Genomic DNA, 1,153,433 nt, shown 5'->3' on the forward strand with positions numbered 1-1,153,433 from the left:
GAAGGCAAAATCCACTTACACCCATCTATTTTCCATGTCAAAGGAGAGTTTAGATTAGTGTTATAATTAACTGTATAATATGATTCATTTCAAACTATAGTTTTTCTACATTTTGCTTGTAATTAATTTTCTTCTTTTTTTAATCTTTGGAAATGGGCTTTGTTTCCTTCCCCCACTTAATTTCACCATCTTATGTAATGCCTGCCTGTTGATTTCAAAATTATCTCTGGGTGTGACAAATTAAGGTGAGGCTGTAGAAAACAGTGAGTATAAAGATATTTGTTTGCTTTTGCTTGAAGCCAGGTCATATGAATTAGAAGCCACTGTGATGACAGAAAAATCAACTTCTTGTTATATACTTTTAACTGCTTGTTATATACTTTTTTTTTTCACATCAGGAATTTTAAAAATCTACACCATGGCAGTGGTTGCTGAAAACTCCAAACAATTTCACTTTGAAGGGAACAATTTTCAGCTAAACCAAAGCTACAATAGGCTAAGAAAAGGAAAAAGAAAAGAAACATAAAGTTGGTCCTGAGTAGAATAAAAATTATTTTTGTAAATATTGTATTTTCCCTTATTTTTTAAAGTGACAGTAAGTAGCCTTTAACTATGTCAAGAAATTTTTTAAAATTAGAAATGTATAATGATAGCTCTAATTTGAATCAAGCTCCCTATAGGAATTTCTCTGCCATCTCCCATTAAGTATTTGTATCTTCTTTATCCCACAGCAAGAATCTTTGCATTTAGCAATATTAATATATTAGCTCATTTTTTTTCATCCTGCAATATACCATAACAACAAAACTATTAAGTACAAATCAAGATTTCTTTATGGTTCTGTGTCAAGAAATCCAGTCTGGATATTCTCTTGAAGTTGAAAATGTGGGTAAACAGGAAGTTTTCATCAGAAACAGATCTGGAGAAAGCACACAGTTCTTTTTAGTTCTTGATTCATTCTCATATACAAACACCAAAAGATTGGGAAATATTGAACAAAGCTATATTTTTTCTTCCCTGGTAGTTTTGGCTTGCCTGTTATCTTTCCGTTAATATCCATTTGGTGAAGAAGATGAGAATAGTTGGAAAACATGATTACGTAGTCCTGTGTCTCCTTACAAATAGTATTCTATGAGATGCTAGTAGGAAAATCATTCCACAGCCAAATACACTGGGTAAATATTCAAGTAAATGTATTTCTAGCCACTGTGGAGACTCTTGGGGTTCTCAATGTGTTGATAATTAATAAGCAGGGAGCAGAAAGGTGTGCGTATAGTGTACAAGGTCCCCCAGACGTATTTGATCACAGAACCCTTTCCTCATGCAGTTTTCTTTAAAACACAAAGCAGTTATAACAGTATATGGTCTCACATTTATACAGTTATTTAATTAATATCTCCCCTCATCTAGGCAAATGCTCCAGAACAGCGAGAACCATGTCTATATTGTTCCTTGTCATTTCATCTCCAGTGCCCAACATAACACTGGCTCTCCCTACTCCTCTTCTCTGCTTTTTCTGTTTTCTCCATTGCACATAAGACCTCTGACATAAGGTACATACTACCTAGATCACTGTTTATTTTTATCTTCTCTGGCTAAAGCCATGCCCAGGAGAGCAGAGGTTTTTGTCTGTTGTGTTCATTCTGCCAACTAGCATTAAATCAGAGCCTGGCACATAGTAGGTCCTCAATAAATATTTGTTTAGTTAATAGTACATCCTCAGTTGTCATCCATTTGGCCATAAAAAGAACCTTAGGAGTTCCCGTCGTGGCGCAGTGGTTAACGAATCTGACCAGGAACCATGAGGTTGCGGGTTCGGTCCCTGCTCTTGCTCAGTGGGTTGACAATCCGGCGTTGCCGTGAGCTGTGGTATAGGTTGCAGACTCGGCTCGGATCCCGCGTTGCTGTGGCTCTGGCGTAGGCCGGTGGCTACAACTCCGATTGGACCCCTAGCGCCTGGGAACCTCCATATGCCACGGGAGCGGCCCAAAGAAATAGCAAAAAGACAAAAGACAAAAAAAAAAAGAAAAGAACCTTAAATATTAGTAATATTCTCTCAGTTTCTTTCCTAACATTAAACAATACCTCCTCCATCAGAAAACATTCAGTCTCAAGCCAAAAATGATGTAGATGCTATTGTTCTAGTTTAGAGACAACAAGGCTCTGATCTCAATAAGGCAAGTATATCCATCTGTGGGATGTGTGTGTGTATTTGTCAGGGGTTTTAGGTATATTTTACCTATGATACTACAGTTGACCCTTTAACAACATGTGTTTGTGCTTCATGGGTTCACTCACAAGCAGATTTTCTTCAATAAACACATCCAACAATACTACACAATCCAAAGTTGGTTGAATCCTCAGATGTGGAGGAACTGCAGATACAGAGGGCTGATGGTAAAGTTATACGTGAATTTTCAACAGTGTGGAAGTTTAGCATCCCTAACGCCCACATTGTTCAAGAGCCAGCTGCAGTTTTCTTTTTCTAATATGTAGTTTTCTGAGTTTTGACAAATCTATACAGTTGTATAGTTATCACCAGAATCAAGATGTGGACTATTGCTTTCACCCTAAAAAGTTCTCTTGTATTCCTTTTTTTTTAAATGATTTTTATTTTTTCCATTATAGTTGGTTTACTGTGCTGTGTCAGTTTTCTACTGTACAGCAAAGTGATCCAGTCACACATACATATATATATATTCTTTTTCTCACATTATCCTCCATCATGCTCCATCATAAGTGACTAGATATAGTTCCTGGTGCTATTCAGCAGGATCTCATTGCTTATCCATTCCAAATACAATAGTTTGCATTTGTTAACCCCAGATTCCCAGTCCATCCAACCCCCTCCTCCTTCCCCTTGGCCAACACAAGTCTGTTCTCCAAGTCCATGAGTTTTTTTTTTTCTGTGGAAAGGTTCATTTCTACAGATATAAGTGATATCATGTGGTATTTGTCCACATGATATAAGTGATATGTGATATCATGTGGTATTTGTCTTTCTCTTTCTGACTTACTTCACTTAGTATGAGAATCTCTAGTTCCATCCATGTTGCTGTAAGTGGCATTATTTTGTTCTTTTTTATGTCTGACTCTCATACTCCTTTATTGTCAATCTCTTCCTCCTTTCTCCAACGTCTCTTCCAGACAAACAACCAGTAATTGATCTCTGTCCCTCTGGTTTTGCCTTATTCCAGAATGACGATGTGAATGGAATCATGCAGGATGTAGCCTTTTGCGTTTGGCTTCTTTCTTCCAGCATGATGCTCTCAAGACTGGTTTGTGGCTGCGTGTATCAGCGATTTATCCTTTGTGTTTTGAGTAGTATACCATTCTGTGAAAATACCACAATTTGTTTAGCCTTTCACCAGTAGATGGCATTTGAATTGTTTCCAGTTTGGAGCAATTATGAATAAAACTACTATTAACATTTGTGTATAGGTTTTGTATGGATGTATGTCTTTATTTTTCTTCCATCCATACCTGAGAGGGAATGGCTGGGTCTTATGATAAGTATGTGTTTAACTTTTAAAATAAACTACCAAACCATTTTATAACATAGCTGTACCAATTTATATTCAAAGTTCTAGTTGCTTTGCGTCCTTTTCAGCATTTGGTATTGTCAGAATTTTTAATTTGAGGCTTTCTAATAAGTGCATAGTGGTACTTTGTGATTTGAATTTGTATTCCTTTAATGACTGATAATTTTGAGAAACTTTTCATGTGATTATTTTCAATCTGAATCTATTCTTTGGTGAATTTTCTTTTTAACTTATTTGCCCTTTTTTAAAAAAAAAATTGGGATGGTTGTTTCCTTATTATTGAGATTTGAGTGTCCTTTACACATTCTGGTCAGCAGTCCTTTATCATATATGTGATTTCCAAAAATTTTCTCCAAGTGTGTGGATTGTCTTTTTATTCTCTCAGAGTATGCATTGCATGTGACCCCAGATGATTTTTCTAACATGCTATCCTGTTGTGACTTGGAGATGATAAACTAAAACTGTTTTTTTTTTTTTTTTAACTTTCTTTTTTTTTTTTTTTTTTTTTGTCTTTTTGCTATTTCTTGGGCCGCTTCCGCGGCATATGGAGATTCCCAGGCTAGGGGTCCAATTGGAGCTGTAGCCACCGGCCTACGCCAGAGCCATAGCAACGCGGGATCCGAGCCGCGTCTGCAACCTACACCACAGCTCACGGCAACGCCGGATCCTTAACCCACTGAACAAGGGCAGGGATCGAACCCGCAACCTCATGGTTTCTAGTCGGATTCGTTAACCACTGCGCCACGACGGGAACTCCTGATAAACTAAAACTGTTTTAATGGAGGTGGCCCTTTGTACATCAGTATACATTTTGATTCCACTTTAGCTCCATTTAAGTCTGTGAGAATAAACTTTTGGGGAATAGAGTTGGACATTGCTTTTAAAATCATTCCCCTTATTTAGAAATGCATCTTGCTATACCATTCAATCCAATCTCAGGTTGTATCTGAAACCCTACTCTAAACATAGGTGGATATGTGACCAGCCTTTGAAGATGCAAACTTTGAAGACGGACTCACCTAGCCTCCAGCTTTCATCTGGATCCACAGCTACTGGCAGGATATATCTAAAATGGTGCAAATAAAAGACAAATTAGCCCAGTTCTCACTTCTAGAGCCATTGAATCAGTACTAATAGTTGTCAGAATTCACTCAAAATACTCTTCTTTCTCTAATATCACTGTATCAGGTAAAAGCAACCAAAAAGTAAAAAAAATGGAAGAAGGAAAGATAACTGGGGGAAATTATTTAAATTTTGTAAGATTTTGGTAGCAAGTTACCATGTTTTCATTTATTGTATTAACTATAAACAGTAAGGGCTTATATTTTACCTACTATATGTTTTTCTTATTATAAATGTGTTCAGAGGAGTGAGGTGGTAATCTATCATATTGGGGATTTTATAGCTTTCCGATCCCTTAGTACGGAAAATCGTATTTATTCTGAGAAAATTACTTGGATGGTGCTAAGTGAAATAGAAGAAAACGCACAGGGTAAGGAGACAAGAAGCCAACAATCAAAGCCAAGCTCAGTACTCACAATTGCTGGTGTTTGGGGACTCCTATGAATTGACATAAAAGAAATAAAAATAACCTCCCTCTCTGAGTTATACCACACATACAACAGATGGTAGATTGGAGCAGAGAAATGTTGATTCCTTTAAAAGGCAAACTGTCTTCCCAGGCACGCTTTCCAGTAACCATATTGGATGTGAGCATATCTAATCAACCAGAAGAGAGAATTGGTCATCTTGTTCTAAGCAATAGGAAATTTGAGGCAGTTGGGTGGAAAGGACCCAGTGTCAAGGCCAGCCATGTTCTGAAATGAATAAACTCGGTCTATTTGACGTGAAGTTATTAAACTGAAGAATTATTTAAATAGCTTTCCTTGCTTTTATTTTAAGATCTGCCTACAGGCCGATGATTTGCAGATCCCATAGATGTGAGTTACAGTGCGCACAAGTGTTCTATTTCTCGCCATGACTTAATAAATATACACTCTGGTTTCATACATGAATTAGGTTAATATGAGCTCACCCAAGAAGACAGAGCTCTTCTATGGAGCCATTTCCCTCTATCTCATGATTTTTTAACTCTAACTATATACCCTCTGTACCACTATTTTCTTAACATTTTCCTTTAAATTGACTTTAGCTCATTTTTGTTTTTAACTGAGCCTCGGGCTAAAGAAAAATATCTGGTGTTCATTATATTATTTCCCTAGGATGGATTAAAACAAATAACTACAATAATTAAAAACAGTTTGAACGTGGACCTAAAATTACCTTGCACGTCGTGCTTTGTAAACATTGCTCTGTGCCTTGCAGATTTACAAATGTTAATACCGCCCTGTGAGAAGCCAACTGACCTTCCGCAATGACACCAGCTTATTAAGTGCTTTTTACGTTTGAAGATTATGTACTGAATAATTACATGAGTAGGCGAATCACACATCTGGTCTCTCTGGGCCTCTTTTCCTTTTATGTAAAAGTAAGCCTTTTCTAACTCTAAATATTATGGTATTCAATGAAATTATGTGAGATGTATGTGAGACATACGAAGAACAAGGATATTTTCTTATTATTAAAATGGATGTACTAGTATGTTAATGTCTTAGGGTTATTGTAAGAATTAAGATTAAATGCATGAAATACACTTGAGGCAGTTCATGAAAGGCACACACAGCAAGTAGTTAGTCATGAAGAAGATTAGAGAGTAGAGTAATAAGTTAAACCATACCCTGAGGAAACAACCAATTTGATCTCTTCATGACATCAGTGTAATTTTTTTTTTTAAAAAAAAAGGGTGGAGAGGAGTATTGTTCTAGATTATAAGCAATTTAAAATTCAAAGTGTGATTCATAATTAAATAGCAGTCCTCTCCCCCCAAAGTCTATTGATAATATTTGGAAATATTTTAGTCATTGTGGATATTAGAATACGTTTGAGAATTATTATTGATTTGGTTAAATATTAAAATGGGCTGTACCAGATAATGTTCTTAACCTGGACCATTCAGAAATGATATGTCATGTAAGCTGCAATTTACTTAGAAATAATTCAGTAAAAAGAAAAAAAAATGAGATATATAATTTACAGATAAAATAAGCACAGTATAAGCTATCTTATTCAAGTCATGGCTATATGGGTGCTTATTGCACCAAGCTTTATAACTTTTCTGTATATTTGAGAATTCTTGTAATAAAAACTTTGAAAAAATTATCTAAAATAAAGGGTTCCAAGATATGCAATAGGGAAAATAAAGCCAAATACTAAGGATTGTAGAGAATAATTCCATTTCACACATCTTTCTTCTTCTTCCCTTCTTTCCATTTTTATTTCTTTATGCTGGAAGAATAAACAAGACACTTTAAATTATGATGTATTTTTCAGAAGAGTACTGAAACTCAGGAGAGGAGATTTTACCTTTTATTTCTTCCAGTATTGTTTGAATTTGTATTATATTTCATATATCAACTTTTGAAATATTTAAATAAAATAAAATCATGGCCAAAAATGTTTAAGTTAATTATTACGAACTGTTTAACCAAAATTATTAGGGTTTCTCTGAACTAGAATCTTCTCTAAAGTATATCAGGGGACCATATTCTGAAACCAGTGCTTTTGTGGAAAGTAACAGCTGAAGTACTGATTTGACCATAAAGAAAATGGGGGTTTAATCAGGGCTCAAATACCTGAGGAAGAGAAACTGTTGGAGCCACAGCACTTGTCATTTATGTGAATAGAAGACATATCCAGACACCTTGCTCTTTATTTTCTATAATTTGCCTTTAAAAATATGGATTGTTTGAATAGTTATTTTACTGTTAAAATGCAATTTTTAAAATTTCCCTTGGTGTATAGCTTCCTGATTTCCTGGTCTAATAATACTGTCCTAACATCCTATGGTAGTATTTTTTAATTCCATCAACCTGCCTGTGGTGAGAGCAAGGAGTTACAGTTAATATTCTCACAAGTCAAAACTTCTAAGTAAGACATAAATTTTACATATGATTATAAACGATTACAGGTAAGAAGTATCCACAGGAACCCAGATAAGAAGTCTGCATGGATTATCTTCTTCCAGGGCATATGTTATCTCTGGGAGATATAAAGATAGAAAGTTTCATACTATAAACCTTGATGAGTCATTGTATATAACATTATACCTAAGAAATGTCATGTTGCAAACTTCTTTTCACAATACTGTACTACATGATGAATACTTGGTTTATCTATGAGAATTAATCTACATTTTAGTAAGCAGTTTGCATTCTTAATTTGAACTTTGAGGCTTATTGAAATTATCCATTTTTAAATATCAGGTTGCAAACCTATAAACATTATTCAGTTAAAATGGAAATACATTAAAGAAAGCCTGTTCTTTTGGGAACTTCACATTGCATGTTCATAATAAAACTGTGAGGAAATTGCAATTCTGTATTTATTTGCTCATGTACTGTTATTAGCTAATAATTTAGGAACTATGTATTAAACAATTACTGTAGACTTAGAGGGATAAGTAAACAATACTATGGTTAATCAGCATCTTACAAGCTTACTTTCATGCAAATGAAGTACCCTTGCAGCACCAATGCACTTTAAAAACTCAATACTGATATTTTTTAAAGGATATATAGTCTTTCTTTGGCCTCTATGCAAATGATATATCGTTGTGTGGATCCAAACAACAAAGCACTATGCTACGTTATTGATCAAAAGAAATAATTTAGCTGACAGCCAAACCATTCATTGAAGAAGTAGCTGGCCCCTGCACCTAACACTTCAGTTCCATGCTTCCTTGATGTCAGACACCAAAAACCCCACCAGGAAAAAATAGTGTGACATGTGAAAGTGGATGAAAGGAAAATTTTTTTGAGGTTATCTGGGAGACATTATAATTTAAGATGTTAAAAAAATCGTTTAAGACTAAATGATAGATTAGAATATTTTTTGTCAGCATTGCAGCAGGCAATAGTTTTGTGTAATGTGATGTTCCAAGTAAATACAGTCTTTTGATATAAGCATTAGGCTATGTGGTCTGCCAAGCAGTTATGAAATTTTTACCTAACTATAGAAGACATTTTTTCCTCATAAAAAGTTAATCTCATACCCTCCACTTCTGTAAATGCACCTAAGGCTATCAGCTCAACTGGGGAGAGGTATAATATACTGCACCCTGTAGAGCAATCCTCAAAGCCATACCCATGTATTGGATTTTCCTTAGATCACATAGCTTTGCAGTCAGATCTGTTTTAAATAGTAATTATGAGAGTTCCCACTGTGGCACAGTGGATTAAGGATCCAGTGTTGTCTCTGTGGCAGCATGGGTTCCATCCTTGAAATGATGCTGTGGGTTAAGGATCAGGCATTTCTACAACTATGGCATAGGTCACAGCTGCAGCTCAGATTTGATCCCTGGCCCAGGAACTTCCACATATCACAGGTGCAGTCAATAAAGAAATAAATAGTAATTATGATCTATGCTTTTCTGTTCTCATTGAAGGCCTTGAAATATATATTTTCTCCTCTGGCTTTTATTTTTAAAGTTTCAGCTGTCCTGCTATCTAAAAGTATGATGTGTCAAAAAGTTCTGCAGTTTACTTGTTTTACTCTTGTTTGACTGATTTTCCCTTATCATCAGCTCTCATTAGCTGTGTTGACATTTTACAGATCAGAAACCATAAATTAGTGCCCCTTGGGCCAGTATATTCCACAGGTATGTTCTATTTACACTGAACAGTATTATCAAAAATTGAATTAGATGCCAACATTTAAAATTGGGGATTTCATTTCCTTCTTTTTTTTTTTTTTTTTTTTTTTTGCCATTTCTTTGGGCCGCTCCCGCGGCATATGGAGGTTCCCAGGCTAGGGGTCTAATCGGAGCTGTAGCCACTGGCCTACGCCAGGGCCACAGCAACGCAGGATCCGAGCTGCGTCTGCAACCTACACCACAGCTCACGGCAACGCCGGATCGTCAACCCACTGAGCAAGGCCAGGGACCGAACCCGCAACCTCATGGTTCCTAGTCGGATTCGTTAACCACTGCACCACGACGGGAACTCCAAAATTGGGGATTTCATATAAAAATTCTCAATTTATGGCATCTTTCCAGAATGTCCTTATTTTCTTATTCCAAAACTTACAACTGGTTTCTTTCACTCATTTCCATTGCAGCGTGGTCTCTATAAGATTTTGAGCTTTGGACCTCTGATCTAGAAAGAATGATCATCCCATAAATGAACATTTTGGACAAATTATTGACTTAACATTTCATAAAATTTTACATATTGAGCTCAGCAATGGTCTGAGCATCTTTTGTGATGTTACACTTGACCTTTCTATCTATTCAAACTCTACCTATCTATGAAGCCATCCAAAAATGAATTTCTTCCACTAACTTCTTCCTTATCCTTATCCTGCTTGAACACTGAACAGATGAGAGTAGCTGTGGTAAAGGCTAAATAACAGATAAAAATAAAAAAAAATACAAAGTGTGCCCTCAGAGTGCGTAGTTCAGTAGGAAAGACCGTTATCTGAAAGAATAACTACAATAAAATGTTATCAGCACTATTTTAATAATAGCCATCAATTACTGAATAGTCAAGGTGCTAGGCCTAGTAATGTGTGCATGTCTAGACCCACAGTTACTGCTTTCTCACTTCCCATTTGTTCTGAAAACTCCTCCAGATTCTGTGCTGCCTTACTGAAACAGCTCTGTTTAAGGTCATCAATTGTCTCCATCTTCCTAAATCCATTAATGATACTGCACGACCATGACCAAGTTACTAATGATCTATTCCACAGTCTCTTTATCTGTAAAATTATAACTATACCTACCACACGCAAGTATTGTGAGTATTATATGGGATAATCCATGTAAACCCTTAAAATAATATCTGGCAGATAATAAAATAATACATATGTATTATTATTATTTTACCGTAGTTATTATACTAATATCATGGGTACTCATTTTTGTAACAGTGCTTAACACAAGTGGGCATTCCTCTCTTCTTGAGACATTGTCCTACCTTGGTTTGCTTTCCCTGGCATCACATTCTCCTGGTCTTCTGCAATCTGACTTGCCTTGGTTTTTCTTTGCTGACGCTTTTTCCTTGTCAAACCTGCTAATATTGGGAGTGCACCAGAGTGTGGTCATGGGCCTCCTTCTCTTTTCTATCTACTATTTCTCCATAGTAGCCATATCTAAGCCATGGCTTTAGAGACCATTTATGCTCTCATGACTATGCAATTTGTATCTCCAGCCTGATGTTTTCCATACATTTTAGTCTTGCATATCCAAGTGATTCTTAACATATTTATCAGGTATCTCCAACTGGAACTCCTGATTCCCTTCATGCATCTGTTACTCCCATTTTGACTCTTTCTCCAGAGAGCCCATACTCCATAAAGCAGCAGGATGATTTATTTTTAAGTTTCATATCACTCAACACATCTCTGTGGGTTGACAATTGCTGTGAGCACCATCTAGTTTGCTGACATCCCTGCTGGTGCATGACAGCTACTTACTCTCACTGCAGACTTGGGGAGACAGAATTCAACAGCAGTCACTGTTTCCAGCCACCCTCTGGGCTTATCACTTGGTGCTGGAATTCTAGAATAAAAAAGAGTGATAATCACTAAAAATGATTTACCATTATTGGTTCCACCCAGGGATTTTATTTTTCCCAAGAATCAGTGACACTAAAGCTTTGTGTTTAGATCTTTGTGTTCATGTATCAGAAAAATAGCTCATGTAAAGAGTGAAAAATTCATACCACAAACCACATGTTTTGTCCATGCTTATTAGATCAAATAGTTGATTTAATTTTATTTGTTGATTGCCTTGTTGGATTAGTGTTGTGTAAATACAACCCATTAGAAGATAAACATTCTTCTCTGATGATCAAGCTTGTCCTTCCTGAGACCTTCATTCAAGTCTCTTCTCAAATGTTGCCCTCTTAGGTAAACTGTCCCTGAAAACCCAATTGGAAATGGCAGCCATCTCCCTGTGCTCAATCTTTCTGTTTTATTTGTTTTCTAATATATTATATATTATTTATTAAGTTGTTTGTCACTGAGGTTGTGGTAGTTGTTGTTGTTATCTCTTTCCTCAAAAATAGGAGATCCACAAGAAAGGCTTCATATTTTGAGTTCCTGTTACATTCTTAGTACCTAAAATATTGGCTCATATTAGGCATACAATATAATAAATAGGTATGAAAATGTACAAGTGAATAAATACTATTAATGTGCAAAATACATAATCAAATAAGTGCTCTTAGAGGCTCACCATGTATCATTTCACCACATAAGAATCTAAGGCTATAGTTATGTGTAAGAATATGAGGAACCTACCCATTTTAGAGTTGGTAGGGGCTGCAATTTACTTTGAAGTATTTTTTAAACTTATAACCCTGGAATGAGTCAGGTTGTATGAAAATAATCCTTTGTATAGTAAGCTTTGTGCAATACCACTTCTAAAATTCTGTTACAAATATATATATAAACTAATGTACACTAAATGTCTTAGAGATTTACAAGGAAATGATTTATCTACATTAAGAATGAGAAATTCAGGAGTTCCCGCTGTGGCTCAGCTGTAACAAACCTGACTGATATCCATGAGGACACAGATTCAATCCCTGGCCTTGCTCAGCAGGTTAAGGTTCTGGCGTTGCCGTGAGCTGTGGTGTAGGTCACAGATGTGGCTCAGATCCAGTGATGCTGCGGCTGTGGTGTAGGCTGGCAGCTACTGTTCTGATTCGAACCCTAGCCTGGGAACTTCCATGTGCCTTAAAAAGACCAAAAAGCGAAAAATTTAGAGCTTTTCCTTTATTCCTCGTTAATTACTCAAATATGATTGTTGTGTTGTCTCTTTATCTCTGCTGCCACTAATCACATTTGTACATGGTATGTAATACAGACTGGGGCTGGATCAAAATCCAGGACATCCATCCATGGTTTACATCGTTGACCACTTATTAGCATGGCCAGCCATGGAGATGCACTGGCATGACTTGCAACCTCATGCCCCCTTCTCTTGAGAATAGTAGAAGTAGGAAAGAGAAAGAACATAAAATTAAAGTTGCTGGTGTGAAATTGAGGTGATCATACTGAAGCCTGAATTTGAAATGCTGACCCAAATTCACCAAGCAGCTTGGTGACAGCAACAGAGAGAGGAAGAAAAAATACAATATAGCCAGATTTCCCAAGACTTAAACAAACATGACTGTGCCCCTCCTCCACAGTCATTATGTTAAATGGAAGAGATCTCCAGTATGTATCTAACTCTTCCAAATAAAACATTCTCCCTCTCATGAGGTTCACTTGAATTGAACTTTGTTTACAAATGTATAAGGTTCAGGTATCTGGCAGTATGATTAACATAGGTCTGAGAGGAATTCCCGCCGTGGCTCAGTGGTTAACCAATCCGACTAGGAACTATGAGGTTGCAGGTTCATCCCTGGCCTTGCTCAGTGGGTTGACAATCCGGCGTTGCCCTGAGCTGAGGTGTAGGTTGCAGACGTGGCTCGGATCCCGCGTTGCTATGGCTCTGGCGTAGGCCAGTGGCTACAGCTCCGATTAGACCCCTACCTTGGGAACCTCCATATGCTGCAGGAGCAGCCCAAGAAATGGCAAAAAGACACACACACACAAAAAAAAAAAAAAAAAAAAAAAAAACAAAAAAAAAAACATAGGTCTGAAAACCTCAGGCACCATATGCAGACTGCTCAGGTATCATCAGAGATGATATTAATGGTTACAAAGTGAAGTAAAAGACTGAAGCAGTTGTTTTGAACTGTCTTTCCATTATCTCCATGTCTCTTTTATGTATAGACATTGTCAATGTCTGTAAATTGAGTGAGATTATCTATGTGAAAAGAAGAAAGGAGAGGAGCAAATTACAAAGTGAAACCAAATTGTAAAGTAAGATAAACAAGCACAAAATAACTGCTATAGACCCGTGTTTACAGTTATGAAGGTGGGGTTTAGAAATGTTAGCAATAATTATTTTTATCATGTTGATTATTTGTTTTGATACTGGCAGAAGGGGGCAGTCATAGGCATGCCAATTTGGGAGTGAATGGTCAAAAGTCATTTACTGTTTGGATCTAAAGAATGTGTATGAATGAGTTTGAGATATTTCAGATGAGAGAGAACAATTCTTACTGGTAGGAGTATAAACCAACCGAAAAACTCATTATCTGGTTTTAAAGGCTATTTTCAGAAAGCTTAAGATGTGTGTGCCATCATTGATTTGACTGACATCAATCTCCAATAAAAATCCCTGAAACCCCTGTACACAGAATAATTAAAAGAAGTATCATTTAGATCATCAATTGAACTAATTTTAAAAATATTTTACCAGTTTTTTTCTGACATATATTCCTTTTTCAAAAATGATTTTTATTTTTTCCATTATAGTTGGTTTACAGTGTTCTGTCAATTTTCTGCTGTACAGCAAAGTGATCCAGTCATACATACATATATACATTGTTTTTCTCACATTATCCTCTATCATGCTTCATCATAAGTGACTAGATATAGTTCCCAGTGCTATACAGCAGGATTTCATTGCTTATGCATTCCAAATGCAATAGTTTGCATCTATTAATCCCAGATTCCCAGTCCATCCTACTCCCTCTGCCTCCCTCTTGGCAACCACAAGCCTGTTCTCCAAGTCCATGAGTTTCTTTTCTGTGCAAAGGTTCATTTATGTCATATATTAGATTCCAGATATAAGTGATATCATATGGTACTTGTCTTTCTCTTTCTGACTTACTTCACTTAGTGTGAGAGTCTCTAGCTCCATCCGTGCTGCTGCAAATGGCATTATTTTGTTCTTTTTTATGGCTGAGTAGTATTCCATTGTATATATATATACCACATCTTAATCCATTCATCTGTCGATGGACATTTTTAGGTTGTTTCCATGTCTTGGCTATTATGAATAGTGTTGCAATTAACATGTGGGTGCATGTGCCTTTTTCAAGGAAAGTTTTGACTAATATATTCTTAATAGATTTTCTTTGCACTTCCAAACAGGATTCTTCTTTCCCAAATTTACCATATTGATTTTGTTATCTAAGCTTTAGCACCATTCACACCCGGAGCCATGTTTACCTAAAATGTCTAATTGCAACTGAATATTTACTGGAGAGAGTTTGAAACTTCACTTTCAGAATATTTTCCAATATGTTTTCCATTTATTCTGAGTACAGTACTATAGAGAGTACTAGGCCAAGAGCTTTCTTTATCTTCACTCTAATCCTCTCCTCTTGTTATCTTTAAGCAAGACTCCTATTGAAGCAGGCAAGGCTTAAGGAGCTGACTTGAATTGGACTCAGCCATCCACAGCTATTTAGGAAAGGCTGCCTGCAGAACCGGCCACCATATTCTCATAACCCTGATTTATTTTTCACAGCTCTTCCGGATCTTTTCTAGCAGTGCTTTTTAAAAAAGAATTACTATTATGAAACATAATGTTGAAAATCTTTGACAATATTTTGTATAAGTTTTTCCCTAAAAAGTCACTAACAGCTTTTTGGAAAAGAAGGGTGATGCAGACAAAATATAAAATTTAAATGTCCAATGATGAACCCAGGAGGAAAAAGCTGTGGCGTTACCAGAAATAAGAGGCACTGTTACACTGAGTGGTATGCTGAGTGATCAACAAGTTTCATAATGCTTCAGTAGTTTTAGAAGGGTTTGCACCTGTTCTACCCTTGGCCACTACCAGTAAACATTTATAACTGGGGACTAGCAGTTGTGAAATATCTGAGTTTACCATCAGGAGAATGGCTTCAAAAACTGAATGAAAACGTAGAAATGACTTGTACATAAATTATATCTGCCTTTCCCTATGAACAGTTTTCTGTATCTTTTCTGAAATCGTGGAAGGTTAAACTTGGAAAAAAAGCTTAGAGATTATCTCTTTTGATCCCTTCTTTTTACATAAAGGCACCAGAGGCTCAGTGAAAAGAAATGATTTGATACAAAAAGTGAATTAAATTTCTCAAAGAAATATATTGTGAAAGTCTACCACAATGTCAGTAAGAGTCACCCCAGGACTAGTAAAGATCTGAGAGCAGTTCTAAGTAGATCAGGCAAGTTGGGTAAAGAAATAGAAGGCCTCCTTGCTTTAGACTCTTTGGTCTCTCATGGGCAGGACCTGAGATTTCTGCCAAGCATATCTAAGTTTTCCTGAGCAGAAAGGAGCTCTTCCCTGGGGTGAAGGAAGCAAGAAAGAACTATTTTATTATTAGTGTGTCCTCTCCTGTCTTCTTCTGGTTGCTGCCTACCTGCCATTCTCTTTGTCTCACCCCTTATTATAGCTGCTAACACAGCTGAAGCTACCTTTTTGTGAGTTTCTTGTTGCTATTTTTTCTTTGTTTTTCACCTTGACCTCATCCACCATTGCATGATCCACTTAAACCTGTAGCCACAGCAGTGGAAAATCAGATACTTGTAAAAATGCATTCAGCATGCAAATATGAATTGGCATAGTTCTGAAGCTATTCATTCACTGAGGGTGAGTGAGGACACACTTAGCCTTGTGAGAAGAAAAGGAAAGAAAAATGGCGAGGAAAGAAAGGAGTAACCTTAGGCTGGTCAGTGATCATTTGTTAGCTAAATGTAGATAACATTTTTCTTGCAATTACTTTTGAAATCCAGCAGATTTTATTAACAGATTTGTGTGGGTTTGCTTTGCATTGTTTATAAAAATCTGAACCTAAAAGTTTGAATTTTAATTCAGTAGGCATCATTGTGTCATTGGATCTTCAAAAGTATTCTAGAGATCTCTTCTTTGAAAGCATATGTGTAAAATGTATTTGTATTAGTCGAGTTTGCTTTGTTGTGTTTGCTTTTGGTTCTCAGTGGTCTCATTTTACCTTCTAAACTGGAAAACTGCCTATTTAGAATATATTTTTCTCCAGACTCATGCGAAATAAACCAGCTTACTATTGGCCATGAACTTCCTCAACTACATGCAATGTTTATCTCAGAGGGAAAAAAGTTTCTCAGAGGGAAAGTGGCAACATCCCTATGAAGGCACCACACACAGCTAGCATAATGGGACACGTAGGACCCTAAACACACTCATAAATTTTCCTGAAAACCCAACTAGATTATACACATCTGCATTTGTATTTCGTGCATAGCTTGTTTTGTCTTACAGCACCAAGTACTATCTTACACAAAAGTATTTTCCCAGGTTTTCAAAATGGAGCTGAGGATGAAAAGCAAAGAAAGGAAGCCCAAGAAAATAACCCTTTAGGAAAGAAGTAGTTTACTCTCTTGGTTGTACTGTCTGGCCAAATTCCTCTTCACCTCATGACACAACTCTTTTTCTTCATCATTCTAGATGGCATTCACAAATGCAAGAGGCAAGGCAGAGTCCCTTCATTAAATAACGATGCAGTATATACTGTTTAAATCATTCATCCAGAGGATATTTAAAATTTGAAACCCCTTGAGAGGGTACTAGAAGTGTCCAAACAATGACTTTCAAATCTGTATCTCCTGAGCTGGATTCTTTCTTTCTTTACTTCCTGTCCACAATGTTTGCTCTACAGGGAATCTCCACCCCAGTATGTGTCTGGGATCTCAAATTCTGAGATGCATAGTTCATGCCCCTAAATCTAGCTCTTCTTTCCAGTCAGTCCATTTTTTATAGTGTTTTCACTGTCCTTCTAGTTTTTTATCTTACAGACTATGGAATCACCTAAGAATTTAGTCTAGTTCTGCCCTTATAGTTATTGGTTACTAAATTTCATGTCCATATAATCCTTTCTTTCAATCTCTGTGTAACTGTCATAGCCCCATGATAATGCTGCCTGGATTGCCATCACAACCTCCTAATCAGTCATCTCCCTCGTGATCACCCATGTTTTCAATTCGTCCTGAATACAATTACATTTGCTTCTAAAATTCTGCTTTTGTAGTATCATAGCCTCGCTCAAAATCCTCTAATAGACCCCATCTGCTTATAGGATAATGTCCAAACCCTTCACATCAGCATTTGAGGACTTGATTTGTCTAGTCCTAAAATGTATATCCAAACTCAATTTATTTCCCTGTACAATATAAAATATTACACATAACAAAGTCCCCTGTCTCATCTATCTTCCCTGCCATGTCCATTCTGATCCTTACTTGCAAGCAGTGCCTCTTACCCATTCCAACTGTGACCAGTTCCTACCCATTCTTTAGGATACAGTAAAAATCCTATTTACCATGTGAAATATTCTCACCTATCTTTATTCTATGCTAATCTGTCCATCTCTCTTCTATTCACCAGTGTAGACATATAGTTTTAGACTTTTCTTTGTTGGGAAGTTTTTGACTGCTGATTCAATCTGTTTACTTGTGATAGATGTGTTCAGATTTTCTGTTCTTCCTTAAGCCAGCTTGGTAGTTTCCATGTTTCTTGGCTCTCTTAAGCACATTTTATTTTTCTTTCCATTTTTGAGATTAAACCAAGATGAAGTCAATGGAAAGCTGTTGTTCCTTTTAAAGTAAATCTAAACGAAAGAACATTAACTAGAGTTAAGCCAGTTTCCTCACCAAAACTAACTAAATGAGATAAGACAATGTCTCCCTTCCATGTAATAAATGACCCTTAATTTTATGTTTTCCATGTCTTTAAACAAAATTCCTAAGGAAAAAATGGTGATACCCTTGATCTCCCAAAGCTTTTTGTTGACCCAGTTTTTTCCGGAAAGGTGAACTGTCCTGAGATTCTGAGAATAGTACTCTAGTATTTTATGCAGTGAACTTTTACAAGAGAACTTACAATACAGTTGTTCCATTTTTTCTTTTTTTGTGGTTTCTCCTAGAAGTTGCATATCAGCTTTATATGCATATCCAAACATATTCCTGGAAAAGCAGAAAAGATCTCTGTGTGTGTGTGTGTGTGTGTGTGTGTGTGTGTGTAAGAAAGAGAAAAGTAAAATGGGTAAAATAGCTACTTTGTGATTCCTAGTTGCTCTGAAAGGAGGTAGAGTTTAGTCAAGATAGTATACTTCACACCATAAAATGTCCTCTGATTTAACCTACATCTTCATTACCTTCCCTATGCACTGAATACCTCTTTTAATAGGAGCCACTTAAATTATCTTTCAGTCTATGCAGTCAGCATAAATAATTATGCTTCTTCATTCAGGGGGGAAAAAAAGGAGATAGCTGCTGAAACACACATACACACACACACCAGCTGCTTCTCCAAGTTTATTTATTCAGTCAACTTGTATTGAACACCTACTATGTGCTATGCATGTATCATGTTGGATTTGGTACACAGTATAAATGGAACAGATATGTTTTATCAAAAATTTAGGTCATGATTCCTTTTGTCAAAGATCTAGTTCATAAGAATCTTACTTTTATGACATGTAGAGTTCAATAGTGCAGTGGAACAAAACAGCTGAAGGCTCACATACTAGTGGAAGTTAAATGGTAATTCAGCAATGACCCCAGAGCTTCTGCTGCCCAGGAAGCATTTAATGGCATTACCCAGGAAGTATCATGACACCATACAAAGGGGCATCTGTTTGTAACTCTAACCTCAACAAAGACACAATTCTTCTTGCCAAAAAGAGTAGAATAAACCCCTTCCCTTTGCCCCAGCATGCCCCACACCACTGAACCGGCAGAGAATGCTGAATGCTTACAATAGACACAAGGCTGTAGGGTCAACCAAACCAACAGGAGCCACGCCAGGGGTTAACAAGGAAAGCAGGAAGCCAACACTGTGCCGAGCATATTGGGGGGGAAGCAAAACCTTGAAGCCATTGATAGAAGCTGTATCCAGTACAATCGCTATAGCCAAGAGTGAGATAATCTACCAACAGCTCAGAGTACAGAAATGAGGAAGCAGCCAATCTCAGAACAGACAGCCTGCGGAGAAGAAAAAAAAAAAAGTGGTCCTGGCTGCAGAACAGAGGATCGTCAGAGCCAAGGCCAGGCAGGCCTGTTCTTACTTTAATGGTGTGGAATTGTGGTGAGACCTACGACTGAATTCCAGCTTTGTCACTATCCTGCTGTGACATTGTGTGATTTCCTGAACCCCTCTGAAGCTTAGATTTTTTTTGTGTATGAAACAAGTTGCCAAGATTGCAAGAATTAGGGAAACTGAATGTAAAGTAGGCATTCAATAAATGGCAGCTACTTTTATTTTGAAGTGTGTATTCAGTCATTACAGATGAACCCCTTGATAGTTCCAGCATATCTTTTGTTCTGCAAAGTCTGGTGTCAGATGAGGGTTCCTGCCTTACAGATGACTTTTAAATGGCTTATTTGTGCCCAAATGTGATTCACCTGATGATGCTCTTAGTCCATACTACTTACGTATTTATCTGTCTCTCCCACATCTCCTGCCTTCTGTCCTCTCCATACTGGAAGCCCTTTGGGGTTAGACCCATGCCTCATTGATATTTGTCCCCAGTGACCGTCATAGTTTTTACACATGGCAGGTACTCAATAAAATTTAACTCTACGTAGGCCTCTTTTTCATCCCTTTGTGCCACACTGCCATGCATTTTTGGCTTGAAAAGTCAGATCATCAGAAAAATGAAGTATTTTATGTGTGTGTGCACATATGGACATGTTTATATGTGCATATGTAGTACCTGTGTGTAGTCTCAAACATGCTAAGGATTTGTGACGAATACCTTTGCTATTTATTGACAGGAATACCCACAAATGGGACTTCTAAAAATCTTTGTATTTATAAGCACTAATAACAGTAAAAGTATGTGAAGAGGACGCCCCTGCTGTTCTTCAAAAATAAAATCTAGTCACTTAATCTGTGTAACTATTTGTATATTTATGTCTTGAGAAGTATTTAATACAAGAAAATGTAAAAAGATTAGGATTCAAAACAGCAGGCAGGCCATTACCCACTTGGGCCAGTGTGGACATTGTGCCTCATTTGCGATTCATGGTTGCTAATTTTAGTCTTCAGGCTCACATATAGCAGTTTTAAAATCCTGAAAATTCCATGAGCTCTTTCATTAAAACCCAGCCTCGCCTGTGTGATCTCACTGTTAATTATTTTTTAATAAGTAGCTTCACTCCAGCATCCTAGAACCTGTTTGAGCTGCCAACATTAAAAGAGAAACTGCAGAAAGAGCAGCAATATCTCCCTGGAATCGCAGAATCCTCAAGCCTCTGAAATGCAAGGGCTTTAGCAGTCTGCAGGCTCATCTTCCCTCCTCCCCTGCCTCCCCTTGCTCCCACATCTCTCCCGGGTTATTTACAGGAGGTGCTGCAGTTCAGCCTCCAAATTGGTGTTCCCATTTGCTGAGCATTGCCTGCATCCAGGATTTGGCATGGGAAGTGGGGGGAGAGTCTATGCTTAAGTCTCCTTGAAACCACAAGAATTGAAGGGTCAAAACTATTTTAGTAACCAAAAGCTGCGAATGCCACTACTGCTACTGCCCTAGTGGGAGTTTATCATTTGGTTTCATTTTAGTCATAATGTAACCCAGTTCATTACGAATCCCAGCTATCCAAGGTCCCACCATGCATTCTTTGGGGCTTATGAGTGATGATCCTGGGTCCCTGAAATAAGAACAGTCTATACGCAGCATATCTGTGGGGTGTCTGCAAAGTCTTGGGTATCATTCCTGTTAGATGGTAAACAGATGGCACATGGGCTGATTACCTAAATGGACCATCCTCAAAGGGCACTAGAGTCGTGGTCAAGAGTGTGGCCTCTAAAGTCAAGTTGGCTGGTTGACATTCTAGCTTCAGCTCTTATTAGCTGGGTGATCTTGGACATGTCACTTTTTGTGCTTCTGCTGCCCCTTGTGTAAAATGGCAATAATAATAATAATACTTGCCATTGGATTCTTGTGAGAATTAAATTAATTAATACTCATCACACACTTAGATGGAATGTTATTTACTTAATTGTTATTTTAAAATAAAAAATGTTATTTTATTAACCTCATCAAATGGAACTGAGAACAGTCTTTATAGCCCCTATCACCAACTTCTGTTCAACTGGTAAGCTATGATGCTGGCTCATCAAGCTAAAGTCTGAAGTCATACCCTATGAAATCATCTTTTCCAGTTTTCCTACTTCCCACCTCTCCAAGCCAAAGAGAGGTGGGCTGGGAGGTCTCACTTCTTCCATTAGAAGTGGGAGCTAAAAGCTTATTTGGCAAATCTGCATCAGAATTTTCTGTCTTCCACCTAGACCCTAGACCAACTCTTTTTTTTTTTTTTTTTTTTTTTAAATTTAAGGCTTTGTCATCTTGACTTTCAGGTTCTATAATGAAACCTTTCATGTACTTTCTACCCCAGGTAACTACCTACTAAATTAGCAATCAGTTCCTCTGCCTAATAGGACAAGAGAAGGCCTCTTAATAAACAAATTCTGTGAGTAAAGGGAGCCGAACGGAATTAATTAATATTCTTGGAAACAGGAGTTCCCGTTGTGGTGCAGCAGAAATGAATCTGACTAGTATCCCTGAGGATGCAGATTTGAACCCTGGCTTTGCTCAGTGGGTTAGGGATCAGATGCTGCCCTGGCACTGTGGTGTAGGTTGAAGACTGGCTCAGATCCCATGTTTCTGTGGCTGTGGTGTAGGCCACCAGCTGTAGCTCCAATTTGACCCCTAGCTTGGGAACCTCCATATGCCACAGGTGTGGCCTTAAAAAGCAAAATATATATGTTTTCTTGGAAACACTATTCTGTCATGTAAATCTGGAACTATGCTTCTTACCCAGAGACTTATACTGGTATCTTATCTAAACCTACTTAATCTTAATCAATTTTTACAATGCTAAATTAGATACTCAAATCCCATTTGAGTGCCAGCAAAAATGATTGACTATACATGTTTTTAAGTTGGGACTTAAAACAGGTAAGTTTAACAGCAAGACTGCTGTAATCTAGTGCCTCACATTAAACAACATTCAAGCCTAAGGCATGTGGATGCATATTACGATTCCATAGTAAAACTTAAGAGAGTAGAACTTATAAACTCAATGAAAGAAGGCAAGCATTCAAGAAATCAGTAGGGGAAAAAAAAAGAAAAAAAGCAAAAAACTGAAGAAATATCCCATGCATGTGACCTGACCAAATCATTGTATTTTGTTTCTCAACCCCAAACAAAACTGACTAAATTTTATAATGCAGTCTTAAAAAAAAAATAATTCAGGTCCCGAAAATCAACATAATGAGACACATATATAGAAATGATGGAATCACGTGGAAATAAAATACCACCTTAACTCAGGAACTCAGAAAATATATCTGGGGCACTGGAAATTTTATTTTGGGATAAGAACATGAGAATACATTTAAAATTGTTTGTTGACAGTTGGTAAATCATTTTTTTTCCCATTTTTTTCCCTGTGTGGTGCAGATGGGAGACTAACGTCTTCCAAATTCATTTCTCAGTTATACATATGTGTAAATTAGCCTGTGAAAATTACAAGCTCTTTTGTGTGCTTTATTAAATCTTGTCAAAGCTGTTATTAAGATTGATTTTTATATTATCTAGTACTTAGGAAAATTGACAGTGTAGGTTTGTGAGTTAGTCACTCCAAAAGACTTTAAAATACCTGATCAAATGCTAGCAAACTAATAAAAATGCCTGAGTGTATAAATATCCATTCTCACACATGGATTTTCATTCATATAAGTACAATACTCAGTTTAGAAAGAGTCAAAATATTCTCTCCATTGGGCCAGCCACTCTGGAGCATCTCTCCCCCTGATGGCACAGACAGTGGGTCTCACTGTCTGTTTAGATGTTAGTCTCATGGGCTGAAATAATCTTGATGCTGTCCTCTTTTCCCAGTACAGGCACCTCCTAGATTTATGTAAGGGAAGAACGTTAGGCTTTCTAAGACAGTAGAGCTGCCAAACTACCAGGATTCTTCCTCCTGTCCCTAATTTTCCCATTCAAATGCGTCCTCTCACCCCTTACAGATGAAGATAGAGCCCAGTTTCAGTCTGAGAAGCTGATCACTCAGAGGTCTTCCGAGTGGTTCAACACTTGGGTTTAATCACACACTGGATACATGGAGGCTTTATGACAAAGAGCAAACAAAGCAAAGTAACCACAACAAATTTAAGTAAAAACCTCACTGTTGAATAGGGAAATGTCCAGGTTCTATGTTTTTTTTTTTTTTTCTTTTAGAATTACTCTTAGCAGAGTTGACTTTTCTTGTGAAGTATGAGCAGCTTTTTCAATCCTCTTCTAATAGGCATTTCACTTAAAACTCTAAGGAATCTAAATTTACACCACTATGATATTAAAAAAGAAGAATTATACTTCAGTGTGTTGTGCTTCAAGCATGTAATTGGAAAGAAAAGGCATCAAGAATGAGAATAATGACAAGGCATTCAAGCATTGAATTGGCATATTTGAAAGTTGTGACTTATACTGGATTAGCCATCCTAAAGCTTATTGTTGGTGCAGCAAAGGGAAAACTGATTATAGTGTATCATCTGTACAGAACCTGACCACATTCATGTAATAAATACTCAATTTTGGCACTTCCCTAATAGATGTAATGTTAGGATTTTAGAGAGGGATAAAAGCTTAAAGGGATCCATAGATCTTTTCTCTAATACCTTAGAGAAAAATAAGATTAAATTTTGATCGATATTTACTATGAACTTAACATTTGTTAAATTACAGTGCTGGGTGCCAGAGATACCACGGTGAAGATAGGGCTCACTCCCTACTGAGGGAGAAAGTAAGGAAAGAGGTAACTCAGAATGAGTGTGACAAAGCTTTATGCTAAGGGAAAAAATGGTTCTTCAACTGGATGGAGGGTGGTATTAGTCTCTGAGAGAGGCAAAATTGGAAGACAGAAGAGGGCTTAGGGGGATTTGGAGAAAGTTATGTTCAGTTTGGAACCTGATCCTCTGAGATATCTGCATTATATTCAAATGGAGATATCTGGTGGACAATTGACTTTGCAAATTTTGAGGCTCAAGAGAGATTTGGGCTGGAGATTAGGATGGGAGGAATTGTCGGCTTTTCATCATTGAAAAGTCAAGACTGGCTGAAATCAACAGAGGAGAATGTACAGAGAGAAAAAAAAGCAGAGATGCAAACCTAAACCTAATACAACATTGTAAATCAACTATACCCCAATGAAATTTTTAAAAGCAGAGAGCCCTGGGAAGAAACCTTAAGGGTCATTAATATTTAAGGGTGGGCTGGAGCAGGGAATCCTGTACCACTGCCTGATAGGGGACAATATCAATGCTGAAAAATGTGTGTTTGTCTGTGGCAAGAGGGAGCCGGATCATTTTGATGAGTTATGTGATCATCTAATGCCAAAATGTTTAAGAATGGCCATCTGCTTGGAATCTATGTAAAAATCTTCTTAGTTAAATTTACTTTCTAATGTGAAAATATATGACTTTTAGTTTGGATATCTCCTAATTCATTTATTAGGAGTTATAACAAAGGAACAAGTAATAAGGTTTTTTTTTAATCCTTCCTTAACATTAATAGGAAGGATACTTATCAATAAACAATTTAAATGAAGGTGGTATACTTTATAAGAATGTGTAATACAAGGATAGGTAAGATAAAGTATCTTATTACATTCAAAGTGGTTTGAGTCCCTTAAATAATTGGTTAAAATATTTGATGATTCATGCATGCTCTGTAGAAAATCAGCACGCAAACTATTCTTTTGTCTTGATAAACATATTTGAAACTGGTAGCATTAGAAGGCTCATTCCCACCAACATAAAGAAGAAATTTCTAACAGTGCTTTCAAAAGCAAAAGGCTGTACTCTGCAGTTCCCTATTGTTTCCATAAATTAGTAACTATTTGTTGAGTATGTGCCTAGACTTCTCATAAGTTCTGGAGATAAGTCTGTGAGCAAGCCAAAGAAGGCCCCTGAACAGGAAAGACTCCCCTTTTAATTGAGGGAGATAATTTGAATACAATTAAAATTTTAAAATTACAGAACTATCAAGTAGCAGTGAGTCCTATTTAAAGAACAAAAGAGAAGGCTGTGATCATACATATCATGCTGTATGCTGGTAGGAAAATTCCTTCATAAATAGATAAATTGATGATTTAGGAGAGAGGATGTTTATCTGTGAATGAAGTTTTGAGAAAATAAGAGGGGACTGGATCCAGAACTAAAATTGAGGGATTGGCCTTTGACAGAACACCCTTATCAGAGTAACAAAAGGGAAGGACTCTGCTCGTGAGAACAGATAATGTGTATCTCTTCGGAAATCAGCTATCAGAGAACTTGACTAGGTATTTTCACCATGGGTATCAACAAATGATACAGATCAAGGCTTTTATTTTCATGGACTCCTGTTTGCAGAACATTTACCAGCACATCACTAGCAAAGTGAATGAATGGGGGGATGTATTTCATCATAGGAAGATAAGGCATTTCCTGCCTGATGACATCTATTTACTTCTATGAAGTATGAAGCAAGGACAATCAATAGAATGGTATATAGAAGATCTGATTTTTTAAAAAAGTAAAATCTGGCATAGTGGAAATGAATCCAACTAGGAACCATGAGGTTGCGGATTCGATCCCTGGCCTTGATCAGTGGGTTGAGGATCCAGCATTGCCATGCGCTGTGGTGTAGGTAGCAGATACAGCTCAGATCCTGCGTTGTTGTGGTGTAGGCCAGCAGCTATAGCTCCGATTGGACCCCTAGCCTGGGAACCTCCATATGCCATGGGTATGGCCCTAAAAAAAATAAAATAAAATAAAATCTGAATGGCTGCTGTCACTGGATGCTATATAGATGTAGGCATCTAATTAAAGTTTGAACTAGATGATCCCCAAAGTCCTACCCAACCCTAAGAATATATGATAATATTATAAAACTGACTGCTAAGGAGCAGCAAATTCTAATTCACTTTTATCTTTTTAAACTAGTTTTCCAAATTTTCACCCATAGTTGTTGATGTAAATATATAAATCACTAGTCATTTTTCTTCTTGAGTTAATTTTTATGAGTACTGTTCAGTTGTTCACTGTTTCATTTGAAAAGTCCATAATTCTGTGATTTAGAACTTGTTAGCAATTTGGAAAAACAAAAGAACCAAATCAGAGATAGAGACAAAAGTTATATCAGAAGGATTGAAATCATGTAACTGGTATAAAAGCTTTAATTAGAAAATATCTTGGGCTAGTTAAATAAATTTTTGGTTTATAATTTTTTAAAATATCTTAATATTTGACCTTTGTCAATGGTTGTTCTGCTTCTTTGACTCAGAATTGCAATACAAGTACTATGAAGTATTTCAATATGAGTGGTTGTACAGAAGCCTTCTGGCAAGTGACCAGTCAGGTGAAAACTTCAACTTTGAAATCTTTAGATAAAAGCACTGAAATTAAAAACAAAAGAAATTTATTGCAGTATGGTTGACATACAATGTTACATAAGTCTCAGATGTACAAAACAGTGATTCATAACTTTTGAAAGTTATACTCCATTTATAGTTATTACAAAGTATTGGCTTTATTCCCTTTGCTCTATGATATAACCTTGTAGCTTATTTATTTTATACATAATAATTTGTAGCTCTTATCCCCTAGCTCTGTCTTGTTATTTCCACCTTCCCTCTCCCTGTGGTAACCACTAGTTTGGTCTCTGTCTGTGAGTATGTTTCTGTTTTGTTACACTAACTGGTTTATTTTACAGATTTTTGCATATAAGGAATATCATGCAGTGTCTGTCTTTGACTTATTTCATGTAAATAATGCCCTCCAAATCCATCCAGGTTGTTGCAAATAACAAAATCTTATTCTTTTTTATAGCTGCGTAGTAGACCACGTCTATGTATATGTATATATAATATCTTCTTTATCCATCTATCTGTTGATGGACAGTTAGATTGCTTCAGTATCTTGGCAATTGTAAATTGCAGATGTTACTATGAACAATGGTGTGCATGTACCTCTTCAAATTAGTTTTTTTTCTGGATGTATGCCCAGGAATGGGAATGCTGGATCATATGGCAGTTCTATTTTTAGTTTTTTAAGGAACCTCCATACTCTTTTCCATAGTGGCTGCCCAATATACAGTCCTATCAACAGTGTAGAAAACTTCCTTTTTCTCCACATTCTCTCCAGGATTTAAACTTTTTAATGATGCCCATTCTGACTGGTGGGAGGTGATACCTCAATGTAGATTTGCATTTCTCTAATAATTAATGATATTGAGCATCTTTTCATGTGCCTCTTGGTCATCTGTATGTCTTCTTTGGAAAAATGTCTATTCAGGTCTTCTTCAAATTTTTTAATCCAGATGTTTGCTTTTTGATAAGTTGTATGAGTTTATATATTTTGGATATTAACCCCTTGTCAGTCATGTCATTTGTAAATATTTTCTCCCATTCAGTAGGTTTGTTTTTTTTTTCTTTGTCAATGGTTTCCTTTGCCATGCAAAAGATTTTTTTTTTTTTTTGAGGATAACCTTTCTATTTTTATTTTATTTTTTTATTTATTTTTGTCTTTTTGCTGTTATTTCTTTGGGCCACTCCCGTGGCATATGGAGGTTCCCAGGCTAGGGGTGGAATCGGAGCTGTAGCTGCCGGCCTACACCACAGCTCACGGCAGCGCCGGATCGTTAACCCACTGAGCAAGGGCAGGGACCCAACCCGCAACCTCATGGTTCCCAGTCAGATTCGTTAACCACTGCGCCACAACGGGAACTCCCAATGCAAAAGATTTTAAGTTTATATCTCATTTGTTTATTTTGCCTTTATTTCCCTTAGGAGATAAATTCAAAAACAACATTGCTACAATTTATGTCAGTATTCCATCTAGGTTTCCCTATAGTTTTATGCTTTCTGTTCTTACATTTAGGACTTTAATATATGTTAAGTTTTTTTATGTAATCTGAAAAAATATTATAATTTCATTCTTTTATATGTAGCTGTCCATTTTCCCCAGCACCACTTATTGAAGAGACTTTCTCTCCATCGTCTTTTCTCCATTGTGTATCCTTACCTCCTTCATTATATTAGTTGACCGTAAGTGGGTGGGTTTATTCCTGGACTTTCTGTTTTGTTGATCTGTGTCTCTTTTTGTGCTAGTTCCATACTCTTCTGAAGACTGTAGCTTTGTAGGTCTGAGGTCAGGAAGTGTGATACCTCCAGCTCTGTCCTTCCCTCTCAAGAATGTTTTGGCTGGTCAGGGTCTTTCATGTTTCCACACAAATTTTAAAATTATTTGTTCTCATTCTGTGAAAAACACCATTGGTTTTGTGACTGAGATTGCATTGAATCTGTAGAGTGCTTGGGTAATAAAATTATTTTAAAAATACTAGCTCTTCCAATCCATGAACATGGTATATCTTTCCAACTGTGTCCTCTTCAATTTCTTTCTTAAGTGTCTTATAGTTTTCTGAATACAAGTATTTACCTCCTTAGGTTGGTTTATTCCTAGGTATTTTATTCTTTTTGATGCAATGGTAAATGGGATTATTTCCTTAATTTCTCTTTCTGATAGGTCATTGTTAGTGTACAGAAACGTTACATATTTCTGTATATTAATCTTGTATCCTACAACTTTACCAAATTCATTTCTGAGCTCTAGTAGTTTTTTTGGTGGTGTCTTTAGGATTTTTGATGTATAGTGTCATGTCATCTGCAAGAAATGAGTTTTACTACTTCCTTTCCAATTCAGATTTCTTTTCTTTTTCTTGTCTGATTGCTATGGCTAGGGCTTCCAATAGTTGAATAAAAATAAAAAAATAGTTGAATAAAAATGGTAAGAGTGTGCAATCTTGTTTTATTTCTGATCTTAGAGGAAATACCTTTAGCTTTCCACTATTGAATATGATGTTAGCTGTGGGATTGTTATATAGCCCTTATATTCCCTTTACACCCACTTTCTGAAAAGTTTTTATCATAAATGGATGTTGAATTTTGACAAAAGCTTTTTCTCTGTCGAGATGATCATATGATTCTTATTCTTTAATGTGTTAATGTGGTATATCACATTGATTTGAACGTATTGAAAAATCCTTGCATCCCTGGAATAAATTCCACTTGATCATGGTGTATGATCCTTTCAATATATTGTTGGATTCAGTTTGCTAATATTTTATTGAGAATATTTGCATCTGTGTTCATCATTTAAATTGACCTGTAATTTTCTATCCTTTCTTTCTTTTTTTTGTAATATCTTTGTCTGGTTTTGGTGTAGGGTGATACTGGCTTCATAGAATGTATTTAGAAGCATTCTTTCCACTACAATTTTTTTTTTGAAATTTTATTTTTATTTTATTTTCTTACAGAATAAAAAACATATTTAAACAAAATTACATTCACACAGATTATTATATCATGGATCTTAAGAAAGAGATTAAGTGACTCCCTCTAGGGAAGTGAAATGGAAAATAAGCTGAAACAAATAGGAAATTTATTCTATACTTTACCCCATTTTGTATGTCTTTCATCTTTACTATTTAGTATTATCTATTACATTTCAATATTTCTTTAAAAATTAGCATTATATTAAAATATTAGCATTATATTAAAATATTTAGTTGCATTGTGTATATTATGCAACTAAAATTTATAAAGAAGAAAGCCTTATATACTATTAAATATTTTATATAGCATAATAAAAAGAATAACTTAACTGGTAAGAATAACAAAAATAATATACCCTCTGAAAATAAATAAAATATAAAATGCATAAGTTGGTTAAAAAAAAACTGTAACTATATAAATATATCCTCACAACTTGTTATATCTTATTGATTCTTCAATATAGGCATTACACCATTCTAGGTGATGTGATAAACAAGACATTATAGACCTTACATTGTACCATGGAAAGAAATGATTATTAATAATACAATTGTAGAACTGTATTATTTAATTGTACAGTTGCATTATTTAGTTACAATTATAATAAATTCTTTGATGGAGAGGAAACCAGAATCAGATCTAAGAAGACTTCAGCATTCCAAGAATGATGTCAAATGACCCCCTTCATGGTGGATTATGCACTTATTTACTATGAGATATATTTCTTCTCCAGAGATTCCTTGTTTGTGTATCAACTGTACATTTTTGGTTTGTAGTTATTCTGAAGTTTTGATATGAGTCTATGTATGAGATTGTTTTAAGTTGTTGTTCTCTTAATTGCAAGTTCATCTCCAGTGTCCTGCATTTGTACCCACCTCTTCTCATGATTTCTGATTTTGGTGGTATAATTGTGCATGGATGATTTCATATCTTTACTGTATATATACCTTTACTGGTGAGCCTTGTCATTTGTGGAATTTTTGTTTCCTGTTGCTGCCATTTCTTTTCTGCCTAGAGAAGTTCCTTTAGTAGTTGTTGTAAGGCTGGTTTAGTGTTGCTGAATTCTCTCAGCTTTAGCTTCTCTGTGAAGGTTTTGATTTCTCCTTCAAATCTGAATGAGAGCCTTGCTGGGTAGTGTAATCTTGGTTGAAGGTTTTTTCCTTTCATCACATTGAGTATATCATGCCACTCCCTTCTGGCCTGAAGAGTTTCTTCTGAAAAATCTGCTGATAACCTTATTTGGGTTCCCTTGGATGTTCTTTGTTTCTTTTCCCTAGCTGCTTTCAAGATTTTCTCTTTGTCTTTAATTTTGGTTAGTTTGATTAATATGTGTCTCGGTGTATTCTTCCTTGGGTTGATTTTACATGGTACTCGTTGTGCTTCCTGGATTTGAGTGAGTGGTTCCTTTCCCATGTGAGGGAAGTTTTCGGCTATTATCTCTTGGAATATTTTTTCTGTCCCCTTCTCTCTCTCTTCTCCTTCTGGCACCCCTATAATATGGACATTGGAGCATTTAACATTGTCCCAGAGTTCTCTGAGACTCTCTTCATTTTTTTTCAATCTTTTTTCTCTTTTCTGTTCTGCATCCATCATTTCCACTAATCTGTCCTCCACCTTGCTTATTCATTCTGTTGCCTCCTGTATTCTGCTGTTAGCTGCTTCTAGTGAGTTTTTTATTTCATTTATTGTATTTTGCATGTCTTCTTGTTTAAGTTTTATATCTTGTATCTCTTTGGTCAGTGTTTCCTGTAAGTTATCCATCATTGCCTCCAGTTTATTTCCAATGTCTTGCATCATCTTCAGCATCAACAATCCAAAGTCTTTTTCTTGGAGGCTAAGAATCTCCTCATCACTTAGCTGATTTTCTGGGGTTTTTCCTTTCTCCCTCATCTGAGTTATAGTTCTCTGTCTTTTCATTTTTATAGGTTTTTGGTGTGGTGACCTTTTTATAGATAATAGAGTTGTAGCCTCTCTTACTTCTGGTGTCTGCCCCCCTTGTGGCTGAAGTCAGTATGGGGGATTGCTGTAGGCTTCCTGATGAGAGGGACTGATGTCTGCCCCCTGGTAGGTGGAGCTGATTCTAATCCCTCTGGTGGGTGGGGCTTAGTCTCTGGATGGGATTAGAGGAAGCTGTGTGCCTGAGGAGTCTTTAGGTAGCCTGTTTACTGAGGGGTGGGGCTGTGATCCCACCTGGGTTGTTGTTTGCCCTGGGGCTTCTCAGCACTGACTGATGAGTGGAGCCAGATTTTCCCAAAATGGCCACCTCCAGAGAAAGGCAGCTGCTGAATATCAAAATGGGACCAGAGAAGTGACCAATATAGGCAGACTTTATATTTTTTAGACAAAAAAACCATAAATAAGTGAGGAATTAACAGGGCAAAGAAACTTAGGCTTTGTGTGCTCAATTAATGAAGAATCTAAGGAGAGTTTGGGCTTGGAGTAGTAAATTAAAGAAATAATAAAGGTTGTTTACCCAGGCTTCTTTGTCCCAAATTCCCTATCTCTGGTGATAAGGATGTCCTTCTTCCTCCATATGTAGGGGTGCACCTTTCAAATGAGAGGATTATATCCCACTGTCTATGAGACAGAGAGAAGGGTCAAAGTGTCCCTCTTGCATCAGCTCTTTCTTAAGTAACTTTATTTTTTAATTTTTTTATTAAAGTGTAATTGATTTACAGTGTTCCCTCAATTTCTGCTGTACACACACACATTCTTTTTTTTAATTTTTTTAATTACTCAAATGAATTTATCACATCTGTAGTTGTATAATGATCATCACAATCCAATTTCACAGGATTTCCATCCCACAGCCCAGGCATCCCCCCACTCACCAAACTGTCTCCTCTGGAGACCATACGTTTTTCAATGTCTGTAAGTCAGCATCTGTTCTGCAAAGAAGTTCAGTCTGTCCTTTTTTCAGATTCCACATGTCAGTGAAAGCATTTGATGTTGGTGTCTCATTGTATGGCTGACTTCACAAAGCATGATAATTTCTAGGTCCATCCATGTTGCTAAAAATGCTGATATTTCGTTCATTTTAATGGCTGAGTAATATTCTGTTGTGTATATGTACCACATCTTCTTGATCCACTCCTCTGTTGATGGACATTTAGGTTGTTTCCATGTCTTGGCTGTTGCAAAAAGTGCTGCAATGAACATTGGAGTACATGTGTCTTTGTGAGTCATGATTTTCTCTGGATAGATGCCCAGGAGTGGGATTGCTGGATCAAATGGGAGTTCTATTTTTAGTTTTCTGAGGAATCTCCATACCGTTTTCCACAGTGGTTGCACCAATTTACAATCCCACCAACAGTGTACTAGGGTTCCTTTTTCTCCACACCCTCTCCAGCACTTATTGTTTGTAAACTTTTGGATGATGGCCATTCTGGCTGGTGTAAGGTGGCACCTCATAGTGGTTTTGATTTGCATTTCTCTAATAATGCGTGATGTTGAACATCTTTTCATGTGTTTTTTGGCCATCTGCATGTCTTCTTTGGAGAACTGTCTGTTTAGATCTTCTGCCCATTTTTCAATGGGGTTGTTTGTTTTTTTGGTATGGAGCTGCAGAAGATGTTTATAAATTTTGTCAGTTGATTCACTTGCAAAGATTTTCTCCCATTCTGTGGGTTGTCTTTTCATTTCGTTTAGGGTTTCTTTTGCTGTGCAGAAACTTTTAAGTTTGATTAGGTCCCATTTGTTTATTTTTGTTTTTATTGTCAATACTCTAAGAGGTGGATCTGAGAAGATGTTGTTGTTTACGTCAGAGAGTGTTTGGCCTATGTTTTCATCTAAGAGTTTTATAGTGTCTGGTCTTATATGTAGGTCTTTAATCCATTTGGAGTTTATTTTTGTGTATGGTGTTAGGGAGTGTTCTAATTTCATTCTTTTCCATGTGGCTGTCCCACATTCTTTTTTTTTTTTTTTTTTTCATACTATCTTACATCATGTTCTAACCCAAGAGACTGTACACAGTTCCCTGTGTTGTATGGCAGGACCCCACTACTTATCCATTCTAAAGGTAATAGTTTGCATCTACCAACCCCAAAACTCCCTATCCATCCCCTTCTTTCCCCAGTACCACCTGTTAAAACACAAGTCTGTTCTCCATGTCTATGATCTGTTTGCAGATAGGATCATTTTTGCCATATTTAAGATTCCACATATAAGTGATAACACATGGGATTTGTCTTTCTCTTTCTGATTTCACTTTGTATGGGTATCTCTAGTTCCATTCATGTTGCTGCAAATGGCATTATTTAATCCTCTTTTACAGCTTAGTAGTATTCCAATGTGTATCTGTACCACATCTTCTTAATCCATTCATCTGTTTGATGGATATTTAGTTTGTCTCCATATCTTAGCTATTGTGAATAGTGCTGCAATGAACATAGGGGTACATGTATCTCTTTGAATGAAAGTTTTGTCTGAATATATGCCCAGGAATGGGATTGCTGGATCATGTGGTAGCTCTATACTTAGTTTTATGAGGAACCTCCATACTGTTTAATTCAAACTAATCGATATGCCATTGAGGCATATATGAGGGGAGGCCTGCCCTGGGCCCCAGCAATCCCTTGGCATACAACTGCCCTACATATCATTGGCCCAACTCCAAATAGAAGGTCTTTTTATTTGTAAAGTAACTAACATTTCATAAACAATAGCAGTACTCTTTGGCATAGAAATTTTAAGTGTATGCAGCATGTTTGATAAGTGGATTTCGTCACTTGAGCATTTGGAGTTCTGTCTTATAGCTGTTCCTAAGTCATAACAAAGATGCAAACTTTGGAAATTATTATAAGGAGTAACTGTAACTGTTGTTGTGTCTTCTGTTCTACTTTGTGGTTCTCTATGGGAATGTGAATAATGATGGGTACTGTGGTGTGTGGCTGGTCTGTGTTTAAAGGGACAGCCCAGTAGGTCAGGGAAGAATGTTAGTGTAGTTCAGATAAGTTCAAGTGAGATTTAGTAGAAGAAACAGTTTGCTATTCTCTGCTATGATGGCAAAGGTTGCCTTGAGGGAAGATTCTATTTGTGATTTGACTTTTCAGGCCTCAGGGGCCTGAATGCTTTCCATATTCTAATTACTTGCATACTATTTCTAGAATAATTCATGAAGAGACTCTGAATTAATATCTACAAACTATCTCTCAAAACACAATTTGTGAGGGTGTGGATCATCCTTTCATTAGCCATATAAGTCTTATTGTGGCCAGAAACTATTAGCTATGCCTCTGCTTGCAGAGTTTCAGGGAACCAAACTTATTTTATCAAATGAAGGACACACTGATGGTGACATTTTCGTTATCTTATCAGAAGGTTTTTACTTAACTACAGCATGACTGCTGCCTGGCCTATAGTGATTGCATGACATATTGCATTGTAAGATAAACCTTGTTTCAGAAAGGTTGAAAAATGAAAATATGGTGTATCTGAGAATTGATGAAATAAGGTAATAAGGGGGAATTTTCTGGAGTGCCTCATCACATTTACAAATTTGATACATAGCCTTTGAAGAATTGTTCCTGATAGTTTGTCATTGTTAATGCAATTTGTAGTTTTCAGATGTGTGTTTGATCAACTGGAATGAAAAGAAAGAAGGACATCATCTCTGGGTTTTCTTCATTGCGCATTGGAGCTTAAATCCTCAATACAAGATGCACATTTACCATCATCACATGGGCTACAAAAGAAATTAATTGAATAAGTGGGAAAATATCCCTTTAAATCTGGGAAGCGATGTCACCTTCTTATCCCTCAATTACAATGTGCAAAATCTCGTTAGTATTTTATTAAAGATGTTTTTATAGCTCTTCGTGTTTCATTAAAGCCCAAAGCAATTTTTGTAATACAATATGGCAGGTGCTGAACTACTGCTTGAGTTACTCTATGGAAAAGCCCATTGTGGAGGAACATTAATTCTCTCTAGCCCCCAAAGGACCAGTCTATACAGTTTGATGTCTAAAACTGATGAAAAGTTCTGTCTGCTTGGAATGCCATCCACCTCATTCAAGTGCTTCTCAGCCATTCTTCTAGAACAGGGTTTCTCAGAGTTCCTGTCATGGTTCAGTGGTAACAAACCTGACTAGTATCCATGAGGATGCGAGTTCAATCCCTGGCCTCACTCAGTGGGTTAACAATACTGTCCTGCTGTGAACTGTGGTATAGGTCGCAGACTTGGCACAGATCTGGCATTGCTGTGGCTATGGCTGGCAGCTGCAGCTCCAGTTTGACCACTACCCTGGGAATTTCCATATGCTGTGGGTGCAGCCCTAAAAAAGACAATAACAATAACAAAAAAATAGAACAGGGTTTCTCACTCTCAGCACTGTTGACATTAGGGATTAGGTAATTCTTTTTCTATGGGAGCTATCCAGTGCCCCATAAGATGTTTAGCAGAATTCCTAGCTGCTTGGTACCAGAAGCATCCTCTCTCCAAAACTGATAGTTTAAAATGCCTCCAGGGAGTCCCCTGGTGATCTAATGGTTAGGATTCAGCACTTTCACTGCTGTGGCTGGGGTTCAGTCCTTGGTCTAGGAACTGAGATCCCACATCAAGCTACTGCATGCTGTGGCCGAAAATAAATAAATAAATATAATAAAATACAAACTTAGAAAATAAAAAAATAAAATAGAATGTCTCCAGGCTTTGCCAGTTGTCCTCTGGGGCACAAACTGCTCTGATTGAGAACCATTGTTCTAGAGTGCTCTTTTTCTCAAGCCAGAGAGGCCCTGGAAGGGCAGGAATCAGATGCTTTGAGTGTAAGTTCTCATTCATGTTATTGTGATGACCAAACATGAAACCAAAGGATGAATCAACTAGGGTTTATATAAAAGCCCCCAAAGCAGTAAAACAGCTGCTTCCAGCATATGGAATCAATACTGTGACATGAAGCTACACAGTGATCATTTAGTGTTAGGGGTGAGTTTGAAGACAAGAAGGATGACATACACCTCTCTCCTTCTCTCACATTTTCTGTAAAGGAAAAGCTAAAACTTTCAGAAGTATAAGGAAACTGCCAAAACTATCCAAAATCAGCTCTATTCCGTGTAGACTTGGTCCTATATTTTCTTTTAGAGACAGTAAAAAACTTTTTCATAAGGATAAATAATGAAAACAATGAAAAATAAGAGACTCTGAGGTATGATTCAAATGTAAATGTTATAGTAACACTTCTCTCACCCATTAGTGCTTTGTTCCCACCCCGTTCCTGCTTTGACCATCCTCTTAAAAATATGTGTCACCTAGATGCTTGCCCAGAAGGGTATCTTTTTGTATATAAAGGGCTTATTTTTAGTATTCTTTAGTAATTCACCATGTCAACATCATAGCCATAATTGATTGTGGTTTCTTTTCTTTTCTTTTTTTTTAATTGCTGCACTTGTGGCATATGGAAGTTCCTGGGCCAGCGATTGAATCTGAGCCATGTTTGTAACCTATGCCACAACTGTGGCAACGCCAGATCCTTTAACCCACTGTACCAGGCCAGGGATCAAACCCATATCTCCTCAGCAACCAGTTATGGCTTCTTTTCAAAACAATTATTTTAAAAGTATGCCAAAAAAAATTCACTCTATTTTGCACATTATGAAAAAATTCTACAGGAGCTTGCCTCAGCAAAGTAGGCAGTGGTTCCCCTAGGGCTGTAGTATGAAAAACAAAGTGCATCATATCTGAAGATTAGTGCTCACTTGGCACAGGTGTGGAAAGGCATCCTGTCTCACATAGTTTATTACAATAGCCCATCAATTAGTCTCTTCACTTCTGCCTTAACTTCTTTATTTTTTTTCTTTTTAGGGTTGCACCTGCAACAATTGGAAGTTCCCAGGCTGGGGGTGGAATTGGAGCTGCAGCAGCTGGCCTACACTACAGCCACAGCGATGCCAGATCTGTTCCCAGTCTGTGACCTATACCACGCCTCACGGCAACCCCAGATCCTTAACCCACTGAGTGAAGCCAGAATCAAACCTGAATCCACATGGATACTAGTTGGGTTCATTACCACTGAGCCACGATGGGAACTTCCTGCCTTAACTTCTTAATGTCTGTTCTCTCTACTGTAACAAACAGAGCATTCCTGTCAAACAGCTTTGAGACTGTGTAAATTCTTCACTCAAAGCCCTTCAGTGGCTCCCCATATTACTTAGAGTAAAAGCTAAAGACTGTAGAATGGTCTGCAAGGCCCCACTATCTAGTTTCATCTCCTATGACTCCCCCCCTTGCTCACCCAATCCCAGCTACTCTGGCCTCCTCAGTGTTCTGAGAACGTACCAGCTCTGTCTCAGAAATGTTGTACTGCTGTTCCTTTGCCTTTGATGCTCTTCTAAGGATGTAGACATGCCTCACTCCCTCATCTCCTTTAAGTCTGCTTTAAAATCATCTCTTCAATGAGGCCTCTTCTGACTATTTAAATCTGCTGTCTCACCTCCATCCCCCACTCCATTGCCCTTCTTCTTCTTCTCTTTATGTGTTACCATGACATGTATCTTTATAATATATTAATTCCTTTATGTTTCGATCTGTAGTCTCCATTTCTCTAAAGAACAAAAATTCAATGCAGGCAAAAATGTTTTATGGTTTGAACCTCTATTATGTCATCAGGTCCTAATAAGGGATGGTGATAATTGTATTTTTTGAATGGATCTATAATCAATTAAGTAATAGATATTATAAGCAAAAAAATATTTTTTTTTGTCTTTTCTAGGGCCGCACCTGTGGCATAATGGAGGTTCCCAGGCTAGGGGTCTAATTGGAGCTGTAGCCACCAGCCTACACCAGAGCCACAGCAATGCCAGATTTGAGCAGCATCTGCTACCTATACCACAGCTCATGGCAACTCCAGATCCTTAACCCACTGAGTGAGGCCAGGGATTGAACCTGCAATATCATGGTTCCTAGTCGAATTCGTTAACCACTGAGCCACGACGGGAACGCCCAGCAAAAGTCATTTTGAAAGTGTAAATTCAGAGTTCAGGAAGCTTCAAGATTATCTTGATATTTATTAGTTTTTTGAGGAATCAACTTTCAAATTATATTGGATATAGTCATTTATTTTTTTACTTTTTCAAAAATGTTTGAAATGTAGTTTATTTACAGTATTATATTGGTTCAGGTGTATAACATAGTGATTCAGTATTCAATATTCATTATAAAATGATGTCTGTATTTCCCTGTGCTGTATGATATATCTTTGTCACTTATTTATTTTATACATTGTAGTTAGTATTTCTTAATTCCCTACCCTTATCTTGTCCCCCAGCCCACTTCCTTTTCTCCGTTGGTAACTACTTATTTGTTCTTTGTATCTCTGTGTCTGTTTCTGTTTTGTTATATACATTCCTTTGTTTTATTTTTTTTTTTATTTTACATGTAAGTGATAACATTTAGTATTTGTCTCCCCTGACTTATTTCACTAAGGATAATACTCACTAGGTCCATCCATGTTATTGCAAATGGCAGAATTTTATTCATGACTAGGTGATATTCCATTGTGTGTGTTTGTGTATGTGTGTGTGTGCGCGTGCATGCACGCATACATGATGTGGTCTTTTAAAAATCCCTATTGCCCTAAAAAATAAAGTAGTTGTGGAAAGGATTCATTTACAAGTCAAGAATTTTGCATTATGAAATATGAAATCTATGAACTTATTTTAAAATCATACTGATTTTGAAGTGCATATAAATTTGGTGGGGAAATGTCAATGATTAGATTATTATAATTCACCTTGAATCTAGTTGAGGAAAAAGAGGTGGACCTATAATTTATTGTTTTAAATACTCTATTTATTGAAATAAACATTATGAGGATGACTAACAATTTAACCTATAAAGTAAATATATATATATGTGTGTGTATATATATGTGTGTGTGTGTGTGTGTGTGTATATATGTAATCAAATGATTTTTAAACACTAAGTTAGATGATAATTCAAGGGCTTTTCTATCAATGGTCCCAAATTTTAATTTATATTGTATGTATTAATTAAGGTTCTCTAGAGAACAAGTTGTATACATGTGTATATGTCCTCCCATAGTAATATTTATATTTACAGTTATAGAGAGATTTACTGTAGGGATTTGGCTCAGGCAGTTACGAAGGCTGAGAAGTCTTAAGAGCTGCAGTCAGTAAGTTGGAAACCCAGGAAGTCAATGGTATAATTTCCATTTAGAAGCCAACAGGCTGGAGACACAAGAAAAATGTATGTTTCAGTTCAAATCACAAAGCAGGAAATGATCAGTGTGTCAGCTAAAGTTAGGTAGGAGAAATTACCTCCTACTTGAAGACAGTCAGCCCTTTTGTTCCATTCAGGCCTTCACCTGATTGGATGTGGCCCACCTACATTAAGGATTGCACCAATCTGCTTTATTCAGTCTATAGATTGAAATAGTATTCTTATCCAAAAACACTTTCTCAGACACACCCACAGCATTTGACTAAATATCTAGGCACCTTGTGGTCCAGTCCATTTGACACATAAAATATACCATCACAGTGTGTTCCAAACTTTTTTACAGTTTCTTAAATATTAAACATTTTTCTAGTAATGATTCTGGAATAAAACTATATACATCTTTATTGTCCTCCAAAGTAAGGTAATGTATTATTATTTAAGAGAAATGATTAATATTTCAAAAACTATTGAGATAATGTCAAAAACTTATATTTTCAAAAATCTCTAAGTGTTTTCAATTGAAACCCTCCATTTAAAGAAGAATGCAAATTCTTAGGGGAAGGATTATAACAACTTTAAGATTACATTTCTCTCTATTTCATTGTGAAAGCAATGCAAATGTAGCATTTCTTATCAAAGTGGGGGCTTCCATATTACTTATTTTCATGTTAATGCAATGATTGAAAGGAAATGAAACAAATTTCAGAATTAATTTTTAAAGTAATGACAGCGAAATATGTGAAAGAATACAATGCCCCCCAGACAAATATATTCCCACAGCTTTGATTTTCTTAGAACTAAACAAAACTCAACTTCATCTATGAACATATTCTCTTCAGTGTACTTCCTGTTTGTTCATTTGATACAGATTTTTTTTTTTCATGAAATCCCTTGATCTTAGAGTCACTGTAAGCTGCTTTGGCTCAGTTTACCATGCAGATAGAACTGGATGCTCATTTTTCTCTTTGTGCTGCCCAATAACATAGTCAAATAAATAAATAACATTATAGTGGGGAAAAGAGACCCCCGTGTACTGGCCCTGAAGCAAGAGTTGATCTAGATGAGGTAGTATTCAAAATAGTTAACAAATGGTAAGACATAGGTACCAGTCAATAAGACCACATGCTATAAATGTCACTCACTGGAATATACCTAAATTTCTCATTGGAACTTTGGAAACTATTGTCCCATAAGAAACCAATGATGTTTATTAATCTAATCATCCTATACAGATCTTAAACTTTCTTTGGTATGTTGTCCCATTTTTGTATTTCAAACTCTCATCTATAGGCCCTAAAGCTTTCTGGGGATGTAATAGTTTGAAGTATGGTGCTGGCATTGTTTTTATCATGGAAATTGGGATTTTATGAAAATACCCTGTATTAAATGCATCTGAAAATAACTTAAAACTTCTCAGAAAGATTCATTAAAGCATCAATAGGTTTTATTGAGAAAGGGCCGGGAGTGAGTGTTTTGCCTGAATGTGTATGTAATTGGAGGAGAGAGTCTGATAAGATTCACACACAAAAAGCACAGTCCTCAGAAACAGGACAGTCAGGAGTTGGGAAATATAGATACATAAAGAGTTAGAAAACTAAAGCAAATATGGTGGTTCTGATGAAGAGGCATAAGAGAATCTCATAGAGCATCAAAGGGGAAAGATCCCTTTGTACTAGAAGACCTTAGAGAAGGCTTCATGGAGAAGGTGATGGCTTAGAGTATGCGAAAAGAGAAAAATGAATGAAAAAGCAGATTTTGAATTATTTCATTCCTAGTCAAAAATGGTAAACTAAGGCACTATACTTGTTAATGTAGGGTATAAAGAAAGTTGAAAGATAGAAAAAATGCTCTCCCAGGCAGAAAATAATTAGTTCTTGAGATAAGAGAAGCTAACTTTTATCAAAGAGGGAGATGATGCTTCTTAGAATCTGTGATCTTTAGAAAGAGTAAGTACTGTTAATCAGATTAAATTCTATAGTTCTTCTCACTGACTCCCAGTAAGCCCAACATTGAGAGCTGCACTTGAACAAGATTAGAACCTTGCGCAAGACCTTTTTCAGAGTGAATAAATATTTTAAAATACATATTTCTAAGATTAAGACCACAATTCTTTTATTGAGAGCTCAGAAAGAGTCTAACAAATATTTTTTTCAAGATATGAAATTGCCTGATTAGAATTCTTAAGAGTCACAAGAATTATCTACCTCAGAATTATTTCATTAGGTATTTAGGCTATAATTAGAATATATAGTTAGATATTATGATCTAGTTATCTAGAAAAGCCTTTGGGGGTGAACCAGTTTTAAGGACATCTGAATAATCAGAAAAATTGTCCACCTCATTACATTGCTAAAGAAAGATTAAAAAGTAATGAATGATTATTGTAGCATTTACTTTGCACAATTAATCCTAATAGTTAGATAAATTGGAAGTAGGATATTAACTAGTTCTGCATTAAGCTTTGCTATTTTACTTATCCATGGAAATTATTGTTTTAATTAAAGACACAACCCCAGTAAATAGCAATAAGTAGTCTCAGGATCTACATAAACTACCAATTACTAGGATTGAGTATATATTAGATACAACTATTGGTATTAAAAGAGGAAGGAAATTTACATTCATATTCAGGGCCTGTAGGACTGTGAATCAAATATTTTTACTTGTTATTAAGATGGTGGCTGCCAACAAGCTGTTCAGAAATACCCATTAGAGTCATAAAGCAAGAATTTATCTGAGTTTATTAATGGAAAGTTAATGAGTAGAAAGCATGGTTTCTATCTCTCTTTCTCCCTGCTTCTTATCCCGTTATAGATATACATCTTTTCTTCATTCTCTTTGGGAAAAAAAATTTAGTATTCCAATTTATTTTATGAAAGCAAAACATTAACACTTAGAAATGTACCTGTAACATAAAATGACCAGTTAGTAAGCAGGCGGCAATATCTGGACTAAAAAGTGTTTTGATTCAGCCTCCGTGGAGACTTTGTTGGGGGTTTTTTTGTTTGTTTGTTTGTTTGTTTGTTTTTTGGTCTTTTTAGGCCCACACCTGTGGCATATGGAGGGTCCCAGGCTAGGGTTGAATTGGAACTGTAGCCGCCAGCCTACACCACAGACACAGCAACACCAGATCCAAGCTGCATCTGTGACCTACACCACAGCTCATGGCAATGCCGGATCCTTAACTCGCTGAGCGAGGCCAGGAATCGAACCCAAGCATATGAAGTAACCAAATAGTCCATTCTAAGTTCAAGAGATGTAGAGACCCAGGTTGACTTAAATGAATTGACAACATCCTGCTTTGGACAGATATAAACAACATACTAGCAAATATATTATTGACAAACTGGCACAATTTGATAAAAATAGTAGACTAAAGAGATGAAGGACCAAAGAAGAATATCAAGATTTTTCTGGTTTTTAAGACACGGTAATTTTTTTTAAAGAATTTATATTTGGACTCTTTTTAAATGCTAGGCAATTTGACCCGTAATGCATAGTTGTTAATTTGTGATCATAAGTCTATAATACACATTAACAAATTATTAAAAAGTATTAGCCTCCAACAAAGGAACAATGTTATAGGTCGCTTCCTGAAATTACTTTTGAATGGTTGTCAAGACAAACAGCTGGCATTGAACCAAATGCTGGAAGTGTATTTTCTCAAATTATAGACGTACGATGACTTGAAGCGTCTTGCCCAGGACTGTGGTCTGGACTTGGCAAATGAACCACTCTGCACCTTGTAGCTGGGCCCTTGTGTGACATGCACACAGGGATCTTTTTGCCTTTGAAGGGCGTTATCATCCTCCAATATTTTCTACAGTGTGTGAATAAAAATAGCCTCTGCTTGGGAAAGGTAAAGTCAAATTGAGAAATGAACTTGATTCCCATTCCACTGTAGTATAAGAGAAACTGAGTGGTTTGAAAATGCTTTTGTGTTACTTTGACACATTGGCTGTCCACCCTGTCATACTCCAAGCCCCATTTTTATGGCAAATATTTTATGGGACATCTTTATTTGCCTCAAAGAAATTCCAAGATAAACTGCCTGCACAGACTATTTAAAGAAACAAATATAATGTCCTGCATGTAATAGAAGGGAAAACACATGAATGCCCTGGAGCACAACTGTGGTAAGTGCATAATGAAGTAATCAGACACTTGCATCTGTCTGGAGGTAGACTCACTAGAGGCTCATAGTGAATGTGGCAGTTACAAAGGCTGACTGATAGGGGTGAGTGTATTGGGAACTCAAATGCCTTGTGATATTATTTTCCAAAATAATGAACAACTCCTAGCAAATTAAAAAAAAAAAACTGAACAAAATAGAGTATTTACTCCATTCACATAGAAGTTCTATTCTTGAGAAATTCCGTATATACTAAAACCATGCCAAAAATACTTTGTGTTTTACTTTGTGTCAAAAAATTAGGTTATAGGCTTCTGTAATTATACGCAGGTGTTTTACCTCCATACATATGTGGAAGCCGGGGACTGCTGTGAATATTGCGGAGTGTCTAGCATCCCTGGCCTCTACCCACAAAATGTCAGTAGCACCATCTCCATCTTTTTATGATAACCAAAGTTATACCATAGTTATTCTGAAATTCAAGTCTGGTCATATTTCTTCCTTGATCGAAACCTTCAGTAGATCATTTTTTTAATCCAATAAAAATCTTACATGAGAACACACTATATGAAAGAGGTAAAAGCAGTTCTGCTCTGCTTAAAACTAGGGAGGGGACTTGACACCATACCCACCCAAGCCTCTTCTTAGCAGTGTCTCAGACAGTCTCACAAAACCTGTCAACATAAAGGCTCTAAGGTACACTGTGTGAAAAGCACTGACTTATAGGATTCAAACTGACTGTTAGTATGCCCCTATAAGGCTTCCAGGCTCTGGCCCCAGAACCCCTCCCTCCCTGTAAACACCTTCTCACTATAGCATCCAACCGTATCTGCCGGAAGCCATTCACTAAATGCCTCCAAATGTCTCCTGCCTTTGCCTTTGTTTTCACTATTCCTTCTCCCCTGAACCCATCTTATCACAAAGCTTACCCATCTTCTATCAGCTCTCATCTTTCTGGGATGTTTTCCTCCATACAGCTAGGTAATCAGGCTCTTTATTCTTTGTATTTCCTACTCTGTTCTGCCATTCATCACAGGTATAGTAGTGGCAGCTTGCAATGTACCAGAGGCTTTTCTAATCCCTTTCCTATTTTTAACACAAGTCTTCCTCATAACAACCCTCTGATACAGGTATAACAGCGTCCCCATTGTACAGATGAGGAAACTGAAGCCCAGAAAAGTTAAAAACAAAACTTTCCCGAAGTTGTTCATGACTGGAAAGTGGAGAAACCATAATCTAAATTTGGGTAGTCTTGGGAGTTCCTGTCATGGCTCAGTGGTTAACGAATCCAACTAGGAACCATGAGGTTGCAGGTTCGATCCCTGGTCTTGCTCAGTGGGTTAAGGATCCGGCATTGCTGTGAACTGTGGTGTAGGTTGCAGATGCGACTTGGATCCCACATGGCTGTGGCTCTGGCGTAGGCCAGTGGCTACAGCTCCGATTAGACCTCTAGCCTGGGAACTGCCATATGCCATAGGAGCGGCCCTAGAAAAGGGCAAAAAGAAGGAAGGAAGGAAGGAAGGAAGGAAGGAAGGAAGGAAGACTGTGTGATCTGACTATCATGCCTTTTTTTTTCCCCATTCACTATCTTCTTCTATAGTGGAAATTCTCTGAAGCATCCCTCCTGTTGTCCTCATCTTGCTGACCCAGCACTCAATAAGCCTCAATAGCACTGGGAACTATATCTAGTCAGTTGTGATGGAGCATGATGGAGGAAAATGTGAGAAAAAGAATATATGTATGTGTGTGTGACTGGGTCACTTTGTTGTACAGTAGAAAATTGACAAAACACTGTAAAACAACTACAGTGGAAAAAAATAAAAATCATTTTTTTAAATACTATTGAAAGAATAAAAATAAGTGCTTTTTTCCTGGACTCAGCCCAGTGAGATACTCTAGCTCAAAAATTCATAAATTGTTTACCAGCCTTCTTATAATGATTTTTTCCCACTTTCATTACTTTCTTATAAGCCGATAAAAGTAACAATGTTAAATCACAGTACCGCAAGCAGCTCAAATGGCAAGAGAAATAGAAAATATTTAAAAGAAAATTCAATTAGTAGCTTTATGTATGTTCTTTGAACAAACTTATGTTAATATATTAAATGTGCTTATTCAGTAGGGAATCTGTTTCACGTAACATATAGTTACTATATTAACTAGGTTTGTTTCCTATCCTAAGGTAAGGAATAAATGTATTTCTTCTTTAGGGGGTGGGCTCTCCATATTTTTTAATTTTTAAAAATTGAGATATAATTGACTTATACTAGTTTCAGGTATACCACATAATAGTTCAATATATGTATGTATTGAAAATTTATCACCACAGTAAGCCTAGTTAACATCCATCACCACAAATAGTTACATACATTTTTTTTCTTGTGATGAGAACTTTTAAGATTTACTCTCATAGCAACTTTCAGATGTACAATACAGTATTATTAACTGGAGTCACCAAGCTGTACATCACATCCCTATACCTTATTTATTTTAGGACTGGAAGTTTGTACCTTTTGATCACTTTAGCCCATAATAATTCATAGGAATATAGTCATGGGAATGAATGTATTTCTATTTCTATTGTTCTAAACAAGACTTCTAAAGGCTTATTTTTGTTTTTATTAATTACATGTCATTTCAAACCTTTCCGACCATTTTTATACCTGTTTATTTACTCACCCATTTATGCAATTACATTTCTTTTCCCCAGTAGAATTCTTAATTCAGGCCTTCATAGAACTCCCTAAGAATTTTCTAGATATTGAGATTTCTGAGTTTCCAGCAGATTAGACCATGGGTCTCAGAATCTGTCAGACTTGGCTCTGCCTTTTACTAGCTGGGTGACACTGAGCAGAGTTACTCATCATCTGTGATCAGCAGTTTCTTCATTTGTGAAACCGGATGATGATTGTTCCTGCCTCCATGTCTTAAAATGCTTCACTCAGTGAGTGGCTCATAATGTATGCTCAGTAAATGTGAGTTATTTTTAACTTTCATGTTTATCTTAGGGGGAGGAGCTGCTTTTTTAAAATAAGTGTCTCAACTTTCTCTTAGACCGAGCACCCCTACTTACTTCCCTCGTGGCAAGTAGCATAGATTTCTTTCTGTTTACCTTTATTGGTAGAATGTCATCGGACATTGGTCTTGTGAACTCATAAACATATGAGTTCTTTCTACTCAATAAACCATATCAATGCCTGATTTACTGTGTGTGTGTGTCTGTGTGTGCTTTTTAGGGCCACACCTGAGGCATATGGAGGTTCCCAGGTTAAGAGTCAAATCGGAGATAACAGCTACCGGTCAACACCACAGCCACAGCAATGCAGGATCCAAGCCGCATCTGTGACCTACACCACAGCTCATGGCAATACCAATCCTTAACCCACTGAGCGAGGTCAGGGATCGAACCTGCAACCTCATGGTTCCAGGTTAGATTCATTTCTGCTGCCCCATGACAGCAACTCCAATTTACTTTTTTTTAAAACTACTCTTTGGTGAAACCTTGGAGCCTGGCATTTTTAAAATGCTAATTGCCTATTCACAATAGCCAAGACATGGAAACAACCCAAATGTCCATCGACAGATGATTGGATTAGGAAGATGTGATATATATACACAATGGAATACTACTCAGCCATAAAAAAGAATGAAATAATGCCATTTTTAGCAACATGGATGGAACTAGAGACTCTCATACTGAGTGAAGTAAGTCAGAAATAGAAAGACAAATACCATATGATATCACTTATACCTGGAATCTAACTTACAGCACAAATGAACCTTTCCACAGAAAAGAAAATCATGGACTTGGAGAACAGACTTGTGGTTGCCAAGGTGAAGGGGGAGGGAGTGGGGTGGTTGGGAGCTTGGGGGTTAATGGATACAAACTATTACCTTTGGAATGGATTAGCAATGAGATCTTTCTGTGTAGCACTGGGAACTATGTCTAGTCACTTATAATGGAGCATGATAATGTGCAAAATAGAATGTGTACATGTATGTGTAACTGGGTCATCATGCTGTATAGCAGAAAAAAAATTGTATTGGCAAAATAACTATTAAAAAATAATAATAAATAAATAAATATATAATACTAATTGCTTTCTTTTCTCACTCTGGTAATTCATTTCAAACACACACTTTTGATGAAGGATTAGTTCTACAGAAGTATATTTTGAATGAAAAATATCATGTGAAAAGTTAAACTTTTATTTTGGATGCAGGGGAGATTGATAAGTACACATCAAATTTAGAGTTGCCATATTGTTAAAAACCCAGGAAGAGGGCATTTCTCTTTTTACAGTTCAGGAGGCTGATATAAAGTCATTCACAACAAGTCAGTCTATTTAGATGTTTTAAGTTAAAATCTAGAAATAGACTCCCCCCAACACCCACACACAATATTGCTTTCCGTGCCTTCGTAAGCACACATGAAAATCTGCTAGTGATTTGTGTGATGCACCGGGGTGGATGGGTAGGTAACCTTTCTAATGATTGAATAACTAAATAACTAGGTTTCTAAAACATTCAGGTCAGTGGATGAGAATTTAAGGCAGTAGAGATAAACCTATTCCCTCCATTTTCATCCAATGTTATTATGTAGTGAAAATGTTTTTTTCCCCAGTATTCTCTAAGTTCATAGGATTCATGTGGTTTTCAGGGAGTGAAGAGCTAGGCAGTTAGGATTCATGTGGTTTTCAGGGAGTGAAGTAGGCATTTCAAGAGGTTCAGAGATTTGTCTCAGCCAAGGCCGCAGAAAATGTCAGTGCAGAGCCAGAATGTAGACTTTAAGACATTTCTTATATCTTCCCTGATTTTTGGTGCAGAATTTACTGTTTTTTCAAAGCACTGAGAGCATTAAGAGATCTTTCTTATTATACCTCTTGTGAAATAAAATATGTAAACTTATAGTGAAATAGAATGCAAAAGTAAGCTGCACATAGTTGCAGAAGTCTGATCTAATAGATAAAATAAAGTATTTTTATGATTTTTCTATGAATGTTTTCAGTTATTTAAAAATTCTAAAGATAAATAATTTTAAATTAATAATTAATAAGAATTTTAGTTAAATTAAGGTGATTGCTGTTGTTTAAGCTGAGGCATAAAACATGACAGCAAAGGCTGCAGCAAGAAGCCTTGCATTACCAGAAGTCATCAGAAAGGTAGAGGATGGAATGAAAAGGAGAGGGCAGGTCCAGTTATCTGCACTGTGGTTGGCACACAGCTTGGGGGAGGGCCATGAGATGTAGAAATATTAACCCCCATCATAGTGTTTTGCTTTCAAGGAGTGAAGTTTCAACCTCCAGATGCAATATTTTCCCATCCATCCTAAAAATCTGCATTAGTAGGCATTTTCTGCTGGATAAAACAAAGAGTTTGAATCAAATTATTTTTTCTTATTTCAATTTTAATGAACCAAATAGGTCTGTGAAACCACCTCCATTGTGCTGACCCTCCATTCTTGTTGGCTCTCTGAAAAAAGATTCACATGGCAGCCCACAGGCTTCTCAGGAGTTTCCATGATGGGTAAGGGTGGGGTCCACCAAGTGACAGAGATTCAGATCCCAAACCATCATATTTTTATCAGTGCAACCTTGGAAAGTTATATTTCTGAGCTTCAGTTTATTAATTTGTAAAGGGTAGATAGTCTTATTTGCCCGCCATAAGGATTAAATATGAAGATATATGTGAAAGGCTTAGCACAGTACTGACGTTTAAATAAGTGGTAGCTACAAATGTTTTCCACTAACTCAAGATCGGACCTACTGAGGAGTCATTTTCATTGAGCCATAGCAGTTTCTTTCACAGTTTCACTCTACACCATGGAAATAATTGATTTACATGGAAATGGACATCGTGTTCACCAAATAACCAATAATGATATTTGCTGGTTTATATTAGAGTCACTCCGTTTGAACTCTGTTAACCACAGATCATCAGAAAATAAAGAGAGATGAGCACAAAGAAATAGAAGGACTTTAAGAAGAAAGGGACATCAGGTATAAAATGAGAAAGTAAAACAAGCACTTAAGTAAGGCTAAATCAGGATCCTTGTACATTAGACAAACTCCTGTAAGAACTAGATTCTAAACCTCTGCACCTGTGATTCATAAACCTTATACATCTTACCCAGCTTGGGTGGAAGTGAGATTCCTCATTTATAAGATATGGATTGAGCTAAATCAATGTCTGCATCTCTTTCAGCTGTAGTATTCTAGAATTGTCTTGAACTGGAGGATGTTAGCAACTTACCTTTTAGACGCAAATCCAAAGCTTTAAAAACTTCCTATTTCTTTAAATTCTATGAAGCAAATATAACCATAATCTTTACAACTAGCAGTCCTTTCCCTCTTTTATGCAAAAGCTTTGCAGAAGCCAATCTGAAAGACCAGGCCCAGGTCATTTCTCCAAAGTCAAACTGGTGGTGGCTATTGACCAAGAAAAACATCTGGAAAGCCATCTGCTGCCATTCACACAGAAGCTTTCAGACTGAAAATATTTCCTGAGAGGACATAAAGTATCCTAAATGAGTCTGCCCAGAGCACCTTCCATGTGGATTTTCCAGAATAAGGATATTGCCAGAGGACAGTGCATTTTGGGATGGACTTGTTGGGAATCAGAGGCATACGTATGTGTGTACTGGGGAGGGAGGGGTCCTCTGTAAGTTATTTTAAGCCAGAAAGTACCACTTCCAATCAACACCACAATGAATTAATCAGTTTTTGTATTCTCAAGCCAAAATTTGAGGGCCTACGGTGTGCACATCACATTAGCATCAGAAGAAGAGCATGGGTTCTACTGCTGAGGGGCTCAGAGCACAGCACGAGAGGCATGTACATAAGCATACAACTGTTGCATGGCACGCTGAGGTCCAAAGCAGAGGAGCCATCCCAACATTCAAGGCTGATGCACGAACTCTGACATCAGTGCAGAACAGTAAAGGATGATGCTGAGCTGTACTTTCTTTTGTCCTGCTGGCCATTGACCCATTCTACAAAGTGATCTCCTTAAGGTGACTCATATTGAATCAGTTCCATTGGGAGCTCCCGTTGTGGCGCAGTGGAAACAAATCCAACTAGGAACCATGAGGTTGCAGGTTCAATCCCTGGCCTTGCTCAGTGGGTTAAGGATCTGGCGTTGGCATGAGCTGTGGTTTAGGTCACAGATGTGGCTCGTATCTGGCATTGCTGTGGCTCTGGTGAAGGCTGGCAGCCACAGCTCCGATTAGACCCCTAGCCTGGAAACCTCCATACACCGTGGGTGCGGCTCTAAAAGGACAAAAGACAAAAAAAATAGTAATAATAAGAATTAGTTCCATATTCGAATAATTCCTGAACATTGATATATTTTTTTTAAGCCACAGCTGTTTTGCTTCCAGTCTTTCCCATCCAATTGGAGGCCAAGTCCTTTAATCTTTCTCTTGTTGTTAATATGACTCTCTTCTTCTCATCCTGTTTTTGTTGCCCTGGATTTTATCCTCTTTGTCTCTTGCTTTGACTATTGCGACTTCTCTGTCTTTGCTTGCCTAGCTCCAGTTCATCATCACCTTTGTTTTCTGATATTTTAACTAAACTGTTTTGACCCAATAGAATAAGCTTTCACTAAAAACAAAACAAATGAAATATTAAACTTTCAGCTAGTTAAAATTACCAAACAAGGTGTGAAACTAATTCTTCATCTGCGTCCTAAGTATTAGTTCATCTCTGTGAATCACCACATCCTTCTTTCCATGATTGATGCTGATCAGAATGGTCCATTGTGCACAGTGAGTGACATTAAGATGACCTGCCTCCTTCTACATGGCTCAGAGCACTCCTCCTAAAATACTTAAGCCTTCATCCTGCCTGTTGGCTTAAAACTCTTCAACAACTTCTGATACTGCCAAAGAAAAGATTTTAAAACTTGAACATGTGTGGGAATAACCTGAAGAGTTTTTTAATTTTTATTTCATTTTACTTTATTTTTGCCTTTTGTATTTTTAGGCCCACACCCACAGCATATGGAGGTTCCCAGGTTAGGGGTCTAATTGGAGCTGTAGCTGCCAGCCTACACCACAGCCACAGCAACGCCAGATCTGACACGCATCTGCAACCTACACCACAGCTCACGGCAAATCACTGAGCAAGGTGAGGGATCGAACCCACGTCCTTGTAGATACTAGTGAGTGCCATGAAGGGAACTCCCTGAAGAGTTTTTTTAAATGCATATTTAGTAGTTCTGAGGTATAGAGCCTAAAGGATCCAGCCCACTATAGCATAGGTGTCCTCTTTCCTGACAGCTTCTCCACTTCTGCTCTCCTCTTGCTGTAAAATTCCTTGCAGATTGGAACCCACACTGACCCCATACCTAGCAGAAAATGGATGGCTCAGGAAATGGATGGCTTTCCGTAATTACTTTTAAATGAAGGAAAGAAGCAATATGTATACTCAGAATTATTCTGCCTGATGTGATCAACGCAGAAACATGTGAGATTTTGACAAATAGCTGAAATGAATGCACCGATTGGTCAAAGATTGAAAGAAAACATACGGAGCATTCAGCTTTGGTTTTGATTAACATCTCTTTCTGAGTATCCTTAGGGGAGAAAATTCTTAATTTATGACGATTGTGATTATTGTAAAGATGATTTATAAACATGTAGATTTTGAGAAAAACAATTCACTAGCTTTTCATTCTCAGGGTGGTTAATTTACGAAGGCACAGGTTCCCTAAATGCTTTAAGGCAGTTGGAACAAGAATAAAATTATGTTGCTCTTCTGTGACAGTGTATTAATGATGGCAGGCACACTACCTCTTGGATGTGCTAATTTGTAATTACAGGGAGGTAGTAGACACCCCAGACTTTCTCAGGAAGGTGTGAGGTGATTCAGATGAAGGTGAACCTGGCCTTCTTCAAAGTCCATAAAACCCTGCTCCTGTGCAATTTCAACTGGGGAAATCTTGCCATAACCCACTTTGCCAGGCTGCTGAATCTGTCCCAAAGTGATAGTGCCAGTGAAAATACTTCTAAGGCTAAGATACCATGTGTGATTCCACACAAGGAACCGTGGTTTCACAAGATCACAGAAGAGTAAAAAGAATGGTTATTTTAGTGTTTTGGATGTGGTGAATGGAAAGATATATTAATTCATCCCCACTGATGTGCATGTTCTTCTCTCTGCCTGGAACATTTTCCCTTTTCACACAACTCCTTCTTGCTTATTCTTTAGAGCTCAGCTTGGAAGCATTTTTTCCTGGGAACCCCTCCTGGCTGCCACCACCTAGGTTTCCTGCCATCTATCTGTGATCCCCACTGCTGGTCTTTATCATAACACCCAGTATAGTCATTGAAATTACACATTTATGGAGTAGTGTGAATCACCAGGTTAAGAACCCAACTAGTATTCACGAGGATGCGGGTTCGATCCTTGGCCTCACTCAGTGGGTTAAGGATCTGGCGTTGCCTCAAGCTGTTGTGTAGGTTGCAGATGCGGCTCAGATCTGGTGTTGCTGTGGCTGTGGTGTAGGCTGGCAACTGCAGCTCTGATTCAACCTCTAGCCTGGGAACTTCCATATGTCACAGGTACAGCTCTGAAAAAAGAAAAAAAGATTTAATTAAAAAAAAAGAAATTATACATTTACTGGTTGGGCTCCCCATTTGCTCATAAGAAAGAAATGCTATCATATTCTCCATTGTACCCCCAGTGTCTAGAAGAACCTACAATAAAACAGACATGGAATAAACATTTATCCAGTGAATCAATAATTTATGTGTGAATCAAAAATTTAATTTTTTTAGATTTAAATCACTGAGTATCATCACAGCCTAAACATAACTTCAATTTTTATCTTGCACTCCTTTTTTTTGTACTTCTAGGCCATAAAAAATGACCTAGTGTCTGATTTAATTTCAGAAGAGGCATAAATTGTATAAAGTAAAAAGTCTAAGAGGGCTACAGTCTTCACTCAGTCCAGATCACTTTTACAGATCACTATTCCTTTCTGTTCTTTGTTTTCCTCACCTAGAAGAGCTGATTTCCAGCCGAAAGATTCAGTGAATCCAAAAAAGAAAATCTTCATATTTTAGGCAAAAGACCTACTGAAATGATAAGTATAAGCCTTGCTTGTTCTCTCCTCTGTGTGATAGATGCTTTCATGATGATATTTTGTAACATTAAGAAAGATCCAGTGGCTTTAATTAAGCACATGGCATTTTTAAAGTGTTTTAATCAGAATAAATACAAAAGAAGGAAAAGGTGACTTTGTGCCTAGTGGTGGTGGCAGCATCTTGGTGGTCAGACCAGGTAGCATGAATGCCTAATGTGGATAGATTTGTTAAGAGTCGGCACAGCCATCTGTGGGACATGTATTACTATCCCGTCATTTAATCATAACCATCTGGGGCTTATGAAAAGTGGACAAATGACAGTGAAAGGCGTGAAATCAACATCAACCACACCACAGGAGTCACAACATAGCCACTTCCTCCTCTTAACTGTAGAAATTAAGATAACCAAACCTTATCTTCATTTCCTCTCAGTTTGTGTAAGGGTCTAAGACTATAACAAGATATTATATGTGAAAATCATGGTAAGTTGTAGAATTATGATATACATGTTCTTAGAATCAGACTGTCACAGAGGTTTCATTGAAACACCCTGAGAGTCAGTCTGTAAATATTTATTGAGCACATAATACATGTCAGACACAACTCTAGACACGGTACCAAAAGAGCCTTATCCATCATTCTAGTTAGTATAAAACAGAAAACAAACACATAGAAAAATAATTAAGCAGACAAGCAGAGGAGCAAATTATAAAAATAGTTTTTAGAGCATCTGGAGAGGATTAGTTTAGCAAGATGGTCAGGAAAGATCTGAAAAATATCATTTGAATTGAGAGCTGTTCAGATCTGAGGAAGATCATATGAAGCAGGTACAAAGGCCCCGATGCAGGAATGAGCTTGGTTAAAGAACGGAAATAGGCTGCTGAGGCTAGAAAACAGAGAATGATGCACAGAGGTAGAATATGAGAAAGAGAGAGGTGGGAGCCAAGGGAAAGAGGTTAGGTTTTAGTCTATGCAGTGTTATGCTATTGGAAAATTCTACAGCAGTGTAGCCATACACCCAGTGGCCTCAAACTGCTGCTCTCTAAGCTACTTTTTCCCCTTCAGAGGGAAGGGCTAGACAGACAAGCAGCTTCTCAGGCAAATTTAAACCAATTAAGAGCACACACTGTTTTGTTTGCTTTCTGAAACCTGTTAAATATTTCATTCCACCTGCTTCACTTAAATGAAAAGGTCACTTTTAATTATTTTATTGTTGATTTGCTTTACTGAAAATAAAAATAAGATCAGGAGTCATTTGCAATAAGTAGTGACTGTCAGATTATGATCCTGAAATTCAAAGTGAAGGATTATTAGAATTCTTTCCCTACTTTGACTTGTTAATTATTTTTAATATTCTGTTTTGGGAGAAATTGGAGGTAGGAAGATTAGACAGTGCCTTAGGATTTATGAACAGCCCATTTTAATAAAACTTTTAATACTTTATGCAAAATTAGGTTTACTAATAAAAACATATGCTGCATGTTATTCCTAATATTCCCATATATTTATCCACAATTATTTATTGGGCCTTGTAGTCTTAGATTTCATTTAGAATCTGATCTTATAGTTTTCACCCAAGCAAAAATCCATCTATTTAAATTTAAAATTTTAATAATCAGAAAAATGAAATATGATATAAACTTCAGTAATGCTTTGTTAATTCATGTGTCTATCAGTTTGGCCATTAGAAGAATGTAGATTTGTGTGTGTGTGTTTTAATTCCATTAAATTTTTAAAGAGTGTGATTTTAAAGATCAAATCTGAATTACTGGGATCAGACCAATTCTTTCTCCTTGTTAGATTGTTACCTATTAAAAGATTTTATTGTTTTTAATTGGAAAGGACAATATTTGAATAAAATTAAACTCCTCTTCAAAGCTAGTCAAGTCTTTAGAAAATAGTGTTTAAGTAGTATGGAGTGTGTAAAATCTTATGTTGGTCCTTTACCTGCTCATTCCAACATGGCTGCACACACACAGTAAATTGCTATCTTCATTCCCTAATATATGAGGTGCCTCGAAAAGAGGGGGCCAAGTGTAAATTTTTGGGTGCTGACTTCTCCATTCGGGGCTACTGCTTCCTCTCTTCCTATCCTGAGCAGCAGGTCAGCACGGGCTCCCTGCAGTGTGTAACAATCACACCTTCATAAAGAGAGGCTGAAGTGGTGCTGTGTCTAGACAGACATTTTTAAATCAGCCAGGAAGAGACCCTTGTTAGCATTTGAGCATGTTTCAATATTCTGATGTGGGTGTGCTTAAGAGGTCTCAATATCAATCCAGACATCTTGGAATTTAGAAAAAGCTTTCTGGTTCATTTAATGACATTCATAAATTTTGCTCTATATCTGAGTGACAAAATCTTGTACAGAATTTGAAAAGCTCTCTTAGACAAGTGTCAGCCTTTTCTTTTTTTTCCAAACTGCCTTTGGAGGTATTAGGAAACAGAATAGCCAGCAACTCTCTGCACTATTCTTTTGAAAGAGTGAACTTAAGACATCATATAACCAATGTTTTAAGCAAAAATTATAGAGTATCCTGAATTGCTTAAGCTACATCTCTAATTTAACAGTGAACATATTTAAATGAAGATGAGCTAAAGGGTTTGGTAGTCATGGCAACATGATATGAAAATATACCATGTCATTCAAGTCTATTAGAAAAAAATACATTATCATTCAAAAGGTTTTTGTTGCTACTTTAAATACTGACTGTAGAAAAGAGGAGGATGAGAGAATATATGAGCCATGAAATATATTTAATTTTTTTATTACAAAAATGCTTGTTTGAAAATAATGTGATCTAAACTTTAAATAATTTGACTATAAATAAAATTGATATTAAAAATAAAGCATATGAGAAAAATAAACAGATATCAAGTTTGCTACTTGACAAAAATGTGTTAAATCTACTTCCTACAAGTAAGATTCTAGAAATGAAGACTAATTTTGATTTTTAAGATTTAAATGAGTTGCTTTTAGAGCACATAATTTGTGACTATTCATATCAGAAAGAAAAACCTCAGAAACACAACTTTATATGAGTATAAACAAACTGAGATATTCAGAGCTTTATTCAAAATCAGGTGATTAAATTGAGATTATTGTAGATAATTTAAGGCATAGAAAGAAAAAAAATGTGACTCATTCAAATATTATGTTCATAAAAAATTCCAGCTAATTTTTTGAGGTCTACTCTTAAATTTTTTCTAAGCTAGAAATATCTAGCTGTACATTTTTTCTTACAAAATTAGAAGTACACTGTACATATTTATCTATAATTTGAGATTCTAAGAGCCTTACTTCAGTGTGAGACACACTTGGATTGTAGTTGCACCTCTCAATCCCATTTCCAAAGGTGTGTTTTGACGCCTGTCTGAGTGTCCATTTCCTTATGTGAAAAACAAATAGAATGAAAGCCTCTAGCAAGGGACAATTTTAGACCAGGAGATAGCTTTTGAAAAAAGACACAATAGATGCCTAAACAGATCTGACAGAACATTAGGATTTTGTGTCAAAGATTTTAATGCAGCCATGATAAAAATGCTTCAACAAGCAATTATGAACACATTTAAAACAAATGAAAAAATGAAATAGAATCTTAGCCAAGAAATACAAATGTAAAGAAAAAAAAAACAAATGGAAATTTTAGAACTGAAAAATACAATAACTGCAATTGTTTAATAAGTAGATGGACTCAATAGTAGAATAAAAAGGATGAGAAGGAAAAAGAAATCAGTGAACTAAAAGACAAGGCAACAGAAATTATCCAATGTGAACAATAGAGAAGAAATTGACTACAAAAAAAAAAAAAAAAAACAGAGGCTCAGCGACCTGTGGTTAATACAAAAGATCTAATACCTATATCATCACATTCCTGAAAGGAGAAGAGAAAGAAAGCAGGACTCAAAAAAATATTCAAAGGAATAGTGGCTGAAATTTTCTGACATTTGACAAAAAAAAAAAAAAAAGTCTAGTAAACCTGTAGATTTAAGAAGCTGAACAAATCCCAAATAGAATAAGAGTAAAGAAATACACACCTAGAAACATTACAGTCAAATGTTTATCCACATAGAAGCAAAAAAAAAAAAAAAGGAATCTTCAAAGTAGCAAGAGAGACCCACATAGAAGCAAAAAAAAAAAAAAAAAGGAATCTTCAAAGTAGCAAGAGAGACCCACCTTACTTGTTGAGTAAGGGGAAAGCCATTTGAGAGACAGTGCATTTCTCACCAGAAACTATGGAGGCCCAAAGTAAGTGGCACAGTATTTAAAAAAAAAAAAAAAAAAAATCAACTATCAACCCACAATCTTATATTCAGCCAAGCATATTCTTCAGGAATAAATGGGAAATGAAAACATTGTCAGATGAGAGAAAAATAAGAAACTTGCCACTGTAGACCTACCTTAAGAGAATAGCTATAGGAAGTTCTCTAAGCAGAAAGGAAACAGTAAAAAGGAGGAATTGTAGGACATCAAGAAGGAGGAAAGAACATGGTAAATAAAAATATGGGCACACACAGCAGACTTTCCTTTTTCTTCCTGAGTCTTCAGCAAGGGGTGAAGGCTAATTTCCCTGTAAGGACTTCTAGACTCCGAAAGTCCCGAGGACTCAATGGAGGTCTGGTACAGAGGGTTGATGTGATCTTATCTGTCACTTAAGAGGCTCTTTCCCACTGCTGTATGGACAGCAGAGTGAAAGTAGGGAGACCAGGACACAGTAATCCAGGAGATGATGGAGACCTAGATCAGGGTGTCTGCACAGAAAGTGATGGGAAAGATCTATTTCTGGATATGTTTTGAAGGTGATGTGAGCAGGATTTGCTATTGATAACTGGAGAGCAAAAGGGAAGGAGCAACTTTCTCAAGGACGATGCCAGGATTTTTTTGTTTTCAACAACTGGAAGCATAAGATTGCTAACAACTAATGGAAAATGTTGTGAGTGGGGCAGACAATGGGAGAAGATCATGTGTTTAGTAATAAGCCAATGGGAATTAAAATTTGAGAATATTTGAATTCCCTGATTATCTTCTCATACAAACATCCAAAGAGCAACATTTATCTGTTTGGGCATTAGTGCCACTGTCAGATTTAGAGATGTGGAAATGCTCAAGACCATTAAGTAGGACTCGAGCAATATATATACAATAATGCTATACAAGATAAAAATAACAAAATTATAACTTGAGTGTACGGAATTCATGATTTTGAAAAACAGTGGAAATAAATATTTAATATACTTGAAATGTGAAAATGAATAAACATTGCAAAATTCCAATTAGAAATGATCTATAAAATATGAATAGGAATACCTTAATAGTCTAATGAAAATAATTACTAGGTAAAAATAATTATAATATATTGTTCAAAAATAACAAACTATAGTGTGGAAATGAATAAAATTCAACCAATAATTTTTAAAAGAAAATGAAATAACAATTATTTTTTTAAAAGTTAAATCTTTAAAAAACAAAGTATAATCGTATTGTAAAATTTCAAGTATATTTTTGGTGCACATTTTCTAGCTCTTGCATAAAAGTCTTTGAGTATAATAAGGTTTTGGAAAGAGTGAGAACATAATTATAAACCAACTCCAAATGCTTTCCTTTGACTCATTTTCAAACAACTTTGTACCTTGATACTTTGGAGATTGTTTCAACAACTTTTTGTTATTTGCAAGAGCTGAGGTTTTTTTCTGTTGAGTGAAAGCTGCAATTTGTGTTTCAAAGAATATATTACCAATTTACCTTTCTTTAGTTTCATCATTTACAGACAGAGATTTCACTTTTCAGAAAGACTTTGAACTAAAGCAAAAATTATTTGTGCAATAGAAGCCTTGCTCAGTTGATTTTCATTGTTTTCTTCCTTTTGGAAATGATTTACATATGGAAGAATGGTTCCTCAGCAGGTGCACCTTTGTTTTTATAAAAATTTAATCATCTTAAAACTGACTAAAGTGCAAGATAAAAATGATTCAAAGTTCAGGTTTTTTAAAAGGTCTGAAATAACAATTAAGAATACCAACCAAAATATCAGTACTTAAATTTTTTAAAATAGCGCAAAATACCAGAATATCTGAGGAAATAATTGATATATAAATTCACTAATAAATAACTTTTTGTTCTAGGGTCTTTTTAAAGTAATTACAGGTAAATTCTAAAAAAAAAAAATTAAAGTTCTCACAAATAGTTGGAGCTTGTTCTTTTTCCCTCTACAGAGCTAGTCAGAACTTTATATTTGCATCAGTATCACTTTTGTTCTAAAGTGTTTTGAATTTAAGCCAGCTTTGACTTATTTAATTCTTCACACACAGGATGGAGGCTCTTTTCTAACCACAGCTAAACATACCATGTGCAAGTGTTAACCTTTACTGATATTGCTTATAGGAGTCCAGTTGAAAAGTTACATTTTAATGCAGTCTTTGTTTTCAGCATGAAAACTTAGTCAAAACGTAATTATAGACTCACTTGTATTTTCTCACATCCAACAAAATTAATACCAACAAAATCAAGATCATTACATGAAAATATTTTTTAAAATAGCATGTAGCATGTAGCATCACCATAAATAGAAAGTTTTGACCACACAATTTATTAGAAGATTTTGTTTCTTTATTCTCTGTTGAACAAGCAGAATTTTTTTGTCTATTTTGTTCTTTGCTGTGTTACCAGCACTTCAGTTTTGCTTGGTACATAGTAAATGTTCAGTACACATTTGCTAAATAAATGTTTAATATGAGTTTCCTGTATTTGAGAATATTTAATTCGGCTGTGGAAGACAAGAAAATAAGATGGATATGAATAACTTAGTATCTTATAAGAAATAGGCAAAATTCATAAGCCGTGTTAAGTAAAGGTAATAAATAAGCAAGTAGCGTGTGAAATATAAGCAAAAACCATAGGACCTATAGATGTGGATATGGATATAGATGTTAGTTACCTATGAGACTGAAATGGTCATGGATAAAGTAATTAAAGTATTACTAAGTACCTATGTATGTATCATATGCTAAATACATGTACGGTGTGTGGGATATGGGTAATTAAATTGACCAACTTTTAATAACATATGTCCTGGCAGATAAAACATATTGCTATTCATCGGGTTAAACCTTTAATTGTGGCCAGGAATACTTTCCTCTATTGCAAAGTATATACGTTGTCCTAGGGGCCTTCCCTATACTCAAAAATCACCCTTGGTCCTCATAACCACACCATAAGCACCAAGATGAAGACAGGACGTATAATGTTACATAAGCCAGAATTGAGGTAGAAAACTCCTGGTTCGCTTACACTTTTCCTGTCACATTTTTTGCCTCTTTCTTCTTGCTATGTCTTTAAATTGATTTAATGAACCGAGTAATTCAAGCATCTTAATTTGGTCTGTGAGCCTTTCTGTTCCCTGGCCTTTGGGTAATTTGCTTAATCATGCACTTAGAGTCTACCTTGCATCATATCCATATGGCATAATTTCCATAATATCAGTATATACATGAATATATATTACTTTATAAAAAAAGAGCATGCATACTCATTTAAAAATATTTAGAGCTCATCATAATCCTCACTTTTTCTTTCCTACAAGATGGTTTGAGAACCAAAGTTTGCTTATTATTAACATAGTTGGTGTAAGCTTTTTAAGTACCCTGTAGTTTAAATTTTATGTCTTTTTTCGCACTTACACAGACATTTTCGCTGTAATGAATTTGGATCTATTTCTGATTAATAAATTTTAAAATAATAAAACTTTTCAAGAGTTTAAAAATTACCCCAATTCATAACAAACGCCAAGTGTCATCTAGTTGATAATAGAACTATAAATAAATTATTCTAAAAGAAAATAATGTTTTTTTTAATGATTGGACTCTGCTGTTTTAACTCAGTGAAAACTTCATAGCCTGTGGGTAATCCAGGAGAAAACTGATGAGATGGGCTCTTCTTTCAAGTTCCTTAGATAGCAATTCAGGCCAATTTCCAACAAGTTTGATGAGCCAAGAAAAGGAAAGAAGTCTGCAAGAGGGCCGACTGACAGCATGATAAGTAAAATTATAGCTCTTAAGGAAGCAAAAGCAGCATAAGGGGTTGCTGAACTTGTGATTGAATCATCTGAGGCTCTCAGTGGGAGCATTGAGATGTTGATAAACCAAATGAGAATTCACAACCCATGAATGCTCAAGGTCCTGGTGCAAAACGTTGTAGTAAGTTTGGCTAAATGACTATCTAATCTCAGTCACTTCAAAAGGCTTTATTTTTAAAGAGCCAGACTCACAATTGAATACCTACTTGAAAATCAGTGGGAGATAGGGGAAAAAAATATATTAGTAGATGCTGCACCAGATGCTAATGAGCATGGTAGTCTCTCTAAGCATAGGAAGCAGAGACCTGATATCTAAAAGGCACAGACCCTTGGATTCATCCCTTCTTTAAGCCCCTTAGAGGAAAATTCTGAGTAAGTTTGAGTAACCTTGTAAAGACAAGGAAATCAGTAGAACTTTAGGCTTCATCCAGCTTTATGAAGAGTGGCAAATCATGTCGCAGAGAGAAAGACAAATACCATATGATATCACTTATATGTGGAATCTAAAATAGAGCACAAATGATCCTAACTATGAAACAAAGACAGACTCACAGACATGGAGAACAGACTTGTGGTTGCCAAAGGGAAGGAAATGGGAGGAAAGGATGCAATAGGCGTTTGTGGTTAGCAGAGGCAAACTGTTATATATAGGATGGATAAACAATAAGCTTCTACTCTAGAGCACAGGGAACTATAGTCAGTATCCTGTGATAAACCATAATGGAACAGAATATGAAAAAGAGTATTATATTTGTATAACAATCACTTTGCTGTATAGCAGAAATTAACACAATATTGTAAATCAACTATACTTCAATAAAATAATATTTTTTTTTTTGTCTTTTTGCTATTTCTTTGGGCCGCTCCTGTGGCATATGGAGGTTCCCAGGCTAGGGGTCCAATCGGAGTTGTAGCCACCGGCCTACTCCAGAGCCACAGCAATGCGGGATCCGATCCGCGTCTGGAAACTACACCACAGCTCACGGCAACGCCGGATCGTTAACCCACTGAGCAAGGTCAGAGACCAAACCCACAACCTCATGGTTCCTAGTCGGATTCGTTAACCACCGCACCAATGGGAACTCCAGTAAAATAATTTTTTAGAAAGAGTAGCAAATAATGAAAAGGACTATCTGCTTTATTGTGCTCTATCTACATATATTGTCCTTTGAAACCAGCCAACTTGGAGGAAGGAATTTTCACAGTGATGCTTCATTCAGTAGGTTGAAAAAAGAATGCTTCTTTTATAGACTGAATATACTAATAGCAAGTTCAGAGATTTCGCTTTGCTAATTGTCACTACAGATAATGCCTATATTATCTAAATATAAGATGCTATCTGATTTCTTTACAACATTTGATACTATAGATTATCCCCTACTTGAAATGGTCTCTTTCTTCCGCTTCTATATTCTACATAATGCCAATCTATTTCCAGCTGTTCTAGATTTGTTTCTTCTGCTGTATTAGTTAGCTATTGCTGCATAACAAAACACCCTACAACAGAGAAACTTAAAACAATTTATTCTCAATACTTTGGATTGGCTGGTCTAAGCTGATTAATTCTCCTTTTCTATGTGAGTTGCCCTCACTCACATCTTTGGAGTCTCATCTATGGTAACTAGAACTGGTTAAGGTCGGCCAGGCATTTCTTTCCATCAGGGTATCAGGCAAGTTGGTGCAAGCCTCCAAGATGACAAAAATGGAAACTGCAAGACCTTCTAAGATCTAAGTCTGAAAATGCTCCAGTGTCATTTCTACCACATTCTGTTAGTAAAAGCAACTCACCAATTTCAAGGGACAGCCAAGATGCAGGGTGAGTGGCCACAGACTGTACCTTTCAAGGAGAAGAATGGCAGAGAATTTGCAGCCCTCTTTAATGCAGCACATCCAACTATTCCTCTTTATCTTCCCAATCAATAAGTATTTCTGTTGCTGAAGACTTGGAACTTAACTCTCTACTTCTCTCTTTAAAAATTTCTTCATTCAGAGAACTTCATCTGAAAGCTCTTCAAGTGTCCCCCAACACTTTTTCATTTTGACAATACTGATTACTTTTGTCCCCAGAATGAGCCATGCTGTCTCACGTGACCTCACTCAAAATATTCTCTACCATATTGCTCTTCTCTCCCCATCTGATTTATTCCTGATCACTCTGTAGGTCTCAAACTAAGCATCAATTTTTGTAAAATCTGCTCTTGGATCATCCAAGTCAGAATTAAGTTGTATCCTATGCACTACAATAACCTTTTTTTTTTTAAGGAGGCATATAGAGGTTCCCAGGCTAAGGGTTGAAATGGAGCTGCAGCTACTGGCCTACACCACAGCCACAGCAATGTGGGATCTGAGCCGCATCTTTGGCCTACACTGCAGCTCACAGCAATGCCAGATCCTTAACCCACTGAGCAGGGCCAGGGGTCAAACCTGCATCCTCATAGATACTAGTCAGGTTCCTTACTACTGAGCCACAATGGGAACTCCCTATCTGTCTTATTATTGAGTTCAGTTCATTCTATGGTGAAAGTTTCTAATTTGTATATCACTCTCTAGTAGATCTCATTTGTATCCAGGTTATTAAATATTCTCCTAACCTTTATTTCTATTTCCTGACTAGTTCTTACCAGTCATTCCCCAAATGATTAATTATTTATTATCTTTAATAGCTAATCTTTAAGAACAGTTCTTATTATATCACATAGGAAGTATAGATAATCAACATTTATGTACTGAACTGGGGAAATGATGAATCAATCAATAAATATACAAACCCTCACTCAAAACCCTTCAATTGTTCTTGTTTACTAAAAGGTACTGCCTGACCAAGGAAATCCATTCACAACCTGACTTTTCTATATATCTAAGAATGTTTCAGCTGTTTATCAAATACACTCTTGGTCTTATTTTTATTTTTTTTTTTTTTTACCAAGCACATGCAGTGTGTTTATTACTGCTTCTGCCTCTTATGCTTTTTTGGTCTACTTAGTGAGTTATTTCAGACACAGATCCATACAGTATTATGGTCTGAAGTGACAATGACTTAAGCAAGTTAAAAGCTATTTCTTTTGTACATAATAACAAAACATAATGATTACTAGGCTGATATTGCAACTGGATGATGTTGGAAACGTCTCTCCCTCTCAATGTGCAGCTTTCATCTCACAACCTAAGATGGGTTCCCTAGTTCCCACCAAAAGTCCACGCTCCAGACAGAGGGAAGGAGACAGAGGAAGGGAAGGTTGTGTATGTTCTCTTTTAGGAAGTTGCACACATCTTTTAGCTTGTCTTGATGTCTGAAATACAGCTACATGTCCAAGTCTAGCTCTAAGGAGAGAGGACAGAAAATAGATATTAAGTGGCATGCTGTGCCCAACTACAATTTGAGGATTCTATTCCTAAAGGAGAAAAGGACATTGGGAATAAAAAGTTGTCTCTGCCACACTCTTATCTACATATTTCAAAACCTAACCTATGTTCTGAAGTTGGACAGAGCATTGTTCAAATCCCAGATCTACCTCTTACTGGTTGTGTGATCATAGACAAATTATTTAATCCTTCTAGTCTCATTGGCAAATGTGAAAAACAGTACATCTCTTTCAGGGCTAGTGAGAGGAATGTGCATATAAAAAACAGCATTGGAGTTCCTATTGTGGCTTAGCAGGTTAAGAACCCGACATAGTGTCCGTGAGGATGTGGGTTCAATCCCTGGCCTGACTCAGTGGATTAAGGATCCAACATTACTGCAAGCTGCAGCATAGGTTGCAGACGCAGCTCGGATCTAGCATTGCTATGGCTCTGGCGCTGCAGATGTGGCCCTAAAAAGGGAAACAAAAACCAAAAAAAAAAAACTGAGCATTGCATTTGACATGTAGTAGGTGCTCAGTAAATGATAGTTACCGTAGTGATTATGTCATTCCACTTAACTTCATTAAAACTTGCTCACTGCCTCAGCCCTCAGGGAATCCCTGGTCTTTACATCCAGTTTTCCACAGTTGTAACAATCATGTTCCATGCCATCAAATTTGCCCTTGTTTCCTATGTTACATTTGTCTCTCTAAGAATAGAAACCATGTCATATTTTTGTTCTAGAAAATCTGCCTATATCACCCAACCCCACGTATAGTAAAATAATTGGTCAAATGATTTTATAATCAAGGTTAATGTAGAACACCCTAAAGCTGGGATCAAGAGACAAGACTCGGACTTGGAGAAGAGACTTGTGGTTGCCTGATGGGAGGGGGAGGGAGTGGGAGGGATCGGGAGCTTGGGCTTATCAGTCACAACGTAGAATAGATTTACAAGGAGATCCCGCTGAATAGCATTGAGAACTATGTCTAGATACTCATGTTGCAACAGAAGAAATGGTGGGGGAAAAACTGTAATTGTAATGTATACATGTAAGGATAACCTGACCCCCTTGCTGTACAGTGGGAAAATAAAATTAAAAAAAAAAAAAAAAAAAAAAAAAAAAGAGACAAGACTCATCAACATTATAGGTTTTCTGTGGTATACTAAGACACATGTTGACACCATGATATAAATGGCAACACAAGAAAGAGCAGGTTGTATAGCAGTGTTTTATAGATATTAACACTTTTGAGAGGACTTGTCCATCTCTTATTAAGAGATAAGAGGAGTTCCCGTGGCCCAGTAGTTAACGAATCCAACTAGGAGCCATGAGGTTGCGGGTTTGATCCCTGGTCTTGCTCAGTGGGTTGAGGATCCAGCGTTGCCGGGAGCTGTGGTGTAGGTTGCAGATGTGGCTCGGATCCTGCGTTGCTGTGGCTGTGGCGTAGGTCAGCAGCTGTAGCTCCGATTAGACCCCTAGCCTGGGAATCTCCATATGTTGCGTGGGAGCAGCCCTAGAAAAGGCAAAAAAAATAAATAAATAAATTTAAAAAAAGAGAGATAAGCAATGATGGCAACAGTGACCTTTGATTTACTTATTCTGAGTTTAATACAGTTAGTATGTATAACAGTGGGGATTCAGTTAATATCTCTGGGCCTCTGTTTTATAATCTACAAAATCAGGTCTAGTGAGTCATAATGCATGAGTTTATTGTGAGGATTAAATGAGATAATGCACATAATTACTTTGTAGGGTGCCTTGAACATAGTAAGGCCTTAATGATATTGATCAATTATTACTGCTGGTAGGGGTCTTCGTGCATTTTTATCATGACAGTGCAGTAATAGAGTGATTCAGGTATGATAGCTTCCAAAATACTGGAGAATTGTCCTGGATCAAATCAAATTGAATGCATAACATGTAAAAAGTATATTAGGAAATTAAAGAGTGGTAGCATGTATATGCCCATTTTTAAAGCTGAAATATGATCACTGAATTTGCACATGATCAAAGGGTTGCTGGAGAAGAGTAAACAAGGACTCATCAGTTAAGGGAAGCAATCATTGCCTTGAGAGGCCACATGGTTGTGGGGCTCACTGTTCCATCCTAGCACCAGAGCTCTACACATGGGCAGTGATGGCTGTTCCCACTCCAATGTGATGGCCGTACTGAGCAATCTTGGGTCCTGATCAGTAACATAACCCACTGTCTCTGCTTTCCTGCTTGAGAAATGTACTGAGTCCCCTACATGGACAGATTCTTCCAAACAACTTGCTAGCTCTCAGAATGTGTTTCTTAGTGAGGCCTACTTGATCTGCCTGTCTGGGTAAGAGAGGTTCTATTTGCCATTACACTTAAGACTTAATTCCTGCTCCCAGGGAACCTGTAGATGGTAAGAGAGTTAACCAGATAATCAAGTAATATGATAGTGTTACAACAGAAGTAGATACTTGGTATTGGGGGAGAGTATCAGAGGTGTTATTTAGAAGAGTATTGGAAAGGCGAGGTACCCCAACTTTTTTCTGGGAGAGCTTAGCTCAAGAAGGAGATGCATGAAGGCTTGATTCGATTGACAGTGGAAAACTAACAAACCTACCTTCCCACCCCTCAAAAAGATTAGAAACTAGCTTGGAGGTCACTAGGAAGACATAGTTTTACTAATTGAATTGATATTTCACCTATAATATCAATAAATTTGCTTCAGAAATAAGTTGTATGATTTCAGTCTTGTTTTATTTTCTAGGGAAAAGCTTTAAAATCATTAGTTTACGTAGTATTGAACCTAAATACATAGTATTAAAAATTTATTTATTTGCTGGGTATTGTCATGGTTACACCTTTAACCAGATTTTTTTTTATCTCTCATCTTTATTTTTTTACCTTTTATTTTTTTTTCTACTCTACAGATGGTGACCCAGTTACACATACCTGTATACATTCTTTTTTCTCACATTATCATGTTCCATCATAAGTGACTAGACATAGTTCCCAGTGCTACACAGCAGGATCTCATTGCTAATCCATTCCAAAGGCAATAGTCTGCATCTATTAACCCCAAGCTCCAATCCATCCCACTCCCTCCCCCTCGGCAATTTATATGACTATCAGGCTAAATAAAGCAAGCAGATATATAACCAGAGATTTTAAAGGCCATGTTTATTTATTGCTGCTTTGTTTATCCTGGGCTGCTCTTAGAAAGCCTCGCAGTTTTCAAAGGGTTTAGTGATATTATTTAATCATGGGGTTTTGGTAAATTTTTTCTTTATGGAAAAAATTATTTCTTTATGTAAATAAGGAGAGTGCCTGGAACCATCTTGGTCACTGTGGGTGTTTTGTTTATAAGCAACACAAAGTTTTGTGGTTTGAAGTTTATTTATGGCTCATTAAGCCATCCTTTCAGCTCTAAAAAAGTTCCGAGAAATAAACTTAGTGAGAAAAAAATAGAAAATGATTTTTAAAGCACTTATTTCAGGTCATCTGCTTTCTACTCTGCAATCCATTAGTGTGTAAATGGATTTAGATTTTTAAAAGATACAAAAAAAGGGGGGCATTAGAGATTATGTACATGTCAGTCCCTCATTTTACAAATTATCTCAGCAATTCAAAGTCAATCCAGGCAGAGGCAGGAGGAGCTGTACCATCAAGATCACTGACTCCCTGTCTTCAGGGCTTTTCTTCACAACAAATTGTCATTCCTGATTAGGGAGGAAAGACAAGTAAAGCGGACTCTTTGGCTTTTATTTTAGAGCTTCTGAAAGTTATATGAAAGATAGGACTTTGACAAGTTCATTCAAGGGTAAATCACTCTAAGAAAAGCTTATAGACACAAATTTTAGAGGGTGATTATTCATACACATTAAAAAAAATAACAAAACTTCTGTCAATAAATCTTTGCCCTTTGGGAGCTTAATATTTGTATTTTTGACCCTGTAGGCCCATAACATGGTCTACAGCAAGAACTGTGTCTATTCAATATGGCTATACTTTTCTCTACTTATCTTTGAATACACAATTAATCTTCTAAGAATATTATTTGTGGAATTTCGAACCCCAAAGAGGATCCATCTTTTAATGTTCAGAGTGAAAATGAAAAGAGGGTAAGGGGATCTAAAAAATAATTCTTTTTAGCATTAAAATATTTTTAAATTATTTTATTCTGATTTTTTAATTCATCAGAAGCCAAGTGGTATTTCTAACATTTTTAGTTATGGGGGAAATAATATGCCATAAAGTTATTGTGAATTTGCCAAGATCCGAATCTTTTTCTCCCTCTTAAATATAAACATTCATTATTTTTATAATAGTAATGAGATAATTTTTTGTTTTTCACACAATTAAAAGATAATGACTGTTTAATAGAGGCAGATCTGTATAAAGATAGATCTGCAAAGCACCGTTTATAGAATATCATCTTACTGAAGCAGTTGCCGGGATGGGCATAAAACATGCAATTTTTTGTTGTTGTTTGCCATTATTCTTAATTTAAAAAAAATTTTTTTTAACTGAGGCTAAAACCACAATTAACCAGAATGTTATCCCACTCTGCTTTTAGGTGAAAGGGTAAAATGACGAAAAAAGGTGAATAGGCAATGTTTGCAAATATTCAAGTAAATTTCTTAAATATACCATCCCAAGCATGTATTTAATCTCTTATAATTTGCATGCACATATCTTTAAAAGTAGGATTGAATTTCATGAAAAAAATTACTTTTAGTCACTGTAGCATCTTGATTATCAGTAAAATATTCAGTACACTTAATGCAAGCTATAAACCAATGCATTTTAGACAAAATTTTAATTATAATTTAATATAGCTTTTTGTCGTATAATGTTTTATCAAAAATAACATTAGCCAGTATAAAAATAATATGGGAAATGTTAGATTTTCTTGATCACGTAGAGATTTTTAATAGTTTGTCATCACTATAGAAATAATCTAGAAAAATAATTCCTCTTCATTTAAAAGGAAAAGTATTATCTTTATTGTTGTTCATGTGAAACATATAATCTCCTTTTGAACTAACTTTGGGAACTGAAGAAAAAAGAAAAACTTCTAGAAAAAAAATGTGTTTTTTTTTCTGAGACAATGTTAATTTTCAGTGAGTGAGTTTCTAAATTTTATTTCGGTCAGAAAAATTTATCCATTCTAAGAGAAACAGAGAGAATAAATTAATGGAACATTTTTTTACTATTGTAACTCACATGGGTTCAAAAAGCACGTTGGCTTTGGAATTCCCGTTCAGGCTCAGTGGAAACATACCCAACTAGTATCCGTGAGGATGCAGGTTCTATCCCTGGCCCTGCTCAGTGGTTTGAAGATCTGAAGTTGCCTTGAGCTGTGGTGTACGTCCTAGATGCTGCTCAGACCTGGTGTTGCTGTGGCTGTGGCATAGACTGGCAGCTGCAGCTTGGATTTGAAACCTAGGTTGGAAACTTCCATATCCTGCAGCTGCAGTCCTTAAAAAAAAAAATGTTGGCTTCAGCAGAGAGTGGAAAAGGACATTGACCCATGGGCTAAATCAGGAACCCAGCCTGGGTTCAGGTTGGCGCTGATATCCCAGAGGGTCACCAAGGACTTGGGGATAAAGGGAGAGGGGTTCAGAAGAAAGTATCTCCAAGAGAGCATGGCATTTGTAGTCACATAGACCATACCTGTTTGTTTTAGAGTAAAAATTCCTTATTCTTTATTCAGCAGACGCTTAAAACTTTTCAGTTACATACATCATAAAAACAATTGACCTCATATATGATTGTCTAACTGCTCAGTGTAACATAATCTTTTTTGAGATGATGATAAACTTTAAAAGTTACAGTGACTGCCATAGTAAAAAGAATTCAGGAAAATGGTTCTGAAAGAAGCAAAATACTATATAGCACCGTGATTCAACAAATTGTCCTTTCTCAGAATCAGAATCCTAGCATCTGCTTTTGCCTTTATCATTATAATTTCTTGAATGCTTGCCATGTACCATGGATTATACCTAGTAGCATTTATAGGAATTTCATATTCACAACTTTATGAGGCAAGCCCTGTTGTTGTATTAATTATACAGATGATGGAAAAGAAACCAGAGAGACAAGGAACCACCATTAGGAAAAGGAGCAAGCAGAGGTCACAGAGCTTGGCAAGGTCCCCCTAGTGCAACAAGTTCTGCCAGGACTGAAGCTGGATGGAGATTCAGGAGTGTCTAGAGCCAGGTGGGGCAAATGCTCACTGATTCCTCACCCTTCTCTAGGAAAATGGGGAATGTGGCTTCCTGCGATGGTAAGCAAGAGGAAATAGACCAGGAATAACTTTGGCACTCCATGTGGTAGAGTGACTAACTGAAGGTTTCCAATGCAGCAGCCGATAGGGGAAGAGACCACAGGCACTCAGGCTTGAAGTAGTCAAAGCCATCAACATTTTAAGAAAATGAAGCATTTCCTATGAATTTATCTATAATAGTCATAAAATTTCCTAAATGAATTGACATAGTCATAAATGCTGGTTTGATAACAATGAAATAAGTTAGTTCACGAATCTGATTTTTTCCCTAAAGGTTGTTAAATTGGAAAGAGATTTATGATCTTCTGACTTCTTTATGTTCCTTTGTTTTCACTGAAGCAGGTATCCTTGATCAAAAATTGATTGGTTATAATATAAATCTGTGGGTTTTGATAATTGCTGATAACATGCCATATACAAGGCTATCTTTTTCTTTGACTCAAATTCAGATATGCTTTTAATTTCATATAAAATTTTTCTGGCCAGGCATTTTTGAGGACAGATGCTATTTGGCAGGCATCAACACGTCGTATCAAGCCTCCTTCAACTGAGAGCTTCAGTGCTTTACTATTGCATTGCATTTGGACCGTTAACACCTGTGATAATTTCTCATCCATTTCAAATTATCCCCACTAAAATTTGGCATGTCACCTACCAGCCTGAGTTATGACTGAGTTTTAAAGGGGTTCAGGCTTTTGGGAATTCTTTAGGGAACAACCATGATACATTCATAATGTTAAGACCTATGATTCTTTGAACAAAATTCTATTGAAGTAACTTATCAGAATCATGTGTGATGCAGTCTTCTCTTTGCTAGAAGTTCCCTCTTGGTGGCTCCCTGAGGGGCTCTTAGCCCACGTACTATCCCAGCATGCCATAAGCCAAAAATCTTCTTTTGGTCACTCACCAGTAACTCCGTGAAAAAGCAACCAGAGCAAAAAAGAAAAGATTGCTGTTGTTATATCTAAGTCAGATCCATTCCTGCATCTTCCAAATATTGTATAATATCTCTGCATTATGTTGTTTTTTTCTGAGAAACATTCTGCTCAATGAAGCAGTATCCGTCCCTCTTCAATTTCCGTAAGGGTGTGATTAAAATAATGTGCAGATATGGTGAAGGGCAAAGGAAGGGATTGCATATTATAGATGAAATAGTCATTGGTTTGTTTTACAGTCTATGCATTTTTAATGAGCAAGTCCCAATTACAGGAATTAAATGTTCCAGATACTGATTTCAGAGGGATAACATATAATATGAAAATAAAATTTGGTAACACTATGTGATGATGTGCAGTTCAATATAGCTATAACCCTGGAAAGTGAAAAATGATGCTCTTCATATTGAAATATTCCAAAAAATTAAATTAATTCCCTGAAGCACATTATAATAACATTGAAAAATGTTACATGATTTATATCTTTTAAATCTGGTTTTTAAAGTCATGTCAAAAATGAGGAGTCCTTGACCCTTTTATTCAATCACATATATATTCTGTAACAACATATGAAAAAAGTCTGCAAAAGAAGCATTATAAAGCAGAAGTTTCCCCAAATTTGTTCCTGTTTCACTCCTGTGTATGCGAAATACTCATATAAATTATGTAAGTGGATCTGGCTTATATCCCGGTCACATATGGGTTTTCTCACAAAGTAAAATATTATACTTGATCCTCTCCTTTTCTTTTTATTGAAGTGTAGTTCATTTACAACAATGTGTTACTTTCAGATGTACAGCAAAATGATTCAGTTATACATACATATTTTTTACCTTTCAGGTTATTGCAAGATATTGAGTATATTCCTTGTGCTACACAGTAGGTCCTTGTTGGTTATCTATTTTATATATAGTAGCATTTATATGTTAATCTCAAACTACTTATTTTTAGAGAGTAAAGATTCACCTAGGAGATTTGTACTAATCCTTTCAGAGTATTAGGCGGACAGTTAATTAGTGGAGAAGCATTAGAAGGTAAAGCTTTATTGGGCACCCCTAAAAGCCAGGCATTGTTCTAAATGCTTTCACGTGCCCTTTTACTTCATCCTCACAGGACCCAGTGAGGTCAGTTTCATCTTTATCCTCACTTTGCAAGAGGGAAAAACGAGGCTCAGTAAGGCTTTAGTTACTTGCCCGAGGTTATACAACATTGTGATGGAGAGCCATGTTTCAGACATGGCCTGCTCTAACCTCTGGACCACTCTCCTCACCCTCAGATGTGCAGAAGGTATGCAAATGGACGGAGCAGGGGGACCGACTTCCACAAATGGTCATAAAATTGATTTCTGAAACCATAACACATTCTAGAGTAATCCAGGAGGATCTTGGTCCTGGGAAATTTGTGTTTTGTATTTTCTCTTTGAGAGTTGGTACTGAAGATTGAGATTAAGTTAAGGTAGAAACAGGAATGTTTGAGTGATGCAGATAGAAGCTTTTGCTGTTAGAAGAGATGACACCCATTGCCTGGCCACAGTTCATTTTAAGACAATACAGAGTGATGCTACAGATACCACAGTGCTTTCATAAGAAAACAGAAACTCTGGGTAACTTTTACTGTAAGTGATGTCCTGTATGGGAAACTGAGCTCAACCTGGAGTGCCTAGAAAGATTGCAAGAGCAGATCATTTTAGACTAAGAGATATTTAGAAATCAAGGACTAAAGAAAAGGTCAATTGGAACTAGGGAAAAACAAGATAAAATCCCCAACTGAACTGTAAAAATCCTTCTGAGCTCTCAGAAGCACCCGCAAGTCTTTCTCTCCTCCTCTAAAAAGGTAACTCAAAATTAGCAACTTGTAAATAATGGAAATAAGAAGTTTCTATCCTGCCACCTATGACAGCCTGTCAAAATATTCCAAGGTATAATGATATGGTTTTTATTTTTAACAACTTTTTGTCATAAAAATAATACTTGCTTACTGAATAATGATCTAATGATATGATAGCTTATATAGGATACAGTGAAAATGAGACATCAGCACCTCTCTCCAGAGGTAACCTAGCCTTCCTGATCCCTTCTAAGCACATATATACACAAACATTTACTTATTCAAATAGTATATTCTCTGTCTACCATCTATCTTATTATATAACTTACTTTAAAAAATAGCAATATATCATTAATATTAAAGAGTTGGGGAGTTCCCGTCGTGGCGCAGTGGTTAACGAATCCGACTAGGAACCATGAGGTTGCGGGTTCGGTCCCTGCCCTTGGTCAGTGGGTTAACGATCCGGCGTTGCCATGAGCTGTGGTGTAGGTTGCAGACGCGGCTCTGATCCCACGTTGCTGTGGCTCTGGCATAGGCCAGTGGCTACAGCTCCGATTCGACGCCTAGCCTGGGAACCTCCATATGCTGCAGGAGCAGCCCAAAGAAATAGCAAAAGGGAAAAAAAAAAAAAAAAAAAAAAAGAGTTGGCTTCTAAAATTTTTGAATGGTTTAGACTAACCTGGAATTGTTTTAGACAGATGCTATAGAGCTCTAAGTGGGATAGCTTCAGAGAGATTGGGTACAAAATTTGTTGGTTTTTAACTAAATGACAATAAAGAGCTTTAGGAAAAAGAGGGAAAAGATTTTTAAAAATTGATGCATTAAGACTAATTCTATGTGTAATTCTATCACATCATACTTAGACTATCAAAAAGTTATCAAAGATCACAATTATTAAACTGGTTTCAATATAACTAAATTTACTAATGTATTCACCATTTAAAAAAAATGTGATTTTAAAAATTTTCACAAAGATGGAAGTAAAAAAAGAGAGGCAAAGCATTGCCTTACCATGCATACAAAGGGTGTTTTTTTTAAAAAGCATTGATGTCATTATCACTACCAGAAAAGTGTGTGTGTGTATACATGTGTGTGAGACAGAGTTGCAGACAGGTAGACATAAATGGAGAAAGAGTGAGTCTGATGTAGGTGTGAATGCTGCTCCTAATTCCTCACTCTCTCATAGCAGTGTTCTTCTATGAGAATGTATATTCTCCAGGGCCTTATAGTGGGAAGAGTATATCTCTCACTCTTTGACTTGTGGCTTTTCTATGTAGCTTGCTTTGACCAATGGAAAGTTAGCCTATGTGATTTGAGCAGGCTTGTAGTGTGCTTGCAAGCCTGGGTTTTCTCTCTGATCTTCTACTCTCTCCATGAGAATATGTCCTGAAATACATAGAGCCGACCTGAGCCTGTCCTGTAGTCTGAAGGCAAGCTGTACTCAGCCTAGATTACCTAAACTCAACCAAGCTGTACTTGTTTGTGCTGTAAGTCACTGAATCTTGGGGGGTAATTTGTAACACAGCATTGTTATTGCAATTGCTAACTTACTGGGAGTTGTAATTGACCCAAAATAAAAACTTGTCTCAGCTTTAAGCCCTGAAGTACTCTTTTTTTGGACTCTGCTGAGCTGGTCATCATGTTTAAAAAATTAACAGAAAGGTGGTGCAAGCCTGAGGCAGACTTTGCCAGTATCAAAGCAAGATTTGGGGAGCCTTTGAAGAGGATTCAGGATGCTTTTTCTAGTGAAAGTGGCCAGGAGATCTATGACCACAAGGTGATTGGCATAGCTATGTCTTTGTGGTCTTAGAAGGTAAAACTGCTCATAGATAAAGCCAGAGTCCATTTGAACTCTTCAAGCCTTCACATTTAATGGCACTACTAGAATTTTAACCATATGTAAATACTCCCAATTCTTACTGGGGCTCTGATTGCTTCAGACTTCCTTTTCTCCTATGAAGGAGCTTTCAGACTAAGGACCTGGAAGTCACACTAAGATTCCATGATTTAAAGTTAGACTAGGGTCATATGGTCACTACTACCACAGATGGCTGTTTAACTTTAAATTAAATGAAATTAATTCGACTGTTCACACTAGCCACATTCCAAATGCCTAATAGACACGTGTGGCTAATGGTTACCATATTGTACAGCTCATATATAGAACATATTCATCACTGAAAAAAATTTCTATTGGACAGTATTGAGCAGGCAAGAGGACCCATTCCTTAGTCATCTTCTATAGTCAGGAGGCTGAAGCCCTTTGGGGTTGGGGCCAAAATTGTGTAGGCCCTTGTTTGAAAAAGAAAAGCCCAAAAGCAGGGGGTAGTTATAAATTATGGGACCTTCAAATGGAAGCTACTTTAACTGATAGAAAATTTAACATGTGGTTTTACCTATTTTATCTATCATTCAACCGAGATTATTCTCAAGATAAAAAAGATAGAAATAAAGATATTGAGGCAAAGAAAGCAGAGGAGACCTTCATTACTGCAATTGCTAATCTGCTAAGACTATGTGGGATTATATGCCTTGAGCAGTTAAAATTTTCAAAGGCTATCTGAATCTTAATTCTTTTATTGTTAGTCTGAACCTAATATACTTACTTTGGAGTACAGTTAGGTCTTGACTTGCTTATTCCATTTGCATAAAGGGCTGGGGAGCTTCTTAAAGAAATAATGTCCTATTTGGGTATTCCTTAATAGTGTGACACCGAAAGCAGGGAGCAAAAGTTGTCATTCCTCTCACGTACAGCCTAACATATGCATTTGGTTCCTAAGATCTGTAGTGCAGTGGGAATAACAAACCTTCCATTATCCAGAAGACATAGCTGTACTCAGAAATAGGAATTGGAAGCCAGAGAAGAGAAATAAAACTGCATACATTAGGTGCTAAATACACAGCTTACTTTTAAACATACATTAGAAATACACTGTGGTCTTTCAGAAATAATTTTGGAAGGTGGTACCAAAAGGGCTGAGATTTCACATGTGAGCTTTGCAGACTGTATCTTTAAAACATAGTCTCACTCATATCTCCTATCTCCAAACTCTACTGGGAATGTGCCACTTCCTATTAAGAGGTCCCCTCCCCTTGAGCCTGAACAGGCCAGTAGAAAACAGTAAAAGCAAAATCATGTTTCCTCTGAAAATATCATGCTCTTCTGCCTTGTCCTTCTCCCTTGTTCTCTTGAGTTGCTTGATCTTGCAGCCCTCTTTCATCATGCTGCGAGGAAGCCCGAATAGCCAGTGGAGAGACACATGTAGGAAGGGAATGAGTTCCTAATCCCATAGCTCCACCTGAGCTCCCTGCCATGGTCCCAGTCAACAGCTGATACTTATTCAGATATGAGAGTGACCCTTCTTGAGAGTAGACTCCCCTTTCCTCAAATGAAGCACCAAGTTGGAAGTTCCAATTGTGGCGTAGTGGTAACAAACCTGACCAGTATCCATGAGGACATGGATTCGATCTCTGGCCTCACTTAGTGGCTTAAGGATCAGGCATGAGCTGTGGTATAGGTCACAGATGTGACTTGGATCCCTCGTTGCTGTGGCTGTGGTGCAGGCCGGCAGCTGTAGCTCAGATTCAACCCCTAGCCTGGTAATTTCCATAGGCTGCAGGTGTGGCCCTGAAAAAGAAAAAAAAGACAAAAGAAAAGTTGATGGTGTGTAGAATTGAGTCACATTGCCCTACTGAGTCCTGGCCAAATTTCAGGTTCACAAGCGAAATGAATGATTATTGTTATTTAGCTCACTGCATTTTCAGGTGGTTTATTATGTGGCCAGAGATAACGGATACAGATATACCTTTGCTGCCATAACAAACTTAGTGGCTTAAAACAACACAAATTTATCTTACCTTTCTGAAGGTTTGAAATTCTACAAGAGTCTCATTGGGCTAAAATCATGATGTTGGCAGCACTGAGATCCTTTCTGGAAGCTCTAGGGGAGACTCCATATCCTTGCTTTTTCCACCTTCTAGAGGTCGCCTGCATTCCTTAGTTCATGTTTCCCTCATGTTTCCCTTTCTTCACCTTGGAAACCGGAAATGGTGTGGAGTCCTTCTCTTATAGCATCACCCTTACTCTTGCTTCTGCCTCCCTCTCCCACTTTTAAGGACCCTTTTGATTACATTGGGCCCACCCAGATAATCCACCCAGATAATCTAGGATAATCTCCCTATTCTGAAGTCAGGTCAGCCGATTAGCAACCTCAATTCTACTTGAAAATTTAAATCTCCTCTGTCATCTAACCCAACATATCCACAGGTTCCATAGATTAGGATATGGGCATCTTTGGGAAGCTATCACTCTGCTGCCACAACACATATGGACATGAATCAATGAAATCTGAATTACGGTGTTAACATAGTAGTTACATTGGTTAATGGCTTCTAGAGACCAGCTAGCATCCCATCCATTGAGATTTAAGTGCAGTTGGTTCAAACATCACATTCAGTGAAGGCCTCACATTCTTTCCAGTCATGCCAGGAATTCTGGTGGAGGAGAGGGTGGCTTACATTGTTCACAGTCACCTTTATTTTTATACTCCCATATCCCCTAAATTTGTTAAGTTTATGAATTTCTCACCATCCCACACAGCATGTCCTTGCTTTGTACTATATCTCGCTTTGATATAACATCCCTCCTTTCCTGGATTGCCGCAAAAGAGCAAATCAAATCAAACCAAAAACAATAAAAAATAAAGCACATAGAAAGATTTTACTAAAGGTGTGAGGAGATGGAAAGGGCACACATCACAAGAGAAATTTTAAGTTACACTTCAAATATTTTGGTCAAATGCCAGTTCTACCAACTCAGGCATAGATAGCTCTTTTTTCTGGAACAAAACAGAAGAACATGGAACCATCTTACTACCTCATGCAGAACAAGGCAACTCCCTCCAGTCTGAATCCCGAGCTCGAACGGTTCCAGGCCTCCCATTAGATACAGAAAGTTCGTTGATGGGCTCCATCCTCATGTCTCCTTCCCTCATCAGTGTCTGTGAGAAAAAGAGAAAAAGAGAGAAAAAGGGATTTATCTCAGAGTAATATAAGCAATATCACTACTTCTCTCTACCCCCTTAGAAGGCAGCAAAGGTTACTGTCTATTTTGCTTTAAAATATTTTTTCTCCTCCATTCAGTTATAGGAAACTAAAGAAAATATTTATGTCACACTGATATTTATCAAATCCTATGAATTCAAGGATTTAGGAACCCCAGGATGTATTTTTCTGTTTTGTTTTGTTTTTTCCCCCTCATGACCACCTTATACCCTTCTGGGACCTGGAGACCAAAAAGCAGACAAAGCAAGCCAGGCAAGGAAACTGCTAATCAACACGGCCAAGTGTCTGGTAATGTGTGTTTGAGAAACAAAAGGAGCTGTTCTTGCCAGGAGCTGGCCTCAGCCCAGAGCAGCGTGGTGCCCCCGGCAGGAAGGCTAACAAGCCCAGGTGTGACCCAGAGTCTGCTGGAGCACTTCAGACTTTCCAAGGAAAATTAAAAACTAATAACCAGATAATACATTCTGAGCTCTGTGCCCTGTGGACTTCCGCTGAATTTTTGGATACGGTGAGAGAGAGAGGGAAGAATGACTTAAGAGAGAAACCAGCCTCTCACAAAGGCCACGGGTAGAGTGTAAACTTCTCTTCTAATGGGCGCCCGAGGACTCAGGAAGTCACTGGGGGTTGGCATATGCTGAAATTGTGTTAATATTTGTTTAGGAAGATGTACTCAGCTTTGATAGAAAATTTTAGTGGGGCAGACTTATGAATAATTTGAAAAAAAAAATTTAGAAAGACCTCAACCTCTCCTAGCATAAAAGGCATGGTAATGGCTGCACAGGAAGATGCTGCTGGGAACAGCTGATAGAGGCTGCCTGGGGGGGTTGGCAAGTGAGCCTGCGCCAAAGAGGGGGCGGAACAGGCCCGAAATCCTGGCTCTGTCACCTGCTAAGTTCAAGTACCTCGTGTGAAGTGGGATAAATATACCAGCCACTTCTCATTCTAAGAATTAAATACATTCACATGTGAAAATCACATATGACAATGCAGGTTTGACCCACAGGTCCTGCTCAGTAATGTTACAGGTCTATGTGAGTAAGTGTAGACAGTATGTATTTTCCACTCAGAGTGGGGATCCTACAAGAACAAAAATTGCTTATTAGAATAAAGGGAAGCATTCCCACTAGGGTTTATGTACCTCTAAAGAAAATAGTTTTGTCCCAGGTGTAAAGGGTAGATTTCATGTTTAAGCATAAAGAACTTTACTGGCTCTCCCTTAGGAAAACTGTAAGTGCTAAACAAAAATTCATTTTTAAAAATCCAGGAGTGCAGGAATGTAACAATAAAAAACACCTGAAGAATCTTTATTACTATTACTTATGTATGTGTACGACTTAGATGGTCAAGATCCCTGGATTATACCCAGTGGTTTTAAAACACATAATTTTAAATTTTAAATATGGAAGTTACCTAAGAGAACATCTAATTTAAAACTTCTTACTTGGAGTTCTGTGGTGCAGCAGGTTAAGGACCTGGCATTGTCATTTTAGCAGCTCAGGTTCTCGTCCAGGAACTTCCATATGCCACAGGTATGGCCAAAAAGAAAAAATAATAAAATTTCTTACTTGACAGATAAAGATACTGTGGCTCTTTAACAGCGACATTCCTAGCTGTGCTCCAGAGGGTAGCAAAACTGCTGACGAAGTTTCTGTCAGGAACTGGCCTTGCCTGCCTTTTACAATTGGCTGTGCTGCTCAAAGCATCATCTGTGGGTCCTCCACCACAGATGACAGACCAGCCTTCTGGGTATTCACGTCCAAAATGAAATGCATGCACCTCATGTAATCTAATCACTTCATTGGAATTTCAGCAAGTGCAGCTGTTTCCCATTCTTTTTGGAAAGGTGGGAATATTTTTGCTGATTTTATAATGTTATTTAACGTGATCATCCTTGATTCCTCTCTTCCTCTTACCCTTCACCCCATCAAATCAACCAACAAGCTCCATTGAATCTGTCTCTAAAACATATAGTGCGGTTCCATCCACTCCTTACCCATCTTCTTGGGCATCAGCCACCCAAGCTGAAGATTCCATCATCTCTCACCCGGGCTAAGGCAATAGCCTCCCAGCTGCTCTCCATACTTGCATTTCATCTCCACAAAGGCAGGAGTGTTCTAAGTGCAGATCAGATCCTAGTGGCCCTGCTGAGTGAAGCCCTCTGTGCTTTCTCACAGCCTTCAGAATAATACCTAGATGCCCCACACTGCCTAACAGGCTTCATGTGAAGGGGTCCCTGTCTCCCTCATCCAACCCATCTCTTTCCCATCTTCCACTTGGTCCTACACTCCAGCCCTGCTTGCCTTTAATTTCTTCCTTGAATACCCCCAGTTTATTTCCACCTTATAGCCCCAGCACTGTCTTTCTTCCGCTTGGAATGCTGTTCCACCCAAGTCTCCCATATCTAATTACTTGTCAATCACATTTCCACTTACATGTCATCTCCTTAAAGATTCCTTCCCCAACTATCCAGTCCAAACAAGACCCTAGTCACACTTTGTCACATCCTTTTATTTTCATTGTAGCATTCGATATCTTGATGTTTTATTCATCTATTTGGTTTATCATTGTAATCCCAGCACCTACTTCAATGTCTGACAATAGCAGGTGCTCAGTAAATGTTTGTAATGAAAGAAACAATGAATGAATGAATGGAAGTACAGGTAGAAAAGGTGATACTGGGAAGTCCTCTTAATAACTGAAGGGGTTTGCAGACTGACAAGAACGTGTGAAAGAGAGACTTGGAGCACTAAATGGTATTTTGATGTAAAGGCCGAAATAAAATTACTCAGTACTTTTTTCTAAGCCTAATAAACCTTACAAAATTTCCAAGTGGTAAGAAGTTTCATCACCATCAATTCTAGAATAAATAATGTATTGGAGAAATAAAAAAATAGCCTAAATCTTGTTAATAAAAATAATAAATTTTAAATATGTGTAACATGTCCTTGTAAAACTTATTAGCTCTTCCATATAGATCTCTTTCCCAATGTTCATTTTATTTTTATGTTTTTGTCTTTCATCTCTTATTTCTTTTAAGCCTTTCAGAAGCATTCCTTTCTGAATATTTATGGCTTTCAATTGTAGGTTGATTCCCAACTCTCAATCCAAACTTTTAATAACGGGTTAGTGGGAAAACAGAAAGAGATCAAGGAAATAGAATCCCAAACATGGATTCACCTCTTTGATTTGACCTACTACTTGTATGTTATACCTCCAATATGCTGCAGAATGAAATGATACCTACCAGATGGTTTCTGAAGTACAAACCAACACGTGGTTAAGTAATGAGAATAAAAATGTTATGTAATCCAGTAAGTCCACCTGCCTGCAAATAGCACCTCACATTCAGAATTTCACAACCAGCTCTACCATAAACTGCAGCCAGCCAACTGCCTTGCAGAAAGCAAAACCCAGCATTTCCTTTTAGAAGCCTGAACTTCAGCTTGTCTGATAATTGAAAAATACCTCCTTAGTCTTAAATTTTGCAAATTTTCTTTCTGCTTTTTTTTTAAAAATTACATTTTTTTTTTAAGGGCCATATGGGCTTTAGGGCTTTACTCAGTGGGTTAAGGATCCCATATTGCCACAAGCTGTGACTTAGGTATTGTCTTGAATGTGGCGTAGGCCGGCAGCTGCAGCTCCAATTCAACCCCTAGCCTAGGAAATTTCATATACTGTGGGAGCTGCCCTAAAAAGACAAAAGCATAGGGACTTTCACATGCCACAGGTGTGGCCCTAAAAAGAAAAAAAAAAATTGAGAGGAAGGATCAGAGATTTCTGGCAAATTCCCCACGCCCAAACATGTGCAGCCTCCCCCATTATCAACATCCCCCATCAGAGCGATACATTTGTTGCAATTGATGACCCTATATTGATATATCATAATCAAAAAGTCCATAGTTTACGTTATGGTTCACTCTCACTGCCATACCTTATATGGGTTTAGACAAATCTATAATGTCATATATACAGTATGACAGTATCATACAGAGTGGTTTTGCTGCCCTAAAAAATCCTCCATGCTCTGTCTATTTATCCCTACCTCTAACCCAGCTTCTGGCAACCACTGACCTTTTTATTGTCTCCACAGTTTTGCCTTTTCTAGAACGTCCTATAATTGGAATCATATAACGTAAGTTTTCAGATTGGTTTCTCTTAGTAATGTGCATTTACCTTTCCTCTATGTATTTTCATGGCTTGATAGCTCATTTTTTTTTAGTACTGAAAAATATTCCATTGTCTGGTTGTGCCACAGTTTACTGATCCATTCACCTACTGAAGGACATCTTGGTTGCTTCTAAGTTTTGGTAATTATGAGTAAAGCTGTTACAAACATCTGTGTGTAGGTTTTTGTATGCATACAACATTTCGACTCTTGGGTAAATACCAAGGAGTGTGATTGCTGAACCATAAGGTAAGAGTTTGTTCAGAAATTACCAAATTGTCTTCCAAAGTGGCTGTACCATTTTGCATTTTCATTGGCAATTAATGAGTTACTATTGCTCCACATCTTCCCCTGCATTAGGTGTTGTCAGTGTTCTGAATTTTGGCCGTTCTAATAGGTGTTAGAGATATCTCACTGTTGTTTTAATTTGCATTTCACTGATGACATGTGATATGGAGCATTTTTTCATAAGCTTACTTTCCATCTGTATTTTTTCATTGGTATGGTAAAGTCTTTGGCCCATTTTTTAAATCAGAATGTTTATTTTTATTAAGACTTTTTTTCATATATTTTGGATAACAGTCCTTTATCAGATGTCTTTTGCAAATATTTTCTCATCCAGTCTGTGGCTTGTCTTCTCAGTCTCCTGACAGTGTCTTTTGCAGAGAGTTTTTAACTTTTATGAAGCTCAGTTTATGAGTTATTTCTTTCATGGATCGTACATATGGTATTATATCTAAAAAGTCATCAGCATACCCAAGATCATTTAGATTTTCCCCTGGGTGACCTTCTAGGTGTTTTTTAGTTTTACATATTGCATTTAGGTCTATGATCTATTTTGAGTTAATTTTTTGTGATAGGTATAAGGTCCGTGTCTAGATTTATTTTTTTATAATTGTAATGATTTTTATTTTTTCCATTATAGCTGGTTTACAGGGTTCTGTCAATTTTATACTGTACAGTAAGATGACCTAGTTACACATACATGTATACATTCTTTTTTCTCACATTATCATGCTCCATCATAAGTAACTAGATATAGTTCTCAGCGCTATACAGCAGGATCTCATTGCTTATCCATTCCAAACAATAGTTTGCATCTCTTATCCCCAAATTGAGGTACCACCTCACACCAGTCAGAATGGCCATCATTAGTAAGGTCTACAAATAACAAATGCTGGAGAGGGTGTAGAGAAAAGGGAACCCTCCTGCACTGTTGGTGGGAGTGTAAATTGGTACAAGCACTGTGGAAAACAGTATGAAGGTACCTTAGAAAACTATGCATAGAACTACCATATGACCCAACAATCCCACTTTTGGGCATATATCCAGACAAAACTTTCCTTCAAATAGAGTTATATTTTTGAATGTGGATGTCCAGTTGTTCAGTCAGCATTTGTTGAAAAAAAGCTGTCTTTGTGCCCATTGTATTACTATTGCTCCTTTGTCAAAAATCAGTTGACCATACTTATGTCGGTCTGTTTCTGGGCTCTCTGTTCTGTTCCATTTATCTATTTGTCCTTTCTCTTGCTAACACTACACTGCCTTGATTACTGCAGCTATATAGTAAGTCTTTTTTTTTTTTTTTTTGGTCTTCTTTTTCTAGTGCTGCACCCACGGTATATGGGGGTTCCCAGGCTAATTGGAGCTGTTGCTGCCAGCCTTCACCAGAGCCACAGCAACGCGGGATCCAAGCCATGTCTGCAACCTACACCACAGCTCATGGCAACACTGGATCCTTAACCCACTGAGTGACGCCAGGGAACAAACCCGCAACATCATGATTCCTAGTTGGATTTGTTAACCACTGAGCCATGATGGCAACTCCTATAATAAGTCTTGAAACCAGATGTCAGCCCTCTGACTTTGTTCTTCCCTTAGATGTTATGTTAGCTATTCTGGGTTTTTTAACCTTTCATATAAATTTTAGGATCAGTTTATCTTTACCCACAGAATAATTTCTTGGGATTTTTATTGGATTACATGGACTCGATAGATTGAGTTAGGAAGAACTGATATTTTGACAATAGTAAGCCATCCTATCTATAAACATAGATTATCTCTCCATTAATTTAGTTCTTTGATTTTGTTCATCAGAGTATGAATATTCATCATATAGATCTTGCATGTATTTTGTTAAATTTATACCTAAGTATTTCAGTTTTGTAGTGCTAATGTATATAGTATTGTGTTTTTAATTTCACATTCCACTTTTGTATTGTTGGTATATAGGAATGCAATTGACTTCTGTATAATAACCTCATATCCTACAAGTTTGCTGTAATCACTTCGTTCTAGCAGAATTTTTTGTCAGTTCCTTCAGGTAGTCTATATAGATGATCATGCCATCTGACAACAAAGACAGTTTTCTTTCTTCTGTTTAGATATGTATAACTTTTTTCTTTATCTTATTGCATTAGCTAGAACATCCAGTACAGTATCAAAAAGGAGAGAGAGGTAAAAGGGGGCACCTTTGTCTTCACCTGATCTTAGAAGTTTTCAAGTTTCTTATTATTAAGTATGATGCTAGCTGTAGGTTTATCGTGGATATTCTTTTATCAAGCTGAGGAAGTTACTCTCTATTCCTAGTTTCCTGAGAGTTTTTATCATTAGCTTGGGCTGGACTTTATCAGTTTTTTTTTCCTGTATCTATTGATGTGATTTTTCTTTTTTAGGCTGTTGATGTGAATTACATTAATTGATTTTCAAATGTCAAACCAGTCTTGCATACCTGGGATAAATTTCACTTGGTCATTGTGTATAATTCATTTTAGTCTAAATGTTTGCTGAATACAAACTCACTAGCCATGTCAGACTAAATCCTAGGAAATTCGATTACTCTGTGCTTACTTGGGAATATTTGGCCTTGAATCAGGGGCCTTTCCCTTTTTTTTTTCTTCTAGATCCTGTTGTAGTTTCTATTACATGTGTCTTTCTTTGAGCTTTGAAGATTGTGTGGTTGAGGGCTGAGGTTCCATTTCAAACTCTAGGAGAAAGTCTTACTTCCTGTTGGGAGTGACCTCATCTCTAGTAGAAAAGATTTAGGAAAATACTATGTTCAAAATTTGTTTAGGAGTTCCCGTAGTGGCTCAGCAGAAACGAATCTGACTATTATCCATGGGGATGCAGGTTTGATCCCTGGCCTCACTCAGTGGGTTAAGGATCTGGCGTTGCTGTGAGCTGCGGTGTAGGTTGCAGATGCGTCTCAGATGCCACATTGCTGTGGCTGCGACATAAGCTGGCTTTACAGCTCTGATTTGACCTCTAGCCTGGGATACTCCATAAGCCATGGGTGTAACCCTAAAAAGAAAAAAAAAAGTTTGTTTAAATAACTTCAGTGAATAATTATTCTGCTGTCAATAGAAAAAAAATGACATCAAAGGATGAAATTAATAACTGTTTTGAATATAAAGAATATCCATATGAAAATATTAAATAATAGTTGTTCAGTTGGAGGCAGCCCCATGAATTTTGCAGATGTACATATGGCAATTGTCATCCCTCCTGAACAGAATAGAAGAACAAGTGTACACATCCCCAAATTTTAGTCATCGTACTTACATGGCACCCAGAAATCATTTATGAATTCTTGAGTTCTTTCCCAAAATCTAGGACCAAATTATTGTAAAGCTTATTAACTTATTACAAGCAAACAGATAACTATAAAGCTAGAACATATATAAATTCTAAAAATAAGATATAAATAAGGTATTATGAAAGTTTTCTTGGAAGGAGGGCTATTTGAACTGGGAAATTTTTTTTTTAATATTATTAGAGTATAGCTGACTTACAATGTTGTGTTAGTTTCATGTGTACAGCAAAGTGAATCAGTTATACATATACATATATCAATTCTTTTTCAGATTCTTTACCCATATAGGTTATTACACAGTATTGAATAGATTTCCATGTGCTCTGCAGTAAGTCCTTGTTACTTACCTATTTTATATATTGTATGAACTGGGAATTTTAAAATGATCTCCAATTATTATAATTCATTATTGTTATTATAAAATGACACAAAATATTATAGACTGTTTAGAAAATACATTGCAAAACACATGATTCCATCATCCTAACAAACCTGTTATCTATGTTATATGTCTTTCAAGCATATTTTTATGTGTGTGTGTGTGTGTATATATATATATATATATATATATATATACATTTTATATAGATTATCACTACCAAAGCATCCCTACTCAGAGGAAGTCTGAAATTATCCCAAGCTCCATGACTTTCATTTAACTCAATTTTACTCATTTTCTCTTTTTTCTCCAGTGTGTGTGGGGGGGGGGTTGATGTTTTTAAAATAACTTTTAAGTTTTGCTACTTTATTTATTCTTTCAAATAATGTACTGTTTGATGTACAGGTGGATTGAGTGAATTTGTCCTTGGTGTGATACAACAGTAACAATAAACACAAAATGAATACAAGTTTGTTTTTTGCATACAAGTTTATATCATATAATTTAACATAAGCTTATCAAATCTAAGGAAAATAGGATTCATTTCTGTGATTATCATCTGCTATAGCAAAATCCTAGTCCCTACCTCTTACTTCTAGAGGAACACTAAACACAACTGCTTTGTTTGAGAGGCCTGCTTCTTATCAGAACAATGAGCAATAAAGGTGATAAGAAAGTATAAGAAATCTGGCTCAGTGATAGTTTCCTTAGTGAATGGGAAGAAGTAGCCACAGTTGTTGAGCAAAGTAAATTGTACTTGATTTGCCTGATGAATTGTGCATCAATACAGCTGCATTCCTGAAACTCATGCATGAAAACCAGCAATGTTACTCCTTGTCTAAACTTCTAGCACACTAATTTCCCTTTTCCATCTGATATTGTGGTGAAAATGTGATTTTTAAAATGAGTTTTCTTGGTAGTGCATCTCTGGAGATGTAACAGGATGAATCATTTTGATAAAAGCAATACTGCTTTTATCTCAACATTTGCTATTTAGGAATTGACTTTTTATTGGTAAAATCACTTCTTGTTTGTTTATTTTGTGGTTTTATATTGGTTATTTATTAATTTACTCAATTACTTGTTTTTTGCTGGCAGAGGGTATATAACAGACACACAAGCTCAAACATCAGGATGGAAGTTAAATATTTAGTTATCTGAATGCATCACCTACATCAGGCCCAACATCTGGGCACTGGAAAGTGTTCTTAATTTCTGTTTAGATGACTGTAAGTGGTCCAGTCAGACACCGCTTGCATTAAAATAGGGGAGTCATTCAACTTGCAGGCATCGATGAAGTGAATCCCAGTTGGGGAGTTCAACACAAAGAAGGCTTACACAGTGGCATAGTCACCAAGGAAGAATTCCAGGGATGGACATAGAATTCCTATGAATTCTTGGCTCTCATGCTATTCACTTACTCACTTGCTCATTCACTCACACACTTACTTGCTCACTTATCTGATAAGTATATGCAATGCTATTGAAACCAGACTTTGGTCTTGGAAAGTCTGATGCATTAGAGTGGCATTATTTAAATTTCCTCCTGGAGAAAATTCCTCCTCTGCTGCCCATTTTATCCTCCTTACTGACATTCGTGAACTTTCGGTTTGGTTAGTTTTTGACTGAATATACTATATGGGATTTTCTGAATGGAAGGTTCCTGTCCTTTATGCACTGAGAGTCCATTCTTCTAAAGTTACCCCTAAAGAGGAGGAGCAAAGTATGCTCCATCCATTGGAGATTGTATTGAGGACTCATACGAGCCATCCTGTAGGATTAACTTTCTCTTTTTGTTTTGATATTATTGGGCATTCCCTCTCTCTCTCTCTCTCTCTCTCTCTCTCTCTCTCTCTCTCTCTCTCTCTCTCTCTCTCTCTCTCTCTCTCGCACACACACAAACACACACATCTCATCTCAGCCATAGAATGCTCTGCAGGCATTATTCATCATTGAAAATACTCTCTGTTACAGACAATTTAGTTTATGTGCTAGAGCAAATAGACAGTTACAGACAATTTATTTCATGCAACCAGCAAGTTTTGGTATCTGATCATAGCTCCTGCTTGGAGGAGCTAAGGAAACAGGAAAGGATTTAGCAAGGTTTACATACAGTTAAAGCAGAGGAAAGGGAAACAATTTGTGAGCAGCTGAAGCATTGCAGAAAAGGGCGAGTTTGTCTCTCACTGTCTGCAGTGCTTTTGATCATTCTCTGTCACAGACATTCGTTTTGTGGACAAACAACGGCAGAAGCAGAAAATAACAACATAAATTACAAATTTTTTCCCCTGTCGGAAAATGACAGGTGTATCTTAAGAGGAGTATAGTAGTGAGTGTTTTGTGGATGAGCAGTAGCCTATGGGAACCAGGATCCAGACAGTAGCTAGGAGTTAGGAGGACAAGAGTCAGACCTCAAAATGGGGAAGGGAGGAAAAAATTGGGGAAAGCTTTGCAGAGTGCCACGGGGGCGCCAAGCCAAGGATTTAAGACCTTAAAGATCCTACTTAGGACAGAAGGAAAAATGGCAGGACATCCTAAGGGCTCCACCTATGGCTGACACTTCTCAAGACTTTTAGCTGCCCGGGCTCCACATACACACTGCCCATCAGGCAGCAGAGGCTCTGAACCAGGGCAAGGCTGGTCCTGGAGCAGGCAGACGAAATCCAGTCCTACAGTAAAATACAGGTTGAGAGCAGGCTGGCATGGTGTTTGTCATATTAGTTGCATGATTTTCTTGCGAACTTCTGATATCTTTGGGGGTAAGCTTAGTGCCCCCTTTCTTTTGCTAATTATGAATTCTGGGTTTTTTTGTTATTTTGATTGTTTCTTCAGAAATATTGGCTTTGGGTGTTGTATTCTCTCTGTGTTGCTTTTGTTGAAAAAAAGGAAATTTGTTTTGTTTAAAAAGGATAAAGGAGTCAACTAATTACTCTTCTCAAATGTTAATTGTAGTACCAGTACTTGTTTACTTGGAATCTTTGCATAGTAATCACAGGCTTTGATGTAGGCTACAGTATTAATTTACTATAATGTAAATATAAATTCCATTTGTATTAAAGAATTCCCTGCACAGCCACTCTGAAATTAATGAATCTTTGCAGTACATTGCAGACTGAGTACTCCTTCCTCCTTTTGATATGATGTGAGTGGATTATATTACATAAAAAATTGACCCCTCTTCTCAAACAAAGTCAAGAAGCTAAAATTACCCCAAGAGAAAGACTTTGGTGTCTTTTACTTGACATTGACCACAGTTTTCAACTTTCCAGATGTACTGAATAAGTAGAGAATATCAGATATTTGAAATTTTTCATTCCTTTTAATTAGCTTTCTATGCCCTTTAATGAAAATTCAAGTTCTTTGTAATCATAGAGAGTTCATGACTTCTGCATTTCTTTAGTGCCACTAAATTTAGAATTTTAAATAATAATTGGTTACTTAAAATGCAATAGCATGGTAGACAAGCTATAAGCTGATGACTTTGAATTAGCTTGGTCTTTGATAAGATTTTTATTCCACAGCCTTGGGAACCAGAAAATTTGAAAAAGAGTTGTTTAAGGTTGGATAGAACTTAAAAGTAGTGAAAACTGAAATTCTTAAATCAAGTGACACAAATTTTAGTGAACTTGATAAATGAAAATTGAATTGGCCCAAGGATTATTCTTTTTCCTCACCTGTATCTCCGCTCCGTCGCCACCACCCCCAAGCTAGCCCAGCAAATGCGCAAAGGAAAAAAATGTCCAATGATCAAGTGAGTCCAAAAAATTTTTATTGATAAACCTAAGTTCCTTAAAGGTGAAAATTCTACTCTTGCCTGAAGTATCATAATTTTCTGTAAAGATGCTATTGAGGTGTTCTATAAAATGTCACTGAACTGATGTCACTATTTTGTAATGACTGATCTAAGGTTCTGATGAATCCTGCCTTTGAACCTTATAGTAAAAATAGTTTATAGGGTAAATAAAAAGAATTATAAGACAGCAAGTGACATGTTTCACTACTGGAGAGAACAAAATATACTTAAGAAACCTATTCATCTGACATATTAATGAGTGTAGAGCTGACAATTATTGATGCATTCTCTTTATTTAGTAAACGTGAAAACTAGAAAGCTACATGACTTGTTCAAAATTGCAAAGCAAGAGTTTTGTTTTCATTAAAGTAAGTCCAGTAATATATGTATTTTTTAAGTTCCATTATGTGTTAGCTAGAAATATGAAATATATTCCAAAGCATTAAAATTTCATCTTTTAATATTTTATTTGAAAGTATTTCCATTCTAAATTCATTTCCATATATTTAGTTTGGACTTCATGTCAATTAGCCTAGTTTATACTGAGGTTTGCCCAGAGTCATAAATCTTTTTGCTCCAGAGATAAAGCTTAACAGTGTTGTTTACCGTTTCCTATAAACGACACTCCAGTGAAATATTGAGAGAGATTTTTACGTTTGATACATTTAAGTGATAAAACTTCAACCAGTTACCTAAAGATAATATTTTAAAATGTAGTATTTCTCACTAACAGCAATAGAGAGCTTTTCCTTGCATTTATCCTGTTTTTCCTCATTCAGTCCAGTCACGCCTGGTTGCAGGACACTATCATCACGGGGTTATTTTAGAGGCTGAATGTAGGTGAAGAGTGTGATGCCCCCTAGTATTATCTCTCAAGGCTCACTCCCAAGTTCAAAGCCAGGTCTCTCCAAGACCTCATATGCCTATGGATCAGCCCACATTAAACCAAGGAAATATCTAAATAACCATATCTCCCAGACAATTTAACATCTCCTAGAAACTTAAAAACCAAGCGTCTTTGGTCACTTTTACTGTTATCAAAAGATTAATTACCTGTTCAGAAACACTCAAATTTTCATGCTTCTGAAATTAGTGGTTGGCAAACATTTTGATCTCTTTATGCTCTTAAAAGTTATTGAAGCCTCCCAAAGGACCTTTTATTACACAGGTTAATTTCTTAGTAGTAGTACTATTGTTATTATTTAAATTTATTATTTTATTATTAATTAAAGTATTATTATTATTTGCTATTATGTAGGTTTATTTACCATATTAGGTATTAAAACTGAGAGATTTATAACATCTTTGTTTCATTTTAAGGAGCCATAACGTCATTACATTAAAAATAAGTAGCATCTTTTTGTATGGCATTTGCAGCAACATGGATAAACCTAGAAATTATCTTACAAAGTGAAGTTAGTCAGTGAAAGACAAACATCAAATACCATCTTTTTAAAAGAAAATAACAATTTCCCAAAGAAAATTAGTGAAGAGATGGCACAGTTTTATGTTTTAACAAATCTCAGTACTTACTGTCTGGCCCAACCGAGTAGATGCTTATATCTGCTATTGCTGTCAGTCTACTGCGATTTGTTATTTTTGTTGTTGCTTAAGAAGAAAATCAAGCCACATGGAGATATGCAGTTGGAAAGGAAAGGGTATTATAGACCTCCCAAAATGATATCAGAGACACACTGGAATCCAAGGACCACACTTTGAGAATCTCTGTTCTAGAAAATACCAGGTCTTATTCCATCCAGTGAATGGAGAACCTGACAACTGAGGAGACCCAGTTTCATTATTCAGAAATTGCAATGGGACTCCTTTTGCCAACAAAAACGTAAAAGACCATCATGGAGTTCCCATCATGGTTCAGCACTGGACTAGGATCCATGAGCATGTGGGTTTGATCCCTGGCCTCACTCAGTGGGTCAGGGATCCGGCAATGCTGTGAGCTGTGGTGTAGGTTGCAGATGAAGCTCAGATCCTGAGTCGCTGTGCCTATGGTGTAGGCCAGCAGCTATATCTCCAATACAACCTCTAGCCTAGGAACTTCCACATGCCATGGGTGCAGCCCTAAAAAAAGACCAAAAAAAAAAAAAAAAAAAAAAAAGCCCATCAACCAAATATTGCCTTGTCAGAGGGGTTCCTATAATTCAAAACCTATGTGTCCTAGCAGGATCATTTTAACCCACAGCCCTCCCTTATATTCTGATGCACTACCCTTCAGACATTTTAGACTTTATAAAACCATGCATTCTGTCATCCCAAAGCCTTGAAACTCAGAGGACAACTGTCAATTCAAAACTACAAAGTAAAACCTTGATATTTCCACCAATTCCTGGTGTAGAAGATCTGAGAAGAGCTTGTCCCTGTTCTAAGACTCTGTATTGCTTTGCAACCAAACACGTTATGGTACTTTCATCCTGCTGCCAATGATACTTTAACTTTTTGTGGTTCTGGAAGTGCTGGGTTTAATCTTGATTCTATGTATCTACTTTTGAAGCATTTCTCTTTTTCCTGTGGGGTATATTTTGTATCTCTGGAGGCTCTGAACCAAATCATTTTTAAACCAAATTACCTCATCTTTTATAATGGAACTTTTTATCTCCCTTATGATATTATAATTCAATTCCTTGATCTTTTAGATAGGAGAATAAACTCTAAGAAAGACCAAATGACTTTCCTAGGGGTACAGAGAAAATTAAGCAGAATTTATATCTACCCCTTTATGAACACTTAGCAACAATGTGGCTAGACTATCTAATGGACTTGAATAAATATGGCCCCAGAATGGGAGCCCTCACCCACACTCATGATTCACCAGTGTCGAAACGTTCTATAAGTTGACCCACTTCTAACCCTAAATGCCACCATTATATTAGTGTTAACAGAGGTAGAGACCTTCTTGATAGAACTGTAAATTGTTTAGAATCTCCAAGAATGAAGAGCAACCCTAAGTCAAACCATTTAAGATTGCAACAGATCTCCTCTCCAAATGAGAACCAGTTCTGAACAGTTCTGTGCAGATAATATGCTATTGGTGACTTATATTTAGAAATATTGAATGAGTAAAAATTTCCTTTGATGTTGGGGGATCTAATATGCCTTAACAGATCTTGGTTCTTTAAGGCAGAGAGATATTGGCTTCTCCATAAAATTGGTTTGAATAATCCTTGAATAATCCTGAGTTGCCTCCTTTTCGGGGAGGAAGAAATGGCTTACCTTGGAGCTATCCATGGTGCTCATCTCAGGGTATTATTTTTCCTCTTGCTTGGCCAGCCTAAGGTCTGCCCTACTTCCAAGAATTTCTAGAATATCAAGCTTCTTTGTGACTCTTGTGATTATTTCTTGACCCAGTGCCTATGTCTTTCATACCTAGAGGCCTTAGGCTGCAAGTTAATATTGCCAGCCCTACTCTTTACCTGTTCCTCTCTTTCTTTGTGGCAGCCTTATCTTTTCAGCAATCTGCACACCTACCTCTGCTCCTAAACTTGGCCTCAACTAGTTTCAGACACATTGACCTTCCTGAGACAAAGAACCAGCCAAGACTCACCTTAAGAGTAAACATTAAACATGATTTAATGATAACAGGAGAAATCATCCTGACCCAGAACATCCTTCCCTTATAGACATGCAGTTTGACAAAGTTCACACTTGGGGATGTAGCATCAAAGAACAATAGTGGCTGGAGTTACAAAGGGCACTGGATTAAATGCTTTAGATAGCTTCATCTAATTAACATTTATAACATCACCATGAAATAGATATCATTATCCCCCAACTTATAGCCAAGAGAACCAAGACTCCAAGAAGTTAATTACATGTCCAATTTAGTGCTAGTACGTGGCAGAAGCAGTTTCATCTCTAGGTCTATCTGACTCTACATCTAGTACATTCTGCAAGGCAGAATGCAGTCCAAAGGAATTTCTGGCATCTTTAAATTCATTGCTGTTTATGTGGTGTTGGCAACATTTGGTATTTGGTCTTTAGTATCTTTGATTTTAGGCACACTATTATTTTTTTACCCATGTTCATTCACCTTTGACTGAGGGTAGAGAAAGATGTATGTTTTATTACAAACCAACTGATTGAATGCAGGTATAGAGGTATGTCATTATGAACATCTAACCCCTTTCTCTGTACCAGGTAACAGGCAATTAAAACAGAGTGATTTGCTACAGGCCAAAAGCTCATTGACCAGCACAAAGCATCTGTACTTTTTTGAGCTTAAGAGATGTCATTAACAACACAAAGCCCCACAGCCAGAGTGAAGGAAAGTTTTGCAAGTGATAGATTTAAGCTTTGTCCTCTGGGAGCTGGATGTGATTATCTCCATCAGCTTGTGTTCACACTTTTAGAGCTCATTTTCTAGTTTCACTTAATCTTCAGCCTCTTCAAAGTCCTGTGGCTCAGAGAACTAACTCTGGGCTAAGCACTTACTTCACCAGCCAACTAATATTTTACGAATGATGCGATGTCAATGATGAAGAGTTTTCCTTGTTCTCCTTTTAAAATATTTGATAGATAGATAGATAGAGAGAGAGAGAGAGAGTCCCCTTTTACCTCATTTTATAGGGCTTTTATTTTACTGTTTTTCTTATTTTAAAAGTATTATATCCACTGTAAAAAAAAAAATGTGAAAGAGAACAGTCATCTTCCTCTATCCCAAGTTGAGGACCTCATTTTAACTGCCAGGTACAGCAGTCAAAAGTTGTCCTTACTATCCCAGCAATGCCAGAAGGTCCTCTTTACTTTAAAAGTATCTGGGTGTGTCCTAAGGTCACTGGATAATGGTAGGACAGGGACTTTTGGTATTTGCCAGGCATGGCTCCCACTCCTGTGGTCCAGTGCCTACCCAAGGAGCTTGCAGCCTGCTCTCTAGACATCTCCAGAGTGTTTCTGGGGCCCTAAAAGAGTGCCCCTTTGTAAGTATTGGCCATGCCTTTAGCACACTGGTTCAGCATTGTAACCTGGCAATGGCCATTGTCGCACCACTTGCCCTGTTGTGACTCCCCTCTCCCTTTACCCTTTTCCCTCTGCTTCCCCTTCTCTTCATACGTTCATCCCTTTATTCTCATCCCATCAAAGTCCTATTCCCTTATCATTAGTGATTCTTGGATTATCTGGAAATATTTGGAACTCTATTAAACCCAGAGTTCTCATCATTAAAAAACATTTTTAAAAATGTTTTCCCTTCTCAAGGGCAATGAATTCTTTTTTCAGAACATAACCTTTAATCCTTGTGAAGTAAGAATTGCCTGTATTCTTTCCTGGAGAGCATTGCATTCCTGACCCATTTGTATTTCTTTTTTGAATGAGTCTAATGATCAATTCAAAGTTAAGAGCTACTTTCATACACATATGAAAGAATATGATTAAATATAACCTAAACTCTCATTTGCCAGAAATACCATGTTATGTGGTATTATGGACTGAATGTTTGTGTATCCCCCAAACCTGAAATATGATGGTATTAGGAGGTGAGGACATTAAGTTTAGGTGAGGTCATGAGGGTGAAGCCCTCCTAATGAGATTAGTGTCTTCATTAGGAGAGAAAGACATCAGAACTCTCTTATCTTTCCTCCACATTCGAGGACCCAGTAAGCAAACTGTAGGTCAGGAAGAGAACACCTACCAGAAACCAACCACGCTGCACCCTGATCTCTAACTTTGAGTCTCCAGAGCTGTGAGAAAAAAATTTCTGTTGTTTAAACCACCCATTCTAGAGTACTTTGTTATGGCAGCCCAAGCCGACTAAGCCATACTGTCTTCCACGTGAATTTCTTTTCTTTCTTTTATTTAAATATATTTATTTATTCATTCATTCTACTTTTAAGTTAAGATAGTATTTATACTCCAGTGTATTTTAAACCTTTTTTTACTTGGTTAGTCCTGATAATGCCATATCATACTATTATATATCCCTGTCTTCTGCATTAGTTTCCTGGGTCTACTTAAACAAATTACCACAAACCTGATAATTTACAACAACAGAAATTTATTACCTCACAGTTCTAGAGGCCAGAAGTCGAAAATCCTGGTTTTGAGAAAACCAAACTCTCTCCTGAGGTTCTAGGCAGAAACTGTTCCTCGCCTCTTCACTTAGAGACATTACCACTCCAAAAGGGAAAAAAGGAAAGACCCACGGACTGTGTCATTCACAGTCATAAGTTTTTGCTTGTTACACTGGCCACCAACAGTTCTGTGTTGCTTTTCAGTGATATGTCACTTCTTATAATACAGAATCTTTATCTTGACATCTTTTTACCTTCAGGGTTGATTTTTAAATTTTGAGGCAAATCAAAGTACTCCAAAAGCCTCATAGGCTACTTTTATTTTTTTCTCTCTCTATTTAGTTTTATTTTTTGCTTAATTGTATTATAAATGGATGAAAGTTAAACAGCTTCTCTTGTAAGTCAGCCAGAAGCTTTTGACATGTTAGTGCCTGAGTGAGATATGAATCAGCTACACTAGCTTCTCCTGGCTTTGAAAATCCTGTAATCTATTGCTGGAGATTTGGCTATTTCTAGTTCTTTCAATTGCATTGTCTGGTATGCAGCTGAAACAGTCTTCAGCATACGCAATATTTCTCTTGTCAAAGCTGTTTCAAAATGTATTTTAAGACAATTAAAATGACAACAAAATGGCAGTCAGAAGTACAAGCTTAAGTTAAAATTCAACGCATATGGTGGTACCATTACAAATAGCTCAACTGAGGTGGCACACAGATAAATACAAACTCCTCTTTCTATATACAGCTGAATTTGCAAATACAGGCGACATAGATCACAACTTATTCATCTGCTTAGTAACTGTTGAATCATTTCAAGATTGGTTGTAAGATACTTCCAAATTTTAGAAATATTATAAAGTAAACCATGTGTATCTTGGACTTAATATAAGGTGATGTGATATTTTCATGTAATAAATATTCTTTTATGGAATCATTTTTAATGGCTGCATATTATGTTATTGTATGGATGTATGCAACTGGTCTCTTACTGGACATGTAACTTATTTTTAATATCTGCCTAATTGAGGTTTGCTATAAATATCCTGGTATGGAAATGGAGCTCAGATATTTAACGTTTATTCCAGAAAATATCTTAATGGGAATTAGGTATCCTAGATTAATATGCAAACAAACTTCCATTTTTAAATCTCCATTCCTTATTTGTTTTCATTACCCTTATTTTAAATCACCAGTATATTCTTTGTTTGAATAAATTGACTAGTTAGCCCATCAGTCATTAACACCTTATCTGTATACTTGTTAGATTAGTTCCAAAGACCCAAGGAAAGAAGCTTGGACATGAGGGCTGTGGGAGAAGAAAGATTAAAGGGAAAGTCTGGGACCATAACGGAGGGTCACTGAAGGCCAGTCCTGCCCACACAGAAGGCCGCCCAAGAATCCTTAGGGGATGGGCTTGTTGAATGGGCAGGTGGTGACAGATGCTATGGTGATGTAGGATGGTATCATAATAGATTCCAGGGATTCAGCCGATCAGCGCATATAGTCTGACACCTTCACCGCCAGTCTTTCTCTGCTGTAAAATGACAGGTGCAAATAGTGAACATAAGGGTGAGGCCAGGGAATTAGGGAAGAGCTATGGAAAAATGAGGGGAGTGTGTGGGCTTGGCTCAGTGATTATATTCATAAGTATAAGAGGAGGGTGACTCCGCTGAGACTGAAAATCATCTGATTCATATATTTTTCCCTCTCCCTAGTATTTAAGGCTCTTCTTTAAATCTTTAGTAAATGAAGTCTGGGTTTATTTTTTAACATGCTGCCAAACCAAATAGTTTGGTTCATTTTGATCAATCACCATATCCTTCCATCCTTTCTAATGTATTCTCAATGGTCTCTTCTTTCTGACCTGCTTACCGTACACTTGGATCAGATTCACGCAAATCCAAAAGAATCACACACAGAGGTGAAGTGGCAGAATCCCTTTGAGAAAAGCATGAAAAGAGCTAAGGGTTGTTCCAGTGACCTGCAGAGCTTCAGGAGGTAGCCAAGCCTCCCCAGACCTTCCTCATCCAATTAGATCCATTTCTTCTTTATAGACATACTCCGAGGGGTGTGTGGTGTGGTGTGTGTGTGTGTGTGTTGTGCATGCGTGCACCCATGTGTGTGTTGAATGAGGCCTCCTGGCCTTATCGCTGACCTGCAGTGCCCAGAAGGGTGCCAGGCCAGCATTGTTCAGGTTCCAAAAGGAAGAAAGGAGTCATTGTCTCTTGATAAAGGCTTAAAATAGAACTGCCCTTTTAAATGCTGCATGACATTGGAAAAGCTCACATCTATTTTCTGATTTACTGTAACCACTGGGTCTCTGGTCCATAATATTGCTCTCTAGGTTTCTCTGAATCTGTTTCAGAGTCCTTTCTTTGTGTATAACGAGATATATCTTTTTCAAGGTTGAATCACGTTTTTTGGTTTGTTTTAAGCTAAGTTTAGTACAGCATATCTCAGTCCCCAAATTAGAAAACTCTTCAAACTTCACCGGCAACGTGTTGTTTTCTTGCTTTTTGCAAACCTTCTCACAGTATTAACATAATAACTAATATTTGTACAGTGCTTTACAGTTTACAAAATACTTTCAAATCCATTACTGCGTGACAGGGAATTCTATCACCAAGGCGGGGACTAAGGCTTAAAGAGAATTGGCTTGTGAAAGGCTACACAACTCCTCATGGAGCTGAGACTGAAGCAGGTCTTCTGGTTCCAAACTCTGGCCCCTTTGTATCACACAACACTGCCTCCCCAGTGTCCACCCCTGGGTTTCCACACAAGAAATTCTGGATAACAAATATAAGTGTTATTATTTAACATGTAAGGGCATATCTCATCATCTAAAAAGATGTTCGGTCCCACTGTCAGTTTTAGTCAAAAATGTGTCATTTTGCTCCTGTTAACATGAAAGCAATACACACAAAAGCTGTAGCTGGTGTTTTTAAAGATATTAATAGCTCACATTTATTGAGTACTTACAATACGCCATACTTTCTACTCAGTGCTTTCCCAATAATTAATCTTCCTAGCAATCCCCTGAAAGGAAGTGCTAGAGTTTTAACTCAGGTTGCTGCAACAGAATCCTATAGACTGGGTGGTTTAAACAAACGGTTTCTCAGTTCTGGAGGCTGGGTGTCTAAGATCAGGGTACCACTATAATTGAGTTCTTAGTGAGAATCCTCTTCCTACTTCACATACAGATGTCTTCTGTATTCTCACATGGTGGAGAGGGGTCCCTTCCTCTTCTCATAAGGACAGCAGTCCTATCTTTGGGGCTCCATCTTAATGACTGGATCCATACTTAGTCACCTCCCCAGGGCCATATCCCTAAATAATATCACATTGATGTTTGGGGCTTCAACATATGAATTTGGGAAAGGAACACAGTCCATGGCCACTAGTATCACCCCATTTTGTAGATGATAAAACAGAGTTGTTAAAGATTATGTAAGTCACCCAAGCTAGTAAGTGGTAGGGTGGGGACTTGAACCTAGGACAAATGGCCAGTGAGCACCATCTTGACCACAAAACCATAAGGATTAAGACGTCTGGTTTTGTAATCAAACTCAGGTTAGAATGTCAGCTGTACCAGTGGCTAGCAGCATTAAATTAGACAAATATTTAATCTCTCTGAAGCTCAGTTTTTTTTTTCATTTGTCAAATGACAAAGTTAAAAATTGGGCACCTAATAAGTAGTCAATAAACGTGAGCTAGTATTGTTCTACTGATGCCACGCACAGCTTCATTTATTTCTCTATTTCTGAAATATATATTAAATACCTGCCAGGTGTGCCAGACTCTGTCTTTCTCTGCACACTCAGTCTTTAGATGCTCCATCTCTTCAATGCCCCCAAGGTCACCAACACCCAAGACTAACCAGGAACCTTCCCTTCTTTCCCCATATGGTGTCAAAGTTACTCACTTTCAGCTTGGTGCTGCCATTGTTGCAGATGAGCTGGTAACTCCCCCATCTTTTGTTTTGCAACATCACTACCGTTGTATCTCCACCTTACATTTCCTTCTTTAAAATGTCAGTATTCATTTGCTCAAGCTGTGGGGGACACCCTCTCTTGTGCACGAAGCAAACCCATCTGTTTCACTACAGCCATATCCCATTTATACAACATGATTTACAATCAAAGACTTCCATATTAAGGCCCTCTCTCTTTTTCCGTTCTACTTTTCTTCTTATAGAAAACCATGGGCTAATACCTCAGAGTCAGAAGAGTGGTGCTTAATGGTTCTCTAGCCTTAAGTGGATTCATTCTCAGGCCTCTTCACCCTGACTGTCAAATGTCTTTTCCCAAGACTTTTCCCCACTCCTTAGCCCTTAAAACTTACTTAACAAACTTTCATTTTCCATTTGACTTATGATGATTTGGTGAAAGACTCATTAAATTTTGCTGTATTCTCTTGGAAGGGCAGTGTTTTATACATAGCATTGCGACTTGCATAATGTTTTTCTATATGAATATGGCCAGGAATAAAAACTCAAACTCAAATAAAGTTCAGTGTCAAACCTGATACCATTGTCATAAAACAAATGCAAAATGCCTTTAATTGGAACAGACGTTTTATGATCTGAATATTTCTGTAAATTCAGTCCACACAGCCAATGCAGACAGAAGTAGAATACATTAAGAGGCATAAAATTGTAAATTGGACATGTGGAGACGCTTTATTGATATTGTAAAATATTATGGTAAAACTCTCTGTCAAATCTCCTCATTTTGGGGTACCACATAAAAAAGTAAGCAAAACAGTGAGAGTTGTAAGTAGCACTGAGGTAGTTAGACCTCGAACCTATTTAGATTCACAGCACTCACTCCAGACAATTACACTGTTAAACTTTTAGCAGATGGCCAGAATTAAGTCCTGGTGAGCTTTCCCCCAACATTGAAGCTGATATGCAGTAAGATCTACCATTGGCAAGGATTTAACTTCACCTGGAAATAAGATACCAGGGTGGAAACTACTGAATCTGATAGTGGTGTGGCTTTAGGAGAACAGCTGCTTCCATTGTAAATCCCTAGTGCTTCTGTGTAGAAATAAAACTGTTCATTTTGCTGGGAAACCCATAATTGAATGAAGTAGGGGTACAGAGATAGAAAAGGGAGGCAAATGAATCAGTTGAATTGGTTATTTGCTTTGTGTTGGCAAAACAAAATGTCCTTTAAATAGATGGTATTACTCTTATACATGTAGTCTTGGTACACTCAGTTAACATAACTCTGTCATGGCCCGACATTGAAGATAATTGAATGAAAGGAAAAAGGGAAAAAAGGTTATTCTCTGAGAGATTCATGAAAACTGTGCAATGGTAATAGCTGACACTTTTTGAATATGTACTGAATGTTGAATATGATATAAGCTCTTTAAATATAAATGTTTTAGGCCTCATAATACCTTGTGAGATAGATAATTGAGTTTCTTTTATTTTTAATGGATTTTTTTAGAGCAGTTTGAGATTCACAGCAAAGCAGAATATATTGATTTTCCATAGACACCCTGCCCCTACACGTGCATAGCCTCCGCCAATGTCAACATCCCCTACCAGAGTGGTGCCTTTGTTACAGTTGATGAACCCACAGTGACACAAGGTTATCATCCAAAATCCACTAAACATCAGGTTTCACTTGTAATGTTGTGCATTCTGTGGGCTTGGACAGATGTATAATGGCATGCACCCACCATTACTGGAAACTATTTTTATTCCCATTTTATACTGGAAAAGAGTAAAACAAAGAGAAGTCACACAGCCTGTAAATGGCAAAGTGGGACTGAAAAGTGTCTGCTGGATCTAGCCATAAGAAGGCTTATCTGTGACCCCAGCAAGGGCAAGGTTTTTTATTTTGTTTTGTTTTGTTTTTTGCTTTTATGGCTGCACCCTCAGCAAATGGAAGTTCCCAGACTAGGGGAGGAATCAGAGCTACAGCTGCCGGCCTATATACCACAGCCACAGCAACATGGGATCTGAGGTGCATTATGACCTACACCACAACTCACAGCAATGCTGGATCTTTAACCCACTGATCGAAGCCAGAGATCGAACCCGCATCCTCATGGATCCTAGTCTGGTTCATTAACTGCTGATCCATGAAGGGAACTCAAAGGCAGTAGTAAGAGAGTTGTTGGGGGTGGGTGGAAAGAGAATCTTATTTTCTTATTATCAGGGTCTCTCAGAACGTGCACATGAGGGGAGCCTATGGGCACCTATATATTCACTCACATGGGTGATACCCTGCATGTTTCTCATCTAGAAATTTTGGCTCCAGTGTACTCTTAACCTCTATAGTGTTACTGAATGCAGGTTTATGTGCTCAATGCACAGTGAGCCCAAACAGTCCAAAACGTCTAAATTTACAGCAGAGAAGGATTTATAGCAGGGTCAAGCAAGGCAAACAGGGAGGGGGGCTCATACCCCCAAAAACCTTGAACTCCCCAAAGGGTTTCAGCAAAGCATATTTATTTATTTTTCTTTTTAAGGTCACACCCATGGCATATGGAGATTCCCAGGCTTGGATCCAAATCAGAACTATAGCCGCTGGCCCATGCCACAGGCACAGCAACACAGGATCCAAGCCACATCTGCGACCTACACTACAGCTCACAGCAATGCAGGATCCTTAACCCATTGAGTGAGGCCAGGGATTGAACCTGCCTCCTCATGGATGCTAGTCAGATTTCTGCTGAGCCACGCAAAGCATTTTTAAAGGCAACGTGAGAGAGGGGCATGTTTGGTTGTTGCAAACTTCTTGGTGTAGGAATCCTTTATTCTTGCAGCAATCCACATAGGTCAGGTCACAATGTTCCTGTAAACCTTCAACAAGACAAATGTTACTCTGTTCTGCAACTTTTTATCTCTATATTCATGAGAAAGTGTTACACCTTTAAAGGTCAGAATGAGGTATCCTGTATTTCAGGCTATAGGCAACATTCTTAACTGGAAGCAAAAGCAATGGAATTCAAAGGTTAAAGTAAAAGAAACTGATTTAATGTGGAGTCGGATTTGTTCTTCCCTCTTAGAACAGTAACCTACCTCTTGGTGCCCCATTTGTTTAAATAGTTCCTAACCTTCCCAACCCCTTTCAACCAAATACAATTTGATTGCCACAATCCTGTAAGACATACTGTTTTCATTTTACAGACTAACAGCAGAGGCCCATAGAGATTTCAAATGATTTGCCAAGAATGCAAAGCTAGTTGCTGGTAAAGTCAATATGAGAACTCAGGAACAGCATTCTACTCTTGAGCTCAACATTCTTTAGAGCCATTAACTTTTAGCTTAGGTTTCCACAAACAAAGCTGATGGGGATGCTTCACTGTGTCTCTGATGGTCTTAAGGAGGACTTTTGTGGTGACCGATAGATCGGTAAGAACCTGTCATTCTCACCTCTCATCAGCGTGGTAGGCAAAGTCCACTGACGTGGTGGTGTCATTGGACTAAATTCACTTGAGGGCACCAGGCACTCTGCCATTTCCTGGTTTAACCTAAGTGATATTGTTCAGCTTGTAAGGCCAGGAAGGTAAAAAGAAGGCAGTGTGAGTCCAAGGTCATAGACTGAGTCAGAAAAGAGCCTAGGCTGCTCAAATCCTTAAGCAAAGTTACCTCCACCCCCACCGACACTTTTGCACAAGCAGGACATTTAACCGACATCTGAGAGTCATATTTATGGGCCTATAAAAATTATTGTTCACTACAAAGATTCAGAAACATGAGCCCAGGGAGTGTTCTGCAAAATAAACTCCCCTGTGATATTTTCTAGAGCCAGTCAGTAAAGGAGTAAACATGTGTTGGTCCAGTCATTATTCACCCAAGCAGAGATGTAAAGGGGGGGAAAAAGGGAATGGTGGTCTTTGATCTCATTTTCTACCAGTTTACAAGTTTATTTGCTTGTGGCTGCTGCTATAACATTAAGTTAACACAATTTCCAGGCCATTATTGCTCTAAGGCAATAACAACTTTTCAGTTACTGTCAATGTGGCCTGAATATGTGACAGAACTTCAGAGATTACTCTGACATCAGCCAAAAAACTAATTCTCTGAGTAAGAGTCCCATAAACCATGTGAGTCCTTGGTCAGGAAATCAACAGCACAATCCATTCATTTCTGAGGGCACTGAAAGTTATACTTCCTAACAGCCATGATGATCCCTCTTTAAAAGTATTCAAATAAGGATCTTAAGAGAACTGAATTATGATTTATGAAAGGCTCTTTTTAAAGTGTTCTTATCTTTAACAACCTAGTTCCTCCAATATCATTCCTGGACCTCTTTTGTATTAAATCAAGCAGATAAGATAAAGAGAAGACAGATGATGTATTCAAAGTCAGTTGACTTCTTTTCATTGTATTGTTTCTGCATCTTTGATTCTTGCAATTTTTCTTTTTTATATGTGTTTTTCCATCCATCTTTCTTTGCTTACTTTTCAACTATTCTCAAATATCTCATTAACAATTGCCATTTTCCTGCCCCTTCTATTTTTAATATGTGAAGTATATTACAGCTCTTCCCTTTCTGCTTATGCTGGCATCTTCTCCTCAGTCTCTCTTCAAGTAACTGAGTTTGCACATGACTTTATGTTTTTGAGCAATCAGTCCAACAATGTTCCAACTGTCTCTGTAGAAATGAATACAATCTTAAATATAAATCAGCCTGAGCCAAGTGAAAGCATGCTCAAGCAAGGCATTAAGTCCCCCCTTCTGATTTCCAAAACCACACTAAAAAATAGCTTAGGTCAGCTAGAGAGAATGTGGCAAAGGTGAAAAATGATAGTATGAAGAGCCTCTGGTTATATCAGATTTTGTTTTTTTATTACTTTGGATTTGCCAATAAATTCTGGGAGTCATGCCTTTTTAATATATTTCCTTGGTCTCTGCTACTCCAGCATTTGGCAGATGAAATTCCAATAGGCTGTCTAGAGACCTCTTGCTCCAGTAGCAGTTAAACATCTCAATGGGCCAATCACAGAGAAAGAGCAATGAGAGTTGAATTCCAATCTGTTTATACTTTTGCTGCCTTTGTAGAGACTGTTTATTTTTGACAATATGTGGTATAATTTTGAGAAACATTTTCACTGACTAAAAACTAGTTGTGTAAAAACAGGGAAACATCTTTCCTACGGATATGCCTGTAGATGGAAATAGATGCAGATATAGATATAGATATAGATCAGTGAAGAATGAAAGAAGGGCTGAGGACAGGAAGGGAAAAAAGTAATATATGATAATTAAGTGAGCCTTTACTCTGTCCCAAGAGTTTTAGTTGTATTATCTCATTTACTTGTACACATATCCATGAAGTATTTACAACTACAGCTTTTGAAAACGTAAGAAAATGGAGGAGTAGGATGGTTAAGTAACTTCCAGTGTTCATCTAGCAAGTGTTAGAATCATCTGTGAATCCAGATGATGACACTAATAGTGATAAGGGAAGAGGAGAAGGAGAAGAAGTTTTCATTGAGCCAGACTCTGTACTAAGCATTTTGATACATTATTTAATTTATAGCCACTCTCTGAATTAGGTAATATTATTACTTCCATTTCATTGATGAGACACCATGAGTAGCATAGGAAAAATAATTTGTCCAAGTCACAGAGCTAGAGGATAGAAGCTCCAGAATTTGAATGATAGCCAACTGAAATATCCCACACTGGCAGCCCCAAATTCACATAGTTTTCACTCTATACCTATGTCTCTTGAGACATTTGAAATGGAACTGCAACACAAAAACTATATTTTGGTGCCATATTTTTAAAAAAATTAAAATTCTGTATCATTCCAGATATGTAGCCCAAGCACTTGCGTTATCTCAAAAGATAATTCAACATGCCTGGAAAGTGTTCACCAAGATCTTGTCTTCATGGCAGTACCTATAGGACTCTTTCTTCAGAATGCATTGGGGGTTCAAGGTAGTATTGATGAGAGAAAGGGAGAGGAGACTAAAATCCAGTTAACTCTTATTGCTCATGCAAAATTAGTAGATTATTGTTGGAACTGGATTAGTAAATTCAAAGAATTGCACATACTTAATTAAAATAAATTCCAGATGTTAGGACTCCAAACTGAATAAAACCAAGAAACTCATTCTAATGAATACAGGGTTAAAGGCAGTTAAGGATATCTACTCTTTCCTCTGATAGAATTATCCTTATAAGCAATGTGGATAAAAAGGTCTATTATTCCAAAAATTATTTTCCTCTTTAACTCTTTAGATCTCTTTGTCTCTCGCAATGGCAATTTTGGATAGATGAGAAAATATGGACTTACAAATACTTACATTAATTCAGTATTTATTGTGCCAGGCATTGTGCTAAACTTTACTTGCATTATGTTATGTGAGGCAAATGCTATGTAATCTGTATTAAATAAGTAGGAAACAATGGCTTAATAGAATTAGTTAATTTCCATGTGTTACATGACTAAAAAGATCTTGGCTTTATTTTTTTTTCTTTTAAAAATTTTTTTCCATTGTACTTGGTTTACAGTGTCCTATCAATTTTCTTCTGTATGGAAAAGTGAACCAATCACACACACACACACACACACACACACATTCTTTTTCTCACATTATCCTCCATCATGTTCCATCACAAGTGACTAAATAAAGTTCCCTGTGCTATACAGCAGGATCTCATTGCTTATCCACTCCAAATGCAATAGTTTGCATCTATTAACCCCAAACTCTCAGTCCATCCCACTCCCTCCCTCTCCCCCTTGGCAACTACAAGTCAGTTCTCCAAGTCCATGAGTTTCTTTTCTGTGGAAAGGTTCATTTGTGCTGTATATTAGATTCCAGATGTAAGTAATATCATACGGTATTTGTCTTTCTCTTCTGACTTAACTTCATTCAGTATGAGTCTCTAGTTCCATCCATGTTGTGCAATTGGCATTATTTCGTTCTTTTTTATGGCGAGTAGTATTCCATTGCATATATACACCACGTCTTCTTAATCCATTCATCTGTCAATGACATTTAGGTTGTTGTTTTCATGTCTTGGCTATTGTGAATAGTGCAGCAAAGAACATAAGAATGCATGTATCTTTTGCAAGTTTTGTCCAGATATATGCCCCAAAGTGGGATTTCTGGGTCATATGGTAGTTCTATATTTAGTTTTCTGAGGTACTGCCATACTGTTTTCCATAGTGGTTGTACCAACTTACATTCCCACCAACAGCATAGGAGGGTTCCCTTTTCTCCATACCCTCTCCAGCATTTGTTATTTGTTGACTTGTTAATGATGGTCATTCTTACAGGTGTGAGGTGGTACCTCATAGTAGTTTTGAGTTGCATTTCTCTAATAATTAGTGATGTTGAGCATTTTTTCCTGTGCCTATTTGCCATCCATATATCTTCTTTGGAGAAATGCCTATTCAGGTCTTTTGCCCATTTTTCAATTGGGTTTTTGTTTTGTTTTGTTTTGGCGGGGTTTTTTGGTTTGTTTGTTTGTTTGTTTGCTGTTCAGTTGTATAAGTTGTTTGTATATTTTAGAGATTAAGCCTTTGTCAGTCGCTTCAAAGAAATGGAAAGATATTCCATGCTCCTGGGTTGGAAGAATTAATATTGTAAAAATGGCCCAAAGCAATCTACAGATTCAATGCAATCCCTATCAAATTACCCATGACATTTTGTACAGAACTAGAACAAACCATCCAAAAATTTATATGGAACCATAAAAGACCCAGAATTGCCAAAGCAATCCTGAGGAACAAAAACCAAGCAGGAGGCATAACTCTTCCAGACATCAGGCAATATTACAGAGCCACAGGAATCAAGAGAGTGTGGTATTGATATCAAAACAGACATACAGACCAATGGAACAAACAGAATAGAGAACCCAGAAATAAACCCTGACACGTATGGTCAATTAATCTTCAAAAAGGGAGTCAAGAATATAAAATGGGAAAAAGACAGTCTTTTCAGCAAGCAGTACTGGGAAAACTGGACAGCTGCATGTAGATCACACCCTCACACCATGCACAAAAATACTCAAAATGGCTTAAAGACTTAAATGTAAGACAAGACACCATCAAACTCCTGGAAGGGAACATAGGAAAAACATTCTCTGACATCAACTGTACAAATGTTTTCTTAGATCAGTCTCCCAAGGCAACAGAAATAAAAGCAAAAATAAACCAATGGGACCTAAAGAAAAAAATCCTACAGAATGGGAGAAAATAGTTTCGAATGAGCTTGGCTTTAAATCCAGGTCTTCCTGACCACAGAGCCTGAGCTTCTTATCAGTACTCACTCAATTCATAGCTGGTCAAATGATCATATTCAAAAAGTATGGATTAGTAGATCATTGTCAGAATGAAGGGCTATGTATTGTCCTGTTCTGGGTCTTACAGAAATAAAAGTCACTTGAAGTATGCTCAGAAAAGAACAACTTGAAGGGCAGTTGAAGAGGGAGCTTAAGAGTCAGCAGTGTTAAAGAAAAAAAAAAAGAGTCAGCATTGTTTAGCCAGAAGAAAGGTTTAATATAGTCCTGTCTTCAGAGATTTGAAGAGATGCCCCTAAATAAATAAAATGGGCCTCTCTTCAGGGGGGCCTGGAAGAGACCATTTCCAGGGTTCTTTGACATTCTGTGGTTCTATGATATGTTCTTCATGAATCCAAAGAGTAAGTCTTAGTTGAGGCAGCTATAACAAGACACCATAGACTAGGTGGCTTAAAGAATAAACATTTGGGAGTTCTCCCTATGGTGCAGCAGTTAGGGATCAGGCATTTCTCTGTGGCAGTGTGGGTTTGATCCCAGCCTGCCGCAGTAGGGTAAGGGTTTAGCATTGCCACAGGTGTGGCACAGGTCACAGCTATAGCTCTGATTCCATCCCTGGCCTGGGGAATTTTTTGCCATGGATGAGGCTGGAAGAAAAAAAAAAGAATAAAAATTTATTTTATTTATTTATTTTTGTCTTTTTAGGGCCACACCCAAGGCATATGGAGGTTCCCAGGCTAGGGATCAAATGGGAGCTGTAGCCACCAGCCTACACCATAGCCACAGCAACACGGGATCCAAGCTGTGTCTGCAACCAACACCACAGCTCACAGCAACACCAGATCCTTAACCCACTGAGCAAGGCCAAGGATTGGACCTGCATCCTCATGGATGCTAGTTGGGTTGATTAACTGCTGAGCCAAGAATAAACATTTATTTCTCATGGTTCTTGAGACTGGAAAGTACAAGATCAAGGTGCTAGCATACCTGGTTTCCAGTGAAGACATATGATTTGTTTTGCTGCTAGCTGTCTTCTCCCTGTATCTTCACATGGCAGAGAGCAGAGAGGGCTAGCTATCATTTTCTTCTTATAAGGACTCTAGTCCCACCATGAGAACTCCACCCTCATGATCTAATCACCTCCCAAAGGCCCCGTCTCTGAATACCATCTCATTAAAGTTTGAATGTATGAATGAGGCTGAGGGACCACAAATACTCATTCCATAACAGGTTAGAGCTAATTGAAGCTGCATGTCAGATTAGCTTGAGGACGAGTTCTCTGCTAGAGCAATCAAATGGTGGCAGGTGTGCTTCAGACTTAATCCATCACTACAATTCCCAGCATGGGTCAGAAAAACACTTGACAGGAGTTTGGGAAAGGAAATTTAAGTATAGGGCAATTGATTAAACTGGATGCCGTTCCAAGACTGGAGTCCTTGAATTAACACATAAAAGCTTCAGGATTACAAACCTCCAAAGCATTGTGCTAAGATACCTGAGCCTGGGATTCCGTGTTTGCTCTGTTTATCTCCAGAAGCCTTTAGTAAAAGGGAAGACTAGAGAGAAGAATTTATAAGGACAGTAGCATAAGCTCTCAGCTCTTGCACTTGATTTCTAAAATGACATAGACAGGGTGGTAAGAAAATCTGTGTAGTTATTCTCAATGATCAAGGGGTTAAAGCAACCTAAATGTACACCATCAGATGAACGGATAAGTAAAACATGGTACATATACAATGAAATATTATTCAGCCTTAAAAATGAATGGAATATTGACCAAAGCTACAACATGGATGAACCTTGAGGACAGTATGCTAAATGAAATAAGCCAGTCACAAAAAGATAAATACAACATGATTCCACTCATATGCATCATCTAAAGAAGCCAAACTTTTAGAAACAGAAAGTAGAATGGTGGTTGCCAGAATTTGAGGGGAAAAGGAATAGAGAAGTTTTTATTCAATGAGTACAGAGTTTCAGTGTCCAAGATGAAAAGTTCTAGAGATGTCACACAACAATATGAATAGACAACACTACTGAACTGTTCACTGAAAAAAAAAGGTTAAGGGGGTAAATTTAAAGTTATGTGTCATTTTTTTTACCATAATAAAAAAAATAAAAGAAAATCCATGCAGGAACTAGTGAGATAACTCCTAAGAAAATGTTTTAAAAAGAACAAATCTCCATTCATGTTAGGAAATATAGATAATACCAACAAATTAGAGAGGCAGTATTCCTAACTGACAGGGAACCTGTCTTGGCTAAATGTAATTATAAATGGATGTGGATTAATGAGTGAAAAATTGATTAAGATCTTTTTGATGAGATCAAATTCATATATAAAATGCAGTAAAATCAGACTTTATGGTGAACCCAATGAGAAAGATAGGACCTACTCAGCAAATATCCTGAAGCAGGAGTCAATTTCATCTTTAGCTTTTCTCAAGTGATATTTTCCTTAAAAAGAACTTACTGCAGTGATGTTCTTTTATTTTTCTTCTTTCAGTCTCGAATACCCCTGATAGCTTCTATGTGAAACACACATATATGGATACACAAAGAAAAATAGTTTTGTTTGTGTATCCATATAGAATGGATATAAAAATAGAATCCCTTTCCAGACAGACAGGGTTACAATTCTAACCTCTGAAAAGAGAGATTTCAAATAATAGCTCAAGACTCCTTGGCCCTTCAGAATAGCTAGAAGCTTCAGAGGAAAGTCAGACTCTCCCTTCTGATTGCCTTGCTGTTTGTGGACTTTCCATTGTGGGACCAATTCTTGCCTATATTTGAAACCAAGGAACAATTGCCTTTGAACACATGTATCCTTGACATCTTCCATTTGCTGACATTCACTGTCTTTCCAGTTTCCCTTGATTCCTCTTGGATTGAAATGTATAACATGTAAGACAGTATTATGAACAGTCATTCCTTTATGGTTAGACATAAAATAGACTGTCTCCCTAAGCTCAACCTACCCTATTTTTCAGTTTCTTGATGGTTAATTCCCATCCAGATTGTATTCTGCCTGCCCTTCTTACTCAAGGTTGGATTGATTTTTTTTTTTTCGTTCAGCTGCCAAAGCTGTAACAATTGAAGGTGTATGATAAAGGATAAACTAGCTATGATTATAAATCGAACCCTAGCAAATGGGGAGTTTTTTTATTATTAAATTTTTGTGCTTAAATTTTTTCCAAACAATTGTAATTTCAAGTCCTATGACTCAATTATAGCTTGGTGTAACTTACAGGACAGCTTGATGAAGTGATGAAACATTTAAATAATTCCCTAAGATCAGAAAGCCATCCATAAGTTGTAGTTGCTTCTTGGTCCAGAGAAGGAAAGCACAGGGGAAGATGGTAGAGATGAGAATCAGGAAACATTTACCCATAGTGTCAAGGCCAAGGATTCTTCCTGAAAGCTGCTATTGAAAGGATTGTGGTCCAGATGGCTTTATTTCCCATACTTAGAAAAGTATAAAGAAGTGATTTATATTCCCTTCCATCACATATTTTTCAGGTATCTTAGCATTTTTCTACCTTCTTTATGGTTCTTACCTACTTGTTTTCTCCATAATGCTTTTCTCTATTTAACATATATTTTTATTACTGGCTTCCATATTGCTAGGCCATAAGCTTCCCATAGTTCCAAAGAATAGCCCAGAGTAGGAGTTAAATATTTCTGAAATAAAGGAATGAATGTGTGGTGAAACAGCCTTTTTTATAGTCCATATTGCATTAAAAGTAGTTCTACTGGGGAATCTTTTATAAAGCAATGTGCTTGGGACTATTCAGATTAGGGTAAATGGAACACATTTCATAGCTTCTTTAAGGAGTCCACTTTTTGCAACAGTAAAGATGGATGGTATGTATAGCCTCCCTAACTTCATACTAGGAAGTGAAGCATGATGTATTAATATAGAATTTTCAGAGCTCTTTTCCCTAATTTTTTTCAGGAATGTTAGTACTTCTAATTCTTGAACATCAGTGAAAATGCCTTATAGTGAGATGTCTTTGGCCTCTCTGGCATTCTTAACTTGGGTGGGTCAACAAAAAGAATCAATAAAAAATCTATAATGAGAATAGAAAAGAGTTTTATTTGAGCCAAACTTGGGACTACAGCCCAGAAGTCAGCTTCCCAAATTACTCAGAGAAACTGCTCCAGAGAGCATGGTTTTCAGCACAGTTTTGTCTTGTCAGAACAAAGAACATTAAACAAGGCAAGGATACATTTCTTCAAGGTTTAAAAAAAAAGGCCAGCACATACCCAGTAAGTCAGTATGGCCTTGGCACTCAGGAAGGGAGTCTTATCATCAAATGAGTATCAGCATTGGTGTTCTAGGAAGGGAGGTGTTTAATCTTTATTTTTAACATGGACAACTTTACTTCTGGTCATGTGCCCCTTTCTTTAATAATTAAAGCAATTATACAATGTATGTTTGATAGGCCACAAGCAGGCTGTTTTAGTTACAGGATACCTCATGTATATGCCAGAATAACTTCCCTATATCTCAGTAAATGTAAATTTCTTGTATCACTTGGTTGCAAAATAATACTGAATAAAACTTTTGTGGAATTCTTTTTAATCAAAGCCAAATATGGCAGGTAAAACAACATTATTATAGCATGATAATGACTAACTTTTTAAATTTTTAAGATATTTGCAATTGCATTACAGGACTAGCCCTCTTAGTAAACTGGAATAAAAAAAAAAGTATCTTGTCTGGCTGCCCTGCTGAATAATAACAAGGAACAGATAAGATCATCTTTATGCAAAGATTCTGAAAAGTAAAGTATCAGCAATACAAATAATACAAATAATCAAATATGTAAACAATTAAAAATTTTATAGGAATGGTTTATGTACGTTGGGTTATTTTTAGATTTTTCCCAGTATCAGCTCTGTTCCAAGCAACAATCTGCCTTCACACCCCCCTATATAACCAGGTATACTTTATTCCTTTGACAGGCATTGTGGTGACCTCTCAGCTCCAGTCCCCACTTCACCTGGTAAATATTCCATTCTTTCGTTTAGTTTCATAGAGAAGCTTCCTTCTTTCCTGGCTCTAGGAGTCATTGATTCACATAATCCAGGCCAGGGCAAAGAGAATAGAGAAAAAGATTTGGAAAACAAGCTTCCTTTCACTTATGAGGATGCTTCTGGAATTACTCTTCCTGATTACTCCAGTTATACATGAGGACTTCTGTAGCCTTTGGAGTTATTGACAACCAGCTTGTGTCTATATGGGTGATGTGACACCCCAGAAAGTAGGGTGGAGAGGCAAAAGAAAGTGGGTGTTTGATAACATTGTTGAGTCACTGAACCAAGTTTTTCTCATGATTCAATGTATCTGCTTTGTTGTTGATATCAGGATAAATTGGATGCTTGGTTACTTTTCACCAAGTACATCTTAACAAATGAGATTCCTTTCTTCAAGCATATACTAAGAATCCACTCGGTGTTAGGCTTTGTAATCCAAGGGTAATTTAGATCTCTTTCATGACCTCAAAGAAGTTACAGTCTGGTAGAAGAAACAAAAAGTAAATGGCTAAGGTGTGGTAGTAACATGGTGAGAATGTCCATCACAGATGTGGTTGGTAAGGGGGTGCATTGTTTAAAGAGAACTTTGAAAATAATAAACTTGACTAAAATTTAGTCTTCTTTTTATTCTTACCACATACTGTCAATTCTAAATAATGCCAGTGCAGTGATAAAAAATACTCCCCCCTGCCAGGGTTGGCCATTCCCACTGCCTCAGGCCCCCAAACCATGATATGCCTCTGAATCACAGTAAATCATCTTTGTAGTTTGAAGCTCATCCTTATAATAGAAATAAGGCTCATAAAAAACCACTCTTTGATCACATGGGAACCAAAATCTGGATTGATTGCAATAACAGAATAGAGGTATCTAACTCTAACAAGGCTGGCAACGGAGAGTATTTAATTCAATACTGTGTGAAGGCGACTTAGAAATGTATTGAAACTATATGAAGGTACATAATGGGATAAGGAAAATTATATGCCACAAAATATTAATGTTAAAGAGCTGATATATACTTCCAATTTGTCCTTACTGAGAAACTGATAATACCTCTCAGCCAGATGAGGCTAAGAGAACAGACTCTGTAATGACTATAGAAGTTCCTACTAACATCATTCAGTCTATTGATGCTGTTCTGTGTGTCTCCCATTCTGGCTGTGATCTTACTGCAGAAAGAAATCTGTTCTACCATTGCAGAAAGATGACTGAATGTAACTGAATGGAGTACTTTATACTTTCACTTTCTGATGAATGTTTGCTCTAAGGTTGCTTTTAGTATAGTCTTTATCCATTTTAGTACTAATTTTAGTACAACAAACAGTTGCTTCACCATTATGGCTTGGCTATTTCCTACCTGATGGATATAGATTGCACTGTGTTGACCTAAAACAATAGACGACCACTTATTTCTCTAGCAGGAATGGCTTTATTTGGGATCAGCAAAAAATTTCACTTTGGAGTATGCAAATATGGGAAACCATGTGTTAGTCCCTGCACAGCAAAGAGAGGAGGACTCTTTTTAAAGACAGGAAAAGGAAGTTGAGGGGGCTAGAGTAAACAAAGAATCTATTGGAGGAACTGAAAGTTCAAAATATAGTGGCTTTTTATTGGCTGAATTGTGACCGTCTCTCATTGCCTGATCTCTTGCCAGGCAAGGATAACACACTGTCTTCTTCCTGTTGGACTTTACTATCATCGTAGGGTCTAAGCGCTTCCCTTTCTGGCTTCCCAACTATTTGCTTTGAGCTTTCTGTTTATTCATTTTCACAATTGCAATGGAAGTTCAAGTAACCTGGAGTGGGTGACCTGATGATGATGGAGTCAGTCCTCACTGGGGAGATGAGGAAATGCGGGGCCCTGACAAATGGGAAAGGTTTGTATAAGCAGAAGTGGAAAGTGAAGACCTTGAAAGCTGAGAAAATAGCTTGATAAAAAGTACACGAGTATAAAAACATACTGCATATCCTCATTAAATAACAGTAAAGCAGCAAGACTAAACCTATGAGTGTGTAGGAGTAATATGAGGGAAAGAAATCTGTTCTAACACTGCAAAAAGATGATCAAAAATAGCAGGTAGAAGTTGCCTATAAACCATTATGCTTATTACTTACAACTTTATTTGGTAAATATTAAGGAGCCCTAAGAAACATGTGACCATAGGACTGGTATATTTCTGTTTTTCAATTTTATGTTCTGTATTTGCTTGTTTTCCAAAAACTCATCTTTATCATCTCTTGTTCTGCTTTCTTGATACTTACTCTGTTTTTCTAATTTCTTAAATTGGTGGTTTAGCCACAAGCATATAAGGTTGCAGTGTTTCATTGAGAACTACTTAAATATAACGTCATTATTCCATTTAAATATTTTAATTACCATTAATATATTTTGACTTAAGTGTTGTTCAGAAATGTGTGTTTAATTTCAAACTATGTGGAGATTTGTATTAATCCTTTGGTTATTATCTTCTAATGTATTTGAACTTGTTCTATATGTACTGATTTTTCAATGCTGAAACTTGCCTAATGGCTTAGCATGTGAATTTTTTAAAATATCCCATGTTTCTTGATAAGAATGAAACATCTCTAGTTGTATGAAGAGTTCCATAAATCAATTTGTTAATTGTCCTGATCAAATCTTTTATATATTCATTATTTGTGTTTGATTTATTAGTAATTGAAAGGATTGTATTGAAATTTTTCATAATAATAAGAATTTTTTCTTTGCAGTTCTAACTAGAACTGTAGCACTAACTAGAACTGTAGTTTTAGTTTTTTTGTTGTTGTTTTCATTTTATTAGATACATAAACATTTACAACTATTGTCATAATTCTCTAGTGAATTGACCCTTTTTATCATTATATACTAACACTTTCTATTTTCAAAGGCTTGTTTACTTTAAGAATATTTTATATTCACCAGTCTTTTCTTGGTTAGCATTTACGTGGTGTGTTTTTCCCACCCTTTTATTTTTCATTTTTCTGTTTTCTTGTAGGCATGCCTCTTCACACAAAACATGGCTTATTTTGTTTTTCTATTCAATCTAATAATCTCTACTTTTAATTGGCAATTTAAGATCATTTAAATTTATTGTGATCTAATGTGCTTGGACTCATATTTTATCATTTCACTTTACCCTTTGCTTATGCCTCATATTTCCCCTCTTTTTGCCCCTTTATGTTTTAACTTGACAGAGGGTTTTTTCTCTATTCCGTTGTCTTCCAGCTCCTGTTAGAAAGCTATCTTCTTTCTATTATTTTAGTGATAGCCCTAGAAATTTTACCCTGCACACTTAATGAGGTCTAATGTTAATCAATGTATTAATCCTATCCTAAAACTATACAAGAATCCTAGGCTATTTATTGCTAACCCCTCTCTTAACTTTCACATTATGGTCTTTTTTCCTCCCCACATTAAAGATGATTATAGTTATTTATATAATCAGTATTTACTTAGATTCGTCTGCTTATTAGGCATTTTGTTCTCACCATTCTTCTTGCTTTTCAGGCTGTCTTTTTGAGGCCATTTTCCTTCTTCTAAGAAGCATATAACTTCAGTATTCTTTTAGTGACCACTTATTATCAGAAACTCTATTTTGTTGATTGTTTTGTTTTTTAATGAAAATACCTCTATTTTATCCTTATTCTTAAGAAGTAGTTTTGATATTTCTTTTGAAAATTATTTTCCCTCAGCACTTTGAAGATTTTGTTCTTTTGGCTTATAAGTTCCATTTTGTTGCTGAGAATCTTTTTATTTTTAAATTACAATATTATATTAGTCTCAGGTGAACAGCATCATGATTCAATATTTTTACAGGTCATACTCCACTGAAAGTTATTACAAGATAATGGCTATAATGCCCTGTAATACACACTGTATACTTGTTCCTTATCTATTTTATACATAGTATTTTGTACCTCTTAATTCCGTAACTGTATCTCACCTCTCCCCACTTTCTTTTCCCCACTGCTTACCAATAGCTTGTTTTCTATACCTATGAGTCTATTTCTCTTTTCCTACATACATTCATTTGCTTTATATTTTATATTCTACATGTAGATGATATCATTTAGTATTTATCTTTTTTGTCTGATTTATTTCACTAAGCATAATATTCTCTGGGTTCAACCACATTGCTGCAAGTAGCAAAATTTTATTCTTCTTATGGCTAGGGAATATATACAATTGTATGTATCTCTCACATCATTTTATCCATTCTTCTGTTGATGGACACTCCAGTTGTTTCCATATTTTGACTGTTGTAAACAGTGTTGCTATGAACATTGCTGTGAAAATGTATCTTACTTAATTAGTGTTTTCAATTTTTCTAGATATATATTCAAGAGTGGGATTGCTGGATCATATAGTAGCTCTTGATTTTTTTTTTTTTTTTTGAGGAACCTACATACTGTTTTTCATAGTAGCTATACCAATTTACATTCCCACCTTCTCCACATCCTTGCCAACATTTGTTATTTGTAGACATTTGATGAAAGCCAATCTGTGAGGCACGAAGTGATATCCCATTGTGGTTTGATTTGCATTTCTCTAATTATTAGTGTTATTGAACAGTGATGTTCAACATCTTTTCATGATCCTGTTAGCCATCTTGGTATCTTCTATGGAAATATATCTATTTATGTATTCTACCCATTCTTTGATTGAGTCATTTGTTTTTTTGATATTTAGATGAACTATTTCTATATTTTAGATATTAACCTCTTGTTGGTCATAGCATTTGCAAATATTTTTCTCATTCCATAGGTTATTTTTTTGTTTTCTCTGTGGCTTTCTTTGCTGTGCAAAATCTTTTGAGTTTAAATAGGTCTCATTTGTTTATTTTTACTTTTTTTTTTTTTTTTAGCTTAAAGAGGCAGATCCAAAAAAGTATTGCTACAATTTATGTCAAAGAGTGTTGTGCATATGTTCAAGTCTAGGAGTTTAATGGTTTCAGGTCTTCCATTAGGTCTTTAATCCATTTTGAGTTTATTTTTGTATACAGCATGAGGGAATGTTCTAATCTCATTGTTTTACGTATAGCTGTCCACTTCTTCCTGTGCCACTTATTGAAGATATTGGCTTTTCTCCATTGTGTAGTCTTGCCTTTATAAAAGATTATTCGACCGTAAATGTGTGTATTTATTTCTGGGCTCTCTGTTCCATTAATCTATATGTCTGTTTTTCTGTCAGTACCACGCTGTTTTGATTACTGTAGCTTTGTAGTATAGTCTGAAGTCTGGGCGCTCCAGCTTTATTCTTTTTTCTCAAGATTGCTTTGGCAATTTAGGGTAGTTTGTGATTCCATATGAATTTGTTAGTATTATTCATTCTAGTTCTATGGGAAAATGTCTAGTCTCTTTCAACTGGACAAAAAAATGCATATATGTATCTATTCTCATATTATTCTCCATGTCTCTTAACTTCTCTTGTGCCTCCATTATTTACATTCTCTTGTGCTTACATAATTGTATCAGATCGAAGTCTTAATCTGTGTCTAATCTGCTAAATCTCATAAATTGGTTAAGGATGATAATAGAGAATTAGAGTAAAGGATAATTTAGGAGTTCCCGTTGTGGCGCAGTGGTTAATGAATCCGACTAGGAACCATGAGGTTGCGGGTTCGATCCCTGCCCTTGCTCAGTGGGTTAAGGATCCAGCGTTGCTGTGAGCTGTGGTGAAGTTTGCAGACGCAGCTCTGATCGTGCATTGCTGTGGCTCTGGCATAGGCCGGTGGCTCCAGCTCCGATACAACCCCTAGCCTGGGAACTTCCATATGCCGTGGGAGCGGCCCAAGAAATGGCAAAAGACCAAAAAAAAAAAAAAAATGATAATTTAGGAAGTGGTAGGGTCATTTCAGAGATAGAGGAGACAGATTAAGTCCTTTCTTAAATAACACACATTAGTAAACATTATTGTTCTGTTTGATTTAGAACATCTATAATATCCATGCTATAGAATTAACTAAAATTTTTACTTTAAAAGAAATTTTAACTCATTTTTCCAATTGTTACATTAATTTTTCTTTTTAAAAGGCAAATAAAATGATATATTTATTAAGTGTCAAAGGTCAGATAAGAAACTGGAGTCAGTACAATAACATGCATTTGCAAACTCACTGTATAGATTTATTTGGTGTGGGGTCGCCTTCCAAGCCCTCTCAAGCCTTGCCCACATGTGTAAGAAGGTAAGCATGACCTAACTCAAGACCAGCCCCATATTCTGTGCGTATGTGATTTATTGTTTTCCAAAAAGTTCCTAAAAAGTCATGAGTTCAACAATGCAGCTTAATTCTCCTGCAATTGGGCAAATCCATTTCTTATCGACTCTCTTCAAAAATATATGGCTTTGGAGTTCCTGTTATGGCTCAGCAGTAACAAACCCAACTGGTAACCACGGGGATATGGGTTTGGTCCCTGGCCCTGCTCAATGGGTTAAGGATCCAGCATTTGCCGTGAGCTGTGGTGTAGGTCACAGACGCGGCTCAGATCCCTTGCTGCTGTGGCTGTGGCAAAGGCCGGCAGCTGCAGCTTTGATTCAAGCCCTAGCCTGGCAACTTCCATATGCCACACAGGTGGCCCTAAAAAAAAAGAAACAAAAAAAAATGTGACTACAGAATTGCTTCTCCACTATTCTTATCTATGACAAATTGGTCATACATGTCAATTAAAAATAATTTTGTAAATGGCCTGAGGTGCCTGTTTGTCAAAATTAGTATTCCTTATTAGACACTAACCTAAGATACAGAGGTTTAATTATGAAATTTATTTTTCAGTTTTTACACATTGCATTAATAGCCCCTAAATTTGTTGTGTCATTTAAGTCCCCCTTCTCCACAGATTGTGAATCAGCTTCTTCTTTTTTTTTTTTTTTTTTTTTTTTAATGGCTGCTCCTACATAGGCCTGTGACCTATGCCATAGCTTGTGACAATGCCAGATCCTTAATCCACTAAGCGAGGCCAGGGATCAAACCCATATCCTCACAGATACTACATCAGGTTCTTAACCCACTGAGCCACAACAGGAACTCTTAAACTTCTTTTTTATTTTATAAAAAATTAGATTAACACATGCACTCATCTCAGAAGTGGCATTAAAATACATGCATTCTGTGTATCTAATAGTTAGTTTGGTATAACATTCAGAATAAAGAGATATTTCTTTCATTCCATGTGTAAACAGTCTTCCTTTCCTTCCTCCCTTCTTTTTTTCCTTTCTTCTCCCTTCCCCTCCTACCAAATCCAGAATTATTTGAAGCCACTGTGTTGACATTTTTCTTTTATAGTGAGTTCAATATTTGTCAATGTCAGCCTTTAGACTTATATAGAAAATAACTTCTTGATTATTTATGATAGTAAAGGGGGGACAGCATGGTGGGAGTGGAAGTTCTCTCCACTATTAGAGCTGGCAGCCAATATGATGGGGTTTGAATGCTTTCTGACCCTTGATGCCATCCCCAAAGACGTAAATTCCACCATTAGCAATTTGATCCTTGGGGTTAGGGCATTGCCCCTTATCAAAATGCAAATCCCTCTGGGCCAAAAAATGCCTTAAGCTGCTATCATTCATTAACATCTTATGACTAATTCATATATTGGAATCTTTCCAGCAGAACTCAGCTGAGAGCAGATTTTGTAAGGAGAACTAGAGTGGTTCACTTTGAGAGAGAGTCAGAACTAAATGAGGTCACAGAATATCCAAAGAACAGTAGGCCATTGCAGGCAGAGAGAAAGAACAGCTAGTACCCATCCTTACCCCTATGTGTGAATATATTTTAAATAAAAAAAAAATCCACACAAACACTCTATAAACTTAGAGCAGGGGACATAGTTTCCTGCATAATTTCACTTGGGGTCACATTAGGCAGGAATCATGGAGGTGGTAAGCATCAGTAGAAATAATATCTAGGTGATCAAAGCATGAAGGGTAGTTAGAAGTTATTAGTTACATTTGTAGGATTTTAGAACACATCTGTAATTCTGATAATGACTATTAAAGTCAGACACAAAAACTGGTCATAAGCTTCATTTCAATCTAATACTTAAATATTTGTTTCATGAACTTGGATTCGGGTATATTTGTATATGCTTCCCTTTTCTCTTCTTACATTTAGTGAGCATTTCTAGTGTCCTTATTTGTGCATATTTTCTTAGCTTAGCTACCAAAGTATTACCAAAAAACAAACAAACAAAAAAAAATTAAGCAGCAAATACAGTACAAGGTAAACTCTGATGTGAGTTCTTTGGGAAGAACAGAGGAAGCACTATGTGGTATACAGAAAGTGTTAAACAATGCTCAATCCTTTGGTTATAAATAAGCCTTTGCTATAAAGACTGGCAGTTGGGGGGGGTGACAGTTATGTTTATGCAAATCACCTAAGGCAAGCCAGCAGTTATTCACTGAGATGAGTATTAACCAGAAAATCCTAGGAATTCATCATTGATGAAAAGAGCTTCTGCTCCCTCATTTGTTGGAAATTCTCAAAGATCCATAAGGCTTCAAGAAAGGAAATAAAATTAAAATATCTCCCCAGAGCTGCTTCTGAGGTTATTCCTTCCAGGTCGGAATCCCTCCTTGTCAGGGTAGAGTAGGGTTGGGTGTTGCTGAAGTGTTAGAGGTTAGAGCAGGAACTTCATGAGGTAGCAGAAAGCATCAAGGCTAAGGGAAGGTTAACGGTGGACAGCTATGTGGAAGGCTATGATCCAGAATTTCAGAAGGGACCACAAGCTTGAAGGAGCCAGAGGCAGGTATTGAAGTCAAGTTGTGAGGCTAGAATTCTATAACTTAGTCATATTGGACCCCACAATAAACAGCAATGTTTGTGACTTACTTTGGTGGAGTATGTGGGAGAAAGAAAACTTATCGGGCTAGGGGCTGAGTGAATATTGCCAGCCAAAGCCAGGCTTACTTGGACAGGTCAGCATCTCTATCCTTGTATTCTCCCACTGCTTAATAATAAGTGATAAGAATCATTCTTGCTTTCATTTATTCCACATGAATTTATTAAGCAAATACTGTATTCCAGGCTCCATGTTCTGAGTGCATGGAAAAACAAGTGAAAGGAGTCGATGCTTCAGAGCCTAGAGTCCCAAGGGCATGTGTAAAATACCAGCAAGTCAGACAGAGCTAAGTTGCATGTATTTTTGTGAGGCTGGCCAAGGGCTGATCTTAGAACCCTAGCTTCAACATGTAAATAGTCATGATTAAGCTTCCCACAGAACTCACATTATTAATCGTAAAAATCCTTTGGATCACAACCTTTTCATGGATTGAGGTACTATAAAATGTTGACCATGAAGATATATGCCTTTAACGGATTGATGAACACAAAATAGGTAAGATCTTTTCAGGTAACACTCAGGAAACTTTGGGATTGTCGTATCTGTTTTCTTGCACCTACAGTCCCACCGTCCTGCCCATCTGTTCCTTTCACTCAGGATCCCGGAATCCTACACCATGGGCAGGATTTTCACTTCTCAATATAGAACCGTGTACCTTACCTCATGGTCCAACTGACGTCCTGAGAATAAATCATTGTCCTTGTATTTCATAAGGGACAACAAACACTGATATTGTTTTTAATGTATGCGAGCCTACATTCCTTCAGTATACTCTATCACCAAGAGTCCTAAAATTCTGGATTATAATGCTCTGAAAAATCAACTTTTAATCAGTTCTCGATTACAATTTGAGGAGCCTTGTGTCCAGACCAGGTGTGGTGTGACATCCTATGGTAAGTGAATCCTCTTCATTTGAAGTCTTGAAGTTGTTTTTGATGTCTTAAACAAAGTTTCTCCAACAGCAATGTCAGAATTGTGACATTTTATGCTAGTTTTACAGTGAAAGGGATTCTTTAGCAATGTGTTGAAAGTAATGTGAGTTCACTCTGAGTCTTTGATTATGTTTAATAGCTTTGCTGTCAGACAGTGAGTCATGATCTTTCTCTTCTACTTTACAGTTTGTGTTTACACCTCTTTGCATTTGATAAAAGCAATGTAGCAGGCTCTGCCCATTGACAATGATGACTCCTTTATTTTAATCAGTGCAGGGCGAAAAATAAAAACTTGGCACAATAGGGTGTAAAACCTCTTCCTTCTGCCATTTTAAATGTTAGTAGTTATATGTGTAACCTTGTAGGAAGACTACTTTGTGAAATGAAATGTCAGCATGTATCCAGCATTTGATTTACATGACAAATTTTGCTTTCTTTCTATCAGGTTCAGTTTAGCAAATGTGGTCAAGAAAAAAAAAATTGTCTTCTCTTGCAAGCCTTGGTGATGTAACCATTTATAAGCATACCTGTATAATATTTCATATAATGGGAAAAAAAATCAATGCTACTTTTCTCTTCAATCCAGTGAGGCTGAACGTCTAGCAGTAGGGTATGGTGAGAGTAAACTACAAAGAGAACGCTTACTAAAGGATAGGATTGGTATTTCTGAATCCCTACTGGACTACAATAATTAGTAATTTCTTTCAAGTTTGCACAACTCTAGGCTGAATTTTTTTTTCTTTTTTTTTAGGGTCACACTCTAGGCATATGGAGTGGAATTGGCCATGGCATATGGGGTGGAATTGGAGCTGTAGCTGCTGGCCTATGCCACAGCCACAGCAACGTGGGATCCTTAACCCACTGAGCAATGCCAGGGCTCAAACTTGCTTCCTCATGGATACTAGTCAGATTTGTTTCCACTGAGCCACTGTGGGAACTCCCTAGCCTTCATTTTTTAAAGCAAATTCTTCTAGAAGTCTTTGAGCTTGGCTCTGCAGGCTTCCCACCCCTACATATGTTAATGTCTTTAGTCAGATGTCACTAATTTGAAGATATGTTTTGTTCCTTTTAGTAAAAATAATTTGGAGTTCAACAAAGTAGGTATCTAGGTACCTGGATACTAGCCCATCAGGTGGAAATCTTTTTAGGATCCAAACAAAGAGATGAAGTAATTGAATATAAGGTGGAGGTTGGCAGACTTTATATAAAGGGTCATATAGTAATTATTTTTGCTTTGTGAACTAGGCAGTCTCTGTTACAGCTATTCAACACTACCAGTGTAGGATGAAAAAAGACATAAACAACAAATAAATGAATGCACAGTGATCATTGTTGTGTTCGAATAAAACTTTATTTAAAACAATGAGGAGCAATATAGCTTTGGCCTATGCTAATCCCTAGTATAAGATATCAGCCATCTGGGGATTATATTTTGCACATTACAAAAGAAATAGTGACCATGTAAATTTTTTTTACATGTTCATACAGAGAAAGTGTTGGGATTCCTTGAGACACTGACAGGTTCTTTAAAACATGGCCTAATACTAGCAAGGCCCAGTGCAACAAGTACTTGAGTGAAGGGCAGAAAAGCACTAGATGAGACCTGGGCAGAGGAACCAGGCAGTCATATCTACCTCGTGTGTCTTCCCAGGTATTAATAATGGGGGGGGGGGGAGGACATGGAAGTGGGCATAGAGGAGGGATCCTCGTCATGGGAGAAGCTCGGACCAGGGACTATTCTTGGCAGTATGTCCATTGCAAGTGAGAATCCACCTGAGGCCTTAAGGAAGCAGAATTTACCAAGATAATGGGGCCCTCGTTTAGTAGACAGTTCAGAGAAGAGAGCAATGGCAGTAGAGGTCTTGGACTGCTTGGTAGGGTACCACTGTGGACTAATCCAAGGTATCTGTGTTGGGGGAGCTGATGGAGGTGAAGGCATGGGAGGAAGCAAGGAGTGGTTGATGAGATGTTAAGAAAATGGAAACTTGTGGTTTCAGCAGCCTAGACACCCCAATTTTTCCCCAGATGACCTAATTTCTAGGCTAGCACAAGATTTAATTAAGGCACTGATGGAAGTGTGACTGAATTTCTGACCTACAAGTCAGGCAAGTGTCTGCAGAGAACACAGCAAAGGCTGCAGAAGAGGACCATCAAGACCCAGGAACTCGGCAGCAGCTGACCAAATTAGGGTGATGTGCATTATGCTCACATAGGACCAAAACTAGGAGGGCCAGAAATGAACTTCCTCTTTACCAAGTCCCATTTTTACCTCTGCAGGAAAATCAGACACTATGCCTAATACTGCATTGTTCCATGAGAGTCTCAGCTACTGAAAGTCATATTGTCTATCCCTTTTTTTTTTTTTAACACGTAAAGAAGTTTTACATTGTAAAAGGATTTTAAAAGATGCTGTGAGAATTTAACTTGAAAATAGAAGCGTTTTCGAGATGAAGAGTAGAAACAAAGAACAGCATAACAGGAATTATGTTCAGTAGACATTTCAAGTTAAGATGAGTTTTTGTATTGCAGGCATTTTTTAAAATACAGAGAACAATGCTTTTAATCTTTATGTATATATTTAAACACTCATAAAACATTTCTACTTTTTATGACAAAAATTTCAGTGTACTTACAAATGAAAGTAAAGAAGAAAGCCTGATGTTAACTGCATAAAGGTGTTGTAAATATGAAGCTCATTGCTTTCATAGCCATGAGGAACCTGTGTGACTTTATATACCATTTGAGTAGGTTTACTGTAAATATCCCATAAAGCAATATTCGATTTGCCCTTTAATAAAAGGCAGACTTTGCTTCAGTGGAGAATAATAACCACTCTTTAATGTCATAATTAGCAACTTCTCTCTTGATAAGATTTGCCTGAGAGGAAAAGTGGATTTCAGTTCTGAGAAATTAACATTTCCTAGGTGAACAGGGCTCTAAAAAGAACAAAACCAAATGCACCTCATCTCAGAACCTCACAAGTGTTGGAAACAACAGGCCTGATACCTCAGTCACTCAGCTTTTTGGCAACCACATTTGGGAAGCTGCTGTGACTAACAGAATAGAGGAGCTGAATAGAGATAAGGAGAACTGAGACGCTTCCGATGTGAGCCAAGAGAGATGAGGCAGTCAAATGCACGCAGCACTGACTCAACACACCCTGGACTCCCAGGGTAGATCTCTGTGTGAAAAGTGGGGTCTGGGCTGGAACCACATAAGAAAATCTACCTACCTCTGCGTCCAAGCCTGATTCTGGAAAATGACCTTGTGCCAGGCAGCCCACTGATTGGTATAGGTCCTACTGTGTGCAGAGCAGTAGAGAGAGGGGCCATTTCATGGAACCTGAGAACCCCAATGCAACTAGACACTTAAGTTTGAAACTTGCGAATGTGAGGAGCAGTCATTTTAAGTGAGGGGGGGAATATAGGAAAACTAAGGTAGTAACAAAGACTATTACTCACTCTCATCCAGACTTGAGGAATACTGGGAGTGATGCCCCTCTGCAGAAACATGATGAGTCCCACATCCCTCGGTGTGCATTGGTTGTTGGTTTCAAGCCATGCAAAGCTAGGTGAGTCACTACCATCAGGGGAAACCAAACCATGCCAGCTGCTAAGAAGTGAAATCTTGGATCTGACTTTGAGGTTCCTTTTCCATAAGTCACTTGTTTAAGCTCCCACTTTCCATGCAGAGAATTGAGTTCAGACACTAAAAATGCCCTCATGAAGCTTTTTTTTAATAGTGAATTTATAATGTTATGCCAAGTTCTGCTGTACAGCAAAGTGACTCAGTTATATATTCCTCAAACTATTTTCCATAGTGTTCTATCCCAAGAAATTGGATATAGTTCTCTGTGTTATACTGTAGGACTTAATTGCTTTTTTAACTTCCAGGAATACGTTTGTCTCTACTGAGCCAGCTCTCCTTGGAAAGTTCTGAAATGTACTCTGTTTCTGCCCCACCCCCCTCCGTAATCCTCCCACTGCCGTTCCCTTCCCATGAAAATGTCGAAATTTCCCTTATTCACCAAGTGGCTTGTCTTGATCCCAAACAACTTACTTGGCAGTTGGTTCAATTGTAATACATTTGCTTATCAATGATTTCAGGAGAGTTAAGTATTGCAGACCTTCTCCGCTCAAACTGCTTCCCACACGCCAACCAGGGGCTCTTAGAGAACTCTCCTGGTTGCTAATCTGAGGGGGAACCCAGCAGATCGAATTCACTTAGCTTCTCCATTCAATTCGCCCTGTAATAAACTGGGCTTTGCTAGTTTTGTGCCTGCTTTATACAATGGGGATAATGGAAATAAAATGAATACTTCAGCACAAACGCAATAAAGTATTAGGAAGGCTAATGAAGGAATGATTTGTTTTGAATGTCAGTTGCTTAGAGGCAAGGATTTTGTAACAATCAAATAATAAATGGTTACCATATTGGCAATATAAATATCCCCTTATTGATCTTATACGGAAATAAGTTTTCAGATAGAAAAAATGCCTGACACACTTCAGAATAGATTCTAGAGCAAGTATCTATGATGAATGATCAAGTTCCTGTATTGCTTGCATTACATTTTCAGAAGCACCTTGATATTTCGGTTTATAACTTTTCTTACATTACTTTGATTTCTAGATTCTATAGGGTAATAAAACTGAAGTGAAAGTTTCATGAGTTAAAACAATCAGAACTAGGTTATGATGCAGTAGTTCTCTTAAGCCTGTGCTAGACTTCCTTGGAGTGTTTATTTAAAAGAGTGAAGATCAAGCAGGACCTAGGAATCAGCATTCACACTAAAGAGCCAATGTGTTCCTGTGCTTGTGGCCTTTGATCGTATTTTGAGAAAAAGTGCAATAGAGTACATCCTGCTTTTGAATCAGGTTTCACCGGATACACATAAGAAAGAGGACAGAAAGTTAAGAGGCTTAAAATAGCTGAAATCGAGCTGAGATCAAGCCTCTGGTTCAGAGTAGAGTGCCAAAAGGGAGGAAAAGGATAAAAAGGAATTTATATAGCCAGGCCATTCACCTTGTTCCCCTTTTCCTGATCCACACCAAGTCTACATCTTACAAAAGAACCCAGAGCTAATCCCCCCACAGTCTCTAATGCACCTACTGAGTTCAAGACCCCCTGCCTCTCTGGAATAAAGGTAGGTTTTAGTGAGCAACATCACAGTTACAAAGACTAGGGCTACTCAATGCAAAAAAAAAAAAAAAAAAAAAAAAAAAAAGAGGGGGGGAAGAGGTAAAAATGTCAATCATAGAAATGTAACTGCCTGCCCTACTAATTATTTTAAAACATCTGGATAGCATACTTCGTCTATAGTTCATCCAGATGTTTCAGCTTTGTGTAGAGAGCTATGCTATGCATTCAAGCCATCTGTTTGGAGATGCATTTCCATGCTTGAACAGTCAGTGTCTGATGAGTATATTGTGGGGTGAAGGGAGAAGAGACAGCCTGAAGCCATGCACACGTGCTCCCCAATTTCAAATAGATTCTGTCCCAAAGATTGGTTTGTAACCTGGACATTCAATATTCAGAGCATGGTTTCCTTTGGAAACCATGTTCCACGCAGTAGTTAACTGCTCAAGCCAGTCCGCAGAAGGCACTTTAATCCATAACATGGCTCAGGTAAGGAATGGATTGTATTACCCAGTTGATTTGTGGAAGTTGGATGTCCCCAGGAAGCCCTCGGGAAGAGGAGGAGAGGAAGAATTTTTTTCTCTTTCCTAGATTCAAGGTGACCCTGAACTACAAAATGTACTGCCTCCTTCCCCCACCCCCCGTCAAAACTCACATTCCTAAATTGAATTTCTCTAATAAGTGGGATAAAAAGAAATTTGGACACAGTTGATTAAGTAGATAAATGGCTGATGCCCCCCTAACTTTTGAGGAGATATTTGCCTTTTAAAAGAGTCCTGATATTTACTTTTTAATGAATTTCTAATGGTTGAAGTGACAGACGTTGTAGAATGATATTAGTTCACATAAAAGTAAAAGAGAACTATTCAGATTCTTTTGGAGGAATGGAGATTATAGGCAGGTTGAACCTGTCTAAGAATCCTGTCTTAGTCTGTCCACCGGATGCTTCTTACATTTATGCCAACAACTTCTATTTCTTCACTTCCTAATATTCACATTCTCCAAAAGCTAAACAGTATGTTTTGAAACAGCCAGTATGGAAGCAATTAGGCCACCAAGGTGTGTGTGGTGGGCAGGGTTTGGGTAGAGGAAAAAGGACAAGCTTTTAAACATATGGGTCATTTCTGAGATGAGTTCTGCCACTACTAAAAAATGTATTAGTCTATGTAGACAAATACCTGTGCTGATTGTATATAAATATACCAAATGTGATGCTGAATCATGTTAATTAACACAGACCAACATTTCTTAGTGATATGCTATGATCAATACTGTCCCATTATGATATTCATCTCTAATTAATTTTGGCTCAGCAGGCCAAAACTGCAAACTGTGGCTACTCAGAGGATGGTATTTGAAATATGCATCAATTTACTTATGGACTAAACTAGTGAATGGCTAAGCCTGGGCAGCGGAAGAAATTATTTCACATCACTGCTTTCTGCTGATGTGTTTCAACCGGAGAACCTCTGTAGTGATGAAAAAAATCACTACAGGAGAATTCCAGAGGTGGAAAGAGAAAGAAACCAGATAGATATCTAAGAGAATCTTAGGGCTTGAGTAGAAATCATCCAGCCAGAAGGATTGGCCAATTTATTGGCATTTCCTGCAGAAGCTGTACACTCATTGGTGCCACGCCATTCTCTTGTAAGAGGGTGAGATACCCCAGAGTTCCCATCATGGCTCAGTGGGTCAAGAACTCAACTTACTAGTCGAGTAAGTATCCATGAGGATGCGGGGTTTGTTCCCAGGCCTCGTTCAGTGGGTTAAGGATCTGGTGTTGCCATGAGCTGCGGCATAGGTCACAGATATAGCTTGGATCTGGTGTTGCTGTGCCTGTGTGTTGTAGACTGGCAGCTGCAGTTCCCACTTGACCCCTAATCCCAGAACTTCCAAGTGCCACAGATGGCCCTAAAAAGAAAAAAAAGTGAGATACTTCCATCTATTGTTGGGAAGCAGTGTATCAGGATGATAGAGGGGCTTCTCAAGTCCAAATCTCATGTCTTCACCACTAACCAGCCATGTTGTTTGGGACAAAGTACTTATTAAGTCTACCACTCCTCATTTGTAGTGTCAGACTAATTATTGTCATTTACTCTTTCCAAGGAAGTGGGAAAGAAGACACAGCTTCAAGGGCCCTGGCACTCTGTAAGCATTTACAAAGTTAAGATATTAGGCTGAGGGACAGAGTTTGCTTTCGTGGTCATTCGGTTCAGGGTAATAATGAACGGTGTGTGGTAGTCTCCTAGTCTACCCATCCAGACAAAGTCATTACACTGTAGGCCAACTCTACAACCCCCTCCCCCCGTCCCTGATGCTGAAGTCTAGAGTGGCAAAATGTACTATTTCTCAGAGCTGCCCCTTCAGTGACCTCCGATTCCTGACTCTATAGGTAGCTTGGTCACAGGCTAGAAAAGAATGACCAGTTAAATTTGGGGAAGGATGTGGCTTTCTCCATCATAATCTTAGGATTGTACTGATCACAGTCTGAACACAAAAAAAAGAGGGGGCCCCTTTCTTACCCAGGCTTCGTACATGCAAAGGTCAGCCTATGGTGAATGTAACTTGCTTCCCTGTCCACTTTGTTACCACTGGGCAGGTTCAGCACTGGGACATCCAGGGTGCTTAATTCAGTGTGTGTGTTCAGAGTCGTCAGATAACGGAGAGGAGCAAATGCCCCAGCTCCGACTTGAAGGAGTAGCCCCCTGGTTCCCTCTTCATGAGAGAGAGGTAACTGATTCACTACTTGTCCCTCATGCTAATGAGCACTAAACTTACTCAAAATATACTAAGAGAGAATTTTTATGAAATAAGACATTAAGAAAAAGGTTAGGTTCTCTTTTAGCACTGCGGGCAATTACTGAAATACATGAATTCAAATGGGAGCAGAATTATAATGGGTTTTTGCTTGTTTCATCTTCCCAGGTCCCACCCTTTCCCTTCCTCTTCTTTCCTTCCATTCTCAGCTCTGCCAAATAGGACTGTAATGAGAGCATCTAGCCATGTCCCAGAAGCTCATTTTAGAGCACCCTTTGATGTACAGTCCAGTCCATCCAAGCAGATTTAGTCTTGAACATCTAATTTAGTATATAATCACCTATGAACATCTCTATCTGCCTCATTAGATCATAGCTCCTTAAAGATAAGGATCATGTGTTTTCATCCTTTTTTTTTTTTTTTTTTTTTTTTTTTTTTATGCTGTGCTCCACCCCTCCCTGCCTCAGCAACTGGGTCTGAGACATTCTGAGATAAGCTCAGTGATAGGGATAGTGATAAGGAAGGAAGCCCAGGAGGTGGGCTCAACAGCCTGCTTCCTAGTGCTTTCTGCAGAGCAGGCTGGTCACTGGGGACATGCCAGTAACTCTGGTGGGCAAAGCAGCGACTCCAGCCTCTTGGTTGCCTTGTTGCCTCTGCTTCAGCCCCTGGCACGGCTCTGTCCTCACCCAAACCCCAGGTCCTTCGTATCTTCTCTTGTATCCTGACCTCTGGTGAGTGTTTTTTTTTTCCTTCTGTGTGTCTTTTGGTATTAGAGCCTTTTTTGTGTGTGTCTCACATCTATTCTCTTGGGGAGAGGATTTGATTAGTTTAATTACAACAAAGGTTCTCACAGTAAGTTGTCTCATACACCACAGGCTGGTCTACAGATGGCTACACTCAGATCCATACCCAGTCAGCTGTGGCCCAGAGTAACTGTGTTACCTGAGATAAGCATGTCCACCTGGGCCCAGGGCACTTGTGGGTCCTCTACAGAGGGAAGCTTTAGGTGTGGTAGGTCCTCAGCCTTGCAACACCTTTCCTCCAAAAAAAGAAGACGCCCTCCAAATAGGTCTCCTGAATGGCCAACTGGTTCGGGGGACTGGGCCTTTGCTGTAGGCAGAGAGAAAAACAGATATTTTTTGAAAAGAGGAGCACAAGCCTGAATTCCAACATTGTACAAGACACAAAGGAGAGAATGATGACTAAAATGTGGTGCCCACTCTCAAGGTGCCCACAGACTAGAGGCAAAAGACAGATCTCTGAGCCACTAAGCTCAGCAGCATATGACAGTGGCTAAGAGTATGGTCTTTGGATACTAGTTCAAATGACAGATTGTCTGTTTAGAATCTGTGTGACCATAACTTCCCCAACCTTCAATCTCCTGATTTATAAAGTAGACCTTTGTTCTGGGAATACACAGGAAGGGAAGAATGCCCAGGAAGTGGACTCAACAGCCGCAAAGCCTGGAGCTTTGTGAAGAATTAGAATGTGGGGATATTAATTCCTTACTTTCATGAGGTTATGATAAATACACATGTACATAAATCACTTAGCCCAGTGCCTAGCATTCAGGGAAATTTTACTGAAGAATAGCCATCTGTTTTTCTAATGCGATGTAAATGTTAAAATAGAAATATCCATTAAGGACCATGGAAAGGAAAACAGGAAAAAATGGAGGTCAAAGAAGCGCCCTACTGAGAGCTAGTTGTTTGGAGCAAGCCTGTAGTGGGCAGGGTCGAGGCTGAAACGAGGAGCACAGAGGTTGGTTTTTCCCACTAACCATCCGCAGCAGATTCTCTCCAACCAGATGGGAAGCAAGAGACAACCACGTGGGGAAAACTGAGGCATGCCAGTATGCTCAGGACACGGGCAGCCCCATCTGTAATAAGCTACTCCATTATCCCTCAAAATGCATATTCTATGATAATGGGAGAGCTCAAAATGTCTGTAGGTTTGCATTGATTTTGTGTCCATATAGGCCTACTAGGGTCTTATTTTAGCTGAGGCACAATTTTGAGGGCTTGTTTATTTAAGTTGAACTGCTCCTGGGAAAGCATAGTATGAAAAATACATGACTGCGCTCTTGGATTTACTTAGCTTGAGTTTTTCTCTCATCACTAGAGTCTCAACCCAAAGACTTCTAGTTTGAAAGTCTAATTAACAGCCAAGAGGTCATTATAGAAGGACTTGAGAGTTCATTTAGGGATCCAGCCATACTTAGTTTATATCATATGAAAAATTAAACACAAATTAATAGTCACAAAGATTTGTTTTTCCTATGTGGTTGTCTTAGACCAGAGGGGGGAGATTTATACTTGTTTAAGCTTCTGATTAAAGAAAAAGATCCCCTTTCATAATAAAATGAGGAGAACTATTTTTTGACTAGAGGTCACAATTTATAAGATTAACATGCCTGGAATTATGATAACAGTGGCACTTTTGAGAGTCACTGAGAAGGACCCTGAGGGTGGGAAAGTGAATTGTTGTGATGGATGTGGGAAGCTGATAACACAGCAGCATTTGTCCTCTGCTACCTGCAACATGGTGAACAGTGCTGTGCATTAACAGGACAAGAAGGACCTGTTAAAAATCAAGCCCGCACCATCACAGACACCCTTTTTTTCTGAGATGAAAATGAAATGCTGAATTTTTCTCCATTCTTGTCATCTTCCTTTTTAGACATTTGGAAATTATCTTCTATTAGCAGATTAATCTTACTTTATAAATGTATTAAGCCTATTGTAAGTAGACTCATCTAAAGAATAGCGGTTGATACTTGTGCCTTTGGCTTCTCCAATAGTTTCTTAAAGCTACCTAATAACTCTTATTTCTTATCATCTGTAAATTGGGATGCTTAATAAATTTCATATATGATCATTTAACATTCTACAAAACAAAAAGGTTTTGTAGAATCAAGATGTCACCCTTATCTTTGGCACTCATGATACAGTGTTTTGAACTGTAAAAACGCTGAATAAAGAGTTAATTCCATGCACCAGAGACAGGATTTTGGTTGCAGCATATTTAAACCTGGAGTGCAGCAGGGTGCTTTATAATTCAATGTCATATGTGCCTATGTGACCTTGAATTACTTGAGAACAGCCTCTGGTTGGTGGTGCATTCCTCAGAAACCTTGTTCTCAGGCTCTAGATAACTTCCAAATATAAAGAAATAGAAAATAACCTAAAATAGTGAAACAGTGGTCATCTAGTGACCAATTTGCCTGTTTTCAGCACCCTCTTTGTAATAATAAAAATGAGTTCAAGTTTGAATTTCAGTAGCAGTTTTTTCTTCTGCAACAAAAGATAGATTTTCATATGATGATGCTGGACTGATACAAAACACCATTTCCCTTAGAACAGTGTTGCTATTGTCACTATCAGGCCCTCCTGCCTTGGGGAAACAGCATACACTAAAAAATAAATAAGTAAATAAATAAATAAATAAATAGTACATTTATCAACATTAGAAATAAAATTACATGTTGGATGATTGTTCCTAGGAAGAAGGCATTTAAAGTCAGTAGATTCACATTTTTCTTTTTTTTTCCTGTATGTATTTATTTAACTTTACCCATTATGTTGTTTGCTGATTCTGTAAATTAAGGTATTTTTTTCCATTTGTGCACTAGATGTTTAAGGGGACATAGAAACATCAGAAGAGGAAGGATGTTTAAAAGAGATCTTATATGGTAACCCAAGGCAGTGAACCAATACTTTATAGGTTTGTAACTGGCCAGGGCAAGCAAAAGTCCTGTTATTTCATAAGCATTCTTCTGGTTCTTTGTTCAGAAGTTCCAAGTCTTTTCCAAGCAATAAAGTTCAACATCTGGAAATAAACATAAGGAATTGATTCTCTCTATACCAAACATCACAGGTTAAAAAGTCTCCAACTCCTACAAATGCATTCAACCAAGACATTTAATTGGCGCATATTTAAGAACAGGATCAGATCTTATGGGCTCTCATGTCTGTTAAATATCCAGGTTTTAAACAATCCATTGATGACTCCCTACCACAATGCCTTGCACATGGTGGGTACACAAACATGTTGGTTGAATCAACTTGAGACTTTGAGTGAGTGAGGAAGGCCAGATGTGAAAGGGAAATTATCAGATTTCAACTTCTCTTTTTTTTTTTGTTTTTTAATTTTTTAAATTTTGGAGGGGGGGTGTTTTTTTGTTTTGTTTTGTTTTGTTTTTTTATTATTTTCCCACTGTACAGCAAGGGGGTCAGATCATCCTTAGATGTATACATTGCAGTTACAGTTTTTTCCCCCACCCTTTCTTCTGTTGCGACATGAGTATCTAGACAAAGTTCTCAATGCTATTCAGCAGGGTCTCCTTATAAATCTATTCTAGGTTGTGTCTGATAAGCCCAAGCTCCCGATCCCTCCCACTCCCTCCCCCTCCCATCAGGCAACCACAAGTCTCTTTTTTTTCTTTACTAATTCAAATAACAAATGCTAGAGAGGGTGTGGAGAAAAGGGAAACCTCCTCCATGTTGGTGGAAATGTAAATTGGTACAACCACTATGGAAAACAGTATGGAGGCACCTCAGAAAACTAAATTTAGGCCTACCTATGATCCAGCAATCCCACTCCTAGGCATATATCCAAAGCATTCATTGAAAAAGATACATGCATCCCTATGTTCATTGCAGCACTATTAACAATAGCCAAGACACAGAAACAACCTATATGTCCAATGACAGATGCATGGAAGAAGATGTGGTACATATACACAATGGTATACTACTTACCCATAAAAAAGGACAAAATAAAAATGCCATTTGCAGCAGCTTGGAACTAGAGATTCTCATACTAAGTGAAGTAAGTCAGAAGGGGAAAAACAACTACCATATGATGTCACTTATACCTGGAATCTAATATGTGGCACAGACAAACCTATCTAGAAACAAACAAGCTCATGGACATGGAGAACAGACTTGTGGTTGCCAAGAGGAGGGAGGAGGGAGCAGGAGGAATTGGTAGTTTGGGGTTAGTAGGTGCAAACTATTACATTTGAAATGGATAGCAATGAGATTCTGCTGTATAGCCAAGGAACTATATCTGAACACTTGCAATGGAACAGGATGGAGGATGATGTGCAAAAAAGAATGTATATTTATGTATAACTGGGTTACTTTGCTGAACAGCTGAAATTGACAGAACATTGTAACTCAACTATAATAAAAAAATTTGAAATTAATTATAATGTAAAAAAATACATGTACCTTAGGGAAGGATCCAGTTTAACAGGTACATAAAAAGCAAACACATCTGTAATCTCCATCCAGTAGTTTTCAACTTCTTTGTTCTGGATTCAAAGTGGTTTATTTATAGTCCCTACAGTTCTTAGCGCAGTAATATGTCACTTGATATTTAATTCAAATGAAAATCAAGATTTAAAATATTTTCATGTAAATCCATTAAAACATTGTCAGTGTTTATCAGTACTTGAAATTCATGTTACTCAGTCATGAATATGGCATTTCAAAAGAGAAACACTCCATTCCTTCTGCCACACCATTCTTTTGTAGTTGCTATTATCTTTTGAGAGAAAATGTATTATCCCACAACAGGCTGAGACTATAACTTTAGACATGTCCAAAGAAATGAAAATGGGTCTTTTTCCTTTGGAATAGGCCACTTCTCCTGCCACTCAGGTCAACCAAATGCCCTAGGAGTCTTAAGACACTTTTAAAGAAAGAAGTTGCTTTGTGCATATAAGAAGAGTCTAAACTGAAGAAAACGTAATGAAGAGGTACAGTTGAAGAAAACGGCTAGTTCTTGTTTAATGATTTGTTTATGTGCTGATTGAGCTGATACTCTGTCACATTTAGAGTTGGGGATGTCTCCAGGCTCCTTTGTGAAGAAGTAACTACACCAAATCTTCCCTGAGAGGCAAGAGAAGAATTTAGGTTGAGCATTTTGAAGGATTTCAGAAGGGGATCAATTTAGCTAACTTAAAGATGAAATAGTGAGAATACCAATAATATCCCAAAGGCAAAATTCTTTCTTTGGTAAAAACTCATCTTTTGCCAAAAACGCCTGCTTTAGAACACAAAAAACACTCTCAGAGCTGTGATTGTAGAGCAATTGTTACCGTTCTTGCCCAGAGGTCGAATGAACCTGAAACTCATCAACCACATAGTAAAATTGCATCTGTCCATACAATGAATTTTTTTCATAGAAAGTACTAATATATATTCTTTGAGTGATCTCTAAGTTTCATAATAATTAAGCTGCATTTATGGTTAAAACAATTAAAAACAGTGAACACTTATCAAGTGTCTAGATTGGTTACAGAATGATACTAGGGATTATGAAAATACCGTTAAGTGGATAACTATACAGACTCCATCTTGAAATAGAAAATAAATGCTGAAAATATAAAAGAAAGATCATGGAAACTAATACTTTCTTTCCACTTTTAGTTGGCTTTTTTTATTATAAGTGATAGGAAGGATATAAAGGAACAACTTTGGTTTAATAAGCAAAATGTAAACGCTGAAATGCTGCATGTTTTAAACAAAGCGTAGAGTGGATAGCATCTCCTGAGACAAGAGAGAAGACCAATTATGGTTTCTTCTTCTTTCTCAATAGTCTGTAACCAACAGAGGCATTTTGAGAGCTCTCATAAACTATTCAGGTATGAAAATAGAAACTAGCGTATTCATGTTTAAAAAAAAAAGACATTTGACCACTGGATTCACCTCTCTCCCAGAAAGAAAAACACTAAATAGTTTTAAGAGGAACGAAGGAAAGCATGATCTGCAAGCACATCCTTGAAGACAAAGGAGCCTGGTCCTAATGAGTTTTCATATAAGACCAAAGGTTTGGGATAGAATGCAGCCAAGAGTCATTTACATGGTAGTAGAGGAGATGCTTTTGAAATGAAATCACTCTAGCTTTAAAGTTATGGAATATAAAAGACTTATTTTTTAAGTGTTGTGGGAAGAGATACCCTGCATTTATATATACAATTACTTCAATTTTCAACAGCAAGATTTGTTCCAAAGGAAAAGTTCCCTTTTTTAGGTGTAAGAGCTCCAAATGGCACTGTAGTCTACATTAAATGTCACGTACTCTTTTCCTTTACAAAACTCCTCTGGTATATTCAACTCATTGAATTCCAAATAATCTTCACTGGGGTACCAGTGTTAGTCCTTGTCATCATATCCATATATTAATTCTAAACAGATAACAGTATGTCAAAGTTATCATCTCATTTTTCCCTTTTAATTATATAGTTCATACTTTTCACTAGAATTATTAATAATATAAAAATGTTGAGTAGCAATTGCCTGCACAGGTGTCGGTATGCAGATGCGTACTGAAACACAAAGACTTGATTGGTTTGGCCTCAGAAATAATCCTACCTTATTATTGTTTTATAGAGGTCTAAATTAGGCTGGCATAAATACAAAAAAAGCATTAATTTCTGTTTATGCATCTTGAATATGCTCTTATAAATATGTAAAATGAACACATTTTGAGAGTTTAATGAGTTTTATAATTCTATTCCTAGATAAACATACTTTTTGAGAAAAAAAAAGAAAAATAATTATTTCTTGATTCCTTCCAAATTAGCTAAAGGGCCCAAAACATAACAGAGCAAATAATGAATGCAAATAGGGAAAGACTCCACATATTGCTTTCCTTCAGCCTCAAATTTATTGGAACATGAGGTTATGAAAATAAGTAATGGCTTTCTACACTGGATCTTGATCCAGGCTGGTAAACTGACTGCTCAGGTGTTCCCCCAGGGAAGCCTGGGTAGTCTGAGCTTTACAAAAACCAGATAAAAGCAAGTAGGGACATAGTTATATGGGTTCTCTCTTTGGGTATTGCCGCACTCGCTGCCTTTGAGTGACCGATCACACAATAATGTGTAGGCAAGAACCTGGACCCACGTCAGAAAACACTTTCCACTGGCATTTTGAAAGGAATGGGGCTCCAGTTCTGAGGTCTCCTGACTTGGCTTAATATCTTTCTTGGATCATTATGACTGTGCAAAGTGACAACTAAAAATGCAGCCTGGAGACCCAGCTCAGTGTGAGGGTGATTCCTGCCTGGGACTGGACTGCCTCATGATTCATGATGGAATTACTATGTGGCTGAGTGTAATCACTGTTATTTGTATGGGTGTATGAAAAATGAACAGTGATACTGAAGAGAAACAGAGGCCCAAGTAGAAAGTGTAATGAGAACTGCTTCTCCTCTCATTCTACTTGAAATTTTGGCAAATTTGTGAGTCCAGAGGAAGTGGAGGGTCACTAGGTATAAGGTTTATTTAAGATGGTTTGAACAAATGACATGTTGCCAGTGGGAAAATAGAAGCTATCAGTAGGTCTCTTGTTCTTTATTTAAGGTAATTCAGAATAGGTTTCATTTCAAAACAATTGGGATTATTACCAGAATTTACCTGTTAGCCAAATGAACATTATTTTTTTCTTATTTGGCTTGCATCTGTTGTGTCAAATGTAACTTATCAAAGTTCCTACTGTGGCACAATGGGTTAAGGATCTGGTGTTGCTGCAGCAGCTGTGGTGCAGGTTGCAGCCGTGGCTTGGATTCAGTCCCCGGCTTGGGAATTTCCACATGCTGTAGGTATGGCCAAAAAAAAAAAAAAAAAAATCATGTGTACGAGGAGCAAAAAATCATTTGCACATTTTCATAGCAATGTAATAGGATGCCAAATTTTACTATATAATACATACACCTAAAAATTCTATAGACCCTAAGTTTAAAGTCAAGCAATGCTTGATCTGTACTGAATGAAAATAGAATTAACAAGCCATGGTCATTGATTCTCTAGTCTAAAATGTGTTGTATACCAACAAGCCTTGTAGCGGCGTGATAAGTTTACACCTCCTTGATGCCCTCCTCATAACCTCTCTAAGGATCTTTCAGAAACATTCAAGCATTGTGGCCATATGTACCCACATTTATTTGTGGATGACATCTTCATGATCAAGTGAAAGCCCGCTTCCTTTACCAGTCTGCCAGCTGGTTTGTTTGCCCCTCTGCCCAATAATGGGCAGTGGGGTGAGAAGGGATTATTGAATAAGATCTTCCCAGACATTCCAAGGTATTTTAAATGACCCAACACACACACACACACACACACACACATGCTGGGTGCAAAGTGGTTTGACTCCCTTAGGTTACTGGTGCTCTAAAGATCTTTCTATTTACCTGGTTTTATATCCAAAGAAGGAAGGAAGGTGCATGTGTGACACACCTATTAATGGGACATCAAAATTGGAACCAGTGTCAAGGAAGAGATTTATATTTGATGGGGGGGTCATTTAAAATCCAGCAATATGAATACACTAATGGTACATGAGTCTCCTAGCATTTATTCTATTTGTTACTCACAGGAAATGAGATAAAATTCATGGAAATAAACTTTCCTCCAAAAACCTTAGCCATGTAGTAAAATCACATGTATTTGTTAATTTGTAAGGTTGAGAAGAAAAATGAATAATTCAGTTATACTTAGCCTTAGGTAAATTTCTTTTTTTAAGTTGTAGTTGATTTACAGTGTTTCTTCAATTTCTGTTGTACATCAAATTGATCCTATCACACACAGTTCCCCATGCTGTACAGTAGGACCCCCTTGCCCATCCATTCCAAATGTAACAGTTTGCATCCACCAACTCCTAACTCCCCATCCATTCTACTCTCCCTCCCCCAACCCCTGGCAACCATAAGTTTGCTCTCCATAGGTAAATTTCATTTATAGTATCTTTTCAAAAGGAGAATTGTATGAAAAAAGTTTATGAATCATTACAACTCTAACGAGGAAGACATTTATTAAATCTACGAAGAAACTTCTATATGCTATAGTAATATGCTCCATGTTTCCCAAAACCAAAATATTTCTCTATTCTGAAGAGTAGGATTGGGTTTCTTTGCATCTGGATGGAAGTGTTTTGTTTTGCTTTTTTTTCCTTAAATGAAATAGTTATCATGGTCTGAAATTGGTGGGCAAAAAGACCTCCCCATCAATACTAATGACATTAACCTTCTGATGAAAGCCTACTAATGTGGGTGGTATAGCCACTCTAGGTTAGAAGGTATGGAATGATGATGCAATTATATATGCTGTTAATAGGAGAGGCAATTATTTTGATGACAGGAACATGTTTATTCTCAAATATATCAGAACATAAATTAAAATGTTAGATACTCAAGCTAACACCTGGAAGAATAAAGGTTATTCCCAGTGTGTAAAGTAGATATTTGCTTCTGACAAGTTCATAAAATTCATCATTTTCTTGGTGTTGTCACCAGCAAATCTCCCAGATACCTAGAATTTCCCTATTTTTAAAATGCACTTAAGGTTTCCTGAAGTATATGAGAGACACTTGGAAATTACAAGGTTTGGCCGTGCTTGATAGCAATTGTGGGAAGAATCTTACAGTCGCCAAGGTGCCTTTGGATCCGATTTGCTTTTACTAATGCCTTGATCGTAAATTAAAGTCTTGTTACATTTGCTATTCCATTTAGGAAATTATTGCTTTACAGGATCCTCGTCTTCTTAGAAGTGTAATATACTTCCAGAATTGCCTAATTTTCTCACCTTTTAGGATTAGCTAATGTAAGAACTTTTTCTATTGAATCTATCTTTAAAGAGCTAGGTGGCAGCAGAAAAAAAAGATTGTATTTGGAATTCAGTGAATTAGTCGGATTCTCCTGAGGGCACCTGGTGCCCATGGCTGGCAATCCAGCAGCTCTGGGGACCCCACACCAGCTCCGGTAGTGCAAAGAGGCCTCTGAGCTCTGAGACCCTGTAAACTGTCACTTTAGCCTGCACAAATCCTGGAGAGCTCAGATGTGAGGTACTGCAAGAAATAAGCCTGAAGCCAAAGTGCAGCCCCTGCACCTGCTTTCCACTCTCCCCTGAGGCTAAGGAGGGAAGAATAGTCTTGTGCTGAATTTTCTAAATCTCAATTGTCTTCTTTTTTGCCCATTTTGAATTTTAATTTTCATCTTTTAAAAAGTTGTGTACAGTAAGGTTCATTCTCTAGCATATATGAGTTTTGACAAATACAGACTCTTATAACCTCTACCACGATTATATTATGATACAGAATAGTTCCATCATTTTACCCCACCAGAAAATCCATTATGCTACCCCTTTGTAGTTAAACTCTTTCTCCATCCTTAACAGAGAACAGAACTATTCTCTATTTCTATAGCTTTATCATTTCTAGAATATCATGAATGGATTCATATACTATATAGCCTTTTGAGTCTGTCTTCTTTTGCTTAGCATAATGCATTTTAGATTCATCCAAATGCACCGTATATGATATAGATGTTCTTGCATATATCAATAGTTTATTCCTTTTTATTGCCGAGTTATTATTCCATTACATGGATGTACCACAGTTCATCTATTCCTTAGCTGAGGAACATTGGGTGGTTGCCAGATTTGGGCAGATATGAGCAATACATTCAGGGTTTTGTGCAAACATGGACTTTTCTTTCACCGTAAATACCTAGGAGTAGAATTTTGGAGTCATATGGTAAGTATATGTTTAGCTTTGTAGGCAACTGCCGAACTGTTTTGCAGGGTGGCTTGAACTATTTGGTGTTTCCACTGGCAATACATAAAACTTCTAGTTGGCCTGTGTCCTCCTTCACACTCAGTATTTTCAGGTAGTTTTTGTTTTTGCTCTTGTTTTTTGGGGGGTGTTTGTTGTTTGTTTTTGCTTGTTTTGTTTTTATTTTAGCTATTCTAATAGGGATAAAGTGATATCTCATTGTGGGTTTAATTTGCATTTCCTTTAAGACTAGTGAGATTGAATATTCTTTAATGTACTTATTTTCCATTTGTATATCCTCTTTGGCCAAATGTTCATTCAAATCTTTTGTTTATTTTTAATTACATTATTTACTGTCAAGTTTTGAGAGTTCTTTATGTATTCTGGATATAAGCTATTTGTCAGATTTGTGGTTTGGAGACATTTTCTTCCAGTATATGGCTGGCCTTTTCATTCCCTTAGCAGTGTCTTTCTCAGAAACTTTTACCTTGATAAAGTCCAGTTTATCATCTTTCATCTTTCATGGATTGTGCTATTAGTACTAAATCTAAGAAAACTTTGCTTAACCCAAGGTCACAAAGATTTCTTCTTCTGTTTTACTCTAAAATATGTATACAGTATTTTTGTATCAGTGCCTCTTTTAATTAGGCCATTAATTACATTCTGAGCACTGTACATTCTGAGCACTGTAATCGGACATAGAAAATTTAAGATGCCAGAGAAATTTTTAAATTCCCAATTAGATTTTTAGCTCCTTGAGTCAGAGGCTACATCCCAGTAACATCACTGTGCCCTGCCCCATCTTCGTTGGCAGGTGGGTATACAATAAACACTTATTAAGAATTGATAAATCCTCTTGGATAAGTGACCTTATTATTTCAGCTTTTAATACCAGAAGAATAGGCTTTGCAGTCAGTTCTGTATTCACCTTACGGCTCCGTGCCTTGGTGGTTCTAGGACCATGGGAAGGCATGTTACTTCAGTTCTTCATGCAGGGTTTCCTGACTCAAAAATATGGACTAATAATTACTTCCAAGATCTTTATAAGAATGAAGTGTGGTAACATGTGAAAGTGTCTTCATAGTGCCTGGCATATACTGGAAACTGTAGAGTTATTTTCTCCCCCTTTTTTTTTTCTTTTTTCTTCCAGTCCTAAATTCCTATGTTTTATGGTCAAGAGTTCTGGTTCTAAATAACTGAAATACCCAACATGCTATGAATCAACATACCTGCCATTTGGATGTATTCTCTCCTGTAGGCATGAATTTTTAGCAAAGATGACTAAAATGATTCCATATAGCCAATTTTAACAGGTTTTCTTCTTAGAACAACTCTTATTATACACAAGTAGAGGAAATGAAAAGGGGCAAGATTGCAAAGGGAAAACCCTGGAACCATTCATAGGGAAGTCCCCTCTCACTCATATTTGGAATTTGGCCAGGCTGTTTTAATCAGGACCTGGCCATCAATAAGTAAACCAATAATTAACAAACATGAAAAGTGGTTCTGCTTGTGATTTGCTTACCAGATCATTACTGACAACCTACCAAATATGTCACGCCATATTTTATTAATATCTCAACTTTTTCTTAAACCAAAGGTTTTTTCTATGTAAAATTGCTCATCAGTGTGTGACTGAGGGAAACAAAAATGCTGCTATAGTTTCTAGTCACAAAAATTGGGTTGGCAAGCTGGATAATCATAATCATGTTGCTTGATTGACAAGTTACATAGTAAGCCTCCATTGCAGTATCTTGCAGAGCAGTGCACCATCTTGAGGTGCTCTTAAAATTGGTTGTTTTGAGAAATGATCTGAAAAGAAAGTCATGATAAATTAATAAACACCAATTTATTAAGCATTTCTTAAGCATTCGCTCAATGCTAGGAAGTGCCACTGAGGTTGTTTGTACATTATCTCATTCAATTAGCATAATAACCCTGTGAAGTGGGTGTTATATATTACAGGCCTAAGTTAAATATCTGCCCTAGGTCACACTATTAATAAATGACTAACTCAGAATTTGAATTCAACTCTGTGTAACTGGAAAGCCCTGTTTTTAACTGCTATACGTTATCAACTTACCCTGCATGGTTTACAACTTATTAAAGGAGAAATGGCTCTCTAAAACATACAGTCTTGATTTTGGAGACCCAGAGAATCAGTAAGGTACCTAACTTTTAGATATGCAGCACAAGGCTTTTTGATTAGGTGCATATGTATTTCCATTTGCAATTACAAGATTAAAGGTCACTCTAGTCTTCTGTTTCCTTATTAATCTTCTAAACATTTTCTCACTGAGAAATGCATAACATACCAACTCTGTTACTCTTCTCAAGCTCATCTAAACATATGCAGTGATACTGACTAAATTTTATTGATACCTGTCAAGAGATAATTATCATTTCATAGAGCAGTACAAATGTTTCCTAATTTCCTAAATGCAGAATTTCCCCAACCAAAAGAAAACATTCCTTTAACTCCTTAGGCAGAGAAAATCTGGAGCCTCTATTATCCCTTTTACCAAAAACGTCTATGAACTAATTAGGAAAAGGACAATATCCTACTCACATAGCATAGTGCATTACTTTGAGAAGAAAATCAATTAATGTTAGTTGTATCGAATGAATGAATTAGTGAATGAATGAATGGGTCTATTGGCAATTTTTAACTCAGTGTTTTCAGGATGGACAAATTAATCTGTTTACAAATTTTAGCTTTTAGAGCAATAGCTTTAGAAGCAACTTTTGATACTGTATATATTATATTTGATGGTGTAAACACAAATATATAATATTTATATATATGTCTATAATGGTACATATCTACATATTTTTAAGGAAGACATTAGTATCAACTTCACTTTGCCCTAATTTATTATGGCATTTTCTGATATTAAGTTTATATAGCTCAGGAATATGTCTCCATGACTGACACTTTTCAAAGGTTTACTAAAAACTAGATCACCTCTACAAATACCTGCAAAGAAGATGCATGAAATGATAGAAGTTATAAACACCAGACATATGTTAGATTTGGGACTTTGAATAGGCCAAATGATAAGTAAAAAATAGGAGGTCCAAATCCATGCCTGGAAGTATGTTAATGAGCAAATTGAAAGGTTAAACTGATAGCTAGCTATTCTGAGTGCTCAATTTATTTATTTATTTATTTATTTTTTATAAGGGGGCCCAGTTTCTAAGTTAGGGACCAACAGCCCTTCTGCGTACTTCCTAAGCCTGTGCTTTTAAAAAAAACATGTTGTATAAATGCATTATACCAGTTTTAAAGGCTGCAGTTCTTCAAAACGTTTTCTTTTTTAAAATCTTTTTATTAAAGCAGAGTTTATTTATAATGTTGTGCCAATTTCTGCTGTACAGCAAAGTGACCCAGTTATACAAATATATATTCTTTTTCTCATATCATCTTCCATCATAATCTATTACAAGAGATAGGATATAGCTCCCTCCTGGGCTGTAGAGTTGTATCTCATTGCTTATCCATTCTAAATGTAATAGATTACATCTATTAAATCCAAACTTCCAGTTCATCCCATTCTCTCCCCCTTCCCCCTCAGCAACTACAAGTCTGTTTTCTATGTATGTGAGTCTATCTCTGTTTTGTAGATAGGTTCATTTGTGCCATCTCTTAGATTTCACATATAAGTGATATTATATGGTATTTGCCTTTTTCTTTCTGACTTACTTCACTTAGTATGATAATCTCTAGTTACATCCATGCTGCTGCAAATGGCATTATATTGTTATTTTTTATGGCTAAGTAGTATTCCATTGTGTATATGTACCACATCTTCTTAATCCATTTAACCTGTTGATGGACATTTTTCCATGTCTTGGCTATTGTGAATAGTGCTGCAATGAACACAGGAGTGAATGTATTTTTGAATTGTAGTTTTGTCTGGATATATGCCCAGGAGAGGAATTGCTGGATCATATGGTAGTTCTATATTTAGTTTTCTGAGGAACCTCCATGCTGTTTTCTACAGCAGTTGTACCAGAATACATTCCTACCAACAAGGTAGGAGGGTTCCCTTTTCTCCACACTCTCTCCAGCATTTGTTATTTGTAGATTTATTAACGATAGCCTTCTGATCAGTGTGAGGTGGTACCCTCATTGTAGTTTTGATTTGCATTTCTCTAATAATTAGTTATGTGGAGCATTTTTTCGTGTGCCTAGACTGTGCTTTTTTCTTTCATTTTTAAAAAAAATTTATTGAAGTATAGTTGATTTACAAGGTTATGATAATTTCTGCTGTACAACAAAGAGATTCAGTTATACATGTACATATATCCATTCCCTTTCACATTCTTTTCCCACATAGACTATCACAGAATATTTTTTTACAGAATAAAATACATATATTTAAACACAATTACATTCACATTATTATTATATCATGGATCTTAAGAAACAGATTAAGTGTCTCCCTCTGGAGAAGTGGAATGGAAAATATGCTGAGACAAATAGGAAATTTATTCTATGCTTTATCTCATTTTGTATGGCTTTCATCTTTACTATTTAGTACTATCTATTACATTTCAATTTTTCTTTAAAAATTAGCATTATATTAAAATTCTGTATATTATGCAACTAAAATTTATAAAGAAGAAAGCCTTATATACCATTAAATATTTTATATAGCATAACAAAAAGAATAACTTAACTGGTAAGAATAACAAAAATAATATACCCTCTGAAAATAAGTAAAATATAAAATGCATAAATTGGTTAAAATACAGTGTAACTATATAAATACGTCCTCACAATTTGTTACATCTTATTGATTCTTCAATAAAGGCATTACACCATTCTAGGTGATGTGATAAACAAGACATTATAGATCTTACATTGTACCATGGAGAGAAGTGGTTATTAATAATACAATTGTAGAACTGTTTTATTTAATTGTACAGTTGCATTATTTAATTATAATTATCATAAATTCTTTGATGGAAAGGAAATCAGAATCAGATCTAAGAAGACTTCAGCATTCCAAGAATGATGTCAAATAACCCCCTTCATGGTGGATTACACACTTATTTACTATGAGATATATTTCTTCTCCAGAGATTCCTTGTTTGTATATCAATTGTAGATTTTTGGTTTGATATAAGAGTCTATATGTATATGAGATTGTTTTAAGTTGTTGGTCTCTTAATTGTAAGTTCATCTCCAGTATCCTGCATTTGTACCCACCTCTTCTTCTGATTTCTGATTTTGGTGGTATACTTGTGCATGGATGATTTCATATCTTTACTGTATTATACCTCTGAGTGCTCAATTTAAAGATCGTGCTTCAGATTGAAATTGAAATGGTGTCCCATTTTTTAAATTATTGAAAGACTATTGTTTACACCTAGACTCACACAGGACCTTTTTTCATAACCTAATGTTCATTTGTTTATTTGTTTAACCATCATATGACCGTTAAGCAGGTAATAATACAACCACTGAAAAAGTAATTTCTAATCTGTTCAAGAATCCCATGTTACCATAAACCAACCACATGACCCAGTATGTTCAAACTTTTTAACAATCATCATTTGAATTTACTGTTAGCATTACAATAAATATGCATTAAAGAGCCAAAGTCCCATACCTTCATCATCCCAGCAAGCACTTTTAGCCCCTATCAAAATGAGAATATTACTGAAAAAATTGAATAACCATTTTCCTTGCCCTTGTTATTCAGTTTTATTTTTCTAAGTGAACCTAGAAAAACCACTATCTTTTGGATGTTTTCTTCTGTAGCTTCCTTTTGTTTATTCTTAAAACTTGAACTTACAATCAAAAGAATGCAAATTAAAGTAGCAATAGGATATTATCATTTTCTCCTTAGAACAGAAGCACTAATTTTTCAATGATATTGTTTAATGTTGATGGCATTACTTTAGATAATAATTCCCGTGTGCCACTTGGCAAGAGTAAATTTAAGCTTCCCTGGGAAGCCTAAAATATTTCTGCCTTTCACAAATAATTTGAGTTTTAGAACCCTTTAAGAAAGGAGATAGCTATACATGCAGGTGAAGATTTAGGAATAAGGAAATTCTTTATATTGTCATTTGATACAAAAAATTTAAGCTAGTTAAATAGTTAAGTTATAGTACGTACACATGATGGCATATCTTCTATCCAATAAAAGGTATATTTACAAAAAGTGATGAAATACTCGTGATATGATGTTACATAAAAATATAAACTGTAAAGAATATAATTTCAATTTACTTTTTAAAGTATACAGAGAGAGGGAGAGACAGAGACCAACACACAGACACATACAAGGTAGTCAGGGAAGAGGGATGGTAGCTGTTGTACCTGCATATGCAGATGGAAACCATACTCTCAGACAAACCACCCAAAACCAGGGATTTAGTTGTTATCTCTGAGCTACAAAAGATACTCTTTTCTTTCTTACACTTTTCTATATTTTCTGGTTTTCCTACAATAACACGTGGTCATTGGGAACTAATTATCTTTAATTAGCTCATGAGACCCTAGCATTATGTAAATGAATGACATGGAGGATAAGATTATCAAAACAAAAAAGTAGGAAGATAATCAACTTCTGTGAGACACACTATTAAGCAGAACTATTTTATAATTTTTAAGAGCATCTTCTCTCCTAGTGAATGATTTTTCACTCTGATTAAAGCACTGTTTAACAAAAGGAATTTTTAAACAGTATATTGCAAGCATTTTCTAAGTTTCCCACAGTTTATACTGCAAATGAGATAGGGCAACATTGGGTTTTTTAAATTCAAGGTGTCCGCAGAGATCTTAGGAAACCTAAACAGCTGCCTCCATACCCAAATACATGAGGAAATAATCTTGTGTGTAATATCAATCTTTACACGACTGATTGCTTTGAATGGCCACCAGTGTCTTTATATAAATCAGATAATAATAGAAAATGTGCTTTTATTACATGCAGAGCTCTGCTCTAGGTACTGTCAATAGACCCAAGAGTCGGAGTTCCCGTCGTTCCCGTCGCGGCTCAGTGGTTAACAAATCTGACAAAGAACCATGAGGTTGCGGGTTCAATCCCTGGCCTTTATCAGTGGGTTAAGGATCCAGCATTGCCGTGAGCTGTCGTTGAGGTCGCAGATGTGACTCGGATCCCACATTGCTGTGGCTGTGGTGTAGGCCAGCAACTACAGCTCTGATTTGACCCCTAGCCTGGGAACCTCCATATGCCGTGGGAGCAGCCCTAGAAAAGGCAAAAAGACAAAAAAGACAAAAAAAAAAAAAAAAAGAAGACCCAAGAGAAACAATCTACAGAGTCTTTACCCTTCAAGGGTCTGTAATCAAATAAAAGAAACCCAGAATATGAAGAGAACATCAGAAAGCATGGTAGGTAAGTGTACAAAAAGCTGGCTATGTAACTGTGGACACACACACCTGTAATTACAGCTACCTGGGATGCTCTCCCACCTCCACAGAGGCCTTCCTGATCCCTGGACTCAGCCCCAGCATGTGCAGATGTAACTGTTCTCTCTCGCTTCTATTTACATCACCTGCACGGCTAGAACAGAGATACGAAGGATGAGGGATTCCAGAGATGTCAACTCTGTGAGCGAATGTTTTGTGGGGAAAATTTCACACCATTTTCTCCCAACCATCCCTCTGTGGAAATTAACCTGATGTAGAGGAAAAGCCCTAATCTTAGAATGAGAAGACCCTGCCCTTATCCCCAGTGCTGATACTCACTGAGATTCTTGAACATGGAAGATGACTTCACCTTACTAAACCTTTCTCCTCTTCTCTCAAGTGTGGATGACAGAACTGATGACACAAGGTTTTCTGAGCCGTAAATTAGAGAACCCAGGTGAATGAGCTTGTGCAGCACTCACCCCATCTTAGGCACTCAATAAGCTTAGCTGAAATTGGATTCAGAGCCAAGATGTGGATTAACCAGCCATGCTTCTCTGTATCTGACATACTCTTTGGCAAACATGTCACAAGAATTTATTTTCATCAGCTCCCTCCCTTGGTTTCCTAGTCTGTGAAATGGGACATTATATGACTTCAGTTTCTGCTTTCTACATATCTAAGGGACTATAGTGAAACATATGATTTTATATCGTAAGACAATTGGGAGTAACCTTTAGAAAAACTTTCTGAATTCCTCTTGTATTGTGCACCTTGTGTTTGGTATTATTTGGTTCATTTTGTCCTTGAAAAAAAATCCCTTAAAACTCTGTCTTTTGGTTTTGGTCTCCACTTATATGTGTTTCTTCTCTTTGTATGCACTGACAAAGGTTTTTTGTTTTGGTTTTTTGTTTTGTTTTGTTTTTTAAAGTCAAGTAGAGATCTACTTATATGGAGTGGAAGTGGATTATAGTAACTTCCCAGTGACTACTGGAGAAAAGAACAGTAAGAGACAATTAAAATCACATTGAATTTTTCTGAGTATCAGGCACATACCAGATTTAACTTGGAACTAAAAAATATACAATCCCATTGTTTAGTAGAATTGGGGGGAAATAGAGTTTAAAATAGTGTTTCTGGAATAACAGAAATGTAAAATGAACAAGTAAACAAGCTACATATATAATAAGGACATGACACTTGATGACAATTATCAGTAGACCAACTAATAATGATCATTACAAATCATCATATCTACTGGTTAAACAATTTTCTTTAGGGAAAACAAAAACCTCCTATAACATTGTCAGAGTATTCCTCCAAAGGAGACATATGCAATCTCCTGAAAGCAATTACCTCTAGTAATTTCTCAACTACAAGCAATATGACATATTTTTATCTTGATGTCTGCACAGTGTATTGTCATTAATAACCAAGCACGTTTCAAGCACTGAGTAGGTATATTTTAATGTGTCCATAAGCTAGAACGGTGGTGATTCACAACTAGGGGTGATTTTGCAATTGCATTTTGGCAATGACAGAAGATATTTTTGTTTGTCATTTGACTGGGAGCATGTAGCAGGTAGAGGCCAGAGATGCTGCTAAACATCTTACAAGTCATAAGTCAACCTCCACAACAAATAATTATCTGGCCCAAATTGTCAATAGTTCTGAGATTGAAAAACATTGGCCTAGAATAAGCATGAATTTAGGGATGATCTGTAACAAATCCATTCATCCAATCCACATGGGTTTTTTTTTTTGTTTGTTTGCTTGTTTGTTTTTGCTTTTTAGGGCCGCCGCACCTGCAGCATAGGGAGGTTCCCAGGCTAGGGGTCCAGTCAGAGCTACAGCTGCTGGCCTACACCACAGCCACAGCAACGTAGGATCCCAACCATGTCTGCAACCTACACCACAGCTCACAGCAGCACCGGATTGCAAACCCCCTGAGCGAGGCCAGGGCCTCAGTGTTTCTAGCTGGATTTGTTTCCGCTGCACTACGAAGGGAACTCCCAATCCACATGTTTTGAATATCAATGCACATCACAAAGAGCATAGACACTTGGTGGATGAATATTTGTAGTTGGATAATAAACTGGGAAACAGATTTTCCTCCTTTTGCACAGTCTTCTCTATCAATGCATGAATTGTATGGATACACAGAACTAGTCTTTATTTATAGTGGGCACAAGAAGAGGCTGTATGCTTCTTCCATTAGCAGGTAAAATAAACCCAACAGCTATTTTAATATTTTGCCTTTTCTCTCATGTTAGGATTTAGAGAAAACTTTGAAATTAAAAGGAACTTAAGTCATTATGTCCTTTCAATAAGCAGAATCTTGTGTTTTCTTGTGGACCACATTTTCACAAGGAAAAAAGAACTTGTGAAGCAGTATCAGCCTGCACAAATGGGTGGGGTGGCAAATCCTTTAGAGTGAAATTCCCTAGGGATTGATAAAAATGTCAACGAAACCATCTTTTTCTAACTTCTCTCTGCTGGATCAAGGGGGTGAGCCAGTCACAGCCACTCTCTAGTACCTCCTTTGGAAGGTCAGGCTACCTGGGCTGATTCTTACACCCGTCTTCTGATTACCTCCTGAGGAGACACCTGTCAATGTACAATGACATCTAATGCAAAGATTTTGGCCACAGAATTGAAGGGGAGGCTAGATCTTGGCAGGGCTATTCTCACCTGAGAGTCCACAAGAGCATGAAGAAGGATTTACCCAGCAAAAATGTATCTTTTTTCATTCGTTCACTTTTTTCATCCCTTCATTGAATGTTACTAGATGCCAGACGTAAGTATTGGACAGCATATCCAGGTTGTTTTTTTTCCTCTTTCTCTCCACACATTTTTTCCAGGCTTTTTAAATAAGCCACATAGCAGAAGAGAGACATTTAGAGCCACTTGGAATTGCTCGCCATGTGTAGATAATCTGAATTTAATGATCTGCATGATGAGAAGGGAATGGCAGACTCATCAGGAAGATAGTAGAAATGGTTCAGGTTGGTAAATATTTTAAAACTGACAGATTTCTTTAAGTTACCTGCTACAGTGGGTCCATTTTCTTTCTATTGTGGAAAGGCCCTGAGTTGCATAAAATATATCCACAGTGATTTCCTGTTTTTCTGATTCAGTTAGCCGTGATCAATGTGCATTTTTTTTTCCATTGCTTGGTATTTATTGATCAGAGCTACTACACTGAGAATGACTGTTGAAATATAAGTCCCTTGGTTTGCACGCTTGGAGAGGCTATTAGTGCTTCTCACTAATTTGTAGGTACTGGTCATGTCATGTGTCCAGCTGCTCTGTGGTCTGGTGCCTAGCAGGAAGGACCAAATATGAATGTCTCTTTATGAAAACAGCCATCAAAAAGAACAGTGAGAAACAGAGCATCACATATTGTATTGTTCTCACAGTGCCACTCAAACTCATAACTGTTATTAATTTCAGAGTAATCACTGGATGAGAGCATTTTATCCATCTGTTCAGAGAATTGTGGAAAACTATTAAAAGAATTTGCCACATATGTGGTCCCTTCCACTTAATATCACACATCCTAGAGACATTCAACTTTTTAGAATGTATATCAAAATGTCAATGTGAATGTCAGGAAAATTACTTGCTTGCTAACTGCCTAGGTAGATCTCACTACATGGATCACAGATCTCAGGCAAGTTTCAAAGAGACTCAGGAAAACATCACACAAGGGTTCATTTTTTTTATCTTTGCTGTGTTAGGTCCACCATGTTCAAGACAGTGAATCAGGTTTTCAAAGCAGTTTTTGCAAACACAGGCTTTCTGTGACTAAAAGACTCTTGAATAACAAATGTTTATGGATAATATCACATTGCACACAATGGTTTAGATCAGAGCCTCCAAGCTGGTGTGCTGAAATACTGAACTCTGAGCCCTAAGGATGGCTCGTGGGGCCTGGAGTGGCCGGAACCCCAATCCAGTCACCTCTAGGCGTGATCAGCTTTGACCATTGACCCTCATGTGCTGCTCTAAAATCTTTTCTCGTGTGTGTGTGTGTGTGTGTGTGTGCACGCATGTGTGTGTGTTGGCATAGAAAAGGTTGAGAGCACTGCTTTCAAAAGTCAGCTTTAGTAAGCATGCTTAAGGAAGGCATTCTCTACTCTGCCAGGCCCACTAAAATTGTAAAAACTCGCTAACAAAGAGAAGGCATCCATTATGATGCCATCTCTACACAGCTGTCCATTGTCAAGCACTTTCAAATAAGCAGTCAATTCCAACAACAGACCTCTGCCTAGAAAGCTTCCAGGGACTCTTTCACATCTTTCTGTTAGTGCATCTTGACACACTGTTACAGATGCACACTTAGTTGATAAAGACTGACTTATTGACTAAATGGCTTTACTTTAGAAGTGTGGCTGTGCCCCAGTGTGTGTGTTCCTTGACACTACCAAATGCCACTTTTCTGAAACCAGAGAAGTGAGGCATGCCAAAGTTTCAACTCTATTTCAGCTCTGCAGGTGTTACTGTACCTGAAAGGCAGCCTGAGTTTGCATAGAGGTGTCAGTCTATGGTCATTGACAGAATGCAGCAAAAGGGACAAGGGAAAGGCTTTTCAGAATTAACTACAAATGCTGCTATCAATCTCATGACTGAAGATTTAATTTGGAAAGTTCTTCCAAATTAAAAAAAAAAAAAGGCATTTCAAAGATGAAGATTTCCAATGGGCTATAGGCAATTCATCTCTTTCAGCAACACCAGGAATGGCCCAATAAATGGAGAATGTCACATGATGGAGGGAGGCATCCCTCAGCTCTTATGTAAACCTGTGTGCTCTGATTTTCTAGAATTTGAATGTAAAACACAACCCCATGGATTTGTTATCTTTGCCCTTATTTTTCAAGCTGTGTCTAGAAAACATTATAGACACATGTTATTAAAAATACAAGTTCCCCTTGAGGCTCAGCAGTAATAAACCAAGACTAGCATCCATGAGGATGTGGGTTCAATCCCTGGCCTTGCTCAGTGGGTTAAGGATCCAACATTGCCATAAGCTGTAGTATAGATTACAGACTCAACTCAGATCCCATGTGTCTGTGGCTGGGGCGTAGGGTGGTGCCTACAGCTCCAATTCGACCCCTGTATGACAAGGATGCGACCCTTAAAAAGAAAACACACACACACACACACACACACACACACACACACACACACACACGGCGGAGTTCCCATTGTGACTCAGCAAGTTAGGAACCTGACTAGTATACAAGAGGATGTAGGTTTGATCCCTGGCCTTGCTCAGTGGGTTAAGGATCCAGTGTCGCCACAAGCTGCAGCATAGGTCACAGACACAGCTTGAATCTGGTATGGCTGTGGTTGTGGTGTTGGCTAGCAGCTGCAGCTCCAATTTGACCCTTAGCCTGGGAACTTCCACATGCCAGAAGTACTGCCCTAAAAAGAAAAATTAAACAAACACACATGGGTATGAAGTGCTGACACATGCCTCAATGTAGACGAAGCTTGACATCATCTTGCTAAGTGAAAGAAGCCAGGCATGGAGGGTCACATATTGTATGATGCCATCTATATGTAGTTTTAGAATAGGTCAGTCCCTAGGAACAGAAAGCCAATTGGTGGTTCCAGAGGCTGGAGGGAGGCAAGGATGGAGAGTGACTGCTCATGGGTCCGGGGCTTCCTTCTGGGGTGATGTAAATAGTTTGGAAGTCAGTAGAAGTGGTGGTGCTAAACATGGTCAGTGTACTAAATGCCGCTTTGCTGTTCACTTTAAAATGCTTAATTTTATCTTATGTGAATTTCACCTCAATTAAGAAAATTAAAAATACACATACAATATGAGTATCTACACATAGTTCTCAATGCTACTCATGTATGCATGTAATGATAACTTGATCCCCTTGCTGTACAGTGGAGGGAAAAAAAGAATAAAAAACAATACACATACACTTGGAATCAGAGAACTGTAATACTAGTTCCTATAACCACACAATGAAAGGGTCTGCTCATCTGAATGAATGTAGTGTGTCATCTCAATTATTCCATAAATAAAATAAGTAATCATGCACCCTTCCAACTCCTGGAGAGACAGTTATTTACTAGAGCACGCATTTTAAGATTCTCAGTAGAAAAGCATGCAAGTATTTTTCTATACATAATTTTTTAAAACATGGAATTATTTGTGAAGCCTTCCTAAATATGTGAGTATAATTATATTATCCACCAAAGTCCCTTCAAAAGCTATACTTACAAGGTCATGAAATAATCTTAGTAAGAATAAACAGAGAACAATAAGAATACATTAAAGAAATAAACATTTTAGATGAAATAATAGACACAGCTTATGACTGTATGAGTCATGTGACTATTGGAGAATTCTCCCAAATGTATGGGCATAGAGTCTGCTGGGACAATTAAGTTATGGTGGTTTGGCAGAGAACATGAAACGAGCTGTGTGCTGCAGGTCAGTACTCATGGCAGAACAAGGTAGACTATTTAAAATATACAATTTCTGGGAGTTCCCATGGTGGCTCAGTGGAAATGAATCTGACTAGTAACCATGAGGATGCAGGTTTGATCCTTGGCTTTGCTCAGTGGATTAAGGATCCATAGTTGCTGTGAGCTGTGGTAGGTCAAAGACGTGGCTCGGATCCCACATTTGCTGTGACTGTGGTGTAGGCCAGCAGCTGCAGCTCCAGTTCAGCCCCTAGCCTGGGAACTTCCATATGCTCCAGGTACAGCCCTAAAAAGCAAAATAAAATAAATAAAATAAACCATTTCTGCCTTCTGTTATGCCCCCCTTCTCACACCGACCCAGTAAAGTTTGAGGGAAAAGGAAAAATGATTAGAAAGAATAAAGAGAGTACAAAAAGTGTAATACCTTTTTCAATGAGGTTTAATCATTGAACTCAACAGGAGTACACAGGGGAAAAAATGCCAAATGTTAGTGGCCCACCAGGGGACATTTTTCTGTTTATCTTCGTGTCAACTACATTTGATGGTGGTGAGAGAGAAGAGGTAACGCTGAGAGTCCATGCAATTATTATTTCCTTGAGCCAAGTGAGGTGCAAGATCCATTATACTCCCTTCCCACTTCCCCCTAACGCCTGACTCTGAGTCACTATGTGATGCAGAGTGGGAGTTATTTTTCTGGAATCTGAAGGGGAAAAAAAAGTTTAGTCATTTTCCACACATTTTCTTACTGTGAAGCTCACTGGGAATTTATTTTCTTATCCCCCACAGAGCTGATGCTTTTAAGAGCAAATACTAAGGGAGGGTGAGGTGACTACTTAGCATGGGGTGGAGAAGATGGGGAAGAAACTCTGTGATCCTGTCCAGATGGCTCCCCAGAGACGGGGGAGGGCAGGAATAGAGGTCAAAGAGACAATGTGCCCCTCGAGCTAATCTTGGTTTCAAAGGCCATGTCCTGCAGTCAGGTGAAATGAAATTCAGCAAAGTCTCTGTGGTCATTAACTTCCTCTGTCTTGAGGACAACACCCATCTCATTAGAATAAAAAGCAGTTTTTCCAGGCCAGTCACCTCTAGCAGAAGCTAGGGCTGATGGCTACATAGAACAGAAATAAGCATGACCATTAGTAATAGCAACAGCAGGAAGGTAGATCTGGGGAAAAACCACCAGTGGTAGGTGGAAATGGGTGTGAGAGATGGCAAGGTGGCGGTCCTTGGAGAATTCCAAGCCACCTTATCTAGCCTGTTTCCTTCTCAAACTCCAAACCATTGCTTCCAGACTCTGTTCCCCAAGTTGTCCCAAAGGACTGAGTTCCAGCAGGCCAGCTCAAAGGCACTGAGGCCATGAGGCTAAGTGAGCAGCAGGCACTGTGGCCCCTGTCACTGGGCCCGCAGATGGGAGGCCAACCATAAGGAGATGTAGGCACCTTGCAGGAGTCCTGTGGGCACCCTTGGCTGTAGAAAATGTTGTTTACAGCCTATTGTTTTTGTAGAGATCTGAAGCCACATCATTTTTTTCATGACACTATAAACATTCCTGGAGGTAAGAAAAGATAGAGTCGCCTGGGTGCCTTCTTCCTTTGACAGTGGCACTGCTAATTAGCATGTTATTTGTAGAGAGCATCCAGACACTGTCCAGCTAAATGAAATGATCATGGTCTTTGAGCTAGTATCCCCACCTTGGGGAAATATCTGAAGAAAGTAGCTTTTAAGCCTATGAATTCAACAGTGTTTATAACCATCTTGTGGTAATAACACATAACTAGAAACAATCTAAATGCTCAACAATTAGGAGTGATTAAACAAACTTTGGGACTTTAACATGGTGATAAAGTCTATGCCAAGGAAAATTATGACTATCTGGACTATGTAAATATTTAGAAAGCTCAGGTAAAACAATGTCATATTAAAAAGGAGAGTACACAAGATTCCGACAATGACAAAAGTTTAGCAATAACAATGTGAACAATGAAAACAGTAGAGGCCACCCTCTCATATCAAACTAGTGCTTAGAGTAACTGAGAATTTTGTGTTTTTATGGTAGTTTAGGGGGGTTTTTAATATAAAACTGTAAAGCTTTTTAAAATACAATATTTAAAAGTAATATTTATAGAGTGGTAGGAAAAGCCTTGAAACCATCCACATATATTAGTCTGCCCATTCATTTGGTGTGCACTTCTGACTTACACCACTAGATCAGCATAAATTGGTGGCCCTGGGGAAAGTCAGTGCATTAAAACAATATATAATTGGCCTTACCTAAAACTAAGCATTAATTTTGCTGTCAGTAATGGTCACCAGTTGGTATAAGTCAAGAATTCTGTAGCTAAATAATAAACCAAAGGGAGAATCCAAGCTAGAAGACCAGATCTAGGTTAGAAGCACAGGTGAGGGGTCTGTGGGAAGATGGTCAGGGTCTTAGGAGCATAAAACAGAGCAAGAACCACTAGGTCAGAGTAGAAAGTCCACTGAGAAGCTCTGTGTACCAGGTTATCATCCTAGGGCTGCTTTTATTCTCCTTAGTCCTTGTTTTCAGATTTCAGATGACAATGACACAGCCCCCCATGGACCTGCTCTTAGGTTTCTAGAAAGAGTTCACATGCCATTCCAATCAGGTTCTTAACTGTGTGGCAGTTAAGAAGCCATGTGATGTTGCAACAGAAGAAAGGGTGGGGGAAAAAATGTAATTGTAATGTATACATGTAAGGATAACCTGACCCCCTTGCTGTACAGTGGGAAAATAAAAAAAATTATTAAAAAAAAAGAAGCCATGTGAATGCTGACTTTCAAATAAACAGTACAATTTTCATGGATGGACATGACAAAGCAATGGTCTATGTCATATTATTAGAAATACTTTCTTTCCTATTGCTGGAATAAATCAACAAGCTAATCGGAACAAAATGCATAAAATTCTTGAATGTTCTGCTTCCCTGAACACTTAACAGGAGTGCTTGGATCTAGAATTATTCATGTAAAGATTTCCTTATGAATTCAGAGGCCAAACCTCAGATTCCCTCTTGCTGCTGAGTTCTCACTTAGGAAGTGGCTTCTCTTTTCACCCTGCTCACTGTTCATGCAGTCAAATGAGAAGATAAAAGCCCTCTCTGAAGGCTGACAAAGCTCTGCTCAGCCTCAGGGCTTTTCTACAACTGCTTTTCCGATTTCATATCAGTAAACTTCTTCCAACTGTTCAAATCAGCAAGAACCATTGATTCATGGGTGATACATTGAAAGCAATTTCCACTGCTCATTTCCAATCATTCCCACTAGTCAGCTTTTCTGAATCACTATAGCTATTAAATCAACTCAGATGCAAATGGCAGGTCTGCCTCTTACTCTGAATTTGGATGGGCTTTGACATCATGAAAGATCAGTTGAATCTAGATCATTCCTGTTAGTGCAAACTAGTGGAAAGAGGGCAGTTTTCAGCCAGGAAATCTAGCTGTCTGTCCACCTTTAGTTAGTTGTTCTCACACAGCATCTCAAGTTCCTCTCCTATTACACAGGAATTATGGCATCACAGGGATGTTATAAGGATCAAATTAAATAAAAATGGAGAAGTGGTAATGAAGCACTACAGTGGTGATTCTCTTTAAAGGAATAGTGCTTTGGTGACTAATGTGTTCATTTTCTATGTTGGCTGCATTCTTACTACCCTTGTTAAGGTCTTATTTAATAATGTGACCTCAGGTATTACCAGAAAAATATTCCTTCTGTTTTTAATCTTCTATGTTATAATAAGCATTTTAGTAAGTTACATGGTAACTTGAAATTAAGTAGCAGGTGATAATAAACATAATAATTAAATGTGTATCTTCATTCCTTTATCACATATCTGAGCACAGAGCGGCATTTAGGAATAGGGAATATTTATTACTGGAATATCAAGGATACGCTGTCTTTTAACTTCCCTTTTGTTTATGTAGAAGTACCTGCTGGCATTTCCTTATCAAAACTTCTTACCTACAAATATTTTCTTAGAGATGATGATTCTCACCTACAACCCAGGCAGCTACTTAAGGTAAGCATTATCTCTGTGTAAATGGGCAGTTCTTAGCCCTGGCTGCAATTAGAAACACCTGGAGAGCTTGGAAACAATGCAAATATAAGGCCATTCCCAGACAGAGATTCTGACTTCATTGGTTTGGGGTGGGTCTCGAGCACATCTTTTTATTAAGATCCCCACATGATTACACATACATGATTTAAGACTGAGAATCACTGCTTTATATTTCAATTATAAATAAGAAATCCTTGGCCTATGATTATGATCTAACCGGTCTATATTTTGGCCAGCTGCAAGACCAGATATGGTATCCAAATTCAGCCTTCAACATACAATGTGAAATATCAAGAAAAGCAATGACTTTGGAGCCAGCATGGGGCAAAATCTGGCTATGCCCCATTCTAATTATTACCATGGGTGAGTGGTCTGACTTCTATGTCCCCAACTATCACATCGAGATAAGAGCACCTATCTTATATGGCTATTGTGAGATTTGTAAGAAGTATGTATACTATCAGGTACTCAAAAATGATAGTGATGTTGATAATTAATACAATGAATAAGCTCCCTATTTCTTCATCAGAAGTAAACTAACTAGTTAAGGAGGTCAGAAAAATTACCTTGATGCTAAAATTGGAGAGTTGGGTCTACCAGCCCAATCAAATGAATACTTTCTGGTTCAATATATCTGATTGTATTTCTCTTTTTTATTTTTATTTTTTATTATAGTTGATTTACAATGTTCTGTCAATTTCTGCTATACAGCAAAGTGACCCAGTTAAACATATATTTTCTCATATTACCCTCTGCCGTGTTCTATCACTAGTGATTAGATATAGCTCCCTGTGCTATGCAACAGGATCTCATTGCTTATCCACTCCAAATGAAATAGTTTGCGTGTACTAACCCTAACCCCAAACTTCCAATCCATCCCACTCCCTCCCCTTCCCCTTTGGCAACTACAAGTCTGTTCTCTATGTCCATGAGTTTATTTTCTTCTGTAGATAAGTTCATTTGTGCCATATAGTAGATTCCAGATTTAAGTGATATCATATGGCATTTGTCTTTCTCTTTCTGACTTACTTTGCTTAGTATGAGAGTCTCTAGTTCCATCCATATTGTTGCAAATGGCATTATTTTGTTCTTTTTATGGCTGAGTGGTATTCCATTGTGTCTATGTACCACATCTTCTTAATCTGTTCATCAGTCGATGGACATTTAGGTTGTTTCCATGTCTTCACTATTGTGAATAGCGCTGCAATGAACATATGGGTGCATGCGTCTTTTTGAATGAAAGTTTTTTCCAGATATATGCCCAGGAGTGGGATTGCTGGATCATATGGTAGCTCTATATTTAGTTTTCTGTTGTACCTCCATACACTTTTCCATAGTGATTGTATCAATTTACGTTCCCACCAACAAAAAAGACAAACTAATACCATTTGCAGCAACATGGATGGGGATGGATCTAGAGTCTTTCATACTAAGTAAAGTAAGCCAGAAAGAAAAATACAAATAGCACATGATGTCACTTATTTGTGGAATCTAAAGTATGGAACAGATGATCCTATCTAAAAATAACAAACAAAACAGAAACAGATCATGGGCAAGAAGAGCAGACTTGGGGTTCTAAGGATGAAAAGGAGGGGAATGGGATGGATGGGCATTTGGTGGGGGGGGGGTTGGATGCAAACTGTTGTATTTGGAATGGATGGGCAATGGGATCCTTCTGTGTAGCACAAGGAAATGGGTGTGATTGGGTCACTTTGTCGTACAACAGAACTTGATGAAACTGGTCGTGTTTCTCTCAGGAGATTAAATTCTCTCACTGTCATAAGTATCTGCTGAAGTCTCAAACCTGACCTATTAGGAATCACATACCATCACATTTCAATGATAGCTGCTTTTCTACCCACGCAAGGCATGCCAAGGTGTAGTAAACTTGATTCTGTGACCCTTTACCCCATCACCTGTTCCAGAACAGGGCATGTTGCTAAATGTTGCTTGACTAGCATCATTTAAAGCATCTTTCCCATGAGGTTCCTTTAAGCCCAAAGATCAGGAGCTAAGAGGTCAGTAGAGAGTATATCACCTATGTCAGTGAGGGCTTGTGCCAGGAGGTCCTAGGGGTAGTAGGCAGAGACCTGAAGAAATCATGAACGTGCCCCCTGAGACACTTGGGCATCTGCCCTTACAAGGAATCTCGATGCCAGATTACAGTGATCCCATGCAAGTGAGAGCTTACTGTCTTACTCTCATCCCTCACCTTCATAGTGAGTGTGGTGCAGAGGAGAGGAGAAAGTAGAAAATGAAAGTGAAGTAGTCATGCAGAAGCCTATGTCTCCAGTCCTGCCATGTGGCCTTCCAGGTCTGAGTGAGGAAGTAGTTTCTTTAAATTGAATAAGAGATTGGAGTTTTGATTTGGATGACAATTGACGTCTCAGTAACTTGAACATGAAACTCTTCTAACACCCCCCAAAGGGGCCCCAAAAACCTGTGGAATGAAGCCAAGACTGTGATCAAGGGAAGAAAGGGGGAAACCAATGAAACCGATATGGGTAAATTATGTGAGAAAAATGAATGGTATTTCATGACCTCCTCCTACCCAGCCCAGTCCATATCATATTCCTGTGTCCATTTCCCCCCTGCCTCAGGCTTGGTTCCATGCTCCTTTGCCAGTGCAGAGTCTAAGTGCACAGATGACTTGAAATGACATCAGAGCTCTTCTGATACAGATTGTTCTAGTCCTGTAACAGCTCTCCTGGTTTCTTTCAAGCTAAAGTGTTTCCTGACATTTTTTAAACTGGTGCCAGCCATTAGCTCACATGTCATGTAACTTATTCAATTCTTATTGATGCATCAGGAGTCAGAGCACTGGATAACTTCTGGTTCTTCCTCAGCCTCAGGAAGATAGCACCATGTCTTTGTGGCTTTGTTGATTAATGCATTCCTCTCAATGGGCCTGACACCCTAATGTACATACATAAATGTAGAGAATGTTAGCAGCACAAGCTTAGGGGTCAGATTGATCTGAGTTTTAATCCTGGTTCTGTTACTAACTATGCAACTCAAGTGTGTTTCTTAACCTTTCTGGCCTTGATTTTCTCACCAACAAAATGAGCATAATATTTTAAGGATTACAAAGCCTTTGGCACAGTGTCTGGCACATAAGTGCTCAATAATGGCAGATTCCAAATAATACTAATAATGGTGATGATTATAATAATAACCATCATTATTGAAAAGGTCTTATCAAAGAAAACTCTTCTGTATTTTTTATTGGATAATTATACATGTTATTACCCCAACATGAAAAAGACCCTCTCCTCTAAGATATATTGGGGAAGGTGAATGTTGCAGATCCCTCCTGAGTTTTCCATCCTTGCTTCTCTACATTCTCCATTCCTCTTGCAACTCCCAGCTCCACAGTCTAACAAGAATCACTCCATGTGCAGTGGTTACAGTAAGGAAATTATAGACACGGTCCCCTTGGAACAAAGTTATCAAACCTGCACAAATGCAAACAGAAGGGCAAAGGTGGGACAGGCCCCTCCCCTTGCCTCATTCCTTTATCCTAGACAAGCACCACCACACAAAAGTGGACAAGTGGTTCAGACTTGTCTGGAGTTAGCAGTAAGTAAAGAGAACTCCAAAGAGGCAGGGATTTCATTCTAAGTGTACACTTCATGAGACTATCTCCTACTACAATAAAAGCACTAGCAGAAATTAGTCCCTTCACAGCTGTCCCCTTGGAGGCACACTCAGGTTCCCAGGTTTGCTCCCTTGCACTCAGGCTTGCCCCCACCCTGCTCCTTTTGCACATCGACTAAGGCCATTTCACCCCACCAATTGGGGAATCTAATTCTACCCAGTGAGTTGGTCTCAATGGAGATTTTAGCACCTAATTTTCTGAAGGAATAGTTCTCCAAGGCTGAGTTGTTCATTCTAGACTAACACTCCACTGGGGCTCAACTCAGGCAGCGGGAGTGACTTTGGAGGTCTCTGGCCCCTGGCACCATCAGGCCGGGATAAGCTCTGAGCGTCTGGTCTCATTTGTGATGACTCCACCTGGATAAGCTGTGGCCATCTTCCCTGTTCCTCGGGGTCTCTAACACGCAACTGTTGGACCATCCATCCCTACCACCATCTCCACCCCCCACCCCCATACAACCACCTGCTTCTCAAGCACAAATTCAGAGGCAGGAATTGAAAACTGATGCCGAGGCAGAAAAGCATTTCTCTAGCAGAAAGACTCCCATCTCTGTTACCCCCTCCACAGAATGGGGTCAGTGTCCACATTCTGCAAAACCTGCTGGGCTCCTTCCATTAACCCTCTGTCCCCCCTTTTCCTGTTTAACTGTGCAAATCCTTATTCTATCAGGATTTGTTTAAAATAGAAATATTTCTCCCTTTTAGTGGTTGTTCCCTTAATTACAAAAATGCCTGCCCCAAGCTTTGAAATTACCATTTGTATTGACCCAAGTACGTTCTTAAGCAAGATACTTCCCTTTACTCCTAGTTACATTATTACATTATTTTCATCTAGTTGCCCTTTTGTGTAGATGCCAAGATCTCCACTTTAGAGTTTTATTTGCTGGAACTGTGTCAGAAGATGAATACAAATGACTGTTTATCCACCAGACACTTGCATAGCACTTCCCATGTGCCAGGCGGTGTTCTAAGTGTTTTACAAATAGTAACACATTTAAATCCTCATGACAACCCTATAGATAGGCATTATTATCGCCCCACATCCCCCATGTGGGGAAATGAAAGCTCAGAGAGGGTAAGGAACTCCAGCCAGGACACACAGCTAGTGAGTAGTAGAATTACTATCCTGGCCCCCTTGCTCTGGGGAACATGCTTTAATCAATAGGCCATCCTGCCTGGTTGTGCCATAGAAGCTGTTTTCTCATTCTTCATCTCAATAAAAAAAAATGAAAATAAAAATAAAATCCTGATATAGGTGATTTTTATCATCATTTTTAGATATGGAAGAAAACTGGGCTCTAAATGGCTGTGTGCCTTTTCCAAGTCAAAATTAGGCAGATCTCAAATTCAGAGACATCTTGTAATCCAAAATCCAGCTTCAGCATACTCCTTTCTGCCTGAACTGAGTCTACCTGGATAGACTCTGAAGGATGATCACTAGGAATTTTTGCTACAGAATGTTATTCCCTCACTTGACTGTGCTGTCAATATAATCATTTGATTGAGTCTTTAATAGAGAGCACATGTGCCCAGAGAGTCATATAATGAATCCATTTCGTTCATTTTGTGGAGAAAGCCATAAATTATCTCTACATAAAGTAAGCATGGACCAAGGCTGTCATATTCCTATAAACACTATGATACGCCCTTAACTAAAATTGTACTTTCTCCTTGTAAATAGGGATAAAAGTTACATTGTTTTGACTTTTGGGTCATTGGATCTTGTACAGATAATTACTACTTCTTTATGGATTGATCTGTTGACAAATCACATTTTTGATCATTATTTAATGTAGTTTTTGACTTCTGAGAGGCCATTTATCAATAGGTCCTGAATGATTTTCCAAAAGAAATGCCAATCAAAAAAAAAAAAAGAAAAGAAAAAAACAGCAGGTTACTCTTTGATGGGTTCCTGGTTCTTACACAGCACTGGTCTCCTTCATATCATGACATAGGCATTATTAGTTCAAGGTAAAGACAGAAAAGATGTGAGATAACTGAAAGTTCATCTCTCTTGAGTTAAAATGTCCCACTTTTGCACTGTAGACCTCCCTCTAGAATCCAGCACAATATACTCATTATGCACCTAGTGTGAGGAAATCACTGGATGGAGCATAAGAGATTCCAAAATAAATAAGGCATGACCCCTGACTTCAAAGGGTTTGTGGTTTATTGAAGAGGGCAGACTTACAAACAAACACAAAAAATATTGTAAGAAAAGTATTGATAAAATTACCTATGAGATACTGAGGTGACATGAAGAGGGAGTGATCCATTGACCAGAATGGGTCAGCAATACTGCAGGGTGGACTTGCTTGAAGAATGAATAGGAGCCAGTTCAACAAAGCCTAATAAAGAATATTTCATAATAGAAAACTTGGCAAGAACCAGATTATAGAATACCTTGTAAACCTGAAAATAGTTTGGACTTCTATTCACCATTCCCAACAGAGAGACACATTAAAAAGTTTAAATGAAAGAATAATGTAATTTAGTTTCTCTTCTAAAAAGAGCGGGTTGGCCACAGTCTGCCAGATGTATCCAGAGACCAGTGCTATAGAAAGAGAGATCAAAGAGAAATTATTGTAAGAGCCCCCAAGAAAGACTTTTAGGAACAAAACCAAGAGAGGAGGACAGGAGAGAGAGAGAGAGAGTTGGAGGATGATAACAAAGAAGTGGAAGCTGTGTACTCACTTATGTGGTTGAGGAGACTAGAAATTGATCAGTTAAGGTGCTTTCAGAGAATTTAGTATTTCTTATAATCACAGGTGTGAAAGTCAGATAAGCCCGGGATTATTCAATTCAACCAGGTCCATTGGAACCCGGTTTCCTATTCCTTCCATCTTTCCACTGCCACCCCCATCACAGGCACCATGGAGTACTCACTCAGGGTTCCAGGCAGGCATTGCTTGAGGACGCTTCAGCATGTGGCAGCGCAAAAGGGAGGATGGATCCTTTCCCAGAGTGAGGGAAGCCTTCTGCAGATCTCCTTTCTAGCCTCAGAGCCAGAATTGAGTCAAAGGCACCTGCATAATCCAATCACTGACAGAGGATGTGAAGCAACCATGGACCATCTTAGATCAATGACTCAGTTGGGACTGGGGTCTAGCTTTCCTGGAGTATGAGAAGGGTACTGATGGGAACAAAATCCTGGTACTCAGGAAAAGTGAGAAAAGAATAGGAACCAGGTAGGAACTAAGCTTGTCTGCTGCAGGGGAGATGATTAGTTTGTCTTTTCTTCCTGTCTAGTTCTAATCTTGGAGGCAAGGCATGTAGAGGAGAGACAAACTATAAAAGTAAGGTGGTAAGTGAAATCTTCCCAGTATAAAAAACCCATTTGGTTGGTGTTTTGGAGATGCTGCAGATAAAGCAGACATCTTCCATCTTTTTTTTATTTTTAGAAATGAAAAATTCAACTCCCAACCTGACGTTTGACCTGCATGGCATCTAGTTAACAAACATATGAATGATGGATATTCATTTGCTTGTTTGTTTGTTTGTTTGTTTGTTTTTTCAAATGTTAGGATTTACAGGCTACAGACTGTCTCTCTCTCTCTCTCTAAAAACTCACTTCCTCTTTTAAGTACAATTCCTTCACTCCCATCCTACAGGGCATAGATGAGGAAGTCAGCCTGAGACTTTACCTCTCAGCTGATTCATGGTTTACTTCAAAATCAGTCCATTTTTCAAATGTGATTTTTCCCAAAAAGAGGAGTTCTGAAGATACTCCTCCACCAGATATTTCAGTAGGAATATGGTGCCTCCGCGGGTATATTCTGCAGTTTTTTCTACTGAAAGCGCCTGTCCTCTGAGTCCTTCTCATATTCTGGAAGTCTGTCTCTAACTGCCGAGAAATACTTCTAATGTTTCTTGAAATATAAATTTGTTCTCCTGTGTTTAACACTCCTCTGACTCAATTATTTTCAGCTCTGTTATCACTGAATACACTAAAACCTTACAGTGAGCCTAATGAATGTATGTCTTACTCAGATAAGTCTGGTTGAATTTGGTGTTTTTAATAAAGAAACACACACGTTGGAATACATTGCCTTAGTCAATAAAGTAAAGGATAAAATTTTTTCTGTTGCTGTCACCATTGCATTAAAAACCTCGCTGGAGTGCCAGCTCCTTTATTATAGTTTTTGTAACATTAACTAGAGCATTTGATAAAGAAACTAGATGTTGAAAATTCCCTCATTTAGCAGGCACCCAATTTAACTGATAGTTTAAGATTTGGGGCCTTCTCTAAATAAGCTAACAGAAAAAAAAACAAAAACAAAAAACAAAGTTTTGCTGTGTAGCAGTTATTTCCCTCAACCTTGAAATTTATCCATAAGGCTCTTAATAAGCCTCCTTTGATGTAACAGAAAGGTCAACTTCATTGTCACTGTTTTTCTAACCTGCTGTTTGTTGAACACATCCTTTTTTATTTCCTGCTTTTTAAAAAGTTTACGAGGGAGCGCACTAATGTGATAAACTGTTGACTTTCATCCTAGCCACCCAGTTCCACAAAGTCAAAGTGATCAAAGTCTTTGCTGTTCTTCACCTTGCTTTAATCTCATGGCCTCCATGGAAGATGGAAGGTAAACAGCTATGTAGAGCTCCAGTTACCAACACCAAGAGAAAGAAAAAGCAGCTTTCCTTTTCCATCTTTGAAATTATATATGGATTGATGTAAAATAAACATCAGCGCCTCAAGGACTTGCTTTCTGATTGCAAACAATGGGTTCCGAACAAGAACAAATAAATGGAGGAAGTGGGAGAGGTTACCTGGTAACCAAGCAGGCTCGGTCCACACTGTAACAGCACAGCTGGGTTTGCGCCATCAAACTCAGCTTTCCTTAGCTTTTCGAGTGTTTAGATTAAAATTCTACTGGAAAACTATAATTTGAATTTTCCCAAGAACCTCTGTAGCATATATATGGTTAAGAGAATTAAAAGAGATGAAAAATGATAAAGAAAGGAAGAAACAATTCGATATTATATGGTTGCAGAACAGAAGCCTAAGGGGAGGAATATTCTAGGACCATATGACACAAATGCTCCCTTTTGAAAATTTTAATTAAAAGGAAAAAGGCCTCTGAAGAGCCCTTTTTTACAAGTGGGTTGCTTTCTTTTTGTCATGCTTACAGTCATCATTGCTTTTGTGGCTGAATTGCCCTGATATCTGCCTGAATTAATTAAAGTAATTTGTTATTTTATAATATGTGTCTCAAAAATAATTCTCCCCAAAACCATTTTGTCTCTGTTCTCTGTTAATATGTGGGATACTTATTCAAGTCTTAGACTCAGTCCAGTGCTGTATCTCTGGAGAATCCTGATTCTGTTAGCTCATTTCTATGTTAAGATGGAATGTCTTCCATATCCTGTTCAAGCAAAGATCCGTGCTGGTTTGTTTTCTCATCTTTCATGGTAAACTTACAATTCTACCACTGGTTGATTTAAATTTCAAAGCTTTTAGGCCCATCTATCTACCATCAGGCAGCGTTATGGAACCAGCTCTCCAAGGTTTTTTCCTAAGAATTAACCTTGCATTGTCAACGATGCAGCTATTTCTGATGCCAGATGAAAGAGTGCTTTGAGGGAAAATGGAGGGCAATTGATCTATCCATATATTCATATCCCGAGCCATGTGTTTATATCATAATGATCTGCTTCCTTCTGGAACTGCCTTCACTAAATTTGCTTTAATATTTGTCCTTGGATTTTATTGGACTTGATTTAACAACTGGTTGTATGAAATATGCTTCATCATTTGGATAGTGGCCATTATGTAATCTAATCTTCTTTCTCTTGTGAAAAAGCTATTCTAGACTTTGTCAGAATAACTTGATCTTCCCTTAAAAACTCACATGATTATCCCTTCACTTTTTTTTTAATTATGTAACTAATTTGTCACATTCTCATCTTTGCACTGGCTGCCAGGAAGCTCAAGTGCAAACCCTCCAGCTATTAGTGACAATAAGTCTTATGATTAATTTAACTGATTGCTTATAACTTGGGTATATTTCTATTTCTTTTTTATTTGCCTTATGATTATATTTTCTACCTTATGCTCATAAAATCTTTGCTGGAAAGAGATGGTATTTAAGCAAATGCAACAATTAAAATATTTTTATTTTGATCTAATAATTTTCTGACTTTAAAACACATGAAGGGTTTTAAAAAGAAATTGCAATCAGATATTTTAAATTTTTCCTCTGAGAACAGAGTAAAACAAATGAAACTGGTGGATCATTTCAGATATATTAAGTGGAAATTAGTAAAAATAGACCTTTTTCTCTAGTGAGTAAGTTTTATGAGGGAGACTGCAGGAATATTTTTGAGAGGCCATGGATTACAAGAGAGGCCTTAGCATTTTTTTTTACATAGCCTTAAATATGCCATCATTATAACACTGAGTTATATTTAGTTTGTATTTCTGACTCCCCTATTTGCTGTTGGCTTCTTGAGTATCACCTATGATTTAGTAATTCCCAGTATATATTATAATATCTGACCCATAGTAGGACTTCAGTAAATATTTTTGAATGTCAAATGAGTTTTTATCTGGTGTGAAGAAATATTTCAAGTGGGTTTCCAATCCTTTGATTTCAATGAATACATTCTCATTTATGTTGCCATAGCTATCATTTCCTTAATATGGCACTCGATGTAGGCTCTTGATTCTATAACAATTTCCTATGTGAATGGAACATCTAAGCATTTGTCTTGCTGTTGACGAAATATATCAAAATCACCTCTCCAAAACAGACCATCATTTTCAGAAACCAAGAAAAATAGAATAATATATTGAGAAGATTTGTTGTAACTTACTGTCCAGCAAACATAGAGAGTTTAAAAAATTATTTCCATCAAAATCATTAAACTTGATTTTAAGGTTTGAGAAGTCACGCTTTCTAGAACAGTCTAAATGGCTCTTCACGGTTTTATCCCTTGTGCCTGGTGCCTGCTTTTATCAAACTGTGAAGAGACTGTAATCTCATTAAGAATTGAGGGAGAAAGTTTAAAGCAAATGTTAAAGGGCAATTTAATTACTTTATGAAATCTGAAGTGTGTACAAGACCCGCAGACAAAGGTTCTTAGTTTTAATAAAATTTCTGTCTGACTTCAATGAAAGTGCTGTTAATGCAGTATGTATGTACACAAGGTGTGTGTGCATATAGTTTCTTCCCCCAGAACGTGAGCTTCCCCAGAGCAGTGATTTTTCTGCTTCGTGCACTGATGTATTTCCAAGTGTCTAGAATAGTGCCCCATACAAATATTTTCTCATTAGACATTTATTGAATGAATAGAAAAAGGTCATGTTGAGGGAATGATAGCATTTCATCATTAGCTCTCTTTCCACCCTGCTGAAATTTTTTCCCAGTATTTTATTTCATAGACGTCAAACCATTGAGACAGGAAGCCCAGAAAGAAATACATGGAGCATATAATCAGCTCCCAGGACAGTCCACACTGAGCATCCTGTGTGATGCCTTCTAAAATTTGAGACTCGAGATTATTTATTCCCATGATCAAACAACCTCTGGAGTCTTTTCTTACCATTAAGTTAGATGTTTAGAAAGGAAAAACGGCCTCTTGCATCATCCCCCCATGACTCGTTATCACCCACCCTATTCACCACCCTCCCCTAAGTCCTCCTCCTCCTCAACAGAGCAAAATCAAAACAAAACATAAAGACACATAAATACAAGTTCCAAACTAAAATGAAAGCAGCAAATACACTAAAAGCATTATCAGCAACTTGGCTTCCCTACCTAATCATAGGTCTTTAAGACTTTGGGGGAGTTCCCATCGTGGCGCAGTGGTTAACAAATCCTACTAGGAACCATGAGGTTGCGGGTTCGATTCCCTGGCCTTGCTCAGTGGGTTAAGGATCCGGCATTGCTGTGAGCTGTGGTGTAGGTTGCAGACACGGCTCGGATCCTGCGTTGCTGTGGCTCTGAAGTAGGCCGGTGGCTACAGCTCCGATTAGACCCCTAGCCTGGGAACCTCCATATGCCGCGGGAGCGGCCCAAGAAATGGCAAAAAAAAAAAAAAAAAAAAAAAGACTTTGGAATTATTGCTTAGTATTGAAAAGCCCTCTGGAAACAACTTGGCCTTACATTCTATTGAAGCTTTATCTTTTTATCCTCACAAAAGAGAAGTTTCTGTTGAGGTACCAAAAGGAAAGAGTCTGTTGATCCTCATCTCATGCCTAGGAATGGGTGATTCTGTGAAGGAGACCTGACTTTGATGAGTTCCCCCAGACCATAAAGAGCTTAGATGCACAGCTTTTATGTCCTAACCTGGGAGTTCAGCTCACTTAGCTTTGAGAGGTGGCGTCTGGAGAAAGCATTTGCAGAAAGGAGGCATGCTCTGGACCTGAATTTAGAAACCATACATGAAAAACTATTTCAAAAGTGCCATTCACTGAATATGTTCATTGAGGGTTTTTTCCATGTGACAAAAATCTATCAGGGTGAAAGGTGAAAAAAGGTGAAGTAGCCAATCAAACATATGAGTAATGAGTTGACACCCTGGCTACTTGACAGTGCATGTGTCGTCTGAAAAAAAAAAAAAATGTGCAACTTAAAACTTGAGAACTATGCTTTATTTGAGCACCTTACTGAAAACTATAGCCTGGGATACAGCCTCACAAGTTTCTGGAGGGCTGTTCTAAAGCGGTTAGGGAGAAGCTAAGCTATATAGGAATTTTTGCCAACAGCAACAACAACAAAAAAAAGGTAGTTGAACATCAAAAGAGTACTACTAATTAAAGAGAAACCAGATATTTCAAGTTAATGAATTTAGTGCTTTTCTATATGTGGGGAGATGCAAGAGTCTGAGCTTAATGAAGTTACTCCTTTGATATGCACCTTAATTACCCAGGGCCAATATCATTTTTATCCCCATTCTGAGTTCCTCTCAGGGTGTACCATCAGCAGTGGTTGAAGTGGCTGAAGGCTAGATGACCTCAACACCCTTTGTTCACTGAAATGGCAGGTGATATTCTTTGTCTATACATGCTGGGCTAGATTATATAGAAACATTCTGAATGTGTGTGTATGTATGTGTTTTGTGTGTGGAGAGAAGGAAGGAGAGAATTGGAAGCAGTAAAGTAATAAAAAGTATGTATATATATTAATACATATGTATTTGTCTTATTAGCATATAATGTGTGTATAACATATATACTATATGCAGTACTTAAAACAGCCAGTTTTTTATATATGTGTGATATATAATGAAAAATTCCATCAACCAGGAAAATCACCCCATCTTGTTTGTCTTCCTCTTGAATGAATAAGGAAAATCTCTGTAGATATGACAGACAGAAGTGAAATGTAAACCTTAGATTTAAATAATTCACTTCCCCTGTATTATACTTAAAATTTATAGGTCTATTTTATGTATAAAAAAAAAGCCAGAATCTTTTATTTGTAATGTTTTATCCACTTCACATATGCATTACTAAAATTGTACTAAACTCCTTAGAAAAAATACAGTGCATCTGCTTTCCATGACATGTCCCTAAAGGATATAAATATTTTTATTTGCTACAGTGAGCTACCTGAGTGTCATGCCATAATACAACATGACATTACTTAACTTGGGGAAATTTAGTATGGTGGCGTTTTGAGGGGATTTAAAGTATTTTAGATTAACTTACCATATTAGCAAGTGTGCCTGGAATTTGTTACAGCTTTTGGAATCTAAAGTCATTAAACATCACATGATCCATGTGTATCCCTAACACCGACTATCAGCCCTCCTAGAGTTATTGTGGGAAGAAGTCACCATGGATAAATCAGCTGTAATCTCTTCCTGGTGTCAGACAGAGTAGGATTTCATATATGCTCCCAGGGGTGTGCCAACACATGTCTGGTAGCAAGAGGCAAGAATCATTCTTTCTGTCTGCACCCATAGGCATCTACACAACAAAACACAGTTGGGTGGGAATATGCCACAGTCCTCTAGCCCCCAAACACGTGGACATGTTGATATGAAGCTTGCTCTGCAGTCCTTGCTGGGAGCTCAGACTTCATGGGAAGTGAGCAGCCCAGGGTGCAGCATGTGGTGAAAATGACTATCAAGTTGGGAGCATCCTCCAAAGTTATAAGGAGTGAGAAGCAATTGTTCAGCTTCCCAGTGCAAGCAGTAAGAGGGAATGGGGGTGCAGGAAAGGAAGTCAGCACTTCACTGGGCCCCCAAGAGACTGTAAATTTCATTTTGTGTGGTTGCTTTCCTTTTAATTATTTTTAAAACTATAAAAGGGATGTTTGAATTCATGCTTGTAAACAATTCAGACAATATAGATGCATAGAGAATAGAAAGAAGGCCTTTGCACTGGCTGCTCACACAAGTCCACTCGCTGTCTGTTCATTGTTTTCTGTTTTATTTTGGGGCTAGTCCTAAACATTTAGACTTAATTTAACCACATGGCCTTATGATTCTTATAATGTGACTCATTCATAATTGAAAATCCATTAGGTCTCTCATATCACCATTACATTATATATTTCTAGTAAGTGCCTATTACAACTATTTTATAGGTAAGTCTTGAGAAACACTATCACAGCACAGCTACTCCAAGAAGAAGAACTTCTTAACATTTAAAATAATTGTGGGTGCCCATAGGTAATTGCTAGGTTTTTATAATCCATGTAATTGAAAAACAGTAATAACAAAAATCTACGATGAAATAGATTGTAGATAACACTTCAAAATGACTGAGCATTTTTCTTGGCACGAGAGCATCTGTACACATTTGAAAAAATAATGGTACCTACATATACAAGATATTATTTATTTAGGCTGCAAGTGATTGCAGATGGATTTTCAGATCAGATCACTTGGAATTAATTCATCACTGCTGACCACATCCACCCACCCCCTAACACACACACACACACACACACACACACACACACACACACACATCCCAGGTTGGGAAATGTCAATATTATACTATAGAAACTTTTCATCAAGCAGGGACATTCTCTTAAAATGTATCCTTAAAAAATTGCAGTGAGGCAATTCTGTTCTAAATGGGTCATTGTTTAATTTCTAGATATTTATATGTTCTGAAGAGCAAATAGGCTTTCTATTCCAAAATAGCTCAATTATGTTTTGATTGCAACATCAGATTTTTCCAAGGATCTTGGATCTCAAATACTGTAATCATTTATGCATAAGTTGATAATTGCTTTACAAAAATAAAAACTGTTGCTGTGGTGGTGGTATAGTGCGGACATATGTGGTGTCTTCTCCCATTCTGGAGATTTCACAGAAGGATTAGCTCTATCAGTTTTGAAAAATTGTTTGATTCTGCGTGATTCCAAATATCTGCCTCCTTCTAGGTCTTGAAGAGGAGTAAAGGGTTGGTGTCTGTGGCTTTGGCAGGGCCTGGTCCAGGTGTTGGAGGTAGAGGCCAGGGGTGGGGTCTGGCAGCAGTTTGCCCATCTCTTTGACCTTGAAGAGATGGTTTTATTCTGCATATTTGGTTTCATTGCCTTCCTGAGCAAAGGCCTCAGGGATGAAATAACATTCAGTCCATTATCAAAAACTTCCCTCGAGGAATATATTTTTAAAAAATAAAATATACTCTGCATGACCCACTTACACTCTCACTCCATCATGTGTATCACAATTCCATGAGTAGTAAACAGTTCTAGATATGCATTTAGCCCCATGAAAGAGTTGTGTTTTACTTTAATGGAAGCATCTTTCACAGGTCCTTTTGTATTTATTACCATTTTTACCCAGGGGAAAATGTATTACAAGTATATACAGAGTGGTCCTGATATGTAACTTTTCTCGATTTTTTTTTTAATTTTTCACTCAGTGAGAAAAGTGAACTTATTGGTTTTTAGAAGCTGGACCAAGAAGGTTTTAATAGTGGGAACAGATGGACTACATAAGGTACTGTATCTTTGGGGCTCCTGTTGCACCAAGGTTAATGAATATAGGCAGAACCAGGTAATTCTTAATGTAACTTTCAACTCTAAAATTGATCATTCCAGCCATCTGTGCACTATAGGGCACATCTTTGTTTATTGCCTGAAGTTTAAGTAACGTCCAGCTAAGCTTGCTAAGCCTAGTAGATCCCACTTCTTGCCCCCCACAAAGAAAACAACACAGTGAACCAAAGGCAGTTTATCAGATAATTTTTAATGGAATTCCAGAAAACTCTGCAAATATTGCCCAAAGTCATTGATTGTTATCTTGGGAGAAAAAAATGTTTCTTTTCCTCATATCTTTTGGTTAAAATGTACAGCTTCCTCCTGGGAAGAAATCAGGCAAAAATAGTAACACAAAAAGAAAACATGAGGATGTAGCTCACTCACCCTATTCTCAATGTTAGGGTGGGCTGTGTAAACATCAGAGAAGTTCAAGGCCACAGAGAATGGCAAGCAGACCAGGTGATATTGTTGTCAAAGGAGTGTAAGTGGCTTCCAGGACCCTTAGTGAGCAGGAGAGTCTAGATTTTTAAAAACTTGAAAAATAATAGTGTTAAAGTACTAGAATAGCAGGTATAAAATTGTATGCATGCAGCATAATTGCAGTAAAAAACTATAAGCTGTTACCAAACCAAACTTGGGCTTGCTCACCAGTGCACCGTAAAGCCAATCTACTGACACTGGGTTGTTAACAAAGGAAAGTTCAGCATTTATTGCAGGCACCCTACAAGGAGTCTGGGAGAGCTAGTGATCAAAATGCTTAAACTCCTCAATTACTTTCAGCGAAGTTTGTTTTTGTTTTGTTTTGTTTGCTTTTTAGGGCCGCACATGCGGCATCAGGAAGTTCCCAGGCTAGGGTAGCTGCCAGCCTACACCACAGCCACAGCAACATGGGATCTGAGCCCCATCTGGGGCCTACACCACAGTTCAGAGCTGGACCCCTGACCCACTGAGTGAAGCCAGGGCTTGAACCCACATCCTCATGGATATTAGTCAGATTTGCTTCTGATGCGCCACAATGGGAGCTCCTCGTCAAGGTATTTTAAAGACAAGGTGAGGGAGGGGCATCGCCAGGGTTTGTGATCAGCTCATGCACAGTTCATATGGGTTGATGGTGACAGGGCAATGTCACCGGCGCTAACGTTATTAATCCTGAGACAGCAATGGATCTGGGGGCTATGCACTCGTGGTCATGAAGTAGTTAATGGAGTAAACTACTCCATTTGGTGGGAGTTTTATCATCTATAAAGCAACTCAGGAGATGTATACCACATACTCTATCTAGGTACTTCAGAGAGAATATTGGAGAGAGGTCTGTCCCAGGAAGTCCTCATAGGGTCCTGCTCAGTTACAAAGCTGCTTCTTATGAACCTATTTCTTGTGTGTCTTATGTTCAGATTTAGACCTTCTATGAGATCATTAGTCTACAGGCTTCACCTATCTTTGTAAATGAAAGGACTTGTGATTTTTTTTTTTAACATGAGTTCTGTTTCCCTATTTACTCAAGACATTTCTAAACCAATTTCTTTCTCAACTTAGCCAAGGCGTGGAAAACACTTTCACAGGGTCAGGTTTAACTCCCCATTCTTTTGGAAGGTCTACAGACGAAAAGGTTCCCAGTTTGGAAGTATCAGATGTGCATTTTCTTTTCACATCTCTTAATAAAAACCTAGAGTGAAAACATAGGGTGAAGCTTTCTATTTCAGTGGAAAAGATGTACTTGTTCCCATACTGGACCTATTGCTTACCGTGCCATAATTTCAACAAGTTGTACTGATTTTGGAATATAGAGCTCCCCATTCAGTATGATCCATAAGGGCAAAGGGGGCTTCTCTGCAAGTACTCACTTCCCAACCTCCCACCTTCTGCAGGAGCTGTTGCAGGCTCTCTGTCATGCCTCTCTCTGGTCAGTATGGCCAAGAGCATCTGTACCATATGTACCTGGTACGATGCAGAACCACTTAAGTAAGGAGGAGGATCATTCTACAGGTACATGTCAGATCAAGATGCTACTCTTTGAATTAAAGGGCTGCTGTTGCTCCTTCAACCACCTGTAGGGTGTGCACTTTAAGCTGTGGGGTTTGTTTTGCTCTTCTTTAATGGTGATGATATATTTGCACAGGTGCTGGCCTATTATCTCACTTATTATCTCTAGTGGCAGATGCCATGTCTATTTCTAAAAACACTGATCTAGAATAAAGTGCCTATAGAGAAAAGAAAAAAAAAGTGATGCAGTTACCTACAGATGGGTCACACTCAAGTCTCATTTTTGCTAACTAGCTATAGAGAGTCTGTGTCAAAATCAGAAGACATGTTCAAATTCCATGAGCTTATATGGAATGATTTACTATAACACTGTATGCATGACCTGAAAAGTCCAGCTAAGGCAATAGTTGACTCAACCAAAATGCAAGCTTTGCAAAATTCCTTTGCACATATGCCCTATAATGGTCTTAATTTTCAGAACCAGCTTCTGCCATCAATAAAGCAGAGACCTAAATCTGTAGCTAAAAAAACAAACAAAAACAAAAATCTACCCCATTGTTCTGTTTTGATTTGTTGTAAAGGCAAATGCATGTTCTATGTGGAAATCATTTGTAAAGCAGCTCATTTATGCAAGCTAAAACTTCATAGGTAGACGTAAATTAGAACATTTGTATTCTTGATAAATATCATGAAATTATGTCAAACATTTAAAAGGGTCATAACATATCAGATATTTGCAAAGCCAACTGAATTTTCTATACTATTCTTTAAATCCCTAGGGATTAGTATGTGAATTGTACTTAAGAGAAAAATAAAAATATTTTTGAATGGTTGAAAGACTAGCTCAGATACATTCCAGCTGAAAATCAGGAAAAATAGGCCAGATTATTTGTAAGGCTCTAGCTCCATAGCACATTCCTTCCACCTCACAATATTCCCTGTTTGTTTAATAGAACATTAGTTGCATTCATATTTTTTAGTCAGAACAAGTGGAGTTATTACTCTTTTTTATTTTTTATTAAAGTATAGTTGACCTACAATGTTGTGCCAATTTCTGCTGAATAGCAAAATGACCCAGTCATACATATATATACATTCCTTTTTTATATTATCTTCCATCATGGCCTGTCCAAAGCAATCCAACATAGTCCCTGTGCTATGCAGTAGGACCTCATTGCTTATCCATTCTAAATGTAATAGTTTGCATCTACTAACCCCAGACTCCCAGTCCATCCCACTCCCTCCCACTCCCCCTTAGCACCCACAGTCTGTTCTGCATGTCAGTGAATTGAAGTTATTGCTCTTAATTATATTTTGAACATCTCATTGAAGAGAAAAATTCATTTGGTCACACAAGATACACACGCACAGATCCAGTTTGGGGTTTCTCTTCTGTGGTTTAGAATCTCATTACTATATTTTATTGTCTGAATTTCATCTATCTCAAGAAAGATATGTGTTCCTCTATATTTTCAACTTCTTCTAGAATATCACAATATAGAAAATATTTAACATAGTTTTTCTGAATGAAACAATGGATATTATAGGGAAGGAATTAAGTAGCTGATTAGAGAATCCAAATGAGGCCCAAGATATCTTTGACCAATTCTCCTAAGAGCATGGTGTTGAGAGTCACTAAGCCCCTACCTTGTGCCAGACCCTGTGCTAAGTTGTGATGTATAAGACAGGGTATGTGCCCCATGATTTTAGGTCATGAAAAGACATTTGTTGGAAACCTCACTTCCTCTCTGCTTTGATGCCTGCTACAGAAATGTGAGAGGTGATAGAAGAATAGATGCCATCAATACTGAGTCACCTTTCAATCACTGAATTTCAGAATCATCTGCACTTTTCTGAGTTTCCTAATTCTAGCCCCATGTAGTGAAATCATGACAAGTTCTTCTCCATGTGATGGCTACTGTTTTTCTCCCCCAAAGTTGGATGCCTAAGTGGTGTTTCTGCAAGTGCTGAATTTCCAGGATTTAGTGGGTGTGCAGGATATAAGGGGCAAAGCTAAGAAGAGTTTCTGTATCATCTGTCTCTGTCAAATATCAAGTCTCCCCTTATGGTCTTTCTCTACGAAATGAAGGACTCAAAAGAAGAAAGAACTGTATAGATGTGAAGCTTTGTTCAGAGTGGTCCCTCTAATTTTTTCTGCTAACCCAGATAATGGAGAACTCTCTCATACCAACTCTTTGAGTTTCAGGAGAGAAAAAAAATGGTGTTTGCAGACAGAAATTGGATTGTTCATTTTTGGCATTAAGTTTTTAAAAAACTGGAATGTGAAAAAAAAAAGAATGTATACTTATATGTGTGACTGGGTCATCTTGCTGTGTAGTAGAAAATTGACAGGACACTGTAAACCAGTTATAGCAATGAGATCCTGCTGTGTAGCACTGGGAGCTATGCCTAGTCACTTATGATGGAGCATAATAATGTTAGAAAAAGAATGTATACATGTATGTGTAACTGGGTCACCATGCTATACAGTGGACAAAAAAATAATAATGTATTGGGGAAATTTTTTTTAAAGTGAAAATAAAAATGGAAAAAATAAAAATCATTATAAATAAGAAAAAGCAAACTGGAATGATTTTAATCCAAAATCTTTGTGTGACTTGATTAATATATTTAAAATCTTCTCCCACCTTAGGGTGTACATGCTAAACTAGCTCTAGAAATATTTTATGACTTCATTGAACAAAGACATGGGGCAGTAATTATCACTGTACTTTCCTGGTAGCAATAGCCATGTTTACAACTAAAGACATGGCAGTACTTAGAAATAAAATCATTTCAGCTGGCTTTTTTCTGAGTTTTATATCCAGGATGTTCTTTGATCATTGCCAGAACTTACTCCTTTAATAACTCTCGCTTGGGCCTTGGCGGTCATATCATACCACCTTGTAGCTCATAAGGATGTTTCTATTTCCACAGGAGCTGGTTGCCTCTTTCAAACAGGCAGTAATAAAGATCACTGACAACACAGCAGGGCAAGAAATCCTGGGATTGAATAATCCTCTGTGTAGAACAGAGAGCTAGCCTGGAGAAGTTTCCACAATCCAAAACCTAGGAGTATAGTATATCAGGCCCTCGGTGTAGCACCATGTGGGATTAAGAATTTATCACATGCATTTGAGCAAAGAGATGTGCAAATCAGTCTTTCTTAACTGGTGGTTGGCTGGTAAACCAGTTGTCTGGAGGTTGAAGACTTGTGAGTAGGGAGTGATAGAGTTTTGATTTCCAGCATTAGCCCATTACTGTATTGTAAATAGCTCACACACATGCCTCCCCAATTTCAAGGTATCAACATGATGTCATTGACCATGCAGTTAAGAAGGGAGGTGAAAAGCCAGCCCCACCCAAGTCCATGTGAATGGGACCCAGTACCCAGTGGACCTGTGCAGCCAAGCTCAGCTTAAGCCTCTGCCGTGACTGCATCATGGTTCAATCTCTTCCTCCCCTTCCTCTGTCTCCTCTCATCCCTGAAGAGATGTTGCTCCTGAGAACATGTTCTGACCAGCTTCCAGCCTGGGGGTCTCAGAGTCTCAAAGTCTGTTTCCCAGGGACTCTATCTGTAAGAAGAGAAATGGTAAATTCAACTCATTATCATTGAAACTTAAAGAATGAAAACCCTCTGTTCTCTCTTCTAAGTTCATTAGCGAAGCAGATCAACTATTACCTCTAACTGGTTTCCTCAGGAATCACAGAATTTATCTTGATAAGCTAATAAATGGGCAACTTAGTGGTGCTTTCTGTTGTGTTCTGTCAGTCTTTATTCAAGTCCTTGATTGCAGACAGACCACACACAGACCAGAATCAAATGTGGCCCAGTGTTGACATTAGAGATTCACATTGCAAATTCCTTTGTTGCCATAAAGGGGGCTATAGTAATACTGGGATGTCCAGATATTTTACTCTTATTTGGCCTATTCTTTCACTAAAATGCTTCATAGGTAACTAGTGTAGAGGCAAAACAAAATGAATGGACTACTTGGAATAAATGGCATTGGCACAATTCCTTTTTGCTACATGAATTTAAAAAGAAGAAAAGATATTAATGAGGTATAATAGAAAAAATGTACCAGAGTAGCTATAATTTTTCGACCTGGTAAAATTATAACTTAGATTAAAATGTGGGTGACAAATTTTTGAGTCGAGGCTATTTTCCCAGAAAAACAACAGCAATTTGTATAGTCAATTTTCAATTATCTGCCCAAGGAGAAATAGCAATAATGGCAATTATCCAAAAGAGTAGATAATGAACAAATTCATTTCTATTTGACTTTGAAATATTGTTTTGTATTCTAAAACCAATGTTTGAATGTGGATGCATTTTATATTCTGGAAAGTCATGCTCTAACTTAAAGCAACGAATTTGTGCTTTAGAAATCAGACTAAAGAAAGTGGCTTTTATTTTTCATCTTGCACAATACATTCCTGTTTTCTATATTATTACTGAGCATAGATATCATTAACTCTTAGGATAATGTTAAGTTCATCCAAAAGCAGACAAAATTTGCATCTATATGTTTCCCATAGTTTATATTTTTCCAGAACGGATTTTGATCGGAAAAAAACCCTCCTTCCTTGCCCTTGTTTGGCTAAAACTAATTTTTAAAATTTTTGCCAAAAAAATTAAGCATTATGTATAGTCAGGGTAAGGAATTACTTCTCAGTAAGAGTTAAGGTTTAAACTGAAATATCTGCCCCTGAAAAATTGAGTTGGGCTGCACATATATTTTGCACATGTATTTTGTCCCTGGTTTGGTTGTTTTTCACTCAGTAAATGCTATAACAATACCTGGTGTAGGATCGGGCTCATGTCAGCAGTCAGTAACTGCTCATTTTTTTTATTCCTTGTTTCCTTCCTTTCTTCACTCGATAATATTCTAAGATGTTTCATATTAATGCTTCATACACTTTAATAAATAAACATTTATGTCTTATTCTATTCTTTCTTTGTATCGAAGAAACTTCTGTAAAAGCAATGACTTTTAGAAAATATCTTCCAGGTCTTATTTTCCCAGTGTTGACCTTCCATACATGCTTCAATTTGTAAAAGCTACGTCCATGGAAATTGCTTTATCGATAGTAAGGAAATAATCTATTAAGAGCCATAGCATTTTACAGGGTAAGAATGAGGGTTGACACAGACGGAAAATGGAGCACGTGTTCTCATGCCTTATTCACAGTCGTGTGGCACCCCTCCCATTCTAGAACAACACATTTTTACATAAGGCAGAAAGTTACCAAAGCACTGCAGTGTTTTTGATTGTTTGCTTTGAGACTCCTTTGCTTTGGCTTTTGACTTATTAAGTATTTGCCGTTTGAGCAGAGCTGATTATCTCTCTCTCTTTAAAGATCTGAGTAGTATGTGCAATGGAACACTGCAAAGGCATTAGAGAAGTAAGTTAAGAAAAGAGCTAGGCTGAGTAGACCTATGACCAAACACTCCACTCATCCTAGAGTGACATGAGCCAAAAAGCTGGCTCTCCCACTGTCATGGTTTTCTTATTATTAAAATGAAGGTAATAATATAAAACAAGCTTACAGTGATGATTACAGATAATAAATGTAAGCAAATTAGCATATAGCAGGCATTCGGTAAAATGTTGGTACTTGTTACAAATCGTAGAAACCATTTACTGAGTTCCTACTTTGTCTAGGTACCATTCTAAACATTTTCTATTCACTGATTCATTTAAACCTCAGTGCCATTCTATGATCCAGGTACTGTCGTTATCACTATTTCACACATGGGACTTGGAGGGTTTAAATCACAGTAAGCAGTTGAGTCAATATTTAAACCCATCCCATGCACTTAACCATCACACAATGCTACCTCTTATATAAACAGAGCAGGCTTTTAGCAGAAACTGGAACGAGCAGATGGATCCAGTGGGACCCAATCTCGCCTCTGCCCACACCCCTCCTTCCCAGTCTTCACATCTGGCCATGCCGTGGTACCATCGTATTTTAGGCACTTGGCTTTACTCTGAACTCCTTCCATAATATGAAGGAGAACAGAATGAAAAGAACAGAAAATCATACCTCTCGTTGTGAGGTTTTGTGTAAATACAGCTTGACATCCAAGGATCAGATCAACTGAAGGCAGCTTCTAAATGGCTTCCAACCTGTTGTTTAAACAGGTCTGATCAGATTCAGCCAGTCTCACAGAGATCACAAGTCGTAAGTGAAAGGGAGGATGCTCAGGCCTAGAAAGGTGCAGCTCTAACACTAATTAGCTGAGTGTCTTTGCTCAAGTGGCTTCAGCTCTCTGCATCCTCTGTCATCATTGGGAATTAAAGTTGTTGCCCTTGATCTTAGATCTCATGGCCACTCAGGAATGTGGGCTTTGACTTTAGCTTTGTTTGACCTGCACAAACATTTGTTTTGTTTTATTGAATTCTAAAATACAATTCAGAAGGTTTCACATAAAAATCTGTGTTTCTCTTCTCCCTTGTGAAGCTGAAGGTGCAGCGTTATTGAGCCTGCTTCTCCTTATGACATCAGTGGGAGCCGTCAGGCATGCCAAGCTGAGCCATGGCCGCCTACTCACCAGTTCAGTGAGCTCTCCCACTCCCTCTTGTCTCACACCCAGTCTGCTCCCTCATTTGCCCTACTTGCCCAGTCTTGTAATCATATGGATTTGCAGACCTAGGACCAGCTCTGACTGTCATTATTCATTTATTCATTCTTTTCTTCATTTTATCAGTGTCTAGTCAGTGCTTACTTACTTGCCATTCTGTGTATTGTACTTAGAGCCTAAACAATGAAATTTTCTTTTAAAGTGACAGCATTCTGCCTTTGTTTCTCAGAGCCCAATTAATTTACATTGTTTTTAAAGAGTTCTTTCTTCTTCTTATCCACTCAGGAGCCTGCAGTTTGCTAAACAGAAGCTTCTCCTGGCATGAGCCACTGCACATCTCATCAGACAGACTGAGCCCTTGCTCTGTGCCCTGCACCCAGAGTAAGGAGAAGGAGCCACAGCAAGGTTGGTGCAACAGGTAGGAGAAGGATGCACTGCTCAGCTAGGTAGCCCATCACTGTGGGAAGATAACGGCAGTTCTATAAAATCAGAAATCAGCATCTAAGAACTAATGAGTAGAAAGAAAAGTTTAGTTTTTTCTTTAATTAATGTTTACCTATTATGGCATATAAAATAACTTTGCTATTCCCTGTATCATTCCTTCCTGAATGGTGCGGAAGGAAAAAAAATTGATAGCTCAAAAAAGTGTCCTTTATGAAAAAATTCATGTTTACAAGGGTCTGTGAAACCTTGGACTAATTTCAAAGATGGCCTCTTTTAAGATGAAATATTAGAAAACTAAAGATATGCCTTTGGTGACCTGAGACAATGCCTATTTAAAAATCCATTTCTCCAAGGCCATTGCTAATTGATTCTTGAAACTTCTTTGCTGAAATAACCTTGTCCCACAGGTGATTGTACTTCAATCATTTCTTATTTCTCCTGAAAATAATAGTATTTCATATAGAAAATGAAGCTATTCTTATAAAAAAGTGTCTAAACTAACAAGCAGTCATTAAAATGTTTTTATTTAAAGTGATAAAAGCAAAGACAAGCATTCAAACTATTCCTTTATACACTAACTTTTTGCTCTAACTAACACGCTTAGTTTATTTAAAAAATGACTGCAGCCTTCCCAGAGTGTAATTCAGGAAAAGAAGCACCACACTGACAAGAGGAGACTTGAATCATACTTTTACCTTTCCCAACCTCACCTCTGTGATTTGCACCAATAACTTTATCTCTCTAAACTACAGTTTCCTGGCCCATGAAGTAGACAGAGTGCCTTCTAAACACACAGGTTCACTTTGACAGTGAAACACAACCGTGAGTGGAGGGCCAGGGCATAGCTCTGAGCTAATTCCCTGCAAGGTGATTTGCCAAAAGTAAACTCAACCAAATCTCACCTCACCAAATTCCTTTCTTCTTTTCAACATTTGCAAAGCTTACAGCAAGGTGCATTCCATATACTTGTTTTCACCACCTTTGGAGATTCCTGTGAGGCTTTAGTTCAGTTCCTCACAGCATTTGAAGGAGGGCCCCTTTTGTCTTTGCCTTGGCCTCAGCCGTTGTGTAGAGAGAGGAACTTCTGACAAGCAGTGATAGAGAGGCGTTGGCACACAGCCAGAAAGGGCATTGACAGAGTCAGGACGTTATTGCCGTAAGGCTTCTCCAAAGTCAAGGCAAATATATTCAGTATTTAAATATATCAGGTTGATGAACCATTTTTAAGAATGGGTTTCCTGGAATTAGCCTGCTAACAGGTCCTTCCTCTTAGGGATCTTATAGTTCAATATGGAGGAAAACAACTGATAAATACATAAATCATTAATACAATGACAAGTTGGGATAAGCACTATGAAAAGCAAAAGGGATGCCAAGGCAATGGAGAGGTAGAACCTGCTTCATAAAAGGTGGTTACAAGTGGTGTGAGAGTCAGGAGTTCCATTTCCGTCCCTTTCCAGGCATGTGATAGGACTCCATGGCCTTGGTCTCCCTGGGGTTCCAGGGCCATGGGATTTGGGCCACCCGTCATTTGTGCAGAGAAAAGATATGTGTCACTTCCACACTGAAGCATCTAATTGTTGCTGCTGTAGCTCCCTTTGCCTCTGGCAGTCTGACAAGTGATATGGTCCAAGATGGGGCTGCGCCCTTAGCCTGGAACTGTTGTGACTTCAAAGAACAGAACTCCTTCAGCCGAACCACACTGTGTCATGTCATATAAAGAAAAAACAAACTTTTATTGTCTTAAGCCACTGCGATGTGGAAACTAGTTGTTAACGCAGCTTAACGGAGACAATTCTGACTATTACAACAGGCATCTCTGAAGAGGCAGCAGGATGATTTACATAGCCTTTAAGACCAGAGAGCTGGTTCACAGAATTAAAAGAAGGCCAACATGCCTGATTTAGAGTAAATCAGGAAAAAGTAGCAAATAATCTTTAGAGTTCCTTCTACCCTCTCCACTCTTGCCTGATACGGCTCCAAGCCTGTTGTGGTATTTATATTTCTGGCAATACTTTAAGATAGATTAAGTAGTTTGATTCTAAATGCCTTTGATTTGTTTACACAAATCAAACTCTCATATTTTATCTCTCGCCTCTGGATTATTATCATTTTTATCAAGAACGTGGCATGTGGGTTATTGATATGATAATGCAATCCTAATGGCATCTCTCAGAAATGGAGGGCCTCCATCCTTTCAGTCGATACTGAGCGGCACTTGGGTATATAGGCCATTCGTAGCTGAGCTGAGATGCGAGGTGGGCAGCCCACAGAATTTTGCATTTGAATAATACATAATATTGTGCAGCTTTTTAGCTCTTGGCTTTTCATATCGATTTCTAATATTCCAGCAGCAGAATCTAGAGAAAAGTCCCCATTTTCATGGGACTCAGCTTAACCCATTTAATGTATAGGTGGGAGAGATTGTCTTTAGCACTGAAGATCTTGTTTGGAAACAAAACAAGGATCCCCTCACAAAAATCAAATTGCAGGAGTTACAGTTTATCTTCTTTGGAAGAAAAGAAGAGCTGAGTCAACCCTCTTGGGCTTTGACGACTAAGATAGTTCTTTATCCTTGACACTGCTCAGAGCCACTGATATAACTGCCTTTATTGAAGTTTGGGAGACTTAGAGGAAGTACATCCACCTGATATTACAGTCATTCTAGTACAGTTCTTAAAGTCTTAAGGATTTTTATTGAGTGAATGAAATCCTGCTTAAGAAAGAGTAGGATAAGCGAAGGGAAATAGAAGAAAAATGGGGTCCTTAATATAGTCCGGGCTCAGTGCTAAGTGCTTTTGTACATATGATTATCTCCATACAGTGAGGAAGTGCCCAGAAAGGTTGGGATCACCCAGCCAGTGACTGGCAGACCAAGGAAGGAACAGAGGTCTTCTCCCTCTCAAGAACCTTCTCTTTCCTCTCTACCACTAGAGGTAAAAGTCTAGAGTATAAAATCTCCCTGTACCATCACCATTATTAAATGTAAAATGGCCATGTCCTGAAATTGTATAATCTCCAGACTTATTTTCTAAAAGATATATATACTAGATCACTGCTGATTTATTACATACCTGGGTTCAGAAGAGCCTGTAAACAGAGATGGTGGTAATAAGCTGTGCTCCGCTAACTGTACATCTTTCCTTTGTTCAGCCTTATCCTGTATAATTAGCACAGTCTTGAAAATAGAAGTTTTCCATGACATTAAATTTCTTACACAGCACACCCTCTAATTATTTCATATCTTCACATTAGGGACTAAGATACTCATGGTGGAGGTGGTAATTCTGTTTGTTATTTAATTAGTTAGAGAGGAATTCAGGAAAACCAGGAAAAGAGATTATTAAAATAATTTCTGCTTGATTCTGAGATATGAACACATATCCCAGGTATACATTTTTTTTTCTCACAGCCCTTACTTGCTTCTGCTTCCGACTTCACCATTTTTGGTACCAGTGTCAGTTATGCCTATTAGAATCTCTTTGTTTTAAAAACTTACCTATTCTTCAAGATCCATTCAAAATCTCCTCCTTCACAGGCCTTTCCAAATGTGCACTATTAAAATTAAGCTCCATCTTCCATACCTCAGGGCACTAATCTTATAGCAACTCTTGCTTTGTGTTATAGAGGTGGGAAGTAGGGCAGAGATGTTGACTTACTCATATATGTTTCTCTTTTCTTCCTGGCCATATAACTAGAGAGCATTTCCTTGACTGACTTAGAGTTGGGTGCTATCAGATGATGAATTTCTAGCAATGGAATGAATATGAGTGGAAGTGACATGTGTCCTTTTGGGGCATTTTTAGGAGGTAGGTTGCTTAACGCATGCTCTCCCCTATTGACATCTGTGTGAGAGAAGTCTAATGCCCTCACAGACAGAGGGAGGCAGGGCTCCTAGATCACCGGGAGGGAAAGTTGTCTGGCCAAACAGGAACAGCCTCAGGAGGTTGAATAAGAAATAAGCATCTATTGTGTTCAGGTCAAAAATTTAGAGTTTATTCCTTACAGCAGCTGGTATGGATGTACCTAACATGGTAGGTGTGTGTCTATGTGTGTTTGTCTCCCTCTACTTCAGAAGACCAGGAAGGACTGGAACAAACAAACAAATAAGCAAATCATTCTGTACTGTGGGCAAACTGAAACCATGTATCTGCCTTATTTGGAAATGGAGCCGAAGGTCATCAAAATCAAGAGTGGAGGGGACTCTAAAACATCTCCAGTATTGATAATGCCATTTTCTCATTTGCAAGCAACTGCCTAGAATTTTATAATTAATCTCGTAGGTGACTAACTTAGGGTAGAGAATGAAGATACCCAGTGAGTTTCCACATTAAAATGTGTCCTAGTTCATTACTCATGCAAATATTCATCATTATTTCAATCAACAATTAGGCATTGACCACATTCTACATGCCAGGCAGATTACAGTATTGATCAATCACTCCAAATGCACAATCCAAATATCCACCAAGTCATCACACCACTGATAATTGCACTCAGCTTCCCACTCAGGTTCTCAGGTTCCTCATCTATAAAAGAGAAGAATAATATTATCTACTTCTCAGATTTTGTTATATTTTTAATTACATATTGATGTAAGTATAACAGTTGTCAAGTTTTTAGCACTGTGCTTCACACTTGAACTTGATAAGCACTCAGTAAATCCTAGCTATTATTATTCCTATGAATTTAGATTAGCATTGAGATTATATAACAAAAAGAAAATCTAATTAGATTGAAGAACGGTGTGTGTAATACAGCAATTTCCCCTTCAAAGTGACTCCCGTTATGAATGTTGAGAGGTTAGGAATAATGCCCTGCATTAAAAAAATAGATGAAAAAACGTATGTGCAAAGTCCAGGTGATAGAGCATTTTTGAGAAATTGAACAAAGTGAGAGTAACCAGAGTACAGAGAACAAGGGGGAAAGTGCTTTAGGATGAGACCATGCAGAGCCTTGAAAACCACCACGTAGCCCTGCTAAGAACTTAGCCTTCTTCCTATGCACAAGAGAAAGTCATTGAATGGTTTTAAACAGGTAGAGGCAAAGGGTGATATCAGATCATTTTTATTTCTTGGAAAGATCACTGTGGTTGAAATGTGAAGAAAAAAGATCAGAGGGGAAACAGAAACTATATATTAGACCACTTGCAAAGTTACCATAGAAGTCAAGATAAGAAATACCCACAAGCTGGGTACAGCGATGGTAGTAGAGATGGAGAGAAGTCAGGAGGTGTGAGAAATTTCTCAAAAAAAAAAAAAAAAAAAAAAAAAAGGAGTTCCCATCATGGTGCAGCAGAAACGAATCTGACTAGGAACCATGAGGTTGCAGGTTCGATCCCTTGCCTCATTCAGTGGGTTAAGGATCCGGCATTGCTATGAGCTGTGGTGTAGGTCGCAGATGCGGCTTGGATCTGGCATTGCTGTGGCTCTGGTGTAGGCTGGCTGCTGTAGCTCTGACTAGACCCCTAGCCTGGGAACCTCCATATGCCGCAGGTGTGGCCCTAAAAAGACAAAAGACAAAAAAAAAAAAATTCTGAAGTGACATTGGCAGGACATGGTGATGGGTTAAGTGCAGAGATGAAGGGAAGAGAGCTGCTAAGAATGGCTCCTGATCGCTCAGATACGGGTACATGTCACAAAGATAGAGAATCCTGAAGGAGGATCAGAGTTGCAAGATCATGGGTTTACGTTTGTTCATCCTGACTTCAAGTGCTCCTCCGATCCAAGAACACACACCAAGTAACACAGCTGGATACATGGGTCGGGTGCTCCATAGATACATCTGATACTTAGAAAGTGACTTTAAGAATTACCAACAAATAGATAACAACTGAGACCAAGGACAGTAGAAATTTGCTTAGAAAACAGACCAAACTGGAAGTTCCCATTGTGGCTCAGTGGGTTAAGAACCTGACATAGTGTCTGTGAGGATGTGGGTTCAATCCCGATCCTCTTCCAGTGGGTTAAGGATCCGGTGGTGCCGCATGCTGCAGCGTAGTTTCCAGACACAGTTAGGATTTGGCGTTGCAGTGGCTGTGGTGTAGGCTGGCAGCTGCACCTCTGATTCAAGCCCTAGCCTGGGAACTTCCATATATTGCAGGTATGGCCAGGAAGGAAGGAAAGAAGGAAGGGAGGAAGGAAGATAAGTAAAACTAGTGTTCCTGCTCTGGCACAATGGGTTGATGTTCCCGCTTGTCTCTGTGGCATAGCCTATTCCATCCCCAGCCCAGCACAGTGGGTTAAGGATCTGGCATTGCCACAGCTGTGGTATAGCTCGCCCTGGGGGAATAAAACAAACAAACAAAAAAAACCGAAGGAAGAGAGGGAGGGTGGGAATACGCAACATAAACTGAGGAGGAAAGGGGGCCTAGGACCTAGCATTGAGAAACTTGTTAGTAAAAGAGACTATTTTTTTGTTGTTGTTGTTTTGCCTTTTCTAGGGCTGCTTCCTGCGGCATATGGAGGTCCCCAGGCTAGGGTTCTAATCAAAGCTGTAGCCACGGGCCTATGCCAGAGCCACAGCAACGCAGGATCCGAGCCGTGTCTGCAACCTACACCACAGCACACGGCAACACCGGATCCTTAACCCACTGAGCCAGGCCAGGGATCAAACCTGCTACCTCATGGTTCCTAGTCGGACTCATTAACCACTGTGCCACGGTGGGAAGTCCAAAGGAGACTATTTTAGGTGTAGTGCTCAAGACAAACAGAATAACAGGATGTGCAAGAAGAGTGTTATAAGGGATTGGCTCACACAATTGTGTAAACTTTAAGGTTCCAAAATCTGAAGCCAGCAGCATGGAGACTTAGGAAAGGGTTGTGTTTGGAGTCCAAAATCAGTCTTCCAGAGAATTCCCTCTTGCTCGGGGTAAGTCAGCCTTCTATTCTATTCAGGACTTCATCTAATTGAATGAGCACTCCCCCCATGCATGGATAACAATTTGCTTTCCTCAAAGTCCAGTGATTTAGGAGTTCCTGTCATGGCACAGTGGAAACGAATCCAACTAAGAACCATGCATGAGGTTGTGGGTTCAATCCCTGGCCTTTCTCAGTGGGTTAAGGATCCAGCGTTGCCGTGAGCTATGGTGAAGGTTGCAGACGAGGCTCAGATCTGATGTTGCTGTGGTGTAGGCCAGCAGCTGTAGCTCCGATTGGACCCCTATCCTGGGAACCTTCATATGCTAAGGTGCAGCCCAAAAAAACAAAAGCAACAACAACAACAACAACAAGCCCAGTGATTTAAATGTAAATCACATCCAAGACACCCTCACAGGAACATCCAGAATAATATTTCATGAAGTATCTGGGCATCATGATCCAGCCAAGTTGACACATAAAATTTAAACATCACAAGGAACAAAAGGAAAAGCAGAAATAATGATTGCTGCCCAGGCACTATACTAGGTGCTGAGAATACAGCCTACATGATGGTTTACAAAGTGAGTCAGGGGTCAGACAGCTGGGTTTGAATACTAACTTTGTCAGATACCTGCCCTGTGGCCTTAGGTAAATTGTTCAATGACCCCATGCCTCATTTTTAAAATCGTCACACCATTACCCACCTGTGAGGGTTGTAAAAACTAAATCAGTTAATAGGGCTTAGAATATTGACCAAACATAGTACGTGCTCAATAAACATTTGCTCTTATTTTTAAAACAGACATGGTCTCTTACCCATGGAGTTACAGTCCAGCAGACAGCATCACAAACAGATGACAATGTCCAGGAGGGCAAATGCAGCAGAAATACCCAAACTTATCTCAGGTGAGGGCTTGATCTATAGAGGGGGGAGGCAGCTGTCCCCGCTGCCGTGCTTTAGGGAGTTCTGGAACTTGCCCATCCTTTTTCTCCACACGGAGACATGTGCCATGTGAGTGACATGTGAACTTGTGAAATAACCCCCTTCCTTCAGTCTTTTCTGATAAGGCCCTAAAGGACTGCCTGTTAAAATACAGATGTTACCTAAAGGACCATCAGTATCCACCTCGAATAGCTTTAAGTGAATTCCTTCTCAGATAAACTACTCAGGTTCTAAAGGGACACTGGCTTCATTCTGCTGAGGCAGGATGGAAGAGGCTCTTGGAATCTAGGAAGTCTTTGGGGAGGCAGAAGAAGGCAGAGAGGAAGGAACAAGGAGGGTGTTAAGAGAAAGTCAGAGGACAGCAGGGCCCTTCTTGTTACCCACCTGTGGGGTTTCCTTGATGTTCACTCTCTTCCAGGCCTCGCACCCACACGTGCCTGGGGCCCTTGGGAATATTTTCCCAAATCCTTTATCTCCTTGCTTAAATACGTATTAATTTTAAGGTTTGTGTTTTGGATTTTCCCTCCCGTGGGCCAAAGTCATTTTCCAGAGATAGGCTGCCAGTACAAGACAAGTCTTTTGCTAATTCCACGTTAGCATATCCAGATGATACCATAGATAATTTTTCCCTTAGGACATCCTTTTCCTTTCTGCTTCTGAACTGCAATCCAGCCCCTCTCTCTGCCCTACTCAGGGTGGTTGTTTAGGAAGCACAGCGTCCTTGACCCCAGCCTCGGCAGCACCTGGAGAGGTGGCAGTGGTGCATTTGCTCCTCTGACATTGTCCTGGGCTTGGGCAGAGGGTCTGGGCATAGAACTTGGACCCACTCTCTAATCTTTTTAGACATCACTTAGGTCTTTGATGTATCATCCACCTTGTAATTTGGTATCCACTGTGAGATTGGCATGATGTTGATGTTTTATTCTTCTTCCTAAATAAAACATTAGGAAAGGAGTTCCCATTGTTGTACAAAGGAAATGAATCTGACTAGGAACCATGAGGTTGCAGGTTCAATCCCTGGCCTTGCTCAGTGGGTTAAGGATCCAGCGTTGCCGTGACCTGTGGTGTAGGTCACAGACACAGCTTGGATCTGATGTTTCTGTGACTGTGGCATAGGCTGGCAGCTATAGCTCTGATTGGACCCCTAGCCTGGGAGCCTCCATATGCCATGGGTATGACCGTAAAAAGCAAAAATAAATAAATAAATAAATAATAAATAAAGGAAATATTAGGAAAGATCTTGGACCATGACTAATTCAGAGCTAATTTCAAACATTTTCCCTCTGATTCCTTCTCTTTCAGTCCTGCAAGCTAAGACGTTAAATTCGGCACTTCTTTTTATTTAGACAGAGAATGGGGCCATGCAATTTCCCTCAAGATGGGCTTTTCTTGACATTCTTCAGCTGGGCAGAGCCGCAGGCCCATCTGCATTTGATGCCTGCGTTTCTCACTCACACTCCTCGGGTGCGCTGCGGGGGAGGCCTGGGTCACACATCTGGGGATGGGTCATCCTTGACTCCCAGACTTGTGCTCTGCCTACTCCACCACTCTGCCCTCCAGGGCTGGCAGCATGCTCTTCTCATGCCTAAAAACCAGTAAGATTTCCCCTCAGGCCTCCAGAGCCCCGAGAAGAGGAACTGACAGGAAGGGCAGGAGCCAGCATCCTCTGGTCTCTGATGGATATCTACCAGGACAGCTCCCCAGGCAGCTGAGCCAGAGCTGAGGAGGAGGAGACCCAGGGGATACTGCGGTACCCACACTCTAGCTCAGCAGCCTAGTGCCTCCCTCTGTCCCTGTGGAGGTGTCTGAGTCCCAAACCCTCAGAGAACCCCAAGGACACTGATTAGGAGCCACCCTATCAAGAATGAGGTAAGGATAAGAAATGAAGCAATGGTCTGGTATTACACGAGGCTCAGAGAATGGATGAAGGTCAGGGATGGTGTGAGAATCGGAGATGCCAGGTAGCTCACAGGAATACTGGTCAGTAAAACACATAGTTTTGGGAGTTCCCATTGTGGCTCATTGGGTTAAGGATCTGCCGTTGTCTCTGTGAGGATGCAGGTTCCATCCCTGGCCTTGTTCGGTGGCTTAAGGATCTGGCACTGCTGTGGTATGGTGTAGGCTGGCAGCTGTAGCTACAATGCAACCCCTGGCCCAGGAACTTCCATATGCCATAAGTGCAGCTATTTAAAACAAAAAACAAAACAAAACCAAAAAAGCATAGTTTTACACTGGCCTACTAAGTGTCCTCCATACTAGAATAATGATGCTTAGTGTTCAGAGGCACAACTCCAGGCCCCAAGGTCCCGACGTGACAAAATGTAGAGATCTAGACACAGACACCAGCAAGTTCCCTGTTTCTAGGAAGCCTCACAGGTCATCTCATTCATTGCTCAAGATGGCCCTTCAAGTATGTGTTTACTCGTTCACCTGACAGTCAAGGACAGTCAAAAACGAGGCTCCAGAGAATGAGGTATGCAGAACCACACCAATGCCACTTTCAGGGAGCAGGATGCACAATGGCCCGTTTAATCACAAAGAATAAAACAGAATATGGTGCTTCCCTCCTAAAGGCTGATCACACGGTCAGTAGGGACTCTGCCGAGCTCCTCAGCCACTGTGTTCTTGGCCACATGTCGCCTCAGTTCCCCTAATTTGGGAGCTGGATTGGCCTGGACTGGTACCTGGTGAGACTGAAGGGCAAGAGGAGGCAGGCAGCATCCGCCATGTGCAGTGTGGGGCTGAGGAGGAGGGAGCCAGGCCTGTGTCTGCAAAAACACTCACCCTACCCTAGCTGTGACCACAGACCTGGCATTTCCCCTCCACTGCATGGGTGCAGTCCAGGACTTGGCTTTTCTGATGCTGTGTTTGTTGTCATAGGCCTACAGCTGCATCTCCAGTTTGACCCCTAGCCTGGGAACTTCCACATGCTATGGGTGTGGCCCTAAAAAGCAAAACAAAACAAAACAAAACAAAACAAAAAAAAAAGGAAAATAAAAGAAAGGAAAGGAAAAAAAAAGAAGTACCCCAGGGTGGGAGTTGGGGTTAGGACTGGCCACATCATGGGGTTTCCCTGTCCTGGGACTTTGCAGCAGGTATTTTCAGTGGATGTCACTGAGCCCTGGAGAGACAGCACAGAGGAACCCTTGAGCACAGTAAAGGCTGCTCCAGGCAGCGGTGGTATCACAGCCCAGAGCAGTAGTTCCTTGCTCCTAGCTTACTACTGCATTTGTACAAAGGACCTACTTCTGGATCACCTCAACGAACAGTTATTCAGCAGTGTCCATGCTTTCTCACGGGCTGGCTGTGACATGTCCAGTGTATGACTCCCTGGCACCCAGCCTAGGGCCAGATGGTATTGGGTGCCCTATAGATGTTAGTCAAATAAATTAGCATAAACAATACAGTTCCAGGATTGAGAAAATGTCCTATATGATGAAATGGTCAACAAATCCTCTGTTGCCAGTAAAATATACCTGGAAGCCCACAGATGGCTTTTCCTATCTTCCTAATGGCACAGAATATCCCTTGGACTCCAGTGAAAAAAGTCCTATATACAACAAACTGCCTTATGAATTAATGTTGAAAAATGGTCTAGGGGCATTTGAAATGGCCAGAAATATGACAGGCAGTGGTCGTATAGTTGATGCGAAAGGAGCCATAGTGGTTCCTGATACTTTCCTATCACAGTCCACGTAGGAGATGAATTTCTCAGGGGTCACCCACTCACAAGGGAATAGCCAAGCCACACTTTCTTTGTCTTACAGGGATGTAAATCAGAAGGCAAGTGAGTAAAATCAATGTCTTTACAAGAATAAACTTGGGTCTGATCTAATTTTTAAAATTGAAACTCAGCAATGGAAGTTCCTGTTGTAGCACAGAAGGTTAAGAACTCAACTAGTATCCATGAGGATGCAGTTTCCGTCCCTGGCCTCACTCAGAGGGTTAAGGATCCAGCATTGCCGTGAGCTGTGGTGTAGATCGCAGATGCAGCTCAGATCCAGTGTTGCCGTGGCTATGATGCAGGCCAGCAGCTGCAGCTCCAATTCGACCCCTAGCCTGTGAACTTCCATATGCCGTGGGTGCGGCCATAAAGAAGAAAAAATAAAATTAAAAAATAAAAAAAATAAACTCAGTAATGGACAGCTTTTATGAGTGCAACTACATTCTGAGCACTTTCCACAAGCTTTGCTTTTATGATCCTATTTGAGCAAGGAACAACCCTGCCCAGTTGGTTCTATAGTATCTTCATCTTGTAGCTCAGAAAATAGGGCAGTGGAACTTACAGAATGTTTCCAGGACTAATCCATGGCTAGGACTAGAATCCAAGTCTTTACATTTACACTTGCCGGTCTCCAGAACCATCAAACTCAAATTTCACCACTTGGTGACTATTGCTATAAATTTCCTGTGACGTTCCCTCACAAATAACTACCACAATCTGTATATTATAACATAGAGAACCTTTTACCAAGAATACTTGCTGCTTTTATCAAAACTGGATTTTGGTCTTATCAGACACAACCTAGAATAGATTTACAAGGAGATCCTGCTGAATAGCATTGAGAACTATGTCTAGATACTCATGTCGCAACAGAAGAAAGGGTGGGGGAAAAAACTGTAACTGCAATGTATACATCTAAGGATAACCTGACCCCCTTGCTGTACAGTGGGAAAATAAAAAAAATAAAATAAAAAAAAAACTGGATTTTGCTGCATGATTTGAACCCAATTCAATTATTGGAGTCACTTTGAGTCTTAAAAAGCAGTAAGGTAATAACTGTCTTTTACTGAGTGCCTATTGTGTCTTACAAAGTCAGAGGTTTTGCAGAAATTATTTCTAATAGTATAGCCACTATTTCTAATACATTAATTACTATATTTATAGTGCATTATATTAATTAATATTAGGTTTCTAATATAACAGATATAGAAAGTGTTATATGTGAAGTTAGAGCCAGACAGAAAAGTCAGGGTTTTAAAAAAAAATGCCAATGTATTCAAATTTAATTTTTAATTGATTTTTAATTTTATTTGAGTATAGTTGACTTACAATGTTGTGTTAGTTTCAGGCGTACAGCAAAGTGAATCAGTTATACATATACATATATCCATTCTTTTTCAGATTCTTTTCCATACAGGTTATTAGAGTATTGAGTAGATTTCCCTGTACTGTACAGTAGGTCCTTATCACTTATCCATTTTCTACATCTACTGGGCATATGTTAATCCCAGCCTCCTAATTGATCTCTGCCCCCAACATTTCCTCTTTGGTAACTGTAAGTTTAATTTTGAAACTTTTGAGTCTATTTCTATTTTGTGAATAAGTTCTTTTGTAACTTTTTAAAGTAAATTCCACAGATTAGTGATCTCATATAATATTTGTCTTTCTCTTTCTTACTTTACTTAGTATAATTTCTGCATCCATCCATGCTGCTACAAATTGCATTATTTTATTCTTTTTTATGGCTGAGTAATTTTCCATTGCATATATGTAACACATCTTCTTTTTATCCATTCCTCTGTTGGTGGACATTTAGGTTGCTTTCACGTCTAGGCTATTGTAAATAGTGCTTCAGTGAACATTGGGTTTTCTCTGCATATATGCCCAGGAGTGGGATTGCTAGATCATATGGTAGTTCTATATTTAGTTTTTTAAGGAACCTCCATACTGTTCTTCATAGTGGTTGCACCAATTTCCACCAGCAGTGTAAGAAGCTTCTCTTTTTTCCACACCCTCCCCAGCATTTATTGTTTGTAGATTCTCTGTTGAAATGCCATTCTGATTGGCATTTCTCTAATAATTAGTGATGTTGCATTTCTCTAATAATTAGTGATGTTGATCATCTTTTCATGTGCTTTTTGGTCCCACTTAGTTTCATTTTCAGGCTCCAGGGGCCTCTGATCTCCCCTTCTCCCACTCTCTGCACATCTCATTTAATGCCTTTCTTCCCCCTTTATTTTCTCCACCAGCCTCCTCTCTACCTCTGCCCTCAGCTGAAACTCAAGCTTTGGCTTACTAATGGGCCATGATGAGAGTCTGGGAGAACCACCCTCAGACATGTAGGAGGAAAGGGAGATAATAGGACAGGAAATGTTAGAAAGAGAAGCCCTAGAAGGGGGAGTGTTCCAAAGAAGGGCACAAATCGCAAACAGGAGAGAGGAAAATGGAGTAAGAGGGGCAGAGAGAGAGCATGGTGGGGGTGGGGCAGCCATCGTTCTTGTGAGAAAGTGGAGGAGATAGGGAGGGGATTGTGAACCACAACAGAGTCTTTGGAAAAAAGAGGAAAAGGAAGATAACTCTCTAGAGAGCACTGATGATTTTTTAGGAAGAAGAACTGCACAGAAGGAGAAATAGCAGCTTTTCCCAGCCCAGACTGACATTTGTGTGGGAGTCTTAGTGACAGACAATCCAATCATCCCCCTGTCATTCTCACCAGTCACCACCTGTGTCTGGAAGTCATGCCCCAGGGTAATGTCTTCAAGGACTAAGCAAAAGTGAATTCTCTGGAGCCCTCCCCACTCAAGCAGCCTTCTGAATGAGGAGTCTCACTAAGGCCAGGCCAGTTTCACAGACCAGGGAGAGGGTGAGGTCAGCAGTGGGCAGGCTATTGGGCAGACATTACCTTGTCCAGATTTGGATGAGGAAAGACAATAAGTTGGAATGAGAAGGAATATGGATCAATTCATGCTAAAAACATCAAAGTCTTGGTCAGAGAGGAAAAATCAAGGACATAGGCAAGTTTTCGCCTGCCTTCAGTGAAATGTTACCAAGAGTTCAACTGAGTAGTTTGTACGTTCTTTTATTTCAATCTTGTCCATAATTTCAAACCATCACTATCAATATAGCTATTGTTTTACATATGTGGAGATGATGCTACCAGTGGTGATACTCGAGCATGTGTATAGATTTAGCTGAAAAGAGTGGTTCGTGCCTAGATGTCTTCTATGCTGCACAAAACATGGTTTTCATACTGTAGCTGTTTGAAAGTAGATACTGCCAAAACCAAGAGAGTGATGTAAAAATAAACAAAGACTTCTTAATCATTATTTTCACAAACAACTGATTTAATCATGTTGCTTTTAAACTAACAAATTAAAGGGTCGGTCGGTTTGATTAAAAACACACACACAGTCTAATTCATCTATAGACTGAACTGACTATTTTCTTGAAGAAGCAGTGGTGTGATGGTAGGAGAAGTGGCTTGGGAGTCAGGCAGCCTAAGCTCTGATTTGGGCTCTGCTTACATCCCTTGTAAGAAGCTGGGTGACCTCTAAGCCTCAGGACACTTGTACCTACATCCTGGATCAGGTGATAATCAAATGAGATAACATAGTTAGAAATAATTTCATACACTGGAAAATCCTCTCCAAAGTTTAGTCATTTCTATAGATAACTGCCACATAACCCCAAAGCCGAATATTCAACAATCCTTTGAAATGCTGATACTATATTGGATACACTTATTCATGGGAACTTTCCTATGTTTGACAACTTCTGTCCCTTTCATGAATGAATCATACTTCTTCCTAACAGTGCCCTCTATTAGCAATTTAATTCAGTACCACTGACAATAATAAGCCCAACTACTGTAGTTAATAGAAATTCTCCTTTCAATGTGATACATCTGCTGTGACATCTGTTTAAAAGCATGGAGAGGATTCAGTGTTTTCCAGCAAATTGAGTAATTACTATGTAATTACGCTATAAATTGTGCAGGCATTGATTTTCTCTCCAAATTTATCTTTTGGACATACTCAATATGAAAACCACCTGGGTTCTTCCATGATGTGTGGATCTGGTCTCAAAATGGTCAATACAAGGCCAAAAAATTAGGGTATTATCTCTAGAAAAGAGAATGGGTTGGAGAGGGAAGAAATAAAAGTGTGGAAAGGAGATGTGAATCAAGTGAGAAAGAAAGGGGAAGGATATTTTGAAGGTGGATTATCTAAGTGCTTTCTCAGTCATTTCATAAAACCTGTAAAACTGCTAACCCTTGCTGGCAGGAGAATACACAAGAGAGAGAGAGAGATCAGAAATGCAGGATTTCACCTGCTCCATGAGGGGATCCTCACTAGTCCTAGGTGTTTGAACTTTGGGAAACTTACATACGTATAGAGTAGAGGATTAATGACTTAAGAGATAGTATCTTATTAGATGCTATTAATGATCATTGTCCTTGATAACCACCCAGCTTTACAGTGGTTAAAAACTGAGACCTAACCCTTCGCTAAACGGTTACAAAGCATAGATCTGTGGTACTTCCTCTCTATCCATTTTTTCAAAGCCAATCAACAAGCATTTATTATCCACATTGTATTGAGTATGTAATGCATACAAGGCTAAATTCTTGGAAAACTCAGAATATAAATAAATAAGGCAGCAGCATGGCACGGTAGAAGAAAGGCTAGCTTTCCATTCTTCCTGACTTGAGTTTGAATCCTGGCTCTCCTGGAAAGCTGTTGGGTTGAGCCATATAAAACTTCAGGTTGAACCATATTTAAGCTGCATACATGTCAGTTTTGTATGATTCCACCAGAAGGAATTAGAAATGTTTCTTCAATATTTGAGAATTAGAAAAAAAAAGTTTATAAAATGTTCATCCAAAATGTATGTATAAATGTTTAGAAGATGTTTGTGGTGGAAGGGTAGAAACCTCCTACCCTTGGTCTCCAGAGAATATACTAAACAACACCATTACATACAGTGGAACTAGGACAAGTAAGACAGTGTCACAAAAGTCAAAGCCATGAAAGTCTCCCCTTTGACCAATGTATAATTAAAAATACAAGTTCCACTAAATATTTAAAGATAGGAATTTTATTAAAATGAGAGGACAAAGGCATTTGCTACTACATGAATATGCCAACATATATGTCCAGTTTTTAAAAGCAAAATTCTATGCCAAACACCCACCTTCAACAACTTATTAAAATCAGTTATTCTTCAGTTACATTAACATCAAGTGATGTGATTTTAAGAGCACAGCATTTTCTGAACATGTATGTCCCTCTCAGCCTTCAAAAGATAAGTCCCATTTAGGAGTGGGCTGGATTTTACAAAAATAAACCAAAAAAAGTACACACCAAATAACTTGTTACATTTATGTTGGTTCCTTTTCTTTGCGTGAGAGGAGTGGTGGCCTTCAGCAGCATCAGAGGCAACAGCATCACAAGCAGCAGCAGAGGAAGAGCTAGTACCATTTGTCAGTTTGCTAAGTAGAGACAAGAAACATGTTTAATGGCACAGAACGGTCCCTGCCTCTGTGGAATTGATGGAGAGAAGGGAATGTGATTGTTTCTTAAGGGGCAGGCAGAAGGGTGATGGGTAATTTTGCCTCCCCTCACTAAACATGCCTGTCTATCAGAGATGAATCAACACCTTAGATTACACACATTATGCAAATGACAGTGGCAGTTTGGCACCTAATGGTCTCCTACCAGAGTTTAGAGGCAGTCCCACTGTTGTCTGTGAAACGTGAAAACAAACAGACCCCTTCCCCTCCTTGCTTCTTTGTCCTTGAAATATAGTTTCCTCCATGACCAAAGCTCAGAGCTAAGCTATACGGCAATGGTGATGTCTCCTTGCAGAGGTTACAAGCGCCAAAACTCCCAGACTAGGAAATGCATTTATCAAAAACAAAAATAGAGGTACCAGTGACTCTTACAGATCATACAGTGACTCCCTCAAGGAAATTCAGTTCCTTAAACTAAATTCAGAAAGATCCTGAAGATGTTTCAGTGCCAGTGAGTCAAAAGAAAACCACTACCCAAAGGTAGCTATTTCCTGATTTGCTCACAGAAAAATGACTTCTGGCAACAACAGAACAACTATATGTAATGTTAACTCTTCTTTGCTCCCACCATTGAAAGGGGCATGTCTTAATCTGGACAGAGGAAAGCTGAAAATTACTAATCTATCCTGATATTAGTGCTATAAAAGAGAATTGACTTGACTATCCCCCATGAAGTCCCAGGGTAAAACTAGAAGACAGGTGCTGAAATTATAGGAATAGCTAGTCTGTACGTGAAATATGACGTATTTAAGTAAGCGTGATCAGATCCTAGTACAAATTCCCAAAGGAAGTTCTGGGAAATCTTCCATATCTCCTAAGATACATTCATACCTAAGATGTGATTTATCCCTGGGGTAGATGTCTTAAATTATCTTTTAAGACTACTCCCAACATTGAAATTTAGACTCTAAGGATGAAAATAGGAATTGTTGACAAAATAAGCTCAATGTTATACTTCTGTATGAGTGGAGAGTTGAACTCTATTGTAGAGTGGATTATTAACTAAAAAGAGAACTCTTCTGGACAAAATAGAGAGTGTTGGTTGCTATTTCAAGAATACGCTCTGATACAGATCAGAATTCAAAAAAAAATGAGAGAGAGAGAATCAGTTCAAAGCAATGGTGTTCTCTTGGGTCAAAGGATCATTATAACTACTCAGACTAAAAAGAGCTGCCAGTTTGTATAATGACAGTGTGTGCAACTGTCTTCTGTATAAACACTTGTGCCCAGAGTGAAAAACTTAAGTTTGAAGTCAATAAGTAGCACCCAATTGGAGTCTAAATTTTTCTTTATAGAAAGTCAGCCTGTCTGAATAATGGTCTTCTTAGTGTACATCCTTTGTAGTGGCATAAGGTGGCAGATGATGAAAGACCAGCTTACCTTGGCTTCTCCAATCTTGAAAGGTACAGTGTGGTCTCTTCCAGAAGAAAACAAGATTCTTCATGGGCTCAGAGACCTGAGTTCTAGCTTTAGGTTGCACTGGTTCTTTTACTGGTATCACAAATGGTTAATGTCTCAACAGACTTTCTCTCCGTAAAATGTAGTAATGAAGTTACTAAACATTGAAATCCTTATTATGCAAGCTAAGAAACTCCACCACTGCCTTTCATGCTGTCATTCATTTCATCAAGAATGACAGGTTGATAAGTACAATTGACCCTTGAGCAACACAGGTTTGAACTGCATAGGTCCACTTACATGTGGATATTTTTCATTAAAGATAGTACCTGTATTTTTATTTTACAGATCTTTCAGTATATGGGAAAGTTTGCATTCAATTATAGATGATGATATGTGGAATCACAAGAACTGTGGTTTGAGTCCTGATTCTATCCAAATTGTTTGTCAGTTCCTTTGGTTTTGAGGCAGAGATAGCGGTGCATGAATTTTGGAGTGCTCTGGGGTTGGTGCCCTCACCTCCGAGTTGTTCAAGGGTCAACTATATAGCTATGTCATAGTCGGAACCTCCTTGAACAACTTTTTTAAAAAGCTTTTCAAAAAAGCTACTCCAGAGCAATCTCCTCCATCCAGTGTTAGAACACAATATGGATCTTCACCCTTAAGACAAAGTCAGCTTCTCTGGTTGATTCACATCTGACCTGTGATTGTTGTCAGCCTCATTTGTGTCTGAATGGACATGAAAAATTTGAGACAGTGTCTTTCTATGCCTTTAGGGTAAGAAAGGCAATGGGATGAAACCTCCCATTTGGCAAATTCCCCAGAGACCCTGAGATTATGTGGGTAGTTTTTCACATTCTCCTGTTAGCACACCTGGCCTCCGTGGCAGTGCCCCACTTGCTGAGTAGCTTCTGCAAAATGTGCAAGTAGAACGTATCCTCCATCTAATGAGGACTAGGGGCCCATTCCAGCCTCCCTCTCTTCCTAGCAGCAGGTGAGAACCCGTACCAGGCTGTTTTTGAGCCAACAGCCACTGAAGCCCTGTTCCTAATTAGGAAAATAAAATGCCCCTGACAAAGATACAAGAAATCCAAATGTCTACAGTGAATACCGATCTTGAGATTCTGTATTTGCTGCCAAGAGATATCTCAGTAGGAAAAATATGGGAAACCACAGGAAATAAGAATGGAAGGCTAATTTATTTAAGTAATTTTCCCTGCCCTAATGTGGTTCCTTTAAAATATGATTGTCTCCTTTTTTGGCTTGTTTTTGCTTAATTAAACACTAGAAACTATTAACTTGATTTGGTCCAGGTTTTTAAACACTTGAGTAGAATGTGGTTTGGCGTAAATGGTAAAGAAGCTGAAAAAAGCCTAAATGAATTAAAATGTATTCCCTGCACTGAGCTATATAAAGATACATAATATTGCAAAAGTTGTTTTGTACATAGACTAGCCAGGACTTGTTTCATCACATCTTCTATAAGACAATAAAAGCCAGTGGGTACAACAAAACAAAACATAAGAGAAACTCTTGAGGTCTCTCCAGTTCTTTTGATTTAAGCCTGAGTGGAAAGCTCCAGAGGAAAGCAGCAACCACGACATTTCAGTAACTCATGCTGATGCCTGGCAAATAACACTGCACTGCCCATGCCACGTGACTCCGCTGTCTCTCCTATATCCATCTGCACTGAGCAATGCACCTCCATATCTCATGCATACATTTATGCCACATGTATTTCATCACAACACTATATTGAAATAAATTGCAAGTAACTGCTCTCTAGACTCTAGCTCCTTCTATCCCCAGGAACCAGCAGAGCACCTGTGCACAGCAGTAACAATAATGGCATCCTTATTGAAAATAAATCATATTAAAATATTTAAAGAGATTTATAATTTTTTAAATATTAAAACTAGTAACACTGTCTATTAAATACATGTTTGCCAAGACTGATATTGAGAGCTTTCCTGATATTCATTTCATTTAATCTTCATGAATTTGAAATAGGCCACTTTTCCTGTATTTCAGCTGAGAAAATAATTACAGAACAGTGATACAGGTGGTAAATGGCAGAATTTGAACTCAAGTTATCTGACTACACTATAGTTTTAACCCGTCACAGTACTATCTCATGGTACAAATCCCTTAACAACTGCTTTTCAAATTACCAACAAAATCCAAAATCCTGGGAATTAAAAACTAAAAGCTTATAGCTGCAAATTTTCATAAATATTTTACTGTAGAGATAGCCAAGACATTTATAGTCCAATATGACCTCCTTTGTATGAAAGATTTCTTCAAGGTGCTTCAGTGGAGTTCCCACTGTTGCTCAGTGGGTTAAGAACCCAACATATTGTCCCTGAGGATGTGGGTTTAATCCCTGGCCTCACTCAGTGGATTAAGGATCCGGCGTTGTCATGAGCTGTGGTGTAGGTCACAGACATGGCTCGGATCTGACATTGCTGTGGTTGTAGATTAAGCCAGCGGCTGCATTTCAGATTTGACCCCTAGCCTGGGAATTTCCACATGCTGCAGGTGCGGCCACAAAAAAACAAACAAACAAAAAAAAAGGTGCTTCTCTTAGGGAAAGGAGGATGACAGGCAATCAGAATGTGATGATTTCAGCCTTTTGATAACCATTTCTATTTTGGTGCAGAAGTTATTATCTATGTTGTAAGTGATATGGGCATTCATTTCAGAACAAGCTCTGAGAAAAATAACCTGGGAGACTTCGCACAAAACAGGCAACCATCCTAAAGGCCCCTAGATCCCATACTGTTCTCATCCCAAGAGCCAGAGGGTTGAGTTAGTGCTATTCTGTAGAGTTGACCCATAAATTGCAGGTTTCAATGGCATGTATTGTTCCTCTGAGATATTAGTTGCTGGAGAGTAAGTTGTAGCTGCAGATTGATGAGTGAGCTCGGGGAGTTATAACCATGAGTATGACTTCAGGGACTCCAAGCAGCAGATCATTGTTGGTTCCTTTGTTCTCTGACAACAAAATTGAGACATGTGACATTTCTAGGACATGGCTTTATAGAACCAAGAACACTATCATCTGTTCTAATATTCACATCACTGAAATCTCTGAGAATGCTAACAGGAAACTTGAGGAGAGCAGGAAGCCTGTTAAGACTAAATATGCAACAGTGGAAGGATGATTACATAAATGAAATATGGCAGTCATTGAAAATGAAGTGGCATGAGACTAGGTAATAGCATGCAAAAGTGTCAATGCTGCTTGCTAAGTGGAAAAAAAGCCCATGAAAATGTCCACATAACATGATCCTATATTTATAAATGAAAATATATAAAATGCAAAGAAAAGATCTACATCTGCTTGTCAACAGTGCTTAGATCTGCTTGATGAGATTATGGGTGATTTTTATTGTCTTTGTGTTTATTTTGATCCTCTAAATTTTCTGCCTTGAGTGTGCATCCTTTTTGTACTACTAAAACAAAAGCTTTCTCTAAAGCTTAAGCCTTAAAATACACTGTTAGAAAGAGAAAAGTTAAGAAAGTTAAGAGTAATAAGGTACTTGGCTAACAAGAATTTTTTTAAATGGATACTCTAGTAGGATTATATTCACCTCACAAAGTAATCAAGAGACCGTGACCAGCTTGCCTTTTTTTAAGCTGTTTTTTAAGAAACAAGAAATACTATAACAAAAAAGTGATTATCATTTTACAATTCCAGAAGGGAAGTCATGGTGCATCTTAACTGTCCAGTAGACCACAACATCCCAAACTGTATTCTCAAGATGCTCCTAATAATAGCAGAATTCATTGAGCCATGTTATAGCTCTGTATTGTGATTTCCAGAGGAATAGATCATATTAAAGGCCCTGAGCCATCCTGCAGTAAGTATGTCTGAAAAACATTCATTTAACCCAGTATTTCTCGCAACCCAAAATAATAAGAATGTGGTATAACTCTAGCTAAAAGCACTTTGGAAAAACCTCCTTCTTCAAATTAGAGGAATACATTATTCCTATTGGGAATTTACTTACTTGCTTAGTTGGCTCTCTGACACAAGTGGAAAATAAATAATAATCTTGATTTTTTATAATTGTCCCAGAAACCATGCTCTAAGCTCCCTAGGGACCCAGAGGCATTGACACTTCTCTATTGGTCTGGAATTGACATAGGCCCAGGGAACCATGGAGCCCATTATTGCTGTTGTACATTATGCCTTGAAAACCTTCCAGTTAGTAGAGGGTTTATTCTTCTTTCCTTTCCTATTACCCAAAATGTGAAGTATCCTCTTGAATCTGGCAACATATTGTCTCTATAAAGAATTTCCAAGCATACTAATATCAACCTAACAATGGCACTGAAGATAATTTTCTGAAAGGGCAAATTTGGCAGTGAAATTATGTCATCTCCAAGCTTTTCAATGTATATATTCTTAGCAGCAGCTCAGATATGACATGAGGTGAAGCATCTTGTTATGGGATTTCATAGAAGAACACAGCACAGTAGAGATTGCAAATAATGACTGTGGCTATGGTAACCCAAGGTGAAAAGCACGATTTGCATCACTTTATCACTCCTTAGAGATCCAATTTACACGTTACTGCTGTAACTGGACAAGATGGATATAATCACAAATGACCCACCACAACAGCAAGCCAGATAATTTATAAAAAATCGGTTCAGAAAGACATTCAGGAAAGAATAATTTGAGGATTTGACTGTTGACAACTTGTGAAAAACTTTGAAAAATATCCACCTCAGAAAATTTGCGAATTCTATATTATGTTTCCTGAATTTCTCTTATTAATGCTGAGTTACTGTGTGTATATGGGTGCATTTTATTGTCACCCATAGAAACTTTATTTCTTACTCAGAAAATGTATTTTTAATCTGGAATCATTATAACTAGGCCACGAGTTCAGGCATTAAAATAAGGCAAAATTTTGCCTGGAATGGTATAGTGAAAATGGCCAGGCATAAGAAAAGTTATCATACATTCAGACTACAAAGTACTTTTTGGTGTATCTTTCCAGCACATCACACAAATAGTTCATGTAGAATATGGTTTACTTATCTATGGTATCTCAGCAAAAGGCTCTTGTTGATGCTGCTCTTGGATGATGGATTACTGTTTATGGCTATCTAAAAGCCATTTACTCAGCAATTATTTATTCATCAACTACAGCATTTCTTGTACTATGCTATCATGCTTAGGCATAAGGATAAAGATAGCCATAATAATGAGAGTAATAAAAATAGTTATAAAGCCAGATAAAATCTTTGCCCTTATAGAAGTTACAATTTATCAAAGAGAAACAGTTAAAAGTGGTTAAGGAAACTAGCCTATTGATTGAGGCGTTTTTCTGTATGACATACAATCAACCTAAAATGAAATCAGAGGTGAAGTTAGGAAAGTATCTTGAAGATGAAGAAATGATGAAAGGTATGATGAAGAAGATAAGCAATGACTCCCTTTGCATTCTCAATTATAATCACACTCTTACCAAGAATCCAAGAGTTTGCTGTACTGGACAGCTGCCTATTCTTGGGGAAAAAAAATCAAACAATTTAACACGTTTGTTTCTTTGCAAGTGCTTTCCTCTTATTGACTGTCTCTTCCCCACAAGCAATTGTTATCCTACTGAGATTTCATTTTTAAAATTTGGAAATCTAAGTCAAATTTTCTCTCTTCCATGAATTTAACCCAGTCATACCCATCAACAATTAACTATTTCAGTTATAGTAGCATAATTAAGTCTTCCTTATTTCTTCTCAAATAAATTATGATTAATATAACTATAAGCTCCTTAAAGGCAGGGAATTTTCATTTCAATTTGTATATTTAGTGTAGTATTTATAAATTTTAATCATGAGGTTGTCAAATAGAATGAGTGAATAAGTACAAACAAAAATGTAGTGGTCCATTTCAGTATCACAAAAAGGACAGAGAGTAAGTTGTCAGCCTGTCTCCAGAATTGAGAGAGGCACATGTATGATGCCATGTATAATTGTATAAGTAAATTGACACATCATCGCAAAAAAGAACCAAATGAATTCTCAGCAACTTTTTGAGAGTGTATTTTTGGAGTCCTATCCCTAAAGGAAAGCTGTGTGGTTTTTAGTGAATTCATCTTGGAGAATGGGGCATAAGAGTTACCTGAAAGAAATAATCAGTTGTCATTCAGGGCATCTTGCCCCAAGCAAGATCACAGTAAGAGAGCCAGGTGACATGCAGTCCAAAGACACATGCTATACGTTCTCACATTCCATGGAGAGAGAAAACAGAGTTTCAAACATAATCCTTATTTCAAAAGGCTGCACCTCACATGGGCAGTGCTATGTAGCATTTTACAAAATGAGTACAGCAGGGACTTATTTATTTTATGGTGCTTGGTAGTTCTCTCAAGTAATGTTTAAGTGGCCAGCAATTAATAATAATAGAAATTAAATTTTATATTCCATTTTAAGTCTTACCACGTACCCCCCACACACCTGCCAACCAGCCTAAAAATTAGATCGTCATCTCATTTTATACTTCAAGAAGTAGAGCGAATGGTGTATGCCCTGGGGTTCTCAGCTACAAACAACAGAATCCACTCTCTCAGGTTAAGGAGAAAGGTCCTTATCCAAAGGTGTTAGTTAGTTCATGGACTCTCTGAGAGGACAAGACCCAGGTTTGGTTACTAACCTGTTAGAGCAGCATGGCTATGAACAACATAGCTCACACAGTGCCTGACAATTATTTGGAGCTGTTTTGGAGGACACATCATTGCTTCTACTGCCTCTATTCACCCCTACAGTGTTCGCATTTGGAGGCTGGAAATTCCATCACAGAAGTTCTGGAAGAGACAGGTACCTCTGTCAGTCCATGGGCTTTCCAGTTAATCCAAATGACCAGAAAGCACCTGCCATCTTATGTTGCTTACTCCTGCATCTTTGTCTTGCCCAGAGGCTTCTGATTGGTGGAAACTAGGTCATATGACTTTATCCTAGTTGTAAAGGGACCTGGGAAATTAGTGTGGACTTTAGCTTCTTTTACAGCTGGCCCATTTCCTGGAAGAAAAGCTGTAGCTTTGGAATAGGAAATCAGTTAGCTTATCTACCAAATCTGCCGTAACTAGAGATTTACTTGATTACAGGCACATAGCTAGTAAGTGGCAGAGCCTCAGATGCCAAGTCTTACACTCTTCCCAAAATAAAAATGACTGCTTCATTATGGTAGAGATGAGTAGCTCATCTGGCCTTCAGAACTTAATTAAAATATCCCTTAAGAGCCACTGTTTCCTTTTGACATAGAATTGCATGAGCTCTCAGCATCATTATTGGTTTGGCTTTCTGGATATCTTAATATTGTGAAGGGAGTAGCCTTGCAAACAAAGATGAGCCCTTCATCCTTTCTTCAGTTCTCATTAAAAAATAATAACTTCACATCTACATTATGAAATTATAGATCTCAGGGCCAGAAAGATTCTCAAAGCCATGATAAGAGTCACAGAAGCTATAAGTCAATTTTCTCTGTTTCTCAGATTACTCTATGGGTAATTTTTTATTAGAGGAAATAAGAAAAATAAACATGTAGATTTGTGTTTCAATCCAGGTTTAATCACTCACTAGCTATAAAATATTGGGGCAAATTGCTTAATCTCTTTGGGTCTATTTCCTCTTCTATAAAATGGGAACAAGGAGGCCTGTTTATTAACATTGTTAGCAAGATCTTAAGTAAATTCTAGAGAACAGTATAGATGTGAGCAGAGGCAGGGGAAGCAATGGTGTGTCTTTTAAATATGTAAAATGGGAGTTCCCGTCGTGACGCAGTGGTTAACGAATCCGACTAGGAACCATGAGGTTGCGGGTTCGGTCCCTGCCCTTGCTCAGTGGGTTAACGATCCGGCGTTGCCGTGAGCTGTGGTGTAGGTCGCAGATGCGGCTTGGATCCCGCGTTGCTGTGCCTCTGGCGTAGGCCGGTGGCTACAGCTCCGATTAGACCCCTAGCCTGGGAACCTCCATATGCCGCGGGAGCGGCCCAAGAAATAGCAACAACAACAACAACAAAAGACAAAAGACAAAAAAATAAATAAATAAATAAATAAATATGTAAAATGTATGAATAAATAGTTATTTGTAAAGTGCTTTATATAGTCCTAACAAATAGTAAGTAATGGTTAAATAGAAACTATTATTTAAAATATTATTTCAATACTTAAGGTGATAATCTTGATTTCATAACTGTTAATAACCATGTGCCAGGATAATCTATCCAGTCATAAAAATGGTTACAGTATTTACCGAAGAAACATAATGTAGAACAGCAAGTGAGATTTTTCTCCTCTGGTTTCTGATGGTTTTACATTTGTATGGTTCCATGTGTTTTTTTTTTTTTTTTTTTTAAAAAGACTCCTTTTACAACTGACCTGTTTCCAATTATACTTAAAGATCTTTCCCAAATTCTACTTTTACAAAACTTCCAAACTGTCTGATGGGTTTTCAAATTATATAATAAGGGGAAAGGAAAGCAAATAGCTTGAAATCTCTTAGAAAAGTCACCTGTACCATCTGTCTATGACTTACTGAAAAATATAACTATAAAATGCAGTCTTTAAACAAAAAATAGCCTCAGAATTTCATGGAAAGTCATCTCTAATGGGCCAAGTAAAAACATGCTTTGAATAGGACTTTACAACATTTTAACAGTTGCAGAAACAGCCTGACATTGCAAATATAATGAAAAGTAAAACCTCTCATATGCATTGGTGAACAAAAAGCACAGAATCATTTTTTAATTTTTTGTGTTATTAGCAAAACCTGTCCTATACGCCTTTTGAGTTTGTCTATTATGCAAACATCCCTGTTTAAGAAACTGGACTTAAATGCTTGTGTTCTGAAATACATTATCTACAACAGGGATAAAAAGCAAAAAGCAGCAGGAAGGCAAATGTGTCCCTGCTTTTGTACAGATTTACATGTTTATCCTGCCTGAGAGAGAGAGAATAGTGCTGAAAATGGGAAGAGATGTCAAGGTTGTAGGTCTCTGTGCCACCTTTCTGGTGAATACTGTTGGAAAGTTAACAGCAGAAGCCTTTTCTCAAAAGAATGGCTCCTCACATGATGAGACTGACAGAGGGCACTGAGTCCTGCTTTGAAGTATGTACAGAGCAGGCAGAAGAGGGATGGAGAGAAGAACAAAGGACCACCAGGAAGGTGAGCAGAGAAACAGGAGAATGCAGGAGGAAGAAATCCTAGGCTAGAGCTGAAAGAGGAGAGGGAGCAAGTGTATGAAAAGCAGCCAAGAACAGAGAGAACATCACATGGCATCTTGAGAACCTACAAGAGTTAAATGGCTGAGGAAATGGAGAAAAGCAGGAGGAAGCAGTCAGTTAGGGGCTCTGGATATGAAACAAACGAGAAAAACATGACTCTAATTGAATGTGCTGCCAGGATCAAGAAGAGATTTTCTTGTTACTCTTGTCATTTCTCTAAGCAAAGGCAGATAAGCACTTGTGAAGACAGAAGAGGAGCTGGTGGAAATGGAAAGGCTGCAAACACCAAACCTAGAAGAGGCCATACTCAAGGGTGTTGAGAAGATATGGACCAGTGGCAACATTTCTGATTAGTGAGGATTAATGCAGTTTTGTTTGTTTGTTTTCTTTTTTGGCCACACCCACTGCTTGTAGAAGTTCCCAGGCCAGAGATCAAATCAGAGCCACAGCTGTGGCAATACCAGGTCCTTAACCCACTGTGCCACAGCAAGAACTCCTAATGGAGTTTTTAAACTAAGAGAGATTTTTAGGGGGCATGAGGGAATGTTTCCAAAGAGATTTCATGGCAGAGCTACAACTTCTCTTGTCCCGGAGACAAATTGTCTTAGTCCCTCTGAAAAGGAGACCTTACCCCAGAACATTTAAAGGCACAGGGGTAAAGAAGAAAGATGACAGGCAACAGTGGGGGGGTTAGGCAGTGGGGAGAGAGAATGGAGAAATGACACACAAATGAGAATTGAACCCAAAGCCCATGGGAGAGATTAATATTGTAATCCCTGCCCGTGGAATCCAAGCTAGAGGTGTTCAGGGCAGGCTCATACAGATTCAAGAGCTATGTGAGGTTGATTGAAGTGCTTCAAGGCACCAGTAGGGTAAAAATTGGCAGGCTGGGTCTAACCATTGGGGAAGTAAGAATATTTAGCAAAAAAAAAAAGGAAGTTGTAAACAGTAGTCAGTTTACCAATTATTTTCAAATTTTTGAGATTTGACCCTTGCACTGACCCTGCAAAGTATGTCCAGATGTTCTCATTCTCATTTTATAGATAAGGAAACAAGGCAGAGAGATGTACTGAGTTCAGAACCCATGACTAAAAACTGGAAGTTGAATCCAGTTCTTCCAGTGCCATAAGATTGACTGCCTATGGAATAATTTCCACCGAGCATACACATGAAATTATTTAGGGCTCTTATGTATTCCAACAAAGTGATATTGTATAAAGGGGCATTCGAGTTAGAAAGGGAAAATAAAAATTGCAAGTTCTCATCCATATATTATCAGTCACTGCATGGTACTTACATCATTCTTTGAAATAGGACCTAAAATAATATAACATCTCCCTGATGAGCCATCAAAGAACTATCTCTCGTTAGTCTTTCTATATTTTAGATAGTACATAAACTAACATCTTTCTGGTTTCTATAAGCAGCTGTCTATATCAGCCGCCATCCCCAAAAAAATAGTGGGCCAAGTGAAAACTCTTTTTGGTATCATATAGCTCATCATTTTTAAATTCTCCCAGCTGCTGTTTGTATTAGTAGGATGTCTTTCCTCGCATGCTCTTCCACAATTGTAATAAAACATCCTGGCATTTCCTTTCCCAGTGGAGAAGCCCTAACAGAGACCCGACCACATTACCAGGCTCCCAAGCTCCTGTGATTAAATAAGTGATTGCTCTGCCCATCTTTAAAAATGTATCTCATATAAGGCCACCAAGACACAGTATCCATCATTGCAAAGGAAGCCAAGCATTTATTTTAAATAATGAGATATCCTCGTTCTCATTTTTCCCTGAGAGGATTGTAGCCATGTTTAAAAATTCCCTGAATTCTAGAACTAGGGCAACGCATTGATTTGAAGAAAGCTATAATCTTTCCTTCTAATTTGAAGTGCACGTTTTCTGCAATGAAAGAGAGTGTAGCTTGCAGAATAGCAAGAGCCCTAAGCCCACACAAAGGCATCCTCATCCCAACCACTCCTCTCTCGAGTTGGCTCCATTCTTCTGGATGCAGGGATTTACAAAGACCTTTTCAATAAATTTCAAGGTATATTGAACTGAAAGGAGAAAGGTTCAAATAATTTCTTCCAGATGGGGGAGGGAAGTGATTTCAACTGCCAAGTCAATTTCAACGCATATTACTTTTTGCTTTTTGCCACTTTCTCGTTGCAAGTGATCCGCGGGGTAAGTTCAATTATGGGATCTCTTTGAAAGGATTCACAATTAAATTTTTTAAAAGGAACATATTAGCTCTTTGTCTTTCTGAGCCGGAGGAGTCAGAACACCTACTTCTACAAGCATTCAGGGATTTCAGCATCTGTGGGTACGGTACCTTCTATGGCCAACGAGGCTTACTTCAAAGAAAGGCTGGGAGAGAAAGCCAGCCCTCTGTGATTTGGAGAGATAATAAGTTAGCAAGCTGTATCACATAATGGTTTATGAAATTCTTCCTTCAAGGACCATTATCTAGTGTTAATAGCGCTTTATTTCTTCCTCTCCCGTGCTTATTTAGAGCATAATTACAAGAGAGCAAGAGGAAAGGAGGGAGTTAGCCGTCAAAATAACCGTTCACCAAATTAATGCAGCTGAGTAGACTCTCTGGCCTGTGGGGCTCCTTTATCAATTAGTTCTGTTGCGGACTGAGTTCCCATATTTCCCCACAGAATGAAGGTTCTTTGATTTCACTGATTCACCAGCTCTGAGGAAATCATTTGAGAAAAAAACATTTTTCAGAACGAATCTCTTTGACCGCTCTCACTCTCGTGATGTGCTGTATAGCCAGCTTCTCATTCATTTAAAAAGCATTTCATAAGGACTAGTATTAAGCCCTTTCTCTCTCTCTCCCTTTCTAAATTTTGGTCTTCTTTTCATCCCTCTCTTTTAACTGGTTAAGAATGGGCTTATTTATTTCAACCGGTTTATCTTTCTACACCATGGTTTTAAAATTAACTATGTGGGGAGTTCCCGTCATGGCGCAGTGGTTAACGAATCCAACTAGGAACCATGAGGTTGCGGGTTCGGTCCCTGCCCTTGCTCAGTGGGTTAACGATCCGGCGTTGCTGTGAGCTGTGGTGTAGGTTGCAGACGCGGCTCGGATCCCGTGTTGCTGTGGCTCTGGCGTAGGCCGGTGGCTACAGCTCCGATTCGACCCCCTAGCCTGGGAACCTCCATATGCCGCGGGAGCGGCCCAAGAAATAGCAACAACAACAACAACAACAAAAGACAAAAGAAAAAAAAAAAAAAAAAAGACAAAAAAAATAAAATTAAATTAAATTAAATTAACTATGTGGGAGTTCCCATTGTGACTCAGTGGGTTAAGAACCCAATATAGTGTCCATGAAGATGAAGGTTCAATCCCTGGCCTCGTTCAGTGAGTTAAGGATCTGGCATTGCCGTGGCTGTGGTGTAGGCCTCAGCTGGAGCTTCAATTCGACCCCTAGCCTAGAAACTTCCATATGCCATAGATACAGCTGTTAAAAAAAAAAATTAAACTAAAATAAATAAAAATAAAAATAAATTAACTCTGTGGCTTTTAATGTTAAAACCATTTTTGTAGTGCCCTGTAGAATCCTAATATTCAAATTGGCTCTTAATAATAGAAATTCTGGTAATTTGAGGTGACCCAGGAGAACTGTCCTTATTCTCTAAAAACCAAGTCAGTAGTTCATGAAAACTTGCCACAGCCCTGACATAGCTTTCTCAACTAACTAGCATTTTTAAGAGGTAGGGCATACTCAAAGGAAGGAGAAGTGGCCAGGGCAAAGGGCTGCTTGAATAAAATAACTAAGCTGTGCCATATTTTTCACAGGGTCTTAAAAATAATCTGAACTAGGCTTTAAAAAAAAAATGTAAAACCAAACCAAACTTTGTGTGCCATTTCACATGCTTGTGTCATCCTCCTTTGCGTTGCTAATTACAAATTGTTCTTCCTTTAAAAGCTAATTTACCAAAACCAAAGAATTTACCTGCTTAAATTAAGGAAATGTGTGGAGGAGTGAAGTCTTCTAGGGCCAAGTAGTTCCTTTTGTTTCTAACCAGGGAAGTAGTTGTTATGGATGGGATGATGTCTCTCCAAAAAGACACGCTGAGGTCCTAGCCCTTGAACCTCAGAATGTGACTTTATTAAGAAAGACGGTTTTTAAATGAGGTCATTGGGGGGGGCCCTAATCTAATATGACTGGTGTCCATATAAAAGGGGGACATATGGACATGGAGACACATACAGGGAGAACGCCAAGTAAAGATGAAGGCAGAAATCAGGGTGAGGCAGCTACAACCCAGAAGCAGCAAAGATGGCCAGCAAACCCCCAGAAGCTCAGATTGAGTCATGGTACAGAGTCCTCCTGCAGAGTCCCCAAAGGAAGCCAATCCTGCCAACATCTGCTCAGACTTCGAGCTTTTAGGACCAAGAAACAATACATTTACATCATGTAAGCTCCCCACTTTGTGTTACTTTGTCACAGGAGCCCTAGCCAACTAGTGCAGTGGATAACTGACATCTCTAGAAGCTGAGGGCATTTGCAGGAGTGGATGGAATGGCCATAGCTGAGAAACATAAAGCTCAGAAAATCAAAAAAATAAGAGAGGGTCAGAGGTCAAAAACCAAAGGAATGCTTCTAAGGAAGCATTAATCCCAAAGAGCCAAAGAAACAAAAACTTAGTAAAAGATTCAAGGCTAAACCAGAAAGAGCAAGACATCCTATTCTCAGCTCAAATGTCACCCTCTCAGAGAGTGACCACTTTTCTAAAGTAGACCCTCCCCCTTCCACCTCTGTTCAGTCTCCCCTTTGCGTGACTTTATTTACATCAAACAGCACTTACCGCCACCTGAAAGCATTCTCTTGCATTCATTTATCATGTGTTTAATTTCTCCTGAAAAATAAGCCCCCCATCTGTCTTACCAGCTTGTAGACCAGTGTCTAGCATCAGCAGGTGTTCAGTGCATCTCTGACGAGCAAATGAAGGAGGTGTTGTACTCCTTGAGACACCGGAGTGTGGAAGCTGGCCATTTACCCTGGCCATTTGCCTGCAGCCTTGCCCGGGGGTGTAGGGCAGCTGGAATAATTGTCAAGCTAACTCAGTGGTAACCCACTAAAGCCTAGGAAATCAGGGTCGACTCATGTCTGCCTGAACCATGATGGAGAAGGACAGGAATTTGACACCCAAACTATGCACAGGTCACCCAAGGGACACTACGTACTTGCTTCTAAGACTGACCTCTGGCCATACAATGGAACTTTTAGCAAATTTAGGGGCTTTTAAAAAGAATTAATTACTCAAAATAACAGTCTATCCATCATGTGATTTCTAGGAGAAACATGTGCTTCTTAAATTGAAAATTCTGCTCCATTAACTTCCTGAAAGGTGAAGGTGGGTGGTTACTGAAGGGTTCTGTAATGAGGAAATCTGTGATACAGCAGTGCCCCTTGGTGGAGGGGAGGGAGGAATATTTCAGATGTTCTAGTTGAATGTTTCTATGTGAAGTGATGTCATGGATGACATGTTAATGTGTCATCAGTGTCTGTGGCCGTGGTAGGGCGCTAAAAGGAATAACAAATGCTATATGTGCAACTTTCTCTTTTACTGGTACATTAATATGTCTGTTAAATAGTTTTTTTTTTTCCCAGTCTTGTAAAACTGGAAGAACCCTCTGGAGGATTCTGTTTTGTGACACTCCGCTTCTTCTCCAGAACTTCTCAGCTGACCGATTTTCTTAACTTTTTCAGTGGACCTTTGGTTCTAAGTTTTCCAGAAAGAAAATAGAATTCTCTAACAGGAAAATCTGAACAGTGTAGTCACTAAACCAAAAACATGTAGTCACTAAAGCAATCCTATGTTTTAGAAGAATCGATGGCGTATGTGCCTGGATATCAAATCATGAACTGATAAACTGACAGTCTTCTTGCTAATCACCATCAGAACCTGCTCTTTGTATCCTAATACCATCTGCCCATGTAATGCTCCTTCCCTGGAAATACAAACAATTAAAACCTATAATGTATTGGAAGTAAAGCAGATGTAATTTTTTTCCCTTATTTTATACTAAGGCTACTGAGGCACAGAAACCACAGTGCAAGTTAAAAGCACTCAAGGCATTGAAACATGGACATCTGGCCCAGCAACTACTTCATGCAACAGGTAGGAGATTGCTCTTTTGAGTTAAATGCACCAGTCTACCCTCTCCTGTCTTTTCCTATGTTACTGGTCCACAGGCATATTTTTGTGCTCGTTTGGCCACCTGAGAAATCTGCTTGGTTGTGGGCAAAAAGGACATTTGTTTGAGCACCCCTTGCTGTAGACCCACATTATCCTTGGCTGCTCTTTAGATTCAGGCTGGTTTCTCTTCCTATTTCAAATCCTCTCTCTTTATTGGTGATAACTTGTATTTATTAGTGACTGAGATGTAACACTGTGTCTACATTTTGTTCTTGTCTGAAAAAAAAAGTCAATAGAAAGTGTGATTCTTTCAGTGTGTGTGTGTGTGTAAGTGTGTGTGTGAGAGAGAGATTTGCAGGACTTCAGAGAAAACAGACTATAAAATATTTCTGTATCTCTTCAGCAGTTGCAGCTCCCCTCTTGCCCTCAGCACCTTCAAGCATTAATGTGCTCTTTGCAAATCATCATTTTTTGATGATCAGGGATCCCCACAGAATTGGTATACCGTGGTGTCTAGCAAACCAAAATGAATTTGAAAAAAAATTCAAGCAATGGACATGTATCTAAGAAAATAAACCTGTGGATGACTGGGAAAATAGCAGCCTGAAATGCCCCTTCCACCCTGGATTTTCCCATGCACAATTTTGCCTGTCATCCTGAAAGGCCTTAGGATAATTGGGTTGACTGCTTACCTAGTCACTTACCTGCTGTGCGCAGTCGGCAGAACTGTACCTAGCTCTCCCAACCCTCTCCGCCAGCCCACGTCTCCTGTGTGCTCCATTAGCCTCATGACGAAAATGTCTATCCTCCTGTTTAAATCATTTACTAGAAGTCTTTCCTCAACTGTGAGTTCCTGAGGTGGCCTGTGGGTTCCATTTCTATTGTTCCAATACTTTGCACATACCATTAACCCCCCATCAATAGTGTGACCAGTGGCTCCAGAAGGGAACTTGACATGAGCCTGTTCCAGGTGATGTTTTGGAAGAATCCCTTAACAGCTCAGTAATAGGTGACTCACAGTTTAGTAGGGAAGCATGAAAGGTGACAAGGGCTATACGATGATAAAGGTGGGCTCATAAGGCTCAAATACTTGGCTAGGATAATGGTGGAGAAAGTTTGAATTCTAGTACCATCTTAAGACCCACTCACATCCCTTTGGAATTCAAATGGACTCCATGTCTGTGTATCCCAAGGTAAGAAACCCTTTTCTAAACTCTCCACTGCTGATTCCTCTCACTCCCTTTGGCTTATTTTGTAAAGTTTCAAAGCTTGCTGCACGTCACATCCTTTTTATCAGCTTCAGTGCACATTAGAGTAGAAATCCCCTCCAGAAGACCAAAGATACTGGAGCCTGTATTTAGAGAGTCCTGGCTATGCCTAGAGTCATGCTGCTTGAAGCCATTCTAATATTCATTTAGTTAGAACCATAACTATGCTGAGTTATCGCTAGTCTCATATGGATCATATATTCACAGTCAGCTCTTGCTCAGACAAGAAGATGTGAATTATCTCTGCTGTTGGCCATCATGTTTCTTCATTTCATTATGACAGTTGTGCTTTTCAATCTATAATCCAGCTAAATTCTTTCAGCACAGTCTATACACGTAAGTGCATAGGTTTCTTTGAAGAAACTAATACCCATTATCTCTATCTTTCAAGATACATTTTGCACATTTTGATCTAAGAAGGAAAAGACCATTTTTGACATGAATGGATATTGTAACCAGGCATATTTATTTTAACTGACATGATAGCAGCTGAAGTTCTAGAAAGGATTAGGGTTCTGAAGAACAACTTTTTAATTTGAACACCAAATAAAGCACTCCGTCACATCTCCATTGAATTTGTGCCCCCCAGCTCAATGATCTCTTTTATTATACTCCTGTCATGTTTATATGCAAGTGTAACAAAGTAAAAAGATTTAAAAGGGGACAGTATAATTTCACCAAGGGAACATTGTTCAATTGTTGAAAACCATTTAGGTCAGCTCCAGAATGAATGCTGCCCCTGTCTGGAGGGCCCTGGTCTCCATGCACCGGGAATAAGGTTATTCTCCAATACAAAGCATCACAGAAAACTGAAAAGTGAACTAACACTTGTGAAAACTTAAGGGAAAGTGAGGAAAAGCTGGGAACTACTTCTAAGTCAGAGCCAAGGGAGACAATTTCAGCCAAAATTTTTCAGTGGTGATCAGCATGTTTTCAAGTATAAGGCTAGGAAAGCAAGGAGATATTGAGAACTGATTACTTCAACAGAGTGAAACACAAAAGCTTAGACTTGGGAAAAATGGAAGATATGAGGCCATGTGTCAGACTTTCCTGGTTGAAAGAAGACTTTAGGGTCAGAAAGTATTGAACTACAAAGGAGGCCTCTTGTGAAGAGGAGGAAACTTTTTTAATATTCAATTTCCCTTATATTCATCTAGAGTTTATCCTCTGTAGGATATTTGCTAATCGGGTATGAATATCCATAAACAACTTCCATCAAAGGGAGAAAAAGTAGGAAGCATGTGTCAGGGAGTTTTCAGTCCTGATGGAAGTGAATGCCTATGTTTATTTTAATCATTATGAGTAATTCTTATACCCTTATTATGTTTATTTGAGGATGTGAAATGACTGGATAAATCTGAACAAGTGTACTTTGTTGATTTTTGCAGAGTTAAGAGGAAGATTTAAGAGGCATGGACCCTTGCATCAGGTTTGGAGGAAAGTAGAGTGAACACAGAGAGGCCAGACGACCACTGAGACCCATGGACAGTCCCACACTCACACTTCCCTATCGAACTTTAAGATTTCCCAGTAATATGCTGCCTTTGCCAAATGAAAAGAAACTAATGCCAAGAAGGCACACTCTTCAGTATTGGGAATAGAAGTGCTCTCAGGACAATGGCTTCAAAGGTGTCCTGCTTATATGTTTTGACAGTTGTGTGCTGGGCCAGCGCTCTCTGGTACTTGAGTGTAACTCGCCCTACTTCTTCCTACACTGGCTCCAAGCCGTTCAGCCATCTAACGGTTGCTAGGAAAAATTTCACCTTTGGCAACATAAGAACTCGACCCATAAACCCCCATTCTTTTGAGTTTCTTATCAATGAGCCCAACAAATGTGAGAAAAACATTCCTTTCCTCGTCATCCTCATCAGCACCACCCATAAAGAATTTGATGCCCGCCAGGCAATCCGGGAGACCTGGGGGGATGAGAACAACTTTAAGGGGATCAAGATCGCCACCCTCTTCCTCCTGGGCAAGAACGCGGATCCTGTGCTCAACCAGATGGTGGAGCAAGAGAGCCAAATCTTTCACGACATTATTGTGGAGGACTTCATTGATTCCTACCATAACCTGACCCTCAAAACATTAATGGGCATGAGATGGGTGGCCACTTTCTGTTCGAAAGCCAAGTACGTCATGAAGACTGATAGTGACATTTTTGTCAACATGGACAACCTTATTTATAAGCTGCTAAAGCCCTCCACCAAGCCAAGAAGAAGGTATTTCACCGGCTATGTCATCAACGGAGGGCCCATCCGGGACGTCCGCAGTAAGTGGTACATGCCCAGGGATTTGTACCCCGACAGTAACTACCCACCCTTCTGTTCGGGGACCGGCTATATCTTTTCAGCTGATGTGGCTGAACTCATTTACAAGACCTCCCTCCACACAAGGCTGCTTCACCTTGAAGACGTCTATGTGGGATTGTGTCTTCGAAAGCTGGGCATACATCCTTTCCAGAACAGTGGCTTCAATCACTGGAAAATGGCCTACAGTTTGTGTAGGTATCGCCGAGTTATCACCGTGCATCAGATCTCTCCAGAAGAAATGCACAGAATCTGGAATGACATGTCAAGCAAGAAACATCTCCGATGTTAGGATTTTTACCAATGTAAATACATTTTCTTTTCTTTTTTAAGAAACGAGGCCTAGAGTATAGGTGTTTTACAGGTGTCACTGGGGAAATGAACTGGTGAAGGGGTTTTGTAAAAAGAGTTTTTCTTCCCACTCCGAGTTCCTTTCTTAGATTCCCAATTTACACATGCTAAGCTCTGATCATAGAAATAATACATGAGTTTAAAGGGCCAGATTTCACTCTCAGGTCCTAAGGTAAATTGCATTTATCTCAAAAAGCAACTTCCTAACAACTGCTAGGATTTACATACTTTGCATCTGAGATAAAAATCTGGTTCTGGGAAACCAGAACTCATGGCAGTGTCTTCATATTCTCTCTGCAAAAGTGAATACATAAGTAAATAACACTATATCCAAAAACAATTTAGAAATAATGCACAGTCAGGGAGACACACTGGATGTGATCACTAATATTGTACCTGCTGTTCCATTGACTTTCTATGTATGTTGCCATGTAATGTGTACAGTGTTTGCAGTTACACCAAGAAATGAACTTAGTACTGGCAGGGAGGCTGCAGTTAAATGGGAATATAAACTTGAGAATCAAACATTCTTTATGTTTGGAAGACAGCTTTGCTTACTCATCTAAGAATTAAACCTGGTCAGTGGGTGGAATGTATATAAAATGCCACTTAACAAAATAAACAGGGGAATTTTTTTTTTTTCACTCTTTCAGAACAAACATGACCTGGTGCCTCCAAGGAGACTTTGCCAAATGTAATCTCATCTGCTTCCCTCCATATAGCGTCGCTAAGTACATTTTACAGTTTCTGGCTCAGGCAGGCCCGTGTATAGAAATAAGTTGGTAGGGGGCCAGAAGGACAATAAATAACAAAGAGAAAATACAAATTTATGTATGCATTATAATTAACATAACCTTAGCACTAGTGTCAGATGCCCCTTCCTCATAGTTGCAAAGCATGTGAGAAAACCATTTGAACAGGTAGCAATGTTATTGAAGGTTTTATCCCAACTGTTGATAGATGTCACTCCCCAACATCCAAAATATCCAAGTACCTCTAACAGCAGTGCTGTTTGAGGGGGTATTCTAGAAGCTTTGTGCTTGAGGTTTATAGGAAGGAAGGGCAGGGAAGCTTGGGTTCAAGTTCTGTTGCTGCCATCATGTGGGTCATGTAAGCAGGCATCATCACCTTACTGTGCTTCAACATTCTCATTGATAAAATAGCTGGAAAAACACCTACCTCACAGGTACTGTGAGAGCAAATCACATTTGCTAAGTATTTTGAGATCTTTAGTTTCAAAGGTGCTACATAATGCAGTGTGCCATGCATTATGCTAAATGCTAAAATAATTAAATAATTACAGTGATGGTCACCAGTAGTAATAACATCATCTTAGTATAAGATCTGCCAAAATCAAGATCAAATATAAACGATGAGTGTACCTGATTCTTCTAAGACTTTGAGTCTTCCTTGAATATGTTAGGTGTTTTGGGAAGCTTCAATTGCTCTGTCATTTCTTCTGGTTTCCATGAAGAAGTTGTTACTTCAGTGCATTGCCTTGATAGCCCTGGTGCCAAAACGGAAGGCAGCTGCCTTTCTCTGGGGAAAAGCCTCTGGCAGGGGTGTATTACAGTCATTGAAGCACATGCTTTGTAAAATGTTTCACATCAGCTTAGATCTCAGGAAACATTTGATCTGAATTCTCACTAAGAACTTTGAGGACTGGTAGAGCTCATCTACCTCTGGCAGAAGAAGAATAGACACTCAGCAAATCCACACACTGCACATTTCTATCATTCATTAGAAAGCTTCTGTTTGTTTTCGTTCAAAGAAAGCTCCACACCTGAAAGAGTATACCTTTTTTTTCTTTCTTTAACCCTGACCTTTGCAAGCCCCCCTAGGTGTTGATAGCAAACAGGTAGACAAAAATGTACAAACGGAACTCATGGCTTATTTCTGAAAACACTGCAACTCTGATCTCCAGCCCAAGAGAACCCAATAGGAGACAGGCCTTCCTATTCCTTAATACATCTTCATCTTAAGTCAGCAGGACTGCTGAGTTTTACTAGAAAATAGCACTAGGTAGCCCGGGGAGAGATGGAGCAGGCCAAATCGAGCCACCATCCAATCCCCAATGCTCAACTGCTGTGAATTCCAGTCACTGGAAAGGTCTCACGACTTTGAACTTGGTTCACCTGTCAATCACATAGTCGAATCAAGGATCAGTCTCCTACTGACATCTTGCATTTCCCTCACGATCAGTCGAGCCACCTTTGGTGTCAAGGACTTGCACATTAAAAACATAATATGTGTACATCTGTGAATTGTTTTATATATGTGTGTGCGTGTGTACATAATGAATAGAGCCCTAATCTTTAAGAGGAGCAAAAATCACAGAATCACATCTTAAAGAACTATTTCCTAACTTTTTTATGCTAGGTAGTACCCATGTGACAAACATGTAAATATTCATCAAAGACCACATGTATATATTTTAAAGGCATTTTTTCTTCTCCCCAGCTGTACGTATAACTAGAATCTGCTTGCTGTGTACATTTTCTTCTGCATGAAGTTTGGTGAGGCGAGGCCATTTGTCCAGTATTTCAATATCCTAAAGCATGTTTGCCCTTTGTTTTTTGAATGTTCCAAAATGTTTAATTGATCAGGAAAAAGCCCTAATTTTCTGCTTTTCTTAACTTCATGACACTGACCAAATTATGATTTCAGTGATTTGTTAAGCCATTTTTAAATTTATCATCTCTTTGACATAAAATAGTTTCAGACAACATTGTACCGAGAGTCATTCAGACAATTTTTACAAAAACTTTTTGACTGTCCCCTCACATGTTTTGTTCATTATGCATTGGATAACAAAAGGTATTCAACACTTTGTGTCTACACTCTTAAATTTTCATTTAAAATTTTATTTTTCAAAAAAAAACTTTTAATTTTTGGTGGCTAGTTTGTGTGGCTTTGTGTCTTCTTATATTGGAACAAATGCTCTTTTCAATATACATTATTGTATTTTAAATAACCAGAATCAAACAATGAAGATCATTTTTGATTTGGAATAAATTCAGAAGAACAAAACCCCTTTGCGTGATGTGATATGGGGGAAAGAAACTCTTTACGGAGAAGCTAAGGAAGGAGTTTTTTTCAATCAAATCTCTTCTATCAAAAGACAATGGAATATTTACATAATGCATCTGGGATTCATTTTCTACCTTTCCTAATACGTGGGTTTAGTGGGGGAATTGATTACATCATTTCTTCTGTAAAGGTGAAGATAGTTTTTATAAGCAACAAAGTAACTTGTGAATGAAAGAAGTAATTTACTAGAAACGCTTGTTGATAATAATTGACATTTAGGTATATCATTATATATGAGTGATTGTATTTATGTATTTATTTGTCAAAATTGTACATACTATTTCACCAAACGTAATTGTCTGTAAAAGTGCACTCTCCAGGTTTGTAGTACTACTTAGGGTTACATGGGTTGCCAATCAAGCTGCTAATCAGAATATTATTTTTTGTATCAATGTTATAAAACTGAAAAGTGACAAATAGATGCTGAAAAACGCCTTTACATTCAGTTTCTTCACTTTCCTCATGAAATGTAAACTGTTGATTGAAAGCACGATGCTAATGTATAAGCCCATCTGTCATGAGGAAGATTATGGTTCCATAAAGCTGATTTTTTTTAAGCCACTGGGACAAATAAACAGAAGGAGAACATATTTTTCACTTTGCTTCTTTTCTGAAAGAATCTCTTTGGTGAGCTGTGATTACTGTAATTAACCAATGCCCTGTCATATCATTAACCTTCCCTGAAACCTCAGGATTGGTGAGAGTTCAAACCATTTGGATCTCATCTCCCAGAGCCTAGAACAAATTAGCAGTCAACTCAGAGGTGACTTTGTTTAGTAGATTATGTGCTACTCAAGGATTTAGGAAACTATTATTTCCCTTTCCCCTTGGCAGCCTCACAAACTTCTCCATGTTAAATTCTATGGGTTGAACACGCCAACAAACTCCAGTCCAGAGGGTATTATATTGATAATGTGCTTGGCGAATTAGGATATGGCAAATCTAAGACAAAATTCCCATTCTCATGTTTCATCCACATGTATCCTTTGGAATATTACATACTCTTTAAAAGTTTGATGGGACTAGAAAAGTGCTGGCCAGGCATTCTTTATGGCTGACAGGTAGATGCTGATTGCTAATGGCTGCCTTTGCATGTATGAGACTAATAGGTATTTTAGAGACAAAAGTTCAGAAGTTGCTTTTATTATCAATCCTGATCTAAATAGGTTTTCACTTTTTAATGGAAATTTTACTTTGGATAGGCTACCCCTGTACCTTGGAATTAAAAAAGGTGAAGCCTATCAGGTGAGTTGAAATGTGAGTAAAATGATGGAAACATGAAATGATAGATTTATTCAGTGTGACTTTTTAAAAGAACCAGCATCAAGAGCACTGTTCTAAAAGTATGGTCCCCAGAGTTCCCTCTGTGGCTCAGCAGATTAAGAACCCTACATAGTCTCTGTGAGGATTCAGGTTTGATCCCTGGCCTCACTCAGTGGATTAAGGAACCAGCATTGCCACAAGCTGCAGCGTAGGTCTCAGGTGTGGCTCAGGTCTGGTGTTGCTGTGGCTTATGGTGTAGGTCTCAGGTACTGCTCTGATTCAGCTCCTAGCCTGGGACCTTCCAAATGCCACAGGTGCAGTCTTAGAAAGAGAAAAAAATTTATTAATTAAAAAAAATAATAAAAGTATGGTCTCAAACAATGAGCAACTGTGTCAAGTGGGAATTTGTTAGCAATGCAAATTCTTGGGCCACTTCAGAAACTTAGAGGTGTGGCTCAGTATTTTAACAAGCCCTTTAGGTGATACTGATGTGCCCTAAATGTGAGAACATTTATCAAGAGCAGGGATTGGCATCCTGCCCGCTGCAAACCACATCTAGTTAAGGATGGGTTCCCGATGAACATCTGCAATAACTCGATGATAGCAGACACTAACATTGAACCCCAATTAAGCAAAATATTTCCCAACAGGAGGAATTCTGATTTTCTCATTGGTAGATGTGTACTGCCAAAAAAAAAAAAAAAAAAATTCTGCTCAATTACTATTTTATTATATTTTTAATCTCATCAATGAGAAATTGCCAAAATGTGTTGCTTGTTGTATATGTACTTATGTACTTTTCTCTATCTTCAGCTTCGCCTCTTGACCTGCAAAACTTAAAAGATTTATTATCCGGTCCTTTACAGGAAAAGTTTCCCAACCTCGACTTAGAGAAACAGGAAAACATCTGAAAAAGGAGCTACAGACAAAATTCCCCCAGCTGGAAATAAGTCACATGGATAAAGCATACTGGAATTGTCTCCATGCAGCCAGGGACATGACAATAGAGTCAGGATAATGAATTGCATTAAAAACCGACAGCTGCATGTATTTTTAAAATATTTCCTCTTTCTCTCTCAGAGTGATTCTTTAAAATTATAAAACTTGATTCTAATTGTAACAATTACTCAAAGCTTAATTAATATATTGCTTAAAGATGTGTGGGTATTAGACCTAAGAGGGTGGGTTTCATATAGCTTGATTATCATAATTATAAGCATTCTATTTTCTCATTTACTTAATTGATTGTCATAGCTTTCCAGATGAATTCATGCTGCTGGAAGAGAATTGAATACATTTCTAAGAAAAAAAAAAAGTGGGCTATTTAGAAAAGCGAGATGTCCCCGAATGTAATCCATGTGAGCATGAAAAATTGCCCTCGATAATATCTCCTTAGCTCTTTGCTGGTTAAAATAGGCATTTTTGTGAAATGAAAACGAAATGAATGAAAAAGCGTTATTGATTCAACTACATCTATAATAACACTGGCGCCACTGTCTCTTCAGCCAGAGGTGCTCAGCGCTCAAGAAAAATTTTCCATTTAGTTTTCCTTATAGAATCTATTAGTTTGGTACATTATGTCGACTATTTGTTATGCCTCTTGCCATGACCTCAGTCCTCACCTGGAGGGAGCGTGGCATGAGAGGTGATTTATTCTCTCTCCGAAGTTTATTCCAGAGCATTTACTCAGCTGGGGCTGCCTGATGTGGCAGGCTGGGCAGACTTACGTGTGGGGGGTTTGTGATGAAGACTATTTTTCAGCAGAGACAAGGATGACCTCACCAAGCATGAGGTGAGGAAAGAGAAACAGCGGAGACTTTCTCCCATTGTAAAGCCTTCAATTTTCAGAGCCCATTCTTCTATTTTGTCTTTCTTTGTTGTTTAATCCTAACAATAGCCCCCATGAGGTAGATGCCGCTATTACCTCAACTGATATATTAAGGAACTAAGGATACAGAATTTTGTAACTTCAAGGGTGAACTCAGACCCTCTGGTATTCAAGACCATGTCCTTAACCAAGGCAGCTGCCTCTAAAAGGTAAGACATATACACCCACACCTAACCACATCCTATGCAACTTGGTGCAATTATTTTAATTTTTAAATTTTTTTTTAAGATGGTTAATTTACAATGTTGTGTCAATTTCTGCTGTATATATGGAATCTAAAATATGACACAAATGAACCTATCTACAGAACAGAAACAGACTCAGAAACATGGAGTACAGATTTGTGGTTGCCAAGTGTGGGGAGGGGGGAGTGGGATGTAGGGTTAGTAAATGAAAACTATTACATTTAGAATGAATATTTTAATTTTTTAATTTGTTTTTAGATTGGATCTTCCCCCCTTTCTTTTTGTGTTATGACTTTTATACTTTAAAATTTTCTGTTTTAAAGTATACTGTTCTATGGGTTTTAATAAATGTGTCTGTTCCAGTAACCACTACTATAGTCCACTATAAAACGGTTCTATCACCCTCCCAAATTCTCTCATGCCCCTTTATAATCAGTCCCCTTCTCCACCCTCTAACTATAACTTATCTGTTTTCAGCCTTCTATTTTACATGATATTTGCATTTCATTGAGTAGCCATCATATATAATATTTAATGTTGTCAATCCTACTTTTCTCTAAGGTAATGTGTCTATCAATTCACATTCTCTTGTGGATCAACTTGATTTTTTGCTTGTATATTTGTTTTGCTTTGCTTAATTTTGCTTTAGAAAAAGTTTTGTTTAGAAAAAGTTTCCTTCCATAAGCCATTATGACAACTTCGTACAAAGAAAAGGAAAAATCTAAAAAGGAAGAGAATAGAAAGAGACCAAAAAAATCTTAACATAATAGTTAAACAACATGAAAGTACAGGTAAAATATTCAGGAATCTTAAAATACGTCACCATTGATCCAATAATATCCAAATCTAATGAATATGAATAAGAAGATAAGTCAAAAAAATCCGTAACTCCACTCATTCTGATCTAGTCCAACTGATGGGGAACTTTAACAGAGCTTCTACCTTTCAGAGCTCACACACACATTTCTGTGGAATAGAAAGAGTGATCTATAAGTTCAATTATACTTTCTTCCCTCTTGGAAGCAAAGGATCCTCTGGAGAGGCATCCATCACTCACGAGCTCATTAAAAAGGCAAGCCCTCTCTGCACTCGGGTGTCTCAAACCACACGCAGAGGAGCTCCACTTCTGTACCTGCCTGTGCTTCCTTTCTATGAGTTTCTTCAACACATGCTAGTTCTAATTTCCTTTAGGAAAAGATAACTTCACAACTACAAGCATCTCTTCAAACTGTATCGACAGAAGTATCTGCATTAACTTGGAGAGTCCACCATTTGTAACCATAAGCTCCTCAGTCTTGGGAGGCCATCCAAGCTACAGGCAGCAGGGCCGTGGGAGCAAAAAGGACATGTATAAGCTATAGCAATCATTCTCAGACTGTAACGTGCCTGGTCATTATCTCAGACTCCAGCGTGCCTGTAATGCTTGTTTAACATGCGGATGAATGGAATGGATATAACCCAAGTTTCTGATTTTTCCTATAAGCTCTCAGACAACACTGATGCTGTTGTACACAGATTGCCCTTAGAAGTAAGACTCTTGTCTTTGGGGTTTTGGTTTTTTGGTTTTTGGTTTTATTATTTTGTTTTGGGGGGTTTTTTGGTCTTTTTAGGGCCGCATGTACGGCATACAGAAATTCCCAGGCTAGGGTTCGAATCAGAGCTGCAGCTGCTGGCTTACATTACACCACAGCCACAGAAATGCAGGATCCAAGCCACATCTGCAACCTACACCACAGCTTATGGCAATGCCAGATCCTTAACCCACTGAGCGGGACCAGGGATCGAACCCACGTTCTCATGGATACTAGTTGGGTTCATTACCATTGAGCCACAGTGGGAACTCTAAGACTCTAGTATTCAAGACTAGATACTAGACAGAGATAGTAGCACTCAGGAAGCATCTATTATGGACCATACCAGGGGCTTTTGGATATATATTGCCTTCTTAAATCTCCACAAAACTTGACGGAAGGTATGAAGGATTAAGAACAGGTTTGAGTTTCTGGCATAGTCTTAGGTTAGAAACTTGTTCTTTGTATATGGCTTTCTCAAGTCCTTATGGGAGAAGATTGAGGTACTAGAGGAAACAACATACCCAAGAATAAAAAAAAAAAAAAAAAAAAAAAAAAAGGAAAGCAAAATACCACAACCTATTATTTTGCTGGCTTGGTGCCCTGTGCCCCAATACAGGATTCTATGGTAAAACCAAGCTGAAACTCACAAGGTAGGTCCAGGTCAAAGATGACTTCATCTTCCCACCAACCATCGAAAGTTTACTAAGCCTAAAAGTAGGAATACTACATAGTAAGTACAGGAGAAAGGGAGGAGAGGCACTCATGGCCAGGCTACAGGCCTCCTGGAACTAGTGCCTGCAGACAATCAGAGCAGAAGGAAAGCAGAAGAAAGAGAAAAATGCACAGATGTCATCTGTCAACAAACAGTGATCCCGAATAAGCATAAATGTGGCCTAATCATCATTTTAGAATATGAATGTTAGGATTAGTAATGTGACCTCTTGGGGAGGAAAAATGATGGGGAGGATTGAAAGGAAGATTTGGGGCATGAAATCAAAAATTAGGTGGTCCCTCCTAAATAAGGAATCCAACATTTATTATTGGTACCACTTTGGAGTTGAGGAATCCAGGAGTCCGACAAAGTAAGTGTCTTTTCCAGTGTCAAAAGTCGATAACCAGGATGATAGTATTGAAACACTAGGTCTTTTGGCTGGAGCCCTCATGTGTTTTCTATTATATCATACTTGTCAATTCCATTTGCATTTTGGAAACAACAGAGAGGGAAACTCTGGTTTTAAAGGTTAGAAGTAGCCTTATATCCAAGACCAAATGGGCAGTCAGTGCTCGAAGTCACAAGTTTGGAAAGTGATCATAAAAAAAGATTCAGAGTCCAGGTATGCAGCCCAAAGAGAAAATAGCCTCAGAATCTAGGCAAGAGTCAGAGAAATAGGTTCAGAACATCCATCAGAATTACTTAATATTAGGAGTTCCCACCATGGTGCAATGGGTTAAGAATCCAAGAGCAGCGGCTTGGGTCCCTGCAGAAGTTCAGGTTCAATCCCCAGTGCAGTGGGTTAAAGGATCCAGTGTTGCTGCAGATGGGGTTCGGATTTAGTCCCTGGCCCAGGAACTTCCACATGCTGCAGGTTCGACCATTAAAAAAAAAAGAATCACTTAATGCTAAATGGCAAAACACAAGAGAACCACCGGATCTTTCAGGTGAAAACCCTCATCCAGGAATACCTGTAATTGCCATGCGCTATTGGCATCAGGCACCTCAGAGGAGCCTTGCAGATTCCTTTGAATCTTGAAATAACCTTGAGCACATGGAGCCACAAATAAATGCTTTTCAACACAAAGCCATTTTGCAAAGTCTTCGCACACACTTTTTTGTATTTCCAAGACAAATGAAGGGAGGAGCAAAAGACGGACCAGGAAGAGTCAGCGACATGAGAAGGTTAAAGGAGACCATCTGGGAGCAAAGAGTGGGAGGCAAGGGGACTGAGAGAACAGAGCAGTAACTCAGGTGAGGTGGAAGGTGAGGGAAGAGTCACGCCTGTTTTCCTTTTATGTGGCCTAATGCTGCCTTGCTTTTGGTAGTGTGAAAAATATCTAAGTGTCATAGGTTTTAATCCATTTGCCAGCAAATTCTCTTCCAGCTAGAGAAGTAGAGAAAAAGCAGGGGAGCGTGAAGGTTCCCCAGAGGCAGTTGTCAATCCTGCTTTTCTCTAAGGTAATGTGTTTGTCAATTCACATTCTCTTGTGTATCAGCTTGATTTTTTGCTTGTGTGGGTTTTTTTTGTTTAGCTTACTTTTGCCTCATAGTTATTCTCGGTTGGTTCTGATGCCTGTACCAGAAATGCTACATTCTTCTGCATTAAATTTTGTAGGAGGGCTGTGGGCTGGAACCCAGAGATTAGGCCTGCTTGGATTTCCATGGGCCTCAATTAAGCAATAAGTGAAATCGCTAACATTTTAAGTGGAGAAAGAGTTAGATACTTTTCTCTCCACGTTAGAAGGCATGTCATAACCTAGAGCAACCTAGATTTAAAGTCAAAGAAAAGGGATTCATGTTGTATCTGATAAACTGTAAAACCAGTGCCAGTTGAGAAAGCTGTCATTTTGCTCTGTTCCTCTTGGGGAGATGGCAGAATGTTGATGGAAGTCCCTGGAGGTATATTCATTGACGAAATCATTCAGTCAATGTGTGTTTCTTGAAGGTTAACTAAAGACCAGATGCAATGTTAGCACCAGATGCAGTGTTACATTTGAGGAGCAGATTTCCAATGTTCTTTACAGTTCAAGCTTCTTTGTTATTCAGAATTAGAATATTCTTCTTAGAATTCCTTATCCTTTAGGGCTTAGTAGGAGGTCCTTCCCTTTAAAAGAACTTGTGATCCCATGATCACCAAGGCAGAATTGTTTATAGCTTGGTTTATGGAATTTTACTCTTTCATGAATAAACCCTAATGGATTAGAATAAAGCTTAGATTAGTGCCTGTCAACCAGAAAAGAAACATAGTAATGCATTTGTAGTCCTCTATGTTTGCTTCCCAAATAGTAAACCTATTCTCATTGCAACCTAAATTACCTTTGAGCCCCAGACCCAAATAAGAACCAGTAGGTTTAATTTACACTATGTGCTGATACGTTGTTTCTTCAAACCAATGGAAGATTATCAGAACTCTAAAACAGGTTTCATCTGTACCTCTGTGAAATCAGAAGAAGCAGATTGCACAACAGGCAATAGAATTTGCTGAAAAGCTTTGGAGAAGCAGACCCTGTGTCCTGAGTCAGCAACCATGCCCAGTCTGTATTCATAGCTACGTATGTGCAACTGGACATGATTTGAAATCTGCAGACCATTCAGCAGTTGCCCCACTGTGATGGAGGCACCTCTCACCTAGTTTACTGAACTCCACATAAATACTAATCGAGTCCTTGTTTTCAGTCTTCTCTCTTGCAGTAAGCTAGCTACTCCCTGCTCTGGGCTGATCTCCCCACCCCAAACCTCTATTTTACCCAAACTTCAAGACTCGGGTCAAATGTTACACATTGATATTCTTGATTGCCCTTCCAAAAGTCAAAGAAAGCATGCAGGTGGGGGTGATCATATGAGAGTCGTGGGTTTTCTCAAAATATGAATCCTTCAGAAGTGCATTTGATGACACCATGTAATCTCCATAATATGAGGTTCACCTGATTTAATGCTGAAGTTACAAATTGCCACTACTATCAATCCAGTAAGTAAGAGGGAGATTTCCTGTTTCATTGCCCTTCATGTTTAAAGAGCTGATGAGAATGGATTTAGAATGGATCAAAGCAAAGATTACCAACTTTATTTTCGGACATTATTTATCTTCTCCCCAAATCTGCTCTTTTTTTCCCCCAATGTTCCCATCTCAGTAATTGGGCCCTCTAGCCCCAGTTGCTCTGGTTAGAAATCTGGAACCAGCCTCAACCATCTGCTTCTCTCTGGGCCATAGCTTGAATCCATCACCAGGTCTCTAATTCTATCACTACAGTATGTGTTGACTACGCTAGTAGCTTGCTTGCTTATCTCTCTCATCCCCTTTTCCTTTCTCCAATCCTTTATCCACATAGTAGCCAGAGAGGCTTTTTAAAAAAACAAAAATTGGACCATGTTGTTTCTCTACTTAAAACACTTCATTGGTTTTCCAATGTAACTTAAATAAAATATAAAATCCTTATTATGGTCTGCCAGGTCTTACAGGATAAGATTTCTGCCTACATCAGGGATCCCATTCCATACCATCACAGCCACATCCTCCTCCTGTTTCAGCCACACCGACCTTCTTTAATTTCTGTGAACCTTCCCAGTCCTCTCCTTCCTCAGGACCTACTCTCGGTTCTGCCCCTAGTCTTGTCTCTAACTCTTCTTTCATCCAGCCCTCTCCCCCTGCCCCAACTTCAAAAACTCTGCTCCTCCATCACTTGGTGTGGGTATCATTCCTCAGAATGACATCCCTGATTCCTTCATCTGATATTTGTTCCTCTGTCACTCACTTGCTTAACAACTTATTCTGTTCCTTCATCAACTGTATCAACATTTATAGCTGTTCATTTATTCAAGAATCTATGTACTTCCAATTTAGCCACCCCACCTTCCACCTCCCTGGACCACAATCTCCATGAAGGCAGAGACTGTGTTTGCTTTGTCCACACTGTATGTCCAGCCCCAGACACAGAGTCAAAGAAAGTGCTCCATGAGCAACTGTTGAATAAACTTCCTGCTTTCTTGATAGAAATTCCAAACTTGCAAACAGCTCTTAAAACAAAGTGAATTTTCCCTTATTCTGATTTTCCTTTTAACTTTTTCTATCCATGAGTCATAAAATCTAAAGTTGTTAGAAGAGCCTTTTATGCCCTCATCCAAGAATTTTCAATATCAGTATGAATGCTCATGCACTTTTGATTTACTTAACTCCAGATGCAGGAGCTCACTTGTTCCTAAAGTCACTCATTCCCTTTCCAGGCAGATCACTGGACATCCTCTAGCTATTAGGAAATAATTACCTTTTTTTTTTTCCTTAGCCTTCTCTTTTTCCCATTAACTTCCTCCTGTGACCTGTAATCCTTGTAACACTCAGAGGTCTGATCATGTTATTTCCTCCCAGTTTAAGGTTTTCTATGGCTGCAGAATGGTGGTCAAATGCTGTAACAGGTTTTAACATGTTTTAACCTGGCCTTTTGGGAGCAAGATTCTGTTTTCCTCTCTCACTTCTTCATCGTCTCTCACCCCTCCGTACTCTGTAACTACAGCAAAAGTGGTCATGAGCTATATGGCCTTTGGTGTCTGGCTTCTTTCATTCCACATAAAGTTTACAAAGTTCATCCTTGTTATAGCACAAGGATGCTTTTCACTGCATGTAGCACTTCATTCTTTTGTGGTTGAATAAATATCCCATTGTGTTGATATGCCATTTGGGCACAAAATTTTCATATTCTTACCTATAATCCTTTCTAATTTTTGTAGTTTTTGTAGTGATGTTCCTTCTTTTATTCTCGATTTTGGTCATTTGTGTCTGTTCCCTTTTTTCTTAGTCAATCTAGGTTGTTGATTTTGTTGCTCTTTACAAAGAACTAAATCGGGGTTCATTTACTTTTCTCTATGGTTTTTATTTTCCTGTTTTATTGATTTCCACCCCAGTCTAAATTATTTCCATCCTTATGCTTACTTTTGGTTTAATTTTTTGTTTTTTCTTCATTTTGTCTTTTTTTACGTTTCTTTTGATGAAGCTTAAATGATTTATGCTCTACCTTCCTTCTTTTTTAATTTTTTAATTTAAATTTATTTTTATTGAAGTATAATTTATTTTCTTTTTTCTTAATTTTATTGCATTTATAGGTGTACAACAATATTACACTGTTGGTAGGAATGTAAATTGGTACAGCCACTGTGGAAAACAGTGTGGAGATTCCTCAGAAAACTAATTTTTTTAAAATTTTTTTATTTTTTTGCTTTTTAGGGCCACACCCACGGCATATGGAGGTTCCCAGGCTAGGGGTCCAATCAGAGCTACAGCTGCTGGCCTACACCACAGTCACAGCAGTGTCAGATCCAAACCATGTCTGCAACCTATACTACAGCTCACAGCAATGCCAGATCCTAACCCACTGAGTGACGCCAGGGATCAAACCCGAAACCTTATGGTTCCTAGTTGGATTCACTTCTGCTGTGCCATGATGGGAACTCCCCTTCTTTTCTGGTAAAGGCTTCTTTGGATTATTTATTTCCCCTAAATCATTGTGTTAGCTGTATCCCATAAATTTTGATATGTTTTTGTTTTGTTTTCACTGAGTTCAAAATATTTTCTAATATCCCTTTTGATTTTTTTGGACTTTATTATTTAGAGGTATATTTAATTTTCAGTGTCTTTATATTTTTGATTTCCAATTAAGTTTTATCATGGTTGACAAACATACTTTGAATGATTTCATTTATTTACAATCTATTGTGATTTGTTTTATATTTAAGCACATAGTCTATCCCGGAAAATGTTTCATGTACATTACATTTCATGTAGTATTCCTTTGTGTATATATACCACATCTTCTTAATCCGTTTATCTGTCAATGTACATTTAGGTTGTTTCCATGTCTTAGCTATTGTGAATAGTGCTTCAATGAACATAGGGGTGAATGTATATTTTTCGATGAAAGTTTTGTATGGATATGTGCTCAAGAGTGGGATTGCTGGGTCATATGGTAGTTCTATATTTAGTTTTCTGAGGTATAATAGCAGATTTAAAGTCTTTGTCTAGTCTTCACCTGGGCTTCCTTGGGGACAGTTTCCATTGACTTTTTTGGTCCTCTAAATTGGTGATACTTCCCTGTTTATTGGTATGTCTCATAATTTTCTGTTGCAAATTGGAAATTTTAAATAATACAGTGTGCTAATTCTGGAAATTAGATCTCTCCCTCCTCCTCAGGATTTGTTGTCATTGCTTTTCGTTGTGGTTATTAACTATTTCTTTAGTGATTTTCCTGAACGAACTTTGTAAGTTTATATTCTTTATTATAGTGGCCATTGAAGTCTCTAATTAGTAAGGTTGGTGGCTAGTTAGTTATTGGATAGAGATTTCCTTAAATGCCTTGAACCAATATGTCTTCCAGCCTTTGAAAAGGGGCTGTGTGTCTGCATGCTTGGCCATGCTTTCAATGCTCTGGCAAGCTCTTTACTTCTCATGTCTTTCCTGGGCATTTGCATAGCGTGGTACATATGTATGGCTTTTGACTCCCAGGAATATGCTAGAACTATTTTTCAAAAGTCCCCTATGGACATCTCATTCTCCAGGTTTTCTCTGAGAGTTTAATCAGCCTCTTGTTAATCCTACTGGTAACATTGCCTCAGGCAGCTGTGATGTTAAACAATTGCAACTGACTCTATTTGACAAATGCTCTGTTGGTGGGACTGTTTGCACAGAGTTAAGATCTGTGTCAGTAGCAATAAAGGCAAGCCCTGAGAATGGAACCCATCAGTAAGTTGCCAGGCAGGTCAAATATGACAGTTCTCTGGTTATGGGGTATTTGGGGAGTTCCAAACCCTTCATGCCTCCTGCAGTGGGTTCGGGGCTGCTGGTTCCCACAACTACCTTAGTTGTTTTCAAAACTACTGCAGAGCTAGGGAGAGGTGGATAAGATTGGCAAATTAAAACCACACAAAGCTTGCTGTGCTTATAAAGATCCAGCCATATTTCTTAAATAAACATGCCTTAGATGGTTGCAAGGCATTATTTAATTTACAGAGCTCTGATAAACTTTATTTTGACAATTGACAATTTTTTCCAATATTCTTATTGCTTTTTTTGGAAGAACAGATTTTCAGAGATCCTTATTCTAGTGTTCTGGAAAATGATTGTTGACTGTTCATTGATTCATTCACTCATTCATATAGTAACTGATAAAGGAGAGCTTTTTCATTCAATGAATGTTTATTGTTATTTAATGTATATCAAAAATTATGCTAGGAATATCTGAAACATAGTGTTAGAAAGTGGCTGCTGTAGAATCATGGAGTAACTGAAAGATTTTAAAACACTTAGAGTTCCCATCATGGTTCAGCAGTTAGTAAACCCCACTACCATCCATGAGAACGTGGGTTTGATCCCAGGCCTCATTCAGTGGGTTAAGGATCTGGTGTTGCTGTGAGCGGTAGTGTAGGCTGCAGATGCAGCTCAGATTTGACCCCTAGCCTTGGAACCTCCATATGCCCCAGGTGCAGCCCTAAAAAAGCAAAAAAAGCCAAAAAACAAACAAAAACACACAATGGAATATTCAACGGAGTAGCCTTGGAGATTGGATTAGACTGAAAAGCCATGTTTGGACTCAAATAGAAGAGGTATAGATGACCACTTAAGTGCAAGATGGGCAAAGCATGTAGAACAACATTTTCAGCATTCATTTGTCAGAGTTCTTCCTTTTTAGTATCCTTTGTAACACAGATGCTCTCGTATTCAGTACAATAGTCCAGCTGTGCTCAGTGGTCCATCCTCCCTAATCACCTAAACTTGGGACAGCTAGTCTCGTATTAAGCCGGCAATCAACACAAACCCCTACCTCTTTTTCCCATATATGAATCCTTGCCCTTTCCCTTATTACTCTGACTGAAGGAATGTGTGGGGAAGGGAAGACAAGGAGGTTGAAATAGCAGTTCAGATGATTTTCATTCAATAGCATTTATTCTTAATCACAGTAATAATTTTTAAAAATCAACTTATGGACAGTATGAAAAAGGAAAAAATCAGCTATTAATCACACTGTTCTAATACACTCATTATTATTCTATACATTCCCTTTAGATAATTTTTCCTGTGCCTCTTTTTACATATGAATAATATTTTCCATGCTATCTTGAATCTTATCTTGTTACTAAAAGTTATAAACATTTTTTGTGTGTGGTCCTGCTCTTTGTATATATTATTCTTAGTGAATACATGATGTTTCTGCTGGGGAACATATTATACTTTAATTAAAATGTCTGTTACTCTCAGACAAAGTGGCTCATCATTCCAAGAAGATTGTGAATCACTGGGTTGGTCAATTTTATATTAAAATTGCTTATTGTTTTCAACTTTCTAAATAGAATTGCTCCAAGTGCACTAAGATCCATGAAGAGGGAACAGAGCCTGTGCTTCTCTTGTAGATCAGCACACTTCTCTGGTACTTTGGGAGCAGCTATTCTACCACACACTCAGGCTTCCCCAGTGAGAGCCTAACTCAGTAAATATTGGGTTTTAGCATCTAGCAGAAACACTCTCTTTTAGCAACAGAGACAAGGCCAGCACTCTCAGATCATCACACTGAGCTCAGCTTTCCTCTCAGGGATCTAGGTGGGTCTATTCTTCTCACAGAGAAAAAGGAAGCAAACGCCTGTGTTGGAGCAGGAAGGTCTACGTGGTCTAGGCAGCTATCTGCCACACTTTCCTCTAAGTTTATTTCCTTCTATTCCCAGGAGAACAAACTGTTGAATTTGTTAAGTGCAGTACTGTTCACAATACCCAGCACACCCTTTTTGCATGCAAAGTCTTATTTGATTTATTTTGAAATAAGCTCATGCTGGGAAAGTCTGCTTTTCTAAAAGTTGGGAAGTGAAAGAGATAATAGCAGATGCTCACTTTCAGGATCAGAATCAAGTGATCAAAATACCCTGCCAGGCTCACTTATTAGATAATTAGCTGTTCTCTTCCTATGTCCATTGTCAATCAGCCAAAAGAGGTTTGAGTTTCCTTTCTCCAATTCCCGTTTCACACACACCTGTTTTGTATGACTACACAAAAACAAGCCAGAAGCTTCCTTTTGCCTGAATAAACCACATCTTCAAAGACTTCACCCTCCCACAGAGAGGTTTGGGGGTGATCCTGGGTGCATAACCCGAAGAGAGTTTCACTTTTATGGAGCGGAATGGAAGAGAGTCAGTTCAGGACTGCAAGGGGCCTTTGAGATCATCTCGTCCAGTGATTCTCAAATGCTATCCATTTACCAGTCAAGCTGACTACAAAAAACTTACCACTGGAGCTTTTAATAATACAGGTCATCATACCTCAACCCTGGGGATTCCAACAATGAGATTATTCTGCTCAGCCATGTTTGCAAACCAATGAAATGCAGTCCAAGTTCTCACTTTAAATGAGATAATGGACGCCCAAGGAAAATGACGTTCAATCAGTTATCTGTCAACCAGTCACTGAGAGAGAAGAATCTAAATTCCCAGTCCTAGTTTTTCCATTCTATTACACTGTCTTCCTAAAATTATAACTACAGGCTAAGTGCCTTCAAAAACAAGTTGAGGTTTCATGGAATAAAATTCTAATGAGCTAAACAATCCCTCGTTTTGAAAGCAAAGCAGCACTTTCCTAAAATGACCCCCCAGTGACTAATTATTTAGCCATAGAGTTCTAGTTAAAATGCCTTCTATATTTTCTAAACTCCTTCCTATTACCTCAGCACAGCCTCACTTACTCGTGATGAGCAACAGGGTAGGGGAAATTTACTCATTTACCTTGAAAATACTTTAAAGTATTTCTAAGCACTTCTTAATATTTGATTGTGCTTGACATATTCATCAGACTGTGGTGAACAAAACTACCATACTGGAGTTTACAGGTTAGTGAGGGTTAAGAATAATTATACAGAAAATTTGGAATTTGCTTATATGGTGAGTGTTACGGCGAGCAGATTACAGGGAGTTACCAAAATTTGAAAGTTATCCAAAACTTATTGGATAAATAGCATTCCTTTGCTATTTACCCAATAGCAAAGGAAAGATTTTGACCAACAGGCATTTATTTATTCAAAGTAGTCAAAGAACATGAAGGATATAAATATATTCATAAGTGGATAATTATAGCAGTTCACATCACCCAACCGGTGCCTACAGAAGAGTGAAGAGGTTGGCAAATCCTTTTCTCAAAAAATAACTACAAAACTCAATCAAATTCTCATAAGCATCCATTTCAGGGCTCTTGAAATTGACTAAAATTAAAGGGAAACAACCAATTGAGGAAAGCTAATTCACAAAAAGCTGCTGGAGCTCTGCATAAGAACAAGGGATCTAAAGTTTCCTTTCCTGGGACAGTTTGCATTCTCCCCTCCCTTTCCTGTTTGGTCAAGCAATAGGACTTGAGGACAAATGTCCACAGCCATAGTTCAGCTGCCACATGGCAGAAAGAGGAAAAGCAGAGGGAGAGAGAAGCTGAGAGAGAAAGGAGTGAGGGCTGAATCTCCACCCCAGGCAAAGTGGGCCAGGGCCCCAACCATGGTGAAGAAAAAGGCAAAGTCCAGGGAAATTTAGCCACAACAGCAGAGGGCAGCCAGGCCCCCCACCCCTCAAAGCAGACAACTGGGGCAGCTGCAGGGAGAGGAGAGACAGCAAGGTGCCAGAGCCTACTCATGATGGAGAATTGGTCTTGAAAAGACAAACCAGGAAAGAGGCACCCCGTGAACTGGTCTTTCAACAGCTGTGATTCTATCTCCTCTTTAAAGGGGTCAGCATTCCTCTGCCTTACAGAGAGTGGGAGCAACTCTTTTCCCAGATGTATACAACTTTAGAGATGATTATTAAGCCATGGATGTGTGTCAAGTGAGGGAAGTGGAGAAGAGAAATGGAGGAAGATAGAGACGGGCCCAGGATTGATCCTGGAGGAACCCCAACCTCTAAGGGAAAGGTAGGCTTTCTTTTTCTTTGAAGGTTTTGGCTTTTAGAGTCCTTGAAGGTTAACAGCAGGCTGGACACAGGCTTGTCCCTTAATCCCTGATTAGCAAACCAGGGAGGACTCGGGCTTGCCCTTGACATGTATAGAGGTTTGGTAAGTGAGGTGAATTGTCTTACGTGTTCAGCAGCTGAATCTTACATGTTCAGCAACCGAAGTTATCTCAGACAGCTAAAATAGAGCACCATTTGCATTTTCTGGGCTTGAGGGGAAGTGTTTTCTTTTTTGAAGTCTGGTTTGGCCATTGCAAAGCTCTTAATAATGGAAAACTTTGAGAAACTTACCAATTAAATTCTTGCCAGAATCCTTGACACAGATTTCCAAGTTAGCAGGCATCGTGAAGGGCTAGGGGAGCAGCTATAAAAAGAGAAAGGCAGGAAAGAAGCATCTGGAGTCTAAGGATTTAGTGCCAGCAGGGCCAGGGAACCTCCAGAAGTGAGGTGTCAGAGCTGAATGAATTTCCAAAGGGGACATGGTGTCTGATCAGAAATAAGACATTGGGGATGAAAACCGATTGCTTCTCAAATCCAGAGTCAATGACATGGAGACAGATCATACTGTGGGAATCTTCTGTTTGAAATCCCGGGGCAAATTATTTTGAGGCTAGAAAGCCAGGTGAAAAGAAATTTGGTAAAAAACCCACAAGTCTTGCTAATAGCACTTTGCATTTATTACCTCACTGAGTTCCCATTAAAATCCTACAAAGAAAGGGCTATTGTCATTCCTGCTTTACAGAAAGGCACAGGGAAATTACATAGCCTGGTAGAGATTAGAACCCAGGCAGTTCTGGTTTGCAGAATTGAAACCTGAAACCACTGTGCTAAGCAAACCTGAGGTTTGTTAAGGGCTTATATCAAACCTAGTATCAGAGAGGCTGCCCACCTGCCCACACCCAGCAAATTGCTTCCAGTTGGATGCAGAGTTCAGGTAACCTGGTGCAGCTTGCCAGAGAGTGACAGATTGTTGGAGAAGGAGTTTCGTGGAGTGAGGTGAGGTCATATAGGGTAAGGAGAGGAAGGAAGAGAATGATCCCAGCTTTGAAGAAGAGGATGCATTTCACAGAGGACATAAGGAAATCAGACCTCGGTCTTGTTTTCAAGATCCGTTTTCCCCTCACTGAGCAAGCTTAAAGAGGAGAAAATGAATTCTGCCCATTGAAAAAGGGCAGACTATAATGAAAAACAACTTTAAAGACACTTCAGCCCATAAAGTCTTTGAGCTACATCACTGACAATGGTTTACAAGTTTATTTTCCATTTGTGGTTATGCTGAGCAAACATTTTGGGAAGTGCAGCAGTAACTCAGCCTGCAGCATCGTCTGCTGGGCGTCCATCTGTACAGGAGCGGCTTGTCACAGACGATCAGGTGCAGATTTATCCAGACACATCATCCGCAAAATGGCCAGCCAGGAGAGATTTCAAAATTCCTTTCCTCACCATTTTTGTTAAATATACAGTTCTAAGAAAGCAGATTTCTTAGCAAGGACTTTTTTTCCCCTGGAGAGAAAAAAACCCAAAAAACTAAAGACTCTACTTTGAACAGCACAAAGACAGCACAGGCTTTAGGTCCATTTTTGAATTCCAGCTCTGGCACTTGTTGATTGGCAACCTTGAGCAAGTAATGCAAATCCTCTGATTTGATATCCTTATGTATTACTTGGGGAGAAGACTTCATTTATTAAAAAGGGGCTCTGGAGGAAATTAGAAATGATGCCATTATCTTTTTAAGCTGCATAAAAACAGATAATATTTTTGGTTCACTCTTCTGAGCAGCACTTAACATAGCAGTGGCACATAATAGGTGCTTAGCAAATAAGTGTTACATGAATAAATGTGTAAATAACACTATCCATTAAAAATGACATCTAGGGACATATCAGAGTAATTTCTTCTTAATTATTTCTCCCAAAGGGAAAAAAAGAATAAAAACAAGCTTTCCCTTTCAGCCTCTTCTCCATTCTAAGGTAATATCTTTACATAACTGTTTTCATGTCTACTTTCCTAAGAATTTCCTCAAAGATTTTTGGTTTGGGTTTTGGTTTCCTACATCTTGTGTCTTCTGCTTCATTATCTTATTCCCTTGTTTTGCAATAAATCAGTCTCACTGAGCTTTCTAAAAGAACAAATTCAAGATAAATTTTGTGGTAGTTTCATGTCTAATATATCTGCTATTGATCATTAATTGGATTGGTAGAGAATTTGAGGCTGAAAATTTTTCCCATTGGAATTTTACAAGTGATTCTCCAGTGTTTCCTATAATCTGGTATTGCTTATTAAAGAAAATTTAAGGGTAAGAAAGAAGATTAAAAGCAACAGTAATCCTACCACCCAGAGACAACCCCATTAACTTTGTGATGTCTCCCTTTTCCAACGTACACATACACCCCCCTACACACACACACAAGGCCAAACTGTATACATAATTTCACATGATGGCTATTAAATGTTAATGTCATGTTATCCTCATGTTACTGTATATACCCAAATTAATTTTAAGATCCTTTTCAACCCTAAGGATCAATGATTCACTGACTTGTTAAGAAGAGATTGTGACATATAGATGGTTTCAGTAAAAGGAACAATTTAGAAGTTGGTTTCATTGACCCAGGCATGTAACAGAACTGTGGCAAAGGAAGATAAGGTTAACTACCTGCCAAGCGCTTTTCAGTTAGGGACACATAGGTTTCCCCGTGAGAATAGGGGACTTAAAGACACATTAGAGATGAGGTTCCATAAATCATCTGAGTATTACCTACAGTCAGGAAAAGCATGTTATGATGGAGAAAAGGGCACAGCAGAACCTCCTGGAAACAACATTTTGTGCAGCCTTTAGGATGAAAGGAGGCTACCTATAAGCCATATGCTCAAGATCCTGAATGGGAGACAGAGAACTGGTGCCAGTTTCAAAGGCCTGCAATTAAAGATGACAAGAAATAGCTAATAAAATAGGGTTACCACTTGAACACAGAAAGGCTTTGGTGCTATAAGAGGACATAGCCTAGGTGGGCTTCAGGAAGAAGTGGAAGAGAGGGAAAGAAGAGGAAGACAGGAGTTCTGTTGTGATGCAGCAGAAACGAATCCAACTAATATCTATGAGTACCCAGGTTTGATCCCTGGCTCAGACGGTTAAGGATCCAGTGTTGCTGTGAGCTGTAGGGTAGGTCACAGATGTGGCTCAGATCCTGCATTGCTGTGGCTATGGTATAGGCCGTCAGCTATAGCTCTGATTCGACCACTAGCCTGGGAACTTCTCAGGTGCAGCCCTAAAAAAGCAAAAACAAACAAACAAAAAAACAAACAAAAAAGCAGGGACAATACAAGAAAATAGAGCAAGTAGCTAGGGATGGAAAAGTGGTATGCAGATTATAGCTTCCACTGAGGATGACAACAAGAAGCACTTACACAGCAAAAGTATCTTCGCAGAGATGATTTCTGGGTTATGGGAATGGTACCAATTCACTCTTCTTGCCTTTCTCGTTGTAGTAGCAATGAAAGGATACAGGGAGTTACAAAGTTGTGACAACACTGAGGAGCAGAAGTGAATATCAACAATTTGATACCCTGTAAGGAATTTCTACTAGAGCAAGCCAAGATGAGGTCAGGTAGTAAAAGTAACAGTGGAAAGAAAATGCTGCATCCTGTGAGACAGGATAGCAGGTCCTTGCAGAAGAGAAGGTGGAAGGAGAGGGAGTGAAAGAGTCTCCCCCCTCCATGCCCTTGTTCTACATGGATCCTTACTTCAAAGATGTACGTCCTAAGACAAACAGTAAAGCATGCACACAACTGTGTCCATTTATAGAAACTTCATTGCTCCCTCTTTCCCCACATCCTGAAAGATATCCTACTGGGCAATTAGGCAATAGTACAAGCAGACAGGTAGTCAATGACATTGTAGTATGAGAAGTAGGCTTCACTAAGGAATGTAAACAGGAAGCTTTGGGGATTAATGCACCCTGGGGATTGTATTTTTCAGGCTTCTGCTTAAAATTTTGAGAAAATTCCAGAGAGAAATGTCAAACAGCTTCTAATATGAAAAGATAAAATTTCTTTGCACTGAATCAGAAGAGTAGGAAACAGTAAACAATCTTTGCTTTGCTCAGAAAAGCTACATTTGATAGTGTGGTTCAGAATCAGCACTGAATAATCCCAAGTCAAGATCCACCAGGGAGATGCAATTAGGCTCCACGTGGAAGGTGAGGGAACTCTTAGTTCCTAATATTTTATACTGACAGAGCTGTTAGTCGCTAACATTTTGGCATGTAGAACCCAAGAAGAGTGAAACGATGACATGGATTTGAAGGGGCAGGATAGGGTAGAATCTGTCATAGAAAATAGAAGAAAAAGTTAGAAAACATTTACTTCATGTTTTTACTTTGTGTTTTTCTATGTGTTTCTATGAATCGAGATGAAAGAAATTAAGTACAAACATAGAATTATTTTAAATGGTTAGCCTTAAAAAAAAAAAGCCAAACTCACACACACACACACACACACACACACATACACAAGAACACTAAAAAGTATAATGACCTATTAAAATCTACATTGAAAGTAGTAAAGAGTAGAGGTGATATTAGAAAAATAGGGATCAGTGATTTGAAAGAGAGAGTGTGAAGGCAGAAGATAACATGATGAACTCAATGGATGAGAAAAAGTTCTTAGGGAAAGGCCAGGGGCTACTGAAGCAAGATACGAAGGGTGATGACTCTGAAGAAGAGTCAAGAGGAAAGGAAGCTGAGCAGCAGAGTAGGGAGCCTCAGTGCTTGAGAACGTGAGCCCTTGAAAAACTCTTAAAACTTAACAACAACAAAAAAAAAACAATCCAATTGAAAAATGGGCAAGACCTAAATAGACACATCTCCAAAAATGACATAAGGGTGGCCAGTAGGCACATGAAAAATGTTCAACATCACTAATTATTAGAGAAATGCAAATCAAAATTACGATGAGGTACCACCTCAAACAAGTCAAAATGCCATCATTAATAAGTCTATCAATAACAAATGCTGTAGAGGGTGTGGAGAAAAGGGAACACTTTTACACTGCTGGTGGGAATGTAAATTGGTACAACCACAATGGAAAACAGTATGGAATTTCCTCAGGAAACTAAATAAAGAACTACCATATGACCCAGCAATTCCAATCCTGGACATATATCCTGACAAAATTGTAATGCAAATAGATACATGTACCCCTATGTTCATTACAGTACTATTCACAATCGCCAAGACATGAAAATCTATGTGTCCACTGACAGATGAATGGATGAAGCAGATGTGGTGCATATATACTACTCAGCCATAAAAAAGAATGAAATAATGCCATTTGCAGCAACATGGATGGAACTAGAGATTCTCATACTAAGTGATGTAAGTCAGAAAGAGAAAAATACCATAAAATATCACTTATATGTGGAGTCTAAAATATGTCACAAATAAACCTATCAACAAAACAAACTCACAGACATGGAGAAGATACTTGTAATTGCCAAGGGGAAAGGAAGAGGGAATGGGAAGGACTGGGAGTTTGGGATTACTAAATGTAAAATATTATATTTAGAATGGATAGTCAATCAGGGACTACTGTATAGCACACGGAACTATATTTAATCTCCTGGGATAGACCGTGATGGAAAATAATTTTTTTAATGCAAAAAACAACCAAAAAAATGTGGGTCCTTGAGTCAAGAGACATGGATTCAAAACTGATTAGCTCAGAAAAATTACTCAACTGTTTTATACTTTGGGTTTATCATCAATAAAAGGATATTAATCATATTAATCATACCTACTTGACATGGTTTTCAGAATTAAAGCATTGTGCCTGATACCAAGGAAGAACTGCAAAATAGTTAAATCTGTGAAGAAAGATCCCACCTAAATGTGTCATGATTTGTGTTTAATTTCAAGAGTAATTATAGTTCCTTTGTAATTACACATTTTTTTCTTCACGGATGAAGGGAGAGGGAAGGATTCCCAATGAGGAAAATAAGAAAATATATTACTTTCAAAGGAAGAGAATCACTCAACAAAGGCTTCTTTCCTACATTAAAGAATAAATGTTGATATGCCAGTATCCATGGTTTTTTTTTTTTTCTTATTCATCTTTAGCTAAATGTAATTCATAAAATGAATAAACACTTAGGTTTTTGGAGAGACTCTTTGGAGCTGGATTATTTTGTTCCCTCAGCCCACTCCACAGTCTCTGCCTCCTCTGACTGCTGTCATAGAATACCACAGTCTCAGCAGCTTAAAACAATATGAATTTATTATCTTATGCCCCCCTAGGACAAAACTCCTACACAGATCTCATTGGGCTAAAATCTACATTGGTAGGTGTGTGTTCCTCCTGGAAACTCTAGAGAAAAATCCACTTCCTCACCTTTTTCTGGTTTCTAAAGGCTTCCCACATTCCTTGGATTGTGGCCTTCTTCCTCCATCTTCAAAGTCAGCAACAGCAGGTAGAGTCTTATATCCTATCTCCCTGACTTCCTCTCCTGCCTCTTTTCCCCTTTTTAAGGGTCTCTATGATGGTATCAAGACTGAATAAACTCTGTATTTTAAAGTCAGCTGATTAAGGCCTTAATGCCATCTACAACTTTAATTCCCCCTTGCCATGGAAAGGTTCCAGAGAGTAGGATGAGGACATCATTGTTGGGGAGTGGGCATTATTCTGCACACTGTCCATAAAAAGGTTCTATCAGTAAAAAGAAACACTTTCCATCCTGAGAATGGAGGCTTCAGAAAGCATTACCTTCTATCAGATATATAGCCTCTTTTACTGAGTAGGGGGTAATTGAGAATAAACACTAACACCATCTACTTACTGTTTGGATTTGTTCACTTTATTTTTAATGAATTACTAATACATTCTTTTGGTTTAAAAAATAGAATATAAATGCAACTACCAGTGGAAATGCTGAATGATGATTTGCGTATCTACATGTTCCAAATCTCTGCACTTATAAATACAATTGATGTATTCCTGTGTATACTATACTATACTGATTGTGCATACTTAATTACAAATACATCAATATTGTTAAATTTCTTATTAAAATGTAGTTGATTTACAATATGCCAATTTCTGCTGTAAAGTGACTCAATTATACTCAATTATTTCTGCTATACAGTAAAGTGACTCAATTACACACACACACACACACACATTTTTTTTTCCATCATGGTCTATTCTAGGAGACTGGACTTAGTTCCCTGTGCTCTGCAGTAGAACCCTGTTGTTTATTCTTTCTTAATGTAACAGTTTGCATTTATTAACCCCAAACTCCAAGTCCATCCCTCTCCCTCCCTTCTCACCCTTGGCAACCACAAGGCTATTCTCTATGTCCTTGAATCTGTTTCTGCTTTATAGATAGATTCATTTGTGCCATACTTATATAAGTGATATCATATGGTGTTTGTCCTCTTAATGACTGACTTCACTTAGTATGATAACCTCTAGTTGCATCCATGTTGCGGCAAATGGCATTAATTCATTCTTTATAGGGTTGAATAATACTCTGTTGTATATCTGTACCACATCTTCTTTAACAATTCATCTGTTAATGGACATTTATGTGGTCTCCATGTCTTGACTATTGGGAATACTGCTGTAATGAACATTAGGGGTGCGTCTATCTTTTTGTATTATAGTTTTGGCAGAGTGTGGGCCCAGGAGTGGGATTGCTGGGTCATATGGTAGTTCTACATTTAGTTTCTTGAAGAACCGCCATATTATTTCCCATAGTAGTTGTACCAATTTACGTTCCCACCAACAGTGTAAGAGTGTTCCCTTTTCTCCACACCTTCTCCAGCATTTGTTATTGGTAGACTTATTAATGATGGCATTTTGACCTGTTTGAGGTTGTACCCCATCATAATTTTGATTTGCATTTCTCTAGTAATTAGTGATGTTGAGCATTTTTCATGTGCCTACTGGGCCATTCATATATCATTTTTGGGGAAATGTCTATTTAGGTCTCCTGCCCAATTTTTTATTGGGTTGTTTGATTTTTTTGTTGTTGAGTTGTTTTTCTGTTTTGGAGATTAAGCCTTTATCAGTTGCATTGGTTGAAACAATTTTCTCCCACTCTGTTTCTTTTAGTTTTATGGTTTCTTTGCTGTGCAAAAGCTTGCACATTTGATTAAAACCCATTGGTTTATTTTAGTTTCTAATCTCTATTGCCCTGGAAGATTGAACTAATAAAACACTTGTACAGTTTATGTCAGAGAATACTTTACCTGTGCTCTATTCTAGCAGTTTTATGCTATCATGCATTATGTTTAAGTTTTTTTTTTTTTTTGTCTTTTTGCCATTTCTTGGGCTGCTCTGGCGGCATATGGAGGTTCCCAGGCTAGGAGTCTAATTGGAGCTGTAGCACCAGCCTACGCCAGAGCCACAGCAACACCAGATCCGAGCCACATCTGCAACCTACACCACAGCTCACCACAATGCCGGATCCTTAACCCACTGAGCAAGGCCAGGGGTCAAACCCACAACCCCTTGGTTCCTAGTCAGAGTTGTTAACCACTGAGTTATGATGGGAACTCCTATGTTTAAGTCTTTAAGCCATGCTGAGGTTATTTTTGTGCATGATGTGCATGTATGTTATAATTTCATTGATTTATAAGCAGCTGTCCAACTTTCCCAGCAATTGCTAAAGAGACTGTCTTTTTTCTTATTGTATATTCTTGCCTCTTTTGTTGAAGATTAATTGACTGCAGGTGTGTAGGTTTATTCCTGGGCTTTCTGTTCTGTTCCATTGATCTGTGTGTCCATTTTTGTACTGACACCACACTGTTTTGCTTACTATAGCTTTGTAATATTGTCATAAGCCTGGGAAAATTATGCCTCCTGCTTTGTTTTTTTTTTTCCTCTCAGGGTTTCCTTGGCAATCTGGGTCTCCTATGGTTCCATATAAATTTCAGGACTATTTGCTCTAGTTCTGTGAAAAGTATGGGTAATTTGATAGGGATCACATAAATTTATAATTGTTTTGAGTAATATTGCCATTTTAAAATTATCAATTCTTCCAATCCAAGAGCTTGTGATATCTTTCCATTTCTTTGAATTCTCTTTAATTTCCTTTATTAATGTTTTATACTTCTTAGTCCATAAGTCTTTTATCGCCTTGGTCCTGTTTATCCCAAGGTATTTTTTGGGGGGGGGTGCTATTTTATTTTATTTTATTATAACTCAATGAATTTTATTACATTTATACTTGTACAATGATCATAACAGCCAAAATTTATATCATTCCCATCCCAAACCCTCAGTTCATTCCTCCCAACCCGCAACCTGTCTCATTTGGAAACCACGTTTTTGAATTCTGTAAGTCAATATCTATTCTACAAAGAAGTTCATTGTGTCCCATTTTTAGATTCCACATGTAAGTGATAGCATTTGATGTTGGTGTCTTACTGTCTGACTGGCTTCACTTAGCATGATAATTTCTAGGTCCATTCATGTTGCTGCAAATAACATTATTTCTTTCCTTTTAATGGCTGAGTAATATTCCATTGTGTATATGTACCACATCTTCTTGATCCACTCCTCTGTCGATGGACATTTAGGTTGTTTCCAAGTCTTGAATATTGTATATAGTTCTGCAATGAACATTGGAGTATATGTATTTTTTCAAGTCATGGTTTTCTCTGGATAGATGCCCAGGAGTGGGGTTGCTGGATCAAATGGTAATTCTATTTTTAGTGTTCTGATGGATCTCCATACTATTTTCCACAGTGGTTGCACCAATGTACATACCCACCAACAGTGTAAGAGGGTTCTCTTGTCTCCACACCCTCTCCAGCATTTATTGTTTGTAGACAAGTTGATGATGGTCATTCTGGTCAGTGTAAAGTGGTACCTCATAGTGGTTTTGATTTGTGTCTCTCTAATAACGAGTGATATTGAACATCTTTTCATATGTTTTTTGGCCATCTGTATGTCTTCGTTGGAGAATTATCTGTTTAGATCTTCTGCCCATTTTTTGATGGAGTTGGGTTTTTTTAACTATTGAGTGGTAGGAGTTATGTATAAATTTTGGAAATTAATCCCTTGTCAGTCACTTCATTTGCAAATAATTTCTCCCATTCTGTGGGTTGACTTTTTGTTTCCTTTAGAGTTTCATCTGCTGTGCAGAAACTTTTTTTTTTTTTTTTTTTTTTGCATTTCTTGGGCCACTCCCATGGCATATGGAGGTTCCCAGGCTAGGGATTTAATCAGATCTGTAGCCGCCAGTCTACAGCAGAGCCACAGCAATGCGGGTTCCGAGCCACATCTGCAACCTACACCACAGCTTACAGCAACACCAGATCCTTAACCCACTGAGCAAGGACAGGGATCAACCCCGCAACCTCATGGTTACTAGTCGGATTCATTAACCACTGAGCCATGATGAGAACTCCGAAACATTTAAGTCCCATTTGTTTGTTTTTGTTTTTATTGTCAATACTCTAAGAGGTAGATCTCAGAAGATGTTGCTATCATTTATGTCAGAGAGTGTTTGGCCTATATTTTCCTCTCAGATTTTTATAGTGTCTGGTCTTATATCTAGGTCTTTAATCCATTTTGAGTTTATTTCTGTGTATGGTGTTTAGAAGTGATCTAATTTCATTCTTTTCCATGTGGCTGTCTAGTTTTCCCAGCACCACTTATTGAACAGGCTCTCTTTTCTCCATTGTATATTCTTGCCTCCCTTGTCAGAGATTAGCTGGCTGTAGGTGGGTGGGTTTAATTCTGGGCTTTCTATCCTGTTCCACTGATCTATGTTTCTGTCTTTGTGCCAGTACCATACGGTTTTGATGACTGTTGCTTTGCAGTATAGTCGGAATCCAAGGAGCCTGATTCCTCCAGCTCCATTTTCCTTTCTCAGGATGGCTTTGGCTATTCTGGGTCTTTTGTGCTTCCAAACAAACTCTAAAATATTTTGCTCGAGTTCTGTGAAAAACGTCCTTGGTAATTGAATCTGTAGATTGCCTTGGGTATTGTAGTCATTTTGATAATATTGACTCTTCCAGTCCAAGAGCATGGTATGTCTTTCCATCAGTTTGTGTCATCTTGGATTTCTTTCATCAGTGTCTTACAGTTTTCAGAGTACAGGTCTTTTGTCTCTTTAGGTAGGTTTACTTCTAGGTATTTTATTCTTTTGGATGTGATGGTAAACAGGATTGCTTTCCTAATGTCTCTTTCTGATCTTTCATTATTAGTATATAGAAATGCAGTCAATTTCTGTGTATTAATTTTGTATCCTGCGACTTTGCCAAATTCATGGATGAGCTCTAATTGTTTTCTGGTAGAGTCTTTAGGATTCTCTAGGTATAGTATCATGTCATCTGCAAACAGTGATAGTTTAACCTTTTCCTTTCCAATCTGGATTCCTCTTATTTCTTTTACTTCTCTGATTGCCATGGCCTAGGACAACCAAAACTATGTTGAAGAGTAGTGGGAAGGGCAAACATCCTTGTCCTGTTCCTGATCTCAGCAGGAATTCTTTCAGCTTCTCACCATTGAGAATGACATTGGCTCTGGGTTTGTCATATATGGCTTCCCTTATCTTGAGGTAGGTTCCCTCTATGCCCATTTTCTGAAGGGTTTTTATCAGAAATGAGTGGTGGATTTTTGTAAAAGGATTTTTCTGCGTCTATTGAAAGGATCATATGGTTTTTATTCTTCAGTTTGTTAATGTGGTGTATCACACTGATTGATTTGTGGATATTGAAGAATCCTTGCATCCCTGGGATAAATCCCACTTGATCATGATGTACAATCCTTTTAATGTATTGTTGGATTCAGTTTGCTTGTTGAGGATTTTTGCATCGATGTTCATCAGTGAAATTGGCCTGTAGTTTTCTTTTTTTGTGGTATCTTTGTCTGGTTTTGGTATCAGGGTGATGGTGGCCTCATAAAATGAGCTTGGGAGTATTCTTTCCTCTGCAATTTTTTGGAATAGTTTCAGAAGGAGAGGTGTTAGCTCTTCTCTGAATGTTTGATAGAGTTTGCCTGTGAAGCTATCTGGTCCTGGACTTTGGTTTGTTGGAAGATTTTAATCACAGTTTCTATTTCAGTACTTGTGATGGGTCCATTCATCTTTTCTATTTCATCTTGGTTTAGTCTTGGAAGATTGTGCTTTCCTAAGAATTTGTCCATGTCTTCTAGGTTTTCCATTTTATTGGCATATACTTGCATGTAGTAGTCCCTTACAATCCTTTGTATTTCTGTGATGTCCATCGTAACTTCTCCTTTTTCATTTCTAATTTTATTCATTTGAGTCCTCTCTCTTTTTTTTCTTGATGAGTCTGGTTAAGGGTTTATCAATTTTGTTGATCTTATCAAAGAACCAGTTTTCAATTTCATTGATCTTTTCTATGGTTTTATTTGTTTCTATTTCATTGATTTCTGCCCTGATCTTTATGATTTCTTTCCTTCTGCTAACTTTAGGTCTTGTCTGTTCTTCTCTCTTGAGCTGCTTTAGATGTAAAGTTAGCTTGTTTATTTGAGCTTTTTCTTGTTTCCTGAGGTGGGCTTGTATTGCTATAAACTTTCCTCTTAGAACAGCTTTTGCTGCATCTCATAGGTTTTGGACTGTCATATCTTTGTTGTCATTTGCTTCTATGTATTTTTTAATTTCCTCTTTGATTTCTTCAGTGATCCATTTGTTGTTTAGTATCATGATGTTGTTTAGTCTCCACGGATTTGTAGGTTTTGCAGTTCTTTTCTTGTTGTTGATTTCCAGTTGTATAGCGTTGTGGTCAGAAAAGATGCTTGATATGATTTCTATGTTCTTAAAGTTACCAAGGCTTGATTTGTAGCCCAGGATGTGATTAATCTTAGTGAATGTTCTGTGTGCACTTGAGAAGAATGTGTATTCTGTTGCTTTTGGATGGAATGTCCTATAAATATCTATTAAGTCCATCTGGTCTAATGCTTCATTCAGGGCCTGTTTCCTTATTGATTATCTGTCTGGATGATCTGTCCATTGCTGTAAGTGGGGTATTAAAATATCCCACTATTATTGTGTTATTGTCAATTTCTCCTTTTAAGGTTGCTAGAAGTTGCCTTGTATTTTGTGGTATCCAATGTTGGGTGCATATATATTTAAAATTGTTATATCTTCTTCTTGGATTGATCCTTTGATCATTATGTGCTGTCCTTCCTTGTCTCTTAAGATATTTTTCATTTTAAGGTTTGTTTTATCTGATATGACTATTGCTACTCCAGCTTTCTTTTCATTCCCCTTTACATGGAATATTTTCTTCCATCCTTTCACTTTCAATTTGTATGTATCCTAGAAGTAAAGTGGGTCTCTTGAAGACAGCATATATATGGGGCTTGTTTTCCATTCTGCCAGTCCATATCTTTTGGTTGGGGTATTTAGTCCATTTACATTTAAGATAATTATTGATATATGTGTTCTTATTGCCATTTTATTAAGTGTTTTGGATTTGTTTTTGTTGCTCTTTTTTCTTCTCTTCTTCTCTTGTTCTTTCCTCTTTTGGTTTGATGACTACCTTTAGTGTTGTATTTGAGTTGATTTTTCTTATTTGTGTATCAATTGTAGATTTTTTGGTTTGCAGTTGCCCTAAAGTTTTGATATAGGAATATATATATATGAGATTGTTTTAAGTTGTTGCTCTCTTAATTGCAAGTACATCTCCAGTATTCTGCATTTCTATCCTCCTCTTTTCATGATTTCTGATTTTGGTAGCATAATTGTGTGTGGATGATTTTGTGTCTTTATATATGCTTTTACTGGTGAGCCTTGTCATTTGTGGTATTTTTGTTTCGGGTTGCAGCCTTTTCTTTTCTGCCTAGAGAAGCTCCTTTAGTATTTGTTGTAAAGCTGGTTTAGTGTTGCTGAATTCTCTTAGCTTTTGCATATCTGTAAAGCTTTTGATTTCTCCTTCAAGTCTGAGAGAACCTTGCTGGGTAAAGTAATCTTGGTTGGAGGTTTTTTCCATTCTTTACTTTAAGTATATCATGCCACTCCCCTCTGCTGAAAAATCTGCTGATGACCTTATCTGGGTTCCCTTGTTTGTCATTTGTTTCTTTTGCCTAGCTGCTTTCAATACTTTCTCTGTCTTTAATTTTGGTCAGTTTGATGAATATGTTTCTCAGGGTGTTCCTCATAGGGTTTATTTTATATGGTACTCATTGTGCTTTCTGGATTTGAGTGAGTGGTTCCTTTCCCATGTTAGGGAACTTTTCAGCTATTATCTCTTCAAATATTTCTTCTGTCCCTTTCTCTCTCTCCTCTTCTGACACCTGTATAATATGGATGTTGGTGCATTTAATGTCCCAGAGTTGTCTGAAACTCTCTTTATTTCTTTTCCATCTTTTTTCTATTTTCTGTTTCACATCAGTGATTTCCACTAGTCTGTCCTCCACCTCAATTATTCATTCTGCCTGCTGTATTCTGCTGTTGGCTCTTCTAATGAATTTTTTCCAGTTATTGTATTTTGCATCTCTGTTTACTTAAGTTTTAAATCTTGTATTTCTTTGCTCACTGTTTCCTGTAAATTATCAGTCTTTACCTCCAATTTATTTCCAGTGTTTTGTATCATCTTCAATCTAAATTTTGTATCATCATCAATCTAAAGTCTTTTCCCTGGAGGCTGAGAATCTCCTGATCACTTAGCTGTTTTTCTGGGGTTTTTTCTTTCTGCCTTATCTGAGTTATAGTTCTCTGTCTTTTCATTTTTAAAGGGTATCTATGTGGTCTCCTTTTTGCAGACATTACTTCTGGTGTCTGCCCCCTTGTGGCTGACATTGGTAAGGGGGACTGCTGCTGGCTTCCAGATGGGAGGGAATGGTACCTTCCCACTGGGAGGTGGGACTGATTCTTATCCCTCTTGTCGGTGGAACTTTGTGTCTGGGTGAGATTAGAGACTGCTATGTGCCTGCACGCCTTTAGGAAGCCTGTTTACTGATGGGTAGGGCTGTGATCCCACCTAGATTATTGTATAGCCTGAGCCTTCTCAGCCCTGATGGGTGGGGCCAGATTTTCCCAAAATGCCCACCTCCAGAGACACACATGCTGATGAATATTTCAGAGAACTTTGTCTTCAATGTCCCTTCCCCACAATGAGCCATAGTCACCTCCTGTTTTCCCAGGAGATCCTCCAAGAACTGCAGTCAGGCCTGACTCAGAGTCCTATGAAGCCTTTGTTTTGCCCTGGGACCCAGTGCACATGGAACTCCATGTGGGCCTTTTAAGAATAGGGTCTCCATTTCCCCCAGTTCTGTGGGGCTCCTGAGCACAAGTCCACCTGGCCTTCAATGCCAGATGCTTCAGGGACCTCTTTCTCCCAGTTCCAGATCCCCAGGCATGGGGACTTGACGTGGGGCTCAGAACTCTCACTCCTGTAGGTGATACAGTAACTTTACAGTCTGTGGGCTTCCCACATGGCAGGTAGGGGGTTGCTTATATCACATAATTCCCCCTCCTACCTCTTGATGTGGCCTCTTTTTTGTATTCTGGAGTAGGATATCTTTTTAAGTTTCCAGTCCATTTGGTTGAAGGTTTTTCACCATTTGGTTATAATTTTGTTGTTTTTATGAGAGAAGGTGAGCTCCAGCCCTTCTATTCTGCCATCTTAATCCCATCTAATATGCCAAAGTAGCACACTTTTGGGGCCTTTGGTGTGAGGCTTGTTTTAAACACTTTGATTCCTCAATAAGGATTTAAAAATGAAACTGGCCAGAGGTCTCTGATGTGATGGCAGCAATCAAAAGTGGTGGTTCTGGTGTCTGGACTTACCGAGGTTCAGGTTCTTTTTCTTTGGTGCTATTTTAAAAGGATTTGTCTGTTTTTTACATTCCTTTCTAACATTTAATTGTTGGTATACAATTAAATGCAGCTGATTTCTGAATGTTAATCTTGTATCCTGCTCCTTTGCTGAATTTACTTATCAGATCAAATAGTCTTTGTGTGGAGTCCTTAAGGTTTCCATATATATTATCATGCCAGCTGCATACAGTTCTAATTTTACTTCTTCCCTAACTATTTGGATATCTTTTATTTCCTTTTCATGTTTGATTGCTGTGGCTAGGACTTCCAATACTCTGTTGAACAGAAATGGTAAGGATGGGCATCTTTGTCTCGTTCCAGACTTTAGTGGGAAACCTTTCAGCTTTTCTCTGTTGAGTATTATATTGGCTCTGGGTCTGTCATAAATGGTTTCTATTATGTTGAGATATGTTCCCTCTATATCCACTTTAGTAAAAGTTTTTAATTATAAATGGATATTGCATTTTGTCTAATACATATACTGCATCTACTGAGATGACCAGCTGGTTTTGACTTTTCTTTTATTAATGTGGTCTCTGACATTGATTGATTTGCCTATGTTGAACCATCCTTGTGAACTTGGAATGAATCCCACTAGGTCTTGGTATATGATCTTTTTTGTGTGTTGTTGGATTTGGTTTGCTAGAATTTTGTTGAGAATTTTTGCAATTGTATTCATCAAAGATATTGACCTATAATTTCCTTTTTGGGGGTATTTTCGTCTGGTTTTTATATTAGGGTGATGTTGACTTTATGGAATGTCTTTGTGACATTCTTCAATCTTTTAGAAGAGCTTGAGAAAGATCAGCATACATTCTTCTTTATATATTTGGTAGAATTGACCTGTGAAGCCACTGGTCTTGTAGGGAGTATTTTTTTATTTGTCTGTTTGTTTGTTTGTTGTTTTTCTTTTTGTTTTTGTCATTACAGATTCTATTTCACTTTTAGTGATTTGTCTGTACAAATTATCTGTTTCTTCTTGATTCAGTTTTGGTGGGCTGTATGTTTCTAGAAAATTGTCCAATCTTCTAGGTTGATAAATATGTTGCCATATAATTGTTCAAAGTGTTCCTTATTTTTTTTTCTTCATCTGCAATATAATTTGAGATTTATCCTTTTTCATTTCTTATTTTGTTTATTTGGGTTTTCTCTTTTCTCCTTGGTGAAACTGGTCAGAGGTTTGTCACTTTTGTTCATGCTTTCAACCAAGAAGCTCTTGGTTTTATTGATTATTTTTCTTTTTCCTCTCTCTCTCTCTCTCTCTTTTTTTTTTTTTTTTTTTAATGGCTGCACCTGCAGAATATGGAAGTTAGGGGGTCAAAGCAGACCTCCAACTGCAGGCCTACACCACAGCCCCAGCAACGCAGATCTGAGCCACATCTGAGACCACCACAACTTGCAGCAATGCTGGATCCTTAATCCGCTGAGTGAGGCCAGTGATCGAACCTGCATCCTCATGAATTCTATTTGGGTTCTTAACCTGCTGAGCCACAATGGGGACTCTGTCTATTATTTTTTGAATCTCTATTTTGTATATTTCATCTCTGATCTTTATTATTTCCTTCCTTCTGCTAACTTTAGGTTTTGTTTGTTATACTCTTTCTAGTTCTTTTTGGTGGTAGGCTGCATTGTTGATTTGTGATTTTTGTTGTTTTTTGAGGAAGGCTTCTATCGCTATGAACTTCCTTCTAAGGATTCCTTTCGAAGTATCCTGTAGATTTTGCATGGTTGTGTTTTCATTGTCATTTGTCTCAAGGTATTTTCGGTTTCTTTTTTGATTTCCTCATTGACCCATATGTTTTTTTAGTAGTGTGTTGTTTTTTCTCCATACAGTCAGTTTTTTCTCATTTCTTTTCCTGTGGTTGATTTCTAATTGCATGCCACTGTGGTCAAAGATACTTTGAAATAATTCCTATCCTCTTAAATTTGTTGAGGTTAGTTTTGCGCCCCAGTTTGTGGTCAGTCCTAGAGAATGTTCCATGTACACTTGAAAAGAATGTATATTCTGGTTTTTTTGGATGCAATATTCTGAAAATATCAATTAAGTCTAACTGTTCTATTGCATTATTTAGGATTTCTGTTGCCTTATTGATTTTATGCCTAGAAGATTTGACCATTGATGTGATTGGGATATTATTCTATTTCCACCACTTTCTCCCTTTATGCCTGTTAGTATTTATTTTACATATCTGGATACTTCTATATTATATGCATATACATTGACAAGTGTAAAATCCTTCCTTCTACTGATCCATTTAGCATTATATTATGTCTTTCTTTTATTTCTTTATGGACTTTTTTTTAAGTCTATTTTGTCTGATATGAATATTGCACTTCCTGTTTTCTTATTTCCATTTTCATGGAATATCTTTTCCCATCCCCTCACTTTCAATCTATGTGTGTCTTTTGCCCTAAGGTGGGTCTCTTGTAGGCAGTGTATTGTAGGTTCTTGTTTTTCAATTCAATCTGCCCATCTTTTGATTGGAACATTCAGTCCATTGACATTTAAATAAATTATTGATACATATATATTTGTTGTCATTTAATACCTTGTATTCTAGTTGATGCTATGTTTCTTATTTGTTGCATTCTTTTTCTTTTTGTGTTTTAATGATTTCCTTTTATCTTATGCTTATGTTCTCTTCCTTTTGTTTTTTGATTTGTGGTTGCTCTCTTTTTCAAGTGTGTTACTTCCTGTTTCTGCTTGCTTTTGACTAATAGGCACATAGGCTCAAACACATTCTTTTAAAAAAGTCTGCATTTTCTTAACACTCCATCCCCACATTTTATGATTTTGATGACCATTTTTACATCTTTGTCTTTATCCTTCTGCTTTTCCTTGTGTTTTTCATTGCTTTCACAAATAGTTGTTTGGGTTTTTTTTTCTTTTTGATTTGTATACTGGCTTATTTTAGTGATTACTTTCCAGTTGTGATTTCCTCTTCCTATGTCCTCTTGCTTCTTTCCTCTTTAGAGGAGTCCTTTCAATATTTCATTTATGATAGGTTTATAAATATAAATCAAAACATATCAATATAAAGATTACTTGTAATAGAATTTAAGATTATATGGATGTATTATAAATTAGCAGAGAATAATGAAGTATTTCCACTCAAAATTCATGTGGGAGAAAGAAAAGGCAAGACCACTGAAAAAAAAATCAAAGAAAATGGAAATAGGGTAGACCATAAAGGAAATTCAAACACAAGAGAAGGGAATAACACAGTACCTACAATAAGGCAAAGAGTTAGAACTCAAGGAGTCAAGATAAAGCATGAATTGGAGCTCCTGCTGTGGCACAACAGGATTGACAGTGTCTTCAGAGTGCTGGGATTCAGGTTCGATCCCTGGCCTGGGAGCTCCATATGCTGTGGGGCAGCCAAAAATAAATAAATAAACAAACAAACAAATAAACAGTGAAGTTAAAAGGAACCATGGCCAACTAAATAAAAATTACCTAAATTGTAAAAATAATACAAACAGTGTAACAAAACTCACAATGTTTATCAGACCATGAGAAAAGAAAATAGCAAGTGTCATATATGTGAAAAGAGACAGAAAATTTTACTGAATACAAGAGGACCAGGATTTGTACCTCTCCAGAAAAAAGAAAGATTATTTCTGGGTGAAGTTTTGGATTATCAGTCAAATATTGGAATATCCATGAGATCTATATTGGAAAGAGAATGTGTTGATATGAATTGGGAAGGGCACAAGATCATATTTGTAAAATGTGTGTGCTTCCAAAAGAAATGTGAAAAGGAAGTTTTTAAAGGCTCTTCTATACTTTCCTCATACAAGAAAAATGGCATGAGGATTCTACCACCTTGGGAAAAGCTGGATGGGAATAAAAGTAACCCCCAACATTAAATATTTAAAATCAGTGTGTAAGATACATTTTCAAGAAGGGATACATTTTTAGGTATTCACTTTAAAAGTCTAGAATAAAATCACATAAAAAGAAATTGGCTAGTAGCTTTGATACAATTAATTTGCAAGGTAGAAGAGATTATAAAATATAAAGTGAAAGTCAGGTCTCTTTTTTTTTCTTGATGATGCCATGAAACAATCAATATTAATTTCTTAAAAAGTGAGGATTCACTCAAAATTAATGAAGAAGAGCAAGTTCCCTATAATCATATTTCAGAACTAACGGCAACCTTAAAAAACATTCCACACAACTTCTATATTAGAAAATGCAAATAAGATGATCTCTGAGAAATAATGAAAAAGGCAAAAACAAACCAAAGAATCCCATGGTGGTTGACCATCCCATTTTCTTGAAGACTGAAAATGAAGACTTGAAGATCTGGGAGTTCCTGTCATGGCTCAGCATAAACAAATCTGACTGGTATCCCTGAGGACACACATTCAATCCCTGACCCCACCCAGTGGGTTAGGGATCTGGCATTGCTGTGAGTGCTTGTTGTAGGTTGCAAACACAGCTCAGATCTGGTGTTGGTGTGGCTGTGGTGTAGGCCAGCAGTTACAGCTCTGATTTGACCTCTAGGCTGGGAACCTCTGTATGCCGTGGGTGCAGCCCTAAAAAGACACACACACACACACACACATACACACAAAGACTTGGAGATCTGAATTATATATTCTTATTTGCAAATGAATTTTATGTGTATTAGTAGAAACAATAGATGAAAAAATTTGAGGAGAAATATAGAAAAATATGTTTACAGTAGGAAGTATTCTTGTTTATAGATGGTGGCAAAAGAGAAAAGGAAAGAAAGCAAACAAAAAAACTTTTACATTTAGACATTTGAGAATAAGAATAAAAAGCTATGAGCCAAAAAAGAAATAAAAACAAATGCTTTTGCATGGAACAGAAGGAGAATCCACAGATAACATGGGAAGTTAGCATCAGCAGGTGAGAGGAAGGAGGTGAGGCTGGAGCTCTTAAGAGGAACATTGTGGCTTATGTGATGAGCCAGGGCAGAGGCACAGGTGAGTTGAGCCTGAAATTTTAATGATCTGATCTTGCAATTCATTATCTTTTATTCCTGGTAATGCTCTGAGGCCCAGAATCTGGAGTTGAGAGAAATCAGGATGAGTTGCCAACATGCCACTGGGATTTCCCCCAGAATAGGAGGATCTCAAAATAATTTTTGCCACTCCTCCCTTGTGCAACTCACTTCATTAGGACTGATGGATCAGGTTGCCAGGACTGAAGTCTCCTTCTTTCCTGGCTCTGTTCCCTGCAATATTAGAAACAATCAGCCTCAGAAGTCATCAGAATAGACACCTGGCTCCTTGGAATGATGACTGGGCTGTATCCCAATCTGAAATATTTCCCACAGTCTCTCAAATCCCCATCAGAGATTAATATTTTAGATCCAGAAAGCTGCTTTGCCTAGCTTCATGTACCTTCTTCTTATGACCTAAGAAGCTTCCTTTCCTCCCTAATCTGACCAAGGACTAGTTCTATAGATTAGCTTGATATCATTCTTCAAGGAAACCATAGGGAATACTCTTCATAGCACCATCACAGCTGTGATTATATAGAGAGAGGACACAGACTCAAATGCCTATAGGAGTAATGAAAGTGGCATAAATGGGTGACATATAAAGAACAGATGTAAAACAACAGGTGGTGGGAACTGTATCAAAATAGAGAACAAGAACACATGTCAGCCTAAGAAGTGACCTACAAATGACATCAGCTAGATGGCAGAATAGGAGACCCCACCCCAGTCCCCCCACAAAGAACAGCAATCAGCTATCCATGAATGCAAATAGTTCTGGGAGAGCCCAGGTTCCACAGTGGAGCAAAAACGTGAATAACTGCACAAAATAAATGGGAAGAACAGTTTCATTTTGCCTATGTCATCCTATCCCCAAGGCTGGCACAGTTTAGCACCAAAAGGGAATTCCTTTCCCTGGGAAAAGAAAAACAGGGGGTTTGGGGTGTACTTTACTAAGGACCCACTTCAGTTTCACCCCACCCAGAGACTGGAATAGCTGAGGCATCTAGAGATGGCTAGGAACAAAAGAAGGGCAGGGCTATCAGAATCAGCCATTTAGTGGAAATGACCAGTGGCCTGCTCTGCAGGGGGCCTGATCAGCCTTCACTGCTGAGAAGCTCAACAGCCTTTGTGGATGCTGTGACCCCCACAGCTTTCATCACTTAGAATCTTGACAAAAGACCCCAGGAGACTGCTCTGCAGAGGATCCCAACAGCTTTTGCCACTGAAGAAACTGGCAAGCCAGCATGGCTGATGCAAACACCATAAAGTTTTCACTGCTGAAGGCCCCATAGGTTTTGGCATTCACAGACTTCACCTGCTAGAATTCCTCCTACCCTTCACCAGGGCCTAAGCCTGGGATCCAGCATAATCACCCCACCTGCAGCTAGCCTCAGCTGTGTGTGTGCACAATGCCAGCCCAGGAGCACACATGTGCTTCAGTGCTCAGAGTCAGTCAGTCTTGTCACTGGCCTGCACTTCCACATGTGCCCATGTCTAACTCCTGAAGCCATGCACCTGCATGCCACCAGCCCCAAGTCCTGTCATTTGCCTCCACTGCCATGTATGCACCTGGGGCCAGCCATTGTAGCCCTCCAAGTGCACATAGACAGCCCAGGCCCCCCTTGAGTCTGTAGTTGACCTCTGTCCCTGCTGCTGGCCACAGCCCTTGCCACTATGTGTGTGCCTGCTGCCAATCCTGCCACCACAGTGGCACCTACATCCAGTGTCTGAAGCTGAATGTATGCATACCACCAGCTCCAGCCGTCACTACGGCCTGCCCAATCCTGCAGTACAGAACCTGGAGGTGCTGCTTAGGACCCCAGCAAACCTTGCAGCCATGGTGCACACCCTGCAACTCTCACTGACAATGATCAAGCAGTTATTGATATTGTGGACCTCAGCTCTCCATTCCAAGACACTATACCTTCCTGGACCCAGAGCCACCACTCACCCCCACATTCAGCACCCTTCACAACCAGACCTGGGGCCACAACACATTCCGGCATGGCCCCACCCACCAAGGAAGGTTTTTCCTTACCAAAGTAAGTTTGTAATGTTTAGAAGAGATGACTCTTCTTCAAATGAGCAAACACCTATACAAGGCTACAGAGATCACGAAGAATTGGGAAAATGACACCACCATAGGAAAACAATAAATTTTCAGCAACTGACCACAAAAAAATGGAGCTCCACAAATTGCCTAACAAATATTTCAAAATAATTGTCCCAAAAGAGCTCAGAGAGCTACAAAAGAACAGGTAAAATTTTAACAAAATTAAGAAAACAATATAGAACAAATTAGAATTTCAACAAAGATAAAACATAAAAAAATAACAAAACAAATTTTGGACCTGAAGAATACAATGACTGAACTAAAAAATACAATAATGAGCTTCAATAGGAGACTCATTCAAGGAGAAGAAAGAATAGTGAGCTTGAAAACAGGTATTTTGAGATTATTCAGTCACAGGAGTAAAAAGAAAAAAAGAATGAAAAGGAATGAAGCAGGCCCATAGGACTTATGGAACATAATCAAGCAAAGCAATATTCACATTATGAAAGTCCAGAATGATGTAGAGAGAGAAAGGGCTGAAAAGTTTATTTAAAGAAATAATGTCTGAAAACTCCCCAAATCTGGGGAATGATATCCGCATATGGTTATATGAAGCTTAAATATCTCTAATCAGGTTTAACTAAAGAAGACTTCACTGAGGCACATTATTATAAAACTGTCAAAAATCAAAGACAGAATCTTGAAAGCAGAAAGAGAAAAGAAGCTCATCAAGAAGTTCCCATTGTGGCTCAGTGGAAACAAATCTGACTAGTATCCATGAGGATGCAGGTTTGATCCTGGCCTTGCTCAGTGGGTTAAGGATCCGGCATTGCTATGAGCTGTGGCGTAGATCACAGACATGGCTCAGATTTGGTATTGCTGTGGCTGTGGCACAGCCCAGCAGCTAAAGCTCCGATTCAACCACTAGCCTGGGAACCTCCATATGCCACAGGTGTGGTCCTAAAAAGACAGAAAAAAAAGAAAGAAAAAGAGAAAAGAAGCTCATAACATATAAGAGAACCCTCCATGAGTCTCCCAGATGATTTCTCACACTCAACTTGCAGGCCAGCAATAGAATATGCATTCTTCTCAAGTGCAGATGAAACATTCCCCAGGGCAGATAATATGTTAGACCACAAAACAAATCAATAAATTTAAGAAGATTGATTGAAATCATATTATGTATCTTTCCCCAATACAATTGTATGAAGCTAGAAATCAAAAATAGGAGAAAATATGGAAAATTCACAAACGTGAAAATTCACAACGTGCTTCTGAACAAGCTATGAGTCAAGGTGTCGAAAGGGAAGTTTTTATGATTGTTGCTTTGTAGTATAGTCTGAAGTCCAGGAGCCTGATTCCTCCAGCTCCATTTTTCTTTTTCAGTATGTCATTGGCTATTCTGGGTCTTTTGTGCTTCCAAACAAACTTTAAAATATTTTGTTTGAGTTCTGTGAAAAATGTCCTTGGTAATTTGATAGGGACTGCACTGAATCTGTATATTGCCTTAGGTAGTAGACACGTGTACTCCGATGTTCATTGCAGCACTATTTACAATAGCCAAGACATGGAAACAACCTAAATGCCCCTCAACAGAGGAGTGGATCAAGAAGATGTTGTACATATACACAATGGAATACTACTTAGCCATTAAAATGAATGAAATATCAGCATTTTTAGCAACATGGATGGACCTAGAAATTATCATGCTTCGTGAAGTCAGCCATACAATGAGACACCAACATCAAATGCTTTCACTGACATGTGGAATCGAAAAAAGGACAGACTGAACTTCTTTGCAGAACAGATGCTGACTCACAGACATTGAAAAACTTATGGTTTCTGGAGGAGACAGTTTGGGGGGGTGAGGGGACATGCTTGGGTTATGGGATGGAAATCCTGTGAAATTGGATTGTTATGATCATTATACAACTACAGATGTGATAAATTCATTTGAGTAATAAAAAAAGGAAATTTTTAAACATTAAGACAAAAATGGAAACACAATATATCAAAACTTATAAGATGCAACAAAAGCAGCTCCAAGAGGAAAGTTTAAAATAAATGCTTACATTAAGAAAAAGAAAGATCTCAAATAAACAAGCTAGCTTTACACCTAAGGAACTAGAAAAAGAATAGTCTAAACCCAAAGTTAGTAGAAGGAAGGAAGTATCAAAATCAGAGCAGAAATAAATGAAATGGAGGCTAGCAAGACAATAGAAAAAAATTAATAAAATGAAGAGCTGATTTTTTGAAGAGATAAACAAAATTGACGAACTTCTTGTATCATTTTTATTAGCGTCCACATATTAGTGATCTCATATGGTATTTATCTTTGACTTCCTTCACTTAGTGTGATAATCTCTAGGTCCACCTGTGTTGCTGCAATTATTTTATTCTTTTTTATGGCTGAGTATTCAATTATATATTCACAAAACAGAAATAGACTCAAATATTTTGAAACAAAACTTATGGTTACCAATGGGTAAACACTGGGGGGAGGGATGGATAGGGTAATTGGGATTGGCATGTATAACACTACTATATACAAAATTGATCAGTAACAAGGGCCTATTGTATAGCATGGAGAAATATATTCAATTCTCTGTGATGGCCTATGCAGAGAAAGAATCCCCCCAAAAAAATGGATATATATGTGTATATATGGCTGATTTGCTTTGCTGTATACCTGAAACTAACACAACATTGTAAGTCACTTATACTCAAATAAAATTCATTTTAAAAGAGAGAGGGACATTTACATGTTAAAAAAATGGATAAGCCTTTAGGTAAACTATTAAGATAGGAGAAAAGAATCAAATCAAATAAAAAATAAAACAGGAGACATAACTGATACCACAGAAATACTAAGAATCATAAGGCATTACTATGAACAATTACATACCAACATATTGGATAACCTAGAAGAAATAGATTCCTAGAAACACACAACATATCAGGACTGAAACATGAAGAAATATAAAATTTGAAGAGTAAAACCAATGACAAGATTAAATTAGTAATCAGAAATCTCTCAACAAAGAAAAGTCCAGGACCAGGGGGCTTCACATGGTGGATTCTACCAAAAATTTAAAGAAAAATTAATCCCAATCTTTCTCAAATTCTTCAAAAATTACTGAAGAGGAGGCAACACTTACACCCTCATCTTACAAATCCAATATTACCCTCATACCAGAGCCAGGCAAGGACTACAAGGAAAAAAAAATGACAAGCCAATATGCCTGATGAACATAGATGGAAAAATCCCCACCAGATTACTAGCAAACAAAATTTAACATCACATTAAAAGGATAATATGCCATGATCAAGTGGAATTTATTCTTGTGATGCAAGGATAGTTCAAAATATACAAACTAGTAAATATGCACATCATATTAATAGAATAAAAGGTAAAAATCATATGATCATCTCCATATATACAGAAAAAGCATTTGACAAAATAAAACATCCTTTCATGATAAAACCTCTCAAAAAGTGGGTAAAAATGAATATGATTCAGCATAAATAAAGGCCATATATGACAAGCCAACAACCAACATCACACTAAATGGTAAAATGCTGAAAGCTTTTCCTCAGGAACAGGACAAGGGTGCCAACCCACATCACTCCTATCAACATAGTACTGGAAGTCCTAGCCAGAGCAATTAGGAAAGATAAAGAAATAAAAGGCATCCAATTAGAAAAGAAGTAAAATTGTCTCATTTTGCAGAGGACGTGATCTTGTATATAGAATACTCTAAATACTCCAGCAAAAAAACTATTAAAACTGATAAATGAATTCAGTAAAGTTGCAGGATACAAGAGCAACATACAAAAAGTTTGCTTTATTTCTATACCCTAACAATGAACTATACAAAAATACATAAGAAGAACCTCATTGGATTTCCCACTGTGGCACAGGGGGTTAAGAATCTGACTACAGGAGTTCCTGTCATGGCTCAGTGGTTAACATGAATCCAACTAGGCACCATGAGGTTGCGAGTTCAATCTCTGGCCTTGCTCAGTGGGTTAAGGATCCAGCATGGCTGTGAGCTGTGGTGTAGGTCACAGACACAGCTCGGATATGGCATTGCTGTAACTCTGGCGTAGGTCAGCAGCTACAGCTCAAATTGGACCCTTAGCCTGGGAACCTCCATATGCCACAGGTGTGGCCCTATAAAAGACTAAATAAATAAATAAATAAAATAAAAAAAAAAAAATCTGGAGTTCCCGTCGTGGCGCAGTGGTTAACGAATCCGACTAGGAACCATGAGGTTGCGGGTTCGGTCCTTGCCCTTGCTCGGTGGGTTAGGGATCCGGCTTTGCCGTGAGCTGTGGTGTAGGTTGCAGACGCGGCTCGGATCCCGCATTGCTGTGGCTCTGGTGTAGGCCGGTGGCTACAGCTCCGATTCGACCCCTAGCCTGGGAACCTCCATATGCTGCGGGAGCAGCCCAAGAAATAGCAAAAAGACAAAAAAAAAAAAAAAAATCTGACTACGTAGCTCAAGTCACTGTGGAGGTACTAGTTCGATCCCTGGCTCAGTACAGTGGGTTAAAGATCTGGCATTGCCACAGCGGCAGCGTAGGTCACAGCTGTGGCTCAGATTCAATCACTGGTCCAGGAACTTCAATATGCTATGGGTGCAGCCATAAAAATAGAAAAAAGAAAAACAATCCCATTCACAGGAGCATAAAAAGAATAAGATACTTAGAAAAATTAAATTAAGGAGGTGAAAGATCTGGACATTGAAAACTTTATAAAACACTGATGAAGGAAATCAAAGACGACAAAAATAAATGGAAATAGTCAGTGTTCAGAATTGGAAGAAATAATATTGTTAATTGTACCCAAAGTGATCTGTATATTCATTGCAATCCCCATCAAAATTCCAATGACCTTTTTCACAGAAACAGAACAAGCCATCTTAAATTTTGTATAGAACCACAAAATACTCCAAATAGCTAAAGCAATTTTGAGAAAGAAGAACAAAGCTGGAAGCATTATGCTTCCTGATTTTAATCTATATTACAAAGCTGTAGTAATCAAAACAGTATAGTACTGGCATAAAAACAGATGCAAAGATCAAAGGAACAGAAGAGAGAGCCTAGAAATAAGCCTAAATATTTATTGTCAACTAATTTTCAACAAAAGTGCTGAGAATATACAATGGAGAAATTTTAGTGCTTTCAATGAATATTTGGAAAAATTGATGGCCACATGCAAAAGAATGAAATTGGACCCCTCTTTTACACCAAAATACATAAAAATTAACTCAAAATGGATTAAAGGCTTAAAATAATACCCAAAACAACACACCCAGAGGAGAACATAGGGAAAAACTCCTACACATTGGTCTTGGTAATGATTTTTTTTTTTTAATTGACATCAAAAGCACAAGCCATGAAAGCAAAAATAAACAAGGGGACTACATCAAAGTGAAAAGTTTCTACACAGCAAAGGAAACAATCAACCAAAGGAAAAGAAAACCTACAGAATGGGAAAAAATAATTCCAAATTCATACTTGTAGGTTAATATCCAAAATATAAAAGTAACTTATATGGCTCAACAGCACAAAAACAAATAATCAGATTTTTAAAAAACAGGCAATGAACTTGAAAAGACATCTTTCCAAAGAAGACTTACAAATGGTCAATATCAGTAACTGTCAGCGAAATGCAAATCACAACTACAATGAGGTATCACCTCACACTTGTTAGGATTGTTATTATCAAAAAGTCAAAAGATAACATGTGTTGGTTAGAATAAGGATTGTTATTATCAAAAAGTCAAAAGATAACATGTGTTGGTTAGAATATGGAGAAAGGGGAAGGTTTGTGCACTATTGGTGGGAACATAAATTGGTACAGCCATTACAGATAATATTGTCAAGCTTCCACAAAAAATTAAAAACTGAATTACCATATGATCCAGCAATCCCACTTTTGGGTATAGCTCTGAAAGAAAAGAAATTACTATCTTGAAGAGATAGCGGGACTCCCAGGTACACTGCAGCATTATTCTCTGTAACCAAGATGTAGAAACAACCTATATGTCCCTCAACAGATGAATAGATACAGAAAATACACAATGAAACATTATTCAACCTTAAAAAGGAAGGAAATTTGCCATTTGCAACAACATGAATGAACCTGGGGGACAAGTTCTAAATGAAATAAACCAGACGCAGAAGACAAATATTGCATGATCTCAAAGGGTTCAAACTTTCTGTAATAAGATGAATAAATTCTGGAGACCTAATGTACAATAATTCGGTGTCTATAATTAATAGTACTTGAATACTTGCAATTTGCTAAGAGAGTAGATCGCAAGTGCTCCCATCACACACACATAGAAGAGGTAACTATGGGAGATGATGGATATGTTAATTAGTTTCATTGTGGCAATAATTTTACAGTGTGTTCATGTACAAGAGCATCGCATTGTATATTAAATATATAAATTTTATTTGCCCAAAATAAATATATAAAAATTTTTAAAAAATCAAAAAGTGAGCCATTATCCTGCAAGATACTAAGTTCTGTAGGCCATTTTTTTTTAGTTTTCTAAGAGATTCTGATAGTTGAATTTTGATGTGACATTTACCAACTGGTAGCTGTATATAGGCCTCACAATGTATATCTGCCAGGCAAATGCAACCTGCGGGCAGTGTTTGCTTTAGGGGGTCCTCCAGGGCAAAACAGACATTTGGAGTTTATCGCTGGAGACCCCAAGGAAGGACCGAAACAGGAGGAGAGATGGTAATCCTCTGTGCCTACTTGACATTTTTTTTTTTTCTAGGGTTGACCAAATACAAAGAAGTATTTGGTTTTGACAGCTTGGTCAGTTTTATCTCAGATTTGATATAAAAACCTAATCAATAAGTACTTACTTGAAGAATTGGATACAGAAATTTAACAAGAGGAAGATGTATAATACACTTACAACAAAATTACAGGGTTTTACTCTGAATATCACCTCGGTCCCAGATTATACTGTGAGAAGTTGAAATTAATGGTTTGAGAGATTGCATTTTGTTTTGTCTAGTTTTGTTTTTAGACAATTCTTCTTTAGTGGTTATGTAATTGCCCAAACCTTTGTGGAAATAGCTGCATCTTTAAAAAGAACAACAACAACAACAACAAAAGAAGCAAAAATCAACCAAAGAACAAAAGCCGCACATTTTAAGTGCTTTCCTGACATCCATCCCACACCGAAGATATCACCAAAGCTCTAAGAAATTTCATTTCAGCCTCGGAAGCTGACAAATGAAGGATTTAATCAGAGTCCTGCCTAAGATGTAAAACACAAATCCTGGGAGTTTGTTATGGAGACTGTTTCAGAGAAATGGTTTTAATTTCTTAAGAGGCTCTATAATGACAGCTTGTGTCTCCACATCAACTGGTAAAAGGGCAACAAAAACTCAAAGGGATTCTAGTAAAATCCACACGTTAAAAACACTAATGAGACAGTTAAATTACCCATTGAAGGAGCTGAAAAGCAAAATTGACAGGTTTTTATCAAAGGAATGTTCTTTTCTCTGAAGTAAACAAAGAGCAGTGAGTGAATAATAGGAAAAGAACATCCTGTCCCTCTGGGAGCTTTTCTGTGAGGAATTCTAAGCAGCTACAGAACCCTGGAGGTAGAATAAAGCTACATGCACTGGACCTGAAGGCCAACAGGGACCCTAGGAGAGAAGTAAGCGGCCCTCCCCATTTCACTCCATCAGCCTGAAGAGAGAGAGTGAGAGAGGGAGAGAACCACATAATTTCAATGACTCCTCTCAGAATGCTGGGGGAGTAAGGCAGGTAATAAGGAGACCTATCATTAATTGATGCCAGGATTTTCATGTCAAATTATTAGTGACATTTTTTGTCATATTTCTTTTTAGAAAAAAATCACAGATTTAGATACTATAAAAATAAAAATATTAAAACTTCAGAAAATATAGAAAAGTACAAAGAAGAAAATTATAGATACTATAAAATACTATAGTACTACTATTTAGATATAACAGCTTAACATTTTATACACATTGTCCAGTTTCTGTATAGCCATCTTATGTAAATATATAGGTTTGATTAATGATATCAGAATGGATATTTATGTTGGGATCAAACTACGCAATCTATTTGGTAACTGACTTTATCAGAAAATATTTTATAAAGCATATGAAATGTCTATATTTTAAGTCATCAAGTATTTTTATTCAGTCTTATTTTAATATTTACATTATTACATATTTTGAATGTAAAATAATTTACTCAACCTCTTCTTTTAATAATTATCCTTGCACATGAATCTTTGTAAATACTTCTGATTCTTTTTTTAGTGGATTAATCATTCAAATTGGAACTGCTAAACCAAGCTCTATGCTGAAAATTCAAGAGATACTTCTTTAAAAAAAAAATCATGCCGTTAGATTGAAAATGAAAGTAGAGTTAGAGCACCAGGGTAGAGCAAACAAAAAGAAAGCAAGGTTAAAACCTCAATATCAGAAATGGTATCATTCAGAACCAAAAGCAATAAACAGGACACAAACCAGACATGATATTAAAGGCATGTAATAAAGGTGTAATAAGTATGACATATCTATGAAGCAAATAACTTGGTAGCAATTTATGTAAATCACAAACTTTACTAATTAAAGAAGATAATGGGAGAAATATATATATATAAGAGAAAACTTTAATGTATTTCTCAGGCAAGGACTCAGGAAGTAGATAAAACAGTAAAAAAATGGATATCAAATGCTGTATTCAGGAAACAGAACATTTCTACTTTTCAAGAATCTATTTAGGAGTTCCCGTCGTGGCACAGTGGTTAATGAATCTGACTAGGAGCCATGAGGTTGCGGGTTCAGTCCCTGCCCTTGCTCAGTAGGTTAACGATCCAGCGTTGCCTTGAGCTGTGGTGTAGGTTGCAGACGTGGCTCGGATCCCGCATTGCTGTGGCTCTGGCATAGGCCGGTGGCTACAGCTCCGATTAGACCCCCAGCCTGGGAACCTCCATATGCCGTGGGAGCCGCCCAAGAAATAGCAAAAAAAAAAAAAAAAAAAAAAAAAAAAGAATCTATTTAATGGTCATAAAGACTTAACTAAGTTACACACACAAAGAAAACCTCTTTATGTTCCAAAGATTTTAGAAATAGTATAATCATTGACCATACTGTATTAAAACCAAAAAACTACACGGAGATTCAAACATGTTCTCTTAACCAACTATTGAGGAAAGAGGAACTCCAAAACAAATTTTAGAATAGCTGGGGAAAAAATAATAAAAATGCTCCATATCAGAACCTATGTGATTGGGTACAGCAGCACTCAGAAGAAAGTGCAAAAACTTCAGTAGCTATTAATAAAAATAAAATGAAAACAAGTCCACTAAAAATCCAACATAAGAATTTGGAAGAAGAGCACCAAAATGAAATAAAGAAAAGGAAAGCAGAACAAAACAGTCAATAAACACAAAGTAATAAATCAAGAAATAGACAAATAATAGACTAATAAATAAATACAAAATCCAGTTTGGGAAATGTAAAATAGGTAAGCCCCTAACAAATGTAAGAAAAATAGGAAGCATAAATATACTAAGAAATAATAAGGGAGAAGTCATTATATTTATAGAAATAAACATAATTTTATTTAATTTCAATGAACTAAATTTTAAAATCCTGATAAAATAATTTTCTAAGTAAATATATTTTTTATATCAGAACAGATTCAATACAAATGAAATACATAAACATATCAGTAGAAGAAATAGAGAACTTTTTCAAAGAGCTGTCCCTACCTCGCTCCCAAAAAACCACAAAGATCAAATGGTTTTGTGGTGGATTTCCTATAAATCTTGAAAGAACAAATAATTCTATAGTATAGAAAAAAATAAGAGGAGTTTGAATGTTTTCTTTCATGAAGCAAGAATTAATACGTACATTCAACAAAAATTTCCAAAAAGAAAATCTTTATAAGCCAATCTCTCTTATGATTATCAATGCAAAATACTTCTAAATAAAATATTAGACCTAAGCGCCACCTTAAAAGAAAAGGACATACCAACTAAGTAAAATGTTTCCAGTCATGTGAGAATTTTCAGTATTAGGAAAGCTATTTATGTAATTTGCTCTAGTAATAGATGTAAGAGAGGATAAATCACATAAACACCCCCAGGCTTTGGTAAGTTTCAAAGTACATTTGTGGAGTTCCCACAGTGGCTCAGCAGTAACGAACCCAACTAGCGTCCATGGGGACGCAGATTCGATCCCTGGCCTTGATCAGTGGGTGAAGGATCTGATGTTGCCAGGAGCTGCAGTGTAGGTCACAGACACAGCTTGGGTCTGGTGTTGCTGTGGCTGTGGCATAGGCAGGCAACTGCGGTTCCAATTTGACCCATAGCCTGGGAACTTCCACATGCTGTGGTTGTGGCCCTACAAAGACAAAAAATAAAAAGTAAAAGTCCATTTATGATGCTGAAGAATCCTAATCAACAAGAAATGGATGAATATTTACTTAACTAGTTAAAATACATTTATCGTTGTCAATAGGGAAATGCTAAAATCATCCACATTAAATTTAGTACTAAAATAAATGCTTTCATCATCACTATTATTTAAGATTTTCTGTATGCCAAATGAAATTAGAGGTGAAAAATAAATTAGAATATAAGAAATAGACAGAGATAAAACTAAATATAAATTAAGTAATTTCTATACTTGGAATAGTCAAGAGAATAAACTGAAAAATGCCTACAAACAATAAGATTCAGTAAGATGTCTGTAAAATTAGCATATAGAAATTAACAGCCTTTAGATAATAAACAAGAAGTAGGTACAAAATATAATAGACGAAGAGATCCCATTTATAACTTCAACTGAAAATTAAAATTAAACACAAAATTAAAGCTGAAAATAATTAGAAGTGAAATTAACAATCTATAACATCTCTATGAATAAAACTTGAAATTTTTCTTAAAAGCAAATAAAATTTTTTTGAACTGGTAGAAAAATAGAACTTATTTTTGGATAGAAGAATCGACGTCATAACTAATGATATCCATTCTACCTAAATTAATTAATAAATTTAATATGATTTTAACAATTTGTGGGAGAGCAAAATAGGGAATAAACCCATTTTTATATAAAGTTCAAATGTAAAAATGAAGAAGGCAGGGTATTATGGAAGTTTCTAGGGGAAGCAGCAACAAAAGGATTCGTGAAGGAAGACTGGTGCTACCAGACAAGTAATTACAAAAAGTAAACTAATGAAAAAATATGGTACACGTGTCCAGATCAAAATAATAGGAGTCCAGTAAAAGAAGCAAATATGTAAAGAGAGTTCATATATTACAAAAGTGGCTCTCAAATCAATAGAGGAGAGAGATAGTTTTCATTAAATGTTATTTGAATAGCTGGTAAACCATCTGAAAAACAATAGACATAAAATAATACCTTTTACTTTATACTAGGATAGCTTTGAAAAGCAAAAACAATTTTTTTTTAAGTGAAACTAAACAATCAATATAGGAAACTATGGAATATTTGGAAGATGTAATTTCGTAATTGGAATACCTTTCCAATTAAACAAAACTCAAAATCTAAAAGGACTGATAGGAGTTCCCCTCGTGGCGCAGTGGTTAATGAATCCAACTAGCAACCATGAGGTTGCGGGTTCGGTCCCTGCCCTTGCTCAGTGGGTTAACGATCCGGCATTGCCTTGAGCTGTGGTGTAGGTTGCAGACGCGGCTCGGATCCTGCGTTGCTGTGGCTCTGGCATAGGCCGGAGACTACAGCTCCGATTCGACCCCTAGCCTGGGAACCTCCATATGCCACGGGAGTGGCCCAAGGAATAGCAAAAAGACCAAAAAATAAAAATAAAAAAATAAAAAATAAATAAAAGGACTGATAAATTTGGCTGCATAAAAATCAGAAATGTCTATATGGGAAGTGAAGGTTTTTTTAAAGTCAAAAGATAAATTTGGAAAACCAGGCAGAAGAATCATCTTCCCTGATAAACAAAAATCTCACCAATCCCTTGTTAAAAAGATGCCATGAAAATATAAAAGAACTCACAGGAAAAAATCCAAATTGAGTATAGAAAAAGATGCTCAACCTTACTTGTAATAAGAGCCTGGGCTCTGGAAGCAAACTTTCTTTTTTTTTGTTGTTTTGTTTTTTGTTTTTGTTTTTATTTTTTATTACTCAAATGAATTTATCACATCTCTAGTTGTATAATGATCATTCACAGGAAGTAAACATTCTTTTTTAAAATTTATTTATTTTTATTTTTTTATTTTTTCCCACTGTACAGCAAGGGGATCAAGTTACCCTTACATGTATACATTTTTTTTCCCCACCCTTTGTTCTGTTGCAGTATGAGTATCTAGACAAAGTTCTCAATGCTATTCAGCAGGATCTCCTTGTAAATCTATTCTAAATTGTGTCTGATAAGCCCAAGCTCCCGATCCCTCCCACTCCCTCCCTCTCCTATCGGGCAGCCACAACTCTATTTTCCAAGTCCATGATTTTCTTTTCTGTGGAGATGTTCATTTGTGCTGGATATTAGATTCCAGTTATAAGTGATATCATATGGTATTTGTCTTTTTCTGACTCATTCCACTCAGTATGAGAGTCTCTAGTTTCATCCATGTTGCTGCAAATGGCATTATGTCGTTATTTTTTATGGCTGAGTAGTATTCCATTGTGTATATATACCACCGCTTCTGAATCCAATCATCTGTTGTTGGACATTTGGGTTGTTTCCATGTCCTGGCTATTGTGAATAGTTCTGCAATGAACATGTGGGTGCATGTGTCTCTTTTAAGTAGAGTTTTGTCCGGATAGATGCCCAAGAGTGGGATTGTGGGGTCATACGGAAGTTCTATGTATAGATTTCTAAGGTATCTCCAAACTGTTCTCCATAGTGGCTGTACCAGTTTACATTCCCACCAACAGTGCAGGAGGGTTCCCTTTTCTCCACAGCCCCTCCAGCACTTGTTATTTGTGGACTTATTAATGATGGCCATTCTGACTGGTGTGAGGTGGTATCTCATGGTAGTTTTGATTTGCATTTCTCTTATAATCAGCGATGTTGAGCATTTTTTCATGCGTTTGCTGGCCATCTGTATATCTTCCTTGGAGAACAGTCTATTCAGGTCTTTTGCCCATTTTTCCATTGGGTGATTGGCTTTTTTGCTGTTGAGTTGTATAAGTTGTTTATATATTCTAGAGATTAAGCCCTTGTCCGTTGCATCATTTGAAACTATTTTCTCCCATTCTGAAAGTTGTCTTTTTGTTTTCTTTTGGGTTTCCTTTGCTGTGCAAAAGCTTTTCAGTTTGATTAGGTCCCATTGGTTTATTTTTGCTCTTATTTCTGTTGCTTTGGGAAACTGACCTGAGAAAATATTCACGATGTTGATGTCAGAGAGTGTTTTGCCTATGTTCTCTTCCTAGGAGTTTGATGGTGTCCTGTCGTATATTTAAGTCTTTTGGCCATTTGGAGTTTATTTTTGTGCATGGTGTGAGGGTGTGTTCTAGTTTCATTGCTTTGCATACAGCTGTCCAGGTTTCCCAGCAATGCTTGCTGAATTGACTTTCTTTTTCCCATTTTATGTTCTTGCCTCCCTTGTCAAAGATTAATTGACCATAGGTGTCAGGGCTTATTTCTGGGTTCTCTATTCTGTTCCATTGGTCTGTCTGTTTTGATATCAGTACCACACTGTTTTGATGACTGTGGCTTTGTAGTATTTCTTGAAGTCTGGGAGAGTTATGCCTCCTGCTTGGTTTTTGTTTCTCAGGATTGCTTTGGCAATTCTGGGTCTTTTGTTGTTCCATATAAATGTTTGGATTGTTTGTTCTAGTTCTGTGAAGGAAGCAAACTTTCTAATCCTAGTTTTAATCCTGGTTCCACCTCTGACTAGTCGTGTGACCATGTGCAAGTTATTTAACCTCAGTGTGCCTCAGTTTTCATAGCAAAAAATTGAGAACAGTAGTAGAACCCGACTTTTAGGGTAGTTATGAATGTCAAATGAGTTGATACTTATAAAGTACTTATAACAGGGCGTTGCACATACTAAGAGCCATATAAGTGTTATAAGAAGTTAAGTAAATAAATCAAAATTGTGCTGATATTCTATTGTTTTGCCTATCAGATAAGCAAAGCTTAAAGCATTTGATAAGCATTGTGTTGATGAGGGTATGAGGAAACAAGAATTTTTATACAGTGCTGAACTCTGCAATCTGACCATATGCATCAAAATTACAGGTATACATATTTTAGGAACTACCAATTTCACTTCTAGAACTTAATTGTACATATATATTTACATGTGAATGAAATGAGGCAAGTATGAGGTTATTTGTCACAGCAGTGATTGTAATAACAAGTGATTGGAAACAACTTAAATATTTACCAATAGGTAAGGGGTTAAATCATTATACACCCACATAAAACACTGCCCTAAAAATTCTTAAAAAGGGGAAATTTCCTTTAAAAAATGACATGGGTGAAAAATCAATGTATTTTAAATGAAAAGAGCAAGAACAAGATATTTATAAATGATGCTACTGACAAGGGATTAATTTTCAAAATATACAAATAGCTCATACAACTCAATATCAAGAAAACAACCCAATCAAAAAGTGAGCAGAAGACCTAAATAGACATTTCTCCAAAGAAGACATACAGTTGGCCAAAAGGTATATGAAAAGATGCTCAGTATCACTAATCATTAGAGAAATGTAAATCAAAACTACAATTAGGTATCACCTCACACCAGTCAGAATGTCCATCCTTAAAATGTCTACAAATAATAGAGAGTTCCTGCTGTGGCACAGAGGGCTGAGAATCTGGTGTTGTCTCTGCAGCAGCGAAGGTTCAATCCCTGGCCAAACACAGTGGATTAAGGATCTGGCCTACGTCACAGGTGCAGCTCAGATTTGATCCCTGGCCTGGTAACTTCCACAAGCCATAGGTGCAACCCCCACAAAGAAGTCTTTAAATAACAGAATTTTTTTTAACAAATAATTAATGATTTGTAAGTCTACAAATAATAAATGCTAGAGGAATTCCCATTGTGGCTCAGCAGGTTAAGGATCCAACACTGTCTCTGTGAGAATGTGGGTTTGATCTTAGGCCTCACTCAGTGGGTTAAGGATCCGTCTAGGTGCAAGCTTGCAGCACAGGTCATAGATGTGGCTCAGATCTGGTGTTGCCATGGCTGTGGCACAGGCCCTAGCTACAGCTCTGATTCTACCCCTAGACCTTCCATATGCCATCGGGGCAGCCATATAAATTAAATAAATAAATAAATGCTGGAGAGGGTGTGAAAAAAGGGAACCCTCTTACATTGTTGGTGGGAATGTAAATTGGTGCAGCTACTCTGGACAACATTATGAAGATTCCCTAAAAAACTAGAAATAGAGCTAGCATATTATCTGGCAATCCCACCTCTGGGTATATATTCAGAGAAAACTCCGAATCAAAAAAATATATGCACCCCAATGTTTATCACAGCACTATTTACAATAGCCAAGTCATGGAAGTGACCTAAATGTCCATCAACAAGTGAACTGATAAAGAAGTTGTGAGATGTATACACATGCGTGTACACACACACACACACACACACACACACACAGTGGAATATTACTCAGCCATAAAAAGAATGAAATAATATGATTTGGAACAAAATGGATGGAACTAGAGATTGTTGTATTAAGTGAAGTGAATCAGGAAAAGGCAAATATATGATGTAACTTAGATATAAAATCTCAAAAAATAATAAAATGAGCTTAATTATAAACAGAAATATTCAAAGACATAGAAAACAATCTTATGGTTACCAAAGGGCGTAGCTGCAGGGAGTTAGGGAGATATATATTAGGAGTTTGGGATTATATATTGTATCTATATATGATATGATATACTAGATTATTATCATTATCTATTATAGTATATATAGATACAAACTACTATATATAATATAGATTAAAAAAAAAACAAGGACCTACTGTGTATAAGTAGTACGGGGAACTGTAGTCAATATGTTGTAATCAGCTGTAGTGGAAAATAATCTGAGAAAGTATATTTATATTCTGGTATTATATATATATATATATATATATATACACACACACACATACCTGAAACTAACACAATATTGTAAATTAACTATACTTCCATTTTTAAAACTGGTTTAAAAAAGAGCAAGAGGGGAACTATATGTATAATATATTACTATTTGTATAAAAAGGAGGAAAATAATATTTCCATGTTTACTAAATATCATGAAACATCTCTAGAAAGATACGAAGGAAGTGATGAGCATTGGTTACCTCCGGAGGAGGTAATTTGGTGTCTGAAGGACATAGATAAGAAGGAAACCATTCCTTCTGTATCTGCAGTGGATGCTGTGGTACCACAAGACCCCTCTTCAGATTAGAGACACTCATTTCCCCAGCTGCTGGAAGGGTCTAGCTCTCTGTTGAGTCCCTGTCTGGAATTTTCCCTCAGCTGGAGAAGGCAGCCTGCCTTAATGAAGGTGATGAAAGAGGGCCTCCTTCTTGAGGAGGAAGAGCTAGCCTCCTCACCTCAAGGTGGGACAAATCTGAAGCAATATCTCAGCTCCGGGATAACTCATGGGCCATGGATTGTGTTTCAGCTGAGGCTTTTGTTTTCAACAGAATCACTGTTCGGCTTTTCCCTCTGCTCAATCTAGTTTCTTTACTCCCCAGCAATGTGGATGCCCAGGACTCTCCCCCATAAACTTCCTACACGCAAATCTCCATCTAAGAGTCTGTTTCCCCACGGAACCCAATCTAAACAATGCTGTTTTGGACGTTTTGAATTTTGAATCTTTTTGTTTGGGAGGGGTGCACATTATACAAACAAATTAATGAATAACCTAATACATTTTAAATTCAAAAAGTTTTACATCTTACTCTTATATTACTGTCTTTTTTTCTTTTTTTGTCTTTTTAGGGCTGAACCTGAGCACATGGAATTTCGCAAGCTAGGGGTCTAATTGGAGGTACAGCTACTGGCCTATGCCGCAGCCACAGCAACTCTGGATTCAAGCTGCATCTGCAACCTATACCACAGCTCAGGGAAAAGCCAGATCCTTAACCCACTGAGCGAGGCCAGGGATTGAACCCACATTCTCATAGATACTAGTTGGATTCATTTCTGCTGCACCACAGCACGAACTCCATATTACTGTCTTTTTCAATAGGACAAAGTTTCCATTTGATAATTTGTTTTCTAATCTCATTCATGACTTTTTAATGTTAAGAAATTTTTAATTTTTTGGCACTGTCTTTCAAACAGCAGCATTTCTGAGCACCCTACTCAAGAACTGTGCTGGGTACCATGGAATATACAGAGAGACATAAAATTGGATTGTTGCCTTCAAGACAGTTGAAAGGACATGATGTGATACAATAGGAAGAGAATGGACCCCAGTGTCACATTCCCTGATTAAAATCCCTGCTTAAATTCAAGTTAGCAACTTGCTCTCAATATACTTAACTTCTTAGAAACCAATTGCCTTATCTGTAAAGTACAGAAAAAATACCTACTTCTCAATTTTATGATTAAAATATGGTTTAAAACACCTAATATAGTACCCAGACTCTAACAACTGCATGATGCATTTAAAAAAAAATAGTTGAGGAAGAAATACCTATCACATGAAAATATAGGCAGGAAATGCTTAGTGCTAAATTGATAGCATAGATGATCATTACTATAGAATTCAAAGGAAGGAGGTCATTTCTAGGGGAATGTGGTCATAACATATTGATTGAAAAGGAGAACTGAAGCTGAATCCTGAAAGGTAGGTAGTCCATGGAGAAGAATGAGGGCATCATCCCAGGAAAGGAGAGCCAAGGTGTGGACACAAGAGTGAGCTGAAGATGTTCGGATAGAGGCAGAGCCCATATATTTGGAAAGACACACTGCGGTCAGATTAGAGAGGGCATTAAGTGCCACGCTAATGAGTGTGGGTTTTTCTTAGAGGAAGCCTCTTTAGATTTATAAGCAGAGTAAGAACATGATGGAAATTGTGTTTTAGATTGATGACATTCTGGCAGCCAGCCATATAGATTGGGGTCAGCAAGAGTGGCAAGGAAGGCAGAAACTGGTTTAAATGTAGGCCAAGCATTAGCAAGTAAGTGCCTAGCATCTTCCAGGGCACTGGTGTTGGAAAGTGAATGGAATAGGGGAGATAGTTGTGAGCATCATGAAAGTAAGAACTGAAGAGACCTAGTTTTGAGTAGGTAATGCTAAGTGGTGGTAGGAGGGAGACTTCAGAGATGACATCCACATTTTAAGCCCCAGTGACTGGACGAATAATAGCACCATTGAACAAAAGCAGAGGTGAAGGCCAGAGAAGAACAGTGCTCTAGCAATTTGGATAAAATATGATTCCTTTATATTAACACACAGTGTTTGAAGTGAAGGCAATATAATCTAGTGGAAAAGTTCACTGTTCAGTTGGAAATCCAAGCCTGGGGCCAGGAGGGATGATAGGGCTGGAGTTACAGAACTAAGATTCATTTGCAGATGACATGAGATGAAAGACTTTCTATTGAGAGTGGTAAAGTCTCAATGACTAAAACTTGGCACGCTCATATTTATTAAGAGCAGCAAATGGAGCTAGTGAAGAGGACAGAGAAGGAAAGGTCAGAGAGAATGAACAAGAACTATAATAATACAGTGCTATGAGAGCCAAACGAGAGGCGAGGGTCAAAAAGAAGATAGGAACAAACGATCAACCATATCAGATACTGCAGAAAGGCTGATGAGAACAAGAAGCTGATAATGTCAATGGGTTCAGCCCTTATGAGGTCAATGCTCTTCCTGCATATGGATTCAGAATGCTGGGTTGGCTGATTGCAGAACAAGAGAGAAAAAAAAGTACAAGATAGTGATGCAAACTGTGGGTCCTGAGAGCAGACTCCCTGGACTTCAGTCCCATCTCTGCTGCCACATTGCTGTGTGATCTTCTTCAAGCTACTTAAGTCTTTATGCCTTCATATTTCCATATTGAAAATGGAAATAACAATGGGAATTATAGTAGCTAACTGATAAGTTTTTGGGGAGGCGAAAGGACAACATATATACATTACTTAAGACTGTATAGGCACTGAGCAGGCAAGCAAATGATATTTATCATTGAAACCCTGGGTAATCATTAGTCAAATCCATTTCACCTGCCTTCACTAATCAAGGGCCTCCACAAAAGACCTGCATGTTTTCCAAGAGGCAGGTAGCCTAAAAAACAAGATGTTTGCCCTCGTTGTTTTCCAGGAACTTGGAGTTCGTTGTCTCTTGATTGAGCTGAGCTTGTTAAGACTGAATAGAACCACTGACCCTCCAACTGGGCATGCGTGAATGTTTTACCTCCGTGACCTTTTGACATCTGAAGACTGAAAATTCCACCTTCAGATCATGGTAAGTGCCTCCAGTTTTTTTTGTTTTTGTTTTTGTTTTTTTAAATATGCAGAGGCTTGTACTTAGTTAAACCTGTGTAGAGCAGTGATAACTATACCTTTTTCCAGTCACCTTTCTCCACACTCCCCACACCTCAGACTCTCCTGATTCTTTGTTCTTTATCCCATAAATACCCCATCTCCCTGGCTTGCGGGGAGACAGATCTGAGACTCATTCTCCCATCTCCTTGCCTGGCTTGCCTTGCCTTGTGAATAAACCCTCTCTCTGCTGCAAATGCCAGTGACTCCACATTTTGGCTTGCTGCACATCGGGCAAAATAAACCTTGGTTTGGTAACATCATTTTTTGTTATTCATATTTGCTATTACTGGAAGTGGATGCTGAGTGGCATTTGGGCCAGTCTTAGTAGAGAAAAGCAGAAGTAAAGTAACAGGATAGCTGGGGAAAGCTTCCCAGGCACAGGTGTGTGCATACCTGCAGGCAATTGGGAAGCGGGAGCCAAGGCAGGCATAGAAAGTGAAGGTACCAGGGGAAGAGGAAATGTGATGGAGCAAAGTCACCAAGGAGAAGGAGAGTACCGGTTTATGGATTCAGGTTGATTAATTAGCCTGGAAAGAAGGGCTAGACACCACCTGAGATCATAAAAAGGGGTATTCATATGGAGATGGAATTTTGAAGGGAGAGCACGAAAACACAAGTGCAGGCTTTTTTTCCTCCCAGTAAAGGAAGCACTGAGGCATTGGCCCGAAATGAGAAGAGGTGAATGGATGAGGGTCTCAGAGCATTTGCAAAACTTCCTAACAAATTCTATTTTCAAGTTTAGGCTTCCTTCAGACTTTTTTTTTAATCTCATGGTAGCTCCAAGTAGAAAGCAAGAAAAGAAAAAGAGGTAGAAGCAATTAGAAAATGTTGCAGGATTAATCTAGTTCCACCCAGCAAAATGGCTAAGAGAGCTAACAGTGGAAACCAGCACTCAACCTGATAAGTCAGTGTGCCTCCTGTTGGGAGGCAAACCAAGGAGAATCAGCTACAGCAGAGGCTGGGGCTCAATCAAAGGTCTAAGTGAACCCTATAAATACGTCTTGCATGGTTTGAACAATAAGCCAATGGCCTGAAAACCTTGACTTTTCAAGGCATCTTCAAGGTCCTTTCTGATCTGGTTTCAGAAAGCCTTCCTGTTCCACCTAGAATGACGTTTGATACTGAGTGGTCTTCCAGGTTTAACTTCTCTATGGATGCACAAATTGTCAAAGTAAGTTGTGTTCTCAATTAAAAAAAATTATTTTCACCAAAATTTATGTCTAGCACCAACAGCCCCCCTGAATCTGCTGGTTGATCCTTGGTTTCCCACATCATTCTGGGGCAATGGGAAAGGAGTGCACAGTCATTCTCAGGACTGGTGAGCATATGTGCCCTCATCTGCTTTCTGCATTTTCTCTATTCAACAATTTCTCTTGATGCACCAGCTTTAAATATTAACTCAGAAAGATGGAGGGAAGAGTTGGTCCTACAGGGCTATAAGCCTGTTGGATCCCAAGGGAATATGGGCATTTCAGATGCTATAAATAAGCAGAGGGAAAAATCTGATGAAGATAAAGTGCTATGTGCCATAGCTGGTTATTCTGAGCAGCTTTGATGCTGCCAGGCTATTAGACTTGCTTCTGTTTTTGCCATCAGTATCGCTCTGGAGATGGTTTATTTGCAAAAGGAGCAGGATCTAGGATATGCATTCATTTGTAAAAGATGCCACCACACACATTCTGCAGCTAATACCACGTTCATGAACTTTACCTGTGACTAAATACATTTCATTTCTTAGAGCTGAGCTTCAGTAATTGGTTTTTGCAGCCACAAACACATCCAGCAAGGAAAATATGAGAAGCCCAGTGCTCTCTCTGCTTTTAGAAATGACTTTTGCTGCAGATGGAAAAAGCCATCCCAGCTCTGAGTTGGCAGATCCTGAGGTCAAATCTTAGAGAGCTGGCATCTAGAAACTCAAAGGCGAGGAGGAGCAGGTGGCTTTGGAAGAGTAAATGACTTCAAAGGTAGGTAACAGGGGAGGGGAGGTTTGCTAACAGTGGAAAGGAGGTGGTGTGGGAAGACTGGATCCCTGTAGAAATAAGCTTCCCATCCACAGCACATGACAGCTCAATGCGGTGTGTTTTCCCAAGTCTCTGCAGTCGTGGAGGTCTCAAAGTGCTTAGTAAGCTACCAAGTCATAAAGCACAACCACTTCCAGACTAAAGTACCATCGAGGGCTGAAGAATCATCATGTTTTTGGGATTTGGCTGTGAGAAGGAAATGTGGGTTCATCCAGTGGATTGATTTGTTAATTTATTCAGGGAAAAAAAAAAAAGAAGGCTAAATATGGAGCATTTGCTTTGGCCTTGCACTGAATTATACACTTCAACAGTTCCGTTCATGGTTTCCACATTTCCAAAAGAATTAAACTAATTGGTAAAACCCTGATGTCTACACATAAAATTGATACTAAAAAATAAGTGCCAAGATTCCAAAAATGCATCAATGGGATATGCAGAATAATCACATTTTCTCCTAGGCTAGTTCTAGAGACAATTATGATGTAGGAAAATTTGCCTTAAATCCCCTCATCTCCTTCCCTTCCCCTTCTTACCTCTGCCTGCCAAGAAAGTCAACATATCCGACTTTTTCCCTTCTGCCTGAAAAAACACATTGTGGGCATCCTCAAATCCCAGTCGCTCCCATCTCTTTCTACCCTGAAATTCATCTTTTAAAAATCATTTCATCCTATACTAAAAGCTAGAGGCTGAGGAGGAAGCACTTTGACAACACTATTTGTATTTTCACAACTCCTCGATTATGGTAGAATGTCACTTACAGAAGCAGGGCCAGGAAGATGATTCAGGGGGGATAGGAAGGTTATTTTTAGGACATCTTGGGTCATATAAAGGTTATATCTACCTTTCATTCTCACTTTCCATTCTTTGGCCTTTCTTTCATCAACCATAGGACCTACTATGTATAAAGCCACTGTGCTCAGTACAGAGGCCTAAAGATGGATGGGCCACAGTCCTTGTGAAACTGTGGGCAGTAATGAGTCAAATCCATTTCACCTGCCTTCATGAATCAAGGTCCTTACCTGTTCTTCAAGGGGCAGGGAGCCCAAACAATAAGATATTTGCCCAAGTTATTTTCCAGGAACTTGGAGTCAGCTGTGTGTTGATGGAGGTAAGTTCATTAAGACTGAACAGGACCACCCACCCTCTAGCTGGGCACGTGTGAGTGTTTGAGCTCAGTGACTTTGACATTAGAGGGCTGAAAACTCCACCCTTGGAAGACACAGAGGCCTGTAGCCTAGTTAAGCCTGTGAAGAATGACTACTGCTGCACCTTTTTACAAGCACATTTTCCCTACGCTCGCCATGCCTCACGCAGTCCTGCTTCTTTATTCTTTATGCCATAAATACCCTGAGCCCCTGGCCTTGGGCTAGGCTGATTTGAGATTACTTCTCTTGTCTCCTTGCTTGGCTGCCTTGTGAATAAACTGTCCCTTTGCTTGCAAACCTCAGTGTCAAAATGTTGGCTTGCTGTTCATCAGGCAAAACAAACTTTGTTTGGTAACACTTGTCTTAGAGAGGCTCACAATCTGGTGGTATTTAAACAGTTAAAGTGCAATTTAGTAAATGCTCAAGCAATGTATGGTCAACATGCTGTGAAAACCCAGGAAGGAGATGGCATGAGGAAAAGTTTGTCAGCATCGGTGAGGTTTGAGCTGGTATTTTAAAAATGTAGAAAATTGGCCTGGCTGCAAAGGACATTAACATGGATTCAACAGATAGAAACTCAAAATCATTCTGGAAGAAAATCACATGGATGGCTTTTGACCAGCTGTGCCAAATTGTCTCATCTACTGCTTAAATCTGGAGATTCAAGGATCTGGACTATTAGGCAGCTCACTCCCCAGTCAAGAGAGAGTAGAGAACTTGGCTGGCTTCCTCGGAGCACGCAGGTAAGGCTGTGAACATACCACAGTGTTTTCGCTGGTGAGAGATTCCCCTCTTGAGTGTATAATTAGAATCCAGTAACAACCTAGAACCAGAGACACTTCTCACTGTTCAGCAGGTGATAAGTGAAAGCTCCAGATTGGATTTAAAGTCAATAGTCCAGTACTCCAGACCCATCACTCTAGACCTGTATTCAATCCCATTTTATCTCTGGTACAGGAGATCTGATGAATTTGGGCATGCAGTGAGAAGGCACGGAAAGAAAATCAAATAGATTTTTCTCCAGTTCTGGTTGCTTGGGTAGTAGGTGAATATAATATCAAGCCCTCCTTGCCTTCTCTTTTTCTTACTTTCTTGGGAACAGCTCTCCTCTAGAACCCAGGCTTGAACTCTGGGCACCATATTGAGATGGTGGAATGCCATGGTTAAGACTGCAGAATTTTGGAGACAGATGACCTGGTTTAAATCCAAGCTCCTTCAGTAACTAAGTATATGACCTTAGTAAGTTATTCAAAATCTTGTGCTTAAATTCCCTCATCTGTAACATGGGGATGATACTAGTGCCGGTCTTATATGATTGTTATGAGGCTTAAGTAACTTCAGGTATATGAAGCCCTCAAGGGAGTATCCATGTGGATGCAGTTTGCACCCCTGGTCCAACTCTGTGGGTTAAGGATCCTGCGTTGCTGTGAGCTGTGGTACACGTCATAGATAACAGCTCGGACCTGGTGCTGCTATGGCTGTGCTATGGGCTGGCAGCTGTAGCTCCAATTCGACCTCTAGCCTGGGAGCTTCCATATGCTTCAGGTACAACTCTAAAAAGATAATAATAATAAAATTATTAAAAGTTTTTTATTTTTATTAATAAAAGCACTTAAGGGTGGACCTGGCACATTGTGAAACATCTGTAACATAGGCTACTATCCTTCCTTTTGCTGAGCATATGCTCTAATATTTCATTCCAGATTCCAGGAAGAAGGACCTATGATAAATTCAAAGAACCATGATAGCTATCCTGGGCACAGGTAAGAGCCATGACCCAGGGAAATGACCTCTTTGTTCCTGTCTCAGGACTGGGAAGCAGGAATTTTGGGTGGGTTTATAATGCAGACAGCCTCAAGGAGGCAACTTTTACCTCCCCCACCAACTGAGAAGTGAAATGTGTCCCAGGTGTTGTCTATTTCAGATCCCTCAGTGTGAGGAGGTCGAGATGGGGATAATTTGGCCCTGGGGAAAGAAACATGGGATCAGCTTTAGGCAGTTTCAGAGAAGACTTAAGAGGACATTTAGTGTTCTGACATGGTCCACACCAGCAGGCAGGGATCTCAAAATAAGCCATGCTAAAGAACATTCTATGTGTAGAGTTGGGCTGTGCTCTGTGCTGTGGTTCTCTGTAACTATTACAGTGTAGAACTCTGATGCAAGTTCAGTGGACTACTGCTCCTCCTCCTCTCTTCTCCCTTCCCCCACCAACCTAATCCAGACTCATTATTCTCCTAGAATCTTAGGGTCCCTTACATCTGCCAGGCTCACCCATTGCTAGCCTCCCTCTTTCCAGTCCACTTTCGCAGAGTTGTCAGATTGCTCTTTCTGAAGCATTGCTCTGATCATGTCATTTCCCTTCCCATAAACTTCCACTGGCTCTCCACTGATTCATTTACCTACTGGGGCCAGCAAGTAGCATAAGTGAGCAAAGTGGACTAAATGAAATGAAAGAGACACTCTACAGATCTGAGAGCTTGGAAATATTCCTGACTTCCCCTAAGGAGATGCACTTCCTCTCACTTATTTTGATAGTGGAGGCTTTCTAAATCTACAGTTTATTTCCCACTTTTAGTTCACACTTTGTATGAGACATATCACTTCATTCTTCACTGTTTTAAGAAAAACAACCCTGCCAGTCAAATGACTATCTTAGGTGTTGGTTTGACTGCATCAAGGGAGACCAAAGTACAGTGGCTTACTGAAGACAGAAGATTTATTTATCTTTAACATGAAGGTATATGTTGGTAGGTGGTGTGGGGGTTAGAAAGTTCTGTTACATGCAGTTATATTGGGCCTCCCAGTCTCTTTTGTCCTCAGCAATGGTTCTCAATGTTTTGTCCAGGGACTCCTGGGGGAGTCTCTGATACACTTTTAAGGGTTTACAATATCAAAATTATTTTTAAAATGAAGTATTTTGATCTACATTGTTTTCAAGTACACAACATAGTAATTCAGAAATGTTTATAGCTTATACTCCATTTAAAGTAATTATAAAATATTGGCTATATTCCCTGTGCTGTACAATATATTCTTGTAGCTTATTTTATACGTAGTAGTTTGTACCTCTTAATCCTCTACCTTAATTTTGCCCCTCCCCCTTCCCTCTACCCACTGGTAACACTATATTTTGTTCCATATATCTGAGTTTGTTTCTATTTTCTTATATATGTTCATCTTATATTTTAGATTCCACATATAAGTGATAACATTCTTTATTTGTCTTTCTTTGACTTTCCTAACCATAATATTCTCTAGGTCCATCCATATTGTTGCAAGTGGCAGAATTTCATTCATTTTTATGGTGGTGATCTTCCATTGTCTGTATACATATACCACATCTTTATTCATCTATCAGTGGGCATTTAAGTTGCTTCCATATGTTGGCTATTATAAATAATGCTGCTGTGAACATTGGGATGCATATATATTTTTGAATTAGTGTTTTCAGGTGTTTTTTTGATGCACGCCCAGGAATGGAATTGCTGGATCATATGAGTTCTATTTTTAGTTTTTTAAGGACCTCCATACTGTTTTCCATAGTGACTATACCAATTTAATTTATGTTCCCACTGGCATTGTACCAAGTTTCCCTTTTCTCCACATCCTCGTCAATATTTATTTGTAGACTCTTTGATGATAGCCATTCTGAAAAGTGTGAGGTGATATATCACTGTGGTTTTGAGTTGCTTTTCCCTGGTTAATAATCTTGCACAGGAGTTCCCGTCGTGGCACAGTGGTTAACAAATCCGACTAGGAACCATGGGGTTGCAGGTTTGATCCCTGGCCTTGCTCAGTGGGTTAAGGATCCGGCATTGCTATGAGCTGTGGTGTAAGTTGCAGGCTCGGCTCAGATCCCAAGTTGCTGTGGCTGTAGCAAGGGCCAGGGGCTACAGCCCCAATTCAACCCCTAGCCTGGGAACCTCCATATGCCGTGGGAGCAGCCCCAGAAAAGGCAAAAAGACAAAAAAAAAAAAAAAAAAATCTTCCACATCTTCTCATATGTTTGTTGGCCAATTATATGTCATCTTTGGAAGAAATGTCTTCCTATTCATTAATTGAGCTGTTTGATTTTTTGATATGTAATTGTATGAGCTATTTCTATATTTTGGATATTGACTCCTTATCAATCATGTCATTTTCAAATATTTTCTCCCATTCAGCAGGTAGTTCTTTTTTTTTTTTTTTTTTTTAGGGCCACACCCATGGCACATGGAAGTTCCCAGGTGAGGTGTTGAATCGGAGATTCAGCTGCTGCCCTACACCACAGCCACAGAAATACCAGATCCAAGCCACTTCTGCGGTGTACTGGATCCTTAACCCACTGAGCAAGGCCAGGGATCGAACTCGCATCCTCATGGATACTAATCATTTTCATTTCTGCTGCACCGCAACGGGGACTCTAGCAGGTAGTTCATTTTGATGAAGGTTTTCTTTGCTGTGTAAAAGCTTTTTAAGTTTAATCAGGTTCTGTTTGTACATTTTCGCTTTTATTTCTTTTGCCTTAGGAGACCACAAAAAATAGTGCTAAAATTTATGTCTGAGATTGCTACCTAATGTTTTCTTCTAGGATTTATAGGGTTTGGGGTCTTACATTTAGATCTTCAATCCAATTTTGAGTTTACTTCTACATATCGAGTCAGGAAATGCTCTAAGCTCATTCTTTTACACATAGCTGTCCAGTTTTCTCAGCACCACTTATTGAAGAGACTGTCTTTTCTCCATTGTATATTCTTGTCTCCTTTTTCATAGATTAATTAACCACAAGTGTGTAGGTTTATTTCTGGACTCTCTATTCTGTCTCCTTAATCTATGTGGTTTGTGCTAATAGCATACTGGTTTGGGTTTTTTTTTTGGCTTTTTTTGTTGGTTTTTTTTTGGCTTTTGTCTTTTGAGGGCCGCACCCGTGGCGTATGGAGGTTCCCAGGCTAGGGTCTAATCAGAGCTTTAGCTGCTGCCCTACACCACAGCCATAGCAAGACCAGATCCTAGCCATGTCTGCAACCTATACCACAGCTCATGGCAATACCAGATCCTCACTGAGTGAGGCCAGGCATTGAACCCACAACCTCATGGTTCCTAGTTGGATTCATTTCCGCTGCACCATGATGGGAATTCCAAGCATACTGTTTTAGTTACTGTAGCTTTGTAGTTTGGTCTGAAGTCAGGGAACATGATTCCTCCAGCTCTGTTTTTTCTCAGCATTACTTTGGCTATCAAGGGTCTTTTTTTTTCTGTACAAATTTTAGAATTATTAGTTCCAGTTCTGTGAAAAATGCCATTGGTATTTTGATAGAGATTGCACAAATCTGTAGTTTGCCTTGGGTAGTCTGGTCAATATAACAATATTCTTCTAGTCAATGAACATAGTATTATTCTATCTGGTATTACTTTCAATTTATTTAACCAGTGATTTTATTTTCATAAGACTCTATTTTTATAAAAACATTAAGACATTTTTGGTATTTTCATTTTCCCATCAACATTCAGTGAAGTATTCCACAGGTTACATGACATGTGACGCAACAAATTAAATGCAAAAGTGGAACTGAGATTGAGCTATCTTCTATTGTCAGTATCTCATACCATGTCCATGTTCCCACCAGAGGGAAGGGGAAGGAGGACAGAGTAAGGAGAGGGCAAGCTGCTTTCATTAAGGACATTGCGTGTTGCTCTCATTGCTTCTGCGCATATCTCATTGCTTCTGCGCATATCTCATTGGCCACAATATCATTCCATGCCCAGGCCTTGTAGGGAAGATTGGAGTTTTACAGTAGCAGCAAAGATTTCCAGCATGCTGTCTAAAGCTAGGAGAGGTGTAAAGTCCTCTCCTCAGAGCCCTCAGAAGGAACCAACCCTCCTGACCCCTGATCTAGGATTTATAGCCTCCAGAAGTGCAAGAAAATGAATTTCTATTATTTAACCACCCAGTTTGTGATTCTTTATGGAAGCCCTAGCAAATTAATAGAGAATATAAAGCAACTTAAGAAAACTGACCACTAAACTAACAAAAACAACCACACACGAGAAATGCATTGGAGGAAAAAGATGTCTTCCATGTTTAAAAAAAAAAAAAAAGTCTTGTGTTTAACGTCTATGTGTGTTCAATTGGCTTGTTATTGCCAAAAAGGCATCTGAACATCACTGCACTACTAATCATACATATTTATACTTATGTGCATTTTTTTGCCTCTTCTCTGACTCCAAGATTAAGTATCAGTGCAGGAATTGGAAGTCTCCTTGAGGGTCCCATTTATCTGTTCTTAATTCCCTATGAGGAATGTAATGGATAATACACGCTAATATTATTAACTGCTGTCTCTCTAAATAAACATAACTGAGATTCCAGAGCAAATAAAAATATTAACTCTTTCCACACATAAGAATATTCCTGTTAAGATGTTTTTCTTTTGCTACTTAAGCACTATCATTCTCAAATCAATATTTCTTAACAAGGTATTTTTCTTGTGGTTGAACCTTGTGAAATTATAAGCCAGCATAAAGAGGCTTACCATTTAGGTGACTTCACAAGGTATAAGTATATCAAGAGATCAAGTTGCAAACTTTAAGTACATACAGTTTTCATTAGTTATATCTCAAAGAATCTAGAAAAGAAAAATATTTACCATGTAGTCAGCTACAAAAGCAGTTCCAAAAGAGACTGGTTAAGTACTGGTTGTCAACTTGGTGGAGGAATTCAATGGTCTGTCCATCATTCAGGACTCTGAAAGAATCATAGTTAATATGATACATGGTTATACATTGCCTTAATGTATAAATGAGGTATTCTGTTTACCAATTCCTTGGACGACTTAGCATTTCTAGAAAACCAGAGAGTCACTGGAATAGTACAGGAGGAATAATGTAGTCAAGGCTGCCACACTTGTCACAGTCATGGGAAGGCACCATGGCACAGTAGGAAGATCATGAGCCTGGGTATAAAGATGTTTAAGTTTTGGTCTTGGCTCTACCACTAGTGGGCTGTATGGGATGCAGGCCATAATCTTCATATCCTGAGCCTGGCTTTCTCCACTTGTGAAGCAATATGTCTGGAATGTAGAATTTCTCAGATTCATGACTACTGGACCGTTCTCCTGAGTTGAATTTCTCTGACATTATGATATGTTCATTCTTTTCAAGAGTCAAAAAATGAGAAGACATTTTTTAAAGAGCTTAGTTTGTCTCTTTAATTGTTCATGAATAACAGAAGTTATGAACAAATATTTGTTGGGTATCTACTTGTGAAGTTTAGCCCATAATTAGCTTGGAAAAACTCAACTATTGATTATGCGAAGAATTTACATTGTCTCCAAAGTTTTCTTTGGTCCTATTTTGGGAATTGAGATTGTGGAGGAGAAAGCACATGTCTAGCTTCAGGTCTATTTATTCATGATTCTAGCAAAATGCCTTGAACCCATAAGCAGGTTGATGGTGGAGTAAGTCCAGTTTAGAGTTTTTTCTTTCCTTATTCTTTCAGTCAACACTGAAAATCCTATGTGGCACAGGCTGGCAGCTGCAGCTCTGATTCGACCCTTAGCCGGGGAACGTCCATGTGCTGCAGGTGTTCCCCTAAAAAAACAAATGAACACACAAACGAAAAAAAATGAAAATTCTGAAATTTTATGTTCCTTTTAGTTAAATGGAGAGATTTTTTCTGGCTGGGTAATCTGTATTTTCTAAAGTTCTATATATTGGTTTCTTTTTAAGTATCAAGGATCCTTAGCATTCATTTTGAATGCTGTTATAAAAATAATTTTTGGCCATACACTTTGTAATATAAGCAAAAAAAGTACATATCCACCAAGATATATGTTGACCTAGTTCCAAGCGAGGATTGCAGGAATAAAATGAGTGAACGAAGTTCTTCATTTAGGATTGGCACAGACAAAGGGCTTAATGCTTCACTAGAGAACAGTATTTCACTAGCACCTGGTTAGTTTGGCCATTTGAAGTTGAGAACATGTTTTACTTATGTGACTTTTCTGAAAAGTTAATATACTTGGAAATATATATGTTTCATTTCTGAGTTGTAGGCTTTTATGGTTTTCATTATGGATTGGCTTTTACATCTTCAGTTTAACAGTAAAAATTATCCTGTGGCAGCTATCACATAAGCAGTACCAAGAGAAGCAGATGGAGTAAAGATACTCTTCAAAAAACAGTCAAGTTGATACAGGACACTTTATGGGTAAAGAAAAAAATTAAGAGAACTTTGACTCTTTTCTTTTTCTTTTATTCTTGTCTTATTTTATAGCCTAATTCAGCTTCCTTTCTGTGATAGACAGTGGCATGAATACTTATAATTACTGTTACAGCTGGAGTTCCCATCGTGGCTCAGTGGAAACAAATCTGGCTAGCATCCATGAGGACTCATGTTCGAACCCTGGCCTCACTCAGTGGGTTAAGGATCCCACGTTGCTGTGAGCTGTGGTGTAGTTCACAGACATGGCTCAGATCTGGGGTTGCTGTGGCTGTGGCATAGGCCGGCAGCTATAGCTCCAATTCGACCCCTAGCCTGGGAACCTCCATATGCCACAGGTGCAGCCCTAAAAATACCAAAATACCAAAAAAAAAAGAGGAAAAGAAAAAAAAAAAGAACTGTACATATACTTAATTTTTTTAATTACTCAATGAACTTTATTACATTTATTGTTGCGCAATGATCATCACAACCCAATTTTGTAGCATTTCCATCCCAAACCCAGGCATGTCCCCCCACCCTCCAAACCTGTCTCATTTGGAAACTATAAGTTTTTCAAAGTCTGTGAGTCAGTATCTATTCTGCAAGAAGTTCATTTTTAGACTCCACATGTAAGTGATTACATTTGATGTTGCTGTCTCACTTCCTGACTGATTTCACTTACCATGATAATGTCTAGGTCCATTCATGTTGCTGCAAATGCCGTTATTTCTTTCCTTTAGTGGCTGAGAAATATTCCATTGTGTGTATTTACCAAATCTTCTTTATCCACTCCTCTGTGGATGGACATATAGGTTGTTTCCATGTCTTGGCTATTGTATATAGTGCTGCGATGAACATTGGAGTAAATGTATCTTTTTGAGTCATGGTTTTCTCTGGATAGATGCCCAGGAGTGGGATTGCTGGATCAAATGGTAATTCCATTTTTAGTTTTTTGAGGAATCTCCATACTGTTTTCCACAGTGGTTGCACCAGTTTACATTCCCACCAACAGTGTAAGAGGGTTCCCTTTTCTCCACACCCTCTCCAGCACTTACTGTTTTGTTTTTTTTTTTTGTCTTTTGTCATTTTAAGGCAGCACCCTCAGCACATGGATGTTCCCAGGCTAGGGGTCTAATCAGAGCTGTTGTTGCCAGCCTACGCCAGAGCCACAGCAATGCCAAATCCAAGCTGCGTTTGTGACCTACGCCACAGCTCATGGCAACACTGGATCCTTAACCAACTGAGGAAGGCCAGGGATCGAACCCACAACCTCGTGGTTTCTAGTTGGATTTGTTTCTGATGGGTCAAGATGGGAACTCCCTGTTTGTAGAGTTTTTGATAATGGCCATTCTAGCCGGTGTAAGGTGGTACCTCATAGTGGTTTTGATTTGCATTTCTCTAATAATTAGCGATGTTGAAATATACTTAATTTTTAAAGACATGGATCTTCTCCAGAAGCCCTTCCAAACTATAGACAGTAGGGCTCTTAATCTTGTCCTTGTTCAATCAAAGAGAAGTATTTATCTTAGATATTTTCCATCTTTTACCCAAATTATTTATCATCACGCCCCTGAAGGCATTTGGCAGCAGAATTGTAATGTTCATTCACATTAACCTGTTTTGGAAACATTTAAGGAAACAACTTGAGTCACCTAATTCCCCATATCATTTGTACCAACTAATAACAACTCTCTGGATTCTTGCTTCTAAAAACATTTTGTCCATTTTGTAAAAGAAACAAACCGAGACTTTGTCTCATCTGCTTGGCCTTTTATTCCTGGAAGTTTGCAAGTATGAATGGTGGGGGTACTTTGCTAAATGAGAATAGAAAGGCAACTCTAGAAATTATCAAAAAAATATCATGTCTTGATAGGAAAGCCAGACGAAATTTATTGATCAGGAGTTCCTGCTGTGGCACAGCAGAAATGAATCTGACTAGTATCCATGTGGACTCGAGTTCGAACCCTGGCCTCGCTTAGTGGGTTAAGTATATGGCATTGCCATGAGCTGTGGTATAGGTTGCAGACGTAGCCCAGATCCTGCATTGCTGTGGCTGTGGCAGAGGCCAGCAGCTGTAGATCCAATTCAACCCCTAGTCTGGGAACTTTCATATGCTGTGAGTGTGGCCCTTAAAAGCAAAGAACAAACAAACAAAAACTTATTGATCAAGAAACAGTTTACCTTAGATTAAGGGTAAATATTTTCTGTTTTTAAAAATTCATGTTAGAGTTCCCGTCGTGGCGCAGTGGTTGATGAATCCGACTGGGAACCATGTGGTTGCGGGTTTGGTCCCTGCCCTTGCTCGGCAGGTTGACGATCTGGCGTTGCCGTGAGCTGTGGTGTGGGTTGCAGACGCGGCTGGGATCCAGAGTTCCTGTGGCTCTGGCGTAGGCCGGTGGCTGTAGCTCCGACTGGACCCCTGGCTTGGGAACCTCCATATGCCGCGGGAGCGGCCCAAGAAATAGCAAAAAGACAAAAAAAAAAAAAAATCATCTTACTCCTCTTAAATTACTAAAAATACACCCCAGTGAATTTAGTTATTTTTAATATGAACCTCTTTGTCCCCCACCAAACACCTACCACTTTTTTTCATTTTTTAAAAATTATAGTTGATTTACAATGTTGTGCCAATTTCTGCTATACAGCAAAGTGACCCAGTCATACACATATATATATATATGTTCATTTTCTTATATTATCTTCCATCATGGTCTATCCAAAGAGACTAGATATAGTTCCCTGTGCTATACAGTAGGACCTTGTTGATTATCCATTCTATCACCACTCTTTTTTATTCAAATTTTTTCCAGTTTTGAGAAATAATTGACATCACTGCATAAGGTTTAAGGTGTACAGCGTGGTTTGATTTACATACATCATGGCATGATGGCAGTAGGTTTAGTTTGCATCCATCAACTCATAGATACATCAAAAAGAAAAAAAAATTTCACCTTGCGATGAGAACTCGATCTACCCTCTTAAGAAATTTCCTATATATCATATACAGCAGTATTAACTGTATCTTTATGTTGTAGCTTATGTTTTTAGTACTTGTCTTATAACCAGAAGCTTGTTCCTTTTGCTCAACTTCCTCTAATTCCCCTCCCCCCACCTCTGCCACCTCTGATAACCAATCTGATCTCTGATATTTTTGTATGATTTAGTGTGTTTGTTTTTCAGGTTTCATATGTGGTATTATATGGTATTTCTCTTTCTCTGACTTATTTCAATTAGTATAGTACTTTTAAAATCCATTTGCGTTGTTGCAAATAATAAAATTTGCTCATTTCTTATGGATGAATAATATTCTGTTGCATATAATACCATATCTTCTATATTCACACATCCATCGATGGACACTTAGGTCATTTCCATGTCTTGGCTATTGTAAATTATGCTATGATTTCTGAGTTAGTGTTCTCATTTCCTTTGGATATATTCCCAGAAGTGGAATTGCTGGATCATATGGTAGTTCTATTTTTAATTTTTTGAGGAAATTTTACTGTTTTCCATAGTGGTTGCACCAATTTACAATCCCAACAATAGCACACAAGTGTTCTCTTTTCTCCACATCCATGCCAGCATTTGTTGGTTCATGTTTTGGATGATGAGTATTATAAAAACATAAAGCGATAACTCATTGTGGCATTAATTTGCAATTCCCTAATAACTAGTAATGTTGATCATCTTTTCATGCACCTATCGGCCATGTATATATCTTATTTGAAAAAGAATCTTTTGAGGTCCTTTGCACATTTTTAAAAATTGGATTACTTGGGTATTTGCTATTGAATTGCATGAGTTCCATATATACTTAATACATAACACATACATGGTTCACAAATATTTTCCTATTCCATAGGTTGTCTTTTCAATTTTTTGATAGTTTATTTTGATGTGCAGAACTTTTTAGTTTGATGTAGTCCCACACATTTATTTTTGCTTTTGTTACTTGTACTTTTGCTTGATTTCCAAAAAAGGATTACCAAGACCTATCTCAAGAAGCATTTTTCCTATATTTTCTTCTAGAAAGGTTTTGGTCGAAGGTCTTACATATAAGTCTTTAATGCATTTTGGGTTAGTTTTCATAAGTGGTGTGAGAGGTCAAATTTCATTCTTTTACATGTGACTATCCAATTTTCCCACCACCATTTATTGGAAAGACTATCTTTTCTCTATTGAGTATTCTTGACTCCCTTGTCAAATATTAGTTGACCATATATGATTTACAATATTAGCAGTGGGCTTCTCATATATGGCCTTCTTTATATTGAGATGTTCCTTCTATGCCTAAGTTGTTAGGCACATTCTTGATTCTGTTTCATTGGGTATCATTGTCTTTTAAAGTGCCTTTTTAAATGTCTTTTTAATTACTATAGCTTTATACTATAGCTTGAAATCAGGCCTCCTTTATTCTTCTTTCTCATTTCTTTGGCTTTTCAGGGTTTTCTGTGGTACTATACAAATTTTAGGAGTGTTTTTTCCCTTTCTGTTTAAAAAATGTGGTTGGAATCTTGACAGGGATTACACTGAATCTACATTTGCCTTTTGGCAGTATTAACATTTCAGGGAGTTTCCATCATGGCCCAGTGGAAACAAATCTGACTAGCATCCATGAGGACACAGGCTTGATACCTGGCCTCACTTAGTGGGTTAAGGATCCTGCATTGCCATGAGCTGTGGTGTAGGTTGTAGGCACAGTTCAGATCTGGCACTGCTGTGGCATAGGCTAGCAGCAACAACTCCGATTCAACCCCAAGGCTGGGAACCTCCATATGCCATGGATGCAGTCCTAAAACGACAAAAAAAAAAATTTTTTTTTCAATCCGTGAACATAGGATACCTTTTCATTTATTTGTGTTTTCTATTTCTTTCATCAAGGAAAATGTCATTTTCAGAGTAGAAAATTTTTACCTCTCAAAGTTAAATTTATTCCTAAGTATTTTATTTTTTAATGTTATTATAAATGGGATTGATTTATTTCTTTTTCATAAAATTCACTGTTATGTATAGAAATGATACTGATTTTTGTATGTTAATTTTATATCCTGCAGGTTTGCTGATTTATTTATTAGTACTAAGAGTTTTTTTGTTGAGTCTCTGGATTTTCTATTTATAAAATCATTGCCGTCTCAAATAGAGATGAAGTGACTTCTTTCTTTACAATTCTCATGCCTTTTTTCTTGCCTAATTACTTCTTTAGCTAAGACTTCCACTACTATGTTGAATAGGTGTGGTGAGAGTGGTCACATTTATCTTGTTCCTGATTTTAGAGGAAAAGTTTTAAAACTTTCACCACTAAGTATAATGTTAGCTGTGGCTTATTAATTGTGATAAGTTCCTTCTATGCCAAATTTGTTAAGTGTTTTTATCGTGAACAGATGTTGAATTTTGTCAAATGCTCCTTTTGTGTCTAGTGAGATTATCATATGCTTCTTTTTTTTATCATTCTATTAATATGACATATATGGATTTGTATATATTGAACAACCATTCATCTTAGGGATAAATTCCACTTGATCATGGCGAATGACCCTTTTAATTTGCTGCTGAGTTTGGTTTTGTTAGTCTTTTGTTGAGAATTCCTACAACTACATTCATCAGGAATACTGGCCTGTAGTTTTCTTTTCTTGTATTATCCTTATCTGACTTTGATATCAAGATAATGCTGTCCTAGTAAATTTAAGTCTGGAACTTTAATTTTTTGGAAGAGTTTGAGAAGGGTTGGTCTTAATTCTTCTCTAAGTGTTTGGTAAAATTTTCCATTGGAGCAATCTGTTCCTGGGTTTGTCTTACTGGGAGATTTTTTAATTACTGATTCAATCTTTCTAATACTAATTGGTCTATTCAGATTTTCTATTCCTGATTCAGTCTTGGTAGGTTGTATATTTCTAAACTTTTCCATTTCTTCTAGATTATAATGTTTGTTAGCATGTAGTTTTTCACATTAACATCTTATGATATGATCCTTTGTATTTCTGTGGTATCAGTTGTCTCCTTTTAGATTTATAATTTTGATTTGAGTCCTCTCTCCTTTTTCTTTGGTTAGTCTAAGGTTTTATCAAGCTTGTTTCTTTTCAAAGAACAAACAGTTTGGTTAATCTTTTATATTTTTATCTTCTCTATTTCATTTATTTCTGTTCTAATCTTTATTATTTCCTTCCTTCTGCTAACTTTGGGCTCAGCTTATTTTTCTAGCTCCTAAAGCATAGAGTTAGGTTGTTTATTTGGGATTATTCTTGCTTCTTAATGTAGATATATTTATTGTCATGAACTTCCCTCTTAAAACAGCTTTTGCTGCATCCCATAAGTATGTTGTGTTTCCATTGTCATTTGTCTCAAACTTTTCTATCTTACCTCCAATTTCTTTGACCTACTTGTTGCTCAGGAGACTATTGTTTAATTTCTAGGTGTTTGTGAATTTTCCAGTTTTCTTCTTTTTGTTGATTTTTACTTTCATGACATTGTGGTCAGAGAAGATACTTGTTATGATTTCAGTCATCTTAAATTTTCTATCATTTGTTTCATGGTCTATCCTAAAAAAATATTCCATGTGCACTTTGGAAGAATATATATTCTGCTATTGTTAGAATATTCTATATAGATCTGTTAAGTCCTTTGGTCTATAGCATTGTTTAAATACATTGTTACCTTATTCACTTTCTGAATATTTTATTTATTGTTGACAGTGATGTATTAAAATCCCAAACTATTATCATATTGCTGTTTATTTCTCCTTTTAGCTTTATTGGTTTTTGCTTTATTTTTTAGGTGCTTTGATGTTGAGTGCAACAGATATTTACAGTTGTTGCATTTTATGGATTGACCCTTTTGTCATTATATAATGGAATTGGCTTCTTATCATTTTAAGTTCAAAGTCCAGGGAGTTCCCATTGTGGTGCAGTGGAAATGAGTCCAACTAGTATCCATGAGGATGCAGATTTGATCCCTAGCCTCGCTAAGTGGGTGGGAGATCTGGCATTGCCATGAGCTGTGGTATAGTTTGTAGATGTGGCTTAGATCTTGCATTGCTGTGGCTGTGGTGTGGCCCTGCAGCTGCAGCTCTGATTTGACCCCTAGCCTGGGAACCTCCATATGCCACAGGTGTGGCCCTAAAAAGCAAAAAAACAAAACAAAAAAACAAAATCCATTTTATCTGATATAAGTATAGCTATGTCTGCTCCGTGTGTGTGTGTGTGTGTGTGTGTGTGTGTGTGTGTGTGTATGGGGGGTACTACTTGCTTAAAATGTCTTTTTCCATCCCTTTCTCAGATTGTGTGTCTTTATGGTTAAAGTGAGTCTTTTTAAGGTTACATATTGTTGTATCTTGTCTTCTCATCCATTCAGCCATTTTATGTCTTTTAACTGGAGAATTTAATGTGTTTACAGTAATTATTGACAGGTAAGGATTTACAATTGCTGTATGGTTAAATGTTTTCTGGTTGTTTCTTTGTTTTCTGGTTAATTGTTCCTTGTTTTTTACTGTGCTGTCTTTTTTCAAGTTTTGATGACTTTTGGTATCAGTATGCTTTAACAACCTTGTCTTGTTCTTTTGTGTAATGGTTACAGGTTTTTCCTTTGTGGTTACCATGAGTATTACCTAAAATATCTTAAAATTATAACACCCTATTTCAAATTGATAACTTCACTTTAGTAGAATTCCTAAATTTTACACTTTTATTTCTCCTGCCCCTCACATTTTAGGTTATTGCTGTTAAATGTATATATATTTTGGAGTTCCCCTTGTGGCTCAGCAATAAGGAACCCAACTGGTAGCCATGAGGACATGGGTTTGAGCCCTGGCCCTGTTCAGTGGGTTAGGGATCCAGTGTTGCTGCAAACTGTGATGTAGGTCACAGACACAGCTCAGATCTGGCATTACTGTGGCTGTGGCATAGGCTGGCAGCTGCAGCTCTGGTTCAGTCCCTAGCCTGGGAACTTCTATATGCTGCAGGAGCAGCCCTAAAAAAATTTAAAATTTAAAAAATTAAAAAAATAAAATGTACATATTGTTATATTGTATACATAAGAACAGATTTTTTGTAATCATGAGTATTTTATCACTTTTTTTTCTTTCTTTCTTTTGCTTTTTAAGGCCATACCTGAAGCATGTGGGTGTCTCCAGACTAGGGGTCACATCGGATCTACAGCTGCTGGCCTATGCCACAGCCACAGCAATGCCAGATCTGAGCCATTTCTGCAACCTACACCACAGCTCATGGCAACACCAGATCCTTAACCCACTGAACAAGGCCAGGGCTTGAAGCTGCATCCTCACGGATACTAGTCAGGTTCATTTCCACTGAGCCATGATAGGAACTCCCCACATTTATTTTTTAATGTTTAAAATAGTGTTATAATTGTATTATGCACTCTACCATATTATAGAGTCTAACTTTGGCTATATATGTACCATAGCTGATGAGTTTTATGTTACTTTTTTATTTTTCTATGATGGTAATTATCATCTTTTTACTTGCAATCAAAACTACCTTTCCTCAGTTCTTGTTTATAATCATCAAATTTGTTTCACAACTTCTGTTTGGAAATTTATATGCCCCCTCCTTCATTTCTGAAGGACAGCTTCATTTGGGTATAAAATTCATGGTTAAGAGGTTTTTTTCCTTCAACATTTTGAATATGTTGCCTCATTCTCTCCTGTCCTGAAAAGTTTCATTTGAGAAACCTGCCAATAGGCTTATGGGAATTCCTTTGCATGTAACTTCTGTCTTTTGCTAAATTTATTTTTTATAGAGGCATAGTTACTTTAAATATCATAATAGAATAGATAAACATAATAGAATGGATAAACACCAAGCTTCTTTTGTATAGTACAGAGAATTATATTCGATATCATGTTATAGACCACAATGGAAAAAAATATGAAAAAGAATATATCTGAATCTCTTTGCCATACACCAGAAAATAACACTGTAAATCAACTGTACTTCAATACAGATAAATAAATTCAATAAAATATCAAAATAGTCTAATGTGAACAAAATACTAATTCAAAATTCTTATATGCTACACTCCCATTTAAAGTTTTTATAAAATATTGGCTATATTCCCTGTGCTATACAATATATCCTTGCAGCTTATTTATTTTATACATAGTAGTTTTTATGTCTTAATCCCCTACCCCTTTCTGGCCCTCACTCTTCCCTCTCCCCACTGGTAAACATAAGATTGTTCTCTGTGATCTTATTTCTGTTTTATTATATTCATTCATTTTATTTTTTAGATTTCACATGTGATAACATACATTATTGGTCTTTCTATCTGATTTATCTCACTAAGCTAAATACCCTCCAGGTCCATCTATGTTGTGGAAAATAGCAAAATTTTATTCTTTTTTATGGCTGAGTACCATTCCACTATGTGTGTGCATGCGCACGTGTGTGTGTGTGTGTGTGTGTGTGTGTGTGTGTGTGTGTGTGATACATAGACATAGACAGAGATAGAGCAATAGATATGGATCTTCTTTATCCTTTCACCTATCCAAAGATAGTTATATTGTTTCACATTTATTGTCTATTGTAAATAATGATGTTATGGACACTGGGGTACATGTAGCTTTTCGAATTAGTGTTTTTGTTTTCTTTGGTTCTATACTCCCAAGTGGAATTACTGGATCACTTGGTAATTCTATTGTGAAGTGGTCTCATTATGGTTCTGATTTGCACTTCTCTGATTAGCAATGTTGAACATATTTTCATGTGCCAGTTGGCCATCTGTATGCCTTTGGAAAAATGTCTGTTCAGGTCTTCTCATTTCCTGATTAAGTTTTTTGTTTTTGATACTAATATGTATGAGCTATTTTTAAGTTTTAGATATTAACCTCTATTGAATAACTCATTTGCAAATATTTTCTCCTGATCATTAGGGCATCTTTCATTTTATCACTGGTGTCCTTTATTGTGCAAAAACTCTTCAGTTTAATTATATCCCTTTTTTTTTTTTTTTGCCTTGATTCCTTTGCCTTAGGAGATAGATCCAAGAAAATATTACTACAATTTGTGTCAGAATATTCTGCCTATGTTTTCTTCTGAGAATTTTATGGCTTCTGGTCTTACATTTAGGTCTTTAATCCATTTTGAATTTATTTTTGTATCTGCTTTGAGGGAACGTTCTAATTTTATTCTGTTACACGCAGCTGTTGAGTTTTCTCAGCACTACTTATTGAAGTGACTGTTTTTTCCCCATTGTAAATTCTGGCTTCTTTTGTCATAGATTAATTGACCATAAGTGTGTAGGGATTTTTATGAGCTCTCTATCGTTTTTCTTTGATCTATGTGTATGTGTCTGTGCTGGCACTATGTTCTTTTGAGTACTGTAGATTTATATTGTCTGAAATCAGGAAGTATGATACTTTTAGCTCTGTTATTAAGATAGTTTTGACCACTTGGGGTCTTTGTGTTTATATACAAAGTGGCTAAATCTCACTTGATCATATCATATGATCCTTGTAATGTATTGTTGGATTGAGTTTGCTAATATTTTATTGAGGATTTTTGTATCTCTGCTCATCAATGATGTTGGCCTATACTTTCCTTTTTTATGGTATTTATGTCTGGTTTTGGTATCTAGATGATACTGGTCTCATCGGATGAGTTCAGAAGCATTCCTTCTGCAGTTTTTTATAAGAATTTGAGGATAGGTGTTAACTCTTTTCTAAATGTTTGGTAAAATTAATCTGTGAAGGCATCTGGTCCTGGACTTTCATTTGTTGGGAGTTTTCTTTTTCTTTAATTAGTGATTTGAGGGAGTTTCCACTGTGGCTCAGAGGAAATGAATCTGACTAGTATCCACCAGGACACAGGTTCTATCCCTGGCCCCGCTCAGTGGGTTAAGAATCTGGCATTGCCGTGAGCTGTGGTGTAGGTTGCAGAGGTAGCTCCAATCTGGCATAGCTGCGGCTGTGGCTGTGGCCAGCAGCTACAGCTATGATTCAACCCCTAGCCTGGGAACCTCCACATGATGTGGGTGCAGCCCTAAAAAAAAAATTACCAAATTGATTTCATTACTGATAATTGGCCTGTTCTTATTTCTGTTTCTTCTTGGTTCAGTCCTGGAAGATTATACATTTCTATTAATTTGTCCATTTATTTTAGGTTGTCCGTTTTATTGGTATATGGTTCACAGTGATCTTTTATGATCCCTTGCATTTCTTTGGTGTCTTTAGCTTCTCCTTTTTCACTTTCGATTTTATTGATTTGAGCCCTCTCTTTTTTTTTTTGTTGAGTCTAGCTAATATTTCCTTTATCTTTTCAAAGAAATAGTTCTTTTATCTTTTCTATTGTTTTTCTAGTCTCTCTTTCATTTTTTTCTTCTCTGATTTTTTATTTCTTCCCTTCTAACTTTGGATTTTGTTTGTTCTTTTTTAAATTCCTCTACGTGTAGGTTAGTTTATTTTATCTATTTGAGATTTTTCTTATTTCCTAAGGTAGGCTTGTATCACTCTAAACTCCCTTCTTAGAACTGCTTTTGCTGCATTTTTTATGTTTCCATGTTTGGGAAGTTTTCAGCCATTATTGCTTAAAATATACATCTTTTCCTTTTCTCTTTTCTCCTCCTGGAAATCCCATTATGCAAACACTGGTTTTTTAAGTTGCGTCTTATAAGCACCTTAGGCTTTTCTTACTGTTTTTCATTTTTCTTTATATTCCTCGACAGGGTAGTTTATTTTTTTAAATTTTATTGGAGCATAGTTGACTTACAAAGTTGTATTAGTTTCAGGTGTTGGAGTTTTGTTTCCTTAGGTATCATATTTCCCTGATTTTTTTGTATGGTCCTAGAATCCTTATGTTATTACCTGGACATTTGAGTAATTAGGCTCCTTTTCCAGGCATTAAAGGTTAGATTTATCAAATACATCTTCCCTAGTCAGCTCAATTTGGGTTTCTGTGTGTGTTTTCTGGTAATATCCTTGGGCAACTGAAATCTGCTATTATGGTTTATTTGGTGACAAGGCAACTATTCAGGCTCTTTTGTTGGGGATAGGGACCCCCTTTGGTTGAGTACCTCTGGCTTAGTTGTCTACTCAAGTGAGGCTATAAGATGGGCTCCGTGCTGCCTGGATCTGCCATCCATGGCAGGGCATTAGGATGGGACCCAGGTCCTGCAATACTCATTGCTTGGGGACCCACTTAATTCTCTGATCAGGTAATGTGACCAGTTCTGCTCTGCAGACAGGGAAAACCACAAGTTGTGCTCTCTGTTCAAGTGCCAGTGTGAGCATGGCTGTTGGATAGCCTATGCTGCTTCCCATATGCTTGAGTTAGGTTCCTGGTCAGGCAGGCTGAAGGCAAGGAGTTGTATTCAGCAATGAGTTGGGCTATAAATTTGTTTCCCTGGCCAGGAGCATTGAAAGAGCAGCTCTAAGAGCTGTAAAGCTCTTTGACTTAAGCCAACCCATACCGCAAGTTCCCTGGCCAAAAAGGGCCCCTGGCTTTGCTTTGCACACTATTGGCTATGCCTGCCAGTCCTTCAACTCAAATATTACTGGCTTGTGCAGCTTCCAGGTGTTCTCACTAACCCTTCTTCTCAGATGGGACCAGGAGACACTTTCCACAGCAGGTGGGGCTGCTGTGTCTCCATTCCCTTGTCTGGTGGAACAGACTGGGGCTACTCTGGGCCTCTCCACTTTTTACCAAGCAGGCTTTCTTGTTCGGAGGAGTTGAGCTCCCTTCAGCCGTGGCTATGAGTGATTTCTTTGCATGGGTATAGCAGAATTCTCCAAGCCCTTACTGGATTTGGTCCTTGGTGTTGGCTTCCATTCACCTCTTAGCTGGAGCAGTGCTGGGCTACACAGCTTCCAAGTACTCTCAGCCCCTTTGGCCGGATGGGACCAGGCAACACTCCCCAGTGGGTGGGACTATGACTCAGCTTTTTTCATGGGTGTTGGGAGCCCAGACAATTAGAGTGGTAAAACTCCTCATTTGAGGAACTAAAGCAGACAGATCTGCACCTCAATGAGTTCCCTGGTCAGAGTGCCCCACCAACTTGGTTCTGTAGGTGATCAAAACTGCTGGTTGGTAATGACCTCCATCTGCCAAGATCCACGTGCTGGTTATTGCAAGTTCTTTTCCCATTCTCCTTCATAGTCAGATTCCCAGTGGTTCTCCTGCAATCCCCATAGGGGAGACCAGAGTAAGGACTCCCACGATGTGATACACAGGTCTGGGGAGCTGATTGAAACTCCTGTGCTCTTTCCCACTGGAGGAATCAAAGGCTTAGGGAAGACGTCTCAGCAGGGTGCTGTGTTAGCCTGAGGGAGGGGCAATGCTGTCACTGTGTAACTGCTTCTCTTGTCCTTCATACATTTGTCCTGATATCTGTGGTGCAGCTTAACCCTAATGTTCTAGAATTCCCCCATCAGTGTCTTGTTCATGGAGAACTGTTGTTCTTCTTTTGAGGGGGAGCATAGTCAGGGATGACCTATGTCACCATCTTGGTGACTTTGATCTCCAGGTATAATCCGCAGGCCTCTCCATGTGAAGCGAATGGCACTGAGCAGCAGACAGGAATGAGCTTCCTGTGGGCAGCTGGCTGCCCAAGTGTGAGAAAGAAGCAGAGTCCACACCACTCTTTTGGTCGCATGGCTTGATGAGAAGATAAAGATGAGGGGAATTGTCCACTAGAAAAAAAATGCACAACCTAAAAGTTGAGAGTTATGTTTCATTGGGTGGACAAACCTCAGGATTTAAGCTTGGGACACAGCATCTCAGAGAACTCTGAGACTGCTCAGAAGAGGCAAGGGGGAGAGCCAGGATATCTGGGAGTTTTTAGAATAAAGTCCAGGTAGTTGAAACATCAAAGATTACTGTTAACTTGAGATAATCTGGTTTTCTTTGATTAAGGAATTTAGCACTTATTTATGTATGAGAAGATGCAAGAGCCTGGGTTCACTGAAATCATTTCTTTTTTGTTTTTCCTTTTACAGCCACATCTGTGGCATATGGAAGTTCCTGGGCTAGGAGTCAAATCAGAGCTGCAGCTGCCAGTCTACACCAAAGCCACAGCAATACCAGACCCTTAACCCACTGAGCAGGGCCAGGCATTGAGCCTGCATCCTCATGGATACTATCTCAGGTTCTTAACCTGCTGAACCACAAAGGGAACTCCTGAAATCACTTCTTTACTACATAGCTTAGCTATCTGAGGCCAGTATCCTGTGCTTTCTTATCCTGAGTTTCCTCAGGTGCACTGTGGGGGCTGAGGGTGTGTGGCTGCAGCATCTGATGGGTTCTATGGTGGGCCTTCTGTTTCTGAGCTCCCTCAGGGCTCACCTTCAGGGCAGCTGTACTGTCTGATGGCTGCAACATCCTTTGTTTACTGATAGGGCAGGCAGCCTTCTTAGTCCACAGAACTCTCAGTCTAAAACTTGATACTAAGCTTTACTAGGGCAAATTTCTGGTGTAAAACAAATCCTCTTGAAACATGCTCTCCAAAGACAGAGCCAAGAGACCCAGATACCTTTCATGGTTCATGTGTGGAGACCATATAATAAAGTGAGGAAGCACATGTGTGTTGGCTCAGCCACTGACTTGGGCTCTGATTCTGCCACTTCCTTATTTTGGGAGCCTGGGCAGATATCAATGAGATATGTTTCATCTGTTCAATGAGGACAACACCCATCTCTAGGGGCTATTATGAGAATTAAATGCAATCTTACATGTACAGTGTTTGAGAAGGAGTGCATAAATGGTAGAATTCTTTATTATAGAAGACTTTTAATTCAGAAGAGTCTATAGAGGATTTTCAGCTTTCCTGTGAAGACATTCCTCCATTTGGCTCACAGGGAGACTGAGCCCTGAGAGTCAATAGGTTTCTCATCCTATATTTTCTTGTTTTCTCAAATCTCAAATTTTGCTACAAATAATTACTTAGTGTCCCGGAAAGATGGGAGGAAAATGATTTCATTAAGCTTCTGCAACCCTAAGATATGAATAACATTAATGGCCACAAACTTTTAAGCTTGAGCTCAATGAGCCACTGCTTATACCAACCCCATAGCCCTTCACTATTATCCTAAAAATGTTTGGTTCATGTCTTTGATTGGGTCTGAAATCTCTGGACACTAAACAATGATGTGTTGACTCTGAAAACAGCTTGACCATCAACAATCTAACAGTCATAAAAGAGCCATAAAGTGCTGTTTGTGTAGCCTGTAATATTGGTGTTATTCATGGTGGCCAGATAAATTATGGAAGTGCCACAATGTTGGGCAGTGAAATCTGGATGGCTCATCAGCTGGACCAGCCTGTAGAGAGCTGCAAGGGAAACCATTCTTTCTAGATGAAGCAAATCTGATCAGCATTTTTAGCCTCTTGGCAAAAGCAACAGTGAGTGATCCAGGAAACCAAATGCCATTCCTGTTCCCATTGACTCCTTTAAACAAGCTCCTGCTGGGCACATTTTGGGAGGTAGGCTCTACTTGGCCAATAGATGTTATTTAGTTAAGGGAGGAGGTCATTGATCTAAAACTTTTTCTTGGAAGGATTTTTGAAAAGATAGTCACAGAAACTAAACATTAGTATGTAAATGTGGCTTTACCGTCCCCATCCCTCCAGGCTGAGCCCTATTACACTGCCTTAAACCTACACACTCTGATGCCCACCCAGTAGTTCCACACTCCCTAATGTCATTGTGTTCCAAAATATCTTAGCCTCCTCTACCATTCTTTTCCTCATCAGGAAGTTGGTCTCCATTACAGCCTGGGAGAGAATGACTGAACTCAAACTGATTCACAATGTGTTAGTAACTGACAGTCTTTAGTACCAATGCCACAGAATTTGCATTTTAAAAGATAACATCCCTTTTGTCACATAAATCTATAATTGGTAAAATTTCAAGCTGAGTGAAAAGAGAAAATAAGAAACCCCAGAATGGATCTCCCTTGCTGTTGTTTCACAGCTTTTCCTATTTTTTAAATCATTCATTCATTTATTCATCAATAAGTATTTGAGAGCCTATAATATCCTCATTGATGTTCTTGGAGTTTAAATACATCAGTAAATAAAACAAAGATCTATAACTTTGGATGGCAGAATAAAAAAATATATATAGTAAAGACAATAAGTACGTTTTATAGATTGTTAGAGGGTGATAACTGCTTTGAGGAAAAAAAGTAGCAGAGTGAGGGGGAATTAAGAGTGCTGGGTAATTGGGTAATTGGGTTGAAGGTTGTAATCTTAAATGTGGAGTTTGGGAGGCCTCACTGAGAAAGTATTTATGCAAAAATTTGGAGAAGAGAGAATGAGCCAAGGGAATTTGGGAGAACCCTGTCTCTGAAAGACTGTCTAAAGTAGTGCCTGGTGTGTTGAAGGAGTAAATAGAGAAGCCAGTGTGGCTGAAATCGAGAGAGCTTGGAGGAGAGTGGTAGGAGGTGAGGTCATGGAGATGAGGAGGAGCTATGATCTTAAGATAAATGGAGGATCCTTAGCTCTCCATTCCTCCTCCCAGGACAGCAAGGGGGTCTTTGGAAGAAAACAAGAATGGGGAAAGGGAGACAGAGGATTTGTCTTGTATGTAAGAAATTTTTTTGTAGACCAATGACTGTATCTTCTCATGATCGGTACAGGGTAATAAGAATTTTATCTCTAAGAAGAGAAGGAAGGTGAAAAAATGATTGAAATCTACATTCCCATACTCATGTGTTCTGAACTAGGTAGTCAGAATGCTGCTCTTTGTGTTTTTTTGTTTTTGTTTGTTTGTTTCTTTGTTTTCAGAATGCTGCTCTTTGAATAAAGCATTTGAGGGAAAAGTCATCACAGACGAGTGCTTGGCTCTCCTTCCTCATTTGGGATTGGCTTTGGGATAAGGCCATCTCATTGATATCAGTTGCAAACTCAAGGGCAAGGAATGAATGCAGGGCCTAAACAGTCTTCAACACAGAAGAGAGGTGTGGAGAACTTTCCCTTGTTCAGTCATTGGTGAGCAGTTAGTCATCTCTCTCCAACTAAAAGCTTCAAGGTGATGTGGTGAAACTCAAAGCTTGTATCTCAAATTACTTCCCTGTGTATTTATGTGCTTATTCCAGACCAGGAGTTTCTGGGGATGATGTTTTGGGGATCATTGTACATTTAACATATTATCTCTGATTAAAACCTTCAAAAACACAAACCCTGGCCCACTCAGATAATAGTCTGGTCTCATATTTTCAAGCTATTTATCCTTTAACAGTAAGGAATTTCTTTTTATATAGATTATAAGAAATTCAAGGCTGGGAGTTAGAAAGCTTGGGTTCCAAGAATGTTTGACAGGTGATTAGATCAGATGATCTCCGAAATCCTGTGGTTTTTTAAAAAGTATATTTGATGTGAATCTAAATCTGAGAGAATTGATATGTCAGCCATGACTTTCATTCAATGATTATTGTGTAATTACTCTAAGCTAAGTCCTGTGTATAAAGCTGTTAATAAAATAGACATGAGGGAAGCCCTTGTTTCAGGCCTTAGCTTAGTTCATAAGCGCCTAATTACTTGGGATTGTCTGGATTGCTGTGTTGAAAAATACTGAGGCTCAATGAAGATATTGGTGATTGATTAGCCATGCCTACCATGGGCAAATGCAAAGCCTCCTGCACAAATGGAGCCCAGACACATGTAGTTCTCTTTTTAAGAGGCAAACCCAAACTATTTCCTGAAATTTAGAGTTCTGCCATATAGAGCCCAACATTATATCATTTTAAAATATATCGTTTAAAAATAAGTCTCCTGTCTTCCTGATACTTAAAGCTTATATCTGAAATTACCTCTCTATGGAGAGAAAGAGCTATATAAAAGAGACAGAAATGAGGAGTTTCCATTGTGGCGCAGTGGTTAACAAATCCAACTAGGAACCATGAGATTGCAGGTTCGATCCCTGGCCTTGCTCAGTGGGTTAAGGATCCGGCATTGCCGTGAGTTGTGGTGTAGGTTGCGGATGTGGCTCAGATCCCGCGTTGCTGTGGCTCTGGTGTAGGCTGGCGGCTACAGCTCCGATTCGACCCCTAGCCTGGGAGCCTCCATATGCCGCGGGAGCGACCCAAGAATAGCAAAAAGACCAAAAAAAAAAAGAGACAGAAATGATTTAGATTCAAAGATGATGTGTTTGTATGGTGGTGATACTTCAAGAAGTTTAACCTTACTTGATATAGATACCTTGCTGGTTCTGAGAAGTTCAGGAAACACTTGAGTGAAACCCAAAGTAGCTGTAGTGATAACAAGTCACCCTTTCTCTTTTAACCCACACTAAAATACCATTCCATGTTTCACAGTTCTCGGCTGATCTTTTTCAGCAATTTGCTACTTCAAATTGCTTATCTGTCAATCACTCTTAAATTCATTTTGCACAGCTGACTGTGGTGTTATCACAGTCTTCCTTATACTAATGCATTTAGTAGATGCGTGGCTTTGAAAGGCTGCCAACATAGAGGAACAGCTGAAAATGCTACTTCCCAGCCAGACTGTCCTTTTCTTGATCAGCCTGCAACTGCCATTTTCACTTTTTATAGCTTGGATTCTTTGCTGGTCTGACTATATAATATATGTTTTCAAAAATATATTTCTCGCAATGGACTTTTCTTTTTGATTTTTCTAACACATATGAAATAAGGGTCTGTACCAGACAATTTAACATTACAAGCTTCATTTTTTTCCAGTATTTTTTATTATAGTTAATTTACAATGGTCAATTTCTGCTGTACAGCAGAGCGACCCAGTTATACATATCTATACATTCTTTTTCTCATATTATCCTCCATCACGTTCCATCATACAAGCTTCATTTGAAACAGCTCCTATAAGAAGCTTATACTCTATTGGGCTGAAAGTCAATCAAATAACATTATAAGTGATACAGGGAAATGTAAACTTAACTGGAAGGCAAAGTGATATGATGGGAAGTAGACGCAAGTTCAAATTCCAGTGCTGCCATTTACTAGCTGTTGACCTTGGATAAGTTACTTACCTTCCCTGAACTTCAGCTTCTTTATCTGTAAAATGGACAAAGGCAGACCTACTTTGCATAGAGTTATAAGATTAAGATACAATATGTATCCAAAGCACCCGGAATATAGCTATTCTGGTTACTATTTTTAGTAAGGTTACTATTTTTATAATTTTCATATTAATAGTTCACAGAACAAACATGCTAGAAATATTAAGAATATGCAATTTCAGGACTGTGGTTTTGACTGAGATCCTAAGAGTCAATAAGGACCCTGTAGCTGCTATTATTCATGTTTGGCAGGAGGCAAGGCTGGAATCATTTGCTAAGTGTCTCCCTCCTTGCCACTGCCTTCACCGCACTTCTGCCCCTTTTCCTGAAAGGGGAGGTCTGTGGAGAAGGAAAGGGGTCAAGGAGGAACAGCCCCGAGGAGTTCACCATGTGTAGGGAATAACCCCCCAGATATAGATATTTTAAATATTTTAAGAGCGTGTCCACTGACTAATATAACATTCAGAGAAAATACCTATGAAGATAAGTAAGGAGCCCAGAGCCATCTGACGCTTCCTGCAGCCTGAAGACTGTGCTATCTCCTTCCCACCCCCTCTCTTCCCACCCACCAGCTTTCCAGAGCCTCCTGGGGAAGAATCAGGAAATGGTAACGTTACATTGTATAGCTATGGCCCTCTGCCTCTTTTGTCCACTCCCAGCTTTACTGAAGTAAAATTAACAAATAAAAATTGTATATATTTAAGGTATATAACTTGATGTTTTGATATACACATGCATTGTGAAATAATCACAATCAAGTTAATTAACATATCCATCTTTTTAATTTCCAGTAGGTGGGTCCTTTCTCTCTGGACAATTCTTCGCTGTAACTGATTGGAATTTCTAAAACCCAGTCCACCAACAGCTCAACTGTTAGAGTTGAATAGATGGGCCAGTTTGGTCAAGAAGCAACAGTTTATTTCTTTGCTCAGTTCTGTCCCTAGAATGTTTATGTTGGAAAGGAAGTTAATGATCAGCTAATTAAACTCTCCTCAACCTACAACTGAGTAGACTGAGGCTTAGTGAAATAGAATTTGAGTGAGGTCATATTGACAGCAACAAAGCCTGAGCAGAGCCATTTTGGTTTTGACATTTTATTACCAAAGAATGTAATTTGGTTTTTTTAATTATTATTTTAGGCTTTAGGTTTTTAAAATCATTTAAGATAATCAAATTAAAACTCCCTTCTCAAACCACTATTTCTGATTCTTTGATCTTGGGAAAATCACTTACCTTCCTGGATTTAGAACTATATCATGAAAGGCTCTGATGAACATAAAAGTTAGTTATAATACAAATCATGAAGGAAAAGCAAGTACAACATCTATGGCTCAGGGGCAGAATTACCAGGAACAATCTTCAGGTCCCTTTGCAAGACTCAGTATTTAATTTTCTATGAATAATTTTGCATGCAAAACTTAAAGTTTCCTACCCTAAACTGTACAAACTTCAGACCCCACCTCCCAAATCTGAATTTGCCCTTTGGCAGCTCCTAAGGGATATTGGGAATGCTTGGAGTCATATTGATTTATGTTCAGTTTCTCTCTTTCTCTTACTACCTGGCTGACCTTGGAGGGTTTACTGAAGATTTGGTCCATCTATTTCCTCATCTATAAAAAAAAGATAATAGAAACCAATTTTCTAGAGTTGTTGCACAGCTTAAGCAGTAAGCTTAAGCTTAAGCAAGATGAGAAAATTCATTGGTTAGTGCCTATTCCAGAGTAAACTTGCAGTAAAGAGGATCTTGTATTACATAGGGAGGTAGGCTGATAACGGCGACAAAAATGTGGGCCTTAGAATCATATATAGCTCTGTTCAAATTCCCACTCTATATTTTAATACTTATTGTGTTTTCTTGGGCAACTTAGTCTTTGAGCCTTAGTTTTCTCATACTAAGAGGGAGGGGGTAATAATACCTAACCAATGGAGGTTTTTTTTTTGTCTTTTTGCTATTTCTTTGGGCCTCTCCCGCAGCATATGGAGGTTCCCAGGCTAGGGGTCGAATCGGAGCTGTGGCCACTGGCCTACACCAGTGCCATAGCAATGCAAGATCCAAGCCGCATCTGCAACCTACACCACAGCTCACAACAACGCCAGATCCTTAATCCACTGAGCAAGGGCAGGGGTCAAACTCGCAACCTCATGGTTCCTAGTCAGATTCGCTAACCACTGAGCCACAATGGGAACTCCCCAATGGAGTTGTTTAAGATTAAATGAGATGAGGTAAAGTGCTTATGAGGGTGATTGCTTTTGGCTGAAAGTAACATCAAGAACAAACTTTAAAACACCTTAAAACACAGACTTTAAAAACAAACTTATGGTTACCAAAGGGGAAAGATGGGAGTGAGGTTTAAATCAGGAGTTTGGGATTAATATATACACACCACTATATATAAAATAGGTAACCAACAAGGACCTACTGTATAGCACAGGGAAATCTACTCAATATTCTGTAATAACCTATATGGGAAAAGAATCAGGAAAACAATGGAGATATACATATGTATATAAAACTGAGTCACTTTTCTATATACCTAAAACTAACACAGTATTGTAAATCAACTATACTCCCATATAAAATAAAAAAAATTTTAAGGGAGTTCCCTTTGTGGCTCTGCACAAATAAACCCGACTAGTATCCATGAGGATGCAGGTTTGATCTCTGGCATGCTTAGTGGGTTAAGAATCCAGCATTGCTGGGAGTTCCCATTGTGGCGATAGTGGTTAACGAATCCAACTAGGAACCATGAGGTTGCAGGTTCGATCCCTGGCCTTGCTCTTTGGGTTAAGGATCTGGTGTTGCCATGAGCTGTGGTATAGGTCGCAGATGTGGCTAGGATCCTGTGTTGCTGTGGCTCTGGCGTAGGTAGGCAGCTACAGCTCCAATTAGACCCCAGCCTGGGAACCTCCATATGCTGCAGGAAGTGGCCCTAGAAAAGGCAAAAAGACAAAAAAAAAAAAAAAAAAGAGAATCCAGCATTGTTGTGAGCTGTGGTGCTGTGGTGTAGATTGCAGATACGGCTCAGATCCTGTGTTGCTGTGGCTGTGATATAGGCTGGCAGCCCAAGCTTCGATTTGACCCCTAGCCTGGGAATTTCCATATGCCACAGATGTGGCCCTAAAAAGTAAAAGCAAATAAAATAGCTTAAAATAGTGGCTTTTAATCTTTATAGCTATAGCCCACAATAGGAAATAGATATTACGTTGTTACTCAGTGTACAACTGCACATTATCACAGGACTAATGTGTTAATCAAATTTGATTATGTGTATGACCAAGCTTTATACAATATTCTAGAGTGGGAAAATAGAGTGGAAAATCTGAGTTCAGACTTTCCCAACAATACTCAAAAATAGCATCGGAATCCCACTATGAGACATGCTTATACTTTTCCTCAGTCCTCTATCATTTTAATTCACTTATTTTTTTATTGAAATTTACAATATTGTTTTAGCTTCAGGTGTACAATATAGCGATTTGATATTTTTATAGGTTGTACTCCATTTAAAGTCTATAAAATATTGGCTGTATTTCTTCTGCTATACTACATATTTTGAAGCTTATTTATTTTATATATAATATTTGTACCTCTTAATCCCCTTTTTGCCACTCTCACCTTCTCACTCTTCACTGGTAACTGCCATTTTGTTCCCTACATCTGTGAGTCTATTTCTATTCATTTGTTTTATACTTTAGATTCTATACATAAGTGATAACACAAAGTATTTGTCTTTCTCTTTCTGACTTAACTTCACTAAGCATAATATCCTCCAGGTCCATCTATGTTATTACAAATGGCACATACACATTGATGCAAATGGTACAATTTCATTCCTTTTCATGGCTGAGTAATGTGTGTGTGTGTGTGTGTGTGTGTGTGTGTGTGTGTGTGATGCATACCACTTCTTCTTTATCCATTCGTCTGTTGATATACCCTAGGTTGCTTCCATATCTTGGCTATTGTAAATAAGGCTGGTATGAACATGTCTTTTTGAATTAGCACTTTTGTTTTCTTTGGATATATGCCCAGGAGTGGGATTACTGAATCATATGGTAGTTCTATTTTTAATTTTCTGCAAAATCTCCATGTTGTTTTCTATAGTGGTTGCACAAATTTACATTTCCAGCAGTGATTTATTAGGGTTCCCTATCTCTACATCTTAAACCAGCATTTGTAATCTGTAGATTTTTTGATGATAGCCATTCTGACAGGTGTGAGGTGATATCTGATTGTGGTTTTGATTTACATTTCTCTCATTAACAATGTTGAGCATCTTTTCATGTATCTGTTGGCCATCTGTATATCTTCTTTGGAAAAATGTCTATTCAGGTCTTTTGCCAATTTTAATGGCTCTTCAAATATTTACTTGGATGAGCTCTTTTTTATTATTTAATGAATTTTATTACATTTATAAATGTACAACAATCATCACAACCCAATTTTTTAGCATTTCCATCCCAAACACTCAGTACATCTCCCAACCCCAGCTTATCTCATTTGGAAACCATAAGTTTTTCAAAGTTGTGAGTCAGTATCTCTTCTGCAAAGAAGTTCACTGTGTCCTTTTTTTAGATTTAGCATGTAAGTGATAGCATTTGATGTTGGTATCTCATTGTATAACTGACTTTACTTAGCATGATAATTTCTAGGTCTGTCCATGTTGCTGCAAATATCAATATTTCTTTCATTGTAATGCCTGAGTAATATTCCATTGTGTATATGTACCACATCTTCTTGATCCACTCCTCTGTTGATGGACATTTAGGTTGATTCCATGTCTTGGCTATTGCATATAGCGCTGCAATGAACACTGGAGTAAATGTATCTTTTCGAGTCATGGTTTTCTCCGGATAGATGCCCAGGAGTGGGATTGCTGGATCAAATGTTAATTCTATTTTTATTTTTTGAGGAATCTCCATACTGTTTTCCACAGTGGTTGCACCAATTTACATTCCCACCAACAGTGTAATAGGGTTCCATAATCTCCACAACCTCTCCAGCACTTATTGTTTATAGATGTTTTGATGATGGCCATTCTGGCCAGTTTAAGGTGGTATCTCATAGTGGTTTTGATTTGCATTTCTCTAATAATGAGTGATGTCAAATATCTTTTCATGTGTTTTTTGGCCATCTGTATGTCTTCTTTGGAGAATTGTCTGTTTAGATTTTCTGCCCATTTTTGATGGGGTTGTTTGGTTTTTTGGTATTGAGTAGCAGGAGGTATGTATAAATTTTGGAGATTAATCCCTTGTCAGTTGCTTCATTTGCAAATATTTTCGCCCACTATGTGGGTTGTCTTTTCGTTGTGTTTAGGGTTTCCTTTGCTGTGCATAAAATTTAAGTCCAATTTGTTTATTTTCGTTTTTATTGTCAATACTCTAAGAGGTGGATCTCAGAAGATGTTGCTGTCATTTACGTCAGAGTGTTTGGCCTATTTTCCTCTAAGAGTTTTATAGTGTCTGGTCTTATATCTAGGTCTTTAATCCATTTTGAGTTTATTTCTGTGTATGGTGTTAAGAAGTGATCTAATTTCATTCTTTTCCATGTGGCTGTCTAGTTTTCCCAGCACCACTTATTGAACAGGCTCTCTTTTCTCCATTGTATATTCTTGCCTCCCTTGTCAGATATTAGCTGGCTGTAGGTGGGTGGGTTTAATTCTGGGCTTTCTATCCTGTTCCACTGATCTATGTTTCTGTCTTTGTGCCAGTACCATACGGTTTTGATGACTGTTGCTTTGTAGTATAGTCGGAAGCCAAGGAGCCTGATTCCTCCAGCTCCATTTTCCTTTCTCAGGATGGCTTTGGCTATTCTGGGTCTTTTGTGCTTCCAAACAAACTCTAAAATATTTTGCTTGAGTTCTGTGAAAAATGTCCTTGGTAATTTGAGAGAAATTGCATTGAATCTGTAGATTGCCTTGGGTATTGTAGTCATTTTGATAATATTGACTCTTCCAGTCCAAGAGCATGGTATGTCTTTCCATCAGTTTGTGTCATCTTGGATTTCTTTCATCAGTGTCTTACAGTTTTCAGAGTACAGGTCTTTTGTCTCTTTAGGTAGGTTTACTTCTAGGTATTTTATTCTTTTGGATGTGATGGTAAACAGGATTGCTTTCCTAATGTCTCTTTCTGATCTTTCATTATTAGTATATAGAAATGCAGTCAATTTCTGTGTATTAATTTTGTATCCTGCGACTTTGCCAAATTCATGGATGAGCTCTAATTGTTTTCTGGTAGAGTCTTTAGGATTCTCTAGGTATAGTATCATGTCATCTGCAAACAGTGATAGTTTAACCTTTTCCTTTCCAATCTGGATTCCTCTTATTTCTTTTACTTCTCTGATTGCCATGGCCTAGGACAACCAAAACTATGTTGAAGAGTAGTGGGAAGGGCAAACATCCTTGTCCTGTTCCTGATCTCAGCAGGAATTCTTTCAGCTTCTCACCATTGAGAATGACATTGGCTCTGGGTTTGTCATATATGGCTTCCCTTATCTTGAGGTAGGTTCCCTCTATGCCCATTTTCTGAAGGGTTTTTATCAGAAATGAGTGGTGGATTTTTGTAAAAGGATTTTTCTGCGTCTATTGAAAGGATCATATGGTTTTTATTCTTCAGTTTGTTAATGTGGTGTATCACACTGATTGATTTGTGGATATTGAAGAATCCTTGCATCCCTGGGATAAATCCCACTTGATCATGATGTACAATCCTTTTAATGTATTGTTGGATTCAGTTTGCTTGTTGAGGATTTTTGCATCGATGTTCATCAGTGAAATTGGCCTGTAGTTTTCTTTTTTTGTGGTATCTTTGTCTGGTTTTGGTATCAGGGTGATGGTGGCCTCATAAAATGAGCTTGGGAGTATTCTTTCCTCTGCAATTTTTTGGAATAGTTTCAGAAGGAGAGGTGTTAGCTCTTCTCTGAATGTTTGATAGAGTTTGCCTGTGAAGCTATCTGGTCCTGGACTTTGGTTTGTTGGAAGATTTTAATCACAGTTTCTATTTCAGTACTTGTGATGGGTCCATTCATCTTTTCTATTTCATCTTGGTTTAGTCTTGGAAGATTGTGCTTTCCTAAGAATTTGTCCATGTTCTTCTAGGTTTTCCATTTTATTGGCATATACTTGCATGTAGTAGTCCCTTACAATCCTTTGTATTTCTGTGATGTCCATCGTAACTTCTCCTTTTTCATTTCTAATTTTATTCATTTGAGTCCTCTCTCTTTTTTTTCTTGATGAGTCTGGTTAAGGGTTTATCAATTTTGTTGATCTTATCAAAGAACCAGTTTTCAATTTCATTGATCTTTTCTATGGTTTTATTTGTTTCTATTTCATTGATTTCTGCCCTGATCTTTATGATTTCTTTCCTTCTGCTAACTTTAGGTCTTGTCTGTTCTTCTCTCTCGAGCTGCTTTAGATGTAAAGTTAGCTTGTTTATTTGAGCTTTTTCTTGTTTCCTGAGGTGGGCTTGTATTGCTATAAACTTTCCTCTTAGAACAGCTTTTGCTGCATCTCATAGGTTTTGGACTGTCATATCTTTGTTGTCATTTGCTTCTATGTATTTTTTAATTTCCTCTTTGATTTCTTCAGTGATCCATTGGTTATTTAGTAGCACGATGTTGTTTAGTCTCCATGGATTTGTGGTTTTTGCAGTTCTTTTCTTGTTGTTGATTTCCTGTTGTATAGCGTTGTGGTCAGAAAAGATGCTTGATAGGATTTCTATTTCTTAAAGTTACCAAGGCTTGATTTGTAGCCCAGGATGTGATCAATCTTAGAGAATGTTCCATGTGTACTTGAGAAGAATGTGTATTCTGTTGCTTTTGGATGGAATGTCCTATAAATATCTATTAAGTCCATCTGGTCTAATGCTTCATTTGGGACCTGTGTTTCCTTATTGATTTTTCTGTGTAGATGATCTGTCCATTGCTGTAAGTGGGGTGTTAAAGTCCTTCACTATTATTGTGTTATCGTTGATTTCTCCCTTTGAAGTTGCCTTATATTTTGTGGTGATCCTATGTTAGGCTCATTGATATTTAAAATTGTTATACCTTCTTCTTGGATTGATCCTTTGATCACTATGTAGTGTCCTTCCTTGTCTCTTAAAATATTCTTTAAGGTCTGTTTTATCTGTTATGAGTACTGCTACTCCAGCTTTCGTTTGATTCCTGTTTGCATGGAGTATTTTCTTCCATACTCTCACTTTCAATTTATGTGTGTCCCTAGAAGTGAAGTGGGTCTCTTGAAGACAGGATATGTATATATGGGTCTTGTTTTTGTCTCCATTCTGCCAGTCTATATCTTTTGGTTGGGGCATTTAGTCCATTAACATTTAAGGTAGTTATTGATATGTGTGTTCTTATTACCATTTTATTAAGTGTTTTGGATTTGTTTTTGTTGCTCTTTTTTCTTCTCTTCTTCTCTTGTTGTCTCCTCTTGTGGTTTGATGACTACCTTTAGTGTTGTATTTGAGTTGATTTTTCTTATTTGTTTGCGTACCAGTTGTAGATTTTTGGTTTGCAGTTGCCCTGAAATTTTGATATAGGAGTCTATATGTATATATGTATATGTGTGTGTGTATGTATATGTATATATGTATGTATATGTATGTGTGTGTGTGTGTGTGTGTGTGTATATATATATATATATATATATATATATATATATATATATATATGAGACTGCTTTAAGTTGTTGGTCTCTTAATTGCAAGTACATCTCCAGTGTCCTGCATTTGTTCCCTCCTCTTCTCACAATTTCTGATTTTGGTAGCATAATTGTGTATGGATGATTTCGTATCTTTATATATGCCTTTATTGGTGAGCCTTGTCATTTGCGGTATTTTTGTTTCTAGTTGCAGCCTTTTCTTTTCTGCCTAGAGAAGCTCCTTTAGCATTTGTTGTAAAGCTGGTTTAGTGTTGCTGAATTCTCTTAGCTTTTGCATATCTGTAAAGCTTTTGATTTCTTCTTCAGATCTAAATGAGAGCCTTGCTGGGTAAAATAATCTTGGTTGGAGGTTTTTTCCTTTCATCACATTAAGTATATCATGCCACTCCCTTCTGGCCTGCAGAGTTTCTGCTGAAAAATCTGCTGATAACCTTATCTGGGTTCCCTTGTTTGTCGTTTTTTTCTTTTGCCTAGCTGCTTTCAATACTTTCTCTGTCTTTAATTTTGGTCAGTTTGATGAATATGTTTCTCAGGGTGTTCCTCCTTGGGTTTATTTTATATGGTACTCGTTGTGCTTCCTGGATTTGAGTGAGTGGTTCCTTTCCCATGTTAGGGAACTTTTCAGCTATTATTTCTTCAAATATTTTTTCTGTCCCTTTCTCTCTCTCTTCTTCTTCTTGCACCCCTATAATATGGATGTTTGTGCCTTTATCATTGTCCCCGAATTGTCTGAGCCTCTCTTCATTTCTTTTCAATCTTTTTTCTCTTTTCTGTTCCACATCAGTGATTTTCACTAGTCTGTCCTCCACCTCACTTATTTGTTCTTCTGCCTCCTGTATTCTGCTGTTGGCTGCTTCTAATGAATTTTTTATTTCTGTTATTGTATTTTGCATCTCTTCTTGCTTACGTTTTATATCTTATCTATCTTTGCTCAGTGTTTCCTGTAAGTTATCCATCTTTGCCTCCAGTTTATTTCCAATGTCTTGCATTATCTTCATCATCATCAGTCTAAAGTCTTTCCCTGGAGGCTGAAAATCTTCTGATAACTTAGTTGTTTTTCTGGGGTTTTTTTCTTTCTCCCTCATCCGAGTTATAGGACTCTGTCTTCATTTTTGTAGGGTATTGATGTGGTCTCCTTTTTGCAGACAATAATTATACCTTCTCTTACTTCTGGTGTCTGCCCCCCCGTGGCTGAAGTTGGTATGGGGGCTTTCTGTAGGCTTCCTGATTGGAGGGACTGGTGCCTTCCCACTTGTAGGCTGGCTAATTCCTATCCCTCTGGTGGGTGGGGCTTTGTCTCTGGGTGAGATTAGAGGAGGCTGTGTGCCCGGGTGTTCTTTAGGCAACCTGTTCTTTAGGCAGCCTGTTTACAGATTTTCCCAAAATGGCCACCTCCAGAGAAACGCACACTGATTAACATTGCCAAGAGCTTTGCCTCCAATGCCCTTCTGACACAACAAGCCACATTTACCCCCTGTTTTCCCAGGAGATCCACCAAGAATTGCAGTTAGGTCCAATCCAGATTCCTATGGAGACTTTGCTTTGCCCTGGGACCCAGTGCACATGAAAGTCTGTGAGGCTCCATTTCCCCCAGTCCTGTGGAGCTCTGCGCACAAGCCCCACTGGCCTTCAATTCCAGATGCTCCAAGGGCTCTTTCTTCCAATGCCAGAACCCCAGGCATGGGCATTTCACATGATGCTCAGAACTCTCACTCCCATAGGTGAGTCTCTGTGATACAGTTACTTTCCAGTCTGTGGAGCTTCCTTCCCACCTGGGAGGTATGGGGTTGCTTATATTATGTAATCATCCCTCTTACCTCTTGATGTGGCCTCCTCTTCATTTTCTGGAGTAGGATATCTTTTCAAAAGTTTCCAGTCCATTTGGTTGAAGTTTGCTCAGCATTTGGTTGTAATTTTGTTGTTTTTAGTAGAGAAGTTGAGCTCCAGTCCTTCTATTTTGCCATCTTAATCCTGTTTTGGATGAGCTCTTTATATCTTGAATATTAACCCATTGTCAGTCATATCATTTGGAAATATTTTCTCTCATTCAGTTGGTTGTCTTTTCATTTTGTTGATAGTTTTCTTTGGTGTGCAAAAGGTCTTAAATTTAACTAAGTCCCATTTGTTTATTTTTGCTTCTATTTCCTTTGCCTTAAAAACAGATCCCCAAAATACTATTTCCATCAAAGATTGTTATATGTTTTCTTTTAGGAGTTTTATGGTATCTGGTCTTACATTTAAGTCTTTAATCCATTTTGAGTTTATTTTTGTATAAGAAAATTTTATTCTTCTACATGTAGCTGTCCAATTTTCCCAGTACCACTTATTGAAGAGACTCTTTTCCCTGTTGTAAATTCTTGCCTCCTTTGTTGTAGATTAATTGACCATAAATGTATGGGTTTATTTCTGAGCTCTCCATTCTGTCCCCTTGATCTATGTATCTGTTTTTGTGCCAATATCATACTGTTTCAATTAATTTAGCTTTACAGTGTAGTCTGAAATTAAGGAGTGTGATACCTCCAGTTTTACTCTTTTTCCTCATGTTTCTTTGGATATTTGGGGTCTTTTGAGGTTCCATATAAAATTTTAGGATGGTTTGTTCTTGATCTCTGAAAAATATCCTGGATATTTTGATAAAGATTGTATTCTATCTGTAGATTGCTTTGGGTAGTATGACTATTTTAACAATATTAATTCTTCCAGTCAGTGAACACAGGATATCTTTCAATTTCTTTGTATCATCTTCAATTTCTGTCACCAATGTTTATAGTTTTCAGAGCATAGGCCTTTCACTTCCTTGGTTATTCTTAGACATCTTATTCTTTTTCATGTGATTTTAAACTGGACTGTTTTCCTGCTTTCTCTTTCTGATATTTCATTGTAAGTGTATAGACAACAGATTTCTGTATGTCAGTCTTGTATCCTGCAACTTTACTTAATTCATTTACGAGTTCTAATAGTTTTTTTGTGGAGACTTTAGGATTTTATGTATAAAGTATCATATCATGTGCAAATAGTGATGGTTTTACTTCTTCCATTGCAATTCATATGCTTTTCGTTCCCTTGTCTAATATCTATTGCTAGGACTTGCAATATTATGTTGAATAAAAGTGGCACGAGTAGACATCCTTGTCTTGTTCCTAATCTTAGAGAAAATCTTTCAGCTTTTCACTGTGGAGTATTATGTTACTTGTGTGCTTGTCTTTTATGGCCTTTACTGTGTTGTTACCTTCCCACTACATTCATCTTATCAAAAGTTTTTATCATAAATGGATGTTGAACTTTGTCAAATGCTTTTTCTGCATCAATGGAAATGATCATATAATTTTAACCCTTTTTTAATATGGTATGTCATATTGACTGATTTACAGATGTTGCATTTTCCTTGTATCCTTGGGATAAATACAGCTTTACAATGGCATATGAGACTTTTCATGTGTTGTTGAATTCAGTTGGCTTACTATTTCTTTGAGGACTTTTGCATCTATGCTTATCAGGGATATTAACCTATAATTTTCTTTTTTGGTGGCATCCTTGTCTGGTTTTATCAGGGTAATTCTGGCATCATAAAATGTATTTGGAAGTGTTTCTCTCTCTTCCATTTTTTAGAAGAGTTTGAGAGGAAATTGGTATTAATCCTTTTTTTTTTTTTTTTTTTTTTTTTTTAGTGTTCGGTATAATTCCACTGTGAAGTTGTCTGGTACTGGAGTTTTGTTTGCTAGGAATTTTTTTAAATTAAAAATTCAATTTCATGACCACTCTGGATCTCACATCCTCCAATCAATGAGGTGACTTGCACCTTGGGCCTTGTATGTTCTTTCTTGTGTGCTACACATGAGTGACCTGTCCAAGGAAGAAACAAGCATGGGTTGCTGTGAAAATGACTGTGAAGACATGGCTGGAGCCCGCAAAGGGTAGTATGGGTTTTCTGGACTCTGTGTTTTTCTGATAAAGGAATCCCTGAGGACTAATCAGCTCTTGGCAGGTATGAAACCATGGCCCATGGATCCATAACATTCAGAAATGTGTCCATAGAGTCCTGTCAGTATGGGTGGGGTTTTTCAACATGTTCAGAAAACTGGTACCCATATGTAATGATGGAGAACTCTAGGAACTATAGTAACTTGTCTCAAGGGCCCATTCCATTTCTCACCAGCTGTAATTATATTATTGGAGCAAGGAAGGGAATTCAGGATGGTTTTGAAGGAAGAAATAAGAAGTTGGAGTACAGATTTGAATTCAAGTAATCAGTGATAGAAAAACATTTATACCTACAAACTATTCATCTCTTTCTGAATCAGAGAATTCATAGTGATGAGAAACCCTATGAAGATGAATAATGTGGGCAGGCCTTTAGTCATACCTCAAACCTTGCTCAACAGTGAAGAGTTCAATATTGCAGTGGACAGCCAGGACTCAAGGATGGTGTCCATCATACTGCTGAAGGAGAAGAAGCTCCTTCATGTCAAATTAGGGGAGCTGCCAAGCTGGATACTAATGTAATATCTTACCCTTAAAGTCATTGCAGGAGTGTTTCAAAGAAGTTACTACCAGAATTACAAGTATGTCAATATGAAGAAAAGGAATACTGCTGGCCTTTCTATGGTGTTGGCAGCTTACATGCATTTCAGGTACTACCCTTCTTGTAAGGAACTTAACTATGAGCAGCCTCTTAAACTGAAGAAGGCACACTCTGTACTCCTGACCGTGACCCTTGCCTGGCACCTGAGTCCTTTCATATTCTAATGGAAAATTAACACCCAATAAAAGATGACTAGTTAAAAAAAATTCTCTTAGCAACTGTATGTAATACAGTATTAACTATACTCACCACACTGTACATTATGTCCCCATGGCTAATTTATAATTGTAAATTTGTAGCTTTTGACCAATTTCACCCATTTTATCCACTGTCTCTAGCAATCAATCTATTCTCTGTATCAATGGCTTCAGTTTCATTTTTTTTTGTTTTTGATTTTTTTTTTTTTTTTTTTAGATTTCACATATAGGCGAGACTATACAGTATTGGTATTTGCCTTTCTCTATTTGACTTCACTTGTTACGGTGCCCTCAAAATCCATCTGTATTGTTATAGATGGCAGGATTTCCCTCTTTTTTTGTCTACTAGTATTTGATAGTATATATGCCACATTTTTTGGTCCATTCATCTCTTGAGGAACTCTCGTTGTTCCCATGTCTTTGCTATTGTGAATATTGCTCAAGATTTGATCCCTAGCCCGGGAACACCATATGCCATGGGATGGCAAAAAACAAACAAACAAAAATAGTAAAACCCCAAGAAACAAACAAAACAACAATAAACATGTCTTGATTTCACTGATCTTTCCTATTTTTTGGCTCTATATTATTTAATTTCTTTCTGAAATTATTTCCTCCTTTCTGATGACTTTGGGCTTTGTTTGTTCTTTTACTAATTAGTTTAGATGTTATGTTAGGTAATTTATTTGTAATTTTTCTGGTTTCTTGAGGTAGGCCTGCATCACTATAAAGTTCCCTCTTAGAACTTTTACTGCATCCCATAGATTTTGGAAAGTTATGTCTTTATTTTCACTTGTCTTGAGATATTTTCTGATTTCCTCTTTGATTTCTTCATTGACCCATCCGTTTTTTAGTAGCATGTTAATTTAGTCTTGATGTGTTTGGGTTTTTCCTATTTTTCTTCCTGTAATTGATTTCTAGTTTCATACCATTGAGGTCAGGGAAAAAATGCTTGACAGAATTTCTATCCTCTTAAATTTCTTGAAACTGTTTTTTTAGTCTAGGATGTGGTATATCATAAAGAACATTTCATATACACTGGGAAAGAATGTATTCTGTTGCTGGGAATATAATGTCCTATAAAATCCAGTTGGTTTAATGTATCATTTAAAACTATTTCCTTGTTGCTTTTCTGTTTGATCTATCCATTAATGTAAGTGGGGTATTAAAGTTCTCTACAATTATTGTATTGTTGTCAATTTCTCCCTTTATATCTGTTAATATTTTGTGTATTTAGGTTCTCCTATAATAGGTGTATATATGTTGACAAATGTTCTATCCCCCTCTTGTATTTATCCCTTGATTATTATTTAACACCCTTCTTTGTCTCGTTATAGAATATTTTCAATATCTATTTTGTCTGATATGAGTGTTGCTACCACATTTTCTTGTCATTTCCATTTGCATGAAATTTATTTTTTTATCTCCTCACTTTCAGTCTTTTTTGTCTTCAGCTCCGAAATGAATCTCTTGAGCAGTATGTACATGGATTTTTTTCTTTTAACCAATCAGCCAACCTATGTCTTTTAATTGGTGCATTTAGCCCATTGACATTTAAAATGATTATTGATAGGTGTGTACGTATTGCCATTTCATTAGTTGTTTTATGGTTTTTTTTTTTTAATAGTTCTCTGTTTTTTCTTTAGTTTCTTCCCTTGTGGTTTGATGATTTTTTTAAATGGTATGTTCGTGTTCCTTTTCTCTCTTGGTTTTGTGTACCTATTGTAGGTTTTTTATTTATAATTATCATAGGGTTCATATATGTTGACTTATAACTACATTTACTTGTTTAAAACTGGTAGTCTCTAAAGCTCAAACACATTCTAAAGGATCTGTTTTTTATTCTCCTCCCCCACGTTTTGTGTTTTTGATGTCATATTTTATATCTTTATATTTTCCCTTTTGTAGTAGTAATTGATTTCATGATTTTTTCAATCTTTTAATTTTTGTGTTTGCTTATAAAGTTGTTGATCCACAGCCTTTAGTATGTATTTGCCATTACTTAATAGGATTTTTTACTTTGTGATAGATTCTAACTTCTTGTTGTAACCTTTTCTACTTGGAGAAGACTCTTTTAATATTTCTTTTAGTGCTGGTTTAGTACTGATGAACTCTTAGTTTTTGCTTGTCTGAAAAGTTCTTTAATCTCTCCTTTGATTCTGCATAAACTTGCTGAGTCAATTATCCTAAGTTGTTAGTTTTCCCCTTTCCACATCTTAAACATATTATGCCATTCCCTTCTAGCCTGCAATGTTTCTGCTGAAAAATCAGCTCATAGCCTCATGGAGTTTCCCTTAGATGTGACTGTTTTCCGCTTTAGAATTCTCTTTAACTTTTGCCATTTTAATTATGATGTCTGGGTGTGGATCACTTTGGGTTCATCTTGTTTGGGACTTTCCATGCTTCCTGTACTGGATACATGTTCCCTCTTCAGATTCAGGAAGTTTTCAGCTAAGGGCTGCTGCCAAAATTGTTCAATACTGAATGGTTGGTTCATCTGGGTGGAGGTTGGACCAGAATATTGTTCACAACAGTTTTTAAAAAGGCATTACTACTTCTCAAGATTGAAGACTCATTAGTTTACTGAACATTCTACCTAAACAATAAGCCAGTTTCCTCTGTGATAAATAACAAATCTTGGTTTCTCAAGCCAGTATTCTACATGACACTACAGGAATTATTATACTATTACTGATTTTTCTTCATTCTGTAGCAAATTCAAATGATAGCATAAGATTGTAATTTTTAATAATATTCCTTGCCCTTGGAAATATGAGTTAAATTATACAGGTTCAATAAACCTATTCAGCTAATGATGCTTGTTTTGTAGACTACAATTCACATAGGAGAAGCATTATGTTATCTCCATTGGTTTGGCATAATATGTATAGTAGCTGATATGACAATTGTATAATTTTTTCTTTGGTTCTCAGGTCCCCAAATTAGTCCTGACAAGGCTTGTTGAGCAAGGCATGAGAAGACAGGTAAAGATGTATCACTGTTATTGGACCATGCTTTTTCTCTGTGGCAAAGGAGCATTAAGCATTAACTGGAACATTCTGGAAACAGGTACTTTTGACTAATTTTTATTGCTTGTCTAGCCCAGTGGAGTGCCAGCTCCTCTTGTGTGGTGTTTTGTGATGTTCTATCTAGGACTCCTGAAGGAGTCAGTCAATTCATCATATTTTAGGTATGTGCCCTTTAGTCTTTATATGCAGTCAACATTTTAGTCATTCTTAGTAGTGAACATCTGAAGCAGCAAACTCTAGGAAATACTGAATTAGCTTAATGGAAACACTCCTATTTTCAAAACTTATTACTTGAAATTTTAGTTTCTGCCACTATACAATGGAAATTGTCACTTGAAAACCATTTGCATATGGCTATTCAGCCTATCAATAGACCTCTTAAAACTCAGAATCCTGGAAAGCATTATATAGTTCTAGGTTGGGATATTCTGGCCCTGAGGGGAATATTCTTGTTCTACTCACTCTGACACACCACGTATACTGAAACCCAACCTGCCCCATAATATCCTGGTGAGAGTCTGAATTGAGCTAAGATTGGACAATAATTGTATGCAGCAGAAAAACAGGAGTAAATTTGAGTTCCTTTAATTGTATCATAACTGAATAAAGCTGTTTCTAGATGAGAGAGAAGCATGCTCTCTGCTATAGGGATGGATAAACATTTTAATTTAAACCCATTATATGATTTTAGTATTACAAACTCAGTGGGCCTACTAAGCAACAGGTTCTGTTATCAAATCTACCTCTAAGACCAAAGACCTAAGATCAGTTACTATCAAATGCAAATCATAATTTTTGGCAAAAGTCCTCCAAAGTTATTAATTGGCTCATATTCACCATCTCTGTAATTTAATGATTTTAACTGTAGATTCTGCTTACCATTTTTAACTTGGAAGGGTCACCAGCAAGGTATATTGCTTAACACTAAATAGACTATAGGTGCACTAACTGAGGGGAGTGAGAGAAAATCCTGATACAAAATCTTCCCATGCAGGGATCATTGTAAACAGGACTAGATTTATTTTTTGAGGGAATTCTTGGTTCTTACCCTAAAGACTACTACTTCATCCTATTCAGACATGATGAAGAAGTGACAGGAAGATCTATATTTACCAGCATATAAGATACATACATAGGGAACTCTACAGGGGTATTTTTTTGGAAAAAGAAATTTTCATCACACATGATTTATAGGTGTCTCCGAAAGTTGCCTTATATACAGAAAACCATTTTGTTCCTATAAGAACAATACAATGAGATAATGGTAGCTTCCTTCTATTTTACATCTTTGCAAGCTGACCACAACATAGGCACACGGGATGCAGGACAGTTTTGTATATATTTAGGTATGAGGTGTGCTTTGGTTTTAGGAAGAGGTGTAAACCCTCCATTTTGTCAAAGCTTATAAAGTGTCTACCAGATATCTGTATTTAGCAAAGTTTAGGTCTCTGCCAGTGAACAGAAGCACAATGTGTCATGTTTAATCAAAAGTTTAAGAGAAACAGTCACAGAGGATTGCCTAAAGGAAATGTAGCCCACACATTCCCCTCAACTTTACCTTTGTTATGTCTTTCCAGACCATAAGTGAGAGTAACACCTTTAATCATGCTCTTAGCTCCTTGCTAACCAGCCTTTCTGATCAGAGACCCTGCCTCTGGGCTCCCAAGGAAAGTACTAGAAAGGATAAATGTTCAAAACTTGCTATAAATGTATCAAATGTTTTGAGATTTTTCTGAATACATAACTCAAACTTCCTAGGAGAATTTCATCTCAGGCACCAGTACTAGGAAAAATCATGTTTCTCTTAATTAATTTGAGAGGAAAAAATATGTTATTCTTCACTGCTGATGGGGTGGAAGCCCTAACCCCAATCCATGTCCAGCTCTAGCAATTTTGCAGGGCCTCATCCTTAACTTCTGCATCCTGACTTTACCCTTGTATTCATCTCATTAGCCAATTCTTACTGACTCAACCCCAATTTCTTCATGTATTTGAAAATCTTTATCCCAGTATATAAATGTAAGCTCCCTCAGATGCCACCAGGAAAGATATGGGAATATGGGCATAAGGGAAATAGAGCTATTACTATACTGCAAGATAAGAGTTCTGTAGTTCTTCACGTACATTTTACGCTGAGTTGAAGTTGAGGGTCTCCTCTTAGGCTGTTTTGTCCATGAGTGGTGCAGAAGAGTGTTAGGAACATGCTGCGGCTGACACGAAGCTGGGGCTCTAGGTGGCCAGCTCTGCAGGTAGCTCTGGGAGGTGCTCTGGACAGGTGCCGTAGTCACTGCAGCCTCAGCACCCACAGCACTAAGCTGAAGCGGTTGGAAGGAATTCTTTTCTCTTGTCCCCTGCAGCCCTGTGGTTTTAATTTAAAGACAGTCTGTCTCCATGGAGTGTGAATATTTGTCTTTCATTCTCTCCTTAAGCTAATTGTCAAACCAGATTCTCTGAGACTGGATGGATGCCTTCGTCTTCCTCTGGGGCACTTTTCGCCAGCTCACTTTTACTAGGTATTTTATGAAAGCGCTAAATATCACTGCAGCAATGCAGATACTATCTAGAGGAAGAATGAAACAATGGGACACTATCGCTTTTGTGCAATAATACACTTTTATTTTCCTTTTACCTTTGCAGTCATCTTCGAGTAATCGGTGTGTAAACAATAGAATGGAATGAAATTACATTAAATTGTATGCAAATGGCTCTAGAACACCTTAACAATTATGACAAGGCAATTATAAATAATTTTTTTCCTTAGTAATATATATCTGCTTTTTGAAGTACATTAAAGAGCTGCCATATCTAGGGTTAGCTAGGAAAGAGCAAATGGTACCATCTGGGAGCCACCTCCCTTGAAAGTTTTAGATGCCAATTTTGAAAATCCTAAAAGGTTACTATTCCATAATATATAGTCAAGCAGAGGTTGAAAGTATTTGGGTTGAAAGTATTTATTCTTGAAACTTAACAGTGTTTTACCTTTTTAGTCATTGCACAAAACCCTTTCTATTATTTTTCACTCCATCTGGGTATTCTGCAGAATTTCAAGTAAAACACGGATTCCGGTAATTTCAAGTTTATCACCTTTGGAACGACAGATCCTATCATTTCAGGAGGAGTCAAATCAGAGGTGGGTACATAATTAGCAAATCTAAGAGAATGGCAACATTTGAAATAGCATTCTAAACAGTTCTGGTGAAGCAAAACTTACATATGCCACGTTATGTAAAGGAGATTTTAGATCTGAGACTATTCCAGAGTAAAGCAGCCTCAGGCACATTCTTAATATGAAAGTGTTTTTTGCAAGGCACCTCCCTTTCCCAAGAGACAATCAGATTGTGGACTGGTTTTTAGGTAAACCGAAAGAGTAAGCATTCTAGTTCCTAATTCAGTCATTTCAAAAATCAGAAGTTATAAATACTCCAAAGATAGACCTGAAACTTTTTTGTTTAAATAACAAGAGAGTAACTGCAAGAAGCATATAATCAAAAACTTTTTTTCCTTATAGCTAATGTATGTAATGCATAAATATATGAAAAATAAAATTCACAGTCAGTTTTAAAACTAGAATTCAAGTTTGGCTAATAAATCTTAATTTTATAAGTATATTAATTTCTAAATACAACATAAGAGGCAGTATTGTCAGATGTACAATTAAAGTATTAGAACAGAAAGAACAATAATGAGAGAAGAAACAGGCTTCCAATAGAAAAAATTCCTTTTGTTGCCAATAAATAGGACCACCTGAGTGTGTTTCAGATTCTTTTCTCTTAAGGGATATCCAAATTGATTGCTGAGAATATTAAATAGCTTTTGGAAAAATGAGCAACAGTCGTGCAGCTGTGGCAATTGCTTGTTCTCATACTGTGGGTTGCTAAAGAATAAAGCAGAACTCAGTGTTGTTTAAGTTTAAAAAAAAATTCTTTTTTTTTATCCCCTTATGTTGAAACCGGCCTCTTCACAATCCTGTTGATTTTGCTGGGGGATGGGAGGAAGTGGACAGAGGGAGGGAGGAGGGTTGGGGGGGCGTGGCAAGAGGAGGAGTGACAGATCAGGGCGACATCAAGGGACAGACATCAGCTGACACTCAACTGAGCAAACCCAATCAGCTTCACTTCATCAGGGATCTCCGACCCATCACAGCCAGAAGCCTGGAAAGGGAAAAAGAAAAACCCTCAATGCCAGTCGGTCCCTTGTTACTGGTTTTTTACAGACCTGTTTTCACAGGAAGGCAGACCCAAGCCCAGGCGTCCCATCTCTTCCAGGAGGCCTTCTAAGGATCACTGGCTCTCTTCAGTGACTCTGGGGTCTGAATGATCTGAGAAACCTGGTCACTGTGCCACAAAGTATGGCAGACAGGGTAAGGGACTGGTTACTAGTGAAAATGCCACCACTGCTGCTGCTGATGAACCCAGGACGGCCGGGAAGGGACATGAACATCCTCAATAACTCGGGAGTGCCTTTTTAAAAAGAGTATTCTGCAAATGAGCAAAAGAGCCCTAACAGGTCCCTCAAGGGTAGTTTGTTTTTCACCAAAATCATCTCCTCTGTCAAATGGCCAGGAAAAAAAAAGTGGTCATTAAGTAGTGGAACGGGTCATGATGGACAACTCCTGTTGCAATACTGGTGAGTAGTTTTGTTTTTATAGGGAACTTGCTAGAACATTTTTTTCCCCTAACAGAATTAGTAATAATCTAAGACCTATGTACTGCCTAAAATCGGCCTAACTTATCTTGTGCCAAATCCATTATCATGTCAAAACCCAAAGAAACTGGAAATAAGCCATTGCCCATCAAACCTCGCACTGGTCCTAATTCACAATGGATTCTCCTTTTTGACCTCCCTCTCCTACACATGCACACAGATCACCATTCCAAGCTGCCTCTTCACCCCATGAAGCATCAATCAGAACCAGAGTTACGTAAGTACCACAAATGGGGTGAAAAAATGTTGAATGCCTGGGAATCAGCAATTAATTACCAAAGGGCTTACAAACCTTTTCTTGGCCCAAGTTCTGCTATAAATTATTGTCAAAACAGTTTCCCGTGGTAAAAAGCCCCTTCCAATCATTACAGTGAATCTGCTTAAGCCCTGCTCCAGAGAAACAGTACATCCACCCAGCCCTTTGCCAACCCCAGCATTTTCCCTTAAAATAAGCAGCTAATTAGAACATATAACTTGAATATTTTAAAATAATTATCCTTAAAATAACATGCAGTGTGAGCAGTTATGCTTATATAAGAAAATCCACAGCCTAAGGAGTAGGAATATTAACAGTGAAATAATTTACTTGAAGCTTGTCTAATGATGTCTCTAGTTTCACTTGACAGATAAGACGTTCACTGAAGTACAGTTTTCATTGTTTGCACTTCCAGGGGAAGAAAGATCAGAAACGCTCCTTTCCTTTTCACTGTTAACAAAGCAGTGTTGGCTTAAGATGGCATTTTAGCTAAGAGGTTTTCTGGTAGGTGTTTGTTGTGCCCAGGCTGCTTATATTTACCACCCTACCAATTTTCTCCTGCTACCATTTCTTGATCTATCTTCTTAAACCTTTCCTCCTTGGAGATGTCCCCAACAATGTCATTTACTCAGCCCATTGACAGGGGCAGAGATAAACTGTGTAGACAACTGACAAACATCTCAGGTCAAGCTGCCGCCGCTGCAGACAAAAAGGTCAGACTAGCAAGTGTGAAGCCCATCAGTGTATCTGCAAGCGACATCAGAAATTAGGGAATGTGAATAGTGGGAGGTTAAAAGGACTAGAACTAAAACCTTAAATCCTTCTAGTGAAGAGTGATGGGCATGAGAACTGATAATGAGAAGGGGCCGTCAAGCCAGTGATTATGTGAGTACCTGACATAAGAGTCCCCATCCCATCCTGTGTTCTGCTTCTTGGCAAAGAGGCACCAGGCCAGGAGGTTTGGCTTTGCTTCAAGGCACTCAGCCCTCCCTCCCGTGACTATCTCACTAGCTCTCTCTTAAGGCTGAGTCCTTGTTCTCCTTGTGGCCACCGAAATGCTAATGAGGGCAACATGCAAAGGTTGCTAAAATTGAGAGAAAAGGGAACAGAGACTCTTTAAAGCACCAGTTTTCAGACTTTATCAAGAATGCCATACACTTATGCCTATGTGGGTTATATTTATTGTACTGACTCAGAAATTTAAAAGAAAAATCTACCTATAGTAAAGTACTGAACATATTTAGAAACATAAAATGTTTATGTAGGTTATAGTATACTGTCTTAGAAAATATTTCTAAAGTACTAATTCCTTAAACATGACAAAAACAACTCCATGGCACGCTAACAAAATCTTCATGAAAGACAACCATGGTTTCCCGAAGCAAAAATCTGAGAAGTGGCATCGCTTTCCAGTTTTTGCCAGGCTATTTAATGTTTTGCTATTATAATAGGAGATGGTTGGATCGTCACGCCTGCAACTATTTTCGCGCTATTGCTCTGTTTTTTCTCTAAGTATATAAAGAAGAACAAGGCTCTCACAAGTATGCAGCTGGAAAAGGGATGGGTATTTTAGTAGCCCGTTCAGATAATTGTGGACATCATTTGTTACTATACCAAAACTTGCCAAGTAGTATTTTCTTAAAGCTTAGCTGCAATGTTGGATGTGAAATCAACTTTTTATGACTGTTATATTAAAATCCATTGGTCTATTCTGCACTTTGAATGGATTTTTTATTCTTTTTTTTTTTTGTCTTTAGGGCCACACCCATGGCATATGGAGGTTCCCAGATTAGGAAATCGGAGCTGTAGCCGCTGGCCTATGCCAGAGCCACAGCAATGTGGGATCCAAGCCGAATCTGCAACCTACACCACAGCTCACAGCAATGCCGGATCCTTAACCCACCGAGCAAGGCCAGGGATCAAACCCGCAACCTCATGGTTCCTAGTCGGATTCGCTAACCACTGAGCCACAACGGGAACTCCTGAATGGATCTTTTTTTAGCATCACTGAGCTATGTGAACGTCCCAACTGTTGATGACTATTACCCATCACCAACATCAGAAAAGCCTTTAGGTACTAGGGGGTTGGGGGGTAGTTGTCTGTCAGGCTTACAGTGGCAGATACACGTTTTCTAAAATCCTATTTTTGCTTGAAAGCAGAGCTTCCTTATTGACAATATTGTCAGTTGTTTTCCTTGAGGTGTTAGGTTTAGTTGGTTCAGTATGAAAAAAAGGTCTGCCAAATTCCTAGTCCGAATAGCTAGTGTTTGTCAGTTGTTCTTCCCAAAGTGGCATTCCATGAAAAACAATGGCTAGTTGGGCTCACAATTCGAACCATCTCACTAAGGCTTTTCCTGGAGATTGACTGTGGTGCTTCAGGACTGAAAGAATGCTTCCCATCTGTCTCATTATGCAGAATATTAAAAGGATGTGTTCTCAGGTGGGGATTTAAGCCAGTGTCACTTATGTTTTAAATGTTCTTTACTGAGTGATAGAATGAGAGCCCTGAAGACAATGGGCTACTAGTACGGTTTGATGTTCCTGCCCTAATTTGTGCCAACAGGAGTAGTTTTAACCACAATGGCTTTTACACTAATGTCAACACGATAGAAAAGGCCAAGTAACGTTTTAGTATTATTACAAAATGTTCTAACATTTGGGATCCCTTAAAAGGGTCTCGAGGAACCCCAGAAGTTCGAGACTCACATTTTGCTAATCTCTGCTTCAAAGGAAAATGAACACGCAAGCAGGAACTTAGCGTGATACCGCAGCCTCACTGCTCACACTCTAGTGTCCGTGCTCTAATTCCTGAAAACCCCCACCACTGCATCCCTCCTGCCAGACCAGCGGGTGGGGCCTGCATCCCATGGAGGAGCTGAAGATGTGCTTGTCTGGCGACCTTCCACCGCCAGCCTGGGTACCCTTTGGAACCACCTGAAGAGCTCAAAGACACACCCCTGCCATGCCCACTCCAGAGATTGTGTTTGCATTGGTCTGGGCTGTGTCCTGGGATTTTCTGAACTCCCCAGGTGATTCAAAGGTTCAGCAGAATTTGAGAACCTCTGTTTTACCCTGGTGCTCCCCAAAGTGTGAACCTGTTTCCTTTGGAGCAGTGGTTCCCAAACTTCAGCATCAGAATCACCTGGAGAAAGTCACATTTTCCTGTGCTCCATTCCCCTGAGATTTTGATTCCTGAGGCCTGGAGTGGGGCCCTGGAACACACATTTTTATCAAGTTTCCAATTTCCAGGTGAAGCTGACACTATCCATCTGGGGACCACACTCACAGAATCATTATTTCAGACTGAACAGGAGACAGAGCTATTACAGGGACCTTTTGAACTGACACTTTCAGGAGGGGTAGAAAGTCAATACTCCAATAGTTTTTTATCATTTCAATCCTGGTTTTACCTGTACTTTGGGAAATGTCACTGTAGCCATTAGCCCCCAAATTCACCTAAGCTGAAGGTCTCTAAAAATAAGGTTCTTTAATCATTAATTACCAAAATGCTTATAAAATTGCTGTCTGCAATGCAGTTATTAAACTTTCAGTAACTAAAATCCATACTGCTTGAGTAATGTGTATCACTTGGATGTTAATTACATGTAGAGATGACCCTTGAACGATGCAGGGGTTGGGAATGCCAACTCCCCAAGCAGTCAAAATCCTCATATAACTTCTATTTGGCCTTCCCTAAAACTGGTTCTTCTGTATCCTGGGATTCAACTAACCAGGATAGTTACTGCAATGTCAGAGGGGTTTATTGAAAAAAAAAAATACACATCTCACTGGATCCCTGCAGTTCAAGTCCATGTTTCAAGGGGAAACTGTACTTGCAATTGGTATTTTATCTTCAAAGACAAATAAAATATTTTATATTTTCACTAAAGCAACTTCAAAAATTCCACATTGAAAGCAGCAAGACTTACCTACTTTACAAAACTATGAGGCAGCAAATTAAAAAATGAGGAACATTTATGACATGGGCAACTAATCATTGACAAAGGAGGCAAGAATATATAGAGAATGGAGAAAAGGTCTCTTCAATAGGTGGTGCTGGGAAAATTGGACAGCTACATGTAAAATGAAATCACAACATTCTCTAACATCATGGGCAAAAATAAACTCAAAATGGATTAAAGAATTAAATGTAAGGCCAGATTCTATGTAAGTTTTAGAGGAAAACATAGGCAGAACATTCTGACATAAATTGCAACAATATCTTTTTTGATCCACTTCCTAGAGTAACAAAAATAAAAACAAACAAATGGGGCCTAATTAAATTTAAGAGGCTTTGCACGCAAAAGAAACCATAAACAAAATGAAAAGACAACCCACAGAATGGAAGAAAATCTTTGCAAATGAAGGGACCAACAAGGGATTAACCTCTAAAATATACAAACAGCTCATGCAGCCATAAATACATGGCATATATATAATGACATATATATAATGGCATATGTATAAATGGTCACAAGAGCTAAATAGATATTTCTCCAAAGAAGACAGATGGCCAAAAAGATGCTCAACATCACTAATTATTAGAGAAATGCAAATCAAAACTACTATGAGTACCAGCTCACACCATCATCAAAATGTCTATAAATAAATGCTGTGGAGGGTGTGGAGAAAAGGAAACCCTCTTTTTTTTTTTTTTGTCTTTTCCTAGGACCGCTTCTGGCGGCATATGGAAGTTCCCAGGCTAGGGGTCTAATCAGAGCTGTAGCTGCCAGCCTACACCAGAGCCATAGCAACGTGGGATCCAAGCCACATCTGTGACCTACACCACAGCTCATGGCAACGCCGGATCCTTAACCCACTGAGCAAGGCCAGGCATCGAACCCACAACTTCATGGTTCCTAGTCGGATTCATTAACCACTGTGCCACGACGGGAACTCCAGTGGAACTCTCTTACATTATTGGTGGGAATATAAATTAGAGCAGTCACTGTGGAGAACCGTATGGAGGTTGCTTAAAAAACTAAATAAGAAATACTATATGATCCAGCTGTCCCACTCCTGGGCATTTATCTGGAAAAAGCAAAGTCTGAAAAGACATATGTACCCCAGTTTACTGCAGCACTATTTACAACAGCCAGGACATGGAAGTAACCTAAATATCTATCAACAGAGGAACAGATAAAGATGGTACATATATACAATGGAATACTACTCATTCATAAAAAAGAATGAAATGATGCCATTTACAGCAACATGGTTGGACCTAGAGATTATCCTACTAAGGGATGTAAGTCAGAGAAAGGCAAATATCATGATATCACTTATGTGTGGAATCTAATAAAAATGACACAAAAGAACTTACTTATAAAACTGAAACATTTTGAAATCAAACTTATGGTTACCAAAGGGGAAACCAGAAAGAGGAGGGATAAATTAGGAGCATGGGATTAATATATACACAATACTATACATAAAATAAATAACAAGGACCTTCTTCTGTATAGTGCAGGAAAATCTACTCAATATTCTGTAATAACCTATATGGGGAAAAAGGAATGGATATATGTATACCTGATTCACTTTCCTGGACACCTGAAACTAATACAACATTGTAACTCAAATATACTCCAATAAAACTGAAAAAAAAATTATGAAGACTTACAACAATAAAACCATACTTAAATGTTAAACCTGAAGCACATACTGCTTGAGCTGAAATGCCCTCTATGCCTGAACCACTTTGTTCAAAGTGCCAAGGTTTCTGATCTCCTTGCTCTCAGCCAAGCCAACATACTTATTACCTGTCAAATGAAGCTAAAGATCACACTGGGCAGAGGAAAAAAAAAAAAAAAAAGTAGGTATACTTCTTTAAATAACCAATACCCTTGGTGCTCAGGCCATTGTGTTACTTATATAAGCAGACAGACAAGATAAAGAGTTACCTTCTCAAACCTGAACCAAGTATTTCTCAGAGTGATGGGTGCTGGGAGAGGAAAGAGACTGGAGAGAATGAGCTATCTACATATAGAGTGCTTCCCAGCCTGGGCTAAACACTGGAATCCCCAGGGGGTGCTTTCAAAGTTGCCAAAGCCCAGGCTGCACTAAGAACAATTAGGACATTTGGAATAGGACCTGGGCATTAGTCATTTTTTACAGTGTTCCCACTGTTCCTTAAGCAAAACCACTGGGGAGTCAAATGAAGAACCATAGTACTAACAACTCCTCTTTAGACAACTTTCTCCTTTAGAAGCAAAGAATGCACTGAGATTAAAATGATAAACAGCAGAGAGATAAAAGGACTATGAGCAACAGCATAGGAGGAAAAATGCTCCTGAAATACTTTGATCTTTTATTCTTCAATAAAGTAACCAAACTGATGAAGCCAAATGCATTTGGATTTCTGTAGTTTTACCAGGATGTTAGTGTCCTACAGAAGATTAAGCCGAGAAGCAGTTCCAACGAGCTCTTGTCAAGTGGATCTCAAACTGTTTAGCAACTGACAACCAAACCCCAGGTTCTAACTAGGGCTGGATGGAGAGTTAAGTGACAGAAATAGAAGGTCACTCCGGAGTTTGGCTTTATTTAACGTCTTTACCTTTACTGGGAATGCCATACATTACTACATTCTCAAGCTATAGGGGGGAAAAGACTTTTGTACAGCTTCTCTTGCAGGGGTCCTGAGCCAGACAGATCAATACTACTCACTCTGCTTAAGGAAAAAAGAAGATCTAGTCTAAGCCAGTGTAAGCATATCCAGTTATCCCAAAGGGTGAGTCCACAAAGAGAAAAGTCTAAAATCATAAAGTGCAGGGTCCTGCCTCTAAGACTGAGTAGCTAGCTGTTGAGCGCTGAGAGCTCTGATGCTGGAACAGAACTGAATTCGTAGCCCTTGCACTGTGTGCTCCTGAGCAAGTTAACCCACAGAGCCTCCGACTCTCGAGACATAAAATGGACCCAGTGGCTTCCCTATCTACTCGGATCATGATGACTAAATTAACTGACAAAGTTAATAAAATAAAACCCCTATGCACTGCCGTGGCAATGGTGGGGCCACAAGAAACAGCAATGATTCTCGTTTCTGCAGGCAAGGCCAAGGAATTTTAAAAGACTCTGTAAAAAGAGGGCATGAAGCAGAAATCACAATCCTAATTATTTTCTAGGGATCCAAACAAATGTAAAGGAAAAATAAATAACGATGGCAGAAGTTTTCCTGAATGAGCTTCGTGTTATTCCCATACGTGCGTGACTGAGTCCCTGCTATGTGCAGGGGATCCAAGACAGAAATCTCTGCCCACCTGGAGTCTCCACACTTATGAGAAACATGATTAAGATTCCATCCAATTTCTTTCTTTTTTTTTGTTTTTTTGTTTTTTTAGGGCTGCACCTATGGCACATGGAGGTTCCCAGGCTAGGGGTCTAATCAGAGCTACAGCTGCTGGCCTACGCCAGAGCCAGAGCAATGTCAGATCCGAGCCTCGTCTTCGACCTACACCACAGCTCACAGCAACACCAGATCCTTAACCCACTGAGCGAGGCCAGGGAACAAACCCACAACCTCATGGTTCCTAGTCGGATTCATTTCTGCTGCGCCACGATGAGAACTCCAGATTCTACACACTTTCAATATAATACAACCTTTGGGGGAGAGAATACAGGAGGAGCACTGAGGCCAGGACTGGATGTCAGAAAAAGTTTGTTGGAGAAGTGAAATGTAAGCAGAAAATTGGAACATGTGGAGGTGCTGGTGTGACACAGCTGGCCTGGAACAGCTGGGAGAGAAGGATATTTTACTAAGAGGGAACAGCACATCCAGGTGAAAATAGGAGCCAGGACTAGAGAAAGAAGAATGAATGGAGCAGGGCGGGGTGGGGGTGGAGTGGGTGGCATAAAGCAAGGTAAAGCAGAACTTAAAGGAAGTCTGACCAGGGAGGGAGCTTTCAGAAAAATGGTCACTTTTGACTATGTCGAAGTCTCACCATTTCTGGCCATGATCAAGGTCTCCTGATTTTCCAATTTGACTAATGATGCAATAACCTGCAAAATCATTTCTTTTACAGACATTACAAAGTCTATGTAAATTACCAAGGGAGAAGAGACTCAAGAGAGGGGACTCCAGGGAGCTAGAAAGTGATGAGACGGGGAGATGGGGAGAGTTTCCCCACCAGTCTTACTGCTTATCTAGGAACGGGAGAGTGGGCGTTTTTTACAAAACCTTTAGCAGTATTGCTACTCTAGTTTTATGGTTAAGCAAGTTTAGAGACAAGGGGAATAAACCAGAAAGTTTTAATCCCTTATCTCGTAGTTTATATATTCAAAATAAGGAAAGTGTTCTGGTTTTTGTAACTTCTTTTTTGCAATGTAAAACAATGAATTGAAACACATTAATCTTGGCTTCAAGTGCAGGCACAGGGTGCCATTTTCTCATCAATATATCTTACATATACACAAAACATGTTTACAAAGATGCAGGAGAATTAGAAACATAACAGAGGTGACAGAAGAGTCCCAAGCTAGAAGATGATTTTTTCAATTTGTTAAATTTATCACTCTGTGTCTGACTAAAATGTCCTTTTATTATCAAAACAAAATGAATTTCTTCAGATAAATTCTTTCTATGAAAATCTTTGTGTTTTTCTTTTATCACTCAGCCTGGCCATCTGAAATGAGATGAGAAGCAAGACTCAGAAAGTTAATTAGCACCAGGCTAACATTTACTGTAACTAATCATTTAGCACTTTTTGGCTGTGCACATTTTCCATTAAATTTTCACGAGAAAAAAAGACAGATCATCAATATATGTTGTGCACAGCAAAATACTGGTCATCAAGATCTTAAATTGCTTGCAGCATTCGGACTGGCCCTTGATAGGATTAATTTATAGCTTAAAAGTAAGTCACTTAATGTATTGTTTGCAAAAACTTTCAGAAAAATAGTCACTTTTGACTATGTCGAAGTCTCACCATTTCTGGCCATGATCAAGGTCTCCTGATTTCATGAGGAGCCCAGAATGCTCTCAGTATCTATACCTCTGTGGCCACCCTCGTTCTTAAATTTAAAATCAACTCATGCAGAAAAACTACTCCAATACCTCCTCTCCATGGGACTCTGTTATTGTAATTTGAAATGTAGAGCTAAGATGTTGTCTTTGTTCACTAGCCTTCAGTGAGCTGTTCTACAATCACTTCCAATTACTTAAACCATTTCCACAACAATTGGCCTCAATTTTTAAAAGTTAGAACCACTTGGCTGTTGCTTCAGGAAAGCTTTACTAAGAGTGTTGCTAGGAACTCAGTTTCATTTTGTCTTTACAGTGAAGTCGCCATACAAACTGGAAGCAAAATGGTACCGGCTTCAAGAATTTTCAAATGGCCACACTAAAAGATGTGATGGTAAAAGAATGAGCTATGTTCATGAAATTTCCCATCACCATCAGAAATGTTCCCAAATGTTGACCAGGCAAATGATGAATGCAAAAATGGATCCCTCCCACAAAGGCCCCCAAAACAGCATTAGGAAACAAGTTAATATATTATTACTCCTTGATGGAACGGCATGGCAAAATATTTACCTTCTTTCCATAACTTTCCACTTACCAACTTAAATGTCAATGTTTTTAAAGCTTTGGGATCATCTACAATCTTCTGTAAATTAGCAGCCACTGTAAAACACAAACATGGAGAAAAAGCATCTAAATTATTTCTAGTAACACTGGATTTCCACATCAGTGATTCAGAAAATCTGACTAATGATGCAATAACCTGCAAAATCATTTCTTTTACAGACATTACAAAGTCTATATAAATGACCAAAGTACTCATAAAGACATTTTCTACAACAACCTACATCTTCAGCACATCTGAATCACTATAAATTGACCCCACATTTTATACAATAAAATGAGAAATTACTTTCTAATGGGAAGTAGAAATGAGAGTAGCCCCCAGTGTTTCTGCTCCCTGGTTTTTCTCAACACGCATGCCTAAGAAACCTATTAGCCAGGAGAGGGTGGTACAAAACAGAGAGGGGAAGTATTTGCACAGACCTGTTTCTTTGGAAATAATAGGTCAGTGCATTTGAACTCCTATCCCTATAAACCCACTCAATTTTCTGCATCCATTTTCACCAAAGCAACAACATACAGTGGATAGTCACCTCCACGACTCAGGCATATGTTTTAGTGCTTTTAGAGCAGAAGGATCTGTCAAAGCAGGGAAATACCACCTTGAGCAACACACAGTCAGCTGAACGGGGTGAAGCACTATAGCCTGACAGTCTGGAGCTCAATCAATAGTGAAGCTGTGTTTTTAGCATGAGCCAGGCTCAGAGACCTGCCCTGCGCTCTGTGGTGCCATGATGTATTTGATGCTCTTGTAGAGAAGTCAGCCTTTCCTGCATAGGGTACTCTTTATGAACAGAATTCTCAAGAGGAGATGCAGATGGAAATTTAACACCCCGCTCTTTCCACATCTAAGTCTATAAAGTACAATGCACTCAAAGTCAAGTGCTATTGGTCAGGGAGAGCGAAGTTACTACTGAAGAAATTAGGGGAGAAAGTCTCTATCATTTTAATTTTTCTTGAGGAAAATCCCCTGTTGCTTCACTAACTAGGCATCTGAAAAGTTACGTATTTTAAGAAGAAACAGGAAGAGAAAATAGTAACCATTTTAAAAAAGTGTTTCAAGTAGAAAGAAAATCTGTGCAAATTTTATTTTTCTCTAAGTTGACTAAAAACTACCTAAATACATGGATTTTTGGCAGATTAGTTTATTTCATTTAATCCATCTGTGGAGGAGAAAAAAATGAAAATTGTATCTTCACTGTGACCTCTTTCTCTTTATAAACCATAATTTCAAGCACTATTTTATCTTCATCTACTGCCCTCTTAATCCTTCCATTCTGAGTGATCTGCAAAGTGTCATTTTTGTTAACACCCCTCTCCCCCACTCAGCGTTATCTCTCACCCCTCTTGGTTTTTTTTTTTTTTTTTTTTTGGCCCCCACAAGCAAACTCTCACACATACCAGGTATGCATCCTGGGCTACCAACCTCAGTCTAGTTATCATCACCAAGCTTCTTTGGGTCTCCTTGAGAGTTCTCTGAACTTATCTCAGACACTAAACTCAGCTAGTAATCCATGTAAGAAACACTGGCTCATGGAGGAAAAAGCTCTGCTGTGAAATTCTGCCCAGTAAAATCCAGTACTCGCTGTGTCAGGGCATTCTGACTATATGCAAATTGCAGCAACTGGACACAGTCACCATTTTCTTAAAGCATAAAAGTGTTCTAATAGTTCCTCTGACTTGGACTGATTTCATGAGTGGCCATAAAGTCTTCATATGAATTTCAGCCCTTTCATTAGAGAGTCTCAGTTAATGGGGGTGATTTACTGCCTTGTTCTGGGTCATCTATTTCCAGTCTGCTCTCTAATTCTGCCAAAAGCAGAGCTCCATCCTACACTAATTCACAGCCCTCTCTTTGGTGGACATGCATCTGTGCTAGCGCCAATTTCCAAGGAGTAGGGCTAAACAAGTTGTAGCCTGGAGGGCAAGACTGAGCCACCAGCATCTTAAACAATCACCCCAGCAACCATGGTCCCCAAGTGTGATTCCTACACCTTGGGGACATTAGAAATTCAAATTCTGTCTTCCGCTCAAAAGCAAAAATAGCAAAACTGGCCACTTACCTGATTACTTATCCCAGCTGCTAGGCTTATTTTCAATTTAGCTGATTCTAATTTGTTGTAAAGTGCTATAAAATACCTCCATTTAACTGACATCACATAAAATTCAGGGTGATGCTAATTTCTCTTCCAGTAGCAATGCTCATTAAAAAGATGGGTGTCACTGTTTTCTCCCTTCTCCTGACTGTGCACCTGGATTTCTAAAATAAAAACGCTCCTTACCTGGAACGTGAGCTGAGAGGAAGGGCTGGCTAGGGCTAGTTGTTACCTTAGAGCTTCTCAAGTAGTGCTGACAGCTTCGTGTTTTAAGATACTCTAGTTTGGAGTTCCCGTCGTGGCTCAGTGGTTAATGAATCTGACTAAGAACCCTGAGGTTGTGGGTTTGATCCTTGCCTTTGCCCAGTGGGTTAAGGATCCGGTATTGCCATGAGCTATGGTGTAGGTTGCAGATGCGGCTCGGATCCTGCGTTGCTGTGGCTCTGGCATAAGCTTGGCAGCTATAGCTCCGATTAGACCCCTAGCCTGGGAACCTCCATATGCCACGGGTGCGGCCCTCGAAAAGGAAAAAAGACCAAAAAAGACCTCTAGTTTTCCCCCCAAATATGGGGCTCCTGAACCCTGCTTACTAAGCATGGTCCTCAATGCATTTCTGATCCCAACCGGCTTTTTCCAATAAAGCTCATTGCCCTAGTTTCTGATCAAGACTCTGTTTTATTCCTTGAACTTGAACCTGCTCTCCTCCCCAGTCCACTCTTTTTGGGATCTGTGCACTTTCTGTCTCTTGGCCACACAAGACATAATACTCACCAAGGCCCCAGAGAGACTGTGGCCCTCTTGTGTGAACCATCTGTTTCTTGATATTTTTTTGTCCCTGTGTCACACTGTAGGCTTGAGAAGTTTCTATTTGCTCTTTAGGATAACATCTGGTCTAAGGTATGGTAAGTGTTGTACTTTATGAAGCTGTAATAACATCATTAAGAACCACATGGAAAAAGACACTGATGCCCTGTACCTCCCTGAATTTAAACAGAGAAGGCAATAAGATTGTCCTGGGGCTAATCCATCAGAGACAAGGCAGCAGAGCTGACATTTCCCTGGCAAACTGAGTCGGGCATTCTCCAGACACTGCTTTCTCTATAAACTCTTTGTAACCCTTGGATTCTCTACACCTTGACAGTTCGGAAAGTAACAGAGAGATAATGACTGTTTAACAGCCTGTGTTTGTATTCTGAGTGATTAGTGAAAAGATCCACTTTTCTGCCCCACATACCAGTGTATTTCACAACAATCTCATCTAGCACTGATGTTCTGACGGAGGTGACTTAATTTACTTAATTCAAGTTATTCTCAAGCAAAAGCACGCCAAATGAACACCAAGTCTGATATATTCCCCTGGAGGAAATTATGAGACAGACAAAAGTGCAGACCCAGGTAACCTGACAAGATGATAACATCACAATATTGTTTTACTCAAAGACACACCCTGTACATTGCACTGTTGCAGAAAGCAGCATGAGATTGCAAAGAAAGACAGAGACATGGGTGTCAAAAGAAAATCCAAGCTCTAATAAGTAAGGAGAAAAGGAGATGCTAGGAGGGTGAGTGTCTCGTGGTTACTGCTATAACACTAATGCAAAATTATGGCTAATTAGCACTCTATTTGGGACAAAAGGAAAGAGATTTCCCTTATTATCTCTGCTAAATCTCCAGGCTCTTATGTCCATGAAATGTAGCACAGCATGTGAGAGCCTGAATTCTCCAGCCAGAGCGCCTGGGTTCAAATCCTCCTGTGTGGCCCTGTGAACCTGGGCAAGGTTCTTTAGCCTGTTGGTACATGAGGTTATACATCTGTAAAATGTGGATGTTAATGGTAGTGCCCAACAGGGCTGTTCTGAAGACTGAGTTAATAACAAAGTGCTTAAATAGTGCACAGAAACTGACTTCTCAGTGCCTCCAGGGCTCCAGCACAAATGCAGCCGCCATCATCGCCTTAAGCATCCTACAGTAACCTGCTTCCACCCCAGTCCCTCAGTATCCCCCCGCAGTCAGATGCGCCTTCCAACATGCACTCAGACCAGGTGACTTTTCTACTCAAACCCCTGTGATAAGCTTTCCCACCCAGAGGAAAAACAAGAGTCTCCACAAGGAGTTGGCCTCCTGGCCCAGGTCTGACCTCATCCCTCAGCTTTCTTTCTTGCTGTCCCTGTTCCAGACACAAAAGCCTCGGTGCTGCCCCTTGAGCCTTCAAAGCAGGCTCCCCCCACAACCCCAGACCCTCTCTACCTGCCATTCTTCTGCCAGAAATGCTGCTTCTCCGTGACTGCTCCTCTCTCTCCAAGTGGCTGCTCACATGTCCCTGGCTACCCGATCACCACCCCTCCACAGCTCTACTCTCTAGTTCCTTACCCGGATTTTTTTTTTTTTTTTCACAGCATTTATCATCACCGCAAATGCTATTTATGAAATTTTGGATGTGGCTTTTCGCTTATCACCTCCCACCCCGCCCCGAGGAATATGAGCTCCTAAGGGTGTAGGAACTTTAATCTGTCTGTTCACTGCTTTGTTCCTCGTGCCGGACACATAGTGTCAATATAGAAGGTTCTAAGATCCTAAAAACCCCAGGTCAATAGCCTCTTATAGGAGAATTATTCATACCTTACAAGACTTCTACAAATGTGTTTCCTAAGCAGTAATCTCATTTACTTTCCAAAAGCAAATTAATTAACTCTTGGCTCATCTCAAATGAATATCCTAGGCAACCATGACTTAAAAGATGGGCCATTTTTCTTTTTCTAAAAATTGAGATAGAATTAATATAGAATATTAAACTAGTTTCAGATGTACAACATATTGTTTCAATGTGTATATCTATTACGAAATGACTGCAGTAAGTCTAGTTAACATCCATCACTACATGCTGGGCCCTGGGGTGTAGCCATAGTGAGTTTGCGAAAGTCCTCTGACAGCTATTTCTCAGTCCACCATAGTCTTGTGAGTCTTGTGGACATTTCAATGCTGGATGGGTGTTGTTTTTTTTTTTTTGGCGGCAAGGGGTGGGGTGTCATCTCTCAGGTGCAATGGTGGAGTTTAAGGCAAAATTGTGCCCCTTCTACCTGTTTCAAGGTGGGTCTTTTGCTCATTTGCCTGATATATAGGCATTGCGCAGGTCACTTTAGGGTTTCTTTCAGAGGAAACTATTCCATACAGCTATAGATTCAGTGCATCTGTGGAAGGAATTGAGTCTAGCATCCTCCTGTGTCACATCTAGAACTGGGACACAGGATTTCTAATCCATCTGCAGTTTCCAACAGTTCTGCCTTTAACACAGGTTTGAAATGGTTTACTTCTCTTCATCTCTACTATCTCCACCCCATTTCATCCACAATGAATCACCAAGATTGGCTGGTTTTTTTTTGCTTTTTAGGGGCCGCACCCACAGCATATGGAGGTTCCCAGGTTAGGGGTCCAATCGGAGCTATAGCTGAGGGCCTATGCCACAGCCACAGCCACATCAGATCCAAGCCTCATCTGCGACCTTCACCACAGCTCATGGAAACACCAGATCCTTAACCCACTGAATGAGGCCAGGGCTCGAACCTGCAACTTCATGGTTCCTAGTTGGATTTGTTTCTGCTGTGCCACGATGGGAACTCCAGGATGGGAGGGTTTTCATTAATTTTTTTCAGAGTCCAGGTGAGTCCCCAGGTAAACCAGCCATACTAGCATAGGTGGTCCCCAGACAAAAGGAATCTACAGTGGGTGGTAGAGGAGGATGTAGTGAGCATCAGTGTGACCTCCAGACCAGCTACCGCAGTGAGGACTAGAAGTCACACCACTGCCTAGGGAACAAGACCAACCCCTCCTGGAGGATCCATGTGGTGCACAGGGGGACAGCCATGAATACTGTATTGTGCAGCCCAGACCTGCTCTTCAGGAATGAAGCAACTGTCCTCCCATCTAGTGGGTTATGGTGGCTGATGACCCTCAGCTCATCCCTCTTTGGGAATGCCCTTTGCCAAAGAGTGCTGTCTCATCCCAAGTTGGTGCTCTCCCCAAAGGCAGCCTGAACCAATGACTGATCAATAAGCAGCAAGGCCTCACTGTCTCAGGGCAGGACTAGGAGTCATCTTAGAACCACAGCTCCCTAAGGGATTAGAAGGAGCCTTTGCTGTGGTCCAATTGTAGCTGAATGCCTCTGTCTGCAAAAGTCTACTTCCTTCACTCTCTCACAGATGTCAGTCATGAAACCATCCTCAGAAAACCACCTGCATGCAAATCTATGCCTCTGAGTCTTCTTCCTGGGAAATCTTAAGACTCCATCCACAGATGGAGGACATGGTACAGTCACCATAGAAAGTGTTTCCATTATTGAAATTTTAAGACAGTACAAATGATAAAATATTTGAGAAAAGGGGGAATCAGTTTATTTATTTATTTATTTATTTTTTAGGGCCGCACCTGAGGCATATGGAAGTTCCAAGGCTAGGGGTCAAACTGGAGCTACAGTTCCTGGCCACACCACAGCCATAGCAACGCCAGATCTGAGCCATGTCTGCGACCTAAACCATAGCTCTCAGCAATGCCAGATCCTTAACCCACTGAGCAAGGCCAGGGATTGATCCCACATCCTCATGGACACTAGTTGGGTTTGTCACCACTGAACCACAATGGGGAACTCCCAAAACCAGTCTATTATAAAATAGCTTTCTTTGCATTTCACTCAAAATTAGGCTCCCAGGTGAAAAGAAAAACTTGTAGTTAGATTTTAGGAATGTTACAGTTACTTATAAGCAAACAACCCTTGAGATCAAAATTTTAAACAGAATTAAGTATTAGTAGTATTTACATACAGCAGGAAGAGATTACGGGAAATCAAAGAATCAGAAACATACTTGCCATTCTCATCAAGATTTGGGTAAATTCCAGTTAATTACTATTATCTGGGCATAATGGGAAAGTGTGAAACAGTATGGAATAGGTAAAGTGGCGGGTATTGAATCTGTCCTTTAAAATGTAATAATAAAATTGATATTTTCATCTTGAGTTTCCCTTACTGTACCTTCAGGTCGGGCTTTATGAACTGGACCACAGTATGGTAATGGAAGGGTCTGATAATTGTTGTGTTATTATTGTTCATTCTGAAAGCCATGGAATAGCATAATCAATTAAATTGCAGCCTCACTTAGGAGGTGGAGGTTATAGACTGGTACGTTTATAGTTTACTGTATGAAGAATGGCTAAATGTTAAAGCCATGCTTGCCAAGAATATTCAACTTTCACCTGAGATGAAAATAAGATTAATTTACTTGCTTTGAAAAAAAAAAACAGGATTATTTTTTCAGAGATATAGTTGTTGGAAAGGGCTTGAGTTCTTCAAAAAATAGGATGAATTCTACAGGTGTCGTAACCTGGGGTCTTTAGTCTTGGGATCCTTTAAATTATAGGCCAAACATTGTCTGCATATTTCTGGGGAGAAGGTGAATAGCTTTTACTGGATTCTTATGGGGTCATGTCCAGTATAATTCTAACAATCACTGTCCCAAATGCTCACTACCATCTTCTCTTACTCGAACATGAGCAACGTGGAGGTGGGGCCTTTGGTTTATTTTTACAATGGCTTTCCTGAAGTATAACTGACATACAATAAGCTGCACACATTTTCAATGTGGTAAGTTTAAAAAAAATTTTTTTTCTTTTTATGGTGACACCTGTGGTACATGGAAATTCCTGGACCAGAAGCATAATCACAGCTGTGGCTGAGGTCTACCGCACAGCCATGGCAATGTCAGATCTGAGCCTAATCTGCTACCTATGCTGCAGCTTGGGGCAATGCCAGAGCCTTTACTGATTGATTGATTGATTGATTGATTTAAATATTGATTTAAATATTGATTTATTTAGGGCCAAACCCATGGCATATGGAGGTTCCCAGGCTAGGGGTCGAATCAGAGCTACAGCTGCCGGCCTAGACAATAGCCACAGCCATGCCAGATCTGAGCTGCTCTGCGACCTACACCACAGCTCACGGCAATGCTGGATCCTTAACCCACTGAGCAAGGCCAGGGATTGAACCCACAACCTCTTGGTTCCTAGTCAGATTCGTTTCTACTGCACCACAACAGGAACTCCATTGCCAGATACTTAACCCACTGAATGAGGCCAGGGATTGAACCCACACCCTCACAGAGAAGTCAGGTCCTTAACCCTCTAAGTCACGACTTGAACTCCTAGTTTTGGCTGCATCCTAGGCACATGGGAGTTCCTGGGCCAGACTGCGATCTATACCATAGCTGTGGCAATGCCGGATCCTTAAACCACTGTGCCAAGGCAGGAGTGCCACAATGTGGCAACTTTTGACACATGTTTGTGCCAGTAAAACCATCACCAGAAGCAAGATAATGAAGGTATTCGTGACACCCCCAAACTTCCTCAGACCCTTTATTTATTTATTTGTCTTTTTAGGGCCTCACCCACAACATATGGAGATTACCAGGCTGGGGGTCCAATCGGAGCTATAGCCACCAGCCTACACCACAGCCACAGCCGTGCCAGATCCGAGCCACGTTTGCAACCTTTACCACAGCTCACAGTAATGCCAGATTCTTAACCCACTGAGCGAGGCCAGGGATCGAACCCGAGTCCTCATGGAGGGTAGTTAGGTTCGTTAACCACTGAGCCACGATCGGTGCTCCCCCTCAGACCCTTTATAATTCCCCCACCTTTCCCTCTTTTTAATCTCTATAGGAAACCATGGTCCCGTTTTCTGTCACCATAGATTAATCTGCATTTTCTAAAAGTTCATTCAAGTGGAGTCATATAAGCACATACTCATTTTGCCTGGCTTTTCTCACCTATCATAATCATTTTGAAATCTGCCCATACTGCAGGTGTATCATCGATTCTTTCCTGTTTATCCCTAAGTAGTATTTCAATGAATGACTACATGACAGTTTATGTATTTACCTCTTGATGGACATTTGGGTTACTTCTAGGGTTGGCTATTATAAATGAAGCTGTTATCAACATTTATGTACAAGTCTTTGTACAGACATACATTCCCCTCTAATTTGGGTAGATACCTAGGACTAGAATGGCTAGGTCACATGGTAGATGTGAATAACTTTTAAAAAAACTGCCAAAATATTTTTGAGGGTGATTGTGCCATTTTTGTATTCCCACCAGCCGTGTATGAGATTTCTAGTTTCTTACCCACTTGTCAACACTCTGTATGATCAGTCATTTTAATTTTAGCCATTCTAATTACTGTGTAGTAAAATCTCACCGTAGTTTTAAATTGCATTTCCCTAATAGAGCATCTTTCCGTATACATATGTGGTGGAGTCTTTTTATAGCCATTTTCTGACAAGGAAAGTATTAAGTGATTTTTTAATGTGTAGATCCTAAGTCTGAGTTGAATTAAAGAAAAAGAAGGAAATAATTATATCATGGAAGGCAGAAGAGATAAAACACAGGACAGTCATCTAACTTTGTTTTCTACAGACACCAAGAAAAGACTTTCCAGGTCTTTGCTGTGTACAGTGAAAAGTTTTTACGTAATTATGCTACATGTTTAGATTCCAAAAGAGGCTTATACTCAGGTGCACTTTCTGGAAATATTAACAAGACTATATGTGCATGAAGGCAAAACATACTCTGGGATTCTGATGACAATCTCACAACCATTCTTGAGGGAGGACTTACATGCAAAGTATTAACTGAGTTCAAACTAAGACAACAGGGCAACTGCTCTCCAGTGCACTGTATGTGGAAGACAATACAATTTGTGTCTCCCTTAGTGCCTCCATCCCTTGACTAAAAACAAAAACACTTACAGAAACAAGTCTATATAACCTAAGTCTGTGTAAGTCCTTAAGCCGCCTCTACAACTTTGAAAAATCATATGAATTTTAGAAAAATTCTCAACAGTTAGAGGAAATACGCCGAAGGGAAACAAAACACTTAACTTCATGGGAATTACTTTTTTCTTACTGTCACTTGCGCTTCACCCTAATCTGTTTTATAAAGAGGTTTTTGCAATAGTCACATATTAACAGGATGCACACACACTGAGATTTAAACTAGGGTCCTCTGGACTAGGAAAAGCTTTGGAAAAGTTAAAAGTAATGAGACAGTAAATGCTACTTAAATTATGGACCAGTGCAGCCAACTGAGGCAGAGCCATCTGGCAAAAGCACAAACAGCAGAGAAGTCTGAAGGACTCTGAGCCTGGCACGTGGTGGCAGCCTTCCAAACAGAAGCATTTTGCACACATGTGGCCCACCCACACTTGTTTATATTATATGGCACTGCGCCCCAGAGAAAGACACCTACTTTATCTTCACTTCTTGAGTGTTTTCTAAAGACTGTGTTATATCCCAAAGCATTTAAAGTAAGGGTTTAGTAGCCAATGAAAAGTACAGAGCAAGGTTGAATAATTTTCTTCTTCAATAATAAGAAATGGACACAGTTCAAGAGTTGGCTGGGTCTTCATTGGAGGTTAGGCCATACTAAAAAATAAAGAACACAGTCACCCTACTTATTAGGGAGCTAGAATGACAGTCTAATACTGAGCCTGGTACCTGGTGGGTGCTAAATGAATTAACAGTGAAAGGTCAGCGAGTACATGGTTGCCAAAATTAGAAAGTGTTTTTCCGGAAGCTCATATTTCTCCTCTGCAAAGATGAAGATAAGTAGAGTGATCAGGGTGAATTTAAAAAGTTTATCATATCAGACCTCCCCCTTCCACTTTACCAACTCATGGTACAGCAGCAACCTCCTAGGTCTTTTTAAGTGCTTCAATTCTTCCCTCTCTCCAACTTGCAAAGGGGAAGGAAGCATGAAGACAGACAAGGTCTGTTTAGCTCACTGTGGTACACCCAATACCCAGTACAGGTTCTGCCGCAGAGAACGTGCACATAATTAATTATGGATGAATGCATGAAAATAAACTAGTGGTGTATTTTTTTTTCAAAGAGAACATGTTAACTCTTCTAGGCACCTGCAATTAAATCTGAGCCTTATTCTCTCATTATGGGTAGGATGGATTTCATAGTAAGGAAATTTTAGTTCATTACAAACTAGTGAAGATAGAATTATTCTCCTTTATTGTGCAAGGAAGGGATAAAGCCTCTCCTGCCACAAAGAGTGGAAAAGTTTGGGCATTCAAGGGTATCTTCTGATTATGGTAGACTGAACTTGAGACATCCTCATCCCTGCCTTCTGCATTAGGTCCCCCAGATGCTTATCCCATCTTTTAATTATGCCAGATGTCTAGCCTAATGCCCTAGGTCTCCTCTCCTTGAATTATGACATTTGAACTATGTTCCCCTCCCATCCTGTACCTGCTCCCATCCCAGCTTCAAAACTCAAAGGTTCTGGACTCTAATTTCTGCTGTTTCCAACCCTCCAGAGTCTAGGCATGTGGGGGTGGGGAGCAATAGTACTCAAAGATTCTTAGATACATATTTTATCATGAGAAAGTAGCTCATGAAGTGACTAGACAACTTGGCTCTGCTGTGCTGTGGGGCAAGGTTGGGGATGGAGGGCACAGAGTGTTATACGTTGGGTACAAGGAAACTCAAGCTCTTGCCTATTAAAATCCATGTTTTTTAAAAAGCAGGTGTGTGTTCCAATATGGATACTATAGGAGGCATTCAGGTATTAAACTAATTCTTACAAAAGTGGGTACCCTGAACTGCTAAGGTGTTCCTGCTGGACACTGGGCAGATACAAATGTAAGTAATGGAAACCTTGCCTTGCTTAGTGAGTGGGCAGACTCATAAACAAATGATTACAGGAGTGCTGCTGGAGGGGACAGACCAAGGAGCAAAGACAGCAAAGAGGCAAACTGCCTGGAGAGTTCTGGGTATGATGCTAGGAAGAGGTGATACGTGAAAGAAGAGGAGGAGTTTGCCAGGGCACTGGGAGCATTCCAGGTAGAGGATGAGCATGTGAAAGGCGGGAGCAGAACAAGTCTGAGTGCCACAATGAAGGGGCCAGTACACTGGAGCGAGCCTGGGCTGAGGGATGAGGGGAGATACAGGTGAGGAAGCTGGCAGAGGCCAATCATCTACGCCTGGTCCACCAAAGGATTGTGGCCTTCATCTTATAGGAAAGGAGTTTTAAACATGACACCAGTTAATAATGGTATTAGCAATACACACTGAAGAATGTTATCATTATTCATGAAAGCTGGAGAAATATAAAGTTTCAGCTTGGCTATGTAAAAGGAAAAATATTTTAACAGTCACATGAAATACTGATTAGAATTGAAAATAACATTAAATTGTCAACTTTTTAATGCACGTTTCCTTTTCCATTATGGCTTATCACAGGATATTGAATATAGTTCCCTGTGCTATATAGTAGGACCTTGTTGTTTATTCATCCTATACATAATAGTCTCCATCCACTAATCCCAAACTCCTACTCCATCCCTCCCCCATGGGATGTTTTCTATGTCTGTGAGTCTGTTGCTGTTTTGTGGATAAGTTCATTTGTGTCGTACTTTAGATTTCACATATAGGTGATTACCATATGGTATTTTTCTTTCTCTTTCTGACTTCCTTAGTATGGTCATTTCTAGGTCCATCCATATTGCTGTCAATGGCATTATGTCATTCTTTTTATGGCTGAGTAATATTCCATTGTATATGTGTAACACATATTCATTCATCTGTCAGTGGGCATTTAGGTGGCTTCCTTGTCTTGGCTGTCGTAAACAGTGCTGCTATGAACACAGGGGTACATGTATCCTTTTGAATTATAGTTTTGTCCAGATATATGCCCAGAAGTGTGGTTGCTGGATCATATGGAGCTCTATTTTCAGTTTTTTTGAGGAACTTCCATACTGTCATTCATAGTGGCTGCACCAATTTACATTTTTACCAACATTGTAGGAGGGTAGCCTATTTAATGCATTTTTAAAAGCTTTATACATATAGAGCCAGTGTTCATATTTATAGCTCATGTAGAATGATGTTCTCACACAGGCTGTGAAAAAAGTTAAAGTACATTGTCTGGGTTAAGATACACTGAAGTGGGCATAAAAATACCTGACATTATGGAGTTCCCTTTGTGGCTTAATGGTTATGAACCCAACTAAGATCCATGAGGATGCAGGCTAGATCCCTGACCTTGCTCAGTGGGTTAAGGATCTGGCAGCTGTGGTGTAGGTTGCAGACGAGGCTTGGATCTGGCATTGCTGTGGCTATGGTGGTGGCGTAGGCCAGGAGCTATAGCTCTGATTCGACCCCTAGCCTGGGAACTTCCATATGCTGTGGGTGCAGCCCTAAAAAGCAAAAAACAAAACAAAACAAAAAACCCCTGACTTTAGTACTCTCATGCAGTCAGCTCTGCCTCATTTATTCTAAGACACCTGAGTGCCTGGGATGTGCATTTTAATGCAGCTAACCTTATGTAGAGGAGCTTTTTTCTCCCAGACTATTCATTAATTGAGAAATCAATTTTGCTATATTAGTTGCCCTAATTGAACAGATAAGAATTCCCTTATGAGGGAATTCATTTTTCTTTCCTGATATTGTTCTCTTACCACCAGGGTAATGGAGAAGTAAGAGCTTCTATTGGAAAAAACAAAAACAAAAACAAAAAAACAGTGGGGGGGGGGGGAACACCTTCCGTGGAAGAACTTCAGAATTGACTTTTTGTTTGAACACTTGTTTGTCTTGCCACAATGCTGTATGATTAAAGTTATCAGTGGAAAAGCAGCTTACAATGTGTCCTGATATGAGAAGGGACATCCAGGGGTTACCGACTCCAACGCTGCTTCTTCAGGCAGGACTGTGTGTCTATCATTCAATACCAGGAGGAAGTTGTTTATCCTGCATCTGAGATCAATAGAAGGACTTTCTGATCTTTCTTCATTACCCAATGCCAGAGAGCATACCAGTTATAGCTTTATTCCATGACAGCACGTCTTTTTTTTTTTTTTTAATATAACATGTGAGAATTTTATTATTTATTTATTTATTTTGGTGTTTTTGTCTTTTATGGCCACAGCTGCAGCATATGGAGGTTTCCAGCCTAGGGGTCCAATCGGAACTGTAGCTGCCGGCTTATGCCAGAGCCACAGCAACACGAAAATCTGAGCCACGTCTGTGACCTACACTACAGCTCATGGCAACGCCAGATCTTTAACCCACTGAGTGAGGCCAGGGATTGAACCCATGTCCTCAGATGCTAGTCGAGTTCGCTAACCGCTGAGCCATGACAGGAATTCCGAGAGCGCATCTTTTTTTTTTCTTTCTTTTTTTTTTAAAGCTAATTTTATTTATTTATTTATTTATTGTCTTTTTGCTATTTCTTGAGCCGCTCCCTCGGCATATGGAGTTCCCAGGCTAGGGGTTGAATCAGAGCTGTAGCCACCGGCCTACACCAGAGCCACAGCAACGTGGGATCCGAGCCCCGTCTGCGACCTACACCACAACTCACGGCAACGCCGGATCGTTAACCCACTGAGCAAGGGCAGGGAACGAACCCGCAACCTCATGGTTCCTAGTCGGATTCGTTAACCACTGCGCCACAACAGGAACTCCCCGACACTACATCTTAATGAAACCAGCAACCTTACTGAACTGTTGGTGGACATATGACATTAATTTAGGGGCAACGGAGACTGTCAGTAAAACATAGCTGCGAAGGCTCCACAAATGCATTCTTACTTTCCTTATTAATAAATATTAACTTACGGAGTTCCCATCATAGCGCAGTGGTTAATGAATCCGACTAGGAACCATGAGGTTGCGGGTTGGATCCCTGCCCTTGCTCAGTGGGTTAATGACCCGGCGTTGCCATGAGCTGTGGTGTAGGTCGCAGATGCGGCTGGGATCCTGCGTTGCTGTGGCTCTGGCATAGGCTGGCAGTGACAGCTCCGATTAGACTCCTAGCCTGGGAACCTCTATATGCCGTAGGAGCGGCCCAAGAAATGGCAAAAAAACAAACAAACAAAATATATATGTATATATACATATATATATATTAACTTACATGTTTTGGTGAAAGAAATTTGATTCACACCTACCATAATCCATAAGAAGGTACTTTTAACAAGTAAGTACTGTAAAAATTCAACAGCCTCAAAACAACTTATACTTAAAACTCCACATAATGGGCCTGCACGTCTATCTTATTTGTTAAATAAAATGCAAGGGGAAGAAAGAAAATACAAATACTGCCAAATACTTAAATCGCAGAGTCTACAGTCACAGCTTTTCTAAATCTTTATCCCATTCATATTTCTCTACACTGGAATTCACTAGTTAAACGCACATGGCCAGCAGTGTCTGCTTATACAATACGCGGATCTATTAAACATTCCAATCTTGTTTGGGATGGAGAAAGGAGAGACAATCTTAGATGCATGCTTCAGGAACACTGCCTGTAATGCCAACCACAGTGGAGATAAATATCAAAAAGATACTTTTGTTGCCGTTATCAGAAACTATTTGAAAGAATGGCTGGGGAAATAAGACAGCCTGTAGGGAGGATGTGCTGGGTCTCTAAGGACCAAATGGGAACTAAATACTTCTTCTTACACTTACAGACAGCAACACAAAGCAATCCTGGAAACAGCTACTACAATTTTTACTTTGGTCCTTGCAAGGATATTGGAACTTCTGAACTAAAAGGTTACTGAACTTTCAGAAATGGTATGTTCTTATAAAGGGGTCAGTACATAAATGCACATGAAACATAATGAAACGAACTGAATTTCAGATTTCCATCCCCTTCCTAATCAAGAGAGAAGAGCTCAACTTTGTCTTTCAGCCTTAGGTAGCTGAGTGCAACAAATGGATTTAGACTTTTATGACAGGTAGCAGGTAAAAAATAAGGGAAATAGATGTCACATTGATTTGGGGAATAAAAACCAGAGGGAGACAAACAAAACACTTCTGGTAAAGGAATAGACAAGAAAGGAACACTGTGAGGTCATTATGAGGCACAGGTAGTTTGCTATCCGTGTAAATAAAGCTGTTGATTATCTTGAGGAAGGGAGCCATTTATTGGAGGACGCAGAGAAGGGGCTCACGCAGTGTGCCATAATGAGACTGAGGACTAAGAAGAGTCGCTGGTAATCAGAATACAGAAGAGGAGCCAAAAAAGAGATGCTGACTTGGGAATGATCATCAATAATGCACTAAGGAATAAAAATCAGAAGAATGTTTGACAGCAGTGAAAATGGCAAACATGACTGTGGGCTGTGTGTGCAGCCTCAGAGAACAAGTCAGTGCTACTTATTCCAAGGCTATTTAAGGTAGCAGGATCTCATTAACTCCGGGCAGATCTGGCTTTTCCTACCTATGGGAAGAAATCGAATGAAAAGCTGTGATATGCAACTAAAGACAAGTCCTGGTCCAAAAGACGGGGACACAAGCAAAGACAATGCAATTCCCACTGCAGTTCCACTACAAAACTAAAGCCCTTCCTTTCCCTCTCCCTTCCCAGGGCTTATCGTAATCCTATACTTATAGGATGCTAAGAAGAGGATTAACAGACGTAGATTAGCCAACTGTGAGAAGAGTAAGGATGTACAGACTGCATCCTTTCTAAACTCTGTGATAACATCACTCTTCACTGAAGCATCTATGGCAGCAGAACATTTACGAGAAAAAATACGATACGCTAATCCTGAGGCAAAAGGTAAATGATATTCTCTTTTGTTACTGGTGTACGTTGTTCATGGCTGTCCAATCATTTAAAAAACAGATCATTAAGGAGACGACCCCTGAAATTCTAATCAGATCCTGGGAAGGGCATGGCAGAGGTAACCCCAGCTGGCTGAGATCCGGATGATTTCACAATCAAAGAGCATTCTGTACTCAGCCACATGGTAAACACTGAAACCTCTGAATGACCCTCAAATGAGCATGTCTTTCTATGTCCCCCCCTTTTTTTTTTTGTCTTTTTGTCATTTCTTGGGCCGCTCCCGCGGCATATGGAGGTTCCCAGGCTAGGGGTCCAATCGGAGCTGTAGCTGCCAGCCTACGCCAGAGCCACAGCAACGGGGGATCCGAGCCGCGTCTGCAACCTACACCACAGCTCATGGCAACGCCGGACCGTTAACCCACTGAGCAAGGTCAGGGACCGAACCCGCAACCTCATGGTTCCTAGTCGGATTCGTTAACCACTGCACCATGACAGGAACTCCTCTATGTCCCTTTTAATGAGAGTATTCATTCATTCATTCATTCATTCATTTTGGCTGTACCCTGGGGCACGTGGAAGTTCCCAGACAAGCGACTGAACCGAGCCGCAGCCGTGACCTTTGCCGTAGCTGAGGCAACACTGGATCCTTAACCCACTGCACGGGGCCAGGGATTGAATCCTCACCACTGCAGAGGCAATGCTGGATCCCTAACCCACTATGCCACAGTGGGAACTCCTTAATGAGGTTTTAATTTCATTGACTGCTGATGACCATTGATTGAGAAAGTCCCTGAGTTGACAGTTCATTCTGACTTTGAGGAATTCTGCAACCTGGAATAATGAAGTGGTTCTATCTAATGATTAATGGTAACATATTTACTGAGAATTACCATGCTCTAGATTATCATGTTGTAATCCTCACAGCCACCCCATGAAGCTGGAACGAGCATTTGCCCCATTTTACTCAGGAGAGGTGAAGCACTTTGCCCAAGAAGGCCCAGCTAGGGAAAGGTAGGGGAGGCGGGAGGGCTCTCCAGAGCTTGAACACACAACCACAGTACATGCTGCTTCTCAGATATCTACCTTCTTAAAACAGACCATTACGGTTGGAAGGCGAGCACTTAAAATTTGAGCCTTAAGAAGCACTACTGCTGCCCCTCGTGTATGGGTACTCTCCCCTCCATCAAGGAGCAGGTGCCAGTGTGGCTTCCATCTCCTCTAAAAGCTAATTTTGCTCCTGCAGAGCAGTCACGAGGTTCCAGTGAAGATCCCCTTGGGGATCCAAAGATTGAACCAAGAGAGGCAGCAAAATGCACGTCACAAAGCCCTCATGGTCTCCAGCAGGACTGTTGCAGAAAGAATCAGGGCTTATGCTTCCCAACATAAAATACCATCATCTTTTTGGTCTTAGTGTCTTGCAGCCAAGATTTTTCAGATGCCTCAACACTCAAAACACTTGACAGCTGGTCCCAGTTAAAGCTGTAAAAAAAGGAAGCTGTTTTGAGGATTATTTTGTTGTCGATACTTCTATATCTATTTTCCTGCTTTAAGAAAGGAAAAAACAAAAACAATCTTTTCCTTAGGTGAAGGCTTCATCTTGTTAACATAAGAGGAAAAAAAATGTGGCTGGAATAGAAGGTGGTGACAGGGGTGATTTAGTTTACATTAAATGACAATTTTAGAAATCCACAGGTAAAATTCCTGAGAGATGATAAGCATGTTTAAAAACACCTAAAAAACTGTGGTATCTGGATATATTGAGAAAAATGCCTCTGGCAAGCAAACGGGGTGAGAAAACGGGCAGCTTCACTGCTTGCTTATGCTTTATGGGGAGGCAGCCGCGATGATAAATAGGTTGCAATGAACCACCTATGGTTTTAACATAGAGCAATATTGAAGATACTACGATCCTTGGACCAGAGTGTTCAACTCCCAGTGACCAAGGGCGAGCAGCTCTCCCAGCTGTTACTTTTCTTCTTCAACCACTGACATCCCTTAGTTGATAACAGCTGAGACTATCTGAAGTGGTTAAGGTATGTGACCAATGTTCCACCATTCATTAGCTGCTTCAGGGCATCATAAGGAACTACCACCTGGATCATCCTCTAAGCAATAAAGCTAGTCCTTGCCCCAAACAAGGAATACAAAAACTGTGGTGAATGTGGGACCATGAATGTGTGTTGTTTTTTTTTTAAGATTTTTATTTTTTCCATTACAGTTGATTTACAGTGTTCTGCCAATTTCTGCTATACAGGGAAGTGACCCAGCCATTCATATATATATACACATTCTTTTTCTTACATTATCCTCCATCATGTTTCATCACAAGTGACGAGATATAGTTCCCTGTGCTATACAGCAGGATCTCACTGCTTATCTACTCCAAATGCAACAGTTTGCTTAAATGTCCAATGCTTGGTAATAACATCAGGGAAGTGATCCTTAGAGCAAACTGTCAGGTAAACTATTCTCACCAAATAGCTATCCTCAGGTGGAATTCCCTGCTACCCAATATATTCCTATCCACTGTCTGCAAAGAACCTACAGTACCTGGTTCAAGGAATTGATCTGATTTTCATGTTAAGAATAAGTGCAACAAAATCAGGATGCTAAATAGTCAGCCAGTGCTAGAAGAGAGGTGGTAAATTTGACACCTTAGTAAGAGGTCCTTGGTGAAGACGGCCAGGCAGCAGTGGGTGATGGAGTGAACGGGGCTGAGCTCAAGATTTGGACACCAAGTGCAAAATAATTATTCAAGAAACTTAAGGATTTTGGGGTAAGTTTTTATTGCTATTTATATATCCAGAAACAGGGATTTTTTTTTCTTATAAGAGCAAAAATGAAATAGTCACTTGGTCCAATTACATATTATTTTCATCACACACCTTATATAGACAGGGTATTTTAAAATTACAAGAAATTCTGAACTAAAAAAAGAAAACATCAATCACCCATTAGGAGCATAACTAAGTAAACAGGGTATTAATGCAAAAGGAAAATCATGATCCAAGCTGCCCACCCAGATGCATAAGAGAACTTATTTTCAAATGTAGTGATGGCAGATTAAAATTTCTGGTTGCTATTGGAATAGAACTTAATGTAAGATACAAAATACCAAGGCTAACTGAAAAGAAGCAACAGGTTGAAAGCGTTAAGAACAAATCAAAAACATGGTCAAACACCAGCTAAAAAGTTATTAGAAAGCAAACTAAAAAAACAATCCTCATCTGACAGATATTTCAATAAGGTAAGGATGCAGCTAATGACAAAGAATAACAATTATGTTTCTTTACTAATCTACCTTATCCACGAGGCAGCTGCTTGGGATTACAAAAGGGATGCAGGAAAGACTTCATGGTCCGGCCCTTGATATGCAGGCTCTCACAAGACAAATGAGGGGCCCTGCTCACAATCAAATGACATTTTGGCAAGATTATACAGAGGATTTATTTCTGGCTGGCTAGCTGGAGGTCAGTCAAATATATATGTTTTCCATTTCCTAAAAATTAATCTGCCATAGGTCCACAGTGTGCTGTTCAAACACACATTCAATTCTTAGTTTAGCAGAATCCAAAATCTGGCAGCATTCTAGACGAGATATTGGCATTAGGCTTTTAATGAGAAACGGTGAGATAAAAATGATGAATTCATTCTTGCCTGGGTAATGTAGTAAAAAAACGATTGCCTTCCAGCTTCTGGTTTCTGAGACATAATTCTGGGAGGTAGAAAGCACTGGAACATCTATCCTGCTTAGTCTATAAATCTGAACAGTACAAATACATATCACCAATTTTGGCTGCTAACACATGCCAGTGATTTGACTAAGATCAACAAAACCCGACAGCAAAAAGAGCCTCATACATTTTTACAGCATGTACAAGGATATATTTTAACTCAATCGTTTATTCAACAAATATTTATTGAGTATCTACTAAGCACTCAATATTATTCTATTCGAATGTTCTAGGATACACCAGTCAACAAAGCAGACCAAAAACTGCATGCATGGAACTAAGTCCGGCGATTACTCTCTCAAATAAAGCCACTGAACATGCATCATTTCCGAGAACATACATTTTACCAGGAATTACTAGCCAACGTGCTCAAAATAAAGTCCAAAGAAGCAACAACCTATTAGGAGCCTAGACTAGGAGGGGCTTCCATGGCAAAATGGATGCAGGGTAATTAGCTTCGATTTTAAGAATCATCCAAGATTACCTAGTTGGGAAAAGTAACAAAGGTTTACTATATGTAAATGCCTAGTAAATATTATAAACAATTTCAAAACTTGCTGGTCTGCAAAATCCTATTAATTATAAAGTATTAGAGGTTACGGCTGAGAGAATATAAGAGTTTCTTTCAACTTACACACGACTCCCATGATGGAGCTTCTAAACTGGACAAGAAGAACAAAGCCAAGAGCAGAACGTGACTTAAGCTGTGCACCTGGCCTGAGACCATCATGTGTTGGGATATTCGGCCCTGGGCAGCACAGCACCCACTCTGGGGTCTGAAAGTGGGAGAGTGGTGAACTGAGGAGTGACAGGCTGTCTAAAAACAATCTAAAGGCATGTGAGTTAATTTTAAAATGAATCTGTCTGAGGGGGGGTGGAAGAGGTCATGAAGTTACATCAAAATTATAATCCTCAAGAGCAATGGGGTGGGGTGCTGGGATGATACAGTGATCATCTTTGAGAAAGAACACCACTCTGCTGCTGCCACCTTATCATCATCTAGTCATACAAATACGGCGTGTACATTCGTGCGGCAGTTTGACAAGTCAAGTGGGGAGCAGGTGCTGACTGAATTCAACACTGCTGAGTTCTATCAATAAAGAATTGATAAATGACCAGAAAATCTGCAGTGGAGACAGAATCCCACAGGAGTGACCCCACAGTCACTGTTCCTAAAGCAGGTGCTCTTGCAGGCACTGGCTGTGATGGACCAAGGGCCTGGCCCCCTGAGAAGTCCGTGTCTCCTTAGCCATCATGTGGCTCCCCTCTTCCTTATGGGAAACAGTTTAAGACTTTATGGCCTACAGGTTTGGTATTAAATCTTTTCGCAAACTGGGCAATTAGGTGCCTACTGAATTCTTCGGGTTCCACATCATGTCTAGGCATGCTGTAGAGTTCCAATGAGAGATAAGGGAGTCTTTAAAAAGCTCTTACATCAAGAGCCTGATCCAAGAGAATACAACTGTACTTGTATTTTGCGTAGAAAAGTATTCCTAAGCTCACTTCATTTAGGTCTGCAGAGATGACATGCTGTGTGTGTAGGAAGAAAACAGGATGGCACCAGTTGGCACTAAGGCACTCTGCAGGTGGCGGAAACTCAATGTCTTCAGGGACCAGGGAGATAATGTAAAGCATTCAGAGAGGAGGGGGCAGACTTTTTGCCATTTAGGGTTTTATGCCCAGTTGTCTTCAGATCTTCTGGTTTTTCTAAGACAAGCCAGAATTGCATTCTTAGCTCAACTCTCTCATTTTTTTTAAATGTTGGCAACTAATTCCAAAATTTAAAAACACTGTCCAAGCTAAAGAGAATATATTTGCAGGAAAGATCCAAGCCTCAGGCCACTAGGTTATAACTTCTGCAGGACAGGAAAAACAAACAACAACAACAACAACAGGAAATGTCAGGAACCAGAGTCAGAGCAGAAAAAAGGATGTGGGGTGTATTATTGACTAAAATGTGGTTTCAAGGCTTTGCGGTAAACCTTGAAGCTCAACAGATTTCAATTTTGGTATGCCGACAGAAGAAAAAAATTCCACAGGCACAGAGATGCTCAATTAAGACTGCCTAGGTTCATTTCCTCAAGAACTGTGATTATATTAAGACTTGAGACAGAAAATGCAGGCTGAAGTAATTTTAAAAATCGGTTTTTCACAGTCTGGGACTTATTTTTTTTAACATATTCAAACAAAAGGAGTCATGGCTTAAAGTCAGGGGAAAGTCTATAATATATAATTAAGGTTGACTTTTGCATACCAAATACAGCTAAGAAAATGGAAGAAAAAAACACAATCAGCGATGAAGCACCAAGGGCACACCGCTTGAAAAAAAAAGGCTTGACTATTGCAAACAAACCTATGAAGCATGCAAAATCCAAAAAAAGGGTGCATAAACAATGTAGGTTCTCCTCTTCTGTCAAATATGAGGCACTCACCAATGAAATATGAGTACAAATGAAAGCATATTTTGGTGTTTCCTCCTCTTTAATATTCCCGACTCTTGAAAATGGCCTGCAAATAGCACAGCTCAATAGCACATTTGAAAGATATGTTATGCTTCCAGGGCATAACCTAAACACAGCGCAATAAATATTTCTGAAGACTACGTACTCCAAAAATATAAACAGTTATCAAAGAGAACAATTTTAAAAGATATAAGGTGAGTAAATATCATGGGCCCAGCAGTAGCTATTGTGGCTGATCCCTAATTTATGGGGCTCTCACTCAGTGCCCTGCCCCACAGACTGGGCAGACGGACCACCGACCTTAAGCCAATACGGACCAATGACAGAGGTGGGAAGGCTGGCTGGGGGCTGCTAAGAGAGATTTCTTGCACCCTAGTAAGGACCATAAAAACCCAAGTGTCAACTAGGAAACATGTGGCACTTTTTGCCATCGGCAGCTTCTTAGGACAGTGAAGAGAATGAGCCTCAATATAAAGTCAAAGCTGTGGAGAAGAGGTTAAGAGGAAAAACACTGATGCCACTGAGATGCTAAATCCACCCTGCTTCATGTCCAGTTCTGTAAGTTACAAGTCCTTCTTGCTAAAAACCATTTTAACAAAGTTTTCTGTTGCTTATAGCCTAAATCGTACCCATTGAAAATGCACTTTCTCCTGGAGATTTATTCAAATTCTTTAAAATTCCAAGGGGCCAATTTTCACCCAGTGTGGTTTCCCAAAAGGCATGGATTATGTTCTTACAAAAACAGAACTACAGAGGAAAAAAATTCCCCTTGTCTTACTTTCTTATCAGTTTCTTAAAACACCCAAATCTGCTAGGAATGATACAGGTCATTTGGAAATGAATGTTACCAGTCTCAGTACAAATGCAGCAATTTTCATATTCTGTCCAGGAGAGATTCCTTTAGATTCTCCCTAAAGGCAAACTTTCTGGTTTTGACCCAACTGTTTTCTCTTGCCGTTCTGGAGGAGTCTCACACCGACCACTGAATGGCTTAAGTGAATGGCAAGAGTATATACCAGTACCCAAGATATTAGTAAAAAGTTACAGAATGTTCCATTGCTATGTGCACAAAGAAATGATAATCTCAAATATTATATGAACTTAATTTGTTCTTGAAACACTATTATCTACAAGGATTGCTACACTGTCAATAACCATCCTTTGACTACCAAGAAAAAGTAGTACTTGAGGTTGGGTGTGTTATCAGTTACCAGTAAAGAAATACCAACATTACTGTTTTCAATGCTCAATTCAAATATTTAATTATCATTTCATAGACTTTGTTTCTGTTTTTGTTTTTGGTTTTTACTTTTTTAGGGCCACATATGTGGCATATGAAGTTCCCAGGCTAGGGGTCGAATCAGAGCTGCAGCTGCTGGCCTGCACCACAGCCACTGTGATGTGGGATCAGAGCTGAATCTGACCTACACCACAGCTAACAGCAACACCGGATCCTTAACCCACTGAGCAAGGCCAGGGATTGAACCCACAACCTCATGGTTACTAGTTGGGTTCGTTACTGCTGAGCCACAATGAAAACTCCAGGACTTGTCCCAAAACATTTCCACTTCCCCGAAAGAAAATCCCATACGCACTAAGCAGTCACTCTGGATTCCTACCTCCTCTGAGCTCCTGGCAACCACTAATCTGTTTTCTGTCTCTATGGATTTATCTATTCTGGGCATTTCATATAAATGGAATCATACACTATATGACCTTTTGTATCTAGTTCTTTCACTTAGCATAATACTTTCAAGGTTCATTTCATAGAATTTTTAATAAATGTAAAAATTATGCCAGAAAGAGCATTCATTTTAGAGCTCCCTGGAGAGAAGTCTCCAGCACAGCTACAGAGACCCTGTATGGTCCTGAGCAAAGAAAACTAATATTAGACAAAAAGTTAAAGCCTTCAGTCATAAAAATCAACTGTACAAATACAGAACAGACGCACCCTGGGTAAGTAGTGTCCAGCGGGAAGAAGATTTTAAAAAGGGCTACAGGAAGGGAGTGGTCTGCAGCAAATACGTTAACAACAATTAAATCTCAGTAATAAGTGTGTAAGTCTAGAGTAATTTGCAGACTTCTCTGGATATTCAAAATGTTCAAAAATAATAATTTTTAAATTTTAAACAGAGTAAGTGGTTTTCTTTGCTGACAAGTTCGGTATAAAGCAACAGCATCTATTTTATCTAAAATTCTCATATAGTATTTGATGCAAGGAGATGAAATGTATTAATCCCCTCAGGAATGAGGGGTCCCCAGGCTCTGCATCCCTGAGATTACACTAGGAATTTAGGGTTTATATGCAATAATAATGCATGCTCCCATTGAGAATACAGGAAAACTACAGAGAATCAAGAGAGGTGAGATGGGCGTTTTTGTCGTGGCTCAGGGATAACTAACCCAACTAGGATCCATAAGGACATGGGTTTGATCCCTGGCCTCACTCAGTGGGTTAAGGATCTGGCATTGCTATGAGCTGTGGTGTAGGCTGCAGACGTGGCTCGGATCTGACGTGGCTGTGGCTGTGGCGTAGGCTGGCAGCTGCAGCTCTGATTCGACCCCTAGCCTGGGAACCTCCATATGCCACAGGTGCAGCCCTAAAAGGCCCCCCCCCCCAAAAAAAAAAGGAGAGAGAGAGGTGAGATGGAGGAAGTTTAGAAAATTGACACCCAAGACAGTTCATTAAGAAAAGGAGATAACGGGAAGCTTTGGTAGTTTTAAATACTGGAATAAATATTTGTAAAAAGGATTAGATGTGTTCTGCATAGCTTCAGAGGCCAGAAATTACAGAAAGCGCATTTCACTCAGTGTAAAGACCTTCCAATTCACAACAGTGCCTCTCACCAGGGAAAGCTGCCTGGCATCAGAGACAGCCTGAGAGCTAGCAGCCGCCTCAAACACTTCTCCTTCCAGCCCCCGTGCCCTGTGCAGACACACAGGATCCCACGTTTAGAAGGGCTCCGTGCTTGATTTAAGTTCACTATACTGAACTTCCTAATTGTAGAACAAGGGACCCCATATTTTCACCTTGCCCTGGGCAGTACAAATTATGCAGCCAGTCTATTTGTAGGTATCGAAAAAAGAACACTCTTCTTTGATGAAGCTGGCAGTGGTATTCGGTTATTTAATGTAAAAAAGTAGTTTTTTTCTTTCTTTCTTTTTAGGGCCACACCTGGAGCATGTGGAAGTTCCCAGGGGTTGAATTAGAGCTACAGCCATCTGTCTATGCCACAGCCACAGCAATGCGGGATCTGAGATACATCTGCGACCTACCCCACAGCTCACGGCAACGCTGGATCCTTAATACACCAAGCTGGGCTAGGGATTGAACCCACATCCAAGCTAGCTGGGTTCTTAACCTGCTAAGCCACAAGGAGAACTCCTATAAAAAGACAGTTTAGGCAGGGGAACAAAATTTTGACACAAATAAACCTTAATGTTAATGTTTTAATTCAAATCACATTAATATATGTTCCTTTACCAATAGTGTGATGTAGAATCAGGGACATTTAAAAAAATCCTAGATTTTAAAAATATTTCTTTACAACTATCTTTTCCATGTGCAACTTAACAAGAGTTTGCGGTTTATGTTAGCAATTTGCCTTTATTATTAGTAGATTTCCCAAAACATCCCACTTGTTTTTTGAAGAAACACCTCACTTCCTGAGCTCTTTTATCAATTATCTAAGTGATATAATTTTAATAAGAAGTAAACCTACATAAACAAATGTGAGAACAGACTCTTGGTAAACGTGGAACTTCCCCGATGGGAGGAGACATGGGGATGGGGCAGCCTAGAGTATCACCTCCCAGTGGAGAGCATTAGCATGCCCTAGGTGCCACTTGCGCATTTTACAGAGGGATCTGAGAGCACCACGTAATCCGGGGGGTCAAGTTCATGAAGGCTAGCTATTGTTCTGCAGAAATATGAGGCTTATTGCTCCATCTTCTGTCTGGGCTGTGCTGTTGAGGTCAGTGCTCACGGCCACACCCCCATGAGACAGTAGTGTGAGCTTGAGACAGGGGTGTAAACTCCCCCTGAAGCTGGTGGACATTCCTGTGGCCAAGTGTCAGAAAAAGAGGTAGGACTCCAGTAAAGGAACTAAACTCAAAAGGTGAAGAGAGATCACGGCTCTGCAAGTAGAGCTCAAAGGCAAGACTTGGGAGGACAAGGGAACACACAGAGCTCTCTGGACCTCTCTTCCAAGGCCCAGTGGTACACGTGGGGATGACATCCTCCTACTGCACAAAAGAGTGACTTCTGTACAGGAGAGCGGGCAGAAAACTACACAAGGAGCGCCACCTCCAGGCTGACCACCAGTACGCTGCTTGGTAGGACCAATTACCTAGTGGCCTGTTCCTGAGTGCCCATATCTATTTTGTTTTTTTTATACCACTTTCCTGCACTACTTAGGCTGGGGCAGAAACAGAAGAAAACCCTTCCCACTGCCCGCACAGAGGCAGCAGGCGGAGGTAAACGCGGGGACCGCCGGCAACTCTAGACAGACAATGGTGCTGCAGTCATTCTTCCCACAAGCAGTTTCCACCCCCTCCACGCCGAGGACCTGAGTGTCATCTCATTCAGGGAAACTGCAGGGCTGCCTTACATCCCTGACAGGTATTTCATAAAACAAGTATTATACTGGATAGGAGGCCAGATGAATTCACTCCAAGATAGAAAGAGGACAGAACTACCACTTACAGAGCGCCTCTCTGGGTCGGCTACCACAGCAGCTGCTCCAGCCATCAAGGAAGACTCCTAACAACTCCACGACTTAAGTGGGTCAGGTCACTCGATGCGTAAAGAAGAAAGTGAGGACTGCAGAGGTGAATTAATGTCCCCAGGTCATATCCAATAACTGACAGAGCCGGGATCTAAACTTGCTTCTGTCTAATTGGAAAGCTGGTGTTCCCTCCCTACACCACATGGTCTCTTCATGTTTCAGGTTTGGAGAGACCAAGAAATAAGACTGAGCACATTTTATCAGTTTAATCACAAAAAAGCAGTGAACAGCATGGAAAGCAGTCACTCAAGAGACATGGAAAATTTGATTTTACCCAGTTTACCAATAACCAATTTGAAACAGGTTATTTAAATAATTACAGGAGATGTCAGCTAAAAAAGCCTAGAAAGCTTTATAGTAATAGCTATGCCATTTCACATTTTTATTACCTCAACTCCTCAGAAGTTCGAAAAGCTTTTTTCCTAGAAAGAACTGCCTAGAGAATGAAGCCAATAAAGGGGGTGGGGGGAGGCATGACCAGCACTGCCAGACAGCTTGACTAGTTTATAAACACTAAAAATCACCACGGTGAAAAAAACATTGTCCCAGCTGGTTTAGCAAGACAGAGGTTAGCTAAATAAGAACTTATTTTTACTTATGTTCATTCTGAATGTGAGGTCACTTGAATGGATACTTTTAGACAATGAGAGTATTAGTCCCTGGAAAAAAAAAAAAAAAGAAAAGAAACTGCTGAATTCAACTGCGATTAATGGACTTGAAATGGCTTTGGTTTGCTTTAACCTAATGCACATGAATATTTTATACTCTCTGTACTCTATTACAATGATAATAGTTCTACTGTATGTATAGGACTACCTTAGCCTGCTCCATAATTTGTGTGAGAATCAGGCAGTATTATGAAATGGAAAATATACTTCATCTTCTTTGGGAATATACATTAATATAAAGAGAATGCTTGCAATTAATGTCCAAGGAATCCTAACTTTCTTTTGATAGAATCTGGATTCAGAGTTACTGGAAGGTATTTCTGAAAGTCTCCAGATCCCCTAACAATAAATCACGTCCCTCAAACATAAACGAACCTAGACTGTTGCAACGTCACTTCAGCTTTTACTTCTCAAGTCCTCCAGGGCTACTCTCCTTTCCTTCTGGGATTCCCACCGGCCTCTGGCAAATGGCTACCAAGTCCAGGCAGCCAAGGGATCTAAGATTGCACCAACTCTATACTTAGATCCTCTGGCAGACTGAATGAAGCTAAAAGAAAGCATTTATTTGCCCTCCCTCTTTTATAAGACAGAGGCAGGAAAGGCACAAGATTTCTACTTCACTTATTAGAGACTTAATTGAAAGTGAATAACTAGAAGTCGGCACTCTTCTGGCCACAATGGTCATCGTCTACAGAGTTCATTATCTTGGCATAAGCTGTGTGTCTGCCCAGCATGGCCAGGCTAAATCCGACTTCGCTCAAATATTTCGCCCTCAGAAGGGCTCACTCTGCTCTTGAATCTAAATGAGAAGCATCCCTCCCCCATGTGTTACTGTCTCTAGATCGTGTTATATTTTCTTCAGAGCACTTCTCACGATTTGTCATTTCACCGCTACCTGTGTGCTGACTCACCTAATGCCTGCCTCTCCTGTGAGATTAGAAGCTTCATGGGGGCAAGAACCCCATTTGTTTCATTCACCTGGTGTACCCTGCACAGCACAAATGAGCAGCATTATGTACTGAGTAAATGAAGAAGGGCAGCTTCAGGGCTTGGATGACAAAGTGTGACAGAAGGCCCTTCTTCTTCCCACTTCTGCATGAGGGCAAGCACCACTCTGGCTGACTGACAGGAAGCCCCCTGGGACCTTGTGGAAGCAGCACCCCTGTTGTGGGCACTCAGGCCCTCATGCAAGCTGTCACACTGGTGAGGATTCTTCTACAATCTCTTGGGCAGGGAACAGGTGAATCTACCACATGGTAACTAGTGCTAAAAAAGGGATTTAAGGACCCCTGGGACAAAGCTCTTTGGAGGCTCTTAGTAATATCCCAGGGGATATTAATAATAATATCTGTTATTATTGGCTAAGAACTCTTTTAGTCTGCAGACATCTGAACTACATGGACAGTTCAGGTTATGCCAACAAAACTGAGCTGTTATATTTAATGATGCTAATATAACTGTTCAGTTCTATTAAGTGCAGAATTCTGTATTTATGACATGTAAAAACTATGCTGTACCACTTCACCTTGGTCAGAATGGCCATCATTAATAAGTCTACACACAACAAATGCTGGAGAGGGTGGAGAAAAGAGAACCCTCCTACACTGTTAGTGGGAAAGTATATGGGTACAATCGCTATGGAAAACAGTATGAAGGTACTTCAGAAAACTAAATATAGTACCATATGACCCAGCAATCCCACTCCTAGGCATATACCCAGACAAAGCTTTCACTGAAAAAGATACATGCACCCACACGTTCACTGCAGCACTATTCACAATAGCCGAGACATGGAAACAACCTAAAAGTCCATCAAAAGGTGAATGGATTAAGAAGATGTGGTACATATATGCAGTAGAATACTACTCAGCTATAAAAAAAAGACAAAGTGATGCCATCTGCAGCACCATGGATACAACTAGAGATTCTCACACTAAGTGAAGTCAGAAAGAGAAAGACAAATACTATATGATATCACTTATATGTAGAATCTAAAATATGGCACAAATGAACCTATCTACAAAACAGAAAGAGACTCACAGACACAGAGAACAGACTTGTGGTTGCCAAGGGAGAGGGAGGAAGGAATGAGATAGACAGGTAGTTTGGGGTTAGTAGATGTAAACTATTATATTTAGAATGGATAAGCAATGAGGCCCTACTGTATAGCACAGGGAACTATATCCAATCTCCTAGGTGGGATAGACCATGATGAAAACGAATATTAAAAAAGAATGCATATATATATATATATATATATATATATGTATAACTGACTCACACTGCTGTATAGAAGAAATTGGCACAACACTGTAAGTCAACTGTACCTTAATAATGAAAAAAACTTGCATCCTGAAAAAAAATAAAAAGTTAACTTCCTATACCCATTCCTTAACTAATAATAATTTTCAAGAGCACTAAATAAAAAAACAAACTTTTCATTTTTAAAGAAATCCTTAGATCTCTGGTCTTTGTGCCAGGGGCCAAGAAGCCCAGGAGTGAGATAACCTACAGTATTTTTATGCTTCCCAAGAATAAAAGCCATGTCCTCTGACATGTATTCTACCTTTCTATTAGGTGTTAGATTTCCAGTGTATGCCATTCTCACCTTATTGATCAGGTCCACTGACAGTGGCAAGACTTAAAAGCAAACTTGAGAGGCTACCTGAGGAATGAGTAGTCAACTCACAGGGAAGGGAAGGAAGGCTCCTGCCTAGGCCATTTGCAAGTTTTTCTTGTCCTCCTGACCCTGCACATCACAGAGAGAGACCTGGCAGTAGAATTCTGACCCCATCTCCATCCATCCAGTGAAGAAAAGGATCATGAGCATACTGAGTTTCTAAAGATCTAGCTAACAATCACAGACTCGTAAGAAACCTCGAAATCTGTTATAAATTAGCCCTCCTGTGGGCCTATTACCGAAAAGCCACTTTTTTAATTTGATGTTCTCATTTCCGATAACAAACTTCTCATGGCTGACCAAGTCCCCTAGGGGTGAAGATTAAGGCAATTTGCTATTAAAAAATTAGGCAAAATTAAAACAAAACAAAACCAAAACCCCAAACTTGGCCTTCCAAGCCTAATGGACAGCTTTTTCTTAACTCTCTGCCAGAGTATACTCTGGGCAGAAGGGGTGGAGAGCCAGGCCCCATGTAAGCCCATGGGTTTATACCCATGGCTACTCAAATGCTGTCCTGACTACAAATTCCTGCTGGATGGTTCTATGACTCAGCAGACCAGGGCATGTTTCACAGTCTATTAGAATGTGACCAATCAGGGTACCTTCTTATCTTAAAATGAATCTGGGGTGAAGCATTCTTATATACCTTTTGGATGCTAAACTTAAATAGTGCAGGATTAAGAAGTAGGTATTTTTAGAGTTAGCAAAAAGGGCCTTGGTTTTTGTTTTTTTTTTAAGATTTTAGATGGTAACCAAATACAAGATATAGGATCACGGTTAAGATTATAATTAGACAGGAAGCCAAAAATAAAATGATAATAAGTCCACATTTCATCAAAAATGTTGACCTAATTTTCTTTCTTGGCTTTAAAATGCTTTTGATTGGATACACAAGAAATTCTATATTCTGTAATGTAACAAACTAGGATGCAGTGATTTCTCTTTTAACTCGAATAATAAAGTAAGAAAAGCACAAAGAGTTGGTTTGGGAATAAGAGACTGCCTGTCAATCTACTCACAAGCACAACTGAGGACCTACTTTTATCTACAGTACTGTACTATGATGGAATAATTAAAATTCATACAGGCCAAAGATTTCTGAAGTGGGTAAGCATACACACATACACATGTAATGACTATAGCCAAAACCAGATCAATCTACTAATGAAATGGGTTGTTTAGCAAAAGAACCATTTATACTTAATTTTATTTTTTGTCTTTTTGTCTTTTCTAGGGCTGCACCTGCAGCATATAGAGGTTCCCAGACTAGGGGTCTAATTGGATCTGTAGCCACTGGCCTACATCAGGGCCATAGCAATGAGGGATCTAAGCCAAGTCTGCGACCTACACCACAGCTCACGGCAACGCCAGATCCTTAACCCACTGAGCAAGGCCAGGGATCAAACTTGCAAGCTCATGATTCCTAGTCGGATTCGTTAACCACTGAGCCACGATGGGCACTCCCCATTTATACTTTAAATCCTATAAATTTGGTAGTGCTTGAAAAATACATAATATCAGAAAAACTAGGTTTCCTGCACCAGGGTAAACCTAATATACTTCCACCAGAAAGACACTCTCATTACAAGTAGAGATGAATTGGTTATTTGGGGTTTATAGTAATTCTACAGTCAGGAAGTTTGGCAAGATTGAATGTAATCCTTGAGCATATCTGATTCTAGAGTTACGAGACAGATTAATATAATTTAAAACAGGACAATTTAAATTAATTGAAAAAAGCAAGAGTACTGACAGTGGATATCTAAAACTAATCTACTAGCAGGCTCTTGTTTCACTTAAGCGAAATTAAGTAGAGATCTTAATTGAAGTCTACGTATATCAGTGGGGTTTTTTGGACATGCCTACAGCATTCAGAAGTTCCCAGGCTAGGTACAGAACCCACACCACAGCAGGAACCCAAGCCACTGTAGTGACAGTGCCAGATCCTTAACCTGCTGCACCACAAGGGGACTCCTATCTGTGGTTTTATAAAGGATCCACAACTCCTAACTAAATAAAAAGTGACAATGTTAATTAGAAAATTAGGGCTTACAAGTGTAGCTTACTGCTGTACTGATTCACAATCATGTGATACAGAAAATGAGAGCACCTTTGTGGAAATTACAGATTTTATATTTTTTAGAACTTACTGGAAATAACCTTTGCCCACACTTTGAAAGGTAATTTTGAATTGCATTCCTTTCCCCCAGATCAGAGGTCCTTATAAAGAGTAAGTCTGCCAACCCTTAGCTAGATCGTCAGTCATTTTCCATTGGAATCTGCACATAAGTAAGCAGAGGGGGTAGCTGGGGCTGGCAGTGGGCTCAGTCATAGGAGTAGGCAGCTTATTTTAGGTTCTGATTTGGTTTTTTAGGAAAACTTTTCCTCTGTTTAATTAAGGAGTATGGTCAAAATATTATAAAAATGATTCTTTGTTCAAATAAGAATTACCTTTTACTTCAGTTTATCTTTCTGTTTGCAATTAAGGAAACTTAAAAACATACAAACTTTTAGTCAATGATCAAATTAATGCTGTGTGTGTGTGTGTATGCTGTACACATGCGTGCTCTTTGCATATTTATTCAGGCCTAGCTCCAGCAGTCCTCAGAGAAACCAGCTCTTTGGATATTTAAATAGCAACACTATGGTTCTACCACCTCTCCAAAGAGTAGAACTGCTGAATATGTTATCATGGTACTTTTATATTAGATGCTCCAGCCTATCACTTGTAAATATTTTGAAATAATTTCCATATACTGTTTTTTCATATTAAAATTAATAAAATTTTCTTATTCAGGGAACAAATACCTAAGTAGAGATTTTTGAAAAGAAAAATTTATTTGGAAAACAAGAACCAATGAACTACAATCAAATTGGCAATAACACAATTTTGAAAATGATAACCTTACAACATACTGAACTGTTCGATATTTCTCTCTGGTAAATGCATACAAGAAAAATAATCAGTACAGTCCCTCTAAGCCACTTACAGTCCTTAATTTCCTAGACTATTAAACTTAACATATAGACAACTTTTAATCAGGAATCCCTCAATTGTATTTATTGACATCATTTAACTTATACCAAGCTTCTATAAACCTAGGATGGGCTCACAGAATTTTCTTCTTTTTTATTACCTGTAACCATTTTATTTTTTAATTTGTTTTTATTTTTTTATTTTTAACTTAAAAAAATTTTTTTTTTAAATTTTAGGACCATACTTGTGACATATGGAAGTTCTTGGGCTAGAGGCTGAATCGGAGCTGTAGCTATAAGCCTACATCACAGCCATAGCAGTGCGGGATCCGACCTAAACCACAGCTCATGGCAACACTGGATCCTTAACCTACTGAGCAAGGCTAGGGATTGAACCCGTATCCTAATGGATACTAGTTGGGTTCTTTACCCCTGAGCCACAAAGGGAACTCCCTGTCACCCATTTTAAAATCACAGTATAGTTGTGTAATAGAGACAATATCTTTTATTGGCCATACCCACAGCATTTGTAGTTCCCAGGCCAGGGATCAAATTCGTACCACAGTTGTGACCTGTGCCAGAGCGGAATTTTGGAGACACTATTCTTTAATGAAAGTTTTCCTTTATTAAATCTGAACATCAATAAACATCGCAGCATAATCACTGAATTGAATATAAGAGAGAATATGTTCACTCTTTTCCAAGACTTGCACCGTAAAAGTGCAGGGCTGCTCCATAAACTCTGGGTTACTCACAACAGACTTAATTATCCTGGGCCTTAGCTGGGGGAACAAAGCACCTCACACATCCAACCATATGCTCATGAATGAGCAAAGATTCTGTCACTTGTGTACTTGGGAGTGTACAGCTCTTTTGCCGTTGTATAAAAACATAAAAGCTGAAGGCCACCTGGAGGATCTACTGCACCCTGAGCAGCAGTAGTAGTTTTAATAAAAATTGTAATGACTCATTATGGTAAAAATTTATACCAATGAGGCTCCTCACATACCTACACCATTTAGACACACAGTTTGTAAAAGTTAATTGGCACATTTTTATTCTGCTGTTGTTGTTGTTGCTATTTCTTGGGCCACTCCAGCGGCATATGGAGGTTCCCAGGCTAGGGGTCGAATCGGAGCTGCAGCCATTGGCCTACGCCAGAGCCACAGCAACGCAGGATCCGAGCCGCGTCTGCAACCTACACCACAGCTCACGGCAACGCCGGATCGTTAACCCGCTGAGCAAGGGCAGGGACCGAACCCGCAACCTCAGGGTTCCTAGTCGGATTCGTCAACCACTGCGCCACGACGGGAACTCCCGATTGGCACATTTTTAAAACAGACCCGCAAAGGGAGAAGAGAATCAAGGCAGAAAAGCAAAGGATATTAGTGAGACTGAAACGGAGATACAGATGAGAAAATAAGCCAAAACTATCTCCAAAGGTTTCTGCAAGCAGAACTAAAGAAGTGGTCACGAAATTCTATTGTGTTTAAAAATTACCTGGGATGCTTGTTAAAATGCAAATTTCCAACTCTTTGCCCAAGACTCCAGATTCTGTAGCTCTAGGTGGGAATCAAGAAATGCGCATTTTTCAAGATATGGAAGCAACATAAACAGCCATCAACAGATGAACGGATAAAGAAGCTGTGGTATATGAACACAATGGAATACTAATTGGCCATAAAAAAGAATAAAATGATGCCACTTGCAGCAACATGAATGGACCTAGAGAGTATCATACTAAGTCAGAAAGAGAAAGACAAATACTATACGATTACCACTTATATGTGGAATCTAAAATATGACGCAAATGAACTTACTCATGAAACAGACTCACAGATGTGGAGAACAGTTGCCAAGGGGGAGGTGGGGAGGGGAGGGAAGGGGTGAGCATTTGGAGTTAGTAGATGTAAACTATTATATATAAGATGGATAAACAGCATGGTCCTACTGTAGAGCACAGGGAACTATATTCAATATCCTGTGATAAACCAGAATGTAAAAGAATATAAAAAAGTATATGTGTGTGTGTGTGTGTATGAATCACTTCACTGTGCAGTAGAAATTGTGTGTGTGTGTATGTATATATATATATATGTGTGTATATATATATATATATATATATATATATATATATGAATCGCTTGGCTGTGCAGTAGAAATTAACACAACATTGTGAATCAACTATACTTCACTATACTTCAACAAAATAAATTTTAGGAAAAAAAGTTCATTTTTACTAGGCACCCTAGATAAGACTCCGATGCAGGCATTTCGCAGTCTGTACTCTGAGAAAAACACTATATAACCTCAGCAAGCACTGGAAGACAGAAGCAATGACATTTCCTTCTCCTGAGTCAAGACTCAAAAGTCATGTGAAAATTCAATTCTTAAGAGAGAAAGGAGGGGAAGGGGAGCAGAGAGAGAGGAAAATAATCAATACGGGTGAATTACTCTTCAGTTTTGAGAGGGCACAATAATATTTGTATTGTCAAGGTCATCAATTTATCAACTATCCCAGTGCTAAATTTACCAAATGATTCATTTATCCACAGGCATACTTATTAATTGCCTATGTGTGGCAAGGATGGGAGATTCAATAAAATAGAAAACAGGTATTGCCCTAAAGGTGCTGGCACTCATGACCAGGAAAAGCTGTCCTCCAGATTCCATTGGGGGGGGGGGCGCTGAGCATCACAGAAGGCTGCATGGAGGTGGCATTACAGTGAATCATGAAAGGCAGACAGGTTTCGAACAGGATTCTTTCTCCTTGTACAGGAAAAGGGAATCCCAGGGACATGTACAGTATGTCCGAAAGTCCAGAGAGAGTTATGAGAATTTATATAATTAACATCAGCTGCCAGGATGGTGCTAACCAGTCATCTAGGCTCAAAATCCCTCAAAGGAAAATTGTATAAATAAATGCAGAAACGCAGCTTCCTTCTCAGCAAAGAGAAATTCCAACATCTGGTTCTCAATTCCACTTAAAGGAAAAAATGAAAACAGACTTATTACAAAGCTAGGAAATGATGGTATAAAACCCCAGCCAACAGCCGTTAATGGGCACTTCCCCCAAAGGCAGCTGCTATGGGGCTTCTCTCCCATGTTCATTCACTGTGGAACCCTGGCTCTGGATCAGCCCTTGAGGATCAAAGGTCAGCAGCTCTGTGGGAGAGAGAACTGGCTAGCTTAACACTCCCAGCCGCGTTCCTTCTACTGCTGAGGTCTCAACATTCACTCAAGAGAGACTCAAAAATATCATGTATCACAAGGCCTAAACAGAATCCAGAATTTTTGTTATTTCTTGAACATATGAGGCTTTTCTGTTGTTTTTATTTTTCACTCTTCTCTCCTTTCTGCTTCTACTGCTGAGAAAACTTCTGATGGGCTGTTTCTAAACTAGGAGGCAAAGGGACCAGTCTCTCTGCTACCTCACTAGGGGTTCCTCTTTGAAACAACTGGATTGGGAACTCAAATCTGGTCCATTTTCACTCATGAGTCATCTCAGCCAGGCAGGAAAAGCAAAGTCATACATGCATCAAATTTTGCATCTTGCAAAGTTAACTTTTTTTTTTTTTTTATTTTTTAAACCAACAAGGCTTAAAGATAGGCTTTGCCAATCTTCATTCTGATTACATAAGGTCTAAATGTATTTTGTTTCTTGCCTAAGGTAGTGTTGCACTGAAGTGGGTTTATGATTTCAGTCTATAAATGCTACATTTAATTTCTGCACAGCTCTGCTTCTACACGAAAGCAATCATTCCATGTCACTACACTGATCCTTCTTCAGTCTAAACTCTGTTTTGTCAAGATCCACACACTAAAGGCAGATTACCCTGAAGCTGGATGCTGAAATTTTTTTGTAATGTGTGTTTGCTACAGTACAGTAAAAGTCGTAATATTCGCTGCTTCATAACTTATACTATTCCTTTATTTGGATTTTTTATATTGCCCTAAACATTTACTTTGACCCAAGAGGAAATTCTGATGGGGAAAAAAAAATTTAATCTATTTAAATGTTAGTGGTTTTATATTACAGAAGCTGAAAAAAATAACATACAAGAAATCATTCAAACCTCAATATGCCTATGTTCTAAAATGAACTGGAGGGAGTTCCCATCACGGCTCAGCAAAAACAAATCTGACCACCAACCGTGAGGATGCGTGTTCGACCCCTGGCCCTGCTTGGTGGGTTAAGGATCCAGTGTTGCTGTGAGCTGCAGTGTAGGTCGAAGACATAGCTCAGATCCCACATTGCTCTGACTATGGTATAGGCCAGTGGCTACAGCTCTGATTCGACCCCTAGCCTGAGAACCTCCATATGCCATGGGTGCAGCCCAAAAACAAAACTGAGCTGGACTATTTTTTGGCACAAACTTTGTCAACTCAATATATTTCAGGTTTATAAAATGCCATCTGAATTCTTCTGTACACTTGAAAGTAAGATTCTTAAAATACTTGGCTCCTATACTCAAAATAGCTTTCTAAAGAAAATGTTATGAGATACTGGTATATTTCAAGACGGTATCTGTTTATCTCTAACAAATGTTTATTGAGTGGCTACTATATGAAATAGACAGTTTAGGGGAACATAGCAGCAGTTAACCAACATGAAAACACTGGCCTTCAAGAAACTTAAGCTCAAGGGAAAAATCGTATATAGTTAGAAAAAAATAAATACATGAAACATATAGCCTATCAGATGGGGAGAGACTAAGCTAAGTAATCAAGTAAGGATAGAACAGAGAGTAGGGGGTGGGTAGCAATTTTAAGTAAGTTGGTCAGGGAGGGCCCCTTTGTGGGAAATTCCCAGGCTCGGGGTCCGCCTATGCCAAAGCCACAGCAACGTGGGATCCGAACTGCATATACACCACAGCTCATAGCAATGCCAGATCCTTTTTTTTTTTTTTTTTTTTTTGCTATTTCTTTGGGCCGCTTTTTTACTGTTCACAGGATATTTATTTATTTTGTCTTTTTGCTATTTCTTTGGGCCGCTTCCACGGCATATGGAGGTTCCCAGGCTAGGGGTCGAATCGGAGCTGTAGGCACTGGCCTACGCCAGAGCCACAGCAACGCGGGATCCTAGCCGCGTCTGCAACCTACACCATAGCTCACGGCAACGCCGGATCGTTAACCCACTGAGCAAGGGCAGGGACCGAACCCGCAACCTCATGGTTCCTAGTCGGATTCGTTAACCACCGCGCCACGACGGGAACTCCGCAATGCCAGATCCTTAACCCACTGAATGGGGGCAGGGATCGAACCCGCATCCTCATGGATACTAGTTGGATTCCTTTCCGCTGAGCCACAACGAGAACTCCCAGGGAGGGTCCCTTTAAGAGAGAACATTCAAGCCCTAGGAGATACACAGGTGTACCTAGGGAAGGAGCATCCTGGCAGGAGGAACAGCAAGTACAAAAGCCAGTGTGGCTGGGGTAGAACTGAAAGGGAAGAGTCAAAGAGAGGGAAGAAGAGGTCTGAGAAGTGACAGGGGTCAGATCAGACAGGGGACTGTAAGCCACTGAGATGTGGGGTAGAAAACTATTAGAGGGTTTTATCTAAAGCATTAATGAGATCTGGCTTACTTTTTTTATTGAGATGTAATTCACGTATCATAAAATTCACCCTTTTAAAGGGCACATTTCAGTGGGTTTTAGTATAGTCACAAAGTTGTGCAATCATCACCACTTCTAATTTCAGAACACTTTCATCACTGCAAAGAGAAGCCCCAGATCCATAAGGAGTAAACCCCTGCCCCTTTCCCAGTGCCTTTCAGGCCCTGGTTAACACCAGTGTAACTTTCATATTATGGTCATTTCTTATGTGGAATCTCAGTATGTGTGGCCTTTTGTATCAGGGGTACTTTTTACTTGGATCTCTCTGGCTGCTGTGATGAGAATAGGCTGAAAGGAGGCAAAGTCAGAAGTAGGGAGACCAGTGAAGAGATGAAGGCAACAATTCAACTGAGAGATGAGAGGGATTTAAAATAGGATGGGAAGTGAGATGGTGAATAAAGGCCAGATCTTAGGTACATTTAGATAGACTGGATGCTGAGTATGAGAGAAAGAAAATTCAGGGACAACTCTTAGGTTTTTGACTTATGTACCTGAAACGATGAAGCTGACATCAACCTGGGGCACACGGCTAATGGAGGAGCAGGTCAGGAGAAAACGGCAGGGGCTGGATTTTGGAGACATTAATTAAATCTAGGATGCCCATTAGCCCTTCCATGTGAAGATGCCAAGAGGGAGCTGGACAGGAGTCTGAAATCGAAGGAGAGGTCTGGGCTCGAGAAATAAATTTGGGACTTAGAGAGTGGAAGGCATTAATACCATGAAACTAGATGGTATCACCAAGGGAGTGACTAGGAAAAAAGAGGATAAACCGAAGGAAAGAGACGTTGGACATATCAAGATTTACAGGCCAGAGAGCTGAAAAGGAACCAATCACAAAGACTGAGAAAGAAAAAGTTATAAAGTAGGGGAACCAAGAGATAAAGGAGTCTTAAAAAGCAAAGGAAAACACTCACCATGGAGGAGGGCATTGTCTACTACGTCCAGTGCTGCTGGGAGGTCACTGGGAATTAACCACCGCATTTAGGGACGTGGCAGAAACACAACTGTGTATCCTCTCTGCACCGTCTTGCTTATTCCACTCCAGCCATATCTACCCCTGCATCTGTCATTTCAGATGCCAGGTGGGTACCTTCCCCAGATATTTCTTTATAAAGAGTGGAGTAGGGAGGTCACCAGTCTGACTGGAGTGGGTTCAAGAGACAGTGGTAGAAGATGTCAGGGGTAATTCTTTTTTCTTTTCTTTTTTTTTTCTTTTTAGGGCTGTACCTGAGTCATATGGAGGTTCCCAGGCTAGGGGTGAATCAGAGCTATAGTTGCCGGCTGACACCACAGCCACAGCCATGCCAGATCCAAGCCACGACTGTAACCTACACCACAGCTATAGCAATGCTAGATCCTTATCCCACTGAGAGAGGCCTGGGTAGAACCTGCATCCTCATGGATATTAGTTGGGTTCATTACTGCTGAGCCACAACAGGAGCTCAGGGGCAATTCCTTTGAGGAGTTCCACTGTAAGTGGATGAAGAGAAAGAGTGGGGATGTTAGGCAGAGTGAAGAGAGGGCTTTGAGATAGGAGACAGAAAAAGAAATTCATGTGCTAGTGGGACAAATCTAATAAAGAGGGAAGTAAATGATGCAGGAGGGAGCAGAGAATGTCTGCAAAAGGTTAGAGGGGATAGAATTAAACACATTTTATCTGCTTGTCAAATAGTCAACAATTAAAACAGAGATCATCTACCGATGCAGGAAAAACAAGAAAGGACAAACTATCTTTTTTTCCCTAGGAGACACAGAAAACACTTAAAATTGTCTGGATCCATTCTTCAAGCCTAAAGACATTGGATTAATTGTACAAAGAGTGTCAGGTTCAGGATTAGGCTCTGGGCTTGGAGTCACAAGATCCAAGTTCAAGGACCATGACAAGTTACAATATCTCAGGAGCTTCTTTTGACCTTTTTTTTTTTTTTTTTTTTTTTTTTTTGTCCAGTCCATAAATACTGATTTAAAACAACCTATCCTCCCTACCTTCCAGGACTGATGTGATGGTCAAATAAAATATGCAGATGTTGTAACTCTCGTGCACTGTCCCTGTGAGGCATGCTTGGTGCTGCTCAATAAGGACAAACTGCACAGGATGAGTCTCACTCCAGCACTCTACACTTCAGCTCCAAGAAGAGGGAAAAAGGCAAAATGAAATTTTCATAGAAGAAATTGTTAAAGCATGGAGAAAGAGAAATGTTCTGGTTATGTATTGTATTTCACACACACTTAATATGTTGGACATGAATTATGCCTTAATTTTCACTTAAAAAAAAAATTCAACAACCAAAAATCCTCTAGTTCAGTCAGATTCAGCTAAGCCTGGGGCAAAATAAGTACACTAAATCTGACTGTAGGCCTAAAGCAAAATCATGCTTAAATAAAGATGTGACCTAATATATTTCCAGGAATTTCTTTTATTCACCATACTTCCTACCACCCAACAAGATCACCTTATATCAAAAGACCATGGGCTCCTAGACTTTTTGCCAAATAGTAGACATTAGAAGGTGTTTTAAAATTTTTTAAACTATTAATTACATCTTTAACTTATTTATTTGTCTTTTTAGGGCCACACCTGTGGCATATGGAGGTTCCCAGGCTAGGGGTTGAATCACAGCCACAGCCACTGGCCTACGCCACAGCCATAGCCACACCAGATCCGAGCCGCATCTGTATCACAGATCATGGCAACGCCAGATCCTTAACCCACTAAGCAAGGCCAGGGATTGAACCTGTATCCTCATGATTACTGGTCAGATTCATTTCCACTGAGCCACGACGGGAATGCCAATTCTTTAACTTTTAATTCTGGCTTTGTGTACAGACCATAGCTATCTTTAAGGAAAATACCTTACAGAGTACCTGGTTCTAGATATTAACTTTTCTCCTTATTTCTTCAGGTAAACTAAGACACAAAGGTGTGTGCTCATTTTTTTGAATGAGAGAATCTAGCTTTATCAAAGAACTGATAACAAAAGGAATTCTGAGATGGAATTTACAATAGATGCCAAAGTTGAACTGACTTTATCACTCAGCTCCCACTCACTTTTTTTTTTTTTTTGTCTTTTTGCCATTTCTTGGGCCGCTTCCCGCGGCATATGGAGGTTCCCAGGCTAGGGGTCGAATCGGAGCTATAGCCACTGGCCTACACCAGAGCCACAGCAACTCGGGATCCGAGCCGTGTCTGCGACCTACACCACAGCTCACGGCAACGCCGGATCGTTAACCCACTGAGCGAGGGCAGGGACTCCCACTCACATTTGATCAAAAAACTCAGGTAAGAACTCAGATGCCATGGACCCTCATGAGGCTTTAAAGAAAAGTGTGAAAAACAGCATATACCTGTACATGTATGTGTATGGATGTAGGTTACTTTCCTTTAAAATATGTCTTTATCTCTTTATATATGTACCACTTGGCAGAGGAATCAAGGCTTCCCTGTGAGATGTGTCCACTTCATGCATAATTAATAGGAAAAAGAGCTTAATTTTTTTCTGATTACAAAGATATATTTCTGTCTTTACATTTATGACTATTGTTTGCATACAAATAGCATATTAGATTCTGATCCTTTAATCAAAATTCTGATCTCCCATTAAAACCCCAGCTATCACAATTTACATAAAACAATTCACTTTACAATGATGTATATTATAGAGATTCTAGGAACAAACTATTCTGATGGGTAAATATATCTACTTCAAGTCCTTCTTATGTTCTTAGTGACATATTCCAATATTATTGGGGAAGGACTTATTTCAAGTAAGTAATTTTTTTTTAAGTTAAAACATCATGTATGGGGCCAAAGTCATTTCAAAGATTGATTCTGATTTGAAATTTTTTTTCCTTCTTCTTTTTAGGGCTGAACCCACAGCGTATGGACATTCCCAGGCTAGGGGTCCAATTAGAGCTACAGCTGCCAGCCTGCACCACAGTCACAGCAACAGAGGATCCAAGCTGCATCTGCAACCTATACCACAGCTCACAGTGATGCTGGATCCTTAACCTACTAAGCGAGGTCAGGGATCAAACCCACATCTTCATGGATACTAGCTGGGTTTGTTTCCGCTGTGCCACAATAGGAACTCCTGATTTGAGTATTACTGAAGGAAGTTTTATAATACACATTCCCCCTGGCACAATGCTTTTATAATAATTAACAATGTAATTAATACAATGTCACAATTAGCATTAATAGAATGTTAACTCATCTTGATTACTTCAGGTCATCATTATGAATATGCAGTAATAGGCTACAATGTAAAATATTCATAAACTCAAGGTCTGCTGAGGAGTGTGGAGCCCTTCACCCTTGTCCTAGGTAGAACTAGGTTAAACTTTGTCTTAGATGACTGTGTCTTCTTCTTAAAGCTTTTCTGCCTCCCTTGACTGGTCAGAAGGCCAGCAGTCATTTCTTGCACCTATTTGCATGTCTGCGGCTAGCAGGCACCCCTATTTCCATGCAGCTTTCTTTGGATGCTAAAAATAGTAGAAAGCACCATGGCCACAGAGTGTGGTGGTTCTGGTACAACCCAGCTTCACAGCCCTGGACAAACCACTGATTCACTTTAAGAATTTGCCTCCTTGTCTACATGATGGAAGAACTGGTGAACACTAAGTCCCATCCAACCTTAAGATTTTATAATGAATCTTGCTAAGGGCTGGGAAAACTACCATCTCAATTTATTAGGACTGAGTGTTCCTGCTGTGGTACAGTGGGTTAAGAATGTGACTGCAGCAACTCGGGTGGCCCCAGAAGAAGCATGTTCCATCCCTGGCCCACTACAATGGGTTAAAGGATCTGGCACTGTCGCAGTTGCAGCACAGGTCATAGCTATGGCTGGGATTCAATCCCTGGCCCAGAGAAATTCCATATTCCGAGGGTGCGGCCATAATCAATCAATCTGTTTGTTTGTTTGTTTATTATAACTGAATTCAAAGACAGAACAGAGAAACTCTGAGAAAGGACCTCAGAGATTCCCATACTTTGGTACATGGAATTTATAGTATCTTGGGTTTGCTATGTCATGGACTTTTGGGGCTTCCAGGTTCTTTGTTTTCTTTCCAGTAGGTCAGGTTCTACATTGGATAAATCATGTCTGGAGAACTGGTACAGAATTGCATTAAGGAGGTTTTAAATAGAAAATTAAATATGACTCTTAAATATCCTTCTTTCACATAAAATATAAGAATTCAAGAAGAAATTTTTAGAAATCCAGAGTAAATTGCTACTTTATGAAAACTTTAGTTTCTAAGTATATTTCCATTTGATATACCAACAAAATCACAGGAAGCACATGATGACTTACCTATGACAACATCATGACCATCGACCAAGCCGGCAGAGAAGAGCTCCTGAGAAACGCCGTCTGCTGTATCTGCCCAAACATGAAATGAAGGTTTATTAGTACTTGCACTGTGAAAACCAACAATCTAGTACAATGTAAAATACACATTTTTCATTTAGCAAAATCATGCACGTGTGTTTCAATTCACCGATTCAGATTCCATCAGGAGGACAAATCAGAAGCAATGTGAAATACATTTTCCCATGTATAATTTGCATAGTGCCATTTATTCAATAGAAGCTGTACAAAATTATTATTTCATTTTCGGTGAATCAAGAAACTTTTGTCCTTTGGCCACCCTCTGAATTTTTCCTCAAATGCACCTCTAGAAGTTAGCTCATAATGTGCCTATGATACTGCTTTTCTTCCTGGCCAAGGTTAATTTCAGCCATCATCAATCCTTTCCTATCATTAGTAGCTACTGAGTTAGAATTTATGGCAAAGGTTGAAGAGGTAGCATTTGATACAACCTTCTATTTGGTACAAACAGCCTATGAGCTTGTTGGACTATTAAGATGAGCCAGTTAAATGTACGCTGTTAAGAAACTCCTTTAACATGACATTGATCATTTGATAGCAACAGATTCATTCTCTTAGAAAATGTGGTTGAATAGAAGAATGTAGTTTCTCAGTGATAAGTGACAGGAGTTAGAAGTCTCATAAAGATGGGACTGGCGAGGCTATAGCAAGTGAATATAACTGAAAATGCTTAATTGAGAGATCATACATGAACAAGATAATAGTGAGAAGACTGTTTGAAGACTTTGTAAAGGGAAACTGATAAATTGCCATGTACTCAAAGAACCATTATGAACCCCTGTGTTTTCACAAGGGGACCTGGTCTCTGTGGCAGCCAGATAGTCTCACAAATATAGCCAGATAGGCTATAGCTGGGTAAGAAGAAAATGGGAAAGTATAGCTCCTGAATGAAAACAAGCATCTAAACTGACTGCAGTTTGCTGTGCCAAAGGCTAGCCTCAAAACAGACCAGGTTTCTATGCTCAGTCTGTGTTTCAAATGTGGTGACAATATAAGTGGGCTTGAGCGTGTTTGTGTGTGTGCACATGCACGCGCACAGGTGCGTAGCTGAAGGTACAACTGTCTGCCATGGTCTCTGGGCTTTAATGTGCTTAGTAAAGTGTCTGACTTCTAGTAATTATTTGCGTTTTTTGTTGTTGGTTTTTTTTTGTTTTTTGTTTTTTTTGTCTTTTTGCCATTTCTTGGGCTGCTCCCACGGCACATGGAGGTTCCCAGGCTAGGGGTCTAATCGAAGCTGTAGCCGCCGGCCTACGCCAGAGCCACAGCAACTCGTGATCTGAGCCACATCTGCAACCTACACCACAGCTCACGGCAACGCTGGATCCTTAACCCACTGAACAAGGCCAGGGATCGAACCCGCAACCCCATGGATCCTAGTCAGATTCGTTAACCACTGAGCCATGACGGGAACTCCTGACTTCTAGTAATTAATCAATAAATGGTGACCGTGAAGATGATGCAGAGCCAGAGACCATCTGAAATGCACCTTAAGCTCGTGTGCCCTTTCTCTCTTTCATACATGATCCAATTTCCTAAATTTCCAATCAAAATGTGAGAGCTGATATATATTCTTTCAACTTTCAGAGAAATGGTGGTATTGTTATTTTACTCATTCAGTGAAATGTAATAAATGAAGGAAATGGAAAAAAAAAACAGAGGAATCTTACTAAACAATGAAATTCTATTTAAACGGGGCTTATCTTGGGCCCAGTTCTTGTTCTTACTGGTTGAAGTACATGAAACACCTTACAAAATTCTCTTAGACATAAAATGACCCAAATCATGGAACCCAGAGTAGCATAAGAAAAGGCTCTACTCTGAATATGATGTAGCTTTATAATGTTCAGCCTCACAATTCTCCATCTTCCTGGATGCCCCCAGAAATTCAAGAGAAGAAGGCTACGGAATTAATTAAAGCACCTGCCTTGGAGACTGCACCCACAATAAGCAGTGGTTACACCTCTACTGACTGATCATCTGTTAAAGCAACTAGATGTGAGATCCCCATCTCTAGAATAAGGAGCTATAATCAAAGAAGGTAGCTGAAAATGAAATGATCAAACAAAGCCACATTGAGCGCTAGCACTAAGGTAGTACCAGAGCAAATAACATCCCCCAGTGATACAGCATCTCTGGCCATTTTCAGAACTCTTGGGTACGATGAGTCATATTAAAATAGCAAATGGAATGTGCTGGTTGGTGAAAAGTAGGAATATCCCATAATTGTGTGGGTGTGTGCCATGAAGCAGTTATTTTGCATGCACGTTAAGTAATATCTCAGTGACAGTTTAGATCAGAAACTTGAAGGTAATTGGTAATTTATTTCAAGCTGCTTAACATTCTTAAAGTGTAAACTGGTTAAATAATCATAAGTAATCATGGATACTCTGCTTTCCAGAGCATACAGCAACATAATAAACACAACAGGCTCACCCTCAAATGAGAACAGAATAATACTGGATATGTTCATGTTACACATTCGACACCATACGTACACATTTTATGCGTGGATACAGCAGAGACAACAGTACACATGGTGTGTGTGCACCAGACGGGGTGCAGACAACATCTGAAACGCAGTCAGCATCAGTAAGCACAGAGGTGTGGTGATAGAGCCAGGGTGTTTCTGAAACCAACAGGCCGTGCTTGCTCCCCAGTGAGGGCCAGCTGTCATCAGGAAGCCAACACCATGGCTTCCATCTGGGTAACAAAAGCAGAGGCTCTGACTCTAACCCTGGCAAAGGAGGTTGCCCACACCAAAACAGAGGGCCAGGTAATGCTGAGGAGACCATCTTCTCCCCAGACATCCTCAACTCAGAAATTCATTTCTTTATTTCTTTTCTTTTCTTTCTTTTTTTTGGTCTTTTTAGGGCTGCACTTGCAGCATATGGAGGTTCCCAGGATAGGGTTGAATTGAAGCTGCAGCCGTTGGCCTACGCCATAGCCATGGCCACACCACCTCTGAGCCACGTCTGTGACCTACACCACAACTCATGGCAATGTGGATCCTTATCCCACTGGGTGAGGTCAGGGATCAAACCTGTGTCCTCATGGATACTAGTTAGATTCGTTTCCGCCGAGCCACGATGGGAACTCCAGAAATTCATTTCTTTGCTACCTCTTGAAATTAAAATTGATTTTTATTGCCACTGTCAATTTTAAACAATCAGGTGAAAAAAAAAAAAACCTTTAAAGTAAGAATTTGTTATTTACTATACTTGAAACATTTATTACATAATTGCTAGACTTTACCACCATATCGGCTGGTCAGTATCTTTATATTATGACAAAAGAAATGGCGTTTTGATAACAGCAACCTGCAACTGTTCAATTTCACAACAGACTGACTCTAAACTGTCAGAGATAGATGTACCCAGGAAGAAAGATCAGTTGGCAAATTCACCAGGGCCTTGTTTACATTTCTTCTGTAAAAGTTACTTCTCATGTTAGTTTAATTCAAATATACTGGAAATCATTAAATCTTCGTGCTTACGGGAAACTAGAGAGCAGGGCCAGAGAGTCTATGATCACATACAGCCCAGGAACATGTCTTGTGGGCAGTGTTTCTGAATGTATTTAGACAGAACTCACTGGTTTTTTCAAGTTCCCACCAGTTACTCTGGCTCCTATAAACTTTAGAGGCTGTGTCTTCTTATAGGTGATCACAGCAGGGAGGCCAAAGCAGTCAACGGACTGACTAGATATTAAGCTAGAAAGTTACAGGTCTTCAAAATGTTAGCAAACACAATTTATGTAATCAAATCAAACGTTACATCAAGTTCTAATACATAAAATACATGAAAAAACAGCTTACATATACTAAAACATTCAAATGTATGAGACTACTGTATTTTTAAATTTATTTTTTAAATTTTATTGAATTATAGTTGATTTACTATGTTGTGATAATTTTGGATTTTAGAAAGATATCCAATATGGACATTGAGGCTGTTTTCACCTACATAAAAACGTGAAACCAGAAGTCAAGGAGAAGAGCCTCAGTCTTAGCATTACCATCTGATTTTCACTTCTCTAGACTGTTCTAGCTATGAACTAAAGAGTGGAAATAGCAATTTTTGTTAACTACAAGTCTTGTGATCTTCAAAGCCTGTATCCATTAATTAACCAAAGTGACTTCAGATTCTGTGATGAACCAGGCACCTGCCAAGTGCTTACAGATACCAAGAAACGGGACCTGGCTCTATGGCTTCCAGGCACCCAGGCACTAAAAGAGCAACCAGTCAAACCTTTAAACTATTTTAATAACATCTCAAAATACTAAAATCATAGTCAGCTGCAAGACTGGCACTGCTCCAACCAAGCTTGCTAGTGGTGCCTGCAGCAAGTAGGGGCCCAGACACTCGTCAGCCTAGGCTTCCTGTAATCAGAAGTGACAACAGAGAGGCAAAGCATATTGCCCTTCTGCCTGATGTCACTGTTTGTTGCGCAGCCCTAATTAGGACTGCTGTGCACTTCTCATCACACTCATCACTCTGCCCTTTAGGCCCTGCATCACCATGCCAGTACTTCTTTCCATGGTCGAGCTAATATATTTAATTTGTAAGTGTTTATACACTGTTTAGCTGTGTCACTGGACTGCATGCAGGCAGTAGTGGGTTCGATTTGGATTCCCCACAATTATTGCAAATCCTTCCTTTCTTCTTCCTTCCCTCCTTTGTTTGTAGAGGACGCATTTTTGAATAGCAAATTATAACCACACACTTGTAATCAATTTCTGAGATGGTCTCTGTAGCAATAAAATAATAATTTCAGGAGTTCCTGTCGTGGCTCAGTGGTTAACGAATCCGACTAGGAACCATGAGCTTTCGGGTGTGATCCCTGGCCTCGCTCAGTGGGTTAAGGATCCAGCGCTGCCATGAGCTGTGGTGTAGGTTGCAGGTGTGGCTCAGATCCTGCGTTGCTGTGGCTGTGGTGTAGGCCGGCAGCTACAGCTCCGATTCAACCCCTAGCCTGGGAACCTCCATATGCCATGGGTGTGGTCCTAGAAAAGAAAAAAAAAATAAAAATAAAAAAAGATACTGTAATAATTTCAATTAAAACTTACCTCTTCCTGGTGTAAACTCAAATCGTATGTCATTCAGTTCCTTTCTGGAGTTTCTGAAATACATAACATATAGCACATTAAAATCTAATGAAGCAGAGCTTAACCAAACCAGATATATTCCAATTTTTGCAAGATGCTATTGAGAAGTAAATGCTTCCACAACTGGAAGAGATAGTTATGACAGTAATAAAGGGAGATATTTGCTTAATTGATTGCATTTACCTTATACAAACATGCTTATATCACAAAATTCCAAAAATAAATGTTCCTTTTATAAAACCTACACTAAATCAGTAACCATATATTTAAATCCATAATTAAAATTTTCAGAATGTTTTAGACTAGCATTAATATTCAATACATTTTTCACATTTTTGTTGGAAAAATAATATTTTATCAAATTATCTTAAAAGTGAATCCAGGAGTTCCCATCGTGACTCAGTGGTTGACAAACCTGACTAGCATCCATGAGGACCCGTGTTCAATCCATCTCTGATTGGTCTGAGTACCCACCCCTTGCTCAGTGGGTTAAGGATCTGGCGTTGCCATGAGCTGTGGTGTAGGTCACAGACTCGGCTCGGATCCCAAGTTGCTGTGGCCCTCGTGTAGGCTGGCGGCTATAGCTCTGATTGGACCCCTAACCTGGGAACCTCCATATGCTGCAGGTGCAGCCCTAAAAAAGAGAAAAAGATAAAAAAAAAAACCCAAAAAACCACAAAAACAAAAAAAACAAAGTGAATCCAACAAGGAAGAGAGTCTTAGCAATAAACTCCACAAGAGCACCAAACATTAAATCGTACAACAAAATGGCCGGGCTAAGTATATTTTGTTGTTAAAAAAATTTATATATACAGAGGGAGATCTCTGAATTTTCTGTGAAATTAACCACTGAATATATACAATTAAAAATTTTTTAATTAAAATGTTTATATCAAACTATAATATGTACATATATGGGTATATTCAATCAAAAAATTAACTGACACTGGGGAAATATGGAACAAGTATTTAAGATATGAGTCTTCCAATCACCTCAATTTCAGGAAATGGTAATAAGGGGCAGTGAGTTAGCATGGTTTTAAATTCTCATAAAAACACTCAAATATTAGGAGTAACTCTCAATAGATGCTAAAATTAAGGTTAATAAAAAACACCTTCACACACTGCATGAAATAGTCATTTCTGAAAGCACTCAACTCTTTGCTCAGCAGGAAAGGGTGCTCAAGACAGAGACAGAGATGGTCTGAGTACCCACCTCCCCTAAACATCCTCCTTGTAGTGCCAGGAGAGTCTGATTAGATCCTGTTTAGTACTCCAGGTTGGGATGCTACAACTCTGGGTAATCTCTGTCGGTCTCCAGGTACAGTGCCTAAATCATGATGACACCAGTCTCTGGGCCCTTTTGGGTCCATATCCTGATGGTGGTTCTTCATGTCCTACCACATGCTATGATACCAAGTGTGAGGAGGCCCAGAATGACGACAAAGGCACAGAACCCCCTGAGAGAGCCCTTCTCCCAGTGCCTAGAGAAGCGGGCCAAGGTTTAACTATCACAAGCAGAGAGGTAAAAGGATCAAGCGGCCCAAGCCCAGGCCTTGAACATGAGAGCCTTGAACCTGGGCACCTCCTCTCTAGATCTGCACCATGACTTAATCATCTCTCCTCTGGGAGACAGACTGGGACGAGAAGAGGTTAGCGATTCCTACAGCTGAGCTTCTTTTAGGACCTTCTGAAAACTGTAAAAATTGAGTCCACTCACACTAAAAAAGTAAACACATGATTGACACATGAAATTGCAAGCAATTGTAGACAGTTCAGAGATCACCTTGGAGGACAGACTAAGCAAGCCTGCCCTGGAGACAGAGAGGTCTATGAACAACTGGTGCCTGCACTGGAAGGGCTATTTGCACATTGCCTAAATTTTCTTAATACACTACCAATGTTACCAAACATTTACAGAGTGCTTTCATATCCCTCAGCAGCTCTCAAACTTCTTGGGCCTTAGGACCCCTTTACATAATTAAAAAGTTTCCAGGACCCCGAAGGACCCCTCTTGTTTATGTTAGATACAGCTATCAATATTTACCGTACTAGAAATTAAAACTGATAAAATTTTAAATATTTTTTAATTCACTTGAAAATGACAATAATCAGCCCATCACAGGTTTATATAAAAGAATTTTTTATGGACAATTATTTTACTTTCCAAAAGAAAAACAAGTTAGTGAGAGGAATGCATTGTTTTCTATTTCTGTAGACCTCTGTAATGTCTGGCTTAAGACAGCTGAATTCTTACATGTGCTTCTATATTCAATCCATTGCAATATCACATATCATACAGCCAGCCACTGTGGAAAATTCCACTGTAGGCATATAAAAGAATGCGAGCGAAAAAGGGTAATACTTTTTTAATATTATTATTAAAAAGAGTTTCCACCACATAAGCTCCTTGAAATACCCCCATAGGTCGCAGGACCATACTTTGAGAAATACTGATATCAAATTTCATTTGATTCCAACAATTAAACTTTCAGATATGCAAAGTAGGTATTATTCGTTTCCCATTCTTTGGCGAGTATATTCCCTGGCTTTTCCAAGTTTACAAAATTAACGAGTGGCAAAGGGAGAACCAATAATTCCATATTGGAAATACCTAACACAAACAGAAATGTTCAATTTCCTTCACCTTTTGAAAGAAAATAAATATTCTTCAACATTTTTCACATTACCATGGAAAAATCAGCAAGCATTCATTTATTTAACATAAATGTTTTGTGTGCTGTGTCTCACCAAAGTTGAATTAGGAACTACAGCAATTCAACAGGAAAAAAATAATCACTAGGAAAGCATGTATTTATAGTGCATTTAATGACGAAATGAAAAAAAGGAGAGAAAAAGAATTAAGTTTGACACTAATTGATGACATTTTTCCTTTCCTCTCTTTCTTTTGATCAGTCTTATCCAAATTAGTTTGCTCTACTAAGGTCATAAGAAGAGAGGTGTAAGAACCATACCCAAAATATCATCAAGTACATCCTGATTCTTTAAATATTAATCCCACAAAAGTACTACTGAACATCCATAATCTCTGTCTACATCAACGGTGGTTCAAGTTATGAAGGCTGCAGATTCAAGTTTTCTTTTATGACTCTGAACCTAAAATACCCACCTTTGAGAAGACCACAGTGATTGATTGTGAGCAGCACCCTTATCCCATCAGGCTGAAGTATAGTTGGAAAAATGCCTAATTGGATCTAACTACTGAAGGTCATCCTTTTATAAAGAATTAATCTTTTCAGACTCATACTTAACACCTTTAATTGAAAGTGCATTTACCTTAATTGATATGGCACAGGATACTTGTGGTTTCAGGGAAGCTGAAGATAGGCATAAATTAAGGCCAGAAACTATGTCTGTGCAACTTTACAGAGGAAAAGTTAATAACCTGAGAGCAATTGTTTTTTAAGACCCAGGTGACCTTTGATAAGTCTTATTAAAAACTCAATACTAGGGAGTTCCCGGTGTGGCTCAGCAGTTTAAGAACCTGCCTAGTATCCATGAGGATGGGGGTTTGATCCCTGGTCTCGCTCACTGGGTTAGGGATCCAGTGTTGCTGTGAGCTGCAGTGTAGGTCAGAGAGGTGGCTTGGATCTGGTGCTGCCATGGCTGTGTTGTAGGCCAGCAGCTGTGGCTCTCATTCAACCCAGGAACTTCCATTTGCTGCGAATTTGACCTTAAACAAACAAACAAACAAACAAACTTGAATCTAGTTAGATACAACCCCTCATTTCTCACTGTAGTATATTGCATCACAAATGCAATTGACTACAGGGCTCAGGCAGGAAATTTATTTTTTAAAATAGGTGATACAATCAGGTAATTTAAAAAAATCAAAAGGTACAACAGAGAATTCCATGAAATCTAGTCCTCTCAACTCCCATAACTCATCTATACCTGGTCCCCCTCACAGAGGAGATCAATGCTATAGGGTTTTGAGCATCCTTCCTGAGATGGTTTATACATATATTAGCAAATACACATACCTCGTTCCCGCAGCCTGTTTAATACAAATGGGGATGGTAGCAGCATTCTATATCCATTGTTCTGCACTTTGCCTTTTATTTAACTTAATAATACATCTTGGAATTTCTCCATATTGGTTCATAGAGAGCTTTCTCACTCTTTTTTTTTTTGTTTATAGCTATATAGTGTCCTGTTGTATGCTACATCCTTTTAAACCAGTTCCCATTCTCTCAAAAGATTGGTTCTAGTCTATCCCTATCATAAACAATGCTTCGATGAATAACCTTGTTCTTATGTCACTTTGCAAATATGAGTATAAAAACAAATTTTCTAGAAGCAAATTGCTTGGCCAAAGGATACGTACATTTAAAATTTGATAGATACTGACAAATTCCCCTTCATTTAAATTTTATCAATTTACACTCACACAAGCAAGCAATTCAAAAGCAAAAAGGAACGTCAAACAAGTAAGGCAGGAAATATATTAAAACAACAACAGAGAAATGTGGGGACTATGCTAGCTAGAAACTTTGTTCCCCATTTAAAGGGGGCAACCATGACTCATCACCAGCTGGTTATGGCCAAGCAGCATTAGGGCTTAATTTTTTTAAATGAGACTTTTTGCTATGTCCATTCAAAGCAAGACTTCCAAGATACAGACTGGCATAGGAGGGTTTTCCTTTTCGCTTTTTCAATTCATTTGCAAGGGACACAGTAAACACTCAACTGAGGCAGCTAACTAAGAGGGTGGTGAGGATACACACGCGAGTGAACACGCACTCTTCCTGGTGGGAAAGGTGCAGAAAGCCCCCAGTATAGGAGGAGGCATTTTCCGGCACCTCTTAATTTACCATATCGGGGGCAATCTGCCAGTTACTGCTCCTGGAGGGCTCCCAAACCAAAACACCAGCTCAGAACCATCTGCATTCCTTGGCCGCACATTAGAAGTCTCTTAGCCCATGCCAACACAGATACAGAGGCACATATATGCACCATGCCCACACAGATACGGAGGCACATACATGCACGCCAAGAACCAAGGATGACTGAAAGGTTTAGCAGTCCAAAGACCACTCATCTCAGAGGACGTCACAAAAACTAAGTGTCAGTGGCACTGTGTACCTTCCATCACAAGGTGCTCTGGAGTGAGGCTGAAAGTCAACCATTTCCCTGTGCTCGGAGGTTGGAGGGTGTAGGTGGGGAAACACCACTCAGGATCCCTGGAAGGGTAGTAGGTACAGGGTTTCCAAGGATCCAGAGACAGCCCCTCCCGCCTAAGTAGCAGGGGATGTTCTTAGCCAACATCCTTTCTTCCTCTCCTTCCTTTCCTCCGAGATTCCAGGTAAAGCTGTTGGTGTCCAAGGAAGTCCACAGGGACTCGCGCACACACACTGCACTCCTGGGATGTCTCCCCACGTTGGGAGCAGGAAAGATCTTGCGATGGGGACCTTTCAAACATGGTGGGCCAGGAACCAGTTGGGACACCATTTATAGTTCAGCTTCTTTCCTACTCTTGGCACTCAACTGAAGTCCTCTCTCACAGGCTTAGGGAGAAGGACAGACTGAGCAGGCCAGGCATTTATCTCACACCAGGAGGCACCCTGGCCCTAAAGAGGTGATACCGTAAACTGCGGAGAGAGGTCTGAGTTCAAATACCCCCGCTACTTATCTGGCCTCCGTTTCGTCAACTGAGAGATGGGAAAATCACAACTGAAAAGCATTTTATTATCTGCTGGTACGTACTAGGGGCTTCTCATTCCATGTTCAAAAGAACCCTTGATGCAGGGACGACTATTATCCCCTATTATTTCATAGACGAGGGAATGGAGGTTTGGAAAGGGGAAAAGACATGTCCAAAACCAGGTGTCTGAACAGCAGATCCGACCTAAAGCTAGAAGTTAATCAATGCTACCTGTGGTCTTCTCCAGGGCACAACCCTTGCCTGAGGCTCTATCAACCCTGCCCTTGGTCTGCAGGTGCTCCTAACTCGTCTCTCCACCTTCTAAGAGAGGCCATGGAAGCTTGTTACCTGGAAGCCTGATCATGTCACCCCCTTGCTGAAAGACTCCATTTCCACCCTCTAATTCTTTTTTTTTTTTTTTTTTTTTTTGTCTCTTTAGGGCCACACCTGTGGCATATGGAGGTTTTCAGGCTAGGGGTCAAATCGGAGCTGTAGCCTACACCACAGCCATAGCAATGCTGGATCCTTAACCCACTGAGTGAGGCCAGGGATTGAACCCGTAACCTCGTGGTTCCTAGATGGATTCATTTCCACTGCACCACAATGGGAACTCCTCCACCCCCTAATTCTTAAAGCAAAATGCCAAGTCCTCAGCAGGACCCTCTAAGACCTGCTTCTGCCTGTCTCCCCACCATGACCTTCTCCCCCTCCTCCTTCCTCCCTCCCCCAGACCTTGCTCCAGATGGGGCTTTGCAAAGAACAGTTTGAGTGGACAGGGGAGGTAAGGCCTGCCTGGAGTGGGTCCAAGAGCCAGTAGAAGGACAGGAATCAAAAGTTAGGGGCAATTCTTCTAAGGGATTTAATTGTAAGGGGATGGAGAGAACTAGCTGTAATAGGAAGAAGTAAAGAGAAGGCATTTTAAGATGGGAGGAAAAAAAATACCTGTATGCTGATGGGACAAAGCTAGTAGAGAGGGAAGTAAATGACGAGGGAGCCAGCCTCTGCCGTGCTTAGGAATCCCTTGTCACCCACTCTCCCTCACCTGAGTGACTCCAATCACACTCTGGGGCCTGGTCATGTCTTTATGGGGAGCCCAGGAAAGGAGCGTAAGGGCAGCCAGACAAGGGTGAGCCCCTTTCCAATTTGCACTCCTAGCCCCCAGTTCTGGGCTCAGCACATCGACTTTGTACCAATGTAATCATCTGCTTATTACTTTAATGCCTGTCTCATCCACTAGACAGTAAGTTCCTAGAGACCAAAGGCACCCCACCCCCATCGTGACTTGGTCACTGTCCTATCCATCTGCACCCAGTCTAGGGGATGCACAGCCAGTGTGTGAGTGAATGCATGCAGGAAGAGTTTACAAGTCTGGCCTGTGTGAAGTGCCTCTCCCGCAGCCTCTGTGGGCACCACCTCCTGGTCATCCGCAGTTCCCTGGCTGCCCTTTCTCCATATGCCACAAACATGCCACCTCCGTCTGCCTGCACCTTCGGTGCTAGAGTTCTATCCTCTGCCATCTTCCCTCCTGATTCTCTCCCTGGATGACAAATTCCAAACCCGTAACTCCAACCCAGATATCATCCCAGAGCTATAAACCCATTATCCAAATGCTTATACAGGACCTCTCCATGCAATGTCCGGACAGACACCAGAAAACTCAGCATATCCAAAATGGAATGCATCACTTTTCCTCTCAAATCCACTTCTCTTTCACTTCTCTCCATCACAGCAAATGGTGGTGCCAGCCACCTACCATGACCTGTGGGCTATACTTCATTTAAATTTCTCAAATCATCCATTCTCCCAAACTCCACTACCATTATTGGCCACATGTGAGGATAAATGATTTAATGCACAAGGAAAATTTAATCCACACCCATGTACACCATGTACACAAGCATGGGGAAAGCTGTTGCTACAACTAAAAATGTACAGCAAAACAGAAAGGGGCCGATAAAGGTGAGGGAGATGTTACTCGGGTAACTCAGATGAATGGTAGCCCAGGAAGAAAAGTGTTGTACTTCGTGAGCTGTGAAAATGCCAAGGCAGCAATCACGGTGAAGGATACCTACCACTTAAGGCCAGAAACAAAAGACTCAGGAAGAGAAAAAAGAAGCTCCCTGTGGCCAGGCTGAGGGGTGCTCTGGGGTGGTGTTTCTTCACCTCCAGGCTTTCCCAGGACAGAGTCTCTGAGGGAGCTCATCAGACCACCTTCAGCCCTGGAGACCCGGGAAGCCCGGTTCTCGGAGTTCACTCTGCAGTTCGGACCCTCACCAGCAAGGACGTTCAGTCAGCCACTTCCCCGTCTCATCTGCAGTCTCCTCGGCTTCCCTCACCCGTTCAACGTTACACGAGCTGCGGGAAACACCTCATGGCTCCCTCACACCCCTCCCAGGGACTGGGATGCCTGATGTTCGGAGGTGCACAGGAGTGGGCAGGGTCATGGTTCCAGTCCTGAAAGAGGTGCAGTCTTCCCAGAGAATGAAGAGAAGGACAGGTGACCTATGTAAAATCACTGGGGAGACCTCGAGGTGAACATGCGCTTTAAAAATAGCAGAAGAGAAAGAAATACTAGACTTGTTCAGAGAAAGGAACATTCGCCTCTCGGCTCTCACTCAATCCATCCCTCACATGCCTGTCAAGTTAATCTTCTTCTGAGGTAAAGGTCCAATCACGGAATCATATAATTTTACAACTGAAAGGGGCCCTCGGGGTCATCTAATCCATTTCCCTCATTCCTCAGGTGCAGAAACAGAAGCCGAAGAGATTAAGTGGCTTAAGACAACACAGCTGGTTAATTCACGCAACACTCCCTAAATACTTATTGATCACCTACTAGGCATCAGCTCTACCTTAGGAGCTATTAATGGCAGGAAGGACACCCAAGCCAGGGACTGAGACTCCTACATTACTGCTCTTTATTCTCCACTGGTGGTCCTCAAACTGCAGTCAGGGAAGAAGTTTCCCCCCAGTGTCCCCCCTCCACCACCCCACACCTAGTTAAGAATAACTGCATGCCATGAGAGGTGTGACTGATGGGAGCCTGACTGGCTTGTGATCGATATGGTGGCAGGAATAAAGGTGGAAAGCCAGTGCTGTACCCACTGCCCCGTGCCCCAAAGCCCTGCCTGAAATCCTAACTCTCCTCTACATATTTATCTCCATATACCACAAGCCATATGCTCCAGGAGGGTGAGACTAATACTTTCGTCCTATACCTCTCCCTCCCCCATTGATTTGTCTCCAAAGAGCCTTTTGGAGCAGTGAGTCTCCTAAGAAAGTGAAAGTTAAAAGTCCTTTCAGCATTATACCTCCAGACACCCAGAAATATGCCTACAGCCTGGAAAGGGTAAGTTGGTAGCATCCAGAACTCTAGTCCACATGAAGCCATGCACCATCACAGCCCATGATCAATATCAAATAGACCAGGACATCACAATGTTTGTTCCCTTTAACAAAAATGAAAAGGAACAAACATAAGTAATGACAAACTTACATATGTGCCTGCACACACACACACACACACACACACACACACACACACACACACTCATGCACACAGACATGGTTTTCTTTGAATAAGGTATCTTGACATATCAAAAAAATGTGACCTTATGTGCTGGTTGTCTGCAGGTTTTTCTGCAACCAAAACCATAGGCTAAGGACTCTGAAGCATCCAACTGGCTACTGAGCAGCCCGAAGGACCCTTTTAGATTTGCAGCCTGCAGGGAGTAGACAGCCTGGTTGCATATGATTTCACTCAGTGGCCACCTAAATTAGAGGTGCATACGCGGAGCCTTGCATACAGAAATTTCTGATGCTCTGTACCATGCTGACACCTATGAATAAATCACACGCAAAAATTATCATAAATAACCGCCTTTCCTGTCTACAGAAAATAATTTTCATCTGGAAATAATCCAAACTAAGCTTTTTTTTTTCTTTAACAGAAACCTCTTGAAAATCTCCGTGCCTGCCAAGCAGAAGACACAGCTGTTTCCTCTCCTCCACCAGATCCACTCTCCAACCCAAACAATTTAATTCTGTCTCCTCTGGTACATACTTTCAAAAATCATCACAAACATCACACAGTGCAAAGAGTAACGAAACAAATACACATGGACCTAGCACCCAGAAGTTTGAGAATGGTAACACTTAGGTATATTTTCTTCAGAGCTTAATACATAAAATTTTAATAATGTTTTATCTGTATAGTATAAAATCAATTGTGTTACATCTGAGTTGCAGTAAATCGTGAGCAAACAGATTACTGTGTAAGGGCTTTGCCTCCTGTCAAGATTACAGAACTCTATTTCATGGGTTGCAGTCCTTTTCAGCCTTCAGAATGTCCACTGAATATATTTACTAAATCCATTTTTACTATATGGCAAAAGGGAAATGGAGTGACACACAAATACTAGGCTCATATGTAGGGCTGATAAGTGCAGAAACACAGTCTAGCTGGAGTTCATGGTTTTTTTGTTGTTGTCTTTTTAGGGCCACACCCGTGGCATACAGAAGTTCCCAGACTAGGGGTCTAATTGGAACTGTAGCTGCTGACCTACACCACAGCTAACATCAATGCTGGATCCTTAACCCACTGAGGGAGGGCAGGGATCAAACCTGCATCCTCATGGATACTTGTCAGATTTGTTTCCACTGAGCCACAATGGGAACTCCGGAGTTCATAGTTTTTAATAGAAGGAAATATTAAGCACATGTCTTACTTAGGATTTTTGTATATGCCTCTTGATTACATTCCACTGATATAAGTATGGAAGCAGCCTTCATTAACTTTTGTGCCTGAAAGTTTGAAATGTGTTAGAGTTTGCTGCAGAAAACCCAGACTCATTGATTTTTTTTTTTTTTTTAGATAGAAACCTCTATTCAATGAATCAGGACCCCAGGTCAATATGTCAAGTCTATTATACTAAAAACCTAAAGGCATTCCTAAGACACGGATTTAATAAATGCCCAATCGGGCTGACATGTCCAATCCTGTCGTGGCAGGTGTATTTATGCAGTTGGATAGACTACATGGGAGGTGGGTGGGGCTGCACATGTTTATAAGATTCTGGGATGAGTAAATTTTCAAGATATTTTAAGTTTACTTCTTTAAGGCACAAACTGCTACAAACTCTATTATGGGCAAGTATCATTTTCCTTGCTAACTAGTTATTTGGTTTGTTTAATTCTTGCAAAAAGGATGGTAAATACTTTCAAAATTAAGTCAAATGTGTCACCAAACATTTGATGATTAAAAAGAAATTAAAGGGAACACAGACAGAAGACATGATACATGCGTGAGGTATCAATTACTCCAACTAAATATCATACATGGCTGTTTGCTTGCAACTAAGACAAAAAAAGGAAATACAGAAAATATTGCATGATACAGTCCTTTTTTTTTTTTTTTTTTTTTTGCTTTTCAGGCCGCACATGTGGCATGTGGAAGTTCCCAGGTTAAGTGTCGAATTGGAGCTGCAGCTCCTGGCCTAGGCCACAGCCATAGCAATGAGGGATCCGAGCTGCATCTACAGCCTACACCACAGCTCATGGCAGCACTGGATCCCCAACCCACTGAGCGAGGCCAGGGATCGAACCCACATCCTCAGGGATACTAGTCAGATTTATTTCCACTACACTACAATGGGGAACTCCTGACACAGTTCTTTTTTGTTGTTTTTTTTTTTTTTTTTGGTTCTTTTTCTTTATCTAAAAAGATTTTCTCATGCCCAACCCCGCACCCCTCCCCCTCTCCCGGGGCTGCTCCTGAAACAGTTAATTCATCAAAAAGGAAACATGCAAAGTACATTAGTATCACAGAGAAATTTTTTATGAAAGCCCCTTTATAGGGAACACTGAGGAGTGTTTTCAAATCTACGTTGTAGAAGACAGAAACTCCTTTTCATATAAATGTCTTCAACTATGTGGTACAAAAGATGGAATTTTTTTTCTCCCATGTGCTGAAGGTGCAGTGTTAAATCTTACCTGAATGACAGCATTTCTGCTGGGAGCTGAAATAATATAGCCAAGGTACATTGTTTCCTGATGATTTACCTCAATAGAAGGAACTCAAAGAACCTAGAGAAATGAATGGCCCACACGGTCAGCTTCTTGATGCCCAAGTGTCTTTGCCAAGTGCTGCAACGGGCATTTTCATGACTGAACTCAGACAAGGACTGGAAGGAGTCCAATGGTCTAGGTGCTGATTAAACATAGATCTTTCACTTCAGCTAAAACATGGAAAGCAGAAGTGACATTCTGCTGTGAACCTGCAGGAGACTGACTGATGGCACGTCCTCCCCAAGAGAGCCGGCTACCTAGCTGCTAAGAGAGGTGGACGGCAGGGTGTCTAAACTTTAACAGGAAGCTCTGTGTCTGGCGGAGACCTTGAACACGGGCTTGGCTGAACACCAAACTTCTGTTTGCTCCCAGAGAAAAGATAACCCTTTTGCTTAGAAGTTTTAAAGAATTCATGCTACTAATCAAGAGAGGTAGCCATATGAGAGCATTAGCAGAGCTTCAGTAACATAAAGTGAGCACACAATAACAAGTCTTTAAACCTCAGACAGATGATCACAAAAGCAGCAAGACCCATGCTTTATTTCACCTTTCCGATTCTTGCAATTACCCTGTTGATTTATATGTATAATCAAACCCAGGGAAAGCTATATTAAAGTTTATGAAACAAACAAAAATCAACAACAGCAGCAAAAAAAACTCAAGCTCATGTGGCTACAGAGAACAGACTGGTGGTCACCAGAGGTGGGGGTGGGGGAAATGAGTAAAGGGGGTCAAAGGTACAAACTTCCAGTTATAAAGTCAGTCAGTCATGAGCATGTAAAAGACTATGATTAATAACACTCTATTGTAGATTCGAAAGCTGAAAAAAGAATAAACCTAAAGGTTCTTATCACAAGAAAAAAATTCTGTAACTATGTATGGTGGCAGATGTTATTGTCACAAACATTTCACAAAACAGACAGGCACTGAATCTTTATGCTGCAGACCTAAAACTAATATAACGGATGCCAATTATACATCAATAAAAATGAAATAAAACACCCATCCAACAAGGGAGAAAACTATAAAAGCTTCATGAATAATAAGTGTTAATAACAGTGTCCTCTAGGTTAGAGATACAAGCATATTCCTCCTTGGCTTTTCCATAGGTGATATCTGAAGACAATTAATGATAAATGAGGTTGAACGAGTATTTTCCCTTTTGATCCATTTCAGAGAAATGGCTTATAATTAAATGTATTTACAAGCTAGCGTGGATGACCCTTTGGCAAAGACAGCATAAATCCTCAAGTTGGACATTTCTGAAATTACTTCGGCAAATGGCTATTTATAAAATACGTAGCTGCACAGAAAATAACCTTGTTTTGAGGCATTTGATAGGTTGCTGATGGGCATCTGAGGAAATAAAGGTATATTAGAGCACCTCAGGCCATTCTTGTCAGGAGGTTGGATTAGGATGGGACCTTTATTCAGAATAAAGCAAAAACAAAAATTTAAAAATGTCAAGACTTCTCTCAAGGCCAAACAAAAAAGCATCCGCTTGTTTCTGAGGCTTGGCATTATGTGGTTCTCTAATTCCTGGCACTACTGGGGCTGGAAAGGCACAGAGAGCAGAGTGTGAGAGGCTTCCTCTGGGTTAAGATATTCCGGAAAGGCAAAAGGCCGTGAAAAAAATTCATTATTTGCATGATATGATTTGAAGTGAGGGAAAATACCTGAAAGTGCTTACAGGTATTTTTACAAAATTGATCTTCTTTTTAAATCTGAAGGCTGCCGCAAGAAGAACAGAAATCTTTCTTTTTTTTTTTTTTTTTGTCTTTTTGTCATTGTTGTTGTTGTTGTTGTTATTGTTGCTATTTCTTGGGCCGTTCCTGCGGCATATGGAGGTTCCCGGGCTAGGGGTTGAATCGGAGCTGTAGCCACCGGCCTACGCCAGAGCCACAGCAACGCGGGATCCGAGCCGCGTCTGCAACCTACACCACAGCTCACGGCAACGCCGGATCGTTAACCCACTGAGCAAGGGCAGGGATCGAACCCGCAACCTCATGGTTCCTAGTCGGATTTGTTAACCACTGCGCCACGACGGGAACTCCCAGAAATCTTTCTGATTGTCTTATCTGCTTCTCATGGATGCCCTTTCAAAACCCTCCGATGATCTGAAAGGACAACCCTTCTTACTACTGTAAAGTGGTCCTTAAAATGCAGCCACCCACTAATGATGCCTTCTTTCTTCTCATGTGATCCTGGCAAGTCTTTAAAAGTCAACATTTACACCAAACTTTAGCAAACACTCAACTTGTTCTCAGCCTCGGGAGCTCTGATTTATGACACTCATTACTATGTTTCCAGAAGAAAACATCCCTTCGAGAGTCCCAGAGGAAGTAAATAAAATGGCATCGATGACTTGACCTGGAAATCAAACCATCCTAGTTGGAAAATTCCAAGTACCTGCAGTTCATCCAAACTGGAGGTGAGTCACAAGGGTTACTCACGATCAGGCCGCACTTTCTCCTCCATGGGGCCTGAGACCAAGACTCAAAGGGGGACTAGGGTCCTATATAATCTACTCCAAATGCTTGAAACAGTCATCGGCCTGTATTCAAACACATTTATTAATCAACTTCCACGATAAACTGAAGGACATCCTGTGATTGTAGATTTCATGTAGTTTTTTCATCCTAAGAATCATTCATAAAAGATATAAAGAAGGATTTCCTGCAGGATGGTTTCTTCATTGACTAGCCTTTAAACCAGGTCTGTTGAATGCCCACAAGGTTTTCGGACTAACTTAGCTTTCGGGATCTCTTGACTTTAGTAAAAATTTAATAAAGGAGGTCAGGCTGGATAAAGAAGAGGACTCACTCTACAGAAATATTTATACGGTACACCCTGCAAACTACGTGCTGTTTGTTTCTTTACTGTGAGTTGATAGATGTGCTTTTGATAAAGGAGGTACCAAAAACAGTGCCGCCAGACAAGGGAGGGGGAAGGGGTTCCGAAGGAAAAGTCAAGTGGCCCTTTCCAAAATGATTAACTTAACAGTAGAACCCCCTTCCATTGGTCTGAGGCAAAATAAAGTAATCACTGACTATTCATCATGTGTAATTTAATTTCAGAGAATTAGTTGATAAAAAAAAATAAGCAGGCCACTAAATATTCAGGAGAAAGATAAAGAGCTGGTAAAGGGGAACAATTATGCGCATTCTAAGCCAAAATACCACATCCAAAAGATGGGCCAGAGGAGCCAGAGCTATGACACTGGTAACAGGGGCTTCTCTGGAATCCACCATAATCCTCAGAAAATGAAACAGAGTTCCCATCACGGTTCAGCGGTTAACAAATCCAACTAGTATCCATGACAATGCAGGTTCAAACCCTGGCCTTGCTCAGTGGGTTAAGGATCCAGCATTGCCATGAGCTGTGCTATAGGTCACAGATGCAGCTCAGATCCTACATTGCTGTGGCTGTGGTGTAGGCCAGCGGCTACAACTCCGATTCGACCCCTAGCCTGGGAACCTCCATATGCCGCGGGTGCAGCACTAGGAAAAAAAAAAAAAATTATATAAACTCATGAGGAGCAGTGAAGTCTCCTGATAATACGGCCCCACACACCTCTGTCCATTATGAATAATTCAAATTCTTCACTTTGGTCAACTCAAAGATCAGAGTTTATCGGAAGGGAGAAAGGTACAGCAGAAGATGGAAACAATGTCTAGGGCGCATAGTCCTGTCCGCCAGATGAGGGGAGTTTTCTGAGCAAAGAGACACAGCAAAAGCACCCGTTTGGTGGGTGGCTCGACCAGCACTTGCGGTAACTTTCTTCCCTTTGCACGAGAAGATAGCACACATGCATTCATATCATATACTTGCCACCATGCAGGGCCTCTGTGAACTCAGCAAGGCCTGCAGGAACAGTGCTCCCAGCTCAGAGCACTATGTAACCGTGACGCTCCTCATCACAGCTATTACAGATCTGTCTTCAGAAACGCTCTCGGCTATCAGTGACAGCATGGTGTGTTACGAAGATGGCATTTCCATGTTTTGTATTCTGAACATTAAAAACCAGTTTGGCTCACCAAGTGAGCAGCGGGTGCCACGCTAATTATATAACTTTTTAGAACACTAATAGGATCTCCCACTGAGCCAACTGGGAGGGGAAAAAAAAAATACAATACTCATTTCTGTCTGTGCCTCAGCAAACTGCTCTCCTTCAGCCTGTTGATGCGGCCATTAATAAAACATTTAAAAATGACCTGAAAGGCGTTTTAGGAACTAGAGCCTGAATCTGGCTGCCTAACAGCTGTGTACTTGAAAGACGTGGAGCTGGTATCAAAGTTGGCTGTTGATGATTCAAGCTTGTCTTGGGAACCTCCTGTATCCAGAATGTTGTTCATGCTTTTGATGGGTTACAAATGGAAAAACAAAAACAAAAACAAAGATTCCCACTCATGAGGAATTCTAAAAGCTAGAAATAAGGAGGCCTGAGATGATGGTCTTGCTTTGCTTCAGACACATAAACTTTTGATTTCATTTCACTTCAGTATCTTATATACGATCACCAACACGCTTTCTTACAAATTCTTTTCAACTTTAAAATAACAATATAAAGTAATATTACTACTTTTCAGTTCTCAAATATCCTAGTGGGTAGTTCTTGAAAGCAAATCAGAAGAGTTTGATCCTTTCTTACCTCATCCTCCCTTTCTTCTTAGTCTTTTTTTTTTTTTTTGGCTGCACCCTAGGCATGCCCAAGTCCCCAGGCCAGGGTTTGAACCCATGCCACAGCAGTTGACAACACCAGATCCCTAACCTACTGAGCTACTAGGGAACTCCCTCCCCTTCCTTTCTTCTGACAAAAATAACGTAAATAAAAACAAGTGTAATTCTTTAAACTTCAAACACAATATATAATAGGCCCTTTAACAGATTTGATCCAGTCTACGTGGGTGAGATTTAAATAAGGCAAGCAGAGAAACTCGCTCATTCAACTCAGATACATATGGGATATGTAGGCAATGAGCAATCCTGGGAGGGGAGAACAGAGACAAAATGATAGACTGTGCCCAGTGGATTTACAACCAATTACAATTTCAGAAGGACAGAAACTCCACAGGTGAGCAAGCTGGTGACGTCAAAGGTATCCAGTGTGTCATCCCTAAGAGAATTCCCATCTCAGGTGTTGGAACCATGAACACCTCGTTCTTTAACTGCAAAGGTCTACCCCATCCTGCTACTCCCCATCCCCACCATCCTCTCCATGAACACACATGCTGAAAGAGCAAGAGAACTGCTTATACGACGAAGGAAGTGGTAACAGAACTGAGATCATTTCCACACATCCCATATCCTAAAGTAAACTGCCAAATAAATGCTTAGCACAGGGAAAATTCAAATCTCTCAAGCTGGAGGAAAATGACTGAGGAATCTGAATGTCCCTTTGCAGTTTTTTTTTTTTTTTTTTTTTTTTTTATATTAAAACAGACACGGGCAGTTTACCAAAGACCAATGCATGACTCAGAATATTTTTTCTGCGGGATTAGCCAAAAATCTATGTGGCTACCACGCCAATACCAAAGCCTCAGTACTGTGATGGCTGTGCAGGGCAAGGGCTTGCTGCCTTGGAGGAAAGATGGTGAAACTCACAGAGTGCACTCCCCAACCTCACCCAGTCCAGCCCTTCTCAGTCAGTAGGAGTTTATCCTCAAGGACTCTATCAGAGACACAAACATCACTGTGTGCCTTTGTGGGAAAAGATATGCCCTCGTATTGGTTTCTCCCTGGCATTAGCAAGTCTAATGATTCTGGCCCTAGAGCTGAGAGCTCTGATAAGCTCTGTCTGAAATTGGCCTTGCTGTTCTTGAGCGGAGCAAAAATGTTGGCTTATATAAGTAGACAATAGGTTCAGAAGCAGATATTTTAAGGGGAGAAGCAGACATGTATTTCCAGACTTACATGGGTGTCTCTGGCTGGTCAAGCACTCAGAAGAGTAGTGGCCCCAGATACTCACAAGTCAAGGACTTCCCACAAGACACCCTGCTTCTGCTTCCTAAAAGCCAGTAGAGAAATGTGGCAACTAGATTCCTATTGCCCACTAAACAGGGAGGGGAGGGCAAGAGCTGTCCTTTTAGGAGAAAGTCAGAAAAGAAGAGGAAACAAAGAGACTGTGACAAAGAGGCTGCTTCTCTACATCTCATTATTATAAAGAAAATCTGAGAGCATTCAAAAGAGGAAATAATGATCACCGGACTTCAGCAGGTAATCACTAAGAACAAGTAAGTTTGGAATAATCTAATTTCTTTCTTTGCTATTATAATAAACCTTTCAATTTCAAGGGAAAGATGTAGGCTTACGTTGTTAAGACATTGCACATTTTGGGACTTGGTGTGAATTCTTTTAGGGTAATAATAGAAATTTCAATTTTTTCTTACGTAGGGCTAATTTTACTGGGTCTGGACACCCTATAATAATAATAATCAAGGGGTCCTTTCATGCCCTCCCCAGACTCTGTCCACCTGGGGATTTTGAGATTTGGCTCAGCAGAAGTGCAAACTAAAAATCCAATTACTACTTTTTAATCTACCAAATTAAATTAGCAAGGATTATAAAATGATAATAGGAAACATGAAAAGCTTGCAAGGATATTGGCCATTAGACCTTCTTTCACTGCCACTGGGAATATAGACTGATGCTCCCTTTTGCGAAGGCTATTTGCTAATATGCTTCCAAAATTTAAAATAGTTATAGCCTCTCCCCACCTTTGTCTTTTGAGGGCCTCATGCACAGCACATGGAGGTTCCCAGGCTAGGGGTCAAATCTGAGCTGTAGCTGCTGGACTACACCACAGCCAAGCCAATGCTGGATCCCAGCCCTGTCTGCAACCTACACCACAGCTCATGGCAACACTGTATCCTTAACCCACTGATGGAGCAGGGGTTCAAACAGGTGTCCTCATGGATACTAGATGGGTTTGTTAACCACTGAGCCACAACGGGAACTCCTAAAAGTTACACCCCTTGATCTACCAAGTCTACATCTATGAATCTGACATACAAAATTAGAAAGTTGACAGTTTTCTGTAGAAGGCCAGTCTTGACAGCATTTCTTTTGTAACAAAAGTCTGGAACCAAATTAAAATCCCAATGATAGGGAGATGTTAAATAAACCCCAGTGGAACAACCATAGGATACAATATTATGTAGCTATTTAAAAAAAAAGATTTTTAATGACATGAGAAAATGGCTATAATGTAATGCTAAGTATAAAAAGCAGAGTACAAAACTGCATATGTAGTATAATTGGAACAACAAAAAATACATGTGCACAGTAAAAGAAATAAAAGGAAATACGCGAAAATGTTATTTGGTCTTGTCCCTGAGTGATGATTCAATGGATAATCATTTTCTTCTTTATAACTTTCTGAATTTTTCAAATTTCCTCTAATGAATGTGTATTACATTTATAATGCAGGGGGAAAAATCTCTTTAAAAAGATTCACTAAGATTTGAAAGAGAAATTGTGCTACAGTGACTCATCATCATTTGTGTAAAAAAAAAAAAAAAGACTTAAAAGAAAAGGCAGAGAATTGAGCTCAAACTTAAAAAAAAAATAATTAAAGCAACAGCTAGGTAAGTGTTTTTGGTCACCAATGGGAAAATAAGAAACAGTGGAATAGGGATCACTGAGTGAGGTTCAGATCATAATTTGAAAACTATTGGAGAAGTGAAATTAGACAGACTAGGTTACAAAGCCATGTCTATAGTAATAATTATAACCACATACGCAAGCATGGAGAAAGTGCTGGAAAGAAAGACACCAACATGCTAATAGGTGTATCGTCTAGGTGGGAAACCATCTTTGAGTTTATTCTTTTAGATGCCCCCCAAAAAAACCCTTATATTATTTTTATTATGATGAATAAACTGTTTATAAATGTTCCACTCATTGAGCAAATGAGACTGTAACTGAGTATCTGTAAGGAAAACAAAAATGAATGTTGACCTTTAACTTCATCACACACAAAAAGCAACCTAAAATATCCACAGACCAGAGTGTAAAACGAAATGATACAACTTCTAGAAAATAACAGGGAAAAAAAAGAAAATCTTTGCAGGCCTAAGATAGGTAAGAACTTCCTAAACAGTATACAAAAAGTACAAACCATTAATAAATTAATAAAGTACACTTTTAATCAAGATTTTAAACCTTTTTAATGGACCCTATTAAGAAACCAAAATGCAAGCCAAAGTATTAGAGAACATATATCTGACAAAGGACATATTCAGAATACATAAAAATTTCCTACAACTAAGGAATAAAAAGACAATTCATCAACATATTGGCACAAGACTGTTAAAAATATACAAACAGGGGTTAATTTCTAAAATATACAAACATTTCATGCAGCTTTATATCAAAAAAGATACAACTCAAAAAGTGGGCAGAAGACCTAAGTAGACTTTTCTCCTACTTAGAGATACTCCTATTTCTCTCCTAGAAGAGATGGCCAAAAAATAAATTAATTAACTAAAAGATGCTCAACATCACTAATTATTAGAGAGATGCAAATCAAAACTATAATGAGATATCACCTCAAACCAGTCAAGAATGGGCATCATCAAAAAGTATACAAACAATAAATGCTAGAGAGGGTGTGGAGGAATGGGGACTCTCCTACACGGTTGGTAGGAATGTAAACTGGTACAGCCACTATGGAGAACGGTATGGAGATTCCTTAAGAAACTAAATATAGAACTACCATATGACCCCTCAAGCCCACTCCTGCACATATATCTAAAAAAGAAACATTATTCAAAAAGACACATGCATTCCAATGTTCAATGCAGCACTATTTACAACAGCCAAGACATGGGAAGCACCTAAATGTCCATCAACAGAGGAATAGATAAAGAAGATGTGGTACATGTATTACCACATGGAATATTACTCGGGCATAAAAAAGAACAAAATAATGCCATTCACAGCAACATTGATGGATTATTCATAGTAAGTCAGACAAAGACAAATATCATATGATATCACTAATATGTGGAATCTAATAAAAAAATGACAAAAAATAACTTATTCACAAAACAAAAATAGTCTCAAAGATTTCAAAATCAAACTTATGGTTAATGTTGGGAGGTATAAATTGGGAGGTTGGGACTGGCATATACACACTACTATATACAAAATCAATAAGTAACAAGACCTATTGTTTAGAACAGGGAAATCTACTCCATATTCTGTGACTGATAGCCTCTGTGGGAAAAGAATCTGAAAAAGAATTAAGTTGATTCACTTTGCTGTATACCTGAAACTAACATAAAATTGTAAATCAACTATACTCTAATAAAATCTAAAAAGAAAAAGGAAAAAATTGATAATTTAGTAGAATAAAAAAATTTGTAATGTAGTAAAATTATACACACACACACACACAAAAGCTGTTAGACACATGAAAAAATACTGAATAACCCTAGCCAGAGAAATTTTAAAAACATTAAAATCATAATTAGATCCCACTACACAATATTAGAATGGCTAAAAATTAAACGATTGACCATACCAAGTACTGGCAGGAAGGTAGTGAAACTAGAAATGGCATATACTGCTGATGGAGTATAAAATGGGAAACACTTTTGAGACCTGTTTGGTAGTTTCTTCAAAAGTTAAACACAAACCTACCATCTGACCCAGCTGCCCCACAACTAGGTATTTTCCCAAGAGAAATCAAAATATAATCCATATAAAGACTTGTATATGAATATCCATAATAGCATTATTCACAGGAGTAAAACAGGAAGAAAACAAAAATGTCTGTCAGTAGGTGAGTGAATAAACAAAATGAGGTATATCCACAAAACAAAATACTACCCAGCAATAAAAGGGAGTGAACTATTTATACATGCAACAACATAGGAGTTCCCGTCGTGGCGCAGTGGTTAACGAATCCGACTGGGAACCATGAGTTTGCGGGTTCGGTCCCTGCCCTTGCTCAGTGGGTTAACGATCCGGCGTTGCCGTGAGCTGTGGTGTAGGTCACAGACGCGGCTCGGATCCCGCGTTGCTGTGGCTCTGGCGTAGGCCGGTGGCTACAGCTCCGATTCGACCCCTAGCCTGGGAACCTCCATATGCCGCGGGAGCGGCCCAAGAAATAGCAACAACAACAAAAAAAGACAAAAAAAAAAAAAAAAAAAAAAAAACAACATGGGTGAATCTCAAGATAATTAAGCTGAGTGAAAAGAGTTCTCTCACTTAATATGCATCCACTGCTACCTGAAAAGCTGCACAGTTCCCATGCATGGACCCCCCCCACCTTAAATTTTATCCATTATTGGAATGGAGGGCAATAATATATCTCCTAATATATCCTAACATCGATTCTGCTTTCAAAAGTCTTCTTTCCAATGTCTCTTTCAGTAATACATCTAAACAATGTCTTGGCTTTTAAATTACTTGGTGTATGCCATTTAACATAGCATATAGTGAGGTAAGAATCTACTTCATTCATTTAACAAGTGTTTAATAAGCTCTTCTAGATGGCAGGCATGTATTAGACACAGAAGGTACAGATGAAAAAAACAGACCTATAGTCACAGTGACTATAGTTAATAATGCTATATTACATATCTGGAAGTTGATAAGAGCTTAATTTTGAAAGTTCTTATCACAAGAAAAAAATTATAACTGTGTGATGATGGATGGTTAACTAGGCTTACTGTGATTATTTCATAACACAAATATCAAAATGTGTTGTATCCCAAAACTAATATCATGTTATATGTCAATTATATCTCAATAAGAAAAGAAATTTAAGTGACTACTGATCAGAAACACAATCAAGTAAAGAAGTAGTTGAGCATTTAATAAAAACAACCAAGAGACCTGGTCTTTGCCTGCCCAAAGCTGACTGCCTGGTAGAAGAACATGAGATTGACTCAAAAGGAATCTGCAGAGCAGGTGATCCTTTTAATTTTTTTTTAAAAAACAAGTTCAATATTAGCATTCTAAAACCAACACTAGTGTTCATGATGAATATTTCCTAACTAAAATATATATGCAATCCTTCCAACTCGAAAGCAAAACTCTTGGAGATGTATTGAAAACATAGCATTTAATATAATCAAAGTTCTAAAGGATGTACTTTAGGCTTTTAGAAGAGGAAGACATTAATCACATCTGCTTGTAAAGAGATTTTGCTCAAGCTAAAAATACTTTTTCTGTATTGCATGGCTCAGAATTATGGGGTGTAAACTGAATACTTGGGGGAAGTATTAGAGGATTTTTTTTTTTTTTTGGTAATTTCATGATCTATCCCCACAGTTCCTCCTCTTCAGCAGGTTTGCAAATGAGGGCTCCTCCATCTGGATGATGTACAAATCACTTCGCAAGCACTCCTATGAGAACAGCAACAGTGCTAGTTGCTCATGTAATATCTACAGAAGAATTCCCTTTGATCAACGCATTGCAAAGGAGCACTCTCTCTGTCACAGGCTTAACTTGGACTAATTGCTATCCTCTTCCTGCCAAAAGCATTCCCTTAACATCCCTAAGTGCAAGGCCCTCTCTAAGTTGATGAGCAGAAAGAAAATAGACTTGAACTGGTTTAGCCCCTGAAGAGATAACTTTATGCTATAATTCAATGAGGAAAAGCCCTTGACTTCCAAGAAGGGTCAATCTAAGAAAAAACAATTCAACACTTTTTTTTTTTTTCTTTTGCACTTTTAGCAAAAATACAGGGAGTCAAGTTTTCTGCTGTGTGATACAATGTTCTTTATAGAAAGAACGCTGAAATAAATTTCTTGTGAGTTTAGTTCCAAGTAAAAGCTTCCCTCTCTACATAACCTTTTAATAGTATAGGTTTACTTTTATTAAGAAAGGAGAACTACACAGACAACTATAATTTCCTGGTTGCTAAGAAGTTGGGAGCTAAATTTATTTTTCAATGATTGTAATTATATTACTTTGGGTTCCTGCTCCAAGTCCCTTTCCACTCTCAAAATAGTTTTAAAAATTCATTTTAGCTTCATTTTATTTCTCCTGCTTTTTTTTTCCCCCCACAATTGTTAGGTTACCTCAAATCTTATCTGGAAAAGGACAAAGTAAAAACAAGTTATTTGCGTACATCATGTGGTTAAACCAAGGCTTACTTGAGCTCTGGGGTATCTCTAAATAGCTCTCTGGCCCATCACATCAATCTCCCTTTTCTGTTTTTTGTTTTGTTTGTTTTTTATTTTTAGAGCTGAACCGCAGGACCTGAGCCGCATCTGTGACCTATACCAGAGCTCACGGTAACACCAGATCCTTAACCCACTGGGCAAGGCCAGGGATTGAACCCACATCCTCATCATTCCTAGTCGGGTTCGTTAACTCCCCAATCTCCCTTTTCTAAGACACTATTCAATATGCTGTTTTCCATGCACATCACAAAGCTCCTCCAGCTAAGTTATCCTTGCTTGGTTTGAAATGACACCATTTGAAAGGGTTGTTTTTTTTTTTTTGTCTTTTTGCCATTTCTTAGGCCGCTCCCTCGGCATATGGAGGTTCCCAGGCTAGGGGTCTAATCAGAGCTGTAGCCACCGGCCTACACCAGAGCCACAGCAACGTGGGATCTGAGCCGCGTCTGTAACCTACACCACAGCTCACGGCAACGCCGGATCGTTAACCCACTGAGCAAGGCCAGGGTTCGACCCCGCAACCTCATGGTTCCTAGTCGGATTCGTTAACCACTGCGCCACGACGGGAACTCCAAGTATTTTTTTTCTCACAATGTTTACTCCCCCATTTCCAACAGGCAGCATACTTTCAAAACATATTATGTGGGGCGTATAGGCCTAGATATAATTTTACATGAATTCTATGTCTGAGTCCACCAGTACTCCTTCCATAGGTTAGCTGGGGACTGGCCCATGTGGGATGTTTCTGTTCTCTGACAAAGGAAGAAAAAGATCCAGAGAGAAAAGGGGGCGGGGGGGGGGTGGAATTAGGCAGGAACCAAAAAGCAACTAGGAGAGAAATCCAAGGGGCTCACCAAAACCAGATCAGCCAAAAATAAGTAAATAAGTTGAGGAGCTAGAGTGTGAACTAGGTCTCTGGGAATGGAGTCAGGGAAGCAAGCAGGAGACAAAAAGCCAATGGTGATGGACCCTGGACAAAGGCCTACAATGGAGACGGCTGATTGAAACTTATGGGGTTTCAGTGGATGCCTGGATTCAGTGTTTAAATGCATGGGTTTTTACCAGAGGATCTATAATCACTCTTCATGTCTCCTGGCCTGAATCAGTGCTTACCTCTTTCGGTGCTCCGTTTCTTACAAATGCCTGATTGTTTCCATGAGGAATAAGCAGCAGTTAAAACTGCAAAGAGGCCAAATGCACATAACCTAATTTCTAAACATTTATGGCAGTTTCTACTCTTCTGATCTTCGACTGGAGTAGTATCACCCCATTTATCCATCTACCTCACTACCTATTAAGGAGTTTTCCCTTTAAAAATCACCTTTGCACATAGCCACTGCTCTATGGTAGATACAACCAAGCTTTATTTTGTATATTCAAAACAGCAAATAAATTATGCTATGACACAATTCATATTTCAAATCAGAGAAGTATAGTTCAAAGAAAGGGGTTATGATGGAAAGACAACAACAGTAACAACAGTTAATAAGGGTTCTAGTTCTAGCTCCCTGCCTTCTCATCCAGGAGATCTGTGGAGTTTACGGATGAGTTTCTGAAGTTCAGCAAACCCCTAGCTAAACTGCATTTTGCATTGTAAATACCCATGGGGAGAGGGGTATAAGCAGTCCTTAGCTTTACTCTGATTTTCAGACGTCTATAACCATCCCCCACGATGGTTAAGAGCTTTGACTCTGTACTGACTACCTGATTCTACCTCATCTCTCTTCTTCTTCTTCTTCTTTTTTTTTTTTTTTGGTCTTTTTGCCTTTTCTAGAGCCGCTCCAGAGGCATATGGATTTCCCAGGCTAGGGGTCTAATTGGAGCTGTAGCCACCAGCCTACGCCAGAGCCACAGTAACGTGGGATCCGAACTGCATCTGCAACCTACACCACAGCTCACGACAACGCCGGATCTTTAACCCAATGAGCAAGGCCAGGGATCAAACCCGCAACCTCATGGTTCCTAGTTGGATTCGTTAACCACTGAGCCATGACGGGAATTCCTATCTCATCTCTCTTCAACTAGAGTCCTGAGCACAAGTACAAAACACAGCTCAAAGGCCACCTTTTACTTAGAAATCAGAGTACATTTCCATTTAGCTTTTAGCTTCTTGTATTCATTTCTATACCCCAAACATAGTGCTTGATATATAGTGAAAACTTAAAAAAAAAAAAAAAGTTGAGCAAACGATTAATTAATCTGAGGAGTTCTACTTATTAATTATTGATAGCAAAAAACCACTCACTCACCAAAAACTAATAGAGGTAAGTCTAATCTGACCTGGAAGTTGATGATTTCTAATTTTTTAATTGAAAATAAATATAAACCATGGCAATGGAAGCAAGTGTGTACGTACAGAAAAGAGGCAAACAGCCCCCCAAGATGTAACTAAACAATACTTCCCAGCTTGATTAAATCATGTTGCAGCTGTTTCTAAACCTTGAAACACAAAGCAATGCAAATGTCAGTTTGCTCTGCAAATTCTCCTTGCAGGAGTGATGCAGCAGGAAGGGGTAAGTGAACTTACAACAAAGTCGGAAGCATGAAGTAGGCACAACTTTGACCCTGTCAAAGATGCAGGCCACAGCTAACACCACTAGTCCTTCTGGAATCCTGTCCCTGGTTTCTCCCCTGACCTTTGCGCAAAGCTCACACCACTTACTTTGTGAAGATTTTTATGTTTCCCAATTTTTGACCTTGTACTTTTGGCAGCATTATTATGTATACTTGAAAACTAGAAAAATGTAAAATAATGTCCATTTTTTTTATGTGAGCTCAGGAGGGTGCAGATTAACCAGTACTGAAATCCCTGAGAATGAGGGTCTCTTTATATAAAAAGATTCCTCACACAATTCTTCATACCACAACAATAACAGACACAGGCATTATTATTGAGGATTTAGCTTGTGGAAAGGAACCTCTCAAATCAGGGAAAGGACAACATTTTATTAAAAATTCTCATTATTCCTTTCTCTGGAGAAGCTGTTTTAAAACCTTTGTTCATCTCTGCGACACATTAAAATGCAGTATGTTTATTTTTCATTGCCTCAAGTCTTTAAAAATTCCTATTCAATTTATTTAAACCAAAAATACCTCCCACAAAATCCATAGTTCACCCACTTCTAACTCCACCTCTTGTGACCATCAATCAGTTCTCCGTATCTCTGAGCTTGTTTTTACTTGTCTGCATTAGATTCACACGATCTTTGTCTTTTCTGACTTTTTTCTTTTTGACTTTTTTAACCTTAGCATAATGCCCTCAAGGTCCACCTATGTTGCTGAAGATGGCAAGATATCATTCTTTATGTGGCCGAACAATGTTCCATTACACACGCACACCCCCCTTATCTCTTTTATCCATTCATCCTTTGGTAGACACAGGTTGTTTGTACATCTTGGCTATTTTTTTGTTGTTGTTGTTGTTGTTGTTGTTGTTGTTGTTGCTATTTCTTGGGCCGCTCCCGCAGCATATGGAGGTTCCCAGGCTAGGGGATGAATCGGAGCTGTAGCCACCGGCCTACGCCAGAGCCACAGCAACTCGGGATCCGAGCCGCATCTGCAACCTACACCACAGCTCACGGCAACGCCGGATCGTTCACCCACTGAGCAAGGGCAGGGATCGAACCCGCAACCTCATGGTTCCTAGTCGGATTCGTTAACCACTGCGCCACGACGGGAACTCCTTTTTTTTTTTTTTTTTTTTTCTTTTGTTGTTGTTGTTGTTGTTGTTGTTGTTGTTGTTGCTATTTCTTGCATCTTGGCTATTTTTAAAAATGCTGCAGGTGTATTCCGAGGTATTTGATTTTGTGAGGTACAATTTTAAAAGGTATCATTTTTTTGTATTCCTTTTCTAATGCTTCATTGCTGGTATACAGAAATGCAACTGACTTCTGAATGTTAATCTTATATCCTGCCACTTTGCTGAATTTATTAATCAGTTCAAGTAGTTTTGGGGTTGAGTCCTTAGGGTTTTCTAGGTATAGTATCATATCATCTGCATACAGTGACAGTTTGATCTCTTCTCTTCCTATATGGATGCCTTTTATTTCTTTTGTTTGTCTAATTTCTGTGGCTAAGACTTCCAAAACTATGTTGAAGAGCAGTGGTGAGAGTGGGCATCCCTGTCTTGTTCCAGATTTGAGTGAGAAGGCTTTCAGTTTTTCTCCATTGAGGATTATATTTGCTGTGGGTTTATCATAAATGGCTTTGATTATATTCAGGAATGTTCCCTCTATACCCACTTTGGCAAGGGTCTTGATCATGAATGGATGTTGAACTTTGTCAAATGCTTTTTCTGCGTCTATTGAGATGATCATATGATTTTTGACCTTTTTTTTTGTTAATGTGGTGTATGATGCTGATTGATTTGCGTATGTTGAACCATCCTTGTGAACCTGGGATGAACCCAACCTGATCATGGTATATAATTTTTTTGATATGTTGTTGGATTCGGTTGGCTAAGATTTTGTTGAGAATTTTTGCATCTATATTCATCAATGATATTGGCCGATAGTTTTCTTTTTTGGTGGTATCTCTGTCTGGTTTTGGAATGAGGGTGATGGTGGCCTCATAGAATATCTTTGGGAGTATTCCTTCTTCTTCAAACTTTTGAAAGAGTTTAAGGAGGATGGGCACCAATTCCTCTTTATATGTTTGATAAAATTCACCTGTGAAGCCATCTGGTCCTGGACTTTTATTTGTAGGGAGTGATTTTATGACCTCTTCAATTTCATTTCTAGTGATCGGTCTGTTCAGTTGGTCTGTTTCTGCTTGATTCAGTTTTGGCAAGCTGTAAGATTCTAGAAAATTGTCCATTTCTTCCAGATTGTCAAACTTGTTGCCATACAGTTGTTCATAGTATTCTCTTATGGTTTTTTGTATTTCTGCTGTATCCGTTGTGATTTCTCCTTTTTCATTTATAATTTTGGTTATTTGGGTTCTTTCTCTCCTCTTTTTAGTGAGTCTGGCCAGGGGTTTGTCAATTTTGTTCACCTTTTCAAAGAACCAGCTCTTGGTTTTATTAATTTTCTCTATTGTTTTTTGAGTCTCTATTTTATTGATTTCTTCTTTGATCTTTATAATTTCCTTCCTTCTGCTGACTTTAGGACTTTTTTGTTCTTCTTTTTCTAATTCGTTTAGGTGGAGGGTTAAGTTGTCAATTTGGGATCTTTCTTCTTTTTTGAGAAAGGCCTGGATTGCTATAAATTTCCCTCTGAGCACTGCTTTCGCAGCATCCCATAGATTTTGAGAGGTTGTGTCTTCATTATCATTTGTTTCAAGGTAGTTTTTAATTTCCTTCTTGATTTCCTCATTGACCCATTGGTTTTTTAGTAGCATGTTGTTTAGTCTCCATGGAGTAGGTTTTTTCTCTTTGCCTTTCCCATGGTAGAGGTAAAGGACCTATATGCCGAGAACTATAAAACTTTAATCAAAGAAATCAAAGAAGATGTAAAGAAATGGATAGATATTCCATGTTCCTGGATTGGAAAAATCAATATTGTGAAAATGGCCATCCTACCCAAAGCAATCTACAGATTCAATGCAATCCCTATCAAATTACCCATGACATTGTTCACAGAACTAGAACAAACAATCCAAACATTTATATGGAACCACAAAAGACCCAGAATCGCCAAAGCAATCCTGAGAAACAAAAACCAAGCAGGAGGCATAACTCTCCCAGACTTCAAGAAATACTACAAAGCCACAGTCATCAAAACAGTGTGGTACTGGTATCAAAACAGACAGACAGACCAATGGAACAGAATAGAGAATCCGGAAATAAACCCTGACACCTATGGTCAATTAATCTTTGACAAGGGAGGCAGGAACATCAAATGGGAAAAGGAAAGTCTATTCAGCAAGCATTGCTGGGAAACCTGGACAGCTGTATGCAAAGCAATGAAACTAGAACACACCCTCACACCATGCACAAAAATAAACTCCAAATGGCTGAAAGACTTAAATATACGACAGGACACCATCAAACTCCTAGAAGAAAACATAGGCAAAACACTCTCTGACATCAACATCATGAATATTTTCTCAGGTCAGTCTCCCAAAGCAATAGAAATTAGAGCAAAAATAAACCCATGGGACCTCATCAAACTGAAAAGCTTTTGCACAGCAAAGGAAACCCAAAAGAAAACAAAAAGACAACTTACAGAATGGGAGAAAATAGTTTCAAATGATGCAACTGACAAGGGCTTAATCTCTAGAATATACAAGCAACTTATACAACTCAACAGCAAAAAAGCCAATCAATCAATGGAAAAATGGGCAAAAGACCTGAATAGACTGTTCTCCAAGGAAGATATACAGATGGCCAACAAACACATGAAAAAATGCTCAACATCGCTGATTATAAGAGAAATGCAAATCAAAACTACCATGAGATACCACCTCACACCAGTCAGAATGGCCCTCATTAATAAATCCACAAATAACAAGTGCTGGAGGGGCTGTGGAGAAAAGGGAACCCTCCTGCACTGCTGGTGGGAATGTAAACTGGTACAGCCACTATGGAGAACAGTTTGGAGATACCTTAGAAATCTATACATAGAACTTCCATATGACCCTGCAATCCCACTCTTGGGCATCTATCCGGACAAAGCTCTACTTAAAAGAGACACATGCACCCGCATATTCATTGCAGCCCTATTCACAATAGCCAGGATATGGAAACAATCCAAATGTCCATCGACAGATGATTGGATTCGGAAGAAGTGGTATATATACACAATGGAATACTACTCAGCCATAAAAAAGGATGACATCATGCCATTTGCAGCAACATGGATGGAACTAGAGAATCTCATACTGAGTGAAATGAGCCAGAAAGACAAAGACAAATACCATATGATATCACTTATAACTGGAATCTAATATCCAGCACAAATGAACATCTCCTCAGAAAAGAAAATCATGGACTTGGAGAAGAGACTTGTGGTTGCCTGATGGGAGGGGGAGGGAGTGGGAGGGATCGGGAGCTTGGGCTTATCAGACACAACCTAGAATAGATTTATATGGAGATCCTGCTGAATAGCATTGAGAACTATGTCTAGATACTCATGTCGCAACAGAAGAAAGGGTGGGGGAAAAAACTGTAACTGCAATGTATACATCTAAGGATGACCTGACCCCCTTGCTGTACAGTGGGAAAATAATAAAAAAATAAAAAAATAAAAAAGCCTAAAAAAAAAAATGCTGCAATACATATGGAGATGCATACATATTTTTGAATTAGTGTTTTCATTTTCTTCAAATGAAAACCCAGAAGTGGAACTGCCGAATCGTATAGTAGTTCCATTATTCTATTTCTTGAGGACCCTCCATACCATTCTCCATAGTGGCTGTGCCAATTTACATTCCTATCAACAGTGCACAAGCCTTCCCTTTAAACCACATTCTCACCAACACTTGTTATTTCTTGTCTTTCTGATACGCATTTCTAATATGTATGAGGTGATACCTCATTATGGTTTTGATATTGAATTTCCCTGATGATTGATGATGTTAACCATCTTTTCACACACCTGTTCATCATCTGTCTTCTTTAGAAAAATGTCTATTCAGTTCTTCTGCTCATTTTTAATGGGATTTTCTCCCTTTTTTTGGCTACTGAGTTGAATGAGTTCTTCGTATATTTTGGATATTAGCCCCTCATAATATGCAGTCAAAACTTAGAGATAATGCAGGCTCGATTCCAAACCACCACAAAAAAATGAATATTGTAATATAACAAGTCATACAAGTTTTTTGGTTCTCCAGTGCATATGAAAGTTGTTCACTGTATTAAGTGTGCAGTAACATTATGTCTGAAAAAACAATGTTTATCTCTTAAGCAGAGAATACTTTATTGCTAAAAAATATTGACCATCTGACAGTACCATGAAACTTCAATCTGTAAAAAAACACAATACCTATGAAGCACAATAAAGCAAAGCACAATAAAAAGGTATGCCTGTGCACGATTTGTAATTACTTTCTCCTATTCAATAGGCTGTCTTTTCATTTGTTAACAGTGTCCTTTGCTATGTAGAGGCAGTTTAGTTTGATAGTCTCTCATTTCTGCTTTTGTATCAAAAAGACTATCCTTTCCCCATCATATGTTTTGGGCCCCTTTGTTGTAAATTAACTGACCCTTCATATAGGTGTGGTTTTATTTCTGGGGTCTCTATTCTGTTCCAATGACTTATGTGTGTTTTAATGCCAATACCATATGCTTTTAATTATGACAGATTTGGAACAACATTTGAAATCAGGCACCACTGTTGTTCTTTCTCAGGACTGCTTTAGCTATTTGGGTGTGTGTGTGTGTGTCTCCATATAAATAAATTTTAGAATTGTTTCTTCTATTTTTGTGAAAAACAGAATTTTGATAAGGATTGCATCAAATTTGTACATTGCTTTGGAGAATATGGATGTTTTAACCATATTAACCCTTCCAATCCATGAGCACAGAATGCCTTTAAATTTATTTGCATCTTCTACATCTTTCATTAATGTCTTATGGCTGTCAATATACAGGTCTGTCACCTCCTTGGTTAAAGTTATTCCAAGGTATTTTATTCTTTCTGATGCAGTTGTAAATGGAATTATAAAAATTTCTTTTTCTGATGGTCCATTAGCATAAGGAAATGCAACAGATTCTTGTGTACTGATCTTGCATCCTGCAACTTTACTGAATTTATTAGTTCCAACATTTTTTGATGGGGTCTTTGTGGCTTTTTACATACAATATCATGTTATCAGCAAACAGTGAGTTTTACTTTTTCCTTTTCAAGCTGGATGCCTTTTTTTCTTGCCTAATTGCTCTGGCTAGGAATTCCAATACTATTTGAATAAAAGTGGCAAGAGGACAGCTTTGTCTTGTTCCTGATTTAATGTTTTCAGTTCTTTACCACTGAGGATGATGTTACCTGTGGGCTTGAATTTTATGGCCTTTTTATGTTGAGGCTCATTCCCATTATATCCACTTTTTGGCAGTTTTTACTATAAATGGGTGTTGAATTTTGTCAAACGCTTTTTCTTCATCTATCGAGATCGTATGACTTTTATTTGATGTTAACGTGGCATATCACATTGATTTGCAGTGGCTGAATCCTTCTTGCATCCTTGGGATAAATCCAGTTTGATCATGGTGTATGACCTTTTAATGATTGATGAATTTGGTCTGCTGATATTTTGTTGAGGATATCTGCATCTATATTCATAAGGGCTATTGGCCTGTCATTTTCTTTCTCTGTGGCATCCTTGGTTTTGGAAGTGATCCCTCCTCATCTACTTTTTGGAAGAGTTTGAGAAAGACTGATGTTAATTTTTTTCTGAGTGTTTGGTAGACTTCACCAGCTAAGCCGTCTGGTCTTGCACTTTTGTCTGTTGGGAGGTTTTTGATTACTGATTCTGTTTCCTTGCTAGTTAGTAATCAGTCTGTTCAAGTTTTCTATCTCATCATGATTTAGGCTTGGTAAGGTGTATGTTTCTAGGAATTTATCTATTTCTTCCAAGTTGTCCAACTCATTGGTGTATATTTATTCATAACAGTCTCTATGATCCTTCTTTCATTTATGATTTTATTTGAGTCCTTTCTACTATTTTCTTGGTGAATCTAGCTAAAGGATTGTCAGATTTGTTATCTTTTTATAGATCTAGATTTTAGTTTCATTGATCTTATCTATTCTAATTTTAGTCTCTAGTTTACTTATTTCTTCTCTAATCTTTATTATTTCCTTCCTTCTACTAATTTTGGGCTTCATTTGTCCTCCTATTTCTGGTTTCTTAAGGTATAAAGTTAGGTTGTTTGAGAATTTTCTTTTTTCTTGAAATAGGCATTTATCACTATGAACTTCCTATTTGGAACTGCTTTTGTTGCATCATATAAATTTTGGTATGTTACAATTCCATTTCCTTTTGCCTCAAGGTATTTTTTGATTTCTTTCTTGACCCATTGGTTAGTAAAGCACACAGCTTATCTCTATATATGGCTGAATTTTCCAATTTTATTTGTGTAATTAAGTTATAATTTCAATATCACTGTGGTCAGAAAAGAAGCCTGATATAATTTTAATCCTCCTAAAATGTATTAAGACTTCTTTTGTAGCCCAACATGATCTTGGAAAATGTTCCATGTGTACTTGAAAAAATATATATATTCTGTTGCTTTTGGATGGAATGCTTTTTAAATGTCTCAAGTTCATCTGGTCTAAGATATCTTTTAAGGTTGATGCTTCCTTATTGATTTCCTGTCTACCCATTGATATAAGTGAGATATCAAAGTCCCTATTATTACTGTAATGCTGTCTATTCTCTCTTTAGATCTGTTAGTATTTGCTCGATATATTTAGGTACTCCAATGTTAGGTACAAAAATATGCACAGCCACAGGAACACCAGACCCAAGCTGCACCTGCATCCCATACCACACACAGCTCACGGCAATGCTGGATCCTTAACCCACTGAGCAGGGCCAGGGATCAAATCGGCATCCTCATGGATACTAGTCAGGTTTGCTACTGCTAGCCACAATGGGAACTTCTGTTTGTCCCACTTTGAATTAACTGTCCCACACCCTTGTGGCCTACAAAATTTGTGCTGAAAAAAAATCTGCTATAGCCTCATGGGAGTTGCTTTGTATGTGAAAGTTGTTTTTCTCTTGTGGCTTTTAACATTTTCTCCTTGTCTTTAAATTTTGACACGTCAATTATAATATGTCTTTGTGTAGGTTTCTTTGGATTCACCTTATTTGAAAGATTTTGGGCTTCCTGGATCTGGATGTCTGCTTCCCTCTCCAAGTTAGGGAGGTTTTCAGCTATCATTTCCCAAATAACATTTCTGCTCCCTCCTCTTTCTCTTTTTCTGCTGGGAGCCCTATGATGAAAATATTTTTGAGGTTATCCCCTAAGTCCCATTAGCTATCTTCGCATTTTTTCATTTTGCTACCTTGATTGCATCAGTTACACTGCCTGGTCTTTGAGTTGAATGATCCTTTCTTCTGCTTCATCTACTCTACTGTGGGACTCCTACAGTATACTTTTCACTTCAGTTATTTTGTCAACTCTGGGCCTTCTATTTGATACTTTCATATATTTTCACTCTTAGCTGAGTGGACTTGTGTGGATTTATTATTCAGCCATGTCCCGGGCTCTTCACCTCTCAAATATCTGTGCCTGTCCAACAGCCTATTACGTTTTTAATAGCTCCAAGTAGTTGAGGAAGTGCCACAACCCATAAGTGTCCCAAAGGGGAGGATCTCAGCACCTAAATTCAGGCTAATTAGAAGCCAAATTCCCAGGCTGCAACTTTTAAAAAGTATGCAAATATATACTGAGGGGCTGCAAGTGTAAGCCCTACTGGCCACCAGAGCCAGGCAATCTGGTGCCCCCTGGGCAGGAGTCACAAAACTCGGGGCTCTAGAAGAGTGTGTAAACTCCTTTCTGGATGTTACCACAAGCTGGAGTACAGCTGTGGGAGAGTGCCAATATGGTGTCCACAGCCCACATTCTTTAAGAGCAGTGCTACAGACCACTAAATGTATTCATAGGCTATTTAAAATGTATCATTTTTATGAGGCCTCTTTTTCTGAGTTATGCAGGAGCATAAGTAAATTAACAGTAGCGGAGTTTTTGAGGGACAGAGGAAAGGTCTATGCAATACTATTGAGTACATGAAAAATATTGTCAGATTAATGGATAAGATAGCCTCCCTCTGAGGTAACCTTAGATTTAATGGACCTTCCACAGATTCAACAGTAGTAAGACAGTGGCAAAGAAAATGGGGAAAAATACGTCTTTTCCTTATCACTCAATACACAACTTGGAATCCAAGGCCACTAAGATAAATCTGGAGTCCTCAAATATAGTGATTTAAAGAACATCATAAATTCAATTCCAGCCTAAGGGAGGTTACCAAGCATCAGCTTGATTTGTCTTTAAGGTAATCTGGATAAAATACTGGCATATGACCCAAAGGTTATTTATTCAAACAATGACAACACTGAAAAGAGTAGCCTCTAATAATTCTCTAAGAAAGACAAATTATAGATAGACCAGGAATTTATAAAAAAAGAAGACAGAAGATTAAAATTTACATGCTACCAAATATATCAACACAACATTCACACACTTTCTCTGTTGCACTGTGGTGGGACAGACTCAGTGAAACCAGTGACAGTTTGGGGGAAAAGGGAATTAAGACTGTCTGGAATGAAAGGAGAGGTGACCAGCGTGTTGGGTATGGGTCACATTTGACAAATCAGACCAGGGGAAAGAGGTTGAAGATGCAGAATACTGCAAACCCTGGGCTAGCTCACCAATGTATTCAAAGACCCAAGCACAGTAACAATTCTAATACAACTTTTACTAAAGAGAGTGGGTACTTTTCTCCTTTCAATTAAACTACAGTGAAAAGTGAATGAGTACACCAAATAGGAATAAACCTGATGATAGAGACAAGAAAGAAAAACAGTAAAGAGCACAGTTTCCTGCAACTTCTATTTAACACCTGAAAAGTAAAAATGTAATTCGCAAAGATACATTTCTCATTTGCATCTCTGTAACTATGACAGACACATACCCCCCCCCCAGAAAAGTTATAAATATAACAATGCTATTTCAAAATGCAGCCAGGTTTTTAAAAAAAAAAAAAGTTAATCTTAAAACTGTGCATTAGTATCTTTTCACATTTCCTCTTCCATCCCTCCCATTCCCTATAGTCTGCAGAGCATGGGGAGAAGCCGTACACGGCTGGGAGACGCCATGCTCCGCCTCCTCACTCACCCCTCCCACAGTCCTTACTACAAATCAGAGGCAGCCTTGGTGAGCTATATCAGTGGACACTAATACTGGAAAAACTACACTGTTTATTCTCAATTACTATATATTTGGGCAATTCATCATATGCTACCTGATATAGCTGTTTAATATTTCCTATGTTTTAAATTTATTTCCTTAAACTAGAATGTAATATGATCCTTAAAGGCCAAGGGTTATATTTCATGATATTCCCTGGATAACTTGCCCCAAAGTAGTTCTACCTGGAGATGAATGACTGTATCAGCAAATACTGAGTGGATCTTTTCACTCCCAGGATGCTAAGCCAAGGATAAACAGGCATCAGGAACCTCATATTCTAACAAGTGCTGCCAATATTAGAGATCAGCCACTCCAACACTTATTAGTAACTCACCAAATCACCACACTAGCATCAATCATGACCTCTGACTCCCTCAACCCCTTCCTGTATAAATAAAATTTGAGGGTAGGAGTGCAGAATAACAAAGAATCTTCAGTCTGAATTATTAGTCCAGAGAGTGTGCTGTGACTCACCACTACCAAGCTAACGGCAGGAGTCTCCCAGAGAAGCCCTTAACACATCAGAGAGGCCTGCAGTGACAGAAGACTGGCATCTTCCTCCCTACATGCTTATCTGCTTATGGAGCAAATTTATCAATTGGCCTTACCCCTAACTACCTAAGTGAGAAGAAAACTGCTAGGACATAGCAGAGTGGAGAGAAGGAACAGCTTGGTGTGTCTACGGAGTCAAGTGGAAAGTAGCCAAAACCATGCCATATTGCCATGACCCAACTCCTGAGGACCTCCTGCCCACTTCTCAGGTGAGGGGAAGGTGGTGCTGGACCGAGATTCTTCAAAGGGTCCCACCAGGTCCCTAGAGAGCCTTTGCACATCTGTCTCAGAGGACACTGTCAGCCAGTGGCGATCAAGAAGAGGAGGTAGCATAGAAAGGTAAGGGTAGAAAAGGACAAAAGAGCTGAGGGTGTCTCCTGCCCAGCCAGAGTGGACAGGTGGGGGAGGGGAGGAGATACAGACTAAATTGAATATAAGGTTGAAGTTTAGACTAGGCTCCACTTTCTCATATCCTGACTCACTGGATAATTACGCCATAATGCACAAGACGCCATTAAAATTGGGAAAGGAAGATTCGACAAAGCTCGAAATCTTTCACTTTTTCCCCCAGAGAGTATAGATTATTCAATAAAGTGATTTACAAAGAATGAATGAAGGATTATTAAATAAATCTTCTAACCCTGCTTTTTTCAGTTCTCCATTTTCTTTTACATTTTCTGAGAGGGGGTGGTGAGGGAGACAGAACATTCTGAGAAAGGAAAAAGATTTCTATTAGCTACTTAGATATTGCTCAAAGTACTCTAAGCAAACTCTACACTTCCCTGCAACGCAGCAGTTAGCCTAATGCAGTCAAAAGGCCAACCTGAGGAGGAGCCTTGGTGTGCTTTACAATGTAAGAGTTTAAAATGGTATAGCCCTTGCTGTGGTAATAAACATTCATTTTAAGCCTTTTAAAGGACTAATACTTCATCTGAACATTCTCAGAGAAAACTCTTTCTTTGAGGGACAGGGCAAAATGGTTCAATCAAGCCATAAAAAGAGAATGGATCAAACTACAAAAATCCCAATAGCTTTTCCACTGAGCTCACCTCCCTCGTATCCACTCCACTGCAGGAAAATCTAGAACCAACTTCAGGCAAATGGGCACAGTTTGATTTTATTGAATCCCCAGAGCTTCTCCATTAAGACCACAAAGGCAATCAGCTGGCAAATGGGCAAATCTCCCCATAGAGAACTGACAAGCCATCCTAAAACACCCACTGAAGGGGGGCTCTGACTTACAGGACCAGTGCAGACGCAGGGCCCCACACCAGTGGGTGTGAGAGGAGCAACCCCTGGTCCCAGGAACCCCTATGTCAAAGAGTGTGGTTTGCCTTTTTACCCAGGGCAGAAGCTCTCCAGCCCATCCTGAAAAAGAGATAGCTTTCCACAAATAAAACTGAGCTGAGGGTTGTGAAGAAATCTTATAGAAATATTTTGTGCCCAGGTGTGCTTTATAGCACCTCTAGTGTCCAAAATCATTAAAAATGCCACCCAAACTCATATTTTCTTTTGGAAATTAAAGTTACTTGACTATATACCTCACCGGGAAAATTCACTGTGATAAGCAGATTACCAGAGGGAAGGGTCGAGTTTTATTTTCTGCAAAATTTTAAAAAGAGTAGTTCTTGTGTTTGTATAATGGTCTGATTTCCATGTGGCCCAGGGGCTGGGAACTCTGAAGATAATCTCCACTTACTCTGTGCAGCCAAATTCTGATTAAATTAAGATCCTTATCAAGTGATGGGTTTGTATTTTGCTGTGGTTCCCTAAAATCTAGTGGGTATTTTCTGCTTCTTTCTCGGTCTGTGCTTTCAAGTTCAAGTGAGTTAATGTTTTTCATCTTCTTTTAGAAACACTGGGCCAAGCTTAGGTATTTGTGAAAGGTCCCCTCCAGCTCCCAGGCACACACCTTCCTTTACCCTTCAACACCCTTCATGGAAGCCCTCAGACTAAATGTCCTCAACTCTAGCAAACCACCCAATGTACCATGCCATTGAGAAGGTGAATTTTATCTCCCCTTGCAAAAGGAATGACAAGCGACAGCCCTGATAACCTGTGGTGATTGTGTCTAGTACCTCATAAACAGTCTGGTCCTTGCCCATATGATCTGTGAACTGTCAGCAGATGCACAGAGAGAAACAGTGTGAAACAAGCACTGCAGAATATTCTAGGTCTGTGAGAGTGAGCTGGAGAAGGCAAGGACTCCCTGAGTTAACCAATTCCTTCCCAGCCACCACTTAACACCTAGGAAACACAGGTAATGATGGACAATGACATCGATGAAGGCAACCAAAAAAAAAAAAAAACCAAACTCCAGTTTCTGAGTAAGTGGAAGCCCTGATAACTGTCCTACTACTTGGCTCCTGTAGATTACCTTGCTTATTATGGTGATGCCCATCTAGATACAATACCAAAAGAACTTACTGATAATCTGACTTCATTACATTTAAAAGCCTCTGCCGTGTGAAAAACAATGTCAAGAGAATAAGACACGCCATAACTGGGAGAAATATTTGAAAAGACCTGTCTGATAAAGGACTACTGTCCAACAGATAAATCTTGAAACTCAACAATAAGAAAACAAATAAAAAGAAAACAAAACAAAATGGGCCAAAAACTAAGAGACACTTTACCAAGGAATAAATACAGACGGAAAGAAGCATATGAAAGGATGCCCTATATCGTATGACATTGGGGAAATGCAAATTAAAATAACAAAGAGATATCACTATGCACCATTAGAAGGGCCAAAATCTGAACATGGACAATGACAACGCCAAATGCAGATGAGCATAGAGAGCAGCAGCACTCTCATTCATTGCTGGGGGAACAGAAAAGGGTACAGCCACTATAGAAAAAGAGTTTGGCAATTTCTTACAAAACTAAACATACTCTTTCTTAGCATACAACTTAGCAACAATGCTCCTTGGTTTTCACCCAAAGGAATTAAAAATTTATGCCTACACAAAAATGTGCACACAGATAATTTATTCGTAATTGCCAAAACTTGGAAGCCAAGATGTCCTTTAATAAGTGAATGGACAAACCAAATATGAGACATACAGAAATGTACAGTACTCATAATAAGCGATTAAGAAATGAGCTATCAAGTTATGAAAAGACAAGAAGGAACCTTAAACGCACATTCCAACTACATGGCATTCTGGGCAAAGCAAACACTATGGAAACATTAAAAACAAAAAACAAAAAAAACCAGGGGTGTGTGTGAGGGGGAGGGAGGGGCTTAACAGGCAGAGCACAGAGAATTGGGGGTAATGAAAACACCCTATATGATGCTATCATGGTGGATGCATGTCATTATACATTCCCCCAAACTCATAGAATGTACAACACTAAGCGTGAGCTGTAATATAAACTATGGACTTTGAAGAATAAGGACTTGTCAACATAGGTTCTCAGACTGTAACAAATGTTATCACACTGTTGAGGGTGTAGATAGTGAAAGCATCTATCTATGCATGTGTGGGGAACGGGTAAATGGGAAACCTCCCTCCCTTCCTCTTAATTTTGTTCTGAACCTAAAACTGCTCTAAAAAAAAAAAAAATGAAGTCTTTAAAAAAAAAAATTAAGGAAACAGATTCCTCTCTAGATGCTCCTGAAAGGACTCAGCCCTTCTGACATCTTGATTTAACTCAATGAGACCCATGTAGACTTCTGACTTACAGAACTATTAAGATAATCAATGTGTGCTGTTTTAAGTCTCTAGGTTTGCAGTAATTTATTTCAGCAGTGATAGAAAATACAAAGACCAACCAATGAAATTCACTGCGCAGCAGAAATTTCCAACTATACCACCAGTTAAGAACTCTGTGAATTTTACCAAGGAGGCCCAAGTTTTCCAGCACTCTGGGAATTGCAAAATAAAGTTGAAAGTATCTTCCAGAGAGTCTGGTTTCAACAGGGAAAGAAAAGTTAATGCAAAGAAAGCTTCCAAACTGAAATATGCTTGTTACCTTTCCAAGACTCCAACATTTCAAGAAAGAAATCTTACCACTCATTATCTCCAGGGATGTGGTAACTGAGAACTGAAATAACTTTGCAAACAGACCTCAGAATTATTCCGCTCTGATCAAGAGGATGAGTCCTAAGAGACAACCTTCCCTGATAAAACTGGAGAAAATTTCTAGAAGGCTAAAAGCAGCAGGTTACCTCATAAGCAGCTAGGAAAGGTGGAATATAAAAAAGGATAAGACAGACAGCCTTTGCACAGGGACAGAAAGGATAATTTAACATTCTCAGGCGTTTGCTAAAATTCTGGGCTATTACCAGGCAAGGTGGCACATAATTAACATCGACTTAAATGCCACCAAAACCTGAGATGTCCACTCTTTATTTTTAAGGCATTTTCTCTTCTGGCCTCTCAGTGCAATGACATTTAAAAAGTGTACAAGAAAGAAGCAAGAGTTCAGGGAAGATGTGATGTCTCAGAAATGCAGCCAAACAATTGGTCCGGCAAGTAAGACTGACTGCTGGTCAGAGCACTGTAGAGCTTACAATGAGAGAGAGGTTGGCAAGGAGGTTACCCCTCTACAGGTTGATTTTGGGGTTCTATTCCTGGCCCTGACGACGACTGGTCAAGTGACACTGCACAATTCACTGCCCTTCTGCGATTAGATGAGGACTCCCCTGCAAACATTCTGCATCAGAGCTGCTGTCGTGGGAGAGCATCAGAGGCACACCTGCTGCCTCCTATAAGCTGCCTGCAGGGGTCAGGAACACTTTTTCCTATGGAATCTTCCATCAGAGAGGGATCTAAAGGGAGGGGCCTATCACACTGACATATCAAAACTTGCATGTTGAGACCTGGTCCTGAGACCCAGAGGCAGGTACGGCCAAGGGATCCTGGTGACAAGCCTAGAGGAAGTAAACCAAGCTGGACATATTGGAAGGGCAGGGACACTGCTGTGAGGATCCTTGTTCAGCAGGATTTTTTTTATACCTCTGCCACAGAAGCCATCTCACAATTCTTACAGCACGGAGTCCATATGTATTTTAAAAAATAAAATGAGATTATACACAAAGTATTACCTTGCTTGGGAATTTCTGTAGAGGAATCTAGTAGAGAAGTATTTTTGTACACACTTCCACTGACATCAAAAACTATTGTTCTACTATAACATCTTCAGCTGCAAAAAATAAATAATACATACAATCTTGGGAGACATCTTGATATTAAAAGTTTGTGAAAAATGCCTTTAATTAATAATCATTCAGCTGGCACTTGTGTAACACACATGTATTAATAGTCTGTGACATGCTGCTCCATAGCACAGGGAACCCTATCTAAGCACTTGGGATGGAACATGATGGAGGATAATGTGAGAAAAAGAATGTATATAAATGTGTAATTGGATCGTTTTGCTGTAGAGCAGAAATTGACAGAACATTGTACATCAAGTACAATAAAATTAAAAAAAAAAAAAAAAAAACGAGTCTATGACATGCTAGGTATTGTGAGAGGCTCTGGGAGAAAAAAGGAAATCTCTTGTCCCCCCAACAGTTACGTCCCACTCATGTAACTTCCTCTAACCCCAGCCTGCTCACAGCAGCCAAGAGAAGGTTTCTTAAAGGATATGCACAAGGGGGAAGACCCCAAAAGAACAGCTGCAAAAGGAAACCCCATGTTTGTGTTCTACCATTGGAGGCATGTTATGCTTAGGAATCACTTCCTTTTCCTGGCTTCTCAGTGCAGTGCCTTGATTAAAATCTGCTCTAAGAACTCAGCCCTAAGAAAGAGTAAGGAAGCAGTGTCAGCTGCTACAGAGACTGAAGTCTTCTGCTGATCCAAGAGCCACAACGAGCTCCTACAATCCCCATGTGCTTTGACAGTGGGCTTACTCAGTGACACATCTCCACGTTTCTCAAAGTCTGAGAGCATTTCAGCAAGGTCATAATCCAGTGCTACAGGAGATTTTTCTACTGGGCAGTTTTTACACATCATTTTTGCACATGTAAGCTATTATATACTGCCACACTGAAAAGCTGGGAACTTCATAAATATCAAATAATACTTCTCAAGGAATATGTTTTGGCACATTCAGCCAAAATATAAGGCAGCCACTTCAAAGAACTGTGTAGATTTATACTCGTAGATATAAAAGGACATCAAAGACACTACCAAACAGATTATAAAACACTGTGCTATATGAAATATTTACACAATGATATTAAAAAAAATATATAAATTAACACAAGTATAGGAGTTCCCTTGTGGTGCAGTAGGTTAAGGATCTGGGACTGTCACTACTGCTGTGACTCTGGTTCAATCCCTAACCCAGGAATTTCCACATGCTACAGGAGCAGCCAAAAACAGAAAGGAAAAAAAAAATTTAACACAGGTCTAGAAAAGAGTAGAAAAATATTTATCAAGAGGCTAATAATGATGTAATTTTAGGTAAGAGGATTATGTAAGATTTTATATCTTGTTTTCTTTTAATCTACTTTGACTTACTCAATTTCTAAGATGACCATACATTGCTTGAAAATAAAGAATTCAATACATTCCCTATTGCTAGAAGGTATTTGTACTCACAAACATCTTCTTGCTCCATTGCCAGAAAAAATAAATGGCATTATCTCATTATGAATGGTTTTTCATTCTTCTATTTTGCTTTCCTTACATTACCAAATTTTTCTCAACACAAATCTTCCTTTTCTTAGCAAATTTACCAGTAGAAGGAGTTTGTATATACAAAAGACCTACACCCTGCACCACCCCCTATACCAGACCATCAATAACACTGGATTAACACTAGAAGGCACAGTCTCCAGTCTAAATGTACTAGCTCCGTGACTGTAGGAAAGCTTCTTAACATCTCTGATCTTTCATTTTCACCTGTGAGTAGCAAACATCAGATGAAAGAAAGAATTTAAATCAAGCAAGTGATGTGAATGGTGCTTTTAAAACTGTAAGATGCAACAGATGCAGACTGCTCTTTTCATCATCATCTTTAGTGTCTCCTGCAAAATAGTCTCAGGTATTCCTGTCACAACTTTTTCTAGGGCCGCACCCGTAGCACATGGAGGTTCCCAGTCTAGGGGCTGAATCGGAGCAACAGCTGCTAGCCTATGCCACAGCCACAACAATGCAGGATCTTTAACCCACTGAGTGAGGCCAGGGATCGAACCCACAACCTCATGGTTCCTAGTCAATTTAGTTTCTGCTGAGCCATGACAGGAACTCCCTTGTCACAATATTTAATGATGAGTTTATCAGGAAACAACGTTAGAAGAATACTCAGGTAAAATGTCAATGAGAAGACAGGTACATGTAACAATCCTGAAAAGCACACAAGGGTCTAACGGCATTCAAAATAGAACCAAAAAGAGCATAGACGCAGGGTCAAGTGGAGAAGAGCAAGGACTAGGTGTTCAAGGGACACTGGCTCAAGTCCTGCTCCTGCTTCATCTGAGCTGTAAGGTACTGGACAACTAACCCTGTGACTTTACACTTAATCTCTCACCTGTGAAATGTCAGCAACAACAGTACCAATGTTGTGGAGGTTTTGTGATGATTGAACACAACAAAGGACACACAGTGCTCATCGTGGAGCCTGGTCGATACTAGAAACTTCATCTTTCAGAAGGACCTCGTTTACGATACAGCTAAGATGTGCTAAGATGTGCAAGAGTGGCTCTAATTCTCAGAGGAAAGTTAATTACGAGAGGAGAACATACCAAAATGTTAGATAAAATGCTAAATATTTTTCATATTAAAGAACAGTATTTCTAATAACTTGGTGCCTCCATAATAATACATACCACTCTACTGAAAAAACATAGTCTTGTCAGAAATAATTTAAATCTGATAAGGTCCTTAACCAAAGACCACAGCCTGACACTGAACCTGGATTCAATCTCACCAGTACTCTTCTCAAAACGTGGATATTGAAAAAAAAAATAAACACTGGTTACTATGGGAACAAGTAACCCAAAGGTAACACTCAGACAAAAAGGCTCTCACCTTCCTTTAACTACCCATAGCTCTTCTTTTCATCTGTCTTCTTATTGCATTTATCACTTTTCTCTTGTGTTAGAGTCATTTGCGCAGGGCCTGATCTATCCGCCTACATGGTAAGCTCTTTGAGTGCAGAAACCCTGTCATATTCATCTTCGGATTTTCAACAAAGCCTTGCACAAAGCAAGCCATAAATAAGTGGTTTGTTGAGAGGAAAAAAAAAAAGAGCATGTACTAAAAAGCACTGCCACAATTGGACACTATGCCTACACTAGTTAACCTTTTGGAGGAAAATTAATCAAGCCTCCCAACCACTTGACTAGTAAGAATTATGCAATTAACCCGATTTTACAGGCTAGAGAATCATTTAAGAATTCTGATCCCTCCTGAATGATGATAACATGGAATTAGAATCCAGACATACTGATGCTAAAATGGTGAACAACATTGTTTTTTAACAGCTACAGATTTCTTTATGAAATTATAACTAAGTCTATACTTTATCGGTACCTGAGTTCATCTTTCAATAGATAAACTAAAATAGTAAGTCAACTTAGACAATGTTGTCATGCTAAAGGATTTCTGTTAAAGTAGATATCCTATTTTAGAGATCATTTTTCCCTATAAGCAGGAAAGCTACTGGGTTTGTCTAGGGGGTTTAACTGGCTCATCAAAGTCTAATGATAGTGCTACATAATAAGCAAGTAAATTCATTATGAGCAAACTGATGGAACAGATAAAAGTGCATCCGTGTGACAACCGTCACAGTTGCCTTCAGCAAAACTAACTGCAATCCACAGGGCTGAGCTGTCAAAGCATGAACAGCATCCAATAAAAAGGAATTAACAATTTAACTGATAAGTTTATCATTTTTCCAAATCACTGAGCCTGACTATGAAAAACATATGTTTTATGTCGAATACATGACTATTCTATTTTATGAAAAATACACTAATGACAAAATATTTGTGCCACTGTCTAACTCAAACCAGGAATTGTGATAACATCTACAGACAGTGTATAAATTATGAAGTGGCCCACTTTGCATGTTTCTCCTGAGATGTATTTCAGAGGACTTTCCTGTCTTGTACCTGACTTTTCAATACTCAATTTTTTGATGAGATCACCATGCACACAATGGACCAGAGAACATCTGCAGAAAAGTACATATATGGAAAAAGAAACACCTACATTTTAACAATTTCAGGCATTTAATTCAGGAGCTCTAAGGTCTAATCCTTTTTCCCCAACCTTACATAAAACAGGTCAGATTTAAAAACAAGTTAAAAAAACAATTATGTTTTTTCAAAGAAGGAACTGAGCTTTGCCTCCTCAGTCTTTGGCTTATGATCACCAAAGATAAGTAAGAGAGAAATAAATACACTACTTGTAGCCAAACTGTACTTGTGTTTTCTTGAGAAACTGACAGTTTAAAAAATAAAATCTCCCCGTTTCCTACTCACAGGACGACGGTGAGGTTTACACTTCAGCTTAGGGAATGAAGCCATATTCCTAGCAGGTAGATCTATAAAGCGTATGTCAAGTGACCTTTCCAAGAGGTGGAGAAGGCAGCCACCCAGATAGCTTTAGTTAAGGACAATGAAAGGCTGGCCTGTACTAATGTCTACCCACTAGCCTGTGGAGCACAATACACATATACGTCACGCCCAGATGGCCTCAGGAGATGAGAAAGGCAGGCACCCTGTTTCCTAATACCTGACAGCCACATGATGTCTAGACCAGTGATGGGCAAGGGAAGAATGAGGGTATATTTGTGTGTGTGCATAAATAGATAGGCATGTGTTTGTGAGTGCATATAAATGCGTGTGTTTATCTATGTACCATACACATAGATCAGAATCTTGATGTGGAGATGCAAAGGAATGATAAGGGTACAAAAGGGCACATGGATTTTCTAAAATTTGATCCGCACTGGACAGAACCACCTTCCAGCTTCCCCTCCCACAGGTTGGTCAGGAGTTAACTCGTAAAGGCCCAGAGGTGGTCCAAGTGACCCAGAATAAATTTCAAACAGGGACTGAAGTATGAAAACATTGTATGGCAGGGACCAACACTAAACAGCACATTTTTTTTTTTTTTTTGTCTTTTTTTGTCTTTTGTTGTGGTTGTTGTTGTTGTTGTTGTTGTTGTTGCTATTTCTTGGGCCGCTCCCGCGGCATATGGAGGTTCCCAGGCTAGGGGTTGAATCGGAGCTGTAGCCACCGGCCTACGCCAGAGCCACAGCAACGCGGGATCCGAGCCGCGTCTGCAACCTACACCACAGCTCACGGCAACGCCAGATCATTAACCCACTGAGCAAGGGCAGGGACCGAACCCGCGACCTCATGGTTCCTAGTCGGATTCGTTAACCACTGCGCCACGACGGGAACTCCAGCACATTTTTTGATACTCGAAGAGCATGAAGGTTCTAAGAGAAGGAGGTGTGACCTATAAGGGATGCTGGTGGTTCCAGAAAAGAGCAGGAGACTACCAAGGGCAACTCTAGGACCCAGATTTGCTTGTGATGGAAGCAGAGATTCTAAAACTGGAGTTTGTGAGGTGTGCTCATAGAATCCTCTGGGAATGTCTTTTAAATGCACTGTTTCCATTTTGATGATAACCACACTCACATGCACGTTTATATTCTGGGTCATAAGGATAATGTCCATTTCAGAGACCAAGCTACTGACTCCGCCTTAAATTCACAATCACTAAGCTCAAAGCCATTCTACCATATTCCCCCAAGGAGTTTCCTCTCTAGCTCTCCCACCTGATCCTCTCTTTTTTTCCAACCTTCCATCTTTTCCTTCCTCACTCTCAAGTGAGGACACTCCTTATCTTGCTGAGAGAACAGACTTAACAGAAGAAGGCTTCCACAAGCCCAAACTCAAGTCCATCAACCTCCTTACACCTCTGCCTGCCCTCTCATCACGGTGGGGGGGGGGGGGGCTCTAACCCACTCTCCTGTCTAAGGCTGACAAGGACATGGATGGCTGGGCACTACCCCTCTCCCCCCCACATCTGAGGACATCAGCTGCCACTGTCCCCTTTCTCATGTCATTTTTCTTCTCTGTTGGATTATTTTCATTAAATAATTTTTTAAAAGATTTATCTTCATGCCATATTCCATTAAACCGCCACCCCATCTATTTGCTCCCCTGTATAGCAAATCTCTGGCAAGGGTTGTCCACACTAACAAATCATCTAGCTTTATTGTATCAGGTTCCCTCTCACCAAGCTGTTCTGAACCCAGTTCTATCAGGCTTTTGTCCCCGCCAGTCCACTGAAATAACTCTTGCCAAGGTTCAGAATGTGCTGCCTATTGCCAAATACAGTGGTGAATTCTTAGTTCCCAGGCACTTGATCTGTAACAACTGATGCAGCTTTTCACTCTGTTCTTGCGACACCGCCTCTCTTTGGCTTAAGGGACCACCATTCTCTCCTCTACCTCACCAGCCTTTCCTCACCTCTGTTGACGGCTTCTCCTGAGCGTGAAACAGACCACTTCTCTTCTTGACCATCAATCACTCCCTAGGTGAGCTCATACAATTTCATAGCTTTAAAAACTGCATGCGCCAACAGTTCTCAAATTCATCTCTCTAGCCCAGAAATGTACCTCCTTTGAAATCCAGACCCATGTACCCAAATGTCTACTTGACACAATTACATAGATATCCACTAGGCAACTCAAACTTAACATGTCTAAAACTGAATTCTTGCTTCTGTACAAACCTGCTAACTCCAGCTCCCTTCCCCATCTCAGGAGATAGCAACTCCACCTGTCCGTATTTTCAGGCCCACACCTTGAGTGATTTTTCAAGTTGTCTCTCTTCCATCTGGAATCCAATAATTGCTGTCATGTCAATTACTCCCGGCCCTGGTCCAGGTCACATCATCATTCTCTGCACTGTGATAACAGACTGCCAACAGGCTCTCCACTTTCACCCTGAACAATCTTTATATGGTCTAGTCTCTGTAAAGCAATCACAGTGATTATTTAAAAACTTAACTCAGGTCATGTAATTTTCTGCTAACAAACCTTCCGTGGTTTCCTACCTGCAAAGAGTGAAACCCAAAGTCTTTACCCCAGGCTAGACGGCCGTACATGATTCAGCCCCTGCTAATCCTTGGACTCATCCCCTGCCACTCTGGCCACAATGGTTCCCTGGCTGTTTCTGTAACTGCTACGATGAGCTTCCTGCTCAGAATCTTTGCAATTGAAGTTAAGAGTTTTAACTAGAAAAACAACCCCCGCACCCAAGGAAGCAGCTACCTGCCTCACAGCAGCTTTGCTTGCCACATACCACCCTTCTTGTAACCTTGTAGCAACTATATGTCTTAAAGTCTTTGCTAGCAACCCTGCAAAATGTGCTCCAAGCATTGCTTGTCAGTTTTGCTTTTGTAATCTTGTTTGCTCAGCTTCTTAGGCAGGAACTCCTTGTCTGCTCCAGGAAGGTGGAGGGCCAAGACTGCTTGCAAGGCAAAACCCTAAGGCCTAGAAATCCGTGTTGTAAAAAGCTACCCAGGACAAAGACATGGTACTCAGACTCTGGAGAAAACAGCTCTGAGCCCACACTGGTGCTGAATAAACCTGGCAGTGCCACTTGTCTCTCTGCTGCCACAGTTTGTGCAACACAATCACCATTTGCTCTGCCTAGAATGCTCTTCCGCCAAGCAACTTCATGGCTTGATTCCGCATTTCTGTCAGGGGTCTGCACAAATATCCCTTTATTTAGAGTGCCCATGTATGGCAGGTAGAATTCTATGATGACTCTGACCTTCCTGCCCCTTGATGTACATGCCCCGTATGAGTGTCTCCTCTAGTGTGACAGGGAACTTTAAATGTGATGGGTTGTCACTCCTGGGATTAAGGTATGTTATATGACAAAGGACAAGAGATTTTGCTGGTGTAATTCATGTTCCAAATCAATTCATCTGGACTTAATCAAAAGGGAGATGAGTCTAGATGAGAATGGTTTAATTAGGTGAAAAATCTTTAACAGAGGGCCTGAATCTTGGAGGGGAGGTGTGTGGTCACTGGCTGGCTGCCCCTGAAAAAGGCAAAGTCGAGTTGTGAACTGTCTGGAGTGGGGGTGGCCTTTAGGTGCAACGAAAATGGGCTAACTTAGGAAAAACAGACAGCGTGAATTAAAAACAAAAACAAAAGAACAAAAATCACCATGCTCTTCCTACTGTACTCCAGCCTGCTCAGATCATATCCAGATTCCTACACTTAAATATGGATCATACACGTAAAACGGACAATGTTAAACTAGAAAGTGATAGCACAAAGAGAGTTCTTAGATAAAATAGGTCTTAAACTAATTCCTTTCCTGCAGAACTTCTTAGATTCTTTAATGTTAATTAATGTTCCTGTGATTTCCTAAAAAGGGTGTATGTGTGTGTAGGGGTGTGTGTGTGTGTGTGTAGGTGTATATGATAGATGGATACATTAAGGGTAAATAAGGAGACTTGGGAGGGGGGGATGGAGAACTACATTGTGAGGAGCAAGGCTAAAGTTACTTCCACTGTTCTGCCCAGGAAAGGAAAAGAGTGAAAACCCTTTTGGCAACAAATGCCCTCAGCAAAGTGAGGGAAGGCAGTTGTTTTACATGGTCCTAGAACCTAGAGCAAAACAGTATTTGGAAGCAATGCTCAAAAAACATGCATCATGGGAGTTCCCATCGTGGCACAGTGGTTAACGAATCCGACTAGGAACCATGAGGTTGCAGGTTTAATCCCTGGCCTTGCTCAGTGGGTTAAGGATCCAGCGTTGCTGTGAGCTGTGGTGCAAGTCGAAGATGTGGCTTGGATCCCGTGTTGCTGTGGTTGTGGTGTAGGTGGGTGGCTACAGCTCCGATTCGACCCCTAGCCTGGGAACCACCATATGCCATGGGAGCGGCCCTAGATAAGGCAAAAAGACAAAAAAAAAAAAAAAGCATGTTAACACACTCTTCAAAAGACATTTCTCCAGGGAGTCTGATATTTGCTCTAAGGGTCAGAATTTGAGCCCACAACAGGAGGGTTGGTTGAATCTTCAGGAAGACATAGGATGAAAACTATTCGGTATCACCAGAGTGATCATGGAAAAAGGGTGAACTGAAGGATGCACTGAGCTGGGTAAACATCCAGCAGGACACAAAAGAAAAGGCTTCTGCATATGTTGAGTAGGAGGCTGGAGGACCATGTTCTAAAGGTCACTCCCCACACTGTATGTATGCTCAGCGGACTGGACAGTACTCTCACCTTTGCATCTCAAAGACAAATACCTTACCCTGACACTGAGCCGGTTTCTCAGAAATACTGGTGCAATGATTGAGGAAACAGACAAGTGAACAATAAAAGCAGTACCTGGTTCCCAAGTCAAACAAAAAGGGAACAGGCTAGTTCATTCTTCGGAGATTGCTAAATACACTAATTGTGAATCACAATCACGGCTACTCTCAAATAAAGGAAAATAGTCTTGTGGTAATTTCACACCTTGACTTGGAAATCAGTTCTGAACATCACACTGAGGGGAGCTGTGAGGTTCCCATGGTAAGTATATGGAAAAGCACTGTGGGGTGGTAAATGATTGGCAGAAGGAAGGGGTGATTATGGCGATGATAATCTACCCTGACAGATTACGGTAAATCAGAGGGCTGGAAACTAACCTTGAAAATGAACCCACGTTTTACAGCCATACATCTGAAAAAAGGCCCATTAGCCATGTGTTTTATTTTTTAATTGTCGAAAGAGGACGTATTTATAACCTGCTTTCAAACACCTTTAAAAAATGTGATGCTGTTCTGATTGACCTGGTAAATTAAGGTAATTCAAGCAAATTTTTTTTTGTCTTGAGATACTAAATTCTTAACAAAGAATATACATTAAGCGGACTTTGGATTTAAAAAATCCTTGAAATACAAAGCTTTCATTCCCTAGCTACAAAGACTTGACTGTCAGGCACGGTATTTGTATCCATTTCCTAGAAGACTGAGGGGTCTTTCAAAATATATCTATCATTTCTCCACAGTGGCTGATCAAACCTGTCACTGAAAAATGTTCTGAACAGGCAACTTGTCGTACAAGCATGGTTTATTTCTGTCAGAGGCTGACTGCTGAAGTGTGAAAGAAACTCATTAAAAATCTCTTACTGTGATCTTACATTGTAAAAAAAGAATAGAAAAACAGAGACAGAAAAAATCCAAGAAAAGGAAAGGAAAGGAAAAAAAAAAACAAAAACCCAAATCTTAATGAAGGGTACACACGGAGCCTGAAGATATACTCATATGGTGCTTTTCTTTGTTAATTCTTCTTGAGGAAGCAATTAGAAGAGAGCAATTAGTCCTGGGAATATAGCACACACTGGCTATTTGGGGAAATCAAGGAAGTTAATTTTATTTTATGCTAATATTATGAAAAGCTAGTGAAGGAGATAGAATATTGTACTAGAGGAAAAGTGATTGCAAAACAATACTATTTACCTTAATCTTAAAACGAGGTTCACGGCACAGGAGGCTTCTCTGTAGTCTTCACTGGCATTGGGTAGGCCCTTTAAAAACAAAAGCAGCAGACTGTTATAAACCCAGGCAACAAATGCATAAAATCATGCATCACAGCCCTTGATTCAGAAGAGTCCTTCATAACTGTGGATCCCAATGTTTCATACAGAAAGCCACAGTCATAAGATAAGCCCTATGAACAACTCGCATAAGCTGCAAAGAAGGTTCAGCCATTAAAAGGGCAGTTTGTAACCCGAGCCATGGACTGTACTGCCTGGGCCTTGGTGACACATGGACGTTGGATGCTTTAAACCTCAGGATGCAGAGGAAGAAGGAACCCAGTAGCTTTGGTCACTGGGGGCCTTTTTTTGCCTTCTCACCTAGAGCCTATTTCCTTGAACATGGATCGTCAACCATGAATGCCTCTCTTGCACAGTCCCTCCCTATCTGAGGAATCCCTGGACACAAGACCTCCCTGTTGGAGTAGAAAAATAAGGGATGCTGGCCAAGGCTTGGCTTTGCCACTGACCAGTTACACAACTAAATGCAGGTCATTCTCCAAACCTATTTTCTCATTTACAAAATGGGGATAACACTTGCCTGGGAGAACAAAATAACATATGAAAATTAGTTAAACCACATCATGGCATACAATATTAGGCATCCCAATCCCTTCCTCTGCTTTCTTTATTCTCTTTGCCTTCTGTGTTGTTATTCTCTCTTTTTTTCCCTTTTTAAGGCGGCAACTGCAGCATGTGGAAGTTCCTGGGCTAGGGGTTGAATTGCACCACAGCTATAGCAACAACAGATCCAAGCCACATCTTGTGGCAATATCAGATCCTTAACCCAGTGAGCAAGGCCAAGGATCGAACCAGCATCCTCACAGAGACTATGACAGGTCCTTAACCCACTAAGCCACAATGGGAACTCTTGTGTTGTTATTCTTAACTTGGCTTTTATCTAATTCAACAATCCCTTATGGTTTATCTCAAGGTGTTTTACAGAGCTGCCAGGTACAATGTAAACAGACCTACACTGAATCCTGGCTCTGCCTCTAGACAGACGGGCAACCTTGGTCAAGCCACTTCACCTCTGCAAGTCTTTGCTTCCTCAGCAATAAAATAAGGGCCAAGGACTAAATGCTAGTCCTGCAACCATGAAACCCCATCACTCTGTCTCCTCAGCATACAAGTGTTTCATAAAATGCAAATCAGGTAGAATACAAATAAATTTAAACAGAATCTGCAGATTTGGGATGGGGGAGATGTGATCCCAAGGCTGGTGACACTTGATGCTATAGCCACTTTGAGAGCCAAAGGGCTTGCCCCCCCTTTTTTTAACATGAAAGATGTTGCAAGTTTATGTTATCTTTTGTTATGGCATATGGAAGTTCCCAGATTAGGGGGCGAATCGGACTGCAGCTGCTGGCCTACGTAACAGTCACAGCAATGCCAGATCCGAGCTGCATCTGCAACCTACACCACAGCTCATACCAATGCCAGATCCTTAACCCACGGAGCAAGGTCAGGGATCGAACCCACCTCCTCATGGATACTAGTTGGGTTCATTACTGCTGAGCCATGACAGGAACTCCAGGGCTTGCCTATTAATTATTCAGCAAAATTGGAATGGGGGCCTGCCCTCTGGTTCTACATCGAGATTCCCTGCCCTGGATTGCTCAGCATCCTTCATCAGCACCCAACACAACTTGTGGCACATGTGTTCTATCACATAACTTTTCATACGACTTCACAGTCACTGGACTATTATTCTTACAAGGTAAGATGCAAAGATAAATTGGCCTTGGTAATTCAATGATAAAAAATTATGAAAACAGAGAAATCCAACTGGTGGCAAAAAGGAAAAGTATCAATTAACTGTAATATTTTGTGGCTGAAATCTATCAAAACGGTGAGTAATTTCTCTCTTTTTCTTATTTCACACAGTACCAGCAATTTCAGAAGCAGTCTGGTAATCAGTTCTTGCTCTTGAACCTAACATTTAAAGACTGGACGTCCTGAATATCATGGTCAATAGCGACAGTGCTCTTTTCTCCACACCTATTAAAAAGAGAGTTTACAAGCCTCTGATGTGGAAGCACTACCCCAATATTGTCCATCTTTCTAAAATGTCGGGGTTTTGTTGAAAAAAAAAAAAAGAAAAGAAAGAAAGAAATCTGTCTTCAAAGCATCTTGAAAGTAAAGGACAGGCAGAGAAACATACCTGAGAGTCCTGCACAGAAAGGGACTGAATCTGCTCTGGGATGCTACTGGCATTCACCGCGATCTGTTAAGAGAATCATCATTATAAGCACTTAGGGAAACCAAAATGAGACATTAAGGTCAGTGTGGATACATTAGGTCTCAGCAGAGACGAAAGTCTTAAATCGTTTAAGTAATTTTTAAGCACCATTTCCCAGAGTGTGGTCCTTTGACTACCTGCATTGGTACCACCTAGCACACAGGTTAAGGATTCCTGAGAACCACCCAGCCTATGATGAATTTCATGGAGACAGGAGAGGATCTGTGTCCCAGGTGATCCTTAGGCTTTTAGAGAGCCACCGAGCTAATAGGAAAGGGCACAGACTATTTGATATTTTTAAACTTGATAACAGAAAGATGCCTTGGGACCATTTTTTCTTGTCTTGCAACTTCATCTCAAGGGCTCCCTAATGAAAGGCTGTTAGATTTAGCAAAACATCCCCCTTTAATCATGACTTTGAACAATTTATTTACAGCCCTGGAATTCAAAAATACATAAGGGTAGCTGGATTTTAAAAACACATTTTCCCCAAAAGAAAAACTGGAGTGATCAGTATATTTTTCTCTATAAGCTGGAAACCTGACCCTAATGTGATACCCGAAATACTTTTGTCTCAAGCCTTACTTTTGTCAACTCTGCCTTTCAAGTTGAAACAAAACTTGAAAGACAAACTAAAAGAGAAACAGCAATGACAAAGAATGAAACATATATATATTATTTCCTAAACTTAATATCAATTCTAAAATTATCAGAAGTCATCAGAAATTTGAGGCAAGAGTCTTTTAAGAACATAAAACTCTTAATCTGTGCATCTGCAAAAAAACCCACTATGATTGGAATGAAGAAATAGGGAGAAATGTACTGATGTCTGCAATTTACTTTGAAATGCATCCAAAAATGAAGATGGACCAATGAATGAATAGACGGCTGTGCATAAGATGCAAATATAGTCACAGCAGAATCCAGGTGATTGTTGTGGGGACATTTGCTATAAAATGCTTTTAATGCTGCCATACTTTGAAAAATGTTCACAGTAAAATTTTGGGGGGAAATGACTATGTTAGAAGAACATACAAATTGTGTTCATTGACCAGCCAGAGAGTCTTGGCCTAACCTAAATTATTTCTTGTAAAGAATCTTTCAGGCTGCTTCTATAATCTTTAATGTTTTTTTAAAAATTAAAGAAAAAATTTATTGAAGTATAGATGATTTACAATGTTGTGTTAGCTACCCAGTGTACAGCCAAGTGGTTCAGTTATATAGTTAAAAGTATATACATATTTTTTTTCCAGTACAGTTTATCACAGGATATCAAATGTAGTTCCCTGTGCTCTATAGTAGAGCCTTGTTGTTTAACTATTTTATATCTAATAGTTTGTATCTGCTAATCCCAAATTCTTGATTTATCCCTCTTTCCCCTGTGGCAACCTTAAGTTTGTTTTCCATATCTGAGTCTATTTCTGTTTTGTAAATAAGTTCATTCTTCATTGTAGTCTGAAATACAACCAAAAGCCATATAAGCACTTACAGAATCTCCTACCTTTAGTCAAAGAACCATGGCAATCTGGAAAATTCTTAATGTCATTTACCAGAGGGGCATGAGAAGCAAATATAAATTCCCTTTCCCTGAGGGGGCCCCATCTCCTGCCCTGTTCTCTTATGCTTGGACAATCAGTGGAATGGAGAGCTATTTAACTGGACTAGGGGGCTGGAACCCCCCCCACACACACACCACCACACACACCCTCAAGCCTCACTGTGTAGGCGGTAACCCTGCATGTAACAAAGAAACCAGCCTCTGGCTCTCACTGGTGCCGAAAATGCACAGAGATGCTCCGGAGTGGTGGAGAGGGAGGTTCCCTGCACAAAACATCTTCCCTGTCAACCAAGTGTCGTCTGCCAAATTTCACCATCATGAATCCCATTCTATCAGTTTAGGGCATGCCTTTTGGGTATACATTTTAAAACGTAAAACCTTACAAGAAAGCTAAAACATTAGGCAGCTATCACTCACTAGCAGTATAATATAAATTTGTCTACCGAATTTGGGGGGGGGGGGCTTTTAAACAGTGTGCTATGAGAAGGGCACTTGGGAGAATGGGTGTTTGGATAGGAGGGGGAGAGAAAAGTAATAGATTAACGTTAGATGGCCCCTTGGAGCTAGGCCTCAGGGACTAGGTCAAAGAGGAAAAGATCTTAAAATGGAGAGAGGAAAGGGACAACATTTGCTTTCCAACTTTCCACAGGGCTCCACCTCAGCTTCTCATTTTCTGGATGAGCAGATGCCAACTATTATATGCAGAATGGATGAACAATAGGGTCCCGCTATTATAGAACAGGGAACTTTGGTCAACATCCTGTGATAAACCATAATGGAAAAGAACATGAAAAATAATACAATTTTGTATAACTGAATCACTTTGCTTACAGCACAAATGAACACAAAAGTTTAAATCAACTGCACTTCAATATTCAAAAAAAATTTTTTTTTTAAAAACCAAACCAAATCTAAAACAAACAAAAATACTGTGGCTAAATGCAATGTATTATTCTGGACTGGATCCTGGAACAGAAAAAGGATGTCAGTGGACAAACCAGTGAAATAAAAACACAGTCTGAGGTTGAGCAGATAGTAAGAGAGCACTGCTGATTTGGGGTTGTGATCAACATCACAGGGTCACAAAAGAAATTAACAACGAAAGAACATGGCTGAGGAGTGTATGGGAACTCTGTACTATCTTTACAAATTTTCTGTAAATCTAAAATGATTCCAAAACAAAAGGCTTATTTTCAGAAACACAGAAGATCTCGAGAGTTTACCACAACTAGCGCAAACACTAGTCACCTGCAATAAGAACACTTTTTAGAAAAAGTGACATAAAAGCATCAGGCTAAGGGTGTCCGTGATGACGAAGGCTGAGTACAATCAATTTGGAGGAAATTAAACCTTCCCCTTCGACTACACATGGATATAATTAACATGGAGGAGAGCTGACAGGCGCTTAGAAAACACAGTGTCATCATAAATAATTTTAAAAAGCTAACGTCAGTTTTAACAGTCATCAAGCAATAGCAGTGAGTAACATAAGCAACGAATTTAAGCTTTCACATTGAGTCTAATCTCGGGTAAAATTCACTCAACCTAAATCCACACCAGATGTCTTCTCAGAACAAAATATCAGAGTTGGGAAACAATTAACCTAGCCTACTGCCTGTAACAAAAGTCTTCAATATACCTGTTGTAGGCCCTGCAGGACTTCTGTCATCAAAGCTTTCCACCTGGCATCATTACATGTAATTTTAAGAGGACAGTTTTTCCAAGGGATTTCTGAAATGTCTTCATTGTTTTAGATTTTTTTCTTTCTTTTTTTTTTTTTTTGAGACTTCTGATGGGCAGATATTTAAAACATACCTTCAGGAATCTGGAGCACACAATCTTCCTGAATTCTAGTTCAGAATTTGGATTCAGAGTGGCAGATGTGTTTTTTTTTGTTTTTTGTTTTTTGTTTTTCTCTCAGTGGTCCTTGATTAAAGCTACATATCAGAAATGACATGAGCAGCTTTTTAAAATTCAGAGTTGCCATGGACATCAAACTGTAATTTGATTTGCTGGGTCTAGGGACCCTCATTTTTAAAGCTTTCGGTTTTTCTGATGTGGAGCCATATGGTGAACCATGTTTTCATGCCACCTAGTGGAGGGGCTGCTGTAAAATGTCCCCCTCACTTAAATGAAACCAAAAGAAAGTGTGAATTTAAAATCAATTTTACTTTTTTATTAAAAAAATTAAGGTATTAAAAATTGATTTAAAAAACGATGACATATACTGCTTATTTCAGAGTCTTACAAAAACAGATTCCAAAATCACTGCTAAAAAGAGGTTAAACCACAAAAATGAAAATAAAATAAAATAAAATCGCAAAAATTAAAAAAAAAAATCAATGATGAAGTTGAGGGGTTTTTTTGTTTGTTTGTTTTTAAGGGCTGTACCTGCTGCATATGGAAGTTCTCAGGCTAGCTGTAGCCACCGGCCTATTCCTCAGCCACAGCCACGCCCGATCCAAACAGCATCTGTGGCCTACACTGCAGCTCACTGCAAGGCCGGATCCTTAACTCACTGAGCGGGGCCAGAGATTGAGCCAGTATCCTCAGGGATACTAGTCGGATTCTTAAACCACTGAGCCACGACAGGAATTCCTGAGAGGTTTTATATAAAAGTTAAGATGCTTTATCAATTGGGAAACCCTTCCTAAGAAAGCCAGACCTTGCAAATACCACCCCTAAGCTCTACCCCAAAAGACATGAGCAGCTTCTGGAGAGTAGGCCCTCTTCTGTGCTTTTGCATAATTTCCACAAAGCCACAGTTCCTAAAGCAGCTCTAGAAATCAGTTTCAGATTAAATATCTGTCCAATTTAACTAATCTCATTATTAATATTATTGGTATATTATTACTTTGTAGTTTGTACTGGCTCCTACCATCCAAGTGGAATAAGATAGTAAATGAAATTAGCATGAATTATCTACTTTTTACAAATTAATACTTACTTGAAAGTGACTAATACTTTCTAAAGCTATTTCTAAAATACCAGGTTAGGAGCACACTAGGACCAATTTCTCACTGAGTTTGGCTATGAATCTCAACATAGATAGTATAATCTTGCAAATTTACAGTTTATACCAGAGTTTCCCATCTCCAAATACGGCCCAGTACCAGGCACATCTACTCAACGTCCCTCAGGCAGTTACCCTACCCTGGCCTTCTCCATCATATCTGACTAGTGCTCTAATACATGGATATTCTGCTCTATTCCTTCCAGGAAGCCAAACAGCCCCTCACAAATTAAGCATTTCTAAAATGTTTCCTTTATTGCAACATCTCACTTTGTCTAAATGTGGAACTGCCAAGGCTACCACTTCTGAACTTCAGCTCAATTATATAACATTCTCTCATCTCCCCACCTCTCCCCACTTCTCACCTACTTATAAATATGATTTACTTCTTCAGGTACTTGTGTAGTTAGGGTCAGACTTTCAGTGCCTGGGTACCCATGACACCAACAAACATGTATACAACATCTACTAGATGCTAAGGGAACACACTCATAAATAAAATACTATCCCAGTCTCCTGGTGACTTACAGTCAAGTAAGTAACTCCACTGCAATTTAAATGACGAGCATTACTGAAAAGCTTTTTAACATGTAAACACTCTGGCATTTCAATGTGCCATTTGGCACAGATAAGCATTTTCCTTCTCAAAGATGTTTAAAAGTATAAGGTTCATTGTTTGAGGCTGTATACACTGGTACAGCTCCCCCACCCCGGCTTTACCGAGGTACAATTGTCAAATAAAATGGTAAAATATTTAACATGATACAACTTTTGAAAGCAGCTATAAAAATTCAAAGCCAGCAGATTCTGTCAGACAATCCCAATTCTAGGTACCTATACTCGATTTGCATATGTGCCACTCAAAATGTATATGCAAAACAATGTTAATGGAATAGTTTGTAGTAGCAAGGGAAATAGTTAAATAAACCATTTTGATAGGTAATACTACTCAGCAATTAAAGAGGCAGATCTACGGCAACTAATGTGGAAAAATTTCTAAGATGCAAAAAAATTGTTATAAAAAATTATAAAAAAATTATAAAAAAATTTTTTATAAAAAAAATTTTTATAATCCCAGTTTTTATTAAATGATATGCTAGATTTCTTTACAGATATATCTGTATGTGAATGAGAGGAAAATGTCTGGAAGAAAACACTGCAAACTGGAGTTCCTGTCGTGGTACAGCGGAAATGAATCTGACTAGGAACCATGAGGTTGCAGGTTTGATCCCTGGCCTTGCTCAGTGGGTTAAGGATCCGGTGTTGCTGTGAGCTGTGGTGTAGGTTGCAGACATGGCTCAGATCTGGCGTTGCTGTGCCTGTGCTGTAGGCTGGAGGCTACAGCTCCAAATAAACACCTAGCCTGGGAACTTCCATATGCCGCGGGAGTGGCCCTAAAAAGACAAAAGACAAAAAAGAAAAAAGAAAAAGAAAACACTGCAAACTGATAACCTCTGGAAAGAGGAAACCGTCACAGAGGTAAAAGTAGTCCTTCAGATGATTTCTATTTAATTCTCTCATATCTTTTACAAGTCTTTACTATGTCCCTCTAAATAAGGCCTATCCAGACCAACCCACGTTATAAACCCCTACCAGACTGCCGCACCCTCTATCTACCCTATTCTGCTTTTTTTTCCTTACTCCTATTCCATTGTAACAAACCATATAACTTCCTTAAGTAATAAAGGCTACTGAATATCATTTATCTGCTCCCATTGGAATGGAAGCACCATGAGGACAGGGATTTTATTGTTTTTCTCGCTAATGTATCTCCAACGCTTACTAAAACAGTGTACATAATAGGCATATATATATATACACACACACACACACACACATATATATACACACACATATATATATACACTCACACACACTCATATATACATACAAATATATATATTTTGAATATTTACATACCCAATTTTAATTCCCCTTATATTAAATAAAAAAAATAGTTTTTTCTTTGCTTACAAAAAGTAATTTGGGGTAGTTGACAAATCAGGGGGCTACTTTAACCAAACATTGAAAGGACACTGAAACCATCACTGGGAGGACTCTGAACAGAGCTCAAAATGCTGAAATGGCAGCCTTGAAAAAACAAAAAGAAAAAAGTTGGCCTCAGAAGCTGTGTAATACCAAGTGGGGCTGGTGATTCTTACAGTTAGCTGGGAGTGTTTCCATTCAAATTCATGTATCCTTTCTCAGAAACAAGAAGCCTCTCCATGTGCTTCCTTAATTATAAACCAGTACGGGAAAAGATATATGCCACTGGGAAATCTAAGGAGTCCAGATACAGTGAAGTGTCTAAGCTTTTCAAATCCTACTGAAAAATGCTGACAGGGATGCCTGATGACCAACTGACATCATGTCATGTACTAGCTACTAGCTCCTGTATATAAGGAAAATATGTTTGCCAAAAAGATATGCTACTATCTAATTAATAGGTCTGAGCCATTTGCATAAGCACATAGTAAGATATTCTCAAAGTAAACTTAGGAAACCCTAAGGAAGGGAAGACCTATGCCCATCTGTATAGCAAAGCAGGATTCCAGTGATGATCACCCAATGAAGACGTCCTGTACTGAACTAATAAAAAGTGAGTTCTGAGTCAATGATGCTGCTTGAATCATGTTACTTAGTTCAGTTTCTAAGACACAATTAGCTAGAGACACTCTTAGAAATTGGTACAGCCAATTGGAGAACAATATGACAGTCCCTAAAAAACTGGAAATTGAGCTACTATACAATCCTACCATCCCACTCTGGGGCATCCATCCAAAGAAAACCATAATTCAAAAAGACACAGGTGGAGTTCCCGTCGTGGCGCAGTGGTTAACGAATCCGACTAGGAACCATGAGGTTGCGGGTTCGGTCCCTGCCCTTGCTCAGTGGGTTAATGATCCGGCGTTGCCGTGAGCTGTGGTGTAGGTTGCAGACGCGGCTCGGATCCCGAGTTGCTGTGGCCCTGGCGTAGGCCGGTGGCTACAGCTCCGATTCAACCCCTAGCCTGGGAACTTCCATATGCCGCGGGAGCAGCCCAAGAAATAGCAACAACAACAACAACAACAACAACAACAACAAAAAAAAGACAAAAAAAAGACACAGGTACTCCAGTGTTCACGGCAACACTGTTTACAATAACCAAGATATGGAAGCAACTTAAATGCCCATTAACAGATGAACAGACAAAGTAGTCTATTTATATAACAGAATATTATGCAGCCATAAAAAAGAATGAAATAATGCCATTTTTAGGATAATTGCATATTATCATACTATGTAAGCCAGACAAAGACACTATCAATATGATATCGCTTATATGTGGAATTTAAAAATATGATACCAATGAACTTATATATACAACAGAAATAGACCCACAGATACAGAAAACAAACTTCTGGTTACCAAAGCAGAAAGTGGAGAGGGATAAATTAGGAGTTTTGGACTAACATAATACACATTATTATGTATAAAATAGATAATCAACAAGGACCTAATGTATTGTCCAGGTAAACTGTATGCACTATTTTGTGATAATCTTTAAGGGAAAAGAATCTGAAAAAAAAAATGTATATGTATATATAACTGAATCACTCTGCTGTACACCAGAAACTAACAAAACATTGTAAATCAACTAAAAAGTCAATTACAAAAGGGGGGATTAAATAATAAAAAAAAATTTAAAGGGGTAGTAGATGAAAAACTTTGCTCTGCACATCACTCTAGATAAAGCAAGAAAGGTGGCCAACAGAAGGCAGAGCTCATAGCAGGTTAAGATCATTCTAAAAACCCAGCAGGAAATGTCTGTAGCCAATGTGTCCTACTGTGGAGCTCATCACCATCCTTGTAACTTCCTCAAGCAAAGCTTACATTTTATGTATTAAATGGAAAGATTAATTCATATGATAAATATAGGAGGAAACAGGATCTGAAGGAGAGTTACCAATAGGAGACAGGCGGGCTGAAAAGTCCCTAGGAAAGGCCTATCAATGAGGCATGAGGACAAAAAGAGAAGGGAGCAAAGGGAGGCATGACGGGGAAGGAGTGGCTTGTGGCTCTGTTTTCTTCTTAGATGGTCCAGCTGGTTATTGCCACTTAAAGCAGAATGATAATATTTACTCCATTTAATTGTAAGGAAATGTCTTTGAACTGAAAGAATAGTTGGGGTGGTCATCATTTGTTGCCCAAAGTCTTCTGCTTTCTTAAGAATGAAATGAGAAATGAGAATTTATCAAGGTACGCATTAATTACTAGGTCTGTAAAATATTTGGAGCTATTTAGATATGCTCAAACTTCCTCCAGGAGAATTAGCGAGTCCTCTGAACTATAGTCATCATTAGTCATTAGGATAATTAACCAATGGAGGAAATAAAGTTAATCAGAAGACAACCAGTTCTCAAATGGAAGCTGATGAAAGAAGGCTCCTTGCCTACTAAGTTACCCAGATGATGTAAAAATCAAGACCGACAGATCCAACCTAGCACTTTTAATACCTTGCTTCACAGTAAACTAAAAATCTAGAAGGAATTTTTGTATGTCTGTTATGTTTTCTAAGTGACAGTAACACTAAGAGTTAAGATTAAGTGAGTAATTTGTGCAAGAACTCAATGAGTAGCTTTGTGTATATGCCTGTATCAATCCTCACAGCAACTTAGTAAGTACTGCAATCACTCCCATTTGTAGAGGAGAGGACTGAGGCTCAGAGAGTAAAAGGAATCTGAATCTGCCTCAATATACACTGCTCCAAAGTGAATCAGAGAGCAGCAAGGTCTGCAAAGTCTATGAGCCATTTCTTTTTTTTTCTACACCAGGAGAACACAATTTTGAAGCTTCTCCCCCAAAGGGATCAGCCTCTGATACTGATGGGGGTGGGGGAGGGGAGCAGTGGGGAATAAAAAAATAACCACCACTCACCTCTGGGTTTTCTTCTTTTACTCTTCGTGACTGAAAAACAATTAGACACGTGTTAAAACACACACACACCCCAAAAGACACCAAAACAAAACTTACACAGGTTAGGCAATCATCATCAATGTCACTGACCTTTTCTTGAGAAAAAGCTGCTTTCCCTTCTTCACTTTTTTCATCCATCTCGTCGTCACTCCACTCCCAGTCACCGTCTTCGGTTTTATGAAGGTGACCGCTTGACCCTGGAACTCTTCTTACCTGAAGCAAAACAAAACCACCCAATTCTTCACCAATCGAATGTGACTAGTGTTCGTAGGTGCTGCTACTTGGGTTACACAGCATTTACCACTCTGAAGATAACCTGAGTGGTTGTGATACCCAGCACGTAATACCCTCAAAAGACCACATAGCCTCCAGACTCCCACACTCATCCTCCTTCCAAAGATAATGTGTTCTTGAAATGTACCACTATACTCCTATAGAATGAAATATTTTAGGAGAATACCGCACATGTCAGCCATGAAGGATCAAGCCCCCTTTTTCACTCTGGCTTCAGTTAACACTTTGTTCATCACTACACACCAAAGGCCACATGGGAGGTTTCAAAAGCGCTTAAGGAAATGCATGCAAGCAGCAGACTGCTGACTGCAGGAAGGCAGAGCACTCGGGCTGCCTAAGAAGCATACCAGACTAGAGCATCAGCCAGCTAAAATTTAACCCAAAAAACAAGTACCCTCCGTTGCCACCTTGCTCTTTTTCAGAACCTAACATCACAATTGTTTTCCCAGGATTCTGCTCAACGTACTTGAGCAAAACAAAACAACATCGAGACTATTCTTAACACACCTTAGAGTACTTTTGAGCTTCGCAAGATTGCTAGGAACACAGCAAGATAATCAGCAGCCATGCCAGATGATCCAAACAAATTACAACAATCCTCTGCAATTATTTAAAAAATTTTTTGAACTAGGGTAGGCTTTCCAAGTGTCCATGGGATTGAAAAGGCAAAATTTTTAAACAGATAGGATGACTGAGAATAATGAGCCTCTGACCAGTAATTTCCCTAAAAAAATGGACTGAGTTCCCGTTGTGGCTTAGTGGTTAACGAACATGAAGATGTGGGTTTGATCCCTGGCCTTGCTCAGTGGGTTAAGGATCCTGCATTGCCATGAGCTGTGGTGTAGGCTGCAGGAGCAGTTCAGATCTGGCATTGCTGTGGCTGTGGTGCAGGCCAGCAGCTACAGCTCTGATTCAGCCCCTAGCCTGACAACATCCATATGCCAAGGGTGCGGCCCTAAAAAGACAAATGACAAAAAAAGAACTGAGAAATGATTAAACACGGCAATGTAGCAGGTGAAGATGATGTGAATGCAACAGCCAGTGGTCCACTGACTGAGAAACCCCAAGAGTAAAGGGGGCTTAAAATCTGTCTGGTCAAGTTCACTCATTTTTCAGATGGGACAACAAAGGCCCACACAAGTATAAAAACAAAAGGAAGGTGAGAAAAAAGCCTTCAGACTCTCATTCAAATTCGAGTCTTCCTATGCCATTGAAGGAAAACTGAAAAGGTAGCTGTCTAGAAAATGTTCTGTGAAGACTTTGGAAGACTATGATGTAAAGAAATACTATTTTCCACAATAGAAGCCATTCAGTTATGCTGAGGTAAGTTCATGAGTCCCAAGGGAAATACCACAGAATTTAGATGTAAAGTCAGCATTTATTCTTGTAGGGTCAAGGTGAAGCCATATGCAGTGCAGGTCTGGGGCTGGGTTCGATTTGAAGGCATTACCACGTGGAACCTGTACAAGTAAGCCTGGCTTGAGCTCCAACACACAAAGTGGAAAAAAAAGCAAGCGAAAAGTTTTTATTCATATTGGCCAAGAGTTGTGCTTCATTTTTGGGGGGGAAAAAAAAGCTTCTTTTTCCACTTTAAAGAACATTTTTTAACTAATTCCCCTTTTAAACACTTAGCACTTAGTAAACCCCTTTTGTGCTCGGCATAAGATATTTCTTCCACTTGCATTTTGAGTCATTGGAAAGACCTATTTAATGATAGTGATTTTAATGATGCTTGTAGATACTGGCAAAGTACCATAGAAAAATGCTGAAATGCACTTCAGGATTTTTAGAACAGATTGCTCATTTTAAAGCTACAAAGAAATGGATAAAGTAAGAGAAAATTTTCTGTTGACGTATACAATAAAATTAATTATTTTCTTAGCAACACTAATCATGAGGAGAGCAACACAGAGGAAAATCTGTTAATGGCTACATTAAAAGAAAGCATTTAAAGCCACGTCTACTACAAAGCACACTATTAACAAAGAAATGAGAAGACAAGTAAAATCATGCATCATAAACAGAACAAAACTCTACTTTTATTCAAACTGCAAAACCCCAGCATAGCTGTTGATCTAGTATTTTAACAATTATGCATTCAAAAATCACACCACAGGGAGTTCCCATCGTGGCTCAGTGGTTAAGGAATCAGACTAGGAACCAGGAGGTTGCGGGTTCTATCCCTGGCCTTGCTCAGTTGAGGATCTGGCGTTGCCGTTAGCTGTGGTGTAGGTCGCAGACACAGCTCGGGTTCTACGTTGTTGTGGCTGTGGTGTAAGCCGTCGGCTACAGCTCCAATTAGACCCCTAGCCTGGGAACCTCCACATGCCGCAGGTGCAGCCCTAGAAAAGACACCAAAAACAACAACAACAACAACAACAACAACACTACGGAAATCTCTTTCTGAAAATAGAGATAGTGCCACTTCACACCCTAACATTTAGTTTATATGCTCTTTTTCCTCTCGCTCTATATTTACAAAATCTCTTCGGTTTTGTTTCTACAACTGTGATCCAACTACAGACAATAAAATGTCATCTTCTATTTCTATTTTATTTCAGAATCCTGTCTCCTTCCTCTTAGTTTTATATGCTGGAAGAGAGAAAGATAAAGCAAAATGTCTAGGATGATAGCCTCAGACATTGAAAGAATGTGTAGGATGGGTCTTTAAAGAATAAATATCTGTTGATAAACATAGAAATTAGGACAAAGGATATTTTTTAAAAATCCTATGTCGTATAAAATACTGGTATAAGCATAGCAAGAATAAGACTACATACAATGGAATATTACTCAGCCTTAAAAAAGAACAAAATAATGCCATATGAAGCAACGTGGATGGAACTAGAGATTGTTATACTAAGTGAAGTAAGCCAAACAGAGAAAGACAAGTATCATATACCACTTATATGTGGAATCTAGTGAAATGACACAAAAGAATTTATTTACAAAACAGAAACAAACTCACAGATTTAAAAAAAAAAAAATCAAACTTGTGGCTACCACAGGGGAAGCCATGGTTGGGACAGGGAATAAATTAGGAGGATGGGAAGAACATACACACACTAATGTATATAAAACATATAAACAACAAGGACCTACTGTATAGCCCAGGAAAATATACTCAATAGTCTGTAATAACCAAATGGGAAAAAAGAATGGATATATCTATATGCATAACTGATTTACTGTGTTGTACACCTAAAGCAAATACACTGTAAGTCATTACATGCCAATAAAATTTTTAAAAATCCTACAAATTTACTTAAGAATATTCTCTCAGCTTATCAGAGCCAATAATAAACAGCATCATTATTTGAAATCCAGGTTTCATAGTATATTTATGTGACACTGACCTCTACAGAAGAGATCAGAGAGCAATTTTACAAAGTGACATCACTGTGGGGAGTTTGTAGGGATTAACAGGAAACTTAGCTCTTAGAGTCAGGGCAGCTAAGTTTCACATAGGTTAAACAAATAGGTTTTTTTTAATTTAAGAAGTGAAGAATAATCTACAAAAAAAAAAGACACTTTAAAAAAAGACATGTAAGGAGTTCCCGTCATGGCTCAGTGGTTAACAAATCCGATTAGGAACCATGAGGTTGCGGGTTCGGTCCCTGCCCTTGCTCAGTGGGTTAAGGATCTGGCTTGCCATGAGGTTGCAGACAAGGCTCGGAGCCAGCTTTGCTGTGACTGTGGCATAGGCTGGCGGCTATGGCTCCGACTCGACCCCTTGCCTGGGAACCTCCATATGCCGTGAGAGTGGCCCTAGGAATGGTTAAAAGACAAAAAAAAAAAAATAAAAAATAAAAAAAAGACATGTAAAAGCCTTGACTTCCCTAGCCCCGCCCCTGATCCCTACAATGACTAGATGGGAAGTTACTTACCCTGATCAGAACTCTGACTGCATTCCTGTTTCATCGCTCTGATTCTATTAAATGGTTTACTCCATTAGTAAAGCCAAGAGGCAGTTGAGTAAGATTTTTTTTTTCCCTCTGTCAGGGGTTTAAAAAGATAACCCAATGTTTCTCAGAGAAATGAGCTCAATTTAAGTACCTCGGTAGCTAGAGGTTCTCATATGCCCACAAATTCCTCAGGTCAGAGCTGGCAATAGTGAGGTTAGACAAAGTTTTACATGCAATAACATTTATCCCCAGAACTGGGAATAAAATACAATTGAGCAGTTTTATTTGTACCATATCTTGAAAAAGGAGAGTAATATGATCTTCCCTTCCTCGAAACAGCTTTTTTATGAAAATCCATTAAAGAAATGAAGTTCTGAGCCCCACCAAAATAGGAGTCAGGCTCGTCAGATAGACACAACAGAGTGGTTCCCTGGCCAGTTCTTGTGCCCTGGGGTGAGAAGTCAGAGGCAGAGCTAGCACGGAGCTGCCATGGGGACACAGTCCCCGGAGTGGTCTGACCCATTTTCCCAGGGCTGCCCCCCTGACCAGCAGCTTTCTCTAAATGTCAGGATCCAGGATCTCCATATAACATCTCTGGTTGCCTCCAGGCCCCAGACATCAGAATAAGAAGGCTAAGTACCAGAGAGCCAACGGTAGCACTTGCCAAACAGGGGATTAAATGGTTAGAAATGGAAGTGTGTTTCTCCGTCACACTGCTGAACAAAGGATAGATATGGCCCAAAGAAATATTGACCACAGTTTCGTAGAAGCTGTCTCAATCCTGTGTGCCCCACCTGCCAGCTCCTTCCACGGCTTCATGACTCTCTCCCTGGAGAAGGATTTTGGGATCTCCTTGGAAGGTTTTTCGGTCCCTGAGAAACCTGCACCTCAATCCCCATGCCCTCCCTCAGACAAAAGGTTCACTCAGCCTGAACCCAAGTGACTGGGAAGCCCACCCATCTCTCGTCGGCCTGCCAAGGACATCCTGACACCACAGAAAGCTAGACCCAGTAACTCTTACCAGGAGTTCTACCGACCAGAAGTAGGAAAAGTGCTTCTAATCAATTGCTGTTGACAATGTTCTTGGGGCACAGGCAAGCCAAGAAAAAGCCCTCTAAATCATCAACAATTAAAAAATGAAATCAGACTAAGTTTTCAGCAATAACTATTTTACTGTCCCCATAGCTTATCCTCTGACATCGCCTTCTGTCCCCACCAGCTCTCTGGCACCTTCACCCACATCTTCCTGGCCTCACCATGCTCTTGGGTCCTCGAGCCGCTCCTGCTTCTTCCATCAGCACCTCCCGGCTTCCCCTGGGTCATATAAGGCCTAGCGCCCACAGGTGACACTCTTGATGCTGCTCTTATTAGCACTCCCACCTTCGTGCCCACTCCTGGCCAACTCACACCTGGAGGAAAGCCCTGGGCTCAGCCTGAAGAGAGAGGAGTCATGCCACCTGGTGCTGTCACAGGTGATCACTGGCCACTCCTAGCTGGGGCATCAGTCCTGTTACAATCCTGCCCCTCAAAGTGTGGTTCCTGGACGAGCAGCAACAGCATCACTTGGAGCTTGTTAGAAATGCTCTACCCCCACTAGATCAGCAAGATCAGCTTCTAACAAGATCCCTGGTGATTCGTACCCTCACACGCAGGTTTGAGAAGTACGGTGCCAGCTCATTTGGTCCATCCCCTCTCCGAAGCCTGTGATTCCAGCGTATTACACAGGTAACAATCCTTACTACACCTGAGCACTCGAAACATATGAATTAATCTAACTCTCACAGTAGCCCTGGGAGCTCGGAATCATTTTATTCTCCTGTTTTTCAGAGGGAAAACTGAGGCGCAGGGAAGTGATGTAAACAACTGGCTCAAGCTCACACAGCTGGGAGTGACAGGGCTAGGGGTCTGACCCCAACCTCCAGGGCTGCCCCCCGCTAATGTGCTCCCTGGACGCTGCACCTCGTCCTGCCCCACTCGCTCCCAAGAACTTCACCTATGACCCTGAGAGGACCAAGTCCATCCAATTTACACTCCAAGCCTTCTATTGCTGATAAATGCCTTCAGACCCTCACCTCCTGAGGCTTCTTTCCTTCCAACATGTAAGGAAAATGTATTCCTTCTCCTTTAGAAGACCAATGCCTCCTATCATGCTCATTCACCCCCTTCCAGACACAGCCAGCCAGCCCTGGCTCCTCTACATCCATCAGAAGCGCATGCATTTAAGTCTCTCCTACACTTCTTTTCCTGGCCAAATTGGGGGAGGGTTCAGTTTCTGTTGCTTCCTTAAGGATCACCCTTCTTTCCTCGGTCAACATTTTTCTAAAGATCATCTCCAATGGCTGCTCTGACTTTCTCAGTCCATCTTCAGTCTTTACTCTCATACACAATGTTATCTGCCCCCCTTAGGCCACCAAAGCTGTGTGTTCTCTCACTCCAAGATTTAATGACTTCGCAATTGTGTAATTCAATGTTCTCTCAGTTGCCATGATGTTAGCCTGTAGACATACACAGCTGAAACCCATTCTTCTTTAGTTTACCTTCTCTCCAAACCGGTGTTCCTAACCCTCCTCCTTCTTTCTCTCTTTTCCTTCTCTCTTCCTGTTCCTTATTCTTGGTCTTTAGCACAAACACAGTTGCTCTGAGTCCACTACTTGCTCTTAGCTCACTAGACACTGTCTCCCTATGTGAACACACACTCTCCAGGTTCTTTTCTCTCACAGAAGCCAATGCCCTGGACACTTCATTCTTAGTCTTGTCTTCCAAATGCCCTGTTGAATATGAACATCTGATCAAGTTCCAGCTCGTCACCTCCAGCCTATTGCTTAACGTTCCACCACAGCCTCACCCTGACACTTCTTGGCACCACCTGTCTTAGTTAACCCCTCCCGGGTGGACGTGGCTGGTGTGCTAACATTTCAGAAAGTTCACAAGACAGCTGACATCACACAGGTCGCTTAATTGGCTAGAGTAGGCATACACAACGGAAACTGGGAAACAGTACAAATTAGGATTTGGGCTCCCCCTTACTACCTAAGCAGCAGTTCTCAACTTTTACCAGCACACCGCTGACCATAAGACTCAGCTCATGGGAACATTATAAAACTTGATGACATTTAACATGAATTTAGTAGTTATTCCTGGAAATGACTACTCTACAAAAGCAAATTATCTCGATTTTATTTTACAAGTCTCTCAAATTTCACATTTAAAAGCAATACACTAGTTGATTTCAATGTGCCAAATGCATACCACTACAAGTACTGGGGGAGAAAATGATCTTAATATCTTAATCAAACTGATACACGGCTTTCAATAACATTTGTTATGAAAGCACTAGGAGGAAACACAGAGCTAATATATGTTTAAATGCAGATGAACTGGCCTCTGAAAACCTGTGTTAGGTGACACGACAACTGGCTTTATGATGATTGCTGCCAATACTGCAAGTTAGAGCCTAAATAATATTGCTTGATACACAAAGAAAGGAAAACAAATGGTATATTTCTAAATAAAAATGTTTTGTAAAGTAAGTTATAGAGCATAGCTACATATAATTATGCTAATAAATTATTAGATATTTTCTTATTTCATCTGTGACCCTGAAGGTTTCATACGCTCAACTGACTAGAAAAAAAATTTCTAATCTTTAGAATTGGAAAATAAAATATCATATTATTTTCAAGCTTCCCTTATAATTAGGAATGTGTGATAAATTCTATAAACAGAATCAAAAATTTTATACCTGATAATTTTTCTGCAAAATGGAAATATAGATCTTTCCAGTGAAGGCACGAAATTAGGTTCTCAAACTGTCCATAAATACTAATAGGACAATAGATCAATGGTAACCATAAATGTCATTGAAAAATTACTCATTTTGTATAACGACTTGGAACCTTGATTATTTGATAGCATATTTAGTAGAAGAAAAATGTGAAAGATGGGAACTAGTCTACATGAAATTTCTGTCTGTACCTTCTACTCCCAGAAGAAAAAGATACATATACATAAATGTATTATTTCTACTGTACATATTATGTACATATGTATGCATGTAGATTTTCTGCATTAAGTATTCACTGGGTAACAACGCACATATTTCCTATAAATTGGTTCATCTACAAAGCATTGAAAATAAAACTCCATTTTGGGTTAAAAAAAAAAACTCCAAAACTCCCTCAGCCCTGTCATTTTGGCAAAAGGGCACAGTCATATAAAGTTCCTAACATGATGCCTGGTATATCAATAAACATTCAGGACATGACAGGTGCTATTAGCAAGAATATACTTCATCTTTCTCACAACCCAAATCTATCACAAACTGTATTCTGCAAATTTTACTTCCTCAGCTGCCACTGTGCTAGATCAGGTCCCCTTCAACACTGATCTCTTGTCTCTCCTATTAAAAAAAACTGCTAATCAATCTTCTGGCCTCTAAACTCTTGCCTATTTTATCCTTCATACTGCCACTTAGTCACAGATAAGCAGTTTCTCAAAAAAATTAATAAATCAAAATAAAACAAACCGACAGGAGTTCACTACTGCCTAAGTTCACTACTACCTAGAGAATGAGTTCAGAGTCTTTAACATTCCAGTCTTTCCATATTCTCACTCCAAATTACTTTTTCAAGACTTATTAGCCATCATATCCCATCAGATGCCCACAATCCAGTTTTGCATAAAATATTCACTTTCACAACTCTACCCTTTAAAATATGTAGTATATACATATCATGGCCTGATCTGGCTTTCTCATTCTCTCTCTACTTATCTCTTTTCTTCTAATCCAAGAGGCTTCTGCCAGTTCTCCCCATTGGTATTTTGCCTGCACCTTTGTATCATCCTACTCTGTGTTGCATTTAAACAGATGACATACTGAACAGCATACTCCTTTAGGGCAGAGAGCTAGCTTCAACCTTGTTAAAGTATCACACATTTATTCATTAGGTCAACAAAGTCTTATTTAATACCTACCTTGGTAACAAGTTCTGGACAAAAGACAAATAAAAGCCCACATCTTGGACTAGTTCACAATCCAGAGAGGTGGACAGACATTCAAGCAAATAATTTCAATAAAATGTGAATGCTGGAGTTCCCGTTGTGGCTCAGCAGGTTAAGAACCCAGTGTAGTCTCCATGAGGATTTGGGTTCAATCCCTGGCCTCACTCAGTGGGTTAAAGATCCCCCATTGCCCCAAGCTACGGTGCAGGTCACAGGTGCAGCTCAGATCCCACATTGCTGTGGCTGTGGTGTAGGCCAGCAGCTGCAGCTCTGATTCATCCTCTAGCCTGAGAACTTCCATATGCCACAGGTGTGGCCCTAAAAAGGAAAAAAGAAATTTTAAATAAAATAAAATGTGAATGCTATGACAAAAATACAAATACTATGAGACTTCAGAGGAGAGAACGACCATCCATCGAGCTCACCAGGCAGAAGAAGTAGAGAAGTTGTTCCACTCAATAGGAAGGTTAGAACTTATCAAGTTCTGCTGTGTCACGAGGCACTGGGGCTGGTCCAGGGGTTGGGTTTAAGGAAATAGCTAGGAATAAATGTGAAGAACTTGTACAGTAAGAATGACCAATTCAAAGGCCTGCAGGAGCCAGGTAGGATGGAAAGCAACCACAGTGAGGACCTGGGTGGTCTGGACAGGACCTGCCCCCCTAAAGAGAGTGTCCAGCATGAGCTGACTGCAGCCACAGTGCTGCCAGAGCTTCTGATTCTTCCTGAAGTGGATGCTCTTGATTCTCTCTTTTTTTTTTTTTTTTTGATTTTTTAAAAATTTTATAATGGTTTTTATTTTTTCCCTTATAGCTGGTTTACAGTGTTCTCTCAATTTTCTACTGTATAGCAAGGTGACCCAGTCACACATAACATGTATACATTCTTGTTTCGCACATTATCAATGCTTCATTGTAAGTGACTAGGCATAGTTCCGAGTGCTATGATCGCAGAGCAGGATCTCATTGCTTATCCATTCCAAAGGCAGTAGTTTGCATCTATCAACCCCAAACTCTCAATCCATCCCACTCCCTTCTCCCCCCGCCTTGGCAACCACGAGTCTATTCTCCAAGTCCATGACTTTCTTTTCTGTGGAAAGGTTCATTTGTGCCATATATTAGATTTCAGACATAAGTGATATCATATGGTATCTGTCTTTCTCTTTCTGACTTACTTCACTTAGTATGAGTCTCTAGTTCCATCCATGGTGCTGCAAATGGATTCTTTTTAATGTTAGCACGCGAATGTCGGCTTAAAATAAAATTCTTGGGAGTTGCCATCGTGGCTCAGTGGTAAACAACCTGACTAATATCCATGAGGACTCGGGTTCAATTCCCAACCTTGCTCAGTGGGTTAAGGATCCAGCATTGCCGTGAGCTGTGGTGTAGGTTGCAGACGTGTCTCAGATCCCACGTTGCTGTGGCTCTGGCATAGGCTGGCGGCTACAGCTCCAATTAGACTCCTAGCCTGGGAACATCCATGTGCCGCGGGAGCAGCCCAAGAAATGGCAAAAATAATAATAATAATAATAATAATAAGGCTTCTGAAAATCTTAAAGGCTCTGTCGCTCAGCAGTGTCACCTGGAGCCTGAGGTAGACAAAGCATCTTAAGGTCATAGCTCTGGTCTAATGGCATGAACCCAACAAGATTCATGGAAAACTCAAAAGTATTTTAGATATTTGTACTACTGCCAGGTTAGACTAAAAGAGGGAGAGGAAAAGATGAAAAGAGCATCTGGATCCCCAGACTTTTATGGGCAGGAAGCAATCAGAGAAGGCTACTCAGGAGCAGATGCTGGCTCTTTCTTATGGAAAAGGAAGGGTCACTTAAAAAGTAGAACCCAGAGCTACAGAGAAAAGCGGAACAGGAAAGCAAATAGCCCAGTTCCACAACTCGTTTTCACCCTTTGGAGTAGGCCTTTAAGAAGCTTGTCCTCTTGCTGTGTTATAGATATGTGTCAGGCAGATGATTAGATGGCAAGGCCCTTGACTGAGGCTGAGCCTGAGCCTGAAACCATATTGGCATGAGACTTTTGGAGGGCCTTGGAATAGCAGCCATATATTTTGCATGTGGGAGAGATGTGAATTTATTGTGGTCAGAGGGTAGATCATGGCCAGTCGTTTTCCCAAAGATACCCATAACAGTATTTCCTGCCCTATGCCATCAAGAGATGGCAACCAGTGTCCTCTCCTTAAACCCAGGTGGGTTTGCGCCTTGCCTAGAACCAAGAAACCATACAGTGTGGCTTCCAAGGCCAGGTCAGAAAAGGTGATGTGATTTCCACCTTGCTCACTGGATGCCTGCAGCCACTGTATAAGCAGACCAACTGCCCTGAGGCCTCCAGGCTGCCAGGCAGCCTTGACGAGGCCCCACGAAGAAAAGGCCTGACCATCTGACTGCAGCTGTATGAGACCAGAAACCAGCCTGCCAAGGCTTCCCCTAGCCCCTAACCCATAGCAGTTTATCAAAATGACTGGTATTGTCTGAAGCTGCTAAATTTAGGATGATTCATTACACAGCAACAGATAATCAGAATAAGGGTGGTGATGAGGCTATTTATTGCACTTCATTTCCATTTTTGTATAGTTAGTAATTCTTTAAAAACTAGTAGGTCGCATTTGATACCTCTTCCCATGATGGTTAATAGGCTCTACTAAGCTTCTTCATCAGAGTTTTCTGACTGGATTTTCAGGGCATCTGAAACACTATATTTTAATATATACTTACATTTTTTTTTCCTTCTGACGATGTTATTACTCATTAAAATACCAAGAAGAAAAAAGTCCATTTCTATCAATTCTAGATAAGTGGTTACAGTGAAATCTTGGACCTTTTTGCCAGTGATTTGCATTAACTTTTTTTAATCCTCTTGAGAGTCAATGCTTATCTAGTTCTGCTAAAATTTGACATCCCCTTTTTCTAGACTGTAAAAGGACCAGAAAAGGAATGAGAGTATTAAAATGTGCAGTAGGCAATTAGAAAAACATCTAGAGAAGCAAAGACTTATAATTCAATAATAACAATTCAAAACACTGGGCTAGTTCAGTGAAGGACACACTTGTAGCTACTTCCTTATAATGCCTTAACATTTTCTAACATTAAAGAATTAAATTTGATAAATGTTGCTCTTCAGATAATGATAATGGCACTTTGCAACTTTGGAAATCCAACATGAAGGGGTAATGCCTTGAAAGAGATTGTTCTGGAACCTGGAAGGGCACTCTTCTGAAGAAGCGGCACAAAACAAGGGTAAGCAATTAGATTTTTTATTCTGTGCTAGTCCTATCAAACCTCCAAGATGGCATTTCCCCAAGTTAGGAAGACAAAGAACAATGACAACAGCTAGAAGCCAAGAAAGTAGCATCCAATTTTGCAACTACTGTCTTTAGAGCAAAAGCTCCTGCTGGAATGGGTGCCAAGCTGATCTGTGACATTAGCTAATAAAGCAAACAATGGGAATGTTCTGTCCTGCTAAGACAAATAACACAGACGAGAAACCACACGTCATGTAAAACCAAAGCGAGAAAAGAGAAAACAAATGTTTGGCAGTGGAGCAGACCCGAAGATGCTCTGGTATAGCAATAAGCCACCAAGTTCACTTTATTGCAGGGGAAGGCGGTTTGGAAATGAGAAAGAAGAGAACAAAGCCAAGTACACACAGCCCACTGCATACAGTTCCAGGCAGGCAACAGAACCGACCATGGGAACCAGAAGAATTCTAACAAGCCAACAATGAGACCCACTGTGATGGTCAGAGGTTTAGGTGTCAATGTGGCTATGCTACTGTCCACAGTTATTCCATCAAACACATATCTAGATGCTGCTGTGAAGGCCTGGTAAAAATGGTGAATGGAACTGACTTTAAACAAGGGAAATTATCTTTGATAATCTGCGTGGGCCTGATTCAATCAGTTGAAAGGCCTGAAGAAGGAACTCCACCTGTGGACAACAGCTTTGGCCGTACCTGCCCTTCCTGATCGCCAGTCTCTATGGACTTCGGACTTGCCTAGCCTACCCCCATAACTATGTAAGCCAATTCCTTACAATACATCTCTTCATATATCTCCAAATGGCTTTGTTTCACTGCTTGAAGCCTGACTGATACACTAAAACCAGCAGCCTCACTACTGGTATTGAAAAACAAAAGGCAGAGCTCCCATTGTGGTGCAGTGGATACCATGAGGTTGTGGGTTCGATCCCTGGCCAGGCTCAGTGGGTTAAGGATCCGGTGTTGTTGTGAGCTGTGGTGTAGACGGCAGATGAAGCTCAGATCCAGCATTGCTGTTGTGGCTGTGGTGTAGGCTGACACCTGTAGCTCCAATTAGGCTCATAGCCTGGGAACCTCCATATGCCACTGGTATGGCCCTAAAAAGCAAAAACAAACAAACAAATAAGCAAACAAACAAAAAAAGCAAATGAGCTAGCAAAAGAGCACCAACAAGAGCATCCAACAGTCTGTGATGGTTTATATGGAAAAGAACCCCAAAAAGAATGGATGTGTATACACATATAATTGAATCACTTTGTTGTCCCACAGAAATTATCACAACATTGTAAATCAACTATACTTCAATCATACTTTTAAAAAATGGGGTTTGGTAACAGAATATGTTAATGTCTCCAAATGAAATATGAAGAGAGTTGAACAGAAAGGACAATAAAATGAAAAATAACTAGATGCTAGGAACTAGCATAACTTAATACATACTGTAGACTGGTTCTTATCTTTTTGTTGTTGTTGTTGTCTTTTTGTCCTGCAGCATATGGAGGTTCCCAGGCTAGGGGTCTAATCGGAGCTGTAGCTGCCAGCCTATGCCAGAGCCACAGCAACAACAGATCCTAGCCGTGTCTGCGACCTACACCACTGCTCGCAGCAATGCCACATCCTTAACCCACTGAGCAAGGCCAGGGATCGAACCCTCAACTTCATGGTTTCTAGTCGGATTTGTTTCTGCTGCACCATCGTGGGAACTCCGACTGGTTCTTATCTTGTAAAGACACCCAACATAAAGATTAGGGGTTAAGTTACCCATTAAACATCATTCATGTGAGGTCTGAGTTATAGAAGCAATGCCAGCACCTTGGAAAACATTCTGGCAAGACCTAAAGCTGCTCAGGGAATAACAACCCATGAAAGATGTCCAAATGCATTGAATTTGGTAGAATGGGAAGCTCATCCAGACTCAGCAACTCTTGCACAGAATATAATACAGAAAATACTTGTACTATTACAGCTGCACTAAGATAGCTCCTTTTAAAAATACACACATTCATACAAACATTTCAGAATAACATGGATGTCAATACCAAGAAGTTCCTTCCTAACAATTACGACTAACTGCCCTAAAGGTACATTTTAGCTAACATTCAGCTTAAAATTCTTGATTAAATTTCAGCAATAGGTTCTCTGAAAAGCATGTCCCTACAAAGATTTCCAGTGTTCTCTCCATCACCAAAGACCAACTCTCATCACCTGAGACACGTGATACGCCACTGCTATGTAGAGAAAAAGGCATGGCAAGCAGTTGCTAGCCTGGTTGGCCACCAGCAGAACTTCACAGTTTCTCACTGTTTGTTAGGGTATGGTACTCAAATGGAGGCACATTTATTCCTTCTGGTTCTAAAATCAATATAGCATCTGTATTTTGGAATATCATGTAGCCAACAGCAAATATCAAACAGATCATCAAAATATAGAAATGGGGTTCCTGTCATGGCTCAGTGGTAACAAACCCAATTAGTATCCATGAGGACTTGCGTTTGATCCCTGGCCTAGCTCAGTGGGCTAAGGATCCGGTGTTGTGGTGGGCTGTGGTATAGGTCGAAGATGCCTTTTGGATCCCACATTGCTATGGCTATGGCGTAGGCCTGCAGCTGTAGCTCTGATTAGATCCCTAGCCTGGGAATTTCCATATGCTGCAGGTGCAGCCTTAAAAAGCAAAAACAAACAAACAAACAAACCAAAACCCAAAAAACAAAGAGTTCCTGTCATGGCTCAGTGGTTAATGAACCCAACTAGCATCCATGCGGATGCAGGTTCAGTCCCTGGCCTTGCTCAGTGGGTTAAGAATCCAGCATTGCTGTGGCTGTGGTGTAGGGCAGCGGCTATAGCTCCGATTGGACCCCTAGCCTGGAAACCTCCATATGCCACAGGTGCAGCCTCAAAAGACAAAAAGACCAAAAAAAAAACCCCAAAACAAACAAAAAATTACATGAAGTGGAAGAAGCTCATAGAAAATTGAGCATTCATCACTGTTGAACATAAAAAGGAGGTTCACATACACATTTCTAGATAGATCTGCATTATGCATGGAGCATTTCCAGAAGGATTTCAGTGACCGGGATAAGAAGAGGACTGCTTTCTCACTGTGCTGTGTAATTTAAAAAAATCCAATAAATATTACCCCTCTCCCTCTCCCTAGTTCTAAACTGACTTAGGGATAAGACCAGTAGGTACAGAGGGGGCTCAAAACATCACCCGGACACCTTATGAGGATGACATTTGAGAATGTGATTTAAATGGTGAACTGGCAGCCTTCCTTGATGAACTGACCCCTGGATTCAAACAAGACTTACCTGTCCTGTCCCCAGCAAGGATGACCAGCGCCTTCCTCCCTCACACAGCCACTGACCAAGAGTACCTCTCTCAGTAGCAGGCCAGATCCCAGAGAAAGGGAAGGGAGGGGGCTGGGCCACACATGCCCAGTTTCTCCCTCCAAACACACCAATGGGATACATCACTGGGCTGAGAGAGGCCGAAATGTTTAGCTTCCACCATCAGCAGTGAAGAAAAAAATGTTCCCTTCTGCCTCTTCACCCGGCATATCCTTTTGCATCATTTGAGTTTTTACCATTATTATGTATGACGCTGTCATTAAAAAATAGGTCATTAAAAATTAAAATACACCTCCTTTAAAAAACTGAAACAACATGGGAGTGTACAAAACAGAAAGTAAAAGTAACCACTTTCTACCTCTATACAATGTTCAAAGATGTTTGATTTTCCATGAGGGGAGGGAGTGATGGAAAGATGAGATATCAAACAAATTTTCAAGAACAAAAATGATGACACCTTCTAAAACCTTGACATGGTAATGGGGTCAACTTTCCAGTCCCCTGCATTCATTATGAAAAATATAACAATTAAGCATTTCCAACTTTTTTTTTTTTTGTCTTTTGTCAGGCCATACCCTTGGCATATGGAGGTGCCCAGGCTAGGGGTCTAATCAGAGCTGTAGCCACCAACCTACACCAGAGCCACAGCAACATCAGATCCGAGCCATGTCTGCGACCTACACCACAGCCCATGGCATCGCCAAATCCTTAATCCACTGAGAAAGGCCAGGGATCAAACCCACTATCTTATGGTTGCTAGTCAGGTTCATTAACCACTGAGCCATGACAGGAACTCCCTCCAACATTTTTAATGCTTGATTTTTATGTAACAAGTTCTGGAATGAAGATGCACCATTGCAATAAACTATTTGTCTGGTCAATAAAACAATCATCCAAGTTTTGAACACATAGGAAACGTAAAGCCAGGAGTTGATGCTTGTTAAATCTGCCTTTACCTTTCTCTTGGCCAGAGACAAGTTTATGTCCTTCTACATTATGTCTACAGAGTAATGGATTCTTTCATTTTTGGTAACCTGGTATTTGCTACAAAATTCCAAAGATATTGAGAAAATGGTCCAGCATATAAGAAAATTTGGAGCTGGGAAAGCGCATGGCTGATAGTAAGACAATTCAATCTATCCTGAGTCCTTAAAATTAGAGTACCTTGCATTCAGTAGGAACCAAGTACCTACTGGTTAAGTGACATTTTCTGCCACCTGAAAAAAAAAAAAAAAAAAAAAAAAAGCTTTGCCAAAGCAAACCCTGTACAAGGAGACAAATTCTCCCCATCCTTTCCCCACCATTTCCCCCAGAGAGGGATGTCAAGGGCTGGAGATAACAGCACTGCAGGGTTGTTGAAGGCCTATCAGAAAGGTAGACCCCATCACTTCCTGAAACCCTTTTAGTTCCTCATGTCCACACCCCTAGATTCAGAACATACCTAAAATATGCTGCAGTGAACAGAAAACCTCACTCTGTGAACTAGCACCCAATACAGACTATTAATGCATAACAGCTACATGTTCATTGGATAAATGAGTAAGTCACCCATGGCTAAAACATACAGAGACACAGTAAAAGTTCTAGGCCAAAATATCTCACCCTGCTGCTCAACGGCATTTTATCATGTTCTAAGAAAGCTACACCCCTTTCCATCATGGACCCTGTCTCTGTGGATGAGTAGAGGAAGACTGAAGGGCTTAATTTATTCTACCTGTTTAAGCAAAGCAGCAGCTGGTGTCAAGAAAACTCTGGGCTTTGCTCTAAACATCTGAAGATCCCAAGAGGAAAGGCAGAGTTCTCAACGTCAAATAACAGCTAAGCCAGTGATCAAAATGGACGGGCCCATCTGCCTCTGAGATGACATATTAACATCCTGCTGTGCTGGGAATGATTCAAAGAAGCAAACAAGTCTGAGGTGGTTTGCTGAAATCGTGTTCCCTTTGTAACGGACTCAGTTCACTACCCTGCTGTCTGTAAAGACTTCAGATGGTAGTTTAGTTAGGGGAAAAAAAAAATACACACACAGAACTGACTTACGCTTTGATTTGAAAGAGTGAAGAGTCTGATTCAAGCACAAATTTGAATTGATAAGAAAGAAGAGCCCAGGAGGACATCGTAAGGTCTATGTGCAAAGACATGCCTCATATATCAATCTCTCCACACTCCCATTCCATCTTTCTTCACAGACCACTCCAGCCAAGTTAGCACCTCATGTCTCACTCATTCAAAAGGCCTCAAAAACGTTAACAGGAGAGAACTATGTCTAGATACTCATGTTGCAACAGAAGAAAGGGTGGGGGAAAAACTGTAATTGTAATGTATACATGTAAGGATAACCTGACCCCCTTGCTGTACAGTGGGAAAATAAATAAATAAATAATTAATTAAAAAAAAAAAAAAAAAAACGTTAACAGGAGACAAGGAATCCCCTGCATGGTCGTTTCCACAGAAGGCTGAGGCCTCAGAGGAGGACGAGATAGAAACTGCCCAGACGACTGCCTGAGTCCTGGGTGTTGCAGCGTAACAGTCACAACACAACAATCTCACAGCGGTGCTTTTCCTCAATTCACCGGTCAGACAGGCCAAAAGATTATCACCCCACGTGCAGAGTGACGCGTGTCCAAACCAGGTCAGAAGCCGACCTTCAATGCCTTCCTGTTCTTGGCTTCTACATTTTACTACACTCACTTCTGTTAAGGCATTTTTTTAAAGGGAACTTTACTCCCATTAAGATTTCATCTCTACACCTTAACTCTTCGTGCTTCAGTATTTCCAAAGCAAGTCTATGATGTCTATCACAGAATTTTACCTGTAAACACTTTAGCACACAGCTCGAATAGGTAAGGACATTTTAAAATACAAGTGCGCTATTTTTGCAAACAACAAAGTCACCAATAACTCCCTCAGTAGAATTTATTATCAGTCTATACTCGATCCTGTCCCACTGTCTCAAAAATGGCTTTTTCACCTTGTTTATTGAAAACAGGATCTAAACAAGACCCCACATGTGATCCATTCTCTTAACTCTGTAACAGTTCTTATTAGGGTCTCTCTTAAAAAGCTGGCAGTCACGCCCACTTAAGCAGGCTCTGAATTAGATGCTGCTTTTTCAACTAAAAAGACACAAAGAGCCTCTTTGTTTTCCTACTGCTAACAAGAAACACCACCTCCACGGGGAGAACACTCACATCCTTTACGTCGCTGGGAAATTAATTCTCGGTAATAAATGAAGGCTATGATGAAGGCTCCAATGTAAAAATGCTCCAGACAGGAGTTTTATTTCTGGGGCAAGCTCTCAACCGTGCTTCAATTCAATGCTGAAAAGGCTCATAAATTCTAGTTTTGTTAGTTCATTTACTACTAAGAAGAGATGGCCAGAGCAACAAAACAATACAGATTTTCCTGTAAAAGATTCTGAAGAGCTATCTATTCCAACTCATGTATGTGCCAAAGAAATAACTGTCCAACCACTAGCTTTAAAAAGAAACAAGGAAACAACATAGCTGTGTATTATCGTGGGGTTAATTTCTTTCAAAATCAGAGCTTTGGCGTCCTCAGTTGGGGGTGGGAGGGGACACATGGACACCTAAGTGAGTTTTATAAGTTATCCAAGTCTCACTGTGGGAGCTGATGCTCTTCTAAGGATCCAAACCTCTTACCACATCTGCTATTTGATAATAAAGCTAAGTATTTTGGGATACCACCTTTTTTTTTTTTTTTCTTTTTCTGCCTAGTGCCAATAAGAGTCAAACAGCTAACTAGGAATGGAAAGTAGAAGGCAGTGTGGGGGTGTGTGTGTGTGTGTGTGTCTAGGCTCCACACTCCAGGATCCCCTGCACATGCTGGTCTCAGTTATGGCTCCTGGCCTGAGCTTGTCCAGGGGTCTCTCTCTAGGACGCACCCTCTCCTGATTTGCAGACATGGACTTTGGTCTAATCTCCATTTGAGACGGGGCTTCCCATGAAGCTCACTACGTTCTAAACATTCAGCATTTCCCCCAGGAAATCGTTCTTCCTACCTTCCAAACAGTCTGGATGGCAGAAACAAGGTCAGCCTCAGCTTTTCCTGAAATCTCTCCCTTTCCATCCTCTCAACCTCCCATCGCTGTGAAAGCCTTTCAACACCTCAGTCCTGTCCACTCTGCTTCTGAAGCATCTCTTCTGCCTGTTCTCCTGCTGGGTCTACCTTAAGCCCCTGCTGATCCTCCCCTGGACAAAACACCAGGCCTCCAACCCGGCCGCTGCTACCAGTCTTGCCTCTGGACCACCATCCACACTGCGGCCAGGGCGGTCTTCCTTAAAGCAAGCTAGATCATTGCACATCTCTGCTAAATTCAGATCACAGTTCCACTTAGTTAACTGTCAGGAAAAACAAAAGCAAAAACAAAACAAATTTAATAACCTAAAACTCCTCAAAACACAGGAGACATCTTTTGTTCTGGCTCTTGCCCACCTCTCCAGCCTTACCTCTGACTAGCTTCCTTGTATTTCAATCACATGATTGCTCTTCCAATACACTTCAGTATTTGCCCAGGCTGGGCCCCCACTTGAGTTAAGCCTCCTTGCTTCCTGGTAAAGGAGCACTGCCACCTATCCCACACCATGTCTTCAAGCAAGTCCTCAGCCACCTTGCCAAAGCCCAGCCAGCATCTGTGCAACATTTCATCATAGCATGTTTCCTGATGCTCCACGGTTGTTTCCTGCTCACGTCCTCCCTTCTCTGTGGGGCCCCCACACCAGGTCTGCCAGGCTCAAATCCATACCATCATCTTTCATCCTTCTCTTGGGGTACTTACAGCTGAAGGCTGAGTCTCATCTCTGGAGCCCTAGCACAGTTGTGGAACTTGATGCATGAGAAGTCAGTGTCTCTGGCACCACTGCTCTCTTAGAATCTGATGCACACCATCCCTCCTCCACACAGTGCTTCTGAATATATACAAATCTCCACTGTCCTCAAAATCTTCTCGTGTCCCAAGCTACGATGGTCTCTTCCTGTCCTTTCTATCAAACTTTGAAAAATCACCCATTTGGACTTCAACATCTCTTTGCTCATTAAATCTGAATGACCAGCTTCTCCCTTTACTAGTCAAACTGAGCTAAATCCAATGTCCTTTGGGAAGACCTCATTTTCCTTCCCCTCTCTGCAAAATTCAAAACTGCTGACCACTTCCACCTTCTTGGCTCCTATGACAGCACTTTCTTTCTCTCTATCCTCCACCTGACCCGTAACTGGTCCCCCAGGACTTCTCCATCGTCTCCCTGCTGTCTTTCTTGGCAATCTCACCTGATCGCATGGTTTCCACAATCATCTCTGCAGAAAGAATAGCTAAATATAGCTCCTTTGGTCACAGTCTCTCCTGAGCAATACCACCCCCAGGGACACCTTCAAATGAAAGTCCCAATGAAACCTCAAACTCCAATAGATGCCAGCAAGTCTGGCATCTCATTCCCCTCCTCAATTGCCTTCCTGCTACCCATACAGGTGCCATCTCTTTCTGCTGTCTCCTTCTATGCTTTGCCTTCCATAGCCACCATTTGAATGTCCCTTCATGTCCGTTCTTCCCTATACCTCTACCACAGTCCCAGTTCAAGCCCTGACACCTCATGTCTCAATATCTTTACTAGCTTCCGCCAGCCCACAGCTCCTACTTCAGGCTGCCCCCTGTTTTCCAAAATCTACAGTCGCCCCCCTGCTTACAGGGTACCCCTCCTTGGCTCTCAACAGCCTCCAGCACCACCTCCCAAAGCCATGGCTTATGATTCAAGGCTCTTCACATTCTGGACCCGGTCCAACTTTAACATCTCATTTCCTACTGCTTCTCTTCCTGCAGGCTTTCCTCTAGCTCAGGGGTTCTCAAACACGCCTGGCCATACAACATACCCAGGTCATTTTTTTTTTTTTTTAAATGTAGATTTGCAGGTCCTACCCAAGATCCAATGAAGCAAAATCTCCAAGGAATCACTGGGACTAGCTCGATGCGAAAAAGGAAGGATGTTTTGGGAAGAGGAGTGCAAATGGCGGGGGGTGGGGGGGGGTGTTAGGGAGAATTAAAGAAATAGCCTAAAATGAACTGATTTAATTATCTAAATTAACTTGTCTCCCACAGTACTGATAGCTGCTCTTAAAATCAAATTAGGGTAGTAGGGCAAGAGTAAAAAGAGGGAAACATGCTCAAATCCCCACTATTATCAGAAAACGTTACTGAGTTTTCCAGCCACTCAGGTTATCTTTAATCACCAAACTCCCTCAAAATTCACCTATAATCTTTCTATATACTTAAAGGTCTATAAAGAGGAAGCGTATGCTTTTCTTGTCCTTGTCAAAAGGCAATTCCTTAATCACACTGACAAGGAAATAAGAAAATCATTTTAGAATTTTGGAGTAAAGATTTTAAGTCAATATGCATTATTTTCCCAAGAAGTGAAGCAGAAACCTTAATACGTAGATATCTACTGCATTTTAGTTTAAGCATTGGATATAGTATTTAATTGCTAAATACAGGGTTATAGTGTTTAGATTCATGTTGTTTTTATATGTTCCACATCACATATAAAAATATTTTTATTCTAACTGCATTACAATATATGTTTAAATGATACTGGCTGAGATTTTTCAAATATAAAATTGATTCACATTTATTATAGAAAATGTGGGAAACAAAAAAAAAGAACAAGAAGGAAATGAGAATTTTCCCACTAGGTGAGAGTACAACATAGCAGCTGCAAACAAAAGGGCTTTTGCAAAAAATAAATAAATAAATAAATTTTTAAAAAGGGAGTTCCTGTTGTGGCGCAGTGGAAATGAATCCAACTAGGAACCATGAGGTTGTGGGTTCGATCCCTGGCTTTACTCAGTGGGTTAGGGCTCCATCATTGTCGTGAGGTGTGGTGTAGGTTGCAGATACAGCACAGACCCCACATTGCACAGGCTGTGGCATAGGCCAGCTGCTGCGGCTCCGATTCAGTCCCTAGCCTGGAAACCACCATATGCCACAGGTGTGGCCCTAAAAAGACAAATAAGTAAAATAAAATAAAATGAAAACAAAACAAAAGGGCTTTTGCATCAGACAGATCAGAAGCTAAGTTCCAACTTGACCACTCACTGGACATCAGTATTTCTCCTAAGTGTCCATCTCTCCACCTGCAAACCTGAGTGATAATACCTACCTCATCAGGTTATTATGAGGACAAATGAGAGAAACTGAGATTTTTGATCCAGTGCCGAAAATTTAGTATGTCTTCCAAAGGCTGATTTGTATTGAATTCTGCACGCCCCCCCAAAAAAAAATCACAAAATCTGGGCATGTCCACAGCCTCAAGAACTCTCAGAGAATGTATCACTGTGGACTATGTCCAAATACGTGGAGTTTTAAAAACCTGCTGTAGACTTACCTATTTTCTTAGATGTATCCGGCCTGTATAACTATTTTTGGTATTTGAGGTCATCATTATGAATACTGTTAATAAATGAATGGATGAAGATGGCATAAGACTACAATTTTTCTCTCAGGTCTCCATACAGGAGGAAAGATGTAGCAGTCAGGTTAGACGGTTATAATGAGATCTAAAGTATTAATGATACAATGTCTGAGTTAAAGATAAACTCCCTTATGAGACCTTTTTTCTATATTTATATTCTGAATTATACTCTTATAAATATCTATGTTGAATCAGTGAGCACAGAAAAAAATCTTGCAAAGGATATAATTGTGCCCAAAATACCACAAGAGAGAGAAAAGAACAAGTAATGACCTTATTGTAGGACCCTTTCTGAACACATGCTACTCTGTGCCTGTCTTACAAAACCTGGTTTAAAGGTGCCAGCCGGCTTAAAGTTGACAACTACCACCAAGTAGATGGTTTCTCCAGCACTCTGAAACTATGCAAGTGGTACATGCACTCAGAGAGGACTTCTTTGAAAATGCCAGAGTTCCACTGCATCACTGCTTTCTGCTTTTGAACCACTCAAAACCCCATCTGTTCCATATCTAGCTGAAATATAAGTACCCCCTTCGAAAATGCACTGTTGGCTATGTCCATTCACATGCCCATTTCATGTTTTCACTAAGTCATGTGCATTTCCAGATTCTTCTCACAGTGAATTCTGCCTTATGTAGGTTCCACAGAGCCGAGACTTTGCCCACCTTGTTCATGCCTGAATCCCGGAGCCTGTACTCTACCTGGCACATTGCAGACGTTCGACCAAGAGTAGTGGAGTGAATGAAGGCATACAGTCAGTAAATGCTTGGATTTATACCAGAATGCCATATGATTCTGCTGTGGAATATTTGATGGAATCACGGTCTATAAAGGTGCTGAAATCCAGCATTTTTTAAGTGCTTTCTGTGCACTTTTCATTTTACAAACATGTCTTCAACACCTTCAAGAGCTGTGCAAATGGGTATTGCAGATAGAGTCTGAAAAATGTCTTACTGGAGTCCTCAGAGCAAGCTACCACTAACCCTTTCTCAGAATTCATACAGGGTAAATGAAAAAACTGTGTAAAACAGTCCTAAGTAATCACTAGACCACCCAGCTTTACTCTGGAGACAAATATTCCAACCTAGAATAGTGCCTTGCACACTGTAAGCACCCAATAAATATCTGGCCTTTTTTAATCAAGGGCACAGATTTTGATAATCGAAATAAATGTCTGCTGAAAAGGAAGGAGGGAATGAGGAAGGACAACCGTTAAGTGTCCATTTCCTCATTCAAGGTCTGCACAATCATTTTACACTAATATCTTTTACTCCCCCTTATAGGAAGACTAGAATCTCCATCTATCACAGGGTGATTTTGATATTACATTTATTGTACTTAACCATATGCTATGCTGGTCAGTTTATTACAGCAACTGGAGAGTGGGCCTGCTGCCTCCCAGATGCTGAATGTGACAGGTTAATACACCTTGTACTCCTGATCGAGATGCCATAAAAAGCCCATCCTCAGGTGTAGTTCCTGTGACTGTGGGCCCAGCAGGCATCAGGGTCACTCTATGCACCAGGGAATCCCATCCTGCCTCCCCCACACCTCCACTGGAACTGGTTTATTTCCTGCCTTTACCCCCCTCTCTCATTGGTGCTGAATAAAACTCACTGTTCCACTCCACTACCAACTCCAGGGCTTCTTTCCCTTTTTATTTCTTGTCTCCTCCTCCCATTATTGCCATTTACTGAACAAGTGACCATACAGATGGTGTTTTCCAACACTATCATGAGATTTCCCATCTCACGTGCTCTCTTTACAACATGTCACGGACACTCATCCCATTGATGGGTAGAGTTCCTTCCCTTGAATCTGGTCAGTCTGTAACCACAGAAGAAGCAGTGCTACCTGACTTCCAAGGCTAGGTCATAAAAGGCCATGGAGCTTCTGCCTGGCCCACTGGGGAAGCTCACATTTGCAACCCAGCCACAAGAGGAGAGACCATGTGGAGAGGCCGTGCGTAAGGGTCTGACCTTCCCAGATGAGATGCCGGTTAACAGTCATCTTCAAATACCTCCACTGTGTGTGGACCAGCCTCAAGAAGCCAACCATCATGGCTGCAACTACATGAACTGGCCCACTGAGACCCACCTGGCTGAGCCCATCATGCCCCAGAACATGAGAAACAATAATCAAATGGCTGCTACAAGGTTAAGTTACTACATTTTGGGGTAATTCATAGCACAGCAAAAGACAACACATAATCAGTACTGACCTAACATATCAGAGTGTGCCATCCCATCTACAGAGCGAAATTACCAATCCAAACATGAGTGGAGTTGTTAACGTGAATAAAACCTCTTTGTTAATGTTTTATTAATGTTTATTACTTGGACCTTACTTTTTATGCTCCAAAGAAGGACCCTATTGCTTTAATCCCCAATTACTTCTTTTCTTTTTTTTCCGCTTTTTTTTTTTTTTTTTTTTGCTTTTCTGGGGCTGCTCCCACAGCATGTGGAGATTTCAGGCTAGGGGTCTAATCGGAGCTGTAGCTGCCAGCCTATGCCAGAGCCACAGCAACGTGGGATCTGAGCCGCATCTGCAACCTACACCACAGCTCACGGCAACACCGGATCCTTTACCCACTGAGCAAGGCCAGGGATTGAACCCTCAACAACCTCATGGTTCCTAGTCGGATTCATTAACCACTGTGCCACGACGAGAACTCCTAATCCCCAATTACTTCTAAAGAAAGCGCTATTCCTGAAACCTGAGTATTTCTGAAATCTAATTTTCAGAAAGCTTCCATTTTACAATGTAATAATGTCAAATGTAATAACTGTCAAACTTTCCGCTATACCCCTTAAGGCACTAAGCCTTATACGAAGCGGAACATACACAATGTTCAGGTTGTTGATAACTTATGTGTTTCTTAACACTGATCAATAGCAAATTAATGTAATTCAAATTATATAAAACCCTGGCTATTTCACTGGATTGCCAATATCAGGTTGATGCCAATTTTCATGATTTCTTCATGTCACTGTGACTTGGCAATGCCCAGATGCAGTGGTCAAAGAAAACTTTTTAAAAAATGCCATAACATAAACATTTAAAAAATTGTGGCAGGTAGTTTCCTTTGTGGCTCAGTGGAAACAAACCCAACTAGTATCCATGAGGATGCAGGTTTGATCCCTGGCTCAGCTCATTGGGTTCAAGCTCCGGCATTGCCGTGAGCTGTGTTGCAGGTCTCAGATATTGTTCAGATCTGGCACTGCCGGCAGCGATAGCTCTGACTCGACCCCTAGCCTGGGAACTTCCATCTGCTACACTTGCAGCCCAACGGAAAAAAAAAAAAGAAAAAAAAGAAATTGTTAACAAGAAACCCAAATTTCAGTTCATACCAACACTACAACTTTAAATGTTAGACCTGATTTGCTACTGAGAAAAGAGCAAGAGACAGGGGTCTTCATTGCTTTTGATTACCCATCTTATTTCAAGAGAGGAGTCTGAAAAGAGAAATGGCCAAAGACAGGCTGCATGGAGAAAAAGAAGAAAGCCAAGTGCCTGGGTAACTCTCAGACAGGCTAATCGGTCTCTTAAAAGTCAATAGCAGGCAAGGCCATGAATCAATTCTTCAAGCAGTTTATCATGGTTAATTAAAAATTTTGCTGACTCTTTCAAGGTTTATATTGTATCCACGGTTGGGAAACTTGAAAATCTTATGGTGGAAAGGTCCAAGGCCAAATGAAGGTCAACTAAAGTCAAAACAGACTAAGATGAAGTTAGAAGAGCAAGTTAAGCAAGAGCCATAGGGATCTTTGTATTTGCTTTCCTGGAGGAGGAAGGCACCCTGACTTGGTTTCAGGAGAACTGGGGTCTGGTTTAGGCCAAGAGAGCCATGTGATCAGGATAAGGAATTTCACCTCCTGGGCCTAAGTTTGGTCATTTGTTTTAAAAAATTAAAAAAAAAAAAAAAAAAGCTTACATTTATTGTTTACTCAGTATACTGCTTACTGCACTACATGAAGAACTTTGCTGTGCATTATCTTTTTTATACACATACTGCTTTATTTAGATATAATTCACCTACCATACAATTAAAGCACTGAAGAGTACATGCCACAGAGTAATCACCCCAAAAAGAAACCTCATGTCTCTTAGCAATTATTCCCTATTGCCCCATAGCTGCCAACCCTAGACAACCACTATTTTGTCTCTTAATGATTTGCCTTTTCTGAACACTTCACATAAACAGAATCATGCAATATGTTGCCTCTTTTTCCATTCATTAGTTGATGATATTTGGGGTGTTTCTGCTTTTGGCTCTTATGAATAATGCTGCTATGAACAGGTGTGTACAGTTTTGCTATTTCCTCTTCAGGACATACCTATGGGTGGAATTTCTGGTTCATATATCAACGTTTGGAGAAACTGCCAGAATGTCTCCCAAAGCAGCTGCCCATTTCACATTCTGACCAGTAGTGTATGAGGGCTCCAAAATTTCTTTGCATCCTCACTAACACCTGTTATTTGTGTCTTTTTGGTTACAGCCATCCTAGTGGGTGTCCAGTGATAGCTCATGTGGTTTCTATTTGCATTCTCCTCGCTTACATTATCTTCCTTAATCCTCATGACAGACTCATAAGAACCAGTCTTTCTTCCTATTTGGTACACAGGGAAACTATGGACTGAAGAAGTGAAGCAAGTGACTCAAGGTCAGAGTCACATGCAGACTCTGCACCCTCCTGAGCCCCCTCAAAGCTCTGTTCAACCTCAAGGCCTCACTGGGTCCTAAGAAGGTTGAATAGGACAGGAGAGCCCCTGGAGGCCTTTCCAGCTGTAACATTATGGGATTATGCATTTTACACTGTTTAAAAATCTCTCTAGATGAAGTTCTGCTTTGACCTCAATATCAAGAAGATGTGGACTTCTGAGTAGTTTCGTGATCTTAACAACGATGAGGCCATAATCCCACATGTCGGTTCAGACAGGGACAAATCTGAGGCCTACCTTGACCAAGTACATAGGACTTAACACTGTGGTTGAACCACACGAAACTGCCCACATGCAACTCTTTTAGAACTCCAAAAAAAAAAAAAAAAAAAAAAAAAAGGAGTTCCCGTCGTGGCGCAGTGGTTAACGAATCCGACTAGGAACCATGAGGTTGCGGGTTTGATCCCTGCCCTTGCTCAGTGGGTCAAGGTTCCAGCGTTGCCGTGAGCTGTGGTGTAGGTCACAGACGCGGCTCGGATCCTGCGTTGCTGTGGCTCTGGCGTAGGCTGGCAGCTACAGCTCCGATTCGACCTCTAGCCCGGGAACCTCCATATGCCACGGGAGCGGCCCAAGAAATGGCAAAAAGACAAAAAAAAAAAAAAAAAAAAAAGAACTCCAGAGATGGTAGTTTCATCTTCCTTGTATATTTTGTGAACTAATCTTACTCCCAGCTTCCTCTGTGCTTTCTTAGCCTTATTTTTCCTCTGCCTTCCTTTCCTTATCTAGCAAATAAATTTTAGCCAGCCCATTGTTTGCATCTCTGTAAACTGCCTCGAATCTTTTCTGAAGTAAAGTAAAATAAATAAACACGCCAAAGTGTTTTCGAGTAGGCTTCAAAAAAGCCCTCAGCTTGCAGGCCTTTTCATTTTAAATTGTGTACTTGCCTCGGCAAGCGATTCTCCATGAAACAGAAAACACTGCTCTTCTCTGTACCTTGGCAGGAAAAAAAATGCTTTTATAATATTCTAAATTAGACAAGCTTTCCAAAATAGTTTGGGGAAGGAAAGAGACAGGTAGTCACTGCCCAGCAGGATGAGAGGCAGGCAGAAAGCAGTGATTCATGTGTACACTCATGAATACATGCAAAGGTTATTTCTCCTAGAGTACCTCTTTGAGATGTTTTTCCCTTTTATTTACATATGATATTCCACGATACTTTTTGATGACTGAAGGCTGTACTGAAGGCCACAGCTAACTATGAGAAATTGACAGCTGCCTAGGAAAAAGTACTCAACGTTGCTTTAAACTTTCTTCTCTTTTATGAATAATTATTTAGATCCTATAAGATATACCCAGGCTTTAACACAGTTCTTTCATTTCCAAGACGTTGCCTTACCTAAAGAGACTGTCACACAAGTGCCAACAGATGCAGTGACTCAGAGAGAAAACTATAAACTCCGTGTGTCAATCAGTTTAGCACTGGTTAAATGAACTATGATGTGTGTATAGGAAAAACTACCACATAGCTGTTAAAGATTATACGGAACCACACCAGTCGATATGGGGAAAGCTCTAAATCTTTTATTGAAGAAAAGCAAGGTACTCAATCATTGGAACAGTGTGAGGTCATGTGTAAGATCGTGCACATCTATTTGTAAATCTGTGTATTTATTCATAAAGAGAAAACTAGATGTGTGACAAAATGTCAAAAGTAGCTATCTCTGGGTAGTAACAGTTTGGGGAATTTTTTATATATCTGGCACTTTTCTGTATCATTTTTTTCTCATAATAAGCATGAGTTATTTTTTTACCCAAACAATAAATCTGTTTTCCTTGGCAGATGAGAAGAAAAAAATCATAATCTCCAAAGTACTGTCCTAGCCATTAAGAAGCATACTAAATGTGAAAAAGAAAGCTAAGAGCCCTCAAGCTGCTGACAATCCTGCTGGGAAGGCCAGACATTGCACAAGAAGCAATTAAGTAGCAAGTAGTGTAAGACTGAGTTTCAAAATGAGAACAATGAGCATGCCATGAACAGTCCAAAGAGAAAAGCAATGTGCACTGTGCTGCTGTGAGCCCTTAAGTGAGAAGGGTTTCCTGTGTGTTTGGGAAGCATTTGTGAAGGTATGCAGTGGAAGGCATAGAAGGAAGGGATGTTTGCAAAAAGTCTGATCTCTATCACCTTTTCCAGGGTCACTAATTAGGGCTCCTAAATAGTCTGGCTGAAGCTTAGCATTCTGACTGAAGAATAATGGGGGATGAGGGTTCTAAAAACCACAATGTTTTTCACTTGTTTCTTGTTTTTATTGGCCACACAAACAAACTTCATTTGTTTTTAGGGGCCAGTGGAAGTTCCCAGACCAGGAAGTGAACCTGCACCACAGCAATGACCTGAGCTGCTGCAGAGACACCAGGTCCTCAACCTACTATGCCACAAGGGAACTCCTAAAAAACAAGACATTTTAGAAGACAACTTGAAGATATCTACCCACATTATATATGCATATACCCTGTGATCCTGCATTTCTAGTTTGTGAATTGAGTATTTTTATTAAGTATCTTACAGAAAAATTTAAATATATGCAAAATGACATGTATACAGGAATAATCAATGAAGCAATGTTTGTGACTGCAAAAGTTTGGAAAAATCCAGATGTCCAACAATGGAGAACTGGCTAAATAAGTTATGATATGTCTTATAAGAGAATATCAAGTAGCAATACAAAAGAATGGGGAAGTTGTGTAAAGATGTGGAAATAGATTCAGTGAAAAAATCCAAGGAAAGAACTGTATGTGTTGCCTTTCGGGGTTCAAACAAATGAAAACTAAGCCTGTGTGTTCATACTGGGCAGATACACAACATGTGAAAATGCCTTCAAAGAGCTGATTCTGGCACTGGTAGTAGGCTGGATTTTCAAAGGGCTTCTTCATTATAACGTCCAGTTACTGCTGGAAAGCTCAAGAATATGAGGATGAAAGAGAGCGTGGTCTGTCCTACTCATTCCCATGAACTTCACAGATCCCCTGCTCTCCCCCAACCTGATATTCCCTGGGAATAAAACAAGGCCTGGGCTCCACTCAGGACAACACAACCCAACAGTCACAACCCAGAAGCCAGCGCCAGCCCAGGCAGGTACCTTGAAGTCATTTTATCAAACAACAGAAGTCAGAAGAGACCTCTGAAAGGTGGGTGGCTGCCTTGTTTCAGTGGGCATACTTCAAAAAATCCCCACAATACGTGATCTAATCGGCAGAGAAATAAAAGGCCTTGGGAAAGGGAGTCTGGACTTGTAAATCAATTTCAAATGCAAGCTTAGGCGGACAGGGGACAGCTATAAGGTCTGGGAAATTAAAGGGGAAATTTTAAATAAGCAAACACCTTTTCTGAGAGGAATTTACATCTACAGAAAATACCAAACATGTCTCGGAAGGATTGCATGGAGGTGTCCGCATTTAATTGAGATTTTCAAAGCCAGGGTTTGCAGGTGTCACAACCAAAAGGGCAGGACTTTGCGTGAGTAATGACTCCAATTCTGGGAGAAATGAAATTGGCTGTGTCCTACTGAAGGGCTAGATTTATTCCAGAACCTCACTTTAGCACTGAAATTCAAGATAAGAACTCTGCCTTCCTTTAAAGAACCATGATAGGGTTTCATTTAAGGCAGTCTGGCCTTGCGGTCCTAGTGTACCGGCCTTGAAAACAGTAATATATCAAGACCTCAATATATTTGTAAAGCAGCAATGCTCAGTATAGAGGCAGGACGGCTCACTACTTTTAAACAACAGCGTGAGGGTCAGGCTGCCTCTGTAGCAATCCCCTCTAACACTTCCCAGCTTACATTCCACACACCCCCAGTTTCCTCACCTGCAATATGGAGACAGAACAGTACCGGACTTAGAAGGATTTTGTAATGATTAAACAAGACAATGTCCATCAGGCACTCAGCACAGTATTTGCCTAGTTTAAGCTCAATAAATTTTAGCTGTTTTTGTCATTATTCTTGTTACTGTTATTATCAATGCTGCCTCTCCTATTGACTATACCTATGTTAGAACTAAAATTTCAAAAAACAGACTATATCCCAGACTAATGTGTGCCTAGCTTGAAGCTTAAACTACAAGCCAGAAGTACATGATAATATAAAAATCACCTAAAAAAACTAAAGGAATCATTTTTAATGATCTGCTATTTTTACAACAGATGAGTCATAGGGAGAATGGTGGTTGTTTCATACGACACAGGTTTAAATTTTTTAAAAATTATTTCAGTGGAATATTTTACCATAAGCATTAATGGCACTATTTAGCATTAATGGCAGTGCTTACAAAACACTTTTAAAAGAAGTTAACTTCAGGACGGTTAAACTGAAAATCAGAGGCGACTGTGGTATTTAGTCTCAGGTCTTACTCTCAAATATTCTAAACTTTGCTTTTTTATGATTCTAATTCCCAGAGAATAACTTCACAGTATGATGAACTGGTCTTTTAAAAAAATCCACAGGTCTTGGACTGGACCTGCTATAGGAAAACCTTTTGAAAAGTCTGAGGAATCTGGAGCTTTCCAGACCTATGAGTCACCTCATTAACCATGTGCCCCCTTGAAAGAAGAAAGCATCAGTCCTAAGAGACATAAGAACAGTATAGCAGAAACTGACCAAACATTGTAAATCAACAATAGAAAAAATAAAAATCTTAAAAAAAAAAAGACATAAGGATAATTATACTTTTGTACAGCACACACCAACTCTGTGGGTCAGCCTCTATAAAGCACTTAAATGTGGCATTAGTTCAAACATTCCTCATCGGGGAGCTGCCATAAAATAAAGGAAATCTGGACTGACTCGCTACTTTACCTTGAAAACAAAAACCACATCATCCATCTACATACCTATGTTCAACTCTGTAACACACAGAGTGCGCCATGAAACATCTAGTGCCTTTTCTTTGCCGCACAGTTACACTGAATAATAAAATAAAAATATGTGTAAATATAACCCAAACTCTGGGACATTACCAGAAACTTTACACATTTTTACATTTCCTATTAATCTACCAAGTGGTAATAGCTATGCTGTTCATAGTGTTAGCTCTGTGACCGTATATTTAAAAAAAAAAAAAAAAAGTAATTTCCTAAGCTTTGGGTAAAGGGCCCAAAATCACTCACTTTACAGTGACTCCTGTTCTTGCATGAATAATGCCATTTTTGACAAATCCAGTTTAGTGTCCCCCAATGTATGCAGTCAAAACAGTTTCAAACCAACCAAACTTTAAATGCTCTCTTTTTAATTCTAACACAACTGTTTCAATAGCCCTGGCAAAATCCTACTTACTACAGAATATACATGCCACTCTAAATTAGCTATTGGAATTGTACACTTCCTAAAATGTCTTCTGGGATGACTGAGCCCTGTCTAAACTGCTGGAGTTAGAAGTCATCACTTCTTAGCTAAGAGCACAATGGGGTGTATGCTTGGGGAGGTTGTGACCCCATAGTGTAGCAACCTCTGACCACTTCTGGAAAACTGCCTCTCTCCAATATTCTCTCACTGTACTCAAGAAATGACGGAGTACTTCTGCAAATATCTCAGAATTTATAAGACTTAGGAGGTTCCTCTAAGTTGCTCTCCTCCCTCTAGAAGACCTCTTCTTTGGTCTGCCAGAGGCAAGGAATTTCTACTAAACTCATTAACCTTTCTGAGCAAATCCGATATTATTTACACATACTGTGAACACCTCATCTCTGCCATACAATCAGAACAGAAGTGCATTCTGTGTGGCAGTTCTGTCTACTTTAATTCTAGATGAAGTATTTAGCATCACACATTATGTTTTAAGAAAAATATAATGAAATAAAAGCTAAATAGCACACTCACTCCATGTCAGGCACTAACTTCAGTCTGGTGGAGTCCATTTAAAAACCACAAGAAATCAGTCATGTAGATAATATCTTTCAGATAAGGAAACAGCTTTGAAGAGGTTAGGTTAGGTAACTTGTCCATTGTTGAATCTTTAGTGAACAGAGATGCCATAACTTGAACCTAGGCAGTCTGGCTCTTTATACTGTTGTTATGTGACTTGTGATACATATAAATGAACTTTCGTGCCATATAATTATAAACCATAATAAAATAAAATCCAGGAGCTCTCGTTGTGGCTCAGTGGGTTGAGGATCTGATGCTGTCCCTGTGAGGATACAGGTTTAATCCTGGCCTTGCTGGGGGGGGGGGTTGAAAGATTTGTTATTGCCCGTGGCGTAGGTTGCAGATGCAGATCAGATCCAGTGTTACCATGGCTGCGGTGTAGGCCAGCAGCTGCAGCTCCAATTTGACCACTAGCCAGGGAACTTCCATAAGCCGCAGGTACAGCCATAATAATAATAATTTGCAATTTAAAATACTACTGCATTGACACATGTGCTCCTCCCTTGTCCCCCTCCTGGTCACTATTACAAAATCTCTTGTTATTTACCTCTTTTAAAAAAATTATATTAATCTCAAATACATATCCCTAAATATTATCATCTAGTTTTACATGTTTTTGAGTTTTATAAAAATGGTATCAATCTGACCAGTCTTCTGCAGTTTGCTTTTTTTTCACTTAGTATTAAATTCTGAGACTCATCTATGCTATTCATTTTTACTGCTATATAACATTCTGGTGTATGGATAGACAGTATTTATTCAATCTCCTGTGTAAGGGTATGAGTTATTTTCTTGTGTTTACAATTACAAGCATAGCTGTTCTGAACATTCTCATAAATGTCTCCTAGCTGAGTGTGTGAAGTTTTTCTAGATACAGAATTCTCTAAGCATAGATTTGCTGGGCTACAGGACATAGAAATATCTTGTATAAGAAGGTGCCACATGCTCTTCCAAATTGGTTGTACTACATTTCACTCCTACCAGTTATTTATACGTGCAGTAAGTCTATATCCTGAACAAAATATAAATGCTATCAGGCATTTTAAATTTTGCTTATCTAATAGGGAAAAAATTGTACCTCATTGTTCTGGTTTGCATTGTGTTGAAACACTAATGATACTGAGCATCTTTTGATATGTTTCTGGGCCATTTGTATTTTTTCATCTGGGAAACACTGGTTTGTATATTTATGTTCATTTTTCTATTGATCTGACATTCTTGTGTATTTTGGACACGAATCACTTGCCTGTTATATGTTTTGAAAATATCTTTTCCCAGTTCGAGGTTTATCTTTCTATTACACAAATGGTGTTGTCCAATGAATAGCTGTCCTTAATTTCAATGCAGGTGACAGTCTTTTAAGGATAGACTTTTTTTTTTTTTCTTTTTAGGGCCACATGGAGGTTCCCAGGCCAGGCGTTGAATGGGAGCTATAGCTGCAGCTGCCGGACTGTACCACAGCCACAACAATGCCAGATCCGAGCTGCACCTGCGACTAACACCACAACTCACAGCAATGGCAGATCCGTAACCCACTGAGCTAAGGCAGGAATCAAACCCGTATCCTCATGGATACTACTTGGGTTCATTATCACTGACCCACAATGGGAAATCCTGGACAGAATTTTTGAATCTTATTCAAGAAAATCTTCCCTGATCCAGTGAGTGCCCATCGTGGCGCAGTGGTTAACAAATCCGACTAGGAACCATGAGGTTGTGAGTTCAATCCCTGCCCTTGCTCAGTGGGTTAATGATCCGGCGTTGCCATGAGCTGTGGTGTAGTTTGCAGACGTGGCTCGGATCCCGCGTTGCTGTGGCTCTGGCGTAGGCTGGTGGCTGCAGCTCTGATTCGACCCCTAGCCTGGGAACCTCCATATGCTGCGGGAGCAGACCAAGAAATGGCAAAAAGACAAAAAAAAAAAAAAAAAGAAAAAAGAAAAAAAAGAGAAAATCTTCCCTGATCCAAAGTAAAATGTTTTCTTTTTCTAAAAGCTTTAAAGTTTTGCTTTTACATTAAATTTCTAGTTAGTAATGAAATTATGTATTTGTGTAGAAAAAGAATTGTCTCCCAAAGGAATGTGTATCTTGTCTCAGAACTATTTACTTCATTAGTCCCTCTTTCCGCTCAGATCTGTAATACATTTCTTTCACTTATCAAGGGTCTATTTCTGGGTTCTCTATTTGTTTCCATTGATCATTTGTCTATCCTCAATATTAGAGTCTCTTATTGAGCTACAACGTATATTCTCGAGCCTTTGCTCTTCAAATAAACTTTGGAATTAGCTTGTCAAGTTTCTCAAAAATCTTTGCAGAAAATCTGATTTGGAACAGCATTGACTCCATCAATTAATCTGAGGATAACTGTCTTCCTGATTTTCCTCTCTATTCACTAGGTTTTCTTCAAATTTTCCCAATAAGTTTTATAGTTTTTCTACCTAAAATTCTTATACACCTTTTGTTAGATTTAATAAAGTACTAGAAATAACAACACCCTGTTATATCTGTTAACCTAAAGGACCACTCAATTTTTCTTTTTCTTACCTTAATTTTGCTAAGTTTCTTTTTTCTTAGAATTTATCCATCTCCTCTACATATATGGCATGTAGGAAATCATAGCATTATTATAGTTTCCTTTTAATCCCTGCTGAAACTATGGTTTATTTGTGGTATTTTTGGTTTTTTCAAATTTCACTAATTTTTGCTCATTATGACTCCTTTTCACTAATTTTTGCTCATTTTGCTTTTTATGACTCCTTCTATTTTTTTCAGATTAGCACTATTTTCTAACTCCAGTGAGATGCTTAGCTTGTTAAATTTTTTACTTTCCTTCTTCCAGAAGGCTCCTTCAATGTAGGTTCATTAAGTATAAATGTTCTCAATTTTTGTTAATTTTAAAATGTCATTATTTTATCTTCAGACTTAGAAATTTTAATTTTCTCTCAGAACTTGGAAGATATTAACTGATTCCTCTGTCTTTAGACTTCAACTGCTACTAATGAGATGTCTGCTGTGAATCTGGTTATTATTCCTTTATAAGGTGATTCGTTCTGTTTTTGTAGCTTTTCTCGAGATCTTCCTTTTTCCTCTGGGATTCTGCAATTTTACTTCAAAATACCGACGTACAGATTTCTTTTCATTTATTTTGATGGTTCACAATACTTTTTATGTTTCTGTGGACGGCTATCTCTCATAGCTGCTGAAAAATTATTAAAATATTACCTCTTCTTAATTTCGCTAAGTTGCTCCACTATCTTCCTCTGAGACTATGACTGGATTTATATCACAATTTTTCATTCTATCCTGTACAACTGTTAACCTTTCTGATCATTTTTATCCTTCTAACTCTCCATGGTGCATTCCTGGTAATTTCTTCAGTTTGCCAATTCTCTTTTCATCTGTGTCTAATCTGTCTTATCACCAAGTATTGTTTCATCTAAGACCTTCCACTGATGGTTTTTACTCATTTGTTATTGATCCAATTTTTTTAACAGTAACAGGGTTCACTCAAAATCTGTTTAATTTTCAGATATTCTAGTCAGTTTTTTTTTTTTTTTTTTTTTTCTTTTTAGGGACACACCTGTGGCATATGGAAGCTCTTGGGCTATGGGCTGAATCAGAGCTGCAGCTGCCCGCATTCACCACAGTCACAGTGATTCAGGATCCAAGCCGCATCTGCAACCTAAGCCACGGCTTGTGGCAATGCCAGATCCTTAACCCACTGAGCAAGGCCATGGATTGAACCTGAATTCTCCTGGACCCTACTTGGGTTCTTAACCTACTAAGCCACAATGGGAACTCCTTTCTGGTCATTTTTAATATTGCGCTGCTTGTTCATTTTTATTATTCTAATTTTTATTTCTTTAAACATTTCACATTATGACTTTAAATAGAATGCACAATATAGATAATTCCAATATATAAATTTCTTTACAGGACGTGGTACCTAAATTAGTTATTTATTATTAATGATTTATTTATTCTTAGAGGAAAGTGTTCCTTCAGAGAATATTTGTCTTTGCTTCTGCCAGAAGCCAAAAGGCACCGTCTACATTTTAACCATCTTTCAAGTCTCAGGATTATCACCTAACTTCAAGAGCCTCAGGCTTAACTTTTAGTCACGAAACTTAAAAATAAATAAATTAAACATCAGTAAATAAAATTTAGTATGTGGGCTAAACAACAGGTTAAACACAACTCGCTTCCCTCGTTGCTGCAGAGCTAATGCCAGAATGTGCCCTCACAGGTAACACCTCACTTACATGTCAACCCCCAGCTATTTCTTTGTTCTTATTTTGGGGTTGGGTTTTTTTTGTGGGGGGAGGGTTGTTTTTTTTTTTTTTTTTTTTTTAATGGCTATACCTGCAGCATATGGACGTTCCTGGGCCAGGGATCAGATCTGAGCCACAATTGTGACCTATGTCACTGCTGTGGCAATGCTAGATCCTTAATCCATGGTGCCACAGCAGAAACTCCCCTTTGTTCTTATTTTTGGATCTTTCCATAATAGCCTCCACTTTCTGTAAACCCAGAAATGCAGTATAATCTATCTTAGAGCAGGATCCAGTTATTGGGATACTGACCTTGTTTTATTTCTCACATGAACAGTATGAGGGGAAAATACACTCTAAAAAAAAAATATTCATTCCAAAATAAGAGCAATTTTTTCTCTATAAATTCAAAGTTTTCAATATCTACTTGAATTCCACTTTCAAATTCTGTACTTCCCAAGGCTCTTGGAAGTTTAAATGTGACATGTACTGTAAGAGATCTCAATAAACTCAATTCCAACAGAAAACCAAACAAAACAAAACCTGCCACCTTCCCTCCAAACACTGATAAAAAATAAGAACTCCATTGAATCTTTATTGCAGGAGGGTTGAAACACATGCGGCCCAAATTAACAGGAGAGACAAAAATACATCTACCCCATTTGTTCCTTTGGCCAAGATCTACTTAGCACCTGTTTTGTCACAGAACATGGTAAGCCCTGAAGATGGCCAAGAAAGACAGTTCCTTCATTGAACGTCCCTTCAATGAAGTTATAATCTAGTAATTCTTATTTTTTTTCAGTTGGCTTCCATGTATCCAAATAGTAAAAAACAACACTGAACCAGGAGCCAAAAGCAGCGATCCAGCTCTTGGTCACTGATTGAAAATCCATTTAATCTCCAGAGAACTCCATATCTGGTCTCTACACCAGGAGGGACAGATTCAGATCAGCCGTTTCCAAACAGAACTCTCTGAACTCCTAAGTTTCCTCAAAACCTCTGAGAGTCAAAATGTTAAACTTCTACATGAGTTTTTTGGGTGATTCATAGAATTTAATACTCAGTGGTTTGTATGACTCTTTCACAAACTTGTACACTTATGACGCATATAGAAAATAACAGTATTTGTGCAACACAAGGGATAACCTGCTAAACTGATTTGAATCAACAGGCCCCAGAATGGCAGCCACCCCAAGACTTGCTCACCTGCCCTGAGGGATGAGGCGATCAACACCATGGCTCATCTGTAACCCACTCACAGTCCACCCGAGTGCTCAGGCCACTGGCTGGGAGGCTCGGGTTGAGATGAGAGAGAGAGTCTCTTCCAGTTCTCTAGGCCCTTTGTGATTTTAATTCCAGTCTATTTAATCTTTACACGGTTTTCATCATTAGAAAGTCTCCTATAACATGAGCCCAAAGGAGTTCCGCTTGTGGCTCAGTGGATTACGGACCAGACTAATATCCACAAGGATGCTGGTTCAAGCCCTGGCCTCATTCAGTGGGTTAAGGATCCAGCAGTGCTGTAAACTGCAGTGTAGGCTGCAGATGTGGCTCAGATCCCACATTGCTGTGACTGTGGAGTAGGCTGGCAGCTCCAATTTGACCCCTAGCCTGGGAACTTTCATGTGTTACAGGTGCGTCCTTAAAAGGCAAAAAAAAAAAAAAAGCCCAAAGCTATTTCCTAACCCTCTCTGACCCCCTCTGACCTCCTCTTCAGTGTCCAAATCTAAACTCTCTACATCACTTTATTCCCCCTCTGCATGAGTGTATACCAAAGGCTCATACATCATCCTGCCACCCCAACATGTTAGACTTGCCACGACCTTCCTGTGGTATACACCAAAGAAACTAGCATTACAAAGATGATAGAAACAAATGCCTATATTAATCATGTTAGTAAAATGAAAGTACTCTGAAGACAGATATGCCCACTCTGTAGTGAACAGAAGATCTATTAAGCAATACCCACAGAAACCATGAGTTAAGAAGATACTCCAGTTCTATTTCACAGTATAGCGCAGCTAGCAACTGATGGAACGCAGACAAGTCTTACATGCAACAACTAGGAGGGGCTGCAACAGTGGAGTTTAGAGCATAAATGACAGAAACATGGGACAACACTGCCCAAAGGCAAAGGGAGAAAAGGAGCAGATGAAATAAAACATTTTAGTTACATCTAAATAATTATTTAGAGAGTTCCCGTCATGGCGCAGTGGTTAACGAATCCGACTAGGAACCATGAGGTTGCGGGTTCGGTCCCTGCCCTTGCTCAGTGTGTTAACGATCCGGCATTGCCGTGAGCTGTGCTGTAGGTTGCAGACGTGGCTCGGATCCCGCGTTGCTGTGGCTCTGGGGTAGGCAGGGGGCTGCAGCTCCGATTCAACCCCCAGCCTGGGAAACTCCATATGCTGCGGGAGCGGCCCAAGAAATAGCAAAAAGACAAAAAAAAAAAAAAAATTATTATTATTTAAAAGGACTATTAATTTTTTTGTAAAGTGAGATCAGCTATATGATCTCCTTTCAGACTGGAGGCAGACCAGAAGATTTGCCTCAATCACTTATTTGACTATTAACTGACCTGCTTATAAAAACTGCAGAGTCCTCATCGTGGCCCCAGACCTAGTGTATGTGCATCTGTAGTTAAGGGGCCTGGGTGTCTGCAACAGTAAGTTTCAGAACAACTAAATATTAAGCTTCTGTAAGGAAAAAGGACAGGAGACTGTTTCTCAAGGTAGTAAATAAAAGAAAAGCAGAAGAACCCCAGGAAAGTAACAGCATATTACAGAAAACAGTGGGGGGAAGGGTTACATTAGAAGTCATTTATTTCATAAAACTTTTATATCATTCTAAGAGATAAACTCACTATAACTGTTAAAAATGCATTAAATAGGGAACCTTTCCAATTATAACTTAAATATTCCTAAGTAAATGAAGAAACCAGAAATATTAATATTAAAACAGGAATAAATAATAGAGTTCTACATAAACTGCAGTAATTTGAAGTCCTCAAGGAAACAAGTATTGGCAGAAGGAGAACAAACAGTTTTATTTGAAGAACAAGAGTTAGTGGCTGCAGCTCTACAGGGATGGGAGGAAAGAAGGAAAGAGAGGGATGAAATGCACTAACCTTAGACTTCAATTTCCTTGAGAAAATAAAAGACAATCCTCATATGACATTTAAATACTTCCCTCTGCTCGCTTGTATAATACACCCTCTTTCCTTATAAAACATTCCCTGAGGCACAGTGAGGGAAGGGAGACGAAGGCAAAGGCAGTTATGAATTCCTGTTATGTTACAGATGCAACATAAGCATCTGATATAAACCATCACATTTAAACTTCACAAAACCCTTCAGAGATTGGTTAGGTGAGAAAATACAGACTCAGAGAAGCTGGGTGACACACACCTTCCCCCCAAAGTTCAAAGCCAGCCAAGGGACAGTGAGGATGTAATCTTAAGACTAATACTTTATCTTTTATTTTTGGGCTGCACCCATGGCATGCATTAGTTCCCAAGCCAGGGATCAAACCCAAGCTATCGCAGTGACTACACCAAACACGTAACTGCTAGGCCACCAGGGAACTCCTAGGTTATGTTCTTCTTAAAACATGCTATGCAATGATTCAGAAAAGAAAATGGGGTTTACAATTTTAAAAGCTGTAATTGGTTAGGGTTGTGGGGGATCGAACCAGGACACTGGTATATAACTAAAGAAATAAGAGTAAAAGCTCGGAGTTCCCATCATGGCGCATCGGAAACGAATCTGACTAGGAACCATGAGGTTGCGGGTTCGATCCCTGGCCTTGCTCAGTGGGTTAAGGATCTGGCATTGCTGCAAGCTGTGCTGTAGGTTGAAGATGTGGCTTGGATCCTGCATTGCTGTGGCTGTGGCATAGGCTGGCAGCTATAAGCTCTGATTCGACCCCTAGCCTGGGAACCTCCATATGCCGCGGGTGCAGCCCTAAAAAGCGAAAGGGTAAAATAAAAGCTGAAGCTTATCCAAACTAAGTGGCACTGTTGTTTGACTGTAGATGCTGGGCATGCCCAATCCCTGGTGTGGTGCAAGTGGCTGACATCAGACCTTATAATCATTACTCTCAAACCATAACCCACGGGATGATGGAAATGGTTGGACTGTTACTCACAGGCTGGCAGCTGGTTTACCATTTGTTTGTTCTGGACAGAAGAAATCACAGTGACAGAATAATGGGCAAAAACACCTCGTAACATTGCACACTCAACCCAGTGCCCACACTGAAAATAATTCCTTGTCTAAGAATAGGGCTCACCGTGCTCTTCACCACCAATGGCTCTTTCTGAACCACTTTTAATGGCCCTAAGAATTTAGGACCCCAAGCTGGGCCCTCCGTAATAGGCTCTCTATTGATCAGCTTTTAGCAGCTGGTGCATTTTAATCTCTCCTAAAGTTACTGAAAGTTTCAAGGTTGCAAAACTGCCACAAGTTCTGCAGTGCTCACTACAAAAATAGCTGACTATATCTAAGAAAAAATGAAATAAAATAAATGTACATGGAAAACATTTCAATACCAAAAATAAATAATTACATTAAATGTCATGTACTAGGCACTGGGCTAAGTGCGTGTGTGTATGTGTGTGCACTCACACACACATATAAGTAATATACTATTCTACAGATGAAAGACTTGAGATTCAGGGTAAGATCTGAAATACAATGCCTCCCATTTAAGACATTGGTAAGCCAACAGATACCAATAATTAGACGGCACATGCTCTTTGACCAAACTACACCAAGCAATTCCATTCCTAGGAACATACCCTAAGAAAATAAATAACAGTGTACACACTGATGTGTGTATAATGATGTTCATCCCAGTGTGGCTAATAATACAAAAATTACACACAATCTAAATATCCATCAAGAAATAACTGATTATTGATTGCAGTCATTCTGGCAGTGGAACATTATACAGTCTTTAAAAATAATTGTTGACACAAAAAAAGTCCATAGATATCTTAAATGAGAATATAGGTAGATCACAGAGCAGTACTTTCAGCATGATTCCAATTTTGTTTTCTGGAGAAATGACTGAGCTGAAATTGAGGTCTGCTGAGGATGGAGGGGGCTAATACTTCCAAATAGAGGGCAAAGCAGCATATGCATGTCTTGGGCCAATGGACACACAGATAACTGAGGCTGGAGGGTGCGAGAGCAGGCTTAAGGTGAGGAAGGGAGTAGGCTATGCCAAGCACTGGAGACAGGGTTAAGGATTCTGATTTTTCACCCCAGCAGAGCAATGAGAAGCCCTGACAGTCTGCATTTCACATTTTATCCTCAGCAGATGCTTCAAGGCTATCCTACGAGTGAGTGGAGGGGCCAAGCTCAGGCTGAGGCCTGTGTGAAGAGGACAAGCTTGGGCCTAACTTTTTTTTTAATTTTTACTGTTATTTCCCCAATGCAATTTTTCTTCTACTGTACAGCATGGTGACCCAGTTTCACATACATGTAGTATACATTCTACAGATGGCCAACAAGCACATGAAAAAATGCTCAAAATCCCTGATTATTAGAGAAATGCAAGTCAAAACTACCATGAGATACCACCTCACACCAGTCAGAATGGGCATCATTAAGTCCACAAATCACAAGTGCTGGAGGGGGTGTGGAGAAAAGGGAACCCTCCTGCACTGTTGGTGGAAGGTAAGCTGGTACAACCACTATGGAGAACAGTATGGAGGTACCTTAGAAAACTATACATAGAACTACCATGTGACCTAGCACCCCCACTCGGGCATATATTCGATCTTAACTTTCAATCACAGACTTCTGTGGATCCCAGCTTCCTGACCAAGCGCTTTCCTCGCCTCCCCAGGCCTTTTCTGCCTCTTTCTGGGCTTGGTTTCTCATTTTCCTCTTCCTTTCTCTCCTTCCTCTACTTCCTTCTGCTTTCCACTAAGTCACAGAGAAAGTCCACTCCTCAGTCCTTTGTCCTTAACCCCTACGGGGTCCTTCCTGTTGGGAGAGAACAGGACCTTCCCAGTTCCTCGACAGTTGAATTATAATCAGCCAACAAGCTGACTGCATGACAATTTCAAATGGCCTTTTATATTCGGGTTAAAGTAAAGGCTGCTGATTGAACCTCTTGGCTCTATTATTGCTTTGTAAATTGTACCAAGGCTCCTTGCCTTTCTGTAGGTCTGCCTGTGAGAAAAAAAATTTTTTTAATTATTATACACCCTTGTAAATCAGTATTTTAATTTCAGAATAATTTAATGGGAAGCTTAGAAAATTCTATATCAAAGTACAAACTTAATTGGGTCTCTTGAATTTTAATTTGTTTTAAAACTACTGAATTTCAAAGTAAAAGGAAATTTAAAAAAAATACTTCTCAATTTTATTTAAGCAATAGAGCCATACATCTCTATTATGTCAATCAAATTTGATTAATAAAATAAGCAGAGCTGTCCACCCTCACCAACAGGACTTTTTGAGCATGTGTACCACGCCCTCTGCTGGCCTCACCACACTTTCTGAAGGACCACGAAGTAGTAAGGGGCTAGGAAGGAAAGAGGCCAAAATGTTCACATTCCTTCCATAGGCATAGAGTTCTTCTTTCCTGAATTATGTACAAAAGCTCTGTAACTTTCTGTCTCTCACTTTCCCTTCTCCAAAATGTCACCCTCATTTTAAAAATTTATAAGATCATAATAATAAGAATTAAATTTAAATTACTTCCCCTAGGAGTTCCCACTGTGGAACGGTGAGTTAAAAACCTGACTGCAACGGCACAGGTCACTGCTACAGAGGTGTAGGTTCCATCACTGGCCTGGGGCAGTAGGTTAAAAAAATCTGGCATTGCCACAGCGTGGCTTGGATTCAATCCCTGGTCCAGGAACTTCCATATGCCATGGGTGTGACCATATCAATAAATACATAAATAAATATATAAATATATAAATAAGTAAAGTCCCCTAAATGAGGAGGCTAGTAACATCTAATCCAAATTAGAGCATACTAACTAAAAAATAATTTAAATTTAGTTTCAAAATATCTTCCTAATTAGATATGACTTCAGATAACAGGAAAACATATACACACACTGGCTGGGAGAAGAAAATGACAATATAGAGAATGCCGGGTGCTAGGAAATAAATTTTTGCTGTCAAATAATCCAACATGGACAATGTGCAACTATTAGATAATAAAATCTAATCATTCTATTTTATGATAAGGTGGCTAGGGTGAACCAAATTAATTGGCTTTGAAGTTCCCAGGTAGCACAGTAGATTAAGGACCCGGCGTTGCCACAGCTGTGGCACAGGTCACAACTGAGACATGGGTTCATTCCTTGACCTGGGACCTTCCACATGCCTCGGGTGCATCCAAAAAAAAAAAAATTTAATTAATTAATTGGCTTTCCCAAGCAATGGAAGATAAAGTATTTTAACCCTAAAATCAGAGAAACTCTGAGTCTTAGATTTGAAACACAAGAGCATCAACTGAAAAACACCTTAATGATTCTCCTCTAAAACTGAAATCAGATTTGTGTTGCCTCCCCTGATGCTCTCATGTCAACCCCCTTAACTCCTTAACTCAGCAGTGTTGCTTGCTGAACTTCAGTTCCAGAAATACTTACTGAGTGACCAAGATACTGTGCTGGGGACTAGGAACAAGGTGAGTAATATGACACCATTCCTACACCCACTAAGCTCATGCCTTTGGTATAAAAGGCAAAAGAGAGAAGAAATAAACTACAAATGATGCCAAATGCAGCCCAAGGTTCAGAAGCTGCAAGGATGAAGGTTAGATGAAGTGTCTGGGGTGCGGGGTTGGTAGGAGAAAGCGCCACTGAAGAGGTGCTAGAGTTGGAAAGATACAGGTTCAGAGAGAAGCCTACAGTACATGCTCCTTCATGGAAAACACGCATGCGATTTCAGGAGTGTATTGGTAGGAAAACAGAATTGGTAATTCTATAAGAGGAGCTGAAGGAAAGATTAGAGAGGTGGCTCAAACACAGATCACAGGAGTCTTGCATGGTCCTTAGCCTACAAGTGACATGTAGACTTTTTTATATCAGAAGCAAGAATGTGAAACTTACCCTGCAATTGACAAGAAGCCATTGACTGGTTTAAACTAGGGAGAAGGAACAATCATATTTGAGTTTTGACAAGATCAGAAAGGCATCTGGTAAGTTTTTATACTAGTTTTTCTGCAACCATAGCCAAATTCCTTTCCATTCTTCATGGCTTATCTACTCTTAAAAGAAATGGTACACTAGCATTGGAGTGAGCTGTAAAGGTAGAGAAAGGCAACCACCTTAACAGTTGTCAGCACCATGTATATTACCAGTGACACCTGGTGAACACTGGACGGGCAGGCTAGTCAGGGCCCGTCTCCTGGCACAGGCCAGCCAATTAAGTTTCATACAGTTAGCTGATGATGCACACAAGCTTTGGGAAAAGCTAGCCAATTTCCCAAAGGCAAAAATGAAGCACATAATGCACTGGAATACACAGATCTCAAAAATTCAACTGGATGCGATATAAAGCCACTGATTCTGCCTATGCATTTCAGTAACAGAAAACAATAAGGAGTTCCCGTTGTGTCCCAGCGGAAACAAATCCAACTAGTAACCATGAGGTTGTGGGTTCGATCCCTGACCTCCCTCAGTGGGTTAAGGATCCAGCATTGCTGGGAGCCGTGGTGTAGGTTGCAGAGGCAGCTCAGATCCTGTGCTGCTGAGGCTGTGGTGTAGGCCAGCAGCTGTAGCTCTGATTTGACCTCTAGCTGGGAACCTTCATATGCCTCAGGTGCAGCTCTAAAAAGCCGAAAGAAAGAAAGAAAAAGAAAGAAAGAAAGAAAGAAAGAAAGAAAGAAAGAAAGAAAGAAAGAAAGAAAGAGCAAACAATCAGTTCTCTGCAAACTAAGTTGTGCAAATACTCTCACATTCACTTTCAGAATGTGTGCCATTATTTTTAAATTTCCAAAAATGGATCTCCAAGGTCTGTGAAAGTTTAGAACACTCTCTTATGCAGCTGGCGTCTTTAAAAGCTACCCCAATCCGAAAATACAGACATTCTTCCCAAATAGGGCTGCCAGGGGTGGCAAGTCACAATTTCCAGAGTGGATCCTTTCTGCTCTAAGTCAAAGGCCACCAGAATGAGGCCACCTACTCAGAATATATGCAGTTTTCAACTCAATTCATCAATGAATTAAAAGTGATTTATGATGCTTTTTCCCCTTTTTTCCTCTATCCTCACCTCTGCCCAATTCACCCGTCAAGCTCCTTAGAGCAGGCCTAGGGCAAGAGGAAAAGATGTGCAACTGCAAGCGTTTTTACAAACGAGAAGCAATTTCCGTGGGTCCACAGTCAGAGTAAATGAACTATTCTAATAGCTCCCTCTAGTGACTAAAAGCACTTTTCTGACCAAAGGGAACTCTGACTAAACTGACTAAAAGCAATGCATTTAAAATTTCTTAATATAATAATAATAACAGGAGTTTCTGTTGTGGCACAGTGGTTAACGAATCCGACTAGGAACCATGAGGTTGTGGGTTTGATCCCTGGCCTTGCTCAGAGGGTTAAGGACCCGGCGTTGCCGTGAGCTATGGTGTAGGTTGCAGATGGGGCTCAGATCCCGAGTTGCTGTGGCTCTGGTGTAGGCCGGTGGCTACAGCTCCAATTCAACCCCTAGCCTGGGAACCTCCATATGCTGCAGGAGTGGCCCTAGAAACAGCAAAAAGACAAAAAATAAATAAATTAATAACAATAATAATAATAATAATAATAATAATAAATAATAATAATAATAACAACAACAACAGAAACGTCAATGAGCTTGCACTTTGGGAATATCTGTCAGTTAAACTTTAGCCTCTGGCCAACTGTTCTCTCAGCTCTAAAATAGGAAAAATAACATCCCCAACCCCACCACAGGCCTCTTCCCCGGGAACGTGTTCCTCAATAAGATATTATTATCAGTACCTACGGCTGTTTTCAACAAGAGGAAGGAGGGAAAAAAACACAAAGTAAGAAGAGAACATGCAACTTCAGGTCTACTTGGATTATCAGGAATTATTTTTTCCTTTTCTTTTCTTTTTTTTTTTTTTTTTGCTTTTTAGGGCCACAACCTGGTACTTGGAGGTTCCCCGGTTATGGTTCCAATTGGAGCTACAGCTGCAGGCCACAGCCACAGCCACATCAGATCTGAGCTGCGTCTGCAACCCACACCACAGTCCACGGCAACGCTGGATCCTTAACCCACTGAGCAAGGCCAGGGATTGAACCTGCAACCTCATTGTCCCCAGTCAGATTTGTTTCTGCTATGCCACTATGGGAACTCCAGGAATTTTTATACTAAATCCATAACATATGTGGTGACAGGAATAGCATTCTGTTTACTGCTCCTTCACAGTTATTATACACTTACATCCTCCTTTCTCTATTTACCTGGCTCTGAGGAGAACTGCAGAAACCAGTGAACTTTCTCAACTTTCTGCCTACCACCCAGAACTATTAGCTTGACCACAAAATACTAGAAGCTCTCCAATCACATTTTCAAAACTGAGATTTTTATTTTTGTCAAGAGTTATGTAAAATACAAATTTTAGATTACTCTGATTTGTTAATAGAAAATCTAATTTAAAATGGGGAAAGTGGTAAGGAGAAGTGACTAAACCATTGCCCTTCAACCTCCTGCCCAGAAAAAAAAAAGGGGGGGGGGGACAAAAAAAACAGTTGACTGAGGTATCTAGTACTCAGTATTAGTATCTCATACCTCATAACTCAGTAGAGCCCTAACAAACTTCTGATCCTTCTACTCCAACCAAACCTGAGACCTTCAACCACGCAGAAAACTTTTGCTCAGCTTGCTTTCCACACCACAAAGAATTAAAACCCATCACTGCCCTCTACTGGAAAGCAAACTAAAATTCATCCATCAAGCATGTGAAAGCTAATTTCTTCCCTGGTTTCTTGATAATGTGTAACTTTCAATATCTTATAAATTAATTATAAAGTCCCAGGAGGGGAAAAAAAATAAATCCTACAGAATTCAGAGTCATATTCCATCTTTATCGAGTAAAAGAAAAGACTAAATGGTAGCAAATTGGGAGGCTGGCTTTCAACTATATGAGGGTCTGGCTTTGGTCTGGGCCCAACCACCCTAGGTCTCAATTTTCAGGTCTGATAACTGAAGGTGCATAAACAAGGAGATATTTATGATCCTGGTTGCTCCTTTCCACTTGTATTTCAAAATATTTATAGCTTTTTTAAACCTGTCTTAATAATCAGTCTATCATACCCCCATCCTCTTACTTGACTGATAATTGCAAGGCTGCAGTGATGAGACAGATGTAAACCAAGTATTTTGCGTGTGCATGACGGCCCAGTAAGCGTGCATTTCTCTCTCCTCCCCAACGTCCCCCCAAGGACCTGCTCCATGACCTTTTCCATTTCTGTGGTACATATTCTATGTTCAGATCCTGAAGTATTTATTCTCTGCTACTCTTTGAGCTTTACATGTCTTGTGGTGCTTAAACTGTGTCCCCCACTGAAAGGCGAGTTTAATCACCTGGACTGTGTCCTTTACCTGTCTGCACCTCAGGGTCCACTACCGGTAGCAGTAGTAATGGTGGCAGCTCTTAGAGCAACAGCAGAAACAGGGACAGCAGCAGTGGTGCCCGCAGAGGCAACAAAAAAAGGTTTCAAAAACAACAGTGACAGTATAGTAACAAAACTGTTATAATAAGCATTATGTGTGATTATATGATTAGGACAATAACTAACACCATTTATTATCTTGTGCCAACTACTGTGCTGCACGCTTCCTACATTTTACCTAATTTCACCCGCAAAAGTATAAGATAGGTATTATCACCTTTCCCATGTTATGAAGCTGAATTTCCAGCAGATTTTAACAACTACTGAAGCTACCAAACTCTTACTAGACACCTTTCTTCCCTTTAGAATTCCCAAAGCCCTTTTATCACCTTATTCTCTCCACAGCTGCTAGAGCACTGGCAGACTCCCCACATTCCTATTAGGGAGCTCATAGGATCTCCTAGTGCCCACAAATGGCATGGACACCCCCCCACCACCACCACATATTAAATACAGGCTACAGACCATGAGAATGACAAGTGGACTGCCCTGACTGCTTCTCCTATTTGGTCATTTAACTCTGCCCACCCTCTCCATCTAAATTCCCTTCTTATCCTCTCTTGTCTCTTCTTCATCCTTCTAAGGTACAATTTGAGGGCAAGAGCCCAGAACCAGAAATAAGAATTGCCTCTTATCAGGCATGTGACTTTAGGCAAATCACTTCTCATCTCACACTTCCCTCTGTAACAGGTAAGAATAATACCTGCCCTACCTGTCTTGGAGCACAACTGTTTAGAATAAATAAGGAAGCTTATATGACAGTGATCTAAAAGTTGTAAAAGGATATCAGCCCTGTGTGTTTTTAGTTCTTACTCTTCTTAGGCTCTTCACAAACAGACACACTATACTTCACATGGTAGAGGGGGCTGCCACAGTGAGGGGATGCCCTCATCACTCATTTGCTACCAGGCCTCCTCCCTTCTTCCCTATCTCACTACATAGTTGCAAAACACCTGTCTCCTGTATCCACAATAATTAGTCGCCTTAATTACATGACAGTCATGGAAGCCGCTGCTGGACAGAGCACCTGCTAAGTCAAACACAGCACAAGCCCCCTGGGCAGATCACCTCTCATCCCCAGGGAAGTACAATGTAAGCGTCTTCGGCTCCATTTGACAGATTAAGGCTCAGAAAGATTAGGCAGGTGACCCAGAAAGCTCAAAGATCCAGCTACTGCTACTTCCAGAGCAGGTGCCGGGACTGGAACAGCATCACTGCCACCTCCCACCTCAAACTGATCGTCGCATGCTAGTAAAGAGTTCCTGGTTTGCAAGGCTGCTGAGAAATCACAAGGAAATCCTGCCATTAACATTCTGTGACTGCACGACCATAACAACACCAATGTAAGCAATTCCTTGACAAGAGACGAACCTCACTACAGTAAGTACATTTACTTCACCTTTTAATGTTTACTATAAAGAGGAAATGTAATATTAATGAATCCCTCCTATGAAGGGGTAAATGTATTTACAATAAAAAAGCTGGCTGGTACTTCTATATGCCTGTGATCAAAGTTACCACCAGGAAAGGAATAAATCAATACCATGTGCCTGTAACATGATGTGCCAAGAGAACACGGCCCCACTTCCAAGACACTTCCATCAAAAATGCATAAACTGAACCAATCGTGAAAACGTGGCAGACAAACCCCAACCGAGGAACATTCCACGAAATAACGGTCCTATACTCTTCCAAGTGTCACAGCTGTGAAAGAACAAGAAGGCTATTCCAGATTAAAGGAGACTACAGGAGACCTAACAATTACATGGTTCTGAATGGGATCCCGGACCAGGTAAACGACCAGTGGCAAAACTGGCAAAATTTGTATGAGGTCTGAGAAGTAAACTGTGTCACTGTTAATCTCCTGATTTTGACAATTATACAGTTATATATAATAAAAGAATGTCCTTGTTTTTAGAAACTATACACTGAAGTATGTTTAAAGATAAAGGGTATCATGTCTATAGCTTTGAAACGTTCCCAAAGAAAGAGTACAAGAAAATATATACAGAAATTTCTGTACTGTTTGGGAACTTTTGTGTACATCTGAAATTATTTCCAAATAAAAAGTGAAGACAGTACAAGTTATCAATACTTATCAATTACTAGGTAAATGTGAATTATAGCATTCCTATCTGCTGATTCCTAAGCACACAGGAGGACCAAATAGAACCAACCGCCTTAGGTCCTTAATAGGAATCCAATCTTAGAGCCTCACAGAAGAAATTCCAGGACCCACAAATGCCACCCGAGTTCTTCCAGTTCACAGTGGCCCATCCACATGTATCAGGGACACAACGTCCCTTTCCTCCTTTTCATAATCGCTCACCATTTCTAACTTCTCAGTTTCATAATTAAGAAAAATTTAAACAAAAGAATCCTCCAGTGACTCTACTGCCCATGAAGACACTGGCAACCATATAACAAAGACGAACTGGGTCACATTGTCCCACCTTATCCCTTCTCTGGCCAATATGTGTTTTGGCAGAGCAGCTGGCATTTAGACGTCCCTTTGCCCCTATCTTGCCACTGGGGCCAGCGTGGAGGCTGAGATGCTCCTATAGAAGTGCAGGCAACCCTAAGCATCTGCATTTGATTCTAAAAGAATGACTTACACCCTTCTCTACCCAGTGAATCCAGGAGCATAAATGGTGGAACACCCTGCGGTCAAGCTATCAAACCCCAAAAGACGGCTGGAGACGAGCCCCTAAAAAAGCCATACGAGAAGTAATGGCTACATGAAGCCTTCTCTTCTTATGCACAATGATAAGTGAAAAGCTGAAAAAAAACAATTATACAGCTGCACGTCACCCTGTTCTCATGGGCCATCATCAGCTTGCTCTCATTTAGATCTCACACAGCGCCCCGTGGTCCAGGAACATCATATCTCCATTACCCTTCATCACAATCCTGGCGTCAGACAGAATTTCCATTTCACAGACAGAAAAATCAGGGTGAAAGAATATTAAGATAATCCTTAAACAACACTATCTTTCAGCAAAAGAGCCCAAAATGGAGGCGGAAAAACCCAAATATCCCCAATTCCTGCAATCACCACATCCCCAAAAAATCATTTTATTTTACTAACTTACTAGAGAAGCTAAAACTGTTTCTTTTGTCCTATTTTTTTCTCCTGATTTAGAGGAGTCATTCTGGATGCAGACAAGATCAAATACCCACATGGAAATATGTGGCTCCCAATTAAGGCTTCACATTCTGGGCCACCCTGAATACGATAAGCCTCTGTCTCTTGCACGCCGAAGGGCTGCACTGGTGGTCTTTGCGGACTTCCTGAGAGCAGCTGCATCCATCCTTCTCTCTTAAATGTGAGAGCAATTCATGTTAGAGAGAAATGTGTATTGAAAATTATCTCCTAATTTTGATTACCATAATGAAAAAGAAGTAGAGACTGTGGTTTAGGACAACAAATATCAAATCGACATGGTTGCCTAAACGTCCAGAGTTTGGTCGACAGGCTCGGCTGTCGTGTGAACAATGGCATACCAATCAACTGTCTCTCCCTGTTTTCCCAACAACAAACTGAGGAGACAAAAACCAAGGGATCAACATTCAAAGAGGAGCCTGTGAGGAACAAATCCACACAGAGAAACTAGCACAGTCAACTAGGAGGCACTACAGCAAACTGGAAGGTAGGCAGCTGAGCAGGTAATAAAGTCCAAGAATGAATAACACAAATAACACTAAAAACTCTATGCCAACTTTTAAATCAAATTTACTCAAATACTGTAAGAACCCAAGGCAAGCAAAGGCATCCTACCACAAAGATTTTTAATGAACATGGTGATTAAAACAATATTTACTGGAGTTCCCATCGTGGCTCAGTGGTTAAGGAATCCAACTAGGAACCATGAGGTTTCGGGTTCAATCCCTGCCCTTGCTCAGTGGGTTAACGATCTGGCATTGCCGTGAGCTGTGGTGTGGGTTGCAGACGCAGCTCAGATCCTGTGTTGCTGTGGCTCTGGCATAGGCTGGTGGCTACAGCTCCAATTAGACCCCTAGCCTGGGAACCTCCATATGCCATGGGAGCGGCCCAAGAAATGGCAAAAAGACAAAAAAAAAAAAAAAAAAAAAAAAAAAGACAAAAAAATTTAAAAAGTAAAAAAATAAAACAATATTTACTCCCCAGTGGCCAAGCCAGCGGGGGGGGGGGGGGGGGTTGAAATAAGTAACAGTATGGTTGCTTAGCAACATGGGTTTAAGGAAGGGAGGGAGGTTTGTTGCCTGTAGACAGGAATCCTCGGAAGAAGTATATGCCAAGCATTCTGGGGGTTCAAGTGAGTGACAGAGTTTCAGATGGCCATTCCTTGGTACGCTGAAGCCTGTGTTCACTGAGTCAGCAAACATTTGTTGGCACTTAACACTTACAGTGTATGAACAAGACATACACTGTGATCAATGACCTGGTCAACATACCTGCCACTGAACCTGTGGGCAAGAGGTGGAGTGTAGCTGACAACCAAAGGGCACTTTAAAATGAGAATTAGGACAGGAAAACAGCCAACAAGTGAAGCTGGAGAGCCAGAACAACATTATTATGGGCCCTTCTTTTCTATAAGACATTTACAGAATTAGTTTACATTCTCCCTTTACTCCCCCTGTGACCGAGGTGTGTGGCCATTTCCTGTTTGAAAGGACAGATGGGGAAACAAGCCCTAAGGTTTAAGTCAAAGGACAAGGAGCCAATAAAAGGGCAGAAGAGATGGCTGCAAAATCATAGCTCCTAAAACTCTGCTGCTTATTAAGATATGTGCAAAGTGAAATTTGGAGTGCACAACACACTAATATGCAATACTATGTAATAAATAATCTAAATATTTTTCTAAAAAGAAAAATCAAAAGCCTTCTTTTTGATCCCCCGTGCCCCCCATGTGTGGCCACCCCATGGCATATGGAATTTCCAGGCCAGGGATCAGACACAAGCTGCAGTCATGACCCAAGCCGCAGCTGCAGCAACGCTGGATCCTTAACCCACTGTGCCAGGTTGGGGATTGAATCTTGTATCCCAGCACTCCCAAGATGCCACCAATCCTGTCGTGCCACAGTGGGAACTCCAGAAGCCTTCTACATTGATGGCATCTCACAAGAAAGTATGGGTTATGTAGTGAGAACTATAGGTGGTGCCGTTTAGCTGGAGTTTAGAATACAGTTAATGCTTGAACAAAAAGGTTTGAATTGTGCAAGTTCCACTTATACACAGATTTTTTTTTTTTTCAATAGTAAATACTACAGTACAACACAATCCACAGTTCATGGAATCCATAGATACAGGAGTCGCATACATAGAGGGCCGACTATAACTTACATTTGGATTTTTGATTGCACAGAGGTTTGACAGGTTGTTTAGGGGTCAACTACATAAGGTGGGAAGGTAAAATGATGCCATGAATTCAAGGCTACAAAGCTCGAACTTTGATAGGATTTTTTTTTTTTTTCACTTATTTGCTTTTCTTGTTTAATTTGGAAACCACTTTTGAGCAGTTAAATGACATGATTAGAAAGTTAATCTTGGAGTTCCTGTCATGGCGCCGTCGTTAACAAATCCAACTAGGAACCATGAGGTTGTGGGTTCGGTCCCTGGCCTTGCTCAGTGGGTTAAGGATCTGGCATTGCCATGACCTGTGCTGTAGGTCACAGATATGGCTCAAATCCCGAGGTGCTGTGGCTCTGGTGTAGGCTGGCAACTTCAGCTCCAATTAGACCGCTAGCCTGGGAATCCCCATGTGCCACGGGAAGTGGCCCTAAAAAAGGCAAAAAGACAAAAAAGAAAGAAAGAAAGAAAAAGAAAGTTAATCTTGCAATAGTGTCTAAGGAGGAATGGGGTGGGGGAGGAGATAGAATCTACTGCAGTTGTTAAAAACAGGTAGAAATGTTCCAAGCAATGCTGTGGAGCAGACATGGAGAGGACTTGGAACAGGTTTAGATGGGACGACAAAGGAGGAGAGATGAGGAAAATAATCCCAGAGTTCCGAGGTTGGGTAGCTCAGAAAGAAGCCCAGAGCACGGGGAGATTAGGTTTGGCAACCCTGCACTTGAGAGGAAGCCCTGTAATAAGGAGCTAGAGGTGAGGCTGGAGGTCTGGGAAGAACACCAGCCTGGGAAAGCCCCTCTGGGGAACAACTATAGGATGAGATCAGAGGGAACTTTCTAGCAAAAAAAGTGGAAACCAAAGCCAATGTCCTTTGAGGACACACACTGTGTAAGTCGGTGGCTTTCTAACAGGGTTCTTCAACTCTGGCTGACATAGTAGTGATCTGATCAGAGGGCCCCAGCTAGACCCAGACACCCCAGGGCCTTCCCAATGGAGCCCTTGCATTCTGTCGGGCCCTCTGACTTCCTGTGGCCTCAAACCAAAGCTTCAGCTTTTCTGTGCTGCCCCTTGGGGTGCGCCACTCTGATGGGCCATCACCAAGCATTCACTTTTCCCTCAGAGCCATCCCGCTGACCAACCCAGACTCAGGTCTCTGCAGTCAGCCCAGCAATGCCCCATCTCTCACCCGGGCCCACAGCCAGAGGACCAGCTGTGGCGGGTCCAGGAGAAGGGCTCAGATACCCAGACAGGTTGGGTCATTTACTGAAGTCACTTTTAAAATCCTTTTAAAGCAATTCTAAAGAATCAGCCAAATGCACTTCATACCCAATGTTTTAGAAAAGGCAATGTCTGGAAGTGACCAGTCCAAGCTGCTTCCACCCAGCCATGATGACATGCAATCTCTAATGCATATTTCTTTGCCAATTGTATTGCTAGACCAGACAACTCAGATTCATATCAGCTTTCCCTATAACTATGAATTACACAAAGGGAAAAAAAAAAGAACCTCCCCTTTCTAATCTGTGACTACATCAAGTTTCCGTTATAAATATCTAACATCCTTTTAAAACCAAATGAAAACAAACCAAACCGGAGGTCAAATTTTGTTAGGTTTCATACCAAAATGAAATCTGTTATTACAAGTAAATAAAACTCTGGATAAACACATAAATAAACACATTCACACATATATACCATTTTTAAAAAATCTAAGAAACTTAGAATGGAAAGTTGTTCTGGTAATTATTAACATAGTCTAGTTAACATGGCATCCACCACAAAAAAAATAGGTCTTTCATGAGGAAAGAACCTGTATCCCACAGATAGTCAAAACAACCACTAAAAACACAAGTTTTGTTTTTCATTTTGTCATTTCAAACTGATTAAAAATGACTGTTCCTCCTCAGTGAAATCCCCTCAAGGGAGATATTCAAAGATACTTTACCTCTCCCTCTTCAAGCCTCAACACAATCCCCTTCTGACCTTCTTTAAGCCAAGCTGATAAGTGGAAAAATGAAATCATTGAAGTTTCACATTGTTTCCACACCCAAACACACAGCAGCAGGCTGAGATAACCAAAAGGCAAAAAAAAAAAAAAAAAAAAAAAAAAGCAGTTATCTGAGTAATCACTCATCAGATAACCTCTAAATAACATATCCTGAGTATGTGGAAATCTTTTTGCTATTTTTCTGTAGGCTCCACTTCCTACAGAACAGCTGGGAACAGCTCCCCCGGGGCAGGCCGGCTAATGGCGCTTACCTTTTTGGCTCTTTGGGCTATGTCTGGTGTTCTTGTCAGCAGCTTCTCAATCAGGTACTCTCTGTTCTGCAAAACAAATATTCCCAAAGGTTTACCATCAGGTATGATACAGAGAAATTCATAGTGATTTCAAAAATAGCAGATTTACTTGGGTTTTTAAGCATGTTACCTTGGCTTTCTGGAAGAATTTGCATTTTAAAAGTTCTGCTGCTGTGGGCCTGAAAGATCAATAATAGATTAGAGTTGAAACAATGACCACTCAATAAAGACTCTGCCTTGATGAAACAACTTAATCCTAGAGTCCCTCTGGATCAGAAATAGCAAAACCAGAAACTAAATTAATCACAAGCTGGCACCAAATAAAATAGTGCCAATTTTCCAGTTCTTTCCAAACACCTCTACTGCAAAACACATAAACTCCTGTAAGTTAAATATTTGGGGCATGATCAATTTTCCATCCTTCATCCTTACACTTCACTAAGCGAATTCAGTGTTTCTAAAAGGTGGCAGACTGACGCATCTGTGAGCTAAATCCCTACATTTATTAAGAAGCAGTGCAGGCTGCGATATGACCCTATCAAAGAAATTACAGTCTGCAGGGGTCTATAATTTGTTCTATGATTCCCCAAGAGTGTCAGTTACTGCAAGGGGACCAAGCATTATGGGTACAAGTTCTGTCTGCCCACCAAGTCACCCTATCTCAAGTGTACATGGACTACTGTTTTTCAGGGAAAGGTAAATAGGATGGTGACTAATAAAATGCAAAATTCATGCAAAAGCATTATTGGATTGGTCTGATTGTCCCCTCAGGGTGTCACTGAACTTGTTTCTCTATCCTGAGGTTCCCGTACACTGAAAGCTGGGTCTGAATGCTTGGGTTGGGTGACTCAAGTATTTGGGGGAAGAATACTGCATAGATGCTGTATATGTCTTACTGCAGCACATGAGGGGCGCATGATGAAGGGTTATTTTGCTGGAAGGGATGTTAAGGTTAACCACTTGGTCCCCAGGCCTGAGATCTCTCCACTGTAGAGAGGGTTTCCCCACTGCAATTGACAAGTATTATTTGAATATCCTCTTCTGGAGAAAGTTTCACCTAATGGTTTTAGCATCTTCGCCCAAAAAGTTATTACATTGGAGGTAGCAGAATACTGATTTTCCTCCTTCTACCATTCCTTCTCTGTTTATTAACTAGCACTCTTCCATAAAGACTAGCTTCCCTGGAGTTCCCACTGTGGCCCAGCAGTAACAAATCTGACAAGTATCCAAAAGAGGATGCGGATTCGACCCCTGGCCTCACTCGGTGGGTTAAGGATCCGGCATTGTCGTGAGCTCTGGTGTAGGTCGCAGATCTACAGCTCAGATCTGGCGTTGCTGTGGCTGTGATGTAGGCTGGCAACTATAGCTCCGATTCAACACCTAGCCTGGGAACTTCCGCAAGTTGCGAATGCAGCCCTAAAAAGAAAAAAAAGAAAAGAAAAAATAGCTTCCTTCATCGATAATTCCTTCTAGAACTAGGGCAGCCACACAGGAAGTATCACATGAACCTAGAGGATAAGGCAGTCAGCTAGACAACTGGCCTGATCTCTTCAAAATGTTGGCATCATATAAGAAGAGGGGAGCTATGAGGGGGCTGTCCTAGATTAAGACAGACTTAAAGAAACATAAAACCAAATGCAACATGTGACCCTTCCCTTAATCCTGAGTTTGAAGGAGATGGGGGAGAAGCTACAGGAGACATTTAGAAATAGAGACATTTGAGTGTGCTAGGTATTAGACAACCTTAGGAAATTACTGTTGATTTACTAAGGTGTGGAAAACTACTGTGGTTACGCAGGAACATGCCTTTACTTGGACGGAATGCAAGCTGATGTATTAAGTCTCTAACTTATTTTCAAACTGTTCCGCAAATACAACGTAGATAAATAGGTATAGCAGATATGGAAAAGGTTAATAACTGTTGAATCTAGGTGTTGGTGTAGAAGTAAACATTGTACTTTTTTTTTTTTTTCCACCTCTTCTGTATGTTTTAAATTTTTCATATTAAAAAATCGGGAGGGGGAAGGGCACGTGACTGACTCACATTAGGTCTCCTCTCAGGCAATGACCGCCACGGGGACTGAGAGGATTGTGTTGAGGGGATGCACGTTTAAAAGGAGTCCTCTTACTTGAAGAGACTAGAAACCTTTGCTTTGAAGAAGCTCCATAAAAATGTTTCCAGGGACCAAACCCAAGCACATAAAAAAGTGAGAAAACGTCATTAAGTGCAATAGTGTACAAACTGTTTAAGTCTACAGGGGCCATAAACTGATTTTCTGTGCAAAGAAATTTTCTCTTTAAATTGTTATTGCTCTTTTTCTCAATTTCAAATGGAACACTGGTTGCAGGTACCCAACAAAGAACCCCAAATCACCACATCCAGGGCCATCAACAGCCCCTAATTACTAACTGCTTTGAGTAAACAAAGGTCTAAACAACAGGGAGGCCACGTTTTATATTTTGTCATTTCTTGGTAAGCTGGCTGAAATTCACAAACATGCACCATGGACCTTGTTTTTGTAAGTTGTTTACCAGACACTAGAAGTTAAAACAAAAACAAACAAACAAAAACCACTGCTATTGTACATGATTTAACTGTGGTTGTTTGGTTGTTTTTTTAACAAACACTATTCTTATCAATCATCAGCAAAGTTTTTGGCCTCCAGCTACTCCAAATTCATCCTTCCAATCTCTCAGTAAATATGTGTTGAGCATCTGCTGTTTGTCAGGTATTATGCTAACTGCTGGGCACCCTCCAATGAACATGGTGGACATAAATACTTCCTCGAGCAACTAACAACCTGGCAGATAAGAGACTGTGCTGTCAGACTGTAAGAGGAAGATCAGAACATTCAAATACGGCAGCTGTGGTTGGGGGAAGGAAAGGACAGAACACAGAGAACTACTGTCTGAGGGATGAGCATGTCTGGTACCTCGGAAGAGGACACAAAATTATAAAGCCCAAGAGACACACAAAATAACTTACATTTAATTTTACAAAGTGAAAAGAAAGGCAACTTAAGAAAATTCAGATGATTAAGGAACTTGGGGCCACTGCTCTGATTGAAACCCTCACCCTCTCTGGCCAATACAGTTAACACAGCCTCCTGGTTGGTCTGCCTATCACTTCTCTCTTCCTCATTCCAACCCATCATCCACATTGCTTCCTAGTTGGCTCCTAAACAAAACTTTTTTTTTTTTGGTTCCACATATAAGCAATATCACATGATATCTGTCTTTCTCTGTCTGACTTACTTATAATCTTTAGATCTATCCATGTTGCTGTAAATATTTCATTCTTTTTATGACAGTAATATTCCACTGTATGTATATGTGTGTGTGTATGCACTCTGTTTCTTCTTTATCCATCCATCTGTCAATGGCCATTTAGGTTGCTTCCAAATGAACCTATTCACAAGACAGAAACAGACTCACAGACACAGAAAACAAACTTGTGGTCACCAAAAGGGATAGCATAGTGGGGGGAGGGGTTAATTAGGAGGTGGAATTAATACATACACACCACCATAGATAAAATAGATAACCAACAAGGACCTAGTATATAGCACAGAGACCACACTCAATATTTTGTAATAACCTACAAGGGAAAAGAACCTGAAAAAGAATGTATACCTGAATCATTTTGCTGTATACTTAAAACTGACATGACACTGTAAATCAACTATACTTCAATTTAAAGAAAAAAAAAGAAAAAAAAAAAAAAAAAAAAAAAACACACCACAATTTCTTATCCCTCCTAATGGATTTCAGTGGCCTGAGAGCCCAAGTCCTCCAGCCTCGCTTCCTATCACCCCCACATGGACTCCACTCTCCAACCACAGTAATGGTCTCACTCATCTCTTGCTCTTTTAGGGCAAAGCACATACTGCTTTTCTTGCTTCAGGATTTTTTGCAACCAAATGGCATGCTGTTGCTTGGCAGTCAAGAACCAATTTAAACGTCACCTGTCTTCAGAGATACTTCTCCCAGCTCCTACACGGGAGAATTCATTGCTCCCACCTTGGTGCTCACTTATCAATGCACCCACATTCCACTTTGTAATAATCTGTTCCTCTATCTCCCCGCCTCTACCCCCACTAGGTTATCAGCCCTTTCAAGACAGGGACCACACAGTATTCATTTTTTATATTCCCCAAAGCCTAACACAGACCACAAAACTGCTACAGTTCAATTCTATGCCATAATCAACTATGGAGTAAAAGTGATGCTACTAGACATTTGGGCACTGAACCACAACTCCTCGAGCTAGAGTTAGCAGCAAATTCTCAACATCTGTTCAATACAATAGGGAATATAGAAGAATGATGTAATGAACATAAGACTCATGCTAATTAAAAAAAAAAAAAAAAAAAAAAAAAAAGCACAGTGGAGGCACTGAAGAGGAGAGCCACAAACGTCTCTCTCTTTGCTCTGCACCCTCACCTCCCCTCTACACACCAAGGTCAAGTGTAGGACTGAGGTAGGGAGAAGGCTGGGAAATGCCAGACATACTTGGAGGTACAGGCCTGGGAAAATACCTTCCTTTCCCCAGCAAGGTCATTTCTATGGTAACCAAGGCTGTAAAGGGGAAAAGCGCACTGTAGAGAAAACCCTTTTCTCTGGACTCCACTCTTAGGCTTCATCAAAAAATACAGAAACACATCCGACATAAGAGAAGTAGTTTAAGAAAAGCCACATTCCTTTTTTAAGAGGCTTAATATTTATGTTAAATAATGGGTAATTTCTACCCTATACAGAGAAGAACTAAATAAGCAGGTCCATTTTAGAGTCAAATCCTACATGTGCCAAACTATTCCCATAAAAATTATGTTAAGATGGAAATGGAAAGAATGAAGACAATGAAGAAGGGAAGAAAGTAATAGAAGGTATGAGAAAAGCCGAGGTGCATGCTCTCTGATTTTAAGGAGGTTGAGTGCTTTGTTTGTTTTAGTCTGTGGCATGTGGAAGTTCCCAGGCCAGGGATCAAACCTGCGCTACAGGTGCAACCTGCACCACAGCTGTGACAATGCCAGCTCCTTAACCCACTGCACCACAAGAGAACTTCCTGTTTTAGTCTTATGCTATAGAGATTACTAGTATAGGGTTAACGTGCAACCAACAATGCTGCCTGCCTCTTAGCCAAGTCCCACAAAAGAAACAATTCTATAAGCACGGTTATGTCTTACATGGCCACTAACAATGATCAAGCAATGCAATATCATGTAAATACAAATACCATTTTATGAGAAATGCTATACCAGCAAAATGACAGCCCAGGCTTTGAATAATGATTCAATTTTAAATCCTTAAAAACAATGTGGGAGTCTGCAAGTACCAACATTCACAGAAGAAAATCCCTTACAGGATTTCAAATACATATGGATAAACCAAAGTCCACTGAGACTGAAAATAATTTTTGAAGGATTTAGGATGAATATGATACAGTTTAACTAGTTCTAAAAATAGGTGTTTTAATTTCTAACAACACATTGACCCCTGTCTGGCACAGCTGCTTTTTTCACCCACCCCATCCCTCCCCCTAAAAGAAATGTTCAAATTTTGTTTCCAAAGGATTTATCTCTGCAACACCCACCCCTTTTTTCCTTAAAAAAAAAAAAGCTGGTTCCTTTTTAAGGTTGCCATCCATAGGAAGTATATAACCTATATGATTAAGGCTCATTTTTAAGAAGAGCAAGATGTTCCACTACCCAAATATAAGGAACTCTTTGTGCAAGTGCAGAGCACAGACTCGGATGAGGCCAACAGCTCCCACACCCAGCTCTCTTGCAGTAGGAAAGTTTCACAAGTTCTCAAGGTTTTCCAAAAAGCACAGCTCCTTCTCAGCTAGCCTGAGGGCTCCCTCACAGGAATGACTGTGTCCTGGTCACTGTTCCCTTGTGATACCTTTTCAACCATTGCTAAAAAAGGTACTCAGGGAGTTCCCGTCATGGCTCAGTGGTTAACGAATCTGACTAGGAACCATGAGGTTGCGGGTTCGGTCCCTGCCCTTGCTCAGTGGGTTAACCATCCAGCGTTGCCGTGAGCTGTGGTGTGAGATGCAGACGTGGCTCGGATCCTGCGCTGCTGTGGCTCTGGCGTAGGCTAGCGGCTACAGCTCCAAGAGCGGCCCAAAGAAATAGCAAAAAGACAAAAAAAAAAAAAAAAAAAAAAAAAAAAGAAGAAGAAGATGAGGCCTTTGAAGGAAGTATTGAAAGAGAGGCGGAAGGGGACAGGAGAAGAGGAAGACTCCTTGGACAACACAAACATAGACAGAGAAGACAGGAAATAGTCACGGTTCCCTTCAGAATTGTGCAGCAATTAAACATTTACTTATTAATTCAGTAATGAATACATAAATTGCATCCTATAACGAACAATGCAACAATATTGCTTTTTTCCATTCTCACATTTCCTGAATTTTTCCCCCCAAGCTTCCCACATTGTGTCTTTTCATTAAAAGAAAGAGTCAGATGGGAAGTTTGTGCACCATGAACACTCTGTTTGTTATAGAGGACAATTGCACAATAGTGAAAACAGATTATGTTATAGAGAAAAACATCTGAAAGAAGTCCTTAAGCTACGAATACTTTGTAGATCAATAATGTTACTAAGAGAGCACTCTGAGGGAACAACTTTGTGTGCATTCAAATACATGGTGCATGCCTCTTTACTAAAAGTTTTGTGATTATTGCTGTTGTTTGGTGGGGTGGTGGGAACCTGATATTTGGGCTCGTATAATAAAACCTGGAAAGATTTTCAAGATTATTGAAAAATAAGGGTGGCTTATTAAGTATAATGTATGACAGTCTCATCTAATTTATTTTGACCAAATCACAAGTCTCCTAACAAATATATTGTTACATCAGTAAGTAAGCTAACAATTTTACCCTAGAGAATCCTTTTCTGAAAGAGCTGGAATTGTGGTTACACATCACCACCACCAGGCAGCATCTCAAACAGCTCGAAAACCACAAGGACAATCTATCATAACCCAGTCCTAACCGGGTAGACAAGTTAGGGCTGCAAGCAAGTGTTGTAGCCCTTTCACAAAATTAAAAAAAAAAAAAAATTTTTTTTTTTTTTTTTAGGGCTGCACCCATGGCATATGGAGGTTCCCAGGCCAGGGATCTAATCAGAGCTACAGCTGCCAGCCTAAGCCACAGCCACAGCAACGCCAGATCCAAGCCACGTCTGTGACTCACACCACAGCTCATGGCACGCCTGATCCTTAACCCACTGAGTGAGGCCAAGGATTGAACCTGCAACCTCATAGTTCCTGGTCGGATACATTTCTGCTGCGCCACGACAGGAACTCCCTACAATAAAAATTTTCAAAATGCTTAACAACAAAGAGTCTTTAGACCTGGCTCCATGAGAAAGGTGACTGATAAAGAAAAGACGCAAAGGCAAATTCAGTAAAATGTGAAGGAATGAAGAAACCTGCTACAAAGAATGGGTAAAATAACACAAACCGTGTTTATTTTAGAGAAGGGTAGCGTCCTCAAAGAGTAGATCTCTGTGCAAAGGTGAAAGGCTTACGTTTCCTAAAGAACTTAAGAATAAAGGAATCCTTCCCAAAGGAGGGTTCTTCCTTGCAAAAGAAAGTTTGAGAAGAGAAGCCAGTTTTTATGTCTTAGACCAGAAGTATCAAATTGGAGCCCTGGGTGGATGAGCGTAGCAATAACTTCTCGGCGGCCTCTCTGGGTGTGTAAACCAAGTCCACCGTTTGTCAGGACAATGCCATGCACGGCCAAGCAGCACAAAGGGCTACCCAGCCAAGGTTTGTGTGCAGTTCATGTCTTTAGCCTTCTCCTTGAAGTGACAAAGGACACTGGGCCCTACTGGGCTCTACTATCACTACCCAGGATGTTTCAAAGTCACAGAAACGAATGGGGAAGAAACAAAACTCAGAAAATAGAGCACAGTGCAGGGCAATAACCCAAGAAGAAAGAGGAAATACTAAAGTTAATTGAAAACCATTTGCTTCTGTTTATATGATTAATCTTTCGAATGTAAAAATGTTAATCTTCTTTACTGATAATCTTTTAAACAGCACAAACAACTTGTTCTGCAACTAGAAGGAAGCTCATGCAAAATTCAATAGCTCGGCCAGGTTTAGACTGGCGCTGGCAGGATATTCAAATCCTGAGAGGTCAGCTCAACCTACACAGTGCAGAATATTAGCTCAGCTTCTGAATGCACCACTGCCAATTTCTTGTGATTTCTGTTTTACTTCATTTCCTCTGATGACAGAGCCCACACCTAACAAGCACAGTGTATCTTATTAACACTAAAAATGGTCCTCTCCTTCTCCCTCGTCCTCGCTTGCTCTTCTTCCTTTTAGACACAAGCTGTCTTTCTCTAACAGGCTAGAAGTCTGGGGACCAGAGTAGATTTTCCTCAAATTAGAAGTACCCTTCAGGCATCCCCACAAAGCCTTTTCTTATCCACAAACCAAGCTTTGTCATGACCCCACCCAGGTCACTCACTTATCCGTTCAGCTTGACCTACCTTTTGGAGGGATCTTTCTGAAGACACAGTGAAAGCAATTTTCTAAAGGACTTGCCATATTTTTTCATCATTTCCTTATCCTCTACTCCTGTTTCTAAAGTGGGTGGGTCATTTTGCAAAGTCAACATTAACACCTGTAGCAGAAACAAACAGGAAGACAGAATCTCAGGACAGCGATAGCTACAACTGAATTCATTCATTTTTCACCAAAGCCTCCAAGAACCACCCCACCCCACCCCCGCCCCGTTAGGTACAAACGTGCTTTCCCATGATTTTCATTTTCTAGAAAGCGTGTGTTTAAAAGTATTCATTTCCCTTTGCAAATCCCTTTGAGTGCCCTTTCACCTTTTTGTTACTCCAGTGACAAAGCTTACAAAATCTGCTCTGTGTGTTAAGAGGGATCTCCCAAAGGGACCAAGACAGAGCGTCCTGGGAACTGGCTCTCACAGAGACTGGGGGAGCACGTTGCTCCTCTACAGTTCAGTGCAGGCTGGGGCCCAAGCTGGGAAAGGGGGCTGTGGTGGAGGGGAGGGAAGGAGAGGCCCAGAGCAGCAGGGAACGTTCATGGGTACAGGTCATTTATTATGAGTAAGGAACCGCCTGTACTCAAGGATTCTGTAACACATTACCAGCCCTAAAAATACATCAACAACATCCCAGGAGGTAACACATGATTTGCCTTTCTTTTTTTTTTTTGAATGAGAGAACATACAGAAAATTGCTTAAAGACTTGGCAAAGTTCAGACAGTAAGACACTGAAAGAGAGCCAGGATACAACAGAGTGACTAAGAACCATAACCAGGGCAAAAGGCCATGCTGCTTTGGGAAAGGAATAAAACAAAATCAAAATAGAGCTTTCACATGGAAAAGGTAAAAAAAAAATTCCACCTTTTATACCAACATCAACATTACTTGCTTTAAAAAAAAAGAGTAGCCCTGAGCCTGGGAACCTCCATATGCCATGGCTGCGGCGCTACAAAAGACCAAAAAAAAAAAAAAAGAATAGAATTTGTAGCAAACTATTGACCTATAAAATGAAAAAAAACCTCATTAATGCATAAATCAGCCTTAATTTATGCAAATGCTATACATGCCAAGACCCTTTTCAAACACTTTCAGATGTGTGAATAGATGAAGGATTAAAGTGACCCTTTATTGTTTGTGGAGGATAACAGCAAACAGAAGAAAGTGGGAATCTGTGGGATCTGAAGAAAAGTCCTGCAGGACCTTAGGCTGGGATTAGCGATGTGACTGGATTCAAGGGGAAAACACTAAATAGTAGGGGAAGGAAAAAAAAAAAGCAGGAAAAATAATAGAGGAAAAACAGAAGGAAGAAAAGTCCTTAGTGGTGCTTCAGGGCTTTTTCTCTGAAAGGTCATTTTGATTGTTCACACTTCAATTTTAAATTAACAAAGTCAGGTGTGTACACAGAACCACACACTCCCCCAAAAAATCTTAACTATGTTAAAGATATGTATATACACATACAGAGAAAAACAATGTCATGAACTACACTAAAGCTTTTAATAAATATTGTCTGAATGATGATATTACAGATTATGGTTTTCTTCTCTCTCTCTTTTTTTTTTTTTTTTTTTTTCTTTTTAGGGCCGCATGCACAGCATACCAAAGTTGCCAGGCTAGGGGTCAAATTGAAGCTGCTGCCACCTCCCTACCCACAGCCACAGCAACGTGGGATCCAAGCCTCATCTGCGACCTACTCCACAGTTAACTGCAACACTGGATTCCCAACCCACTAAGTGAGGCCAGGGATCAAACCCACATCCTCATGGATACTAGTCGGGTTTGTTTCCACTGAGCCACAACAGGAACTCCTGGTTTTCTTCTTTATTCATATTTGTATTTCCAAACTTTCTACAATAAGAATGTATTAACTTTTACTCAGTAAAATTATTTAACATTTTTTAATTCTCAGGTTTGGTTTTTTTTTAATCCTCCTGAACTTTTCCAAATAAAATACCAGGAAAAAGCTGAAACAAACATGGACTATATTCTCTGTAAAATACCTTCATAATTTCACTCAACAATTCCACTCAAAGCCTGAAATCAAAATCCAGTTGGGTAAATGAGCCCTGATACCACCATCCTAAAACTAACAGAAACAACAATGTAGGCCAGTTAAAAGAATAGCAAAAATCTAAAAATGACATCCAAACGTATGTTACTTCCTAAAGACACTCGGCTCCCTTATTTCAGATGAGTCACCAACATGACACTATAAGAACGCGGATGAAATATTACAGACTATTAAAAAATGTTCTAAAAATCTGAGTTATCCATCTGCAAAGATGCTATTCGCTATAATCTATTTATAGATATTCCTGGGGAGGCTGGGGGGTATTCTGCTCTGAGGAGAGCCATGACCAGCATTTGCCACAGCTATCAACCTCCAGGGACCAATCGATCACATTCTTCTGTGCTAAGAATGTAAAGCAAGCTTCAAAGCTGGGAACTGTACTACTTTTGCCCCATTCTGTCCACCAAGAACACCAGACGACATTGAACTTGGCTGCATCCCTCCATTAATTCTCCTCAAGTCTGAGAAAAATGACTCTGCTTAAAGAGAACTACGGAATGGATTCTGCTAAATCATATTTCAAACCCAGCATTTTGGAGTTCCCGTCGTGGCACAGCAAAAACGCATCCCACTAGGAACCATGAGGTTGTGAGTTGGATCCCTGGCCTCACTCAGTGGGTTAAGGATCTGGCATTGCCGTGAGGTGTGATGTAGGTTGCAGACTTGGCTCAGATCTGGTGTTGCTGTGGCTCTGGCGTAGGCCGGCAGCAACAGCTCTGATTAGACCCATAGCCTGGGAACCTCTGTATGTGGTGGATATGGCCCTAAAAAAGACAAAAGACAAAAACAAACAAACAAACAAACAAAACTGCAGCATATTATTTTCCATAGTAATTACTTTCATAGGAGGATATTTGTGATAAGGCGCTGCTCCTGTTGCTAATTCAATGGCAGTTATTCCAAAACTCCACATGTCCGCCTTGAAGTCATAGCCTCTCACCTGAGAAAGGAACCAGGAAAAAAAAAAAAAAAACAGAATTATACAGCAGGCATGCCACACGTTCATGAGGACCATGTTATGTCACAAGCTGTGTGGGCACAACTTTGATGTTACTTTGCGAAAGCCCAGCAATTGGGAATTAAATCTTTTGTACATGATGTAGTCTAGGAAAATGACCGATTTGAATGAAATATCTGTGTACTAATGATATGTACAACTCTACTATATCAAGCAAAACATCACTTGTTTTACCTGTTCCATGACTTCAGGGGCCATCCAACATGGGGTGCCAACAAATGTTTTTCTCACTTTGTTCCGGGTAACATCACCCCCTGTTGCTAAGAAAGCACTTACCCCAAAATCTGAAAAGGGGAAAAAAAAAAAAAATCAACCTTATTATTTTTTATGTTAAGACCTTACTGCTTACAGATTCTGACTTTATGAACATCTCTTTTCCTGGGAGGGCCTCACAATGGTGAAGACTTGTTCCAAACACCGTGGAGCTCTCTCAGCGACACACCAGGGCAGTCCTGCCACCTGCCGTCCCCTACAACTTTAGAGACGTGGTCAGGAAGCCCGCCAGTCCAAAAGCTCAGCATATCAAATTATATTTTCTACAAGAAAGGTTATCAAAAGTCATAACTCGGCATAAAAGATGACAATAAAAATATAAGTACCTTTCCAAAGCCCTAAATTAAAGTATCTCTGCTCTTAGCTGAGACTCATTCTAGAAAACCTTTTATAAGAATAGCCCTGGAGGCAGGACAGCCAGCATGTTATACAGATTCTTTTTATGTTTTTCCTTTATGATGATTACTTTCTAGCCTCTTTAATTCTGTACCGTCATGTGGGGAGTGGATTTATTTTTTTTAAATAAAGGATGAATAACATCCATCTCCCACATTCCCAGGCCCTTGCTTAAACAGTGTTCTCTTAACACCTCAGCCGAAAGCATAATGGCAAATCCACAAATCCAGGCACATAGAGCCAACATGCCCAGGTTTGTCCACACGTAGCAATCAACACAAAGGAAAAAGCCCAGTCAGCAAAGACTGGGTTTTTTTTCAACATCTGCTTTCTGGATGATTTTCATAGGTATAGATATTCATAGGTATAGACAGAATGGTGTGTATAATGATATGATACTCTTTTTGACACCCATTATGTATTAGAAGTTCTTTTTGTGAGGAGATGAATTAATCAGGCATACCAGATATGTACATGCCACATATTTGCATATGTATATGACATTTGTATATGTGAAAGTGGAAAGGGAATACTGCACGAATATTAGTGCATGTGTTTGCACTTCTATTTTTTTTATTAATAGCTAAAATTAGTAAGTTAAAGTACCAACTACTTAGGTGTATCAGCCAGAGCCAACTCAAGGACAACTTAATGGTAAGGTGGTAAATAGTGATAAGAAAGGGGGAGTCAACGTCTAAGAAGACTGCAGCAGACTAAGCAGTATGAGCCCCTTGAAACTGCTTTCACATAACTCTACTTTGCTGGTCCCCTTTGGTGACTGCCAGGATGACAACAATTACCAAAGAACAAAGTCAAGTATAAACTGAGATCAAATATTGGCATTAGCTTTGAATCTACATTATTAAGTTACATGGTAACACTGGATCCAGTTCCCTGAGATGAAATATTTTATTTACATTTCACTTTACTCAACTCCCAATGGGATTACAATTACAAGTAAAAAGAATAAAAACCGACACAGGGAGTCTTTATTCCAACCGCTGCTCTCCTGTTGGTGAGCAAAAGTATATTCTGAAAATGCTACATAATTTAATTTGTACATATGGGCCAAACGCTATTTGAACTCTTATGTTACAGTCAGAAAAATGAAGCTTTGTGAAAAGAAACCTCTGAAACCACTGAACCAGTCTCCTACAGGTAGGAGGAGATAAAATTCATTCTCTTACAGAAGAGCTAGGTGAACGGAATTCTTTGTAAGCATCTACTGTATTTGGCTAGAGGAAAAGACAGTATGATAAGGCTTTCAAAAATATAAATTTCCACTTATAGTGTTGAAGTTCAGCAGTGAAGCCAACATTCCATTTTTATTACAATAATTTTATAACAGGATAATATTAAGTAAATTTTGACATCTGTAAATAATTAAGGATATGGGTAAAAGCTGTTTTCAGGAAAAACAGGTTCTTATATACGTGGTTGAAGCAGCTCTACACCCCAAACACACACACACACACACACACACCTTCTGAAAAGACAAAATCGAGATAAGAATCCATAGTAAAAATAGGGTTTTTTTTAATTTCCTTAAAAATACCATCTTTAGACCCTTTTAAAGTTGCAAAAACAGTGGAGAGAGATATACAGTACCAATTCATTACTGACACTATCTTTCAATACATCTTTCATGAGTCACATATGTATTCATAGCCTCCACTTAGAACACTCACTTTAAAGTCATAAACAGATGGTTAAATGCCTTTGAAGCTCAGAACAAAAATTCCAGAAGCAGAAAACACCAATGCTAAGATCTATGCACCCTGTGACTACAGAATAAATATACAATTTGCTCCTAAGTATGGTTAATGTATATAGAAAAAGATTTCTATGCACTAAGAAAGAGAACTTTTTGACTGAAGTATGTAGTGTGCTTGTGTAAACAGGAAAACGGGTAGGTGCTGTGGAGACAGCTTATATGCAACAGTTAGAAGGAGGTGGCAGAGTTCTAACAGTGAAAAGCGCCCTTGATTGCCGAGAAGGACCTAGACACCGCCAAAGGGACTGGAGCCAGGCACACTGGGGTCAGAAACCATGAACTTTTCTATGGCAACATGGAATCAAAGGCTACACATAAAATTAGCCAGCCTCCTGGAATCACTGCATCTCACCCAGAAAGAATGCTGTCATCTCGGTAACTAAAAGGCTCTCACATCTTTTGAATCTGTCCACTTCTCTCCTTCTCCATTGCCACTGCCTGGATTTAAGCCAAGATTCCTGTGGGCTCCTAAGTTGCCACCATCCTGCTTTCCCCAGACCCAGGCCCCAGCAACCAGGTCCTTCTATGCCGCAGACCTGACAGCTCCCTAAAAGTCTTTAAAGGCTCCCTGCTCCCCTAGAGAGTCAGGATACCTCAGCACAACACAAATCTGACTCCTCTTTCCTCTCCTGCCTCATCTATCACTTCTCCCCAATTCAGACCTTGAGCCCCAGCCTTCCAAAACTACTTGTCATGTCCTCAACCATTCACCATCCTTGCCCTCAGTGGTGCTACCTCAGCCAGCAGCAGAGGACACCGTGCTGCTTATTAATGACAGAAGCATCTTCGACATCCTGACCCTTGGTGCCTAGGGACTTTTTCACAGAAAAAGTGAGGTTGGTATGAAAAGCATCCATCACTTTTGCCTAATTAAGTAACTTTAGGAATTGTCTTACTTTGATATGTGAATGCTAATAAGCCCTGAGGAGGATTTGCAGGGATTTAGAGAGTGGCAGCTCTGCCAGGAAAGAGCACAGCCCTAACTGGCAGGGCAGCATAGCTCAGTGGTTAGGCGGGAAACTAAGCTAGCCCCCAACTGTGTGACTCCAGCAAGCCACTTAACTTTTCTGGTGCTCTGTTTTCAGGCTTCTTCGTCATGCCTTTCTGTACATTATATTCACATTTATAACAATTACCTACTTCTTTTCACCATGTATAATAATTGTTAGGTAGATCGATAAGCTACTGTTCTCTGCTTTTGAACTGGGTGGGGGAGAGGGGGACAAGCAGTAACTTTTCATAGTGGTAGATATAAAATATGAGGATACGCTCCCTGACCTTAAGAATAGTACCATCAAGGAGGGAGAAGTCATGAAACAGAACAACATGTAGAATCAAATGCTATGCTCTGCTATCTCTGTTAGAAGCAGAGGATCAAGGACCACAGCAGCCATGAAAGACTCCATCTCCAAGTGGACCCGGCCCTGAAGATGAGATTGAGATTTGGAAAGACAAGCCCACAAAGGAAATGACATTCCACACAAAGAAGCAGCATGATCAGAGCACAAGTGTTAAGCCAAGAAGAAAAACTGTGTGACAGCTGCAAGGTTCACTCAAATACCTACAGGGATCCAGGCAAGAATATGAGGGAGGAAGAAGAGGATCCTGAAAGGCAACGGCACGATCTCAATGTGAAGGGTACTCGATGTTCGTCTCAGCATAGAGACATATTAGGAAGTGCTGGGCCCTGCCCGGGAGCCCATTCTCAGTGCCATCCCATCCCTGGGTCTAAAGCAAGCTCCTGCTACTCAGCTGGAAGAGAAAGGTGCCATAGAAAAATATGGTGGCCAATTTTCTCAGAGAAAGCCAAACATCGAGATCTTGATATAAAACCTGTCATTTTTGCTGCTGTTTGCAACAAGTTCATTTTTTTAAAAAAAGTGGAAAAGCAATACAAAGCAATCCCACCTGCCTGATTTAGCTTGCAAAAGCAGTTCACCAATTATGTTGTTGTGGTGTTTAAAATTTACCTAAATTACTTCAACACACATCATACAATATTTGTGGTACCGCAACTCAGGTGGTCAACTGGCGGTCTGACCCAGAACACCTAGTGCTAGAGGTTCTGGCAGCATTTTTTTTAAACTTTTATTTTTTATTGAAGTAGAGTTAATTTACAATGTTGTATTAGTTTCGGGTATACAGCAAAGTGATAGTTATATGTATACTTATGTCCATTCTCTTTTCAGATTTTTTCCCATATAGGTCATTACAGAACATTGAGTAGAGTTCCCTGTGCTATACAGTAGGTCCTTGGTGATTTATCTACTTTATATATAGTAGTGTGTATATGTTTGATTCAGGATGCCAGGGGCAGCTGCTAGAAGTATTTCTGTTATCCGTATCTAAGTATAGATAAGTATGAGCCAGGTGAAGGTCCAAAAGGGGAAAACAGTCACCTGCTGGTGGGCAGGATGCATTTTAGAAACAGGCTCTCACTGAGGGAAATAAAAGCAGCAAGCACACAGAGAAGGGCTAGAATGTTTTAGATATATGCCCCATCTTGCATGAATAGAAAGAACCCGCCCAAGTGTAAGCTCCATCCCTAACCAGTTTTATTAGTTAACTAATAATCAATTATTATTAGTTAGCTAATCTAGTTAGATTCCTGATGCCCAGGACAAGAACACAAGAAAACTGCATCTGGACTTTCCTGCTTTGAGTCCATTTTTCATTCACCTAGAAGGACAGAGAGTTGGGATTTCCCTTAAGCTTATAGCAAGGATTATGAGAACGCTGTAGGGGCCGGCTTGCTAGCAAATGGCAAAATTTGATCTGAAACTTGATTTCCCTAAAACCTGGGAGTGACGTTGCAGGTGAGCAGCCAACCCAAACCTACCTCAAATATAAATAGTATCTACTAATATCTGTGAAAGGGAACCTGAGCTGTGTATTCAAACAAACAAACCAACAAACAAAAACAGTTTAGGTCAATTCAACACTTGACTGGAGAGTAATGGAATCAATATTTGATAGCTCAGAGCTTCCTAAAATGTATTCAAAATAAGCTGCAATAGACACTGATCCCTTCAGGTCTCCAAGTGGCTGGCTGGGGGCCTGGGGCAGCTGCAGGGGCCCCTGGTGGTTTCCTGCCAGAAGCAGCCTTATTTCTCCAGAAGCCATGGTCTAGAAAAGCAAAGAAGCACTGAGACTGTTTAGAAGCCCAACAGATTCTAAGTCCTGGGAAAGGGAAACAGGACTTGATCCAGTTAGCACCCTGGACCTCTGCTGCTTTAGGTCTGGCAGAGAGGAACATGTGGAGAACATGATCATGCAGGGGTGTTTAGGAGAAAGACTAGGAAGCAGGAAAGCACAGCCATCGCCCAGGAATAAAATCAGCAGGGCCTGCATTTGAACAAAGACTCTGAAAAAGGAAAGGATTAGACAAATTCTTAAGACAATGTGATAATCGAGTAGATATTATAATTGAAAAAGAGTAAAGAATAAAAAAGATTAAGTGACTTGCCAATGATCACTTAGCAAGTTATTGAAGGTCTGAATAAAGTCCACAGACCTTCAATGAGGTGTTTTAGCCACACAGCCCTGGGCTCCTTTGGGAGGAAATTCAGTGTATTATGCTTCTGTACCGAAAAGGAAATGCAAAAAGGAATAATGGGGTTAATACTCCACAGCCCCTGAGCTCTTCCCTAAGTAAAGGTCAAGTTGAGATTCGCCAGAGAAAAACTAGTCTGAGGTTCTCTGGTTAATCCTAAATGTCATATTTTTATCATCAAAAACAATCCCTTCATCATCTGGTTTGTTTCCCAGGTTTTTTTCTCATGAGACTCAAGACTTTACTGGCGAAACTGAAATGTACTTCCAAACATCCAGCACCGCTCGCAGGGCTGCCAGCCTCGGGCCTCCCCGAGTCCCACAAATTTCCTAAAAATCTTATACTGCCAGTGTTGGGAGCTTATAAAGGAGCATATTATGACTTAAATTATGCAAACTATAATCATGGGTATAAAACAGGCAAATATTTTGTTAATTCTGCTAGGAACAGTGTGGACAGTTGCTTTGTTTTAAACGACATACTTGGCTCTTTTTCTGTTGTTTTTATAGTAAAATGTGTGTTAGCGGTGCAGCACTTATGTTCTGGAAGTGTGGGGTAAGCACAATAGTGTCTAGCAGCGTAAAGGTAGCCACCATGGGGTTTACAGAGTTTTCATTTAGACACAACGCAGGCCTGCTGGTGAGAGCTAATGTGGGAAAACACAACTTTAAATTAAATGGACTAACTATTGCATGACCTGAACAATAGGAACAGAAGAATTATGTTTTTGGTGTTTTTTGTTTTGGGGGGTTTTGGGGTTTTTTTGTCTTTTTAGGGCCACACCTGCAACATATGGAGGTTCCCAGGCTAGGGGTCAAATTGGAGCTGTAGCTGCTGGCCTATGCCAGAGCCATAGCCACGCCAGATCCCAGCCACGTCTGCAACCTACACCAGAGCTCACAGCAACACCAGATCCTTAACCCACTGAGCAAGGCCAGGGATGGAACCCATGTCCTCATGGATCCTAGTCAGGTTTGTTACCGCTGAGCCACAACGGGAACTCCCAAAGAATTATGTTAAAGGCATCATCTTTGTTTACTGTTAATTCCATGATGCCCTCCCCTTCCCAGATTGTCTTGGTGAAAGAGGAAAAATACAGACCAGGGTGAGTGAAGGCTTCAGCAATAACAGAATCAGAGGCACGCCTCCTCCAGATCCAAGCCAGAGGACTTCTTCCATGCAGAGTAATATTCCTAAAGCACAGTACTGATGCCAGCCCTCTCTGGTCACACTCTCTCTCCCCACAAGGCATCTGAGGAAGGACAAGGCAGAACCCTGGCCATAACTTCTGCATGTGGAAGCCAGACATCTTCCAGATCTGCTTCCCCTGACCAAGTGCTAACCCCTCATCACATCCTTGGTCTCAGTGCTTTCAGCTTCTTTCTCTGACTGTCTCAATTTTATTTTTTTCTTGTATATTTAAACCCAGCCTTTCCCACCCATTTTTCTGCTTATTTTGTTTCTGTTTGTAAATTAAATAGGAACAACTTTTTATGCTCCTGGAGGCTTGCTGTCTTCAGCGTGTCGCCAGACCTCTGGGCACTAAGAGCCAAGCCTGTGTAGAAATGGAGTGGGGGTGGTGGAGGGGAAGAGGCAGCACTGCCTCGTGCCTGCAGGGGATCCTTGAAACACAGGTGCAGGGGGGGAGCCCTGACTCAGAGGTGGCAGAGGGGACACCTCAGGTCCTCCAGGTAGACACTGCGCCTCTGGGTACCTACACTGCACTCAGCAGAACTTGGCCAACCGAGAGCGAGCCGCAGAGCCCAGAGCCCAGGGGGGCCGAGGCAGGATGTGGCAAGACCCATGCAACAGCAGCCGCCGACATTCACTGGGCTCGTTTCCTTCTTGAAATAATGCCACGTTGCTCAGAGGTGAAATTCTCTCACTATGTCAACAGTGGTGTTCCACTGGACCATGAACATGAGCCCACATAGTGACACCCTTGGTGTGGAGTCTGTGGCCCCCATCCAGAAGCACACCGTGGGGTTCCGAGTGGTTCCAGTGAGTCCCCATCAAGGATCCCTGAAGCTACAGGGAAAAGGCGAGGCACCAAGGAGGAATACAGGGCGCAGGAAGGAGCCACAGGCCTTGTTTCGTCCCAAATAGACCCTGTGCATCCACTTAACTTCTCTGAGCAAGTTTCACACACTAGGAAATGGGGGGCACAGAATACATATGGTAGTTTCTCAGTAATTTAGTCCTTGGCAGCATGCATGGCTGGTTGCCTGTCCAATATCCATACCCTGTTCCCTACCAGCATCCTGATTTTGTGTGCTGGGCTTCAGGAGGACCGATCTTTCAGACCCCAGCCATCATCGTGCCTAGTTCCTGGTCTGGTGAATGGTCTAAGGTTTGGCCCTAGTCCTGGCCCATGAGATCCAAGGGGAATATGGTGCAGACTCTTGGGGGAGAACTTTCTGCCTGAATACAAGAACCACATTACAGGGTTCCTTTGCTCCCCCATTCCTCTGCCTCTTAGGGACACTGTCACACGAGGATGTGAGGCTGGGAGCAAGAACAGCCCATGGGAGATGGATGCTGCCTGACATTTTTGAGGTACAAAACACAAAGTAGAAAAGAGTCCGTATCTTCTGTGATAGTCCTTGGCTTCAGCACCAACCCTGAACCAAACACCCAACACTACTGTCATGTGAGATTGATAAATGCTTTTATGGCTTAATCGCCTGCCGGGCAAGCACTCCAGTATTTGTATCCAAAGGATTCTTAATTCTTACAATCCCAGTCTTTCCCTAGTCCAGCCATGTTTAGTCTTACTTCCTGATTGCTAAGGGTTAACCACTGCATCAGAGGCCAAAGTCACTGCAATCCCCAAACGGACCTGGTGAAAATCAGCAAGAAAACAATTTAGCACACAGTGCAATTTTTGCATTTTAAACAGTACCAGTATTAAGCATGGCTTTTAATTCCAGGGGCACAAATCAAAACAAATAAATGCAGGGGCGTCTCAAGGGAAAAGAAAAACATACTGCAAGAAGAGCCTAATTCACTTTTTTGCCAATAGTTTCTGTTTGGGGACATACTTACATAAATGTTCCCAAACAGCACAATACACTATGAGGAAAATAGGAGAGAGAACATTCTTATCTAAGGGCTTACTCAGAAGTTCCTGTCATGGCACAGTGGAAACATATCCCACTGTAAACCACGAGGTTTCAGATTCAATCCCTGGCCTCACTCAGTGGGTTAAGGATCCGGCGTTGCCGTGAGCTGTGCAGACGTGGCTCAGATATGGCATTGCTGTGGCTGTGGTGTAGGCCGGCAGCTGTAGCTGTGATTCGACCCCTGGCCTGGGAACCTCCATATACTGTGGGTGCAGACCTAAAAAGAAAAAAAAAAAAAGGACTACTCAAAGTGGGGTCCGCAGTCCAGAATCATCAGCATCACCTGGGCACCTCAGAGAAACATAGACTCATGAGTCCCACACCAGTCCTGGTGAATCACAATCTGCATTGTAGCAAGAGCCCCAGCTGGTTCCACGTGCAGTGAAGCTGGGGAAGCACTGCTCCAGAGCACCATCCACCGAGCAGACACCACAGAACGGTTTCATATGACTGGAGGACCTCCCAACACAGCCAGCTCCACGGCTTCCCTCCTTCACCTCTGACGTGAAGAGAACCACACAGTGGAAAGAGAGTGGCATGGAAAAAGTTGAGTGCACGTTCATGTATTTTATGACAAGTCAGTGCAAGAGCAACACTGAAAACGACAACCATGTCCTACACAAAACTGTTTGACCCAGGGATTCTAATGTGTCAAGCAAGATGAATTCACACACACACACACACACACACACACACACACACACACACACACACACACACACACATGGCCACGTCTATGGAAATACCCGGATCTGCACAAAATCTTTTCAAATACATTTACATAATTTATAATCACAATATTTATTAAGTCTGTCCATAACGGGTGCTCACTGGAGGTGTCAGGCCACAGAGGAGACAGGCTGTAGGTGCATGCAATCCTTCTCTCCCACTCATGAAACCTCTGAAATGCAAGTGGATGAGCGTGATAGCATCCTATTATTAAAGTTATAACATGGAATCCACCCATTTTTTAAGCAAGTCAGTAACAAATACACTGGCACAGGAGATCACTTTGTGGCTCAGAGGGTTACAAACCCAACTAATATCCATGAGGATGTGGGTTCGATCCCCTGGCTTAGCCCAGTGGGTTAAGGTTCTGGTGTTGCTTTGAGTTGTGGTGTAGGTCGCAGATGCAGCTCAGATCTGGCATTGCCGTGCCCGTGACACAGGCAGGCAGCTGCCACTCTGATTCGACCCCTAGTAGCCTGGGAACTTCCATATGCCGCCCTCAAGAGAAAAAATAAATAAATACGATTAAAAAAAAACCATATATACTTATCTACTATAAGTAATCAATTACTTGCATGCCACCTGTCCTGCTCAGAGGGGAGGGACCCCAAGAAGAAGCAGAAAGAACCAAAGAGAGTTCTCTGAAACCCTCACTCTCCACTCCACCTCAGGTCCCTGAATCAGACTCCTGGTTTTCAGTTCCACTTATTTCTTGTACTCAATGACCTGGCCGGCTCTATAGGCTACAGCCCTGCCCACACATGGCCTGGTGTCCGAGGTGTTCAGGATTAGAAAATAGAATCTGCCATATTTCCGGAGCCTGAGCTCTACAGAGTCACCTCACTGCTCTGGACAAATCCACGTTTCCCATCTATCAATGATGGAGAGGCAGTCCTCACTTTCTATGAAACATCAGAGAATTTCACAGCCTTCTCTGACAGCAAAAAAAAAGAAAAAGAAAGAAAGAAAAGAAATCAGAAGACATCATTCTACTCTCTAAAGCTAGAGTTTCACTTTTCAAAACACACACACACACACAAAAACACCCACCCAGAAGCAAAGCTTCCCAGGACGGGTGTCTCCTGTCGGTACACACTTGAAACTGCCATCAACACTTCTCCTTCACATGTACTATCCTACTTATAAGGAAGAAGTTCTTGGCACTTCTTTGCACTTTGCACATAGAGTCAATATCAATCCACAATAACACAGACAAATTGTTTTAAACATTCAACAAAGGATTCTTGGTAAGAATGCAGAGGCTACACAAGCTGCCAGCCCTCCCCAGTTCCTCAACCATCCTCACAATCAAGGCAATATTGACTTAAAGGAGACAAGAAGATAGAAGAGTAAGTGGTGGCTGATGTTCCTTTTTTTTCTAAAGTCAGTAATCTACCCTATATCCCTAATAAGACTTATTGTTTAAATCTGGTGATAAAACTGCAAATCAAAGCAACTTTGACCCATGTCAAGAGGTAAAACAGACCTAATAGGTACAGGACAAAAAGAATAGGATATTAGTCAAATTTCAGATGATTGGTGGAAATGGAGTAGACTATTAGAATTATAGATAATTGACTCACAGTTCAGTTGACTGGTATAACCAATTAGCTCCAGCGTGAAGGAGAGTACTAGTTTAAGACAAAAGCAAACCACCAATCATCTGCCCTTCTATGTGAGAGCCACAGAACCCTTCCCCAGAGCAGAATGTCTGATGAGAAGTGGAACCAGAGGCTACACCTGGTGGGGCAGCAGCAGAAGAGCAGGGGGCTAGGAAAGCTGGATCAGGTCTCCCAGACCAGCTGTGATGGTACCAGCCAGAGCCAGCTTTCTCAGGTCTAAAAGACAGACATGAGCAAGAGCTTGCTTGGAGTCAACCTTGTACCAAACATGATGATCCCAGTGAGCAAAGGAAAGCCACAAACAATCCCCAAGTCACGAATCCACTTCTTCTCTGGCTCTGCAGTGAGGGGTGGGAGGGATATGTTTAAAGATGCTCTGGTGAAAGCAGCCACAGGACAGAAATTGGCCCCTAGACCACCCTCTGGTTTGAATGCTTTCAAATATGAGTGAGAACATCTTTCGTGAGTGAAGCTACTGAAGGGACACTCAGGCATTCTGATGCGAGGTAGGTCCTCGGAGAACATCTTGTCAGCTTTCTTATTTTACAGCTGAAAAACACTGAGCCCTGGGACAGCCAAACTGTCAAAAGGCATAGGGTGAAGGAACAGACAGGGCAGTGGGTGGGGAGCCTAATGGTGAGGAAGTGAGTCAGGGGTGAAAAGTCAAGTCTTGGGAGATCTGAAAGTGATTGGCTTTTACAACCTTCAGAATGACCTTAAAATAAGGCCACGATCACTTAGCAGCCTTCACCTGTAAGACCGACTCTGCTGAACTGACAGCAGAGTAAGGAGAATACTAGGTAAGAATATTATACAGCTATTATCATCTCCCAAGCCAAAGCGTGCTCTGCAGTCACTGGGGGCTCCGGGCTGGCCATATCCGCAGAGACAGACACAAGCAACTTAGATCAAATATTGATGAGTCTAAATTTCGAATACAATATTTATACACCTCCAGGTGGTTCTTTTCATACAAATTTCCACTCAACTAGCCCTCCTATCGGAAGCTTCCAATAAACCAGAATGACCCATCTGTACACTTTTAAGGAGATGGTCCCTAAGGGAGATGATTAAAATAGCACAATTCCAGTTGCCACAAGTATTTAAAGCAATGATTCACATCATTTCCACAAAGTTTCAAGAAGGATTAGTAAAGGATAATACGATCTTCAAAGAATCCACAGATCTTTAAACCTTTGATAACGAAAATCTCACATTTAAAACTCCTAGGACTGAGGAGTCACTAAAATATAAGGAACATAGGCTAAACTCTATTGCTCGGTATTTTTTTAATTTTTCTTTTTACAGCTGCACCTGCCACATATGGAAGTTCCCGGGCAAAGCCACACCGACCGACGTTAACCCACTGAGCGAGTCCAGGGGTCAAACCTGTATCCTCACAGACACTATGTGGGGTTCTTAACCCACTAAGTCATAAAGGGAACTCCTATTTTTTTAATTTAAATTTACTCCATAGTCATACGTTCATTAGTTCCTTCAACCAGTATTTACTGAGCACTCGCTGAGTATCATTTTCATTCTATACTCTGGGACTATAGAACAGAAACCTCTGCCTTCATGGAGCTGACCTTTCAGTTGGGGCAGGGGTGGGGAAAAGGGGTAAACACAGATAATAAAATTATGAAACGTAATACACAGCAGCGATTCTTGGACTTCAGTATGCATCAGGATCATTAGAGGGCTTCTTAAATACAGCTTGTGGGGCATCACCTCCAGGGTTCGGATTCATCAGAAACTGGGAATGGAAGAGCACAAGAAGTTGCATTTTCGTCTGGTTCTGAAGGTGAAGATGCTGCTGCTAACTTAGAAGCACACCTTCAGAACCACCAATATAGAGTAACGCTGATGTGTAAAGAAGAAAAGATCAGGAGAGGGTGAGCATGAGGCAGGGATGAGGCAATATACCATAAGATGCCACCCATGGAAGCCCCACTGATGGGACATTTGAGGTACTGAGACGACAATTCCAGACGGAGAGAGCAGCCCATGCAAAGGCCCTAGGGTAGGGAATGAATGGCAAGGAAGCCAGTTTGACTGGAGGAGAGAGAGAGAGAGGAAGAAGGAAGGAATGATGTCACCAAGATAATGGGGAGCCAGATCTTGGAAGGCCCAGTGGGCCACCGTTAGGATTTTGACTGAGATGGAAAAGCACTGGAGGGTTTTGAGTAAAGCCATGATATAGGCTAACTTACTTTTTTTTTCTTCTTCTTTTTAAAGCTGCGCCTGCAGCATATGGATGTTTCCCGGCTAGGGGTTGAATCAGAGCTGCATCTGCGACTTACACTAAGCTTGAAGCAATGCTGGATCCATAACCCACTGAGTGAGGCCAAGGATCAAATCCACATCCTCAGATGTGGATGCCCCGGTCCTTAACCCACTGAGCCACAATGGGAACTCCCATGATGACTGACTTTAATGGCATCACTCCATCACTTAGATGCCTTGAGTGTATGCACTTCTCTCTACTTACAAATTATTATTATTATTATTATTTTTAATAGCTGTGCTTGGAGTTCCCATCGTGGCGCAGTGGTTAATGAATCTGACTAGGAACCATGAGGTTGTGGGTTTGATCCCTGCCCTTGCTCAGTGGGTTAATGATCTGGCGTTGCGGTGAGCTGTGGTGTAGGTCGCAGACACGGCTCGGATCCCGCCTTGCTGTGTCTCTGGCGTAGGCTGGCAGCTACAGCTCTGATTAGACCCCTAGCCTGGGAACCTCCATGTGCCACGGGAGTGGCCCAAGAAATGGCAAAAAAAAAAAAAAAAAAAAAAAAAAAATAGCTGTGCTTGCAGCATATGGAAGTTCCTGGGCCAGGGACTGAATCTGAGCCACAGCTGTGAACTACATTGCAGCTGAGGCAACACTGGATCCTATAACCCACTGCACCAGACCATGCATGAAACCTACGCTTCCACAGCAACCTGAGCTGCTGCAGTCAGATACTTAACCCACTACACCACAGCAGGAATTCCCACATACAAATTTTTGAAATTAAATGTTCCTGTCGTGGCTCAGTGAAAACAAATCGAACCTGAGGACGCAGGTTCGATCCCTGGCCTCGCTCAGTGGGTTAAGGATCCGGCAATGCCATGAGCTGTGATGTAGGTCAAAGACATGGTTTGGATCCCACATTGCTGTAACTGTGAAGTAGGCCAGCAGCTATAGCTCCAATTCGACCTCTAGATTGGGAAACTCCATATGCCATAAGGCAGCCCTAAAGAAACAAAACAAAACAAAACAAAAAAAATTTACAGCAAACTGTTGATAGCTGTCTGTTTCACCTGCATTGTAAACTCCAAGATAGCAGACAGAGTGTTTCCACTGCTGACCAAAGATCAGCTCAGAAATAACTGGAACATAAGCCCAATAAACATCTGTCAACTAACTACTTCAGAGGCGCTGAACCCAAACATCTAATGTTAACCTTTTCATCAGAGAAGGACCATTTTTTTATAAGAAATGGAGGTTCTGGGAAACAAAAAGTCAATAAATAATTTAAATGATCCAGCAAATAACAGGTTGAATTGCTATGCTCTCAGTCTAAAGAATTTTGCTTTTCCCAGACCTCAGCAGCTTATGGTAATATATAAAATTTAATAATAACAGTACAGATCCTTAAAGACAGGAAGGAAGAAAGAAAGGGAGGAAGAGAGAGGGAGGGAGGGAAGGAGATAGGAGGGCAGAAAGGTCCCCTGAAGCTGAACTTGCGCAGCTGAAGAAAGATTCCAGGAGGAGCACAGAGAGAAGTGGTGGTCCCCCACTGGGTTCACCCAGTCAGATCACCTTAGATGGTTGCTCAAACAACTGCTAGCAGCTGTTAAAGGATGGAAAGCTGCTGAAAATCTCCCCAAGTATCTCTCCCCGATGGTGTCCAGATGGAATGGAAAACTAAGTTTCCAGAATTGATTGTACTCACGGCTCACACTTGGTGGTGTCACCAAATGTTACCTTTTGTCAAGATCCTGAAATTCAGTAAGCCACATTGATTTGATTTGTTTTATTTCATAAATTCCCTCCCCCAAAACTGAATAAATGAGAATTGGGGCATAATTTGTTAAACCATAATTCAAATAATTATCAACTTCTTGAAACTCAAAACATACACTTTGGTTCACTATCAAGCACATTATACCCACCCACCCCTGAAAAACAAATTCAATTTGCACTTGTACTCTATTTTCTAAGTATACCCAATGTCTCTTAATTTATGTTCTTTGTTCTACCCTTCCTTAACTTTATATTAATCATTTTACTGCTATCTGGCTAAGGCAGAGTTTGTTTAAAATCAAAGCTGAGAAATGTTTGTTAAAAACTACTTCACTAAGTGAAGTTTCAAGTCAGAAAGAGAAAGACCAACACCATATGGAATCACTTATATCTGGAGTCTAATATACGGCACAAAAGAAAATCATGGACTTGCAGAACAGACTTGTGGTTGGCGGGGGAGGGGGAGTGGGATGGACCGGGAATTTGGGGTTAATAGATGCAAACTATTGCCTTTGGAATGGATAAGCAATGAGATCCTGCTGTACAGCACTGGGAACTATGTCCAGTCACTTATGATGGAACATGATAATGTGAGAAAAAAGAATGTATATATATGTGTGTGTGTGACTGGGTCACCTTGCTGTACAGTAGAAAATTGACAGAGCACTGTAAACCAGCGATAATGGAAAAAAATAAAAATCATTTAAAGAAAAACCTACTTCAGCCTAAGAAATATTCATTCATCTAAATACATGCCTAAATATTTAAAGAAGTTTCACCTTCCTCTCTGTTAAGCTGATAGAGTACTGCTTGTCTGAACTTTCCGCTGTGACTCACGCGTGCACCCCTATCACTAACGGGTACATATGTGTGCAGAGCCTGCTGAAACAGCTCAGATCACACTGGCCACAACTTCATGGACACCTGCCATGTGCCAGGCACTACTGGGGGTGCTGAGATGAACACTATGGAGTTTACATTGCTGATCTATATATGGTCTGGAGGGAAGAGGGGACATAGGACCCAAGGTCAGTACTATGTAACCGGCGATCTTGCTCGAGTGTATAAAGGGCACTTTCAAGCCAACAGGGTAAGGTGCTTAAAGCAGAGATGGTGGGGCTGGGAGGAAAAAGAATGGGAAGGGGTTTCTCAAAGAAAGAATGTCCTGCATAGTCGGGAAAGAGAAGCCGTGAGCCAGGGAAAGAAGGGGGAATCTTGAGGAAATAGAGTGGAAAGCACTGGTGGATGAGCCAGGAGACACAAGAAGGGCCTCATATGCCATATAAGGAGCTGGGGCTTTATTCTATCAGCAACAGGTTTAAACCTTATATGTCAGGCAATCAGGCAGTCAGATCTGCACTGTAGATTTTTCATTATGGTGACACTGGAGAAACTGGTTGAAAAGAGAAGGAGTGCAAAAATGATAGAGCAGGGAGTTCTCTTGTGCCACAGTGGGTTAAGGATCCGCAACTGTCATTGCAGGGGCTTGGGTCGCTGCTGTGGTGCGCGTTCCACCCCTGGCCTGGGAATTTCCATATGCCACATAACTGGCCCCAAACAAACAAACAAACAAAAATGATAGAGTAGGAGGTCACACGGGGTGCCTACAGCCTCACCTTCCCAGCTGCCTCTCTGTGATCCCAGGACACCTTAAATAAAGGGCAACAACCTTGTTTCAATACAAAAGCAGTATGAGCCAACTAATTCTAAAATGGAATGTATTAATTCCTTTAAACCCTCCAATATTTTCCCATTGCACAGATGTGGAAACTGAAGTGCAGGGAGATTAAATGTTGCCGCACCGGGATTGGACCCATAGCAGTTGGGGGTTTCACAGCCTATGCTCCAGGGCAAAGGACCCTTAAATACAGTGATGTCATCATTCCTGATCCAGATCCTCATGGGCCTTCAGAGCTTTCTGATACTAGTCAGAGGCTGCCTCTGATGCACCTAGGGAGCCCAAACTACCTTACTCGAAGCAGCAGCCTCTCTTCCCTGTAACATGAGAAATACTCCTTTTTTTCCCCCAAAGCACACTTTTTAAAAAATTATAGTTGATTTACAAGGTTGTGTCAATTTCTGCTGTAGAGCAGAGTGACTGAGTCATACATATAAATAAATACTTTCTTTTTCTCATATCCTCTTCCATCACATCAAAGCACTCTTTGGGTTCATGTGGCTTTTAAGAAAGTATTTACTGTATAGCCAAGTTTGAGTAACCATGATTTGTTTGTCTATCAGTCATTCTTAGTAAAAATGTTTTTCCATGAAAAAATGGCTGCTTCAGCACAAGGACTTCTCTTTGAGACAACCATTGTATTTCTACATGCAACAGGAGTACTTTATGCATATTTTCCATTTCATTACATAATATTAAAAAGAGGTGTACTCTAATAATGATGTTTTTAATTAAAACATTCTTAATGTTTTTTATAAAAAAATTAAAAAAAAAAAAAACAAAGTACTCTTTGGCATAACCAAAGAATACAAAGAGGGAACACAAAAGAACCCAGCTGCTTTGGTTATAAAAACTCCAGCACCTTGCATACCTTCCTCTGGCCCCTTGAGAATATTACATCTGAATACTGGAAGCAAGTTAAGTCTAGTTGCAGGTTTTCCTGGCGAAGTTTTAGTCATAGGGCTTTCAGTGTTCAAGAAGCTGACTAAAGCTGAAAATGTATTAGAAGATGCAATGAGTTAGATACGTACCAGATGTGATTACGTGTTCTGAAAAACTAGGGATGGGAAATTCACAACCACACACACACACACACACACACACACACACACACACCCCCCTAAAGGGCAAAAGTAAGTGAAAACAAGCATGAGATCTACCTTATACGATGCAGTTGTATGTCTCTAGAAAGACCTTCAGAAATCAAACGTTTTGAAATCAACATTTTTAGAGTAGATTAAGAGTGGTCCCTGTTTAAAAGAATCCTGAGACAAATATATTTGTAGTGACTACCCCAAAGGGACCTGACTTATATGAATTTCTGTTTTAGAATAGCGTCTCTCATTAATTCTGGACAAACAGGCTTAGTCACTTGCCAGACAAAGCACTAAGCTCTTCCTGACAGTGTATGACAGAGCATCAAAACTGGAAGATAAAATACTAGGCCATGGGAAGAGCATGACATTCAAACAGCCCCTCCTTCTATCAGATACTGTAGCAAAAAAACTATTACACTTTCCAAGGCATCCTCTCCAAGTTTATTACCAGGAAGTCACACACACACACAGGTTTTTCTTAGCACAGAAGACATAAGAAGTAAGGCATTTTCTTCTAAACCCTGAGTAGGCAGTCCTCAGGTTTTAAATGGCTACATTGAACCTGAAATTTTCAATTCTGCACCAAATGACGCCTGAGGTGATGTCTTCTCCAATCCCCTAAAACCTCACCAGGGATGCTGTGTGTCTCAACTCAAAGGAGCAAGGAGGGAAAAGGTGCTGAATCTGTTCCCCTGGCCCCAACTGAACCAACAGTGATTGCTAGCAGTCTCTCACCCTGAACTGGGATCATTCAAATCCAGACTTAGGGTTCTCTTCTGGGAGAGAACCCACAGATAGGGGTCACAGTCTCTGGAGCCAAACTGATCAAATCAGAAGCCTGACCCTACCTTGTATTCTATGTGTGACCTGGGCAACTTGTTCCCCCATGTTTTAGCTTCTAGCACCTAAAATGGGCATAACAATAGCACCTGCCCCACAGGGTAGTGGTGAGGCTGCATGAGTCACAGCTTATGGAGCTGGGCCTGGCACACAGGAAACACCTGATACACATTAGGTACTGATTTTATAGCCCTGGTCAACAAAAATAGACAGAATTCCCACCAAATTGGTATTGTTGGAAATAGAACCAAACATATCAGCCTTATTCACCACACTTGGCTGCATAGGGCAAGAGTTTCTAGTTGTCAGAACTGGGCCCCTTAATTTTCCCTTTTCTAGTAAATAGTTCTGAGAAAGGGAATACACATATACACACATATGTATGTATATATGTGCATATATAAATATGGTAGAGTGATTTTTTAAATAAAATTGTTATGTTTTCTATTAGAACAGCAAAAATACTCTCTTTAAAAATGATGCTTAAGTAGTTCCCATTATGGTTCAGCAGGTTAAGGACACAACACGGTGTCCATGAGGATATGGGTTCAATCCCTGGCCTTGCTCAGTAGGTTAAGGATCCAGCATTGCAGCAAGCTGTGGTGTAGGTCACAGATGCAGCTTGGATCCAGTGTTGCCATGGCTGTGGTATGGGCTGCAGCTACAATTCTGATTCAACCCCTAGCCTGGGAACCTCCATATGCCACAGGTGTGGCCATAAAAAGAAACAAACGAAAAAAAAAAAAAAAATGATGCTTAAGAGTTCCCTGGTGGCCTAGCAGTTAAGGATCCAGCAATGTCACTGCTATGGCACAGGTTTGATCCCTACCCCAAGAACTTTCACATGTTGTGGGTGCAGCCAATAAGGGGAAAAAAAAAAAAAAAGTGATGTTTATGATACTACTCTCAAGAGAAACAAATTTACATTCAAAGAAATAAGTGCAAACTTCTCCCCTGCTTAACTTTTATTTCAAAGAATAGAGCCTAAAGAGCTTAAAGATGTGAAGGGAAAAGAGTACAAATGGTCTGAGTAAAAACAATGTATCACTTGTGCAAATCTAAGAACAACAAAGAGCTGGTCTAGCTCAGCAACAGCAGGGTCTCTGCTTTCAACTCCCCACCCTCCTCCCCTGTGGCACCCACCCAGGACATCAGCAGAAGACCCGAGGACTCCTGGTCCAAGTTTGTTCAGGTAGCAACCCACCACTTGACCAAGAAAGACAAAACCTGTAACATCGGGAGAGCAGCAGCATCGAGTTATTCCAAGGACGAATTGCTAATAATCTTTTAAGACAATAATCTTATTTTAGAGATAAAACCAAAAAACAAAACTTAACTTCAAAGACTGTATAATCTCAATGTTATGCTCAGGTCCAAGAATATGGAGACTATTAAAAGCGAATTTTACAAAGTTGTAGCTCCAGAGATGCAGAACTCCAATGCCTGATAACCCGCCATGGCACATCAGGAAGTGAGAATTCCAGTCCACGTCACTACACAAGCATAAAGTCACACACACACACACACAAACACAAACGACACCAAGGAAAGCCCAGAATGGCTGTCCACAAAGCCCTCACCACATATCAGGCACTGTTCTATGCACTTTAGACACTGACTCATTCTATCCTCATGACAGCCCTTCCTGCCTTCCTTTCTGAACCCAGCAGCCTCCCCACCCCCCAGTGTGGGTTACACTCAACACCACCCTCCACAGACCTAAGAGGGAGAGGAATGTCAGAAAAAATCTTACCCCAGGGGATCCCAACAGACAAAAAAAGAAAAGGACAATGTGCTCCCAAAAGAGCAGAGAAGGAGCTCGGGTGATTAAACTGACCAGAATAATGGAACGGGCCTGACTGGCAAAGCACCAAAGGCAGAATAAGCCAGGGGCTGACCTGCTGTCACTTTTCACAGGCAGTTCACTGCTGCTTTGACCCTCTTAGTGAGAAATGAGCATTTCATCACAAGACGGAGAAAATTAGTTGTACTTTTTCATCAGCTTAGAACAAGATTAATGACAAGTTAGCGTCCAAGTTCCATAATTAATAAGCATAAGCATTCCCTTTTAATAACGTATAAACCCCTCAGAGCTGAACTTCATGCATGACAAATATGAGGTACATTTGACCTCCAGGCAGTGCAAGGGGGAGGCCTGTTGGTCAGAATAACAGTAACAGCAATAGTAACCACAGAAGATATAAATTTCTTTTAATGTAAATGCAAGAAGTTTGATTAGAAAAAAAAAATCTAGTAACTGTAGAAATCATGATAGTAAATAGGATTAGCAGCAACTGTTGATATTTTCTGTGTGCCCATTATACGCCAGCCCCTGGTCAGATCACTGGATGCAAAATGATTTCACAAAAAACAAAGAGGTGGATTATACCTGCACCTCCCTTTAAGGAAACTGAGTCTTAAAAGAAACTGAGCAACCTGACCTGCTGGGTGGTGATGTGGGAATTTCAACCAAGCCAGTTGATCCCAGAGATTATCTTCTGAAAAACTAGACTACCTTGGACTGGAAAGTTTGAAGCTTTTGTCCACAAATGTTTTCACTTGTTACTGGTTTAGTTTAAGTCTTTTCTTCATAATGCCCCTAGCCTGTGGGAAAAGGGCCACTCACTAGAGGAAGGACAAGAGATACACACATAAGGCACCAACTTAGAGATGGCTCAAGAACAAAAGTCAGCATCAAGAACCACCAAAATAGGGAGGGAAAAATAGATGAATCAAGAATTGGCCAAAGACAGAGTTCCTGCTGCGGCTCAGTGGAAACGAATTTGACTAGTAGCCGTGAGGACACAGGTTTGATCCCTGGCCTTGCTCAGTGGGTTAAGGATCCGGCATTGCCATGAGCTATTGTATAGGTCACAGATGAGGCTCAGATCCCGGGTTGCTGTGGCTGTGGTGTAGGCCAGCAGCTATGGCTCTGATTTGACCCCTAGCCTGGGAACCTCCATATGCCACAGGAGCAGCCCTAAAAAGACAAAAAAAAAAAAAAAAAAAAAAAAAAAAAAGAATTGGAACTGGTCCAAGACTGATGAGCACCAAAGCCAGGTGATGGGTACAGAGGGTTCTTTCTACTCTTCTCTACTTTGGACTACTTTTGATAACATCCATAATAAAAAATTTTAAAGTGGCTTTGACTTCTGAGAGTTAAGTTTACTGATTCATTTCATTTGTTTCTCCAGGTCATACTTTTACATGGCTCAAAACTTAAAATGTTAAAAAAAAAAAAGTATATACTAAGCAGTCCACCCCCACCACCGATATCCCTCTAATGTCTCTTTGTGCAAATACACAGAATTATTCCTATCTCTTCTCATTTCTTTCACAAAAGGTAGCAAATTATATATATTATACATATATTATATTTCACCTTGTTGTATTCCTTTAACCATGTACCCTGGCAACTTTTCATGTCAGTATACAGAGAACTTTTCATTCTCCATTGGTGGGTCTTCTATAGTATAGATATATCATTTACCATATTCAACTGGGACACTAAGTTGTTCCCAATCTTTTGCAATCACGGTGCTCCCATAAACAAGCTTACACTGTCTGTTCCTGTCTATGGTCCATTTGGGGTGTCACACCAAGCATTTCTCACGTTTACCTACTGCAACAAGCCTGTAAGCAGCGGTGGATCCAGGTTTCATGGGGCAGGAATCTTATGCAATTTGGAAGACCCTCTTTAAAACAGAGGATACAAAATTAGATATAAATGTGTGTTTCTTTGAAACTAAAAGTTGGTATCAATTCACTGGAGTCTTAAAGATGAAAGTCCTTTCTTCTGGGACCTTTTGAGACAAGTTAACAAAAATGTCTATATAGAAATAACTCCTGATTGCAAACTGGTTTCTCCTCTCCACCTAGAACACTCTCTAACTCCCAAAAATACATTGTACTTACAGGGGCCTGAACCCTATGATTCAATAGCTACATAGGAAATCCGTGTCTTCCTGAATGACAGGCCTTAGCATTACCATCTCACAAATGGAGAAACGAAGGCTTGCTTCATGGAGCAGAGTGGGATTAAATCAGACCTGTTTTGATTCCAGAACCTTTGTGTGCCTCCCCAGTGGTCTTAAACTAAATTTATCTTTTCAAAAAGGAAGAGTTAAAAAAAGATGATGCTTCCATTACTAGTTTCCTAGGGAAGAAACATTTGATCTGAAACAAATTCTCAGTTTCCCTTTTGCATTTTTTTCAAAACATCTTCTCTCTCCCTTAAAAAAATCAACTAAATAAAGGTCCCATTAAGTGTCTAACTAAATACAGAGCCTAAGGTCAGTATCATGCTCGCCATACAGACCACAGCATCTATTGACAGGTCCTCTGGCACCTAGAGGGACAATGAATCAAAGAGATGACTCAAGGCTTATCCTTTGTTTTGGGGGTGTGTTTGTTTTCTGCTGAACCCTTGCATTTCTGATAATAACCCCTGATCCTCAGATTTCTCTAGAAACAAGACTGGGACCAAGGACTGTCATCAACTTCATTCTAATTATTAGACAGGCAAAACACCCTAAGCCTATGCTAGAAGGTAGGACTTCCAAACTCACTCAAATAGAAACAGATGAGGCTGAGAAAGTGGGATGGACTGGGAGTTTGGGGTTAGCAAATGTAAACTACTGCACTGGAGTGGATAAGCAATGAGCTCCTGCTATCAGCACAGGGAACTATAGCTAGCCATTTGTGATGGAACGTGATGGAAGATAATGAGAGAAAAAGAATGTGTGGCGGGGGGGTCACTTTGTTGTATAGCAGAAATTGACAGAACATTGTAAATCAACTATAATGAAACAAATTTTTAATAAATAAATAAAGAAAAGAAGCAGATGAGGCTGGATTAAGCATCTTAAACAGCACAAGCCAGATTCTTGATTTTCACCAAGGATGCTGCTAGGACTTGCTGCCAGTGATATTTAATACCTGTAAGGCAGAAGGCTGAACACTCTGAGATGACAGGGGCAGTCCAGTCAGAGGACTGTTCAGCCAAAAATGCCCAAAGCAGTGATGGCTGAGAAGAGTGCTGAGACAGACCTTCACGGCCAAGGGGTAAAACAAGAGTTGCTATGAACAAGGCTACATTTTATCCCAGGCCTTTCAGTTTCTCCTAGGAGCATTAACAAAATGAGAGGTTCTGCATATCGAAGGCTCTTGTCTGATGCACTCACTCATCTGATCTTTACTGCATCTCCATGCCTACCAGTTGTCAGGAGTAGCCATAGAGGGTCAGATTCCAAAGCTAAATAAGCCCTACATTTTAAGGGTTCATAATTCTTTCAGCCAACTTTTGAGAAATAAACGGTTTAAAATTAGTATGTAGAATGTTTTAAACTTTCAAACTCATCCAAAGACAAACCTCTTGCAGTTTTCTAAATATCCCCATGATTCAATATGGAAGGTATAGAAAATATAATAGCATTAAAAGTAAAACTGTTCCTTATTAAAAGGCCACATTCTAAAATAGCAGTATTTTTAGGATGATCTAACAAAGATTTATGAAAACAATAGGAAAATATGTTAAACCTCAGACCCAAACGTTACAACAGGGCAGCCCAGATACAGTTGGGGGGTGTGTGTGCGTGCGTGTGTGTGTGTGTGTGTGTGTGTGTGTGTGTGTGCGCGCGCACATATGGAGTATTACCCAGCCATAAAAATGAAATTTTGCCATTTGCAGCAACATGGATAGATGTGGAGGCTACTGCACTAAATAAGCCAGACAGAAAAAAAAGTAATACTGTGTGATATCACTTATACATGGAATTTAAAAAAACACAACAAACCAGTAAATGTAGCAAAAAAGAAGTAGACACAGATACAGAGAACAAACCAGAGGTTACCACTGGGGAAAGGAGAAGTGGGAGGGGCAATATGAAGGTAGGGGATTAAGAGGTTAAAACTAATGTGTATAAAAATAAGCTACAAGGGTATACTATACAACACAGAGAACAGAGCCAATATTTTATAATAACTATAAATGGAGTATATAAACTTTAAAAACTGTGAATCACTGTTACACACCTATAATGTATATCACACATCAACTATATTTCAACTAAAAAAACAGACTATATATATTTATTCATTTCTTAGGAGCGATTCTACATTCTTTAAAACTGTAACATTTCTATAAAAAGTGAAGAATTTTTTATCTTTGTCAGCTTTACCTGCTATTTGTACGGAACCATCCTCACCCAGAAGAATATTACCAGCTTTCAAATCCCTATTAGGAAAAAAAAAAGGGGGGTGTGGGATAAATTGTGGAATACACTCAGTATACTGTATTAATTCAGGCAGGGAGATTTTAAAATGCATCACACACAATGTAGCTATTTGACATACTTATTATTTTATAAATATTAAAATCGTGTCACAGATTTTAAAAGTTTTAAGACTACAGTGTGATTTTATAGTTTGCTCCTGGGGGTGGTTAGTAACAAACAGTTTATGGGAAATCATTATTCAGATTTAATTAAAACCATAGCACATAGATTATTTTATGTAATAGAGTTAGAGATTGTTGATATATTCACAATACTATCACTCTATCAAGAATTAAAGCCCAGTCTAGGTAAAGCTATTCTGCTTCCACTTAAATTTGTCTGTGATGCAACTCTAAATCAATCCCACCAGCCTCTTCAATAATGGACTTGATCACCCTTGGCTCTCAAGAAATACTGACTATAACTACTAATTCAAATAGCCTGCAATTAATTTCTTCACTATATAGAAGTTGTGCTGAGCAGTCTTAACGCTTAAGAAAAATGCAATCTATAAGTTTTCTTTCTAAAGTAGTATTTTTTCCAATTATAGGAAGACAAAGCAGATATTAAATATATCAACTCACAGCTCAGGGCAGGGGAGTTACAATATTGGTATTAATAGTAAATGGTTATGTATTTGCAGCTACTGCTAAAAACCCAAGTATCACTAACCAATTTGGAACATCCAGCACCCATAACAATGCTACTTGGCTACTTTTAAAGAATTAGCATTTTATGTTACAAAATAGATGAAATTAGTGCTTCCACTCTTGCCTGTGTTAGAAAGTTAGAGATGCTATCTAGTTCAAAGAAGTATACTTTAAGGGTAATATGTTAACTGATATTTTCACTCAGTATTTTCTACATTCTGTTCTTATTTCAGCGAAAGCATTTAAACCAACCCTGAGGATGCCAACATTATTCACCAAAACTTATTCTCTTGTTCGTAAGCACTTTTCCCCCGTCTTTTTTTTTAGCCTACCTGAGTTAGAAATATATCAATACCTACCTGTGAGGTGTGTTTCCTTAATGTTCTTCACTAACTAGGACTAAAGATACAAACGGCTGAAATGTAAATATCTCTGCAGAGGTCATACCTGTGAATCTGACCATTCCTGTGTAAATAGTCTAAGCCTTCCAAAACCTCCTTAAGAATTGTCGCTATTATTGCCTCTTCCAGGACTCCATTCTTGTGTTCTCCTCGGTTGACGATGTATTTTATGATATCCAACATTGAGCCTAAGTGGACAGAGAGAAGAATTGCAATGACTGTATACACACCTCTCCAGAATAGGGCTCCCTATTTAAAAAACTGCATGAGAACATCAAGATATGCTTTCTTGTTAATTTAACACAAATATTCCCAAGGCATACAAATGGTTGCATGGGCAGTCCACAACCAGAAAAAGACTAAACTGCATCCAAGTGCGCAGGGACTCTTGCAGCTAAACTTAGAGGGATTCTAGGCCAGGAACAGATGACTGTTTGTGGCCACTTCACACTGAGTTCTTTTCCCTAAACATGCAATTGGTTACAGATTAAAAGAAGGTTTAGGGTGTCTGAAGTGAAAAAGAAAGGAACAGGAAGCCAGGAGAAAAGTCAGTAGAGAACTGCTGAGAGAAAGCAAGAAGCCCAGCTCTTCCCTAACCTCTAAGACACAGCTTCAGAGGCGAGAACAAAAAGTACTTTGCCTCTAGAACCCCAACCAGAGGATGCCTTTCCGTGACTCAAGGCAACCTTCATTTACATTTACCCAATGCTTGATGTACTGACTTTAATAATACAGAAATAAATACACAGTACTTTGTTAACTCTAAACAGATTCATATACTTGGTACCTTGAGTTTCAACACATGTTAATGCATGTTTCAACACATGTTAATGAATACTCCAAACCTCCTGGTCATTTTAAGAGCCATAATTACCTGGGGGTTCAACATTTCTGAAGAGTTACCAAATAGCTTACCTCAGGACCTGAATTTGGCTCCAGGCTCTCTCTGATTAACTAAGAGGACTGAATTTCCCCATGGGGTATTAGAACACCAGACCAGACACCCGCCCCTCATGAAGAGATATGATGTGATAAAACAATATAGAAGAAAACAAATGCATATGTTTCCCCTCAAAGAAAAGCAAAATATCTCTCTTCATTGCCTCTTGGATTTCTGGATCACTCAGAAAATGATATTTCCAAAAACATTTTATTTTTCTCTTCTAAGGCTATACTGTACCAAGCATGAATGCATTTCTAGCCTGCTGAAAGAAAAATGAGCAAGAGGCCACATCTGCCCACACTCCCCTTACCTGTGAAAACCTGTTTCAAACCTGTTCCTCTTACCTAAAGCTTGGGACGACCAAATTGAATTGGATTCTTAAAAAAAGAAAAGAAAAGAGAAAAAGAAATTTTCCATCCATTCCTTGGCAAAGGGCACAGGGGATATTCTCAAGCTTAGAAAAGGTTAATTGGGATAAAAGTAAAGAGGGGAAGTAAAATCCACAGCGTCCTAGGTTACCAGAACTTCTCATTTCCTCAGTAAGTGAGGCCCCATTAGAAGAAAGCAGGTTAAGGTCCTGTGATTAACAAAGCACCATCCTCAGCGGAACCGAAAAGCAGTTTTTTGATACTCAACACTGCAGTCGGCTCCAACAGGCTTCCTTTTCCTTTTGTCTTTCCCTTTTTCTGCTTTCTCCTTTTAATTAAAAAACCCCGAGTCGGCACTCAAGGAAACAATGACTAATAGGATTGAGGAGACTGGGAACAGAACTGAACTAAGCTCTCCCAGGCTCCCTACAGAAACCTATACAAGCAGTCCCGAGGCAATTACAATGCCTTCGTCATCTCATTGCAGGGCCTCTGCTGGATCCAAGAGAGCTCCTCGGAAGAAAAAAAAAAAAAATTGAAATGCCTCCCTGATGCAGCCTTAGCTGAACTGGGCCTGCAGATAAAAATGGGCTCTGCAATGTAAACTCTGCTCCATCAGTTCTGGCTTCATCCAGGCACCACTAAATGCTCTCTACTCCTAATGTCTCAGAAAGATACACAGGGAGGGACACGCTGCAAAGAGGACCCACGAGAGCTGTGGGGATGCTGGGTGCTAGGAAGGAAATCACTTGGGCTTTCTCAGCTCCAATTTGTGGGCCTGTAAAATGAAGGTGATGATACTTTCAGGGCAGCACAGCGTTTAAGTCAGGCTGGTCCAACGGTCACAAATCCCAGCTCTGACAGTTACTGCATGTGTGACCCGGGGCACGTCCCTTAACTCTCTTGAGCTCCGGTGTTCTTTCTGAAACACCGGCATGATGACACCTGCCACTCAAAGGTGTTGTCCAGATCCCATGAAATAAGGTCAGTCAATCACCTAGCATGGGATCGAGCCACGGAGGAAGCGTTCAGGGAAATTAACGGTTATCATTATCCTTCCCTATTGAATAGTGATGTTAAAAGATTAAAAGACATAAAAGGCAGGAATGGAAAAGGGTGTCTTATAAATTCAATTGCCCGTGGCTTTTAGAACTTCACTGACCTGAGGCTAGAGAGGGGAAAGAAAGGTCCTGACCCTTCCCACGTGTGCTCCTCGTGAAGTTCACGATCTAAAACTGCACAGTCCAACACCGCAGCCACTGGCTTATTTAAATATAGGCTAATTAAAATTGAATAGAAATTCAGTCCCTTGGTAACACGAGCCACACGTCAAGTGCTCAAGGGCCACATGTCACCGGTAGAAACCGGATAGCACAGCCGTAGAATGTTTCCATCACCACACATCTTTCATAAACAGCCCTGAAATAACTCATTATATTGCCATGTGTTAAAGACTTGAATAATGTTAAGAATGAAGGCTTTAAAGAGGAAGGACTGGCTGACTTTTTTGAAGTGAGCAAGGGGTGGCTGCAGATAGGATGGAGCCTTTCAGGACCTGAGCACGTGGAAAAGGATGGATGGATGACATCCAGGGCTGGGAGCAGCCCAGCTGAGGGCACAGCGACCTCAGGGGACATGTGGGGAGCCTCACTCACATGTAGAAGGCAGGAGCAGAGGAGGACACAGATATTCTAAGAGGTAAGCTGAATTATGAAAGGCTTTGTGAAGAAATCCGGACTTTACCTTCTAGGCAAATAATAAACCAAGACAACTTTTTTTTTTTTTTTAGCTATTTTTTGGGCCGCTCCCGCGGCATATGGAGGTTCCCAGGCTAGGGGTCAAATCGGAGCTGTAGCCACCGGCCTACACCAGAGCCACAGCAACGCGGGATACGAGCCACGTCTGCAACCTACACCACAGCTCACGGCAATGCCAGATCGTTAACCCACTGAGCAAGGGCAGGGACCGAACCCGCAACCTCATGGTTCCCAGTCGGATTCATTAACCACTGCGCCACGACGGGAACTCCCCAAGACAACTTTTAAATACAGGAGTGTCAAATCCAAGGTTTGGGGGGTCAAATCCAAGATCTTATTCAATATGCTGATTCGCACAAAAGGAAAACAAAAACAGGCAAACAAATAACAATGACAAAACCCACTTACCTCCACTTAGTAATTTCATGACCAGCCAAAGTTCGTCTTTTACCACAAAAGAGGTGTAGTAAGTCACTACGTTGGGATGGCTGCACTGACTCATGGCTTGAATTTCTTTCTATAAAAAGAGGAAAACATGACACAGTACCGAAGAGTGAAAATCTGCAAGCAAAGCACAAGTGAACCACACTTGAGTATCAGGATAACTTTCCTACTTAAAAGCATACCGGGGAGATGGGGATGGGGGCTGCCTAACCATTACCTCATAGAAATCACATGAGAACTCTCTCATCCTTGTCATCAATTTGCTAGAATTAGAAAGGCCTCTACAGAAGAACATAGAGCCCTGTGGACCAGCCGCAGGACAAAGGAACTTCAGAGCAGCACAGGGCCCAGCACCCCCACCCCACTGTGCCAGCGCAGAGCCCTGCCACATGTAGTAAGTCCCTCCTACCTGAACCCAAGGCCTAGACAGAGAGATAAAAGATGGGTGAGTTATTAGGAGACCTGGGTCTTGGGGCCAACCTGAGCTCCGGTTGTTCTTAACTCCTCCCTCATCCAAAAGGGACAACAAAACGGTTTCTGTTTCTCAGCACTGCTGTGTCAGTAAATTTAAAAATACATATAAAAATGCTAAAGCTATCATTTCCATGGTTGATATTCCATCAAGGAAAAACAAACAAACAAACAAAAAAAAAGGTGGGGGAGGGAGGCGTGGCTGGTAAAACCAAATAAGCTTGGGAAACATCAGATACTATATCTCACTTTAAAAGAATCGCAGGGAATACAAGTACTGTCAAAGGCCCTGAGAAGTCCTGCAGTAAATGCATCCACACTAACAATGCAGGAAATAATGCTCTGTGGGTCAATTTTAGAAAATACTGCTGCAAAGAAAAATGTTTCATTGAAAGACAAAACAACTAAGCTTTGAAATCAAACAAATGGGCAATTACACTAAGTCATATTTTGCTGCAGTTGCCAAGTGCATATTTGTTTTGGTTAGCTATTTTAAATAACTGCCAGATGACTCCTATAAAACACATTCTAACCCTCAATCAAAGGTACCAGATCAGTGTAACTCACTTTCGAGGCGCTGACCAAAAGCTACAAGAATAACCTCAGTCACCACAGAAACCTCACTTACGCTACTACATATTTATATGAAATAAAAGCGTGTATTTATGCATCCTATATATTTTTTCAATAAAGACTGCCTAGTTAACTTTGTGTTAAGTTGCCAACTGGAATAATCCAATTTGAACTATCTTTGCATACCCAGCATTACTTAATACTCAAATTAATAAGACCCAAAATGTCACATAATGTGGCCTAAATGCTGTGGCATGTAACACACATACACACCTTTATATGTGTTTTGTTTGTTTTGCTTTTTTGGCCATGCCTGTGGCATGTGGAAGTTCCCAGGCCAGGGACTAAACTCATGCCATAGCAGTGACCCAAGCCACAGCGGTGACCACACTGGATCCTTAACCGGCTGCACCACAAGGGAACCCCAATATATGTGTTTATTTAAGTGCTTTTTTCAAAGGATAAACTCTTAAGAAAATCACTAGCTTTTCTATTTTCATTATACAACACTTTGCCGTCATCATTTTCCTCATCCATTTAACTAATTACAAGTTTTCTAAATCTAACACTTTTCATTTCAGCAAATCCTGTCCTTTGAACAAGATCTGAAACATGAGGTCCAGTTTCCATCTGTTTCTGGTATAGGGTTTTAATCCTGTAAGATGCTTCCGAAGGAGAAATGGAACACTGCCCGGGCATTCCTATTTCAAGTTGCTGGCATCTGCTCATTGTGCGGATGGCCCATTTTGAAAGCCTGCAGCTTTACGTAGTGTCCACGTTAAACAGGCGTCCCCTTGGTCACAGAAGTGAGAATAGTGTCTCTATGTTATATTCGACATAAATGAATGCCTTTCTAGCTTTCCAACACCAAATTTTTAATTGTTTTGCAAGTTAGGGTATTTTATTTTTAAAATTTTATCAAGGTGTAGTTGATTCACAATGTTGTACCAATTTCTGCTGTACAGGAAACTGACCCAGTCACACACATATATATACATACATTCCTTTTCCTATATTATCTTCCATCATAGGCTATCCCAAGAGACTGGATATAGTTCCCTGCGCTATATAGTAGAACCTAACTGCTTCTTCGTTCTAAATACAATAGTTTGCAACTACTAATCCTAAACTCCCAGTCCACCCCACTCCCTCCTCTCTCCCCCTTGGCAAACACAAGTCTCTTCTCAATCTCTTGAGAGTCTTCCAATACCAAACTTTTAAATCATAAAAGCAAAAACAACCAACAATCAGTGTTCATATGAAAGGAAATTATTTTGCATTGAAGCAAAGTTAGGTCAAAGTCTGAAGAAACATATATATATATATATTTTTTAAGGTCTTTGCATTTAGATGGCTGGTATCATTTCCTACCAGAGGATCAGGTTCTCTGACATGGCAGTGAGCAAACGGGGGGGGGGGGGGGGGGGGAGGGAGAGGAGAAATTCTTTTAATTAACCTATGGAGAGACTATTTTAGATGACCTATGGGTATAACTTATCAAATTCTATTCCTTCAAAATTTGGGGCCTCAGAAGTACCAGCTGGATATTTAAAAGTGCTGAGGATTTAAAAGGGAAAAAAGAAACACATATACTGACCCTGCTAACACACCCCCTAGAGCAGTGCTAGGGCAGATCTAAGAAGAGGTGGATCCTGAGAGCAGACTCCCATCAGTCTGAAAGCTCAAAACCCTATGGCCCTCTTCACCACTTGGCTGGGGGTGCATATTCCCCCTGCCCCAGGCCATCCATTTTACTACACAGCCTGTACATCAGGAGAGTCTCTAATGCGTAAAGACACGATGAAATGTGCCTTAGGGACAAACACTCATCACTGCCCTGGGATGAGATCTGTGCTATCACTGAACCCTTGTATTAGGTAATACTTCCACAAATAGGGTAGGAATACACTTTTAAAAAGAAGAAACAGGTGTTCTACCAGCCTATCCAATCCTTAATTTAGTTTACATATAAATCTTTTGTTTAGCAGCCTTTTAGAGGTACAAAATTTATAGATATATAAATATTTATTTTATATTTACATTTATATATTATATTCATTGTCCCTTGAACAACTCCTCTGTATTTCAGGTTCCACATCCTTGAATTTGACCAACCACAGTCATGTAGTACTATAGTATTTACTATTGCAAAAAGCCATGTATAAAGAGACCTCCACAGTTCAAACCTGTATTGTTCAAGGGTCAATTGTATTTCTATTTTTGCTTTGGTCTGAGTATCTGTGTCCCTCCTCAAAATTCCCAAAGTTGCTGGTATCACGAGGCGAGCCCTCTTGAAGGTGATTAGGTCTCCAGGGTGGAGCCTTCATGAATGAGATTAGTGCCCTTATAAAAGACACCCTAGACAGATCACCCTTCTGCCACATGAGGGAGCAGTGAGAAGTCCGCAACCTGGAAGAGGGCCCCCACCCAGACACACTTGTACTCTGAACTCAGACTCCTGGATTCCAGAACTATGAGAAGTTCTTGTGAATAAGCCGCCTGGTCTCTGGTATTTTTGTTCAAGCAGCCCAGATGGACCAAGACAATCTCATATAAATAAATATATATATATATATATACAAACACATACATGTGTGTGTGTATACATATTTATAATTTGAAAGATATAATGATTTCTTGAATCAAATATTCATTCAACAGAACTATTCCCTCTATTTCCTTTCAAAACGGTGATGGTGGCTGCTCTCTGAATCCTTTCTTCTTAACAGTCTCTCAGCTAAATTATCCAAGCTTTCCCCAATGCCCTAACTTCACTCACATGGGTAGGAAAAGCCATTTATCCCCAAACATTCATTTCTTCCTATCTCTAAAAGTGACAAAAGTATTGCCCAAAGATGAATAAATGGATTTTTTAAAAAATTTTCTATCCAACTCTTCCTACAGAGTGACTGAGTTCCAACACACCATTGCCTTATTTCGGACACAATCCGAGGAAAATGTGTGACACAGGCCAGCACTTCTCAAGCCTGCATATGCACACAGATCACCTGGGGACCTTGTGAAGTGCAGATTCCGAGCCAGCAGGTCTGGGTTGGGGCCTGAGTTTCTGCATTTCTAAGAGGCTTCCAACTGATGCTGAGGCTTCAGGTCCAGAAACCAGACTTTGAGTGGCAAAGTGGCAGAGGAGGAGGACCTTGGTGAAAGAGGACATGAAAAGAAGGAGCCTAGAACACCCCCAGATTGGCAGAGTAGGAAAGCAAGTCCAGCAGCACTGCCCAGCTGAGTGAGGCCTCATGAAAGGGGTAGGAGGCAAAGCTGGAAATCAGGAGACTGTGGGATGAAAGTCGTTTGAATTTCGCAACTATGGGAAAGGGTAAAACATTCAAAGGGAGAGAAAAACATGAGGTCAAGGTTGGAAGAACTCTAAAATCTGGGCAACACCTTTGTCAAAACCATAGTCAAGGATATAACACAGTGGTTCCCTTGGCAATCTAGCGAAATAAAACTCATGACATCAAGTGCCCAACCAAGCTATGACACAGTATTTAAGCCTCCCTGTGGCTTGAAGAGCTGGATCTGCTCTTGCAGCTTCATTGGAAATGCAGCCCAGGTAAAAATCTCACAAGTCTGGGAACATCAACCTAAAAAGGGGTAGCAAGTGAGTTTCCACCATGGCGCAGGGGAAACAAATCTGACTAGGAACCAAGAAGTTGAGGGTCCGATCCCTGGCCTGGCTCAGTGGGTTAAGGATCCAGCGTTGCTGTGAGTGGTGGCGCAGGCCAGCAGCTGTAGCACCAGTTGAACCCCTAGCCTGGCAACCTCCATATGCTGTGGGTGCAACCCTGAAAAGAAAAAAATTAAATTTAATTTAATTTAAAAAGAAAGAGGTGGCAAGCAAAAGGCCTTTCTATCTGCTAACACTGAAGTAGCAGCCACAGTAGCATTTCTGCTGGGAGCCAGGCAGGTGGAAGGCAGGTCAAAGAGAGACACCCAAACGCCACTGGGCCCACTGGGACGAATTCAACAAAATGGAGCATGACACACTTCTCTTGAATGGAACAAATGAGATGTGGTGGGGGACAAAAAACAGAAGTGTCCTACACCCCAAAAATATGATGGGTTGAAAGAGAAAAAAAAAACCCTGAGAAACCTCCCCATCCTGAAAAATTTTAAATTTAAAAAAAAAAAAAACTTGGAGTTCCTGTCGTGGCTCAACAGTTAACGAACCCAAGTAGAATCCATGAGGACGTGGGCTAGATCCCTGGCCTCACTCAGTGGGTTAAGGCTCCAGCATTGCTGTGGGCTGTGGTGTAGGTCGCAGACGTGGCTCGGATCCCACAGTGCTGTGGCTGCAATGTAGGCCGGCAGCTACAGCTCTGATTTGACCCCTAGCCTGGGAACCTCCCTATGCCACTGGTGGGGTTCTAAAAAAGGACAAAAAAAAAAAAAAAAAAAAAAAAAAGAAAAAAAAGAAAAAACCTTTAAATATTTATGAGTGATTTTCCAATATTGCTATATGGCCCTTGTCCCACCTCCTTCAAAATCATTCCTCCTATTAATATTACTGAGAATAAGCAGGAACCATGACAACATGGAAGTGACCTGGGAGTAGCCATTTAGGAAGAGCTGCAAAACAATGGTTTTGAAGTTTGGCTTTGCCACTGACCACAGCTGGAGTACCTGGGCAGGTCACCCAGTACCTCAGAGCCTCAGTATCCTTTTCTATAAAAGGGCAGTGCTGCTTATGTAGGACTGCTGGGAAACAAGAACAAGGAGCCCTACATAACTCCTTTCAAAAGGCCTAACACATAAGGCAAATGTTAATGTTTCCCAAAGTCTCATCTCCTCTGTGTGTGAGCATATCCACACTGATGGCTAATCTCAACTGTCCCAAGTTCCTGACCAAGACCCTAAGGCACAGAGGCAGGCCATGGCAGCAGCGCCCACCTTCTCCTACAGAAACGACACGGAAGGAGCACTCTCCGCACCTGCACTCTCCGCACCTGCTGGCTCAAGAAGTATCTTTTTTTTTTTTTTTTGTCTTTTCTAGGGCCGCTCCCGCAGCATATGGAGGTTCCCAGGCTAGGGGTCGAATCGGAGCTGTAGCCACCAGCCTATGCCAGAGCCACAGCAACACAGGATCCAAGCCACATCTGCGACCTACACAACTCATGGCAATACCGGATCCTTAACCCACTGAGCAAGGCCAGGAATCAAACCCACCACCTCATGGTTCCTAGTCGGATTCGTTAACCACTGCCCCACGACGGGAACTTCAAGAAGTATCTTGCGACACAGGTCTGGGTCACTGGGCCATGAATTTTTCACTCGTGACAATTCCATACATTGTCCCCTCATGTGTTTTTCCTAATTATTTCACCCTCTGTTTAATTGATACCATCATTCCATTCCTGATTCTACATTGTCTCCTCCTGTGTTTATCCTAATTATTTCACCCTGTGTTTAACTGATACCACCTTGCCGTACTTCGTACTTCATGAGTTGTGACGCACTGCTTCAAGATAAGAAGTCTAAACATATACATGTGCAAAGGGCTCAGAGCAAAGAGAAGCAAAAAAGAGTCTGAAGATACAAGAATCAGGAAAAAGTTAGAGCCTAGTTTCTTTGTTTCAAAGACCATGCGATTCACAAAGTGCTAAAAGGAAAGAGACCGTGTTACTGAAAGGGAACAGTTTAAACAGATCCTGGATTCAAAATATTCAACTACACTTAACCAAATTAGCACATTTTCACAATTTAGCTAAATCCAAAATAATTCTTCTTTATCAGATATTGGTGGCAAAATATCCTGCCCAGACTTATTTAAGAAATCAAAGCCACCAAAGCTCCAACATCACATGCAGTTAAACTGAGGAGGTGCTATTTCTAACGTTTTCCTAGAGCAGCAATTCTCAACCTTGGCTGCACAATAAATTCGCCCAGGGAGCTTTACAAAGTACCAACGCCTGGATCCCAGCCCCAGAGAGGCTGATGGAATTTGGTTTAGAATATAGCCTGTGAGTGAAAAGTTTTCAAAGTTCCCAGGTGATTCTAATGTGCAGTCAATGGGGAGAGGCACTGCTTTCATGCTAAGCACCAAGACGCATTAATTCTTTGAATGAAATGCTGAAACATCTACTTCCCAAGCACATTCTCACACTGCAACTTAGTCTAAAAATATATATATAGTACAACAACCAAATACTTCTTTAAAATGTATGCAACACCCTTCAGCATATAAAAAATTCCTTAAATGATATGAGGGTAACCATGTTAACTGAAAACACTTCTCAGAAAGTCATTTTCCAGCGTGCACTTTAATAACACTGGCATCATTAAGATGGGTAATCTCGGGAGCTCCTGTTCTGGTGCAGCAGAAAAAAAATCAAGTAGTATCCATGAGGATGCGAGTTTGATCCCTGGCCTCACTCAGTGGATTAAGGATCCAGCATTGCCGTGAGCTGTGGTGTAGATCACAGACATGGCAGATCCTGCATTGCTGTGGCTGTGGTGCAGGCTGGCAGCTGCAGCTACAATTCAACTCCTAGCTGGGAAACTTCCATATGCAGTGAGTGTTGCCCTAAAAAGCAAAAAAAAAAAAAAAAAAAAGTTTGATAACCTCATCAGTATTCATAACCACCCAATACTATAAGTAGCCAAGTACTTTTTTTAAAAAGGAAAAATAAAAAACTAAACTTCAATGATTTCAAATCTCAGCCAGAAATGGAAGAAAAAGATAGACAGTGCTCTTGCAAGAGCAATGTACTCTTTGGACTGTCATTTTCAACCATGAAAAGTGTTATTGTAGAGGGTTTTTTTAATTATAAAAAGTTATATGCCACGTATGCAGCAAACTCCTGCCTCTTTTAGAATAAGAGTACCAATAGGAAAAAACATACTCGAGGAAGAGTTAAGTCAAATATTATGACCCATACTATTTACAAATCAATCAATGTCCCTCGCCAGCTAGTTTTGTAATTATTTTCATATGATCTGCTATGTTTATCCAAGTACAGTCCAACTGAAGGCAGGATTAGAAATGGGAAAAGTCTAAATATTCTGAAAACAATGACACACTTGTAAGCAATGAGGAAAAGGGAAACACAAATTTTGTGATGACCTTAATCTGTATTTGTGGAAAAGTATTTAAAACTAGAAAACAGTTTTAAAAGGTAAAGTATCAGGGGAGGTGAAGGTCTGGAAAATCCCTGCCCATCAGCAGAGATGTCACAATAGGAAAATCTCCTTCCAAGAGAACAGAATGGCCATCCCAGGGCCCATCTGCTTGGTTATGATGTCACAACGATGGGCAAAACTTGTCTCAGAAAAACCAATGAAGTTTGTTTGGAAATGATCCAGTCATTGGAATAGTTATTTTCACCAAAAGAAAAAAGGAGAGGAAAGAAAGCGAAGAACACAAAGGAGTGATGTTGAAATCCCACAGGCAAACTCAACGGGGAAGAGCCATTTCCTTTCAGAGTTGGCTAAAAAGTGCTTCAGCAAATAGCAACAAGGACTCCTTATGGGTTCTCAAAGCGCTTAAGCTGGCCAACACCTGCTGTTTGATCATTTAATCGTCTATGATTGGGAGTACTGGAAAAAGTAAAGTTGAAGACCTCATTAAAAACAGAAAATGAACAAATCTTTCTTCTCCGCCAATTTATGCTGCTGGAAACCTCCAGGTTGACTTCAGCACGGCTGCTATATTTGGCTCCATCACCTAAGGATGAGAATGCGAGGTGAAATGTGTCTTCTTTGCAGCTTCTCCTGTCCCTCATCTGGGTACGAGCCTCAGTCTGGGGTGCTGACATTGGCAAAAATCCCACCAAATACTCTCCAGCCTTCCTCCTGAGTGTTTCTGAGTCCTCTTTCAGAGGCAGTTTAATTCATTGTGGAAATAACCAAACCAAAGTAAGAAAGACGATAACATAGAAAAGAACAAAACCATCTGTCTCAACCCAAGCAACACAGACTTTTCCAGAAGTCTATGAGGATGGCAAAAATGAAATATTAAAAAAAAGAGAGAGAGAGATGTAACTGAAGTTGTATTCAATCTGGCAACGTTCCCCATATTTCCTGCTACTCCGAAACTGAGTGTGTGCAGGGTCTCTTTGTTACCAAGCACATGCAAGTCTGGAAATCTGAGTACACTTGCCATGTTAACTCCTGCTTACTTTTTGAAAACAAAAATGAGATGCTTAGCATTTTAGCAAGGCGTTTCTAACAAATGCATAAGAATATGTTAAAGTAAATTCAATTAGTACATTTCATTATTATCTGAATCAGCTATGACACAACTTTTAAATTTAATGTTCCAGAAATAAAAACTGTTTTCTCCAACCAAATCATACATATTCCTAAGCTAATGTAACTTTAGAGCTATAAAAATGAGTTACTTTTGCACATATGATCCTCTCTAATTTCTTAAAAATGATATGTCTTCAAATTATCCCAAAATTTCCCAATTCTAATCCTGCCCTCAACTGGACTATACTTGAGTAAACACAACACCAAATCATACGAAAATAATTATAAAGCCAAGTGGCAAGGGACAGTATCAAATTGAATATACTCAAAACAGTGGTACATTCAGGAAAGTAGCCTTGTATTTTAATGCTACACCCTTGATATAAAAGATTCCAGGAGTTCCCGTTGCGGCACAGTGGAAACGAAACCAATTAGGAACCATGAGGTTGCGGGTTCAATCCCTGGCCTTCCCTCAGTGGGTTAAGGATATGGCATTGCCATGAGCTGTGATGTAGGTCGAAGATGCAGCTCGGATACCACGTTGCTGTGGCTGTGGTGCAGGCTGGCAGCTGTAGCTCCGATTAGACTCCTAGCCTGGGAACCTCCATATGCCATGGGGCAGCCCTAAAAAAAAAAAGTTTCCATAAGAAACAGCCAATTGAAGTCTGTTACCATATATAGTGAGGAATTAGGTGGGATACAAATAATTAATTTACTGATTAGAAAGTTCTTTAGTTCACAAAGAATGGAAAATATTTTCATTGATACAATAGGGAAAACACGCATGCTATACCTTCTAGATTTTTAAGCTGATGTCCTCAAATTGGTACAATCTTTTCCCTATAATAAATAAGATTTGCAAAGTATTAAACACAACTATAGAGATTAGGTTAAACAGCACACAGAAAAAGTTTTTAAAAATTTTTTAATAAACTCAATTTAAAGGGAAAAAACCTCTGTTGACTAAAAGAACTGATCAGAGGACCCAAATACTATAATTTAATTTTCAAAGGATGAGAGAAGCTTGTGTCAGATAATAGGATAACCACTCTCTCAAATGACCATTAAGCAAAGTAAATATCTAGAGCTTTATTCTCCAAAATAACCTACAAATCATAGCTAATTCATTCCTCTAAAGTGATGGAAGGGGGAAGGGGAATTGGGGAGGGGGAGGAGAAGTACGGAAGGAACCACAGGATCAAGAGAAACGAGAAATAATAAACTAACACTATAGCAGAAAGCAAATGAGACCAGGGCTTTGTTCTGAGCACTTGAGTTACTTACAAATACTGTCAGTGAAGCAAAGCAAAACATCTTCATAAACATGATACAGGAAGAGAAGGGCAAAATGCCAGAATTTTTCTAGTTCAAGACTGAGAAATTTTTTCATTACGTACATAAGAGAAACAGATGGTACATCATGTACTCAATCTATAAATTTACAGTGAATTTTTGTTGTTATACCACAATACTGGAGTGACTTGACACTGTCCTGAATTACAAAACATAATTTGCTAGTAATCAGTGTTTCTACTTAAATGATTTTAAAAGGGGTTTTCAGAGTTCCTGTCATGGCTCAGTGGTTAACGAATCCAACTAGGAACCATGAGGTTGTGGGTTCGATCCCTGGCCTCCCTCAGTGGGTTAAGGACCTGGCATTGCCATGAGCAGTGGTGTAGGTTGCAGACACAGCTAGGATCCTGAGTTGCTGTGGCTCTGGCATAGGCCGGCAGCTATAGCTCCGATTGGACTCCTAGCCTGGGAACCTCCACATGTTGAGGGTGCGGCCCTAGAAAAGAAAAAAGACAAAAAAAATTTAAAAATTAATTAATTAAAATAAATAAATAAATAAAAGGGGTTTTCATTAAAATAATAAATTAAAAAAAAAATTTTAATGGCCACACCTGCAGTACATGGAAGTTCCTGGGCCAGGGAATGAAACTGAGCCGAAGCTGCACCAACAGTCAGATCCTTTAACTAATTGCACTGGGCTGGGAATTGAACCCCCACCTCCACAGCAACCCAAGCTGCTGTAGTAAGATTCTTAACCCACTGCACCACAGCAGGAACTCCCAAACAATTTTTTTTTTCTTTTTAGGGCCTCACCAGAGGCATATGGAAGTTCCCAGGCTAGGGGTCAAATTAGAGCTACAGCTGCCAGCTTACGCCACAGCAACATGGTATCCGAACCCCATCTGTGATCTATACCCTAGCTCACAGCAAAGCCGGATTCCCAACCTACTGATCCCCAGGGATCAAACCTGCATCCTCATGGGTACTAGTTGGATTCATTTCTGCTGCACCACGACAGGAAATCCTAAAAAGAATTAATTTTTAAATAGACAGAATTACAGAATTTTGGTTGTGAAAATAAATGTTTGCCTTTGAGTGTAATTCCTTACTGAAAACATGAGGAGACTGAGGACCGGAGGTGAAAGTGATTTGTTCAAAGTCCAGATTCAAGTGGAGAACGCAGGCCCTCTAACCCAGAAGGCAACCTTCCTTCTATCACAAGGTTCAGCATTCATCACACTTTTGCGTCGTCAGTTTTCAAAACTATTTTGCTCATTTTTTCTTTGCTTTTTTAAGAAATAAGCACTACGCCCAGCTCCAAAGTCGTGATTTTTCCTACACCTAAAGCACTCCTGGCTCTAAGCATTAAACTGTAAATTGTGATGGCACTGATGTAGTGAAAGAATGAGAAAATGAAACTGAGTTTTCTGTGACTTGGTAGCAAAGACAAACTAAAAATGAGAATCCCAGTGCAGAAGAAAAAACTGAGAAGGACATGTTTAAAGTCTAAAAACCATAAAGTTGGAGTTCCTGTTGTAGCTCAGTGGTAGCGAACATGACTAGGACCTACGAGGATGCGGTTCGATCTCTGGCCTTGCTCGGCGGGTTAAGGATCCAGCACTGCTGTGAGCTGTGGTGTAGTTCGCAGACGTGGCTTGAATCTGGCGTTGCTGTGGTTGTGGCATAGGCTAACAGCTCCAATTCCAGCCCTAGCCTGGGAACTTCCATGGCCTTGGGTATGGCCCTAAAAAGACAAGACAAAAAAAAAAAAAAGTAAAATAAAATAAAAACTATAAAGTCAAGTAAAATGCCCATCAATTCTTGGGTAAAACTGAAGGAGTATGTGCTGAAGGCTGAAAAAAGTGGGATTTAGGATAATAAAAGAAAGGATGTCACGTTTATGGAATTCACTGTCACCTGGTGATACAGACTGAAAAAGATAACTTCTGAAAAAGCAGATTAATTCTTCACTCGTGTAATAAATTCTGAGGGAAGCCAAGTGTGCCCTCGAGTAGCATTCCTAACCTCTGAGGCTGACCACAAACCAGAGACCCAGGCTCTTTGATAAAACCTCAAAGCAATCTTCAGCAAGCCTACACTAGTCTACATGACAGTGGGTCAGACCCACTTAGCAAGCCTTAAATTCCTACTGGAGGGAGTTCCCTTCGTGGCTCAGTGGAAACCAATCTGATTAGCATCCATGAGGATGCAGGTTTGATCTCTGGCCTCACTCAGTGGGTTAAGGATCCAGCGTTGCCATGAGCCGTGGTGTAGGTTGAAGACACGGCTTGGATCCCGAGTTGCCGTGGCTGTGGTGTAGGCCAGTGGCTACAGCTCTGATTCAACCCCTAGCCTGGGACCCTCCATGTGCTGCAGGTATGGCCCTAAAAAGACCAAAAAAAAAAAAAAAAAATTCCTACTGGAAAGTAAGAAATTCCTCAATGGAGTGAGTACACATTAGCTCAACCTGCTAAACCATTTCTAAACAAATACAGGGGAAAAGAAAGTGAAGAATGATACCCCTAAGTCAAAAATCTCACCAACTCAATACAAAAATGGAAAGACTCACTGACCAGTCCCTGGGTTCCACAAAACAGGAACCTTGTTTTCCCACCACCTAGCTCAGTGCCAAGCATCTAGTAGAGCTCTCATAACTGTCAAGTTAACAAGTTCTGCTCTAAAACTATAAGTTATCTCCCTAGAGGGTGTTAAGCTAATTATAATTAATCATTTACACCACTGTGGGATTAACCAATATGGGGTCAACAGCAAATGTGGGATTAACACATTTTAGAAATTATCAAAGTACCTAGGTTGGGGTGGTTAAGAATATAGACCAGTAAAACCCCTTGGCTGCTAGAAAATGAACCACTAAGATCACCGTTTCTAGGGAGATTAGGATGTAGTTAAAGGCCAAAGTCTAAAACATATATGAAAATTTTTAAAAATGCACAGAAAAATACTTCAGATTGAAGAGATTAACTGCAATTCACAAGATTCCAAGGAAAACATTTATCCTAGAGTGTTCTAATCCAACAGCTATTAAAATGAAATGAATTATTAATGACCATATACTTTTACTCTCCCATGTATACACCCCAAACTCATCCTTTAGTCATGGCCTAAGCACAAATACAGAAACTCAAGTATTTACAAATAAATTTAAAAATGTGTATTGGATTTGGAACCAAATTCTCCTTAAAGACATTATAATACTCATTTCGACGGTACAAATTTTATTTAAATTACCAATTATTTAGCACTAGTGCTCTCACTGAACGTTTCTTTTCCTCCCTTCATTCTCGGGGAAGGTGACACTGTAGTGACCGTTTTGCTTCAGAAATTGTGACCACTTGAATCTTCCTCAGCCAAACCTGGAACCAACTCCATGACCAAGGGAAAAATCCACTGATAACCTCCACCACATAAAGAGGCAGAGTCCAGGGCCACTTGTCCAAAACTGTTCTGTGCCATCACACCTGACCTCCATGTGTCCATGTGCAAATCTCTCCTTACTACAGAGTTGGGGGGAGGAGGGGGAACAGTTTCAACAGAGAAGGCAGCTGTTCCAGCCACCAGCAAACAGTATTAAAGAGCTGACAATTGTGACTTCTACAACGTCACACTGCCACAAGATAAGGATTCCAGTGGCTATTGTTTCTTATAAGAACACTTCCAGTTAACCCATACAGCACAGTCTATGAAATGATGCAGCACACTGACCTGAATATAATACACACACACACACACACACACACACACACACACACACAACAGAATTAAAGGATTATTAGGATACCGGATGTCCAAACACTGCCAAAATGGGAGCCCACAGAGATAATAAAAGTGCGAGCAGCAGCAGGATTAGAAATCGAAAGGATTACAACAACTCTGCTCCACACAATCATGTGCCAATAGTGAGGCCACCAAAGCCGGTAACATTAGGCAGCCTATGCTGTAAATTCCATTTCTTTTTCTTTGCAAAGGTACATCCTAAAGACCCATGGCCATTCTCCCCATCTCTAGAAATATCAAGGCATCAAAACAAAGTTCAAAATTAAGGAGAGATCAAAAGCAAAAAATTAATATACCTTTTAAAATGAAAAACAGATAGTTATGGAGTTCCTGTTGTGGCTCAGTGGAAACAAATCTGACTAGGAACCATGAGGTTGTGGGTCCGATCCCTGGCCTTGCTCAGTGGGGTAAGGATCCAGCTGAGCTGTGGTGTAGGTCACAGACACAGCTCGGATCTGGCATTGCTGTGGCTCTGGTGTAGACCAGTAGCTGTAGCTCTGATTAGACCGCTAGCCTGGGAACCTCCATGTGCCACAGGTGTGGCCCTAGGAAAAACAAAAAACAAACAAAAAAAACAACAGATAGTTATGCACATATACCATACTTCAGTTAACACACCTTGGGCACTGGGGTGGGAGGGGGGGAATGAAAGAAATCAATTAACTGCTAATAAGCAAATTTGTAAATCTTAGGACCTCTGATTAATGGAGCCAAGCACAGAGCCATAACAGCACCAGTCCTTACATTGACAGCTCTGCCTAAATTACAGGTAACTCCAAATGACACTGTTATAGTTCCTGGTCCCAGGGCGATAGAGCAAGGGCCTGGAATGACAGTTATCTTGCTGCCTTGGCCAGGACCCTTACACTGCTATCATCACTGGTAGCCGACTGCTGAGAAAAAGCCAGCAGAGGGAACATGGAGCCTTTGGGCAACTGAGGGCCTGGTAGAAACCAACCACCACAGCATCAGCCCAGAAGACTGGCTCCAAACTGTCAGACATGAGTACACACAAGCTTTACACATATTCTGTTTAAATATTCTGCTGTGAGACCTCCAAAGAGCACCACAATCAAACACAACTGTCATGGGCAAATTCAAGAGGGATATTTCCAAGTAGGGCATAACTATAAATACATACTCCAAGTTTTTTAAAAAATTAATGTGCACTTAGTATAGCCACTGAATGTGAGGCCTCCTAATGGGATCTTAGAGAACTCGCCATTCAAATCTCTTTTTAAAGAGTGCAGAGCTGTGACTTGACTAAAATTAAAAAAAAAAAAAAAACACGTTAGTGGCAAAAGCAGGACACAGTTCTCCCTACAGTGTGTTTAATGCTTTTTTCACTCTGCAAAGTGACCTTAAAAACTGGTCAGATGACCAAGGCACAATTTTATTGGTCACCGTGACAGCAACAGAAGGATGCAGTAATAATTTCAGTAAGAGCAAAGCACAGCTGAAATTTTGAAGAGGGTAAAAGCTTTAAATATACGCAAAAAAAAAAATTTTTTTTTCTTTTAAAATTAACATTAAATGGTGGAAGCCCTTCCTTTAACCTGTGTTTTACTTGGCAATCTGTCACATCAATCCCAGCAAAAACTATGCCTTGTGTCGCCTAATTTAAAATGTAAAGGCAAACAGATCTGGAAAAATACAGCTTTATTCTAGCACTTAATTTATACTATAGTGTACTGTAATTATGCCTGAAATAAAAGCTATATTCTGAGTAAAGACAAAAAGCTCTTGTTAATGACATTCCATTCCCAATGTAGACTCTAACAAAAGGCTTCTTCATTTGGAGCCAACTGTCATTATACTTTGCAGCTTGTATGGAGCTATTGGACTAATATTTGTACTGGGATTAGTGCTGGGATAACCAATCAGTTAACTCCTCCACTGCAATTTTCTCTTATCTTCCAATAAATGACCAAAAGGAGAAAAAGAAAACTGGCGGGTGGAACGACAACTATATTTATGAGATTAAACTCAAACCCTTCACAGTTTGCCGGGCAACTAATAACCCTTTGCCAAGCTGTTCATTTAATAATGAGTCAGCTAAGCCAAAAGCAAATGTTCCTCCAACTACCAATGCTACACTAGTCGTATCCACACTGACGAGCTCCAATTATTTATGTAACATACTCCACTTAGAATGAGAAGTCCAAGTTGCCCTGTACAAAAAACAAACCCCTCTTGTTAGCCAATAAGAAAGCAAGCTACCCTGCAGTATTTTGAATAACTGGAATTTATAGGAGATTTTGTAATCTATGAAAGCCGAACTGACCAACAAATTATTGGGAGAATAATTCCTATTTGTGCCACCGTTCAAGACCAAGGGCCAGAAGCTCGCCATCTGGCTCTGCACTCAGTATCATGTGACCTTAGGTCATCTGAGATTGTTCTCTCATTTCATTAAACAGAGGGTTAACACTGAGACCATCCCCACCTGGGGATTAGGAGGACTGAGCAAAATTCTGTTTGTCAAAGCAAAGTAAGCTGTATACTCTACAACACAATCCTGAGGAGGAAAAAGCCATGTGGGCTACTTTCCAAGAAACACGGGTGTCCAAACAGGAGAAAACACCAAGTTTTCTTTGCTCTCTCTCTCCTCCTTCTCCCACCCACCCCTATATACCCATGAGTTAAGAAAAGCAACCAGGGAGTTCCCGTCGTGGCTCAGTGGTTAACGAATCTGACTAAGAACCATGAGGTTGTGGGTTCGATCCCTGGCCTTGCTCAGTGGGTTAAGGATCCAGCGCTGCTGTGAGCTGTGGTGTGGGTCGCAGACGAGGATCGGATCCGGTGTTGCTGTGGCTCTGGCGTAGGCCATCGGCTACAGTTCCGATTAGACCCCTAGCCTGGGAACCTCCATATGCCGTGGGAGCAGCCCTAGAAAAGAAAAAAAGAAAAAGAAAAGCAACCAGCAATATCCCCTTCACTTTCACTTACTAATAGTTCATCCATGCTGGTCTGGCATTTTTCCAAATTGATCCGCTTTATTGCTACACGTTCTTGCCTGGGTTTGCATAGAGCAGCCTGAACCACAGCTGTAGCTCCACTGCCTGAAACAAAATAAAAACAACATCAGTTATCAAATGGTTACTGTTCATAACCCCCTTCATAAATTAATGCCTTTTTTTTTTAATTTTCTACTCAAAACATTACTGTTTGACATCTTTTTAAAGAGTTTCTTGAGTTTGAAAATAATCATCTGGAGGAGAAAAAGGAAAAACAGGATCTTTCCAGAGGATGCAAAGACAGTAATCAGCATCCAGAGGCTTAACAACCCAGGAAGGTGACCCGCATCAAAAGAGCCCACTGCAGTAGAGCGTGTTCACTGCTGCCCAGAACAAAAGCTGAGAAAGTGACAGGTCTGGTGTCACAAAAATAAGGGACATGAGCATCTTAAGCACAACCTGCATGGAAGCCATCACTATCCTAAGGTGCTGATATTTTCTAATTTCAGTGCCTTTCAAATATCTCAAACCTTTCTCCCACTTCAGTCCAAACCAAACCACTCCAGCCTGAGCTACTTCAGGGCTTCTGCGAGATGCTGTGACAACTTATCTGCTCTGAGCACTCTTTGAGCTTACTTCTCCTGAGCTTGCTCTACAATTAGAAAAGGAATCAACCAGAGTATTCTCATGTTGAAAGCAGGATACTTCGAGGATGCCAAGCAAAATGATGCAAATCTGTAATTACAAAAGCTCTCAGCATTCATATGCATCTCCCATTTCTAAGGTTTCATGATCATTAGCTAATGCACTCAAACTCCTAGGAGACGGAGTCATGTCATTATCCATATTTTATAAGAGCAAAATGTAGACGACGTGTAATGATTTGTGGCAGAGCACAAAGAGCTCCTAATCGGATTTATATCCCACAGGGGAAAAAAGACCTCCAGGTTAAGGCATCTCAATCCTGCAAATACCAAAAATCTTATTCTCATCACATAAATCCTCTACCTCTGCAAGACTGCCAAAGGAGAAACAGCCTGTACTCAAGACTGTGCAAAAGGCGGCTGGATATGACCACTGACCGTGCTCCTTGAAGTTTTTCTTAGAAGAAAAAAAGGAAACGGAGTTCCCACTGTGGCTCAGCAGTAATGAACCCATTCATGAGAATGAAGGTTCAATCCCTGGCTGTGCTCAGTGGGTTAAGGATCCGGCGTTGCCATGACCTGTGGTGTAGGTCACAGATGTAACTTGGATCCCGTGTGGCTATGGCATAGGCTGGTGCTTGCAGCTCAGGTTAGACCCCTTGCTTGGGAATTTCCATATGCTGCTGGTATGGCCCTAAAAAAGTAGAAAAAAAAAGTTTTCTTCAGGTACTACTTCCCAAATGAATCATCACATGTCAATAAAGTGGGGTGGGGGAAGGTAACATCTTTAGCAATAAGTAGGAGAGATCAGTATTAGCTTTCCTGAAAAAGTCAAGCCTTTCCTATCAAGGCTTGAAACTTCTTGTGCAAATCAAGGCTTTCCCATTCCCAGGAAGTACCCAAATGAGTAGCTTTAAGGCTGAAGTTCTGCCCTGTGGTCTCATCAGCAGCTCTGGCCCCCTGACCTAACGACCCAGCAGGTCGCCCTAATGCTCCAAAGACGCGTCTCCAACTTCAAAGCTTCAGTTCCAGGAAGCCCCACCTGTGTTCACTGGGGAAGAAAATCCACACATCCTGTCCACCCACCGTACAGTCAGCATCTTCCTCACATGAGTCTCCTTAGAAGCCTGTGCATTTTTATTACTAGCTTCATTTTATATGTTAAGAGCACTAGGATTCGGAAAACTTGCCCACACAGCTAACAAGTACCTGAGCGGGGATCTGAATCAGGTCTGTGGGACCCTGAGGCCCGTGCTTTTTCCTGCTTCCCACAAGCCAGAGCACATGCCTCCCTTCCTTACTTGTTTTGCCTCTGCTAGGAAAAGATTTTCTTGTCTTCCATGGTTGTAGAGAAGACAAATAACCTAGAGGGAAGGTCCGAGTGAGCCTCACTCTAGACACCAGTCAGAGGAGCCAAGTGCTACCAACAGAGGTTAAGGGGCTCCCTGCCCCCAAGCTCACTGCTTCTCCATCAGGTGTTACTCCACGTACCATTGGATCAACCTCACTGGCCCTGCAGATCACAGCATGTTGGGTTCAACCAGAATGCTCCAGATACCAGGGCCAAACACTACAAAGAGCCCTGCTGATGGCAGAGTATTTTCCAGTCAGGATCTCCACAGAAAGAGACCCTCACTAAAGGGAGAAAGTGAGGCATAGCTAGTTAGCACTGCGCCTGGTACCCAGCAGAGAAATCAACAAACGTCTTTAAAAGAGCTGCTGATGGGAAGCTCAGTCCTACCTATTGTTAAACTCCCCCCAACCCCACCTTCCATCCTCCAGCCACTCCCAGAACATTTTCAAATTGGGAAAACTAGAAAACAGGAAAGAAGAAAACAAATTCCCAGAAAGGATAAAACCAGTGTACACAATATGGTGCTACCCACTGAGAGTCAATTAAGTCCTTGACTATAATAGCTGTCTCGGAGTCTCCTGATGGCCTAAAGGTTAAGGATCTGGTGTGGTCACTGCTATAGCACAGGTTCAATCCCTGGCCAAGAAATTTCCAAATGCCATGGACACAGCCCAAAAAAAAGCCTTCTGGAATTCTAGCTGTGATGCAGCAGGATTGGCAGCATCTCTGCGGTGTTGGAACACAGGTTAGAGCCCCAGCCTGGCATGGAGGGTTGGGGATTTGGCGTTGCTACAGTTGCAGTCAAAACTTCGGCCTGGATCTGATTCCTGGCCCAGGAACTCCATATACCGCAGGGTGGCCAAAAAAAGGGGGGAAAATAGCCTTCTAGCTTTCACACACAAATGCAAGAATATGGACATAAATAAGAATTCTTCAACGGGTAAGGGATGTTGGGTTGGCTTTGCACAGCAAAGGAAACCACTGACAAAAATGAAAAGACAACCTACTGAATGGGAGAAAATATTTGCAAATGATATGACGGATAAGGGATTAATATCCAATAGAGACAAACAGCTCATACAACTCAACATCAAAAAAACAACTGATTAAAAAATAGGCAGAAAAACTGAATAGATATTTTTCCAAAGAGGAAATGCAGAGAGCCAACAGGCACATGAAAAAATGCTCAACATCGCTAATCACCAGGGACATGCAAATCAAAACTGAAATGAGATAACACCTCACAGCTGTCAGAATGGCTATCCTCAAAAAGACCACAAATAACAAAATGTTGGAGAGGGTGTGGAGAAAAGGGAACCCTTGTACACTGTTGGTGGGACTGTGACTGGGTGCAGCCACTGCAGAAATCGGTATGGAGATTTCTCAAAAAACTAAAAATAAGAGTTACCAATGACCCTGCAATTCCATTTCTGGGTATATATCCAAACAAACAAGCAAAAAAACAAACACAAATTGGAAAAGATACATGCACGCCAATGTTTATAGCAGTATTACTTACCACCGACAAGATATGGAAGCAACCTAAGTGTCCATTAACAGCTGCATGGATAATGAAGGTGTGTGTATACATGTGTATACGTGAGTGTGTGTCTGTGTATGTGTGTGTACAAAATATTACTCAGTCATAAAGTAAAATGAAACTTTGCCATCTGCAGCAACATGGATAGACTTGAATGGCATCATGTTAAGTGAAATAAGTCAGGCGGAGAGACAAACACTGAATGATATCATTTATATGTGGAATCTAAAAAAATACAACTAGTAAATAAAACCAAAAAAGTAGACTCAGACACAGAGATGGAGCAGCTACCAGAGGGGAGGAGAGGAGCAATACAGGGGTGGAGGAGTGGGAGATACAAACTACTGGGTGTTAAGATGGGCTCAAGAATGTTATTGTACAACACGGAATACAGCCCATATTTCGTGATGGCTGTAAATGGAAAATAACACTTAAAATTGAATAAAATGTTTTCAATTTCAAAAATAAATACTAAAAAATTAAAATTTCAAAATTTCAAAAACATTAAAGGGGAAGGAGTGTTGCAGAAAAGCTTTTATTAGAGCTGTACAACTAGAGGATTGTTATTGCTTTATAACTACAGCTGACTAAAGGACAACTGGCAGCTTCTCATCTCTAGAAAGAATACATTTAACGCTTTATGACCTGAGATGAACGGACTTAGCCACTCACTGGACAATTTCAAACTGTCCACTTTGAATCCAAAGATTTCCTTCAATGGTCACAGATCAAGAACAACACTGGAGGTGCAGGAAGCCTTAAAGGCCATCAAGTCCAACCCCCTCACTTTGTGGATGAGGACACAGAGGGAAGGGAAGAGAGCTCGCCCCAGAAACCAGGTCAGCCAGCACCTTGATCTGGACTTTCCAACCTCCAAAACTCTAAGAAATAAACTCCTGCTGTTTAAGGCACCCAATCGATGGTATTCTGTTATGGCAGCTCAAGCTAATACAAAAGGCTCTCCTTTATCTGTTCTAAAGACAGTCTCCCACAATCACCTATGCTAAATTGTGCCATACCAGATAGAAGTTCTGAAAACTTCCTTTAATTCAAATAGCAGTAAGAGGCAAGATCAACCGAAGGGCCTGTGATAGGCTTCTGTAATTCTCAAGTCTTAGGTTAGTAAAACCCTTGAGAAGATTAGACAGGGATTTCATCCAGCTGTGATACTAATCCCCTCTGTGACACTGGGTCTATTTCTACTTACACCTCTGTTTCCTTAACGGGCATAATACAATCTACCTGCAAGGCTTAATTACATAACGTACTCCACATCCCTGGAAAACATTGACTCAATAAACCTTTGGCTTTGCCTGGAACTCATTTCTCCCTCTGTACCACGAAGGAGGTAGAGTCTATCTGTAGTTTATACTTTGGGAAGAGAGAGAGCCAAGTAGCTCCAGGTCAAAACTAAGTTTCATTCTGCTTACCAGAAAGATTCAGTTGGTTTAAAAGGGGGAAGAAGAGGGCTCAACTGGAAAACCAAAAGACTAAACAATCCCTAAGGTCTGATACAACACGATGCATCTAAGAGTCTAAAATGTAAGGGAATACCCAGGGAATTCAGGAATGGGTATGAATTAATATTCTATAGCAAAACTGCTCACTGAAAATGTACTTTGATATCTAACGTAAGAAAATGGTTTTAAAAAGTCTTTGTCCATCCAGATTGTGTGAGTTCACATCCCAGCCTCGCTACACATGAACTGCTCATCCTTGGATAATGGTCTTAGTGTCTCCATGCCTCAGTTTCTTCCTTTGTGAGACGTCAGTAGTATCCCTGGGTTCACAGGGCAGCTGTGAGGATCAAATGAGTTAAGACATGGAAAGTCCTCGGAACTGTGAAAGTACTAATCAAAGCTTAGCTAGTTATTACTCCTCGGGGAAATCCCTCCAGGTCAACTGTTGTCCTGCAAATGTGCCATTTTAATGCCACACAGTATTTCATGATGTTGATGCACCACAGTTTATTCATCCTTTCTTCTATTAATGAGTATGCTCTTTATGTCTTTATGTTCGTTCCCATTATGAACAATGCAGCAATAAACATCTCGTGCTTTTAAAATAGAGTATTAGTTGACAAGAACTTTTATGCTAAAGTTAGGACATGGCCAACTGTGCAGTAACACCTTGCCCCAAATGTCAGGATTTTTAAAAGGACATCAAGAAAAAAGGCATTGCATTAGCCTGTGACATGAACAGTAGCCAGTGGAAAGCGAGTTCTGTCACCACATCCTACTTAAATGAAGAGCACCGAGCCAAAACTCTAACAAGAGTTTGCCCATCTCTTAGCACATGACAGTACACCTTAATTAGGCTTAGCTGTCCTTTCTCAGTGACTACAGTCCAGAGCTGTATTAGGCTTTCTTTTTAGAGGTGCTGGCTGCTGGTGTGTAGTGAACAAAACTGACTTTGGTGCAGTGGATGACTGCTTCCAATTCTCTCTTCACCCAACTAACTCCAGGTGCTCCATTGACATCACGTGTCACCCTCATGGCCCTGGGGCCCATCAGGTCACATGACGGCCCGAAGCTGGTCAGGTGTGAATGGACGCAACCGAGAGTTCCACAGAGGCTGCCACCTGCCTCAGCCTGCTGTCGCCATGTGAGATCACTGACCTAACAGGGCATGATTCTGATTCTTGTAGAAAGGACAAAAATCCAGAATTTTGTGTGAGATCTCCTAATATAAGGCTAGCAATCAATGTTTAAAAATGTAAGCACATGGTGTGTCACGTAAAAGCTCCTCACAGGCCATGTGTGCCTCCCTGAACGACTGCTCAGTCAGCTTCAAAGGTGTACCCTTCCTTATCTGAGGGTACAAATTTTAAATTACCTATTTGATTACACACAGGAAGAAGGTGTCATTCTTCTAGGTCAAAAATGGTCCCATTTCCTATGGCTCAACATAAATGCGAATGTACTCAGGACACAGGCCCAACCTGACTGACTGCATGTCTCCACGTCACCATCTACTTCATTCCGCTACTTCTCACAAAGGGAGAACCACTAAAGCTCTTTGGCCATTGGCTGCGTTCTACATGAAAGGAACATGGGCACAGTAGATGCTCAAGTCAAACATCAAGAACAGAAACAGTGAGGCAGGTGCTACGTGCAAGTTGCTGTATGGATTCTTTTACAAATCAGGCGCTACCGCTGGCCCATCAGAATGCACCAGGCCAGGCACACTAAGGCCACATTTCTCAAGGCAGCCACACACAAGTGACGCTCCACAAACAGGTGCCACACGTGTGACAGCCAAGCTGGCTGAGTTAGGTCCTTCTGCCTGGATCAAAAGAACCTATGAGTAGAGCCTTCCGCTGAGCTTGCTGGAGCAGATCTACAGTTTACCATAAAAAATAACAATGACGAGGGTGAGGTGGAGAGATGGCCACTCAGTGAATGTACTTACATTTCCCCACTGACCTGCATGAACTACCTTCCCTGGGAAAGCTTGGCTTGTTAAAACCTTTAGATGTCACAGACCTCACCAAGAAAAGCAAGGCTCATGCATAACTCGGCAAGAACTATCTGATAAAACCTCAGAGAAACAAAAAGTCACCCAGGGCTCTGATCATAAGGGAGATAGAGGGAAACTGGTGTGTGGAATCAAATTGGAATGAATGTCATAAGTTCACCTTGGACCCCAAGCCATGTCTAAAGCGGTAAGTATTTTTTCAAATTTTAAAACACGACTCAATACTACACTTATTAAAGTCAGAAGGTGAACTGGATTATCTAACATAAATTCTAGGAGTTCCCATCGTGGCTCAGTGGTTAACGAACCCAACTAGGAACCATGAGGTTGTGTGTTCGATCCCTGGCCTCGCTCAGTGGGTAAAGGATCTGGCGTTGCCGTGAACCGTGGTGTAGGTCACAGACACAGCTCGGCTCCCAAGTTGTTGTGGCTGTGGTGTAGGCCGGCAGCTGTAGCTCCCATTCAGCTCCTAGCCTGGGAACCTCCATATGCTGCGGGTGTGGCCCTAAAAGACAAAAAGACAAAAAAAAAGAAAAAATGAAAAAAAATTCTAGGCACCTGGTTAAAGAGGAGTAGTAAGTTATGGGTTAAGGAGCTATTGAGTGTCAGACTCTAATTTCCATCTAATTCAATGTGATTAATACTGAGATTTATTCCTTGATATTTTTGGCTTTTTAAATGATACACAGTAAATAAAAGCATCACTCTATACATAAATACAATTACTTGCCAGTTTAAACTCTCACAGAGTTTCCACTGTGGTGCAATAGGATCGGCAGTGTTTCTACAGTGCACCAGGACATGGGTTCGATCCCTGGCCTGGCACAGTGGGTCAAAGGATCTGGCACTGCTGCAGCTGTGGTGTGGGTCACAACTGCAGTTCGGATTCGATCCTTGGCCAGGAACTCCTTATGCCTCGGGGTGGCCAAAGAAGAAAAAAAAATTAACAAATACAGTTGTCTTCCCTTATTTGAGGTTTTGCTTTCCATGGTTTTAGTTACCAGAGGTCAACTGTGATTGGGAAACATTAAATAGGAAATTCCAGAAATAAACAATTTGCTGAGTTTTAAATTTTGCACCATTTTGAGCAGTGTGATGAAATCCTGCTCTGTCCCACCCTGGACATGAAATTCATCACCCTTTGTCCAGCGCATCCCTCCCCGAGTAGCTGTCTAGGTGATCAGATAGACTGCTGAAATAGTGCAGTGCTGGTGTCCAGGTAAAACCTTATTTTACTTACTAATGACTCCAAAGCACAAGAATTATGGTGAAAGTTCTCGACTTAATGAGGAAAGAAAAAAACGGTTCACAGAGATGGCTCAGATCTACAGTCAGAATGAAGCTTCCATCCATGAAATTGTAAAGAACAAAGAAATGTGTGCTAGTTCTGCTGTCTCACCTCAAATCATGAAAGTTACGGCCACAATGCATGGCATGTGCTTACTCGAAAATGGAAAAGGCATTATATTTGTAAGATATTTTGCAGTCAAATGCTCTACCACTAAGCTATACCCCCAAATTTGTAAGATATTTTGAGAGAGAGAGAAACCCATTCACATAACTTTTATTACAGTATATTGCTATAATTATTCTATGCTATTTTTAATCTCTTACAGTACCTAATTCCTAATTTAAACTTTTTCAAAGGTAGGTACGTACAGTAAAAAAATGTATATCTAGGCTTTGGTACTATCTTTCAGGTATCCACTGGGGGTCTTGAAGCCTATCCCCGTGGTGAAGAGGGGTCTGCTGTAGTCTGAAATGATAACACTTTGAGGTTAGAGCCTTCAAAGCCGAAACTATATTCTAAGTAAGATTTGAATTCTAATATTGACAGTGACCAACAATGAAACTTGAAGTGAAAGGTATATTCTCTCTGTTCGTGAATGAGATTTTTCTTTTTTTTTTTTTCCTTTCTGTTTAGGGCTGCCCTTGGAAGTTCCCAAGTTAGAGGTCAAATTGGAGCGACAGCTGCTGGCCTATGCCACAGCCACAGCTTTGCCAGATCCAACCCACATTTGCAACCACAGCTTGAGGCAATGCCAGATCTTTAACCTACTGAGTTAGACCATGAACCAAACCTGCACCCTCAGGGATACTAGTTGGGGTCTTAACCTACTGAGCTACCACGGGAATTCAAAGCATTTGATTTTTTAAGAAAAAGATCATCCTATTTTGATGGGGTCGGGGGCGGGGATGGGGGGGTAGACAACCCAGCCCCAGGGACTAGCAATGAATCACTGATGCTGCCTTCTCTAACCACCCCAGGCAGAGTTAGTCACTTCCTCTCTGCCCAAGGACTCGGTACCACCACATCGTAGCACTCAAGATGCTTACTGAGTGGCCTCTGAAGCCTTACTCTTACAACCAGAGCTTCCACTGAGGCCCCTGCCTGGAACACAGGAGACCCTCAACAAGTGTTCTCGAGGTGGATGAAACTCACATCAACCTATCCCTAGGTTGACAAGGTAAGCAAGAAACGGGTGGCTGTTCAACCCTGGGTCTATACACAGGAGTCTAGGCTGAGAGAGGCTATATAACGTGGAGACTCAGTGCATCTGTAAGAAGGCAGTTGTTGGTAGATGTGGCTATTGCCTTCAAGGTACAAGCCTAGCCAGGCCATCTGCCTGAAGGCATGTCTGATTTGCAGAACAGCTCTTCAACTCTTGAGTAACGTGCCACAAGAAGACTCGGACTGAAGAGCATGTTCCACCAGAATGGGTTGGGACCCGCAATTTTTAAAAACTGAATCCCCTGGCCACTGCTCAGCATGTAGGAGTCATACAAAATGAAACAGGCTAAAATAAAATAGGGCCTTCAGTGATTCCACTTGATGGCAAAGAGGTGATATAAAAACTCCTCTAGCAAGGCAGGGAGGTGTCAGACAGGAGTCGATGACAGCCCTCCAAATCCATCTCAGGTGACACCGCGTCAGGCCCGGGACTGCAGGAAGGACACATTCCTTCAAAGCAAAATGGACTTTTTATACTCAGTAAAGGTCATTTTGGAGTCCTTGCCCCCCTGCAGACTCAAAGCCCCATGATCTGGCAAGACTGAAAAACTTCCTGTTCTGCACTTGAGGGGGTAGCAACTCCTCCCAGCAAAACCCACTCCTTTTACTGATTAAATCAACCAAATAGAAGCCAACATTCCACAGAGGAATGTCCACTGCGATTCACACAGATAAAGAGATACACCCACTGGCAAGGACCGAAAGACCTGAGTGTCTTGGTTCTAACAGGGTATCCTAACATGGTGTGGTGGTGGTCTCCAGCTCCTTACTGCTCCAGCCTTGAGCCCCTGGGAAATGGGGAGGGCTCTAAATACAAAGAGAAGAGCCAGTATCTACTTAGAGGTCAGTCCCACTTATCCATCTCAACCACAAGCACCCTGCCTTTGTATGAATAAGAAAAGGCATCCCTTTCACAGGATACTGACCTGGAGTACGAGGCCCACCAAGCAGACAGGGCACAATTAGGGGGAAAAGGAGTTTTCCCCCAGCTGACTGCACCAGAGCTTGCTGGGCTGAACAAGGGTTGGTTGTTCAGGCTCCAGGGTCAGTGTACAAACCTTGGGAGCCCTTGGTCTAAGCTTAGCACATTCATATCCTGCATCCTATTTTTAAAAATAAGTAAAGATTATTTCTAAGCCCCAGGAACAACCACCTCAGACCCAAAAAAGGAGCCTCCATGAAAGGGCCCTGAGTTTGGGCAGATTTTCTCAAAGCCCGTGAAACAAAGCACTATCTGAACTCATTTCAAACACCTAGGCTGTCTGTTTAAAAATGTCTTTTTTTTAAATGATGAACTGATTTTTTTTTTTTTTGAGTATAATTGACTCTCCATGTTTCAGCTGTACAGCAATGGGATTCAGTTTTTTAAGATACATACATCTTTTTCAGATTCTTTTCCATTATAGGTTATTATGACATATTGAATATTGTTCCCTGTGGTATACAGTAGGCCCTTGTTACCGATTTTCTATATTGCAGTGTGTTACTGTTTAAAAAACAGATTCTTGGAGTTTCCGTCATGGCGAGCAGAAACAAATCCGACTAGGAATGATGAGGTTGCAGGATTGATCCTTGGCCTCGCTCAGTCAGTTAAGGATCCGGCGTTGCCGTGAGCTGTGGTGTAGGTCGCAGATGCAGTTCGGATCCCGAGTTGCTGTGGCTGTAGTATAGGCCGACGGCTACAGCTCCATTTAGACCCCTAGCCTGGGAACATCCATATGCCATGGGTGTGGCCCTAAAAAAAGGACAAAAAAGACAAAAACAAAAAACAAAACAGATTGAGTCAATATCCAACCTATTGAATCAAAATTACTGCAACTGGAGACCTGGAATCTGCATTTTTTTTTTTTTTTTTTTTTTTGGTCTTTTTGCCATTTCTTGGGCCGCTCCCAGGGCATATGGAGGTTCCCAGGCTAGGGGTCGAATCGGAGCTGTTGCCATCGGCCTGCACCAGAGCCACAGCAACATGGGATCTGAGCTACATCTGCAACCTCCACCACAGCTCACGGCAACGCCAGATCCCTAACCCACTGAGCAAGGGCAGGGATTGAACCCGTAACCTCATGGTTCCCAGTCGGATTCATTAACCACTGAGCCACGACAGGAACTCCTGGAATCTGCATTTTTAATAAGCTTCTCCAACAGCCCTTAAGTTAGAGAAGCACGGATCATAGGTATTGGCTTCTCTGCATCCTTTCCGGCCAAGACTTGGGAAAATTTATCAGCCAGGGGCCAGTTAGAAAAACACTAAGTATTATAACAGATGTTATTTAATAATAATAAAAAATGGTTCTACACGTGTTAGAGAACTGAAAAGACTGATAATATACTGAGTAACAGCAAGAAGCAGCTACCACCCTAGAGTGTGGGGAATGAAAAGAGGGGTGGGGCTATCAGAATCTGACAGTCTAGAGGAGGAGACCCATAGACTGGGACCCAGACCGGAGGAGCAGATGCTGACACCTCAGGAGCTCCTAGGAGGGCCTCTTGGTGAGGGTTCACATGGGGATGGGGTGCTGGCATCCGAGCACTGGCTGGTGACAACATCTCTGGCAGAGTGGGTGCAAGGAGGCTGCTTCCAGGATGTAGAAAGAAGTTGGAGACTGAACGTGACTGCTGCCGCAGAGTGAGTGAAAGATCCTTTCTGGAAGGAAGCTGACAAGAACCATAAGCAAGCAGGAAGAAAGAAGCATGTCCCTTCTCCCTCTCCAGCCTCCCAGAATCCCTCTGGCATCCCCTATTGGCATAGCTTAACAGGAAACTGCTAAGAGAGGACAAATCTGATTTGCTGGGTACCAGGCCAGTACACAAGCAGAGTCTAGAAAGGTCTGTCTAGTGCTCAGAGACAATCACTTCCTAAGGTGCAAAGGAGTAGTACCACGTGCATCAGCTCCAACAGGAGGAAGTGGCCTATTCCAAGATCCCCCTCAGAAAAAGCCAGAGCTTTTCTTTTTTCAGAATTCTCATTTTAATGTGTTTTCAAACATAGCCCTTTGTAATACCTAACAGTCCCCAAAATGTTCCCTCTGTCCTTCCAAGCCCAGGCCAGCCCCCTCTACTTCTTCCTGGCCAGGCACTGATCAGGAGTGGGCGTCTGCAGTCAGACAGCCCTACTGGCCTTGTGACCTTGGGCAAGATGCTGATGCATCTGTGCCTCAGTTTCCCCAACTGCAAAAAGGGAATGGCCACATTATCCACCTCACAGGATGGCTGTAAATATTAAATGAGATAAAACGAGCAAATGCAGTGATACAAATGAACATGTCTGGCATGTAAGTGTTTAACTATGTTTTCACTGTCAATATTATTAACAATATGGTTATCCCGGGTACCTGGATGGACCCTAGAACTAGACCTACTGCAAGCTTCTGAAAATCCCCCTCCCTGAGATCATCTCTTCTTCCAGAGCCCACCCCCACCCCTGCCCCGCCCCCTTTCCTGCCAGCTTCTTCACTCCATCTCACAGAACCATATTCCTGGGAGCCAGCACTGACAACCAACTTTTATACCACTGGTTGTATAAAAGTTTTATACAACTTTTATACAACCACTTTTATACCCCCACCCCTGCCCCGCCCCCTTTCCTGCCAGCTTCTTCACTCCATCTCACGGAACCATATTCCTGGGAGCCAGCACTGACAACCAACTTTTATACCACTGTGTATACAGAAAATTATGCAGAGAAATAATTCATTGTTCCAGATCTACTTCTCCAATGATTAAATATCCGTGGCTACCATATCCACGAAGTAGCATGGAACGAAAAAATTTCTCCTAGCTCAAGGACAGAAGGAAAAAGGTCCATTCCGCTAATGCCACCCACCCCTCCCCATCTCTCCATCTGATGTGACTTGACACACAATCAAAATCCTGCTGATTGGGCCTCTCCAGCAGCCTGAGGTTCTCCCCGCAAGCTACACCACCCAAGAGAAGGTATGGGCACCCCTATAGGGGAGAGGTGCTCCTGCCCACCCCCTTTCTTGACTCACTCCCACCCAGGAGCAGGGGGAGGATGTTGCAGGCAGTCTGAAATGAGAACAGAAAAGAAGAGGCATGGGGAAAGCAGAGTCCTGGCAACCCCATGGGCCTGAGAAAGAAGATGAAGATGAAGAAGCGCCCGTGAAGGCCCCCATGAAGCAGCAGCAGGCTGTCAGCCCTGCCTCCACCAGTCCTGCCTCATGTCTCTCCCTGCAATATCCCACACTGCCATGGGTGGGACTTGGTAGGACATCAGAAGAACTCTCCTTCCCATGGTCTTGGGGCTGGGGACCAAAATGCTAGGATGATATAGGAATTAAAAGATGTGCAGAGAGCCTCAGGGGTTACCTGGGTATCCTGTGAAAATGGAGATGCTGACTAGTAAGGCCAGAAGGTGGGAGGGGGTTGTCTGAGATCTTATGTTGCTACAGGCTCCCAGGTGATAAGGTACGACGTAGCTGGTCCAGGGCCCCTCCTGAATTGCTAAAACACAAGGAACATAGCTTCCCCAAATCACCCTCAAAAGTTTCAGGTACTCACTTCCTAACAAGGAATTAGAAAGTTTAGAAACTTTCTCACCCACCTCCTAGTCCTCTATGGCTGACTGAGGAGGAAGGTGTGAGGCAAGGGAAAGCAGATGCCCAGGTAGTCAGGGGTAAGAGGGACCAGCAGGATATAGCCAGAGAAAACTATAATTCAAAAAGATACATGCACTCCAATGTTCACTGCAGCACTATTTACATCAGCCAAGACATGGAAGTGAATTAAATGTTCCCTGACGGACAAATGGGTAAAGAAGATGTGGTACATATTTACAATGGAATATTACTTGGCTATCAAAAAGAATGAAATAGTGCTATTTGCAACAACATGGATGGACCTGGAGATCATCACACTGAATGATGTAAGTCAGACAGAGCAAGACAAATATCATGTTATCACTTATATGTGGAATCTTTTTTAAGAAAAAAAGATGCGACGAACTTATTTATTAAAAAAAAAAAAATAGACTCACAGACATGGAAAACAAACTTATGGTTACCAAAGGGGACGGTGGGGGAAGGATAAATTCCGTATTTGGGATTAACATACATACGCTACTATATATAAAATAGATAAACAAGGACCTACTGTATACCACAGGCAATTTTGTAATAACTTGTAAGAGCAAAGAATCTGAAAAAGATAGATAGATAGATAGATAGATAGATAGATAGATAAAACAGATAATGTGTGTATAACTGAATCACTGTGCTGTATATCTCAAACAAGCAAAACGATATAAATCAATTATACTTCAAGTTAAAAAGCGGGGGTTGGGGGGGGAAACGACAAGCCTAGGGAAGGGGCTCCTGGCCTGCAAGAGGGCAGGAGGGGCAAATCCCTTTCCAAGCAACCACACTGAGGAATTTTATATGTATTTATATGTATCTAGCTCTTCAAAAATGAAAATTCAACACCCCTCCCCTTCACATGTCAATTTATTATTTTTCAGGTTCTTTTTCAGAAATTCACCACAAATGAAAGATGAGGACAGTTCTGCTTCCCTGCCTCAGTAAACTGCAAGTTTCTTAACAGCATAAGGCCTCATATCTGTGACCACATCTCTAACTGGAAGCAGATGTGCATTCTATGCAGAGCTGATTAGGACGGCATGAGTTTCAATATGTCTTGTGGTCACTCATTTATTACCTTTTTTTAATAGTTAGGCTGAACTGGATTATTAAGTACTTGTTAAATTGATCTCAACAGATAAACCTCTTGATTTCTGTTTCACTTACTCTACAAATGATAGGAAGTATTTAGTCTTATGTCTTTGTTTTCAAGGTTCTGGTTAAGGAATCTGGTTAAGGAATATTTCTACCTTGAACTCTAAGGTCTCAGAAGACAGTTACCTATACTCTTGACTCACCGGGTTCATGGCCAAGATGAACTCTCCTGCACGTAATTTAATAAAATTAATTCCACCACCTAACACCACTAGTTTCATAGTTGCATGTTACAACCCAATCCTTATTCACACATATACCTACACACATTTATATGCACTCTCATATATAGTCACAATAATTATAGCTCTGTATTTCTGCTATTTGCATCATGAATTAGATAAACATTTTCTACATTTCTAAAATGTTCATAATTATATAAGTTGCAACACAACATCCCAATATATTATCAACCATAAACTAAAGTTGGGAACTTGAATTCTCCTTTCTCTCAGTTTTATATAACAATTTCAGAAGGAAGCCCACCTACAGCACCACCAAAAGCTAAATGAGTGCCAAATGCGTAAGTGTCAAGGCCCTTATAAAGTTGCTGTATTTCATAACTCAAGAAATTGCTTATAAATCATTTGCCTGTCAATGATTTGCCAAACTGAGCAAAAAGAAATACATCAGTTTCACTCAAGGATTATTTACCTAGGCTACAAGAATAACTCACAAACCCAACAGGAAATTAGCTGACCTACACCACAGTGTATGCATTTTTTTTTTAATAAGTAAATGTAATATGGACTTAGAGAAACATCACATTCTCCGCACTATAATTTCACCAAAGTCGTAGCCTTCACTAAGTGGCTGAATACTTATAGGTAAGTGCCCACAGATGAAATGCTCCTGGGGACAACTCTCTGAATGGTTTGTTTCTTTTTTTGTTTTTTTGGTTTTTTTTTTTTGCATTGACGTATTGGTCCTATTTTTATTTTTTTAATGATTTTGATTTTTTCCATCATAGCTGATTTACAGTGTTCTGTCAATTTTCTACTATACAGCAAGGTGACCCCAGTCTCTCTGAATGTTTTAAGCATAGCACCACATGAAAGTAGTTCACTACAGTTAAACACGTGGGAGTAATTTAGAACTATATGCATGCAGATAAACAGTATACAGAGAAAGAATTCAGCATTGTGTTCTAAAGGTGTCTTTCTGGAGTTCCTGTCATGGCTCAGTGGTTAACGAATCCAACTAGGAACCATGAGGTTGTGGGTTCGATCCCTAGCCTTGCTCAGTGGGTTAAGGATCCAGCGTTGCAGTGAGCTGTGGTGTAGGTTGCAGACGCGGCTCGGATCCCATGTTGCTGTGGCTCTGGTATAGGCCATCGGCTACAGCGCTGATTCAACCCCTAGCCTGGGGACCTCCATATGCCACAAAAGCAGCACTAAAAAAGGCAAAAGGACAAAAAAAAAAAAAAAAAAAAAAAGGCGTCTTTCCTTTAAGGCTTCCTAACTCTTTGATGCATGCCTAAAAAAGTGGTTCATGCTCACACAACTGCCAGCTTCCCAGCTGTCCTCCAGATTCCCCACTACAGCATCAGATTTTAGGCATTGCTAAAAGTAGCAGAGGGGCAGAGGGGTGACTTCAGGGGCTTTAGCTTAAGGAAATGCTTAAAAGAAAAATCCCATATCCTTTGATACCCTGATCCTTAAAGCAGTCATACCCTTCAGCAGACAGGAGGCTGAAACCACGCAAGTTTGTTCTCAGCTTTAAAAGGAAGCCAGCAGCAGCCTCTCTGTGTAAACTCACCAGCCCTGGAGACCACAGTGGGTCACCTCGTCCATGTTTTTTGGGGCTGTCCTTAATTCATGAGGCCAACCATGGCAAGGGAATGTCTGAAGGAGAAAACAAGGCGACTAACTACAGATCAGATCCCATCCGGGGAGAACCTGAACCCAATCCTAGCAAAAGGAGGAAACTGTTTTACAGTTTGTATCCTATTTCAAAGTCACTGGCGGAAAAGTTCCACTTTAAGGAATTCCACGCTGATTCCCTTTGCAAAGGGAAATAAGAACCCTGCATTTCAATGTTATGGCCTTGGAGACTTTCATATCTTCTGCCAGCGCTCACACTGGACCAAGACTCCAAAGGATGTCCAAATTCTTTGGACAACTGGTAGTCAGCCATATCAAATATTGCTTGAAATAATTAAGCTGTCAGCAGAGCCTTGGAAATGTTTGGGCTTTAAGAGAATCTGGATGGCATATTAGGTTTCATGATAGTATCTGGCCTGTACTACAATTCCTCACATTCTCCAGCCAGAACCAGAATGATCAAATAGGGCCAACAGAATAATATTTACTTCCCATTCACCTTCATTTCCTTCTTAAACTTTTTTTTCTGTCCGCCCCCACGGCATGTAGAAGTTCCAGGCCAGGATTCGAACCCATGCTGTAGTTGTGGCCAGCACCACAGCTGCAACAACTCTGGATCCTTAACCAGTTGTGCCACAAGGGAACTTCCTCTCTCTTGAATTTTAAAGTAACATTTCCATGCTTTTATTCACCTATGTATCAAAAGCTATATATAAAAATATTTAAGAAGTGGGAAAAGGCTATGACTGATAATACAAAAAAAAAAAATCCATGGAAATATTAAATGCCACGCCATTAGTCTTAAAATCAGCACATTTTAAATCTGTAAGAAACGTTCATAACTGGTTATCAAAGGAAGGGGGGATAAATTAGGAGGATGGGATTAACAGGTACGTACCACATATATAAAATAGATCATTTGAATTTACTGCAGAGCACAGAGAACTACACTCAGTATCTTGTAATAACCTCTAATGGAAAAAAGTCAAAAAAAATGTGTGTGTATATACACACACACATATATATATAAAACAATATATGCACATATACATATAAATACATATATATACACACACATATATAAATATGTGTATATAACACAAGGGAATGTTACTCAGCTATAAAAAAGAATGAAATAATGCCATTTGCAGCAACATGGATGGAACTAGAAACTCTCATCCTGAATGAAGTAAGAAAGAGAAGGACAAACACCATATGATACTACTTACATTTGGAATCTAATATAAGGCACAAATGAACCTTTCCACAGAAAAGAAAATCATGGACTTGCAGAATAGACTTGTGGTGGCCAAGGGGGAGGGGGAGGGAGTGGGGTGGTTGGGAGCTTGGAGTTAACAGATACAAAATATTGCCTTCAGGATGGATTAGCAATGAGATCCTGCTGTGTAGCACTGGAACTATGTCTAATCACTTACGACGGAGCATAATGTGAGAAAATAGAATGTATATAAGCATGTGTAACTGGGTTACCATGCTGTACAGTATAAAAAAAATTGTATTGGGAAAATAACTATTAAAAAATAGTAATAGGAGTTCCCGTCGTGGCGCAGTGGCTAACGAATCCGACTAGGAACCATGAGGTGGCGGGTTCGGACCCTGCCCTTGCTCAGTGGGTTAACGATCCGGCGTTGCTGTGAGCTGTGGTATGGGGTCGCAGACGCGGCTCGGATCCCGCATTGCTGTGGCTCTGGCATAGGCCGGTGGCTACAGCTCCAATTCGACCCCTAGCCTGGGAACCTCCATATGCTGCAGAAGCGGCCCAAGAAATAGCTAAAAAGACAAAAAAAAAAAAAAAAAAAAAAAAAAAAAAAAGTAATAAATTGTTTTTCAAGAAATAAAGAATAAATACATATGTGTATATATACATATATACACACACACATATATATAAACCTGGATCACTTTGCTATATACCTGAAACTGACACACTGTATATCAACTATACTTCAATTTTTAAAAATGCACATCCAATTACCATCTTGTCTCACTCCTTTCTTTTTTGTCTTTTTTGTCTTTTCTAGGGCCGCACCTGCAGCATATGAAGGTTCCCAGGCTAGGGGTCTAATCGGAGCTGAAGCCGCCGGCCTACACCAGAGCCACAGCAACACAGGATCTGAGCTGCACCCATGACCTACACTACAGGTCACAGCAACGCCGGGTCTTTAACCCACTGAGCAAGGCCAGGGATCACACCTTCAACCTCATGGTTCCTAGTCAGATTTGTTAACCTCTGAGCCACGACGGGAACTCCTCACTCCTGACTCTAAAACAAAGGTTTTAAAAAGGATAGATACCACTAGTTAAAAATGGAATGAAAAAAAGATTCAGTTTAACTGAATTATCATTTAATTAATCATTATCATTAGCATTATCATTTAACCATTAAACATTCACCTTTTATTTCTGTATGAGTTATAAATAATTATATATCCTCTCTTCAGTTTTATTATGACAAAATCCACAGAGATGTCTATCTGCCATAAGCTCAGGGACCCAACATTATCAAACAAAACAACCTATTAACTTAGAGAAACTAAAACTTAGTTAACAAATATTTTAGATGCAGGACTGAAAGATATCAACCCAAAGTGACCGGACTCTTTGGTTTATATACTTTTCATATAGGCTTCAAACTCATTAAATTTAACAGATAGGACTTTAAAGGGAATTCTTGGCGGGGAGAAAGGAAGGGTTACCAACAAGGATTTAAAACTTTAAAGGCACATCTCACATGGTTTACATTTTGCAGCTACACTCCCTGGTTGACTTGACATCTCTACCTCACACTTTCATTTATTAAATAAATGATGATAAATCCTTCCAAGGTTTCCGTTTTAAATATTTTGGATTTGCAGCCCACATTGCAGAGGCCAAGCCTTAGCTGGCAGTCAGAAGCTCTGCCTGACAGAAAGCATGGATAAAACATATCCCACAGAAAAAGATCTGAGGACACACTCAGACCCAAAGTTGCAGCACAGGGGAAGCAGTAAAATATATTTCTGGGCAAGCCTTGGATGTTTATTTTGTCTTTATGTCAGGAAATCACAAACAAGCATTTCAAGAGTTAGCAAGCTCTGACCATCAGGAGTCCACTCAGTGAGCCAGCCTTCCTCCTACCCTCTAACCTAGACTCCAAAAAGAAACTCTTTAAAATACTAATGCCGTCAATAGTCTAGAGCACCCGGCATAATTCAGTGAAAGAGATCAACGAGACACAAATCACTTGCAAGTGGATAGAACCTAGTCATTTTCACTCCATCCCTAAAGGAATGCAACTTAGTGCTGGGAGGAAGCCCAGTGTCTCACTTCTTTTTCCCCAAGGCCTTCCAAAACCCCCACTGAGAATAAACACCACCTCCTCCAACCTGGCCCTTATGCACCCCAGATCACAGTTCCATCAGCCAACGGGCAAGATTTTCCCAGCCTGGGCTCCTGAGCTGGTTCCCACAAGACCTAGGACTCTGAGTCAAAATAATGTTTGAGGAGACCCTGCAATAAAAGATACCTCTAGTTATCGTTAAAAGCAAGAACAAAGAACAGTCTTGTCCTGCTTGAAACAGCTCTACAAGATAATGAGCTGTCAACAGCCCCAGAGAAACATAAAACAACCAACTGGACCGAGGCTTCCTAAAAAGGCAGAAGCTCCTCCTTTACTCCTTTACTTTCCTCATTCAGTAGCCGGCCAGCCACTGAGTCAGGATTCCTCCAAGTGTTACCTGTGCACCACCTGCATTGAAACCACCTGGATTACTGTGACAAAGACAAATGCCTAGACTTGGCCAAACTTCCCAAATTGAGTCTCTGGGGCTGTAGCCTGAGGAACCTGCATTCTTGAACAAGTACCCTGGGAACTCTTCTGCGCAATGAAGTCTGAACACCACCATCAAACTCAAACTACCTCTGCAGATTTCCCAAAGTATTGAGTATCTTCTCCAACGAAAGCCAAGGACACAATTAATTAAAGCATCAAGGCCCTACCTACCCAAAAGTGTTAGTGATCATTATTAATACAGACATAGTCCTGTTAACTGTATAATCCCAACAACTCTATTCATCCCTATTCATTCCATGGTCCACTTTTTGTACATGGCAGAATAAGGATTTCTACCCAGGTCTCCCTGATGTGGAAAAGGACTCCCTCTAATGAGCAGGAGAAATAACTGTTTTCTTGTTCTCGTTCCCTTCCACCCTAACCAGTTCTACCCCCAAAATAACCACTTTCAGAGTACATGGCATGGCCAAACTGCAAGGACGCTGCCTCTGGATTGACTCACTACAATTCAAGAGACACAATACATGAAAAATTTGGAAAACATCACAAAAGATTAAAGAGAGAAAAAAGAGGATATAAAACAACAGATTTTAAAAGTTAAACTGAGATCAGCTGGGGAGAATATGATACAACTCTGAAGATGGTGAGAACACATTTTCATCTCCACTTCGGAGCAACTAACTAAAGCATAAAAGACTTAGGTCAGATGTACAGATGAACTTTCTGATAGGGAACGGTGTATTACTGGCACAGAGGTCATATAATGGCATTGACAGGAAGATTTTCCCCCAAAAAACACACCTTTATATCTAGGGCAGGGTTTATCAACTTCCATACTGTTGGCATTTAGGCCAGGTAAGTCTTTGCTTTGGGGACCTACTCTACATAGTGTAGGATGTTTAGCAGCATCCTGAGCCTCTACTAATGAGAGGCCAGTAACGTCCCCTCAGCCCTCCCCAGCTGTGACAACTAAAGAAGTCTCAAATGTCCCAGAGGATGGGAGGAGAAGAGGTCAAAACTCTCCCTGAGTTAAGAACTACAGCTCTAGGACTTCCCATTGTGGCTGTGTGGGTTACAAGCCTGACTAGGGTCCATGAGGTTGTGGATTCGACCCCTGGCCCAGCTCAGTGAGTTAAGGATCCTACGTTGGCATGAGCTGTGGTGTAGGTTGCAGATGAGGCTTGGATCTGGCGTGGCTGTGGCCTGGGGACGTCCATATGCCTCAGATGTGGCCCTAAAAAGCAAACAAAAAAAATGAAAAAAAAAAAAAAAAAGAACCACAACTCTTGAGAGTTAGAAGACGTTCTTCATGACACAGGGAAGAGAAAAGAGGCGGGTAGAGAAACCAGATGTCCTGTCCAAGGATCAAGGTCCCAGCCAACCCAACCACTGAGAACTGAAATGGCCTGAGGGAAAAAAAAAAATCAAGGAACCTGGATAATTCAGAAACTAGATGATCTGCCTGAGTAGGCTAAGAACCAGATCACCCTCAAGAACACCAGAAAAAGGAGGAGGGAAAGACAAAAGAAGGGACGGGAAATCACTTTCCCTTGTGGGGCCCAGATATGTAACGTCAGGGCTCCACAGACCCCAGTTCCTGGGAAGGCACATTAGCCAGGGCTGAGCTGATGAGGAAGAACACATGAACGCAGTCCCCAACATCAGGACTGAGGTTTCTTATCGTTTTACATGGTGCTGACGTGACACCAGGACTGAACACCCTGGAATGTGAAACGTGGAAGAGAAGAGGGAGGAAGGGGCACAGAGCCTGCTCTACCAAGGGCCTGCAGCCACTTGCAGACTTAAGAAAAGCTTATAGGAGTTCCCATTATGGCTCAGCGATTTAGGAACCCAACAAGTAACCCATGAGGAGGCCGGTTCGATCCCTGGCCTCACTCAGTGGGTTAAGGATCCTACGGTGCCCTGAGCTGGGGCACAGGTTGCAGACATGGCTCAACCCGGTGTGGCTGTGGCACAGGCTGGCAGATGCAGCTGCGATTTGACCCCTAGCCTGGGAACTTCCATATGTGGCACCTGTGGGCCTTGGGGGGGGGGGAAGCTTATAAGGTTTGGAGAACTTGTTATTAAAATGCTTGTGAAAGGTTCCCCCTGTTTGCAGAGTTGAACAACTATCTACAGGGGCTCTGAAGGGTGTAACAGGAACAGGCTACTTGTCAATCAGCCTTTATTAAGGGCCTAAATACACGAGATGCTATGTGCTGGGAACTGCAACACAAAGCAAGGTTGTGACACTTGGCCTTGCCCCTTGGGATATACAGCTGTAAAAGCTGGCATCGGAGAGAGGCAAGTGAGAGGTGTTTTCTGTGCCTACCAAGGTCCAAGGTCGTTCTGTGCAGACCCTCAGCATTCCACTACCATCACCAAAACAAAAGAAAGAACATGTCACTCAAATAGGAAGTCCAGGTAAGCTGGCAGGAAATCTGCCCACAGAAGCAAGAGTAAAGTTACAAAGAGGACAAGAGCACCTCAATGTCCTGCCTAGGGAGCCCAAGACAGCTGCGGGTCAGCTGTCCCACCTGGAGCTGCAGTTTTAGCTTTTCCTCCCAACAGGTCAATCCAAGTTCAGCATTTACCAAGTACTGGGGTGGGGTGGGGGGAGGTTTGACCAGCCTTGAGAACCACAAGGAACACAGAAATTGACCCCTCTAAAATTTCCCAAGTCCTCATGCTGAAGTCTGATTTAGGCACAAAATCAGATGAGAAGGAGATCATTCTTCCTGATTCTTCATTTGCCACCTCAGATGCGAATGACGCCTACTCTGTTCCAAGGCAAATTTTAAATCCCTGAATGTCCTTTCTCACCACACCAACAAAATACTCTTGGCAACTTATCCAGGCTTTCCTTTGTGTGTGTCCAGAGAATACAAATTTCTTTGAATATTGGTAAAAACCAAAAACAATTATGAAGGTTAACTAGCTTGATTAAAAGCAACACACAGTGCTAACATTTACTTTGAAATGCAGGGGGAAAAAAGCAATAAGATGGACTGATGGATGGAGAGAGAGAGTGGATAGATGGAGAAGAGATGAAGTAAGTATGGTAAAATATTAAGATACAGTAAGATATAGTTGGTGAGCACATGGGTATTCACTATAAATTTCTTCCAAATTTGTCACCTGTTTGAAAATTATTCACTAAAAAATGTTGAAAGCAGTTTTTGGTTTTTTTGGGTTTTCGGGGTTTTCTTGTCTTTTCTCCTTTTAGGGTTTTTGTCTTTTTGCCATTTCTTGGGCCACTCCCGTGGCATATGGAGGTTCCCAGGCTAGGGGTCTAATCAGAGCTGTAGCTGCCACCCTATACCACAGCCACAGCCACACCAGATCCAAGCCACATTTGCAACCTACACCACAGCTCACGGCAATGCCAGATCCCAACCCAACGAGCGAGACCAGGGATCAAACCCTCAACCTCACAGTTCCTAGTCGGATTCATTTCCGCTGCGCCACGACGGGAACTCCAAAAGCAGTTTATAAATAACCCTGCATTTATCTTAGAATAAAATGTCATGACAAGGGAAAATTAGTAATATATTTAGTAGAGGTAACAGGTTATAAAACATCATATACAATGTAATCCGAATTCTGTGACTATAAACACCAAAATATTGTTTCTCTTTTGGAGACAGGATTATGAGTGACTTTTATTTTACTCTTTGCACTTTTCTACATTTTTCCAATTTTTCTTGAATAGCATGTACTGTTTTGCAGTAAAAATTTGTAATATTAAAGTATGAAAGAAAAAAATCTGCCCCCTTTTTTATATGGCCGCACCCACCGCATATGGAGGTTCCCAGACTAGGGGCCGAATTGGAGCTAAAGCTGCCAGCCTACATTACAGCAATGCAGGATCTGAGCCATGTCTGCAACCTACACCACAATTCACGGCAACGCTGGATCCTCAACCCACTGAGCGAGGCCATGGCTTGAACCCTCAACACCTCATGGTTCCTAGTCGGGTTAGTTTCCACTATGCCACGATGGGAACTCCCCAAAATCCCCAATTTTTAAAAAATGGTTAAAAAAAATCTCTGAAGTCAAATCTAAATTACTTACTATTGAGAATTATATGGACCCCAAGTTTTATTGTGGGGGATTTTTAATACATATATTCAAATCCATTAGTAGCAGATTTTGCACAAGCAACTCAATAGAAGACAAGCCTATAAGCTCTACTCTTGACAATTAAGGCAAGAAAAGGAGGAAGTATGCTTAGCAGTCAGCTCCTTTGAGGCAGATTTTCAAATTTATATAATTCTCCCAGCCCTGTCACCTCCATCTGGTGTGCCACCAACGCACAGCACAATCCCAATCACAACACACAGGATGGCAATGTCCTCACAGGGGCCTTCTCTGGTCTCCAGAAAAATCCCAAGCGGGCATGTTTACCCACATCTCTCTGCCCAGTGCATACAGCACAGCACTTACTTCCTGGCACAAACACAAAGAGACACCTGATGAGCCAAGTGCTGTAGCAGAAGGGAGGAGATTAAGCCACCTGAGTCCCTGGGTGACTTTGAGCAAAGCACGTGACCTCTAACTGTAAAATGAGAGAGCCTGCCTCAGTACACCCTCTACATTCCTTAACAGACCCCAACATCCCACTCGCTTCTACAAGAGAACAAAGGAAGGAAAATACAAGCATTTTCTCAAGGATGTCTCTGGGGATCCGGCATTCAAAGATGGTGATAAATCTAAGGTTATGTGAGGAGGGAAGAGCTTACACACTTCTGGCTTCTTCTGATGCCCGGGGAGCAGAGGCAGGAAGACAAATGAGGCCCTTCTATAGGGAAAGAAATCAAGATGCACTGACACAAGTTGGGTCCACAATACGAGCATAACTCCAGGTAAATCCACTCACTGAATGAGACTCCACCTTCAGAAGGGATGCACTTAACACTTGTCTTGTCTGTTACTAGGCACAACTCTCCACGGGCAGGACCAGTCAGAAAGCTGTGCGCCCTGCAAACAGCTGAGCACAGAGAAATGAAAGCCACCTTCTCAGTGATATAAATGACCAAGGCCCTATCAAGTTCTCCTTGAGGACTATACCATTTGCATTGTTTCATTATTTCCTTTTCCGTGTGTGAAAGCTTCAATTACAAAACAGTCAGAATCATATTTTTTTAATTAGGGAATACAGGGATATGTACCTATAATTTTTTAACTAGGGTAGGAACTCTCCCCCCTGTCTCATTTTGGCCCAATTTCACCTTGAATTGGGCACCCATCACTTGCACCACACAATGAAGGCAATGGAGCAGATTCAGCAATGATGAAGGAAACTCACTGCCCACAGGATGTTAACTCCCAGTACATGAGTGCACGCAAACAAAAAGACAAAATGTCAGTGGAGATCTCAAGTGCTTTGGCAGCTTCACGGAGTAAATCATATTTACCGTCTGATGAAGTTAACGAAGTAAATTTTCAAGAAGGAATTATTCAAGACGTGCCTTGAATGTGGGAAATGACAATAATATTAATCATAGCTAACATTTATTGAGCAATCAAAATGCACCAGTACCATGGTATGTTGCATTCCTCACTAAATATTAAGAATCCCCTGAAGCAGCCATTTAGCCCCCTGTTACAGATAAGGACATGGAGGCTTCAAGAGTAAATTCGGCCTGATGTCACACAGCTGGTCACGGGAATAAGCTGCAATCCAGGGCTGTCTGCTCCCAAAGACCATGGAGGGAAGAGTAAACAGACCTACTGAGAAGGCAGAACAGAAGCGAGAAAGGCAAGATCAGAGACGAAGAACCAGGGCAGTAAATATCCATCCAAAATGGCCTATCATTGCACCCAGTGGGTCCGTTCTCCGTGGATGTTCTGGGTCCAGTGGCAGAAGTATGTTCATACAACCCAAGGTCAAGGGCAAGTGAACACGCTTGGGAAAAAGACAATAGAAAGCCAGTGTCCTCCTGTTTAATATGCATGAGAGTACATATAACCTCTCTTCTAATCCCATTGAGATTAACAATAATAATAATAAGCATTTTCACCAGCTCACCACCTAAGCTCTGGCCAAGATAAGTTGTTGTCATCAAGATATAAAGATCTGCCAACCTACAAGATGACACCTGAAATGATCGACAGACCAGGGGTGAGTCCTCTGGTGACAATGTCAACACAGCACAGAAGTCAACAACACTTGATCAACAGGACTTTTCTGACTTTCTCGACAGTGGCAACAGCCAACCTTAAACTTTCTTAGGGCAGCACAATACAGCTTATGTTGTGGAGTAAGCTACCTGCAGAGAAACCATCACAGAGAGCTACACCTTCTTTAAGTGTAAACTCTCCCTTATGAACTCACTCGACTATTTCCTTTTCTGTAAATCACTTCCCTCAAATCCTCCTCTCTAGTTCCTATCTCTCCTCTGAGACTGCAAGCCTCCATTAGACACACGTGACAGACATTAGAGAGCTCATCAATAGCTCCTTCCTAAGCACAACCACACTGCATCACCTTGCAACAGACAGGGTCGCGTGAATGGCTGGGCCAATGAAATGCGGGCAGTGGTGCTCTTGGCTGAGGCTCCCACAGCCCCTCCCCTCCTGCAGTGAAGGGATGACAGAGCCACAGGGTGAAGCAGCCTGATCTGCATAAAGGACAGCTGACCTGGAACATCTCCCAGATTGACAGAAGACTCTGAGAACAAGGAATACACTTTGGCTGTGTTAAGCTCCTAGGATCTGGGGAATGTTTCTTACCAGACCACAGACCAGCCTACCTGAGGGAACATCCCAAGGGTACCAAAAATCCCTCTAAAATCAAATGCTCCACGTCATCCACCTAACTCCAGAGGAGCCTAAATACCTTCTGTTTTGGTTAACCCCAGAATCTTAGGTTCTGCCCCTCTCCTTCACATTCCCAGGCCTGGATGAAGAAATTGCATAGAAGCAGTTTGATAAATTTGTACTGATAGTAATCAAAGTCCTAAGCAAAGGTCAAATGAATTCTAATAAGTTTGGACTTTAAAAAGAACTATGGAGGAGTTCCCATTGTGGCTCAGTGGTTAACAAATCCGACCAGGAACCATGAGGTTGTGGGTTCGATCCCTGGCCTAATTCAGTAAGTTAAGGATCTGGCATTGCCATGAGCTGTGGTGTAGGTCTCAGACTCGGCTCGGATCCTGCGTTACTATGGCTCTGGTGTAGGCTGGCATCTACAACTCCGATTGGACCCCTAGCCTAGCAACCTGCATATGCCACGGTTGCGGCTCTAGAAAAGACAAAAAAAAAAAAAAAAAAAAGAAAAAGAACTATGGAAATTATCAAGAGACCACCAGAAAAAGGTTTATTTTGAAAAAAAGAACAAGATTCAATCACGAAGCTGAATGTCTACTTAAACATGTAACGTTTCTCCTACTGTAAGAAACTAATGCAGCTGAAAAAAATCCCAGGAGTTCCCATCGTGACTCAGTGGTTAACGAACCCAACTAGCATCCATGAGTACATGGGTTCGATCCCTGGCCTTGCTCAGTGGGTTAAGGATCCAGCGTTGCCGTGAGCTGTGGTGTAGGTCACAGATGCGGCTCAGATCCTGCATTGCTGTGACTGTGGCGTAGGCCAGCAGCTACAGCTCCAATTCAACCCCTAACCTGGGAATCTCCATATGCCACAAGTGCGGCCCGAAAAAAAAAAAAAAAAAGAAAGAAAAAATCCTAATCACCCACCACCCCCATCCCCATTGTGCAAAGTATGCCAGGCCTGAACTAATCAGAGCAGACACAACAGGCAGATAAATGTGCTTTATATTTTTTTAGGGTCATAAGGCCACTACTGGAAACTCTTCACAGATATCGCCCACAATTGTAAAAATTAAAAGCCTAAACCCACAGAATTGTAATGCAAATACCAAAAGTTCACTTCAAAGGTCATTTATCACCATTTTCCCCTCCCCTTCTTGAAATGGGCCCACACATGCTGGCTCAGAGAATAGCTATGAGAGAAAATATAAACTGTGGTTTAATAAATTTTCTAGCTTAGAGGTGTTGCAAATTTCATTACCAGTTCCCAGATCATATAAGCTGTAGAGAAACATCAAAACACACACGCCCATTTGTTTATCTACTAGTTACTGTCACATGCTGAATAATGGATCTAAAATTCACACTTGGAAAAATCTTCAATCTCCTTTCTGTGTTCCACGGGAACACCAGGGCAAGTTTTCTTTTCATCTGAAAGGCAAACTACATAAAATGATGGAAATACCATTTAATTAGTATTCCACTTGTCTTTCTCTGAAATAAAGCAAAAATGTGCTCATCAAAAGTTCAAACAAGAGCAGGAATTACATAGTTTAGAAAGAAAGGGTAATTAACCAGCACATTCCCTCTATGGTCATCTAATCCCACAGAACAAACTGTTCAGTTCCTCTCAAGCCAACCTAAAAATCTTGCACCTTCAAAATTTGGGGTGAAAGATCACCAAGTAGCTATCACTCCAAACAATAAAAAGGTTCTTAGATTCTCCCAGAAGGCAAAGCAGGACGGTTATCTCCCCCATTCCACCTATTTCGTCTCAAGACTGTTACTTAACATGGCAGAATTGCTCAGCTTTCCTGCTCAACCCAAATACATACTGCAATGAGAGTGACTATCCTTCATTTCAACTCCATGAGTCAAGAGGAAGTAGTATTATTTATTGGTCAGCACACATCCCTCAAGTACTTACCACACGTGTGCACCTGTTCCTGAGTCATTTCTGTTCTAGAGTTTACAGAGTTCACCGACCCAGAGAAGAACAGAAAAGCCCGTAGTTCAGCCTTCTCAACCTGGCTTTGTGCCTTTAACCTCTAAACCAGCAGGGTCTGGGTAGTATTTGGTGGTAGGAAACATTCTTTTCTTTTTTTTTTTTTTTTTTTTTTTTTTTTGTCTTTTGTTGTTGTTGTTGTTGCTATTTCTTGGGCCGCTCCCACGGCATATGGAGGTTCCCAGGCTAGGGGTTGAATCGGAGCTGTAGCCACTGGCCTACGCCAGAGCCACAGCAACGCGGGATCCGAGCCGCGTCTGCAACCTACACCACAGCTCACGGCAATGCCAGATCGTTAACCCACTGAGCAAGGGCAGGGACCGAACCCACAACCTCATGGTTCCTAGTCGGATTCGTTAACCACTGCGCCACGACGGGAACGCCTTCTTTTCTTAAAGATATGAACTTGTGCCTGCATCTGCCTTCCAATATATTCTTATTTTTTCAGTGTCACTGAGTTGTAAGCAGTAAATGTCTGTCTACTTCATAAAGCTCTATCAGTGGCATCCTGTCTTCTGTCCCAGAGAGCGCATCAGAGGAAACCGGTGTTATCACTGGGCAAGAGTAGAAAATAACCTATCGTTGTAGCTGTGTGCAAACACCTCCTCTTTCTGCACAGTATATTCATAGCAGCATTCCGACTTATTCCTGGTTCTGAAAGTAAAATTCAGACACAAACGCCTGCTCATTTGGCTATAAACCAAGTTATGCACCATTATTGGGATGTGGGTGAAGGTGATGGACAAGAGTCTGGAGAAGTCCTTGAAGAGAACTGCCCGGCTCTCTCACACTTATGCAAAAGGTGACTAATTGCTCACTGTTCATTTAGGCGTCTTAGAAACTGAACTTTATCAGCTGAAACTAATATGGAAGAACGGACCCTTTAAAAAATATCTCTTCAGTTATCCAGAATCCTTGTTTCCCCAACTTCAGGAGAGGCAAAAAGGAAGCTTGCTTGAGTCCTGACATGAAAACCACACACCTTTCCGTTACAGAGAAGCACTTGTAAAGAAAAGAATATCTTAATACCATGTGCTTAGTAAACAGATCAAACTAATACATTTATTCAGTTAAGTGTCTGTACAAGGAAGTTACTGAAACTCACTGTTCTTGAGAATGCTCCCTCCCCACCTCACCTGCAGGAAGGCAGCACTGACTTCCTCCCCAACCTTGACCTCCAAAACACTGAGTCCTCCAGACAGGTCTTCTGCTCCAGCCCACCTCTCACAGCAGAGATGGCCAAGTCTCCTGACCCTGTGCCCCTGGGAAAATCACTTTACCTCCCTGAGCCTGAGCTGCTGGACAGGTGGGGGACCTGGATTAAATGTCTAAAGAGGGCTTCTAGGTGGTGCCAGGATAAAGGATAACGGTTCAGAGCAGGTCCCCAAACCCACAGGCTGCAAAAGACCTCATGCCACATGCCATGACTCATCTCCACCCACGCAGTCACAATTCCAGATGTATTCACAGAATAAGAGAGGCAACTTCAGGCAAAGGCCAAGTTTCCAGATCGTTTTTTAAATGGTAATGACAAGTTACTTATAATGACAAGCTACACACACATTCTTCTAGCAAATCATTACGAAAAAGGCTGGGGTACCCTCTGGCCCATCATCTCCCTCCTGGTCCCTTTGTATATGTTCCCAGTGTTGCTGGATGGGGATATATTATCCTCTGGTTCTTTCTCTACATTTATACACATAGCTCCAAAATCACAGAAAACACATAACCAGCACAGCCATTCTGGAGAAGAATCTGCCTCGGTCAACACTTAGTCTACGTACATACATGATCCCGTGATCTATTTATCCTGTTCCTGGACATATATCCCGGCAACTCCTCCCACAGGATGTTCCCTATAGTCCAGGGAGTTGGAGGAAGAGATAAGGTGGGAACAATGTCTAGGTAAATAGAGCAAGGTAAACAGATTAGTCATAAGAACATAATGCTGACTTTAAAAAGTAAAAAAAAAAAAAAAAAAAAAAAAAAAACAGTAAAAGCTAGTGAAAACCTTTTATATGTATTGAATTCATGCATAAATCCCCTCATGTGCCAAAATAACCACACATGTTTTATACCATAAACACTTAGTCTCTGTCACATTAAAGCACTTGGTAAATACTCACTATGGTTAATTAGATAAAAAGATGTACACAATATACTGTAAGCCTTCTATTACAAAACGTCATTTAGCATATCATCCTTTCTCCTAAAGGGCCTTTTCTTTCCCTATTAAAAAACACTTAAGAGAGACTGGAAACCTGTGTTTAAAAATTGTTACAGTGGTTACCTCTGAGTGGAATCATATGTTTGTTTTAGCTTATTCTCATTGTTGGCCATATTTCTACAATGAATGTATGTTACTTTAGAATTTTCGGAGTTCCCGTCATGGCGCAGTGGTTAACGAATCCGACTAGGAACCATGAGGTTTCGGGTTTGGTCCCTGCCCTTGCTCAGTGGGTTAATGATCTGGCATTGCCGTGAGCTGTGGTATAGGTCGCAGACGCGGCTCAGATCCTGCATTGCTGTGGCTCTGGCGTAGGCCAGAGGCTACAGCTCCAATTCGACTCCTTGCCTGGGAACCTCCATATGCCACGGGAGCAGCCCAAAGAAATAGCAAAAAGACAAAAAAAAAAAAAAAGAATTTTCTTTAATCTTTAATGTTCCTTTCAGTACAGTTTATGACAAAAAAAAAAGAAAAGAAACATCCCAAAATTCCATCAGTGGGGAAATAGTTCAATTACGGTACAAACAAACAGCAGAATATGCTGCAGCCACTTTTTGTCAATGTGGCAAGATAGCATATTGGTTGTAGGGGAAAATGCAGGCTCTGGAACTGCACACATAAGTGACCTACGAGGCCATGGACAACATTAGTCAGCAGCAGGGACTCTGGAGCCAGCGCACCCGCCCTCACATCCTGCCTGCCCCTGAGGAGCTGTGCAAACTCAGGCAAATCACTCAGCCTCCCTGAGCCGAAGTCCTCATCTGCAAAACGGGGGTGATGACAGCACCTCTCATGGGGCTGCCATATATAAATGCAGAAGATGCAGACCAAGCAAAAAAAAAAAAAAAACTGTGTTATAAGGTCCATTAAAAAATGTATGCCTTTTATTTATGTAGATTAAACCTCAATAATGTTGATTTAAAAACACATGCACACACACCCAAGGTCACATACTGTATAATTCCATTTATAGGAAATATCCAGAACAGGTAAACCCTTACAAAGAGAAAGCAGACTGGTGGCTGCCAGGGGCTGGGTGAGGGAGAATAGAGAGTAACTGCTGATGGAGTCAGGGTTTAATTATGGGTGACGGAAGTTGGGAACTAGGTAGAAGTGGTGGTTACCTAACATTGTGAATGTATGAAACACAACTGAATTGTTCATTTTTAAAGGGTTAATTTTGTTTATATAATTTTACGTGAATTTCACCTCATCAAAAGAAACATGAAAGCAAAACATATTTTCCGAGAATCCACACAAATGAAAGGATGAACATCAACATTCAAAAAGGCCCAAAGGGGGAGTTCCCATTGTGGCAGAGGGGAAACGAATCCAACCAGTAACCATGAGGTTGCGGGTTTGATCCCTGGCCTCGCTCAGTGGGTTAAGGATCCGTTGTTGCCGTGAGCTGTGGTGTAGGCTGGCAGCTACAGCTCCAAATCGACCTCTAGCCTGTGAACCTCCATATGCCACAGGTGCAGCCCTAAAAAGACAAAAAAAAAAAAAAAAAAGGCTCCAAGGGGGAAAGGAATGAGTAGGGAGAATAAGCATCAATGAAAGCCAGAAAATAATGCGTCACAGCATAATTCAGAAAAGAGCCCTGCTGTCAGTGTGCCCTGAATGGGCTCAGGAGTGGTTAAACCTTCACCTAGGGCCAAAAAAAATGCCTTGATATACTACCGTTTATTTATTTATTTATTTATTTTTAAGAAATGCTATTCACCTCTATTCTCCATTTTGCCATTTGCTGCTTTAACCCACTGGTATATATCTTGGAGCCCTTCTCATGTTAATACGTATCATTCTTTGTTGTCGCTTTGAAGCTCCAGGGATGTACCATGATCCAAATATTTTTAACCTCCTTTACTTAACCATACATAATATTTTGTGCTCGATCATACAGAACATGCACGTATGCACATATTATGTAAACATGGCATGCAACTGCCTGTACCAAAATAAAACCCTATTCTGAGATAAGGTTGGTTTTTAAAGCTATCTTATATTCACTCTTTATACCCCTCCCACTAACGACTACTGCTATCCCCGAAGAGCCAAGAGTGAGATGACACCCCCTCAGTTTCCACACCCTCCAAAGTTGATTTAATTTGATTAAATTAAACCAAAGTTAAAGTTGATTCAATTTGACTTCACAGGGGGGAAAAAAAATGTTAGCTGAATAGGAGTTCATTGTATGATTCTTTGCCCCAAGATGGCCCTTCCCTAAGCCCAGTGACCGCCTGGCCTGGCTGCTTGGTATTAAGTTTAAAGGCCTGGAATTAGTTCAGAGGATACACACGGTGTCAATAACAAATCCATCAAGTTCACCTTGGAGATTCTGGCTCTTCCAATTACCATGCCAAAAACTCTACTTCTTCTGGATCTGTTTTCCAAATCCTGCACACCATCATGTCACCTGCCCAATGACAGTGTGTCTAACAGAGTTCCCTGAGGTTTGGTTTTCATCAAAATAAACCAAAAGGCTGCCCTTTTTTATAATTAGTCATGAATGTCAGTGGCCTCGGGGTGACACAGGAGGCACAAACTTGACATTTGCGAAGAAACAAGAGCTGGAAACAATCACACAAGGAAAACACACGTACAGTCAGGGAACCATCCCCTTCTGCGCTAAGGCAAGAGGGGCACTTTCGAAATCTGAAATAGGCCTTTATCAGAGCTGGGGGAAAAGTCACCCCAGTGGTACTGGGGTGGTAGACAGAGCCACCTCACAGACGCACTGTGTCCTGCTCTCAGAGGATCTGTGGGAGGGGAGGGTCTGTTCTGGGGCCAAGGACTATCTGGCATCTCTAAGGACTGGGCAGTTACACAACACAATTATTTTTTTTTGCATAGCATCCCTCCCACAGGGCATTCCATTAAGTTTGACAAAGGCAGTCATTCATAGACTTGATAAAAGCAAAGCAAGGAGAAACTTTGTAATGGGGAGAAAGGACAGGAAATAAACAGTTGAGATATGGGAAGGTGCTCCCAGCACTTCCTCCTAGGCTTTCAACTCCCGGCCCAGTACCGAGCAGAAGAGCAGAAGCAGTAAGAGCAAGGTGACCTAAGGAGGACAGAAAGGGAAGAGCAAATAAAATCAGAGGGTGACCGAGGAAAGGCTTCCCACCTTCCAGAGTGGGCGCATCCTCATCATTGGCAAACAGTAAAACGATCTTCTGGCAACTAGACCTGGCACTGGCTTGGATTTTTGTTTTTGTTTTTCTGAGGCCAGTTATTTATTCTACTTGTTAAATAATAAACACAAGTCACAAAATATTTTCCTAATTTATGACTGACCGACCTAATTTATTTGGACAGAAACAGAAGTGTGCCTGCACACCAAGGCAAAAGCTGTGTTTGGCTGTTTAAAGATCTCCCTGGATGCCTGCAAGAAATTCCTGGGTGAGGGAGGTCCAGAAGAAGCTAAATGTCTTTTCTCAGGGAGGTGAGTCATCTTATGAAGTGGCAAACAGCCATTCTCAGCTTAAACGAACCTTACAGAAATACAGGTCTTCAGCCTGAGAAATGTTGTTCTAAGTTGCCTTCAACAGAAGACATTATCCGCGGGCTTTCAATCTGCTAAAGGCAAAGAAAGTCCCTTCCACCACCGCACCTGTCAGCTACAGGTGAGCTCAGGAACAGGGAGGGGAACAGGAGAAGAACAGGAAGGAATTTTGATCTCCCACGGAAGTCTCCATCAGGTCTCCTAGGGTCTCCCCAGCTCAGCACCGCTTCTAAGTACCAGGAAGCTTTCCCCAGCAAGTTTCCTTAAAAAGCAAAGTCTCTTTCTTCTGTGGCACAGGTTAAGGATCCAGTGTTTTCACTGCAGTGGCCTGGGTCACTGCTGTGACACAGGTTCGATTCCTGGTCTAGGAAGTTTTATATGCTGTGGGCGCCAGCCCAGATGCTGGGGGGTAGGGCTAGGAGGCCAGCTGGCTGGGATGACAGATGAGGTCAGTTTCAGGCCTGGAGTCTCAGCAGCAGCAGATGGGCCGCATCAGGTAAAGGAGACTTCTCCAGGGCCTGCTAGGGCTGTACGGCCACAACACATTTCCTTATGAATCTGACCCAACTCCCCAAACCCAAGTAAGTGATGTTTCATTGCAATTCTATCAGTAGCTCCAAAAGCATCCCACTCTCCCAAGTTATCTAAGGACATTCCACAAAGGAAGCCTGGAAAGTAATACATTGGAATGCCTTAAGTCATATAGGAAATGTGTTCTATTATAGATCTACCTTGTTCAGTTTCTTACTGATCTTCAGGAGATTCATACATAGAAAGAATGAATATATTCATTGAATATATTCAATGAATATGAATATATTCAATGAATAACCTATAGATAAGACAGATATCAAAGCCAACCCTAGAAACAAATGCACTCTAAAAAAAGAAAGAAAAAGCATAATAACTACCAATTTTACAAAGTCAATATTAGCATCATGACTTAGAAAAGCTCACTAGCAGCAAATCACTTAAATTCTCTCCACTTGGAAAATACTAATATGTTTAGGGATAACATAAACATCTTATAATACTGTGTCATAATGAAGGAAATAAATGGAAGTTACTTTTGCTAATGAGAATCCTGACAAAGAAAGGCTTTTAACAGCACCAGACAACATAAGTTGGAAGAGGGTGCCACAGACAAGTCCTGGGCTCTGCCCAGCAAAGCCTTTCTCTGAAACCATCGGTACTGCTGCTCTCATTCACTGAAGCCCCACAGGACAGCAGAAGATTTTGTTTCATTTGTATGGGAGTCCAGCAGCCTGGCCTGGATGTCCAAAGTAGGCAAATGACTTGTACAGAACCACAAAAGTGGAGAAAATTCCCAAAAGAATGTCTTGGGAAAGTTCACTTTCACAGTATTTACATGTATCATCTTTCTGGGAAGCTGACCAGTCAGGTCAAAGTCCCACCATAAGAAGTAGTGACTGTGGGATCCAGAAGCACCACATGTACTAAGGTAGAAGCAGAGGACCTGGCACCACCAGGTCCTCTGCCCTCCCAATCCTCCATGACAAATGCTCAACCGGAGAGGGTTCGACAGAACAAGGGCCAACTCCCCTAGAGGGCACAGTCATCCAAGGAGAAACTCCTCGACATTAGACTGGAAAGCTTGAGACAAAATCAACAAGTGTCATGTTTCTCAAGAGGTAGTTCCAGGCACAGAGAACAAAAGGCAAGAGCAGAGAAGAGTCTTCTCCCAAAAAAAAGTAAAATAAGTAAAAGCAGATACCAAAAGGTGGAAAAAGGAGGTGGAAAATACTAGCAGAACACTAGCAGAAACAGTTAAGAGATGTTCATGCAGCCACTCAATAAATGACTACCAGTTCCCACCAGTGGCAAGAACCACATTTAATGTTACTCAGAATAGAAAGCCTGAGACAGACATGTTTCCTATTCTCAAGGATTTAAAAGCTATGAGAGCGAATAAGCTTTATGCCCACATAGCTGCATTACTGGTTATAGGTGATTTTCCTGAAGAACTGTAAAAATGAAGGGTTTGGGAACAGGTGTCTGGGCAGAAATATCAAAGACTCAAAGAGCTTTTATACCAAGGGGAAAAGATGCTAAGCACCCTAGAAAGAGGCCCAAGGAGCAACAAAGGCAAAAAGGTGGAACCATGTATTTTCAGGAAGCAGGACACAATACAGGTGAGAGTAATACAAGATTACCTGAAAAAAGCAGACTAGGACCAGATCATGGAGGGGCTCAAATAATACTCAAGAGGAAAAAAAAAAAATCCTAAAACAGCAGACTAGCAGGGCTGGAAGTAAGAGGAGCAGAGACATATTCAGGCAACCAGTATCTCCTGCTATGATGACCAACTGCCCTGTCTTCAAAGGGAAATCAAACAGGGCCGAATGAAATGTGGGATGATTGCTGCTCTCCTGTTCCATCAAATACTGTCTGTTTAGGACAGAAGAGTTATCCAGTTAGTCTGAAAGATGAGCAATGATCCTAGATACCAGGAAAGTAGCACCACTGGGGGTGGGGGAGGGGACTGGTACCTCGGCCAGGCAAAGGCTCAATTCTCTTACTCGTCCCATGTGATACCTAAAGGTCTTCAGTGGATCCAACAGGTCCCTTTATGTCCAGTAAGTGAACAAATTTCACTTTTGAAATTTGTATTTTGAATGTGTTCAGACACGTCCCATGCACACAACTCTCAATTTGTTGGTCAGCTGCCTTGCAGGGTGCACTAAGTCATGACTAAGGGACTTCCTTCCACCCCCACTAAGGAGGTCTTGCAGCCCTATCCCTGCCTCGGGGGAGGAAGGCTTTTCCCTGAGGCTTCTTTTACTTTCATCCTACTAGGCCTCAGAGGACTGTTTGCAGGTCTCTGTCCTTCCACTGTTCAAAACCAAGGCCAGTCAGACAGAAGCCCTCAGCTAAAGAAGAAGACACCTAACCCACCCTTGATCTTTTCTCTGAATGGCCTGGAGCAAGCCAGCTCTCCTCTCTTATTGCAAACACTCTGGTTTCTCCATTGCTTTCCTAGCAATCTCAATGCTGTCTAACAATGCAGGCTTCAGAACCAAAGAATCCATTTCTTAGGGTCAGTCTTTAAAAGGATTAGACTGTGTTCACAACTGCACAGATAGCCTTCCAGGCCCTTGCTGACCTTGATGTTATGATGGAGGACAAGTCAAGTTTCTTTAACCTGCTTTTCTTGCTTTCATCTAGTTTTCTACCTATTGCTAATTTTGATTGACTTATTTGCTTTAAGATTTATCACGTAAGCCCTACTTGGTGATCTTACTGCGGAATGCACCTCAAAACATAATGGCATGCTATGGAGCATTCACGCAGAAAAGGGATGAAGAGGCTTCATTTCCTTGTGATAATCAATGTTTCTCTTTGTTAACAGATTTCAAATGTGAGAAAAAGTAATGGAATGAAACTCATGGGCTCAATTAGCAACAGCAATAAATGCCAAATAAAGCATCTCTAAGGGGAAGTTTGACAGCAGCACAATTGGCTTACCTGGTGAGAATTCTGGGACAAAGACAAAACCATTCTAAGCTGTATAGCAATGATGGTTAAGAGTGCGGACTTTGAAAAAAGAGAAACAATACATTTCCAGGCCTTTGGATCAAGACAAACAGTCCATCGGATGAAAATCAATGCTTCTAGGGGAAGTTCTGGTTCTAAACACTTCTCTACTAAATACTTTAGTTTTTCTAGATGGAAAAAAAAAAATTTACTTAAATTGTCAAAAATAAAATAATTGTACACCTGGGCAACTTTACAATAAGATAACTATACAATAAGATTATACCATCTGCCTAACTCAGCAAACAGCACCTCCAATTAAATCTAGGCTGCATGGAAGGGGTTATATTTAAAGAAGGCCACCTTAACACAGAAAAATATCTTTCAAGTAAAAAGTTAAAATCTTTGGCTTTGCTGATCTAGAAGACAGAATCAGAAATAAGAGTTTCTTTTGCTTCCCAAGTCCATTTCTTTTGTATTAGAAATTATTTGTTGAGTTGGTTAAATCATAGTGAACTGCTGTTGATTTTGGAGGCAAGGGAACATGTGAACAGGATGATGGGAAGTAAAAAATTCCACTACAACCAGGATATCTCTGTTCAAAGGCACAACTTGATTAAATTCACATCCTGTGGTCATTTGTTGAGTTCTCAGAACAATGGTAAATGTAGTTACTTAGAAAACAAAAAGACCATTGTTCCTTTTCATTACTTCTCTTCCTTGTTGAAAGTCTCAACAGAGTCTCAGAGTCCACAGCTTACATATAAAAGCATGATGTTACTACATTCACATCAAAAAGCCAGACAGATTCATATATACACATATTTACATATATATACACAGTCAGCTCATGCCAGCATTTAACCCATATTTGTAGAGACAGAACTAAACTTCAGAAACTGTTTTTATGAAGAGAATCACTAAGCTTCATCAAAACATGAGTCCTGTCTATCTCTCACCACAATTGTGCCTTGGAACAAACCTGACCACACACACAGTGGGCGGCAGGAATTCCACAAATTGGATTTGAAATTCCTTCCTGAAAAATTCTGACAATAACTATAGGATAGGCTGGTGATGAGAAGCCAAAGGACTTTGAGGAAGAGGCAATCAGCTCTGAACTTTAGTTACACATCTCCATTAGAGAATGACCTCACTGGGTGTAATCAGTTCCACTCTCTCCTGGAGACCTCACTCAGAAGTTCCTCCACATCAGGCCCCAAAAGGAGCTGCTCCTCATATCCCAAGATGTAGCAATGCCTGGCACACACCCCAGCTATGCAAACACCAAATAAACAGATGGAGGATAATCAACCCACCCTCTGATCAAGTAAAAGCAGGGAGGTGTATAAACTCCGACCTTTGGCCAGCTCACTATGGCTCAGGTTCTTCTTAAGAACAGGCTCATCCCCACCCTCTTTGGGTTCTGAGAACCATGGTTCCATCTGCTCCAACCAGTGAGGAACAACTTTCTTAACCTACACAAGGCCTCTGAGTATCAGCCAGCAGATTCCAGGATATTATAGGAGTGTTTAGAGAGTGGTGTGTTTGCACAGTTTTTTTTTTTTTCTTCTTCTTTTAAATGTTTAACAGTCTGCTATGTTTGGATGAATTTTTTAGTCTAGTTTCAATGTTGGGAAGTACACAAGCAAAGCTCTACAATTTTCTATCTTCTATAGTGAAACATATTTGAGTCCACTGCCAAAATCCTGTATTCTTTACAACTGCCAACACTTTAGCATTAATGTTAGCAACTTTTTTTAACCTCTCAGGAACCCCATCATTGGCTCAGGTAGATTACAGTTCATGAGAATTGGCTACTTGATGCAAATAATTTATTGATTGAAATTCTGGGTACTTTGAATGATAAAGAAGAAAGTATGAGAGGGCAAGTAGTAAAAGATATTTTTTTCCCCAAGATTCTTCATGCTCTCTTATAATCTCCAGAGGCCATTCCACCAACCTAGTAGCATTACTTTGAGGACACATAACGATTGGTTTGGAACGTAGGCATTTCTGCCCATGATTTTCCTGTTTGTGAAACATTTAGAAAAGTACTTGAAGTATCATAAGATTAATCCTTTTTAACAACACAAAAGAAACCTGTTAAAATACTAGTATATATGAAACAACTTATCACTAAAATAAAAGGCTTGGAGATAAAAATCACTTTATTTTAATGACCATATAATAGGTGTTAATTAAACTTTACAGACTGACAGTGGATTCTCCAAGTCTGTGAATACTCACTTATCCATACCAATGGAAGGATATACTGGTGTGGAAAACATAAATAATAAAAACAGGTGTTCCCATCGTGGCTCAGCAGTAACATCCCTGACTAATACATGAGGATGTGGGTTTGATCCCTAGCCTCTCTCAGTGGGTTAAGGATTCAGCGTTGCCATGAGCTGTGGTGTAGGTTGCAGACGCAGCTCAGATCCCAAGTTGCTGTGACTGTGGCGTAGGCTGGCAGCTGTAGCTCTGATTGGAACCCTATCCTGGGAACTTCCATATGCCGCGGGTGCAGCCCTAAAAAGAAAAAAAAAAAGAAAAAAGAAAAATAGCCTTCAGTCACTGAGGACTTTCTGTGTCAAACAAGGGTAACTGAATCTGCTTCATTGGGCTCTTGTGACAATTAAATGAGCTAACTATGAAAGGCATTTAGCTCAGGGGTTGATACATAATAGCTCCTCAGTGCTAACTGCTATTATTATAATCATCATCATTCCTATTTACTGTGCATTATATATTATTTATTATGCATCATATTATCCTGCAAAGCTGATACAATGGTCCTGATTTTAATGATGAGACACTATAAAGCTCAATGAGGTCAAGGGACTATCTCGCTGTCACAAAGTTGGTAAAAGATACCAATGGGATCCAGGACCAAGTCACCCTAATGTGCAAATTCCAGCCCTTTGTGATGCTCCCCCCCCCCCATCTTTTGTCTTTTAGAGCCACACCACAGCATATGGAGTTTCCCAGCTAAGGGTCGAATCGGAGCTGTAGCTGCCAGCCTACGCCAAAGCCACAGCAACATGGGAGCCAAGCCACACCTGCAACCTACAGGACAACTCAGGGCAACACCAGATCCTCAACCACTGAGTGAGGCCAGGGATGGAAACTGCATCCTCATGGATGCTAGTCGAGTTTGTTAACCACTGAGCCATGACGGGAACTCCGTGATGCTGCTTTTAAAAGCTGCCTTTTAAAAAAGGCACCTTTCTTCTGGAAATTAATCCCTTGTCCTGATAGCTTGAGAATCCTAAAGGCAGACAGCAGAGGAGGCAAAAGGAACCCTGGAAAGGGCAGGGGCTTTACACCAGACGTCACTGGGTTCCCATCCAGCTGCACAACCTTCAAAAGATGACATGATTGCCCAAGTCTTTGGTTCCTAATTTGCAAAACTGGGGTAATCACACCAGTCTCAGAAGGAACAAGGTAAAGATGAGACATAAACTATGTAAAGAACTCGGTCCAGTCCTTGGCACACAGGGGCGCTCCATAAATTTGTATCAGATTCATCCCGTCAACTTAAATCACCATTACAAGTCGTAGAGTCTTCATGGTATAGAGGGGGGGAAAAAAACCCTTCCAGAATCTTTAATTCTCAACTAGTTTTTCAAAGATTACCTCTCAGGAAGTATAATAAAACTCTCCCCCAAGAGTCAGATAACTTGCATTTACCCATAATTTTTCTTTGGTCATATGTAACTTTACACACGTATATCTTTCCCCTCTATACACACAAATAAAAAAGTGATGTATAGTCATATATTCCATATACAATCATATTTGTGCCACACTTCCAAAAGGAGAAAGAAAAGAACATGATGAAAATTAAACCAAAATAGGAAAGAATGGGAAATTCTTTAAAAAAAAAAAAATCCATTTTCCTGGAGTACTATCATGCTACCAAGTTAACTGATGAAAAGGTCACTACACATACACATGTACACCAGCACTATTTTTTAAAAGGATAAACAAAGAGACCTGTACCCTAAAGAGAAAATGGTTCGACTTTTAATTTAAATCCAATAATGAGATAAACAAATACAATAAGACAACATGTAGGAAAATTCACTTTATTATTTCACAAAATGAAAATCAAAAGAAAGTTCATTCATCAACACACTTTAAACCAGTCACCAGGAGTTCCCATCATGGCGCAGTGGTTAACGAATCCGACTAGGAACCATGATGTTGTGGGTTCGGTCCCTGCCCTTGCTCAGTGGGTTAACGATCCGGCGTTGCCGTGAGCTGTGGTGTATGCTGCAGACACGGCTCGGATTCCGCGTTGCTATGGCTCTGGCGTAGGCTGGTGGCTACAGCTCCGATTCGACCCCTAGCCTGGGAATCTCCATATGCCGCAGAAGCGGCCCAAAGAAATAGCAAAAAAACACCAAAAATAAATAAATAAATAAATAAATAAATAAATAAAATAGAAAACCAGTCACCAGGTGATTTCCAACTCCCCACCAAAGCAATCAGAGATTAACATGCCTATCGGCTAAGACCAAGCTGTCAAAATAAAAGCTTTAAATTACACTTATGCGTACCAACACGTATTTAAAAGATTTCTTCCTAATATAATAAAGAGCAATGCATAGACTTTCAAAAAACAATATTTAATTTTGCTTATGTGCTAAAAGGCATTTTTAAGCAGATTAAAACACAGAAACCAAGACCACCAGAAGAACATTTCCCAAAGGAAATTAAACCATTTGGTTGGCTTTTCCAAAGGCAAACATGTTGTCCCTCTTTTTTTTTAACCCAAATTCCTACAAAATGATAATCAAACAGCTTAAATGCTGCCTCACAAATCAGATTGCATTTCAAATGATCTGAAACCAAACTAAGATAGCATTTCAAGAGCAAGGTTTTCATTTTTAAAACTAACAGGGAAACTGTCCTTTGAGATGCTGAAACACAGGCACCAAAGTTAAGGACTTGGGAATTCAAGAGTCACTGAAACACTGAGCCCAGCAGGCCAGCCCTTACTTGAAAGAGGAGAGAAGAAAACAAGAAAAAGAGGGGTAGGGGTGACATGAGCTTAGAGAAGGCCTTCAGAGAAATACTAACAACTCAACTTTGAAATACTGTTGTGCCAAACACCAAAACTAGAGAAGACCAGACACTGTTCCCAATGAGAGAAGATAGTTAGATAAAACCATTCACATATGATAATGAGCTGTTCCAGGTCCTCTCAGTTCTAGGTATATTTTTCAGAACTTTACCATCATTACATAAACAGGATGAACCATTTCATAGCATTTTCAAGTCCAGAAGAAAAGGCAAGACGGTATCTCAGGCTCCAGGCATCAGTACTTCACAACCAAGACAATATGTAACTGAGACACTCCATCTTGAAAAAGGGAGATTGCTTCCCAGGAAAGTGTTTATTGATTTAAACAAATAAACTGCCTTTTTAGGCACCCTGTAAACATATATATATATATACACACACATACATATATACATATACATACATATATATACATATCCATATATATGCATACACACACATATGTGTGGTATGTTTGTTTATTCATTTATTTCCTTTTTCAGCCTCACTCACGGCATAAGTAAGTTCCCAGGCCAGGGATCAAATCTAAACCCGAGCTATGACCTATGCCACAGCTGCAGCAACAAGAATCCTTAATCCAACACAACAGAGGGAACTCCAGTATATATTCTTTTAACAAAAAGTTCATTAATCAGGATTACAACTTGACCAGGTTCCTTACCTAAAAGTAGTGTTACATAAACACTAACTTGTGCCTGCCACATCCAAGGGCCTTTCCCAGGCAGGGGTTTCTGCTGTTACACCCTTCCCTGAGGAGGGCACTGGAGCTTGAGGCAACAGTTCATAGGCTGGCCGGTGTCCTCTGCAGGGACTCTGGTCAAAACTGCATTCCCAATCTTTGGGATTAAACAGTGAGGTTAAAGAATGCAGAAGTAAGGATTCAAAACTTCCTGCTGCTGAGGTCTTGTCCACTCCCAGGGTTCATAAGAACACATCTACCTGCAATTCCCAAAGACCTGGATGCTCAGTTTTTTTCTGGGCTGCAGCCAAACCTGCGCTGAGATTCCTATCTCCCTATTCCCACATCTATCTTTATAAAGAACACCCTATGACTTGATGGTAATTTTTGTGAGTCCCTGATCCTTGTAACCAAACGGGTATATTAATCAATTTGGTTACATTCCCTAGTTCAGACTTTTCCCCAGTTTAGAAAAATCTTTCCATAAATGTGGTCATAGTAAAACTGAAGTTCACGACATTTTACTTTTCTAGTCCATGAAATGTTGCATCTTTCGTTTCCTAAACGCAGGTGGTGATTTTTCTCTTTCTACCCACCCAATCCCCACCATTTTCTCCTCCTGGTCCTAGATATTTTAGATCTAGGTCGAGTAGGGAATAAGGCAAGATGCCTTCTCAGTCTAACCCCCTTCTATCTCTAAGACCAGAAATGGAAGCAACTAAGACAATTAATCAACACAATGACTGGAGGAAATTTTCAGTGTCTATCAAAAATACAAATGCAAAAATACCACCTACCCCTGTAATCCCACTTATGAATATCCATCCCACAGAAACATGGAAACCTGGAGGCAACCAATGACTTAATCACTAAAGGACTGGTTAAATAAAGTGCATCCACAGGATAGAAATGGACCCAGAATAAAAACAAATTGGCATATTTTTAAATGAGGTGGATCTATAAGAAATGACCTAGAATGAAAGCTGTGAATATTCATAATATTTTACTACATATACATATAACAATGAACAGAAATAAAATATAAATGTAATATATATTACTTGTAGAAGTAAAATCTATAAGTTGTGCAATACAATGCATAATAACCACATTACGTGAATAATTACATCTGGAAAAAATCTTTGTGCATATTTATACACCGGAAAATATCTGGAAGAATACACACCAAACTGACTATACAAGGGGTATCTCTGGAGAATGAAAATTTGATGGCTGTTATTTTCATCTAGTTGACACCAAAGTATTGACTATATCTTCGAAGTTTTAAAACATTTTAAGTAAAATAAAGATTAGTCATGCTGGAGTTCCCGTGGTGGTTAACAAATCTGACTAGGAACCATGAGGTTGCAGGTTCCGTCCCTGGCCTTGCTCAGTGGGTTAAGGATCTGGTGTTGCTGTGAGCTGTGGTGTAGGTTGCAGATGCGGCTCGGATCCCAAATTGCTGTGGCTACGGTGTAGGGTGGCAGCTACAGCTCTGATTAGTCCCCTAGCCTGGGAACCTCCATATGCCGTGGGAAGTGGCTCTAGAAAAAGGCAAAAAGACCAAAAAAAAAAGATTAGTCATTCCAACAGGTATTTCATCCTTTTGCTCAAAATGCAATGAAATTCACCCTTAAAAGCCTCCCCAATTCAACATTCAGATCATCAAATTAAATTACAAGAGGTTCATTTCTCCCACATGTCCACAAATCAAATAGCTAGTTCTACAAAAGAATATTAACCAACCTAGAAAATGCTCACTGACAGTTCGAGGTTTGATACAAAAGGTCAATGTGAAATCTGAAAGCCATCACTGTGCTCAAACACACCTACAAACAATGGGAAAGTTACTTGCTCAACTTTCACCTATCCCACAACTTTCTGTAAAATGTTTTCACTTCCAATCAGGCAGTATCAAATATCAGAATAAGATGACCCATCACATCCAGAGGACAAAAGGCAAAGCATAAAAGACAGGTCTAAGAAATACACTGTAATATAGACATTAGATTGCAAATGTATTCTGAGAAAACACTTAAGTGGGAGAAAAATACACATACATCTTCTCTGTCCAGTGATCAAAAAGTATGTTTGACCCTGAATATGTACCAAATTCTCAAGAAACAAGTCACTTTTGCCAAACAAGTATTAATCTAAGACTAGGAGTTCCTGCCATGGCTCAGTGGAAACGAATCTGACTAGCGTCCTTGAGGATGCAGGTTTGATCCCTGGCCTCGCTGAGTGGGTTAAGGAAGGATCTGGCATTGCTGTGAGCTGTGGTGTACATTGCAGACTTGGTTTGGATCTGGTGTTGCTGTTGCTGTGGCGTAGGCTAGTGGCTACAGCTCTAATTTGACCCCTAGCCTGGGAACCTCCTTAAACCAAGGGTGTGGCCCTAAGAAAAAGACCAAAAAAAAAAAAAAAAAAAATCCAAGACTAGTTCATTTTTCTTGCTCCAAACAAATTAAATGCAAACATACGGGGAATGCTAAAAAGTATCAATTTATAAAAATACCAATTTATACTTTTTCTACAGTCCTATCCCATTTAAACTTAACACTCCTCCAGCAAAGTTCAAATAGCATCTAGCACCAGACCATGAGGTAACTGCTGATGTTTCCACCTTTTTACCCACATATATTATCCAAAATTTCTGTAACAACCATCTATTATCACTTGTATAATATCTGGGGACTGCAAATAAATAAGATTGGAGGGTTTTTCTATAACTCAGAGTTCTAGGTAACACCCATTTCTCAGCTGTTCTTCCTTACATGGGAAAGGGGCATGGGCCAGCCCCAGGAAGGCTGTTCCACATTTCTAATCCACGTACAGACCTTCTCCACTTTGGAATAAACATCAAGCCCCTTAGCATTTAAATCTGTAAACATATAAAGACAATGCCCAGCCCTCTCCCCACATCTAAAAGTATCTAATGGTTTACGATAAGGGCTTTTACCAAAAGACTTTGCAATTTCATAAACAGTACACTTGCACACCTCCTGACCTTCTATTATTTCTGTCATTACTATACGATAAACCAAAGAAAATGAGTGAATTCTGTGAATAACTATTAATGGGTTTCTAATATTCTCATATTTTTATCCTAACAGGCTGGCAATTCTTTTTTGAAAAGTGATTATAAAAGGGGACGTGGCACAACAGAATCAGTGGCATCTCTGCAGCGCCTGGACACAGGTTCGATCCCTGAACCAGCACAGTAGGTTAAAGGATCTGATGTTGCTGCTGTTGTGGTGCAGGTCGTAACTGCGGCTGGGAACTGATCCCTGGCCAAGGAACTCCATACACCACGGGGGTGGCCAGAAAAGAAAAAAGAAAAAAGGTGGGGGTAGTAGCAGTATAATACTGCTGTACTGACTTCAAAGTAAAGAAACTCATAATTATCTAAACAACAATCTACCTTTAAACTGAATGATGCATACATAGAAAACTTATTTTTAGAGCTGTGATAGATCTAGTTCACTGACTTCTAGGTGGCAGGAGAAATAATTACACATGCATGCAAACAATCTATATTTTTAACGTGGTGGTGTTGAGTTTTAAGGTCAGTCTGGAATAAAACACCTCAAGGCTAAAAAAGGGATCAGCATTACACACACACAGCCCTCTGCCCTTCAAGTGTTACCTTAGAATAGACATGTTTAGATTTCTTTGCCAGTTATACATTTCTAAAGCCACTTTTCTAGCAAAAATCACTCTGATGAATGGTTCGCATGACACATTAGTTTATGAAACGTGTAATCAACCACACTAACAACCAGGGTGAAGGTAGCCAGGTAATTAGCTCCCCGACCACAGCTTAAAAACACATGTTAAATGAATGACAAATATTGTGTATTCATCACCCTTGAGCTAAACAAAGCTGCTATGGTAGAGAGTTTGCAAAAGATGGCAGTAAGAATTCCTCCCATCTCTGTACACATGTCCCTCTGCCCTGTGATCTTACTCTTCCCTCCTAGTAAGTACAGGAAAAGTAATGTCTTTCTGAGCTGCCCCTGTGATGTGCTCTGACCAACTGAAAGAGGCCCTATGATGCTTTGTGACCAAAAAGCCTAGGCCTCAAGAGTATGTGCAGTTCCAGCCCAGCTACTTTGGAACACTGCTGCAGCCAAGGGAAGACACAAAGGCGCACCTCCCTGAGGAAGAATCAATGGAAAGAGGGGGTCAGCTAACAGCCTGCACCCACCACCACATAAACAATGAGGCCATCTTAAAACACGCAGCCCCGGCCCAGGGGCCACAAACTAGCCCTAGACGAGACCAACAGAACTCCCAGCCCAACCAAGCCCAGATGGCCAGCCCACAGAAGTGGAAGCAGGTAAAAAGATCATTATTTTAAGCCATTACATTCTGGCCTAATTTGTTACACAGCTATACATAGCTGATACAGAGAGCATCAGAATCCACACTCAGAGAACAGAGGCTTTGTCAGACACCCTTCCTTGAAGGTAAAGCTTCAGAAGAGGCACCTGCCTCAGCAAGATGCTGCCACTGAAATTTCTGGAAAGAGTTACATTGTTCCTACTTGCCTTGGCCCTTGGCTGAACCCCTGCAAATGTTAAACTTGGATATGCCCCTGAGTTCTCACTCTCCACCTTACTCACTCCTGCTCAAATCCTTGCCTTCCAATGATCCCCTGGTGTCTCTGGCTTTGAGGTAGGAGGCAGATGAGCCCCAGGGCTGAGAACAGCTGGGACTTGTTAGGCTGAGTAAATTGGGCCTTGCTTCTCTTTGACGTTTCAAGGAGAAGGTAAATGGCAGGAGCTAAGCTCTACTGGAGCAAAAAGATAAGACGACCACACCAATCATTCATTCCTGGGGTCAAGGAGACCTCCCCAACTACACATGTGCAGAAAGACTCCTGGGATCAAAAAGGGAGGGGGCGCCAGGCCATAATTAGTCCTGATAACCATCCCATAACCCTTTGCTCTGGAATCCATCTTGGCCAAACGATGGGCACACCACATCGGGGAGGGCCCCGCGTCCTGTCAGGTGTGAGAAATAAAACAAGATAATTGGCCGAAGGAAAACAAAGAGTCAAAAGAACTGTCCCACATAAGTGATTTAAATCACCCAGCTGGCATGGTCCTCATTCAGAAGGACTCCTCACTCCTCTTTTGAGTGTGTATTACTGCCTCGCTTCTTTACTGTCTTAAGTAAACTACTTCTCTGTGTGCTCTCCCACATGTTGTACTGTGTCTCTAATAATAAACTTTGTGCCTGTTTTTATAATCTTTGCCTTCTTAAAACATTCTTTTTTTTCAAGGGGGGCAAGAATCAGAGCAACTCTGCTTTTAGCCACTAGCCCCTGGTGGTCTAGTAACTCAGATTCTTGATTTTCATCCACACTGCCCAAGTTCAATTCCTGAGCAAGAAAGGAATTAAGATCTCACTTCAAGCCATCAGGCACTGCTGTCTCTCCGAGATCAGCTTGTAAAGTCTGGTTTTAGAATCTCACCCGTTCCCACCCAACTCTATCATGCATCCTCTCAGTCCATCAGCTTTTGCTATTGCTCAGCCCTCCCTCTAGATAAAAAAAAAAACTCATAATCTCAAACCATGGTCCTGGATAATCTCATTACTTCTATAAAGAAGTGATACAGAATCTATTAAAAACAACAGTAAACAAAACTGACTTTAAACAACTAACAGCAGGTTCAGGCCAGAATCATTTTGTAAGATTAAACAATTATTCGGATAAAGCTACAACAGCTTAAAACAGTTTGGGAAAACCTTAGGAGAAAATTACGGCCACAATAGAAAAATCAGTGTCACTCCTTCTTAAGAAGGCTGATGGAATTAGGTAATTTTTTAACTTAAAATGTGGTTTTAAAGTGTAAGTGGACACCCTCCGACTATGCCCCCTCCAAGGAAACAGTAGTTCTTGTGCATATAAATTCTAACACGATCAATTTTGAAATTCGGTTAGACCTCAAAGATACTATCTCTCACATTTTTGTCACTCCCTTTCTTCCAAGGACCTCCAAGGGAATATTTCAGTTTTAAACAACTACATACAGCTGAAAACAATATGACCCTTAATATAGTAGACTTAATGGACCATAACCTACATGCAGAAGCCCAACAAGTGCCTGACTAAAACATTTACCTCTCCCAGTGAGGTAAATGTTTGTCTTTAAGACTGTTACCCTCTTTGCCTTTAAGACTACCTCAGCAAACATATAAGCTACACAACTGCCTGTGTTGTCTATTTCTAATGGGCTCTAAAGAGTAGGACATGAAATTATAGCTCTTAAAAAGTCCTGCTAGGGACTTCCCGTCGTGGCACAGTGGTTAACGAATCCGACTAGGAACCATGAGGTTGCGGGTTCGATCCCTGGCCTTGCTCAGTGGGTTAAGGATCCGGTGTTGCCGTGAGCTGTGGTGTAGGTTGCAGTCACAGCTCGGATCCTGCTGTGGCTCTGGCGTAGGCCGATGGCTACAGCTCTGATTCGACCCCTAGCCTGGGAACCTCCATATGCCCTGGGAGCGGCCCAAGAAATGGCAAAAAGACAAAAAAAAAAAAAAAAAAACTTGCTGCTTCTCTGGAAACAATCAGGAAGATGGCTACAGATGAACTAAGAGGCTCATTATCTCTTCGCCCAGAAATTGCCACTTTTTCAACAAGTGGCAATGACCATCTATTTTAGCAAAGATAAAGAATCCAGCCCTAATCCTGACTTAGGCCAAAAATATTACTATTCTTAAATTTGTCCTGATGATCATAATTTGCAAATACACAGAGACACCTCCCCTAGTCCTATTTCAGCCCCCCAACTGCCCAGGAAAGGTGCCCTATGAAAAAAATGTTTCCACACAACAACTCTTGCTGAAGGTCAGGCACTGGATTTAGGACTCCCAAAACTTGAAAGGGCATCTACAAGGAAAAATAAAAAAGGATTACATAGTAAAACATTTCCTGTGACGCCCCGGTCACCCTAGGGACACTAAACGTGAGAAAGTACAGACTGTTCCTGACTTGCCCAAAATTAAACCCAGTTAATTTCCCTACACAGATATTTTTTTCATCCCCTCAATCTTTAATTTACCCTCCTAACAAGGCAGGTGTCCTACCCAAACACCAGTGATTGAGTGTGAATTTGTCTTAAGTTACTGACTTAAATACTGCATGTTTTATTTGCTTTGTGGTATATAACTTGGACTAAACCACAAATCCTTTAATTACTCAAATACCAAAATGTTCTAAACTCAAGGGAAAAGATGGGACCACGATTCAAACTCACCATTTAAATGACTAAAATTGATATAGGTGTTATTTTTTTCTAAGTAGAACTTTACATCTCTGTAATTTCATCCAAAAAACTACTGTCAATTCTTACCTCATAACATAAAAGAAGATAAACTGAAGGTGATTCTGTTACATCCAACCCCAAGACTCTGAAGTGATTTCTTAAGGAAATCAAACATTTTGATACTTCTGAAAACACTGGATTTCATTTGGGAAGAGGCTGTGTTTACAATAATCACAAGAACATCCCAGAATGAGTTAAATGGTTAAGATAAAAACTCATACTTCAAAACCATCTCCCTAGGTCAACAGGGGTATCTGGAGTTCCTGTTGTGGCTCAGTGGTTAACGAATCCAACTAGGAACCATGAGGGTGCTGGTTCGATCCCTGGCCTCACTCAGTGGGTTAAGGATCCAGCTTTACCCTGAGCTGTGATGTAGGTCACAGACTCCGCTCGGATCTGGTGTTGCTATGGCTCTGGTGTAGGCCTGCGGCTATAGCTCCAATTAGACCCCTACCCTGGGAACCTCCATGTGCCATGGGTGCGGCCCTAGAAAAAGACAATAAGACAAAAAGACAAAAACAGGCGTATCTGTTTACCACACACACAAAAAAGAAACACTCTTCTCCTGAAACTATGAATCAATTAGTTGTCTAGCAGAGCACATACCAAAAACATTTTTTTTTTTAATCCTGTTAGCTTTGCCTGACTCCTTTTATACTCCTAAATCAGAGGCAATGCCTTAGCTTGTTATCAGGAGGCGGCCTCAGGCTATTTACAGGCATCAGAGTAAGAGTCAGTTTTTTTAACCTTTCTGAGAAATTACCACCCAGCACTGTCCCATAAAACAGTGGTGATGGAACTAGTCACAACTGTATATGCAATATCCAATAATGCACTTAGTGGATAGTGCAGATTACAAACCTAAAATTAAATAAATCAAATACAGTTCCTCAGCTGCCACTAGTCACAGTTGGCGACTGAGCACTTGAAAATGTGGCCAGCGTCACCAAGGAACTGGATTTAATTTTTTTAATGACTACTTTTTGAAAGCAGTTTTAGGCTCACAGCAAAAGTTAAGGGGATGGCAACAATTTCCCATATACCTCCTGCCCCCACACATGCCCGGCGGCATTCCCATTAGTAACAGCCCCCAACAGAGAGGAACATTTGCTACAACTGATAAACCTACCCTGGCACATCCTTATCACTCAAAGCCCACAGTTTGGAGTTCCTGTGGTGGCTAAGCACAACGAACCCAATTAGCATCCATGAGGATTCGGGTTTGATCCCTGGTCCTGCTCAGTGCATTGAGGATCCAGCATTGCCATGAGCTGTGGCACAGGTGGCAGATGCAGCTCGGATCCTGAATTGCTGTGGCTGAGACAGGATTAACATGGCGGAATAGAAGGATTGGACTCAACTTCTCTCCTAAAAACCACAAAATTCACAACAAAAGACTGAGCATTCTTGACTCAAATGGACCGGAAACCTTAAAAAAGATATCCTACTCCAGAAGAAAAAGAGGAGGCCACATCCATAGGTAGGATGGGTGATTTCGTGATATAAACAACCCCATACCTCCTGGGTGGGAAGCTCCACAGACTGAAAACTAACTGGTTCACAGAGACTCACCTACAGGAGGGAGAGTTCTGACCTCCACATCAAAATCTCAAGTGTGGGGATCTGGCACAGGGAGAAAGAGCCCCTGGAGCATCTGGCATGGAAGGCCAGTGGGGCTTGTGTGCAAGAGCTCCACGGGACTGAGGAAAACGGAGACCCCATTCTTAAAAGGCGCACATGGACTTTCACATGCACTGGGTCCCAGGGCAAAGCAAGGTCTCCATGGGAATCTGGGTCAAACCTCACTGCAATTCTTGGAGGACATCCTGGGAAAACTGGGGTGAATGTGGCTTGTTGTGAGGAAAGGACATTGGAAGCAAAGCTCTTGGGAATATAAGCAGCTGCGCCTTTCTCTGGAGGTGGCCATTTTGGGAAAATCTGGCCCCACCCATCAGTCAGTGCTGAGAAGCCCCAGGGCAAACAACAATCCAGGTGGGATCAAAGCCCCACCCCTCAGTAAACAGGCTACCTAAAGACCCCTCAGGCACACAGCTGCCTCTAATCCCATCCAGAGACTAAGCCCCACCCACCAGAGGGATTAGAATAGGCTCCACCTACCAGTGGGCAGGCATCAGCCCCTCCCATCAGGAAGCCTACAGCAAGCCTGCCATACTGACTTCAGCCACTGGGGGGGCAGACATCAGAAGTAAGAGAGGCTACAATGCTATTATCTGTCAAAAGGTCACCACACCAAAAACCTATAAAAATGAAAAGACAGAGAACTATAACTCAGATGAGGGAGAAAGGAAAAACCCCAGAAAATCAGCTAAGCAATGAGGAGATTCTCAGCCTCCAGGAAAAAGACTTTAGACTGTTGATGCTGAAGAAGATGCAAGACATTGGAAATAAACTGGAGGCAAAGATGGATAACTTACAGGAAACACTGACCTAAGAGATACAAGATATAAAACTTAAACAATAAGAGATGCAAAATACAATAACTGAAATAAAAAATTCACTAGAAGCAGCTAACAGCAGAATATAGGAGGCAGAAGAACGAATAAGTGAGGTGGAGGACAGATTAGTGGAAATTATGGATGCAGAACAGAAAAGAGAAAAAAGATTGAAAACAAATGAAGAGAGTCTCAGGGAACTCTGGGACAATGTTAAACGCACCAACATTTGTATTATAGGGGTGTCAGAAGGAGAAGAGAGAGAGAAGGGGACAGAAAAAATATTCTAAGAGATAATAACCGAAAACTTCCCTAACATGGGAAGGAATCATTCACTCAAATCCAGGAAGCACAATGAGTACCATATAAAATAAACCCAAGGAGGAACACCTGAGACACATATTAATCAAACTGACCAAAATGAAAGACCAAGAGAAAATCTTGAAAGCAGCTAGGGAAAAGAAACAAATAACATACAAGGGGACCCCAATAAGGTTATCAGCAGATTTTTCAGCAGAATCTCTGCAGGCCAGAAGGGAGTGGCATGATATACTTCACGTGATGAAAGGAAAAAGCCTCCAATCAAGATTACCCAGCAAGGAACTCATTCAGATTTGAAGGAGAAATCAAAACCTTCACAGATAAGCAAAAGCTGAGAGAATTCAGCAACACTAAACCAGCCTTACGACAAATACTAAAGGAACTTCTCTAAGCAAAAAAGAGCAAGAGAAGAAGAAAAGAAAAAAGAGTAGCAAAAACAAATCCAAAACAATTACTAAAATGGCAATAAGAACATATATATCAATAATTACCTTAAATGTTAATGGACTAAACGCCCCAACCAAAAGACATAGACTGGCTGAATGGATTCAAAAACAAGACCCATATATATGCTGTCTTCAAGAGACCCACTTTACTTCTAGGGGTACATACCAATTGAAAGTGAGAGGATGGAAGAAAATACTTCATGCAAACGGGAATCAAAAGAAAGCTGGAGTAGCAATACTCATATCAGACAAAGTAGACTTTAAAATGAAGACTATTTTAAGGGACAAAAAAGGACATTACATAATGATCAAAGGATCAATCCAAGAAGAAGTATAACAATTTTAAATATCTACACACCCAACATAGGTTCACCACAATACATAAGGCAACTGCTAACAACCTTAAAAGGACAAATCGACAATAACACAATCATAGTCAGGGACTTTAACACCACACTTACAGCAATGGACAGATCATCCAGACAGAAAATCAATAAGGAAACACAGGCCATGAGTGAAGCATTAGACCAGATGGACTTAATAGATATTTATAGGACATTCCATCCAAAAGCAACAGAACACACATTCTTCTCAAGTGCACATGGAACATTCTCTAAGATTGATCATATCCTGGGCTACAAAACCATCCTTGGTAACTTTAAGAAAACTGAAATCACATCAAGCATCTTTTCTGACCACAATGCTATACAACTGGAAATCAACAAGAAAAAAACTGCAAAAAACACAAACACGTGGAGACTAAACAACATGCTACTAAACAACCAATGGATCACTGAAGAAATCAAAGAGGAAATTAAAAAATACCTAGCAGCAAATGATGACGAAGATACAACACTCCAAAACTTATGGGATGTAGCAAAAGCCATTCTAATAGAAAAGTTTATAGCAATACAAGCCCACCTCAGGAAACAAGAAAAAGCTCAAATAAACAAGCTAACTTTACATCTAAAGCAGCTCGAGAGAGAAGAACAGACAAGACCTAAAGTTAGTAGAAGGAAAGAAATCATAAAGATCAGAGCAGAAATCAATGAAATAGAAACAAAGAAAACCATAGAAAAGATTAATGAAACGAAAAGCTGGTTCTTTGAAAGGATCAACAAAACTGAATTGCTGTGGCTGTGGTGTAGGCCAGCAGCTGCAGTTCTGATTCGACCCCTAGGCTGCGAACCTCGGTACGTCTCGGGTGCAGCCCTAAAATGGAAAAAAAAAGGCCCACGGTTTACATTAGGGCTCACTCTCGGTGTTGTACATTAGATGGGTTTGGACAAATGTATAATAACATGCATCCATCACTATTGTGTCACACAGAGCAGTTCCACTGCCCTGAACATCCTCTGTGCCCCACCTATTCTTCCCTCACCACTCCCAAAATTTTTTAATTTTAATTAATTCAAATTGAAAATCAGTGGCTCAGTGGTAATGAACCCAATTAGTATCCATGAGGACGCCTGGCCTCGATCAGTGGGTTAAGGCTCCAGCATTGCCACGAGCTGTGGTATGGCTCGAATCCAGCGTTGCTGTGGCTGTGGTGTCAGCCAGAAGCTACAGCTCCAAATCGACTTCTAGCCTGGAACCCTCCATATGCTGCAGATGCAGCCTTAAAAAGACCAAAAAAAAAAAAAAATTTAAATAGCCACAAGTGGCCAGTGCCTACCAAACCAGAGAGCTCAGAACTAGACTCTGCTAAGAATGGCACTGCTATTCTCACTGCTATAAAGTTATCAGCCTGACAGCAGGGACCTGGTTCGAGTGCAGAAGCTTTGCTCCAGCTGATGATCAGCCCTGAAGAACAACTACTTGCTGCTCTTCAACCTTTTATTTGCCGACACATCCCCTCTACCTCACTGACAGTATCTAACCAAGGATTAAAAATATAGTCTATTGTAATAGCCCAGGCAAAAGGCAATGGTTGAAATGAAACTATTTTATGTTTATATACCACCTGTTACATGTTAAATAAACATGTCCTGATAAAGAACTAAACATATGTATAAAGACCATTTTAACCCCTCTAAAGAAATACACATTTACTATATCTACATGGTAAATATGTTCCCAGATATATATATTTACTTTATTAAAATGGTAGTGATAAAATTTACTGAGTGGATAATATTTCTAACTTCTTCCTTCCCATCAGTGAGGAATCAACATGATGTAAGTAGAAGAAAATACTGAACTAGGTAAGAAGCACTGGCCTGAAATTCTAAGGGCTTCTGGAGCACAGGCAAATTACTTCAATTTAGGCAGTTATAAGAGTGTTCAGTTGTAAAACAAAGGAGAAGAAACGGACTTTCTCTTTGGTCTCTTCCAAAATTAAATTTCCTTATCCCCCTACAGTCTTAGGCCCCTCCTCACTTAGGAACTGACTTATAAAAGCCAGCGCTGACCATCATTCCTTCCCCTGGGCACTCTCTTCCCCCATTCTGAGTTACCCCATAATTAAGAAAGGGGATGGTGACATTGCCCATTTCAAAGGAAGGAAGAAAGGAAAGGAGGAAGGAAGCAAGAGAGGAAGTAAGGAAGGGAAGAAGGAAAGACAGACCAAATAATTCAAACTAAAGTGTAAGCAACAGAGAGTTCCTGTTGTGACTCAGTGGGTTAAGGACCCAATATAGACTCTGAGAGGACGCAGGTTCGATGCCTGGCCTCACTCAGTGAGTTAAGGATCTGGCATCGCCGCAAGGTGCGGCACAGGTCATAGAGATATCTCGGATACGGTATTGCCGTGGCTATGGCCTAGGCCCCAGCTGCAGCTCACATTCCACCCCTGGCCTGAGAACTTCCCTATGATGAAGGTGCAGCCATAAAACGGAAAAAAAAAAAAAAGTAAGCAATACAAGATAAGCCAATAGGCACCAATCCAGAAAATACAATCCTTTTCAAGCCCCAAACTGAACAGGGCAGAAAGAAAGCAACTGGAATGCCCCTTACCACAAACCCTGGTACAAACTGATGCTACCAGTTCAAATCAAATCACGAACACTTCTAAGACTACAACCATCAACAGAGAGACTGTGGGAAGTCAAAGGATTGTCATAGGTCACTTGTTTCTAAAATACTTCCCCAATGAAGATTTATCGTTCGTATGATAGAAAGTTATTGATCGCTACTTATCATACTAGTTCTTCTGGTAAATCAGCAACTAAACGTGGGAAACCTGAACCCCATAAACATCACCAGAATGTATATTTTCATGTAAGGGAAGAACTGAATGAGCAACCCCAGTGCTAGGCCTCTGAGTTATAATAAATGCCTCCTCACAAGTTTGAAAATAAAACTATCTTAAAATGATGTTAAGGTCTATCTTAAAATGATGTCTTCCCATATATCAAAACATACAACTACTTTAAAAGGTCGATTCATATAATTCCTCAATGTCTAAGAAGCTAAGCCAGAGTTTACTCCCAAATAATTGGCAAATGAGAAGAAACTTGGAAAACATCAGCATTAACTCACATCAGGAGTTCCCGTCGTGGTGCAATGGCTAACGAATCCGACTAGGAACCATGAGGTTGCGGGTTCAGTCCCTGGCCTTGCTCAGTGGGTTAAGGATCCAGCATTGCCGTGAGCTGTGGTATAGGTTGCAGATGCGGCTCGGATCCCGCGTTGCTGTGGCTCTGGCGTAGGCTGGTGGCTATAGCTCTGATCAGACCCCTAGCCTGGGAACCTCCATATGCCATGGGAGCAGCCCAAGAAATGGCAAAAAGACGAAAAAAAAAACAACTCACATCAGATTTCCAAAGTGTTTATCTAAATCAATTTTCAACTAAAGCATTGCCAATCCATTCTCTAAAGCACTGCTATTTCTCCTCTGCTTCCCAGTTAAGCAAATCTAAAATGCCTCTTTATTTATTATAATGAATTCTTCTTTGGCAGCAAAAACTTGACCGATGAAGAGCAGATTTGCAAAAAGAAACACCTTTGGCCATCTTGGAGTTGCTTATAATAATTTAACCCATACTGCCCTAGAAGAAAATGTAAAACTTCACATGATCACATGAAGAATATTTTTAATGGGGAAAAAAAACTTTTCAAAAAAAAATACACCACAGAGGAATTATAAGACCTATCAGACTGGTTTTGACTTTTCAAAGACCCAGTTCTATGGTCTTAGCATGTACACACCACCAATCCTATCACTCTCAGTCCCTTTTCGTTTATAAAAACATAATTTCTGCCATTATAACAACCTTTGCAAACCACCTCTCCCAATATCCTGCTGCTGTGTCCCACCTGTATCCCTGGTCTTCTGTACCAGTCCTGATTTCTACACAGCAAGAGGCCCCACAGAACTTCAAGGTTGGGTTATATATAGCTACGCAAACAGCAAGAGAGAGGTCATGCCTACACCCAAGAAAGGAAAGCTCTTGAGAAGGAGAGGCGTGTGGGGACTTCCCCAGCCTGCCTAAGTAAAAGGATATGGCAACGGTGGCAGGGAGCTCCGGGTCCTTTAATCTGGAGAGGCCACCTCACAGAACGATGACCTCAGGAAAGCCAGGCTTCCACCTGCCTGCCTGCCTACCTGGGCGGCTCAGGCAGGTGGACGTACTCAAAGTGCTTACTCTTGATCTGGGAGGATTAATGAGCTAATTTCTACAGAGCCCTTTAAGCTGACTGGCCCAGACACAACTAAATAAGCATCACCATTAACCATAGGCAAGATTAAATCTTGAGGATTCAGGGAGGCAAACATTTAGAAGTGAGGCAATGTTCCTCTTCTCCAAGAAGGGGGCGGAGTATTTATCCCCCAAATTCCTACTTTCATCCAGAAAACATTTATCAAATCCTTCATAGGAGGAGCCAAAGACCTGTCCTCAAGGAGGAGTTGACATCAAGATGGACCAGAAGGCAAGCAATCTGCACTGGGTATGAGGACTGCTAGGGGTCAAAGAGCCAGCAGAGGGGAAGGAGGCTCAGGGCCAGAGACTGTTTCTGTAAAGAGAAATCATTTCTTCCAGGTCTTAAAACAGAGCCTATATCAGAGTGTGTTCTGTTTATGCATCAAGCTATACATTTAGGAGCTCCCACTGTGACACACTGGGTTAAGAACCTGACTGCAGTAGCTCAGGTCACAGCAGAGGTGCAGGTTCAATCCCGGGCCCGGTGCAGTGGATGAAAGGATCCAGCATTGCTGCAGCTGTGGTTCAGGTCACAGCTATAGCTCAGATTCAATCCCTGGCCCAGGAACTTCCATATGCCTCGGGTGTGGCCATTAAAAAAAAAAAAAAGCTACACATTTATGATATGTACACTATTCCACATGCATATTATACTTCAATAAAGGTAACGCTTAAAAGGAAAGACAAGAGCTCTCTGTTAAACAGATGAAGGGGAGGGGAAGGGGGTGTTGAAGAGTGTTCCAAGCAGAGGGAAAACCTGCCTATCAGGAAAGCATGCAGCATTTCAGCAACTGGAAAAGGTTCCCACTGACTGGGAATCTGCCCTGAGAATGGAAATGATTGGGGAGGGGCGGGGGTGGGGGAGGCATGGTTACTGAACAGGAGGCAAGAAACAATTCCAAAAGGCCTTAAACACTTGCTCAGAGCTCATCTTATGGATGATGGAAGAGCCACTAAAGGTGTTTAAGCCTGGGGGGTAACTGGTAAAAAATTTGGTACAGCAGAATCACTTTGGCCAGCAGTGCACACTGGAGTGGGAAGCAAGGCCTGAGACAAGGAACCTGTCATAGGAAGTTATGACAATCATGCAAGTGAGAACCGCTAAGGGATGAACTAGACCGCCCATGGCCAAGGGAAAGAGACAGATCAAAGAAGGCATCGAGGATGCAGACCGTTTGGGCCTGAGGACCAATCAGATGTGGGAGATGGAGGTCATTTATAAGTGGAGGGAAGAGCAGAGAGGCAAGGAAGGAGATAGCAGGGCAAGAGGGATGACTCTCTCTGCAGACAGATGCCCCTGTCCTCTCACTGGCTGGGGCATGCAGGGACGACTTCTTTTCGTCAGCAGCATTTCCTGCCAGGGCAGCAGCCTCCGCAGGGCGAACTTAAGAGGTGGAAGAAAAGTGTAGTCTGAGAAGGCTGCTCACAGAGCCTGCCTGTGACTGGCCCGTTTCTCCAGCAACCTTCCCGCAGGATGCTCTCATCACTTGTCAGAGGGCCATCTGGCACCTGAAGCCCTGAGCTGTCCGATTCCACAGGTCTCTGCAGCTTCCTCCCCGCAGGGGCCTCTGGCTCCCCTGACAGCTGCCTGCCCACCCACCCACCCACCGGAAGGCGGGGACAAGAGGCGAGATCTCCCGTCTGCATCCACCCCCCAGGGCCCAGCACAAATGGAGCAGAGAAACTCTAAGCCACTCCCAATCTTGCCAGAGACAGGGCAGTGCTCTCTCCCGGTTACTTGGATTTGATGAGGCAGCACAGTGTACAGCAGTGGTGGCTCTGACTCCTGGAGAGCTCGCCCTGGGCCAGGCACTATTCTAAGTGCTTCAGAGTCTCCCTTTGCTCGCAACCCTATTGTTAGTATCACCAGGTTACAAATAAGGAAACTGAGTGCAGATGCCTCTAAGTACCCGCTCAAGGCCGTGAGGCCAGGGCCTGCCATTGCCAGGATATGAAACAGACCAGACCAGACTCCAGAGCCCATCACATTTTTATTTCCTCTCCAACACCATCAAAAAATGTGGGCTAGAAGAGACTAAGAGACAGGGGGAAATTCATCATGTTATCAACCACAATTCAAAATGCATATATAGCGCAAGTACTGCGTAATTCTACCGTTAAGTTTCTCTTAACCAAGAGATTATTCCATGTGCTAATTTGAACAGAGCACATAAAGGCATTGCTGTTGCAAATATAATTAACACCACTGTACACTCAGCAAAAGGCTGCAATGGTAAATCTTACTCGTATATTTTACTACGATAAAAAAAAAAAAAACCACAAAAAGAACAGTTCTATATACATTTTTCTCCATTCCAAAAAAACTAAAATGATACGAAAATCAAAACCCCTGTCTTAAACCAACCTTCTCAGGCCTCTCTCAGTCTTAAAAAAAAAAAAAAAAAAAAAAAGCCAAATTAACAAAGCAAAAGCAGCAGCAAGGCAGCCCAGTTTAAAGGTCTGGGAAATCAGAATATACATGCAGCGCTCCAGCCCCCTGAGGTCTCACGCAAAAGAGCATCACCCAGGGTGGCTCCCAATGTCCTAAGGAGCCCTCTAGAACATCTATAAAACCAGTTCTAACCCTTAAACCATAGAGCTGCACAGAACCTCTGAGAGCAGAGCAGGGATGCCCTAGGCTGCTGCTCCTGGAAGATCTGGCCATTTGCCTATGGCCTGCACCTGGGGGAAAACACAGTGGAATGTTTCAACAAAGCCACAGGCAAGAAGTACAGAGGACCCTTCTGTCAAACTACAGGTTAGGAGTCTAGGGACCAAATTCTTTTTGTTGACTAGGACTGAAAATTAAGTAGGTGGTACTTTTAGATCATTCTAAATGGCTGTCCAGGACAAAAGGGAAGCAATGCTGAGAAATCAGGTACAAAACTACAGAAAGGCTCATCCTGGTTGGTGGGGGGGAACACTAAGAAAATCAAACAAATTCTGAGGCACGATTCAATTTAATGTCTCTCAGAGGAAAACCAACAAAGATATCAGCCCCTGAAGGAATGATCTGATTCAAATACGGCAACTCATGTTGCAATGACTACAACTCTTCGACAGAAGAAGTCCCTGAGGTTGTTCAATCTATTAAGGATGTCAAGATTTACATGATTCTCCTTTTGTTCTTTGTTTAGCAAATCAAGGTGATACTATTGATTCCAACAAATAGTTGAGAGCCCCATATACTTCCAAAGAATGCATTTGAGAGTAAGATGGGGGAAGGAGGTAAGAACAAAGATTGAGGAGACAAGGGTATATATAAACAAAGCTACAACACCTCCCAAAAGCAGTCAATTCCATAGAAGACATATACATTTGAATCTACTTATACTGACGGCTGAAAGAAGAAATGTCATCATTTCACAACATTCTTAACCCTTTTCTAAGTAGAAAGCTCACTCCCACAGATTTCACATCTTTCCCAGGTCTCACATAATCTCCTCAACAGATTACCCCAAGAGCATTACAAACTCTCCACTGATCTTTTACTACATAAGAACAACAATATAACAAAGACAAAACATTATTTTTAGACTTGCAAAATCCTGTGTTTATTTTTCTAAAAAGAAGTCAAACAACTGAACCTGTTTTGTTTGGACTTTAGTTAAACCTCTTCTCTCCTAATCCTGAGGCCCCAACCTCTGCCACAGGAAACGAAGAAAAAGTGCTCTGTGCCACGCTGGAAAGTTTAAACACCTTGCCTTCCCAGCCTTCTGTTCAGGTACATCCGAGCCTCCTGCTGGTCACGGTTCACACTGCCTGAGCCCTATCATATGACACCTGTCTTGTGGCCAGAAGTGAAGGCTGTCCACCTGCATTCATGTTGAAACTGGTTCAGTGTTTGAACTACTAACTTCTGGGTGTAATGTTTAAGCAAAAGTGCTTAACTACAAGTTCATTCTTAATTACTCAACTAGCATTAAACACTAAATGGAAATGGGTTTGTAATTCCCTATAAACATTAAACCCTTGCAAAATTCTGTTCCCACAATTTGACTTCAATAACACAGATCCTACACAGGACATCTCTTCTTTTTGTAAAAATGAGAGATACATTTAAAATGTGGAAAACCCCTTCCTGAAGTGTGAGTGTGCAAAAATCAGTGTAGAAATAATAAGCAGGTGGAGTTTTTTTAATTTAAATTTCTTTTTTTTAACTAAATTGACCAACCATAATTAACAGTGCTGCTACTGCAAGCAGAAAGAAACCCTGCAATCAATCCTATCGCTTCAGTTAACCTAAGATTGTATTCGTTTCAGTTCACAAAACTGATCAACTCAAAACATTATGTTTTCAGGGAGTTCTCATTATAGCATAGCGGAAACAAATCCAACTAGTTCCATGAGGATGTGGGTTCAAACTCTTGGCCTTGCTCAGGGGGTTAAGGTAAATTGTGGTGTAGGCCAGCAGCTTCAGCTCCAATTCAACCCCTAGCCTGGGAACTTCTATATGCTGCATGTATGGCCCTAAAAAGCACACACGCACCAAAAAAAACATGTTTTCAAACAGAAAAATATGGGAGATCCTGCTGTGGCACAGCAGGATCGGCGTTGTCTCTGCAATGGCTCGGGCTCTACAAGGGCATGGGTTTGATCCCTAGCCCAGTGCAGGGCCACAGGAGGTTTAGGATCTTGCACTGCCACAGCTGCAGTGTGGGTGGCAGCTGTAGCTCGGATTTGATCCCTGGCCCAGGAACTTCCATATGCTGCTGGGGGGCCAAAAGGAACAACAAAAAGGCAAAGTCTGCCTATTAACCCTAAAAATTAACAAAATTAGCACATGAAATGATTATAAGTTTTATTCTAATTCCAGAGTAAAACTCTATGGAAACTATGTGGCAAATAAATCATTCAACTTTTATGGACCATCCCTGTGTGCTGGCGACAGAGGGATAAATAAGATCCTGGAAGAGTTCACAGCTGGCTAGGAAAAGCAGCAATGGAAATAATCAAGCACCTTATAAACTTACTGACCTCAAATTCGGCTCCAGTGTCTTCTGTGGAATACCCTGCTTCCTTATTCCCCCTAGCACTGAATCCCTCCTTCGTGCTCTCCCAATGCTCACTTATCACATACTACAGAATCACTTACTTCTTGAGGGCAGGGAGCATTTTTTACTTATTTCTATATTGCCAGCACCTAGCACAGGGCTTGGGACATAGTAGGCCTTTAGATTTTGTTAAGCAAATAAAAACTATGGAGCTGTGAGTTCCCACTGTGGCGCAGTGGAACGAAATTTGACTAGTATCCATAAGGATGCAGGTTCAACCCTGGCCTTTATCAGTGGGTCGGGGAACTAGCATTGCTGTGGCTGTGGTGTAGGCCACCCGTTGTAGCTCTGACTAGAGCCCTAGTATGGGGATTTTCATATGCCACTACTGCAGCTTTAAAAAAGGGAAGAAGAAAAAAAAAAAAAAAAAAAACAGAACAAAAACTATGGAGTTACATGCTGTGAGGTATATAAAAAGAAAGGCAGAAAAGGCCACTACTTTGCCTTGGGAGAAGCAGCAGGCTTCTCAAGAACATTCACTCTGGCCGTGGAGGCTGAGTAAGGAGCACTACAATGGCAGGCACTTAGAGAAGAGCCAGTGAAAGGCAGCAAAGAATGGAAGGCCAGATGTTTCCCAGGACAGCTGACTATTCAGGGCACAATCAATGTGATCTGAATATGAGAGGGGGCAATCGGGTTGAGAGCAGGGAGTAAAACTGGGAAGATGAAGAGGCTGAGATAACTAAGTTAAAGGAGTTTTCACTGAATATTCTAGGCTTTGAGAAGCCCTTGAAGATATTTAATCCATGCAGACAAGACGACTCCTCCCTGGAATCTTAGGCCAAAATTTATAAAGGTCGGGGTTTTCAAAGAATTTTATGTAGAGATGCCTATTTTGGTTATTTGGAGCTTTTATATGCCAGCTTACTGTTCTGCCCATCCCTTATTTATCTATTTATTTCAGTCTATGCTGTTTCATTCACACAGTAGCATATTATAAAGGCTCTTTTCAGCACCTAATGAAATTCTTATTATCTATTTTAATTTTCCTTAAAGGGGAGGTGGAGTGTTCTTTTTAATGAAAAGAAAAAGTTATCCTGAATTCCTTTATCATCGTACTTAAATATCGAGATATGGGAAGGCAGCATCCCATCCCACTGCCAGTGAGGTCAGAAAATGAAGGCCCACCTCACCTGGAGAGTTCCCTAAGTGGGCTTAACAAGACTCTCAAAAAGGATGATCCAATAAGGACGATTCTAAGTGAAGGGTCAACACAAATCTCCTGGTCCTTCACGTGCCTGGCCCTGGGAAAAGTAATGCCGGCTTCTTATCTGACTTTGCGAGGTTTTTAAAAATAAGGTGATATCTGTGAGCCGACCAGAAGGCACCAAAAGGCAGGGAGCAGATCACCGACAGCCTCGGGTTTCACTCCTGCAGCTCGGCCCTGGACCAGAGGGAAGCATCGGCCACGCACAGGGCAGGAGGCCAGGGCGCCTGCTTCCCCCGGGCGATAGTACTGGGCGGCAGGCGGCGCGCCCCGGCACCGAGACCCGGGTACCCGGGCGCGCCGGGCTGCGCGGTGAGCCAGGCAGCAGGGCGGGCGTGGAGCACCGGCTGTCAGGGAGGGAGGCCAGCATCCTCCCCTGCTTCGGGAAAGCACCTGGGCCTCCGCAACTCCTACGTAGCCGAGTTACCCACCGCGAGAGGCTGGTGACCGGAGGCAGAGGCGCGGAGCTTGGAGAGCAGAGGTGCGGCTGCGCCCGCTCAGTCCCCCAGGACGCGGCCCCCAGGGCGCGGCGCGGGGGCGCTGAAAGCCTAGGGCGGCGCCCCCACAACCCCACCCCGGCCACGGCTGCTTGCCAGCGTGGCCACAGACCACAGGCTGCGGCCCCGGCGCGCTGGAGAAGGGAGATGCGGCGGTGTTGCCAGGTCCCCAGCTCCGCCGACCCGGAGATCCGGGAGATAAAAGTTTGCAGCATGCGGCTCGTCTGCAGTGCGAGTCACATCCGCCGCGCCGCCTCCTGCAGCACCAGCGCTCCGAACGAACAAATAAATTAAAAAAAAAAAAAAAAAAAAAAAAAACTGTTGAAGCCGGTAGGCCCCGAAGCCGGCCGCTCTGCCTCCTGGGCGTGCATGCAGGCTACCCTAGCATCCCGCGTCCCCTCCCGCCCCCGACCGCGCCTCCCACCCGGCCTCAGCGCCCGGCCTGGTCCGGCCCCGCCGCACCCGCCGCACTGACCGATAACCTCCTGCAGCTCGTACGCATCCCTGCAGATGGGCCAGCCGACCGCCTGCGCGGCGGGGGCCGGGGTCGGGGCCACGGGAGCCGCCGGGGCCGGCGCTGCTGTCGCGGCCGCTGGGGCCGTCACCGCCGTTGCTGTCACCGGAGCCGCCTGCTGGGGCTGCTGGACGTGCACAGGCGAGCCGGTCGGCTCCGCCATGATGCTGCCGGAGGAGAGCGGGAGGACGCGCCGGCCGGCGGACGACCTTCCACTTAAAACTTCCCTTCCCTCGCCGCCGACACCTCTCGGCCGGCGCACGCCCTCCCCGCCTGCCGCCGCCGCCGCCGGAGCCAGCCACGAGGGGAGGGAGCGAGGGAGGCCGAGCCGGGCGGAGGGAGGAGGCAGCGCCGGCAGAGGCGGGGACGGGAGGAGGCGGTGGCCGCCGCGCTCGCCGCGCGCCCAGAGCCTCGCTCGCGCAGTCTGTCTCTGCGAGGGGAACCGCCGCCAGGCCGCCCCCCCCGCCCCCGCCCCGGCTCTGCTCGCCGCCGGAGAAGTTTCCACCCGAGGGGAGCGAGGCCAGGTTGGGTTGGCTTTCGGGGCCCTCGCACCCTCACTCCCTGCTTTCACTGCGCCTTTGCCCCAGACAATCAGGCTCTCCGGAAGATGTCCCCTGGGGACCCCGAGGGCGGGGTCGTTGAACCGTCGCCAGGTTCTCAGATTCGGAAGTCTCCCCAACTAAAGAGAACCTGAAGTTCATTTACAAGTTAGCGAGTGAGACACCTACACGCAGGCCGTTTGTAGGACGCCGGTTAAAAAATAACCCGAGTTGTAACTTTCCGGCGCCCTACCTGCCTATATCCCTTTCCCCACCTTGCCTAATCTAATCGGAGCCCTTCTAGGATTTTTCCTTAGTGAAACATGATTCCTTAGGTCTCTGGCTGGTCACAGACTTTCTTCATTTGTTCCAAGCCGCCTGGATCCCAAGGAGGTGATGTAAGGGCTTGCGAAGTTAGAATAAGAAAAGTAAAAGAGATTTGAACTCTGGATTTCAAATTCTAGACCCTTAATAACAAGCCACCTTAACCCATTAGGACAACAAATAGGCGTTTCTTTTACAGAGTATAGGGGGTGTCAAAAAAAAAAAAATGTACCCGCAGCATAAATAAACTGCGTTGGAAATTTAATTAATTGCTGCTTTTCAACACTCCCAAAATTACCTCATCCTTAAAATTGCTATGGTATAACCATAGGTCTTCCTAATTATAGGTGTCATATTTAACACTGAATGTTCTCTGTGTTCCCCTGGTACAGGTGACGAAGTTTACACTATTCTTAAGCTGAGATGGTGCAGTGACCCAATGGTCGTAATGGCCATTTAGCCAAAATTATCTTGTGTAGTTTTCATGATGAAGACTACTGAATACATAATAATAAGCACATTAAAACAAACAAAAAAAACTCAGAAAGCTTGTGATACTTTGTCTCCTGTATTTATACACAAAAATCTTCCTAAAATTTTTTAAAGGTAATTCAGAGGAAACCCAGAATTTCATTAGGTGACACGTTATATGTCAAATCAAACATTGATGTAAAGTGGACATGAGTATGCACCATGGGACCGTTGAGGTACAGCAGCTCTGGTGCTCTGGTTTGCCAGCAGAAGTTGATGCTGAACTAGGAAGTTGTGCTTTCTTTTATGTAGGGGCATTCAAAAACTGTGTATCAATTTTAATGTCTGTCAAGAAACACAACTTCAGGAACAAATTGAGGCCTCTGATGTTTTCAGAAGGAAAGAACGGGGAGCAGGAATGCTCTGTACTTATTCACATCTTCAAGTGCTGCTCCCCACAGGGAAGAACTTTTTTAAAGACTCACTTTTAAGGGAAAAGAAAAATGATTAAAAGAATACGACTTCTATTTTGTCATATACATTTATATTTCAGACTTTCAAACTGTGGAGGACAGGAAAGGTCTTGGGATTTAATGAGAAAACATGATGCTATCAAGACCAATAGTACAGATCTGAGTCAAACACAGATTACTTAGTTTCCCACAAAAAACAAGTGTTGTTCCTTGTGATAAATTCATTTGAGTAATAAAAAAAATTAAATTAAAAAAAAAAGTGCTCTGTAGTCATATACCAGATACCCAAAGGGCCGACTACTTTCCAAATAGCTCCCAGTATGACTTGTAAGAACGGATGACTCAGTGCAGACCCATCACTACTACCAGTAATTCAGTTTAAAGAAGAATGTTTACTCCCAGTGGCCTTTGGCATCATTTTGATGTATGAAGCACAGAGCATGAATTATATTTTTAAATTATATAATAGCATTGGATTAGAATTTTAAGTTAATGTTTCCATAAACAACTGAGTAAAGTGGTACTTAAAACTTGGAAATATATGTATTTAAAAAGTAGACACATGGTACGCAATTTTTCCTGAAAACCCATTCATAATTTAAACTGAAAGGTGGCAGGGAGGAAGCTCTTAAAATATAATAAACATGGTTTATTTCAATACATAAATACATTCAGTCAGGGATTTTAAAACTTTAGAAAGAAATAAGAAGCTAAATTTTGTGAGGTGTTAACAACTACCTCATTGTAAGTCAGAGTTTTGCAACTTCAACACTTTGAATATTTTGTGCCAGATTATTCTGTGTCATAGAGGTCTGTTCCCCTGGCCTCAGCTCACCAGATGCCAATAGCAAGCATCCCCACTCTCAGTCATAACTATCAAAAAAGTCTCCAGACTTTTTTTGCTTTAGGTAAACTGAATATACAAAGTTGTTTTTGTTTTTATTTTTTTCATTTTATGGCCAGGCCAGGGACTGAATCCAAGGCATAGCTGCAACCTGTGTTGCAGTTGCAGCAACAGTGGATCCTTTAACCCACTGCACGGAGCTGGAGGATTGAAGCCGAACCTCTGAAGTGACCAGAGCCAATGCAGTTGGATTCTTAACCCACTGAGCTATGGCCTCCACAAAATTGTCATTTTATTTTTATTTTATTTTTTCTTTTTGTCTTTTTTAGGGCCACACCCACGGCATATGGAGGTTCCCAGGCTAGGGGTCCAATCGGAGCTGTAGCTGCTGGTCTACAGCACAGCTCACGGCAACACCAGATCCTTAACCCACTGAGCAAGACCAGGGATTGAACCTGCAACCTCATGGTTCCTAGTTGGATTCGTTAACCACTGAGCCACAATGGGAACTCCCCAAAATTGTCATTTTAAAGCAGGTAATATTGGAGGTTATATACCTTACAAAAAAAAATTAAATAAGGTTTAGTTATTCATAAATCTTGAAGAGGATCAGAATATGCAACCCCAAAATATGCTACTTTGGCATAAGAATTATTTTGATCTGAATATAATTAAGAAACAATAGACACAGGAAGAGTTCTCTTCCCTCCTCCAATCTGCCTAAAAGCTGGGCATACATTTCCCTTTTGTAAATGGTATTTCCATTTATAAAGGAAATTTCCATTTGTAAAAGTGCTCCCCTCTCCCATACCAGAAAGAGGAGAGTGACTCTTATCATAGAGATGATACTTAGATGAGTCTGCACAAACAACTCTTATTTACTAGTTTCCCCTATTGCCTAGTTACCTGCCCACAACTTACCCCTCCAGAAGCCCAAACCACCTTTTCCTTGTCTAGTCAGTTCTCCACAATTTATCAACCTTTGTTAAAATGGTATATAAGCCCCTACTTCTAACCACCCCTTTGAGTTATTACGGCATATTCCCACACAGATGTGCATTTCACATGCAAATAAACTTTGTTTTTTCCTTGTGCTAGTCTGTGTATTCACAGGCCTCCAGTTACTCAATTTGAGAGGTCAGAGTAAAAATTTTTTCCTCCTGTATGACCCTTTGAACATCTAAAAGAAGATGTGTAGTGTCGTGGCTGAGACCTTGAAGAAAGAAAATGTGAGATTCAAATCTTGCCACCAATTTTTTTTTTAACCTCTGACTGTGGACTGACTTTAACTCTTTGAGTTTCAATGTCCTCATTCACAAAATCAGCATCACAACTTTGACATGGGTTGTTACAACATACCTTGTATGTAAATAGCTTAACATAAAGTGTGGCTGACACGTAGTAAGTGTTCAACAAAATGAAAACCCTCATTAATGTCATCTTCATCATCATCATTCTTATCTTCTAAGATTTGTAACAAAACATATAGGAAAAAGATATGTAATAATGGCAATCATGAACTGTACAGAATATAAGCTCCCTGAGGACAGGCATCTTTCTTTGTTCTTTTGGTTCATTGCTGTGTCCCAGTGCCTGGAATAACACCTGATACAGAGTATACTTGGTAAATATTTGTTAAATGAATATAACACCTTTTAAATGGATAAAAGCATGCTTTTTAAGCATCAGAATGAGTCAGCCACATCAAGAGTGGATTAGATGGGAGGAAACTGGAGGCGGAAAGACCCATTTGGAAACCACTGCAATAGTCAAGTTAGAGAAATGCGTGCGTGAAAAAAGTCATGATATTGAGGATAATGATGAGGGGGTAGATTTAAGATTATTTAAGGAACAAAAAAATAGAACTTGATGACAGATGAGATTCCTTTAAAAGTCGAATTGCCCAAATGCATTAAAAAAGTAGATGTACACATTTGCAGTCTATAAAATGTTTTAGAAATAAATCCATTGAAGAAATGAAAGGCTCTCTTGATTGACAGATGGTCTTTTTCCCATGGCTAACCTATAATCTATTGCAAAGTCACTTTCATTGCTTGGTGGGAAAAGGCCAGATGTTCTTGGGTGTGAAGAAGATCTATCACCATATTTCCCATCTCCAACTCTCTGATACATCCTATTTTAGTAACTATGTTGGAGGGTAAAGTTGCGAAAGAGCTGAATTTTTATTTCAACAATTGCTTCCAAAGACAAGGATTCAATGTTTTTTTGAGTCAGGGTGATAGTGGGGCTTAATAGAAAAGGCAGGGGTTTAAGTCAGAAATAGCTAGATTTAAATACTCATTCTGTACTTACTAGTTGGCAACTTAAACTGCTTCTATTTTCTTAAAATAGGGACAATCATGCCCTGGATGACTGGGTTGCAATAAGGATGAAATGAGCTGGAATGTGCAACACACCTGACCCATAGCACACACTGTAGTATAGTAGTGGCTCCAGAATTTCCACTTGGGAGAGATCAAGGGTGGTGTTCTCAGGGGAATGTGGATATTATAGATTGAATTTCATCCCCTCCAAACCACAAAGCCCCAAACCCCAGTACTTGTGAATGTGACTTTATTTGCAAATAGGGTCTTGGCAAGTCAGGATTAGGTCAAGATGGATTAAACTGGGCCTATTCCAAAGATTGGTGTCCCTATAAGAAGAGGAAGTTTGGCACAATCTCAGATACACAGAGGGAGAGTGCCATGTGACGAGGGAGACAGAAATTGGAGTGATATGTGACAAGTCAAGGAATGCCAAAGATTGCCAGGAGCAACCAGAAGCTAGATAAGAGGCATGGAACAGATTCTCCCTCAGAGCCTCCAGATGGAACCAGCTCTACTAACACCTTGATTTTGGATGTCTAGCATCTAGGCTGTGAGAGAGTCAGTTTCTGTTGTTTTATGCCACTCAGTTTGTGGTACTTACAGCAGCCATAGTGAACTAAGACAGTGAAATTATGGGATTTATTTTTTAACCAACTTAAGCAATGAGCATCAGTGAAAATAGCCACTGCTTTGGGGCCGCCACTCAACCAAAGCCCTGGACTTTACACTTCAGCTTACTGTGGGTTTTTTGTTTATTTGTTTGTTTGCTTGCTTTTTAGGGCTGCACCCTCAGCATATAGAAGTAGTGGAACTACAGCTACCAGCCTATTCCACAGCAACACAGGATCCGAGCCGCATCTTCAACCTACACCACAGCTCATGGCATGCCAGATCCTTAACCCACTGAGCGAGGCCAGGGATTGAACCCACATCCTCATGGAATACTAGTTGAATTCATTTCCCCTGGGCTACAATGGGAACTCCCCAGCTTGCTTTTTTAATACTATTTTAAGTGGGGGGAAAAAAAAAAAAAACCCTGTAAATATCCAAATGAATTATCAGCAGAGATGTCAAATGTCCATCTGAAAAATGCATTTGAGCATATATGGACCTCTCCAACTTTGAAGACCAAGGCCTCTTACACTTAGCATACCAACAGAGATGTCATGTGCTTTCCACTGACATAGCTGATGCTATTACCCCAAGTCCAGAGCTGGTATGATTCAGTCTTATTAGGTTAACACAATTTAGTGTCAAGGTGTCATTGGGGCCTGTTTCCCAACCATAAATGGAAAGAGAGGCTTAAATCTATTTTAATTTGAATTATTACAAGCCACTGCTTTTTAACTTCATGGGATTTAAGGAATTAAACTTGTATGAATTATAATGTCCGGACATGTGTTTTCATTTATTTTCCAACCCATCACTGAAATTGACTTTCTATTGCATTTTCTAGTACAGACATATTGCTCTAGTAATAGTTAATGCCTCTTCACTTATCTCAGAGGTTTGTGACCATGATTTGGCCCCAGTAGAAAGAAGTCTCCCTAGAAGCCCTGCTCTCTGTATTCATAGGGAAAGACCTCCATGTTTAGCAAAGCTTGCCCTTTGCTAAAACATCCAAAAGCATTATAGCAAATCTATACAGCATATATATTTCTTTTATGGCGTAATCTGTCTAAAACCTGATAGTCTTGTCCCAGGCAGACTGTCATAAAAATGTAATTAAAAGCAATTTGATTCTTTATGGCTGTCTCCACTGAAGAATCCCAAGTAGGAATCCTGTTCATTACACAAAGCAGCACTTTCTGAAAATATTTTCTTCAACCTTTCTCACCTTCAGATTTTTCCAAACTCCAAGGATGTCTCAAAGTATTTCTTTTCCTCTCTACTAAAAAGTCCTCCCCCCAAAACTACCCACAAACCCTCAACCATCTTCCTTCTCTGCCTCTCTGGCCTCTGAGCCAGGCTCAGATTAATATCAGGAAAGTTATCTTGGGTTACCTGTATTTTGAAAAACAAAGGAAGCTCAGGGACTGCCCTGGTTTGTAATAGGTATGTAATAGAACACTTAATAATTGAACTTATTAATATTCTTTCATGCAGTGAATACATTTTTTTTCGTCTTTTTTTTTTTTTTTTTTGCCTTTTCTCGGGCCTCTCCTGCAGCACATGGAGGTTCCCAGGCTAGGGGTCTAATCGGAGCTGTAGCCACCGGCCTACACCAGAGCCACAGCAACACAGGATCCGAGCTGAATCTGAAACCCACACCACAGCTCACAGCAACGCCGGATCCTCAACCCACTGAGCAAGGCCAGGGATCGAACCTTCAACCTCATTGTTCCTAGTCAGATTCATTAACCGCTGCGCCACAATGGGAACTCCAGTGGATACATTTTTAGGGTCTGTAATTTGCCAATTGCTATAGAAAGATAAAAGACAAAATGCTCTCAGACTTTAAGAACTGTATAACCCATACAATCCTACTTTATCCAGTGCCCAATCTTCCAGTGTCCCAGCTGCCCCCTAAAGTTACCAAAACATGTGAACAACACTTAAAATAAGGGGAAGAGCCAAAACCAGAGGTCACAGAGATATAATATGATGGGTCAATCTGCTGATAAAAATAAATCATTTCTTTTACTACTGACTGGCAAAGTCTGAAAAAACAAAAACAAAAACCCCATGCCCTTTTGGCCCTAAAGTCAAGAATTCAAAGAGAAATGGCAGGAACATTAAAATGAAAACCAGATGAAAAGAGAGGAGACAGCAGAAGGAGAGGTAGACATCACAGGCTGCTAAGGAAGTAGACGCCTTTGATACCAGGCAATTAAGAGAGAAGAGCAGAAATGGCCTTGAAGAGAGAAAAGAATCATAACGGAAGGAAGCTCAGTGTCAAGGGCCAGACCTACATCAAAGGAGACACAGCCCAGGTGCAAGCACATATGTCTACACTGTGTGAGCAGCGGGACGGTGTCACACCAACCAGCGCTGGCCCCGCATGGCACACCCTCCTGCCAGAAAGCTCGCCCAGCGCTGCCAGATCTTCGGGTTGTTTTAGGAGAAGCCAACAAATCTAATTTTAGGTGAAATTTTTCAGTTTTTAAATATTGGACCGATTTTATGAAATAGTGCACAGAATCTGATACCATATACGTAATGTTTTAAAACAAGAAGATGCTAAACACAGTCTTTGAATAAATACATAGCAAAACACAGGTCTGAATGATAAACTTCAAATTCAGGGTTGCCATTACCCCTTGAAAGGGTAGGCAGGGGAAAGGCACACAAGGGCTTCTATGGCATCTGTAATGTTTGATTACTTTAATAAAAACCTGTAATAAGTATAGCAAAATAAGATTTGTTAGACTAAATGGTAGGTCCATGAGTTCTTATTACATTAGTGACCCTACCATTCTATACATTTGAAATATTTCACAATTATAAAACAATAATACTGCACAGGCCAAACATTTTTAGTCTACATCAGACCAGTGGAGCAGAATTTTGTAGCCTCTGCATAGAATGATTCAAAAGGCTTAGACCCCACACTTAGGTTAAGACCAGGGTAACAGCAATTTGGTCACATCCCTTTAGTAAAACATAGATGGTCCAGATGGTTTTCAATCTGATTGGGCATCAGAGTCGCCTGTTGAGCTTTTTCAACCCTCCCATGCCTGGGTGTCACCTACATTCTACTAACTCATAAAGTTCATCTAGAAATGGAACTGCAGAGGAACTCTCATATGCAGCCAGAGTTGAAAATAACTGTGATAGTTCTGAGAGAGAGCATCAAGCTGACACAGGAAAACCACAACAATTAGAAAAGCACCCAAGTCAGAGAGCTTCTAGTGAGGTGATGACTTTAAAAGGCTCAGTGATCACTGGTGGCTTTCATGAAATAGACATAACAAATGGCAATGAAAGCAAAACACTCACTAAAAAGCACTCTTTCTGTAACAAGAAAATTACTATTGAAATAGTAACCCTTTTCATTGAAATGGTTAGAATGTAATAATAGTGCATTATTTTAAAGAAACAAACGGCATACCTGTACTGTGCCAACTCCCTGCATGGGGCTGTGCAATGATGGAAAGATGGATGAAATCCATCTTACTCTCAGAGGAACTTACCATCTAATGGGGCAGACAGACATGTCAAAAATAATTTTTCCCTTGGGAACAGGGAGACTAGTCATGTGAGAGTCTAGTTTTGTCTCAAAGACACCAAAAATAGAGCATTCAAGGTATTGGGCCATAGAGTCCAGTTTTAACCATTCTCTGATAACCTGGGTTTGGTGGAGAGACCCCTGAAGATGAGAGAAAAGAACAGCATGGAGAGGAAGGGTCATTTAAAATGATTTAGACTTCATATGGTTGTTAATATAGAGAGGATTCAAAACTGATGTCTTAAAAGACTGTTCTTACTATAAATTAACCAAGTTTAGCCACAAAAGCTTTTTCCTTTGATATAAAGGAGCTATCAGTATGACTTTCTCAGAATCCCACATGTGAATGAATCACTGATTGAATGAATGAAAATTTAATCCTTATAACAAAGATAACATTGGATCATATTATATTGCTTTAGGGTAATTTTCAGTAACATCTATAATTCAAAGCATTTCTTTCTATAACAATAACAATAGCTATAGTTTATGGATACATTGTGTTGATTGATCTTCCCCTATAACCTGCTGGCATAGATCACATTATGCGCATTTTTAGAGATGGAGAAACTGAAGGTCACAATGGTTAAATATGGAAAGGAACCCTAATCTCAGTTTATGTACAGCAGAGCCTGGATTCAAACCTGCTCTAACTCCAAAGACTAAAACTTAAACTCTGAACTACAAACCTCTATCTCTTGACAAGTCATGTTTGCTATTATTGTATTAAACCTTTAAACAAAATTTTATTAATTAAATTAAATTTCAATTTAATTTTAATTAAAAATGCCTACTGATGTGCTATGCAGTTTTTAGGCCATTTAAAGCCAGAAGCTAAGGCTGCAGCTAGCCAGGAGTCAATAACCAAGCGTAGAGTGTTCCTTCTTCAAGCAACAGCTGTGGGCAAATTTGAGTTTGGAGAAAAATATTCCACATGTGCCTCTATTCCTCCATCCAAATATTATAAATATTAGTTCAAAAACTATCCTTATGTACCCTCAACAATACTCTGCAAACAATGGCCATTATTAACCTGTGTTTTAAAAATGCTAAAATAACTGTTAGTTTGAATAATCAGCATAAGTAATTTATTAGTTTAGTCTCCAAATCAAGTAAAAGCTATGCAACAGTATTTCGTGGTTCAAAGAAATAGTTATTTCAGGGAGTTCCCGTCGTGGCGCAGTGGTTAACGAATCCGACTAGGAACCATGAGGTTGCGGGTTCGGTCCCTGCCCTTGCTCAGTGGGTTGACGATCCGGCGTTGCCGTGAGCTGTGGTGTAGGTCGCAGACGCGGCTCGGATCCTGCGTTGCTGTGGCTCTGGCGTAGGCCAGTGGCTACAGCTCCGATTAGACCCCTAGCCTGGGAACCTCCATATGCCGCGGGAGCGGCCCAAAGAAATAGCAAAAAGACAAAAAAAAAAAAAAAAAAAAAATCACCCTATAATGTACTAGACTCATAAAAAAAAAAAAAAAAAAGAAATAGTTATTTCAGTCAAGTAGTGAATAATCTTCAAATCCATCGTCCTCAAACACAAAGGATAGTGGTATATATACATAAGCAATTAGAGAAGGCCAGATGGTATTATAGAACTTTGACATATATTTCAATAGATAATCCAATAATTTCTTCATTTTCATCAGTTTAAAATCCTTAAAAAAATCCATTAAAAATAACAGAAATTTTTTAAAAAAATCACAATGTTTGGGTGTTATTTTCAAGTCATTTAAGAAATATATTATTTGAATATTGAGAATTATAGAAGGATTACCATTTTGTGTTTCAATAACTGGGCTGTCAAAGCAGGCTGGTCCTTGCATCAACCAGCTGTATGCATAAAGGGTGTTATGTTTCCTCTCTTATGAAAAGATTCATGTTGCCATTTTGCATTTCCCATAGATATTGAATGGATTTAACTCAGCAAGAAAGATACTCACTAAACTAAAAGGAAGAGCCTATGGCGGTAATATCATGTCAACAAAATATTTATTTTATTGGCACAGACATTTTTTAAAAGCTAGCAAGAATGTTGATAGTGGGGTAGAAAAGCACTAGCACAATAAAAGCCCAAAGGGCTCATATATCTAGTGACAGAGATTTGTTCTTTCAAATAAGCGATTAATCATAGGAAAGTGGCTGATGGCAGATATAGATTATGAAAAAGCTTCATTTAAAAAATTGTTTTTCTTTTGAATATATAAGTATATGTACAAGTTATAAAAATTTAAAGAAGGAAGGGTATACAACCACTGTAGAGAACAGTATAGAGTTTCCTTAAAAAATAAAAATAGAATGATATCATTCAGCAATCCTACTCCTTGGCATATATCCGGAGAAAACCATAATTTGAAAAGATACATGCACCCCAATGTTCATAGCAGCACTATTTACAATAGTCAAGTCATGGAAACAACCTAAATGTACATTGGACAATGGCTGGATTAAGAAGATATGGTACATATATATGATGGAATATTACTCAGTCATAATCATGAATGAAATCATGCCATTTAGCAACACGGATTTACCTAGAGATCATCACACTAAAGGAAGTAAGCCAGACAAAGACAAGCATCAGATGATGTCACTTATAGGTGGATCTAAAAATGACACAAATGAACTTACTTACAAAACCAAAACAGACTCACAAACACAGAAAACAAACTTACAGTTACCAAAGGGGAACACAGAGAAGGAGGGATAAATAAGGAGTTTGGGATTAACATATGCACACTGCTATATTTAAAATAGATAATCAACATGGACCTACTGCATAGCCAAGGGACCTCTATTCAATATTCTGTAATAATCTACATGGGAAAATAATCTGAAAAAGAATAGACATATGTATAACTGAATCAATTGGCTGTACACCTGAAACTAACACAGCATTGTAAATCAACTGTAGTCCAATATAAAATAAAAATTAAATTAAAAAATAAATAAAGTAGGAAGGGTATAAAGTGAACACTACATCTCCTTTCTGCTTTTATCTTCTACCCATGTGGTTCTCTGTCCTAGAAGCAGCAACTATTACCTTATTCTTGCATTCTTCAAGAGATACCCCATACATATGCAACTATGTTTATACATTGTTTTCTATGCTAACCATAACATACATCCATAGGCCCATTTTTTCCTTTAACAAATATCCTGGAAAAAAGTGTTTTGGAGTCCTATTTTTTTAAACCTAGCTCTATGCTGTCCACATTTCTTTTTCTATTGAGGTATAATTTGTATTCACTAAGTCAGAGATTCCATTTGATACATTTTGAGATCTGAATACAAGGGTGTAACCATCTCTCAAAGCAAGATATGAAACCATCTCTCAAAGCAAGACATAGAACATTTCATAATTATTCTTAAGAGCTAATTAATATTCCATTGCATGAATATGCTGTGACTGATTTAACCAGTTCTCTGTTGATGCACTCTTTTGCTGTTACAAATAAGCTTCCAGTGAATAATATGTACATGTGTGATATTTCATTGTCTAAGTACTCTTGTGGGAAAATTCCTAGAATTAGGATTGACAGATCAAAGAGTATGTGCATTTTTAGAAGGATATTGACAAGTTACTATATAGGTTGTACTAATTTACACTCTGGCTAACAGTTTATGAAGGTTCCTTTTGCACTATACTGTGGTTGTTAAACCTCTTGATCTTTGCCTATCTGGTATATGAAAAAAGTCTGACTGTAATTATAATATTGTTTCTCTCATTCAGAGGATACTGAGCATCTTTTCCTGTGTTTAAGAATCCTGAAACAGCTTCATTCCAAAAGAAAACGTGAGCCAAAGCTAAGGTGCTGTGATGATTGTGTCACGTATTTGGAGTGAGGAACAGAAACGCAGAAGACTTGACATTTATTCTGACCTTTCAAGAGAAGCTGGACAAAGTCATGTGTTTTTGAGGACAATAGAAATTTGAGAAAACTTGATATTTCCAGTATGACCTGAAAAGAAGATGCCAAAATCTTGAATGGAAAAGTCCAAGAAACTAAAGCTCTAAGAAAGTATGCCTGTTTGAATCACAAATGAAGACAAATGTTAATTTGTTTCTTCAAATAAATGGTATTGTCTAAGCTGAATTAATCTACAAGGTCAAACAGTCAGGCAAGCTTATTATGCAGAAATTCTAAAACATCTGTTGGATAGTGTACTACACAAATTACTGCCTGATCATCCATTTTATTTACTACACTTTGCTCTGGACAACTTTGTCTAGTCTTTGGCTAGTCTTAGAGCCATTCTAAAAGGAAAACAGCAACCCCAAAAGAAAAGAAAACTCGCCATTGAGGATATTCAAAAGACAATGACTTTAGTTCTAATGACAATTCCAACAGAAAAGATTCAAAACACTTGGCACAATGCATAGCTCCTAATATGACTTCTTTGGAGGAAACAACACTTTCTTAGAATTAGAAGTTTTTTTTAAAAAAAATTATTATAGTTGATTTACAATGTTGTGCCAATTTCAGCTATACAGTAGGATGACTTGTGTACATATATGTGTGTATATATGTACATATACATACATATGTATATATACCTACATATACTTTCTTTTTTGGTATATATTATTTCCATCATGGTATATCCCAGGAGATTGGATATAGTTTCCCGTGCTATACAGCAGGACCTCATTGCTTATCCATTCTAAATGTAAGAGTTTGCATCCATTAACCCCAAACTCCCAGTCCATCCCCCTCCATCCTCCATCTCCCTTGACAACCACAAGTCTGTTCTCCATGTCTGTGAGTCTGTTTCTATTTTGTAGATAAGTTCTTTGTGGTGTATTTTGGATTCCACATACAGGTGATATCATATGGTATTTGTATTTCTCTTTCTAACTTGGTATGATAACATCTAGTTGCATCAGAAATTCTTATTTTAAATTGGCTCATTGCTGGAAAATTATATTGTTTATGCTATGTTAATCTACCAATCAGGGATACTTAAAATCCTTCACCGCCCTTTCCCTCTCCAATAAAGTACTTCATAGAACAATAGAACATAGAAAAAAAATTATTGTTTAATTTACTAGACTCTCACTTATTAGCTACAAACTATTGTTAAAGTTATTTCTCTTTTCTGGACCTCAGTTTTCTTTTCTGTTAAATTCAGATAAATTGTAATGCTTGGTTAACAAATAAAGTCTTTGGCATATAGGAAGCTCTCAAAAAAAAAAAAAATTCTAGTGGTCAAGAACAAAGTCCTACTCTAAATCATAGGGCACTCTATCTAAACTCCTGGAATAGACCATGATGGAAAAGAATATAAAAAAAGAATATATAGGAGTTCCTGTCATGGTTCAATGAACCCAAATAATATCCATGAGGATGCAGGTTCAATCCCTGGCTTCGATAAGTGGGTTGAGGATCCAGTGTTGCCATGAGCTATGGTGTAGGTCACAGATGTGGCTCAGATTCTATGTTGCTGTGGCTGTGGGGTAGGCTGGCAGACGCAGCTCAGATTTGACCCCAAGCTGGGAACTTCCATATGCTGCTGGTGTGGCTGTAAAAAGACAAAGAAAAGTAGGAGGGAGTTCCTCTTGTGGTGCAGCGGAAACTAATCTGACTAGGAACCATGAGGTTTCAGGTTCGATCCCTGGCCTTGCTCAGCGGGTTAAGGATCTGGTGTTGCTGTGAACTGTGGTATAGGTTGCAGACTCAGTTCGGATCTGGCGTTGCTGTGGCTTTATCGTAGCCCAGCAGCAACAGCTCCGATTAGACCCCTAGCCTGGGAACCTCCATATGCCTCAGGTGCAGCTCTAAAAAGACAAAAAAAAAAAGACCAAAAAAAGTATGTGTGTGTGTATGAGTCTCTTTACTGTACAGCAAAAATTGGCACAACATTGTAAATAGACTATACTTTAATTTTTTAAATTTAATTTAAAAATTCACTTACAACTTCAACACCCAAGGGTAACATTTGTTAAGCTTTTGGTTTATATCCTTCTGGTCCTTTTGCAGTGTTTTCAAATTAAAAAAAGATGATCATTATAAAGAAAAAATTCTAATTATCTTCCCCACATTTGTATCTGGTTAAGACTTTATAAATAGACTCAGGAGTAGCAGTTAAAAATGAAATTCTTGGTATTTTAAAGGACTGAGGATGAAAGATTTGGGTTTCCAATTAGGAAGAATTTTTTTTTTTTTTTTACCAACACTGTAATTAAAAACAAAACAAAACCAAGCAACTTTGAATGGAACACTTGGGGGCGGGGAATACACCAAGGTTTATTGTCAGAGTTCATTTGCAAAGAATAGAATCCATTCTAGCCAGATCACAGGATATTAAAAGACTCTCAGATTTGGAGGGAAGGATAAAGGGTTTGAGTCTGCTTAACCTTTCAGTGACGATTCCCATAACTGCATTTCATTATTGGGATAATATCCTGAGTTGAATAGTATTTCCCCCAAATTCATGTTTACCTGAAACCTGTAAATGTGACCTTATTTGGAAATAAGATCTTGCAAATGTAATCAAGTTAAGATGTGGTTATGTTGGATTAGAGTGGCCTTAATCCAATGACTAGTGTCATTAAAAGAAGACAAAACTGAAGAGACACTGTCACATGAGGAAAGGATGTGTGAAGCTGGAGCAGAGACTGGAATGATGCATGTACAAGACAAGGAGTGCCAAGAATTGCCAGTATCCACCAGAAAATAGTAGAGGCAAGGAAGGATTTCCCATAGAGCCTTCAGTGAGAACATGGCCCTACTGATAACTTGATTTTGGACTTCTAGTCTGCATAATTGTGAAAAAAATACATTTATGTTGTCTTAAGCTGACCCAGTTTGTGGAACTTTGTTAGGGCAGCCCTATCAAACTAATACAGACACCAAGGGAGCTGCTGAATCTTCCATAATGAGGTATCCTCCAGTTCTAGAACACTTCTAACTCAGTAGTTAATAAGACTTCCAGATCAGGAAACTACTATAAAGGAAATCAATAGGATTAGGCAACCAGCCATGGTCAAGAAGTGTCATTACACCTAGTCCCAGAATTGTGGCAAACCTGCTACAAACAGTCCACATCTTATCTTAAGGCATTAGGAGTGCTCTTTGAACAGTAGGACCTTAGCTAATAGTCTCACAGAAAAATCAAACACCTCTATCATTTTTTCCAGAAGTGGAGGAGGAAAAATTCAACAGAAGCATAGCCTCACAGTGGGAAGAACATCTGATTGGTCACATCAGAACACAAACATGTCCTAAATCACATCCAGAACTCTAGCTGCAAGGGAGTCTAGGAAGTATAGTTGTAAGTTTTCCAGCCTCTACACTACAGAAAGATAGGAAAATTATGGAGCACCAATTTACCATATTTACAATAGATAGTTTATGAAATTATTCCTGGAATTCAGAAATTTTCAGTATTAGATGTATTAAGTCACTTAACTTATCAGTTACCTAATCTGTATGAAACTAAAGTTGAGGTTGATCTCCAAGGTATATTCTGGATTTTAAAATTCTGAACTTGAAAATGATGTATAAATCTGTATATACAAACGTACTTTAACATGTTTATTTATTCATGCAGAAGGGGCCAGAGACTGAACCCATGCCACAGCAGTGACCCAAGCCATAGCAGTGATGATGACGGATCCTTAACCTGCTGAGCCACCAGGAAACTCTTAGTCTTTCTTGAAAAAAAGATACTAGATTGAAATTAAATAGCACTTCCATGCTAATACTATGTAAACTTACAATTGTCTCCAAATAGGTGCAAGGAGTAGATTTACTTTTAGTAGGGAAAAAATGTGTGTAGGGATGTGTGTATAGGGGGTTGTGTGTGTGTGCGCATACACTTGTGTATGAATATATTGTGCATGTAAACTCAAGCAAACTAAATTTTCTCATGAATAAAATTTCTTATGAGTATGTAAAACCACATTGGCAGAAATTCAATACAAATGGTAAAGATAGGCAATGAAGTGGACTCTGCTTCAAGATTTTGTCTGGTTTTGAATTCTTTTTTTTTTTTTTTTGGTCTTTTTTGCCATTTCTTGGGCCGCTCCCACAGCATATGGAGGTTCCCAAGCTAGGGGTCGAATCGGAGCTGTAGCTGCCAGCCTATGCCAGAGCCACAGCAATGCGGAATCTGAGCCGCATCTGCGACCTACACTGCAGCTCACGACAACACTGGATTGTTAACCCACTGAGCAAGGGCAGGGATCGAACCGCAACCTCATGATTCCTAGTCGGATTCGTTAACCACTGTGCCATGACAGGAACTCCTGGTTTTGAATTCTTATAGTTGCATCTCACCAGACCCATTAAACTTTGCATGATTAAGTTTTACAGCTCTAAAAAAGAAAAGCAAGTTGTGGATGTGCTTTACCATGTTAAATATTATAAAGGTAGAATTTTTATTAACTTCATAAGTAATTACATATGAATTGGCTGATTACTTAGAATTTTATCACTAAAGAGCTTTATGTATTATTCATATCCTTAACATGTAGTATATCACCTGTTTACAACTAAGGGCTAGCGTTCAGTATGAGAGATTTGCAAAAATGGCCACAGGTTATTCCAATCCCTGTATCCAAACCCTTTCATGATGTGAATTTTCAGCTCCTTTTAATTAACAGGTGGAATCTTTTCCTACCTCTGTAGTCAGGCTTGTCTTGTGACTTGCTTTGGCCAATGGAATGCTGTAGAAGCAACGTGTGCCCATTTCACCAGGGCCTCCAGAATCCTCGCACACTTCTACTACCTCTGTTGGACACTTAGTGAGTTTGTGAACAAGCCTAGGCTGGCGTGCTAGCAGATGAGGAACAACATGGAGGACTGTCAAGATACCCCAGCCAATAGCCAGCCACCCCCAGTCAATCTGGCAGCTGATGAGAGTCATAAGAGTTTGTCCCGCTGAGGCCAGAAGAGCCATCTTGCTAAGCCCAACTCACAATTCTGACCAACAGAATCATTAACTGATTGTTGTTTTAAAGACTAAACTTTGGGGTGGTGTGTTATGCAGCAAAGCTAAATACTGAGTTAACTTTGTTTAAATTTTCTGATTATCTCAAATATTTGGCTTACTTCCTTACTTACTAGGAAAGTTTCCAAGATGGTGGAGTAGAAAGACCATGGGCTCACCTCTTCTCACAGGGACACCAAAATTATAACCAATTACAGAAAAAATGTTAACGATAAAGGCTAAACCTACCATAAAATTCTTCTAGAACTAAAGATATAAAGATGGCCAACAGGCACATGAAAAGATATTTACCATCCCTAATCATCAGACAAATGCAAATTCAAACCACAATAAGATATTGCCCCATACCTTCAGAATGGCTATCAGCTAAAAGAACACAAATAAATATTGGTGAGGATGATTAGAAAATGGAACACTTTTTTGCACACTGTTGGTGGAAATGTAAATTGGCGCAGCCACTGTGGAAAACAGTATGGAGATTCCTCAAAAAACCTGATCCAGCAATTCCACTACTGGGTGTATATCCAAAGAAAAGAAAAACACTAATTCAGGAAGTTCCCACTGTGGTAAATTTGTATGCTCCTTTCCCATACTTATCATATTTATTTTAATTTGGGGATTAATTGCATTGGTTACATTCAATAATAGTAACAACAAATTAAACTGAACATGTCTAATTTTTCTACATCAAGCAAAATACCAGTTAATAGTAATATAAAACATTCATATACACAAATATTCATATTTATAAATAAAGATATACTACTACATGGAAGTGTGGGAAGATTTATTCTTATTTTCATAGGTATATAAATATTCTAGTTTAATTTTACTAATGTTGATGTCTATATACAGCTCCATCTAATGTTTTCTTTTTTGCAAGTCTAGTGACAGGATGGGGGAAATGAGTTGGATTAAAAAACACTTGGTTAAGTTACATCGTTAAGTCCAGCTACTATGTTTCACTCAGCATTAGGAAATCACCTGGAATGTCTATTAAAACACAGATTCCTAGAGTTCCCTATTGTGGCTCAGTGGGTTAAGAACCTGACATAGTCTCCTTGAGGATGTGCATTCAATCCCTGGCCTCACATAGTGGGTTAAGGATCTGGTGTTGCCACAAGCTGTGGCACAGGCCATAGATGTGGCTTGGATCCAGCGTTGCTGTGTCTGTGGTGTAGCCTGGCAGCTGCAGCTCCAATTCGACCCCTAGCCCAGGAACTTCCATATGCTACAGGTGCAGCTGTTAAAAAAAAAAAAAAAAAAGGGAGTTCCCGTCGTGGCGCAGTGATTAACGAATCCGACTAGGAACCATGAGGTTGTGGGTTCGGTCCCTGCCCTTGCTCAGTGGGTTGACGATCTGGCGTTGCCGTGAGCTGTGGTGTAGGTTGCAGACTCGGCTCGGATCCTGCGTTGCTGTGGCTCTGGTGCAGGCCAGTGGCTACAGCTCCGATTGGACCCCCTAGCCTGGGAATCTCCACATGCCACGGGAGCGGCCCAAGAAATAGCAAAAAAGACAAAAAAAAAAAAAAAAAAGGGGAAAAAAGGAAAAGAAATAAAACAGATTCCTTTGTCCCTACCCCTTCCAGAAATTCTGATTCATTAGGTCTGGGGTATAGCTTTGCATCTTTCTTTCTTTCTTCCTTTATTTCTCTCTTCCTTCCTTCCTTCCCTTACTTCATTCCTTCTTCCCTCCTTTTTTCCTTTCCTTTCCCTTTTTTGAACTTGGCATGCAGAAGTTCTCAGGCAGGGACTGAACCTGTGCCACAGCAGTGACTTGAGCCATAGCAGTGGTAACACCAGATCCTTAACCTGCCTAGCCACCAGGGAACTCCAAGATTTGCATTTCTGACAAACTCTCAGTTGATGCTGCTGCTGCTGTCAATCTATAGACCTTACTTCAAACTGCACTGCATTTCTGAACAGTCAGGTCACCTGCCCAGGATGCTATTGAGCAAGCCGACCCACAATTCCTTGACATCTAGCCTTCCGCGGTTTATATCACTTGCTCCCACGTTTCACTAAATCATCTATCCCCATGGATCTCGAAACATCACATGTCTCTCTGCCAAGAGTTAACATACAGGTTCATACATGCCTTTCTTTCATTTTAATATGTAACACGGGGGAAAGTCCCTTAATCGGCTTGGTGGAATATTCTTGGTATTTCCAAAGGCACTATTCATGGATACCTCAGGCATCTCTTAAACAATGAAATGTTTGGCTGAGTTCTTGGCAGTCAAGAACAAATAGAATATTTCTGAGCCCTCCTTTCTGCTATATTTCGTCATGTGGTCACTGGGATATAGGAGGAATGAAGGTAGGGCACCTTCCAGGAACCTTTCTTTGGAGAAAGCTCCTAACCCCCTTTTGCCTCCCTGTCATCCCTTCCTCCATTTGCTGGTTTGAAACAAGTTACCACCACCTGGGACCATAAAGTTAAGGCCAGGCACAGAGGAGTGAGTCGAAGAGGAACAGGGCAAGATATTTCATTGTGACAAAGACGTGGGCCTCTTCTGCTCACTTCGCTGTGCCTGGCCTTACCTTTAACTTTTCTTTTTTCTTTTCTTTTCTTTCCTTTTCTGCTCTTTTCTTTTCTTTCCTTTCTCCCTCCCTCTCTTTCCTTCCTCCTTTCCTTCCTTCCATCCTTCCTCACCTGGGGCATGTGGAAGTTCCTGGCCAGGGACTAAACACATGCCATAGCAGCAACCAGAGCCACTGCAGTGACAATGCTGGATCCTTAACCTCCTGAGCCATATGGGAACTCCAGGATGTACTCATTTCTATCTAGTTTAAGTGCCTATTAACTTGGGTTTGCAATTGAACCTAATCTTAACTATATCATTGGAGCAATTAGAAATGGTGTCTAAATACTTGTCATTGTTATATCTTTTACTCCGAGTTGATGAGCTACAACTGTTTCTTATTTTTGTGGTTGTGGGATTATAAACAAACAGTTGCTTCCTGCTAATCCTACCAGTGTTTCATACATCTAATTGACTAAGACATGTTCTCATAAATCCACTAATTTCGTACATTCTGTTTCTATTGCCACATAATATATAATATGCCAAAGCATACATAATTACCTACTTATATGTTTATAAAGACTCTAAAAACAAATACATTTAAGTACTTATCATTAACCTAAAACATTTTTCTTCTGATAGGTATTCCCCGTAATTTTCCCATCTGTTACATGTGTCTAAATTTCTCCTCTTCCCATGGAAATAGTCTGTCTCTATCCCTCCCTTTTTCACTATTCGCTATGATCATACCATAAAACTAATATGAAATAGTTTATACATTTACAACAGTATCTCTATATATCTTAAATTTAATCTTCTCAGATCCTTTCTAATTTCTTCACTATTCTTTCATCATTTGTGATTGTTACATTGCATATAGACCCACAATATTCAAGGGAAATATATACTCAGGGCATAAATCTTTAGATGTGTGTATGTGAGTTTGCAAATTAAGAAATGATAGACTTTAGGTTACAATTTTACCTGATAAGAAGCTTTGAAAAGCAGATAATCTGTAGGGGTAAGTAACTCAAACGATAGGTTGAAATTACTCTTGCTACATTCATTTATATTCTGGTGGCTACAAAGATACAGTAAACAACAAGCATCCCTGGAGATGAACCAGGGGAAACCGTAAGTTAATATCTATGTATGTTCTGTTTCTTGTTAGCATTATTATCAATTCCTGTTTTTATGTTTGATGATAAGGAAGGGCATGGGGATTTCTGTGATAATTAACTGTTTACCTATAAAGTTTTTGTTATGTCTCCCAAGAATGTAGTTTATCCATGAGACTTGAGTGACCAGAAAGCTCGTTAAACTTGTTCATTAAAAAGGAAAATATGCTTGTTATCTAACTCATTAAATGCATCAATCTTAGGCTGGAGCCAAGTCACAGGGCTTGTGAGAGCCAGCTGAGGGTATTCTTCCCAACTTGGCTTTTGGTGACTTCACATTTTTAGCTTGAAATCAGCCATGGTAGGAGTACTTACACCATGGAAATGAGCAAATACTACAAATCAGAGTTCTATTTTACCCCTGGATGGCTGGTTGTCAACATTTACCAGCACACCACTGAAGTTATTTGTTGTAAGAAATTGAATTTGCTCATGCGTAAGCTGTAAATGAATTCCTCTGACTTATGTTCATTAGTCCACCACTCTAGCTGCTGTTTTCTTACTAGACAGAGCATTTTTAGTCACCCTCTCCTATACATGCAGAAAAACTAAAGTGACTTCTGGCAGAGGTGATTTTAAAAAATGTCTCTGCATCTTTGTAATTATCCTGACTTTTATAGTTTCTGCATTTCCTTGATTTTTGTCTAATTTATCTTTAAAAACAGATGGAGGTATGTTTTCACTAGTAGTTTCACTTTGTATTGGACAGTTGTTTATATATTTTAAACATATGTCATTTTGCACATAGATTATTATTAAATATTTTTTGCTGTGGATCTTACTTTTAATCAAATGGAGTAAAATGCTCTTTTGCTCCATTTGATGATTTGTCTCGTGTTCTACTTTGATATGAATAATGCCACTTTATCTTTTGCCTATAGGTTTCATTTTTAACTTTGTATTAGTTCTTTTGAATTGGGCCTTTCATTAATAGCTTATACTTGGAGGGTTTTTTTAAATTCAATCTGAGGATCCTTTTCATTTTATAGTAGAATTCAAGCTATTTGCATTTATATATATTTGGTTTTCCTGAACTTTTAATTTATTATATGCTTTCTTGCTATTAAAATAAAATGACTCTGTTGGGTTAGTATCCTTGCTTTTTTTCTCCCTTTGGTGATTCGAAATTTTTTTAGTGGTTATAGTAATAGGCAGAATAATGCCCTCCCTTCTTAACTCCAAGAAAAAAATATCAGCCATAATCTAGAATGCTATAAATATTACCCTATAAGGAAAAAGGGTCTTTGCAGATGGGATTAAGTTAATCTTACAATAGAGAGATTATCTTGTATTATCTGAGTTAGCCCGAAATACAATCACAAGAGTCTTTACAAGAGAAAGACAGAGAAAAAATTTCACACACACACACACACACACACACACACACACACACACACACACGAAGAGAAGATGATGTGGTCACAGTGCAAGGAATGCTGGCAGCCACTAGAGGCTGGAAGAGGGCAAGAAAGGATTCTTCACTAAGCCTGCCAACACCTTGATTTCAGCCTCCAGAATTGTGAGAGAATAAATTCATAGTTGTTTTAAGCCATTAAATTGGTGGTAAACTGTTACAGAAGTTTGTTATAGTTGTGGGAAACTAGTACAGTTATCTATAAATTTGGGGGAAGCTAATTTGAACATATATTTTTCTACAAATGTCAACATATATCCACACAAGTTTGGTGATTTAGTGTATATTTTATTATTTTCCTCACATCTTCATTCTCCTCTCTCTCTCTTTTTTTTTTTTCCAGTAGGATTATTTAGATCTTTAAACTCCAAGTGTTGACATTAATTTCTTTTTATATGTATATTTTTATTAAATAATGACTTTTTCAAAATGTACATTAATGTTATAGCCATGCTTTCATATGAACAATTATTTAGATACTAACTATAGGTTTTATTAATCACTATTAATTATTTGAACTATACTGCCGTATCTTAATTTCTTTATATTTTGGGCCAATTTTTAATTGCCTGGAATAATTTTAGGAAGTGTATGTAATAAACTAAAAAATATTTGCAGCTAATACTACAAAGTGGGCTTATCTTTCTAATGTATAGTGTTCCTAGCAATTAAGAAGCAAAACATATACAGACAGTAATACATATTTAAAAAATACTTTTCTTACAATAAAATAAATGCAAATTAAAACTAGATTGAGGGAGTTCCTGTCGTGGCACAGTGGTTAACGAATCTGACTAGGAACCATGAGGTTGCGGGTTTGATCCGTGGCCTTGCTCAGTGGATTGAGGATCCGGCGTTGCCATGAGCTGTGGTGTAGGTTGCAGACGTGGTTCAGATCCTGAGTTGCTGTGGCTCTGGCGTAGGCAGTGGCTATGGCTCTGATTTGACCTCTAGCCTGGGAATCTCCATATGCCGTGGGAATGGCCCTAGAAAAGGCAAAAAACAAAAACAAAAAAAAACTAGATTGAGAGATCTAGTGTATTACCTGTCAGATCTGCAAAACTGCAAATGTTCTAGAAATCTTAGTTGAAAATCAATTTTCAATGAAATATCAGGATTGTCTTACATTTAATATTATAGAGTTATCTGATACAATTTTTTTTTAATTAACAACCTTCCTCTAACCTGACTCAATATAATTTGAGGGTTTTTTCCCTTTAATTTTTACATTTCAGGAGTTCCTGTCGTGGCTCAGTGGGAAAACGAATCTGACTAGCATCCATGAGGACACAGGTTCGATCCCCGGTTTTGCTCAGTGGGTTAAGGATCCGGCATTGCCCTGAGCTGTGGTGTAGGTCACAGACATGGCTCGGATCCCCTGTTGCTATGGCTGTGGTGTAGGCTGGCAGCTATAGCCCAATTCGACCTCTAGCCTGAGAACCTCCATATGCTGTGGGTGTGGCCCTGAAAAGAAAAAAAAATTACATTTCAGTTCTTTTATCATAATTTATCTAAGCACTTGTGGCCTTTAATTAACCTTTGAATGGTACTTGCTGAGTCCTTTCTATTGGAAGACTTGACTTTTTTTCCCCTCTCTTATAAACATTTCCTCTATTATTTCCTCTATTATTATGTTACAAATATTCTCCTCTATTATTCCTTGTTTGTTTTCTTCTACTCACTCTCTTCTTTCATTCTGGAATTCCTGTTAAATAGATACTGAATATTTAACTTCTGTCTCTAAACTTGTCTTTCATCATTTTGAATTTATTTGTCTTTTTCTGCTAAGTTCTGGGAAAAAAATTTTTTGATCACACTTGTAGCACGCACAAGTTCCTGAGTCAGGGATCAAACCTGCACCACAACAATAACCAGAGCCACAGCAATGACAGCGCCAGATCCTTAACCTGATGAGCCATTAGGGAACTCTAGATAAGTACAATTCCCTGTTCTATACAGCAGGTCCTTGTTTACCTATTTTACATATAGCAGTGTATATGCATAAATCCCAACCTCCTAATTTATCTCCCCCCAACCCTGCTATTCCCTTTGGTAGCCATGTTTGTTTTCTATATTTGTTAAGTCTATTTCTGTTTTGTAAATAAGTTCACTCGTATCATTTTTTAAGATTCCACATATAAATAATATATTTGTCTTTGTCTAACTTACTTCACTTAAGATGATAATTTATAGGTCCATCCATGTCGGTGCAAATGGCATTATTTCATTCTTTTTTAAGGCTAATATCTCATTGTTTCATTTTGTGTGTGCATGTGTGTACATTTTTACCCATTCTTTGGTTGATGAACATTAGGTTGCTTTCACATCTTGGCTATTATAAATAGTGCTGCTATGAACATTGGGGTATGCGTATCTTTTCAAATTAGAGTTTTCTCTGGGGAATTTTTCTTACACATATTTTCTAATTTCCTGAGTCAATATTCTATCATACTTAGATTTGCATTTTAATGCTTTTTACTTTTTATAATTCAGCAGTTGTGATTTGCATTTCCAAGAGCACTTTCCTCCTCTCAATTACTTTCTTTTTCATCACTGTTGCAGTTTCATTCATGCATTTTCCTTATGAATTTTGTGAGCATGCATTACAGTTTTCCAAATTTTCTTCTGATTTCTTCAGGAACAATTTAACATGATCATTCAGAGTGGCTCCATCTTTTCAAAATGTTACGTAGTTTTCAATAGCTGATGATTTTCTCTCTTTGCTCATTCTATCAGATGGGGTTCTAATCATACTGCTAATAATAAAGGCTAGTGTTTATTGTGCACTTGTTCTGAGGCAGGGTTTGTACTAAATGATTTTCACATACCATTTTATTTACTCTTCACAACAACTGGGAGCTAAATACTACCATCCTCACGACCCATGGCCACTGCCAGTTCTCTGTTCCTCCACATGAATAAGGCTGCTTCACACAGAATCCTGCTCACATCCCAATCTACCCACTTTCAAGGAACAAGCACTTAACCAAAAGGAAAGTGGATTTCCCGCAGCCTTGTTATGAGACTTAGTTTCCACGCTTTCCCTTTGATAGAGTCAAAGTTTTCTATCTTCCACAGGTTCCAGTTTGCTTTAGCTTCTCTGATTAGTTCAGCAGTTACACTTTGATCTTCCGGCCAGTCCTAGCCACAGGACATAGCCTTTTTTACCTGTCCTTATGTAAAAAGGCAATATTCTACATTTGCCAAACTAATAAAATCTCTATAAACTATTTATATCACTGAGGCATTGGAACCAATTCTGGCTTGTCTGTCTGTGTAGGTTCCATTTGCAAAGTCTCAGACCTGGAACAAATAACATTATGCAATACTTTTGTATCCCAGTCAGCTTAGAAGGCCAGAATTCTATGGGAATACAGGGTGATACAGGGAAGCTATGGCAAGATGCTTGCATTCCATGTCACCTGCAGCAGCATGAAGACACCTGAGGTACTATTCTGTTTTGTTGCCTCCCACAGTTGCCCTCATTATCAGCAAGTCACCATTGGATCCTTGTTTTTCCCTGACACCACCATCCTTACCACATGAAGCTCAAATCTGAGTCTGGTTAACGGGTGAACTAGCTAGGCAGGTGTTTGGGCTGCCAACATAGGAGGTGATATAAGTCAGCTTTCACTGTGTAACAACCAACCTCAAAAATCAGTGTCTAAAATGACAATTATGCATTATCACTTATGTGCTTACAGGTTGGTGGGGATTGTCTTATCTATGCTGGCTTAGTTTAATGGTTTAATTATTTTTGGCTGGGTTTGCTCTTAAATCTGTAGATTAGCTGATTAGACAGCCCTATTCTATTTGGTTCTCTTTATTTTCGGGCCAGTGGGCTAGTAGCGTGAAGGCAGAGATCTAAGAGGAAATGTAGAAAATGTCACAGTCTCTTATGGCCTGGCAAAGGCTTAGAACAAGCACACTGTCAGCTTTGCCCACATATCACTGGCTATAATGAGTCATATGGTAAGTTCAGAGACAAAGGCATGGAATACAGCCTGCAGACAATAAGGCCAAGGCAAAGGTGTAACTGCAGGAAAGGGTAAAGAATTGATATTCATAGGGAAATCTAGCTCAGGGGCCAAATCATCACAGCAAATACAATGATATGGAGGAAATGGATTTATTAAGACCTCATTTTAAGGAGAGGTCTTAATACGCATAGATTTGGAAGGAACATTTTGTTAAGAAACTATAGGGGAAGAAAAACAGTATTTTTCCCCTACCCATCATGGGTTCTCTGGCTTGGGTCCTCTAAGTTAGGCTAACGAAACACAGACTAACAAGAGAAAAAAAAAATCAAAAATTGGGGCAGGAGACATAAATAGACATTCCTACAAAGAAGACATATGGATAGCCAATAGGCATGTGAAAAGACACTCAGCGTCACTAATTACTAAAGAAATGCAAATCAAAACTCCAGTGAGGTACCACCTTACACCAGTCAGAATGGCCATCATTAATAAGTCTGCAAATAACAAATGCTGTAGATGTTGTGGAGAAAAGGGAACCCTCCTGCACTGCTGGTGGGAATGTAAATTGGTACAACCACTGTGGAAAACAGTATGGAGGTTCCTCAGAAAACTAAATATAGAACTACAATATGTATGACTCAGTAATCCCACTCCTGCACACATATCCAGACAAAACTATAATTCAAAAAGATACATGCACCCAATGTTCATTGCAGCGCTATTCACAATAGCCAAGGCATGGAAATAACTAATGTCCATCAACAAATGGATTAAAAATGGATTAACAAATGAATGGATTAAGTATTCATTTTAAGGAGAGTACTGCATACAATGGAATACACAGCCATAAAGAATGAAATAATGCCATTTTTAGCAGCATGGATGCAACTAGAGATTGTCATACTAAATGAAGTAAGTCAGAAAGAGAAAGCGAAATATCATATGATACCATTTATGTGTGGAATCTAAAATATGGCACAAGTGAACCTATCTACAAAACAGAAACAGATCCACAGACACAGAGAACAGACTTGTGGTTGTTAAGGGGGAGGGAGTGGGATGGACTGGGAGTTTGGGGTTAGTAGATGCAAACTATCCCATTTAGAATGGATAAGCAATGAGGTCCTACTATATAGCACAGGGAACTATATTCACTCTCTTGGGATACAGCATGATGGAAGATTGCATGAGAAAAAGAATGTGTGTGTGTGTGTGTATGACCAAATCACAATGGTGTATAGAAATTGGCATAACACTGTAAATCAACTATACTTTAATAAAAAAAATAGGAGTTCCCGTCATGGCGCAGTGGTTAACGAATCCGACTAGGAACCATGCGGTTGCGGGTTCGGTCCCTGCCCTTGCTCAGTGGGTTAACGAGCCGGCGTTGCCGTGAGCTGTGGTGTAGGTTGCAGACGCGGCTCGGATCCTGCGTTGCTGTGGCTCTGGCGTAGGCCAGTGGCTACAGCTCCGATTCAACCCCTAGCCTGGGAACCTCCATATGCCGTGGGAGCGGCCCAAGAAATAGCAACAACAACAACAACAACAACAAAAGACAAAAAATAAATAAATAAATAAATAAATAAATAAATAAGTTTATTAACATGTACAATGTGTATACATAAGAGCATTTAGTGATTAGAAACTCAAAGAAGTAGTTAGAACCTGGGCTTTAGAGCAACTTAACAAAAGAACAATGGATTTTTAGAGAAACGATAGAACAAAGGAAAAGGACTTTTGAGTATCTAGGGTGGCAAATTGTGGGGAGACATATATGGGAGAAACAATGGAAAATAAGAGCTGGTTATTAAAATTAGTGATGTTAATTTCTCTGGTGCCATCATCTCTGGGCTGATAAGGATCTATAATTATTTCTGGTAATTACTTCTGTCCTTCCTGATAGAGGAGGAAGAGGGAACACCTTTTTAAATTTACATCCTGATTTTAGGAAATAGAGGACAGAGAGTTTTCCTTACATCTGCTTCCTCTCAACTGCCTTCAACTCAAAATAATCCTTATGTCAAAGTGGCATATTTTGGAGTACCATATTCTGTTACCTTTCAGAACTTAAGGTTTGAGAAGAAATCCACAAAGGACTTGTATGCTTAAAGCTAGCTGTTTACTAAACTGCTTTCCAAGGAGAGATGTCAAATTAACTACAGGTCTTTTGCTTACAGACTGGGATAAATGAATCTGGACCAGAGGCAAACACTTATGGCGTGGGAGAAGAGACTTAGTACAGCCACTGTATCTGTCTTTTGTCCATGGGATGTTCAATCCCACCTCTAAGTAGATGCTGAACAGTAGAAATTCATTTTGATGGGCTAAGACACTTCAGAAGAGCTGTGGGCCCCACATAGTCTGTTCCAGCCCATACAAGAGGAAGCCTCTGGGTAGGATCATCACCCCAGGTGCTCACTGTATTTCCCAGAGGAGGTGCTGGGCTCAGGAGTGCCTTGCCAGAGCCCTGAAGCACCTGAAGTCCATTATGGGGAAATTCCTCTAAGTGTAAAACATCATTTTTATTTTGGTATGTAACCCACATGGTGACTAGTGTTTCAGCCAAGGCCACCTGGACATTTAGAAGAGTTTCATGCAGAGTAGTAGTTATCCATAGAAATAAAAAAGCTGAGGAGCTAAAGGGGGGACATGAGAGAAGAGCAACAGCAGGAATTCTTTGGATCTGCCACATCTGGAGGGACCCAAGGAGGAGGTGCAGCATATGGGCGCAAGGTCATCTGAGGAAGAGTGGAAACACACTGGGCGGACTGCATGGAATCTCTCTTCCTCAGCCTGCGCAAGGCAGCCACTGGAAAAAAGAGTCCCAAAGCAGAGGGTGAAGGGGAAAAGAGCTGGCCTCACCTTCCTTCTGTCTCTAAGCTCCTCCAGCTCTTCCTATCAGCAACCCTGCTTTCCACAGCAGCCACAGGGACCCTTGGAAATGGAGTTAGAATCAGTCTCCCGGAGTTCCCGTCGTGGCGCAGTGGTTAACGAATCCGACTAGGAACCATGAGGTTGCGAGTTCGGTCCCTGCCCTTGCTCAGTGGGTTAACGATCCGGCGTTGCCGTGAGCTGTGGTGAAGGTTGCAGATGTGGCTCGGATCTCGCGTTGCTGTGGCTCTGGTGTAGGCTGGTGGCTACAGCTCCGATTTGACCCCTAGCCTGGGAACCTCCATATGCCGCGGGAGTGGCCCAAAGAAATAGCAAAAAGACAATCAGTTTCCCTCTGCACACAGAGAAGGGGCGCCAAAGGAAGGAGCTGTGGCAGGCTCCTTCTTCCCATCGCAAGCGCTTTAAAATCGCAGTGCCCTCTGGGAGACGTCTAGGTTTATGGATTCCCTGGAGACTCTCTGGGCTCTGAAGACCCTCTCACTGACTTTGTTAGGTTTAGGGAGCATCTCAGCATCCTACATAGGCCATTCGTATTGACTCAAAACCACACTTTTCTTACTTTTCATGAAGCAAAACACAATGAAAAGGAAAATGTAAAAGACTGGGCTCCTGTCTCCTTCCATTTATTCAACTTCATCTCTGTTCATCTTCACTTTGCCCCATTCATTATAGGGTCAAGAAAAAATAAAAATCCAATCTTTTGCCTCCCCCAACTCTCACTCGTGCGTGCATGTGTGTGTGTTTGTGTACACGCACACACACTCTTCAGTTCTGGTCAATCTCTCCTCCCCACTGAGCCACAGGCCGATCTTTACACATCCCAGACTCAGGGTTGAACTTTTGAAAATGACATTGGAATGCTGTCATAAGGTCAGAATAGGAGGGAGATCCTCTGTCCCCATCTGCCCTGGGGAACCATGTCCTGACCAGTTTCACATTTACCTCCAACTTTTCGTTTTTGATGGAGCATTCTCATTACAGTTGCATGACAGTAAGCCCAGGCAGGTTTGATGGACCCCCACCAGACATATCTGGCTTCTACATGAGAGACACATATACAACAAGCTGAGTTCTCACTTCACCATGTGGTTAAGTCTGAAAGATGACCAGTGATAACCTTCTAGACCCTTCCCTGAGGTACTGTAACAATGATTGCCTTTGAACAATATGATGGGTGCTTGCCGATACCTTGAGGCTTAGCTGGACACCGGTGGCTAGAACAAGCTTCTCATCAGAACAAGCCTCTAGGCAAGTGACTGCTTTATTTTCTACAATTAATTATTTCTAAAAGAGGATAATATGCTCATAAGATGCTACCTTTCTGATCACGTTGGGTCTAGGGAAGGCACCTGAAACTCAGAACTTTAAGACGGCATTTCTCAGGAGGAAGATACGAAATATGACATTTGGGAATCAACCAGACACAATTTTTCTCATGTAGAGAAAGTCAGTCCTTGCTGTCAGACAATAAAGTCAATGCCCAGAGGGAAGCAAGAATGGAAGATGAAGTGTCTGGGTATAGAGAATCCCTGGTCCTTTGTCCCTGAGGCCTAGCTCTGTCTTCGGCTATCACATGTTTGTGTTGTTTCAATTCTCCCTCATGTTCCTTTGGCCATTAGGCTTCAGTCACTTGCAACAATGCCAAAGGCAAGCTGTCTATTTCACAATTTACTTAAGCATCACCTTGTGTAGGAATGCATGCAGTCTGAGTTTCAATTTACTTTGCAAGTTAGGTATCTCAGCTTCTCTTCAAGACACTTGTGTTTCTAAAAGTCATATCTTTAAATTAGAATGCTATTTCTGTTAAACAAATGGCTAGAGTGCTTATGAAAAAACTCTAAATACATTTATTGGAAATTTAAAAATCAAACAATGAAGTGGTTTACTCCTCTAAGAGATTGTGCAGCATCACAGGTCCTCCATGTGAAAATGGCTAAGATGGTCTGTGAAACCACATCACCTGCACTCGAGTCAGCCTTTCACATTAGAGCATCTGTCAGTTAAAAATCTTAGAGATATTTTCCCATAGATAATTTGTTCTGTGGACATCAATGCTAAAGTATTTCTTTTCCTATTTTTTGCTTGGTTTTCTTTCACATCATGGTGTTTTTTTGTTTGGGGTTTTTTTTTTTTTTTTTTTTGGTCTTTTTAGGGTTGCACCTACAGTATATGGAAGTTCCCAGGCTAGCGGTCAAATCAGAGCTATAGCTGCCGGCCACAGCCACAGCAATGCCAGATACAAGCTGTGTCTGTGACCTACACTGCAGCTCATGGCAAGGCCAGATCCTTTAACCCACTGAGTGAGGCCAGGGATCGAACCCGCATCCTCACAGATACCAGTAGGATTCTTAACCTGCTGAGCCACAACGGGAACTCTCAACACATCATGCTTTTTAAAAAAATTTTAAATGATTTTTATTTTTTCCATTATAGCTGGTTTACAGTGTTCTGTCAAATTTCTACTGTACAGCAAGGTGACCCAGTCACACATACATATACACCTTCTTTTTCTCACATTATCCTCCATCATGCTCCATCAGAAATGACTAGATACAGTTCCCAGCACTATACAGCAGGATCTCATTGCTTATCCCTTCCAAAGGCAATAGTTTGCATCTATTAACCCCCAATTCCCAGTCCATCCCACTCCCTCCCCCTCCTGCTTGGCAACCACAAGTCTGTTCTCCAAGTCCATGAGTTTCTTTTCTGTGGAAAGGTTCATTTGTGCCATATTTTAGATTCCGGATGTAAGTGATATCATATGGTATTTGTCTTTCTCTTTCTGACATTTCACTTAGTATGAGAGTCTCTAGTTCCAACCATGTTGCTACAAATGGCATTATCTTTTTTTTTATGGCTGAGTAGTATGTCATGCTTTTTTAAGGCTAGATAATAGGACTTAGTGAAGACATCTCAGCGGGGTAGTATATACAGGGAAAGGTAAATGCAGTTTTGAGTGGTGTGCCTTGAGGAGCAGTAGTGTTAGAACTTGGTTTATAGCGTTTAAGGAGGCGTAGCCCTTTGTATTAAACGAATTGAATTTCTATATTCTAACTCCTCACTTCGGTTACTAGGAAGCTAATTCATGATGAATGACGGATGGAGTTTCTGTTTCAAGTGTCCTCTTCACTGCAGTGACCAGAGAAAACTATCAATGGCCTGAGAGTGCTGCTAAAATAAGGCTGCTGCACAAAACAGACAATTCCTTGGGTGGGCACAGAATCAACTCCAGCCAGGAACAGGGAGATTCTTTAGAGGTTTGTTCCACTGTCCCTGGCTTGTCAACCTTAACTAGGACTTTCCTAAAGAGGATGTTACAGTCCAGATTTTTGACACTGAGTAAAGAACAAAAAGCAAAGAACTGACCTAAAAATAATTAAACATTTAAATAAGAATAATCTCTAGAGAAGCATTTCTATTAGTGGTGTATTAGTAAATCAGAATTGGAGAAAACAATGCTGACAGACAGAAAACTTAAAAATCTTCTTTGTCCTCACTAAGGATTTGCAGCTTCCCCGAGACTGCAACCACATAAGGCTCCTCTCTCCAGGCTTTTAGATGTTTTCATCTAAAACCAGATTGCCCTGGAATGTTTGAAATGACTGCAAAAAACTTATGCCAGAACTGTGCATTGGTATGTTCAAGAAAGATGCTTAGAGTCCCTGGAAAATCAGTCATCACAAGCCTTTCCCCTCTCTCCATTAATCATGACGGGATTTATAGTGATAAGCTGACTGGTTTTGGAAGGAGTCTGAAGGATTATGGTACCATTTAGTAGCCATTCATCTATGACATTATCATGAAAGCTTCCTTCTCTGAGTTAGGCTTGCTATGCTCCTTGAGTCAACAAAGTTTCACAATAGGACTCTGTAAGCCCAAGGAATCTTCAACATCTCGTGTGTTTTCTGGGTCCCTGCAAGCTCTCACACATTCTGTAAAATCTCTTAGCATGATTAAAGAACATCAGTTATGTCCATCTTGAATAGATTCAATCTAACTGTAGAATGTGAACGATGGGAACTCTCATAAATATTTTCAATCAACCCAATGTTACCATTTTTTATAGCATCCCTTCTATGCAGAAAGTGGTTTGGTTTTTAGTGTGATTGTTTTGATCTACTGCTATTCTTCACCAAAACATAGTGAATTCTCTGTGCTCTGTAGTTTACAATTTTCTGATTAACAAAAAAATACAAGTAATATTTTTGGGCTTTTTCTTCTATGTATTCATGGGTTTAGTTAACTTGTTATACTTTCATTTGCAGGATATTAGAAGGCTTCTCATTTGCGTTTGTGAAAGTATTACATTTCATAACCAAGTTCAACAAATGAAACATGTTTCAGTGGATTCAGCATAATATTTGAATTGAAAACTAAACAGATGGGTAGTCTCTGAGAAACATAACCAAAGTTCAAAAGATTACAAAAAATATGTTCTATGTTAAGATAGTTCTGGAGATTATTCTAATTATCTTTATTGGTTCCTTTTCAGCCCCAGAATTTTACAGATCTTCAGGTAAGTAAACATCTCTGGCCAACATGCAGTACTACGGAAGTGGAAAATAGCTATATTTTATGAAGTTTTTGTTGTTTTTCTAGTTATTCATAAATAAGTTTCTGGTATCTTTTACCTAATATGAGGATTCTAAAAACTGAGTACCAGTGATAAGACCTGATATTGCATGACTTTTTCCAATAAAATAATATCAGCTGTTTACTTGTTACTTGTCTCTTTTTCATAAATAGGAGAAGAAACAAGATAGAGAAAATTCACTGATGTTTGTGCCTTTTGATTGCTTGAATTTTGGATGTAAGAAGTTTCATTTAATTGTGTATTAAGAAATTCTACTTTATTTATCCCCATATTTTCTTTCCAAACTACTCTTTTTATACATTGAAAGTGGCCCTTAGATAGGGTCACAAACATTTTGAAAGCAAAGACGAAACACTCAATATCAGTTTATTGCTGTAATATTTTGCTGAGTCATTTGGTCTTAGTCATTATTAAGAAGTATCAGCTATGGTTTTTGTTTGTTTGTTTTGTTTTGTTTTTGTCTTTATAGGGCCGCACCCATGCCATATGGAGGTTCCCAGCCTAGGGGGTCCAATTGGAGCTGTAGCCACTGGCCTATGCCAGAGCCACAGCAACGCAGGATCCGAGCTGTGTCTGCAACCTACACCACAGCTCACAGCAACTCTGGATCCTTAAGCCACTAAGCGAGGCCAGAGATCAAACCCATGTCCTCATGGATGCTAGTCAGGTTCGTTAACCGACGAGCCACGATGGGAACTCCATGTTCTTTTTTTTTAAGAACAAGTAGTTTTATAAGAAAAAGTAATTACATTATTCATCCTAAAATGGCTTCCCTTTATTCTTTTTCTTGCATAACAAACTACCCCACATTTTGTGGCTTAAAACAAAAGCCATTTTATTACATCTCAGGTTTTGTGGGTCATGTAGTGGACAGGCTTTGTTCGACTCAGTTTCTTCTCTTTCACAAGGTGTCAACAGAGGTCACTCGGTACCTGGGAGGGCCCAAGACAGCTCCGCCTTAATAACGGGGGTCTTCATGGGGACAGGTGGATAGCTGGGCTCAGCTGGGACTGTGTTTGTAGTACCCTGCAGTTGGCCTTACCAGCATGCTTGGTTCAGTGTAGTCAGTCTTCTGCTGCTGCTGCTCTGAGAACCAGGGTTCCAGTGATCAAGGCAGAAGCCCTAGGGTTCTTGACCTGGCCTTGGAAGTTACACACCCTCACAATTACCATCTCTTATTGGTTGAAGCAGTCATGAGCCCACTTGAAGTCAAGTAAAGGGAACATGGACCCCATCACTTGCATCACTCCACAGGTGAATGTTCAAGAATTTGCAGTCAGGTTTTCAAACCACCAAACCTTATTATTTCAGGTGGCTTTTTCTTACCCCTTCGTCCAACATCTAAACATGTTTGCTCTTTCCTTCTCCTAGAAATGGTGCAGTTCTACAAAATCATTTGGCTTAAAATTCACTGATGGTAGAGTTTACAATTTCAAGATCTATATTTTTTTCTCTAGTATTTCCTGCATGAAATAGGGGTGCTGATATCTGTATTTACTATATGAAAAGGTGGTAATACTAAGAGTTCTCTTTGCTGGGAAGTAACTCTTTTAATGACAGACTTTATATTTCCATGATAAGATACAAGTTTGTTTTCTTTTTTACCCATACCTGTGGCATATGGAAATTCCTGGGCCAGGGATCGAATCTGAACTGCATCTGTAGCCTTCGCCATAGTTTTGGCAACACCAGATCCTTAACCCACTGCCTCACAGTGGGAGTGCAAAGTTTTAAGAGCCAAAAAATATAATTATAGCTTTTTAAATATAATGTATTTTATATTTTCATGAAAACATAGAAAGTGGAATATTCTCAGGCCTGGTTTTTAATTTTATTGCAAGTATGAACATATCTTTTTACTTGAAAACCTTTCCTCTAGCTTTTCTTTACAAATAATCAAGTGAGCATTGATTGACAGATTAGGCTTACTAATACTGCCTTCCTCTTTCCTAAGTGAGATGTTCTACTTACATTTTTGACATTTGGAAATGACTGCTTGTCGACATTGTCAGTGATATGTTGAGCAGGAAATTGTGTTCTCTGATATAGCTTCCCAATCACCCATTTTTCTTACTTTTTCTTTTCTTTCTCTCATCTTATTCATTGTCCTTATTGACATGAAACAATTAAAAAATGACTAGGAATTGTCTGTCTTCCCTCTATCAAGTTCACTGACTCTTTGTTTAGTTTTGTAAATTCGATTCATAGAAAATGGTGTAAAAGATGCTGTTACTCTGCTTGCTAATCTTCATGACGATGATACTGTCTCAGTTAATTAGCTCGACCACTGGTAACCCCACTCCACTCACTGACTGTTTGGAAGAAGGACCATAGGACATCATAATCACATTCTGGCAAGAGAGAACCAGATGGCCTATGGGATACTACGCATTGTCTCAAGTGCTGACTTACAGTATTGTGGTTTAAGGAATGCTGGACTAGAACCTAGGTCGCTTGGCTTAGCACACTGTGTTGGCATCTGTATCCTGAGAAAGTGCCTGGGGATACCACCATGACACCTCACTCTCAATCCACATGGGTCACGTGGGGCTGGAGTCATTCATCTCCTAGATCCAGAGGGAGGCACCTGGCCTTGGCTTGGCTTCATGGCATATGTCAGATCCCTGACCACAGTTCAGGGATATGCATATTCTCCAGGTAAATACAATAAGAATTATACTTAGCAGTTTTGCTACAATGACATAGCAATTACATAGACAGTAGGAAGTATTCTCTTTACCTTGAGGATGTTAAACAGAACACAGGACTTGAGGAATTTGGAAAGTGCCATATTTGCCACCACTTAAGGAAAATCTGCTGAGAATAGAGCCTGGAGTTCCCATTGTAGAACAGTGGATTTCCTGTTGTGGCACAGTGGAAGCTTGGAGTTCCCATTGTGGCACAGTGGAAATGAATCCAATGAGGAACCACGAGGTTGCAGGTTTGATCCCTGGCCTTGGTCAGTGGGTTAAGGATCCAGTGTTGCCATAAGCTGTGGCATAGGTCTCAGATATGGCTCGGATCTGGTGTTGCTGTGGCTCTGGCGTAGGCCAGCAGCAACAGCTCCAGTTAGACCCCTAGCCTGGGAACCTCCATATGCTGTGGGTGCACCCCTAAAAAGACCAAAAAAAAAAAAACCAAAAAACATGGAGATGAAAAAAAGATCAACCCTTGATTAAATTTTAAATTTAATTAAAAATAAATTTGAATCCGGCCTCAATTCAGAACTACTCCTTTGACTTTTCAGTTATTCAATCAATAGGTTTTGGTTCCATTTAGAAGGAGTTCTAGGAGTTCCCATTGTGGCACAGTGGTTAACGAATCTGACTAGGAACCATGAGGTTGCAGGTTCGATCCCTGCCCTTGCTCAGTGGGTTAAGGATCCGGCGTTGCCATGAGCTGTGGTGTAGGTTGCAGACGCGGCTCGGATCCCGCGTTGCTGTGGCTCTGGTGTAGGCCGGTGGCTACAGCTCCGATTCAACCCCTAGCCTGGGAACCTCCATATGCCGTGGGAGCAGCCCTAGAAAAGGCAAAAAGACAAAAAAAAAAAAAAAAAAAAAAAAAAAAAAAAGAAGGAGTTCTAACACAGGCAGTCAGTCTCACACATAGCGATGGTAAACATATCAGTGGGCGCCAGAAGTGGTGAGAGGTCACTGACAGGGAAGGTGAACAATGCAATCCTGTCAAAAATCAGTAACTGTGTATGTGTGGGTCTATTTCTGGGCTTCTATTCTGTCCAAACAATCTCTATGTCTAGTCTTATATCAATACCATCCTCTCTTGATTGTTGTAGCTTTACAAATAAGTCTTGAAATCGGGTAGTCTAAGTACTATGCTACAGCTGCCACAACACAGGATCCTTAACACACTGCGCTGAGCTGGAGATCGAACTTCAGTTCCTGCTGCTGTAGAGACACTGCCGATCACTACGCCAGAGCAGGAACGCCTTCTTTTTGTCATCTATCCTTTTTCAGATTCTTTTTCCTTGTAAGTTATTACTAAATATTGAGTAGAGTTCCCTGTTGTACATTAGGTCTTTGTTGTTTATCTACTTTATATATAGTAATGTATATCTGTCAATCCCAAATTCCTAATTTACCCCTCCCTCTCTTTTCCCTTTGGTAACCATAAGTTTGTTTTCTATGTCTGTGAGTCTATATTTGTTTTGTGAATAAATTAATTTGTATCCTTTTTTTAGATTCCACATATAAGTGATATCATATGATATTTATCTCTGTCAGACATTTCACTTAGCATGACAACCTCGAAGTCTGTCCATGTTGCTGTAAATGGCATTATTTTATTCTTTTTGTGGCTGAGTGATATTCCATTGTGTATGTGTGCGCGCGTGCGTGCGTGTGTGTGTGTGTGTGTGTGTGCCTTATCTTCCTTATCCATTCATCTGTTGATGGACATTAAGTTTGCTTCCATGTCTTGGCTATTGCAAATACTGTCAGTTCTTCTTGAAAATTACATTGGCTAGTACAGGTGCTTTGAATTTCCAGGTACATTTTAGGATCAGTTTATTAATTTGGAAAGAATTGACATCTTAACAACATTGAGTCTTCTAATCCACAAACACAATGTATTTCTAAATCTATTTAGTCCTTAATTTTTCTTGATATTTTATAGTAGTTTGTACACAGAAATGCACATATTTCTATTAAGATTATCCCAAGTATTTTAGGGTTTTGATGTTATTGCAATTTTTTTTTTTTTTCTTTTTAGGGCCATACCCATGGCATATGGAGATTCCCAGGCTAGGGGAGCTATAGCTGCTGGCCTACACCACAGCCACAGCAATGCAGGATCCGAGCCATGTCTGAGACCTACACCCCAGCTCACAGCTCATGGCAACTCCAGATCCTTAACCTGCTGAGGGAGGCCAGGGATCGAACCCACAACTCCATGGTTCCTAGTCAGATTCGTTTCCGCTGTGCCACAACAGGAACTCCTATAAATGGTATTTTTAAAATTTCAATTTTAAACTGTTTATTGCTAGTGTACAGACACATAGTTCACTTTTATACATTGATTTTTACCCTGCAACAATGCTAAGTTCATGGATTAGCTCTAGTAGTTTATTGGCAGATTACTCAGGATTTTCAGTAGACAGGATCATGATGTCCATGGTAAAGACAGTCTTATTTCTTCCTTTTAAATTGTGTATCTTTTATTTCTTTCTTTGCCTGTAGTTCATCATTTATATAAATAGTGGGAGCAGATATCTTTGCCTTGTCCTTGGTCCCAGGGAGAACGTATTTTGTATTTCACCACTGAATATGAAGTTAACTGTAGAATTTTCATAGATACCTTTTATTAGATAGAGGAAAAAGTTTCCTTTTATCCTGCTTTGCCAAGAGTTTGGGGGTGTGGTTGCTGTTTTATCATTTTTAAAAATCATGAATGGGTGCTGAATTTTATCAACTACTTTTCCTGCACGTGTTGATATAAGTGTAATTTTTCTCCTTTATTCTGTTAATATGGTGACCTACATTGATTGGCTTAAGACCTCTAAATACTGAAATAGATATTTCCTTACAAAAACAACAAAAACATTCTCTTGTATAATTATGGTACAGCTACCAAAGTTAGGAAATTAATACTGATACATGATATCTATAAGTTAGATATCATTAAAATTATTAAAGTTCTTTAATTGTCCCAGTAATGTCCTTTTTAGGGTCTCAGGATTTGAGATATGATCACATTTTGTGTGAACTATCATATCTCTTCTGTCTCTTTTAGCCTCTAAGAGTTCCGGTAGTTTGTCTTTGACATTTTTTAAAGTAGTGGTAAGTTATTTTTAAATTGTCCCTCAGTTTGGGTGTGTCTGATGTTTCCTTGTGGTTAGATCAAGCTCTATATAGAATCATAAAGGTGGGTTATTATGCCATTTTAGCCAGCACTTCAGGAGGAACATGATGTTAATTTGTTTTATTACTGGTGATATTTAACTCATGGCTGCTAGGTTTCTCCACTGTAAAGTTAATACTTTTTTCTTTATAATTAATTTGTATCCTGTAGAGGAAATACTTTGAGACTTTGTAAATAACCTGTTTTTCACAATTCTTTTGTCTTCTAATTTTATTGATTGATGATTCCTGCCTGAAATAATTACTACTGTGATGATTGCCAAATATTGATTTTCTTTTCTTTTCCTTTCCTTTCCTTTCCTTTCTTCCTCCCTCCCATCCTTCCTTCTTTCCTTTCTTCCTCCACATCCAAAACATGGGGAGTTCCTGGGCCAGGGATTGAACCCAAGCCACAGCACTGACAATGCTGAATCTGTAACTGCTAAGCCCCCGGGGATCTCCATTAATTTTCTTTCTTTCTTTTTTTCATTTTTGGCTGCCCCATGGCATATGGAGTTCTGAGCCATGGATCAGATCTGAACTGCAGCTGTGTCCTACATGGCAATGCCATGGGGCAGCCAAAAATGAATCTGCCTGAGCTGGAAGAGGACTCTGAGCTCCAGATGAGAATGTAGCCTGGCTGGCCCCTTGATTTCACCCTAGTGAGATGCTGAGTAGGGAATCTATTGAGCCATACCTGGACTTCTGATCTACAGAAATGGTGAGATAATAAATGGGTGTTATTTTTAACTACCAAGTTTGTGATTATTTGTTATGCAACAATAGCTAAATAATACAATGCTCCAGACTCCCCTTGTTCTGCACATCCTTTGGCTTTCCCTGCCCAAGCCCTGGAATCAGTCATTATTCTCAGAGCCTTCCAATGAGGAGAAAGCTGGATATGATGATATGTAAGTCATAAACCTGGCTATAACTATGTAAATAGATACATCTATGGATACAGCTACAGATAGATAGATATCCCTTCACACACACACACTCTATGTATTAGAATAAAAATTCAAACCCATCTCTCTCTATTTATCTGCATATGCCTTTAGCCCTCTTTTTCTCTGGTTTAATATTTTATTCTTTTGTCAGTTTTCAATGGTATAATTTAATTCATATCTATTGCTCACATAATGATTAATAAATGTATTCAACTTTCAAAGAACCATCTACTAATTTCATTGATTTTCTTTTTTTTCTTTTTTTCTTTTTTTTCCTTTTTAGGGCCACACCCATGGCATTTGGAAGTTCCTAGGCTAGGGATCAAATCAGAGCTGTAGCCACAGCCAGAACTGAGCCTACACCATAGCTCATGGCATGCCAGATCCTTAACCCACTGAGCAAGGCCAGGGATTGAACCCACATCCTCAAGGATATTAGTCATGTTCTTAACCCGCTGAGTCACAACAGGAATTCCCTCACTGATTTTCTCTATTGTTTGCCCTATTTCTATGTCACAGATTTCCTCTTTCTTATTTATTCCTTCTATTTTTTGGCTTAATTTGCTTTAACTTCATATATTCTTGAGGTAGAATCTTGCATTTGAAGGAAAATATTTTTTTTCTATGTAAGTATTTAAAGCTATAACTATCACTCTAGTTATTGCTAATCCCACAAATTTCCATAGGTTGCATTTTCATTATCATTTGGTTCAAATATTTTCCAATTTCCTTTATGACTTATTTTTTGGCTGCTCCTGCAGCATGCAGAAGTTCCCAGACCAGGAACTGAACCTGCACCACAGCTGTGACAATGCTAGATACTTAACAACTAGGCTACCAGGGAACTCCTTCTTTATGACTTTTTTAACTTATGATTACTTAGAATATTCTTTCAGTTCCAACTATTTGGGAAATTTTTGATATTTTAAGTAGTAATTAATTTCTAATTCCATTAAAACTATAAAACACTCTGTGACTTTGATTCCTTTAGGTTTACTGAAATCTGTCCTATATTCTGGCATATGACTTATCTTGATAAATGTTCCATGTGCATTTCAAAACAGTGTATTTATTTTGTTAAGTGGAATGTTCTATAAATATCAACTGGGTGAATTGATAGTGTGGTAAAGTTGTTTCTATGCTTAATGATTTTCTGTCTCCTTTATCAACTACTGAGAGAGGAAAGTTGAAATTACCAATTATAATTCAAATTTGTCTATTTCTCATTTTAGTTCTGTCATTTAATTTTATGTATTATAGAGCTTTGTTATTAGGTACGTACATATTTAGGATTGCTATGTCTTTTAGAGAAATTGATCTTTAATCTTTATGTAAAATATTTTTATATTTTTAGCAATACTTCTTGTACTGAAGTTTACTTTGAAATTAATACAGCTACTTCAGCTTTCTTATGATTAGTTTTCCCTATATATTTTTCCATCCTTTTTAAAAAGTAGCTTTATTGAGCTATAATTCACATTCTGTAAAATTAACTCCTTTAAAGTGTTCAAGTGTTTTTTAATATATTCAGAGTTGTTCAGCTAGCACCACTACTTACTACTGGAACATTTTTGTCATCTCCCTGCAAAACCCCGTACTTGTTAGCAATCACTGCTCCTTCCACCTAGCCCCTAGCAACCACTAATTTAATTCCTGTCTATATAGATTTGTCTATCCCAGACATTTCATAGAAATGGCATCATATGGTATATGGCCTAGGGTGACTTGTTCTATCACTTAGCATGTTTTCAAGGTTCATTCATGGTGTAAAATGTATCAGTACTTTATTCCTTTTATGGCTGAAAATGTCAGTTATATAATCCATTTAAAGTTATTTTTTTGTGGCTGGTATAAATTAGGAGTCCAGCTTTGTTGTTTTATAGCTGAATATCCATTTAGCCCAGCATCTCTTGTTGAAAGACTATAGTTTTTTTCAATAAATCATCTTGGTATCCTTGTGAAAATCAATTGACTATAAATATAAAGTTTAATTTCTGGACTCCCAGTTTTATTCCATTGATCTGTCTATACTTATGTTGATACCATAGTTTCTTATTACCTTGTCATAAGTTTGATGTTATTGTTACTTTGTCATAAGTTTTGAAATTAGGAATGAGTTCTCCAGGTTTATTCTTCTTAAAGATGATTTTGTCTTATCTGAATCCTACATTTCCTTATAAATTTCAGTATGTTTGTCACTCTCTGAAAAAAAAAGACAACTGGAATTTTGTAGGGATTATGTTGAATCTGTAGATCAAGTTGGGAAGCATTGTAATCTTAACAATATTAAATCTTCTGATCTATGAACATGAGCTATCCTTCCAATTATTTAGATGTTCTTTAATTTCTTTTAATAACCTTTTATAGTTTTCATTTTTTTCTTTCTTTCTTTTTCTTTTTTGTCTTTTGTCTTTTTAGGGCCACACTTGTGGCATGTGGAGGTTCCCAGGCTAGGGGTCCAATTGGAGCTGTAGCTGCTGGCCTACACCACAGCAACGCCAGATCCAAGCTGCTTCTGTGATCTACACCACAACTCACAGCAACGCCAGATCCTTAACCCACTGAATGAGGCCAGGGATTGAACCTGCAACCTCATGGTTCTTAGTTGGATTCATTTCTGCTGCACCACGATGGGAACTACCAATCTTTTGTAGTTTTCAATGTGCAAATCTTATACATCCTTTGTTAAAATATTCCTAGGTATTTTTTATTCTTTTTGATGCTATTACAAATAGCATTGCTTTCTTAACATGATTTTTTTTTTTTTTTTTTTTTTGGTCTTTTTGCCATTTCTTGGGCTGCTCCTGCGGCATATGGAGGTTCCCGGGCTAGAGGTCTAATCGGAGCTGTAGCTGCCAGCCTACGCCAGAGCCACAGCAACGCAGGATCCGAGCCGCGTCTGTGACCTACACCACAGCTCACAGCAACGCCGGAACCTTGACCCACTGAGAAAGGGCAGGGATCGAACCCGCAACCTCATGGTTCCTAGTCGGATTCGTTAACCACTGCGCCACGATGGGAAGTCCTTAACATGATTTTTTGATTGTTCATTGCTAGTGCATAGGAGTAAGCAATAGCAGTAGATTTTGTGTATTAATTTACTATCCTCCAACCTTGTTAAACTTATTAGTTCTAATATTGTTTTCATGGATTTCTTAGGTTTATCTATATATAAGATAATATCTTCTGTGACTAGAAATAGTTTTACTTCTTTCTTTTCCATTCGGGTGTCTTTTATTTCTTTTTTCTTATCTACCTGTCGCTAGAATCTCCAGAACAACAGTATCTTTAAAAAAAAATTACTTATAATCCATCTCTGTTATACTTAAAATGTGTTTTGTTTAAATCACAGTTGAGTATTATGTTATATTGATATGCTATTCTCTGTTCTTTAGAGTGCTTATTCATTTTACTTTTCAGGCAATTTTTTAAATGGTTAAGGTGAGTGGTATAGTGGTAAATAGACCTTCCAAAATAAAAAGTCCTTACTTTTAGCACTTGCTGGTTTTCTTTGTGTAAATATTCCCACCACTGCTGGTTTCAGACTAATAATATGTTATCACAGATGAGAGTTAGGAAAGGTATACATCATTCACTTTCATGAAGTGGCATTGATCAATTCCAGTATATATTTAAGATGGTTAACACTACTTGTTGTCTCTCTCTCGCTTTTTTGGTTTCTTCTCCCTCCCATCCTATGCTTTTTAATAGGTTGAATTGTCTTATAATTTTATTTAGTTTTTTCTATTGAATTATTATCTATACCTTCATGTTCTATTTTTTTTTCAGTGATTGCTCTAAGGTTTAGAGTATACATATTTGACTTATCATGGCGTATCTTCATATAATATGTAATTTCACACATGACATAAGAACCCAACTTACAATAGTATACTTTGCATTTCCCCTCCTCATGATTTTCCTTATTGATTTCTTGTTAATTTTACTTCTAAAAATGTGACTTATCTCGCAAAATTTGTCTTTTTCTAATTCAGAAAATCAATAATCTATTACATAATTTAAAGATAGTAAAATGTATTTTATATTAATCCACATGTTAACTATTATGGATTCTTTACTGTGTAGATTTGAACTTTTAGTATTATTTTCCTTTAGCCTAAAGAACTTTTAACTTTTTTTTTTGTAGTTCAAGTTTGTTGAAATTCTTTCAGGTTTGTTTGCCTTTATTTTACTTTCACTTTGAATGTTATTTTTCCCAGATATAGATTTGTAATTTGATAGATTTAAATACCTTTTGGCATTTTATACATGGATTTCCATTGTTTTCTGGCTTGCACTGTTTCTTATGAAAAGTCAGTTTATTCTTAACCTCATATGCTTGCATGTAATGTCAATTTTTCTCTAGCTAATTAAAAATGTTCTTGGAATTCCTGTCGTGGCACAGAGGAAATGAATCTCACTAGGAACCATGAGGTTGAGGGTTTGATCCCTGGCCTTACTCAGTGGGTTAAGGATCCGGCATTACCATGAGCTGTGGTGTAGGTTGCAGACATGGCTAGGATCCAGTGTTGCTGTGGCTGTGGCGTAGGCCAGCAGCTACAGCTTTGATTGGACCCCTGGCCTGGGAACCTCCATGTGTCGTGGGTGTGGCCCTCAAAAAAGACAAAAGACAAAAAAAAAAGTTCTTTATAATAATTTTTAAAAACAATTTGATTAGAATGTGTCTTTGCCTTGGTTTTCCTGTTTGAAATATGCTGAGCTCTTTAGATATCTGGGTTAATATTTTAATTAAATCTAGAAAATTTAATGCAATAATTTTTCTTTCTCTTAGAAGTGATGGGTATGTTTATGGTATAGATTATATTGATAGTTTAATGGATGTTAATTATGTTCAAACCCATTAAGTTGTGTACATTTAAATATGTATGGATTTTTTTCTAAGTCAATTATATCTCAACGACATGTTTAAAATTTTCTTCCTGTTCTCTCCCTTTCCTGAGATTCTGATTACACATATGTTGGACCACTTGATATTGTTGCTTAGGCAATGCATGCTTTTTGGTTGATTTTTATTTTTTATTTATTTATTTTTTGTCTTTTTAGGGCCATGCCCATGGCATACAGAAGTTCCCAGGCTAGGGGTTGAATGGGAGCTGTAGCCGTTGGCCTATGCCACAGCCACAGCAATCCAGATCCGAGCCATGTCTGTGACCTATACCACAGCTCATGGCAATGTCAGATCCTTAACCCATTGAGCGAGGCCAGGGATCAAACCTCCATCCTCATGGATTCTAGTCAGATAAGTTTCTTCTGAGCCATGATGGGAACTCCTTGTTGATTTTTAAAAAGTAACTTGAGTTATAATTTAAATACCATAAAATTCACTTATTTTGTATATAATTTAATCATATGACTTTTTAAATTTTCAGAGATGTACACCATTGCCACAATTTAAGAACATTTCTAACCTCCAAAAGGAATTTTGTATCTACTTATAGTCATTCCCATTCCTACCCCTAGCCCTAAGCAATCACTAATTGATTTTCCATCTTGATGATTTTCTTTGTCTTGATATTTCATAGAAATAGGATCACACATTTTTTCATTTTGTGTCTGGCTTCTTTCACTGAGAAAATACACCAGCATTTGAGATTTGTTTGCTTATTTTTTAATCCCCCCACCCCTTTTGTTAATGGGTGTATCCACGGCATGTGGAAGTTTCTCAGCTAGAGACAGAATCTGAGCCACAGCTGCAACCTATGCCACAGCTGTGGCAATGCCAGATTCTTAACCCACTGCACCAGGCTAGGATTGAACCTGCACTGTCCTAGAGACAACACACTGCATCACAGTGGTAACTTTCCTTTAATCCCCTTTTCTATCTCTACTTCAGTTTCAATAGTTTCCATTGCATTGTCTTCAAGTTCACGTATTCTTTTTTTCTGCCATGTCTAATGTATCAAGCCCAGTGAATTTCTTATTTCAGATATCTGAATTATTAGCTCTAGAAGTTTAACCTGACTCTTTTTCATAGTGTCCATTTCTTTTTTAATTGTATAAATGTTCTCCTTAAATCTTTAATTATATTTATTAAAGCTGACTTGCAGTTCTAATCAATTAATGCTATTGTTTCTGTCAACTCTGGGTCTGATTTTTCTCCTGGTTATGGGTCAACACTTTCCTGATCGTTGCACTTCCAATAAATTTTTGTTGTATGCCTTTTATCATGAATGCCATCTTATTAAGTATATGAATTTTGTTATCTTTCTTTGAAGGAGGTTGGGTTTTATTTCTATGAGCAGTTAATCTATTGCAGCTCCCCTTTATCTTTTTGAGGCTTGTTTTAGAGCTTTGGTAGGGCATGTGTAGCATAACCCATATTTTAGTGGTAATTTAGCTCTAATCTTGACAGAGCCTTTCTGTAGCCTTTACTGAATGCCCAGTTGTTGGAGGACGTTTCTCCACTTTGTTCAAGTACATAACTTGAATGTCCTCTAGTTCTATGGATACTTTAATGGGTTTTCCTCATTGAGTGTCACTCTATACACATGCAGATAAATATTTAGCCAAAGACTCAAAGAGATCTCTGTGAAGATTTCTGGAACTCTTATTCAGTGCACCTCCTGCTCTCTTGTTTCTTGTGTCACAAATTCTAGCTGCATCAGCTCCCTCAATCTCTGATCTCGGTCTTCTCAGCTCAGGAAGAATATCGCGCTTTGTTTAGGTTTGCCTTCCTACCCCAGAGCCAGAAAGTTGCTCCATGCAACCTGTCTGGGTGATCCTAGGTTTACTTTGCTTGTTTTCCTTCCCTCAGGGATAATATAGTCCTATGTTGCCTATAGCCCAATATCTGAAGATGTTTTTTTCAAATATTTTACTCAGTTTTCTAGTATTTTGTATACAGGTAGTTTGACAAAGGACAGGTAGTCCAGTACCAGTACAGTATCATGGCAAAAACCTTAAATTCCAAGACTATATGTTTTTAAACCAGAAATATTTTTCCAAGAGGTACTTTATTACCTTAAAAAGCATTTTTAAATGATTTTTAAAGTACCAAAGGGATATTAAAGTAAATTTAAAAATAAACACGAGGAATCACCAAGGTATTTACGCAGGTCAATGAAAAACAAAACTTAACAATGCAAGTAGTGATTAGGAACGTATGTCAAGATTTTTCACTGAATGTTCCTCCTATTTTTATCTCTTCCTTTGTCCTCCAAAGATAAGCCATTCGTTTGCAAAATATTTTTCCTCTAAAAAGAAACTATTTCCAGAAGGGGTTTATATTTGATTTAAGGTATTTATTTGGAGAATATTTAAGTACAAAAAGATATATCTTAAAATATTCTCTAAGTGGAAATCTAATTAGCTAGATAATTACATGGGTTTAGAATAAATGTAAAGTCTTTCTAGCTTCCCTCTATCAATCTAATAATAACAGTAATAATATTAGCTAGTACTTATCCAGACTTTACATGCCAGGAAATCCAAGTGCTTTATATATGTTAACTTGCTTAATAAGCCTATAAGGTAAATTTTATAATTTATTCAGTCTACAGATGAAGAAATAGAGGTATAAAGAGATTAAATAATTTTCCAAGGTCGTATAGCTAGAATGAATCAAATGTATTCTGAATAAATTTTGGAGAAGGTGCCTCTGACCTAGCTAAAAACAGACTTCACTAAATGAAGTAATCATTTAAATTTACAACCCCTTTTGATTGCTGGCTCAAGGCCCAAACTCAATACTCATACCTAAGGAAGATCTTGCCAGATTAAGTCAACTGGAATGTTGCCTTGCATTTATTGTGTAAGACTTGTATCATCATAAATATTCTAACTGAGGTCAGAATTTTGGATAAAAGTGGTCATTCACATCAACAGTGTGATCTGAGAGGGAAAAGCTTGGTTTTTGGTTTTTGGTTTTTGCTAACATCACAATAGTTTTATTTAAGTACTGTCCATGTCTATTTAAATGAAAACATAATTCTGGGTTGGTTCACTGAAAGAAATTTTACCTTTTCTTAGGGGGTTGGAGATTGAGAGAGTTAGAAAACAGCAGTGTTTTCTGAATGTTGGGGAGGAGACAAATCTTTCACCACATAAAATCTTAGTGACTGAATTTTATGTAAGTAATAGCCCCCAGAAGAGAACTGTTCATCTTATTAGGTCAAGAATCTCCCGAGAGAGGCAGAAAATAGTAGCTAAGAGGAGGGAAAAAGAAGGTGATCTTGGCAAAGGTAGGGGTTCCAGCTGGGAAAGAGTGACGTGGTGATAGTCACACCTTCTTTGGAAAAGAAAGACTTATTTCCTAGGGCCCTTGTTCACCTAGTACTTGCTGGGTTTTCTTCAAACCAACCAGAAAGAAGTGCCACGTTGGTGGTGAAATATTCCAAGAGCCAAGTTATGGTAGATTGGAAAAAAATCTATGAATTCTAATAGCAGTAAAGACATATAGACCTGGATTTGTCAGGAATACATTAAGAGTCTCTATAGGGGCCTGAAACCCAGGGGTATATGTAGGGTTGTTAGTACTACTTCCTTGGGGATTTCCTTCCATCTGAGTCCTTGGTTGGCCTGGCTGGAAACATTCTGATTACATTAAACTGAAGTGCACTACTGCCTGACTGACGTGGCCCTACCTGATGGTGCAAACACCTGTCCCCTGGTTACTATGATACGTAGCAAAACTCTACGCTTTAGAGCCTCTACCCATTGAAAAAAAAACAGTGCCCCTTTGCCAACACATATGACTACAAATAAAAACAATATTAAGATGGAATATGCACAATTTATATTAAAGAGGAATTAAAATTGTTTTTTTTTCCTGAATTTTTAGATTATAATATTCTGGATAAATTCACTAAAGCTGAACTTAATTTTTTTAATTCTTCACTCATTTTTTTGATGCCCAAGCATGTTATTCTGCCCATTTAATAATTCAGCATAGTCCATTAAGCAGCTCAAATTGTGAGTTTTTTTCACATCCATCTTTATTTTAGTCTTGACCTTACTTGCCAGTCATTCTCAACAGTACACAAAATTAAATTGTATGGGTGTGTAGCTATGGCTAAGACAATAATGCTTACTTTTGTAAATTTGTCAAAGAAAGCTCAAAAAAATTACTGTAGCTCTTTTTCTTTTTATCACTATAAATATCCAGTAACTAAAACCAAGACTTAAAGTGGGAGCATCAGACTTTGGAGATAGGGTAGGGCTGAGTGAGGCTCAGCATCTCTCCTGAAGATATAGTCTGATAAACATTTCTTCTGGAAAACAAGGGAAGTGAACAACTATGGTTCTGGGCAGGGAAATGTCTAATGGCTACAGCTAATAAATTGGTTTTAGAGAACTGGAGCACATAGTGAAAAGAGTGAGAAAGCATTGAGCTGTTCTGAGTATTAATGCCAATCTAACGCATTTGTAAATTTGTGACATAAGTAATCTATGTGCAAAAGTGAACACAAATTTTTATAATTATAAAATAAATGAGCCAAATTTCTAAGAAAAGCATGTGAATTAAAATGAGTCGAATATTTCAGGTCACCATCACTTAAAAATCATCTTACGGAGTTCCCGTTGTAGCCCAGCGGGTTAAGAATCTGACTAGTACCCATAGGATGCAGGTTTGATGCCTGGCCTCATTCAATGGGTTAAGGATCCAGCATTGCCATGACCTGTGGTGTTAGTCACAGATGTGGCTCAGATCTGGCATTGCTATGACTCTGGTGTAGGCCAGCAGCCACAGCTCTGATTTGACTCCTAGCCTGGGAACTTCCATATGCCATGGGTGTGGCCATTTCAAAAAAAGTATCTTATGAAAATTATGGGAATATTTTAAATTAACAGAATCATTTCCCCAAATCTAAGTCAGTTAAAAAAAATTCCCATTGCAATTTTGAAGATGGGTTAATTGATCTGAAAATAGGACAATTTTTTTGCCAGGAATTTTAACACATATATAAAGTCTGTTATTAACAGAATCATGTACAAAAACCAATTATTTGCAGTGCAGATCAAACCTTCCTGTTGAACTGAAAGCCTTCTTTTAAAACTTAATAAACATGGGAGTTCCTGTCATGACTCAGCAGTTAACAAATCTGACAAGCATCCATGAGGGCGCAGGTTTGATCCCTGGCCTTGCTCAGTGGGTTAAGGATTTGGCATTGCCATGAGCTGTAGTGTAGGTTGCAGATGCAGCTCGGATCTGGCATTGCTGTGGCTGTGGCATAGGCCAGCAGCTAGAGATCAGATTCAACCCCTAGCCTGGGAACCTCCATTTGCTACAAGTGCGGCCCTAAAAAGCAAAAAAAAAAAAAAAACCAACAAAAATAACAAAAAAACTTAGTAAACAAAAATATTTACATCTGCAAATATGCTATTCAATGAGATATCATGGGTTTGAAAGCTGTTACTAAAAATTATAACTTATGGGAATTTAAATATACTTTGAAATTATTATTTATTCAGTGTTTTAAAATTAACTTCACTGTTTCACTCTGTGAATTAAGTTTTCTCAGCAAGTGGGCATGTCTCATCTGCTCATTTATCATTTATTTGGGTCTCTTGCCAATTCAAGTTTCTAAATGCAGGTCATTTACCCAAACTGCCCAAAGGTGAGCTGTTAGCCTACAGCTGCCCCTTTCTTCATGAGATAAGTATTAGTTACTCTACCACGTGAGGTGAAGTAATATCAAGTCTATTTTAATCTTCCTGAGTTAAATGAAAATTGCTTAAACCCCTTCTCACCAGATGGGATGAAAATCCTACAATACACTCTTGGGGTTCTCTCAATCTCTGGTCATCCTAAAATTGTGGTGCATTTTTATCCAACAAAGAGGTCCATTTACTTTCACTTCTATCTGGGGAAGAACTTTATATCTTAAGATTTGCTGTTGCTTTGTGGTCATTTTCCTTGCTGCTACACACTGTCCCTTTTGAGTGTCCACTCAATTGTCCAGAGCTGCAGGGAAGCCACCGTCAACCAACTTCTGCCACAGATCATGCTAAGCTTTCAAAGGAGGCCACATCTGTGGGTGGCTCCCCTTGACCCAGGGTTCCTTCCCTGGGCTCCAGAGATCACCTAAGGGCCCAAGCGGCTAAATTCTTCTGCCCAGAGAGGCTGTGCTTGAGTTTATTAGTGGATCAGCCCATCACAGAATATGCAACTACTGTCTCTCTCTCCAGTCTCAGAAATTCAGGGAGGCTTGGGGAATGGTTGGCCAGTCTCCCAAGTCTCAAGACACAGAGTGTTTACTCCACACCATTCATCAGAAAACAGAGCTTGACTGCCTTTGAGATGGGCCCAAAGTATTTTTAATGAGAAATACTTTCTCTGCATCTCTGATCAGTCATCCTGCTCTGCATAAGCCAACGGAATCTTCCACTTCTGTCTCATGAAAGCAACAAATAAATAACCACCACTACTACCAATAACAACACAATTCAAAGCAGAAGTTAAATCTTTAGTGGGTCTCCGCAACAATTTTATACCATTATGTAGCATGAAAATCTGCAGGTGACTATTGTTGAAAACCTCTACTGTTTCCAACTCACAGACAGGGAGAACAGACTTTTGTGGTTGCCAGGGGAAAGGAGGAGGGAGTGGGAGGGACAGGGAGTTTGGGGTTAGTAGATACAAACTATTACATTTAGAATGGATAAGCAACAAGGTCCTCTGCATTGCACAGGGAACGATATCCAAGCTCTTGGGATAGAACATGATAGAAGATAGTATGAAAAAAAAAGAATGTATATATATGTATGACTGAGTCACTTTGCTGTACAGCAGAAATTGGCACAATATTGTAAATCAACTGTACTTTAATTTTAAAAAAGTTCTCCGGGGGTGGGAGTGGGGCAAAAATCTCTACTGTTTCCAACGAACTACCTTGCATCTTCTTTTAGGTACTGAATATAGGTAACAGTTTTAGATGGGACATATTTTTGCCTATTTTCAAGGTAGGATATAGAGCAGTGCTATTTAGTAGAATCTTTTGTGATGATGAAAATGTTCTTTATCTGTGCTGTTTAATATGGTAGCCACCAGGCACATGGTTCCATTGAGCACTGGACATGTAGCACATGCCACTCAGAAACTGAAAAATTTTTTTCCCTTTTGTCTTTTTAGGACTGCATCCCGGCATATGGAGGTTCCCAGGCCAGGGGTCTAATCGAAGGTATAGCTGCCGGCCTACACCACAGCCACAGCAACATGGGATGACCTACACCATGGCCCACGGCAACACCGGATCCTTAACCTACTGAGCCAGGCCAGGGATCGAACCCGCAACGCCATGGTTCCCAGTCAAATTTGTTTCCACTGCAACACGGCAGGAACTCCTGAAATTTTAATTGTATCTAATTTTAAACAAATTTAAATAGCATGGATGGGTCATATCTAGTGCATTGCACAGAGTATTTGCCTTAATTACACTTAATGAAAGAAATTAATCAAAATTCATTTCCAGAGTGAATTTCTTTCTTAACTCTGCATTTAAACTCCTCTTCAAACCAAACAAAACAAACACTTCATCTGGTATTTTGAAAAAAACACACACGCTGAAAATATGTATTTTTGTTCTTTTATCAAAACAAAAGATTATTACAAACTTTAGAACCAGATATTTTTGCTGGATAAGCCTTACCCATCAGCCTTTCTCACTTCCACAGCATGGCTTTTATAAGTTAAACATGTTCAGTGGTAACATAAATAATTTCTTTCCAAAATTAACACACACTGAATTTCAAGTGCAGAGAGACATTCCTCACCCCCACAACCCATCTTTCTGTCAACATAACCTGTCTCACAAAGCTGTTCTCTGAATTGACTCACTTATGAAATGTGCTTTTTTGCCTCTTAAGAATAAGACTCTACTGTCTAGAGAAATTAGGAATTAAAAATAAATGTGAACTTATGTTATTTCTCTGGGCATACTATCTATTTGACAACATGCCTTCAACAAAAACAGGGATAAGTTCAGTTACTAGGTTCATCTAACAGCCTTGGGTTTCTGTTCCACTCCCAAAAAACTAAATATATATGAAGTTTGATTGTCTTTAGCAGGAGGTATTTCAATATACCACAAGGCCACAGTTTGCCCATGGTTATTTTTAGAATTCTGTTCATATTGGACAATTGTATCCTCTGCCACAAGGGCTAAAGTTAGTTGCCAAAGATCCATTTATCATCTCTCTCACTCATGGGGCCCACAGGCTCTAAAATTATTTTTTTCTAAATGTCTGACCACTCAGGAATAAGTCCAGTGTTCAAACAGCATACGTTTTTTGGGGGGGCAGCTGAAAAGGGAATCTGCAAAGAAGAATGGTTCATTTTTGCTTCTTGACAAAAAGGCTAAAGAATTTCACTTGGAAAAGATATCTATATTTAGGGAGCCTAATTTATACAACTTGTGGTCAGTAGGTCTTTTAATAAACAACTGGTGATCTAGGGGGTGGAGAGATATTTATCTCTAAAGCAGCAAAGAGGGGTGGGATTCTGCAGGGTACCTCCTGAGCTGGTGGAGAGCTGCAAATTTCCTAGGGGGAGGAGAAAGCTATTTCTGAAGCAGTGTGGAGGGGTGGGATTCTGCAGGTGGCCTCCTGTATGGGCACAGAGCCAGCATCTTCCTACGAGGTGGAGAAAGTTTTCTCAAAAACAGGGAAAGATCCTGGGGTCTGCAAGGGGCCTGCTGGGTGGGCACAGAGCTGCAATTTGCCTAGAGGACAGAGAGTGATTTGGGAATCAGAGAGGACTGTCTAGGATTCTGCAAGGGGCACAGAGTTGTAATTTGCCTAGAGGACAGAGAAAGGTATCTCGGAAGCAGCACAAAGGATCCTGGAAATCCACACGGGTTTCTTCTGGGTGGGTGGAAAGCTCTGAAAAGCCCATTGAACTGGGTAAAGCTATTTCAGAAATAGTAAAAAAGGTCCTGAGAGTCACAAAAGGCCTGGTGGATGGGTGACGAGCCACCACCTGCAGAGGAGATGGAGAAAGTGAACTTGGAAACAGCACAAAGGCTCCTGAGAGTCACAAGAGTCCAGGTGGGTAGGTGGAAAGCCCCAAAAGGCCCAGTGAAGGTGCAAAGAAAACCTAGAAACAATGCACACAGCCTGGGAGAGAGGCATAAACAGCCTGGTGGACTGGTGGAATGATCTCAGGAATAGCACAAGCTCCGTGTTCCCTACCCACAATCAAGCAGGGGATTGCAGAAGCAGTGTATGTTGCACGGCTCGCCAAAGGAGCTGAGAGGGGCCCACTGGTGCACATTTTTACTTTGCAATGGCTACAGGGAGTGCTCTACCATCAGCTTGGTAGGAGGAAGGACCACTGGAACAGTGCAGGCCTTACAGCTACAGAGAAAGCCTTTTAGCAACATTTCGGTAGCAGTCTTGCCTCTGGAGTTACAGAGAATGCCCACTAGGGTGCCTGCCTCTCCCCCTCCCCCTCAACTACAGAGGGCATTCCCTAGAACCTCACTGACAAAGGGAAGGACTGCAGAATCAACTTCTGATGTTGCCAGAGCAGGAGGGGTCACAGGAGTCTGTCTTGACCACCCCATCCCTTGCCACAAAAGCAATCCTGTGAACCATGAACCACTGCCAACATTCACACAGTCCCCATTCTTAAGAGCCACTGGCTTCAGGGGAGGTAGTATAATACCATAGCTCCCATCATGTGCTCTAGGTACACGTGAGCCACTACCACCCCTGAGAACCCCAAGATGAGGCGTCAGTTGCTGCATCTACAAACCTGTTGTCAAGGGGACAATAAATATATAAAGTTAGACACTATGAGATGACAAAGAAATAGCTTTCAGACAAAGGAAAAGACAAAAACTCATAAAAACTACTAAATGAAGAGAAGATAGGTAGTCTATCTGAAAAAGAATTCAGAGTAGTGATAGTAAAGATGATCCAAGACTTTGGGGAAAAAAGTGGAGAGACAAATAAAGAAGTTATAAGAGATGTTTAACAAAGAGCTAGAAGACCTAAAGAACAAGCAAACTAAAACAGATAGCACATCTGAAATGAAGAATACACTAGAAGGAATCAACAGCAAGATAACGGAGAAAGAAGAACGAATAAGTGATGTGGAAGACAGAGTGGTGGAAATCACTGCAATGGGGCCAGGAGGAAAGAAAAAAGAATGAAAAGAGCAGAGGAGTCTAAAAGATCTCTGGGACAACATTAAACATACCAAAATTTACATCATAGGGGTTTCAGAAGGAGAAAAGAGAAAGGACCAGAGAAAATATTTGAAGGGATTATAGTTGAAAATTTCCCCAATATGGGAAAGGAAATACTCAAGTTGAGAAAGCACAGAGAATCCCACACATGATAAACCCAAAGAGAAACACAGTGAGACACATACTAATCAAACCGACAAAAATTAAATACAAAGAACAAATATTAAAAGCTACAAGGGAAAAGCAACAAATAACATACAAAAGAACCCCCATAAGTATAACAACTGATCTTTCAGCAGAGATTCTGCAAGCTAGAAGGGAGTGGCAATATATATTTAAGGTGATGAAGGGGAGGAATCTAGAACCAAGAATACTATACCCATTTCTAAGCAGAAAAGAAAAAGCCACAATTAGGAGTTCCCGTCGTGGCGCAGTGATTAACGAATCCGACTAGGAACCATGAGGTTGCGGGTTCGGTCCCTGCCCTTGCTCAGTGGGTTAACGATCCGGTGTTGCCGTGAGCTGTGGTGTAGGTTGCAGACGCGGCTCGGATCCCGCATTGCTATGGCTCTGGCGTAGGCCAGTGGCTACAGCTCCAATTCAGCCCCTAGCCTGGGTACCTCCATATGCTGCAGGAGCGGCCCAAAGAAATAGCAAAAAGACAAAAAGACAAAAAAAAAAAAAAAAAAAAAAAAAAAAAAAGGAAAAAGCCACAATTAGAAACAAGAAAATTTCAAGTGAGAAAACTCACTGATAAAGACAAAGATAAAATAAAGGTAGAAAATCACCCATTGACAAATATGATATCAAAACTAGAAGGCATGAGAAGAAGAGAAGTCAAATGCAGAACATTGGAAATGCATTTGTAAATAAGACAACTGCAACCCAAAACAATTCTATATACATACATATGGTCATATCCAAATCTACTGGGAACCACAAACTAAAAACTATAGTAGACACACATGTAAGAAAGAAAATCAACCCAAGCAACACTAAATATAGTCAACAAATCAAGAGAAGACAACAAAAGAAGGAATGGGAAAAAAAAAAAAGACCCAAAGTAACAATCCAAAGTAATTAACAAAATGGTAACAAATACATATTTATCTATAATTATACTGAATGTAAATGGATTAAATGCTCCAACCAAAAGACACAGACTGGCTGAGTGGATACAAAAATAAGACCCATATATATGCTGTTTACAAGAGACCCACTTCAGACCCAAGGACACATACAGACTGAAAGTGAGGGGATGGAAGAAGATATTACATGCAAATAGAAACCAAAGGAAAGCAGGAGTAGCAATACTCATATCCGACAAAATAGACTTTAAAATAAAGAAAATCACAAGGGACAAAGAAGGAAACTACATAATGATACAAAGATCAATTCAAGAAGATGTAACAATTGTAAATATATATGCACCTAAAATTGGAGCACCTCAATTTATAAAGCAACTGTTTTAAGGCATCCATAAAAGGAGAAATTGACACCAACACAATAATAGTGGGGGACTTCACCACTCCACTTACATCAAGGGACAGATCATCCGAACAGAGAAGCAACAAGGAAACATAGGCCTTAAATGATACCCTAGACCAGATAAATTTAACTGATATTTATAGAACTTTCCAACCCAAAGCAGCAGAATATGCATTCTTTTCAAGTGCACATGGAACATTCTCCAGGATATATCACATTCTGGGTTACAGATCAAGCCTTGGTAAATTTTAAAAAGTTGAAATTATTCCATGCATTTTCTCTGAGCACAGCGCTATGAGACTAGAAATCAACTATAAGAAAAAAAAACAGCAAAACCCACAAACTCCTGGAAACTAAAAAATATGCTGCTAGCAGCCAAAGGATCACTGAAGAAATCAAAGAAGAAATCAAAAGATACTTAGAGACAAATAACAACAAAAATACAACAACCCAAAATCTATGGGACACAGCAAAAGCTTTTCTGAGAAGGAAGTTTATTGCAATACAATGTTATCTCAGGAAAGAAGAAAAACCTCAAATAAACAACCTAACCTTACACTAAAACAACTAGAAAAGGAAGAACAGACAAAGCCCCAAATTAGCAGAAGGAAAGAAATCATAATGATCAGAGCAGAAATAAATGAAATAAAGAAAAGAGAACATAGAGAAGATCAATGAAATCAAAAGTTGGTTCTCTGAAAAGATCAACAAAATTGATAAACCCTTAACCAGACTCATCAAGAAAAAAAGGGAAAAGACTCAAATGAATAAAATTAGAAATGAAAAAGGAGAAGTAACAACGGACATCACAGAAATACAAAGCATCATAAGAAACTACTATATGCAACTATATGCCAATAAAATGGAAAACCTAGAAGAAATGGACAAATTCTTAGAAAAGTACAATCTTCCAAGACTAAACCAAGACGAAATAGAAAAGATGAATCTTCCAATCACAAGAACTGAAATTGAAACTGTGATTAAAAAACTTCCAACAAGCAAAAGTCCAGGACCAGATGGCTTCACAGGCGAATTCTATCAAACATTTAGAGAAGAGCTAACACCTATCCTTCTGAAACTATTTCAAAAAATTGCAGAGGAAGAGATACTCCCAAACTCATTCTATGAGGCCACCATCACCCTGATACCAAAACCAGACAAAGATACCACAAAAAAAAGAAAACTACAGGCCAATTTCACTGATGAACATCAATGCAAAAATCCTCATTCTATGAGGCCACCATCACCCTGATACCAAAACCAGACAAAGATACCACAAAAAAAAGAAAACTACAGGCCAATTTCACTGATGAACATCAATGCAAAAATCCTCAACAAAATACTAGCAAACCACATCCAACAATACATTAAAAGGATTGTACATCATGATCAAGTGGGATTTATCTCAGTGATGCAAGGGTTCTTCAACATCCACAAATCAAACAGTGTGAAACACCACATTAACAAACTGAAGAGTAAAAACCATATGATTCTCTCAATAGATGCAGAAAAAGCCTTTGACAAAATTCAACACCCATTTCTGATAAAAACCCTTCAGAAAGTAGGCATAACGGGAGCCTACCTCAACATGAAAAGGCCATATACGACAAACCCACAGCGACCATCATTCTCAATTGTGAAAAGCTGAAAGAATTCCCATTGAGATCAGGGACAAGACAAGGATGACTGCTCTCATCACTACTATTCAACATAGTTTTGGAAGTCCTAGCCACAGCAATCAGAGAAGTAAAAGAAATAAAAGGAATCCAAATTGGAAAGGAAGAAGTTAAAACTATCCCTACTTGCAGATGACATGATACTATACCTACAGAATCCTAAAGACTCTACCAAAAAACTGTTAGAGCTCATCTGTGAATTTGGCAAAGTCATAGGATACAAAATTAATACACAAAAATCAGCAACATTTCTATACACTAACAATGAAAGAGCAGAAAGAGGAATTAGGGAAGCAATCCTGTTTACCATCACATCCAAAAGAATAAAATACCTAGGAGTAAACCTACCTAAAGAGACCAAAGACCTTTACTCTGAAAACTATAAGACGCTGATGAAAGAAATCAAAGATGACACAAAGAGATGGAAAGATATGGCATGCTCGTGGATTGGAAGAGTTAATATTATCAAAATGACTATACTACCTAAGGCAATATACAGATTCAATGCAATCCCTATCAAATTACCAAGGACATTTTCACAGAACTCGAACAAAATATTTTAAAGTTTGTTTGGAAGCACAAAATGAAGCTGGAGGAAACAGGCTCCCTGGCTTCAGACTATACTACAAAGCAACAATCATCAAAACCATATGGTACTGGCACAAAGACAGAAATATAGATCAGTGGAACAGGATAGAAAGCCCAGAATTAAACCCATGAACCTACAGCCAACTCATCTATGACAAAGGAGGCAAGAATATACAATAGAGAATGGACAGCTTGTTCAATAAGTGGTGCTGGGAAAACTGGACAGCCACATGGAAAAGAATGAAATTAGAACACTCCCTAACACCATACACAAAAATACACTCAAAATGGATTAAAGACCTAGATATAAGACCAGACACTATAAAACTCTTAGAGGAAAACACAGGCCAAACACTCTGACATAAATGACAGCAACATTTTCTGAGATCCACCTCTTAGAATATTGACAACAAAAACAAAAATAAACAAATGGGACCTAATAAAACTGAAAAGCTTCTGCACAGCAAAGGAAACCCTAAAGAAAATGAAAAGACAACCCACAGAATGGGAGAAAATCTTTGCAAGTGAATCAACTGACAAGGGATTCATCTCCAAAATTTATAAACACCTTCTGCAGCTCCACACCAAAAAAACAAACAACCCCATCAAAAAATGGGCAGAAGATCTAAACAGACAGTTCTCCAAAAAAGACATATGGATGGCCAAAAAACACATGAAAAGGTGTTCAACATCACTTATTATTAGAGAAATGCTAATCAAAACCACAAAGAGGTACCACCTTATACCAGTCAGAATGGCCCTCATCAAAATGGCCCTACAAACAATAAGTGCTGGAGAGGGTGTGGAGAAAAAGGAACCCTAGTACACTGTTAGTGAGATTGTAAATTGGTGCAACCACTGTGGAAAACAGTATGGAGATTCCTCGGAAAACTAAAAATAGAACTCCCATTTGATCCAGCACTCCCACTCCTAGGCATCTATCCAGAGAAAATCAAACTCGCAACAACACATGTACTCTGATGTTCACCGTAGCACTCTTTGCAATAGCCAAGACATGGAAATAACCTAAATGTCCATCGACAGAGGAGTGGATCAAGAAGATGTGGTAAACATACACAATGGAATATTACTCAGCCATTAAAAGGAACAAAATACTGGCATTTTTAGCAACATGGATGGACCTAGAAACTATCATGCTAAGTGAAGTCAGACATACAATGAGACACCGACATCAAATGCTTTCACTTACATGTGGAATCTGAAAAAAGGACAGACTGAACTTCTTTGCAGAACAGATGCTGACTCACAGACATTGAAAAACTTATGGTCTCTGGAGGAAACAGTTTGGGGGGTGGGGGAATGTGCTTGGGCTGTGGGATGGAAATCCTGTGAAATCAGATTGTTATGATCATTATACAACTACAGATGTGATAAATTCATTTGAGTAATAAAAAAATAAAAACACTAAAATAAAATAAAATTAGAAATGAAAAAGAAATTACCACTGACTCCACAGAAATACAAAGGATAATAGAGACTACTATAATTAACTAGAGTCAATAAAATGGACAACCTAAAAGAAATGGGCAGATTCTTACAAAAGCACAACCTACCAAGACTGAAGCAGGAAGAAATTGAAAATTTGAACAGACCAATCACAAGTACCAAAATTGAAAGTGTGATTTAAAACCTTTCAAAAAACAAAAGTTCAGGACCTGATGCCTACAGAGGTGAATTCTATCAAACATTCAGTGAAAAGTTAGTACCTATTCTTCTGAAACTCTTCCAAAAAATAGCAGAGGAAGGAACATTCCCAAGGTAATTCTATGAGGCTGCCATTACCCTGATACCAAAACCAGACAAGGATACCACAAAAAAAAAAAAAAAAAGAAAGAAAATTACAGACCAATATCACTAATGAACATAGATGCAAAAATCCTCAACAAAATACTAGCAAACCAAATCCAAATATATAGTAAAAGAGTCATACACCATGATCACTTGGGATTTAGCCTAGGCATGCAAGGATTCTTCAGCATCTGCAAATCAATAAATGTGATACACCACATGACCAAACTGAAAAATAAAAACCACATGATCATCTCAATATATCCAGAAAAGGCTTTGGACAAAATTCAACACCCATTTCTGATAAAAACTCTTCAGAGAGTGGAAATAGAGGGAACCTACCTCAATATAATAAAAACTATATAGGAAAAATCCACGGCTAACATCATTTTCAATGGTGAAAAATTGAAAACATTTCCACTAAGATAAGGAACAAGACAAGAATGCCCAACTTTACCACCATTATTTAACATAGTTTTGGAAGTCCTAGCCACAGCAATCAGAGAAGTAAAAGAAATAAAAGGAATCCAAATTGGAAAAGAAGAATTAAAACTATCACTGTTTGCAGATGACATGATACTATACCTAGAAAAACCTAAAGACAGCACTAGAAAACTGTTAGAACTCCTCAGTGAATTTGGCAAAGTTGCAGGCTACAAAATTAATACAGAGAAATCATTTGTATTTCTATATAATAATAATGAAATATCAGGAAGAGAAATCAGAGAACTCATCCCATTTACCATCACATAAAAAACAATAAAGCACTTCTTTAATATCAAAAGAGACAAAAAACTATACTCTTAAAATTATAAGACAGTGATGAAAGAAATCAAAGATGACAGAAACAGATGGAAAGATATACCATACTCTTGGATTGGAAGAATCAGTGTTGTCAAAATGACTATACTATGCAAGGCAATCTATAGATTCAATGAAATCCCTCTCAAATTACCAATTACATTCTTTACAGAACTAGAACAAAATATTTTAAAATTTGTGTGGAAACACAATAGACCCCAAATAGCCAAAGCAATATTGAAAAAGACAAACAAAAATGACAGAATCAAGCTTCCTGACTTCAGACAATACTACAAAGCTACAGTCATCAAAATGATATTGTATTGGCACAAAAACAGAAATATACATCAGTGGAACAGGATATAAAGCTAGAAATAAACCCAAGTACCTATGGTTGACTAATCCATGACAAAGGAGGCAAGAACATACAATGGAAGAAAGGTAGTCTCTTCAATAAATGGTGCTTAGAAAACTGGAAAGCTACATGTAGAAGATGAAAAGAGAACACTATTTAAAACCATACACAAAATGGATTAAGGACTTAAATATAAGGCCAGATACTATCATCAAACTCTTAGAAGAAAACATTGGCAGAATGTTTTTTGACATAAATCACAGCAACATCTTGTTCAATCCACCTCCTAGAATAATGATAAAAAAGAAACAAATAAACCAATGGGACCTAATTAAACTCAAAAGCATTTGCATGGCAAAGGAGGCCATTAGAAAAACAAAAAGAGGAGTTCCCGTCGTGGCGCAGTGGTTAACGAATCCGACTAGGAACCATGAGGTTGCAGGTTCGATCCCTGGCCTTGCTCAGTGGGTTAACGATCCGGCGTTGCCGTGAGCTGTGGTGTAGGTTGCAGACGCGGCTCGGATCCTGCGTTGCTGTGGCTCTGGTGTAGGCCGGTGGCTACAGCTCCGATTGGACCCCTAGCCTGGGAACCTCCATATGCCGCGGGAGCGGCCCAAAGAAATAGCAAAAAAAGACAAAAAAAAAAAAAAAGAAAAAAAAAGAAAAACAAAAAGACAACCCAAAGAATGGGAGAAAAATCTTTGCAAACAATGTACAAACAACACATACAACTCAACAACCAGAGAACAAACAACCCAATTGAAAAATGGGCAGAAGACATAAATAGACAATTCTCCAAAAGACACATGGATGGCCAACAGGCACATGAAAAAATACTCAGCATCACTAGTTAGTTATTAGAGAAATGCAAATCAAACTACAATGAGGTACTACCTCACATCTGACAGAATGGCCATCATTAAGAAGTCAACAAACAACAAATGCTGGAGAGGATGTAGAGAAAAGGGTACCCTCCTTTGCTGCTGGTGGGGATGTAAATTGGCACAACCACTTTGGAAAACGGTATGGAGGCACCTCAGAAAACTAAATATAGAACTACCATATGATCCAGCAATACCACTCCTGAGCATACATCTGGACGAAACTTTCGTTGAAGCAGATACATGCTCCCCTATGTTGATTGCAGTGCTATTCACAATAGCCAAGACATGGAAACAACCTCAATGTCCATCAACAGATGAATGGATTAAGAAGATGTGGTGTATATATATACACAATGAAATACTACTCAGCCATAAAAAAGAACAAAATAATGTCATTTGCAGCGCCATGGATGGAAGTAGAGATTCTCATACCAAGTGAAGCAAGCCAGAAAGAAAAAGACAAATACCATATGATATCACTTGTGTGTGGAATCTAAAATATGGCACATATTATGCTATATATAAAACAGAAACAGATCATGGCCAAGGAGAGCAGACTTGTGGTTCCCAGTGAGGAGAGGGGAAGGAGTGGGATGGATGGGTGGTAAGGGGTTTTTGGATGCAAACTGTTATATTTGAAAGGGATGGGCAATGGGGCTCTACTGTACAGTATAGGGAACTGTGTGGACTGGATCACTTTTTTGCACAACAGAAACGGAAGAAACATTGTAAATCAACTACACATTAAATTTAAAAAAAAACTGGCATACCTGAGTTTTCAGCAAACATGGTTTAAAGGCTGGCGCTAGAGGAACCTATGTGAATAGGATTACAATTCAAATTTATTTACTCATTTGCCCAACAATTTTCTACTGGAATGAAAAATTACAGCTGATTTAAAGAATGTATTTTCCCCTCAACTCTCTAATAGAGTGGTCTGGGAGATACACCATGACCATAATAGTAATTTATTCAAGAATTCAAAGCTGCTATATAGTCTATGCAAGTATCATGGAAAATCATGCTTAATTTAAAATGCATGTATTGAAGAAGAAAGTCATACATCAGAGAGTGCATCAGCAATGTACCAATGGGGAGATGTAGCAAACAATGCCAGGAAATTCAAGCTGATGCCTTAGAAGATTTCTCCTATGGGTCTGAGCATGAAAAAGAATTACACACTGAAGGAAGTATACTTGTACCAAAAAGTAATAACACTGCATCACTGCCTTGGTCTCTGAGCTCAAATTGGGGCTGATTCAATCCCTCATTCACACAATCCGGCTAGGGACAAGCACATGAGACACACATAGAGATACATTATTTATTTCAGTTTTACTTAGCACAGTGGGATCTGCTCCCTTTAAAAATTAATTTTGTCGATGCCGAGATGCGTAATTTGGAGTCAGTGAAGGGTTTGTTATACCAAACATGTTTCCTGTCTTCACCCAAGAGGTGACTGGAATAAAGGGACTCAAATCATAGCAAGAACTTTGCCGAAGGGAGGAAATTAACTTCCTTAAACAAAGTCATGGATTGCGAAAACAATTCTAGAGAATTGATACAATCTCTGTCTCTAAAATACGTCAAAAATAGGGTACCCTCCCTTTATCTGATAAGGCAGGTGCCTTAAATGCAGCTTCTTTGGAAATAGGGGCTGTTCTACTACTGAGGGGGAGAGTTGCCCATGTGTGGATCTAAGTCTGGGATGTAGCTGTTTCTTTCTACCCAGGGATGCTTCAGCTGTGTACCCTGCTGCAGACTTTGCTTTGCATCCGAGCCGATAATACTTTGTTGGGTCAAATGAGTAAATGTAGGAAGAAACGAGGAACTTATTCACCTATTGCTACTTAACAACAGTACCTTGTATTTAGCAGCTTTGGACATAAACTTTTATTATCTCAGAGTTTGTGGGAATCAGGAATTGAGGAATGGCTCAGCTTGGTGGTTCTAGCTCAAGGCTTCTCATGAGTCACAGTCAAGATGTTGTCTGGGCTGTGAGAGCAGAGACTAGGGCTTCTCTCTTACCAGAATATGGGAGCCAAAGGGCAATTACTGGGGGCAGGGGACAAGCACAATGAAGTAGGGGTAGAGATTCCAAATGTTGAGGTAACTGAAATTTGGCCAGAGGAAGTGGCTATATTAACAAAGCCCTAGGAAGAGTCAGAAGGTCAAAGCAAAATGAAGAGAAGGGAGGGGTGAGCCAAAAGGCAACCTGATAGTACGTGACTTGGAACAGAGAGGGTGGAACAGCGGATCATGTGGTGAGAAAAGAGCTAGGCTGGGAAGCCACAGCCAGAGTGTCCTGCTTTGGGCTCTCTGTTGCTCCAACTGCCTGAACTTGCTCTCTCCCTCACCCCACCCAGGTATTAGGGAGGAGGGGTTAGCAGATGAGAAAGATGGAGGAGTTTTAGGAGGAAGTTTAGAAGAAGAAGATTTTGCACCCTGAGAGCCTCCCTCTGTGGGCAGTTGCCTGCTCACCCTGGTGAATTCTGCTTCTCTCTGGTGTTTCTATCATATCACCCTGGTCCAGCTCCTGACCTTGTTGGAGTCTCCAACACGACATCATGCTACTGCTTCTGTCACCATGGGATTTTGAAAATATTTATTCATGATCCTCAGAGATGGAACATAAAATCAATAAACATGAGGCTCCACCAGTCTTTGAAAATATGTCACTGTATTAATTGTGTCAAGAGCTTCCATTTTGTTATTTTGAAGACAATTGAGAGAAATAGAAAATGGACCAAGTACCGAATAATATTAAGTAATGATTTTTTTCTTTTAGGTGTGACAATAGTATTGTGGCTACTTAGGAAAATGTCATTGGTGCTTAAAGGCCTAGAGCCCTAGACTGGTACCTGGATGCAATCTCACAAGAAGAATGGTCTTCTCGTGACCTTGACCAGAAACTCCTTTCCCATGTTGTTACCACTATGTGTTTGACACCCTCATGCCAGGCACACTCTCCATCCTGATCCTCTCAGCTTGCCCTGCCTCACCCTTTGACTCTGGAGCTATGTCCAATCCTCTAATTCTGACATGGTTACTTATTAGCTAATGATGGCCTTGCTTCACTCCTTAGACCTGAAACAAGGTACACTATTTCTTCTTTTTTTCTTTCTTGGCTGCCCCGCAGCATGTGGAGTTCCCAGGCCAGGGATCAGATCCTAGCTGCAATTGCCACCTATGCCACAGCTGCACCAATGCCAGATCCTTAACCCGTTGTGCAGAGACAGGGATTGAACCTGTGTCCCAGGGCCGCAGAGACACCGCTGATCCTGTTGTACCACAGCTGTAACTCCAGGTACTCTATTTCTGGCTTCAATAGTTGCTTTCTTTCTCAACTATGATAAAAGCTCTCCTGGCTGTATGACATGAATTTTCCCATATATATCTTTGGACTTTACATTCTTTTTTTTTTTTTGGTCTTTTTGCCATTTCTTGGGCCACTCCCGCGGCATATGGAGGTTCCCAGGCTAGGGGTCTAATCAGAGCTGTAGCCGCCGGCCTACACCAGAGCCACAGCAACTCGGGATCCGAGCCACGTCTGTGACCTACACCACAGCTCACGGCAACGCCAGATCGTTAACCCACTGAGCAAGGGCAGGGATCGAACCCGCAACCTCATGGTTCCTAGTCGGATTTGTTAACCACTGTGCCACGACGGGAACTCCTTTTTTTTTTTTTTGGACTTTACATTCTTATTCAGTGTGTGTGTATGTGTGTGTCCTTGTTGGATTTGTCACAGATAAGAGACGGAATCTTCACATTGATGACCATGTTGCCTTTCCTGAAATCTGTATGAAACCCTTCAGCTCTTCTTTTCCTATTTCAAAGTCCATATCCCTCCTTGGACCTCCCCCAGGTTGCTTCCTGCCTAAAGGATGCTTCCTATACTTATTGTCAGGTGAAAATGGCTGACATGCACAAAATCCAACAGACGACCAATTTATCCTGGTTAGGAAGAGCGACCTCATTGACAGTTCTTCAACAACTTATCTGTCATGTTACCTCACCTATCCACTTCTGTATTTTAACCTCACATATCTTGGAATTATGCCAAAACTTCTCCCAAATGCTTTTAGTAGTTTTATAGAGAATGCCTCAGAGAATACCTGGCTTGGGAAATTATGATCCTTACAGACCTAGAGTGGAAACTCCCAAATTCCAACATAAAAATTCATAGAAAGGACGATCCAAATCAATTATCCACTTCACTATTAAACAGTAAACTCTGTAAACATGAGAGCCCTTTGGAGTAAGTGATTTTTTTTTTTTTTTTTTTTTTTTTGGCCTTTTAGGACTGCACACTCTGCAGGCTGGGGGTCTAACTGGAGCTGTAGCCGCCCACCTATACCAGAGCCACAGCAATGCCAGACCTGAGCCGAGTCTGTAACCTACACCACAGCTCAAGGCAACGCTGGATCCTTAACCCACTGAGTGAGGCTGGGGATCAAACCCACAATCTCATGGTTCTTGGATTCGTTTCTGCTGTGCCATGACAGGAGTGTCCATAAGTGACATCTTTAGGAGTTAATTCACATGTTTTCATCCCTTGGCCAGAGAGAATTTCAAGCAGCTCCCGTGGATTCGCTCAACATCAGACCTGCCCTTATGCTGTATTCTGGGAAACAGCCCCCTCCAGAGAACACTGCTCATTGGATAGCATAACCCAAGGCTCAGGTAAAGAGGAAACCTCTCATCCATTTTTAGAAATCCAGGAAATGGCTTATATTTATTTGACCCTAATTGAATTCAATCACAAATATTTACTAAGTATTTTTAGTCTATAATTCATTTTACCAGACGCTGGAATGCTGGAAGAGCATTTGTTTAAAAAAAAAAAAAAAAAAAGTAAGAAATGAGGAATTCCTGTTGTGGCTCAGTGGTTAGCAAACCCGACTAGCATCCATGAGGATGTGGGTACCATCCCTGTCCTCGCTCAGTCTTCAGGGTTAAGGATCCTGCGTTGCCGTGAGCTGTGGTGTAGGTTGCAGATGCGGTGTGGATTCCGTGTTGCTGTGGCTGTGGTGTAGGCTGGCAGCTGTAGCTTTGATTTGACTCCTAGCCTAAGAATCTGCATATGCCTCAGATTGGCCCCCAAAAGATAAAAAGACCTAAAAAAAAAAAAAAAAGAAAGAAAGAAAGAAATCATCTCTATCCTCAAGGAGCTTTAGCTTAATAAAAAAGTACACATATAATTATGGTATAACAGAGAAAAGTAAGAGCTCTGAGAACTAACAAGACCCTAAGTTGGTTTGAGGAAAGGAAACATCTGGGCAGTTGTGTATAGAGAGGTTTGTGAGGCTGTATTGAGCATTTGGCACAGGCCTGCAGTGAAAAATGTGAGTTTCATGGCATCAACAGGAGAGGGAAGGGTGTTCTCTAGGCCAGGCGTTGGCAAACTTGTTCAGTAAAGACCAGATAATAAATATTTTAAGGTGTGCAGGTCACATTCTTTCTCTGTTGTACACTTTTACCCTCTTCCTTTTCTACCTTAGAAACATGTAAAAACCATTTTTTTTTTTTTTTTTTTGTCTTTTTAGGATTGCACCTGTGGCGTCTGGATGTTCCCAGGCTAGGGGTCAAATCTGAGTTGCAGCTGTTGCCAGCCTATGCCACAGCCACAGCAACACCAGATCTGAGCCACATCTGCAGCCTACACCACAACTCATGGCAATACTGGATCCTTAACCCACTGAGTGAGGCCAGGGATCGAACCCTCATCTTCATGGATGCTAGTAGGATTCTTAACCTGCTGAGCCACAATGGGAAGTCCCCTAAAAGTCATTCTTAGCTTTTGTCCTGTACAAAAATGGACTGCAGAGATCCAACCACGGGGCATAGTGTGCCAACCCCTGTTGCACACCACTTGAAAAAGGTATGGATATGGAAAGCTGCAGTGTGTTTCTTTTTGGCTGAAAGTTATGGAAAGAGGGGATGTGGAGACTGGGAAACAGGATGGAAAGAGTTGGTTACGGCTCCAGTATGCAGGGCCTTGGATGTCAGCGCAAGTTCATTAAGTGGGAGAGAAAATCTGAAGGTTTCCAAGCAAGGAAAATGATATGATAGAGCTTCACTTTTGGAAGCTTAATTTGATGAGCATATGTGGGATGGAGTCATGCACCAAGTCGGGGACAATCCACAAGAGAAAACAAACAGGGTCTGAATAAGATGGTAGCTACAATGTTTGAAAGATGGAGACAAGCAGGCAAGACTAGGTGCCTTTTTATGAAGAAAAGAAACAAGCATATTGTTATGAAAAATATATTTGTATAAAGCAAGCAGGCCATTATGAATGCAAGGCTTGGGAGAACCAAATAAGCCACGAATACAGTCATTAGTGAAACAAGATTGCACAATGTCACTGTCAGGTTTTATGTCACCAAGTGAAATCTTTGATCCTCAGGTTGCTGAACACAGAAAAATAATTGCCTCTCAAATTGATACCTGGCCTGGTGAGACCCTTTCAGAAATCTCCTATCTGATGGCCAAGGGAGGAGTTATTAAAGACTATTTGTCATTGGAGATGACCATGTCTTAGGAGATGAGCAGGCAAGAGACATGAATGAAAACAAATTTGGGAAAAGAATCTGAAAAAGAATGGATGAGTGTGTATAACCGAATCACACTGTTGTACAGAAGAAATCATCACAACATTGTAAATCAATTATACTTCCAGAAAACTTAAAAAAATAAAGTTCCTGGCACACATTAAAAGAAAAAGAAAAAAAAATTGCCAGTGGCAGCAGACTGTGGTTCTTGGTATCTGTGATTAGTTAAAACTATTTCTGGGAGTTCTCATCGTGGCTCAGTGGTTAACGAATTCGACGAGGAACCATGAGGTTGGGGGTTCAATCCCTGGCCTTGCTCAGTGGGTTAAGGATCTGGCATTGCCGTGAGCTGTGGTGTAGGTTGCAGATGTGGCTTGGATCCCACGTTGCTGTGGCTCTGGCATAGGTCAGTGGCTACGGCTCCGATTCGACCCCTAGCCTGGGAACCTCCATATGCCATGGGAGCGGCCCAAGAAATGGCAAAAAGACAAAAAATAAACATAAAATAAAAATAATAAAATATTTCCCATCCGACAATTAAAAAAAAAACTATTTCTGGATAGAATTTGCTCATACAAATTTCTAAAACATGATATTGAACATCAAGTGATGGGAATAAGAAAGCAGTTTACAGAACCACGAGGCATCTTAGTTTCGTCAATGAGAGAGTGGACAGCAGAAGCTTGAGACCAATTCAAACTAGAAGTCTGCACATGCCTTGTGATGGACCTGGTCAACTCAATACTCTTTTAAACACATGAAGCTCTACAAAGCACCAGTGACAAGATTAAGGAATCCTGGTATTCCAATTTTCTAAGGTTAGAATAAAAAGCTAGGAAGGACATAGCAAAACAAAACAAAACCCCCAAGTTTGGGGGAGAAAGAAATTCAAATGCATTTCTTAAATATGAAGATGAAAGAAGCTGAAGGAATATTACTGGAATGAATTCACGCACCTAACAAACTTCAGTTCTCTTTAACGAAACTATGCTGAACAAATGAATAAAAAACTGGGACCACCCCCCACCACAGCATCTGATAGCTGCACAGGACAATCTAGCAATCCCAGTCTTTCTCACAGACATCAAAGCATTCCCCTCTTTAGAAGGATAGAAGCTACATGCCAGCACAGATCTGCCTTCACCTACAGTGAAAGCTCATGGACACTCCTTTGTATAACTCCAAACCTGACCTTGAGTCAGATAGCTCCCCAAGAAGAACGCTCTCCATCTACTGCAGAAAGAATTTCAAGGGAATATGGGAGGGGGTGAAGGACAGCCCTAAAGCCATATATGTAAGAGTGAGAAGAATTATAGTGGAAAGATAAACAGAAAAATTTCACACATTCTCCTGTGTGTTTGAAACCTTTTCCTAGGACCTAGAAACTATTGTCTTGGAGACATAAACTGAAATAGTTTCCTAGAAGTTTCTAAATGGTTATTGGCTGTTGTAATCACAATTTGTAAACATTAGGAGGTGATTTCCTTCATGAGCTTCTTGGGAAGAAGAGGTAAAAAATGTTCTTAGACTAAGCAACTCCCTGTTCCATGTATTCCATGTATTCACTGAGTGGTTTTTGAATTTCTTTTTTTTCTTCTGCTTTTTTTTGGGGGGGCAGGGCTATACCCATGGCATATGGAAGTTTCCAGGCTAGGGATTGAATTGGAGCTATAGCTACTGGCCTACACCACAGCCACAGACACTTGAGATCAAGTTGTGTCTGCGACCAACACCACAGCTCACAGCAACACCGGATCCTTAACCCACTGAGTGGGGTCAGGGATCAAACCCAAGTCCTCATGGATACTAGTCAGGTTCATTACTGCTGAGCCATGATGGGAACTCCTAGGTTTGGAATTTCATTAAATATAAACACCTTCCTTTCATATATCAAGAAATTGTAGCATAGTTCTAAATAAGATTGCTTTTTCCATTTAGCTTGTACAGCTAAAAATGGCCAACTTAAGAAAGCAAACATGTTTTTCCTGTCACTGTATGCAGCTTGCAAATTTGAAGCAACACTACAAACTGGTCCCAAGTGCAGAACTCTCAAAGAATTATGCCTTTTTAAAGAAATAATAACACCACCTTCAATGTTTAAAATATTGTAAATTACAGATAATGATTGATGATGGGGAGATCTGTGTTTGCAGCCCAAAGGGTAAAAATTTTCAGAATCTTCTCAATTCACTTCTTTCCTTTTAAAGAATTCATTGCAGAGTAGTACATTATTCTCTATTGAGTATACTTAGCTGCCAATTACATGAAAATGTATTATAAAAATAATTGCTTTTCATCCTCACTAACCAACTATTAGGAAGAAGAATGATGGGAAAAATCAGTCAACATTTTAATAATTCTACAACAGTATTTATAATGAATCCTCTTATCAAATTATGTGTAGAAAAGCATTTCCCACCCCATTTTCTAGTGACTTGGGCAGCACTTGAATTAAAAGATAGACATTCTCATTATGAACTCATTATAGCATTCCCCACAGACTATGGAGACTCTTCAGTATCTGGAGGAAAAATTAGATCTCGCCTTCCCACTGTTGCTTCTCACAGGCTTTGTAGAAGACTTAATTGAACCTGGCACACACTCCTAGATTTTCTACACAAAATTCAGCATTTATTCCATTTTGAGTAATTGCAAGAATGCTAATGCATTCTTCAGATGATGTGGGCCATAAAGCTCGCAAGAAAAGAGAAGTGCTCTCAGACGTCTCCATTAACTCGAAGGGAGCGGGCTAGGGAACAAAAGCCTTGCACCTGTGCTTTGCTGCAGCCCTTTCTCTCTGGTGGATGCAGGCGGCTCTGATTCCCCACCCCCACTACCCATCTGTTGCTGCAACTGGGTCTCACTCATTTCCTGAGAGAAATGCTTATCAGGATGCCACCTGATTGATGTGCACATAAGTTCACACCACCCACCTTTGGTTCAGGGCTGGTAAGTCATGGTTGGATTTCTGTCAGAAGCGTCTGATTCTCCTCATCAATGATTTAGGACTAAGAATATGGCGCCCTAGCTGGTCTAAAGGGAGCTGGGTGACAATTTGAAGAATTCCCCAGCTTCCTTTCAAATCCAGTAGAGGTAAAGCAAATCTATTCGACTCAATAAAATGCAGTCATTACCTGTCACGTGCCAGGCACAGAGGATACAAGCCAGTAAGGGATGAACTGACAAATGGCACACAGAAAAGGGCCCAGCCAAGTACAGAACTGGGGGAGGGCTTTCCCACAGGGGATTCAACAGAGGCTCTGTCTGTGAAGGAGGCAGCAAATGACTTGGGGCTTGGAGGCCACACATGGTTTGAGTGGGCAGAAAGAGCAAGCTGTCTCTGCCAGGTGGGATAGTGTGAAGCTGGCACAGGGACATGTTTTGGAAAGACTCTCACAAGACTTTCCTTGGTGACAGGAGTGGTTCTCACACTCAGAATCATCTGGAGGGCTTGTTGGGAGTTCCCTGGTGGTCTAGTGGTTATGATTCAGTGATTTCACTGCTGTGGCCCAGATTCAATCCCTGGTCTGGGAACTGCAATCCCACATCAAGTCACTGCATGTATCAAAGAAAAAAAAATCACCTGGAGGGCTTATTAGAACACAGGTTGCTGGGTTCCATACCCTGCTCCCTTTCCTCACTGAATTGGTCTGAAGCCAACTGAGAATCTGCACCTCTTACAAGTTCCCAGGTAATGCTGATGCTGGTGGTCCAGGAGAAAACTCAGAGAAACCCTAAGCAAGAAGGTAGCATTTCTAGGGGAAGATGAGGCTGAGAAGATGGATGGAGCCCAACTGCGAATGGCTGTAAGGTTTTGGAAGAAGTTAGGATGGATTTGAAAAAGCAGAGAGGCATTTTGGGAAGTGTCCTCTGACCCCTGTGCTGAGAAAAACGTGGAAAGGGAAGGGACTCATCACAGGAGATGCTCATAGTAGGTGAGGCTCAAGGCTTGGCGACCTTAACATGGATCAGGAAGATGGTCTGGCAAAAGAAAAGAGATGGTGCAAAACCCCACTCAGTCATCTCCTTCAAACTAAGTTTCAAGATACATTTGCATAAGATTTGGCAAAACAATTTACTAGGAAAACTCTAAGCTACTGGCTATCAAAGTTTCAGGTAAGAGGCTCACTAGAGAAGCTTGTTAAGAGTGCACATGCAGCAGTGTGCTCAGCAGTCTGTTGGATTTGTTTTTTGCTTCCACGTTGTTTGCAATGAACATCCCTTTGCCTCTGACTTCCCTCCAAGTTTTTTTCCAGCCTCAACCCTCAGAATCAGCCACTCAGCTATCTTCAGCCTCCGGGACTAGCCAACACTATTTTTTGAGTTTAACTCCTCATAACAGATCAACCACGAGTGCCCAGTTTCATCAGAATTATTCTAACGAGGTGGAGGCCTTCATCAAGCGCCTGGTCAGCATGCTGGCCTCCTATACCTACCTCTCTCTGGGGTTTTATTTCCACAGAGAGGATGTTGCTCTGGAGGGTGGGCCACTGTTTCTGCAATTTGCGGAGGAGAAGCACAAGGGAAAGATGCAAAACCAGCACCCATCTGTACCCTCTTCCAGGACATGCAGAAGCCATCTGAGGATGAGGTAAAACCCAGGATGCTCCGGAAGCCACCCTGCTCATGGAGAAAAACTGAACCAGGCCCATTTGGATCTACATGCCCTGGGTTCTTCCCCTGCAGACCGCTACCTCTGTGACTTCCTGGAGAACAACCGCCTGGATGAGCAGGTGAAACTCATCAGGAAGATGCATGATGATTATGTCATGCTCTCAGCTGCGCATGTGGGTGGCCCATAGAAAGGTCAGAGGTCCACTCTCATAGCCCATGAAGTTGTACCACTTGGAGGGACCAACTCCACCCACAGGCAGAGGATAGCCTGCTCTACCAGGCTCGGTTCTTCTCCAGGCTTTGTCTCTGCCCATAACTCATTTCACAATAAAACAGAACAAAACATCGACACACTCAATGACATGGACTGTGCAATTCCATTTATAGAAAATTCTAGAAAAGGCAAGAGATTAATTAGAGAAGGCAAATTAATGAGAGTTTGGGTTGGGGGGAGGGCATCAACAGGGGTATAAGGAAACTGTGTCTTTGTAGTGTGGCCACACAATTGTGTACACCTACCAAAAAAATTCATCAAACTCTACAATTGAAATAGGTAAATTTTTACGGAATGCAAAAATACCTTAATCAAAATCATTAAAACGAAAAAAAGAAGATGGACAACTACATGACTAACCTCCACAAGCTGGTTGGTCCCCAGGATAGGCAAGCATCTCTTGAAAGCCTCACCCTCAAGCAGGACTAGGAGGCTCTGGAGCCCAGTGGCCTTTGAGGAGCCCTCTAGTGTCAGGGCTTCTACCTGAAGCCCCTCTCTGCAGCACTAGGCAGCTTTTTAACCACCCTGGAGGAGCCTGCTCCCTTGGACCAAATGGAAACAATAAAGTTTTTGGCCGAAAAAAAAAAAAAAAAAAAGCAAATGCATTCTCAGTATATATACAAAACAAGTGAAAGGAACTCTAAGAGATATTTGTACATCCATATTCACAGTGGCATTATTCACAATGGTTAAAAGATGGAATAAACACAAATGTCTATCAATGGATACATATATATATATATATATAAAATGGAATAATATTCAGCCTTAAAAAGAAATGCAAATTTTTTTTTTTTTGTCTTTTTGCCTTTTCTAGGGCTGCACCCGCAGTATATGGAGGTTCCCAGGGGAGGGGTCGAATCTGAGCTGTAGCCGCCGGCCTACGCCAGAGCCACAGCAACGCGGGATCTGAACCACGTCTGCAACCCACACCACAGCTCACGGCAACGCTGGAGCCCCAACCCACTGAGCAAGGCCAGGGATTGAACCTGCAACCTCATGGTTCCTAGTCACATTCGTTAACCACTGAGCCACGATGGGAACTCCAGGAATGCAATTTTGATACTTGCTGCAATATGGATGAAACTTGAAAACATATTAAGTGAAATAAGCCAGACACAAAAGGACAAGCATTGTATGATTTCATTTACCTGAGGTACCCAAAATACTCAAAGTCATAGAGACAGAAAACAGAGATGACTAAGGGCTGAAGAATGAAGAGAAAGGAAGTTATTTTTTATTAGGTATGGAATTTTAGTCTGAGATGATGAGAAATTTCTGCGGATGAGTCATGATGGTTGCACATCAGTATGAATGTTATTTAAGTTGCTGTACACTTAAAATTTTGATAAATTAGTAAATTTTACGTTGTGTACAAGTGTTTATATATATGTACATATATACCTATATATTTTAACACACATGCACAGACACACAAAACTCAAATGCCTGAGGCAGTCCTCCGACTAGAGACTGTCATTCAGTTGGTCTGGGTGGGGACCAGGAATCTGCACTTGAACCTCCAGCCCAGGGTATTCCAAACAGATGTTGGAAGAATACATCCTCATCCCAGCTCTAGCAGAAACAGCTCCTTTGCAGTCAAGTCTTATGTAAGTGAGGGGTTTGCTTCATATGAGAGCTTCTAGGTACTATTTAGACTAGAAGCTTCTTCCTGCCTAGTGCTGCAGAAGTCCATAATATTTCTGAGTATAAGAAATCTGAATAGAAGCCTTCATCCAGGGCTCTGCTCCCTATTTGAAAGCAGCCATATGGAAGAGTCACCCCTCCTGCAATTCTTGCATTGCACGTTTTCTCTAATAACTACTATAAGCAGAAAAAGAGCAACACGAACACAGATGATGCAGTTTTTGTAGTTGCAACAGAATGCCTGAGTTTTATGGCTTGAACTTTGTACAATTATCGACTGGCTGAGAGCTCTCTACAATGAGTATTAATTAATGTGAGGCAGGAAACAGTCCAACAGGAAGCAGAATGGAATATAGATGAGGATAATGGGGGTTGGAGACACGGAAGCAGGATGACAAATCTGAACCAGCATCTGCATTAGGACCAAAATGGAGATACCATCTCAGCTGCTCTCTGAGGATTAAAACCTGGAGACTACAGAGGTAATTCTTCCAAAGCCTGAACTTGTTCTTTACAAATTCAAGTGTAATGCAGATTTACTTCTTTGAGTCATGTATATGTGACTCTTGTGTTGTGTCACTCCAAACAGGAATTTAGGGAAAATGATTCTGAACTCTGATGAAGCCAGAAAGGCAGAAAACTAACAAACAAACAAAAAAAGATAGAGATTTAGCAGGCAAATTATCTGGCAATAAAACAAAAGGAAATTTTAAGTATTTTTTAAAACCGAGAAGGTGTTATCAGGGTGGTGTGATGGTAAATTTTATGTGTCAACTTGGCTGGGCCACAGGGTGTCCAGATATTTGGTCAAACATTATTCTGAGAGTTTCTGTGAGGATGTTTTATATGAGATTAACATTTAAATGAAATGTAAAGCAGATTGCCCTCCAGGTGGTAGGCGGGGCTCATCCAAGCAAATGACGGCCAGAAGAGAACAAAAGGAAGCCTCCCAGGAGCAAAAGAGAATTCCTTCAAGACCGCATTTGGACTTCATCTACAAAATCGGCTCTTCCTGGCTCTCAAGCAGTCTGCCAACCTTCAGACTAGAACTGTATTACTGGCTCTCCTGGGTCTCTATCCTGCAGATTTTGGAATTGTTAGCCTCCATAATTGTGTGAGCCAATTCCTTTTGAAATAGTGCCCAATAGAAGGATTAGGGCTACAGTCTGTGCAGTCAGAAATCCACATAAATGGGAGTTCCCATTGTGGCTTGGTGGTGATGAACCCGACTAGGATCCATGAGGATGTGGGTTCAATCCCTGGCCTCACTCAGTGGGTTAGGGATCTGGTGTTGCTGTGAGCTATGGTGTAGGTTGCAGACATGGCTCGGATCCTGCATTGCTGTGGCTGTGCTGTAGGCTGGCAGCTGCAGCTCTGATTTGACCCCTAGCTGGGGAACTTCCACATGCTGCAGGTATGGCCCTATAAAGCAAAAAAAAAAAAAAAAAAAGAAAAGAGAAAAAAGAAATGCACGTATAAAATTACAATGAGCCCTTCAAAGATTGTGTAGTCCTACAGTATGTATTTAGTTAAAAAAAAATTATTGTATATATGGACCTGCACAGTTCAAGTCCATGTGGCTCAAGGATCCACTGTATCCACACATATACATATATATATACACACATGCTGTTGGTCTGCCTCTGTGGAGAACCCTGACCAATACAGGTGGTACATGAGATCCTTAAATGTTTCTCTTAAGTTAGGATCATCCTGAGGCTGCCACGCTGTGAGGAAGCCCAACCCACAGCAAGAGGCCCTGTGTAGGCTCTCTGGTGATAGCCTCAACTGAGCCCTGTCACAACTCATCATGGCCTATGTGCCCGACATGAGACTGAAGAACCTTCCAGGTGATTCTAGCTCCTACTTATTAATATCTTCCCAGGTGAGACTCCAGACACTGTGAAGAGACATGTCATCCCTGGTGGGCCCTCCTGAATTCTTGATCTGCACAATCCAGGAACTTAATAAAGCAGCTCATGCCACTAAGTTTTAGGGTGGCTTTTTCTACAGCAGGAGATCGTGGAAACAATGACACTACTATTTAAGATGTATAAATGTCACAAATTTCTCCATTACTTAGCTGCACAATCTATTGCTTTATTTTCATGAACATTAAAACTTTTTTTTTTTTTTTGTCTTTTTGCTATTTCTTAGGCCGCTCCCACGGCATATGGAGGTTCCCAGGCTAGGGGTCCAATCGGAGCTGTAACCACCAGCTTACACCAGAGTCACAGCAACACGGGATCCGAGCCGCGTCTGCGACCTACACTACAGCTCACGGCAACACCAGATCGTTAACCCACTGAGCAAGGCCAGGGACCGAACCCGCAACCTCTTGGTTCCTAGTCGGATTCGTTAACCACTGCGCCACGACGGGAACTCCCAAAACTTTTTTTTTTAATAGACTCTCTGTATATACCCTTAACCTTGGCTCCTAATATAATTTTTCCTAAATTCTTTTCAGTGACATTTTCTACTTTGGGAATCTTTAAGGATGTAATCTTGGCAGATGAGAGAGAAACATAATTTCTAATATACATTTGTTAGTTGCTAGCAAACTGTAAATGCTCATTCCAAAGGATACTTACTGTTTTTTTTTTTCCCAAACTTTCTCTTTGTTACATTCATAAAATGGAATTTTTAAAATTCATGCAATTACTACCAAGCAGAGCTACAAAATCTCGTGGGGACCTTACCTACATTGGAAAGTACCAACTTGTTGCCTATTTATCTGATTGAGAGAAAGTGGTGAGAATCACTTTTTAGTACAATGATCTCAGTACTTTCAGCTAAAAAGACCTTGTTTTGAAAAAAGATTATTAATGTTTCTCAATGCAAGAAATATTCATTCTTGTAGTAGGCACATTGGGACTCGAAATAATTGAGAGAACGATGACTCTTTAAAATCACATAACTACTATGATAAGGTACATATTCTATTATCTTAAAAATGTTGTTATACAGCAATCACCAGTGATTTAAAAGAGTTCCTTGAACTTAATCATATTTATGAAGTTTTTATAGTGTTCCTATCATCTCCTGGATTATGTGATGAACATTTTAAGAGTTAATATATAGAACCTGACGTTATGAATCTTCTGGTCTTTTGAACACAGTAAGATTTGCTCACTTGAAACAACTAAGCAGTAGTGCTTGGTGGAAAAGGTACATTCGGATGAGAATTCGGGAGAATTGTCTCTGATTGTATAGAGTCTTTATGTCAGACAAAAAGGAAGTAATCCCCTAAATGATGGGAAATGGAGGCTTTCAGTTCTTTTTCTAAGAAGTTCCAGTCGTTTAAATTTAACAAGGAACTTTCTGTGTTTTTAACTTGGTTGGCCACAAAACAAGGAAAAACAATACAAAACAAAAACACAATCTCCCACAGAACTGGCATATACTGGATCTTGACTCTTGGATTGGATAGTTTTGTATTATCTGAAAGTGTCATTGAACTGGTCTCCAGCTATAATTAAACACTTCTATGAGAATGACTACAGTAGATTAGTAAGCAAAATAATGCAGGCTACACAAAACCGTCTTTTGTTTTTATCTTACTTCTGTTTAATATGTGAACTGAACTAGCCTTTCTTCCTGCCTACTTTTCATATAAATAACTTGGTCCTGGGAATGCCACCTCCCTTGAGAGCTCAGTAGTCTGTAATTCTCTGTTTCTTGTCTCACTCCTATGATTTCCAGAAACATGGGGTGCTCAAAGAAGCTGCTAGAAAACTGGATATTAGTAACTGCTGTTACAATTTGAGGGGGAAAAAAAGAGAGCAGAACAGTTGTTGCCTTTAATAAACTTGTAAGGTGGGATTAACATACTGTACTACTACTATTAACATGACTGTATGTAAAATAGATGATCACCAAGGGCCCACTGTGTAGCACAGGGAACTCTGCTCAATATTTGTAATAACCTATAAGGGAAAAAAATCTGAAAAAGTATATGTGTGTGTGTACACACGCATATATATAACAGAATATATGCAGCTGAAAAATAATATATATATAACTGAATCACTGTGCTGTATACATGAAAGTAACACAACATTGTAAGTCAACTATAGTTCAATTTGAAAAAGACATAAAAGAAAACAAAGTAAAAATTAATTTTTTATCTTGCAAATAAGCAAATAAAAGAATAAATAGTAATAGTAATATAAGAAGACTCCAAGTCTTATAAAGACACTCGAGTCTCATAAAGACGAAAAAAAATTTTGCGCGTGTCTTTTTAGGGCCTCACCCGCAGCATATGGAGGTTTCCAGGCTAGGGGTTGAATTGGAGCTATAGCCGCCGGCCTACGTCACAGCCACAGCAACAGGGGATCCGAGCCGCATCTGGGACTTACACCACAGCTCACAGCAACACCGGATCTTTAACCCATTGAGAGATGCCAGGGATTGAACCTGCATCCTCATGAATACTAGTCAGACTCATTTCTGCTGAGCTACAACAGGAACTTTTGAAAATTTATTTTTATAAACTTATTACAACTCATAAACTCATTGGAATTCACAACCCTTGCACTGTTTCACCCTATCTTTATATAGCCCACCATGCATTCTCTGTCCCTCTCTCTCTCCTGGCATCCTCACTGGTCCCACCTTCAGCTCAGTCTCTGAGTTTCCCATTCAGTGACCTGCATGGCCAGGATGTGTGACAAGTGGCTTTGGCCCCCTTGTGGTGGGCTAGGGTGAAAAGGGTGCAGTGTCTTGGGACATGCTGAGTGCCGGCAAACCTGAGTCATCTCCCGAACCTTCTCCTTCCTAGGACCCAGTCTGATGAGCTACCTCACAGCCCAGTCTCCCTGTGGGAATCCTCTTCCCTGAACCTCACCTGCCTTGATGGGGCTTGAATCCTTATCTGTCTATTGCTGCATAATCAGTCAACTCCCTCAAAATGCAGTGTTTTCAAACTATGATGGTTCCCACATGGTGTGATCCCTTCATTGCTCCTTGGTGTCTCACAAATCAGTATAAATTAAAACTGTGGTCAGTGCCCTGAAGGTGAGGTAATGGTGGTGGGAGAAGCACACGGGCCTCATCCCTGAGGACATGACCACTGAACAGAGACTTGAAGCATGGGTAGGTATCTCCCAGGGTGAGGATGGGGATGCGGCACATGTTCCAGGTCGGGGGGCAATAGATTATGCAAAAGCCCTGTGGTAGGAGGGGACATGGTTCCTGAAAGCAAGCCAGTGTGCCTGGAGCACAAGCCTTCCCGAGTTAGATTAATCCTAGTTCCATTTTACAGAAAAGGAAAATGAAGACCATTTACTGGACTTCATGTGTCTGGTAATACAGCCAGGAAGTGGCAAAACCAGACCTTGACCAGAGTTCTTCTCATTCCCCAGTTTCTTGTCCTTCCCCATATGGCTTGCTGTTTGAGCCAGGTCAATTTTAGCAGTGTTTTCAAGGAGGGTAAAAATGGAGCAGGATTGGGGTGGGAAACCTACATCCTGGGCAAGGAGCTAGCCTGGGACTTGCAGAAAGCATGAGCTGAGAATTTTAAGTAAGGGAGCCGAGCGACTGTGGAGAGCTTAGAGAAGGAGTGACTAAGATCAAAGCAGTTAAAAAATAAAATAAAACATAAAAAGACAAGGAGGGTGAGGGGGGCTTTGTTCTAGGATTAGAATTCTGGATTTGAAATTATTGTAGGTCAATCATTCCATTAATGTAATCACAGTAGAAGCAAATTCTGGTATTTGAGCAGTCTAATCTGTGACACTTTTCCTTCCTCGTGGTCTTCTGAAATAGGATCAATATTCCTCTGGATAAAGTAGTTTCCTTTCTTTCCTCTCTGGAGGGTGGGACTGAAAGGGCTCCAGGACTTCTCCAATTCCTAGTGATTCACAAAATGGAAGGTTTTCTAAGTGCGTTATGAAATACAGAGTTGGGTAAAGCAGGACCTATTAGGTCTACAGAGAGACCGACCTCTACTCTCTTGGTAATTAAGGACTTGGGAAATGGAAGGAGCTGACCAGAGGAAGAAATCTCCTTAAACAGTGCTGGTTAAAATGCACATTTCCAGACTCTCCAGTTTCACTGAAGCAGATTCCCTGGACACAGGACCTGGGAAATTGAATTCTAACATATTTCTTAGGAGCAAGTTAACATCTAGGCAGTGAACAAGCTAAGAATTAAAAGAATGATGCTTCCAGGAGTTCCCGTCGTGGCTCAGTGGTTAATGAATCTGACTAGGAACCATGAGGTTGCAGGTTTGATCCCTGGCCTTGCTCAGCAGGTTAAGGATCCGGTGTTGCTGTGAGCTGTGGTGTAGGTTGCAGATGTGGCTTGGATCCCACGTTGCTGTGGCTCTGGCGTAGGCCAGTGGCTACAGCTCGGATTAGACCCCTAGCCTGGGAACCTCCCAGGAGCGGCCCTAGCAATGGCAAAAAGACAAAAAAAAAAAAAAAAAAAAAAAAGAACGATGCTTCCATCTGAATTTGATGAGAGGAGATCCCCAGGGGAGAACCACCCACTGGAGCCCAGTTCATCCACAAAACTGATATAGATTTATAATAAAATGTCATTTTAGTCCATGAAGTCTTGGAGTTGTTTGTTATGCTGCTATAGTAACTGAAACACAACCTCGAGTTCCAAAAAAGGTGTTTCTGGTTGGCAGGTGGTTGTCTTAACTCTCTGAGGACACAGAGGTCTTTCGTACATGGCTCCATCATTTTAACACATGGTTTCCTTGACCACTGTGAAAAGGAAAAGAGCCTAAAGAATAACGGAGGGGAGATCTTTAAGCACCAGGTTTGGCAATGGGGTATATCACTTCCACAGACATTTTTGAGAACCAGACCTCATTCGCTTGGTTGCAGCTCACTGCATGGAAGGCTGGGAAATGTAGTCTATGAAGAAGGGAAATGGGTTAGGGAAGAGCTGGTCCGTCTCTGTCTTGGGAGTTAATGTTCCTCCTAGGTCTCTTTCCCATTGGTTATGGGAGTAGAAATAAATAGCCAAATTTCAGCAGATTAGAATCTCCTGGTCCACGCAGCCCTTTTATATAGTATTTCTTCTCTCCTCTGCTGCTCCTCACCAAAACGGTATCAATGTGTTTGGGGAACAGGTAAAAACCTACGGCTTGAAAATAAGGAGGCCTCAGATCCATACATGGAGGTTCTAGTGAGAACTCCTGTTTTGTATCTAGAACCAGATCCTGGTTCTGTTTGGTACATTATGTTGTTAGACTCTCAGCTTCACAGATGAAGTCAATGGTTTAGCTCATCTCTGCCTTTGGCAGCCACTTGGAGGCAGCCTGCGGTCGCTGACTGGTCGGTGGCCCTGTTAGGACTTCCTCAGTCCTAAGAGGACACAATGGGAATATGATGTCTCAGTGGGGACACAAAGGAACTTCTGTCTTCCCCTGGCCCCCAGCCCCATCCTGCTTCTTACAGGCTTTGGAGAATATGAAGCCCTTTGGCTTTGGTGGATTAGCTTGGACTTGATCAACCAAGAAAAGTGGAAGCCTAGTGTGGCCTAGAAAGAAATGGAAAAGAAATAAAAAAAGGAGTTCCTGTCATGGTGCAGTGGTTAACGAATCCGACTAGGAACCATGAGGTTGCAGGTTCGATCCCTGCCCTTGCTCAGTGGGTTAACGATCTGGCGTTGCCATGAGCTGTGGTGTAGGTCGCAGACGCGGCTCGGATCCCGTGTTGCTGTGGCTCTGGTGTAGGCTGGCAGCTACAGCTCCGATTGGACCCCTAGCCTGGGAACCTCCATATGCCGTGGGAGCGGCCCAAGAAATGGCAAAAAAAAAAAAAAAAAAGAAAAAAGAAAAAAAAGAAATAAAAAGAGAATTCACAGGACGTGAATGCTTCTCCTTTGGACCGTCAGCATGGTTAAGTCACAGAGGACAACAGCTCCTTCTCTATGGATCCTAGCGTATGACTTGGCACTTCAGCATATAATATTTACATACTCAGGATATATTTTATTGAGATAGGGCTTTACTTTTTTGAAACCTCTAACAAACACAGAAGACCTATTTAGAGAAAGGTATGAATGAATGTAATTAAGCTGAATAACTTAAAAAAATCATAATAATCATAACACAGCTAACAATTAAAAGAAGGAGGCAGAGACAGTAAAACTTCTTAGCTGTCTTTGAGGCAAGACAACAGTACGTACTAACACAGAGAAGCCAAGCCCTGTAAGTGCCTGTATGTGATTCAGTTGCAATGCGACATACCAGAAGAGCTAAAACAGAACAAAAATGACAACAACTGGAGTTCCTGTTGTGGCTCAGCAGTAATGAGTCTGACTAGCATCCATGAGGACGTAGGTTTGAACCCTGGCCTCGCTCAGTGGGTTAAGGATCCAGAGTTGCCATGAGCTGTGGTGTAGGTCGCAGATGTGGCTCGGATTCAGGGTTGCTGTGGCTTTGGTGTGGGCCATCGGCTACAGCTGCGATTAGACCCCTAGCCTGGGAACCTCCATATGCCGCTGGTGCAGCCCTAGAAAAAGACAAAAAGACCAAAAGAAAACACTAATATTGAATTTCAAAATGAAACAAAACAGTGGTAGCCTCGTCAGTAAGGAAATGCTTAATAGGAAATATATTCATCAAATTGAATGTACCTATTGCAGGTAAACATGAACTACATGTACAGATTCTGACCAGGAAGGATATCCATGATGTAATGTCAGGTGACAAAAGTGAGTTACAGAACAGTACAGTTAGAACATCTGTTTATGTAGAAATTATAGATGTTCACAGAGACAGATATATGTCACGTGTGTAAATACGTATTTATATACACAGAGGAAAAAAGTCTACAGGGACTACCCCAAACAGTTTGGAATGTAGAGAAGGGGAGATGTTTATTTTTAATATTTCATGCTTCTCTCTTTTTTTTCTTTGTTGAAAAAGCACACGTATGCCTTAGTTACAATTTTAAAATAGGAGTTTGCATTTTGGCACCGCCTCTTACAAACCGTGTAAGATGGCAGAGTTGGGCACCATCTCTGCACCTCGGTTTCTCCACCTTGAAGCCAAACTCCTGCCATTCCACGGTGCTGTGTGCACATGAAATGCACAAATGTATCCTAGCAGCTTGTGGGGATTGTCTACAAACGGCACCCTTTCCTTTTTTCTCCTCGCCTAGCGAGAAATGGTAATGAAGAAGGGGGAGTTGGAGGGTGGAGGGCGGAGGGATGCTTCAGACAGTGTTTAAAAACAGCCCTCAGAGGCATATATATGCCATCATCTCCAGCCCCAAGATCACACCCTCCCCTTTCCTATAATTTTCTTCCCACTCCCACCCCCATCTTTCCCCTCCCAGACTCCTCTTAATATTTATTTTAATCCAACATTATCTGTATAAAATGTTCTGAGCTTATTAAAATGTTCCAAAATAGGAATCACCTCTTTTAAAAAAAAAAAATTTTATTTATTTATTTATTTTGCTTTTTTAGGGCTGTACCCGTGGCATATGGAGGTTCCCAGGCTAGGGGTCTAATCGGAGCTACAGCTGCCTGCCTATGCCAGAGCCACAGCAATGCCACATCTGAGCCATGCCTGTGACCTACACCACAGCTCATGGCAACACCAGATCCTTAACCCACTGAGTGAGGCCAGGGATTGAACCCGCAACCTCATGGTTCCTAGTTGGATTCGTTTCTGCTGTGCCATGATGGGAACTCTGGAATCGCCTCTTTTTTTAGTGTTCCCCTAAGTCATCACACTAGTTAATGATGAGGCCCATTAAGCTCCTGAAGAATATAGACATTATTTTGTAACTTTTGCTCTAGTGCCTAATACCATGCCTGCCACATGGCATTTACTCAAAAAGGTATATTGTATGACACTCAGGAAAATTTTTCTTGGTTCTTTCCATAATATTCCCATTTCTCCCATGCCATGATGATAGCTAATTAGATGACAAAAACATTTTGAAGAAAGTGACACATCTAAAATATCTGAGGGTGTTCCCTGGTGGCCTAGTAGTTAAGGATCTAGTGTGGTCACTGCTGTGGAGTGGGTTCGATCTTGGCCCAGGGAACTGCCACATGCTGTGGGTGTGGCCAAAAATAAATAAATAAATAAAATACCCGATATTTTACAAATGCACCTCTCATTGGTCAAAGTGCAGACTGGGGTATCAGGTTAACTATGTGCAGAAGGAGGAAAATGGAACATTTCTGAGTTGTCCAATTTTTGTGTCTGTAAACAATGGCTACTCCAAGCCAAGCCAGTCCCATAACTCTTAGATTCTGGCTTATGGTAACTATCCGGAGTGTTCCTTGTTAGTCTTACCTCAATGGAAAAGAAATGGAAAGGATAGCATTTGGATGGATCCAGCAATCTCAACAACCCAAATCCAATGCTTCCTCAACCACGTGTCATACTCCCTACCCCACCCACCTGAGGAAGAGGCTGCCTGCCCAGAGGGCAAAGTCAGACAATCTCACACTTTTGATTGCCATGAGGACTTCACCCCCACCCTCAGGACAGACCCCAGGCAAGCTCCACTGGACCGCACTGATGATGCCTTGTGCTGATGGTAGATGGGGACTGTGGACCATACATCTGGAAAGCAGGCTGGCAGCCTCTTCCTTAGAGCAGCTTCAAGTTCTGCAAGCTCTGTATTTCACCAACCCAATGTTGAGAGGCTTCAAAGCAGGTGCAGCCCTTCCTACATGATCCATCAATCTCAGCATCCTTCTCCTGGGAGACGCAGTGAGGGAGGGGGCAGGGCAGCAAGGGGGGTGGGGAGCTCCCACGGGCTCACACACTTGTCAGCTGGAGCCTCTTGGACCATGTGGACTCTCATTGCTAGAGAAGTGGGGGCAAAGGAAGGACTTGATCTCCTGCCTGGTTTTTCTTTTTCTTTTCTTTTTTTTTTGTCTTTTGTCTTTTTAGGGCCGCACTCGCGGCATATGGAGGTTCCCAGGCTAGGGTTCAAATTGGAGCTACAGCTGCCAATCTACACCACAGCCACATCAACTCCAGATCTGAGCCATGTCTGCAACCTACGCCGCAGCTCATGGCAATGCCAGATCCTTAACCCACCTGAGCGAGGCCAGGGATCGAACCCGCAACCTCATCGTTCTTAGTCGGATTTGTTTCTATTGCACTACAACAGGAACTCCCTGGCTTTTCTCCCTTCCTTCCTTCCTTCCTTCTTTCTTTCTTTCCTTTCTCTCTCTTTTGCTTTTTAGGGTCACACCTGCAGCATATTCCCAGGAGCTACAGCTGCTGGCCACAGCCACATCAGATCAGATCAGAGCTGCATCTGTGAACTTCACAATAGCTCACGCCACTTTGGGATCTTTAACCCAATGAGCAAGGCCAGGGGTTGAACCCGAAACCTCGTGGATCCTAGTCAGGTTCATTAACCGCTGAGCCATGAAGGGAACTCCATTTTTTTTTTTTTTTTTTTTTGACCTCCTGGTTTTTCAATCCAGGTCTTTCAGAGGCCTGGAGAACAACTTCTTGCTGTCTCTAAATTGTCTTTCCTACAGCTGACTCAGGAATCGCTTGGTTTGGCTTTGTTGACATGACAATAATTATAGTCATTTTCATTAATGGCTCCCTCTTTGAGCCTAACTGCCATGGAGTACAATAAAATTATGTACATCCTTAAATGTGCCATATTAACTTCAGATTTTATGTTATTATAACACTAGATTTGGTTCCCTCTTACATATCAGTGTTCAGATGATTTGGGTACATACACTTTTTTTTTTTTTTAATAGAGAAAAAGATTTCAATGAGCTAAGTCCATGAAACCAGCCGAGAACCTGATGAGGGATTGGGACCAAGAACAGGAAAGTTGTCCTCTTTGCTTTTCTCTGTGCTTTGCGTTTCCTTCCCTCTCCCCTGGCTTCCTTATGCACTTGGGAGATACTCCTCCCCAGGGCAGGACTTTCTTTTAAGTAACCAGCCCAGACTGAAGGCTCCCTTTAAATTTAATTCCAAGTTCCCAAGAGAAAAACTCTGGGTAACCCAGCTTGGTTGACTATTTCTGGCTCAATCAACTGTGGCCAATTAATGGGGTGAAGTGGCTCAAGACCAGCTTCAGGGGCTCCTAACCTGCAGCTGGGTGGCCAGCAGGGAGGAGCTCTTACTTCTTGAAGACTTTCTGTAAATTAGGGGTGTGGGTAATAATGCCTAGAACTTGTCTCTTAGGGTGTTGGTGAGCATTGCAAGGAGCAGTGTCACAGAGTATTTTGCACATTCCTGGCACATGGAAAACACTGTAATGTTTACCATTATTGTGGTTGTTATTATCTCTTTCGATCCTTAAACCATTTGTTTTGAGGTTTAGGGGCAGATATGACTTGAAAAATCCATAAACGGCACCCAAAGGTTTATATAAATATGGAAGCTCAAAGAAGTCATCTCAAAATCTGTATTTATTCCCCCTGCCCCCACTCCACAAAATCTGAGAAACAGTTTATGCATCTTTATAAATTAGATTCCATTTTGGAGAGCTGTGAAAACGTGGCATTAATATTTCAACAATCCAGCAGGGGGCAGGCTTCTCAAACGTAAATGTTACGCTGCCGCCAGCGCTCCATGAAAAGCAAAGGTGATTCCAGTGAGCTAACTTCAGTACAGCACCTGTTAGCTTTCAGAGACGCAGTAATACCATTACCTTCAAGAAATGTAAGGGGGGAAAAAGCACCAAAACATTTTTTAAGACCAGCAGAATTCCTGGCTGTTTGACCACAGTGGCTCCTTGTCACCTGTCAGGTCTGGTTGACTACAAGCTTGGTAAATAAGAAACAGATATTACAGGTACCCCCAACCACACTTATCTTTGCCTTTTGGTCCTCTGTCTCCTTTCTCCCTGTGTCTTCCAACTTCTTTGTCCCCCTATCTTGTGAAAATATATCTTCAGGAAAAATAACTGTGATTTAAATGTTAAAGAAATAAAAATCCTAGCAATTTCAGCTCACTGCCCACACAACAAAGAAAGTGACAGGTACAAAAAATGGCATTTGGATTTTCAGATGCCCTACTAGGAGGCATATTAAGGGAGGCGGAGTATTAGTAGTTAAAGGCAAGGGCACTGAAGGCAAATAGATTTCTGGGTTTAAATCCTGGTTTTCATTTTGTACACATTACAATCTCTGTAACCAGGTGCTCTGTAACCTTGGGTTAGTGACAAGGCTTCCTCCTTATCTGTGAAGTGGGGATAGTAATAAAACCTGCCTTAGTGTTTCATGGGGATTCAAGACGATAATGCATGTAAGGTACATAGTGTTTGGCACATAAAACACATTCAATCGCTTTTGCTATTATGCTAAAGTTTTATTATAGTGACATTATAGTAGTGAATTACTTTGGTGATACGATGTTATATTACTTTATTATTATATTTTTATAATGGTCCCATGTTATCCTACACATGCTAGACAATTTCTGGAGTGTTGCCTTCAGGTCTGAACAGGAAGAGGAGGGCACATCTTAAATGGAACGCTGATAAGTTCGAGAGAACACAGGAAAAAATGGATGGTGACATTTCTGGAAATTGTTATATACGAAAAGTAGTTGCCAGAGTTAGGCTTATTTAAAATGGATTGTACACAATTTATGAGGAACATAAAAAGCATCTCTAAATACATGAATGGCTGGAAAAAATTCTGAGAGATCTGGACAAGAACCTCACCTTCCAAAACAAGTGGGTTTTATATTTGTTTCTGTCAGCTTCCCAAGGGGAATTACCATCCCCACCTTGGTTTATGTTGATTTTTCAGCTTGGGGGTTCTTAGAATTAATGTAATGACAGACCCATGGTTACAAATTCTCCAGGGAAATATTTTTCCTTAGAGCCCAGATCAAGATAGATTCACAGACTATGAAAACAAACTTAGGGTTACAGTGGGCACAGGAGGGGCAAGGATGGATGGGAGGTTTGGGTTTGGCATATACACACTGTGGTTCATGGTATGACTGGCCAAGGGCGATCTGCTGTATGGCACAGGGAACTCTGTGAAAATCTGTATGGGAAAAGAATCCGAAAAAGAATGGATGTGTATATATAGATATAGAGATAGATATAAATATCTATCTCTATATCTATATATCTGAATCACTTTGTTATACAGCAGAAATCACCACAACATTATAAATCAACTGTACTTCAATACGACTTTTAAAAAAGAAAAAAGAAAAACATCCCTACCTCTTCCCTGAGGCACTGGGTGTATTTTTCCTAATTCACCCTTTCCTGTGAGTATAGTCCTTTCTCCAACTGTGGTCATGATGCTTTTGGTAGTCTTTCTGGCACTATAATATTTTAAAGAGTTTTTCTTCCCAAAACATTTTTTTTTTTTTTTTGCTTTTTAGGGACGTATCCAAGGCATATGGAGGTTCCCAGGCTAGGGGTCAAATCAGAACTGCAGCTACCAGTCACAGCAACTTGGGAGCCAAGCTATGTCTGCGACCTACACCACAGCTCGTGGCAATGCTGAAACCTTAATCCACTGAGCAAGGCCAGGGATTCAACCCTACATCTTCACGCGTATCAGTCAGATTTGTTTCCGCTGAGCCGCAATGGGAACTCCTACAAATATTCTTTGACTGTCACAAGAACCTTGTGAAAGAGATTACTGTCTCCATAGTATGGACACACAAGTAGACCACACAGAACTTGAATTAATGTCTTAGGCCAGATCACACGATGCCAATTCTTTTGTGTGAATTGCACTCCTCTCAAGTCTCTAACACACCCTTTTCAATGTCAATAAGCTAACATCCATGATTGTCCCTTTCAGAAGCTCTAGGTCTCTAGCACAGGGTCTCTGCTCTTATTTGGAGTGTCTGATTTAAATACATCTTAGAGAAGAAGGTCAGTGAAAGGAGTCAAGTGACTCTGCATGCTACACCATGGCTCAAAGACTACGCCTTTGGCACTTCGGTGCTTAGATAACAACCACAAGCATTTGAATCATGGGAATAACCCAGGATAAGTATATTGTGGGAAATGGTAGCTACCGGAGAGACAAATTGAATCTTGGGCCCATTCTTTCAAATCTTCTTAACAAAATAAGTAAAATAGGGAGCAAGTTTTAGTGGCCAACCAATTAGATAAGAGCAACAATCATCATGCAGGTCAAAAGTCTTGAGATCCTTTAAACACAGGTTGCAAAGTAGCTTTCAGTGAGAGCGTGTAAATTCCCTTACATCTTTTTTTCTATGTGCCAACCTCAGATAACTTTGCACACCCATTATAAAGGTCTTAGTCCTCTGTAAGGACAAAAGATGTTGCCCCAGTTATCTGCCATAGTCCTTTTTTCTGAGGCTCCTCCACATAGGATAGAAAGTGCTGGCCCACCACTGCAGTACAATGGTGTCTCAGATTCTTTTCTTCCATGTTGATTCCATAATGGCTGTGTGTGCCATGGGATCACTAACCTTAAGCTGGGAAACATTCATTAAAAACACTACATCGGTCTGAGTTTACCAGCTCTCACATGCATTCTTGTCATAAACATGATTACATATTTTCTCTAGAGTTCACAGAAAAATATTATGAAATCCTGAAACAGAGGTTGCACAGAATAAAGGAGCCCATTCTGGTTAATAACAACAGCCAGCAAATCATGTCAATAGCTCTTTCCATCTCTCTGGCCTTTGTCATGCAAATATGATGGTGTTATAATGTGCTCACCATCACTAATGACAGTGGCATGATAAGGCAACTGCAAGATGGAAATGAAGAGGTTTGTTTCAACTTTCAAAGCAGTCTTAAGATAACGACATGAATTCCAAGATCTCAGTCATTTCTGTTTGGGGAAAAGTTATCAGGAACAAACAGAATATCAATCAAGGATTTCAGTCTCATAGAGTATAAGTGTATGAATGTTGTAGAAATGATTTCTAGAAGGATGATAGGCATAGTCCTACTCCAGTTAACTCAGTTGGAAAATCCAACTAAAACACTGAACCACCAATTACCCTCTTTGATGGCCAGAAGTTTTATAACAGGGAGGTGGGATGACGTCAATAAAAGCAGCTGGATTTACGTGATGGGAGCTCAGCTGGCACTGGAACATCCATCCATGCAACCTTGCCACTGTGGCTGCATGCCAGAGCCTAGCTCCTCACTCCTCTGATCCCGAATAAAATTGTGAAGTTTGTCTGCAAAGCTCTCAGATTCCTGGTTTCAACCTTATTCTCAATGGAACTCTCTGATCCCACTTAGACATTTCTCAGCTCTCAAGAAAACTAATTTCTACTGAAGTGTGATGTTGGTAATGGTTTAAATATCACCTCTTTACCTCTCCTAAGAGAGCTGCAATTAAACAGAAATCACAATTCTAAGCTAAGAGTTTATTTGTTTCGTTTGTTTGTTTGTTTGTTTTCCTGCACTCACAGCATATGGAAGTTCCCCAGGTCAGAGATCAAATCCCAGCCATAGCTATGACCTACACCACAGATACAGCAACACTAAATCCTTAAACCACTGTGCCAGGCCAGTGATTGAACCCATGCCTCAGCAGCAACCTGAGCTGCTGCAGAGAAAACGCTGGGTCCTAAACCTACTGCACCACAATGGAAATTCTCATTTGTGTGCTGTCTTTTGTGTAAAGAAATACATAATTGTAACTGTCTGTATTTGCAAAAATAAACAATGAAAGGATGAAATAAAAATCTATTAAAAATGATTTCTCATACAGCAAGAGAGCCAACCAGACAGAAAGGATAGGTAGAAGGCAATCCTTTTCTGAATGTGCTATGTTTTGTGGCTTTGACTTCGGAACAGAGATATGCTGTAAAAGGTCATACCAGCTAGCAAGAATCGATTTTCAAGAATTTTATAAGACAGTTAGTCAATAGCCAATGTTAAAAATTAAATTATATAAACTTAATGTCAGATAAATTATATTAAAAATAAGGGGAATAAATACTCAAAACATCAATTTGTAATGATTTTACTGTTATCTCTGTTCCTGAGGTTATTCATCTGTATGGTAGAAATATTATATAATGATATGCTACTGCATGTCTCCCAAACTCTGTATTCAGTAATGTAAATTTGGTAAGTTGAAATCAGTCATGGTAATAAGATCTACATTACAGAAATTAGAAAACCCAAGACTTTTATTCCAGGGAGCCAGTTGTTAAATATTTATCAGCATATTGTTACTTTGGAACCATGTTAATATTTTGCATGATTTAAAAGTAAACTTTTTACAGTAGAAAATTGACAGAACACTGTAAACCAACTACAATGAAAAAAAATCATTTAGAATGAAAATAAATAAATGAAAATAAATAAAAGTAAACTTTAAAAAGAAAAATCACTAAAAAACAAACTGAAACAAATTGATCAATTCATATAATTTAGCTGCCACAACAATAGAAAGAAAAATTATTTCAAGTGACTTTAAAACACAGTGTTGTGATTGTAAATTCCTACTGGAATATATTCCAAATGGAAAAAAAATGTAAAGAATTCTTAGCCTGCATTTAGTGGATTGTTTTCGTTTGTTTGTTTTTGATTTTTTAGGGCTGCATCTGCTGAGGTTCCCAGGTGAGGGATCGAATCAGAGCTACAGCTGCTGGCCTGCACCACAGCCACAGCAACACCAGATCTGAATTGCGTCTGTGACCTGCACCGCAACTCACTTCAATGCCGGATCCTTTATCCCTATGAGCAAGGCCAGGGATTGAACCTGCATTCTCATGGATAGTAGTCAGGTTCATTTCTGCTGAGCCACAATGGGAACTCCAGCCTGCATTTAGTCTTACTGCTAGTAGTAATAATTATACTGTAACTTTGAAATTGTTATAGATGTATGTGATAGTTTCAAAGTAACCATATAGTTATTACTACTAGCAATAAGAGTAAACACACACACACACACATATATGTTTATGTGTGTATGTATGTATACAAAAGCAAAAAACTTTCTTATTAGGAATGAAATTTTTTTCTAGCATAAAAGGAAGGACATACAAATATAAAATCAAGACAGTTAGTAAAACTCTATAATCTTAAATCTAAATTGTAAATATCAGTATGAATTCATGATGTGTTTCTCTTTTTTCATAAATACTTATTTCTAAGCTTACCTCTGAATGGCTTAGAAGCAATGATAACCCAGGAGAAACAAATGTCCTTAGCATTCAGATTATGGTCTCTAAATATCATTTCCTACTGAAAACAATTGAGTCCTATCTAGACAAATAGTTCATTCCATGTCTGGGTCAGGAAATATGCAAGAAGATCCTGGGATATCATTTTCATCAGAAAGCAATGAAACTATCAAAGACTACTGAAGCAATGTCAAAAAGATATTGAAGCCAATTTGAAGGGACTTGTTGGCCACAGATGGAACAGTCTGAACACTAAAAAAAAATTTAATGTATCAAAAGTCATCAAATACATTTAATTCCATGAGCTCATAATAATAACACATACTATTTTTTTTTAAGGTGAAAATAGATTTAGTAAGAAAGGGAGGAAAATAATTGGGGCAGAAGAGGAAGTGAGTTGGTGAGGAAACAGGGCCTCCTCCAATTTCCCCCTTAACCAGATCCTATTCTTTGTGAACTGGGAGGCATGAAGGTAGGTGGACCGGTACTGCTCTGTTCTTTAGCCTTCGTCCTCTGCACCAGTGTTTCTACCCTCCACAGCTAGAGTCTTTCAGGTTAGATTATCATCTATTATGAAAGGATATAATGCAGGAACAGCCAGATGGATGGAAGAGATGCCTAGGGCAAGGTATGAGGCTAGAGTGCAGAGTGTCTGTGCTTTCTCTAAGCCTGCCACTCTGCCCAAATACCCATCCACATGTATTCACCAACCTGGAAGCTCTTAAGCACAATTTTTATTTTAAAAAGTCTACTTTGGAGTTCACATTGTGGCTCATTAAGTTAAGAACCAACATAGTCTCCATAAAGATGTAGGTTCAATCTCTGAGGTTTAAGGACCCCATGTTGCCAAAAGCTGTGGCGCAGGTCACAGATATGGCCTGGACCTGGCGTTGCTGTAGCTGTGGCTGTGAGCTGCATCTTTGATTCGACCCCTATCCTGGGAGCTTCCATATGCCCCAGGTACAGACATTAAAAAAAATAAATAATAAATAAATAAAGTCTACTCTTTATTTTTTGCTATGTGCAAGGTATGTGGAAGTTCCTAGGCTAGAGATCAAACCCACGTCGCAGCAGCAATCTGAGCCGCTGCAATGACAGTGCCAGATCATTAACTTGCTGCACCACAAGGGAACTCCTTAAATACAATTTTTAAAAGAACCTCGCTGATTATTACCTTTAGAGAATGCTAGTGAAACAGCTAATCATTCTGAAAACTGAACAACATAGGAAGAGTGTGTTTATTCTTCCTTGTCTTTATAAACTGTACTCTTAGGTAATAGCTAGATGATGCAGAAAGTATCTTTTCAAATAATTCCATTTAATAGCTTCAGAAATAATGAGAGAATTAAATATCATCAGTTTATAACTGCTAATAAGATAATAGCTCTAGGATCTGAACTGTTTCAATGTTTGTTGAAACCATTAAGTGGATGACTGATGGGTTAAGACACCATACATCAAACAACAAAGAATACTTGGAGATAGCATGCAAATGAGGTCAGCCTTATAGTTGCTGCAGCTTTGAGTTTACCTTGAGAGAATTTCCAGGCCACAGATCGGGGAGTGTGAAGCCAAGCAAATCCTGGTAGATTTCCTGAGTAGATTCCCTCCATTGCATAAAAATAATTAGCCCTAGACTAAACACAGCTCTTGTCCTGCCTAACAAATCATAAAAAGCAAGACCTGAAAAGATCAAACTTTTTCCAAATAAGCTATGTCTCAGAATGAGGTTCTAGCATATTTATTCAGCACCCAATAAGGCAAAATTCACAATGTCTGGCATCCAACCAAGCAGGCATGAATAGAAGCAGGAAAATATGACCCATAATGTGGAAAACAATCAATCAAAGCAGACTCAGAACTGACACTGAAGGTAGAATTAGCAGACAAGCACATTAAAGCAATTTTCTTCTTTGCTTGCTTGCTTCTTAGGGTCGCACCTGCGGCGTATGGAGGTTCCAAGGCTAGGGGTCGAATTGGAGCTATAGTCGTCAGCCTACACCACAGCCACAGTAATGCAAGATCCAAGCCATGTCTGTGATCTACACCACAGCTCATGGCAATGCTGGATCCTTAACCCACTGAGTAAAGCCAGGGATTGAACCCAAAACCTCATGGTTACTAGTTGGATTTGTTTCTGCTGTGCCACAACAGGAAGTCCATTAAAGCAATTTACATAACTGAATTCCGTATGTTCAAAAAGTTAGGTAGAGACATAGAAGGTATTTTTTTTAAACCCAATAAATTTTATTATATTATGGTTGTATAATGTTCACAACCCAAGATAATTTTTAAAAGACCCCAAATCAGACTTTTGCACATGAAAACTACAATGTCTAAGGTAAAAAACAAAAAACACTGGATAAGATTAAATATAAAGGAGACATTGCAGAAGAAAAGATTACTGAACTTGGAGAGAAAGCAATAGAAATCATCCAAAATAAAACACAGAGAGAAGGGAATTTTAAAAAAAAACAGTCCTTAAGGAATTGTGGGACAATTCCAAGTGGTGTAATTAATATAGGTGTAATGAAGTCTTCCACGGAGAAAAAAGAGAAGGGCGAGAAAGAAGAAGTGCTTGAAGAAATCAGAGCCAAAAATTTCCCAAGTTTGAGGAAAACTATTAGTTCCAAAAAGCCATACAAATCCTAAGCATAAGAAAAAAAAAAAACCCCATCAACACACATTATACTCAAATTGCTCAAAATCAGCAACAAATGGGGAAATTTTAAAGAAGCAGTCAGGGAAGAAAAAAAGGTATGTTATGTACTGAGGAAAAGATAATGGCAATTTTCTCACCGGAAACCAGGTAAACAAGACAGTGGAATAATATCTTTAAAGTAGTGCAAGAAAAAACTTTCAACCTAGAACCCTATATGCAGCAAAAATGATTGATCTTAGCTATCATTTTCAACATTTTACTCTTTGAAAATCCTTCCTCCTGCCAATCCTTGCCACTTCCTTCCCCTCAGTCCCCAGGCAATCACTGACACTTTCTCTGTCACTATTGACTCATTTTCATTCTCCAGAATTTTATATAAAAGGAGTTATATAGTATGTATGCCGTTCATCTGACTTCTTTCACTAGACATTATTTTTCGAGATTTATCCATGTTGTGTGTATGCATAGTTCACACCTGAGGCATATGGAAGTTCTGGGCTAGGGGTCCAATCAGAACTATAGATTCTGGCCTGTACCACAGCTCACGGCAATGCCAGTTACTTAACCCACTGAGCGAGGCCAGGGATCAAGCCTGCATCCTCATGGATACTAGTCAGGTTTGTTAACCACTGAGCCACAGTGGGAACTGCAGGGACCAAATTCTATTAAACACTGTATTATGGGTTGTATTTCTGTTCCAGAAACAAGGCATGAAGTCTTGATTCAGACCACCTAGGTTGCCCTTTTAACCTGCCATGGTCCTTGTTTTTTCCTTCAATAAAGGAATTTGCCCCAAATCAAAATGGAGAGCATTGCAAAATCTGGGAAGAATTAGCTTATCAATTCTTCCTGTTTACTCACAAGATCTCTATGACTTCTCAGAGTGACGAAGATCTGGGCAGAAGGATGACAGAGGGCTCAGTAGAAAGAAACTCTCTGAACAGGTTATTCTCCATTTGCTACTTCAGATTCATGCTCTGTCCCCTCCTCTTCCTGCCCTGTGCCCAAGGAGGCTGATGTCCCAGAAGGATGACAGAGGGCTCAGTAGAAAGAAACTCTCTGAACAGGTTATTCTCCATTTGCTACTTCAGATCCATGCTCTGTCCCCTCCTCTTCCTGCCCTGTGCCCAAGGAGGCTGATGTCCCAGACTTCACCACTCGGGTTCTCTTTCCCTCTGGCTTCTGATTGGGATTAGCCAATGGGAAATGCCAATAGGATATTACACCCAGAGCTCCTTCCACCATCCCCCCACCTTGAAGCCTCCTTGCCTGGCCGAGCTTCAGCTGGTGTTGCCTTGGTTTCCCCTCAGCCACGCTCCTGTCAGGCAGTCAACCTCCCACAGCTCTGCAGCTCTGCTCAGGTTCTGGCTCATATCCCCTCCTGTGGTCACTTTGGGTTTAGGGAGGGTAATGTCTTTCAAGTGTAATCCTAGGTGCTTCAGCGTTCCCTTACCTTTTCCACTGACCCTCATCTCACCTCTTTCAATAGTCCCCTCATTTAACTTCCATCCCCTTTGACTGTGCCAGCTGTTTCCTGCCAGTATCCTGACACATATTCTGTTCTGAGGCCAAAATTCCTACCACATTTTTCAACATCATCATATGGTTAAAAGTGGCGATATGAAAATCTTTCAAATTAGATGTCCTGGTTTGAAAGGAAAAATTTTAAAGACGTAGAAGTTTAACATGACGGATGGTATTTGATAAGAAAAATGGTGAATCCTTATCTTTTTCTCAGAGGGTTTGGGGGAAGTATTTCAGCTACTTAAACTGGCTGTTAAAAGTGTATCTTGGAGTTCCCGTCGTGGCGCAGTGGCTAACGAATTCGACTAGGAACCATGAGGTTTCGGGTTCGATCCCTGGCCTCACTCAGTGGGTTAAGGATCTGGTGTTGCCATGAGCTGTGGTGGAGGTTTCAAACGTGGCTTGGATCCCTTGTTGCTGTGGCTGTGGCTCTGATTCGACCCCTAGCCTGGGAATCTCCATATGCCACGGGAGCAAATCTAAGAAAAGGCAAAAAAAAAAAAAAAAAAAAAAAAAAAGGCAAAAAGTGTATCTTGTCTCCTGACATTTCCAAGTATGCTCCTAAGAAGTTCTGGGATATGCTAGCCCCAACCCAGGCCATCTTCTCCCCACCAACCCAGGCTTAAGACACATCTGGATAAAGGACCAAGTCAGTTTGCTTTCTTCACTTCCAAACAAATCTGCTAAACTGGAGGACATCAAAAGAGCTGATATTCTAACACTCCACACTGCCTGCCAAACCCTTCCATTTCATTCCTATTCTCTTTACCACCCCTTTCCATTTTCTATTTATCTTAAAATGGCTTTTCTTTTCCCTTACTCTTTCCCTCTTATTATTCAATGACCTAAATTCCAAGGCTGTACGTCTCAGGTGAGGTACACCATGGTAACGTATAATGGATGGGAGCTGAATTTCTCAAGTTTACAAATATTTTACTTTCAAAAAACTCATCTGGGTGGATGCAAGATTACTCCCCCAAATAACATAACTCTCAATCATCTAAAATCCATAATGCTGTCTTGAGTGGGAGAAAGAGATGTGGAATCACCAGTAATGTATCAGGAATTAAGCGTAACTGTCAGTCTAGCCTATCCATTACTGATCTACATTTAATAGCCTTGGCCATTACAAATAATTGTAGTGCTTTATTTCTGCACACACAAAAATTGTTTCTGATTCATTAAAATCTGGGCATGCCTGTGGGAGTGTCAAACATTTAAATGTCATCCATCAAGTGAGTTGTAGTGCAAAAAAAAGGTTGAGCACAGCTGCTCCAGGGAACAACTAAGACAAATCCCATTATTGTGGAAAATCTCCAGTGGGAGCGTTGATATGATCTGAGAGAGAAACTCTCTACTGTAATAATTGCGTCATTACACCCATGGATCTTGAATGGGCCCTGTCTTATCTGTTGAAGATCATTTCTCCCTTTTTAATTTTCTGTAGCATCTGAAAAAGATTCCAAACAGGCTAAGGTTGTTAATTAGTCCCATTTTGCTTCATCTCTTATTTTCTCTCAAGTGGAACAAAGGAAATTACACTATTTTCAATCTTTTGAATTCATCAGTCCAGACTTTATGATGTTGACACATTATAATTGTTTGAACATAATGTGTATGTTGACATTAATTTTTTTCAAGCAAAGAGGAAAATGCAATTTAATGGGACCCATTATTAAGATGCTGGGCTGTGTCTGTACCTACTGCACACAGGAGCACGCTGACAAGGAAGGGAGATATGTCTGGTTCTTGTCTTGTAGACTGAGGAACTGAGCCTTTTGGTGTTGTCAGTGTTTTCATTTTATTTTATTTTATTTCATTATTATTTTTTGTCTTTTGGGGGCCACATCGCAGCACATGGTGGTCCCCAGGCTAGGGGTCAAATTGGAAATATAGCCAACAGCCTATGCCAGAGCCACAGCAATGTGGGATCTGAGCTGTGTCTGTGACCTACACCACAGCTCATAGCAACGCCGGATCCTCTTAACCCCTGAGTGAGGCCAGGAATCAAACCTGCATCCTCATGGATACTGGTTGGGTTCATTAACTGCTGAGGCACAACAGTAACTCCTGTGTTAGTGTTTTTGGATTAATGCTTCCCTTTCTTCCCTTGATTTTAGTGACTTTGACATCTCAAAGGAACAGGTGGATTTGAGGGGATGGATAAAGGAAAAGTTACAAGTAGGCAGGTAGAAATGGTCTTCAGCCTTACAGTGTAGAACATTTAAGTACACATCAATCCCCTACCTAGAATTAATTTGTTTTTTAATGACAATATTTAGCACTTCATTTTCATAGGTAGAGCTATTCTCCTCAGTATTCAAGAGGGATGCCAAGCCTGTGTTGAAAAGCAGTTGTGCACATGGTTTCCATACCATGCGTATGGTGTGTTTTCTCCACAAGCTGACATCAGGCCCTTGCAGTTCTGACAAGGGAGTTGTCAGGGCCTGGCTTGATTGGCTCCTGCAAAGGCCTGTGAAGAGCCCACTGTGTAAGGAAGGGAAGGGTCTAGTGTGGCAGGTAAGACTCTCTGTCTTGGGGGTCATATTACAGATTGCAGATGCTGCTGGGAACAGCAAGTCACATCAGAGGGGGTCAGGAGAGCATGTCCCCACAAGAGCACACTGTGGGAAACCAGGAAAAGGACACAGGCTGGAAGCACAGTCAGGCCCTGGAGCATCTAGGAAGGAAAAGACAGAGAGAGCCAGGCCTAAAGGGACTGGGGCTAGGCCAGGGGATCGGGCACTAGAACCAGAAGAGACCTATTTGCAGAACTGGGTGTAAACCAGGAACTGGGGCTCATATGGATCTTGTTATTAAAGTGAGCAGAGTCAGAAAAGCAGTAAAGCCAGCAAGGCAAACTCCAGAGTTTCAGAACAGAGCTCCTTCGTCCCTTCTGCTTAAAAGTCTGATTTGATCCTGAAAGTGAAGGCTGTGTCTTCGGACCTGTAGAAACTTCTTTCTCAGTACTTAAAAAAAATTTTTTTTTTGGTTCCCTGAACTTGCCTATGACACATAGTATTAGTCAGGATTCTTAGAGGCAAGTGACAGAAATCCAATTAAAATTAGCTTTAGGCAATAACAAAGAAAGGAATTTACTGGTTCACGTAGCTGGAGAACACAGGGGTGGATCTGGCAGTTATAAACACTGCTGAATCCTGGGGCTTAAACACAGTCCCTCAGGCTCTTCTCTATCATTCACTTCTACTTGTCCCTGCCTAGTGGTGAGCTGGAGAAGGTTTAACAACAGGTCTCTGAAGAAAAGGAATGTAAATTTTCCTTTTATTGTAAATTTCATTACCATAAAGAATGTTTAGCACAATTTACTGCAAATAACAAAACATATAATTTTGTTTATATGAATTTGATATAGCTTACTTATTCTCTAGAATGCTTTTATCATTTTTTGCCCAAGCTCTTGTACCTGCAGCCAAATGTGGTTGTTACTGAAGAATGAGTGTAATTATTGCTTGACTATTAGGTGCTATTTCTTTTCCTCTTTTTTTTTTTTTTCTTTTGCTCCTGAGGGATTCAGTTTTTTTTAAAAAAAAAATATTATTGGGGTATATTTGATTTGCAATGTTGTGTTAGCTTCAGCCAAGTGAATCAGTTATACATATACATATATCCATTTTCTTTCACATTCTTTTCCCTATGATGCAGTACTGAGTAGATTTCCCTGTGCTATACAGTAGGTCCTTGTTAACGAATCTATTTTATATATAGTAGTGTATATATGTTAATCCCAACCTCCTAATTTATCTCTCCCCCCAAGGTTTCCCCTTTGGTAACTCTTAAGTTTGGTTTTGAAATCTTTGAGTCTGTTTCTGTTTTGTAAATAAGTTCTTTTGTATCATTCTTATTAAATTCCACATATAAGTGATATCATATATTTTCTATCTCTGTCTGATTTATTTTACTTAGTATGATAATGTCTAGGTCCAACCATGTTGCTTAGCTGCTATTTTCATTTACAAGAACGATAATGTTATGGGCTGAATTGTGCACCCAATCAAACCTCATGTTTGAAGCCTGAGATGGAATAACATGTCTCCCGAAAATGCACGTGTTGAAGTATGAGCCTCTAATGTGATAGTATTAGGAGGTGGGGCTTTGGGGAGGTAGTTAAGCTTAGATGAGGTGATGAAAGTGGGGTCCTCAGGATGGGATTAATGTTCTTAGAAAAGAGACTACCACCACCCCTCCACCAAATGCGAGGACACAATAAGAAGGTGGCCGCCTGTAAGCCAGACTCTCATCAGAACCCAACCATGCTGGCATTTTGATCGCAGACTTCCATCCTCCAGAACCAAGAGAAAATAAATAGTATTTAAGCTACCAGTTTATGGCATTTTGTTATCGCAGCCTGAGCCGACGAACACAAAGCCCTAAATCCGGTGTGACTGTATGTGGAGATGGGGCCTATAGGGAGGCAATGAAAGTTAAATGAGGTCACAGTCAACCCTAATCTGATCGGATTAGTGCCTTAAAAGAAGAATAAGCTCTCTCCCTCTACTTCTACATGCACACGTGGAAGAGGTCACGTGAGCACATAGTGAGATGGAAGCGCCTGCAATCAAGAAATGAGGCCCTCAGAGTGAAACCTACTTTATTGGCCCATTGATCTTGGACTTCCCAGTCTTCAGAGCTGTGAGAAACACATTTCTGTTGTTTAACCACCCATTCAATGTGTTTTGTATATGACAGCTGGCGCTAATACAGATAAGAAAGATAAAAGTAAAACAATAAATACATATGTGGAAATGTCATTCCTCTTACGAAGACTGATTTTGCTGAATCAGGCTATGATTTTTGAATATTGCAATGGTATTTCCTCATTTCTTTGTTCTGTGTAGTATAACATTTTTAGACATGGCGCACTTTCATGTTTAATCTGTATAACATTTTCTCTACAACTTTAGAGATAGGATTAGCAAACTATGGCGGTGGTCCTGATCCAGCTTGTAGCTTGTTTTTGTAAATGAAGTTTTATTGGAACACAATCATGTTCATTTCTTTATGTACTATCTGCAGATGCTCTTGTATTGCAGTGGCACAGGTAAGTAGTTTTGACAGATGATATGGCCGCAAAACCCGGAATGTTTGTTATTTGGTCCCTTACAGAAAAAGCTGGCTAACTTCTGATCTAAAAAATCAATAAAAACAAAAAATCCAGTCTTGATAAGTAATATTTATCAACTTTTATAGTGTAAATACTCCCACACTGGTTAATTTCAACTTATCAATGTAAATATTACTGAACACAGAATTGGGAAGAGGTGTATAGCAGTGTACTGCTCTCTAGTACTTCCACCATTTAGAGAACAATAGCCATAAAGAGTCCTAAGAACACAGATAATAATAAAATGTACTAAAATTATTACGGAATAATGAGTTTTGAATAGGTATTACCTTTGTTTTTATTATAATTTACCCAAGTATACATGTTTATATAATTTAATTTTTAATAATGGCAGGAATCCTCTTACACTGTTCGTGGGAATGTAAGTTGGTATAGCCGCTATGGAAAACAGTATGGAGGCTCCTTAAAAACTAAAAATAGAGTGTCACATGATCCAACAATCCCACTCCTAGGCATATATATGGAGAAACTTCTAACTCAAAGATACATGCACCCCAATGTTCATATCAGCACTGTTTACAATAGCTAAGACATGGCAGCAACAAAAGATTGGATAAAGAAGATGTGGTGTATATACACAATGGAATACTACTCAGCCATAAAAAATGAGATAATGCCATTTGCAGCAACATAGATGGACCAAGAGATTATCATACTAAGTGAAGTAAGTCAGAAAGAGAACGATAAATGCTACATAATATCATTTATATGTGGAATCTAAAATATGACATAGGAATTCCCTTGTGGCACAGTGGGTTAAAGATCTGATGTTTTCACTGTAGTGGCTTAAATAGCTATTGTGGCAGAAGTTTGATCCCTGGCCTGGGAACTTCCATGTGCTGCAGGCGAGTCCCTAAATAAATAAATAAATATCACAAATAAACTTATTTACAAAACAGAAACAGACAGATGTAGAAAACAAACTTACAGTTACCAAAGGGGAAAGGGGGTGGGAGTGGTATAAATTAGGAAATTTGGAGTTTGGGATTAGCAGATACAAACTAATATAAATAAAATAGATACACAACAAGGTCCTCCTCTATAGCACAGGGAATTGCATTTAATATTCTATAATAAAACATAGTGGAAAAGAATATGAAACAGAATCACTTTGATGTACAGGAGAAACTAACACAATTTTGTAAACCAACTGTATTCAATAAATTCTTTTTGTTAAAAAAAAAAACCAAACTGACTTTCTTTCCAGTTCAAATGTGGGAATTTATATGTCTTTTCTCAGTTATTATTTATTTCACTCTACTTTATCAATCAATTGTGACATTTTAATATTTTGATTCTAATATCTGGGGTATTACTCCCACCAGCTTTACTTTGCTTATGTATTATAATTATTTTTGCTTTTCATGCCTTCACCCTAGTCATAATTAATCAATTTTTAATAGGACAGATTCCTTTGAGATATTCCCAGAAGCTTCTTTTCACGTTGCTATCCATCCATAAGTCGTTCTCTTTTACAATGAGAATTCAAATCACTACAAATCCAATCCATGCACCATTATTGTGCATAAGCTCTGTCTTGTGCATACAAATATCAGGAGGGACCAAGGTCATAAACCAACTAAATTTACTTTACTGAACAATAGTCTAGAAGAAATACATGCAATAAATATGATTAGGATTTTATTTCCTCTGAGAAATAAATGGGATTTACAGTTTATGATGTTGACTATGATTCTAAAGTAGGTCACAGTAAAATCTCTAAGGTCCTTTTCCAGAAGATAAACATCTATGTTACAAAAATGGAAGAGATCACTCACTCGTGATGGAACATGATGGAGGGTAATGTGAGGAAAAGAACGTATATATGTGTGTGTGTGTGTGTGCGTGTGTGTGTGTGTGTGTGTGTGTGTGTGTGTGTGTGTATAACTGGATCACTTTACTGTACAACAGAAATTGACAGACCACTGTAAATCAACTATAATAAAAGAAAAATTTTTTAATAGAAGAGACCATATAATGTTTGCCAAATTTGTATAATTCCTTGTCTAGAGATCACATGGATTGGGTTGGAGAAATCACAGTGAGGGACCTATCCAGTGGAACTGTCTAAGATGAATTGACAGTAAGTAGTGATACCTCTATGGCTATTTCTGTCCTAGGGCTCTTAAAAAAAGAGGTCAAATACATCCCTTCTTTGTGGCAGTCACTTGATCATGCTCATGGAGTTCTTGTGTGTTTGTACATGGTAAGGGTTGTTGTTGGGAATGGGTAGGGAGTGGTCTCCTGGACTGCATGTACTGTTCATTTGAAAAAAGTCATCTGAGGTAGAAATGCTTTACAAAAGTTTGAGCAATATTTGTTACTGTTTACACTGTCTTAGAGGAAAAAGAGAGTAGTATGAAATTATGAATTTCTTTAAGAAAAAATATAATATTTATTTCTGAAATTATCTCACAGATTTTAAAAAGAATCAAACTTGGCATAGCCATGATGCCGAGTGGGTCAGTATGGGGTTTGGGAGTATTTTTCATTCTGACAAAGCTGTACAACAAAGCGGGTCCCAGATTTGAACTGTATTTTCTTATGGCTCTGTGCTGTGACAGTCCTCCCGAGGGAAAGTAGGGGTCTTGTGTCTACCTTACTGATGAGGGAGGGTCACAAGGTAATAAGAACTCTCCAGGGAAAATGCCATAGTTAACATGCCAAAACAGTGTCTTGCCCTGTCGGGACATATAAGCTGATTCCTGCTACTTTTTAAGTGTCCTTCACATTGTGTCCCATTTTGCATTTTTTTCCACATAACCTTTCAAAATCAGAAGTCCTAACATTCTATGAAGCCACCATCACCCCAATACCAAAACCAGACAAAGTCACTACCAAAAAAGAAAATAATAGCCCAATATCGCTGATGCAGAAATTCTGAACTAATTATTAGCACACTGAATCCAACAATATATAAAAAAGATCATACACCGTGACCAGGTTGGAGTCATCCCAGGGTCACAAGGATGGTTCAACATGTGCAAATCAATCAACATAATGTACCACATCAACAACAGAAAAGATAAAACCACATGATCATCTCAATAGATGCTGAAAAACATTCAATAAAATTCAACATTTGGGATTTCCTGTCATGGCTCAGTGGTTAACGAACCCAACTAGGAACCATGGGATTGAGGATTTGATCCCTTGCCTTGCTCAGTGGGTTAAGGATCCAGCACTGCTGTGAGCTGTGGTGTATGTCGCAGATGTGGCTTGAATCTAGCATTGCTGTGGCTCTGGCATAGGCTGATTAGACCCATAGCCTGGGAACTTCCATAGTTCGCAGGTGCGGCCCTAAAAAAAAGACCAAAAAAAAAAAAAAATTCAACATCTGAACATGATAAAAACCCTTACGAAAGTGGGTATAGAGGGAAAATATATCAACATAATAAAAGCTATTTATGATAAAAAAAAAACCACAGACAATATAATACTCAAAAGTTAAAAACCTTCTTGCTAAAATCTAGAAGACAAGGATACCAGCAGACCAAAAAAAAAAAAAAAAAAAAAAAAAAAAAAAAAAAAAAGAAAGAAATAAAAGGTATTCAAATTGATAGGGAAGAGTAAAATTATCATTATATGCAGATAACAGGATACTCTATACAGAAAACCCTAATGACTCCACATAAAAACTACTAGGGCTGATAAATGAATTCAGAAATGTAGCAGGGGAATTTCCATCATGGCTCAGTGGTAATGAACCCGACTAGTATCCATGAGGATGAGGGTTTATTTAATACCTGGCCTCGCTCAGTGGGTTAAGGATCCAGTGTTGCCATGAACTGTGGTGTAGGTCGCAGATGTGGCTCAGATCCTGCATTGCTGTCACTCTGGGGTAGGCCAGCATGTACAGCACCAAATCCACACCTAGCTGGGAACCTCCATATGTCTTGAGTGCGGAAAAAAAAAAAAAAAAGTAGCAGGATACAAGATTAATATACTGAAATCAGTTGCTTTTCTTTCTTTATTTTATTTTATTTTATTTTTGTCTTTTTGCTATTTCTTGGGCCGCTCCCGCGGCATATGGAGGTTCCCAGGCTAGGGGTCCAATTGGAGCTGTAGCCACTGGTCTATGCCAGAGCCACAGCAACGTGGGATCCGAGCCACATCTGCAACCTACACCACAGCTCACGGCAACGCCAGATCGTCAACCCACGGAGCAAGGGCAGGGACTGAACCCACAACCTCATGGTTCCTAGTCAGATTCGTTAACCACTGCACCATGACGGGAACTCCTTTTTTTTTTTTTTTTAATTTATTTTTATTTTTATTTTTTTAGGGCTGCACCTGTGGCATAAGGAAGTTCCTGGGCTAGGGGTCAAATTAGACCTGCAGCTGCTGGCCTACACCACAACCACAGCAACGTGGAATCTGAGCTACATCTGTGACCTATGCCTCAGCTCATGGCAACACCAGATCCTTAACTCACTGAGCGAGTCCAGGGATGGAACCCTCATCCTCGTGGATACTCGTCAGGTTCTTAACCTGCTGAGCCACAACAGGAACTTCTCATTTGCATTTCTTTACACTAATAATAAGATATTATAAAGTGAATATAAATAATCCCTTTTGAAATTGCATCAAAAATACTTAATAATAAACCTCACCAAAGAGGTGAAAGACTTATATGCTGAGAACTATAAAACATTAATAAAGGAAACTGAAGATGATTCAAAGAAACAAAACATTCTCTAATGTAAACAGTAACAGTCTTTTCTTACGTCAGTCTCCCAAGGCAATAGACACAAAAGCAAAAATAAACAAACAAGACCTAATCAAACTTATAAGCTTTTGCACAGCAAAGGAAACCATAAACAAAATGAAAAGACAACCTACAGACTTGGAGAAAATATTTGCAAATGATTCAACCAACAAGGGTTTAATTTCCAAATATACAAATAGCTTATGACTCAACAACAAATATCAAACAACCCAATTGAAAAATGAGCAGAAGACCTAAGCAGACATTTCTCCAAAGAAGAAATATAGATGGCCAACAGGCACAAGAAAAGATGCCCATCACTGCTGATTATTAAAGAAATGCAAATCAAAACTATAATGAATTACCACCTTACACTGGTTAGAATGGTCATCATTAAAAATCTACAAATCACAAATGCTGGAGAGGATGTGGAGAAAAGAAAACCTTCCTACACTGTTGGTGAGAATGTAAGTTTGTGCAGCCACTATTGAAAACAGTATGAAGGTAACTCAAAAAACTAAAAATAAAATTACCGTATGATCCAGAAATCCTGCTCCTGGGGATATATCTGGACAAAGTCTAACTCACAAAGATGCATGTACCCCAATATTCACAGCAGCACTATTTACAGTAACCAAGACATGGAAACAACCTAAATGTTCATTGACAGATGAAAGAATAAACAAGATGGGAGTTCCCATCATGGTGCAGTGGAAACAAATCTGACTAGGAACCATGAGGTTTCGAGTTTGATCCCTGGCCTCCACTCAGTGGATTAAGGATCCTGCATTGCTGTGGCTGTGGTGTAGGCCAGCAGCTGTAGCTCCAATTGGACCTCTAGCCTGGTAACCTTCACATGCCACGAGTGTGGCCCTAAAAAGCAGAAAAGATGTGGCACATATATACAATGGAATACTACTCAGCCATAAAGAATGAAATAATGCTATTTTCAGCAACATGGAGGGAACTAGAGATTATCATACTAAGTGAAGTAAGTCAGACAAAAACAAATACCATATGATATCATTTATATGTGGAACCTAAAATATGACACAAACAAACTATCTACAAAACAAAAACAAACTCACAGACATTGAGAACAGACTTGTGGTTGACAAGGAGACAGGGTAGGGGAGGGAAGGATTGGGAGTTTAGGATTAGTAGGTGCAAACTCATTTATATAGGATGGGTAAACAACAAGGTCTTGCAGTACAGAGAACTATATTCAATATCCTGTGATTAAAACAATGGAAAAGAATATGACATATACATAACCGGGTTACTTTGCTGTACAGCAGAACTTGACACATTGTAAATCAACTATACTTCAAAAATTTTTTTCTTCAAAACACTTCTAGTCCCCTGATGGTAGTGTGAATTTAACACAGATCTCAAATAAACCATTCCGAATCAGGAAAAAAAAAAACAAAAAACAAAAACAAAACCAGAAGTCCTCAGAGTACCTATGTACCTACCCTAGTCTCTGCCTCCCCATCCTCTTTCTACTCAAGATCATTTCTAATTACCTCCTCAGCATTTTACTTGGTAGGACTTCCATCTGTCTCTTAGTTATATTCCTTCTTAGCCTCAGATGGTGGCTCATGTGTACATTTCCTTTGAACATTCTACAAACTACTTCCTTAAAGTTCAGGGAAATGCCTCGCCACTCACAACTTCTCCCCCTTTGTTACCATTACATCATAGGGACACTTCCCCTCATGACTCCTGTCATATGCATACCCCTGACCAGTATTCCAGGTTGTCTAGAAGTACAGCCAGCATAGCTGTTTTCCCTACCCTAAGAGAGACAAAGTTGTCAGCAAACTAAGTCAAGGATTTTTTGGATGCTCCTCCTTGGGTAAGAAGAGACATATAAAAGAGGTATGATACTTGTTAACTCCCTATTACTAAATATAGCTGTGCCAGTGTGTCCTTCTGAATTTCACACAGGGTTTTATATCTCCTTGACAGATCTCTTCAATTAGATGCTTTCTTGAACTGCATTTCCCTTCTAAAGTCCCATTCCAGTTGACAGTCTATCCCTTTGGGATTTTGTAACACCCATGGTGTTATATTTATTTTTCTCTGTGAAATCATTATATGTATTTTATCTATTACCTATGCCCTATAAATCTTATTTATCTTTATATTACCAGCATTGTATGCCTGACACATGATAAATCATCATAAAGTTGTGTTGAATAGAAAAAGTAGGTATAGACACATATCTGAAGACTTAAACACATTTTCCTTCCTCTAGCTATAGTTTCTTGAGAATAATTGGGCTTCTTCTTTGCTATTTTTCTTTTCTCCATACTTCATGGACTTATATTTATGAGTTTATAGTTTCTAGAACTTGTACTGGAAGCCCTACTATGTGCCCATGGGCTTACTAGATTCACAGTTACTTTCTTGCTCTCCCTCAAAGAATAATATAGTATTGAGATTCAATCAATAGAAATAGAAAGCTAATGGTGAAATTTCATCAAAATGGACTTAGAGGTTTTCATACTAAGTGAAGTAAGTCAGAGAAAGACAAATACCATATGATATCACTTACATGTGGAATCTAATTAAAATGATACAAAACATTTATAAAATGGAAACAAACTCACAGATTTTGAAAGCAAACTTATGGTTACTACAGGGGAAACTGTGGGGAGGGGTAAATTCAGAGGATGGGAATAACATATACACATTACTGAATATAAAATATATATTAACAAAGACCTACTATATAGCACAGGGAAATACTACTCCCATATAATATGTAATAACCTATATGGGAAAAAAGAATGGATATATGTTTAGGTAAAACTGATTTACTTTACTGTACACCTGAAACTAATTCAACATTGTAAGTTAACTATATTCCAGTAAAGTTAAAAAATAGAGAAAAAAGAAATTTCACCATAAAACAGCCAAAGAACCAGGATTTCCTTTATTCCTTTTTGGCAAAAAATACCTTTTTAAAATTTTTTTATTTTTTGCATTATTCCAAGTTGTCACATGAGAGATTTACTTACTATTCAGAAGGCTGTCTTCTACATTTGGCCTGAAAAAAAATGGGGAGGAAGAGGGAAAACAGAAGTTGGAAGATCCAAAGGTTTTATTCTAAGACATTAACAAGTCACTGTGAGGTTACAGCATTCCTAAGAGAGGTTCCAAATGAATTTTATAGGTAAATCACTAAGAAACTAATCAAAGATTCAGAAACAGCTAATTGTCCTCGCCCACAGAGGGAAAAATTGCATTGCAATGCAGAGGATAAAACAGCGATTGTTTTGGGTTTAGAAATGAGTAGGCAAGTCAGAAAGGAAACATGACACATTTTTAAGAGACATTTAAATTTTTTATTTTAATATTTCTTTTGTGTTTATTGAGATGTAACTTAGAGGCAAGTTACATCTGCAGACCTTAAATGTATAGCTCAGCTGAATCAATGTTTATACATATATACCTGGATGGTGACCACTATCCAGAACATGCAGCAGATTTCAGTACCCCCAGAAGACTCCCTTGAACCTTGAAACATGACATTTTAAAATAGACTGAAGAAGAGTTCTATCGTGGCTCAGCAGTAATGAACCTGACTGGGATCCATGAGGACGCCTATTCAGCCCTGGCCTCACTCAGTGAGTAAAGGATCTGGCATTGCCATGAGCTGTGGTATAGGTCACAGATGTGGCTTGGATCCTGAGTTGCTGTGGCTGTGGTGTAAGCCGGCAGCTGCAGCTCCTATTCGACCCCTAGCCTGGGAACTTCCATATGCCACAAGGGTGGCCCTAAAAAGACCAGAAAAAAAAATTAAAAAAAAAAAAAGTAGATTGAAGAAGAAAACAAGGGCTGAAAGGAATAGTGGAAATAATGGCAATATGGCAAGTATCTGGTCAGAGGGATCTGTTAAGGATACTGTTTGAGGCCAGAACACACTGTTTCTTTTTCATTCCTCATCCGCAATCAGTGTCTTTTCAAGTTACATATTTTTACAGACCAGTGTTCCAGGAAAGCATTTGGTCTCAGCAAACAAATCAGTGGAAATATTAAAAAGGAAACTGTATACGACTCAGGGTGAATTTCCAAGTTCTTAAGTGAAGAAACGTCACCACGTGCCCACGCTTCAATTTCCTCTGTTACTGATGATGCTGTCTGATTATACTTGTCTTCAACAATTTCCCTCTGCCTGCCTGACGTCCAGGGGCATTGGCAGAGCCCAGTCCTTGGCTTCCTTTTCTTCCCTCCTGATGCGCTCTCTGTGAAGTCTCATTGTTGCCCACAGAATTCAGCACTCCTTTCTCTGCAGGTGACACCCGAGACTTCACCTCTGGTCCAGATTCACGTCCACCGCTTCCATCCCCATAACTGTGATGGTAAGTTATTGGGTATTTCCTACTTCGACATCATGCTGTGACCTCAAACTCCTCAGTCAAACTCAGGTTGCATCTTTCTATCCAGCCATGCAGGCTTTCGCCTTGTCAGGGAAGGAGGATACCCAGAGGATAACTGATATACACGGGGCAAGTAGAAAATGCTGTCAAGTGTGGGTAGGGGCTTAAATGACACATGGACTAATGTTCCTTGCTGCTTGAAGACTGCCTTGTCTAGCCTCTTATCCTGAGCAATGGTGCTAATTTTCCCTCCTGACTCTAACCTGATGCGTTGACTTTTTATTTTGAGATTTTTTTTTTCTTTATGGGCCACACCTGTGACATATGGATGTTCCCAGGCTAGGTGTCAAATCCGAGCTACAGCTGCTGGCCTATACCACAGCCACAGCAACGCAGAATCCAAGCTGCATCTGAGACCTACACCACAGCGCATGGCAACACTGGATCCTTAACCCACTGAGCGAGGCCAGGGATTGAACCTGCATCCTCATGGATACTAGTTGGGCTTATAACCACTGAGCCACGATGGAAATTTCCAATATCTTTTTTTTTAAATGTATTTTATTACAGAAAGGACACTTAGTGAGATCTACCCTCTTAAGAAATTTTAGAGTATATGGTGTGGTATTATTGTTGATTCTAGGTGCAATATATATATGTAATTTTTGCTGCACTCATGGTATGTGGAAATTCCCAGACCAGAAATCAAACCCACGCCACAGCAGCAACCAGAGCTGCAACAGCAACAACACTGGACCCTTAACTTGCTGAGCTACAGGGAATGCCACAAAATTGTAAAGCATTTTTTTTTTTTTTTTTTTTTTTTTTTTGTCTTTTTGCCATTTCTTGGGCCGCTCCCGTGGCATATGGAGGTTCCCAGGCTAGGGGTCGAATCGGAGCTGTAGCCGCCGGCCTATGCCAGAGCAACTGCAACTCAGGATCCAAGCCGCGTCTGCAACCTACACCACAGCTCACGGCAACGCCGGATCATTAACCCACTGAGCAAGGGCAGGGATCGAACCCGCAACCTCATGGTTCCTAGTCAGATTCGTTAACCACTGGGCCACGAAGGGAACTCCATGTAAAGCATTTTTAAAAGTCAGGCAGGGTCTGTCTGAATTAATTTCTTTCTTTCTTTCTTTCTTTCTTTCTTTCTTTCTTTCTTTCTTTCTTTCTTTCTTTCTTTTTCTTTCTTTTCTTTCTTTTCTTTCTTTCTTTTCTTTCCTTCCTTCCTTCCTTCCTTCTTTCCTTTCCTTCCTTTTTTTTTTTCTTTTTTAGTGACTTAAGCCACTGCAGTGACAACGCGGGATTCTTAACTGGCTGAGCCACCAGGGAAGTCCTAAAGAACATTTTAAAAAGAAAAGATGCGACATGCAGAAGTTAGGAGGATATACAAAGAGGGATGGTGTGATATAAAATACTGACCCTAGAACGGTTAGGAATCTGGAAGGGCAGACCCTGGGGACCACACAGAGTGGCTTCTTGAAGCCAGCAAGTGTGCCTCCCCAGGCACAACTCCCCAGGATCACAGGGTGTGGAACTTTCCCACTTTTCTATAGTTTACTGGTAGTTGAAAAGAGAAAGGCTTAAATGGAACGAGCTGGTGCGATTTCTTGAGTTTGATCAGAGAATGAATTTTAAATGTCACAAAGAACTTCATAGATGAAAGGAACTGAGAAACATTAGATTGGATGAATGGCAAAACCGCCTTTTAATCCTAAACATTTTGACTGTAAAATAATGATGTCTTTGGGGATTGGGTAATGCTTTGGCAATCTTTCAACCTATTGCAAATAGTGTCCTCAACTGCTGTATTAGCACCATCTAGATAAGCTTTGAACTTTATACGGTATGAGTGGGCTGTCATAAGACACATCTAAGACTACTGTCTATGGAAAATACAGTTTGAGCAAAATATGGTTGGATAGAGGGCAAATATCTTGGGCAAATGATTTGTTCAAAGAGTGCATGTGACAGCACATAGTTGACTCTTTTTTAGAATTGAAGTATAGTTGATTTACATATTGTGTTAGTTTCAGGCGTACAGCAAAGTTATTTGGTTATACATATATAAATGGATATATCTTATTTAAAACTTTTTTCCATTATAGGTTATTATAACATATTGAATATAGTTCCCTGTGTTCTACAGTAAATTCTTCTTGTTTGATCATTTTACATATGGTAGTATGTATCTGTTAATTCCATCCTCCTAATTTATTTCTCCCACTCTTCCTCTTTGGTAACCATAAATTTGTTTTCTGTGTCTGCAAATCTGTTTCTGTTTTATAAGTTCATTTGTATCATTTTTTTTAGATTTCACATATAAATGATATCACATGATAATGCCTTTCTCTGACTTACTTCACTTAGTATGATAATCTCTAGGTCCATCCATGTTGCTGCTAATGGTAACCCAAATTCTATGAGGCTCAGACCACACCAACATTGGTTGCTCCTTCTATCTCCAGAGCATGTCAATGTCTGGCACATAGTAGGTTATCAATAATATTCTTTGAAAAAAAAAGTGAATGAATTAAGGAAGTGGGGGTATCAGCAATTTCTTAAGTTTGCCAACTGTAATGGAGACTGATTTTTCTTCCCAAGGTGGTGGTTTCAATCATGCATCTATTGACTAAATCCCTCTCATTTCAAAGGATGTTGATTACTCAAACAGACTTTAATTGGAGAGCTGCCTTAGGGATTGCTGGAAGAGAGAAAGGAGAAGCCAGGTGCTGTGGGGAAGAGCAATCCTGAGATACTCCAATCCTCTTCAATCAGAAGTGCTCTCCTTTCATTCAGCTAACACATTGGAAATATGTGAGATTTTTTTGTTTTTTTCTTTTTAGGGCATATGAAGTTCCCAGGCTAGGGGTTGAATTGGAGCTACAGCTGCCAGCCTACATCACAGAATCTCCAGATCCCAGCTGTGTCTGCAACCTACACCACAGCTCATGGCAATGCTGGATCCTTAACCCATTGAGCAAAGCCAGGAATCGAACCTGCATTCTCATGGATACTATTGGTTCATATCCTGCTGAGCCACAACGGGAACTCCCATGAGATTTTTTTTAATGATTTTTATTTTTTCTATTATAGTTGATTTATAATGTTCTGCCAATTTCCTTTGAGTTTTTAATTGGAAAAAATTTTGGCCAGTAACATAAAAGCATGAAAAATTTTGCTTTGCAAAGCTGACACCAAATGATTTAATTGGACCATAGCAAATAGACACTTAATAGGAACCTTGTTAAACATACGTTGAATAAATATATCTACATGGAAAACTATGTTAACACTCCCTAAGACTTTCCTACTGCTTCTGTTTTTCTTTGATGAGTTTCAAACCACAAACTATCTGTGCTTACACTGTGCTGCCTTCCAGGCATTTTCTGGACTTTACCACTTTTCTTTTTTTTTTGCTGCAACCCAATGTGGGATCTCAGTTCCCAGATCAGGGATTGAACCCAGACTGAAGTGGTAAAAGCGCCAAATCCTAACCACAAGATCGCCAGGGAACTCCCAACTCTACCACTTCTGCTAATTTGTCCTTTCTGTCAAAAAATTACGTGTCATGGGAGTTCCTGTCGTGGTGCAATGGTTAACGAATCCGACTAGGAACCATGAGGTTGGGAATTTTCGATGCCTTGCCTTGCTCAGTGGGTTAAGGATCCAGCGTTGCTGTGAGCTGTGGTGTAGGTTGCAGACTCGGCTTGGATCCCTAGTTGCTGTGACTCTGGCTTCGGCTGGTGGCTACAGCTCTGATTAGACCCCTAGCCTGGGAACCTCCATATGCCACGGGAGTGGCCCAAGAGATGTCAAAAAGACCCCCCCCCCAAAAAAAATTACGTGTCATGAGTTCCCCTACCTTTACTGTCTGCTCTCTATTAGGTAATGTGAATGATGATAGGTCTAACCAGCCCCAAAGGATGAGCTACTAATTCTCAACCATCTTAACCAGAAAGCTCTTAAGGAGTGGTGCTTTTGAAACTTGATCAGAGAAATATGTGGGGTCCAGGAGCTTTTCAGAGCCTTGAAATCAATCCAGTGGTCAGTTGCCCAGAGTGGACAGGGTGAGCCTAAAGCATAAAGCAATAATCTTGGGAGAATTACACCTCTCTATACACCTGGCCTCTAACCAACCACTCTACCAGTGGAAGAAAATGTTCTAATTAGAAAGCTTTTGCATAATTAAATGCTTTCCTATGAGTTAAACAGTCCATACATTTTTCCTCTGATAACAAACTCATCTATTAATATTATGATCATTTTGGCCAAGATTATTTAGCTCAGAAAAAAAAAATGCCTTCATAATGTTTCCCAAGAAAGCAAAAGGTTGGCAAGATGTCATTGGGAACAACAGGAAGATGGTGGGTGGTGGGAGGAGGTAGAGACAGAATTTCGTAACAAATTCAATGGAGTCAAAATAACACCCACTATGCCTCTGAGGTTCTGTGAAAGCTGGAAAATGACCTACACCATAGAAATAGCTACAAACACACAAAGCGAAGGCAAATGCAAAACACTGCCAAGCAAAAGAGGCTGGCTGATCAGGAAAAAAACAGCAACATATAAAGACTCTGCAACATCAACTGGTAGAGCTAAATAGTAATTAGTGACTGGATATTGTACAAAGACTTAATGAATATTCCAATGTTACAAAAGAACACCTGCAAGGCATTGCCGGCTCAACCCTCTAATGACCATGAATTCATATTGGGCTAGTAAAAGAATAAGTGAAATTGCTCCTGTCATTTGCTTTTAAGGCAGGCTGACAAATGAAAGCTATGTTGTTGTTGTTGTTGTTTTCTGACTGGGTTATTTCCCAGGCCCGATAATCATATTTATCCTTGGAAAGAGCATCCCTAACTGTAAAGTTTATTGTCAGCGAGTATTTTTCCATCAAGTATTCTATACATTTGGAGATGTAGACTTGATATTATTTGAATAACAGCAAAATTGAAGATCTTTTTACATTGGAAGAAAATTTCTTTCCTAACCAACAGATATAGGTAAACATAAAAAGAATTAATTGTTAATTTGTTTTCAAGCACAAGGCACGCATATTCTATGTCTATGATCATCTACCATTTGGGCCAAGTTGTAAAGTCATTAAAGCCATATATCTTTAACATACATATTAATATTTTATGAGTTATTATTTAAAGGTGATCCTTGTTATTTATTTCATTGTTAATGGCGTTGATGGTATATATTCATTGACATTTAGCGTAATATCGATCTTTAAAAAGTGAGAAAATAGGGTGTTCCCTGGTGGCCTAGTAGTTAAGGATGCAGCATTGTCACTGCCACAGGCACAGGTTTGATTCCTGGCCTAGGAAATTCTGCATGCTGCAGGCACAGCCAGAAAAAAAAAAAAAAAGAAAGAAAAAGAAAAGAAAAGAAAATGAATTCATTGTCAACCATAACTATATTGAACAAGCTTTCAGTATATTTCAAGTGAAAAAAAAAAAACTAAGATATAAAAAAACCCACAGAGAGTGAAAAGAAAAGAAATATGGGTAACTATAAATTCACTAATTTCTAGCATTATCTTGGGTTTGAAACAAAGGTATTTTTGTTAACAAAATGACAAAACCAATCATTTAATCTATTTGGCTTGAATACTGCACTCTAGTTGAGACTTTGTAGGAATTTTACAATTACACTCTAAACTATTAAACTATTGAGAACAAGGTCTTCTAGGGAAAAAAATTATTAATAATATTAGATTTTTTTTTTTTTTTTAGAAAGTGTGGTAGACAGAATAATGGCCTGTCGAATTTTTCACGTCTTAATCACTCGAACCTATGAATGTGTTACCTTTCCTCATAAAAAAGACTTTGCACACATGATCAAGGGTCATGAGACAGGAAGATTTTCTTGGATTATCCAGGTGAGCTTGATGTAATCACAGGGTCTGTGAAAGAGGGAGGCAAGAGGGTCAATGCCTAAAAGGAGATGTGATGAGGGCATCAGAGGTTGGAGTGATGCACTTTGAGGATGGAGGGAGGTCATGATCCAAGAACCATGGGTGGTGGTGGCATCTAGAAAATGGAAAAGGTAAAGAAAACAGATTCCCTCCCACAGCTTCTTTAAGGAAAACGGGCCTGCTGACTTTGTTATTTTAGCCCAGTAAGACTCATTGCAGACTTCTGACCTCCAGAATTGTAAGAGAGGAATTTGTGTTGTTTTAAGCCACACGCCTTGTGGTAATTTGTTACAGCAGCAATAGGAAACTAATACATAAAGCTTATGAAAACAAAATAGAAATTCTCTCTTTATTCCTGCCTCCTACTGAGGGTCATCGTGAAGTTCTGGTGTGTTGATATTTACAAACTGTATATATTCACAAACATGCACCTTTCAGAAACGGGGCTGTGCTTACGATTTGCTCTTCCACCCAGCTTGATGTTGGATTTTCACTTTTTTAAAAAAACTTAAAATTGTGTCACTGACATTTTTCTAAAACCATTAACTTTTGGCACAGGAGGGGCCAGGACAAATAGGAAAAGAGCCAAGTGTCATAGAAGAGATTGTCTTAACGTGGTCAATCTATTTAGCAGATATTTAAGGTGAATATCCCCCACATTTTTTTTACTGCTATAGGCAATATTTGATGAATACCATTATATATCAGCAATGCCTTGATCTAGGAAGTTCAAATGGAATGCAGTGAAAAAACCTCCAAGTATCCCACCAATAGAATTGCTCCATTATTTTTCAAACTTCTACTGTGATATTTTCTTCCAACATTTTGGTGGTGATCTTTGAGTAATTTTTGGCCTCCCCTTTATTTTTTCTTTATCTATCTTATATTTTAGGGTTCCTTTGAGATGCTTATTTAAAGTTTTGCATAAATTCCAGGTGTATCAGTCAGGTTTCTTGATAGCAAAAACAGAAACATTGATTATACAGAGAATAATTTGGTCAACATTTGTCTTTCCACTTTTAAGAACTAAAACTTCCCTTAAAAATGTTATTCAGGAGTTCCCGTCGTGGGGCAGTGGTTAACAAATCCGACTAGCATCCATGAGGTTGTGGGTTTGATCCCTGCCCTTGCTCAGTGGGTTAACCATCCGGCGTTGCCGTGAGCTGTGGTGTAGGTCGCAGACGCGGCTTGGATCCCGCGTTGCTATGACTCTGGCGTAGGCCGGCAGCTACAGCTCTGATTAGACCCCTAGCCTGGGAACCTCCATATGCCGCGGGTGCGGCCCAAGAAATGGCAAAAAGACAAAAAAAATGTTATTCATAAAACTGTCCATCAACAGATGAATGGATTAAGAAGATGTAGGACATATACACAATGGAACACTACTCAGCCATTAAAAAGAACAAAATAATGCCATTTGCAGCAACATGGATGAAAATAGAGATTATCATACTAAGCAAAGTAAGACAGAAAAAGAAAGACAAATACCATATGATATCACTTATATGTAGAATCTAAAATATGGCACAAATTAACTGTCTACAAAACAGAAACAGACTCACAGAATACAGAATAGACTGGTACTTGCCAAGGGGGAGGGGGGGAGGAAGTGGGATAGACTGGGAGTTTGGGGTTAGTAGATGCAAACTATTACATTTAGAATGGATAAGCAATGAGGTCATACTGTAAAGCACAGTAACTATATCCAATCTCTTGGGATAGACCATGATGGAAATACTATATACCAAAAAAGAAAGTATATGTGTGTATATATATATATAAATATATATATATATGTGTGTATATATATATATAAATATATATATATATAAATATATATATATATATACACACATACATATGTATATATACCTATACACATACGCACATACAGATGTATATACATACAAGTCACTCTGCCATTCAGCAGAAATTGGCACATTATAAATCAATTGTGGTTTAACTGAAAAAATACAGTATTCACAAAACTCATGGTTCTATTTACAAATATCTATTTTAATACCCATTCCATAAATACCAATACCCAAGCAATTGTAATTTTACATATTCCTTGTGGGGAAAATGTTCAAGTTTTCTACTCTTTTTTTTTCCTATTTCAGTTCAGATACCTATTCAAAAAGATCAGTTTCTTTCTTGTCATGATGATTGTCTTTCTAGTTCAAAGATTTTATAACCTAATGGAGGTATGAACATTCTGTCCTTCTGATTCTGGCTTGAAATTTGACACACACTTTTACCAGGAGAAAATATTTCATACATATTGAAGAAGGCAAAGTAGTTCAATTCTCTCGTGTTTTCTTTGAAGAAAGAAGGAGATGATTTAATGTGAACAAGGATAATGCTCATAGGAATTCTGATGAGAAACATTCATCAATGGAAATAGACGTGAACAGACTTTTAAATTTTCAGTACTATTTCCTGGCTTTATTTTTAATATACTTTGCCTTTCATTAAGAAAGTGGTAAACAGGGTTGAAAATTTAGGAATTTTAATTTTTTTAATACTGTATTTTTTTATTATAGTTGATTTACAGTGTTTCTTCAATTTTTGTTGTACAGCAAAGTGACCCAATCACACACAGTTCCCTGTGCTCTATGGTAGTGGGCCCCACTGCCCATCCATTCCAAATGTAACCATTTGCATCCAAAAATCCCTGAAATGCCTGTCCATCCCACTCCCTCCCCCTCCCCCTTGGCAACCACAAGTCTGCTCTCCTTGGCTGTGATCTGTTTCTCTCCTATAGATAGGATCATCTGTGCCATGTTTTAGATTCCACTAACAAGTCATATCATATGGTATTTGTCTTTTTCTTGCTGGCTTACTTCACTTAGTATGAGAATCTATAGTTCCATTCATGTTGCTGCACATGGCATTATTTTGCTCTTTGTTTTTTTGTTGTCTTTTTGCCTTTTCAAGGGTTGATCCTGTGGCATATGGAGGTTCCCAGGCTAGGGGTCGAATCGGAGCTGTAGCCGCCGGCCTACACCAGAGCCACAGCAATGCAGGATCCGAGCCGCGTCTGCAACCTACACCACAGCTCACTGCAATGCCAGATCCTTAACCCACTGAGCGAGGCCAGGGACCAAACCCACAACCTCATGGTTCCTAGTCAGATTCATTAACCACTGAGCCACAACGGGAACTCCTATTTTGTTCTTTTTTATGGCTGAGTAGTATTTTATTGTGTATATGCACCACATCTTGATCTATTCATCTGTTGATGGACATTTAGGTGTTTCCATGTCTTGGGTATTGTGAATAGAGATGCAATGAACATAGGGGTACATATGTCTTTTGCAATGGAGGTTTTGTCCAGCTATATTCCCAGGACTGGGATTGCTATATCATATAGTACTTCTATATTTAGTTTTCTGAGGTACTTCCATTCTGCTTTCCATAGTGGTTATACCAATTTATATTCCCACCAACACTGTGGGAGGGTTCCCTTTTCTCCACACCCTCTCCAGCATCTGTTATTTATTAACTTACTAATGATGGCTGTTCTGACTGGTGTGAGGTGGTACCTCATAGTTTTGATTTGCATTTCTCTAATAATCAGTGATGTTGAACATTTTTTCATGTGCCTGTTGGCCATCCGCTATGTCTTCTTTGGAGAATTGTCTGTTTAGGTCTTCTGCTCATTTTTCAATTGGGTTGCTTGTTTTTTTGTTGCTGAGTTGTATGGATTGTTTGTATATTTTGGAGATTATGCCCTTGTCAATTACATCGTTTGAAACTACTTTCTCCCATTCTGTAGTTTGTCTTATCATTTTTAAACTGTTTCCCTTGCTGTGAAAATGCTTTTGAGTTTAATTAGGTCCCATTGGTTTATTTGTGTCTTTATTGTCATTATTCCAGAAGGTAGATCAAACAAGATGTTGCTGTGATTTATGTCAAAAAGCATTCTGCCCATGTTTTCCTCTAGGAGTTTTATAGTATCTGGCCTTATATTTAGGTCTTTAATCCATTTTGAGTTTATTTTTGCATTCGGTGTTAGGTAGTGTTCTATTTTCATTCTTTTACATGTAGCCTTCCAGTTTTCCAAGCACCACTTATTGAAGAGACTATCTTGCCGATCCTGTTGTGCCACAGTGGGAACTTAGGAATTTTTAAAGTAATACTGTCAAAGACTAAGGTAAATCTTTAAAACCGTCCACAAAAATAAGTAAATAAAGTAAATAAATAAAGGAGGAAGGAAAAAAGATTTACCAAAATAACTTGCAAAAACTGAGTCTGAGTGTCCATAATCCTATAATCACAAAAACTTAATCCCAAGAGATTTCAGCAAGCACCAGTTGATCTCTGGAGGTTCAAAAAGGCCAGAAAGAATGTGGTTACCCTCTGGTGTGTATATTTCTCCATGAGGATGAACTAGTTTGCTTGCAAAGGGAGAGCTGGTAAAATTGTGGAGGATTAAATGGGAAAGAGGAAGAAAGAATTTCAAAATGTCACAAGGTGGTAAAGCAGCCATGGAAAAACTCCTGCTAACATTTTATGCTCTGTATTTGAATTAAACTGCATCTACATGATAAGGTAACCAGTAAAGGGGTCAAAAACAAAGAACTGTGGAGTTTTGACACGTGGGGAATAGAGTAGGACTCATCCAATCTTGACCTCCAAGTCAGACAAAGACAGTGCAAACAGCGTCGTGGCAAAGAGCATGAGCTTTGGAATCAGATACATCTGGCACCAGTGTTTGCGAGCTGTATAATCTTGGGCAAGTTATACATTTTAACAATTTCAGTTTATTAGTCTACAAAATGGAAAGACTAACTCTGTCTCCATTGTGAGAAGGTTTTGAAGATTATATGCAAGAATGCTTAGAAGGCTGCTCAGAGAATAGCTGAGGGCTCAGCCGAAGTTGAGCCAGTTTATTCCTATTATTATTATTATTTCTGGCCTCTACACTGGCCTCTTTATTGTTCCTTGCCCAAGCCAGACATACTTCTGCTTTGGGGCCTTAGTACAGTGAGTTCCTTCTGCCTGTAATTTTTTCCCTCCAGATGTCCCTGTGGTTCGCTCTCTCAGATCCCTCACAGTTCTGTTCAAAATGTCTTCTGACCATCCTATTTTAAAATGCAAACAACATTCCATTCTCTTTTATCATTTTAATCCTTATACTACTATGTATTTTTCTCCATAGCAGTTATCACCTTCTAACGCTATAAAATTTCTCTCTCTCTCCCCCTCATCTACCTATGTTTACTTTTTTTGACCAGAATGTAAGTCCACAAGGGCAGGATTTATATCTGGATATTTTTATTGATGTAGGTTTTGTATTCAAAACAAAATCTGAAACATAGAAGGTACTGTTAAGGGAGGGAGTGGCAAACTTTGTCAAATAATGCTATCATCAAAGTAAATTACTGCTCTACCCTCTTGTCCTGGTCTATTGGCTTTGGAGGACTTAATTTGCCTTCAATTTTGCCCCTGATGTTTATTTTTCATCGGGAATTGAGCAATATGCTATTCATCTGAGTGACCATGCCTCCTTCACTCCTCTGGTTGGCTACTGTTTTACAAAAACCACTCATTGCATTTACTGAGTTTCTGAACTTATTCCTAAGCAAAGATGGGTTTTGCTTTTCTATAGCAAAAGAATTAAGACAACTTGACAGGAACACATCTGTCCATTGCCACTCTCTTTTGCTGCCAAGAGAACCCCAACTTTCTAACCCTAGAATCGAAAGCACAAGAAATGTAGACAAAACACATTTTAAAGGACTTTGGATTAGGAAGAGGGAGGGAGATGGAAAGGAAATGAGGTGCATTTAACACGGGGCAATCACAATTGCCAACCACTTTTACTTTTTTATTTTTTATTTTTTGTCTTTTTGTCTCTGTAGGGCTGCACACACAGCATATGGAATTTCCCAGGCTAGGGGTCCAATCGGAGCTGTAGCTGCTGGCCAGCCACAGCAACGCAGGATCTGAGCCACATCTGTGACCTACACCACAGCTCACGGCAACGCCGGATCCTTAACCCACTAAGCAAGGCTAGGGATCAAACCTGCATCCTCATGGATGCTAATTGGGTTCGTTAACCACTGAGCCACGATAAGAACTCCAATTGCCAACCATTTTTAGATGGTTTACTGTGTCCCAGAAACCATAGCTAATGCTTAAAATACATCACTTTAGTTAAAAATCCTCACATCAGCCTGATGATGAAGCTACTATTGTTATCACAATTTTACAGATGAGGAGGTGAATCCTAGAGAACTTTAGGAACTCCTTTTAGGTCACACGTCTGCAAGAATCAGGACCAACATGCAAACCCTAAACTCTCTGACCTCTGAAGCTATACCCAGCCACTGTGTTATTTGAAGCCTACAGAGGATGAAAAGGAGCCAGACATACCCTAGGCAGAGAACTAGGAGAAGGTATTGCTTTATATCAGACAATCTGATTTCGACAACAACCAAAATGCCAGTAGTTTTGCTATCTCAATAATTCATTCATTTATGAAGTGTTTCATTCATTAATCATTGTTTACTGAGACTCCAGCAAAGTACAAGGCAGTGAGATGGGCTCTGAACGAACACAGAAACATATTAGATATGGTCCCTGTCTTCAAGCTGGAGAAATGACTTAATAAAGGTAATGACGCAAAAGAAACATTAACAGCCTAGTACATTAGAGCGAGGACTGGAGGGTTTGTATCGTAAAGGGCCAGATAGTAAATACTTTATGCTTAGTAGGTCATATGGTCTGTGTGGCAACTGCTCAGCTCTGCTGTTGGCGCCCAAAAGCAGCAGAGACAATGCATAAATGAATGAGTGCAGCTATGTTTCCATAGAACTTTATTCATAAAGTCAATTTGGCTGCAAGCCACGGTTTGACAATGCTTTTGTTAGTGAAAATTCTGAGACAATATTTGGTACATTTCTGAATTAGCTTTTGAAATAGTAGGTGCTCTAGGAAGTTCAGAGGTGGGATAAAAATGGGAATCAGGGAAGAAGTAAAGAGGAGAGGACAGAGAAGGAGAATGAAGAGATAGTAGTATCATGGAAACCCAAGGAACGGGATGGTGTGATTCACTAAGCCCTCAAGAAGGGTAGTAAAGACTTCAGGTGGGTCGCAAAAGAGGAGTAGGAGTTTTGGAAAATGGAACATTAGAAGAAGACATTTGTTAGGTATAGTTGCCCTCAAGCCCTTTTGGATGGATCTGGAAAGTAAAGATTTGCGAGGAAGAACATGGTTTTCTTGGAAGCAAAGCTGTCCCTGGGGAGCCTGCATTTGACAGTAATGAGGACAAGTATGGGTGTCAGCTCCTTCCTCCTCTGACATGGTAGAAGGACTTCCTATCTCTCAACTCAGGCTCTTCTCCCCACCTCACCTGGCCTCTCGCGGAACTTTCTTTTCCCTGCTGCCTTAAACTAAGTGACTAACATGCCTTTTCCTTCACGTTTTGTATCTTAGAGAACAGCCAACTTGACCGATGCTCTACATTAGACAATCTCTCTTTCTTCATGTTAGTCAGTGGATTTTGTTGCCAGAAGAGTTTTTTTTTTTTTTTTTTTTTTTTTCCCTCCTTGATTTTTCAATATCTCTGAGGGAAAACACAGCCAAAATAAATAATACTCCAAGGATTTTTGCTTTTTTTGTTATTTCATTCCAAGCAGTTATTTTATACAATTATAGGATGTGAGTACTGGAAAGGCTTCCATAGTCATTTAGTTTAACTCATTCACTTTATATTAAAAATAAAAAATGTGGCCCAGAGCAGGGGAAGGAATTTTCCAAGACTTCATAATTCCTACCACTTGGGATAGTTTTCCTTTACTTTTTAATTATTCTTTTTATTGGGCAATATAACATAATTATATGCTGAAATATAAAGCAAAGGTAAGTATAATAATTACTGAACAGATAAATAATCACTAAAGGAAAAATAGAAAATGCCAGGCCCTTCCAAAATATATTCCCATCCATAGCTCCTTCTTGAGGTAACTACTAGCCTCACTGTTAAAAAAAACTGTGATAAAATATACATAACATCAAATTTACTATTTTAACCATTTTAAAGCATTCTATTCAGTGGCGTTAAGTATACTCACGTTGTTATGTAACCAGCACCACTCTCTGTTTCCAGAGCTTTTTCATCATCCCAAACTGAAACTTTGTACCCATTATACAATAACTCTTGGGACAGTTTTGATTAAGAATTTCAGTCATCAAGACAGTATGGTACTTGTACAAAAACAGACATACAGACTAATGGAACAGCATAGAGAACCCAGAAATAAACCTAGACACCTACGGTCAATTAATCTTAGACAAAGGAGGCAAGAATATAAAATGGCAAAAAGACAGTCTCTTCAGTAGGTGGTGCTGGGAAAACCGGACAGCTGCATGTAAATCAATGAAACTAGAATACACCCTCACCATGCACAAAAATAAACTCTAAGTGGCTTAAATACTTAGACATAGGCCAAGACACCATAAAACTCCTAGAAGAGAAAACAGGCAAAATATTCTCTGACATCAACTCTACAGATGTTTCCTTAGGCCTCCCAAAGCAATAGAAACAAAAACAAACAAACAAACAAAAAAACCAGTGGGACCTAATCAAGCTGACAAGCTTTTGCACAGCAAAGGAAACCAATAATAATAATAATAATAATAATAATAATAATAAAGACAACCTATGGAATGGGAGAAAATAGTTTCAAATGATGCAACCAACGAGGGCTTAATCTCCAAAATATACAAACAACTCATACAACTCAATAGCAAAAAAACAAACAACCCAGCTTAAAAATGGGCAGAAGACCTGAATAGACATTTCTCTAAAGAATACATACAGATGGCCAGCAGGCACATGAAAAAATGCTCAACATCACTAATTATTAGAGAAATGCAAATCAAAACTACAATGCGGTACCACCTCCCATCGGTGAGAATGGCCATCATCTGTAAGTCAACAAATAACAAATGCTGGAGAAAAGGGAACCCTCTACACTATTGGTGGGAATGTAAATTGGTATAACTGCTATGGAAAAAACAGTATGGAGGTACCTCAGAAAACTAAATATAGAACTACTATATGATATAGCAATCTCAGTCTTGGAATATATCCAGACAAAACTTCCACTGAAAAAGTGGAAAAGTGAAAAAGACACATGTACCCTATGTTCACGGCAGCACTATTCACAATAGCCAAGACATGGAAACCACCTAAATGTCCATCAACAGATGAATGGATTAAGAAGATATGGTATATATACACAATGGCATACTATTCAGCCATAAAAAAGAACAAAATAATGCCATTTGCAGCAACGTGGAAGTAGGGATTTTCATACTAAGAGAAGTAAGCCAGCAAGAAAAAGACAAATAGCATATGATATCACTTATATATGGAATCTAATATATGGCACAAATGAATCTATCTACAGAAAAGAAACAAACTCATGGACATGGAGAACATATTTGTGGTTGCCAAGGAGGAGGGGGAGGGAGTGGGATGGATTCTGAGGTTAGTAGATGCAAACTATAGCATTTGGAGTAGATAAGCAATGAGATCCTGCTGTATAGCACAGGGAACTATATATAATCACTTCTGATGGAGCGTGATGGAGGATGATGTGAGAAAAAGAATGTATATACATGTATAACTGGGTCAGTTTACTATATGGCAGGAATTGACAGAACACTGGAAATCAAAAAATTTAAAAAAGAATTTCCCAGATTTTCTGAAGCTCCAGTCTTTCCAAAATAAAATGATTTTAAAACCACATAGTGATTTGTGTACATATCAGTTGAAGGGAGAAAGGTGGGAGTAAAGATTTTGAATATCCGTGGTAGCCTTGAAAGAGAATTAAGGCTAAAAATGATATTTTTCATCTTTAAAAGTTTTATTGAAGTATAGTTGATTTGCAAGGTTGTGGTAATTTCTGCTGTACAACAAAGTTGATTCCATTACACATATACACATACCCATTCTCTTTCAGATTTTTTTCCCACATAGATTATCACAGAATATTGGGTAGAGTTCTCTGTGCTCTATAATAGGTGCTCTATAACAGGTCCCTGTTTTTATGCTGCAAAAAAAAAGAAAAAAAAAAAGGAATAGAATCCAAAATGCCCCTGGGAAGTGCCAATGAGTCCTTTTCCATAAGTTCTCTAGAATCAGGGCATAAACTGCACAACACTCTCTACAAGCTCCCGCTTTGGGCCCTAAAGTTGGAGCCACTATCCCTTAGTAACGGACTCCAAACAAACTGCAGCAGAATATGCTTGACAGTTCAAAAGCATAACTCTTAGCCCCAGATTCCCACCCTTTTATTGCTCTGAGTGAAGTAATGGAATGTTCACAACTCCCCCGTCTGAGTAGCTTTTCATCATAGATAATAATGGCTATTTTTCTCTTGCCAACCACGTAAATAATGGAATTTTTTTCTCCTACTTACAGAGTCTAGGTGCAGAGAAAGTTCCAGACAGGGAAGAAGTTAGTGAGAATTCCAGGAGGTGCAAGAGAAAAGATCACTCAACGGGGGCCTGGCGGTACTAGGCAAAGGGGGGGATGGGTAAAGGTAGGAGGAGCCTGGCAGCAAACACCATCTCCTCCTCTCACACTCTTTTTTCCCCAGAACATGTACTTTTGGGGAAAACCTAGTGAATACCAAGGGCTGTAGTTTGAATAGCAGAATGTCCAAGTACATGGTCATATTCTCATAATATTATTTGTTTTAGATGTAACTGCAGATAGTCGGGTGAATGCAAAGAATCAAAACACCAGTCACATCATTATCATAACTCCATTCTGCAATACCTTCCCTCAGCATTAATGAACCAAGGCTACAAACTTAACAAAAAAAAAAAAAAAAAAAGGAAAATGTAAGGCCATTAAAGGCCACACCCACTCGGGCTTGAGAGCCAGCATCTATATGTTGTGCTATTCTGAGAAATAAAGCATTTCCTTCTCAGATGTCTGAGATCTCAACAGTCTCTAGACTGGAGTAGTTTGAGTGCATTTGAATGTCTGAAGAGAACAGAAATTCTGTTACATTTTGAAAGGAGTTCCTGTTCTGTTTACCTATAGAAGAGGCCCAGAGTCACCACCTTCTTCACTAGCACAATTCAGTCTCAATTTTTTTTTGAAATTAAAAAAATATGTCTACCATTCTCCAGAACCTTCAGTTTCAACCTAATCATCATCACTGAGTCACCATTTCTCCTATCCTGCTAATTTTCTAGCAAACTCCAGGTCTTGCTGCCTTTACTTCTTAAAACATTCTTGCATCTGCACACCTGTTTGTTCCCACTAGAATAACCCTTTCCTTTATCGGACCCATTATAATAACCTCCTGTTTCTGATCTCTTTTTATCTGTAAGTATTTATCATATTCATTATTACAGTTTTTGTTCTTTGGGAAAAACCACCAATTCAAACCCATAATTGTATTTTCTTTAAGCCTTTCCATTTAAAGAACTTGTTCTTAAGCCAGTCTTCTCTTCCCTCCCCATATTCCATCATCATCACCTCTGTTATTTACATTTGTTTTTTTTCTTTACATGACTCAGAATTTGGCCATTTAAGCTAGCAAAGAGTCCATCTGGAAATATACTTTTGAAAATTCAGGGATTATGGCCTCAAACCCCCTTCTTGAGAAGGAATAAAAATGGACAACAAAAATCTGGAGTGCAACAGAGCTGGTGGAAGGCCTTTACATTGCTAGAACAAGATTTTTTATTTTGCAGGCAGAATTATCACTATGTAGCTAACTCAAGAGCTAATGAAAAGAGGCAGATTTTGTGATATTTAAGAAGACCTCTGTGTCAAAATAAGGTCAGAATTGTTTTTAAACTCAGGTTCAAATTATCTTCACTTTCTAATTCAGTGTGACAGCATATGGCAGCTATGATACTACAGTGTGATTCATCAAGAATAATAGTTAAACCTTTCTCCACATATGTGATGATCAGGCTGTGAGTGCTTTGAGGTCAAGTCTTTATTTTCCTACATACTCTGAGATTGGATAGGTAATTTTTATTTCAAGAGGCAGCCAAGTGCTGAATTTTGAATTCCATTATAGAAAATGCTTAATTGTCCAAATCAGATGACCATTTTCAAACACACAGATAATCACTTCATTTACACTGCAGCCAGAGAAAGCTTTTAAAAACAGAAATCTGCCAGAGTTCCCACTGCGGCACAGTGGGTTAAGGATCCAGCATTGCTGCAGCTGTGGCATAGGTTGCAACTGCAGCTTGGATCTGATCCCTCGCCCAGGAACTTCCATATGCCGTGGGCATGGCAAAAATAAAAACAACCAGAAACCTGCTCCTATCATAGCCTCTGAATAAAGCCTCAAGACCTTGAATTGGATACAGAGCCCCAGTGGCCTGGCCCCTCTGCCATTTACTGCCTCCTTCCTCTGCTCTGGCTCTTCTAGTCCTCCTTCCATTGCTCCAGTGGTGCAGACCTTAGAGTTCTCATACACTGCTACTTCTCTTGTCTAAGTTTTGACCTGGCTAGTGTCTACCTAAACTCCAGGTCTCAGTTAAAATATTACTTCTTCTAAGGGGCTTCCCCGACACCCCCTTCACTAATCTAAAGTAAGGCACTGTATATATATGGCCTCACTGTAGTTTGTACTCTTCCTTCAAATCCCTTAACACAAATAGTAGTTGTAGAGTATACTGTTATGTTATGATTACTGGAGCAATGTCTCTCTCCCTGTATCAGTCAGATTTGATCAGAGAAATAAACCATCATGGGTAACATCAAAAGCAAGATATACTGCAACCTTACTATCCTAAGCATATATGTGGAGGAAACCATAATTCAAAGAGATACATGCACCCCAATGTTCATTGCAGCACTATTTACAATATCCAATACATGGAAGCAACCTAAATGTCCAGCAACGGATGAATTGATAAGGAAGATGTGGTACATATATATACAACAGATTATTACTCAGCCATAAAAAAGAATGAAATAATGTCATTTGCAGCAACATGGATGGATCTAGAAATCATCATACTAAGTGAAGTAAGTCAGGCAAAGACAAATATTATATGAGACCACTAATATGTGGAGTCTAGTGAAAATGCTTCAAAAGAATTTATAAATCAAAGACTCAAAGTTTTGAAACCAAATTTATGGTTACCAAAGGGGAAATGTGGGGAGGAGAGGGATAAATTAGGGGGTTGGGATTGACGTATGTACACTATTATATATAAAATGGATTGGTAACAAGGACCAACTGAATAGCACAGAGTAACCTACTCAATATTGTGTAATAACATGTGGGAAAAGAATCTGAAAAGGAATGGATGGATATATGTATGTGTATAACTGATTTACTTTGCTGTACACCTGAAACTAACACAACTTTGTAAGTCAACTGTACTCCAATAAAATTTAGTTTAAAAAAAGTAGGATATATTATAGGGATTAGACCTCATGCAATTGTGGTGGTGAAGTCTAGGAAAGGCTTATTGTCTTGCCTCTGGTGGTGGGCCTGAAGTCTCCACAGAACAGCATGATTAACAGGAAGAAAATCTAGGTGTGAAATGGGGAGAGCAAGGACAAACAATAACCCACGAGGACAACTAGAATACATGTTCATCTCACACCACCTCCGTCTCAGTCTGTTCTGGGTGCTATAGCAAAATACCATAGACTGGGTGGCTTATACACATTTAGCAAAGAGAAATTTATTTCTCACTGTTCTGTACTTTGGGAAGCCCAAGATCAAGACCCCAGCAATGTCTGGTGAGAGCCCACTTCCTGGTTCATAGATACCATCTTCTCTCTGCAAGCTCACTTGGCAAAGGGATGAGGAAACTCCCTGGGATGTCTTTCATACTTATCTTTGCTTGAAGGCTTCCCCTCCCCAAACCATGAAGTTGGGGACCAGATTTCAACATATGAATTTTGAAGGGACACAATCATTCAATCTATGGCAACCTGGAACCTTGATGATGTGGGACACGTGTGGAAGAAGCTGGTAGCCTTCACCATGGATGGACACATACATCTGGCCCAGGACTCAGGAAAACTGAGGGAGTAGATGGGGCAGGAACAGCAGGAGCTGCAGGCTGGCTGCTCCCCAATGCCACCAAGTTGAGGCAGCAGTGCAGTGACAATATGTATGAGGGCAGCAGTGCCTGGTGCCTTATACCAACTTCCCTTTCTCTTCCTCTCCCAAATTGCATGGTGATGTTTCTTGTGGCCAACAATTTTTTTTTCAGAGTGTATACCGAGACATAGAATTAGTGGATTATAGGTTATACATATTTTCAATTTTTCTAAATGCTACCATATAATACCAGTTTATGTTCCCAATAGTGGATTTTCCTTTTTTCCAATCCTGATCAATAATGACATTTTCAGACTGAAAATTTTCCACTATGATGGATTAAAGTAGTATCTCAATGTTGTTTTAATTTATGTTCTCCTAATATTAATGAGTATTATTTCATGAGTGTAGTAGACATGTAGATTGCTTCACTTGTGAGTTGCCTGTTTACATCCTTTGTCTTTTTTCTCTTGCATGGTCTTTCTATTAATCTGCAAGAGTTCTAGATATAATGTAAATATTAATCATTTCTAATTATTATTATTACTGAAAAAGACTTTTCCCAGTCAATTGCTTCTCTTTTAATTTTTCTTGGTGTTTTTAACTATGTAGACATTTTAATTTTAATGTAGTCAAATTTCTATATTTTTTTCCTTTTGGTTACTGCTTTTGTCTTCTTTTAAGAAAAGCGTAACCATTATATTTCTTATTCCAAAATTGCCTTTGGAGTTCCCGTCGTGGCGTAGTGGAAATGAATCCGACTAGGAACCCATGAGGTTGCAGGTTTGATCCCTGGCCTCGCTCAATGGGTTAAGGATCTGATGTTGCTGTGAGCTGTGGTGTAGGCCGGTGGCTACAGTTCCAGTTAGACCCCTAGCCTGGAAACCTCCATATGCCATGGGAGCAGCTATGTTACTCTTTGTAATTATTTCCCCTTTGACCCTCAAAATTAAGCACAATTTAAAATATGTAGTTATAAATTCCTTCTCACACAATGCAAACATGCATGTCAAATTCACAGAGTCTTTGGAATTTTCTAAAGGTCTCTGATGAAACGAATTTAGTCATCTTTCTGGTTAGGAAGTGAAAGAAAAATAGAAGAGAAAGTCCAAGAGCCAAGTTCATTGTGGGAATTTCCTGAGTTCTTTTAGAAGGACCTGATTCCCATGGTGGGGGTGGGAGGGGACGTTAAGAGAGAAAGAGACAGATGGGAGAAAGGTGATTCCCAGAGATTTCTCCCTACCACCTCCCCCCCACACCCTGGACAGACTCCTCCACCTGGCAGAGCATAGACGGAACGAATAACACATAAGCAGGGTATGTAAGTTCCTTGAGGCTTACGCAAGACATTATTGATAAGGAATATTACACTCTTTCTGGGTAAGATGCCAAAAAGATGAAAAGCTCTCATAAGGCATCATAATGGTGGAAGAAGGAATGAATGGAGTCCATCCTTCCATAAAGTCTTCTTGAGCCACACTAGTTCACAATAACTTCAAACTCTGAGCAACAAGAGGTGACTATTCAGCCTAACAACCATCACATGTTGTTAGAGGACTGTCGAGCCTCTCAGAGGCCAAAAGAGCTTTGGGTCACTTCTGTTTTTCTGAGGCTCCAGCATATTAAAAAACAATGAAATTTAAGATATACTTACAATAATTGCACATAAATATATAGGAAGTATTTGTAATTAATAATCATGCTTTAAACACAAATTATAATAATGCAGGTATGCTATTCATCACAAATACAAATCATGAAAAATATCAATTCATATTATGGAAGAATGAAGGGACAAAAAAATGTGAAGTTCTATAACAAATGTCTTTGTCTCTTAGTCCTGTTAGCATCTCTGCATATAATACCTCAACAGAAAATAAGGCTGAAAATCTACGACTGAGTCTCTTCATGAATAAGGTATCAGGCCCAAGTGGCCTTCCTTTGGCATCCCTCCCCTCTTTCTTTGTTTTAATGATACCACTTGAATTCCGGAGTGACTGTGTCTTAGAAGTCAGGAGGAGGAGGGAGCAATAGCAGGACTTTGGCAAGACCAGTGGCATACACTCCAAGTCAGCTGCATGGAAAGACTGAGTTCAGAGAAGATGACATACATCAAGGAGAGGCAGGACGATGCCATAGGTCTGACAGGGAAGGTGCTTAGAGCAGAGATTTGTGTCTGGTCTAACTTCCTCTGCATAGAGCCTGGTGTTTCATGGAACAGTGGCGGGTGCAGAATGGATGGGTGGGATAAGCTTTAAACCACCTTCTCCAAGCAACACATGGACTGATAGTCATGTTTTATTCTCATATTTCACTTTTCCAAAGGCTTTACTTCTTGGTCTTAATGATGGTCAAGTTCAAGTTCATATTTAGATTGAGGAGTTGTTGAAAATGGGCCATCTTGGGTGGATGCACCCAAAGACAGCGGTGTCTTCCCCTGTGACTAACTGTAACCCCTGAAAACACACACTGCATCCAGCTAAGCTTCTGATATAAAGTCTGAGAAAGGCAGCACCATGGATTGGGTACTTAAATTAACAGAGGAGGACCTAGAAAGAGGGATGAGTGAAAGAATTGGAAGTTCTGGACAAAGAGAGACAAGATTCCTAGCCCAAGTCTGTGAACTATGCAATAACAATTTAGACAAAAGGCACCAGCCACGGAGGATGGATTTGACACTCAGCAAAGTTTCCCTATACCCTGCCAGCTCAAGTCAGAGGCACTCCTAAATGTGATGGGCCTCGTGCAGGTGGAGGAACCATGAAATTCTATAATGGACACATCTGTCAGGAACTCATCCAAAAAGAAAATACATCACCAGGCCTATAAAAGGTGCTCCAGTAAAATTTAAAAAAAAATTTAAGTGTTATTGAAAGTACAATGGAAATTCTAAAAGGTCAGAGCTTACAGGGGCTATGTATGAATGGACTTTTAGATAAGCTGGTGAAAAGGCCTTCATGGCCATTTGTCATTTGATAATGCATTCTTCATCTGGAATCCCAGAGTGGTACCCTATTACTGAGAATGGAAGAAAAAGGCCTAGGGCATTCCATTCCCAAGAGATAATTTATATAAATTATAACAGAGAGAGAATGAAAGCATAAGACATTCTTCAGTCTTGGTCTTTTGCAAAGTCAAGAGAATTGTTGCATGCTTACTACAATTGTTAGAAAAATAGAGAACATTCTCCTTTGTTGTTAGAAAATAGAGAACTTTCTCCTTCCAGGGCCCCAGAATGAGAAAGGAAAGTTGCTTCCCACCAGTGTGATGAGAAGCCTGTAACATCAAGGAAGAGAAGAAGGACCAAGTTATGTCACCAACACTTCAATTTGTGAAACATTTTTGTCAGCCCCTTCTAACTTGGGGAGGTAGGACAGAGGAGGAAGCCCAGGAGAGAGGGAGTTCTCCTGCAAAAGGGAAAACCAATTTGAACTCTATCTAATTACAACTTAGTATAATTTTAAAAAGAGAGTAAAGCAACTTTGAAAACAAAACATAAAAGCAAACTATTTTAATTAATTTGGACCCTCATTACAAAGAAGTTCTCCCTTGACCTTTGGCTAAAAAGCCCTCTGAAAAGACAGACAACCCCAAAGGAAGGTTATTTTTGCAGGGAAAATTGCTGTACAGTCAACGAAGGGTTAGTTCTTAGTAGAGTTTACAGAAAAATCCCCTGAAAGTCTGAAGTTTCTCCCTTTGTGTCATTTGTGAATTGCTTTAATCTGTCCCCAACCCCATTCAGATTAATCAGGATTTGGGACCATTTCTGTCCATTAAATTATTCATTTCTAATTTTTTAAAAATCTCATAAACAAAAGATTAAAACAAGTCCAATGATAGTAAAAGCTTAACTTTTTTTCTAAAATAATGATTTCTTTTAATAGGAAAAATTCCTCAAAGAGTTTTGTTTAAAAAGAAAATTCCTGAGTTCACCAGATCTTTTGTCAAGTGACACATTGTTTTTTCTACGAAGCCATTGATATCATATGTTATTTTGATGGGAGTTCCCACTGTGGCTCAGCGATTAATGAACCCTACTAGTGTCCATGAGGATGCAGGTTTGATCCCTGGCCTTGCTCTGTAGGTTAAGGATCTGGCATTGCCATGAACTGTGGTATAGGTCACAGACATGGCTGGGATCTGGAGTTGCTCTGGCTGTGGTGTAGGCTGGCAGCTGCAGCTCTGTTCAACTCCTAGCCTAGGAACTTCCATATGCCATGAGTACATCCCTAAAAAGAAAAAAAAGAGAGAGAGAGATCAAATGTTATTTTGAAATCACCAAATTCCAAAAATTCAGTGGAACTTCTTTCCTCCACTCTCCCTCCAAAGTGAGTGTAGATAGAAAGGAAGTGGATGTGATACAATAGAAATACATTGCTGGAATTTAAATTCAAACAGGGGAGTTCCCTGAGTTAATTAAAGCAGTGGTTTTCTTTTTTCTTTTCTTTTCTTTTTTTTTTTTTTAGGGCTGCACCTACGGCATATGGAGGTTCCAGGCTAGGGGTCTAATCAGAGCTGTGGCTACTGGCCTACACCACAGCAAGGTCAGATCCCAGCTGTGTCTGCGACCTACTACGGCACAGCTCACGGCAATGCCAGATCCTTAACCCACTGAGTGAGGCCAGGGATTGAACCTGCAACCTCATGGTTCCTAGTCAGATTTGTTTCTGCTGTGCCACAGTGGGAACTCTAAGCAGTGGTTTTCAAATCTGGTTGCACAATAGAATCACCTATTTAATAATATTCCAGCCTTTTACTTCAACTCAGCTTTCTTAAAATGCAGCTTGGTTATATCTTCTATATCAAGTTTTCTCATCTATGCCTCCCAGCCTACCACCTGTGCCAAATTCAGCTATGGGACTACCTATACTTCTTATGATGGATTTTCTTTTTTAAATTTTATTGGCATATAGTTGACTTACAATGTTAAACTAATTTGAGGTGTACAGCTAAGTGAATCAGATATATATGTATATCCATTACTTTTCCATATAGTTTATGACAAACTATTGAGTAGATTTCCCTGAACTATATGATAGGTTCCCATTAATCATCTATTCTCTATAGTAGTGTGTATATGTTACTACCATCCTCCCGGTTCCTCCTTCCTCCCTCCCAAGGTTTCATCTATGGTATCCATAAGATTGCTTTTGAAATCTGTGAATCAGTTCCTCTTCTATAAACAGGCTCCCCTGCATCATTTTTATTAGATTCCACATAGAAGTGATATCATATGATATTTGCCTTTCTCTGACTTATTTCACTCCGTATGATAATATCTAGGTCCATCCATGTTGCTGCAAATGGCATTATTTTATTCCATTCTTTTTTATGGATGAATAATATTCTATTGTATATATATACACATCTTCTACATCCATTCCTGTTTAGATCAACATCTCTCATCTCTTCATCTTTTGATATGAACTCCTACAGAATTTTTCCAGATTCTTCTACTTCATGGATTCAAGTACTATAACACTGGAATCCTTGTTGTGGCTCAGTGGTTAACGAACCCAACTAGCATCCATGAGGAAAAGGGTTTGATCCCTGGCCTTCTTCAGTGGGTTAAGGATCTGGCATTGCCGTGAGCGGTGGTGTAGGTTGCAGACATGGCTTGGATCCCTCATTGCTGTGGCTGTGGCGTAGGCCAGTAGCTACAGCTCTAATTTGACCCCTAGCCTGGGAACTGCCATATGCTGCAGGTGCGGCCCTCAAAACAAACAAAAAAAAAAGGTACTGTAATATTTACTGCTTCTATTGCACAATGTAATCAGTAGCAACCTGCATTTGTTTTATTATGTTTGTTTTCTTTTTTTTTGTCTTTTGTTGTTGTTGTTGTTGTTGCTATTTCTTGGGCCGCTCCCGCGGCATATGGAGGTTCCCAGGCTAGGGGTTGAATTGGAGCTGTAGCCACTGGCCTACGCCAGAGCCACAGCAACGCGGGATCCGAGCCACGTCTGCAACCTACACCACAGCTCACGGCAACGCCGGATCGTTAACCCACTGAGCAAGGGCAGGGACCGAACCCGCAACCTCATGGTTCCTAGTCGGATTCGTTAACCACTGCGCCACGACGGGAACTCCTATGTTTGTTTTCTTTTTAAAGGTTAATATGTTTATTATAAAATAATTTAAAATATTAAAACAATAAATATAAAAAGACATAATAGATAATACACAGAAGCCACATGTAAGAAAATGTTCAAAGACATAAAATCACTTATATATTATTTTCTTGTGTATGAATGTAACAAAGATTCTTAAATGTGCAATGCCTAATGAAATAAAACAGGCATTCTCAGGAGTTTTGTGTAGGACTGTAGATTATTACCGTGTTTTGAAATACAATTTGATGACACATATCAGAAGCCTTTTTTTTTTTCCCCCAGGGCAGCACCTGAGGCATGTGGAAGTTCCCAGGCTAGGGGTCAAACAGGAACTACAGCTGCCGGCCTACACCACAGCCACAGCAACAGAGAACCTGAGCTGCTTCTGCAAACTACATGACAGCTCATGGCAATGCCTGATCCCCAATCCACTGAGTGAGGCCAGGGATTGAACCTGTATCCTCATGAACACAATTCAGATTCATTACCACTGCGCCACAATGGGAACTCCCTCAGAAGTTTTAAGAACAGTCATTTTCAAAACCTAGCAGTGGAGTTCCCGTCGTGGCGCAGTGGTTAACGAATCCGACTAGGAACCATGAGGTTGCGGGTTCGATCCCTGCCCTTGCTCAGTGGGTTAACGATCCGGCGTTGCCGTGAGCTGTGGTGTAGGTTGCAGACGTGGCTCGGATCCCGCGTTGCTGTGGCTCTGGCGTAGGCCAGTGGCTACAGCTCCGATTCAACCCCTAGCCTGGGAACCTCCATATGCCGCGGGAGCGGCCCAAGAAATAGCAACAATAACAACAACAACAACAACAAAAAGGCAAAAGACAAAAAAAAAAAAAAAAAAACCTAGCAGTCATTACGAAAAAAAAAAAAAAAAAAATTCAGCCATCTCAGTTTGCATCTCTGTCTTTTCTTTATGAATTTCTGCTCCTTTGTCATAATAACCATGACTTTGGGCATCCTATTAGGACTTTAATAAGTTATTTGTGATTTTTTTCTAGTTTCTGTATTATATCACCTCTGAAGTAATGCATATCTTCCGAGTTTTCATCAAGGACAAGTCCCTATTTTCAGAGGCTACAAAGTGAGGGTCATAATAGTAGCTACTTCACATTATTATGTAAATTAAGTAATTTTTTTGTGGCAGACTGGGGCTAACTAGCTGGTTAGAAGATTTCTATGAGCTCACTCTGTAATTGAAGCCCAAGTTCTTGATTGTCTGTGAGGCTTGTATGACGTAGCCATTAGTCTATTTGCAAATTTTCTCACATTGCAGGGAAAAGTCATCATGGACCAGCCATATTGTGAGCATGCTCTGCTGTGGGGCGCATGGTGGAAGCCTTCTGTGGAAGAGAAAATGGAGGAAAACCAAGGCATAAAGGCTATAGCTTCACAGAAAGACATTTCACTGTTTCTCCTAGGGAATCCCAGCACCAAAAAGCAGGTGGCAACCAACTGAGATCAGAGCCCCCAACATCTGGGAGCTGATGTTGTGAAGACCATCTGGGAAGGAAGGACTGCTAATCAGTGAACCTAGCTCTCTTCTGAGAACTATCTCAATGTTTAGACCCTATTCGTTCTACTTCATGGACCCTTCCTAGCATTCTGGGTCAGGGCAGATTTGTCTCAACACAAAGGCCCTATAAAGATATATGGTTCTTTTTCACCCATTTCAAGTCAGCCCTTTTTAACTTATTCAGTTGACACAGAATTGGAGTTTTTCAAAAGAAAAAAGTTGACAATAAGGAGGAAAACAAACAAACAAAAAAAACCCTAACAAAATAAAAACACAGAATGGCTGGTTTACAGATTTCTTTTATAATCTTCCTTCCCTCTCTAACTCCCTTTCTCCTTCCTTATTTTTTCCTTTTCCTTTTCTCATTTAATAAACTTGTTGAGCACTACTGTGCTGGTTATTGGGAAACAAAGTATAAAGAGGCTTGACTTTCTTTCCCAATCAAGCTACAGTTAAGGCAAGCAGTGGCTTGACTGCTGCAGCTTATAGCACATGAAACCTTAAAACCATATTCTAGGAGTTCCCGTCGTGGCACAGTGGTTAACGAATCCGACTAGGAACCATGGGGTCAAGGGTTCGATCCCTGCCCTTGCTCAGTGGGTTAACGATCCGGTGTTGCCGTGAGCTGTGGTGTAGGTTGCAGATGCGGCTCGGATCCCGCGTTGCTGTGGCTCTGGCATGGGGAGGGGGGCTGCAGCTCTGATTCGACCCCTAGCCTGGGAACCTCCATATGCTGCGGGTGAAGCCCTAAAGAAAAAAAAAAAAAAAAAAGCCATATTCTAGCTTCAGTCCTAGGTATGCCAAGTCTAATCTCAGTTTGTTTCAGTCTAAGCCCTTCTTTGAGCTTCTCAGTATCCCTTCTGCCTAACATTTTTCTGGGACATTTTTTTTTCTCTCTCCTTTAGCAATGTACTTGCATTACTCTTATCTGCCACCAGGTGGCGTCTAATACAAGAGCCCATAGTTTACATATTTTATTTATTTAAAAAGAATTTATGGTGAAATCAATTTTGCTTTCACTATAAAAAAGTATCTCTAAACTAAAATGTAAAATACTTAGCCATTTACTAACCACTAGATTTTGCATAATCACAACAAACATTTGTATCCTGCTTTATAATTGGTGAAGTATGTTGAGATTATTTCTTTTGATGTTTCCAGTAGATCTTTGAAGTCATTTTAGCAGCTGTTTTTATTTGCTACACTTTACAGATGGCTATACTTTATATAACCACGGTCACACAGGTACTAAGAAGAAGAGGAATGTAAGACCTGGTCCTCTGATTTTATTTCCAAGCAACCTGTTTAATGCCTGTGCTGTAACAACACGAACAGAGAAGAAACACTAGATATAAGTCCTGTAAACAGTGAACTAAAGCTTCAATATTATAAATCTCTACTCAATTATAATACTCTTTATTGGTTTTAGGGAACAGTTGAAGTTGCATTCTGCATTTTGCTTTCACATTTTCCATGTATAGTATGGCTAAGAACCACATAGCACTCACCTGTCTACTTTGCAGTTTCAGATGAAATGTCAATTGCCAACCTTAGTCTCTCAGTTCAATATAGTTGATCCTTGAACAACATGGGTTTGAACTGAGCGGAGATTTTTTTCCAACAGCAAATACTGTAGCACTATACAATTTGTGGTTGGTTGAATCCATGGATATGGAATCACAGATATGAAGGGAACTGTGTGTAAGAAGGGCCGACTATAAATTATCTGGTTATTTTCCACCACAGCGAGGGTTGGCACTCCAAATCTCTTCATTGTTCAAGGGTCAATTTACTTTTGTTTTGTCTAATTTTTTACAATGAAAGACTCCTGTCTCCCCCCTCATGTTATTTCCTTGAACAGTAAGTTTCCCTAAACATGACACACATCTGAAGTATATTAACACATGATTGTTTCTTCCTCAGTTAAAAAAAAAAAAAAAATTCCCTATTAACCAAGTTGCTAGGTTCCTTAGGAAGCTTGGCTATTGTCACCGAATGCTCAAATCTAGCTTTTCTTCTTGAAGGATCCAGACCAATTTTTTTTCTTATAGGAAACTTCAGGATGATTTTTAAATAATTTTAAAAATAGGTTAAAATATATTTCTTTAGACCATCCACTCACGGACTAACTCATGACAGGCCAGTGAGATTACATGTGAACTTAGAAAACAAATCGTAGTCATAGCAGTTTACATTTATTGAGCACTCACTGGTTAGACACTGCCAAATATTTAAAATTTCTTACAGTTCATTTCATCTTCACAAGAACTTTCATAGGCGATAACCTTGATTATCTGCATTTTCCAGGTAAAGAAACTGAGGCTTAGAGAAGTTAAGGAACCTAAGATCAGAGTAAGTGATGGAGCTCGGACTGGGAGCTGAATCTGTCTGAATATGGATCTAGGGCCACTTGGTTTTATGTGTGCTTATTTTCAGACCTCCCAGGCTTGAGGATAAGCCAACATGATTCTTTATTCTTCTAACTAATTAACAGCCATCTCTGTTGCGCTCCTATTTTTTCAGCAATCATCACTCCACCTTTGAATGCTCCTTTTAGCACGGAAAATCTGTGCAAAACAACTCAGGGGATGTGGGGTCTGAGGAATTCATGCTAATGACTTGCTCTACAATGCTGAACTTTTAGGGAGTTTTGATGTCAGGGACTTATCCTCTGTATTGCTACAATCTTAGGACATGGGTGAGAAAGACATCTCATGAAAGAAAGAAACTCTATGCCTATTAGCCTTTACTCCCCACTCCCCCATCACTAACTTAAAAAAGATAAGGGGAGCTATCAGGATACAGCATGGTTCACAGAATCTCATGAAGCATTGAACTATCAGGTCTCAGAAAGGGCAGGAAATGCAGGAGCCTGGGATTCTGAGCAGAAGAAACAAATGGACTTTACCTCACAGTGATGCCAACTGACACTCAGCCCTCACACCTCCTTCCTTGTGTGTATGTGTCTCTGCTCAGATGTCGAATTCCAAAGAAAGTCAATGGGTCTTCTGCATATACCCGCTCTAACTGTGACCACCAGGGGAACTCTGGTCAGGGAAGCTCATCAGAACAAACAAACAACAACAAAACCCCAGATGTCCAACGCATTGTTTTAGCAAGATGCCATATCGCAGTGGGGAGAGAATGGGAGTGAGAAAGTACAGACAGTACACAAAGCCTTCCCTTTCAGCAAATCTGTGCAGGAAGTGAACTGGCAGTGTGCGGGTTAGGGATAGAAAAGGCTTGTCATGTGTTTGCTTTTGAGATACACCGCCCTTGAACATATTTGCAGGCTGAGAGCAAAGACAAAATAAAGGTAATTGATGGAGCAAGTTACAGAAGAAGTAGGCGGGACTGGTGTTAGGAGCATAGGAGGAGGGCTTAACTTTGAAAAGTAGGAGGCACACTTTTTGAAATAGAGAGAGGTTTGCAGGGTGAGAGGAAAGGAGAGATTTTCAAACAGATAGCTTCTATTTTTTCAGTGAAATATGAAACCACATGACCTTCAGATTGAGGGATCAAGAAAGTAAGCACTTGGGATGGTGATGAATGTCTGTGGTACCTGCTACAGGGTCCAACTCACTAAGGACAACAGAGTAGGTGAGAGGTCCAGCCAAGCTTAAAACCGCAGATTGCTTATTTTTCCCATTTTCCTCCCATTGCCTGCTTTTTTGATATTTTAATGCTTGTTGCTCTCTCACTCTCTCTCACTCTCTGGGTAAACAAAGAAATAAAATAGAAATTGGACACCAAACGTTGCAGGTCACACTGGATGGCCACACCTTAAAATTTCTGCTCAAGGTTTGGTGGGGGTGGAGGATGGGGTGGGTACCAAAATGGGTTGTTAGATTACAACTGGACTGCGTCATTCATTCTTCCCCATTGTGGTGATCCCTAGACCATGGATACTGGTTTGTTTTGCCACTCTCTAGGACTTGGAGCCCCTGGTTCAGAGGATGAGACAAGAGTGTGGCACATCCTCTCTTGGGTAACTTTATCACACAAGGATGTACCAGATTGGAAATAAGTACTTGGTACTTCCAAGGAAGGCAGTTTTATCACTTTAAGGTAGAGTTGTCCAACAGCCAAACAAAAACAGCATAAAGACCATTGTTAACTTCCACTCTGCAAAGGGCAACCCTTGGCAAGACAAAAGATCTATTGACTTAAGCCAGGTGATCCAGGGTGAGATGTCAAACAAGATCTGCCCCTTTGAGAATGTAAATGGGTGTAGCCACTATGGAGAACAGTATAGAACCTCCTTAAAAAAACTAAAACTAGCATTGTCATATGATCCAGCAATCCCACTCCTGGGCATATACCCAAACGAAACCATAGTTTGAAAAGATACATGTACCTCAACATTCATAGCAGCACTATTTACAATAGCCAAGACATGGAAGCAACCTAAGTGTCCACTGACAAATAAATGGATCAAGAATGTGTAAGATAGGAGTTCCCGTCGTGGTGCAGTGGTTAACGAATCCGACTAGGAACCATGAGGTTGCGGGTTCGGTCCCTGCCATTGCTCAGTGGGTTAACGATCCAGCATTGCCATGAGCTGTGGTGTAGGTTGCAGACGCGGCTCGGATCCCGTGTTGCTGTGGCTCTGGCGTAGGCCGGTGGCTACAGCTCCGATTCAACCCCTAGCCTGGGAACCTCCATATGCCGCAGGAGCGGCCGAAGAAATAGCAACAACAACAACAACAAAAAAAAAGAATGTGTAAGATACACACACACGTACACATATACACAATGGAATATTACTCAACCATAAAAAGAGTGAAATATTGCCATCTGCAGCAACACGAATGGACTTAGAGATTATCACACTAAGTGCAGTAAGTCAGAAAGAGAAAGACAAATATCATATGATATCACTTACATGTGAAATCTAAAAATAATGACACAACAAGGACCTACTGTATAGCATAGGGAACTATATTCAACACCTTATAAATAACCTATAACAAAAGAATCTGTAAAGGAATATATATATGTATGTGCGTACATACATATTTATGTATAACTGAATCATTTTTCTATACATCTGAAACATAACATTGTAAATCAACTATACTTTAGTAAAAAAGGTTTTTAAAAAATGCCTCCTTTGAGTTCTTAAAAACCGAGTCTCCTCTCTGAGACTCTTGGCTTCAGAATTGCTCAAACCCAAAACACGGACTTTCTAGATAGCACAGCCAAAAGGTAAAGCATAATTTCAGATTGCATTCTGGTAAGGGAAGTAACTAGATGATGTAGGAATTAGATTAGACAGACATGAGTTAGAACCTCGATCTCACCACTTCTGAAATGCGTGCCTTTGGGAAAATTGCTTATTCTCTCAGATCCTCTTTCTTCATAAACAAAAGAGTAATTTGAAGATTATGTTAAACATGCAGATGAAAGCATTAAATAGTGATCCTGCCACTTGTTAGGTCTGCAACAAGTGTTGGAAAAAACAAATCATGATACTTAGTTTGATTGAAAATTTCATATGGGGGTCACTTAGAATCAGCTAAAGGATACTTGTGAAATTCCTCTGTGGATACCATGTAATACAAATTAAAAGTATAACAGAGTTAGCCTCTTTATCAGAAAAAAACCAGCAACAGCAACAATAATTAAAACAAACAACAAATAAACAAAAAAACCTACAGGCTCCTAGTAATTTATAAAAACAGGTCTGTCCTCCTAAAGACCAAGCATAAGATTCAAATTGACAAGGATTTTTTTTTTTTGATAAAGCAATGAAAGTAAATATAGAGAATATGTAAATACTTTCAAACATCACTTTGATTACATCAAAAGTGCTGTGAAACAAACCCTCCAAACTCCTCAATGCCATTCCTGTCCCTTCTACTCCCCTTTCACTAATGACTGTGAAACTCAGCTCCAGCGAAACTGGATCCCTCAGTCTGCCCTTGTATTCCCAGTTCTGCATTCTTGCTCATGTCATTCCACCTCTCTAGACTTCTCCCACTCCAATGCATAACCCTACCAATTTTCTCATCCTTCAAGTCTTGATTAAATCTCAACTCCCAGAAAAGCTTTCCTTGTCCATAACTCCTCAGAGTGAACAACACTCTCTGCTCCAAAACCTCATGGTGCTTTTCTTCAGAATGAATTTTGCCAACTACCTGGGCCTTGGTCATTCTTGCAGGCTGCTCAGCTTCTGCACCCCTTTCCTATTTTGGAGGAAGCAGAGCCTCCCTCCCGCTACAGAGGCTGAAGATATCTGTATACTTTCCCAGCCTCCCTTTTGGTCAAGCCAAGAACATGTGACAGGCTGAGCCAATCAGATGCACTTACCACAGTCGGAAGGGGAAGGCTTTGGTGTGAAGAAGCAGTTTCCACGAGGTCCTCAAGCAGTGCAGAGGGTTGCCTGGGAGACAGCTGTGATCTGTTTCCCAGGTCGGCAGTGGCAGCTGCACATACTGACTTGTCTGTGCTCTGTGGTGGGAATGGCAGGGTCTTTACCAAACCAGCTCCATGGCATAACTTGGGGCATTGTTTGTGGTTGATCATCTCCAAGCCTGATTCTCCAGTTTTGCTTGAGGTTTAGGCCTAAGAAGAGGAGACTTCAACATAGTATTAAACAGGAAATGGGAGTTCCCCTCCTGGTGCAGTGGAAGTGAATCCAACCAGGAACCATGAGGTTGCAGGTTTGGTCCCTGTCCTCGCTCAGTGAGCTAGGATCTGGCATTGCCGTGAGCTGTGGTGTAGGTTGCAGACTCGGCTTGGATCCTGCATGGCTGTGGTGTAGGCCAGCAGCTATAGCTCTGATTTGACCCCTAGCCTGGGAACCTCCATATGCTATGGGTATGGCCCAAAAAAGCAAAAAAAAAAAAAACAAAAACAAAAAACAAAAAACAAAACAAAAAACCCAAACAGGAAATGGCCTGAAATGGAATGCAATGGGAATTGGTTGCTTGTCTTTCTCCTTAGACTCTTGCCTCCAGCCACATTGTAGGCCTTCTTTATCCTCAGGTCTCTGCCCATAGAGAGATGTGTAGTGACATTTTTGGATGTTGCAATGTTTAGAGGATAATGCTGACATTTGGGAGGGTGGCCGAGATGCTAAGATAGTTTCACACAGTGAAGAATTGTCTGGCATCTCATGCCACTTTCAAATGTCCCCCAGACATTCATGTAGGTAAAAAATAAAACCTGTTATCTGAACCTAGAATCGGAGTCTGCTTTATATATAAAAACAACTTATTTGGGACTTTTTGAGGGACACGTGCATTTGGCTTGGAATTTCCCCAAGAGTTCTTCACTATTTTAGGACATTGCACCAGGATGGCAACATTGCTCATGCAACACAAAAAGATTCAGAGTGCATTTGATGGATTCTATGATTAGCACAGGCATCTGATTCCATTATGGATTCTCTAGTATCCTCTTAGCCAAACATTTGCATATTGAATACATATTTATACATATTTCATAAATTGCTTCCTTTTTGTTTCTCCTTTATACTACACTCAGGAAAGCATATTGGATTTTTAGAATTTTTTTTTTTATAATTATTGGATTTCATTTCAGAATAGTCAAGGTGGCAGTCTTACTTGTAAAAATAAAGTGTTTGATTAGAAAGTGTGGCAAACCATTGTCCTAAAACCCTCTCTTATTTTCCCCAATCTTCTAGCCTACTCTCCCACCCCACCCCCACCCTATTTGTTATGAAAGATCCACTGGTGTTGAATTTAGAATGCTACTCAATTTTTCTACATAATATATTTTTCTTCCTGTAATATACACAAACACCTTTAGAAAATGGCTCTATTCTGGCTAAGCTACAGCCATAACATTTTGGGTTGGTACTGATTGAAAGTCTAATGGCCCATTTCAAATGCTGATAAAGGGGGTTGGGATGGGGTTTAAAACTAGCAGGCTCCTGGGAGCTCAGTTCGGTAGCAACTTAACTGAGCGTAGAGGGCATATGGAAACCCAACCTACTCCCTACTCTTAACCACCCCTTGTGAGGGAACACACTTTCCCTTCCACCCTGGATGCTTAAAAGAATTTGAGTATAAATTACTATGAGATTTGACGAGGAAAGAAAAGAAGTTGCATTATATTTTATTCTTCTGTTACCGACCGTCAAATTCCATTGGCGAACCTTTGAGCAAAATGAGCCACTTGGCAGTCACCTCATGGCGAGACCACAGATAAACATCTCAGGACAAGGTGTCCTCAGTCAGCTCTGAGTGCAGATTTCAGAGGAAGCCCTGCTGCAGCCAGCGGCCCCCAGAAGCTTTCTTACCTGTTTCAGTCCTCCTCTTGAATGATAATAACTGGGAAGCTGATATTCCAGGGAGAATGTTTCTTGACATTAAAAAACCCCCAAGCTTCTGGGCCTCATCTTATTTTATGAATGGGCTCTCAGCTGGCGAAGGTCTTAGTCCTACACGTCTCTCCTGGAAACCAAAGGGCATCAGTAAAATACCTTTTCAAAACCTGATCACCGCAGAGGCAGAGACAGCAGCTGAGGAATTTCTGCATTGGATCCACCTGTAGGTCTTGAGAGACCTGTATGTACTTAAAAGGCGAGCTCTCTTTTTAAAGAAGACTACATTTTAATCTTTCAGAAACTACATGAAGTAATATGATTTCCCAAATCAACAGCCTGAGGTTTTGATTGTGTGACTCAAGAAATCTTCAACAAAAGGTTCCTGGAGAGTGACACAAAATGCCCTAGAGAGTTTAATGAAGAGGAGATAGTATGTACAAACGTGAACTGTAAAGTCCTACATAAATGAAAATGATTTTAGGATGTGTTGTTAATTGTCATGGCCAACTGATGAAATACTTGAGTACAAATTCACAGATAATACAATAAATGTCCTGTGAAGCTATATTTCCTTATTACAATAGCTACTCATTGAAAAAAGGAAAAAATGGGACCATCCCTTAAGACACTGATTGCTAACTGATTATTTCAATGGATTTACCTGTTTGATTTTGAGTCAATCAGATATAATCAGAGTGGCCAAAAAAAGGTTATATTTTAAAACAAATATGCTACTTTCATATGCTGGGATATTTGCTCGAGATGTGTTTCAAGTGTGTAAGCCACACCAGAGGGCTTTAAAGAATTCTTTCACACCAAGTATCAATTATTGCTCCATTATTTTCAGATGGTTGAGTCACAGGGCAACCTCTCCTATCATCTGTTTATCTAGTTTTCTCCTTGTGAATGCTCACCAGAAAGTGATCTGGGGTTTTGTGTGTCTTTTGTTTCCATAGCCCCCGTGGCAATCTCTCTTTTTGTTCTTTGTCAGTTTCATAACTTTGACCTCAAGGCTGTTTTTCAGCTCTCTGAGCCACTGGCAGCTCTTAAGTCTCTCACTTTATGAGAACTACCCAGGCCTTGATGTGGTGCAGATAGTTCCCTTCTAGGGAACAAGTAAGGTGCTATAACTTGTTTTCTTGACTTGCACGTTGACTCAAACGTTTATTATACACGATAGTTGGGGGTGTTGGGAAACATAAAGACGAGTTGGTCTCATTTCCTGACCTCAAGAAACTTAATTTACACTAAAGAGGGAAATGACATGTGCTAAATGCTATAAAACTACACAGTCCAATAAAACAGCCCCTACTTATTGATTATTGGGCATTTGAAATGTGACTAGTTCAAACTGAGATGTACTGTAGGTATAAAATAGACACCAGACTTCAAAGTTTCAGTGCAAAAAATACAAAGTATCTTATTGATAATATTTATAGTAATTACATGTGATGTGATAATATTTTGGCTATATTGGGTTTAAAGTATATAATTAATTTCACCCATTTCTTTTTACTTTTTTTGGAGGGGGAGGGGACATGCCTGCAGCATGTGGAAGTTCCTGGGCCAGAGATCAAACTTATTCCACAGCAGTGACAGTGCCAGGTCCCTAATGACTAGGCCACCAGGCAACTCTCTCACTTTACTTTTTTAATGTGGCTGTTAGAAAGTTTAAAACTACGTATGTGGCTCACATTATTTCTTTTGGCCAGTGATGCTATACAAGTTTGGAGAGGAGAGAGGGAGTATGTTAAGTGAGTATGTGTGGGGAGGGGTGAGGGGGGGGCGGGAGGGGGGCAGATGGAGGAAAATGGTAAGCAGAAAACCATGCAAGAGAAGGTAACACTTGAGCTGAATCTTGAAGTAGCCTTTGCACATGCAGGGTGGAGAAGCATCCTCAGTCAAGGGTAGTGTTAGGCAAAGCATGGTTTTTGGATCCCATCACAACTCCTCTTCTTGGAAACTGACCTCTATAACTCTTAATTTCCATAAGAAAAAAATAGAGGCTTGTGATTCTTATCTCATAAGACTGATCCTGATGAGAATTATAATGAGGTAATGCATACAAAGGAATTAGTGTAGTGCTTAGAACAAGAAAAAGCACTAAGCACATGGTATCTAAATTTGCTAGTATTGGAGTATCAGGAAGGTTAAAGGATGGCTCAAAGGATGTTAAAACAACATTTAACCAAAAAACCATTCACTCAGCCACTATGCCAGAGACACCACCATTAAAGCCTTACCACTCTTTTCAAGACATTGCTTATAAAAAAATTGTTTATTACCTGAGGTAATCCCAAAGTTTACATAACACATTTTCAGGAACAGAGTGGAAAAAAAGATACATCACTGACTTTATTCTTTAACTGACTTTATAACATTTTTATGGGTAAGAGGTTGGGGGGAAAAGATTAGAAATATACAGTGGCCATTGCCTTTCCTTTTCTGATTGATATCTTTAGTAATTGGAAATCTTAGGAGAATATTCAGCAATCCACCTCTACCTTCATCAAAATTATAGATGGCTCTTAAAACCTACAGCAAATTTTGAGGTTGATGGAGTTGTAATGACCTTAGTGATTCAGGACAAACTTGGCACATCTCTAAGCTCTCACTGAAACAGTCCTAAAACATCAATTCTGACTCTAAGTGACTGCATGGTTTCTGGCAAAACAGTGAGTCGACATTTACTTTTCATTTGTACATCTCAAAAGAGCTAGTGAGGTATTTTTTTCCCCAAAACAAAAGAGCGGTTAACCCAAAGACAAATTCTCTGCTCAAAGCTGTGAAAAAAAAGTTCTCTCAGGCTTCTCTCCACTCCTATAAGATGCCAAGGTCACATTTTGGTCACAGTTATATACTCTTTGGAAGAAAGAAAATTCTTCCGAAGACGTAGCCTAGAGACAGGGGCCCAGTTGTGGGAGATGTAGTAGGAGGCTTATAGTCCACAGCTGGCCTGGAGGAGGAGAAAGAGGGGAGAAGGAGCTGGCGGGGAGAAGCAACATGTATTGAATTCTTACTAAGTTCTGGGTACTGTGCTAACTGTGTTCATCTCGTTCTTCCAATAACTATGTGAGGTTAATATTGTTATGCATTATGGATGTAAAAAATACCTCATTTTTGCAGATGAGGAAACTCAGGCTTTAAGCTTTAGTGAGTTGTCCAAGGCCAAAGAGCTGGTAAGAGGTGACGCTGGGATTTATACCCAAGCATTCTACTCCTGAACATTTAACAATTCTTACCAACTTGTCTCCCACCCTAAATTAGCTATTAGCTGTTGTTCTAAGAAATCCAATTAGCCCAACTTTATTAAATACCTGCTATGTGCAAACCACACCCCCGCTAGGCCTTGGGTTGATATAGATAAAATAAGAACTAGTTCTGCCCTGAGGGAACCGGTAGTTTAAGAGAGAAGACAGTGGGCCTGTGGGAGGCCTCCCACCCCCCTGTTTTCCCTGAATAGGGAGGGATTCATTCTGATTCTGATGTGATCAAGGGAAAATTTCAGAAGGTGATTTTTTTTTTTTTTTTTTTTTGTCCTTTTAGGGCTGCACCTGCGGCATATGGAGATTCCCAGGCTAGAGGTCTAATTGGACCTGTTGCAGTTGGCCTACACCAGAGCCACAGCAACACCAGATCGGAGCTGTGTCTGCGACCTACACCACAGTTCACAGCAACGCCTGATCCTTAACCCACTGAGCAAGGTCGGGGATTGAACCTGAAACTTCATGGTTCCTAGTCGGATTCGTTTCCTCTCTGCCACAATGGGAATTCCTCAGAAGGTGATTTTTGAGATGGTAATTAGCTTACAAATACAATTTCGATGGGTAGAGACAAAAGGGAAAGGCATTCTAAACAGGAGGGAATAATAATAATAATAATAATAATAATAATAATAATAATAAGCCTGTGAAAGTACATGCCTAGACAAAGTACATGTGTTGAGTTGTCAGGGGATGGATGTGAAGTTAAAGGGTTTGGGTGAGAACCTCAAAAGATGGGTTAGAACGAGAGATGGAAAGCCAACTGTGATGGGCCCTGCTTACTCACAAAGGAGAATGGATTTGTCCGACAGACGAGGAGAGCCAGGCAGAGGCCCTTGCACACAGCAGTGGCAGATGGTGTAGGTGTTTTAGATACCAGGCTGCTCCTGTAACTCCTCCACTGCATGAATCTTCTGGACCCACCTTTTTACTGCCTGGGTGGCTGGGGCAGCTCAAAGGGAAGGCCAGATGCACTGGACAGAAATCCGTGGACTCCTTGCCTTTTGTCTCAGGTTTTATTTTGTGCCCTTGAGTTGGATTTTTGTGGCTTTGTCTTTGGGATGGCTCTCATGTCGCTTAGATATTTTCTAATGGTGAAAGAAAAGAAAGACTGAGATGGGTGCTTACATTCTCAGCCCAAGGCCAAATGTCGACCATTGGCAGTCATCCCCAGAAAGGGCAAAGTTTGGCAAGGAGGAAAAATGTGTGGAAGGAGAGCAAAACCTCCGCTTGCCTGAAGGTGACCTGGGGAAAGATGGTGCCCAGGGAAAAGCGTTACTTCACCATTAGGGCCTTTTCTCTGGGCCTTTTTAACAGTACTTGTTCATATTTTCAGCCTGAAAGAATGGAAACAAATTCCCACTATTTGAATAAGACATGAAGTTTTTCTAAATGATTTGCTTTTTTTTTTTTTTTGATACCGAGAAGTGGTTTTCTTCACCAGGATCCATGAAGAGGTGAGCTAATCAGTATCTCTGAGGATGGTCTGGATTCCAGAAAATCAATGCCTGCCCTGACCATATAGTCTCTTTACCTTGGCTAACCATGGAAAGCCTGAGCAAATCACCCTGCCTGTCCTGCTAGGTTAGAACAGGTGAAATCAAATCTACTCAGGAGATAAAGTGGGCTTTTTGACTCAGGGAAAATGTCTTTCTTCAAACTGACTACAATTTACAAATGGTCTAATTCCACACGAGCCACTGTGTTTCCCTCCAGGTGCTGAGCAGCTCTGGCCTGCAGCTTGAACATGAGTTCACCTGTCAAAAGAATTATTGGCTGGACATGAATCAAGGCGGTAGAGAAGGCAAGCAAAGAAAACCATAGCCAAATGTTTAGGTAAGTTAAGATCAATTGATGCCTGCATAAACTGATCCCCAGTCCAACAGGATAATCTCCTTGGTTCCATGGCCCAAAGTCAGAAGTAGCGGAAGTACAGGTGTATATCAGGACACAGGTAGTCCCAGGTTCTGTGCAGACTTCCTATGTTTAGGGAGTGCCTCACACTTGGCCTTATCAAATGTACGTCAAAATGGGGTTAGACCGAGAGAACCAGAGATTCACTGATGGCTTTGGGGTTTGGAGGTGGGGGCAGATAAGGTTGAGCTGACAACATTCCAGCCTAGGAGAATGAGTAACACTGACAGTCCTGCCAAGTGATCGACTGATGGTCTGATTCTGGTCAAACTTACCTGAGCAGACAGCTTTGGTGCAAATGTTTATAGGTGGGCACGTAACTGTGGGTCCTCACACAATTATCCTGGTTAAAGTCACAGATTCCAGGTCTCCTCCACAGGCTATCCAGCTCCTTTCCTAGCTCAGGCTCCAGAATAAATCTTGGTTGTTAGAGAAGTTCTTTTGACTTTAAAAACAAACAAAAATCTGCACCTTACTCCTTCAGCAATGATTTACTGAACAGCTGTCAAGTGCCAAGGGCTGCTCCAAGCGTGGGGTGGAGCAGCAATGAGGACAGCCAGGGCCCTGCTCTCCCAGAATGCATGGCAACAAGCCAGTAGCACGTAAATCCACAAGATTTCTGATGGCCAGGTGTGATAGGAAGGCCATAAGTGGGGAGATGTGACAGAGTGATTGGGCAGCAGCTTTAGATTGTGTGGTCAGAGTTGGCCACCAGAGGAAGTGACATTTGAGTTCAAAACATGTACCTATATTTAGGGTCCCACATGCTATGTGTCACATAGCTATACCGAGCTACGTGATTCAAGAAAAATTGCGTGAGAAACAATAGTCAGCTGGATAACACTCAAGTTTATTTCTTAAGGTTAACAGCCTTGTATACATACGGTTAGTTCTTTCTCAGTTCAACCAATATCTTCTGAGGATATCTGACTTTTGCTTTTCTGGAAAGGGTGGGCTACTAGTGGGGAGTATCAGGGCTGGCTGACTGATTCTGATAGTCAGAGCTTAGAATAATCTGGTGTTAATTATAGCCCTTTCCCGCTTTCATTTTTATTGCTATAAAGACTTTTTTTTTCCTGGAAATTTCTTTTATGGGAGGGATAATGATATCAATGAAGCTGATTTCACGAACCAGAAGTGAAAATTTGTCTTATGTTTTATTGCGACATCTAAAAAATTTCCTCTCTTTGGCCACTGCTGTAGCCAATGAATAAGGAGAAATACCTTCAAAGTGGCTGTTGATTCAGAATTGAGCAGCCCACTGCTATTTAGGGATGCAGGGCACTTCTGAGCTTTCCATAAGGGAATAATTAAACCACTGCAGGTAACAAAGAATTAATTTTGAGGGATATTAAGCACCTTAATTAGCACATTTGAGTTTCGTTTTCCCACAGGGAAAATAGTCTCATGGCATCTTGCCATGTCCAAGCTTCTAAAACTTCTCCTTAAACTTAGAGCTGAAGTCTGTTTTACAATGTAAATGAGGACTGCAAAAACCCTTAAGCCAAATCATTCATAAGCATTTAGGAAGCTCCAGGGCTTCTGGATTGTGTTAATGATTCTGTGGCAACCACTGGGGAGGCCTTCTGAAAAATATATAGCTGGTAAACTCAGAGTGCCCCAGTCTTCTAATAACCCAGATCTGCGCAGATTTTTGAAAGCTTTTTTTTTTTTTTCTAAATCCTGATTATGCTGTATTTTAATTGCATTCGAAAGTTTAAGTGAATTTAGAGAGCATAAAAATGCAAGACAAATAGAAACATCTCAGCCTAGACTCATCCATCACATGGAGTTGATTGCTCACAATACCACATGCAATTAGGGCAACAGAAGGTATTACAGTTTATTGGTCTAAAATTCAATTAAATGAGAGCAATGAATTCCTCGGAATATTTACGATATGATTCTCCTCTCCAGATATCTATGTAGCATGGAATTCAACAACGAAAGAGGGCTGATCTGTTTGTTTATTATGTAGATTTATACATTTTTTTTTTAATTTGAGGAGAAAGACTTTTAAAACTATGCGTACTTTCAAATATGAGCATGTAGAGTTTAATATATGTTAGTGATTGCCCGGTAATCATTATTTTAGACTTGGCCACAAACATTTACCTTAGATGCACTCCTGAAGGCAAATGAAATAGTTGCAAGGAGAGGTTACTTTGAAATTCTACCTCCCTTCTTCCTGGAAACATGTATGAGAATGAACTTAAACCCTAACAATCAATGAAGAAAAGGAAGAACACAATCATCTGATGTAGAATCAGTTCTCAAATAGTACATAACAGCGAGGTCTAATTTCCCACTACTAAAAACAGCACAGAAGAAAGCCAAAGTGCCAGGGAGGGAACCTTCTAACGAACAGATATTGCCAACATAACCATGTGGCCCAAGTCCTTTGATTTTGTTTTCTGTTGGGATCCTGCAGGCAGCTAGCAATATACTCTGACAAAGCCCTTTGAACATCTTAGGATTCGTTATAGAGTGAGGCAAGAAGGGATTTATTTCTTTGGATTTTCGAATTTTTCTTTCTAACTTTTGCACGTGCTTTTGTCCAACAGTAATTACCTCCTGCTCGCTCTTTCTTTCTTTCTTTCTTTTTTCCTTCCCTCTTCCCTCTCCCCTCTAAGAGAGCAGAAGTTTAGGACAGAAGAAGCCCTAAAATAGTAGTGCATTCCCTCCTGTCTTCTTCCAACTCTAGAAGCTTTGTAAGACAAGGCAGATTCTACTTTGAACCCTGCCCTTCTCCCCGCAGTGTTCACACTGACAGCTCCAAAGTATTAGAGCTGATAGAAGGGAACTTAGAGGACATCAATCTCCAAGTCAGTTTCAGGTAGGAATATCTTTTCCAACATTTCTAACAGGTAGACCTCTGCCTGAACACTTCCCGCGACACGAAGTTCACTGCTTGATGAAGCTGCTGATTCCATTTTGGCCAGCTTTGTACATCTCTTTGATGGAGATAAAATTAGCCTTACAGATAGTTCAGCCAATTGTCCCAAGTTCCGCCCACTCTACCCCCACATATCAGGTCAAAATGCCCCCACCTGACAGCCCTTCCAATGTTGGCAGATGCATATCAGGCCCCCCAACAATCTTTTTTCCTTTAGCTTCTGCCATGATTCCCAGGATGACTGGAATACACAACTATTCTCAAGGACTACACCCACTTCTTGACTCAGATTCCAGTCTCTTGACCTCCTGAGATTGAAAACCCATCTCCATAATTTCTCAAATTCTCTACTGCTTACATCCTCTGGCTTCCTTGTTTGTACAATCTGCTTATCTCAAAACTTAGTCTCTTTATGAGTCTCCACAAAACATCACTGGTTTTTGGTAGTTTTTTGACGGGAGTTTAATAGCAAAAATATCATGAGGAATCACACAGTGGGATGCACAGGTGTCTGGAAATCTCCCCCTACTCCCCTGCCTCTCCCTTCCTCATATCATCCTCACTTTCTCTGCTGAGTGAAAGCTAACTCTACTAATCTCAGAAGCAAAGGCCTATTCATCCTCAGATGTGAAAAGCTCAGCCTGCCTTGAAGGCAGATTATCTCAGCAGACTTTGAGTCTTCCTTCCCTGAAACAATGACTTTTTCACCACGTTACTACAATAAGTAAAGTAATAGTTACTGCCTCCATTTAACTGTTAAACACTTTACATGACCTTATTTAAATCTTGCCTTGGGAGTTCTGTTGTGGCTCAGTGGTGAACCGACAAGGATCCATGAGGACGTGGTTCGATCCCTGGCCTTGCTCAGGGAGTTAAGGATCTAGCATTGCTGCGAGCTGTGATGTAAGGTCACAGACAGAGCTCAGATCTGGTGTGGCTGTGGCTGTGGTATAGGCTGATGGCTACAGCTCTGATTTGACTTCTAGCCTGGGAATCTCCATATGCTCTGGGTGCGGCCCTGAAAAGACCAAAAAAAAAAAAAAAAAAAAAATCATACTTTGACTGCATGTGGTAAATAGTACTATCCTTTTTGGACATATGAAGAAACTGAGGTTTCAAAAGGTTAATTAAGTAGTTTTTAAAAAAAGGCTATTATTGGCAAAGCAGGCATTTAAACCTACATTTTTTAAAAACTCCAAAATTAGTGTACTGAACATGTACACTAAATGCCTCCTCAACATTTCCATATCTTTCCTTTGCCATCTTCGTTATTTTCTGCATAAATTCTATTTTAAAAAGTATTCCTTTAAAAATGTGGCCTTCTAAATAAATATGTTCCTTTAGGTGAGATAACAAGGACGTAATCAAAGGTTGTAAATCTGGGAAGCAGATGTGCTTGACTACCTCATCCACTGTTTTTCATAAAAAAGCAAAACAAAACAATGAAAAAGGAAAGGAGCAGGAAAAGGAAAATTTGCAGCCCACTCCTATTTTCTTTCACCTGGCCTGTTTCATTCATTTTGTTAGCTGCTTGGCCCTAAAGACACTTGTTTACAACATGACGTACCACTTTTTATAACATGACATATTCTTGCCATCCATCTTGGACTTGATAATTGCTAGTTGTAATTCTTCTCAAAGTAACTAACTGGCCTATTTCTATAGGGATAGGTTCCTAGTAACTCCTAAGCCTGCTGTGGGATGAACAGGAATTGCCTGCCCTCTAAAACTACTGTTTTATGAGGTAGCTTAGGTCATCAGTGTACCTAGCTAAGCACCCAGCTTCTACATCTAACATGGCCTTTCTGTTCTCTTCTTCATATTTTAAACTTTATTCAGGAAACTATATGCTGTCAGGTCATTCATGTTCTGTAGACTCATGAAGATCATAGCATTTAAACGTCAAGTGTTTCCATTTTTTTTTTTTTTCTGTATCTACACAGTGGACTAATGAGTCCCATGATGCCCACCTGGTCAAATTTTTTCAGGGTATCTGGATACATAAAAATGATACTCTTTTTATGGCTAAATGGGAAGAAGTACTGAATTTTTCATAAATCACTAGGCAAGTGGTTGATCATTCTGTAGGCCAGTTAATCTTTTTTACTCCTGTTGTTCACAGAGGCAAGGAATGCCTGGTGACATGGAATTTCACTCAGAGGTATTCCTAACGCCTTTCTGTAGCAGCGATTAGTCAAATACACAGCACTGTGTTTTGTTCATGGAAATTCGATTGGACATGCATCTTGTCCTTGAGTTCTAGCTCCATCTAGCCAACATTAGAATACTATTCCAATTTTACAAATGTGAAAGCTAGAGAGATTCTGCTAGGATCCTCAAGATAATCTCTTCATTGAAGTATTTTCTAGTAGTCATAGGTGTGCCAAATGGAAAGGGTTCATTTGTTAAGTTGTGAGCTCCCTGTCATCTGAGATGCTTAATCATAGTTTGGACAGGTACAGAGACGGAGCTGTACTCATTAACATTTAAGGTCACTTCCATCCCTGAAATTCTGTTTCTGTTAAAGTCAATCATTTCAAGCATGATTTTAGGTTATTTATTCCTTCCACAAATTAACCAGATGACTGGTTGAGTTCTCTATTTCTCTTCAATTATAAAACTCTTTGCATAGTGGAAAGCAGGACTCAAGTTTTGTGGCAAATACATCAGATGCCCTGCCCCCCAAGTGCTATTCATCTATCTGTACACATGGAAAATGCCAGCATGGTTGACGATACCATTAGCACATATCTATGAAGTTATAACTAAGGTGAGTGTAAATCCCTAACTAGACAGCCCACAATCAGATAACGTGGTTGTTTCTCACTTAGCTAGTTTTGCAGCACATACAGCATGCTTAAAATTTTAGTGGGATGCTGACATAACATTAGTAGGTTAATGAAAATTGCAAGGGGGAAAATTAACATTTAAATAGATTTTGATTATTAGAGGGAAGACAGAAAATACAGCCAGTGATTTGGCTGAGCTAGGAATACAACAATAATTGATGGTTGTCAGTATCAGAAAAAGTTTTCCAGAGATAGGAACTGTCAGCAGAGAGGAGGGAGGGGAAAGATCTTCAGATCTCCAACACTTTGAAGTGGTTGTAAGAAAGACTGTGAACAGGAGGGAGTGGTCCTCCTGGAGAACTTGCAGCAAAGCATGTATATTCAATTCCTGTCTAGGTTAAACGTCAGAGCTTAGCCTAATGCCAGTGCTGTGAGTTCAACACTTATGTCCTTTCCTTAAGATGGCAGGAGATGCTGAGTTTCCTGCACTGCTCTGGTGATTTGCAGATTGTGGGGATGAATCCTGCCTACTTCTTGTCCATCCCCCCTCCCCAAGTATTGTATAAATGAATACCCAAGAGACCACAGTGAAAATCGAGATGAGAAAAAATGAGATAGTTTTGCCAACAACAGAAAGAAGGTTATATATTCATGGGAAATGACTGCAGAAATGAAATATGGCAATACTTCAGTATTATTCCCAGTGGAAACCAGCTTCATCTAAGATCAACAAATTGAGTATTTGAACTGAATGCTTCTTGTTTTTGTCTTTTGTCCTTTTAGGGCCGTACCCGAGCCATATGGAGGTTCCCAGGCTAGGGGTCTAATCAGAGCTGTAGCTACTTGCCTATGCCAGAGCCATAGCAACGCCAGATCTGAGCCGCATCTGCAACATACACCACAGCTCACGGCAATGCCAGATCCTTAACCCACTGAGTGAGGCCAGGGGTCGAACCTGAAACCTCATGGTTCCTAGACAGATTCGTTTCTGCCGTGCCATGATGGGAACTCCTGAATGCTTCCTTTTAGCATGTGCTGTTTTAAGCCATAAATAACTTTATTTGTATATTTTTAAAAACCTATGATATTGGAGAATGGATTGTATACTAGGCATCATACCATAGAATTATTTATATGTTACTGTCATAGATAAAACGCTATTCTCATTAAAATAAGTAGGGGCAATCCTTTGGCTAATTTTCAAGGCCACTTGTAATCTGATTTCTCAACTACATTTTGTTTGCTGTCCCCTAGCAAAACGTCCTTACTTTTTCTTTTGCTCATACTGTTAAAAACCCACTCACTCCTAGCCACACCAATCAGACAAACAAAAGAAATAAAAGGTATCCAAATTGGAAGAGAGGAGGTAAAATTGTCACTATATGCAGATGACATGATACTATATATAGAAAACCCTAAGGACTCCACACAAAAACTACTTGAACTGATCAACGAATTCAGCAAAGTAGCAGGACACAAGATTAGCATTCAGTAATCAGTTGCATTTTTGTATACTAAAAATGAAATATTAGAAAAGGAACGTAAAAATACAATACCTTTTAAAAGCACACCTAAAAAATTAAATATCTAGGAATAAACCTGACTAAGGAGATGAAAGACTTATATCCTGGAATAACAAAACATTAATGAAGAAAATTAAAGAGGATTCAAATAAATAGAAAGATATTCCATGTTCCTGGATTGGAAGAATTAATATTGTAAAAATGGCCATACTACCCAAAGCAATTTACGGATTCAATGCAATCCCTATCAAATTACCCCTGATATTTTTCACAGAACTAGAACAAATAATCCAAAAATTTATATGGAACCATAAAAGACCCAGAATTTCCAAAACAATCCTGAGGAAAAAAACTAAGCAGGAGGCATAACTCTCCCAGACTTCAGACAATATTACAAAGCTACAGTAATCAGGACAGTGTGGGACAGTACAAAAACAGACATATAGACCAACGGAACAGACTAGAGAACCCAAAAATAAACCCAGATACCTAAGGTCAATTAATCTTTGACAAAGGAAGCAAGAATATAAAATGAGAAAAAAATAGTGTTTTCAGCAAGTGATGCTAGGAAAACTGGACAGTTGCATGTAAATCAATAAAACTAGAACATACCCTCGTACCATGCACAAAAAAACTCAAAATGGCTTAAAGACTTAAACGTAAGACAAGACTCCATCAAACTCCTAGAAGAGAAAATATGCAAAACATTTTCTGATATCAACCATACAAATGTTTTCTTAGGTCAGTCTCCCAAGGCCACAGAAATAAAAGCAAAAATAAACCAATGGGGCCTAATCAAACTGACAAGCCTTTGGGCAACAAAGGAAATGATAAAAACAAAAAAACAAAAAAGACAACCTATGGAATGGGAGAACATAGTTTCAAATGATGCAACTGACAAAGGCTTAATCTCCATAATATGCAAACAACTTATACAACTCAATAGCAAAAAAAAAAAAACAAACCCCAAAAAACAAAAAAACAACCCAACTGAAAAATGAGCAGAAGACCCAAATAGACATTTATCCAAAGAAGATATACAGATTGCCAACAGGCACATGAAAAAATGCTCAACCTCGCTGCTTATTAGAGAAATGCAAATCAACACTATAATGGGGATAATGGGGTACCACCTCACACCTGACAGAATGGCCATTTTAACAGGTCAACAAATAACAGAAGCTGGAGAGGGTGTGGAAAAAAGGGAATCTTCCTATACTGTTGGTGGGAATGTAAATTGGTACAACCACTATGGAAAACAGCATGGAGGTACCTCAGAAAACTAAATATAGAACTGCCATATGACCCAGCAATTCCACTCTTGGGCATATATCTGTACAAAACCTTCACTGATAAAGATACATGCACCTGTATGCTTATTGCAGCACTATTCACCATGGCAAAGATAAGGAGACCATCTAAATGTCCACTGACAGATGAATGGATTAAGAAAAAGTGGTGTATACACACACACACACACACACACACGCACACACAGTGGAATGCTGCTCAGCCATAAAAAAGAACAAAGTAATGCCATTTGCAATAGCATGGATGGAACTAGAGACTCTCATACTAAGTAAAGAAAGTCGGAAAGAGAAAGACAGATACCATATGATACACTTATAACTGGAATTTAATATACAGCACAAATGAACCTTTCCACAGAAAAGAAACTCATGGACTTGGAGAACAGACTAGTGGTTGCCAAGGGGGAGGGGGAGGGGGGAGAGGGAGGGGGAGGAGGCGGGGAGGGAGAGGGAGTAGGATGGGCTGAGAGATGCAAATTATTGCATTTGGAGTGGATAAGCAACGAGATCCTGCTGTATAGCACAGGGAGCTACATCTAATCACTTGTGATGGAACATGATGGAGGACGATGTGAGAAAAAGAATATATACATATATGTATGACTGGATCACTTTGCTGTACAGTAGAAATTGCCAGGGAGTTCCCGTCATGGCGCGGTGGTTAACAAATCCGACTAGGAACCATGAGGTTGCGGGTTTGGTCCCTGCCCTTGCTCAGTGGGTTAACGATCTGGCGTTGCTGTGAGCTGTGGTGTAGGTTGCAGACATGGCTCGGATCCCGCGTTGCTATGGCTCTGGCGTAGGCCGGTGGCCACAGCTCTGATTAGACCCCTAGCCTGGGAACCTCCATATGCCGCGGGAGCAGCCCAAAGAAATAGCAAAAAGACAAAAAAAAAAAAAAAAAAAAAAAAAAAGAAATTGCCAAAACACTGCAAATCAAGTATAATGGAAAAAATAAAAATCTTAAAAAATATAAATAAAAACCCACCTACTCTTCAAAGTCTGCTTCCATCTCTGCCTCTTCTTGAAGCTTTCCTTGATCACTTCAACACAGGTCTTCCTCCTCCTTTGAGCAGGAAACTCTGGTTATTTACAATATTTGGGGTCTTATTACCTAATGTCCAGTGTCATCTTGAGTGGTGTGTATGGCAAGCTGGCTTTTTATGTAAGTACAAACAGACTTTGTATTCTTTTTGTAGAACAAGTACTATAATTTTGTTTTACGCATCTCATAGTAGAATTTCAACCAAACTTCTAGAATCTAAGAAGAAGACTCAAATGTAGGTAGAAGGATTAAGGCAGGGTATGCATCTAAGAATGAAAAATAGCACAGCTTTGTTGATATTCCCCAGTTGCCTGGAAAAAAAGAGGGTGTATTCTTATTTTCATTTCATATTTAGGGCCCAGAGCATGCTTTCCTAATATGCAATGTAGACAGTGTCACCCCCTCACTTCCAACAGAAACTTTTTTCATCTTTCCTCTAATATATTTTCTATTTACAAGCCAAATACTGGTCTTCTTACCAAGCTATAAACAAGTCTGATGAATAAATTGTATCTTGGTCTCCTAGGACCACAGATTAGAAATCTTTTCTGCACAGGTATCAAGTGGCCTCCTTGAGAGGTGTGTTAGTTTATGTCTTTCCTGGGACCAACCCTCTCCAGGGCCTGAGTTTCTTCTTTTTCTATCCATAGGATGAAGCATGGGGGCCAACAGCTTCTGAGTGTGAAATCTAGAGTCCCAAGTGTACAGAGAAAGAATGCCTTGACCCACGCCCCAGTAACTAAAGAAGGGCTTTAATTGCTATCTTGGGCTAAGGATCCATTCCTAGACCAACAAAATGTGGTCAGAGTAGGAATGATATTTTACTCTAGTGTAGATGTAGTCATCCTGATGGAAGGTAAGTAGGAAGGAGCCACTCCCTGTAGGAGATAATATTGGACAGATAAAGGAGCAGAGGTTTGTTATCCTGATCACACGTAGAGAGGTTATTAAGAGTTTATAAGTCCTTTCCTATATGTTATCTTCTGTGGGTCTCATGATAGTCAGGTGACACAGGCAGGACAGGTACTACTGGTACGTGGCTGAGGTAGGAGGGTATGAACATGCTCTTAGAAACTAAGTGACTTATGCAAGCTTCACAGTTAAGAAGTAAGTTCTCTTTCCATTGTTCAACAAAAGCTATCTTTCAAAGTGTTCCTGAGATCTCACCACCTTCTCAGAGTTGAATAGCAGAACAACACAAACTTAGCTTGGCATCTCTTTAAAAAAAAAAAAAGGAGCATTTCCAGTGAGGTGTCATTTCAGGGAAGCGGGAATGAATAAAAGGAGAGTGAGACAGAGAAAGAGGGAGAGGAAATGTAAGGCTATTACTGAATTGGTCACAATTTTGAAATAAGCTGAACGCTGTGTATAGAGGACATTTTCAGAGAGGTTCTTTGAAGCTACTGTGTGTGTCCCAGGGGCTGAGGAAGAAAAATAATAAAATTTATCCATTGGCTTCCATTATCCAGGGTCAAAGTTCAGGTCTCAAGACATTAAATCACCAACACTTCCCCTTATATATGTGTGGGGACACAGCAGCTCTTTCGAGATGGAAGAGAAGTCAAGGTACTGTCAGGTTGACATGAGAGTGATACGAGGGACCAGGGGAAGCCATGGAGGGGGACTGCCTGGCCCAGAAGGCCAGGATCCACCATGACATGAGATTTTGACACAAAGGTAGCAAGAGACTTTAAAAGACCTCCTCACTGTGGCCTATAAAAATGCGGTTGATGCTGTGGCAACTTCCTGGAAGGTCACCAGCAATAATGAACACTTGGCTACATGGCCACATAGGGACGGGGACACCTCTTCCCTGATGAAGACTCACTTTGAGGACACCTCCCCTACCCCACCCTAGACTTGGTCAATCCCTTCTTTATGTCTAGACTGTTCTTCACACGAGTATATAAATATTTAATACTATTATTTACTCAGATTTTTTCCCCCTCTCCTAGAGAAGATGTTTGTGAGCTTGGAGTAGTGCTGATTCATTAATTCAAGTTTCCTGAGTACCTACTATGTGCTAGGCACTGTTTTAAGTGCTAGGGATAATACAGCAATATACACAAATCTTTAACTTTTGGAAACTTACTTTTTAATGTTGGGGGAAGACCAATAAAGAAAAAGTAAAAAATATATTGTGTTAGATGGTGATAAAGTTGTGTTAGATGGTGATAAAGTTGTGTTAGATGGTGATAAAGTTGTGTTAGATGGTGATAAAGTTGAGTACGGAAGTAATGCCATTTGCAGTAACATGGATGAACCTAGAGTTGATCACACTAAGTGAAGTAAGCCAGACAGAGAAAGACAAATATCACATAATATTGCTTATATGTGGAATCAAAAAAAAATGATAGAAATGAACTTATATACAAAACAGAAATAGACCCACAGGCAAAGAAAACAAACTTAAGGTTATCAAAGTGGGAAGGGGTAGGAGGGATAAATTAGGAGTTTGAGACTATAACATATACACATTATTATACAAAAAATAGATAACAAGGACCTACTGTATAGCATGGGGAACTACATTCAATATTTTGTAATAACCTATAAGGGAAAAGAATCTGAAAAGAATATGCATATGTTATATATATATATGAATAAAAAATATAATACATACAGCTGATTTACAATGTTGTGTTAGTTTCAATTGTATAGCGAAGGGATTCAGTTATATGTATATATTCAGTCATATATACAATACATATATTCCTATATATTAAGGTTAAAATCATATATATTCTTATATAAAAGAATGTATAAAACAGAATCACTTTGCTGTATACCTGAAACTAACACAACATTGTAAATCAACTATACTCCAATTAAAAAAAAAAGTTAATTAGGAAGAGCAGGGGTGAGGAGTAAGGGTTATAGATTAACTTGGGTGGCCAGGGAAGGCTTCACCCAGTGAGTGATATTATAGAAACAGCAGATATGGATATTTGGGGGGGGGGGAATTTCCAGAGACAGAGAAAAGCATGCTGGGCGTTTTGCAGGAAGGGCAGGGAGGGTGGTGTGACCAAACAGACTAAGGGAGAGGGAGATCAGAGTGCAGAGTAGATAAGGTCAGAGAGTTAATATGGAGCCATGTATCTCTGGATGCTGAAAAGACTGTGGCTTCCAACTGGGGAGGGATGGGGAAGCAATATGGCTTTTCGGAAGCACAGGAGTGATTTTACTACATTTCAAGAGGATCGCACAGGCCTGAGAATAGACCGTAGAGGGACAAGAGTTGAAATTGGGAGTTCGGAGGCTACTGGGGTAATTCAGAAGAGAAATGTCAGTGGTTTGGACCAAGATGGTAGCAGAAGTGGTGGTGAGAGATCGTGTCACTCTGGTTTTAAAGATGAAGCTGATGGGATATGTGATGGATTATAAAGGAGATATGAGAGGTTTTTGGGCTGAGCCAAGAAGACAGGAGGGGAAACAATTAGGGAGAAGATTAGCAGCTTGGACAGGAAATGGCTCTTAGACATCCAAGGGGAGTTGCTGACTTGACAGGGGATTAAGAAGTCTGAAGTTGAAGGAAAAGTTCATGGCTAGAGACTATTAAATTTGGGAGCCATCAGTATTACACTGAAAGCCACATAAATAGCACTGAGAGCCATGGGACTGGATAAGATCACCAAGTGAGTTAACACAGAAAAGTGAAGAGGACAAAAGACTGACTCCTAGACCACATCAACTTGAAAGGGCTGAGAAAGTGAGGAGTAACCAGAAAGGAGATCCAGCACAAGTGTCCATGAGGTAGGAAGAAAACCAGAAGAATGGGATTTCTGGAAGCCAAGAGAGGAAAAGTGTTTCAAAGGACAGGGACTGAACACCTTGGCCAAATGCTACTGATAGAGGTGTTGAAAATTGACGTTTGGGTTTAGCAGCATGGAGATCATTGGTGACCTTGAGCAATTCAGTGCAGCAAAAAGAGGATGATGCCCAAATGGAAGTTCAAAAGAGAATGGAGGGGAGAGAAATTGGAAGCAACAGATATATGCAGTGCCTTACAGTTAAGCTTCAAAGGGAAGAAGTGAAAAGCAGGTGGTATCCAAAGGGGCAGAGAAAGTAAAGAAATGTATTAAGGGCCTGTTTATTTGCTTCTTAGAAAGGTCCAGTAGAACTTACGGCCTGAACCAGACAGGAAATGAATGTTAGGGAGGAAAATGAACAAAATATTCTCTAGTACCAGGTCTGCATGTTCCACTGAACGGATTCACACATGGTTCCCGTATAAATGAGGAAATGTATGGTGGCATTCAAGTGCCTGGGTCAGGCCTCACAGGCCTAGTGCCTTAAAGGTTTCTAATTCAAAGGGCGGAACCAATGAGCCTGTCAAGGAGCAGAGTGTAGGTTCTCTACCCATTAGCTAAACTAGTACGCGGTCTAGTGCCATTTTCTGAGGGGCTCACTCCGTGGGGCGGTTTTATAGAATGCTGTGGTTAGATCATCAACATCATCTCATAATTATCAAATAGCAATTTTTAAGTACCTAATTTGTCTTACCACCTCATACCTTAAAATAGAGGGCTTTGTTCCCTGGGGGAGCTGGTTGTGGTGCCGAGCAGTAGTAGAACCAGGCTGGAAGGTCAGAGATGAGGAAAAGGGTAACGGCAGAAGGCTCTTGCCAAACCATCCTGCCCAGTTCCTTAATTCCCCCCTCATCCAAGCGCTGGAGTGGATGACTCTTTCCCTGCTATTTCTTCCTCCTTTTGCTCTTTGAGCCCCCTACTTCTCCTTTTGATGTTGTCTTTCAGAACAGGAGTGGTTCTGAAGATCTGCCCCGGCCCCTTACCTGCCTCCCCACCGCCCGCAGACTCAAGGTAAGCGGACCGAGACCCCTGAAACTCCTGTGAGCAGGAGCAGGCGTTCTGAGCATGTGCGAGCAAGCCTGAGGGCCCACACGGATTCCCGCGGTCGCTGCCCTAAGCACTGTGAGCGGGGGCCCGGGCGGCACTCCCGGGAGTGGTGCCCCTGTGCCCTGGGCGCAGCGGCGGCGCCCTGCCCTCCGGGCGTGGGCGAGCCGACCGCGTGTGCCTAGCTGCTTGACGCGACGGCCAGCCAATCAGGGCCAGCGGCCCGAGCTGCCATGTGACGGGCGAGGCGGCTTCTTTCCCCAACGCGGCCGGAGGGAGGAGAAAACCGGGGCTCGCCGCGAGCCTTCGAGAGCAGCGGCCGCGGAGGAGGCGGCGGCGGCGGCAGAGTCTCGGGTCAGCCGCACGCGCATCCCTGGGCGCCTTGCGCGGCAGAGAGCTCGGCGGGCCGCGGGAGCCCCGGACGGGAGTGGACAAAGCAAGATGGCAGGGATCTTAGCCTGGTTCTGGAACGAGAGGTTTTGGCTCCCGCACAATGTCACCTGGGCAGACCTGAAGAACACGGAGGAAGCCACCTTCCCTCAGGCTGAGGACCTGTATCTCGCCTTCCCCTTGGCCTTCTGCATCTTCATGGTACGACTTATCTTCGAGAGGTAAGACGGGCTGGAGCGCTCCTCCCTTCCCCCCCCACATAAACACACACACACACACACAAACACACACCCTCGCGTGCACACCCTCGCGCGCACACGCACACTCGGGTGCTCTGTGGCGCACGCACCCGCGCCCCCAGCGCTCGCGCTCACTCCTCCCAACCTTTGTGTTCGGAAAGGGGTTACTGACCCCTCAGCCTGTCAGCGGTTCTGGAAGCCAGAGAGAGTCTGGCTTAACCTCGGATTTCCTCCGGGGGGCCGGGGAGGGTCTGCGGAGCATTGGGAATCACCCCCCGCACTCCTCCTCTGCCGGCGCTCCCTTCTCGCGGCGAGGGCAGGCGAACAAAGGTGAGCCACGGCCGGTGCGCGCCGCGCCGCACACCGCGGGGCTTGTGTCTCTCCACCGCGCCGGCACGCCGCTCTGCCAGGCAGGGCTTCCCCGCCGAGCCCTGTCGCCACCACCTGACAGCCGGGAACGGTACGGCCGCGCGGCCCCGAGGGCAGAGGAGCCTCGCACGCTGGACTGGGCATCGGATGAATTCACCGGGGACTCCTTAGCTTCTGGCCGCTATTTGGTTTCTGAATATCAGGAGTAGAGTGCTGCGAGATAGGTGACAGTAGTTCGTAGGTTTCCGACACTATGGGTGGGCCATTAGCGATTTCTTTAAAAGAGGCTATGACAGGACTATGACAGGACGGGTGCACAGACTGCAAAATGGTGATATTAAACTGATGGGTGTTTCCTGCGAATAACCACTTGGTACCAGAACACACCTAAACAATTTTAAAGAATTTTCATATTTTTGTTTGTATAATTCCTGGATTTGGTTAGCTAGCTCCATTGTGTCATAAACAAAGTTGTGTTACTCTCATTGAATCAGTCTTAGTCACTGAACTAGATTTTGCCTGCTGTGCACTCTGCTGGTGCTGTTGAAACAAAACCCGGACAGCAGCACTTACTTCTTTTTCTCAGCTGAAAACCTTCCGTTCCCTTTCTCTCCCCTCCCCTGTTCCCCATTCATCAGCGGAGGGTGAATTTATCAGATCACAGAATATAGACTCCACTTCTCACTTCCACTTCACCTCGCCTCCCCTGCCCCCAACTCACCTTGGTTTTGTTTCTTAAGCTTTTGCTCTCTTTTTTTGAGTGTTTCTGTTTGTCCCAAACCACTATTGAGGATGGCAGAATTTGTCTTTTGTGTCATTTGTTGCTGGAAATGGCAACAGACAATGCTTCAGGGGAACAGAAAGTATCTTTTGTTTAAGGAAGGTGTATTTTTCAATGGGCAATGTTGCATGAGAACTAAGCTGTTCACATGCAGAGATTGTCATGCACAAAGGAACAGATTTAAAGACCTATTTTAAAATGATTGGAATCTAGAACAGGTACATCATTGATCTTATCCGGTGCTTGAGACTCTGAGAAAGTGGGTGTATTCGCAGGATTAGAGTTGCTTGTAGAGCAAATGTTTACTTACAGAAAATAGGAGCTCATATCTAACCTTGCAATCTCTCCAGAAAGAGCCTCTCAGGAGCAGTGGGTTGCTCTGTGGTGACACATAGTAGGGGCTCCATACACAGTTGCTAATTGACACCTGATCAGTTCTGGCTAATAATTCTGGTTGGGCTCACTTTTAGCTAGCTAATGCATTTGAAGGAAATGTGTAGTCTTATGTTTTGGAAAACGAAAGCATGTCAGCTGTTGACCTGTATGCAGAAAGCTGATTCCAGGTTGTTCATTTGGTTGTCAAAAGCAAATTTGTTAGAGAATGGAGATAGCTTTGTGCTTTGACTTTCTCTGCTTTAAAACAAAACAAACCAAACACTAATGTCATAGTCGAAAACTGGAAGTTCGTTTTTCCTGTTTCTGAACATCTTTTTCTTCTCTTACACAGTCCCATGACTTGACTTAGAATTTACACAAAGGGGTCAGCTGCCTTCAACTGTCACAGCAAATGTCCTCTTATTGATATGTAGAGAGTTGGTCTGCTACTTTCAGGCCATTGATCCAAGTAGAAGTGATTTAATGGCCTGTATGGAAAGTGAAGGTTTATGACTAATGTTCAGCATAATAGTCCAGTATGGCCCATATTGCACAGGATGCTACTGACTTTTGAAAGGGGAGGGGGCTCTACTTTATTTCTTCTTAACAGTAGAGATAACTCTGTCTTTAACCATTTGGACTCTTTTCGATTCTCTGAAAATCCAAGGGTATAGATATACTATGTGTATCCAGAATTACAAGTTCTGCATGACTCTCCTCTTCTCAAACCTAAATGACACATTTTGGCCTCCAACTTCTAGCCTCCTTCATCTGAGCATCCATCAAGGACCTAAATCAGTGTAACTGAACCAACTGATATTGTTGGCACTGGTACAACTCACTTTTGTTACCCTCCTAACACGTTGTGCATAAATCTTTTTCTTTTGCAGTATTCTGTAATGTGTAACATGATTTAAAGAAACTGGTTGTGAATCTCTTTGTAAAATGAAATGTTTTTGTAATAGAAATAATTCCCTCAGGATTCTATTCTGTTGTCATTTATTTTAAAGCTGAGAGCATAGCTATGAAATACCTGATTATCCAAGACCTTGGTTTCTATTAAATGGGGGGTCTTTAATGTCCTCGCTGAGGCTAAAATTGTGAATTTGAATTCCTTCTCCTCAGTCTTCTGTATTTATTTCTGTAAAGAGAAATACTAAAGAATTGACTGACTTGGGCTTTGCTCATTTAAGCACTTCTGTCTTTTTTTGTCACCCCTACTGTTGGGATGTTGGCAGTGAAGGCACTGGTGTCCAGAACAGTGCCATGTTATAGTACCATATGGACAACAATATGAAAGTCCAGCATGGTTGTTTAAAAACGGAGCAGCCTAAATTCAGTGACTTCTGGCTGAGTCTATGAATAGCCCAAAGCTTAGTGCTTTCTAGCATAGCCTTTATACCACACTTAACTTAGACTAGGGACCAGAAGGGCCACCATTGATATGACCTGATTGAATAAAATATGTTTTTTTAAAAAAATCACAGTGGTTTCTCCTAGAATGAAAATTGTAGTGCATGTTATATTATGTTGCTGGCTTATTGACAAGGAACGCGTATTATTTAATAATGCAGCATTGTCATCTCTTTGAATTTTCTTGATTTAATGCTTGCTTAGGCTCAGTAAGCCATTCTCTGGAATTATAATAAATGCGTCTTCTAAGTTCATTTAAAAATGTGTGTTGCTATGGTATTCATAAATGTGGGATTAAAGTTCTGCTGAATTTCTCTTTGGGAATAAAATTTTTTTGAGTTACTGTTATAAAAGGTAACAGAGCATTTTCTTCCTTGCGGGTTTAGGAGAGAGATACAGAAAGTACTGATTGAGCATCAGAATATTCGAGTTCTCGTCAAACTTACCTCACAGTGGAGCAGCCAGCTAATTTCTCTCTGCCTTATTTTCTCATCTGTACAGTGGAGCAAGTAGCCTTTGTCATCTTACGGTTGCTTGCACCTTCCCAATTATCTGGTTCCTGCAGGAATCCTATATATTTGAAGCCTTCTAATTGTTATCTCATGAAACTTTGAAGCAGGCTAATTTGTTTTTTTTCTTTTCTTTCTTTCTTTCTTTTTTTTTGCAGGTAGGAATAAGTCATTGAAGAATAAAGAGCTTTTTTTTAAATATGTGTATTCTAGCCAATGGTTTTGTTCCTTGTGGGGTTTGTTGGGGTTTTTTGTTTGTTTGTTTGTTTTTGATTTTTTGCTTTTTAGGGCCACACCTGAGGCATATGGAAATTCCCAGGCTAGGGTTCAAATCATAGCTGCCACAGCCACAGCAACACAGGTTCTGAGCCCCGTCTGTGACCAACACCGTAGCCCATGACAGTGCTGGATCCCTAACCCACTGAGTGAGGCCAGGTATAGAACCTCCATCCTCATGGATATTAGTTGTGTTCTTAACCCACTGAGCTACAATGGGAACTCCAACTCAGACCTCTGTGTAGATGGACCCCAAACTAGACCTGGCTCCTCTTGTGGTGGCTGGGTAAAAGTGAGCAGCTCATACCTGTCAGGTAGGCTCTCCAAGTGCCAAGCTACGTGACTACTGTCATTTTTCTGGAGACACCAGTTTTGCCTGGCTCATTCAGCCAAATAGTGACCTACTGCCTCCAGCTGCTCAAGGAACAATAGTGTCTCGATTGTGTCAGGGGGAATGTTCGGCCAGCGGGTCAGTTTTTCTTATGAGTTTACTTAATGTCTTTGCCTTGTCAGCAGCCTTGGATGAGACCATTGAGGAGAGAAGAGAGAGAAAATGAGTGAGAACGTATTCCTCCTGATGGTTAGAAGGGAGAGGGGTGTGAGTGAATAACTGCCGGGGAAAAGTGGGATGTAAGGTGAATTTCCTACTGAAGGATGTTCCTTTGATGTACCTGTGATGAAGAGAGTGATATCAGATCTCTTTTAGAAGAGTGGAGTGTACAGTGGACTAAAAAATGTTTAGGTCCCCTCAAAATCCATTAGATGCACTCCTGACAGCCAAGGTGATGCATAAAGAGGTGGGGACTTTGGGAGGTGACCAGGTTATGAGGGTGGAGACTTTGTGCATGGGGTTAGTGCCTTTATAAAAAAAAGGCCCCAGAGAGCTCCCTACCCCTTCCCTCACATGAGGGCATAGTAAAAAGATGGCTGTGAGACAGGAAGATTGACTTTACCAGACACCAGATCTGCTGGCACCCTGTTCATGGACTTCCCAGTCTCCAGAACTATGAGAGAGAAATTTCTGTTACTTATAAACCACCTGGATTGTGGCGTTTTTTTTTTTTTTTTTTATAGCAGCTGGAATGGCCAAGACAGAGTCCTTGAGAACAACTTGCATACAAACATGGTTTTTCTCATGCAGTCATTCTAGATATTTAACTCGTTAAATATACCTGTTTCACTTGTTAAATGATGATGTGATTCAGGTTAAAACTACCGATACCTGCTTTGCCAGACTGGGTGTAAGAAGCAAGAGTTTGGCTCAGACACAAACAGGCTGATTCCTATAATTTCCAACCGGGATAGAAAAATTGGGTTACAATGGATGTTTTGTTGGAAAACAACCTAAAATCAGAGAGAAGCTATTCTCTGCAGAACTTGAGTACCTCTTCCTCATCTTGCAAAACAAGGGTTTGCATTTACAGGGTGCAGTAGTGTCGCTGTGTGTCAAATAGGTTGATTTATGGATAAAAGACATACCACTACCCTTAATGGGCAGCACCTTAGAATGATGGGGAAGGCAGGTAAGAAATAACTTTAAATTACCATAAATGATTTAATGTCATTAAGGAATGATGAAAAAAAAAAATGCCTGAGTTCACTTTGTCTTTTTTGTTGAAAGTATCTGAATTCTCTGTAGACAAGATGAGATTTTTTTTCCTCCTGAATTCCAGTCCGTAAGGTATTTCAGAAGTGGTTTCTCTTCTGTGATGGGGAAGGGCTGGTGGCAATGGCAGAAAAGTGGAGTTTCAGGTGAATTTCTTCCATCATCAGATGAGTCCCCTGGCTCTATTGGGGGAGATCACTGCACTGCACCACCTCAGGCTTCTGTCACCTGTTTTACCCTGTAATACTTCTTCCTTGGTGGATCTAGGTCCATGTTGTACACGGAAGATTTTAAATGTTTATTACTTGCACTTACATTCCTTCTTCTGTCACTGGGCAAACCAGATTTTCTAGAGCTGTTGCTCATGTATTTCTTACAAAGTCGTGACCCTCAAAACTATGTTGTTTGTTTGCTCTCCCATCCATCTTCATTTGACCGGTTCTTTCTTAAGCACTTTTAAGTCAGGATACTGAAGTTTCCAGATTTTATTTGCTAGTAACTAGTGTATCACCTAATGTTTTTAGGCAGCCACTTTTTCTTTCTTTCTTTTTTTTTTTTTGTAAAAATAAGAGGTTAGCATGATTGCCATTTTATTACAAGTATCCTTCTTTATCAGTGATGCCCTGAGAATCTTTCTGCCTAAAGTTATTCTTTGGCCCCTTCTCTCCCACACCCCCTGTTTTTAAAAAAAGGATCTCAGTAAGCTCTTTCGTTGTCACTTTTTCCTGCCATTCTAATTTGTATCAACTTCTCAAAATGCCTGTGTTCTGCCCTGGTTGAACACAAAATGGTGATTCTCTTGATGCCTTTTTGGGGACTGAGGTGGGTATTTGAATATCCAGGGCACATGATCTGAAGTTGTAACATGGAGTTTTGTTTACCATTTGTTTTGTTTTATGTTGGACTGTTTTTAATGGGTAACTTTTTAACTTTACTTAAAAAATAACAACAGCTAATATTTTATTTCCTAATATGACTTTATTACTTCACATGGTTTACTTTATATAGTCCTCATACAAGTTCTGTGAGGTAGATGTTAATTTCCCCAATATTTTACAGACGGCACTAAGGATTAAAACTTCAGGAAATGCACCTAACTTCACTCAGCTTAACATAACAAGGTAGGCATTTAGAACCAGGTTCTTGATCTCCTAATAATTTTGCAGCTCTCTTATTTTAAAGCAAGTATCGTGAGCTCGTACTGTAGGTATATATGATTTCATGTGCAGCCTTTTGCTATTTAATGATAGAATCTGAACATTTTCTATGTAGTTCAACTTATTCAAATGCATTTTCAATAACCGTAAATTATTCTTTGCTATTGGATATACCATAATTCATTTAACCAGTCCCTATGTTATTGTTGGACATTTAGGCTGTTTACAGTTTGTGTTTGTAAATCTTTCAATTACTGATGATTTCCTAAGGAATGTTTCCTAGAAGTAGCGTTTCTAAGTCCACAAGATAAACAAACATCTTAGTGTCCTTCCTAGATACAAATTGCCAAATTGTTGTCCAGAAAGATTATATCCATTTGTATTTCCTTACTAGCATGAAGATTGTTATTTGAGGAAGGTTTTGCTTTTAAGGTTGAAAAAAAATTACTGTTGTGCTGTGTGTTTTATGTTATTCATGGTTAACTTATTTCAAATATTCATTAAACACTTGTATTTCATTTTCTGTGAATTCATGTATATTTTCCAATTGGGATGAGCTTCCCCATTTTTGGGGTAGGAAATGGTGGCCTTTGAATTTTTAAAAAAATATTTTAATGCAGAATGGTCTTGTATTGTCTATTTCTCTGGTCATGTGTTTATACTCTTATTTCTTGCTGCCTCCTGCTTCTCCCCAACAGCCTAAGTCATTTTCATCAGGAAGGAAGCGTCTCAGATTCTCCATATTTGGAAGGGATGCATTCAAGAGGATGAAGTAGATAATATCCTGACTTTATTTTGGAGGATGAGACAGAGAGCAAGTTGGAGGAAGTTTGTGGGATTAAGATTGAATGAGTTTTTATGAAGGAAAACTCAGAGATGGAGCCTGAACACCTTCATATTGTTTCTCTGAATGTTTGGATAAAGGCAACTTATTAGACCAGTCATTAGGGAAATGCAAATCAAAACCAGAGTGAGTTATCACCTCACACTCATTAGGATGACTGCTTTTTTTTTTGCCCTTTCTTGGGCTGCTTCCATGGCATATGGAAGTTCCCAGGCTAGGGGTCTAAAGGGAGCTGTAGCCAGAGCCATAGCAACGCAGGATCCGAGCCACGTCTTCGACCCTACACCACAGCTCACAGCAATGCCGGATCCTTAACCCACTGAGCAAGGCCAGGGATCGAACCCGCAACCTCATGGTTCCTAGTCAGATTCGTTAACCACTGCACCACGACGGGAACTCCTAGGATGACTGCTATTAAGAAAAGAAAAGAACAAGTGTTATTCATGATGTGAAGAAATTGGAGCTCTATGCCTTGGTGGTGGAGATGTAAAATGGTATAGCCACTGTGGAAAACAATATGGAAGTTTCTCAGAAAATTAAAAATAGAATTACTGTACAATCAAGCAGTTTCACTTCTGATATATGCCCGAAAAGAGTTGAATGCAGGTGTCAAAGAGATATTTGTACACATTATGTTTATAGCAATATTATTCACAATTGCTAAAATGTGGAAGCAACCCAAGTGTCAGACACGTGAATGTAGAAACGTAATGTGGTGTGTACATGCAATAGAATGTGATTCAGCCTTAAAAAGGAAGGTGGTTCTGTCAGATACAACAACAGGGATGTACCTTGAAGACATTATGCTAAGTGAAATAAGCCAGTCACAACAAAACAAACACCATAAGTTTGCACTTATATGAGGTACCTATAATAGTCAAATGCATAAAGTTGGTGGTTGCCAGGAGCTGGAGGGAGAGAGAAGGGGGAGTTATTGTATCATGGGTACAGGGTTTCAGTTTTGCAAGATGAAGGAGTCCTGGAGATGGATGGTGGCGATGGTTGCACAATGTGAATGTACTTAATGCCACTGAATTTAACACTAAAGATGTTTCAGGTGATAAATTGTACATGTTTTTTAAATCACAACTAATAATAATAATAATAATAACAAAAGAAAATTCACTGACAGAAGAAAAACATCACCAGAAATACCTGGTTTCATTTTCTAAGCTTGACGGTTTTCTAGTTAGGATAAAACATCATAGTCCTTTTGATCTCATTTCTTTTGGTTTAAAATGAATAATCCTCTTGGTATCTAGGAGATCCCGTCTTCTCTCTGGGATCAGCTGGGTGGGAGGTGAGGTTGGAGGGAAGGAAGGTCGAGGGCCTTTTTTGTAAGACAGTTCAACCAAACAGTATCCTTCAGTCCATTTGTTCATATGGCAATTTAATAACTGGCATGTATGGAAAAGGAGAGCAAAGTGTCTTTGGAAAAGCGTATTGTATAGTTTCAGAGGGCCCCTAGAACTAACCAGGATGATGGGATAAAATTCTAGTAAGACAAGGGGCCTAGGCCAGAGATCTTTCCTCTGGAAGCTTTTGCTGTGGATCAGATCTGACCTTCCTCCTTATTTTTCAATTTAATTTTATACTTGTTTTGTAAGCGAATAATTTAAACAGTTGAACATTTGAAAATGATTTTACTCAAATACTACCTTATGGCAGTCGACTGCAAGCCATGGCAGGTACATACTATTGAAGAGTAGTTTTCAAAGTTAATAGTGATATTCGGTCCTAGTACAAAACACTTCTTTCTATGATTCATTTATGAGAGCATTTTAGGCAGGGTTTTTTTTTTTTTTTTTTTTTTTTAGGAGAATGTTCTTTTCCTCGCTACTAGCCTTCAAAATGAACTTCTCTTGGACCACTCTTGCTTCCTATTCCTGCTTTTGTATTGGATTGTGGGGCTTGTTATTGGCAGGGGTGGGGTTGGAGATGGGCAAATAGTTTTCATTGCAGGAAGGATGCATTCCTTTACTGGGTAGCCTTTTTTTTTCACACAGTAACCTATGAATAACATTTATTTGTGGCTTGCCAGTGTCTACATAAATGTCACATCGTGTCTTTGAGGTTTCCGTGTTACAAAGCTATTGTTGCTGTCCTGAAGCTCCCTCCCTCCCTTCTTCCCTCCCTGCTCCCTCCCTCCCTTCCTTCCTCCTTCCTTCTTTCCTCCTCCCTTGCTCCCTCCTTCTCTTTCTCCCTCCCTCTTCTCCATCCTTCCTTCCACTTTCCTCTCTCCCTCCCTCCCTCTCTCTTTCTTTCTTTCTCACTCTCTTTTTTCCCTCTCCCTCTTTCTCCCTCTCCCCCTTCCATCCTTCTGCTTCTCTTTGCTACAGATCCTTTAAAAACACAGGGCAGTTGAGAGAGCAGAGGAGCAGCACCAGGTTAAGAGTGGGGGAGGAGGATAGATAAAACCACCTAAACTCTTGCGGGGTGGGGTGGAGGGCGAATACAGTTTGGCAAGTATCAGAGTAAAAGCTACCAGCTACTCTGAGTAGCTCTATAGATCTTGTCTTAATAGATCACCATTTCAAAGCAGAATAAAGTGACTTGATAGATTAAGCAGAGTGGCAGTTTTTGGACACAATAGCTTGAGTGAAGGAATATTGAGAACCCAGCAGTCAGCCACTTAGGCATGATGGAGATTAAGAGAATGTAAGGGCATTGTGTGTCATTGGGACTGTGTATGTCTTTGAGTGCATCGCTGCACTCAAGGGTGACTGTGTTAAATTATGTTACTGTTGTGTGTGTTTATAGGGATTTATTAGAAATGTATATTCCTAACTAGAATTAAAAGGAAAATGGATGGAGTACCGGAAAGACTGTGGAACTTGGGTTTAAATCCAGACACTGCCCTTTCTCAGCTACTCACCAGGGGATGGGAATATCCTCTGTCATCTGGTCTCCTTGCGTGTAAAATGGCAAATGTGCCTACTTTGTGATATTGAAAGACTCTCTGCAAAAATATAGTTAAAAAGGTCTAAACAAAAACCGGTTCTTAAAAAATACATAGTGTTAAAAATAATCAATAGGAGTTCCCGTCGTGGCTCAGTGGTTGACGAATCCGACTAGGAACCATGAGGTTGCAGGTTCAGTCCCTGCCCTTGCTCAGTGGGTTAACGATCCAGCGTTGCTGTGAGCTGTGGTGAAGGCTGCAGACTCAGCTCGGATCCCGCGTTGCTGTGGCTCTGGCGTAGGCCGGTGGCTACAGCTCCGATTCGACCTCTAGCCTGGGAACTTCCATATGCCGCGGAAGCGGCCCAAGAAATGGCAAAAAGACAAAAAAAAAAAAAAAAAAAAAAAAAAAAAAAGTCAATAGCCTAGTACAGTCCAGTGTATTACTTGAGAAATAATGTTCTGTAATGTGATTTTACATGTTGGCTGTGTGTGAGGAGGAGGGTGGGTCAGGAGAGGGTGCAGCTTATAGAGGCGGTACAGCTTATATATTTGATCCTGGAACTGGAGGATTTACTTGGTCTATTGAAGAGTCAATATTTAGAGTTTCAAAGAGATATTGAAGCCCCAATCTTTTCCGTGTGACGCCTGTTTAGGGAGGAGAATGCTTCTCTCAGCCTTTTCTTCTCAACTGTTAAGAGTGGATTGTAGGCCAGAGACTTGCTTGTATTTGGTGGCAGAAAACGATTTTTAATGGTAGGGATTTATTCTAATGATGGGCAGCTATGTACCACTTAGAGCCTGAAGCATTCTCAGGGGGCTTTGCCTTTAGAGAGGGTCCAGCAAGGTAGTCTTCCACTAGATGTTTTCTCTGGCAGCTGCCTTTCAGTGGAAGGATGCCTTAGGCAAGTGTACCAATCTATTTCCCACTGCCCCATCTGGCCTTGAACAGCCTTTTTTTATTGCACATGGTCTCCAGGGAAAATGGATTGGGTATTCAACCACTGGTAATGGCAGACATCAAATTCACCATTTGTATTGATTTAAGATCTAGACTGAATTCTGGCTATGTCACAGACCAAGGGACAAATTACTTAATCTCTTCATGCTCACTTTCCATTTGAAACTCCTAGGGTTGTTGTGAAGACTAATGGAGGTAAAGGATCCATTGTGTTTAGGGCAACGCTTCGGTAGAGGTGATTACTTCTCTTTAGGTTTATTGAAGGTGTACACACACACACACACACACACACACACACACACAATTGCTTTCTGAGTGTTTGCTAGAACCCTGATTTCCAGAAATGAGACTTCACCATGATATTTTTGAAACCCTTTTATTGGCATTTCCTTTATGTTGTGAATGCGTATGACAGACTCCATTCCTGCTTTCACTGGGGTTTCCAGTGTAGACATTTGAGTTTTACTTTCTCTTTTATCTTTCCCTCTTCTGTCTCTCTTCTCTTTTTTTCCCTCCAAGGAGCATATTGCTTCTTCCAGTTACAGTCAGCAGAAAATAATCCTAGCAGTATAGTGAAGAGCTGGGCCTCACACACCCTACACTCATGTAATGCATTTTGCAGGGACTGTATGTGACTATTTAGACAACTCAGAAATGTATTTTTTTTCTAATAAAAGAAAAAGAAAAGCCTTGAGACTGACATTTATTGATTTCTTGTAGAATTTTAACCTTTGTGGATGGTCTTAATTTTACCCTTAAGGAGAAAGAAATTCAGTCTTCTGTCCTTGGGATTATATTTCTGAAGGGGCAAACATCAAAATTAGCTGAAAATAATAAATATGTGTATTTTTGTCCTAAAGAGAAACAAAATCTGCACCCCCAAATTTGAGCTTCCAATGGTGGAATATGGCTAACCTAGCCTGACCGACAAATCCCAGAGGGGATTTGTACCTGTTTTCAACTAGAGGCACTTTTTCAGCTCTGCATGACTTAAACATATAATTCTTGACCTAGTTTACCATGTAAAAAGTTTAACAAGACTTTTAATTTCTTAAGGCACCGATAGAGTGCAAATATGACATTTGTGGTGGGTTGTCTTTTAAATGAGGAAGTAAGGCAAAGATGAAACCACAATGCTGTAGAATGACACATTACCAAAAACTGCCTCTACTTTAATTCAATAATAGTTTAACAGAGCCATAGACTTTCTACTTAGTAAATTGAAAACCCATTCATTGAAAATATTTGGGGCTCCTACTGTATAGCACAGGAAACTGCATCTAGTCTCTCGTGATACAACATAATGGAAGATAATATGAGAAGAATGTATGTAGGTATGGCTGGGTCACGTTGCTGCACAGCAGAAGTTGACACATTGTAAATCAACTATAGCTTAATAAAATTTTTTTTAAATAAATGCAAAATATTTGGGGCTGTCACATGTCAGATACCAGTGTTGTACTGAAGTGGAGGGTGGGGATGGGAGAGGTCTGTCCTGGGTGCATGCAGGAACCTACCCATAGATTTAAAGCAAAATAATAAAATTGACTAAAAGTCGGTCTGCTTTTTGTTAGTGCCACATGAAGCCAATTCTAAACGTAGAATTGATAGAGTGAAAAAATACCCCTCCCAAAACCAGGGCACACTGTTCCTACTAAATCCCCACCACCACCTCTGGAACACCACTGCCAGATGCTGTTTTAGGGCACAGATGTTCTGAAAACCACATTTTGAGAAATACTGGCAGAGCTGGAAATCTCCACCTCCCATGTTCTATATCAGGACACCAAAGCCTGTAGAGATAAATGTAGCAACTTGCCCTGTGCCACCCAGCGGAGTCCAGATCCGGGTCCTGAGAGAGTCTTGCTGCTATGGGACCCTCTCAGTGCCATTGTAGAATAACCACCTGGTCCCAGTTCCTCTGGTGTTGTCCTAGGAAACTCCTCAGCCCAGGACAAACTGGAACAGTTGGTCACCCCACTTGAGGGTTTGCACTGTTAAACCCAAGTTGGTCTGGTCACCCCCACCAGGTGTATTTCTATAACAGAAATGGCTACCCTGCCTCTCCCTATGGGTAGGGGAGGGTGGTTATGGGGAGAAGCATCGCCTGGTGGCTGAGATGTGTCGCCTGCCTCACTGGTCAATGTACCACATTTCATGGCTTTTAAAAAACATGTGATTGAAGGGCTCCCCATTAAGTGTAGTTTGGAGGCCCTTAGAGCAGAACTCATTCTGCAGATCCCCAGGACCAGTTTTTGGAGTGACAGTTCCTCCAGAGCACGTTTGTCCTATGTTATTGAGATCATGCACGGTTTTATTTTCTTCCCATTTTCCCTCCAGCGTGTGTTAAGCACCCACACTGAAATGGCTGCTTGCAGGATTGCAAAGGGACTGGGAAAGAGAACAAAAATAGATATCCAGGTGGCAGTTGTCAAACTCCTTATTTCTACGGAGTGTTCAGGCAATCAAGTGATTTTTCTGTGTATGTATTTTTTTGTTCATGGTTTTATTGAGTTTTCCAATGTGTAAAGCTTACTTTTGCTAGTGGTAGGCACCTGTGGTTTATTTGAAAGAACTGGGCTCCTGAAATAAACATTGAACTATATCTTAGAGTTGAATGAAGGGAGTGTTAAAAAATTCCAATGCTCTGAACTTGCCTCTCTCAGAGGCAGGCTCTGGTCATGCATCTCCAAGCAGGCAGAAAACTTGCCATTGTTGGTACGTATGCCCTGCCTCCTGCCCACCCCCGCCAGCCTGCCCACACGTTGGCATGGAGTGAAGCCATAGAAGATCCAGTAGAGGACAACAAGTCATCAATTTAAGGCCGTGGTGTAGAACTCCTTTTAATAACTGCTGGCTCCTTTTCACTTAGTAGTTCAACATCTTCTATTTACTTCTCCCTCCTTGGCTTCAAATTGAAGGTCACCTGGGTAAACTGAATCTCCTGGTTGGTTGACCCCCTTATTTTTTGGTCCTGAGCCCTGGTTATCAGCTGTTCTGTTATTACTCACATTTATCAGGGTAGTAGTGAGTTTGAGCCAAATCTTCTGAGAAGGATGGTTAAAAAGAGCTATGACCTCCCATTATGCTAACTTAAATTTTTTGGTGTGTTTAAAAAATATAAGTAATAGAGAGTTCCTGTCGTGGCTCAGTGGTTAACGAATCTGACTAGGAACAATGAGGTTGTGGGTTAGATCCCTGGCCTTGTGCAGTAGGATCTGGCATTGCTGTGAGCTGTGGTGTAGGTCACAGATTGGACTCAGATCTGACATTGCTGTGGCTGTGGTGTAGGCCAGCAGCTACAGCTTTGATTAGATCCCTAGCCTGGGAACCTCCATATGCCTTTTGCAGAACTGAAGATGAGATACAATTGTTGCATTAAAAGGAGAACCTAATCTGGTTAGTCTTTCTCTCCATTCTGTTGTCCCAGCCAATATCTAATTCTTTACTGGGGAGGGGTCAAATCTAAGAAATTTTATTCCTTTGAAATTGTCTAACAGCTTTTCTGAATTGGATGCATTTAGGTCCTAGAGACTTCTCATTGCCCTATTTTTAAAAGCCAACCTAAAAGAATCAGGAAGCTGCTCTGAATGGGAATTGCTAAAGTAAATAGTGTATGATGATACATTTTGGCAGTTGACACAGATTGTATTTATCTTTGCAGGTGAAACTAAACACAGTCTTTTTTGGCCCTGAGGAGTGTTTAGATTTGTGGAGGGACTAAGAATGAGAATGAGAGATAGAGAGAGATAGGGCTAGAGAGAGGAAGGGAGGGAAGGAGGGAGAGTAAGAGTGACTCTCTGCCATGTATGTACCATTAAAGGGAGCACAGAACCCTGACTTCAGCTTAAGATCCCATCTTGGTGGAACCCGAGGTCAGCTAGTACCCTAATGGGTACTTGCTGTAACCTGAGTGCTCAAATGTGCAGTCATCACTTGGTTAACAAACATTGATACAGCTTTGTTAGAAAAATGCTTCATTTTTTAATGTAAACTTTTTATTCTGCATGTATAGCATACATACAGAAACATGCACCAAAGAACACTTAAACATACAGCTCAGTGTTTTATCACAACAAAGTAAATACATTCGTATGATCACTAATCAGACCCAGATCTAGAAACAACATTAGTAGCTCTACAGAAACTTCCTCCTTATTAGTTTTTACCCACTTTAATGACTTAAGGAAAAATTATTTGCAGTATGAAGATGAAAGGCAACTTTAACTCCTGATTTATGCAGCAAATACACATTATTCCCCTTAAGGTCATTGGTTTCTTATGGAGGAAAACACAAGCTCTGGTACTTGCCATCACAAACGGAACTATCTTTCTTCTCTTTGTGTTAAGTTTGTGCCCATGCTTGGATAAAGGTATGTGTCTGTGTGTTTATATACAAAATCTAATTAGTATTGGCTATGTATTTTAATACATTAAAGAAATTGTTTAGAAAGGAATGGGAAGAGGATATGAGAAAACGAGTAAGAGAAAGAACCATAGTTAAAATGTTCATTTCCTTTCCCACCTTATTTAATGGCAGTGTTTTATAAGGATTAATAAAGGGAAAATATAACACATTTACTTTAAAAAGAACATAAATTAATGATGTTAAACAGGAGATAGTGTGCATGTTTGTTGGAATACTTCTGTGTCCTGTTCCTTGAAGTAGAAGGTCTAAGAAGATTCATAGTTGGAGACAAGGGAATCAGGACAGTCATGCACTTTTGATTTGAATAAGCCATGTATTTTTAAGACTAAGTGTTTGTCATGTAGATAGAAATACTGTCTTGGTTTTGAAAATAACATCTCTAAGACTTCTTTCCTTTATGTTTTAAAAATTACATTCACCATGGAGTTCCCCTCATGGCTCAGCAGAAACAATCTGACTAGTAGCCATGAGGATGCAGGTTTGCTCCCTGGCCTTGTTCAGAGGGTTAAGGATCCAGCGTTGCCGTGACCCGTGGTGTAGGTCACAGATACAGCTCCGATCTGGTGTTGCTGTGGCACAGGTTGGTGGCTATAGCTCCGATTAGACCCCTAGCTTGGGAAAATCCATATGCCATGGGTATGGCCCTAAAAAGACAATGAATAAATACATTAATTAAATAAATAAAATTATATTCACCTTAAAATGTGTATATTTTAATCTAAAGATGTCTTATTTAATACATCTTTTTCCTATTCCACCTTTGGATACATGTTTTATTCCATTTAGTCTCTTGTCTTTTTTAGGAATACCGATTATACGTATGTTAGATTTCTTTGCTCTGCCTTTCACGTGCATTATCTTCTCTACAATATTTTAATATATTTTCTTCCATGTGGTTTTAATAATTTTCTCAAGCCTACCAGCCAGGTGTCTCTTTCACTCATGTTTATTCTGTTTATTCTCTTGCTCTTAATGTTGCTTTACCCTTTCAAAAATATCTTTTCCCTCTGTTCTATTGCTCTCTCTTTTTGGAATTTTTTTGTTCAGTTTTATAATCACTCTCTGAACCCTGGTTTCTCTTTTGTTGACTTTTTTTTTTTTTGTAAAGCAATCATGTGGCCTGCAAGTTCTTCAGAGCTTTTGTTTGAAGCCTCCTATATTCCTATGGGTAATTCTTTTTCATTTGTTTTCTGATTCTTATTATTTTGTGATTTCTGTGCCTAGGTTTTACTACTTTCTACTCATATCATTTAGTACTAAAACACACAAAATATTGGATTACTTTCTGCTTATTTCCGTACAGAGAGTATCTTAAAATCAGGTTGGTTAAAATCTCTTATTGTTTTAGGACTCCATGGAATATTAGAATGGTTTTCTTTAAAAATAATATGTTTCACTGATAAACTCTTCAGTGTTCTATGACAACCATTTCATAATCTTAACTGTTCAAATGGCCATGACATTGCAGATGAGGGACAATTTTTTTAGAACTTTTCTGATTCCTGTTGGGGCTGTGGTATAACAGTATTCTTCCAAATTATGCATGCTGGAGATAATGGGGCTTTCACACTGGTTTTAAGTGGAGCTCCTGAGTCCCCCCCCCCCCAGACCCCCCAGTGTTTTTGAAATATAATAATACAATATGCAGTTAACTCTTGGTGTAGTGTTGTCTCATCAGTAACCAGTATTCTAATTTGTGGGTTTGTAAATGTTTTGGTATCTAAAATGATTAATTTTGAAACAACCAGTATTTGAAACATTTTGAGCATTTAAAGTTATATAACTGCTTCCATTTTTCAAATAATTAAGAAAAATCACTTGGTACTATCTGTCTATAATCTCATTGGGAAATTCCCAATGCAGAAGAAAAGCAGCAATTCTCCATTTTCACCCTTTTTTCTCAATCAGGCTTTCTTAAAAGCCCTAGATGTGACCAGAATGAACAGTTGATATACATGTATTTCAAGAACTTTTTCAATGCATTTACCTACTAACTTATAAGACACACACACATACATGGAAATTTAAATTTTGTTTAAAACATGAAGTATATACTGTTCTGAAACTTATTTTTTTCACTTAACATTATGTCTTAAATATTTTCCAGTATTGGTGAATGTAGAACCACTCTATTCTTTTTAATGTGATGACAGTGTGATAATAGTATCCCATTATTTGGGATTATTTTTTATGATCAATTACATATTATTAGAAACAATGCAATAACATCATTTTTATAAGATGTTTTTGTATTCAGGTATATTGCTCTAAACTAACATATAGAAGTAGAATTGCTGGGTTAGAGGATGTACAAAATTAAAATTTTAATAAATGCTGTCAGAATCTTTCAAGAAAAATCATACCAATTTACCCCCCTCCTCCAACACTGTATGAGAAATGGCCCCACCCTGACTTAACCTGCTTCAAGTTTGATGTAATTTTGACAAACTGTTGTACTATAAAGAAAACAGCTGTTTTATTTATTTATTATTTTTCTTTTTATGGCTATACCTGTGGCAACATGGAAGTTCCCAGGTGAGGAGTCAAGTCAGAGCTGCAGGTGGGGCCAATGCCACAGCCAGGACAATACTGGATCTGAGCTGCATTTGCAATCCATACCACAGCCGTGGCAATGTGAAATCCTTAACCCACTGAGTGAGGCCAGGGATCAAACCCGCATCTTCATAGAGACAGCCTCAGGTCCTTAACCTGCTGAGCCTCAACAGGAACTTGGTAAACAGCTATTTTAACAATGCTATTTAAGAAAGAACAGGGAGTTCCCTTCGTGGCGCAGTGGTTAACGAATCCGACTAGGAACCATGAGGTTGCGGGTTCGATCCCTGCCCTTGCTCAGTGGGTTAACGATCCGGCGTTGCCGTGAGCTGTGGTGTAGGTTGCAGACGCAGCTCGGATCCTGCGTTGCTGTGGCTCTGGCGTAGGCTGGTGGCTACAGCTCCGATTCAACCCCTAGCCTGGGAACCTCCATATGCCGCGGGAGTGGCCCAAGAAATAGCAACAATAACAACAAAAAAAAAAAAAAAAAAAAAAAGACAAAAGACAAAAAAAAAATTAAAAAAAAAAAAAAGAACAGTTTAGAACTCTAGGTTGGAAGGAAATAGAAGAATACCTGCCGTTAAAAGATATCTTGCTACTCTTTCTTTGCCTGAGAAATAGGAATTATAATGCATAAAATACAGCAAGAAATTCAAGTTTATAGTATTGAAATTTTTTACATCTACTATAATTATTTATTTAGCAAACGTGTATCTCATGATTTATACCCTTTTCAACTCATTGCCTTAGGCTTACTTAACAGGAATAATGAGTGTTTTGTTGTATTTTATGACAAATAAAATCATTTACAGGTATATTAAATGCTATTACCTTTGTAAGAAACCGTGAATGAGGGAAATGTCTCTTTATATAAGGTTTTGTAATCATTTATTATTTGAGTAGTCACTTTGTGGTTAAGCTATTCTGAGGGTAGAAAAATTTCTACTCAACAAGTTCCCAAATAATAAGTAACCAAGATTCAACAAGTAACTAAGAATCTGGAACTCAGGAGAAATTTAAAAGTTTGGAACTAGTTAATTCTTCAGTACAGCTGTCTGCCCACCCTATCCTACCTCCCATCATACCATCTCATCCACACCTTTCTGTTTAGGGAAAAGTTATGTTCTTATACCTGTAGAATAGCATATATTAAAATTTATTGACATTTATGAAAATGTTCAAATGTATAGAAAAGCTGAAAAAAAAATGATACCACAAACAATTGCATTCTCATCACTGGGATTCAGTGGTTAACACTTTATTGTCTCTCTCTCTCCCTTTTCCTTCTATATCATGCAAAGTAAATTGCAGGTACTTTGACATAACTCTTAGGTACTTGAACACACATCTGTTGTCTAAGAATAAAGACATTCTTGAGTGGCCTTTTTTTCTTACTTTTTTTCCCTGGGAACTGAGTTTTTAATTTAAAAGTCTAATTTCTGCAAAAGCAAGGAATCTTTGTAGGTAAAACTGCTGCTGTCTTAGTAAGACAGTGGCATAGCTGATTCTAGAGTTTTCTTTGCCATGAAAAATGGAAGTGAGATTGTAGTCCTGGGCCTTGCAGCTATGACCCCCAGGGCCATCTGGTTACCCAGGGATGGGGTTGTTGACCTGGGCTTGGTACAATAGCCTTCTCAGGCCATGACAGATAAGAAGTTACTGGTGGAGTGGCTTTTGAAAAGTAACCCTTTGAAAATGAATTTCACATATTGGAATTTATTATGTTTAAAAAATTTTTTTGAAATGTATAGCTTCAAAATGATATTGATTATGAGTTTAGTAAAATGATAAGGGAAAGGAAGACCGTCAATTTATGTCAATGACTAAATATAATGGTTGTATAAAAATAAGGCTTGGTGTGATACTTTAATGAAAAACGCATGGGTGATTATACATAGTATCTTGCTTGGTATTTTATGGAAGTTGTGTCCAAGGTTTTGAGCTGAAAAACCATAAGTTTACAGGAAGTCGCTAAATAGTTATTCATTAATAATATTTCATGGGATTAGAAAATCAGTGTGAAGTACTCTGGCTTATAAATCAAGTTGTTAGATGCATTTCCATCAGGCAAACATTTTTCAAGATTGCTGTCTCCTACCCCTGATATGGTAGTGTTTACACTTCTGTGGGTCATGTTTGACCTTGTAGACTGATGACTTCAAGCCTCCAGAGCAAATTTAGGGTATGGTTACCTTCTCTGAATCCAAGTCCAGACTCACCATTCCTGTTGACTAAGTAAGCCCAAGGCAATGGGTTAAAAAGGCTTGGAAATAAGTGAGGTATAAGTTTGCTAAATAAATAGTTGCTGTTGCTGTTGTAGGGCTAAAATTATAAACTAAAATAAACTTGCATTTTATCATTATTATTCCCATTTCTCAGGTACAGAAAGAAAGAGGAACAAAAGAAGTTTACATCTCCCTCAAACCAGTTCTTGGAGTGAAAAAGAGATCTCAGGTTCCAGGCACCACATTGACTGTGCTCCTCTCTAGAATTCTCTCTGTTTTATCATCCCGTTATCACCAAGTTGCCTGTGTAATTCTTTTTCTTGTCTTTTGTCTTTTTAGGATCACACCCATGATATATGGAAGTTCCCAGGCTAAGGGTCAAATTGGAGCTGTTGCTGCCAGCCTACACCACAGCCACAGCAACACCAGATCCGAGCTGTGTCTGTGACCTACACCATAGCTCACAGCAAGGCCAGATCCTTAACCCACTGAGCAAGGCCAGGGATCGAACCTGTGACCTCATGGTTCCTAGTCGGATTTGTTTCTTCTGTGACTACCTGTGTAATTCTTAGGAAAGGAAACTGCCAAAGGAAAAAACCAATACATGCTCATTGTGGAAAAACTGTCAAATAGTACAGTATAGTATTCAATGAAAATTAAAACTACCTTCTTAGAGACACCCATTAGCTATTTTCTGGAACTTTTTCTATAAGCATATCTATATATTTCTCTGTAAATGTTTTTAATAAAAACTACATATGCTTTTTTGTAGTTTTAACTTAAATGATTGTGTAGAATTATAACAGATAATATATCTTTTACATACGTAATACCTAACAATATATGTATTGTAATTTTTTTGGCTATGCCTGCAGCACGAAGAAGTTTCAGGGCCAGGGATTAAACCTACACCACAGCTGCAACCCCAGCAATAGCAGTGACAATGTTGGATCCTTAACCCATTGCACCACCAAGGGAAAGCCCATTTATCTTTAATTAATCAATCCCCTATCTAGTTCTAGTTCATATCTAGTTCATGTTCAATCATATTCTGTTTAAAGCAATGCCACAATGGCTGTTTTTGTAGCTGTCTTTGTGTACCTGTCAGTGTTTAGGATAAACGTTATTAGTGTGAAGCGGCTGGGTCATGTGAATTTTGGTAGGTATCCTCAAATTGTTCTCCTAGAGGATTAAACCTATTATATTCCCACTAACTAAGGAAAGTTTGTAATGTGACATGGAACAGAATTTTGAAATGTTTCTGAGTTATGTGAAAAATGGTATCATTTAAACTTATTATTTTTAAGTGAAATTCAGCTCATTTTCATGTTTTAAAGCCACATTTTTTTTTTCTGTGAATTACTTGATGTTTTGTTGTTTTGGGGAGATTTATTGATTTATAAAGGTCTTTATGCAAAAAAGTAAATTAGCTATTTTTATGTGTATTATAAATATTGTGTTTTTTTGTCTTTTGACTTTAGTTATGATTTTTTTTTTTCTGGGCTGAAGATTTTAATGTTCATGTGGTTTGAGTAGTCCCTGTTTTCCCTTCAGAGTGCAGTTGACCCTGAACCACACAGGGGTTGGTGCACCGACCCTCTGTGCAGTGGTAAATCCACGTACAATTTCTAGTCGGCCCTCTGTATCCATTGTTCCTCTGTATCTGCAGATTGTGTAGCACTGTAGTGTTTACATTGACCAAAATCTGTCCCTAAGTTCAAGCCTGTGTTGTTCAAGGGACAACTGTATTTCCTCTTGAACTCGTCAGATTCTCTAGGGGACACTCCTCTTGCAGCCTCAGGGCTTATGAGCCTGCTCCTGCATTCTGAGAGCTGAGCAATGAAATGGAGCTGCAGGTCCTATAGGGTTTGAGGATTTTCACTTAGTCCCTTGTTTTAGTCACTGGGCTCTGTGTCTCAGCCATTGGATCCTCTGTAATTCAACCTTTCAGGAGTAGACCATCCCCCTCCCCGCTGGGGCCAGAGGGGGCAGTCACCTGGCTTCAAAGACCAGATCTGGAGGTCGGCCCCTTCCTTATGCAGGGAAGGACCAGATGTAGGACCAGTTCCTTTGCTCCCCCAAACTCCAGAGTATCTGATGCCTGTGGCTCTCAAATGTTTCTGGCTTCCTGTACACAAAAGCCTTGCTATTCAAAGTGGAGACCCTAGACCAGCCTCCTCCATCCATGTCACCAGGGAGCTTCTTAGCAATGCAGCACTTCAGGCCTCCTGCCGGGTTTACTGAATCAGAATCTACATGTGCAGGGGTTTGCCAGGTACTTCTTGTGCACCTAGAGTGGGCTGTCTTTCTTTGACTCCACCATTGGCAGGCATATAAGCTTTAGCTGTCTCCACCTGGCTGTATCAGCTGCCACCCACTCTTCTGTATTTCATTTTTTCAAATTTTTTAGTGATATCTCTTATCTGTTATTATGGTCTATTGTCCTTTTGGAAGTTTACCTCATTTATTCTTTATAGTGGTTTTTTGGGGATTTCAAGAAAGCTTGGAGATAAAACACATTTACTTTATTTACTGTAATGAAAATTCTCTCTTCTAGTATTTTATGGGTTTTTAAAATTTTTTTTTTTTTTTTTGCCATTTCTTGGGCCGCTTCCGCGGCATATGGAGGTTCCCAGGCTATGGGTCTAATTGGAGCTGTAGCTGCTGGCCTATGCCAGCAGCTACAGCAACGCGGGATCCGAGCTGAGTCTGCAACCTACACCACAGCTCACGGCAACACCGGAACGTTAACCCACTGAGCAAGGGCAGGGACCGAACCCGCAACCTCATGGTTCCTAGTCGGATTCGTCAACCGCTGCGCCACGATGGGAACTCCTAAAAAATGTTTAAACCTTTGATTCATCTCGAATAAATATTGGTGTCAGAAAGAGGACTCCAGGCCTAGTCCTTCTTGTCCCCGGTTGGCTAGCCAGTTGTCCTAACATGATTTATTAAATAACCCCTCTTTTCCTCTCTGGTTTGAAATGCTACATCTACCATATACTAAATTTCCATTGCATTTGGGTGATTTTAATTACTGTAACTTTATAATATCACTTACTATCTGGTAGTATTAATTCCTCTCCTCTTTTAGAAGACAGTTTTAAAACTGAGTCAAAATGAACAATTTCTGTATTTCCCATTTATTTTGACCTTCATTTTTGTTCATTCCATTTTTATGTTTACTTATTCAAAATGATAGCGTCACCAACATGTTTTTATTTTTTATTTTATTATTATTATTATGTTTTTGGTCTTTTTGCTATTTCTTTGGGCCGCTTCCGCGGCATATGGAGGTTCCCAGGCTAGGGGTCTAATCGGAGCTGTAGCCACTGGCCTACGCCAGAGCCACGGCAATGCGGGATCCGAGCCGCATCTGCAACCTACACCACAGCCCACGGCAACACCGGAACGTTAACCCACTGAGCAAGGGCAGGGATCGAACCCGCAACCTCATGGTTCCTAGTCGGATTCGTTAACCACTGCGCTACAACGGGAACTCCATGTTTTTATTTCTAACTAGGTTTTAAAAATATATGAAGTAGGTAATGCCTTTTTATATATACATAGATTTTTTTTTTTTCTTTCAGACTTAACTTTCTTTTTTCACATATGACAAATTTGAAGACATTCCTAGGAAAGTCTGTTTTCCCATCTTTTGAGAAGGGTACAATGTATACACTGCTAAATGCAAAGGAAAGCTTTACTGCATGAATATGATATGACTGACAGCCAGTGTGTTCTGATTACCTCTACCCAAGGCTGAGATATTAACGTTTCCTCACCAGTGGGCCAGCCCAAACCCCAGCTCTTGCATTTGAATTCTACCACCACCGCTTATTGAAGCTGTGGTTCCAGCTAAGTTAAAGAATTTCTCTGATCTTGTGAAGAAGGAGATCATATTAACCTTTGAGATCGTGAGGATTGACATTAATTGTAGGAAAGTGCCTAACTAAATCCCTGGGCATGGTAGGTACTCAGCTGATGGGTTCTGCGTCTTTGAATTTGCAAGAGAAGTTGATGTGGATGGTCTTTCAAACTGCTTTCATCAACAGGAACACTGAATTGCTCACTCAGATGTGCTAGAAGAATAGAAGTTTCTATGGAAATATTTCCCAATGCCCTTGCCTTTGAGTACGTAATCAAGTTTCAATTGTCCATACTCAGGGAAGACAGGCATAACATGAGTAAATAACAACAGATAACGTCTTAAAGCCTTTCAGCGTGGCTGGGAATTTATTTGACAGTTACTTTCGCAGACTATAATAACAGAATTTCATAGCTAGAAGAGAGCTTTGAGGTTACAGACCTTTAATTTTGAAAAAGAGAAAACAGACCTAGAGGGATAATGACTCACCCAAGATCAGACAGTGGTGTGATCTTAGTGGCAGAGTTAGGATCAGAAGCTAGGTATGGTAACTCTTAGTTCTGTATTTTTATTTACCCTTTAAGATTATTTGCTTAGTTACATATCCAGAGCCACCCCATGTGCCTGAAAACTGATTTTAGGGACCTCAGCCAAGTATAAAATAAAGGACCCATGAGTTTGTAGGAAGAGAAATACTTTTGAACTTTTGTACTCTCCCCCCTCAGTTATTTCAGAGCCAGGTCCTCTGCTGACTCACAACCATAGCTTCAACTGTGTGATATTCGGGTGTCAGGGTGAGAAGGTAGGACTGGGGAAAGTCACTCTTAACAGAGTAAACATATATCTAAGTCAGAATAAAAGGGGAAGCGGGAACCCTCAGATAACCGGAGTTCATTGGGGACAGAAGTGCCTAGGTATGGATTCCACATCAGTAAGACAGAAAAGAATAGCAAATAGCACGAGGAATGAAACATCGCTTCAACAAAAGCTGAGCTCCAAGCTGACTGAACACCAGCCTGAGCCCCTGAGCCCCATTCTGAGAGGTGCCTACAGTGGGGATCCTGAAGAGTTTGTGATTTGAAAGAGGGACAGTTACAAGCTATCAGCAGGGAGCCAGCTGACCAACTGTTTTGCCTTTGCTCAGAAGTTTTTTGATTTCCTGGTCAGATGGAATCAGCTGTAACTGGTTAGGGTTTCTAGATGGAAATATTGAACAGGATGAATAAAGTGATTCTTGACGCATCGTTAGTTCTAGGTTCAAAGCTGACCCATCATTTGTTCTAGGTCCAAAGCTGGCCTTTAAAATATCATACAACTTTCTAACTCCTGTAACTTTACTTCATAATCCTACAAATTGATTTTGCCTTTGACTTCAGTGTTGAGAAATAAATGCTGAATCTATTATATAAGTTAAGTAGCGGTAACATTGGAATCATGGCCAAGCTGAAAGGCCAGTTGTTTCCCCCAAATGTGGATTTATTTATTGAGCAGATAAGCCATTCATAGGTAACTGTGAACATCTGTTATCTTGGGTCTTAATGAATTTGAAATAGTACTAGCATGAATACATTTGATTTAAAGTAGTTTCATTTTAAAAGTTATTTCCTTTTAGAAAACAAAATTGAAGCTTTGGTTGGATTTTTGAATCATTAAAAACATTTTTAAAGGCACTCAAAATTTCTATTTTGGAGGCCTTAGGAATCTAATAAATATGAATAATCTTTGTAGAATTCGTAGTTGGAACATATAAGTGCTGAAATAAATTATGACATTTAAACTTGAGTCATGTCATAGGGACAAAATTAAATGAAGTTTTACATTTAGACTTGGATAATTTTTTTGTTGGGTTTATGTTGACTTAACTGAATAAAAATGAGTATTAATTTTTCATTTGCTCAGAGGATTTAACTAATTAGTTATGGTGGATTAGATCAATGGACTTGGAAGTCAGTGGGACAAAAGCCACAAAAAGTCAAATGAGTGAGTCTGTGCAGTTGTTGAAGTCATTAGCTCAGGGCTTTGCTGCTGCTCCTCCATAGCTGAAGCTACCTCCCCCAGTGAGTCTCACCTCGGTCAGGAATGTTGACTTTCCAGATGCATAGTACAAGTTGTGCCTTCAGCTTTTTCATGTACGATGAGTCACATTCTGAGGGTCTTCCTTCTGTTCTTCCATAGTGCATAATTCATGCAAAAAAATCTGATTTCAGCTGTGTCAGCTTCAAAGGGTTGCAATCAGGCATATATCTGGAAGGATTTGCTCAGAGAAGAGTTTCTGTTTTTCATTTCTTTAACTGGGGACTCAGACTGTCTTTGATCAATTTAGTGGCAAGGAGCCGGAGCCAGCTTTTCAATTTGCCAGTCTTTTGTTTTTCTTGAGTCTCTAGAAGCTCTCTGGAATGAAGTCTGTGTACATTTGACATAATCATCTGGTTTATCTTTGTAAGAGCTAATCTTTAATTGAAATAAAAATAAAAGTGTCAGATGGTTGGAATAGCTGCTAACCAAATATCCATCTATTAGGAAAGTTTTTGATGGCTTAATCGATAATAAACTCCACCAGTGTAGAGTTTCTAATAATAACCAAGTAGACGATGGGATCATGTCCATGGTATAAACACGCAACATGCGATGGTCTGGACAGTAAAAGAAGTCTGAAGGCAGGAGTGAAGGAAGACAGTAATAGGTTAAAAAAATGTCCACTTACCAGAGCAGTAGCAACTGCAGTATTGTAATAGCTGGAGTGCTGGTGTTGTCAGGATCGGTAATTACCCTAACATTTATTGCACACATGCTGCTTGCCAGCCACTGTTTTTAGAGCCTTCCATGGATTATCTCCTTTTATCCTCACAAAAATTCTGTGAAGTAGGTACTACTTTTACTTCTTTTTTTTCCTTTCTTTCTCTTTTTTTGCCTTTTTTTTTTTTTTTTTTTTTTTTAAGGGCCACTCCTGTGGCATATGGAGGTTCCCAGGCTAGGGGTCGAATCAGAGCTACAGCTGCTGGCCTATGGCACAGCCACAGCAATGACAGATCTGAGCCGTGTCCGCCACCTATACCACAGCTCACAGCAACAGTGGATCCTCATCCCACTGAGCAAGGCCAGGGATCGAACCTGAAACCTCATGGTTCCTAATCGTATTTGTTTCTGCTGCGCCATGATGGGAATTCCAACTTTTACTTCTTTTTATGGTTGTGGAAATGAGCTTCAATAATTCATCCGAGATTCCCACAGCTAATGTTTCTTTGATGAAGGCTTTGTAGAGCATTGTGCTTGGCATGAGCGGAAGAGGCTCTGGACACTTACTTGTTGCGTAGTCTTGGACTGGTCGCTGATTACTCAGAGTTCTCTGAGCTCCTTCATGAAATGCTGGAGTGAGGGGAGGTGGAGAATCTGTGCCACAGCTGAATTACATACTGTATCTAGAGGTGCTTCGTAAACTGAAAATTGTTATCCAGTATAAAATGCAGGTATAGTGATTATCAAGAAAGGCAAGCCCTTTGGAGAGAGCATGACTTTGATTTTTTTTTTTTTAAACTGAGAAAACAGACTTCTTTGTATGTCAGTCAGAGTTGGCACTGGATGTAGGTCTTCCTCCTGTCTTAGGGGAGCACTTTTTTTCTATTCTTGCATGGTGGAGAGGCAGGGAGCAAAAGATGAGATTCTTTTTTTTTTTTTAACCACACCGATGCATGCAGAAGTTCCCAGACCAGGGACTGAACCTGAGTCACAGCAGTGCACCTGAGCTATAGCAGTGACAACACCAGATCCTTATCTTGTTGCTCCACCAGGGAATTCCACGCTTAAGGAGCTACACTAGTGTTACGAATATGAGGAGCTCTCTGAGCCAGGCTCAACTAAATGATTGGTTTCAGTCAACATAGAGAGGGGAAGGTAAGACATGTTTGCATATTTAGGACTTCTGGAAGCATGGCTTTCCAACTTCACTGGACATCATCATCATCTGGAGGGCTTGTGAGTGCAGATGGCTGGGTCCTGCCCCTGGAATTTCTGATTCAATAGGTCTGGATTAGAATTGCATTTCCAGCAAGTTCCCCGGTAATGCCAATGCTGCTGGTCCAGCGACCGCACTTGGAGAACTGCAGGTCTGGAATATTTCTGTGCATTCAAAATGTTGTTCTACTATGTTCAAAGCTAAAAGTTAGACCCTGCTTATTAAAGGCACAACCAGGGGAAAGTGGTACTTGTCATTTAACACAACAGAAGTACTGTTGTATTTAGTGCTAGGCTTTTTACCCATCTTGAGGTGCAGAAAAGAAAACATGTCTCCATTTTAACCCACACCAGGAAGGCAATAGGTTCCTTCACAGACACATTATTGTGAATCTTCCTGAACTGAGCACTCCTCCTTAACAGCTGAAATGCTTCACTGCTTGCAGATGTGTTTGAAGGAGAGTTTATACTCAGCTATTTCTCTTTTCTTTTCTTTTTTCAGCTGCTTTGATGCAGCCTTTACCTTTTTTGGCTTTTGTTTTGTTTTTGTTTTTTTTGGCCACACCTGGAGCATGTGGAAATTCACCCAAGCCAGGAATTGAACCCATGCAGCAACCCGAGCCACTGCAGTGACACTGTCAGATCCTTAACCCACTGAGCCACTAGGAATTCCTGTACTCAGGTATTTTTCAAGCTGTGTGTGTGTGTTTTTTCTTCAGTAAAGAACAGGGTGTCTTTTTACCCCAGATTTCTTTCTTTTGCAGCATTTAACATTTAAGGCTGCATATGTTGCTATCTCTAGCCCTGTGGAGAATCACTGGAAGCTCCTTGGCTCCAGCTTTAAGGGGATGTGAAGAGGGCCATTTTCCACAAATACGTCCTTGGAGACAGAAACAATGCTTCATGACGACGTGCAGTGAATAGAGTGCATTTTCCTTATGAAAGTAAATGAATGAACAACTGGGCATTTTGGAAGTTAATGAAAAAAGAAGACCTAGAAAATGATAGGCAGGCTCTCATTAGGTTGTTTTCTGTTTCAGCTGTTTGCTTCATAATGCAGTTCTGGCATGTGAAATTGGAGGAAATTAAAATATCTTTTGGTGCCATTTAAAAATCTTGACCCATAAGCATCTAACCAGAACAGAGTGACACAGTGCCTTGCTTTGAAAAAAAAAAATAATAGATTTTATTTTTTGAACAGTTTTATATTTTACAGAAAAATGAATACAAAGTACAGAGAGTTCTCATACAGTCCCTCATCTCTGGGTCTCATCTCCCCACCCCACCCCCATCTCTACCCGAGTTTTCCCTGTCATTCATATCTTACAGTGGTGTGGTACCTTTATTATAGTCTATGAGCCAAGATTGGTACATTATTATTAACCAAAGTCCTTAGTCTACCTTAGGGTTCACTCTTTATTCTTTGTTTGTTGCAGTACATTCTGTGCATTTTGACAAATGTGTAATGACATGTATCTATCGTTAGTGTTATTCAGAATAGCTTCATTGCCATAAAAATATCCTGCGCTCCAGGTGTTCTTCACTCCCACCCCCCACCCCGAACCACTGATCTTGTTTCCTTCTTCATAGTTTTCCCTTATTCAGAATGTCGCATAGTTGGAATCATACACTATGTAGCCTTATTTCACTTAGCAATATGCATTTAAGGTCCTCCATGCCTTTTAGGTATACTTAAAAAAAGTGTTTTATTTGGAAATAACTTCAAAGTTGTGAAAACAGCTCATTGAACCCTATATGCTTCTCACCCAGGTGCACTGATATTTTGTTCTTGGTTGATCTCTTGCTCTTTCATCATATGTATCCATATTATTCATAATTTTTTCTAATCCACCTACCTCCTAAGAATAAGGACAGTTGGAGTTCCCAGTGTGGCACAGTAGGTTAAGGATCCTGTGTTGTCTCTGTGGCAGGGTGGGTTTCATCTCTAGCCTAGTGCAGTGGGTTAAGGATCTGGTGTTGGTGAAGCTGTGGTACAGGTCGAAGCTGAGGCTTGGATTTGATCGCTGGCCCAGAAACTTCCATTTGCTGTAGGTGTGGCCAAAAAAAAAAAGAATAAAGACACTTTCTCACACTGTCTGTATTGAGTTATTAAAAAAAAAAAAAAAAGAAAAGAAAAGAAACAAACAAAATACCCAATACCCAAACCCTAATCTCTATCCAGTCATCTGTCTGGATTCCAGTCATAAATTGACCCCACATTGTCCTTCTTATTTATTTTTTTTTATTTTTTGCTTTTCCACACTGTCCTTAATGTCCATAACATTTTTTTTTTTTCCCTCTAGTACAGTATGTAGTCTTGGATGATGTACAGATTTTATTTATTTAATTTATTTTTTCCAGGCTTTTTGAGATATAATTGAAAAATAACATTTCACAGTATGTGAAATTATCACTACCATAGTTAGTGAACATATTCTCCTCCTTGCTTTTTTGTGGCTTAACTTGCTTTTTATCTTAAAATGATGTTCTGGAGTTCCTATCGTGGCTCAGTGGTTAACTAGGAATCATGAGGTTGCGGGTTCGATCCCTGGCCTTGCTCAGTGGGTTGAGGATCCGGCGTTGCCGTGAGCTGTGGCGTAGGTTGCAGACATGGCTCGGATCCCACGTTGCTGTGGCTCTGGCGTAGGCCGGTGGCTACAGCTCCAATTCGACCCCTAGCCTGGGAACCTCCATATGCTGAGGGAGTGGCCCAATAATTGGCAAAAAGGCAAAAAAAAGGAATAATGTTCCATTGTTTGGATGTACCATAGTTTGTTGATTCTTCAATTGGAGGACATTCTTTAATTGAGGGACATCTTGGTTGCTTCCAAGTTTTGATCGTTATGAATAAAGCTGCTGTGAACATTTATATATAGGTGTTTGCGTAAGTTTTCAACTCCTTTGAGTAAGTGACTAAGGAGCACGATTGCTGGATTATGTGTTAAAATTGTGTTTGGTTCTATGAGAAATTGCCAGACCATCACCCAAGTGACTGTACCGTTTTGTACTCCCCCAGCAACTTTTGAGGTTTCTGTTCCACCTTCTCACCTGCACTAGGAGCACTGGTGTTAGCATTTAGATTTTAGCCTAATAGGTGTATAATGTTACCTCATTGTTTTGATTTTCATTTCCTTAATGACAGATGATGTTGAGCATATTTTCATATGCTTATCTGCCATCTGTGTGTCTTTTGTGGTGAGGTGTCTGTTCAGGTCTTTTGTTCATTGTGTAATTGGGTTGTTTTCTTCCTGTTGAGTTGGAAGAGTTTGTTTTTTTTTAATTTTTTTTAATTTTTTTTTTTTTTACAGAATAAAATACATACATTTACACACAATTACATTCACACAGATTATTATAACATGGATCTTAAGAAACAGATTAAGTGACTCCCACTGAAGAAGTGGAATGGAAAATACACTGAGACAAATAGGAAATTTATTCTATACTTTATCCCAATTTTATGGCTTTCATCTTTACTATTTAGTTTTATCTATTACATTTCAATTTTTCTTTAAAAATTAGCACTATATTAAAATGTTATATTATGCAACTAAAATTTATAAAGAAGAAAGCCTTATATACCATTAAATATTTTATATAGCATAGTAAAAAGAATAACTTAACTGGTAAGCATAGCAAAAATAATACACCCTCTGAAAATAAGTAAAATATAAAATGCATAAGTTGGTTAAAAAACAGTGTAACTATATAAATATGTCCTCACAATTTGTTCCATCTCATTGATTCTTCAATAAAGGCATTACGCCATTCTAGGTGATGTGATAAACAAGACATTGTAGACTTTACATTGTACCATGGAGAGAAATGGTTATTAATAATACAATTGTAGAACTGTATTATTTAATTGTATAGTGGCCTTATTTAATTATAATTATCATAAGTTCTTTGATGGAGAGGAAATCAGAATCAGATCTAAGAAGACTTCAGCATTCCAAGAATGATGTCAAATGACCCCCTTCATGGTGGATTATGCACTTATTTACTATGAGATATATTTCTTCTCCAGAGATTCCTTGTTTGTGTATCAATTGTAGATTTTTGGTTTGCAGTTATTCTGAAGTTTTGATGTAAGAGTCTATATGTATATGAGATTGTTTTAAGTTGTTGTTCTCTTAATTGCAAGTTCATCTCCGGTGTCCCACATTTGTACCCATCTCTTCTCATGATTTCTGATTCTGATGGTATAATTGTGCATGGATGATTTCGTATCTTTACTGTATATATACCTTTACTGTGAGCCTTGTCATTTGTGGTGTTTTTGTTTCCTGTTGCTGATCTTTTCTTTCCTGCCTAGAGAAGTTCCTTTAGTATTTGTTGTAAGGCTGGTTTAGTGTTGCTGAATTCTCTCAGCTTTTGCTTATCTGAGAAGGTTTTGCTTTCTCCTTCAAATCTGAATGAGAGCCTTGCTGGGTAGAGTAGTCTTGGTTGGAGGTTTTTTCCTTTCATCACGTGAAGTATGTCATGCCACTCCCTTCTGGACTGCAGAGTTTCTGCTGAAAAATCTGCCGATAACCTTATTGGGGTTCCCTTGTATGTTACTTGTTTCTTTTCCCTAGCCTGCTTTCAAGATTTTCTCTTTGTCTTTAATTTTGGTCAGTTTGATTATTGTGTGTCTCGGTGTGTTCCTCCTTGGGTTTATTTTATATGGTACTCGTTGTGCCTCCTGGATTTGAGTGAGTGGTTCCTTTCCCATGTTAGGGAAATTTTCGGCTATTATCTCTTGGAATATTTTTTCTGTCCCTTTCTCTCTCTCTTCTCCTTCTGGCACCCCTATAATACGGATGTTGGTGTGTTTAACGTTGTCCCAGAGTTCCCTGAGACTCTTCATTTTTTTTCAATATTTTTTCTCTTTTCAGTTCTGCATCCGTAATTTCTTCTAATCTGTCCTCCACCTTGCTTATTCGTTCTTCTGCCTCCTGTATTCTGCTATTAGCTGCTTCTAGTGAGTTTTTTATTTCAGTTATTTTATTTTGCATCTCTTCTTGTTTAAGTTTTATATCTTGTATCTCTTAGGTCAGTGTTTCCTGTAAGTTATCCATCTTTGCCTCCAGTTTATTTCCAATGTCTTGCATCTTCTTCAGCATCAACAGTCTAAAGTCTTTTTCCTGGAGGCTGAGAATCTCCTCATTGCTTAGCTGATTTTCTGGGGTTTTTCCTTTCTCCCTCATCTGAGTTATAGTTCTCTGTCTTTTCATTTTTATAGGTTTTTGGTGTGGTGGCCTTTTGACAGATAATAGCATTGTAGCCTCTCTTACTTCTGGTGTCTGCCCCCCTTGTGGCTGAAGTCAGTATGGGGGGCTTGCTGTAGGCTGCCTGATGGGAAGGGCTGATGCCTTCCCACTGGTAGGTGAAGTTGATTCTAATTCCTCTGGTGGGTGGGGCTTAGTCTCTGGATGGGATTAGGGGCAGCTGTGTGCCTGAGGCTCTTTAGGTAGCCTGTTTACTGAGGGGTGGGGCTGTGATCCCACCTGGATTGTTGTTTGCCCTGGGGCTTCTCAGCACTGACTGATGGGTGGGGCCAGATTTTCCCAAAATGGCCACCTCCAGAGAAAGGCAGCTGTTGAATATTCCCAAGAGCTTTGCTTTCAATGTCCTTCCCTCACAACAAGCCACATTCACCCCTTTTTTCCCAGGATGTCCTCCAAGAACTGCAGTCAGGTTTGACCCAGATTCCCATGGAGACTTTGCTTTGCCCTGGGACTCAGTGCACGTGAAAGTCCATGTGTGCCTTTTAAGAATGGGGTCTCCGTTTTCCCCAGTCCCGTGGAGCTCCTGCTCACAAGCCCCACTGGCCTTCAATGCCAGATGCTCCAGGGGCTCTTTCTCCCAGTGACAGATCCCAGCATGTGAGGGTTTGTTGTGGGGCTCAGAACTCTCACTCCTGTAGGTGAGTCTCTGTGAACCAGTTAGTTTTCAGTCTGTGGAGCTTCCCACCCAGGGAAGTAGGTATGGGGTTGTTTATATCACGAAATCACCCCTCCTACCTGTGGATGTGGCCTCCTCTTTTTCTTCTGGAGTAGGGTATGGGTTTCTGGTCCATTTGGGTGGAGATTGCTTAGTCTTTTGTTGTGAATTTTGTTGTTTTTAGGAGAGAAGTTGAGCTCCAGTCCTTCTATTCTGCCATCTTAATCCTTCCAAGAGTTTGTTGTTTATCTTGGATACCAGTCCTTTATCAGATAATGTGTTTCACAGAGATTTTCAGTCTGTGGCTTCTCATTTCATTCTCTTAATGGTATCTTTTGTGAAGCAGAGGTTTTTAATTTTAATGAAGACTATCTGATCAATTTGTTCTTCCATGGATTGTGCTGTTGTATCTAAAAAAGTCACCAGTGAACCAGAGGTCACCTAGATTTTCTCCTATGTTATCTTCTAGAAGTTTTATAGTGTTTGCATTTTACATTTAGGTCTATGATCCATCCTGAGTTAATTTTTGTTGAATTTTTAAGGTCTCTGTCTAGATTCATTTTTTTTTTTTTTTTTTTTGTCTTTTTGCCATTTCTTGGGCCGCTTCCTTGGCATATGGAAGTTCCCAGGCTAGGGGTCCCATCGGAGCTGTAGCTGCCGGCCTACGCCAGAGCCACAGTAATGCAGGATCTCAGCCATGTCTGCAACCTACACCACAGCTCACGGCAACGCCAGATCCTCAACCCACTGAGCAAGGCCAGGGATTGAACCCACAACCTCATGGTTCCTAGTCAGATTTGTTAACCACTGAGCCACGATGGGAACTCCTAGATTCATTTTTTTCCCTTGCATGTGTACGTCCAGTTGTTCCAGAACCATTTGTTGGAAAGGCTGTCCTTTCTCCAGTGTATTGCCTTTGCTCTTTTGTCAAAGATCAGTTGATTGTATTTGCGTGGGTCTATTTCTGGGCTCTCTGCTGCCTTGCTTTTTAACTTCAGATTTGTAGCAGTTGCTTTGGGCCTTTCCTCCTGTGGATCTCTCTTAGAGTTCAGGTCAGTGTTTAGACTTGTGACTGCTGATGGCCCCAGCTTGTTTGTGTGGTTAGCATTTCACTCCTCCAGATATTCCTTGTGATATAGTGAATGAAAGAACCAGTACTTTGCCTCTTCTTGTCTTTATCCACTTATTTGTCACTAGCTTTCATTGCTAAAGTCAAACCTTTTCTAGTAAATGAATTTGATAAATTCCACACAGTCCACTTAATGATTTTTTCAGTGTGGTTGCCAGGAATGAACTGCATCATAAAAGTGATGGATGCCAGTACTATTGATTAAATACTTTTTGTCTGTTGCCTCATTTGTAAAATAGAAATAATATTCTTCTTGGAAAGAGTAGAATTTTTTTTTTTTTTTTTTTTGTCTAACCACAAAATATATGAGAAAACACATGAGGTGGGGGAGGGCAGTGATGATCCACATGTACTGCAGTGTTCAATTTTTCACTTTTCTCTGTCTCCATATTGTACTTTCTCCTACAAAAATCTGTTCCTCCGGTTTTAATTATAACTGAAAACTTTGCATTGAAGACCCTGATCCACGTGTTTTAGACAGTTGATGAATTTCCTTTACAGAAGTGTCCACCCCTTCGAATAATCATCCCCCTCTTCTTTCTCTCTTTCCTCCTCCTATCTCTCTATTTCTCTTGCTCCTCTCCTGATCACCTTAAAAAAATGAGGAGGCGGGGTGTCTCTAAGGCTGTAATTTCATAGTGAGATGTTTAAGTACAAAATATTGGTTAGGGAGGTCCTGTCGTGGCTCAGCAGAAACGAATCTGACTAGCATCCATGAGGATACAGGTTGGATCCCCGGCCTCACTCGGTGGGTTAAGGATCTGGCATTGCTGTGAGCTGTGGTGTAGGTCACAGACGCGGCTCAGATCCCGCATTGCTGTGGCTGTGGCGTAGGCCAGCGGCTACAGATCCAATTCGACCCCCAGCCTGGGAACCTCCATATCCCACGGGTGGAGCCCTAAAAAAGACAAAAAAAAATTATTTAGAAGGACATCTTTTAGGTGTAAGCCCCAAAGCATGACTTTATCTGTGTACTCTATAGCATGTGCTTGCTTTAGCATGCTTAGTAAAATTTACATGTAGTTGCTTCTGAAAATACATATTTTTTTTCAAACTTCTTGTATGAATCATGTCTTCCTTGGCCTTATTTTCTAAACTACTTAAACTGTATCTTTAGTGAGAATCCCACGCCATTCTTAAAGCCTGTAAAATCTTACATGTATATAGGGAACTTAACCCCTTTTCCAAACATACACTTTAGATCTTTTTTATCTATAACTATAAATATACATAAATATGTGCATTAGTAGACCGTTGCATTGATGTTGTCTGTCTTAGATGGTAAGTTCACATAGGCAGGAGTATGCTGATATATTTTGTAAATCATTGCTAAACACAGCTTAAAACTGGAACTGGTTTTATGAATAATGAGGAAACAGCCTCTGTAAGTATTTTAATATAGAGGCATTAGATTCGGAGAAGCAAGAATACGAGATTGGTTGAAATTAATATAGATGTTCTGGTTTTCTTTTGATTGTTAGACACATGATATGCTTTTTTTATTTATTACTTTTAGTCTCTCACTTTATATTTAAAATAAATTTCTTTTAGGCAGCATATAGTTGTTGGTTCTTGTTATTTTGAAAACTTCTGACAAGTTTATCAGAAGTTTTATCTTTACATGGATGTTTTCACATTATTCAAATTTGATGTAATGTATGGATTTAAATTTACTATTTTATTATTTGTTTTCTGTGTGTCCCTCTGCCACCTGTTCCTCTTCCTCTCCTTACCTATCTTCTCTTGGATGATTTGAGTTGACGTCTTTAGTATTACATTTTCATTTATCTATTGGATTTTTGGCTCTGTTTCTTTGAAAAAAAATTTTGGTGCATGTTTGAGTTTCAGCATGCATACCTAAACTTTCACAGTGTATTTAGAGGTAGTATTGTACTACTACATCAAGTAAAATGTAGAAACCCTATGACCATATAGATCCCTTTATCCTCCACAACTTTATGTTATAGTCATGATATATATTATGTCTATATATTGAAAACTCTACCAAACGATGGTAAAACTTTTGCTTTCAGCCATCATACACATTTTAAAGAACTTGGGAAAATAGCCTTTTTTATTTACCTAGATATTTACCATTTCTTTTGTTGCTCTTGGTGAGTATTCAGGTTTCTTTCTGGTGTCATTTTCCTTTAGGCCAAACCGTTATCATTTCTTTTAAGAGCTGACCTGCCAAAAACGAATACTCAGTTTTTCTTTGTTTAAAAATGTCATCGGTTAGCTTTCCTTCCTGAGGGATATTATCAAGGGATATAGAATTCTAGGTTGGGTGTATTTTTTTCTTTCAGCACGTTGAAGATGTTGTTCCACTGTCTTTCGGCTTGGTCGTTTCTGATGAAAAATCTTCAGTCATTTGAATAATACATATTATATGATATGAAATACATATATGATATATAATTGCTGTATATGATATGTAATTGCTCTATAGTGGCTATGAAGATTTTTCCTTTATTGTTTTTAAGCAGTTGATTTTCATTTGTCTATCTTTGAGCTTATTCTCTTCAGGGCTCATGAGTTTTTTGTATTTATAAATTTATACATTTTAATAATTGAGAAGTTTGGGGCCATTATTTCTTCAAATAATTTCTCCACCAATCTTTTTAATTCTCTTTTTGTATAATTCCACTGGTAAGATTACTAGAAGTTTCAGTCTTCTCTTGCAGGTCCCCGAAGCTCTGCTTGTGTTTTTGAATTTTGGTCTCTTTGTCCTTCAGATAAGATAATTTCACTCACTCTGCAAGCTTACTCAGTCTTTTCTCTGTGGTTTCTTTCTTTTTTTTTTTTTTAATCCCTCCCCCCCCTTTTTTTTTGGCTTTTTGCTATTTCTTTGGGCTGCTCCCGTGGCATATGGAGGTTCCCAGGCTAGGGGTCTAATCGGAGCTGTAGCCACCGGCCTACACCAGAGCCACAGCAACGCGGGATCCGAGCCGCATCTGCAACCTACACCACAGCTCACGGCAACGCCGGATCGTTAACCCACTGAGCAAGGGCAGGGACTGAACCCGCAACCTTATGGTTCCTAGTCGGATTCGTTAACCACTGCGCCACGACGGGAACTCCTCTGTGGTCTCTTTCTTCTGTTGAGCCATCCAGTGAATTTTTAATTTCAGATTTTTTTTTTATTTCTATAATTCTCTCATTTTGTATCTTTCTAGAGTCCATTTCTCTGCTGAGACCTTCTATCTTTACATTTATTTTATATCCTTATGGGGAATATTATAGTATCTTTCCTCTTGGGTCATCTTAGGGCTGGAATCTGGTTATATTTTCACTTGAGAATTGATCATGTTTTTCTAGTTCTTTGTATATAAATTGCCACTGGATTGTATCCTGGACATTGTGTATATTATGCTATGTAAATTCTGGGTCCTGTTGTGTTCTTCTGAATGATGTCTTTTTTAAATTTGTTTTTGCAGGCTGTGAACCCAGCAAGATTCAGACTGAATTTTCATCTCACCTGGTGTGGTGGGTGGTTCTACTGTCAGTTCACTTTTCAAAGTCTTTGCTGTGCTCTTAGGATCTCTTCCATGCATGTGCCTTTCAGGGAGGCGCAGGGATTAGCCTTTGATTTGGGTGCTAGTTTCAGTTTTTAGTTCAGTCTCAGAGCCTTTCGTTGCACCGCTTTGGGTCTGTTCAATGAATGCATAGCTCAGGGTGAGGCTGGGAATCGTGCCAGTTTATATACAGAATTGGGGGATTCCCTTCTCCTTCTTCTTTGTCCCTATGAGTCCCCTCATAGTCTGGACTTCAAGGGCCCTTACCCAGGTCTCTCTGGCCAAAAGACAGGGTTCATTTAGAGGTTTAGCTGCTCATGCTGCTGCGCTCACTGCTCTTCTGCTCTCTGTGGAGTTCTGTGATGGGGTCCTGCTCCAGGACAAAGCTCCAGAGTGAAATCTAATAAAACAACCTGGGAAACTTACCCCATTTCATGTTACTTCTCTAAGTTTTGACTCTCCTCCACAAATCATCCTTTCTGTTTGCTTTCCAGAGTCCTCAGGGAGTTGTTTTTGGTGTTGTGCCCAGAGCTTTTAGTTGTAAAAAGTATGAGAGAGAGAGACTGTAGTGTGCCTACCCCAGCAGAGAGGAACTGGAGCTCCCTACCTCTGTTCGTCTGCTTCGCAGAGGATCTTGCATCTCAAAGGGGAAAATGCATGATGATAGCGAATATGACGCCTGTACATTTTCCAAAAGAAGATCCATATTTTGCTAGTAAATGGCACTTTGGCATCAGGGTCCCTGGATGCAGTAATTTCCTTCCTTTCACTGTTTTGTAAGAGGCAGGAAGTATAATAAATCGTGGAGGTAGGTAAGCTTTTAGAGAAGACTTAAGTCCAAAAGGAGTTGGGAGGTCTTGAAGCCCACAGTGCCTAAGAGGTGAGGGAAGAGGCTTCTAGTCTGCAGGTAGTCACCAGTCACCCTGAGGTTGGAGTCTGTGACCTGACTCCAGCTAAATGCCACTATCATCTTCTCTTCTCAGACAACTGTTTGAAAGAAAGGAAGGTTGACACCATAGCAAAGAAGATTAGGAGAAAAGAAGATCAGGTCAAAAGTCTTCAAAATTAAGGTGTGATTCCGTCTTCCTTGAAACAGGACTTTGAGCCCAGGTTTGGCTCTATTTCAGCAAAATGGTCTTTTAGTGTTTACTTTGAATTATTCATTGTAGAGTGACAATCTTAGCTTCTTTATATATGGCTTTAGAATGTGGTAAAAACAATTCCTACAATTCTAACACTTATATTAGTATATTTTCTATGTCCTATTTCTTATTTAATTCTTGGATTTTTTATCATGAAAGTCATAAAAGCTTATTGTAAATATTTAGAACAGTAATAATGTTTACAGAGAAAAAAAAGTGAAAACTGACTCTTTAAGGTTTCAGTTTCAGGAATTGTCTAGTTTCTTTTATTGGGAGGGGGACATAGTTAAAATGTCCTAAAATAGTTGTTCTATTTTAAAAAATTTTTGTCCTGACACTTGAGGTAGCTTTATAGCTTAAGCATTTTTACCATTTTTACACATTATTTAAAAAATTCTTCCTAAATCTAATTTTAACTTAAAAAAATTATGTATAGGAAACTATTGAAGGGTGTAAAGTAAATGTGAAAATTTCCTCTTATCCATCTTCTTGTTTTCACTCCCTGTGGGAGCCATTAGTAATATTTCTCTTTTTTGTGTATTTCTATTTTTTTTTTTTCTTTTTAGTTTTATGGCTGCACCTGAGGCATATGGAAGTTCCTGGGTCGGGGACTGAATCCAAGCCACAGCTGCAACCTACACCGTAGCTATGGCAATGCCAGATTGTTTAACCTGCTGCACTGGGCCAGGGGTTGAACCTTCATCTCTGTAGTGACCCAAGCTGCTGCAGTTGGATTCTTAACAACTGCACAGTGGAAACTCCTCAGAAATGGTTAGGAGTTTATACTTTATTTGTTTTTGCTCTTTTTCTGAGTAGGTAATTATTATTAGAACATGAATATGACTTCATTTATTAAAAACTCCTCACAAACATAATTTTTAATGACTGCAAATTTTTCTCTTGAAATTGAGCGTTTTGATTGCATGTAATTCCCATACAGTACTTTTAAAATAACATAATAGCTTGTTTTTAAGTCAATTCCAGCAGCCTTTCAAATCCATCTTATCTGAAACATCTGATCTCTTCTCACCATTAAAATAAGGTAACTTGTGAAAACACCTAGCCTGGCCTGTGGAATGAAGTCATTAGATGCGATGTTTATTCTTCTGCCTCCTCCTATCTCCTTAACTAACTCTGCAGCTACCAGGATAGGGTAGCTTCAGATCAACAATGATAGGAATTAATTTTAGGTGAATGCCACTCACCAACATGCATTAGAGTGTTATTGTGAGCAGAGCCCTTTGTATTAAATGACTGTTGTCAAAGCGATACGATAAGACTCTTGGATTTGACAAGGCACTTGTGATAAATATTTAAACCTCTCATAGTGTCACGTATAGAAGAGATTAAATTATTATACAGTTGGCCCTCTGTACCCATGGGTTCTGTATCCGTGAGTTCAAATAACTGTGGGCTGAGAATATCTGGGGGGAAAAAATTCCAGAAAGTTCCAAAAAGCAAATGAATTTGCTGTTTGCCTGACAACTATTTATGTGCATTTACATTGTATTTACATAGCATTAACATTGTGCAGGTAATTAATAAGTAATCTAGAAATGATTTAAATTATATGGGAGGATGCGTGCAGGTTATATACAAACACTCCACCATATCATAAGAAGGACTTGAGCAGCTGCAGATTTTGGTATATATGGGGATCCTGGTACCAATCCTGGATGGATGGCAAGGGACAACTTTAATGCAAAAAGAACACAGTATGTGGAAAGAATCTAGAAGAAAGTCAGGTATGTCATTTGTTACTAACAACTAGACTGGTGTTGAGACCGCTCACACTAGGAATGAATCCTGACTCTGGCCCTCACCTCTTTTCTTCCAGCCAGAACTGCCTCATCTCTACAATGAGAATATGATGCATTATTTTTCTGAGCTTTGTGAGGAATCAGTGAGAGCTCTATGAATGTTGTCCATCATCCTTTCCTCTTCTGTGTTGTGACATCCTGTCACTGCTCCATTGTGGCATTTTGGTCATTGCAATGAAAATGTTAAATATTGTTTGTTCTTTACCAATCCCTCCCGGTTAGAAGGTAAGCTCCCAAGAGGGCATAGACCCATCAGTCTTGTTTTCCAGTGGATTCTTGGTGCATTGTGCCATTTGTAGAGCTCAGTGGCCAAGATCCTAATTCTGAACTCAGACTGCTTTAGCTCCCACATTTTTTTTTTAGCCTTGGGCTCATTCCTTCACCTCTCTGTGCCTAGATTTTCTCATCTGTAAAATGAGGACAAAAATGTTTATCTCTTTGGCTTATTATGATGATCAAATAAATTAATACTTAAATTAGAATATCTGTCTGGCACATCATAAATGCACATACATGTGTGTTAAATGAATTATATAACAACAGTTGCTCTATATCTGTTAAGGGAAAGAGTGCATGGGTCTTTACCAGCCATTTCCAGTGAGCCAGGTGGAAGATGCGTTTGCAGATGCTGTGTTCCCCTGGAATATTTTCATCCTTGGCTTGGATTCAGTCAGTGCTCCGGTACACAAGCTGGTACATGGGATGACTGAACTCTCATGAATAAAATGCCCTCATTTGGAACAAGTTATCCAAGAAACATAGCTTTGTACTTGTAGTCTGACTCTCAGATTTCTGAATTATATTTAGTCAAAGCCAATTATAGTATTTTATTGATAGATTTGTGCTAGAGTAGAGACTATCTTATCCTAGACTAGTATAGTGAAATGGTAGCAGGTGCTCTGGGTTTAAGATAGAAGTGATAAGACTGTCATTTGACTCTGTGAGAAGGGGTCCTTGTCTGTTGGGTCCCCCACACTGTCCAGCACCTAGGACACCACTCCACAGTGTGTCTTGATAGTGGGCACATGACTTTATTTCTCTGTGTGTTGTCTTCTGTGGGAGTCCTGTGGGAAAAAAATTTTTTTTTCTTTGTAAAATTGAAAGTAATATATTTAAGATGTGACTGAGTTATATCATAGTTCTCATCATACTTATTTCTACCAACAGCCCTAGATTGTAGAGGAATCCAGCATGATCAGAAAACATGATTTCTGGATGTAGGAATTTTCTGGATTAGCTTGAGGTTTACATTTAACTTCTTTTTTTGTCTCTTGTCTTTTTTTTTAAGGGCTGCACCCGCGGCATTTGGAGGTTCCCAGGCTAAGGGTCCAATCAGAGCTGTAGCCACTGGCCTACGCCAGAGCCACAGCAACATCAGATCCCAGCCGTGTCTGCCACCTACACTGCAGCTCTCGGCAATGCTGGATCCTTAACCCACTGAGAGAGGCCAGGGACCAAACCTGCAACCTCATGGTTTCTATTCGGATTTGTTTCTGCTGTGCCATGACGGGAACTCCACATTTAACTTAAAGGAAAACTTTATTTTCAGTTTCATGGCTACTAAGGAGAGTTTGGACCTTTCTCTGACAACTTGCAACCATCATTATCAACACATTGATTTAAGTGCGTTAAATAGGTTTTTAAACTATTAGCCTTTTCCTATGCTAAGAATCCTCAAATATATGAGTGTGTGTGTGTGTGTGTGTTGTGACCTTATTTCTGCTATACATGGTTTTCTTATTGCCTCTGAGGCTGAGAGCTGTTAATTCATGCCATCAATACACCTGCTTCTAAAGGTCTTCTATCCATTCAGCCATTTGTAACCCAGTGTAGTTACAGAAATCAGACTTGGATATTTCAAAATTGTGTCTAAAGCATAAGTAAACCACTTTGAATCACAGTCTGAAAGGTGTGTGGGTAGCCTGAAAAGGCTAACTCTGAATTTGAATATATTTTAGAGAAAGGAATGGTAGATAAGACATTCTAAGTATAAAGATGGCGACTGAGTTGTCTGTTAGAGACAGTTTTGTCTAGTCATAGCAGAAGTCATTAACTTGGATTGAGAGATTAACTAATACTGACCTTTTATATGCCCTAAAGCAGTAAACCATGAACAAGTAAAACCTGTCAGATGCCAAAAGGTACCATAAAAATGAACGCACAAGGAAGGTAGTAAAGAAACGAAGGGAAGAAAACAAATGAAGAAAGATACATAAATACATACATACAGAGGAATGAGGGATCTGCTGGTGAGCTTTTATGTAGGTGGTCAGGGAAGAACTAAGGCGACTTTTGAACAGAGACCCGAAGGGTGGGCAAAATCAAGTACAGTCCAGCCCCAGCAGTACCTGCTTGAGCTGACCCATGGGAAGGTTGGGGGCAGTCAGTGGGGCTGCCTCGGGGGTGTCACCTGGAGAGCAGGAAGCATATGTGGTAGTGGGCTGATCCAGTTGGTCTTGAAGACCCCTCTGAGGACACTGGCTTTTGCTCTGGATGATGTGGGAAGTTGTCCCTAGGTGTTGAGCAGCTGCTGTAATCCGATTTAGATGCAGTAAAAGCAGCTTGGAGGTTGTGTGAGATCCAGAGGGGAGATGATGATGGCTTTGAAATATAAGAATCTAAGGATGCTTGAGTAAGTGGGGAAAGGATCAGTCAGGGAGGCCCTTAAAATTAACGATGGGAAACTGCACCTCATGCTAAGTGGGAGGCTCACCTCTGCCACCACACACTTCACGTCCCAGGCTGTTCTGAGCCCTTCCCTATGGGCTGTTCTCACGGTATCTGCATGTACCCATTCCTTCCCTGGCAGAGGAATACATACGTTTCTGTTTGCAAGCTTCAGTTTATTATAACACAATTCTGAAAAGAGTCATTGTCACTGAAAGATTGGCCAGTGTTTGAAACCCTTTTCTAAGGTTACCAGTAAGATACATGTTGGATGGAGTGGCCCTTTCTTCCTTTCGAATCCACCCCCACCTCTCAGAACTCCCCTTCTGGCTTCCATGATTCTGGAGCATTTTATGTCACCCAAATGGGGTCTTCATTCTTTTTTTTCCCTGCATGTGTTCACCAAAGCCATGTACCATGACCTTTCCTTTTCTTTTTTGACGAATGCTCTCTTGGTGAATCCACTGTTTTAGTTACACCATCCTTGGGCACCATCCTCACCTCCGGCTGTGATACATCAGCTCTGGGCTGCTCTCTGATTTATTAAATCCAGCGCTCTGTTCCCAGTTCTCTTACTGGTGCTTCCATTCTTCTTGTCTCACACTGGAGCCCATCCTGACACATTTCTCTGCTGCTTGTCTTTTCCAATCTTTTTTCAGATCTTATAGATCCTTTTTCTGGGGAGCGTCTTTCATTCAGGTTTATACTTTCTTTTCTCAAAATAGACACTCCACAGTGCCAGGCTTACCGTTTCCTTCTTGGAGGCCAGCCACAGCCTATGTGTGGCCAGTTTTGTTTCCAGCCTCCATCAGCTCTAACAGTGGTAATTCATTAAACAAATATTTACTGAATGGTTTCTAAATGCCAGGTACTGTTGTAGGCACTGGGGCTATGAAACAGGCAATAGTCCTACCCCTTAGGAGCTTAAAATCTAGAGTGAGGAGCAGACAGTGAACCAAATAAGTAGAGAAATATGTATGTTTGGAGGTATTGGTGCTAAGAGGAGAGGAAAACGGCAGGGAGAAGGGTCAGGGGTAGGAGTGCCAAGTTGGGAAGAGGTTTGCCGTTTAAAATGAGATGATCGGAAAGTTCTCATCCTGGCTCAGCAGTAAGGAATCCAACTAGTATTCATGAGGATGTGGGTTCCATCCCTGGCCTCGCTCAGTGGGTTAAGGATCTGGTGTTGCCCTGACCTGTGGTGTAGGTTACAGACACCGCTAGGATCCTGTGTTTCTGGGAACTTCCATAGGGTCCTGGTGTGGCCCTAAAAAGAAACAAAAAAGTAAAATGAGGTGATCCTGAAGGTCAGGAAGGGCTCATGGAGAAGGTGAATTAAAAATTTTTTTAAAATTGATGTTGAAGTAGGTTTAACATAAAATTTTACCATTTTAACCATTTTTGTGTGTACAATTCAGTGATGTTATATACATTCACGCGGTTGTACAATTATTGCTACTATCCATCTCCTGCACTCTTCTACCATTTCAAGCTAAAACTCCCATTAAACGGTAACTGTCCATTCACCCCTCCCCCCACCACCTGGTTATGACCATTCTTCTCTCTTCTATATAAAATTGACTATTTAAGGAACCTCCTGTAAGTGGAATCATAAAGTATTTGTCCTTTTACATCTGGTTTATTTCACGTAACATAATGTCCTCAAGGTTCATTCATTCAACAGCATGTGTCAGATTTTCTTTCTTTCTTTTTTCGGTCACACTCGAGTCATGGGAAAGTTCCTGGGCCAGGAATTGAACCTGAACCAAAGCAGTGACCTGAGCCACAGCAGTGACAATGCTAGATTCTTAATCCATTATGCCACCAGGGAACTCCAAAATTTCTTTATTTTTTAAGGCACCTAAATAATAATCCATTGTATGTGTACCATACATTTTTTTTATTCATTCCCCTATTGATGGACAGTTGGCTTGTTTCTACCTTTCGCTTCTTGTGCATAATGCTCCTGTGAACATGTGTGTACAAATATCATTTCCAGACCTTTTTTCAGTTCTTTTGGGTGTACTTAGAAGTGGGGGTTGCTGGATCATATGGTAATTTTATTTTGAAGTTTTTGAGGAACTCCTGTATTATCTTCCATGGTGGCTGCACCATTTTATGTTCCCAAGAAGGTAAGTTGAATGAAGACCAAGTAGGTGAGGGAGCAAGCCAGGAGGACATCAGAGGGTGAAGTCTTGGGTTGAGGCCACTTCACATGCAGGAGCCCCAAAGTGGAGGTGTGGCTGCCGTGTGTTAGGCTTGATAAAGAGGCTGCTGTAACTGAAAGTGAAGGAAGGTGAGAGAAGTGGAAAATGAGATCAGACAGGTATCCAATCATATAGGGCCTTGTAGGCCACTTTAAGGACTTTGATTTTACCCTCAGTGATATAGAGAACCCTTGGAAGATTATATCATAGTAATCTTCTTTAAGTTGTGCTATCATCAGATCAAACCCCCATCTTAAAAATCAGATTGCCTTTGGAATGGATTAGCAATGAGATCCTGCTGTGCAGCCCTAGGAACTATGTCTAGTCACTTATGATGGAGCATGATAATGTGAGAAAAAAGAATGTATACAAGTATGTGTAACTGGGTCACCATGCTGTACAGTAGAAAAAAAAAAGTATTGGGGAAATAATTATATATATATATATATAAACATCAGCAAGGCTTCAAGTTCCTGTTGTAGCTCAGCAGGTTAAGGATCCAATGCTCTCTGTGAGGATACAGTTTTAATCCCTGCCCTCGCTCAGGTTAGGCATCTGGCTTCGCAGCAAGCTGTGGCGTAGACAGATGTAACTTGGATCCAGTGTTGCTGTGGCTATGGTGTAGGCCACAGCTGCAATTCTGATTCGACCCCTCGCCCGGGAACTTCCACATGATGCAGATGCAGCCACACACACACACACACACAAAGTCAGCAAGCCTTCCCAAATGCTTAGCATTCAGCCCAAACTTCTGTAATTCTGCCTGTCCAACCACGTACCCCATTGCATCCCATAAACTTGCTCATGTGGACGCTTGGACTGAACTCCTGTCTCTACCAGTCCTGGTCATTTCTGCCTCTGTGCAGCCCATGTTTTTCCTCCTTTGTGCAGATCCCTCACTCTCTTCTCTGCCAGTCCCATTCATCCACATCTCCACTGAGAGCTTTTTCTCACTCACTTACTGGCTCCCCTTCTGGTCACTGTTGTCATTTAGCACAAAATTATTTCTGTTTTATGTTTTCACCTCTTCAATTAGATAATAAGAGACTAGGTCAAGGCTCATTTATTATAGTGTGCAGTTCTGCTGTAGTAATAGGATTGTCATGGAAAATTACTATTTATATAGGTAAACCCTCCTCCCTCCGAAAAAATGGTAAATTGGGGTGGCCACATAGAGCTTGTACAATAAACACTTGTGGATAGGTTGGTTCTGTACTTTTTGATGAGTCTATTATGGTAGTTGATATAGGTAATGAAATTAAGTAGGGGCTGATATGCCTCTTTCACCAAAGTGTATAAATTAGTGTTTTTAAAGCTGAAATCTAGCGTACTGTCTTTATATTTGCTGTACTTTTTTTTTTTTAATTAGCTCACTATCATGGAAACCGAAGCATGCCAATTAAGTACTTATCCAATTATTAGAGCTTTAGAGAAAAGCAGTGGATTAAGAATTCTTCATTTTAATTTTATGGGTTACTTAAAAGTTTAACAACAATTTGCAAAGTTTTAAAGTATTTAAGACAAGTACATTCATTTAAAAGTCTCACATCAAACACTGCAGGAACTGGATTCTACTCAGTGTGAATTTTCTGCTAGCTTTCCAAGCTTACAGTCAGAACTAACTTTATTTTTTTGCTTTTTTTTTAGAGCTGCGCCTGGGGCATGTGGAAGTTCCTGGGATAGGGTCGAATTGGAGCTGCAGTTGCTGGCCTACACCACAGCCACAGCAACACCAGATCTGAGCTGCATCTGTGACCTACACCACAGCTCATGGCAATGCTGGATCCTTAATCCACTGATCAAGGCCAGGGATCAAACCCACATCCTCAGAGATAAGAGTTGGGTTCCTTATCCCTGAGCCATGATGGGAACTCCCAGGACTAACTTTAGAACCTAGGTGTATGCCAATATTTTGTGTTATACTATATGGCTTGGAAGTGATTTAGCAGGTTGTTAGCAACCATTTCTGTATCAATATAATTATATAACAAGCGTCTTGGAGCCACCACCAAGAATGAAAAATTAACACTTTGCCATTTTAGGTTAGTGATCTTTTTTTCATAAAGGAGATAGAACATCCAGATAAGATTCACTTGGTCCTTTATCTCTGGTCTCATTCCTGTCTCCCAACCTCCTTTCAGTCACCCTCATGAACTTAGTCCTTCTCCTTCTAGTCTCCTTCTTAGAATTTTGCATATTTAGGTATGTATCTGTGAACTCAAAACAGTATTATTTTATTAGTATTTAAAAAAATAACCTGTTAAATTTTTTAATCTAAATTTTACAATTTAATAAAAAATTAAGTGTAATATAAATTTAAGTGATATCATAGTTATCTCCAGAGAAACAGAACCAGTAGGATAGATTTATCTATATAAAGAGATTTATTATAAGGAATTGGCTTACGTGGTTATGGAGGCTGAGAAGTCCCAAGATCTGCAGATGGCCAACTGGAGACCCAGAGAGCTGATGGTGTAAATTCCAGTCTTGAGTCCAAAGGTTGAAGACCCATGTCCCAGCTCAAAGTCATAGAGAGAGAGAGTGAAAAAAGTACATAAATGATGTAGTCATCATTATATAACCTGCTTTTCTTTTCTTTTTTTTTTTTTTTTTTTTTGTCTTTTGTCTTGTTGTTGTTGTTGCTATTTCTTGGGCCGCTCCCGCGGCATATGGAGGTTCCCAGGCTAGGGGTTGAATCGGAGCTGCAGCCACCGGCCTACGCCAGAGCCACAGCAACGCGGGATCCGAGCCGCGTCTGCAACCTACACCACAGCTCACGGCAACGCCGGATCGTTAACCCACTGAGCAAGGGCAGGGACCGAAGCTGCAACCTCATGGTTCCTAGTCGGATTCGTTAACCACTGCGCCACGACGGGAACTCCATAACCTGCTTTTCTGAGGATCCTCTGATAAAGGTCTAAGTTCTTTAACTGCTATCTAGTAATTCTGTTCTCTGAATATAGTGTTTTATTTATCCATTGACTTGCTGATGAATGAATGCTTTTGTTTATCTTTGTGGATGTGTCCTAAGGCCGCTCTGTAATAGCTCCCTTTGGGAATCAGCTGTCCTCTATGGAGTACCTCACATTATTTACAAAGAACCCCAGGACAGAGCGATACACATCAGGCTGTGAGAGGCAGGGAGCAGCTGGCCCAGGCCTGGCGCGGGGCAGCAGAAGCACCAGGTCCAGTTGCTGCCTTTGAAAAAGCTCTGGTTCCAGTCTGTAAGTTGGACATGCCAGACTTGGAATAGACTTGATAGTGACTTCAAGGTCATTTGCTTCCACCTTTGCAGCTTCTCATGCTATTAACCAACTCACTTTTTTTGTCTTAGGTAAGCCTCCTCAAAAAAGATCTGATAGGTAGGTAGGCCAAAAAGATAGTAACTTTGACAAGAAATTAAGAATCATTCCATTGAAAGCAGAGTTGAGCCAATTGGAATGTTAATGTTTCCTGTTGGAAAGTTTTAGTGGCTGAGAAATTAGGCTCATTGTCATTATTGACATCCTTCTTTTCAATTAAGTGTGTGGCCTATGTTGTAATAATGTGTATTTTCCCCAATAGATTAACTTTTAAATAATTAATTTTGAAATGATTTCAAATTTATAGAAAAGTTGCCAAATGGAACAAAAAAACTCTACATCTAGGAGTTCCTGAAGTGGCTCAGCGGGTTAAGAACCTGACGTAGTGTTTATGAGGATATGGGCTCGATCGCTGGCCTCACTCAGAGTATTAAAGGATCTGGAGTTGCTGTGGCTGTGGTATAGGCTGGCAGCTGCAACTCCAATTCAACCCCAGGAACTTCTATATGCTGTAGGTGTGACCCTAAGAAAAAAAAGAACTCTACCCCTAGATTTCTCATCTGTTAACGTTTTACTCTTATTTGCTCCACTGTGTGTGTATTTTGTGTGTACTTCGTGTGTGTGTGTGTGATCATTAGTCTTTTACTTATCCTTATGAGGGCAAGCAGCTGAAATGATGTCCCATCTCCTCTAAGCACTTCAGTGTGTATTTCCTCCAAACGGGTGTTTTTCTATGTAGTCAGTATACAACACTCCAAATGAGGAAGCAAGCTTTGTTTCAACATTACTGTTCAGTTCATTGTCAACAATGTAAATGCAGTAGTGACTCTTTCTCCTGTCTGGTCCAAGATCTTGTCCAGGAGTATGTATTGTATTTAATTCTCATGTCTCTCTCTCTCTTTTTCTTTGTCTTTTTGGGGCCACACCTGCAGCATATGGAAGTTCCCAGGCTAGGGGTCGAATCAGAGCTGTAGCTGCTGACCTACGCCACAGCCACAGTAACGCCAGATCCAAGCCATGTCTGCAACCTATACCACGGCTCAAGGCAATGCCAGATTCTTAACCCACTGAACAAGGCCAGGGACACTTGTTCAGAGACTTGTTCACAGACACTTGTTCACAGACACTTCCGCTGAGCCACAACAGGAACTCCAAATTCTCATGTCTCTTTAAATTCCTTCAGTTTGGAAAATTTCCTCAGTCTTTCCCTGTCTTTTATATTCTTGACAGTTGTAAAGTGTACATGTCTTCAAACATGTAGGAGGTAGGAAAAATGATCCTGTGTTCCTTCCAGGGCACCATGTTTGCATCAGAAGATGGTGCCCCGATGATCTCCTTAACTACCTGGTCGTGTTGGTATATGTCAGATTTATTCATGTTGAATTTACTATTTTCCTCTTTGTAATTGATTCATTTTGTGGCATAGGTTCTCCAAATTTTACCAACATTTTGCTCCTTATAAAATCTCTACCCTCCAACATCCGCTGACAAATGCCTGAATTAACCACCACTACAACTTTTGCAACGTGGTGGTGTTTCCTATTTCCATATTCTCTCTACACTTATTAGCGGGCATTCTGCTCTAAGAAAGATCTTTGTCACCCCCCCACCCCCCCGCACGCTTCTTTCCATCCATCCTTCCTTTCTTCCCCAAGGAGAATTCTTTCAGATTCATAACCATTTGATGGCATTGCGCCTTAAACACTGTAGAGAACAGCCACTAGGTAAATGTAACACATATGTAAAAAATGACATAGAAGTTGTGTCATCTATTCTTGGACAGTCCCCTATGTAAAATTGTATTACTGAGCTTGAAAGTACATAGTTCTTGGTTTGCTTCCTTGCTCTTATCCCTCTTCTATGGTTGACCTGTATTATGTTCCAAGTGTGCCTGGGAAACACAGGGCTGATGAAACCTTTCTTGTTAACTGATGGCCACTGTCTGGAAAACAATAGGATTGCGATTGTTGATATTAAAATAAATGTATAATTTTAGGGCATGTAGCATGATATCTGTAGGAGAATCCGTAACATCTGGAGGAAAGACCAAGCCCTCCTAGATGGAAAGAGTTGGGTTGTGTGAAATTAAAATTGACAGAAGATGGAGAAAAAGATAGGGTTCCTTGCATTCTCAGGCCAGCAATTCTCTCAAGTCAGATTCACTTTCTGCCTGGACAAGGCTTGCACAGACACTTCTAACCCTGCCTCTGAGCCCTGCTCGTCTTTCTTTTTTAAGTTTCTATCCTGCTTTAAGCACCATCCATGTACTCTTCCTTTAGATACTTTAGTGCTCAAATCAGGTTACTGTTGTGTGTTTTTAGATTTAGGAACCATTTTGGTTCCTTAGGCGACTTTGTCTCTTACTTGTCTTGGGTTGATTTTGGAGTTGACTTTTTAGATGATTATTTAAATGGTAATCCCACTTTCTTTATTGCCATCATTGCTGCTCAGACATACTGGCTACACAAAAGTTCAGATGGACTCAGTCTAGGTAGAGTTGTTCTTCTTTAAGGACTGATTCTGTACCCCCCGTTGGCTTTTGAGAAACCCTGTGCTGATTTGAGCGAATGCTCTCTTTTATTGAACACAAATTCAAACATTTAAAAAGTTTTACTACAGATGTTAATTTCTTAAATTGCTTTTTCTACAGCAGCAAAACTGTGGAGAACAAGAGCTGTTTTCTCTCTTTTGATTGTAAAATCACCTAGGCTAAAATACTACCTTTAATTCCATCCCCTTAAGACAACTAGCTTCATTTTTGAACACACTCGTTTATTGACAGCAATTATTTTTCACTTCTATTTTCACACATTTATTCCAGTCTCCATATTGGAACATAATGGATCTGAGAACCAGGTAACATTTAGAGGGATAAATGAGAATGTTGGATTGAATAATCTCTACTGTCTAGCTTTTGTGGTCTAATTATATTCTAAATGGTAGGGAAGACTGGTAACAAATGATGAATCTCCATATTTTTAGAGTACTTGGCTGTACTGGTAGAGTTTAATGTAAAGATCATTTTGAGGCCAGACCAAAGAGCTTTTCTTCAGAGGACAGCTGTGGTTAGATTTGTATCGTGGTTTCCATACTGTCTGTCTCTTTATTTTCTCAGGTATTTTTATCTAGTATCAACATACCCCCCGAAATACAATTACGTGAGAGATTAAGAAAAGATGTTATGTTTGAAAACATAGGTCTATACTTAATATTTTGCAATTATTGGTAAAACAGCAAATATTTCTGAAGTAAGTTTGAAACATGATTTATATTTTATGCATGTTAGTGGATAGAAAAATGAAAGACAGTTGTTTCACCAGCAGACTTACCCCCTTAGCTGATAAAAGTAATTTATGTTAACATTTCCTCTTAATTTAATGTTTTCTAAATGCAGATAAAATTTTTCTCTCCAAAATGAATAGAATTCCTGCACAGTGGACTTACTAAAGACAAAGCCTGGAGTCTGATACTGTGTATTCAAAGAAGCATTCTTTTAGTCCTTCTTAAGAATCTTAAGTGGTTTAAATAACAGTTTTAGTGCCATATATTTTAATTAACAGAACACATTGGCTAGTTAGAAGAAAATGTGAAGAAAATGTGAAAGTTGAAACTTAAGCTTAAGTGAATTTTTTAAAAATAGAAATGAATTGTATATGGTATGCTTCTTAGCCAACTTGAGAATTTGGGGGACTAGTAAGATATTTTTTTCTTTATTTATTTTTCCAAAGTAATACATGTGCATGGCTAAAAAGTTATAGTATGGAAGAGCTTATTTATAATAAAAAGCAGAATTTTCCCATTTTTATTAAATTTTTTAAAAATATAGAAAAATTGAAAGAATAGTATAATTAAACACCTGTTCTCTACACATATATTTAGCAGGTAGTATCTAATGTTTTATTATGTTTGCTGTCTCTCTCTGTATGTATATAAAAAAACATGTCCATGCACACATACATTATGCTGTGTATATTTTTCTTGAATCTTTTAAATTTTGGTTAACTTAAAAATAATGTTCAGATATTGTGATATTTCACCCCTAAATACTTCAACAGGTATCTCCTAAGAGTAAAAGCATTCTTCTCCATAATCACAATATCAGATCCCATACAAAATTTATTTCTATAATATCATCTATTAAAATTTCCCAAATTGTCTCCAAAACGCCTCTAAGTGTTTTGTATATGTGTGTGTGTTTTTTAAAACAGGGATCCCATCTACATTCTCACAATGCTTTTGGTTGTCATAGGAGCAACCACTTTAGATTCTTTCAGCTGTTTCTTCTGCCAGTGACCTCTAAATCACAAATACTATGCTTATAGAGGTATTCCCCCCCCCCCCCTTTCTTTTGGCCACACCAGCGGCATGTGGAAATTCCTGGGCTGGGGATTAGAACAGCATCGTAGCAGTGATCCAAGCCACTGCAGTGACAGTGCTGGATCCTTAATCCACTGAGCCACAAGGTACTTCTTAACTAATCAATTGATACCTAATATACTGACATTCTGTTCTGATAACTGACGGTTTAACTTTTTTTAATGATTTTTCCAACATGCCCTTCCTCTCCCCTACTTATGTGGTTTTTTATCACTATTTGTAGCTAAATCAATAATCAGTGTTTATATTCTCATCAATAAGTAAGTATTGTTTTGTAAAACTAAGACCTGTGATGCATTTTCTCTTTTGTTTAGATGTCTTTTTTCCTATAGTTTGTGATTTTTAAATGCACATATTGCTTGCTTTTTCCACCATCAGCCTGGCCAACCTTTATTAAGGACTTAGGTGCCAAGTAATTTCTAAGTGTTTTATAGGTATTGACTAATTTAATCCTCACAAAAACCTATGACATGGGAATTATTACAGATTAGGAGACTGAGGAAGACAGATAGCTATGTAAATTGTTCAAGGTCATACAAGTGCAAAATGATGGATCGGGGATTTGAAGTAGGCCACTGGGATGTAGTGGCCATGCTCTTCATCACTTTGCTCTTCGTTCTTTCTACAGATTCAGAGTACTAAATTTCTCAAATCTCCTTTATTTTCCCTGCTTCCCTCCATCCTCCCGCTTCAATCTAGACTAAGTGGATTTTCTAGGTCTGCTACACAGCTGACTTTAGATTTTTTTTTTTCCAGATCTTAATTGTTGAGCCTTCATTTTCTCCTGGTTGGATTCACTGTTTCCTAGATCTATAGCTTCATCTTTATTTTACTTTTACTCTTTGCTGGAGCACATCAGTAAATAACTTCCTACAAAAGGATGTTAAAGTAAATATTCTGGGTCCTTGTGTTTCTTCCTTTTATTTGCTTTTCCTACCTATTTCTCATCCCTAATTGAATAAATGGTTTGACTAATTGGAAGCCTCTGGGCCAAAAATCTTCCTTGAAATATCTAAAGTTTCATTCTGTTGTCTTTTTGCTTCCAGTGTGGCTGATGAGATGTCTTCTGCCAGTCTGATGGGCTCTCTTTTGTATGGCTTATTGCTATTCTGAAGTTTCACAGTGTTGGACAAGAGTTGGTTTTGTTTTCCATCATGCTGAGCATTTGTGGGCTCTGTCAGTCTTTGAACTTAGGCACTTTACCTCTGGGCAATTTATGCTGTTGTTTCTTTGAAAATGTCTTCCATTGATAGTCTTTGTTCTTTTTTTTCTGGTAATAAAATTCTTTCTAGTTTGCTGAAGCTTCTTAATTAATCTTCAGTTTTTCTTATTTTTTACTTTCATATTTAAGGTTTTTTATTGGAGTGTAAGTTACATACAGTAAAAGTTAATCCTTTTATTGTATAGATCCATAAGGTTTGGCAAATGAATTCAACAGGGTAATCAATATCACAAATAAGATATAGGGTCCACATTAGCCAAAAGGTGGAAATAGCCTTTGTGTTCCTTGATGGATAAATAGACATATGTTTATTATATACAATACATGCGGATATATGTGATATTACATGATTAACATGGAATGTCTATCTCTATTCATCTATCTGTATCATAGCAATGGACTATTATTCAGTCTTCAAAAGGAAGGAGATTCTAACATGCTATGACGCGGATGAAACTTGGGGACATTTTGCTAAAGTGAAATGAGTCACAAAAGGACAAATATTGTATAGTTCCATTTATATGAGATATCTAGAGTAGTCAGATTCATAGTGACAAAGTAGAGTGGTGGTTACCAGGGAGAAGGGGAGAATGGAGAGTTTTGTTGAGTGGGTATATAGAGTTTCGGTTTTGGAAGATGAAAAGAATTCTGGAGATGGATGGTGGTGATGGTTGCTTAACAGTGTGAATAGACTTAATGCTACAGATTTGTACACTTAAAATGGTTAAGATGGTAAAGTTTTTTATTTTACTAAAATTAGAAAAAATGATATAGGGCAGTGTGAATTTCACCACCTTCCCCTCCCCCTCCCCCCAGATCTTTCTCTTCCATATTTTTAAAATCACTTCACCTTTTTGGTCTACACTCTGGAATATTTATTTGACTTTTTTTTCCCCAAACCTTTTGGTTTCTTTTAAAATTTCAGCAATGATTATCATATTTTAAATTTCAGAGTATTTTCACATTTTCTGATTGTTCCTTTTCCAAAGAACCTTGCTTATATATCACGAATGCATTATATTCTTGAATTTCTATGAGAATGCTACTTAAACTTGTTTTCACATTTCTTTTATTTTCTTTTGCTTCTTCTGGGAGGTCATTTTGTTATTGTTGTTTATATCTCACTTTTATATTGCAGTTTTTTCCCTCAAATGTTTAGCTCTTTTTGGTTATCCCACATATTTGAGATTGGTACAATAAAAAGTTAATTGGCAGCTATGTGTACAAGAATGAGGTCTGTTGACTCTTTCAAAAATAAACTTTATTTTAGAACACAGAAAAATTGAAAAGATAGTACACAGAGTTCCCATGTATCCCACTGACTGTTTTCCCTGCTGTTAATATCTTACATCAGTGTGCTTTTTGTCATAATTAAGAACTAATATTGATACATCATTAGTAACTAAAGTCCTTACTTTTTCCCAGAACACCTTAGTTTTTATCTAATGTTATTTTTCTTTGCCTGGATCCCATTCAAAATATTATATTACATTTAGCTGTTGTGTCCTTAGGCTCCTCTTGGCTGTGACATTTTCTCAGACTTTTCTTAGTTTTCATGACCTTGACAGTCTTGAGTAGTGTATTAGTCAGGTATTTTATAGAATGTCCCTTAACTAGAGTTTTTCTGATGTTTTTCTTGTTGTTAGATTGTGGTTATGGGTTTTGGGAGGGAAGATCATGGAGGGAAAATGCAATGCATTCTCATTCTGTTACATCAGGCAGTCACACCACTGTTGATATTAACCTTGATCACCTGGTTGAAGTAGTGTCTGCCAGGTTCCTGCTGGAAAGTTACCCCCTTTCCATGCTGTGCTCTTTGGAAGAAAGTCATTAAGCTTATCCCACCCTTAAGGAATAAGCAGGATCTACTGACATTTGACTCTCCAAATGCTACAACTTCTTAGAGCATACAGTAGTTCTTCTTTTTCTTTTTTTCTGGAGGGAGATACCAAGTTTTTATCATTTCCTGGCATTTTACTTAGAGGGTTGGATTGGGAAGGAGCTTCTGTTTGTCTACAGAGCTTTGAGTACTCCCTCATTTTCGTGCCCCTCTCTACCATACCTGCCTTTGCTTAGACCTGAGAATGAGCTTCTGTGAGGCTGAGCAGCTAGTTCCTTTCTGCCCCACAGCCATCTCTCTCAGAGTGCTCCAGGCTGTGGTCACCTTTGCTTGCTTCCAAGTTGCTCTCTTAAATCTGTCTTCCAGAAATTTGTTGTTGAAAATTTCTGCTTGTAAGCACTATTCACAATAGCCAAGACAAGGGGGATAACTTTCCAGCAGGAACCTGGCAGACACTAACTACTTCAGCCGGGTGATCAAGGTTAATATCAACAGTGGTGTGACTGCCTGATATGACAGGATGAGAATGCATTGCATTTTCCCTCCATGATCTTCCCTCCCAAAACCCATAACCACAGTCTAGCAACAAGAAAAACAAAAGAAAAACAACCTAAGTGTCCATCGACAGACAATTGGATTAAGAAGATGTGGTATATATACATAATGGAATACTACTCAGCCATGAAAAGAATAAGATAATGCCATTTGCAGCAACACAGATGGAACTAGAGGACTCTAATACTAAGTGAAGTAAGTCAGAAAGAGAAAGACAAATACCATATGATACCACATATCTGAATCTAATATAGGGTACAAATAACCTTTCCAAAGAAAAGAAAATCATGGACATGGAGAACAGACTTGTGGTTGCCAAGAGGGAGGGGGAGGGAGTAGGAGGGACTGGCAATTTGGGATTAATAGATGCAAACTATAGCCTTTGGAATGGATAAGCATTGGGATCCTGCTGTATATCACTGGGAACTATGTCTGGTCACTTGTGATGGAGTATGATAATGTGAGAAGAAAGAATGTGTACATGTATGTGTGACTGGGTCACCTTGCTGTGCAACAGAAAATTGACAGAACACTGTAAATCAGCTATAATGTAAAAAATAAAAATCATTATTAAAAAAAAGAAAATTTCCGCTTATAGATCTTCCTTCCCTAATCCAATTTTTTTATTGTTGTTGGTTCTGTATGTGCCATTTCATTCCATTCCTATCATTTTCATCATGGATGTCAGAAGACATGAAAGTGAGAGGTCAATTGACCATTAAAAATTGAAAGTCTGTTTTTAAGGTTGTGATTTTAAAACATAAGGTGGTATAATTACTACCTCTCATTGTTTATTTAATATTTGTCAGTTTTCTAGAACAATAAAATAATAAAAATAGACCATGTAATGGTTTCCTCTCAATAATATAAAAATATCATTTTCGTCCTTAAGATTGAAATGAGAAAAAATAAGGTAAAAAGTCTCATGGAAATTGGAACTAGTCTGATCTATTTTGTTGATTTTAAATTGTCTGATAGATTATTTGTTGTCAGGAAAAAGAGAATTTTGGATAGAGTTTCAGAAGTTGACAAATAGGGCTGAATGAAACAATTGTGTTGAGGAAGGGTTTTCTAAGTCTTCACTGACAGATTAAAGGAAAAAAAAATGAAATTAAATGACTACTGGTGGGATATAAAAATATCTACTATTTAGTGTTATATGACCCATATTGAATAAGTTATTTTTTATTTTAAAAATCTATTTATTTCAGATAATTTTAGATATACTGAAAAATTTCAATAATAGTTTGGTCTTCATATACCTTTACCAGTGTTAACATTTTACATATTCATTGTATACTTGTCAAACCTAAGAAATTAATGTAGCCACAATACTATTAGCTAAATTACAGACTCTTTGGAATTCACCATTGTTTCTACCAATGTTCTTTAATCCAGGACCCAATCTAGGATACCACATGGCGTGATTAATTTATTTTATTTTATTTTTAAAGAAAAGAGATCTGGCTTTATTTGGTGACAGGAAATAATTTTATCCCATTCACAAAGGAATACTACTCAGCCATAAAAAAGAACAAAATAATGCCATTTGCAGCAACATGGATGGAACTAGAGACTCTCATATTAAGTGAAGTAAGTCAGAAAGAGAAAGACAAATACCATATGATATCACTTAAATCTAGAATCTAATATACGTCACAAATGAACCTTTCCACATAAAAGAAAATCATGGACATGGAGAACAGACTTGTGGCATGATTAGTTTATTTTTAAGTCAGAAAAATTTTTATTTGAGCCACATGCCTGTCATTCAGCAATATATAGCACACATATGTTTATATTCCTGAATTTTCTCTCTTTCAGATATAAAGAAATAATTGTGCTCTGGGTTTATAACTCACTGAATCTGAATATAAGCTTTGGGTAGGCATTCTCAAAATGAGTTTTGTAACATTGGAGAGGAACCCTTTTTAAAAAGTCGAAATAACAATTTTACCTTCCAGAAGAATACCTTTTATTTATAGTGTGTGCCTACCATGTTCCAGCACAGGACATTCTGAATATGAGGAAGAGCAGGAAACAAAATGGACCATCCAATCATTGTACAAAAGAAGGAAAAATTTCAATGAGCTAAAGGATTTTCAAGGAGAAACATGGATTGGGAAGGCTCATGATCAAGATGTTTATGATCTTTATTAACACGGGAGCATTTGAATCCACTTGCATTTTATCAATAATAAACACGTGTCTTTGTGCATGAATTCATCATTACCTTTGAATTTTTTTTCAACCAATAGTAGAATGCTTAGTATTTGGGGGTTATTTATATAGCAGAATACTATACAACATGAAAATGAATTCACTATACAGTGTATGAATAAATATCACAAAAATATATAGTTTTCTTATGGTGCCTTTAAGAATCAGGAAGTTTAAGGATACAGTGCTGTACCGTGCATTCTGTGATTTCAGATACTATTATCTTTGAAGTCTACTATGGCTTCTGAAATTCCTAGCTGCCTTCTGAGGTCAGGGCTCTAATGTTTTGGCCAGATCACCATGGTGAAGACTGGACCAGAGGAAATCCCGTGGCTGGGCAATCCAAAGGAAAAATGGCAAGCAGCGTATTTACCCAACTGGGATGGCACTGGGAAGAGTTCGGGATAAAGGTGTGTATCCTGAACCCCCCATGCCGTGTGGGGCCAAAGCTGGACCAGAAGGCTGCTAGAGCCAGTTGCTGGGGTCTTTGTGTTTGAACTCCCAGGTCTGGTTATTTTTAGAGAAGGTAAATTCTGCTGTCATGGGGATTTCCACATTGGCAAAGGGCCAGAAAGAAGGGGCTGTAGGAATCTGAGGCACTGGAACACTGGGTCAGCAAGAACAAGTTCCTGGCGAGTTGCCTGCCTCACTTGGCTCGCTGTCTCTGGACTGGTCTCCATAGTTCCGGCTGTTGTTTCTCATGCTGATGCTGGTGAGCAGAGTACACCCCTGGAGGTAATTGCGCATCAGCTCTTTGCACTTACCCAGCTTGAGGTCATCTCCTCCCTTTCTTAGGTGGCTGAGGACATGGGATTCGAGAGCAGTGTCGGCAGCATCTTTTCTTTGTTTACCATTTCCTTCTGTAGACAGTAGCTTTCCAATTTTCTTCTTTCTTTTGGGAATAAATGATTAGGCTACTACTGGGAAACAGTGGAACTTAAACATACCTGTGCATTCCTGGCTTTATTTTTCCCCGATTATAAATTTTTAAACCAATGATTTCTGAAATGTCAGGTAGAAACTTGAATCCATCCATCTTCTTTTTTATAAACTCTGAGAGTAGGTTTTCAGTTTATAGCTATTGCTATCCTGAAACAGAATCTCGATAAGATTATTGTTGCTTCCCTTATTGATGTCTGGAAAAATTATTTTGTGTTTTTAGAGTCATTTAAAATTAACGTGCTTTTCTATTTCTATAACTAAAAGGGGACTTCCGAACATGCTTTCACACTGATAGAAAAAAAACATTGTAAAAGCCCTAAAATTCGTAGCAAAAGCTGAAAAGCATATTTGTGAGGGATGAAATATTCATTGTGTGCAGCGTGCAAAGTTTTTATAGCTTTCTGGACAGACCTTGCTTCCTAATGTTGCATTGACCTAAAGAGCTCTGGGCTTAATAGTCTCACCCCTTAGAGTAATGTTACTAAGCCATAGTTTAGTCATTCCTCCTGATACTTCAAGGACAGGTAAGAATTTGTTTCTAGCCTTGCTAGTGAGACTGTGTATTTTTCCACATTTCTGTAGTTATTTTTTCCTGGCTCAATAATTAAGAATGGCTATTACTTGGAAATGTGTCAGGTTGAGACATTTTCTTGGAATGTGGGCTCCTTGACAGCTGATCAGACCATTCTTCTTAAAGGGCCTGTTGCCCCAAAGACTTTGATGAGAGTGGAATCCTGATAGCCTTCTGTGCAGAAGTCACTTTGTATAGTTTTTGCTTTGAGGACTGATGGCAGCTCCTAAAGAAACGTAGCTGCCACCACCAGCCCTTTGCACAGAAACAGAAGGAAGAAAAAAGGCAGGCTTGATTCAGAGGCAGCACTTTTATGCCTGTCCTGTGTAGGCAGAAGCTCTCTATGCTGTAATTTTGTGATCTTTTCCATAAGAAATGCAGCATGAAACTTGCTTTGGAGTTGTAATGCTCTGAGTTTAAATCTTGCTAACGGTTGTTACCACCTTGAGCAAATGAGCCTCTCATTTGGAAAATGAGGTTAATAATACTTAAATTCTTCCCACGTGATTGTTGTGAAAATGGTGGATGCAGAGTCTTATATAATGTATGACTTGCAGTAAGTACTATAGTTCTGCTCTGTAGGTGTTATTTCCTTCCCTTCCCTTAGCAGGATGAGCCCTGACTTCAGACATAACATGGATGAAATCCCACCTGAGCTAGCTACATGCTGTGTCACCTTCTCCAAGGCTTTTAACCTCTGAGCTGCAGTTTGCCAATCTATAAAATGGAGATAGATATACCTACCTTTCAGCGGCGTTGAGAAGCTTGTGTGAGATAAGGAGCGAGGGTGACCCAGCCTAGTAACTGGAGACATAGCCACAGGTCTGTCTGTCTGTCTTTCTTTCTGTCTTTCTTTCTTTCTTTCTTTCTTTCTTTCTTTCTTTCTTTCTTTCTTTCTTTCTTTCTTCCCTCCCTCCCTCCCTCCCTTCTTTCTTTCTTTCTTTCTTTCTTTCTTTCTTTCTTTCTTTCTTTCTTTCTTTCTTTCTTTCTTTCTTTCTTTCTTTCCTCCCTTCCTTCCTTCCTTCCTTCCTTCCTTCCTTCTTTCTTTCTTTCTTTCTTTCTTTCTTTCTTTCTTTCTTTCTTTCTTTCTTTCTTTCTTTCTTTCTTTCCTCCCTCCCTCCCTCCCTCCTTTCTTTCTTTCTTTCTTTCTTTCTTTCTTTCTTTCTTTCTTTCTTTCTTTCTTTCTTTCTTTCTTTCTTTCTTTCTTTCTGTCTTTCTTTTTGCCACACCTGTGGCATATGAAAGTTCCTAGGCTAGGGGTTGAATTGGAGCTACAGCTCCTGGCCTACACTACAGCCACAGCAACGCAGGAGATGAGCCGCATCTGTGACCTACACCACAGCTCATGGCAACACTGGATCCTTAACCTACTGAGCGAGGCCAGGTATTGAACCTGCAACCTCATGGATACTAGTTGGCCTCATAATCTGTTTAGCCCCAATAGAACTCCCTCATCGTTCTTTCTTAGCAACATATTTTCTCTGGTTAGCCCTCCTTCCTTCTTTCTCTTCTTTACCTTCTGGTGTTTCCTGTTCCCTGCCCCTGGTTACCTTTTTCTCTTTATTTATTGGGCAAAAGTTGATTGCTTGCCCAATGAGATCTTCAAAGCCACTGAAACAGGTGTTGTAGAATAGAAGAATCTTCCTCTTGGAATAGTCACACTTTTTTTTTTCTCCCCAGGAAATAACTCTTTAGTTAAAGAGAAATAATACCTAGTGGATAGTGAAAATGAGTCTATTTCTAGTAGAAATGTATTTCTTTAATGAGAGGAATGAGAAGGGAAAATTGAGAACTTTCTAGAATGGTTCTAGAACTAGAATGGGCCTGTGCGATCCTAGTCCCTTAGTTTCACAGTTGAAGAAGCTGAGACACAGTGAGGCCAACGGGTTGGCCAAAGTATCAAGACTTTGCAGTGTTATCAGAACCAGAGCCAAGCATACTTAAGTTCCTATTCTGACTCCCCCCTACCACAAGTGGACTCCGGGAATGTGTGCATGTCTGCCCACAGGTGCATGTGTGATGAACAATAAGTTAAATTTCTTTATAATTGATTTCTGACATTGGAAGCTGGACAATAGGAATAAAATGAAAATTAAGTACTTTAGACTTTTTCCTTGAATAACCTTTAAAATTACTATTGCCACAAACATGAATTCATTCAATTCTTTTACTGAATAGTTCAGTTGTCTATATTTAAGCATCTCCGGAAAGCATAATTCCATAATTTAATTTAATCCTTTATATATATTTTTGACATTTATATTTTTAATGCAAAAAACCATCATTGTATTGCTTAAGTTGATAATGTCTGTGCAAGCCTAGGATAAATTAATACAGTAATTTTTGATTTTCTCCTTAAATGTAATGATGTGAAAATTCTTTTAGATTTAAAGATGGTCCTGCTCTAACATCTTCTAAAGCATAAGCATTCTAGTCACCAAGGGGAGGGGCATTGATGGGGAAAGTGGGGGCCACTCTAAGTTCATTGCTAAACATTTCAGTAAAGTAATGATTTTCTAGTTCTCCAGGGCTTCTGGTTCTCATGCTTTTGTCTCAGGAGGAAAGTCATTTGCCCTGTTTAAAGGACAATTTGACAAGCAACTTTAAGAGACATACTTTGAGCATTACCAACAACAGAAGGAATGCAGCATTTTAGAATTCAGGATCAGTAGATTCTAACTGGCTTGTGAATTTGGGCTACTATTTTTAAAAGTACAAGTTGTGCCAAGAAGAGAATCTGTAATGAGGCAGTGTTGTTGGAGAAATTGTACCGTTGCTGACATTACTGTCCGGGTTTCAGAGATCCTATCCCCAGTGACTCATTTGTAGAGACACCAGCTCTCATAGAGATGTCTGTCTCTTACCTTATATAATAATGGAAAAGAAATGAAGAACTCAAACCCTTTTTTGCTGGGCAATCTCCAAATGGAGCTGGAACTTCAGAATTCGGCTCGTTTGTATTGACAGCTTAAGCTGCATCTTGAACATTTAAACAATGGCCCCAGTCTTCCATTTTCAGTAAGTTAGTCCCCTTCTTCCAGAATACTCAAAACCACGTATATTTTCTTTGGCTAGGGGTTTGTCAGGTTGTCATAGGACTGTGGGACTTGGCCCAGGGGAAGAATATAGACCTAAGATATCATAAAGTTCAAAGAACCAGATTGACCCACCATAAAGTCATAGAATGGGAAAGATTCCTGGAGATCACTCAGCAGAGACCTCCAGCATCCACTTGAACATGTCTGGCATTAGGCAGCTTAAGAAAAATAATATTATTATATAGACTATATAGTATTATATGTAATAAACAACATTGTTATTTTATGCTAGTAATAATCAACTGCGATAGCAGCTACCATTTTTTTGGAATGACTGTTTCAGTTCATGTTCTGTGTACTTTATTTCATTTGATCTTTTAATAGCCTTATGATATAGCAACAGTGTAGCAATTAAAGGCATAGATTCTGGAGCAAGATCATATGAATGAATCTCAGCTTAATATTTGTTTGCCATTTGACCCTGGGCAAATTATTTATTTGCTCTGTGCCTCAAGCTTCCTCATTGGTGAAATGAATGTAAATAGTACCTATCTTTTAGGGTTATTTTGAGGATAACCTGAGGATTACATATGTAAGGAGCCTAGAAGAATGCCTGGCCCAGAGGTGTTGTGGTAACTTCCCATTTTAGGAATGAAAAAAGTGAAATTTAAATTGTTATTTGATAGATGACCTTAGACTGGAAGGACCTGAGAACTGAAAGCCACATCTGACCCCCTGTGAATCTCAGACATACTCTTCACCTTTACACATCCTGCCTCTCCCTTGGTGTGGCAGCCATTTCCACTTCTGAGCCATTCTTGTGGAAGACCCATTTTATATTCAAATGAGGTCTGGCTGCTTTTAGCTTTGCTCTTGATCTCAGGTCTGTCAAGATATAGTACTTTGTCCTAAAAGATGAGGTAAAGAAAAAGCACAAACTTAGGGTTCTTTTCCCCCCCTCATTACTGTATCATTTGCCCCTCATAATGAACTAAATGTTTGATGGCTGTTGTTTGGACTCTGGAAATCTAATGACTGACCAAAAGGGAGGAATGCCTAGACTGGATGTTTGTCATACTAGCCCAAATGAACCAGAGGTAGGTCTTTTGTTTAATCGCTTTCTGTCTGTGGTAAAAGTAAAGTTCAGGAGGATGCTTGCTGAAGTTAGGTGTGTGCTTATAGATAGAGTGGATGAGAGTGGAGGTGGCAAAGGTAAAGGTCTAGCTATAATTTTAAGATGTCAGGGCCTTTGATACATCTTGTTTTTTGGCTATTTGGGCAAAAACAGACTCAACTTCCATGGAAAGGAAGAGACTTTGCTGTCTGTCTGTCTTTTCTTTCTTTCTTTCTTTCTTTCTTTCTTTCTTTCTTTCTTTCTTTCTTTCTTTCTTTCTTTCTTTCTTTCTTTTCTTCCTTCTTCCTTCCTCCCTCCCTCCCTCCCTCCCTCCCCCCTTTCTTTCTTTCTTTCTTTCTTTCCTTCTTTCTTTCTTTCTTTCTTTCTTTCTTTCTTTCTTTCTTTCTTTCTTTCTTTCTTTCTTTCTTTCTTTTCTTCCTTCTTCCTTCCTTCCTCCCTCCCTCCCTCCCTCCTTTCTTTCTTTCTTTCTTTCTTTCTTTCTTTCTTTCTTTCTTTCCTCTAAAATTTGGGGAGAAAATGTTCTTTCCACATTTTATTTGGCAAATAGTTAATGTAATCATACCTTTTTTTCAGACTAAAGAAAAAAATTAAGATGCATGTCCTTAATGCATTGAAATGGCAAGTAAGCATACCAGTAATACAGCAGAGAGATTAGTCTTATGAATAATTCTGCAGTGAATGACTTTTTTGCTTTAAAGACACATACCCACTTTAAAGGACATTAAAGGATGTCATAATTTAGTCATTGTTGTTCCTGATGTCAGCTTTCACTTATTCTCCATTGGGAATCTAGATGAAAGCTCAACTCTGAAAACTATTTTTTCATCCTCTGTGCTATAAAGCAGAGCTGCCGCCTTTGCCACATTATTTAAGTGTCTAATCTTGGGTTGTCTGGACCCGCAGTGTGACCAGTTCCAAGAGGGTGGGAAATATTTATTTAGTTCCCCTTCTTAAAGGTAGCGGCGTCTTCTGAAATTGTGGGTGAACGGATTGCATGGCAAGATCATCAATACAGCACTTCCTCCAAGAGTATAAAAACAGCTTTGCCCATCTGTGAGAAATGATTCTTTAAACTTTTTTTTTTTTTGTTGGAATATTGTTGATTTATAATGCTGTGTTAGTTTCAGGTATACAACAAAGTGATTCAATTATATATATAATATATACATATGTATATAGCTCCATTCTTTTTCAGATTCCTTTCCTATATAGGTTATTATAGACTCTTGAGTAGAGTTCCCTGTGCTATACAGTAGGTCCTTGTTGCTTATCTATTTTATATATAGTAGTGTGTATATGTTAATCCCAAACTCCCTAATTTGAGACATGATTCTTGAAACTATGGGATATCTGAATATTTACAGCAAATGCTTAAGTGACTTAATTCATACTTTGTTGGAAACCTCTGTATATGGATTTGTCTTTTTCTTCCTGCCTCTTGCCTCCCGCTCCTCTCACTCCCTGTGCTCTCCTGCCTTTTATGACCAGCATGTCCCAGGACTCATGCCTGGGGACCCATATCCCAGTGGTGTGCTGTAACCCCTAAGTTTCAACCAATCCTCCTCTGCCTAATTTCCTAACAGCTGCAACACTTGGGTCTTTGACCACTTAGTCTGTTTGCAGCTCTACAGTACCAGCTGTCAGTATGCACTGACATGTTGAAAAGGGATCAGTTTGTCTCTTGGCAGAACTGATGTTTTTCTGAGGTTCTTTTTTTGGTCAGCAGAAGAGAGTGTCTTCTGAGACAGACCATCGGTATTCCCTTCTAAGACTGCCTTCTCTCCCCAGTGCTGCTGCTCCCCATACCCCTGCCCCATCCCCACCCTTTAGTTGGCACAGTCCCTTCCTAACTCTGACTGCATGTGAGATTCCCTGGGAGCATTTGACAAAGCTGATGCTCCAGTCCCAAGCCAGTTGAGTTGTCAGCATGTTTTAAATTGCTGACAACTCAACTGGCTTGGGACTGGAGGTTGTAATGTGAGGTGGTATTGGGACTACTACAGTAGATGTTCAATAAATATTTGTTAACTGATTAAATAGTAATTTTATGTACATTATAAATATGGGTTAATGTTTTGGTGCTGGATGATATGCACTAGAATGCTGGCCTTGATAGCATTTTTCAAAGTCTTTTTTTTTTTTCAGGGACACACACAGATGGAGGTTCCCAGGCTAGGGGTCAAATCAGAGCTGTAGCTGCTGGCCTACACCACAGCCACAGCAATGCAGGATCTGAGCCACGTCTGCGACCTACACCACAGCTCATGGCAACCCTGGATCCTTAACCCACTGAGCAAGGCCAGGGATTGAACCTGCATCCTTGTGGATACTAGTCAGATTTGTTTCCGCTGGGCCATGATGGGAACTCCTTAAACTTTTAAAAAGAAGAAATGGACAATGATACACTGTCAATTATATATTATAGATACATTTTTGAATGACTTCCAAAATCTTTTTCTCCCTGCTCCCTGAATAGTTTCCTTGACCATGTTTGTAAAAGCACTAAGATACTATTTTCTTTTTCCTATAGGTAGATAGATTTCTACTTTCCATTGGTTACTAAGTCCAGTTTGACAGAATTGGTTCAGGCTTAACTCTTTAGGGAAATAAATCTGACACAATTTAAGAATGACAAGGCTGTGCTGTTGTAATATTTGAAAACAGCAGAGGAGATCCAGATAGTTTCTAAAGCTGGGATCAGGGACAAGCCTAGCTGCTAATCCAGCCTGATAGAGTGGTAATTTGTGAGCAAAATGCTCCAATTTAGCAGTCAGTGAGGGGCAGTGGGGAAACTGAAGCCTATATTTTTCCACCATTGCTTTGGTTCAAAATTAAGCATGTTTTTCTCTTCTCTAACAGAGGGAGATAATTCCTATACCATATGCCTGATAGATTTGTCACAAGATCCTGCGAGGTGAGGAGTGCAGTACTGGTGCACTTTGAAGAACTGGCAAACACCAAGTGGAAGAGGGGAATAAGGAGAGGGAGGAGAAGGAAGAGGGGAAGGAGGAAGGAGGGGAGAGGAGGAGGGAGAAGGAAGAAGGGGAGAGGGAGAAGAGGGGAAAGAGATGATGATCTCAACAGAGCTCAAGGGACAGTTCCAGCAAATTACTTACGGGACTTCTTGGGTGCATTTGAAGCGAAGCACTTCCAGGCACCATGTCTTGGGTTCTTCTCATTGAGTCAGAGGTATAAGGTGAGATGCTGCCATGTTGCATTAAGAAATGACATTACTGAGGCCAGAAGCTTAATGGAATTCTGCCTGCAGCTTGGGAGCTTCCCCCCTGATGGTTTCCAAGGTCTGGAAGCCAAGAGATCACTCATCTCTGACAGGAACAATGGACAGATCTAAATTAAAAATGGAATGGCCTTCAGAAACCTTCAGGCCCTAGGAGGCTTCACTGAGCATAATTTTCTTTGAATGGAAATAGAAATTTATAATTTCTTAGAAGCAATTTTTCAAAAGTAAAAAATGAGGCACATGGAAGTTGTTCCTGCCTTTCTAGTCCTTCAACAAAAGCCAGTTTTGCTAAGTGTGTTATCTCTAAGGTTCCTGTGCTGAGCAGTGATTGATTTGAGACCACAGTTGGAGAATTTATTGTAAAAATGATTTTTTTTTGGTGACTTTCCCTGGTTTGGATTCGTATCATCATGTTCAAAATTTTGCAACTATTGTGACACAGTTGCATAGCACCGAACCTTGAGTACTGAAAAGAAACTACAAACCTATGGCAGTTATAATCCCAGAGTTTGAAATCTGTATAAAGGGCACGGGTAGCAGAGAGCTGGGCGCATGAGCAGATTTTTGTGTGTTTCTGATGTCATCCAGCTACTTTGTTTAGGGCAAAGTGTTGACTATTTTGAAATGAATAAAGTATCTTTTAAAGCTGGTGTCAGTTGGAAATGCATGTTAAATTTTTTTCCTCTTTGTTACTGTGAAGCTAATCTCTTTTTGGCAAACATTTCCCTGTTATTTTTTCTTTAAATAATTTTATTAGTATGCTGAAAGTGTTAGCATTAAGTGGCAGTTAGAAAGTGGTTTTCTGCTGTAGTGTTGGTGAAATTTTGAATAAAGTGGAAGAAAATGGTAGCAGTGAGATGCCAAGAGCTTTTGCGTGTTTTCTAACTACTTGAATGAATGAATTAAATAAACTAAAATAAAATAACATTTTAATAAATATTCAGGTATTTATTGTATGCCAAGAATAATAGTAGCTTTGTTAGTAATGCTTTTGGTTAAGTAGAAATACTTGAATGACATTGGCTAAATGAAAAAGCAATTTATCTTCTATAACAGAGGTCAGGGGTTCTAGTTTGGACCCAGTAGCTTTACAAAGCCTGTAGAGAGAGACTCAGGCTCTTTTTGTCTTTCTGCTCTGACATTCTCAGTGTTTGGTTTTGTCTTTAAGCTTGTGACTTCTTGGTCCCATTATGGCTGCCATTGCTCCAAGTACTACCTTTTATAATAAGGAAGGAAGAGGAAGAAAAGGCTGAGTGGAAAAATAAATAATTCTTTTAACATGGGAGAAAATTTTTTTAGTCTTTTCTGTCCCACCCATAGCTGTTAGGAAAACTGAAAAAGCAGATATTTGAAGAATAAGAAGCTGATTTTCATGATTGTCTGAGATCAGTCATACTTCATAAGTAGACTTTCCAAATAAAAGAGTTTTTGTTTGCAGGAAAGGAGGGGTCTTTGTTGGATGGGAGACCAACACCTTGCGCCATGGTAGCATGTGCCAAGCTCTCAGAGCAGAGAGGGAGCAAACCCTGGTCATCAAGGATCTCAGTGCCTGGTGGCTGGGAGAAGACTGTAGTGATTTGTACAACAAGAACAGTGTCAAAGAGTTGCAAATACAATACTATTATAGGAAGATTTGGTGAGGTGAAGAGGTTTGAGAAAATCTTGGGGAAAACAGCAGTTGAGATGGACACCAAAGTTTTCAGCAGGTATAGATGGGCAGCCAAATGGCCTTTAAACATGTGTACAGTCAAAAGCCTTGGGTTATACAGCAGATATCCCAGAAGAGTAATCAGTGGTAATTGTAGAGAGCATTCAAAGCCCAAACATATGCTTGTTGCTGCATTGCAGCATTGGGCAGCAGCATAGGCATGAAAGTGTGACTTAATGTATTCTGAACAGCTGCCTGTTATGTGCCAGGTACCATGCTGGGTGTTTCTTCCAAAGAGACTGCCTTCCAGGCACATGAAAAGATGCCCAACATTGCTAGTTATCAGGGAAATGCATATCAAAACCACGAGATATCATCGCACCTGTCAGAATGGCTACCATCAAAAACTACACAAATAACAGATGTTGGTGAGGATGTGGAGAAATGGGAAACTTCTTACATTGTTGGTGGAACCAACATGGTGCAACCATGTGGGTGTAAATTGGTGCAACCACTGTGGGAAAAAGTGTACACACATATGCATGCAGTGGAATACTACTCAGCCATAAAAAATGAAATTTTACCATTTGCAACAACATGGATAGATTTGGAGGGCATTATGCTGAGTGAAGTAAGTCAGCCAGAGAAAGATAAAGACTGTGTGATATCACTTATATGTGGAGTATAAAAATATAAGAGACTCGGAGCTCCTGTTGTGGCTTAGTGGTTAACAAATCCACCTAGGAACTATGAGGTTGCAGGTTAGATCCCTGGCCTTGCTCAGTGGGTTAAGGATGTGGCATTGCCGTGAGCTGTGGTGTAGGTCGCAGACATGGCTCGGATCCTGTGTTGCTGTGGCTGTAGTGTAGGCTGGCAGCAACAGCTCTGATTAGACCCCTAGCCTGGGAACCTCCATATGCAGCGGGTGTGGCCCTAGAAAAGACAAAAACAACAACAACAACAGCAACAACAAAAACCTAGTAAACATACGTGAATATAACAAAGCAGCAGCAGACTCACAGATAAAGAGAACAAAATTGTGGTCACCAGTGGGTAGAGGTGGGTGTTGGGGAAGTACGGGGCAGAGGAGTGGGAGGTACAAACTACTGGGTATATTTAAAAAAAACAAACAGGGAGTTCCCGTGTGGCTCAGCAGTTAATGAACCTGACTAGCACCCATGAGGACGGAGGTTCAATCCCTGGCCTTGCTCAGTGGGTTAAGGATCTGGCATTGCCATGAGCTGTGCTGTAGGTCACAGACACGGCTTGAATCTTGCATTGCTGTGGTGTAGGCCAGCAGCCACAGCTCTGATTCGACCCCTATCCTGGGCATCTCCATGTGCCTCAGGTATGGCCCTGAAAAGCAAAAACCAAAAAACCCGAAGAGACTGTCTTCCTTAGTAGACATTCTCATGTTTCTCCCCTCTGTGCTCCACTCATTCAAGGGCCACCCCAGACTTACATTTAAAATTGATAAAAATCATTAAAAAATAAAATAAAAATAAAATTGAACCTTGAGTTCATGTGTTTCTGAGGTCTATTGTTTGTAATCTGTTGGTGCAGTTAGTATTTTTTTTTAAGGAAGTCCCCAGAGAACTTCAAGTCGCAGGTCCAAATTTCTTTTTCTTTTTCTTTTTTTCTTTTCTTTGCCATTTCTTGGGCCACTCCTGCGGCAGATGGAGGTTCCCAGGCTAGGGGTTGAATCAGAGCCATAGCCACCAGCCTACGCTAGCCACAGCAACGCAGGATCGGAGCCATGTCTGCAACCTACACCACAGCTCACAGCAATGCCGATCCTTAACCCACTTAGCAAGGCCAGGGATTGAACCCGCAACCTCATGGTTCCTAGTCAGATTCGTTAACCACTGCACTACGATGGGAACTCCACAGGTCCAAATTTCTTAATATAATGTAATAATATTGTGCAGCTTAATGAACTGTGGTAGGTTTAAAATGCTGGTGATGCACGTTAGTTTTATTTTGAATGATGTTTAATAAACCATACTGAGTTATTTTTGGTATAGTTAGCACAGTCATTGAGGTAGTTTTTCTGAATGGAAAGAAATTAGTGAAAAGAAATGGTGATTGTGAAAGAACTTGTCTCCTTTAAAGTCTCCATCCAGATTGCCCAACACGACTCCAAGCTGTGGTCAAACTGAAGCAAGGTTGGAGACTCGGGTAGACACAATAGGGAGACCCAAGTGATTTTCCAAAGAATGATATTTGTGGAAGGAAAAAACCAATATGATCAAAAGATTTTAAAAATATTATTATACAGCACTCAGGGGATTGGATGGACCATGAGCCTGGTGATGAATGAGGGGGCTGCCAAAAACTTTGTGTTAATATAAACTCCTGACTGTTGGCATTTGGTTCTAGAATGAGAAAGGTGATAATTATCCTCATCTCTGAGTTAGTATGAGATTTTATTTTTGGTGTTTTATATATACACACACACATATTTTATATATATACAGATAAATTCTTTAGATATATATTTTATAGATATTATTATATATGTAATATAGATAATGAATTTCTCTGTATAAAGGACTTATTTTAACATAGTGTCCTTATCACACCCAAGAAAATTGATGGGAATATGTTTTCATAATAGTAATATATTTTACTCTATTTATATGTATAGTGTATAACCAAACTATCTATGTGTGCATCTATGTCTATGTCTCTATGTAGACATGTTACCTGGAGAAAAGAAAATTCAGAACCTCATAGCAATTTTTGCATGTTGTAGGATTGTTATATGGAAGAAAGTTTGAAATTTGTTGTCTTTATTCTTCTTGGTAGAAGGGGCCCTGTTGGTAGATTTACGGGGAGACAATTAGGCTCATTTACTGAGAAGGCAACACATAGGTGGGATGTGTTGCTTTATGTGCAAGAGAATTCCTTTGTGGGAGTTTTCATTGTGGCTCAGTGGTAACAAACCCGACTAGTATCCATGAGGATGTGAGTTCCATCCCTGGCCCCACTCAGTGGGTTAAAGATCCAGTGGCGTTGTCTTGAGCTGTGGTGTAGGTCGAAGACGCAGCCGTGTTGTTGTTGCTGTGTCTGTGTTTGTGGCTTAGGCTGGCAGCTGCAGGTCCCAATTGACCCCTAGCCTGGGAACTTCCATATGCTGTGGGTGTGGCCCTTAAAAAAAAAAAAAAAGAATTCCTTTGTTCCTTAAGACCTGTCTATTCAAAACTGCAGTGGTTCTCAAGTTTCAGCATGCATCAGAACACCTGGAGAGCTTGTTAAAACCCAGATTGCCAGACTGCACCCACAGAGTGATTGATGTAGTAGGGGTGGGGTGGGGGCATAATTTGCATTTCTAACAACTTCTCTGGCGATGCTGAGGCTGCTGGTCTGGGAACCACAGTTTGAGAAGCACTGGGCTAAAACATGCTTATCAAACTGGGAATCACTGGGGGCAGGGTTTGTTAAAAAACAGAATCTGATTCATTTGGTTTGGAACTAGACCTGAGATTACTCAAAATTTTTTTAGGTGAGGCCGATGTGCCTGGTCCATGGTGTGTGAGTAGCAAGGCTAAGGAAGCCATCAGGGATCATGAAGCCTGAGGAAATTTAAACATCCAGTGGGTGGTTAGATCAGAGGATATAATTCTGAGTGCCTATGAAATAAGTTTAGAAGTAGTTGACTTTTGCTTAAAAAAATTTTTTTTCGTGGTAACATACCCTTTTTTTACAGTTCTCACACCATAATTAATAACATTTTATGACCCTTCTCTGCAGGTCTTTAAATAAGAACTCATTTAGCTCACTCTATAAGCTTTGGCCCCTCAGAAAAATGCCTCATTGATTGACTCCACTACCGAGCTCTAAATGGAAATGACCTTCACGTTCTTTTATTTAATTGAGCTCTGATGTTTACTTGCAGATTTGGTTATTTCTCATAAATGGTCCCATCAAAGACTTTTGAGGGTTTAATACCATTATGTCCACTCACTGTGCTTTCTAATGACACCACTGGGGTTGTGGCTGAGGGCGGATTATAGTAAATCAAGAGATTACTAATCTTTAAAAAAAAAAAATAACATGGATCTACATCCATGACTTGGCTAAGCAAGGTTGCATTAAGAAAATGAAATGTCTGTCAAGGGGAAATGCATGTTTCCCAATCAGGAGCCAAGTGCATATTTTATTCTGTTTTCTCCTATTTACTCTGTATGAGTAAGCTGTGTTTTGCCTTTGCTGCCTTCAAAGTTGTCTCTACCTCTTATTTGAGCTGTCTTTGATTCTTATCTTGTAAGCTTATATCACTCTTTAGGTTTATATTCTGGCATTAAGAGGATATTCTCATGGAACTACAAGCAGCTCTTAGACCAACTGGAAGTACAAGATGAAGAGCTCAAAAAAGAAAAGCTGATTATTAATAGCTCTTTAACCTTTTGGTGTGTTCTTTTTCTCACGCAAAGGGAAGGAAACCGGCATTTGCCTGCCTTACATGCCAAGTGTTTTACATCAGTGTCCCATTGACTTTCTGTGGCTCAGGTGATGTAATCATATCGCAGGAAAATGGGCTCAGGGTGATGAAATGATGGAGCCAACTATCTCACAGCTAGTTAGTGGTCCAATCAGGATTTGAACCCAGGACGGCCTGTCTCCAAAGCGGCTTGGCTTCTTTTTATATGGTGAGCCTTCCTAAAATAAAGAGCAGATTCTTTGGAATGTGGATATTCCTACATCATGTATCAGTGGTGAGACAGTAGAGGGCTTTGAATGGGAGAGGGAGAAAGTAACTGTCCTGGCCAATCAGAATCACTTTAGTTTCTTCTTCAACAGCCACCTCCCAACTCTGTATTAGCTGTGGTACAGAAATCGAATGAAGGTAGATGCCCAGTTGGCAGGAGCAGCCTCAGCTTGGAGGTTTGGAACATGTGAGAACACTCCGTGCTGATTATGGAACTATCATCTCTCAGCTCTAAACCTCATCCTTCTAATGTTTATGGCTTTGGGACTGAGGCTCTAAGATCCACCTATGCTCCTTTGCCAGCTCTTTCTCTATTGTTTCTGCCAATGTGGGGCGCTAGGGGGGCCGGCAGGGCTGGAGGAGAGGCTGGAAGAGAGAGCCCAGACCTGCTTTTCCTGTGTACTTCCTTTCTTGAAAGCGTCACTTCAGCAGTGGTTCTTCACCCAGTAGAAGTAGTTGATCTTCAGCAGTTGATTCTGGTTTCTTATTTGCCCCCCTCCCCACCCCCACATTCCTAGAAGCAGCTGTGTTACATCCCCCTCAGAGGCATCATCCCCAACTTGGGGCTGCCCCCACTCTAGGTGTCTGGGTCCAGCCCTTTGGGGTCCCTTCCCAGCTTCTGCTCTCGGCCTACCCCCACCCCCCAGGGCTCTTGGCTGCTCTTACTTCCCCTGTGACATCTCAGGATCACCTTTGTGTCTTTCAGTTCTCCTCCCCCAATTTATCTCCTTTCTTGTATTAAATTCTCCCTGTTAAAATAACTTGCAGTTCCTTTTTTCCTGACCAGATCTTCATGGACGCACTTTCTTTCAGCGAAAACTCCTAAGCTGGAGTGAAGTGTGGTGGCAACACACACTACCCACTGCTGACGTGAGGGATTTATAGACAAGTTCCATTAGGCTCATATTTTTCCCGCACAGTTCTGTCCTGGGACATCATGTTAACTGCGAGAAAGGAATAGGAAAAGGTAGCCCACTGAGAGAAGCTGTCTATCCTAGAATTCCATTGGCCTCTGGGTTTGGGGACATTTTTTCTGGGTCTTAGTTTTCTCAGCTGTAAAGTTTCAGTAATATTAGTTACAAAGTCAGGTTGAAGTTCAGAGAGTCAAGGTTCTTGTGACAAGTATAAGGCCTTGGATGAAAGTCAGCTATTATGATCCAGTAAATATTATAATGCTGTCATTGGACTCAATCTGTCTGTGAGAAGGAGTTTGCCAAGGCGGTAGGAGTCTTGGAGCGATAATTGGGTGGGGGCTGTGAGGGCTGATGGAGACCAGTCGCTGAAGACCCACCTCTGTCCTGGCACCATGATCAGTGCTCTACAAGTACTGTCATTCAACTTCTACTGTTTTATAGACAGAAATACTTCTGCTGATGTTGAGAGTCAACCTTCTTCATTATTCTCCATTCTTGTCCGTGTGTGAAGGGCACAGTCCATTCTGTTTTTCACAGTTGTCTTTGCTTGTGAAACAGGTATAGGATAGGCAGTTGGTGTTAAAATTGATTCTTTTTCTGGGGGAGTGTTTGGCATATGGGTAGGTCATGCACTTAAATGAAAGAAGCTTTTGGGAAACTCCTTCATGAACTGCTCACTCTGTTTTGAAATTTTGTAATGTTACTGTGTTATTGCTAATTCACCATTGAGCTAAAGGGCACTGTCCTTGTTTACCTCTCCACACATCCAGGAATCTTCAGTGGGGACCGGGGCTTAAACCAGGCATTGTTCAATGACCAAAATTTGTGGTTTTGAGGCACCAGTGGACAATCCTTGTGGTTCTGATATCTGGACCCAAAGAAACGGTCACAGACCTATGAACATGTGTGGCCAATTAAAAACAGAAATATTGGAGAGTGCAGTTCTCAGAAGAGAATAAGAAGGGTCTCTGTTGCATGCGCCTTTTACTCCTTCATTTTTAGTTGATGTCACTAAAACATTGAGCTCTTTTCCTCTTTTGTGAAACAGTCATAATAAAATCTGTTTTCTTATCCCTTGGAGATATTTTGAAGATTGACTGAGATGAAGTGTAAAAGTGCTTGGTGAATTGTAAGGCACCCGGCAAATGTAAGGAATTAAAGGATTAATGCATTACAGGAAGGCTTGGAACTCTCCCAGACCTAACATTTAGCTTGAGGGCCAATTTTGAGGCAAATCTACCAGTAACAAGGTCTTGTAAGACAATCTGTCAGCAGACCTTGAAGGCCTGCTTCTTGCACCTCGGCTTTCCTCGGCTGGTCCTCTGCAGAAGATGAGTGAGTGATAAAGGATGCCTAGACCCCGCCACAGAGTGAGGATGAGGTCAGTGGCAAGGAAGGTGTCTGATGGGTACAGTTAAAGGGAACTCTGAGGCACTCTGGCAGAGCTCTTGGTTTCTGCTCTGTGTCAAAAGCTGACAGATGTGCTGGAAGTGGCAGTTAGAGGTGGAGTTGCCGAAACTGCAGCAAGTAAGTTAAAAAAGGTACAGCTGACAGAGTGACAAATTCTGTGAGGGTGCAGGAATATCTCCTCAGTGAGAGGTTCAGAAAGTATCATTCTCAGTGTGCCAAGGAGAGCCGATTGAAAATAAAGCCTTCCTCCTACATGTACAATATTCCCCAAAGATTTTACAGACAATTGTGGTAATTTCATAAGCATCATAGTGCTATGAAAACATCCGCTTACTCCTGGTGATAATACCTTAAAGACTTTCCTGACCACAAAGGTATTTTTGTATAGAAATATACACTATTCCGTTTTTCTTCTTATAAATATCTTTAATGCCTTCTACATCTTATATTGTGCAAAATTCAGGGGCATTTTTTATTGTTTGAAAAAAAGACAATTTCTTTGATTATTTTGAACTTCATCTTGAATGGCTAGGTTTTATGTTTCTGGAACTCATGGTGAAAGAGCTGAAGTCTAGAGTTTTTGTTTATTTTTTCAGAATCCTGGAAATGCAGAGCAAGCAGAGGCAGTTTTGACACTTCTCAAGTCAACTTGGGCTTTCCAAGGATCTCAGCTTTCAGTTGGTGGCACTCAGCCTTCTAGTCTCTGATCTGCACCTCTGATGACGTTGGAGTGGACTTGACTGACAGGTCCCTTTACTACAGCTTTTTACAATCTGGCTGTAATTTTTCAGCAGCCTCTTGTGAATATTTTTTAACAACAGCAACAACAACAACAACAACAATAAAAACAACAACAACAACAAAGTCTTTGCCCATGATTATTTATTAATGAAAGAGGCCCATTGTCTAAGGATTCCTTCTACTCCCTTAAGTAATAGAATAAAGTAAGATTCAGAAAAGAATCCTTAAAATACTAAAAAAATAAAAATCTAAAGTTAGAATAGAAAAAGATGAATGAGGAAAGGTTTATGAGATTCAGGCTGTTTATTCTTGAAGCAGGAGGAATGCAGGATGATTTAATGAGTGTTTTCAAATACTTGAGGAAGTTATTGACTGTACTGTCTCTCTCCAATGGGCTGAGAGAAGAGGAAATAGGTTTATATTTCAGCTCAAAAGAATGATACAGGAAGACCATTTTTGAGTCACGCGTGATGAAAAGCTAAAATAGGATACCAAGGGAAGACTTTTTTTTCCTACTTTTTATTTTGAAATAATTATAGAATCTATAATTATAGATTATAGATTCACAGGAAATTGCAAAGAAATGTAGTTCATGCTCAAAAGAAGTTTTTGAATGACTGCTTTAGAAAGAAAGTGTGGCTTGGAAGAGGGAGGCTGGACCAAGCAACATAGTTAAGCTCTTAAATTTTCTTGTTCTTTCATGAATCTTTGCCATCCTTGTGTTCTTCCCCAAACAAGTTTCCTTCCTACTAGAGATTACTGCCCAGCACAGACTATAGGTCCTTCTAATGTGCGAAATGTGTACCTCTTATAATGCCAATCTAAGATGAACCAGCATTTACCAAAAATTTCCCAAATGTTGAACACTGCACTGTGAGGTTTACATTCATTCTGTCAGTACTTACACATATTCTGTGAAGTAGGTTTTATTGTCTTCATTTCATAAATGTAACTGGGGTTCAGGAATATTAAACAGCTTTAAAACATTCTAAACTCAGAGCAGATTCATGTGGGATATGGACTGGCTCTAAAAAAATGTTCCTTTCTACCCGATGATGCTACCTAGAAAAGAAATTCATATTTTTTCCTAAGGAGAGAACTGTCTTCTGTCTGTACGCTGCTCTGTGTGCTGTCTTCCTCTGTCTCTGCCCTTGTCCCATTGGTCTCAAGATGTCAATGATTTAGAAATATTTCCCAACGTGAACAGAGTGTAATTCTGACTTTCATTGTCTGGATGAAGAAATAGAGAAGTTCTGTGGTATCTGAAGGCACAGGCAGAAACAGTTACTTTCTGGAGGCATCTCAAAACTCTCTCAGTGTGTTTAGTGAATGCGGGAAACATTTTTCTTGAAGTGATTTCCATTTCATATCTTTTGGTGTTCCTGTTGACTTGAATCTCATCCTTTTCTCAGCTTGACAAGGCACTGAAATGGCATTTTGTTTTTCTTCCACCTCTTCTTCTCTCCCTTGTCTCAGGCACAGTGGAGTCCTTTGCTTGAGGAGCTCCATGGAATTAACTGAATTGCAGCTGTCTTAGGGCTTTCCATGTTTGATTTTGAGGTTACTGAGGTTCTGAGTCTTACTTGGCATAGAGGTTATTGAGTTCCTCTCAATTTTAAAGATATTTATTTTTTATTTTTTGGAATTTAAAGTTTGGACTCTCATTTTAAGATGTTGAAAAACCTACGAAAGCATGAAAAAGAATGTTAAGGTAAGCCACAGTCCTATTATCTGGCAATAGCACATCTTCAGCTTCTTTTATATATTAGAGATTTGTCTGTGTATGCTAAGTGGTCGTCATATAAACATTATTATACCTCTTGTTTTTGAGCATTTTTCCATGTTATTAAATATTCAGTGAACACATTTAATTGCGGTTTACCTTTCAAATAAATATAAAGCATACACATGCCCAAACTTAAATAACACAGAAAATTATGAAATGCAAATTAAGCTTCCTAACCCCCTCCAAAATTATCACTGTTAACAATTTCTCACTACTCTTTCTGATAAAAGTGTTTTTTAAGTACACAAATGAATATTATAATTGTTGTGCTGTATGTTGCATTTTGCATTTACAATTGTGTCTTGAAGACATACCTTATTTTAACAATCTTACAGAATTCTATCATATGGATGGGCTGTATTTCACGTGGGTCCTTCTGATAAATACTGTTTCCTGTCTTTTTTGTTATTTCAGGCAGTACTACAATCAGCTTTCTTTTAAAAAATGCCAGTGTCCCTGGAGGGTAAATTTCTAGTAGAATATATAGCAGGTAACACCCACAGGGGTTTAGGCAGTTTGACAGTTCTCAAATGCTGGTAAATTGCTTTTCAAAGACTGCATCAGTTTGCACACGGAGGAATTTACCGGAGTACCTGTTTCTTCTTACTCTCGCCAGTATTGGAATTTATTAAAATTTCAAATTTTTTGCAAATGTTATGGGTGATAATGGTACAGTGTTGTTTTTTTTTTTTTATTTTCCCACTGTACAGCAAGGGGGTCAGGTTATCCTTACATGTATACATTGCAATTACAGTTTTTTCCCCCACCATTTCTTCTGTTGCAACATGAGTATCTAGGCATAGTTCTCAATGTTATTCAGCAGGATCTCCTTGTAAATCTATTCTAGGTTGTATCTGATAAGCCCATGCTCCCGATCCCTCCCACTCCCTCCCTCTCCCATCAGGCAACCACAAGTCTCTTCTCCAAGTCCATGATTTTCTTTTCTGAGGAGATGTTCATTTGTGCTGGATATTAGATTCCAGTTATAAGTGATATCATATGGTATTTGCCTTTGTCTTTCTGCTCATTTCACTCAGTATGAGATTCTCTACTTCCATCCATGTTGCTGCAAATGGCATTATGTCATCCTTTTTTATGGCTGAGTAGTATTCCATTGTGTATATATACCACGTCTTCCGAATCCAATCATCTACAATAGCCAGGACATGGAAACAACCCAAATGTCCATTGACAGATGATTGGTACAGTGTTTTGATATCAGCTGTTAAATAACTGAGCATGATCATCTTTTCATATGTTGATGGGTCATTGTTGCTCATTTCTGTGAACCATCCATTTATATTCTCTATGCAGTCTTTACTAAACCTCCATGAGCAGTTCACTGGCATTCTTGTCCTCCAAATCCTCACATTATCAGACCCAGCCTGAAGAGTATGAAATGGTATCTTTGCATTTTCCCGATGATGTTGAGTATCTTTGTATGTTTATTTTTTATTTTATTTTTTTGTCTTTTTAGGGCTGCACCTGCAGCATATGGAGGTTCCCAGGCTAGGGGTTGAATCGGAGCTGCAGCTGCCGGCCTACACCACAGCCACAGCAACGCGGGTTCTGAGCTGCACCTGCGACCTACACCACAGCTCACGGCAACACCAGATCCTTAACCGACTGAGCGAGGCCAGGGATTGAACCCATGTCCTCACAGATACTATTGGGTTCGTTAACGACTGAGCCATGATGAGAACTCCTATCTGTATGTTTATTGATATTTGTTTTCTTTTCTGGAGATTGTCTAACATGTTGGGACTTTGTCTAGAGTTTTTGTACTGCTAGAAAGAGTCCAATGGCTGTTTCCTGAGATGGTCTTCCAAAACAGCAGAAAATAAGAACATCATAAATTGATGTAACCATTAAATACCTAAATATATAATTTCTTAGAAGAAATATTCAAAATAGGAAAATAAAGCAGAATAAATATATAGTAATAAAATTATAGTATATATAGTGATAACATTTTTTAATGAAAATGTGGTAAACAAAGTATGAAAAACATGGCAGAGTATGGGAGAAGAGCAGCAGAAAAATGCTTAAACGCTGATAGTATTTATCTTTGGATGATGGCATTCCTGGTGATTTTATTCCATGTGCTTTTTGTTACTTTTATGTTTTCTTTTTTGTCTTTTGTCCTTTTAGGGCCACACTTGCAGCATATGGAGGTTCCCAGGCTAGGGGTCTAATTGGAGCTGTTGCTGCCAGCCTACACCAGAGCCACAGCAACATAGGATCTGAGCGGTGTCTGCAGCCTACACCACAGCTCACAGCAATGCTGGATCCTTAACCCACTGAGTGAGGCCAGGGATCGAACCCACAACCTCATGGTTCCTAGTCAGATTTGTTTCTGCTGTGCCAAGATGGGAACTCCACTTTTATGTTTTCTTTATTGTACATGACTTTTAAAATCCACAAAAGTTATAAAAATGAAACTTCAATGAAATCTTTTTTTTTTTTTGTCTTTTTTTAGCTATTTCTTGGGCCGCTCCCGCGGCATATGGAGGTTCCCAGGCTAGGGGTCGAATTGGAGCTGCAGCCACCGGCCTACGCCAGAGCCACAGCAACGCGGGATCCGAGCCGTGTCTGCAACCTACACCACAGCTCATGGCAACGCCGGATCGTTAACCCACTGAGCAAGGGCAGGGACCGAAGCTGCAACCTCATGGTTCCTAGTCGGATTCGTTAACCACTGCGCCATGACGGGAACTCCTGAAATCTTGATGACAGCTAGAGATTTTTTTGAGCTTTTGGAGATCATGAACTATTGTACAATTTATAATTGTCTTGGCCCCATGCATAATTCTCTCTCACTGCTAAGTTCATTATAATTTTATGAACCACACCACCTTTTCCCCACCTGGGTTTTATTGTTGTCCAGCGATGTAGGAAACACAGGAGAATGACAATGCTGAATTCCTCTGATAAAACATAATATCAGTTGTTATTTTTCAAACTTTATCCTATCACGTGCTTTTTTTATAGTTATGATTTTAGTATATAGTGCCTGCTTTTTAAAAGTACCATTCTATTATAAATTTTCATGGCCCCCAAAGTGATGTGTCCTTTTTAATAGCTATGTCATGTTTCATGGGGTCTTTGTACTCTAATTTATTTAAATATTACACGTTGGAGTCACCCTAGGGTTCTTGAATCTCTTTTCTTATTTATTTATACTCACCTCCCAGATGGTTTCATCAGTCTTGTGGCTTTATGTGCCATGTGTATGTTAATGACACCACGTTTGTGCCTCTAGCCCCAACCTCTCCTGAGTCCCAACTGCCTACTGGACATTTCCAGTTATAAGCCTAAGAGCCTGATAAGCCTAACTTCTTCCAAACTAACTCTGTCAATCAGGTATTCAGGCCAAAGACCTGTCGACATCTTTATTCATCTGTTCCTCTCTCATCCCAAAATCAGTCCAGTGAACGCTGTGGGCCTAACTTTCAAGACAGTCTGAGGACTTGATCATGTCTCATCACCTCTTTTGCCACCACTCCCTTTACGCCACTGTCATCTCTTGCCGGGATAACTGGAGAAACCCCCCAGTTGGCCTGGCTACTCCCCATCCTCCCTCCTCTTCTGTCTGTTCCCAAGAGAGGAGCTAGGGATTCTGGTAAAATATAGATCAGTCATTTCAGTTTTTGTCTTAGAGTCCTGCAGTGGCTTCCTGCCTCATTCAGGGTAAAAACCAAAATCCTTCAAATAGCCCCTAAGGTACTGTGATGTGGCTGCCTGTCACTCTGATGCCCTTTTCTCCTCTCACTCTTGCTAAGTCTGCCCTAGCCTCATTGGCCCTCAGGACATGCCTTCAACATCTCAGGCATACTCCTTCCTCAAGGCCTTCGCCCTTCACTGCTGTTCCTTCTAGAATGTTCTTCCTCTACTTGTCTTCTGAGTTGATTTCATTGCCTTCTTAGGAATCTTCTCACTTTCTCAAGGGCCTTCCCTGACCAGTCTGTTGTTCAGTCCCACCCCATCCTTCTCAGTAGGCTTTATTTTTCTCTCTAGTACTTTTCACTATCTTGCATCATGCTTCATTATTTTCCATCTGCCTTCCTCCCTGCTAGAATGTAAACTACACAAAAGCAGAGGTTTTGTTCACTGCTATATCCCCAGTGCTTAGAGCAGGGCTGAGGCATCATAGGTACTCAGTGAGTCATTTGTTAGTGAATCATAAAGCTGTTTACCATTTTCCCTATTATAAATGATGGTGCATGAAAATTTTTTAGCTTTCTAGTGTTTTTTTTTGTGTGTGACAGATTTCTTTATATAAATACCTAAAAGTGAGATTTCTGAGTGAGGGCCTTTGACTATATCACAATATTTTAACAGTGTTTTTTGTTTGTTTGTTTGTTTGTTTGTTTAACAGCTGCACCTGCGGCACATGGAAGTTCCCAGGCAAGGGACTGAATCTGAACTGCAGCTCTGACCTGTGCTGCAGCTGCGACAATGCTGGATCCTTTAACACACTGCATGAAACTGGGAATCTTATCCTGCACCTCTGCAGAGATCCAAGCTGTTGCAATCAGCTTCTTAACCCACTGCCACAGGGGGAATGTCAATTCCTTAACAGTGTCTTTTAAATCAACTTTTAATATTTTAGACAAAGGAGAAAATGTTGTTTTTATTAATAGATTATGTTAGGACTGACCAGGTCTAAAATCTTATCTAAGCTATTTAACCTTTAAGACTTTGAGCAGCTCTTTTAACCTCTTTGAAACTTAGTTTATATTTCTGTAAAATGGGACTAAAATTTACTTGGAAGAGGTTGTTGAGCTTAAAAAAAAATGAATAAAACATTGCAAAAGACTTGACACATTGTAACTGTCAATAAATAAACATGAGTTTCCTCTCTCCATAGTGGCCTTCTTTCCACTAAATGTTTTCTGAAGCAGTTTTATTTTAGAGTTGTCCAATACACAGTCCCACATATACACCTGATCACTCAGGCACATGCACACATGTAAAATCTAGACACACACCCACATAGATTTCAGTATCCAATCTGTACTGTTCTCATGAGTTTTACATTTTGAATACTTTGTGCCCCTAGCCATGGCACATCTATAACTGGTGGATAGTGGAGTTTCTGGAAGTACTGGTGATCAAGCAGGGGATTGAATCAGTCACCTCTCTTCATTCCTTCTTTCTTGAATGTTCACTTGTGTGTACTTAGGTTTCTTTCCAGCACAGTTTGGGGTGGGACGTTTGTTATTTAGCCTAATTTGGTTTAAATATTTAATCAGTTGTTAATTGGTCATGATTAATTTCAAAGACCTTCCAAGTACTTTTTTGTTTGTTTGTCTTATAATGGCCGCACATGTGACCCAAGCCATAGCTATGGCAATGCCGGATCCTTTAACCCATTGTGCCAGGCAGGAGATTGAATCTGCACCTCTGCAGCCACCCTAGATGCTGCAGGTTCCTAACCCATTGTGCCACTGGGGGAACTTCTTCCGAGTCCTTTTGTATTTACCAATATATTTACCATTTTTGATGTTTCCATTCTTTCCTGAGATCTAATCCTCCCTCTGATTTTCTCCCTTTCAGCCCAAATAACTCCCTGTAGTATTCTTGAAGCAGTGGTTTGGTGGCAGACAAATTCCCTTTATTTTCCTTTCACCTTTGTTCTTTGAAGGATGGTTTTAATGGATAAGGGATTTGGGGGTAATAGTTTTTTTGATTTTGTTTTTGCTTCTAACACCTTAAAGATGTTTCACTGTGATTGAGCTTCCATGATATCTGATGAGAAGTACTTTGTTTTTCAAATTATTGTTCATTGTATGTAATGTGCCATTTTGTCTGGTGACTTTCAATATTTCCTCTTTACCTTTGGTTTTTCTTTTAAATTAAATTTTATTTTTTTAAATTATTTCCCCAATACAATTTTGCTTTTCTACTGTACAGCATGGTGACCCAGTTACACATACATGTACACATTCTGTTTTCTCACATTATCATGCTCCATCATAAGTGACTAGACAGTGCTACACAGCAGGATCTCATTGCTAGTCCATTCCAAAGGCAATAGCTTCCAATCCACCCCACTCATTCCCCCTCCCCCTTGGCAACCACAAGTCCAAGTGCATGATTTTCTTTTCTGTGGAAAAGTTCATTTGTGCCCTATATTAGATTCCAGATATAAGTGATATCATATGGTATTTGTCTTTCTCTTTATGACTTTCTTCATTCAGTATGAGAGTCTCTAGTTCCATCCATGTTGCTGCAAATGGCATTATTTTGTTCTTTTTTATGGCTGAGTAGTATTCTATTGTGTATATATACCAATCCAATCATCTGTCAATGGACATTTGGGTGGTTTCCATGTCTTGGGTATTGTGAATATTGTGCAGTGAACACACGGGCGGATGTGTCTTTTTTTAAGGAAAGTTTCGTCTGGATATATGCTCAAGAGTGAGATTGCTGGGTCATGAGTTTGTGATTTTTGTTCAGGTTTTCCTTTTTTTGAATTTATCTATTTTGGAGGTTCTTGAGCATCTTAGATCTGTTTGCTTATGTCTTTTATCAGATTTGGGAAGTTATAGATTATTATTTCTTCTAATATTTTGTCTTCCCAGTCTGTTCTTTTTCCCTGAAATTCCAATTACACATATGTTAGCCTTTTTGAAATTGTTCCACAAATCTTCAGTGTCTGTTTCTTTATTTTTTTATTTATTTTTTTATTTTTTTCTTCTTATCTTTTGTCTTTTTTGTTGTTGTTGTTGTTGTTGTTGTTGTTGCTATTTCTTGGGCAGCTCCCGAGGCATATGGAGGTTCCCAGGCTAGGGGTTGAATCGGAGCTGTAGCCACCGGCCTACGCCAGAGCCACAGCAACGCGGGATCCGAGCCGCGTCTGCAACCTACACCACAGCTCACGGCAACGCCGGATCGTTAACCCACTGAGCAAGGGCAGGGACCGAACCCGCAACCTCATGGTTCCTAGTCGGATTTGTTAACCACTGCGCCACGACGGGAACTCCTTTTTTTCTTTTTCTTGCTCAGATTGCATGATTTCTATTGACCTATTTTGAAGTTCACTGAATGTCTTTGCATGTCTTTACCCCTAAAATTGGACCCTATTTTCCTCATTCTCTGTTAATATATTAGATTGTATTCTGGACATTGTGTATGTTATGTTGTAGACATTCTGTTTTTTTTTTTTTTTTTTTTTTTTTTTAACATTACTCTGAATAGTGTTGAGATGTTTTGTGTTAACAAGCAATTTACTCAGGTTCAAATTGTGGCCTGTAGTGCCTGCAGTCAGTGGACAGTGGCTTCAGTTTCCATTCAGGTCTTTAAACCTTATGTACAAGGTTTATGTACAAGCTCCTAGATGCTTTCAGTTTACCCTGTACATACAGGGTTCAGGGGTCAGCCAGAATCATGCTTTTTTTTTTTTGTTTGTTTTAAGAATCTTTGCTTCTTTTATGCTCAGAATTAGGGGTTAGCTTCCCTGGCTTTCCCCCTTTCACAGTTCTCTAGTCTCTCTGATTTCTCCAAGCTCTTTCCCTGGTCCCTGCAACTAGAAAGACAGTGTGTTTTCCTGTCAAAGCTTTATCTGCTGCTGTGATTGTCTGATCTCAGAGTCGAGCTGCAAACTAAATATATAAATAAATAAATGGAAGCTCACTCTCTGCTGGTTTCCTGCTCCAGCTTTTGACTTCTCTCCAAAATCTGCTTGCTTTTATTTTGTCTCCAGAGCCCTCAGGTAGTTTTGGGGTTTTTTTCGGGGTTGGGGGAGGGTCTGCATGTTGTGCAGAGTTTTTAAAGATGAAAAATCAACTTATCAGGAGCTTGTTTCTCCACATCAAAAACAGAATGCTTCTAATTATTTTTTAAATTGAAATCTTTACGGAGGTAGTTGTAGGTTGACACGCAGTTGTAAAAAGGAATCATATGTCCTTCCCCACTTACCCCCCAAGGGTGAGATTCTGTAAAACTATAGTGTGACATCACTACCAGGATATTGATATAATCTATTGAACTTACACAGATTTCCCCAATGATGCATTTGTGTGTGTGATTTGATTCACATATGTAGGTTTTGTGTGCCCACCACCAATAGCCATCCGACTTTGAAAAGTGTAGGAAATTGATTAAGAGTCAGAAGGACTAAAAGTCTCTGGCCATGCTCCCCACAGAATATGATCTCATGGTATTAAGTGATTAGACCTGACCTGTGCCTGTAAACATTTATTTATTTTTTATCAATGTCTTTTTTTTTTTTTTTGTCTTTTGTCTTTTTGTCTTTTGTTGTTGTTGTTGTTGTTGTTGCTATTTCTTGGGCCGCTCCCGCGGCATATGGAGGTTCCCAGGCTAGGGGTTGAATCGGAGCTGTAGCCACCGGCCTACGCCAGAGCCACAGCAACGCGGGATCCGAGCCGCACCTGCAACCTACACCACAGCTTACGGCAACGCCAGATCGTTAACCCACTGAGCAAGGGCAGGGACCGAACCCGCAACCTCATGGTTCCTAGTCAGATTCGTTAACCACTGCGCCACGACGGGAACTCCCGATGTCCTTTTTTCCACATTGTAAATTTGTTTGAGGGCAAGAATTATTTCATGTTTTGTGTATATCTTTAGGCCACCCCTGCCCAGAACTTACCTTGGTGCTCTGTGCAGAGACGTTCAATTCATGTTTAAAACACAAATACGTGTTGCTAAATGGAACTAAAAAGTAGGACTGTCTTAGGTGTTTCCTCTGCTTTTAAATGGAGACTGGTATTTTTCAAAGCTTATTATATTTACTTTCAAATATGTTATACTACATGAAAGTACTTCATAGGTGTTTGATCTTTTGAAGTTGGTGTTGCTGCCTTTGATAAAAAAGTAATTAGGTGAGCTTTTCCTTGTAGAGGCAGTCATCAAAGCTTGAAAGTACATATTCCCTTTCAACTATGATATGTGTAGGTACTGTGCCCCACCCTATGTCTGTCTTTCATTCTGTTTTTTTTCTCTCCTAAGATAACCCTGTGAAAGACAGCTTTTGTGAACTTACTCTCTTGGAGCCAGCAGTGGAAAAAAAAAAAAAAAAATCCAGCATTTTTCTAATGGACCAAGACAGTAGGTGATAAAATTATAGTAGTTTTGTAACTATATGGGTTTTATTTGGTACTTAATATGCTCTTTCTTTAGAAAAAAAAAAAAAAAGGCTGGCAGCAATTCATAAATCCTTTGGAGAATAAACATAAAATTTATATATTTTCATAAAATCTGATATAAGATATATCACATATATTTTTATATATCACATACTACTTTTAGGAGGATAAAAATTATATCTTTTTCTTCTTTTGATTGGGATTTGAAATTGTTTTCTGCCTATCTGGTGAAATTTCTTAAATCTTGGAAATTAAGTGTTTGGCTCTCTGTACTGGATCAGTTAAAAAGAGAATGCCCAGCTGAGAGGCTGGTAGAGCCTACGTGATAACTCTGTGGGCAGCTTTGACTTCATAGGGTCAATGGAAATTATATAAACAGTATTTGAGCAGTCAGTCTCTTACCCTCTGCATCCCAAATGAAGATTCTGAGTAGATGTGGGTATTTAAGGGAGTTAAAATGTATGACCCATATGAGAAAAGTAGGAAGGGCACCTGCCATTGTATTTTAGCTTATTTTTTCATTCATTCATCCATCCATCAAATAATCATTGAGTTCCTGCAGTATTCTGGGCTTTTCATAAAAGTATTCTATGACATAGTTACTTCTTTCAAAGGAGTCCATCGGTTTGATTTATTTGGCATACCCATCATGGGCCATTTAAATGGTAAGGATCTTCAACTTTGAATTGAGTTAAATTCTTTTAAATTTGTCTGTCACTCCTCACCCCCCCCCCAAAGAACTGTCCCCCCGCAATCCTCAGATTTGGGACTTAGCCTGGTCGATAAATTAAGATGGGGAGCTGATGATAACGTTGACCTTCCTGGGAGAGAAATATCATGTCCTCTGCTTTCCTTCCCCTGGAGGTAGAGGCCACTCACCTCCATAAACCTCTCTGCAAAGCCGAGGGTGTAAAGCCTCATCGGGTTGAGGGGAATGAATGGGTTTGTATGCTAGGCTCCTTGGAGGTGGGGTCTTCTTTCACTAAAGCCATTCCAGCACCATGAGAGAGACCACAAACACAGGGAAGAGGGACACGCATATTCATACAACTCTCCCATGTGAAGTGTGGGCCCAGCACCCTAGAAGGCCATGGGAGTTGATAAGGGAGCTGGAAAGAGTTGGGCCCTGGGAGAAGGCCCTTGTGGATGGGCTCGGAACCTGAGGCATTGCTGGTGCGGATTCAGTGTAGACCCAAGCCAGGCCCGAGGCTTGATGATAAGGGTTACTACAATTTATTGCCCAAATGGGGAACACTCAAAAAATCATTGCAGCAGAATTTCAAACAGGGATGCTGTTGTCAGTAAGGGTGGTACCATGAATAATGATGCTGGGACAGTCAGACTGTGAGGGTAAACTGAGGTAGGCAGTTACTCTTCCTGATGGACCCTTGTCCTTTTTCAGTTGCCTGTCTTGGATTCTGGTTTCTTCTTTGCCTGGTACTTTCAGAACTTGTTGAGTATGCATGGCTTGTCACAGCATAGCTGAAGCTGAGTGGGTTACTGTACCCAGAGAGTCACAGTATGTAAATGCTATGGTGTGAAACCAAACACATGGCTCACAGCAAAGACTTTAGACAAAGAAACCATGTGACATTAGGTTTTAACAAATACATGCATTTTTTTTTTAAAATTTTATTTTCCCACTATACAGCAAGGGGGTCAGGTTATCCTTACAAATACATGCATTTGTATATATACACACCTTATATACTTATGTAATGATTATTATAATTTTTTACATATGAGGACACTGAGGTGCAGACAGATTAATTTCTGAAGCTCGGGCTCCTTAGGCAGATAGTTGCAGAGAAAATTCCCACCCTATCCTTTGGACATTGCTTTAAAAATATATTTACAGAGCATCTCATTTATATGATGATTTTTATTATCAAAATTTGATAAGTTCAATGATGAAAGCATATGCCATCCTTAAGATACTGTTATTAGTTCTTGAAATCTAAAGAAGTGTTTCTAAGAAGTGGTTTGAAGTTTAAAAAGAGGAGGGGTGAGGTGTAAAAAACATGTTTTTATTGGAAAACATACTAAAAGAACTTCTTTGAATGCTTTTGAATCATTTACTGGGAGATGATAGGAAAAGTTGTTTTTGAAGACATTCTGTTGAGTGGATTTCTTGACTCTCTTACTTGCCCTCTACTCATTGGTCTGGGGCACACAGAGAAGGTCTGTTAACTTGTCAAAAGCACTCACGACAATAGTAGCAGGAGTGAAAACATATTTCCAGAAGGTAGCCAGTTGATCAAATTTCTTGACCCTCTCCTGGGTATGCCTAGCATTGTCATGGCATATTCAGAGATGAAATGATCAACCTTTGCATTTAGACTCTTCCTTCTTTTGGGGCACAGACATGCCCACAGCATGTGGAAGTCCCTGGGCCAGGGACTGAACCTACATCACATCCGTGACCCAGGCTGCTGCAGTGACATCATCAGATCCTTAACCTGCTGTGCCACAGGAGAACATCAGAAGAAGAGAGCAGATCATGTACTAGACCTGAAGGTTGTTACAAGGATGCTGATGACAAATTCCAAAAGGGAATCTGAACATAATGTTTCAAAAGTTATGGGAATTGGAACACAGGGGAGAACTAGGGCGAAATCTAACAGGAAAGAGAAGAAGGTAGCCATTGGAAGTACTGATTTTGGCCTTTATACCAAATTAATCTTACTATTTTACCTTTTGTTTTTTTTTTTAACTTCTGCTGATCTCATGTCGTTTCACACCCCTGGTTATACCTAATGATGAAGAGGCAAATAACCACGAAGTAGGAAACTTTGTCAAAGAAATAAGTTCTGGACTTTCTTCTCTGATCATTGCCCATTACCCATCAAACTTTATTTATTTCCACTGGCTACATAGCTCCATGATGACCGTTCACAACAGTAATCTCTGTTAAATAACCCAGAGTTATTTTTTAAAATTTCATTTTTTTTTTAAAGAAGGTAGAGGTGTAGGTTATATGTTTTAGAAAACTTTACATTGAAAAGAATTCAGAGGAGTTCCCATTGCACTCAGTGGGTTAAGAACCCAACATAGTGTCTGTGAGGATGCCGGTTCCATCCCTGGACATGCTCAGTGGATTAAGGATCCAGCATTGCTACAAGCCATGGTGTAGGTTACAGATGTGGCTTGGATTTGGAGTTGCTATGGCTGTGGTGTAGGCCAGCAGCTGCGGTTCCACTTTGATCCCTAGCCTGGGAACTTCCATAGCCACAGGTGTGGCCCTAAAAAGGACCAAAAAAAAAAAAAAAAAAAAAATTGAGAATGCCAAAATTTGGGAACACTCCAGTTTCTAGAATTATTTACTAGAAAAATGTGGTTATTCTTTCTTCCTAACTTCATCCCAGAGAGACCAGTGAAACAGATTTTATATTGTACTTTCTGTGTGTATCTTTCCTGGTTTGGGCTTCCATGTGCAGTACTCCATCTTCCTTTTTGGATAAATTTTTTTCTCTTTTCCTTGAACTAGGACCCAGTAGGAATAGATATGGTACCATGTATGTAAACTTCCTTAGTCTCACTTTTAAAAATTTCCTTCTTTGTCTGCTGTTCTTGAATCCCATTCACTAATATTAAAGGAGCTTCAGCTGGGATTTACTCATGGTATGTTTTGTATATGTATTAGTTGCTTTTGACCAACATTAAATTAATATGGGTAATACTTTCACATGATATTATTTGTATTTGTAGAAAATGTTAAATGTCACTACTGAAAAGGGACATTTATCATGCCTTAGTTCTTGAACATTTAGTCTAAAACAACTCTAATGCTTTTCTTTTAAAAAAAGTTTTAGAGGAGTTCCCGTCGTGGCTCAGTGGTTAACGAATCTGACTAGGAACCATGAGGTTGCAGGTTCGATCCCTGGCCTTGCTCAGTGGGTTAAGGATCCAGCATTGCCGTGAGCTGTGGTGTAGGTTGCAGATGCGGCTCGGATCCCTCATTGCTGTGGCTGTGGTGCAGGCTGGCAGCTTCAGCTCCGATTCGACCCCTAGCCTGGGAACCTCCATGTGCCACTAGAGCGGCCCTAGAAATGGCAAGAAGACAAAAAAAAAAAAAAAAAAAAAAAGTTTTAGAGACAACGTCATGCCTTTGGGATCTCATGCCCTCTACTTGCCTTCCTTCAGTGTCTCATTCACACATCAAACAGCCAGAAATTCAGCAATTCGGCCAAGTCTTCCTGTTCTTGACATAGTCGTTTGCTTAGGGTAAAAGCAGTGTAGCTGATGCTTACAATAATTTCAGACTTTTTGACTTGGTTGGGACATCATGCTTTTTGACATCTTTCATTACTCCTTAGAAGAAAGCAAATAACCATAAAGCAGATAATTTTAAGAAGTCATAAGAAATTGGAGCAGAACATCGAATACTCTTTTTCTTTTTTCTTTTTAGAGCCGCACCTGTGGCATATGGAAATTCCCAGGCTGGGGTCAAATTGGAGCTGTAGCTGCTGGCCTACACCACAGCCACAGCAACTCCAGATCCTACACGGCAGCTTGTGGCAAGGCCATATCCTTAACCCACTGAGCTGGGCCAGGGATCGAACCCACAACCTCATGGATACTAGTCAAGTTCTTAACCTGCTGAGACACAATAGGAACTCCCAGGACACTTTATAGAGACAAAAATGACCAGTTTTTTGACTAGCGTTAATCAAAAACATATTCCCTGTACATGTAATCAGATGGTTAGTAAACCCTTTCTCATAGTAAAAATGTAACTTGACTTGTCAATAAGAATATAAATTACATCATTTTAAAATCAAGATTTGTTTGGTTTACGCCTCTTGCTTATGCAGTTTTGTTTGTCGTTTGATAAGTCTTTCTATCTGTTCAGTCCCATTAGAACTTGAGAATCAGGTGGTTTAAATGTTTTAAAAGGATTTCTTGTTTATTGCTACTGTTGGGCGATTAAAGGAGAGAAAAAGAAATTAAATCTGCTTTATAGGTACCAACATATGCGTGTTGATGTCTACCCATAAAACCCTATCAACACTTTGGGACAATTGAGTAATATTTCACTGATGACATTGAGAAGAGCTATAAAAAGAATAACCTGCATTTTTTTCTTTTTTAGATTTGTAGCTAAACCATGTGCCATAGCCCTCAACATTCAGGCCAATGGACCACAAATTGCCCAGCCAAATGCCATTTTGGAAAAGGTCTTCACTGCAATTACAAAGGTACGCTTCTCTTTCTCTGGGATATGAATTGTCACGGCCACTGTTCTCTATCTGAAATCATTCAGTTCCTTCTCTCATAGGTCTGAGAACTACTGTTTGACTCACTTCATGCTTGAAGGTGTACTCTTGGATAGCACACAAGTGTTGTGACTAGACCTAAAAGGGCAGAAGCTGAATATACGTGGGCATGTGTGAGACCTGTTGGTTTACTGCCAAATTGATGCGAGAAACTTGTTTGGGAAGAATAGTCTAGATTAGAGAGTGATTGGGCTAATTCTGTGCCTCATTCTCACGGGACCTGAAGCAGTACGTGTATATACCTGTTGGATGGGACTTTGTGGGGGCCACTGGTGGAGCTGCAGAATGTAATTAATGTAAGTATGAGAAAGTGTGCGCGTATGTTCTAGTGGTTGTGATACACAGGCAGGTGTGAACGAAAAAGGGAATGACTAAGGGAGAGAAGAGCTGCCCTATGAAGGCATGAAGAGCAAGAAACAGGAGAGTTATAAATTACAGATTCACTGTAGAGACGGTGGGAGAGGAGAGACTCATTCTGGTGAGTTAAAGTCCAAACCAGAGGTGGGAAGAGGAGGACAGGGCAGGGGAGGAAAAGATTGCCATTCGCTGCCAACTGCTATCTCCTTAAGAACAAAAAGGGGAGGGAGAAGACAGAAGTCAGAAACCCTCAATCTCAGGTCATGAAAAAATTACAGCAGGAGTTTCCTGTCGTGACTCAGTGGAAATGAATCTGACTAGTATCCATGAGGATGCAGGTTCAACCCCTGGCCTCACTCAGTGGGTTAAGGATCCAGCGTTGCGGTGAGCTGTGGTGTGGGTCGCAGAGGCGGCTTGGATCTGGCATTGCTGTGGCTGTGGTGTAGGCCAGCAGCTGCAGTTCCGATTAGACCCCTAGCCTGGGAACCTCCATATGCTGCAGGTGCGGCTCTAAAAAGACCAGAAAAAAAATTACAGAAAATCGTAACATCCACTTATCTTATTCATATTCATCTCTCTCTCTCTCTCTTACTCTTTCATGGACAAGAAGGAAGAAAAGCTTAACATTTTATAAGAAATGTTGTGTGGAGTTTCTGCCACGGGTCAGTGGGTTAAAAATCCAACTCCAGCAGCTTGGGTTGTGGCAGAGACACAGGTTTGATCCCCAGCCAAGCACAGTGGGTTAAAGGATCTGCAGCTGTGGCCTGTGGCTTAAATTCAATTTCTGGCTCAGGGAACTTACATATGTCATGGGTGTAGACGTTAAAAAAAAAAAGAAGAAGTATTGTGTGTTTGTATAGCAAGTGGTTCATTTTCCCTCTTTCATTTTTTTGGAAAAATTACGCAGGCTTCTAAGATGTGATTCAGCCATGCTAAGCAAATTTTATTCCTTTTTTGGTATCTGTGTTGTTAACTGTGTGCCTCGCTTGCCTCTCGTCTTTGCAAACTATTAATTCAAATATTCAGACATGTTTGTTTATTTTTTGGCCTTCATTTCTGCCAAGATTCTCTAGGGTTTTTCCCCTCTATTCTTTTAAAAAATGGTATTTTCCCCTTTAAAAGTGGAAGAAAGCACCCAGTACTTTGTGGATCTCTGCTAAGGAAGAAGAGTAGAATAAATGGAATTTTAGGAAAAGCTCTTCTGGTAGTTGTGTGGGATGATTTTAGATTGCCAGCTTCTAGCCTGAAGGGGTTCATGTCCTATAGTGTTTGAAGGAAGAAAATATTACGGGGAAACTTGCGTTTTTATTTAATACATCAATTTACTGCAGCAAATAACTTCCCCTCTAAGAAAACAGATGTGGAGGGAGTTAGGAAGTTCATTTTTTAATCGCATATTTGTATTTACCTTGTGAACCACTCTAAATGCATAAAAAATGAATTTTCTACCCAAATGTTATGCTTCCCTTTAGAAATCCTGCGGTGGACATTTTATTTCCCTTGCCTTATGTTTTGTATGGTTATGGCGAAATTTTCTCTATAAAGGTAATGAAAGGATTTTGCAGCCAGGTTGGCTGCTCTGGAGGATATTTGCTTCTAGCTAATTTTAATGATCATATTCTCTCAGTTTCCAAGGTGATTCTTTTGGAAGTTTCTACATGATTAAAGCAGAAGCCTCAGGTTTTGAATATAAATGCAGCGAAAGTTGGAACTGTTTTTCCTTGAAATCTTTGCAAGTCTCCAGTGTTATTTGTGTTATAAGAAAGCAACAGATCAGTTGACCAGAATAATAGTAGCAGGATTTGTGGACTTTTAAGCAGTGATCATCCAGCATTGTGGCCTTAACTGTGCATGATTCTAGGTCAGGTCACCTTTGGGAAAAGGCACAGTTATCATCTTTCAAATGTGAAGGAATACACCCTCAAAACTCTTAAAATCTGCTATGTGTAGGACTGGCTGCGTAATTAGTGGGGGCCAGTGCAGAACGAAAATGTGGGGCCCTTGTTTAGAAAGCACAAAACGCATGCCATTAAAGGCATTAAAATATAAGGCTTTTACTTTTCATGTACAGTCTCTCTTGTGACCTGTCAGGATGGTTTTTTTTTTGTTTGTTTGTTTGTTTGTTTTTTTACTTGCTATTTAATGGCATGCTCGCTCAGGCATAGGATATTCCTGAGGTAAGTGCAGACCCTGGCAGATAACCAGGGACCCCACCCTGTGATTTAGTGCACACCCAGCCCACTAGCTGCTGGGATCTGTCTCTTGCCAGCTCCTGTGCTAACATGCCTACCCTTTTCTGGCTGGAGAAGAAGGTGAGACAGGCCTCTCCCCTTTCCGTGGGACTACTGACCCAACCCCTGGTGGACCGGTGACCTCCAGTGTATTTCGATCTCTCCTGCAAGACACACACGGTGCCTGGATTGAAGTGAGCAAGAAGCTGGTCCCCAGTGAGTCATCCACCAGTGTACTGGGATGCTGCCAACCCAGGGTGCAGATGACTATCCTCATACCCCATCCTGAGACACTATGGGATATGAACACACAGTTCCACCCCTTTCCATGTTTGCCCCAGGCAGCAGTAGTGACTTGGCAGAGTGGGAAGAGGAAGGTTGGGAAGCTGGGGGCTGGGGAAGTAAGTTACCAGACTCGTCTGGGGGTAGTGTGTGAGCCAAGATTCTGAGCCCCTGACACATGCTCCCCTGTCTCAGTGAACTTCAATACAAAACGCCATTCCCATAGTAACATTATTAAGAATTTCAAGATGGCAGCCATAGAACTTTAAACCCCAAGTGTGAGCCCTTCTGAATCTGGATCGCTGTGTGAGTTCACTGGTCACATGCCCTGACTGAGCAGTTCTCATCTCTGAAATCAGCTGATAAATTTGAACTGCTTTACTCTTCAGCAGTCTTTTTTCCCAAAGTAACATCTATTTGTCTCTCGCTCTCCTTTTTTTTTTTCTCTGTAAATTTAAAGTCTTATACACATTTCAGAGGCTCTACCTTTATTGCAAAATAATCTGAAGCATTGGTTTTTGAATCAGACCTGAGCGGCATATTGAAACTTTGGCTCTGCTGCTTCCTAGCATTGTGACCTTAGGCAGTAAGTCAGATAGTAAATGAGGGAGCATTTATTTGGGCCCGGGGCTCCCACTCTTTAATTTGCATTTGGCATACCCAAGGATTAAATGTGGATTGCTGCATCTTGTTTCTAGAGATTCTGATTCAGAAGATTTGTGATGGGGTCAAGGGACTGGTGTTGTCAGACTCATTCAAATGAATGGAATGATTACTTTTCTTTAGTGAATATTTTTGAGTTTGTATTTCTTAACTGGCTCTATACAGAGTTATCTGAATTTGTGATGGTATCCAAAGTTATCAATCAATTAGTCAGTTTATCTGTTTATTGATATATCTCTATCTTTTGGCAGATATCTATAATCCCAATGCCTCATTTTCTAATCAAATCAATTCTTGAGCCATTAAGGGAAGAATATATATGTCAGCTATGAAACCAGGTTTTATGATCCAGAGAATTAATATCATAATCTGCTTTTGGTATATTATACTATATTTAAAAAATTATAGGCAGGTTTCTTATAATTTGTTCTTCCTCTTTCTTCTCAAGCCTATTTCCTTTCTTTTCATTTTTCTTTTCCATCCTTGTATGGGTTATGTTTATTAAAATTAACCTTGGTTTTCTGGTATAAAAAATGTCTATATAAGTCAAAAGTATTCAATTTCTTCCCCTGGAAATTTTATAAAAATATACACACAAAGAAGAAAGATCTCACAAACTTTATTTTTGGCAAACTAAGATATATATATCTCTAGATTTCAAAATATATAGAGAAGCTAAACAAAAACAGTTGAGGTTGGGCAGAAGCCAGATAGGAGAAAGTGAAAAGCATGTAGTGTGGATGGAGGACCCAGTGGGGGTAGATTTCAGGAAAGCCAGCAAAAATGACAGCTCCTAAAGGTGAGACAAAAGCTCTATCCACTGTTTGTAACACCAGGTTCAGGAACTGGTGAGCAAGGCTGGCAGATGCTTTCCTAGACTCAGTTTAATTCAGAGAAGTAGGTGAAGTACACAGAACACCATGTGGAAGGCACATGTTCAGGACACCATGTACCTAAGAGGAAGCTAATCTGCAAAAGCATCCTCCCTGCTTCCTGTACTCCCAGGACCTGGTCAAGAAAATCCAACTCACTCAATGATAGGTAGTAAAGAAGGAACACACAGCATCAAAGGCAAGATGCTTTACTTGCTAACAAAGCTTCCTTTTGCTTACTTATAAGCAATGCTTACTAAAAAAAATTGTCTCTGGAAAAAATGAGGCCACTAGGCAAAACTGAAAACTGTGATAAAATATTTTACCATATTTTTTTTTTTAAAAGCAATAACCTGTGAAGGAAGGCCACAAAAAAATAAATAGAAGACCTAAAGAAAAAAAACAGTTGGTCAACACAAAGAGATGGAATGTGAGCTGGATGGTTCAGGAAAAAGTAATAAAACTCATAGAAATGAAGACAAAATTGGAAAGAACACAGGAAACACTAGACACTGCAGAAATCTCAGCAGAGAACATGGGAGATAGAAATAATAAAGCTGAATTAAATGAAATGAAAAAGAGCTAAAAATAATTAGATATGTAGGCCAAGCAGTTCTAGTATCTGTATAATTGGAACTCCTTGAGGAAAAGCAAATAGAATAAATATTGAGAGATATAAGTCAAGAAAAATTTCGTAAAAAAAATGGAGATTTATTTTAATGTGTTAATTAAAATGTAAAAATTGAACTAAGAAGGTTTATACCAACACTTATTAAAAATAATAGACTTGAAATGTGAAAGAATTCTTTGTGCAGGTAGGCAAAAATGAAATCACTTACTTAGGAAAAAATATCAGCGTGGCTATAGTCATCTCTGTAGCAATATTCAATAGAAAAACATTTCTAGTAGTTCCTGTCATGGAGCAGTGGAAATGAATCTGACTAGGACCGTGAGGTTGCAGGTTTGATCCCTGGCCTCGCTCAGAGGGTTAAGGATCTGGCATTGCCATGAGCTGTGGTGTGGGTCACAGACACGGCTCGAATCTGGTGTGGCTGTGGCTGTGGCTGTGGCTGGCACCTATGGCTCTGATTTGACCCCTAGCCTGGGAACCTCCATATGCCATGGGTGTGGCCTTAAAAAGCAAAAAAAAAAAAAGAAAGAAAAGAAAAGAAAAACATTTCCAGCATTTTCAAGGAAAACATGAAAGAAGAATTTTATATTTAGGCAAATTGTTTTTACAGTGTAAAGGCCAAAGACAAACAGATTTGAACTCGCAAAAATTGGGGGGAATTGGTCCTGTGGGTCCTTTTTTGAAGAAACTAAATACATTTAAACCGTGGAACTGAGATAGGAATATGAGGATTAGGATAAGAGAACAGGATGTAAACAGTGTATGTTCTCGCAATGTAGAAATAAAACAGCTGACAACAACTGAAAGGGAAAAGGGAAGGAGGTGAGAGGTAGAATAAATTCACTAATTGCGTGAGCTCTAGTAACTCAGAATCAAAGCTTATCCCCTCAAACAGCCAAATTGAGTAATAGAAGTATAAGCATATTTAATTGTGCAAGGGTAAACTCTATGAGAGGTAAAATCACTGACTAATATTAGATGGGGAAGGAAAAGGAAATATGTAAATTTTAAATACTGCTCATCTGGAATTTTTATTGACTGAGACCAAATAGAAGAAGAGTATTTTGTCTCTATGTAATCAGTAGAATAAAAATTACCCACAAAAATAAAGGGAAATAAACCATATTTATTTATTAATTATCAAAACATAACAATGTCAAGTAACTATAAACAAATTTATATATTATATGAATGCATGTAAATGGCTTTAACTTGTCTAATAAAAAATAATTCAGATTTGGTCACATAGTTTATGAGACACCTTCAAATAAAGTAATTACAAATATTGAAAATAAGAGTGTAAGATATGCAGGAAAATATAAATAATAAAGAAAGTACAGTTGTTTGGTTTTTTTTGGTCTTTTTTTTTTGTCTTTTTGCCACTTCTTGGGCTGCTTCTGCGGCATATGGAGATTCCCAGGCTAGAGGTTCAATCGGAGCTGTAGCCACCAGCCTACGCTGTAGCCACCAGCCTACGCTAGAGCCACAGCAACGCAGGATCCGAGCCGCATCTGTGACCCACGCCACAGCTCACAGTAACGCCGAATCCTTAACCCACTGAGCAAGGGCAGGGATCGAACCTGCAACCTCATGGTTCTTAGTCAGATTCTTTAATCACTACGCCACGACAGGAACCAAGAAAGTACAATTTTATTTTCATATAAAAATGGTAAAAAAAAAAAAAATGGAATTCAGGCCCAAAATGATTACGTAAAATGAAGAATTGGTTTTTTATTGCCAAAGGATGCAATTCACAATGATGATAACATAGTTATGACTATATGCATTGAATATTAGTGTATTCATATACTTATGAAAAAGAATGAAACGAGAAATAATTTAATAGTAAAAAATTTTAATTTACCTCAGGGTCATGACAGATCAGGTGAACAAAATATAAAACAGAATATAGCAATTCTAAGAAGCGTGATTAATGAAGAAGATCTAAGGGGTACATTTTTAACACCCTATATTCTGAATATAGAGACTATACTTTTCTGTTAAAGTACCCGTTAATTATTTTAAAAATTGACCTTTTGTCGTGTTAAAAACTGTAATAAATTTAAAAATAGGCTTAATTTACTAATACTAGAAATCAGAAAACAGACTCTTGCTTTCTTGATCAACTTTTGCGTAAAAATTAAATATCAGGCTATTTGGAAAACGATCCAAGCCCTGTTTATATACTATGCCAAAGTAGTGCTCAGATGAAAACATATGTATGTTTAACCACTTACTTAAACATTGGAAAAAGAACAACAAAACAACTGAAGGCAAACAGAAGGAAGAAACTAATAAAAAATAAACAGATTGAATTAGCAAAATTATAGTCTTGAAAATTAATCCACAAGTACCTGTTTAAATTTTTTTTTTACTGAAAGTCAGCTAACCCAATGAAGAAAACAAAGCATCAATTTATAGCATAATTATTAACATAATAATCAACAATCACAGAAATAGAGGAAAATACAAAAGATGTATCTCTATTAACATGACATATAAAATATAAACACTTGGATGAAATGGAAATTTTCTAGGAAAATATAATTTGACAGCTATTTGTGTGTGTATATAAAGATCAAAATCAAAGAGCTAAACTACAAGAAAGGACCATGGTCAGATACTCTTCGCAAGAAAATTCCGGCACTCTTAAAGAGCAGATAATTCCAATACTATTTTAACCTATACCAAAGCATAGAAAATTAAGAAAACCATCCAGATTCTCTTTTTATGTAATCTCAAAAACTGACAAATATTCCAGTAAAAAAGGAGACTAGAGAGCAATTATACTGATTAATAATTGATAAAAATCCCAAATAAAAAATTTGCAAACTTTAGCAGCACATTAAAAAAAAAAAAAACAACACTATTAGGAATGTGCATTGTGGCTGAGTGGAAAGGTACGCAACTGACATCCATGAGGATGCGGGTTCAGTCCCTGGCCTCACTCAGTGGGTTAAGGATCTGGTGTTGCTGCAAGCTGTGGTGTAGGTCACCAATGTGGCTCAGATCTGGCATTGCTGTTCCTGTGATTTAGGCCTGAAGCTGCATCTCGGATTCGACCCCTAGCCTGGTAACTTCCATATGCCTCAGGTGTGTCCCCACCAAATTACTATTCATCATCACAAAATAGGATTTATTCTAAGAATGCAGAGCCTTCCCTGTATTCAGTATTAAAATGTCTATTATTAAATTCATCATGTTAATTGATATAAAGAGAAAAAGTAGATATTCATCTCCATGGATCCTGAAACCTAACATCATTTTAATTAGAATAATCTAACTAGGGATAGATGGTTCCCTTACATGATAAATACATTTGTATATCAGTCCCAAATCTGGCTTCCTAATGAGAAGAAAAAACATAGTGATGTTCCCACTAAAGCCTGAAACAGACAGGGATGTTATACGTTGTGCTGAGTTTTATACCAAATTAGCAAGTAGATACAAGAAGGAAAATAAAGGCATAAAAACTAGAAAGTAGGAGGTAGAAAAGCTATTATTCATGCATTCAAGAGATATTTCTTAAGTCTGACTCTATCCTAAGTACTGATGAAAAAGATACAAAAATTTCCTTTGTTTATAGAGTTTGCATGCCAGCAATATGCCATTATATGACTGTCTACCTGAAAAATTAAGAGAAGCAAGTGAAAAACTACCACAAACAATATAAAATGTTACAAAAATAGTAACCATACAAACACACTCACACAGACACACACACACACACACAGAAAATAAACAGAAGATATAAGAAAATTTCTTATTTACAATAGAAACCAAAACAGGATAATATCCTTAGGAATAAATGTAACAAGGATGTGCAAAGTATGTGAGGAAAATTTTTTAAATATTGTGAAGGACGCAAAAGACAGACCGAATTAAAGATGTCAGTTGAACCTATGCTGATAGAAGAACTTGGCATGATCTCATTATAAATACCAACAGATTTTCTTATACTAGTATTTATTGAAACTAGACAAGCTAATTCTAAAGTTCCTATAGAAAAATAAATAAGGATTTCTGAGTAACCTAACCATATATACTGGCACATGAGTAATAAAGCAATGGAAGAATAGATTTGATTTCTCTTAGAGAAAACATGAATGACGGTATTGGCTCTCTGGGCAGCCATTTGGAAAGAATGAAAATTAGGTTCATACCTCCCACTGTATTCCAGGATATATTCCAAATACACTAAAGATTGGATGTAAAAATCAAAACTGTAGACATATTAAAATCAAAAGTACAAAAGTAGGAGAATAACTTGAACATTTGGAATAGAAAAGGCATTTCTAATTATGACCCCAAATTCAGAAGCCATAACAGAGGAAATTGATACATTCCAACATGATTTTTAAAATTTCTGCAAGTAAAAAACACAAGCAAAAAACACGATAAGCTAATTCTAAAACCCAAATGACGCATTAGTTAATACTGTGCAACCTCTGGTCCAGACACAGGTATAATCACCCTCATAAATGAAGACACTCTACAAGTCAATGAAGAAATTACTTGCAATTCAAGAAAAATATGGGCAGTAGATATGAAAAGACTATTCTAAAAAGGAAACACAGAGGAGGTTTTTTTGGTAGGAGTTCTCTTTTTTAAGTTTAATTTTTATTTTATATTGGAGTATAGTTGATTTACAATGCTGTGTTAGTGTCAGATGTACAGCAAAGTGGTTCAGTTATTCATATATCTATAGCTATTCTTTTTCAGATTCTTTTCCCATAAGGGTTATTACAGAATATTGAGTAAGTTCCCTGTGCTATGCCAGATGGTTCTTAAAAAACATGAAAATAGTCCTCTCTCATAAAAAGGGGAAGTCAAATCAAAGATATACTGAAATACTACTTTTTATATATCAAACTGGGAAAAAATTGAAAAGTCCAATAGCATTCTGTGTTTATGAGGCTTTGGGAAATGGACATTCTTGCTTGTTGAGAGTAAAAGTTGGTAAAATCATTAGTGACAGTTATTTTTCAATACCTAAAAAAAATTGCAAATGCATAGATCTTTTGATCTCCACAAGTTCACTTCCAGGGATCTATCTCTATATATGTGTATAAAATGACCCATGACAAGGTTATTTATTGCAGTGCTGTTTATCATTGCGAAAGTTTGGAAGCTACCTAAATGCCCATTAGCAGTGGAGTGGATAAGTACATTATGGCATGTTCTTACAGTTCTACAAAAGAAGGAAGGTGTTCCCTATTTTTGGATGTGGAAATATTCCAAGATACATTGTAAAGTGAAAAACCCAAAGTCCAGAATAATACAACCACTTACGTGATGGGGCAGGGGAGGGATATAAGAATGCATATTCAAATTTGCTTATATTTGCAAAAAATAACTCTGGAAAGAAACTGATTGAATAGTCAGTTACCTGGTGGGAAGTGGAGGGTAGGAACTGAGAGAATAGGGACAAAATGGGAAGGTGAAATTTGGGATAAATTTTTTTAATGATTTTTTATTTTTTCCATTATAGCTGGTTTACTGTGTTGTGTCAATTTTCTACAGTACAGCAAAGAGACCCAGTCACACATACATATATTCATTCTTTTTCTCACATTGTCCTCCATCATGCTCCATAATAAGTGAGTAGATATAGTTCCCAGTGCTATACAGCAGGATCTCATTGCTTATCCATTCCAAAGGCAATAGTTTTCATCTATTAACCACAGATTCCCCGTCCCATCCCACCCCTTCTCCCTTGGCAACCACAAGTCTGTCCTCCAAGTCCATGAGTTTCTTTTCTGTGGAAAGGTTCATTTGTGCTGTATATTAGATTCCAGGTATAAGTGATACCATATGGGATTTGTCTTTCTCTTTCTGACTTCACTTAGTATGAGAGTCTTTAGTTGCATCCATGTTGCTGCAAATGGCATTATTTTATTCTTTTTTATGGCTAAGTAGTGGGATAATTTTTATTTTGTGAACCATGTGAATGTTTTACCTAGTCAAGAGACTTAGAAAATAAATGAAAATTTTAAATGAATTCCTCTAAGCAAATGGTATAGCCAAGGTGTATTGTAGGCTCTGCATTTTCCCTCTCCCACATTTTAAAATTGAGAGACATAGAAGAGTGTAGATGGTGTCCTGACTTCTAATAAAAACTCCTCAAAGTACATGCCTCACTGAACGTTAGCAAGTAAGTTTTACAGACATAAGCTCAGCATATTTTATAACCTCAGTCATAACACTAAGGCCATTTGCTTGTTTCTTGTGTGTCTGACAGCGTGAATTTCTTGAGAGGCTTTAAAAAGTGTCATGTGCACATTCCACCCTTATCACTTGAAAGCTGGTCAGCCTGTCTTCTCTACCCCATTTTTGGTTCTGTCCTTCGATTGTTAATATCTCCTGAATCTAATCTGTATTTATTCTAAGGGAAGAGAGCTAACTCAGTTTAGTTTTTGTTGTAGGCAGGTCACTCTCACGTAATGGTTGGCAGGATGGTCTGTAAGACACTGAAGTGGTGGGGGCAGGAAAGGGAGAGATCTAACATGTACTGAAATTTGCATACATTTTTACCTTTGGTCCTCATCACAATCCCATTTAGGTGAATAAATAGCTTTATTTTGAACAGGTGAGGAAACTGAGACTTAGAGAGCTCATTGGAACAAGAATTGAACCCATGTCTGTCATCTCCTAGTGTTTTGAAAATGAGAGAGAGAGACAAGAGTAATAGCATCATACACAGGCATAAATAGGGTCTCTTCCACTCCATCAAGTTTGCATCTTCAAGTGATGCATAGTTGTAGTAAAAGATTTGATGGAGTTTTGCTCAAAAAAATGACCAAGAAAGAAATAGAAAAATGTGTGAAGAGCAGAGCAGAGGGGAGTGTGACGAGGAAGAGAGAGAAAACATATTTAAGTGGAACTGGAACCCTAGTTAAAGTGAGGTATTTGGGGATTATTCCATGCTTCTTGTCTGTCCTGTGCTATCCTAACATGTGATAATTGAGTCCAGCATTTTTTCCTGAGGATGTGAAATATTTGAATGATGTCTCTGTGCAAATTCCTTGTCTTGAGGGTTAGTGGAGCTAACTCAGCCCGTTGGCTGCTCCATCATATCTTTGTTGTGGAAAAGTATAAGCATTAGAGTGAGATTCCTATATTTCAGTGTGTCATAATGAGTGACTTTTCTTGTCCTATATGCTTATTTATATTCATGCTGCTAAATGGAAGGCCTCATTCCTCACTGGTCAATGTAGAAATCTCAGGAGCAGATAGAAAACACATGCAAAACAAATATCTCAAATATAAACAGGGGCAGATCCATTTATGATGAAGATGAAAATTATTTTCCTGGTGCCTTGTTTCCTAGCATCCTGATGAAAAGAGATTGGAGGGCCTGTCCAAGCAGCTGGACTGGGATGTTCGCAGCATTCAACACTGGTTCCGACAGAGACGCAACCAAGAGAAGCCAAGCACGCTGAAGAGGTTCTGTGAGAGCATGTGAGTCCCTCTTTTTCTTTTCAAAAGGAAAACCTAAGTACTCATACCATCCTTGAGGTGAAACAGATCAGCTTAGTTCAGGCTCCAGCCGAACCCCCAAAGCCTGCCATCTGGCGACACAAAGTAGTCTGTGAAAAACTGGGGGACTAGTAGTTTGTCAGAATTTGTGATTTCCACTTTGGATGCAGTAAATCAAGTTTGCCTCCTAATGGAGTTCCAACACAGCGGGCAGGTTACAAGGGCCTACAGTGGTATTTTCAATCAGCCACCTTTGAAATAGGGCATGAAAAACCATTACTTTCACAGTTTGCATTTTAATAGAGGGGACTTTGTCAAGATGTTCTTGCCACTGAGAAAAGCTGAGATACTAGGATGTGTTACTGGAGGATCATGACGATGCCCTATCTTCCTGGAGTTTTAAGAAATGCCTATATAATATTCCTGGGTGAGTTTAATGAGGCATTTGCTTCAAGTGGGGGATGGATTGAAAGGCTCTTCCATTTCTGAAATGGGAACTTTATGGTGTGTAAATCATAAGTCAATAAAGCTGTTAAAAATAATAAAAGACACTCAGAGAACTCTTCTAGCACGGTGATATTTTGAAAGAGTGACGCTCAATACACATACCTGTAGGAAAGTTAGAGAAAGAAATATTGAAGTGTTGAGCACATCCCTAACAAAGCAAAGATGATGCCTCTAGACTGTTTGCTCTATCTGGTCTTCATCCTTGGAGGTATGACTGTGCCTTTGACCAATGGTTCTTTCCTTCAGGAGCTTTTCCTGACCCCTGGTCACTTAAACAGTAGTTCTACCAGTGTAGCTCTTTCCATTTGGGGTTCAAGCTGCATTTTCAAGTTTAGCTTTCAATTATGCTGAAAAAGGACTTCAGCTAAGGCTTATAGGGAAATGTAATTGTATGGGAGAAATGAATGAGAGGCAGAATAATATCATAAATCCTAGGGCTGGATAAATATGGGGAGCATAAACAGGGTCTTGAGGAGGTCAGACTATTTATAAAACTTGGAAAAACAACCTAGCAGATAGAATCTGCAGAGCCCTTCCTATAATTGAACTTAGTGGCAGTTTATGGAAGAAGGATTTATGCCTCTGGGCTCTTGATCAAAAGCTGGAGTTGCTTCCTAGCCTGGCTGTGCCATATATGCAAAGGGCCTGGGCTCCTTCACTGAGCTGCAGACCTGAGAGGGGTGAGGTTGGGTCTAGGCACACGGCCATCTCCTGAGATTCATGTGCCATCTCCCCCTCCTCCAGCTAACTTCCTTGTAACTCGGTGCTGTTCCTTTCTGGACTCTACTGAGTCTCTACCAGCTTCTATACCAGGATGTATAGACATCAGCCACCTGGATCTTGTTGCAATGAAGATTCTGATCCAGTTGGCCTTGGATAGCAGCCGAAATTGCATTTTCAACAAGTCCCCAGGTGATGCTGCTGGTCCATTGACCACGTTTTGAATAGCAATGCTCGAGGCCGTTCCAGTGCTATGGAACGTCTCCCTGAGTTCAGCTGGTCTTCATCTGCATGCCGCAATCCCAGGATGGTCATGGCTGTCTACAATCAGTTAAAACTAGTTCTAAATGATTGCTAGGAGCATGGTGATGGGATGACCCAAGGTGAGTGGGAGGATGCCTAAAGTATTGATTATGATCTCTTCCCTCAAGATGCTTCATGAGTCAGTGTCAAGGAGATAAGACAGAATGTCAGAGTACGTATGAGTCAATGGTAGATATTAACAATGGTGGACATAGACATATATGCGTTCTAGATGGTTGGTATGGCCAGGGAAGAAAAATTAAAGGAGAAAGATTAGTTGCGGGTTAGGGCACAGAGCAGGGTTCCTGGGACTAGAACTCAGTTCATACTGGCAGTCTTTGACCTCTCTGTGCCAGAAGACTGTGGTCAGTGAACTTTGTTTTGAAACGTTCTTCCTCCTTGGCGTCTGGGTTGCCACCAGATTTTACTCTTGCCTTTCCCAGGGCGTGTGTGCATCATTTATTCTGCATTTCCCTGGGCTACTTCTCCAGCTGCAGTCTTCAATCTTTATATCCCCTGTTTGACCTTCCTCTCTCAGTGTGAAAGTTCTCTCCTCTCACTGGCTTCTTCCAAGACCATGTGTCCAGTGCAGATGCTTCTTCTTGAGGGCATCGTTCTGTTGTCTCCCATGGGCAACTCTGATTTGCTTCCATTCCTGACTCCCTTTTTTTCTTCCTGTTGTTTGTGTGACTCTATTGTGCTACAGCTGGAAACTCCATCTAAGCAGTCACTAATTTCCAATAGTTCTTTGTCAAGCCCACTGCTGTGTCCCTGATCCTAACTGCTCTCGTAGGTCTCTTATGTATCACATACTCATGGATATTTTGTTTGTTCCCAGAAAATATATTTTCCTAAAATACTGTCTCCATGATCTGTTGCCTTAAAATTTAATGATTTTTCTCCAAATAGAAGAAAAACATTAGGCTTATTAGTCTGAGAGCTAGATCCTAGCTTTCATCTGAGGGCTGTGTTTTCATTGCCCATCCTTTGCTCATTCCTGAGTGGGTTTGTGTTGTGTTCCTGGCGTGGAACACCTGCATTCCTCTGTCCCACTCATTTAGCCCCTACCCATTCTTCAGACCGCAGGCCCTCTCAGAAATGCAGCAGGATGGCTGGGTCTGGAGTGGGCACTAATTCTTCTGAATTCTCAGAGTTTTTATTGTTAAGTACTCATCATTTAATACTGAATCAGCATACTTTCTTATGTGGTCATTTAACTTTTCTTAGTTTGTCTATGTATTTTCACCCTAATTGGCTCACACGTGCTCCTTGAGGGCCCGGGAACCACATTTTGTTTCTCTTACCTTCTTCTCAGGGTCCACAACAGGTAGACCTTGCTGCATAAGTATTTGTCAAGTGACTGTATGTTAAGAGGGCATTGTTTTGGAAGGGTTTGCTGATCCAAGTTGGCATTGTGCCTCCCCAAATGAAGAGTGCCTAATATATACACTATTTGGCCTAAAATTTGTCTCAGAAATTTACTGAACAATGGGACAATTTCAAAGATAAGAATTCAGAGGAAAGATTGGGATGGCAAAGGAGAGCATTTAGACAACACCACAAGGATTAAAGCTGATTATATTGGTCTATATGTGGACATGTTTGTGTCATAGTTGTTTGCTAGCCTATATAAAAAATGATCTGGAAAAGTTGTTCTTAACCAGGGAGCCACTTCCTAAACACCTGAAGTGCTTTTCAAAATACACATGCCTAGGCTCTACCCCAGATGTCTGATTCAGTGTGGTGATGACCCATGTGGGGTCTGAATCTGTACATCTTTTTTTTTTTTTTTTTTTTTTTTGAAGTACTGAATCTACAGTATATGGAAGTTCCCAGGCTAAGGGTCGAATTGGAGCTGCCGGCCTACACCACAGCCACAGCAATGTGGGATCCAAGCCTTGTCTGCGACCTATGTCACAGGTCACAGAAATGCTGGATCATTAACCCACTGAGCAAGGCCATTACATTTAAAAAAAAGGAGAGGAAAAAAAAGCAAAATAAAATTGTTTCAGTGGGAGTTCCCATTGTGGCTCAGTGGGTTAAGAACCCAACTAGCATCCAAGAGGATTCCATTTTAATCCCTGGCCTCGCTGTTCAAAAATACTAAAAATTCAAATTAGAAGGCAAGATAGCCCTAAGGTGGGGCTTGTAGATCTAGGGCCCAAATGTAAAGGTTCTATAGTTTTTCTGTTTTCTAAGTTACTGTTTTAGAAAATATAGAATCTTTTCAGGGGAATCAGATTTCATCTTTCAACAGTGTAGAACAACACCCATATGTATTCCAAACAGTGCCAGCAGCCATCTGTTGGCATGTCCAATTGTTGACATACCCATTTGATACAGATGGACCAAGGAGAAGTTGTTCAGCAAGTAACGTGTTGAAACATTGATGTGATATTTTTTTTCTTCATGCTTGATATCAGTCATCAACAGCTGTGTTAGTTTTGATGAGTATTTCTTCCAGAAGCATTTAGATCCTTACTGGCAACTTAAATAGAGATTTTTCAAGAGGAAGTGAAGGATTTATAAAAGTGAGATGTTGTTTGAGACATTTTAGGAGAAACTGGTTCTAAGTGGTGGCCATTTAGCTGGGGGGATCATGGTTTGAGGCTATTGAAGCTTTGCCTTCCTCCTCCAACAGTTGTATCAAGGTAATATAGAAATAAATAATAGGGAGGTCCCGTCGTGGCGCAGCGGAAACGAATCTGACTAGGAACTGCGAGGTTGCGGGTTCAATCCCTGGCCTCGCTCAGTGGGTTAAGGATCCGGCGTTGCCGTGAGTTGTGATGTAGATCACAGATGCGGCTCGGATCTGGCATTGCTGTGGCTGTGGTGTAGGCCAGCAGCTACAGCTCTGATTGGACCCCTAGTCTGTGAACCTCCGTATGCTGCACGTGCGGCCTTCAAAAAGACAAAAGACAAAAGACAAAAAAAAGGAACAAGAGAAAGAAATAATATTTTCAATGAAAAATATCTATAGGATGAAACGGGAAGGGGCAAAGATAAGCTTTCAAAATAAATAGCTTCTCTCTCATTGTGAGTGAGTACCTGTGCTCATCATTTATGATATTGTACAGTATGTTTAACACATATTATATATCTTGTTATGAGAGTCCAAGATTGTCTTTTCTTTAGGAATTCTACATATGGCTTTCATTTAATCAGTCTCTGATTGATTTATCAGATAAATCTCCCATATGATAGCCTGAAAATATAGGGCAAAGAATATTCTTATTTCATAGGTTGATACTACCATTGACCCTTGAACAATGGTGGGGGTCAGGAACCCTGGCCTTCCGAGCAGTTGAAAATCCTTGTATGATTTTCCAGTTGGTCCTCTGTATCTGTGGTTCCTCCACATCTATGATTCTGCATTTGTGGATTCACTCAACCTTGAATTGTATAGTACTTTACTATTTGCTGTTGGAAAAAAATCTGCACATAAGTGGACCTGTGCAGTTCAAACCTATGTTGTTTGTTCAAGGGTCAACTGTAATTTATTTGGATTGCAGTTGGCTCTGTATGGAGTCTTGTTATGAGGGTCCAAGATTGTCTTTTCTTGAGGAATTCTATTTGAGAATTGATCCTGATTAAAACTGCCTCAAATGCTGCAATATTTGCTTCTGGTTGGTGGCAGCGGATTGACCAGTATCTGGGAACCTTTTGGAATTGTGACTTTATTTCTGCAAGGAATCTGTGCTGTGATCCTCATAATTTATAATTGAACTGAAGGTAACTCAGCAATGAGGAATGAGTGGCTTAACCAGCTGTCCTCATGCCACCAACTCAGTCACTATTTTTATTTTATAGGTCTTTCAGTTGGACCAGTCAGCAATACTGTCTTGTGACCTTAGTAAGAAAGTGGACCCTAATGAGCGATGGGGGTAGAGGAAAGGGAACAGGGCTATGCAGGAAACAACAAATCGAGTCTTATATCCCTTTATTTCAGGTCAATCTTTGATCTGAGGAAATTGTGTGATGAATATACTCCACAAGTTTTCATAACCCAGCCACCTGTTTGCAGAAAAACTAACTGAATTATTGTAGGCTGTTTTAGAATCTTCCATGTGTTCTATACACTGGTGACGGGTGAAATTTTGCCGAAGAGAAAATTCAGCTTTGATTATATTTTCCCTTAGATCATGACAGGAGCATCCTTTACTACCAAAGGTTTACTACTCAAATTCTCCTGAAGATTGATGTAATTTCTGAAGGCAAGAATAAGAAAACGTTTTCTTTGGGAGAAATGGCCTCTTCCTTTTTTTGGTATTGGGATACATGACTAGCAGTGCATTGATGCTGATCATGAATGTGGAAAAAAGTTAATCATAAAATTGAAGGACCTGAAAAGTACAGGGTTGAGTTGTTTTGTTGCTGTTGTGATGGTGGATGTTTCCCATTAATATGAAATAGTCCTTGGATTGATGCACAGCTGTTTAGAGCACATGGTTATATGTCTATTTTTTTTTTTTTTTGTTCAAATGTGGTTGAGCCAGTGAATGTCTTGGTATCTGAAATGGTTTTAAATCCATAGCTTGTATTTAGGTCAGTTTTAACTAGGGAGCAGGGAGCAGCACACTTTTCCTGTTAACGGCCAGAAAGTAAATATTTTCAACCACATGAACCTTGTCGTAATTACAACTCGGCTATTGCCGCACAAAAACAGCCAGAGACAAAGCAAATGTGCATGGCTGGCTTCCAGTAAACCTTTAATTATGCCGAAAATTTGAATCTATCATTTCCATATGTGTAATGAAGCATTATTCTTAAACAATTTTTTTCAACCATTAAAAAATTTAAAAACTGTTCTTAACTCATGGGTTATACAAAAACAGATGGCAGGCTGGATGTGGCCAGCCAGCCATAGTTTGTTAAATCCTGCTTGAGGATTACAATACTATTATCTGTTCTTCCAGAGTTTCAAGAAAAAGTATGTGTTCTTATAGCATCAGACACAGTCACCATTGCTCAGAGCATCACCATGTACGAGAAACATTACAGTAGTTCTGTAAGTGGTGTGCCCAGCTCTAATATTTCTGGGACACAGTGCTTTGCTGCTGTGCTGTTTCATTTGCACTCCGTCAGGCTCTCTTTGAAGTGGTTAAGGTTCTTAAGACAGTATCACTTTCACTCTAGAAATTCCAAAACTTGATGAATTGAACTACAGACAATATGCTCTTTTGCCTTGAGTAAGTTTTTGAAAAATTTCCCCTCTTTCTGCTCCACATCTACCGTCTGTGGAAAGTGAGCTCAGGTTTTCCATTTAGATAGAGTGCTCTCACATTCCTTGATGGCATATGGCGAGGCCCCCAATTCATGTGTAATGGCTAATTAAGGAAAACAGATTTTTGCTAAAAATATCAGAGGCCATACTTTGGCCAAGCTGGCTGCCTTTTCAGTATTGCTGGTCACTTTCCTTTAAGTCCTAAATTACTCAAGGCTTTGTAATTTTTTCAGTCATTTTATTTACCGTGGATAGTGATGAAAAGGACAGAGGATATGGAGGAATGACTTAATTTATTAAGGCCTAATGTTCTTTTTTAATTCCCTTTGGACAGTTTTGGAATTTCTGTGCCATTTCTTCTTGTCGCTTAGTCTGTTTTAGAAGTTATTTATTTCTGATTTAGAACAGAATCATGAAAATCATTATAATCAACTTTGATCATAGAGCATATATAGATGTATGCATAATGTTTATTAAAAAATATGGGAAAAACATTCCAAAGCCTACCACCCAGAAATAAATACTTTAACTTTTACTACTTATATGGTATTGTATTCTGTAGGTGTGCCCACACAAATACACATACATGCTATGTATCTGAGCTTGGTGCCTGCCCTTCTTGAGATTTTTTAATATAGCATGCCTCCTCAGAGTGCCTGAAGAGGGCTGTAGAAATATGATGTTTTATGCCTTATCTTCAAGATCTATAAATCATTTATGCCTGAGTGGCAGTTGGGTCACTTGTGCTATAATGTGACATATGCATGCCTATAGACTGCCATATTATGTGAAATTGCACCACAAAACATAACAACACAATACAGGGCTTATGGGAAAAATGAGTCAGGGGTACAACACTCAAAGCATCATAGTGACACATTAAAAAAAAATATAGAAACCTAATAAAAATAGTGGCACAGCGTTACACATGTTAAATGGTTAAGAAATATATGAAGACTCTAATAAATATGGCACTTTAGTCTGAAAAAGGCCTGAAATGTGCTTGTAATTTGGTGTTGGTACATTAGCTTGCCAGGGCTGTTGTAACAAACCACTACAGACTGGGTGGCTTACACAACAGAAGTGTATTTCTCACAGTTCTGGAGCCTGAAGTCTAAGATCAAGATGTTACAGAGTTGGTTTCTCCAGAGACCACTCTTCTTGGCTTATGTCTGGCCACCTTCTCCCCATGTCTTCATGTGGTCTTTCTTTCCTCTTGCACATTCATCCTTGGTGTCTCTTCCTCTTTTTCTTCTTCTTTTTTTTGGCCATACCCACAGCAAGTGGAAGTTCCTGGGCCAGGGATCGAACTGGAGCCACAGCAGTGACACCAAATGCTAGACTTCCTGACCACCAAGGAACTCCATCCATTCCTCCTCTTGTAAGGACACCAATTATACTGGATTAAGAGCCCACTCTTATAATTTCATTTAACCTTAATTGCTTCCTTTAAGGTCTACTTCCCAAAAATGTCACAATGGGAATTAGGGTTTAATATATGAATTTTGTGGGAACCCACTTCAGTCCAAAACAGTATTGGAGAGATTACAGCTCATAACCTGTGAGGGAGTGGAAGGAGGGTGATCTGAAAAATTGAAGGGAAGGTGGGTGTGTCTCATAACACGTGTGTACCGAAGTAACTTGGAGATGTGTGAGGAGTGTGTGTGTGTGTGTGTGTATTGTGTTTTGTTTATTTCTACACTGCTTGGGTCAACTTGTTACAGTTTTCTGCATCCACCTAGCGTTTCTGGCAAATGAAATCACACATAAGCAAATGAAATCCATGTTATGCTCACATAACATTGGAAGATGTTTATAATTTGGGCATATGGTTAACAAACAGTAGGGCTATGGTGTAGAGTAGTGAGCTCTGGAGCCAGGTAGTGTGAGTTTGGGTCTTCTCTCTAATAAAAAGAGGTATGTGGGGTGTTTGGGAGAGTTCTTTGGCCACCCTAAGCTTCGGTTTCGGTTTCTTTATTTGTAAAATGGGCACATCAGTAGGGCCTGCCACTTCAGTCATTGTGAAGACTAAATGAATTAACATATGTAATGTGTTTAGAGAGATGTTTCATACACAGTAAGGGCACAGTGAATGTTAGCTGCCTACAACATCATCAAATTGTCTGTTGGATTAGTGTAATAAGAGCAGCAACAAATAGCTAGTAGTCAGGTCTCTGTCTCCTCAGATGTGCAGCCGGAAGTTGTGGAACCTGCAGACACAGGGCTGACTGGACTGTGCCATTTTGAGGATTTTGGTATCCCTGGGAACCAATCCTCCATGGTTACCAAGGGATGCCTTTAGCCTGTCACAACCATGCACTAGCCTTGGGCACACTGCCTGGCAGAGGTGACTGTTGTTTGTCTTTTGGAGAGGAGAGATGCAAGGAGGTGCAAAAGGAGCAGCGTCTCAGTTTAGAGCAAAACTCTTTCATCCTGTGGAACCCAAGGAGGAAGAATCCACGTGGCTTCATAGGGCTGTCAACCTGGGCTTTACTGACACACATAAAAAAGATGCAAAACCCATCTCAGTTCAGAGCGCTAGTGCCTTTGGCTGGCTGCTGAGTAGTGATGTGACAAGAGTGGATGAAGAAAGGTGTCCTGCTTCAGCAGGGAGCTGTGCCCACTGTGCCTCTAGAAGTCGAGGCTTCTGAAGCTCCACATGAGAAATGTCAGAACACACAGTGAATATCTTTGAACCACAGAGATTTAAAATTTGCCTGGGTGATTTTGAGGAGGACACAGCTGTCTCCGCCAGGAGGGAGGGAGGAACAAAGCTGGAGCCCTGCTGTGCTGGCTTTGGTAAAGCCCCCTCTGCTGGGGCCAGGACAGTCCCAGCAGCCTTAGGAGGTCAGCATGGCTTCTGGGGACAGGAGTTTGCTGTGAAATGTAATACTTGTTGGTTACCTCCTAAGTGCAGGCAAAGAGGTAAAAGGGGCAATGGACCTTGAACATATTTGATAATGGAAATCAGATGCACCTGATTCATATCCTGGTTCAAGCTCTCGTACCCTTGTGAGGAATTCACCATTCCCAGATGCCTCCCTAAAGGGGAAATAACTTCTCTTTATGTGATCATTCTGGAGACATAAGAGGTTGTGTGTATAATGTATATCTCTCGGTGCCTGGTTCCTTTTCAAGTGGGTTGCAAAGTTGAGTAAGCAACAGCTTCTGACACTGTGGGACTCACCAGGGGCAGTTGATTCTGTTATTAATAGAGTTGTTCAACACCTTAGGTAGGGAGTCATAAGCTCTAATAGTTACGTGATGTGGCTCCTTTCTAGGGCCTCTTCCTTATGACCCCTGTCATGGGGTTTTCTGGGTCTTGTATCTTAATTGGCTCTCAAGAGAACTATAATTTAGATTCTAGAGAAGGAAGCAGTTTTTTTCTCTCCCTTCAGAATCCAATCTGGTTTGCCCTCTCTTTCTCTCCTCTTTTGTCTCCAGTCCCTGCCCCCATCCCTGGCACTCACCTCTCTCCCCCGCCTGTTATAGGGGCACTTGCCTTCTGTTTCCTGCTGGCTGTTCGCCCTTCTGTTTTTAGCGCATGGTGACCACATGCTTTGGCAAGGGGCAGACAGGAGATTTAAAAGAATCCTCAATCATTACTAATTTGGCTATAATTGTTTCAGAAGTTGGGACATGGCACATGACTCTTGATGTTTGCATGTAGCAACTAGTAATGTACGGAGTGAATGTCTTTGGACATGAGATGCTGGTGGTGGGAAGGGTCAGCGCTTGGGATATTGCAATAGGAGGTCCAGCCATGTCCCCTTAGGGAAGATTTGAGCAGACTCCAAGTGTCTATAAGGGAAGCAGAGTTTTGAGGTTTATTTGCAGACCTTCCCAAATCTAAATTCATAATGAGCCATCCATGAGACTGGAGACTTAGCTAAAGGCAGTTAAAGTCAGTGGTCTTCATTTTAAGTGCAAGTTGAGCAGCTGACTGTGTCGATAGGGCTGTCATGATTTGAGCAAATTAAAGTATTTTAGAAAAATCACTTTAAATTTGACCAGTATTTATTTCTTATTTTGCCCATATACCATCTCAGAGCAGTTGCCAGCTGATGGGAGGCTATATACTGGGCTCAGGGCTCAACTACCTAGAAAGTTAAGGACACTGTTTGTGCAGGGGATACCCTGTGATTAAGGCCATTGGTGCAGTGCCACCCACACGGTGCACCATGACACACAGGTCAAGGTTAGCAGCAGAAGTACCATTAAAGGTTAGTATGCAAAGCTTGCCCATATTGCTTAATTCTGCAGGATCCTGATAATTCCTGTATTCCCTGTATTTAGCCACAGATGTAATGAAATTGCATATTTTCATCTTACATTTGATAATGTAATAGGTTTTCTTGCAGATATAGGGAACACCTAATGCAGATAGGAAACTGGACTCTAAGCAAGGAAAGGAAAGAGATGTTTAATGAGGTTAAGTTCTATTTCGGATTCTATTAATCCTCACAATTGTCCTCTGTAAAGTATTAAGTCTTAAAAGCCTTTCTTACCGATGAAGAAACTGAAGCAAAGAGAGGTGGAGTAGCTGACCCAGCACCAATATAGCTTGTGTCTGGTATTTTCACCATAAGTATCTTTGTTGTAAACGTCTTTGCCACAGCATTTTTAGCCAAATAACTAATTAGCCATAAGACAGTTCTGCCTTAAAAGATATAATGGTGAAAATGAATAACAAAATTAAATAAATAATAAGATGAATAACAAAAATAAATAAAAAGACCTTATTGTAAAATACAAAATATTTGAATAGATTTAAAATGCGTGTAGATTTATGGCAATGCTGCACAAATAATTAACTTATTTTGTGGGTTGTACCTAAGCACTTGTCGTTGAAGTGTTTTGTTCATGGTCAAAACAGTGTTTGCTTGTCAGTTCATCTCCTCCTTTGGTATTGTACTTTTTCTTTTTTGCTAAAATTTCCTCCTTCATTAAGAAGAAATAAAAACAATTTTAATTCTTGGCATATTGTCACATGTCCATTGATAGAGATGTTCCAAAGTTCTATGGAAAATGGAGTTTATCTCTGTGCCACTGTATAGACTGTTATGAAGGCCAAGATTTATATGATGTAAAGATGAGAGTACTTACCTCAATGGAAAAATAAGACCGAACTGTCAACCAGTTATTTTCTCTTTTACAGCAAATTGCTTTATGGCCAGTTAGTTATGCAGCAAAAATATTTAAGGCAAGGAAGCTTCCAGCGAAAGCACCTAGAGCTCACACAGTAGTAAGCAACAGAGCTGGGATTTGTACCGAGGTTTGCCTCAATCCGGGTGGTTGTATTATGTCAACTGCATGATGTTAGAGAAAGCTCAGGAACATGATATAAGGTACCACATCCAGAGCAAATATGGAAAGGGGGCCCTTAGGTGTTTTATTTGCACATCGTGGCCTCTTCGCTCTTTTTTCCTCACCTTCAGTTTGTGAAAGCCTGGGATTAAATTTCATTGCTTTCTCCTTGGTGCTTTTAGTCCTTCTTTACTAGTGCACTTGGAGACTTATTATTTCCACACTCTGCATCTCTCTGTGCTATCAAACATCCAACACCTTGACTTCTGGAACCATCTTATTCACCTTTTCATCTCCACAGCTCAGCACATGCCTGGTGTTTTGTGAAACCCTGGCAAATGTCTACTGAATGAATAAATTATTTGGATCAGTGACTGGATTGAACCTCTAGGGACTGGAAGACTGAATTTAATCAGAAGAAGCTCAAGTTTATTGTCTCTCAAATACAAGCATACTTCGTTTTATCGTGCTTTGCTTTATTGTACTTCCCAGATACTGTGTTTTTTACGAATTGAAGGTTTGTGGCAAACCTGCCCCTCACATGTCTGCTGGCACAATTTTTCCAATAGCATTTGCTCACTCGTGTCACATTTTGTATGTATGTGTCACATTTTGGTAATTCTTGCAGTATTTCAAACTTTTCATTATTGTTGGATTTGTTCAGATGATCTGTGATCCTTGATGTTAGTACTGTAATTATTTTGACTCTTTTTAGCAATGTAGTATTTTTAAACTGAGATATGTGCATTTTTTAGATATAATAGTATTGTACACTAAATAGACTAGTATAGTGTAAATATAACTTTTTTGGCACTAGGAAGCCAAAAAATTTCTGTGACTCATTTTATTGTGATTTTACTTTATTGCAGTGGTCTGAAACTGAATCCACTGTATCTGCAAGATATGCCTATAATCCTAGGGAAGATTGAGGTGGGGAGGAGGGAGGCAGGAAAGGCTTCCTGGAAGAGGTAACACTGCTGAACTTTTTTTTGGTCATGCTCCCAGGATGTAGAAGTTTCCAGGCCAGGGATCAAACCTCAATGGAAAAATAAGACCGAACTGTCAACCAGTTATTTTCTCTTTTACAGCAAATTGCTTTATGGCCAGTTAGTTATGCATAGCACTGACACCAAATCCTTAATCTGCTGTGTCACCAGGGAACTCCATGAGCTTTTAAGAATAATTACTTTGGCCAGGTAGAGGAAGAGTGAGGGTACCAAAGCCTGCTCCAGGAAGTGGAAATCACCTGAGGAGCATATGGTGGGTTTGGGGAACTCCAGTCAGCATGAAGGGTGAATCAGAGTGAAAGAGCCAAGAGGTGGGCAGCTGCAGCCCTATTGCCAAGCTTATGCCCTGGGCATTTCTTCCCACCCTTTCTTCTCTACGGATCTAGGGCCATCTGACCTTCTTTTAAAATATCCTCACTTTGCCTGCTTTCACAAAAATCCCATGTTTGCTAAGTACTTGGCTCATTTAAGAAGGGAATTGGCTTTTATTATCAGTGCCTCATACCAATGTATGACTAAGAGTGAACTCTTTTATTTATTAATTTCTGTTGGGGAAAAAAAACCTCATTGAGTATAAATCTCTCATTGGTAGATATGTAATAGAGGTGATTTTGAGCAGGCACCTTCCTGTGTTTGTTCCTTGTGCTCTCTGCCTTCTAGCCTTTATCTTGTCCCCTGAAAATGTTATTATTGTGCCTAGAATTGGCATCATGACATCTCCTCTCCCCCCCAACCACTTGCACCAAAAACATGGAAAAATTAAACTTCCAAGAGAAAATGAAAGAAAACGGAGTTAAATTATCCCCATGGTATTGGCTTTACCAACTGTGTCATATTTTACAGAAAAAAATCAGGACCTGTGATAACTGGTAGTGTGCCATTAACTCAGCCCTCTGCAGTCAGGGTCCAACATTTAAAAAGCAGAAAGGAGTTCCTGTCGTGGCTCAGTGGTTAATGAATCTGACTAGTATCCATGAGGGTGCGGGTTTGATCCCTGGCCTCACTCAGTGGGTTAAGGATCCAGTGTAGCCATGAGCTCTGGTGTAGGTCACAGAAGCGGTTCGGATCCTGCGTTGCTGTGACATAGGCTGGCATCTACAGCTCTGATTAGACTCCTAGCCTGGGAACCTCCATATGCCAGGGGTGTGGCCCTAAAAAAGACAAAAGACAAAAGACAAAAAAAAAAAAAAAAAAAAAGAGAAAAAAAGAGAAAAAAACCCTGGAATGCAGTCAGGAAACATGAATGTGCTTGTATGCTTTGGGGAACAAGTGAATACCTGAAATCAAAATTATCCCAGAAAAATCCAGAAAAAAATCATGAGCCCACAGGACTTACTTCACTTCAGTTTCCTAAATGGTTACAAAGGACCTTGATGTGGCAGAGGCTAGGTGCTGGGGCGTTTAAAAGTAAAGAGCACAAAATTGCTGTTCTTTGGTACTCAAGAGTTTAGGAAGGGAAAAAGGTATGACAACGTAGGAAAGGAGTCCAGATGCATGTGGCTCTCCCTGGGGACAGGGCTGAGTCATCCTATTATGATGGATAGCTGTGAGTGAACAAGCCAGATTTGAAGTAAACAAATCGAACTGGTCAAGGTAGAGAGCTTCTTATGAGTGCAGTTTTTGATAGGTTTGAACAACAGAAATCACATTCAAGTATATGAAATATTGAAGTTCCTTTATGGAATTTTAATCTTTGGATACAGAGGAATGACATTTGTCTGGTGATATCCATGGAGTAACAAGTGACCATCCTATAATGGGATCCTTCCAGACCGTCCCACCATGGAGCCTGTACCACTAAGCCTCCCTGCAGTTATAATTGTGCTGGGTGCAGGGAGAGCCACTAGCATGCACATTCCTTAACTTTAATTGGATCTTACTTGATGCTTCTTGTCAATGGAAGCCAGCTTTCAGGCATAGCCATCACCATCCTTCTTTTAGTGGTCCCGTTCGTCTCTGTGGGTAGGAGGGCAGAGACAGGAAGAGGGGTGGAAGGGGGAGGTATTGTGGAAGTGCTTTCCAGCTTTTATCCGGTCCAACCTCTAATGGCCTAAAGATTGGAATATTGTCTGCAGAAAAAATGAAAACCAAGTAGGAAATTCTCAATGTATGGGAAATGTGGTACATACCCTGTTTTGTGAGAGAGGGTGTGAAAGGCTTAAATCTGTAGCACTGGTTGATAGGCCCGTGCAGACCTCAAGAAGTTGCCAAGTATAGGAATTCCTCCAAAGTTATTCTTGATTTGTACTTTTCAAAGGACACTCTTCCTTTTCTTTAGTATTAATTCAGATGGTAGTTTTCATCTGTGATTTTCTCTCCCATTATTAATTTTAGTGGTGGAAATGTGTCCAGCTTGAGCTGATTTGAGTTCCTACTGATTCTAATTCTGAAGTAGGACTTGAACCTGTGTCATTTAAATTTGATTGATTCATGAGAGTTGCCATTGTGGCTCAGCAGGTTACAAACCCAACTAGTATCCATGAGGATCCATCCCTGTCCTTGCTCGATGGGTTAAGATCTGGCCTTGCCACGAACTGCAGTGTAGTTCAGAGACATGGCTCAGATCCCACATTGCTGTGGCTGTGGTGTAGGCCAGCAGCTGCAGCTCTGATTTGACCCTTAGGCTGGGAACTTCCACGTGCTGCAGGTGCAGCCCTAAAAAGCAAAAAAATAAAAAAATTTCATCGATTCAAAATAAAATATTGTTTTATCTTGAAATGAGAAAGGTTTAAATGAATCAAAAAGCTTGTCTTGCTTCACGAGTTTAAATGTTTCTATTTATGTTTCTTCCCAATACTTAGGTGATTCAGTAAACATTTTTGAGCATTTACTAGATACTGGATTCTGTATCAGATGTTAGTTGGAAAGTTAGGACTTCTTTCCTTGATGGGTAAATGAGTGTCTTTACTTTACCCTCTAAACCTCAGTTTCCCTATCTGTTAAAAAGGCTAATAATCTTGAAAACCTGGCAGAGTTATCATAGTGATTAAATAATTTATATGATGTGCCTAGGTTGTACCTAACACATAGAGCTTAAGGAAAGTAACTGCTTTTGATCAATCTGAATTTCTCTGTGTTAGATGCTGGCAAAAATGAATTCAATTCCCCTACCTAGTCAAATGGTACTTTAGGGTACCCCATTACCACCATATATTTTGTCTATGCTTTATTTCTATTTTATAATAATTTTAATTATATATAATATATAATAAGTAAATTTTTGTTTTCTTCTTTCCTTTCTTTAAAAGCTTCTTGGAGGAGTTCCCATCGTGGCTCAGTGGTTAACGAATCTGACTAGCATCCCTAAGGACATGGGTTCAATCCCTGGCCTTGCCCAGTGGGTTTGGGATCTGGCATTGATGTGAGCTGTGGTGTAGGTCACAGATGCAGCTCGGATCTTGTGTTGCTATGGCTGTGGCGTAGGCTGGAGGCTACATCTCTGATTGGACCCCTAGCCTGGGAACCTCCATATGCTGCAAGTGTGGCCCTAAAAAGCAAAAAAAAAAAAAAAAAAAAAAAAGCTTCTTGGAGATTGGAGTGAGAATATGGTTTTCTGGCTTTCTGCCTTTCAAAGTAGCATGTAATTTGAAAACACAGTCCTTCACTTTTCTAGAACAGCAGGACAGCCCTCGTGGTGAAACCAGGAGGCTTATATTTTGGTGAAGAAATCAGAGCACCTGGGGTTCAGCAAGCATGAGAGGCCAGGGCACCTGTTCTACCTTGCTATTCCTATCGCTTTTTTCTCCCTGCCTCAGTTCTTAAAACTTAACATGGGTCAAAATAGTACTTCAGACTTAAAATGAGGCCCTAGAGTTTTTCTGGACATATAAGGCACTCTCATTTACAAGCACTTTAATCAGTGTTAGCTGTTATCATATCATACTAATCATGATGTTTAGTAGCAGCACTGTAATTATCCATGAAGAAAAGAAGGACCTCCCCTGTGTGGACTCTTTTCTTGAACCAGTCTTAGCTTTTCTTGAGAATTTCGTGATGATTTATAAAAATCTATTCTTTGGTTTGCACTGCTAGGTGGAGGTGCCACGCTTGATCCTGCCCCCTGGCCTTTGCTTAAGCTGTCACCACCCTCCCCCCCCCCCATGCCCACAGGATGCCCTTTCCCCTGCCTTATCCACTTGACAAAGACCTGCTCAGCCATCAAGACTGTTTACCTTCATTGAGCAAACTCTGGGCCTTTATTGAGTGATGAATGTATGGCAGGCACTGTGCTTAATGTCCAGTGAGTGCAGGGACCTGCAAACAAATCATCATAACCCGTGTGGCCTTACCTCCTCCGTAAAGGAGGCGTTGTACTCCCATCCTCTTCTTCCCTAGTAGAACTGACAGTTCCCACTTTTGTGTACCCTTTTAGAATAGCAATAAAAGTTCATTGCTCTTAACTTATATTTGTATCAGCTTATAAACAAAGAGTCCATCTTACCCCTGTTTGAATACCCAGCTCCTGGGACTGTGCCTGCACACAGAAGGTACCCAATAAATGTTTTTAGAATGACTGAACACATAGTTTAGGGCTGACAACATTGTAGAAATTGTTTGCCAAGTGTTTGTTTCATGCACTGCCCAAATATATTTTGAGTGGCTACTGTGTGCCAGTGGTCCTGTAAGTGCCTGGGACATAGTGTATATTTCATTGGAGGAGAAAACTAACAGATACATAAAAGATCTAGGATATCAGTTGGCTTAAAACACTATTGAAGACAATGAAGCTGGAAGAAAAATCAGGAGTGTGTGTGGGTATGAGTGTTAGGGGCTGTCAAGAGGTCATTCCTGAGAAGGTGGTATTTGAGTCAAGGCCTGAAGGAGGTAAGGAGGCCTCTGGAGCAGATGGGGAGGAGTTACAAGTACCTGAGGAGGAATGTATCTGGAAGATGTGAGGTCAGGGGTGTCTGGGGTTGAGGGGGTATGAGGGAGAGAAAAGGAGGAGGTGAGCCACAGCAGTGACAATGCTAGATCTTCTTTTTAATATAGTGATTTTTATTTTTTTCCATTATAGCTGGTTCACAGTGTTCCATCAATTTTCTACTGTACAGCATGGTGACCCAGTTACACATACATGTATACATCCTTTTTTCTCACTTTATCATGCTTCATCATAAGTGACTAGACATAGTTCTCAGTGCTACACATCCCCCTATAGTGCCACCAGGGAAGTCTAAGAGTTCAAGATTTAAAAAAAAAAAAAAAAAAAAAAGCCATTTGCAGCAATATGGATGGAACTAGAGACTCTCATACTGAGTGAAGTAAGTTATAAAGAGAAAGACAAATACCGTATGATATCACTTATATCTGGAATCTAATATATGGCACAAATGAACCTTTCCACAGAAAAGAAACTCATGGACTTGGAGAACAGACTTGTGGTTGCCAAGGGGGAGGGGGAGAGAGTGGGATGGATTGGGAGCTTGGGGTTAATAGATGCAGACTATTCCTTTGGAATGGATTAGCAATGAGATCTTGCTGTGTAGCACTGGGAACTATGTCTAGTCACTTATGATGAAGCGTGATAATGTGAGAAAAAAGAATGTATATATGTATGTGTAACTGGGTCACCATGCTATACAGTAGAAAAAAATGTACTGAGAAAATTAAAAAAATAAAATAAAATGAAATTGTTTGCATAAAAAAATTTTGTTTAATTTTGAAGAACTTCAAAAAGAAAGGAAAGAATTTCAAAAAGAATTTCATAAGAATGGAAAATTTGGTGAATACCCATATATGCATTAACCTTTTGACGTATTTTCTTTACCTATGCCTTTTGCGCTCCACCATTTCCAAGTAAATTACAGATGTCACAAGACTTGTTCTTTACTTCAATATGAAGCTCCAGGAAATAAAGATGTTTTTCTACACAAACAGACTGCTATAATCACACATAGTTCATATAACTATTTATTCACTATAACATATAGTTCATTTTCAGGCTTCCCCAGTTGTCCTTTTATATTTGTATTTCTTTCTAGGTAGAATCTAATCAATATTCATTCATTATATTTGGTTGTTATGTCTCTTAAGCTTGTCTCTTTCAGCTTTTTTATTTCAAAATAATTTTAAATTTATAGTAACTGTTTAATACTAAAATTCTGTATAAACTTCATCCAGATTCATCAGTTGTCAACATCATGACTTCCTTGCTTTAATATTCTCTCTGTGTAAATGTCAGGTGCAGCTTTATTTTGAGGAGGAAGTAAACAGGATTTGCTGAGAGACGGGCTGTGTTTTTTCGGGCAAGTGATCATTCGGGGCCAACCTACAGGGTGTAACCTAGGCAGTAAGAAAGCAGGAGTTGCCACTTGCTGAGTTGAGGAAAATGAGGGAAGAGCAGGCTGGGGACAAGCTCAGGGTCTCAGTCTTGGTCTCATCAAGTTCGTGCCTATTGGAGAGGTGTCCTAGGCCCTGGGAATATGAATAGGGAGGTCAGGGGCAAGACTGCAGATATCAATGTGGCAGTTAGTGGCAAAATGGTATTTAAAGCCCTGAGACCGTGAGCTCAGGAAGAGATCGAGGACAGGAGGAGAAAGCATTGAGCCCCAAACCTTTAGGCATGCTTGTGTTAGAGATGGTGGGGTTAAGAAGGAGCTGATAGAAGAGACAGTGAAGGAGGGACAGTGAGTAGGAGGAGGCCAGAGGATACAAGGTTGACAGTCATCCAAGTCAGACACTACTCATGGGTCCTATAAGTCAAGGACTGAGAAGAGATCATTGGCTTGGTCGTTGCTGTCATGAAAATCATTGGTGACAAATGGAGTTTGGATGGAACCTCAGTCTAAGGAGGTTTGAGAGAAAATAGGAGGAGAGACATTGGACAATGGGGCGCTTTCAAGAAATTTGTCCTAAACAGACGGTTTGGGGAAAGGGTGGTCACTGGAGGAGGAAAGTGGGCTTAAAGATGGTTTTTAAGTAGGGAAAAGTTATGGTAAGTTTGCTGATGGGAATGATTTAGCAAGGAGGAGAAATTGATGGTGTGGGAGAGGGGAGCCATTGATGAGAGTTGTGTCCTTGCTTGGTCCAGAGGAGCCAGAATGAAGTGCCAACATGGAAGGAGCATGGGCAGGAGGGAAGCCAGAGCACCCGAGTGGGCAGGCAAGTTGAGTGATGCGGGCAGGTCGAGTCATGTTGAGCAGTCCTGGCAAGTCGAGAAACTGCTTCAACCATCTTAGTGAAATGGGAAACACAGTAATCATCAGAGAGTAAGGAGTGGGGAGAAGGTCCTGGAATTTTGAAAAGAGAGAGGACAAAGTGTGAAATAACCATCTGAAAGTGTATTTATTCAATTCTTTGGATGGAGTGTGTTTATCTGTGAGTCAGGTGGCAGGCAGAGGGCATGGGCCATCCCAGATTGCCTTTTCTAGGTGTGAAAGGTCAGTAGAGTGTGGTCACTCTTCGGTCCCCAGAGCTTCTGGGTTGGGAGCCACCAACGGTGCAGTAAGTGACTACTTAGACAGCTGGGTTGCAAGTAGAGGTTTAGAATCCTGGCCCAGGTATTATTTTTTTAATTTTAAAATTATAGTTGATTTACAAAGTTCTGTCAATTTCCGCTGTACAGCAAAGTGACCCAGTTATACATACTTTTTTCCTCATATTTATCTTCTATCATGTTCTATCACAAGTGCTTAGATACAGTTCCCTGTGCTATATACATCAGGACCTCATTGCTTATCCATTCTAAATGTCATAGTTTGCATCTACTAACTCCAAACTTTCCATCCATCCCACTCCCTCCCCCTCCCCCAAGTCTGCTCTCCATGTCTGTGAACCGGTTTCTGTTCTGTAGGCAGGTTCATCTGTGCCGATATTGTAGATTCCGTATATATCTGATATCATATATATCTGATATCATATTATATCTATCTTTCTCTTCCTAGCTTACTTCACTTAGTATGATAATCTCTAGTTCCATCCATGTTGCTGCAAATGGCATCACTTTGTTCTTTTTTATGGCTGAGTAGTTTTCCATTTTGTGTATGTACCACATCTTCTTAATCCATTCATCTGTCAGTGGACATTTAGGTTGTTTCCATGTTTTGGCTATTATGAATAGTGCTGCAATGAACATAAGGGTTCCTTTACCTTTTTCAATGAAAGTTTCGTCCAGATATATTCCCAGGAGTGGGACTGCTGGATCATATGGTAGTTCTATATTTAGTTTTCTGAAAACCTCCATACTGTTTTCTATTGTAGTTTTACCAGTTTACATTCCCACCAACAGTGTAAGAGGGTTATCTTTTCTCCTCACCCTCTTCACCATTTATTATTTGTAGACATAAATGATAGCCATTCTGACTGGTGTGAGGTAGTACCGCATTGTAGTTTTGATTTGCATTTCTCTGATAATTAATGATGTTGAGCATTTTTTCATGTGCCTGTTGGCCATTCATATGTCTTCTTTAGAGAAATGTCTGTTTAGGCCTAAAAACATCTGTTTTTCTAAATCTGCATATAAGAGAAAAGAGAGAAAAAAGAAAAAAAGGCCAAGAGCACTTTTTTTCTTTCCCAGTTTTTTCTCTTTATACATTGTACATTGTATCCTCATTAAGTGATTTTGATCCACGTTTCTCCCTTTAAAAATAAGAAATTCGGGAGTTCCTATCGTAGCGCAGCGGAAATGAATCCGACTAGGAGCCGTGAGGTTACGGGTTTGATCCCTGACCTTGCTCAGTGAGTTAAGGATCCGGCATTGCCACGAGCTGTGGTGTAGGTTGCAGACATGGCTCAAATCTGGCATTGCTGTGACTGTCGAGCAAGCCAGCCCCTACAGCTCCAATTGGACCCCTAGCCTGGGAACCTCCATATGCCAAGAGTGCGGTCCTAAAAAGACAAAAAAAAAAATAAAAATAAAAATAAGGAATTCATTTGGAAGACAATCAAACAAATTGAAACCTGTAAGGGATGCATTTGCATAAAGTCCCATGAGTGTACCTTTTTGATACTTAAAAAAGGAGACCTCTGCCTCTGATAATTATCTTAAGTAAAGCCCCCTTACCCCCTAAAATTATTAAATGCTTAATTAAATGTCAGCAAGATATGATTTAATGGCTCAACTCAAATCAAAAGTTTATATATAAATATAATAGCTTTAATCCCAATAGCAGAAATAATCATTCTTTCAATTAATTTTAACCTTGCATTGTAGGTTTTGTATATGTACAAATGAAGAGAGAAGAGTGTAATGAATTTCCATGTATCTATCATATACTTCAACTGTGATTACATTTTGCTGTCTCTTTATGGTAACAGTTCTTTTTTTCTTTTTTGTCTTTCTGTCTTTTTAGGGCTGCACTCACAGCATACGGGGGTTCCCAAGCTAGGGGTCTAACTGGAGCTGTAGTCACCAGCCTACACCACAGGCACAGCAACATCAGATCTGAGCCGCATGTGCAACCTACACCACAACTCATGGCAATGCTGGATCCTTAACCCACTGAGCAAGGCCAGGGATCGAACCCGCAACCTCATGGTTCCTAGTAGGATTCGTTTCCACTGCGCCATGACAGGAACTTCATGATAACAGTTCTTAAACTGAAAATTATGAAAGTTATTAAAAACTTTTTTTAAACAGGAAACATTAATATGGGATGTGGGTACAGGATAACATGCTTAATATGCTTTAGGGTGGAGCCTTTGAATTAGAGACCAAGGGGCTGCAAAGGTTTGGAAATGGTCTGGGCCTTGATCCCCATGGTCACAGGGTCACAGGGCTTGGCAGTGCTTCCTTACATGTTATGCTCCAGTCACTGCTCAGAGTTCTGGGCACATTTTGACCCAGGCCCCACCCCCACCCCTTTTTCTCTGCTTTTGACTCATTCTCCTATCTTTAAAGTCTAGCTCAGGTGCTCTCTTTTCAAGGCTTCCTGTCATCACCCTGCGCCTTGCCTGGCACAGGTATACCCACCTGGAGCTCCCATAGAGGCCTACCTCTGTCTCTGTCTCTGCCCTGGAGTAAAATCTAAACCCATCACCCTGGCCCTCTGTGGACTGGATCTTGGCTTGTCTGCCTCTCTAACCCCATTCCTTTAGGTCCAGGGACATCCCTATGCCCCCTGAGTGCCAGCTCATTCCTGCCCACAGGCCTTTCCATTTGCTGTTCCCTCTTCCTGGAATGTTCTGTCCCACAGCTTTGATTGTCTGGATGCTGCTCCCCAGAGATTCCCCAGGAACCCCTTCACCATCACAACACTGCCTTTCTTCTCAGAAATAAACAACTGCATCACTTTTGTGGGAATCATTTTCTTACTTTTACTTTCAGCCTTAACATTTATATATGTATTCCAAAACAACACAGTTTGGTTTCGCCTACTTTTAAACCTAATATAAGTAGAATCATTCTGTGTATTTTCTTTTGTGTGTGGCCTCCTCTGCTCGGCAGTGTGGCTCCAAGGCATATCCATGCTGACCGTGTATGTATAATTGGCAGCAATTCATTCATTTTCACCTCTGGACAGTATTGCATTGTCTAAACATACCACAGTATATTGATCTCTTCTACCACTGTTGGATATTTGGGTGGTTTCCAGCTTGGGGCTTTTGCAAAAAAAATAGTGCTATGAATATTCTTGTATACATTTTCTGGGCATACTGTCATTAGTTTCTCTACTGTATAACTAGGTGGAGAATTTGGCTATAGGTAGGGTAACCATGTAATGTTTTAACTAAAACATTTGTGCCTGGGATAAAAGCTAAGTTTGATAGGACATCAGGGAAATAAGTATAATCTGGGATTATTCCAGGCAAACTGAGAGATGTGTCCTGTATTAAAAATGTATGCGTATCTTCAAACTTAGAGATAATGTTAAATCTATTTTCTAAAGAGATCGTACAGTTTTACACCCCTACTAGAGATGTACAAGAATTTCTTATTCTCTACATTCTCACCAACACTTAGTATTTTTGAATTTCATATTATTTATCAATCTTACTTGCATTTCACTTCTCGATAGTGAGACTGTCGTGAAGTATCTGTTTAAATATTCTTTTCCAGTAAATAGATTTAAAAATATAAACTTATTTTTAGCTTGGATTTAGGTACATCTCACAATTTTTAATATTTGTGTTTTATTATTATTTTATGTAAAAATTTCTATTTGCTGGCGTATTTTGTTTTTTGACTCAGGAATTATTTAGAAATGTGCTTTTGGCTTCAAATATGTGCAGATTTTCAAGTTATTTTTAAATGATTTCTAGGTTGTGGTAAAAGATTGTCCTCTTTATGATTGTTGCCTTTAGAAGTTTGTTGAGATTGCTTGAACGTTCTATATATGGTAAATGTTTGTGAAAGTTCTTTGTAGCCTTTAAAAAATGTGAATTCAGTAATTGTTCATTATAGTTTTGTATATATTTCCACTTACTGAAGAATTTAATCATGATCCTCTTATGTCCTCTATTCTAATTGGAGGCGGGGGCTCTGCTTATTTTGTCAGTTACTGGGGAAAATGTTTAAAATCTCCCACTATAATCATGATTTTTTTCTGTTCTTCCTTGTAATCCTATCACTTATTTGCATTATAAATGTTTTAGGCTATGCTGTTAGGTATATACACATTTAAAATTAGGACTTTCTGAAAAATTGTTTTATTTGTATGGAGCAAATCTCAGATCCAATAATGCTTTTTACTGTAAACTCAGCTTTATTTCATTTTAATATAGCCACACTAGTTTTGTTTTAATGGTTATTTGCATATCTTTTTTCCAAAGTTTTGTATTTTTGTCTGTAGATACATTTCCTGTGGATACTGTATCATAGGATTTTGTTTTAATTCAGTCTGAAAATGTTTATTCTGTTTCTTTCCACTAGAGCTTAGCCCATAGCCACTTAAAATGCATGCGGAAGTTTCAGGGCCAGGAATTGAACCCAAGCCACAGTTATAACCAGAGCCATAGCTGTGGACAATGTTGGGTCCTTAACCTGCTGAGCCATGAGGGAACTCCAATATCATCACTTTTAAAAATGCTTTTAAATCTCCATCTTAGTTTGTGCTTTCGTTTATCTATTTTATGCTTCTTTATCTCTCCTCTCTTGACTTTTGCACTTATTATTTTTATTATTCCATTTTCCCTGCTGGTTTTGAAACTCTAAGTTCAATTTTTAAGTTACTTGGCTACCCTATAAATTACCATGGATATACTTAAGTTATTGAAATAAAATATTAATCCATCTTTTTTACCCTTCTCCAAGAAATCTGAGGTGTTTAGAGTATTTTTTCTCCTTGAACCCACTCCTGACTCATGTTTTTTTTGTCACATCATTCATTCTGTTTTTTAATCTTAGAACATTGCTAACCTTAAAAACATAGTCAGTGTTCTTTTAGTTTTGTGCGCATATTTGTCATTTTCTTCATTCTTTATTCTTTTTTTGTCCTTAGACCTTCCATCTGCAGTCATTTAGTTATTGTCTGAAGATCCTTAGTGTTCACTACAGATGAAATCTCTTGGTTTTTGCTGTTTGAAAAATGAATGTGTTTTCCCTTCATTCTTGAAAGTTGTTTCTCTGAGTAGAGAAGGCAGTAGGCAGTTATTTTCCTTTAACACATTGATGATATCATTCTCTTGCTCACATTGTTACTGTAGAGAAGTTGATGGTCTCACTTTCCTTTGAAGATAATGCCTTTTCCCCTGCTCTTTGGACTTCAAGACTTTTGTCTTAGTTTTTCTGTATTTTCCCATATGCTATGTTTAAGTATTGTTTTTAAAAAATTATTCTTAGGATTCTCTGGGCTTCTTAACTCTATAAATTTTCAGTTCTGAAAAATTCTCAACCATAACCTTTTCAAATACTGCCTTGTACCTATTCTGTTTTCTTCTTCAGTAATGACAATTAAATGTATTTTGTATATCTCCTTCTATCTTTCATGTATCTAAACTTACTTCTGTATTTTTCATTTTTTTCCTCTAGCCATATGCTGTATATCATCTGACCTGTCTTCTAAGTCACTAATTCTCTTATTAACTCTTTCAAATTGATTATTTCCTTCTCTAACCAGGTTATATTTTTTGTAGAAGTTCTATTTGGTCTTTTAAAAAATCTGCTTGGTCATTTTTCTTATAAAAAGTTTCCTGTTATCTGCAGAGGTATTCTATCTTTTTAAAATTATTATTTACTTAAAGTAAGCATAGCTGTTTTAAAATCTGTATTTGATAGTTCTAATGTTTGTGGATCTCTTGCTGACTGATTTGTGGTACCTTTTTTCCCCTTATATGCTTTAGTTTTGTGTTACTCTTTGTTCTTAAAAAATATTGGAATGATTTTTGAGGCCTGGGAAGAAGACACCTTTCTCCAGTACTTATACATTTGCTTCTGTCAGGTATTTTCAGATACAACTACTCTACCTCTTAAAATGAGTCCATGATTGAAGATTACCAGGACTATGAAGGTATACTGAACTTAGGTTATGGTCACCATTGTGAGTCTTTGACCACACCTTCTCATGGAATTGTTTTTCCTTTCCTTTTTTGTCTTATTCTTGTTTGTGACAAGGCAACCATCCTTGCAGTTCCCCACAGTTAGTGGTAGAGGTAGTGTTTATGTTGACACTCATCCTGTGGATGTAATCTTTTGGGGTACTGTCTTAACACGGACAGTGTCCCCTGTTGCATCCCCCACTTTGCCCTTGATTCTTTTCCCCCTCCCTCCAGGAGACTGCCAAAATAGAAACCCAGATTTACTGACTAAGGCAGATGTCCTTGGTGTGAAAGGAACTTTCATGCTCTACTTAGGTCTCTGAGTTCCCAGTTTCCCTTAGATTTTTGTCCTAATAGCTTCTTACTATCTTGTTACTCTGCTGCTTTTAGAAATTTTTTTAAATGAGAAGTTTAGTTGTCTTTAATAGGTCAGAGTGGCAAGGGATTGGTCTGAATAGCCTAGCTTGCTATTTCCGGTAAAAGGACATCTTGATAAGATCTTAAATCTAGTAAGTATCATCTACTGAAAAAAGTTGTCCTTTGGCTATGCATACAAAGGTTTTGAATGTCGTAGATGAAGAGTTTTGAACAGTAGAATGGTGATTCACTTTTTTTTGTGTGATTTTAATGTTGATGTGAAGTTAAACAAGGTCAGCTTGGTCTTATTTCCATTATGACTCCCAGTTTTAACTGCAGCAATTTCCTGAAACTGCATATAACAACTTTCCTAATGAGCAGTGAAATAGCCGTCTTTGCTGAGCACCCACAGTGTATAGTCATGGCTTTAGAGAGGTCTTGAGAGACATGGCCTTTCAAAGACATGGACAATACAGATTTGCTTACATTATTCCCTAGTGTTAGGCAATACCTGGTAAAGAGATTTTTGGTTAACATGTGCCAGAAAGTAAGGTCAGAGTAAGCCTTGCTCTTACAAAGTGTTGCACAGACAGATGTGAATATAATCAGACTGAGCTGGTGTGGGCAACATTGGTTCTATTCAGCACAGATTGATCAAGTTAGGACTGCTGAGCAAAACCTCTCTTAGAGGATGAGTAAAATTTTGAACCTTATAAATATACATTAGTGAGAGTGTGCCTTATGAATTGGTAGAGAAGGGAGGCAGGGAGAGACAGGTACGAACACATAGCATAGGAGGACTGTTTAACATGTCCTTTTGACAAGAATAGAGATTCTACCAGGAAAATGAGTCGAAAATGAATCATCTAAGAAAGGCGTGAGAGAAGTAGTTGCTTTACTTCTTACACTCAAGAAACGTTCCAGTCCTATGCGGATGGGGTCAAAGCTAAATGCAGCTGATTTTCAGTCAGTCATAGAATCTGTTCACCCTTCCTTGCTTCTTTGCTATTCACTTTTTCTTTTGATTTTTTTTTTTTTTTTTTTTTTTTTTTTTTTTTGTCTTTTTGCTATTTCTTGGGCCGCTCCCGCAGCATATGGAGGTTCCCAGGCTAGGGGTCGAATCGGAGCTGTAGCCACTGGCCTACTCCAGAGCCACAGCAACGCGGGATCTGAGCCGAGTCTGCAACCTACAGCACAGCTCACGGCAACGCCGGATCGTTAACCCACTGAGCAAGGGCAGGGACTGAACCTGCAACCTCATGGTTCCTAGTCAGATTCGTTAACCATTGCGCCATGACGGGAACTCCAACTTTTTCTTTTGATTTTGAGGAAAGGGCTGCAGTTTAACCGGATATAATGAAGTGAGTGGGCTCTTGGGTGTCCTCCTTGGGCCTAAGACCAAACCAGTCATTGGGTCTTCAGTGAATAGTTCTGAAAGACCAAGCCTTAATATTGTCAGGGTTGTTTAAAGAAGATACTGAGCATGAAGCAGGCCCTTCAGAGGTATGGATTGCCTAGAATGTGGAATTAGTTGAAAGGCTACAAGATGAATTTATTCATGTGATTCTATTTGCTCTCCTACTGGGATGTAGTATAATTTGTCATCCATGGATATGGAATGCATTCTCTCATTCAGCAAAAAGGAATGGTGACTCTGGGCTGGGGCTTTCATAGGCACTGTGACTCCCTCTTTCATAATTATTTTAACAGCCTTTTGCCATTGTGGCCTGGCCTTTGCCATCATGATAATGTATAATGTTATTGAATATCTATTATGTGCCAGGCTCTCTACCTATGTCATCTTATTTAATCCTCACAACACTCACATTTGTAGATGATTTCCCTTCAATTCAGAAAGGCTAATTAATTTGCGTGCGTGTGTGTCTGAAATGAGAGTCATAGTTAGAGTCAATTTGTGGGTGACAGATCCTAACACACTTCTTTCTCCACACAATCACTGAAATTGTCACTAATTGTAAGTAAATTGTATGGAGTGGATTCCTAAGTAATTACTATCAGAACTGCCTTTAGGGTTGACTTTCTCTAAAGATATGAGTATTGCTCATGTATCTTCTATGACAGAGTCACAGACAAAATGGGTACTCCCAGTGAGCTGTAATGAGACTAACTTTAAAAGAAAAGTGGGTTTTTTTGGGTTTCTCAACTCCCATGTTTTTGGTGTTAGTGTGATACCTTTCTGTAGAAAATACTAGATCCTTTGCAGTTGGTTTTTTGGTAATTTGTACACAGAGAAACTTCGCAGCAGAATCTGCAAGTGTGGCATGTGTGAGAGAGACAGAGAGACACGGTGATAGCATATTAATATATCTATGACCAAATCATAGGAGCATATATGTGCACAGCTTCTGGAGGTCTCACTGAGACTAAATTTGCCTACATTTCCCCATTTCTTTTTACGCAACTTTCCCACTTCACGGAGGACCTCTCCCCTAACATAGAGTTCTAAGAGTGCTTCAGTTTATTCCAGTGATTTTATTAAAACAGGCAATGATGTGATACCACTTACTTAAGCTTAGATAATACTGTTTGAATTAAAACCTATTCACATACTTCAAGGCATCATTTCTTTGAAGCTGGGATGTGCTAAATGGTAATTTGCTATGGAAAATCTGGGACTAGGTCTTTCCTTTTTTTTTTTTTAAACTCTAGACATTAAACAAATAAAAACAGCTGCAAGAAATCTTTTTTTTTCTTTTTTTTTTTTGTCTTTTGTTTTATGGCATAAGATAAAGTGGTTAAGAGCAGGGCTTAGCCTATTTTCCTTTGACATGGGTGAAGGAAGTAGAAAATGTGTAAGTAAATATCTCTAGATTAATGGCTGCATTCATTGTCAGTCTTTGGGACCCTCTAAATGGAAGAGACTGGCAGAAAGAGTGACTATGGTTTTAACTGAGGTCTTTAAGAGTTGAACAAAAGCAAAGGTCAAATCCATCTTTGTTGTGCCACAATAGGTGGTTGATTCTTCTAGTTGAAATGGTAGTGAGTGTGCGAGTGGTGTTATGTTCTTTGACCCGTTTCAGGAAATCCACAACTCACTGCTTCTCTGGGACCCAGCCATTAATAACAGTGGAGATGCTTGCTCACAGGATGCTGAGCAAACAGCACTGCCTGAGTCGGGGAATGGGAGTTAAGGTTGAGGCCAGATTCTTGGTCACCCTCCATATTACAGGGTTATTTCATTTACTTAATAAATATTCATCGAGCACCTAGTGTGTGCTGTTCATAGGTGCAGGAGACAGTGTTGGATAAGACAGGGTGGCAGCCCCTGCAAGGAGATTTTTTTTTTTTTTTTTTTACTTTCTTGGCCTGTCAGCATCTCTCCCCTGACAAGAATGGCCAAATGGTTCAATGCCCAGGCTGTGAAGTCAGACAGACCTGGCTTCAAGGACTCTACTAACTAGAGGCATGAACTTGGCCTAGCCACTTGTTCCTCCTTGAGACTCCCTTTCTCCACCTATAACTCAGGTGTCAGGCAGATCCTGCAGGTAAAGGACTTTCACAGTGCCTGTGGCTCTGAGTGTGAACTCTCCACTCTTGCGATTGGTGGTCATTGTTGTGATTATGTTCTGGCCTCGGGGTTTGAGTAAAAGGAAAAGTGTTTGAAATAAATAAGAAAAATGTGGCTGCTAGGGATTTTGGAGGGGAAAACCAAAGATACAGTTCCAGCTCTCTATGGAAGGAGGTAAGGCCGGTCCTTGGCAAATGTGGGACTGTTCGTCTCCCTCAGTAACTTCTTTCTCCTTCCAGGCATTATTTAGATATGACCTTTTTTTGGTTCAAATGTTGGGCAGTTAGAAAGAAGAACAACAGTATAATTTACCCTGCTTTTTCCACTGTGGTAGATGCAGCTGAGCTGGGGCCAGGGAACCCAAAGGGATAAACAGAAGTGGCTCAACAATCCTTTCAAGTGTGACTCAGCTAATTAACTTTCCAAGACGTAGAAAATAATGTTATGAATCCAGGAGACACTTCCTGACTTAGAAAATGGGAATAATGTTACATATTTCAGAGGGCAGTTGTGAGCTTATTCAATGTGTCAAATGTCTGGGTACATTCTTATATACTAGGGGTGCTTAATAAATGCCAGTTGAATCTGAGTCAATGTCTGTCTTTTTGTTTTAGGGTCTCACCTGTGGCATATGAAAGTTGCCAGGCTAGGGGTAGAATCTAGCCCCCACCCCCAGCCACACCAGAGCCACAGCAACTCTAGATCCGAGGCCTGTTAGACCCACAGCTTATGGCAACACAAGATCCTTAACCCCCTGAGAGATGCCAGGGATCGAACCCACATCCTCACGGATACTAGTCAGGTTCTTAACCTGCTGAGCTACAATAGGAACTTCTTGAATCAATATGTCTTTTAATTCTGATTTCTTCATACTGGGACACATATTACATTTCAAGATATCCCTGTCTGTGGATCTTGGCATATTGTGTTAAAAATTACCAGGGAGAAGGAGTTCCCATCGTGGCTTAGTAGGTTAAGAACCTGACTGCTATCCATGAGGATGCCGGTTCAGTTCCTGGCCTTGCTCAGTAGGTTGGCGATCCGGTGTTGCCATGAGCTGTGGTGTAGGCTGCAGACATGGCTCGGATCCTGCATTGCTGTGGCTATGGCGTAGGCCAGCAGCTGCAACTTCAATTCGACCCCTAGCCTCAGAACTTCCATATGCTGCAGGTATGGCCTTAAGAAGAAAAAAAAATTTACCAGGGAGATCATACTCGATGGTACTGTTGAGAAATTTTCTTCTCTCCTTCTGGGTTCTTCTGGCTAGTCTAAGAATTAAATTGACAAGAGACAGTTTAACAGGAGAAAATCAAACCAAAGTTTGGTAGCATGTATATGTGGGAGAGAACCAGGAAAACTGAGTACCTCACCCTAATGACAGAAGCCCTTGTCTTACATACCAGCTTCACCTAAAGACAAAAGAGGATGTTGGAAGTGGTAGTTTGGGATCTCAAAGGGGAGGAAGACAGTTGACACGGAGATGGAAAAGCAAGTGATTGGTAAATAAATGTTGATGGGCCAAGCAGAGACAACTGGGCACAGCCTAGGCCCTGATCTCTAAGCCCCGCCTAGGGTTTCCCCACTGCCCATAGCACATGTTTTTTGCTGATATATCTAGTAATAGCTCTAGTCTATGAGTAAGCCCTCTGTCTGAATTCTTTTAGGCAATTAGGGGAAAGGTCAAAGTTTCTTCCTGAGTCTTTAGGGCCTTGATTGTTTGTCATTCAAAATAATTTGCAGGACAAAACTGGTTGGGGCAAATTTTGTTCCCCTACAGTGGCTGCTGAGTATGGTGGCATACTGTGTAGTATGACAATGTTGTTTTGGCGGGGGCTGGGATACACCAGTCTAAGAGATAGAGATGGAGCTGACAACAAGGGCAGAGCAGTGCCTCTCCTTGCCAAAGGCTTGTGCACACAGCATGAGGGTTTTTGGCCTCTGCCTCAGTGTGAGGGATATCAGATGCTTCTCTGTTTCCTTTTGGCCAGAGGTAGTAGCTAAGTGATAGCTCCTGGCTCTGAAAAACCTTCTTTGCTTTGCTGGAGGGGGTACATTTTAAAAAAAGAAACTTCAGTGAAGGCATTTGATATTCATGCAAAGTTAGTGTGATTAATGTAACATTGCTGAAAGAATTTAAGTTGTGGGTAGGTGAGGGTTTTCATCTTAATGTTTTTTTACAATCTCATCTTTAAAATGCAAAAGTAGAACATAATGATAGGGTCATTATTATTACTGCTAAACTTCCTTAAGCACTTATTTTGGACAAGATACTGCTCTGGGTACTGCTCTTATTTTTTATTTTATTAAAGTTTTTTTTTAAATTTTGGTAAAATATACATAAAATAAAATTCACCAACTTAACCATTTTAAAGTGTATAATTCAGGCATTAAGTACATTCACATTGTACAATCATCACCACCATCCATTCCCAGATTTCTTTTTATCTTCGAAAGTGAAACTCTGTACCCATTAAACTCTAACTCCCCATTCCCTCCTCCCCCTAGCTCCTGGGAACCACCACTTAACTTTCTGTCTCTACGAATGTCACCATTCTAGGTATCTCATACAAGTAGAATCATACAGTGTTTGTCCTTTTGTGACTGGCTTATTCATTTAGGACAATGTCCTCAAAGTTCATCCGTGTTGTAGCATGTGCCAGAGTTCCCTTCCTTTTTAAGGCTGAATAATGTTCCATTTTATGTATAAACTACGTTTTGTTTACCTATTCACCCTTCGCTGGACACTTTGGTTGTTCCCTGGCTATTGTGAATGCTGTTATGTGCATGGTGTACAGATATCTGTTTGAGACCCTGCTTTCAGTTCTTTTGGATGAGTCACCAGAAGTGGAAATCATTCGGTAGTTCTATTTTTAATTTTTTGAGGAACCCCCATACTGTTTTCCATAGAGGCTGCACTATTTTATATTTCCATCAACAGTGAACAAGGGTTCGAATTTCTCCATATCCTCACCAACAGTTTTTATTTTCCCTTCCTTCATCCCTCTTTCTTTCTCTCTCTCTCTCAGTCTCTTGAGCCCAGGCACTGTGGTTCTGGGCCCTGAGCGCCTATACCCTGCATCACAGCCTCTGTCATTATACAGTCATTGTAGCTAATTAAACCAATAGAGAAGAGCTTATAAGAACAACTGAGCTTCCCCCAGCTCTAATAACATGCATGCCTTAGAATTAATGTCTGATGTGTATTTCTATGGTTTTGTGTATCTGAATATAATTTTTACAAGGGTTCGTACTTTGTACCTTGTTCTGGTGCTTCTCCTGTCCTGCTTACTTATTTAGTAAAGACATCTTTCTAGGTCAGTACATGCACACGTACCTTATTCTGACTAATGACTGCATTTGACAGAAACTTAATTTGTTAGTCAACTCTTTATTGGCATAACATTAAAAACTGGTTTGAAAGGAACATTCTTCAGTGCCTATTTCATTTTTTTTTTCTTGCAGAATAATTTCCTAAAAATGGAATTTCTAGGTTGAAGGGTGTATATATTTTGTGCTTGGTCTTAGAGTTAAAAGCTGACTCACACAGATCATGAGTTGAAAGAAGACTTTGCCGGATAAAAGAACTTGCCTGCCTCAAATTTGTTAAACAAGTACAGTCCCCAGGAGAAGACTCCAGGACTAAGCAAATGACTGGAACCCAGCCTGGGAGATGTTTCACCTGGGCATGGCGAGCTGCAGGGAACCCAACAAATCACCTAAATATCTGACCTGGTGCTTTTGTCCAAATTACCAAGAGCTTTCCTGCTGTGAAATTTCCTTTACCTGGGCAACTGGAAGAGGTCATGGTCATAGTTAAAAGAAATAGAAGCGTAAAGCCTTTTGTTGGAAGGATAGAGATTAATTTGATCTTTTAGCCATTTCTAACTTAAGTTGAGTAGTTTAAATAGGCTGTCATACATACACACACACACACACACACACACACACACACACACACACACACACAGGGTTAAGGATCTGGTGTTGCTGCAGGCTGCAGTGTAGATCATAGATGCGGCTCAGATCCAGCGTTGCTGTGGCTGTGGCATAGGCTGGCAGCTGCACCTCTGATTCAATGCCTAGCCCAAGAACTTCCATATGCCTCAGGTGTGGCCATACAAAGAAAAAAAATTAGAAATTAAAAAAAATAATGTTAGAGAAAATTACTACATAAAAATATTTGAATTAAACGTATGTATGTATGTGTATATATATATGTGTGTGTGTGTATGTATGTGTACATGTACGTATTTTAATTCTGGCCTCTTGGAGGTGAAGTTTTAAAGTAAAAGTCATTGCTTTTTTGGTCCCCATTATATAAGGATATATAAAAATTATAGAACCTATATGGGAAAAGAATCTGAAAAAGAATGGATATATGTATATGTATAAGTGAATCACTTTGTTGTACACCTGAAACTAACACAACACTGTAAATCAACTATACTTCAATAAAACTAAAAAAAAAAATTGTAACATGTGGAAAATAAAAAAGTAAAAATGGAGGGAGTATTTTAATATAATTAGTTACAGCAGTGTACTGTGTGTAATTTTATGTTTTTAATATAGTTGTGGGAGCATATTGCATATGCAGTTTTATCCCCCACTGTTTTAAAGCACTGGACTTGAAAGATACCACTAGTTAATGGCCAACATTGGGCTAGGCATCCTATTCATTAACTTAACTAAATCTTCACAATGCCCATCTGTGATAGGCTCTCTTTTTGTTCTCATTTTATAATCAGAGGAATTGGGGTTCAGAGAATCTGAGTAACTTGCTTGAAGTACCAAGAAGGTCTGTTACAACGAATGAATCAAAATCACTTGCCTGTGTCTTCCAGCGCTAAAGGGACAGGTGGGATTTGACGCTGCCGCCCATGATATCAGCACCACATGTCAGTGCCCTTTCTTTTTAAGGGTTTGCTTACACAGCTGTATAATATTGCATCTAGTGGATGTTCCAAGGTTTATTTTATTATTCTCCTGTTACAGAGGAATTTTCTTAACATATTTTTGTTATTCTAAATGTCTTCAAGCCATTTATAAATGGCACAGGTGTCAGGCTTATCTCTGTGAATGATAAACATCTCTGTATTTTTTTCCTCTGTATTTTGGAGTATTCTTAGAATAGAGTCCAAGTCATTTCATTGTTGGATCAAAATAACCACACTTCTAAAAAGGTGAAGATGATTTTTAAATATTCATTGTTATTATAAAATATTGTTGGTGCTATTTCCCATTGTCTGTAGAAGACAGCAGAACCCAAATGACTTCACTACCTGTGGCATGGAATTGCACATTGTCCCTAAAGGGAAAATAATTTCATCCCTAGCAGATGTGAAAAGTGGCTGACAGCACGAGAATTTGAAGCCCAAGTTGCGATTACTGGCATTTAAATGATGTCTCACTTCTAAATAACTTGAGTTAGCAGTGTTACCTATTATGTGAGTGGCTTATCCTTGAAACATTCTGTGACTAATGCTTATGCAACCACTAGTCTTCAGCATAATCTTAAAATCAACATTATTTATTCACTAAAACCTTTCTTTGAGGAAAATGTATTATTTTTCATTTTTTTCAGTCACTTAAGTTGTGTGATTTTAACTATTGGCTATTGCGGTACCTCTAGTGAAATATTTTATTTCCCCTCTAAGAGTGTTTGTTGGTTTAATTTTATTGTTTTTAAAGATGCCTGAGAACAGATTCCAGTAACAGTTTTTAAAGTGTGAAACACTGGAAGGGGACTGTGGAGGGAGAAGTACACATACTTTCTAAAGGAATAGAGTGTCCATGGCTATAGAATGGTATTCTTTTAAGAGCAAGGCCACCCAACTCTTCACTTGGTTGTGTTAGCACCTGTCAACTCGGTATCACATCAAATATAAGTGAGACAGTTCTGATGCAACTTTGGATTTAGGAGCAGGGATGAAATGAGAGTAAAATAAATCCCCCAAGAGAAAGGAATGTATATATACCATAGGCATTGTGCTAGGCACTTTCATTTTTTTCAATGGCAGCTTTTATTTTTTATTTTCAAATTTTTTATTACTTTTTAATTTTTAAAAATTAAAGTATAGTTGATTTACAGTGTTGTGCCAATTTCCGCTGTACAGCACAGTGACCTGGTCATTCCACATTCTTTTTCTCATATTGTCTTCCATCATGTTCTATCCCAAAAGATAGGGTATAATTCCTGTGCTGAACAGTAGGACCTCATTGCTTATCCGTTCTAAATGTAATAGATCCACTAACCCCAAACTCCCAGTCCATCGCACTCCCTCCCCCATTGCCCTTGGCAACCACAAGTCTGTTCTCTATGTCTGTGAGTCTGCTTCTGTTTAATAGATAGGTTCATTTGCAAAAGGCCATGGGGCTTCAAGTTGGGTGAAAGAACAATATTTTTAAGGATACAGTGGCTTGATGGAGTAAGTGGTGTTTCAGATAGGGGAGCAAAAATAGATTACATTTTGACAGGCAAAAAATAAAGACTGGGTAGAAAAGTACTCTAGTCAGGGAAGGCCCTAAGAGCCTGAATCTGCCCTCTGGCTGGAGCTCAGGCTGTGGGAAAAGAGAGGCAATGGGGCTTTGTGGAGAAGTCCTGAAAGCCAACTGTGGAGGTTAGCTGGGGTCAGTGGCGGTCACTGAAAGTTCTGAGCAGAAAGGGCACTTGGTGGGAATGAAAAATAAAGATAAACATGACAGCAGCGTACAGTGTGGGTTGAGGTCAGGCCTTTGCTGTGGTCCCCTGGAGAATTACTGAGGGAATGGAAGGCGGGAGGCAGTGGCAAGAGGGATTTCAGGGATGGGGGCAGCTTAGTGTCCGTGTCTAGTAACTACTTAGATGCAGAGCCTAGCTTTTACTCTTTCCAGCAGAGAATCAAGAAGCAGATTTTCCTGGCATTTATGCTACTGTGTACTGGAGGAAGGGCCTGGGAGCCCGTCAGCATTATGACAGAAATACCCATTCCTATAACAGCTTCACGAAAGTGGCCCATTTGGGGTGCTATTGCTTATATTAGCTCCTATTGCAGCTGTAACAATTTACCAAAAACTTAGTGGCTTGAAACAACACAAATGTATCATCTTACAGTTCTGGAGTTCAAAAGTCCAAATGGTTTCACTGGGATAAAAAGCCTTCGGCTGTAAAGAATTTGCTACAATTGGAAATTTCCTGTGCATTTTTTACTTTACAAAACTTTGCAGCAATCTTAACTTTCAAAGGTCCCAATTCCCCTTCAGAATCTGATAAAATTTTTCCCCAGCCACATTTATATTTATACATATCTTATAATTTTGCCTAAACTTTCTAATAGTTCATAGGACTCTGCACTAAGACTCCTTTGTCATAGTTCAGAAATACCTGTTTTCCTGAAAAGAGGAACCAGCCTTAAATGTTATCCTAAACACCTTGTACTCTGTTTTGTGTGCCAGAATGGTATTGCCAGATTGCTTTTAACTGTGCTTTCACATTTACCAACTATTTGATACATTGGTTTTATTTTAAAACTCTCAAAATCATTTTAGATTCTGTGTCTTTGGGCTTATGTTCATGTTCACCATTATTTCATTTTGTATACAGACAACATTCTGAATATTTCCCCTTTAATAAAGAAACAATTATGCTTTGTGAAAATATTGTTATTGTACTTAGAAGAGTGATTTCTAAGGCAGCGTTTTAAAATTTCCTGAATCCTTTATTAGTATCTTATGTAAATCATTTGGTGCTTGCTTGCTTCCTTCATTTAGTGACTCATAAAAGGAATTCTTATTATGTAGCAAGACAAGATGAATGCTGGTTAAGGTTCATTCATTCATTCAGAGATGCGTACTGCACATCTGCTCTGCACCCGCCATTGTTCTAGCTGCTGGGGCTGGCCGAAGTGGATTCAGCACAGGTCCTGCCCTGGCAGGTCTTCCGTTCTCAGATGCCCTCTGAAGTCAAAGAGACAAGGGTGTGAATGGGAACTGGTACTCATTGCTGATTCTTGGTCTCCTCATTCGTCAAATGAAGAAAATAGTATAAACTTGCAATGAAATAGCTCATGTATAAGTCATGCTACAGGGTATGGCTCAAAGTAACCTTTCAGTCATCTTTGGTCGTTTCTATTGTTTTATGACAAGCCCTGTGCTGTGTCCTGGGAATATGGTGAACTAACAGTGCTCACATTCTAATGGAAGAGGTCGAGATATTATGATCACATGTGTCTTTTTTTTTTTAATTTTACATTCTGTTTATTATTTTCTATTTAATCCCACCTCTTCATCTTCCCCTCCTTAGCTCTCTGCCTATCTCCACACTCTTTATAGCCGCCCAAAATCTGGCTCCATGTGCTCTTTTCTCTCACACAGCTGCACCCTCTCTCCTTTTAGATAAATGGGTCCCTCACTCTTGGCTGCAGATCCCTGCTTGTTTCTGTTGTCCCTTCTTAGCTCCACTATTCTTCCTTCATCCCCTGTGTAGGTCCCACCTGTCCTTCCAGGCTCAGCCTAAGTCCTGTGGTTACCATGAACCCTCTTGACTTGAACCTTTATCACATGACTCTCTCCAAGAGGACATTCTTCTTTGAACCCCTGTGACATTAAAAATGACCTATGTCAGCTGCTATTTAGAATTATTCCCTTCTTTTTTCATCCACCTTTGTTGTTTGTTTTCTCCCCAGCTACACCGAGGAGATGTATGCTAGGTATGCTTAGGGAATATATGATGGTTTGTTGATTGACTCAGGGTGGGCCTAAGGAATACATTTCCTTCCTTTTTTTTTTTTTTTTTTTTTTTTTTTTTGTCTTTTTAGAGTTGCACCCATGGCTCATGGAAGTTCCCAGGCTAGGGGTCCAATCGGAGCTGTAGCTTCCAGTGTACACCACAGCCACAGCAACACGGGATCCGAGCCACATCTGTGACCTACACCACAGCTCATAGCAACGCCGGATCCTTAACCCACTGAGCATGGCCAGGGATCGAACCCGCATCCTCATGAATGCAAGTCGGGTTTGTTAACCACTGAGCCACGACGGGAACTCCTACATTTCCTTCCTTTGAGATGAAGTTGTCTAGTGCTATTCTGGGGTTATAAGAATGTGGAGCTACAGCTTGCAGCTGACTCCAGGTTTGCAGGGACATTGTTAATGAAGTGACCATTGCCCTCAATTGGAGTTTAACCATTAGTGGTACAGACACAAGAGCCCCCCCACCCTGATGCCACCATGTGGCCCCCTCGGGCTGTCTGGTTGACCCTTTCTGGTTGGGAGAAGGAGTCCCTACTTTTCTAAGGAGTATAGTAAATAAACATCTCACACAAGGCGTCTTGATGGGTCCCCAAAACGATGGACGCTGCCCCTGTCCTCCAGAGGAGGTTTATGGGGATGGTGGTAGCCAGGAGTCAAGAGGCTGAGGAGGGAAGGCTGCCTGGGAGTGACCACCTGTGCTTTCACGTCATGTCACGGCTGCTTTTAGGAAGGTTCGCCGGATCCACTTTCTCACCAGGGGAAGCGTTTACACAGGAGGACAAGGAGCAGATGTATTCACAGGCGGTGCTTCAGAATAATTTCACTCCCAACTCCTGACTGTCAGCTAGTGAGACGTTTGAGAGAACGTTTTCAGTCTGAAGAGAGGAATTATTGTTTAGTCTGAGATTTTAGCCCACCCTTTCTTTTCATGGGGTTTATACTGGAGAGTTCTTAGATTTAGACCAAGGTTAAATGAAAGGTTGCAGCCCTTTGAAGACTGTAAAAATCAATGAATGAAAGACCAAGGTATACATGACATAATTGCGTTTCCCCCTTTGCTCTTTTAATTTTTTTAAAAAAAACCCTGTATCTTCTTACATTGGATTATTTATAATACCTACTTTCACTGAATTGAGTGACATAGTGCTAAATGTTAAGTTTAATACAAGGTTGACGGTACTTAGGAAAAACATCTCTCATTTAACGTTATTATATGTTCAGATTAGAGTAGCAAATGCATTTTAATGGCTTGAATTGGTATCATCTTTACCGTTTCTTCTTACAGACATTAAATAACATCTCCTACTGTTTGACTTGTATGAGTATTGCCTTACAATTGGCAAAACAGGTATTCTGCTGTTTACATAGTTATTTAAGATTCCTGAAGGAGATTAAAGAGAATTTTATGTTTAAAAAAAATTTTTGACAGCATTTATTGTTTAATGTAAGTAGATTTAAATGGGCCTCATCTTTTCTTCCAGGTGTAAGGGGAAAGTGTCTCAATTAGCAAGATTTTAAAAATTAGTATTATGATAGCTGCCAGAACGCAATATTCGTTCATAGATTTTCACACATCTGGCTAATGACTTGGATTCTGTTCATGAGGCACAAAGGGAAGAAACTCAGTTTGATGTAAAATGAGTGGCTTTGGATTTGATCTCATTGAGAGCATTCTGTTCACTGTTGATTACAAGTTCACATGAAATGAGACTTTAATATGTAGAGGAAGTCTGGGCTCTTGGGCCAGATTTTACCTGACTTCCTGAGCTCCCTCTAGAATGCTTTTATTCAGGGAAATGCCGAAGAATGGCCTCAGCAGAGCACCCTGAAAGGGGGAAAATGTGAAGTTAAAGGGAAAACTCACAGTTTGGAATGGATGGGCAACGGGCTCTGACTGTACAGAATGGGGAAATGTGTGTGATTGGGTCACTTAGCTGTACAACAGAACTTGAAGAGACATTGTAAATCAGCTATACTTTAATAATAATAAGAAAAGAAAAAAATTAAAAAATAAATTCTTATATCAAAAAGAAATGGAAAACTCACAATTCACGCCAGTGCCTCTTTTTTTTTTTTATTGCCTTAATCCATTAAAATGTTGTTTCAGGACCCTATTCCTGTTAGTCCAAAACATTTGTAGTGAACAGCTGATGTTGGGTGTTGGTGCAACTTTTTGTTTATTTGATTTTTGCTCAAATAGGAAATTCGGGTGGGCGAATTCTTTCATCACAGGGTAAGTGATAAATAGTATCCCTTGTTCTCTTTGAAATATAATACTCTCTGTTACCTGTGCCTTTGCTAGTTCTTGAATCTGATAGCTGAGCATTGAATTCAACATTCTAACTTATCACTGACTCACTTTCACACTACTGGGAAATTATCTTCTCTTTTTTTCAATAGGTGCCCATAGATATGTGTAGGTAGGGTACCCTCAGATAGAAGGCAGGTCCCCCAGTGCCCAATAATAAGATAAAAATATCTTATTGGACCAGCTTGAATATATCAGCTTTTGGAGATGGAATATTATGAGGCATATATTAAAAACATTATTTAATATATGTATGTAGAAAAAGTGTTTGCTCTATTGAGGTTCATGAAATAACTTATTCGAGTCTGCATTTGCATCTTTGCTGTCATGTCTTTCCTGTGACTGAACTCCTTTGATGTCACCTAGTACACGTGCCAGAGTACCATCTCTTCACTCCCACCTAAATGGCATAGACTTTCGTGGTTTTGGTATCCACGTGTGAAGTTATTTTAAAAGTTTATCCCCATTTCTAACACCCATTTCAGACTTTTTTTTTTGCTCTCTGTCTGTAAGTGTATATGGGAGATCTCCTAAATGTAGCCATTTTCTGTACAGTTTTTAAAAGAGACCTTTAAAAGGCTTGTTTACAATGACATCTATTATGAACAGTGGTGAGGTTGCAACCCTATAAATTATGACTAAGTTTTCATTAAATTTCCTTGCTTTCTTAAAATAGCTGATTCCATCAGCTGACCTTTTTAAGCATCTCAGACTGTCACTAAGATTGTTTCAGATTTGAGTATCTTCATTTGAAGAATACGTCTTTGTTCAAAATAAAGTGCTTGCAAGAGTATTCTTTAAATAAGAGACTGTTCGGACTTGAAATATAACAACCTTCTCTTTGCAGGGGAAAGAAAAGGAAACCTCAGTATGTGTGGCATAGCAATTAACCAAAGGGTTTTCTTCTTTTTTTGCACATCTGATGTATTCACATACATTTTTAAAGGTGAAAAAATAGTTGCAAAAATGTGGTTTGTCAGCATAGGAAATTTAAAAAGGCTAATGACTGTCACTGGGCTTGTATAATCTTAATAGTTAATATGTGGTAATCCAAGACTACAATGCCATCATAGAAATTAAAACTACAAAATTAGTGAAAAAATAGTTAATTTTTCTTGTGGTGGCTGGTAATTCCCCAACCGGTTATAGCAAGAAAAACTAATGACTTCACTGACAAGATTTTTATTAATCTTCACTTCACAAATACAGATCTATTTCTTGACCCCTTCTATCTTAATTTTCATTTTAAAATGGTGTCAAGTATTATCGTGAGATGGCATAGAAAATTAATGCAAAATCAGAGCATCTTCTTGGGATAATCTGGTGAGTTTGGGAAGAGGAGGTATGTACAGAAGAAGAATCTTACTGAATTAATCACAACTAATTCTCTCTTGAGACCTTTTTCTGGCTCTCAAGCAAGAGAAAAGACGTGTCAGAAGAGGCTGAGGAGAGTAAGTAGGCAGCTTGTGATAACAGCAACTTGACATTTGTAGAGCTCTGTTTTTCAAGATGCTTTTGTGAGCATTATTTAATTCCATCATCACAACAAGCCTGAGATGTAGACTGAGGAGGTAGAAGGATTCTCTTCTCTCCCTCCCCTTTCTCTTTTTCTTCCTACACCTCTGTTTTCTTTTTAACATTTAAGGAAATTGAGGCTCCGAGGGGTTAAGCAAATTAACCCAGGTTGTTGCCTTGTAGAAAATAGGAAAACAGAAACTGCTGCTTCTCTGGGCAGAGGAAAGATACTGGTTCAGTTGCACTATGTGTGTATGTGTGGGTTTTTTTCCCCATAGCCCCTCAAATCCTATTTCGCACTCTCATTCCTTCTAGGGACATGTAAAACATAGTTACGCATGTGTTTTAGAGGTGATTATCCTAGAAATGCTCCCCAGGAGTCCTTAGGTTTTGAAGAAGGGCAGTAAATTCTTATCCTTTCTTTATTTTCCTCTGTGCATCTTTACTTCTGCCAAGAATGAGAGTGCAGGTACGCTTAAGAACAAAGGAGACATCGATGTATTTTTAACTGAACATTGTCAGAGTAAATCCATCTGTGAACTGCCAGCCTTTATTATCTTATTCTGAAAGACTTCTGAATTTTAGTTCAATAACTATTCCCCTTCCCCCAGATCTTTTAGATTAAAAACCAGTGTTCTCTGTAAGTAATTGCAGGAAAGAGATCATTTGCTGACAGTCATTTGAGATCTGTGCGACATCTGTTTGAAACTTTTCTATGTGGTTTTATATGTATTGGAGGTTTTAAGCTATAGATTGAGGACCATATGAACATTTCTAGACCCTTGAGGCCTACTTTGTTAAGGACATTGTCTCCAACTTTTACAGGTGCAACCTGGTTGACAGCCTTGGATAAATTTAATTAAATGTCACAAATATTTATTGGATTCTGACTATAGCATCACATAGAGCTGGTAATGTAGAGATAAGCTCTTTCCCTGAAAAGGGGGTTAACACACTGGCAGGCATAAGACAAGAACAAAAATGACTCCAGGGCAAAGGAGAATGAACAAATACAAGACGAGGAATGTAAAGTAAGCCCTGCAAGGTTCAGAGGGAGTGTGCACATGAGGTTGAGAATATTAGGATGAGCCTCACAGTTTGGAATGGGCTCTATAGGAAGTGTGGTATTTTGAAAGTGATAAATGGAAGTTGTCTTTGGAAGAACCAGCAGGAGCAAAGGCATGGATGCAGAAAAGTATAGGGTATATTTGGGAAACTAGGGCTGAGTTCAGAATGTCAAGAAGAAAACACAGTAGGTGACTGTGGACTTAACAGTTTCCAAAGAGTATAATGAATGTGTTTGTAATCATTAGGTGGATTTTGATTTTCTTATGGATTAGGGAGAGAATTCCTTAAAGGATTTTTGAAGGAAGGTAGGAAAGGAAGAAAGCTAGCCATGTTTTGAACTTGGAGATATTTTAGCTATGTGAACAAAATACTTAACACCTGTGTTGGCCACAGTTAAATCGCTTCTACATCAAGCTCCACTTGACAAAGAGATGAGTCTGTATTATATTTTGACCTCTCTCCTTTTATTCAGAGCCCTCTTGCTACCAAGGACTCAGCATGCAGGAGGCATACAGAAACCTCTTCTGTCTGCCTCTTGCCCTGTTTCTCTCTAGACGTACCTTTATTGTCCTTCAATGATATACTTCCAACTTCCTTACCAATTAATTTAACAAGAGTTTTAATACTTTGTAATGCGTTCATGTGTGATTTGACCCAGGGATATTTGCATTTTTATAGCCAATCATTCCTTGACCAAGGTTTTCCGTCTCTAATCATAGAATTTTCATTTATTGGCAACATCCTGGCAGGGATTTGGGACCATAATGGGCTTTGGAGTCAGATTCACTGGGGCTGGATCTGGGTTTCCCTTATATGAGCCTTCCTGAGACCACCTCGACTGGTGATACAGGGATGCTTTCTCATTGGGTGGTGATAGTGTTTGTAACTTGCTAGTGGAAGGCTTCCCCTTCCTCCTTTCCCTTCTCACCGTAAACATTAGAATGGACAGTGGTGTGTGCTTAATCACGGGTACACTTACCCAACTTCTCATGCTGTGATTAGGAAACAATCATACCTTTTTTTCAAGCAAGAGACCTTGAAGGTCCGTGTTGCCGCTCCAGACCCTTTTCATATGTCTTCTCACTCTTGATAAGTGTTTCTACTGCTCAGCCACTTGACTTCTGAAACCCACAGGCAACATAATAGGATTTCTCATATGTCTTCCTGAGTTGTGGTTCTTTATATATTTATTCCATCACACTTTTTTAATTAAAAATTATTATAATTGATTTACAGTGTTCTGCCAATTTCTGCTGTATAGCAAAGTGACCCAGTCATATATATATACACGTTCTTTTTCTCACATTATCTTCCATCATGTTCCTTCACAAGTGATTGGATATAGTTCCCTGTTCTATGCAGCAGCCATCACACTTCTTGACTAGAGGTTCCATATTTTACATTTCTTTTTTTTTATTATTTTTTAAATTTTGTTTTGTTTTGTTTCCTTTTGGGGTGCTCCCTGCTGCATATGGAAGCTCCCCAGCCAAGGGTTGAATCAGATCTACAGCTGAGGCCTATACCACAGCCATGGCAATACCAGATCTGAGCCCTGGGCTGCAGCTTGCCTGATCCTTAACCCACTGAGCAAGGCCAGAGATCTAACCCATATCCTCATGGACACTGTTAGGTTCTTAACACTGAGCCAGAATGAGAATTCCTAGGCTGTACATTCCTTAAAGGCATCATTCCATTTCCCATGGCATCTAATACAATGCCCTCCATTATTAAATTTGAGGATTGAATGAAAATTATCTGATGCCTTTATATGGCATCCCCAGTCCAGTTTTCTGTGGCACTAGACAAAGTTAACCACCACCCTATCTGTTTACCAGTATACTACAAACTATCTTCAGTGTATCTGGAGCATCACACTGAAACAGACCTCATGGATTGGTTGTTTCTCTCTCCAGAGCAAATGTGGAATTATTACCATGGAGTCAAAGGCTTCTCTATCAGTTTCTTCACCACCCAGTACTTATTACACTTCAGCCTACGCCCTATGATTCAGCCAGACAGATTGGCTAGATCTACTCCCCTTCACAAAGGCAGATAAAAATATTCATTGTCAGCTGACATAACAGGTGGCCTTCTCTTACCATCTAGAATGCCATAAAAGATGTTGGCGCAGTCTCCCACATAAGGTCATGGCCTAATCTGGGAAACAGTTTTGAACAGGCCCCCCATACAGTTGTGGCTCTCAATACATCTGATCCATTTCTTTCCTTGAGGTTAACTCATGATTTAAAGTTGATTCGTTTTTATTGGCAGTACCGCATGCTCATTTGTTGGTTGCTTGTTGACCTCTGCTTTCTGAAGACAAAGACCTGTGGTGAATAGTGATTAAACAGTTTTCTAGCACTAGCATTCACATTGTCCAGCCATCTCAATTGATAGTAGAGGAAATTAAAGCTTCTCAGGTGGAACACCAATTTCTTGGCCTTATCTTGGTACCTTTTAAGAACAAATGTATTTCACGGGCCTTATATTGGCATGCAAATTTCAGCTGGAAAATACAGAAACAGAATATTTTAAAGGACTTCTAGAAGAGGAAGCACAGATGAAGTAAAATTTACTGCCCTTTTGAACCACAAAGCCATACATACTTTAAATGAAATGTCAAGCCAATGAAGTTGATTTAGATGGGGCTCTAGGAGGCAGTGAGTATGCTATGCACATGTTTTGATGGTAATAGTGAAATTAAAGAAGGTGCTGGTCACAAATACCAAGAGTATTACTAATAAAAGCATCAGTTCATTCTTTTTTTTTCTTTCATTCAAAAAGTGTAAGGGATTGATTTTTACAACCTTTTTCAGATCGAGTGGTGTATTAAAAAAATCAGTTTAGCAAAAATTTAAGAACAAATACTTGTAGAAATATTCTATATTTATTCTATATGTATCCTACATTTCTACAGAAATATATCTGAGTGCAACCAGAGAAAAGGTACATGAATTATCTGCCTGCTCTAGTAGTTTATTCCCTATAATATTAGTATCTTGTCTAAATGTACGTGTGCTAAAATGATATTGGCCAGTTGCTAGAAGCCATAGCTTTAGCTTAATCTAAGTCTTTCTAGCTTTAATGAATAAAAAATCACCCAGACCAACCTACTTATGTGTATAGACTTTTTTGCAGAGAACTGTTCAGTTCAATGACATTTTGAGCACCCAGAATTATGCAGTGCTGGTATTCAGAGAGTTTAAGAATTCAGATATGGGAGTTCCCGTCATGGCGCAGTGGTTAACGAATCCGACTGGGAACCATGAGGTTGCGGGTTCGGTCCCTGCCGTTGCTCAGTGGGTTAAGGATCCGGCGTTGCCGTGAGCTGTGGTGTAGGTTGCAGACGCGGCTCGAATCCCGCGTTGCTGTGGCTCTGGTGTAGGCCTGTGGCTACAGCTCCAATTCAACCCCTAGCCTGGGAACCTCCATATGCCACGGGAGCGGCCCAAGAAATAGCAACAACAACAACAACAAAAGACAAAAAGACAAAAAAAAAAAAAAGAATTCAGATATGTTGTTTGCATCTAGGGAGCAGGAAAGCATAAGTAATTTATATTTACACGTGCAGTGCCATCAATGGATATAAATTAACTTGCACTCATTAATCTCATGAGTTAATATCAAGGACAGGGAAAAATCTGATCTAGTGAAGTTCAGGGTTGTGGTTGTTTGTGTGCATCAAGAAAGATAGTTTGGGGTTTGAACTTAGGAGTCACTGCCTGGAACTTTGACAACAATTGACTCCCAGCCCCAGCCTCTCAAATCTGAACAGGTTAGCATTTAGAAAGGAAGAAAGAGAGACAGAGAAAGGGAAAGAGGGAAGGGGGAAGGAAGAGAGAGAGAAAGAAGAGGGAAAGAAAGAGGGAAAGAGAGAAAAAATGGAGGGAAGGAGGGAAGGCTGGCTTCCCATAAAGCTGTCATTTCAGGAAAACTCTTTGGGGGCACTGAATGGTTTCCAAATCAGCATGAAGCATGTTGCAGATACTTTATTCCATGAATTTACATTTTGTGAAATGTATAGATCATCTACTTCTATATAGTTCAGAGGGACTGGAAAAACACCCCATCTATCCCTCCACTTCAGTATCCCCATGTAGTGAGAGCATGTAGCAGGGCCCTTCCATTCTAGTGAAGGAGACACAGAAGCTCCGAGCTCCTGGCTTCTTTGTTAGCTGCTACTCATTGGGTTGCCCTCTGAATGTCTAGGTGTTTTATGTAATAACACGATGTATTTGCTGAATATCTTCTCACTTTGGGGAGAGAAGTAATATGGGCCCAAAGGCACACTGGGGATGGGGAGAGTACAGCTCCTCTATTGGAACATGTGCCCTTTCCATCAACCCCATTGAATTACCCTCATGTAGATGGCTACTTGTGTTATCTTGGTAAGGGAGGGATGGAAAGAGCTACTGGATACCCCAATGAATGTATTTATAACATTTATGGAAAATAAGCATGAGGAATGATTTTCAAGGCATATAGGTAGATTTGAATCTTGGAATTGATTTTGAACAATTAAATAATGACTTAGCTAAAGAGGGCTTTGATTTTACAAGAGATTTTAACATCTGTGTATGCGCCGATTTCACAGAGGCCCATTCTCTGTGTACTAGCAGCTGGCCCTCCCAGCAGCCATTCAGCACCCTGTTCACATCTTTCACCTGTGGCACTAGTTACAGGTGTAGCTCAGCTTCTTCAGGTACTACCTTCTCAGGAATATCAGTGAGAGATCTGATTGTATTATAGCTTCTGTGATGTGATGTCTTCAGAAGCAAAGCTAGGCTACAGTTTGTGGCCTAATTTCCCAAGAACCACGGTCATTAGGAGACAAAGGCTGGGAATGAGGCACCTCCTCAGAAGGCCTTTATCCTAGAGGCAGGTGAGTTTAAGAAATGGTGCTCAAGCAGGTGAGCTTCATTTGTGGGTTGGTTATGTTCTCTCTAGTCCATAGTCTATGTCTCAGACTGTCTTTCAGTGTTAGCATTTTATTGACTTAGGGATAAGGAGTGAAATAGTAGACCTGTTGGGTTTATTTGTGCAGTGGAATTAGGAAGGATAATTGTTAGATGGGGTTTGAAATTAAAATGAAAAAAAACTTGTTAGAAGTCAACTGTGTTTAAGGGAGTCATTCTCATTCTCTTAGGGATGACCAAAGACTGAAATATTTTCGTATTGCTTGGAGCCCTTCTTAATCATAATTAGGATTTGCCTTTGGGTTTTAGTTGTTTCCTTTAACCCAGTAACTTCTACTTATAGTAGTTTTGGGCAGCTTAAAAGGTGATGGCTTTTGAAAATGCAGCTTCACAAAGGTCTGACTCCACATTGCCAAGATGTCTGCAAAGGTGGGCGTGGTGTGATCTGCATGTGTGTCTAGGGCAGGGGTTGGCAAACTATGGCAATCACATATGGCCTGATGCCAGTTTTTTTATGAATAAGACTGAGATAAGAATGGTTTTTCCATTTTTAGGTGGTTACATTTTAAGTGGTTATATAAGAACTTGCATAACATCTTTGATTCTGCCTTTTGGCCCACAAATCCCATCTGGCCCTTCCAGAAAAACTTTGCCAACCCCTAGTCTAGGGCATGCTGTCATAGGCATCTCTCCTAATTTTGATTATAAGAAATATTCATCCCCCTTTATTCCATTCATTTAAGTTTCTCTTCCAATTTATCAAAACTATCTTCTAATAGAAATGTCTACTAGCGTCTTCTAATAGAAATATTTTTGCAGTCTGTTTGGAGGTCCCTGAGGGGAGCATACAAAAGATTTTGATGCTACATGCTAAAAAAAAAAAAAAAATCAGCCAATAGTATTCACAACGTACATAGGAAGTGTAACATGAAGAGAATTCTAGAGTGTCCTCCTACTCTAGAATGGGCTCGGCTCTAGGGCTCACATTGAATGGATCATTCCCAAGCATTTGCTTCCATCATGAACTGCTTTGGGCTCTTTTTCCTCCCATGTTCTGTACTTTTGAGTGCATCAGAGAGACAACCTCAGTTGCAAGCTGACCGTCCCGCATCCAGTGAGAACTGCTGGAATGGAACCAGGTAACTGAGTCAGTGTGGCATGTTTGTTTCAGCAGCTTTATTGAGGTGTCATTTGCATTCTATAAAATTCATTCATTTTAGGGATACTGCTGAATTATTTTTCAGTTAATTGACAGAGTTGTAGAACCATCATCATCCAATTTTAGAACATTTCCATCACCCCAAAAAGAACACTTGTGTACATGTGCTGTCATTTCCTCCAGCCCCTGACAACCACTATTCTATTTTCTGTTTCAATAGACTTGCATTTTTCTGGACATTTCGTATAAATGGAATCATCCAGTGTGTGTTCTTTTTCAGCCGGTTTCTTTCACTTGTGTAATGTTTTTGTTTCATATATCTTGTGGCATGTACCAGTACTTTGTTTGAATGGATATGCATCATTTCATTTATCCATTAACCAATTAGTAGATATTTGCATCATTTGTGGGTTTTGACTATTAGGAACAATGCTACTGTGAACATTCACATACAAGTCTTTGTGTGGATGTAATGTTTTTATTTCTCTTGCGTAGATACTTAGAAAAGGAGGAATTGCTAGGCCATATGGCAGACTGAGGTTTAACTTTCTAAGAAACCATCCAACAGTTTTCCAGAATGGCTGCTCCATTTTGTGTTCCCACCAGCAATGTATAGGATTCTAGTTTCTTTACATTCTGGAAAATACTCGGTATTGTCTTTTTGATTACAGTCTTCCTAGTAGGTGTAAAGTGGTATCTCATTGTGGTTTTAACTTTTATCCTCTCATGAGTAATAACGTTGACTGTCTTTTCATGTGATTATTAGCACTTCATATATTTTATTTAGTGGAATGTCTGATGTTTTACCCATTTTAAAATTGGGTCTGTCTTCTTATTTTTGAGTTTTAAGAGTTCTTTATATATTCTGGATATAAATCCTTTATCAGGCGGATGACTTGCAAACATTTTCACCCAGTCTGTGACTTGCATCTTTTCTTTTCTTTTTTTTTTTTTTTTTTGCTTTTTAGGGCTGCACCCACAGCATATGTAGGTTCCCAGGCTAGGAGTCTAATCGGATATACGCCAGAGCTGTAGCAATGCCAGATCCAAGTCACATTTTCAACCTACACCATAGCTCACCGAAACGGCAGAGCCTTAACCCACTGAGTGAGGCCAGGGATCGAACCCTCAGCCTCATGGTTCCTAGTCAGATTCATTTTTCTGCGCCAAGATGGGAACTCCTCTTTTATTTTCTTAATGGTGTCCTTTGAAGGCCAGTGTACCTTGAAACACTAATTGTGAATTCATGACATGAAAGTAGTTTCCAATATTTTTCCTCATTTTAATGATATGATTCCCAAACTGAGGTTTGAAGGACTTAGAACTCCTGCAATGAATCAGTGAGGGGTTGGGTCAGTGATGGTGTCACACCTTTAGGGGTTTTGGATACCCATGCGTTTCTTCCATCGTTCCCAGTTAAGGTGTGGCTGTCAAAGGTGCTTCAAGGGCATCAGTAAAGGAGAAGATGGTTAGTTCCAACCTGATGGTTAATCTTAGATGGTTAGTTTCATCTTGAGGATAGCCTAAGGGTTTCATCCTTTCAGATCAAGAAGTAAGACTGCTCCTTTTCCATGTGTTTCCTTTCCTCTCCCCACCTCCTCCCAGCACTCATCTCTTTTAACATTTTATTTTCTTCTCAAGATTTCCCTTTTGAATGTGAAAAGAATGATAGGGAATATAGTGAGAAAAAGTGAACATAAGAACTAGCTATAGAAGGCTCAGGAAGCAGTTGGGTGGCACTATTAGAGAGTAGATGGGTTAGCAGAGCATGTGGACTTTGCCACTTACAGGGCATGCAAGCTCAAGCAAGTTGCTCCATCTCTGTGTCTCCTAAGGCATCTCTAAATGGGAGTAATTGTAGTATCCTTCTGTGAGGATTAATAAATTAGAACATGTAAAGTGCTTAGAAGTGTACTGGAAATTACAAAGTAAGTGTTAGCTATTATTTTTATTGTTGTTGTTAAATGATAGGAAGACTGCTGCTGTCATAACTCATAGGGCTTTAGTGTCAGACATCCTAAGTGACATCTTGAGTTTGGCTCCCTGTATGAACTGTATGACCTCAGACAAGCTTTGTTTGCTCTCTGTGCCATGATCTCATTTGTTTAATAACAGCCTCCTGGAAGAATTGCTGTGATATCTGAAAGGGAATTGTATATGCAAATGCATTTAACAGAGGATGGGAAATAGATGGTCAATAGGATGGTTTTTTTTTGTTTGTTTGTTTGTGATGTTGTATAGGGAGTGGTTAACAGAGCAAAAGAATCTTGTGATCTTCTGTGGAGTGAGAGAGTTGGAACAAGAAGGAAAGTCTTCCAGAGAAGTGACAAGTGGGATGTTGTGGGGTGTTGTGGAGGACACACACTAAAGGGTGGTTGAAGCAGAAGCGGGCTCCCATCTGATGTTTCAGAAGACACACACACTGGGCTGGTGGGGACCAAGGTTGAAGTCTAAAGGTGGGGTTTGATTAATGAACAGCTTGAAGGCCAGACTCCATTCATAATTACATCTTCAGAGTTGTTCTTTTAGGAACCTCAATCTGGCTAAAAATAGGTAAAATCTGGGAGGCAGAGACCATTTCCAGGAGTACTACAGGCTTTAATTATCTACCCCTTTGGAAAGAAGTCCTTGGTTCTGAGAAAATCTGCATGCCATTCTTCCCCTCAGGACCTGCATTCTTCTCCATCCATCTCCCTTCTTGGCAGTGCTGTTCTAGCTAATCTGAGGTTCTACATGAAAGAGCTTTTACAGCTCCATGAAATAATGTTACTCTGAAGCATGTGATGGTGCAGAAAAGAATGTGTATTTACTACATTAGCCATTATATCCCAAATATATATGAATGATTATGAGGAACCACTTGAGAATCAATTTGCTATGAGATTGTATATCTCCACCATGAATTACAGACTATAGATGTTCCAGGAAGATTGTGAATACATTTTATTTTGTAATTCAAATTGTTTTTCTGTTAACATCTGCCATCATTGATGAGCAGCTGATTTGCTATCATGATTCCAGTTGGGAATGTCTTACTTATCCCGGCCCCCATACAGTCCCCTACCTCCCCGCTCCCTAAGCCCTTCCTCCTTTCACTGTATCTTTTCAAACATAAAACAGTCTTCCATCAAAACTTTGACAATGTGAAGTTCCCTTTGTGGCTCAGTGGAAGCGAATACCACTAGTATCCATGAGGATGTCAGTTTGATCCCTGGCTTCACTCATTGGGTTGGGGATCTGGCATTGTCATGAGCTATGATGTAGGTTGCAGAAGGGGCTTGGATCCTGCGTTGCTGTGGCTGTGGCATAGGCCCGCAGTTGTAGCTCCAATTCGACCCCTAGCCTGGGAACTTCCATATGCCACAAGTACAGCCCTAAAAAGACAAAAACAAAAGCAAAAACAAAAAACTTGGATAATGTGATAAATACTTTCATAATAATAATTTTTATCATGTTTATCAAGGTAGACACTTTGCTATATACCTTTACTAGCTTTTTTATTTGAAAAGGAAAGGAAATAGAAGGATATATAGTTCATTTTGATATATGTTTGACTATGTCTAAAATCCTTTAGCCCCAGCTCCTTTTTAGGTCCAGAAAAGGACCAGGACAGGCCTTGCCACCCACATCAGCTTCCATCCCCATCAGCTCTTCCTCCACTAATTCACCCACATGGAACAGGGACTTCTAGAGACTTCGTGAACGTCCCGTCCCCCATGCCTTTCCTTTGTGTGGAAGCCACCGATCTCCTGTTTCTCCTTGCTCTTTGTTATTGCAAAAATCTGCAGGGGATTTGGACATTGGGCCCAACATAACTTTTTCTTCGATTTTCTGCCTGGTCCTCCACTGCATCTCGACTGGCCAGCCCCTCACCTCAGCTCACAGAGAGAAGGGATTTGACAGGGTGTGACACCATCTCTGTTTTAACAAGATGTCCAGCTCTGACATCAAAAGACTGGATTCTCCAGACATTATTTTTCCCTAGTGACATTCAGCCGGGATGACCTTGAAATAAAGGTTACCGTCTGGGTATTGGGTATTATCACAGGTGGGAGCACAGACAGAGGATGACTTGGAATAGGTAAGGCTTCCTTAGATCCATAGCTCTGGCCCATCAATGGACAGCTTAGCAGATTGTCAGCCCCTTGGGAGAGGAACTGTGATCTGTTCATAGTTAGACTCCCATATGTCTAGGCATTTCCTAATTCCTCAGTTTATCTTCCTTAATGAATGGCTGTCTGTTTGTCAGCATAATTACAAATAGAATTTCTTTGATTTGACTTCTCTCTAATTTGGTTGGTGAACATTTTCTGAGAACCAAGCAACAGTTCATTAGATCATTAGAAAACAAGAGTGGAATTTTACCCTCGAAAACTCCATGCCTCAGGAAAGCAAGAATGTTCCATTATGGCTCATTCATATAGTTTAGAGAGTGAGAATTAGAAATAAAATATCCCACCCATTTCTTATGTGTATGAAAGTAAAATCTTAGAGAAAAGTTGTGAACTGGTGACCCCAAGTTGAATACAGCAATGAGGGATCCGAATTGCATCTGCGACCTACACCATAGCTCATGGCAACGCCGAATCCCTGACCCACTAAGCAAGGCCTGGGATTAAACCTGCATCATCATGGATACTAGTTGGATTCATTTTTGCTGCTCCACAACAGGAGTGCCTGGTGTTTTATTTTTTGAGTTAATTGCCAGCATTTATAAAAAATAGATTTCATATAAAATATGTAAATATCAGATTGCCAGCTTTCTCTGAAAAATGGGAAGTCTGACTGTATTTGAGTTTGGATTTTTCTCGACGTTTGACTGACCCTTATTTCACTGGGGTATTGAAAGTACCGTGGTCCTGAGTACCACCTGTCACACTGCCAGCAAGGAAACTGAGTGCCATTGGCCATTCATCCAGTACTGAGAGCAAACCTAACCATCTCCATGTTTGTCTGACCTGCCTGGTCCCTGCAGGATTTAAATGTGCAACTCCTCGCTCAGAAGCAGTGAGTTTACAGGTTTTAGATGATAACTGTGATGTTTAGATATTCAGTTTTGTAGCTATAAAATATTTCAATACAAAGGCGTTTTAAAACCCATGAATAAACATAAACTCATTTTCTTCATCTCTACATCTTCAGTGATCGATTTCTGCACATATCACATCTTATTTTTAACACCACATTGCCATGGAAATTCACTGCTGTACTTTTCACTTCCCAGCTCTACTAAATTTTAACATTTTCGAAGCTGCTTGTACAATGTGCAGATTTAGTGTAGCAGCAATCTCAAGTGGTTTTGTAACATTAAATATTAAACAACTTTAAAACAGCAAACAAGGGGAAAATAAGAAGTCAGCCAAATTCTGACACATAAATTTAATAAAGGAGCAACAGAGAGTTTCTCATTGATGTGACCTACCGCCTAACCTCTTTAGTAGAATGAAGGGCTCCTCCATCCATGTATCTTCAAATCTCATATAAAATGCCTGTCCTTTTAAAGTCATTGTGCAGTCTAGTGGTGTGTCTAGCCATTGGCACTGACCGATACAGTTACTCACAAAACTTAATTCAGAAATCATTTATGGGGTATCTGTTATATTTTTATCTGGCTAGATAAAAATGGTAAAGATAGTTAAGAGTTATTGAACACTTGTCATGCGTCAAAATGCTATTCTGTGCACTTTACAAGTATTGTCTCATTAAATCCTCGCTCTTTGAAGTAGATACTGTCTTCATTTTATAGATGAGGTGATAGAGTCACAGGGAGTGCCCAAGCTCACAAAAATTGTTTGAAAATGATAGATCCACTATTCTAGCCCAGATGATGTGAACACATCCTCCCGAATGTTAGTCCTGGGTACAGTTAAGGCACAAATCTTGCACTCAGAACCAAAACTCCAACTGGTTGTTGGTTTCTTAAATGATAACTATAATATAGAACTATATAGTATATTATGGAACTATAATACAGAACAGTATATTATGGAGACAAGTACTTCTGCCTTGGGGGTGGAGACCAGGGGAAATTTCAGGAAGGTCATGACAAGTTGAAGTTGGATAAAGAGGAAATGAAGTCCCAGGAGGAGAGAAAGGTATGAGCAAACATACTGAGGCATAAAGGTGAATGGGCTTGTATGAGGGTGGAAGGCACCTGATGACTGGGAGATAATATTTGTAAGCAATACATGGAAACAAGCATATATTCATTATTTACAAACTTAGGGCTAAGGTTAAAAAAAAAAAAAAAAGAATCAACATATGATGAGTCAGGAATGAAATTTGTTGAGTCGCCTGAAAGAGGTGATTCCAGGCCTGGGTAAGGCAACATTTGAAAAGCTTCAACCAGCTGAGGAAAGGGTAGGGGCACAGGGACTTTTTTGTTGTCCCAATGTGGAGGAATTACAGATTGGCTGTGAATGTTAAAGCCCCGAGAAGAAGAAATGTTAGCTTATGAAATGGTAAGACTTGCTCTTTGGTGAAAGTGTCTTAGGCTCATCTTAAGATCACCAACTCTTCTTGTTCGTTTTACAGCCAGTCTTCTGATCATAGTCTGGATTTGTATGTAGGTTTGCCTGTAGAAGAAACTCATTCATTGCCAAAGTGAATACTCTGGATTGTGTGACTGTTCTTTTTCTCATGATTAAATCAAATCAGTTGACATCTGGTCTGTCTATGGAGCTGAGAGAAGGATAGCCCACCCCTTGAAGACAGATGAAAATTAGATGTGCTAGATTAGGGCAGAGACAGAGGGGATAGAGCAAAGAGAATAAACAAAAGTAGGACAAACAAAGGTAGGACTTTGAGGTCTGATGACTGGTAGGATATAGGAGTTGAAGGAGGAGGAGAGGAAACAGTGGATAAGATGTCTTTGATAGAGATATAAAGCAGAAAGAGGGTGGATTTCTGGGAGAAAGGTAACACATGTTTAGTTTTGAGTCCGAGGTGCCTGTATTGGTGGAGCAGTCTGGTGTTTGGGTATCCAGGGCTATGAAACTGGCTAGAGGCAGCTACCACACAGCATACAGGAAGTGCTCTCGCTGGAGGGAGCATATGGAGTGAAAAGGAGGCTGAGGATGGAACCCTGGGTACCACTGACTTCAGAGAAGATCAGGGCTCATCTCTGCCAGAGGAGAGAGAGGCAGAGTTGGGACAAAGAGCGAGAGAGCAGAGCAGCAGTTACTTAAGCAAAGGAGAATGGCCAGTTTTGTCAAATACTGAATGGTCAAAATATAAGACTAAGAATCAATGTCAGAGTTCAAAGAGATCTTAAAAGTCTTGATTGCTTCCCCAGAAAAGAAACTTGAACTTGCCCAAGATCATTTTGAGAGCATCAGAGAATGATTACTATGTTTCCTGATTGGCAGTCGCCTGCTTCTCCCTAAGTATAACTTTACTATCTGTATGTCATATCAGGTAATGCTAGCTACTACTACAAGAAACCATGATGCTATTCATTATTTATTTTTTTAGTTATTATTTATTGAAATATAATTGACATACAACACTATATTAGTTTCAGGTATACAAACATAATGATTTATATTTGTATATGTGTATTGTGAAAGGACCACCACAGTAAGTCTAGTTAACATCCATCATCCTGCATAGCTACAGATTTTTTTTTTTTACAATGAGAGCTTATAAGATTTACATTCCTAGCAACTTTGAAATATGCAGTACATGTTATTAACCATAGTTGCTATGCTGTATGTTACATCGCTATAACTGACTTATAACTGGAAGTTTTTACCTTTTGATTCCCTCTCCCTATCTCTGGCATCTCTGACCTTTTCTCTGTATCTATGAGCTCGGTTTTGTGTGTTAGATTTCACATATGAGATCATATGGTACTTGTCTATCTCTATTTCACTGATGCCCTCAAGATCCATCTATTTTGTAAAAAGTAGCAAGTTTCATCCTTTTTATGGCTGAATAATATTCGGTTGTGTGTATATGTGTGTGTACATTTTCTTTATCCATTCATTCATTAATAGACACTTAGATTGTTTCCATATTTGCCTATTGTCAATAATGCTACAATTAACATGGAGTTGCTGATATCTACTCTAATTAAATGTTTTCAGGTTCTTTGGATAAATACCCAGAAAGGGAACAGCTGAGTCAAATGATAGTTGTATTCTTTGTTTTTTGAGGAATCTCCATACCACGTTGCATAGGGGCTGTGCCAGTTTACATTCCCACTGATAGTGTACAAGGATTCTCTTTTCTCCATATTCTCTTTGACATCTTTTATTCTTTATTTTTACAGTAACAGCCATTTTAATAGGTATGAAGCGGTATCTCATTGTGGTTTTGATGTGCATTTCCCTGATAATTAGTGACATTGAGCATCTTTTCATATACTTGTTAACCATCTATATGTCTTCTTTGGAAAATATCTATTCACATCTCTCCCTATTTTTTAATCAGGTTATTTTGTTGTTGTCGTGAGTTATGTAAGTTCTTTTTCTTTAGGGCCACATTTGTGGCATATGGAAGTTCCCAGGCTAGAGGTTGAATTGGAGCTACAGCTGCTGACCTGTGCTATAGCCACAGCAACACGGGATCCGACCTGTGTCTGTGAGCTACACCACAGCTCACTGCAATGCCTGATCCCTGACCCACTGAGTGAGGCCAGGGATCAAACCCACATCATCGTGGATACTAGTCAGATTCGTTTTTGCTGTGCCACAATGGGAACTCCCATGAGTTCTTTATGTATTTTGGAAATTAAACCCTTTTTGGATATTGATTTGCAAATATTTTTTCCCATTCAGTATGTTGCCTTTTTGTTTTGATGATGCAGTGCTGTTCAGAAAGCTTTTTTTTTTTTTTTTTTTTTTTTTTTTTTTTTGTCTTTTTGCTATTTCTTGGGCCGCTCCCGAGGCATATGGAGGTTCCCAGGCTAGGGGTCGAATCGGAGCTGTAGCCACCGGCCTACGCCAGAGCCACAGCAACGCGGGATCCGAGCCGCGTCTGCAACCTATACCACAGCTCACGGCAACGCCGGATCGTTAACCAACTGAGCAAGGGCAGGGACCGAACCCGCAACCTCATGGTTCCTAGTCTGATTCGTTGACCACTGCACCACAACGGGAACTCCCAGGAAGCTTTTTAGTGTGATGTAGTCCCACTTGATTATTTTTGCTTTTGTTTCCTTTGCCTTTAGAGTCATTGCCACAGAAGCATTGCTAAGACCAATGTCAATGAGGTTACCACCTATGTTTTCTTCTGGGATTTTATGAATTCAGATCTTGCATTTGAGACTTTAGTCCATTTTGAGTTAACTTTGTTTGTGGTACGAGATGATGGTGTATTTTAAATTCTTTTGCATGTAGCAGTCCAGTTTTCCCAGCACCATTTATTGAAGAGACTGTGGAATACTTTTCCCATTCTATAGTCTTTGCTCCTTTGTTGTAGATTGCCTATATGTGTGTGAGTTTACTTCCAACCTGTCTATTCTGTTCCATTTATCCATGTCTCTGTTTTTGTACCAATACCATACCTTTGTTGATTATTGTAGCTTTGTAGTATAGTCTGAAATTAGGGAGCCTGATTCCTCTGGCTTTGCTCTTCTTTTTCAGGATTGTTTTGGCCAATCAGGACCTTTTGTGGTTCCATGCAAATTGTAGAATTATTTGTTCTAGTTTTGTGAAATATGCCAATGGCATTTTTTTTTTTTGTCTTTTCTAGGGCTGCACCCACAGCATGTGGAGGTTCCCAGGCTAGGGGCCAGCCTACACCGGAGCCACAACAATGTGGGATCTGAGCCACATCTGCAACTACACCACAGCTCACAGCAATGCCAGACACTTAACCCACTGAGCGAGGCCAGAGATGGAACCTGCAATCTCACGATTCCTAGTCGAACTTACTAACCACTGAACCACGACAGAAACTCCGCCAATGACATTTTGATGGGGATTATATTAAATCTTCAGATTTCTCTGTGTAGTATGAACATTTTAACAATACTAATTCTTCTGATCCATGAACATGGAATAATTTTCCATTTTTCTGTGTCTTGTTCAGTTGCTTCCATCAGTGTCTTACAGTTTTCAGGGTACAGATCTTTCACCTCCTTGGTTAAATTTATCCCTAGATATTTTCTTTTTCATGCAATTGTAAATGGTATTATTTTCTTAATTTCTCTTGCTGATCATTTATTAATAATGTATATGTGTTACAGATTTATATACATTGATTTGGTATCCTGTGACTTCATTGAATTCATTTATTAGTTCTAACAGTATTTTGGTAGCATTATTCTTCTTTAAAATGGTAGTTCAGTGTCACTGCCTTCCAGTGCTTATAGTGAAAAGGGTGTAGTTATTTAAAACATGAGGTGCTATAATATGAATATAGCTGATGTGTGGGCAGTTCATTACTCTTTCGATAAGCATACAACTCACATGGCGTCAATTAGCCAAGAATTTCACTGTGTGTTGTAACTAGGCCCAATTTTGTGAAATGGCTTATTTTCTTATACAGGAGTATAGGTTGACTGACTTTTGGCGGGTAAAACCTCAGTGATTACTAATTGCTTGTCTGATTATGTTTCTTTCTCTAAAAGAGGAAGAAGCAACTACATCTACTCCTAAGGAGAAGAGTATGTAGGTCAGAAGCCTACATAACTATATTTGTTTCTAATTGGAAGAACCTCATCATTCATGGATTTAATTTTTATATATACATCTGTATTCATAAACACACATATATATCATGTATATACATATACCTATATTTATAAAATATTTATATATATATGTGTTACACATGTACCTATACTTACATGATATATATGTGTATATATATGTGTATACTACATATACATATACATGCACAGACCTACACATCTACATGCACAAAAATGTATTCTTCACAGGCAACTTAAAAGTCCAAGAGGAGGAGTTCCCATCGTGGCACAGTGGTTAACGAATCCCACTAGGAACCATGAGGTTACGGGTTTGATCCCTGGCCTTGCTCAGTGGTTTAAGGATCTGGTGTTGCCGTGAGCTGCGGTGTAGGTCGCAGATGTAGCTCAGATCCCGTGTTGCTGTGGCTCTGGCGTAGGCCGGCAGCTACAGCTCCGATTTGACCCCTAGCCTGGGAACCTCCATATGCAGCAGGAGTGGCCCAAGAAATGGCAAAAAAAAAAAAAACCAAAAAGTTCAAGAGGAAAGTATGGCAGCAAAATGGCTAAAGGAACTGGGGATGAGAGGTGGTGTGAGTGTGGGTGGAAAAAAAGATTTTAAAAAAGAGTCCAGGAAATGAGATATAATTTCTGATTTTAATGTTTGCATAGTGAGACTAATATGTCAGGGCAAGTAAATTAAGAACAAACTTAGCAACCTAGTATCCATTCCTGAGCGTTGCTCTCTGTGTTTTAATCTTTTTTTTTTCCCACTTCTCATTAAATTCCAACAACTGAAAAACAGGTACTTTCATCCACATTTTCAGATGAGGAAATTGAAGAAATTTTATAGTAGAGCTGTAGGCAGGATTTAAGGGTGAGGATCTCCATCCTGATCCCTATGAATGGTCTGCTACTCGGTCTCCTCTTCAGTTATGAGATATGCACTAGAGCCCATGGCAGAATATTGACACCAACAGGGCAGTAGAGAGGAACACATTAATTTCTTCCTTAAGTTCAATAGTATGTGCATTTTAAAAACACAATACCTTTTAAAATTACACTGCAAAAAATCAAATATCTGGGAATATACCTAACCAAGGAGGCAAAGGACCTATATGCCAAGAACTATAAAACATTAATCAAGGAAATTAAAGAAGATGTGAAGAAACGGAAAGATATCCCATACTTCTGGACTGGAAGAATTAATATCATTAAAATGGCCACATTACCCAAAGCAATCTACAGATTCAATGCAATCCCTATCAAATTACCCATGACATTTTTCACAGAACTAGAACAAACAATCCAAAAATTTACATGGAACCACAAAAAACCCAGATTGCCAAAGCAATCCTGAGAAACAAAAACCAAGCAGGAGGCATAACTCTCCCAGACCTCAAGCAATATTACAAAGCCACAGTCATCAAGACAGTGTGGTACTGGTATCAAAACAGACAGAGAGACCAATGAAACAGAATAGAGAACCCAGAAACAAACCCGGACACCTATGGTCAATTAATCTTTGACAAAGGAGGCAAGAACATAAAATGGGAAAAAGACAGTCCATTCAGCAAGCATTGCTGGGAAACCTGGACAACTGCATGCAAATCAGTGACACCCGAACACACCCTCACACCAGGCACAAAAAATAAACTCAAAATGGCTGAAAGACTTAAATATAAGACAAGACACCATCCAACTCCTGGAAGAGAACAGAGGCAAAACATTCTCTGACACCAACCTTATGAATATTTTCTCAGGTCAGTCTCCCAAAGCAACAGAAATAAAAGCAAAAATAAACCAATGGGACCTCATCAAACTGACAAGCTTTTGCACAGCAAAGGAAACCAAAAAGACAACAAAAAGACGACTTACAGAATGGGAGAAAATAGTTTCAAAGGATGCAGCTGACAAGGGCTTAACCTCTAGAATATACAAGCAACTTACACAACCCAGCAGCAAAAAAAAACCAACAACCCAATGGAAAAATGGGCAAAAGACCTGAATAGACATTTCTCCAAGGAAGACTTTCAGATGGCCAACAAGCACATGAAAAAATGCTCAACACCCCTGATTATTAGAGAAATGCAAATCAAAACTACCATGAGATACCACCTCACACCAGTCAGAACGGCCATCGTTAAGAAGTCCACAAATAACAAGTGCTGTAGGGGGTGTGGAGAAAAGGGAAGCCTCCTGCACTGTTGGTGGGAATGTAAGCTGGTACAGCCACCATGGAGAACAGTACGGAGGTACCTTAGGAATCTATACCTAGAACTACCCTATGATCCAGCAATCCCACTCCTGGGCATATATCCGGACAAAACTTTCCTTAAAAAAGACACATGCACCCGCATGTTCATTGCCGCTCTGTTCACAACAGCCAAGACATGGAAACAACCCAAATGTCCATCGACAGACAATTGGATTAGGAAGATGTGGTATACATACACAATGGAATACTCCTCAGCCATCAAAAAGAACGAAATCATGCCATTCGCAGCAACATGGATGGAAGTAGAGACTCTCATACTGAGTGAAGTAAGTCGGAAAGAGAAAGACAAATACCATATGATATCACTCATATCTGCTATCTAATATACAGCACAAATGAAACTTTCCACAGAAAAGAAAATCATGGACTGGGAGAATAGACTTGTGGTTGCCCAGGGGGAGGGGGAGGGAGTGGGAGGGATTGGGGGATTGGGGTTAAGGGATGCAAACTATTGCTTTTGGAATGGACTAACAATGAGATCCTGCTGTGTAGCACTGAGAACTATGTCTGGATACTTACAACGCAGCACGACGATGGGGAAAAAAAATTTATGTATACATGCATGTGTAACTGGGTCCCCATGCTGTACAGTGGGAGAAAAAAAGTGTGTTGGAGGAAATAACAATAAAGAATACATTAAAAAAATACACAAACCTATTCTTTTACCTCTAAATACAAGGAAGATTAAATTCCTATCGAAAAACTCAAGGCTGATGACTTTCATTAAGAAGAAAGCTATAGTATCAACATAATACACTCATATTTTATCACTTCTCCAGTCAAGTACAACGGACTTATGAAAACCCTTCAAAGAGGTTTCTGTATTATATTGGATATACACTTTCATAGGATTTTGAATTGAAATCATTGGGGCTTCAAACTTAATAACAGTAGTCATCTTTATGAAGTGAACAGTACTTCTACCTAGTACGTTTTCTTTGAGAGCCATCTATATATTTTTATAACATGATAATAGTAGCATTCCTCGAGTACTTACTTTGAGCTTGTACCATCCTAAGAGTTTTGTATGTATTAACTTATTTGCATCTTATGAGAGCCCTAGGGGGTAGGTGCTACTATCATTCCCATCTTTTGGATACAGAGAAACAAGTAAGGTCACCTGCCTAAAAACACAGTTAGCAAGTAGTGAATCTGGTGATTCAAATCCAGGCAATTTGATTCCACAGATTTCATTCCTTTCTACTAAACACTGCCTCTTTATTCTAACATGAAAATTAGAAGTCAGTTTTTTATTGCAAAGAACATTAATCCATAGCTCTTTCTCCTACAGCATTAGGCAAAGTAAGGGGCTTATTATGACAGCTGAAGCCTCCACTTTCAGGCTCCTTGTCCATGCTAAGGTGGGAGGGCAAATTAAGATGTTCTCTGTGGTCTGCTCTTCCTTGCTCCACATAATGTAAAGCACATGCTCAAAGTGAAGTGCCTTTGCTAGAATCCCAGTTAGAGCTGGTGTCATGAATGTATGCTGCTCACCCCAGCAGGACAACAGCTCACTGAGGGCAAGGATTTGGTCTTAGGGATGTTTTATTGTAACATAAGTATATTTCTGGTTCCATGAATCAGAGTTATGCATCTTCCAATTTTTATTTCTTTGAATCCAAGGCTGTTCTTAATAGCTAGCTAGTGATCCCTAGGAGTCCATCCACATGCTTGTTCTATACATGAAAATATCACATCCAGAGAAATGTGTAACTTCCCTACATCAACAGGTAACTTGGTAAAAGAAAATAGGTCTCCCAATATTTCACACAGGTCTCCTTATGTGTTCATCTTGCGGCCCTATAGCCTTCAAGTCAAGACTGAAAACAGATACACCATAAGTTTGATAAAATACTTGGCAGACATCTGATATACTGCCAATTCTCTAAGGAGGCAGTATAACATCCATTAGTGCACAAACATTGAAATGTCACAAATTAAACCAACATCTGATTTTTTCTGTTTGCTTGTTAGGGTGGCTGGTGAGATGTCTGGGTTTTTGGTTTGTAGAACAAAATAAGCCCCTTCAATTATATTTTTCATTTAGTAAGTATAGCAAAGCCGCTGGGCATCACTGAATCATGTTAATGATACAGACACATCTTTTTTTTCTTATTCTACAGGATTTTAGCCAAAATACCTGCCCCCAAAGATTAGTTTTCTTTATATTTAGAATGCAGTATTTTGAAATGAGGACAAATTCGAAGAGTTAGTTAACTAACTGCTAAGATTTCATCTGAGAACATTTTTTTTAAAAGCAGTAGCATGATTTTTAGGTCAGTATTCTCCTTTTCAAGCTGTTACTGGGACACTAATTTTATTACTTGAGTACAATAAAGCTGTTCATCAACTGGGGAGAAAGTAAATTGACTTTAGCTTCTAAAACATCCCATATAGCTTAAAGAATGAAACAAAGGTGAGATTAAAGATTCCTCTTTTGGAAACTGTGATAGACAATCTAAATTCCCAAGATAGCCCTCAAACATTCATTAGTCTAGAAATCCAAAGAAATACTTTAACTAGGGGAGAAGATGTGACTCATTCTATAGACAGATCATGTAGACCTGGGTTTTAGCCTCAAAGCAAACATTTCCTGAAGTGATGTCTACCTCCATCAATAATTAACTCTGTGACTCCAAATAGATTTCCTCACTTGCTGAAGGCTCAGCTCTTTCTCTATTGGAGAAGCAACAGACTTATCAATGCAGTCACTGAGGCTGGAGGTAAGTCAAACCTATTCACTGCATTCTCAGGGCAAATGTGAACTGTCTTCAATCACTGATTCAAAAAGCAAGTTAAGCACTTACTTGAAGTCTACTAATATGCAAAACAATGCTATATCTTTCATGAATAGATATCTACATACACACATATATATCACATAAAAATAAAGAAGGAGGAGTTCCCGTTGCGGCGCAGTGGAAACAAATCCAACTAAGAACCATGAGATTGCGGGTTCCATCCCTGGCCTCGCTCAGGGGGTCAAGGATCCGGCGCTGCCGTGAGCAGTGGTATAGGTTGCAGATGTGGCTCAGATCTGGCATAGCTGTGGCTCTGGCATAGGCTGGCAGTAACAGCTCTGATTAGACCCCTAACCTGGGAACCTCCATATACCGCAGGTGTGGCCCTAAAAGGACAAAAGACAAAAAAATAAAAAAAAATTTTTAAAGAAGGAGAGAGATACAAACGTCAAATTCAGGATAGAGATTACCTCTGGTGGTTAGAGCAGAATAGAGAAGGGGTATGCAGGACCTTTAGATGCTTCTGTAATATTTTAATCCTTTGAAATAGGAGTGGATAGAGTTCAAAGGGTCTTTGTTATATTAGCATCAGAATTTTAAAATACTTCATTATAAAAAGATAATGTGAATAAGAATTATGCTCAGTTAAAACATATTAAATGACTATGTCTTTTCTTCTTTTTTTCTCTTTTACGGATGCACTTGCAACATATGGAATTTTCTGGGCTAGGGGTCCAATCAGAGTTGCAGCTGAGGCCTACACCACAGCCATGGCAACACTGGATCCAAGCCACATCCATGACCACTGCAGTTTGCAGCAACACTAGATCCTTAACCCACTAAGCAAGGCCAGGGATTGAACCTGCATCCTCATGGATACTAGCAGAATTTTTAACCTGCTGAGCCGCAATGGGGACTCTTTTTTTTTCCTTCTTTCATACCTAGAAACTATGAATGGTTTGTTCTTCACATGCCATCAGCCCAAGCATCCTTTTCTAAGCATCGTAACTAATTTTACTCTTTTTTTGTCATTATATTCATGTTTTTAGGGCTAAAATTGTGGCTGTGTTTCAGGTATTGTCTGCATTTCACTGCGCTCTGTCTCTTGAATTTAATTACTGTGATTTGGATTTTTTTTTTAATCTTTGCTTATAAGTTCTATCAGCAGTCAAATTTTACTGATTCTCTCTTCAGTTCTCCATGGGGGCCCATTCCTTTCTCTCCAGGTTAACTTCCCCTGTTAACTGCCCGATAAGGTCGAACTCAGCATTGCTGGCATCTCTCACTTCCCATGAGTCTTTCCAGCTCCAGTCCTAGGCCCCTACAATCTACTCAAATACATCTGCCGAAAATCAGGGTCCACAAATGACACTTTTGGTAGGTCATTCTACCTATAAGATATCTCTCCTTACTCTTAGAATTCCCCTGAATATAGAACTAAACCTATAATTGTGAGCTTCAAGTCCATTTATGCTCACATTTGAAAGACCATGGTTTGTGGAAATCAGGAAAAGATAAATGAGCATTTTCCATCTAACAGTTGTGTAGGATAAGGATAAGGGAAAGAAGAGAACCAAGACTACTCTCCTGTTGCCAAAAATAAAATCAGTCAATATGGCTTTGGAAGATGCACTTGCCAACTGTGTGGTTGAGGCAAGAGCAGCCAAATATTTATTACCATCCAGCGTCAAACTAGATGTGATGTGTCCATTGAACGTCAAGTGCTTTTATAGCCGCCTCATAATGGTTTTTCTTCTCTGAAAGCAGACTGAAGACAGAGTCATTTCTTCAGCAATGATGCTGTGATTGCATGGGAAAGAGGCAAATGGGAATGAATGGTACTTCGGCTGTCTTTTTTTTTTTTTTTTTTGTCTTTTTACATTTTCCGGGGCCGCTCCCTCGGCATGTGGAGGTTCCCAGGCTAGGGGTCGAATCAGAGCTGTAGCTGCTGTCCTACACCAGAGCCACAGCAACTCGGGATCCGAATGGCATCTGCAACTTATACCACAGCTCATGGCAACACCGGATCCTTAACCCACTGAGCAGGGTCAGGGATCAAACCCGCAACCTCATGGTTCCTAGTCGGATTCATTAACCACTGAGGTACGACGGGAACTCCTTCTTTTTTTAAGGTATTCTTTATTGTTATTTCCTCCAACACACTTTTTTTCTCCCACTGTACAGCATGGGGACCCAGTTACACATGCATGTATACATAAATTTTTTTTCCCCATCGTCGTGCTGCGTTGTAAGTATCCAGACATAGTTCTCAGTGCTACACAGCAGGATCTCATTGTTAGTCCATTCCAAAAGCAATAGTTTGCATCCCTTAACCCCAATCCCCCAATCCCTCCCACTCCCTCCCCCTCCCCCTGGGCAACCACAAGTCTATTCTCCCAGTCCATGATTTTCTTTTCTGTGGAAAGTTTCATTTGTGCTGTATATTAGATAGCAGATATGAGTGATATCATATGGTATTTGTCTTTCTCTTTCCGACTTACTTCACTCAGTATGAGAGTCTCTACTTCCATCCATGTTGCTGCGAATGGCATGATTTCGTTCTTTTTGATGGCTGAGGAGTATTCCATTGTGTATGTATACCACATCTTCCTAATCCAATTGTCTGTCGATGGACATTTGGGTTGTTTCCATGTCTTGGCTGTTGTGAACAGAGCGGCAATGAACATGCGGGTGCATGTGTCTTTTTTAAGGAAAGTTTTGTCCGGATATATGCCCAGGAGTGGGATTGCTGGATCATAGGGTAGTTCTAGGTATAGATTCCTAAGGTACCTCCGTACTGTTCTCCATGGTGGCTGTACCAGCTTACATTCCCACCAACAGTGCAGGAGGCTTCCCTTTTCTCCACACCCCCTACAGCACTTGTTATTTGTGGACTTCTTAACGATGGCCGTTCTGACTGGTGTGAGGTGGTATCTCATGGTAGTTTTGATTTGCATTTCTCTAATAATCAGGGGTGTTGAGCATTTTTTCATGTGCTTGTTGGCCATCTGAAAGTCTTCCTTGGAGAAATGTCTATTCAGGTCTTTTGCCCATTTTTCCATTGGGTTGTTGGTTTTTTTTTGCTGCTGGGTTGTGTAAGTTGCTTGTATATTCTAGAGGTTAAGCCCTTGTCAGCTGCATCCTTTGAAACTATTTTCTCCCATTCTGTAAGTCGTCTTTTTGTTGTCTTTTTGGTTTCCTTTGCTGTGCAAAAGCTTGTCAGTTTGATGAGGTCCCATTGGTTTATTTTTGCTTTTATTTCTGTTGCTTTGGGAGACTGACCTGAGAAAATATTCATAAGGTTGGTGTCAGAGAATGTTTTGCCTCTGTTCTCTTCCAGGAGTTGGATGGTGTCTTGTCTTATATTTAAGTCTTTCAGCCATTTTGAGTTTATTTTTTGTGCCTGGTGTGAGGGTGTGTTCGGGTGTCACTGATTTGCATGCAGTTGTCCAGGTTTCCCAGCAATGCTTGCTGAATGGACTGTCTTTTTCCCATTTTATGTTCTTGCCTCCTTTGTCAAAGATTAATTGACCATAGGTGTCCGGGTTTGTTTCTGGGTTCTCTATTCTGTTTCATTGGTCTCTCTGTCTGTTTTGATACCAGTACCACACTGTCTTGATGACTGTGGCTTTGTAATATTGCTTGAGGTCTGGGAGAGTTATGCCTCCTGCTTGGTTTTTGTTTCTCAGGATTGCTTTGGCAATCTGGGTTTTTTGTGGTTCCATGTAAATTTTTGGATTGTTTGTTCTAGTTCTGTGAAAAATGTCATGGGTAATTTGATAGGGATTGCATTGAATCTGTAGATTGCTTTGGGTAATGTGGCCATTTTAATGATATTAATTCTTCCAGTCCAGAAGTATGGGATATCTTTCCGTTTCTTCACATCTTCTTTAATTTCCTTGATTAATGTTTTATAGTTCTTGGCATATAGGTCCTTTTCCATACAGTCAGCCTTTTGTATCTGTGGATTCCACCTCCACAGATTCAACCAAGCTGGGATAGAAAATATTTGGGGAAAATTTTCCAGAATGTTGCAAAAAGCAAAGTTTTAATTTGCCACGTACTGGCAACTATTGACCTAGCATTTACATTATAGGTACAACTTTTTATATAGCATTTACATTTTATTAGGTATTCTAGAGATGATTTAAAGTGTACAGGAGAATGTTCATAGGTTATATGCAAATACTATAGCATTTTATATAAAAGGCTTTAGCATCCTTGGATTTTGATATTTGCAGGGAGGTGTGAGTTTCTGGAATCAATCCGGCATGGATACTGAGGACAATTATATCAATGTAACAAAGTCTATACTAATATATTTTAAAATGTATTCTCATTTACCAAACTCCATAGTCTCACTTAATTTGTAATGATTTGCAAGATATAGTGGCATTTTTATGTTAAATGTTAAATTTTATGAAAGAAAAAATAAGCCCTACTTCACTCTCCATGCATTTGATAGGAAATGATTTTTTTTTACCTTAGATAATAGAACAGCTAAAATGTGAGATGTCTCAAAATTAATAAATTCAATCAGAATCAAAATCAAAGGAATTATATGCTATTTTTTGTATGTTCTAACAAGGTATCCTAGTTTTCACTCAGTAACAGTATTTTTTATATTTAGACCAGTCCAGAGTTGACTCTGTTTGATTCCAAATTCCTCCCTTATTGGTCATGGAAAAATATTGCATCAGCAGCTTTTGGCATGTCTTTTTCTTTTCTTATTCCTATTTTGCACAGTTCTTGGAAATGGTTGATAAAATTATTATTATTTTTTTTTATGGCTGCATTCACAGCATTTGGAAGTTCCCTGGCTTGAGATTGACTATGAACTGCAGCTGCAATCTTTGCCATAGCTGTGAGGTAATGCCAGATCCTTTAAGCCACTGTGCTGGGCCAGGGATTGAACTCACACCTCCGCAGTAACCTGAGCCACTGAAGTCAGATTCTTAATCCACTGTGCCAGAGTAAGAACTCCCGATAAAATTTTTTGATTAAGAACCATTTTGGTTGATATAAATCCAAAGTTAAAAAATCAAAGGGAGAACTCATACCTTTAATAAAAATTCAGATGTCAATTTAGGAGCTCTTTCTCTCCAAACACTGTTTGCTGTCAAAAACATGAAGATAAAGAAGATTCAGTTGTACACTCTTGGAACTTACAAGCAAGTCAGAGGTTCGTGACTATGATCAAAGGTGAGGCAAGGAAATAAGAAACACAAAATCAGAGAATTACAATGCTTTCAGTGTTGGAACTCAGAAAACATGGCTCCACAGAGTAACTAACATTTGACATAAATCGTGGAGGAGGGATAGTGTTGCAGTACGTAGACAGGATGAGTGGTTAAGATGAAGAAGGGCCCTCCCTCCCCACCCCCGGTAATCACTGGTGACTTTAGTGGACAAGCTCAATATTATCTTAGCTGCCCTGGTATTGAAAAGAATCACCAATGTAGTCCTTCCCTATTTCCAGTTTTACAAGCAGCCAGTTTCTATTCATCAGGACAGAGACTGTTATCAATATAGTGTCCTTTAATGGCCTCTTGGTTAGAAACACCATTTCAGCTGAACAAATTGTCTTCAGTTTTCAGGTGTATGAAATCAGGAAGAGGTGGCAAAGCATGATGGTTGAGAGCTGGGATATTGAAGCCGTGTTGTCTGGTTTCCAGTCCTGGCTCTCTCCATTACTAGTTGTGTGACCTTCGACAAGTCACTAAACCTCTCTGTGCCTGTTTCCTCATCTGAAAAAAGTTGGAGATGATGTTAGTAGGCCCTACTTTGTGTGGCATAGTTTCAGTAAATGACTTTCTGCTTGTAAAGTGCTTTGAAGAGTTCCTGGCACAGAGCTGGCACTCCTGAAATGTTTAGAGAAAGTGGCCCCATGTGCTACCCTCCTCTCTCTAGAATGATGTGCTGGTTGAGCTCAGGGGGCTGCTGTGGATGTCTTTCCCTGCCTCTGCCTCCTCTACAGATGAGGACCCTTGTGCCATGTGGGTGACCTCTGGCAGTAAGACGCACGACCTCACCGCTCTGATTCCTTCTTTATGGAAAATTTTATGAGTCTTGATTTTTACAAAGATCCCTTTTCAGCCTTGTTGTCAAAGGACAATAAACCAGGTTCAGTGGCTGGTAATTTTTACTCGCATTCAGCTCTAATTTTCGGGCTTGATGGATATAAAAGGTTTCCATGTCCAAACAAACGTAGTGGAACATGTCTAGGCAGAGAAGGGCACGCTCATTCTGTGTAATGAGAGGGGGCTTTCAAGTCAGTGCTGCACTCATTTGTGTCCTGGTTTTGCCACTCAGCAACAGTGCAGGCTTGGGCAAGCTAATCCCTCAGGCCTCCCTTTCCAGTAGAGGTTCCTGCCTTATGGAGTTGCTTCCTCATCTGGAGCTTTTCTGGAATTCTTTGGTGCCTCTGAGCATCCTCCTTCCACTGCTTAGGACCCAGCTCCTGGATCTGCCAAGCAAGCTCCAGAATGGGGTGGTTGTCCTCACCCCCATTTTCTGTGTCCTTATGAGTTTATGCTTCCCTTAATAAAATCTCTCTTCTGCCCGTTTAGTGCTACATTCCTAAAGGCACCCAGGTAAATTCACGCATTCACTTAGCCATCTTTAACCAGGCATCATCTCGAAGCTTTTAAAGAAACGTTCTTTAACTGTATTTCTCTTATCAGGACAACAATGTCTTTGAAATTTCTCTGAGGATAAATTTAAGGCTTCCCTTCTCCATTTCCTGCTTTCATTAATATAATCTAAGAATTCATTCCTTGATTATTGTTGTTAAATATTTTTGTGTTAAATTGGCCCTTAAGAACAAAAGCATTTAATTTGGCAATGAAATTTAGGGCAATTATTTATGTTGCTAACAATAGTCCTTTTATTCTAAAATGATACTTTTTGAATTCTTAATTTTTATTTGTATCTTGGTAGATTGGCATGGCCCAAAATAATTTTTTAGTGCGGGTTGAGGAGTAATGTATTTTCAGAGCTTTTGAATATGTGAGAATATTTTTCATATTCCTTTACAAAGGAAAGGCACTTTGGCTGGCAGTAGCTTTCTTTGATGGGGTCTCCCCTTTGTCCCTAGAATTTAGTGATACAGAGGAGAAATTTAAGACCACCAGACATTTGTTCCTTTGATGGTGACATATTTTCATTTGATTTGTGTGTTGACTTGTTTTTGTTTTCATGCCTGGATTCTGAAGGATTTCTTTTACCACTTAGGATTAAAAATTTATCGGAACGTGGCTTTGAGTTAATACTGTTTGGAGTACAATTTTGTCCTCATTTCTTCTTTTCAGTTTTTTTTTTTAAATTGTGTCTTTGATGATTATTTCTGTTGAAGTTCCTTCCGTTGTATTTTCTCAGAAGCAGCTGTAATTAGACTTGGTTTTTCTAGCCCTCCAGATCTTGGGGGTTCTTTCACCTACTGGTTCTTTTCTCCAGCCTTGTGGGGGTATTTATCTTCTACATCAATGACTTAATTTTAAGCAGTATGTGTCTACATTTTTCTAACCCCCTCCCCTTCATGAGGTTAATATTCTGTCACTTCGTTTTTAGAATGTTGGTAATGCTTCTTTGTTTAACTTATAATCTCTTTTTATCTTACCCAGTAGTCTTTCATTAATTTATGGCTTTCTGCTTTTGTTTTTAGGGGATATATCTTAACAACACCGAATACTTTTATAAAAATTACATCTGATTCCTCTAGGGTGTCATTTTTAGGAGATGGTTCTTTCTTCAACTCTTTAGCATGCTTTTTTTTTTTTTTTTTTTTTTTTTTTTTTTGTCTTTTTGCCATTTCTTGGGCCTCTGTAGCAGCATATGGAGGTTCCCAGGCTAGGGTTGGAATTGGAGCTGTTAACTGCCAGCCTACGCCAGAACCACAGCAACACGGGATCCGAGCTGCATCTGCATCCTACACCACAGCTAATGGCAACTCCGGATCCTTAACCCACTGAGCAAGGCCAGGGATCGAACCCACAACCTCATGGTTGCTAGTCGGATTCGTTAACCACTGTGTCATGACGGGAACTCCTAGCATGCTGTTTTTTTCCATCTTTATATATTACTTCTTAGGAGACCTGTGTGAACATTTATATATTTTTTTCATTCCTGAATTTGGAAATACCCATTTAGATCCTCTCACAGAGAGGGTGTGTGTTGACCTTGGCCCCGCTCTCTGTCCTCTAGTAAATGTCTCTGACCTTGTAGCAGGTTGATGTTTATAGGCCTTGGCTCATTTTCAGTGGGATTGAAGAGTTTCATAGAGAACAGCTGTCTCCCACGCCTTGTTCTCTGTCACTCATATGGATTCTAAGAACTCCAACATCCAGAATGCAGTACCACCATGATCAGCTTGCCCCTAAATCATCTTTTCTGTGCCAAACTCCCAGAGTGCTAAGTACTTCCTTTTTGTCCCACCCGTCTTTTGAACACTCACTGATTGATGGGGTGGAGGGATTCCCCTGCTGCCTCAAAAAACATCCCTCATGACAGAGAGCTGTCTAGATTTCTGAGGGGATGCAGATGTTTGCATTTCTGTACAAGATGACAAAGTGGAGGCAGGGAGATATACTAAGATTTTCCTACTTCCTTTAAGACCCATAGTTTGTTTCTCATTGCCTCTAATTACATCTTTAAAATATAATTTTATTCCTTTTTTCTGTGTAAATTTCTCTTGCAATAGGCTGAAGATAATTTCTTCCTTTTTGTGGTTGCATGCACCTTTATTTATCTTTTTTTTTAATAGATATTTTTAGTAGGAAGTCAAGAGAGGCTGAATCAGGGGCTGGTAGCTAGATACCATTTAAAACTGTAACATATGAAACTACATAAAATTTTTTAAGAGGGGCTTTCTGTCTGTGGTAAAATGCTTGAAAATTTTGTTTCCTGTAGATATTTTATGGAAATTGACTCTGCCTTTTAGATATTCATTACAAGTTGTTATTCAAACGATGAAGGCATCCGTATTCCTGTTATAAAACCTGTGTCTTGTGAAAATTGGGTCATTTTGGTGATGAAAGAAAATGTAGTTGCATGAGTGATTGTAGAGATTTCAATGACTTCCATAAAGTTTTGGTTATATATTAAAAACTGACTGATTTAAGTGTCTTAGAGCTGAAATAGCTGTGATAAATAAATCTAGGAGCTACAAATTCCATTGTCTTCAGGGGCCAGAAAAGTGACTTGTAAATATGTGAAGTAGGTTGGTTTAATATAACCAGCAGTGGGAGGGACTAGAGAGAAGTAGAGGTTACATGTGGCACCAAATCCTAGGCCATCAGTATATCCAAACAATGTAAATAGCAAAAAGCAATGTAATATAAACCCACTTTCCTATTTTAGCGATGAAACTGAGGTCAAGGAATATTAAGAGATTTTCTCCTGACCAAAAGCAGCTACATAGTTTTCGGGGCCCATGCAATGTAAAATATGGCCCCCCCTTGAAATTATTAAGAATTTCAAAGTAGAAATAGCAGAACATTAAACCAAGCCTGGACCATGTGTCACTGCCCAAGTTATATACCCTTGAAGCCATCCCTGGTCTTAACTTCTGATCTGGAATTTATACATCCATACAGAAAGAAACATACAGACACCTGCAGCCACCAAAAAGTTGATAATGGGAATGGGGTAAAATTACATCCTTGTCTTTGACACGGCAGTAAATGACCTGCCTTTACTGATAAGAGGGCTTTTCTAAGAGGTTTTAAAATCATTGCTTTTCTGAATTGTTTTGTTCCTTCCTGCATTCAGGTTTTAGGGATTATTAGTTGGAGATTTTCAACCCTGGAGTTTAGAGCTCCTCTCTAAATGCCAGTTCTGACTTGAATTCCAGGAGGTTCGAAGAGCCATTCAGCTCAGGAATGAAGCTCTGAGGGACACTGTGCCTACCATTGGATCTTACCCAGTTCTCTGAGGCCCCTTTCATTGTTCTCTTTCTCTTACCTCAAGAGAGCTGTCATTTCTTCCAGAAAAGTTTGTCTATAATCTGAATCATCTCCTAAAAAAAAACTTAAAAAAAATCTTATTTGAAATTTTTACTTGTTTGCAAACACAAAAAGCAGTTTGCTTCCTGACAAATTGAAGTTGACTTGTCATTTTCCCCTTTATGTTCATTTACAACTTCTCATCTAAGATATTATGAACAGTGTAACTTCAGGAATGCTATTTAGTGAAGTCAACCAGTTTTTAAAGGCATAGCTATTCACACTTAGAAATGTAAAAAATAAAAGTGGGAATTGAATACCAGGGTAAGAGTTTTTTTTTAAATTTACTCGTTATATTCAAAACCATATAATGCCATTTGCAGCAACATGGTGGGAACTAGAGACTCTCATACTAAGTGAAGCAAATCAGAAAGAGAAAGACAAATACTATATGATATTGTTTATATCTTTAATCTAATATATGGCACAAATAAACCTATCTACAGAAAAGAAACAAACTAATGGACATGGAGAACAGACTTGTGGTTGCCAAGGGGAAGGAGGAGAGAGTGGGATGGACTGGAAGTTTGGGGTTAGTAGATGCAAACTATTGCATTTGGGTGGATAAGCAATGAGATCCTGCTGTATAGCACAGGGAATTATATGTAGTCACTTGTGATGGAATATGGTGGAGGATAATGTGAGAAAAAGAATGTATATATTTGTGTATGTGTGCGTGTGACTGGGTCACTTTGCTGTACAGTAGAAATTGACAGAACATTTTAAATCAACTATAATAAATAAATAAATAAAAATAAAAATACCAAACATTAAAATCAGAAAAAATCCATATATATATCTTTTATAGATGTTTTTACATATATTTATATACAATATATATAAGTTATATGAAGTCTTGATATTTATACATTTATATTTTAAAAGACTTAAATATTCAATCATTTAAAATTGAGAGAGAACCAAATATTCTTCCCCATCAAAAAAGTGAACGTCTGGAGTTCCCGTCGTGGCACAGTGGTTAACGAATCCGACTAGAAACCATGAGGTTGCAGGTTCGATCCCTGGCCTTGCTCAGTGGGTTAAGGATCCAGCGTTGCCATGAGCTGTGGCGTAGGTCGCAGACGTGGCTCGGATCCCACATTGCTGTGGGTCTGGCATAGGCCAGTGGCTACAGCTCCAATTCGACCCCTAACCTGGGAACCTCCATATGCTGCTACAGAGGCCCAAGAAATGGCAAAAAGACAAAAAAAAAAAAATGGACATCTAACAGGTGGACATATGGTTTGGGATGGTATACAGGTGTCCTTAATAGTCATCCATCACATGATGATTTAGATTCCAAATGAATTCCTTTAGCAACATGCAGAAGGACACCAATAAATATTTGTTAAAGGATGAAGAAAAGCATCTCACCTGATTTAAAAATGTTAAAGCTTTTATTTTTATTAAAAAATTTTTTTAAATTTCCCCAATACGTTATTGTTTTTTTCTACTGTAGAGCAAGGTGATCCAGTTATACATACATGTATACATTCTTTTTTCTCACATTATCATGCTCCACCATAAGTGACTAGACATAGTTTCCAGTGCTACACAGCAAGTTAAGTCAGTTACATAACATCTGAATCAGGCAAAGAAGTCAAAACTTTCCTATATTCATTTGCATTGTTAAAATATATCCCTTTATGCGTGGTAAACAAGAGGAAATTCACATGTTGGAGAAAGATAAAATGAGCACATGGGCAAATACAGTAACTGAGTGAAAGAAAATATATGATATCATTAGCATTTAAAATGTTTGCAGTATGCCCTATACATGAGTGTATATGTTTAGCTAGCACTGAAATCACTCATTAAAGGTGGGGGGGGGATACATTTAAAGGACTTTCTCTTATACACATATTTCAGAATGTACTATGAAATATTTAAACTGAATTTCATGGGATTTTTTTTAACTTTCTGCAGGTGGAGATTTTCATTTTACCTCTATGTATTTACCTATGGAGTCCGGTTCCTAAAAAAGGTAGGATCTGTCAAGTTATTTTATGTAATTCCTGTGTCTCACTTTTTAAAGTTGTGACAGTAGTATTACTTGAAACAACCATGGCAGGCTTGCTAAGAATTATTTGTGTATTTTTCTTTGATTTATAAAAATATTTGCTATTTATTCTTTGTAGTAAATAACTTTCAGGCATATACTGAAAACGCTTTTGAAAACAATTTGCTTTTCCAGTGAGAAATGTTCTTCTAGTGAGAAAAGTCCTCTGACCCCTCGGGTTGGTTATTTGCTACTTGTGGGCGCTGGGTAGGCTTGGAAACACTAAGTTAGAGTTGCCACATCACACATCATACAACTTGAAAAAAATCAGTTGTTGCATTGTGTGTTATCACTGGATGTTTTATCATACTCATCAGTAGAAATTATGGTTTAGTGTCTTGCATCACTACCAACAGGTTAACACCAACTGCCAGTGGAAAAATTCAATTCCTTTTATAGGCTGTGTTCCCCTGCTGCTGCTTTGCTATTCTGTATGAACTGAGGCGCTTTTACCTATGAAAGCAATTCTTTGAGGCTGTCATAGTCTTTTTCTTATTTCAGTGCTTAATGCACTCCTAACAAGTTAGGCTGCTTAACTTCAAGTCTCATGAAGACTAATCTTCTCACAATCATGCCATAGTGAGTTGGCAGAATAATGGGAAATTATTTTTTAAAATATTGTATGGGAATTCCCTTCATAGCTCAGCGGTTAATGAATCCAACTAGAATCCATGGATGGAGATTCAGGTTTGATCCCTGGCCTTGCTCAGTGGGTTAAGAATCCCACGTTGCCTTGAGCTGTGCTGTAGGTCACAGATGTGGCTCGGATCCTGAGTTGCTGTGGCTGTGGCTTAGGCTGGCAGCTGCAGCTCTGATTTGACCCCTAGCCTGGAAACCTCCATATGCTGTGGGTGCGGGCCTAAAAATGACACACACACACAAAAAAATTTAATAAAATATTGTATGGTATTATCCTTTAAAGTGATATCAATGTTATCTTTATTTAGTGCAAACTATTTTTCCAAACCAGGGCATTGTGCCAAGTGGCATGCCTTCCTAGTTAATTCTCATGTAAATATTGATATGAAACATTACAAAAAACATTTTTATTTTTAAAGTCTGAGCTGTAAGATATTGTCTGCCTGTGGCAAATTCTATTATAAATAGTGATTGTTTCCTAGTATTATATTTTCCTGGAGGAAAGAGTCTTTTTAGCTGTTGTCTTTTGCTTTAGTAACTGCACTTATTTTTCACTTATTGACTACATGGCCCAGAGGCCATTTGACTAGACTTAAAAGGTTGAACTTCACTCTGTAAGCTTTCTAAGTATGAAGACATTCTCAACTGGGGTAAATAAATGTAGAAAGTGCTTATTTGGGAACCCTGCTGTTCTGGTTTTCAAGTGCACCAAACTAGCGAATAAAATGGAAAGAATGACTGTAGAGCTTTTATGCTTCCAGCTTTACTACCTTGGAAGTGGCAATGGCTTTGGGCGGACTTTCAACTATTGTGGGAGAGCAGGGCTTTGTGGGAATGTGAGTTTCTAGCTAAATTCAAGGTTTGGAATTCACATCACGCTCTGTTGGTGAAGGGCTTTAATGGTGAGAAGGAAAGATGGTGAAAGTCGGGAGTGCTTTTTGGCCCTTTTCTCTAGATCTGCAGGATGCGGTCTCTTTTGTTTTATTTTTTTGTCTTTTTAGGGCTGCACCTGCAGCATATGGAGGTTCCCAGGCTAGGGGTCGAATCGGAGCTTTAGTTGCCAGCATACACCACATCTCACAGCAACACAGGATCCTTAACTCACTGAGCAAGGCCGGGGATTGAACCCTCTTCCTCATGGATACTAGTTGGGTTTGTTAACCATTGAGCCATGACGGGAACTCCCAGGATGTGATGTCTTTTAAAAGCTCTCATTCAGCTAGCCTGGCCGTGAACAGGAAATGCTCTGACACTTAGCTCTGCTTCACTCTGTCCTGACACGGTCTGAATGGGATGAGTTAGTTTTCATGCCTTAGTCCTCAGAAGGCAGAAAGAGAGCTTGTCAATAGAATGTTTGCTTGTAAAGTATTTTTCCTTAAACTGTAACAGTTTGTTTTCAGTCATCTCTAGATAACAACAACATGCTTAAAAATGAAAAGAGTACTGGTGGTGTTCTTCTTGTTGGATTAATTTGTATTTGGGGTTTCTTCCTCCCCTGCAATCTAAGAGGCACTCAGTTTCGGATGAGCTGTATGGGTTAGTGTGAGTCATCATGTGAGACTGAAATATGCACATAGGATCCATGAGACCAAACCAGTTGTGAAGGACTTCATGGGCCTTCTCGCCCAACTCCTTCATTTCACAGCTGAGGAAGCAGTAAAGGGAAAGAAGTCATTAGAGCATATGTTCCATTTACATTTTTATTCTTTTTTTTTTGGTCTTTTTGCCTTTTCTAGGGCCACTCCCAAGGCACATGGAGATTCCCAGGCTAGGGGTCTAATCAGAGCTGTAGCCACCGGCCTACACCAGAGCCACAGCAACGTGGGATCTGAGCCGCGTCTGCGATCTACACCACAGCTCATGGCAACACCAGATCCTTAACCCACTGAGCAAGGCCAGGAATCGAGCCCACGACCTCATGGTTCCTAGTCAGATTCGTTAACCACTGTGCCACGACGGGAACTCCTACATTTTTATTCTTTGTGTTATTTTAAACTTTTATATGGCAAAGACTTAGAAAGTTTCATCAGAAAACTTGATCTGTTAATGTTTGCCTGGTCCTGGCTGCCCTAATCCCTGAATCTTCTCTTAGGGGTTCCCTGAGATCGTATTGTCCAGAATGCCCCTGAATCGCCCTAGCCCAGACTTTCTGAGGAGCTTTTGGGGTGTCCAGTGGGATTCTGACAAGATTCAAGCTCTTTTTCCATAGCAGATTTGCATGGCCTGGATTAGATAATAACTTGGAATTCTTCACTATATAGAGTGCTTTAAAAAACTTTTCTCACAGCACAAGTCCCACCTCTTTTGGAGTGGGATAAAGGCTTGGAAACAGTATTGGCTTAGTGCATAGCCAGGATGAAATTTTGCATCACTGAGAATAATCATAACCATAATAATGATAGCTCTACTGTGTTGAACACTCACTAAGGCCAGGCAATATGTTGATCACTTAGCACTTGTTTCTCATGTACTATACAAGCGTAACTCCTCACCCTATACTTGAAGAAATCAAGGCTAACAAGGGGTCAGTAATTTGTCCAAGGTCACAGAGCTAATCAGTTGGAGGACTGGGATTTAAATTTGGCCTAATGGCGTATGTGCATCGAGGCTTTATTCCTGACTGAGTAGATCTCCTAGAATCTGATTAGGATTGTCCAGTTAACAAGGAAAAGCAAAGGCTCTGTCTTATGACTATATTCTTATGCAGACCACAGAATTAAACTTAGTGATTATATTCAAAAGGTCCAAATTAAGCATCATGCTTGCTTTATTTTTCCACTTCCAAATGAAGTCACATTGGCAAAGCCAAGAATGGTTTGTTGTATTCTTAGTATTTTGGTATCTCATCAGAAATTGTCTGCAGATTTTCAGACTTGGTATAGATGCCCCTTATTACACAAACCAGTGTAATTATGCAACACACTTTCTCCCCTCCTTCTGTAATAGATACATACTTTCTACAACGTGACTAGTAAACCATTAATACACTATTCACAGTAAGAAGCTGGTTGGGACAACTCAGTCTTTTCCATAGCTTAGGAAATGTGAAATTGTTTATTGCCTAGAATAAATTAAAACTTGTTTAAATGCTAAAACCATTTAATCAGGACTTTTGTAGCTTATAGCTTTTAATTTAATGAGACACAGTGGTTTGATTTTGGTTATGTGAACTTTCTCTAAAGAGCACCGAGAAGCCTTTTACCCAGGTTTTCGCTTTGTGTTCAAGCCTTGTCTTGAGAGAATGACATTTCACACCAAGAGCTTTCTCCAGGTGGTGGTGAAGAAAGTTTTCAGGACTTGCAGGAGTTCATGAAGCTGAAATGGATTTTTGGGGAAGAGGAGGTGCTTGTGTGGATTCCCAAGTAGAAACTGCTGCATTACTGAATGATACTCGCTCTTAGGTAGTTATTTATACAAGGGTTTATGGAGTTGGTGCTTGATCAAACCATGAATCTTATCTTTTTGGCTCCCTTAATAAAATGTCGATTTTGTAGAAACTCTGGAAATAAAGAAAAAACTAACTTATACTTCAGAGGTTCCTAAAATAACCCAGATTGAAATATGATGTTCATTATTAGTCCCCTAAAGGCATAGACTTAAAAGTTTAAGGCTGAACTTGACTGTGAAAACCATTGGACTTCATTTATATGCTATAACAAAGCTAGCGCTACAGGCCTCCTTTGGCTGAAAGCAATGCTTAAGAATTGAATCCTTCTCATGTTTCCATGGGGAATAGAAAACTAGTCACTCTCAGAAGAGTTCAGGTAATTTGATATGAAATATTGACCCATGTATCAAAATCTGTACTTGCACATTCACTCTGCATTAGCTGAATCATCATCTGACACTGAAAGGAAAATTCTTGCCTGAATTTAAAAAATGAAAGCATTATTCTTACTAAGGTGTATTTCAGTAAAATATAGAGCTGATGGCTTTTGCATACAGTGATCATCATAGGAAAGCATTTTCCTCATCCACAATAATGAAACAAACCAGATGTTCTTCACTTAAAAGCAACCTCTTTCTGGGTGAAGTAATGAGACATTCTACTTCTGCAATTGGTGTTTGGTCTCTTGGGGAAGACCTAATCTTGTCTGTGAGGGGTGGAGGTGGGGAGTCACTTAGGACAAGTGCTTGATGTGGAGCAGAGCCATGGGCATTCCAATCTGACCAGCTCGTGCTCTAATTATAGCTCCATGTGTGGCTCCAAGAAACTAGTTAAAGGAGCATCAGGATACTGGGTCAGCTACACTTTGCCATAATCTGGGACAAATGGCTTAGGGTTTTGTTTTGTTTTTGCCTGCTTCTCCTTTATTAATGCACAGGAGAAGGGCCATTGCTGTCCATTGTTTTAAGATTTTTTTGAGCAACAGTCTGATAATACCTGTCACCATGGAAAGACTGCCCCAAAGCACAGAGAAGACAATGACTTTGTCCTCAAGGAATTCAGTCTCTTACTCCTTTTTTTAAGGCTGAATAATACTCCATTATATCTATACACCATATTTTCCTTATTCATCTGTCAATAAATATTTAAGTTGTTTCCCTTTTGCTATTTTGAATAATGCTTCAGTGAGCATGAATATGCAGCTATCTCTTTGAGATCCTGATTTCAATTCTTTCGAGTATAAACCCAGAAGTGGGGTTGCTAGATTGTATTGAGAAACCTCCACATTTTTGTGCACAGTGGCTGTACTGATCTACATTTCTATGAACAGTGCACAAGGGTTCCCTTTTTCTTATATCTTGCCAACACTTATCTTTTGCTTTTTTAAAATAATAACCATCCTAATAGGTGTGATATGATATCACATTATGGTTTTGATTTGCATTTTCCTGATGATTAGTGATGTTAGCGCTTTTTCATACACCTGTTGGCTACTTGTGTGTTGTCTTCTTAGGAGAGATGTCTATTCAGGTCTTTTGCCTGTTTTTAAATTGCTTTTTTGCTATTGGGTTGTCAGGAAGTTCCTTATATATTTTGAATACCAACTCCCTATTAGATGTATGATTTACAAATACTTTCTCCTGTTCTACAGGCTGCCTTTTTCACTTTGCTGATTGCTTTCTTTGTTATGCAGAAGCTGTTTAGTTTGATGTAGTCCCAGTCATCTATTTTTGCTTTTGTTGCCTATGCTTTTGGTGTCATAACCAAGAAATCATTGCCAAGGCTAATATCAAGACGCTTTCCCCCTAGATTTTCTTCTAGCAGTTTTATAGTTTCAGGTCTTATGTTTAAAGCTTTACTCCATTTTGGTATTTGTGACAGTATAAGAATCTAGTTTCATATTTTTGCATTTGGATATTCAGTTTTCTCAGCACAATTTACTGGTCTATTCTTTCCCCACTGTGTATTATTGCCTCCCTTGATTTATTTTTTATGTTTCTGCCCTAGCTTCCATAGAAACTGTACAAACAAACTTCCCAGCTTTTCCTCTGATTATGCACACCTCTGACAAAGGCAAATATAGGACAAAAACTGTCCCCCTGTCTTAAGTTTTTCCACTGCTCCAGCCACTTTTTTCCTAGCCAGGTGGCCACATTGCTACCACTAGGTTTACTTTTGTAGCATCACTTTCTTAAAAGACCTTCCTTATCTTAACTTCAAGTCCACCAGCCCTGATTCCTCACAGATCCCCCTCACTATGGAAAACCTGTAACTTAAAGCCCTTTAAATCTCTAACTTAGTGCACATCTTATAAGGTGGTGTTGTGTATATGTAAAGCACCCAGCTTTGTCTCTGAGCCATGATTTAAAGCCCTTTAAATCTCTAACTTAGTGCACATCTTATAAAGTGGTGTCGTGTATATGTAAAGCACCCAGCTTTGTCTCTGAGCCATAATAGGAGTTATTATTATTATTATTGTTATCCTATAAAATCATTCAGTACTTAAGTAGGAAGTTTTTTATTTGTGTACTTTCATCTTAGATTCTTTTTCATCTAGTTCTATAAGCTGCTCACACAGGACCTCAAACCTCGAGTGTATTTTCCCATGCTGCTTGCTATCCTGCTAGGAAAACAGTAGATAGTTCACAAAAACTTGAGTAGTGAAATGAAAAATATGCAACTTTGCTGTTTTGTAATAATTTTATGTAAAAGCTTGGGGTGGAAGAGCTTAAAAATTAATGGCTGAAATCAAGTATGGAGATTAACTGAGAATTCTCATTATTTGTGGTTACACTGTTTCCCATTAGTGTTGTACATAGGAACGGTAAAATTAAATAAAATTATCTTCTTTCCCCGAACTTATAGTTTGAATTCTATCCAAACTCTCCTTTTTATGTGATTAGTACATCCAACCAGATCTACCCTTAGAATTTTATTTATGAGTAGTTGGTTGGGGATTTCCAACAGTTTCGTCTTTCGTCTAAAGGATTGTGTGTGTGTGTGTGTGTGTGTGTGTGTGTGCGCGCGCGAGCACGCACATGCGCATGCATACAATCCAGTTACTAAAGCTGTGGTGACTGATACCCAGGGTCTCACTGATAGGAGATGACTGAAGAATGCTTCAGGCTGTATAAGGGGTTCCATTGCTACAGTGTGAGCAGTGTGTTCAGGGAGCATCAAACTGATTCTCAGGTCCCCACACCAAAAGATCAGGTACTGTCCACTCTCCTTGCAGGACAAAGCGTCCTCGTGTTACAGTGAACATTGCAGAGTGGGGCACGACCACTTGCATTTCACTTCCCCTTCCCTTGTCTAGAGTAGAGTCAGGTCCATTTTGCTCAAGATCATTAATTGGTCATATCCTAGCAATTATTTCTACAGTAACTTGGGTACTAGGGAGACATTTAGTAACCACAGCATAAGTAAACTAAGGCTGTTTTCCCAGGCAAAAGTACTGTTATAAGTTGTCAGCTCTTCCTTTGTGGGTGCCTGTTCTCCATAACAGATCCTTGGTTAGGGAGTTAAAAGTGAATGATAAAATACTGTAACACAGAAATTCTTAATAAAGTGTGTGGTATTCAGCATAAGCAGAAAAATTATATTTTGCATCAGCTATTGCAATACAAATAGAGGCCGTTACTAGATTGCAGTGCTCCCTGTGTGCACATGTGCATGGGTGTGTGCATGCATCATTGACAAAGAAAATATGAATCAAGAAATAGCTCTTCTCCCTTTGTTCCTAATCATGGCTCCTATCACTCTCACCTGAGTTTTTTTCTTAAACTAATGGTTGAAGTTGTGAAGAAATTGAGAAAGTGGTGCTTTGCTAATTATCTTGATTTCATGTGAATTAAGAAAAAAGGGCCATGCAAAAATGAAATCACTAAGTATTGTTGATACAATTTGATTTGGGACCTGTTAACCTAACTTCCAAGGTCCCAGGCTGGAAGGTGATTCCCTAATCTTGCCTTCCTTACTAACCAGGCCTTTAACCTCTGACAGTGGAGTCCTCTACTTGATTTCTATGTGATACAAGAAGTGTTGATAAGCAGAGGTCAACAGAGATGAGCAAAATTCTAATTGCCAGATACTATCACAAAGAAAAATGCAGTCTTTCTCTGACTTACTTCACTCAGTATGATAATCTCTAGGTCCAGCCATGTTGCTGCAAATGACATTATTTCATTCTTTTTTTATAGCTAAATCATATCCCATTGTATATATGTACATATCACTTACATGTGGAATCTAATAAACACGATACAAAAGAGCTTATTTATAAAATAGAAACGAACTCACAGATTTCAAAACTAATCTTATGGTTACCATAGGTGAAACCATTGAGGAGACAGAGGAACTGGAACAATGGGAATAACATATACACACTGCTGTATAAAATAGATGATTAACAAGAACCTACTGTATAGAACAGGAAGATGTATTCAATAGTGTGTAATAACCTATATGGGAAAAAAAGAATGGATATATTTATATGTATAACTGAATCATTTTGCTCTTCACCTGAAACTAATACAACATTGTAAGATAACTATACTCCAATAAATTTTTTTAAAAAAAGAATAAAGAAAAAAATAAAAGAAAAACATAGTCCTCCATACTACTTACATAACTTATGTTGCACTGTAGGTCAGAGTGTGGAAACTAAACATAGAGAATAGATTTTGATTCTCAATTATTACGATCTTCTCTTATCAAAATGTAACATCCATTAATTCAGTCATTGAATAAATAGATGCTTATAGTATGAGGTGTGTCTGGCTTTCTAAAAAAATAAGTGTTGTGTGATAATATTATGCAAAAGTTATACCTAATGGTTCTTTTTAGGTATCATTTTGGAAATACGGTTCTTTTCCTTTTATAAGGTCTTCCTGATGCACATTTGAATCTTTTTTAAAAAAACCACACTTAATATATAATATTGGAAATTTTATCCTCTTATGCTCACATGGCAATTCTAGACCAAGAAATTGATAGAAGTACAAAATGGACTCCCTCTGAATAATGAAGTTGTGAGAGAAAGTACTAATTTGATTCCATTAATTTTAAATCTATTTTGCCTGCTAAGAAAAAAGTATTTTATTTGGTAGCTAACTCCAGTGACTGTATTCATACCTGACTGCTGCTGGTTCAAGCCTTTAAGAACAGATAAAATAGACTTTAGATTGGTAATAGCTTCTCATGTTGTCATTTTAAGCATGAATATTTGTTATTCGTGCTACAGTGTACTTAGGATGTCCTTGCTGTTTTTCACATTGTGTTCTCATAGCATTTGTTTCAAAGAAGAGATATTCCATTAGATTATTTCATCCTATTAAAATGCATGACATCCCCCCCGTTAATTACCAAGTTCAAAGAAAAAACATTCCAGGAGTGGTTCTCAAACTTGAACATGTCTCAGAATCAGCAGGAGGGCTGATTAAGCCACAGATGGCGAGACTTAACCCAAAGCTTCTGATTCAGGAGGTCTAGATGAGGCCTGAGGATGTGCATTTCCAACACATACCCAAGTGATGATGATGGCAGTGCTGGTCCAGGGACCTTACTCTGAGAACTGCTCTGTTACAGTGTGGTACTCGGAAAAAAGCTAAATACTCACTTACCACATGTATTCTTTTTCTATGACTACTGTAACAAATTGCCACCGGCTCAGTGGCTTAAAATAACATGAATTTAATCCCTTACAGTCCTGGTAGTCAGAAGCCCAAAATTAGTTTCATTGGGTACAAGTCAAGGTAGTGGCAAAGCTGGTTTCTTTGGGAAGTTCTGGAGTAGAATTTGTTTACTTGCCTATCCTGACCCCAGTGGCTGCCTATATTCCTTGGCTTGTGACCCCCTCTCTTCTTCAAAGCTCATTACTCCAATCACTGCTTGTAATCATAGTTGCTTCTCCTTTTCTATGGTCAAATTGCCCTCTACCTCCCTCTGATAAGGATATCTGTGATTATAGTTAGAGCCCATCCAGATAAACCAGGATACTTTCCCCATCTCAAGATCCATATCTTAACCACATCTGCAAGTTGCGTTTGCTTTATAGGGCAATGTTATATGGTAAAATTTACAAATTTCTGGGAGCAGGACTTGGATATCTTTGGAAACCTTCATACTGTCACATTGTGGAAACCTACTCATCTCTCCTGATCTCCCAGAAGGCAGTCACTGGTCTATTCCGAAAGAAATGCCATTTGGCACACTTAAAAGTTGGAGTCATGTTGCGTTGCTTCTTATATGAAAGTGGAGATGCTTTGCAGGGGGCAACATATTTGCTTCTACAATACATGTTCATGTTATTCTATTATCTTAAAAGTCATGTAGAGAGAATTTAATTAAATTTTATAACACAATTTTGATTTTTATTAGAAACTGATACAGCATAAAATCTGAAGTTTCTCTCTGGAAGTGTCCCATATTCCTTAAAGAGTTTACAGGCTAATGGAAAATATGCCCTGCCCATAAGGACACTTGATATCAGGTAGCACTGGAGAATCTTTGACAAAATTCTCAGGGAAGACTGCACTTAGGGAAGACTGCTGGTGTTGAGGATAAGAGATAGTGGCTTCTGCTGCTACTGCTGATGAGCACAGGAGGTGAAGAGGAACCGTGTTGGAGAATAGAAGCAGGAAGGATGTAACTTGGATAGTGGGGAGTGTGTCTGGGGACAAAGGAGAAGAGGGCACAGCAAGCAGAATGATGCTGAGAGGTAAATGGGAGAGATGGGCAAAGGCTGTGATCCTTAGGTCAAGAAATTAGCATTTATTGAGTTAGGAAAGAAAGAATCAAGAGGTGACAGACAATTGAACTAGCACTGGAGAAAGGCTACCTGGCTGCAGTGTGAGGAATGAATAACAAGTAGCAAAAGCTAGTGGCAGAGGGACCTGTGTGTTGGCCACTGCAACAGTCCCAATAGCCCTTGTCACTGCCATTGGCCCCCATGCTGGAGAAGTGAGTTCTTGTGTATCAGTTGTAGATTGTCAATTTCAGACAGGTCAAGCAATTCCTGCTTGTTATGAAGGCTTATCCAGTACTGAAGAGGTAGTGTTGAATTTTACAAGGAGAAAAGAGGAGACAGTGTTCTCAGGTGTATTTAATAGTTAATTCTAAAAGGGGGGGAGAGGAGTTCCTGTTGTGGCTCAGTGGGTTAAGAAACTGACTAGCGTCCATGAAGATATGGGTTTGATCCCTGGCCTCGCTCAGTGGATTAAGGATCTGGCATTGCTGTGGCTGTGGCATAGGCTGACAGCTATAGCTCTGAGTTGACCCCTAGTCTGGGAACTTCCATATGCCTCAGGTGTGGTCCTAAAAAACAAGAAAAAGAAAGAGGGAAGAGGAAAAGTGAAAATTTAAGAAAGATTTCTCCTTTTTCCAGAAGAATGACTGTTTATTATCTGCCCCCAACCCAAATGCAGCCATTTCTGTTGTGATCTGTTTTCACATGGATAGAAAGCCTCCCCTTTTATATTCCATTTAGGGTCTCTGATTTAGCAGGAGGGGGAAAAAACTGAAGGTTATCCATATTCGATGAAGGTAGTGGGTACTTTTTTTTTTGGAGAGGCAAAAACTAGTCTTTATTTTTTTTTTTAAGTTATGCCTAGTACATAATACAAATAATTTAAAAGATATATTTTAAGTCATGTGATACTTAGGGGAGAGAAAACAACTAACTTTGAGGAAATGAGAAAGACGGGTATTCAGCCCTGGCAGCCGTGTGCTAAGTCCTGTGTGGTGGTATTGAATTGATCTTCCCCCGACCCTCTGATGTTTGTGTTATTACCCTCATTTAAAAAAAAAAAAAAATTGTCTTTTTAGAGCCACACCCATGGCATATGGAGTTTCCCAGGCTAGGGGTCTAATCAGAACTACAGTTGCCAGCCTACACCGCAGCCACAGCCACACCAGATCCGAGCCATGTCTGCAACCTACACCACAGCTCACAGCAACGCTGGATCCTTAACCCACTGAGTGAGGCCAGGGATTGAACCCGCAACCTCAGGATTCCTAGTCAGATTCGTTTCCCCTGTGTCATGACAGGAACCCTCATTTAAAAGAGCAAAGAAACAGTCTCACAGAGGTTAAGTAACTCTAAGTGGCAGAGCCTGCATTCAGCCCCAGGTCCTGTGACTCTTTGCCCATGTTCGTCATTGATAAATGGCCTCTCTTAGTAAAAGTATTCCATTTCAAGGTTCAGTCAGATCCTCAAAAGCAACCCTATTCACTGATAGCATATTATGTCTTAATGTGGATTTTTATGGCAGGAGAGATGGGAGGGGAATAATGGGAGAAATATCTTTAGTTTTAAAAGTGTTTAAGTTCTACTAAAATTTATATAAGCCTAGGGTTTCCAGAAATCCTATTTTTCTGTTTTTCAACAGGAAAAGCTTTTAGCTTACTGGACTAGAAAGTAGAGCACTTTATTTTGTAATGGGAAAGATCTGCTTTTGCCCCCTGCTAACAACCTTGTTTGTTTGCCAGTGGTTGACATAAATGGTATCACCCTTTCCTGACCTGGCTCCCTCCTACTGGTTGCATAAGTCTTTGCTCAGGCTTCACCCACCTTCCTTTCCCTTCCATTCCTTTTCCTCTCCTCCCTGTGGGCTGTGAATCATAAGTCTCTGCCTCCCCTGCCCCTCAGTGCCCTGTGCCCCCATAGTAGACTCAGAAGAGCTTGATTGTTATACTTGTCACATGATTACCAGTGTGCTTCCCCAGCCTTACTGTAAGCCCCTCAAGGTCAGTTCCTGAAAATGCATTCTCAATAGTTGTTGAACTAGATCTGCTATTTGTCTGCAAGGTCAGTGAGATTAAACTGATGGCTATGCCATATTAAGTAAGGTGTACTGAGAAATGATACACATTTCAAAAACAGATGGGAAAAAAGAAATAGGAATGTGAACATTCTTTAACTTTTTTTTTTTAAAGGAGTTGTTGTTCCTTATACTAATATTTTGTCTGTCATTGTTTACTTGCTCCAGGTTTAACTCTGACATTAGGGGAGTAGATGGTAAAGCTCAAAGCCACATCTGTCCATTTGAGTAGGACACAGTCTATCCTGATTTTCTGTTTTCTTTCTTTCAGGCATTGGAGTTGGTGTATCATGAGAGTTGGGGGGGGGGGTGGGGGCAAGAGTCACCAGTGCCAAAGAGTGTCTGGTGGTCCCGGTAAAGAGCCAGAGGGAGAAGTGCCCTCCGTTCTGTCATTGTGTCTGTCCATTCACAACCAGATAAACAGAGCTTATTACTTGATTCCTACAGCCTTCCCTCCTGCTCTGGGGACTGAGAATGACTCATCATTTGTTAATTCCTTTGCGCATGTCTTTGGTCCTACCAACAAATATCAGCACCACCTTTAAATGCAATAACCTGATTCCTGAAGAACTTATATCACCACCCAATCAACTCGTAGAGAGAGGCTGGAGCGATTGAAAGTAGCTTTCCCCTCTTTATCTATTTGTGATATTCCAGAGGCAGGATCTGATTGCTTTTCTCTACTTCATCTAACGTCCTGTGATTTTTGGATTCTGCTGACTAGGTCTCTGCTGGTAGCAGCTACATGGTGCATTAGTATGGCCCTTCAATGCTTATGACAATCTCGTACATGGGATTTCTGTACAATTGTGAATATGCATTTTTGGTTTTTTCCTGCTACCAAATACAATCATCTTTGTAAAAGCATCAACAATTACTCATTTCCTCATATCTCATTTTTATCAGTATCCTCTTCTTATACGATACACAAGTAAACCTTTTCCTTCTGCTTTTAGGACTGTGGCAATCCTGTGGACTGGGCAGGGTGGGGGGTGGGCAGAGTGAGTAGTAGCTTGAGGAGATTGGTGGGAAGAGAAATGGAAATGGGGCTACTGGGGAGAGAAATTTTCTATTTGTAAAGGAATGAAGAGGTCTTCCTGGGAAGCAAATGCTTAATCTGTGCTGTAATTTTTCTTAAATGATAATCATTAGATTTGCGAACTAGTTTATATATAGCAGTATTGAGATGACTAAAGAGAAGTTGACTTGGGATGTTTTACAGTGATGCAGTTGTGTATAGAAGACCCAGCTCTATTTTTACCTAGGTTTCCATGTCTCATGTAGGTAGGACTTTCTCTTCCTCCTCTTAAGGATAGTGTGTGAGAGGCAAACAGTATATTACTCTTCCAAAGTGATCATTTGTGCCCAGGTTAACCATCACCTCCAAGGCCTTTGGAACAATAGTAAGTTAGTTCTATGACTTAATGAGAAGAAGAAGGAAGGAAATAATAAGTTTTTGTTTGTTCATTTGTTTGTTTTGCCATACCTGTAGCACATGGAAGTTCCCAGGCCATCTTGGGAGGTAAACCTTGCCACAGCAGTAACCAGAGCCATAGCAATGACAATGCCAGATCCTTAATCCACTGAGCCACTAGGGAATTCTGTTAATTAGGATTTTTAAGGTGACTTCAATATGAGTCAGGTCTAACAGATCTAAACCCTGGTTCTATTTGGAGACATGTGTCTTTTGAAAGAATGGCCAATATCCCACTTGTCAGGTAGTTCATAAAGCAAGACCCTGCTGCTACAGTGAATGATAGTTTATTAGCTGGTAAAGCAGTTCATTGTGGTACATTGTTGTTTACAAGTTTCCTTTCCATGCATTATCTCACTTTGTTTTTCTGCAACTTCATGATAGTCCTCTCATATCATTAGACCTCATGTGAAACTGGTTAAAAATGCTTGTAAGTGACTGTAAATTGCATTTGCATTTGCTAACAGGCAGTGATAATGCTAATCAAATCAGAGAACTTAGTTCATAGAAACTAGGCATTAGGGTTGTCAGTGGATCTGTGGCCAGAAGCTTCATTAATTGGAAAGTTTTCACATCCTGAGGCCAGCTGACCTCTGGATTTTTATCCCTGTTCACATTGATAATCAAAACATTGCCTTTAAAAATGAAATACCAGCTAATGGTAGGAACAGATTTATGACTAACTAATTAATTTCAAGAGCTAAATGTTAATTTAGTTGCTAACTTATTGCCTGATCGAAGGGATTAGGTCAAGTGGCCATTATCCGAGCTCTGGTCCTTTGTTTTCAAAGGAAACTCAGGCATATTCATTAAACTACATAACATGTTAAAGGTCTCTAAGTCCTAAGTCCTAATCCTTACCTGCTAAGTAAATAGGTGGGAGTATTTTTAAAAAGGGAAAAAAAAAATGAGTCCTTATGTGTTTTTTAAACCATCCTTATATTAGTTGTAATTCAAGGGTTTTTTTTTAACATTTTGATAATTTTATTTTTACATTTACATCACTAAGTCATCTGGAATTTATTTTTTAGTATATCATGAGGTAGGGATCTATTTTTTCCTTGAATATCTTTAAATCATAACCCAATCTTTTTTACTTATTTGAAAAGCCAACTTCGTCAAATACTAAATTCACCGGCATCCTTTTAAAAAAGAAATTGAAGTATAACGGACTTATAACATCGTTACCTGCAAGTATAGAGCAAAGTGATTCAGTTACATACTTACGGTTTCTCAGATTATTTTCTATTATAGGTTATTATAAAATATCGAATATAGTTCCCTGTGCTGTGTAGTAAATCTGTTTTGCTTATCTAGTTTATGTGTAGTAGTTTGTATCTATTAATCCCATACTCCTAATTTATCCTTTCTCTGCCTCCCTTTACCCTTTGGTAACCATGAGTTTGTTTTCTATGTCTGTGAGTTTGTTTCTGTTTTGTATATAGATATGTTTGTATTCTTTTTTAGATTCCACATAGAAGTGACATCATATAATATTTGTCTTTCTCTGATTTACTTCACTAATTATAGTAATATTTTCTGTGTATATCAATGTTGTTGCAAATGGCCATATTTCATTCTTTTTCATGGCTGAGTAATATTCCATTGTATGTATGTATGTGTGTATATATATATATATATATCACATCTTCTTTTTTACTTTTTTATTTTAAAATGATTTTTACTTTTTCAATTATAGCTGTTTTACAGTGTTCTGTTAATTTTCTACTCTACAGTAAGGTGACCCAGTCACACATACATATATACATTCTTTTTCTTACATTATCATGTTCCATAAGTGACTAGATATAGTTCCCAGTGCTATATAGCAGGATCTCATTGCTTATCCATTCCAAAGGCAATAGTTTGCATCTATTAACCCCAGATTCCCAGCCCATCCCACTTCCTCCCTCTCCCCCCTGGCAATCACAAGTCTGTTCTCCATGTCCATGATTTTCTTTTCTGTGGAAAGGTTCATTTGTGCCATATATTAGATTCCATATATAAGTGCTATCATATGGTATTTGTCTTTCTCTTTCTGAGTAGTTCAAGTTTAATCAGATCTGAACATTTACAAAGAAGTCAAATAATAAGTGAGGCTACCAATAAATGAATACCTAAAATAACTTAAAAAAAAACAACTTATTGTTCCATATGCAACAACAAACACATGCTGGGAAACCTGTCTCTTGCCTCATCCCTACTAGTGTGGCCTAATGTCACACGTAGGAAGCCTGCTGTGACTGTCTTCAGAAAATCACCCTCTCCCTTTCAGTCTGTCTCACTGACACGCAGACATACTCTTTCACATCCATTTCTCGTGAGAGTAAATGAAAAATCATATTGGACAGATAAGTCGGATACTTGTTTTAATTCTGTGATCACTTGATTGTGTTCTCTTTTTCCACTTGATATTGACAATGTCCATAGATATCTTCATCCAACAGTCAAACTTTATATATGTAGTATATTCAGGTACATGGAGTAAATAATGTGGACACAAAGTCTGGCCTCTCTAAAGGTCACTGGACAATAATAGCACCATCAGGTCATTGCAAGTAAAGTAAATATGAAAGGCCTTTTTTTTTCCCCTTCCAGTTTTACTGAGATGTTAAGTGACATACAGCACTGTCTAAGTTTAAGGTGTACAGCATAATGATTTGACTTGCATACAGTATGAAATTATCCCCATGATAAGTTTTGCAAACACCCACCATCTCATATAGTTACAAAAGAAAAGAAAAAGAGTATTTTTTCCTTTGTGATGAGAACGCTTAGGATTTACTCTCTTAGCAACTTTCATATAGAACATTCAGCAGAATTGATTATATTAATCATGTTGTGCATTATATCCCTAGTACTTATTGATCTTATAACTGGAAGTGTGTTCCTTTTGACCACCTTTCTATACTTTCCCCTGCTCTGTCTCCCACCTCTGGTAACCACAAATCTGATCTCTTTTTCTGTGAGTTTGTTTCTTTTTTTGTTGAAATACACTTGACTTAACAACAGACACTATGTTAGACAGTGTGTTAGTTCTTGGTGCATAACATGGTGATTCGACATTTCTATACATTACAAAATGATCACCATGATGAGTCTAGTGACCATCTGTCACCATACTAAGGTATTACTTCATTGACTGTATTTCCCATGCTGTACATTTCATCTCTGTGACTCATTTGTTTTGTAACTGCAAATCTGCACCTCTTAATTTTCCTCACGTATATCACTCATTCCCCCACTCTCATCCCCTCTGGCAACCACCTGTTTGTTCTCTGTATCTATGACTCTTTCTGTTAGGAAAGTATCAACAAAGTGAGAAGGCTGCCTACTGAATGGAAGAAGATATTTGCAATATATCTGATAAGAAGTTAACATCCAAAATATACAAGGAATTCATACAATTCAATTTAAAAAACCCAATTAAAAAATGGGCAGAGGACTTGGATAGACGTTTTTTTCAAAAAGCAATATAGATGACAAACAGATGCATGAAAAGGTGCTCAACATCACTAACCATTAGAGAAATGCAAATCACAACCAGTGAGAAAGGGAGTTCCTTTTGTGGCTCAGCAGCTTATAAACCTGACTAGTATCCATGAGGATGTGGGTTTGATCCCTGGCCACACTCAGTGGGTTAAGGATCTGCTGTTGCCATGAGCTGTGGTATAGGTCACGTATGTGGCTTGGATCTGGCCCTGCTGTGGCTGTGGTGTAGGCTGGCAACTGCAGCCCCAATTGGACCTCTAGCCTGGGAATTTCCATATGCCACAGGTGTGGTCCTTAAAAAAAAATAAATAAAAAATTTTAAAAAGAACATACGATGCATACGCATGCGTGTGCACGCACACGCAGACACACACACACACACACACACACACACACACAGAAATATTATGCAGCCATAAAAAAGAATGAAATCTTTCAATTTCAATAACCTATATGGCCCTAGAAGGTATTATGCTAAGTGAAACAAGTCAGACAAAGACAGATAAACACCATATGATTTCGCTTATATGTGGAATCTAAAATAAACTAAACAAATGAAAAAATTTTTAAAGAAACTCATTTAAAGGTTTGCAAATACCTTAGAAGAACAATAGCATACACTGTGTATTCTGTTTGTAAATTACTGTTTTTCTAATGAAACCCTAAAGCAAAGAGATTTACACCCCAGGCTGCGCCCCAGGGGCACACCCCACAGCTACCATTTCCAAAGGCTGCTTCATTTTATTGCTGAGGGACCTTTCTCGACTGGATGGATCTGATACAGATAAAGGCCATCTAGATCACACCAGGGGTCTATTCATAATATAAGGACATTCGTGCACAGGTGGGATTGTTTCCCCTGCTATTCAAAGAAGGATTATAGTTCTCCTTTGAAAGAGGAGATTTAAAAACCTTGTCCTAAAATTTCATGGCCTGAGGATCTTTTGTGGTGTGCTACAAAAAAGTTTAATTATCTTAAATATTTGTGAGTTATTGTTTTCACTTATCTGTTGCATTTAAAACCATCATCACTGTATTTGGTTCCCCTAGTTTTTATTACTAATCTAGGACAGTTTTCTGTGGACTACTGCTGCAGAGAAATGCTGTCTGCTGCCAGCAAAGCTAACAACTGTGACAGTGAAATGCTGCCAAAACCAATAAATGAACTGGAACTTACAAATCCCTGTCTTAGCAATAGGCCCTGGGACCTGGAAAATATTTCTCTTTAATAAATAGTTAGAAAATCATCTGCTTGGAAATGGTTGTCAGATGGCCCCTTTTGGCATGATGTTAATGTTGGAAAGAAAAGATACTAGGATGAGGTACTTCTCATTATTAGCCATTCTGTAATGTGTCTCTGTCAATATATCTTCCTAATGAACTTTAAAGTTGAAAAGCTTTGGTTTTAAATTACCAAGCACTTAAACTCATAAACTCAGATTCTTCATGCATCTCAGGAATCAAAAGATAGCGGAGCCTAGGGAGAGAAATCACAAGTTGATATAGTAATATATAAAATATTATATAAAATTATTTAATTGAATTTTAGTTTTAGTCATTGGAATAAAGGTGTAGCCAAAGTCAAGGCTATAGTTTCTATTTGTCTTGAAGGTCTTTGACTTGGCTATACATTTTTAAATGTATGCTGTAACTCACAAGGCAACATAGTAGTATAGGGTTGCATCACAGCGGCCACACCAGTGCAAAACCAGCTCTGAGTACACTCTGAACATCAGTAACTGGTGGAATTTCCTGTGTAAGTATATTCTATGTCATGGCATTTCCTGTTACTTAAAGATAAGTAATGATCCCGATGCTTAGCTCATGCTTTTATAGAACACATCTACTTTTATGAAGCACAGACCATTATTCTTACTGATAATTTCAAGATCTCTGTGGTAGGTGAAACATATAAGGGCTAGGGAGATTAATGTGACCAAGGTCCCTTTTTCAAACATCTAAGCACAACCAGGATTTTAACTTCAGACTGCCTATCCTAAGCTGGGTGTACATGCTGCGAGACCACAGCCAGGTACATAATCTTTTATAATAAGGACATCCTTTAGGTAAGTGTACATTTTGGCCTCCAAGAGGAAAGAACCATCTTTGCTTAAGGGCTTCTTGTTGAGTTTTAGTCTGCTTGAAGGTGATAGACCTTTCCCCCTAAATAGATTCCAGAGAGTTAGAAAGAGATCCTTGATGGTGGCTGCCTCTTATTCCAAAGCAGTCATTGACCAAAAGGTGTTGATAGCACTTTCCTGAATTAACTTGTGAGCAAAATGAGAAATACATATGGTAAATGCACACTCAGGAGTTGCCAACAAAGAGTATTCTCAGGTGTCTGGGTTTCAAATGGAGTTGGGGATGGTGGATAGTGTGTCCTACTTACATAGAATGAGTTTGCATGTTAGACCCTGAACTTCTCTACCTTCGGATTTTTCCTTCTTTTGTCACAGGTGAACAATCTGGCCCTATGATTATATACACATTTTTTTTTTTTTTGTCTTTTTAGGACCGTACCCGCCACATATAGAGGTTCCCAGGCTAGGGGTCTAATAGGAGCTGTAGCCACCAGCCTACACCACAGCCAGCCACAGCAGCGCCAGATCCAAGCCACATCTACAACCTATACCACAGCTCACAGAAATACCAGATCCTTAACCCACCAAGCGAGGTCAGGGATCAAACCTGCGTCTTCATGGATACTAGACAGATTCATTTCTGCTGAACCACAACAGAAACTCCTACACACACATTTTTGAGAAATAACCTGTCTCAGCTTGGACAAACATGAAGTTTTTAGAATTGATAAAGGGTAGAATCAAAAGAAAAATCAGAAGTACATAAAGTCAAAGTTCAGAAAATAAGACTGAAGAGGCAAAATTCCAAGAGAAACTTCTGGAGTTCCAAGAGTCCCTTCTAACCATGCGATGCCAACTGTTTCACCTCCCACCTGTTTTACTTGCTGCTGGACAGGTGACAGTACTTATTTGTATGAACTTTATGGCTTATCACAGCATTCTGGACTTTCAGAAAAATCTGTATACTATTTGTATTTCATAGGTTAATATAATTGAAAGAGAATTTGGAATTATTCTCGCTGTACCACTTTCTCTATGCCCCAGTTTATGCTTGATCCTTGAGGCAACTGAATGTACTTTCCAAAAGGAAAGGTCAGGACATTGGCAGAGGTGTAGACAGGTAGCTAATTTCCCTAGAACGGCTATTCTTTTTTTTTTTTTGTCTTTTGTCTTTTTGTCTTTTTGTTGTTGTTGTTGCTATTTCTTGGGCCGCTCCAGCGGCATATGGAGGTTCCCAGGCTAGGGGTTGAATCGGAGCTGTAGCTGCCGGCCTACGCCAGAGCCACAGCAACGCAGAATCCGAGCCGCGTCTGCAACCTCCACCACAGCTCACGGCAACGCCGGATCGTTAACCCACTGAGCAAGGGCAGGGGTCGAACCCGCAACCTCATGGTTCCTAGTCGGATTCGTTAACCACTGCGCCACGACGGGAACTCCAGAACGGCTATTCTGAACTTGACCATGGTAGACAAGCTGTACTATAAACCAGTGTTTATCCCTAATGGAGCAGAAATTTTTGATAAGTAAATACTTTCTCATTTTATCATTTAAATAATCCATGTGAAAGTCCCAAAAGGCTATGGTTGTTCTAATGTGTTCAAAAAGAGCAAATTTCTATATGTGAAATAGAGGACAAAGGGGAAAAACAATTGTAGAAGAATAGGATTGCTTTGTGAATGCTTTCATGAATGGTTAACAGGGCTGACTAGAGAAAAATACTTAAATAAACAGGTTACCAAAGGGAAAAAGGGGTGGGGAGGGATAAATTGGGAATTTGGAATTAACAGATACATACTGCCATATAAAATAGATAAACAATAAAGACCTACTGTATATGAGGTACCACCTCACACCAGTCAGAATGGCCATCATTAATAAGTCCACAAATAACAAATGCTGGAGAGGGTGTGGAGAAAAGAGAACTCTCCTGCACTGTTGGTGGGAATGTAAATTGGTATAACCACTGTGGAAAACAGTATGGAGGTGCCTTAGAAATCTATACATAGAACTACCATATGACCCAGCAATCCCACTCTTGGGCATATATCCAGACAAAACTTTCTTTGAAAAAGACACATGCACCCACATGTTTATTGCAGCACTGTTCACAATAGCCAGGACATGGAAACAACCTAAATTTCCATCAACAGATGATTGAATTAGGAAGATGAGGTATGTATATACAATGGAATACTACTCAGCCATAAAAAAGAACAAAATAATGCCATTTTCAGCAACATGGATGGAACTAGAGACTCTCATACTAAGTGAAGTCAGTCAGAAAAAGAAAGGCAAATACCATATGATATCATTTATAACTGGAATTTAATATATAGCACAAATGAACCTTTCCACAGAAAAGAAAATCATGGACTTGGAGAACAGACTTGTAGTTGCCAAGGGGGAGGGGGAAGGAATGGGATGGAATGGGAAATAGATGTAAACTATTGCCTTTTGAATGGACTAGCAATGAGATCCTGCTGTGTAGCAGTGGGAACTATGTCTAATCACTTATGATGGAGCATGATAATGTGAGAAAAAGAATGTATATGTGTATGTATGACTGGGTCACCATGCTGTACAGTAGAAAATTGACAGAACACTGTAAACCAGCTATAATGGAAAAAATAAAAATCATTATTAAAAAAATAAAATAACCTGCTATACAGCACAAAGAACTGTATTCAATACCTTATGTTACCTATGATGGAAAAGAATCTAAAAAAGAATATATATATATATATATATATGTAAACTATTCATTATATAACTGAATCACCTTGGTGTACACCTAAAACATTGTAAATCAACTATACTTAAATCAAAAATAATTAAATAAATGATTTACTTTTAAAGTCATCTTACTTCTCTTTTCTTCACTCTTCTTTCTTTCTTTTTCTAAATAATGGCTGCATATCTAGCCCCCTGAGGACACTGAATGTGTTTTTCAACCAAAAATAGGAAGCATGAATTAACAACAACAAAAAAACTATGCTTTTTCTAAGATCAACAGGAATTCTGGGAGATACAGTTTGTACATTAGTGTGTTGTAAGTTTGAAGACATTTTGATAGTTTATAAAATATTAGTGCAGGATATTTGATGACCAGAAATCTATTAAGAAAACCTAAGGTATACAATCTCTGCAACTAGGCACTTATATCTTCCCTAAAACTTTCTACTAAAACTTTTTTTAAAAAAATTCCTGAGAGGCTTTGCTTTCAACTGTCATTAAGGAAGGCTCTGAACCAGTGTGTCCATGGCCGATAATACTTCATATATACTTCCTAGGACAACTGGCTTTTTAAAAAAACAAAATAGATTAGTTTTTAATAGATCCTTAAGGAATGGACCCTTAATAGTGAGGTTTTCCACCTTGATCACTAAGCGTATGGGAAATACTGTGTATAATAATGGTACCATTCTTTCCAAAGTAAGCTGTGTGGGGTACTTCTCAAGCAGTGACTCATTGGATGGCTGATATCTTTGGGAGAACCATCTGTTGGATGAGGTATTCAAGGTTTGGCAAAAACAACAACAACAACAACAACAGAAAAAAAAAACAAAAAACAAAAACCCTGCTGCCATAGCTGTTTCCCCTACTTGAAGTTCCTCATCTCATATGCTGCAAAAGACCATGATATAAATTACCACAATTAAAAGCACTCTTCATTGATTTTTGTCTTGTCTTTTTTTAACCTCAGGAAGAATTTTTAAAAATTGGTAAGTTATTATGTTGGAGAACCAACTAAAGAATGTATGTGGTATTGATTTTTTTTTGATTGAAATATAGTCGACTTTCAATAGTATGTTAGTTTCAGGTGTGCTACATAGTGATTTGATATTTGCATCATGTTGTGAAATGATCACCTTGATAAGTCTAGTAACCATCTGTCCTCATACAAAGTTATTACAATATATTGACCATATTCCTTGTGCTGTATTTTTTTTTTTTGTGTGTGTTGTTGTTGTTGTTGCTGCTATTTCTTGGGCCGCTCCCGCGGCATATGGAGGTTCCCAGGCTAGGGGTTGAATCAGAGCTGTAGCCACCGGCCTACGCCAGAGCCACAGCAACGCGGGATCCGAGCCGCGTCTGCAACCTCCACCACAGCTCAGGGCAACGCCGGATCTTTAACCCACTGAGCAAGGGCAGGGACCAAACCCGCAACCTCATGGTTCCTAGTCGGATTCGTTAACCACTGCGCCACGACGGGAACTCCTGTGCTGTATATTATATCCCCACAGCTTATTTACTTTATAACTGAAAGTTTGTATCTCCTAATCCCCTGCACTTATTTTGCCCACCCCAACCCCCCTTCCCTTCTTACAACCACCCATTTGTCCTTTATGAGTCCTTTTTCATTTTGTTTTATTATTTGTTTTGCTTTTTAGATTCCATATATAAGTGAGGTCATATAATATTTCTCTTTCTGTCTCTGACTTATTTCAATTAGCATAATACCCTTAGGATCTATTCGAAAATGGCAGTATTTCTTTTTGATGGCCGAGTAATATTCCATCACATATATATTCCACATCCCCTTTATCCATTCACCTATTGATGGACATAGGCGACTTGCATATCTTGTCTATTGTAAATAGTGCTACAATGAACATTGGAGTGCATATACTTTTCCAGGTAGTGTTTTTGTTTTCTTCAGGTAAATACTGAAGTGAAATCTCTGGATCATATTGCAGTTCTATTTTTAATTTTTTGAGGAATCTCCATGCAGTTTTCTATATTGGTTGCACCAATTTACATTCCCACCAGCAGTACACAGGTGGTGTGGAAACATCCTTGCCAGTATTTGTTATTTGTTGTCTTTTGGATGATAACTATTCTGTGCGACATGTGTAAAGTGGTATTTCATTGTGATTGGTGTAGACAGTGTTTTAAAATAATGCCTTTCTAGTCCTTAAAAATACTTTTTTTTTTTCCTCGTCTTTTTGCCATTTCTTGGGCCGCTCCCATGGCATATGGAGGTTCCCAGGCTAGGGGTCCAATTGGAGCTGTAGCCGCCGGCCTACACCAGAGCCACAGCAATGTGGGATCCGAGCCATGTCTGTGATCTACACCACAGCTCACGGCAATGCCAGATCCTTAACCCCCTGAGCAAGGCCAGGGATCGAACCCACAAACTCATGGTTCCTAGTCGGGTTCGTTAACCACTGGGGCCACGATGGGAACTCCTAAAAGTACTTTTGTAGCCACCTTTCTATTTGCTTGAGAGGTAGAGCTACTCCTTTGTGCATTACAACCTAGGAAATATGGGCATGAGGATATGATGTTCCCATCTGTACTCTCCAAACTAGAGAAACATTAGGATGCCTCAAATCTATTCAGTTTAATAGATTGAAGAATCACTGTGCTGATACTAGGTCCATAGGAATAAAAAGAAAACCACCTCTGTCCCCAAGGAATTTGCTTTACAAGGAAGCCTGATAGGGTAGTTTAGTGCATCTGACTTGGCACGTATTTATTAGTATTTTAATTCATTTCTATTCCCTTTTAAATTGTAAGCTTTTTCCCTTTTATCATATTGTAGCTTACATCCGCATTTTATACCACCTGTATGCCTGACACAATATAAATGGGGGTTACTCAGACCAAGCTGTACAAAGTGCCACTGGAGTTTGCCACTGTTTTCCCAGACCCCTGTTGGATTTTTAACCCCCACTTGAAGAAGCCCAGCAGAGTGATGTGAGAGCCTGAGTATGGGGATCTGCTGTAGACCACGTTTTCTGAACAGAATATGCCATGTTGTTTGCTCTTATGTAGACCTGGCACCATAGCATGTCAAAAGAGGTGGAGCCAATAGAAACCATCTTCTCTTGGATCAATTAGACATTTCGGTGCAGCATTTTCCAATGCCTCTTCTTCTTGACATGATGTAATTAGTAACTCGTTGTAAGCCCTTCCTCCTCCACTTCACCCCCCTCCACTGTCACCCCATCAGCACCAGCCCTGCAACCCATAAATATGGAACAAGCATTCCTTCACATGACATTAATGTTTGTATTATCTAGAAGGGGTCTAAACCTTTCCAAAAAGCAAAGCTATTCCATAGTAAATCTTTCTGATTTTTGGGTGGACATTTTGTAACTTTGATCTATGTGATGTGTGGTATGATACAATGCCACAGTTAAAAGAGCCCATCTGCTGGACTGGGTAGAGTCTTGGTACTGGCATTTCCTAGATGTGACATGTTCCAAGTTACCTTCTCTTTGTCTCTGTGCCTCTTTCCTGTAAAATTAGATGATAATTGGATCTACCTAAGAGCCTTATTATAAGACTAAAATAAACAATGCTTAGTAGATAGTTTATACTCAATATATATAATAATATAAACAACTCTGTGCAATAAGTTACCTCTGTTAGGGACCAATAGGAGATCCTGTGGAAGTAGATTCGAGCTGTCCCATGAAGCAGAACCTTGAGGCCTCTCCTGCCTTCATCCTGCTGTGATGATACATATCCAACATGTTTTCTGAGAAATAACCCAGCCTTGTTCCCAATTACTCCATTACATCATGTTGTGGGCAGTCCTCTCTGACTTCTGCTCCATGCTAGGCTCCTGAGCCTCTGCAAAGAGGAAACACCTTGTAGGGGAAAGGGAGCCTGTTCATGGTAGGTGAGGACCACAGCCTCCAGGATTGGGCATGCTCAATGCCCTATTAAAGATTTAGATGAGAGAAAATTCTAGGACATGTGTATAAATAACTAGCGTGGATTGAGTGTTTGCTAAAATGTATATATGCATTCCTACATTTATTCCTCACCAAACCCTATGAGGCAGATAAAGAAACTGAGGCACAGAAAAATCAATTAACTTGCCTAAGTTCTTACAGAAAATTATGTGGTGGGACGGTCATTTGAACTCAGGCTGTCTGGTTCTAGAGCCTATAGGCTGAACTGGTTCCCCTCAGAGATGCTTCTGTGAATTCCATTTGCTGTGTTGCCATCGGCTTCTGTTGGGGGTCATTGTAGGCAGAAGCTTTATGAAATCTGTCACTGTGATGTTATGAGCATAAGATCAGGATATTTTGTGTCACACAGTGTCTTCCTTGTGAGGCTTCCTAGGAGAAATTTCTCAGTTCTTTCTTTTTTGTCTTTTTTTGTCTTTTCTAGGGCTGCACCCGAGGCATATGGAGGTTCCCAGGCTAGGGATCGAATCGGAGCTACAGTTGCTGGCCTGTGCCAGAGCCATAGCAATGCCAGATCCAAGCCGTGTCTGTGACTTACACCACAGCTCTCGGCAATGCCAGATCTTTAATGCACTGAGACAGGCCAGGGACCGAACCTGCAACCTCATGATTCCTAGTCGGATTTGTTAACCACTGAGCCACGGCGGGAACTCCTCTCTCAGTTCTTAATAATGAGAATAGGTTGGCTCCCTGAGCAAACTACTCTGCTTTTCTTTCCTGGGCATGTAAACTTTACCCTTTCAAGTTGATCACTGGAAGGCTAATAATATTTATAGCCTACCTTTGATTTATCATTATGGTTTTACCTTCAATTGTCACTATCTTGTCTTTTTATTTTATTCCACATTTAAAAGTCATTTTTAAATTCACGTTATACCCAGGCATAGAATATGTTTAAATGATATACAGAAGAGCGTAAAAGTGAAAAATCTCCTTTCCTCTAACCCCCACTCATCCTACCATTAGTTTTGTAAGTACTTCTTGTGTACGTGGAAGATATTTTGTACCTACATAGCATATATGTGCATTATTTTATTTTATTTTATTTTATTTTATTTTATTTTATTTTATTTTATTTTATTTTATTGTCTTGTTTTAGGGCCACACTCGCAGCATATGGAGGTTCCCAGGCTAGGGGTTGAATTGGAGCTGTAGCCACTGGCCTACACCACAGCTGCAGCAACGCTGGTTTTGAGCCACGTCTGTGACCTACATCACAGCTCATGGCAACGCCGGATCCTTAATCCACTGAGCGAGGCCAAGGATTGAACCCATGTCCTCATGGATACTAGTCAGGTTTGTTACCACTGAGCTATGACAGGACCCAAATTTTATACCATACCTCTACCCCTACCACAAATAAAGGAGATTTGAGAGAACCTCCTCTTTATGATATGACATACCTGGCCAGCCCCTGCTTTCTAACAGTCTCACCTTTTTATAAGGTCACTGATAATGTTTTCACCTGGTGGCTCTGGTTACTGCTGTGGTGCTGGTTTGATCCCTGGACCAGGAACTTCTACATGCAGCAGGTATAGCAAAAAAAAAAAAAAAAAAAGAAGAAAGAAAAGCAAACATACAAACATACAACAAAGAAGCCTGCTTTTTAGTAATAAGGAATTAACACCCAATTTCCCCTCTCCCTGTAACTACACATAATCCACAAAGAGAAAGGATCCTTCTCCCTTTGCATGGAGTCATGGGGCTCCATCCAGCCATTCATAGAAGTGCGATAGCCACTGTGCAGCAGTAAAGCCACTGTTACCTCTCAGAGCCCATGCCCCCTGCTTCCTAGCTGGATACAATGCCACCAGGTACACATCTGTTGCAGCTGGGTACCAGGACAATGTGTCAGTTAATAACACACATGAGAAGTGCTGTTAGAAAGTGTCTTCTGGAAAGTCTCTTTAAAAGGAAATTCAAGGATCTTCCTGCTTCCTACCACATGGATGTGATAGCTCTGGAAGCTTTCTTGGATGGTAGGAACACTACCCCAGGAGTGGCAGAGCAGTGACCTAGAAGGAACCCAGGAGTCCCAGTGACTTTGTAGAGCCATGATACCAGTCCTGGTGGCCTCCCTCCAGATATTTTATGTAACCAGTAAGCATCTGCCATTTCTTACATCCCTGTGACTTTGAGTTTTTGGTTCTATGCAGCCAGCCTAACCTACACAGATGGAGTTACCTTTATCTTTTCTATAGTCTGTCCGTGTGATTATGTAAGAGATTTCATGGCAGAGGTGAGTAGAAAGGTTAATGAAAAGATGGTTTTTGCTAGTAAACAACCATAAATTCTACAAATACTTGAAGTGTATGAATCTCCTACTTAGGGTAGATATATTTTGGACTTCCTATGATCATTACTTTTACTCTAGCAATTCAATTTAAAAAAATCAGGAATTAAAATATGGTGGGTATGACAAAAGTTGTTTGGTGCTGCCATTTCCTGGCAACAATCATAGTAATAATAGGTCAACTTTACTGACTGGACACTTTCTGTGTGCCTGGCACTCCTGAAGCACCTTAGTGGCCAATCTCCTGGGACCCACAGTGCCCACTCATGGTGGGAACTATTATATCACCTTTAGTGAATGAGGAAAATTACTCCCCAATCCCACCCTAGTAACCCTAATCCTCCTTATCCCTCTCCTTTTTCTTTCTTTTTCTTTTTCTTCTTTTTTTATTAGCTTTTTTAGGGCTGCACCTGCACATGGAAGTTCCCAGGTTAGGTGTCGAATCAGAGCTACAGCTGCTGGCCTACACCACAGCCGCAGCAACTCCAGACCTGAGCTGCATCTGCGACCTACCCATGAGCTCACAGCAACACAGGATCCTTAACCCACTGAGCGAGGCCAAGGGTTGAACCCGAATCCTCATGGGTACTAGTTAGGTTTGTTACCACTGAGCAATAATTTTACAAAAAAAATAAACTTTATTGTAGTATAGTTGACTTACAAAGTTGTGTTAGTTTCAGGTGTATAGCAAAGTAAATCAGTTATGAAATTCAGATTCTTTTCCTGTGTAGGTTATTGCACAGTATTGAGTAAATGACCCTGTGCTATACATTAGGTCCTTGTTATCTGTTTGTTTTATACATAGTAGTATGTATATGTCAATCCCAACCCCCTAATTTACCTTTTCTCCCAACAATTTTAGGTGTAGAGGAAAATTGGAGCAGAAAGTACAGAATTTCCCTGTGCCTCATTCCTCTCCTTCTATCCCCTACAGGTCCTCCAGTATTAACATTTTACATTAGTGTGGTACTTTTGTTACAGCTGATAAACTATAGTTTACTTCAATGTTGTGCAACCTGTGGGGTTTTGACAAATGTATAATAGCTTGTATTCACCATTACAGTATCATACCAAATAGTTTCATTGGCCCCCAAATCCTCTGTACTCTGCCTATTCATTCCCTTCACCTCTAGGCAATCACTGATCTTTTTACTGTCTTCATAGTTTTAGCTTTTCCACAATGTCATATAGTTGGAAACTGTGCAGTATGTAGCTGTTTCAGACTGGGTTCTTTCACTTAGCAATATGCATTTAAGGTTCCTCTCATATCTTTTTATGGCTTGATAGCTCATTTATTTTCTATTGCTGAATAATATTCCATTATATGGATGTACCACAGTTTATCCATTCACCATTAATATCTTATTGCTTCCTCATTTTGGTAATTATAAATAAAGCTGCCATAAATTTGTATGTACAGGTTTTTGTGTGAACATAAGTTTTTAATTCATCTGAATAAACGCCAGGGAGAGGGTGTACTGGATCAAAACATATTCATTTTATGCCTTTTAATATTCATTTTATGCCATTTGTGCATTGAGAATCAATACTGAAAAGCGATTTAAATTTGAGTGAGGAATAAGTGATGCTGTGTTTCCTTTTATCATACTGTCCTAAGAGTCTCCTAAAACCATATTCCAATGCCATGTATAAAAGATGTGAAAAATGTACATAATATATAAATATACTATTTCGCCAGGGCTCAAATCAGCTCTCGTGTTGTCAGTACTTCACAGTCCTAATAAGGCATAGTCTTTTATTAGTATTGTGCCATATCACACTAATTAAAAGGAACTTACGCACATTCAATAATCTTTGTAAACTCTCAACAAAAGTGGGAGTATGTGTCATGGAGAGCTGGCAAAACTTTAGCATTTGACGTGGTAAAGCGCCTCTGTTTTCTACACTATAGCCTTCCATTATTTTTTTTTTTCTTTTTATTCCAAACTGAAGAAGCTAAGCAACATATATTTGGATTGGTACTGGCTGTATCTAACACAGGATATAGCCCATGATGTTCCAATGGCAGGTACAAAACCTGTAGGCAGGGAAGCCCCAGACCTTGTCGAGTTTGGAAGCACTGCTGAGGACAACAAGGAGGGCTGATGGGGCTCCCCACTGTGCTGATGGGGCTGGTTTGTATATGAAGTGGCTGTCTGGCACTGGTGGCCAGAACATTTCCTGTCATGCCTTTTTTGTTCAAGCTGACCCCTGCCTTGGAGCACCCCTGTGCTTTCTCCCTCATGGGATTCCAGCCTTCTTTTCCCAAATAGGAGCTGTGTACCCCATACTCTGGATGTTGTTTACTGACTGAAGTAAAAGTTCTCAGAGACCTGAGTGTATTTGTTTCCTCTTTTCTGTATATGAAACTCTCCTACTCCTGCTAGCTGTTGGGCATTTTTTCTCTCTCCTCTTCTGATCTGGTCTCTCCAGGTAAAAGGCACCACTGTATTATTCACCTGTCCCTGACTGTTCGGGGTCATCATTGAATCCTTTCCACGTTCCAGATGAGGAAAAAGCAGAGTCAGCAAAAACAGAAGCCTGGTGTGTGAGCCTGTTAATTAAGCATTGGAGTGCTTACCTGTTAGATGAATTGTATCCAGGATAATAATAGGCTGGCCCGTCAAATAGTTCTCTCCCATGTGAGAGGCAGGCAGGTAAAGAAATATTTATAGCAAAGTGCATCTATGTTATGAAAGAAATATGCACAAACTTCTGTGAAGCTCGCTTGGGTGAAACCATGAACAGTTATATATGACTTGAGGTTTGCTTTGTGTTTGGTGGGACCTTGTGGGCAAAGAGACAGAGATATTCAAAGACAGATCTGAAAATGTAGGTTAAAAGCAGGTCATAAATTGTCTTGAAGTCATGATAGGGAGCTTGGGCTTCATGGAATAAGTGATGTGGAATTAACAAATGTTTTTCAAAAGCAGAAGAGCAAGTGAAACTGGATTCGCAGACTGTTTTCTAACTTTCTCCTGGACTCTGCATTTGTATCCCATAAGTATCTCAAAAGTTCTTCATGGTCAAAACCAAGCTCTTTCTCTTCCCTTCCCCTTAATTCCTCCTCTGGTGCTCCCCATCTTATTTATGGGCATCACCATCTGCAGGAGCCAACCAAGCCAGATATCATGGGTCATCTTTACTTCCTCTTTATCCCTACCCCATGGTCAACAAGACAGCATATGCCCAGTACTCTAATTCACCTGCTCTCCACTTTTAGCCCTAATCTTTTATCAGGTTTATCTCCATGAACTTACACTAATTATTCTTAAGTATACAGAGATTAAGAAGTCATTTTACTTTATTGCTTCAGCATGAGACTAAAATGCTATTAACTCTTTATAATCCTAGAGCTATACAAGTACAACATGATTTTTAAGGATATATCAGTATATTAAGAATTCACAGAAAAAGTCCTATCCACCACTGAAATATGTCCCTGACTTTACATGTCCCTTGGTGGTCCTCTCTGTTATATTAGTTAAAATTAGCTTTGAAACATGTAGCAAATAATAATAATGATAATGAAAAGACTTTATTTCTTGTGTAAAGAGTATATTTCTTATTTCTTATGTAAAGTAAGTCTGGAGGGAGGCAGTTGGAGTCTGATGTGATGGCTCATTGTGTCATTAAGGACACAGGGATATAGTCTGTCTTTCTGCTCCTGTGCACTAGTACACAGTTTCTTTTGTTAAGATTACTTCTTGGTACAAAATGGCTGTGGGAACTCCAGCCATCACTTCAATGATATTGTCCCTCAAAAGAAGAAAAAGTGAATAGGGGAAAAGTTGCTTGCCAGCTGAGTCATATCTCATTAAGTAGCCTTTATCAACATCCCACACACCATTTACACTTCATAGGCAGAACAGAGACACAGAAGTAGAAACTTAACTGCAGGAAGGCTGAGAAATGTCTCTGTTTTTCCAGAAGACAGTGTGCTCAACTTAAAATCAGGGTTCTACCAATAAGCAAGAAAGGGGAGAATAACGTTGGTATAGGCGACTGGTGGAGAAAGACAAGCATCTCTGCTTAGTATACATAAAACTGTCTTTGAAATGGGCAGAATAAGCCTTTTATCACTGGTACTATCAGATGTCCCTTTCAAGTCTCAGATACTTATGCTGTGTGGCTGCCATTCTAAAAAGTATATTTATTAAAATAAACTGTAATATCACCTTCCTGGTATCACTTTCTACTCCCCTACTTGTCAAGTCACATGAGATACTTAGAACCTGAGCACCATTCTTCAGGGAAAGGTGGGGGCATGCAGAGCAGCTAGAGTACGTGACAAACTGCCTTTCTGCAGAATTCCTCATATGTCACATTATAGGTTGTAGGTTTCAGCAGCTTACCTTGGTGCAGTAGTTCTAACCATGCAGCAGACCTGAATCACCCAGAGAGCTTGTTAACTACACATAACTGGGCACTAACCCCCGCCCCTCCGCCCCGCCAAAGATTCTGTCTTAATAAGTCTGAAGTGGATCCCAGCAATCTTTGGGTTAAAAAATAAAAGTAATTCTGATGATTGCCCTCAAGTATTTGCAGCATCTGATTAACACATCTTCCCCTTACACATTTCCCAGGAAGAATAACCACTGCATGAAGGCATCTGCTCCTAGGTTATTCTGAAACATAAAGTGGGAAGCTGTCATAAGGGGTCTGGATCAATATATGTGATCATTTGAGAAGAATTTATAGTATGGGAAGAGCAGGGTTTTTTTTTTTAAAGACCTGAATGATTAGATATACAGGTCAAGCACACAGTGTTGAAGAATTAAGTATTCCTCATGTGGTTATCTTCAGTTTAAAAACACAGCTTCAGAATCCTGCTTAACTACCAGTCTAAAGTCTCCAGTGAATTCACTTCTATACCCCTCACTTTGTGTTGTCCTCCGTTATCATGGTATGCGGTGATGCAGGTTATCTAAGCAATGAAATCAGTGATTTCCAGTCCCAAGACGTTTTTTCTTTTAAGATTCTTGCCTCTATATATCTTCAGTTTCACAAATGTGGTATGATGATCCTTGTGGCCATTTTTTAGAGCAGAGAATTGAAACAGAAAATGGCTTATGTCAATTTAAATGAGGAAGCAGGTCTATGCAGTAAAACAGTAAATTTATCTGCAGTCTTTTTTCCCTTTTCATCCTCTAACTTGGCAGAGAATGCCAGCCTTGCTAAAGATCTGCGCCTCAGTGACTTCTCCCCAATTCCATCACCCTCATTTCAGTATTCTTTTTTGCAAAGTCATAAATGGAATTAGCCAGGACCCCATCTGAGGATGTGACTTAATACCCACAGCAATGACCCACAGACTGATAGATTTAGAAAGCAGTGGTGAAGCTGTTGCCAGTTAAAAGCTAAATGTCCCTCTCTTTCCCTGATTCATGCCTTCTCTCCTTCTGTGTGACTGGCTTATTTTATTTACATATAACTAAAGGTAAAAAGAGCAGATAATGTAGTCAAGACAGAAAAGTGGAAGTTACAACTACAGAATGATTTCTTTCAAGTCTTCCCTCAAAAGTCTCCACTTCGGTGAAGTCTTCCCTGGCTGTTCTATCAGTGTCATCTCCCCATCACACCCTCTGATGTTTCATATTCCATTTTCTCTCCTCAGCCGTCATCATATGTAACAAACATTTTTGCTTAGCTATCTTGTTTAGTGTCAGTCTCCTCCACCAGAAAAGAAATTCTATGGGAACAGTGATTTTCTGTTTGTTTTATTTACTCCCCAGTCCCTAGCACCTAGAATATGACTGGCACGCTGGGAGGAGGGGGGGGAAGGGGGAATGAGTAGGTGAATGTTACTGCATGATAAATAATAAGAATTTATTAGGAAGTTAATTGTCTCAGCCTTCAGTTTATTTTTATACCCCTTATTAAAAGGGTGTCATTTAGGTAAGTATAATCCTGAACTAAGGAAATCTATGGTACAGCTGACCTTCTCTTCTGAGTCCCTCTTATTCCTATTGGAGCTTGTTACAGATGCCAATTTTCCCTATATTTAGACAGTTTTTGATTACTTCCTGTTTGAACTAACTGTAATTTTCCTCTCCTTGGATGTCCTTTCAGTTTTTCCAGGGACAAAATTTCACCCAGTCCCGTTATAAAACAGTGATGTTACAATTTCTATCTGGGACTAAATTTTTTTTCACTGGAACAGTAACTACATATAACACAATCTTGCTATAATACTGTTAGTTAAAAGAGGTGCATTATTTCTGTTGCTAACCAATGGTGTATAAAAATGGGGCAATTTTTCTGGATGTAAGTTGCAGAATCAGAAGGTAAATTGATGGAGTCTTTCCCAGTTTATATTAGAGAACATGTATTTATACAACCGGTGCCTGGTAATGTTTATGAACTCCAAAATTAGATACCCTATAGAGTAGAAGATATATTTATAGTGGAAAACCCCCTCCAATTAAGAGTATCAGAGAAACTCTAATTGAAGAGCTGAAATACCATTGTAATTTAACTCAATTATGCATTTATTAAAGGATAATTACACTTTAGCTTGATGTGAGTCTTTTCAGATAGCACTTCCCAATGATAACAGAATAGTGTATCTTAGCATAGTTGCTAAAGTTGTTTGTATTGGAGCAAGTGAAATGTCATTGTCTATGGCTGTTTCTCATTTAAAGATTACCTCATGCATGTTTTCTGTGTTGTAGTCCCTGGAACAGTAGGCTGAAGTCGTGAAGTCATTTGTATACCATAGCCTGGAGACAGATGGCTCCAGCATGGTTCAATTTCATGGCCTTTTTCTGCAGTGCCAGTTTCTAGTACAATAAATAGCCTTGTTCACTCGTTTGCACAGGCAGGTTCTATAATTGATAGTGTCTGTGCCTGAAGAATCAGGTATTTGGCGAGTAATAAGTATAACCCATGAAATCATAAACCAAACGACAAGAAAGTAAACATTGATGGGTTAATAATGTAGACCTCGGTGAACTCAGAAATTCATAGGTGTTGAGGCAAACACAACAAAGGAGCACTTCAAAAATACAAGCATACTTTGTTTTATTGCATTGTGCTTATAATCCCCCCCCTTTTTTTTTTTTACAAATTGAAGGTTTGTGGCTACCCTATATCAAGCAAGTCTATCAGTGCCATTTTTCCAATAGCATTTGCTCACTTTGTGCCCATTTTACGAATTCAGCAAGTTTGTGTCACAAATTGGTAATTCTTGCAATATTTCAAACTTTTTCATTATTATAACATTTGTTATGGTGATCTGGGATCAATGATCTCAGATGTTACTATTGTAATTATTTTAGAGGTCCACAGGACTTAGCTGATAAATGTTGTGTGTGTTCTCCCATCTCTCTCCCTCTCCTGGGGGCTCCCTGTTCCCTGAGACACAGTGATATTGAAATTAGTCCAATTAATAATCCTACCATGGCCTCTAAGTGTTCAAGTGAAAGGAAGAGTTGCACGTCTCTCACTTTAATCAAAAAACTGGAAATGGTAGTTCCCATAGTGGCTCACAGGTTAAGAACCTGACATAGTCTCCATGAGAATGTGGAGATTATGACTCACTGAAGACTCAGGTGATAGTTAGCATTTTTTAAGCAATAAAATATTTTTGATTAAGGTATGTACATAGTTTTGTAGACATAATATTATTGCACAGTATAGTGTAAACATGACTTTTCTAGGCACTGGGAAACCAAAAAGTTTGTGGATTTGCTTTATTCCAGTGGTCTGGAATAGAACCTACAATATCTGCAAGGTATGCCTGTACAACAGAAGATAAAAAAGGAACCTGGTTCTATTTGCATAGAAAGGCTGGTCAGTGATATACTGTGGCTACTTGGTCATCTTGTTTTTGCTTCCAGACAAATAGATAATTTAAGGTTATGTTTTCAGTATCATGCCAATCTCATTAATCACCCAGCCTTTCCATCTCATTGATTTTTAAAAACTCTCCTTATTCATCTAGAGGAAAGCTTTATTTTATATTCAGCAAACCACTTCTGTATTGCTGGTTCAGCCCTTTGATATAATTCAGCTGCATTAATATAGCCAACATATCTTTCACCTTCCCCTCCCCCAAAAAATAATTACTCATTTTTGGAAGATCAGGAGCCAGGAGGACAGGAAGACAGGCTTGATTAAAATCAGAAAATTAACTGCATAAAGATCAATTCCTTCTTTGCAATTAACTCAGCAACTCAAAGGATAATTTCTCTATCCTAATTAGAAGATAAATAATATATAAGGATGTACCACTCATTTAAAGGGTATAGTTTGATCATTTGTCCTATTAGCAATGAGTAATGGTAAACTGAATGGTGAATTCCCTTCTGAATTTTAATATATGAAAGTGGTCATAAGGAGAGGGTGTCATTATTTTCCTAAATTAAAATACCATCATCAAATTTTCATCAGTGTTTAATTCAGAAAATTTTAATCTTCAATACCAAACATAGTACAAAACTTGAGTCTCACAAAGAGAGGACACATTGAAAAGCAATTACTCACTTTATGACTTTTATTCATACATCATCAAATTGGGCAAAATGAGCTTTTTGTTATACTGATTACTAATAATGCTCTGATTGTGTTTAATAAGAGTGGTTTAATAAGAGTGATTTAATTGTGTCAGTGATTCAGAAACTCTAAATTGCAGTGGATAACTGGAGTCCCTTCATAAAGGGGAAAAACAAGGATCTCCCTCTCATGCTGTGTTTCCATTTGTGGGGTGTCAAGAGGATGGTGAGATGTAGGGCTTGAGGGGTCGTAGAAACTATACAGTCCAACAGCTCATTTTGCCTGTGAGCAACCAGGTAGCTGAACTGACTTACCCAGCATTCCTCAGCTGGTTAATAGCAGACTGAGGCCAGACAGGGGGGTTTCTATGTCCTTTCTGATGCTCTCTTCCCCCTCATGTGTTCTTTCCGTGATTGCAGGGATTGGGAAATTAAGGAACTTTTATTTCTCTATTTCAAGAGTCCCCTGCCTTTCAAAACAGTGATGTTATTGATTAACATAATTAAATGCTATAGGAATTTGGCTGCTTTGCAAGTGTCTGAATTTGGGGTTTTCTTGCAGCTTTCTGAAATAATAATGGCACAATTCAATTTTTTCTTCTACCATATTCCTCATGTAAAATCTGTGTCTTCCATAGTCATTTGTGGCCATATCCAGACAGAAGATTTATTGGCCATTTAGGAGTTCAGGAAACAAGACTGTTCTATTTGGTATGTTTGGATTCATGATTTGTAGAAGGTAGCCTATCATGGGTTTTCAGATATAATACATAGGCATGGGGACAAGATAACACATGAAAAAGCAAGTCACATTCCATGCATAAGAAGAATCAAGCCTGAAGTACCCAGTATTTTTATGAAATCAAACAATGGCTTTTCCCTCTTTTCTTATGTAGTTCCTTTAAATTGGTCTCAGGAATATGATTTTTAAGCAAATAGACCTTAGCTCAAGGTAAATCATTTTAGAAAATTGATGATTTGTGAAAATCCTAAAAGTCTCCTTAGCTGTATTGTCCCTTAGTCTCTTCCTGCCACTGTGGCTTATCTGATTAAATAATGTATATCAAGACTCTGACCCCACTCCCCTGATTTGACTCTGTCGCTTTGGATTCGTGGTCTAACTTTAGTGTGTTAAGGGCTGTGAAGGGTGGAGGAGGAAATACAGCAGCAAATTGTGTATCAGATACAGGGGATGTAACATTGCACATGCTGAGGGTTATTTAGTCAGTGTGTAAACTTAAAGGAACTCACTTACTGGGAACCAGAGCTCTTCCCCAATGTGTGTATCTGTTGCCGTATGTGCCTTAAATTGGTCAGGATGAAGACTAAGCTGCAGCAGTAATGCAGCCAACAGATCTGGTAGCACAACAGCTTAAAGAACAGGTGCCTTTCTGCCTCATGTCGCAGGCCTGGTATGAGTGGGTGGCCTGGGCCAGCAGGACAACTCTGCTCCATACCATCTTCAGAGATTCGGTTCTTCTTATTGTGCTGATCTGCTATCCTTGATGCAGTGGTTTTTCAAATTTTTGGGTTTCAGGACCCCTTTACACTTGAGACAATCATACAGGATTTTAAAGAGCTTTTGTTTTTGTGAGTCATATGTATTTATACTTAACTTAGAAATTAAAATTGGTAAATTGTTGGAGTTCCTGATATGGTGCGATGGGATCAATGGTGTCTTAGGAGCATTGGGATGCAGGTTCGATCCCTGACCCAGCACAGTGGGTTAAGGATCTGGCATTGCTGCAGCTATGGCACAGGTTGCAACTGTGGCTCAGATCTGATTCCTGGCCTGGTAATTCCATATGACTTGGGGCAGCCAAAAAAAAAAAAACAAAAAACAAAAAACTGGTAAATTGTTAAAGAAATTATTACATGGTAACGTAAATAACATTTTAAGAAAAATAACTATTTTCTAACAAAAATTAAAGATTTTTGCCATTACCTCTAATGTATGGAGAAGAGAGCTGGATTTTCATGCCTGCTTCTGCATTCAGTCTGTCAATCGTGTGTGTGTGTGTGTGTGTGTGTGTGTGTGTGTGTTTGGTTGAGTTATATAAAGAGCATCTGACCTCACAAATATATGTAATTGGAAAAGGTAGAAATATCTTAATAGTGTTTTCCAGAAAACTGTAGGTATTTTTCTTTGTATGATGCCAAACTCAAGAAGAAGTCATTTCTTTGATGTCAGTGAACTTTCTGTGCTTGGTTACATTAACATCTATTGATTTCTCTTTCCCTTTCATCCATGTGTAATTATCTAACATCATGCATGGGTCATTTGGAAATTACTGGTTCACTGAGTTATATAGATCTTACGAATGTTGGCACATGTTATTTATCGTTAATATCAAAAGCATATTTGTCATTGTTTTCACTGATCACCTCAGAAAAGTTTTTAACAAATGAGATGCTATTAAGCATCTAGTAGCTTATATATGTTTTACAAAATACTCGTGTTTGCTTGAAAGTTTGAATTTTATGATTGGCAGCAAATACTATCATTTGAGTTTCTTGAAGTGGCAGGCTCACTTTCTTCATTTTCAAGAAAATGTCTACAGATATTCAATCCAGAATAAAAGGCATTGTGAAGAACAATAAACAGCTAAATTTTCACTCACATTTCATTCTAAGTTCATTGTTTTGTTTTGTTTTGTTTCGTTTTCATGTTTTCTCCTCCTTCATATTGTTTCTCTCGGTCCCAAATAAATGTTAAAGGTAGGAATAAGAAGACCTTTCCGTAGAAGGCAGTTACACTGGTATTGCCAGTTCCTGGTTGGGGTGGTAGCCTCTGGGAAGTTGTGTAGCTCAAGGAAGCCATTAAAATAGCACTTGGGAGACTGATCAGGAGGGAGAGGGTTGGAGATGACATGCCAGATATAAGGTGCCAAAGCAGTTAAGGCATGGGGGTGGGAATTAATGGGACAAACACAGCAAGGTGCCTGGCCTGAAGAGAGTAGGGGGTGCTCACTGGGCAGGGTGAACTTAGTCTTACATGGTCACAGTAGACAGCCAACCTAGCAGGAACATGGACAGCCAGGCAGAGGCATTTCATGTTTCAAGTTGGAAGTGTGGAGAGGATGTTTAAGGGTTGTTTTTGTTTTGTTTTTGTTTTGTTTTGTTTTGTTTTGTTTTTTTCAGTGCTCTGGAGAATAATGCAAGGACAGGGGTGGTTAGGGAAAAACTATGTTGGAAATATGGCATGGTTCCTGAAACAAAAGAAAGTCCAAGTTCTGTCATTTTCTCTCCTCCTGCATTATCTTCAGCTTGTCCTCTGACCTCAGCTACTATAGCACCACCTAGTGGAGTCTTCCCCTCCTACTTCACCCTTCAAGACTGGGCTGGGTGTCTTTTTTTTTTCTGATTTTTTTTTTAATTGTAGTTGATTTACAGTGTTCTTTCAGTTTCCACTATACATCAAAGTTATACATATATATATTCTTTTTATCACATTATCCTCCATCATATTTCTCACAGGTGTTTAGATATAGTTCCCTGTGCTATACAGGAGGATCTCATTGCTCATCCACTCCAAATGCAATAGTTTGTATCTACTAACCCCAAACTCCCAGTTCATCCCACTCCCTCCCCCACCCCCTCAGCAACCAAAATTTGCTATGTCCATGAGTTTGTTTCTTTTCTGTAGATAGGTTCATTTGTGCCATATATTGGATTCCAGATATAAGTGCTATCATATGGTGTTTGTGTTTCTCTTTCTGACTTCACTTAGTATGAGAATCTCTAGTTCCATCCATGTTGCTGCAAATGGCATTATTTTGTTCTTTTTTATGGCTGAATGGTATTCTATTGTATACATGTACCACATCTTCTTAATCCATTCATCTATCGATGGACATTTAGGTTGTTTCCATGTCTTGGCTAATTGTGAATAGTGTTGCAATAAACATAGGGGTGCATGTATCTTTTTCAAGGAAAGTTTTGTCCATATATATGCCCAGGAGTGGGATTGCTGGATCATACGGTAGTTTTATATTTAGTTTTCTGAGGTACCTCCATACTGTTTTATATACTACCCCTCTGCATCCTGTGTTTGCTCTTGCTGTCACTTATCATGCTATTGTTTTGGTTACCCAGGAGATGGTAAGTTCCTGGAGAATGGAGAACTTGTCCATTGTATCTTCAGGCCTAGCAGTGTATCTGATTTATGGCAGCCACTCAATAAATACTTAAAAGAGGAAGTGAATGAAGAAGGTGCAATAATATTAACACAAAGATCTTAAGCTGTAGGCAAATTGGTTTTGAAGTGATAAGAAAGAGGTTGATGAGCATCTTCAAAATGAGAGTATGTGGGGTGGGTGGAAAAATGATTTATCATCATTATGATGAAGGCAAGATTTATTCTGTGTTATTTGTTCATCTTATTATTTTCCCCTTTTACTTTCTTTTAATGGAAAATTTAGAATTAAATTATGGGTGATTGGTTTATGCTTGAAATATTACTGTCAGCATGAAAATACTTTGAAGGCAGCTATTTCATATACTAGCTTTTAGTTTAAAATGAATTAGAATTATTGAATAACTTGAGGATCGTATAATTAGTAACATTAATATTATTTGTACGTGTAGAGCAAGTGTGTACTTTTTAAAAATAAGGCTTATTAAAAGATACTGGCCCCTGATAGGTGAGGTGCATATCAAAGGAATGATTTTAGTGAGCCCAGACCTTGAATCTTCCCATACATAGGGAAGTACTAAATTCCTTAACTTCAGATATCTAGTTTTCTGTTATTAAGAGTAATCTTTTGTTCCTACTACCTGCCTTTGTTACAAAACTCCTATATATCTGGATTCCCCCTTTACCTCCTTGGAGCAGTTTTCTCAGGGTTATTTGTGATACTGCCTCCTGGGCTCAAGAACTCATTTTGCCTCAAATAAATCTAAACTCTCAAAAATAAAACAAAATAAAAAAGTACATGGACTTAGTTTCTTTTCAGTATTCAAATTTTTTGTAGAAAAATTATAGCTGCATTTACTTTGTGTAATTTAATGTTGAAATATAGACATTTTTTAAAGTGAAAATCGTCTGAGATAATCATTACTCAGAGGTAATCACCAATTAGCTTTTGGCAAATATCCTGCCAGGCCTGTTGTGTTATGTGTGTCTAAATATGTATCTACTTTAAACATGAGATATACCGTATGTTCTATTCATAATGTGATTTTAACTTGATATGAATATGCCAGTTATGTCCCCTTAGCCTAACTGATATTAGCACATCTGTGGTGGACAGTTCCACGCATTTTGACAGTGCCCCGCATCAGATACAAGCTGTGCCATACCTCTGCTCTGCTTTCTCCAAAGCTGCAAAGGTCACCTTGACACAGGAAGCTATAACCTAGGCGTATGGAGGCATTCATACTGCAGCCTCAACCAGTGAGGTATGGGAGTTGGTGGATAAGTGCCCCAGCCTCCCGTCCTGTGTTGGGACAGTTATGAGACTCATGCTGCATAATTCTGCAGAGGTCCTCAGCAGAATTGAGGTGCAATTGCCTGCAGCAGTAAACAACTCATTCCTGAAAACCATAATGGATTTTCTCCTTCATCTGTCTCACTTTCTCCATATTTCCAGTTCAGTTCTGTTTCCTGGGATCACCTCTCAAATAACCAGCCAGGATCTCAGACTCCACTCCCGAAGAATTCCCACTAAGAACATGTCAGTATTCAGTGTTATTGCACAATTAGATTTATTTTAATTTTTCATTACTAGATAAGGAATTATAATGGAAATCTTTGTACAAATGCCTTTACTGTGAGTCTAATTATTTTTTATAGCAAATGCTGGGGTAAAGGATATGCAAAATTTTGAATACCAAATTACTTTTTAGAAAGGTTTTCCAGTCTGCAGTGTTGTTTTCCCTAATATACTGCTAACCCCTGGGTATTAACTCCTTCAGACTTGGGTAAAAAATTCTGTCTAATTTTAATTTGTAATTTTTATAAATGTTTTTGGTCCCTTTTTTGTTTGCTTAATGTTACCTGTTTGTATCTTCTCCCAATTTTTCTGACTGGATATTGAAATATTTTAATCAATTTTTGTGGTATCTTTACATATTATAGATCTTAATCCTTTGTCATATGTTAAAAATTGTTTCCTTAAATGATCTTTTGTTTAGTTTTGCTCTTCTGAATAGTGTCAACTTAAAGAAAAACACACCACATAAGAGTTGTGAGGCTTGGAGTTCCCATCGTGGCACGGTGGTTAACAAATCCGACTAGGAACCATTAGGTTGTGGGTTCGATCCCTGGCCTTGCTCGGTGGGTTAAGGATCCGGTGTTGCTGTGGCTGTGGTGTAGGCCTGCGGCTACAGCTCTGATTAAACCCCTAGCCTGGGAACCTCCATATGCCACAGGAGCGGCCCTAGAAAAGGCAAAAAGACAAAAAAAAAAAAAAAAAAAAGAGTCATGAGGCTGTTTTCTTCAGGGCTTTACTGAGGACTATAGCTCAGGAGACAGCTCTGAGCAACTTCTCTGAAGAGGAGGAGAAGCCAGTTATACATGATTTTTTTATTTTTTATTTTTTTGGCTAGGAAATACAAGCATACATTTATTTATTTATTTATTTTTTTTAACTACTGCACCTGCAGCATATGGAAGTTCCCAGGCTAGGGGTCAAATTGCCACAGCAACACTGGATCTGAGCCGCACCTATGACCTACACCACAGCTTGCGGCAGTGCTGGATCCTTAACTCACTGAGCCACAATGGGAATTCCCAAGCATACATCTTGATAAAAGATTATTGCTAGTCACAAAGAATAGATATATCAAGTTAATGATTTTAGTGTTTTTCTATGCATGGGAAGATGCAAGAATCTGGGGTCATTAAGATTCTTCCAGAGATATTCATCTAACTCTCTATGGAGCCCATTTACCCAAAGTACAGAGGGCTGCATCCTGTTTTTCATACTGAATTTCTCTCAACGTTGCGTTGTCAGTAGGTGACTGCAATTGTTTGAGCTTAAGCCTTGTGGATCTGGGTGGTGAGCAATGCTCTTTTGTTCTTCTTTGTTCATATTAGCCACTCTCACTGGCTTCATTCCCAAATTCTACTCTGGCCTACCTCTGCACGTCTCTCTCCCCTTGTATTGACATTCTGACCATTTCCCTTCCCTATAGGTCTTTCCACTTCATTTTCTTCCACCTCATTCTCTTTCCTTTGTCTGGTTCCTTTATCCCTAATTTATGTTATACACATGGAATTAATTAGTCTATTCTGCTTTGTAGTAATTCTCACTAGCCTGGAGTAGAGTCTACATTGGAATTGATGAGAAAGGCGCCTTTTTAAGCTTCCTGTTCCCCAGACTCTTGAGAATCAAAGCCACAGTTCCTGTGAGGTGTATGTGGTATCCCTCTGCTGAGCCAAAGCAGAAGAAGTTGAGAACCACTATCTGGAAGGATTTAAAAGGTGTGGAAATGCAACTTAGATTTCTTTTTTCCTTGGCTTTATAATGAAACCCTCACAGAAACCCTGTGACTTCAGGGCCCATCGGCGAGGAAATCCTTCTATTTTTGTATGCTTGGCAGATCTGCAAATTACTTTCCAAATTGATTGCTGAATGTGCTGAAGGCACATACTTGACTAGGACCAGAAGACTAGCATCTTTTTAAAAAGTCTGATCAATATGAAAAGCTGCTATCTTTTTATAATGCCATGGGGTCAAGTCTAAATTACATTTGCACATCATAAGAGCTTTCAAAGCTAATGTAGATGCCAGTGGCCTCTAGGGAGGGGTCACCACTCTGCTTTGTAGATTTATAGCCATGTATCTGCTGACCCAGGAAAGGAGGAAAGGGGACCTCCTGCATTCTGAGGGGCATTGTGGACTACTCATCACTGACCGGCCACATATTTAGGCTGGGAGACTTCTGGCTTCATTCCTTTCATCCCAAATACAATTTATTTATCAAATTTTAAATTCTCAAGGTACGAAATATTTCTTTGCATTCTGAGTTACTTCACAATATGTATTAAATGAAAACCGTAGGTTATTATTTTGAATTTTTTTTTTTTTTTTAGACCACACCTGCTTCCTGGGAGCTTCCCGGGCTAGGTGGAATCAAAGCTTTAGCCACTGGCCTACACCACAGCCACAGCAACGTCAGATCTGAGCCACTTCTGCGACCTACACCACAGCTCACGGCAGCACTATATCCTTAACCCACTGAGCGAGGCCATGGATTGAACCCACAAGCTCATGGTTCCTAGTCAGATTCGTTTCCCGCTGCACCATGACGGGAACTCCCATTTTGAATGTATTTAATTCATATTCATTGAATCGTACAGTTCAACATCTCTAAAAAGAATTTGTAATGTTTAGTTAAATTATTAATATAGATATTACCATTAAAAAAGTACACACAAGAGGAAAAATAAAGATGTTAAGAGACAATCACGATTGCTGTGACTGAGCTTTAGAATTAGATCTCAGCTTCCCCACACCATGGTGAAAAGACGATGGAGCAATAGGAAATGTGCTAAGCATTCACGAAGGGAAGTATTTTCCCCCCTTGGACTAAATTTAAAAGGAAAAGTATCCTTGGAACTTATACATTTGACCTCAGTGGTTACCTAATAATAGCCTTTCCAATATAATCTCATTGCAGGGAAGGAAGCATTCTTCTCATGTTTATGTCTTACCATAAATCTTCAATTTTAAGCCCAGGGTCAAAGGTTTAAGTATAACTCCGTGGAAGTGTTTTCAGAGTGGTTTCAGTGACAGACATTTCAAAGTAGTTCAGGGATGTAGCTTTCTGGCATTTTAAAACATAATCCAAGGCTCTATATATTTCATACTTAAACTGCTCGGAGGCCGGTGTGTCTCTTAGACTATATTCCTTGACTGTTAGTTGCCTTACCTGTGCTTGTGAAAGCCACGTACAAGTTTGAATGAAAGTAGCAAAAGATGAAACGTTGCCCCTATGATGCCGACTGCGGGTAAAGACCCACACATTTTTCACATGTTTGATGAGACAGCATAATGCCCTTAATACTTTATAAGTTTCTTTTGTTAAATCAAAATATTCATTAATTCAGAGAAACTACTATTCATTCAGCTGTAGGTACCTACTGATTCTTAAGAAATAAAACAGGCATATATGTGTGTATGTGTATTTAGATTTCTATTTAAATCATTTAACATTTGCCTGGTTAACTCAGCATCCTTTTTTCTGATCTTTTGCTTCAAACTCAGTTATCATTTCGTTCGCAGTGACAAGATAAGTGTCAGTGATCTGAGTTAGCTTAATTTTTTTTTAAATACTTCATTTTTTGGAGCAATTTTATGTTCATATCAAAATTGAAAGGAAGGTGCAAAGATTTCCTATGTACCTCTGACCACACATGTGCATTTTCTCTCCCATTATCAAATCCCCCAGCAAGAGTTCCCGTTGCGGCTCAGCAGTAACAAATCCCACTAGTATCCATGAGGATGGGGTTCTACCCCTGGCCCCACTCAGTGGGTTAAGGATCTGGCGTTGCTGTGGCTGTGGAATAGGCCAGCAGCTGCAGCTCTGATTTGATCCCTAGCCAGGGAACTATCATATGCTGTGGGTGCAGCCCTTAAAAAAAAAAAAAAACAACAAAAAAAACAAATCCCTACCAGAGGAGTACATTTGTTACAATTGATGAATCAATATTTATCATAATCTAATTTTACTTGCATCGTAATCACCCAATGTCCATTGTGTACATTAGGGTTCATTCTTAACATCATAAGTCCTGTGGGCTTGAACAAAGCCTTCTCGATGGCTGATGATTGATCCATCATCATGATGGGAGCATGGAAACTAAAAAGATACATTTGGTTTTTTTAGCTATTATTTTTAAGAAGTATATCAAATGGAGAAGAAACAACATATAAGATAAATATTTGGAATTCGCTTTGTGGCTCAGTGGTTAACAAATCCGACCAGGAACTATGAGGTTGCAGGTTCAATCCTTGGCCTTGCTCAGTGGGTTAAGGATCTGGCATTGCCATGAGTTGTGCTGTAGGTCCCAGACTCGGCTAGGATCTCATGTTGCTGTGGCTGTGGTCTAGGCAACAGCTGCAATTGGACCCTTAGCCTGGAAACCTCCGTGTGCTGCAGGTACAGCCCTAAAAAGACAGAGAGGCAAAAAAAAGAACTATATCAAATGGAAATTAAAAAAACAAGACCAAACCTTTCTTATTTCAGATGGTAAAGTGAACTGATCAGATCTGATCTGTTTTTGCTAATTCTCGTCACCCTGAAACCTCTACAGAACAGCTGATAAAAGAAGAAATCTGAGAAAAGAGCACATTTACTGACATTTCAAAAAAGTCTACTCTACTTCAAAAAGAAATCATAGAATAAATAGAAGGTGTGTCTTATGCATTTGATCAAAAGGCAATGAAGACTGCTTGGTGACTTTCAGCAGCATGTCTGACCTCCCTCCTGGTGCTGGGGGTGGGTTTGCTCAGGGTAAGACAAGCCACAGAAGCCTCCCCTGTGACACTGTGTTATTATTGATGAATGTGCTTGTGGCCAAGTTGTGTCTCAAGTGAAGTGTCTGGGAGCACATGTGTACAATATAGTGGAAAATCCCACTATACATTGTGATTTAAGTTGGGAGTAAGTCACTTTTTATCCACAGTGTCATGGGCTGTCTTGGTCTTGTTCAGATATTTTGTAAGCCTTCCTAAATTGAAATCAGTTGACATGTAGTTTATGAGCTATTAAGTACCATTTATGAAGAATTGTCTTACGATGCTGTGTTACTCAGCTCAGACTGCCGTAATAAACCGCCATAGACTATGAAGTTTAAACAACAGAAATTTATTTCTCACAATTCATAAGGTTGGTCCAACAAGGGGAGAGCTCCTTCTTGGCTTGCCCCTCCTCCCTTCACACGGTGGTCCTTACAGGGCCTTTCCTCTAAGCATGCAAGGAGAAAGAGTGCGCCCTCTCACCTCCTCTTCCTATAAGGCCACCAGTCCTGTCTGTTTCAGGCTCTATCCTCATGACCTCATCCAACCTTAATTACCTCCTAAAGGCTGTATCTCTAAATATGGTCACATTGAGGGTTTAGGGCCTGAATGTGTAAAAGGGAAGTCCATAGCTGATGATTTAAAAAAAAAAGTAGGGAGTAAATCTGAGGGATATTGTCAGTGACCATGACCAATAGCTGTGGAGGTCTTTAACAGTGAGTGGCATGGTTACCCATCTGGGACTTGTGGGCTCTTTTGTAGATTTATCGATTAAATGGAATTTGGAGGTCCTTTCTTCTTTCTTTTTTTTTTGGTCTTTTTGCCTTTTCTAGGGCTGCTCCCACAGCATATAGAGGTTCCCAGGCTAGGGGTCTTATCAGAGCTGTAGCCGCCGGCCTACACCAGAGCCAAGCTGCACCTGCGACCTATACCGCAGCTCACGGCAACACCGGATCCTTAACCCACTGGGCAAGGCCAGGGATCGAACCCACAACCTCATGGTTTCTAGTCAGATTTGTTAATCACTGAGCTGCGACAGGAACTCCTGGAGGTCCTTTCTAACCCTAAAATTCAATATTTTTAGGAAATAACTCCGGTTAATGATTCTCAATTATGGGTATATCAATTCCAAATATCCGTGGTGTTTTTCTTTCATTACTCGTTGCTTGTACACCCAGAGTATCTTGGGAAATGGAAGAATTTTGCTGACCTGAGTTTGTATCCCAGCTTTTCTACTTACCAGCTGGGTAGCCTTCATCTAATTATGATACTTCCTTGAGATTGCTTTTTTGTCTATACAATAATGATACTTACTTTGATGCATATCTGTTCCTCCGTATCCATGGATGCAGAACCCATGATACAGCGGGCTGGCTCTTCTTGACATTTTATATGAATGTCTTCAGCACTCATGATTTTGGAATCCACAGGGGTCCTGGAACCAATCTCCTGTAGGTATTTAGGGACTACTGTGTTAGTGAGAATACAGGCTATTGTACTGTATACACACACACAAACACACACACACACATACGCATATACACACATACACACACACACATATATCAGTATCTTACATATATGAATATGTAAGATAACAGTTTGGATATGAAAAAAATGGCAGTATTTCTCCGTCTCACACATATAATCCAGAGATTAGCAGACCAGGGCTAGCAGGAGGCTCTGATACCAGCCTCATCAGAAACTTACATTTCAGGGTCAAAGATGACTGTCCCAGCTCTGTATTATCTCCCTCCAATGGGAACAGAGAAGTGGTGAGAACAGCTCGTTCATGTTCACTTTTAGGAGCAGCATGCCAGAGTGGCATATGTCAATTCCGTTCACATCTCTTCTACCAGAACTTAGATGTGTGGTTCCATCAAGCTAGAAGGTTGGCTGAGAAGCATTGTCTCTATCTAAATAGTGTTTTATTCGTAATTTCTGCCTCAAATGGCCAATATAAAATTTAGAAATAATATGTTAATGTAGTCATCTAACACTGAATTGAAATATTGTAAAAAAGTGCCCAGTAAGGTGCTTTATACCTGGTAAATACCAAGTTAGATCACTCTCCTTACTCTCCGCTGGTACCTTACTATGTAAAGTGTGGTTCAAGGTGTAAGTATCACCTTGAAGCTTGTTAAAAATGTAGAATCTCAGCCCAAACCAGACCTGCTGAATCAGAGCCCACATTTTAATGGTTTGAGGACCATCTACACCAGCATGTTCTTTGTCTTATGGCACCTGCTGGCTATGTTGGTTTGAGCACTTACAGTGTTACTATGGGAATTTATATGTGCAAAGTCTTTAAAATCCGTAAAGTGCTTCATAGCATTACTTAAGTGTACATATCTGAGAGGAATGTAGTGAATTTTAAGATATTTGAATGACAAGATTTGAGGATCATTGAGTTTTTGGATTTTCCAGTGTTGATAAGGTTTCCTCATAACCACTTGAAAAAGACATGTCTATTTCCAGAAAATATGCTTGAATCGCCTTGCTCTGTCCTAGATACAGAACTATAATTTAATGATGTAGGAAGATGCTAGGCCCCTCCTTCTAAAATGAGGGTTTTCAGTGTGTTTTTTCATCACCATTATTCTTCCTTGACATCTAAATACTGCAGCTTTTTATGTTCTTAATTATGTTAGTGTCTATACAGACTTTAATATCGAATGAATGTGGAAATGATTCTAAAAAAGATACCTAGAAAAACTGATTAAAAATGATAGGTTTATGGTATCAGTTGAAACTGAAGTTATACCTAATGCATTAAGTTATGAACTTCCAATCCAGATTTGTATGCTAGTGTTGAGCTCTTAGAAATTAGGAAAATCACCTTTTCATGGACTTGTCTTCTCATCTGTAAATTGGGAAAGGTGGTATTTGTTCTACCTGTCTCAAAGAGTTTTGGGGGCTATATAACCAGAGATCCTAGAAAAATGTAGGTATAAGGTGATATTAATTTCCAGTATTGTCAGGCAGGAGGTATATGTGAACATGTACTGTGAAGTAACCTTGTGAACTTTCAACTATTAAAATGTTTGGCAGGGAGTTCCCTTTGTGGCTCAAAGGTTAACGAACCCGACTAGGATCCATGAGGATGAGGGTTCGATCCCTGGCCTTGCTCAGCAAGTTAAGGATCTGGTGTTGCCTGAGCTGTGGTATATAGGTCACAGACACGGCTCAGATTCCATGTTGCTATAGCTGTGGTGTGGGCCAGCAGCTGTAGCTCTGATTCCATATGCCACAGGTGCGGACCTAAAAAGCAAAAAAATAAAAAATATGTTTGGCAAACAAGCTTGCGGGCTGAGCTTTGGCCCTGGGAGCCCCATTAAATTCTCAGTGTTCTGTGCTCCTGCTTCAGATGGGCGGGGCCTAGTGAGAGACCAGGACTCACCCACTGTTTCTGCAGGTTCAGCTAGGTTTCAGCATATGACACAAGCAGGTCCAGGTGATGCACATCTGATGCACCCAGGAAAAAGCCTGCATGTTAGAAGCAAACCAATGATCCAAGAAGCTTACAGGGAAAGAAAGGAAGCTCTAAATGATGGATCTTCCTGGGTCCCTGGGAGTCATACCTTTGCTCTCCTGCCTGTGAAGGGAAGGATGGTTGTAGTGGAAGAGATTCCTGCTGTGTCTTTAGAGGCAAACATACACATTCCAAGTGGGCTTGGGACTGGTACGTTCAGAAAAATACAAGTCTTTATGGGCCTTGCATTTAATTTTCTCTTCCTTCTCATTAGCATTCAGTAGATGAATGCTGAAACTGTCAACTTGGGTGTCTCATCCTTGAGGGGAGAGGATGTGAATATGACATAGTTTTCCCTCAGAGACTTTCAACCAGTTGTGGAGATAGCAAAAAACTTTATCTGAGGGAAAGGTAGCAACTGACATTTGCAGTATACTTTAAAATAGATTTTGGTGTTTTGTGCCCACATTTAAAAATAATGCATATATGTGTGTGTCTAAGAATAAGTCTACCTATATCTGTATTTATATATTTATTATATAGAAAAAAGGACTCTAAATGGGCTGTTAATAGTGATAAGAATTCAAATTATTTTTCTTTTTATTCATTATTTTTTTTTATCTTTGTCAGTGGACATTTTTTGTTTATCTGATCCGTAAGTCTGTATACTCCTAAACTTCGGAAGCCTCTGCAGCATTTTCATACTTTCTCTCTCATTTGCTCACAATCACCCTGTGAGGTTGGTCAGTCATGAACATAGATGTCATGGACGAGAAAAATGGAAGAGACAGACAGATGTGCGACTTAGACACCCAGGAAGTTAAGTGCAGTGAGATCATATGATACATACAGCGTTGCGCAGGTGGTGAAACTAGGAAAAAAGGAAGAAGCAGGAGTGATTGAATGAAAGGAGGCTGTAAAGATCCCCAGACATCATTAGGTTTAGGGCATGGCATGGCTTTTTACTTCAGTCTGATTCCCTAAACTGAGGTCTGGTTCAGTTTTTAACAGACTCAAAGGCAGAGTACACAGTGGCCATGTGTGGCTTTGAGACCAGACGGTCTGAGTTTGATTTCCAATTCTGGTACTGCCGGGCTATTTAACATGGTGGTTAATTACAGACTCAGGGTCTCAATTTACCTATAAAACGAGGCAAAGACTACCACTGGTTACTGGAAGGATTCAATGAGCTCATACACGTGTAAGATCCTTTAAAAGTACGTGGGGCATTCCCATGGTAGTTCAGTGGTAACACCCGACTAGTATCCATGAGGACTCTGGTTGGATTCCTGGCCTCGCTCAGTGGGTTAAAGATCCAGCATTGTCGTGAGCTGAGGTGTAGGCTGCAGACACAGCTTGGATCCTGCGTTGCTGTGGCTGTGGCGTAGGCTGGCAGCTACAGCTCCAACTGCAATTCCTTAGCCTGGGAACTTCCATATGCTGCAGGTGCAGTCCTAAAAAGCAAAAGCAGGGGAAAAAAAAAAAGCATGTGGGGCTATGTAATGAGAAACAACTTTTCAGTTGGTTAAATACATAAGAGATCATGGAGAGAAACCCTCAAAAAAAAGTGTGTGGTCATAGGTAGGACTCAACAGATATTAGCTAATCTCTTCATCCTCATGATCATGGGTGAAGGCCTGATAAGGATGATGGCAGGTGGAAGGATACCTCGATGCCTTTCAGAGAGACAACTATATTACCCTACTGCAGGTGGCAGCAACTTTTGATCCTGTAGGGCCTGAAACAAGATAAGGAGGTTAGGTCAGTACAACTATATCTGACATTAATTTTTCAATGATAGCATTATCATTTTGAGATATATAAACACACCCAAGGATTGGATTAATGATAAATTATGTTTCTTAATAATAAGAAACATGGAGATGTATAGCAAATATATATAGATGTATACCACCAAGTACTGATAGCTATAGATCAGGGATGCCAAAGAATTATGCAGTTAATACAAAAATATGAGAAAGCTTATTTCTGGCATATGGGATGGTTCAGCTGTCTGTTCAAATCCATACCACCCCCACCCCCCAGCTTAATGTTTGGAATCTGTGTGTATACTTAGATGTTCTCTCTGATTTTATGGTGCGGTAAGGCAAGCGATGGATGTTAAATTAAGGATTGTTTTGTCTTCGAAAGATCTTGACCATGAGTCAGGGAAGGGAATGTACTCTGAGGAATTCCCGCAGGCCTGGGCTTAGTCAGAGCTGTCCTATTGAAATAAGTATACCTGCTTGCTACTGACCCCTGGCCAAGGCATGAAACAATTGAATAATAATGTCACTTTGTAAACACTGAGTTGGAGGAGTTTCAGGGTAATTTGCACCAACTGTCAGCATTGTTTATTGATAATAGCGAGATTGATGATTTGCATCTAGTCATGGTGAGACAGCTGAAGGGCTCTCCTGTTGAGGCTGATTACCTAGCAGGGATGGAGCTCCGTGACCAGCAAAACATAAAAAAACACCAGCTAGGACTCTGTCCTGGGAGTAGCCTGAAGTACTGCCAGTTGATCTTAGAAGATTACCCAGAGCTGATGTGTGATGCAATCCTGATTGCTTTGCTGTCTTGTTCCTAATTGTGCTAAGTCCTTCAGTTCTCATAGGTAGATTATCAAAATCCCCACATATGGGAGTGGGGCATGCAAGAACTGTCATAAACACCTCTGATCCTGCTTATTTTCCAAAACATGTAAAAGGTGTTTCTTTGTCATATTTTTCAGACCCCCTGGCTGTGGAATACAAGACACTGCTGGTACAACTACCCCTATCAGGTAAGGACACATGACTATGAGGGTTTTTACACACATAGGGTGTCTTTCTTAGGTCAGTGTCATGGTTCTAGGCAGGTCTCAGCAGGCTGGCAGCGACCTTGCTTTTTGCCCCCCTCCCCCTGCCCCTGCTGCTTGATGGTGACCGTGGACTTGTGAGGGAGGTAGTTTGTGTCAGTAAAGTTCAGAATGAAAGCTCAGTTGCTTGAGCAGATGGATTCAGTGAGGAAAGTGCATTTGCTGGAGAGTATGATACAGTCACTTCAACAGGTGGATAGTTCCTAGTGGCCCATCTGCTTCTAATTACTGAGGAAAGCCTGATAGTAGCCCCAGCCTGTCTCGAAGGCTAGTGGGCAAAGCTCGAGGGAGGGGACATGGTGAGTTTGGCTCACTTGGTGGCTTTGGAGGCTCCTAAATGTGTAAATCAAGCACTGTTTCCTTGAACGCAGAAAAGTGGGCTTGTACCACGTAGACAAAAATAGCATTGTTGAAAATGGGATTAAAATCACATCCCAGGAAGGATCCCTGCCCACTGACGTACCTTTACCTCTGTCCACGAATTCAGTAATATTAGCATGTGTTGGTCCCTAGTTCTATTACTATTTGACGAACAAAGCTGGGACTTTTCTAGAAATTTCATGTTGAAAACTTCTAGAATTTCTATTTCAATTGTTTTTTTTTTAAGAGAAACAATTATATTATTTAAGAGAAATAAATGCAGCCAGATTTTTTTGGTGACAAAATAGAGATAGGCATTGTGATGAGCAACTTGGATTTTTGAGTTTGAGATTCTTTGGGTTGGCTTTTTAGAGGCATTTGGTCTTGCTGGTGGCACAGGGTTGATGAGGAGTGGGTGTGCCTGAACTTCTCTTGACAGTATTGCAACAGGGAGTAGGGACTGGCATTGGATACTCTTCTGGCAAGTTCAGACTAGGAACACGTTGAAGTGGGATTCCAGTTTGCATTTCTATCTCCTTTTTAAAAATGTGTTAAATTTTTAAAATTATGGTTGATTTATATTAAAGTATAGTTGGTTTTTTAATTAAAGTCTATTTGATTTACTTTACTGTTCAGCAGAGTGACCCAGTCATACGTATATATACATTCCTTTTCTTATGGTTCTTCCATCATGGTCTACCCCAAGAGATTGGATATATTCCCCGTGCTATACAGCAGGACCTCATTGCTTATCCATTCTAAATGTAATAGTTTGCATCTCCTAACCCCAGACTTCCAGGTCATCTCACCCTCTCCATTTCATCTCTTTTACATAGTTTATTCAAATTAGAGGAGACTGTAAATCAGCAACATGATGTGGTCAGCAAAAGGGGAGCATTCTGGACTATCTGATAGAGACTAAAGCGACATTGAAACCAATCACTTATTGCACACGATTACAATTCTCAGGCCCAACCACCATTTTACTATCTTAAAAACTTGGAAGATTGCCATTTAATGCTCTCTTCATGTCCTGTAATGGTACACTAAGTTGAAAAATCCATATATTTTTGGAGTTTGATTTGCAAAAGTACATCAAAGGCGTCTAGAAACCTTTACTCGAATGGTAGTGTGGCAGGTGCTCTAATGCACTACATTTTTGAGGCAAATTCTGTCATGTGAACAATATTGAGACAAATGCCACGTGAAATGTAACACCCGCACTTCTTCATAGCTCTCATGTAGTCTGAAATTATGTTCATGTTTATGGCTGCAGCTGAGAAATTGCTTATTTCTGAGAAAATTAGTTGCTAGGGCAGTGGCCCAAAATGTAGTTGCAGACTGTTTTACAGATGGAATTTCAGATTCAACATGAAAGTTGGAGGGCTTAGTAGATACAGTTATGTTTAAAAATAGGGGACATTATTAGTATAGAAGGAAAGATACCATCTGTCAGGATTCAGATCAAGATTGTCTTCTAATAAGTTATCATTGCTTCTCAATGAATAATTCAGCAAATAGCTTCCCAAATCTAGGACTGATTTGTGATCGCTTGTGGGAACAGTGATGACCTTTGATAAATTCCATATTCTAGTTTAAAAAAACATTATTTGCTTTCCTTGTGTATGTGGTGGAGGAGGGAAACTAAACAGCATATAATTATTATGCATGTAATTATAGTGCTTTGTGGGTAACTATGTCTACATAAATATATAGGTTGCAGTTCAGAGTCAGTCTTAAGCCTGAAAGTATACTTTTAATGATAGAGCATGCTTGTGAATCATATTATCTCTTTAGTATATATATTAAATAAATAATTGAACAGTTTTAGATGAAAGGGTAGTGGTCTACTTCAATTTTATTAAAGACAGTGCTCCTTGTATATGAGCATTTATTTGTTACATGCATAATGCTTTTTATATACCTGTACATTTTAAGTTTAAAGGTGCATTCAGTTGGGCCTTGTATAGCTTGTCATAAAGAGCACAAATTAGGAGTGAGAAGCCTTATGTGGCAAATGCAGGGCTTCACTGGCTGTGAGACCTGGGATCAGCCTCTCAGCCTGAATTAACTGACAGAAGTTTCCTGGCAATTATACAATCTAGAAAATGGTAGAACTGCTCTTATAGGATTTTTATGAGAGTCAAAGAGTCTTCACATGTAGGTAAACGTTGTCAACTGAAAAGGGCTTCGCTATTATAGTTGTTGTGATGCTAGGACCCTCTCTTTCGATTCCTATGGTTTGTAGATGTATTTCTCACTTGTCCTCACAGCCCACTGTGACATTTTCCCAGGGGGTGATGGCAGTGATGCAGTGGGTGATCAGCATGAAATCAGCATGAACATCAACATTTAACCTTGGCTTCAAGGGTCCTGAAACCAAGCACCCTAGTTTTTTTTGGGTTTTTGTTGTTGCTGTTTGCTTTTTAGGGCCTCACCTGCAGCGCATGTGGAAGTTCCCAGGCTAGGAGTCAAATCGGAGTTACAGCTGTTGGCCACAGCCACAGCCATGCCAGATACAAGCCTTGTCTGCAGTCTACACCACAGCTCACAGTAATGCTGGATCCTTAACCCACTGAGCAAGGCCAGGAATCGAACCTGCATCCTCATGGATCCTAGTCGGGTTCACTGAGCCACCCTATTTTCTGGACTTCATTGCTGCCATACGTCTGACCTGAACACCCATCCCTTGTCACTAATGCCTTTGAGTTTTAAAAAGACAGTTCAGGGGAAAATATGTTCCCTCCAGGATGATGCTGAAGTTTGATAAAAACATAGATGCTCATTATCACTCAGCACTTAGGCTTGCTGGTAGGAGAGGATCCTGTCTTCGTGTGTTTTGTTGGCAAAGATCAATGAGAGGGACAAATGTTTTCCTTGATGTTCATGCTTAGAGCTGGTATTTAAGTGAATACCTGCTTGTTATGCTGCTCTTGGTTTGCAGAGCATTTCATGATTTTAACTGTGTTTGCTTTGTGTGTACTGGTGTGGATGTGGTTGTGGCAAGAGTTTCAAAGCTCCTTCATTGATTCTGATAAAAGCAAGTTATTTCATTACAACTCAATACAACAAATAAAAACAACTCATCGAAAATGTTTTTTTAATAAACTCTGTTGTGTTTATACGGGTTTATGTGCAAAATAAATATTACTGACCTCCGCTGCCTCTCTGAGCCTCTCCCCATTCCTGAACCTCTGAAACAGGTAGGGCATGTATTACCTCCGTTTTACAACAAGTAAACTAAGGCCCAAGTTTTAGACCTAATTTCACTTCAGAGCTGGGACTTGATCTCAGATTTCCTGCTTGGCTACCTAACCTTGTATCTCTTCCTTGTCCCCCTGGTCTTTTAATGAATATTTTTGAATTTTTTTTTTACCATTTACAATGTCCAGAACATTTCCTAGAAACCAGAAAGCTCCACTAAATGCACAATTTGAAACTATGCCTCAGGGACCCAGTCAGTCTTCCAGTTTCTCTCACCTCCTTCCATTGTCCCTTACTGTAGAATCTCAGACGACGTGTCCAGAGTTACTCCTTCTGAGTATGTTAGATTTTTTGTTTTTTTGCAGGTTACCTAAAGGACTCTTGTAGATATGCACATCAGAGAACAATAAATGTGGTTGTTAAAATGAATAGTGTATTGGGTACCAGTACTGATTGTGCATGCTTTTTCACACTTTTTTGGTTGGAGATGAAAAAAAAAAAAAAACTAATGCCATCAAGCTGTGGGTTAGAGGCATCCCTCAAAGTTTCTTCATCCACAGAGAGAATGGGTTGGGAATTTGTGGAGATGTAAGACTGTGTCATTTTTCAACACTGAGCTTGAGATGTTTGGAACACAGATTAATTATTAATTATTAATCTTTCCTTTTTCTCTCTGATCCTCAGCCACTCACGCCTGACCTTCACTACTATTATATCCTGGAGCTGTCGTTTTATTGGTCTTTAATGTTTTCCCAGTTCACTGATATCAAAAGAAAGGTAAGAGTGGGTATGTTGTAAAGGCTTGCAGACATGTGTCTTTAGTGGCCCTTGGCAGATGGTGTTGAGTCACAAAAGCACTCACTTCTATTTTCCCATCAGCACTGTATTACTACTACTTTTGGCATTATTACAGAACATTCTCTACTTTGGTTTGCACTATTTTATATATTATTCCTAGTGTCTCTTCCCTCTTCCCTCCCCCCCCAACCTAGTGTTATTTACTGCATGAAAAAATACATAGCAAGTTCCCATCATGGCACAGAGGAAACGAAATCTGACTGGGAACCATGATGTTGTGGGTTCAATCCCTGGCCTCGCTCATTGGGTTAAGGATCCGGTGTTGACATGAGCTGTGGTGTAGGTCACAGATGCAGCTCGGATCCCACATTGCAGGACACAGATCTGGTATTGCTGTGGCTCTGATGTAGGCTGGCAGCAACAGCTCCAATTAGACTCCAGCCTGGGAACCTCCATGTGCCGTGCATGCACCCCTAAAAGGGCAAAAGACACACACACACACACACACACACACACATATATATATATATGGAGAGAGAGAGAGAGAGAGCGAGCAATGAATCTTAACAGCATTAATTTTCTCTCAGTCTGATTAGCAAGTCCCCCTGGTCTCCAAATTAAATAAGGAAGAAAAAGTGTACTTGTAGCTCCTGGGAGAGAATAAAATTTTAGTGTTCCAGCCCTACAAAATGAAGTTTTCCCCAACTGAAGAGTTATCTAGCATCAAAATATATCAGGAAAATAAAAAGCATTCCTAAGTGAACTGTGATCTAGTTTTCACCCCTCCCGGCCACTGGAATAGCTTTTGCTGAGGGTACCCTTGCCCTCTTAAGTGTTAAACCCACTCATTCTATCCTTCATCTTACCAGCTTCTGGGCAGAATTGGCACTTTTGGCTATTCATTGCTTTTTTTTTTTTTTTTTTTTTTTTTTGCCCATGAGGCTGTTTTCTCCAGATTCCCATATTTGGACCACTCCTTCAAAGCCATCTCTCTTGGCTTCTATCCCAGTGCTTATGCTCTGCATATTTGTGTGTACCCAGGGTCTGGTCCTAGATTGCAGGAGGTCACTCCCTGAATGATCAGGCTTATCACCCTCTGGCACTGTCAACCATAACTTCAGTACTAATAACTTCTACATATTTCTCTCCTGTCCCAAAGCCTCCGGGGTCCATACTTCCACATATCTAGTCAACATAATAGTATTATGTTCTTCTTGTTATTTTATCAGTAATCCTCACAATGACTCCAGACCTAGCCTGACCATTTATTATTTATCTTCCTTTTATGAATGAGGAGACTGAACCTTATGTACAAAATGTTTCTGACCCAAGACATCATCATCCCTTAGTCTTGTTCCACTCCAGTATTTAAAAAAAAAAAAAAAAAAATTTTTTTTGTCTTTTTGTCCTTTTAGGGCTGCACCAGCGGCATATAGAGGTTCCCCAGGCTAGGAGTCTAATCAGAGCTGTTGCTACTGGCCTATGCCAGAGCCACAGCAACGCCAGATCTGAGCTGCATCTATGACCTACACCATAGCTCACAGCAATGCCGGATCCCCAACCCACTGAGCAAGGCCAGGGATCTAACCGGCAACCTCATGGTTCCTGGTCGGATTCAGGAACTCCACTCCAGTAATCTTGATAACTAACGATTATGTTGGCAAGACGTTTTCCTTTTCTTGCCTCTCTACATCCTTGGGACCTACTCGCTTGATAACTAACGATTATGTTGGCAAGACGTTTTCCTTTTCTTGCCTCTCTACATCCTTGGGACCTACTCGCTTAACGTGGCTGAGACATTTAGTTTGAGTTCTCTCTACTTTTGCTTAATCGACAGTCTCCTAAATGGTCCTCCTACCTAAATGGTCATTCCTTTCACTGCCATTGAAGAGTTTGTATGTTTTTCAAACCTTTAAGACAAAGCCAGAATACTTGGAGTGATATTCAGGATTGTTACCACGATTCAAACCCACCTCTCCTGCCTTATCGCCCACCCTTCTCTCCCCCTTCTGATACACACATATGTCTTAGTTACAGATAATCTTCTTACCATTGTTGAAACACATTTTTTTCTATGTATCTTTGTTTTTTATAAGATCTTGCCTGTGGCTAGAATCTACTCTATCCCCTTCCTCCTAGACCAGACCAAGCCACAAAGGAATCTCTTCTTTGAAGCCTTATTCGAATTTCCCATGGTCTTTGACCACTTTTTCCTCTATTGCTAGTTTGCCAGTGCCCAGTACTTACCATACTGTATTTTTAACAGTGTGATGACCTGCCTGTCTCCCTTCACCAGACTTGGAGGGCAAAGAGCAGGGTATAATCATCTTTATACCTCTTGTAACTATCAATGCACCTGCTTGTGGTGGGGACCAGTAAGTTTAGGGTGAATGAACACATAGAGTCATCAGAATGTCTTCTGACTGATGGTAATCTTCCAAGCTCCTTTGCAAACAGGACTGCATGTTATGATGGAGCCCAATACTGTGATATGGCATTTTTTTGTTAGATCAGGATTCTGCCAAATCACACAGTATCCAAGTGGCAGCTGAAGAGTGTGTTGGAGTCTGTGGTCTAGTACCTTCAGTGCTTCTCCCAGGCCCGCTGTTGCCACTCTCCTACAGCAGTGGTTCACTAGGCCGGCAAAAGGCTACCTTCCCTGACCCATATGGCTGCATGGCTTTAGTGTGGTATATGTCGTCTAATTCTGGAAGGACTTAGCCATAGCAGATAACTCAGTGATAACTCAGTGACACCTATAATTTGTGCTTCCCTCACTCATCATTCCAACCGCTCTGCATCAGTTTCTGAAAACACTTGAAGATCCTTTAGTGACTGTATGCCAGTTAAATCTGCTCTGTCTCATGTGAGGCGCCATCTCATACCTGTAGTCAGTACACTTGTACACTATCTCCTGTGTGCCAGGCCCTATGCGCAGCTCATTGTGCATTTTATTTATTTATGTTTTATATCTTTAATTGTGGTAAAAATACAAAATAATAACTTCACCATCTTGACCATTCGTAAGTTGTACAGTTCAGTAGTGTTATGCATATTGACACCAGTTTCCAGAACTCCTTTCATCCTGCAGAACTGAAACCCTGTACCCGATAATCACCATTTCCCCATTCCCTCCTCCCCCAATCCCCACCCTGGCAACCACCATTCTACTTTCCGTCTCTGTGAATTTGACAATTCTGTGTACCTCATGTCAGTAGAATTATACCATATTTGCCCTTTTGTGATTGGCATATTTCACTTAGCATAATTTCTTCAGGTTCATCTATATGGTAACTTGTGGCAGAATTGCCTTCCTTCTTAAGGCTGAATAATATACATTTTATTTTCTTTTGAGGAGCATTTTTCCGAGAAGTCACAGAAAACACTTGTGTAACAAAGAAGGAAGTTCGATTATTTTTCTGCTCTTGTAGTTGGGAAAATTGATGTACAGTGACTTTATGTAAAATTTTCAAGATTGTGCAATGTGGGAAAGAATTCGTTACCAACCCAATCTCTGAGATTCACTTGTAGATGAGACATTAGATGTGTCTTGCCCTCTTCAGCTCTTTGCCATTTTATTGGTTCTTCTTCTGCTTAGTGAGAATTAAGGATGCCATTTAGACTCAACGAGATTAATGAAAGCGAAACTGACTGTACTTGGCCCCCAGAAGCCTAGTCCCGGGGAGACATTGCTGCACTAAAAGTCACCAAGCCTCTCCCATTTGCTTGAGGTTCCCCAGCTTGCATCTACCATGTCTTTTCACCGAACCAAGAGGACTCTCTCATAGAGTCTTCATTATTTTTAAGCCAAATGACCATTTTCTTAATCATTACCGTAAGTGGATTATTTTCAAGCATTAAAGTGTGGCATTTGATATGGTTCTAACATATCTTGCATCAGTGTAGGAAAAGCCTACAAAAAGGGTCATTTTCCAGGAAAGTCTCTATACATATTGTCAATGTACAGTGTATATATATATATATACACACACACACTTTATTTTCCCCTGGTCAATGCTAATAGCATGTTTTAGCCACCTGGCACCTCTCCCTTCTCCCCTTAGTTAGAGTACTCTTGCACGTTCCTGGCTTATTCTTGCTTCTTGCACAAAATGGGAATTTGTCTTCTACCATATGTGCTTGTTACTCCACACAGGTTTTAATAAGGAGGGCCTTCTCCTCTGCTGCCATTTCTCATTAGTGAATTGTAGCCCTTGCTCTTCTCCTTTGCATCTTGCTGACTATCACTGCAAGTCCCTGATGGTTCCCTCCTCACTGCCCTCCCACCCGGAGGACCTGCCATTCCAGCCATCAGCCAGGATTTATGGTTTATCCTGCTGCCAAATACATCCCTACCTTCTATATTGCAGCAGTTAACCCTCACCCTCTGAAAACAGCCTGCCCTCTAATTACAGAATAGAGATGTTTGAAGATGCTCATTGACAACCATAACATGGAAATCAGCTTCTGAAGGCTATCCAGAGGGTTGTTAAATAGAAAGCTTATTAAAAATGTTTCTTTGGTTGCCTTATTAAATGACAATGAACTTAAACAGCCATTTTCAAATAGCAACCAGAATTTATAAACATTTGATCCAAATGCATGACTTCAACTGTTAGGATCAATATCTTAAAATACGAAGTTTAGAAATCACTTTTTGTAACTTAATTGGTTCACGAGTCTTTCTAAAAATGGCTTTTAATATTTACAAACTCTTTCCCTCTAGAAACGTCCTAGGATTGCCATCTCTCTCTCTTTTTTTTTTTAATTGCTCTGTTTCCAAATAGAATCTGGAGTTTAAAAGCAATTGGAGGAGTTCCCTTGTGGCACAGTGGGTTGAGTATCCAGCATTGTCGCTGCTGTGGTGGGGGTTCTATCCCTGACTCAAGAACTTCCACATACCACGGGTGCAGCCAAAAAAAAAGAACTTTCATGCTTATGGTGGCAGAACACATTGCCTGTCTTGGTCATTTCCAGGGTTGGTGGTTATTAGGTCAGTGATGATATACATACTATTAATCTTCTCAGAGGGAAGGGACTCGCCAGGATATAGTCATTTGGTATAATGGACCTATAATTTAAGTATTCTATTATATGCTACTAAAGTGTGTCTGTCTTTTTGATATTTATTTCCTTCCTTCTTTTTTTCTTTTTTTTTTCCCATCCCTTCTTCTCTCTTCCCTTCCCCTCCTCTCTTCCTTTCTTCCTTCTTTTTGTAAAAAAGAAATCGTTAAGGCATCTTATTAAAAAGCAGCAGGTATATCCTTGGTATTCAGTATTGTTTGAATTACCTTTGATTTCTCAAGGCTTAATTTTTGTTGTGATTCTCTCTGTCAACACCAGTTCACAATGAATATTTCTCCTGTGCATCTAAATTTTCTAAGGGAAGCTAATAAATATGATTATGTTGGAGCTCAGAACAGCTTGCTTGTGTCTGAGCCCTGTGTCCGTTTTAACTAGGCTGCTGTTTGGCTTGACTGCCTGGGCCCTCAGCCAGTGAACCCTGCTTGTGTTTGGAGTTCTTTGCAGGAAATCATCCATTGTCAAGTTAGGGCCCAGCTGGTGAAATCAGTGTGTTGCTCTTTTGGTCTTTAACCTGAGAGAAAACCTACATCTTGTAAAAGAACCCTTACAGAGATTAAGTTTAGCAAGAAACTTGTTGGCAGCCTTATGTTTTCTCTCTGGTAACTTTGGTAGAAAATAACCAGTGTCCATTGCTATGAGTGCTTTAACTGCCTTTGAGGCACCTGCCATGCTCCAGATATTTCCTGTTTCAGTTAGCTTTAGGGGAAAAAAAATGCTTGCTTTCATCTCTTAATAAGGAAGCAGTATGGCATAGATTTAATAAAACAATGTCCATGAAACCATCCAGTACAATGCTTGACAGAGCTTAGAGCAGTACCTAGCACATAATGACCAAAATTTGGTTGAATCAAAACATAGTGCTAAGAACAAAAACAAATCAAAAAACCTTCCAAACTCATGGTCACAAATTTTTATATTTTGGCTCAGTTGAAATGAACAAAAATAATTAGGAAAAGGAACTAACTTAAAGTTGCCAACCTTTCACTTTTCCTAGACATTTTAAAAACACTGACCACTTATTACTATTAGTTCATAAAAGAAAGGACCTTTTATGTAACTTTTTTTTTTTTTTTCGGTCTTTTTGCTATTTCTTGGGCTGCTCCCGCGGCATATGGAGGTTCCCAGGCTAGGGGTCGAATCGGAGCTGTAGCCACCGGCCTACGCCAGAGCCACAGCAACGCAGGATCCGATATGTGTCTGCGACCTACACCGCAGCTCACGGCAACGCCGGATCGTTAACCCACTGAGCAAGGCCAGGGACCGAACCCGCAACCTCATGGTTCCTAGTCGGATTCGTTAACCACTGCACCACGACGGGAACTCCTTATGTAACATTTTAAAGGAGAAAGGACACCTTGTAATAAAGGACAATCCTTTAAATTTATCATTATGAAAATGTTCCTATTTTTCTCATTTTGTTCTAGACTGGGGAAAAATTGTGGGTAATATGGCTTCTTAGAGGTCAGAGGCATGGGATCTAGAGATCATCCCTGCCCAGCACCACTCTTTTTTAGATTTTTTAAGTTAATGTATTTATTTTTATTGAAGTATAGTTAATTTACAATGTTGTGCCAACTTCTGCTGTATAGCAAAGTGACCTAGTCATATATATAATATAAGAAAGGAATATATATACACATTTCCTTTCTTATATTATCTTACCTCATAGTCTGTCCCAAGAAACTGGGTATAGTTCCCTGTGCTGTGCAGGAGGACCTCTTTGCTTATCCATTCTAAATGTAATGGATTGCATCTACTAATCCCATCCCTGCACCATTCTTAATTTGGTGTGACCTTGAGTAAGTCACTTTTCCTTTCTGTGCCTTTCTGTTCTGGTCCAAAGAAGAGAGTTCATACAACCTTCCTCATGGGAGTGTTGTGAACATAAGTGATACGTGCTGTTGGGACAGTGCTTGACACATAACAGATGCTCCGTATATGTTAAGTGTCACTTTAACCAGATATTGCCAGCTTTCTACTACCCTCAGGCTCATGGAAGATTGTATTTCTCAGCCATGTGCCCTCTAGTGTTGGATGGGGCTTTGTGACTGGTGGCTGTGAGTAGAACTGACTAGAGTCACATTTGGACTGGAGTAGGTAATTGCCTGTGTGAGACCCTCTAGTGGGTCTTTTCCCCTCTGGTACAGTGATTGGTAACATCTGCGATGGAGGCTGCTCCATCAGTCTGGGCCCCTAAGTGCTGGTGATAAACCCAGAGCCCCCCCCCCCCCCCCGGCCCAACCAATTGGTAGTATGCAGAAATGGCCTTGGAGTTCCCATCGTGGCTCAGCAGAAACAAATCTGACTAGTATCCATGAGGATGCAGGTTCCCTCAGTGGGTTAAGGATCCATCATTGTCATGAGCTGTGGTGTAGGGGCAGATGTGACTCGGGTCCTAAGTTGCTGTGTCTGTGGCACAGGCCGGTGGCTACAGCTCTCATTTGACCCCTAGCCTGGGAACTTCCATATGCCACGAGTGTGGCCCTAAAAAGACAAAGAAAAAGAAAAGAAATAGGCCTTTGTTATAAACCACTGAGATTTTAAGGGCTTTTTTTATTGCCACATGATCTAGTGTATCCTGAGTGGTGCAGCTGTTATTAATAATACTAATTATCATCTCCTAGAACAATAATTGGAAAGAATTTGTCTAAGCGTGTTCTGCAGACACCTGGAGATTCCTGAGACCCTTTCAGAAGGTCTGCAACCTCAAATCCATCTTCATAATAACACTAAGATATCATTTGCCTTTCTTGTTGCATTGAAATTTGCCCTGAGTGTGCGCAAGTAACAGTGGGCAAAACTGCAAGCAGTGGCACCCAGCAGTATGGGTGGTTTTTGTACTCTTCACTGCCACATGCTTGCAGGAAGGAAAAAATGTCAGTTTCACCTGAGATCGCTTTTGTTGAAGCAGTAAAAAGTATTACTTTTAGTAAATCTTTATGATTGAATATACCTTTAAAAAATTATTTTGTGTGATGAAATGGGAAGGAAGCATGGCTAGCTTCTGCCGCATGACACTGTACAGTATGTCTCAAGAAAAATCACATGCAGTCAGTGCTTTGCTTTTTGGGCTCAACTAGCTGGTTTTTTTTTCCCTGGAGCAAATCTCATTTTCACTTGAAAGAATGATGGAAAATCTATGGTTTCCACCTTGTATATTTGGTAGACATATTCTTGAAAATGCAGAGTGGACCTGTCAAGTAAAACCATTGACATTATTTGTTGTCGATGATAAAATTCTTGAAAATTAGATCTTTGGAAGACTTGTGCCCCCCAGCAAGAGCTTGGTAGCATCTCAGTACCTAGGCTTTTTCTCAGAAGACTTGTAGTGACCTTAATAAATGTGACTTTTAAGATATTGTATAATAAACTGTTTCATGAATTCCATGAGCCAATATTTTCCAAGTGGCTGATGCAGGATGCTCCAGAATCATGCCTGAGTGAAAGATCCACTCAAAGGTCAAAGAGACCAAAGGGTTTTATGTAACAAAATATGAAGACTGTATTGATACGCATTCAAATTCCACATTGCCGACTAACCTTTATAAATGTCCCACTTGTTGGGAGGTCCCATTGTGGCACAGGATCCCATTGTGGTTTAAGGATCTGGCATTGTGCCAGCTGTAGTGTAGGTTGCAGCTGTGGTTCAGATTTGATCCCTGGCCTGGGAACTTCCATAGCGGGTATAGCCATTAAAAACAAACAAACAAACAAACAAAAGAGATATCCTATGGTTGTTGAGTTTTGGTACAATAGCAAAAATAGTACGCATAACTATCTGAAAAGACAATTAAGATACTTCTCCCTTTTCCAACTGTGTGATACTAGATTTTCTTTACATTCTTTAACTAAAATAACAGGGCAGTGGATTGAATATATATGCAGTGATGAGAATCCAACTCTTATGTCTTGAACCAGACATCAAAGAGATCTGCAATCATGTGGAACAGTGCCACTCTTCTTACCATTTTTTTTTAAATTTTGGAAAATGTGGTAATTTTTGTAAGTGTATTTATGTGAATTAATCGATAATGAACTTTAAAATACCTTAATGAATGCATTTTACATGTTTTACATTTTTATGTTAATTTTTGATACTTATTTTGTTACCATATTTAGCTCTGTTAAGGAACATATATCATTCCTAAATATTATATTATTTTGAATTTTTGGTTTTCTTGCAAAAAACCCACTGGTAGGTTTTGTTTTTGTTTTTGTTTTTGTTTTTTTGTCTTTTTGCTATTTCTTTGGGCCGCTCCCGCGGCATATGGAGGTTCCCAGGCTAGGGGTCGAATCGGAGCTATAGCCACTGGCCTACGCCAGAGCCACAGCAACGCGGGATCCGAGCTGAGTCTGCAACGTACACCACAGCTCACGGCAACGCCGGATCGTTAACCCACTGAGCAAAGGCAGGGACCGAACCCGCAACCTCATGGTTCCTAGTCGGATTCATTAACCACTGCACCACAATGGGAACGCCGTAGGTTTTTTTTTTTAATTAAAGTATAGTTGATTTACAGTGTTGTGTCAATTTCTACTGTACTGCAAAGTGACCCAGTCTACACACACACACACACACACACACACACACACACATTCTTGTTCTCATATTATCTTCCATCACGTTCTATACCAAGAGATTGGATATAGTTCCCTGTGCTATACATGTTTTTTTTTAATTCCTCAGTTTCAATGTCCTGCTTGATAAGTACTGATAGATATGACCCACATAAACAAACACTTTTTGGTATCCTCAATAATTTTTAAGAATATAAAAGGGTCCTGAGATGAGAACATTTGAAAATTGTTCATTTAGATTATTTTATTTTATTTATTTATTTATTTATTTTTAAATCTTTCCAAGAATGTGACTCTCGGGTAGTGCCTCAGATTGTATCGGCATCTCCTTTCTTTGCTTGAAAAGCTAAAATCATGCCCAGTGACACCTGATCATCCTGAGAGGGATGGAGGATGATATAGAATTCCATCTGCATAACCTCAGTGCTGCTACTTGCAGACACAGGCAGGCACTTAGCTGCTCTTTCACAGAGGCACCAGGTCGTTCTTTTGTGTGTCCACTTGTGATTGGAGTAGCAATACCCTCCCTGCAAGCTTAGGTTTCTTCAGAGGCAGATATTCCTGACTCTGAGGCCTCTGTCCCATTTCTTTATCACTACAGTGTCTCCAGAAGCTAAGAGGCAAAGAAGAGGCAGCCCATTTTAGTAAGCCACCTGCTGTGATCAAAGCATTTCAACCCAGTGCTCTGTGTAGGCTGGTGGGACAACAATAGAACAGTATTGTCTGGGAAAGAAAAAATGTCATGTCTTATGGGGCAATTTTATGAGGTTTTATTCAAAGGCCACCTTAACTAGTAGCTTATTCCAGTAGTCTGGCCCCCAAGTGCCTTCCAAGGGAGGCTCTTAAGCATCTTTAGATCTCACAGTCAGATGACCAGCCACTGGACAACCCTGGGGGAGCACAGGGGTATGGACGCTGTCCAGGGCAGGGGAGGGTGCAGCAGGAACCTTGGTTCCAGCACAGTGCCAAGGGCCATGGTGGGACGGGGGACTTCACCAGGACCCACACGGTGCTGCTGGCCCAGGGCCTCAGGGATCCCACCCTCTCAGGAGGGACCACTGACCCTGGCAAGGTTTCACTTTCATTTCAGATATTCAGTCATTCTGCTTTCTGGGGAGTTTTCCACAGGTCATCGTAGGAGTCTTGGGAAAAAACCTACTTTGGCCTATTTAGCTCTAACTTCTCCCTGACTCGGTGACTCCCCTCCGCCTCTATCCCCTTCAATGTAAACTGACCCATCTCAGATTCTTCCCTTTGGCCTCCTAAGAAGAGGAGCCTCTTCCACTTGTGGCTGGTCCTAGTTCTCACCTTAGTTCTCCGTCCCCCTTCTCTTTCTAACTCCTAGATGGGACCCTGTTCTCTTTGTTGGTCTCTCACTTACGTGTATTTTCCAGTGTCCTCTCTCTGCTGCCTCCTTCCTCATAGTCCTTTCCTTGTTTCTCAGTGTCCTTTCACTCGTTTCTCAGAAGCAGCCACCTGTGACCAGAGCCTGAGCCCAGCATCACACAAAACTGGATTCAGATCTGCCTCTAGCCTGCCCTTACTGTGTAACTCTGGAAAAGTTGCGAAGCTTCTCTGTGCCTCCGTTTCTTTATCTAGTGGCATTTCCAGTAGTACTCACCTTATGGGGATGTTGTTGAGAATTAATCATTGTGTTGGGCAGAACCTTTGGAGCCTGAGGATTAGTAGGCAGATCTCAGGGTGGACAGAAGTTCACCAGGTAGTCAAATTGGAGTGGGGCTTGTAGAAAAAAGAGACACAAACATTCCAGCCAGGAAAAAAATAAGTAAGTAAATAAATAAATAAATCCAAAGGGACAGAGGCCTCATGGAGGCAAGGAAATGGATGAGTGAATTCTGCAGGTAGTGTTCTGTCTATTGGTGAGGGAGGCAACTTGAAGGAAGAGGAGTTAAAAGAGAGATGGTAAGGATGATGATAATCATGTGAGTTTCCCTGAACCCCTCCTGACAGCGTACAGCATTGTCCCAACCTGGCTGACCTAAAGGGGACTTTTCTTTCTTCCATCTAAAGCACAAAATTGAGTCCTTGATGGCGCATTGTCAAGGGTTTTATAGTAAATATGAGGATGACAGCTTTTGAATCCTGGGATATTTCTGATTTTAGTTGAGCACAGTCTGCCCTCTACTGATCCTTCTGGATGTTTTCAACCCAAGAGGGTTTACTTAATATCAAGTGTTGCCATTGCCTTTGTCCTTAGAGATGTTGCTCCCGCCCCCCTACTCCCCCCAAAAGGAAAATAAAATCTGTTAACCTGTGCCTATTAAGACTTAAGACTATTATGTTCAGTACATTTTAAATGTCTCAGAGGTGACCGTTCTAGCACTAAAAGCTGTACAAATTAGTGTGGCTGGGCCAAGAGTAATTTAAACAGAGCCCAGGACATGTATATAAAGCCCTCCAATGCTGGGTGCTTGCAGTTTGGCAAGACTTGTAGTGATGGAAGACATCTCAATACCAAAATTTAATGAGAAAAAAGATGTGTGTATAATTAAGAAAAATATCTACGTCATTTGAAAGTAGAGTGCATTTGGAGAGTGTACTTTCCACAGGAAGAAGAAAGGAAAGCATGGAGGAGAACTCCAGGGAGTTGCAAATTAAGTTCTGAGGTCTGGCCAGGCACAGTGGGAAGGAATGGTGGCATTACCTTACTGTTTTCTGTTGTACAAATAAAATTTTATTGCAACTTTTTCCAGTAGTAATAAAATCAAGTAAAGATTAAATATTAACTAAATTATTCATAGTAGATGAGATTATGAGTTCTTGATCTTAAAATGGAACCATAAACATCACACTGGAGAAAGACTGGGTAAACACTGCTTATACAGCAGTTCTTTATTTCATTTGCGTATGTACCCAGAAGCTCTGAAGTCATGGTATGCATAGAAGTACAGAGAGTAATATTGAACCTGACAGACAGCTCTTGTTTTTACAAAAGCTCAAGCTTTTTGTGAGCAGACTCTTTGGTTTTCAAATTATTGTGAAGCTGTGTTTATAAGTTATCATAAGAATTTTGGTGGAGATACCTACCAAGACTCTTTTTTTTTTTGGCTTTTTAGGGCCATACCAGAGGCATATGGAAGTTCCCAGGTTAGGGGTCAAATCAGACTACAGCTGCTGGCCTATGCCTCAGCCACAGCAACACATGATCCAAGCCTCCTCTGCAATTTATACCACTGCCCATGGCAATGCTGAATCCTTAACCTACTGAGCAAAGCCAGGAATCAAACCCACCTCCTTGTGGATACTAGTCGGCTTCATTTCCACTGAGCAGCAGTAGGAACTTCCTTCAAACTTCTTTATAAAGGGCCTGCTACTAAATATGCTAAATTTGCAGGCTGTGTAGTCTCTGTGGTGACTACTTAACTCTACAACTGTAGAAAGAACTCTACCCTAAATAATCAACAAATAGATGTGGCTATGTTTTAAGGAAACTTTATTTACAAAAGCAAGAGTTCCTGAGAGATGGGATTAAGACGGCAGAATAGAAGGACTGGAGCTCAACTGCTCTCCTAAAAACAACAAAATTTAAAACCAAATACTAAGCAATCTTCAACCAAAGGCACTGGAAACTTTGAAAAAGATATCCTACTCTAGAAGACAAAGAGGAGGCCACTTCAAGAGGTAGGAGGGGCAATTACATGATATAAGCAACTCCATACCTCCTGAGTGGGAAGCCCCACAGTCTGGAAAGTAACTGTATCACAGAGACTCACCTACAGGAGTGAGAGTTCTGAGCCCCACATCAAACTCCCACACGTGGGCATCTGGCACTGGGAGAAACAGCCCCCGGAGCATCTGGCATTGAAGGCCAGTGGGGCTTGTGTGCAGGAGCTCCACAGGACTGGGGGAAATGGAGACCCCATTCTTAAAAGGTGCACACAGACCTTCAGGTGCACTGGGTCCCAGGGCAAAACAAAGTCTCCATAGGAATCCGGGTCAAACCTGACCGCAGTTCTTGGAGGACCTCCTGGGAAAACAGGGGTGAGTGTGGCTTATTGTGGGGGAAGGACATTGGAAGCAAAGGTCTTGGGAACATTCAGCCGCCTGTGCCTTTCTCTGGAGGTGGCCATTTTGGGAAAACGTGGCCCCACCCATCAACGCTGAGAAGCCCCAGGGCAGGCAAACAGCAATCCAGGTGGGATCACAGCCCCATCCCTCCCTTGGTAAACAGGTTGCCTGAAACCCCCCCACCCAGGCACACAGCACCCCTCTAATCTCACCCAGAGACAAAGCCCCACCCACCAGAGGGATAGGAATCAGCTCCACCTACCAGTGGGCAGGCATCACTCCCTCCCATCAGGACGCCTACAGCAAGCCCCTGTACCAACTTCAGCCACAAGGGGGGCGGACACCAGAAGTTAGAGAGGCTACAATGCTATTATCTGTCAAAAGGTCACCACACCAAAAACCTATAAAAATGAAAAGACAGAGAACTATAACTCAGATGAGGGAGAAAGAAAAAACCCCAGAAAAACAGCCAAGTGATCAGGAGATTCTCAGCCTCCAGGAAAAAGACTTTAGACTGTTGATGCTGAAGATGATGCTGGGGGCAAAGATGGATAATGTACAGGAAACAAGAGATACAAGATATAAAGATACAAAAAATAATATAAATATAAAGATAAATATAAAGATATATAATTTATTATATAATATATATAATTTATATAATTTATAATATAAATATAAAGATAAATATAAAGATACAAGATATAAAGATATAAAAAAGATATAAAGATACAAGATATAAGAGATACAAGATATAAAGAAGAGATACAAGATATAAAACTTAAGCAAGAAGCGATGCAAAATACAATAGCTGAAATAAAAAATTCATTAGAAGCAGCCAACACAGAATACAGGAGGCAGAAGAACAAACAAGTGAGGTGGAGGACAGATTAGTGGAAATTATGGATGTGGAACAGAAAAGACAAAAAAGATTGAAAACAAATGAAGAGAGTCTCAGAGAACTCTGGGACAACATTAAATGCACCAACATCCGTATTATAGGGGTGCCAGAAGGAGAGGAGAGAGAGAAGGGGACAGGAAAAATATTCCAAGAGATAAGTAGATGAAACCTTCCCTAACCTGGGAAAGGAACCACTCACTCAAATCCAGGAAGCCCAAGAAGTACCATAAAAAATAAACCCAAGGAGGAACACCCTGAGACACATACTAATCAAACTGACCAAAATTAAAGACAAAGAGAGCTAGGGAAAAGAAACAAATCACATACAAGGGAACCCTGATAAGGTTATTGAAGGGTTTTTCAGCAGAAACTCTGCAGGCCAGAAGGGAGTGGCATGACATACCTATCTTGATGAAAGGAAAAAACCTCCAACCAAGATTACTTTACCCAGCAAGGCTCTCATTCAGATTTGAAGGAGAAATCAAAAGCTTCACAGATAAGTAAAAGCTAAGAGAATTCAGCAACATTAGACCAGTTTTACAACAAATACTAAAGGAACTTCTCTAGGCAGAAAAGAAAAGAAAGCTGCAACCAGAAACAAAAATACCACAAATGACAAGGCTCACCAGTAATGGTATATGTATAGTAAAGATACAAAATCATCCACGCACAATTATGCCACCAAAATCAGAAATTGTGAGAAGAGGAGGGTACAAATGCAGGACACTGGAGATGCACTTGCAATTAAGAGACCAACAACTTAAAAACAATCTCGTATATATATATATATATATATATATATATATAGACTCTTATATCAAAACTCCAGAATAAGTGCAAACCAAAAATCTACAATTGATACACAAACAAATAAGAAAAATCAACTCAAATACAACACTAAAGATAGTCATCAAACCACAATAGGAGAGAACAAGAGAAGAAGGGAAGAAAAAAGCACAACAAAAACAAATCCAAAGCAATTAATAAAATGGAAATAAGAATATACCTATCAGTAATTACCTTAAATGTTAATGGACTAAACGCCCCAACCAAAAGACTTGACTGGCTGAATGGATACAAAAACAAGACCCATGTATATGCTGTCTTCAAGAGGCCCACTTCACTTCTAGGGACACATACAAATTGAAAGTGAGAGGATGGAAGGAGATATTCCATGGGAATCAAAAGAATGCTGGGGTAGTAATACTCATAACAGACAAAATAGACTTTAAAATGTAGAATATTTTAACAGACAAGGAAGGTCAGTACATAATGATCAAAGGATCAATCCAAGAAGAAGATGTAACCATTTTAAATATCTATGCACCCAACATAGGTTCACCACAATATGTAAGGCAACTGCTAACAACCTTAAAAGGAGAAATCAACAATAACACAGTAATAGTGGGGGACTTATCACCCCACTTACAGCAATGGACAGATCATCCAGACAGAAAATCAATAAGGAAACACAGGCCCTGAGTGAAGCATTAGACCAGATGGACTTAATAGATATTTATAGGACATTATAATTCCATCCAAACGCAGCAAAATACACATTATTCTCCAGTGAACATGGAACATTCTCTAAGATTGATCACATCCTGGGCTACAAATCCAACCTCGGTAACTTTAAGAAAAGTTGAAATCATATCAAGCATCTTCTCTGACCACAATGCCATACAACTGGAAATCAACAACAAGAAAAAGACTGCAAAAAATACAAACACGTGGAGACTGAACAACATGCTACTAAACAACCAATGGATCACTGAAGAAATCAAAGAGGAAATTTAAAAATACCTAGAAGCAAATAACAACAAAGATACAACACTCCAAAACCTATGGGATGCAGCAAAAGCCGTTCTAAGAGGGAAGTTTATAGCAATACAAGCCCACCTCACGAAACAAGAAAAAGCTCAGATAAACAAGCTAACTTTACATCTAAAGCAGCTCGAGCGAGAAGAACAGACAAGACCTAAAGTTAGTAGAAGGAAAGAAATCATAAACATCAGAGCAGAAATCAATGAAATAGAAACAAAGAAAACCATAGAAAAGATCAATGAAACAAAAAGCTGGTTCTTTGAAAAGATCAACAAAATTGATAAACCCTTAGCCAGACTTATCAAGCAAAAAGAGAGAGGACTCAAAAGCAAGAGTTCCTGTTGTAGTGCAGCAGAGACAAATCCAACTAGTATCCATGAGGAGGGGGGTTCAATCCCTGGCCTCACTTAGGGGGTCAAGGATCCAGCATTGCCATTAGCTGTGGTCTAGGTCACAGACACGGCCAGGATCCCACATGGCTGTGGCTGTGGCGTAGGCCAAACTATGTCAGTATGTATTTTTAAAACATTTTGATAGCGACAGTAGCAAATTTAAAGTCTTTAACCAATTAATTTTTTAGCACTTACTATTCTTAGAATGATATTTGTATGAGACGGTTTTCTCCCTCAAGGACCTAATAAATCTATATATGTTTAGTCTCAAAAGTAAAAAAAATCAAGTCTATTGGAAAAAAGTGTGGAAATAAATTTGACTCTAGATTTAGTGTGAATCAAGTTTTATTCATGGCCTGATATAGAGATGGGATAATTGAATCATTCCCACCAGCACTCCTCTATAATGAAACAAACAATTCTCTAATAAATCTCACTTTTTCATCCCTTTCCAAATTCCCCCATAACTATTTACCCTAGAGTGTATAGGCTATCCAGGAGAATGAAAGTGAATTTCAGTTACGATTTTTAAAAAACATTGTTATTTGAAATACCTTTCTTTAAATGGCATGTTTAACCAATTCTCTTCAGAGTGAGCCAAAATTTAAGGCCAGTTAAAAATATAATAACCAAGTAAATTGTGGGAGACTGTAGATACTCAAAGGTTGATGTTTACATATGTTACGGGAATTTCTTACATTATGTGCTGGTGAGAGAGATATAATTTTCAAGTTGCCTGATGTGGGACAAATCAGAATCAACAGGGTTTTTTTTTTTAATTTTTTATTGTAGTTGATTTACAGTGTTCTGCCAACTTCCTCTGTACAGCAAAGTGACCCAGTTGTACATATATATTTTTTTATATACATCAACTGATTTTTATAAATCACTGAATGTATTTTCTTCTCAGTCATTATCTTTACAACCTAGACAGTTTTTGGGTCTCTTGTTTCTTTGTTTCTTCAGAGGATTTGTGCATATGCATGCTCTTGGTCAGGATGTTAGCTATCCATAGCCAGAGACTGAGACTCTATTATGTTTTCATATTCCCTCAATGGGAAAAATATGTAACCATGATTATTCTCAGCATATGTAAGTTTTGTCTGAAGTTCTCTCCATCTGTGTGTTCGTTCTGGAGTGTCAGTGGAGCCTGAGTGCCACTCTCCCCGTATGTTGCCAAGTTACCTGTTTGAAGTCCACTTCCTGCACAGCCATATTGCTCCCAACATTCTGAGTTTTACCCCAGGTTGCTCAATCCCAAGGGAAGAGATAGGAAGACTGTTTGTTATTGATATTTAGAAGAAAAGAGATTGTTATTCTGGTAAAAGTCATACTAATTTCTTTGTACCTTGAAGATTCAAATAAGAGAACTGTTCTAAAAAAATACACACACATACACAACAGGAGTTCCTGTTGTGGTTCAGTGGGTTAAGAACCCAACATAGTGTCCATGAGGATTTGGGTTCAATCCCTGGCCTCGCTCAGTGGGTTAAGGCTCTGGTATTTCCCAAAGCTGCAGCATAGGTCACAGATGCAGCTTGGATCTGGTGTTGCCATGGCTGTGGTGTAGGCCTACAACTGCAGCCCCAGTTCCACCCCTTGCCTGGGAGCTTCCATATGCCCCAGGTGCAGCCCTAAAAAGAAAAAAAATATATAGAAATAAGAGATTTCTGTAACTGCTATAGTTACCATAAAATGAGATCAGCTTCAAATTATGTTTCTGTCCTTCTGATTCTTAGAATTTAAAACTCTGTTAAATGGGTAACCTTGTATTACCTGATTTCACTTCCTGAGTTAGATTATGTTTATTAATGATATTTATTAAATTTGGGAAAGCTGGCAGATATCATTTGCATCCAAGAGAGAAGAGTCTTTTCTTGTCTTGCACTTTAATAGTATTTCATATTTTTCACCATCCATGCACGTCTAAATCAACCACCACTTAAAATCTTGGGTTTCCTATTCCTTTTTTTGAGAAGGTTTGCCAGTGCTTTTCTTTACTTGTTGTGAAGATTATTCCCAAAAGAAACTGTGTGAAACTTTTAATACTTTATTTGGCAAATGGGAATTTAAAGAACAAGTTTCTTGTTTGTGGTGGTTTTTTTTTTTTTTTAAATGAGAAATGAGTTAATTTTGCTTTCATAAAATAGGTACATTAAGATGAATTTTTGGTGTTTCCTGAAAACAGTATTGTTTTGTTTTTTGTTTTTTCCTCTACTGAATTATTTTATTTTTTTGAATGTTAATGCTGTGCCTTACTCTTTTTAAAAAACTTTATTGAAGTATAGTTGATTTATAAGGTGTAATAATTACTGCTGTACAGCAGTGATTCAGTTATACATGTATACACATCCATTCTCTTTAAGATTCTTTTTCCACATAGATTATCACAGAACATTGGATAGAGTTCGCTGCGCTATATAGCTGGTCCCCGTTAGCCAGTCATCCCATATCAGAGTATTACTTTGAAGCATCTTTCAAATGCCCTTTGCAAATGGAGTTCCATCATAAAGAACATCAGACTTATGTCTTAACAAGAGGGTGATCCCTCTGGCCCTTTGGTGCTAATATTTTATTGTGCTGAAAATTCCCCTGGAAAACTGAGTTAAGGATGCCAGTTTTCATTCCAAAAGCAGCTAGAAGTTATAGGCACCTAGAAGTTTCTGATGTGGAAGCTACACAGAACACAGAAACTCTGTTCTGTGTTCTGTAAATACCATTCAGAAATGTAATAAGGAAAAAAAAAAGCATTTTCTTACCAATTTCTGGTATTTAAATGGATGGCTTGTCCCTTGCATATTTTTTTCATTTAAGGCTTATTCTTAGACTGAGTCAAGATCATGTCTATATTTTTTCCTGTCTCTGATAATTAACATAAGAGAAGCCACTGGAATGAGGGCTGGAGTTGGGGTAAATATCATGCAGGAAACATAGAAGGAGCCCTTGATAATGGCTCTGAATGGTCCAGAAGCAACAGGGCAGAGTGACAGGAGGTTGGGGACCACTGACACAGGTAGCCAGACCAGTCTGGGGTTTTTTTTTTTTTTTGTGTGTGTGTGTGTGTGTGTGTGTGTGTGTTCGTTTGTTTGGAGTTTTTTTGTTTTTTAGGGCCACATTTGCGGCATGTGGAGGTTCCCAGGCTAAGGGTTGAATCAAAGCTACAGCCACCGGCCTAAACCACAGCCACAGCAACTCAGGATCCGAGCCACATCTGTGACCTACACCACAGCTCAGGGCAACGCCGGATCCCCAACCTACTGGGAGAGGCCAGGGATCCAACCTGCAACCTCATGGTTCCTAGTCAGATTTGTTTCCGCTGCACCAAGATGGGAACTCCAGGCCAGTCTGTGTTGAATCAGGGCTTGAGGATCCATCTTCAATATGAGAGCCAATAAGAAATCACAGTCTTTCTACCTAATTACTGCTACTAAAAATGGAAGAAAACATTCTCAACCTAAAATCCTAGGTCTCCTGCACCTTGTCTGTGTGTAGATATTCACCAGTCACTTTCAAAGGTAACAAACATGAGGATGGGAGTTTCTACCCTGCATTGATAAAAGTCTTAATTAACAATTGTTTAAAAACTGTTATTGGACCAGATTCACTGCCTATTCAAAAAAATGTGTCACAATGAGGGGATGAGAGTAACACAAAAAGCAGTGATTACATGGCTTTTATTAAAGGTATTTCATTGCCTGCAATCCCTTCTGAAGTAGGAATGTAAAAGACAAAATCCATTATTCATGCTTTCCATGTTCATGCAGATTTGACAGTATAATGAAAATTGGTCTTCTGCCAAGAGCATAGCTCTGAGCCCCTCAGTAATAAAGGTTTTCTAGGACTAGGGGATTTATATGCAGAAATCAGCTTCACAAAGCAAACTTGGTCTGAAAAAACCAATCTCTTGTTTTTAGGGCAGCCCAGCTATAGTGCCAAGCCCATTGCTTTATCTATTGACATTTATATCATATACATTAGGAAACTTAATTATAACATGGCGCTAATCCTCCATCAGTGTTTTAATCAAGTTATAGTTATTTATTTAAAAATTAAATCGAGAAAAACTCTTTCAGCGAATCAAGAGCTGTCATTTAGGGCTAAACAATGGGAAATGTGGAGAGTATTGTTCTGGTTAGGTACTCAGCTAGATAGACTTTATAAAATCTGTGTATTCAGCATGGCTGAATATAAACTCACTGAACTGTTAAATTAGTGCCCTATGTTTTCATTTAATTATGCTTAGGAGACAGTATAAAATATCAGTTGATAGGTTAGCTCCACTTTAATTGATCCATTGTTTGGAAGTAGCTATGGTCTGGTAGATTTCTCTACTTCAGGTGATGAAACCTAATACATTTCTGATAATAGCCTTGGAGTGAAGGGATTTCATCTTCCCGTGGGAAATATTATCAGAGCCATTTTTGAGCCACAAGGGAAGTCCTTACCACAGCAATTTTTACTGTATGCCTAAGGCATTTTGGTATTGTTCAACTTGAATTGAGGAAAATCCTAGATACTACAAAAAAAAAAAAAAATCAGAGAAAATCAAGAGAAGTAGGTAAAACTGGTAAATGGAGTCTGTACATAATCACTCATTAAACTCAGAGTGTGGTTTTCATTTCTCTCTGCCAGTGAGCTGAGAACTTGATGGGAATGTGGTTCTGGAGGAAGGGGCATAGTGGTAGGTCAGCAGGTGGCAGGAGTTTGCACTACTTGGTTCTGTGGTTCTGCACGGCAGTTGCAATGAGCTGATGCAAGACAGATGAGTGGTACCACTGTCATAGCAAAACAGCTCATTTGGAGACAAGGTTAACTGAAAATAAGAGAAACAGTTGTACTTCTTTAAAAAAAAACAAACAAACAAACAAAAAAAAAAAAAAACCTGACCTTATTTAGGAAACAAATACATTGTTTTTCCTGGCACTAAGTCAATATGGTTATCATTACTGTTTGGCACTTTCCAAGGCAGAAAAGTAACCTCTGGACATTTTCAACGAAGTGTATATAGAACTATTTAAATATAGTGTGTGTGCGTGTTTTTAGATATACCATTTAACTTTATTTCATCATTGTTATTTAAAGCTTGTTTTTATAAAACATAAAGACATTCTTTTTTCTTTTTTGTCTTTTTTCGCTTTTTAGGACCATGGCATATGAAAATTCCCAGGCTGGGGGTTGAATCAGAGCTGAGGCACCGGCCTCCCAAAGCCATAGCAACGCCAGATCCCCAACCCACTGAGCAAGGCTGGGGATCAAACCTTCGTCCTCATGAATACTAGTCAGATTCGTTTCTGCTGAGCCACAATGGGAACTCCTAAAGAGACGTTCTTAAGAGTTCTGTATCACAGAAATTTAAATGGTAGAAATAACCATAGCTTTGTAGGTGTAATCACAGAATTTAAAACAATTGGAATTTTTTTCAAAATGGGAACTATACAATGAAATAATGTCAAAAGGACTTAATAGAAGCAGTATTTCATTACTTAGAGATTATCATTAGTTACTTTCAAAATCTAAACAAAAAAACATTATTTAAATGTTCTAAAACTGTCTAAAAGTCGTCAGAGTTGAATTTACAGACCCCAAACTTGGTGACATCAACAGCTACTGAATAGTGTGTATGTGTGCATATACTTGCTCTCTTTCTCTGTTTTGTAATATGCTCTCTTTGGCTAATTTATTTGTCTCTACATGAATGAGCTAAAGGAGAGTAGTCTTCTTTCTCCATGGCTTCAAGTAGGTTACCATAAGGGTCAGTGCTAGCATTTAAGTCTCAGAGAAATTCAAGTTTACTCTGGGAGAAATACAGAAGAAGAGTAAGAGATAATAATCAGTAAGAGAGACTATACTTCTCAGCAATCGAAGTTCCATGGTACAATAAACCATGTCCAGGTGGCCAGGAGGTAAATCAGGACCAGGGAAAGATGATCTTTTCACATCAGCCAAGAAGCAGCTCCCTTGAAGTTGACCAAAGTAAGGAAGGCCAACTTACCATTACTTTTGCCAGTTATTTTTTTTTCAAATGACTATATATGGATAATGGTTAAAATTCAGAGCTTGTTTGTGTAGGACCCATCAGAAATGCCAGCATACTGTTATTCTTATTTTAGCATCCCATGAGGCATATTCCAGGAGAAGGATGCCAAGTCCACAGCCACTACTGGTCAAAGAAGTGGTCTAGTTGGAGCTGCACTGCTGTCCAAAGATTTTCCTAAAGTACAAATCCAAGTAATTGCTTCCCTTGTTTGAGATACTATGGCCATTTCTCCCATATACCAAATTCCTTGGCTTAGTCCAAAACACCCTTTGTGGTCTGGCCTTAGTCCTGGTATTAATCACATTTTCCATAGTCCCTGGCCTCTTGTGTGTCTCTTCCAGGACATGTGACCTCCCAGAGGGCTAGGAACTCTATCTTACTCAATTTAGTGGCCCTCTCTCCCAGAGAGAGCCTTAAGTGTGGGGTGAATGGTTGAGTAGATGCATGGAAAGCTCGTGGGGCTGCTAAGTCCTAACTAACATGCCTATGTGTTCTCCTTCCCAGGACTTTGGCATCATGTTCCTGCATCACCTTGTATCCATTTGCTTGATTACCTTTTCATATGTCAACAACATGGCCCGAGTAGGGACCCTGGTCCTGTGTCTCCATGACTCAGCCGATGCGCTTCTAGAGGTAAATGCTCTTTCTCATCTTTCAGAGAATCCAAGATTCAGGAACTCCCCCAGATCATCAGTTTACCTGTGCTTGGTGATGCCAGGAGCAGGTAATAGATGATTGCTTCGAAACTGCAGTGTTTCTCTGTAGGTTAAATTGGTGAAAGCGAGACCTTAGAATATAAATTTGTGATGGAAAACATTCACCATGTTAGCATTCTTTATTAATAGAATGAAAACCTTTACTCTTCCACATTTATGAAATGACTATTTTACAATAGGGAAATTACTATTTGAGTAGGTTTTGTTTCTAGTGCTATAAGCTTCACACTGATTTATTGGCAAAGTCTGTATAACTCAATTTAGTTAGTAATGATAGTTGTTCATCCTGGTGAAATTAATTAGTAGTCATAGTTTTTATTGCCAGCAAACAAATTATCTTAGTATGTTTACAGTGAAAGTATACATGAATTTCCAATTATATATAAAAACTATGTTTTCTATGCATATAAGTATTAAGAATAACTGAGGATATATTGCACTTTAACTTTCTAAACAGTTATCACTTAGAATTAAAGTAATAGGAAGAGAAAGGCCTCCAGCATGTTTCAAAAGATAAAATCCCAAATAAAATTTTGGTCTGGTATTTACTCTTTTTTTTTTTTTTGTCTTTTTTGTCTTTTTTTTTTTGTCTGTTGTTGTTGTTGCTGTTGTTGCTATTTCTTGGGCCGCTCCCGCGGCATATGGAGGTTCCCAGGCTAGGGGTTGAATCGGAGCTGTAGCCACTGGCCTACGCCAGAGCCACAGCAACGCGGGATCCGAGCCGCGTCTGCGACCTACACCACAGCTCACGGCAACGCCGGATCGTTAACCCACTGAGCAAGGGCAGGGACCGAACCCGCAACCTCATGGTTCCTAGTCGGATTCGTTAACCACTGCGCCACGACGGGAACTCCCTGGTATTTACTCTTAATTATCGTCTTCTAGAAGAGACATGCTCAATAACATTATATAATTAAAAAAAATTTTTTTTTTGTCTTTTCCATCCTTTTGGGGCCACACCCATGGCATATGGAGGTTCCCAGGCTGGAGTCTAATTGGAGCTGTAGCCACTGGCCTACGCCAGAGCCTCAGCAATGCCAGATCCAAGTCAATTCTGCGACCTACACCACAGCTCACGGCAACGCCGGATCCTCAACCCACTGAGCGAAGCCAGGGGTCGAACCTGCAACCTCATGGTTCCTAGTCGGATTCGTTTCTGCTTTGCCACAACGGGAACTCCTTAAAATTTTTTTTATTCCTGTTGGCCTATAGTTCTGCCTCTTTGAAGCATTGTGTCACTGTGTATATAAAAAAGAGGTACCCTTGTATGATAATTTGTCACTGCAATATAAGCAGAAATTGCAGGCCATAAAATTGAATCTACTGTAAAGGCAGTTAGTCAAGATGTGAAGTATACATAGCCTTTATTAAAGACCCTTATAAAATCCCTATAAGATTATGAAAAAGAAAAATAGTCCTAATGGGCTGGATATGTCAGATGATAGTATGACTTTTAAGTGATTCGAGATTGATTCTATTCAGCACATTTTTTAAAAAGGAGAAATATAATTAGAATAAAGGCAGTTCCCTGACAGTCAGTTACCATGTGGTTAAACCCTAAGTAGGCTTGAAAGTAGAAAATTGTACAGCAATCTACAGTTTTGAAATCAATCCTGTATAATCTGCCAGCTTTACTGTCTGTGAAAATGGACGGCATAATACTTGGTGGCAGAGCCAGAATTCAGAAAATGTGGGTTGAATTGTCATCCACCCCTTTCCCCTAGAAGAGAAAAATAATCCAGAAGTTTGAGTCATGTGGCTTAAAAGCAAATGTTCTTCCTCGCTTGGATTCTCTCTGGCGTGATAGAATAATGCCTGAGAATATCCAAATAATGAGATATGCGGACTCTTCCAAGTGCACTCTATGGCCCAGACATTTCAGAAAAAATTGATGTTTAATGCTTTTTTATTGAATACTGGTGAATGAAGGTAAAAGAAAAGCTTCCTGGTTTACCTAGCCAGAAGGAGGCAGAATATATTCTTTCTTAATATAATTTGTGGTGTCACATCCAAAATATTGATGAAATTAAGAGTTCAAAATCTTGGCTTCCACTCAGTTAATATTTTTCCCCTTAGGGATGTATTTCTCATATAGCTTTGTATTTTTCGTTAAGCTATTAAATTAGAGCTTCCGTGGATATTGTCAACATTCCTTTCAAGTTTGACTCAGCTAATTAAACTTTACAGGAAGTAGAAATAATGTTGTGAATGAAAAGGCGTCTCCGGTTTGTAATCCTGTGTGTGGATGCTGTGCATTATGTTAAAGCATAAAAATTGTAAAAAAAGGTGATCAGGCACAATGATGTTTTCAGCGTCACCCGTTCTCACTCAGAATCATCTATAAAGAGAAGGTGGTAGAGAAAGGGATGGGATTTCTTCCCTGGACTAATGTATCCTATGAAAAGAGGTCACTTAAATCACTACCATCAATTATTAGTGTACTTCTCACAGACATTCTGAATGTTAGTGACTTTCATCTAGAAAATGACCCATTAATTTAACTTTGAAAATTACACCTAAATGGATTCGTTGAAATAACGTGATCTTGACACCTTCTTCATTTCTAAATGTGTAAGAATAAGCCAAGAAACTGTCTCCCCAGGGCTCTCCTTATGCCTGTTTAAGGAAAACCTATAATTCTAAGCAGAAAGGCTCTACATATTCTGCATAAAGTTTATGACTTTAGTGTTTGATACTCGTTAAAGGTTTAGAGGATTATCTAGCACTTTCTATTTTGACCTGTTATGCCATATTCCTGTTTTGGTGTCTTTGGCTTGCTAATATCATCAGTTATGCAAGAATTTCTTATTTTGCTGTTTTCCTGAAATCAGCCATATAATTGAATTTTTCAGGTTGCTGAATATTTTATTAAATCTGTGACAGTCAGTAGTTCTACTTATGGCTAATACCACATTTCCCTTGACTCATGGGTAATTTATAAATATGATGCATGACATTTCAAAGTAGCAGGCAATTTTATGCATCTGGTAAGTTATATCTTAAAGGAGACTCATGCATATTGACAGAAGCTTTTCATCTATCAGTTTAACTAAATTAATGTGTCACATTCCTTCCTTTCATAGGCTGCCAAAATGGCAAATTACGCCAAGTTTCAGAAAATGTGCGATCTCCTGTTTGTTATGTTTGCCATGGTTTTTATCACCACACGACTGGGTATATTTCCTCTCTGGTAAGTATACCCACCTTCTCTCCAATAGAGTCACCCCGTCCAGATAGGCTTTATGAACCTGGTGAGTTTCATTCCAAATACTCAGTAAGAAGTTTCAAGGAGTTTACTTTGTGGCTCGGCAGGTTATAAACCCGACTAGTATCCATGAGGACTAGGGTTCCATCCCTGGCCTTGCTCAGTGGGTTAAGGATCTGGTGTTGCCGTGAGCTGTGGTGTAGGTTGCAGATGCGGCTCAGATCCCACATTGCTGTGGCTGTGGTGTAAGCTGGCAGCTGTAGCTCTGATTTGACCCCTAGCCTGGGAACTTCCATATGCCACAGGTACAGCCCTGAAAAGCACAAAAAAAAAAAAAAAAAAAAAAAAAAAGTTTCAAGAAAGCAAGGAGGGACTCAAGAAACTTGATTTCTTACTCCTATTTTCCACAGGATCATTAGAAAAGGATTTGGCTGATGAAGGTTCTTAAGCCACAGAAAGCCATCTGCAGTTTTAGACTCCAGTCTAGAGTATGATTCAAAAAACTTAGCCCTGAAAATTTGATTTAAGGAAGGAGATATGGAGTTGCCACTCCTTAGATATCAGGGATCCTCATCTACTAAAGGTTCACCAAGCTTTGTCCCTGGACCAGCAGCAGCAGTAGTGCCCCTGAACTTGTTAGAAGTGCAGCTTACTGGGCCACACCCACCCCAGACCACAGAATCACAGACTCTGAAGATAACAGTCTGGGTTTCCATACACTTTCCCAGTGATTCTGTTACACACTAAAGTTTGAGAACCTATTTATTAATTCTCCTCATCAGTCGTGTTATAGCTAAAGCAAATGGAAAGTATAACTCCCAAGTAACCCTTAAAATTTTCTATGGCCCCTTCCTGTCTGGATATCTTTTCTTTGGTTGAGAACTAAGAAAAAGATGATAGATTTTGATGTAATTTGACAGTCCCCTCTATAGAAAATAGATCCACTGTCATTCATTTTTCTGAAAGACTATTATTTCTGAAAAAAAAAATTGATCTTGCTGTATTACTTAAAGTCTACCACTGATGGCAGGTTTTTTTTCCCATTTTGAGGAACTGATGTGAATGGGAAATTATAGCAATGGAAATTGAAGAAAGTGGAGAAATGAGGGGCTAAGATAATATCTTGCTTTTTAGTCCAATAGAAAAAATAACAAAAATAGAGTTGGAGCTTTTGAGCAAGTAACATCTATCACTGGAGTTCCATAAACAAATTAATCTCTCTCTCTCTCTCACACACACACACACACACACACTCACATCACACACGCACCTACCCCTTCTTGAGATTTGAAGCCCTTTGGACACTTACTTATTATGAAAATCCTTTCCCAGCAGCACCATGTGTTGGCAACAGGTGTTTATAAAACCTCATTATAGTTTTATATGATTGTAGGTAGGAAACATTGAAGCAATTTTGAATATAATGTGTCTATAGTTATTTCAGGATTGGAGTTCTTTCAAGATTGTTAGCAGAACTAGTGGTAGAAATTTAAATAGAAGAAAGTCAAGCAAAATCCAGAAAAATTTTCTCAAAAGAATAATAGCTTTTCCTGCTTAGAACTTCTGAAAACCTGGGTTTTAAAGAATTAAGCATCACTATCAAGTACTTTCATTTGCATGCATCCCTTTAAGGGTAGAATTAAAATTGAGATGTACCTCTTTTCCTCCTTCCGGCTAATGTATCAAAGCTCTTTGGGTTTAGACAGCAATGAGTTACCTCGAGTATAAACTCAGAATATAGAAATTACGTAATGCTACTTAATGAGCTAACTCTTGGGTATGTCCCACCATGATGACAAAACTGTTGAGAGAAATCTTTATAACCAAATATAAAGCAAGAGCTTATATTGCCAACGCTGTAGGGCTTCTGCTATCAAGTGCCTTAGTGCAGCCACGTTTTTCAAAAAGCAGCTTGTGGAGAGAAATATTTTATTGTTTGGAAGACAAGAAATAGTTTCTGTATACCTGTTGCCACTGTAGTTGTGCATCCAGTGAATGAAATCCTTGTCAGATATTTCTCATACACTATGTTAAGTGCTCAAAGGACCTTTGCTGTGACTCTGTTGCAGTTACTGGAGTGGAATGGGCATTAGTTGTATTTAAAATAGTAAGATGGGGAGTTCCCATCGTAGCACAACAGAACCAAATCCAACTAGGAACCGTGAGGTTGCGAGTTCAATCCCTGGCCTCCCTCAGTGAGTTAAGGATCCTGCGTTGCTGTGGCTATGGTATAGGCCAGCAGCTATAGCTCCGATTAGACCCCTAGCCTGGGAGAGTCTGTATGCCGCTAGTGCAGCCCTAAAAAGCAAAGAAATATATATATTTCTTACTATATATATATATATATATATGTAGTAAGATGAATGACCATAACACGTAGTGTTTTAAATATTTAATACTGTGAAAGTATTAAAAATTCCTTTTAGTTTAGGAAATCCTTGAATTGGGAGGGACCTTTCAGGTAACAGTTCCAGGCTGCTGTCCCAACCCTCTCTGCCCAAGATAGGAATTCTTCTTTCAATTTCCCGATCAAGTATATAGCTTTTGAGGTTGAGGGAGAGATCATTTTTTTACGTGAAACAGAAACCTGGGTCCTTCCTTATAACTTCCAAACTGGGGGTTTCTTAATCTGCTGAAACAGTTTGTAAAACATATATGTGTGTAAATTTTTTTCTTGGGGGAGGCCCTTGGTTCTATCAGCTTCTCAAAAAGATCTGCGACTCCCTCCCTGCCTCAAAAAGTGCCTTCTGGAAAACAGGCCAAGTGCACCTACCACTTCTAATTGAAAAATCTTAGGAACGTAAAGATTCCTAGCATATCATCTGTAGGCTTTCTCTTCAGAAAGCATCTCTAATCCCTCCAGTGGTTCCTGCTAGTTGTTCTCCTTTGTTCCTCAGAATTCCTCTTGTCACGATGTACCAAAGGTGAACTGGCTGGCAGAAAATGTAAGATAACACAAAAAAGCTGGATTAGAACTGCATTTCTTCTGATGCAGCTTGACTTTTCATTTGCATTCTGAGGCGCTTTCCCCTTGCACTGGTGGTGATCTTAAAAACAACTGAGCTGCTGCCAGACCAGAGTGCCTGCAGCCTAAATCTATCTCATTTTTATGGATTTTTATTTCTAATTGTGTTTTATTTGTTTTTGTTTTTGCTTTGCTTTTTAGGGCCATATCCTCGGCATATGGAGCTTCCCAGGCTAGGGGTTGAATTGGAGCTACAGCTGCTGGCCTACACCACAGCCATAGCAACGCAGGATCCGAGCCAGGTCTGCGACCTACACCACAGCTCACGGCAATGCCAGATCCTTAACCCACTGAGCGAGGCCAGGGATGGAACCTGCAACCTCATTGTTCCTAGTTGTATTCGTTTCTGCTGTGCCACAATGGGCACTCCTAATTGTGATTGATTTGTATACCTACTCATACACTCTACATTTATTCCCGTTAAAGTTCATCATGCTATTTTCAGACATTCTAGCCCAATTAGGGTCTTCTGAACCACATCCAATGCTACACTTATCCCTTCTGCTTTTATGTTCCTTGCAAATATGCCTTTCATGCTTCCCCCGACTCGTTGAAGAACAATGCTGACCCAAAGGGACTCCTGGTGCCACAGAAGAGTTTCTTTAGGTTGACCTCAATCTCACAACCACCAGTCTGTCTTTATGACTTTCTTCATTTGTTACTGTCTTATACCTGCTCTGTCATTACGCCTGCTATTTCTCCATATTTTTAAGCAGTGTAATAAAGACTTCATAGGAGGTCTTGTGAATGTCAAGGTTTACTCTGTTGTTTAAGTTATTCTGTGCCCACGGAGGGGTGAAAAAATAATAAGGGGCCCATCAGGGTGACTTGGCTTTAGGAGGCCTCTGGTGGCTCCTGGCTATTCATTTCTGAGTGCTAACCCCCATCTGCAGCAATAGGCTTACCAGTCTCTGCCTTTTCCATATTGTCTGGATACGGACTTTTACCTTCTAATGTGCTACCACTTCTTATGTATTTCATGAATATTTATTGGGCACTTACTATGTAACCAGGCCTGGGCTGGGTGCTGAGAACTCATTGTGATGTGGGCCTCCCTTGGGGCACTTGCAATTGAATTCCTATAGGTCCCCTCAGTTTCCTGGTTGACAATAGCATGGGGCCTAGAGATTAGGAATTATTTTCGGAACATTTACCGGAGATAAGTAATGTAAGTGGACTGTCAATATTAATGAGTTTGGTTGCGGGTACTAAGGAGCTCTGCCAGCTGAATAAAACGTTATCTTAGATGGAGTACGTGTGTGCCAAGTAGTCATTGGCTGCTGGAGGGAAGGTGCTGGAGGCCAGTTGGACTTCACCTCTAATAAGCATTTCATAGACTTAATTTCTTCTTCGAATATTTGCCCTTCAACTGGAAGAAGAAACAAAATGATTCCTGTGCCTCCTACTGTTTTAGTCCCCGGTGCGTTTACTATGGAATCACCAGTAATATCTTCTGAGTTCCTACTGACTGTCGCTGTGTTCCCATGTGAGCCAGCAGGGTTTGATAACACTGGACTCATTCTCTGTAGTGTCTTTGGTCCACACCACACAAAAACAGTGTAGACCATAACGAGCCTTTTTAGTACCGTGGACCGCCTGGACTTCTCCTTTGGACGCAGAACATCCTGCTAGAACAGCACTGTCCAATAGAAATATAATTCAGGCTTCACAGTAATGCAGATTTTCTAGTAGCCCAAGTTAAAAAGATAAAATGAAGCAGGTGACATCCATTTAAATAACATGTTTTATTCAACTCAGTATATCCAAAACAATATGATTTTAACATGTAATCAACATTAAAATGATTGAGATATGTGTATCCTTTTATTGCATGTTAAATCTTAGAAATTAGGTATGTGAGGGAGTTCCCGTCGTGGCGCAGTGGTTAACGAATCCGACTAAGAACCATGAGGTTGCGGGTTCGACCCCTGCCCTTGCTCAGTGGGTTAACGATCCGGCGTTGCCGTGAGCTGTGGTGTAGGTTGCAGACGCGGCTCGGATCCCGCGTTGCTGTGGCTCTGGCGTAGGCCGGTGGCTACAGCTCCGATTCGACCCCTAGCCTGGGAACCTCCATATGCCGCGGGAGTGGCCCAAAAAATAGCAAAAAGACAAAAAAAAAAAAAAAAAAAAAAGAAAAAAGACAAAAAAAAAAAGAAATTAGGTATGTGGTTCACGTTACTGCATCTTCGCAGAAGTCTGTGTATTTTAGCCTTTACGTTGCAGTTGGGGAGTCAATGATTTGCCCCTTTCTGAAAGTAAGCCTATCCATCATTGTAAGCTGTCACCATGTTCACTGATCTGCCTCTGTCTTTCCTCAGCAATGGTTGTGTGTGACCCCCGAAGTTCCTAACAATTTTCCACGTTTTCTGAAGCCTTGGTTTCAACTGGCATAGAGTAGATGGTGCTTAATCTCAGAATAGCATCTGTCACAATGCCTTGTTCACAGTGGCTACTCGGTAAATATTTGAGTGAACTCGGCACATTTTCATGCTAAATGCTCTCAAGTCGATTTTCTTATTTGAGCTCCACAACTCATTGTGAAGCAGGTAGGTGCAGTTTCTCCCTTGATATACAGAGAAAACCGATTCCTTTGGTCAATGATTTACTCAGTCTCTCTGGACTCTGGTCTCAGTTCAATTCAGCAAGTACTTACTAAGATCCACTTGTTCTTCCTACAATACAATACTGTATTATTTAAAAACTAGGCCTTAAAGCTTTTGATGAGATACATTTTTGGTAGTTATTGCATTTAAAAACTCATTTTAAAATGATCATCCCTATTATTCTGCCCCAGCCAAGACACTGCATCATAAGTATCATCCTCTTTTGATCATACATTAGAATCTGGCATCAAAAATGGTAAATCCACCAAGATCCTGAAAGGGAAGGGCAGGTGTAGTCAGTAGAGAGACTGCTTGTTTTTGAGTCACAGGTCCCTCCTCACTGGGTGTCAACATCTGTGGCCTCACCAGAAAATAAAAATAGTAGTAATTATTCCATCTACCTTACCTAGAAATGGTAGGTTCCAAAATGATTAAGTACTTTGCAACTATTAAGCATTTTAAAAGATATATATGTTTTATTGCTTATGTTAAAGGTGGAAATTCCCACTATGGCCAAGTGGTCAGGAAATTTTATTACATTTTATAACCTCCTAGTTTAGATTAAGGAACCCTAATCATAGGTACTTTTGAAATAAAATTCTTAAATGTTCTCTCCAATTCTGATATGCAAATTATCAGAAAGAAAGTGACTTTCTTTTAGTCACTTCTGAGTGCTCAGTGAGCATGTAATAACCAACATGAACTAGGTTGCCTTTGTCCCTGAAATCCTAAGTGACTATACCTATCCTGTGGCAGCAGAAGTAACCATTACTATTATAGAATCTCACAGAATTTCATAAGATGCAAGTATGTGTTAGGCTAGTTCTTTCTGCAAATGACAAATTCACGAGTCATTATTTAGCCAAGAATGGGCATACCGCAGTTGCCAGAACCTCCCCTATAGCCCAATGATGACTTTCCACACAGCCCTATTTATGTCCCACCAAATGCCAGCCCCCTGGCTATGGGAAAGTTAAAGTCAAATATGTACCTTCAGTGATCTGCTGCTATTCAAGCAGAAGCATATGGCTCCTCGGAATATTACTTTCTGTGGATCTCTGTCCTGTGAAGTAGGGGAATCATTTGCTGATTTGCACTCTTTGAAAGTCTCTGCAGGAGTTCCCATTGTAGCTCAGCAGGTTAGGACCTGAGTAGTATCCATGAGGATGCAGATTCCATCCCTGGCCTTGCTCAGTGGGTTAAGCATCCGGTGTTGCCTGTTAGCTGCGGGGTAGGTTGCAGATGTGGCTTGGATTTGGCATTGCTGTGGCTGTGGCCGGCAGCTACATCTCTGATTCAACCCCTAGCCTGGGAACCTCCATATGCGACAGGTCAGCCTTAAAAAAAAAAAAGGAAAGAAGGAAAAAAAAAAGAAAGCCTCTGCAATTAAAAGGAAAAAAAAAAAAATGTTATGGTGAAACCTAGATCATTCTTCTGTCATTTTCCATAATAAGGTTGGAAGGGCATCTAGGTGCATATGAGAGTATCATCTTCTCTGATTTTTTTTTTTTTTTTTTTTTGTCTTTTCTAGGGCCGCTCCTGCGGCATATGAAGGTTCCCAGACTAGGGGTCTAATAGGAGCTGTAGCTACCGGCCTACACCAGAGCCATAGCAATGCAGGATCTGAGCCACGTCTGCAGCCTACACCACAGCTCACGGCAACACCGGATCCCTGACCCACTGAGTGAGGCCAGGGATGGAACCTGCAAGCTCATGGTTCCTAGTCGGGTTCGTTAACCACTGCACCATGACGGGAACTCCTCTGATTTATTTCTTGAAACACTTTACCGAATTAGTATGGCTTATATGATTTTACAAATATCTGATAAGATTAGTCTTAGAGTTCACAAATTTAGACAAGCTTTCCCCCCCCCCCCAATCTCTTGACAGATTTTTCTCTGAAATTTTCCTTGGTGCTAGTCTGTGTTAAATATATTTTAAAGATAAAGACTAAAGCCTGAATGCTTTTGGCTATAAGGTATTTTGACATGTTTTTAATGAAGCTTACATGTCCTAGTATCAGTTAATACCTTCATAAGATGGGGTAGAGTTGAATAGAAATAATATGTGTTGAGGTTTTTTTGTTTTTTTATTTTTTAATTAAAGTATAGTTGATTTACAGTGTTCTATCAGTTGCTGCTATATAGCAAAGTGATCTAGTCACATATATATGTGTGTGTGTGTGTGTATATATATATATACACATTCTCTTCCTCACATTACCTTTCATCATATTCTATCACAAGTGAGATGTTTTGTTTCTTTTCAGGTAAACATAATAATTTTAATGTAAAGATTGAAGGGCTAGACCAAGAATCGACAAAGTATGGCTTTTAAGACAAATCAGCCCATCACCTGTTTTTATAAAAAAAAATTTAGTGGCACATAGCCTTGCTTATCTGTTACATATTGTCCTTGGCTCCTTTCTGCTGCAATGGCTTGAGTGGTCAGGACAGAGTATGTGGTCCACTAATCCTAAAATGTTTACTAGCTGGTTCTTCATAGAACAAGTTTGCCAACTCCTGGGCTAGGCCATTAAGAATTAGTCTGAGGAGTTCCTGTCGAGCAGTGGTTAACAAATCCGTTGAGGAACCATGAGGTTGCGGGTTCGATCCCTGGCCTTGCTCACTGGGTTAAGGATCCGGCGTTGCCATGAGCTGTGGTGTAGGTTGCAGACGCGGCTCGGATTCCTCGTTGCTGTGGCTCTGGCATAGGCCAGTGGCTACAGCTCTGATGAGACCCCTAGCCTGGACATCTCCATATGCCGTGGGAGTGGCCCTAGAAAAGACAAAAAAAAAAAAAAAAAAAAAGAATTAGTCTGATGATGGAGTTCCTATTATGGCGGAGCAGAAACGAATCCGACTAGGAACTATGAGGTTTCAGGTTCGATTCCTGACCTCCCTCAGTGAGTTAAGGATCTGGCGTTGCCATGAGCTGTGGTGTAGGTTGCAGATGTGGCTCAGATCTGGCATTGCTGCAGCTGTGGTGTAGGCTGGCAGCTGTAGCCCCAATTCGACCCCTAGCCTAGCAACCTCCATATGCCGCAAGTGTGGCCCTAAAAAGCCAAAAAAAAAAAAAAAAAAAAAGAGAGAGAGAGAGAGAGAATCTGATGAGTAAGAATAAGGCAGTGCAGGGAGTGATATATTAAATGTATTCAGCCTTGGGGTGTTTTCTGGAAGGACTGTCTCCCTTAGGCAAAAAAAAATGCACATATTTTTAATTCTATATGTGGGTGTGGGGGAGACAGAATATGCTCTCAATTAAGTAGGCTTTTTCTTTTTGTGACTTGAGTCAACAGAAGAATGTGCTATCCTAATAACACTCTACACCGAATTAATGTCTTAGGTGTTCACTCCCTCCCTCCCAATCACTGCAGAGAATCCTTTGCTGGGGAATGGAGAAAAAGAACAAAAAGATTGTTTGCTTAAAGTATTATAGAATGTGTATACATACCATCTATGGAAAAAAAATTCATCATGGCCATTTCATCTGTTTTAAAAATATCTGAATGTGCTGATAAAGTCTAAGGCCAGGGCCAGAGATTTGAAAATCATGATTTGATCAAAGGTCTCACTTATTGGAGAATGATGCTTTGTGGAAAATACTATAACAAATGAAAAACACCCATCAACTGTTTCCAGTTGTTTATGTTACCATAAAGCGCAGTTGTATATCAGACCAGTCCTTACCTCCTTGACTGTGGTGCCTGCCAACTTGCCACTCTTTTCATGCTCAAACCTTTGTTGTAGTCCCAAGCTCAGCCTTGGACCAGCTTGTGACTGCGCAATGCCAGCTTTGCAGTCTGGACCAGTACCTGAGCCATTCCAGAAACCCTCCCTGCACAACCCCAGTGTGAAAGGCTCTATGGCACTTTGAATGGAGGCTACCCTGGCTGTGTCCTGTTTTTTTCAGAACTTCATCCATGCCTCTGGCTGTCATCTTTGAGATGATAGGAGACAGAAACACAGTATCATCAGCATCTCTGGAGCCACCCTCTTCCTTGTGGGAATATATCTTATATCCCCACCGTGTATCTTATTGTGGGTTATTATTTATTTTTTCTGAATTTTAGGTTAGGGGAGCAATCACTTTGCAAATTCCTCATAGACAAGGAGCCATTTACTCTTTACAGATCTATTCAGTGCCCTTCACTATGTGTCAGGCAGAGTGTGGGTGTTGGGGACATAGAGATTGATTAGGTCATAGGCCCAGGGAACATCCAGCACTGTAAAACTGTCAATAAATATTTGTTAAATGAGTAAGTGAAATTTTGAATTTCCAGTGTAGTTTGGCACAGTCGTGAATGAGACTGTGTAGCCTATGGTGCATCTTTCCTTCAGATACAGAATAGTCCAATCAAAGAAGACAAAGATGACAATGAATCAGGAGCTTTTAAAAGCAGGGGCATTCAGCCACTGAATCATTTTGTTCGGGCAGAATTTATAGAAACAAAATTGGGCAACTGTTTAATAGGCACTGCCTTTGTCCACAGCAGATAATAAAACAGGAACGCTTAATGTAGAATGCTAAATATCAAAGAGTTGGAAATACAAGGGTTAAAGATATATCCGGGAAATCATAAAATGTAGATATGCTGAAGCTGCAGGCTGAGTAGGAGCCTGATTGGGGAGTTGTGAGCATTGCAACAGCGTGGTTCCTGAAGAGAGGAAGTTGTCCAGAGCTTCTAGAGCAGTGCAAAAGGGGAGCAACGCCCAAGAGAAGGACACTTAGAAAAAACAAATAGAATGTCTTTCCTCCATCCATGGGACCACCAAAGAAAGCGGGCAAGAATACACAGAACAGGGAGTTCCCGTCATAGCTCAGTGGTTAACGAATCTGACTAGCATCCATGAGGACGCAGTTTCGATCCCTCGCCTTGCTCAGTGGGTTAAGGATCTGGCGTTGCGCTGAGCTGTGCTGTATGTCACAGACGTGGCTCGGGTTCTGTGTTGCTGCACCTGTGGCATAGGCTGGCAGCTGTAGCTCTGATTCTACCCCTAGCCTGGGAACCTCCATATGCCACGGGTGTGGCCGGCTATAAAAAGCAAAAAAAAAAGAAAAAAGAATACACAGAACAGTACCTCAGTGTAGTAATTCATTCTGCCATAGCACTCTGGACAGTTGTTTCTGGCTGTCATTGGGAACTTATCATCAGATATCCAACCTGAAATTCATAGCAAACTCTACATCTCTCAGAGCAACCTGCACCAACCCAATTTAGCTGTCTTAACTCTCTTTTTTTTTTAAATGGACAGCATATAAATATATTCCTAATTTTCACCAACTCTAGTGTCCTAGACTCCTTTGTATCCCACACAGTCCCAACCCATGCCTTTAAGTAGAGTTATCCGTGTATAAATCTTTAATTCGATTTGTTGGTTGCTAATACATTGTGTTGTGATCTTTGAGTTATATTTTCAGTAGTTTGAAGAAATGTAGTATGAAGCATTCATTAAAATATTTGTTAAAACATGTTGGAAGAAATGGTTCTGAATACATTCTGCTTTTTAACGGCCTATAAAAATAGCCAGACTGGGAGTCCCTTGATGGCTTAGTGGGTTAAGACTCCAGCACTGTTACTGCTGTGGCACAGTTTTGATCCCTGGCCTGGGAACTTCTTCATGCTATAGGCGTGGCCAAAAAAAAAAAAAAAAAAAAAAAAGAACAAAGAAAACAAAGAAAAAGAATAGCCAGAGAGAAACAATTCCAAATATTTTTAAATTCTGAGAGATGAAGAAGTAACGTTTTAATTAACATTTTTGCATTATCTTTTGAATTGAAATGTAAATATACTAAATGTATTTACTGAGATGAAATAGGCTATTAACAGTAATTTTATTGCCCAGTAGTGTATGCTAGTCAAATAAGGAAATATTGGGGATTATTTGCAAAAATAGCCTCCAGGGAGTGCCCTGGGTCTCCTCTCTCCTCACAGGTGCTTTGCACTCATAGTGGTAAGGATGCTAACCTGAAGCAATCACCATTCTGAATCATCAAATATTAGTAAAATATTTTAGTAACTTTTTAGTATGCCCTTTGATTAATAAATGAACACAACAAAATAAAGACAAAATTTTGGGGGGTCTTTTGTTTTTTTAGGGCCGCCCCCCGTGGCTTAGGGGTCTACTCAGAGCTACAGCTGCTGGCCACAGCCACAGCCACAGCAACGCAGGATTCGAGCCTCATCTGTGACCTACACCATAACTCATAGCAACGTCAGATCCTTAACCCACTGAGTGAGGCCAGGGATCAAACCCGAAACCTCATGGTTCCTAGTCAGATTCATTTCCACTGCACCATGACGGGAACTCCAAAATAAGGAAATTGTTTTGGTTATCATTAAGTAGAATGTTTCCATTAGTCAAGATGTCAGTCCACCACATCTTCCTTGCTCTCATCCCATGAACATATAAGGGTGTTCTCTGACTCCTCTGCTGCTGAAGGGTAAACACCTTGATACAGCAATGAACACTTAAAGTTGTTATTAAAGTACTGTGTGAACACATCCCATTCAGTCAATTTGGGGGCTCACGCAGAGCGGTGAAGGAATTTTTCTTTGTGTTCAAGTCTCTTAAATTACTTCTCTTTCCAAAACTACAGTATATCAGGGGCACAATTTGCAAAGTCGGCACTTTTATTAAAAAGGGTCAAAACCCTTTCTTATATACGAAGTCTGTAATATCTTTCAGAAATAAGTCAGGTGCTTCACAAAATAGGTTAAAGTTGCCATGGCAAAGTAGAGAAGAAACAGAGCCTGATTCTCTCTCAGGAGTAAATGAATCACGGAGCTTGACCGCCTTTGCTCTTCCTAGCCAGAGGAGTGCATTTATTTCAAAGTACGTCCCTCTCACCCCTCTCAAAAATGTGATTGAATGTTTGACTTTCCAACTCTCAGTGGCAATCCTGTGGCGTTTTCCTGAAGCACTGTTGTGATGCTGCTGTTTGATAATCATTCATTTCCCCGTCACCCTTCCCAAATCTCATTCCCCCTCTATGTACCCAGTACCATACGCAATGCCCAGCGTGCTGGATGTTTGAGGATTCATTTCACAGTGAATCACTGTAATTTATTCTTGGTCTTAATTCAGAATTCACTTTCATAAAGGTGTTCTCCCCAGACAGGTAGTTTCTTTACTTATTTCAATATACTAGTGTATCATTCTTTTTATTTCCTTTCTTCCAAAATCTGGGAGAAATATTCTGAATGCCAAGGTAATGCTTATTACTCAGATTCCCTCTTCTCTTGACCTCACATATCCTAACTAGTTCCCCTACATCATTTGCCCCCACAACATGCCCCCCTGGCAGCTAGTGTTTGAGACAAGCCCTCTTGCAGACACAGAGTGTAGGAGACTGGACTTTGGGTGGCCCACACCAGACCTACTGACTTGTGGCTCTTCCCTTTTATTTTTAACTTGATTTCTACCCATCCTTCAAAGGTTTGGGGAAGATGATGAAAGATTACCTCAGTCTGAAAATGACTATAAGCACAACTAAGATCATTGCTTATTTTATCTTCTGGCCTACTTTTTCCTCACACACAAAAAAGAGGTGAACTAAAGCCATGTTCCACTGTATATATGTGAGACAGATAAATATTTGATATACTTTATATTTCTAATATAAAGTACTGTATATGTGTCAATTTAAAACTATGTATATAAATATCTATATGTGAGATAAATATATATTTATCTTAAGTAAATATATATTATATAGCTATTTGTATATTTTATTTCTATATTTATATATGTCAAACGGTAACACTTTTGCTTACTCTTATAAACACAAGATAAATATCACACCAGCTGCTACTATGAGCTCATGGGGCTTCTCTTTTTAGTAATTAAAAATCAGTGAGGCTATTGATTCCTGCCTGCTGCAAAGAGAATAAAAGGAATAAAATTGAATGATATCTTTGTCATGTAAATTGGCCTTAATGGCTTTGAGATTTAAGATATGGCAATTCCATTGCATTTACATGAAAACCCAACAGTTCCAGTGACACTGTTTGCTGGCACTTTTTGTACCTGGAGAGCCTTGATGCTGCAAACACATCTAAAACATGCACATCATCATTTCTAACCATCACCAGGGTGTATTTCTCTGGACCAGTATCTTGAGAACCTTGAAAAAAGCTGGTAGATTTCCAAACCACTTGAGAACAGGTCCAAACTGTTTTCCCCCAAGCAAAGAGTGAAGAGAAGTTAGTTTTTTTTTTCCTTCTTCAGATTAATGCTGTGTCCCTGTTCTGGTGTGTAGCAAGTAGTGAGGACATGCTTTTCCTTACTGTTTCTACATCTGAGACTTCCTTTTTTTTTTTTTTTTTTTTTTTTTTTTGCTTTTACTACTTTAATTCAACAAAGCAACAAAGTGCTCAAAGTCATCCCTGGAACAGTCAGTCAAGAAAAAGTAATAAAAGATACTCAGATCAGAAAGGAAGAAGTAAAATTCTCTCTGTTCACATGATCTTATGTAGAAAACACTCACAATTACACAAGAAAACTATTAAAACTAGTAAATGAATTCAAAGTTGCAGGATATAAAATCAGTTGCATTTCTGTGCATTAACAATGAACAATCCAAGAAAAATTTTTTTAACAATTCCACTTACAGTAACATCAAAAAGAATAAAATACTTAGGAATAGACTTAACCGTGGAGGTGAAAAACTTGTATACTGAAAACTATGAGACATTGCTGAAAGAAATTAAATAATGGAAAGATAGCTTAGGTCTATGGATTGGAAGACTTAATATTATTAAAATATCAATACTACCTAAAGCAGTCTATAGATTTAATACAATTCTTTTTTTTTTTTTTTTTTTTTTTGGTTTGTTTTTGTTTTTGTCTTTTTGTTGTTGTTGTTGCTATTTCTTGGGCCGCTCCCGCGGCATATGGAGGTTCCCAGGCTAGGGGTTGAATCGGAGCTGTAGCCACCGGCCTACGCCAGAGCCACAGCAACGCGGGATCCGAGCCGCGTCTGCAACCTACACCAGAGCTCACGGCAACGCCGGATCGTTAACCCACTGAGCAAGGGCAGGGGTCGAACCCGCAACCTCATGGTTCCTAGTCGGATTCGTTAACCACTGCGCCACGATGGGAACTCCTAATACAATTCTTGTTAGAATTCCAATAGTGGGTTTTTGTTTTGCTTTGTTTTTGAAGAAATAGAAAAATCCATCCTGAAATTCGCATGGAATTTCAAAGGACCCCAAATAAAAGGAAGACAATCTTGAGAAAGAAAAACAAAGATGGAGTTCTCATACTTCCTGACTTCATATAAGAGTCTATATATATATATATATATATATATATACACACACATACACACACACATATATATATGAAAGATTGTTTTAAATTGATGGTCTCTTAATTGCAAGTGCATCTCCAGTGTCCTGCATTTGTACCCTCCTCTTCTCACAATTTCTGATTTTGTTGGCATAATTGTGCGTGGATGATTTTGTATCTTTACTATACATATACCATTACTGGTGAGCCTTGTCATTTGTGGTATTTTTGTTTCTGGTTGCAGCTTTCTTTTCTTTTCTGCCTAGAGAAGTTCCTTTAGTATTTGTTGTAAAACTGGTCTAATGTTGCTGAATTCTCTTAGCTTTTACTTATCTGTGAAGCTTTTGATTTCTCCTTCAAATCTGAATGAGAGCCTTGCTGGGTAAAGTAATCTTGGTTGGAGGTTTTTTCCTTTCATCACGTTAGGTATGTCATGCCACTCCCTTCTGGCCTGCAGAGTTTCTGCTGAAAAATCCGTCAATAACCTTATCAGGGTTCCCTTGTATGTGATTTGTTTCTTTTCCCTAGCTGCTTTCAAGATTTTCTCTTTGTCTTTAATTTTGGTCAGTTTGATTAATATGTGTCTCAGGGTGTTCCTCCTTGGGTTTATTTTTTATGGTACTTCTTGGGCTTCCTGGATTTGAGTGAGTGGTTCCTTTCCCAGGTTAGGGAAGGTTTCATCTACTTATCTCTTGGAATATTTTTCCTGTCCCCTTCTCTCTCTCTTCTCTTTCTGGCACCCCTATAATACGGATGTTGGTGCATTTAATGTTGTCCCAGAGTTCTCTGAGACTCTCTTCATTTGTTTTCAATCTTTTTTGTCTTTTCTGTTCCACATCCATAATTTCCACTAATCTGTCCTCCACCTCACTTGTTTGTTCTTCTGCCTCCTGTATTCTGTGTTGGCTGCTTCTAATGAATTTTTTATTTCAGCTATTGTATTTTGCATTGCTTCTTGCTTAAGTTTTATATCTTGTATCTCTTCTTTATATCTTGTATCTCTTATATCTTTTTTATATATCTTTATATCTTGTATCTTTATGTTTATCTCTATATTTATATTATAAATTATATAAATTATATATGTTATATAATAAATTATATATCTTTATATTTATCTTTATATTTGTATTATTTTTTGTATCTTTATATCTTGTATCTCTTGTTTCCTGTACATTATCCATCTTTGTCCCCAGCATCATCTTCAGCATCAATAGTCTAAAGTCTTTTTCCTGGAGGCTGAGAATCTCCTGATCACTTGGCTGTTTTTCTGGGGTTTTTTCTTTCTCCCTCATCTGAGTTATAGTTCTCTGTCTTTTCATTTTTATAGGTTTTTGGTGTGGTGACCTTTTGACAGATAATAGCATTGTAGCCTCTCTAACTTCTGGTGTCCGCCCCCCTTGTGGCTGAAGTTGGTACAGGGGCTTGCTGTAGGCATCCTGATGGGAGGGAGTGGTGCCTGCCCACTGGTAGGTGGAGCTGATTCCTGTCCCTCTGGTGGGTGGGGCTTAGTCTCCGGGTGAGATTAGAGCAGGGATGTGTGCCTGGGGGGGTTTCAGGCAACCTGTTTACCAAGGGAGGGATGGGGCTGTGATCCCACCTGGATTGCTGTTTGCCCTGGGGCTTCTCAGTGTTGATGGGTGGGGCCATGTTTTCCCAAAATGGCCACCTCCAGAGAAAGGCACAGGCAGCTGAATGTTCCCAAGAGCTTTGCTTCCAATGTCCTTCCCCCACAATAAGCCACATTCACCCCTGTTTTCCCAGGAGGTCCTCCAAGAACTGCGGTCAGGTTTGACCCGGATTCCTATGGAGACTTTGTTTTGCCCTGGGACCCAGTGCATGTGAAGGTCTGTGTGCACCTTTTAAGAATGGGGTCTCCATTTCCCCCAGTCCTGTGGAGCTCCTGCCCACAAGCCCCACTGGCCTTCAATGCCAGATGCTCCGGGGGCTGTTTCTCCCAGTGCCAGATGCCCACGTGTGGGAGTTTGATGTGGGGCTCAGAATTCTCACTCCTGTAGGTGAATCTCTGTGATACGGTTACTTTCCAGACTGTGGGGCTTCCTACTCAGGAGGTATGGGGTTGCTTATGTCATGTAATTGCCCCTCCTACCTCTTGAAGTGGCCTCCTCTTTGTCTTCTAGAGTAGGATATCTTTTTCAAAGTTTCCAGTGCCTTTGGTTGAAGATTGCTTAGTATTTGGTTTTAAATTTTGTTGTTTTTAGGAGAGCAGTTGAGCTCTAGTCCTTCTATTCTGCCATCTTAATCCCATCTACATCTGAGACTTCTTAGCAGTGAAAAATAATGCACTTTGCTCTTGAAGAAGGGATAAATATATTTGACAGCAAAGTATATCAATTGCTAGAGTTATAATTTAACCAAAGGAATACCTTCATTTACAGCAGAAGAGTAATATAGCCATTTAAAAAAAAAAATTAAGGTATAAGCAGCTCAACTCTATGGAAGAGAGACTAAGTACATTTATATTGAATTCTTCCAGTAAGAGCAAAATAGCTCTGATGCTTTTGAAAGTAAATTGAAGCCTGGTTGTGGTGGAGGGGTAGGCAAGGCTGATAAGGATCCCAACCAAGAATCTGGACAGAAAGAAACATCTGTGAATAGTCATCTTGTCTTCCTGCCTAATGTAGTTTATCCTCAGGAAAGTTTCGGGCCTTCTATTTGAGCTGATCCGAAAAAACAGTTCAGACTGACAGTATTTTACATGTTTTAACCTACGGTGTTAACAAAAGGAAAGCATCTACAATATCAAATTCTGCAAGGGGAATCGAGGCAAATGAGACTACTGTTCCTGTGAAACTGTGCATGTGCTGTACTTCGTCTGTAAAATGGGAGGCTTGGAATAAATATCAAAGATGTCTTCTAGCTCTAAAATGTCTAGATTTCATGACTTCCCAATAACAAGTGGGATGACATTGCAGTGAGAAATGTTTATAGAGTGATCCAGTCCCTGCAAGGGATTCTGAACAGGAGACAAGGGGGTGGTGGGAAAGAAGAGATAATGGACATAGATGACTTGTTTAAAATGTTTGGAATGCAGGTAAGGAAAGAAATAAGATGATCCTCATATTGAATACAGTATCCAATAAAGATTGTTATAGAATGCTGGGCATCTGTGCTTGCTTTTAAAAACAGAGGAGAAAGAGTACTTGTAGGTGCTAGTGAGGTACCCATAGATTAAAGAAGAGATGCCTGGCTTTCAGAGACGTAAAGAAAGGTGACAGCAAATGTCCATGTGGGTTCCATTTAGATGACTTCTCAGGTCCCCAGGATTCCTGGAGTCAGTGTAAAGGAAGAGACTGATGATGGTCTTGAAGAAACAACAAGAGAAAGCTGAGCAGGCAGCTCCCAGAGGATTAACAGCCAGGTGGAAAAGCAGCCCTCTAAAAGTAGGAAGCTTGTCTTTCTGAAACATAAGGCAGGGAAAAAAGAAAATGAAAGATTGGCCTGGAGGCATGGTATGCACGTAGCAGAAGGACATACCTGATGATCTATCATTTCTTCTTAACAAAACCATGTCAAACCTGATGAGACATGGTAATTGCATTGGGATTTGGGGGAGATGTCCTAGCGAATGATAACTGAGCAATGGCACAAACTTATTGCCCTATAAGCCAGAGGTCAGTAAACTATAGTCACTTCCTTGGGACCTTGACTATTTAATACCAACGATTTAGTTCATTTATTAGGTTGTGACTGCCTAAATTGGCATATCTGCTCTCTGAATCCTCCAGGTATTATTTGGACTCCAAACCAGTAACCATAGCTATCTCCTGTGGTAGAAAACCTCAGAGGAGGTTGAAACCCAGAAAAGTTAAGTGACTTTGCCCAGGACCAAGAGTCAGTTTTCATTATGGTCAAGAATAGAAATATATATACCTTCTGTTTGCTCTCCTAGTGTTCTCTGCTTTAATTCATTCTGCACAGGGGATCAATAAGGCATTGTGGTCTGAAGAATAAAATCGTGGATTAAGCTCACTTTGGCCTTATCCTTGGCTCGGCCACTGACTTTGGGATAACTCAGTATCTCCAGGCCTCATATTCCTTATTGGTAAATTTTTTTCCAGTTTAATATCCTAGGTAAGAAAGAATGTACAGCAACTTTAAAAACTAGTTGAAGTTAAGTACCAAAGGTCCTGGCTACCTGGGATTTTGTTAACTGATTTCCAGCAGTTAGGAGTTATAGTAGAAAGAAAAGTTCATCTTTACAAGAAAGGGTGTAGTAGTGAATTAACTGCTTGAAAGATTAGGGCCATCTCAAATATTCCTCTCTTGGACCATAAGTGCCTTCCTTCCTCACCAGTCTTGTGGGATGGAAGAAGAGTGTCAAAGCCACACAAGGTGCTTGTAAAGTGAGAAATTGTATGTGATGCACAGTATTTAAGATTTCATAAAGTCAGTGAGAGTGATGTTGGAGCACTGCTCAAAGAACACCTAAGCCTTTGCTAAAGGAGTTGGCAGACCATGTAACAACTGAAAAAAGGAAAGTCAACAAGGATGGTGGCATGATGGGTACTTCAAAAAGGAAAGATGTGAATTTTAAGGATTATAAGGACCCTTGGTAAAATGTAAAAGCCTTCAAGTAGTCTTACATCTTCTTTAAAATTGTCATTTACTACCACCACTCAGTTTTGAAGAAAATGATGTAACTAACTCTCCTAATCAGTGCTTCATTCATTTTTAGTTTGTTCTAGGAAACAGAATGTAATTGCAGTAATAACCTAAATGTATTAAATGGAAGATCAAATAAATTCATTTTCATGAGCTTTATTTCATTTCTCAAAACATTGACTCTTTTTTATGAAATTTACATTCCACTTTAAGTGGATTCACTTTAAATGGCTTTTTCTTGGTGGCAAGGTCCCTTTGACTAGGATGACCTCCTGTACTCAGTATTTAAAGTGGATGTAGTGTCTCTCTGGCTTTCTAAATCCACTCTGTATAACCTGGGAATAGAACAAGGAAAGCAAGTGAGTAAAGGTTGAGCAGGCAGGGCTTGTTGACCACATTAATGGTCAGCCTCCAGCCAAGGGGGTAGAGGGGGTCTGTGTGTTATATGGGACTCTCTTGACATGACTGGCCATGAGCTTTAACCTGTAGAAGAAGTTCAGATTCCCAGGATGGACCAGGTGAAAAGAAGGAGTTTACCTTGTATTTTCATGATCTTTATTAGAGGGAAACACCAGTCTTTCTATCATCCTCCATTGGGAAGAGTGTAATAGATTTTGTTCTTCCCTTGGCAGACAGTGAAGTGCTTAGAGTGGGTAAATGCTTTGAAGTAGAGTGCTTGGCCTGTCCATGCAAGCAGAACAACTGTAAAACATAATTTGAAATTAGCCAATTGATTTAAATTAGTGAATTTACATTGACTCACTTTCATATTATTGTGTTTCCTTTCATCAGCCTAATCCCCCAAATCTCATGGGGAAATGGCTGCTAATATACTATTCAGAGAGTTTCCCTAACCCATTTCAACATCACTTGAAAGAGAATAAAGCTAATCCTCTTTGGGGATTCTCCCTAGCTGTGTACCTTACTAACTCTACATTTCCTAAGAGATGGTTATGGTTACTGGTTTGGGGCTCCAGGGACACCAGGGAGATTTTGCTACTGCCCAGTCAGAGTGGATATGCTAATTTGGGCAACCGCAACACCATGTATGAACTGAGTTGTTAGTGTTGGTGGTCAAAGTCTCCAGGAAGTATTTGCAACTCGCTGGCCCTTGACTCAAAATGTAGCTTGGGATTTTTCACTCTTCCCATTTTGGTAGCAACATCTACATGTTGTGTATTGGTTGGGCCCACTGAAAAGCAGATGCTGAAATGAAGTTAGGAATGCCAGAGATGTAAGAGGTGGTTACTCCTGCCAAAGATGAATTGAAGGAGGCAGGAGTGGGGCAGGCAGAGCTCCAGACAGTGATGTTGATCTGATGGTCTTGGCCAGCCCAACAGAGAACTCCAGAGCGATGACTGCCAGTTAGAGGAGCCCCGGGTTGGGCAGAAATGAGCAGCTCCTATTACAGCTTCATGTTCAGTTGTTGGCTAAGTGACACTCAGGCCTCATCTCGGATGCTGTGGCAGAATCTGAAGATGCTGCCACTGGATGGAGGCTGCCTGCTAACTACACTTCACACAGCTGAATGGTGAGCCCTTCAAGAAGAGAGGACATGTAAGCAGCACAGCTCTGTGGTATAAAGTGTGCTACTATAAATAGGAAACTAATACTAAACCATTCAAATGAACAAATCCTTTAGGAACAGAAGACTCACACACATCAAAATGGCAGCATGTGGCAGTCAGTCAGTCACAGATTTCAATAGTCACTGGGGTTCACCAGATTATATTTGGGGAGCAACATTGCTTTGCTTTCTGATAAAGTTAATTTTATTCTGAAGAGCAGTGCTGGTAAAACAAAAACAAAAACAAGCCAAAAAAAAAAAAATCCTTATCCTATACCAGTTTAGTTTTAAAAGTTGCTTAGCAGTGGGGCAAAAACAAAAGAAAGAAGCAATTAGGTTTATATTTAGGGATCCATCTATATGCATCTGGAGCACATTTCTGGAATTATTCAAAAGGGCCAATCCATTTCATGCCTCCTGCTGCTAAATGAGTGTGGGAGTCAAGCTGCTATTTTCACAGTGCAAGACATTTATTGTTGATAAAAAAAAATCCCACTTATACATAATCAGTATCCTGGCAAATGACACTGTAGAATTTCAGCCTCCTTAAGCATAAAGTGGAACAATCCTAAAAAAAATAAAAACTAGGCCTAGGAGTTAAGAATTAAAAATCAGTCAGCCACAAATGAAAGCACTGAAACATTTTCATTATGTTCAAACAGACCAGTTCTTTACCGAGTATGTGTCCTTTCAACTGACAAGACTGATCCTTATGTGTCACCCCCTCCTCAGTTGAACAGGACAGGACTTTGATTTTTCGGTCAATATGGGACCAGTTAGCTGTGTGCCTGGCTCATTCAGAGTTATCAGTGTTCATGCAGCTTAATGTCATATAATGCTTTTAACAAATCTCACCTCTATTCCTTCTCCACCAACCCCCCAAAAAATGAAATCAAGAACTAATTCAGGAGTTCTCGTTGTGGCACAGCAGAAACAAATCTGACTAGGAACCATGAGGTTGCAGGTTCAATCCCTGGCCTTGCTCAGTGGGTTAAGGATCCGGCATTTCTGTGAGCTGTAGTTTTGGTCACTGATGCGGCTCGGATCTGGTGTTGCTATGGCTGTTGTGTAGGCTGGCAGCTGTAGCTCTGATTAGATCCCTAGCCTGGAAACTTCCATATGCCATGAGTGTGGCCCTAAAAAGCAAAAAAAAAGGGGGGGGGGAGTTCCCATCATGGCGCAGTGGAAACGAATCTGACTGGGAACCATGAGGTTGCAGGTTTGATCCCTAGCCTCTCTCAGTGTGTTAAGGATTCAGCGTTTCTGTGAGCTGTGGTGTACGTCTCAGATATGGCTCGGATCTGGCGTTGCTGTGGCTCCAGCATAGGCCGGTGGCGGCGACAGCTCCGATTGGACCCCTAGCCTGGGAACCTCCATATGCTGCAGGTGCAGCCCTAAAAAGACAAAAGACAAAACAAAACAAAACAAAAAAGAACTAATTCAATTGATCTTATGGAAGATTTAGGACTGTAAGTTATCATACCCTCCTTAGCTTTTCTGCCTGCTAAAAATTTATACCAGAACAGTCTTTCCTGAGGTATGTCTGGGCTGGAGGGGGAAATACCCTTATCTGTTTCTTCTTTTTAGATTAAATATGAGGACTTTTTTTTTTATCAGACAGCTTTAGTCCTCTAAGAGTGTGATCCTTGGACCAAAATGGTTTCTGAGTACAGAGTATGAAATGCTAGTGAGACCTTGTCACCAATAGCACTTGGGAAATATCTTTTCTAGGCTAACAGAGCATAGAAAGAAAAGAAAGGAAGGGTAGGAAGGCTAAATAAATGGATTTCCCACTGATAGCGTACCATCACTTGGTATATCATAGAACAGGATAAGAATGTGTTGACCCCCCTTACAATATGTTCAACATGGTGCCAGGTGACCATTGAGAATACGGACTAGGATTGCAGATGTGTGTCCATGCAACCCATGTGAATTCCAAGACAATCAGAAATGAGAAAATCGTCTTTTTTAAACTTGGAGATTATTTGCCATGAAAAGTAGAAGACATATGGAGGCCTTAGCTGATGACTTGAGCTGACCTGTAAACTAAGAGTAGACACTGTATCATCATAATTTGGTGCTTTTTCACACAGCTTATTCTCAAGAACTAAGTGCAGGAGTAATTTTAAAAATGTTTTGAAGAGGGGAGATGGATGCAAGTTAAAGTTCTGTGAAGTCTTTGTCATTTCCTATTGCTTTCTGAAAATAAATCTGGAAGCAGTGGCCTTCATCAGAAAACCATGTTAGACATTCAGTTGTGGGTGTTAGATCAAGATATTCAGAGGTTATTAATAAACAACTCTAAAGCAGGGTTTCTCAACATTAGCACTATTGACATTTGCTCCAGGTAATTCTTTGCTGTGGACTATCCTGTTTATTATGGGATGTTTAGCAGTCTCTTGGCCTCTGTCCATTAGATGCCAGGAGTACACACAGCAAGTTATGACAACCAGAAATGTCAGGGAGTTCCTGTTGTGGTTCAGCATGTTAAAACCCTACTAGGGTCCATGAGGATGTGGGTTTAATCCCTGGCCTCACTCAGTGGGTTAAGGATCCAGCATTGCACATGTGGCTCAGATCTGGTGTTGCTGTGGCTATGGCATAGGCTGGCATCTGCAGCTCTGATTTGACCCCTAGCCTGGGAACTCCCATATGCCACAAGTGTGGCCCTAGGGGGAAAAAATTTTTTTGTTATACCTTGCCAAATGCTTCTTCAGGGCTGAAATCAGCCCTGCTTGAGCACTACTGTTCTAAATCAGTGGTTCTCAAAATTGTTTAGAGGATGAACACCTAGAAATAATGATGTTCTTTATAGAATATCACAAGATAATTGTCATCTTTAAAATGCCATCATTAAATTTCTGAATGGTTTTCCTAAAAGAAAATGACTGTATAACATAGACTACAAAACATTTTAATCTCCAGTACACCTGTCTAGGATGAATGGTCAACAATTTCCTTGTATATACCTTTAATTTTAATTTTAGTAGAGGTCAAAGATTTACAGAAAACTTGAGAATTGTTCTCTCTACACCTGAGAAAAGGCAAACTTTAGTTTAACTGTAGTATTTCCATGGTTTTAGCTAGTTATAAATATCCTGGAATTCCCATCATGGCTCAGCAGAAACAAACCCAACTAGGATCCACGAGGATGCAGGTTTGATCCCTGGCCTTTCTCGGAGGGTTAAGGATCTGGCTACAGCTCTGATTTGACCCCTAGCCTGGGAACCTCCATATGTCATGGGTGCGACCCTAAAAAGACAAAAACAAACAAACAAACAAACAAACCTGGCCATTTCTGAACTATAATTTGTACCAGAACTACATAACTTACTTGAAAGTTTTCTTTAATAGACTCCTTTTTATTTATAGAAATTTATTTTAAAAGAAATCTTTACTACAACAAATTAAGCAGGGTAAGTTGTATTTTGTAAAATACACATTCACGTAAATATGTAGTTAATAAATGTTCATCTCACACCTCAAATCATCTTCATACCATACTTTGGAACCAGCAAACTAGTCAAACACCCATTGTCTATTAAATTTTTACTTGGGGTAGAAGGCTCAAATAGCTCCATTATACTTTAATACTAAGATGTTTCCAAATAATTTTTCAGGTGTCTAATGTATATTCAGCATAAGTGGTATTCAAGGGTAGAAGAGAAAAGGAAATTGTTTCCCTATGAATATGGAATTTATCATCTAGGATTGTACGATTTAGGAAGGAAAGAAAAAATACTATCTATTGAGCATCTGTTACCTTCATTGTGCTAAGCACTTAGCACGTAATTCTCACAATAGTGATTCTGTGTATTTGACAAATAGTAACACTGTGTGCTACTATTATGTTAGGGCTGAAATATGTAAAATACACTTCTTACCATTAAAGTATAATTTAAATATAATCTTACTTTCCAATAATGTGCTGTATATCCTCTGTCTTAAAATTTGCTATATAAATTATAATTTTATTGTAGACTATGTAAGGAATGTCTGATTGGGTTGGTGTAGAGGGTAATCCAGGGATAGCATTTAGAAAATATCTAAATATGTCTCCTGCTTTCTGAGGCTTATAAAAGTAATTAACTTTGCTGAAGTTCACAAGAATGGAATGCCAACCCAAAGCCTGTGCCCTTTTCATTACACAGGGATCATTATTTTCTAGCTCCATGAAGATATGTGTGTGTTCCACTACTTCCTCCTTAACTACCCATAGCAGACTTTGCCAGTCAATCAAGGCATGATTGTTTCCACTGGACCAAGTCCATGGCCAAGAATCTTTTTCATTCCCGATGCTCTAGGCAACCACTACTTTGTCCATTCTCCTAATTTTCTAATGAGAAAACTGAGTGCCAGAGAAAGTTAAACCACTGCCTGAAGTCCTCCAGACTCAAACCCAGAGCTGTAACAGTTTTCTTGCTAAGTGTTTTCTCTACCAGACTGCACTGCTTCTCCGGAAAAGACAAAGCAAAGACTTAGCCATCTTCCACTTACTGCCCTCTCCTTTCCCCTGAAGAGCAAACCCATGGCTCTCAGATATCTTGTAAGGTGCCCACTTTTTTTCTTTTGGATAGTAAATATTTTTATTTCAGAAAGTTATGGGTCACTGTCTTTGGGGAGACAAGAATGAGATAGGAAAAGTCCTCAACTGGAGACAGAATTAAGATGGCAGAAAAGAAGGACTGGAGCTCAACTTCTCTCATAAAAACAACAAAATTACAACCAAAAGCTGAACAACCTTCAACCAAATGAGCTAGAAACTTTTAAAAATATATCCTACTCCAGAAGACAAAGAGGAGGCCACATCAAGAGGGTTATACCCCTCCCCAAAAAAGAAATAAAGTTATGGATTGAAGACACCCTAAAACCTTAAACAGGATTCTGGACGTGTAAGCCTACAGAACAGATAAATAAGTCACAAACCTCCTAAGAGTCCAATGATTGTCTGGAAACCTCTTTGTGCTAGTTGTATGTGTGATTTTATCACTCAATATAGTAAAATATTAAGTAACACATTAACATATAAGTGCGAAAACAAAATTGCTTCTTCTAAAACCATGAAAATTATTTGCTTTGTAAAAACTAAAAAGCAGGAGTTCCCGTCATGGCACAGCAGAAATGAATCCGACTAGGAACCATGAGGTTGCGGGTTCAATCCCTGGCCTTGCTCCCTGGGTTAAGGATACAGCGTTGCCCTGAGCTGTGGTGCAGGTCACAGAAGCAGCTCGGATCCTGTGTTGCTGTGGCTGTGGTGTAGGCCAGCAGCTGTAGCTCTGATTAAAGCAGGTGCAGTTGGCCCTCCATGAATTCAGCCAACTACGAATTCAAGCCCTTTGTTGGTTGGATCCAAGGATAAGGAAGCTGTGGATACAGAGATCTGACTGTACTACACCATTTTACATTAGGAAATCGAGACCTGAGGACTTTGGTATTCATGGAGGTCCTAGAACCAGTCCCCAGTGGAAACTGAGGGGTGACTATTTCTAAAATGTTGCTATTGAACTAAGTGCGGATGAGACAACTCTGAAAAACCAAGAGGAAAGTCATAAAAACCCAGAAGGCTTTTGCACTGAGATTGCTTCCAAGTGGTTATACATTTTCATTCCACTTTAAAGAAGTCCAGGAGTTCCCGTTGTGGCTCAGTAGTTAATGCATCTGACTAAGAACCGTGAGGTTGCAGGTTTGATCTCTGGCCTCACTCAGTGGATTAGGGATCCAGCATTGCCGTGAGTTGTGGTGTAGGTCCAAGATGCAACTGTGAGCTGTGGTGTAGGTTGCAGATGCAGCTTGGATCTGGTGTTGCTGTGGCTGTGGTGTGTAGGCCAGCAGATGCAGCTCCAATTAGACCCCTAGCCTGGGAACTTCCATATGCCACGGGCGCGGCCCTGGAAAAGACAAAAAAAAAAAAAAATCCAAAGTACGAATTGTAGGCCTTGCATTTCGAGAATAGTGTTTGCAAGAAAGGCGTGGTGTGTAGGTTGCAGATGCAGCTTGGATCTGGTGTTGCTGTGGCTGTGGTGTAGGCCAGCAACTGCAGCTCCAATTGGAGCCCTAGTCTGGAAGCGTCCATATGCCACAGGTATGGCCCTAAAAAGCAAAAAAAAAAAAAGAAAAAAGAAAGTAAACAAGAGCCAACCAGAGAGCCAGTGTTTGAAAAGAAAACCCTTGGCCCTACATCAAGAAATGATGAAGGTGTGTGTAAACAAGCACACACAAATTTGGGGTACATATGTATCATTTTAATTATTGACCTATTTCTTCAATTATTAAAACCACTGCTCCCAATTGAATCAGATAACAGTGGCAAAGCAACATGTATGAGTGTATGTATGTATGTATAGGATGTATAACTGAACTTACATTGGCCAAGGATAAGGGAAAGATACTTCCCAAGAGTCTGGAGGGGCAGATTGTTTTCCAGAATAGCCTCTTCTTACATGAAATAACATGAAACAATATGGGACTGGGAATTAAGAATCCTGTTCAAGTTGTTGTTTTGGTACTAATTTACTGCGAGTGAACTTGGTCAAATCACCTGCCTTCTCCCTTCTTTTGCTACCTCTGTGCGTGTAATAAGGTGTTCTTTGGAAAAGAGTTTTTGTGTGCATCAGTGAGAGTGCACATAAAAGTGCCTTGAGAGGTTTCAAGCACAATTCCTAGCCCATTTGAAAATGATGGCTCATGTATGTAGATGAGGACATGATCAGACACAGGGCTTTAGATGAGGGTATGAGGCAGAGGAGGATTCTTATTTTTATAAGGAAATGAGGCTTAAGAAAAAGTCTGGCTACTCAATATAAAACAGGGAAAATGGCAAGTAATTCAGCAGCAGCATTTAGACAGAGACAAGAATTATCTCCTGAGAGCTTCTCTCAAGTTGAGATGATACCTGTGCAAAAACAACCCCAGGAGTTCCATTCCATGGTTCAGCGGGTTAAGAACCCAACTCTGTGAGGATACAGTTCAATCCCTGGCCTTACTCAGTGGGTTAAGGATATGGTGTTGCCACAAGCTGCAGTGTAGGTCACTGTTGTGGCTCAGATCAGGTGTTGTCATGCCTGTAGTGGAGGCCAGCAACTGTAGCTCCAATTCAACCCCTAGCCTGAGAACTTCCATATGCTGCAGGTGAGGCCATAAAAAGAAAACCAAACAAACAGACAAACAAAAAACTTGGCATCGAGCTGGTGCCTGCCACACCTCATAAGCTCCTTGACCCTTACTGTGCCTTTCCCTCAGAAGCCATCACCAAATTCTGTTATGCTCCCTTGTCTCTGATCCTTGTTGAGCAAATGTGTGGATCTGCTAGGCTTGGACAAATTCATCTAGAATATGTGCTTAAGAGGATTAGGTGGTGGCTATACCATCTCTTTCTCTCCACTACTATTGTTCTGATCCCTGTGAAGAGCTGTTGCTTCCTATGTCTATCTACATTGACCTGTCTTTGACCTGAAAGTATGCCAGCCACTTAAAAGGTATGAGCAATTGTGACAGAGACCAGACTGAGTAATGGGATGACAGCATCTTCCATTAGAGCTCTACTCACTGTGAATGCGCCTGTAATCCATAAGACAGTCTGAGGAAAAACACAATGAAAACCTTTCAAGACTGATTCAATTAAAAGCCTCCCAGGAGAGACTGAACACCAACAATGGAAAATTCAATATTGGCCTCACAGAAAGACACTTCACCACATAAATGTCCCTTTTCTCTATTGTGTAAGGAAAAAAAAAAACTCAGCATCAACCTTTTGAAAAATACGGCATTTTTGGTTTTTAAAAAAGATCTACCTCTTTCAGGTTCTTTAATACCAGTATTCATAGGAAATTCATTAGGGGAGATGGGAGATTATGAAATGAATGGGTACCCTGTCTAAAACCAATTGTTCAGGTGGACAGTTGAAATCCAGCATGAAACTCTCTGCATTTATGACCCTAGGAAAGGCTAAAAGAGTGGTTGTCAAGCTTGCAGTGTGGGCTTTCTTTACCTTATAATACTAAGGAATAAAATATGCCACCCTTTCCCCAAACTGAGTTCAATATGAAGCAGCATTCAAGGAACAAGCTCTTTTTCTTTGCCCTACAAGTAGCATTGTAATACTCAGTCACCATGAGTACAGCTTATAAAGGGCTTTTGAGCTGTTTGCAGGGAGATATGTAATGAGATCCATCTCTGCAGTAGAATCAAAATGGGCCCAGTGGGTGAATTATTATTCATGTCTTTAGGCGGGACAATGGCATTGTGGTTAGGTTTTTTAAAAGAGTTTGAAATATTTACAGGTTAAACAACACAGTGTTGGGGACTAGTTTCCAAATAATCAGAGGCAGACGAGGGGGAGGGAGTTAGGGCTAGAAACACATTGAGCAGGAATTGATCATCATTGAAGCCACTGATATGCGTGTATTAAGGTGGTGGGATCTTTATATTATTGAATTTCTCCTCGTGTATATATTTGAAATTTCAGCAGTAAAAGCGAAATATGAAACTTAGTTCTATTTTATAGACAGGATGAGAGACTCATATTATGAATTGATCAACTTATGATTAGCTTATGATTAACTTATGATTAGCTTCTCTCTGTGAAGCGAAGTTGGGTACGGAAGTCAAAGCCTTGCTTTTTGCCAGCAGCTATTTGGGCAGAGCTCATTATGTCTAACCAAGGAGAAGAGGTGCGAATCAGCTTTGCTCTGCCATGCAGTTATTGACAGATGGTGTGAAAAATTTAAATGACAGATGGTGGTAATTATCAAGTAATAAACAATAGCAGTTTATCAGGAACCAAACAGAAAATAACTACTTTTTGTTTCTGGTGATGCATCTAAATTGTCCCTTGTTATATAATCAGTATCATGATAGGTATGTTTTGCTAAGAGTATGAAAGTTTAGAACTTCAGAAAGTTTTTTTCAGCCTCCTACTTCTGCCTAATGTTCTTTTTTAAAATTAAAGTACAGTTGATTTACAATATCATATTAGTTTTAGGTGTACAACAGTGGGTTGATATTTTTACAGATTATATTGAACTTCAGAAAGTTTGAAACTCTAGCTTAATGTTAGCTGTTGTTCCTCAGAATAAAACCTGAATATATTAAATTAAACAAATAACCTATTGAGAGATGGACTTTGAAACAAGCATGGAACTGAACATTGTAACTTAGAATTTGTATCATGGATGTTTTAACAGGTTATAGGTCAAAGAAAATTTCATGAGGTTCTGTTTTCACCAAGCATAAATTATCAAAAGCTTACGCAGGCTGCAGGCTACCCCCCAGGGTACAAAAATACATATGATGCCTCTGCCCCAAGGAGTCTATGATCCAGTTCTGACTGTAGACAGCTACCCTTAATCCACATCTGGCTGCTAACAGAAGTACAAAATTTTGTGGTAGGGGTGCAGCAGAAGCTTTGATTATTCTGATTAGGGACGTTAAGGATGGTTTCATTGAGGAAGTGATATTTGAGCTGGGCTTTTTGAGGAATGAATAGATGGTAAATGGGAGGCAAGACAGGCCATCCTACAGTAACTCCACAAGCAAAAGCAGAGAGGGAAGAACACAACATGAAATGCAGTAGCATGTTACCCAAGAAATAGGTTCCAAGGTTAGGTCATATGCTAAGAATTGAGCATATATTCCTAAATTTACAGTGCATTCAACAACTTAGTCTCATTATGAAAGGCAGGTAAGGTAAGAACTGAGAATGTCCAGGGGTACAGAAGATGCATGTACCCCCACTCCAGCAAGTTAAGAAAATGGCAGATGTGCTTTCCCACATTATTTATTTTTTCTTTTGTTCTCTATTATTTTATGCTGTTAGTTTATTTTATTTTTGTTAAGTATAAATAGTTGAGTCCTCAATTTTACATTATATAATAAGACTGATTCCACTGTCCAGCTAGGTATGAAGAGGATGGGAAGGAATGTTCAAGAAGAGACAAAGTTGGAAGAGCCATCCTTTAGGGAGCTAAAGCTTCTGAAGGGCAGGGACTGAAATGACTTAAGTTCTCCAGGTCAAATTAGGACCTGATGTCACCCACTAGCCTGGGAACTTACATATGCTGAGGAAGCAGCCAGCCCTAAAAAGACAAAAAAAAAAAAAATTTCAATATGGCAAAAAAGCGTGAGGAAAAGATTCATCTTGTGTCCTTTTCCAAAATTCGTGCATATTCGGTACCTAATGAGCGCAAACTTCCGTCGATTTACAATCACATACATGTGGTTTCAAGGCCTTTCACACTAAGTTGATTCTCAACAGGTGAAAATAAATGTTGATCAAGCCCAATTTGAAGAAGTAGAAAGGAATTGACTTTCTTTTTCTTAAAAACGTGAATTTCTGCATGATACATATTACCTTCAGAATTAGAAAATATTAAAGCCATTCTAATTATGGGGAAATTTCACTCATCCTATAGATATTTTAAATCTGACTATTTGCCAAACACTTTACTAGGTATTTGAGAGTGAAACGGTAAGCATTTCAGTCCCTGCCCTTCTGAAGCCTTCCATCTAGGGAGGCAGATAGCCATCACACAGTTCCCAAAAGGAGCATTATGCTGATGGGGGCTGCTGTGAGGATCCACCCTATTGTGAGAGTCAGTGGTGATTCCCTAAGGAATGACTCTAAATCTGCCATCAGAAGAATGAGGCTGGGTCAGCTTGGGCCCTGGGGGCTTGTGGACCTACTTGAGAGCTGTGGAAGTGTTTCGAAATTGTTTATAGTGATTGTCAAAATTTTTTAAATATATATGTTCTGGATTATATGGATGACCCCCTCTGGACCAGAATACTGCCACATGATTTCATGACTGCCCTTGTCCTTGTGTTTTTAGTCAAATTGCAATAAGATCTAACTGGGAGACTAGTCTAGTTAGAAGCCTGTTACAGTAACTGCCTAGGTAGGCATTGATGGTGGTTGAAAGTAGTAGTAGCAGTGTAGACAGAAGTAAATGGATTCCACAGGTGTTTAGGAGATTGGTAGGGTCTGTAGCCACACTGGTAATAGAGAGGATGGGTAAAGGAGATGGATGTGTAAGGGGTGACACTGCATTTTGACTCAAGTGATTCACTGAGGGCTAAAGCACTTTACTGAAGTTAAGATAATAGTTAACTGAATGAGCTCTTGATAAACCCAGTACATGTTCAGATTCTGGGTCTGTAACTCTGCCTGCAAGACTCTGGGTGAATTACCTACTCACTCTAAACTCATCTGCAAAATTTGGGAATGAAAACAATAGTATATCTCTGGAGTTATGATGGTTAATAATAGGAGTGGCAGTAGTTGTGGCAGAGGTGTTACACATAATGGGAATAAGTTTGGGGGAAAACATAAGTTTGGTTTAAATGAAGACAAACTTGGCTGGAAAAACCAAACTGAAGAATCGCAAGCATGATTTTGACTGTGTGCTCATTTGTTTCATTAGAGCAAGCTGGTAATGAGATCAGAGTTCATAGGGAAATCAGGAAAAGTGTTAATTCAGGACCATTATCTTCTAGCTCAGGCAGGCACACCTTAAAGGTATGTGTTACTCTGCATATTCAAAGCCCACGCATGTGACCGCTGCATTAGAGGACAGTGGTCATATTCTAAGCACTGGTTCCTTGGCACAAGAGGCATGTAAATAACATAGAAGTCCCACGGTTATCCAGTTGACATCTGGAAGCATCAGTTTCAGCATAGTATTTATTTCAAAGAATGAGCACATTTTTGGCAGCTCCGAGATTGTTGAGAGCCTGGGCTTTAAGGAAAAAAGTCAGAGCTTTAAGGAAAAAAAAATGAGTTTTGACTTCACTGTCATTTGTCTTACTCTGCAGAGGAAGAAGCAAATCACAGTGGATAATGATAAAAGTGCACTTGTTAGCATTTTGTTGGTATTACAATTTGCTTCAGTTCTGCATGTTATAGTATTCACTTGAAATGGCTTCCAAAGCCACCCTGTATTAGCCTCAGTGTGAGGTATCATCTCCTGTATTGCCTAACATCCTAATAATTTTATTTTCAGGGGCCTCATATTCTCATTTTTCTTTTCTGTTGCGTATCTAATGCTTCTGCTAAAACTAAGGTCTTGGCAGTAAACAGGCCAAAAACAATTATCATGGCACGATGCACTGAAAAATTATGCCTGTGGGTATAAATAGCACAAGACAAGTGTGAAAATCAGCCTGGCTCTGTCTGTACTTGTAAATCGGTGCATCCAGCAGGGATACTCTGGGGCTGCTGAAGTGAGGACTTTTCTTGGAAAGGGAATTGATCAAGCATCTCTCGCTATCAGCACCTAGTATTCTCTAAAGAGCCTTGGCAGACCCAAAGCAAGTCAAATGCACACAGTCTTTGCGTTCTTAGAGCTTATGCTTTAAAATGGGAGGCAGTGGCCATGGGGAAAATATCTAAAATGAAATAGACACACATTAAAGAACAAGTCATAGGAAGAGGCCAGATATAGGAAGTTGCACTCTGGGGTGGGAACTGTGTTGGCTTAATCCAGGAATAGAAAGAAGCTTGATGAACAAGAGGGAGGAAGTTGGAGTTGAGATGGGAGAGGTAGGAGATCGATGACTTTTGTGGACCTTGGGATGTGTTTGGAATTTTATTCTGATTACAGTGGGCAGTGATTAGAAGGCTTAAAGCAGGAGAGCTATTCAGGCAGTTATGATTATCCCCAAGACCTTTCAGCGTCACTGTTACAGAGCAGTAGGACAGCCCCCTGCTGCCCCTTGAGACCCTTTTCCTCAAGATGGGTGCTTAGGAGTACCCCTGTGGGAACTAGTATTCATGAGGGTGCAGGTTTGATCCCTGGCCTTGCTCAGTGGGTTGAGGATCCAGCGGTTGCCATGAGCTGTGGTGTAGGTCCCAGACACAGCTCGGATCCCTCTTGCTGTGGCTGGGGTGTGGGCCAGCAGCTGTAGCTCCTATTTGACTCCTTACCTGGAAACCTCCATATGCTACAGGTGTGGCCCTAAAAAGCAAAAGAAAAAAAAAAAAGAAAAAAAAAGGATGGGTGATTATTTGGGACTTGGCTTGCCTTCCCAGGCAGACTGATTTTTTTTTTTTTTTTTTTTTTGGTCTTTTTGCTATTTCTTGGGCTGCTCCCACAGCATATGGAGGCTCCCAGGCTAGGGGTCGAATCGGAGCTGTAGCTACCGGCCTATGCCAGAGCCACAGCTACGCGGGATCCGAGCTGCGTCTGCAGCCTTCACCACAGCTCACAGCAATGCCGGATCCTTAACCCGCTAAGCAAGGGCAGGGACCGAACTCGCAACCTCATGGTTCCTAGTCGGATTCGTTAACCACTGCGCCACGACAGAAACGCCTCCTGATTTTCTTTTATTCAATATGCTAGGTGAGGAAGGGATGGATAGTTTGCCCCAGAGCCTCACACTACTGGGACCATTCCTAACCTTCCCAGTTAGAGAATTAGGGCAATGGAGATGGCAGCTCTGTGTCCATGTTTGTATTTGCCATCCTGATGGAAGAGGCAGTGGGGGTAAGGTTGAAAAGAAGTGTTATTGTAAGAGCTTTGTAGGAGCTGCTTTCCAAAAATAAACATGAAACTCTTTGAATAGTCTCTGGTGTTTTAAACCTAACAAGCCCAATGATATATCTTAGCAAGCTTGATGCTATTGATTGAGTCTAAAGGGAAATATTTTTATTAAGTAAAAACCTAGGATGAACACTGCTCTCTCTTTAGTAACATGAATGTTAAAATGATCCGAGTCATTGTAACTGGGTGATGAATCACAAACTCTCACCAAGTCACACCATGCTGGATGCCTAATAGGCCAGTTAAGTGTGTGCTTAGGACACAAGCAAAGTGGGCCATAAACATATTTTTAAAATATTTTTACATTTCAATAATAATTGACTTGATTCCATGCCAAAAAAAAAAGAAAAAGAATCTTTAGGGAATTTTTTTTTATTGTTTTGTGGTTGTGAATCATTTTTTATATGAATTATATGCAGGCAAAAATAAGGGCACCATTATCTTTTCTAGCTTTAGGCTTCTTCATCTTGTTCTGTGGGCACTCTCCTTCCTTTGCTTTACTGTCTGAATGAGTTTACAAGCTTATGCTTCAGACTCTTTCTTTAAATGGCAATTGTTTTGGCTCTTTGAGGTTTTTTATTACACACAAATTTTAGGATTATTTGTTCTAGTTCTGTGAAATATGCCATTGGCATTTTGATAGGGATCGCTTTGAATCTGCAAATTGCTTTAGGGAGTATGGACATTTTAATGATATTAATTCTTCCAATCCATGAGCATGGAATTTCTTTCCTTTTTTTTTTTTTTTTTTTTTTTTTTTTTTTTTTGGTGGGGGGAAGTGTGTTCTTTTATTTCTTTTATTAGTGTCATATAGGTTTCAATATACAGGACTTTCACCTCCTTGATTAGATTTATTCCTAAGTATTTGATTCTTTTTGATGTACTTGTAAATGGGATTGTTTTCTTAATTTCTCTTTCTGATAGTTCATCATTATTAGTGTATAAAAAATCACAGCTTTCTATATATTGATTTTGTATCCTGTGACTTTACTGAATTCATTTATTCGTTCTAACAGTTTTTTTTTTTTTTTTGATGGAGTCTTTAGCGTTTTCTCTATATATTATTACATCATTTGCAAATAGTGACAGTTTTACTTCTTTCTTTCTCACTTGGATGCCTTTTAATTCCTTTTCTTGCCTAATTGCTGTGGCTAGGATTTCCAATACTATGTTAAATAAAAGTGGTGAGAGTGGGCATTCCTGTCTTGTTTCTAATCTTAGAGGAAAATCTTTTAGCTTTCAATTCTTGAGTATGATGTTAAACTGTGCTGAAGCACATTCTTCTATACCCACTTTGTTAAGAGTTTTTATTATAAACGAATGTTAAATTTTGTCAAATGCTTCCTCTGCATCTATTGAGATGATCATGATTGTATCTTTCATTTTGTTGAGTGATGTATCATGTAGATTGATTTACAGATGTTGAACCATCCCTGCATCCCTGGAATAAATATCACTTTATCATAGCATGTTGATATTTTTAATGTGTTGTTGGATTTGGTTTCCTAAATATTTTCTTGGGGACTTTGCATCTGTGTTCACCAGAAATATTGGCCTGTAATTTTCTTTTTGTGTGTGGTGTCCTTGTCTGGTTTTGGCATCAGAGTAATGCTGGCCTCAAAATGTGTTGGAAAGATTCCTCTCCTCTTCCATTTTTTAGAAGAGTTTGAGAAGGATTGATATTAATTCCTTTTTTTAATATTTTGTTAACTTCACTCTTAAAGCCTTCTGATCCTGGGCTTTTCTTTGTTACTAGCTTTTTGAGTACTGTTTCAGTCTCCTTATTAGTAATTAGTCTATTCACATTTTCTGTTTCTTAATGATTCAGTCTTGGAAGATTGTATGTCTCTAGAAATGTATCCATTTCTTCTTGGTTATCCAATGTATTGGCATATAATTTTTCATAGCAGTCTCTTATGGTCCTTTATATTTCTGTGTTACTGGTTACAACTTCTCTTTCCTTTTGGATTCTATTTATTTGAGCCTTCTCTCTTTTTTTTCTTTCAAGCTACTAGTCTAGCTAGTAGCTTGTCAATTCTGTTTCTATTTTCAAAGAGCCAGCCCTTAGTTTCATTGACTTTTCTGTTGTTTCTTTTGTCTCTATTTCACTTATTTCTGCTCTGATCTTTATTATTTCCTTCCTTCAGCTAACTTGGGGGTTTGTTTATTCCTCTTTTTCTAGTTCCTTTAGGTAAAAAGTTAGATTGTTTATTTGGAATTTGTTTTATCTCTTGAAGTAGGCCTGAATTTCTATGAACTTCCGTCTCAGAACCACTTATGATGCACCCCACAAATTTGACTCTCTTGTATTTCTGTTCTTACTTGTCTCTAGGTATTTTTTTTTTATTTCTCCTTTAATTTCTTAAATGACTCAATGGTCATTCAGTAGCATGTTGTTTTATCTCCATATATTTGTGGTTTTTCCTATTTTTTTTTCCTTATGGCTGATTCCTAGTTTTATACCCTTATGTTTGAAGAAGATGTGTAGTATGATTACAGTCTTCATGGATTTATTGAGGCTTGTTTTGTGACCTATGTGTGATCTATCCTGGAGAATGTTCCATGTGTATTTGAGAAAAATGTGTATACTGTTGCTTTTGGATGGAATATTCTGTATGTGTCTATTAAGTTCATCTACTATAACATGTCATTTAAGGCTAATGTTTCTTTCATGATTTCTGTCTGGGTGATCTATCCATTGATGTAAGTGGAATGTTCAAGTCTCCTACTCTTCTTTTATTGCTTTCAATTTCTTCCTTTAGTCCATTAATATTTGCTTACATATCTTGGGACTCTTGTTTGGGGTGCACGTATATTCATAAATGTTACATCTTCTTGCTGGATTGACCTATTTATCATTATGTAATGATCTTCTTTGTATTTTATTACAATGTTTGTTTTAAAGTCTGTTTCATCTGATATAAGTATAGCTACTTGAGCTTTCATTTCCATTTACATGGAATATCCTTTTTTGTCCCTTCACCTTCAGTCTCTGTGTGTACTTGCTTTTGAAGTGAATCTCTTATAGGCAGCATATAGATGGGTCTTTTTCTTTTATCCATTCAGCCCCTCTGTCTTTTGATTTGATAGTTGAAACATTATCTCCTTTAATTTGTTAGTTTGAACGTGTTCAAACCAACAGAGAATTTGAGGGAAAAAAAAAAAGAATACTTGTGTGCGTCTCACCTACATTCATCAACTGTTACACCTAGCAGTACCCATTGAATTTCTTTTTTTTTTTTTTTTTTTTTTTGTCTTTTTGCCATTTCTTGGGCCGCTCTCGCAGCACATAGAATTTCCCAGGCTAGGGGTCCAGTCAGAGCTGTAGCCACCGGCCTATGCCAGAGCCACAGCAACACAGGATCCAAGCAGCGTCTGCAACTTATACCACAGCTCATGGCAACGCCGGATCCTTAACCCACTGAGCAAGGCCAGGGATCGAACCCTCAACCTCATGGTTCCTAGTTGTATTCGTTAACCACTGTGCCACGATGGAAACTCCAGCCATTGAATTTCTTTTACATATATGCGTTTCTCTTACATTTGCCAAATCATCTGAAAGTGGGTTGCAGATGTCATAACACATCAATCCCAAAACTTTGGTTTATATATCTCTTTTTTTTATATTTATTGGCTTTACAAACACAGTGGAACATTTCATCCAAGTTTTCGTTAAATCATTTGTATTTGTATTTCTTCTGTGGACTATCCATATCATCTACCTACTTTTCCATTGAGGGTATAGCACTGTCCTCATCAGTATCTATGATGTACATGAATGAAAGTTGCAACAGATACTACCCAAATGCCACTCAAACCTCCTAACAAGGTGCTGGGCCATGTACACTTGGATAGCCAATGGTGTGTAAGAAATTTCCTCTGTAATTTAAGATGTGGCCTTGGCTATTGCTATTTCTGTCAGTGAGAGGTGAGGTCTTATATTCAGCATGTTGACTGTAAGCATTCTATTCATGATCAAAGACTATGGAAAGAATCAAGGTTGAATGGATAAGCACTGTTAAACACACTATATCTAAAAGTAGAGAGACTGGTCCTGTCGGTTAAATTACTTTTTTTACTTTTTAGATGAAGACTCCTAGTACATTCTATATACTATCTTTCAAGTATTACAGGATGAGTTTTACCAAATAACACCACTGTCCCAAGGGCCACTACCTTGATCTGTTTGCAGCTGGGATTTCGGCAAAAGAACTCTTTGCTATCCACTTCCTTAACCTCAACATCCTTCCTGAGCAACCATCCTGGGACCATCTGAGTGACATCAGGGGGGCTCTGGGTATGCTATATTTTGGCCTTCTTTCTCTCCAAGACAAGGTTTGTATTTCTTTCTTCTTTAGTACCTTGTTAGACTATGAACCTCCCCTGAGTTTGCCAGTAAATAAATCACACCAGGCAGATTCCCAGCCTGGCAGTTATAGGTGGAAGAAGCTTTCAAATTTCAGACCCTGAGCTTTGCACAGGTGCTTCCCTCTCCTAAATTCCAGGGCCCAGCTATTTATTTTGCGGCTCTCTTTTTATTAGTATAACATTTAATCCCAGAAATGGGATGGTACTAAATGTCACGCTGAGTTTGTGCAAGGTCTGGTCTTGATTCACAATATAGACACAAGCAGTGCCTCAGGGAAGCAGGTCTCCTGTCTCTTCCTCCTCTGCCTGCTGATTTCCCTCCCTCCATTCCCCTGCTCTCTCTTTTCCTTTCCTCATCCTCGTTTCCATTTCCCCTGCCCTTCAAGACAAGATTTGCAGGTGCTGCACCCATAGTTTCTGGAAGCTCTGTGTCTTACAAAACATATTTCTTTCACAAAATCATGAAATAATAAAGTCATAAAAGGAGAAGGCAGAAACCAGGCAGGTGTCAAAAGTGCTTGGTCCAGGAGTTCCCATCGTGGCACAGGGGAAACGAATCTGACTAGGAACTGTGAGGTTGCAGGTTTGATCCCTGGCCTCACTCAGTGGGTTAAGGATCCGGTGTTGCCATGAGCTGTGGTGTAGGTTGCAGACGTGGCTCAGATCTGGTGGTGTTGTGTCTGTGGCTGGCAGCTACAGCTCCGATTAGACCCCTAGCCTGGGAACCTCCATATGCTGTGGGTGTGGCCCTAAAAAGACAAAAAGAAAAAAAAAAAAGTTCTTGGGCCAGTTATTAAGCTCTAAATATCAGGCACTCTGACAAAGACAGCTCCACACCTGCCAATAAACCCCCATTCCAGGAACAAAAGTGATCAGATGATGTGTGTTCACGTTGACCTCTCTACCTTCTCGAATCTCCACACCTATACCACGACTGAATTCGAGAGCTTCTTCCTTTGTTCAGATTGAATAAAAGCATCTGTCTCTGGAGGCAGCACAAACAGGCCTGTCCTGGAGAGGCAGGGATTTTACCATCATTGGGACGCCCTTTTCTGCCCTGGGAGCAGCTCCTCTCCTCAGCACTCCCAGGGAGCCACCCATCCCCAAAGCACCTAAAACTTGCCCACCTGAGAGGACGGAAGGTACCAGCCGGTGTGACCACAGCAAGCGTGTCAGTCACTGTCTCCTCATCCGGAGCAGGAGGCTGGGACTTGGAGGAGTACTGCATCTGGCCAAGTGAGGCTGCTCTTCTGTGGCGCTGAGACTTAGTGGAGGTGGCTTTTGGTTAATCCATCTGGCTCTTTGAAATCCCTTGCCCTTTTTGCCCTAGTTAAGACTTTTAGAGACTTTCGTTAGCACTTGGCTGTCTCTTATCATTCTATATGGTTTCCTCCACTTTTAACTTAAGCTGATATTTATTTATGGGATTATATACCTATTATATAGTTCACTATTCATTATAGAAATCTTATAATGGAGTATGAAGCATCGCAAAGAAGGAAAAAAGTCCCAATCCCATAGTTCTGAAATAACCACCATTCATAATTTGATGTCTTTGTGTCTCACATTTTATATGCTTAAAATTATATCATTCTACACATACTTTTATAGCTTTGTTTTTCTCACCTAACATTGTACTATAAGCATTTTCCATTTCATTAAATATTCTTCTAGAACATTAGTTTCATTGGCTACAGAGTATATTCCATCTTGTATTCCATCTTATGAGAAGGTCATTGTTTATTTATCAGTGTCCATTATTTAGGATGTTTCAAGGAGAGTGCTACTATTAATAATATTTAAATGAATATCCCTGAATCCTTCCTAAGGATAAACATTTAGAAATAGAATCACAGACTCAACAAATATGCACATTTTGATACACGTAATGATACATGTAACATTACCCGCCAAATACAATGTGCCAATTTATATTCCAACCCTAGCTCCCCAACTAGATTATGAATTCTTTGAGTCCCTCTAATATGTATCCCCCACAGTGGAGGCCATGTTGGGTATACAGAACGTATTAATAAATAAAATTAGTTTCACTTAATATTCATAGTTACCACATAATTAATCAAGCCCCACTTGCTACCTTGCTTGCTTCCATGTTATATGAATGTGTATATGTATGCATGTTATATATGCAAAAGATAGGTGTGTGTCCCTGAGCTAAATATTGATAATACCAGTGACTCTGATCCTTATTACTTCAAAACTGATAATAATGATCAGCACAAAGTGAGGTAAAGGAGTGTTAGGTTAAAAGAATCTGGAAGCTAAAGTAAGGACTGAAAACTTCTTATTTAATATGGTATTATGAGCCCATTGTTAAAAATGAATTTATCACCTTTCTAAAAGAGAACAGGATTGAGGATGTGGTTTAGGATATGGGCTGGCATCACCCAGGTGCTGTGCTAGGATACAGAACACTACTGCATGATGGGATGCCAACTCTGCTACCTGAGCCAGTGCCATTTATATAAATAAATCAGGGCTTCATTCTCACAAGAGGACTCTCATTCTCTTCACCCTTCTTTCCCACTGCCTCACACCATTCTGGAGTATTTGTTTCGTGAACTGTAATCACTGGGCACACTTTTTAAAGAACAGCTCTGTTTCTCAAAGACGGTGTTCTCTCTCCTGCTTTTGTTTCTGAAACCCAGTATCCCCACATCCCCTCTCTCCTCTGATGAGACATATCCCAAACACAGTTTCCATAAGATTCTTTCTAAATCAAGGTCATAATCCATTGCCCCCTGCCAACATACCCAAATCATTCAGGATTTTCCCTTCTTTTCCACTGTTAAGTTCAAACTTCTCTTGCTAGCAAGAAAGACCTTTCGCACAATGATGCCAGCTAACACTCTTTCTTCACAATTGCCTTACAGGTGCCCAGTTTAACTATTCATGATTCCTCATATATACTCATTGATTTTTTTCATACTACACAAACCTTTGCTCAAAATGCTCCCTTTGCCTGGAATACTTACTAAATTTAGGATATTCTACCTTAGCAATTAATGTGTTTGTCTGTTCTCCTACACTTACTTGTAAACTCTTTGAGTATAAGAACTTTGTCTTATCCATCTTAAAATCCTTCTTAGGGATACAGCTGTGTTGATAGGTAAAGAGGGATCCAGGATGTCTTGTTCACTTTATGAGATGTCATTTTCTGTATTCAACAAAAAGTAGAGGTGTGTACTAGCCATAGGGGAAAGAAAATCTTAAGAATATTGTTTTTGTACTTCCCATCATGACTCAGTGGAAGTGAATCTGACTAGTAACCATGAGGATGCAGGTTCAATCTCTTTCCTCGCTCAGTGGCTTGAGGATCCAGCATTGCCATGAACTGTGGTGTGGGTTGAAGATGCAGCTCAGATCTGCTGTTGCTGTGGCTATGCTGTAGGTCAGCAGCTGCAGCTCTGATTTGACCCCCTAGCCTGGGAACTTCCATATGCCATGGGTGTGGCCCTAAAAAGACCATAAACAAACAAACAAACTATTCTTTAAAAAAAAAAAAAAAAAGGAAAATTGTTTTTGACATGGATTTGGCCAGTAGCATCACATTATATAGTCCATGCCACAAGCCTTGCACACAGACTAAAAATTAAAGAGAGCAACATTGTAAAAGTGGTTGCTGGTAGCTTTCAGCTTTGCTGGCTGAGATGGGAATGTGAGCCAAGGGATGTGGACACTTCCACTGACAAGCCACACCCAGACCTGTGTGTTCCTGGCTGCCCAGTTTCCTATGGCAGCTACTGATAGGATGCAAGCAAGGAGCTTGACACTTAACTGGCAGCTGCACTAAACCAAGTTGAGTGCTTATTCAGGAATCCCTGTAGCCATTTCATTCTGATCACAGTGTCCTAGGGCTGAAACAAAGGCTCTGAGCACCCACTCTAGTGCACGGTGAGGCCAGAGTTGTGCAGAGTCTTGCTCCCATAAATCTAACCACTTCTCAAGACCTTATATCTTTCAAAAAGATGGAGGTTTATACTTCTTTTGCATTGTTTTCTACTTTCTTACTTTTCCCCATATTTCTAGATGTAAAACAAAAACAAAACCTTTCCTTTTGTTTTCTTGGCGTTATTGTCCAGTTATTAAATTCAGAAAAAACAAATATGACTCACCAGAAAAGATTGTATCCACACATGTGGAATCTTTTATACATGAAGAAAACAATCAGAAAAAGAAAATTTTTCGGTAAATCTGAAAACAAGAATTCATAAAGCTAATTATGTTAAAGCTTAAAGAACTCTTAGGGTAATCATCTTGTCTTAGGCCTTTTTTTGTAGATGAGGAAACTTAGGGTTGAAAAAGAAAAAAAAGAAAAGAAAAGATGACTCAGCATCAGATCACCTGGGAATGCAAAAGCTGAGCCTAGAATCCAGATGTTTTAACTTTTTTAATTCAAACATAATCCTCAAACTGTCGGTTCTTTTCGGAATAAGCTCACCTCCCATCCACACTCCAAAGCATGTCTATTATGCAGAAATTATTCCAATAGTTGCATTTTCACTTCTTCTTTAACCAGATTACTGTGGCTTTTAATATTTTTTGTTCATCAATTGCCTCGTTACTCTTCAATGCCTATAGTTTTGTGTTTATTTTTCTTTCAAAGTCTTGAAGCTGACAAAAGCAAATTGTTTATGTCTGAATCTCTGCATTCACTGTCCTAAGGAGTTTTTTATTTTCTTCTTCAAAAAATGTACTCATTTACTTGCTTCTCTTGATTTTTGGCATCTTCCAGCTCAATTTGGCCAACTCTGACTGACCCTAGAGAGATAAATCTTTGTTAAAGACATGTTTACCATATCTCTCTTGCCAACCAGAAGCTAATGAGATAACACAGTGCAATGTCCCCGAAGACTGGGGGCCTGGGATACATTTTCTGTTAGTGGCAACACCTGCAAAATTTTCAAGGGCATTTTTCTAAGACAAAATTGAAGATCGAATCCTAGAAATAGTTGAATAAAAACAGAAAGAGATGAAAGAGTACTGGTAACACCTTCCAGAGAGAAGGTCAGTAGACTCCAATACAAGGCAGCTCATCATGGCATGTTGAGAAATGCACACACCAAATCATGCCCCCCCACCCCGCACATCGCAGGCTGTCTTGAGGAGTGATGTTCTACAACCAGGTAGGAGTAAGAGGCTGTTCCCTTCCTTCCTCTTCTCCCCCTCTTCTCCCCCATCCCCTCCTTTTTGATCTACTTGCAAAGGGAAAGAGCTGCCATGGCTTGGCATGGGGAGGATTGGGGGGCAGGGGCAGGGGCAGGACAGGAAGACCTAGAGCAGGGCATGAGGCCAGGCAGTTTTACAGGGTTATGGGAAGCTGGCATCCAGCACCAGGGAGACCATGTGAAAATACAGAGTCCAGGAAGCCAGAAGTCAGAACGGATCAGAGCCGCAGAGCTAAGAAGACATGAGATAGGAGAATATGGATGTTAGTCAGCAAGGAAGTGGAAGGAGTCTGTTTACCAGGAACAAGAAGATACACTTCAGCTTACCTTTTGGACCAACCAGCCAGTTGGTGCCTACTAGGTAAGCAGGTCCACTTTTCTTCAAGGGCCAGAGGACATGCATATGCTTTGAGGATATATAATAATTTTTCTTTGAAAACATAGGACTAATATTTGTGTTCAGTTCTCAGAATTTTTTTAAGTGATTTCAGATTAACTTATCTGATTATTATCTAGGAAAGCTTCTTGTTTTTTATTTTTAATTTAAAAAAAATCTTTTTTTGACTTTTTGCCTTTTCTAGGGCTGCTTCTGTGACATACGGAGATTCCCAGGCTAGGGGTCAAATCAGAGCTGTAGCTGCTGGCCTACACCAGAGCCACAGCAACACGGGATCCGAGCCGCATCTGCGACCTACACCACAGCTAACAGCAACTCCGGATCCTTAACCCACTGAGCAAGGCCAGGGATCGAACCCGCAACCTCATGGTTCCTAGTCGGATTTGTTAACCACTGTGCCACGATGGCAACTCCTAAAAATTTTATTGAAGTATAGTTTATATAATGTTCTGGTAATATCTTTTTGTTTGTTTGTTCTGGTAATATCTTTTTGGGGGGTAGCACCTGTGGCATATGGACATTCCCAGGCCAGGGATCGAATCCAAGCTGCAGCTGTGACCTATGCCACAGCTGCAGCAATGCCAGATCCTTAACCCATTGAGTATCACATCCGTGTCACTGCAGAGACAATGACAGATTCTTAATCAGTTGCTCACAGCAGGAACTCCTGTTGTATTTCGTTTTCTTTTCCTTTTTTTAATTACTTGAATTTTTTTACATTTATAGGTGTACAGCAATCAGGCAGAGAAATCTCAAAACAGGCTTCTAGGCAAATGAAGGTGGGGGCTGACCTGAAGTTCTGATACCATCAGTTCACACATAGTTATCATGTGTGTGATGAAATTTACTGTCTTCAGGCTCCTGAACAACATGGGTGGAGTTTGACCTGTGACTGTTACATACTGACATTCCACTCTGCTGGAACCTTCTCAAGGAGATGTTTGGGAAGCAGAGGGATAGAATTCTTCCTGTCTTGCCAGCCCGCCAGCCCAAACATGATGGCTTCTGAATTCCCTCTAGTTCTTTTTTGCTAAAAGTTGTTTCAAGAGTAAACATACTCTGTTTCGTTGCAATTTTTAAGAAGAAGGGGAGGGAAGGCCACCAAGAGACAATGTGTTTAGATTAGTAACCATAAATTGTGACCTTGAATAATTAAATACTATCTTGAGATCTTAGTTTCCCAACCAAAAAGTTGGTATTATATTGGATCAGCTTTGCCAACTTTATAGTTAATTAATGAGGCTCAATCCAATAAGCATGAAAATTCTTTGAACATCTTTTGAATGGAAAGAAAAATTACTATTCCTTAAGCTATCTTAAATTCTTCAGTTGACTAGATAGTGACATATTTTACCCCTGCTTTCTTACCATTTCTCTCTAGAGATGCTCATTTTAAATCTCCATGTAGAGATCTCAGAGCTTAGGCATAAAGATGATGGCGTGTGCCTCATTTCCTCTCTAGGGCACATGCAGACATCCCTCCTGTGGGCTGCCATCATGGCAGTAGCCAGCATACTGCAGGCTCTTCTGACCTAAAAGCTTTTCCCAGACAGCAGTTGCTTCTTCCATAGCTAATGCAAAGATACAGCTGGCCCCAGCCCCCACAACTATCCGAGTGGAAAGCCAGAAAGGGAGATACTCCTAAGAAGCAAGTACTAGACCCATCCTCTCTAAGTTCCTGTTGTAAATAGCCACACTGTAGATGAGAACTTCCTACCAGACCACGTGACCTCCCCTTTCCACTTCCTAGTCCCAGCCTAGGAGGCTCTAAGAATGGCTAAGCCTTTCTACTTGAATCAAGTTCATTTGTTAAACACAAAAAACTTCTAAGCTAAAACAAATAATGTCACAACCAGAGTTCCAGAATGGTATGTGTTTAGCCTTGTTTTCTCTCAGTGCTACAAAAAATATACGACTCAAATCGCCAAGGGAAAGAAAAAAGGAGACGAGGCAAGAAAACCCAGGGCAAGCTGTGAGTGTTCTCAACCTCCGCTTCAGCCCAGGAGTGCTTAGTCCATGCCTGGCCTTGCTAGGAGTGGTCCCCACGGTGGACATGAGCAAAAAGTCAGCCCTTCAAGGAAATGGCATGCAGGTTTGGGGAGGTTTCAGAGCCTGGTTTTCAAGAGGATGGCTTTGTCCTCTCTTAGAAAACTGGAAGCATGATTCCCCGGAATCTCATATCCTCTCAGATTTCTACCTGCCCAGCAGGCATCAGTCTTACCAGACATTTTTTTGAAGTAAAGATTATTTGGAGATATACATGGGCCTCAACCTTTTCAAAGAGAAAAGCAAAGAAAAGGGCACAGGGTTGCCTTCCCCATTTTCTGAACTGAAATTAGAAAAAGATCTTTGCCGAGTTCCTGTCGTGGCTCAGTGGTTAACGAATCCGACTAGGAACCATGAGGTTGCAGATTCAATCCCTGGCCTCACTCAGTGGGTTAAGGATCCAGTGTTGCCATGAGCTGTGGTGTAGGTTGCAGTTGCAGCTCAGATCCCAAGTTGCTGTGGCTGTGGCGTAGGCCGGTGGCTACAGCTGCAATTCGACCCCTAGCCTGGGAACCTCCATATGCCGCAGGAGCGGCCCAAGAAATGGCAAAAAGACAAAAATAAAAAAAAGATCTTTGCTCTTCTATCTCAAATATTTCACGAACATGACCAGGTAGTGGTGAAAGAACATCACATGATGTTCAGTGATGGAGATTGTTCTGTTGGGACAGAAGGGTCGAATGAGGTAGGCCAAAGTGGGAAAACCAGTTAACCCCACATGGGTCATTTAAGCAGGAGGAGCCCGGTGTGGCTATACCAGATTTGATCCAAGAGATAAAAATCACAGGAAATAAAGGAGCAGGAAATGACAGGCCAAAGGCAGCGTGAATGCTAAAGCAGCAGGTGTGTTTGTGTACTTTCTCTGTCATAATGTGGCCATGGGTTGGTCTGTGCACGGGTCAAGGGTGAAGAACTAAGGTCTACGAGAGCTGAGTCACGAGTGCGTTTAGGAGCCTGAGGGCCCAGACCAGGAAACAGTGTTATTTAAATCCCAGTTCAACCCCACCTACTGGATCTGACCTTGGGAAAGTTGTTTGTACTCCCTGTGGTTCGGGTTCTTCATCTATGAAATAGATATAATAGTATCTACTTTGAAAAAAATATAATTGATCCCATAGGGTTTATTTCATGAGGATTAACGTGTTAGCACATGTAAAGCCTGAGCCCAGTGCCTGACACATAGATAATGCTCAGTAAATATTAGCTAGCGTAAGTTTTCTCCTCTGTGGCGATCTCACAGAGGTGTTGAAAGGCTTAAGTTAAACAATGTGTATGACGCATTAGGCTCAGTGCTCCATGCATACTAATTAATACAGAGCAGTCATGGAAAACCAGACAAGTCTGTTTTAGGGGCATGTAGGCAACAAAAGCTAGGCAGAGGGTTAAAAACAAGCATGTTGAAATCAGGGCACAGCCTGAAGGACACGTTCTTGGCTAGAGAAACTCAGGAGATCAGGAGCAAAGAAGGGCAGACCAGGCAGTGAAAAGGGTTGGGAATTCAGGCAGGCAGATAGCAAACGGGGCCCCAAGAGGGCGGTGACTGATTTTGAGGAAAAAATATCCACCCCAGACAGGAAGTCACTAGTAACAAACTTCCTGTGATATAAGGGATCTAACTCTGGCCAGGCTGTGACCTAAAAGTAAAAATAAATGAACCGACCCCACATCTCCCTTGGACAGAAATGTGGCAGAAATTGTATGCCCATTGCTAAAGGCAAGATAGGTGGTTCTTCCATGTTCAAGTTTAGCTTCCTGTCAGGGATGGAGAAATGACTTCTGTGTTTGCCCCAGACTTCGTGAATCTGTTTTTCAAGATAATGAGGCTGCAAGCTACCCAGAAACCATCCTCCTCAAAGAGAACCTGCTGACAAACAGCAGTGTTGTGGAGAAATCCAAGGTGTGGCTGGGCTCTCTTGTCAAAAGAAAATGGCGAGCAAGCCTCTCAGCCGTGTGGCAGCCTTGACCATGCAATGCTTGACCAAGGCGTTCTTGGGGCCTGGAGCTTTTATTACCTTAGCAAAAGCAGGACAGAGAGCGTTGCTCATAGCAGTGAATTAGTTACCTGGCTCTTCTCTGGCAGATGTTCCAAGCCCAGGGTTTTTGTTGAGAGTACATTTGAAATGCTTTTCTCTTAGCATGTATTTGTTTGTTTATTTATTTATTTATTTTGTCTTTTTGCCTTTTCTAGGGCCGTTCCCACGGCATATGGAGGTTCCCAGGCTAGGGGTCGAATCAGAGCTGTGGCTGCCGGCCTACGCCAGGGCCACAGCAGTGCAGGATCCGAGCTGCTTCTGCAACCTACACCACAGCTCACGGCAATGCCGGATCCTTAACCCACTGAGCAAGGCCAGGGATCGAACCTGCAACCTCATGGTTCCTAATCGGATTCGTTAACTACTGCGCCACGAAGGGAACTCCTCTCAGCGTCTATTTAAAATGAGCTATACATTCCAGTAGATTATGGATAAGCCTTAGGTAGTAATCTGCTCTTCATTTAGGTTTTGTGTAGGTCAAATGAAAATAAATACCAGAGAGACACCCATCTTGAAATATACAGCAGTCTGTCTGGAAAGGCAAAGTCAAGACCATTCAAAAGTTCTGACGTAAAAAACACTTAGATTTTTGGCGGTAAAACAAGTTTTACCTTTGAATCCACTCTCACTGGCATCATGCAGCAATCCTCACCATGAGGCCCTGAACCTGACTCTCCTTGAGAAGCAACTTGGCTGTCTTTGGATATTTGACATGCGTGCAGACAGAGCTTATGATTACTTGTTGTGGCCTCATCCTGAATGTCCCCCTGTAACCTCATTCACACAGTGACAGCACTGGGCGTCTGTCATCATTAACATCTCAATCACCAATAGGTGGTTCTGCTTCTAAATCACTATTTTAAAAGTAAGATATGTGGAGCTGAACATAAGGATATTTATCTAACTTCGCATACTAAGGATAATACACTTTGAGTTTGCGGTCATGATAAAAATGAAAAAATAAGTATTGGTTATAGCTTTTCTGAATGAGTCACCAGTGGCGATCTTTTCACAGTGGAAGACTTCTGAAATTTTGAGGTTTAAAGGGAAAGTAAAAATCACACCAATGCCTAGAATATGAATGAGTAAGTTCTTAAATATAGTATTCAAATGAGTTTTCTTTGCATTTAAAAAAAAAAAAAGAAGAATCTGGTTAAACTGTTTTGCATGAATGCGTACTTTCCCCCCGGCCAATCCCCACATAGCCTGTGAATACATATTTCTGTGATAATTAAATTTTAGATGAAGAGTCCATAAAGGGTAAGCATGAGCAAAAGTAACTATAGGACACAGTCAAATTAAATTCTTATGATTCATTAAACAGCCATTAAAATAACCCATCAGGGCTAAGCTGTTGGGGTGGTAACTGGTGCATCTGCTTGTCACCAGTGAGTTGCTTGGAGCTTTGCCCTGCAGCATCCTTTCTACTGGGAATCACACAGGAAGAAGGAAGCACAGCTGGGAGCCTCTTCATTCCATTGTTTGGCAGGCTTCTTAGAAGAGAAGGTGTTACCTGAAGATGAAGTGATTTCTGTGCTGGGACCTAGACATTGGTGAAAGGTTATGGCAGAATTGACCTACTTGAGCGTGGTTTGTACATGCGTGATGCGCCACCTAGTGGTTACATCAGGCTAACGTTAATGAAAAGAAAAATGGTCTTTTCTGGTCTCTTTTGCCCCTAAATTCTCCAGCACTTGTTTGGAGCAGCAGTAGGAAGCCTCATTCTATAGTCTATTTGTGAGGAAGAAAAAAAATCTAAATTCTTAAAAGCCATGCCTTGACCCCAAATTATCTGATATTATAGTAATAATTTGAGCCAGAGGTTGCAAGTTAGCAGTGTTTGGCCCACAGAATACTTTTTTCCATTTTGGTATATAAAGGTATGATGCACACAATGAGCACAGATCTTCAATGTATAGCTTTATACATTTTACATTTGGAAAATTTTGCATGTGTATATAGTCCACATAATCACACCTGAATCAAGATGCAGAATGTTTCCAACATGCCCCTGCCCATTGAGCTCCCACAGAGAAAACCTCACCATAGATTTGTTATGACATCATTAAAATATACACTCCTAACCCTAACCTCTGGGAAAGGATGAAATCTTGTAATCACCATTTTAATAGTTTGCCCCCCAAAGGGACAGTTTTTTCATTAAAACATTCTGTGTCTAAACAAAGGTACCGTTTCTGGAGTTTACTGTTTTTCAGAATTCAGGTAGCATCATGTTACCTCTCTCCTCAGTCTAAATTCCTCACATATTGTTTTCCTTACCAGGCTTCTCACTGAGAGATCTATCCATTCGTGGCACTAATTGTATTTTCCCAAGTGTCTCTGCAGGCAGCCAAGTCAATTTTCAAAGAAATCCCATTACTTTTGAGCGGTATCTCAGAGGTGCTGCTGACTGTCACAGCAAAGCCTATGAAATCTGGTACAGAGTTTCAGAATTAATGTGCATATCGCATCACCAGCGACTGCATGACCCTCCATTCATAATAAGCCAAGCAAATGGTAATGGTGGGAAAGGCTCACAAACCTATAATCCAGCAAAGGCTAATTTATAATGCAAAGCATCTCACAGTCCTTGTTGCCATTTCTACAGGACCTCTTTCTGTTTAAATGAAACTAAATTCCCTCTGAAGGCCAACACGTTTAACATGTCAAGAAGCAGAGCTAGTTCTGAAATAAAATTATTGTGATTTTTCCAGAGCTGTCCTGTGCATACCTGTTTCTTTGATTATTGAGCAAACACACAGCCAATCAACCATTAGGTCCAGCAAGCCCATTACTTCCAGGTGGTTTGCAAGGTGCTGGAGATGGAAAAGCATGAGGTGTGCGTGTGCTCCCTCACTGTCATAGACATGGACTTTGTTTAGACCTGTTGTCCCCTAGCCTGCAAACTGGTGTATAAAGACATGACTGCCTCTTGGGTAATAAACAAGGCAGGAGTATAGAAATTATCCTGACTTGGTCCTTTTTACAAATAACTTGTGGTTTTTTTTCCTAATTATTTGTCATGAATTTAGGAAAGAGAAGAATGTAAAGAAGAAAATACAAAATTCCTTAATCCACTATAGAAAGTCTATAATGGCTTGGATTAATTCCTTCCAAGGAATTATAAATATTTTTTTTCTGTGTACTAATATGTACTTATTTTATGGAGTCAAGTTGTGTTATGATTTTTCTCTGAACATAAGAAACTCTTGAAACAGGTCTAATATTTTGAGTGACTTCCCAGTTTCTGGAATAAGGATGAAAACTAGTTTTTCCTATTATTGGAAATTTTGGTTGCTTGCTGTTTTTTAAATACTTATAGAGATTTAATCCTATTATTTGAAATGAAGTCTTTGGCTTTCTACCATACCTAATAGCGGGAACTTCCAGAATAGGGTTAAATAATAACAGTGATGCTGGTTCTTCCTGATTATAAGGGCAATAACTCTGGTGTTTGTTAAATATTATGACCATTGCTGAGTTGAGTTATATAAAAATCATATGAAGTCCTTTGAGTTCTCATTTTTAAATGTCAGCAATGAGGAACTGAACATTGCCAAATGCCTTTCAGTGCCGTTGGATTAATTAGGTTGCTACCGATTTGGCCTGTGGATGTGTGATAATTATATTAATAGGTTTCCTAATATGGGTCCCCCTCCACCAGAATGAATACCACTATATCATGGAGTAACACACTTTAATGAATTGTCATATTCATTGCCATGCTATTGACCTTAAGATGTAAACATCCGGAGTTCCCGTCGTGGCGCAGTGGTTAATGAATCCGACTAGGAACCATGAGGTTGCGGGTTCGGTCCCTGCCCTTGCCCAGTGGGTTAACGATCTGGTGTTGTGTAAGCTGTGGTGTAGGTTGCAGATGCAGCTCGGATCCTGTGTTTCTGTGGCTCTGGCGTAGGCCGGTGGCTGCAGCTCCGATTCAACCCCTAGCCTGGGAACCTCCAGATGCCGCGGGAGCAGCCCAAGAAATAGCAAAAAAAAAAAAAAAAAAAAAAGACAAAGATGTAAACATCCATGTGTATGGACCATTGTTCTTGAGAGATAACGAGTGTGGCAGGGTTAGAGCTGGACTCTGTCTCATTCTGGTCTGTGAATGCAGGTTGCTGAAATTGCGGATGGGGAACCTGTTTATGCCTGTCACTCATTCTCCTTTTTTAAAGCTCTTATTCCCAGCTGCAAACAAATGTGTTTTGTTTTTTTTTTCCTTTTGTGAATTCATGAAGTTCTTTTCTCAACCTCTCTCAAAGCACTCGCCACTCATATTAAAATTTTCTGTATATCTGCCTTCTGTTCTTGTATGAGTGGTCTCTATCTTAAATTCAAGCGTTTTCCATCCCTCCCCCTTAGCCACTGAGTGGTATCCACCTAACTTCTCTTGTAGGGTCCTGGCAAACCACTGCAGTGGCAGTTAGGTGAGTTTTGTTAACCACTTAGATCTCCAAACTAGACCTGTGATGAGCTAAGGAGGAAAGCAAGAAAATGAGAGTGATTCCAAAACTCTCAGGTAGTGCTTCTGCACAGCAGTGGTATGAGTCCAGAAGGCATGAGTCAGCCTCCAAAGGCTTAGTTGCCAGCACAGCAGGGGCGAGAGTGAAACACTGAAACCAGCCCATATGTATCTGCCCCATGTGGCAGCTCCATCCTGGTTCTGATGGCAGATCACAGAACGATTACTTCAAATACTTTTGCCTACCTCAGATACACACTAAGAATACTCATTATATTCTAATAATTTTTTTTTTTTGGTCTTTTTGCCATTTCTTGGGCCGCTCCCACAGCATATGGAGGTTCCCAGGCTAGGGGTCTAATCAGAGCTGTAGCCACTGGCCTATGCCAAAGCCACAGCAACTTGGGAATCCGAGCCGTATCTGCGACCTACACCACAGCTCACAGCAACGCCGGATCGTTAACCCACTGAGCAAGGCCAGGGATCGAACCCGCAACCTCATTGTTCCTAGTCAGATTCATTAACCACTGTGCCACGATGGGAACTCCTATTCTAGTAAATCTTTAAACTTTATTTATTTTTTCTTTTTGGCTGCACCCTTGGCATATGGAAGTTCCCAGGCCAGGGATTAAACCTGTGCCGCAGCAGTAACCAGAGCCACAGCAGTGACAACACCAGATCCTTAACTTGTGCACCACCAAGGGAACTCCCTAATAATTTAAAAAACAAAACAAAACTCCTTCCAACATTCATCTCAAGGCATCACTCCAATATGATATCTTTCCATGGGCAGTTCTTTCCCTAACCCTAACCCTAACCCTCTAGGGGCTCCCTTACTAGACTATAAATCATTTGATGACAGGGATTAGGTCTTAACTATATTCTGACTTCCCTTGTTCTAGGCATATAGTTTCACCTTAACTGTTTCTGGAATTAATTTTAATCTTTTTTTTCTTGCAATGTCATGTAATTAAATGGCATTCCTCACACTTACTTAAAGACCCAAAGCAACTTCAAAGACAATCCAGGCCTTTTAGCAAGCAGTGAGAAATAGAATCATTATCAGAAACCTAATGGAGGAGTTCCCGATGTGGCTCAGTGGTTAATGAATCCGACTAGAAACCATGAGGTTGCAGGTTCGATCCCTGGCCTTGCTCAGTGGGTTAAGGATCTGGCATTGCCGGGAGCTGTGGTGTAGGTCACAGATGTGGCTCAGATCCCAAGTTGCTGTGGCTCTGGTGTGGGCTGGTGGCTACAGCTCCGATTCGACCCCTAGCCTGGGAACCTCCATATGCTGCCAGAGCAGCTGTAGAAAAGGCAAAAAAAAAAAAAGTAATGGAAATGAATGGAAGAAATGACAATAAAAGTGAAGAGGGAGCACAAGTACACTGTTCAAGCTAAAACCCAAAGGAAGGTCATGCTGCCAGGGTTATTGTTCAGGCAAGGGTTCGTCTTAGTACCTGGTCAACCTTCAGACCATCCTCGCAGGGAGCAGTTAGTGGATGTTGTTGACTTTGTGTTTCTGTGCGGTACTGGAGTTCCTTTGAAGGCAGAGTGAAAAGTCATGTTCATGATTACTTTCTCCTTTTCCTTAGGGTGTTAAATACCACATTATTTGAAAGTTGGGAGATTGTTGGACCTTACCCTTCCTGGTGGGTTTTTAACCTACTGCTGTTACTAATACAAGGCTTGAACTGCTTCTGGTCTTACTTGATCGTAAAAATAGCTTGCAAAGCTATTTCAAAAGGCAAGGTAAGATGAAACTCGCCCTTTCCAATATGTCCCAGAAAATTATGGTTTGGGGTTCTTCTGAATCAATAAGAACATTATTTATGATTTAAAATTTCATCAAAACTGGTTTTTTTTTTCCTTCAAAATCTAGCATAACCTCTTGGAAACACATACAAATGTTCATTTTCTTCTGTTCAGTTGACTTTTTCAAGTTTCTAGCATTGCTTTGCTGAATGATCCGCATTTATAATTTTAGATTCAGTGGAGATAGATTATTTGCTGTTTTCCTATTCTTTCTGTCTCCCTGGTCCTTCTCTGATTATACTAAGCAGAATTTAATAATTTTCTTTTTTTATGAGAAGGGTTAGCTTGAGACAGTATGCCCATTTATGGCTTCTCCAATTAAAAAAAAAATTTTTTTTTAGTCAAATCTCTTTGGTTAACAATGGGCTCATGAAGCTGATTTGAATAAAGCTTCCTGAGTCTCAACCCCTCTGTGTAGAGCAATGACTTTTCTGGAAGGTTCTCTGTGACATTTTCTTACTTTCGTTGTTTGTTCTCTTTCTTCTGCCAACCTGGAAGTCTGGGAAGTGGAACCCTTTACATGTAAGTTTCTTACCCCTCTCTCTCTGTCTGCGTCCTGGTCCCATGTTGGCCTGTTGGAGGAGCACCCCGGTGCTCTTGTTTCTGTGCATACTGTTCTGTCTAATCTCTTGGCACTGACTAGAGGCTCTAACAGAGACTCCCACCAGCTCCTGAGGGATGCTAGGAACAGCTCAGTTAGTGCCCCTTTGTGTAAGCTTGCATTCTGCTAAATGTTGCATGATTCAGCAGAAAAGGAGAGGAATTTCTTTCATTGGTGTTTAACATGTTGGCTAAAAAAACAAGAAATAGACCAAAGGAAAGTAGGAGGAACAGACTAAGTAGGGGAGAGAATTAGCATGGTCCAGAAAGGAGCGTCAGCTCTTGGCTAGAGCTGCCCTGGGCCGTGGGATAGCATATGGCCACTTTGTCCTCGGTATGGGGACTTGGAGCATCTAGTCACATACTAGGAAGCCAGTTCTTGGCATCAGCTCTTATGTAAATCCAAAATATTTTGAGCAATGAATTGTTCAGAAGCAAAAGTTTGTTTTTTTCCTCTGTGACCTCATACTCTTTAAAATGAGCATGAATTTCTGTCCTCATTTGAATACAAATTAAATCAATGTGCATGATGCTGTCACTATGACAGCAGTCTCAGAAGATGCAGTGGTGCCATGGATTCAGTGATTTATATCCTCATTGCATTGCTGCTTCCACCAGATACATTGTCTTCTCTCCAGCTTACTCCTTCAACTTTACAAAGAGATAATCATTAATTTTATTCCAGATTTCAGGCTTCAATTTTTTTTTTTTTTAGTGGCTGCACCCATGGCATATGGAAATTCCCAAGCCAGGGACTGGATCTGAGGTGCAGCTGCAACCTAAGCAGCAGCTGCAGCAACATCAGATCCTTTAACCCACTGCCCTGGGCTGGGGATCAAACCTAAGCCTCTGCAGTGACCTGAGCCACTGCAGTCCAGTTCTTAACCCACTGTGCCATGGTGGGAACTACCAAAATATCTTAATTAACATTGCTGCTCACCTAGGACAGTAAGAGTCATCTTGGCCATAGGTTATGGACTTTGTTTTCCTGTGGGTTATTTTCAGATACTCTAAATTGTTCCTTTCTTCGAAGGTAATATAAGTATAGATTTTTTTTTCCCAAATGCAATTAAAAAATAATTCTTACTAAGAATGCACATGTAAATTAATCACTCTCTAAAACGAGTTTTCATTCCTATTAGCAGTTTAATAGATGACTAGTGGATTTTTAAATGTAGTGGAGCTTTTATCCTAATGCTATCTTTGTGACCTGTTTTTTTAAGTTAAAGTATCCTTATAATTCAGTCATTTTGGTGTTTCCATATCTCAGTCTTCCTGAAGATGGTCCTTGTTGGTTGAGTCTCATCCGAAGGGGCAGTGGGGAGTGAGGTCCATTTTTACGTGTTTACTCAGCCATCTCTGCTTAGACTAGAGGAGCAGTTCTCAGCTCTGACTTCCTTCTGTCCCCACCCCACCCTAGGGAGGTGGGACAGGAGATGGCGTTCTCCTGCAGTAACAGTGGCTTCTCAAGTTGGCAGGGCTGTGGGCTGCAGGGATCTCCATTTGGAGGGTGGGGTGTGATGACACAGCGAGGATAAGATATAGAAAAGCCCCCCAGTTCATTCTGAGAAACCTCCCAGGAGACTGTGCCAACCTCCCCACCCACCTTTTGGAGAATCACAGGTGACTAGATTGGGAAACTTTCTGTGAAGCCAAGAGAGCCACCAGGTCCCTGTTGCCACCCCACTTAGAAAATAAGTAAATGACGCTCAGTTACTCAAAGGTCATAAGGATAAAAATGCTTACCAGGTTGTAGACATAGAGCAGGAGATTTCAACTATTTTAATATTAAAAGCAGTGGCGTATTTCCTTAATTTCTTCCTACATCCCTTCCTTGCTAGGCCATATATTTTCTTCATCCTCCATGGTAACTTGTAGATTTTTATCCTGGTACCTTAGCTTACCTCCTCATGACTAATGAGACTGAATGGAGGATGGAAGAATCCTAGATGGATGGGAGCCAATTCATGGTGATCTTTGTCAGCAGATTTGCCTTGGGAAATATTGTAAACTAGACCTCACCCAGCAAGTGCCCCCAAATGCCTCCTGCTGCCATTAGTTGTTACGTAGTATTTAAAGCAAAATTTCGACTTAATTCCAGCAAACAACAACAACAACAACAAAAAATCATAAAAGAATGCATTAAAAAAGCCAAATAAGAGTGATGTTTTGATGGTCAGACATCAAATGTCAATGATGGTCAGAGCTAGTGACTATCTCCATTCGTTTGTGGTTAATCGAGAGCTGCCTTTAGATGATTCTCAAGGAGCGTATGGTCATCAGAGAAGAAATAGATCCATAGGTACCAAATTCCTCTAGTGTCACCTTAGTAGCATGGTATGCCACTTTTTCAGGAAGAGTGGGATTTATGGTCTAGTATATTCTCAATATGCAAAGGCACCTTAAGAACGTCAGCAAATCTAGCCACCTATGATGCCTGATTCCACCTACATTCCTTGATAACTGACTTTGTCACCCAAATGGGTATCTTCAATGAAAGGGAATGTATTACCCTGGCAGTGTTCCTCTCCTCTCAGGCTTTTTAATACTTGGATCTGTTTTCCTTCATATATGAGTGCATGCCATACCTTCATGATCCCTTAGGACCTGGGTGCACTCACCTTCTTGCATTCCACAGGTATCCAAGGATGATCGAAGTGATATTGAGTCCAGCTCAGATGAGGAGGACCCAGAACCGCCGGGGAAGAGCCCCCACACTGCGACCACCACCAATGGAACCAGTGGTACCAACGGGTATCTCCTCACTGGCCCTTGCTCCCTGGATGATTAATTCCTACAAACCAGAAGTCCCAAACAAAGTGAACTGTTTATTCCTGGAAGTCTTTACTAAGTTGCAAATGCGGTTCCTTTCATAGTATCTCAGCACCAGAAACAAAAATTAAGATTATCAAAGCATTTTGAGTAGTGCACTGCCGTATGTCCTGTCTGTGAATGAAGAAGTCCCGTTCTCTATGTGTAGGCATGCTGTATGTAACTGGCACAAGGGAACAGTATTTGCATTTGCACTGTCTTAGAATATTATTTATTTTTTGTATTTGTTTGTAAGTCTGTGGACAAAAAAGGGTTTCCTCACTCCTTTTACTCTCTGGGTTCGTGACAGGGAAGGAGACGCTCCACCTGCTTCTACCCCTTTCTAATGCTATAACCCAATCCGCCGGTCGCATTGGCTTAATTTGTCACTTAGAGCAAGCAAAAGTCAGTGCAAGGTTCTCGTACAGCTCCAAATAGCTTTGCTTTGTTTGTGTTACAGTGCCCATTTTGAACTGGCCTGTACAGTCTCAGTGACCCTTCTCCTGGTATAAACTTTAAACAGGATGAGCTCGCTTTTGTAATTGTCACTCTTCTTGGGTCAATTAGCTGTTCCAATTCAAGAGTGTGGTTACTGGAGGACTTAAAAATGTTTGTGCATATTAAATTGCTGTGGAATAGACTTGATTTCTTGTGCACACAGCCAAGATTTTTTCAATGAGAATGTAACTAGGTGGGGATTAACTTTGCAGGTACAGGGATTTTTTTTGTTTGTTTGTTTGTTTTTAATTCTCTATTATGGGATCAGTGCTCTGGCTCTAAAAGGAGATTTTTACTTAAGGGCATAGTTACCAAGAAATCCCTCTTCTTACTGGGAATCTGTCCCAGGACCTGAGAACAGCATAAAGAGGGGAACAGATTTCAACCAGATTTGACCACCACCCCTGTCATTAGCACAGTCTTCTGTCATGTCGTGAAAAGAAAGGAGAAGCTAAGTGTATTTGGGGACAGAAAAAGACTTTCTAAGAGTTGGCCAAAGTCAGTTCTGGCGCAAAGCACTTTATTGCAAACAGCTTTCGAGAAAGTGCTCTATCTTGTATTTGATCTGGATGTTTTTTATTTTTCTGAGCAAAATAAAGCCAATGGGAGAAAGACCATTTTACCTTTTGTCTTTTCTCCTTAAACTTAACCCATAACATAACAGCAGTTCCTGTTACTAGAAACTGAGCAGTGTTACACTTTAAGTCCCTTTGTTTGCTTCTTTGGAGACCTGTTCAGTTTCCAGGAATTTTTATTCAAATAGTGCTAGTTCTGGAAACACAATAAAAATTGTATTCAGCAATGAGAAAGTTAACTAAAAAGTTTAAGTTTTAGTCTCTTACAGGCCAGTGTTATTTATGAATAGAAAAGGAAATCATACACATCAACCAAAGATTTTATCTCTTTTCTCTCAACTTTTAGTAAGGGGAATAAAAAGGTATTAGAACTATTTCATAAATCAGAAAGACCATCATCTAAAGCAAGAGTCCCAAACCACAATACAGTGATAGCAATGGATGAGTCAGGGCTAGTGAAGGCACCAGAAAAACACTAGGGAGTGTATGTCCCGCTCAAAACCTTTCATTCAATTCAGTTTTTTTAAAAAATGGAAATAAAGCTTCGTGCCCACAGTGTGTAACCTGAGTGTTAAAAGTATACTCCCGAACAAAAACCTTTCTCTGTAATATTAAAACTTCCCCCACTTATTTACAAAACAGTATGTTTCTGGTATGGTCCATAGTAATAATTAAAGAGACTTAGGAATATGTCTGCTTGTTTATTGAGGAAATAGTGTGACTACTTCTCCTTGTAAAGCCTTATTATTTCATTTCTCAGAACAGGGATGTGCCTAGGAGTGTGATTTGTGGATGGTTGAGTTTGTGGGACCGATCCTTAAACATCAGAAGTACTTTTAGTCAGCTGAACATCTGCTAAAATGTAGATATATAAAAAGTGTCAGCAAGGATGTTATACCTAAACATTTTTTCAGAAGGTGAAAGTTTCTTATCAACCAAAATATGGAACAGAAGAGTGACTTCTGCCTCGCTTTAGCGTCTAGAGCAAGTCCGCTGATGGGTGCAATAAACCAGAGTCACAGTGTGTTCAGATTTGGATCATCTGACACTCTTGAGCAGAGAAGAATAATTTCAGAAGCTCTGCTTGTAAATTAAAGGTTTAGAAGCATTGCATGAAATGAAGACAATTAAGTCTATCCTTAGCAAAGACATCTGAACAAGCTTTTGTTTTTCCTAAAAGTCCCTTAGAAGGAGGATTGAGAATTCTCAGAGCCTCTCTGACCAATGGCAGTACCTTAACACAGTCCTCTATGTATGTATAGATTTTTATTTAACTTGACATTTTAGTGCAAAGGTTCTTTTCAACTAGGCAAGATGGCATTTGTAGGCTTTTTAAGATGAAGAATTAATATATCTTTGTCGACTGCTCTCCCATGGTGGCCTGATGAGGCTGAGAGAGAAATATATGTGCCAGATCCTGTCTTCTCCCTATGCCAGGCCATAGCTTTGGAAGTGTGTTTTGTAAGTTCAACTGTAGGTTAGTGAAAATGTTGTTTCCCATTAATTAACTTAGCCCATCCTGGTCACAATCAACCCTTACCAAGGTACAAAGGGGTATGTAGGAGGGAATCTAGAAGAAGTAACCTTTTATTCACCAATATTAGAGCTTTTCTAGATTGCTTGAGGGGGTGTAGAAAATCAAGTAGAATTCGGCCTTGGGTCACTAAATAATATAAAAATGTGTGATCTATGTAGGTATATGTGTGTTTCTCAAAAAAAAAAAAAAGTGATAAAACCAAAATATCACCAACTCATCCTTATCCGTATTCTTTTCATCAAAACTATCCGCCATGTGTAATAGAAACTTCCCGCCTCCCTGTCCACTTCCTGTTTGTGCTACCCACACAGTTAAGAGTGGTAGGCTCCTTTCAGTCTCTTGGCCTCAGAGCTAAGATCATGGAAGGCTTAACGTTAGCATCTAAATAGTTCCCATTTCCAAATTTAGTGGTGCAAATATTGAGAAAAAGGGAGCAACTATAAGTATTTTGGATTATTAAACTAAGTGCTTGGAAAAAATCCATATGATTGCTGCTTCACCCCAGGATTTTATTTAATATCCAACTCCCACCAGACTGTGAGATAGATGGCATCCTAAGGTACCATCAGGTAATGAAACAGGCATCTGACAAAGATGAACTAGGAAGAGAGGTAGGCTCTTCAAGAAAAGCAAGCCATTGGGTGAGAGGAATAACTCTTTAGCAAGATAAAATAAGGTCACCGTTAGCCAAAAGGGTGGGTGAACCTCAAAATGTCCAGTTCTGTTGCCAGACTTTCCATTCTGAGTATTTGGTAGAATTTGAATTGGAGTCAACTGAATGCTTGCACCTTAGGTAGAAAATAGTCCAAATCTTCCACTCTGTGTATTTCAACCTCGTTGTTATTTGGGCATGAAAATCATATTTCATTCCAGCTTACCTGAGTCGTTACACAAGAGCTCTTCTGGGAGAACTTTATGGACACCCATGATTGTTCCCAATCTGGTCATGGTTTTGCATTGATAGTTATTTTTGTCCCCTTCTTGGAAATATTAATGCCAAAGTTGCCTGAATATTTGAGTATTTTCTCTTAATCTGAAGAATAAAAAAGTATACAGAATAATTCCAAAGGTATTAAATAATTTTCTTTGTCAGTATGTGTGATGATGTCATTATGTCCAAAGAGGCTTGAAGAAATCCTTTGGAAATAGAGGTTAAATGTTTACATTTCACGTGCTATTTGAAGTCTTAAGATTCTAATTAGTTTACCTTTTTTTTCTTTGTCTTTAGCTGGTTCCTCCTTTGTGGATAAATAGTAGTAGCCATGAAATGTATCTCACGTTCAAATAGAAAAAAATCAAATCAGATCCAAGTGGCCTGACGGGAAAGTGATTAACAAGGCACTTTCAGCTTCTTAGTAACGTTTATGGAGAAAGAAAATGCAGTTAGCTCTAAATACTGTACTTTCTGTCCAGCATACTGTCCATGGAAGGAAGACTCTTAATCACAAACAGTTCATGCAAAATGCAACAAGCTATTTTTTTAAAACGAAGACATCTTTGTCCCCAGAGTCGATTTAAGTTTCTTTTGGTAAAATGAAATTGTGCCATTCTCAGATTACCAGATAGTAGTTAGCACTGGTTCACTGTGGCCACATTTTAACTCTTCATCAGTACTAGGCTGGGAAAACACTCTGGTTTGCATTCATATGCATGGTCCCCTCCCCTCCCCTAGAGGGCGCTCAGTAGATGCTGAGGATGCCCGTCCACTCGCCCACTCTACGCTGTTGGAACTCCTCTAACATATACTCAGAGGAAGCCTATCTGAGGCTGGGTTTTTTGGAGAAAATTGTATTAGAGAAATAAACATCATAAGAAACTATTAACAACATCAGCAGGCACCCAAAGGAGAACCTTAGTCTTTCCAATGTGAGTTCAACCAGAAGCCTTTTAAAAGGCATGTTACCAAATGGCCACAAGCTAAGACCCCATCGGATCAAAGAGATGAAAGTCTCTGCAGGCAGATGGCACCTGATATGGTCTCTCTTCAAGACTAAGCATTCTCAAGATGGCTCAGGAAGGAATGGGAGGGGACCATCAGGCTAAGGTCTCTCTTTCACTCATATTCCTTGAAGCCTCCTGGAACTCTTAATAAAAGGAAGCCAGAATATTGTCACTTGTTGGCTGTTGAGTTGCCAGCAGCGTTTGTGTCACTTGTGTACCACACTTCCTTCTCTGCCTGATTCCATTTTTCTTAAAAAATATTGTGCCCCTGTGAGCCTATTTCCTTGAACACAAATCCATGAAAGTTCGGCTTCCTATTTTGGTATATGTTGCATGGCCTGGCAACCAGGGAACAACAGCTGTTGGTGTAATTTCTATGTTAAGTGAAAAATTAGATTTTATAGAGACAGTTTTTTTTTTCTTTTGGATCTACAGTAATTTTTTTAAACTGTCATTGTGAAACTACCCTTAGAAAATGAAGGGTTTTTATAGATTTGTTGCCAAAGGGAAGTTTGCTCTGTAATAGGAACAGTTATGTGGTGATTCTGGAACTTTACCTTAGAGCTTCATTCATGTAAACATGGAAAACACCCTCCAAGTTTGATCTCCCAAAGTTTCATAAAGCCTCTTAGCTCATGATTTTCATCAAGTCTTTACCCACATGATCAGTTACCTCCATAGCCATTTGGTGTCATGCTAGGGGGAAGGGGTTAGTTTGGGGATTTGATTTTTTTTTAACTTGCTGTGAGAAATAGGATAGGTGACAAAACCTTTCTTATTTTCTTAAGACAATTCAGTGCTTGAGCATCTCTGTCAGAAATGGAATGATGTACTGTTAGCCAATTAGAATTATTTTATGTATTGTTAATTGTGTTTTGCTGATTTTTATATGAAAATATAATTATTCATTCTTGATCTCTGGAAGTAATCATTATTATGAGGATCATTTTACTTTGGAAACACTTTCATAATAAAGATAAGTATTAAGAGTACAGAGTTAATGCCCTTTTCTGTAAGCGCTACCGAGCTCGTGTTGCTAAGATGCCACATCTTGCTGGAAGAGGTTTATTTCAGGGTTCACATCATCCTGTGATTTTCTTGCAAGCCTCCTCAAAACCCAGTAGTTGCTATGATGATGAAAAAGGAATGTAATATTTATATATTATATATGTTATATGTTATCTTGTTGAGAATTTAGCTAAACTACTTGATAACATTGCCGTCTCCGCATCTGTTGTGTTGCCAAACAGCCTGCAGGGACTGTTGACACTAGCCCCACTGCAAGTGCACACCCTGAATAGCAGCCCTGAGTCACAAGCAAATGTAAGCCTCTGATAGGACTTTCCCAGCAGCCCTTGTGATCAGCAGTCTCCCTGCTTCACACACCCCTTAGATAAGACCTCAGGGGCTTACCAAAACTTTTTGCTCTTTTGGTTTGAGTTGACGGATCTGGCTATAGTCCAGGAACCCCAAAGCATTCCACCCATGGACCCTAATAAAGGCATGTGCCCCATGTCCTGTCTTTCTCTCTGTCTGCAGCCTGCCTCAGCCTCCCTATGTGGCCTCTCCAGGTGTGCTATGTACTCCTGCCAGACCTGTGAATAATAAACCTATATCAAGTTCTCTTGTGGTCTGCTGTTGAACTTTGGTTCATCATCCAACATTCTGTGTTCCAGGAGTTCCCGTCGTGGCGCAGTGGTTAACGAATCCGACTAGGAACCATGAGGTTTGCGGGTTCGGTCCCTGCCTTTGCTCAGTGGGTTAACGATCCGGCGTTGCCGTGAGCTGTGGTGTAGGTTGCAGACGCGGCTCGGATCCCGCGTTGCTGTGGCTCTGGCGTAGGCCAGTGGCTACAGCTCCGATTCGACCCCTAGCCTGGGAACCTCCATATGCCGTGGGAGCGGCCCAAGAAATAGCAACAACCAAAAAAGACAAAAAAAAAAAACAAAAAAAAAACAAACAAACAAACAAAAAAAAAAACAAAAAAACATTCTGTGCTCCACTTAACAATGGTTAATTTAATAGAGTCATAATGTATTTCTACATTTTATGTGCGTATATATATATATAATATCTCTTTGAAAACTAAGATATAAAAGCTTCAAGTTAAATTTTATGTAGTACCTCATTCTGGAAAAATATGATGTATAAAGGTGTCAGTTCAAATATATCAGATACTGTTTTTCCAAACTCTAAGAGGGACACTTAGGACAAACACAAACCACAACACACAGAACGGTCCCTCAGTGTTAACGCATTCACCGGAGCTGGGCTGACATCATCTTCTCAGTGTCTGTGCCTGACTTTGTGAGGCCTTCTCTCCCTCTTGGTCTTTCCCCTGAAACTCTGTCTTCCCATCTGCTCTTAAGCTTATGTCATCTAATACCTTAAGAGCCATAAAAATAGCACTAACATTCAACCAGACACACCCTCCCAACCAGAATTATAAAAAATACAGCAGATACCCTATTAAAAATCTTACCAATATTATAACCACTCCAATATTATGACAACATTCGGATTCCAAGCATGAGTTATTGAAATAAATTAAGCTACCAAGGGAGTTCCCAACATGGCTCAGTGGAAACGAATATGACTAGTATCCATGAGGACAAAGGTTTGATCCCTGGCCTCACTCAGTGGGTTAATGATCTGGCGTTGCTGTGAGCTGTGCTGTAGGTTACAGATACAGCTTGGATCTGGGTTGCTGTGGCTGTGGTATAGGCCAGTGGCTACAGCTCCCATTCGACCCCTAGCCTAGAATGGGTGGCTACAGCTCCCATTCGACCTCCATATGCCGCAGATGTGGCCTGAAAAGACAAAAAAAAAAAAAAAAAAAAAAAAATTTAAGCTACCAAAATTTCTCTGAGGCACAAAAAGATAGACTATAAGCACATGCACCCTTTTGGGAAGCCAGGAAATCTGTTGGTTCTATTAACATAGCATAGTCTGACTCCACAAGCATCCCTCCCAAATCACCACCACGCAACTCAGTTTCTCTGGGGCCCCCATCCTTACTGTTGGGCCACATTCATCCAAGGTACGTGTGACTTCTGCCCCGTGATTCTGTTTCTACCAACTCTACACTTGCTTCATCAGGAGCAGTGACCACAGTGCCAACAATGGTGAAAGATGGCAGGACCACCCAATGTGGGGGTGAGATGCTCCCTCAGAGCCCATCACCATAGTGACTGGAGCTTGAGCACCACACCCCTGATTAGCCCTAAAGCTGCTGTTGCCTGAGGAGGTCTAACAAAGGGCTAATAGATCTGATGGAGTTCCCCTCGTGGCACAGCAGAAACAAATCCAACTAGGAACCATGAGGTGGTGGGTTCAATCCCCGGCCTTGCTCAGTGGGTTAAGGATCCGGCGTTGCCTTGAACTGTGGTGTAGGTCATAGACGCCACTCGGATTCCGCATTGCTGTGGCTGTGGTGTAGGCCAGCAGCTACAGCTTTGATTCGACCCCTAGCCTGGGAACCTCCATATGCCACGGTGCAGCCCCCAAAAGACAAAAAAAAAAAAGAGGCTAACAGATCTGAGACAGCATTCCTAAACACTAAAGTTTAAAAATTACGTAAAGCATATTTCAGTCAAGAGTCCAGGCAGGAAACAGAAATGACTGTCAGATGGTTGAATGAAACATCAATGAAAGGACTACTTTCCGAGTCCTGGGCATGACTATGAGATCAAGCATGGGGTGGAAGGGCACCCAGAGGTCAGCAAGCGTGGGAGACGGTTACCACCCTGAGCTGTAACCAGAAGCTGGATGTTGGAGATGCATGAAGGGAAGAAGGATGCCCTGTGGGGGCTGGAAACCTGGCTAGGGTGTCAGCATCTCTGATACCTCTCTCTTCCAGCTTTCTTGTGCCACCATGGGCTGAACTTGACCAGAAAGCTGCCAGTGAGGATGCAGGGAGATGTGAGCAAGCAGAAATCAGCCTCCCACACGTAGAGCAGAGAGCTGGTGGGGATGGTGGGAGGCAAACGGAATAACCAGAATAAACCTGGTGATGTTTCTGGAGCCTCACTTAGGGCTGCAGGTAATAGGGCACAAAAACTGTTAGAGAAACAAAAGAAGCCGCTTAGAGTGGTGGGAAGGTCTGTGCTCTCAGCCATGAACATTCCCCCTTAGGAAGCAAGGTGAGCATGAAAGCACACTTAGTTTCCAGCCCTTTCTGAGCTCAGCAATCCCTGTCCCTGGTGCTAGGGGCAAAAGCTGAAGGGTTTGTGGCAGGACTCAGGCAGGAAAGCCATCTGTGGTACAAGCTTCCCAGACCCAGGCACCAGAAAGAGAAAGGCACCAGCAGAGAAAGATGCAGGCTAG

At 39.6% G+C, this 1,153,433-nt stretch overlaps 4 protein-coding genes and 4 long non-coding RNA genes across 29 annotated transcripts; 5 read left to right on the forward strand and 3 right to left on the reverse strand.

Annotated features, from left to right (window-relative positions):
* Nucleotides 1-124,375: 124,375 nt before the first annotated feature.
* Nucleotides 124,376-231,644, forward strand: B3GALT1 (beta-1,3-galactosyltransferase 1). 3 transcript variants are annotated; one of them, XM_084999382.1, is made up of 4 exons: nucleotides 124,376-124,662; nucleotides 186,530-186,662; nucleotides 189,513-189,624; nucleotides 220,045-220,274. In XM_084999382.1, exons 1-4 carry the CDS (start codon nucleotides 124,515-124,517, stop codon nucleotides 220,132-220,134), a joined length of 483 nt encoding a protein of 160 aa, XP_084855508.1. In that variant the 5' UTR covers nucleotides 124,376-124,514; the 3' UTR covers nucleotides 220,135-220,274. The 3 variants fall into 3 exon arrangements, with proteins under 3 accessions (XP_084855508.1, XP_020931093.1, XP_084855507.1); XM_021075434.2 differs by lacking the exons at nucleotides 124,376-124,662; nucleotides 189,513-189,624; nucleotides 220,045-220,274 and adding exons at nucleotides 220,465-220,555; nucleotides 223,230-224,452; nucleotides 225,152-228,178; XM_084999381.1 differs by lacking the exons at nucleotides 124,376-124,662; nucleotides 186,530-186,662; nucleotides 189,513-189,624; nucleotides 220,045-220,274 and adding exons at nucleotides 223,459-224,452; nucleotides 229,718-231,644.
* LOC146395966 (uncharacterized) lies at nucleotides 222,272-228,469 on the reverse strand. The gene is made up of 2 exons (XR_014829504.1): nucleotides 225,881-228,469; nucleotides 222,272-224,399 (listed from the first exon to the last, which is right to left on the reverse strand). It is a non-coding gene; the product is annotated as an uncharacterized LOC146395966 (long non-coding RNA).
* A 2,810-nt stretch (nucleotides 231,645-234,454) lies between the features above and the next one.
* On the forward strand, nucleotides 234,455-337,794 carry LOC102157921 (uncharacterized). Of its 8 annotated transcripts, XR_014829500.1 has the most exons (9): nucleotides 274,613-274,792; nucleotides 286,289-286,432; nucleotides 288,280-288,476; nucleotides 289,423-289,641; nucleotides 291,382-291,441; nucleotides 314,594-314,797; nucleotides 329,170-329,486; nucleotides 330,021-330,132; nucleotides 333,214-333,802. It is a non-coding gene; the product is annotated as an uncharacterized LOC102157921 (long non-coding RNA). The 8 variants fall into 8 exon arrangements; XR_014829502.1 differs by lacking the exons at nucleotides 274,613-274,792; nucleotides 289,423-289,641; nucleotides 314,594-314,797 and adding an exon at nucleotides 234,455-234,671; XR_014829497.1 differs by lacking the exons at nucleotides 274,613-274,792; nucleotides 314,594-314,797; nucleotides 329,170-329,486 and having other exon boundaries at nucleotides 286,284-286,432; nucleotides 289,423-290,421.
* STK39 (serine/threonine kinase 39) lies at nucleotides 335,904-646,233 on the reverse strand. 2 transcript variants are annotated; one of them, XM_003133454.7, is made up of 18 exons: nucleotides 645,920-646,233; nucleotides 578,816-578,928; nucleotides 561,491-561,599; nucleotides 558,061-558,202; nucleotides 556,868-556,923; nucleotides 531,770-531,879; nucleotides 531,416-531,517; nucleotides 528,480-528,613; nucleotides 520,099-520,147; nucleotides 519,930-519,995; nucleotides 462,644-462,766; nucleotides 462,515-462,544; nucleotides 452,949-453,011; nucleotides 450,708-450,775; nucleotides 397,951-398,003; nucleotides 392,808-392,876; nucleotides 347,824-347,888; nucleotides 335,904-337,460 (listed from the first exon to the last, which is right to left on the reverse strand). In XM_003133454.7, exons 1-18 carry the CDS (start codon nucleotides 646,119-646,121, stop codon nucleotides 337,386-337,388), a joined length of 1,629 nt encoding a protein of 542 aa, XP_003133502.3. In that variant the 5' UTR covers nucleotides 646,122-646,233; the 3' UTR covers nucleotides 335,904-337,385. The 2 variants fall into 2 exon arrangements, 1 of the variants encoding a protein (XP_003133502.3); XR_014829495.1 differs by lacking the exons at nucleotides 335,904-337,460; nucleotides 347,824-347,888 and adding an exon at nucleotides 389,409-390,539 and having other exon boundaries at nucleotides 390,753-392,876.
* A 1,281-nt stretch (nucleotides 646,234-647,514) lies between these two features.
* On the forward strand, nucleotides 647,515-721,552 carry LOC100626329 (ferritin light chain-like). The gene is made up of 3 exons (XM_084999103.1): nucleotides 647,515-647,528; nucleotides 721,093-721,232; nucleotides 721,437-721,552. Exons 1-3 carry the CDS (start codon nucleotides 647,515-647,517, stop codon nucleotides 721,550-721,552), a joined length of 270 nt encoding a protein of 89 aa, XP_084855229.1.
* Nucleotides 721,553-790,624: 69,072 nt separating this feature from the next.
* On the reverse strand, nucleotides 790,625-815,444 carry LOC146395967 (uncharacterized). The gene is made up of 3 exons (XR_014829514.1): nucleotides 814,951-815,444; nucleotides 795,671-795,824; nucleotides 790,625-793,968 (listed from the first exon to the last, which is right to left on the reverse strand). It is a non-coding gene; the product is annotated as an uncharacterized LOC146395967 (long non-coding RNA).
* A 124-nt stretch (nucleotides 815,445-815,568) lies between these two features.
* Nucleotides 815,569-1,150,099, forward strand: CERS6 (ceramide synthase 6). 12 transcript variants are annotated; one of them, XM_021075469.2, is made up of 11 exons: nucleotides 815,569-815,901; nucleotides 910,395-910,500; nucleotides 922,945-923,075; nucleotides 1,000,736-1,000,793; nucleotides 1,054,926-1,054,976; nucleotides 1,059,300-1,059,392; nucleotides 1,082,764-1,082,892; nucleotides 1,086,059-1,086,165; nucleotides 1,140,926-1,141,082; nucleotides 1,141,644-1,141,667; nucleotides 1,144,384-1,150,099. In XM_021075469.2, exons 1-11 carry the CDS (start codon nucleotides 815,732-815,734, stop codon nucleotides 1,144,534-1,144,536), a joined length of 1,179 nt encoding a protein of 392 aa, XP_020931128.1. In that variant the 5' UTR covers nucleotides 815,569-815,731; the 3' UTR covers nucleotides 1,144,537-1,150,099. The 12 variants fall into 12 exon arrangements, 3 of the variants coding, with proteins under 3 accessions (XP_020931128.1, XP_020931129.1, XP_020931130.1); XM_021075470.2 differs by lacking the exon at nucleotides 1,141,644-1,141,667; XR_014829507.1 differs by lacking the exons at nucleotides 1,140,926-1,141,082; nucleotides 1,141,644-1,141,667; nucleotides 1,144,384-1,150,099 and adding an exon at nucleotides 1,089,403-1,091,362 and having other exon boundaries at nucleotides 1,086,059-1,088,399.
* On the forward strand, nucleotides 1,024,781-1,030,394 carry LOC146395968 (uncharacterized). The gene is made up of 2 exons (XR_014829515.1): nucleotides 1,024,781-1,028,665; nucleotides 1,029,025-1,030,394. It is a non-coding gene; the product is annotated as an uncharacterized LOC146395968 (long non-coding RNA).
* Nucleotides 1,150,100-1,153,433: the final 3,334 nt, after the last annotated feature.

This window comes from Sus scrofa, chromosome 15 (assembly GCF_054392235.1).
Source record: "Sus scrofa isolate SSC_HxYL_T2T_F1_AM1 chromosome 15, Sscrofa_HxYL_maternal_Yorkshire_Landrace_v2.0, whole genome shotgun sequence".
Lineage (NCBI taxonomy): Eukaryota > Metazoa > Chordata > Mammalia > Artiodactyla > Suidae > Sus > Sus scrofa.

Excerpts from the sequence above, each read along its gene's own strand:
- B3GALT1 (XM_021075434.2), top strand. The coding sequence starts at position 223,459 with ATGGCTTCAAAGGTGTCCTGCTTATATGTTTTGACAGTTGTGTGCTGG.
- STK39 (XM_003133454.7), bottom strand. The coding sequence starts at position 646,121 with ATGGCGGAGCCGACCGGCTCGCCTGTGCACGTCCAGCAGCCCCAGCAG. Across the intron at positions 558,203-561,490 it reads CATGAAATTACTAAGTGGAG|GCTCAATGTTGGATATCATA; the intron begins GTAAGTGGGTTT and ends CTGTCCACTTAG. Across the intron at positions 347,889-392,807 it reads TGGTCATGATGTTGTCATAG|TGGCTGCTAATTTACAGAAG; the intron begins GTAAGTCATCAT and ends TGTGTTTTACAG.
- CERS6 (XM_021075469.2), top strand. The coding sequence starts at position 815,732 with ATGGCAGGGATCTTAGCCTGGTTCTGGAACGAGAGGTTTTGGCTCCCG. Across the intron at positions 910,501-922,944 it reads TCTTCACTGCAATTACAAAG|CATCCTGATGAAAAGAGATT; the intron begins GTACGCTTCTCT and ends CTTGTTTCCTAG. Across the intron at positions 1,059,393-1,082,763 it reads TCACTGATATCAAAAGAAAG|GACTTTGGCATCATGTTCCT; the intron begins GTAAGAGTGGGT and ends TCTCCTTCCCAG.
- LOC100626329 (XM_084999103.1), top strand. Across the intron at positions 721,233-721,436 it reads AGAGGATGTTGCTCTGGAGG|ACCGCTACCTCTGTGACTTC; the intron begins GTGGGCCACTGT and ends CTTCCCCTGCAG.